General features: G+C 37.0%; 38 protein-coding genes, 3 long non-coding RNA genes and 1 pseudogene across 72 annotated transcripts in view; 27 read left to right on the plus strand and 15 right to left on the minus strand.

The window, feature by feature from the left end:
* Positions 1–2,682: 2,682 nt before the first annotated feature.
* On the minus strand, positions 2,683–188,053 carry cacna1ea (calcium channel, voltage-dependent, R type, alpha 1E subunit a). Of its 8 annotated transcripts, none has more exons than XM_073868041.1 (49): positions 187,804–188,053; positions 149,039–149,537; positions 113,412–113,678; positions 103,296–103,401; positions 102,668–102,807; positions 70,419–70,522; positions 70,164–70,322; positions 66,257–66,447; positions 57,514–57,617; positions 56,409–56,524; positions 56,153–56,206; positions 55,542–55,631; positions 55,131–55,340; positions 54,157–54,269; positions 51,814–51,926; positions 51,541–51,672; positions 50,906–50,975; positions 48,739–48,856; positions 48,444–48,511; positions 48,266–48,357; positions 39,180–39,980; positions 36,287–36,531; positions 36,013–36,121; positions 35,781–35,910; positions 33,604–33,663; positions 31,894–32,000; positions 31,571–31,582; positions 31,371–31,467; positions 29,306–29,466; positions 29,042–29,176; positions 28,719–28,920; positions 28,456–28,620; positions 28,098–28,211; positions 26,294–26,383; positions 25,897–26,013; positions 25,666–25,731; positions 24,978–25,069; positions 24,715–24,886; positions 24,369–24,496; positions 22,203–22,299; positions 14,173–14,278; positions 13,978–14,085; positions 13,758–13,858; positions 13,532–13,638; positions 13,293–13,416; positions 9,576–9,692; positions 8,991–9,135; positions 6,204–6,379; positions 2,683–5,540 (listed from the first exon to the last, which is right to left on the minus strand). In XM_073868041.1, exons 2-49 carry the CDS (start codon positions 149,509–149,511, stop codon positions 5,049–5,051), a joined length of 7,296 nt encoding a protein of 2,431 aa, XP_073724142.1. In that variant the 5' UTR covers positions 149,512–149,537; positions 187,804–188,053; the 3' UTR covers positions 2,683–5,048. The 8 variants fall into 8 exon arrangements, with proteins under 8 accessions (XP_073724142.1, XP_073724146.1, XP_073724143.1 ...); XM_073868045.1 differs by lacking the exon at positions 22,203–22,299 and adding an exon at positions 17,977–18,073 and having other exon boundaries at positions 39,180–39,851; positions 187,804–188,052; XM_073868042.1 differs by lacking the exon at positions 22,203–22,299 and adding an exon at positions 17,977–18,073 and having other exon boundaries at positions 8,991–9,132; positions 187,804–188,052.
* Positions 188,054–188,972: 919 nt separating this feature from the next.
* On the plus strand, positions 188,973–244,021 carry cep350 (centrosomal protein 350). 10 transcript variants are annotated; one of them, XM_073868049.1, is made up of 40 exons: positions 188,973–189,100; positions 189,930–190,023; positions 194,971–195,067; positions 195,154–195,200; positions 195,373–195,487; positions 197,820–197,976; positions 198,372–198,898; positions 199,163–199,267; positions 200,772–200,894; positions 208,772–208,888; positions 210,739–211,367; positions 213,273–213,397; positions 213,830–214,737; positions 214,852–214,993; positions 215,671–215,816; positions 215,921–216,098; positions 221,041–221,285; positions 221,740–221,909; positions 222,053–222,163; positions 222,287–222,432; positions 225,180–225,305; positions 225,459–225,560; positions 225,649–225,809; positions 225,922–226,124; positions 226,415–226,602; positions 228,545–228,632; positions 229,126–229,272; positions 229,368–229,525; positions 231,576–231,698; positions 234,232–234,476; positions 234,588–234,787; positions 235,088–235,250; positions 237,173–237,333; positions 237,490–237,626; positions 237,713–237,795; positions 237,876–239,746; positions 240,095–240,568; positions 240,653–240,799; positions 240,885–241,007; positions 242,267–244,021. In XM_073868049.1, the coding sequence occupies exons 3-40, from the start codon at positions 194,983–194,985 to the stop codon at positions 242,426–242,428; spliced, it is 9,138 nt and encodes a 3,045-aa protein (XP_073724150.1). In that variant the 5' UTR covers positions 188,973–189,100; positions 189,930–190,023; positions 194,971–194,982; the 3' UTR covers positions 242,429–244,021. The 10 variants fall into 10 exon arrangements, with proteins under 10 accessions (XP_073724150.1, XP_073724155.1, XP_073724153.1 ...); XM_073868054.1 differs by having other exon boundaries at positions 234,597–234,787; XM_073868052.1 differs by having other exon boundaries at positions 226,418–226,602.
* A 1,077-nt stretch (positions 244,022–245,098) lies between these two features.
* Positions 245,099–287,333, plus strand: qsox1 (quiescin Q6 sulfhydryl oxidase 1). The gene is made up of 12 exons (XM_055167833.2): positions 245,099–245,433; positions 250,302–250,402; positions 254,460–254,508; positions 254,612–254,714; positions 255,000–255,090; positions 257,261–257,406; positions 264,023–264,157; positions 266,003–266,132; positions 273,579–273,701; positions 274,672–274,810; positions 279,368–279,544; positions 285,667–287,333. Exons 1-12 carry the CDS (start codon positions 245,148–245,150, stop codon positions 286,527–286,529), a joined length of 2,343 nt encoding a protein of 780 aa, XP_055023808.2. The 5' UTR covers positions 245,099–245,147; the 3' UTR covers positions 286,530–287,333.
* An 8,485-nt stretch (positions 287,334–295,818) lies between these two features.
* lhx4 (LIM homeobox 4) lies at positions 295,819–310,396 on the plus strand. Its single transcript, XM_055169235.2, has 6 exons — positions 295,819–296,284; positions 299,636–299,807; positions 301,097–301,299; positions 305,474–305,628; positions 307,668–307,839; positions 308,410–310,396. Exons 1-6 carry the CDS (start codon positions 296,200–296,202, stop codon positions 308,796–308,798), a joined length of 1,176 nt encoding a protein of 391 aa, XP_055025210.1. The 5' UTR covers positions 295,819–296,199; the 3' UTR covers positions 308,799–310,396.
* Positions 310,397–317,085: 6,689 nt separating this feature from the next.
* acbd6 (acyl-CoA binding domain containing 6) lies at positions 317,086–359,479 on the minus strand. The gene is made up of 8 exons (XM_073868060.1): positions 359,032–359,479; positions 358,805–358,869; positions 358,437–358,533; positions 354,660–354,740; positions 349,055–349,156; positions 342,607–342,696; positions 322,764–322,794; positions 317,086–317,518 (listed from the first exon to the last, which is right to left on the minus strand). Exons 1-8 carry the CDS (start codon positions 359,296–359,298, stop codon positions 317,364–317,366), a joined length of 888 nt encoding a protein of 295 aa, XP_073724161.1. The 5' UTR covers positions 359,299–359,479; the 3' UTR covers positions 317,086–317,363.
* A 2,168-nt stretch (positions 359,480–361,647) lies between these two features.
* On the plus strand, positions 361,648–446,608 carry xpr1a (xenotropic and polytropic retrovirus receptor 1a). Its single transcript, XM_055168428.2, has 15 exons — positions 361,648–362,054; positions 370,322–370,373; positions 417,981–418,082; positions 422,951–423,171; positions 423,264–423,413; positions 423,583–423,666; positions 424,565–424,646; positions 426,607–426,794; positions 426,916–427,095; positions 430,925–431,093; positions 433,898–434,092; positions 441,871–442,037; positions 442,319–442,458; positions 442,545–442,766; positions 443,559–446,608. Exons 1-15 carry the CDS (start codon positions 361,986–361,988, stop codon positions 443,614–443,616), a joined length of 2,079 nt encoding a protein of 692 aa, XP_055024403.1. The 5' UTR covers positions 361,648–361,985; the 3' UTR covers positions 443,617–446,608.
* Positions 446,609–447,967: 1,359 nt separating this feature from the next.
* sin3b (SIN3 transcription regulator family member B) lies at positions 447,968–477,643 on the plus strand. Of its 2 annotated transcripts, none has more exons than XM_055168426.2 (19): positions 447,968–448,556; positions 449,821–449,927; positions 450,011–450,164; positions 453,371–453,709; positions 456,146–456,298; positions 456,412–456,534; positions 456,776–456,865; positions 456,947–457,065; positions 457,145–457,355; positions 459,264–459,380; positions 459,454–459,692; positions 461,306–461,489; positions 466,187–466,880; positions 468,013–468,182; positions 468,363–468,536; positions 472,035–472,127; positions 472,655–472,746; positions 476,219–476,417; positions 476,637–477,643. In XM_055168426.2, exons 1-19 carry the CDS (start codon positions 448,446–448,448, stop codon positions 476,871–476,873), a joined length of 3,606 nt encoding a protein of 1,201 aa, XP_055024401.1. In that variant the 5' UTR covers positions 447,968–448,445; the 3' UTR covers positions 476,874–477,643. The 2 variants fall into 2 exon arrangements, with proteins under 2 accessions (XP_055024401.1, XP_055024402.1); XM_055168427.2 differs by lacking the exon at positions 447,968–448,556 and adding an exon at positions 449,017–449,320.
* Positions 477,644–480,617: 2,974 nt separating this feature from the next.
* Positions 480,618–499,256, plus strand: def6a (DEF6 guanine nucleotide exchange factor a). Its single transcript, XM_055168422.2, has 11 exons — positions 480,618–481,128; positions 484,471–484,611; positions 484,688–484,867; positions 488,435–488,662; positions 491,424–491,570; positions 491,836–491,944; positions 494,265–494,563; positions 495,243–495,409; positions 497,374–497,572; positions 498,492–498,582; positions 498,789–499,256. The coding sequence occupies exons 1-11, from the start codon at positions 481,033–481,035 to the stop codon at positions 498,980–498,982; spliced, it is 1,851 nt and encodes a 616-aa protein (XP_055024397.1). The 5' UTR covers positions 480,618–481,032; the 3' UTR covers positions 498,983–499,256.
* A 1,000-nt stretch (positions 499,257–500,256) lies between these two features.
* Positions 500,257–501,753, plus strand: ndufb11 (NADH:ubiquinone oxidoreductase subunit B11). Its single transcript, XM_055168425.2, has 3 exons — positions 500,257–500,520; positions 501,096–501,229; positions 501,537–501,753. Exons 1-3 carry the CDS (start codon positions 500,329–500,331, stop codon positions 501,664–501,666), a joined length of 456 nt encoding a protein of 151 aa, XP_055024400.1. The 5' UTR covers positions 500,257–500,328; the 3' UTR covers positions 501,667–501,753.
* Positions 501,754–502,387: 634 nt separating this feature from the next.
* rhoaa (ras homolog gene family, member Aa) lies at positions 502,388–507,606 on the plus strand. The gene is made up of 5 exons (XM_055168424.2): positions 502,388–502,549; positions 503,550–503,705; positions 503,996–504,116; positions 505,682–505,812; positions 505,944–507,606. The coding sequence occupies exons 1-5, from the start codon at positions 502,403–502,405 to the stop codon at positions 506,115–506,117; spliced, it is 729 nt and encodes a 242-aa protein (XP_055024399.1). The 5' UTR covers positions 502,388–502,402; the 3' UTR covers positions 506,118–507,606.
* tpk2 (thiamin pyrophosphokinase 2) lies at positions 507,414–514,050 on the minus strand. Its single transcript, XM_055168423.2, has 8 exons — positions 513,832–514,050; positions 513,479–513,717; positions 513,251–513,314; positions 513,026–513,156; positions 512,559–512,677; positions 511,978–512,110; positions 508,012–508,108; positions 507,414–507,828 (listed from the first exon to the last, which is right to left on the minus strand). The coding sequence occupies exons 1-8, from the start codon at positions 513,893–513,895 to the stop codon at positions 507,782–507,784; spliced, it is 894 nt and encodes a 297-aa protein (XP_055024398.1). The 5' UTR covers positions 513,896–514,050; the 3' UTR covers positions 507,414–507,781.
* A 4,453-nt stretch (positions 514,051–518,503) lies between these two features.
* LOC129414384 (extracellular matrix protein 2) lies at positions 518,504–532,795 on the plus strand. The gene is made up of 10 exons (XM_055168421.2): positions 518,504–518,747; positions 522,214–522,345; positions 522,752–522,924; positions 523,055–523,592; positions 526,093–526,208; positions 527,166–527,298; positions 527,425–527,582; positions 528,647–528,786; positions 531,501–531,827; positions 531,926–532,795. Exons 1-10 carry the CDS (start codon positions 518,591–518,593, stop codon positions 532,104–532,106), a joined length of 2,055 nt encoding a protein of 684 aa, XP_055024396.2. The 5' UTR covers positions 518,504–518,590; the 3' UTR covers positions 532,107–532,795.
* Positions 532,796–536,106: 3,311 nt separating this feature from the next.
* On the plus strand, positions 536,107–544,646 carry bgna (biglycan a). 2 transcript variants are annotated; one of them, XM_055169205.2, is made up of 9 exons: positions 536,107–536,247; positions 536,856–536,987; positions 539,473–539,739; positions 540,931–541,043; positions 541,965–542,178; positions 543,048–543,158; positions 543,338–543,431; positions 543,646–543,784; positions 543,966–544,646. In XM_055169205.2, exons 3-9 carry the CDS (start codon positions 539,496–539,498, stop codon positions 544,161–544,163), a joined length of 1,113 nt encoding a protein of 370 aa, XP_055025180.2. In that variant the 5' UTR covers positions 536,107–536,247; positions 536,856–536,987; positions 539,473–539,495; the 3' UTR covers positions 544,164–544,646. The 2 variants fall into 2 exon arrangements, with proteins under 2 accessions (XP_055025180.2, XP_055025179.2); XM_055169204.2 differs by lacking the exon at positions 536,107–536,247 and having other exon boundaries at positions 536,786–536,987.
* A 548-nt stretch (positions 544,647–545,194) lies between these two features.
* LOC129413800 (phospholipase A and acyltransferase 2) lies at positions 545,195–548,559 on the plus strand. The gene is made up of 4 exons (XM_055167576.2): positions 545,195–545,352; positions 545,827–545,947; positions 547,377–547,675; positions 547,828–548,559. The coding sequence occupies exons 1-4, from the start codon at positions 545,230–545,232 to the stop codon at positions 547,900–547,902; spliced, it is 618 nt and encodes a 205-aa protein (XP_055023551.1). The 5' UTR covers positions 545,195–545,229; the 3' UTR covers positions 547,903–548,559.
* Positions 548,560–548,700: 141 nt separating this feature from the next.
* On the plus strand, positions 548,701–559,289 carry dedd (death effector domain containing). Its single transcript, XM_055167575.2, has 5 exons — positions 548,701–548,885; positions 553,205–553,875; positions 554,024–554,128; positions 556,877–557,014; positions 557,171–559,289. Exons 2-5 carry the CDS (start codon positions 553,314–553,316, stop codon positions 557,578–557,580), a joined length of 1,215 nt encoding a protein of 404 aa, XP_055023550.2. The 5' UTR covers positions 548,701–548,885; positions 553,205–553,313; the 3' UTR covers positions 557,581–559,289.
* Positions 559,290–559,598: 309 nt separating this feature from the next.
* LOC129413796 (UDP-glucuronosyltransferase 2A1) lies at positions 559,599–563,291 on the minus strand. Of its 2 annotated transcripts, none has more exons than XM_055167574.2 (2): positions 562,892–563,291; positions 559,599–562,318 (listed from the first exon to the last, which is right to left on the minus strand). In XM_055167574.2, exon 2 carries the CDS (start codon positions 562,313–562,315, stop codon positions 560,711–560,713), a length of 1,605 nt encoding a protein of 534 aa, XP_055023549.2. In that variant the 5' UTR covers positions 562,316–562,318; positions 562,892–563,291; the 3' UTR covers positions 559,599–560,710. The 2 variants fall into 2 exon arrangements, with proteins under 2 accessions (XP_055023549.2, XP_055023548.2); XM_055167573.2 differs by having other exon boundaries at positions 562,980–563,284.
* A 392-nt stretch (positions 563,292–563,683) lies between these two features.
* On the minus strand, positions 563,684–566,520 carry LOC129413710 (UDP-glucuronosyltransferase 2A1-like). Its single transcript, XM_055167474.2, has 2 exons — positions 566,321–566,520; positions 563,684–565,927 (listed from the first exon to the last, which is right to left on the minus strand). The coding sequence occupies exons 1-2, from the start codon at positions 566,369–566,371 to the stop codon at positions 564,260–564,262; spliced, it is 1,719 nt and encodes a 572-aa protein (XP_055023449.2). The 5' UTR covers positions 566,372–566,520; the 3' UTR covers positions 563,684–564,259.
* Positions 566,521–566,974: 454 nt separating this feature from the next.
* Positions 566,975–570,823, minus strand: LOC129413711 (UDP-glucuronosyltransferase 2A1 pseudogene; annotated as a pseudogene).
* A 1,450-nt stretch (positions 570,824–572,273) lies between these two features.
* atp2b3a (ATPase plasma membrane Ca2+ transporting 3a) lies at positions 572,274–613,027 on the plus strand. Of its 6 annotated transcripts, none has more exons than XM_055167468.2 (23): positions 572,274–572,791; positions 574,414–574,943; positions 581,344–581,541; positions 582,161–582,418; positions 584,228–584,353; positions 588,523–588,651; positions 589,175–589,240; positions 589,453–589,491; positions 590,450–590,614; positions 590,827–591,041; positions 592,658–592,900; positions 593,023–593,264; positions 594,200–594,434; positions 596,823–597,002; positions 597,981–598,068; positions 599,874–599,980; positions 600,502–600,693; positions 601,504–601,717; positions 601,806–602,017; positions 602,943–603,050; positions 603,496–603,678; positions 607,043–607,129; positions 612,042–613,027. In XM_055167468.2, the coding sequence occupies exons 2-23, from the start codon at positions 574,736–574,738 to the stop codon at positions 612,456–612,458; spliced, it is 3,912 nt and encodes a 1,303-aa protein (XP_055023443.1). In that variant the 5' UTR covers positions 572,274–572,791; positions 574,414–574,735; the 3' UTR covers positions 612,459–613,027. The 6 variants fall into 6 exon arrangements, with proteins under 6 accessions (XP_055023443.1, XP_055023447.1, XP_055023445.1 ...); XM_055167472.2 differs by having other exon boundaries at positions 607,043–607,196; positions 612,042–612,203; XM_055167470.2 differs by lacking the exon at positions 607,043–607,129 and having other exon boundaries at positions 572,275–572,791.
* A 2,235-nt stretch (positions 613,028–615,262) lies between these two features.
* On the plus strand, positions 615,263–618,364 carry LOC129413712 (uncharacterized). Its single transcript, XM_055167476.2, has 4 exons — positions 615,263–615,408; positions 615,600–616,215; positions 616,411–616,515; positions 617,550–618,364. Exons 2-4 carry the CDS (start codon positions 615,631–615,633, stop codon positions 617,886–617,888), a joined length of 1,029 nt encoding a protein of 342 aa, XP_055023451.2. The 5' UTR covers positions 615,263–615,408; positions 615,600–615,630; the 3' UTR covers positions 617,889–618,364.
* Positions 618,365–618,799: 435 nt separating this feature from the next.
* On the plus strand, positions 618,800–624,584 carry igf3 (insulin-like growth factor 3). 3 transcript variants are annotated; one of them, XM_055169239.2, is made up of 5 exons: positions 618,800–619,201; positions 619,430–619,626; positions 620,221–620,368; positions 620,952–621,112; positions 623,561–624,584. In XM_055169239.2, exons 2-5 carry the CDS (start codon positions 619,561–619,563, stop codon positions 623,801–623,803), a joined length of 618 nt encoding a protein of 205 aa, XP_055025214.1. In that variant the 5' UTR covers positions 618,800–619,201; positions 619,430–619,560; the 3' UTR covers positions 623,804–624,584. The 3 variants fall into 3 exon arrangements, with proteins under 3 accessions (XP_055025214.1, XP_055025213.1, XP_073724162.1); XM_055169238.2 differs by having other exon boundaries at positions 619,434–619,626; XM_073868061.1 differs by lacking the exon at positions 618,800–619,201 and having other exon boundaries at positions 619,321–619,626.
* An 8,691-nt stretch (positions 624,585–633,275) lies between these two features.
* On the plus strand, positions 633,276–638,475 carry serping1 (serpin peptidase inhibitor, clade G (C1 inhibitor), member 1). The gene is made up of 10 exons (XM_055167952.2): positions 633,276–633,386; positions 635,206–635,254; positions 635,351–635,627; positions 635,818–636,147; positions 636,322–636,528; positions 636,631–636,774; positions 636,999–637,202; positions 637,291–637,430; positions 637,524–637,746; positions 638,009–638,475. Exons 1-10 carry the CDS (start codon positions 633,367–633,369, stop codon positions 638,263–638,265), a joined length of 1,851 nt encoding a protein of 616 aa, XP_055023927.2. The 5' UTR covers positions 633,276–633,366; the 3' UTR covers positions 638,266–638,475.
* Positions 638,476–640,291: 1,816 nt separating this feature from the next.
* Positions 640,292–696,971, minus strand: doc2g (double C2-like domains, gamma). 3 transcript variants are annotated; one of them, XM_055167953.2, is made up of 11 exons: positions 696,808–696,969; positions 695,130–695,553; positions 691,310–691,389; positions 688,903–688,977; positions 679,497–679,606; positions 671,940–672,066; positions 671,769–671,828; positions 666,369–666,493; positions 650,035–650,116; positions 649,524–649,620; positions 640,292–642,205 (listed from the first exon to the last, which is right to left on the minus strand). In XM_055167953.2, exons 2-11 carry the CDS (start codon positions 695,533–695,535, stop codon positions 642,075–642,077), a joined length of 1,293 nt encoding a protein of 430 aa, XP_055023928.2. In that variant the 5' UTR covers positions 695,536–695,553; positions 696,808–696,969; the 3' UTR covers positions 640,292–642,074. The 3 variants fall into 3 exon arrangements, with proteins under 3 accessions (XP_055023928.2, XP_055023929.2, XP_055023930.1); XM_055167954.2 differs by having other exon boundaries at positions 671,769–671,825; positions 696,808–696,967; XM_055167955.2 differs by lacking the exon at positions 650,035–650,116 and having other exon boundaries at positions 642,066–642,205; positions 696,808–696,971.
* A 9,946-nt stretch (positions 696,972–706,917) lies between these two features.
* Positions 706,918–709,790, plus strand: LOC141363854 (uncharacterized). Its single transcript, XR_012369443.1, has 2 exons — positions 706,918–707,126; positions 708,778–709,790. It is a non-coding gene; the product is annotated as an uncharacterized lncRNA (long non-coding RNA).
* A 12,876-nt stretch (positions 709,791–722,666) lies between these two features.
* Positions 722,667–746,375, plus strand: cabp4 (calcium binding protein 4). The gene is made up of 8 exons (XM_055169045.2): positions 722,667–722,780; positions 736,010–736,045; positions 736,125–736,320; positions 739,135–739,165; positions 739,791–739,934; positions 742,900–743,009; positions 743,104–743,251; positions 745,681–746,375. Exons 2-8 carry the CDS (start codon positions 736,011–736,013, stop codon positions 745,707–745,709), a joined length of 693 nt encoding a protein of 230 aa, XP_055025020.1. The 5' UTR covers positions 722,667–722,780; position 736,010; the 3' UTR covers positions 745,710–746,375.
* A 1,194-nt stretch (positions 746,376–747,569) lies between these two features.
* lonrf1 (LON peptidase N-terminal domain and ring finger 1) lies at positions 747,570–764,591 on the minus strand. Its single transcript, XM_055167902.2, has 12 exons — positions 763,844–764,591; positions 762,316–762,431; positions 760,254–760,376; positions 755,807–755,995; positions 755,389–755,614; positions 755,115–755,220; positions 754,400–754,514; positions 753,207–753,328; positions 752,347–752,505; positions 751,964–752,126; positions 751,578–751,730; positions 747,570–749,011 (listed from the first exon to the last, which is right to left on the minus strand). The coding sequence occupies exons 1-12, from the start codon at positions 764,445–764,447 to the stop codon at positions 748,853–748,855; spliced, it is 2,235 nt and encodes a 744-aa protein (XP_055023877.2). The 5' UTR covers positions 764,448–764,591; the 3' UTR covers positions 747,570–748,852.
* On the minus strand, positions 757,377–760,247 carry LOC141363980 (uncharacterized). The gene is made up of 2 exons (XR_012369712.1): positions 757,542–760,247; positions 757,377–757,477 (listed from the first exon to the last, which is right to left on the minus strand). It is a non-coding gene; the product is annotated as an uncharacterized lncRNA (long non-coding RNA).
* A 2,854-nt stretch (positions 764,592–767,445) lies between the features above and the next one.
* Positions 767,446–793,590, plus strand: LOC129414009 (low-density lipoprotein receptor-related protein 8). The gene is made up of 12 exons (XM_055167874.2): positions 767,446–767,596; positions 769,636–770,010; positions 771,364–771,483; positions 772,814–772,939; positions 773,022–773,193; positions 773,805–774,020; positions 776,166–776,284; positions 780,758–780,897; positions 781,036–781,177; positions 789,580–789,654; positions 790,749–790,922; positions 792,564–793,590. Coding segments are annotated over exons 1-12 (1,776 nt in total). The 5' UTR covers positions 767,446–767,481; the 3' UTR covers positions 792,566–793,590.
* A 171-nt stretch (positions 793,591–793,761) lies between these two features.
* b3gnt3.4 (UDP-GlcNAc:betaGal beta-1,3-N-acetylglucosaminyltransferase 3, tandem duplicate 4) lies at positions 793,762–802,533 on the plus strand. Its single transcript, XM_055167875.2, has 2 exons — positions 793,762–793,920; positions 799,687–802,533. Exon 2 carries the CDS (start codon positions 799,695–799,697, stop codon positions 800,829–800,831), a length of 1,137 nt encoding a protein of 378 aa, XP_055023850.1. The 5' UTR covers positions 793,762–793,920; positions 799,687–799,694; the 3' UTR covers positions 800,832–802,533.
* Positions 802,534–821,652: 19,119 nt separating this feature from the next.
* Positions 821,653–847,934, minus strand: jak3 (Janus kinase 3 (a protein tyrosine kinase, leukocyte)). Its single transcript, XM_055167966.2, has 24 exons — positions 847,795–847,934; positions 844,241–844,450; positions 843,638–843,758; positions 842,895–843,012; positions 842,512–842,657; positions 842,126–842,426; positions 841,280–841,402; positions 837,845–838,002; positions 837,647–837,758; positions 836,485–836,665; positions 835,957–836,081; positions 835,332–835,463; positions 835,157–835,244; positions 834,816–834,940; positions 832,551–832,689; positions 831,386–831,534; positions 830,917–831,067; positions 830,286–830,419; positions 828,450–828,639; positions 828,212–828,336; positions 824,138–824,310; positions 823,816–823,933; positions 822,431–822,544; positions 821,653–822,063 (listed from the first exon to the last, which is right to left on the minus strand). The coding sequence occupies exons 2-24, from the start codon at positions 844,431–844,433 to the stop codon at positions 821,944–821,946; spliced, it is 3,336 nt and encodes a 1,111-aa protein (XP_055023941.2). The 5' UTR covers positions 844,434–844,450; positions 847,795–847,934; the 3' UTR covers positions 821,653–821,943.
* On the minus strand, positions 847,916–863,285 carry slc5a5 (solute carrier family 5 member 5). The gene is given in 17 exon segments (XM_055167967.2): positions 847,916–848,042; positions 852,016–852,100; positions 853,842–853,927; positions 854,023–854,126; positions 854,221–854,423; positions 854,555–854,641; positions 854,714–854,784; positions 857,211–857,323; positions 857,422–857,510; positions 857,619–857,748; positions 858,105–858,245; positions 858,353–858,507; positions 860,233–860,300; positions 861,176–861,227; positions 861,433–861,498; positions 861,951–862,357; positions 862,541–863,285. Coding segments are annotated over 16 exon segments (1,863 nt in total). The 5' UTR covers positions 862,293–862,357; positions 862,541–863,285; the 3' UTR covers positions 847,916–847,971.
* A 2,491-nt stretch (positions 863,286–865,776) lies between these two features.
* On the plus strand, positions 865,777–873,490 carry ccdc124 (coiled-coil domain containing 124). Its single transcript, XM_055168857.2, has 5 exons — positions 865,777–865,930; positions 866,593–866,764; positions 869,322–869,505; positions 870,164–870,269; positions 872,547–873,490. The coding sequence occupies exons 2-5, from the start codon at positions 866,606–866,608 to the stop codon at positions 872,746–872,748; spliced, it is 651 nt and encodes a 216-aa protein (XP_055024832.1). The 5' UTR covers positions 865,777–865,930; positions 866,593–866,605; the 3' UTR covers positions 872,749–873,490.
* Positions 873,491–886,599: 13,109 nt separating this feature from the next.
* kcnn1b (potassium intermediate/small conductance calcium-activated channel, subfamily N, member 1b) lies at positions 886,600–935,689 on the plus strand. Its single transcript, XM_073868062.1, has 10 exons — positions 886,600–887,642; positions 897,521–897,973; positions 905,478–905,573; positions 906,059–906,477; positions 919,732–919,873; positions 920,651–920,761; positions 923,247–923,374; positions 928,982–929,051; positions 932,438–933,584; positions 933,839–935,689. The coding sequence occupies exons 1-9, from the start codon at positions 886,746–886,748 to the stop codon at positions 932,735–932,737; spliced, it is 2,616 nt and encodes an 871-aa protein (XP_073724163.1). The 5' UTR covers positions 886,600–886,745; the 3' UTR covers positions 932,738–933,584; positions 933,839–935,689.
* A 7,641-nt stretch (positions 935,690–943,330) lies between these two features.
* On the plus strand, positions 943,331–973,419 carry LOC129414402 (occludin). Its single transcript, XM_055168446.2, has 8 exons — positions 943,331–943,616; positions 947,004–947,771; positions 952,140–952,301; positions 961,151–961,302; positions 968,977–969,192; positions 971,145–971,316; positions 972,659–972,700; positions 972,812–973,419. The coding sequence occupies exons 2-8, from the start codon at positions 947,025–947,027 to the stop codon at positions 972,911–972,913; spliced, it is 1,593 nt and encodes a 530-aa protein (XP_055024421.2). The 5' UTR covers positions 943,331–943,616; positions 947,004–947,024; the 3' UTR covers positions 972,914–973,419.
* LOC129442110 (uncharacterized) lies at positions 961,796–965,612 on the plus strand. The gene is made up of 5 exons (XR_008643779.2): positions 961,796–961,951; positions 962,606–962,750; positions 963,254–963,318; positions 963,446–963,544; positions 965,264–965,612. It is a non-coding gene; the product is annotated as an uncharacterized lncRNA (long non-coding RNA).
* A 1,548-nt stretch (positions 973,420–974,967) lies between the features above and the next one.
* On the plus strand, positions 974,968–985,700 carry LOC129414913 (butyrophilin subfamily 1 member A1). Of its 2 annotated transcripts, XM_055169029.2 has the most exons (10): positions 974,968–975,123; positions 977,488–977,582; positions 977,819–977,917; positions 979,999–980,100; positions 981,009–981,164; positions 983,182–983,319; positions 984,374–984,425; positions 984,562–984,588; positions 984,709–984,735; positions 984,852–985,700. In XM_055169029.2, the coding sequence occupies exons 2-10, from the start codon at positions 977,520–977,522 to the stop codon at positions 985,409–985,411; spliced, it is 1,224 nt and encodes a 407-aa protein (XP_055025004.2). In that variant the 5' UTR covers positions 974,968–975,123; positions 977,488–977,519; the 3' UTR covers positions 985,412–985,700. The 2 variants fall into 2 exon arrangements, with proteins under 2 accessions (XP_055025004.2, XP_055025005.2); XM_055169030.2 differs by lacking the exon at positions 983,182–983,319.
* Positions 985,701–990,239: 4,539 nt separating this feature from the next.
* Positions 990,240–1,028,244, minus strand: itgb4 (integrin, beta 4). Its single transcript, XM_073868063.1, has 43 exons — positions 1,027,809–1,028,244; positions 1,026,402–1,026,477; positions 1,022,099–1,022,179; positions 1,021,695–1,021,792; positions 1,021,382–1,021,601; positions 1,021,166–1,021,262; positions 1,020,906–1,021,077; positions 1,020,519–1,020,782; positions 1,020,312–1,020,401; positions 1,020,072–1,020,194; positions 1,017,532–1,017,699; positions 1,017,369–1,017,445; positions 1,017,075–1,017,277; positions 1,016,855–1,016,958; positions 1,016,411–1,016,506; positions 1,014,967–1,015,096; positions 1,014,317–1,014,442; positions 1,014,024–1,014,130; positions 1,012,549–1,012,582; positions 1,012,237–1,012,431; positions 1,012,016–1,012,119; positions 1,011,865–1,011,923; positions 1,010,038–1,010,061; positions 1,009,604–1,009,752; positions 1,009,264–1,009,443; positions 1,008,988–1,009,136; positions 1,006,884–1,007,091; positions 1,004,556–1,004,877; positions 1,004,210–1,004,369; positions 1,003,258–1,003,438; positions 1,000,773–1,000,910; positions 999,652–999,834; positions 997,713–997,847; positions 996,868–996,990; positions 996,358–996,519; positions 995,706–995,858; positions 995,369–995,482; positions 994,942–995,091; positions 994,644–994,832; positions 994,334–994,489; positions 994,090–994,251; positions 991,783–991,890; positions 990,240–991,555 (listed from the first exon to the last, which is right to left on the minus strand). Exons 2-43 carry the CDS (start codon positions 1,026,469–1,026,471, stop codon positions 991,416–991,418), a joined length of 5,904 nt encoding a protein of 1,967 aa, XP_073724164.1. The 5' UTR covers positions 1,026,472–1,026,477; positions 1,027,809–1,028,244; the 3' UTR covers positions 990,240–991,415.
* A 4,751-nt stretch (positions 1,028,245–1,032,995) lies between these two features.
* sap30bp (SAP30 binding protein) lies at positions 1,032,996–1,079,901 on the minus strand. The gene is made up of 11 exons (XM_055167611.2): positions 1,079,742–1,079,901; positions 1,078,922–1,079,046; positions 1,077,391–1,077,435; positions 1,073,488–1,073,530; positions 1,041,766–1,041,854; positions 1,037,340–1,037,431; positions 1,037,194–1,037,254; positions 1,037,022–1,037,073; positions 1,036,886–1,036,944; positions 1,036,294–1,036,378; positions 1,032,996–1,033,875 (listed from the first exon to the last, which is right to left on the minus strand). The coding sequence occupies exons 1-11, from the start codon at positions 1,079,830–1,079,832 to the stop codon at positions 1,033,697–1,033,699; spliced, it is 921 nt and encodes a 306-aa protein (XP_055023586.2). The 5' UTR covers positions 1,079,833–1,079,901; the 3' UTR covers positions 1,032,996–1,033,696.
* A 21-nt stretch (positions 1,079,902–1,079,922) lies between these two features.
* On the plus strand, positions 1,079,923–1,114,419 carry spag17 (sperm associated antigen 17). The gene is made up of 40 exons (XM_055167603.2): positions 1,079,923–1,080,178; positions 1,083,157–1,083,297; positions 1,083,425–1,083,484; positions 1,084,093–1,084,224; positions 1,084,302–1,084,449; positions 1,084,667–1,084,858; positions 1,084,947–1,085,119; positions 1,086,017–1,086,178; positions 1,087,385–1,087,421; positions 1,087,565–1,087,683; positions 1,087,764–1,087,886; positions 1,087,966–1,088,076; positions 1,088,167–1,088,311; positions 1,088,389–1,088,556; positions 1,088,651–1,088,688; positions 1,088,771–1,088,869; positions 1,088,964–1,089,118; positions 1,089,289–1,089,425; positions 1,090,906–1,090,955; positions 1,091,235–1,091,468; positions 1,091,601–1,091,715; positions 1,091,818–1,091,934; positions 1,092,057–1,092,229; positions 1,092,386–1,092,506; positions 1,094,961–1,095,109; positions 1,095,196–1,095,337; positions 1,098,317–1,098,513; positions 1,098,600–1,098,732; positions 1,098,814–1,098,941; positions 1,099,921–1,100,085; positions 1,100,249–1,100,331; positions 1,103,500–1,103,630; positions 1,103,728–1,103,858; positions 1,104,725–1,104,913; positions 1,105,141–1,105,254; positions 1,105,402–1,105,456; positions 1,109,866–1,109,956; positions 1,110,199–1,110,252; positions 1,110,330–1,110,438; positions 1,114,261–1,114,419. Exons 1-40 carry the CDS (start codon positions 1,080,071–1,080,073, stop codon positions 1,114,372–1,114,374), a joined length of 5,043 nt encoding a protein of 1,680 aa, XP_055023578.2. The 5' UTR covers positions 1,079,923–1,080,070; the 3' UTR covers positions 1,114,375–1,114,419.
* Positions 1,114,420–1,114,561: 142 nt separating this feature from the next.
* On the plus strand, positions 1,114,562–1,138,827 carry dennd2da (DENN/MADD domain containing 2Da). 3 transcript variants are annotated; one of them, XM_055167609.2, is made up of 16 exons: positions 1,114,562–1,114,909; positions 1,121,149–1,121,205; positions 1,121,328–1,121,405; positions 1,121,520–1,121,603; positions 1,123,737–1,123,835; positions 1,124,700–1,124,872; positions 1,126,769–1,126,881; positions 1,126,997–1,127,066; positions 1,127,317–1,127,394; positions 1,128,594–1,128,734; positions 1,133,320–1,133,468; positions 1,136,271–1,136,442; positions 1,137,196–1,137,246; positions 1,137,338–1,137,419; positions 1,138,071–1,138,319; positions 1,138,401–1,138,827. In XM_055167609.2, the coding sequence occupies exons 2-16, from the start codon at positions 1,121,157–1,121,159 to the stop codon at positions 1,138,463–1,138,465; spliced, it is 1,653 nt and encodes a 550-aa protein (XP_055023584.1). In that variant the 5' UTR covers positions 1,114,562–1,114,909; positions 1,121,149–1,121,156; the 3' UTR covers positions 1,138,466–1,138,827. The 3 variants fall into 3 exon arrangements, with proteins under 3 accessions (XP_055023584.1, XP_073724165.1, XP_055023585.1); XM_073868064.1 differs by lacking the exon at positions 1,114,562–1,114,909 and having other exon boundaries at positions 1,120,951–1,121,205; XM_055167610.2 differs by lacking the exons at positions 1,114,562–1,114,909; positions 1,121,149–1,121,205; positions 1,121,328–1,121,405; positions 1,121,520–1,121,603 and adding an exon at positions 1,122,927–1,123,124.
* Positions 1,138,821–1,149,123, minus strand: dram2a (DNA-damage regulated autophagy modulator 2a). Its single transcript, XM_055167612.2, has 7 exons — positions 1,148,463–1,149,123; positions 1,147,858–1,147,925; positions 1,142,025–1,142,167; positions 1,141,732–1,141,909; positions 1,140,567–1,140,649; positions 1,139,299–1,139,391; positions 1,138,821–1,139,111 (listed from the first exon to the last, which is right to left on the minus strand). Exons 1-7 carry the CDS (start codon positions 1,148,591–1,148,593, stop codon positions 1,138,989–1,138,991), a joined length of 819 nt encoding a protein of 272 aa, XP_055023587.2. The 5' UTR covers positions 1,148,594–1,149,123; the 3' UTR covers positions 1,138,821–1,138,988.
* A 3,445-nt stretch (positions 1,149,124–1,152,568) lies between these two features.
* cept1a (choline/ethanolamine phosphotransferase 1a) overlaps positions 1,152,569–1,153,433 on the minus strand; it is a 9,021-nt gene continuing 8,156 nt past the window's right edge. Inside the window, exon 10 of the mRNA XM_073868065.1 lies at positions 1,152,569–1,153,433. This exon is cut by the window's right edge and continues 444 nt beyond it. The gene's annotated coding sequence lies outside the window, so the exon portion shown is untranslated.

The raw sequence follows: 1,153,433 nt of genomic DNA on the forward strand, positions 1-1,153,433 counted from the left end.
TCCAACCGTCGGGTAGCGGTCCTGTAGTTCGAGTGAAAACTACAAAAACTTGCTTTACGGCAGACCTACAATCCAATCAGAGCCAGCTATGCTGCAGTATTTACAACAGTGGTTATGAACAATTACGCTTCTAACCTGTAGGGGGAGCAAAGAGCAATAAGTCTTTAGTGTTGCTTTAAGTGGATTTTAAGCTAAAGTATTTGATGAACGTATATGTGCTGAGAGCATCCGAGAGCAATATGTGCAGAGAGCTTCCGGTTAATATCATCATCTCATTTTTGACAGATATAGTGTTTTTTTTTTTTTTTGCATCCTCATAGTCTCAACCAGAAATGAATATAGAACATTTTAGACACCTTTCAATGTATAAATGAAATGTAAAAATATAAAAATATTGTGACTTATTGGTGTTAGTGGCTCATACATACCTGTGAATTGCAACGTGATCTCACGGAAATTCGTGTTATAGTCACACAAAATTTGATACATTTATTCGTGTACATGCCACGAAATTCAGCTTTTTCGTGCCTTGAGCACGAATGTCTTTTTCGTGACACTTGCACGAATTTCTATATGTAGTTTCTCATGTCCATGGCGCGACTTTCTTTTTCGTATCATTTTATGTGTTGTTATTCTTATTTGTTTTCTTACATTGTCGCTTGGGGTTGGGATGTACTTTTATGTATTGATTTCTACATGTTTTTCTTCCGCTTTTAAAACTATTCTCGCCTGGAGTTGGGGTTTGGATATCTAAAAATGTAACAAAGTAATTCTAACCCCAACCCCGAGCGACAATGGTAAGAAAATACGGAAAAAAACTGAGAAAATGATACATAAAATGAAACAAAAAAGAAAGTCATGCAACGCACACAAAAACTATTTATAAGAAATTCGTGCAAGTGTCACGAAAAGGACATTTGTGCTCAAGGCACGAAATAAAACTGAATTTCGTGTCATAGACACAAATTAATTGATCAAATTTTGCGTGACTATAACACGACTTTCTGTGAGATCAGTCTGGCGAATCCAGGTGGTGATCAAAGTAATAAAAGTCTGTACATTTATACAGAGGAATTCTGGGTAAAAATCATTATTTTGTGTACCCAAACGTTCTAACGTTATATAACACTGCAGGTTTGGAGGGTATCCTCATTTTTGTTTCTGTAGAAAAACAGATGGTTAGACTCCCATGAAAGTGGGACAGGCCAGATATAGACAACAGCAGTCTATCATCAACAACCCACTGCTGAAGCGACACACAATCTCACAGTTTGGGATTAAAATAACATTGAAACTGCCAACAGAACCGTATAAGAGGAAATACTGAAAGACATGTGTTTTCAACACCCTCAGAGTTGACTGAAAACGACTGGCACAAAATCACAGTTATCCATTGGCAAGCAGAATCCCTAGCATTAAGCACTACACGTGTAAGTATTTATAACATTACATTTTATTTATATAAATGATGCAAGTAGACTAAGCGAGATATGCAGTATGTCCGAAGCCTTGCATCACATTATGATTTATGTGCTAAGATGAAACACTTGTGAATACTGCAGCTGGGACTGCCGTGATGATATAACACAAAAAAGATATTTGCTTAAGCACCACATGTTGAGCATCATTGATCTAATGCATCAGACAAATACGTTAAACAAACCATGCAACATAAACCATAAGATTTTGAATTTGAAGGAAGGTGTTTTATTTCATATAATTCACAAGGCATTGAGCCCCAGCAGGTCATTAAGAACAAGTACCAAATACTCTCTATTCACATTCTGAAACGTGTCAAGAAAACAAATTACAACACAACACATGATACAGAACTTCTCTCAAGAGGGGGCAACTTATCCTAAAATGCATTTTAGACAGCATTTCGTTTGGCATAGTAAATCTAAATGAAGAGTGTGCCAATAAGAGGTGTTTTTATTAAAATTCTTCTTGTTTGTTCACTTTGTTATAAATTCAGAGGAAATCTGTTGTGCCATGTGAGGTAAGCAGCAACACCGGCATTTATCAACCACATCCATACTTTCAATACAATTCTCTAGACTAAATTTCACAATATGGCAGATCTGCACAGCTACATTTCAAGAGCGTCTCACCCACGTTCAGGCTAAACGTACATTTTGAATTTCAGTTAATGCATTTATAAGAGCTGATTATCGACCTCAGTCGAGTGCAGCGTTTCTGCTGGGTCAAGCACATGAGAGAAACGAAGCTCTCACCAATTCAGACTACAGGACTCGTTCTGTTTCTAAGCCAAACTATGAACAGATATTCACTTTAAACATTACATCTGACCCGAGGGACGAACGCTTAATCATAATTGCTTTCACATCTCTATTAAAGGAACTTAAAGGGACACTCCACTTTTTTGAAAATATGCTCATTTTCCAGCTCCTCCAGAGCCAAACACTCGACCCTCACCGTCTTGGAATCCATTCAGCCGATCGACGGGTCTGGCAATAATGCTGAGTTTACACCAAACGCGCCCCGGGCGCCAAAATCGCGTCCACCGCGCCCAGCTCGCCGCCCGAACACTTTGAATGCATTCGCGCGTGTAGAGCGGAGTGGACGCGCGGAAAAAGCAAGCATTTGACGCGCGTCTGCACATTGACTCAACATTGAAATCACTCGCGCTTCACGCCCCCACCGCGGTTGGTGTAAACGCAGCATAACACTTTAAGCATAGCTTAGCATAATCCATTAAATTTTATTATGCTGGGTTTACATCAGCCGCGGTAGAGTCGTCAAGCGCGAGTGATTTCAATGTTAAGTCAATGTAAAGACGCGTTGACGCGCATATGAAGGTCTCGCCGCGTGGATGAGTTGTTTGCCACGTCTAGTTCGCGCAAATTGAGCGTATGGCGTGGTACGTGCTGTACGCGCGGATGGTGCTTTTTGTGCATTTTGCATTTGACGCGAATTTGCGGCTGACGCCTGAGTTGAAACATTTTTTAAACTAAGACATTCGCGCTGCATTAACCAATCAGGAGCCTGCTTGGTGCTGTGGCGGCAGCCCCGCTCGGAGTCACTCATTCAGCATGAATTCGGCTTGATATTGTCCATGAGCAGTCACCCGGAGCTATACGACACAAGTTCTTATTTTTATAGAGACAGGAATAAAAAGGACCTCGCTTGGAAGAGTGTCGGTGAGTACACTGGGCAACCTGGTAAGTTGTAAATACACATTTCACTTATGAGTAGTCACGTGACGTTTATCGACCCGCACCGTTTATTTTCCCCCTATAGTAAGGTGACCAAACACAAAATGGCAACTCTCTCGACAAATGCACAACCAACATCAGCCATCCCGCAAACAGACAACCGCACAGCACCTGCACCTCCCAGAAGAAGCGGCAAACTATTCAAACTGTTCAAGCGGCAAACCAGGCGCAGCAGACGCGACCCCGGCACCCGAAACGTGGTTGGTGTGAACGAAGGATTTTATTGCTTCAACATGGCTGCAGCAGGCGCAATGATACCAAGCACCGCCCGAAAATAGTCCCTTTGGTAACTTTCAATAGCAGGGGACTACTTTCAGTTGCTGCGCAACATCATTGCTCCCGCCGCAGACATGTTACGGCAGCAAAGTCCTTGATTATTACACTAGAATGAGAGTATAGTTCCTAGCCATATCTGCTTAGAAAATCGCAACTTTAAATTTTCCGTCTGTCTTAGTACACGATGTAACTACAGAAAAGTCCATTTTAAATAGGAAAAATATTGAAACTCTTTGGTTATTTTTAGCGCGATGCTAATGGTCTAATCAGATTCAATGGATTATGCTAAGCTATGCTACAAGTGGTAGCGCCAGACCCGGAGATCAGCTGAATGGACTCCAAAACGGCAAAAATCGAATGTTCAACTCTAGGGGAGCCGGAAAACGAGCACACCCTCAAAAAAAGTGGAGTGTGCCTTCAAGGGGTAAAGAAATACGAAACATATACCTGTATCACATATTTCCCCAAATTACCATTAACTTTAATTTATAATAAAATTACCAAAATGATACAATCCATGTAAATGTATCATGTAAACGAGAAGACGGACGCTATTTCGCTGCTGTTGTTATTTGCATCACTGAATAGGTTTGTGGATTTCCTCACAGGTTTCATGATGTGTTGATTCATTTGGGTCAAAAAGAATTGATTCAGAAAGAGACGCTGGGTCTAACATAACATGACGGATGTCAACCATATCCACTAGTACTAGTCTGCACCTGTAGAACGGACATGAATTGATCATTGCTTCACAAAAGATAACATCTTTTAGACAACTGAACTTATTTACAATCAAACATGGCTTGGAGACTCAGTGATATGTTTACATATGATACACGAGTCCTTTGTAAAGACTCCAGTGTTAAAGGCCAGGACGTCACCTGGGTCTAGTTGCATTAAAAGTCATGCACTGTTTAGAATTTGCTTCCTTCCTGTACCTGCATGGAATGTCAACCATTATTAAGATATGCACTTAAAGGGGTATTTACCTCTCGTCATTGCCTATAGGTAAGCATGTGTATGTCTTAAATGTAAGAGAGCATCCATTATCTGCTTATCAAACTGTTCGACTCCATGTCAATGGTGTGGCATCCAATCACAGATCTCAGAGTGTTGCTGTATCTCCGAGAGCTTCATCAGCTATCCCTGATGTCTCTTGAGGCAGGTTTTGGAACCTGAGAGCATTTGGTTACGGCCCAAATCTTGACGATGAGCTTGTGGTCTGCTTTGGATTCATCTGTGGGGTGGATTCAGAGAAGCACTTACCGTAACACATACCTGATCTTAAACCTCCAGTACATCCTGCTAATTTGCAAAACCTGCCTGAGAACAGCGTGCACACCCAAGCGATATGCATCTGTTATTTTACCAAAATAAAAAATCACATCTCTGATTTTTCCACATTCACAGACAAACAAATAAACACACACGTGGGCATATTTTCCTGGGGTCGAGGCACAAGTTTAGACCGTTCTGTCCAGGATGCCACTTGTTAGGATAGAGAATCATCCATCGTCCATAATCTTTTGGACGCCTCTAACACCGGTCATCCTCATCCGTGTCACTAAGAAGCTCACAGCCTGACGTTCCCGACGTGGCTTGTGCTAATCGTTTCCGTAAATGTCCGTTAGGCACCTGCCAAGTGTGACGTAATTGTGGGGCGGAGCTTATGGCATCGGCGCGGCCCAGGCTGGTTGCAACGGCAGCTTCGAAAGTAAGAGTCTCCTCGATTCCGCTGGAGTCCGGACTGTTAACGTCCTCCTGCAGTGGCAGGTACGGCTCCGAGATGTACCGGTGCGGGGTGGAGTGGGAGATGGCGGTGCTTTGACCGATCCCGGAAGGCTCCTCCCCTTCCTCCTTGGGCCGGGCCAGGGAACCGCCCACTACTGGTGCTGCTTGGGCTCGACACACCAAAGGAGAATAGGAGATGTGAGGCCGAGGCCGAGAAGGCGTTTGCGGGAGTTGCCGGCGCCCACGAGGAGTCCCTGATTCAGAGGTGGAGGGAATTGGGCTGACCGAACTATTTCCCTATAGAAGAAATAAAGTAAAGGATTGTGGATATATAGAGAGAAGGGAAAAAGAGCAATGAGGCGATGAAAATATGGAGAAAGTGAAATGAAATCCAGTGGGAATGATGGAGCCAATACAGAAGTGATTTAAACTGCAATTCATCGACTGGCCACTAGAGGCTGGCACCAAAAGGGAGTCAATTCCCAAAGGACCCAATTGTTAAAATGCCCAACTTTACAGCAGAAAATAATATGTTTACAGCCTGGTACAAAAAGTGATTTTGGTCTATATAGCTAATTCATGACCACTGTGTGGGGGTGAACTCATATGTTTAAATTATATTAAGCCTTAAAGTGCTGCATAATTAAGGGCGTGGTCACTTGAGTGACGGGTGAACTGCCACTGCTGTCACTACCGTCAAGCCATGCGGGGGTGGTTTCAGCAACAGCTTCACCCACGTCCCGCCTCTTTATCCATTTTTGGTTATCTGCGAGTGATGCGCGGCCAAGATCGCAACGCCAGGCTCTGCCAACTATTGGCTTCATAAAAGCTCTTCACAAACTTATGTGTGACATTACGGACACTATGAATGAAATACAATCAGAAGCAGAAAATGTGACTTGTGAATGAACTCAGTGGCACAATGTCAGGGCGTCTGTTTATGCGTGTTTGTGTCCTCACCTGTCTATGTGACATATGTTTCCTGCTCTCACTAGGTGATCGCGAGTGCCGTCTCTCCTGTGACTGGCTCCTTTCCTCTGAGTTACAACGTGAGACATCTGGAGACAGCAGATGTCTCCTCTCTTTAGATCGTCCCCTCTCCTTGTCCACCGGCTCCCGCAGGTTTGACCTGATAGCTGATACGTGTACAAACATACACATTAACAGATAAATGTGCATGCAAAGACAATAAAGACAAACAAGATCAAAACAGTGTAGAACGCACATGGTCAACAATGCATATTCATACATATGCGTTTTTTGAGACCTTTCGAAATAAAACAAACCTACACTTACTGTACAGTGCATTTAAGCTATACAATTTATTAGTAGGTTATCCTTGGAAATTGAACATACAACCTGAACATTTTTGGGTTACACTTTACATGAAGGGGTGTTCACAAGACTGACACGACACCTTCATAATCATGACATGACATATGTCATGAAGATGAAGGAGATTTTATGCACATTTATGACAACTGTCATAAAGTGTCATTTGTTCAATTATGTCATTTTTACTGCAAAGATGACATTGTTTAAAATGTTTTTGTTATGACAACTTGAGATAATCCAATACATGAAGGTTCCAAAATGCAATAAATCCATTTTGACTGTTAATGGCTTACATTTCTTTCCCGTCACAGAAAACCATCACAGGTTTATCAATGCAATTAAAGTATTATTTTGTTTTTGTTTTGTTTGTTGATCACGAAGTACAAAGTAGATGAGGAAAACTAGGACTCCATGTACTCAACGCATCGCCATTGTTTGTTTACATTGCATGGAATGGTGCGCTGTAATTTGTGGAGCGGATTTATTGCATTCTGTAGAAAAGGAAGAGTGGCGTTTATTGCGTTTTGTGAAAAAGGGTAGAAAAGATGACAGAATAACACGGCGGATATTGGATTTTGCGTAAAATTAAGAATTTACTTTTAAATACTGACTTATAATACTGATTTTGGCAGTAATTAATTTTTTTAAAATGGCGTTTATCGCGTTTTGGAACCAAACTCTTCACATCATAACTTGTCATAAATCTGTCATAAACATAATAATTATCAAACTTAAGAAACTACCTAGCTTTATGGGTTAACATTACATTAAACTGTCATTTAAATGTCATTAAGTGTTAATACTATGTCAAATAATTTTAAATACCTTAAAGGAATAGTCTACTCATTTTCAATATTAAAATATGTTATTACCTTAACTAAGAACTGTTGAATCATCCCTCTATCATCTGTGTGTGTGCACGTAAGCGCTGGAGCACGCTGCGACGCTACGATAGCATTTAGCTTAGCCCCATTCATTCAATGGTACCATTTAGAGATAAAGTTAGAAGTGACCAAACACATCAACGTTTTTCCTATTTAAGACGAGTAGTTATACGAGCAAGTTTGGTGGTACAAAATAAAACATAGCACTTTTCTAAGCGGATTTAAAAGAGTAACTATATTTTATGGCGTAATAGCATTTTTGGGAGTACTTCGACTCGCCTGAAAAGTCCGCTCCCCTTCTCACTCTCATAATGGGAGAGGGAGGGTGTTACTGCGCAGAGTCGAAGTACTCCCAAAAGTGCTATTACGCCATAAAATATAGTTACTCTTTTAAATCCGCTTAGAAAAGTGCTATGTTTTATTTTGTACCACCAAACTTGCTCGTATAACTACTCGTCTTAAATAGGAAAAACGTTGATGTGTTTGGTCACTTGTAACTTTATCTCTAAATGGTACCATTGAATGAATGGGGCTAAGCTAAATGCTATCGTAGCGTCGCAGCGCGCTCCAGCGCTTGCGTGCACGCACACGGATGGTGGAGGGGTGATTCAGCAGTTCTTGGTTGAGGTGGTGACATATTTTAATGTTGAAAATGAGTAGACTATTCCTTTAACAAAATGCAACAAACACATCAAAAGATTATACTTAACTTTATGTACGTGCACAATACATAAAAACCTGACAACTAACAGAACTTGTTCTTTCTCACACAGAGGGTTCGTAAATTTTCTGACATTGAAGAAAACCCCCCCAAACAAAACATTTAATTAATTAATGTAATTAACTTTGCAGCGATATGGACTCAACGCTGCATCGTTTAACCCATTATTGTACTGTTATAATTTAATTTTAGGTAAGTCGGTCTCCAAATGCAATAACATATAATTTTATCAATTTTAATTGTTATTATTGAATGATTGATTTTATTTGTTAAACACATGGAGGAAACTTAAAAAACATTATGAACTGAAGAATATTTATGAAGTTGTTATAAAACTATTTGAGAGTATTAACACTTAATGACATTTTAGTGACTAATTATATTTCTATTACTGTAGTTGAGGTCAAGAAAAATATTAATGACGCTGTTATAAAACTATATGACAGATTATTAACACTTAATGTTATTATAATGACAAATTATATTTGTATCACAGGTAAAGAGTGGTCAGTTATATTGTCTTGGTAATATTAAGTTGTCATGACAAGTTATAATGTACTGGTTAATGTCAAGTTGTCATAACAAAGAAATCTCAAACAATGTCATCTTTACATTAAAAATGAATGAATGACACTTAATGACAGTTGTCATAAATGTGCATAAAATCTCCTTCATGTTCACAGCACGTGTCATGTCATGATTATGAATGTGTCATGTCAGTCTGAACACCCACCCCATTAAGTAACGTGTTGCCTCTTTTTGTTTAATTGCTGTAGAAATGTTTCGAATGAACACTTCAATGGTTACCTCTGAAGCTTCGTTGCCTGGGTCTCTCTAGTCGATCAGGGCTCACGCGCTCCAACGAGAACTCTGCCTGCCATTCACCATTCACACATTGATCGCCGATGGTGGAGAACGAGCGCTTCATCAGTTTGTTCTCTAAAGACACCTGCTGTACAAGAGCAAAATACACAAACATGCAGAGAATGACTAAAAAAAGGAAGCAAACAGATGCACACAACAACAGTGTGAGATTTGCTCTTTTTCTCTCTGAAAATGTACATAGTGATATGAATATAATGTCAATTGTTTGTTCCAGCTCGATTCAAAATCTAAAAAAAATCTACCACCTCTTCATACTCCCTGTTGGAGCAACCAGGCCATACCAGCCTACTTTAATTTATGCTAGTTTGTCTCCACAAGCCACAACCATTATTTTTTACATGACCCATTTTACACCCACCAGACACTATGCAAAACCAGCCACTTTTTATCCAAAAAGATTAATAATTTTAATTCCATCTATTGTAATCATCACAAACCACATCTTCCACTTGCACCAATAACAACACTAATGCTAGAATAACTGTAACGTATCACAGGCAGTCGTACCTGTGGCTCTATTGCCAGCCGAGGCATGGAAGAGGCTCGGATAGAGACGCCTCTCCCTGGTACCTGCAGAGGATCAGACTGCATGCTGGTGGGGACCAACACTTTGTGCTCTGGCACCTACGCAGTCAGAGAGAGAAAAGTGGGGAGGAGGGAGAGACATTCAGTCCTTATGTGCAATGTTATTTAGAGACTCTATCGGTGTGTATCGTCACACTCTTAAAAAGAACGTTTTTTTTATCTAAGCTACTTCTTTCGTTTGATTCTGTTGTGCTTTGTCTTGCAGTTTTTTAATGCATCCTGTGTACGCCTCCTATAGCCATTACACAAGAAAAAGAATACAGCCTTGGAAATACTAACTCAACATAAAAACATTTGGTGGTGTATAGTGCAGTACAAAAAGCGAATGAAAAAGCCAAGGTTAGAAAGAAAGAGACACGAGGAGGAGAATGAAAAAGAAGCGAAGAAACCCGAAAAGGAGCACAAAAAACATTCGAGCTTATCCTTGCTCACTCATAATAGGCCTGGACTTTAGCTTGACCCGGCAGTGTGACCTCGATTAATATACGCTTCAAAAAATGGTTGTGAACTAGGAAGTGATTGACTTTTAATCAATCAAGACGCAATGAGTGGGAATGATCCAATCAGAGGATAAATTTGGGATTAGGAACCAATCGATTAATGCTGGCAAGTCATTTCTAATTAGGGTGACTAGACCTACTATTACAATCAGCACACTCCTTGATGTGTGTCTCTCTTGACACACAAATGCTACTGCTTATTTAAATTGTTGTTATACAGTATGGCCCATTACAACTTTAAGTTTCTTCCTGACCTGTAACACTAATTTTAATTTTAAAGGGTACCCATTTCATTGCTAAAAACAACGTTATTTTGTGTATTTGGTATAATACAATGTGTTCGCGTGGTTTATGGTTAAAAAACACATTATTTTCCACATACCGTACATTTTTGTAGCTCCTGATATTCCTGTCTTCCTGAAACGAACAGATTTGAAAAGCTCTCTGTTCCCGATTGGCCAGCTAATCTGTACGTTGTGATTGGTCTGAATAGCTCTGACGTCACCCGGAAATTTGACGCTCCTTACCATGTTTTAAAGATTTGCTCACAATGCAATGCTAACAGGAGTTAACTTACAGGCTGTGAGTCTGAAGCGGGAGGAATTATGATAATGTCGATCTTGTCTACATCACCAATCCGAGGAAGTAAACTGTTGCCTACAATCTGTGTGTTTGTTGTAGTCCAAAAAAAGAGATTTAGGTTGGAGGAAATGGGCAATTTTATTATTATTTCTTCTATGTTTTCCTACACTGCAAAAAATCATTTTAAAGAAAAAAAATCTTTGTATTTTTGTCTTGTTTTCAGTAAAAATATCTTTAAAAAAAAGTAAATTAAAATCCTTTTTCTTGATGACCAAAACGACTCAAGAAAATAAGTCTAGTTTTTAGTCCAGAAATATCAAATTTAAGTGATTTTGTGCATCAAACAAGCAAAAAAATCTGCCAATGGGGTAAGCAAATTTTTCTTGAATTTAGTGTTTAAGAAAAATGTTCAAGATTTTTTTGCTTACCCCATTGTTTTGCTTGTTTTATGGAAATCAGGTGTTGCGCCTGTGTGCCTAGGGATGGGAATTGATAAGAATTTAACGATTCCGATTCCATTATCGATGTTGCTTATCGATCCGATTCCTTATCGATTCTCATTGGGTGAGGGAATACGCACAAATGTGTATGTTTGTATTAACTCGCTTTGATATCTGTTCAGAAGACACAGAACAGAGTATAAACACATTATGTGTAGCAACCTCAGAACAAACTTAAAAGTAGGTGAGCTACTTCTTAAAGTAAAGTCCAGGGGCCTATAGCCTATAGTGCAGTGTTTCTCAACCAGTAATAATGTGACAGGACTAGGAATTAATTAAACAGAACTAGACTGACATAAAACATGCAACTTTTGGTCATGCATGCATTTGTTATTTTATTTTGAAAAGACATGATGCTGGACAAAATACAACAAATACAGCAAATTAACCTACCGAAAAGTAGAGGAATCTACTGTGGCAAACAGATGCAAATACCACATTTTTCACTGCTCGGCAGAGGTGGACACTACTTGTGTATTTTAGTTGCATTTTCCAAGCATCTGTGCTTTATCAGAGTGTTGTCTTGGAAAATATTTACTTTACTAAAAAATTTTCACTACATTCTAAAGCATAGAATCATACTGTGTATTCCTTTTATATTACATATTAAAATTTATTTAATACATAATTACATAAAAATGTGTACTTTTACTTTTCTTGAGTAAAAGTACAAAACATTACTAGATGTTTAATGTACTTAAATATTAAATAAACCAGAAACTTGAAATTATGAAATGTAGTGGATTTAAAATGATGATAATATTAATATGCTTTAATAATAGTGTATCAAACGCGACAGTCCTACAACGCGACCGTATTGTCGTATTTTCGTGTCAAATATAAGTTATTGATTCAACTGTTTCAGTGTTTCACGAAGCCTCGCTCTGCCCACCACTAATTATAACCAAACTTTGGATAGTTCTGCCTCGATGCAATGTTTGCTGCGTTCTAAACCAAAACAACACAGCGCGTGTGTGACGTCAAGACACATTTGCAACGAACGAGCAGAACCGATAAGCGGAATCGTTAAGCAGGCATGCTAAAGATTCAAAGGAATCAATTCACTGGGCACCGGTTCTTAAGAAGAAGTTAGTAAATAACCCCCAGATATAACCACTCCCATCTGAGCTTTTTTGGAATAGTGCTCTCTCGCTAAATTGCCCTGTTTAGTAAATCTGACCCTTAATCTTTAATGTTTAGTCAATTAAAGTCAGTACCTTGTAAATCAGTTCAAGTTCAACATTGCTAATGTGATATTCAGACCCTGTTACCCTGTTTTATGAATTATTCATTACCTGCCATGCATGGGTCCAACTTCACATACTGTACTGTTTTAGAATTTTAAACAAATGTGACCCTGGAGCACAAAACCTCTTAAGTCGCACAGGTATATTTGTAGCAATAGCCAACAATACATTGTATGGGTCAAAATTATAGATATTTATTTTATGCCTAAATCATTAGGATGTTCCATGAAGATATTTTGTACATTTCTGGAACAATAACATATACAATAATCTGGTTTGTGGTTCAGGGTCATAAATGTGCATTTGTTTGTACATCAGGTATTTCATGCACATATGTAAACAAAACATAAAGAAAAACCACAACAAAACACCTTAAAGGGGACATATCATGAAAATCTGACTTTTTCTATGTTTAAGTGCTATAATTGGGTCCCCAGTGCTTCTATCAACCTAGAAAATGTGAAAAAGAACAACCCAGTTACCACCAGTAACTTAGTTGTGGTAAACCATTCTCTGCAAGCATGTAAAAAATTGGCTCTTCTTGTCATGTCAGATGGGGATAATACCGCCCCTAAATCTGCTCTATCCAACCACGGCACTGCCATTTAGAACAGAGACCAGCTCATTTGCATTTAAAAGGGCACACCAAAAGTGGCAATTTTAACATGTTATAATAAATTATCTATATTGTATTTTGAGCTAGAACTTCACATACGTACTCTGGGGACACCAAAGATTTATTTGACATCTTAAAAAAACTCTTGTGAAATGTCCCCTTTAAGGCCAATACTTATTTGTGTATTCACCTACCGCGCTATGAAGAAGATAATGGTTCTGGTATTCCTCTCTTTCCTCCATGTTGTCTTGGGCTACAGGCTGCATGAAGAAATCTTGTGGTGAGATGGGACTCAGTGCCACAAAGCCACCTCTGGTGCTGAGGAGACCACAGAGAACTAGTCAATATTCTGTGTGCGTGAAGACCAAATGACAAATAATTTAAGGGGGGTATGTGCTAACAGAGCCAAGTTTTAGATAAGTTTCAAAATTACAGAGCAGATCCAGCACTGTGGGACAGAAACGGTAAAGCTTTGGCACTGCAGAGAATGTCCTGCGGCAGGGACGACGCATCCATGCGTTGGAACATCGGTGCGTGTTTCTATGAGACAACATTAAATGGTCAGTGACTCTCCACAATGAAAGAAATGAAGACTTGAGCACTTTAGTGCAGGACAAGAACCACTTACTTCATTTTAAGAGAATAAATTAAATCTATACCTGTTCCTCAAGCTGTTGACGGAGCTTCTTAGCTTTGTTTTGCTTGTAATAATCCATGATCATCATGGCTGCGTAGATCTTCCCAATGGTCATATCACTGGCTGAAAGAAAGTTTTGTTTACTTTTATCAAATTCAACATTTTGCACATCACAATAAGCGGATATACATAAGGAGACATGTTTCTCTCTTTTTTAAAAGAAAAGTCACTTTAGAGCTCACCCTTGTTGATGGGTACAAGCAGGTCAAGACTTTTTTGGGAGAGGTGTGGCCATATAACACTGATCTCCTTCTGCAACTCTACGTCCATCTGCCCCCTGTCATCTCCCCCTGCCACACAACAAACATAATGTCATTAACATCTCGTACAAACCCAAGTACACTTAATCAGATCTGGGAATGCGCGGTGATGCTGACCTCGAGCGATTTTAATGTCCAGAGCGGTGCGTATTAGCGCCATCAGAGTGGAGGTGAAGTGGACGGTCATTTCATCATCCACTGGCATGTTCATCAACACCAACCGCTACGAGAGTTTCACCACGGAGACGAGAACAGACATATAAAATACAGATGTCGTATGTCTTGTTTGAGCAAAACTAAGTGCACCTTTCTGGTAAGCATATAATGTATGTTTTGGCTTCTTTATCTTTAAACATTTTCTAAATGTGTCTTTTAAAGGTCCATCCATTTAATAATGGTGGATTTCAAGTGTTAGTAGACCATAATCAAAGATTGTATTTCAGGGTTGTTTAATAATTAAATAAAAGACACACTTAAGAGGTCTTGAGGTACCATGGGAAATGTTCACCAGAAAAATGCATCAATAATGTAAGAACTTCTGACTGGGACCCATAACACAGTTTACCTTGATGCACCAGTCACAACAGTATCAATAATGCACGAACCAAGAAATCAGAAACACACAAACTCATGCACACGGATGAAACATACTGTATATCACACAGAGATAGAGTTAAGATGAGATCAGTGTTGTGAAGATTTTAAAGTAACATATGAAGAGTTTGGTTCCAAAGCACGATAAATCCATTTTGACTAATTTCGGTAAAAACGTGTTTTCTATACCAAGAAAGTGAAAAAATGAAAACCACTATTTTCTGTTACAAACTTTCACATAGCATCTTTAGGTTATAATAACGTTAAAAAAATAAAATCCATAATTTGAATTTCAAAGATTTATTATAAAAACTTTTCTCAGTTTTTTTTCTGCAAAATGCTATAAATCTATTGAATCAATATATAAATATGCATTCATCTTTGCCATGTTATATTCATTTAGTTGACTAGTGGTATACACTGATTAAAAAATAAACATTAATGGCATTAATCAAAACACTTACTTTGTCATATTAAGAACACTGTCATTGCTGCTGTTATTCTTGGGACGTCGTTGCTGAACTTTTTTGACAGCGATCAGCTGTAAAATGTTTTGTTCCTGCTCGATTTTCGTTGACTTCGAGTAAAATAAAGTTTTTCATAAGATCACCTGGGGTCAATGTGTTAGCATGACAGAAGCTGTCGTGTGAGAGCAGCTGTCGTTTTTCCGTCGCCCGAGTGCCTCTTGCGTAAATAATTCAATTTTGATGGCTTATGTTTCTTTCTCGCCACAGAAAACCACCACAGGTTTATCAATGCCATCAAAAGTATTATTTTGGTTTTGTTTGTTTGTTGATCACAAAGTACAGAGTAGATGAGGAAAAGTAGGAAATAGGAAAACTATTGCGTTCTGCAGAGAAGGAGGACTGGCGTTTATACCTTTTTGGGAAAAAAGTAAGAAAAGATGACAGAAAAACACGGCGGATATCGAATTTACTTTTTTACCTTTAAATTTTGACCTTATACAATACTGATTTTGGTGGTAACTATTTAAAAAAAAAAAGGCGTTTATCACGTCTTGGAACCAAACTCTTCATATATATGAGGAGTTCACAAAAGCTGCTAAACGCCACCTCCGTCAAAAATGAGATAATGATATTACCGAATGGTCTCGGCACGTAGTATATGTCTAACAAATACCTTCAATTCAAATCCGCTTAATCTCAGCCTCAGGCCATTCAAAAATACTGTTTTGTCAGCGGAACCCACCCATGTCAATTTTTCAGGAAATTGCACGGAAGATGAATTGGACGGAGTACTTAGTAATCTTTAGTGACTTTACTACTGTTTACTATGTGTTGTCCAAAGAAGTGGATTTTTTTAGAAGTTGGCCATGCACTTGGAGGGCTTTGCAGCGAAAGACAGTAAAATTTATTAAACACCAATGAAGTGACAATTGTGAAAATAAGGCATTTCAATTACTGACTAATAACGTTTCCGTTGCCTCTAAAGTGAAATTGCTTAACCTAAACATAAGAGCTTGATAAAAACTGCTTATTACCAGTGTTGGGAGTAACGCATTACAAAATATAATATATTACAGTAATATATTTGTTTTTGCTGTAACGCAGTAATATAACGCATTACTGATAAAAAATTAGTAATATTTTACTCGTTACAGTCTTAGTAACGAGCACGTTACAACAATGCATTTCAAAAATAGACCGTGTTATTTTTATTTTTGACCAATGCGCGCGACCAGCATCCAAACAGGAAAAAGCTGCGGGTAAAATAACGTTCATATTTCAGTTTCCGGGTGCATGTATGCGCATGTTCATTTTTACTTTCATTTTGTATTTGAACTGCGATTTGGAAGCGGTGCACGTCAAATATATAGCCGCGTTTCTTAAAAAGAGTCGAATCTGGGAAGTCCGCGGCTGTACAAACATTGACTAAAGTGGTCGCAATCAGGTCCGGTAGTGCCGCACACACATATTCTGCGAGTGAGAGCACTTAGTAAAAGCAACAGAAAGTTTCTATCGGTCTCCTTTGCTGCTTGAACCTCAGAAGTAAAGAGACTTTTAAAAAGCTTGCCAGTAAAATCCATACCAACAGCACCAATGACAAGGTAAGCTAACGTTGCTATGTTTACAGTCCATATACATAATAGATTGCTAGGCTATTCCTATATTTATTACAAACAGCAACCTAAACTACAATGTAACATTAGTGTAGACTTAAACATGGTTATCTAAATAGAACATTTAAACATCACTGTTTAAAGTTTTTACCAGCCTTTGTATGGGAACCTATATTCACTGTTTGGCAAAAAGCAGTGTTCCTCTGTTTGTCTGTGTTTTATTAAGCAATTATATGTCAGCCTACATGTAATCCTTATATTGGACTGAAATGAGCTGTATTCCTTGAGGCCTGATCCTCCAATAGCACTTTTTGATAAGTTCTGTCAACCCAGTGCATACCAGGTTTGTGCTGTGAATCTTAATTAAAAGTGAATTAAAGAAAAGAAATGAAAAGAGGTTGCGTGGCTTGCCATGTTATTAACCTAAAGGTTGCATTATAGTGGGCTCTAGCTCTATTGTGTTTGGTATGTGTACCATAATTTACCAGACTTTTACCAGATCATTTGTCTATATTTATGATTCTGACAGTGATTGTTACTGTATTTTGCCATAAGTCTTCACTGTGCATATTCAAAGCTCGAGGGTCAACACATAACTAGATTTATAAGTAGCAATAAACTACATTTTCACATTATAATGCCAAGTCATACTTCTGTTATTTTGATGAAAGTAACTCAAAAGTAACGCAAAAGTAGTGTAACTCATTACAGTTCAGAGACAGTAATATTGTAATGTAACTAATTACTTTCAAATGACAGTAATTTGTAATATATAATGTATTACACTTTGGAAGTAACTTTCCCAACACTGCTTATTACAAGAAAACACGTCAGATGCATTTAGAGGCTTTTGGATCTGAACTCCTCATATTGTTACTGGCATATGTAGAAACAGTTGACAACAAACACAGAATAACATCACTGATAATCTACGAAAATTAATACAACTGCTTCACATGACACTAATGACTAGTAACTATTGCCCACCTGAGATGTCAGTAATGCAACCATAATTCTTTTGTTTTAGACCTTCTATTTTTTTCCAGGTTTCAAAAATGAGTCAATGCAAAATGCAATACATCTAAATAATGTACTACATATCTCAAAAATAAACACTAACAATTGAACATTAAAAAAGCTAAGTAAGCAAAGTAACTTAGTAAGTAAAGTTTACAGTGAGACATCCAACTCACATGAGTCCCTTGCAAACAAGCAGACTTTATGTAAACTGTAATACTGCAGACTACCTTATACGCCACTTTGGAGGGGCATTTCTTGCCCAGGCCGAGCGGCGGTGACATGCAGGTCAGCATCTCGTACATATCAGTGTAATGAATACGACCACTGGGAGAGGGGGGCAGTCACCAGAGGGCAATGGGATCAAGAGGAGGAAGAATAGGGCACGAGAGGAAGAACAGAAAGGATAAAGGGAGAAGGAAGACATTTTAATGTGTTTCCTATATAAGATAAGAGAAAAATAACTGTTAAAAGGGAAAATTAAATTAGTTTAAATAAAGAGGTGGAGCCAGGTGGAGGGCTTTCTATGCAGCACTGGCATAGAAGATGCTAAGGAGAGAAAATATTACAACAGCCAAAGATCTGATGAGTCAAGCAAGTGGATCTGAGGATTTGAATGGCCGTATTAAACATGACTCTATGTTGTTTTCATACAATACATGAAGTCAGCTTTAGAAATTAACAGGGGTATTTTAAAGCGATAAAAATAATTGAATGATCCATAATGTGGGTGTAAAAGTGCCCTGTATTGAATTAATTTTTTTTATCTATTCTAGACATTATCCATCTCCTTATTCAGATGGATAATTTAATTTAATGAACTTGTTAAATTAAAGCATTTATCATAAAAGGAACACTAAACGTTATGTTTAGCAAATCACCCTAAGTTGCAGACAACCAACGCAAATAGGTGTTTTTATATATGGTAAACAAATTACACCCCTTAAATTCACAACAGGTGGTAAATAGTGCCCATTAACTCATTCCCTGCCAGCCATTTTTTTAAAAGTGCCCGCCAGCATTTTTTGTGATTTTTACAAAATGCCTTCCAGGAAAATTTTCTTCTAAAAATATATAAACATACAAATATATCAAATGAAAGAAAAGAACCTCTGCTTTCAAACAAACAATAAACAAACTAACAAAACGAGAAAAAACTTTTCATCCTATCTATATTTTTTCTTTGCTTATAAACTCTTAAATATGGATATTTTTCTTTAAAAATACATTATTTTTTAGAAAAAAGCTTAAATAATTGCACTTTTGTGAAGGAATTTTATTAGAGATCAGATTCAGAACGATTATCAAAACATACACAGAGTTTAAAATGAGTAAATAACGTTTTGGCTTCAGTTTTTGCATAAATTGGGTAAGTGCTAGTGGATAATAGCAGATTAACATAAAATTTCATCAGGAACATTTTTTATGCCAACGTTTTATCTTAAAGGAATAGTCTACTCATTTTCAATATTAAAATATGTTATTACCTTAAATAAGAATTGTTGATACATCCCTCTATCATCTGTGTGCGTGCACATAAGCACTGGAGCGCGCTGCGACGCTTCGATAGCATTTAGCTTAGCCCCATTCATTCAATGGTACCATTTAGAGATAAAGTTAGAAATGACCAAACACATCAACGTTTTTCCTATTTAAGACGAGAAGTTATACGAGCAAGTTTGGTGGTACAAAATAAAACGTAGCGCTTTTCTAAGCGGATTTAAAAGAGGACCTATATTCTATGGCGCAATAGCACTTTTGGGAGTACTTCGACTCGGCGCAGTAACACCCTCCCTCTCCCATTATGAGAGGGAGAAGGGGAGCGGACTTTTCAGGCGAGTCGAAGCACTTCCAAAAGTGCAATTACGCCATAAAATATAGTTCCTCTTTTAAATCTGCTTAGAAAAGCGCTACGTTTTATTTTGTACCACCAAACTTGCTTGTATAACTACTCGTCTTAAATAGGAAAAACGTTGATGTGTTTGGTCACTTCTAACTTTAACTCTAAATTAAGGTGACCAGATTTTTTAAACGAAAACCGGGGACATTTCCTAGTTAAATCATTAAATCATTATTATCATTAAAATCTAATTTGTTGTTATCTATGAATTAAAAAATGGGGACAAAATGTTTTTTTTTAAGTTTTCGTTTTTTATTGTTGTAGGTTCATACTTAATAGTATTTTTGTCTTATTTTCAGCACAAATATCTAAAAAATCTCAAAACAAGATGCACCTCCTTGATAAGCAAAATCCCCCAAGAAAAATCTAGCCTTAAGACAAAAATATATATAAATTTAAGTATATTTGTGCTTAAAACATGCAAAAAATATTTTCCTTGAATTAAGTAGTGGTAGATTTTTTGCTTGTTTTAGGCACAAATTTGATATTTTTGGTCTAAAAATTAGACTTATATTCCTAGGTCATTTTGCCCATCAAGAAAATGCATCTTGACTTAAGAATTTTTTTGTATTTGTACTGAAAACAAGAGAAAAATACTAATATAAAAAGGCATTTGTTTCTAATTCAATTGAACAATTTCTGTAGCCTAAAAATCTATTTTCTCCAGTTTTTTACACAAGAGACATACCTCATCAAAAATGACTTCTAATGTACTACTTCAGCTGATTTCATAATATTGTAAACGTGAAGAACAGAAGGAAAAATGCAAAATGTAAACATATTTAGCCTCCACAAAACAAATGCTCTGTAACATACTGTGATCAGTTCACTTCATTGGTTTATTATTTTAATTTAACATGAGTAGTTAGTACCTAAAGCCCACATAACTTTTTTTCATATTTCATATGTTATGATAACTTGATTGATGATGATGCTCTCGTGTCTCGTTGTAAATTCTTCATCGCTGCAGTGGCGTGCGCAAGTAATAAGTAGCTCGCGGCCCCCTCTGCTGGTGAAAATAATCATTACATGATTGCTCCGGTCTGTTACTACAAACGCTATGTTTTTCAGTGTATTTGCTGGTTGTTTTGGACATGCTGTAAAACGGGGACATTTCCGGGGACAGCTTCAGTCGGGGACAGAACACCAAAAAACGGGACTGTCCCCGGAAAACGGGGACGTCTGGTCACCTTACTCTAAATGGTACCATTGAATGAATGGGGCTAAGCTAAATGCTATCGAAGCGTCGCAGCGCGCTCCGGCGCTTACGTGCACGCTCACAGATAATAGAGGGATGTATCAACAATTCTTAGTTAAGGTAATAACATATTTTAATATTGAAAATGAGTAGACTATTCCTTTAATTGATGAGATAACTCATCAATGGCTGGGAAAGAGTTAATACACTGCAAAAAATTATTTTCAAGAAAAAATGTCTTAGTATTTTTGTCTTGTTTTCAGTAAAAATATATAAAAAATCTTAAATTAAGATGCTTTTTCTTGATGGGCAGGATGACCCAAGAAAATAAGTCTAGTTTTTAGACTAAGAATATAAAATTTTGGTGATTTTATGCAAAAAAATCTGCCAATAAGGTAAGCAAATTTTTCTTGAATTTAGTGTTAAAGTAAAATGTTCGAGATTTTTTGCTCACCCCATTAGCAGAATTTTTTCTTTTTTTATGCACAAAATCACTTAAATTTGATATTTTTGGTGTAAAAACTAGACTTATTTTTTTCTTGGGTCATTTTCCTCATCCAGAAAAAGTAAAAAATAAATTAAAATCTTAATTTAATAATTTTTAGATATTTTTTTACTGAAAACAAGACAAAAATACTAAGAATTTTTTTTCTTGAAAATCATTTTTTTGCAGTGCAGTATATGTAGAAAAATTTCTTTCTCTGCAACCTGGACGAGAAATGCATGTTTAGTTGTCAATATCTGTCTGCAGAAGTTTTCGTAAAACTAACAATTTTACTTCCTCATTTTTAGCCCCGCCCATGGATGGTCAGATTCCTTTTATTCCCAAAGTTTCTCCCCTTATTTTCACCTAAAACACTTTTTTCCATCACAGTTTGCAGCCTTTAGCCACCGAAAGGCGTTTAAGTACCCCTTTAATTTCTGACACTGACTGTTGTAAGCCAAGACAGAGATTGGTCAAACTGTTTTCATGCATTGCAAACAGTTGATCCAGTGGTGAGCCCGAGTATTCTGCCCTCTTCTAACCTAAAACCCACATTTATGGAATTATGTTTAATAAAAGCCCCAAATCCAATTCAGACACAGAGAGAGACTGAATCCCCACTGACATCCATTGACAGTGTGATCTAATGGAGCTCACTGATGGATGGCTCTCAGTGTCATTAACTGCATCAGTTATTTACACTTTAGGAGCGGGACGCGGGCCAAAGGGATGAGCGTTCTCTCTGTGCGCTGAGCTCTTGTCTCTCAGTGTTTGACCCGGTGAATAGTAACACTGGATACAATCACATAGATGAGGAAAGGGGGATAAGAGAAGAGAGGCAGTGGGGTAGTAGTTTATCTTGGGTGAGCCAAACCTTGCACGCCACCCTGTATGGGCAATTCTTTCCAAAGCCCAGAGGAGGCGATATTGAGCGCACTACTTTGTACATCTCCTTATAGTGCAGTTTTCCACTGAAGAAGGAAATATTAGCTGTTAGCAGTAGACAGACAAGTACAGGATGAGAATGTAGTATAAGTGAGGTATTTTTCATATTAGTGGAGAACCGGGGCGAAAGTAATGCGGGGCGAAAGTAACAAAGCGATTTTCTCCGAAACTCTGATTACATTTGCATTCCAAACTATGACAGCATGTTTAGCATGCAACCCTTGACAGAAATGACAAATATAGCGTTATTTCGTCACCGTTTTGTGCGTCTAGTTCCAAAAAGCTGTTTTCAACCATGATAAATAAATTTTGCGTTGTTTTTCTCGTTTCATGTTTAACAGCACCGATCAATCTACAGGTTATTTAGTGCTGTAACACATCATGAAGTTTGCCTTCTCGAGTTTTGAAAATAAAAGTAAATTGTGTTTTAATGTCACGAGTTCCCGCTGCTAAAACTGTTGCATTGTGTTGAAAATATATATTATTCTAATTTGATTTAGTTTGATTAAGTTGCTTCTGAAACATTTGATGAAACTGAAATTTTAAATGAAAATGTATTTTTATTATTTTTTTCAAAGATAAATTAAAAAAATATGTTTGCAGCTACATATTACCAAGGTCATAGTCATGTATATTTACTAAAAAGTGTAACACAAAAATCTATATCGTTCTGTTGTGTTACTTTTGACCCACCTGTGTGTTACTTTCATCCCAGCTGATAGGGTCGAAAGTAACAATGCGCTACTTATGTTTAAAGTGAAATTATATTAAAGCTTTTAAAATTACGTTTTTCTAAAAAAATTTACTTTCGCCCCTGCTCTCACCTACATTTTTATTACATACATATTAAAGGGGTCTTATCATACATTTTATATTACATTTTTACATTAAAGGAAAACACCACAGTTTTTCAATATTTAACTATGTTCCCATCTCAACTTAGACAAATTAATACATACTTATATTTATTCAATGCATGCACCTAATCTCTGCACAGCACTTCGTGAACGTGTCAGCACTCAGCCCAGCCCCATCCACTCCCCAGGATCCAAACAGGGACGAACCCAGAAGCCACCAAACACTTCCATGTTTTCCCTATTTAAAGACTGTTACATGAGAAGTTACACGAGTAAGTACGGTTGCACAAAACGTGGTGATTTTTTAAGCAGATAAAAAATGAGAACTGTTTGGTGGCTTCCAAATGTATCCCTGTCTGGATCCCAAGGAACCAACCGGGCTAGGCCAAATGCCAACACATTCAATACATGCTGCACAAAGACTAAGTGCACGCACTTAAAAAAAACAGGTATGTATTTATTCGTCCAAATTGAAGCAAGAACATAGCAAAATATCGACAAACGGTGGTGTCTTCCTTTAAGGTCCACTTAAAATGTTAGCAATGTTTTATAAACATTATTAGAAAGCATAATACAGTACAGTTACCTGTTTTCCATGCTCTTTCTGTGACTTAAGCATGAAGTATAGTTTTTTTTCATAAAACACAGCATTGCACATCATAGTTAATTTGACTTGTACACGAACACAAAAGTTTGACGCCTGTGCATTGCGACAAATTGCAATACCTCTCCAGGGCTACATAATACAAACACATGTAAGCGTACATACCTGTACAAAATACGCATGTTACAAAAATCTGGTGGTGCGTGCATAGTGCATGTGACACAAATTTAGTCCGAAAATCTTTTATCAGAAAAATATGTGCGTACTGTACGTGCACTCCCGTATTTTTACGCGCATACTTTTTACAATTTGTCGCAATGCGAAAAGTCAAAAATCTGTGTCTGCATACAATGACCCCGCGTATGTGTCTAAACTGAACTATACTTCTGGTTTCACAGTACTGCATCATGAAACACCTGTCCGAATTGTCCGAATTAAAATAAGACATTTTTGCTACATCATATATGTTTTCATTTAGTAGTATAATAAACATTGAAAGGCAAATGAAAAAAACAGCTTTCAAATACAACATTCATGCATAATGACAAAACATTATAAGCCAATTAATCATGTTTTATAATCATATTATCAATAATATTACTAACTTTTGACAGAATAAAACTACGTCTCTTACCATGCAGCCCGGTCATACTCTCCCCAGATGCGTACAAACTCATCTAAGTGGTGAGGACCCAGAATGGACGAATCGCGTGTCAGATACTCAAAATTATCCATTATCACAGCCACAAACAGATTTAGCATCTGAATGAATAAAAGACAGTGTAATAGAGATAGGACAGTGTACATTTTCTTGCACAGAAATCGCTGGACAACATGTATCATACAGTATGCTTGAAAAGTAAGCCAAAAGTTTTGACACGTGACGTGAATCTCAAATGTTTCGTATATAATTGCAGGTTTGTAGTATTGCATGTTTGTGTAAACTTGGGTATCTGTGGTGCCGATGTGTTGCTTCTCACCAGAAATGAACTGAAGAAGATGAAAGAGACGAAGTAGAAGTATGCAAAGTCTGTACCGCATTCTCTACGTATGTCTTTTGTTGTGGAGTTATTCAGAGACAGGTCTGTTTCGCACTCCTTCTCTCCTAAACACGACAACATGATGTCCTGCCATGACTCACCTGTTGCACTCCTGTTTATGAAAAGTGCAAATGACATTAAAAACAGAAGCGTAGTAAAGAAATTGGAAGAGTAATACTTTCAAAGCACTGATCCCACAGTACCTGAACAACAGCATGAGGGCACCAAAGAAGGTCTTGAAGTTATTGTGACGGTTGATTTGGCTTTTTTCATTAAGCTTGATGTTGCCGAACACCTTCAGAGGGATAATGAAACACACAAAAACTTTTAAAAGAGAGATAAAGAAGGAGAAAGAGACTTATCTGGCAAAAAAATACATTTCTCTGGCCAGAAATATATTTTAAATATATGCTAAATATATTTTGTACAAAGTAATACTCAAATGAATATATTTTTGAATTTGGAAATATATTTAGTTTTGACCTTCATACATCAACATATATTTTAAAATGTATTTCAAGGGCAAGCAAATATATTTCTAATTTTACATCTACTATGGCAAAAAGTATTCTTTGCCAAAATATATTATAAATATATGCTAAATACAAGTTAATTTTATAAAGTATATTTTTGAAATTGAAATTTATTTATTTTTAAACTGCTATGTTTACATGTTTATAACATAAATAAAGTAGGTATAGTAGGCTAGATACATGTATATTTTTAATGCTTTAAAATGTATTTATTTTTGAAATATATTTCAAAAAGTGTCAAAAATATATCGGTGAAAATATATTTCAGCAAATATATTTTTGGGGCATTCTTGTAAATTTAAAAATATTTTTGAGAGAGCGAGAGAGAGACAACCCAAGAGTTAGCCAAGATCTTTACCTGCATGCCAATGATGGCATAGATGAAAAACAGCATGGCGATGAGCAGACAAACGTATGGAAGAGCCTGCAAAACAAATCTCAACTTAAACTCTCTCCATTACTCTTATTGGACACAAGGTAGATGTACAAACTTTGGCCAAAATAGTAAAGTCTGTCTCCACATTAAGGAGAGTGCTGTCTGCACATTAAATGATTTAAGATGAATTTACTACAGAAAGCTCGGTCTAACCTTGAAGGACTGCACAAATGTCCAGAGCAGAATACGGATGGTGTAACCCTGACGCAGAAGTTTAATAAGCCGAGCTGCCCTGAACAGCTTCAGGAAGCTCATGTTAAAAGGGCCAGCCTGCAAACCAACCAGAAGACAGAGATTGCTTACTGTACAGTACGAATAAAAACTATCCATCCATCCAATTATCCAAAACACTTTTCCCTTTTGAAGTCATGTGAAGTGCTTGAGCATATCCCAGATATCTCAGCTCAAAACTAAATACTGATACAAACAATCGTAATACATAAGTGAGTTCTTTTGCATTTTTTGTGGGTAGTATTTACTTGCATAAAAGATTTCACGTGCACATGAATATCGTCTACAAACCAGAAAAGATGCAGATTCGTTTTTTTACCTTTTGAGAAAATTGGTCAACCAAAATTTCAGTGATGCTTCCTAGAACCGTGATGAAATCAAATATATTCCACGTGTCTCTAAAATAATTCTGAAAGACATTAAAGTGATGCAGAATTATAGAAATGCATTTCAACTGTGTGTGTGTGTGTGTGTACATACACTAACCTAAAGGATTATTAGGAACATCTGTTCAATTAATGCAATTATCTAATCATGGCAGTTGCTTCAATGCATTTAGGGGTGTGGTCCTGGTCAAGACAATCCCCTGAACTCTAAACTGAATGTCAGAATGGGAAAGAAAGGTGATTTAAGCAATTTTGAGGGTGGCATGGTAGTAGGTGCCAGACAAGCCGGTCTGAGTATTTCACGATCTGCTCAGTTACTAGGATTTTCACGCACAATCATTTCTAGGATTTACAAAGAATGGTGTGAAAAGGAAAAAACATCCAGTATGCGGCTGTCCTGTGGGCGAAAATGCCTTGTTGATAAAGGTCAGAGGAGAATGCGCCGACTGATTCAAACTGATAAAAGAGCAACTTTGACTGAAATAACCACTCGTTACAACCGAGGTATGCAGCAAAGCATTTGTGAAGCCACAACACGCATAACCTCCACTACAAATAGGAAAAATATGCTAAAATTTGCACGAGCTCACCAAAATTGGACAGTTGAAGACTGGAAAAATGCTGCCTGGTCTGATGAGTCTCGATTTCTGTTGAGACATTCAGATGGTAGAGTCAGAATTTGGCGTAAACAGAATGAGAACATGGATCCATCATGCCTTGTTACCACTGCGCAGGCTGCTGGTGGTGGTGTAATGGTGTGGGGGAGGTTTTCTTGGCACACTTTAGTCCCCTTAGTACCAATTGGGCATCATTTAAATGCCACGTCCTACCTGAGCATTGTTTCTGACCATGTCCATCCCTTTATGACCACCATGTACCCATCCTCTGATGGCTACTTCCAGCAGGATAATGCACCATGTCACAAAGCTCGAATCATTTCAAATTGGTTTCTTGAACATGACAATGAGTTCACTGTACTAAAATGGCCCCCACAGGCACCAAATCTTAACCCAATAGAGCATCTTTGGGATGTGCTGGAACGGGAGCTTCGTGCCCTGGATGTGCATCTCACAAATCTCTATCAACTGCAACATGCTATCCTATCAATATGGGCAAACATTTCTAAAGAATGCTTTCAGCACCTTATTAAATCAATGGCACGTAGAATTAAGGCAGTTCTGAAGGTGAAAGGGGGTCAAACACAGTATTAGTATGGTGTTCCTAATAATCCTTTAGATGAGTGTATATATAAACACCGATCAGCCATAATATTATGACCACCTGCCTAATATTGTGTACCACCAAAACAGCCCTGACCCATCGAGGCATGGACTCCACTAGACCTATCTATCTGAACCAGCATTCACTTTATCAGCAATTTCAGCTACAGTAGCTCATCTGTTAAATTATTTTTCCTGCCTTTTAACACATCAACTACACTTGTCCTCAAAGTTGATGTGTAAGAAGCAAGTAAAATTGGCTAGCGTAAGGATCAAAGCAACTTTGACAAAGGCCAAATTGTGATGGCTAGACAACTGGATCAAAGCATCTTCAAAACAAAATTGCTGAAAAAGTGAATGCTGGTTCAGATAGAAAGGTCTAGTGGAGTCAATGCCTCGACGGATCAGGGCTGTTTGGTGGCAAAAGGGGGACCTACACAAAATTAAGCAGGTGATCATAATGTTATGGCTGATCGGTGAATATATGAAGTATAGTGCATTCGCAGTACGTGCTTACCACTAAACCAAATGCCAGGATCTTCAGAACGCACTCCACAGAGAAAATAACAGTGAATGCAGTGTTTAGGTATTTTAGGACATCTTCATAACCTTCAGGACGAGGCTCGTGGTGCTACCAAACAGAGATAGAGAAATGTGTCATTTTAATCTATCTTATCTATCTATCTATTCATTCCTTTTAGGATACCATTACTTCCTGAAACGGGAAGTTAGATCAGTTCATACTGAACAGGAATGTGCTCAAAGCTACAGTAACAGACAAGCTGCAAAACTGCAATTTGGATTTCATTTATTCTGCTAAATATTTCATACATCAGACTTTCCTAATCACATGGACCTGTGACAGAAGGACTGACCTTCATCATAAGGACGATGGTGTTGAGGGCGATCATCGTCAACACAGTGTACTCAAACAAGGGCGATACCACGAAGTGCCACAGCCGGTACTGTAAGGACTGCCTGTTCTGGGGCATGTATCGGGTCAGAGGCTTAGCACTTATAGCAAAGTCGATACAAGCCCTCTAGATAGAGATAATACAGTAAGACAGGGACCGATTCTCAGAAACTTGTTCTTTAAAATGTCATTCACTGTATAACACAACAGCAGTATGCATCTCACCTCATTTTTCTCCAGACTGCACTCCTCCATCATTTTATCACCTTGCTCTTGGAAGGTGATGATGATGAGGGCCACAAATATGTTGACGAAGAAGAAGGGAAAGACCACGAAATAAATGACGTAGAAGATGGCCATCTCCATTCTGTTCCCCTGAACGGGTCCCCGGTCCTCCTCCGTCACATCTACAGAGTGTTGCAAAACTCTACAATACCGAACACGAGTCAGTTTCCAGCAAAACTACATATGATGATGACTTATAAATTGATGCGTGCTGTGTTCATATCTGTCCTATGTTTAAATTATATGTATTTATTTGCTCTTACTGCGGCCAGCCCTCGCCAGTAGACACGGTGAAGAGAGTCAACAAGGCCCAAATGACGTTATCGTAGTGGAAATCACGTCTTTTCCACTCTCGTTTCTCCTTTTTTTTCTCTCTGTCGTAATCAATGTAGAAACCCCTGCAGAACATTGGGAGAAACATTTAATAAAATTCTGCGCCCCTAAAATGTCATCCTACCATTCACAGCACAGCTCGATAGTAATTTTAGCATTATGTTTATAATTAGACTGCAGCTTTAGGCACCTACTTGCAATCTTCTTCTGTGTCCTTGGAACTGTCTGTACAGTAGTAAAATTTCCCTTTGAAAAGCTGCACGGCGATGACGGCGAATATGAACATAAAAAGCTTGTAGACGATGAGAATGTTGAAGACGTTCTTCAGCGATGTGACCACACAATCAAAGACAGCCTGGAAAAAAATCAGTAAAAATATATGATGGAGGAATGGAAAGAAATTACACGGCAAAAAATGACTTTCTTAGTATTTTTGTCTTGTTTTCATTAAAAATATTTAAAAAATTCTTAAATCAAGATGTACTGTATTTTCTTGATGAGCAAAATGACCTAAGAAAATGAGTCTAGTTTTTAGACAAGAAATATACAATTTAAGTGAATGTTTGCTTAAAACAAGCAAAAATATTAGAAAAATTTTCTTGAATTAAGTGTTTAAAAAATGTAAACTTATTTCAAGGTTTTTACTCACCCTATTGGCAGATATTTTTGCTGCACATATTCACTTAAATTGATTATTTTTTGTTTAAAACTAGACTTATTTTCTTAGGTCATTTTGCTCATCAAGAAAATACATCTTGATTTAAGAATTTTTAGATATTTCTACTGAAAATAAGACAAAAATACGAAAAAATAGAAAGAAGAGAAAGTCATTTTTGCAAAAAAATATTTTCAAGAAAAAAATTCTTAGTATCTTTGTCAGGTTTTCAGAAAATATATCTAAAAATTAGACCAAAAATATCAAATTTAAGTGATTTTGTGCATAAAACAAGCAAAACAATCTGCCAATGGGGTAAGCAAAAAAATCTTGAACATTTTTCTTAAACACTAAATTCAAGAAAAATTAGCTTACCACATTGGCAGATTTTTTTCCTTGTTTTATGCACAAAATCGCTGAAATTTTATATTTTTGGTCTAAAAACTAGACTTATTTTTATGTCGTTTTGCTCATCAAGAAAAATCATCTTAATTTAAGAATTTTTAGATATTTTTACTGAAAACAAGGCAAAAAATACTAAGATTTTTTTCTTGAAAATCGTTTTTTGCAGTGTAGGTACAGATATGTACCTTTGAGGTACTAATATGCACCCTTTAGGTAAAAAATGTGTTCTTTTTATGAAATGGCACCACCCAAGTGACAGCTTTTCTAGTTATTTTCTGAGAAATCACTGCAAAAAATGACTTTCTTACTCTGCAAAAAAAATGACTTTCTAACTTAGTATTTTTGTCTTGTTTTCATTAGAAATATCTACAAATTCTTAAATCAAGATGTATTTTCTTGATGAGCAAAATTACCTAAGAAAATAAGTCTAGTTTTTAGAACAGAAATATAAAATTTAAGTGAATTTGTGCTTGAAACAAGCAAAAATACCTGCCAATGGGGTGAGAAAATTTTGCGTGAATTAAGTGTTTAAAAAAAGAAAACATATTTTTAAGTTTTTTTCTCACCCCAATGGCAGATATTTTTGCTTGTTTTAAGCACAAATTCACTTAAATTGTATATTTTTTGTCTAAAAACTATAGGCTTATTTTCTTAGGTCATTTTGCTAATCAAGAAAATACATCTTGATTTAAGAATTTTTAGATATTTCTACTGAAAACAAGACAAAAATACTAAGAAAGTCATTTTTTGCAGTGTACTTAGTATTTTTGTCTTGTTTTCAGTAGAAATATTTACAAATTCTTAAATCAAGATGCATTTTTTGATGAGCAAAATGACCTAAGAAAACAAGTCTAGGTTTTAGAAAAAAATGAATAAAAATGAAGTGAATTTGAGCTTAAACAAGCGGGAAAAAATTATAATCTGCCAATGGGTTAAGACATTATTTTTGCTTGTTTTAAGCACAAATTTACTTGAATTGAATCTTTTTTTTGTCTAAACACTAGACTTATTTTCTTAGGTCATTTTGCTCATCAAGAAAATACATCTTAATTTAATAATTTTTTTATAATCAAAAATACTAAATAAGAAAGTCGTTTTTTGCAGTGTGTCTTTTAACATATTTCTACAACTGGTTTTAAGTTATTTGCTGTTTATTGATTCATTTGATCAGTGATATGCTAATTTTACTTTAATGTTACCTTAAGTTTGGGGAGTCGTTTAATTGTCTTGAGAGGACGTAGAACCCTGAGCACACGCAGCGACTTTATGGTTTTAATGTCTCGTCCTGTGTTACTCCTACATCAAATAAAAACATGTTAAAACACTATAAAAACACATACACACACACACACACATTACTATACATCAGTCACACAAAATCGCAAGAGAGTGTTTTTACCCCATCACATTCCTGTCAGATGCGGTGAGCCACAAGAAGACCGACAGAGAAACAAACAAGAAACAGACGAGCATTCTGAACCAGAGAGCTTTTCAATGAGCACATAAATAAACTCACAACAGAGAAAAGAAAGCAATCGCTAACATCAATATGTGCGTCATTTCTTATATGAAATGATTTTCCTCATGTACGGTAACTTATGGAATTGTCACACAGCATTATGGGATTTCATAAATGAATAAGCAACAATAAACACTGCGGTCCCTTTTTTACAGAATTACAAGCATCTTGCAATCTCTTGTGTTTGGATGAACTTGACTCACGTGAGAGCGAAGGCCACTAGAGCTCCCACCACAACTATAAAGTCCAATATGTTCCACAGGTCACGGAAATAAGATCCGTCATGAATGATCAAGCCTTGATCAATCATCTGAGGAAAACACATGACATTTAGTTTATCAGAGTTTCAGCTACACTGCAAAAAATGATTGTTAAGAAAAAAAATCTTAGTATTTTTGTCTTGTTTTCAGTAAAAATATCTAAAAATTCTTAAATTAAGATGCATTTTCTTGATGAGCAAAAACAAACCCAAGAAAATAAGTCTAGTTTTTAGACCATAAATATCAAATTTAAGTGATTTTGAGCATAAAACAAGCAAAAAAATCTGCCATTGGGGTATGCAAATTTTTCTTGAATTTAGTTTTTAAGAAAAATGTTCAAGATTACCCCATTGGCAGATTTTTTTTGCTTGTTTTATGCACAAAGAAAATGCATCTTAATTTAATAATTTTTAGATATTTTGACTGAAAACAAGACAAAAATACTAAGAACATATTTTCTTGAAAATAATTTTTTGCAGTGTAAGATTTTACTGACTTTCCTATTCCAACATTCAATAAATTACAGGTAGGGGCCAGTACACCCATAAATGAAAAATCTGTAATCATTTACTCACTCGGGTCTTCTGTTAGTCAAATGTGACCCTGGATCACAAAAACAGTCATAAGGGTTAATTTTTTGAAATTTGAGATTTATATTAGAAAATATTTTGGCAGATATACAACTATTTGAAAATCTGAAATTTGCAAAAAAAAATCTAAATATTGAGAAAAATCGCCTTTAAAGCTGTCAAAATGAAGTCCTTAGCAATTACTAAAAATAAATATTTTTTATATATATATTTACAGTACAAAATGTACAAAATTTTGACCCATACAATGTATTGTTGGCCATTGCTACAAATAAACCCATTTTACTTATGACTGGTTTTGTGGTCCAGCATTACAAATGACCACAAAATATAACAAATATAAAATTAAACAAGCTTCTACTTGGACCTCAACGCAAATAATATAATATATTTTATATACTATACTTTATATACTATATAATATGTTTGCATCATATGATATAACATAAAGCCCTGAACTAGAATATAATAACATTCACTGCTCGTTCTATACTTTTGCGCATTTTAAAATAATAGTTTATAATAACAATAATAGTAACAGAAATGTAATTTTTGAATTTTTGTTATTATGACTAAAAATATTTAAAAAACAAAACCATGCTGTATTCCAGCATCTTTAAAATAGTCTCTCTTTGCCTAGAATTTGCCTAAAATGTACTCCGGTCATATTATAAAGCAGCTTTTTGAGATCTCACATGTTTTTGTACTGAACAGTATTGGAGAAGCTCCCATCTACTGTATTCTGGTCTCTTATTGGCTGCTGCTTTATTATTCAGTCCAATCATGCATGTCAAAACAATTGTAAATCAAATTATATAATACAAATATATTGTTGTTGATATAGAATAACTCGACCAGGTGTCACACCTTTACCGAATTTTATCAGACTGCTGTGTCTAAACAGCTGTGCTATGTGGCCAAATTTTTTGATTTTATATGTATACATTTAAATAAGATGTGTAGATTTGAGGTTTGGCTGGTTCTTGTGTACACACGCCTATATCACCCTTCCCTGAGCTGAGACAGTAAACAAGAACACACAGGACAGACAAAAAAAACTCACCTTGATTATCATTTCAAACGTAAAGACGCCAGTAAACACATAATCAAAATACCGCAGCACCTATTGAAAATGAAGCAAAGTAAAAAACAAGATCAACCCTGGTAAACATGCACACTGAGACTACAGCACACATAGGATTTAGATTTGTCACAAAGTTAAACAAGTGTAGGAACGCTACTATTCTCAGGATACATGACATCACAGTAGTGACATCACTCTCACCTGCAGTTACTCTCTGAATCATCTGCATAGTTTACATTATATGTCTACGTGCATACAACATCTGAAGAACTCAAAAGAGACTCGGCAAGCAATTTGTTTCTGGGTTTTATACAGCTGGTACACTGTCACTTGGGAAATGTAAAACCGCAACAAAAATCTTATTTATATTAGCTTGCAAACAACAGCAAACATTTCATGACCCTCTGGGAACAAGATCAGAAGAACAGGATTGGATTCTGATTGCTTTGATTTGCTGCCAGAAAAAAAAACATTTTAAATCAGACAATCAGAAATCAATTATTTTTTTTCGTATGTTTTTTTCTTATATTTATGGTCTAAAGCACACGGTGCAAGTGCACTAAGGGTGTGTCCGAATCCACTTTTGCTAGTTTAACGACGAAAAAAATGGTCTTTGCGCCTGGCGCACAGTCTTAAAGGGTTGTTCCTATTCTCGTAATGAGTAATGTAGTTTTCTTTCAAAGGTGTTATTTCAGTATTGATAATGGTAATACTTCAGTAAATTAAGTAGTTTTAATTGCTGATAAAGTATGATGCATGATGATCACTGTAATCTCAAAAAGGTTATTATAAAAATAATGTAAAAGAAATATGTAAAAAAAACGTTACTTTGCATAAGTAAAAATACTTTATTTGTAACGACCAGGAGATAAAGAATTTACAAACATGTCAGTCCCTCCAGAAAAACGCGATTATGCGATCACATGATTCCATGCATAATCAGCCAAAGTCTGCATATTTATGCGGGGACCACATTTTTTCAAATATGCTGCACTTTCACCGCATAAATTGCAGATTTTCGTGCGCAAAATATGCGGGGCTTGCATGCATGATTTCATAATCCAAGCATTTTCGTAGCAAAAAGTCACATATACCTTAGCAGAAAGTTGAAAATTGTTGCATTTAGTTCACACAAGCGCAGACATGCCCCCTGTTGCCATGGGAACGTTATGAAGTGACGTAATTACGCAACGTGAACATCATTTAATGAGAACAAGGTTTTGGGGAGTCACTTTTTATCTCTTTTTCATCCAACAGCAGTTTTTGCAAGTTTATGCAATTTTTTGCAAGTTTCATCGCATAAAATTGCCTAAATATCCTGCTTATACCATCAGATTTTTTTTGAAAATGTGCCGCAAGATCAAGGATTTTTGCCCGCAACAATCACAAAAAAAAAAAAACGTTTTTCTGGAAGTACTGACATGTGGAGAGCCGAAAAGTTTCAACACTCGGACAGCGCCTTGAGTGTTTTGAAAAATATTACTTAAAAATGTTTCTCATCTCATCAAATCCAAGTGTACAAAGTCATCATATACAATAAATACGTGGGGAAGCATAAAAAAAATCATCAAAATAAATGCAATATTATCAGTGAAGCAGCTTTTCACGCCTTCTAAAGTCCTGTAAACTGTCCTCTTTTGTCCAAAAGACTCAATAATAATCTTTTACATTTTAATCTTTCATATTTAAAAACGTTTGTGTGCTGCTGTGCATCCACGTGTGTAAAGCAAACTCATGTTGTCGTCCCGTTTATAGGCTCATATTACTAATGCGCTCTTTAAATAACAAAAACAATATTGCGCCATTGACTTTAGAGCAGGTTTTAGTTGGTCAATGGTGCAGTATATTTTAGTTATCTCAAAATAGCAACGTGCCAACAATGCACCTAAACACATCTCGTTTTCAGACCAGAACGCCCATGGGCCCACAAATGGGCGCAAATACATTTGCTATTTAAACAAAATTATAACTGCGCACGCTCAAACTAGCAAAACACTTTGCGCTGGGTGTATGATAGGGCCCTTTATGTTTAATTTTTATGCTGTATGCAAGCTTTAGGATATTTTTTAGTGTTGAAGAATTTGGCTATTAAACCAAACTATTCCCAAATGGCAGTCGCATACACAAACACTGCAATAGCGGAGGGTGATTCTTACTTTGTTTCTTTCCGAATTTGTGTTGACAGGGTCTTCGGCAGCCAGGGCGATGCTGCTGGCGGCGATCACAAGAAGGATTGACATCTCGAAATAACGGAGATTGACAATGTAGTGGCAGGCCCTGCGGACCCTGTGAAAGAAATGAGGATGAGAGACATACAGAAAGAGAACAAGAGAGACAGATATATAAAATATTAAATACAGCTTTGGCTCAACAAACATCCAGCCTTACGGGTTGTCGGGTTTGAAGATGAACATGCTGACGGGTGGAGGGGCGTTGGGTGCGTCTGGGTTTTCCTCTTCTTTTTCCAGTTTGGATGCCTCCATGACTTTGCTATTACCTGCAAAATGCATGCATATGTATTAGAAATTAGTGAAAGATAGTCAATATTGAAACATGCAACACCTCCCAATACTGAATATGTAGATTAATGGCACAATTTAAAAGAGAATTAATGGATATTAAAACTAGCAAGATCACCACAAACCAGCATAAATTCTCAAACCCGTAATTGAGATCAATTCCATGGATGCTTGAGTATCTGTCATTTCTATGGCGATGCTGGTATTGAAAGAGGTCTTCTCCTTTAAGGACCCGTGGTGGTTTTTATCTGTCTCGCCGGCACCAGTAGTGGTCTGTGGGGACTGCTGGAGTGAATCTGTGAGCTGGAGTGTTGCAGGCTCAGAATCTTGTTTTTTGTGAGGGGAATTTACGGTTGATTTCGGTTCAGAGGTGTCTGGTTTGTTCTGCCTGTGATTAAAAATATATCATTAAAAAAAGCATAACATAATGATTTTGGACACCATATGTACCACTCCAACCATCTGTGAAACGACATGGTGATATGCAGCGCCAACAATGTTGATCTGAATTCTTATAAAATATCCACATAACTACTACATAAAAGGGCGGTTTTACGGACATGGTCTATCCTAGTCCCAGACTAAATTGAATGTTTGAGCTGCCTTGACATATCTTAACATATATCAGTGCCATTGTTTTGTCTTAAGATGCACACCAGTATTGTTTTTTGTAAGGTATGTTTAAATGTCCTAATATAATTAAGACCAAGGGTTCCAGGCCCGGCGCCACAAGGGGGCAAAAGGGGGCATTGCCCCTTCAGATCTGATTTGTGCCCCCTCTGTTTCATTTTTGTTTTCATGGTTACAAATAAAATGTTCAACCTTTTGAGTTAAATAATAATTTAAGCTTATACCCATATGGGATTTAGAATGTTCAGTAACGTGACATTACTGCCAGATTCAAACGTCTTTTGCGTTGGTTGACGCTGAGCCAGAAGGAGGAGCTCAGCGCTGTCATATATCAATGCAGTGTTTTCAACCTCATAATGTTTATTTTAGATTTCAGACATTTAAATACACATAAGCACTGGTAAAACAATAGCCTACATTTAGTTTATAAAATACACACTGATGTCTATGGAAGCAGCAATAAAAATCTATTCAAATAAGATAATAATTTGCTAATAATAAATAAAAAATAATTTTTCAAATAATAATAATAATTTGCCGACGTGTGTTATTCATATCAGACAAACACAGTGAAAGTAACTATAAAGTTTACTCTATTGTTATAAAGGTTATAATGATACCTGTTTGAAAGACGAGGATGCGCACCTGTCAATCAGCTATGACATAACAGAGCAAGGTCAGAGAAGAACGTGGTCTTAAACAGGAAAAATATATGGAATAATTTGTGCATCTTTGAATAACTGTAAGAATACATTTCCTTTAAATTAATTTTGTCATATAAAGTTTTAAGAGAAAATAATGTTTCATTCACTTGCTTATTTAGACTTGCGGTTAAACGCGTGTTTGGCGCATTTAGCCTACCTCAGAGTTTATTTCAGTAATATTGCCGTTTTTCCGGTAATAATAATAATACAATTTATATATCAATCCTGCTTCCTTGTCTGTTTATTAATTTTATTATGCTGCTATGTTATGTGGATATTTATTGCCATAGCTATGAGACGTGCATTGCCGTTATATGAATACTCTCGTCTAATAAAATCATATGCGGAATAATGTGTGCATCTTTGAATAACTGTAAGAATACAGTTCCTCTGAAAATAACAATTTTTGTCAAATTTTTGAAAATGAAAATTTTTGTCAAAGTTTTGAGAAATAATAATGTTGTGAGGATATTTATTCCCACATGAGACGTTTATTGCCGTTGAATACCCTACTCTCCTTTATAATATGGAAATCACATAGCAATGTTGTATACTGCAGTTACCCTGCTAATTTTAACATGGAGATAAATAAACCTTTGCAAATCTGCTGATTTGATCCATTCATATCCTGACCACCAGGCTAGAGATTTTTAAACATCCTTAATCCACACTTACTAGTCTATCAAATAATATCTCATGATCTATCATTATTTTTTGCTAATTTTACTAAATTGTGTTAGTCAGTTTCTGGTTACCTGTGCAGTTGCATATGGAGTGTTTTATGGAGCGCTGCATTTAAAAATCTGTCATTCCAAAGCGAGATCTCAGTGTGTATTATTCATTGATGGTATAAAGTCAAGCCCCCTCAACAATTTAACATGCCCCCTCAGTCATTACATCCTGCAGCCGGGCCTGAAGGGTTCACATACCTTATATTTAACTTCAAATTCAAGGACCTTTCAAGGGCTTTCCAGATCCAATTCCCCTAAAATTCAAGGACTAAATGTGGGGACACATTTCAAGTGAAAGCAAGGTTACATTGAGTTACCTTTTAAGATACATTGTTACAGTTCCCTTTCAAGGGAACTCGCACTGCGTCACTACGGTGACACTTTGGGGACGCATCCAGAGGTAAGTGCGTCTGAATATGTATATCAAATTCAACCAATGATGAGGCTTAACAACAAAGACAGGGTGACGCGGGAACCAAGAAGTATATTGCTATCTGAAATATTGCCAATGACGACGTTACAGGAATGCAGGAAGTATGGCAAGGGAGACGCAGCGTCTCGTTCCCTTCTCAGGGAACAACAGTTACGTAAACCGCAACGTTTTCATGTGTCAAACACAATTATGCAAAAAAGCATTTTGGTATGAATCAACATTGGCATACAGAAGATATAAGCATTTAAAGCGAACAGTTTCGCATGCGTGCTTAAAAAGTCTAGAATCTTTATGATTTTTCATACACTACACAGGGAATAATATGGATTTTTTCCAGAAAACTTCTTGCATAAAATAGATTTAAGCACTTTCAATAACCTGTATCTATGTATGTATATTTTCACAACTTCCCAGGGCCTTGAATTATTTCCCCCAGATTCACAAACTTTCAAGGATTTCAAGGACCTGTGGGAACCCTATAAACCCTGTACCCAAAAAATAACATATTATAAAAAATCAACAAATCGCTATGTATCACCTCTGTTCAGCTACTCTGCTATCAGTGCTGATCTCTCGATCATCCTTTGATTCCCTTTCATCTCCCTCGTTCACAGGCCTCTGATCAGTGCCATCTTGTTGCATCTCCTTTCCCCTAGCATCCGTGTGAGGTTCGCGGTGGCGTAGCCGTCTGGGCCTGGGTCCCATATCAGGGGTAAGCATGTCCCCCGTCGCAGGTGGCCTGTATTTACGGACTGCCCGCTGTCGCCTGTTCCCGCTCAGTTTAGGGCAATGGTTGTTGACATCTAGGGTGGCCTCAGGTGAGGTCTTTGATTCGGGGGGCTCTGGTGGGGGTAGATTCAGCATCACTGGGGGCTCTGGGAGGGATGTGTCCTCTGTCACTGGTGGCTCAGGAATAGCCAAAGGGGGTTCTGGAATAGACTGATCATCCAAAGGCATGTCCATGGGCATGGTCGGCTCTAAGGTGCCTTCTGGCAGAGTGGTGGTGGTGGCAGAGGTCTCGTTGGCTCGCTTCTTGCTGTTGGAGGGGGTCAAACCGGGTTTCTGGTTGAGCTGGCAACCAGGAGGTCCATCTTGCTCCTCACTCGGGCTGTTGAAAAGAATTTCACGGCTGGACATCTGCCTGTGTCTGCGCAGCTGACTGGTCCTCTGCTCCCACACCGACATGGTCAACCTTCGCCTTCTCTCCCTCCTGGACATGAAAGAGTTAGAGGCATTGAGCGGAGGAGCATTAGCGAGGCTCTCCGAGTCCTCAAAGGAGTAAGCTGCACGGCTCCGATGAATTGCGCGCTTCCTGTACAGGTAGGGGCGTCGTCTTCTCCTGAGAGAGAGAGAGAAAGAGAGGAAACACAATAAGATGGATGACAGTCGAACCATATTGTTTAAGGTATATTGCAAGCAATACGTGCACGTTTGTATTCCTAAATAGTTTAGTATTCAACCCTTTCTACCCTGCTAAAAAGACCAGTTTAGTGCAGCCAGTTTGTCATAGTGTCTTGTATGTCTTTGGTGTGTTAGGAGTTTCAAATTATAAAAGTTTCCTCCGCTGTTATTTCGAGAAGAAATTATGTTTTTTGAGGAAAACAATCCAGGATTTTTCTCATTTTAATGAACTTTAATGGACCCCAACACTTAACAGTTTTAAAGCAGTTTAAAATTGCAGTTTCAATGGACTCTAAACAATCTCAAACGAGGCATAATGGTCTTATCTAGCTAAATGAATTTATGGCAAGAAAAATAAAAAATATGCTGATCCAGCGCGACCTCACGTAATACGTCATCATGTCAAGAGGTCACAGATGACGTATCAAAACTACGCCCCAGTGTTTAAAAGTGTGGAGAAAGAGGACCGTTTCGACATTGTTGTATGTGGAATGATACTAATTAATATCTTTGTGTCAGTTTATTCTTTAAAATGGTCCGCAAATGTGCGTTTCATATATCTAACACATCACCTTACGTGAGGTCATGCTGGCTCGTCACTCAGCTGGAGGAAGAAGAGAAGTTGTGGTTTAAAAGTGCATATTTTTATCGTTTCGCTAGATAAGACCCTTATGCCTTGGATGGGATCGTTTAGAGTCATTTGAAACTGCGTTGAAACTGCAATCTTAAACTGCATTAAAACTGTTAAGTGTTGGGGTCCATTAAAATGAGTAAAATCCAAAGTTTTGATGATATGGTGGTGAGGAAATTATCTAGATTTTTTTAAGAAAATGGATTAATTATTTGAAGGAATATTCCAATTTCATAAAAAATCTGATAATTTACTCACCCACACGTCATCCAAGATTTTGGTGTCTTTCTTTGTTCAGTCGAGAAGAAATTAAGTTTTTGGAGGAAAACATTTCAGGATTTTTTTCCATATGGTGGACTTTAGTGGACCTCAACAGTTTGCGGTTTCAATGCAGTTTAAAATTGCAGTTTCAATGCAGCTTCAAAAGGCTCCAAACGTCTAGCAAACAATGGTCATTTTCGGAAAAAATAAATAAATAAATAATAATAATAATAATAATAATATATATTAGAGCCATTTGAAGCTGCACTGAAACTGTAAACTGTCGAGGTCCAATAAAGTCCACTAAATGGAGAAAAATCCTGAATGTTTTCTTCAAAGAACTTAAATTTTTCTCGACTGAACAAATAAAGACATAAACATCTTGGATGACACGGGGTGAGTAAATTATCTAGATTTTATTTATTAAAGTGGAGTATTCCTTTAACTCATATATAGTTAAAATAGGTATTAACTAATTACTTTAGATACAATTTTGCATCAAAACCAAATACAGCTACAGTAGTACAGTAGATAAGAAACCTTTTTAGGGACCACTGCCAAATACATAAGCAATACTGGTCTGTTCAACAGGCTAGAAATATCTAAAATTGACTTTGGTTTTGAAGCTATGGAAAATATGAAACAGATCTGTGGTCAATAACTGCTTTTCATTCATAACATAGTAGAAAAGTGCAGTTCTATGTGACTTCTTGTGACTTGAATTCATGGTCCAGCTTGATAGGACAGCAAAGATGGAAACCAACTGGACAGAACTGCAATATCAAAGTGAAAAACTAAACAGCAAAACTGGAAATAGAGCTGATTCAGAATGGAGAGAGTAAAAGTATGCAGGAAATGTTACTGCAAGAAAGTGTCAAATCAAATATTAACCAAAGATTAGATTTGAAAATGTGAAATCAGACATTGGATAAGGATGGCAGAACAGAAAGCTTTACCCAGATAGGAAAATTAGGCGGTGTTGAATATTGAAATTGGAATAAACAGACTATTACTTACTGGCACTTGTACTCTTGTGTGGTCCGTGTTATCAATGAGCGATTGGTTGAAAACAAGACATTAGTGCTTTTGAGAACAAGGACAAAACAAGCCAAGCATCACAGCCCAAATCATTGACAAAATCTACAAACATAAATCTTTGTCTTTGAGATGAAGGCGCTGATTTAAGGGACAGACCTCCCAAAAACCTGTTATTATTTATTCATCTTAAAGTCATTTTCTTCTGAATTTCATATAAGTTAAGTGTGAGTAAATAAGGCAGATTTTTTGGGTGTACCACCTCTTTAAACGGTACTGCTTACCTTTAATTTCTTAAAATATTCAATATTAAAAGTTTTGGGCTATGTAGCAAGGCAGCAAAGCGTCACATGACAACATGATGGTAGATATATTAGATCAGAGGCAACAAATACAGTATTCTGGATCTTGAAATGTTAAGACGATAAGAAACATGGCACATATATAAGACATATATAAATGAGGTCCATATGCATAAGCACACAATATCATAAAGAGAGAGAAAGATAGAAAGAGCACCCTAAATCATTTACTTAGTAATCTACTCATCATACATTTGCATTTTCTGGGAAAGACGTCCATATTGTCATGCTAACTGAAGACATGCATTCATTTCCCAGATCTGATCAAGCAGTTTCCAACATGCTTCAACAGCCTTTGTTTAACTATGACGTATACATGCAAGTATACATCCAAATGCCACAGGCTTCAATTTCCAGACCAAGTTTGCTGACAAGCAACAAATGCAACTGTCTGTCTCAATACCTACCAAAATCCTGTATGTACACCAATGTGTATTGACAAAGGCATGGCCTGTACAGCTTCGTACAAAACATTATTTGTTTGGGCTTGTTTTCAGTATTAAATTAAACTGCTCCATAATTACATAGCTTTTTTCTGCACTCATTAACTACATTGGTTATTCGTAGGCCCAGAGAGAATCTGAGAATATTGGAGTATTGGTATTTTCTATGTTTATAGAAAGCTAAAAAAAGGTTTAATTAAAGGGGACATATCATGAAAATTTGACTTTTTCCATGTTTAGGTGCTATAATTGGGTCCCCAATGCTTTTATCTACCTAGAAAATGTGAAAAAGATCAACCCAGTAACTTAGTTTTGGTAAACCATTCTCTACAAGCGTGTGAAAAAATAGGTAATTAAAATTTGGCTTGATGTCAGAAGGGGATAATACCGCCCCTTAATCTGCACTATTCAACCATGGCACTGCCATTTAGTGCAGAGATCAGCTCATTTGCATTTTAAAGAGCCACACAGATCCAAAATCGAAAATGACCTGTATTGCAGTGTGTCATGTAGCTGTCCATCAATGTAAACAATGTGCAAAGTAGTTGAACCAAAAAGTGCACGATTAATAAAGTTATTGGCTTCCAAAGTAGGGAGTCGCCTCTGAATAGCTGAAAGGAGTCGTTATATGGATTGAATCTCCTGCCTGTCTTTATCCATGTAATACGAACACTTTGCAAAATAAACCCAAGATGACAGCCTTGCCCGGGAGAAACAAAACTATGACCTGCCCACAGCTAGTTAGTGTGTAAACATCATATCACGCTGTGTTTTCAGTTTGTGTTGTTTTCACTACCAAAGGATGAAGATATATGAAGAATCAGTGGTTAAAATTACTTTTTCATGGAGGGATTTACTAAACGTTTGGCAATGAAAGATGGTTCTGTACCCACTTTATTTGGAACAAAATGCGTCTCCTAACCACAACCTGTAAGTATGATTTTTACATTGTGTTAATTTTCCCTCAAGTGTTCTAAAATGTCTAGTTTCCTGTCTTATCAGTAAGCTGCGCTAGCAATGGATTTTGCAGTTAAACTGTGGCCTGGTTAGCCTAAGTTACATTTGCTTAAATATGTGTTGAAATATTAATGTCTGTCATCGTTTTTATAACTTGGACTGATGATGAATGATGTGTATTTAAATTCTTAATATACTGTCAGAGAGTCATGTTAGCAAGCGGCTAACGCATGTGCACTAACTTAGTGTTTACATTTTTGCTATGGTCCGGTTAGCTTGCATACTTGCTTAAATAAGTGTAAAACGTTAGTTTCTGTCGTCGTTTTTATTGCTTGGATTAATGATGTATGATGTCGTTTAGGGCTGTAACGATTTATCGTGCAAATGCGCAGTTTTCTGAATGAATGAAATTGTATGAATTACGGTGAAATGCCGCCACATCCAAAAGCCAGGGGGCGCAGTGGCGCACTCGTGCAGAAACGCCCATGTGCCAAAGAAGAAGTAGCGTTACAAACCCTAGTCCAGGAAATGTCTACAGGAATATGTATATCGCTGTTCTTCAAATTGTTTCAGGTATTTTCATGATAATAAAGAATATTTTGAATGATTTTGTTTAACGAGTGCTGCTTTTTCAAATGCACGTTATAAACGACTCAGACTCATAATGATTTTAGATTGATAACGGACTTCTTACTGACCAAAACGCCATATTACACGCACAAGCTGTGCATGAAACACAAAATCGCGATGCAGCAATGCAGATTCGATTTTAGACGGGCTTTTTGAATGGGACACGAGATATATCATTACAGCCCTAATGTCGTTGTTTAGTAACATTAGCAAGCAGCTAACGCATGCTGCACTTACGGTTTTGCTATGACCCGGTTAGCTTACATATATGCTTAAATAAGTGTAAAATATTAGTTTCTTCATTTTTATTGCTTGGATTAATGATGAATGATGTGTATTGATGTTGATAATGTCTTCTCAGTAAATCATGTTAGCACTAGGTCAATACATGTTGCACTATTGTTGGTATGTGCCACTGATCTGTGGTCTGTGCGGAGACTGTGTCAGTTGACCAATCAGAGCAGAGTAGGCTACTGAAAGGTTGGGTTTAGGCAGATTGAGTCGTTGAACGGCTTCACACGAATCGTTTGGGGATCTCTGAGAAATGGGGTAATTTTAAATTAATATTTTGAGAAAATTACAGTGTTTTTTGACCTTGCATGCATTTAAACCTGATAGGACGCCTAAAATTTGCATCTCACTGGCTTTTTAAAAGACACACAAAATGGCACATTTTTGCTCACACCTACAAAGTGGCAATTTTAACATGTTATAATAAACTATCACATACGTACTCTGGAGACACCAAAGATTTATTTGACATCTTAGAAAAGTCTTGTAAAATGTCCCCTTTAATTAAAATATTTCAGAACATTTCTAGCATTCAAACATTTCAGGAATGACAAAAAACAAATTCATGTGGGCACACAGATTCTGTGTGGGCCTAGTTATTCGGGACGTAGAGACAGTTGCCAAAAGTTTCTTTCTTTGTTTCTTTTACATTTCTTGACTGACAACTTAGCACAACTTTCTTTCCTTTCTGGGTGAACTATATGTTGCGACTGTCTGCTAACAATGTTTGCAGGGGTGAATTCATGGTTATAGAAAATTGCATAATTGCTCTCAAATCAGGTAAAATCACTAGTCTTGGAAGTACTGTCTGTTTAGGTCCACACTCCTGAGTTTTCTCTGCAAAGTCAGCTATAATTTGTATATACAGTACATTATGATATAAAAAGAGAAGCAAAAATGAGCTTTAAATGCATCGAGGATCAATCAAGAGATGTAAATGTGGCATGTTTTGTTGAGGACACACTCAATTGTCATCACAACTTGCACATGCTCAGGTCCAAGTATCTGGCATCACATTCATGCAGTGTTAAAGTTCTCAAATCCACGGGAAGATGCATCTATGTTCTCTTCGATTATGAAAACCACGGCTAATCTCCATTTCAAAGTACAGATTCTGTTTTGTGATCAGAACAGCAGGACGCCTTTTCATTGCCCTGACAAAGGAAACAGCATATGCATTCATATCCATGCCTGACCAATGCGAAAGCATTTAAACTCTGTAATACTCCCTTTGATGGCAACGATGTCATCTCTATGCCAACATAATAGACTCATCCCTGCATAGACTGGGAAGCCTGCCGGTTGCTATGACAACATGCTGTTTATTTCGTAGGAAATTACTGTGGTTTGATAAGCAAGAGCTCCAATAAAATCCATGTGCAATCTTTCAATAAGCACATCTTCAATGATGGTAAACACTTTACATGATTTTTTTACTCAGTACAGTAATAAAGTCCCTTTGGAAAATCTCATTCGGCAAAGATCCGCAAGCTGCCACTAAACCAAAGCAAACCTGTTTAGCTTAAAGTCTACACAAAATTAAAATTGCTTGCAGACTTAACCCGTTTTACATTAAATGTCTGCTGCAAACTCATTTGTGAATAAAACATCTACTTTTCTGGATCCAATAAATTTGCAGTGAATAAACAAGCCATTAACCTCTATTCTTCTCTGTTTCACTTGGAAATACAGTTCCAGTTCACAAAGACTTTGACTTGCACTAACTCTCATTTCACATCAGCATGTATGGCACATATGTCTACTACATTCAACAACTGTGGCCCTGTTTACACCTGGTAATAAGATGCATTTTGGTCGATCGGATCACAAGTGAACGAGAGAGATGCATGTCCATCCCTTGTGTTCTAGTCCGTCTCTTTTGTCCACTTTCGACCGGTGCTGTCCTGATTACTTTGCATTAAAACGCAAGCGTGAGAAATGAAAGGTTTAAATAGATTCACACTAATATTACGTCAGAGTGCCACTGCTTCTGTTGCTAGTAAACATGCTGCACAACGTTTTGTACATGCATATATAAGAACCTTCTTAGATATTTCAGAGCAATTGATGAAATAAGCTTGCGCAACTTTCACAGGCTTGCAAATGAAACAAAAATGAAAGTGCCGGAGATCAGCCACTCTCATTTTATAAATAAGACTGAGCCGAACACTGTGGGTTTGCGCTAGAGGTCAGGACTGAGAGAAAAGACTGTGCTCAGTGAAATTCATTAGGTCAGTAGGTGGACCATAAGCGGTCTAGCTGTGTGTTCACACCAAACGCGAATGAACAATAGTTGGCCGCTTCAACGTTTTGAGTTAACTTGCTTCATTTGCATTTGAAATTAGCGTCAGTTTTTCCACCATGTTTGCACTCACTGCAAGAGGGATTTTGGCCCACTCTTCCACACAGATCTTCTCTAGATCAGTCAGGTTTCTGGCCTGTCGCTGAGAAACACGGAGTTTGAGCTCCCTCCAAAGATTCTCTATTGGGTTTAGGTCTAGAGACTGGCTATGCCACGCCAGAACCTTGATATGCTTCTTATAGAGCCACTCCTTGGTTATCCTGGCTGTGTGCTTCGGGTGATTATCATGTTGGAAGACCCAGCCTCACCCCATCTTCAATGCTCATACTGAGGGAAGGAGGTTGTTCCCCAAAATCTTGCAATACATGGCCCTGATCATCCTCTCCTTAATACAGTGCAGTCGCCCTGTCCCATGTGCAGAAAAACACCCCCAAAGCATGATGATACCACCCCCATGATTCACAGTAGGGATGGTGTTCTTGGGATGGTACTCATCATTCTTCTTCCTCCAAACACGTTTAGTGGAATTATGACCAAAAAGTTCTATTTTGGTCTCATTTGACCACATGACTTTCTCCCATGACTCCTCTGGATCATCGAAATGGTCCAAACTTAAGACGGGCCTGGACATGTGCTGGTTTAAGCAGGGGAACCTTCCGTGCCATGCATGATTTCAAACCATGATGTCTTAGTGTATTACCAACAGTAACCTTGGAAACGGTGGTCCCAGCTCTTTTCAGGTCATTGACCAGCTCCTCCCATGTAGTTCTGGGCTGATTCTCACCTTTCCTAGGATAACTGAGACCCCACGAGGTGAGATCCTGCATGGAGCAGTCTGACAGTCATGTTTAGCTCCTTTCATTTTCAAATGATTGCTCCAACAGTGGACCAACAGTGAACGGTCAATTCGCGTTGCGTCATTCGTGGTGCCTCATTCGCGAAATGTAAACCGCCCCTAACACATTCAACCAATCTGTTCAGATTGCGTTTTCGACTAGCTCAAAACGTTTAACACCCCGTTTACACTTGTATTTAATTTCGTCCACTTGTAATCCGATTGACCAAAACACATATTAATACCAGGCGTAAACAGGCTTTGCATCATAACTGACTAGCCTGTGAATCCAAAACAACCTGACTGGGTATTTTGCCCTATAAAGCGGTTAAGGATCATGCCACTTTAGATTTCTCTGAAACAATGAAAACATTTCCAGACAAGAGACTGCTGTTAGTAATGTTAGTGGGCATTATGCTGCAAGAAGCCTGCGAGAGGGTAAATAAAGCAGGCGAGGGGGTACTTGGTTCACTTACTCTGAGCACATAAAAGACGACATTGGTCCGACCTCTTTGGCTTTCTGCAGTGCGTGTTTCTTATTAAATGCCTCCTCTTCCTCCTCTTCATCCTTCGGAGCAACAAGGCTGTGTTTCATTCAATTGCATTTGAAATCTTTCAGCACGTAAGGGGTAAGAGAGCTAGAGCTGGATTTACCTTTGTGAGCTCCTGGGCATTGGCCAAATTGTCAACAGCGATAGCCAAGAAGACATTGAGGAGCGTATCTGACCATTTTGTCAAGGGTTTTACTCAAAGAGCTTTGGAGCTCTAAAACTGAACCCAAGATGCAATACAAGTATGGATATTATCAGCACACACAGCTTATGAAACGCATTGGCAACTACTATACTCATTCATTGCTTAGATTCCCAAGAAAAACAGACTAATCAAAGCATGAATGCTTGGCAAATGCATACATGTAAATCACAGATGATGCATGAAGAAAGGATACAGTTTCCAAACAGGGTTAAAACAATGAAGTACACAGACGACCACATCCCTGACTTAACGCCGCCTTGAGAGCGTATGCCATTGTACATGACCTCATTCCAGTCTTCACCAGTAAGAATCTGGAAACACAATACATTTAACTGAGTTACAGTACAGTATATGTGACCCTGGACCACAAAACAAGACATGAGGGTCAATTTTTTTAAATTGATATTTATACATTATCTGAAAGCTGAATGAATATGCTCTTTATTAATGTATGGTTTGTAAGACTAGGACAATAATTGAAAATATGGGGGTGCAAGAAAATCCAAATATTGAGAAAATCGCCTTTAAAGTTGTCCAAATGAAGTCATTAGCAACACATATTACTAATGATAAATATATTTTGATATATTTATGGTAAGAAATGTACAAAATATCTTCATGGAACATGATCTTTACTTAATATCTTATGATTTTTGGCATTAAAAAATCTATAATTTTGACCCACACAATGTATTGGTGGCTACTGCTACAAATATACCTGTGTGACTAGGGGTGTAACGGTTCGCAGTTAATCCGTGATCCGTACGGTTCGGCTCGCATGCGATTCGCGGATTAATATGCATATTTAAACAGGGAAAGTTTATCATTTACACGTGTTTCTAAGGCTTGCAAATGTTAACACTCAAGTGATTTTAAACAATTTAACCGCAAAAGGTGCTGCTAAAATGAGCAGTTTTCTGTACTCAAAGATGCACATGCAGTTGAATGTGTCTGGTAAAACTCTAATCAGACGTGATTATCCCTATGCCCTTCAAAGATCAGAACTCTTGATGTGTAAACTTTAGAGAGTTGCGCTACTGTGTCTCATACATTTGGCGAATAGAGCACTAAAAAGTAGAGTAATTTTCACGTTATTTGAGCGACTGTTTATGCTGCATCTCCTTCCCAAAGTGTCATTTGTAATTTGCCCTCCGTCTGTGTGTGTGGTTTAAGTGCACTCAAAAGTGCATACACGGACAGACGCGTTTCAAAAAGCAAGCAAATATTTCTGTTCCTGACAGGACACATACAAACAAAATTATCTCGAAATACCACAGTATTCTTTTTATAATAAAACATTTGTTTATGTCTTAAGTGTATGTATAGATTAGATGCAGAAACCAGTCCGTGCTCATCCAATCTTAAAGAGACAGTAACCTCAATTAACCTACTTAAGTCTGTGTCATTAACTCTTTCCCCGCCATTGACAAGTTAACTCGTCAATTAAGAGAAAACGCTTCCCTGACAATGACGAGTTTTTCCGGCCTTCCACAATACCACTAGTATCCACCAGGTGCCGCTCTTCTGCAACTTATAAAACCCGAAGGTATCGCCCTAGGGCAAGCAGCTGTATGTGCGTGTAAGTTTTGAGGATCGATTTGCATCTGATCTCTATCAAAAGTCTTTCACGCAAAATGGAATTATCTCAGCCTTTTGCTTTAAAAATTAGGTTTTTTGGAAGGTGATAAAAAGAGAACTAATGAAGGTAGGATGAAACTTTTGTTTGAAAGCATAGGGTCTGTTCTTTCATTTGATATATTAAATGTTTATATATTTTAAGAATTTTTTTTGGAAGACGTTAAGCTTTTGTGAAAATCATGAAAAATGGCTGGCAAAATGGCTACTTCTGTAGTTCTAAAAAAATTTAATTATATTTAATTTACACAATGAAAATGTTATTATTCATTTGATTCGATTTATGTACCTAATGCCAACTTTTGGTTCTTTTATTTAAATGTTTGTAATTTCTTTTTAGTTTTTTCCACCCATTTTTTGCTGATGTTAAAAAAATTATCTGATCCATGCCTCAAACACCGTAACCGTTATGTGATCCGAAACATAAGTTTTGTGATCCGTAACATCCCTATGTGTGAATTATGACTGGTTTTGTGGTCCAGGGTCACATATAAATTATGTGTAAATTAAGGAGTGTTTATTCTCTAAAGGTACACTATAACTTCATGCATTTTAATTAATAAAACTAAAAAAGAACCACATTTTAAACCACATTATTAACAGGCAGGTTTGTAAAAAAATTACTGTGTCCTGATCCTAATTTCCTCTTCATCAGAATCTATGTAGTTTAATATATTTTAATAAAAGTTATGCACTGTACTTTATGATTAAAATTTGAGTCTTACTTGAAACACTGTCATTATAGCTGCCGGAAAAGTGTCAAAATTAGTAGGGGTGTAGTCTTCAAAAATGAACCTGTGGGGGAAAAAAAGAAAATATGCCATCTGTTGCAAGTCGTTTTTTATTCAATACAAGTCTGAGCAGGTTACTGAATAATACATTATTTGCTTTTCACTGACATCAATTTTCAATAGTGTCTCTGCACCTGCTACACAGAGTTTTTGTTTAACCAAAAATTGCTTTTTAGAATAAAACTTGATGAAGTTTGATCTTCTAAATAAATAAAATTTTATTCTTGATGCTGGTTGGTTGTATAAGAGCTCAGCATCAAAATCTTCAATGTGTATACAGTATTTGCAGACATACATTTTGAGTAAAAAGCAGATTCAACACTACACTACCATTCAAAAGTTTAGAGTGACTTGACTGAAATGCTTTTTTTTTTAATAATTATGAAAATTTGATTTGAATACTTTTGTATGAATGTTTGAAATTAGTCACACAGAGGAACATACAGTATAATTGTGCAAACATATTCCTTTTTTCTGTCATTTCAGATTTTTCAGTCACAACATTTCCCATATTAACATTTGTGCTATTGCTATGCTGTCTTGCATGTGTGAAATTGATCAAATCTTACCTCCCACCGAACAGCTGCATGCCTAGAAGGGCAAAGACCACAATGAAGAGAAAGAGCAGGAAAAGCAAACTGATGATAGACTTCATAGAGTTCATCAGAGACACAACCAGGTTCCTCAGAGACGCCCAGTACCTATCCAACACACAAACATCATCTCTGAGTTCAGTGTGAGGACATCCAGAGACCGAGCACTGAGGTTAATAAAGAGATTATTATCCAGTAAAGAGGTAAACAGACCCAAGAGGCTGTGTTTTCAGGCCAGCCTGCACTTACTTTGTAATCTTGAAGATCCTCAGCAACCGTAAGGCACGCAGAACGCTGATCCCAAAAGATGTGCCGGGTCTGAAGAATCCCCAGAGCACCTCAAAGATGCTGCCGACTATCACCTGTAAAAAAAAATTGGCAAATCTGAGTGCAATTATGGGTGCAATTTTGATGGTGATGCTTTTGCTGTGGGAACATTGGTGAGCGTTTCTCTGGGTGCTGATATCATGAAATTAAGTTATAACATCATCTTTAACTGTTTTTGCTATTAAAAAAAGTCTACTGTATGTGATGAATTGATCAGGTCTGTTAAGAAGGTGTATTACCTTATTAAGGTCAAACAGACTACTTCCTCCTTATACTTAAAGGCCCCATGTCACACAACTTTTTTAAGATAAAAATAAAGGTAAAATAAATCTTTGGTGTTCCTGGAGTACATATGTAAAGTTCAAGCTCAAAATACCCCACAGATAATTTATTATAGCATGTTAAAATGTCCACTTTGTAGGTGCGAGCAAAAATGTGCCATTTTGGGTGTGTCCTTAAAAATGCAAATGAGCTGATGAAATGCAAATACTGATCACAATGATGATGTTGTGTTGAAATATTTTTTTTTCTCTCTCTTTCTCTCTGCACTAATAGTGCTGTGGTTGGATAGTGCAGATTAACTCATTCACCGCCAGCCTATTTGAAAAAAGTTGCCCACCCGCATTTTTGTGATTTTAACAAAAGTTTCACAAAATTCCTTGCAGGAAAAATTATCTTCTATAAAAATATAAACATACAAATATATCAAATGAAAGAACACATCCTCTGCTTTCAAACAAACAATAAACAAACAAACAAACAAACAAACAAACAAAATGGGGAAAAACGTTTAATTATATATTTACTTTTTCCACTTAATTTAACCACTGAAGTATGGATATTTCTCTTTAAAAATACAACATTTTGAGCAAAAAGCTTAAAAAATTGCGTTTTTGTAAAGGAATTAATGTTAGAGATCAGACTCAGAATGACTATCAAACATAAAGGCAGTTAAAATAAATCATTAAATCTTTTTAACTTCCGTTTTTTATAAATTCGGTTTATCTAGTCAATAAAAGCGGTATTACACTTTCACTTTGAAATTCGTCCAGAAAGGCATATTTATCAGTAAAATATTAAAGGAATAGTCTACTCATTTTCAATATTAAACTATGTTATTACCTTAACTAAGAATTGTTGATACATCCCTCTATCATCTGACCAAACACATCAACATTTTTCCTATTTAAGACGAGTAGTTATACTAGCAAGTTTGGTGGTACAAAATAAAACGTAGCGTTTTTCTAAGCGGATTTAAAAGAGGAACTATATTTTATTTTATTTAGTACTTCGACTCGCCTGAAAAGTCCGCTCCCCTTCTCCCTCTTTTAATGGGAGAGGGAGGGTGTTACTGCGCCGAGTCGAAGTACTCCCAAAAGTGCTATTACGCCATAAAATATAGTTCCTCTTTTAAATCCGCTTAGAAAAGTGCTACGTTTTATTTTGTACCACCAAACTTGCTCGTATAACTAGTCGTCTTAAATAGGAAAAACGTTGATGTGTTTGGTCACTTCTAACTTTATCTCTGATTGGTACCATTGAATGAATGGGGCTAAACTATATGCTATCGAAGTGTCGCAGCGCGCTCCAGCGCTTACGTGCACGCACACAGATGATAGTATCAACTCTTCTTAGTTAAGGTAACATAGTTTAATATTGAAAATGAGTAGACTATTCCTTTAACTCATAATTGACGAGATAACTCGTCAATGGCGGGGAAAGGGTTAAGGGGTGATATTATTATAATAAGATCCCCTCATGACATTATAAGGGGAGTCAAATTTCAATTAACTAATTTTTCATGTGCTTGCAGAGAATGGTTACCAAATCTAAGCAGCTGGTTTGATCTTTTTTTGTTTTCTAGGCTGATAGAAGCACTGGGGACCCAATTATAGCACTCAAACATTGAAAAAGTCAGATTTTCATGCTATGGGACCTTTAATAGCCAATCCAAAATTATTACACATTAAGTGATGCAGTTCAAAACAAAAACACAATTTTAATTCGAATAAAGCTACATATTAATATTCAGAGCTGCCTCCTTAAATTTACATAGAAATTAAAAACGTGTTAAAAGTGCCTAGAGTGGCGAGGAGCAACGTCTTCGGTTTCATCAGCGCTTATTTCTTTGCATGTCTTTTATCATTCGTTAACTTTCATGAGGAAAAAGGTTTTGAATTTTCATAGTCGCCACCTTGATCCTGTCTGACATCTGCCCTGTTGTGCTATCTTTATATCAAAGAGGATTATGAGAGGGTAACTTACCCCACAATCAAAGCAGTTGAAAGAGGAGTGAAAATAGAGTCTGGGCCCCAGTCCATACATCTTCAAAAACATCTCAGTCAGAAACAGACCCAGAAACAGAAACTCTGCATAGTCTGTGGTAGAAAGAAACAGCTGTTTATTAGGGCAGGCTATTGCCCACAAAAAACAGTAGCTTTTTTCTAGACAGCAATGAAATAAATCATGTTATTTTCTGTGGTATTTCACAGCAGATCAAACTTACAGTATAAAAAAATGCTGAATTTGACAAGACACTGAAGTATGCAGCTAAAACCCTTCTTTTGCGAGTTTTTTAATCTGTAATAATGTTCACATATGCTCACTGTCTTTCATCATCAATTTAGAAGGCAATACTTTAAAGGTGCAGTTTGTAAATTTTAGTGGCATCTAGTGGTGAGGATGCAAATTGCAACCAACAGCTCAGTTCACAGCTCACCCCTTGCTTTTGAAACACAGAGAAGCTACGGTAGCCGACACAGGACAAACATGTCATTGTTGGAGACAACGTAATAAAAAAGTTTGCCCGTTAAGGGCTTCTGTAGAAACATGGCGGCACAAAATGGCATCTTCCATGTAAGGGGACCCTCAATGTATGTAGATAAAAACGTCTCATTCTAAAGTAATAAAAAAATAACGGTTCAATATGAAAGGTCTTTATACACCCCTGATAATATAGTTTTGTATATTATTTTGCATTTTTGTCAAGAGATCCTTCTAAAAATAACTGCACCTTTAAGATTTGCAGAGACATTGCATTATTAAGCTCTTACATTTGCTACCAATGTGCACCTCTGAGGTACCCTTTAGGTACAACGGGTGTAACACTTTTTGAAAGGGCATCGCCCCAGTGACAGATTTTTTACCTTTAAAATAATTTAGATTTATTTATACATTTTTATTCAGAGTTACTCACAAAAGGGAGCATTTAGAAAAAATATATTTTGCTTTGGTCTTACAGAGGAGGCAGGACAACCAATTGGGCTGTTTGTGATGTACGATGGCCACACATAGGGTGTTGAGAGCAACCAGACCCAGAACGGTCCAGTAGAAAGTGTGAGTCTTCACCATACGGCGGACGGAGATCCGTAGCAAGCGTTCTTTCCGGCGGAAATACGACGTCGGTCCTCTTTTGGCACTGCGAATGCTTGCTCTGTTTAACTGCATGCCTGATAAAATTGAACATTTATAAAACAGCACATCAACTCAAGTCCTTATTTGTTATCACCAATCTGCCTGATAGAAAAAGAAAGCTGGGGTTTGATCCACTTCAGCTCTGAGAAGACTTGGATGTAGCAAATTGTGGGTGACTGTGTAATGTGTTTTGAGGGTCGTGAAGGACATGAATGTATTGTAAGGAAGATACTCACCTACAGATGATATGTCGGCATACGGCTCCTCTGGACCTCTCCGGGCATCATCCACGCCTCGTCTCTTTATGGTGGTGGCTCTTTTAAGCACTGATAACAGGTGCATCAAATATTTACTCTGTGTTAGTGTTTTGCTATGTGAACTAAATAGATTAACAATGTAATTAGAATCATTTTCCATAAACTGTATTAACAAGTACAGTATATAACCAGATAATGGGAGTCTTACACAGCTACACATAACTGCCTGTTCATTTTTTGGAAACATTTTAATCTGAAAAGCTTATGAAAAACCCTTGTATGTTTTTGGGAGGAGCAAAAACAGTCTCTACTTAAAAAGTTTAAAGTCACACATCACAAATGCACAATGAGCAGGATTGTGGAGGTTTGTTTATTACGATATCAGTACATAAAATATACATGACCTCTATATAGCTTTTTGGACCTTTGCGCCGCAACATTTGTCCAAGTAGTGTGAAATATTGATGAGAATATACATATTCACAAGGGCATTGAAAATAAACACATGACCTTAACCCTAACACATTATAATGTGTATTATTTTTATGTGGAAAAAACAGAAAAAAAGCAGCAGAGGTCAAACATCTTACCATCTAAAGCAGAAGGTCCAGAATTCTTGTTCTCTTCTGCAAGCATAACCTCCTCTGCAAAATAGCAAACATTTTAAGCTTAAACCTTACAATGGCAAAACTTACAGGCTGTTACCCTGCAGGATGGTATTCTGCTGAAGAATTTGGTGGCACTGTGGCACATCGGTGTGCTTTGACAGATTGATTAATTTTTTATTTGTTTTGCATAGCTCGTCGTCAGCTCTGCGACAGATGTCCCTGCTGCCTGTTTGTGTACCTGCACGGTCGATCCAGGCCCGATACCCATTTAACTCCCTCTCGATCTGCTGCTGTCTCCTGAGCTTCATGAAGGCTCGGCGGTTCTCCACCCGCTCCCTCTCTTTAGCAAACTCCCTACAGGAGCCAAGAAAATACAATAACCCACAGAGAGGAACCATGGGGATAAGACCACATAATTTATCAATCTGATTCACCTGCTGAGTGAAGGAATTAAAGGCAGAATAAAAGAAAGGCAAAATCATTTACATCCTGCTACTAACAGGGACCACCAGTTTTACCAGACAAAACCAATGGCAAAATATAAAACTATTCATAAACAAATAAATGCAATTAATTATTCATGTATAAAAAACAGATACACAGATATACCAATACAGAGCATTATGCAAATTTAAAGGGACACTGCACTTTTTTTGAAAATATGCTAATTTTCAAGCTCCCCTAGAGTTAAACATTTGATTTTTACAGTTTTGGAATCCATTCAGCTGATCTCCGGGTCTGGCGGTACCACTTTTAGTATAGCTTAGCATAATCCATTAAATCTGATTAGACCATTAGCATCGCGCTAAAAAATAACCAAGAAGTTTTTATATTTTTCCCGTTTAAAACTTGACTCTTCTGTAGTTAACTTTGTGTACTAAAACCGACGGAAAATTTAAACTTGCGATTTTCTAGGCCGATATGGCTAGGAACTATACTCTCATTCTGGCGTAATAATCAGTGACTTTGCTGCCGTAACATGGCTGCAGCAGGTGCAATGATATAACGCAGAGCACGAAAATAGTCCCCTTGGTAGCTTTCAATAGTCATTGTTAAAATAGGAAAAATATCAAAACTCTTTGGTCATTTTTGATGCTAATGGTCTAATCAGATTCAATAGATTGTGCTAAGCTATGCTAAAAGTGGTACTGCCAGACCCGGAGATCAGCTGAATGGATTCCAAAGCGGTAAAAATCAAGTGTTTAACTCTAGGGGAGCTGGAAAATTAGCCTTTTTTCAAAAAAAGTGGAGTGTCCCTTTAAGATTAGCAGGTCATTACATTTAACATTAGCTTAAATAAAAGTCAGCTTGTGTTTGAGACCAGTAAGGAGCACAGTACTCACCCTGACAGAACTCCTAATACAAGATTTAACACAAAAAAGGATCCAATTATTATTAGTGGGATGAAGTACAGCCAGTTCCACGTAGGGCCTAAGGCATCATTGGTCTGTGCAAAAAACAGAATGGGAATTGTATTTACATTTCTGTATCTGGCAGATGCTTTTATCCAAAGCACTTCATGGTGCAGTCAAAATGTAATTTAGCCTTAAGGGGCGGTCAAACTAAACTTTCGTTCCATTGACTTCCATTCATATGCATGCGAATATGTCCGACTGGAAACGCAGGCTCGTGTAAAAATATTTTGCATTTCGTTGCTTACCAAAGTTCGAATGTGGTGAATTCTGACCTGCGAATTCGTATCACTAGGAGACATGCTGTCACCAGTAGAAGACCAGTACGTCATGGTGACCTTTCTCTGTACTGAAAAGCAAGGACGGATGAAGCACTCTGCGCCCTTTATTTCTGTAACGTCGAAAAATATTTGCATACTCAAAGTCTAGTGTGACCGCCCCTTTAGAAAGAAAATATGGCGTAGTTGAGCTTCATAATAAATATAAATATATAAATATAATAAATATAAAATTTATATTGTACAATCCTACACTGTAAAAAGCAACTGCCTCAAGCAATACAGTTATTTAATAAATCTAGGTGATTTTTTTTTATTGTTATTTTTTTTCTCATTTCTGTTTTTTTGTGGTTTGTGTGTGTTTTAATGTATATGTTTATGTGTTGTGAGACACCATGTAAGCTTAACTTAATTGCCCTAAGGGGATTAATAAAGCTCTAAACTAAAAAAAAAGTATCTGTAAATTGAACAGTAAAATACTGTATAAATGATACAGAATAAAACCGTATTTCACAAAACATGTGATAACCGTAGGATTCACTGTGAAAAACTTTAATTAGTTTTACAGACTAAGACCTTACATTTAACAGTAAAAAACATATAAAAATATGGTTTATTGCAGTAAAATTAACAAGATACTGTATTACCATAAAAATGAAAAAAAAAAAATATTGAGCAATATCAGCGTAATAGATATGGCATTATGCGTTATTGATGTAACATTAAAACTTTTAGAGAATATATTTGTTACCAATATACTGAGCCATCAGTTTATATTTTACTAAACCCTTGTTGATAGAGTTTAAAAATTAGAATAATATCAGTCTGCACTATAGTGGTCATCATGCAGGCATTTGTCATCAAGTTCCTAATTTTATCACACTAAAATTACTTTTAAACATAAAATTACAATTATTTTCTAAACATGGACGATAAGTTTACAACTGCTGTCAAAACAAGATACAAGTCCTCAACTATTCCAGCATCCACACACGTGATTTAGTAGACAAATCTTCTTTCTGACGTGATGTAATCACAAGTCAAATGGATATTTTCCACCAAATTTATCCCATTAAATCTCCAGTTTGTGGTTGTTTAAGATTCATTTGAAGTCACCATTATTGTAATTAGTGTTTTCTTTAGTTAGGCATTTGTCCTTGTGACCTTCACTGACCTAACTCTCCTCTTTTAGCAATTGCAACAGTGCTTTATTAAGACCACTTGTTTATTGCTAGGGGGAGTAGGAAAAACTATCATGTGATCTATTGATTGCTTGTATGTCATGCATATAATTTTATTTGCATAACATTTTATAAATATTTTATGAACATAAAATGATAAAAGAACATAAAATATATAAAGCACAAAAAAGTGATGCTCTATGCAAATGACACTATTTTGAACAAGACTGCTGTAATGCTTTAGTTAGTTTCTTTTTTTTAGTTTCTTTAGACATCAACACTTTGGATACAAATCTCAACGATGGTGACAGTAAATGGTAAGAAAGTTGCACAATTTTGTCATGTCACAATGCATGATGGGAGTTATGAATGAGTTTTCTACAATCCTGGTACCCAGCATGCATTGCAGCATGAAGCTTTGTTGTTGAATGTCACCATTGTTGCGTTTCATAGGCGGATTAAAGTGTCTGTAAAGACTACGGAGAATGTACTGTAAATCTACAGTATTTTAAAGGAATTACAACCGTCATTTGTACAACATAAACCTTTAAAATAAATAGTTTTGAGCTGTAAAAAATGGTAATGAACCCTAAATATTACAATGTTAACCCTTGAATTTGACAGATATAAACTGTTTTAGCAACATAAACATGTTAATTAGACAGTTATAAACTGTAAAAAAAAACATTTAAAATTTGTAAAATATACAGTACAATGGGTGCAATCCCGTAAAACCAATAACATTGCTACCGTATTTTTGACGGTAAAGATCTGGCAACCACAGCTGCCGGTTTTCTACCGTAAAATGTACGGTTTATTTTTAACAGTGTAGAAGTGCCGACCATACAAATTGTAATTCTGTTGTCATTGTCACCCAATTCAAAATAACCACATAGCATCAGTTTTGATGCGTTTTCTGTCATTTTTGAATCCCAGAATATAATCTGCCCTGTTTTTAAACAATTGGCCAATGTCCAATAGTGGTAAAATACCATTCACCTGCCAATACCAATTATAGGTTGATACATCCGTGCATCCCTAATTCATAATGGTATTAGACTGCGGTACAGATTCTATAGAAAAGTGTAGCAGTTCTTTCATGTTATGATACCAAATCCCATAGTCCCTCTGTTGAAAGTTTTAACCTTAAAGGGACAGTAGGTAGGATTTCCCCCATCTAGTGGTGAAATTGTATTTTGCATTCAAACGAATAGTGCTCTCTAGCGCCTCGCTTTTCCAAATCCGTGTTGCAATTACGGTAGCCGTTATGTACTCACTAATCTCACTGTCCGTTTCAGCTGGTTCACGTGTTCTGAACGAAAACGCGTTGTGGTAGGCTAGTGCTTTTTGTCCCTCTCTGCTATTATAGTTTTTCAATATGGCGAAACGACATTGAATGGGTAAGTCCAAGAAGTTCCATGTAAATAAAGAGAAGAAATTCTAAGCTTACAAAGAAAAGTCAGAGGTCATTTGACACCAATGAGGACATATTTATGAATAAAAACATTGATTTTGACTAATAAAATACTACATATTGTCTACACATTGTCATTAAGTTTTAATAAGCTATAAGGAAAACTCTTTCCTTGTACAGTGTAAAACTACCAGTGAGCTCACCGGGGTACTGCTCTGCCACACAAAGGGTGTAAATAGTGTGTTGGCAGGGGACATCGTGGCCTAACTGAGCTTAAGAAGGATTTCCCCATGTCCCAAATCCACTGTAGCAGTCAAGTCGTGAGTGAGAAAAACACCTCTAACTGTGTCTTCATGAGTCACATCAACGCATGACACTGTCTGACTCACCAAACGTACTGTGCGCTGTGAAAACCCTGTTTGATTTGGATGTTATTTCCATTGATTTACTTTAGGTATTAGCATAGATCTCTATATTAGCAATTTTGATTATTAAATTTTTGATTATTCTCATTTAAAGGGCACCTATTGTCTGATTTACGATTTTACATTTTCTATGATGTGTCAGTAGTCCCTTTCACACATACAGTCTTTACTGGTAATTTACTGGTAAATTGCAGTTAACATGTCATGTGTGAACAGAACCTTTCCGGTAAATCAGTGCTCCCAATTTACCAGTAAGACAGGTTGTAAGATTAACGGTAATTTACCTGTAAGCGCTGTGTGTGAACGAAAAATATAGCATTACCGGCATTTAGATGACGTCAGACCGCGCTGACAGATCAGGCGGGCCAATCAGAAAGTTTTTTATACAGGTGACGCGGTTTCCCCCAGACTGTTTACGGACGTTTCCACGCACATGTTGCTTAAAAGTCGAGCACACCTGAAGTTAACATCCACATTTCTTCACCAAAGTTGTTTAAAACAGCTTACCATCTAGGCTAATTGCCAAATTGCCGACGTCCTTAGCACACCATCTGTGAAGCCTAATGTGCAAACGCGCAGGTTCCGTTTGACGCCGCCTAACGCAATGTTGTTTGGTCACGAGCAACTTCGCGACCGTTTGCCACAGATGTGAAAACAACAAAATACGGACCGTGGATATTAAGTCATAACCCACCGTTTACAAATACGACACGGACGGAGCTCGCCGGCCGCGCGCCACAGGTAACTTCCGCTTTCTCTACGAGTTTACCGGTATTTTGATACTGATGTGTGAATGATGTCTTACTGGTAAAAAGACGGAACGTCACGTGAATGTGTGAACGGCATGTGTGAACAGCACATTTTTGTATTTACTGGTAAATTCATTCTGGTAAATTCATGGTAATTTACCAGAATTACTGTGTGAAAGAGGCTAGTGTGTATTATACATGTTAACAATAGTGAACAAAGACGCAAGTTATGGTCTTCAATGTAAATCTCTTTACTTGGACTACAACAAACACACGGATTAACAGTTTACTTCCTGGGATTGTTGACATGGACAGGACCGATATTATCATAATTCCTCCCGGCCTCACAGCCTGTAAGTTAACCTGTTAGCATTGCATTGTGACCGAATCTTTCAAACATGGTAGGGAGCGTCACATTTCCGGCTGACGTCAGAGGTATTCAGGCCAATCACAACGTACAGATTAGCTGGCCAATCAGGAACATGGCGCTTTTCAAATCGACGAGTTTTGTACAAAATCAATGCGTTTCAGGAAGACAGTATATTTGGAGCTACAAAAATTGATGGTATGTGGAAAATAATGTGTTTTTTGAACAATAAACCATGCGAACACATTTTATTATACAAAATGCACAAACTAACGTCTTTTTTTAGCAATGAAATAGGTGCCCCTTAAATTGTCTGTGCTTTATACTAGCAGGTACAATTCAAATCAGCAAATTTAGTATTATATGACAAGGTTTCCCTTTTGACCGATGAATTTGGTATTGCTAAATTAATGTGTCACACAGATAGACTATTTACAAGGCAAAAAGGTGATTACAAAAGGTGAAAAGCCTAATAGAAAAGTTGAAACATTCGGGGGAAACCATAGAGTACACATTCATAAAAACCTTGAAACATTTATCCACATTCTCCATTTTGAAATTACGTCTATTTGTGCAAAAATGGACACAATCTGAAACTGTGCCAACTGTCAGTGTCATTTAATGGTACAACATTTTTGGACTTTTGCCATTTAATGTTTTAAGGGAGAGAGGACAGAAAACAACCAAGAAGCAACTCAAGTCCCAAAAAGAGAGCTGTGATTCCTTAGAAAGCTAAACACCAAATGCCAGCAACCTTACTTTGACATCAAAATATAAAAGCTTAAATGTTCAAACAAGATCTTCAAATATAGGTTACTGCTTTGCCACAGCATTACAAACTTATTAAAGGTCAAGTTTGGTATTTTACACTTAAAGCCCTGTTTTCAGCTGAAATAGAACGGTTTTGACTGAAATTTGGACATATGATGCTGGCCCGAGAATTTGCGGGTGTTTGTTGTATCAGCCCCCACAATGGCTGCATAGGTGCACCGGAACAATCCTTCCCAAAATGCACCAAACCCCCGTCCACAAAGACGTGAAACTCACCGAGTGGCCAGGGGCGTTCACCGATATGCCCACACAAAAATCGCCGCAAAAGATGCCTTCCAACAGGTGTTTTAGCATTCGTTGTAAACTTGTGGACCTATTTTTCCAAACGCCTCACACTCGTATATGGGCCATTCTACCGAATTGGTGCAAATTGACACTTCAAAACTTCTTGAAAAAAGTGTGTTTTTTCCTGCAAGCTTTGTAGACATAAACATAGTAGAACATCTAAGGAACATTAATCTACTGATTGGACACTTTAGTTTCCTAGCATGTTTTTATACAGTTTCGAAATGTTTTCTCTCTCCCAAAATTTGTCACTACCGAAACACAACAACATTTGATATAAAAATTAGGTTTTTAATAGCCTATTCTGATTTTCTTTACAATAACCTTCTAAATATATTTTTTACATTTTTTTAAAGACAGTGTCATGGTTATATTGATTAGAAATATTATTTTAACAAAACTATAAGAGTGGTTCATCAAATTAAATGCATTTTGAAAGCAATATTTCTCTGTAATTGCCATACATGCACTGATACAGTTTTCAAATTCAAGGATTCATTAGTTAAAATTTTTATCTAACTAAACAAAATTATGTCATCTTTTCTGATAACAAAACTTATTTTATTTTTCCAGAACATTATTTGTTTCGGTCGTGACATCAAATGTTCGGTAGTGACGACCATATTGGATTGTCCATATTTTGTGTAAAAAAAAGTAATTAGTTAGTCAAAAATGGTTGGCATTATGCAGTCAAAACATACAGCACAAAGAATATCTAACACAACACCACATAAAAGCACTTTGCACTGAAATTACGCTGAAGAGATGGCGGATAGTTCAGACCTTGAAGGGATGCAAGATGCTGTGTTGATTTTCACATCTCTTGAGAAAAAGATGGCAATGTATGTCCATATAAAACTTCAAGCCCACAGTATAAACTACAGAATTTGGTGTGTGTGCACCCATGTCCATCTGTAATGTTGGTGTACACATGTGTGTCTGTTTTTCCATTACACATTCTAACTTCTCTAAACCTCCTTAACTTATTCTCTTGTTGATGAGTTTGACTTTTTTGAGTTTGAAGTAAACTTAATTATTTATTTGATTTGAGGTAGGTTGAATACATTTTCATATAAAAGAACTAGTGATAGACCGATATATCGGCAGATTTTTGCGAGTTTTATGTGTATTGCCATTGGCTGATTTGTGGCTGCTGTGTTCACAGAGTTTTTCCGGCATTATTTACAGACAGAAATATAGTTTTTTAAGTTCAATAAATGTTACTTGTTTAAATTGAGACTTATAAAAATTACACGAAGATGCCAAATGTTACAAGTAAACTAAGTGAGCAAAATAAGTATCGTCTCAAGTAAATAGTCTCTCTCAGTCTGTCCGCTTTACTTTCATATTTCTGTCTATGCATGTAGGTGATTCCTCTCTCTCTGTAGCTATCTCTACAAATTAACCAAAGATATTTACATTTACATTATTAGTGTGAGCCTGCCCTGTCTACACTTAACAATGACATGTCAATTTACAATGATACTGATAAGTGCTATCTGTTATGTCATTTATAGAAAGCAATCAGTCAAAGTCCCGCTAAATTAGCGCAGAAAGTTTTCCTAGAGACCAGAGGTAGAATCATATAGCCTTCATTTATATCAATAATGAGTCAAGCTACTACTGTATGAATTAATTAAATTAATCTGGCCTAGTTCATTTTATCTTAGTTTGTAGTCCTAGTCAAATCACGTACAACATTACAGAAATATGACTAACAAATTATTTGTACTGAAAAATAATATATGTGCACTTTAAAGTTTCTATTTATTTATTAAAATAAAGAAATAAGTGTCATTTTGTCACTACCGAAACAATCACGTCACAACCGAAATGTCAACAAATGTTTCGGTTGTGACTGTTTCGGTAGTGACGATTTAAGCTAACTTTGATCCTACTGCTAAGATGCTAATCAGTATGTAGTTAACTAGCACAGTTCTCAACATTGAAACATGAGTAAAACCTAAATGACCAGTAGAAAAAATAAAAAAAACGTAATTAATCATTGAAAACGTGTGATCGGTAGTGACATTCATAAATGTCACACACTGATTTCCAAACTTTTGATTACATTTACTTCAAAACCATGGGACTGATCTAATCACCATGTCACCACAAGGGAGAGAGACCCAGACAAAGTTTCTGGTTAAAAATGGAGGGGAGTGGCTTAAGGCATTATTATATTATTGACCAAACTATGCAATGTTTCGGTAGTGACGTGAAAATGCGGGACAGTGTTTTTTTACATGATTTTACATGATTTTTTACTGAAAATATCCAATAAATATATTTTTGGTTTTAATTAACAAAAGTATTCAAAGTGATACTTCTTAAAACAATGATAAAAAAAATTACAAAAATTATTTCATATTTTTTTTCCTATGGTGAAATTCAGACCTTGGGGTTTGGGACAACCACCTCTCAATTGAAAGCACCATATAAATGATGATATTTTATATATAAAGCCTGCCGCTACCTCAAATATTACTTTGGGTTTTGATTGGTATTTGCTTATATTTTTTTATTATCAAACATTTTCCTACATTAATGCTTTTTAAATTATTTTTTTGGTTCCGGGACAGCAATTTGCACGAATTCGGTAGAATGGCCCATATTCTTCCATTGAGAGCTTGAATAATAGACACTGCAGCCCAGTTGGTGGTAATAATCTGCCTTTGCCAATTGCAAGAATACAAACAAAGTTCCCGGCGGCGGAGTAATACCGTACCTCACAGCACATCTAATACAAGTCAATGGAGTTGGACAAAAAACTGTTGGAAAGTCCTTTGCATCGATCCTTGTGCGAGCACACCAGTGAACACCCCCGACCACTCTGTGAGTTTCATGTATTTGTAAACGAAAGTTTAATGCATTTTAGGAAGGATTGTTACAGTGCACCTTTACAGCCATTGTAGAGGTGGGGGCTGATACAACAAACACCAGAAAATAATCACATGTCCAAACTTCAGTCAAAACCTATCCATTTCATCATAAACAATATGAAAACAGGGCTCCAAGTGAAAATCACCTAACCTGTCACTCATCTTATATAAGGTCATATAATACAGCAGTATAATCAACACAAGCAGGTTCCAAATTTTGCACCAACAAAAATGTAAACAGTAAATCGACACATTAACTTACATTATAAAGTACCGTCGTCCAGCCTTCCATTGTTATGCACTGAAAGACGGTAAGTACGGAAAACAAGATGTTATCAAACTGGGTGATGCCATCGTTGGGTCCTGTCCAGTTGCCAGCGCATTTATATTTTAGAGGACATTTCCTGTAACCACATGGGTATTCAGAATCAGATGAATCCACAGTCTCATTGCCTGCAGATGAGATAAAAAGAGAAATTACATACATTAAGTATGTAAGGAAGTTACATAGTTGAGGCTTCACAATTAAATGACAATGTTTTATCCAACAGTACAGGTGCAACTGAGTGCTTTAAATAAATGTGTGCTATCAAGCCGATTTCATGCCAAATTTATTGCAGCATTAGAAATTACAGAACATAATACATAAAACTGCAATCACATTATAAAATATATAGATTTTCTTCCTTGTATTGCCATTTATTGCCTGTAGTTTTATTTTATTACACCCAAACTGTGTTTGATAACTAAACCTAAAAATATAACAAAGGTGACCCTGCATTGGAAACCTCGGCTAATTCAGTGTTTTTATTTAATTTGGAGATTAAGCGCGTCAAAGCAGTCATGACCAAAAAAAAACGACAAATGAGAAATGACAAATAATTTGTGACTGTTACTGCAAATTATAAAAACTAAGCTTTATATACAATTCATAAAAACACTGAAATTAATGATTTTATAGACACTACGCGTTATTATTTAGCACAGAAATACCTGCTTGCTTTCACTTTGATCATCTCCATTCACTTTAGATACAAAAACAACTGATGATATTATTTATTTCAGGAATCTCTTTTCTATCATTTGAAAGTGAACACCAACCATAATATTAAATCACAAGAAAGACAGTCGTGTCAGGCATAAATATAGGTTCGGTGCAGATATTTTCCGTTTCATCACGGAAATTTTAAGAAACGGCTTACCTATTTTGTAGTTTAACTTTTGACAAGATAACCATATGTTTTAAATACATTTTAAAAACGTATACCCGTCGAAAACATTTGTTTTTGTTAATGTTTAGTTTGATAAACTTCTAAATATGAGACGAAGAGCACCTAGCACGTTCGGCTAAATTGCATGCGCAAGCATGGCCAGCACGCAATAGTGCAAAATCTATACAACAAAAAGCAATCCAAAATGTACAGACTTAAATTAGATCAGAATTTACGTTTATAATAAATACATTTTTTTAATAAAATAAGGTCAGAAGTAACAAAGTGCAGAACAAATGTGCAAAATGCCTCAAGTGCACGAAAACAAAACACAAGCCAAATAGATACATCAGATAACCCAGAGTGATTTATAAATAAATGAAGAAATTATTAAAAGAATAAAAGTATAGCCAGAATTGCCAGCTTTTTCTTTGAAATGTAGAAACAAAGAGGCAATGGTTTATTAACATAGGAACCTCTTATGGACGTGTAGCCTGGTCACAGGGGTTGCTGGATTTATTAACGCATTTTAAAAATATTTATTGAAAGCTGATACTTCACATATTATTTGCAGAATTATAATAATATGCTGTATATTAATATATTGGGAGAAAGCTGTTATATGTGAAATCAGAGTTGTGCACAGTGCACCCATATACGGACAAAATTAAAGGGTTCTCATTTCATAACACATCTGCGACGATTCAACTGTGAGATTGGTAGTCGAATCAGGCTTCTCCTATCAATGCATCGAATCTTCGACTATTCGGGGTCACCCCTAATGTAGTGCATAGTAATTTTGACTTTTTTCTGTGCTCAAAACAATTATATTTGCCATCTAAGTACCAAGGGATGATGTATTGTAGAGGACAGCAGATTACTGGTGCTTTTGATCCATCAAGTACTCCCATGGTAAAATTGTCCAACAATGCTTAACTGCCCGAGCCTTTAATGGACAGGGAAGGTCTGCATGGACCTATGATTGGTAAAATTACAACATGTTCTTTTAAATTCAAATGATTAACTTGTTTGCTCTATTGTTATTTGATGTTATTTGTAATAAGCATGTAATTACAGTGATTGGTTTTGTTATTTTTGAAACATTCATCTTTTCATTTCTCTTTGCATACTTTAAATATTTTGTTTGCATCCTAGACTAAAATAAATATCCTTGTATGCCCGATACTAATAAAATGTATGTGTTTGTATGCATATTCTTTTATTATGTGGATCTGCATCAATAGGTCAAGATTTGGCTGGCTAGCACGGTCCTGTTAACTCCTGCTGGTAGATGCTACTACACCATCTGGTTTCTTTCTCAGTTGATGGCCATTTAACATTGGCCATTTATTCTGATAAAACTAAACATTTGCAATCAACATATAAATGGAAATACTAACAGACAGCTTTGCCCAGATATAACACATCTCCTCTGTGCATGCTGTTGCACCTTAGATAGCACCCTATTATACACCCAGGGCAATGTAGCACAATGCGCGACGGAAGTGTTTTTTGCTAGTTTTAAACCAACGCAATAAATTATTTTCATGTTTAGCGCCACTTTGTTTAAATAGCAAATGCATTTGCACCCAATTTTGCACCCATGGGCATTCTGGTCTGAAATGAGGTGTGTTCAGGCGCATTGTTGGCGCGTTGGTATTTTGAGGCTGCTAAAATAGACTACGCTATTGACTAACTAAAACCTGGTCTAAAGTCAATGGCGCAATATTGTTTTTGTTATTTAATGAGCGCACACATGGATGCGCAGCAGAACACAACCCTTTATATAATATGAAAAATTAAAGAATTAAAATGTAAACGATTATTATTGAGTCTCTTGGACATAAATGAGGACAGATTATGAGACGTTAGAAGGCGAAAAGAGATGTTTTACATGTAGCCCTGTAAGTAATTAAATGTTTTGCTTTAAACAAATGCAAATATTGCATCTATTTTTAAATGCTACACCATGGATTTATTGTATATGATGACTCTGTACCTGTGGATATGATGAGACACATTTTTAAGTAATGCCTTAAAAAAACCTCATGGCGCTGTCTGAGTGCTGAAACGGCTCTCCGCACTTTGTAAATTCTTTATCTCCTGTTTGTTACAAATAAAGTATTATTAGATTACAAATCTTTTCCTCCATACTTGTAAATCATTTTTTGATGATGCTGGATATCCAAACATTTACGGCAATTAAAAGCATGCTATTTTTACTTCCATGACTAAAGAAATCGACTTTTAAAGGGTTTAAAGCTCACGTAACACACCCTGTTTCTGCATTTATGATGTTAATCTGGAGTACCTATAGGGTAGTATTACATCCTTTCTATCTCCGAAGAGTCTTTAGTTTAATGAGATTTATAAAAGAAAGATTAGCTTTACCGAATCTTTCCGATAACGTACGAAAAAATGAAGAAGGAGGAGTTATACCACGGGAGGAGCGAGTACGAGTCATGCAACACTATACAATACTGTTTTAACTTATGATTCACTACATGTTCGTGTCATTTATATAATATGCAAGCGCCTATTTCCAACATAAGACAGAAATCTTACTTATCACATGCAACACACACGCAAAACTCCGCTGCTACCCTGGATAATAAACTATATCCATTGTTTCCATAAGGATTACTTTCTTCTCCTTACATCCAAAAACACACTTCTTCTTTCGTCCCATTGTTGAGTTTTGAAATTAAACAAAGCTGTATCGCGTGATAAGATGTTTGCAAGTTCTAGTGTCTCCTGCTGATTGACGGGTGGGCGGGGTTTTCCGGGGGAAGTGCCCATATAAAGAAGTGATACGTATAGAAAACCCGTGAAACGTCAGTTAGCAAAAATGGAATCGGACACGCCCGTTTAGACTGTGTGCTGTGCATTTTAGACCATGCGTTTAGATTGTTAAAATAGGACCCTCAGTGTGATAGTGTGTTATAGGCTAATGCTTACCACTGATGTCTGGTTCAGCTTCACAGTGACTGTGAAGTTTTCCGCTGTAAAATTCTAGTCCAATGATGGCAAACATGAGAATGGCAAAAAACAACAGCAGGCCGATCTGCAGCAGGGGAACCATGGCCTTCATGATGGACTTCAAAACTATTTGCAGACCTGAAATGAAATCATACCACACCAGATTGAGATTAAACAACATATTGCACGCCTACATTTTATTGTCAAACACTTCATAAAAATGCGTTGACATACTGGGGATGCCGGAGACCAGTTTAAGGGGCCGTAAAACCCTCACAGCTCTCAGTGTGCGCAGGTCTACAGGAATATTCATGTGAGCTCCTGCTGTAGCCAAAATCCTGCAAGCAAAATAAAATGAGGTTAGGCTAACCTTATAAATTCCAGTTAAACTAAACCAACAAGCATGGATGACATCTGGCATATTTGTGCATGCATATTTTACAAATATTTTAATGATGATGATTCATCAATTATGGTTAGTATGCTAATGGTTGTTACAGTGCTGACTCACAGTGGAGCGTAATCCTGTATGTAAAAATGGAGTATTTAATGCAGCAGTGGGCATTAATGAGGTGATTCCACTTTCTAATAACAGACATTTCTGATTCACAGCTTTCTTCTGATTCAGATGTGAGATTCATCAAGCTTGACCAATGAGTCATTCATTCATACACACATGCTCTCATATAGCCACACACACACTCATACAGAAGTGCACAACTTTTTTATCAGGTAAAATACTGTAAAACTCCATTTTATTTTTAAATATGCTAATTTTCCAGCTCCCTTAAGCCGAAAAGGTACGTCCACGTATGCGCGCCGTCCGAATGACGTAATTTTCGTCATCAGGAGGGTCCGCGGTCGGCCGCGCGGACCGTCCGCGTGCAGCCCAAAATTTGAGACCGCGCGGACAGTCCGCGTACAACAGCGCATGCGTGTGAAAATATTTAGACAGGACACTCCTCTATAAACAATTATACAAAGGAAATAGACAGCATTTGAACACACACTATCGTTTTTCTTCTTTAACTTGTACTTCCAAGAACAGAAAGCTGTGGAGCATGTTTGTTACCATAATGTTTGATTCCTGTTCTTTGTTGTCTTGTTGTTTGTTCTAAACTGTGTTTGCAATGGTGGATCAGTTACTTTTCTTCACCTATCCTAATGTTTTAAGTAAGCAATAAGGTACGAGAGGCTGTGCTATACAGCACTTGCCTCGAGTACCTTATTGCTTTTATAAAACGATTACCACACAATATTAAAGTAAAAAAATATATTAGTGCAACTTTTATGAAGTTAAATCAATAAAAGCATTCCTTCCGCTAGAAAAAATAGTCCCTGACTGCGAACAACAACATGAAAGCTCAAATAAAAACAACAAACTGTTCTCAGACTTTAGCCGTTTCTCAATATGCGTTCTTCTCTGTACTTGCGTTCTTGTGGACTTGTGAAACGTCATCAGTCACGGCCCAAGTACTGTTCCAATTCAAAGTTCGCATCAAGCCCAAGTTCACATAAAATCCCCGGATGTGTTCTTGATCCGCCCATTTTATCGAGGATGCATCAGAGGAGACTTGTGTGGACTTATGACAGCGAAGTTTCCCAGAATGCATTTCGCGTCAGGAGTTCGTTCTTCCGAGTCTGAACTTGCAAGTTCGAACTACGAATGACACAAGTCCGAGTTTGGCGTACTTGGTATTGAGAAACGGCTTTTGTCTCATTATATGTTTATGTGTTGCTAAGGGTGTTGCTAAGGGTGCAGTGATATTAAATAGAATTGTTGGGTGAAGCGGTCATAGCAGTGTTCTATCGTGAATAAAGCACACCTATTGACCAATCAGAATCAAGGATTGGAACTAACCGTTTTATAATGTACTGTAAATGTCGCCAAATCAGTGCTGCCCTGACAGCCTGTTAGTCTAATAATTTGAATAAGAAATCATTTGTATTGCGTAGCAAAGCTTGGATATTTTTCCTATTTAGAACTTGACTCTTCTGTACTGCCCTACAAAGCGAAAGCGCAGTAACTACGCATTTGGTCAAAATTGAGTTATGGGCTTTGTGAGATCTGTTGTGTCTTGTGACAAAGTCTCCTGGTTAAATTTTGTCCCATTTCAGAGAAATGTGTGTGCCAAAATTGCAGTAACATGTTTGACTGGCTGGTGTAAAAAACTTTAAAGGCATTTTTCTCAGTTTCAGTGTTTGCGTAGATACTGCACTTAGCCTTTGGAGGGCAGTGTAGTATCGTGTACTAAGAACGACAGAAAATTAAAAGTTGCGATTTTCTAGGCCGATATGGCTAGGAACTATTCTCTCATTCTTGTGTAATAATCAAGGACTTTGCTGCCGTAACATGGCTGCAGCAGGGTAGTGATATTACGCTCTGCCCGAAAATAGTCCCCTTGGTAACTATAAAATGCTAAAAGCGGTACCGCCAGACCGGGAGATCAGCTGAATGGATTCCAAAATGGTAAAATGTTTAACTCTAGGGGAGCTGGAAAATGAGCATATTTTTTAAAAAAGTGGAGTGTCCCTTTAAATAATAATAAAAATTATAGAAAAGATATAATATGACCCCTTTAACCATTATTATTCAAATACACTTACAATTAAGGCAACATCACTATCAATTCATCATAAGAGGCAACAATAGTAGCAGTATGCAACAGCACCTATAATATTACATCACAGTACATAAAGCTCCTGTAAGTAAAAGCTGAAAAGAGAGCAAGTGCCTTATGGTTGTGCATTAAGATCTGTCATTTTTGTTTAGTGCTGGTAGTCGATGGACCAGCATAGCCATGCTGTTCACCAGCAAAACTTAACTGGTAAAGCTGGTGGACCAGCATAGTGAAGCTGGTTGACCAATGAATTCCTGCTGTCGCTTTTTAATATCTGCCAATCGATACTGGGTGAGTACCCTCATTAGAGCCTAGACAGAACAAGTGTGATCTCATCTTGTCCAAGTAGAATACACAAAATTTCTCTTCTCACAAAGAAAACCCAGGGGCATGGTTCATTATAAAATGCTAACAGGAAGCCATCTAATAGGGAACAGAACGCTGAGAGAAATAAGCAGAGCCTGAGTCTTAAGTGATCCGAAGAGAGACTTTGGGTCACCTTCTCTTGTTGGCATATTAAACTCTGCCCCCTTTCACCCTACCGAGATGAGAAATACTGGCAAAGAAAGGTGTGTGTATGGGTGTGAACAACACAAACATGAGAATGTCTAAGGGTCGTTCACACTATGGATGATTACAATAACTACTTTATAAAGATATTTATAGAAGCATCACACCAATAGATGAAAAATTAAATCTATGCTCCAAAGCACAAGAGTCAGTGTCAAAGACCATTTGGCAGTATGTTGTATCATTCATCAGCTATTTATTTTTTATTGTTATAGTTGTGGTATGTACTCCGGTATTCTCTTATTCTCTCTGAATGACTCTTTGGATGAAAATCTAGATGGATCGACTGTGTACACAGCATTTGGCTTCATCAGAAGCTATTGGGAATTTATGTCTCTTGGTTTCCAAAATTTTAATTGAACAGATGCTTAAATAAGATTACTGAATAACAAACTTGCTATTATCAAATAAACCAACAAAAGAAAGTGCCTTGTATCAAAAGAACATAAAATCTATTTCATGACCAATAAGATTTTTTTCATGACAATTAAAGAGATAGGTCAAAAATTCTGCCATTATTTTCTCACTCTCATATTGTTACAAACCTGTATATATATATTTTTGTTCTGATGAACACAAAGAAAGATATTTTAAGGAATATTTGTAACCAAACCAATCATGAGCCCCATTCACTTCCATAGTAGGATAAAAGTCAATGGGACTCATCAACGGTTTGATTGCAAACATTCCTCATAATATGCTTATTTCTCTCAGCATTATGTTTCCTGTTAGGTGTCTTCCTGTTAGCATTTTATAATGTTACATAACGTAACAACATGAGAGTGAATAAATGACAACAGTATTTTCATTTTTGGGTGAACTATCCCTTTAAGCAAATTCTTGTCAAGTTCTTATAGCCACCAGAAGGTGTTTCATGCAGGGTGATAAGTGTCAAATTGGTAAGGCTATGTGATATCATCAGCCAGTCAATATGCCTATAGAATGTCACATTAAAACAATATTAAAGCAACTGAATAATAAATGAATCCTTAAAATTACGTTTGGATACATTTACTGCATGTGGCAGATGCTTTTATTCAAAGCGCATTACATTTTATCAGTATGTATGTTCCCTGGGAATCAAACCCATGACCTTTGCCCTGCTAACAAAATACTATATTCACATACAGGAAAGCAAAACGTTAATAAATATATACATACATTGACATTCGACCTCTAGCTCCAATACAACCATATAAACAGTGCGCACATTATCAACACAAAAGAAAACAATTAATGTACTGTAAAATACGACACAGCGTCTCACAGTGGATATATTTAAACATTGCAAGGCACTTAAGAAAAGTATTTATCTTATGTGACATACATAAAGTGCATGCTGTATGTGAACTGACGGATACATTTTCAAACTGATGAAAGCTTTAAGCATGCTGTGTGCATTCAAATATTAGTGTCTGCGCATGCTGAATGAATTTGCCATTTTTACTAATTTGCACCCCCCAACTTATTACATCATGCATATTTTCCACCTCCCGTTTTGACTCAGGTGAGTTTAATAACAGCAGATTAATAAAACCAGATTGTCCTGCACATTAGTCACATTTGGGGTGTCAGGATGTCAGAGATTATAATTAGGACCTGAGAAAGAAATAAAAATAGAAGCAGTGCAGGAGATGAAAGACTGGAGCGCTGCTAAAGAAAGAATAGCTCATGTCTGTGAAATGTGAACCTGAATCAGATTTTAGTGCTAACAGGGAATTTGGCTGTGGTGACTACAGCTTCTAGTGCACAGCTAATACAAAATACACAGATGATATTGATAAAAGTACTAAAAATACATAAGTAAAATGACAATGTAAGAAGTGCACTGTACGACAAAGTGCTATACTGTATGTAAAGATATGATACTTGGAGATACATTAATGAACTGAGAGAAAAATGGGTCTGGTTATTTTGGTGATCAGAGGGACCGAATGGAGGACATGCAAACTGATAAATCTATGGATTCGTTTTGATACTTAGATATCTGTCAACATGCATGCATAAAGGTTTATTTATAAAAGTGGCAGAATGATTACTGTCCTGGTCATAGCTGTCATTGACACATTCATGTAACACCCTGTTTCTTTGAAAAAAGTTGTCCTGCCTCCCGCAAGCCTTCTGATGGATCAATCGGTACATATTATGCAACATTAACACATGCACAGTTAAGCTGATATAATTTATAGCAGCTTGTGTTTATAACCTGTGCAAAACAAATTAACATTTAAAAACAATCACTTCCTTCAGAAAATCATTGTAAAGCATGCATAATGCAAAGTTGGGTGTCTTTCACCTAAGCATTTGGCAGATGCTTTTATGGCAGTGCATTCATGCTACTGTATACCAGTGGTGGCTGGTCAAGGGGGGCGCTGGGGCGCCGTCCCCTTAAATTGGCCAGAGAAGAAAGCTACTTTAAATGAGTGGTTCAACGGTATTTCATGCATTCTGACCTATTAACACAGTTATAGAGTTGTTTCCTTTCAGTCGGTCACTACGACGTCACGTTGTGACCGACGAATTGGGACGTGACGTCTCCATTTCCTCCTTCAGGGAACGAGGGTTACATCCGTAACCGAGAAGTTTCCTCATGCTAAACGTAGGCAAAATGTCAAAAAAGCAGTTGGGCTTGTTACAGAGTATTTCTGTGCCTTCGCCAGGGTTCGTACAAGTTTCGGAAAGTTTTTTTCGATTACAGGTCCAACTGACGTTTCAGGGGTTTTTATACGTATCACCTATTTTTATGGGCACATCCCCCGGAAACCCCGCCCACCCGTCAATCAACGGGAGACGCTAGAACTTTCAAACATCACATGACGCGGCAGCTTTTTTTAATTTAAAAACTCAACAATGGCATGAATGAAGAAGTGTGTTTTTGGATGTAAGGAGAAGAAAGCCAGCCTTATGGAAACAATGGATATAGTTTGTTTATCCGGAGTAGCAGCGGAGCTTGCGTGTGTGTTTGATGCGCTGGACTTCATTGAAAAGTCCCAACCGGGTCATACGTTGCATGCGGTAAGTAAGACTTCGGTCTTATGTTGGAAATAGGCGCGTGCATATTAAATAAATAACACGAACATGTAGTGAATCATAAGTTAACCAGTGTTGTATAGTGCTGCATGGCTCGTAACTCCTCCTTCTTCATTTTTTCGTACGTTATCGGAAAGAATCGGTCAAGCTAATCTTTCTTTTATAAATCGGATTAAACTAAAGACTCTTCGGAGATATAAAGAATGTAATACTACTCTATAGGTACTCCAGATTAACATCAGAAATGCAGAAACAGCGTGTGTTATTTGAGCTTTAACATTTTACCAAAAAGTTAAACATATAGCGCAAATTAATACACAATAAAATTATTTAGTTGTACTATTTCACTGTTAGTCATGTTACAAAAACTAAATGCATTTATAAAGGGTGATTTTGTAAGGATAAAATCTTATTTTCTTTTATCTCAAGATATTTCACTTGCTGATCAATACTGTATCTGCAGTTACATGGCAATCTGAAACAGGGTTATGAGACCCTGAGAACGATCCACTCACATGAGGTCAAAAACATAAAAACCAATATTGATTCACTTACACATAAGTTGGAGAGTTTGGGGCGCACAATGCTGCGCCCCAAGGCGGATCTGAAACCACATTACATGCTTTTACCACATTTACTGACCTACATACACACTTGTTTGGGTGGTGCCCCAGACACACAAACTTGACTCACACACAATGAACTCAGTTTTGATTTTTTTTTAAATAAATGATAACATGACTAACATTGAAAGTAAATTATTTTATTTTGTATTAAAAGCGGGGTGCATGATCTCTAAAAGCCAATGTTGATACTTGAAATCACCTAAACAAACACGCCCCTACCCCAATAGAATCTGGACCTTCTTTTCAAAGACCCGCCCTGCATATACGCAACCCAGGCAACAATGTCGGTTAGTAGACATGCCCCTTACTGCTGATTGGCTACAAGTGTGTTTTGGTACTCGGCCCGACTCCATTTTCCAATGTGTTTTTCAGAAATCATGCACCTCGCTTTTAATTTGCACTATATATTTAACTTTCTGGTAAAAGTAGCTTTCTTCTCTGGCCAACTTTAGAGGAGCGGCGCCCTAGAGCCCCCTATTGACCAGCCACCACTGGATAAGAGAGTGCTTTACTTCCTGCTTTTTTCAAAACAATCACATCCTAATGACAAAAGTGCGGGCTCGGGTCGAATCAATAAAAGTGTGAGTGCGTATTTCTGGGGGAGTAGGGAGGGGGGACAATTGCTCTGGTGGATGGTTTGGTTTGGATAGTGTGAGTGCTCCCTAAGATCTGTTCAAATGAAATAAGATCCTGTAATTTAAAAATGCAATGTTTAATAATTTATTTTATGATTGAAATAAAGTTTTTTTTATTAAAGAAAAGTGTATTTTTGTTGTAGCCTAGTTGTTGAGTAGTGTAGAAATCGGTATCGGCAGGTCATACCTACAGAAAAACCGAAAATCGTAAACGGTCAAGAAAATTGCAATCAGTGCATATACAGTATAGTAGAGAAAGAGATCTGTTTAGACACTCAACCCATAACGGTGAGCAATAGTAATAGTGATTTTCACCTTAGCAAGCGCCACTATTCTCAATTAAGCCATATAAACCCTGTGTGTGCATGTCAGCCTATATAATCTTACGTAGCTACAGTAAATGTACGTAAATGTAAAATACATAATAGTGCCACCGCATAAAATAACACAGCATTCAGTTTGCAAGCTAATTTTAAATATGCCAATGCAAATCACTCTTCAAGGTACTCTGATGACACTGCATTCATGTTATCAGTTTGTAGCCTGTACGGTGTTGATATAATAACATTTCATATTAGCCAGACATTGCTGGATAATTATCCCTCTCCGTCCGCCGCAGATCCACGCCTGTTTGATGGCTCCCTGACTCACACATGCAGCCGTTACATTGTGACAGATGGCATATGAATCATTAAGACACCAGTAGATCAATTATTCATCATGGGTAAAGAGCAAACACTTAACTAATTGTCAAACAGGCAAAGAGAAACAGACAAAGAGAGAGAGAGTGACAGAGAGAGATAAAGACAGAGAGAGGTAGTGTCAAGACATCTAAAGTCGCAATAAATTACAAATGAGAGCTAATAGCGCCAAATCAGAGCGTTTTAACCCTTGACCGAAGCTGCTGAATTGAGTTCGGTGATAAAGCAGCCGGTAATAAAATGATAGAGCGCTGAACACAGCTCTTACGGTTTGGCATTTAAAAACCTACAGGAGACCACGTACAGTGAATTTACTATGGGTAAGAGGTGGAGCAATATGACGACAGATACTAAAGTGCAATCATTCATTACTTTATTAATAATACAACAATCTTTTTTTCAAGCCTAATTGTCAGCTGTATATTGTTGCCAAGCAACAGAGAAATTTGGCACAGAATTCGACTAGTGTGCATCATCTGTATTTCATTCTTGAACGTGCTTATTTCTGCACAATTCACAATTTGGACACACGCACAACTTGTATTGCATTAGTTGTGTTTTTCAATATCAATAATTTATCAAAACAGCAACAGATGAAGTGCTGCTTGCTTGGCACAGAATGATAGTCAAGACAGAAATATTTGACATTCAATATTCAGTAAATATTCACACTGACACTGATATACTGACTCATGGATGGTTCAATACAAATATGCAAAGCAACAAAGTTAAGGACGCAGCAACGCGAGGATATCACAGTTTTTGTAACACTAATGTTTCAGCACCATGTCCTCATGCTAAATATCAAAGGCAGCGTTGCTGTCTTCATCGACACTGGTGTGAGGGTATACCAGATCATCAGATCCTGATCCAGTATTTGAAAATGTACTGTATGTGTGTCCATGCTATTGGAGTTTGCTATATTGACAATATTCCCATCCTTTGGTTTATACCATCATTGTGTAACAACCTTGCTGACTTAAAAGTATGTTATGTCAGTTCCTATGAAGTTGAAACGTTTCTTTTAAAATCAACTTCACACAACAGCAGGCGAAATTTTCCCTCCATCTGGCTCTATGACACACCCCCTGATCTCACCATAGCAACCCCCAGGCCCAATCTGCATTGCCTCTCGTGAGCTTTATTTTTCATTGAAGTGAATATAATTTGAAACAAACTAAATCGCCAGCTAATTATCATTATTACTATTATTAGAATTCTACGATAATACCATATTGATGGTATCATACCATGTAAACGTTGGATTTTTAATAGGTTAATATTATATAATTGCACTGCTTCACTCCCAGACAAAAAGGTAAAAAAACTTTCACTGTTGTGGTATCTTTTCAGAAATTACACATTTGTAGCTACAGAGTGCATATTAGTAGTACCTCAAGGGTACGTATTGGGACCCTACCTAAATGGTACATATAAAAACCTTTCAAAAGGGTACTGTCCCAGTAACAGCTTTTATAAATTTTTCCTAAGAGCGTATGATATACCTCCAATCTTTTAACTTTAAACTCTAACAGCTATAACAAATACCATAAGTCGTGAAGTCATAATGATAAGAGCGGTTTCATTGATACTGCACTAAAAGCAAGTGTAAGAAATCTTGATTCACTTTAAAGTGTTAATGAAATTTTTTCATATGATCGACAGACCATTCAAGAAAGGTTCACTTTACCAGATGGAGCCATATGACAGATACCAAAGCGAGAGAAAGATGAGACAGACAGTGAGATAAAGTGTCTAAGCCTCTGATTACCCATCCTGTCAGTGTGCCAAGCCAGTGATGCAAAAATTGCAGGCCTCAGAAACGGTCATCGCCCCGAATGACTTAAAATAGCGAGCAGAAGTTGGCATGAGGAAAAATTCCTGCATCCAATGCTTTTGCTAATTCCTTTATTAGATCTCTGCAGTATAACGTCTTTGATTTTTAGACTTGAGTAGAGGAAAGGTGAGAGACACAATGTTGGCAGCATCTGTCAGTCAAACACAAGAGCCAGCAAGAGTTGACATCACTACACCATTGATGTCAGTGAATAATTTGCTTAACCTTCCTTAATGTAACTCTAACAGAGCAACATTATGATAAATTGAAAAGTAATAAAATATTTGTATAAAGCAGAATTTTTGACCAGACAAGGCTTTATTTATTTTCTTAAATTTAGTTGAATAATCTTATATAAAAAAGACTTGTTGTTTCAACTTTAACTCATTCCCCTCAGCATTTTTTTTGTGATTTTCATAAAAATTTAAAATGCCTTCCAGGAAAACAAAGCGGGAAAAAAAGTTTCATCTTATCTTCATTTGTTCTCTTTTTATAACCTCTTAAATATGGGTAGATTTCTTCAAAAATAACACATTTTGAGCAAAAAGCTGAAATAATTGCATTTTGTAAAGGAATTTTGTTAGAGATCAGATTCAGAATGATGATCAAAACATACATAGAGTTTAAAATTAATTAAATTAGTTTTTGCTTCAGTTTTTTATTAATTGGGTAGGAGCGATTACTGTAAAAACTCGTCAGGAAAAGCGTCATTGGCAGGGAAATGTTCTCTCTTAATTGACAAGATAACTCGTTAATGGCGGGGAACGAGTTAAAAAGTAAATTACCTGGTTGCCTTAAAATTTTGAGTTAATTCGACTTTAAAATATTAGTTAACTCAAAAAAGTTGCGTAAAACAGTAATATTAACTCTTTCACCGCCAGCGTTTTAAAAAAAAGTTGCCAGCCAGCGCCAGCGTTTTTCATGATTTTCACAAAAGTTTAATGCCTTCAAGAAAATGTTCTTCTTCAAATATATAAACATACAATATACCAAATGAAATAACAGACCCTCTGCTTTCAAAAAAAAGTAGTTCTTTTGTAATCAGCTTTTGAATATGGGTAGGTTTCTGCAAAAACACCACATTTTGAGCAAAAAGCTGAGATAATTCAATTTTTGTGACGGACTTTTCATAGAGATCCCATTCAGAGCGATCTTTAAAACAGACACGGGCATGCAGCAGCTTGCCATAGGGCAATACTTCCGGTTTTAAAAAGTTGCGGAAGGGCGCCACCTAGTGGATAATAGCGGTATTGCGGAAACACGGAAATACTCATCATTTGCGGGGAAGCGTTTTCTCTTGATTTACGAGATATCTCGTCAATGGCGGGGAAAGAGTTAAGTTGAATTAACTCAAAATTTTTATGCAACCATGTAAATAACTTTTTTACTGAGCCCCTAAGGTGACATTTGAGTAAACAAATCGAAAGTTTAGTTTTGCGTGTTCACGTGAAACTATCACATGCGCACGGGATAGTTTCATGTGCGCACGCGTTAGTTTCACATGCGCATGCAAAATTAAAGTTCATACAACACGTTGATTTGAGTATTTTTTAAAGGTTTCACACATCAGATTCAGTTTGACTATGCTAGTGATGCCATCTAAGCTAGATAGAAGCGATTAATTAAAGCAGAAATAAAACTGGAGGTTCTGGTGATGATAAAGGAAGTGGAGACCACCCACTGGTGTAATAAAAAAAATCACCAGAAATGACACTTTTAACACTTCCAAAGAACAGATTCACACCAGCTCCTATTACCAACTCTTTGCAGTTTTAAAAGGAAAGTGCAGAGCCTTTTAACATAGAGCAATATTTAACCATGCTGGGTAAATATTGGACTCTGTTACAACAAGTGTACACGAGAGACAAGGATGACGACAGGTAACAATTAACATATAACTTTAATGGAACGATGAACAAGATGACAGGCAATAATACACATGACATATACAAGAAACGACAAAGAATAAAGACAATGGTAAGTACAGAGTCCAGGTAATCGTGAACAGGTGAAGAAGGAAATCAAAGATGGTGGTTGACGGGGTGCAAAGGATTATGGGTAGTGGAGTCCGGAGTGAGGATAGATGACAGGGAATATGTTACAGACAGAACACAGCTGGGTTAAAAATTGACCCAATGCTGGGTTGTTTTAACCCAACTGCTGGGTTAGTATAACACATGGGTGCACAACAACGTGTTCTGTCCAATATTACCGGAAGTTATTTTCTTTATAAAGTTTTAAATTTGGATATTTCTACAATAACAGCGTGCGGATTACCCTCAGAAGCCCTTTGTTTATCATCATGGAGCTGTTTGGATTTATTTTATGAAGGATGGATGCACATTTTTTGGAATTGAAGGACGTGGACCCCATAACTTTACATTTGATTAACTGAAAGATCTAAAACATTTTCTAAAATAACTGAAAATGTGTTCGTTTGAAAAATGATGGACATGTGCATCTCGTTTAATATCATTTTTGGCCGAACTATCCCCTTAAAGCTATTTCTTACGGACAAAAGCATGATTAAATAACAAATTTTAAATTTTTTAAGTTTTTGGAAGATAATTATCTACAGCAGTGGCGGCCGGTGACTTCACATATTGTCACAATATGTATGCAGCCTGTCATGTGTGTGGGTCGTAATTTCAAAATATTTGTTCTGCGCGTTGAGTGATCCTATGTGCATCACGTGTCTTGTCAAAATAAGTGCCTGCTGCAGACACGTCTAAAGGGTTTATGATAAAAGAGACGCTCGCGTTTGCCAGATATTCACATAATTTCATGCGTAATCAGAGTTTAGTGTTAAGGGAGTGTCTTGCGTGTATTTGAGAACGTGAGCGTCTTTTTTATTATAACCAGTTTTGACGCGTTTGCAGCAGGCCCTTATTTTGACAAAACACGTGATGCACATAGGATCACAACAAACACATATTTTGAATTTGCGCCCCTTGGATGAGCAGTCACGAGCCGCCACTGATCTACAGTACAGTGAACAGGTGTGTAATACTTGCATTGATGGTACAAATGCACCATGGCTCAAAGCCAAATAAAACAGTATAAAATGAAACCCACCCATAAGTCCTCATGCTCTGTGTTAAATAAAAAATGTATGCTACTGATATGACCGGAGTCCCCATCTCATAGTGTACATCACTGAAAATGTATTTAAGTGCACCTTTAAAAATTAAGTTAATCTTAAGGATAAATAAGAACAGAAAAAGAAAACTATCTTTAATGCTTAATAAAATAAATAATATGAAGATATTGTAAACATATACACTTATGAGTGTTGACCATGGCTGAAAACTGAGCCATTCATTAAAAACTATCCTTTTAATGTGATGACACAGTTTATACTGTACAGGAGTAAAGTAACAGCTGCTGGCAAGAAACACCAGCCTACGCGCTTTTCCAGACAACAGCGCTGGCACAAGCCCATTACAATATCACAGACCAACTTCAGCTGAAGCAAACAGTCTATCAGTCGCTCTCACACTTGACCATGGTACATTCAGCAAATTCAGCATGAATTCACAACCACTCATTCACTTCTTTTCTATTAAATAAAAAGACGTCGAATATGTTCAGTTTCACAGTGACTCACCCAGTGGATATGAACTGTCCATGTATGTCTAGATATTATATTTTTCCCATGTCACAATACTATCAAAAGACAGATTTCATTATGAAATTATTAAATGTATCAAATTGGTCCAAGAACAGGTGCATTTATTTTACAGCCATATATTCTTTATGTCAACCATATTCATTTTTCAACAAATATTAGGAGAAAATCAGAGACAAAGTTAATACTTGTATATACTGTCAGAAAACGCAATAAAAATGGTCGAGAATGCTTCTGTTTATTTTATCAGATGCATTTAAAGGAAAACACCTTAGGAATGAATTTAGAAGCCACCAAACACTTCCATATTTCCCTATTTAAAATCTGCTGATATTATCAAAGGAAAACGCCACTGTTTTTCAATATTTTAGTATGTTCTTACCTCAACTTAGATAAATTAATACATACCTATCTTTATTCAATGCGTGCACTTAATCTTTGTACAGCGCATCGTGAATGTGTTAGCATTTAGCCTAGCCCCATTCATTCCTTAGGATTCAAACAGGGATGAATTTAGAAGCCACCAAACACTTCCATGTTTTCCTTATTTAAAGACATGAGTACATGAGTAGTTACACGAGTAAGTATGGTGGCACAAAATAAAACTTGGCAATTTTTTAAATCGGATAAATATAAGAACTTTATTGTATAGCGGAAGAGCACTTAGTTTGCAGCACTTCCACCTAGGGCGCAGTAATATTGACGGAAGTTTGAGCGAGAGGGGGAGTAGTCATATGTTACTCCAAGTATGCCAAGTTTTATTTTGTGCCACCATACTTACTCATGTAACATGTCTTTAAATAGGGAAAACATGGAAGTGTTTGGTGGCTTCTTAATTCATCCCTGTTTGGATCCTAAGGAATGAATGGGGCTAGGCTAAATGCTAACACATTCACAATGCGCTGTACAAATATTAAGTGCACGCATTGAATAAAGATAGGGGTTGTATTAATTTGTCTAAGTTGAGGTAAAAATATACTAAAATATTAAAAACTGTGGTGTTTTCCTTTGATAATAACAGCAGATTGAATCCTGCAGCACCATAACCAACATCACCAATACATCAAAAGACAACCTTAGGACACGAACTTCAATCTCAGGCCCCTGCACCCTTCTTATACATCAATCAAGCTGACAGCTGACAGTCCTTAAAAATCAACCATCCAGCTACAACCAACAAGGCTAACATCCCATTGACAGCTATTTACTTTTATTCTAACAGTGTATGCTCTGATATTATAGACTTATAGTGGTAGGCGGAGGTGATCCAATCTAACAAGTCTTAAAAGTTAAAAACATTTTTGTCAAACCAACATTTATTTTTATGTTACTTTAACTTTAAAATGAACTTTTTACAAGCCAAAACTTAAAGAGCACCTATCTTTTGATTCATGTTTTAACACTACCTTTGGTGTGTAAGTGTGTATTAGTACATGTTAATGATATGCAAAAGGTACAAACCCCAAAGTAAATGATGACGGGCGTTATCGTCTCCAACATAAATCTCTTTTCTTGTGTTACAAAAAACACACGGATTGTAGCCAACAATTTACTTCCTGGGATTGGTGATGTAGACAAGACCGACATCATCATAATTCCTCCCGCTTTGATTCACAGCCTATAAGTTAACTCCTGTTAGCATTGCGACCGAATCTTTTAAATATGGTAAGGAACATCACATTTCCAGCTGATATCAGAGATATTCAGGCCAATCACAACGTACAGATTAGCTGGCCAATCAGGGACACAGAGCTTTTCAAATTGATGAGTTTTGTACAAAATCAATGCATTGGAGACACAGGAGCTACAAAAATGTATTTTGTGCCACCCAGTTCATAATGTGTTTTTGAACCATGAACTACGCGAACACACTCCATTATACCGAATGCACAAAATAACATTGTTTTTTAGCAATAAAATAGGTGCACTTTAAAATAGTAGGTTAAATTGACTTGCAAAACCGAGTTGTTTGAACTTCTAAATTCAGCCTTTAGCTTTATCAATGCAGTGGACTAAGTGCCACAATTACACAATTATAATAAAATTAGATAAAACATGGTTGAAATTCGAGGGTGTCAGTGAGGTTCACCCTGTTCCTGCTCACTGTTGCATCTGTGTTTCATAGTCAAAGCTGTAGCCTGCTGTTCTTACATCAGCAGCTGAGGTAATGATAGACTGTGTGATCACATTATCCACAAGAAGCTGTAATGCACAATCACGTGGTGCAATAAAAGAGCAGCTAGCAGACAGGCACTGTAATTAACTCGCACAAATAAAAGGGCACACATACGGTCGTGTGTATTCGCATTTATGTTCTCATACAAGTTGCAATCGACAGAGTTGCATTAGTCTGTTCCAAATCATATTGGGGCAGTTTCCCGGACAGGGATTAGACTAGTCCTTGACTAAAATAAATGTAAGAGCTGTCCAAAATGAAAACAACTTGCTGCACTGACATATCTTAAAATACATTGTGCACTTTTCTTTACCTCAAAATACACACAAGTATTATTTTTAGTAAGGCATGTTTGTTAAAACCAGCTATATTTCCTAATTAAACTAAGGCTAGTCCTGTTTTAAGCTAATCCCTGTCTGGGAAACCACCCCAATGTGTTCAAAAAATGGATGGCATACTATTACTGGGCTGAATTAAAGGTGCATTGTGCAACTTTAAGAAGGATCTCTTGACAGAAATTCAATATACATAACAGTAATATCAGTGAGTACGTTTACATGCACAGTCTTATGCCGATTATGCTTAATAAACTGATAGCACGTGGGGTCATGTAAACGCATAAAACGGTTTTATTTAATCGGGGAAAGCCCATAAACAGCGTAAGCAAAAACCGATCGGCACAGGTAGATTTTTGCTTATTACCCCGATTTCGCGTGGCATGTCAACACCTTAACCGTCTTTCTCATGGTTTTGTCCATGTGCGCATGTCTCTGCGTGTGAAACAGAAATGTCACATGCGGAAGTAAGCACAAAGTAACGCATAAAAGTCTCCGCTCGACTAAATCAGTTGGCAGAGAAACTGTGAAAATAAAAGCTCATATTACATTTACAGGTCTAGTTTGCGCGAATGGCGCAAATTGAGCTGTGCCACGGCGAACGCGTGAGTTGAAAAATTTTAACTTTGGCAGAAAAACATGCTGCGTTAACCAATCAGGAGCTTGCTCTAGTAGTGACGTGATTACTGGAAGCGAACGGAGTCGCAGAAGCCCCTCCCATGATGCAAATTTACGCGTGAATGTCTCAAAGACTAGAATTTCACGCACTGCCTTTTACGCGCGAATGAAGCGAGTAAACTCAAAATGTTCAAGCGGCAAACTAGACGCGGTAGACGCGAATTTGACGCCTCAAGCGCGGCTGGTGTAAAGCCAGGGTAAGACTGTGCGTAATGTTACGCAAGCACTTCCGGATGCGGCACATGCTCTTGAGCCGTTTCTCAATACCAAGTACGCCAAACTCGGACTTGTGTCCTTCGTAGTTCGAACTTGCAAGTTCAGACTCGGAAGAACGAACTCCTGACGCGAAATGCATTCTGGGAAACTTCGCTGTCATAAGTCCACACAAGTCTTCTCTGATGCATCCTCGATAAAATGGGCGGATCAAGAACACATCCGGGGATTTTATGTGAACTTGGGCTTGCTGCGAACTTTGAATTGGAACAGTACTTGGGCCGCAATTGATGACGTTTCACGAGTCCACAAGAACGCAAGTACAGACAAGAACGCATATTGAGAAACGGCTTTGGTTTACAATCATAGTGTCAGTTAGTCTTAACGGAGTGAAGTAAGATAAGGCAAGTTATTAATTTATTAGTAGAGCCCTATGATTTTCGCGATGCGGATAACGCAGACGGAATTACGGAATCCAAATGCGCGGAAGCATTTTCCGTTTGTGTAATGTTGGACGCGCAAACAGGGTTCGTCAAAGCCCGGAACACAGCAGACAAAATAGGTACAGTGTACTGTATTTTCTTTCAGCACACATCCGCAAAGCTTTAACCTGATATATTTACAGGACATTCACAAATTCAGGAAACACAGCAGATCCACCACTGCAGTGAATATACTGTATGATTGTGCGCTACCACAGCAACGTGACGCTCTTGACATCCATTTATCCGCGTTTATAGCTCGTATATGTATAACACACGCGTGATCATTGAAATAAGTTTTCTTTCTTGTTTAAGTGAACATAAACAGCTGGATGTTACTCAGTATACTGAAACTGTCTGTCTTGGGTCTTAAAGTGACAGTAGCCTGCTGATTGAATATTGGAGAAAATGTTCTACAATAGATTGGATACATTTATTGAGAAACATGAGTTAATGAAGGGCAATACGGATTTAGATCCAAAAGATCGACAACCATGGCTATTATTGATGCTGTGGAAGAAATCACTAGTGCTGTTGACAATAAAAAATATGCTGTGGGAATCTTTATAGACCTAAGGAAAGCATTCGATACCATCAATCATTCTATTCTTGCTCAAAAAGCAGAAAAATATGGTATTCGGGGAATAGCGGGGAACTGGATTAAAAGTTATTTAAATTAGAGACAACAATTTGTTAAAATGGGGGACGATGAATCAGAATGTATGAGCATTGTTTGTGGGCTGCCTCAAGGGTCTATATTGGCTCCCTTGCTATTTAATTTATATATTAACGACATATTTAAAGTATCAGATCTATTAAAAATGGTGCTATTTGCTGATGATACCAACTTATTCTATTCTAATGATAATTATAATAAACTTATAAAGGATGTAAATCAGGAATTAGCTAAGCTTAAAACATGGCTGGACTGGAATAAATTGTCACTCAATTTAGATAAAACAAAGATGATTATGTTTGGCCAATACAAGGAAAATCCTGAATTACTGATAAGCATAACTGGTATTAGAATAGAAAAAGTAACAGAAATAAAATTTTTGGGAATCACGATAGATAGTAAATTGAGCTGGAAATCACACATTGGACACATACAAAGAAAAATATCAAAAAATATTGCAATTATAAATAAAGTAAAGTATTATTTAAATTATAAGGCGCTATATATATTGTATTCCAGTCTTATTTTGTCATATTTAACTTATGGAATTGAGGTTTGGGGAATTAATTATAAGAGTTCCCTACATTCCCTGGTAATACTCCAGAAACGTGCAGTCAGAGTTATTCATAAGGCAGGTTATCAAGAACATACAAATATTTTGTTTTTACAAAGTAACATGCTTAAATTTATGGACTTAATTGATTTTTATATTGTTCAATTAGGATATAAAGCAAATCGGGTTCTTTTACCAGCAAATATTCAAAAATTATTCACAGAAAGGGATAGCTGTTACAATCTGAGAGGTTATGCCCATTTTAAAGTACCTTCTTTTAGAACGACAAGGAAAAGTATGTGTGTGTCTGTGTGTGGTTCCAGACTCTGGAATACCCTGAGCTCCCACCTTAAGCAGTGCCCATCCATTCATCAATTTAAAGCAAAGTATAAACAAATAATATTGTCTAAGTATAGGACGGAAGAATGGTCTTAGGGTGGAAGTGGAATACGTTATAGAGCTAGATTAGTGACTATTTGTTACAGGCAATGTTTTCTTTCTCTAGCTTTTTTGTACTTATTGAAGAGTTTTTTTTCTTTTCTTTCATGTCTTAATAGAAGTATTGTGAGCAATTATTGTTGATTGTACAGTCACTGGAACAGGATAGCATAAACATGTGACGACTGTCTTATTGGTTAATAAATGTAATTGTGGCTTAATGGTATAAAAGGGGGTAGGTGTTAATAAGCTTAAGCTTCTACCTACCCCTTTTGAGCATCATTTCTATTTTTTCTTTATTTCTCTCTTTTTTTGTTTTTCTTTTTTTTACTTGTATTGTAATGAAATTTGTTATTTTGTTGATTTTATGTATTAGATGCTCAAATAAAACTAAATGATGATGATGATGATTTCTTGTGTTTCAGAAATGTGTTGATTTCATAACAAATATATTTACATTTAATACATATGCCTGAACATTAAAACAAGATTTTAGTATTTGTATTTGTCATGTTCTGAATAAAAAGTACTTTTTACAATTTTCATTCAGGAGCAAAAATCTGCCTTTAAATTTGACAGGAATAAAGATTTGTTATTTATCATGATAATTATCGATAATGACTGATATGGAAAACATTTTCTTAATAATTTTTTTGGCCATATCGCCCAGCCCTCGCCACATATATAAATATAGGAATACAGGAACCTTCATAGTTGACTGTTATTTAACATCAGATCCTGCTAACAGAATTGCAACTATATATTAATACAGCAAAATGCATGTGGGTGACCCCAATATCATGTGCCCATAGCCTAATTAAAGTGTTTGCAATATTTATATTTATGCATTTGGCAGATGCTTTTATCCAAAGCAACTTACAGTGCATTCAAGTAATACATTTTATCATTATACGTGTTCTCTGGAATCGTTTAACAAGAACACAAACAATATTTTACACCAGTGTTTTGATATCATTTGAATGTGAATATGCAGCCCATATGTTTCCCAAAACACAAGCCAGAAGCTATCTACTGGTCCAGCTGATGGTGTCTCTGGATGCTTCTCATTATGAATCTATCAGCTGGATTTCCTCCAGCAAGCCTGTCACACTATGCTGCGATAAAACTAAGGCAAGATCTTTTCTCCCTGCCTTGTCCCTTCTAGCTTTGCGCATCTTAAAAATAGCATAGATGTAAAGCCATGCTAGAACAATGGGGGGGCCGTGCACGGATGACAGCTGTCTGTCCTGTTAGGGCACGGACACCTCCGCGGTGCTCCGACAGGCTCCCGGCAGACGAAATCGTAACTCCTGTCAGAATCCAGGGCTCCGCTGTAGAAATTACAGCAGCCCTGTGCTGCGGCTTTTTAGTGTCAACAACCGTAGGAGACGGGGCGTGGCCATTTAAACTGATCAATCAAATAATCAAAAGCTGTTTATGATAATTATGCTGCCGCTGGGTTTATGTGAAACAGGCCAATCTCATTAGCTTATTTACTGCCTTTCACCAGGCAGGCAAAGATAGCGATAATTAGACTCAAGCGCGTTTTTTTCTGTGCGTCTGTTTTTTTTAATATTTATAACAGATGGATTCAATAACTACAGTAAATATTGGTCCAAACAGATAGCATAATGCATTGCTTTCAAACATTGGCCCTTTTTAAACAAGTATCTGCTGACGAAATTGTTCACAAAATCATTCGGACATAAATAACAATTTACGGTTAAAATTAAGAGATGCTGACACCCGTGCTTATCAGGCTCTTGAAGGAAGCACTCCATATTTGGCACCGACACTCGGGCATACACTGAGGGTGTGAGGGGAGTACACTATGCCCACAGCTTAAAGAGGGGGCGGGTAACTGGTAGACACCAGTGCTTATTAACGCCACTGTGGATGAGGCGCTCTCATTCCCCAAGATTCTGGGAGCTGGATGTTGACTGCAACCAGACCAAGGATTGCAAAAACTCCATTTGCATGTAAATAACTAGAGTCCTGAGCCAGCCGATAATAGGCTTTAAGGAAGGACTGGCAACCCATTTATCCACCTACTCACAGTGACTATACAATCAGACTTGTGCACCACACCACCATACTGCGCTAATCTGTACTTCCTGTACACAGCGCTGTTAACGCTCACTCAAGAGCAGGGGAACGATAACTAGCACAAAAGCACGCCCGCAAGCTTGGATAACATTGAATGCGGTGCCACTGGAAATGACACTAGGACAAGCTGAGAGCTCATGAGCACAAATGCTTCAATGCCACAATTACAAAAATGCCTGCCAAAAGCAAAGGGAGGCTTAGCCTATGTATATTTACAAACAACATAAAATCTAAATAGTATCTGATTTCTTTCACAAAGTAGATTCCTGTTTTTAAGGTGCACGATGATTAATTATTGTTTGGAAACTATTTGCTTTTGCAATTTTCAAAATATTTCAAGGATGCACCTAAATGCTCTTCTTATGTGACATCACCAAGATATTTCTAAGAGCTGTACTGTCCTAAATGGTTAACTAATACACAAAGGATTGTTGTCCATTAACTTGTGTGTCTGAGATTTTGGTTTCGGTTTTAAAGGCGGAGTCCACGATGTTTGAAAAACGCTTTGGAAAAGGCCATTTACTTCAAGTCTTTGTGCTGAGCTGGGCTAGCGGTGGGTGCGTCAGACAGAGTTATGGGACGCACGGAGATGAAAAGGGTATGTATGCACTTATCCAACTCTTGGGGATATGGTGAATAAGCTAAAATCCCCAAAAGTCAGTGTGTTCCTTAGACAAACAAGTTTTTTTTAAAAACATATCTATTATCTTTGAAACATGTCTATGTTCTTTATGCTCTATGTTGAGTATGGTTTAACTAATAATAAACATAGATTTGCATAAAGCATCTATGTTTGTCCACATTCGTGTTGTCCATTTGAAAGTGTTGAATTAAGGTAAATTTGAAAAGATAAAAATGTGTGATTAATTTGCGATTTAATAGCAAGATAACTCATAAAAATCATGCGATTAATCTAGATTAAATATTTTAATCAATTGAGAGCCCTAGTAACAACAAAAATAGGAGTAAAGCTTTCATTAGTGTTGTGTCAAGACCACTTTTTAAAGGTCTTGGTCTCGTCTTGGAATCGACCTTATTTTTACTCGGTCTCGTCTCTGTCTCAGACAAAGAGGACTCTGAATTTTATATCAAGACCGGTCAAGACCACAGCTGATGGCACACTGCAAAAAAATGATTTTCAAGAAAAAAAATCTTAGTTTTTTTGTCTTGTTTTCAGTAAAAATATCTAAAAATTCTTAAATTAAGATGCTTTTTCTTGATGAACAAAACGACCCAAAAAAATAAGTCTAGTTTTTAGAGGAAAAATATCAAATTTAAGTGATTTTGTGCATAATGGGGTAAGCACATTTTTCTTGAATTTAGTGTTTAAGAAAATGGTTCAAGATTTTTTTTCTTACCCCATTGGCAGATTTTTTGCTTGTTTTATGCACAAAATCACTTAAATTTGATATTGTTGGTCTAAAAACTAAACTTATCTTCTTGGGTAGTTTTGCTCATCAAGAAAAAACATCTTAATTTAAGAATTTTTAGATTTTTTTCTGAAAACAAGACAAAATTAAAACTGCAAGCAGTGATGGAAGGGCCCTCGCACACCTGACACCGCCACGCCGTGGCATGAGAAGAATTAAAGGGAACAGTAGTAAATAGGCATTTAAGCATGTAAACATAGGTGAACCATTTAAAAGTGTAGTATAATGTGCCACATTTCCTGTTGCTAATTACAAATGACAGCGAGGTAGCATCGTGTAAGATAGCATTAGAGAGAGAGAGTGAGTGAGCGAGTGTGTGTGTGTGTGTGTGTGTGTGTGTGTGTGTGTGTGTGTGTGTGTGTGTATGAGTGACTACATGTAAATATTGGCACGTAGATGTGTTCTGTCCAGGACTCTTATCAATCATGTGAAGTTTGGGACAAATCTGACATTGCATTATCATTGTAAACATGTTACTTCCTGCTACCAGCTGGTGGCGCTATGACCGTAACTGACTATTGGCATCATAAGTGACTATCAGTGATGGGAGTAACGCGTTACTGTAACTCCACTATTTTTTTTAATCAAGTAACGCAATTACAATTACTGAAATTTAAATGAGTTCGTTACGCGCGTTACTCTATTTTGTAAAAAATAGACAAGACATATCTGACGTCGCAGGACTGTAGTTGGCGGCGCAATGATTCATTACACTTCATCATAGCTGACAGTGCATATAGAATGAACATGAAAAATCTAAACGGGACAACATACCTTTGTTTAAAAATTGTGCGCAAGTCATAATCCATCCGGTCTCATGTTTGTAAATTATCTTCACCAAGCAATCGCAGTATAACATCAACTTGCATTTGTAGTCCACAAAGGTAATAAATCTAAGAAATGATCATATATTCTTAGATGTTTACATCGGCTTCATGGAAGAGAACGATCCGCGATTGTTGTTTCCACTAAAATATTCACACTGCGGTGTACACCCGTGTTAAAACTCCATAGTATGTGTGAGCTCGCTTTTAGTTTTAGTTTCAGTCTCTCCGTATCCGAACAAAAAATCCACTCGCTCTGTGTCCATCTGACAAAACAATCCACTCGCTCTGTGTCCGTCCGACAAAACAATCCACGTAGCCTACTCCGTTTTCTGAGTAAATATCTTCCTTTAATCCTGTGTATCATTTAAATCCAACAGAAAACAAACAATATATGACCAAAGAGCGCAGTCCCTGTGGCAAGCTTCACAAGCTGTGTTCCAATTCAAGTGCTGCACCCTACTAAGCATGCAATAAAAGGTGAGCACTTGCCCATTCAAGGCGCTCAGAAGTTCGCGAAGAGAACTGAAATGAGACGGTCTAACCTTCGGAGGACCCATAATTTGCCTCATCTGCTGCACATGCATCGTGCCTGTCAGCAGGACACAGCGGAGACGTTTCTAACTTATTAAAATAAATATGAAATCAGAAAAATTATAATTTATTTTAGAAAATTTGACATGTTGACACAATTGTCTCCAAATTTTTGAAGAGACACTACACAATTTTAACACATTTTATATTTTTGTAAACATGCAGAATATTTGTCTAAATGGTATAAATTATATACATAAATAAACTAAGTTTAAATATTAAGATAATTTCTAACAAAAATATTCAAAGGTTGAATCTAAAGCAAAATAGGCTCCTACAGTATGTGATATATTAGAGTCTTACGTGTAAAATAGCCCATCCATATCATTTTACTGTTTGACTGTTCAGTACTGTTCATATTTACATTTAAAAAGCAGACATAAAAGTAACTTAAAAGTTACTTTTCTAAGTAACTAATTACTTTTGATATACAGTAACCGGTAGAGTAATTCAGTTACTTTTAAAAGAAGTAATTAGTAACTGTAACTAATTACAAATTTTTTAGTAACTTGCCCAACACTGGTGACTATTGACATGTAGATGTGTTCAGTCCAGGACTCTTATTAATCATGTGAAGTTTGGGACAGATCAGACATTGGATAATCATTGTAAACATGTCACTTCCTGTTGCCAGCTGGTGGCGCTATAACCATAAGTGACTATTGACATGTAGATGTGTTCAGTCCAGGACTCTTATTAATCATGTGAAGTTTGGGACAGATCAGACATTGGATAATCATTGTAAACATGTCACTTCCTGTTGCCAGCTGGTGGCGCTATAATCATAAGTGACTATTGACATGTAGATGTGTTCACTCCAGGACTCTTATTAATCATGTGAAGTTTGGGACAGATCAGACATTGGATAATCATTGTAAACATGTCACTTCCTGTTGCCAGCTGGTGGCGCTATAACCATAAGTGACTATTGACATGTAGATGTGTTCAGTCCAGGACTCTTATTAATCATGTGAAGTTTGGGACAGATCAGACATTGGATAATCATTGTAAACATGTCACTTCCTGTTGCCAGCTGGTGGCGCTATAACCATAAGTGACTATTGACATGTAGATGTGTTCACTCCAGGACTCTTATTAATCATGTGAAGTTTGGGACAGATCAGACATTGGATAATCATTGTAAACATGTCACTTCCTGTTGCCAGCTGGTGGCGCTTTAACCATAAGTGACTATTGACATGTAGATGTGTTCAGTCCAGGACTCTTATTAATCATGTGAAGTTTGGGACAGATCAGACATTGGATAATCATTGTAAACATGTCATTTCCTGTTGCCAGCTGGTGGCGCTATAACCATAAGTGACTAATGACATGTAGATGTGTTCAGGTCATGACTCTTAGCAATCATGTGAAGTTTGGGACAGATCGGACACTGTATGCCTGAGTTCTAGCAACCTGTTTCATAGCGAAACATCAAACTTTGGCTGGCCGAAATAGACACAAATTTTAATATAGAATCAAATCCTTCGCAATTTAGCATCACAAAGGCCTTAAGATGACACTCGCCAAATATGATGATGATCCGACGAAAACTGTAGGAGGAGTTAGTTAAAGTATGACTGCTGGAAATGAGAAAAACTGAGCCAAAATCTGAGAAATAATTCAAAATAGCTGACTTCCTGTTTGGTGTAGGGCGTTGCTCCAAGAGACTTTTTTGTAGGGCTTGTAATAATACATGAGCATACCAAAATTCGTACATGTAAGTTAAACACAGTCCAAGGGCTGATTCATTCAATATTTGAAAGTGGCGCTAAAACATGTTCCTTCAGGTTGCCAGCTGGTGGCGCTATGGCTATAAATGAAAATTGTTATTTAGATGTGTTCAGGTCAGGACTCTTAGCAATCATGTGAAATTTGGGACAGATCGGACATTGTATGCATGAGTTCCAGCAACTTCCTGTTTCATTGGAAAACATCAAACTTTGTTGTGCCAGAACCGACACAAATTTTTACGTAGAGTCAAATCCTTCGCAATTTAGCATCACAAAGGCCTTAAGATGACACTCACCAAATATGAAGATGATCCGACGAAAACTGTAGGAGGAGTTAGTTAAAGTATGACGCCTGGAAATGACAAAAACTGCGCCCAAATCACAAAAATAACTCAGAATAGCTGACTTCCTGTTTGGTTTACGGCTTCGCTCTAAGAGACTTTTTTGTAGGTCTTGTCATGCTACAGACGCGTACCGAATTTCGTAATTGTACGTCAAACAAAGTCCGATGGCTGCTTCGTTTAAAATTTTTAGGTGTCGATATAGAGCAATTTTCTCACGCCTAATTATAAATCATACACAACATGTAAATTTTCATCACTCTTGACATCTTTGCAAAATTTCATGAGTTTTCTAGTATGTTTAGGCCCTCTAAAGTCCCGCTGAAGTCGGAGAAAAAGAAAAAAAATAATAATAATAACTCCTTGAAGAACAATAGGGTCCTCACACCCCGGTGTGCTCGGGCCCTAAATATTAAGAACATTTTTTCTTGAAAATAATTTTTTGCATTTTTTATCATTAATTTTATGCAGTTTATTCAGGTTTGGAATATGATGTTGGCATTGTTTAAGCATTGTTTAAGTTTCTAATTTTATTACTAAAGACACCTGCATTGTGTTAAGTGGATGGCAAGCCATGGAAAGACAGTTCAGAATAAATGGTTAAGTTGATTTCAGCTCTTTAGTGTTTGTTCACTTTTATTTTAAATTCCCACATATCTGCAATGCCTTTAATTATTTTATCAACTTCTCTGATGGGGCACACACACACACGCACGCACACACACGCACGCACATGCACACACATGCACACACACAGACAAGAAGTGCCTAATCATATGCATATTCATAAGTGTTTTAATGCAGTGACTTGCAATGGTCTTGGTCTTGACTTGGTCTCGGCCTGTCTTGGTCTTGGTCTTGACTCGGTCTTGACCATTTAAAGTCTTGGTCTTGTCTCGGTCTCGACCTGTCTTGGTCTTGGTCATGACATGGTCTCAGTTTAGGTGGTCTTGACTGCAACACTAGCTTTCATGTCACTTCATACTGTAAAAGTATTGTTCATTGTGAGTTTATATTAATGTTGGGTTATCTAATATGTATGAACAAACAGTATGCAATGTTTCTGTAAAGAGATCATTTTCAATGTACTGTAGTAAAAATGATGTCACACATGATGAACATTTTGTTCTCGTCTCTCTCTCTCTCTCTCTCTCTCTCTCTCTCTCTCTCTCTCTCTCTCTCTCTCTCTCTCTCTCTCTCTCTCTCTCATTAATTATCCGTTCCTTCTCTTTGTTCTTAGTGTGCACATGACTTCATTAAAATCTAATAAGTTATGATGACTCATCTTCTGATACCCCCAAATCTTATAATCTTCACTAAACTCCTAATGAGACTATGAGGCTTTGATAACAGAATATACCTGTATGAAAACTAACAATAGAAAAACAGAGCAGGTGTGAAACATAAACTCTTCACATACTCCCCCTTCAAAAAGAAATGTCTCTTTTTGAATACCTGTTCTCATATAGTCTTATCACATGCATTAAATCCAAAAGCAAAGAGAAATGTCAGGTTACAGCGTTAAAGTCAAGTCAAGCATTTTGACCTTTCCAAACCCAGCCAGAATACAAATTGCATGATATATTATTAGGAGACTATACAACTATACAACTGTCCACGTAGAAGGCCAAGTTTCAATTCTAGCTTTTAGTTTAAAGTCTTTTCCCAGTCCTGTTCACCTTAATACTCCCCGTCATCTCTTTCCTATGCAATAAAGCCAAAAATGCCTAAAAAAATACAACAAACCGAACACAAAACTACAGATTTGTAAAATCATGCATTCAAATTACAACATCCTCGTTGCATGTGTTGAAAGACACTTTGAGCTATGATGTGCATCAACTGATATTAATTATATTAATTACACCCTGTCCTTGCCAACTCAATTTTTTACGATTACGAGACCTCAACGCTGCTCCTGTGCGGTCTCTGCGGATGATTAGTTTCTTTTATGAAGTCCATTAACAACTCGGTCACGACTGTATGTACTCACTGACGTGCATTATCACCAGGTGTATATGTCTCACATTCAGGTGGAGAAGTTAAAATCTTCCTCTCGTTTTTCTTCTCTCTTAAACCAGACAAAGATCCAGAGCTCATCAATAATGAAAGTGAACTGGAATCATGTAAAATTCTGTAAGAAGCCCATCTCCCTTTGTACTTTAACACTATGACAGTCATTAATATTTGATGTATATCGTTGCATTGCGCTGTGTGAACATCTGTGTGTGTTTCGCACTCTCTTTCTCTCTCTCCAGCTTTCTTCTCAAGGGGTTTACACTACACACTGTCACTGGGGCAGTACCCCTTAAAAAGTTCCTAATATATATAATTTGGTGTTAGTATGTATATTTAAGATATTAATATATGACTCCTTTAGGTACAAAGGTGTACTTTTTAAAAGGGTACCGCCTCAGTGACAACTAGAGACTATTTTTTGATAATGCACTTTGATAATGATACAGCAAATGTTACAGCCAATCATAAACAGCCTGAGTGCTCATTTAATATTTTTGCGCTTTGTACAATTGCTAAAAACTGTCAAGTTTTCTTTATGTATAAGTGAATCAATGCCAAACACTGATGCAAGCACTATTTGCTACCCAGTCTCATTTAGATGCGTATAAATAGCACGAAGTGTGAAAATCGTGCAATACATATGCCAAATTTCACTTTGGCGTGCATATGATACAGCAGTCCTTCCCATTCACTTAAACGGCGAATCTTTTGTCGTTTTATTAATTGTTTTCTAAAAAAAATTCTGTTTTTTAAACCATTTTTACTTGGGTTTAGGGTTAGATTTGAGATTTGGGGAGGTTATTTAATATACAGGTTTCTCCATGTTTTCGTCTATATCTAAGCCATGGTCACTTGGAGTTGGGGTTAGAATTGGGGTTTGGGTTAGGATTTCATTTTTATATAACAAAAAGTTGTTCTAACCCTAATCCCAAGCGACAATGGTAAAAAATAGCAAAAAAACTATGGAAAACAAAAAATAAAACAACAAATAAAGGTGCGCTGTTTAAGTGAATGGGAAGGACTGGCTAATCATATGCAGTATGCACGCCAAAGTGGAATTTGGCGTATGCATTGCACAATTTTCACACTTCGTGCTATTTATACACAACTCCGTGAGACTGGGTTGCTATTGTTTATGTTTGTTTGTATGTTTCAGGCTACCCAGTCTCATGTAGATGTGTATAAATAGCACGAAGTGTGAAAATCGGTAAATACATATGATACGCCAGTCCTCCCCATTCACTTAAACAGCGCATCTTTTTTGTCGTTTTATTTATTGGTTTCTTAATTTTTTTTCTGTTTTTTAAACCATTTTCGCTTGGGTATAGTGTTAAGGAGGTTATTTAATATACAGGTTTCTCCATGCTTTTGTCTGTTTTTAAGCCATGGTCACTTGGAGTTGGGGTTAGAATTGGGGTTTGGGTTAGGAAGGATGTCATTTTTATGTAACAAAAAGTTGTTCTAACCATAAACCCAAGCGACAATGATAAAAAATAGCAAAAAAATTGAGAAACCAATAAATAAAACGACAAAAAAGTATGCAGAGTTTAAATGAATGAGGAGGACTGGCGTATCATATGTTTTATGTCCTTTCTTTGTACAAATTAGGGATGCACCGAATATTCGGCCACCGAAAATATTTGGCCGAAAATGGCCCAAAGGAGCATTTTCGGTTTTCGCCCGAAAGACTTTTATCACCGAAACAATACGGCCAAAATTTTGTGATGACGCAAACAGAAACCACAACCTGCATGTGCTTGTCTAAGCGGTTGAATGTCACAGTATGTCCTTCAAAGATCAGAACTCTTAATGTGTAAACTTTAGAGAGAGTTGCGCTAATGTTTCTCATACTGTAGTCCATTAACATATATTTTGCGAATAAAGTAATGAAAAACAACGTAACGTTTTTATGTGGAGTGACTTTTTATGCTGCGCTGTTTGGGATTCGCCCTCGGTTTCTGTGTGCACATGTGTTTAAGTGCCCTTTATACAGGGCCGGCGTACAAAGTTTTTTTTTACTTTAATATATATCAAGAATAATTAAAATAAATTAAACATTGAATGTTTCATGACTTGTAATGTAATAAAATGTTATGGTAAAAGCGGCTTTTTTAAAGCTAGGATGCGGTGTGCGCTGCGCTATGAAACCCATTCATTTCAATGGCTTGCGGCGCGCGAGGGCGGTTTGTTGTTGTGTCGAGCAAAGCGCGAGCGCAGCGGAGCTCAGCTTGCGCTTACGCCGCGGTCAAAGTTCAATAGTTTTGCGCATAGTTTGTGGTCTTTTGCACTTTATACGGGAAATGAGCTGACAGTCTGTAGTTGTATGAGTGTGTGCTTGCTGTATTTGTTGTTTTAATGTCTTGTTTTTGCAAGTTACTGTTGCTATTGCGTGCCCCCCGTTGGAAGCCGAGTGCCCCCCTGTTAGTTATGGTCTAGAGACGCGTTTTCAAAACAAGCGAACATAAAATCTTTCTGTTATTGACAGGGCACATATAAACAAAATTATCTCCACAGTATTCTTTTTCTAATAGAAACATTTGTTTATAGATTACAGTCAGAAACAAGTCTGTGCTTATTTGGTCTTAAAGAGACATTAACCTCAATTAACCTATTAAGTCTGTGTCATTAATGTTAATCAAAAAACCCAAGACAAAGAGAAATCACTTCTGTAGCTCTAAAAAAGTAATTATGTTTATTTTTTACAATAAAGACAGTGTTATGATTCATTTAATTTGATTTCTGTACCTAATGCTAATTTCAGACCTTATTAATGTGCAACTTTGTTCTTTTTTTATAAATGTTTGCAATTTCTTTATTTGTTATTAGATTTTTCCCACTCCCTTTTTGCTGATCCAAAAAATAATCCGTGCCTCAAAAACTGTAATGTGATCCGAGTTTTGTGATCCGTCACACACCCCTAGTAAAGTTAGTACACAGTGATAGCAATAAATGTAATTGTACTAATAATTGCCATAATAATTTCTTTCTGTGTTTCAGTTTGGTTTCCTCTTTTTCGGTTTTCGGTTTCTGAAAAAAAAATTCATTTCGGTGCATCCCTAGTACAAATGTAAAATTTTTAACCTTATAAATATGCGAATACGAACATTAACCCATATATTACAACTGTACAGTCCAAAAATGTAGAAATAATACCAAAGACACGGTCACATTACACTTTTCGTTCCATTGACTTACATTTATACGCATGTGAATGCATCAGACCGAAAACACGAGCTCATGCGAAGATATTTCACATTTCGCTGCGTACCAAAGTTAAAGTCTGATGAACTCTCACCTTTGTATTCATATCACGTGGAGACATGTGACCAGTAGAAAACCAATACGTCACTGCGTTATCTTTTTCTCTACTGAAAAGCAAAGATGCACGAAGCGCTGCCCGCTCATATTCACAAAAAGGTCCCAAAAATATTTGCATGCTCAAAGTCTAGTGTGACTTCCCCTTAAAGTCGCCATGAAACGGAAGTATTGATTGCCTAATTTTCCCCGTGGTGACTTATATCCGAGTCAAACTGGCTTCTGAAATGAAATAAGGCAAGGCTGGATTTGAATTTGTCCATCGAGATCTGATTGGATTGTTTGAAGTTGGGTCATGTTGCTAATTGCTAATCGCTGCGATCTTCTCCCGGACCCCGCCCCCCTGCCATAAAGTAAAGAGAGACTCAGTTTCATGTCGACTTTAAGAATAATCACAAACCCAGAGTAATAAGACTTTCCAGAATAATCCTATATTCATTTCAATATCAAAACCCCATTTGTTCACTCTCATCACTAAAAAACACAGGTGAAGAACAATATGGTACTGATGTGAATGGCCTCTGCTCCTGACTCGGGCTTGAAAAATTAAGGCTTACTCTAGAAATGAAAGCAGCAATAGTCGTTCCCCTGAGGAGAGCTCCTCTTGACACTGCGGTTTTGACCGCGGTAAAGCAATATCTGCTTTTGGTGATAGAGTGCTTGCAAAGTGCTGTTCATTTCTCCACTCAGTCTGGTCTGAGAGTTACCACAAATGATTAAATCAAAAGTTTGACTGATAAAATAAGGCAAAAGTCCTGCACATTTCAGCAAAACTGGGAGCACACATGGGAGCAAAATGTTCAAGCAAAATCACTCAAGCTTTGGGACAAATTGAACAAGAAAGATTGTCCAACCGCTGAAAGATTTTCATCTGCAAATTGTTGCGTTTCTTGCACAGAAGACAGCTCCACCTGTCACTCACCCACTAAGGACGACAATGAAGTCCATGACGTTCCAGCCGTTCCTCAGGTACGAGCCTTTGTGGAATACAAATCCCAAGGCAATGATTTTTATTCCAGCCTCGAAGCAAAACATTCCTATGAAGTAGGGCTCTGTTTTTTCCTAGGAGAAAAATAACAGAACACATAAGAATAAGAAATGTGACAGACATTATTTAAAAACTGTGTTAAAAGGAACGCATGCGGTCTTAACAGCGAATTAAGTTGAATTTATAAGGGCCACAGTACAGATATTTTGTTAAAACAAGAATTTCTTAGAAATATGTCATAGATATAAAATACTGACATGCTTTCTATGGGAATAATTAGTCTTTGGAAAGGAAACTGAAGTCTGAATAAATTTGTCAAGAACAAAGTGTACAAAGGAAAGAACAGGAGAAACAGAGATGGGGAGAGAAGGTTGTGCTCCATTTAAAGTCCCTAGACTCGTCCAGAATGACTTTAGGTTTTCAGGTTACACAAATTGCTAAACATACATTCGTAAGAGGATGAGGAAACCAAAATGATTTTATCTATAATAAATGCTTTAGTTAGATTTTCTCTTTTCAGAGGAATAACTTAACAATGAGCAGTTTGTAGATGTGTCCTTACAAGTCTCTTTGACATGGGCGTCTTGTCCTCTCCGGGCAGATGTTGCTCCAAGGCCAGAACGATGCAGTTGGCAATGATGGTGGCCAGGATCATGTACTCAAACGGAGTTGAACAGAAAAGTTAAGAAATTGACACTTTTTATGCATATATGCAGAATTGTGCATTACAAAGTAACAGTGGCGGCTCGTGACTGCCCATTCGAGGGGTGCAAATTCAAAATAAGTGTTCGGAGTGTCGTGTGTGTTGCTAGTGTATTCAAAATATGTGTTTGTTGCGTCATGTGAACCATGTGCATCATGTGTTTTGTCAAAATAAGTGCCTGCTGCACACGCGTCAAAACCGTTTATGATAAAAGAGATGCTTACGTTCACAAAATACACTCAAGACACTCCCTTAACAGTAAACTCTGATTACGCATGAGATTATGCGAGTAACTGGCAAACGCGAGCATCTCTTTTATCATAAACCCTTTAGACGCGTAAGCAGCAGGCACTTATTTTGACAAAACACGTGATGCACATAGGATCGCTCGACGCGCACATATTTTGAAATTACGAACCACACACATGATGGGCTACATAGATGTTGTGACGAACTTCGCATCGAGCGCCCTCAAAAAAGAAGTCACCGGCCGCCACTGCAAAGTATACATTTTATCAGTGTGGAATCGAACCCATATTAAAAGTGTATGTGTATGTGAACGTCATTGTCCCAATAACTGAAAAAACGAAGCTACTTACTTCAAATTTACAAGCTGCTCTGGTACCTGTGATAGTACTGGTTTGCATGTACGCAGAAATACGTCAGATTTTGCAGCGTGGGCAGTGTGTGTGTGGATGAAAAACCGTGTAAGTAAATAATAGAGTACAAATCTGCTTAAGACAGAGAGATTTTAGTACAAACTGAACAGGCAAATAGGGGGCAGATCTCTTGGGAAGTCGCTCTCTTTCTCTCTCTTCATTTTAATTAAATTCAGCTCAGCTCAATAGACTTGGGTGAGCTCTAGTTAAAGAACTCTAGTGTCAACTCCTTGGCTTGAGCAATTATAATTCATAAAGATTACTTTTAATATTTTTGAAAGTTTAATAGTTTAGAAAGTCTGTGTAATGTTATTTCAGAAAAATGTCTCTAAACACATTATAAATGTTAAAAATGTATTGCTGTGGTTTCAGCACCAACACCGGACACGCCCCCCAGCATATGAGAGCAGAGAATCCTCACCAAATTTGGCTGGGTGGTTAATATCACATTTTTCTGTGGTGTCACAAACTGAGAACACATTTAATATCAAACTTTACACAGACTTTGAGTAAAAGTGACATAATTGTCAAGTATGGGAGAGCAGTATGCAGCTATCCCTGTGGCATCTGGGGAGCAATTAGAGGTAACGTTCCTTGCTCAAGGGTATCTCAGTCACTACCTGGTTATAAACCAAAAGGCCACAACTGCCCACATAACTTTTTAATCCAGCATACCTTTTAATAAACTTATACTAAATTTACCTGACTTTTAATTAAAAAAAAAGAAAGAACATGCCAAACAAGTACTATGTCAGGGCCACTGAAAAAATAATACAGGGTTTCCCGCAGCACTTTGCAGTTTGGGCGGCCCGCCTAAGCTGGGAAACCTTACCGCCTTAACTAAGTCATCAAAAAAAAAAAAAAAAATGTTGCTGCACAAAATGCCATCAAGTGCATCTCGGAGAATAGTGCGGAGCATAGTCACACCACGAGCGTGCACGTGCGCGCCATACGGCTAAAAAGGGGAGAACAAGGTTTTTCTGTCATAGTTTCTTTAAAATTACATTTTATTTGAGTGTTATTATTAAAAATATTTTCATTTTCATCATGATGCCCCTGGCCCCACCCAACCCTACCTCCACAAATTGTCTGCGGGATACCCTGTAATACAGTGGTTCTCAAACTTTTTCAGCGTGCTGCCCCTTTTGTGTACGGTGCATTCCTTCACAGCCTCCCCAAAGAAAATTTATGACAGTTCTAAAACTTCACATTTTAATTAAACAAAATATTAAATTATACAAAGTAGTGCTGCCTTGTTTTTTTTTAGGTTTAGAATTCATGATAAATTAATGTATTTTATAAAATGTCATAAAACTGGGGCCCCCCTGGCACCATCTCGTATCCCCCCCTGGGGGCCCTGGACCCCAGTTTGAAAACCACTGCTGTAATACATATGATATATCAATACTGATTCAAGGCTACTGATGTTGAGAAACAGATTTATAATTAAAGTAGGCCATACAATAACTATATAAAAAAGACTTTTAAAGACAGTAGTCAACCTAAAATATTAATTTGGCAGTCCCGTGATGCATAATAAACTGCTCTCTCACTCTACTGTCTCACTAAAAGATTAATTTGTAGTTATTTAATACCAAGATATATTGGCTTTTTTGACACAAGGTAGTGTTTGAGAGAAAGCAAAAGAGGGAGAAAGTGAGAGAATGGTATCCGTGGCAACAGGCTCTCTCCTCTTTGCCATAAGTCGATACTCAGAGTTAATAGGATTTATTTAGCTGATCAACCCAAACATCTATTAAATCTATGCACTACGTCTGTATACATTTCATTTATTTATTATACATACAATGCATAAATGATCAGATCAACTCTTTAAAGTAAAATGGGCGGTGCTGAATAATTATGATGATAAATGATCACGCAGTTTTTATGTTCAAAAACATCTAACGTCACTGTCACAAACTCTCTATAATATTCTTTTATTCGCATGTTTTACCGTAATATATTTTAAAATAGCTCTGCAAAAGATGTTGCGGTGAAACGTGATGCATTTCACATTATGCAACATAATTTGTTTTTCATTGAGTGAAAAAATGAATCGCATTTCATTGAAAGCCAGGCAGATAAGAGCCAGAGAAAGAGAGAGACAGAAATAGATACAGTGCAGCGATACACAGCACAGCAATTAACATTACAATGAAGCATACACAATCCCTTCCACTTCAATAAATGTGATGTATATTAAAGTGAAACAAAATCAGAAAGAAAAAATGCAGCATGGGAATTGATTGGATTGATAAAACTATACGCTCCACATCAGAATCAACTGTGGGAAACAAACATAACCAACACTGGCGGTTTTGAGAAGGCAGATGAAAGCTAAAGGTTAAGTTCACCTTCATGATCTTATTATTCGAATCTATCATTATTTTATATTACAGTCATAACCTTTATGAAATTAATGTTTTGCCATTTAAGGAAGGCTGCATTATTTACAACAAAAGTCGAAACGCATCTCTTAATAGCTTTATGGGTATTGATTAAAGGATTAGTTCATTTTCTTAAAAAAAATCCAGATAAGTTACTCACCACCATGTCATCCAAACTGTTGATGTCTTTCTTTGTTCAGTCGAGAAGAAATTATATATTTTTAGAAAAACATGATTTTTCTCATTTTAATGGACTTTAATGGACCCAAACACTTAACAGTTTGAATGCAGTTTAAAATTGCAGTTTCAAAGGACTCTAAACGATCCCAAACGAGGCATAAGGGTCTTATGCAAAACAATTGTGATTTTTGGCAAGAAAAATAAAAAATATGCACTTTTAACCCACAACTTCTCTTCTTCCTCCGACTGTGTGACAAGCCAGGTCGACCTCACGTTATTGCGCAATGACGTTGAAAGGTCACGTGTTACATATATGAAACGCATATGGACCATTTTAAACAATAAACTGACACAAAGACATTATTTGGTATCATTCAATATACAACAACAATTTCTCCACACTTGTAAACAATGCGGAGTAGTTTCGATACGTGATCCATGACCTCTTGACGTGATGACGTATTACGTGAGGTCGCGCTGGGGTATCACAGGACCGGAGGAAGACGAGAAGTTGTGGTTTAAAAAATGTTCTTGCCAAAAATGACAACCGTTTCGCTAGATAAGACCCTTATGCCTCGTTTTAGATCATTTAGAGTCCTTTGAAATTGCAACCTTAAACTGCATTAAAACTGCCAAGTGTTGGGGTCCATTAAAGTCCATCAAAATGAGAAAAATCCTGGAATGTTTTTGTCAAAAAACATAATTTCTTCTCGACTGAACAAAGAAAGACATCAACATTTTGGATGACATGGCGGTGAGTAAATCATCTGGATTTTTTTTTTTTTTTTAAGAAAATGGACTAATCCTTTAACATTAACTTTCTTAATACAACTTCCTGTTCCACATCAAACATCCAGGAAAAAAGAAATGTGCACATTTTGCAGTGTAAATAATACTACAGACTGCAAAAAGAGTAAGAGTTGTATGTTGTTGAACTATAAACGCATGCACTGTGTCCAAAATCGCCTACTTCCATACTACACAGTATGTACCCTAAATAAACAGTATGCAAAAACATCCAGATGGTTTATTGCTTCTGCCAAGATCGTAATATGCATTGGATGGACACTTTCTATACCATGATGGCCGGAAAAATAAAATAAAGAAAGACCAAGCATTTTTAAACTCTCATACCTCGGGGGGTTTCCCCAACCTGATTAAGATATAAATAAAGAGGTCCTTAACACCTCCCACCCATATCCTCTTTCTCTTTGTGTCTCTCTCTCCTTTTCTCTAGGGGGAGTCATAGTGCCAAGTGACAGGATCAATTATTGAGTAAGCATGAGCGCGGTGGGGTACTTCCTCTCTCCGCCACACAGTGGGGATCAGACGGGCTAGCAGCTGCAGATTTACCCCCGGCCGAGTGGCACAGCGGCCCGCTCGCATCATTAAGCCCCTGTCCCTCCAGCAGACTCCATCGATTCCTTACATCCACCTGTCCAACTGACCTACCGCAAAATCTGGCCCAGAAGCCAAATCAAGACATCATCAGTTTATGTGCAACATCCACTGCCCACCCTAACACACATGATCTACCCAGATGGAAAGTTACCCAATACAATAAATAACTACATGTCTGACCATCCTCCCGCTCCATCAGCCCGGGTTCAAATCATGCATTGAGCGGCACTTCAAACAAACCCCTGCTAAATTACAGCTCTCACATGCAGGTTGTCAATGCAGCGCCATGCAAGGCTTGTGAACATGCTGTTCTGCAAACCGGCGTGACCTTTGGTTATGCCACAGGCTTTTGCAGGTGTGAGTGTGTGTTAAAAATGTAAAGGGGTTTGTCTTTTTTACTAATTATCTATACATTATAGATTCCTTTAAAATCATCAACACATACAATTCAAAAGTAAATTTATCAAGTAAATGGAGTGGGTAACACCGTCAGGATATTTTCAAGAAAATAGGGGTTAAAATGGCTTAAAGGGAGCTGCTGAGTGAATCTTTACACATATACTGTATTAATAATTTAATTAAAAATCTATTATAAATGTACTGAAGATATAACACAAATTCAAGGCAAAGCCATATTAACAACTTAAAGGGACACTCCACTTTTTTTGAAAATAGGCTCATTTTCCAGCTCCCCTAAACATTTGATTTTTACCATTTTGGAATCCATTGAGCTGATCTTCGGGTCTGACGGTACCACTTTGAGCATAGCTTAGTAACTTCCATAGCAGGGGACTATTTTCGGGCACTGCGTAATATCATTGCGCCTGATGCAGCCATGTTACTGCAGCAAAGTCCTTGATTAATACGCCAGAATGAGAGTATAGTTCCTAGCCATATCTGCCTAGAAAATCACAACTTTTAATTTTTTTGTCGGTCTTAGTACACGATGTAACTACAGAACTACAGTCAAATTTCAAATAGGAAAAATATCGAAACTCTCTGTTTATTTCTTTAAATCGATGCTAAATGGTCTAATCAGATACAATGCATTGTGCTAAGCTATGTAAAAAAGTAAAGTGTCCCTTTAAGCTTCTCCAATCTATTTCATAAGCCAATGATACATCTTTTTGACTATAACAAAAAGATTGTGAGATAATATTAACTGTCCACAATTAGAAATTAAGGATTAAACCTTAATAATTAAGTGTCATGTGAGTAAATCTATTCAACCCTGTATCACGAAATCATATACCTATAGTCACGTACATTTTTTATCCTTTTTCGTGATACTGTCACGTATTTCCAGTCCTTCGAGAAAAACGCGTCATTTTTTGTGATTGCTGCAGGCAAAAATCCTTGATCTTGCGTTTTCTTAAAAAATGCGATGGAATATGTGGCATATTTATGCAATTTATGAGATGAAATTGCAGGAACTTGCAAAAATTGCGGGAACTTGCAAAAACTTTTTGCAGCTTTTCAATGTTCACGTCACATAATCACGTCACTTCATAACGTTCCCATGGCAACAGGGGACATGGCTGCGCTTGTGTGAAGTATTACTTCTTTTTTTACTATTACTATTATTTGTGTAACTTAAAGCATAAGCGTCCCGGCCGTCAGCTCGGGGCGGGACCTTTGCTTAGTCAAACTGAAGTGGTCTTATGAACAGAATGCCATGATATTCAGCTTTCTGGGACTCGTTAGGGGGGTACGTGAGCCCGCCTTAAACAAGATGCCGCGCGTCTGACTGTGAGCGCACTCTGGTGTTAAGCTCGCTTTCCGAGCGTCATAAACGAAACTCATTGTGGCGGGTAGCAAGCTCACTTGAGGTTGATATTACCCTTAATTTCATGCAACATTTTTCAACTTTCTGCTAAGATATATGCGATTTTTGCTACAAAAATGCGGGGATTATGAAATCATGCAAGCCCCGCATATTTTGCATACGGAAATCTGCAATTTATGCTGCGAAAGTGCGGCCTATTTGAAAAAATGAATGCGGACTTTGGCTGATTATGCGTTGAATCATGCGATCGCATAATCGCGTTTTTCTGGAGGGACTGATTTCACGCATTTCTGTTTACGTGTCATTGTCACGTATTGGTTACTCAACTGCTTTTTCCTATTTTCAAACCATTGTCGCTTCGGTTTAGGGTTAGATTTGCTGTTTGCTTTAGGATGTCACTTGTATTGGTTTATACTATTTTTTCGGATTTATTTTTTTATATTTTCTGATTTTTAAACCATTGTCGCCTGGCGTTAGGGTTAGAGTCGGGTTTGGGTAAGGATGTCATTTTAGTGACAATGGTAAGTGACAATGGTAAGAAAATAGGACAAAACAGTTGAGTAACCAATACGTGAAAATGACATGTAAACAGAAATGCGTGATAGGGTCACATAAAAACGCGGAAATACGTGACAGTGTCACGAAAAAGGATAAAACATGTACGTGAATATAGGTACATATTTTCGTGATACTGGGTTGATCTATTAGACAAAAGTTTATTACACTGTAAAAAATGCAGTATTTACAAAATTAAGTTAAACAATTTTAACTTGTTATTGTGATTTATGTCAATTTATCGCAGGTAAAAACTTAAAATAGTAGGTTGTATTGACAATTTTTTAAGTTCATGCTGCATTTTGTTTTACAGTGTATGTGCAAGAAACAACACTTGTGAACAAAACTAGCCACCGCCAACACTACCAGTAAATGCTGTTCTGTTCACTGTGTGGGAGACATAGATCTAAATCAGAACAAGATGTGGCTTTCTTAACTCAATTCTGTTTGATTGACAAGGATGGCACTGTCTTATGGTCAAAACTAATACTCTAAGTGACAGCTTCAGAATAACCTTGGTGAAACCATGGCAACATAAACAGCTCCCTAAACGTCTTTGTGTCATCAAGTCAACAGCATCTTTAAAAACACTCAAAAAGGATTTGTAAGTGACTGACATGGGAGCATGTTTGCCCTTGGGAAGGTCTTATAGCTCTCGTACCATCTAAGGCAACTTACTAATGAAAACAACAGCATAAGTGATTTTAAACTCACCTAGTCTGTAAATCTTTGTGTCGTGCAATAAGTGCTACTCACGTCCTGACAGAAGACGTGATGTACAATACAGATTTCAATACAAGAAGCGCATATTTAATATGTCTGTTTGTATTTTTTTTTAAAAATGGAAAGCATGAATTGAATTTTGATAATAATTTCACTCACATCTTTAAGCATCTTTTTTCATGCAATGCCTTTTTAGATTGGAGATCAGGAAAGGATACAAGTGATCTTGCATTAGCATCCCGACCAAACATGCATACTGTGATAGTATATTATCATTGTCTTGTCCCTATCAAGTGCACATTTACATGCATTTAGCAGACGCTTTTATCCAAAGTGACTTACAATGCATACATTTTTATTAGTATGTGTATGTGCCTTGGGTTTGAAGCCATGACATATTGTGTTTCCAACACAATGCTTTACCACTGACCTATAAAATAATTTAGTACGTACTGAATTAAATGATGTACCACGTTTTCTTCACCTGCTGTGACATCTTCACAATTATTTATTGATTAGCTCTTTTTTGGGCATCTAACATACTTCCTGACATAAAATCTGAACAACAATGAGTCTGTAATATACATTTAATTACACTGATCTTTTGTAGTACACTTGAATATCACTCCCATATGGACGTGGTTTTCTTTATTCCCTATAGGACAGATTGCAGTTGCATTTGTTCTGGGGCAATGCCAAATAATTACAGTACCATTAGCGAGTTATTCGTCTCTTCAGCTCCCTAAAGCTTTCTGCCTAAGAGTTAGAGATGTGTGACCATATGCCTCAAATCTGCCTGACACTGACACCTGCATTATGTCACAAGTGCCATTAGGAGCAATGGAGAGCTGAGTCCAGATAGATGCTGTAATTGAATTTAACACGAAGGCACACTGAGTCACGCTCTCGCGACTGAAAGAGGGAACGCACAAAAGCGTATCAATCAACATGGTAGGGCAGGTTTCCATGATATCACTGCCCTGAATTGTTCGCTGGGATGCTATACATACAGCTTGTCATATTTAGCACATTGGTCTCTAAAAACAAGCAAAAAAAAAAAAAACTTTGGTCATATGATGATTGCATGAGGCTGCTCTAATTAAATTCCCCTTCATTGCATTAGAAATAGCAGGAATGAGGATCAAAACAAGAAAGGGATTTCAGTAATGTGAAAACAGGGATAAACACACGCTGACACGTTTTCAAACGGCTCTCTTCGTTTGAATTGACGCCTCTGTATAAGGCTCAGATTGGTTCACACTTTACAGCCCTCGCCTGCATAGCGCGAGAAATTTCTGTTTTTAGCATGCATACTCATTTGGCATTTCAGCGAAAAAGGAAAGATGTTCGTTAATAGATTTTTCAGCAAGTCACTGCTCCGACATTACATTTTTGTGCACAAAGCAAATTTAAACATCTTAATAATTACATATATAAACAATCCTACAGACTTTAATCATTTTGGGTTTTTAAGTGTAAATTCAAGTGCAAATGTTTCTCATGGCTATGTAATGGGATTTTATTGAAAGGGAATGTTTCCATCTGCCTGACGATGATTTTCAAGCACCATTGTAAACTTGCTACACTACATATACACCAAATACATAACAATTTATACCATCCTCATTTAACTATACCACAGCATCAAGTTTGCACTTAAAAAAAAGAATGTCTGCTGTCAAAAAAATCCAACAGTTGTTCCTGTCTTGCACACACTGTCACTGATTCATCTTATCTGCCTCAAAGAAAAGCTCTCTGTGACACATTAAAGTATATAATCAATTGCACGCAGCCAAACTCCTCCTATGGGGAATGCATACACCTCCCTAAAAACCATTTACAGTGTACATGTACTTTTTTTCTCATTGTGTCCCTGTCCATGGTCCTGAAAGCATGTTGTTCCTTTACTTATGTTGTGTGACATTGCAGGATTTGGAAAGTTTAAAGCGAAAAGCACACAACCAACAACTTGCAACTTTGTTTGCTATGTAACAACTAACAGAACTAGTTGAGATATAACCAACTTTCAACTTTGTATCTAATGTAACAACTTCCAAAACTAGTTGGGATTTTCTGGGAACTTGATAAAGACGCCTGTCTATATACAGTACAGTACAATGCGAAAATCCATTTCAAATGCGAAGAAAACAATAAAAGAATTGCATGTGCTTTTGTAAATACATGTTGACAACAGTGTTGCTTGCTCTCAGCATTGTTTGTGTGCGTGCGTGCGTGCGTTGGATGGGATAGGGCGTGTTTTACCGTTCAGGCAAAAGGATATGGCCACTCTATTATCTTCTTGGCATACTTCCTAACGATGTTGTCCTCTCCAAAGATAAAGAGAGACCTGTTAACGGTGAAGCAGTTCTGTCGGACTGGAATTGGGTTGTACAGGGCCATGGTTCGAGCTCGCTGCGCTTTGGTCTGTTTGAAGACTGGTGAAACTCCACCTGTGGATACCGCAGGAGCCTCGCGATTCCGATTGCGCTCCGATCCCCCATCCCCGGCTCCCAACAGACCGGGAACATCGTCTCCGAACCGAGCCATTCTGTGTGGGGCAAAAACAAAGCAAGCTTAGCCCGGTGTAAAAGCAGGTCTGTGAGTGTTTCACAAAAAGTGCGATCACATCCACATGGCGAACTGCAAATATTATCCAAACTGCACGAGTTTGTCGTGATCTCACAAGTCCGGTGTTTTTCTTTTAACGAGGGGTAAATAAACGCTCGCGTCTTCCAAGCACGCGCAACACGTAGTTTATTCCAACGGACATCCTTTAAAACACCAGAAGTATCATTACCTGAAAGTAAAGAAGGGAATAAAACCGCGTTTAATCCCAATATCCAGTCGTACATCCCATGAAGGTGTTCTTTAAGACGGGAGGAGAGCAACACTTGGTGAACAGTACGAAACGGCACTGTCCATGTTTTATTTTCTAAAAAAAACTACAAAGCCATTGTTTGTGCTTCTCTCCTTCATCCGTTACTCTTCCCGTCTCACTTAATCTTTGATTGTTGGATATGTTTTTCCGAGCATCAACCACAGTGTTCAACAAGCTCCATCATCACTGTGTGTACGCGAGAGGCGCGCGTGTGGCTTGTTTAAGCTTGGCACGCGCACCTGGCCACCCCTCGCCAAAGCGCGCGCTGGCTTTTCCGCGCACTTCGACCGTTATTTGCAGCGTGACTGTGGAAAGCGAATAAACAGTAAAATATTACTTAAAAATAATGCTTTATGCGTATTATAAAAACTACATCAACAAAATACACATAGGCTATATAGCAGTTCTCTATTTTTAAACAACATAAAACGATGTCATGGCGAAAGAAAATTAATCATGGATTTACTGTAGTAAAGGTGAAGTAAACAATTTTTTGGCGATTCTTTTTAAAGGATGTGCAGCAGTTTTAAAATGTCTGTAGGCTAGACCGCAAAAAAATGATCCTGTGAGGAAAAAAGAACAACTGATGATTTTAAACTAACGAAATACTAAGTTATTATTAATAATACACGGTAGCATATTATTATAAAAGATGAATTATAACTTACTCCGCCTCGACGACTTTCCTTTAAGCTGACGTCACCAACCTTTGATTTTGTTAACTCATCCCCTTCAACCACATATCAATCCAATCGACTAAATGTATAATAATAAAAACATCAACTAGGCTACTAATAGATAACAAAATAAACCTTGTCCCATATATCTGTTTATTCTTCGGAGTGTTAATGTATGCGTTTTATTCCACTTCAAACAAATTCAAACTTCAGAACTAAACCCTACCCAGAGGTTTATGGGGAATATCAATGCACTTCTCTCTTTCAAGCAGTAAAAAATATATTATTAAAAATAAACACTTTGCAACAAGTGCAAAAAATCCTACTACATTGGCTTGTTTGACATCACAGATAATTTGTGCTTTATAGTCAGCGTTGCAGCACATTTTGGATTAGACCGTTTGGTCAGGTAACAACATTAATTGACACAAAGAGACAAAAACATGACCAGTTGAACACTGGTCACAAAATAAGTGAAAAAAGATCCCTAGCTCTCACTACGCCTTTCATAGATTTCAACTTTGCACCTAAATAGTTCATATCAGTAAAGGTGCATACTGGTACCAAAGAGTGCATATTAATGTACTTTCTGAATCAACACCTTTTTTTTAACTCGTACCTATTTAGGTTACTTGGTGTTAGTTCCAACTCTTTTGATCAAAAACTTTTCTTTCAGTTTACAGCAAATATTGTTTGCATAGTGTTCTTTGTCATTTTTGTAATTTGAGTGGCAGACCTTGTCAAACAACATTTTGCATTTGACAACAAGCCAAACTCCCCACAACATTTCCACGAAAACTTCACTCGACAAATGTGAGGCGATACAATCAGGCCCTGCGTACTGTCACTTAATCTGTTTAAAATTAATGAGCAGAACAGTTTAGGGGCCAGAAAGGGCCTGCTAATAATATCCAACTGCAAAATAAGAGATCGCATGCAGAGGGGGGAAATATAGATGAAGCTATAAATGATGTAAACTGCAGTAGTCCAATGACCCAGTAGATCGTTCCAGACTGAGGTAATCATCGGCACAGCAAGATGGATGAAAATAGCCGCCTTTCTCCACTTTCTCTCACTCACTCACTCTCTCTCTCACTCCCTAAAGGTAATTAGAAATGAATGGTTTAGAAAACAGAAGATTAGAAGGAGGGAGAATAAAAGATGACAAATGATTTGGTGGCTCTGAGCATCTTTAAAACCCTTCGATACCCTAAATACAGGAATGCTTGGTTAGTACATCTTATACCAGCTGAGATGAGTAGGTGAGGAAGAAGACTTTGGAAGGTGCCCTAAATAAAGAACTACTATAAATAAGACAGAGCAAGCACACAGGCACACAAAAACACACTCCCTCTGGAGCTGCCAAAGTCCTTTCTCAATGGCCAATTACACCACAGAATGTTAAAGTATAGTTCGGCTTCATAGAGGGGGTGGAAAAAGTGTGTGTGTGTGTGTGCGCACACGCGTGTGTGACAGAATGAAAAAAAAATGTGTGAACGTGTGTCACAAAAAGAGAAGAGACAATGGAGTATGGAGAAAAGCAGGGAGTAACTACTGTAGCATATGCATTCATCAAATGTCAACACTTTTTCATAATAATCTGTTGAATAAGCCCTGTGGAAAGCATGGGAGGAGTCAGATCGACAGACAGCTTGCTTGACTGTGTTCAGGAAGAGAAACCAAGTCTTTTAGTTCCCTTTTCAAAGAGAAATGCCTCAAGGTGATAATAATATGGAGGCAGACACTTAGAAAACAACAAATTGTGAGCATGTGAAAAGTTTAATGCTTAAATTTTACATTTACTTTAATTAAAATATATACGCATTTACAATTCATAAGTTTTGTCTTTTAGAAAAACTCTCTCTCTCTCTCTCTCTCTCTCTCTCTCTCTCTCTCCCAAAGGTCTGTGTTCGATCATAGATCATACTAAATTAATTCTTTTAGCACATTATCTAATATTAATTGACGAACCCTGACCTCTCCATTTAAGTTTTGTAGTATTTTATCTCCCACTAATTAAAAGCTATGAGACATGAACCTGTGCGACATCTCGGCTCCCACATAATGCAGTGTCCTTGTCATCCTAATAGTGGTCTCCATGGTGACTATACACCCTTGAATTTCTAATCCGTTCCTCCTGTTGTTGGCTGCTCAGGGTTTGCTCGGCAAACGACACCTTTACCAACTGTGATCTTTCACGTGTACAGTCAAACACAGAGATTGCTGTTTTTGCTATTGACCCTCAAATTTAAGCGCCCAACACGGTGTAACACTTATATTTACAAATTCATTCAACATGATCTCACAAAGTTCCGTGGGATAGTCACGGAATTTTTTGCTGATTTTTCCGTGACATTCTCACGGATCTCCGCATATTTCCGTGGCCCTGCCACGGACTTACTTTTCCGTGGCATTCTCACGGATTGGTTACTCAACTGCTTTTTCCTATTTTCAAACCATTGTCGCTTCGGTTTAGGGTTAGATTTGGTGCTTGCATTACTTTGTCACTGTAAGTATTGGTTTATACAATTTTTTCTGATGTATTCTTTTATATTTTCTAAACTTTAATCAATTGTCACCTGGCATTGGGGTTAGAGTTGGGTTTGGGTAGGGATGTCATTTTATGTAAATCTAACCCTAAACCGAAGCGAAAATGGTAAGAAAATAGGACAAAACAGTTGAGTAACCAATCCGTGAGAATGCCACGGAAAAGAAAGTCCGTGGCAGGGCCACGGAAATATGCGGAGATCCGTGAGAATGTCACGGAAAAATGAGCAAAAAATTCTGTGACTATGCCACGGAAATTCTTGAGATCAGGTTGATTCATTTGACAATACTAAACATCCAGATTGAATTTGTCAGGCATATCCAAAAGCACAATATTTCCCACAATAGCAGCATCTAGCGTTTTAAAACAAGTGATAAAAAAAGATAATACTAAATAATAAATTACATGAGCAAACAGATGCACTGTTAGTAAAAATGGTTAAAGGCGGAATGCACAATGTTTGAAAGCCAATGTAGACATTTGAAATCACCTAAATATACACGCCCCTACCCTAATACACTGTAAAAAATACTTTGCTGCCTTAAAATTTTTTGTTGAATCAACTCGGATTTACAAGTCAATTCAACCTACTGTTATTTATCTTGACTAGAGATGAGTTGTTATAACTACAGCTGAGTTGTTATAACTAATAAATTTAAGTTGACTTTTCTCAGCTATATTTTATAAATTGTGACAACTAATTTCTGTTGACATGACTTGTAAATCTGAGTTGATTTAACAAAAAATTTTAAGGCAGCAACGTTTTTTTACAGTGTAGAATCTGGACCTTCTTTTGATAGACCCGTCCCACAAATACGCAACCCCGGCAAGGATGTCGGTTAGTAGACACGCCCCTGTCTGCTGATTGGCTACAAGTGTGTTTTGGTAGTCGGCCCGACTTCCTTTTCCAAAGCGTTTTTCAAACATTGTGCACTCCGCCTTTAAAATATGTACCCGAGCTGTCACTGGGGCAGTACGTTTTATAAAGGTTCTTAAAGTGGACATATTACAAAAATATGACTTTTTCCATGTTTAAGTGCTATAATTGGGTCCCCAGTGGTTTGATCAACCTAGAAAATGTGATCAACCCCGTAACTTAGTTTTGCTAAACCATTCTCTGCAAGGATGTGAAAAATAGGTCATTAAAATTAGGCTCCCCTTGTGATGTCAGAAGGGGATAATACAGCCCCTAATTTGCACTATCCAACCATGGCACTGCCATTAAGTGCAGAAATCAACTCATTTGCACTTAAAATGACACACCCAAAACGGCAGATTTTCCCTCAAACATAAAAAGGGGCAATTTTAACATGTTATAATAAATTACATGTATGGAACACCAAAAACTTTGGCATCTTAAAAATGTTTTTTAAAAGTCACCTTTAAATGTACCATTAGGTACAGATATGTATACATGTGGTACCAATATGTACCTTTGAAATATTAATATGTATCTTTGAGGTGATAATATGCACCAGTATGCTGACCTAAGGTACTAATATGAACTTAGGTACAAACTTTTTAAAAGGGTAGTGCCCCAATGAAAGCTAGGTACATATTTTAGCCATTTCTTCTGACAGTGCAGTTAATAGTTTATTATTACTGTATTCACTGTATTGTGTCACAAGAATATGTTTTACTGACTGGTTAAGCAATGCATTAACAGCGCAAAGTTCATGGATTCCAACTTTGAAGGTGTACACATATGAATAAAATGGATAGACTTAAAGGGATAGTACACCCCAAAATTGAAACTCTGTATCATTTACTCATCCTCAACTGGTTTCAAACCTGTATAAATGTCTTTGTTCTGCTAAACACAAATTAAGATATTTTGGAAAATGTTTGTAACAAAACAGATATGGGGCACCATTGACTTCCATAGTATTATTATTTCCTACTGTTATTAATGGTGTCTTTAATTCACTGTCAATTAAGCCAAATGCTCAAACGTAAATGTGTTTACAGTTTAACTCAAATGACACTTGGCAGGAGAGGCATGGCATAATGTCAATAACTCACATTAAACATTTGTATCGGTTGAAAATTTCACACATTTACTTTCTAAAGTTTTATTTCTTTATATCCATCCATCGTCTGTAATAATGCAAATCTCTTGTAATAGGAGAAACGCTATTTCAGGAGAAACAACACACACCCCTCTGCTATCTCGGGCAATCCAGTGAAACTCTTTCGCGCAATGAGTTCGGCTATGTTTCAAAAGAATCACCTGAGAATTGTTACCACAAAAATGTCACAGACACAACGCTCCATCGAGAGCACTTGATCGCAACTCGGTGACTAAATAAAGCCTATCTTTGGGATCACTGCGGCATCTCAACCAAGCCCTAATTCAAGCGATTTGGCTTGTGTTTTCTGTGCTCTGTTACCTAGCAACCGCATCGCTCGTCTTCTCATCACAGCCGACTGGGCTGAAACCATAACTCAGCCTTACATAAACCGCATATTCAGACAATGAGCTCAATTTTACTTTGGTGTATGATTATCGATCGTCGCTCGAAAGACGGCACTGTTTGTTTTGCTCAAATCTGCATAAATATATAAACGTGTTGTTTCTATATGATGCTTGAGGTTGAAGTTGTCACCCTATGCATTGATGCAGAAAAACTTAATTACACAGAGCAAGAGGAAAAAATGTCAACAACATCATCAAACAGGATAATAATTGTACACAGTGCGTACATCAATCCTTAAACATATAATTATATACAGATACAGTATGACAACTGTAATCTATACTTGAAGTGCTGTTTACATACCAAGAAAGCTTTTCCTTGCTTTTTCCATTTTTTAAAAAACATATCAGGGGAAAGGTGTGAGTGCAAAGTCGGGTCATGATCATAAAAACACCTTGTAATGAACTATAAGTGGCATCTGCCAAATGCATAAATGTACATTGCGAAATGTTTAAGTATTCAGGAGAAAAAATAAAAATATTTAATATCTTCTCTATCATTTTCTGTACCTTAACATACTACATGTCTAACTAACGTCTCTGTTTGCATTGCATTTGCTTTTTTATGAAACTTTTACCTGTAACCTTTTTCTCTATTAGTGTTGTAGTAGACGAATGCATGGCTCCATCTAGTGGTAGCAGCTTGCAACAACACAGAAAAAAAACTTAGTTTATTGAACCACACTGACTTGTCATCCATGGCAATGAGTACTAAACTATTTAAATAATTATAAATAAACCCATTGAAAAACGCAGACAAAAATAATGACTTTGCACACCAAATGTATGTGCAATATATCCAAGTTTTAAGGTATTACCACCTGATACCCTTACTATGCCTCCAAAATACTTTATTGTAACTACAGATACTTAGTTGTTAATAACACATCAGAAACAAAAGATTCTCAGGCAAAAATCTATAACTAATTTATTTTACTACCATCCACTCTAGCATGTTAAACTATTTAGTGGGGGAAAACTGGATAAAGCAAGATTAGTAAAGGCAATTTCTAATTACTGCTTAGAAACCTTATGGTAAAAATGAGCTGCAATCTGCAATTCTAATAAACTCTAACAAGCCCGCCAAATCTTCTGATCAAAGCCGCACAGCCCCTCTATTTTTGCGATTAAGTAATCCATCTTAATAAAATACTGTGCTGATTATTTAAATGAAGCAAAATTAATGTGGCCATGCATATTGGCATCAACAAAAATATCAATAATACAGAGCAATGTTGTAAATTACAGTTCCTTTACAGCGGAGATACAAAGGTCCCCATGAGAGACGGCTCTGGCAGGGTTTACCGGAGGTTTAAAACCCACATGGCGGGGAGGATGGATGGTACGCTTGGCTCTCACCCCGCTGGCAGAGAAAGGGGTGACGGGGGCATAGATTCAGGGTATTGACAGATGGGGCTGAAGATGAGGTGGAGGAACCTGGCAATGTTGTGTGCGTATATGCATGTGTGCATGCACTGTCCCTGTGTTCAAAGGGCTTGGAAGAGTGGGCAACACTACAGAGGATCTTAGTGGGTCACAGGGTCTGGGACAGTGTTTCTGGTTGCAAGAGTCTGATTATACCTGTAACCGCAGAATTACTCTATGTGATTAGATTATCAGAAAGAGAATGTATGTGATAGAAATGTATTAAATATAGAAAAGAGAAACAAATGTGCAACTAAGAATTTAAAACACCAATATGCCTGTCTAGTAGAGGCTTATGCAGCAAACATCTATATCTGTTATACTGTAGGTCTGCACAGTGAATCGAAAACTTATGGGGATTACAATTACAGGTGAAACAATTACACAACAGCCAAAATCACCTAAATTACAGCGGTCCATTTGTGCTCACTTCTGTGCGTTTCGGCAGTATGTTTGGGCATCAAATACAGTGGAGATTTTAAAATTGATAAGGTGCCGTGTCCTTCAGCTATTCGTTTTTGTAGTTTTTACTAACTGCATAACACGTTTGTTATTTATTTTATATTATTTAGTTTTGGAAGTTCAGAAAATACCATGCAGTTGCTTCACAGAAAATTTTAAAACATTTTGAAACTTCAATGTAAAATCTATTAAAGGAATATTCCATTTTCTTAAAAGAAAAATCCAGATAATTTACTCACCACCATGTCATCCAAAATGTTGATGTCTTTCTTTGTTCAGTCCAGAAGAAATTATGTTTTTTTAAGGAAAACATTGCAGGATTTTTCTCATTTTAATGGACTTTAATAGAGCCCAACATTTAATACTTAATTCAACACTTAACAGTTTTTTTCAACTGAGTTTCAAAGGTCTATAAACGACCCCAAACGAGGCATAAGGGTCTTATCTAGCAAAACGATTGTCATTTTTGACAAGAAAAATAAAAAATATGCTCTTTTGAGCCACAACTTTTCGTCTGGGTCCGGTCCAGCGCGACCTAACGTAAATGCGTGGTGACGTAGGGAGGTCACGTGTTACATATATAAAACACACATTTGCGGACCATAAACAATAAACTGACACAAAGACATTAATTAGTATCAGTTGACATACAACAACGTAGGAACGGCCCTCTTTCAACACATTTGTAAACACTGGAGCGGAGATTCGCGTTCGTCCTCTGTGACCTCTTGACGTCGTGGCGTATTGCGTGGGGTAACGCTGGAGCATCACGACCGGATTTAGACGAGAAGTCGTGGTTTAAAAGTGGATATTTTTTATTTTTATTGTCAAAAATGACAATCGTTTCGCTAGATAAGACCCTTATACCTCGTTTGGGATCGTTTATAGTCAGTGTTGAGTTAAGTATTAAATGTTGGGCTCTATTAAAGTCCATTAAAATGAGAAAAATCCTGCAATGTTTTCTTCAAAAAACATAATTTCTTCTCGACTGAACAAAGAAAGACATCAACATTTTAGATGACATGGTGGTGAGTAAATTATCTGGATTTTTCTTTTAAGAAAATGGAATATTCCTTTAATCACCAAGAATTACAATATCAAGGTGAATAAACGACATTTGTCATAATTAAGGGTTCCCACACCTTAGTCAACTTCTAATTCAAGGACCTTTCAAGGACTTTCCAGGTCAATACCCTTAAATTCAAGGACTAAACGTGGGGACACATTTCAAGTGAGAGCAAGGTTTCATCGTGTTACCTTTTAAGATACATTGTTACAGTTCCCTTTCGAGGGAACTCGCGCTGCGTCACTGCAGTGACACTTTGGGGACGCCTCCAGGGGTAAGTGCGTCTGAATGTGTATATCAAATTCAACCAATGGTGAGGCTTAAGACAAAGACAAGGGTGATGCAGGAGCCAGGAAGTATATCGCTATCTGAACTATTGCCAAAGACGGTGTTACAGGGACACAGGAAGTATGGCAATGCAGCTTCTCGTTCCCTTCTCAGGGAACAATAGTTACATACGTAACCCAAGACGTTTTGATGTGTCAAACACAACTATGCAAAAAAGCATTTTGGTATGACTCAACATTCGCATACAGAAGATATAAGCATTTAAAGTAAACAGTTTAGCATGTGTGCTTAAAAAGTCTAGAATTTTTATGATATTATCTTACACTACACAGGGATTAATATGGATGTTTCCCCCAGAAAACTTTTTGAAGTAAAAAAGATTCAAGCACTTTCAGTGACCTGTATCTATGTATGTATATTTTTAAAAACTTTCCAGGGCCTTGAATTTTTTTCCACAGATTCACAAACTTTCAAGGATTTCAAGGACCCGTGGGAACCCTGATAATTGTACTGTTGTTTAATTTTTATTACCCCAGGTGAATTGACTAAAGTTCCTTTTACATGCAACTATATGCACTTGCTCAAAAGTTTTAACCACTTGAGCCATATGATCATGTTATTCCCTCTAAAAAGTAAAAGATAAGTAAAAGATATACTTTTTTGACAGCTAGAACTGTATTATATGTGTATGTTTACATTTATGCATTTGGCAGATGCTTTAATCCAAACATCTTAAAGGCGGAGTCCACGATGTTTGAAAAACGGTTTGGAAAGGAGACGGGCCGACTACCAAAACACACTTAGAGCCAATCAAATCAAATGCCGGGTTGCGTATGTGTGGGGCAGGTCTATCAACAGAAGGTCCAGATTCTATTGGGGTAGGGGCGTGTTTGTTTAGGTGATTTCAAATATTAACATTGGCTTTCAAACATCATGGACTCCGCCTTTAAGTGTACATTTTCCCCAGTATGTGTGTTGCATGGGTTGGAACCCATGACCTTTTGCACTGCTAACACAATGCTCTACCACTGAGCTACACAGAAGATTTAACAAAATTGCATACACAATGGTACAAAAGCTGTCACTGCGATGGTACTCTTTTTAAGGTCTAAATATGTACAATTTAGAGATATGCATGCATATTGAAGTACTAATATGCACTCTTTAGGTACAAAGTTGTACTTTTTGAAAAGGTACCGCCCCAGTGACAGCTTTCTTACCTTTGATTAAACAAATGATGCTTAACATGCTTCATGCATGCATAAATAGTATACACTATAGCTTTATGGCAGTGGTTCTCAAACTTTTTTATGACCTAAAACATTCCAAAATTTAAGATTTGAATTAAACAAAACATATAAAATGATACGATGTAGCACTGTTGGTTAGTAGCTATATTTATATGAGGTTTAATTACACAGAATTGATGATAAATTAATGTATTTTATAAACTGGGGCCCCCTGGCACGATCTTCCTGGCACGGCCCCCAGTTTGAGAACCACTGCTTTATGGTGCTTGTCAATTCTTAAGATCTACAATGTTTTTATATGGAAATTCAAACATTCTTCCACAAAACCTATTACTTCTGTGTCATAGAAGTAAAATAAAAACAATTTAAAAAAAACACTTTTAGGTTAAAGGTGCAGTATGTAAATTTTAGCGGCATCTAGTGGTGAGGTTGCAAATTGCAACCAACGGCGTAGTCCACTGCTCACCCCTCGCTTTTGAAACACATAGAGAAGCTACGGTAGCTGCCACCAGACAAACATGTCATTGTCGAAAACCACTTAGTAAAAAAGTTTGTCCATTAAGGGCTTCTGTAGAAAAATGGCGGAACAAAATGGCGACTTCCATGTAAGGGGACCCCCAGTGTATGCAGATAAAAAGGTCTTGTTCTAAGGTAATAAAAACATAACAGTTCATTATGAAAGGTCTTTATACACCCCTGATAATATAGTTTTGTATATTATTTTGCATTTCTGTCAAGAGATCCTTCTAAAAATTACACACTGCACCTTTAAATGCATAGTTCACCTTACAATGAGAATTCTGTCATCATTTACTCATCCTCATGTTGTTGTAAACTTGAATTAATTTCTTTTTTCTGATGAACACAAAAGAAGATATTTTGAGAAATGATGGTAAACACACAGCAGATAGTGACCATTGACTCATCAACCTAATCTCACGAATTTCCGTGGCATAGTCACGGAATTTTCCCGTGGCATTCTCACGGATCTCCGCATTTTTCCGTGGCCCTGCTACGGACTGTCTTTTTCCGTGGCATTCTAACGGATTGGTTACTCAACTGTTTTGTCCTATTGTCCTTATAAAAAAAATAAGGTGGAATTAATGGGTATCGTGTACTATCATTTATCACAATACTTCCAAATATTTTTTCCTACTATGGAAGTCAATGCAATGGTATGCATATTCAACCTGTATCAATTTCTTTTTTCAAATGAACACAAAATAAGATATGTTGAGGAATGATGGTAAACACACAGTTGACGGTGCCCATTCAATTCCATCATATTTTTTTATTCCTACTATGGAAGTCAATGGCCACTATCTGCTGTGTGTTTACCGTCATTTCTCAAAATATCTTTTGTGTTCATCAGAAAAAAGAAATTCATACATGAGGATGAGTAAATGATGACAGTATTTTCATATGAAGTTGAACTATCCCTTTAACTAACAAATAAATCAAGCATCAGTTGAATGAAACACAAGGGGGCACCAATGAGCTGTTATAATGTTAAAAGGAAGCAGGTGCGAGATGCACCTATGAGCTCTCTCCATCTATCCGTGAGCTCTCAAAACAAACATTACTCACCACACCAGCAATTACTGTAGCCTCCCTACAGAGGTATAAAGAATCACGATGATAAAGTAGTCTATACTAATACGAAGAAAAAACACAATTTTTCACTTGCCTGTTGTGTTGCCACATTATCCCAGGTGAACAACAGGTAGGTCAGCCACATAAATTAAGATCTGATTTGTGATGACTACTCGAGAGAGCTACTTTTCAAAACCGTATATGAGAGTTTAATGCCATGCTTTCGTCAAACCTCTGCCAAATCAGTCCGTTTCCCTAGCATGCCGAGGGTTTCAGGACCCCTCATTACCTTTGATATTTAAATGATGTGCGAACGTGCGTGTGAATGATTCCACAGCAAAGGAAAGATCTGACATTCATCTGGCCTGCTGTATTCTCACCACTTTTATCTCCTATGATGCATTGCTCCTAAAAAGGTCCGCACCCCCCCTCTGTATCTATCACCCCCACAATTGCCCCATGCTTTGTACTTGCTCGTAAGCAACCCTGCACCAAAGTGTCCTGATTTACACTTGATTTAAAGTAGCGACCCAACACAAACCCAAAACATTGCACATTAGGATGTCCTAAATATCAAACATTAAAATGGATTCAAATCATGAATTGCATTGACTCGACAATGCACTTAATTATTAATAGGTCATGTTTTGTGAATGCATAAACGTTTAGTCATTTGACTGATTTTGATGCAAAACCCCCTAAGTGCACCCAGAATGTTTGGGCAAAAACCTCCACTTTAAAAAAATCCACTTTTTGGACAAGACAGTTAGGGGTTGTGTTGTGCACACCAAAACTGAAAACGCCTGGACAAAGCTGAATGCCAGCTGTTTTATCAGCTGAGTGCCAGCTTTCTTTAGCTGTGCGCTTTGGTAGCTGTGATAATTCAGCTGTGAGCCGGTTGGTTGCTGTGGTAATGTCCCGCCCTCCCTCCACTGTGATTGGATGGGCGTGTGAGAACTGACATTGATGAGCGGAGCTTTTCACCCAAAATTGAATCTCTTTCAACTCTCGACACTCAGCGCAGAGCGCGGTAAACGGTCAAGCGCCGGTTTTCAGTGCGGAAAAAAAACACTAGCTGTTGGCTTATTTGAAAAACGCAGAGCTTCCATTGGAAACAATTGAAAACATGAGCCAGTCGGAGCCGATGGTGTAGTGGGCAGCGCTCCGACATATGGTGCAAACGCACTTCAGGGGACCCGAGTTCGAATCCCGGCTCGAGGTCCTTTGCCGATCCCATACCCTCTCTCCACCCTCTACTTTCCTGTCGTCTCTCAAATGTACTGTCTATCAATAAAAAGGCAAAATGACCCAAAAAAAAGAAAAAAAAAAAAAAAAAAAGAAAGCATGAGCCAGCTGCGGGTGTAAAAGCTTTGGTGTGCATGACCCCTTAAACAGTAAACAGCAAATGATGAAAGTCGGAATGTAAAATGAAGAAACTGAACCACACATTAGGGGGCGCTGTCATCCATGAAACTGCCACATTTGGGTTGTATTCAGGTCCAAGTACTAACAAGGGACACAAGCTTAAATGTGATCCACGTTCATTTTGCACGCGTCATCGTTCATCCAGTGCATCTTCTGTGCACTTAGAGGATTTTGCTGAAACATCGATATTTTAGACTGGGTAAAACACGGAGAAAACCCAATTCTTGGTTTAAATTGTGCTCCTGTATCGCTCAGTGAGTATTGCATTAGCAGTGCAAAAGGCCATGGGTTTGAACACACGTTGGCAAAAAATGTATACTTTGTAATGCACTGTTGTTGTAAGTTGCTTTACATAAAAAATCTGCCAAATGAACACACATAAATTAACATGAAAAATGTCCATATTTTACCCAAAGATGAGTTGAAATAACCAGGGCCTGCCCATGCAACAGGCAATACAGGCGATTGCCTGGGGCCCCGGGACAAGACAAGGGCCCTCCATGCATAAAAATTATTCTGTCATTGCACAAATCTCATAGTCATAGACGCGATCAGCAGGCAGTGCGTGCTGCATGCGCTGGGACCTTATTGATTAAAATAGGGATCACTAAGACGGTATGTGAAAAAAACACAGCGATTGAACAACATGATAAATTCCCCACACAACAATCTACAGTAAAATGATAATAAATATAAAAACCTTAGTATAAGTAAAGACATAAAACATTACAAAATAAGTACAGAGTTGGCTAATTTGCATAATGTTAATGACGCGATGACGCTTGCGAAGGTTTGTCTCATTGTGCATGCTTGGAAATTAAACGTTTTGGATTATGGGTAACGTATCGTATAACAACGCAATGTTAAATTTACGTTACATCTTTCAATAAAAATAAAAACAAGACTTATTTTAGTAAGGTTGAGGTGGTAGGCTTTGGCAAACTACGGCATTAAAACGATACCTTTTTAGAGCTGAAGAGAAACAGAGAAAAGCAGAGAAAAAAGCAATCACAAGGTAAAGGTAGGCCTACACTGCAGGAAAAACCAGCATACCAGCAAGACCAGCATATGTTGTTTTTTGGTGCTGGTTTGCTAGTGAACACCAGCTAAACCAGCACCAAACCAGCAGCCATATCACCCTGTAGTCCAAGACAGCTTGCCCACTGAAGCTAAGCAGGGTTGAGCCTACTCTGTACTTGGATGGGAGACCACCTGGGAAAACCAGGTTGCTGCTGGTATAGGTGTTAGTGAGACCAGCAGGGTATTTTCTGCTTTACTTTGTTTAATGCCTATGCTAATTTAAAAACATTAGACACATTTTCATCACCCTTTCTAAATTAATCCACATGAAAAAACTATTATACTATATAATTTACTGCAGTAAACTGTATAGTAAAATTCTTAGATACTAAAAATATACAGGGTTCAAAAACAGTATACAGAATACTGTATCACCCTATAGTAATTATTCTGTATTATAAAACAGGCATTTCTGATTCTTCATTCTGATTGGTTGAAACGCGTTCTAAGCCGTGATAAAATACCCTGGTAAACCTATGGTTCAGACCGCATTACATAAGTATCACAGCGCCACTGTTGATGCGTACTGAATTATGAAAATAAACACCACAGTCTTTAATCATATTTTTAATTTGTCTAGAATTGCACAATTATGGCGATATCCAGATAAATGTCAATAAATAATGCTGAGTTTTCTCTTTATTGATTCTCTAATCAATAAAGAGAAAACGCTTTCTGATGAGTTTCTACCTCAAATTCATATTTCCGCTATCCACTGGGTGGCGATCTTACCCAACTTAAACACTGACGCATTCACGCAACACTAAAAACACAGTGTGTAAGTTTAGATGGCTTTGAATCTGATCTCTTACAAAATTTCTTTACAAAAATGGAATTATCTCTGCTTTTAGCTGAAAATTTAAGAGGTGATAAGAGAACGAATGAAGGTAGGATGAAACAGGTTTTTTTGTTGTTTGAAAGCGGATGGTCTTTTCTTTCATCTGATATTTTATGTTTATTTAAAGAAGATAAGTTAAGCATGCTTCCAAGCATATTTAAACAGTTGCACGATATAAATTTTAATGCATAAATTAGATGAATGTTGATTTATAAAATAAACACCACAGTCTTAAATCATATTTTCATTGTGTCTTTGCTTCGTCTGTGCTGGTTGGGAACTGCTCTCTGTTCCAGCCACACTTGATTCTGAGGAACTACTTTGTTTGGCGGCAGAGTAATATTTGTACTAATATAATTACAACTTATTTGTGTTTTATTTTATGAAATCCCGCTTACGTTATGCATATGAAGTAACCATTTTATAAAAGCAATAAGCCCCTCAAAGCAGTGGTGTTACAGTGCATTGTTTAACACCCAAGGGGGTTTTAGGCACTCCGCTTCGTGTCGTGCCTAACAACGCCCCTTAGGTGTTATAAAATGGTAACCCACTGCTTCTTGGGGCTTATTGCTTTAAAAATATCCATGATTTTTGTATTGATACATACAGTACTGTAGTTCTGTTGCACTATAACATTGCTTAATATGTTGCACTTAATAAAAACTTCTACACTTAAATATATACATTTTCATTTTGTCTGTTTTAACTTCACTTGTCAAATTGCATTGCTATGACATTTTTTACACCAGTGGGGCCCATTTTCAAGGTCTCGCCTATGGCCCCATAACCCCAGTACATAAGTGAATTTAGGGTTTGCCCATATTTTACTCACACTTGGTGAAACAAACCATTCATTTTTTAGAGTGTAGTTAAGTTGACCGCCTCATTCAGTTAAGAACATAACATAATTTTAATGACAGCGAGTTGAAAGAGTTTCATACTTACTGTTGTACATGCTTCTTTGAATTCAACCATGAACTACATCAAATGAATAAAATGAATAATGGGATTGAACGGTCTCTTCAACAAAAAAAATCCTAATGGGCAAAAAATGAATTAAATAACCTAACAGACTAAAGGAAGTATGTGGGAGATTCTGCTTTTGTCACTGAACATTATGTCCTAATGGCCGAAGAACGTCCTTAATGTGTTTCAGCCTACATAATGACTTCCCTTTATTATATCAATCTTTGATCCATTCAACCATTCCAATAGCTTTAGATTCCAGATTCATCATGGATCAAAAAATAAGGACTAATTATCAAGCATTAATTATCGCTCATCATTGACACTTTGACAAAAATGGGACTTATTAAACATAAGAAAATCATAACTGCTCATATTTTTCCAAACTGACAAAATTTACGATGAAGTGCTATCATCAAGTCTGACATGTTATTGCATGACTCCACCGGCAGCGTCTTCTGTAATATCAATAAATCTGGGACATAAATAATTAAAAACACACAGACTGTGTGTTGGAGTACAACGGTCCCGTCAGGCGGCGGTGTGAAAGGACATATTTCACATGCTGGTCCTCTGAGACCGAGTCTATTAAAGCTTAAACAACATTACGATGGGAGGCGCAGTAGAAAATGAACTCGGATGACAGAGAAATCGAAAATAAAAATGACCATTTTGACTGGAGTGTGGATTCTTTAATAGACACACAAGTCAATTTCATCCACAAATGTAAATTTGTGATTGTGAAATGTACACTGAAAAAAATGATTCATTGAATTTAATCAATTTTTTAAGGTAAGTGGTTGCAATCAATTTATTTAAGCTACATTTAAACAAAAAAATTAGTAAAGTAAAATAAAATATAAAACTTCTGTTTAAATGTAGCTTAAATAAATTGATTGCAACCACTTACCTTAAAAAAATTGATTAAATTCAATGAATCATTTTTTTCAGTGTAACATGCTAAAAAAAATTGGTGCATTATGAATAATTATAATTGCAACAAAGAAATTAGTAAATGCATTAGCTGACATGAACTAAGAATGAGCAATGAAGTCAGCATTTCTTTATCTTTGTTCATGTTGGTTAATGCCAATAAAATAGCTCATGTTAGTTCATTGTGCATTAACTAATGTTAACAGAACCAACTTTTGATTTTAAAAATATATTAGTAAATGCCGACATTAACATGAACTAAGAGTAATAAAAACAATGAGTATTGTTCATGTTAGCTAATGCATTAATGTTAACAAATACAACCTTATTGTGAATGTGAAGTGTTACTGAAATATCTCAAACTATATTCTTTAATGAGTTTGCTTGCTGTATTTCTAACCCATTGCAGGTGCCAAAAGATCCATCAAACACAATTAAACACAGTTCGATAGATAATGAGCTTTTACATTTTATTCAGTATCTCAACGGCAAAACAGTAATAAGAGAAAAACACTTGCATACAACAAGTATTGGCTCATTAAAAAAGCCGCTATAGTGCATTGTTAACACATGATGCAGAGGTCTGACATGTTCAAGAGGAAAACATAAGAGCTTGAAAGTGTATGTGTGTGTGTGTGTATGGGGGGGGGGGGGGGTATTATACTTTGGCTGGATTTAAAGTGCAAATCGTGATGCCCAAATCCGATTTGTTCCCTGTAACTGACTCATATCCGATATGAGTCATTTTTACACCAAACACTTCAATTCAAGGTAGATATACTGACCCGAACCATATGCGAAAGACGTTTAACGGAAGGCTTGTCTGAAGCGTGGCCAACAGCAAATCACAGTGGCCGCTACACATGCTCCGTTCTTCCATAAACGTAATTGGCTGGCTCTGTCTAGGTAATTTGCATAAGGCAATCTGATTGGCTGACGCACGCGTTGCTGCTTGAAAAGTTGAGAAATATTCAACTTCTGTCGCGAGCAACGGCACTGACGCAGCGCCGACGGATCCACAATTCAGTTCGGCAACGCATGACATCACCCATTAAAAGTGATGTCATGCACTTTAAATCCAGCCATCACCCATTCACTTAAAATGGGTGACGTCATGCATTGCCGAACTGAATTGTGGATCCGTCGGCGCCGCGTCAGTGCCGTTGCCGTGCCAATCAGATCGCCTTATGTAAATTACCTAGACAGAGCCAGCCAATTACGTTTATGGAAGAACAGAGCATGTGTAGCGGCCACTGTGATTGGCTGTTGGCCTCTCTTCAGACAAGCCTTCCGTTAAGCGTTAACGCTTATACGCCCCGTGTGAATGCGCCGTCAGCGCTCCTTCAAAAACGCGTGCGCGGCAGGCGGCAAAAAACCGCAAGGCGCTCGGCACGCATAAACGGCGCGCAAACGCGCCCTGCCCATAGAATATCATTCAAAAAAGGCGCCTGCACCTGCCATAAACGCTTTTGGTGTGACTGGCCCCTAAGTCATGTATCTTTTTTTTTATAAACCAATACTTAGTATTAATTTATATGAAGTTAATTGTGCAAAATCGTATGATTTTCATGAAAATAAGAACAACGAAACAGAACCCTAACTCCAACGTCACAGGGGTCAAGCCCTGCTGAAAAAAACAGCATCAAACCAGCATGGACCAGCAAGGGAATTATGCTGGTCTATGATGGTTTAGCTGGTGGTCACCAGCATACCAGCACCAAAACACAACATATGCTGGTATGACCAGCATGGGATGCTGGTGCTAATGCTGGTTTGGTGCTGGTTTACCTGGTGCTAATGCTGGTGCTGATGCTGGTTTGATGCTGGTTTAGCTGGTGTTCACTAGCAAACCAGCACCAAAACACAACATATGCTGGTCTTGCTGGTATGCTGGGTTTTTTCAGCAGGGAGGGCAGGCAAATCGTAACAGAACTTACGAATGTGGTCGTATGAATTAATTTGAATTAGCCAATCCGTAAAATATGTATGAATTATCGTGAGATAGCGTTGGGATATCAAGCAAACTCGACTTTAAGGTTAAAAAATTAAAAAAGACTAACAAAAAATAAAATCAAGCGACCTTCATATCTTGCTCAGCAGCAGATGTTGTGTCAAAGCACTGGCGGCAGGAAAACTGAAGAAAATTCTACATTTCGTAATTGTGTAATGGTTTTCTATTCAGAAGGTCAGTGTGTTGGCTTGCTCTGGTTTCGCCTTGCTTACAAAAGCCCTAAAATAAAACATATTCACGCTTCCCGCCTGATTCCAAATAAAGCTTTTTAGGAAGCAGGTGTGAACCAGTTCCCCACCTGCAGTGGAAACTATACTCTAAAAATGGCTGGGTTATTTTTGACCCATAATGGGCAGAACACGTGCTGGGTTAAAAATGACCTAATGTTGGGTTGTTGTTATGCAATTATGGGGTATAATAACCCAGCAGTTGGATTAAAATAACCAATTTTGAACCCAGCATGTGTTCTGTCCAATATTTACCCATTATGGGTCAAATTAGAGTGTATATTGCACACATTTGGGCAATAAAAAAATTCCATGTGTGCAAATATTAATTATTTAAATAACTAAAGTTTATTATGATATACAAATTAGCCATACACTTATGGGTGCACCTTATCTAGGAGGGGTCTCCAATGTGGTGCCCCAAAGCACATTCTATTAATAGTCTCAACTGTAATATTTATTTATTACATATTTTCATATTAGCTTGGCTTGGTTCACATATGTTAACATTTTATAGAATATTAAAACATATCAACAAGTAAAATAAAATAAAATCAACAAGTACACTCTCAGAAATAAAGGTACAAAAGTTGTCACTGGGACAGTACCCTTTCAAAAAGGTACACCTTTGTACCCAAAAAGTGCATATTAGTACTTCAAAGGTACATGTAGGGCTGTCACGATTATGAAATTTGGCTGACTGATAATTGTCTAATAAATTGTGACAATTATGACGATTAATAAAGAAATCGAAAAAAAAACGTTTCACAAATTCACAGGAGATCATCTTCTGACAGTAAGACATAAAGACCAAAAGCACAGATTGCTCGGACCTGTATAAATATGTAAAGTAGCTGCGTTACAATTAACCCCGCGTTAGTTTATGCCCCGCTCACCCCTACTCTATATTGTAGCTTACTTAGAAAGTAAATGTGCTTCAATAAATAAATTATTGTTTTGATTTCAACCGTTAATTGCACTTTCATTTTAATCTTTCACCTTAGTCAATATTAAAGATATCAAGGTTATATTTTTACTTCAGTCTTCAGTGTAGTATATCAATACCAAAATCATTCAAACTCATGTATCATATGGCAGTAATGCATCAGTGTTGCACTCTGGACGACCGCCGCTTGGTGCATCAAGCTGCATTTACACATTGACAAATAAGAGATTGTGCTTTTGCATTACGATACATTATTCTTCATTTTTACTCCTCCTCCTTTTGTGACTGACGTACAGTATGCTTCAGACCGGCCTGATAAATAGGCCTTTTCAACATGTCATCATAAATTATTCAGCTTTGAGAAACAACTCTGACATTTCAACTCCCTGATTGTCGAGAGTGTAACATTTATAGGCTGAACAGAACAATTTGAGGTGAAACACTTTTAAATACGGCTTAAATTTCGTTGGGAGATAAAAATGCCCATGGAGTCATAATTTAATGCACTCTGGAGACCTGACCTCGTGTGAAATAATCTGAAATTATGTCATGCAATACAGGTCTGTTATGTAACATGTAAATATCTGTTACTGGTATCATGACAGCCCAATCTAGATTTAGACACATGACTAAAAAGGTCATATTATAAGGAATCAAATTCAGTATACTTTGATCTTTTAAGACAGCTTGATTTTCTATGTCAACACATTTCATAACTCATAACTTCCTTCCCTGATTAAAAAACAGTTTATATCAGCTGTGTGTCCAATCTTGCTCTTGGATGAGTTTAGCTTCAGGACATCATGATGAATTAGAGGCAGGTGTATTTCATTATGGATGCTGAAGTCCATTATTAAAAATGTCTCTGACCATTTCTGTCTGATGTCAACAGTACTGACAGCAAAGTCAAGGCTCCTGTGTTAGTGTTGTAGTACTCAAGATCGGTCTCAATACCAGTTTTTGATGGTCTTGTTTCGATCTTGACCACACTTGGTCTTTTATTTCAAATATTATTTGTATTATTTTGGGCATCACTAAATTGCATATGCATTATCTGACTGTTTTGTTATCATCCTTAATGTGACAAGAGGTCAGCTTTCCTAATATCCAATAAAAAACCCATTTCTTATTAGACTTTTTTTTACTGTTGTGCCGAGTCAGAAATTAATGGGGTTTTTATTTTTTTTGTAAAAATCAGCTAATTATTGCCTATATTAATTCAAGAAAACTTGAAAAAGTACTTGTATGAGATCTTATTTTTTATATTTTACTTATCATCTGATATAATTAAACAATATCATAAAAGGCAGTAGCGCTGTTTTGTATGAATATAAGCATGATCGCAAATGTGATTACAAACATACAAATGCAAATGTGAACATTACAAACATTAACAAGAAGTTAATATGTATGTAAAGTGCATTTTGGAAAAAATTAAGTTTTGCTTTATTTTGGTGATGAAATGGGTCTAAACAAATTCATAATAGCTTTTTAGTATTTGTTATGCATTTGTTTGGTTTAAAAAAAGGAAATTTATTTTATATTTATTTTATTATTAATTTTTTATTAAATTTTTTATTTTTATTTTTCATTTTATATTTTATATTATTTTATTTCATTTTATTTCATTTTATTTATTTATGTTATTATTAATTTAATTTAATTTAATTTAATTTAATTTAATTTAATTTAATTTAATTTAATTTAATTTAATTTAATTTAATTTAATTTAATTTAATTTAATTTAATTTAATTTAATTTAATTTAATTTAATTTAATTTAATTAATTTACAACAAAATCAGTGGCCAGTTGCATAAACTTCTCAAACTAGTAAATCATTAATTTTTTCTTCAAGACTGAACATAACTGTTTTAAGTATGTTACATAGAAAGGTCGCTTGGTCTAATTTAAATTCAAATAATAAGACTGATTAGCCCTAACTAATTGGTAGTTAGTCAGACTTATTCTTAAGATGCAGTCTTAACTTCACGGCTATGTTTATGCAACCAGCCACTGTTCTTGGTCTTGTCTTAAGCCCGGGATACACTGCACGATTATTGGCTATCCCAGACGAAAGATTGCCATCGTGAAACAATCGTCGCGATTTCTGTGATCGTGTCTCTTCATCGGTGGTCCTACAGTATGTCGTACAATAAGAGAGGTTCAAAGACGGCCGTTTTCCCAGTGTCAGAAATTCGGCATGATCACCGCACAGTGTGTTTGCTGCTACAACCTGCGCGCTTGTATTTGTTTACCACGAGCGCATGCTGGTGATGTTACGCTAATGTGTGATGCAGCCAACGAAGCTTCCCTGTCATCATTGTACAGTCTACAAGCCTTTTGTACCCGAGTTTAAACGATCCATGTCGCACAGTGTAAATGATCTTATAGGAGGGCAAAAGTCCTGCAATATACTCTGGGGTTTAGGTGGTCTTGACTACAACACTAGCCTGTGTGATGTGAATGGATGCTTAAAAGCCGCAGAAAGATTCTAAGGGCCTGAAAGAAAATAAAATAAAACTAAAATTTGACACTAAAAAGATGACGGGGAACACAATCTAATAAGAATGAAAAATATATAAACTCTAACTCCTTGAAAACCATCACACCACTTTGGTGGATATTTGAAACCCAGCATAGATGTTTTGTTTCCACACAGAAAAGAGATTTAGTCATAAGAGCTACACGAACTGCTTGGTGAATTTCTGCTGTTTGTCAGAGCGTAGTATGATGATGAGAGATGAAGACAGCGAAGCGCCACAGGCAATTTCGTTTCACACGTCACAACCACGACTCCATGGCAGACCTCCATCTTCACATCAATGAACAGCACTGGTTCCTATCAGAGGTTCACAATACAAGGACAATACAGAACCAGTGTGAGTTTTTCATGAATGTTTGTGTTTGTTTTTTCTATCAATGTCAGCGAGCACATCTACTGTATATTAGCATGGGATTATTTTATTATTAATAAATAATTAATAATTATATAATTATTAACAATCCCAAATGAGGCATAAGGGTCTTATCTAGCAAAACGATTGTCATTTTTGACAAAGAAAAATAAAAAATATGCACTTTTAAACCACAACTTGTTGTCTAGATCCGGTCGTGATGCGCCAGCGCATGACCCCACGCAATACGTCATGACGTCAAGAGGTCACAGAGGACGAACGCGAAACTCCGCCCCAGTGTTTACAAGTGTGTTGAAAGAGGACGTTCCTACGTTGTTGTATGTCAACTGATACTAATCAATGTCTTTGTGTCAGTTTATTGTTTACAATGGTCCGCAAATGTGCGTTTTATATATGTAACACGTGACCTCCCTACGTCACTACGCATTTACGTTAGGTCGCGCTGGACCGCACTTAGACGAAAAGTTGTGGTTTAAAAGAGCATCTTTTTTACCTTTCTTGTCAAAAATGACAATCGTGTCACTAGATAAGACCCTTATGCCTCGTTTGCGATTGTTTATATTCCTTTGAAACTCTGTTGAAAAAAATGTTAAGTGTTGAGTTAAGTATTAAATGTTGGGCTCTATTAAAGTCCATTAAAATGAGAAAAATCCTGCAATGTTTTTCTCAAAAAACATAATTTCTTCTGGACTGAACAAAGAAAGACATCAACATTTTGGATGACATGGTGGTGAGTAAATTATCTGGATTTTTCTTTTAAGAAAATTGAATATTCCTTTAAGTTAAACTTATCCCATGCTAATATACAGTAGATGTGCTCGCTGACATTGATAGAAAAAACAAACACAAACATTCATGAAAAACTCACACTGGTTCTGTATTGTCCTTGTATTGTGAACCTCTGATAGGAACCAGTGCTGTTCATTGATGTGAAGATGGAGGTCTGCCATGGAGTCGTGGTTGTGACGTGTGAAACGAAATTGCCTGTGGCGCTTCGCTGTCTTCATCTTAAAAAAAAAATGAATATTCCTTTAACAGAACTAAAACAGATTACACCTGTGGTCTCCAGAAGTGATTAAATGAATAGGGAATGAGTAGGTTTTATAGATACAGTTAGATTAAATTACAAAGGTCTTACGGATGTGGATATAAGGGTGACTAATTAAAAAATTTTAAATATTTTTTTTCAGGGGTGAACTAACCCTTTAATGTAGATAATGCCATGTATAGCATCAGCATGAAACATCAGTGATGTCAGTCTGCACACAAAAATATTTATGAGCCCAGTATAGTGACATCACAACCAGCCCCCTTGTTTCTGCACCACTGGTTTTGTATCTGTGCAGCTACAGCATGTCATGAAAGCATACGCGTGTAACAATATGTCATGAATATCTAAATATAGGGCCGTCTGTCATTTGCACTTTCTGAGCTTCGAGCAGCTCCTGCCCACCCTGCATAGAAATGTTTGCATTTTTATACAATACATCTCAATTCCAGTACTGTTCCAATTGCAGAGTCCAAAGTTAAAGGATTAGTCAATTTTCTTTAAAAAAATCCAGATAATTTACTCACCACCATGTCATCCAAAATGTTGATGTCTTTCTTTGTTCAGTGGAGAAGAAATTATGTTTTTCGAGGAAAACATTGCAGGATTTTTCTAATTTTAATGGACTTTAATAGAGCCCAACACTTAATACTTAACTCAACACTTAACAGTTTTTTTCAACGGAGTTTCAAGGGACTCTAAACGATCCCAAACGAGGCATAAGGGATTTATCTAGCGAAACGATTGCCATTTTTGACAAGAAAAATAAAAAATATGCACTTTAAACCACAACTTCACATCTATCTCCGGTCCTGTGATGCGCCAGCGTGACCTCACGTAATACGTCATCACGTGAAGAGGTCACAGAGGACGAACGCGAAACTCCGCCCCAGTGTTTACAAGTGTTGAGAAAGAGGACTGTTCCGCATTGTTGTATGTGGAATGATACTAATTAATGTCTTTGTGTCAGTTTATTGTTTAAAATGGTCCGCAAATGTGCGTTGCATATTTGTAACACGTGACCTCTCTACGTCACTATGCATTTACATTAGGTCACGGTGGCGCATCACAGGACCGGACCTAGACGAGAAGTTGTGGTTTAAAAGTGCATATTTTTTATTTTTCTTGTCAAAAATGACAATCGTTTCAAACCACAACTTCTCGTCTAGGTCCGGTCCTGTGATGGGCCAGCCTTACATATATGAAACGCACATTTGCGGACCATTTTGCTTGTTTTATGCACACATTCACTTAAATTTGATATTTTTCGTCTAAAAACTTGACGTATTTTCTTGGGTCGTTTTGCTCATTAAGAAAAAGCACCTTAATACAGGAATTTTATTTTACTGAAAACAAGACAAAACTACTAAGAAAAGTTTTTCTTGAAAATCATTTTTTGCAGTGTATCAAGTCTTCATAAGCAAATGAGACGAGGGAAGTTTTGAATCGTGGCATTATTGCGTTGAGCCATGCTGTCTAGCATACAGTATGTTGAAAAAGTCCTAACCGAAGTTTGTTGAAACCTGACCATGCTTCACAGAAAAAAGGTTAAAAGTCCCTTTCAACAAGAGGTTTAATTCATTCTTAAATGGAGCCAACAGAGATGAGCAACTCGAGCATCTGTTTCGACCACTTTTCAAGAGTTTCCTCCGCAATTTCGGCTCAATCAGTGACGAGGTTTCCATGGCGATGTCGATGACATGCACCACTTTAAATAGTGAACTCAGCCGAGAGACGAAAACATTGTGTCGCTCCCGACCGCACCGCTGCTTTTGTCTAGCGTCATCCAAAGGATGATCCCAGCCGCGCTTAATCAGCCAACATAAACAAACCATTACGCATCCATAGAGAAGCCTCAATGACAGCCCCCCATGAGACGTGATTGTCTCGGCTTGTGTAAGAAGTGACACACGAGGTTGTGCGTTTGTGACAGTGACCGTATTATTGTTAAACAGCAGACAGGTAAGACAAAGCCAGAAACTCCTACGCAGTCACAAAGCACATTTACACACACATGCTGTTACACAATACACCCTCATTTAATCAGGTTGAAGTCTAGCGTCTGTCCGTGAATAATTACAGAAAGCTGAATGTGAGACAGGAAACTGTATGACTAAGCTCTCAGATTGCGTGTTTCTTTTTCCTCCTATTAGCTGCTCTGCATTAGTGTGTAGCCAAATGATGGGATATTAAACTAGTTAGTGGCCTATTTTTTTGTGACAAACATCTAAGTGTGCTCTTGTAGACCTCAGCGGTAGAGCTTTGCGTTCACAGCGCAAAAGGTCATGGGCTTGAAGTTGAACCCAGGGAACACACATGCTGATTAAAAATTTATACCTTAAATTGTTTGCCAAATGTGTCTGCTTTTATGAAGGATAAGAATTTAAAGAGATATATGAAAATCTGACCTTTTCCATTTTTAAGTGCTATTATTGGGTCCCCAGTGCTTATCAACCTAGAAAATGTGAAAAAGATCAACCCAGCAAGCATGTGAAAAATTTGGTAATTGAAATGTGGTCCGAACTTTACTTCTGGTTTCAGTTTTTTAATGGTCTGACTAGTTGCTAAACTGAACCCTTAAACAAATACATCGTCGAAAATAACAAATGTTTTGGTTTCCTATGTAATACGTGTTGTTTATTTTGCCTGTTATATAAATGAACTACTTTAAAAGGACTTTGTTGTTATTTTTTCTTAGCGGAGTTTACCGGAAGTTATGTGTTGACAACGAAAGCCGCTTGTTTATGTTGTTACTGCTGAAACCGTCTATACAATATTTATGGTAGGAAATTTACAAAATATCTTTATGGAACATGATTCTTATTTACATTCACCTAAAGGATTATTAGGAACACCATACTAATACTGTGTTTGACCCCCTTTTGCCTTCAGAACTGCCTTAATTCTACGCGGCATTGATTCAACAAGGTGCTGAAAGCATTCTTTAGAAATGTTGGCCCATATTGATAGGATAATGGAGATTTGTGGGATGCACATCCAGGCCACGAAGCTCCCGTTTCACCACGTCCCAAGATGCTCTATTGGATTGCGATCTGGTGACTGTGGGGGCCATTTTTGTACAGTGAACTCATTGTCATGTTCAAGAAACCAATTTGAAATGATTCAAGCTTTGTGACATGGTGCATTATCCTGCTGAAAGTGCCATCAGAGGATGGGTACATGGTGGTCATAAAGGGATGGACATGGTCAGAAACAATGCTCAGGTAGGCCGTGGCATTTAAACGATGCCCAATTGGCACTAAGGGGCCTAAAGTGTGCCAAGAAAACATTCTCCACACCATTACACTACCACCACCAGCCTGCACAGTGGTAACAAGGCATGATGGATCCATGTTCTCATTCAGTTTACGCCAAATTCTGAGTCTACCATCTGAATATGTCTCAACAGAAATCGAGACTCATCAGACCAGGCAACATTTTTCCAGTCTTCAACTGTCCAATTTTGGTGATCTCGTGCCAATTGTAGCCTCTTTTTCCTATTTGTAGTGGACATGAGTGGTACCCGTTGGGGTCTTCTGCTGTTGTAGCCCATCCGCCTCAAGGTTGTGCGTGTTGTGGCTTCACAAATGCTTTGCTGCATACCTCGGTTGTAATGAGTGGTTATTTCAGTCAAAGTTGCTCTTCTATCAGCTTGAATCAGTCGGCTCATTCTCCTCTGACCTCTAGCATCAACAACGCATTTTCGCCGAAAGGACTCCCGCATCATGATGTTTTTTCCTTTTCACACCATTCTTTGTAAACCCTAGAAATGGTTGTGCGTGAAAATCCCAGTAACCGAGCAGATTGTGAAATACTCAGACCGGCCCGTCTGACACCAACAACCATGCCACGCTCAAAATTGCTTAAATCACCTTTTTTCCCATTCTGACATTCAGTTTGGAGTTCAGGAGATTGTCTAGACCAGGACCACACCCCTAAATGCATTGAAGCAACTGCCATTGGTTGATTAGATAATTGCATTAATGAGAAATTCAACAGTTGTTCCTAATAATCCTTTAGGTGAGTGTATAATAAGTAGGCATAAAACCTTGGCACATACTGTACAATATGTACATATACAATACACAAGACACTGAAAACCCTTAATTAAAGAGAAAGCGAGATTGATGACAGCTACTATACTCACGAACAGCTTTAGGTGAAAGTTTCATTCTGCACTGGTACAGAAAATCCCTCTCTGAATGGAAATTTCGGACCATATACTGTCAAGGAACATGAACTAGAGGTATAATTTTCCTGAGGTTTGAACCCAGAAGCGTTTGATTTAACTGCAAGGCTATACCACCCATGAGGTTAGATATTAAAGAATGTGAGAATCTGAAAATGCACTTGTCTGTGGGATTGAAAGTCTGTTTTATTTCTGTGAGCTGTTATATGTGAATAGAGAAGGTCATTAAGACAGAACGTACAAATACATTAATCGCTGTCCCATCAGGCTAACAAATTAATCTGTCAAAGACATTTGATTAATAAATCTATTATGCTCTGATTTTTTAAAGTAACAAGCTGGCAAAATTATTCAAAACCCGCATACGCATTTACCAACTCTATTTAAATGACCACATACCATTAGATGTCTATTGCTTTTATTATATAAAGCAAAATTTAATTACATCATTTATTTACGCATTTGGCACCCATGATTGTTTTGTTGCTAACACAATGCTTTACCCTAAGTGAGCTACAGGAACACATTCACCCCCATAAATTTCGATATTATACTCTTTTTCTGATGTCCTTAATGGCATTATTCTATGTAATTGAATGTATAGAGCCTATGTGTGTGTGTGTGTGTGTGTGTGTGTGTGTGTGTGTGTGTGTGTGTGTGTGTGTGTGTGTGTGTGTGTGTGTGTGTTTGTGTGTGTGTGTGTGTGGTTGTGTGTGTGTCCAAGGTGTGGTGCGGTCATTGTACCTCCACCCCCTCATACTGCGTTTAAAGCCAAATGAGAGGTAATCATTTCAGGAGTGCAATGCTCCAACGCTGCAGGACCCAACCCTTCCGCTCTCTCATTACACATTTACTTCAGAAAAACCACTTCTACACATACTGACAGCTCTGGCCCAAGAGAAATTACGCAACAAGGTTAGCAACACTCTATTAATGAACGTATATATCAATGCTGAAAAAATCCATAAACATCTACACTAAACAATATGTGTAATAACTTTACGTATGGTCTCACTAGGATTTGTGACTTGACCTGTTCAAAGTTTTGTTCACTGACTGTTACATAAAAATCTTTGGAACCATTTGGTAGAGGCATCTGTGGCATCTGTAACATTCGGATCTGTATATTAAAGTGGACATTTCACAAGACTTTTTTAAAGATGTAAAATAAATCTTTGGTGTCCTCAGAGTACTTATGTAAAGTTCTAGCTCAAAATACCATATAGTGTATATAGATAATTTATTAGAACATGTACAAATTCCCACATTATAGGTGTCCTTTTAAATGCAAATGAGCTGATCTCTGCACTAAATTGCAGTGCCGTGGTTGGACAGTGCAGATTAAAGTGCCCATATTATGAAAAACTCACTTTTTCTGGGATTTGGGGTGTAATTTTTCACACGCATACAAACTTGGAAAAAAATCCATCCATGCTGTTTTGAGTGAGATACAGGTTTCTGATACAGGTAAACAACAGACTATGTACTTAGCTTTCACGGATTATACGCATTTGTGTGGACAAAAATGGTCATTGAATGTATTTTATTGGACTTTCATGGATTATTCACACATCTGAAATGGACTGGATTCGATTCGCGATCGTTATGTCAAACACAAAAGATAAGAAGTCACGTTATATTTTGCATGTTGTCATCTTCTGTCACAAACTACATTTATGATGCTAGAGCATCTGTATCTCAAAACAGAGATCATACATTGATGCTAATCCCGTAAATTATACCTTTTATATATACATGTTATTGTTTGTAGATAGTTGGATATATATAGATATTTTTTGCAGGCTAGATAGTTTGCAGCGTGGTTTCGAAAGTAAAAAAAAATATTTAATGGCTTTATTTTACAATTCTACATGAACTAAGTAATAGTGTTTTGCCAAACTAAAAGTGTTTTGCCAAACTAACCGAGACCGGGCCTTACCAACCTGGCTTTTCTGACGAGGCCAAAGTACCCCCGAGACTCCTTTAACTTTACGGTCCGGACCTCCCGCTAGCTTCTAGCAGTTAGCACCCGGCCCACAAGCAGTATACATCCCCCGCCGGGTCTAAATTTCTGTCATTTGCGAAAATAATGCTTTGAAAATGTTTTATAATGGGCATATGTTAGCATTGTTGAAACTGCTACATCACAATTTTCTCTGGAATCTTTGTGTGTCATGATGAGTTTCTTCTCCTGTAGTGTACTTATTAGTGATACTTTTCTGCTTGATTTGTCTGTTGGCAACATAAACCGTTAACAATAATAACACAGTATGGCCTGTACCACTCACGATACCACTGAGCATGCGCACGGGCACATGACGTTAGTAGTGGGGCGTGATCAAAGGAGCAGCAGCTCATAAATATGTAATGACTAGCTCAAAACGGCACAATCTGAAATGCACTGAAATGGAGGCTACTAGAGATGGGTAACAATCTTTTCCTACAAGCTATTTCGAGCAAACAACTTTTGAAACATGCTTTATGGAACTCATACACCTATTTAACTTGTGAAAAAGCAGTCATAAAGTGGGCACTTTAAAGGGCAGTATTATTATTAAATGATACCCTTCTGACATCACAAGGGGAGACAAATTTCAATTACCTATTTTTTTTCACATGCTTGCAGAGAATGGTTACCAAAACTAAGTTAATGGGTTGTTCATGTTTTCAGGGTTGGTAGAAGCACAGGGGACCCAATTACAGCACTTAAAAATGGAAAAAGTCTGATTTTCATGACATGTCCCCTTTAAAAACAAAAACCTTTATTAAAGAGCACCAATGGTCAGATTGTACATGTCCTTTGGTGTGTAAGTGTGTATTAGTACATGTTAACGATATGCAAAAGGTACAAACCCCAAAGTAAATAATGACGCGAATTATCGTCTCCAACATAAATCTCTTTTCTTGGACTACAACAAACACACGGATTGTAGGCAACAGTTTACTTCCTGGGATTTATGATGTAGTAAAGACCGACATTATCATAATTCCTCCCGCTTGGACTCACAGCCTGTCATAGATATGTACACTAGATGTCGCCTACGGCAGTTCATTGGACCGAATGCGTCAAATAGAGCCGCCATCTTGAAACAGGGGAACCCCGCATCAGCGTCATTGTAGGCAATGGTGTAACGGAAATAAAATCACTTTAAATTGTCATGAATGCGATTTTCTTGCTTTGCTTTTCTTTTGGTTCGTTTCAACAGTCAGACATGTATTTAACATTGAGTCCCGAAAAAAATTAAAATTCGGATATTATGAAAATCTACTTTTTCTAACTATAATGCATAGTTCTAGTAGGCCTAACAGGCTGTCAGAGGTATTCAGATTAGATGGCCAATCAGAGACACAGATCTTTTTTAATCCGTGCTTTCAGGAAGAGATCTGAAATCTGGAGCTACAAAAATGTACGGTATGGAAAAAAATTTTTTTTAACCGTAAACCACGCAAACATATTGTATTATACCAAATACACTAAATAACTTAGTTTTTTAGCAATGAAATAGGTGCTATTTAAGTATCAGTGTAAAAATTAACTTTTTTCCCTGCATCATTAAAATATATTCTGGTGAACAGCAAAGCCCATATAAGCAGCTGATAAGTCCATAAATGGAAAAAAAAGGTAAATCTCAATACTAAATTGATATTAAGAATGTACTGTACTGTTTTAAATGTTTTGTTTTGCAAATGTATGTTTGGTAACAGATCATGTAGTCAAGTGGTTGTCATTACAAAGAAAAACGGGTAAAAAATTGTGATCTAGTAAAATTAAACTTAAAATTACTGTATGTACTGTGTTTGGTTTAAAATTAATATTAAACATTACATTTGTTACATTTCTATAGAGAAAATATAACTTTCTATTCTTTTCTCATCTCTATTCTTCTATTTAAACGTACTTCTTTAACTTACGCAAGTGTAGAGAAACCCTTTTAATGAATACCTATAATTCCCAGTGTTATGACATGTGATATATAAAGCACCAATAGCTAATAAGTATGCTCACAGAAACTGTTTAAAATTGAGAGCTGCTTTTTATTTCTGCCTGGTTTTCTCTACGGTTGAAAATCTGTCAAAGCCGCACTTAGAGTTCAGGTCCTCATGATGTCAAAATGTGCAGTGAACGATGCTGAGGCTGGAGACACGGTGTGTCATAGGCCTATATGAATCATCAATAAAACATAATACAAATACAATCACATATTTCTATCCATTCCCTACTTGCTTGAAACCTCAAGTGCTGTATTAAAAACCCTATCAGCATGGAAACATACTGATATGGTATCATTGTTGTTTTATTTTTAATAATTATATGTTTTTCTTTGATTCATGTTGTACTAAGTCATACAAATTAGCCAAGTAGTAGCAACTTAATTTTGTTTATTTATGGGTCGAAATGTTTCAATTAATTTTTGTACTTTTTGTTTTAAAGGTGTTTTGCATAAGCCATGTTTTTAAAGCCGTTACAGTCGGATGTAGGCACCCAACATTAAATTATACATTAAATTAAGAACAATGTTATTACAATGCTAAAAACAAAGTTGTGACTGCTGAGTTAGCACTATATGCTAGTTAATGCGATAGCATTAAGGCTGAAGTTCTACTATTGACGTAACAGTTACGTTTTGCAGGTCCATACATAAAAAAACTTAGCACTCATTAACAATCTTCAAACAATTGATTATTCGTCAAATTCCATATCTTTTTCTGATAAAGTCTCAAACATAAGGGGCCCTATTTTAACAATCTAAGCGCATTGTCTAAAGCGTACGCCGCTCGGTCTAAACGGGTGTGTTCGATTTCATTTTTGCTAATTTAACACCTGGAAAAATGGTTTGTGCGCCGAGCGCACGGTCGAAAATGGTTGTTCCTATTCTCATAATGAGTGTGTTTTGGGCGTAACGTGCAATAAACCGATGAGAGTCTCAGCTCTCATCCCCTTTAAAAGCCAGTTGCGCTGGCGCTATGTCTAATCCCTATTTAGATGACAGACTTTGTAAACTGAAAAACTAAGCGGAGGAAGAAGACCCCCAATTTAAAATTAATGTAAAATAATTGTGTTGTTTTCACTTGTATTGAAATTGTTATTTTTTTGATTAAGACCTTTAAAAGCCGTTTTCTTTTAGTCATGGAAGTAAAAATAGCAGGCTTTAAATTGCTGTAAATGTATTAATATCCTACATAATCATTGTAATCTCATAAACTATTTTGCAAGAAAAGGTTTGTACTCTAAAAATACAAACAAGAAATAAAGAATTTACAAACGTGCGGAGAGCCGTTTCAGCACTCGGACAGCGCCATGTTTTTTTTAAAAGCATTACTTAAAATGTTTCTCATCTCAGCATAGGTACAAAGTCATCATATATAATAAATCTGTGGGAAAGCATTTAAAAAACATTTATTTAAATGTTTTTGTTTAAAGTGAAGCATTTATTTACTTACCAGGCTACAGGTGAAGCAGCCCTTTACGCCTTCTAACGTCTCATAATCGGTCCTCATTTATGTCCAAGAGACTCAATAATAATCTTTTACATTCAATCCTTTAATTTTTCATATTTAAAAGCGTTTTTGTGCTGCTGCGCATCCATGTGATATGTCCCATTTGTAGGCGCATATTTCTAACGCACTCATTAAATAACAAAAACAATATTGCGCCATTGACTTTAGACTTTAGACTAGGTTTTAGTTGGTCAATGGTGTAGTCAATTTTAGTCGCCTCAAAATAGCAACGCGCCAACAATGCGCCTGAACACACCTTGTTTTCAGACCAGAACGCCCATGGGCGCAACACTGGGCGCAATGCATTTGCTATTTAAACAACGTGCAGCTAAATGTGAAAATGATAATTGCGCAGGATTGAAACTAGCAAAAGACACTTGCGTCGCGCATTGCGCCGGGTGTATGATAGGGCCCAAAGTCTGTTTACACACACGCAGAGTTACTAAAAAGGAGCTGCTCTGAGAAACAGCCAATCAGAGCAGAGCTCCGAATTATTATTCATGACCCTTTCAAATAAGGTAAACATAGACCATTTCATACTAAGGTAAATCCTAGGTTTGTAAATGGACATGTAAAACGGTCTCTGGATATTTTTTGCACTTAATAAAGCCACAAACCTTCTATGTAGATATCATAAAACTATTTAGCATATGCATTTTTGGCACCTTTAAATGAATATTTGTGGTGCTTATTTAGCTGATTCTCTAATAAATTTATAATATACATATACATACAATACTGTATATCCAAAGCAACATCTGTGGTATCACTTTATCTGAAAAAAGTTTCTGTCATCAGAGCACTTCTTTTCTTTGGCTGTCATCAATACAGGGATCCGTATTGCCCAATCATGATGATAAGAAATAGGTAGTCAGTATTGGCTTCAAAAATCCTGATGGGATCATCCCTATAACTCACACCATTGGATACATACAACTTGACCACTGCTTTGTTAGCGTTAATTTCTACTACGTCAGCTACAAGAATGCAAATATGAGCTTAAAAGAATAATAACCTGAAATATTTTTTTCAAACTTTAGATGCAACAAATAGAAACCTCACCTCTTGATTCTCTTAAACTCTATTATCAGTAACAGCCACCAAACATAGAAAATGCAAGCACATCTTATTTAAACTGCATGCTGTGTGAATGCACGTGCAACTTACTCCCATTCTTTCCGTCGGGCCTGTGGGGTGCTCTGAATCTTGTGTGCCTGGTGTGCTCTAATGATGTCCCGTTGTTCGATGAGCCCTCCCCTGCGTCGTTTAATGATATTCGGGCTAACAGCAATCGGGTCAAGACCCAACGCGGCAGCTCCCTCGCACGACCCCGCCAGATCCAGGGAGGAGGGCGGCAGACCCATCTGATGTGTGTGGGGTATGTAAAGGGTGTCGAAACTGGATGCATTAGACATGAAGTTGTCAGCCAGGCTTTGGGGCTCCAGCAGCGAGCAGGCAGGGGAACCGTCCTCCAGTGCTCCACGATGCTTGTGCCAGACCTCCGGGTCCTGCGGCTGGCGGAGGAAACATCGTGAAGGTGGGCTCCCCCCGAACCTCCCCTGACGGAAAGATGGCACTGCCAGGGCATTGCGGTCAGAAAGGCTCTGAGCGCTGTCCGAACAGGTGCCCAATTCCAACATTCTGAAGCCAGACTCTCAGCATCGTTCTGTTTAGAGAGAGAAAAGAAATATTAAAACAACCTGTTATTCTTTTTGATTATTTCAAAATGTTTAGTGCTCTTGAGGTCATATGCAATGGAAGATTTCCAATAAAACACTTCCATTTACTATAATATTTAAGCGGAAGTTCACCCAAAAATGTAAATTCTTTCATCATTTACTCAATCTCATGTTGTAACAAACCTAAATGTATTTGTTCTTGACTTCCATGTAATAGTCACAGAATATTTTGCTCATTTATCCGTGCCATTGTCACACACTTTCTTTTCCGTGTCAGTTTCACGTATTGGTTACTCAATTGTTTTTCTTATTTTCTTACCATTGTCGCTTGGGTTTGGGGTTAGAACAACTTTCTGTTACATAAAATGACATCCTAGCCCAAACCCAACCCTCACGTCAGGCGACAAATGTTTAAAAATCCAGAAAAAATTTGTATAAACCAATAGTTAAAAGATTAGTCCATTTTCTTTAAAAAAATCCAGATAATTTACCCACCATCATGTCATCCAAAATGTTGATGTATTTCTTTCAAGAAGAAATTATGTTTTTTGAGGAAAACATTCCAGGATTTTTCTCATTTTAATGGACTTTAATGGACCCCAACACTTAACAGTTTTAATTCAGTTTAAAATTGCAGTTTCAAATGACTTTAAACGATCCCAAACGAGGCATAAGGGTCTTATCTAGGGAAATGATTGTCATTTTTGGCAAGAAAAATAAAAAATATGCACTTTTAAGCCACAACTTCTCATCTTCCTCCGGTCATGTGACGCGCCAGCGCGACCTCACGAAAACATCATCACGTCAAGAGGTCACGGATAACGTATGTTAAACTACGCCCTAGTGTTTACAAGTGTGGAGAAAGAGAACCGTTGTGACGATGTCGAATGATACTAATTAATGTCTTTGTGTCAGTTTATTGTTTAAAATGGTCCGCAAATGTGTGTTTCATATATGTAACACGTGACTTTTCTACATCATTACGCAATTACGTGAGGTCGCACCGGTTCAACACAGCCGGAGAAACAAGAGAAGTTGTGGTTTTAAAGTGCAGATTTTTTTTTTTTGCCAAAAATGACAATCGTTTCGCTTAGGGCTGTCAAAATAAACGCGTTAATAACGCGTTAACGCAAATTAATTTTAACGGCACCAATTTTATTAACGCGCGATTAAAGAAACACACAATTTCTGTTTGACCCACAGCTGGATGAATTGAGACGCAGCAAGTGACCGGCGCTGTCTAGATGAGTCGGAGCTTTTCATAAAAATAAGAACATTAAGCTCTCGTCTAGCCAATCCAATGCTCTAAATGGTCATTAAACATCTAAAATGCACGTTTTCTGCACGCGCAGTTTTCTTTATCTGCACGTTTTCTGTGAGGTGTACCGTCCCAACTCCATATAAAGCAAAGATGCGTCTTCTTTCACTTTTTAGTTTCGTTTTTAAAGCATTCAGAAATTATCGAAAATAGACTGCAGGACTTTCTTGATGTTAAAATAATTATTAAGAGAGATAAAGTTCGGGATCTGATTGATGTTAAAAGAGTTATTAAGAGTGACAAGGCTCAAAAGCGATGTCTGACGCAGACGTCTGAAGCGCATGCACACAAACACGCGAGTGCGTGACCCTGATATATATAGACAACACAAAATTACAGTTTAAAAAATATCTGTTTTGACAAGAATTCACGCAGGTATGACCTATAATCTGTTATATCTGAAGTGAATGTTTGGTTAACTGTTAAGGAAAAGTATCTGTTGTGTCATTATATTAAACCCTTGCATTATCCTACAGTCCAAGTGGTCTGTCTGTCTGTCTCAATGTCAAAATTAAACAATAAAAGAAAAACATATATTGATATTGTTTTTGCTCTGCGTTAACAGGTATAGTTCTGTCATGCTTTGTCAGATTACAACAGTTGTTCCAATTGTTTTGAAGTTTTTAAATAGAGAATGTTAAAATATAAATGACAAATTTTTGAAAATTTGCTCATCCCAACTCAATTTGCCAGCACAGGTCACAAATGATGCAGCAGCAAACAGAAATCTTCTAAAAGGCAAAAACATTTATAAAACTATGGCTGATGGTTCTGCTGAAAATGTAAACAGGCTGTTGTAGACATACATTTGCATATAGCATATATATTATCCAAATCCAGGCTGATTAGAGCATAAAAAACTTAAAAAGTGTTACATTTAGGTAAATTTAGAACAGATAAAAATGTGCGATTAATTTGCGATTAATCGCGAGTTAACTCATGAAATCATGCGATTAATTGCGATTAAATATTTTAATCTATTGACAGCCCTAGTTTCGCTAGATAAGACCCTTATGCCTCGGTTGGGATCATTTAGTGTCATTTAAAACTGCATTAAAACTGTTAAGTGTTGGGGTCCATTAAAGTCCAATAAAATGAGAAAAATCCTGGAATGTTTTCCTCAAAAAAAAACATAATTTCTTCTCAACTGAACAAAGAAAGACATCAACATTTTGGATGGTGGTGAGTAAATTATCTGGATTTTTTTTTTAAGAAATGGACTAATCATTTAAAGTGACATCCAAACCCAAACCCCAAATCTAACCCCAAACCCAAGTGACAATGGTTTAAAAATAGGAAAAACAATTGAGTAACCAATACGTGAAACTGACACAAAAAAGAAAGTCAGTGGCACGGACACAGAAAAATGCGGAGATCCGTGACAATGACACGGATATTTGTGAGATCAGGTGTGCGTTTCCCAAACAACAACGTAACTCGTTGCTGAGCGACCATAGTACGATGCATCGTTGGAGAAACGACCTAGCTACTCATGACTGTTTCACGAAAGCATAGTAACTTTGTTACACATTTGTCGTTTGAACAATGTTGGTTTAACAACAAAGTTGATGATGTCACGTGGGAGGTGAAGTACTAATTAATCTGTGCAAATCGATTTAATGTCAGATTATTGCTGTAAAAAACATATATTGTATCGGAAGATCCCTGTATTGATAAGACTTGTGATTTGTTATCGTGATTTAGTTATCTGTTGTTTATTTTAAAGATATTTAAAGGAATTGCGGAGGATTTTCTTTTTCCGGGTGGATCATCAAGACTATTGGTCCTCCTAGTTGTCAATCAGGAGTGTTGCGCAATTGCATTTTTTAAAAAGTGGAGAAGGCGGTTCTTTTCTAAAATTCGAGAAAATCTTCCGCTACACCTTTAATTCACGCGCAAGTTCCCTCTTACGTCACTCCTCCCAGGGATTCCCCAGGGTCTTAAAGGCGGAGTCCACGATGTTTGAAAAACGCTTTGGAAAAGGAGATGGGCCGACTACCAAAACACACTTATAGCCAATCAGCAGTAAGGAGCGTGTCTACTAACCGACATCGTTGCCGGGTTGCGTATGTGTGGGGCGGGTCTATCAACAGAAGGTCCAGATTCTATTGGGGTAGGGGTGTGTTTGTTTAGGTGATTTCAAATATCAACATTGGCTTTCAAACATCGTGGACTCCGCCTTTAAAGATCATAGGACTTCGCACATGCACAGTTTCAAATGGAGCGCTTTAATTCTGTTTACAAACCTAATAAATTTTTAATATATTTAGAATGATGGGATATACATTGTACTGCATGTTTCTTGCTTATTTTGTTCAAAAGCATGATCAACGTAAGTCTAAATATGATAATAACAAGAACCGATGCTTCTAACGACAGATCAAGAGCTGTCGTTCCAACGACACAAGTTAGCGATGCAGTTTGCGAATGTTCGTTTGAACGATGTTAGTAACGATGGAACTTACGATGTTCATTAACGATGCTTTTGGGAAACGCACCCCAGGTTGATGGAAGCCAATAGGGCTTCTGGTCGGATTAGTTATAAACATTCCTTGAAATTTCTTCCTTTGTGAACTATCCAGGGCCGCATTAACCATAGGGCTAGGCGGGGCTAAAGCCCCGGGGCCCGAACAAGTAGGGGGCCCGTGATTGGCTGTGAAGCAGATTGACTGCTACTAGACATCTGATTGCCAAAGCCTTACCACGCCCCCTACAAATTAGGTTTTTGCCGCCAGTCGCAGCACGCGCTTTTGAAGAAGTGCTGAGAGCGGAGAAGCGCCCGACGTCATTCGCGTCGGGCGCATTGTCCAATCGAATGAGGGGAGAGGCGGGCCTTAGGTTGTGGTAAGGGAAGCTTACAAGGGCTTTGAAGAACCGGACTCCACTCGCTCACTTTTTCCTGCGTCTTTGTGCACCTCACACCCTCAAACAAGGTCAGAGCAAGCGTCCTATTTTTAAAGTTTCTGCTAATATGACAGTTAACAGTAAAAGAGCGCTCACGCGAAAATATTTGATTGACAAGACAGCTTACTCGGTGGTTGCTTAGCAATATAAAAAGCCGCGCCGCACTGTATAGGCTGTATAGTCGCAAAACGTAGAACAACATTTGGTCAGACATCACTTTAAAATGGCATAAAATGGTGGAATGCTTTAACATCAGAAATTAAAACACTGAAAGGACTCAAGGTTTTTAATACACATTTAAAGTAATGGCTAAAACTGAAACAACTTTGTGAACGCTGATTATACGGGCTACAACTTAATGTATAAATTTGTTTAGATTCTGTGTTATAGTGACTACTACATCTATTTAAGCCCACATCTTATTTGATGTATTTATTGTATATATTTTAATAGCTATAAATTTGTGCTTCAATACTCTGTAATCTCTGTTTTAACCTTACAAGCCTAACCAGGGACAGGGGTTGCAAATTAGTCTTGGCTATAAACCTGTATGCATGGAATCTACTTTGTATTTTTTATAAAGCAATGTTTTATCCATTTGTCCCTGTCAAATAAACATTAAATAAATATAAATAAATAAATAAATCAAACATCAGAAATAAAGTAGTTTACTGCCATTGACTGAATCACTTTTGTAAAATAAATAAGAATGAATGTTGAATTTATAGTGAAAGATAGGTACTGTATATTTGATTACTTTACACAATATAATATTATTCAGTGCTTTAAGTTTTTCAAGTAGGTCGATTTCTTGTGTGCCTTTGTTCTATTGTTATTTGTAACTCTTGTCATCAGTAAGCTTGAAATTATTTTCTTAAGTGACTATTATTTTTTTGTGATATGGAAATTGGTCAAAAGAATTCTGAAATGTTAGTGTCATTAAATTTCCATATGAAAAAATTCATATTAAAAGTAATATAACTTGACTGTGAAGTATATCATTATTGTTAAATAAAATTACTCGTATGATAAAACATTTAGCTCATCGCCCACCCCTATATTCGCTATTAGCAAGTCATGTTTACAGGTTAGTGTTAATGTAACAGCTTTTTTCGTGCAACTGTTATTCTGAATTATTCTAGATTATATTTATGTAAAACAACTTCAGCAGTGTTTTAGAAAAATGTGTTCTCTCTGTAGTTGGTGACCTAAAGTGGTGTTGGGGGGGGGGGGCTGCAGTAATTCATAGCCCCGGGGCCCAGTGAGCTCTTAATGCGGCCCTGGAACTATCCCTTTAATAATCGAATAGTTGCAGAAGGGAAATAACTTTTCTAAGCTCTTTATTGTCAAACACACATCTAACTTAATGACATATTTTCCTTTGACTCTCATTCATGAAAGGCTATTCCTAAAATGTGTTTTATGTGTTGCCTATAAATAAATCTGGAACAGTGATAATCTTTTAAAATCACAACAGGTCGTATTAACCTAATGAGGCAATCAATTATGCAGCGTATAAACACATTAAATTCCAATAAAATCCCAGTTAAGCCCACAGATCAAGCAAAAGAGCCTTTTAAATACTAAGAAACTATTCATTCTGGAATTAATACTTCTCCGTATTGACATCGCATATAAATCTGACTAAACAAATACTGGGTTATTTGAAAAATGTGGTGCCAAAATACTCGAGAGATTTGTGTAGGATTACCAAATTATTCTTGCCTTCAGAGTAATTTAAGTTCAGTCCAATCGTTGGGGAAATGCTGACTAGTTGAAATCACAACACATAAAACATCCCACATTTTTTCTGTTAGCCTACTTTTAGTTTACGTCTATTTGAAGTAATATATGGTACTGTACACCTTTAAAGTTGTCAAAATATTCTTTTAGAAAATCTACAGTCTTTCTCATCTGAACAAACTAAAATATTGCTTCTGTATAAACAAGTGTTTCCAAATTTATGTCTCTCTCTCTCTCTCTCTTGGCTGAAATGTCCCAATTTTCCTGTTTCAATAAATGCATCAACACAACATAAAAGTGCATTCTTTAAGGCATTTGATTGATTTTTTTTATTAATGACATCACCTAAAAAATATTTCAGGGAGTTATTTCCAAGGAAAGCCACCTGCATCCCAATGATCCACACAGCAAAACAGGATATTTTCTGTGAACTAGATCATCTCTATTACATTTATCACCAGCTGGCTGACAAAAAAACAGGTCATGACTAATATAGAGACTACATTATCACATACTACTGATGCTTGCTGACCCTGCTAATATGATCTATGTGCCTCAGTGCTGGCAAAACAAATGATGTTGGTATATTTTCTCCACGACTGGTGCCCTGCTGTTGAGAAACTAACATAAGCTTAGCTTATGGTTTTGTAAATTCTGCTAATATAGCTTTTATTGTAATGATCTGGCTACAACTTAAAGACGTCGGGACCGTACCTTTTAAAGCTTACTTTTTAAAAAAGGTTACACCCCGGTGACAACTTTTGTAACTTTTTCTGAGAGTGTACTGCAAATTCATTATGAAATGTAAAACTTCCACTCTTATTTTTTTCCTCTTATGGATCATCTCATGTAAGATGGAAAGGCATGTCTTGTTCAATATGACACCTGCTATGTATCATACTAAATGTCTGATAATCGAAGAAAACGTATAGCAACTATTTATAAAGACATTAGCAATTGCAATTGCCAGTCCTAGTCCTTAATCCAGGACTAGGCCTTAGTTATTTTAAGATATTTACATAGTTTTTACAAACAAACCTTACAAAAAAACAATACTGGTGTGCATCTTGAGACAAAACAATGGCACTGATATATGATATGTCAGTGCAAGGTGTTTTTAAATAAAGGCAACTTAAACATGCATTTTAGTCTGGGACTAAGGGTGTTTTCACACCTAGTTCGTTTGAGCCCTCCAAACGCTCTCAGAGCAGTTCAGGGTGTATATGTGAACAAACCAAGTGATCTCAGACCCCCCTAAAAGGACCTAAAAGGGAACCGAACTCAGACCACGTCTGGTGGTCTGAGTACGGTTCGCTTTTGGGTTCTTTCTTTTGTGGTTCGATTTCTTTTAGATATGTGAAATCAATGAGGTCCCGGTCCGTTCCGTGGTTTTGACATTGTATCAAAATTAACTGCTGCACAGAAAGCTGGGGTCTGAGTTCGTATGAAGTTGTGATGTGAACAAGAAAGGGTCTGAGATCACTTCAGTTTTGAAGAGGACTAAAAAAAGAACTGGGTCCTCATTAGAGTCCACTATATAGTGAACACCAAAAGGACTGAGGTCACATTCGGCTAGTTCCTTTTCTGGTTCACTTTAAGTGAACTGGGTTTGGTTCTTTTAAAATTAACTATATGTAAAAACACCCTAAAGCCTTCCAGTCAATTGAGAAAAAAAAGTCCAAATAAATCCCTCATACAGCAGACAATAGCAAACCAAAATTTAATTTTAACAAAAGTAACCTTTAACTGTCATTTGGCACTTTACAGTATATTCATTAAATCACAACCATCAGAAACCAAACAGTCAAAAAGTTTTAACAACCAGCATTTTTACAAATGTAAAATACCGGACATTTAACCTCTTTATAACTTTAAAAAAAAAAAAAAACAAGAAGAACAGACTGAATGTTAAATTAAAACAACACAACTTTCCCTTATTTTTTATTTTATTGTCTTTTCAAGTAAAAACACTTAGTGACCCCATACAAACCAAACTACCTGCTCTTTCTTACATAGCTAATATTCAACATTGACATGTGATCCCATTTAATCCAGATTTGCTAATCTGAAAAAGTGTGTATTTGGTTCAGGGTGATCCAATCCAAATTTGCTTTGAAAAACCAGGACAAAAGTGAGATGGTTTACCTGATCCTGGATAGCAAAACATGGGATTTCCAAATCTGGATAATTTTGATCCAGATTAAACTTTTTGAACAACTGGCCCCTGAAGATTGCTAGTTGACAAGTAGTTGCAAAGTTATTTATTATTATAAAAATGTCTAAATTGGACCATTAAAATAAAGTGTTACCCCAAAAAAAGAGATCCATTATAAACCTTTGACTGCCAGGTTCTTTGGGAAACTAAAAAATGTCCATTGCTGCTAAGACTCTTTATAACACTTTTCAAATAATCTATCCTCCAATGAAGCTGTGTGGTTTCACACAAAGTAGCTTTACGCCGCATCTTGTTTGCAGGATAACAAATTATTTACCCATTTGTTAATTTGTAGACAGCATGAAGCAAGAGCTGACAGGGCATTAATTAGTAAGCCTGACCAAATAAAACAATGTGACTGAAAAATACAAACAAATCTTGCATTTCATCGTGTAAATCTACACAGAAATGTTGTGGCAGCTTATTACACCCCAGCTGAAACTGGGGCAGATGACTGTAGAGGGAGGATGCAGAAGTGTTCGTATTTAGACTATATTTACCATGGCCGACATCCAACATCATCTCATGAACTAATTGGGGTGAAACATGGTATCATTCTAGTCTTTGGTAACTGGGAAAAAAGCCAAACTCATTGGTTTTAAAATGTAGATATTATTAACCTAATGATATAGCATGCATGCATTTACATTTACAGTTTTGCATTTGGTGACGCTTCAATTCAAAGTGATTTCAAAGCACTGTACCAAGTAAGCTACAGGAACATGGCATGATAATCATAATCTGAATTCACACACCTTCATTCAAAAACACTGGTTCAGGTTCATCCATGGACTTCATTTTAGCCCCATTGTTACTCTATGTGGCCTTAGCCAATAGCCATGGTGAGTTAATGAAGGGGCACATATTGATTCGGAAGAAGGGCGATTTATTGCAGCTGCCTAATAATGATTCAGAGAGAAATACACACCTGCCCGTGCCAAGTTTCAGCGATGGGCCATAATTAGACTCTTGAGCAACTGTGCATGAATGAATAGAAAAGGAAGAAGGGTGTTTGAAAAATAAAAATGCATTTGTACAACAACAGGCCAAGATAGGTTTCCATTGCAAACTGTCAGTTAATTATTGGTGTGATGGGTCCATTTCCTTCACACTGATAAGAAAACCGCTGGAGAGCTCTGTAAATGAGCTCGAAGCACGTCTGAACAAAACATGTCCAAACAAATGCCAATGTGATATTGTTATCAAACTGTGAGACGGCATAACTATGCAGATATATCTGCGACATCAATTGACGTTTCAGGAAGTCTCAAAAGCAAAGAATCGTGGAAATTTTTCTTAAACACTAAATTCAAGAAAAATTTGCTTACCCCATTGGCAAGATTTTTTTGCTTGTTTTATGCACAAAATAACTTAAATTTGATATTTTTGGTCTTAAAACTAGACTTTCTTGGGTGGTTTTGCTCATCAAAAAAGCATCTTAAAACCATCTAAAACAAATGCAAAAATACTAAGAATTGTTTTTCATGAAAATCATTTTTTGCAGTGCAGCCATTTTTTGAAAAGTTGCCCACCAGCATTTTTCAGTTTCATATAATGACTTCCAGGGAAATGTTCTTCTACAAATATATATAAACTTTACTTTAAACTTTAAACATAAACCCTTTAGACGCATCTGCGGCAGGCACTTATTTTGACAAGACATGTGATGCACATAGGATCACTCAACGCACAGAACACATATTTTGAAAAAAAAATACACACATGACGGTCTACATACATGTTGTGACGAACTTCGCATCGAGCCCTCGGAAAAAGAAGTCACCGGCCACCAGTGCTATCTATATTTTTTCTCTGCTTATAAACTCTTAAATATGGGTATTCTTCTTGAAAAGTACATTTTTTTAGCAAAAAGCTGCAATAATTGCATTTTTGTGAAGGAATTTTGTTAGAAATCAGATTCAGAATGATTATCAAAACATATACAGAGTTTAAAATTAGAAAATAACATTTTGGCTTCAGTTTTTACATAAATTGGGTAAGTGTCTAGTGGATAATCGCGGTATTGCAGATTGACATTAAAATTCTTCAGAAACACGTTTTTTATGCAAATGTTTTCTCTTAATTGACGAAATAACTTATCAATGGCGGGGAAAGAATTAATATAGTACCTGAGGCTATAGCAACACGTTACCTATAAACATTTGTGCAGACCCTTTTATAGAAAATTGAGACTCAGCGCATAACAAGCTATACATTTTATCACTAATACTCTATAAAATGCTGGGTTATTTTTGACGCAGGCTGGGTAAATATTGGACAGAGCAAACCACTGGGTTAAAATTACCCAATGCTAGGTTGTTTTAACCATTTCTGTCCAATATTTACCCAGCATGGGTTAAAAACAACCCAGCATTTTTTCAGTGTGTTCTCTGTGATCGAGGCCACAACCTTTTGTGCTGCTAACACTACGCTTTGGCACTAAGCTACAGTAACAGCTCCTCAGTAAATATTTCTGCACTTTAAAATTTTTGGGTTGTTAACAATAATAATCTATCTACAAACATGCTTGGTTATTTTCAACCCAGCGATGGGTCAAAAAGGGACCAGCCCAGCCCGCTGGGTTGAAATGCTGGGTTGTTTCAACCCAAAAAAATAATGTTTTAACCCATTGTTGGGTCAAATATACAATTTTCTGGGTAAATTTTAACCCAGCTACTGGGCTCATCCCTTTTTGACCCATCGCTGGGTTGAAAATAACCAAGCATGTTTGTAGATAGATTATTATTGTTAGAGAGATCTGTCTGTATACACTTATACAGTACCTCAAAAAAAAAAAGGGACGAGACCAGCATTCAGGTAAATTTACCCAGAAAAGTTTTATATTTGACAAACACGCCATTACAACCCATAAGATTGCTTTGGCGGTTCGTCCATTTCACCAAATACGACGAATAGATGCATTTAAATTAGCGCCTCTACCGGCAGCAGGTGAAACTTCATATATTAGGGTATAAAAGTATATTTTGGGGTATAATTTTGCTATGATGACATGTACTGAGATAAGATTTTCAATTTAAACAGCAAGGATTAATTGTATTTTATTACACATTACACTATTCAGGCATTTAGGGCAAATAACGTACCAAATTATTTATTATATGATATAAACACAGCATACAAAACAGTCACAACTTTTAAAAAATTTACTTCAAATATTCCAAGTGTACCGAGGTCAAACAATCGATTTATTTAAAGAAAAGATGCAAAAGTGATGACCATAAATATCAGATCCGGTGTATGCAAAAACTGCCGCCAGAAGAAGCAATGATACGTCATCTAAGATTGTGAAAAGTCATTGGTGTGTCTCGTGACACACCAATTGCATCATTATGGCAGCTAAGATTGTGAGGCGCTATTGGGTCTTGTGACCAACTACGTCATGCTGGTTTATGTTTGAATGAGATCTGACTGTGTGTTTTGATTACAGTAAAATAATCATATGGCTTCAGTTCGCAAGGTTTGCAACGCGAATGGTTTTTATAGGGCCCTATTTTAACGACCTGAAACGCAAGTGCGAAGCACAAAGCGCAAGTGACTTTGTGGGCGGATCTTGGGCGCTGTTGCTATTTTCCCGGCGGGAGAAATAACTCTTGCGCCAGGCGCAAATCAATAAGGGGTTGGTCTGAATAGGTTCATTATTCATAGGTGTGGTTTGGGCATAACGTCAAATAAACCAATCAGAACGCTATCCAACATTCCCTTTAAACGCAAGTGCGCAAGTTCCATGGCAGGTTGCTATTATTATAACGGATTTACCAGGCGCACACCAGGAGCGGTTCACAGCCGAGGAGACCGACGTTCTTGTAAGAGCAGTCAAAGACAGAGAAGTTGTTTTGTATGGGGATGGAAGAAATCCGCCCAAATCAGCGTCGGTTCAACAGGCGTGGGAGGAAATAGCCACAATTGTCTCATCAGCTGGCATCCCCAGGACGTTGTGCCGCAAGCGCTACAATGATGTCAGGAGACGGGGGAATCCCAAGCTTGCCAGCATAAATCGGGCATGCCCTGTAACTGAAGGTGGATCTGCCTCTACACATGACCTGACGCCAGCAGAGGACATCGCTGCGTCCACCCTCACCGCTGAAGGCCAAGAAACGCAAGCAGTCCAACCCCAAAGTACACTTACAAATCAAGTTCACATACATTAAGGTTTCTTATGAAAACATTTTAATTATTATTTACATAAAACAAACGTAATACAGCCATACAACAAACGTATAAAAATATTTTAATCGTTATTTGCATGATAATTTTTTAACGCAGCCACACAAAATAAATTAAAACTATCACCACAATGCTCACCACAATGATTTCCCTTATCTCATGTGTTAATATTTTTTATTGTAACAATTTATGATTTGCGAAAATAACTGTTGCATCTGTGTAGATAAACAAAGTGTGTGCGCGTTGTGCACGCTATACATTATGGTCAAGCATGCGCCCTTAAAATAGCATAATGAACAACGCGCAACGTGCCACTGACTTTAGACTAGTTTTTTCTGGTCAGTGGCGCAATTGTTATTTGAAACTGCAAAATAGCATCAGGGATGGTTTGTGCCGGAACACGTCTCCTTTATTGCGCTGAACCGCCCAGGGAGCGCAAGTTCATTCCCTAGTTTGCCGACGTGCGTCTGTTGAGGGAAAAACCCGCTGTGCGCCGGTGCAAAATACGAATGATCCATGCGTCACTGACAAAGTCAATTGCACTGGGTGCAAGATAGGGCCCATACTGTTTTATGCAATAAATACCTGTGACTGTACTTTTACTTGCGTGTTGTGTTTTTTATTTTTGAGAAGTGGTTGGGTTTAGGGTAAGGGTGGGGTTAAATGCTCCAAAATATCTTTAAAACCATAAATGTATATGGCAAACACCTTAAAACGTAACAACAATATGTATAAGCTATGCCGCTAGATGACACTAATCGCTTAATACGTCACATTACGTCGTAATAAGGTGTTTGCACAAACGACCTATGAGGTTGTTATTTTTGGAGGACCGTCTCGTTGTTTTTTGTGTTGAAGCAACCAAGCATAGGTTAGATTACAACCCAATTGGTTGGGCTCATCTCTTTTTGACCCAACGCTGGGTTGAAAATAACCCAGCATTTTTTGAGTGCAGATGACTTAAACTAACCATTTCCAATGTCATGCTATCTACTACTGAAAGTTTAATTGGCCAGGCATGTGACAACATACACCGACTGCAGGTCATATTGTCAAACTAAATTCAGTAAGTTGTCAGAATGGGAACCGATGAAGCACACAAAAATTAATAGAGAGAGAGAAAAGAGAAAGAAAAAATGGAGATATAGATAGATAGATGGACTGTTTTAACCCATTGTTGGGTCAAATACAAACATTTCCAACTGGGTTCGTCCCTTTTGACCCAAGGCTGGGTTGAAAATAACCCAGTATTTTCTGTATGTAACTTTACCAAAAACAGCATCAGCATACCTTGTTTGGCTCTCCTTTCACTAGATCTGTTTCCTGCACTGCTTAGTGTTTACCTGACATCTTTAAAAGTACAGTGAGTCATACCCCATTAGAAAATATAACATGTTTTTCCATTTATAGGTTACAGTGTTACATCTCTCAAATGATAAATAGTATAAGCTAAAAATGAATGCAGGTGAGCATCAGGTCGCAGTAAAAAAGTGAAAATAAAGAGAGATGAAATGAGAAATTTCCAGACAGATGTGTTTTTAAACAGGACCAGATGGGCTGTATTAAGTTATGATCAAAACTGACTCAAGCTTTGTCTTGTCAAAGAGACAAAAGCAAACCTTTCACAGCCTCAAATGCTTGGAAAAGTTGGATGAATGTGTTAGAGAAACCGTGCGCACAGGTGCTGAAGAACGACCTCATGCCTTTCAGAAGAATTTGAACTCAAATCCGTCTGTGGCGAATAAGTTAGGGTGAGGGCCAAAGAGCGCCCAACCTCCACAAACACCTGCTACCTTGAATAAATCCCTTTTAAGCAAAGACTTGTTGTCACTACTCCTGCCCTCCTGAATCACCTCCAACACTTAGCAAGCATGTCTGGAAGTATTATCAGAGCTAAAGTCAACAGAGACAGCCTGAAATACAGGAGATGAAATTGATTTTCTTTTATTGCTTTACTGCGGGAGGTGAAGAGAACATCAGCAGTCGACCGTTTCTGTCTCATTAATGAAAACTTCTAAAGCTCCAGTTTTTTAAATCATTTTTATCTGCGGGAAAGAACATTCCCGCACTAAAAACAAAAAATAATGTGTCCGGCTAAGTGCTGGTAGAACAAATGTTTTGTTCGCATTTCAGATTTGATATTCAACTAATTATTACGTTTGAGAGAATGCTATTAAAAATGTTTTATTATATGCCAATCCGTACACAAAAGTATTCTATGTGATGTGTCGGTATAATGATAATACAAAAGGTGAATATCAAAGTCATGTACAAAAACACAGTACTGCCATAGTGCTATTGAAAAAAACATGGTACTATGGTATTTTTATGTTAGTGTCGCAGCATTTTCATCTTGATGTACGAATAAACCCTGTCTTTATACACTCACCTAAAGGATTATTAGGAACACCATACTAATACTGTGTTTGACCCCCTTCCACCTTCAGAAATGCCTTAATTCTAGGTGGCACTGATTTAACAAGGTGCTGAAAGCATTTTTTAGAAATGTTGGCCCATATTGATAGGATAGCACCTTGCAGTTGATGGAGATTTGTGGGATGCGCATCCAGGGCACGAAGCTCCCGTTCAACCACATCCCAAAGGTGCCCTATTGGGTTGAGATCTGGTGGCTGTGGTGGCCATTTTAGTACAGTGAACTCATTGTCATGTTAAAAAAAAACAAAATCGAAATGATTCGAGTTTTGTGACATGGTGCATTATCCTGCTGGAAGTAGCCATCATGAGATGGTTACATGGTGGTCATAAAGGGATGGGCATGGTCAGAAAAAATGCTCAGGTAGGCTGTGGCATTACACCACCACCACCAGCCTGCACAGTGGTAACAAGGCATGATGGATCCACGTTCCCCCTACCATCTGAATGTCTCAACAGAAATCCAGACACTCCAGTTTCCAGTCTTCAACTGTCCAATTTTTGTGAGCTTGTGCTAATTGTAGCCTGTTTTTCCTATTTGTAGTGGAGATGAGGGGTACCTGGTGGGGTTTTCTGCTGTTGTAGCCCATCCGCCTCAAGGTTGTGCGTGTTGTGGCTTCACAAATGCTTTGCTGCATACCTCAGTTGTAACGAGTGCTTATTACAGTCAAAGTTGCTTAAATCAGTCAGCCCATTCTCCTCTGACCTCTAGCATCAACAAGGCATTTTCGCCCACAGGACTGCCGCATACTGGATGTTTTTCCCTTTTAACACCATTCTTTGTAAACCCTAAAAAAATTTGTGTGTGAAAATCCCAGTAACTGGGCAGATTGTGAAATACTCAGAACGGCCCGTTTGGCACCAACAACCATGCCACGCTCAAAAATGCTTAAATCACCTTTCTTTCCTATTCTGACATTCAGTTTGGAGTTTGCAGAAGATTGTCTTGACCAGGACCACACAGACAACTGGGTTACAAATTTTGATGCCATACACCAGAATTTTAAAGCTTTTTACAGTATGGCAGCAATTGTTTTATTTGTGACCATAGTTATTTCTCTAAGAATTTTTAAATAAAATGCCTGCAAAATGATAAAGTACAAAGTTCAAAGCCAAGCGATATATTTTCTTGAACAGAATTAGCTTTTCAAGGACTACAGAAAACGTCCGGTTTGGACAACAGCCCTCTAACTTCCCGTATATATAATGTCACTATAGTCGGTTATAGCAGTAACAACATAAACAAACTAAGTCATTTTAAAGAATAGTGCAACAGTGAACGCTTCAACTATAAACGCCTCGTCCGTTTGTTGAGACACGCGTGTGATCAGTGGAGACCTCGCGATGCGGACCAAAGCACGAGTATAAACAAAACTTTAGGCTGGAGCACCTGTTAAAGGAATATTCAATTTTCTTAAAACAAAAATCCAGATAATTTACTCACCACCATGTCATCCAAATTGTTAATGTCTTTCTTTGTTCAGTCGAGAAGAAATTATGTTTTTTGAGGAAAACATTGCAGGATTTTTCTTATTTTAATGGACTTTAATAGACACCAACAATTAACACTTAACGCAACACGTAACAGTTTTTTTCAACGGAGTTTCAAAGGACTATAAACAATTCCAAACGAGGCATAAAGGTCTTGTCTGGCGGAACGATTGTCGTTTTTGACAGGAAAAATGAAGAATATGCTCTTTTGGACCACAGCTTTTCGTCTAGGTCCGGTCCAGCGCGACCTAATGTAAATGCGTAGTGACGTAGGGAGGTCACGTGTTACATATATAAAACACACATTTGCGGACCATTGTAAACAATAAACTGACACAAAGACATTAATTAGTATCAGTTGACATACAACAACATAGGAACGGTCCTCTTTCAACACACTTGTAAACACTGGGGCGGAGTTTCGCGTTCGTCTTCTGTGACCTCTTGACGTTATGACGTATTGCGTGGGGTCACCTGGCGCATCACGACTAGATCTAGACAAGAAGTTGTGCTTTAAAAGTGTATATTTGTTATTTTTCTTGTCAAAAATGACAATCGTTTTGCTAGATAAGACACTTATGCCTTGTTTGGGATTGTTTATAGTCATTTGAAACTCCGTTGAAAAAAACTGTTACGTGTTGAGTTAAGTATTAAATGTTGGTGTCTATTAAAGTCCATTAAAATGAGAAAAATCCTGCAATGTTTTCCTCAAAAAACATAATTTCTTCTCGCCTGAACAAAGAAAGACATCAACATTTTGGATGACATGGTGGTGAGTAAATTATCTGGATTTTTCTTTTAAGAAAATGGAATATTCCTTTAACTCCGCCCCTCCAACTCTCAGTCTACTACAAGTTCCATTTCTGAATAAAACACATACTTTTCTATCCAATCAAAGCACACTGGAAAACACACAACCACTTTTGTCCTCGCATGATATTTCGTTTTGCTCGGAAATGCGCCACAACAGAAGTAAAGTCTATCTTGACTTCCGGTTCACAGGGACTTAAAGTTATTATGATATCTATGATCTCTACAGACAGTTATTTCAGCATATAAACATTTAAAAACATTAATATATATTCACAATACATAGTATATATTTACAATTTTGTAATTGAATACAAAACAAAGCCTGCGCTGGTAAACATATTACATTAATGCAAGCCTGAGGTGGTAAGAGGGAATTCTCATGATTCACCAGGAAACAGCAGATTGTTTCAGATTGTTGGGTTAAGTGTTAGTGCAATTTCCACAAATGGCAGGAGCTGAAAATATCTGCTGGAATGACTGAAGATAATACAACTGGCTTTGGTTGCCTTGTGTCAGTCACGAAATGGTTGTGAAAAGAAAAGCTTTTTATTCAAACGCTCGTATTGAACTGTGTATTGAATCTGTCTTTTTTTGTCTTGTACGTTACACTGTGAAAACTTAATCATAGCTTTATGCACCATGATTAACAGCATTCACAGCATCTCCAAGAAAGAAAGAATAAGACGGTCAATGTCAAAAAACGATCCAGAAAATTGGGTAGCCTACAGTTACACAGGATGAATAAAGATTGGAGGTCTGTTTCAAAATCTGTCTGCAGTCTACAGACAACTGCCTTTTAAGAAACCTCATGAGTGATTTAGTTGAAATATAAAAAATATATATGACCCAGCTTATGACAAGCGATGAGTATGACAAGCAAAAGTTTCATGTGAAAAGTTTTGTTCTACATAAAATGTAAAGAACATTATGTGAATATATACACTCTTCTAAAGGATTATTAGGGACACCATACTAATACTGTGTTTGACCCCCTTTCACCTTCAGAACTGCTTTAATTCTACGTGGCATTGATTCAATAAGGTGCTGAAAGTATTCTTTAGAAATGTTGGCCCATATTGACAGGATGCATCTTGCAGTTGATGGAGATTTGTGGGATGCACATCCAGGGCACGAAGCTCCCGCTCCCACCACATCCCAAAGATGCTCTATTGGGTTGAGATCTGGTGACTGTGGGGGCCATTTTAGTACAGTGAACTCATTGTCATGTTCAAGAAACCAATTTTCCAGTCTTCAACTGTCCAATTTTGGTGAGCTTGTGCTAATTGTAGCCTGTTTTTCCTAATTGTAGTGGAGATGAGTGGTACCCGGTGGGGTCTTCTGCTGTTGTAGCCCATCCGCCTCAAGGTTGTGCGTGTTGTGGCTTCACAAATGCTTTGCTGCATATCTCGGTTGTAAAGAGTGGTTATTTCAGTCAAAGTTGCTCTTCTATCAGCTTGAATCAGTCGGCCCATTCTCCTCTGACCTCTAGCATCAACAAGGCATTTTCGCCCACAGGACTGACGCATACTGGATGTTTTTCCATTTTCACACCATTCTTTGTAAACCCTAGAAATGGTTGTGCGTGAAAATCCCAGTAACTGAGCAGATTGTGAAATACTCAGACCGGCCCATATGGCACCAACAACCATGCCACGCTCAAAATTGCTTAAATCACCTTTCTTTCCCATTCTGACATTCAGTTTGGAGTTCAGGAGAGATTGACTTGACCAGGACCACACCCCTAAATGCATTGAAGCAACTGCCATGTGATTGGTTGATTAGACAATTTCATTAATGAGAAATTGAATAAATGTTCCTAATAATCCTTTAGGTGAGTGTACATTACTGTGAACATATCAACTTTAATATTGACAAATTATAGTCAAAAATTGACATAAAACTAAAATAGTAATTGAAATCAAACTTTGATGCTTTAAATCTCCAAATTACGTTCTCATACAGTTTTGCCCAAAAACAGATGCCCACCTTTTGGCCCAGGTTTATTCATGCATCTGGCAGATGCTTTTATCCAAAGTACTTTTGGATTGCATTGATGGGCATATATTGTTATATCAATATATGTTTAAAGGAAAACAGCACAGTTTTTTCAATATTTTACTATGTTCTTACTTCAACTTAGACAAATTAATATAGTACAAACCTATCTTTTTTCAATGCATACACTCAATCTTTGTACAGCACCTCACAAATGTGTTAGCATTTAGCCAGCCCCAATCATTCCTATGGCTCCAAACAGGGATGAATTTAGAAGCCACCAAACACTTCCATGTTTTCCCTATTTAAAGACTGTTACATGTGTAGTTTCACGAGTAAGTATGATGACACAAAATAAAACTTTTGTTTGGAGCCATAGGAATGAATGGGGCTAGGCTAAATGCTAACACATTCAAGAAGCGCTGTACAAAGATTAAAAGTGCATGCATTGAAAAAACATAGGTATATGTACTAATTCATCTAAGTTGAGGTAAGAACATAGTAAAATATTGAAAAACTGTGGTGTTTTCCTTTAAACCCACAACCTTTGTGGTGCTAACACAATTCTCTACCAACTGAGACACATGAACACTGCTGAATGCACCTGGGTAGGTAGCTCACAAACTTTCAGTACACAACTAGAAGTGATAAAGCTCTCAATTTAACGTGGCTGCACATGAACGTTGATCTCAATTTTGCAATTTTGTCTTTGTGTTTAACTACAACATTTTCCATACAAGGTGACTAAACAGCATTATATGGATAGAGAGCATTTATTTTCTTCCCTCTGCTACATTCACAACAAACATGACTCATGGCTGACGGGCTTAAGCGGTAAGCAGAGATGTCTGGTTGACACACAAACCAGCAGACCTAAAGCCTGGCTGGTTCCCAAAATCAGCCGCAGGGTAGAATGACCCAGCTTTGGGAAATCACCTCGCCATTCACCTGGACCAAGTCACCTGTCAGTCCCAAAACAATGTAGTCTGGGAAAATGACACAGCTGTGAGAATGCAGCATAGTAGCTGAAGTGTGCGTGTGTATCTCGCCTAGCTGAAATAGATGATTAAGAGAAAGCAGCTTGGTAAAGGCGGTTTATTTACCATTGAAAAATACATTTGTGCCAAAGGAAAGTAAACAAGACACGATAATGAAGGAGACACAGAACAGAAATAAGGAATGACACAGGGCTCAGGGTTAACAAGAAAACAGATTAAAAGAAAGTGGTGTTTTCCACAGGGATGAAATTATAATGAGCACTTGTTTGCTTGTTTATTTTACAGTGTTCGTCAAAAGTAGCAAGAACGAAGAAAATTTCACGTGTCACGTCCTGTTAAGAGCTTAAAGCACGTGCCAGCCGCTTGAATGCATTGCAGACCGGCATCGTGTCGTAAAGGATCGGTTGGAATGAAGGCCGCTGTAATGGAAGATAAAAATAGCTTCTGAAACCTTCGCCGTATGCTAGCCTTTTCACTGAGCAGTGGTGCCGATTGAATTAGATTTCTGGTTGGCCTTAAACGCATCTCTTTATAAGCCTGCACAACACAGCCGGGGCTGCAGATACAAGAAAATTCAAATACACAAACACACACACACACACACACACACACACACACAATCTTGATCTTTCCATTTACACAATATTTAAAACAAGTGGAAAATAACTATCTGATTCCTTTCGAAGTGAGAGAATCTATAGACTACAGGCCATAAATGTTAAACACTTTACGCTAAGGTTGTATTTGTTAACATGCATTAGCTAACATGAACTAACAATGAGGAATATTTTTTTTTTTTAGAATTTATTCATTTTTATCAACTATATCAACTATAATATCTAGCTTCCCGTAGCAGCCAATGTGCATTATGCAAAGTGCAGAATGTGTATGATCTGGCAAGATCTTATTAAAAAATAACTCAATATTAGGGCTGCACGATTCTGGAAAAATAATAATCAATCTTTCTTTTTTTCAGAAGAAGATAATGATTCTCCCATGATTCGGAATGCCAACTAAACCAAATAACCTAATTTACTAAAGGTTCTGACAAAAAATGAATTGCAGCCATCTCTTTAAAAAATGTAATTGGTTTGAATTTTTTTATAAATCCGAAAGATTCAATGACTCACTAATAAATATATGTTTTATCACTCTGTGGAAGAAGGTTTTGCCCCTAGATCGTGGACATTAGTGGTTATATGTAAACTGTAAACTATTACCCTAGTACTTCTGTGATAATTTAAATGTTTGAATACTGTATATAATGCAGAAAAATAATATGTATACTGTGTGGTTGAAAAGAGCTGTCTGAAACTTATACATCATGGTTTCCCAAACTTTTTAATCCAGGACCCACCTAGAAAGGTATAATCTATCACAAGAGTAGTTTTTATTTTCCTTTAATTTTCCTTTAAAAAAGCAACAGCAAAATAAGCATTTTATAAAGGCTTCCTACGTTGTTAATTTTAACAAAGTTTACAAATAAAGCGAACTACTTAAGCAATATCGCTCGAGTAGGAGTGTGATATAGCCTACGGCCTCGTGCCTCTGGCCTAATCACAGCCGTGATGATATAGAGCTATATCACACGACTCCGAGAGCGATATTGCTTTTATACAACAGTTCGACGGCACACGTTTGAAAAACGAAAACTAGAAAACAACAACGGAGTTATTTTAAAGCCTCTTTGTTTGAGAACTACTTCTTCCGCCACGGATTTGAGGGCTAACAGAATGACAGGTAACACTTTCGGCTGCTTTGAATCTCATAAGAACTCAATGGACGGATAGGCGTTTCTTTATATTAACGTTTCTTGGTCACAAAGTGTAGTTTTAAGATTAGTTCAGTCGAGAATATATATTTATTATATTTAAATCTACAGTCGATTAGTAAAGATAGCGCCTGTTTGAACGTTTGCTTAGTGAGATTCGGTATGTATGAGAACCAAAGCATGAGCGGACGTCAGTGTTCACTCGCCCCGCTGACCACCGCCCTCTTTGGGCTACATCTCTGACAGGGATTCCCTGGCTCTGATATTCGCCTTGTTTGTTTTTGATGGTCAAAATGAGATCAAATCAGCAGTATTTGGTGTCATGATAAAACTATTACTTGTTTTCTTATTCATATTTAGTGTCTTTTGTGTTGTTATTGTTTTGGCGCGAGGTAAAAGTTAATAAAACTATACTTATATAATGTTACTATTGGTTTCCCATTTACTCTTAACGCGATACGAGCACTCGATTATTATTAAACTTTGTTCTTGTCAGTACTATATAAAACTGTTTTTATAAGTGTCAGAGAGATGTTTTTGCATGCTGCTTATAAATATACCAGTGGCGATATCTCATAACATGTTTAAATAGTCACGTCGCGATTAAATAAATGATCAATGTCCACATTAAAAAGCTGTGGTGCTTACCTGCAGTTCCACAGTGTTTTAACGTTCTGAGAAGAGATATAGCTCCAGAAAAAAATGAGTGTTTACATCCCTCTTTCCAAGTGTCCACACGATGTGACAAGACATTACTCCCATTAAGTTTAATGTAACATCCAAGAGCGCTGGTCTTTAACGGAATAATAACTTCCGATTGGGATTCACCGACTGATTTACGAGCTAGTGAACTAATAAGACACACGGAGAGTGTTTAAAAACAGCGCGTCTGTGTTTTTCCATTCAGAGATGAGCCTGTTTAGGACCTCCATTCACTAGGTGGCGGAATGATACGAAAGGTGAAGCGGTTACTGTGCCGTTGGCAGTACAATATCGCATAGCTCTTAGCCAATCAGATTCGAGAACCAGAAATAACTGTTGTATAATACTGTATATAATGCAGAAAAATAATATGTATACTGTGTGGTTGAAAAGAGCTCTTTGAAACTTATACATCAAGGTTTCCCAAACGTTTTCAAACCAAGACCCACCTAGACAGGTATAATCTATCTCAAGAGTAGTTTTAATTTTCCTTTAATTTTCCTTTAAAAAAGCAACAGCAAAATAAGCATTTTATAAAGTTGTTAATTTTAACAAAGTTTACATATAAAACAAACTACTTGTATTTACAGTATACAGACAGACAGCCACGACACACACAGCCAGTATGAACCATACTTCCATTGTAATGAATTAAAGCCAAAAATGTCCGACATGGACACTGCCATGTTACGTACAAATGGGCATGTGCAGAAGGCAGAGGTGTCAAGTAACGAAGTACAAATACTTCGTTACATTACTTAAGTAGATATTTTGGGTATCTATACTTTACTGGAGTAATAATTTTTCAGACGACTTTTTACTTCTACTCCTTACATTTTCACGCAATTATCTGTACTTTCTACTCCTTACATTTTAAAAATCGCCTCGTTACTTCTTTTAATTTCGGCTTGTTTTCTTTTTTTTACACTCCGGCTTGACATCGTTAAAAAAACCTATCTTGATAAATTGCGTCATCCAGATGAATGCGATTGTGGTTGGATGAGAAGTATAAACATACACCATAAACATAAAAGAACCGCGAGAGCGATTAGAAAGCATGCAGAGCAGTTTGCTCTCGCGATGCTTTGATATCATCCGCCATCCGTTTGTACAGTAACAGAACGCGGCATTCTGTCTTCAAATTGAAAAGTAGGAAATAAAACTCGCGCATCACTTTCAGGTCAGTTCACATTCACAAGCCTGTGTAAATGTATAGCTGGCTGCTGACACCAATCCATCTGTGTGATTTAAATAGTATAACAATACCAATTTATATCATGTAACTTCAGTTGTTCAACTTAAATGACATTGTGCTGCGTTGCGTTTTGAAGCATGGCAAAGATATCTATGCTAAAGGCATCTGTTGTTTTGTATATGCTAATAACTACCCTAAATTTTATTTGCATTAACAAAACCTACTTAGCTGAATGCTTGAGTGTTAAATCAATCAAACAAATAATCATACATACAAACTTTTGCTTTTGTTAATAGACATCAGCTGTTTCCTTAAACCTGTTTCTACTTACAAGAAATACATTTAGTAATCTTCCAAAATTGCTTGGATTTATACTGACTAAAGTAAAGTGTACTAAAGTCCATTAGCTACACAAGTACAGATGCAGACATATATGTTATAATATATAATTGCATATTTGTATAATTGTAGTTTGTGTTGCTGTCAAAATACAATTATAAATGATAACAATAGCATATTTCTATTCTCACACATACTATAGTTGTGTGTGATTTTGTTGTTTTTTAACTAAAGAGGGCACCACTGTAAAAGTTTGGCCACCAGCGGCTATGCTCTGAAGTTTGACTTTTTGCACCATTACAATATTTATAGGCAACTAGTCATCATATCTTCCTCTCTATAGAACACATGTTAATGCTCAGCAGTACACATATATGGTTCTTTAATGCAGTGGTTATCAAACCTTTTTTTTTGCGGCCTCCCTTGTGTACAGTGGATTCCTTCGCGGCCCCCCAAAGAAAATGCATGACATAAACATTCTAAAACTTAAAATTTGAATTAAACAAAACATATTAAATTATACAATGTATTGCTTTTGTTTAGTAGCCTTATTTTTTTGAGGTTTAGTTACACAGAATTTATAATAAAGTAATATATTTCATAAAATATTATAAAACTGGGGCCCCTGGCACCATCTCACGACCCCCAGTTTGAGAACCACTGCTTTAATGTATTTTTTGCATTGTATTGAAATGCGTTCATTTTTATTGGGCATATACCGTATGTGGTTGAAACAGATAGCCTAGTGCAGGGGTAGGCAACATGGAGTGCCAATGTCCTGCTGTGTTTAGCTCTAGTCTAATCAAGCAGACCTGAACAAACTAATAAAGGTCTATAAAGTCACCTGAAACTACAGGCAGCCAAGGTTTTATAAGGGTTGGAGCTAAAATCTGTAGGACATCGGCACTCCAGGACTGATGTTGCCTACCCCTGGCCCTAGTGCATCCCAATTTTTTTTACATTAACATTTTTAATAACACTATAGTTATTATGGCCTTTAGAAACGTTTTTTAGAGGAGATAGGGCAGTGCACAATAGGCCCCTGTGGTGCGGCCTAGGCTTTTTTCCGTAATGACATTTTTTCCTTACATTACTTTTACTTTGATACTTTAAGTAGTTTTGAAACCAGTACTTTTTCACTTTTACTTGAGTAAAAAGCTTGAGTTGATACTTCAACTTCTACAAAAGTGTTTTTAAAACCTAGTATCTATACTTCTACTTGAGTAATGAATATGAATACTTTTGACACCACTGGCAGAAGGAATCGTCTGTGGAGCCAGATGCATAGCTGCGGTATCATACTTCCACCCAAACACTCGCATACCAATTCAACCATGCCAATCATAACGACATGACCCGTTTCTATAGCAGGGCGATTCCACAGTTTCAGTCCTCAAAGGGTGTAATGAACAATATAGATCGTATAATACCCCGTTGTTGTCATTTATTTTTTATTTTTAGTTCACTGTTTTGTTTAAGATAGATGTAAGAAATAATAAAGTTAATTGTATCCCATTAAGCCTTGGCAATATCCTGTAATAATGGGATTTTATTTTATTTCCGTCCCCAGTAATTGGGGATGTCAGGGTGAGACATTCAGTGCATTTTCCTGAAAGTCATTTCTTTCATTTCCTTTAATAAAATCCTTAATTTTGGTGCAAAACATTTATATTGGTATTCTACAAAATACTACTAGTAACACTGAAAGTATAATTTTCTTTAATCCACCACGATGCAATGGAAACATTCACTAACTTCTGTCCAAACAGTTACGAACGTTAAACTATGAATCTAAAGGAAACACAGATATCATTTTTTTTCCAATATTAGGGCAAAACGATAAAAACATCTTGTGTGGGTTAAATTCTGATATGCGTTGCTAAATGATAAATTGTTAATCAATCAGGATAAAACAGGGGCAGAGATTTTCTGTCAAAAAATCATAACGTTCGAACATTTTATTCTGACGCTTAATTCCCATCTCCTAATGTCTCAGCAGTTCTCAAGTCAGATATAAGATTGTCTAGGTCACACATGCTCTGCGTGGGAGGAAAAGTTGACAGGATTTCACGGTTTTCGACAAATGGGGGTAAGTTTGTGGGCCTAGGCATTATCGTGTAATGGGACTTTATTTTATTTCCGTCCCCAGTAGTGTTTAAAAATAAAAAATTAGAAAAACTGCCATTGGGAGAAACTTAAACAATGCTTAAACAATGCCAACATCATAACCTGAATAAACTGCATAAAATTAATGATAAAAAATAAATTTGTGATGTGAACTGCAAAAAATAATTTTCAAGAAAAAATTTCTTAGTATTTTTGTCTTGTTTTCAGTAAAAATATATAAAAATTCTTAAATTAAGAAGCTTTTTCTTGAGCAAAACTACCCAAGAAAATAAGTCTAGTTTTTAGACCAAAAATGTCAAATTTAAGTGATTTTGTGAATAAAACAAGCTAAAAGAATCTGCCAATGGGGTAAGCAAAAAAATCTTGAACCTTTTTCTTAAACACTAAATTCAAGAAAAATTAAAGAAAATTTTGCTTACCCCATGGGCAGATTTTTTTTTGTGCATGTTTTATGCACAAAATCACTTAAATTTGATATTTTTGCTCTAAAAACTAGACTTATTTTATTGGGGAGGTTTTGTTCATCAAGAAAAAGCATCTTAATGTAAGAATTTTTATATATTTTTACTAAAAAAAGACAAAAATACTAAGAATTTTTTGCAGTGTGCCATCAGTTGTGGTCTTGACCGGTCTTGAAATAAAATTCCGAGTCCTCTTTGTCCGAGACCGAGACGAGATCGAGTAAAAATGCGATCGATTCCACGACGAGACCGAGACCTTTAAAAAGTGGTCTTGAGACCGGTCTTGAGTGGTCAGTAATTGGGGATGTTAGGCCCAGGGTAAGACATTCTGTGCATCTGGGTTTTTCCTAAGTAATTTCTTTCATTTCCTTTAATTAAATCCTGAATTTTGGTGCATAACATTTATATTGGTGTGTCTTCTATAAAATACTACTACTGACACTGAAAGCATCATTTTCTTTAATCCACCACGATGCAATGGAAACATTCACTAACTTTTTCTGTCCAAAAATTTACGAACGTTAAAATGTTACGAACATGCTACACTTTGGTTAAATAAACATTAAATAGGATCATTGTGGTGAGAGAGGATAAAAGAGTGTGCTAGTCGGATCATTGCTAATGGTTTCGGACCGAAAGCGTCGTTGTGTTCATCTTGAAAGAGCATTCATGGTGGTTGTATACATTTTGACAGATTCTGCACATCAAAGCTCCATTTGATGGCAGCTAGAGCAGAGGTCCTCAACCAACGGGTCGCAACCCAGTAGGCTACGGGGTCGTGGACAACTTGCCACCGGGTTGCAAGAACGTCCCGAAAAAATTTGTATAATAGCCATGTAATAGCTACTCAGGTATTTTGTCCTTTAAGAGCCGACTTCAAATAACATCGATCATTTCTACAGAATTGCGGTCTCTCTTTTCTCTGTCTCTCTCTCTCTACCAGCGCATCAGCGATCACATTGCTGTCATTAGAGTTGGAGCATACAGTACTTCTAAAACACAACGATCAAAGAATTGCAGAGGTATGACTTTATGAATCATTTGCAAATGTACCTCACAAATAATGTCAATATGTGAAGACGTTCAACTCTGTAACATCGCAAATGACTGAAAAGTCAGAATTATCCAGCGATCGTGGCACCATCCCTTTTGAAAAAAACAGCATCAAACTAGCATTGACCAGCATGGGAATTATGCTGGTCTATGCTGGTTTAGCTGGTGGTCACCAGCATACCAGCACCAAAACACAACATATGCTGGTCTTGCTGGTATGACCAGCATGGGATGCTGGTGTTACCAGCTTGGGATGGTGGTGCTAGTGCTGGTTTGGTGCTGGTTTAGCTGGTGCTGGTTTTGTGCTGGTGTTCACTAGCAAACCAGCACCAAAAAACAACATTTGCTGGTCTTGCTGGTATGCTGTTTTTTTCAGCAGGGATGATAAAAATAAACTCTTTTAATCCCATTGATTACCCTCCGAAGGCCTTCATTAACCCTCTGTAGCCATGTGGATCACTTGTGTGAAGGATGGATGCACTATTTTGGGCTTGAAAGTCGTGGACCCTGGGAAGAGCAAGGTCGACAAAAGGTGGACTCGAAACAGCGGCATTGCGTCAAAAGCAAGTCCTACTTGCCAAAGGCTCCACTGCCTGCACCACCAAAGCTGTACATAGCGTTTGCCAACAAGTAACAATAGACACTCTGATAATATAATGCATGCACTGTAAAAGGTTTTGCCACAAACTTAACTTTATGCTGATATCATAAGACATGATATCACATTATGATATTGCGAGGCACAAGATCATTTATCAAAATACCAAAAATTATATTAACTATTCTTTAAATAAGTGTGAATCCTCTTGTTTGGTGTGAAAACGCATCTAGGATTTAAATCCCATAATATATCCCTCTTTTTTAATAGCAGGCGACTAATGTTGGCCATTTTCATATGGAAAAGCCATTAAATGACAGCCTCAGTTTGAATGTGCTTTCCACTTCTGTGCAGTTATTTATCTGGATGTCAATTCTCATTATCCGTGTTCACCAGATATGTTTGCCCACTGGAAATTTGTGGGAAGGCATATTTCATAACAATATTTCATAACTGAAAGATCGACAACTAGAATAACAAAAATACAACCCAATTACACCGACATCACTTTCATTTGTTTCCAACTGAATGAGACATCTTTTCTAACAGTTCAAAATTCACTCCTATAAGCAACATTTAACTAGCAAAGACAACATAAGTTAAACCTGAGTTTTTAATGTACAGACAGTTCTTGGAAAGCACACTAATGTAAGCGTAGTGTCAATTGTCTCCTTGAAAGCTCCCTGACATAGTAGACGCAAAGGTTTAAATGCCCATCAACACATGCAGGACCTATAAAAAGCATACTGCCTGCCTTCCTACAGTACACTTTATGGTTTTGAAAGATTATACAGTAGTAAGAAAATGAAATACTGTGCTTAGTGATGTTGAATATGTTTATGGATTCCTGGAGAAGGAGCCAAAGTATCCACAAAAAATGCATAAGGGATGTATTTGCCAAGGGAGCAAACTAAACACTGAACTCAAGTAAAAAAATGTTTAACGGGAGGAAAGAAATGTGTGGGTTTGAATCTTTTTTCACCACATTGAGAGACACTATATTTTTACAGGCTTAAAACCAACCCAAAGAAATATGCATGTTGTTGCACATAGAAAATGAACATAAAGGTTTTAATCTTGAGACGCTTTTATCAGCTAAATAATTATCTCTTAATTGACTCAACATGTTTCATAATCACACAACATATGTATTGCACAACAACAAATGCTATTACTCATACCATAATATTTACTAACTGAACATCTGAGACCAAACAAGCTCAGTCAGGCTGTGTCCAAATTTGCCCACTAATTTAAACCCATTGGCATACACTGACTTGCTCTCATTTCCATATTAACCACGAAATTAACACTCATTTACACTATTTGTTTTTTAATTATCACCACCATGAATAGAATGTGGCCAGTTCGACTTAAATAACAAGCGACAACTTTGCCATGGTAAAGGCAATACTATAAGCACATGATCAACTCTTAAGGGCTCATTATAGTTGTCGATTTTCATATATACTTCTGTGTTGTCATCTGCGTTGACGTGCAAACACACATGCAGACTAGAAATAGTAGAGGACTGCTGGTAGACAGTATCCATGCGTTTAACCACAGTAGCAGCGCGACCATCAATGAAGAAGCAGCTTGGTCAGTTTAACCCAAGAAGAAGAAACAACTTGTTGTGTATGTTTAGAGAGGACCAGCAGTAATGGAAGTAAATAAACAGCGACTTTTGTTGCAGTTTCAGCTAAATCGCTCCTCAACTTGGCCCATCTTTGTTCTCACTGTCACAAATGGAAATACCTATGACCAGTTTTTTTACCTGATGGGAGGGGTTCTGGTGTACCAATCACAGCGCTTGAGGTTCGCGTTAAACTGACGACAAGCTGTTAAAAATTTGGCAAGGGTGCACGTCAGGCTACGCAGAGGCTACAGATAACCTACGGCGTGGCTACGGTGTATACCTTACACACGACTATAAATTGGACTTTACTTCAAAACTAAAGTCCAATTTACAGTCGTGCATAAGGTCTATGCCATAGGTTATTATCCGTAGCCCCTGCATAGCTCTGCGTAGCCTGACATGCATCTCGCCAAATTTTCAACAGCGTGTCACGACGCGTACTGTACGATGACACAGAAGTATATATGAAAATCGATGTGTATCGTACGCCATCGCGGCTACGCCGTAGGACGTACGCACAACTATAATGAATCCTTTAAGGCTGAGAAATAAACATTGTACAGAGCCCTTAAGAAAACTAACCATGGTTTATCTATTGTAACCAGTTTAATTTCTAGTAAAACTATAGTAACCACAAACCTAAGAATGTGGTTACCAAATTAAGGTAAGCATACCCCTGGTAAAGAAATGTGACCAGTCACAGAAAGTATAAGTCAGATCTGGGAATCATGGAAATCTGAAGATTTGGAGAAGTTGTGGCCATTTGAATGTAACACATTCAAGAAACAAAAAGTCGAGAAAATAGAGAAGAAAAGTTACACTATTCTCCTGCCGGAAGAGACAATAGTGCTCATTTCCATCTCATTTAGCTAAGCCATACCCCCTAAGCCATACCCCCTGTAAAGCCGTTTTGAGATAGAGATGTTCTAGCATCATATGTAGTACAGAAGTCCGGATCACAATATAAAAAAAATAAACAGGACTTTTTACCTTTGTGTTGATCACAAGTCAAATCCAGTCTGTTTCAGATGTGTGAATCATCCAATGACCATTTTTGTCAACAAATGCGTATAATCCGTGAAATATATATAGTCTATTGTTTACATCAGATTTCGCATGAATGTCTGGTAATAGAATATAATATACAATCTGAGGACTATTTACATCGTAACATGTAAGGGTATATGAGATTACACTTTACGTTCCGGTAAACACATGAACCCGCATTCAAAGTTTGTATTTAAAATAGGGAGGTAGTATAATAGATAATCCAAACAGCGCCGTCGAAAATGTGACGTCTTTTAGGGAAAAGGTTACGACTTTTTTGTGTGTGTTTGACTTCATGCTGCGCTGCAAGAACTGACAGTCAGATGACGTCAAAGTACCGTGAGAGCGAGTCGAAATTAAACTACTCGGTAAGATTTCTTGAAGAGCTCTCGCTGTACTTTGACGTCATCCGACTATGGCAGCGCAAAAAGTCATACAAGCCAGTGATGCGGCTGACGTATTATGTGGCTTACTGTTATCTGTTGTGCCCCAGCTTTTTTTGTGCGCCCGAGCTTTGTTTACAGTCTGGGGAGATGCACGCTGTAAGTTTAGAAAACAAGTCTGAGGAACAGGTCAGCCGCTTCACTACAGTCACGTGACTTCACACAGTTCACAACAGAACCGAATAACCGAATTCTATGAGTATACGCACACCGGCACCGCCAGGTGGCGCCTGTCTGCGCCGCCCAGCTACGACTCAGGAAGTTGCTCAAGTAGCTAATCACATATAACATCATATTTGTCCCAAATCATTAACGATTAACATTGGCTGCTAAATTTTGCATTTTGAAGTAGATGCTATCTGACGAAGCTCGCTCTATTTAATGTGCACTTCCGCTTTACGATACCTCCGAGTTGTCCTATGCTGCGTCCGAAAACTCAAGGCAGTGACTCGTTGCCTCGCTGCCTCATGAGGAAATGACTTCGGAGGCATGAAGGTAGCTCAGAGAAAGACTTTCGGACACACTTCTAAGGCAGCGTGTTTGAAATTTAAACAGAGAGCGCCTTTGTGATAACTAATCACATATTTGAAAACTACAATACTAATTTATCGCTAGAAATGCAATTAAAAGGTGTAAAAAGTGAAAATATACCTTTATTTACACTACATTGGTGGTCCAGTCGCGTCCTTGGCCGCCATTTTATTTTTTCGAACTCGACCAGACTCGACCAATCACATTCTTAATGTACGTCCACGCATAGGTATCTCAGGAGACAGGAAGTAAACCAAACATTGAATTCGGACATGCCTTGATGCCTTGCTGCCTTGGAAAGCTGCCTCAGAAGGCAGCAATTTAGAGTTTTCGGACGCAGCCCTAGACGCGACTCGACGCGGCGCTGAGCTGCGCGTCCAGTGTGTGACCCCCTTTAGGTAATAAAAACAATACAGTTCATTATAAGGTCTTTATACACCACTGATAATATAGTTAATAATGTATATTATATTGCATTTCTGTAAAGAGATCCTTCTAAAAAGTTACACAATACACTTTTAAACCAAATTTATGCATTTCTCACTGGCAAACATATGTGTGTGCTCCCCTTATTGTACAAAAAGCTAGAAAGTAGCGAACGCTTGCTGAAGAGTCGCTAAATGACGTCATACGCACATTGCGTCCCATTTGCATTAATGTTTGTTAATTTTCCTCCTTTCTGACACTACAAATTGTGTTGTAATACAGAGAAAAGACCGACTCATTTATAAATGCTCTACTTTGGTTGTTAGGCTAAACAACAGAACGCGTTTGACGCCAATAAGAATTGCGGTCTACTGAACGAAGCTGAGGTGTGTCCAAAAACTTCAAGAGGGTCTAGCTGCAGCACTTGCACTCTCATTTGCCTCGATAAGAATCCATCTTAGGAAAAACGCTAAAGAGGTCTAAGAGGTCACTAAACTGGCAAAACTGTGACTTTTGGAACAAGAGACTCACCGCGCGTATTTCCACGGTATTCTGCCAAATTCCGCTCGCGACGCCAGACTGAGTGAGGTGATTAGTAGCTTTGGAGCGCGTGATCATGAGTTTCCTACGCCGTCCGCTATCAATCCCAAAATTCAGGTAGAATAGAGACCGTGATACTGGATTTTTGCAGAAACTAACTGCAAATTCTCGTTTAAAACACGTTTTATTTTTTGTGATATAACCCGTGATTTGTATAACGTTTTGTATAAAGTTGCAACGTGTTGCATAGTTTTAATATTTATAGCATACGGTGTAGTAATATAGTAGGCTTTTATATGGCTATTAGGTATGAGTCCATTCTTCACAGAAAAATATTTTACATTGGATGTCATCACTTCTTCTGGCAGATTCTGAAGTGTGCATGTGAAGGATTACTCTCCCCTGAGGCCATGAGAGAGGATTTGTGAATGGAGATGACGCGGTGCAACTGACATTGTACTTCCGGATCTCATTCATAGTCATACTACACACATTCATCATAATATAAAAAAAAAATTATGCTTGTTAAGTTTTTTCTTATTCAGAAAAGAATACTGTGGAGAGACTGTGGACACAACAGCTGCCATCACAAAAGTTCTGGGGTTTCTGTGATGTCATTTCAACGTCATGTTCTACTTCCTTGTGAAGATTTATATACTTCTGAGGTGTTCTGCAGACAACGTATTTTTATAGCATTTTATGCGTTATGGAAATTAATTGACATGGCCCTAGGTTCAAAGGAAAGACACTAAAAGCAATTTTGTTTACTTTCAGAGAGCGTTATGCAGGCAGGCATGTCAGTTTCATCTTAATACTGATACACTGCAATGCATTCCTTAAATGCACTGTAAGTTGCTTTAAAAGATGTCCATGTATGCCAAATGTACGTAAATGTCATAGCTTTATGAGAGGTCATTGACAAAATCTTTTCTGCTGTGCTATTTTCTTAGTTGCCATGCTACGAGTGACAGGATTTTAAAAACAACTTTTGGGTGTCTTAAAACCCCCGTGTTTCCTTTATATGCATCTGTTTAGAAATGCTACAACGTGCCCCTGAGGTAAATAAAATGAATAAACTTGTTTATCCATTTACAAAATAGGAACACTGTGTAAATCCAAAGTGCAAGTATCACAACAGTATATTCATCTTTAAAGGAACAGTATGTAGGATTGTGGCCAAAAGTGGTACTGCAATCACAAAACTGGTGGCCAATACATAACATGACAACATAAACATCAGTTGAGGGCTGCAACTCCACTTTTAAAATGACAATATCCTGGCCAGACCACTGTTGTCAGTGATATAAGTATTTGAAATGAAAATGATTTCTTAATGTCTAGTGACATATCAGGGCCATTTTATGATTAATTGATATACATTTCTTACATACTGTTCCTTTGAAGGATTGCCACACTCAAGGTTTAAAGAACTATCACATTCAATAAGATGATAAAATTGCTTATATTCAGATGTCATAGTTACAGTCAGTACAGTGTAGAAAAGCGTTGCTAACTGGAAAACTAGTTACAATGCATGTTTAATTGGCATGTTCAACTCAAATATAATGGCACACTAATTTGTTTGTGTCTCTGTGTTGGCCTTTTTACACACTGTCTGTGATACTTGAGGTGCAGAACTGAATCAGGATGTATCAAAACTGAAAGATTCACATCAGAACAGATGGAAAAACCATCAAAACGAATCAAGGACTAATTATGCTAAAAGATTCTTCAATCAATGACTTGCAAACTCTCTGATTTAGCCTCTCTCATCCACTGCTTCACCTTTAATGCCGTGCACTGCTACTTCAATTGTAATTTTACGTGAGATTGTTGAAAAAAGCCTTTCAAGTCAGCTACTGTAACATTTCAGGAAGAAAACGCATTATAAAAAAAATACTTGTTCATGTGTAAAGAGGCCTCTTGTTAAACTCGCCGCAATGGTTTTTACAGTGTAATGGGTACAGTACAATGTTCACATTAAGTTTTGTCCTCTAACTTAAAAGCTCCGGCTGCAAATTACACTATCAGAAAAATAATCAGTAAATTATCTCTAGCTGTCACTGGAAAAATACACCTTTCATGTAATTACATTACTTTACAAATTTCGGTAAGACTTTACAATAAGGTTCATTACTTAACATTAGTTAATGTATTAACTAACATGAACAAACCATGAGCAATACATTTGTTACAGTCTTTATTAATCTTTGTTAATGTTAGTTCACAGAAAAAAAGCTGTTCATTGTTTGTTCATGTTAGTTCACAGTGCATTAAGTAATGTTAACAAGATTTTAATATTAGTAGTGTTGAAATTTACATGAACAAAGATGAATAAATGCTGTTTAAGTGCAGTTTATTATTAGTTCACTAACTAATGTTAACTAATGAACCTTATTGTAAAGTGTTACCCAAATTTCTCTCTCCAAAAGTATTTAATTACTTATTACTCATTTCTTTCTAAATCTTATTTAGTAAATAATACATACAAGGATAGGCTTGAAAAATTAATATAAAAGTACAACAATTATTGTGGTCCCTCTTTGGGGTCCAATTCTCACTAACTAACTATTAACTACTTTTACTCCAACTAGCCTATTGCTTATTATTACAAAGTAAAGTAGTTGTTAATTTTAAGTATTGGTAAAAATGGGGAGGGTTAAGAATGTAGAATAAGGTTTTGCCGAATAAGACATTAATATGTGCTATTTAAAGAAACAGTATGTAGGATTGTGGCCAAAACTGGTATTGCAATCACAAAACTTGTGGCTAAAACTGGTACTGCAATCACACAACTAGTGGCCAATACACAAAATGACAACATTTGAGGGCTGCAACTCCACTTTTTAAATGACAATATCCTGGCCATAACACTGTTGTCAGTGATATAAGTATTTGAAATGAAAATGATTTCTTAATGTCTAGTGCCATTTGATGATTAATTTATATAAATTTCTTACATATTGTTCCTTTAATTACTAATAAACAGCCAACTCAGTAATATTAATGTATTACATTTTAAATGTATGTTTTAATGTTAAATATTAATATTAAACAACCAGTTAATAGAATTGTAAACTAGTTACCATTTTTCTTATTAACCAAATTAATATTACCAAAGTATTACCAAAGTATTACCAAAGTATACAAAGTTTTAAAGTTTAAACTTGTACTATTGTACTTGACTGTTGTATTAAAGTATACATAATTGTTCTACAGTCTATAGTTACATCAGAAGTAACTGTAATTAAATTACAGGACAAATAAGAGTAATTCCTTACTTTACTTTTTCAAGGAAAAAGTAATTAAATTACAGTAACTTATAACTTATTAGTTACACCCACTGCTCTGTTGGCACATTTGATAAACATCAGATCCCCGCAATATGAATTAATGCTTAATTAAATGTCTTAACATTTTTGGGGTTACTGTATAAGAAAAATTATCCGTAAGTTAGTATGGTCATGTCTTCATATACATTGACCAAATTCAGATTCTCCGGGTTCATTGTGTGATTTCTACTTCTGGATTGTGCTTATAAATGTATAAAGTTAGGAAACAAAACACATATATTTGATTCAACTCACATCTCCATGACAACAAACAAGAATTCATTCCTGCCACTCAAATGAATAAACGTGAGAGCCATTCATATTACTTCACTGAGCAATGCACTGTAGGGAATCTGTATCAAAGCACAAGTGCGGTATATTTGCCCTGACTTGATTCGGAAATGTACAGCAAATAGGATAAACAAGTAATAGGGACTTCAGTAAACAATTTCAATTTGAAGGTGCATCGCTCTTGAAAAGCAATTTTGATTAACAACTTCCGAGGCGCATGCGATGATGAAATCTGCTGAGTTCACAAGAAGCCTTCATAGTGATGAAAGATAGAGATAGAAACAAAACCAGACAGAATACCCTGATCTTGGAAATATGATCATAGTCTATGTAGACTGTAACATTTTCTTTAGTGCAACTACAAATATCTTAAAGAAATAATAAGTTAATACATATGAAATAATAAATTTTTTAAACAAATTATAAAATATACTAGAACTATATAACACAATACTATTGCAATTTTTATAGCAACTGTTTAGCTACTAAATAATACAGTAATGGCAGAATGGGGAATGCCATTTGACAGTCACATTGCAATTAATGACTGATGTGGCTCTTGGTTTTTCTTTTCAGCAGGCCTGCACGTTGCACCTAGACATTGACAGCATCGCCTGGGGAGTTGACTTTATAAATGGCCATGTTTTTTTTATTCACTTTGCAACTGAGACCTTGTATTGACTAAAACCTGTTTCCTCAACAAGAATCAATGTGCATTTAGAGGGCCTTGCTCTTGTTATCTAGAAAGAAACATTAACTGAACCGTGGTCAGTAACAGGTGTGGATCATGTTCCTTTATAGCAATGATTCTCAAACTGGGGCGGGAGATGATGCCGGGGGGCATTTTTTTTATTCTGTGCAATAAAATCTCAAAAAATTTCAAAAAAAGTTTGTGAACCACTGCTTTGAAGTCTGTTTGAAGGCTGACCGTTTTTCATTTAGCATTTTAAACCCTTTGTAAACAGCATTTGCTGAAGGAAATATAAGTTACATGATTTGCATAAGGGCACAACAACTGTGAATAATATTACGTGGGGACCTCGAACCTACAACCTCATCAGGCACACGATGAGATCTGGTGAATTCACAAGAAGCTTTTATAGAGATCAAAAGGGGAAAGAGACAAAACCAGACAGCTAAACACTTTGATCTTGGAACTACTGCCAATAGGATCAATGTCAATGTAAGACATTATTTTTCAGTTAAAAGTGGTTATAGAAGCTCAAACCTATAACCTTTTTGACCACAAAGCCACACTGCATACAAAAGCTGCACATTGACTGGCATTCCAAAGCACAACATAAAAATTCATGTTTTGTATGTTTAAATCAGCTGTTTTAATAACCAAATATTGAAAAAACAGAACTGTAAAAATGCTCTAATAATGCTTAAAAATAAATCTCACACTTCTAAAAAAAAACGAGAATCGTTTTCTTGACTCCATGATAGTGATAACATGATTCGTCTTGGCCAATAACCTCTATTCATTAAAATATAATATAAATATGTATCAACACAGTGAAACAAGTTATAATGCAAAGTAGCACTTCTTTCAAAACGTCTTATGCACCGCAACTGTACATTTTTAAAGGATGACAGTGTTGAACATATATAGGAAGCTAATGTAATATGTTATAGTAACCATTAATAAAAACCATATGCTTACCAGCATCAGATACCCGGGGCGCAGCTACAAGTGTTGTGAGCTCCATCACCGCAATAACGCACAGGAACGCAGAGTTTTTTATCCTCACTGGTCCTCACATTCACCTGCGACTGGATGTTGCTTTTCCATTTTGCCTTCTGCGTATTCTGCAATGTTTCTGGAAAGCGATGATGAGTAAGTAGCCTACATATGTCTTTCTCTCTCGTACAGCACTAAAATGGTTAAGGTAGCTTGGGCAGCTTGAGTGATGCGGGTGCTGAACACAATACCCAGTTTCAAACTGAGTACGGCAGGTTAGATCACCAGAGGGGGTTCGAGAGTGGGTAATTAGGGAACATAAATTATTAAATGTGCCACATTATATAACTAATATAAATGATTGTTGTGCCACCAGCCCGGTTTATATCGCTATTATTCAGGGAACTAATCTAGTTTGGGTAAGTGGTGCGTTTAACGGCGCGTGAAATTTCACGCGCAAATTAGACTATAATGCATGGCTTATTTAATCCTGGTTTAATTGAAGGAAAAATAATTTGTTGAATACGTTTGTTTATCTTTATCACAACAGATTGCTAAATTATCAGTGCTTCATTGTTTCTTTAAAATTAACTTAAAAATATCTTTCACTTATTATGTTTTTTTTACGTAAACCTGCGTTTATTTCCATATTTGGGCATGTATAGCCTACCTGTCTGTAATTTATATCTTCGTAACTTTTTCCTTAATCTGAGGTTGTTTTTTGAAGTGTGACTTAACCATTTCTAATTTGACTTTTGGAATATACAAATATTTTTGTTACACTGTTTTTGTTGGGTGTTTTTATTTATATAGATTTATTATTGCTGTTTAACCTGTTAATAGCCTAATAAATTAATAATACTTATAAAACAGTTATGCAATAGTTTGACTATTCTGTGGTTTTTGCACTTATCTCAGCTGATATCTCATTTCAATGGAAACTATGCGGACTTCGATTTCTATTTATTCTGTAAAGGACTAAAACGTTTCTTCTGATTTTATCATGAATTGAGATTTGCTCAACATTGTTCAGGTATCTTGTTCTAATTAGTTGCAGTTTTATTAGTGAACACTAGAGGTCAACCACGTTCAAGAAAAAAAATCACTTGACATTCTCCACTCAAGTCTCGCGAGATTATGAATTCCTACGACGCGAACTTCCGGGAACAGTTGTTTGGATAATGGCGGACCGTCAAATTTAGCCAACGGTCGTCCTAACTTATAATTAAACCGGGAAACAGACACCAAAAGGCGGGTACTGGTAACCATAAACTTTAAGGTAGGCATTGATCAATTACTTTCGCATCTGAATGTTCAACAATAGACAACTGGCAGCTAGAAAACCCTAAAGTTAGTTTGTTAGCGAGCCTTAATATTTTAGCCGGTTAGCATCAGCTGCTAGCAATAAGTTTCCTCAAAGAATGTAGAAAGATGGTACTGTATGTCATTTTATATTATAAAAATCGATCTACGATAAATTATTTTTATTGAAAATAGTTGTCTGGGTGGTTGTTAGGTTGGTTACGTTCGGTGAAACTATGTTTCAGTTTCATAACAGTGATGTAGTTTATGTAAAGTTATATTTATGAAATTGACATTTGTGTGTTTTAGTACTGTTTACATACTAACTCTGTTTTTCTTTCCAGCTTTATATTCTTGGTTTTCATTAATGTCTTACTTATACAATGTCCATCTTATGTCTAGTGTAATGTGGTCTTTATGAAGATGTTTAGGTTTTGTATAGTAACGTTAAATTGTATCTAGATTGTTCATCAGTTATAATGAGTTTATATTCACTTATGTGTTTTATAACGATTGTAGTTTTTATTTATTTTCTTAACTAGAACAAAAAAGGTTAGCTAATGTATTGATCGGGCAGTTTCAGTTTCCATGGGAGATTTAAACACTGAGGTCACTCTCAGCTGATGCTGCATGTCTATAATAATAACGCTGAATGGTTGATACTGGGAAAACAATCAATTGCTATAATTAGCTAGAACCTTATAATGGTTTTGACAGTAACTGAAATAGTGAATGTGATTGACTTTATCAGCTGATAGATTGAGTTTTTGACTGTATCCTCAGTCTTTTTTCTCTTTTCACTGCAGGTTGAGTGTTGTACAGAGCCTCCAGCTGACCGATGTGTCCAGAGGTCTGGAATACAAAGTGCACTCATGTATCTCTAAATAAAGCAACTGGAAGGTCAGTCACTTCATTTTAATTTTTGTTGGAAGGGTTTACCATGCCTTTCCTCCTTTACTAAACTAATACTTGATTTGGTTAATTGCAATTGAATAGCTCGGATGCAAAACCCTCTAAGTGTGTCTGTCATGTTTTCTACTAAATGAGCATTTCTATCAGACTCTTAATATATTCTGCTAAGATACCCGTTTTTTCCGAATGGCCCGGGATTGGCATTAAGCGGAGTTTAAGTGAAAGTATTTGATGACAATGTAATACGTGCTGAAAACATTTGGTTAATGTCATTTGTTATCTCATTTTTGATGGAGGCTTTTGCATGTGAGCTCCTCTTTTGTTGATAGTATTGTTTAGATTTGTGTACTTTCATACATTTTCTTTACAATGTTAAGTGATATTTCAGCTATACTGAAATGCAGAGGTGAAATGAAATTACGATTGGATGGCAAAATTCTTAATTTGTGTTTATGGAACATAAGTTTAAAGTGCAGTCTAGATTTGAGTATCTGAAGAGACAGAATATTTATTATTTTAATGGGTCAATAAAATATTTTGTGCTTCTACTGGAAGACATTCAGGCCACGAAAGCTTTGATTCTTTTGCCCTGCATGTTTTGATCACTTTTAAGTGTTGATTATTGCCAGTCCAAAGCACATTATTAAAGTGCTTGTTAAATTTGTTGCACTTTAAATTTAAATCCCTTTGATGGCCAGGTGGGTGTCCCAGGTGTATTCATTATTCCATGAAATACTGGAATCCATGGCAACCCCCACACTGTCCAATCCAATTATATTTGTATACTTGGAAAAGAGGTTTAGCTTCATAAGGGTTAAGCATTAAGGTTTGTAGATGTTAGTTTGTCAGGTGAGAGAATTTAAAATGTCAGTACTGAAACCTAAAAATGGTTTGTTATAAGTAAACCCAAAAGAAATGTACAAACTTCCAGTTTTATCTGCCATGCAGTATTTTGCAAAAATGTATTTAAAATGTAGTACAGAGCTGTGGTGATTACACTCTTAGATTTAGATTAACCCTTAAGTGCATAAATGTTTTGAAAATCATCATTACATATTTGGGTTTTAAAGGGACACTCCACTTTTTTTTGAAAATAAAATACTTTTTTTGAAAATAAAAAAACTTTTTTTGAAAATAAAATACCTTTTTTGAAAATAAAATACTTTTTTTTCGCCCGAAAATTGTCCCCTGCTATTGAAAGTAACCCCGGGAACTATTTTCAGACAGTACGTAATATCACTACGCCTGCTGCAGCCATGTTACAGCAGCAAAGTCCTTGATTATTACGTCAGAATGAGAGTATAGTTCCTAGCCATATCTGCCTAGAAAATTGTAACTTTTTTAATTTCTCGTCGGTCTTACACGATGTAACTACAGAAGAGTCAAGTTTTAAATAGGAAAAATATCTAAACTCTGGTTATTTTTTAGCACGATGCTAATGGTCTAATCAGATTCTATGGATGATGCTAAGCTATGCTAAAAGTGCTAGCGCCAGACCCGGATACCAGCCGAATGGACTCCAAAACGGTAAAAAACAAACTCTAGGGGATCTCTACACTTTCTCATTAGTGATACTAAAATATCAGTTACAGTAAGTGATAAAATATAGCATATGTCGTTATGTTTTCTGTTATCTTTTCCCGCCAGGGTGTTTTTTTTTAAAGGTGCCAACATTTTATAATTTTTACAAAATGTTAAGGCCTTCCAGATTTTTTTTTGTTAAATATATAAACATACACTATATCAAATGAAAGACCAGACTCTCTGCTTTCACAAATAAACATATCATCCTATCTTCATTTGTTCTCTTTTATCACCTCTCAAATAGGGCAAGGTTTCTTCAATAATACCAAATTTTGAGCAAAAAGCTGAGATAATTGCATTTTTGTAAAGCACTTTTAAATTCAGAACGATGATCAAAACATACACAGTTTTTACTGTTTTTGGATCAATGGATGCTTTAGTGTTTTATAAGTTGGGTAAGAGCGATCAGAAACATGGATTGCTGTAAAAACTCATCATTGGCTGGGAAGCTGTTTCTCTTTATCAATAAGATAACTCGCCAATGGCAGGAAAATAGTTAAACAAATGCCCCCCAAAAATAAAAAAAGTTCATTATGCCCGAATCACATTGCGGGTCTCTAAAGATACAGCGCGTCCTGGCATCAATGATGCCCTCAGATGGCATCATGTTCAAGAAGGTTGCGGTTGTGAGTGTTGCCAGCTTCACTTAAAGTAAAGAAGCTTCTGTTTTGTCCACTAATCCAGTGGCTTGTCATAAATAAGAAAACTATTGCCCTGAACCCCCAATACTATTGTGTATCGGCAATCTCACAGGCTGATTACAGGACGATTTCACTATGGAAAATATAGCACAACACTATTCCTAGTGGCAGTGGTTATCATGAGTAAGCCATTGTGGAATGTGAAAGATGTAAAACATGACTTGCTGTACATTACACTTAATTAGACCTTTTGTAAGGCATTGAGCAATAACTAAGTCATAAAACAAAGAAGGTTTCAGTAAAGCATTACACAAAACATGTGCAGTTCATCTGGATTGTTTGTTTTGTTGTTTTCCTCATACCAGACAGATGTTTCTCTCTCTAGAAAAGTGGTCTTACCTGTTTTAATGACTCTTCACCAATGCTTTCTAGCATAGATCTATTATTCACTCACAATTAAATATAAATGCAAAGCTCAGAGGTATATCCTAAGGATGCATTATTCATCAATATTACTCAAAAGGGTTCAGCAGGGGGAGTGAGTTCAGTGTCCCTTTGGAATGGTTTTTGCGTTTGTCAACATGACTATCTCCACAAAGTGCTTTATTTACTCTCAAATAGGCTATTGAATCTTGGTATCGCTAGAGATATACAAGGACAGGGACACAGTGTTATAATGGTAGTAGTGATGCACCGATGCATCGGCCGCCGATATTTATCGGCCGATTTTTGATGAATTTGAAACCATCGGCATATCGGCAATAGCACGAGAAAGGCCGATACCGATTGTTTATTAATTAACCGCATAAAGGCAATGACTTGCATGTCTGTTGTTCAATTAAAATGATTTAATGTTTGGGTGTGCACTAGGACTGTTCCGAATACCATTTGAGCTTCGAAGCTCTAGTAGAAATCAAATCAAATCAAATATTCAAAGCTTCGGAAGGAGGGGCTGAACATATTTTTCTCTTTAATAAAGGCAGGAATCTGTGTGTGTATGTAGCGGCGTGCCTGTCACGCGTGCTGCGAGAACAGCATTAGTGAAACAAAACACCAGCAATACTTTTAATAAGGTAGCCTAACATTTTTCTAACAAACAAACACTCCCGTATCAGAAATTAGAAGCATAGTAATTATTTATTACGTAAAGGGTAACTTAGGCCATTTAAATAAAACAACGTAAATAAATGAACGAATTAATGAAGTTCAACAAACTGTAATAAAACGGTAGCATACTTTCAAAATCAAGTTTATTTACTAACACTTACACCATCCAATATGTTTTTTCATCAGTAAACCAATAAAGAAGATATTTTGCAGAAACCCCAGTGCTCCGTCATGCAAGTCAACCGATCCGCCACGTCATGCAAGTCAACCGATCCGCCACTTTAAGCATATATATCTAATACAAAAGTAATCCCCCATAACTCCGTGTGACATATTGACGTCTTGTGAAGCAAATCAATCCGTTTTTGCAAGAAACTGAACGTTATTTACAACACTATTAGCGTGAATGCCAAAGCAGGAAGCCCGCTTTCCGTTTGAGGCGATCTCTTCTTCTACTGGCTGCGTTTGATGGCTGTTGGCTATGAATGTTGGTCTCTCTGCGCCACCTATAGAGCTGGAGCGTGAAGCGCACTTCCTGCTTGGCAAAAGCATTGCATTAACGCTGTAAAATATATATATATTCGAATCTCAAAACTGAAAATCAAAACGGAACGAATATTCGAACATTCTGGTCCAGCCCTAGTGTGCACTATACTTAAGCACAGACAGAAAACCTTTGTTGAGCTGGCTCAAATGTCTTGGACAATAAAAGAAACAGACTGCACAAGAAGTCCAACTTTTTTTGAAGTAGCAATATTTATACTCTGTTTAAAGAAATAGCACTGGCATTATTTATGTTTATTAAAGAAATCCATTATATGTAAAAATAAATTTTTAATGTTGTTAATAAAAGAAATGCTGAATAGCAAAAACCACCTTTGAAGGTTGTCATGTTGTCTTATTATATTTGTTTTAGCTTAATTTGTGCCTCTTATTATGTTGGTCAGTTGAATGTTAATTAGATACTAACCATGTTCAGTAAAAATAATTTGATGCAGAAATAAACTAGCTAATAGAACAACTGTATAGTGTTGTAAAGTGTTTAATATCGGTATCGGCATCGGTATCGGCCAGAAGTTGTCTGTTTAAATCGGTATCGGTATCGGCCCAAAAAAATCCTATCGGTGCATCCCTAAATGGTAGTGCTTAAGACAGGGTCATCGAAACGTCTTAAAAAGCTCTGTGACCGTCACATGTCTGGGATTCAACAAAAACATAATTCTTTGTCATTGCATGAATCTTAGTTTTGGAGAAACGGCAAATGAAATTGCCCGGAGGCCTATGATTGAGTTTTATTCATAGTCCTCACTTTAAGTGTTATCATATTAGCCAACATACTTAATAAACAAGCACATAAGTGGGCAGGAGAGTGTATACCGTGAATTTGGTAAACATTGGTTAAACTTGTCATATGGTCAGATCTAAAGCCTCCATCAACATAAGCAGAATCCACCGTGTACTGCGAATGGAAGAAGCATGTGTCTGAGTCCTGCTTGAGAGGTTAAAATCCAAGCAACAAGCTACTGCCAAAGGAAACAATGGCTGACAGCAGATGTTGATGAGATAATTGGCTATTTAACGTGGTCTGTTTTCCTTTTCCCAGGTTGGCATAGCGATGTGGAGTCGCTTCCGTAGTGAGGCAGGGTCGGCAGCGGGCGTCCCTTCCCAGCCTACCCTCGCTGGGCAAGACAACAGAAGAGGTTGGCGCACTTTATACTTGAATCTAAACTTGAGCACCTTATGTAAGCTGTGTAAATATTTGTTGATGTTAATGTTTGTCTCTCAGCAGAGATATCAAATGCATGGAATACTCTGAACCAGACCAAAGCTGCAGTAAGTATTTCCTAACCTGTTTTTCAGGTTTGGGCAATTTTATGATAGAAAAGAATGATAACTTCAGATATGACAAGGAAGAAATAAATGCATGACTATTTATAGGTTCATGATCACCCTGTAGGTTTTGTAGATCTGTAACATTAGTCCCATGAGTGTGGTCTTGTCACAGTTAAGGCACATTGAGAATCGTCTGGAGGCAGCACCAGGTACAGGAGTGCTACTGGATTCGGTGCAGGAAACAAAGAAAACATCTGGTAGTGGCAGTCGAAAAATAAGTCGCAGAGGTGAGAGAAACATATAAGGAGTTCAGATGAAAAACTCTAAGTGTGTTTTTTTTGTAAATTAGCATTTTTGATCAGGCTCTTATGTTTAGGTTTATTAATTTCACTTTAATGGCAATAAAAGCTTATTAGTTAGTAATTGAAATGCCTTATTTTCACTTTATTCATTTTATTGGTATTGAACAAATTTGACTGACTTTTGCTGCAAAACCCTCTAAGTGCATGCAAGCTTTTTTGGCAGAAACCTCAACTTCTTAAAAAATCCACTTCTTCGTACAAGAAGACATAGGAAAAAGTTACAAAGTCACTAAAGATGCAACTAAAAACTGTGTTTTCTGGCGCTCTGCCACAAAATCAACATTGCCACCACAAATAGATTTTTCATGATGACATTTACATTTTTATGTTCATTTAAAACGCCTTCATTCATTGTTGCGAGCGCTCAGCGGCACCTCTCTCGTGCGTGTGCGTCGACAGTGCCTCTCTCACATGAGTGAAAGAATTAAAAGTTGGCGGTGTTTTCCATGTGCATTCCTCTGTGTACTTGTCTTCTCACGTAAACGTCAACAGGTGTTACTGACAGAAAAGACGACTGATTGAGTTTATCATGACTTAATGAAAGGTTAACAGTGTTTTCCCACACACACACCAGTTCTCTGTGTGCTTGTGCGCGAGCTCTCTTCATCTCTATGGTGTGCGGTATGCCTGCACATGCCTTCTGTAGAAACTCTGTGTAACAGCAACAGTGTATTCTGTCATATTTTTTTATTTGCGCCAAATTGTTTGCGATGTCGCGTTTATAAATCAGGATTTTAGTAGTAGTTAAAGTAACAATTAAGGTTATTGGGTCGTGTTTAGTCACTATTTTAGGGTGCTTTCACACCTGCCATATTTAGTTTGGTTGAATCCTACCAGAGCTCCAAAAAGGCACCAAAAACGGACCAAACAAGCGGACCGAGACCTCCTTGAAGTGTTTGTTGACAGTTTTAATTAGCCACAATGGCAGGTCACGGACATACCTGGAGTTGGGAGGAGGTGCGGAGCCTCAGAATTTTGGTGGCTTTCCCGTTTGCAGTGCATTAAAGCGTTGTTTTCAAGCCGCATCCGTGCTATATTCTGGAAATGAAGAGTTTGTCTAGAGTGCTGTATACAACAGTGTTCCCCACCGGGAAATTATTAAAGTCAGAATGTAAAAAATAAGAGACTGAACCACACATAAAGGCGTGCTGTAATCCATGTCATTGCCACATTCGGGTTGTATTCAGGTCCAAGTAGTCATAAGGGACATAAGTTTGAATTTGATCCAATGTCGTTTCTTATGCCGTCATTTATCCAATTCATCTTGCGTGCACTTAGAGGACTTTGCTTAAAAATCAACGTGTTGGATTCTGCCAACAAAGCTGTATTTCTAAATTCCCTAAGGCCAGGATTAAGTGGATTCAAAGGAAAGCAAAGCAAAAAACATTACGTTTTGATGCCATTTTAATTTATTTAAATCAGGGATTTGAGATTTTGGAAGTTCGTTACAGTCATTGAAAATGAAACTGCAGCCGCCCAGGCAAAATTTCGGAACTCCGGAACCAATTAGGCTTCATTATTTTATGCGATTTTGTTCTGTTTACGCTATGGGAGAAGTAATATAGAGCTCGTCCCTCTTCGTGCTCGTTCCCGCGATGTTCTTGCATCTTATAAAAAGAATATTATTGGAAAGATAATGTTACTGCAGTATTGTTGTAGTTATGTTTTAGGTTGACTGGTAAAAAAATCTAATCGAGAATCGGTCAAATGTTCTGAAAAAATCTATAGTAAATGTTTTGCCAAATCGCCCAGCACTAACCAAAAGCATTCAGTTAATATCATTATCTCATTATCAGAGTTTTTTTTTATCTAGAGTTAATTTTTTTTGTTAGTTAGCTAGTTTAGTTAGTTAGTTTAGTTAACTTTTATATCTGAGCTTCTCTTATATTTTTGTTCTATCCCTAACCTAAACCTAACCCTAAATTGAATTAAAACGCATCAACCAAAGAATAAAGATCAGATATCGTCAGCACTGCTATTAGTGATGCAAATAAGAACAAAACACTGCATGGTTTTATGGAAATGTCTTATCACACAGTGACCTGCCCACAGATAAGATTTGCAAGACATATCCTCTTTATTCTCTAGTGGTTTGCCTCTGCGCATTACTTTATTTCTTAGCTAGGTGTTTGCCATGTACCTTAAATTTGCTATCGGACCACACCAATATAAATATACATTGTTGAATGTAAAATAGTGACTCATTACAGAGCTGTTGCATTTATGCAGTGTTTTACGTTTCATGTTTATACTACAGAAGGGCGTCATGTGGAGGAAAGTGGGTCCAAGTCCAAAACACGAAGTCGGCGGAGTCCAGACAAAAGTTCCCGTAGTCCCCTGAGGAACAGTACTCTGGACAACAGCGCCAAGAGACCCAGCGCTGTGGAGTTCAGAGAACCACTCGCTTCTTACAGGTAAATATTTCAAAATGATTCATCATGTAGGAGGAACTAGATCATCTCTGCTTATTTTAAAGAGGTGGTTTTCTGTAACACTAGTTCATTATTTGCTTATCTGATTACAATATAAATGATTATATTCAAAACATGCCAATGTTGAAGGAATTCCATGCTTTGGAGTATGCAGAAGTCGAAGAGTTCATGCTTTGTACTGATTGATTATGCATAAGCTCGCTGTTTAAGCTGGTTAAACCAGTAAGATATCTAAACAAGGAACCATCACTTCTGCTTCCATCTTTGCTGTGCATGTTTATTTGACACTTCCTCCTTCAGTCCTGCTTGTGTAGATTTTCTCTTAGAAATCATCTCAAGGACTCTTCATGTAAACACAATTTGTCTTGTTTACATAGGGAAGTATCTCCACTGCCAACGCCCCAGACCCACTCTGAATCAGATGCCCTCTTGCTACCAACGGAGGTGGGCGTCTCTCACCCAGACCTCGCTTTAAGCCAACTGGTATATCAGCGTGACATGCAGATTGCAGATCTGGACAGCACACACTCCTCTGCTGTAGATGGCACATCTGTACGCTACCTCAACGATGTGTCCGCCCTCAACGCCATTCACCAACCAGATTTAGCCACAACGGGGTCGGAGGTCAGTCTTAAGACACACTTGCATGCTGAGACGTCTCGCGCTTCCTCTGCGTCTAGCCCAGGCTCGCACCGATTGGAGAACCTGCGACGGGGGCAACCCGATGAGAAACTGGATAAGTTGAAAGATATAATCCGCAGACAGAGGGAACGGCTGGAAGAAAAGTCAGATAGGCTTATGGGATACCTGGAGCAGCCTGTGGGAATAGCGGGAAACGGTTACACGGCACCTACTGTAAAAGTTCGAAAAGTGGCCCAAGCTCCTCCAGCACCTATTTATAAAGGTAAGCCGACTTTAGTTAGGTGAATTGGGGGATTGAAAATCTAGGATAGCCTAATAGTCAAAGTGGGCCGATAATGTGAGATAGCATATAAGGGGCTTCGCTAGAGCTATCACCATTGTAAATTTGAGCAAGGCACTTAACCTCAGGCTGTTCCTGCCGTAAATGTACTGTAAGATACTTGAGGTAAAAGCATCAGCTAAATGTTTTATGAGGTTGTTTGAGTAAGCAGAACCTCATTGCTGTTTTTCTTCTGTTGTCATCTAGGCTTTAACCCCAGTGAGACTACGATCCGCACAGCTGATGGGAAAGTATGGGCAGAAGAGGACTTAAACCGACAAATATACAAAGACCTGACGCAACATCTAACAGGTACGCATGCACATGAAAACGTTGCAATGTTTTGAACATTCACATCTATTTGGTTGTCTTTTTTTAAACAAGTAATGCCATGAAGGTCAATTACTGCTGTCTTTGTCAAAGTAACTCTGCATGTATTGTAAATTGGATGTTTATTTGTCGGGCGAATTCCGAAGTATAGTAATTTTTTACGTGTACGCGAGGTTCTTCGTACAGTGTGTGTGACACAATTTTTGTCATCATAAGAGGGCGTGGATTAGGGTGGTCCTTATTTTTCAACTTTTAAAAGTTCATGCTCTCACTCCACCAATATGTTTGAATAAATAAATGGGCATTTTTTTATATTAATTAATATTTAAAGGTTGCTCAAGACCTTTCAAGCTTAACACATTCGTGTATTATGTGATACTTTGTGATAGCATGTTTAATTGTTTAATAATATATACTTATGGCAACAATGGACTTATTTGACCATGCTCCATGCAATTAAAACTCCTGTTTTAGTTTTGATAAGTCTTTCAAAGCAAGAAAGCTTCAATGCGAATGAATCACAATAGACAATATACACTGAGACAATGGCTGAAGCAACACGAAGCAAGTCCGCTATATGGTTACTCGGATCAGAAGAACTGAAATAAGAGACTGAAATAACTGGAACAAAGTTACCCTCCAAGACGTTTTCTGTGTGTTGTGCATTTTTAAATGGTACAGTTTTTGCAAAAATATGTGATTTTGGAAATATTCAAAGACTTTGAGCATTAGGAACAATTCAAAATTTTGCACAGTGTGTTTTTATTGATATTCTAACACATTTAGGGGGTGAGAGTTTAACATTAAAAAAAAAGACCCATTATAAGGACCACCCTAGCGCGCGCACTGCCAGATATTTGAAACCCAGTGTACATTATACACATTGGCCGTGCATGTGCCTACAGGAGAATGTAGTATGTATGTAGACCAGGAGATGCATTGCATTGCATTGCAAGTCAAATAAACTATACTTTGCAAGGCTGTGCATTCGAACATGCGTGTACATAACACGTAAAAAACGATTGTAGTAAGGAAGCATAAAAACAGATTCTCTATAGGCTTAACTGTAAGAGCACAGTGCTTGAAATGCCATGGTTGTAAGTTTGGTTTTCATTAAACACATTGCTAAATGTTTACTTTAAACCTATTTTGGATAATGGAGTCTGGATGTCTAAATGTAAATAAATAAATAAATAAGCAGGAATTGTGCCAGTGATGCTTTGTCCCACTCCACCACTAAATGCAGCTAAAATATGATGCATTTGTACTGGAATAGTATAAATGTTTTGTGCACCCAAATTTAAAACCACATTGCTGTACGCTCCAACAAGCACTTGAAACACTGACTTTTGTGCTTCTAAATGGTTTCCAGGCAAACTGCCACAGCCTTTTGAGCTATCATTTTAGCTCTGACTTTAATTTGGGTTTTGCATCAGTTCCTATGGTTTTGAATTTGACCTCCTTTTCCCCTTCCATCTTTTCACAGTGGACAGCACAAAACCAAAGCTGAGGCCTGCAGAGCAAGACAGGGTGAAGGAGAAGAAACCATCCAAGCCTGTACGAAAAGTGCACAGGTCTTCCTCAGCACCGGACTCAAATGCTAAATCGGGTAAAACCAAGTTCTCCTTAACTTACTTGCTCTCTTCTCACTGCTGTCTCTCATGCAGACAACTCTAGCTTATTTAAACAAATAATATTGAAATGAAGCACTTAGAGTCAATTGTATTTAAGTTACACGCACTGGGAAAAAGTCCAGACGTAAACCGAGGAATCTGTTGTCTGCAGGATGCTTAAAGTTGCGTGTTAACTTCTGTCCATGAGCACGGAGTCAACTATCCCCGCAGAAATGTCTAAAATCTCTAGCATGCAGATTAACGGGATGGTTGCTGCGGCAAGCTAACGTAGGAATGCTTGATGCGTCACAGCTCAAGCTTCCACGGCCTCGCCGACTTCAAGAGAGATGTCACGCATGCCATCTATGTGCACGCTTGCAGGCAATAGGACAGAAGTGAAATCTGACCTCACCCCACTTGTTTTCCTCAGAATTGATCTTTTGCTGTTTAACCTAGATTATAAGGGCACAAACATACTATGCACATGTGCATGGACTGCACTACACAAACCTAATTACTAGGGCTGTCACTTTTGTGAAAAAATCATTTTCGATTTTTAATATATAAGTGTTCATTGAATCGATTGTAAAATCGATTTTCCAAGTAAAAGACGTTTCCATTTTCAACGCCAAATAACAGACAAATGTAAAGAGAGCGCCTGAAACGCACAAGTCAGCAATATTTCTTATTCATTGTCATTAAGTTTCGTGCAGAATAAAAAACAGCAACAGTAGTTCAACATTCTCTAAAAAAATATGCAGAGTGGACTGCTGCCATAAACGAAAAACATTACTGCAGGCTTCAACCGGCTGCTTTTATGATTAAGGCAATTCAAAAATTATTTTAAATAATGATTCGATCCATTTCAAACAACTGTTCAAAAATGAAACTTTAAATAGACTTACTTGAAGTTGAGAACATGCTGTGTATTTTTTTTATTAAACGTAACCGACACTTAGGCGGCACTAGGCAGGCATAATGAAATGCGCAAAAAGGCTAGGGCCATTACAAATTATTGGTCAGGGGGCGTATTACAGAAACTTTCTATCTTGGGTCTTAACTTAAGATATAATGTGTTAAGTTAAGTAGTGCTGCCACTAATAGTAGACGAAATCGACGATGAAAATTTGTAGACAGCAATTTTTTTAGTCGAGGAGTCGCATATTTATTTTTTTCCGTCCAAACGGCCCACTGTAATTCTGTCTCATGTCTCAAATGGCTCAATGTAATTCACCTCCACACCAGTCTATGCGCTGTGCGCCCTGCTGGTTAATCTGCTACGCTATCATCTTTCTTCCCTCTCCCCCTGCCTTCACTGCTTTAATTTTGAAAAATTGGCGGTGGCAGGTGAGTCTATGGAATTATGAGTCCGAAAGCTTCCGATGTATGAAAGTATTTTAAGCCAAGTTGTGATAAAAGAGTGGTCTGTTACACCGTGCCAAACGTCGCTGGCTTATCACGGGAGCACAACGACAATGCACGAGCATCTCAAACGAAAACACTCGGGAGTTATTGACGATACTCCCATAGAGAATAGGACAACGTAAGTAACTGTTATATGATTATTAATGAAACGGCGAGCTAGTCAGAACTGTTTTATTAACTCTTTTGAGAAGTACAATGACTCTGTCTTTGGATGTTAAAGGCTATCAGTGTTTGCCACGGAATCAACACTGGACGCAAAATAGATTTTTCATGATTTTCATTTACATTTTTATTTTACTATTTTAAACGGCTCAATTCATTGTTGCGAGTGTTTAGCGCGTCTCTCTCTCTCTCTCTCTCTCTCTCTCTCTCTCTCTATCACTCATGTTGCTTGCAGCGCCTCGACCGTGCGCGCCTCTCTCTTACGTGACAGTGAAAAGGTGGCAGTGTTTTTAATGTACTTTCTTTTTTGCGTAAACGTCAACATTCACAGATGTCTCGGACAAAGACGACTGATCGAGTTAACATGACTTGAAGAAAGATTAGCAGTAGTGTGAGTCTGTGTGCGAGCTTTCTCCCTCCCTATGATGCTGTATGCCGTGTTCTGTAGTCTATGTAACAACAACAGTGTATTCTCTTATATTTCTGAATTTGCACCGAATTGTCTGCGCTATATCACTCGCATTTAAAATCAAGAAATGGCTCAAAACACAACAACAATTATGAGAAGAGCAACAGCAGTAAAGCTACAATGTAAATGTATGGTGATTTTTGCATATCTAAATCAGGATTTTAGCAGCAGTTAAAGGAACAGCTGGTTGGATAAAAAACGAGGTGATGGGTCATGTTTAGTCACTATTTTATTAGCTACAACAGAACAGATAATATGTAAAATAGCATTCAGTTGTGTTAAAATGCAATATAAGATCAAAGAGTAGAAGTGAAACATTTCATATTTCTGTTAAGCATCTACTTTGCACTGGAAGTTTTTATTATTATTTATATTGTTTACATTGTAATTTTTTATTTGGTAACATTTAAGTTATTCATATTGTTTAAGACACCGGTGGGTTCAAAATAAAATGGACACAATGAAATAACAAACACTTGAGTTTTTTTTAATTAGTCGTTTAGAATAGTCGACTATTCGAAAAATTAGTCGAAAGATTAGTCGTTAGAAAATTAGTCGTTAGTGGCAGCACTAAAGTTAAGATTTTTCACAAATTCATATTACAGAAGCAAATCTTAAATTGATTTAGGATTCTCATCTTATCTCACCAAATCTGATCTCATCTCTAGCAGTGGTGGACAGTAACGAAGTAAATGTAATTCGTTACTGTACTTAAGTAGTTTTTTCGCGTATCTGTACTTTACTCAAGTACTTTTATTTTGGGAGACTTTTACTTTTACTTTACTACATTTTAAAGTCAAATATCTTACTTTTTACTCCACTACATTTTAAAAAATCGGTCGTTCCTTTTTATTTATCAGTGGATAAAAACGTAACTGGGCAAACTAAAGCTGCACAAAAAAACTAAGATGCACACGTGATGCGTCAAACCACCAATCAGGGTACAGCATGCGCTTAGTTTCGAACTTGTTTTGGTTGCCGCGCTGTTTCACGTAAGCTACGCGAGTGCAGCAGCCAGCCAATGCATCGTTTGGAGAATGAAACTGCATTCAAAAACAACGGGGGAGATAACTGACCCGTCACAACAACAACGGCCTTATTTACGCTAGTTTTTTAAGTCCTTGAATAAAAGAACATGTCCTTCGTGTCTTCTGTGCCTGCCTTGAAACTATTTCGTTTTAAAAGAATACTCTTTCAAATCTAAGGAAACGCGTAGAGGTAAGCCATTTTTATTCTGGTTATATTTTTAAATGAGCAATCTTAACAGTAGCTTGCAGAAAACTGTTAATTGTGTTGCTAAAATATATACGACGTTATCATGAATGAACTTTAAGCTATGCAGGCTGAAGCTATTTTTAGCCGTATAGTTAGCTGTTTCACTTAAGTTCATTGTATTTGAAGCTCAGTGCTTTGTTATTTTGAAATGACAATTAATCACTATCAACACTGTTGTAAAATATAAATGACATTTTGACTAGCCATGCAGTGTATGTTGCTTAACAGGCAGGTGGATTGGAGTGCTCCCTATTAACTGAGATTGTTATTATTATTTTCAAAAGTTTTGCTTCCAAAATATATAAATATATTTAATTATGTATTACAATATACATATGACATGCTAAAGCACATGAAACGTTTCTGAAATTATATTCTGTAAGGCTTGTTTTATTTGTCAAAGAAAGGGAGACTGATTTCTAGATAACGTTATGTATTTAATGTTTTGAAAACTATTGTGAACCTGTGCTTAAGTCAAGTTTTTATTACACTTAAACTGATAAATTATTTAACAAATAAATCTTGAAATGAGACTTACTGCTCTAAAATCCTGTTATTTCATTTGATGCTAAAGGAAATTTTTAGTTTTTAAGGTTTTAGGATTATGATAATTTTAATAGACATCAGTGTCTGATTTATTAATGTCCTTCTATTAATTGATTGGTTAGCCAAGAGAGTTATTTCACATAATTTGAGTTTTGTGACAAAAATGATACGGCCATAAAAAATCACAGTACTTTAGTACTTAATTACAAATTGAGGCAGATACTAGTGTACATTTACTCAAGTAAAAATTTTAAGAAAGTACTTCTACTTTTACGTTAGTAATATTTTACCCTGGGTATCTTTACTTTTACTCAAGTACACGATTTGTGTAATTCGTCCACCACTGATCTCTAGTTAGGAAATCCCAAATCGCTTAATCATGTTCGGCTATCAACTGTCATGTCTGTTACCAAGCAACCAGCAATGCGTGAGCTGCTGCTACAGTAAACAAAAGAATTGTCCTTTTAATTTCAATGGGCAAGAAAAATAAATTTTGTTAAATTCATAGTAATCATAGTCTGTGTTTTTTGTATTAGTGTTTTAGCACATCATCTATTAGTTACCATTCAATTTAAACATTTAGCAAATGTGACTTACAAAAATTAAAAAAATTATTCTTCCTAAGTGCTCGGATACTATTGTATATTTCAACATTTGATAAGAGACATGACAAGAAATAGATGCTGAGTCAAGTGTGTACTGTATTCACTATAATCCCATCAAGTGTTCACGGATAAGATAACTGTTTTTTAATAATGAGGGATGACAGAATTGAAAGATCGCTCCACTAGTGAGAAACATTGTGATTATGTGAATGTGTGAAGGTAAAAAACATTCAAAGAGTAATCCAAAAACAAACATTGATGTTTTTCATCCTCCACTTTGTTAAAAATGTAATGTCATTCTCCCGCAGCTCTATCATAATGTGATTGTTTCAGCTGGTTCTCATTAAAGTTTTATGTTAGGACACCTGTGAGGTTACCCTAAAGTTTTTAGGATGTTTTGTCAAGTTAGGATGCTTCTGTAATACCACTTTCCTATCTGCAGTTAAGATAAGATAATGCATTTAGGAACATCATTCTGTAATAGCTTTTGTCTTAAATGAGGTCCTAACTGAAATTACCATGGTTACCAAACAGTTAAGATAAGATTTTAAAGTTAGGACTTTTCTGTAATACGCCCCCAGGAAAACAAGTCGATCAACATTTTAGGGGTCAAGAGCAGAGCGCTTTTCATTTACTATATGTCCATCTGTTCAGAAGACACACTCCGACCGCACTGATGTCCCAGGGAAACTCGGGTACTTCGTTGCCAGCTGCGTATTTCGTACTGCCAATCTTCCATCACAAAAGCGGGTCGCTTTCAGCTCGCCAGGGTGGCTCCTTGTCATAACTCATCATCTCCTGTAAGGTCACAATTTCGACGCTCTCTCGTGTTGCACAGGTTTATTGACGTTGTCCTCCATTTTCTTTGCAAAACACTAGATGCAGCGATTGAATTCGTGAAACTATAGGTGCGTAAAATTGCTGGGTATTTTCTGTCTAGCTTTCGCACACCTAATGCACTTTCGTAATTCTTTATTTTCTTTTTCTGTTTGTTTGTGAGTTTTGTTACATCTATATTTTTCACTGTTTAATTATTTTAAAATTAATAGTGTACATATTTGGTTAAAATCGATTGCCTATTTTCGTTTTCGAAACTCTTTTTGGTTGGTCCGATCGATTGTGCAATCGATTTTCGAACGAAAAGTGACAGCCCTACTAATTACTGCTGAGCAAGTTAAAATATTGTCCTTAATGTCCGGCTAACATAATAGCAATAGATATCTGGTTTATGGACATAGGAATGTCCGCCACAGTAACTGAGGGAATTACACTAAATTGCTGGTTTACAAATTTACAGTATGTTTTAACATAATTAATGTGAATGAATGACTTTAAAAGCAATTACTGACGTATTTCTTATTTGATTTCTTTTATTAGCTTTGTGCTGGTAAAAATAAATGGGAGATTGTTCATATAGAAATCTGTCAACAAAATGATTACAAAGGCCCACAATATTTAAGATGTAATTCCATTCCTTTTTTGATGGTCTTGGTGGATCTTGGTTTGGTCTTAACTGACTTCAGTGTCGGTCTTGTCTTGGTCTCGTCTTGATCTCGGCACCCTCTGGTCTTGGTCTTGTCTTGGTCTCGGTTTAGGTGGTCTCGACTAAAACACTGCCTAATAACAGTAGATGTAAAATAACAGTGAGGGTGGCTTTTGTATTTTTTCAATGATTGGATAATGAGATATGAACATTAGCTGGGTTTCCATCGAAAAGTGAAGTGAATATTTTTAACATGTAACAAATTTTAATTAGGTGCGTTTCCGTCAAGTTTTTCGAGCGAGGTATTGGTAACCTAGTAACCAAAAATAAATAAAAAAAACAAGGCACCCTTAGAAAAATGGAGACAGGACTGCATTTAGTTAAGATTGGGCAAGTTATAAGTTTACTAGCAGTGCAGCTTGTAATTGTCAAACTGATTGCTGTGCACAGAAAAAGAAATGGAGACTTTTTGATGCAGGCACAAGCAGCAAGGGCATTGCAAAGATGTCGAGCCCCATATATGGTAAAGACAACGACAGCTGATACAGCTAGATGATCAGTTACATGGGTTTAATATTCGCTACGTCAAAATTTATTCAGCAAATGCGTTTTCATCTCCCATTATTTGCATTTACTCTTTTTCGCATAAGTAAAAAAAACACTTCAAGCGAGTGTAAAAACCTTTTATTTAGAATTTGCCGTTTTCATCACTTGTTTTTATTATGGCTGTGCAAAAATATCAATACAGCTAACTATCGCGATAGTGTATCGATATTTTGATTAGGGATGCACCGATAGGATTTTTTTGGGCCGATTCCGATTTAAACAGACAACTTCTGGCCGATGCCGATACCGATATCAAACACTTGTATACAATACTATACAGTTGGTCTATTAGCTAGTTTATTTCTGCATCAAATTATTTTTACTGAACATGGATTGGATCTAACTAACATCCAACTGACCAACATAATAAGAGAGGCAAATTAAAACAAATATAATAAGACAGCATGACAACCTTTAAAGGTGGTTTTTGCTATTCAGCATTTATTTTATTAACAACATTAACTCATTTTTTACATATAATGGATTTCTTTATGCAGTTAATTAATAAACAATCGGTATCGGCCTGTCTTGTGTTATTGCCGATATGCCGATGGTTTCAAATTCATCAAAAATCGGCCGATAAATATCGGTGGCCGATACATCGGTGCATCACTAATTTTGATCTCTTCTATCGATATTTTAAAACACATCAAATGGCCTCCTCTTCCTCTCCTCTTTCTTTGATAAAAAAAGAAAAAGTATTGCAATGTATCGCAAAATGCAACGAATCGTATCGCGACACGTACCGCATCGTGACACATGTATCGTGATATGTATCGTATCGGGAGGCCCTTGCCAATACCCAGCCCTAGTTTTTATGCAATACTTCAAAATGCGAATGCAATCAGTGTGATGGTAACCCACCTGTTGCTATTGGCTTATGCTTCCCCTTGCATGCAGCATTAGTTATGTCATCAAAGTAATTTTTGTCCTGAGAAAGTTATTACATTTTTGATTAAAGATTATAAAAGCAAACCTCTTTTTCTTAAATGTACAGATGAATCATGCAAACAGGCCAGGCCAGGAACATTTATTTAGAAAGCAAATAGGGATGAATTTGATTTCATAATATCAGTTTCATTAAATAATCTACTGGATGTTATTGTAAACTGTCTCTAATGGATGTTATTTTTAACACGAGTTTCAATGTCATTTAAAATCTGTGTTGATGTGATTAAAAGCTACTCTGATGGTTCATTATAAGTTCCTTTTGTCATAGTTTTCCCTCTGGCTTCATCACTCTTGTTAAAATATAAATGAACTCTAAGAGCAACTGTATTCTCAAGTCATCTGTCTCCATAGTGATCAGCACGTCGTCATGGCGAGAGGGGCAAAAGCTGGAGAAGATGATGCTTGGGCCTGCGCCACGGGTACGCAGCGAGCCTCGGGCTAAGTCCACAGAGAGACAGACGAGAACAGGTGAGAGAAGAGATATCAGACAGGCTCCACTGCATCGCTATAGTGACGGCTCGGTGATCAGGCCAATCACAAACATTGTTATTAAATATCTGAGTTGTTTATTGAGCCATAAATGTCACCTGGTTTATGTTTTTGACTTCTACTTTTTTATGATGTCTTTGATTAGATTAATGCTACATTATTAAATTTCCCATGTGTTGCATTGTGCTGTAGCGTAGTGTTGCAGTAGCCGTGTTAAGTGTCAGGTCTATTAATACCCAAAGATTTAGGAAGCATATTTACATTGGTAAACTTTGCAGCTTGGTGACCGTAATAAATAGGTTTCGACTGGGACTTTCTGACTCGGTTTACAATGTGTGCTGAGTCCCGACCTGATTTTTTCCCCAGCCTGGTTGTTTTCCTCACACACAGGGCTCAGCATTATACGGTTACTCTAGTACTGATTTATTGGACTGCAGAGACGGAAATGCTCGATGCTGCATTGATTTAAACATTATATGCAAGCAACCGCTGAAGAGAGGCTGTACGGTGCAGATGCTTTGTGATGTTTATAAATTGATTGACACATATGGGGTAGATTTAATATTTAGGTTTGCTGTTCAGGATTTTGTCTACAGAATCTCGCTTGGTTGTTAACTTAATATTTCCATCTGTCACCTTAAGGGGATTGCAGTTTTATTTTAGGTAGATCAATTTTCATAAATAAACACATCTAGCACATCTGACTGGTTGATGACACGTGCTTTGGGTATAACAATATTACTGTATCGATAAGATAGCTTGCACATGTTGATACACAACTTCTGGTGGTGTGTAGATCCAACAATAACTCAAAAATATAAAACAAATGAGATCCAGACACGAAAATTGGGCCAAAACGCTCAAAAGAATTTATTGTCAGACGCCTACGCTTATATATGGGCAACGAAAAAGTCAAGTGTGACTGCGGCAAAGTAAGACGGCCACGAAATTTGGCACAAGGTGACACCAGACGTAGAAGGTCTCCAGCATCAAATTTTTTTATAAATCTGAACTTAGTATAACCATAATTTTTAGAGGATTTAAAAAATATTTACTGTAGAATTATTAAAAAATTTTCAATTATCATTATCAAAAATTATCATTACCACAACATGATATTACATAAAATATATGCATTTACAAACTCGTGTTTTGGTAATGAGAACTAAAAAGTTGTCTAGGTACTATGACAAACAAAATTTTAACTTTTATCTGGAGAGAAAAAATAAGAACTGCTAACCTGGTAGCCATCTTGAGTGTCACGGTCAATAATGTCCCTTCCAACAATTTTTTTTGAAAATGTTAGTTCATTGAGGGTTTAAAAAATGATTGAAAATTGTTGTGGAGGATGAGAAAATTGGTCTTGGACCCATTTATATTCCTTATAATTGTCTCTACATTTACCAATGATCACCAAATACCACATGTTTCTTTACTGTAAATGTTTATAGTATGACATGCAATGAAGCGCTTAATTTTTTTTGATTTTTTAATTATAAATATTTCCATGTCAAAGAACCCAAATCCAATCATGGACATGTTGCGGTAATGAAAATTTCCCATTTAAAAAAAAAACAAAATTGGTTTGTTTGATGTCATTTGAAATCATGTGCAAAATAGTGCATGAATAGATGTTTGTAACTGTATATGCTTCTTATTTTAATACTCTTACTTTGCATTTACTTTTTTTATCAAAATGTTTCATGACACCTCATAAGTATAATTTCGTGAGAATCACCCATCTAGTCCAACTGTGCTGTTTATGTGTATTTGTTTATTCTCTCATACTTACTTTCTCCCTCTACTCTTTCCACCATCTTATCCTGCAGGCCCTGTCCCTCGCTCCACCTCTGATCCTCGCCTGGAGCGGAGCCGACATTTAAGGCCCAAAAGCACAGAAAGACCCCGCAATCATGTAGTTTCCGAAGAGGCACCTGGGCCATCGCAATCAGCCGTACCCTTCAGATCAGCAGGGAGAGGTAGAGGAAAATCTCCCCAAACTGACCTGCTCCCAGCTGACATACGAAGCATTCTAGATGACCTCCAGTTGGAAGAGGAGAGCAGCAGGGCAGCCGTGCCCAACTCCAGGGCTCGTGCCTCAAACCGGGTTTCCCGCAGTGCCAGTCCTGCCAAGACCACCAAGAGGGTAGAGGAACCTGAGCAGCCCAAGCAGAAGAAACGGCACTATGATGCAGAGGCGGTGCGCATGTATATCGTTCAAAAACAGGAAGAGCGCAAAAAGCGACAAGCGGAGGAGAGAAGAGCCCAGAGGGAAGAAGAAGAGAATAGGAATAAACGGCTGCAAGAGCTCTACAAGAGACAGCGAGTGGGGCCAACGAGGGGACCCGAAGGGCCAATAAAGAAACGACTTCAAGAAACATACACCAAACTTCTGCTGGAACAGACTCAACTTAATGAAGAAATTAAGGCTGCTGCCGCATCAAACATCAGCCAACAGGTAGATGATTTAAGTAAAAAAGTTGCATCACTGCACTACCATGTTTGCAACAATGCAGATATTGAGCATGCGCAAAGTCCCTCCACCAGAAGACTGGAAGGCAGGACTAGTGCTGTCACAATTATGGAATTTGGCTGACGGTTAATTGTCTAATAAATTGTGACGATTATGCAGATTAATTGCAGATTAATTAACTTTTTTATGGCTTTGACGGCTATGATGATTAATTGTCTGTTTTATTGTTTTGACATTTAATTCTCATAAATTTTTTGTTTGTCCATGTATTAATTTTCACACATTGTTGTGATTAGTTAAATTAATATTTTGCAAGGTTTACCTGGCAGTAAATATTAATAGCATCCATCACTTCCCTAAATTTGGAATTGTGTTTCGGAAATGTATTTTTTACCTGGCAGTTCATACTGCTTATCAAGTTTTGCCGCATTTCTTTAAATGCTGTTTTTGCCACTGTATTGAATGGCTTTGCAATGTGTGGCATTATGCTTCGTACACACCAAACGCGTAGCATCACGTTGCTCACTTTAGATTACTCGCGGGATTTAACTTTGTGTCTTGCAAATTTTTCGCTTGAGTTGAATATTTTAACTTGCGCGTTTGAGGTGAATAGCCTTTTTTTTCGCTGCAATTGCGCCGCCCAATTCGCGTCATTCGCATCGCCCACGCAACGATGCATCTGATCGCGTCTTTGCATTGACTTTGTATGTAATCTACTCACGCAAATCGTTGAACTCTTGTTTGGTGTGTATGCCCCAGTTAAGGTGCGCCATCTGATACTGTCTTATACAGGTGCTACAGCTCCCCTTGTGTTTTTAGAAAGATGTGCAATCATTGTGATGATGTCAAACAATCACGATAAGATGATTATTTCATTATTGTGACATCCCTAGGCAAGACTAGAGTGGTAGAGCCCTGCACGGGCCAAAAACTCCAGCCCTAACCCAGCCCTGGCCCGTAGTGTTCAAGCCCTACCCGACCCCAGCCCGACAATTCCTGCAATTTTTTTCAGCCCAAAGCCGACCTGGCCCGAGACCAATATCAATCACTTTTAAGCTCTCTCTGATGCCCGCTCTCTTTGATGTGCGCGCTCTCTCTCTCTCTCTCGGATGCGCGCTGTTTCTGCTACACACGCAAAACACACACACACCATGAGGAGAGACGCTAAAATAAGCCCGACCCGAGCCTGGTCTGTAATAAAAAAAAACGGCCCGAGCCCGGCCCAAATGGGCTTAGCCTGTCGGGCTCCGACGGGCTTGCAGGGCTCTATAGAGTGGCCATATTGACCTTTGTGATTTCCCCCATCCATATCAATAGCAGTTACGCATCTTTTTAGGATGATCTGCTTTGCCCACAAATAGTTTTATTATTGGGTGATGCAGATTTGTGTTTAAGGCCCTGTGTCCACTAAAGCGTTTAAACGCTGCTGAAACGCCAGCCGCTTTTCTAAAAATAGCAGTTGTGGGTGCTTGCCAGCATTTCTTCAGTTGAGCCTTTTGGTTGCTGTGATACTTCTTTCTTGTTTGTCAGTCGTTGTGCGATGTGCCGGTTGGTTGGTGTGGTATTTGTCCCACCCTTACTTTACTGTGGTTGGACAACTAAGTGAAAAGGGACTTTGACAAGCTCAGCATTTCACCTAAAGTTTTTAGCAACAGGTAAAAATGCTAAGTGCTCTACGCTCAGCATCTCACCGGCTGCATCTTTTTTTAAAAACGTTTTGGGAAATTGGAAACAATTGAAATGCTTCGGTGGACACAGGGCCCAAGTGTTTTCTTGTACATCTTAAGACATAATTCAGTGAGATATTGTCATTAGATATTGCCATTGGCTGTTAAAAACCAATACAGATCGGCCAGTTGTTTTAGTGTTGCTTGTGTTGTGCCGTTGCAGCAGAGACCAGCGTACCAGCCATCCGGAGAGTCTGATAAAGAAAACAAAAGACAAGATCGACCTCAGAGCACAACCTCCAGCAGCGATCTGTCCCTTCCGGAGCAATGTCAGCCCCCATTGTCCAGGTAAAGCGGACCCCTTTAAATGTAACTTGCCGTTTATCTATTAAAGAAAACTTCATGAAGTTTCCATTTCCATAAAAAGTGATTTGTATTACCTTGCACGGAAAGAATCTCTCAAGTATTTCAAGTATTTTTGTACAAATAGATTAAATGCTTGGCCCAATGCTTAGAAGTGTTTGTTTCCTGCCCACAGTGGTTTCCATGGCCACCTATAAGTGTATGTAGTCAGTGGCATCTGGTGCACATCAAGCTCATGGACACTGGGTAGTTTTTGAATGCCTTTTAAATGAAGGCTAAATGAAATCTGATTAGTTATGGACACCCGAAGGTCCTAGTGAATTCCAAATGTTTATTGCATGTGAAGTATTATTTTTGCCAAGTCTTTGTGTTGTATAGTCATTATTACTTTATAATTATCCTATGCTTTTTCTTTAGGAATGAGTTGGGATTTGCAGGATCATCCTGGCTCCAGTCTGACCACCGTAGTCCTGCTCTAATAATGGGAAGCAACCCAATATTGCCTCCCTCAGGTGACATCTTCTCTCAACTTTTAGAACATAATGCAGATCCTTCACGACCTGAAAGAGAGTCCAGACCCGGACCCAGTGCGTTCTCTTCAGACACGGGGCGCAAGATGAACCGGATCGAGGCCCTCAAGGCCACTGCTGCTTCTCTGTCCAGCCGCATAGAGAGTGAGGCACGCAAACTAGCCGGTACCGGAATCAACTACGGCTGTGCCAGGGACATGGGCACAGGTCTTTCAATCCCAACCGATAACCGATGGGCCAACCCTGTCAGCCCACCAGTCAGAGAGAACCAAATAGGTTCTGATGACCTGATGGAGAGGATTCATAGACTGCTCGCTGCAGGTCAAAGCACATACGAAGATGCCCTACCAGGTGTGGGAAACCTGCACACTTTTAGGGAGAAGACAGAAACTGTAGACAGAAAACATGTACCCTCCGGCCTTGCTGCTAGAAACATGCACAGGTTCTCTTCTCCTCCAAAGCCTGATGCCCATGAGGTTGCTTTAGACTCCAGTGGAGGTTCTATCAGTGAAGGTCCTCTCCTAAGCGAAGGAAGTATGTCAGAAGATGACGAAGACCTTCAAGAACTGCCCAAATCCAGTCACAGACTGGGAACCACAGGATACAGTGGAGCTCTTCAGAATGGAGACAGTTTAGACCCAATTTCACGCTTTCAGAGAGAGGCCGAGAAACATCTTCCTTTTAGTCCATCCAGTCTGGTACGAGAGAGCAATGGACCTTGGGAGGAACTTGCCAAAGGAAGCCCAAATAGTGTTATCAATATATTCACCAAGAACATGCACAGTTACGGCAAAGGTGAAAACTTTTTTGACGTGCTATACTTTAAACTGTGTATCAGAGTACATTATTAAGTGCATTTTTATATATATTTATACAGCATATATTTTATTTATTTTTACTTTCATGTAGTGTTTGATGAGAGGGGAGGTAAGAATTCTCCAGCTGTCCGCTCTGTTGCCAGCTCTTTGGATGGAGTGGCCTATGAGGATGACTTCATTTCCTCTCGTGGCAGTAGCCAGTCAGCATCCAAGAGAAGTCTTAATGGGCTCAGGTAAATTTTTATATTGATTTATTGAAGTCTTTATTATAATTCTATCTAGACATTTTCTAACAGTGGCTTATGTGCTAGTTTATAATGTAAATGCAATCTAAATTCTGGGAATAAGCCTGATGGGGGCAGTGTTGGACTGTTGGTGTATTAATCCATACCCTGTTAACCGTTTTGAATAGTATATCAGTTCATTTGCTCCTACAGAGCATAGTAGGCAAACTATATTAATAACTCCCAGACCGCGGACATCTTGTCTTTGCGCTAGACTAGCATACTCTTCTTAAGCCCGCAACACGTGTCATCTTCGTGCTATGTCACAGAAAGCACCAATCAAAACTCCACATGGCCAGCAATGAGCAAGTGAAGTGGTTCAACAAACCAAAATAATCCATCATTTATCGACTTTCATTTATCGGCCTAATTTTGCTATCAGACCGATAACCGATCATATTAAAAATAAGCAGTTATCAGCCGATAACGATATGTTGGCCGATATATCGTGCATCCCTAATCTCTGTTATAAGGGACTGTTTTAACAAGTGGCATCTAGTTATCATCTGAATTTTTTTTATTTAGACTTAATCTTATCATTAAACAGATCTTGAAAGGTCATAGTAACTTTCAGTAGTAGCATTGTCTGACTTTATAAAAAATTAACTCCCTCCTTCGCTCCACAGTAATGGCTACGGTCGGTTCAGTCCCCCTGAAGAGATGCTAAGTGGCAGATCTGCATGTGATAACAGAAGTGGAGAGAGATCTCACCGTTCACCCGGCCTCACGCCCCTTTCTTCTCCACACTCTGCCAGCTCAGGAAGCAAGAAAGGTCAGATATACTTGTATACTTACAGAGCCAGTGGGCCTAGCACATCATCTGATCTTCATCAGAGTATAAAATGAATCTCTTATCATCTTCATATGTGCCTACAGCTTCAGAAAGGAGCCTGCATGAGGGCCAGAGAAACACTTTTTCTGTTATTTCTGATCTCACTGCTGATGGTTTTAAGAGGAACGGTTCTCTGAAAGCATCCAGCAGTCGCAGCTCTAACAGGAGCAGCATGGACACAGACAGTACACTTGGGGGCGCCTCAGCCCAATCCATCCACAGGTGAGCCGGTTAGACCTGTTAGGGAGTTCCTGTAAATTAGATGGTGGAACACTGCACACCAGATTACATTACATGATGTGAATAGTAGTTCAGAATCATTTTTTTTATAAAAGGACGTATTTTGTTATTTTCTCCCAAATTAAGTATGTCTACCCCAGTGACTATTAGTCATTAGTAGAGACCCAACAACTAATTAATGAATTGATAATGGATAGTGTCATTATTAATTAGTTTGGTTTGTGGTCACTTGCCCACTGCAACATATTAATAAAAGAAATTTAACTTTAACAAAACGTTGAGCTTTTGCCATCATCCTGTCAATCATCACGTTGTCTTACGTCATCATGTAACGCCTGCTTTTTGTGCTGCAAGGAACGTGCAATGTAAGGGAAAGACATGTCTTTTTGGTTTCAATGGGGCGGTGGGCTAGTAATAGGGGGGGAACACTACATGGATATGAAATGCTACCTTAATTTTATTTCTAACGATCTTATGCATCAATGGCACACATAAAGAACCGATTTGACGTACCTTTATTTTGACACTCTCCATGTCCTCCTTGACATAACGTCCATGTACGCTTTTCCACGAAAGCGGGCATTTTTGTTTATTTTACATCTGCTAGCATCAGCAAGTGAATCCGATGTAGCAACAAAAATGGTTGTTGCAGCGAAAACACAGCGAAAGAGAGTGTGTTTAGCACTGCATGTGATATTGTCCATGCCAAATGCAGTGTTCTCTCTCATGTCCTCTTTTAGATGTTGATCAGTTGATTTTTTTTTATTTTTTTTTTAAGAAAAATCTCTCAAAAGAGGTCACTGCAGCACTTGTTTGACTGTTAGATCTGATGTTATTTGACAGATCAAATGCTTAAGTTTAACAAACTTATTTTTTATATTAATTAATTTTTAAATTTAATTACAAATTTTAATTAATTACCTCAGTGTTTGTAACTATTGCACATTTTGGCACAAAATACTGAACGACTTTGACTGTTGCCTCCATAACCTTGATTTTATTTGTCATTTTGCCCCTCATTAATCATTTTTCTATTTTTAAGTGTAGTTTGGTTAAAGGCAGGATAGGCATGAATTATCTAAAAAACTTTTTTACAAATTGGTTTAAACTGTCTTTATATACCAATACATAAGAAAAATGTAAGTAGTCTGAAAAAGAGAGTATAAAAATCGAGTGTCTGTAGACCTCTCAAGACTGTTTTAAACACAGATTCATAACATAAGGTGTTTTGTATGTAAGAGTTTCCGTGATGAAAGCATTGTTGACTCTGATGAGGACTACACTCCAGAGACATACCGCTACGACATCGTCGACTCGAGGAAAAGCCATGCAATATTTACTCTCGTTTGATTTCATCGTTTCTTCCTTTTTTTGCCTCGTTTGCCTTCGCTGACTGCATATGCAGGTACTGTGAGTTCTGAATGCTCTTTCTCTGCCGTACTTTTGCTCTTCCTAGAGTGCCTCGTGCACGTTCAAATCAATCGTGTGTGGGCAGATCCCGTAGCAACAGGGGTGGTGCCATGGTCGCGAGAGAGAGTGATAGTCGCGCAAGCCAATCATTTGTTTCGTCCCGAATGGAAATAATGAGCTGAGAGGTCTACAGACACTCGAGTTTTATACTCTCTTTTTCAGAGTACTTACATTTTAATTATGCATTGGTATATAAAGACAGTTTAAACAAATTTGAAAAAAAGTTTTTTTAGATAATTCCTGCCTATCCTGCCTTTTAAGTTTGTTGTTGTAAATGTTCCAATTGGGACAGAGATTGAGCCATTTTCAAAGAGGTTAATTAAATGTTCATGTTATATATTTTGGTTGCATTTGTAAGTAAAAATGTAACTACCTAACGTAATATATAGATACATTAAAGGCGGAGTCCATGATGTTTGAAAGCCAATGTTGATATTTGAAATCACCTAAACAAACACGCCCCTACCCCAATAGAATCTGGACCTTCTGTTGATAGACCCGCCCCACACATACGCAACCCGGCATTTGATTTGATTTGATTGGCTATAAGTGTGGTTTGGTAGTCGGCCCGTCTCCTTTTTAATGCGTTTTTCAAACATCGTGGACTCCGCCTTTAATTGGATCAAATCGTAAGTTTTTGAATGCATCGGCAAAAATCGATCCCTGGTGGAGAAAATCGCTATTGCATCGAATCGGAATTAACTGTCCGATTTACACCCCTAGCTAGTAACATCACAGACCACACTAATCAGTAAAGTTGCTGAACACACTAATGAATAATAATAATTATATTTTCATCAAATATTTGTTGCAACCCTAGTTCTAGTTAGAAATGCAAATTCTGGTTGCACGTTACAGTCTGGAGTAGGGCTGCACGATTCGTGCTAAAATGTGAATCACTTTTTTTCTCCATGGGAATTGAGATCCCGATTCTCTCAAGCGATTCTCATATTTAAAAAAAAAAAATTATTGCACTCGGGTAACAAAAATGTGCTACAGCTGACTTTTAGTTATAATAAAGTGTCTTCAAAGTCTCTCTTCCTTATTTTAGAAGATGAATAACTTAAAATGTGTTAGCTGTTAAACATAAACAATAGAATGTTGACAGACACTAGTAAATAAAAGTAATTGTACAAAAAAAGCACAGGTGCTATTTATTTTAATCAAACTGGTCAACCTTAAAACTTTAAAAACACGAAACCTTTAAAGAACTAAACGATGATACGCCATTTCTCAATCTGAAGGCTGCAGTCTTCCGGAGGTTGCATTTCTAAGGTGTATACGTCATCAAGACAGTCTTATTTCAGAATATTAACAATTATAAAGTTGTTGATTATTCTTAATTAATCGTAAATTGTTGTAATATGTTATGTTGTAATGTAAATACATGAATGCAGTATCTAAATACAGGGAAATACTACATGCAAGAGAATCGCCCTCATTTACAAAGAGGATCACGTGTATGTATGAATCGAGATCGTGATTCGTTTTCGATTAATCATGCAGCCCTAGTCTGGAGCTTGTAAAGCCATAGCAAGTTGTTCGCTTGTTGCACGTATCCTCATGCAGTTTGATCAAGTTTTCCTGAAGTAGATTTATGCACTCATCTTTCATTAACTCTCTGCTTGTCTGCAAGTCACCGGAAATCAACATTATACAGGATATGTCTTTAAACAAGATATCCCACACTCTTCCTGTTTGCCATTATTATTGGGTGCTCTGTGAAGAGGAGCCAGAATCAATATTTCTGTTTCTATATGCCCAGTTCGGTCTCCTGTAGATGACATATATAAACACACACACACAGGCTCTTTGTGCAGTATGTTTTCTGTGCTGTGGGTCAGGCACATTGCCAAGAAGATCTTTTCCTCCAGTGTGACATTCGAGCCTCCCTGTGGCATTTGTTGAAGCAGTGAGTTAGATTCCCCTCGTGCCTTCCTGCCTGTTCAGCATTTAGAGAGCTGAATAACCTCCAGATATGTGGTCTTTAAGTGGGCTTATCCAGCAGCGAAGAGTTTTAACTGGATTAATTTGGGTTTAAGGGTTATTCCAGTCATCGGCGCACTCTCCTTACCTGACAGTAGCACAAAATCTTTAAATTGTTTTAATGAGGGGTATTTAAAATATTTTATAACTTGGGCGGTATATCTAATTTTGTTAATATAATGGTATTTTTCCCCCAACGGCATATTGCGATACTGTCTATATCAGTGTGATCTGATATGATATGTGGGTGATTCTCACGAAAACTTGGTTTTAAAAATGTCAAGCATGAAAATGTAAAAATTACTTAAATTTACTTTTTTTCCCACCAGACATTGAAAAACAAAGTCTGGAGTAAATGGGAACATTAATTTAAAAACTTTTACTCATCATTTAACACATTTTGTAACATAATTTAAAAAAATTTGTTCTAAAAAATCTCATTACCGCAACAGTCAGAAAACATCAACACTGACATATTTTCAAAATGACATGACAAACCTGAAAGAACATAATTTGGAGATTCTGCACATGCATTTAAAATCAAAGTATTATGCTTCTATTAATTAAATTAACATTTAATAAGCGTCTGTTGCGGTAATGATAATCAAAATGTCGTGTAAGCATTCTGACAAGACAATATTTCAAATTAACTGTAAAAAAATGATCTTACCTAGTAGCCGTCTTGAAGTAACTGGTCCATGTGCTTGGTCACTCAAAATCAAACTTTATTAAAATTCTGTATGTGTGCTTAAACTGTTCTCAAAAAGTGTTGCGGAGGATGAGAACATCAGGCATGGACACATCATTTTCATAATTTTTCTTCATTATTATTATACATGAATATTCAGTAAATATTTTTTCTGTCATCTAAAGTAGTCTAGCAAAACATCCATTTATTTTTTTTCTTAATATTTTTGTGTTAATTTGATTAAATTACAACATAACGCATGTTCAAACACAGCCAGACACATTGTGGTAATGAGAATTTCAGCAGAAAATGAGATAAAATTTACAATTATAAATTCTTATGTTGAAATCACACATTGTGCAAGGTAGAACACAGTATTGTGTTAATTCTGATGCTTTTTATGTTACTATATTACACATTTTAAAGCTAAAATCATTAGTGCCGTGGTGGTTCAATGGTTTTGTGAGAATCACCTATGTACACTTAAGGTCAGATGTAAGCTTTCCAGCCAGCTTTGCATTCTTTGAATTTTATTTTCATTACATGCTGTTTCACTAAATGTAATTGACATCTCACATGAGGCTTTGACTTGCATGAAAATTTATTTCATTTTGTGCCCAAATTACAGAGATATGTATTTTGGTCATTATTATGGCCCAGCTCTCGATAAAAAATAATGGTTTGGGTAAAAATGAAACCTGTAATTATGTTGACATTGTTAATGCTATACAGCAGTGTTCTTGCATATTTAAAAAAATATATCTATATTTGTTGCTACAGTCTTGCCTCTGATGGAAAGAAATCTCCCAGAAGTCCTGGTACGACTCCTGCTGCTGGTTCTCCAGCTGGTTCTGGTTCATCTCGGCTGTCTCCAAGTAATGGTACCCCCGTAAGAGGTTCTGCCCAAAGGTCAAGCCCCCCTCACAGTGCCCCACTTAGTTCCTCCTCATCCTCTTCAGGTGCCAGAGCTAAATCCAACCCTTCACCTCATACTCGGAGCCCCAGAGCAGAACACAGGACTCCAGGTAAAACCTTCTAGATAATGTTCATGAATTTATGATACATGCAGATCACTGTTGGGTTTAAAGGCGGGGGGCATGATATCTGAAAGCCAATGTTGCATTTGAAATCACCTAAACAAACACGCCCCTAATCTGGACCTTCTTTTGATAGACCTGCCCCACACATACGCAATCCAGGCAACGGAGTCATTTAGTAGACACGCCCCTTACTGCTGATTGGCTACATGTGTGTTTTGGTACTTTGCCCGACTACCTTTTCCAGTGTTTTTCAAAAATCATGCACCCCGCCTTTAATCCAGGAACGCTGCATTACTTTAATTTCATTCATCTTTGTCTAGTAGGAGCACATACTTCCACTACTATGTCTGTTACATAGAAATTTTACAAAAGTAGATATTCAAAACCAGTTCATTTCAGAACTTTTATTTGTTTTTTACTCCTTCCTGTGTGTTTCCAGCCTCATCAGAGCTACAGTTTGCTCCCGGAGCCTTGCAGCAGCGACTGTCCGCCGAGCTCAGTTACCTGGATGCAGTGGAAGAGTCAGTACGACAGCTCAGTGATGTAGAGAGAGTAAGGGGCGTGTCTCTCGCTCAGCAGGAAACGGTCTCACTCGCTCAGATTCTGAAGGTGGGTTGTGACTCTCCTAACATTACGTACACTTTTTTGCTGCTTTGCACCTGCCACAGCACAGCAGTAATCTGCCCTGGTCAGGGAGCTGCTTATGTTGCCATGTGTGAGAGTGTGTGACCTTTAACCTTTGACTCCTACAGTCGCAGCAGCAGAGACATGAGCGTGACCTGTACCTGCTGAGGATGAAGGCAGAACAAGAAGCCCTGGAAACACAGCGACAGCTGGAGGAAAGCAGGCAGAGAGCTGCACGGGTATTTACACCATATGTTATCATTTCACAAGTAGAGATTTTGATGCAAGTTCAAGGTAAAAAAAATTGAAGTTTGATATACTACCTGGGCACAGTTTTTTGACAAGCGTGTGTTTGATTGTAGGCCCATGCCGAACTGCAAGAGAGTTTGCTTAAGTCTCAGCAGCAGGCGTTGGGAGGTCTGCACGAATCCACAAACAAGATGATCAATCAGCAGGCTGAGGCCGCAAGGCACACAGCTGAAACGGCACGACACATTAAAGAGATGAACTAAATAAAATAAAATCTAATACACAGACAATACCAGGCTATTTTTTTATGTAAGTAAATCACAACATGGATTTGTTTTGCATGGTTAAGATTCTTAAAGCCTCCATAACACATGCTGTTTCTGGGTATCTGATGTAAATCTGGAGTACCTATTAGTATTACATCCTTCATATTACCGAAGAGTCTTTAGTTCCGATAACGTACGAAAAAATTCAGAAGGAGGAGTTACGAACGACGGGAGGAGCGAGTCATGAGTCAACACTTTATTCAACACTGACTGGATAACTTATGATTCACTACATGTTCATGTTGTTTATCTGGACGGTTTCAGCAGTAACAACATAAACAAGCGGCTTTCGTGGAAAACACATAACTTCCGGTAAACTCTGCGAAGAATAAATAACAACAAAGTTCTTTTAAAGTAGTTTATTTATATAACAAGCAAAATAAACAATACCTAGATTACCTAGGAAACCAAAATATGTGTTATTTTCGACAAGGTATTTGTTCAAGTGTTCAGTTTAGCAATTAGTCCAACCATTAAACAAACAGAAATCGGAAGTTAAGTTCCGACCAGGCGCGTAATCATGTCACTGCACGTGCGCCCGATGTATAATATGCACTTACGAGCCCATTTCCAACATAACACAGAAGTCTTACTTACTGCATGCAACTCATGACCTGGCTGGGACTTTTCAATGAAATCCAGCATTAAACAAATACACACGCAAAACTCCGCTGCTATCCCGGATAAACGGACTATGTCCATTGTTTCCATAATGCTGGCTTTCTTCTCCTTAAATCCAAAAACACACTTCTTTTGTGTCGTTGATATAAAACAAAGCTGTCACGTGAAGTGATGCCTTTAACTTGGCCTGTGACTCGGCTCTGGCTCTCCCGCTGATTGACAGGTGGGCGGGGTTTTCCGGGGGAAGTGCCCATAAAAAGAAGTGATGCGTATAGAGACAGAGCGCAGTTATGCAAATTTAAAAACCACGCCCACCGGGCGGGAAAGCAATCCAACCGTCTCCATTGACTTTGTATTGCGAGAAGCCGCCCCCTTGTCATTTCTGGCTTATAACAAAAACAGAATAATGCCTAAAAGCTGCTGTGTGACATTATGTACAGCTAACAAGCCAAAGAACCCAGAAATAAGTTTTTATAAGCTGTCAAGTCGTAAAACCCAGTTTTTAAGGAGAATAAAGTGGATCGCCGACTACGTTTCCCCCTAGTGCATGCAGTTCTACTAATAGGAGTACTATGAAAAGTTGCCTGTATCCATTTTTTGTGTCTTTAAACGCTCGTTTTTTTGGGGTCGACAGCTTATAAAAACTTATTTACAGATTAAACTTAAAAACAGAATATAACCAAAAACTGCTGTGTGACAAGGTGTACATCTAACAAGCCAAAAAAAAACAAATACGTTTTTATAAGCTGTCGACTTCAAAAAATGAGTGTTTAAAGACACAGAAATGGAAACAGGCAACTTTTCATAGTACTACTATTAGTAAAACTGCGTCCACTGGGGGGAGGCGTGGTCGGCGATCCACTTTGTTCTCCTTGGGGGCTGGGTTTTGCGGCTCGACAGCTTGTGGAAACTTTTTTCTGGGTTCTTTGGCTTGTTGGCTGTGCATGTTGTCACACAGCGGCTTTTGGGCATTGTTCGGTTTTTTGTTATAAGCCAGAAATGACAATTCTCTCAATACAAAGTCAATGGAGACGGTTGGATTGCTTTCCCCCCGGTGGGCGTGGTTTTTAGGTTCTGACGTGCTGCGCTCTGTCTCTATAGCTTACCCCTGAAACGTCAGCAGTTCCTGTAATAAAAAAAAATTTCTGAAGCTTGTACGAATCCTGGCGAAGTGCATTCGGCACAGAAATACTCTGTAACACGTCCAACTGCTTTTTTGACACTTTGCCTACGTTTAGCATGAGAAAACAGCCAGGTTTCCCACAGGTCCTTAAAATCCTTCAAAGTTTGAAATTCAAGGCCCTGGGAAGTTTTTGAAAATATACATGTATAGATACAAGTCATTAAAAGTGCTTGAATCTTAGTTTTCTGAAAAAAAAAATCATATTATTCCCTGTGTAGTGAAGGATAATATCATAAGATTTCTAGACTATTAGCTTTAAATGCTTATATCTTCTGTATGTGAATGTTGATTCATACCAAAATGCTTTTTTGCATAGTTGTGTTTGACAAATGCAAACGTCTCGGGCTACGTATGTGACTGTTGGTCCCTGAGAACGGAATGAGGTGCTGGGTCTCCTTTGCCATACGTAATGCGTCCCTGTAATGCCGTCTTTGGCAATATTTCAGATAGCGATATACTTCCTGGCTCCCGCGTCACTCTGTCTTTGTCGTTAAGCCTCACCATTGGTTGAATTTGATATACACATTCAGACACACTTACCCTTGGAGGCGTCCCCAAAATGTCACCACAGTGACGCAGCGCGAGTTCCCTCAAAAGAGAACTGTAACAATATATCTTTAAAGGTAACACAATGTTATCTTGCTCTCACTTAAAATGTGTCCCCATATTTAGTCCTTGAATTTGTGGGTATTGAACCTGGAAAATCATTGAAAGGTCCTTGAATTTGAAGTTAACTAGGGTGTGGGAACCCTAAACAACTTTTAATAAGTCAGAATGCATGAAATACCATTGAAACCCCCCTTTAAGCCAATGCAGCTCTCTCTTCAATGTCAATTTTAAAGGTTAAAAGTTTGGTTCTCTCTCTCTGTAGATGACAGAACTGGCTCGTTCACAGATTACAGGAGCATTGAGTGTTCCTGGGCCTTCCACAACTCTCTATGACCAACAAAGACAGCACAACCATAGCTCAAAACAGCTCCAGCCACACCACCACACAGACAGGTTACCATCTCACCTGACTCATTTGTCCTCCGTCTTGCTTATTGATGGCTGCTTATTTTCATCTTAAGAACCAGATACTTTAATAAATAACCAGAGAAAAAAATTGTAGTAGTGCTTATATCTGGCACTCACACTGTTTTGGATTCTTTCCAGCAGCTGGAATAGTGAACCGTCTCCAGAGAGAGAAAAGTCAGAGGGCGAGACCCCACCAGACAGCCTCTCAGAGTCCATCCCTTCTAGGAGACCCACCATCAGGTACCACCAACCCATCATAGACTGAATTTTATACAATATGGTATACGTTGAAGAAAGTTGTCAATTTTCACCTTTCACTCTTTTTCAGTGGTGGGGGTAGCAGCAGCACCCAGCTGAGTCCATCACATTCTGATCAGAAGGAGAAGTTACAGAAAGACCGGAGCAGCAGTTCGGTGGAGGATCTAGCTCACACAGGTGTTGATGAATCACTGCACTCAGACAGCAGACACAGCGTGCTTGAGGAAAAAGGTATCTTTGAGACGAGAAACTTGAATGGGCTGTCCGGATGTAATAGTCAATTTTAAGATATTTGAGAGTTTTTGTTTTGGCCACTAAATGTGTGCCTGTTCTCTCCTATCAGCAGACAGTGCCTCAATCGCCACAGAGTACTCTGCAAAGTTTGAAGACTTCATGACTGAGGATGAGAGAGAGGAAAAGTCATTCCGCTCTCTTCTGCCCTCTGAGGCCCATCGTCGTGAATCCTTGGACAGGAAGCACAGTCCTCACCCTGAGTCTGATGATGACCACAACCAAGACAAAACCAGCCCCAGAGACAGTTCAAAGGTGAGAGATCCTGTCAGCTCGCCTCCTCTGTGTAACTAGTAGAGAAGCATTGGGTATCAACTTCATTTCATATCCAAGTGGGACAACTTTTGGATAATTTAAAAAAGTTGGCTCATTTACCTTGAAATAAAATATTAACTGGTGCTATAGCTGAAGTCTGTTGTGTTCCTGATTCTGTCCAGTTTTAGTGTAAACAGGCATTAGTTTGTTTCCTTTTGGTTGTTGGAGTTTTGTTTGCTGCTGATGGATATATGACTCAGCTCTTATGTTTTCCCAAACACGATGTACAGCAGGATGGCAGCATGCCTTTCTCCAGCGGTCAGGACAGCTTTTCCAAGTTCACCATGGACCTGGTGCGGCAGCACATGAAGGAGGAGGAAGTTCGTGCTCAGCACCAGAGTTCACTGCTTCGTCTGCGTCAAAAAGCCCTAAGGGAAAAGACCAACGCTGAGCTGGCATGGCTGGAACATCAGAAAAGGCAGGACCTTAATGTTTTATCACATTCTTACCCCGGATTTCCACCGACTGCGGAGCGGCTGCAGATCGGCTGCGCTGCGTTACGACTCCGCCGTCCGTCAATACCCACCGGATCCGTATTTGTTGCAGAGCGGCTGCTTGCTGAAGTGACGAGGACCCGTGAGTTCTCGCAAATTCACATGAAGATCGCGCGATATCTAGTTCTGTCTCCGCCCATTATGACGTTGAATTATGACGTTATTACAAACCAGCCCAGATCCCAACACGAGATCTCCCGAATTCAGGTATGCTCACGCGATAAAGTCATGGCTTCGCCCTGCGGAGCTGTCCGGCATCCGTCAAAAATAGAAGCTCTGCGTATTTGTACCGTAGGGCTGCGGATGGCCGGAGCTGTGACGGATTCGGAACGCATTCAGTGGAAATACACACATTGACTTGAATAGAAACCGATTGACTTCGCCGCCGTTCTGCAACAGAACCGCAGCCGTTCGGCAGTCGGTGGAAATTGAGGGTTACTGTCACATTAGTACCCAACATAATTACATCATATAACTGAATGAGCTGTAGCAGTTCAGCTGTAGTTCCTTGAACTCAGTTGGTCAAGCATTTTGTTAGCAAAGTTTGATTGCCAAGGAACATATATATATGAAGAGTTTGGTTCCAAAACGCAATAAATCCATTTTGACAAATTTCGGTAAAAACGTGTTTTCTATACCAAGAAAGTGACAAGATGAAAACCAGTATTTTCTGTTACAAACTTTCACATAGCATCTTTAGGTTATAAAAACATAAAAAATTCAAATCCATAACTTGATTTTCAAAGATTTATTATAAAAACTAATTCTTTTTTCCACAAAATGCAATAAATCCATGACAGTTTTTTATTTCAAAATGCTATAAATCTATTAAATCAATGTATAAATGTGCATTCATCTTTACCATTTTATATTTATTTAGTTGACTAGTGGTATACAATGATTAAAAAATAAACATTAATGGCATTAACCAAAACACTTACTTTGTTATATTAAGAACACAATGTTTTAGCATGAGAAGCTTGATGCTGTCTGGAGAGCAAGCAACCGAGTGCCTCTAGCGGAAATTATTAGCTGTTGATGGCTTACGTTTCTTTCCCGTCACAGAAAACCATCACAGGTTTGGCAATGCTATTAAAGTATTATTTTGTTTTGTTTGTTGATCACGAAGTACAAAGTAGATGAGGAAAACTAGGACTCCGTGTACTCAGCGCGCCGCCATGTTTGTTTACATTGCGTGAATGGTCCGCTGTAATATCAGAAATGGATTTATTGCATTCTGTAAAAAAGGAGCTGTGGCGTTTGTCGCATTTTGGGAAAAAAGGGAGAAAAGATGACAGAATAACACGGCGGATATTGGATTTTGCGTAACATTAATTATTTACTTTTAAACACTGACCTGATATAATACTGATTTTGGCAGTAACTCATTTTTTTCAAAAATGGCGTTTATTGCGTTTTGGAACCAAACTCTTCATATATAAATATATAGATTAAATACCCTGTAAGTTGCTTTAAATCAAAGCGTCTGCCAAATGTAAATGTCATATACAAGCTAAATATATTATTATGCTTATTGAGCATTATTCTGAAGCGCATAGCATTTAATGAATGAAATTAATTTTCTTGTGTAGGCAGGAAAGGCTGAAAATATTAACTAATGATATCATAGCTTTACATTAAATGATGTGATTATTGTATGTCTCTTTCTCTCTGTCCTTCCCATTGAATATTTTCTTTCATTTAGACATGTCACATTACAGTAGTTAAGTACATCGCAAATGCAGTTTTGTTTTGCAGCATTTTGGCAAGATCTTCCAGTGTTGAAACAAACACGTAAACTCTAAGACAAATATGAGTGTGATGACGTGCCTTATTTATTACTTTACTGTCTGTCTTCTCTTCCAGGCGTCTCAGAGATAAAGGAGAAGACGATAAGATGCCACCTCTCCGTAAGAAACAGAGAGGCCTAATAATGAAACTACAGCAGGAACAGGTGATTGTTTCTCAGGCTGAAGCATTTGCACGATATATGTGGAATTATGGGATTATTTTAGAAAGAAAATGCACCAAGTCAGGGGTTTTCAAACTGGGCTCTTTCCGAGATAAACGACCAAACATAAATCGTAAAAACCTACTATATAGCCAATTATGCTGTCTTTTGTAATCAAAATTATATACATATTTTTATGAATAAATAGATACAGCATGGAAAATAAGTATTTGACACTTCAGCATTTTTATCAGTAAGGGGATTTCTAAGTGGGCTATTGACACAAAATTTCCACCAGATGTAGCCATCAAGCCAAATACTGAATTTATACAAAGAAATCAAAACATTTAAGTATACAAGTTGAGTCATAATAAATAATGTGAAATAAAGTGAGGCTTGATGGCTACATCTGGTGGAAATGTATATGTGTATATTAATCACATGTGTAAGACATAAACAATTGTTAAAACTGTCTGTGATTATGTTTGTCTCACAGGCAGAGATCAAGCGGCTACAGGAGGCCAATAAAGCAGCAAGGAGAGAGAGACAGCTGCTCCTCAAACAGCAGGAGGAGATTGAAAGAATGAGACACTCGACCCTCAGGCTGAAAGAGCGACTGAAGACCGCTGGAGACCCAAACCTGGTCAGTCCTGTAAAGAAGCTTGTTTTTGAGAAATATTAACATTGTACTTAAAGCTTTTTTAAAAAGTGAACTGATCTTTTAACTTATATTTGCAGGAATCACCTGTGTCAGGTGGCGCACAAGATTCGGCTCCGCCCAGCGTCGTAGTGACAGACGCAGAGACACGTAGTCCCTCCCCCTTGTCTGTGTCAGGCAGTGAAACCAGCAGCATCATGGAGAAACTAAAAAAGATGCGCTTTCACATGGATGAGAAGTAAATAAGCACTCATGCACATTTTTTCTTATTCGTCTCTTGTCCTCGCTAACGTTTCAGTTTTTAAAAGCCAAAATCAGAACATTGATTATATTAACCATACTTAAGATGTGCAAACCTTTTCTAAGTCCATACAACCGAGGGTTACTGACAGTTTGACCTGCTAATCCTACTAATATCATTTATTAATGTCCTTAAACCCTAAGGTTTGTCATTTTAACAGCTGTTTAAATGGTACATTTCCATATGAAGAATCATTGTTCGGAACACAAGCGTGCTCTGTGCAGGAAAATGCCCCTCTCCCTCAACCAGTTTAATAATGAATTTCACATCTAAAATAGACATCTTGTGCCACCAGTAAACAGGAAGTGCCAACCAAATGTATTAGTCGGTAATGACCCTATAACTATCTTGAAATGGTCCCTTAGTTGTTTAAATGTGCTTTATAACCTCTACATGATCTCTAAATTATTTGCTTGTTGTATGTGATCTCATTCGTCTATGTTCAGCCACTCGGGCAGATTTGACAACATGTTTTGTTTACCATCATAGCTCGGCAATTGGTGAGAGTGGTGCTATTGTTCAGAAAGTTGTTTTTTATAGCACTGACACACATTTTTGTGTGAATAAAATTGGTTCACCGAGGGATGGATTTCACGCTTGTCTGATTCAACTAATCACATGCCGAGTTGCGATCGTAGCACCGTTCGCACGCTTCTGCTCACTTTTTTCTCTAAAAACACTAACAGCTTGATGATCCCCTTTCATCTGCAATTATTCAGTGGTCTGTCCAATAAACTCTTTATCCGGAGTTTCATCCAAAGTGACTTGTAATCCGATTTTGGAAACCCAAAGATAATGGTTTACATTGTTTTTTGAAATTATTTTTGTGCCAAACTTTTTCATTCAGCTTATTTAATTCAATTAATGGATTTACCCACAAAAAATGAATCACAAAAGTATTATCTATCACTAATGGATGTCAGATGTAGCAATGTTTAGACATTTTCATGTAGAAATGACCAGATCAGATAATAAAAAACATATGTGACCCTGGACCACAAAACCAGTCATAAGTGGCAGGGGTTTATTTATAGCAATAGGCAAAAATTCATTGTATGGCTCAAAATTATGCCAAAAATCATTAGGATATTAAGTAAAGGACATGTTCCATGAAGATAATTTGTACATTTCCAACCATAAATATATCAAAAATGTATTTAGCATTAGTAATATGTGTTGCTAAGGACATTATTTGGACAACTTTAAACGTGATTTTCTCAATATTTACTTTTTTTTGCACACTTAGATTCCAGATATTCGAAAAGTTAAATCTAAGCCAGATATTGTCTTATCCTGGCAAGCTATACATCAAAGAGCTTATTTATTAATTTATTCAATAAAAATTGACTCTTATGGTTCTGGTTTTGTGGTCCAGGGACAAATATAATAAATAAAAATATATATATATTGCAAAGATATTTATTTTTATGACAGTTCAAAATTAGTTTATTATAATAAAAATGCCACAAAAAAAAAACTAAAATTGACTTTGTTTCCTATTATGCAAATGTGTATTTTTTATATATTTTTTTTAAATATTGACCTGCACCCGATGGTTTTCACAAGACTTTTTACAGTCTCGACCAGATACAGTAAATGTTTCCAGACTATGTGCAGATGAAAGGAAAAGCTTGCCTTTTAATAACAGACCCTTAAGCTTTCTCATAAACTTTTCTGTCTTTGATCATTTCTGAGATGTTGTTTTTTATGTACGATGCTCAATGTTGACTTGTTAAGTTGCAGCATGTGGTTAACTGCTAACAGTCACTGATTGGTTGTTTGCATAGTTAGGAAAACACATTTACTCACTCACTCTCTCTCTCTTTCTTTCTCTCCATATTTGTATGTTTCGTTTGTGTCTTTCTCACACGTTGAACTTTCTCGACCTACTTGTGTCTCCAAATCTGTCCATTTCTGGGTTCACCCTTGTTGATATTTCCCATTTCTGACGATCTGTCGAATCTTCTCTTTCTTCCTGTGTTTTTAGACACTGCTCCCCTGTCCATTATTTCTTCTCTGTCTTTACGGCTCCTCACTGGGCCTATCTGTCTGTCTGTCTTCCAAAACTCCACCCCAAATTCCAGCTCTTTATCTACAGCCAATTGGTCAGGTACAGTTACCCACAATCCCCCTCTTCTACTCCTAACCCTTTCACGGCACCTATTTCCCATGGAGCATGCTTTTGTTCATCCACTGCTACAGCTGGTGGGTGGGTTGGGAATGTTTGGTGGGGTTACATTTTGGAAAAGTGGAATGCGATGAGCAATGAATGAAAACAAACCAGCTACACTATGTTGAAATGAGATGATTCTTTGGCTAAAGCTACTTTGCATTAATGTTAATAATTCTTTTATTAGTTTATTATGCATGAAATGTTTGACTAAATTAGTCATGGTTTTGGAGCTTACCCTTGTAAAAATGGTCACGATTACTATAAATCTAAAAGCCAAAGATCACACTCATTTGAATTATGGTGGATTTAATGAGGGTTTTTTTTGGACGGGGTATTTTGTCTTTTGTCTCTATGTGGTGTGATCCTTTCAAATCTGGTCTCACCTGGTGGTCAGTTTTGATTAAATGTATCGTCTTACAAAACAACCTTCAGGTCGTATTTCACCTCAAATTCCGAAGATAAAAATATCAAGGCTGTATTTCATTTGTCTTTTTGCAAAATCAATTTTTTCCTTTGGATTTTGGAGTGAAACAATTCATCCATGCACCACACACATAGAAGAGTCCCTGTTTAATCCGTTCTAGGACTTGGTGTTGTGGTGAGTGGAGACGGAGAGGAATATCTCACGTTAGACAGGCCGGGCAGACTGATGTATCGTACGTCCCTGAATAATGCTAGTTTAGGACTTCTTCATCTGCCCAATGGCCACAGTAAATCTTAACTCCAGCCCCTGATTAAATAAGTGTAGCCCGTGATGAGCTAATGAGTATATATGACTGAAGCAACATAATAGAATTTATGGTTCGATGAAGATGGCTGTTGTATTCACAAGGCAAGACAATTGCTTTTAGATAAAGCCATCTGTTTTTCTCTAACATGTTTTTAATGATCTTAAACCTCAATAAAAACCCAGGCGAGTTTGATCAACCATACCAAAGCCAGGATGCATGAAGGCCATTTATTTTTCGTATAAAAAACTGGCTTCAGTGAAGGACAAGTTTGCAAAAAGTAGTACTATAAAATTCATTGTAACATTTAAAATGTTAACTAGTTAGTTTTCAGCTTAAAGGGACACTCCAATTTTTTGAAGGTATGCTCGTTTTCCAGTTTCCCTAGAGTTAAATATTTGACTTTTTTGCCGTTTTGGCCGTTCGGTCGATCTCCGGGTCTGGCGCTGCCACTTTTGGCATGGCTTGGCGTGGTCCATTGAATCTGATTAGACCATTTGGCATTGCGCTAAAAAATAACCAAGGTGTTATATATTTTTCCTATTGGAGGCTTGACTCTTCTGTAGTTGCATCGTGTGCTGGGACCGACGGAAAATTAAAAGTTGCGATTTTCTAGGCAGATATGCTAGAAACTATACTCTCATTTTGGCGTAATAATCAAGGACTTTGCCGTAAGATGGCTGCAGGAGGCGAAATGATATTACGCAGCAGACGGAAATAGTCCCCTGCTATTGAAAGATACTAGAAAATAGCAACTTTTGGTTTTCTGTTGGTCTTGGTACGCGATGTGGCTACAGAGGAGTCAAGTTTTGAATTGGAAAAATATCGAAACTCTTTGGTTATTTTTGAGCGCGATGCTAGTGGTCCGATCGGATTCAGTGGGTTGTGCTGAGCTGTGCTGAAGGTGGTGGCGCCAGACCCGGAGATCGTCTGAATGAATTCCAAAACTGTAGAGGTCAGATGTTTTGCTCTAGGGGAGCTGGAAAATGAGCATATTTTCAAAAAAGTGGAGTGTCGAACAATAAATATTCTGTCATGATTTACTCACCTTGAAGTTGCTCTAAACCTGTATGAATTTCTTTGTTTTGCTGAATACAATTCAAGATATTTTGAAAAATGTTTGTAACCAAGCAGATCTGGGGCACCATTGATTTCCCAAGTAAATGATTTTTTATCTTTGGGCGAACTATCCCTTTAATGCTCTTCATTAGCATATCAAATAATATTGCATTGTATCTATATCACAATCCACTTTTGATTTATAAAAAAGAGCAGCTTTCAAATTCAGGAAAAAAAATTATTGACCGTAAAAGAGATTTTAAAACAAGCTCTCCAATTATAGAGACAAAAGCATAACATTGTTTGTCAAACCCTGGGTTGGCTTGAGTGTTAATCACCCGTTAGCTGGTTTAAATGCATGAGGTTTACCCTGAATAAAGACACAAGAGGGCCTTTCCGGTTTTCCCCCATTAAAATGATTGTGTGTTTCCATGCTTATTTTGTAAAAGCATGATTTGGATTGTGTGAGTATATATGAGTGCTATTGTGAGTGTGATACGGGTTCACCTTCTTGGAAGTGAGACTAACTGGGTGGATAAGAAAGGTTGCTTTGCCTGCTTTTTGTGGTGGTGCATCTCTAAAGTGTCACTTTGCTTTAAACAAAGTCTTGTTCTCCCTTTCTCTACCCGCTCTCTCTCCCTTATTCTGCGTGCTGTCTCTCTCGCTTCCTCTCTCTCCTGCAGGTTTCTAACAAAGAGAGAGCAACAGTTGATGCAAAGGCGCAAACATGCGGAGGAACTCTTGGAGTGGCGGCAACGTTTGGATGCAGAGGAGGCAGAAGTGCGACGTATGGAGAAACAGGCACTGGCGGCATGGGAAAAACAGCAGCAGCCGCGCATAAAAACACCGTTGCAGCAGCAGCAGCTGCGCAGCCGGGAAAGCGAGCGTAGTAAGACCAGTAGTAGACAGGAGTCTTCCAGAGGACAAGGTGAAGAATAACATTAAATAAGATTGTGTGAATGAGAAGTGATACTAAGATGTAGTAGATTATGTATTGAACCAGTACATCTAACTGTGCATGCATGCATCTGTATGTAAGGTCCCACAGAAGCAGCCAGTGAAGACGACTCTCCTGCATTGTCCATATCCAGCGTGCACACAGATCTGTCTGTTCCCGAGCAGCTGGCCAGCCCTTCTTCAGACGGACCTGCCTCTGAGCTTCCCTCTCCACATCCGACCACCAGCCCTGCCCCAGATACCCTCTACTCTTCTGAGTCTCACACTACAAATGGCAAACAGGTGAGAACTAAGATAGCCTGAAGACCCTGGACATCATGCATTATTAGGGAATAAATGTTTATTTAGAGCAAATATATGGTTCCTACTTGATCAACTGAGTCACGATGGTCAGCTGATTGTCGGTCATTGGCTTATATGGAGAGTAGGAACTTGTATGCATCTTACAAGAACTCCAAAGTTGTGTTTGTATCCGTCATTGTGTTTTTTGAGTTTGATGATTTATAGCTCTGATTGGTGAATGTGATATGCATGTCCTGACCTTGGATCACTCTTACTGTGTGTGTATTTGTGTGTTGGCAGTCTCCTCCAGGGAAAGTCAGCCTCAGCTCTGTTCAACATCAAGAGAGAAGTCAGGCTGGCACTGTCGCTGGCACCAGCGGAAGCAGCAGTAGGATGCAGGTGTACTCTGGCTTTAAGACCAGCGACCCCCACACCGGTGACCCCCATTCAGCCACTCCATCCGGTAAGCTCCTTACTTTGGTAGTAGGCTGCTTCCAAAAAGTTTTTTTAAATGTATCTAGATTTGCTAGATAACTTGTAGAATAGGGCTGTATTTAGCAACATTTGGCAAAGTAATTTAATTTAAAATTTTAGAATTTCCACTTTTTAAAAGGATGGATTTTAAGTTTACTAAATGTTTTCAGTAATTCTGTTTTTATTCATGCAAAAAGGCAAGGTTTATTTATTTGGCAGATTCAGTCCCTTTTATCTTTTGGTGAGGTGTATGCATGAGGAAGAATAACACTGTGCCAGCAAAATATAATGCTCTGAGTTAAGCCACTTCTCGGGCTCAAAGCGCTTAGTCATGTTAGAAAAGCACTGATATGTCTATCTTCCCTTAAACTGATTCATGTATGAAAGATGATGTTGTGCTCCTCCTGTGGTTAAAAAACTGCCTATCTATAATGTTTAAGGAGGTGTGTACACCAATGTGCTTTTGCCTGCGGCCAGCGTATTATTTTTTTTAAATTGTTTTCAAAGGAAGCAACGCACTTTTCAAAAAAGCCAGAAGCCTGCAGGTTTTGTCCACGGCACGGCGTTTTTATTTCTGCGTTCAGTGCTAAGCAAGCCTGATCCAACCAGACTCTCGTACATTCATTTCATTTGTACAGAGAGTCTGGCCACGCTCCATTGCAAAGCGTTACTTTCGTTAAGGAGGGTCCTCTGTTGAAGTTTAAAACTATTGGATCTGCCCAGAGTCACTCAGGATCTGTCATAGCCAATTGCTAACGTGTGGTTGTGATGTATATCATGCACCGAAACCAGCCAGAAACAACAAGTCCGAATGATCAGACCAACAAAACTTAGCAAACATTGTTCTTGCTCCGGCTTTAACTTCTGTATATTTGGCAGTTTTGCAACAATGGGCCGAATAGCTTTTCTCACGTCTTTCTCCGCTGCCATTACTGAACTACAATTCACGACCTCAACGTCATCGTTCTTAGACACCCCCATCGTTTCGCTGATTAGACCTGCAGATTAGCAGGAGAAAACGAAACTCTACGCAGCAGTCCCAGACGTAGTACTGAAGCTAAATGAAAATTAAATGGAAGCACGTAGGAGGGCGGAGCCAGGTTAGTGCTGAGCACCCAGAATTTAAAATGTTTTAAATGGGTGTAAAGGGCTCGTTATAGTCGTGCGTAGGTCCTACGGCGTAGCTGCGACAGCGTAGGTTCCGCGTCGGTTTTCATTTATACTTTTGCGTCGTCCTCTGCGTCGACGTGCAAACACGCGCAAACCGCTGGTAGGCAGTATCCACGCGTGTAACCACAGTAGCAGCGCGGCCGTCAGAGAAGAAGCTTGGCAAGTTAACCCACAAACGAAGAAGAAACAGCAACTTGTTGTGTATGATTTGAGAAGACCAGCAATGATGGAAGTAAATAAACAGCGACTTTCGTTGCAGTTTAAGTGAAATCACTCCTCAACTTGGCTACTTGTGTTCTCACCGTCGCAAACGGAAATACATATAACGCAGGTTTTTTTACCTAACGGGAGGGGTTCTAGTTGGCCAATCATAGTGCTTGCGGTCTGCGTAGAACTGACGTGCTGTTAAAAATTTTGTGAGGTGCACATCAGGCTACACACAGGCTACGTATAGCCTACGGCGTAGAACTTACGCATGACTATAAATCAACCTTAACACTTAGCTGGTTACTTTTGAAGTATGAGAAGTATGATAGGAACCAAAGCACTTACCTGATGAAACGCTGGCAAAAGTGCCCACAGTTGGTGTGCGCTGGTGTACACGCCCCATTTTTAAACTTGTTGTATTGCCTTTAGTCATATGGAGACTATAAAACTCTAATGCGGCCCAAGAATTTGGATACTTAATATTTCTCAAGCAAAATTGTGTTAAATTTTTTGTATTTATTTGTATTGTCTTAGAGACGGCATCAGACCAGAGTGATGTTGAGAGCCGCATTCGCGCCCTCAAGGACGAGCTCCGTAAGAGGAAATCTGTGGTGTACCAGCTGAAAAAGGAGCAGAAGAAGAGAAATAAAGAACGACTGAAGGCTCAGGAGGCTAGTCTGCTTAAACAACTGGAGGTTAGCAACCTGCACTCTCTGAATTTGTTTTGTATGAAAGTTTATGCAGCCTTTCATAGATTATTTATTAAGTTAAGCCATTCTTTTAATAACTGATTATAATGGAAAGGTTTCAGCATGCTCTTGTGTTAATGTCTGAGTCTATTTGTTTCCCAGTCATACAATGACTTCATTGAGAAGACCAAGGCTGAGTTGAGTAAAGAGCCTGACAGCACTCCAACTACTAAACCCCAAATTAAAACTCCCACGTCAGCCACTGAAAAGCCTCGAATAAAACCTCCTCCGCTTCAGAGGTTAGTCTTGAGATTTACCTCTGTTTAATTATTTGTACATTTTCACTCACTTCACTAATGTTTGATGCACTTGTTTAATCTAACAGACCTGAGACTAGCAAAAACTGGAAGATTGTCACAGAATCTGAGAAATTGGAAAAGGCACCCACAGAGACATCGGTTGAGAAAGGTATAATAACTTTTCTACTGAAAGCGATGAAGATCAAATATATAAATAATGCATTATATAACATCTGCTTTTGCTTACAGATGACATTGCCACATCAGAACACGAGGACATTACCTCAGATGAAGATCCTCCTACGGTTACCCCAACCCCAGTTACAGGAAGCCCAGAACATATGGATGGTTTGAGGAGCTTGCATAGTCCACAGTTTTTTAGCCACCATTTAGAGGATGCCCCATCTCTGAAGGAGCTTTCAGTTAGAATGGGAGCCGGTGACCTCGTCTCAGGAGATGAGAGTATGGTCGCTAGCCAGAGGTCAGATATAATGGAGGAACTGGAGTATGTAAAGTCTGAGGTCTCTGAGAACGACCATTCTGACCAGCACTCCGATCCTCTGCTCAAACTGGATCTTGGGCTTCAAATGCCATCTCTTAAGGATACAGAGTTTAAATTTGAGGAGGAAAGGTTTTCTGGGAAGGATGAGGTGGTTGATGAAAAGCCAGCACTTCGAGGTTCTGTAGATGCTGGAGAGAGTTCCTCTCCTGTGGAGAAACCAAAAGATCTAGATGACCTGTTAGCTGAGAAGAGTCCGTCAGTCGTGGATCGCTCTTGCACCCCTGACTTCATGTTGTCAAGACGGGAGGAATTCTCATCGAAGATCAAAGAAACACCATCACCTTCTGGTGATGGCTACAATGATGACTTTGAGTCTTCAGTTGAATCATCTTTCAAGGAGGATAACCGTGAATCGAAACCTATATCACCTTCTGCCCCAGAGCCAAAGGAGGTGTCTTGCAAGTCACCCACGTACAGTAGCGAAGAAGAAATTGAAGAAGAACTAAGTATCAAATCAGGAAGTACTAATGGAAGCTTCCACTCAGAAAGCCATGCAGACCTCCATGGTCTTGGTAAGGTCTCCAAACAGGATATCTCCAGCTCTTCAAAAGGTCCAACTTCTCCACAGCCCCAAATGCCAACCTTGCCAACAGTGGATGAATTGCCAAGCTTCTGCATTGGAGACAGGGTTCTGGTGAGTAACGTTCAGCCAGGAACTTTAAGGTTCAAGGGACTAACAAACTTTGCCAATGGATTCTGGGCTGGGGTTGAACTGGACATCCCTGGGGGAAGTAACAATGGAACTTACGATGGGGTGGTGTACTTTGAATGTAGGGAAAACCATGGTATATTCGCCCCACCGGACAAGATCTCTCTACTTCCAGAGAAGTTTGAGGCAAGTGCAGATACAGAAGACGAGAATTCTTTATTCGATGACCAATCAAATAAGAAACCCAAACCCTCAGAGAAACAGTTGGAGCATCCTGGGGATGAACACAGCAAACCTTTTGAACACAACATCAGACAGCTTTCCTCTGAACAAAGCACCTTTGGTAAATCTCAGCATAACTTGGATTTTAATGATATTGACTGCGATATCATTAACGACCGTGACACAGGTCCACACACAGTGCCTAATGCTAGAAGCACGGACATCGTTCTCGAATTTGAGGATGCATTGGATGATGTTGTTCCTTTGATGAATCATTTGGATGCAGGTTCATCTAAAAACGAGAAGCAGGAAGAGCAACAAACAGCAGTCATTTTCGATCTGTTGGATGAGGCTGAGAAATCCAGAGACATCACTATCGAGGAAGCAAGCGTAGATACTAGAGATGATTTAAACAAAAGGGCTTTAACTACCCTTGCTGATAAACTGGTGGAAAACTTTTTAAGCGATGCCGTGAAGCAATTCCAAAAGATCAAAAAAGACAAAGAGGAGAAGTTGTCAGCTGCTAATCAGCAGAAAAGTGACTTCATCAATGTAGATGATGGACTTAGAAGCAATAACTTCAAGTATCAGGATAGGTATGCATCCAATACGAGGACGGACAGCTTTCGCACTTTCTTTGATGAAGACCAGGAGGAACTTTCATCTCCAGAGCATTGCAACCGACCTGTAAGTAGTTTATCTAAATTAAGTTACAAAACTTATTGTCTCTATGTCTTGAAACCAAGTAATTTATTGAAAACAAGTCAATGATTACCCAGAAATCTGATAGCATTGCCTAATGTGTAATGCCTGTTGACATTTCGAGCACTATTGACACACATCCAAGGACTGATGTTACCAGGAACATTCTTTTTAGCATGTGGTTTGTTGCAAAGTTCAATCAGCGATACCAAATGTCCTGTCGGCAGGGTCTATAGGTGAAGATGTTAAATCTAAGCATATCTCCTTATGTAAATGTGATAAAAGCTGTAAATAGGTGAGACTGATGAGTCTTCTGACATGTCTCTTCAACAGGAAAGCCCATTCCTGGGTACAGGTGGACAGGAAGAACTCGCTAAACGCCTGGCAGAGCTGGAGCTGAGCCGTGAGCTCTTCGATAACTTCGGTGAAGATCAGGACTGGTTCGATGAAGACTTCGGTCTCAGTTCACGAAAACAACAGCAGAAAGAAAAACGCCAACAGCAGGAAGATGGGATTTCTACTTCCTCGGGATTGGGCACAGGGGAGCAAGCCAAAACACCACCCAGGCCTGAGCTTCCCTTGCAGATGAAACAACCAGAGGAGCCTATTATTATTGTTCCTCACACCGTGCAGGAGGTGGAGAAACTGGTCAGCACTGCTACCTTGGAGATCTGGACAAGCTGCAAATTGGGCAACGGTAGACCAAGTCTGGCTGGTGTACCTAAACCTCAACCATCCAGTAATTTCCTAGGAGAGGATGGCAAAGCCAATGACCAGGAAGCTCAGTGCAAACAAAGCTACAAAATGGCAAGTATTGAGCTGTCATTTAGGTTTGTTTATTATTTAACCTGTAGCAGGTTTGTGTAATGTTTTTATTATTATTAATTACAGGCCGTATTTGATTTATCATGGGAGGTCATTCAAGACATCTATGCAGAAGATCCAAATGTTGATCAGCCACAATGGAAGAAGCCACGTCGCCTTAATTCCAACTACTCCCATCGGGTAAAATGCCCCAATGACATCACGAAAGTCCAGGTATTCTAGATTTCTCATTAGACAGTCGTAGTTGATTACAGTCAGATGTTATGTATCATTTTGTTCTGTATTTTGCTTCTTTTAGGAGTTTGTTACCACTGAAGTATTAAAGTTGTGTGGTCTAAAAAAAGAGAAGAATCAAAAGACAGACTGGCAGAAGATGATCAAATTTGGCCGGAAAAAGCGAGACCGTGTTGACCACATATTAGTAAGTTTATATAACCTCACATTCAAGGACACCGTGATTTTGAAACAAATTTATATTAACAATAGCACTACATATTACATAAGCATATATATGATATGAATGGTGTAAGCATGCATGTAAATATTGATCATCTGACATGTTTTCTCAGATTCCAGTATATCTGAATAACCTGAGGCCGCGATTAAGCGAATTAGAAACTAAAGTATTTGATAAACATATGATACGTGCCGGGAGCATTCGGTTTATATCATGATCTCATTTTTGACAAGGGTGTTGTTTAGTTGCTTTTGCATTTGAGCTCCTCAAATGTTAAAATCTCCTTGTAGTCAATAATTTTATCAGTTTAAATGCATCTGTGTGCCTCATAATAGCATATATATAAGTTTTACCTGTCACAGTAATTTCTCCATGCTTTAAAACAGCTTGAATGTAACTTTACAACCTTGTGTCATTTAGTATACGCTGATCTATGAATATGCAAATTAGTCCCCGCCTCCAACCAAATCGCACATCTTAGACCATAGATATGAATATGCAAATCAGTCCCTGCCTCCACTCTTTCCCACCACCTCGGACCATAGATATATACGTAAATAGATTCTACATTCGGCAGTTTCGGACACATAACCTAAGTTCAATGCATACTTTGTGAACTGCGCGTTTGCAGCACTAATCTTTAAGCGCAGAAGTAGCTGTGATCATTTCAGCGCAGAGTCTATGCGGCATCCATATGCATGACTTAAACTACTGATCCACGCGTTCAACAGTGTTGATATAATTGGTTACATGTTTGTAACGTTGGAAACCAAGGCGATTTTTTTTCCCTCAACTTTAATGAATTAATACATACCTATCTTTTTTCAATGCGTGCACTTTTTATCTTTGTGCGGCGCTTCTTGAATGTGTTGGCATTTGGCCTAGCCCCATTCATTCCTATGGCTCCAAACTAAATTTTTTCATACTTACTCATGTAACTACTCATGTAACAAGCCTTAAATAGGGAAAACATGGTAGTGTTTGGTGGCTTCTAAATTCATCCCTGTTTGGATCCTAAGGAATGAATGTGGCTGGGCTAAATGCTAGCGCATTCACTACGCCCTTTACAAAGATTAAAAGTGTACGCGTGAAAAACGATAGGTATGTAGTCATTTGGTTACGTTGAAGTAAGAACATAGTAAAATATTAAAAAACGGTGGTATAAACATAAAAACTATTAAGCAAAAAGCAAAAAAATTTATTAATATTTAATCCCTCTTTAGGTCCAGGAGTTGCACGAGGAGGAATCTCAGTGGGTAAACTACGACGAGGATGAACTTTTTGTAAAGATGCAGCTAGCTGATGGGATTTTTGATGCTTTGCTCAAAGACACGGCTGACATTCTGACGCAAATCCAAGAGAAGAGATCCAAAAGAACTCTTTGATGATGCAGAGGTATCATTTGTCATAGGCCAGGCGTTGGCATTAGGACATTTAATGGGGAATGGACCAGACCTATCGTGGGCGTCTCGAAATCACTCAGAAGATGGTGGGGATATTCACATTTTTATCACGGATGTCTGATGAATCCAGCTTTTATTAGCGGTCCTGTGTTAACTGTAGAAGCTGCTCGGGTCCAAATTCCTCATACTGTGTCTGTTCATCGTTGCTGCTAAAACTTTTCAAGTCTTCTTCTCTCAAGGGTCAGGACAGACCTAAAGGCTTACAGACTTTTTATGAACTTGTTGTTGAATTAATTTAGCTTGTATCATAACAGAAATACTTACCTTATTAATTTATTGGAGAGTAACATTTGAATTTAAAAGTAATGTTGGAAAGTGTGTAAAGAAAAGAGATTATTTTACCATTTACTTAAAAGCACAATAAGTACAATTTTAATGTCTAAATGTCAATACAATGTAAAGAAATTTGATGCAAGTAATGATGAATGCAAAAACACTGTCTTTGTAATATTGTTGTTGTTGCTGTATTCAAGCAAACAATGTTGTATTTACAACAGATGCTACAGTTGAAACTTCAATTCCTAACTGCTGGATTCTAGCCTCACCATTTGCCTTCCCATTCATTTTAAGTGCCTCCATGGTTATTTGTTTGCTCGTACATGAGCGACATTTCCCAGCCTTTCTTTTGGCGTCCATTTCTTGTCTTAACTCATTTAACCAACGGATAAACCTCTAATGATGTAATATGTACATTTCTGCCTTACTTTGTGTGTATCCACCATAACATCCTTTTTTAAAGTAAAATATTGTTTTTAAGAAACAAACGTGAATGGTAATTTTACATTATGTCTGGCACGTGGACAGATTTGTTTACCTGTAGAAGAGGAAGTATTTTACTCATCGTGTACCTTTTTGGGGAAACTGGGGCTCACGTATCTCCCCTGGTATACTGTGATGTACATACTAGGTTGTAAATCAATCTCCATAAAGTTTCCGGTCTGAATTTTTGATGATCATAGTGTTTTTAATGAACTGTACTTCCTGAGCCAGTCTGTCTATCTGATGGTGACAGGGTAGATCTAGATAGTTTTGTGATGTTTCATTGGGTTGGTATTTTATGCAACAACTGTTATTAAAACTCAGCATTAAAACTTATTCAATAGCATGTCTGTGTCACCCGGTGGGCAGAGCTATTCGTAGCGGTTACCGAGATCTCTACCTCGTCTCTACTAATAATCAGTCTCTTTGGCTAAAACGTTACAACTTTACCAGTGTCCATGGGTAACTCTCTGCTTTGTGGGCGGTTAGGTTTTGTGTGGCACAAATGGTTTGATAATCAGTTTCTACTAGTCACAAAAATGTTTATTTATAATGATGTACTGTGAGAGACAGAGGTGCACTTTGTAAATTGTTTAACCCTTGTAAATAGTCATGGCTGACCTCCTGCGAGTAGACTCATGGAAGATCGCAGCGAAATTGGGCGTTTTCTTTTGCTTCTCTGTATATATTATAGATTTATTTGTTAACAAACTGATCCTTTTGGAAATTGTAAATAAAGATCTTATTTCTCAGTCATGCTGTGTTTTAATAGAAAAAAAATGTGTTTGTGTTATCAATCTGTTATTTTGTCGTGACGAAATGCTTGTGAAAAATGACTTTTACCATCCTAATGTGAACTTGGACAGACTCTCATCTGCATTGAACTGAAATTTGCTTTTAACTTAGTGAAACGTGCTCAATTTCAAACTCGGGAGGGACAAGAGGTGCATAAGCAGTATGTCAATATTTGAGCAAAGGGTGATAGAAATGGGGCACAGGTTGTCAACGCATAGCCTACGTAAATATAATCAACCATGCATTTTATGTGGCAATTTAAAGTGTCAAAATTATACATCTCTTAAAAATGGCACGTGTTGTGAAGGTTTCCTTTAAAAATTATGTTTATGATAGATTTAGATTGGGGAGGTTTAAATACATCTGACTTCTACCCACTCCTTTTCGAGCAGTAGATGGATTAATGTTGTGAAGGTATGATGTATCTAATGGGTTGTAGAGATTACTTCAACACTTCTATATTGTTTTTTGCCATGTGTCTTTATATACTGCTCTAAACAAATAAACTAACTAACTAATAATCAAATGTAACTTTGGTTTGAGATGTGGGGGGACACAATATGGGGGGAAATGTTTTCGATTTGAATCCCACTTTTTTATTTACATACGTTTAGGAACTATGGTGATAAAAAATGCAGGAAATAGTTAAGTTTATGTGCAGTAAAAAACATGACAAAGGATTTTGAAAATGGGGACAGGAATGGGATTTTGAAAAGTGGGGGAACATGCCCCCCCTGCCCCCCCGTGGAAATTGCGCACCTGCATTTTATCTGTGAAAAATTAAATACAAAAATATAAATAACACGAAACCAGCCAATTATTTCTGATGCTTATAACAGTATTTTAAAGACTACATAAAAATATAAATATCTATTTATAATATACGCTATATTTGAACTAAGAAATTAAGTTAGCTTGCATTGTAAAGCCTGATGTAGCCTACACACTAGGTATGGTGCAGATTCAGAATGTGCAAAGATTTGAAGAGAGAGAGAGAAGTTGAATGGGAGGGAGTTTAACATGTGACCACGCGCAGTAAACTTTCAATCACTTTGTAATAGTTCAGTTTGAGCTGAAATATAGGAAGATGGCGCATCGCGGTGGTGCCACGTCTTATCACGCAACAAAACGAAGATTAAATCCTTTGGAGTCCTTTACGTGTTGTGTTATTTCTTTTCTATGTGCTTTCCCTTTAATCGCAAACGGCGGCTTGTACACGGCGTCGGATCAGATCGTTATTTTATCACCTGATAATGTGGATTCCGTGTTGTTTTCATCCAGTTCGGCTATGGTGGTGGAGTTTTACGCGACGTGGTGCGGACACTGTGTCGCATTTTCACCCGTGTGGAAAAGCTTGGCCAGAGATATCAAAGGTTAGTCAGTTGTTTTGTTTTTGCATTGTATGGACGCTGTATGCTGCCACGCTGTGATGCATAACATATGGACTTCCGTTACACATATTACCATGGTAACCGTGGTATAATTGTGATGATAAACTGTGGTAAATTGTTTTAAGCCTGTTGTCATCAATCAAACTCGCAAAGAATTGTGGTTGATAGTAAAAAAGATAAGTATTGTAAATTTTAGGTAAGTTACGCGACTATCTCCGCTGTCGCGCCTGTCAGTTTGTTTCCCCTCGACGGCGACGCAACTTTGGATTTCCTCAGGCGACGTGTGGAGTAAAATATTCTTGAAATTGTAATAGACATTTTGTTTAATAGGGCTTGGGCGTCGTGACGTCATTACTTGTCGTGGCGGCCATGTTGGTTGCCTCCTTTACTGCTGCGCTCCATGCTGCGCCCTGTTTACAGACATACTTTCTCTCAATTGTGTGTCTTAATTTAATTAATTTGTCGTTATTTTTTCAACCATGGAAAACCGTTGCTGTATTAATAATAAAGTAACACATTAAAAGTAATTTACATTAAAAATGACAGATTACAGAAAACTTCATTACGTTTTATTCAATATCGGAAACCAAACATTAACCTCAACGCCTCAGTAATGTGTATACATGACATATAAATGACATTTATATATACGACAGTGAAGTATAACATCTGAATATTAATTTATATAGCTTAAGTCAACATTGAACATAAGGGAACTGTCCCGGTTTACTCGCCCAAAATACGGGAAAATTTCAACATTCATCTTTCTGTTGCTATCCCTCTGCTGACAGCAAAAACTGCTGCATTAACTAAGCTACTTGTGAAGCTAGGTCATACGTGACTTTGCTTACAGATTGGCGTGAAATCGTGCTCTCACAACAACCACGCTGTTATCTTAAAAGGCTCTTTATTAACTCTTTTTTCATATGGATCCTAACCGTTAATAGTTCCGATTTTGCCCACATACCGGTCCCTGCTTCCCTGTTTAACGTATCCCAGTAAATTCCACATCCTTTTCCGGATTTTAACATCTTTTTTCTTTCTTTTAATTCTCCCAACTCCGCCGCTTCTCCTCGTTCAACTTGCTGTATGTTTACATTCGCGAGGCCACCAACATGGCCGCGACGTCCCAGAATGCAACGCGGCGCCCAAGCCCTATTGCTAAACTACAAATTAACGAAATTTCAATTAATTTGAACGACGACGACAAAATAAAGTGATGACTTTCGTTCAAATGGCCAGTATTAAGTTATTCTTAAACCCATAGACATGGTCTTGGTGTCATTTTAAAGGATTTTTCATGCTCTTTATATATGTGAACAACTAATTTTAGCATTTTAGTCACATACCTATAAATTGGGATGCATTTTCTCCCGATACAGATTTTAACAAACATATTGGCCGATTTACCGATATTTGACACTTATTTAAACTTTTGTCAACAAAACAGAAAATAGATTATGTTTTAAATAACAATAGCAACTTTCAAAACACGCATTAAGTTGCTGCATATTTAAATTATTTTATTAAACATCCCTACTGAAAAATACCATCTAAAACCATGTTGAGCTGGTTTTAGCTGGTCTCCCAGCTTGGTTTATCTGATGTAGCAAGTTGGTCTATGTGTGTTTTAGTCATTCTTTTGTCAAGTTGAATGGCCGGTTGCATAAAACTTTAAGACTAGTCTTTAAAGTTAGTCATGAATTGTTTTTTTCAAGACTGATCATAACTTTTTTAAGTATGTTACATAGAAAGGTAGATTGGTCTAATTTAAATCCAAATAAGACGACTGATTAGCCCTAACTAATTGCTAGTTAGTCAGAATCATTCTTAAGACGCAGTCTTAATGACACGGCTATGTTTATGCAACCGGCCACTGGACTTAACTTAGTACTCCCAGCCTGGCAAAGCTTGTTAAGCTGGTGGGTCAGCTGTGGCCGGTTGCATAAACATAGCCGTGACATTAAGACTGCGTCTTAAGAATGATTCTGACTAACTAGCAATTAGTTAGGGCTAATCAGTCTTATTATTTGGATTTAAATTAGACCAATCTACATTTCTATGTAACATACTTAAAACAGTTATGATCAGTCTTGAAGAAAAAAATTCATGACTAACTTTTAAGACTAGTCTTTAAGTTTTATGCAACCGGCCACTGGTCTTCCAGTTTGACCAGCTTTGCCAGGCTGAAGGGACCATCTTAAATCAGCTACTACCAACTAAAACCAGCTTAAGCTTTTCTTTCAGTAGGGATGGATTAGATCCTTTTAACATTCAACAGGGAACAAGAGAGACACAACGCAAGATACAAATAAGTCAACCTATTAACCCAGAGAGGTTGTTTTTGCTATGCTATCAGATGTTCTTACAAACATTATTACCTCTTGACAATTACACAATTAGAGACTCTTTATTGCCACTATACAAGTACAGTGAAATTAGAGCGATCCTTATGGTGCAGTCACATCTAGAGTTAGTTATGTATTGAATATTTGTATTTAACACATTATTGCAAGTTGCACAGTTGAATCAAGTATTACACATTCACATCATATAGACCAGTAGTTCTCAAACTGGGGTCTGGGGCCCCCAGGGGGGCTGCGAGATGGTGCCAGGGGGGCCCCAGTTTTATGACATTTTATAAAATACATTCATTTATCATGAATTCTGTGTAATTAAACCTAAAAAAATAAGCCAACTAACCAACAGCACTACTTTGTATAACTTTATATGTTTTGTTTAATTAAAATGTTAAATTCTAGAACAGTTTTTGTCATAAATTTTCTTTGGGGGGGCCGCGAAGGAATGCAACGAAAAAGTTTGAGAACCACTGATATAGACGGTTTCAGCAGTAACAACATAAACAAGCAGCTGTCGCGATCCGCACGTAACTTCCGGTAAACTCCGCTAAGAATAAATAACAACAAAGTTCTTTAAACGTAGTTTATTTATATAACAAACACAAAAACAACACATAGATTACCTAGGAAACAAAAACATTTGTTATTTTCGACGAGGCATTTGTTCAAGAGATCAGTTTAGCAACTAGTCAGACCATTAAAAAAAGGAAACCGGAAGTAAGGTTCGGATCCAGACGTGTATCACGTGTGTCCGATGAAACCGTCTATAGATAAGTGGGTGATTCTCATGAAATCCAGACTTAGGATGTGTCCAGCATCAGTTTTTTTTTTAAAAAGCCCTTGAAGTCATTTTTTTTTTGCACATATAAGATTAAGGTCTGAACTTACTATAACCATTATTTTTAGATGATTACATTTTTTAGATTATCATTATCAAAAATTATTATTATTACTGCAACATGATATTACATTAAATAAATGCATTTACAAACTCATGTTTCGGTAATGAGAACTAAAGAATTGTCTAGGTACCATGACAAACAAAATTTGAACTTTTATCTGGAGAGAAAAAATAAGAACTGCTGACCTGGTAGCCATCTTGAGTGTCACAGTCAATTATGTCCCTTCCAACATTTTTTTTTTTTTTGAAAATGTTAGTTCCTTGAGGGCTTAAACAATGATTTAAAATTGTTGCGGAGGATGAGAAAATTTTTCTTGGATTCTTTATTACTGTCTCTACATTTACCAATGATCACCAAATATCACGTTTCTTTATTGTAAATGTTTATAGCATACCATGCACTGAAGCTTTTTATTTTTTAGATTTTTGAATTATAAATATTTCCATGTCAAAGAACCCAAATCCAGTCATGGACACATTGCGGTAATTAACATTTTCTCCTTAAATGTGGAAAAAACAACAAAATTGGTTTGTATGATGTCATTTGAAATCATGTGTAAAATAGTACATGAAGAGATGTTTGTAACTATATGCTTCTTATTTTGATGATACTCTTACTTTGCATTTACTTTTTTATCAAAATGACACCTCATAAGTCTAATTTCGTGAGAATCACCCAAGTATTGCACAATATACAGTAATGTACTTCATTGGTATTTCACACAATAAAGGAGTTGTAAATGCAATGGGATGTAAACAAACACTGATGGTTTGTTAAATGTGTCAGCCTTTTTCATGCTAAAACCGATATGCTGATATTTTTATTTTTTAATTGATCAAGAGTCAGCTGATAAACATCTGCAGTCATCGATGCATCTACAGTAGTTGTAACTGTGGTGTTTTTGCAAAAACTATTGGGCTTTAGGTAAACTGTAATTGAAAAAAAAATGTTTTCACAAAATGCTGTAACACTTTTCCCCTGCACTCTCTTAGCTTTCTACCTACTGAACCTTATGCTCACTAAACACATGCAGTTGGAGTGATTCTAGATGGGCTTGCTTTTTATACAAACAGCCGAGCAGGTCTCCATTTAGGTCGCCCATACTTTTGGTGCATCTAGGGCGCGTTAGGTCCAAGTTGCCTTAGTTTGGTTTTGAAACAGCCACATCAAACTGCATATTGTTTCTTTTCTGTTTCATTGATCTAGATTTGAGGTTAGTGGGTGGTCTAAGGTAACAAAATTATGCTTGTCAGTAATTCTTTCAGAATTTGGAAAGTCCCCCTTGCCAAAGGTTGGAGCATATGATGTAACTAAATACGCCTTAATTGTTTTTGCTCATATTGTGCCTGATGCTCTTTGACACAGTGTTTGCTCAGATACATTTTGACTTTTTAACCACAGACTCCTTAGAATCAGATAGCAACAAACTTGACACAATTATACTTCCGTTACTCTCTGTAGGTTTTGCAACTGTGAATTTGCAGCTGATTCTCATTAACAAAAAGGTGTTCCCACAGGAAAGTTTTCCCCTTTTCTGTGCGCTGGTTCCAGTTTAACAAGCTTTAGGTTCTGTGGTTTGTTGTCGTAGAATGGAAGCCTGCTGTGGATCTGGCTGCTATTGATTGTGCGGATGAGAAAAACAGGAGAGTTTGCATCAGATTTGGAATCACGGGATATCCCAGCCTGAAGGTATTGTGGATCTGCAATTTGGAAACAAGCCACTAACAAATATTATTGAAAGTCCAATAGGCTAAAGATTGCTATGTCACATATTTAAAATAATAATTCAAAAGTCAAATATACCTATATATTTATTCATCATTTGTTAAGACAATTGGCAATTTTAAATGTAAACTCTAATTTTAAAATTTCATGCTACACACGCAACAGTGTCAACAAGGTAGGAGAAACATCATGACATTGCTGAGAAGTTAACGTTTGCAACACTTAAAATGTGTCTTGATGGTAACATTGCATAAGATTACATACAAACGGCCACAGGCAGAAAATATAATAGTTACTGAGGGTGAAGCATTACTGTTTACTTGCCCGAGTGTCTCTCACACTGTGTCCGGGCCATGACGCAGTCCTTTGTGTTGACCCCTGTTTTTATTCACAATTACCCAGAAGAGATCTTGTATCATTCTTGGTAAGAAATGGGGATTTTTATGAAATCATTGTCCTATGGTAGCACAGTCCGTGGTTGGACTAATTATTAGGTCTCTACTTAATTTGGCAAAAGCTTTTATCCAAAGCGACTTACAGTGCATACAGGCATACAGTACATTTGATAAGTATGCAAGTTCCCTGAGATTGAACCCTCGACCTTTTCATTGCCAATAAAATGCTAACACTCATTCATTAAAAATATGCAAAACACAATTCCACTTTATTGCACTTTAATTTTTATTAAGTTTAATAAACTTTCATTTATAATGAAAGTAGTAGTCCACCCAAAAAAATGGAGCCCAAATTACTATGATCAAGTCAATGGGGAACATTTTTGGGTAAACTACTCCTTTTAATTTTAACTTTTTTTGATTAGTGAGGAGTTGCTATAAATAATAAAAATATTTTATAAAGTTGAATTAGCTTAAGTTATTTTAGCTTTATTTTTTATAATTTATTGCAACTCCTCACTAGTAAAAAAGTCGAAATTCATTTGTAAATGAATTTAAAGATGCAATTTGTATTATCTGCGCCGCTAGATGGCGCGAGATCAAATCAATAAAAATGACGTTGTTTAATGACGCTCTGAAGCAGCGTGGTATTATGGGATTTCTAGTCTTTAACTCAACCGCTGATGGCCATCAATCAGACCCGAACGAGAAATCACGTTGACGGAGAAGGTAATCAAGTCTTATAAATGTTGGGTTTGATGACATCGTTGTGATGTTCAAAACGAAATTGTTAGTCATAGATGTTACAGTATTAGTCCAAATTCGATGGTTAACACAGCACAGAATTAAGTTTTCAACTTACAATCTACAATGATTTTTCACATAATGAATTGACAGTACAAATCTTATTGACGTGCTGATTACAGTCGACACACTAATGTTGTGATCAATATAATAGCATACGTTTTTTGAAGGGTTACGAATCAAAACAACTCACCCATCGCGTAAAACACAAGCAAGCAGGATCAGAATCTCTGTCTAGTTAAATGTTGTCGCGAGCTGTCTTTGCTGACACAACCAGCGGCAGACGGTAAAGAGTAATCCATAAGTCCATAAGCAAGCGCGTAGCCCGACAGGCGCTATCGCATAGTTCCGCATTTGTCCACGACACTGGCTGCGTCCGAAAACTCAAGGCAGTGACTTGTTGCCTCGCTGCCTCATGAGGAAATGACTTCGGAGGCATGAAGGCAGCTCAGAGAAAGGCTTTCCGACGCACTTCAAAGGCAGCGTGTTTGAAATATAAACAGAGAGCGCCTTTGTGACAACTGATCACATATTTGAAAACTACAATATCAATTTCTCGCTAGAAATCCAATTAAATTGTGTAAAAAGTGAAAATATACTTTTATTTAAACAAAATTTGTGCTCCAGTCGCTTCCTTGGCCGCCATTTATTTTTTCGAACTCGACCAGTGTTGTCATGTGGTTTACGTCAGTAAAGGCGGTGACAAAGGGTCACATGGATATTAACGTCATTGACAGGAGACTGCACTGCCTCGTGTCAATGTTTTGAATGAAAATTTTCTCACGATTTACAAGTAGTTGAAAACATTACAAATATTGATAGTAATCAGCTGTACAAAATATATAACACTGGCCTAGTGGTTTTTGGACATTTTACTGCAAATATCTTACAAATTGCACCTTTAACTTAAACATTTATGGGACAGTTTCACGGACAGGGATTAGGCAAGTCCTAGACAAAAATAAATGTAAAAGCTGTCCAAAATGAAAACAAAAATACATCAGTAGCCTTTGTTTTGCCTCAAAATGCACACAAGTAATTTTTTTAATAAGACATGTTTGTTAAAACTAGTTATATTTCCTAATTAAACTAAGGCCTAGTCCTGGCTTAAGCTACTCCCTGTCCGGGAAACCTCAAGGCAACCTCAAGGAATTTTTTATGTTTTTGCATCATCATTAAACCAGGGGTCTCCAAGGTTTTGGGAGCAAGGCCTACCACAATGGATAAAATCTGGATGACTACTTTTTAAATATAATATACTCATAACCTTTTTGTTTTACTTGTTAATGTTTTATCATTGTTTAAAATGTTAACGTGCATAAAAGAAGCCAAGCTAATATAAAAATCTGTAATAAATAAATATTCAAATTGAGGCTATTAGGGTGATTCTCACGAAAACTTGGTTTTAAAAATGTCAAGCATGAAAATGTAAAAATGGCTTAAATTTACTTTTTTTCCCACCAGACATTGAAAAACAAAGTCTGGAGTAAATGGGAACATTAATTTAAAAACTTTTACTCATCATTTAACACTTTTTGTAACATAATTTAAAAAATTAGTCCTAAAAAATCTCATTACCGCAACAGTCAGAAAACATCAACACTGACATATTTTCAAAATGACATGACAAACCTGAAAGAACATAATTTGGAGATTCTGCACATGCATTTAAAATCAAAGTATTATGCTTCTATTAATTAAATTAACATTTAATAAGCATCTGTTGCGGTAATGATAATCAAAATGTCGTGTAAGCATTCTGACAAGACAATATTTCAAATTAACTGTAAAAAAATGATCTTACCTGGTAGCCATCTTGAAGTAACTGGTCCATGTGCTTGGTCACTCAAAATCAAACTTTATTAAAATTCTCTGTGTGTTTAAACTGTTCTCAAAAAGTGTTGCGGAGGATGAGATCATCAGGCATGGACACATCCCTTTCCTATTTTTTCTTCATTATTATTATACATGAATATTCAGTAAATATTTTTTCTGTCATCTAAAGTAGTCTAGAAAAACATCCATTTATATTTTTTTCTTAATATTTTTGTGTTCATTTGATTAAATTACAACATAACGCATGTTCAAATACAGCCGGACACATTGCGGTAATGAGAATTTCAGCAGAAAATGAGATAAAATTTCCAATTATAAATTCTTATGTTGAAATCACACATTGTGCAAGGTAGAACACAGTATTGTGTTAATTCTGATGCTTTTTAATGTTACTATATTACACATTTTAAAGCTAAAATCATTAGTACCGTGGTGTTTCAATGGTTTCGTGAGAATCACCCATTAATAGAATGTGCTTTGGCGGGCAAATCACAGACTCTGCGGGCACCAGGTTGCATACACGGGCACCATATTGGAGACCACTGCATTAAACTATTCAAATATATAAACATTTTCCCAAACAATTCTTACTAAATTAATGAATGGACCTAATGCAGTACTCATCCAGAGTGCAAAATTTAACGAGTGAGGAATTTTACACATGGGCTTTGGGCTATTGTTCAGGCATGCATGTGAGCTGCTGAGATTGAATCCCTCAGCTCCTGTCCATTCAACTGCCTAATTTCTAAATAGGATGAATCTGAAACTCATTGTTTCAAACTCATTGTTTGATGTTCTTTCACAGATAAGGTGTTTTTTGTAGCTGGCTTTTGTCCGATTAGTTTTCTGTGTTTTCCTTTGTAAGATAAAGTGCTCATTCTTGTAATGGGGAAGAGTGAGGAAATTCCACACCTGTGATTTTTTTTTTTAATGATTCATTTTAAGTTTTCAGATTGCACACTCACCAATCTCTCTCTTTCTCTTAGTTTTTCCCTGCTTACTCGAGCAATACGTCCACTGGGCAGGACCTCAGAGGTAAACGTGTCTTTATTTCTCAGTATACAAAACACCTTAATCTCTTATTTTAAAACCTATGATTTGTATGACGACTTAATTTTGTGATTTAATATCAATGCAGGAATCCCGAGGGACGTGGGAGGACTTCGGCACTACATTATTGAAAAATTGGAAATGCGTGACCAGACGTGGCCCCCTGCTTGTCCACCTTTGGAGATAGCAAGGTTACAACACAACTGCTTTCTAGCTTATTTTGAAGCACAGCTTTATTTTATTCACTGTGTGTGTGTGGATCCTCTCTGTTGACTTAACAGTGCACTTTGTAGTGTAAATAGCTTTGTTTGTATGTAACAGACGGTTTGTGTGCATTAAGTCCACACTGCTATGCAATAGGGAAGGAAATGAGTGCACTACTATATTCAGTTGCATCATACTTCTTCATTTAGGTGTCATTTGACAGTGTAGAAAAGTAAAAATGACAAAAAAGCAATTGTATGCTTTGTTTACAGTGAAGCAGAGATCGACAGCTTCTTTCAAACCAGCACTGTGAAATATCTGGCTCTTGTGTTTGAAAACAAAAATTCTTATGTGGGAAGAGAGGTAAGATCAACTGTTTTGACTAAAAACATCCAAACAGCCAAAAATGCATTTTATTGGTCAAAATGATTGCCAAAAATCATGTTCCATGACAGTGTTGGGAGTAACGCATTACAAGTAACGTGCATTACGAAATAATATTACTTTTCTGAAGTAACGGGTAAAGTAACGCATTACTTTATACATTTACACATTAATATTTCAGTTACTTTTTTTATTAAGTAATGTGAGTTACTTTTTTTAGTTTAATTAATTTGATAAAAAATAATGTACTGAATTAAATTGAACGTGGTCACATAGAATTATGCACTTTTATGCGTGCGGAAACCCAGAGCTTGACATTTTTGCGATAGAAATATGAATTTCTGAATGCAGAACTTCTCAGTCATAAAAAACACCTGCAAGGCCTGAAAGAGATCAAGCCTCAGCCAAGAAAAAGTAATGCAAAAGTAACGTAAGTATTACTTTCCATAAAAAGTAACTAAGTAACGCAATTAGTTACTTTTTGGGGGAGTAACTTAATATTGTAATGCATTACTTTTAAAAGTAACTTTCCCCAACACTTTTCCATGAAGATATTTAGTAAACTTCCTACTGTAAATATATCAAAATGTTTTTTTCATTAGTAAAATGGACATCACTTGGACATCTTTAAAGGCGATTTTCTCAAAATCTTGATATTTTTTGCTCCCTCAGATTCCAGATTTTCAAATAGTTGTATCTTGCCAATTATTGTCATATCCTAACAAACCATACATCAATGGAAAGATTATTTATCAGTTTTTGAGATGATGTATAAATCTTAATTTTTTAAAAAAATTGACCCTTAAGACAAATATTTGTCATTTGTAGGTTGCCATCTCAGAGAAGTGTTAATAATAGAGTTTCGTGGTGCTACCAAGTTTTGGATGGGTTTAAAACAAAAAGCAAAAATGGTCAATGTTTCTGAGCTGATATTAGGGCGGTACCATTTAAAAAGGTCCTAATATGTACCATTTCGGTACCAATGTGTACACATTTGGTACCAATATTAGTTTTTACTTTTAAGGTACTAGGGTGATTCTCACGATAACTTGGTTTTAAAAATGTCAAGCATGAAAATGTAAAAACTGCTTAAATTTACTTTTTTTCCCACCAGACATTGAAAAACAAAGTCTGGAGTAAATGGGAACATTAATTTAAAAACTTTTACTTATCATTTAACACTTTTTGTAACATAATTTAAAAAATTAGTTCTAAAAAATCTCATTACAGCAACAGTCAGAAAACATCAACACTGACATATTTTCAAAATGACATGACAAACCTGAAAGAACATAATTTGGAGATTCTGCACATGCATTTAAAATCAAAGTATTATGCTTCTATTAATTAAATTAACATTTAATAAGCATCTGTTGCGGTAATGACAATCAAAAGACAATATTTCAAATTAACTGTAAAAAAATGATCTTACCTGGTAGCCATCTTGAAGTAACTGGTCCATGTGCTTGGTCACTCAAAATCAAACTTTATTAAAATTCTGTATGTGTGCTTAAACTGTTCTCAAAAAGTGTTGCGGAGGATGGGAACATCAGGCATGGAAACATCATTTTCCTAATTTTTCTTCATTATTATTATACATGAATATTCAGTAAATATTTTTTCTGTCATCTAAAGTAGTCTAGCAAAACATCCATTAATTTTTTTTCTTAATATTTTTGTGTTAATTTGATTAAATTACAACATAACGCATGTTCAAACACAGCCGGGCACATTGCAGTAATGAGAATTTCAGCAGAAAATGAGATAAAATTTACAATTATAAATTCTTATGTTGAAATCACACATTGTGCAAGGTAGAACACAGTATTGTGTTAATTCTGATGCTTTTTTATGTTACTATATTACACATTTTAAAGCTAAAATCATTAGTGCCGTGGTGGTTCAATGGTTTTCGTGAGAATCACCCACTAATGTGACCTCTTTAGGTGCAAAGGTGTACTTTTTGAAAGGTTACTGCCCTAGTGACAGCTAGAGACCATTATTTTTTTACCATTTTTTTTCCAGTGGCAGACTGTTCAAGACAAGTCATTACCTTTACATCCTTTAGTTTTTAAGATGTCTGTGTACATAAAATCTGATCTTTTTGTAAAGTTGGTGTGTGTGTTTATTTTCTTGGTGACTTTTTTAGGTGACGTTGGACTTATTGCAATATGAGAATGTAGCCGTGCGCAGGGTTTTGGACACGGAGACGAGTTTGGTGTCCAGGTTTGGTGTGACTGAGTTTCCTTCCTGTTACTTATACAACTCGTCTGGAAACATCTCGAGACTGAAAGTGTAAGTTAAGACCTCATTTACTCTTTCTTAATGTGACCCTACAACAAATATAGACAACAAATATTTCATCAGACACTCGTGCGTTGTCGCAGTTACACGCATGGCCCCAAGTTAACTTCCCATCTGTGTTTGTTGTTTATCGATCTGGCTAGTTGCTAAAGTGACCTTTGGAACAAATATCTTGTTGAAAATAAAAATGTTTCGGTTTCCAAAAGATGGCAAGCATAGGTCATAGCTGTTTAAAGAGAGGCTTGACAGCCTGGCATGAAATCAAGGATCTGTGGCTAACATTTTATACATTAATTTTACACCGTAATGTTGGGTCTGTGAATTAGCTGATATGCTTTAGCTATCATTTTAATTTACTTGTTTTTTATTTTGCTTGTTATCAGAAGTCTACGGGAAGTTAAGTTTGAGCCACACACTGCAAAAAATTATTTTCAAGAAAATAAATTCTTAGTATTTTTGTCTTGTTTTCAGTAAAAAAAAATAAATCTTAAATTAAGATGCTTTTTCTTGATGAGCAAAACGACCCAAAAAAAAAAAAAAAACTATTTGAAAATCTGGAATCTGAGGGTGCTAGATATTGAGAAAATCCCGTTTAATGTTGTCCAAATGAAGTCTTTAGCAACTGCTTCCACTCACAAAAATAAAGTTTAGATATTAACGGCAGGAAGTTAATATTCTTATGATTTTTGGCATTAAAAAAATCTGTAAATTTGACCCCTACACTGAAAAAAAGTATTCATTGAATTTAATCAAATTTTTTAAGGTAAGTGGTTGCAATCAATTTATTTAAGCTACATTTAAACAAAAAAATAGTAACGTAAAATAAAATATAAAACTTTTATTTAAATGTAGCTTAAATAAATTGATTGCAACCACTTACCTTAATTTTTTTTTATTAAATTCAATGAATCATTTTTTTCAGTGTACAATGTTGACTATTTCTACAAATATACCCGTGCGACTTGGTTTTGTGGTCCAGGGTCACAATTAAAGGAACAGTATGTAGGATTGTGGCCAAAACTGGTATTGCAATCACAAAACTTGTGGCTAAAACTGGTACTGCAATCACACAGCTGGTGGCCAATACACAAAATGACAACATAAACATCAGTTGAGGGCTGCAACTCCACTTTTTAAATGACAATATCCTGGCCGGACCACTGTTGTCAGTGATATAAGTATTTGAAATGAAAATGATTTCTTAATGTTTAGTGACATATCAGGGCCATTTTATGATTAATTGATATAAATTTCTTTCATACTGTTCCTTTAAGCATTTAGCATTTGCGTGATCCCATCTTTTCAGTTTCATAACCATTTGCAATTGCAACAAGAATCCCACAACATCTGGTTGTGTTAATGAAACAACAGAATTTGAATGCATGCAATTATTTAAGATCACTGTGCTGTCATAATCATTTCTAACCAGGGGCATAAATCAGAGCTTTTTTTGCTTTGTTATGCTTATTTGAGAAAAATAACTTGGCACAGGCGTGAAGCCCTTTAGACCACAAATGCAAAAGAGAAATGATTTATGGTTGGTTTATGTTGTTTCCATTTCCCCTTGATGGGGTGTGCGTGTGTGTCGAGCGGGGTTTTAATCTTCTCCATCGAAACAATAGTGCTCCTTTTCTGCATCTCACCTGCCAAACATTCCCTGCTCTACAGAGCAACAGATGGCGTCTCGTCAGGTCTGAATGCATGATTGATCTAGGGTAGCATGCGCAAACACACGTACACTCGAACGAACGCACCATCTATCTCCGCAATCTCCCCAAACAAACTGGTCCCTGTGGTCTCGGAAGCGTGCCGAGGGACCCTGGGGACCACCGGCGTCACCCCCACTTCCAGTATCTCCCCAGTGAGGGTTGATTGAAGCTGGGGTAGATGAGGTGCTGTGTGTCCTCCTGTGCTGGAGACACTGGAATGCACAGCAGTGTTTATTGTTCGATTGTCAGGGTTAGTGAAGAGGGTAATGATCAGAAATGACATCTCATCAGCACACCACGCCCACCATCTGTTCATTTGAAGAGGGAAGGTAAATGGATGATAGTGGAGAAGAGAGAATTATAAGAAAGATGTAGAAGCACATTCCTAGACACACATTGGAGTAGCATACAGTATTGGTTTTAAGCTAATTCAGTACTTTTACTAATTCAGTATATAAACCTTGGTAATACTTTACAATAAGGTTGCATTTTTTAACATTAGGACCCTCTAAAAATGCTGGGTTATTTTCAACCCTGCGTTGGGTCAAAAAGGGACGAGCCCAGCCTGCTGTTTCAACGCAAAATGCTGGTATGTTTTAACCCATTGTTGGCTCAAATATAAACATTTTCTGGGTTAATTTCAAATTGGCTGCTGGGCTCGTCCCTTATTGACCTAACGCTGGGTTGAAAATAACCAAGCATTTTTTTTTAAATGTGGATAAGCTAACCCTAACTTACAATGCACTATACTTCCACAGCATTTATTAATCCTAATTTACTAATACATTTTTAAAATCAAAAGTTGTAACTTTTAACATTAGTTAACGCACAATGCATTGGTGTTAACATTAACAAGGATTTATCATTGCTGATAAACTATTATTGGTCATTGTTTATGTTAGCAAATGCATTTACTAATGTTAACAAACATTTATGTAAACACAAATGCGAATGTTAACAAATACAGCTTGGTAAAGTGTTACCAAAGTGATGTTCAGAGGGGAAATTTGTAAAATATTTGCTTTTAATGCCCCCTTATGTTAAATTAAACCATCAAAGTATGAGGTGTATGGTACAAAATTGACAAAACAGTAAACAATTTTTTGGACAGAATCATTTGGCAAAACGGCAAAACACGGCGCTTTAGGAAATTTGGGTTTTATTCAAATATACAGAAAAAATACAAGAAGGTCACGAGTAATAAAATGTACACTGACTACAATTTTGCATGTTTGCAAACAGATGAGCCCAACTGGTGGCAGAAAGTGATAGCGGTGTGAAGTGTTTTGGCGTTAAATTGTGATTTTTATGGGTCCGGTGTTTTGTAGAAGTCTGTTTCCCCTATGTTTCCCTTAAGTGTAATGTTTCTTATAGCGTTTTCATCACTTTGCGTTTATTTTTTAGATAAATTAAAAGTTTAAATGGCTTGGCTACTGATATGTGTGCATGGATGTAATGTATATGTATTGTTCTTTATTTCTAAAGTACATATAAAAAGCAATACTATCATGTATTCTATATAATATTTTTTATTTAATGTTTCATCATTGTTCGGTTTTCTATTCTTCCTCATATTTATAGCCTACATGTTTGTTCTAAAACTATTATGAAACTATTATGTTTACATACAAATTAATATGCATAGGCCTGTTTATATATTAGTAACACTTTAAATCACTTTACAACAAAATAATTTTAGAACAAACAGGAAGAACACAGGCTAAGATGTAAAGTAAAAAGAAATAATAGAAAATGGAAAAACTCATTCTACAGAAAAGGTGGAATTCGGGTGATGGAAATTTGCTTAAATTAACTTCTTTCAATATACCCAAAACTTCTTTAATAGCATTAATTAAAGGAACAGTATGTAAGGAATTTATATCAATTAATCATAAAATGGCCCTGATATGTCACTAGACATTTAGAAATCATTTTCATTTCAAATACTTATATCACTTACAACAGTGGTCGGGCCAGGATATTGTCATTTAAAAAGTGGAGTTGCAGCCCTCAACTGATGTTTACATTGTCATTTGGTGTATTGGCCACCAGTTGTGTGATTGCAGTACCAGTTTTAGCCACACGTTTTGTTATTGCAATACCAGTTTTGGCCACAATCCTACATACTGTTCCTTTAACTTGTCAAATCTTTGAATCTGCAAAGCGGGGAGCTTAATCTATTTTTAACTTTTTAATACATTTTAATAAGGAATCCATGAGTCATTTATTTGTCATTGGTGTTACTGTTATTTAAACAACATTAATGTTGATACTAAATATTTTTTCTCATTACAGCTTGTATATTTAGTTAAAGGTTGAGTACAAGAATGATAACAGCAAGAAAAGACGGAGAAAATTTACTAGAAAGTACAAGAAAATACATTCATAACACCAAAAGTTGGTTTAACACCAATGACACAATGTAATACCAATGACAAAATTAGAATATAAAAAGTACTCATTAGAGAAGTAACACTAATGACGGTAACACCAATGATGGTAACACCAATGGACAATTTACAGAAAAAACTAATATTTTAACAAAATGCCTGCCATTAGCCATGTGCCATTTCATTAGAGATGTAACAATCACATACTTATTCAGTATAATGTATTTTTATGTAAAGATCTTAACACCCCCAGCTATAAAAAAGAGTAACACTAATGACATCCAAAAAATCTTATCTCAAAATTCTTAGATATATCATGATATTTTAGACAAATAAGGTAAGACATCTCAAAAACCTTTTGCCTTCCTCCACTGCACTTCTTCCACTGACCTCTTGCCCCAAGAAAAACTTCAAAGAGCTGATGCATTGTTTCAAAATAAAGGTGCTTTGGGTAGGGTTACACCAATTACATAAATTTGGGGGACAAATGTTTATTTGATATTATTCATATTAATAGTGTATTTTTTACCATTTCAGTGTCTAAGTAAATTCATACAGGGTTAATGGTAAATGTAAATTAGATTTGTGTTATAAAAAACATGGTTTTAAATAATAAGTACACAGTTCAACTTCCATTTATGATCAAAGGGACAGGGCAATTTTCAGGGCCAGACATTTAAAAAAAGTAAAAAAAAAGTACATAAATAAACTCTCTCATCATGTTAAGGACAGTCTATATTTATTAAATATATATCATTATGGGATTATTGGGTCAAATTAAATGATTAAGGGGTCTGCAAAAGCAAGGGACAAGCATTTCCACCTTTTTTGTAGAATGACCCAATGGTGATATTATTGCTTTTTTATTATAACCCATTTAAATCTTTAATCTTTCTAAATAAATTATAAATGTAAACGTAATGAAAACGCTATAAGGGCTCAGTCACACCAAAAGCGCTTTAAACGCTTGCAAACGCAAGGCGCGACGCACTGCCTTTTTTAAAAAAGAGCAGTGCAGCGCGGCTTTTCATATTGCTAAGCAACCACCGAGTCAGCTGTCTTGTCAATCAAATATTGAAGCGTGAGCGCTCTTTTGCTGTTAACTGTCATATTAGCAGAAACTTTAAAAAGAGGACGCTTGCTCTGACCTTGTTTGAGGGTGAAAGGTGCACAAACACGCAGGAGAGAGTGAGCGAGTGGAGTCCGGTTCTTCAAAGCAACTGTAAACTTCCCTCAACACAACGTAAGGCCCGCCTCTCCCCTCATTCGATTGGACAATGGAAGACGCGAATGACGTCAGGCGCCTCTCCGCTCTCAGCGCTCCTTCAAAAACGCGTGCGCGGCAGGCGGCAGAAAACCGCAAGGCGCTCGGCGCGCATAAACAGCGCGCAAACGCGCCCTGCCCATAGAATATCATTCAAAAAAGGCGCCTGCAACTGCCATAAACGCTTTTGGTGTGACTGAGCCCTAAGAAACACATAGAGGGAACAGACTTCGACAGGACACCGGACATCTCCTCTAATTATTTTCTATTCTAATTATTAATAGATTTCCAGATGATTTCATCACTCCAATCTATCCATTTAAGGGCTTATTGCAACCATAAACACCTATGTTTATCTTCAAATGGTGTCTTCGACGACAGTATTCTATAAAAATGAAGGCCATCTTTTTTTGGCATTGCTATTCTGACACATGACATTCTAGTGAGTTATCTTGCTCGTTTCACTCGTGTATGATTCATTTCCACTGATTTTCTGCCACCACATTGCGCACGCAGCTGCAGCGATGTAACTGTGATGTCTACTCGCAAAAGGTCTATTAGGGTCCGAGCACCAATATTTTTTGTCACTTGCACTCATTTTTGAAGCCCTTAACATGCCCGAAAAGTCAAGATATTTAGTGTATGGGTCATGCTGGGTTACAATAATTGGGCATGTGGTCAAATGGTCAGGATGAAGTTGCTTGGATCTACACAGGACTTGGCATTATCATTGTCCTCGTCATGAAGAGTCAAGATTATCACGTTTTGTTTGACTCTACCCAACAGGAAGTCAGCCATGATATTCCCACTGTGATTTAAGAGGTTTATGATACCTGTAAAATTGTGTTGCGTGTCTTTTTTTGCCAAGTCTCCTTAAATTTTTCTTAAAGCTGAGCTCCAAACACACCAATGCAACATGCATGCAATCACATACAAATAAAACATTTGAATTAAGGGAGACGATGTACATTGTTCAAAGTTGGACATCACTTTTGGCCACTACTGTGATTACAGCAAATGCGATGTAAACAAAATTGCAATGTAAATGCATTTTCCTGTCTCTGATTTGAACCCTAATTCATTGTCTAATCCAAACCCTAACCTTCAAACTTACATTTATATCCTATATTTAACTGAATCAACAAACAAGAGCTTGACAAACATGGACCATGAACTCTTCTATAGCCTGGCCGACTCAGTTGAAGTCACGTGTTTACTCATTTCTCATTCTCTTCTCCTCTTAGACTCAATGAAGCACGCGTCTTCTACTCATACGCCCTCCAGAGACTGCCGGGAGTTGTGAGGACAGGCAAAGATAAAATCCCTATCACCGATCTCATCCAGAACACAACCCTAGAGGAATGGAGAACATTTAACAAGTCCGTGCACACACACCCTTTAAATCCTTAAAACTCTCATGATATTATGAGAAATATTCTTCTTTATTACTGACCCACATTATATTATCCATAGCAGAATATAGTTGATGTTTTTTTAAATACAGTATGAATATGCATTAAAGAGCACCTATTGTCCAAATTAAGTTTTTGCATTTCCTTTGGTGTGTGAATGTGTATTAGTACGTTAACGATATGCAAAAGGTACAAACCCCAAAGTAAACGAAGACTCGAGTTATCGTTTCCAACGTAAATCTCTTTTCTTGGACTACAACAAACACACGGATTGTAGTTAAGAGTTTACTTCCTGGGATTGGTGATGTAGACAAGACCGACATTATCATAATTCCTTCGGACTCACAGCCTGTAAATTAACACCTGTTAGCAACCAAATCTTTCAAACATGGTAAGAAGCGTCACGTTTCCGGCTGACGTCGGAGGTATTCAGGCCAATCACAATGCTCAGATTAGGTGGCCAATCACGGACACAGTGCTTTTCAAATCCGTGGTTTTCAGGAAGGAAGTGAAGTCTGGAGCTATGTGGAAAATAATGTGTTTTTTAACCATAAACCAATAACCAACATTGTTTATTAGCAATGAAATAGGTGCTCTTTAAATAAAAAAAAGTCATGAAATTTCAATTTGAAAGCACATTTAACAACTTTGAAAGCATTGGATTTTATGTTATATGTTATATATAAATATTATGTTATGTTTCCTAATCATTTGTTATTTTAAGTTACGATATTGTAACAATACAATAAATCCAAGAGGCAACCATGAAAGGACTCGCTGCAAAAAATAAATGTCTTACTTGGTTGTTTTGTCTTTTTCCAGCATAAATATCTAAAAATTCTTAAATCAAGATATATGTAACCCTGGACCACAAAACCAGTCATAAGTTGCACTGGTTTATCTGTAGCAATAGCCAACAATACATTGTATGGGTCAAAATAATCAATTTGTATATGCCAAAAATCATTGGGATATTAAGTAAAGATCATGTTGCATGAAGATATTTAGTCAATTTTCTACTGTAAATATATCAAGAATGTATTTTATTATTAGTAATATGTGTTGCTTAGGACTTCATTTGGACAACTTTAAAGGTGATTTTCTCAATATTTAGATTTTTTTTTTTGCACCCTCATATCTAAATTCGAGCCAAATTCTGTGAAATATTGTTCTATCCTAACAAACCATACATCAATGGTTTATTTATTTAGCTTTCAGGTGATGTATAAATCCCAATTACAAATAATTAGAAATTAACATTTATGACTGGTATTTGTGGTCCAGGGTCACACATTTACTTGAGATGCAAAATGACCTAAAAGATTACGTCTAAATCTTGTTTTCTGAGAGAAAGAATGAAACCAAGTAAGTTTATGCCAAGTAGGGATTTAGGAGTTAAAAACGGGTAAAAATATATGCAAGTAGGGTAAGAAAAATAAACTTGATTTAAGTTTAAACTTAATTCAGGTTTAAACTTTATTCATTAAACTTAATTAATGTACTTTTCAAGAACAAACTCAAAACTTAATTTTTATATTTTTTCCAGGAAACAAGACTTAATGAAAAATGTTTTGCTTATCAAGTAAAAATATTTTGATTTATGACTTTTTGATTTTTTTATATTTATGCTGGAAATCAACACAAAACACATACATTTTTCTGCAGTGCATTTTTGTCAAGTCAGAGTCATTCCTTTCATGTTTGCCTCTTGTATGTATTGCATGGTTGTTTAAAGGTAAAGATAATAATATGATTATAATAATGCATCCCATGGCAGGGTTTTATTGCAGAGCTTTGTGTGTGTGTATTAAGGACTCGTGTGTATATGTCTGATCTGGAATCAGCACTTCACTACTCTCTGCGTGTAGAAGTGGCAGCTCACGTCAGCATTAGCGGAGACGATCTGATTGCGCTCAAGAAGTTTGTAAACGTGCTGGCAAAGGTTAGTCACACTTACACACGCACACTAAATATCCTTTAGAAGGCTATTCGGTCTGTCAGCTGAAGCAAAGTAAACTTATTTGCAGTACATACTGCAAACCACTAGAGGGAGATACATTGAACACTTAAAACATTTTCTCATAGTTAAGCACAGATTGTCAGCATTGGTGGCTTTAATTGATCTCTGAATGGCAGCATGTGCCCATATAGATGTTTAAGGATGAGATTATATGTGAAAGCTCAGCTAAAAGTCATATTTTGTGCTTTGTACTGTTTTCTACATAAAACTATCCTATTTAATGTAAAGAGCAATCTGTGACAATATAACCTTGTTATCTTTAATATTGACTGAGTAAGATCATGTCAAAGATTGAAATCAATGTGAAATGAATGACTGAAATCAAACTTTGATGCTCCAAATCTCATCATTAGTGTATGAGACTTTAAAACTTTAAACCGATTTCACAGACCAGGTCACAAATTAGGGCTGTTGTGGTCAAGGGTGACAACCACAAATGTGTTCCTGGACTCTTGTGATGATGAGAAGTTGTAAACCTGTCTTTACACTACCTTGTGTATCCTTTATCATTTTCATATCATATCAAATCTAGTGGAAACTGATGACTTTTTTTAAAGCTTAAAAGTCCATCTTCAAATATTTTCTTGGGTGTATACATATTTTTTTTATATATATAAAATTATCATTAGCAGAAATATATTTTATTGATATATATGGGTCAGTGACAAAAATGGAATTTTCAAGAATTTCACAAATCTTTTTTAAAAACTTGCAGCAGGTATATTTCAATACACGTAGAGTTTATGTTGATTTTATCACATTTGCACCATTTTTATGAAAGTTAAGACTGAATGGACCTGAAAATGTCAAATGGTGTAACCGCCAGTTGCGCCAAAGAATGAGAAATATTAAATATTTTATCCACCTTGGTGGCATGTAAGCGTGATCATCAAAAATCATTTTAAAATATCACACGAAAATACATTTTATTAGTTATTACTAAATGTAAATGTGTATGTTTTTGTAATATGTGTCCTGACATATGATGAAAACAGCTCTGTTTTCTAAATAATCTTTGATAAATGATGTAAAAATGTATGTAAAAGAATCATATTACACTAAACTAGGTGATTATATTTTATTCCAACACATTTTATGAATATATTTATATTTTAATGAAGAAAAAAATACTAGTTACACCAATTGACACAGACCGGTTACACCACATTGAAATTTTTGCAATTATCCCCCAAATATTCTTTGAAAATGAAATAAAACCAGAAATTTTAGACTTGGTCCTCTAGAAAGAGAATGTATGCAAGTAATCTGCAAATTTATTTTAACATTTTAACCCTTTTACATTAAATGAACCATACGGACACAAAATTATTAACGTCACACCATCGACCGATATCTGGGTATTTCTGTTTACTACATTAACATACTCATTTTTTTCAGTATACTTTTTGAATCAGTCCACATTTTACATCAAAATAAAATCTGCATTTTATTGGACATACAAAAAATGTTAAATATTTATTTTTAATTTTTATATTTAATATATGGGGTGAAATTTTTTTCATTTTTTGTGAAATTCACTTAAATAATCTTCTGATCGAGACGCGTGCTGCAGATCTCTTTGATGAGGTCTTTAACAATGACCTTTCACTGGCTTTGCATCCGTCCAGCGTACCATTGCCAATCCCTTTGATTATTTAGGGCTCTCTGGGGAAAGTTTACACAGATGCCCGGAGCAGTGGAGGAGCCCTGGGCCGGCCTCCCATTAACCGTGGTTAGTTTTGTCAATATTCCTGCAGCTCCCTCTGGTATTCCAGTCTTAGCCAGGCCTCTTCAGAGTGTCCTTGCTGTTTTTGGCCTGCTCTTTCGAGCTGCCTTGTTAAACAGACACGCTGGCTGCATTAATTGACACTCTGTGAAGAGGAAGCGTTTAACCCCACTAAAGCAAAGCGTGCTGAGATTAATGATGGCAGGGAGAAACAAGCTCCCATACACACACATTTATACACCCAATGTGTTCTGTGACTGAGCAGTACAGTGGTTTGGGTGTTGCATGTTTTGGTATTTTAGATTAAGGTGCTTAAAATGCAGACAGACTAATGTAATAGGATTATCCTGCAAATGTCACATGAGATAGAAAGAAGTCTCTAAACACCATGCACTTGAGATTGATATTTAAAATATAAAATAGGACGGCACAGTGGGTCGAAGGTCCCTGGTTTGAACCCCGGCCAGGCCTTTCTGTGTGAAGTTTGCATGTTCTCATTGGTGTGGTTTCCCCGGACAGGGATTATCTTAAGCCAGGACTAGACCTTAGTTTATTAGGAAATATAACTAGTTTAAAGAAACATACCTTACAAAAACATTACTTGTGTGCATTTTAATGTAAAACAAAGGGCACTGATGGGTGATTCTAATGAAATCCTGACTAAGAGGATGTCCAGCATCAGATTTTTTTTAAAAGCCCTGGAAGCCCTTTTTTAGCACATATAAGATTAAGGTTTGAATTTATAATAACCATTATTTTTAGAGGATTTAAAAACATTTCCTATAGAATTATTTACATTTTTTAGATTATCATTATCAAAAATTATCATCACCGCAACATGATATTACATTAAATATATGCATTTACAAACTCATGTTTCGGTAATGACAACTAAAAAGTTGACAAACAAAATTTCAACTTTTATCTGGAGAGAAAAAAATAAGAACAGCTTGGTAGCCATCTTGAGTGTTACAGTCAATTATGTCCCTTCCAACTTTTTTTTGTTGAAAATGTTAGTTCCTTGAGGGCTTAAACAATGATTGAAAATTGTTGCGGAGGATGAGAAAATTGGTCTTGGACACATTTATATTTCTTATTGTCTCTACATTTACCAATGATCACCAAATACCACATGTTTCTTTACTGTAAATGTTTATAATATAACATGCACTGAAGCTTTTTATTTTTTAGATTTTTTAATTATAAATATTTCCATGTCAAAGAACCCAAATTCATGTCATGGATACGTTGCGGTAATGAAAAATTTCCCCTTAAATGTGGAAAAACAACAAAATTGGTTTGTATGATGTCATTTGAAATCATGTGCAAAAAAATTCTTATTTTGATAGCATTTACTTTTTTTTCAAAATGTTTCATGACATCTGATTTATTTTAAGATATGTCTGTGCAAGTTGTAGTTTTAGTTTGGACAGCTCTTACATTTATTTTAGTCTAGGACTAGTTTAATCCCTGTCCGGGAAAACGCCCCCTTGTATCTGCATGGGTTTACTCCGGGTACTCCGGTTTCCTAAAAGCATGCAGGTCAGGTGAACTTGTGATGTTTTTTACTATAGTGAATGTTTAGAAAGCGCAGACATGCTTGTGTACTTTGTTGTTGCCCAGTGAGTCAAGACGTGCGCCACAATCCGGATTTGTATGAATCAGAACTTGTATTTCAGGATTTAAGGAGTGAGAGCATTACAAAGAGGTTTTAGGATTAAACATCTTTATCCTGCTTTCCTGAAAGAGGCTTCCAGCCTTGTAAAAGGAGGAGAATAAGGAATTAGAAGGCAATTTGAATCGTAACTCCATCTTTTGTAGTATAGTGACCTAAATTATTCAGTTTTTTGACATTGGGGCATAACGGAATATAACGGCACTGCTGCATTTTCAACATCTTTTGGAGGAAATACTGAATTGCTTTCAAGGCCTCCATTAAACCGAACAGCATTGGGAATCGAAAAAATTGTTGGATGACTAGCACCTGTCATTCGTTCACAGCATGATAACCAAGAGCAGTTTAAAGGGCTTTTACACGGCCCCCTTTGCATATGGGTCCCAGGGGCGAGTGAGGTGGGATTAAACCCAGGGCTTCTTCAGGACCAACAGATGCCTGAGAGAGAGAGAAAGAGAGAGAGAGAGACTGTGGTTTTGTAGAATGCTGATACTAATCGGATTGGAGATGACATATTGCTTGGGTGGAGTGGATTGTCATGGTCCGGAGGGGGGGACAGTGATTGGAGTGAGCCGTTTGTGGTTTATGATCTATATGACTGCTTAGGTAGATGGAATATGCAGAGGATAAATGTATATATACTCTTACAGCATGATTGACAACATACTGTAAACTCCGCAGCCTTTTCTAAATACGATGGTGCCTCGGAAAACATTGTGCTCTCTTGAAAACGTATGCATTTGGCAGACGCTTTTATCCAAAGTGACTTACAAGGTATACATTTTTATCAGTGCTTTACCACTGAGCTATGCAGGAGTCTGAGGTCACGCATGCAGTGAAAGACTGCACCTGTGCAGCTCTGATTAGCTTTCCTTGGCTGCGTTCTCTATGGCCGAATCTCCCAGATTAAGGAAACAAATCAGAATGGAGTGGGGCGTTGGGGTTAAGTAAATCTCCGCAAGGCCTTTTTAAGTGAGCTGCGTTTTAATAGAGATCCTGTTAGTGGGTGATGAATAGAAGGCCGCACCATGCTGAACAGATGGCCACAGGAAAATTGAAAAGACGCAGAGGCACAAATCAAAGAAAGGTGCACCTCTGGGATCCTGTAGGCCACAACGCACACACACACAGGCGTTGGGCTGCTTTAATGTGGCTGTTTATGGGGTGTGACGGAGTGTTAGTGTTGGCTTTGTGGCCCCAGTTTAGATGCAGAATTGTAAGGTCAGCACTGGCATCCATCCAGGGCCATTGAAGCTGTCCGTTCCCTCATGCCACACAACTTGTGCTGGTCATTACTAAACTTTAGGACAAACACACACTTTTTGATGAAATAAGTTTGAAAATAAGTTAAAGGGCACATATTTCATTGCTGAAAAACAACGTTATTTTGTATAATACAATGTTTAATATGGTTTATGGTAAAAAACACATTATTTATCACGTACCGTACATTTTTGTAGCTCCAGATTTCACTCTTTTCCTTAAACTCATCAATTTAAAAAGCGCTGTGTCCCTGATTGGCCAGCTAATCTGTACGTTGTGATTGGCCTGAATACCTCTGATGTCAGCCGGAAATGTGACCATGTTTGAAAGATTTTCTCACAATGCAATGCTGACAGGAGTTAACTTACAGGCTGAGTTCAATGCGGGAGGAATTATGATAATGTCGATCTTGTCTACACCACCAATCCCAGGAAGTAAACTGTTGCGTACAATCCGTGTGTTTGTTGTAGTCCAAGAAAAAAGATTAACGTTGGAAACGATAACTTGCGTCATCGTTTACTTTGGGATTTGTACCTTTTGCATATCGTTAACATCTATATACACTTACACGTAAAATCGTGAATTGGACGATAGTTGTTCTTTAATATGTGAGTCTGTCTTCATGCTAAAGTCTCATAATCTGAGATTAGGGGCATCGACGGTTGATTTCAGCCTTTGACGTGACCTTACTGAGTCAATATTAAAGATATCAAGGGTATATTTTCACAGAAGGATCTTTAGATTATATAGGATGATTTTATGTAGTAAATAGTAAATCGGAAAAAATGACTTTAGTTGGGTTTTTACAGACAGTGTCACGTGTGATTTAATTTTTTTGTAATAACAACAAAATATTTATAGTAATTGTAAATCATTAATTTATTTACATTCAGAATGTCATGAACATCTATTCCCATAAATATATTAATATTTGAATATACATGACCTGCTGAACCTTAGACTGACCTTAAGCACTATGGGGTCGTTTCTCAGACATGATTTAGATTAATCCATGACAAGGCCTTAGTAATATTAGGACATTTAAGTAGTTTTTACAAACAAACCAATACAAAAAACTATACTGGTGTGCATCTAGGGACAGAACAATGGCACTGATAAATGTTAAAGGGCCCATATTATGCAAAATCCACTTTTAAATGTGTGTATGAACACAACAACCCTACAGGGTGATTCTCACGAAATCCAGACTTAGAAGGCGTCCAGCATCAGATTTTTTAAAAAGACCTTGAAGCCATTTTTGGCACATATAAGATTAAGGTCTGAATTTACTATAACCATTATTTTTAGAGGATTTAAAAATATTTCTTATAGAATTATTTACATTTTTTAGATTATCATTATAAAAAAGTATCATTACCGCAACATGATATTACATTAAATATATGCGTTTACAAACTCATGTTTCGGTAGTGAGAACTAAAAAAGTTGTCTAGGTACTATGACGAACAAAATTTCAACTTTTATCTGGAGAGAAAAAATAAGAACTGCTTACCTGGTAGCCATCTTGAGTGTCACAGTCAAATATGTCCCTTCCAACTTCTTTTTGTTGAAAATGTTAGTTCCTTGAGGGCTTAAACAATGATTGAAAATTGTTGCGGAGGATGAGAAAATTGGTCTTGGACACATTAATATTCCTTATTATTGTCTCTACATTTACAAATGATCACCAAATACCACATGTTTCTTTACTGTAAATGTTTATAGTATAACATACACTGAAGCTTTTTATTTTTTAAATTTTTTAATTCTAAATTTATAATTAATTTCCATGTCTTAGAACCCAAATCCAGTCATGGACACGTTGGGGTAATGAAAATTTTCCCCTTAAATGTGGAAAAAACAACAAAATTGGTTTGTATGATGTCATTTGAAATCATGTGCAAAATAGTACATGAAGAGATGTTTGTAACTGTATGCTGCTTATTTTAATACTCTAAAAAAAATACTCTAAAAAAATTTATGACACCTCATAAGTCTAATTTCGCGAGAATCACCCTACAGTGAAACAAATCCACCCTCTCCTTCTTTTTAATCCTCATTAGACCAAAGCAGTCTCATTAGACATGCTGTTTTGATTCTCTTGTTAATGTGATGTCACACTGATAAAGCCCCGCCCATAGCCACTGACTGACTGAGGTTATTTTACCCAAAAGCTTTTCTAAATGTGTTTGTTAGCACATTGTAGCACTAATGTGACTTAAGATACTGTTGTCTCAGACTGTTATCACAGGAATCAGATCTATTTTATCTGAATGTGCTCACTGTCTGTTGGTAAGTGAGTAAGGAGCTGTATCTCATTTGCATTAACAGACACGAAAATGGCGCTTTTTTGCTCTCGCCCTAATAGGTGCATTTGGGGTATTTTTAACTGAAATTTCACAGACACATTCTAGGCACACCTGAGACTTATATTACATCTTGTAAAATGGGCATAATAGGTGCCTTTTAAGATACAGTATGTCAGTGTAAGGTTGTTTTTAAATGAAGGCATCCCAAACATGCATTTTAGTCTAGGACTAGGAGAATCCCTGTCTGGGAAACCGCCCCATATGATGTTTAAATTACCTAATAAATGCAACAAGTCTTATTCCTATGCTTTGAAATCGTATCCACGCTTCAAATTTGTCAAATCTGTCCAAACATAAAATATAACAATAATGTGTTGATTGTTTTTTTTTTCTAGTATTTCCCAGGTCGTCCCTCTGTAAAGAGTGCATTGAAGACTGCGAACAGCTGGTTACAAGATCAGAAGGGCACAAAGATTGAATACAGTGATTTTAGAGAGGTGCTGGATAATGTTGTACAGGTTAGTGGCATCTCACAATTTTTCCCATGTGAGTATTTATATTATTGCAGGTACATACTGTCCAAAGTCATTTTTTAAATGGTTTTATATGGTTGTAAACAAAATAATATTTTCTGAAAAAGTGTCTTATATAGCTGAAAATCATTTACTTTTGTCTGAATAAAAAAATAGAACCATTTGAAAAATCTTTGGACATCAAATATACTTGCAATTATATACTCACCCATGTATTAAAATAAATGTTTAAACGATATCTGCATTTTAACACTTGACGCATTTATTAGAAAAGGTAATGAAGTTTGTCAATACTTCGACGTAAACACTTCTGCACTTAGAATTTAGGTCATAGGGTCAGAGTATTGGGATACTGTCAGTCATTTAAATGTGTGAATATAAACAGCCAGTGCTTTATAGAAACACAATTTGAAGCTGTTTCATTCAACATGAAATGCATCCTGTTCAAATGTGCATAAAAGTGTGATTGTTTACTCTGTTTATATAGCAAGAGTATCATTCACATGCCTATACACACTGTGGCATAGTTAGTAACATCATTACCTCTTAGCCATCCAATCAATGAATCAATAAGGAAGTAAGGAGTCCCGTAAGGAAATGCGCTGATGTCATCAAGATCATTGCCTCTTATAGACACACCCACCAATCAACTCCTGAGTGACTCTGTCAATCACAGGCCACTTGGTCTGTAAACCAGCCAATGGGAGAACTGGATTCACTCCAAATCAGTCCAGAAGGTTTAATGCTATTTGATATGAGGTTTTATTTATGTATTGAGTTATATGTGAAATATGACTGAAAATGATTGTAGTTCCTTTAACCTGGTTTAATTGCAATACCCATATCACTTCATTTGAGGAGTGACTGAAGAAAACATTGACTGACCTGAATTGATTCTTGTTATTTAAGTGCGACACAAGTCAATTGAGACTGTATGTTTGTGAATGTTGTACAGACGAGTGACGCGGTGTTGCCTGAAGGTGTGCGGTGGGTCGGCTGTCAGGGATCTCAGGCCCATTACCGTGGTTACCCCTGCTCTATGTGGACCCTCTTCCATGTGCTCACGGTACAGGCAGATGAAATCGGGGGTTCAGGTAATAATTGCATGCAATGCACCTCAGCTACACCACACTGTATTGTGTAATTGTGGTTTTAAAATGCAATTTTAGATATATCTGTCTTTCTTCATTGAAGTAGATTTTAGTCTTGTATTACTGAAATAATTGCCCGTAGGCAAATATGGCCACTAAGTGCAGGGTTCCCACGTGTCCTTGAAATCCTTGAAAGTTTGTGAATCTGGGGGGGATTCAAGGCCCTGGAAAGTTTTTGAAAAAATACATACATAGATGCAGGTCATTGAAAGTGCTTGAATCTATTTTATGCAAGAAAGTTATTGGAAAAATTCCATATTATTCCCTGTGTAGTGTAGGATAATATCATAAACATTCTAGACTTTTTAAGCACACATGCTAAACTGTTTGCTTTAAATACTTATATCTTCTGTATGCGAATGTTGATTCATAGCAAAATACCAAAAAGTGTCACGGCAGTGACGCAGCGGGAGTTCCCTCGAAAGGGAACTCTAACGATGTATCTTAAAAGGTAACACGATGTAACCTTGCCCCACATTTAGTCCTTGAATTTGAGGCTATTGGACCTGGAAAGTCCTTGAAAGGTCCTTGAATTTGAAGTTAACTAAGGTGTGGAAACCCTGTAAGTGCCATGACGTTGTATCTTCAATACCTAAAGGGACTTTGGCTAAGTTCACATTATCAGTCCAGATCTCGTTTCTATGCATATCCAATTGGAATCCGATCATGTTTAGCAAGCGTGACCGGCTATCGTGTGAAATCTGTTTTAAGTTACCTTCATGCAGTATGTGGTTTAAAATCCTGTTCAGATCACATTTTGAATAACTTTTTTTGTTCTCACATCAGGTACTGTAAATTCAGACTGACCTTCACGAGAATTTGCACGTATTTACAAGTTGGCTAATTCGTACAAATTCATATGAAGTTAATTGTACAAAAAAAAAAACGATTATCATATAAAACAGTAACGAAACCCCATCCCTAACCCCATTGTCACGAGGCAAAAGCAAATCGTTCAAAAATGTACGAACGTGGTCGTACAAATTATTACGTATTAGCCACCTCGTAAAATACGTGTGCAAATTGACATGAGACAGCATCGGTCAATATTGAACACATCAGATATAATTTCACAAACAAAGCTATTGTGTTGTTTTTGATGTGCAGCATGATACGCTATAGCTGGCACTTTAATTTGAAGTGACTTACATCAAACTTATTACGGGATACTCCCGGAAAAAAAACTTGTGGGATTGAACCCACAACTAGCCTAGATTTTTAACCACTATACTGCACCTTTCTTTACATACCAAAGCTCAAACTTATTTCAAAAGTTGACTTGAATATTCACAATCTTGGTCATTTTCACACGGTCCCAATGCTGTTCGTTGTAGGGATGCATAATGATTAATCGCGATTAATCTATTGCAGAATAAAAGTTTTTCGTACATCATATAAGTGTGTGTGAACTGTGAATAATAATTATGTATATATAAATATGCACACATGCATGTATAATTTTAAGAAAAAATATATATTTATATATTAAATATTTATTTATAATATAAATTATACATAAATATACAAATGTATATAGACATGTAAACATTTTATATATATATATATATATATATATATATATATATATATATATATATATATATATATATATATATATATATATATATATATATATATATATATATATATATATATATATATATATATATATATATATATATATATATATATATATATATATATATATATATATATATATATATGAATATATGAAGAGTTTCGTTGCAAAACGAGATAAATCCATTTTTTAACATTTTTGACAAAACATGTTTATTATTATGTTATCATGGTATTATTTTGTTTTATGGTGCTACTTAGCTGTATTTTTTAAGTTATGAAGGTTTAAATCAAAACAAACCAACTGCAGTTGCATTGAAATTAATTGGAATGCACAACCAAAAAACGAGATTTCTGAACAATTAAAAAAACGGTGGTTATCTCGTTTTGCAATGAAACTCTTCATATATATACATGCATGTGTAGGTGTTTATCTATATAAAGTTTTTATACACAATTCACACACATATATGATGTAAACAAAAACTTTTATTCTGCAATACATAAATCGTGATTAATCATTATGCATCCCTAGTTCGTTGCAATGAGGACGTTTTAGGTAAAAGCTTCAGCTATTATAAATCTAACATCTCAAACAAATCAATGAAGCATCAGTCAGGAGCTGTGTGACCCTTGACTGATTCGTCAAAGTCAAATATGCTGATCTCGTGTGCGATTTTCAATATTTCAAGCACACATTAGTTAAAGCATGGAGCCCCATTTTTGGCCTTTTGTTGACCCCTAACTTCAGGGCCACCATCAGGTGTCCTTTGCCACATCCTCTTCGGCTCACTTGAGACAGACAAACCCTGTCTATTGTGTACTGAGCCGGCACTCGTCCGCATTGGGCCGTGTGCTTGAAAAGCTTGAAAATCTTCCCCACACAAGAATGTCACATTCCAGGAAGTCCATGTCTCACTGTTTGTCCATAGGATCTGTTTTGCAGCTGGAAAAGTAATTGTTTGCAAGTAGAAGAGCAGGATTTGTTTAGATTATTGGAATTGGAAGGGTTAATATAAGACCCAGTGAACACAACTCCTCCACTAACACTTAATCCAGCAGCTTACAGTGGGCGGAAGAGGAGAGCGGAGCAGGGGGCATCTGCGCGTGGATGCGTATGAGCATGTGGACGGGGGTCACGTAACCTGCAGATGGAAGGGAAGAGATGGTGTCTCCATCTGTCCACTGTCAATGATCTGGATTATGGTTGGGTTCACCAGCTAAACAGAAAGAAAGAAGCTCTGGTGTACTAAAAACAATGTTAAACTAACCCACAGAGGATACTGAGTCAAACCGGACCTCTCTCACAAACACCACCTGCGGTGACCTGTCTTTAGCATGCGTTGTGTTTAAAAGAGTGGATCTGTGAAGATTTGTGTAAGGAAATCTAGGATCATTAGGTTTGGGGATAGTTTGTGAACTGTTTGTTGTGTCTCTAAACTGGAGAGGATGATTAGTCTTTCATTTATTTCTGTTTTGTACAGTTTGAAAATATGACTCTGAGTTTTTACATTTTCATTTAGCAGATGCTTTTATCTAAAGTGTATAATATGAGAAGTGCTATACAAAGATACTTTTAGCAACGTTAGTTTCATTGTATAGACTAGAGACATACCTTGTTCAGGGAAAGTTTAGTTGGATTGCAATGTAAATATAAATATAAATGATGCATTATATATAACTCATTTGATTTCATTATCATAGATGATATACATCATGGGTACAAAAGCTGTACTGGAGCAGTACCCTTTAAAGGGGGCATTTCACAAAACTTTTTTAAGATTTCAAATAAATCTTTGGTGTCCCCAGAGAACATACACTCAACTAAAGGATTATTAGGAACACTTGTTCAATTTCTCATTAATGCAATTATCTAATCAAACAATCACATGGCATTTGCTTCAATGCATTTAGGGGTGTGGTCCTGGTGTCAGACGGGCCGGTCTGATTATTTCACAATCTGCTTAGTTATTGGGATTTTCACGCACAACCATTTCTAGGGTTTACAAAGAATGGTGTGAAAAGGGAAAAACATCCAGTATGCGGCAGTCCTGTGGGCGAAAATGCCTTGTTGATGCTAGAGGTCAGAGGAGAATGGGCCGACTGATTCAAGCTGATAGAAGAGCAACTTTGACTGAAATAACCACTCGTTACAACTGAGGTATGCAGCAAAGCATTTGTGAAGCCACAACACGCACAACCTTGAGGCGGATGGGCTACAAGAGCAGAAGACGCCACCGGGTACCACGCATCTCCACTACAAATATGAAAAAGAGGCTACAATTTGCTTGAGCTCACCAAAATTGTTGCCTGGTTTGATGAGTCCCGATTGCTGTTGAGACCATTCAGATGGTAGAGTCAGAATTTGGCGTAAACAGAATGAGAACATGGATCCATCATGCCTTGTTACCACTGTGCAGGCTTGTGGTGGTGGTGTAATGGTGTGGGGGATGTTTTCTTGGCACACTTTAGGCCCCCTTAGTGACAATTGGGCATCATTTAAATGCCACGGCCTACCTGAGCATTGTTTCTGAACATTTCCATCTCTTTATGACCACCATGTACCCATCCTCTGATGGCTACTTCCAGCAAAATAATGCACCATGTCACAAAGCTCGAATCATTTCAAATTGGTTAGGTTATATATATATTAAATATAATATATATTAAATGTATAGTCACTTTGAACAAAAGCATCTGCAAAATGTATAAATGTAAGTAAATATATTAAAATATAAATCTTACTTTAGAAAAATAAAAACACTGCAATATTTTGGTATTTGGCAAATTAATACTAAATTATTATTGTTGGTATTCTGACACTGCAGCTATTACGCTACCACTTTATTATTGCTATTTTAACTTGAATCTCAAAATTTATTGTAAAATAACAAAAACTTGCTGTTCTTTTCCTCTTTTCAGACCCTCAGGAAGTGTTGCAGACAATGAGAGAGTACGTCAAAAGTTTTTTCGGGTGCAGATATTGTGCGACTCACTTTGAGAGTATGGCCGACGAGGACATGGATTATGTGACCTCACTATCTGGTGCTGTCCTCTGGCTGTGGCTTCGACACAACCAAGTCAACAACCGCTTGGCAGGTAAGTAGTTGTACATGAGTATAATGTAACCATATACTAACATTAACATGCTTCTAAAGTATGTCTAGCTTTTTTCTGCTCATTTAATTTATATTTTTATATGTTAACTGTGACTTTTATTCTTGTATGTTTATATACTGTAAGAAAAATTGGGGTGGACTGCTGGTGCAGTATATTTAGTATAGGTATAGTATATTGTGAGCTCATGGACACTCATTTTTAAGCTTGAGATATTGTTTAGTCCTGTCAATCCTGCTCACGGTGTAGAGAAGGAGAAAAGAGGAGAACACACCAGGAGTTTTTGGGTGGATTTTCCCTCTCCAGAGCACCAGTACAGCTTCATTTAAATCCCTTTAATTCTGCGATCCTCTGAGCAGACACCATCTGTCCTGTTTGCCTTCATCCACCTCTCTATCTTTCTCTCTCTCTGTCTTTCTTTCCACTTATATCCTCCCTCTTTTTATTTATCACACCTTTGGTTTCACTCCATGTCTTTCATTTCATAGTCATTCCCCTGGTACGATTTTAACTAAAATCTCCCTATATAAACTGACTGTGAACTGGCTACATAGTTGACATTTCATAAATAAAAGTCCTCTTTGGCTTGACAACTCGGATGGCTGTCGTCCATAAGGACTATAAAGGGACTTAGTTGCTTCTGTTCACACTTGGTTAATTCATTTGTTTGTCCCCATTTGATGTCTCCTGCCTCTTTAGCGTCTGTCCCTTTTGCCAGCCACCAAGTCATGAATAATCGGACAAAAGTCCCACATGTGTGTCTCACTACGGGCCCCGGGTCCCCCATCACTTGGGCTGATTAGGTCTTACTGTCTTTCCTGTCCCGCGGGAGTCGTTTCCTCAGCTTGACAATTGATATAGCGACAGTGACTCCTCCTGCCAGGGGCACGCGGCCCTTTATTCCCCAGACGTCCACGACAGCAGGTGGCACACGCCACGACGGCAGCATCAAGCCATCCACTGCTTTGCTTTGTAATCTCTGGCCCAAGTGGTTAACGCAGTGTTTGTGTGTGTGGGTGGGTGGCACTCTTCCCTCCTCCCACTCTTTGTTCCTCTCGCTGTTCCCCAGAGGAAACCTCCTCCTCCTCCTCCTGAGAGTGTGCCTCTTTAGCAGATCCCTCCCATAACACACTACTAACCAGGCATGAATAGTGGCCTATTAGTATCAATCCTGCGCAATTAATTTAAATGGCACGAGGGCAAAAGCAACAGGCACTTGTCGAGGGAGAAAGCATCTATTCAAATTGTATTTATATAGCGCTTTTCACAAATGTTTAATTGTTTCAAGCAGCTTTACATTAATAAATGCAAGGAGAAAACACAGGAAAATTGGTGAACAACAAAAGTAGCAGAGTATACACCGGCTAAGACTAAACCGTACTAGTAAATGGATAAATACGTTTTTTCTTTGCGAAGCTTTTTTGCTGTTTTGGCTTTGTCAAGAATGGGTTTGGTTTTTGCACACTGTGGGCTGCAAGATAAATAAAAAATATGGTAATATTGAAAATGTGCATATCGCAATATGCAAATACACTGCAAAAATGATTTTCTTGTTTTCAGTAGAAATATCCAAAAATTCTTAAACCAAGATGCATTTTCTTGATGAGAAAAAATGCCCTAAGAAAATAATTCTAGTTTTTAGACCAAAAATGTAAAATTTAAGGGAAATTGTGCTTAAACAAGCAAAAATATCTGCCAATGGGGTGAGAAAAAATTTCTTGAATTAAGTGTTAAAGAAAAAAGTTAACTTATTTTAAGATTTTTTCTCACCCCATTGACAGATTTTTTTGCTTGTTTTAAAAACAAATTCACTTATTGTAAATTTTTATTTAAAAACTAGACTTATTTTCTTAGGTCATTTTGCTTATCAAGAAAATAAATCTTAATTTAAGAATTTTTAGATATTTGTACTAAAAACAAGACGAAAATACTAAGTAAGAAAGTCATTTTTTGCAGTGTAGCAATGGTTTGCAAAAACTAAATAATTTTAATACTTTAAAAAGTTATGTATAGTAAAAGTTTCAAGTAGATGCAGATTATACTTTTATTGATTTTACAAACTTTAATTTAAATGAATAGTCTACTCATTTTCAATATTAAAATATGTTATTACCTTAACTAAGAATTGTTGATACATCCCTCTATCATCTGTGTGCGTGCACGTAAGCGCTGGAGCGCGCTGCGATGCTTCGATAGCATTTAGCTTAGCCCCATTCATTCAATGGTACCATTTAGAGATAAAGTTAGAAGTGACCAAACACATCAACGTTTTTCCTATTTAAGACGAGTAGTTATACGAGCAAGTTTGGTGGTACAAAATAAAACGTAGCGCTTTTCTAAGCGGATTTAAAAGAGGAACTATATTTTATGGCGTAATAGCACTTTTGGGAGTACGCGCTCCAGCGCTTACGTGCACGCACACAGATGACAGAGGGACGCATCAACAATTCTTAGTTAAGGTAATAACATATTTTAATATTGAAAATGAGTAGACTATTCCTTTAACAAAGCTCACAAGTTGTATATTGGTTTATATTATACCACATGGCTGTTGAATGCTTTATTCTGATTGGTTGAGAAATGTTTCACGGGTATGCATTATCTTTCGATAAACGCACACCTGACCTGTGTCAACCAGGTCCACCAGAGCAATGTCTGTGTTTACCGTGGTATAAGTGAAATAATTGACTCCGGTCCTTTTAATTATTTGAAATTATACCATGGGGCTGTTGAATGCTTTATTCTGATTGGTTGAAAAAGGTTCCACGGGCGTGCATTATGCAAGGAATAATTAATGACGGGCCATTGAATTATAAGAAAATTATTTATTAATTATTAAAATTATTATTATTTTCAAATAATTCAAAGGACCGAAGTCAATTATTCCGCTTATACCACGGTTACTACAAACATTATTCTGGTGCTTATTTTTAAGACATTTGACAGGTTAGGCATGCGGTTTACAGAAAAATAATCAACACCAATGGAACATTTCTGAGCCAATCAGAATACAGCATTCAAAAGGCCCGTGGTATAAAAGCGAAATAATTGACTCCAGTCCTTTTAATTATTTGAAATTATACTACGGGGCTGTTCAATGCTTTATTCTGATTGGCTCAGAAATGATCTATTGGTGTTGATTATTTTTCTAACCTTGAGAAAGGTTCCACGGGCGTGCATTATTTTTTCGATAAATGCACACCTGACCTGTTAAATATTTTAAAAATAACCACCAGAGCAATTTTAGTTGTAATCGTGGTATAAGCGGAATAATTGACTCCGGGCACGACACGAATGGGAGTGCTGTTACACTGTGGGTGTGCATTATTTTCAAATAATTCAAAGGACTGTAGTCAATTATTCTGTTTATACCACGGTAACCACAAACATTGCTTGCTGGCTATTTTAAGACTTTTGACGCCCATGGAAAATTTTTCAGTTAATCAGAATAAAGCATTCAACAGCCCCATGGTATAAGAAATAATTAATAACGGGCCGTTGAATTATTCAAACATAATCCACACCCAAAGTGATAATATAGCACAATGCAATGTGTACATACCCAAAGAACATTTCTCAACCAGAATAAAACATTTAAAAGTAAGGAATAGGTAGTTATGCGGTATGACGCTTATACCACGGTTACCAAACATATTGCTCTGGTGCCTATTTTTAAGACATTTTAAAGGTTAGGTGTGCGGTTATTGAAAAATAATTAACACCCATGGAACATTTCTCAACCAATCAGAATAAAACATTCAACAGCCCGTGGTATAAGTAAGGAATAATTGACGTTGACATTGAATTATAAGAAAATAATGCACACCCAAGGTTGTTACCGCGGGTGTGCATTATTTTCGAATAATTCAAAGGCCCAGAGTCAATTATTCCGCTTATATCATGGTTACCAAAAATATAGCTCTGGTGCTTATTTTTAAGACATTTTAAAGGGATAGTTCGGCCAAAAACGATATTAAACCCATGATTTACTCACCCCCAAGCTGTCCGAGTTGCATATGTCCATCGTTTTTCAGACAAACACATTTTCGGATATTTTAGAAAATATTTTAGATATTTCTGTTCATTAAATGTAATGTTGCGGGGTCCAGCAATAGTCCACGACCTTCAAGTCCAAAAAAGTGCGTCCATCCTTCACAAATTAAATCCAAACGGCTCCAGGATGATAAACAAAGGTCTTCTGTGGGTAATCCGTGCGGTGTTGTTGTAGAAATATCCATATTTAAAATGTTATTAACTTTATAAACTAGCTTCCGGTAGCGCCGCCATCTTAGACTCAGGAGAGAGGATTAGCGTAGTGTACGCACTTTTCTTAGTGACGTATGACAAATTCGGAGGGCGGGGGCACAGAGCAGCAGCAGAGAAACCGCTGTATGCTGCGTAAGCTCTCATCCTGAATGCGCATCACTCCAAAATGGCGGCGCTACCGGAAGCTAGTTTATAAAGTTAATAACATTTTAAATATGGATATTTCTACAACAACACCGCACGGATTACCCACAGAAGACCTTTGTTTATCATCCTGGAGCCGTTTGGATTTAATTTGTGAAGGATGGACGCACTTTTTTGGACTTGAAGGTCGTGGACTATTGCTGGACCCCGTAACATTACATTTAATGAACAGAAATATCTAAAATATTTTCTAAAATATCCGAAAATGTGTTTGTCTGAAAAACGATGGACATATGCAACTCGGACAGCTTGGGGGTGAGTAAATCATGGGTTTAATATCGTTTTTGGCCGAACTATCCCTTTAAAGGTTAGGTGTGCGATTGAAAAATAATCAACACCCATGGAACATTTCTCAACCAATCAGAATAAAGCATTCAACAGCCCCGTGGTATAATTGAAAGTAATGCACACCCGCAGTGTAAGTATTCACTCTCCGATCGCGTCATGCCGCATTACCACCTTGGATGTGCATCATTTTTGAATAATTCAATGACCCGTCGTTAATTATTCCTTACATAATTTATTAGCTATAATTAAAAATATATATTATTTGGGGTGTGCATCAAAATTTGTACAAATAGTATGATGGTCTGCCATTCCGACTTTGTCATCCGTCTTCCTTTTTCCCCACCACTCATCTTTTGAAAATACCAAGGAAAGGATTAGCCTACATGTTTGTTTTGTGTTCATCCAGTTGAGCCTTAGACATTCCTGTAATCCCCCGTTTCTCTATACGCAGCGGGCCGGCCCACCCTTCAGCACTCGCATTCACTCACGTTCACCTCGACTGTCCAGCGTGACAGCTCCGTCTCTATTTACGCACATGAATATTAATGCGCTCTCCTTGCAGGCTTTTGTATCTGTGTGAACAGGGCTACAGCTAAAGTCACCCCTGCGCCAAACGGCTCCGTGATTAAAAGTAAAATCGTCCACGGCACGGCATCACCTCACGCCCGGATACGAGCGCTGTCACTGCGCGACGTGCGAAGACCTCCGGGTTCCTGTAGACACGTAGTAAAATTGATGTATCTCTTATGTAAAGTGCGGTATGCAGAGTACGTCCACACATGCATATATACATCAGATTAATCTGCGTAAGAGATGGGGGGTGTAAACTCACCAACGCCGCCACTGCTTGTAGCATCCCACGACATCCGCCACGAGCAATTTATTAGCAGATGCCTCAGTCTGTGTGCTGCTTGAAAAGGGGGGGAGCAAAACATCTGAAGAGGGAAAAGATAGTAATTCATTAGAGGGAAAGCTGAGGCCCAGAGGTGCCTGCTCTCATATTCAATTTGAAGATGGTGGTATGTTCATAGGGGGTGTGAAGTGAAGGTTGGTTGCGCTTGTATCCGAGGAACTTGTCCACTTTAACCTCATCTATTATCTTCATGATCCTCCCACCGGGAGAGCCCACAGGTCTATTGATCATGTCACACACTCTCACTAACATTTACATCCGTGCATATATATATGCATGAGTTATGTCACCCACACAAACAAGATTTAGGTTGTATGGTTAAAATCATTTTGGGAGATTTAAAAAGTACAAAAAGTTTTTGACAGGTTAGAGTACTTAGGAAGAAGATCTAGCACTTCGTTGTTAAATTATTCATTGTTTTTATTTCACACAGGAGACCTTAGCGAAGACCCGCATTTCCCCAAGATTCAGTGGCCACCACCGGAGTTGTGTCCCACCTGTCACAGTGTGAAATGGACCGGCGAGCACAACTGGAACAGAGAGGAGGTGTCCGCATTCCTCAAAAACTACTTTTCCTCATCTCGCATCTTGCCGGACTACCTGCAAGACGAGACCCAAGCTCTCATCCAGCAGAGAAACAAACTTACAGCCGCTCGGATGGAGAAAGAAGTGGGTCGCGGTCCGGGGAGGAAAGCTCGAGAGATCCATCCTTCTTCTCTGACTGAAGCACCTCAGGGAGAGGAAACGGATGATGAAGAAGAAGAGGAAGAGCCCGCCCTGGAGGAACAGGCCGGTGAGCAGTACCCTGCGGGTTTGGAGGGAATGGAGGACACGACTCCTATACAGGCACCTTGGGAGAAGCCGCAATCCCCGCGCAAGCCGAGATTTGTGGGCCTGAAGCTACGGGAGACCCCGGAGGACATAGTAGACCTGGACTCCTTTGTTGGCCAACACTATAAAGCTAAAGCTCTTCGCGCCGCATCCATGTCAACCGTGGTGCGGCAGAGGAGTCTCCAAAAGCAGAACGATGTGGATGACGTCCAGTTTGAGAGAGGCTGGAGGGTGAAGCGGGATCTGGGAGGCCGGGAAGAAAACCTCGGAATTGGGGTCGGGATAGAACCGTACCCCAGATCCCAAAGCAAGCGTTGGATGTCTGTGTTTAGTGTGGGATTCTCCAGATTGGATGTGAGCTTGTGTGTCCTGCTGTATCTTCTGTCCACTGTCTGTCTGCTAGGCATGTATCTATATTTTAAACTGAGGATTAAACAGCGACGTGCTAAGGTGTCTCTGCCTTAGGTGTCACACAGCCTAACTTGAACTTTTAATGATATCAGGAATAAGCAAATCTAACTGGGGCCGTTACGGGGATTGACAGCTTTGCCTTCAAAGGAAGGTGCAGGAATCATGAGCTGTCAAAGTACTGTTTTTTAATTTTATTGTAATTGTCATGATGAACACCTTTGCTCAACTAAGGCACATTTTATACTTGTCAAATAAGGACTGCACTCATCCATACCTTTAGATTTCTTCTCCTGTGAGTTTCTTTCTTAGAAGCACCTGATAAAGAAAAATGTATGATCATCATTGATTTCCATTTTGTTTATTTTACACAAAATATGACCACTCATCAAAGAGAAAAATTACATTTTGGAGCCAAACCAGACGACTCCGGGCCTGAGCTGCACCGGATCCGCTGACTTCGGCCTGGATCCGGTACAGATCTGGCCCAGAGTCGTCTGCCATCTGGGAATGCAGCTAGCGTTTTTTTTTTTAGATCATTTTATCGCAAACTAACTAGTTTATAAGTCATCTAAAAGTAAGATTTTTTTTATATAGAAGTCAGTCGACTATGGCTGCGGTCTTTCCAAAAAGTTTTTTCAGTGTTTGTAATCACCCATGATGTCACTGTCCATTCATTGTGCCTTTTATCATAATATATTTTAAGAGATGAACTTCTATTGCAAAGCAACTCTTTGCAAAAAGGAACTAAATACACCAAAAATGTAAGTTTTTCAAAAACGTATGCAAGAACTAAATGTGTTCTTTCTTAAGCCGTGTGATTTGTTGGGTAAAATGCAATTAAAATTATTTTTGCTCAAATCTTTCTTGTGTCCTTCCTTGTTTTAACTCCAGGTGTTCTGGCGTGGTATCAGGTATGTATTTTCTGTTTTCATTTACAATATGCTTTTGGCAGATGCTTTTATCCAAAGCGAACTAACAGTGCATCCAAACTATAAATTTTATCAGTATGTGTGGGATGCGAAAAAATGCATTGAGAAGCTACGGTAGTGCCACAGGACAAACACGTCGTCTAAGACAATCAGTGGCGGCCGGTGACTTCTTTTTTCGAGGGCGCATGATGCGAAGTTCGTCACAACATGTATGTAGTCCATCATGTGTATGGTTCTTAATTTCAAAATGTGTGTTCGGTGCGTCGAGTGAACCTATGTGCATCACGTGCCTTGTCAAAATAAGTGCCTGCTGCAGACGCGTCTAAAGGGTTTATGATTAAAGAGACGCTCGCGTTTGCCAGATACTCACATAATCTCATGCGTAATCAGAGTTTACTGTTAAGGGAGTGTCTTGCGTGTATTTTGTGAACGTGAGCATCTCTTTTATCCTAAATGGTTTTATTTTGACAAAACGTAATGCACATGGTTCACATGACACTCCGAACACATATTTTGAATTTACGCCCCTCGGAAGGGCAGTCACAAGCCACCACTGGAGACAACGTAGTGACGAAATGTGCTCTGTAAGGCAGTTTGTCCGTTCAGGGCTACTGTAGAAACATGACAGCGACTTCCATGTAAGGGGACCTGTGGTGTATGTGGATAAAAATGGCTTATTCTAAGGTAATAAAAACAATACAGTTCATTGTGTAAGGAAGCATTTCTGTCAAGAGATCCTCCTAAAAGTTACACAATGCACCTTTAAATGTGCTTGCCATTTTAAATACGTAATGTAAAACATTATAAATGGAAAGCAACTGTAAATGTGATATAATGTGTGGTAATTTGTGGATGGATGTTTGGCTGTTACATTAACTCTGTGTGCTTTTCTATTGGCAGATCTTTCCTCATCTTAGCATCGTTCACGGTATCAGTGTCGTCAGTGCGTGTTTGTCTTAATGAATAGATCATGGTTTGCGTTTAAGGGTGTCAGGGGTGAGGAGTGCATAGAAAAGGGGTGAGCAGACCTAGGGTGGAAGAACAAGCCTGTTGCCATCTGGACTGTTTTGCTAGCTAAATCCTAACAATTTCATTGGGATTATAGCAAGTGAGTAATCCTGCTTTCCTTTGGGTCTCCCAGAGATTATCACGGGGATTAGCCCCCACCCGATAATAAACTTTATTAAAACGCAATCGGCTTTCAAGGCCTCTTCCCTCACACACTTGGATGTTGGCTGTGCCCGGGAGGGGGTTGTCACCCCAGAGGGAGAGGATCTGAGGAGGAACTCCGAAAGACATGGGTTTGAAGTGTTCCAGATTATAGGCTCAGATGAAGGACACCATCGCTTGATCTTGAGCTATAGGGTTTCGTGGAAATCCAAGCTCCGCCCCTTTGTCCCACATCTCTGTCTGCTTGTTGCATTTTTCTTTAGCTGTCATTCTTGTTTACTGCATCGTTTTTCAATATTTGTGTTCTTACCTCAACTTAGACAAATTAACGCATACCTATCTTTTTCAATGCGTGCAATTAATCTTTGTACAGCGCCTCATGAATGTGTTAGCATTTAGCCTAGCCCCATTCATTCATATGGCTCCAAACAGGGATGAATTTAAAGCTAACAAACACTTCCATGTTTTCTCTATTTAAAGACTGTTACATGAGTAGTTACACGAGTAAGTATAGTGGCACAAAATAAAACTTTTTTGTTTGGAGCCATAGGAATGAATGGGGCTAGCCTAATGCTAACGCGTTCACGAAGCGCTCTACAAAGATTAAAAGTGCACGCATTGAAAGAAGAGGTATGTATTTATTCATCTAAGTTGAGGTAAGAACATAGTAAAATATTAAAAAACTGTGGTGTTTCCCTTTAATGTAAAATGAACGCAGAGTGACATAATTGGCTGACTCACTCAAGCTATACCTTCCTATGGTTGAAACCAGAGAAAACGTACCTTCTATCCAGTTTTGATAGTGCCTTTGTGTACAAATCAGAGTGTATAAACATAAGGAGACCTAATGTCTCTTTAGTTCCTGGTTGGATTTTAGTCAGGGACCTGTCTGTGTGCTACGAGAACAATGGAACAATAGAGACATCTCCACCCCCAACCAAAAGCAGCAGAAAGCAAGGGTAAAACATCACCTTGCGGCACTGCTGTTGCGTTCCATAAATTAGACAATGCTGGGTTTTATTGCTGAGGCCCTCCAACATGTACTTTGCGTGTTTATGGGCTCACATACTGGTATTAAAATGCTGGACAGGTTTGATTCCTCAGCTGTCATACCACTTTGATTTTAATAATAGAATAAAGCTTCTGCCACAGGTGTGTGCGTGTGTGTACGAACTGAGAGTGAATTAATTTGGTGAAGAGATGGAAAGGGTTAATATATGCTCATATGTAAGTTAATTTATGCAGTGACCTTCTGGATGTTATGTTTAGCCCTAATGCAGGAGCCAAACAGGTCAAATTCATCTGATTTTACTACCACAATTCCCCTTTCTTCCACAATACACATTTTATGGATGTAACTCGCGTTCCCTGCTTAAGTAGGCCTACTCTTGGTCCAAACTGACATATTTCGTCAGGTGAAAGTTTTCTCAAACCCTAATACATTTTTTTTTTGCATTTACATTTTTAAGTATGATCAACTTGGAAGTCATTTCAATTTTTTTTTATCTTGACCACTGTAAAAAATTGCTGTAATTATGCACACTGTAAAAAAATTCCATAGAAATTATGGTGTTATTGCAGCTATGTTATTTACTGGCAACATTTTGTTCAAAGTTAAATGAGCATTAAACATTTACAAGTATTTGTCTTTACAGAGTAAAACTAAAAACACAGCATCAAGCAAAACATTCTGGGAAACAAAATCTGAAGTAAAAAACAGAAAAAGGTTGATGATGATTTCTGGTTCCCAGAATGCTTTGCATGACGCTGTTATTGTATAGTTTTATTCTGTAAAGATAAAGACTTGTTAATATTTAAAATTTATTCAACTTTGAACAAACTCTTGCCAATAACATAAATTTAATCTACGGTAAGTTACCGGCACCCCGCTGCAATAACATTGTAATTTCTACAGACTTTTTTTACAGTGAGCTGGTTGCAGTAACTTACTGTAGAAGATAAAGACTGAAAATGTTTCATGTTCATGTAACTTTGAACAAACTGGTGCCATTAAATAACATAAATGTAAAATCTACAGTAAGTTACTGGCAGCTAGTAGCCAGTAAAACCCAGTAATACTGTAATTTCTACAGAATTATTTTACAGTGTAGTAATGAGTTGCTGTAACTTAAATAAGTTTATATTAATAAAATAATGTTTTGGTTACAGCAACTCAACCAAGTTGGTTATACTTAAAAATGTCAATGCAATTTTTTTACAGTGCTGATGTTGATATGTCTACAGTTTGCTAACTCTTTAGCCATGTAATATTTCAGGGGAGGTTTTACTTTTTAGGCTATTTCCAGTGGTTTATGCTGTATTGTACACTGTAAAAAAATCCGTAGAAATTGCAGCTGTGTTGCCGGTGATTTACCGTGGATTTAAATTTGTGTTTTTTACTGGCAACATTTTGTTCAAAGTTGAGTGAACATTAAACATTTACAGGTCTTTGTCTTTACAGAGTAAAACTAAAAAAACAGCATCAAGCAAAACATTCTGGGAAACAAAATCTGAAGCAAAAAACAGAAAAAGGTTGATGATGGTTTCTGGTTCCCAGAATGCTTTGCATGAGCCTGTTACTGTATAGTTTTATTCTGTAAAGATAAGGACTTGTTAATTTTTTAAAATGTGTTTAACTTTGAACAAACTCTTGCCAGTGAATAACATAGATGTAGGTCTACGGTAAATTACCGGCAACCCATAACATTGTCATTTCTACAGAATTTTTTTACAGGGTTAAAAATGACCCAATGCTGGGTTGTTTTAACCCATCTGTTGGGTTACTATAATCCATGGTTGCATAACAACAACCCAACATTTGGTTATTTTTAATATTTCCCCATATGGGTCAAAAATAAGAGTGTATGGTTTGCATTTTATTATGTAAAATAAACACAATATGAAACAATCCCCAAAAGTGCTTCTATAATAGAATATAAATTTTCTTTTATTTTTACCATCAAATACAAATTACTTTTATCTGCATTTTAATAAAAATGTAAAAATCTATAAATTCCCAAATGCTATGCACATAAATTCCATGAAATTAGATTTTTATATAAGCCTCCTAATCTGGTTGAAAAGGTTTTATTTCTGTATTAAATATAAAAGAGATTATTATTATTTACATTTAAAATAATTCATTTAAAAGTATTATATTTTGATTAAGTAAATTTTACTCCAAAGATATTTTTGTAAATACAGAATATCAGATGTATTTCTGAGCGCATCTTTTTGGCATCTTTAAATGTTGCAGTACTGTATCTGACCTCAGTTCAGTGTTTACTCTAGTAAAACTGTAGGGTAAAGGTAATTTGAGATTAGCATGAGATCAACTTTTAACTTGCCATTCTTCTCGCAGGCCAGGCAAGATGATGTTAAAAGATGAGTTTGGATGGATTCCCAAGATTGTCCATCAACATGCGTTAATGAAGCAGAATGAACAGAGTTGTCAGCAAACAGTGGAAATGTAATCACTGTGGAGATACTTTAAAGATGTTCATCAGTGTCCCTTAAACATTTACAAATGCCCCTTTCGTGTACTCTAATCTGTCTTAGACGACAAGGCACCTTAAGATTTTGTAAATCAGATTTAGATTATTATTTTGTGATTAAAAACTACACCATATAATTATAAACACAATGTCCATTCATATTAAATAAAAAACAAAGGCCGCATGGTGTACATTAATATCATTCAGTACTGATCGAATTACACGAGCACTTAAATGTAAAGCGTGACATTTTCTTAAAGTGAATAACACAATAAAAACAGCATGCAATGCATACGATCTAAAGCATTATGTCACACGAGCCCTCTCAAATACACGTAAAGGTATCGATTACTAAACCAAGTAAAAACATTAATGGGGGACAGGGATCCTTCATTGTTTAATGGTAAGCCTAAGGTGAAGCAACGTCGCCTTTAATTGAATTTCTAACCTAAACAGGATCTACCCCGTTAGCCAATTATAATGTATTAGACTGCATGAACACTTAAACCTCTCCATCCACTGAACAACAGCCGGTCACTACTGTTGTTTGGTTTTGAAGGGCCATTGTTCACCTTAATCTACACGAAACCTGTAAAAAACGATAGCTGTGGTGGTGTAGCACAATCTTTGCAGTCTAAGGGGAAAACAAAACACATACTGATACTGATATAAACTGAAGCAGTGTGTTGTATGTCTCTAAAAAAATTGACTTTTGGAAAAGGAAAATGTTATATAAAACAGTCGCTCACTATTTTATTCCTTTAAACAATGCTAAATGTCGTACTTCAACTAATTAGGTAAATGGACAAGAGCTGTCAGGAGACAATAACTATTCCCTAATACAATTTGCCCCCAAGTGCAATTTAATTTTCTCTCTTGCCCTCTCTTGAGGTTTCTTCCTTTGCAGGGAAAAAGAGGTTTTGACATTGATGTTCCAGCCCGAAGCTTTATTTACTCTCTGCGAGGAGTGGGAAATACCAGACAGATAGACAGGTAAAATGTTTACTTGTTTATGAAATGAAAATTATAGATAACTCCGCTTGCTGCGTCCTGCGCGCGCTATTGCGCTGTCCAGCCTGCGCGGTGCTGAAATGTGCATGCGACTCGTGCGCGGTCTCGTGAGCTGGTCGGTAGGTTTGCATGATGTCTGTTCTGCTTGAAGCTCGTGTGTGTTGCGACATAATGTACAGCACACATTGTTTTGAACGAGAAAATATACTTTGTACTATAACACAATTCGTGTTCTGTACAATTAATGTGTTGTTTATGCGCCCATGTGGATTTTAAAAATGATCTGTTTATATGTTATTATATGTTATTAAGTTTTTACACACACACATATGTTTATCGTCTGTTTGTAATTTAACCCATTGTTGGGTCAAGGCTCTTAATGCAACCATTTCTTTTTACTTTTTCATATCACCTTTATTTTAAGAGTGCAATATTTTTTAATACCCATGTTGTAATGTTTGATTTGTCCAAATATAAGCCCCCTCACTGCGGAGGTTCAGGGGTTCAAAGTTGATATATTAATGATCGCGTCCACAGGCCCTGGGTTTTTACCGATATGATGGATCAGCAACTCTCTGGTGTCAGAATGCGCATACCGTGAAATACTGACAGTAATTAGAGGTGGCCAGGTCACAAAAGTCTCACCCTTCAACTGAATTATAGTGCACAGGTCTCTTATTGTTCGGACAGGTGCCCATTAGTGCATTTTATGGTGGCTTATTTATTTAAACTAACTATGATTTTTGAGTCACTGAATTAACAAAAATAACTTAAACGCCCTCAGTTTACGCGGATTAATTTATTTAATCGTGTCGCAAAGCATGGGTGCTTTAGGAGCATTTGCTCTCTGTTCTGTTTAAGCAAGACTAAATTCTCATTGTTCACTTGACCATCAGCGTAATTGAATAATCTGCATAATGACTCCTCGCCATAATCAAAATGAAAATCAAAAGTGTGGCCCCAGAATAAATCCCAGGTCCACAACTGGTGCAATAAAAGCGAATCTGGTAGACCTGAAGCTCAAATGGAGGAGCATTGCGTTAGCTCATGGGTTTGATCCCAATGGAAGTTGAGGGATACCCAGTTAATACCTAATAAAAATGTATATGTTGAAGTCGCTTTGGATAACAGTGACTGCCAGATGCATAAATGTAAATGTAAGCTGGTGGGCGGTTGTGCTTTCCACCTTTAACAAAATTACATTGAAGCCATTACGCAAGACTGTGGAGGGCTCGCTTGTTCTAAACTCAAGATAATCTGACTTTGATGACATCCACATCTTATTTACACATCTAACGTTGCTATCCATAATTTCCAATGTTTAAATACATTTTACACAGGTAAGATAAGAAGCCTATTTACGCATGCGTTTATGTTTTTTTCTTTATGAAAGTTAATGATCAACATACAATAAAGTCCTTATGTGAACAATATTTAACAATATAGAGTAATATTTTCCTTTTATTTATTGTTATTTTATAACAATGTATTTTTTAATAAAATAATGGTAATAATAATACAGTGTATCGTATAATTTGTGTGGTTTATATAGAAATATTTACATGAAATATTTTTTAATTTATGCATGTTTGTTGATTTTCTTTGAAACTGTCAACCAGCAACAACTCAATGTTCTCCATACTATTTAAGACAAAGATTTGAAGCTCTAAGGAGGAGTGTGACGTTTAACACAATTAAAAGCGTAATAGACATCCACGAATAGAATAGAATAGAATAGAATAGAATAGAATAGAATAGAATAGAATAGAATAGAATAGAATAGAATAGAATAGAATAGAATAGATCTGAGGTACATGCGTGACATTATGTGATTCTATTAGAAAATAAGTATAAAAACATGAGACATTTTGAATTAACAAGTAATTACGTTTTCAAAATGCATGTAATTCATTCTTTGAAGTTTTTTTAGTATTCAAGTTTTTAAATATTGTTATTTAGACAATGCAATTTCAAATGTGTGTTTGCATATTTATTTTTGTAAATATGACATTACATACAGATATCACCAATTTCAGTGTGTTTTTCCGCATCATAGGGCCTCGCATGCTACACATAACCTATAAATTATTGTTAAGTTACGCTATTATAAATTAGGCTATATAATAAAAATTGCAGGAATTATTAATCAAATATTTTTGTATGGATTCAGACGAGATGATGGTGGTAGTGGCGATGTGAAGACTGACTGTTGCTTTGTGAAGCTTCTTTTATTTAACCTGTGACTGAGTCAGACCTTGCGCGCGCACGCGGCGGCGCATTATGGTTATCTTGAAGAGAATTGGAAGTGAAAATTGAGTTCATCTCGCTTGAACTCCGCTCCCTCCTGAGGGAGAAAAAGCTCGAATGAAATGAGTCCTGTCAGGATCGACTGTGTCGAGACTGCTAATAAACAAAGTAAGAGCTCACTCGTGTTCGTATTTCTAGCAGCCGTACTCTCAAATTAGGCCTTGCTGGACAACAGCGGGTCGTTTGTCAATTTCAACAACTAATTTGTCAATTTCAAAATGTTTACCAATGATGTCTTGGTTTATGAGGGAATGCCCAAAACCCAAAGCAATATATCTATTCGAGGTAGCTACCGCAAAAATATTGACAACATATCAAAGCTACGACAAATTGTTCAGGCTATAGTTTGGGTTTAGAAAAATTTTGTTGTTTTTTACTCTGTGCTTAAAGTTACAATAGCCCTTTATTTTTTGTTATCCTCAGGGGACGGTCCCGCCTCCTTAGGGGCATTTTTGGGATCGTCATCACTTCCTTATCGCTTTTTCTACTCACCTGAGAGCTCCATCCGCACAAGTTCCCTCCCCTTCGGCTCCCGTCCCCGTCTCCCATTGGCCCCCCTGGGTGTGGCGTCACTGCCGCCCCTGCAGTGTGAATGAATCAAGCGAGTGCGTGACACACGGCGAAAGAACTAGCGAACCCGAAGTCGCGAGCGAGCGCGCGACAGTTTCACGAGGATAACAACAGGCGCGGGGACACTAAAAGGACATCATACTAGGAGAAAACCACTTCAAAATTCGTGTTATCTTATGCGCGTGGGAGATTAGGAGAGCTCCGTGTCGTTAGCGTGTGCATGAGCGCGTTTTGTCGGGCTGGATGAAAATGATGCAGAGCGCGGCGGTGTTGCCCAACGAGAGCGCGGTGAAGAGTCTCCCGGACATCCTCGGCGTGCCACTGCAACGTAAGTGCTTTTCCTCTCCTTATATCGATTAGTTCATCAGAGAAATTGGCAGGCCTCCTCCGGCGGTCTGCAGGCCACCACTGTGGGATAACATTGCGCTTAATTAAACTTCATTAGGGAAATGTTGCTGTGTAGCTGGAACTGACTGCATTGTAAAAAATAACATCAGGAGCTAAAAGATTTTGTTACTTAAAATATATATTTATTTGTGGGTTATAAATAAGTACTTGTGTTGTACCATCATTTCGTTATTATTGTTTCACCGATGTATTAGGTTAGATCCTATTACTTCCTCAGAGCTGAAACAGACGAATTTTTCTTTATAATCCCCTGACATAAAATAAAAATAGGCATGCACTATGTTTTAAACAAGTTTATTGCATTTTGTCGGACTGATGCGCGCAGTTGGCACCTGCTCTTATTGCACTAAACATTTTTATTTGGTTTAAAGAAACCAAGAAAAATAATTTAACCATAATTATATGTGACGCGGTGGTGGAGCAGAGCGCATCCCATCATTTCAGCATTCGTTTTTATTGTCTTAATGAAATAGCGTTGGACCATCCATTATGACAGCGCTGGATACATGAACATTTAACATCAAAGAAATGAATTGCCTATTATCTTCGCATCTGGTCCTTATCAGTCGCAAGTTAATCTGTTTTAGGCCTACATAATCTGATCTCGCAATAGAAAACTGGATACATTCCTGACCTAATTATTAATAATCTAGATATAAATATGTACACAGATGGACCAGCAAACCTATAAGTCTTTTATTTACCTTTTGCATATATAAGAATTGCATATGTGTAGCATGGTTATAACACCATCAGTAGTCTTTTAGAATCCAAGAAAAATATAAAAGCCAAAATACAATTTTAGTTACCAAAATAAAAAAATAAGAACAAAAGAAAGCAACAAAGAGATGCATTTACAAATGCTGGAAAATAAAAACAAAATCGGATTCGAACTAGAACAAAACAGATGATTTTTGAGTATTAAACAAAATAAAATAAATTTAGCTATATTGTCTGTGGAAAGCTTAATTTCGTTAAATTATAATATATTAGATTAAAAGATATTGCTACTCAACCCCCTTTTGCGTATAAATGATGGATTAAGTGGAGATTATTTTAAGAATAATCTGCTCTTGCGGTATGAATATAAATATTATTATCCAATTGAATAAGGTGGTTTAAAAACAACATATGGGCAATTATTAAGAAAGCCTTCAGAAACGAAAGCTTCTATAAAAAGATTTAAATGAACCTACTTTTAGATGTAACCTGTAATATTGGTAAAACGAAAATTGTGGAGAAAAAAAAGGAAAATGGAAGTAAACATTGCTATTATTATTAAAGTAAAAACTCTGACAGAGAGAAAATGATGCGAATATTTCTGGTGCAAACAGTAATTCCAAAGCGGGGCTTAAAACACCTTTAATATTATTTAAGTGACTCTAATCACATCATCCCTACACTCACGTGTAAAGCTGAACAGGTAGCAATGTTCCTGTAGTTTACTTGGTAAAGCATTGCGTTAGCGGCGCAAATGTTGTGGGTTCGATTTCCAGGGAAAATACGTAAATGTAAACATTGAATGCTCGCTTTAGACAAAAGCGTTTGTCAAATGTTTAAATGTAAAGTTATAATTTCGGGTTAAGCTCCTATGGGCGCTGTCCATTCAGCACTAGTGCTAACCAAGCGAGTCTTTACACACTGAACCTACTGTAATATAGGCCTAGTTTAGGAAATGATCACTCTTTTTTTAGTCACCCATGCGTCTGAGTAATGAAACACACACACATAATTCTCTGATATATTTTGTTCTGACAGCTGTGTTTGTATATATACGACATATAAATATAGCCTAGATTTGATGCACTTGTAATATAAGTCATTTGCCGTGCAATGTTTTTAATATGGTTACATGACGCGTAGACCGCTATTAACTTAATTATGAATTAGACTTAATGTCAACATTCTTTTTTTTGATAAAATGTATTATAATTATAATAATACAAATATTTCTCATTGCTTGCCTGTTATGAACCCAATGAAAACTGCACGTGTGAGAATGTGATGACAGAATGAAGAGAGGATCAGAGGTCCAATATCGATATTAATAATGCCATATTAGATAAAAATGACAGAAACAAAATATCCTATATAGGACCAATATTGTCGATTTTTACTTTTCAACTTATTTTATTTAGATTTTTATTTTACGCTGAATTTGGATGTTTATCAATTTGGTGTTTTGTTGGAGCACATCTCCTCCTTAAGCATCAATAATTTAAGTGACAGGCCGACTCGGTTAAAGAATCGATGGACCAGTTATATGATTTTAATCTCAATGTCCTCTTGTCCTCGCCTGTTTTTTCTGAGATATTGATTATTTACCATCAAATGGACATCTTTCCTCACCTGTGCACGACTTACCTGTTTGCCGTCCCATCGGTTGTAAGAGTAGATCAAACGCGAAATTAATGTTGCTGTCAACTTTTAACCTACTATAAACAAAAATGACTGATGTTGATAACAAAGACTATTATTTAGTAACATTTATATTGTATTATTGTACTACATAATTAATATTAAAATGTATTATATTTACAATTATTGTTAGGATATTATTAATAACCTAGTACTTTTATTTGTATTTATTATATTGTTATGTTCACAGTTTATGCTTTTTATACCGTCGCGTTTGATACTGTTTGTCATGTTTACACCTTTTTTTTTTTAAATCTAGGTTTTGCCAGAATACATTTACGCGATGTATAATTGTTTACAGCCTAATTGTAAGCTTATAATTTTCAATTTGGGAAAGTGACATTAGTTTAAATTATTTTTAGTCAGGGTGAATTATAAGCACCAAAAGAGTGATACCAAAGATGCCAGTTATTATATACAATTTTTCTGAGAGTTACTTTATAAGACCTTTCATAATTATGTAATTAACATTATATGCTATATCATAACAGATATAAGTATATAAGTTTTAATTATGTGAATTTATACAAATAAAACAAAATGTCTAGCTATTTAACGTGTGTGTGTTTTAAGATCAGCATTTCTACATATGAAGAGTGTCGTTGCAAAACGAGATAAATCCATTTTTTAACATTTTTGTCAAAACATGTTTATTATTATGTTTTCATGTTATTATTTTGTTTTATGGTGCTACTTAGCTGTATTTTTTAAGTTATGAAGGTTTAAATCAAAACAAACCAACTGCAGTTGCATTGAAATTAATTGGAATGCACAACCAAAAACAATTAAGAAAACGGTGGTTATCTCGTTTTGCAACGAAACTCTTCATATATATTCTCTTTCTGCTCTACAGAGATCCCTCAGTGTGCAGGCTGCAGTCAACACATCTTAGATAAGTTTATTCTGAAGGTGTTGGATCGACACTGGCACTCAAAGTGTCTGAAATGCGCAGACTGTCACGCGCTTCTGGCAGACAAATGTTTCTCGCGCGCGGGGAATGTCTACTGCAAAGACGATTTCTTCAAGTGAGTACATGTCCTCCTGTACCCACATGACTCTATTATAACCAATTTCATTCAGCATTTTCTGCAATAATCATGCCAAAATGTCCCCACATTACCAATATTTGTTTAGTAATTTCTTCAATAATTATGCAAAATACTACTGTAAATACTTTGCATTTATGTGTATGATTTTGCCATTTAAACACATAAAAAAAACTAAAACAATCATCAAATAAATAACATCAAATGCATGCATAATTTATTTGTTTAATGAAGCCATAATACATGTGATATGTCATTTAATTTTGTTTCATGCATGTTTTGACTAGTCTTATTAAGTAATATAATCAGTGAACAGACATGACTAAACCTGCTTAGACTGTTGTCACATAGAGACTTGGACACATCCTTAGTGTTGTTTGGCACTTGTGTGTTTATGTAAAGCCAGGCACATAGATTCTCTGTCATAGTTAATAAAGTGCTGTGTTTCATTTTCTTGTGCCAAGTTAAAGTAGGACTAAAGGACAGCGTAATGGAACATTCAGCTCTAAAATCTGTATGTTCCCAAATTCAATTCCCATGAAAATGAACTTTGCATTTTTCCTTTTACTTAGTTGAGGTCTTTCATTCCTCGTTTTCTTTTATATTTTATTTCCTTTGTTTTTCCTCTTTTTCATTTTCTTTACGATTGGATTTCCCTCATGGCTTTAAGGCCGGAAAATTAGGTTTGACTTTTATCCAAAACAGGATCAGTAGTGGCTTTTACCAAATCATGTTTGAGCGGTTTTAATGTCACAGGCTTCAATGAGACCTAAAACGCTAGCAAGACTCAGAGTGGAGGCTAACTTTATTAGCAAGCCCATGGGGACTAAAGGAGGGATTTTAATGTTAGGACCGGCATGGTGCTGAGGAGGACGGAAAAGGGGGATGGAGGAAATAGCAATGGTTAAAGGGGGTGGGGCCTTGCTGTTAGTGTCGCAAAAACTTCACCTTGGTTAAGTAAAAGCAGGGTTTATTTAGCCGTATTCACACTGTGATTTACGGTCTATTCTGACTCAGTGCTTTATGAGCTTTTCTGTGTCTGCCTTTAGAGATCTCTCTCTCTCTCTCTGTGAATCTCTGCATTTGCTACATTCATCAAAACCATTTGTCAACCCCAAAAAACACAAACAATACATATTACAGAATTTGCTTTTATGGAAAGATTTGATGTAAAATTATTAAACAAGAGCTATCGAGGAATACAATTGTATTAATGCTTAAACCCTGTTATATTTGACCAAACTTGAATTTCAATAAAACTCCTGCAGGCGTTTCGGGACAAAATGTGCATCGTGCCAACAGGGGATTCCCCCGACCCAGGTGGTCCGAAAAGCCCAGGATTTCGTTTACCACCTTCACTGTTTCGCCTGCGTGATGTGCAGCAGGCAGCTGGCCACTGGAGATGAGTTTTACCTGATGGAGGACGGAAGGCTGGTGTGCAAGGAAGACTACGAAACAGCCAAACAAAACGGTGAGTGTGAACCATCCCCTCTGGAATCAAAATTTAAATGCCTTAAATATCTGTTGAAGTAGTAAATATTTTTCAGGAGTCATTCAAATTCAGGACTGTGCATCTACTGTACGCCCCCCTCCTAAGTGTTTGACTACATTTATATTTATGCGGTTGTCAGATGCTTTTATCCAAAGTGGCAAAGTGCATCCAAGCAATACATTTTATCAGTACATGTGTTACCTGGGAATTGAACCTTTGACCTTTGGCACTGCTAACACGATGCTCTGCCAGGCGAGCTACAGGATGACAGCTTTTTATATTCATGTTAATAATACGGCAGTACAACCAGAGCTTTATTTTAGTTTAAGCAATTCATTTAGATTTGTGCTAAAAATGCTTGAAATTAGCAAGCAAATTTGCAGGGTTCCCACGGGTCCTTGAAATCCTTGAAAGTTTGTGAATCTGGGGGAAAAAATTCAAGGCCATGGGAAGTTTTAGAAAATATACATACATAGATACAGGTCATTGAAAGTGCTTGAATCTAGTAGTTTTCTGGAAAAAAAATCCATATTATTCCCTGTGTAGTGTAGGATAATATCATAAAAAAATCTAGACTTTTTAAGCACACATGCTACTGTTTGCTTTAAATGCTTATATCTTCTGTATGCAAATGTTGATAACAAAATGCTTTTATGTTTGACACATGAAAACGTCTCTGGTTATGTATGTAACTGTTGTTCCCTGAGAAGGGAACGAGACGCTGCGTCTCCATTGCCATACTTCCTGCATCCCTGTAAAGCCGTCTTTGGCAATATTTCACATAGCGATATACTTCCTGGCTCCCGCGTCACCCTGTCTTTGTCGTTAAGCCTCACCATTGGTTGAATTTGATATACACATTCAGACGCACTTACCCCTGGAGGTGTCCCTAAATTGTCACCGTAGTGACGCAGCATGAGTTCCCTCAAAAGGGAACTGTAACAATGTATCTTAAAAGGTAACACAGTGTAACCTTGCTCTCACCTGAAATGTGTCCCCACATTTAGTCCTTGAATTTGAGGGTATTGGACCTGAAAAGTCCTTGAAAGTTCCTTGAAGTTAACTAAGGTGTGGGAACCCTGAATTTGCCTGCGTATTCATTTCTTTAGAAAACAAAAAAATCGTATAGTAAAGGAAAAGCAGCCAAACAAGCATCCACGTAACACGTTTACGTAATACTTTCTTATCATTTAGTGATGTTATTGTTATATGTTTAATTATTTAATTTCGCTACAGATCAAATAAAATTAGTAATAAAAAATGAGTAGGTGTGTCCAAACATCTGATACTTTTTAATACGGGTAATATGCTAAATAACATACTATTACGAGAGAAATAAACCCATGATTTATGGCTCTTACTGGAGCGATTAGAATTGTAGCTAGATGCTGACCTGGCATCCGATATGTTTTTAGATGGGCTGCTGCACGCTGGCTGTCTTTACATTGTAGTTGCTCCACCGCAGGGCTCACGTCGTCAGATTTTGTCCCAAACGGAAATCATTTTGACAGCAAAGGTTAGGTGCGGAGAAGCTGTAATTAACTCATTCTTTTACAATCATAGCGAGGAACTAAAAGATCAGAGGAGGCAACAGGATGGTAGTAAGGAGACAAAATCATCATTAACTGCAGTCTCGTGGGGTCTCGGTGTCTGGCGTATTAAGTCTTTCCGTGATCTGACCTCTCATGGGTCTGCTTCTGAAAGCCCCTTGCGCCGTATTTATGGAGATTTCTGTGGCCTGTTGATTGATTATATTAAGTGATGCAATGCACTTTTACGGTAGGGCTCCAATAACTCGCACTGGCGTGCCATTCTCCAAGGAGATTTATTCCCTCTTCCGGCACGGCGTGACAGTTTCAGGGGAAGTATCGACTGGGCACGTGTGAGCGCTTTTACTCGAACCATCTCATAAACTCCTTTCTATTTGAACGCCGGTGTAGATGAGCTTCTCGGAAACTTTTAAACTGTAATATACTGTATGCTCAATTCATTTTACTTTATGTCACAGGTGTGAATCAGTGCACTTAAATAAATCCTTAAAATGTAAACACTGTGGCTCTGTGGTGATATGACAACATTGATGTGCTTGTTTCAGAGCATTTTACACCGTAATGTAACTCAACCAATGCCATGAGTTTGGTGGGACTATTGGCTTTAGCTAAACCATGGTTAGGTCAAAAATGGACAAACCTAACACTGGGTTTAAATTAACCTATTCTGTGTGGTTTCAATCCATGGTTTGATCAAATATGGAAATTTTTTAGGTTAATTTATACTGAGCAGTTGGGTTGTCAATATTTTGTCCAACAACCCATCTTTATTACATAAACAGACACTATTTTGCAATTCACTATGGTGCTTGTGGTGCAGAAATGATCTTTTTCAAAGATTTTAACATTTTGATTATAAATGCACCGATATATCGGCCAATAATCGGTATTGGTATAAGCAATTTTTATCAGTTATTGGTCGATAGTTCAAAAACAGCCAAGAGTCATGGCCAATATATCCTCTCAATCAAAAAAGCACAGGGTATTGCAATGAATTTGAGCTCTGTGCATAGAAAATGTAAAGAAACACGAATATTTTTATGTTCAATTTCATGGTCATTATATGAATGAAAAACATTCAGAAAATGTAATCCTAACACTGCAAAAAAATGACTTTCTACTTAGTATTTTTGTCTTGTTTTCAGTAGAAATATCTAAAAATTCTTAAATCAAGATGTATGAGCAAAATGACCTAAGAAAACAAGTCTAGTTTTTAGACAAAAACTATACGGGTGATTCTCACGAAAACTTGGTTTTAAAAATGTTAAGCATGAAAATGTAAAAATTGCTTAAATTTACTTTTTTTCCCACCAGACATTGAAAAACAAAGTCTGGAGTAAATGGGAACAGTAATTTAAAAACTTTTACTTATCATTTAACACTTTTTGTAACATAATTAAAAAAATTAGTCCTAAAAAATCTCATTACCGCAACAGTCAGAAAACATCAACACTGACATATTTTCAAAATGACATGACAAACCTGAAAGAACATAATTTGAAGATTCTGCACATGCATTTAAAATCAAATTATTATGCTTCTATTAATTAAATTAACATTTAATAAGCATCTGTTGCGGTAATGATAATCAAAATGTCGTGTAAGCATTCTGACAAGACAATATTTCAAATTAACTGTAAAAAATGATCTTACCTGGTAGCCATCTTGAAGTAACTGGTCCATGTGCTTGGTCACTCAAAATCAAACTTTATTAAAATTCTGTATGTGTGCTTAAACTGTTCTCAAAAAGTGTTGCGGAGGATGAGAACATCAGGCATGGACACATCATTTTCTTAATTTTTCTTCATTATTATTATACATGAATATTCAGTAAATATTTTTTCTGTCATCTAAAGTAGTCTAGCAAAACATCCATTTATTTTTTTCTTAATATTTTTGTGTTAATTTGATTAAATTACAAAATAACGCATGTTCAAACACAGCCGGACACATTGCGGTAATGAGAATTTCAGCAGAAAATGAGATAAAATTTACAATTATAAATTCTTATGTTGAAATCACACATTGTGCAAGGTAGAACACAGTATTGTGTTAATTCTGATGCTTTTTAATGTTACTATATTACACATTTTTAAGCTAAAATCATTAGTGCCGTGGTGTTTCAATGGTTTCGTGAGAATCACCCATACAATTTAAGTGAATTTGTGCTTAAAACAAGCTAAATTATCTGCTAATGGGGTGAGAAAATTTTGCTTAAATTAAGTGTTTAGGGAAAAAGAAAACTTGATTTTTTTTCTTACCCCATTGGCAGATATTTTTGCTTGTTTTAAGTTTCAATTTACTTAAATTGTATATTTTTGTCTATAAACTAAACTTATTTTCTTAGGTCATTTTGCTCATCAAGAAAAAACATCTTAATTTAAGAATTTTTAGATATTTCTACTGAAAACAAGACAAACACTAAGAAAGAAAGTCATTTTTTGCAGTGTAGAATTTAGTTAAACGCAAGTTAATATAACCACAAAACTATCTACATCGGTATCGCCCGATATCAGTCTGAATAATCAGTATCGGTGGGAACATTTTGTATTGATGCATCTCTAATTTTGATCTTACATGATTTTGTTTGTTATATGTTGCAGATGATTCTGAAACAGGAGCAAAACGTCCGCGCACCACCATCACAGCCAAACAGCTGGAGACACTGAAAAGTGCTTATAAGAACTCACCAAAGCCAGCACGACATGTGCGCGAACAGCTCTCCTCAGAAACAGGCCTAGACATGAGAGTAGTGCAAGTGAGTCAGAAAAAAATCACTTGTTTTCATCTCTTTAATATCTCAGTACTGTAGTTTTTCCTAGATAACACTAGGAATGAATGAAGAAAAAAACAACGTTTACGGGTTCTTTCAGACACAAAGTCGAAGTCACATCTGGAGTCTCTAATATTAACAATGTCACAAACAGTCCCCAAAATATTTCAAGATTAATATCTGCATATGAATGTAATTTAACATATGCTGGGTTGTTTTAATCCATTGTTGGGTCAAATATAAACATTTTCTGGGTTAAATTAACCAGACTCATCTCACCGCAAGTCATGTTATAGTCACGAAAAAATGTAATTAATTTATTCATGTCCATGGCACGAAATTCAGCTTTTTTCGTGCCTTGAGCATGAATGTCTTTTTCGTGTCAGTTGCACGAATTTCTATAAATAGTTTTTTTGTGTCGGTGGTGCATCTTTCTTTTTCATGTCATTATTGATTTCTCATTGTTTTTTCCTATTTTCTTACCATTGTCGCTTGGGGTTAGAATCACTTTCTGTTACATTTTTAGACATACTAACCCGAACTCCAGAAGAGAATAGTTTTAAAAGCGGAAGAAAAACATGTAGAAGCCAATACCTAAAAGTATATCCTAACTCAACACCCCAAATCTAACCCCAACCCCAAGCGACAATGATTATAAAATAGAAAAAAAAGAGAAAACAATACATAAAATGACACGAAAAAGATTTTTATAAATTCATGCTGAATGACATAAAATAGACATAAAAGCTGAATTTCGTGCCATGGACACAAATAAATTAATCAAATTTTTTCGTGGCTATAACACGAATTTCGTGAGATCATGTTGAAGATTTTTTTTTAATGTGTATGCTTTCTACATCAATTTTATATCTTTATATTCATAATGACTCTTATTAATTGTCTCATTTATGTCTATGTTTATTTCTTCTTAGTAATGTTAGTATCAGACAAAGTTGATACTTCAATAAAACATTGATGAATTGAAAAGTGCTGGGCTATTTTCAACCCAGCATTGGGTCAAAAATTGACAAACCTAGCCATTGGGTTAAATTAACCCCAAAAAAGTTTATATTTTACCCAACAATGTGTTAAAACAACAACCCAGTGGTTTGATTTCATGCCTTTTTGCTGGGTTGAAAATAATCCAGCATTTTTGCGAGTCCCGGGTAGCTATACCAGTGGTTCTCAAACTTTTTCCGCCTGCGGCCCCCCCTTGTGTACGGTGCATTCCTTCGCGCCCCTCCAAAGAAAATTTATGACAAAATTTTTTCTAATATTTAACATTTTAATTAAACAAAACATATTAAGTTATACAAAGTAGTGCTGTTGGTTAGTAGCCATTTTTTTTAAGGTTTATTTACACAGAATTCATGATAAATGAATGTATTTTATAAAATGTCATAAAACTGGTGCCCCCCTGGGGGCCCCGGACCCCAGTTTGAGAACTACTGCTCTATACCAATGGTTTTCAAACTTTTTTGGCGTGCGGCGCCCCTTTTTATCTAAAACTTAAAATTTGAATGAAACAAACATATTAAATGACATGTATTGATGTTGGTTAAAGGCGGGGTGCATGATCTCTGAAAGACAATGTTGATATTTGAATTCACCTAAACAAACACACCCCTACCACAATAGAATCTGGACCTTCTTTTCATAGACCCACCCCACACATACGCAATTCAGGCTATGATGTCGGTTAGTAGACACGCCCCTTACTATTGATTGGCTACATGTGTGTTTAGGTACTCGGCCCGACTTCCTTTTCCAAAGTGTTTTTTTTTAATCATGCACGCCACCTATATAGCCTTATTTTTTTAGGTTTAATTACACAGAATTTATGATAAATTAATGTATTTTATAAAATCGTATAAACTGTGCCCCCCCACAATCTCGCAGCCCCCAGTTAAAAATGATCATCTGAGCATTAATATTTTCTGAGGATAAATATAATTATATAATATTTTTGTACTTATTAAGTTGCAGTCCAGATATTTACAGAGATTTTTTGTCCATATAAAAAGGTGTGGTTTCAAAACAGACGAGCGAAAGAGAAGCGATTGAAGAAGGACGCAGGTCGCCATCGCTGGGGTCAGTTCTACAAAAGTGTCAAACGCAGTCGAGGATCGAGTAAAACAGAAAAGGAGAGCTCGGCGGATGATGCAGGACTCAGCGACAGTGAGCTTAGTTTCAGAGGTGAGTCCCAAAACTCTTTTTTTCTTTACTCTTACATTCACAAAGTTTAACTTTCTTTCTCTTAAAGCATTTGTTATTCCCTTTCCTGCATTCATTTTTTTTCCACTCATTTGGAATATTCAAATGAAGTTTTTAGTTCTGCTGCGTTTCGTTATGACCATTTAATTTTTGTGAGCCCATTTTGAGAACTCATAAAAGTCTAGAGCCACTTTCAAAGGGAGGCACTGTTTATGAGATATGAAAGCAGCGATGCACAAACTCTATAAAATTGGTGAAGCTTTTAGTCAATTAGAGAGAAAGCGAGCAAGGCCTTTTTTGCTTTTAAACAAAGGCAGGAAAGTCTAGAGAGAGAGAGAGAAGGGAATGGTTTGCATGGCAAGCTCACAACACTCCTTAAGATGCTCACCGTGTCACAGTAACCCAATCTTAGATATTTCCAGAAGCTTATAATCCACCTGCTATACAATTTTGTAAATGGGATCTTTATTTGGGTGTTTATTTTAACCTTTCACTGTTTATAAGAGCCACCTGTCTTGATACTGAAGCTGTCTTTTATTCTTTCTCTAACAGAAGACCAAATCCTATCGGACCTGGGTCATACTAACAGCTTGTACGGAAGTGTCGGGGACGTCACCAATGGCAACATGCTAAATGGGAGCTTTTCGTTGGAGGGGGGCGGGCAGCCTTACCATGACCTGAGGGCGGGAAGTCCCTACGGCCTGCCACAGTCTCCCTCATCCATCACCTCCCTACCCGGCCACACCCCGCTGCTCAACAACTTAGGATTCAACATAGATGGCATCATGGGTCCAGGAGGTCAGCCCAATGTAGGTCAAGCTTTGAGAGCCATGGCTGGAGGACCAACCTCTGACCTGTCGACGGGAAGCAGCACGGGTTACCCGGACTTCCCCACCAGCCCTGCCTCCTGGCTTGATGAAATGGACCACTCCCAGTTCTGAGGTCAAACTTTAAGGTCATGATGGCAAAAGAGACTTCATGGACATCTTCCCTTGAAATGGCTGTGTCTGTGTGGCAAAGGGTGTTCGGTATGCCTCAATATTAATTTATTCAACCAGCCGTCACCCGGGCTTGACTTCAGCCCGTGTGGTGATATGCTGAACGGCACACTGCTATGAAAACTGAGCGACTCGTGGTGGAATGTTCAAGCTGTATCATAATTTTTTTATTTATATTTTTTCATTGTTCTCAAAACTGGATTGGACAATTTTCAGATGAGAAAGACATTGATGTGAAAACCCCAAACCTCTCCATCACTTATAAAGCGCAACAGGAAGGACCGGACACCTTTCCAGCAACGGCTTTGGCTCTGGAGATATGTTTCTGCTTTATTTTCTCCATAGGGATTTCATAACTGGTATCTAAAGCAAAAAAAGTATATGATCTCTGTGGAGAAAATAAATGGGACTTCTAGTGTTGTGCTGTATACTGGAACACAATCAAAATCAACCACGTTTTTGAGAACAGGGGTCTGTGCATGTTCCTGGTCGAGGAGGAGAACCGTCCACAACATTAGGAGCCTTTTGAAATGATAACGCACTTTATGTTCCTCCTCGACTGCATACAAGAGAAGAGAGGAGTGCACCAAGCAAGGAGAGATATTTAAACAAGAGGCACAAGTGTATCTCTCCTACTTACAAGGGTTTGGGATTTTAATGGTTTTGACTGACTCAGTTTCTAAACAGCTCTAGTGGAGATGATGCTTCACATTAGCAACATCAGAGGTCTGAAGATAAAGATTATTTTTATTAAGGACGAATCCGCATGCACCGCTCAAAATTTTCATATTGATCTCTGGTCAGTATTACCATCAATATACTTTTATTTCATAATGTCACTCCATGAGAAAAGACAGATATCATACATGTATTAGAATATGTCCTTTATTTATTTCAGAGCAGATTTCAGAATGTTAATTTCACAAAATATTTGAGTCTGCATTTTTAGGTTGCAGACTCACATTATTACAGACAAATAGACTGATCTGACAACAAGATTATTAACAAGCAAATCCTGCGAAAGAGAAATTTTAAACTGTTATTTATTCATTAATGAGTACCAACGTCAGTATTATGAAGAGCTGGATTATGGAAAAGAGGATTGCAAGTTATCCGATATTACTTGGTGATATTAGCTGCTGATAGAACTGTAATAATATGGGAAAGGTTTCCTTTTTTAATTTGTCAACTGTTAATGCGAAATTTGGAGCCGTACAATGGTACACAGGGGATAGATGACTGATGCAGATAAAAGTAAATCTAAACTAACAAAGAGCAACATGAAAACGAAAATAACCACTGAGAAATATTGTTTTTGTTGAAACTACTGTGCGTTGCCTCTGAACTGTCGAGTCTTATTGGCTGTAAATTTTGTAAAGTCTCAAAAAGTGTCCACAGTCTTGTTTCATGAGCACTATTTATTGCTATGGATCTTTGAAAAAAGAGCACTGAATTTAGTCCTATATGCCTTCTGTCTAATGGTATGAATTGTGTACAGTCAAATCTATATGGAGAAATAAAACCGAATTGTCTTTGGGTTACTGAATTGTTTCGATTTTACTTGACACCTATCTACCGATCTATCTATCTACCGATCTATCAACCAATCTTTCTATCTACAGATCTATCAACTGATCTATCAATCTATCTGTCTACCAATCTATCAACCGAACTATCTATCTACCAATCTATCTATCTACCGATTTATCGACTGATCTATCAACCAATCTATCTGTCTATCTATCTATCAACCGATCTGTCTATCTACCGATCTATCTACCAATCTTTCTATCTACCAATCTATCTATCTATCGATCTTTCTATCTACCGATCTATCTAGTGATCTATCAACCGACCTATCTATCTACCAATCTATCTATCTACCGATTTATCTACTGATCTATCAACCGATCTATCTGTCTATCAATCTATCAACCGATCTGTCTATCTACCAATCTATCAACCGATCTATCTACCTATCTTTCTATCTACCGATCTATCTATCTACCAATCTATCAACTGATCTATCTACCGATCTATATCTTCCAATCTATCAACCGTTCTATCTACTAATCAACCAATCTATCTATCTACCGATCTATCAACCGATCTATCCATCTACTGATCTATCAATCGATCTATCTATCTATATATCGAAATATCAACCGATCTATATATCTACTGATCTATTAACTGGTCTGTCTATCTACCAATCTCTTAACCAATCTATCTATCTACTGATCTATCTATCTATCGATCTATCTATATATATATATCGAACTATCAACCGATCTATCCATCTACTGATCTATCAACTGATCTATCTACCGATCTCTCAACCAATCTATCTATCTACCGATCTATCTATCTACTGTTCTATCTATCTACTGATCTATCAATCTACCGATCTATCTATCTACCGATCTATCTATCTACCGATCTATCTATCTACCGATTTCTCAACCAATCTATCAACCGATCTATCTTTCTACCGATCTATCTACCGATCTATCTATCTATCTATCTATCTACCGATCTATCTAGTGATCTATCAACCGATCTATCAGCCGATCTATCTATCTACCAATCTATCAACTGATCTATCTACTGATCTATCTATCAACCGATCTATCGTCCGATCTATCTACTAATTAACCAATCTATCTATCTATCGATCTATCTATCTACTGATCTATCAACCGATCTATCGTCCGATCTATCTATCTACTGATCTATCAATCAATCAATCTATCTATATATCGAACTATCAATCAATCTATATATCTACTGATCTATCAACTGATCTATCTATCTACCAATCTCTCAACCAATCTATCTATCTACCGATTTATCTATCTACCGATCTCTCAACCGATCTATCTATCTACCGATCTATTTATCTACCGATCTATCTATCTAACGATCTATCTATCTAACGATCTATCTATCTACCGATCTATCTATCTAACGATTTCTCAACCAATCTATCTACCGATCTATCTATCAACCGATCAATCTATCTACCGTTCTATCAACCGATCTATATATCTACCGATCTATCTATCAACCGATCTCTCAACCAATCTATCTACCGATCTATTAACCTATCTACCGATCTATCAACCGATCTATCTATCTACCGATCTATCTATCTACTGACCCAACCATGTATCCTTCTTTCCTTCTTATTAATGCCATCTCAATGACATTTGTTTTTATATGCATTTGAGTTTTTTATAACCATTTTAATCTAAATGACAGGAATATTTTATTAATTTATCCCACTTATGACATCTCAATTATGTTGATGCTTTGTGTCCTTAGCAAGCAACAGCCATCACTTTACCAAAAACAGAAGACGACTCCGGGCCAAATGCGCACCGGAGCTGCAGACTTTGGTGCGGATCTGGTCTGGAGTTGTGTGGGGTCTGTGAACCCACACCAGAGATATACTTGAATTTGGTTTGCCTACACTGTAATAAAAAGTAGCATAAAGTTAAAACAACTTGGTTTTGCAAGTCAATTCAGCCACTATATTAAGTTTTGACCTGTGATAAGTTGACATAACTTATGACAAGTTGAAATGGTTTAATTTTTAAGTTAAAGTAACACAACAATTTAAGTTGATTTGACAAAAAACGCTGCATTTTTTTTTACAGTGTTTAAATAACTTGCGAGATGTATGATATCTCATCATGTAAGCAAAGTCAACATTCATTACTCGGTGTTTGATGTATTTTAGTTAATTTATTCTGGGCTTTGGCTAGATGTCTATCAAATTTTCACTGACAGTTCAAAATTTGCCTGGTTTTAGCCTATACGCTTGACTTCTTTTAAATGCAAGATTGCTTGCTGGGTTTTTACACATAACAAATACCAAATTTGCAACACTGATGCAAACATCAATGTGTCCATTTCAACGTGTACATAGAGCAAAAAAGGTTGTATTCAAATCCCACCACAGACACACACACACACAAATATGTGAAACTTTCACCAGCATCACAACATCTGTTCTCTGATTCCTTCTGCTTTTATAGACTGTAACAGATTGCTGCTTTGCACAAATGTCCTCTAATCCTCTAAATGTTACCTAATTGTAAACTGCACATGTGTGAAACGAGGACAGATAGTTGTGTTGCGTTCTTTACGGCCACTTACAAATGTGGGACCCACTTACAAATGACTACAAATCAGACAGCTTGATCTTAACCAATGACTACAAATGGAAAACATTATTAGAAATCATTGTGCTTTCATCTTAAAAGACAGAGGAGACATTGATTTTGTAATGTGAAAGTTGAATTTATGGAATAAGCTGGAAAATCGTGCTTGGGCCTTACTAGCAAAGCAGGCACTGTTTGGACGAAAACAGCCCACAAACGCTGGGCCATTGATTGAGGCTGCCGTGGGCATTAATGTACAGCCTTTAATAGTTCAGTCTTACAAAGATAAACAGCGGCAAAGACAGTTGAGATAATTTACACGCCACTTACAGCACCAGTACGCATATAAATCTGAGCAAATTCCTGCACTGTTGCTTTTGCAAAGATGACAAACACAAGAGCAAATACCATTATCATCGATCTGCGAGCTTTTATTACAAACTTCCTGAAGCCAGCGATTCACTCGCGTCCCGGGTGAGAAGGAATAAATTAACATGCAAATAGTCATTCAGCCTAAATTTAATCTGAGACGCATATAGAGGAAATTTTTCTCTTGCGCGCGATGCTGTTCAGCATGCATTTTAATTCAGAAGCCATACAAATAAATAAAAAACAGGTTGTTGAGCAAGGGCAAACTTTGTCACCGACGATTGAGGTTTTGGCTCTTATTATACGTCTAAATAAAGAAGCAAATCTTTAAGCTGATGGTCTACTAAGCCTGAAAGAGCTCATATTTGCTGTATAGAACAACCAAGCATACTTTTTTTAGGATATTAGTGGGATTTTTCAGCAGTTTTGCTGGATGGCAAATGCTAAGAATAAAGCACTACAGGTCAGTACATGCCATTCCTTGTAGTTGGAAAAATGGCTGAATAGCTGGCAGGAAAGAGAGAGAGCAACAATGAGCCGAAAGAGACAGACAGTGAAATAGAGAGAGAGTAACAAACCTCGGCCATCTGGCACTAATGGTGTTAGGGAAGCATCCGGAGATGCGACTTGTAAAAATGCATAAACGTTAAGTAAAGAAAGCCGAGCAATATGGGACGTGATTTTAGAGGAGCTTGTGTCAGAAGTGAAGAGCTCAGGGGAAAATTGAGGCACATAATGGAAAGGTAATGGGCTTAGTGTCAGTGTCGTGCAGACAAGCCCACGGAGGACGTCGTCAGCGACACCGACCCTCCCCCTGTACCAGCGGATTTATGGAAATTACCGGAATAAGGGACAAACAGCACACCAATAGCATAATTCCTGTCTGGGTGTAGAATATCTACATTGACAGGCAGAGGTTAAACGCATGGAAATCTGTTGTTCCCTTAAAAGAGGTGAGGCTTCACAGGCCTAAAACATCGCTAATACTTCATGTCAATGACATGAAGAATATAACAGGTTTGATCCCCTTTTAATTACGCAAGAACTATGTAAAATGTAAAATCTTAAAGGTACACTCCATTATACACATTTTCCAGCTCTCCTAGAGTAAAACATTTGACCGTTTTGGAATTCATTCAGCCGATCTCCGGGTCTGGCGCTAGCACTTTTAGCATAGCTTAGCATAATCCATTGAATCTGATTAGAACATTAGCATCGCGCTAAAAAATGACAAGTGTCGGCATAATAATCAAGGACTTTGCTGCGTACAATGGCTGCAGCAGGTGCAATGATATGACGCAGTTCCTGAAAATAGTCCCCTGCTATTGAAAGTAACCAAGGGGACTATATTTTCGGGCACTGCGTAATATAATTGCACCTGCTGCAGCCATGTTACGGCAGCAAAGTCCTTGATTATTACGCCAGAATGCGAGTATAATTCCTAGACAAATCTGCTTTGAAAATCACAACTTAAAATTTTCCGTCGGTCTTAGTACACGAAGTAACTACAGAAGAGTCAAGTTTTAAATCGGAAAATTTTTGTCTTTTTTGAGCGCGATGCTAATGGTCTAATCTGATTCAATAGATTATGCTAAGCTATGCGAAAAGTGGTACCGCAAGATCAGCTGAATGGATTCCAAAATGGTAAAAATCAAATGTTAAACTCTAGGAAGGCTGGAAAATGAGCATATTTTCAAAAAAAGTGGAGTGTCCCTTTAGTTTATTAGTTTACGTTGTAGTTAGGGGCAAGAGCAATAAATTATCTCTAAATCTTCAATAAGAAAAAAGATGGAGATGTGGTGATGACGACAGGATAAAAGCGAGAAATGGCTTGACTGATCAGAGTTTGGAAAAAACTAAGTTTGAGGCTGCCTGTGTGTTGACCATTTGGACAAACTCCAAAAACACTTTAAGGGAACCGGTAGATGGGGTCTGGAAGCACATGTTGAGTAAAGACCTTCTCTTTGAGCAAGAGCCAAATATTTAATGACATCAGCAAAGATCTGAGGTACTTTTTATGTACTCTAAAATCTGCTGGGTTATTTGTAACCTAATGCTGGGTAATTATTGGACAGAACACATGTTGGGTTGTTGTTAAATCAACCATGAGATGAAAAACCCAGCATTGCATTAAAACAAACCAGAATAGGTTTATTTAGTAACCCAACATGTGTTCTGTCCAATATTTACCCAGCATTGGGTTAAAAATAACCCAGCAGAATTTTGAATGTAACTTCCTATAAGTCTTATAATGCAGTGGTTCCCAACCTTTTTCACTTCAGGGTCCCCTAGTTGCTCAGAACAATATTTGAAGGCCCCCTACTCCAAAAAATTTTTGCAAATATAATTAACTAGAGCTTGGAATGACTAGACAGATTTATATTTGCTACTAAAATGGCCAAAAACATAAGAAACATCTTGATTTTTGCTTGTTTTAGCTTATTATAATGCTTGTTTTGTCCAATTTGTAATAGTTTTAAGTCATCCCCCCTTAGAAATCTGCTGAGGTCCAGGCCCCCTGGTTGGGAAACACTGCTATAATGAACAGACTTACTATAATGTACTATACATCAATAATATTGCATGTTTAATGTTTGTACGCTGCAAAAAATTATTTTCAAGAAAACAGTTTCTTAGTATTTTTGTCTTGTTTTCAGTAAAAATATCTAAAAATTCTTAAATTAAGATGATTTTTCTTGATGAGCAAAACGACCCAAGAAAATAAGTCTAGTTTCTAGACCAAAAATATCAAATTTAAGTGATTTTGTGCATAAAACAAGCAAACAAATCTGCCAATGGGGTGAGAAAAACAATTTTGAACATTTTTCTTAAACACTAAATTCAAAAATAAATCAAGAAAAATTTGCTTACCCCATTGACAGATTTTTTTGCTTGTTTTATGCACAAAATCACTTAAATTTGATATTTTTGGTCTAGAAACTAGATTTATTTTCTTGGGTACCTTTATAAAAACTACACTTTTTAACCTAAAAGTTGCATACAGGTACCTCAAAGGTACAAATTGGTACCAAAATGGCACATATTAGATCCTTTTTAAAAATAACTGCCCCAGTGACAACTTTTGTACCTTTTTATCTAAGAATGTAAGAATTATTAACATAGCATTATAAAATATTTATTAACCCCAACTCCTACTTTTTGGGGAGATAATTTGTTTAAGCCTCAAATCTCAATATATTCCCTGCACTTCCAACACAATCCCACCGGCATACGCACATATTTTATAAGTATATACACACACACACACACACACACACACACACACACACACACACACACACACACACACACACACACACACATATTTATAGGTGTGTGTGTGTGTGTGTGTGTGTGTGTGTATAAAACAAATATCCCGGCAGTCATTCGCTTTTGAGATAAGAAGCATGTCTTACAGAGAATAGTACAATTCACTTCGTACAAATTAATATGAATTAATTGGAAAATACACTGGAATTCCTGTGAGATCAGGTTGGCACTCAAATGGTTCTCGCCTTTATATAATAAGCACTAAATTGATTATAACATCACAGCATTTCAGCATTCATACTTTTACTGTTAAACTTAAAAGCTGTAAACTGCAGTTAAAAAAGAACAACCTTTATGAAAAAATAAAAACACCACACTAAAGAACTGCAAAAAACTACAAAACAAGTAGCAAAAAAGAGGAGACATTTTAAGATTCAAGTTCTTTTATTGTAATAATAACACATTCATCGGAATGTACCATTCTGGGATGGGGGAGGACAGGTTTTGTGAATTAACAGCATGAATGGATAATATCTGGGGTCCACAGCCAAATGGAAGAGTAACAACAATAGCTCAAGACTGTGTTTAGTTCTGGATCTATTGTTGGTTTGACAGTACGAATGTACCATCTGGATGAGGAGCACTTATGGACGTTTAACTAGATGGTCTGCATGTGATTGTGTGGGTTTCATAAAAGTAAGATTTAGCCTTTAGGAGCCGTGTACTGGCGCAAAAGAGAAGAGATGGCGCTACATTCTGTCACCTCCTCTGGAAGAGATCCTTCAAGATCTTTAATGCATGGGTCAGCTCCGGCTTTCAGGAGTAACTCCACGATTTCTGCAAACTCGCAAGCTGAGGCTTGAAAGAGAGAGAGACAAAGGAGTATTAAAGGGACAATACACTTTTTTGAAAATATGTTCATTTTCCAGCTCCCATAGAGTTAAACATTTGATTTATACAGTTTTGGAAGCTATTTATTCGATCTTCGGGTCTGGCGCTAACACTTTTAGCATAGCTTAGCATAATCCATTAAATCTGAAGACCATTAGCGCTTAAAAATAACCAAAGAGTTTTGATATTTTTTCCTATTTAAAACTTGACCTTTCTGTAGTTACATCGTGTATTAAGACCGGCGGAAAATTAAAAGATGCTATTTTCTAGGCAGATATGGGTAGGTACTCTCATTCTGGCGTAATAATTAAGGATTTTGCTGATGTAACATGGCTGCAGGAGGCGCAATAATATTCCGCACTGCCCAAAAATAGTCCCCTGCTATTGAAAGTAACCAAAGGGACTATTTTCTGGCAGTGCGTAATATCACTATACGCCTGCCGCAGCCATGTTACAACAGCAAAGTCCCCGATTATTACGCCAGAATGGAGTATAGTCCAAGCCATATCAGCCTACAAAATGGCAACCTTCAACTTTCCGCCGGTCCAAGTACACAATGCAACCACAGAAGAGTCCATCTTTAAATTGGAAAAAATATAAAAACTCTTTGATTATTTTTACACGCGATGCTAATGGTCTAATCAGATTCAATGGATTATGCTAAGCTATGCTAAAAGTGGTATCGCCAGACCCGGAGATCAGCTGAACGGCTTCCAAAACGGTACAAAAAACGATGATAATACATGATAATAGTAAAAAGATAAAAGTATTATTGTAGCTGTTGAGTAAAGGAGTTGGAAATCCACAATCCACACAGATACACATATCAGGATAGACGGTAAAGCAAAATCTAAATTGATTTACATATTTTTCTACTATTCGCAACATGCACCCTTTTCAGGCATAGTTTAAATGTAATTCGCAAGCACCGCTGTATTCAGTTTATTTAACATTCAGTCTTGAGTAACACCGCTATGAAACACACATAAAAATTCTGTAGTATACATTAGTATTACTATATAAAACTGTAGTAAATTGTAAGTGCTGGTCAAAGATTTATCGCGATTAATCGCATACAAAATAAAAGTTAATTATTGAATAATATATGTGTGTGTGCTGTGTATAATTATTATGTATATTCAAACACACTCACATACATATAGACGGTTTCATCGGACGCACGTGATACACGTCTGAATCCGAACCGTACTTCCGGTTTAGTTTTTTTAATGGTCTAACTAGTTGCTAAACTGATCTCTTGAACAAATGCTTTATCAAAAATAACAAATGTTTTGGTTTCCTAGGTAATCTATGTGTTGTTTTTTGCTTGTTATATACGTTTAAAGTACTTTGTTGTTATTTATTATTAGCGGAGTTTACCAGAAGTTACTGCGGACCGCGACAGCCGCTTGTTTATGTTGTTACTGCTGAAACCGTCTATATACATTTCAGAAAATTTTTATTTATATATAATTTTTAAAAATGTATATAAAATATAGAATATATAAAAATATAAATAAATATATATACACATGTAATGTTTCTTAAATTTATACATGAATGTGTGTGTATTTATATATACATAATAATTACGCACAGCACACAATTGTATATTATGCAAAAAAAATCACTTTTATTTTGTATGCGATTAACCGCGATTAATCTTTGCCCAGCACTACTTGTTAATGCATACTGTAGTATTCTGTGATCGATAATCTGTATTAAATACTGTAGTATACTTTTATATTTACTGTAGTATGGTTCCAAACCACTTCAGTTTCTTGGAAGTTTAGAGAGTTTATTAAATTAAATCCTAAAGTATACTACATTTTTTTATGTAGGCAAATCAATATTTTTCAACCCAATAATCAACCAACACTTCTCGATTTGTGAACCATTGGCAGTTTGTGCCCCATTAGACGGCTGCAGGTCAAGGGAGGGGCGGGGCTACAGTAACCCTGTTAGTGTTGAATGCCAGGCGATGCAGGGACATTCCACTGAGTGCTTTTCATGCCTGTATCAAATACTGCTTTCTTTTAAAAGGGAGGCTAAAACACTCATCCGATTTCTAGTCTTAAATGAGTTGCTGATCCCAGCAAGAGCGACAAGAGTGTATTTAACCTCAGACCCCAAGCAAGAGAGAACGTGGGAATGTAAATGAAAAGAGAGGAAGATGGGGAACAAAGGACAAATTTATTTTTATTTATTTATTTTTTAATAAATAATAAATTTATTTATTTTAAAAATGTAAGGATGCTTCTTGTCACCATTAATTTCTTTGGTTTATATGAACTCCTGAAAATCCTTAAAGAAAGGGATGAAAATCCTTTAATGCATGGCAAGCCGTTGATTATCCCTTACTAATTACATTATTTACACAATTATTTAAAAGCTTGTATAGTCTTTTTATTAGTAGGCGAGTCCTGTCTTTTCCAAAGCACAGTGTGCCGCCTACTAAGGCAGCATTTTAAGGCATGACCTTAGGAAGCCAAAAATATAACACTCATTTTTTGTTACTGTATTTTATTTTCAGCACGTGTGCGGGTCCTTGGGCCGTCTCTGGGGAGCCATAGAGAGGAAGAACAATTTACAGCATGCAGTAAACCCCTCAATTAATCATGTGTCAGCTGTACAGACCTGCACACGGAGAGGTGGAAATGAATTTTCATTCTCTGCTATTCATCTACTGAGTTCATCGCTTATGTTTATTAGTCGATTTTTACGCACCATCCCCCGTTATATTTTTGCCACCCTGAAGGGGTACTTGTGTTTAGCCGTCCACCCTGCCATGCTGCCAGCCAGATGGTAAACATACAAACACCAAGAGGGCGAGGGCCACCCATGCGTAAGGTCACATGACGGAGGAACATTGTTGATTTCCTCAGGGACGACCGGTGATTATTAAGTCCCGTTTACCACAAACACATAAATAAAGGGCTCTGTGGACAGATGCGTTTTCCTTTTTTTGTAATAATGAGAACTATAAGGTGTGACAGAGAGAAGACTAAACTATACACATTATAGTCATGGTTTCCTCGTCATTTGATCAGTGAGGTTTTTTTTTGGCTTTTTGAAATGTGTTGATACCATCTTAGGTGTATAAGACTTTCTTTCTTCAGCCAAACACATTTAGAGTTAGATAATAAATAATATCCTGCTTTTTCCTATATAGCTTTGTAATGGCGCAGAATAGTAGCATTTTTTTAAGTACATTCATCATCAAAGAAAGGAATTAATATGACTACAGTACATTGGGTTAATGTATGTTTTCTGAAGTGAAATGATATGTTTGCTACAGAACATGTTTTATATTTTGAGTAATGAAAACACCTAGAATAAAAATGGTGGCACGCTGGCTCCACGTCTGTCTATCCACCTTTTTCTTGAACGCGGAAGTAAGTGATGTGGCGTATTTCCTTTCCAATGCGAGACTTCGGTTCAATAGCCAGCCGGTAGAAAACAGTGTAGTGGGAGCACACAAACATGATTTAAACAGTTAATATTTACTACACCTGCCATGTATGAACCAGTGTGAGGATGAAATTAAGAAGTGGCTTGATATATGAAGATATATTCAATCATTACGTGTTGTTGATCGGAGGTGACGGGTCTTCAATGCGCAAATATAAAAGCACAGAGACATACCAGTATCTTTACAATGGGAAAGTCAATCGAGTGTTTATACATGGAATTTACCTAAAACTTCGGGTTTTTAACTTTTCAGGGGATGGTTTAAAATGTCACAACTGTCCCACTGGTGTGAGCTATTTTAAACTGCAATTTTTGGACTTGTTTATGGCGACACGTCAAGCTTGACGCAGTCCGACACAGTCAGCAGTATCTTTTTCATTCAACACATTGTAAGTTATTTGAACAAACCATAATAAACATATTCAACTACTACACGAGTATTGTTTTCGTTTAATGAAAATATTATTACATCGCTTCTTTCGCATGAGCTTATGAAAATAATTGCTTTCTTTTTAAAGTATTTGCTTTTTCATTTAAAACATAACAGAAGTACGCGCAAACACATTACGAACTATTATAAACATTAACTAAGCAGATTATGTCGTATATATAGTAGCAGAATAAATAAATCACCATATTTTATCAGCATAATATTAGTTGTTTTTAAACAATTATTGTATTTATTGTTTTACTGGCAGTTTCTAAGCTTTTACTGGATGGATTTGTAAATACAGATCATGAGTGCATGTGTGCCACATACACATTAAGTTCTTGTGCATGGATTATGGTTAAAACAAATGTTTTGTAGAGATTTACTGCGTTTGTATTAGCTATTATGGCAACCCCTAACTGCACAAATTATGTCGGTCTTCCTGGATTTCATAATAAATATTAAACAGGGAGTCAATACGGCACACTTGTGTTTCGCAATAGACTACCATTAGCTTTAGTGGCTAACCGGAAGTCATAAACAGAAAAGCTCAAAGATTGTGGCGCTCGCTCCCTGTAATCACGTCACTATTAGAGCAAGCTCCTGATTGGTTAACACGGTGCAAATATCCGCCAAAGTTCAGATTTTTCAACACGCGCATTTCCCGCTGCAATGTTCAATTCACGCGGGAAATTCGCACCGTGCCATTAGCGCATACCACACCACAGGATGCCTATTCCCGTCTTTGCATTGACTTAACATTTAAATCACTCGTGCTTGTTGCCTCTAACGCAGCTGGTGTGAACGTACAGTAAGGGGGCAGTTTCCCAGACAGGGTTTATCCTAGTCCAAGACTTGAATTCATGCTTTAATTTTAAAACACCTTGTCCTGTTTTATTTTAACATACATTGGTGACATTGTTTTGTATCAAGATGGACACCTGTAGTGTTTTTATAAGGTATGTTTGTAAAAACTTCTTAAATGACCCAATATAAATAAGGCCTAGTCCTGGATTAACCTAAACCCTATCCAGGAAACCGCCCCTATATGTGTTCGGCAGTAAAAAGGAAGTTATTTACAATTAGAATGGCATTAAGGTGAGTTAATTATGGGTTAATTTTACATTTCCTTTAAAGGTGTTCTTGTAGCTCTTTTGATAAAGCATTGCGGTATTACTGCAAAGGTTGTGGTTTTGATTCTCAGGGAACACACAAACTAACTAAATGTATACATTGAATACATTGTTTGTAATCGGTTTTGGATGAGAGTCTTCCAAATGCATGAAAGTAAATACAGATTGCAGTTCTTACCGTAGTGTAGTGCGGTCTGCCCTTCACCATCCTGTGAGATAAAGAGAGACATACTCAGTTAGAGATATATCAAGAAACAATACATCTATGACATGGTACCATGACACATCGCCTAAATCCTGACTCGAGGCGAGAAATTGTGGTCTAATCTTAAATGTTCGATTAGTAAAGAATCGTACAATCTCTGACACTTTCTAATCATTATCCATTACAAAAAACCAACGAAGCATGTTCGAGTGCAACACCTGCCTGTTGACTTCTTTCACCACCATGCGATCACATTTCCAACCAAAAAAAACAACAGGTGATTTCAGCCTTAAAGGGATTTAGAGGACAGATTAAATATTGATCTTCCTTCAGACAAACAATCAAACCCTTAAACCTCCAAAACAGACTTTTGAACAAGTAACAAGGAACAGAAGACCAAAAAGGACGTGTTGGGGTGGAAAAACAGCGGTTTTAATATCAGCTAAGAGAGAGCGAGCATTTGACCCGCGTGTTCAACAAGGTTACGAGGCCATCTAGTAGATCTGGGATGAGCTATTCACTGTATCCTGGAGGGATCGTGTCTGATGCATTAGCTACGGGGGCCGGGAACGTGGCATAACAATAGATGCTTGTACAATAGGCCCAATCTGCCTGCTGTGCTCGTAACAAATTGCAACACGGCTTGTGGTGTATGTGTGTGGTGATGCAGAGAAGCCATATTTAGGACAAGGATTTAAGATCCTGTACGTGCATGAATATAAATCCAGTGGAATGTAATATTCTGTGTGGAAATGTGAGGGGTCAGGACGGCTCTGCGGACGACAAGCATTGCCGGGGTAAAGTATATTTTAATTGCCACTTCACTGTGGCTTTTCACCCTAATAATGATGACAAACTGCATTATTGTTTTTTGGCTAGGTGGTTGGTGGAGATCATCAGAAACCAATGTGAACTACGGAGCGTAGAGAACAGGAGTGTAACATACATATAGGGATATTTCATTTTATATATGTAATAATGTTTCTTACCCACCAGGGGGTTTGGAGGGCAAGAAAGTGTCAGTTTACATTACATCAATATTAATAACTTGAGCAGCTAGCATAACTAACGGTTGCCTCAGTACGTGACAACAATTGGATTTGGATAAAGCGTCTTTAGGGAAGTCGCGCCACTTGGCGGCCATGTTTGCAATGGCTCTTGGAAGTTATGTCAGTCATGCAGGACTAAAATCCTATCTACTTGAAAGACAAATATCTCTTAAATCATGTGCTAAAATCACAATATTTCTGAGCAACAATTAAACCTGACATCAACTCTACCATAACTTTTTTGAAATTATGCTCATTTTCCAGCTCCACTAGAGTAAAATATTAGATGCTGCGTTTACACCAGCCGCAGTAAAGGCGGCAAGCGCGAATGATTTACATGTTAAGTCAATGCAAAGACGCGATTAGGCATCCTGCGGCATAGTACGCGCGGATGGCGCGGAGCATTCCGCGATAATTGAGCGTTGCCGCGGAAAATGCGCAAGTTAAAAAATCTGAACTTCGGCGGATTTCCACGCCACATTAACCAATTAGGACCTTGCTGTAGTAGTAACATGATTACAGGAAGCGAGTGGAGTGCCGGAGTCTCAGCGGAGTCGCAGAAGCCCTTCCCATGACGCAAATTTCCGCGTGAATTTCTCGAATGACTAGAATTTCACGCAAGAATGAAGCGAGTGAACTCAAATGTTCAAGCGTCCAACTAAGCGCGAATTACGCATTTTTACCGCCTCTACCGCGGCTGGCGCGAACTCTGCATGAGAGTATAGTTCCTAGCCATATCGGCCCAGAAAATCACAAATGAAATTTTACGTCAGTCCTAGTACACGATGCAACTACAAAAGTTTTGAATTAAAATAAAATATCGTAACTCTTTTTTTTATTCCTGAGCGCGATGCCAATGGTCCAATCAGATTCAATGGATTATCCTAAGCTATGCTAAAAGTAATAGCGCCAGACCCGGAGATCGGCTGAATGGATTCCAAAACGGTAAAAATCAAAAAAATCTAGGGAAGCTGGAAAATGAGCCTATTTTCAAAAAAGTGGAGTGTTTTAAATTCAGTTCAAATTGCGCAAAAATGCTTTTTTAGTGTCGTTTCAGCTACTGCGCATGTGCTCCGGTTAGCAAGCGTCTCACGTGACTACATAGCCCCTCCCCCAAAGAATCATCAGTCTTTATCGATTGATTATTGTTTTTTTTAACTGGAAGGTGGGACCTCCGTCGCCAGAGCGGCCTTTTTCTCCCCATATATGATGTTATATCTACTATTTTTGTCTACTAAGGGACTATAAGCATTCCTGTAGCTTAGCTGTTAGAATACTGCGTTAGCACCACAAGACATCATGGGATCGATCCTACACTGTTCAAAGAAATAGCAGGCCCGAATATGTACCATTTGAACCATTGTAGCATTTAGGTACAGATATGTATACATCCGGTACCAATGAGGTACAAATCTGGACTTTTTGTAAATGTACTGCCCGTGTGACAGCTAGGGACCATTTTTTGACAATTTTTCTGAGAGCGTAGATAATACACTTACTGGTATAAAATGTACACCTTCCTGGTTGCACTGTAAGTCGCTTTGGATAAAAGCATCTGCCAAATGCGTAAATGTAAGCAGCCCATTCACACATAATGTGATTTAGCACGGTGAAATAAATAAACCGAATGTGTGTGTATCAAGTTAATGTTTTATGTTATAACAATGTTTTAAAAAGCTTACTCAGCTTTGGAACAGAGCTATTGTCTCTTATCTACTCAATTCTTTCTTTAGATGTTCCTCCTCTACATCAGAGCAGCATTTCCCTGCACCTGTCAATCAGGTAGTGTTACAGTCCGATGTTATTGTTACAAATACAAATCTTCATCGCACCAGGGCCGGGCTCTCCAACAATCCCAGAGTCAGATGCTATTGTTCACAGAGAGGCGAGAGTGCGGGTGCAGGGGATCTCTGATTGGATTAGCCTGTTAAAATCCCACTAGACGAATGGAATACTGATGTGGTCTCTCTCTTTACCCTTAATGATTCGGTTACCTCTCCCAGGACAGGATAAGAGTACAGGTTATACAGATAATCAAAAGCCACAATACGGTGTGTTTACTACACTATTTACTACCCTAACACACTTGTTGTTTTTTATTTTGACATTTTCTTGCAAAATGGAGATTGAAATAGAAATTCACCACAGTTAGGAATTTCAAAGTTTCTTCTGGGCCCTTTATGCAGCATTTATGGTTAGCGCAGTACATTTCTTGTAAGCAACATCCAATCATATTGGAAATATATGTCTAAATACTAAACATTAATCTAGTAATACGAGTATTTATTGTTATGACTCACATAAAACAAAATAAAAAATGCATTTCAGCAAGCTTCTCTCTCTCTTTCTTTCTCTCAATGGAATAATAAAGTGACAGATGTTTATGAGAATGCTCGACACAGGGGATGGAGATGCACATAAATACATACAGCCATAATTAAAGAGTGAGGGCTTTACTAAACGTAATCTCCTTTCACTAATCTTGCGTGCCAGCAGCATCTACACCGACCGGCCCTTTACTCCGGTTTACAGCAATAGTGCATGAACACAAAAGAGCGTACAAAAACTCATGGATATAGTGAAAGGTTTGGATTCACCTACTCATTATTTACTTTTTTTTTATTTTATAGAATATCATAGACACTGTGAAATAATACAAATTACTTAATGAATAGAAAATTCAGATCCTGAAGCTCCACTGGTAGAGGATTGTGTTAGCAATACAAAGGTCAAGGCCAGGGATCAAACATACTGATAAAATGTATAACTTGAGTGCACTGTAAGTCACTTTGGCTAAAAAAGGTCTGCCAAATGCATATAAAAATTCAAGGTAGAAACCCTCTGCCTTCACTTAAGCAACTATATGATACTTTTTAAACAACATTAAAGAGGACATTTCACAAGACTTTTTAAGATGTCAAATAAGTCTTTGGTGTCCCCAGAGTACGTATGTGAAGTTCCAGCTCAAAATACCATATAGATAATTTATTGTAGCATGTTAAAATTGCCACTTTGTAGGTGTGAGCAAAAATGTGCCGTTTCTGAGTGTGTCATTTTAAATGCAAATGAGCTGATCTCTGCACTAAATGGCAGTGTTGTGGTTGGATAGTCCAGAAAAAGGGGTGGTATTATCCCCTTCTGACATCACAGGGGGAGCCAAATTTCAATGAGCTATTTTTTCACATGCTTGCAGAGAATGGTTTACCAAAATTAAGTTACTGGGTTAATCTTTTTTCATTTTCTAGGTTGATAGAAACACTGGGGACCCAATTATAGCACTTTAGTATGAAAAAAGTCAGATTTTCATGATATGTCCCCTTTAAAGAAGTTCCCATGAATGTTTAACACTTATGGCTTTCTTTGGCTGTCTGTTTTTCCTTTTCGGTCTCATCCAAATGATTTATTAAAAAGGACTACATTCAAATTTTATTGCAGGGGTGTCAAATCCTACGACTTTCTTTATCGTGTCATTTTATATTTTGTTTTCTCATCGTTGTTTTCTATTTTTTGACCATTGTCGCTTGGGGTTTGGGTTAGAATCACTTTCTGCGACTTCCTAACCCAAACCCCAGCTCTAACCCCAACTCCAGGCGAGAATAGTTTTAAAAGTGGACGAAAAACATGTAGAAACCAATGCAAAAAATAACATTCTAACGCAAACCCCGGATCTAACCCTAACCCCAAGTGACAATGATTTAAAAATAGGAAACAACGATGAGAAAACAAAATATAAAATGACACGATAAAGAAAGTCGTGCCACAGACACGAACAGCCATTGATAGAAATTCGTGCTGGGAAGGACGAAAAAGACATTCGTCTCCAGAGACGCGGAAATTCGTGTCATCAAACACGAATAAATTAATCAAAATTTTTCGTTACTATAACACGACTTCCCGTGAGACTGTGTTGAAATAAACATGGTTTTTTAAACCATGGTTAGTGTAGTAAAACCATGGTTTTGCTGATAGTAATCAATACACCAAAAAAACATGGTTACTACACTTTTACCACAATAAAACCATGGTTAATTTTCATAAGGGATCCCCTGAAGCAACTAATCAAGGTCTTCAGGTGTGACTCAATCAGTTCCCTTGTTCAGTATTCAGGGCACGAGCCATTTTAAGGGCCGTCTTAATCGCAATATCCTTCCAGTGCACTGGAACGTTCGTCCCCTAAAAATTCCTTCAGCGCAACGCAAAAACCAGTGAGCATTGTTGGTCCATATGTTCCGGAAATCACGTGACCTTTTCTGAAGCTCTCCAACCGAAAATCGCACGAGGCAACTCAATAAACTTCATGAAACGCAAACTTTTACAAAGACAAATTTTTCTTTTAGTTTTAATATAAACACACATTGCTAGAGAGGAAGAGACCACAATCTACTTAATATTTAAATGTAATATTCCTCTAAATTTATACACGGATATGTAAGAGAATAATGAAAGTGTTTTTCATAATATACTTGAACAAGTGTTTAAAAATTAAGTCAAAGAGATGTTGGTTTTGCTGGTTGTTGATGAATAACAGCTGTGAATCATCACAACACACTTAACTCTTTCCCCGCCATTGACGAGATATGTCGTCAATCAAGAGAAAACGCTTCCCCGCCAATGACGAGATTTTCCGTCTTTCCGCAATACCGCTATTATATTGTCCGCAACTTTTTAAAACCAAAAGTATTGCCCTATGGCAAGTAGCTGCATGTCCGTGTCTGTTTTAAAGATCGCTCTGAATGGGATCTCTATGAAAAGTCTGTCACAAAAATTGAATTATTTCTGCTTTTTGCTCAAAATGTGGTGTTTTTGCAGAAACCTACCCATATTCAAAAGCTGATTACAAAAGAACTACTGAAGGTAGGATGAAACGGTGTTTGAAAGCAGAGGGTCTGTTCTTTCATTTGGTATATTGTATGTTTATATATTTAAAGAAGAACATTTTATGGAAGACATTAGACTTTTGTGAAAATCATGAAAAACGCTGGCGCTGGCTGGCAACTTTTTTTAAAAACGCTGGCAGTGAAAGAGTTAAAGGGATAGTTCACTTTAAAGTTCATTTTTTTGGCCAGTTTTTGCCTTTATTAAACAGTGAGGTTAGGAGAGGACAGGAAATTACAGAGAGGAGAGAGGGGTATGGGATCGGCAAATGACCACGAGCCGGGAATCGAACTAGTGACCATTGACTTCCATAGTAGGAATAAAAAATATGATGGAATTTAATGGGTACCGTCAACTGTGCGCTTACCATCATTTATCAAAATATTTTCTTCATCATTTATCAAGATACTTCCAAAATATTTTTCCTACAATGGAAGTCAATGGTCACTATCCGCTGTGTGTTTACCATCATTTATCAGAATATCTTATTTTGTGTTCATCAGGAGAAAGAGATTCATACAGGTTTAGAACAACATGAGGATGAGAAAATGATGACAGAATTTTCATTTTAAGGTGAACTATCCCTTTAAGCAGTCACGTCACAGGAAAATAAGTGTGAGTGTGAAGTGAGCTAGGTCCTGAACCTGCGTACACGATATACTGATTCACGACCTTGGGAGCCAGGGAACGAATTGAGACACATGCTTAGACTACAACAGGGGTGCCCAAACTCGGTCCCGGAGGGCTGGTGTCCTGCAGGGTTTAGCTCCACTTGCCTCAAGACCCTTGCCTTGAAGTTTCTAGTATGCTTAACAAGACCTTAATTAGCTGCTTCAGGTGTATTTGATTAGGGTTTGAGCTAAACCTCCGGGGTGCCCAAACTCTCCAGGACCGAGTTTGGTCACCCTTGGACTACAAACATCCTGGGATGTGTGTTGAAGCAAGTTAGAACTAAACTCTGCAGGACAGTTTTTCTCCAGCACAACCCTGCTTTAATATTCATTTTTTGAAACATGGATGCAAAAATGGGAATTCTGGTTGCTGAAGCTGATTTTCCTATGTTGCTGTTCATGTTGTGTGATTATTGTACTGAGCTTTCAAGATCCTTGCAATATACGTTCATACTATATGTGAGTGTATGCTTATACATTTTTGTGTATGTGTGGGCAGGGGTCAGGGACTAATGTTTCCTGTGCAGTCTGATGGAATCAGGGATAAATTGGATTGTCCTCCATTTGGTTTTTAAGGCAGAAGCGGAAAGGCAGGGAAGAAGCCAACGTTGCATTTTTCCCAAGTGTCCGTTCACTCCATCCTAATCAGGAGAGAAAGAGACTAGTAGGTTTCCGTTGCAAACCAACATCGCGATAGCAAACGGGTGAGAATTTCAAAGCATGTTCATCCAGAAAACCAATGCACATCCTACTTTAAAAATGAAATGAATTATTTAATGAATTCACCAAAATATTTTCTTGCATTCACAAATGCAACTTTTCTTCCTTTGTACTGTACAGTGTAGGGCAGTGGTTCTCAAACTGGGGTCCGGGGGTCCGCGAGATGGTGCCAGAGGGGCCCCAGTTTTATGACATTTTATAAAATATACTAATTTATCATGAATTCTGTAAAATTAAACCTAAAAAAAAATAAGGCAGCACTACTTTGTATAATTTAATGTTTTGTTTAATTAAAATGTGAAGTTTTAGAACTGTTTTTTTGTCATAAACACTTTTGGGGGGCCGCGAAGGAATGCACCGTACACAAAGGGGGCCGCACGCTGAAAAAGTTTGAGAACCACTGGTGTAGGGTATCAATGCAGTAAGTCTTAGTGCATATTCACAATTAAAAGTGTAAAGAAAGAAAGTAATAAGGAGCAAAAACAAGGTACCGGTATAGGAAGAAAAAGTGTGAAGGGTCCGAGCAGAACCGCACTAACACTGCAGGGTCTGTGAGAGACGGACTGGTGGCACCATCTGTGGTGTTTCAGAAAGGACTGGCATACATACGCTGCTCACCGGGTCACTAAAAGCTTTCATGTTTTCATACCAGCACAACCCGACAGCTCTCTGCGGCATATGGTAGGTGTGCCGAGAGGCTGTGTCACAGCTTTATCTCTTAACGCTGTTTTCTAGTGCGATTATTAAATCTCCCAGGAACACCCTTTCTATCTCCCTCTCTCTTTCCCTGGGCTGTCCTGGACAGAAACATTAAACAACTGGGGAAAAATGCACATGCAATTATGATTTACGATCACTGTACGCAGAGGGCAGAAAGTCTTTTAATGACCCTGGCAGCAGACAGGAGAGGAAAAGAAGGGGGGATAGACAGACGAGTGAATCGATACACCACACGCTATTCATATGCAGATACGCTTATGATGAGCAGGTGCCATTAATCAGTGCATGCAACGGTTCTTTGGCTGGTATACAAAGATTACTGTACAACACATACAGATGAATATTTCCTTTTCCTAAAATAAAATACATTTGGCACAGTGGCTCAGTGGGTTGCACCGTTGCCTTAAAGCAAGAAGGTCCCCGGTTTGAGGCAGAGTCTAAAAACATGCAGGTTAGGTGAATTGGAGATGCCAAATTGACCTTGCCCCAATGTGTGTAGATCAACTTGTGTGTAGATTAACCAGTTCCGCCATGAATAGCCCGAATCAATAAAATACACCTTATGTTAGATATTCTTATATAAGACTGTTTTTAAAAAGTACTAGTATTTAACAAACAGGCTATATTAAGATGCAGGCCTGCCTGTATGCTTGTGCACACAAGGGTACTCCCGTGTCGGGAGGGGCGTGTTAAAAGGATCAGAAGGGTGAGCCGCTCCTAATTGAATCTGTTTCACCTCTGTGTGAAGTGTGTTAACCTCGCCAGACAGTCGGTGTGTGTGAAGGTGTGCGAGGTCTGTGTGTGTGTGTATCGCTCAATCCCAAAATGTCCTTGAGAAATTCTGCATGTCAAAACCCTCGGGTAAGCTCAGGTCAGCTAGAATCGTTCACCGCTTTCCATCTCAACACAGGAGAACAGGATTTATCTTTCAATGTGTCTGTTAAATAAACGCAGACAGTGAATGATTTCAAAGTCCCTTTAGGGAAGTCGCACCACTAGTGTGCCATGTTTGCAACAACACCTCCAGGCATGTATTTCAGTCATGCAAGACTAAAGTCCTCTCCTTGAAGGAGAAATGCCAGATATCCCTAGAATTATGTGCTAACATCACAATTAATCAATATATTTTCAACCAGCAACTCAACTTGACAATACAACTATTTAAAAATCTGGAATGGGGGGGTGCAAAAATTCAAGATATTGAATGGAACATGATCTTTACTTCATATGATTTTTCTCATATGAGAATTATGACCCATACAATGTATTATTGGCTATTGCTACAGATATACCTATACAGACCTATGACTGGTTTTGTGGACCAGGGTCACATTTTAAAGGTCGTTTCAGCTTCTGAGCATGCGCAGGTTGGCAAGCGCCTTAGTTCATAGATTTGATGCGAATAACGCGATATGGGTGGCGGGTTTGCCACGAAAACACGGCCTATTCGCCTCAAACACATCTTCACCCAAGTTGAAAATATTCAACTCAAGCGAAAAATTCGCATGACACAAAGCTAAATCCCGCGAGTAATCTAGATCGAGTAACGTGATGCCCTGCGTTTGGTGTGTACGTAGCATCACTGTGTGTTCACACCAGAGACGCGAGTTCAACGATTTGCGCGAGTACATTACATATAAAGTCAATGCAAAGACGAGATCAGACGCGTCCTCGTGCAGGGCGATGAGAATGACGGGAATTAGGCAGTGCGATTGCCACAAAAACACTCGCTATTCCCCTCAAACGCGCCTTTGCGCAAGTTGAAAATATTCAACTTGAGCGAAAAATTCGCATGACACAAAGTTAAATCCGGCGAGTAATCTAGATCGAGTAACGTGATGCCCTGCGTTTGGTGTGTACGTAGCATCACTGTGTGTTCACACCAGAGACGCGAGTTCAAAGATTTGCGCGAGTACATTACATACAAAGTCAATGCAAAGACGCGATCAGACGCGTCCTCGTGCAGGGCGATGAGAATGACGCGGATTGGGCAGCGCGATTGCCACAAAAACAAGCACTATTCGCCTCAAACGCGCCTTCGCGCAAGTTGAAAATATTCAACTCAATCGAAAAATTCGCATGACACAAAGTTAAATCCTACAAGTAATCTAGAGCGAGTTACATGATGCCCTGCATTTGGTGTGTACTTAGCATCACTGTGTGTTCACACCAGAGACGCGAGTTCAACGATTTGCACGAGTACATTACATACAAAGTCAATGCAAAGATGCGATCAGACGCGTCCTCGTGCAGGGCAATGAGAATGACGCGAATTGGGCAGTGCGATTGCCACAAAAACACTCGCTATTCGCCTCAAACGCGCCTTCTCGCAAGTTGAAAATATTCAACTCAATCGAAAAATTCGCATGATACAAAGTTAAATCCCACGAGTAATCTAGAGCGAGCAACGTGATGCTACACGTTTGGTATGTACGTTGCATAAACGCAAATGGCGTGGCGCGGATGGCGTGTTCTGCATGAATGAAGTGTTGGCGCGGGAATTGCGAGATGAAAAATCTGAACTTTGGCGGATATTTGTGCCGCGTTAACCAATTAGGAGCTTGCACTAGTAGTGATTACAAGAAGCAAGCAAAGTCACAGAAGCCCCTCCCATGACGCGAATTTCCACGTGAATGTCTTGAATGACTAGAATTTCACGCGCCATGGTTTTATTATAAAGGGTAGTAGGGCTTTTTGGTATATTGATTACCATTTGTGAAACTATGGTTGTATTATAAAATCTAGTTTAACTATAGTAACCATGTTTTTTATCTTTATTTGTAGTAAAACTACAAATCAGCAGTGAGCAGTCACTTACAGTTAGCATCATAATCCAACATTAACTTTAGAAATTCCTGCCTTGTTGAATTTATGAGATCAAATGTAAACCTGAATGTAAATAAAATAAAAAGGACAATATTTTTGCAAGCAGATTTCAAATCGGACAAAGCAGATCACGCGGACAGAGATGAAGTGAGATGTAGATACATGGAGAATTCTGGACATTGTTTCCAAGGAAACACTTACAGGGGCCGGGCTATTTAAGTTGGCTGTAATATTCAGAGAGAGATTGATTAGTTCCAGCACGACAGATTGATTTTTTTCTTTTACAGTCAATCCTTGAAACCAAGCGGCATTATAATGCACAACGGCACATATATGTTAATCAGCCGCATAAACGGCACTTACACCTACCGACAAGCACATTAAAGATTTAGTTTTTGTTCTTTCGGAATTAGTCAATCTCTCGTCCCATTGACAGTGAGCATGGAGCATTTAAGAGCCAAATGAAAACAAAAACACGTTCGTGCAATTCACCCCCCTCCCTCGCTCGCATCTCTCTGTGTCTCAGTGTCCATCCCAAGGGACGTCTTAGGATCCATTAAGCAATTTCGCATGGGCCGCGAGCGGCGGAGAATTACCACGGGCAAGTCTGGGAGCATCAGAGGAGTTCAAAAAGAAATACATAAAATAAATAAATGCATAAACCTCTCTAATATGAAAATCAATGTTGCAGGCGCAGCTAAATCGCCGTGGGGGGAAAACTAATAAACCACAGGGTAAGTTCTGCCCCTGCTGGGAAATACGTTCAATCTCCCTCTCTCTCTTTCTCAGCACGCAGCTGTGGACAGCTTTAATGTCCCTCACAATTTATGTGGATGGTTTGAAAACAGGAAGAAAACTGTTGAGTGTACGTATTGTGGCGAGGCGAGAGGAAGAGGTAGAAACAGATGGTTCTGGAGAGGCTTTTCATCAGAGGAGACTAGCTGCCTGCCGCTGGATTGAGACGCCGTTGGGGGAATTCGCCAAGAATGAATTGTGCCCATTGATAGCGCCGCGTGCTTACACTTGCTGTCGGCGTGGTTTAGCAATTAGCGCTTAGGGAATGACACGAATTGGGTAACGGGGCGAATGTGAGGCGAAAACTTGCATAGAGTACATTTAAATTCATGAATACACCATAAACCTAAATCAATAAACTGTGTTCTTGATCAACCACATAGATATCTACATGTTACTCAATGATGCCAACTTTTAGCGTCGATTCACAAGTTTGCCCTGTAATTATTACATTTACGGTTTGAATCAGCAGAGTTGCTCCCAGATGAAAATCAAAACTCTTGTAAATGAGCTGTAACTGGGTGACCCTCAGGTGCGTCACCCCGCCCGGCCTTATACGCACCCATCACAGAGTAACACCATTCTCATGCAGCCTGCGATTGGACGCCTCTCCTCGCCAATCTTATGACAGATTGCCTCTGGTATTTGTTATGACGCGGCGGATGGAGCCATTTGTTATAGTGGCCCGTGGTAGAAGCCGAAGGACCCGCATGTGTAAGAATGCTCTCAACAAGGAATTTTAAACAGCTGCTGGGATTAAGAAATTGTGTAGCGGAAACGTGTTTATTTTCTGCAGGTACAAAACAAACTTCTTCACTATATATTCAAACAAGCCACGTTTAAAACATAGTCCAATACATACATACACTATATGACTAAAAGTGTGGACTCTTATTTAGACACGAGCACATGGGTGATGTCAGTCACTGATATTGTATGATGGGGTTTGCCTTTCAATTCATCACGAAGGTGTTCAGTGGGGTTCAGGTCTAGGCTTTGTGCAAACTCAGTAAATTATTTTTTTTGAGACTTTTTAGGCTTTTTCATCATGCTGAAACAAAAAAGAGCTTTTGCAAAAAAGTTAAGCCCTTTTCACACAGAGATTATGGAAAATACACAGAAAACGTGCCTGGGAATTGTTTGGGGATTGTTCGATTTTGATTAATTTACATGGTTCACACATGTCCTGTAAAGATCCAGTAAAGATATGTGATGTATAATGTATTGACTAGATTGACTGGACACAGATTGTGGAACAAAAGATTATGTGTGCTTAAATCAAATCACAGGTGTGAAGACACTAGCCATTGTCACGCCCCAAAGTCTCAAAATTCATCTTGATCGTGTGAGCGCATGTTGTCCAGCTACGAGGGCATATTAGAGAGAGGCCCTGTCCCAAATGGCGCACTTCATGGGAACTTTCAGTCTTGTGGCCTTAAATTGCGCGTGCTCAGTCTACCAGTCCGTAGGGTGTGCCATCTGTCATTTTTACGCTTTAAAGTGTGCTCATCAGCGCCCCCTTTGCACTCATGATGCGGTCTTTGGCGAATGTCCCAAATGGCGCACTTCATGTGGACTTTCGGTCTCGTGGGCTTAAATTGCGTGTGCTTGCTTAGTCTACAAGTCCGTAGGGTGTCCCATCTGTCATTTTTATGCTTTGAAGTGTGCTCATCAGCGCCCCCTTTGCACTCATGATGCGGTCTTTGGCGAAAGTCCCAAATGGCGCACTTCATGTGGACTTTCGCTGCAGCAGGCTCCACCCACTTTACCTATCCAGAAGTCCTTGCTAACGAGCAATAAGATGACGGATGGGAAAAGTTTTCACTGATGGGCAACTTCTCTTCCTATTTCTGGCATGATGCTCGAGTTTGTCCCAAAGTACGACTCTGGTGCACCCACGTGGACTCATCAAAGTGTGGACTCTGAGGAAGTCCACAAGTCCAGAGTGTGCCATTGGGAAAGGCCTGAGACTCTGTCCCAAAATATGACTCCGGTGCGCACTCGTGGACTCGCATTAAGGGTCATAGTTTTTATGACAGATTTATTTCAAAACCAGCTGCTTTAAAAAAAATCTGGCTGCAGGCACGGACCAGATACTATTGCTGACGGGCCAGTTTTGGCCTGTGGGACCCCTGTTGCCGACCACTGCACTAGCGAATCATGTTCCATTCCATCAAGCTTACGAACAATTTTAGCTATTAATAAATACATTATGTGCGGATAGTGAGGAGCCACCTGATCTCTGTTTCATTCCAGTCTGCAAACATTTCTTCGTTGTGAACATTGATTATTGATGCATTTAAAACTCTGTGTCAAAGAGTTAAGCGATAACTACGTTGCAACGACACACTATGACACACCCCTTATGGCATCGTTTTTGTCTTTTGTTTACACAAAATGTGTTCTGGAAATGTTACTAGGTCCCCAATTCCAGAACCGATCCCAAGACTAATTCCAGGACGTGTTTGGGTTAAATTTTCTGGGATAAGCACGCTGTGCGAAATGGGTTCTAGAAGCACACAATTCTCTAGAATGAGAATGTGTGCAGGAACTTTAAGATTTGTCATCACTGAAATTAAAGGGCTTGGCCTAAAGTTTATATAAAGGGGGGTGTCCACATACTTTTGAGCCATTAAAGCAACACCAAAGAGTTTTTTCACCTTAAAATAACGTTTCCAAAAAAAGTTTTAGTCATTCATCCACTCGAAACAGGGTGAACGGCACTTTCACATTCACTTTGCAGCCCTCTATCGGCCAAAACCGCACTAAAGAAGGTTGCGGTCCTGTAGTTCGAGTGAAAACTACAAAAACTTGTTTTACGGCAGACCTACAATCCAATCAGAGCCAGCTATGCTGCAGTAGGCTAAATTATTTACGACTGTGATAATGGACATTTTCGCTTCTAACCTGTAGGGGGAGCAAAGAGCAAAAACTCTTTAGTGTTGCTTTAAGTGTACATCAAGATTTACCCGCTGTAATAAATCAATCCAATTGAAAATGTTAAAAGGATGGTTTACACAAAAATGTGTGTTTCATGGAAGAAAGCAACATGGGTTTAGAAAAAAAATTTTTTTTAAAGAATTGTGGTAAAACATTTTTTTGGGTGAACTAGTCGTTTAAAGAGCACCTATTGTTTTTTAAATTTCCTTTGGTGTTTAAGTGTGTATTAGTACATGTTAACGATATGCAAAAGGTACAAACCCCAAAGTAAACGATGACGTGAGTTATCGTCTCCAACATACATCTCTTCTCTTGGACTACAACAAACACACGGATTGTAGGCAACAGTTTACCGACATTATCATAATTACTCCTGCTTTGAACTCACAGCCTATAAGTTAACTCTTATTAGAAACCAAATCTTTTAAACATGGTAAGGAGCGTCACATTTCCTGCTGACATCAGATATATTCAGGCCAATCTCAACGTACAGATGTAGGCCAATCAGGGACACAGAGCTTTTCAAATCCGTGCGTTTCAGGATGACAGTAAAATCTGGAGCTAAAAAATATACGTTATGTGGAAAATAATGTGTTTTTTAACAATAAACCACGCGAACACAGTTGTATGATACCAAATACACAAAATAGCATTGTTTTTAGCAATGAAATAGGTGCTCTTTAAGTTGCATGGTGGTTTACCCTCAAATACTTTTTGATTACATGACCTTTGATTTCTGGATTTAATTAAGCAGTAAAAGCACATGAAACCTTAAACTGCACAATGCATTTGGGCACAATGCAAAAAAAAATATATCTTCCTTTCTAAAGCTAAAAATAAGTAACTAAACAGCCTCCCTCCTGTGTCCCACACCACGAGCTACTAGTAGCCTGAGCAGATATTTATCACTATTGATCTACCTGGTCCTCGCCAGGCCCTTTTGTTCTCTCGGCTCCAGGCTCTGACCTCAATTAAGTTATGAATTTCAATCTGATGGACTGAGAGCGTGTGGCCAACGCAGCAGTGCAGGAAGAGAGTGGATTAATTAAAGACGGCGGCTCCGAGATTCACCCTCTACCGCTGGTGTTTTGTGTTGTTTTTTTAGAAGAGAAAGAAAAAGAAAATTATAAAAAAATTTTTTTAAACCAAACTGCACTTAATATAACCGGTGGTGGTGTTCCTAACATGGCATTAGCAGCACAAAGGTTGGGAGTTCGATTCCCAGAAGCACACGTACATTCAAAAATGTATAGGTTAAAAGCGAATGCAAGTTGCTTTGGATTAAAGTGTCTGTCAAACGCATGCAATTCAGTGGACAATGAAGTTGTGCTGTATCAGCATTTTTTTGTAAATAAAGATTATTTAACCATTAACAACAACACCTAAACTAACCCTACAACCTTGTAAGCAAAGCACCAATCGTGTTTCAGTATGCAAATACTGCATTGTGATGATGTCATTTCTACTGGTTTTATTTTATGCGAGATGCTCCTAAAGTTCTTAGTCAATTTTCATTGAGTTTCCAAATAAAATACTTTTACCTTCATCAGCAATTACACACTACCGCGTGCACATATAAACACACACGCACAAAGTGAGCTTTATAGTTAGAGATATGAAGTCATGGACAGACAGACTGTAACATTTTCATTGCTTTCACTGTAATTGCTCAAGTCTTAAAAAGACTTTATCAGTACGTCTGTCATAATAACTATTTTCTATGAGCTCCTTGTGATCAGGTTGAAAGACGAAGCTTCCAAAACCTCCCCAGTTCCTTTCAATTATGCAGAGAGAATGTAATACATGTTGTCGCTTCGATTTTGTCCAGGTGGCTGTTGACAGGTGGCATATGAGCTAATCGGAAAGAAAAAGGGGGGCGTTTTTGCTCCTATTGTGGTGCCGCTTGATCCAGGATTACACCAAAACGCCACAAAATTCAGACAGCCGTACCTCCCAGCCATCAGCTGATTAATTTCAATACACTTTTCATTGAAAACATAATAGCGTTTGTTATCCCTCCCCCCAATTTTTAATCAACAAATTTATAATATAAAGCACTTTCATCTTTATTTAAAACTAAGCTGAAATCGGATCTCAGGTCAGATGAACACTATTGTACCATTACAAAGTTCACCCAGGACATGCACGCTGTAATATGTTAAGAAATCATCTTAACGTCATCCTCTTCATTTCATGTATTTTCAAACGCAGACATGGCTCTTGAACCTACAGTAATGAGTGGCTACTAAGTTTTATATTGCTATCAAATCATACTTCCTAGAAGTATTAACATAGTATAATAATTTTGGCAGGAGCTCTGGCATGATTTAACACAGTCATATTTTCTCATGCCACCTGAACGCTACTTAATAAATCTGCCCTCAATAATTTTACTCCTGTAGTCCAACTGCCTTAATATTCACCTTCTGCTGGTCAGCACTGTAACCCAGCACTAAACATTGAAGGACATTTTAGTTTTATATGTTGCTGTGGAATTGTTAAAATTCCCCAAACAACAAGAAAGTTATACATCTCTAATCGCATCCATAGTGAGCTTTGAACATCACATACATTGCTGTAGTTATGCAGCTGTTTGCGTGTCACTTATTTAAACAATTTTTTTTCGTGCTGGGCAAAGATTAATCGCGATTAATTGCATACAAATAAAAGTGATTTTTTTTGCATAATATATGAGTGTGTGCTGTGTGCAACTATTATGTATATATAAATACACACACATTCATTTATGTATTTAAGAAACATTTACATGTGTATATATTTTATATATGTTTTTATATATTCTACACTCTAAAAATGGCTGGGTTATTTCTGACCCATACTGGGTAAATATTGGACAGAACACGTGCTGGGTTAAAAATTGACACCATGATTGCATAAAAACAACACAACATTGGGTCATTTTTAGCCCAGCACAGGGTTATTTTTAACCCAGCACGTCTTCTGTCCAATATTTACCCATTATGGGTCAAAAATAACCCAGCTATTTTTAGAGTGTATATGATATATAAATAAATAAAAATTATATATAAATAAAAATGTCTGAAATGAATATATGTATGTATGTGTGTGTGGTTAAATATACATAATAATTACACACAGTATTACGCAAATCACTTTTATTTTGTATGCGATTAATTGCGTTTAATCTTTGCCTAGCACTAAATTTGTTATTTACTGGCAACAATTTGTTAAAAGTTAAATGAACATTAATGGAACAGTATGTAAGAAATTAATATCAATTAATCATAAAATGTCCCTGGTGTGTCACTAGACATTAAGAAATCATTTTCATTTCAAATACTTATATCACTGACAACAGTTGTCTGGCCAGGATATTGTCATTAAAACGTGGAGTTGCAGCCCTCAACTGATGTTTATGTTGTCATGTTGTGTATTGGCCACCATTTGTGAGATTGCAGTACCAGTTTTAGCCACAAGTTTTGTGATTGCAGTACCAGTTTTGGCCACAATCCTACATACTGTTCCTTTAAACATTAACAAGTCTTTGTCTTAACAGAAACTAAAATAATAATTTAAAATAATCAAAATCTGAAGGAAAAAAAACAGAAAAAGGTGTATGGTTTCTGGTTCCTAGAATCCTTTGCATGAGGCTGTTATTTTAGCTTTATTCTGTAAAGACTTGTTAAATTTTAAACAAACATTTGCCTGTAAATAACATACACAGGGTTCCCACACCTTAGTTAACTTCAAATTCAAGGACCTTTCAAGGACTTTCCAGGTCCAATACCCTCAAATTCAAGGACTAAATGTGGGACACATTTCAAGTGAGAGCAAGGTTACATCGTGTTACCTTTTATGATACATTGTTACAGTTCCCTTTCGAGGGAACTCGCGCTGCGTCACTGCGGTGACACTTTGGGGATACATTCAAGGGTAAGTGCGTTTGAATGTTTATATCAAATTCAACCAAAGGTGAGGCTTAATGATAAAGCCACGGTGACGCGGAAGCCAGGAAGTATATCACTATCTGAAATATTGACAAAGACGGCGTTACAGGGACGCAGGAAGTATGACAAGGGAGACGCAGCGCCTCGTTCCCTTATCAAGGAACAACAGTTACATACGTAACCCGAGACATTTTCATTTGTCAAACACAACTATGCAAAAAAACATTTTGGTATCAACATTCGCATACAGAAGATATAAGCATTTAAAGCAAACAGTTTAACACGTATGCTTAAAAAGTCTAGATTTTTATGATATTATCCTACATTACACAGGGAATAATATGGATTTGTTTTTCCAGAAAACTTCTTGCATAAAATAGATTCAAGCACTTTCAATGACCTGTATCTATGAATGTGTATTTTCAAAAACTTCCCAGGGCCTTGATTTTTTTTCCCCCAGATTGACCAATTTACTGATTTTCTAATTAATTTTTGACTCATCTCTGTTATTATGTGCACATTAACTTGTATGATACATGCGTGCCATAGGGAGCCGGTGATAAAACATCTATTTCACATAATATTTCTCTCTGTTCACAAAAAAAACCCCCTGGGGATTTTTCATTAGTGTAACTGTTAAAACAGAACAATAGTACAACATTGATTGTTTTCAAGGCGACGCTTTTGCTCTCCACCCACACAATAAAGGTCCACAAAAATGAATGTCATTTGCAAATGTTCTGATTATACGGGCTTGTATAATGCAAACAATTTGGATGATTACTTCCAATTGATTCGTCTTAGCGAGAATCAGATCAAGCCAGTGACCGCATAACTGTACTTCACTGTATTAATTTTCCAATGCAGTATTCAGCCAGCTTAAGACAAAGCCAAATCTCCCTTAAATACAGCTACCTGCTTACAGTCGATCGCTTAACGTCTATTGAGATATGCTGATACAATATCTCTAAATGATTAAAGTACAGCTCAGGGAGAGACGACAGTTCAGTGAGACCTCACAGCAGTATATTTGAACTGTTCTGGAAAGGTAAAATATACTGGTGGTATACAAAATAGGATTTATAGGACTGATATTTAATTCATAAACCAGCTTTTTGGCTCGTAAACCAATCATAAATATGCATTTTAAGGATGGTATTGTCTGCACAGAAATCTCTGACAACAGACGAATATTGTTTTTTAAATATTGTGTGCTTTCCTCTAGACTTTTCTAAGCATTATCTTTTCTTAATCGGTTCTTCTCTATTTGCCTGTGTGTTTTCAAACTCACCTGACAATTGATATCAGCATTATTTTGCAGGAGCAGGGACACCAGGTCTTTGTGGCCTCTATCACACGCCCAATGCAGAAGAGCTCGACCCTTAAACACAACAAATATTACTTAATATTACTAACAAAAATTAAAGGTTATTGTTAAGAAGAACAATTGATACGACACAAACTATTAGTAAAAATATTTTTGGTAACTTAAGTCAAAAATGCACTTTACACTACTTATTAAAGTATTCAAATATTGCAGGACTGTCAATCAGTGACCATGGGCGGGGCTTTAAAAGCGTGACGTCACATTAACAAGAAAATCATAACAGCATGTCTAATGAGGTTTAATGAGGATTTAAAAATGAATGGGTGGATTTTTCCATTGTAGGGTTGTTGTGGTCACACACTGCCAACACACATTTATGTCCAAACAACTTGTAAAAGTTGACTTTGCATAATTGGTACCCTATAAGCCTAAAGGCGGTCGCACACCGGCCGCGCAGCTCAGCACCATGCCGTTCTAAAAAAATAGATTACATTGGTTTCTATGAGTATACGCACACCGGCGCCGCCAGCTTTGACTCAGGAAGTTGCTCAAATCCCTGACGCGCCACACACAGAGCTTAAGATTAAATAACATCACTATTTGTCCCAAATCATTAATGATTAACATTGGCTGCTAATGTATATTGTGCATTTTGAAGTAGACCCTATCTGATAAAGCTTGCGCTATTTAATGTGCACTTCCGGTTTACGATACCTCCGAGTTGTCCTAGACGCGACTCGACGCGGCGCGACGCTGAGGTACGCGGCTGGTGTGCGACCCCCTTAAGTCTCAAACTAAAATGCATGTTTGAGGTACTTAAAAAAATTATAATTTGCACATACATATCTTAAAGGGGCAGTTTCCCGGCAGGGTTTAGGTTAATCCAGGACTAGGCCTTATTAATATTAGGTCATAAAGAAGTTTTTACAAACACACCTTACAAAAAACACTACAGGTGTGCATCTTAAGACAAAACAATGTCAACAAAATATGTTAAAGTGGACATATCACAAAAAAAAAAGACTTTTTCCATGTTTAAGTGCAATATTTGGGTCCCCAGTGCTTCTATCAACCTAGAAAATGTGAAAAAGATCAACCCAGTAACTTAGTTTTGGCAAACCATTCTCAGCAAGCATATAAAAAATAGGTGAAATTTGGCTCCCCTTGTGACGTCAGAAGGAGATAATACCGCCACTAACCTGTATTATCCATCCACTGCACTGCACAGAGATCAACTCATATGCATTTTAAACGGCACATTTTTTAACAAACCTACAAAGTGGCAATTTGAACTTGCTATAATAAGTTATCTATATGGTATTTTGAGCTAAAACTTCACGTACATACTCTGGGGACACCAAATACTTATTTGACATCTTTAAAAAGTCTTGTGAAATGTCCTCTATAAAATTAAACAGGAAAAGGTGTTTTAAAATTAAAGCAGCTCAAACAAGCCTTTTAGTCTGGGACTACGATAAGCCCTATCCAGAAAACCGCCCCAAAATATACCACTTCCATGGTTTTCTCTCAATATGCACACCAGTAATGTTTTTCTACACTGTTAAAAAATAAACCTTGCAAAAAACATTACTGATGTGCATTTTGATACAAAACAATGACACTGATATATGTTAAGATATGTCAGTGTAATGCGTTTTTAAATTAAGGCAAATATGCACTTTAGATAAGAAACTAAAACAAAAAAAATGTAAAGCTAGTAAAAGCTATAAAATCTCTCGTTGCCACACTGTCAGCATCAGATGGAATTGAAACCCGATAGCTCTTATAAAATTTGCTTAATTTTAAACAAAAAGCAAAAAAATCCCATGTATGGTCAGTCAGCAAAGTCAAATCCCATAATTCAATCCCTTACTCTAATTTATATACAATCATTAAATAAACTCTCTCTCTCTCTCTCTCCGTAAGCATCTGAATAAGCAGAAGTCGGGAGGTGTCTGGAATATTTAATAATAGTGGGTATTTGCGAAGGACCTCTGCAGCCCAAAACCATTGAACTGTCCACTCCTTTAGATGGATGAATCCCTCTTCACCTCCAACACATTCATTTATTCGCTTTTGTTATGCAGACCTGTATAAAGTTAACTTCACAATAGATTTCTCTCCTCTAGAAAAAATAAATTATGCACAACAATTTATAACTCAGAGCCTTTAGACCCAACTATTTAACGATGTGCTGACAGGATGAGTTCTTCTCTGGCCGGCGTCAGGCGAGGGAGAAGGGCATTGTGGGAGGGAAAGACCACGGGCGCTACAGAAACAAATTGCAGTGGGACGGCAGAGTCTTTAGCAGTGATTGATGGGGTCCTAGGGACAAAAAGAGAGTAGACCCTTGATCACCGATGCCGCCCCCCTCTCCGACTGCCACCCGGGCCTGAAGCCGCGTGTCCCTATCAAGGCTGCAGAGTTCATTTTTCAGTGAAGGCCAATTAGATGAAGCAAACTCCTTAAGTCGTATTCCATGACTGAAATTATATTGATCTCCACTGCTGCATGTTAAAATTGATATTTATGATGCCTTACACCATGAGGGTTTTTTTCTTTTTTTTTTTAGGGGGGTGGGGGTAGGGACTGTTTGTCAAATTTTCATCAGAGACGCAGACAGACATTTTTCTTTTCTCCTCCCAAGACGCCCCATTCTCCGCTCCACAGTCCTAAAATTCAGGCATCACTTACAAAACATTACAAAGAAGTATGATGGTATTACTGCACTTTATTTTATTTTGGTACCGTAATAAAAAAATGGAAGATAATAATAGATATCCCATGGCATTACTATTTGATACTATCACTGGCACAACCACAGCCTGCTTATTTGTAAGTGACCATAAATTAATACAGTGGTGTTGGCCAATAAAAACTATCAACAGGTAAAATTTCCACCAGTATAGCGCTCCGGTATAGCTCAGTATTAGGGCATTGCGTTAGCAGCGCAGAAGATCATAGGATCGAACCTAAGAAATACACATACTGATTTATACCTACAAATGTAGTTTGGATAAAAGCATCTGCCGAATGATTAAAGGGGCCATGGCATGAAAATCTGACTTTTTCCATGTTTAATTGCTATGATTGCTTCTATCAACCTAGAAAATGTGAAAAAGATCAACCCAGTAACTTAGTTTTGATAAACCATTCTCTACAAGCACATGAAAAAATAGGTCGTTGAAATTTTGCTCTCCTTATGATGTCATAAGGAGCTCTTATTATAATAACACCGTTCCTTAATCTGCACTATCCAATCACAGCACTGCCTTTTAGTGCAGAGAAAAAGAGAAAATAATTCACAGCACAATTGAGTTTCAATTGCAACAAACCACCATCACTGTGATCAGTGTTTGCACTTCATCCGCTTATTTGCATATTAAAGGACACACCCAAAACGGCACATTTTTGCACACACCTACAAAGTGGCAATTTTAACATGCTATAATAAATTATCTATATGGTATTTTGAGCTAAAACTTCATATATGTGCTCTGAGGACACCAATGATTTAATTGACATCTTAAAAAAATCTTGTGCCATGGCCCCTTTAAATGTTATCCCAAAAATGTTCATGTTAGCTAACGCATTAACTGATGTTAACAAATACAACCGAAAAACCAACATCCGTCTCAATCCTCTACCCAAGCGGAAGAATACCAGAAAGAGTAAAGATGCAGAAAATCCCACTGATTACACCTTCCTGTGTCTGTGTAAGAGCTCTGGATTAAGTGTGACAGCCTTGGACTTCACTGCGGGTCGGTGCATTGAACAAGCCTGAGAGCGGATGAATAGGAAACCTCTTGCTTTACAATGTCTTTGCCAAAGAGGGTGGAGAGCTGCTGGCTCAATTGCCCGTAATTGATGGGGCTGCTCCAGCACGGACAGAGAGAGAAAAGGAAAGCAAGAAATTCTTGGGACATTTGCACAAATGAATCCGGCCCTCTTTTGTTGGGGCGGAGGGGCTCGTGTGTGTCGGAGGCGTGTGGGGACCTGCTGTCCTCAGGGCATCACCATTACAATAAGACAGACACAAAATATGCATGTGTCACACAATAAAGATGATTCATAAAAAACAAATAATGACAGTCAAGCAAAAGCTCCTCACAGTTATGTTTGTGTGTGGTCAGCACAAATTTTAAAGGGACACTCCACTTTTTTTAAAATATGCTCATAGCTCCCCTAGAGTTTGATTTTTATTGTTTTGGAATCCATTAACCTGATCTCCGGGTCTGGTGCTAGCACTTTTAGCATAGCTTAGCATAATCCATTGAATCTGATTAGACCATTAGCATCGCGCTCAAAAGTTTTGATATTTTTCCTATTTAAAACTTGACTCTTCTGTAGTTACATCGTGTACTAAGAAGAAAAATTAAAAGTTGCGATTTTCTAGGCCGATATGTCTAGGAACTATACTCTCATTCTGGCGTAATAATAAAAGACTTTGCTGCCATAACATGGCTGCAGCAGGCGCAATGATATTACGCAGCGCCTTCAATAGCAGGGGACTATTTTCGTAATATCATTGCCCCTCCTTTTAATTTTCTGTCAGTCTTAGTACACGATGTAACTACAGAAGAGTCAAGTTTTAATATCAAAACTCTTAGGTTATTTTTTAGCCAATGCTAATGGTCTAATCAGATTCAATGGATTATGCTAAGCTATGCTAAAAGTGGTACCGCCAGACCTGGAGATCAGCTGAATGGATTCCAAAACGGTAAAACTCAAATGTTTAACTCTATGGAAGCTGGAAAATAAGCATATTTTCAAAAAAAAGTGGAGCGTCCCTTTAACTGATAGGGCATGGCATTAGGTCACAGGTTTGATTCCCACATGTACTGTTGTAAAAATGGTGCATGATATTGTAAAAAACTGACATTGTGATATTTTGCTTTTTTTGCTATGTATACTCCAATATAAGAAATATTTAATGACTTTACCAAACACTGTAAAAAGTTGGTTTACCATAGTGCAGTGGCCATATCACAGGGTAACACCAAAAGTGTTTCAATGGTACTACACAGTATTGCCATGGTCCAGTAAGATCATGATCTAATATCTGGCCTATACAGATAACATTGTTACAGTTTCTCTTTGACCGATTGCTTTTATGACAATCTGTTTTAGAGATCATGGAGTCATGAGGCAGTACAGCATAATCATTCAGCGATTTTATCCGACTGCATGACATGCATGCAAATCTAAACGTGTCTGTGTTCTGCAATCCATAGAGGAATGTGTGTACTGTGTTGTGATCCCCAGGTCCATGCGGCTCTTTGGTCATCATGCACCTTGAATCTATTATCATCATCATCATCATTAAGATTATTTGGCCACTGCCCTGCTCCCCGCTGCACTGTACGGTAAGGGTAATGTATCGACCCTTGCAGAGATAGGCCGACCCCGAGGAGGTCAAAAGGCAGCCATGAAGTTCATCTCAACCCAAATTAAAGCACTGGCAACAGCTTCTGCTGAAAACATCACATGGTATTATGTTTAGAGCGCCGATCATACATCAATTCTTAATGCTGCAGTTGGTTAAAGCCACGTTTTGTGATCATATTAGAAGCGATGCCTCATTCTTCACAGGTGTGACCTTGAACATACAGCACAGCTGAGAGTTGCCTTCCTTTTTGTACTTATATAAAAGACTGAATACACATTTATTTTTGTGCTTGAAGAACAAATGCATACTGTAGTATGTTGTATTCATACTGTATAACTCCCTGAAGTCTATATGAACATGAGAGTGGCTAGAGTATTGCGAGTTTTTTTTAGATTTGCACAACGGTATCATACTAAAGAGATAAACCTTTAATGGTGTTAAAATGTCTTATATTAATCGTATATTACGACCACTAAGCCATGAATATATATTAAATACAATATATATATAAATAATATCCTAACAGGGTAATATAAGATTAAAGATAATGCATAATCATAAATTAGGGTGAATTTTATACTATACCCTTTATAAAAAGGATCAAACAGAGCATTACAAAACAGGCACCTTTATAATTCTAAACAATCCACCTGTATTTTAAGCTTTTAAAGGGACCAATAATTCACTAGTGCCCTCTAGAGACCCATGTGTGGAACTGCACCACGAGACAAACAATGGTGGATTGACAAAGGCTGCCATCTGGCCCGACCTGATGGTGAGCCAACTGGTTCCCCACTTTGAGGATTGCAATGCTGAAAGAAATAAAACAGGCCAGTTGGTCACGATGATACATGAATAAAAATGGGATGAACGGGTGGATGGCACTTCCAGTGACCTTTGCTGTTTATCCGTGTGGGAAAAACTGATCTCCTCACACGGACAGAAACAGAGAACGAGCTTTGAAGTGTTCTGGAAGGATAAAAACACAGTAAACTCGTGTCGACAGGATTATTTCGTTCATACCTCTTCGTCTTTTGCGTTCACGTCCACTTTCTTAGAGCTGATGGCCTTGCTGACGTGTTCGATGTTGTTCTCTCGGCAGTAGTCGAAAATGTTTTTGTCCTCTTCCCTGTGGTCGAACAAAGCGAAAGAGAAAACATCTGGAGTTAAAAACAATACCATTATTAAAAACACCCTCAAAGATCATCTTAAATCTATTAAGTGCTCCTCAGGGTTCCCACACCTTAGTTAACTTCATATTCAAGGACCTTTCAAGGATTTTCCAGGTCCAATACCCTAAAATTCAAGGACTAAATGTGGGGACACATTTCAAGTGAGAGCAAGGTTACATTGTGTTACCTTTTTAAAGATGCATTGTTACAGTTCCCTTTCGAGGGAACTCGCGCTGCGTCACTGCGGTGACACTTTGGGGACACCCCCAGGGGTAAAATGCGTCTGAATGTGTATATCAAATTCAACCAATGGTGAAGCTTAACAACAAAGACAGGATGATGCGGGATCCAGGAAGTATATCGCTATCTGTAATATTGCCAAAGACGGCGTTACAGGGACGCAGGAAGTATGGCAAGGGAGACGCAGCGTCTCGTTCCCTTCTCAGGGAACAACAATTACATACGTAACCAGAGATGTTTTCATTTGTGCAAAAAAGCATTTTGGTATCAACATTCGCATATAGAAGATATAAGCATTTAAAGCAAACAGTTTAGCACGTGTGCTTAAAAAGTCTAGAATTTTATGATATTGTCTTACACTACACAGGGAATAATATGGATTTTTTTCCAGAAATCTTTTTGCATGAAATACATTCAAGCACTTTCAATGACCTGTATCTATGTATGTATATTTTCAAAAACTTCCCAGGGCCTTGATCCCCCCCCCCCAGATTCACAAACTTTCGAACCCAGGGAACAAATACATGTATAAAAAATTTATACTTTGTTGTGCACAGTAAGTCACTTTGGATAAAAGCATTTGCCGAATGCATAAATGTAAACGTAAAGTCCCAGATCCTTGAATAAAATGCAACATTTTCAAGTAACTATTTACCAAAAAATCACGAATCACGAATTGTTTGGTTTTCTTCCACTGAAGACAGAAAGGCATGATGGCATAATGTCCAACATGCTATTTCAACATAATAAAAATTATTAAACATTTGTCTGCATGTACTTTCATTATAAAGAAGATTTTTGGGTGAAGTATCCCTTTAACATAACCACCAGAGCCATTCTGTTCGACCGGTCACATCAGAAATTACAATAGGATTGTTTTTATCCCCATTGATTCACACCGGTATTTAATACTGTTCATTTGAATCAAATCACCTGGATGAATGTTAATACAAAGCGTAAACAAGGCCAAAAGTGATGTGCACAGGTGCAGAATCCTACAAACATCACATTACTGGCAGGAGTCTCATGGTCACCCACCCCTCCACCTCTGTGGTGCTTCAAATGAGCCGGGCACACGCCATAGCAGTTTTAATTATTTTCCTCTCTAATCACCTTGTGGCATTCGGGCCAAGCAAGGCAGGGCAAAGCAAAGCAGAGAGATGGATCAGGAGGGAGAGAAAAGGGTTATAGGGATGAGGTACAGTTGGTGGTTGAAATCTCATTAAGAGATTTACCCCTGCTCCTCTTGCCCATGTAGGATGGCAGATTAATTGCATTTGGAAACCCTATTGTGTGGTCGCCCCTCACTCTCATTGCAGAGGTGGGGTAGATGAGACTGGCAGTGGATGGGACCTCTGTGCCTGTGTTGCCAAATTACTGAGAGAAATATCACCAATTTTATACACCATCTTTTATTATTCTGAACAAAATATTTACAAGAAACTACTCATAATAAGATTAAAATGTTTATGTGTAGTATGGGAACTCAGGCCTTACTAGTATATTATAAGTGTGTGTGTGGTCCTTCTGTGACCCAGTATGTCTGTGCCATGTGGGCATCATCCGTCTCCCGGGGCAACTAATCAATAAAAATGCTCATTCGTCACATTGATGCAGGCCTGTGCTCCTAAACCTGAGCGCACACGCGTGCACGCTTACACCAGATTAATGGCCCACTGATAAAGGATGTGGCATCAGCACTGCCGCCGAGCATGCTGGGAAGGTCATTGGCTACTCTGTCATTCCACATTACCTGACCAACCATTTGTGGGAGAGCAAACTAAATGCAAGCTGTGTTTAGTTCTATATTATGATTAGGGTCAATGAAATATTTTACCTTACATTTGAGCCCATGGATTGTCAAACTATTTTGTCAGATAAACCGCCTTAAATTATTTATTTGAAGAACTTCAAGTAGTATTTTCAATAATCTAATAGCTAATTTGCATGTTTACTTAAAAAAAAATTATCCCGTTTTTGTCAGAAGTATTTTACATAGTGTTATTGTTACCTGTTGTTAGACCTTCATCTTATAATTTTCTTTTATTGGTATATAAAACTATCTGTCCATTTTGCATGAGTTCTCAGTGTCACATGACATTCAGAAGAAACAAATAAAATATATTTGTTAGCAAGTGTTTTATTTAAATTTTATTATTTTTGTTTTACATTTTATGATTTAATTGTAATTAATTAATCTTAATTAATCGTTTTCATCAACTCACGAACCCCCTGCAATTCCTTCGCAAACCACCAGGGGACTGCAAACCCCAGTTAAACAAGCAATACTAGTGATGGGGACGAGACCGCCTATGCCGAGTCTGAGTCAAGATCGAGTCTTAGAAGGGTCGAGACCGAGTCCATTGGTTTTCAAATAGAGTTGAGTCCGAGTAAAGACCAAGTCTTTGAGGAAGCAAGTCCGTATCGAGACCGAGTCCTTTAGGAGTCGAGACGAAGACCATAAAAACATGTCAGTTTTCATATTCATGATTTAATATCACCCCAGTTAATGATCAACAGTTAGGCCTACAGATTAAGCTATGGGAATTGTTTAGAGGAGCAGTCTTAAAGTCTTAATATGGACTATGCTTTTCCTATCATTAAAAAAATCCCTATCTTCTGCCTATTTTTCTAGAGATAAATAAACGGCTCTGATGGCAGTATCTTTGCATTGCATCCATGTCATTTTCAAATAATGCCTGTCAACATTGCATTTTATTATTATTGTTTTGTGTTGTGTGCATGGTTTTTCATATGGACATAAAAAATGTGTTGGTCTCGAGGACTCGGTCTGAAATTACGAGTCCTTCTCCTCCCACTGTGGTCCGAGACTGAGTCAAGACCGAGTCATTGAAGGAACAAGTCCGAGAAAGCAGAAATCGGTCTCAAGACCGGTCTCGACTTGAGTACATCACTAAGCAATACTATATTAATAAGTTTAGTTTTTTGTTTGGTTTAGTTTAGTTTAGATCACAAAATAAAAGCAAACGGTAAAAGCAGCAAATATTTTTAGAGGACACTGTACAAATACAAATATTAAATAAAAATAAATACAAATTATAATATGATTTTATATGATAGTATTAAAGGAATAGTCTACTCATTTTCAATATTAAAATATGTTATTACCTTAACTAAGAATTGTTGATACATCCCTCTATCATCTGTGTGCGTGCACGTAAGCGCTGGAGCGTACTGCGACGCTTCGATAGCATTTAGCTTAGCCCCATTCATTCAATGGTACCATTTAGAGATAAAGTTAGAAGTGACCAAACACATCAACGTTTTTCCTATTTAAGGCGAGTAGTTATACGAGCAAGTTTGGTGGTACAAAATAAAACGTAGCGCTTTTCTAAGCGGATTTAAAAGAGGAGCTACATTTTACGGCGTAATGGCACTTTTGGGAGTACTTCGACTCGGCGCAGTAACACCCTCCCTCTCCCATTATGAGAGTGAGAAGGGGAGCGACTTTTCAGGCGAGTCGAAGTACTCCCAAAAGTGCTATTACGCCATAAAATATAGTTCCTCTTTTAAATCCGCTTAGAAAAGCGCTACGTTTTATTTTGTACCACCAAACTTGCTCGTATAACTACTCGTCTTAAATAGGAAAAACGTTGATGTGGTTGGTCACTTCTAACTTTATCTCTAAATGGTACCATTGAATGAATGGGGCTAAGCTAAATGCTATCGAAGCGTCGCAGCGCGCTCCAGCGCTTACGTGCACGCACACAGATGATAGAGGGATGTATCAACAATTCTTAGTTAAGGTAATAACATATTTTAATATTGAAGATGAGTAGACTATTCCTTTAACATAAATTGATATAAACATACTATTTACTACAACTTACAAAAAAAGTTTTAAAAAATGTTAAGTTTTGGTTGAGTTCTCAGTGTCACATGATATTCAGAAGAAACAAATAAAAATTAAATTTTTGTAAGTAAGTGTTTCATTAACATTTGTATTTTAAAATATATATTTTTTACATTTAATGCTTTAATTGTAATTTATTAATTGTTTTTCATCAACTCATGAACCGCATGAAATTCTCTCACAAACCCCAAGTAATAGTATCATATTTATTAGTTTAGTTTACAAAATAAAAGTAAAAGGTAAAAGCAGCTAAAATTTTCAGAGGACACTGTAAGACCCTACTAAAAAAATACACATTATAATATGATATTATATAATATTATTAACATAAATTGATATAAGTATACTATTTATTACAACTTACAAAAAACTTTACAAATACGTTTTATTAAACGTTATATAAAATAATCTGATGAAGGTCCAACGACATGTAACAATAACAAAAACTATGTCAAATACTACTGACATATTAACATACTTTTAATTACAACTTTTAAGTTTAAAAACGTTTAAAAAAAATCAAAGCATAGGGTCTGTCCTGACAAATATTAACATTTAATTTAACCTGAGACAATGCCATTTATTTTTGGACAGAATGCCTAACAAATATTTATATAAACATCATATTTTCAAAATAAATAAAATGAACTGGTGGATGATGCACTTTTGGGCAGGTCACTTGTTATTTCCCATGCGATCATAGATACCCTCTTGCATACGGATGGAACACCAAATTGTTTTACATTTACGTCTGGATTAGCAAAACAAAACTGGAGAGGCCATTTAGATTTAATCAAATCCTAACAAGAGGTTTGAATATGCAGAAGGGCTCTCAATCACCAAAGCTGGAAATTGGAACGCAGTGAAGCAGTTGGCATGGCGGTCTGATCGGGTCACGCCCGAGGTGGGCCGCTCAGCGACCGTCAAATGGGGAAGAGAAAGGAGAACGGGATGTTAATTGCCTCTTCGCTTTTCTGTCCCCAAAGAATGACTAGCATACACAGAGGATGTGTCAAACTGGGGAATGAACCCCTGCCAGTTGCATTGATACTTCCATAGATCCGTGCATCTTTTTTACATTACCAGCATCGACATAATCATAAAAAAGTAATTAAACTCTACCCATATCTCAGGCCTCTTTGCCCCCTCTACGTATGCATACTAATACTGTTAATGTAGGAGGTAAAACCGTGCAAATTCAGGTCATCATTTGTCTCATTAAAGAAGAGAAGCAGTGGGGCGTCTGAGCAGGAAAATGAATCTCGCCGCACTGATGCAAGAGTGATCGGTGCATCAAATGAAATCAATATGATAAAACCTTCATACTTATGAGCAGGATGTGTTCCCTTATCATTTCCTCCTGGTATAGAGAGCTAACTGCAGGCCCACCAAATCCAATTCGTTTCTCTCCTCCCCTTCGCTCCTACAAATAGAGAAAAAACACCATCAGAAACTAACAACAGAAACAATCCAATGCAAAACTTTACAGACCACCTGTCTATTCGTCTCAAAGACCATCCAGCATCATGAAGTGCTTTAATGTGGACGTTTTCCTTTTCAGAAAGTTTCACCTTTTCGCCTTTTTTAAGGCGTTTTTACCCAAATTTGATCCGTCACATTCAACTTCTCTCAACCATTAAAACTTAAATACACAAAATTACCCAATGCTGGGTTGTTGTCACCCAACAATGTGTTATAACACCCAGCAATTGAAAATAAGTGACAATAATCTGAACTAGAATGTAATGGTACACCTTTACTCCATCTCAGACATGACATAAAACTGACAAAAGGTTGCTGGACTTGTCACTTTGTTATTTTTGACACATTCTTCTTTTTTCATCCTCCGCCCACCAGCAAACATCAAAGCCTTTGGCAACAGTAAATAACAGAGAGAGCACAAAGGATTCCCGGTATTCAATGCCCAATAGGAGAAAAGATTAATACTGCTTTGTTCAGTCAGGCTCGAATACAGCGATATTTAATTCAATTACTTAAAAATAAAGAATGAAAAGTGCACGAATATGCACTTTTGCTAAAGTAATACACTACCTTCTATTAAAACCAGAAAATTGCGCTTTTCTTCCTTCACCTCACAAAACAACGAAAGCGTGCTGGAGGTCAACCAGCTATTGTCTCTCCTTCTTCTCCCTGCTTTCCCTCTTTATACTGTAATGGAGCCGCCCGGCCTATTTTAACGTACTAACACAATCAGTTCATGCTGTGGGTGGACTATTTGTTTATGTGCTTTTGTGTAAGTCTGGATGGCAGTCAGATTGGGTTATCAGCAGTACTGCAATGATAAAGAGAGAATACAAAAGCAAGATAGAAAGGATGGGAGAAAAGCTAGAGATAATGAAAGATGGAGTGAAGGACGTTGCTTTTTTTAGGGTTTATGTCAAAGCAGGTATGTATCACATGGTATTAAGTTTTGCATCGCAATTTATTAATTCATAAAGACGTGGTTTTGTTTGTTTGTAGAGATTATTTTGTTTCTACAGAATATTGCACACTTGTGTAATGTGCGTCTGCTGCTGGTCTTGACCGACATTGAGTAAATTTGTGTAAAAAATCGTAGCATATATTTACTATCAAAAGAAGCCTTTAAAGGCATAGTTGACTTTTAAATCATTTTCTTATCCTTACGTTGTTCTAAAATCTTTAATGAACACAAAGGAAGACATTTTGATAAATGATGGTAAGCACACAGCTGATTGTAACCATTGACTTTCATAGTAGAAAAAAAAACAAATATTGTGGAAGTATTGTGATAAATTATGGAGAAGATATTTTTAATATATGATGTAAGCACACAGTTGACGGTACCCATTAAATTTCATCGTATTTGTTTTTCCTACTATGGAAGTCAATGGTTACACTCAGCTGTTTGCTTACCGTCATTTTCAAAATATCTTCTTTTTTGTTCATCAGAAAAAAGAAATTCATACAGGTTTACAACAACATGAGGATGAGTAAATAAAGACAGAATTTTTATTTTTGGGTGAACTATTCCTTTAAAAAGCACCTATTGTCCGATTCACGATTTTACATCTACTTTGGTGTGTATGTGTGTATTAGTAACAATGTTACTAATGTAACGATATGCAAAAGGTACAAACCCCAAAGTAAACGATGACGCGAGTTATCGTCTCCAACGTAAATCCCTTTTCTTAGACTACAACAAACACACGGATTGTTACTTCCTGGGATTGGTGATATAGACAAGACCGACATCGTCATAATTCCTCCCGCTTCGGACTCAGCCTGTAAGTTAACTCCTGTTAGCATTGCATTGTGAGCGAATCTTTAAAACATGATAAGGAGCGTCACATTTCCAGCTGACGTCAGAGGTATTTAGGCCAATCACAACGTACAGATTAGCTGGCAAATCAGGGACACAGTGCTTTTCAAATCGTTGAGTTTTGTACAATATCAGTGTGTTTCAGGGAAAGTATGAAATTTGGAGCTACAAAAATGTACAGTATGTGGAAAATAATGTGTTTTTTAACCATAAATCACCCGAACACTTGTATTATACCAAATACACAAAATAACGTTGTTGTTTTTTAGCAATGAAATAGGTGCTTTTTAAGAACAGGATCACCTACACCAACAACTACATTATTAGAGACTGCCCTCTGCTGGCTATTAGGTTTTAAAAGTTGAGATTTACTGTATGTACCAAATCCATTAAGAAACAGCAAATTTGACTGGCAAGTAAATAAATTAATGAATAAACAAATAAATAAATTTTCTATGCACTGTAAAAAAAAAAACAGTTGACAACTTACATTTTTAAAGCAACTTGCTGCACAGCTTTTTTAAGTTTACTTAATTTTGAGGTGATAGCTCAATTAACTGTGTAATGTCACATGCCTCTCAACTTAAACCAACAAGTTGAACCAACTTAAAATGATTAGACAATAAGCACATTTCTGAGTTTACTCAACTAGTAGCAGTCCTCTCAACTCAAAGGATTATGACTGTATAAACACCATTCCACCATACATAAATCATTGCATACACAAGTTGGCTGAAAAGCAATTCAGTATATCCAATTTAGCTAACCTGCATGTTTGGGCTGTGGGAGTAAACCAAACATTGCAACAGAGAAAACATGCAAACATGCAAAAAGAAGTGAATATGCCGCAATGCATGCTGGGAACTTTCAGACCATTGGTTTTTTATTGTTTGTTCAGATTACTCAGTTTGCCAAGTTGGGTAAACAATCTGGAGTTCAAAAAGTCCAGTGAACAAAATAATATTTGTTAGCAGAATGATTATGCTAATTTCATTCAGTATATACAAAATATTAAAATACCCCCCTCAAAAAAAATTTTTTTCAAGTTTCTTTATTATCTTTGTTGGGTGAACATTTAAAGTTGGATTTTTTCCCAATTCATCTAACCGTAATATAAATATAAATGCTCTAACATATTATATCACAATTAACAGGTTGCATGCCAACCACTTCTGGAAAAGGCAGCACAAAATGCCCACAAACAGCACATAAAAAACTTAAACCATCAGATGTTTTAATTACAGACTCAACTACTCATTAATAAAAAGTAAAAATGAAAATGCTAAGATGTCTTGATGAGGACACAACAGATATTTCATCTTTACATGCTGACTATGCAAGCTTTAAATTAAAGAAAACTCTAACTCATCTCTAAATATGGTGAACCTGTCTGTGAAATCTAGGTTAAAGTAATTAACTAAGTTAATCTAATTATGAGAGGAGCATTAAAGTTTGATTTCTCTCATTGATTTCACATTAATTTGAATCTTTGATATGACCTACTAAGTCAATATTAAAAATATCTAGGTGATATTTTTACTGAATGTTCTTTACATTATGTATGATGATTTTATGTAGAAAACAGTAAATCACTATAAAATAGTTTAGTTGGATTTTCACAGACAAGGTCACAAATTATCTATCATCTATATATGCCCTTATCTATTAACTGAACAGCTGAAAATCACGTTTCTCATCGTTGTCATTGTACACATGACACACTTTACTGCCAGAGCAAAAATGCAAAGTGGTAAATGTTTTAAATGTTTTTAAAATACTGTTCATATGCAGTGATCCCTCAGTGGGTTTAAGTTTTACCTTCTGACCACTGTCTGGATCCAGGACATGTACACATGTTATATACTCCTGCATGGCCTGCTCTGCACTCATGTCCTCCAGCTGTTTCCATGCCGACCTGTACACAGGAAGCATTATAGGGCATTAATTTTTTCCATTAGACATTATCTTATCTCTTTTTATGCGAAAACTAAAAACGTGAGGAACAATATCTTAATGTGATGTGCTGTTTTGCCAAAACTACACTGTCTGTTTGTCACAAAATATGCACGGAAAACAGATAAATAATGCAGATGTCAGAAATACATAAATATAACCTACAATAATTCAAAATACAGTCACATAGCTAAGAAAAATCAATATAAAGATGTAATTAACAGATGCCTTACCATTTTCTCTGACCCTCAAAATCGAAGAAACCGGGCTTTGGTGTATTGCACTTTCCAACTTTGGCCTGTTAAACATAAATAACTGATTTATTTACTGTATATACTTACTAAACTTACTATGTACTAAACATGTTCAAATGTTTAACTAACATATTACAATGGGAAGTGTCAAAAAGTATTTAGTTGCATTTAGTCTGCAACTATAGTGACGACTAAGATCGCTTTACCTGTTTGTACCTGGCGTACAGATAAAGCAGCTGCTCTCTACTGGCTGTCTGGACGAGATCTCTGACCCGGTCTGCTGCTGCTTCAAACTCGTTCTCCAGATCTGCTCCCTCTAAGCGAAGCGGTGTGTCCGCAGCACCACAATCAAATCCAAAATCTGAATCCGAATCGGACCCTCCCCCGAGCGGTTCTCCGGTATCAGGGCGAGCTGGATCAGTACCGGAGCCCGTCGCTGAGTCTGGGGAAGAAGATGGGGATCGAGACGCCATTATATGAAATATAGATACGTTTCTCTGGAGATTAACAGTTTTTTTATCTTGTCATAAATAAATGGTGATAAAACAGCGCAGACAGGTGGTAACTGGGGTACGTTATCCGTAATCCAATTCAGTCGGACTTGTTTTGAGAATTGGTCCGTCAACTGTACATCACAATAACAGGCTCGACTTCCTCCAGCGACCTCGAATAATGTTTCCGGTTTTTTTGGTCCTACCATTTTTACAACGGACGCATGATATTTAAAACTATAAACAGTGATGAATCATATCTTTGCAACCACTCTCAAACTTTATGGATCTAATTTATCTTCTAATCTAATATTATTTTTAGGTCAAAATAGCCTTGACAATATTAAAATATTAAAACAAATATTTTCTCTCTGGAGTCTGGACAATGTGTGCTATAATTTATTATATTTATTAATAATTATGTTACGGAGCTTTTACTGTGCACAGACTTTCCTGCACTTTTGTTTTAATACAAGTAGGCTAAGCTGCGTTGCAAACGTTGTCCACTAGATAGCACACACACCCCATCTGTCCAAGCTATTCGCTATTTTATGACCTCAACAATGTCGTCATACAATAACTAGACATCTATTTTAACTCAGCTGTATTATTCAATATTCACTTTCACCATAACGAATCTTTCTCTGTGGAATTTAAACATTAATAAATAATCAACAAAATAATGTCAAGGTGATTAAACTCGACATTGACCTTTATTTTCTGATTGGAACAGAGATAAACGAATGAGGTTTTCTGTGATCAAGACCCTAGGCTAAAAATAGTGTGCTAAAATATAAAAACATTAAAGTGGAATATAAATCAGACTTTAGAATGGCACTGAGTCAGCATGCACTGTGCCAGTAAAATGTAAGTAAACAGGGCCAGTTTAAACGAGCTGATTGAGAGACTGCTGAATGATTTAGTTTTACCATTCTTTAACTTTGATGATTTAACTGTGAATGATTCGTTTTATTTGTACTTCTTGTTGGGCAAGAAGTATTGAGCTTGTAAAATTACAGAAATTGTCTAAATGATCAACGAATTGGGATGATTTATAAATGTAGGGGTAATAATTAAGTCATTATAAATGTATAAATCGTTATAAATAGATAACAAACAGTATTAATGATATGCATTAACTTTAACCCAAACCATTTAATACTATCAGTTACTTTAACAATTACATTTTTTTTGTGGGATGTTGTCTTTTTCAATCATTCTTGGATACAGCATGGGTGACTGCATCAGATTCCCAGAAACTGAACCTGCAGGTGATCTAATTCAAGTATGACAGAAATCTTTAAGAGCTGTTTTAGATTTAAAGGGGCGGTTTCCCGGACAAGGATTAGACTAGTCCTGGACTAAAATAGCCTACATCTAAGAGCTGTCCAAACTGAAAACAACTTGCACTGACATATCTTAAAATACATGAATGCCATTTGTTTAGCCTCAAAATGCACACAAGTAATATTTTATAATGCATGTTTGTTAAAACTAGTTATATTTCCTAATTAAACTTAAGGCCTAGTTCTGGTTTAAACTAATCCCTGTCTGGAAACCACCCCAAAAAGCTCTAGCTGACCTCTTGCTAAGCCACGCCCCAATTACTGTTGCAAGATCGTGCGTTGTTAAACATGGATAGAGAAATGCTATTAAACGCATTTTTTTGTTGTAAAAGAGGGCTGACACTTTTTTATTCTTCTCAGGATTATAGGCTTATATTTGAAAAAGTAAATTTCTTTAAAAACATAATTTCTGTAAAATCCAGTTTAGAACGGAATAGATTTCAAGAGACAAAAGAGAAAGCTTTTCAGACGGACGGCAACAGTTGCCAAGATGGGATTGGTCAGTAATGCTTTTAAGGCGGGTCTTAAGGCGACTAGATATAATAAAAAAATAAAATAAATAGCCTAAATTATAATCTAAAAAAGTAACAAATAAATGTTTGTATTAGGCTATAATAAATGTATTTCATGGTTTGCTGTTACTTTTTACATTTGTGTTCTGACTGACATGTTGTCACAGCACTTGTTGTGGCTTTATTTTTACATTAATGAGGACACTGTAAAATATAAAACAAAATATGCTGTCTTTAAATAAGCATCTTTATCTAATGAAAAACTTAAACAGTTTACAAGTTACCTGTTACTGGACGAAATCAAATCCACCTATAACTTTGCATGCAACATAAAATCTGAAAATTAATATCAAAAAAGTAAATGTACTTTATAAACATTTTAGCCAAAATAAGGTTATTCACAAATAGTTATTTTAACACACTGTAGCTCGGTGCGTTATGACGCACATACGTCTTTCACCGAGCCCACGCTGATGGCGGACAGCAGCTTCTTCACAACAGCACGACCGTTCGAGAGAGAAAGTCACTCCCAAAGACGCCCGGACCGGGGCAATCACAGTGCTGTTATTCAGCCACCTGTTTTGGGGGAAGGAAGTTACTTTCAGTCCCTTTATGTTGCGCGTTTCACTTTAAACGGGAATATGTGGGATCGGGCAGTCGTGGACTGTGACAGACCTGACAGGATTTAGACACAGCGCTAAACTAAACGCACGCGGCGCCGTAACTTAGTGACAGAAATAACAAAAGCTCAGAAGACGAAGGTGCCCGACCGCAGGATTTTATTATAGCCCGTTTGTGGATATTTGACAGCATGAAGTTTGCGGAGCACCTGTCCGCCCATATTACTCCGGAATGGAGGAAACAATATATCCAATATGAGGTGAGAAAGTGGCTGAGATTTATTTATGAATTTGCAGTAATGTTTACTTAAAAGAGACTGTAACGTGACTCAGATTGAGGTAGTTATCCATATTCAGACACAAATTAAAAACTCCAACTGATTGGTGTATTATAACAGAAAGGTATTATGCAAATTATGAATAAAATACGCTTTACAGTAATGCAATCAGGGCTTTAACTTAATGCTAAATCATAAGTCAGTGGCAAATTGTATTTAAGGCAGTTTTAAACTAGATTTTTAATTTGGAACAATGTTATCTCAAAAATAAGATTTTTGTACATTTTTGTATTGAATCACAATATGAAAGCATCATAATTTATCTGCCCTTATCTGCTCTGAAATTATTGCTAGCATTTACATTCAGAAATGCTGTTTTAAAGCTTTAACTTTTTTAATGTTTATACTATGTCTGTCATGTGTGAATTTGGATCACATCCAAACACAAAAGAGAAACATCACCTATAATTCATCTTCACCGCACTGTAAAGTAATTTCAAGTAAACTCGCCTAACGTTATATCTTCCATTCATAGGTTATTCTTCTTTTTTTGGAAATAGGCCAGAAAAGACATTAAAACGTTTGATTGAATTAATTTGTTCGCCCACTTTATGTCTGCCGCAATTCATTTGCGGACTGTCGGAGCTCAAAGACCATGCACGCGCTCGCTCTGTGAACGCTTTTTATTACCTGCTCTTTATAATGACATTTTATCGGTTGACCCAACAGAAAGTTAGGCTATGCTCTGATATTTTTTTCAAGAATGTTTGTTTATTTTTTATTCATTATTTAACATAAACATATATAAGTTATTTATGTAACAAGTTAAGAAAAATATCACTTTAAAATCTCGTAATCTTCACAGTAGCAGTCTGGGGTCTCAAAGGTTTCCAACCACCATTAGTGTAATGAATTATGAACAAAGAAAATGGCTCTGGACGCTGGACCAGATTCATTGGCTTATATATCAATTTCTGCATCTCCACTTCAATATATTTCACATAACTTGCTGTTCTCATTTAATATATTTTTCAGACATTTTAAATGAGTTTTAGATTATGCTATGAGTTCTTTTCTGTTACATTTTATATTAAAATATTTTATTATTTAATTGTGTGTTAAAACAGGGTTTGAAAAATGTGTACCGGTCATTGGACTGTTAGATGTATGATTATCATGTCATGTTGGTTTATTTATTGTTCCTTTATATCCTGTGAAATTATTGATTGTCATGTAGTCAATAAATCAATATTATTATTATTTGTGTAATGGTGGATGGTCAGGGCTTCAGCATTCATCTTGGTGCAAAGAAAATCCTTTGTCTTGAGCACCGAATTTGCAGGCGCAGAGCGCAGGTAAACATAAACGTGCAAGTGCAAACAAAATACATTAATCCAAGAAATATCAGTCAAGTTATTGTCAGTGAAGAATTATTTTTTTTTTGCTTAATCTTTGATCATTTTTCTTTTTCTGTATATCTATTTAATACTTTGTTTTATTATCATTTAAGCTCAATAAGCTTTCTCTGCCATGTTTGGAGAGATTTCACTTACGGTCAAACCTCTATGCTTGTGCCAATTCATATGTGAAAGTGGACTGCATTCAAATTTACCAACAATAACAAAGACTCTTATCAGCATGCAATTTAGGCAACTGTGCCTATAGATCTGCTTGCCATATCCCACCTTTTATACTCTGACATGGATAGATGCTTAGCAATATCCTTTCCAACACTGTTAAATCTTATCAATAAGCTGTCTGCCTCTATTCTTTACATGTAGTGAATATGGAGAAGTGGGAGTCTCAAATTTGACTTGCCCTTGGAAAGATAATGACAAACATCTCGGTTATTCAGCTGCATTCAATACCACTGTCCTGTTGCATAGAATGTTACATAAAGAAAAGCAGAGCTTATTAACGTTTGGTCATCGAAGTCCCCTTGCGAGCAGTTAAGCCGTGATTTCTCGACAGACTCGGGCTGCTCATCAATTGCTTTACGGCTTGTGGCTGACAGTGCAATAGAAAGTCAATGGGAAGGTGGCCCACAGGCTCTGTGCAATAAAAAGAGTCCATAAACAGGCTTTAGGAACTTAGCAAAACTTTAAAGTGAACGAGATGTGATGTTAACTGGTTGGTGATTAATCCGTGTAATATCTCAACAAAAACAATGACATTGAAAAGATGATGAAATATCGATCTTTAACATGATTCAGTAACAGGCGCTGATGAAATGTTTAATCCTAGTTAATACACTGACAGAGTGATTGAGTGATGAATTAATGAGGTGTTGCACATCTTGCCCCAGGTTTTAAATAACTTGTTGTGTTTGCCATTCAAAATGACTAAGAGGTGAGGATCAGAAGACTGATTGAGGAAGATGGACAGTTTGTAGTACAACCAAAGGAGACTGATTCAGTGTTTGTGTAGCCAATATCTTAGTGATGAGAGATGGATGTAGAAATGGTGTGGGCAGATGAACAGATTATCTTTGTGTCAAAGGTGCTATAATCACATCTGTGGACTCAATGTCACTGTCAATAGCGTAATGAAAGTATATATTCAGTAAGCAGTTGCTAAGGTGTTTTAAGTTGTTGCTAGGGTGTTCTGAGTATTCCCAAACTGCATTACATTGTTGTGGTGATGTTGTTTTTCCAGCTTCGGACATATATAGAATATGTAGCTTGTTTTTAACCATGCATATATTTCTTCAAAGCAGCAGGTCTTGCTGGGATGTATGGATCTTCTTGGCAAGACTATAGACCTGCTGTTTTTTGCTCACACACACACAGGGACTGACTCTCCCTCTCCCACAGGGATGACATCTGCCGCCAATCTTGCTGGACATATAGAGCTGTCCAAAACTCACAGGAGTTCAGACACACACGTATTTCTGGAGATATAGCAAATGAAAAGTGCACGCGTATCCTGGTTACAATCAGCGCTTGTATAACTTGAAATCTCTCGAGAGGACATCTAGCCTTTGTGTCATCATCATTTCCATGGCAATACCGTCATGTCGACGATTTTCTTGTTTCACTGGCTGATACGTTAGACAGGATTTGACCTTGAATATGAAAATTGTATATAGGGAAATGTGCTCTATAGGTGGGATGAAATAATTGCCTTGGTTGGAGTTCGGCATGAAATAGGGACACCTGTCTTGCAAATATTGTGTGATTTCTATTGTGTCAAAGTATGCAGTTTGATGTTTATTAAAGGAATAGTTTACCAAATATAAAAATGCTGTCATCGTTTAGTCTACTTATTCTGATGCTGTGCTAAACCTGTATGATTTTCTTTATTTAGTTGAACACAACGAAAGATATTTTAATAAATGATAGTAAGCACACAGTTGATGGTACCCGCACGCAAAGCTTTTAAACACGGCTTAAAACGCCAGGCGGACACCGACTGACAGCTTTTTAAAGCCGACTGCCAGGTTTCTTCAGCTGAGCGCTTTGGTTGCTGTGATACTTCTGCTTTGTTTATCAGTCATTGTATGATGCAGCGGTTGGTTGTTGTGATAATTGTCCCGCCCTGCCTCCACTGTGATTGGACGGCCGTGTGAGAACTGACATTGACAGCTGAGCTTTTCACCCAAACTCTCGACAGAAAAACCGTAGAGCACCTGCTTTCAGTGCGGAAAAAAAACATTAGTGGTATATTTGTTATATTTGCTTTTTTTAAAGGACAAGTTCAGTATTTTACACTTAAAGCCTTGTTTTCAGATTGTTTATGATAAAATAGAACGTTTTTGACTGAAATTTCGACATATGCGGCTGCCCCAAGAATTTTCGGGTGCTTGTTGTTTCACCTCCCACCTCTATAATGGCTGTATAGGTGCACTGGAACAATCCTTCCTAAAATGCATTAAACTTTCATTTACAAAGACGTGAAACTCACCGAGTGGTCAGGGGTGTTCATTGATATGCTCACACAAAAATCGCTGCAAAAGATGCTTTCCAACAGGTGTTTTAGCATTCGTTGTAAACTTGTGGACCTATTTTTCCAAACGCCTCACACCCGTATATTCTTCCGTTGAGAGCTTGAGACACTCCAGCCCAGTTGGTGGCGATAATCCACCTTTGCCAATTGCAAGAATAAACAACTTTCCCGGCGCGGAGTAATACCGTACCTCACAGCACATCTAATACAAGTCAATGGAGTTGGACAAAGACTATGATAAAACCTGTTGGAAAGCATCTTTTGCAGCGATTTTTGTGTGAGCATATCAGTGAACACCCCCGACCACTCAGTGAGTTTCACGTCTTTGTAAATGAAAGTTTAATGCATTTTAGGAAGGATTGTTCCAGTGCACCTATAAACCCATTATAGAGGTGGGAGGTGATACAAGAAACACCCGAAAATTCTCGGGCCAGCATCATATGTCCAAATTTCAGTCAAAACCGTTCTATTTCATCATAAACAATCTGAAAACAAGGTTTTAAGTGTAAAATACCGAACTTGTCCTTTAAAAACGTTTTTCCTACTAGCGAAAGTCAGTGGGTACTGTCAACTGTGTGGTTATCTCATGGCAGTTCATATATATTTTACAAGGTGGCTAATTCATATTCATTTGTATGACCACATTCGTATATTTTTGTGCGATTTGCCTTGACCCCTGTGATGTTGGGGGTAGGGGTCGGGTTTTGTTATTGCTTTTTTATGATTTCTGTACGTTTTTGCATGATTAACTTCGTACGAATTCATACGAACTAGCCAACTTGTAAAGTATGTACAAATTCTCGTGAGATCAGGCTGGGTTACCTTCAAAATCTTCTTTTCTGTTCATCAGAAGAAAGAAACTTACATTTTTCTTAAGTGAACTATCACTTCAATACTCCACACTGGCAGCAGTTTATACTAAACAACTAGATAGTATTTGTCCACTTGATATTAAAGGAAAACACCACAGTTTTTCAATATTTTACTATGTTCTTAGATAAAATTGGATGAATTAATACATACCTATCTTTTTCAATGGGTGCACTTTTAATCTTTGTACAGCGCCTTTTGAATGTGTTAGCATTTAGCCTAGCCCCATTCATTCCTTAGGATCCAAACAAACGTTTTATTTTGCGCCACCATACTTACTCGTGTAACTACTCATGTAACAGTCTTTAAATAGGAAAAACATGGAAGTGTTTGGTGGCGTCTAAATTAATCCCTGTTTGGAGCCATAGGAATGAATGGGGCTAGGTTAAATGCTAACACATTCACAAGACGCTGTACAAAGATTAAAAGTGCACGTGTTGAAAAAACATAGGTATGTATTAATTCGTCTAAGTTGATGTAAGAACATAGTAAAATAGGGCTGTGTTGAAAAAATCAATTTGCCGATTCTGAATTGATTTTCATGTTAATTTTTAAAGATTGACCCGTAACTCAGAGAATCGATTTAATAATTAATAACTTAATTGCTGCGTCATTGAATTCACGCATGCGCGCAAGGTGGAAGGATATTAAAACAACGAACATAGCGGTCAGGAACGTTAAGCAAGCGGTTGTTTTGAAAACTCTAGAAACGCTCAAAGCTGTGATCTACATGTAAAATAATCCACTCATAACAAATGAACGAGTTATTTGTGTAATTTTTATAATAAGCGCCATGCAGTGAATCCACCGCGGGTCTCCAGCCAAACTCTCTCTCTCTCTCTCTCCCTCACTCACTCTGTGCTCATGAAGCCGGTCTCTGACGGGCAGAGGTTTCTTGAGGCGCGTGCAACGGGTCGCCAAATAAAGAGTTCTTCTTACACATAATGCTAATAGTTGTAAAGGTTTCTGAACTTTAAGCAAGCTAAGACAAAACTCGCGTTTATATCAGTGACACGTGCGCTGCTGGAGCGATGTAGTTTGACGCTTAATATGCTTATAGTACAAACATCTTTGATCAGAAAGAAGAGAAAGAGACGCAAATTTTAACGTGTAATAGAAAGTAAAGAGCGTCAAGACCTTAAAACAGACTTCATCACATCATAGCACCCGTCATAATATCTATAAAGAGCTCCGTCTCTCATATACAGGTATTTATCCTGTCTGTATAGATTTGTGCATAAATTTATACCTGTTCATTTTACATACTGCCTATTTTTAATGTAATGTATGCATAAATACAAAATACAATGCATACTATAGCTTCAATAGTCTATAAAATTAATAACTCAATTAAAAACAAGATTCTGTCTATCAAGACTTAATCTGTTGTTATCCTCTGGGCATTTTCACTTTAACATTATTTACTTTAAATTGTCCATATTTTAAAACTGTGGTGAGCAGTTAAAAGCTATAGTGAGTGGCAAATAACTGCACATTTTTATAATCCAAAAAACTGAAAAACATGTATACCATGAAATATACTGATAAAATGACTCATGGAATAGATTTTTGGTCATTCCATGCACCCCTATCTGGCACCATTTCGGGCTTTTTTCAAAAACACTTATCTAAATCTCGAAGATTGGATCAGATCGGATCGGATCAAATTGAATCGAATCGAACAATGATAATCGATTCAAGATCTTGAGAATCGGAATCGAATCGATTCTTGAAATTTGAATCGAAACCCAGCCCTAAAATATTGAAAAACTGTGGTGTTTTCCTTTAATGAGTTATATTCAATGAATCTAAAGATGGTAATTTTGGTTGATCTAAAATGTGACGAATTAACATTTAAATAAATGTAATAAATGAGTTCCTAAAAGAGTGTCCCTGTCAACTGGTAAAGTATTGCGAAAGCTGCACAAGAGGTCATGTGTTTGATCCCAGAGGACACCTTGTATGGCATTAATACACTATAAGCCATTTTGGATAAAAGCATCTGCAAGATGCACAAATGTAAATATTATTTAGCATTTGGGGATGTGGCTTGACAGACAGTGCATGTTCTTTTAAGTAACCAAATCAACCTGACTACATTAGGATACACCAACAAAGCCATTTATAAAAGTTAGGACTTTTATCAACAGCATCTTACAGTAACAACAGCACATTTTTCTTTTTAAAAGCATACCTGTCTTACAATAGCCTACATACTTTTCTAAAGGCTGAAATATTATATACATGGAAAAGTGGGTCTGTACACTAATTGCTGAGAATAACCTTGCTGACAGGTAATCAAATGCATTCAAATTACTAGACGGCCCTACAGATCAATGTGTGGGATTGAGATGTACATTTTCTCAGCCTACAGAATCTGTGTAGCAGACAGTGCATAATTGTGCCACACGTTTCATTACCTGATAGATTAACAACATGCCAAGACAAGTGAGTAACCATATTCTCAAAGAACTGAAGGTCATTATTTCACATGATAAAGGGGTGGTTTCCCGGACAGGGATGCCAGGACTAGACCTTAGTTTAATTAGGAAATATAACTATAGTTTTAAACATGCCTTACTAAAAACATTACTTGTGTGCATTTTGAGGCAAAACAAATTGATGTATTTTAAGTAGGGATGCACTGATAGGAGTTTTTTGGGCCGATACCTATTTAAACAGACAACTACTGGCCGATACCGATGCCGATATTAAACACTTGTATACATATATACATATACTATACAGTTGGTCTATTAGCTGGTTTATTTCTGCATCAAATTATTTTTACTGAACATGGATTGGATCTAATTAACATTCAACTGACCAACATAATAAGAGAGGCACAAATTAGCTAAAACAAATATAATAAGACAGCATGACAACCTCCAAAGGTGGTTTTTGCTATTCACCATTTATTTTATTAACAACATTAACTTATTTTTACATATAATGGATTTCTTAATGCAGTTTATTAATAAACAAACGATATCGGCCTTTCTCGTGCCGATGGTTTAAATTCACCAAAAATCGGCCAATAAATATCGGCGGCCGATACATCGGTGCATCACTAATTTTAAGATATGTTAGTGCAAGTTGTTTTCAGTTTGGACAGCTCTTACATTTATTTTAGTCTACGACTTGTCTAATCCCTGTCTGGGATAGAGTTTAAAGTCTAAAAAAACATTATTACAAGACCTGTAGATAATGTTTTGCTCATAGCAAGGCCTGGATAGCCTAACACTTTGAAGTATCCCGAATTAGTCACCAGTCCAGCCATGTGAGCTATCTTTAACATCTCAAGCATCCTTAATGGGATCCCATGAACCCTCAAGGAATTCAGTGTGAGAACGCTGCACATCGTTGGCCCATTGACCAGCACCAAATGACTCATAGTGATATCATCATTAAGGCCTTTTATTTTTCTCACACAGGCTTTCAAGGAGATGTTATATGCCGCCCAGGACCAGGCTCCATCCACAGAAGGTAAGGAAACTCCTATACTATTTTCCACCCTGTGTTCATCTCCACCAGCTCAGAACGAACTCCTCACTATTAATAGAAAACATGTTGAATCTCTCGCGCATCTCGGTGCGGCTAAAATTATTGCAGGACGTCAGATGTCTGCTGAGGCATGAGGGTGACAAGGAGCGGCATGGAAATGGTTTATCACAGGCTCCGTTGAACAGACGTAAACAAAGTTCTTGGGTGTATTGTGTCCCAAGTCTTCTAATTGCGTGATCATTTGACTAGAGATGTAACTGATGAACTTTGAGTCATGGGGATGTTATTACTGTTTTGTTGCTTTGTTTATATCATTGTGTTGGGAAGAAAAACACATGGTTATGGTTGTACAAGGCATTGGTTGACATGACATGACATGACGTAGCATAATATACTTCATGATAGAAATGTGTTATTCATACTTTAAACTGTTTATGTCATAGACAAATTTATTTGACATAAACAGGTCCTCACATTTTTTCATGTGGTGGTTAATTTTTAATATTACCCAGAGTAAAATGTTATTGCTCTAATCTTGCTCATTTATGGTTTAGGAGACTTAATGGAGTTAATGGAGTACTTATGTATAATTTCTTTGTCTGATATGTTTGTCTTAAGTTTTCTTGCTTGTATGAGACATACACTGAGACTTATATAATAAATCTGTATAACATAGCTCAGATCATTTGGTCTGGGGAGAAAATCATGAGAAATGTTGCATATATTGAAATCTCTGGAGACCTATATCTGCAGAGCAGGAGGTTGTGAAACATGTAATCTCATTGCAATCTAGAACACATTATGATTTCTTCTTTTGGGTAATAGCCCTTTAAAAGATGTGTGTGTGTGTGTGTGTTTGTAAGCTCCTGACAAACTAAAGAAAAGATGTTCTTTCCAGTCAGTGCTTCTGTATATCTGTCAGACTTTTGTTTGTGTGTTCATGCAATGCGTGTCTGTGTGTGTCTAGCAGACCACTTTGACCTTGTTTTAAAATGCAAGGTTTAGTTGAAGTGGGAAAGGAAGGAAAGTTGGCATGTCCAATTGACACATTTATTGTGTTTGGGTGGAAAAACGGAACAATGTGAGCTGAATTTAAATTGTGAGGTTTACTGACCAGCCTTTAATACTCTTCTGCATATAATCTTGTTTTGTTTACATCAGTATGGGCGAGTTGGGGCACAATCTAACACGTTTTGGCTCAATCATTCATAAAATTATTTGAGAAAGATTAATCATATTTTTACACAACCAACAAACACGTCTCTACTACAAATGAACAAAGTTTGTTTCTAGAACCTATTATCATGCCCGTAGCCAGCTGAGGCCACCAAGGTCCGGACTTCGGTAAATTGTTCATATAAAGAAATAAAATTACAATAAAAAAACGTTCTCTGAATGACTCACTAGTAATTTTAAACTGTTCATATTGGCATCCGCGTATATAATTAAGTTTGGACAGTTTACTGTATATTTTTGCGTAAAATGACGGAGACTGACAGCTGTGAGACGCTGGCGGCCGCGGGTGCAGCATTTGCAGTGTTGCCAGATCCCATTGTGAAAAATCCTCTTTAGATGTAATGTTTAATGTTTTAGCAATAGGCTTTATGCCCAGCTGCACTACTTCCTGAACTTCAGCCAGCTCCTTGTTTCCTGTCTGCCATTATTGGACAAACTGATTAATCCAGGTGTGTCTGATTATTGTTGTTGTGACTACTGAGGTCAGGCACACCTGGATTAATCAGTTTGTTTTTGACTACTGAGGTCAGGCACACCTGGATTAATCAGTTTGTCCAATAATGGCAGACAGGAAACAAGGAGCAGGCTGAAGTAGTGCAGCTGGGCATAACTATGGAACATAATAAAAAATGCTTTAAAAACTTTAATAGGGACTTTGTATGTGTATTTAAACCACCAATTATTTTCATCTGAGATATCAGTATGGGTAAAAACTTTATTGTCATTGATTGACAGTTATGATATCACACATACACAAGTGTATAATTCAGCTTTTTTAAAGCTTAATGATAATGTGGCCAGAAAGGCATTGTGATCCATATCAGGCTCTCAGTCCTTAGGATTACAACTAATCCTGATAGATCAATGGCGTTTCTATTTCCTAACATCCGGTTTAAACCTCACACAGTTTCCACTACCACCACAGCTGTGGTGCCGGCCGCCTGTCCTTTCCTTTAAAACCGCTTTGATGTTTCGCAGTGAAAGTGGATTGATGGAAAATGAAAGGGAAAAGAACAGAATGAAAGAGAAATAGATCCAGGCATATTGAAGCACCTGTCGTCCAGCTTTCATATTTACTTTCCTGTCTGTCAAAAGTCATAACGTGATTTTTGTGACATCTATTGCCTATTGCAACAGTTTTCCACATAGTCTGTGAGTCTGCTGAGATCAAGTGATGATGTTATTAAATAAACCTTCTATGAAACACTAATTATGGCAGATAGGCTTATGAGAAATATTTGTCTTCACTGTCTGTGGACTTGAAGAATGAGGGGTTTTGATATTCTGTGAGCATACTGGTACCCCAGGGAGGCAATTTATTGGGTTATTACAGCCCTCTCTCTCTCTCTCTCTCTTTGTCTGGCCTGATCTGATATAGTCATATTGAAAGCTCAATATTGAGAAAGGGGCAGTTCAAAGTGTTTGTCTCTCTCTAGTCTGCCAAAAACACAGATCAGCTCTGTATGCTAACATCTTTAGGCACGGAAATAAGCAATCAAGGTCCCTAATGAGACTTAGATACAGGAATGTTTTTTAAATTATTGGAAACATTCATCTTTCAAAAAGTAAGAGCAGCTGTCTAGGGCCCTGTTTACACCTGATGCATTTTGGTCGATCAGATCACAAGTGGACAACGCTAAATACGGGGTGTAAAATATTTTGAGCTCGTCCACTTTCGAGGTAGTCGAAAACGCATTTGAACGAATTACTTTTGTGGCATAGACGCTGATGTAGTCGAATGTGTTCAAACTGCCACAAAAGAACGCCTATTGATTAATGTGCAGTGTACCAAGCACAATGATTTTTCAGCCTGATCTCATGAGAATTCGTACATATTTTACGAGTTGGCTAATTCGTATTAATCTGTACTAAGTTAATTATGCAATAACGTACAGTTATCGTAAAAAAAACTATTACGAAACCCCACCCCTAACCCCAATATCACATTGGTCAAGACAAATTGTAAAAAATGTATGAATGTGGTTGTACCAATTAATACAAATTAGCCATTTTGTAAAATATGTACAAATAGCATTGGATTTTCCAACGGTTCTGCCATCTTGTGCAAACCCACAGTGTTTAACATCTTGCCCATAGAACATGCCCTCGAAGTAATCAGGACAGAAGCGCTCAAAAGTGGACAAAGGAAATGGATTAAAACACCAGGGGCCTCATGTATAAAACTATGCGTAGGATTCTTACTAAAAGTCTACGTACGCACAAAAGCCAAAAATGGCATACACCAAAAATTATGAAGACTTATAAAACAAAGCAATGTTCCCTTTATAAATCACAGATCACCTGCAAGTGTGCGGACATGAATCATCATAATATCCCACCCTGCAAGCCCATTCTCCCATCAAGTTTGTTTTTTTATAAATCGCAACCTTTGCGTGGGAACTGGCGTACGCACAAAACAGGGCTGGAAACGTGCGTACGCCAGTTTTCACGCAAAGGTTGCGATTTATAAAAAAACAAACTTGATGGGAGAATGGGCTTGCAGGGTTTATACATGCATGCTTTATACATGAGGCCACAGGTGTGAACAGAAATGTGTCCCTTTTGTCCACTTGTGTTCCGATTAACTAAAACGCGTCTTAATGCTGCGTTCACACCAGCCGCGATAAAGGCATCATGCGCAAGTGATTTCAATGTTAAGTCAATGTGAAGACGCATTGACGCGTGTCTGGAGGTCTCACGGCGCGAATGAGGCGTTTAGTGCGGCGCGTTAGACGTGATTCCGCCACACGCGCGAATGGCGCGAATCTAGCGTTGCCGCGGTAAACGTGCGAGTTGAAAAATTTGAACTTTGGCGGAAAAACGCGCCATGTTAACCAATCAGGAGCTTGCTCTAGTAGTGACGTGATTACATGAAGCGAGCGGAGTCAAAGAAGCCCCTCCCATGACACGAATTTCTGCGTGAATGTCTCAATGACTAGAATTTCACGTGTGGCTTTCACGCGCGAATGAAGCGAGTAAACTTAAAGCGTAACTAAACTCCTGGTTAGAGCCTGACTCCACCCACTGGCAATATTTTTTTGACCCAACATCCAATAGGAAAATTCAACTGCAGTAGCTGCCGTTCAACCTGAAGAGGGCAGCATTCAGATGTTTTTACACCATATATTGTAGTATTGAAACACTTAATATCCAAATGTCAAAAAACTTACTAAAATCAATGAACAGCACTAATAAAGCCCCATTCTTACAGATTATTATTTTTAAAAAGTTGGTTTAGGGTTTAGTTACTCTTTACAATGTTCAAGCGGCAAACTAGACGCGGTAGACGCGAATTTGACGCCTCAAACGTTTTTTTTTTAAAGGTAAACGGCCTCATTTTGCTTTTTCCTCAGAGATACCTTGTTTTCACCAAATTGTAAGGCAGCATTGCTTGTATACATTGTGAAGACTGTATTGTATTGTGGTGAGGTGAGCCCAGTGCCAAAAAATCATGCATAGTCAAAAATATTTTATTAAATATTGAGAAGTAGCTATAAAATGAATTTAAACTAAAATAAATCAATAGTTGAACATTTTAATGCTTAAAAGAATATGAAACCATTAGTCTAGCAATATTCTAATGTAATGTATTGTAATGTATTCATTGTAAGTAAAGTCTTGTGAAGTAGCACACTGTTTAGGTGCCATGCAGAGTTGCTGCCTACATAGAGTTCCAAATCAATTACTCACTAACATGTTAAAATATAAACTTGCAATATCTCATTTGCAGTAAAGCTTGCCAAGCATTTGGTATTGTGCCTATAAAACTATATTTTTGGACTATGATTATTACATAAATCTTTTGAATGTCTTATGGCAGACATACTAAGAAAAACAACAACCACTGTAATCGTGCCTTTCATCTTAACATTCCTGTTTTAAATGCAGCAGTTTGGATCTAATTGAAGTAAGTGCGTTCATGTGCGTTTTCTTAGACTTTTATGGATTTAAAGTCTCAGTGGTAATTCACCTGCACTGCAGCCCTTTTTTTGTCTTGAGCCCAGCAGTTTTAATTACAGCTGTGCCAAGAGTGAAGGAAATATGAGCATCAGATCGACAGCTTTCAACCTCTTCCTCTCTCTGTGCCTTTCACTTTCCCCCTCTTACCAGACTGCTTGAAATCAGACTAAATCAAATTAATCTGAGCATTACTTGAGATTTACAAACAGTAACTACAGTAAAAGACAACAATAAGTCAAATTTATAGTGCCCGTTGAGCTATTTATCAGCTGTGGTATGTGCTAAATCCAGAGGCGTAGCAAATAACATAGTTAGCCAGAAAAGATGACAAGATGTCATCAACAGAATTAAAGCATGTCTGGGAAAAACACCTATGAATATTAAAATGCATATGTAAGAGTTAATATTAAATAAAATGAACGAAATTATTGTGGATTGTTATTTGAAGTTTTCTATTGCATTAACAAATGTTATAAAAAACACGTGTAAAATCTTCTTGTTAGTGTTACCACTAGAGCCCGACCGATATGCATTTTTTGGGGCCGATGCCGATACAGATATTAGAGAGTAAAAAAAGACCGATAACGATATATCGGCCGATATTCATTATGTGCATATTATAGTACAGTACACATATACTACAGTATATTATACTACTACAGTACTGTACATAGAATACACTATATACATTAACAGAATATACTATATATAAATACTTTTTGCAATGATCACTCTATGATCACACCACCAATGTGGTGATCAAACACTTAAAATGACGTGACAAAGATATGTAATATAGGCAGGTGTGTTTTACAAGTTAACAATAAACTTTATTATCCAAAATGATTCTGATATAAGTGCACAAAACAGTAAATTTGACTTATTATAAATAACTTTAAATCACAAACAAAACAAAATACATATAACTTAAATCATTGTCAGTTTTAACGAGAGAATAATGTTATATTGGGCTTATTTTAAAAAATGGAAACTTATAAAGTCATTGTTTATTAGCTTTAGAGTAAGTTATGGACTTCACAAATTAATTAAAAACTTACCGTTAAGACGACAATGCTTGAATTTCTGACAACATACTGATGTAGGCTTATGTTTAATGTACTGCACAACGTTTTTATAACACGAACCCACAGTGTTCTGCCGGGACTTTAAACTTTTATAAAACTAAAGCGTCTGCTCTCCGCCTCTTTTATTTAGCGAGGGTGTAAAGTTGCGCGAGCTTATTTAATCAATTGCTTTGAAATGAGCATGTAACAACACAAGCAGCTGTACTCCCACAAACTGCGCGTCAGTTTAAGCGCGTCCTTTCTCCGCCTCGCGTCATTTCTTCCGCTTGCGTTTGAAACAACTCGCAAGTGGACAAAAAAGACTGATTAAAACCACCAAAGTAAACAGGAATGTGTCTCTCTCGTCCACTTATAATCCAATCGACCAAAGCGCGTCTTAATACCAGGTGTAAAATGTTTTGAAGAAACCGCGTGACTGCCCCGGCCGCCACCTGAACTGAGAGACTGACTGAAGTGAAGGGGGCGGGGGATTGGCTGATGTCACTACAGTGAGTGACCTGAGTCGCCATTAGCAACCAATAGGGCGCACTCTGCTGGACAAACAAGTACTTACATCTTTCAAAAGCATTTAATGTGTTCTGTAAGGAACGTTCATATCGGCTTCATATCTGCGGCTTATACGCCGATACAGATATATCTGCGACATGCTCATATCGGCCGATAAAATCGGCAAAACGATAAATCGGTCGGGCTCTAGTTACCACCGCAAATATCCAGACAGAAAAATGGCCTCTTTATACGTTAGTGTCTCAAATTCTTTTGTTTTGTCTGCTATTATAGCGATCCATTCCCATCGAAACATTCAGCCTTCAGGGTTTAATGACCCTGAATCAATACAAGCCGAAAAGCAATTGTGCGCATCATCTTCTGCTATAGGTTGAGATCCTGAATGGCTGTCTGATTTGGCAAACCTTCAGTAATTCAATAGAGTGAGAGGGATAGCGAGCGAGCACATGATCTTCCCTGCTGGAGTAAATGCAGGGACGGTAAGAGATCATCTAGTATAGAGATATAAAACAAGTCGTCCTGCTCCTTCTAGAATAACAAAAATTTGCAAGGGAGGACTGCGTGTCCTTGTGTGTATGGTCACGTACACACTGCAAAGTTGAAATCAATCAGTATATCAAGGTTTGTCAGTTAAACCTGCTTAAAAGAAACACATGTGACCCTGAACCACGAATCCAGTCATAAGGGTCAAATTAGCTTTCCATTGATGTACGGTTTGTAAGGATAGGCTGATATTACTATTTGAAAATCTGGAATCTTGAATATTGAAATAATGTTATATTTTTACATATTATTTTATGTAAAATCAGATTTAAAGTCCTTAGCAACTGCATCCGCTCACCAAAATAGTTTTTATATATATATGGTTACCCTGGGTTTCCCCATGCTGCCTTGGGTGCAAATTTATTCATGCTGCAAGGCTAGCATGGAAACTATGGCCCTTTTTTGCCCATGAAATAGGGAACCAATCACAGAACGGGGAGTGGGCAGCAAGACGATGACGATGTCTATGCGACATACAGAAGCAGTTTTTTTATCCAACACGGCAAAGTTACTTTTCAATGCAGCCTTAGATAGTGTTCTAAGTAGTTTTGAACGCAAATTTAAAAAGATAAAAAAAACTGTAACTTTTGGCGTTAAACAATTTCCAATACCAATATCCAAGAAGGATGTTTGGATATGGCAAGACATGATAGCCACGGAGTTTTATAGGACCAACCTGCTAGGCATCGTCGTCGACGAAGTACAATTAACTTATAAATGGTAAGTGGTATTTATTAATATCATATTGTTGTTATGTCTGTACTGTGGTTTTCACAGTGCCACTAAATTTTGTTGCTTTTTAATATCAATATACAGCTACTGGTTTAGTTGCATAGCTTTCCAGGATGCACACGTATCAATAAAAGTTGTTTACCTTTGAATTTATGTCGCTCTACATACGTCATGTGGTGTAATTGAAACGATTGGCTATAGCTACGTACAAACGCATTTGATAGACATCCGTAGCGCCCAATAAACGGCTCTGGGCATTCGTAAACACACATCAAATACGAGAAAATGAGCATATGGTTCCCAGATTCTGACTGTAGTTCATGAGTCATTAAGACAATTTATAATGCTTTTATACATTTTTAAGTATATAAATTATTCACTTTTTTGTGTGAAAAGACTTCTTTCAGATTTTTTTCTCATACCTTTTTATTTATTTATGCGAGAAAGACAATAATGACAGTAATATTAAAGGCGATATAGAATGATTGAATGGGGTATTTATCCTTGTTCTGTGATGTGACATGTAGACAAAAAATGTTTTGTTTGGGTCTGTAATGCCTTAAAAGCTTCCTAAAAACCTCTCTCAGATAGCTCTATTAGGGAGGGGAATTTTAAACAAGTGGTTTTGCACCTATTTGGCTCCCCCTACTGGCTTAACTTGCAATCTCATTACTGATTGGCTGACTTTGCTGCCACTCAAAAAATGTAGCCAATTATTTTAAAGTGGAGCGGCAGTTAGATGCCTGTGATGTAATAAGCATCAGTTTTTCAGATTGGGCCGTTTTCTGGCTGACATTTCTTAAAGAGGAATTTCTGTGAGACTGAGATGTTTAGCATGTCTAGCACTTTTTGTATGTTCGTGAATGTGGGTAGACTACCATTATTCAACAAAGACAAGGTAAAAATGGTTTTCATTCTCTGTCCCCTTTAAACTAGAGCCCGACCGATATGCATTTTTTGGGGCCGATGGCGATACAGATATTAGAGAGTAAAAAAAGACCGATAACGATATATCGGCCGATATTCATTATGTGCATATTATAGTACAGTACACATATACTACAGTATATTATACTACTACAGTACTGTACATAGAATACACTATATACATTAACAGAATATACTATATATAAATACTTTTTGCAATGATCACTCTATGATCACACCACAAATGTGGTGATCAAACACTTAAAATGACGTGACAAAGATATGTAATATAGGCAGGTGTGTTTTACAAGTTAACAATAAACTTTATTATCCAAAATGAGTCTGATATCAGTGCACAAAACAGTAAACTTGACATATTATAAATAACTTTAAATCACAAACAAAACAAAATATATATAACTTAAATCATTGTCAGTTTTAACGAGAGAATAATGTTATATTGGGCTTATTTTAAAAAATGGAAACTTATAAAGTCATTGTTTATTAGCTTTAGAGTAAGTTATGGACTTCACAAATTAATTAAAAACTTACCGTTAAGACGACAATGCTTGAATTTCTGACAACATACTGATGTAGGCTTATGTTTAATGTACTGCACAACGTTTTTATAACACGAACCCACAGTGTTCTGCCGGGACTTTAAACTTTTATAAAACTAAAGCGTCTGCTCTCCGCCTCTTTTATTTAGCGAGGGTGTAAAGTTGCGCGAGCTTATTTAATCAATTGCTTTGAAATGAGCATGTAACAGCACAAGCAGCTGTACTCCCACAAACTGCGCGTCAGTTTAAGCGCGTCCTTTCTCCGCCTCGCGTCATTTCTTCCGCTTGCGTTTGAAACAACTCGCAAGTGGACAAAAAAGAGTGATTAAAACCACCAAATGTAAACAGGAATGTGTCTCGCTCGTCCACTTATAATCCAATCGACCAAAGCGCGTCTTAATACCAGGTGTAAAATGTTTTGAAGAAACCGCGTGACTGCCCCGGCCGCCACCTGAACTGAGAGACTGACTGAAGTGAAGGGGGTGGGGGATTGGCTGATGTCACTACAGTGAGTGACCTGAGTCGCCATTAGCAACCAATAGGGCGCACTCTGCTGGACAAACAAGTACTTACATCTTTCAAAAGCATTAATTGTGTTCTGTAAGGAACGTTCATATCGGCTTCATATCTGCGGCTTATACGCCGATACAGATATATCTGCGACATGCTCATATCGGCCGATAAAATCGGCAAAACGATAAATCGGTCGGGCTCTACTTTAAACATTATTGTTTAAATCAAAGTGAAATACTGGTGTTTATATCATAAATGATCTTTTTTTATATCATAAGTTACCTAACAGTCGTAAAGAAAGAACACGGTTCGGCTTTAGCTATTATGACCGAAATAAAATTGCACTGAAAACCATATTGATCTGCATAGTAAACATGATCTGTATGTATGCTAGTCAGCTTACAAATTGTAATTTCGGCATTTGTATGTTTTGTATTGATAGCATTGCTTTGTGAATTTGCATATGTATTATGTGTTATGACATTCAGACGGCTCATTTAAAGCTCAGTAGAGCTCTTGTCATGAGGAGCTGTGAACAGCTTGTTGCCTGCTGAGAGAGCAGCCAGTGTAATTAGTGTTTGGTGCTCGGTCTGATCAAAGAACATAGAGCAACATCATTCACTGCCACTTTGAGCCCCAGAAACGTGTGCACGCACACACGATGGACTAAATTTTCTTCTGGTTTGGAGACTTTTTATTATTCATTTCTTTTAGGCATGCAACGATAATGATCTGCCTATAATCGGTAGCGGAAGATAAAAGCATATCCCCCCCCCCACTATCAGTCATTGGCCAATGATCAATGCAGATTATAAGGGGTGGGAAAGTGCATTACAACTTATACTATGTGATTATTTTGAACAATGACAACAGAAATGCAGTTTGTATGCTCTGTGCTTCTAGGATTTTATGATTGAATCATTTGAAACAAGGAGCAAAAAGCTAAACTATCGGTATGTATCGGTAGATGTCATTCGGTATCGGCACAAAATGTTTATAGCGGTGCATATCTAGTTTCTTGAATTCAAATACATTTGATCAAATGCCCAGATGACCACAATGCATTTCAATACACATATCAAGCTACATTTGTCTTTCGTTCAATTGCTTTAAAGGGCACCAATTATCCGATTCACGATTTCCTTTAGTGTAAGTGTGTTAGTACATGTTAACGATATGCAAAATGTACAAATCCCAAAGTAAATAACGACACGAGTTATCGTTTCCAACATAAATCTCTTTTCTTGGCCTACAACAACCCACAGTTTACTTCATGGGCCTGTTGACGTGGACACGACTTGTCATTACCATAATTCCACCCCCAATCTGGCTCACAGCCTGTAAGCAGCCTAATGTGTTCATATTTAAAGAACTTACTACTAAACCCTGACTCAAACACAAGTTTTGTGCAGTGCAGAGTAGGGCTTGTTGTTTGTCGTTTATACGATCACAAATACAGACATGGTTTTAATATTTAATAATCTTTATGCTACATACACACCAAACGCAGGGCATCGCGTTACTCACTCTAGATTACTCGCGGGACTTAACTTCGTGTCATGCAAATTTTTTGCTCGAGTTAAATATTTTCAACTTGGGCAAAGACGCGTTTGAGGCGAAAAGCGCGTGTTTTTGCGACAAACTCGTCGCCCATATTGCGTAATTTGCATTGCCCCACGCGAGGACACATCTGATCGTAGTTTGTATGTAATCTACTTGCGCAAATCGTTTAACTCGCGTCTGGTGTGAACCCACAGTTACCTTACCAATCTGTTATGTCCTGCTTAAGCCGTGCTGGCAAAGTTGATCGATTAACTTGGCATCTGCATTTTCTGGATCAGATTCGGCTCGTATTGAGGTAGTAAGTACGATATTAACTCCTGTCAATATTGCATTGTGAGCTTATCTTCAAAACATGGTAAGGAGTGTCACATTTCCGGCTGACGGAATTCAGGCCAATCACAACGTACTGGAAGCTGGCCAACCGGGGACACAGCGCTTTTAAATCAATGAGCTTTGTAACAAATCAGAGCGTTTGAGGAAGGCAGGAAAATTTGGAGCAACAAAAATGGTATGTGGAAAATAATGTATTTTTTGTACCATAAACCACGCAAATATGTTACTATAGCAAATACACAAAATAACATTGTTTTTAGCAACAAAATAGGTGCTCTTTAATTCAATAATTCATCAGGTATGAAATAATACTGTTGTACTAACCATCTGGTCTACCAACAATTTAAAGCCGTCTTTAAAGGACAAGTTCGGTATTTTACATTTAAAGCCCTGTTTTCAGATTGTTTATGATGAAATAGAACGGTTTTGAAATTTCGACATATGCGGCTGCCCCGAGAATTTTCGGATGTTTGTTGTTTCACCTCCCACCTCTACAATGTGTATAGGTGTACTGGAACAATCCTTCCTAAAATGCATTAAACTTTCATTTACAAAGACGTGAAACTGTTGGAATGCATATTTTGCAGCAATTTTTGTGTGAGCATATCAGTGAAGACCCCTGACCACTCGGTGAGTTTCACGTCTTTGTAAACGAAAGTTTAATGCATTTTAGGAAGGATTGTTCCAGTGCACCTATATAGCCAATATAGAGGTGGGAGGTGATACAAGAAACACCCAAAAATTCTCGGGGCAGCAGCATATGTCCAAATTTCAGTCAAAACTGTTCCATTTCATCATAAACAATCTGAAAACAGGGCTTTAAGTGTAAAATACCGAACTTGTTTTTTTGTAATTTAACATCTAGCCCTAATAATTAAAACTGTAGAAGGAGTATTAGTGGCCTATTTGTCATCTGACCACCTATGGTGTGCTGCTCCATATTATGTAGGCTTTATCCACCATCTTGTTTTAGCCTGTTGTTTTGACACACATGTGGAGGACTATTTTGAGAGTGGAAGTATTATTGTTATTCAGCACACGTGTAGCGATGCAGCAGCTCTCATTAGCACAAATTCCGTTCCGTTCCCCAGTTGTACTGGCCTAAGGACACGAGGGCACACAGGGGCCATGTTGAAAGGGCCAATAGCTTTGGCAGAACCGGCTCAACGCCAAGCTCCCAGTACTCTGCATTATTGATAAACTTTTTTCAGAGGCTGTCTCTCAGATTAAGAGCAAGTTGCTAACTGTGCACTAGCTGGACAGTATTTACTTGTGCTCCTGTATATCTCAGTGGTAGAGCATTGCATTAGCAAAGGTCATTGGTTTGAACCAAGGGAATACATGCTGATAAACAATGTATGCCTTTGAATGAACTCACTGTAAAAAAATTCTGTAGAAATTACAATGGTATTGCAGCTGGGTTGCCGGTAAATTACCGTAGATTTAAAATTAATGTTATTTACTGGCAAGAGTTTGTTCAAAGTTAAATACATTTTAAATATTAACAAGTCTTTATCCTTACAGAATAAAACTATACAATAACAGGCTCATGTAAAGCATTCTAGGAACCAGAAATCATCATCATCCTATTTCTGTTTTTTGCTTCAGATTTTGTTTCCCAGAATGTTTTGCTTGATGCTGTTTTTTTAATTTGTAAATGTTTTATATTCATTTAACTTTGAACAAAATGTTGCCAGTAAATAACATACATTTATATCTACGGTAAGTTACCGGCAACCCAGCTGGAATTTCTACTGATTTTTTTTACAGTGTAAATCACTTTGCATAATAGTGTCAGCCTAATGCATAAATGTATTGTTAAATTTCTTCACCAAAAAGACATATACTACAAGTAAATATTACTAAAAGGATTACATTTATCATGTCTTTATTAGGAAACACATTTTTGCTAGGGAGCAACTTATAATTAATGATAATTTATGATAATTCTTAGGATCTTTGCTAACTGAAGTCTTATGGTTTTTTTCGTATTAGTCATTCTAAAAATTTGTTACGTGCAGAAACCTTACTGTGCGTCCAAAGCATATTAATTAATCCATTGCAAAAAAAGCTAAATAATACAATGGAGTCTTCATAACGTTAGCACTAAGGATAATATAAGGATTTAAATGATTAGAAAATATGATTCCTTTTTCTTTTATTACATGGTGTAACATCTCAGAGCAGACCAAACTGTCTCAAGTCAGGTTAAAGTAGCACCATAGACAGCTAAACAAAGATGGAGTTAGTCTGTAGAAGAATCCCAAATCTCAATGCAGTTCCTGCTTCATGGCCTCTGCTAGGGCTTAGAGCACCAACTCCAAATCCAGGAGGGATGAAAGTCTGTCCATCTATTATTCATCTGTGAATTACATCTAGGCCAAACGCTGTGTCTGATGGTGTGGGGGGTTTGTGGAAAGGACAGGGGGAGGGAAGGACCGAAGGTTATGGGTAGCAGAAGGAGTCAAGGTCTTATTTGAGAATATGTGCTTTAAAACATCTGAGACAGCATGTGATGAATTAATCTGTGACTCGATGTGTCAACCTCCTTTCAATAATCAGAATGTTGACCTTAAAGATAAACGGCGAGGTGCGTGATTAAAAGAGTTGGCTCATACTTACACTGTATATAAAATGGCATTAAAAGGATGAATTTGTAGAATGTAAGTATAAGTGATTTATTGAGGCAGTTATCGCATGATGTATAGCAACAAATCCAGTGGAATCTCAAAAAGTAAAGACTAGAATTGTCCCAAATATTATATCATATATATGAAATTGCGTACCTATAGTCACGTAATTTATTTTTATTATTTTTCGTGATACTGTCCCAAATTTCCGTGATTTTTTGTGATCGTATCACGAATTTCTGTTTATGTGTCATTGTCACGTATTGGTTACTCAACTGTTTTGTCCTATTACCTTTGTCGCTTCGGTTTAGGGTAAGATTTACATAAAATGACATCCTTACCCAAACCGAACTCTAACCCTAACGTCAGGCACCAATGGTTTAAGAATAGTAAAGAAACCGTATAAACAAATACTTAAAGTGATATCCTAATGCAAACACCAAATCTGACCCTAAACCGAAGCAACAATGGTTTGAAAATAGGAAAAAGCAGTTGAGTAACCAATACGTAACAATGACAAAAGAAATTCGTGATACGACCACGAAAAAATGCGGAAATTTGTGACAGCATCATGAAAAAGAATAAAAAAATTGCGTGACTATAGGTACATAATTTCGTGAGACTGGGTAGCAGATATATATATATATATATATATATATATATATATATATATATATATATATATATATATATATATATATATATATATATATATATATATATATTTGGCTAATATATATAATAATAATAATATTTATAGGCGGGTTCATCGGACTCACGTGTGCGCTGACGCGATACACGTCTGGATCCGAACTTTATGAATGTTGTGTTTTCCTAGGTAATCTATGTGTTGTTTTTTTGCTTGTTATATAAATAAACTACGTTTACCGTCTATACCTTTTTAAATTTATAATTGTCACAAATTTTACATATATCTCAGTGTGTGTATATACATGTATATATATGGCTCTTAGAAAAGCATATATATACATTATATATATATATATTTGCTTTTATATATAGCTTTTCTAAGAGCCATATATACATATTTAAAATATTTAAAGTATACCTTTTCAATTTGAATAGTACTGTATGTCACGATAATATTGATCTGTTTAATGTATTTCTTTTTTTTTATTAAACAAAAACAAAAAACATATCTTCCCACATAGATATTTCAATTAATTCATCAATAAAAAAAATCATCAGTTAATCAAAACATACTTTTTAGTCTTTTTGTACCTTTTTTTCTTGTCAAACTTATGTATATAATTTACTAATATTGACAATCTACTTTGTAATGTTTGTTTTGCCTAACAATTTTCATTTTATTTACGCACACAAACACGAGTAGTGTCAGCAGGAGGAGGTCTGAAGGAAACTATAGGAGGTTGTGGTACCATATGTTCAGGTATTTGAACATAGAAACATAGTTGTGCATTTAAAAACACATTTCCTCTTGTTTTGCAGTACTAGCCTTTTAGCCTACATTATTAAATTGTTGATGTATGCAAATATGCGATAGACTACCAAGAGAATATTGTCTTGCTGTTTCTTCAGTGTCTTACAGCATGTTGTGCAGTTTTTTGAAAAGCAATGTCAAGTTTAAAGTTTAAAAAACACACCTTGAGACCCCTCTGTGGTGCTCCATTTATCTTAATATTGCTTATTTGAAAACACATACTATAAAATATGCCAGTCTCATAGTTGGATCAGAAAGAGACGAATCCCAACCTGTTGGGTTGTAATGTAACCTGTGCTGAGTTGGTTCAAATATAAAATTTTTCGGCTGGGTTTTGTACCTTTCCAATTCAACACTGGGTTGCAAAATGCAAAATGAGTATCAATAAAAACACTAATAAACAGATGTAATTAAAACATAAACACACAACATCCATCTTTACAATAGCTGGGATGTCTGTAGTCCATTCCTCTAAAACAGACAGACTGTGTTTCTCAGCATCTCCACTTGCACTTTGATAAATGCGATCTGATTGGTTGATCTGTCTCTCATGTGTCTCTGCAGAACAGATTGTGTTGCTGAGAGCTCTGCTGTCTTCAACACATTCATCTTTAATCTATATTCTAATGGTCTTTCTCTCCAGGGAGTTCACAGGTGCCAGCACCCCTATAACAATGTTAATAAATTGATCAGATGTATAGAGGTCATCCTAAAAAATACATAGATGGTTGGATTTATATTTTTATGGGATAAACAGATATTTAAAAAGAAAACTCTCCATTTTGTAACCTTGGTCTATTTGCTCTTTTTTCATGGACCTATTCAGGGATATAAAAATATTTGACTTTTCTATAAGAGCCAAATTTATCCTGGTGCCTTTGTGAGCCAAAGCTGGTGGGTCTAATTTACGTGATGCCCCTCTGGGTCACCGTATGTGTGTGTGTCTGTGTGTATTCCCATGTTGGTTTGGATTCCTTTCATGCCGCACTGTAGCCCAAAGCAAACCGCTGACTAGTGAGAAACTGTTGACATTGACAGGGATTGGTTGACACTACAGGAAGGAAGGAAAAGTCCTAAAGCTCATTACTTTACACGTAAACAACCTGTCATTAGCAAACTCTTAAGTCATGAAGTTCACAACAACAGGATTACCAAGTCTTCCTCTTTAATTTACATCATCATTGTGCTTTATCACTGAATCAAACAGCGTGTTGTCTTTTAAGGATTGTTTTCCTCAAAGAGCCCTCAGACATAAATCATATAAAAGCTCAGTGTAAAGCCAGACACACTGAGGAAGGGGCTATATGAATTATTGATAGTTATTGTTCCCGGTCAGCTTGATTTATATTAAATGATAAATTATTCAGAAAGCGGAAGATGTGAGATTCAGTGTTTTTTTCTTCTCATTTATAATGACTTTATTGGTTTAGAAATAAAGTAAAAAGCATCTAACCACCAGATTAAGTAAATGAAATGGCTTATTTACAAAATTTAAGATTTTTATTATATTTTTTATTGGTGCATTATTTCTAAATAAGCCTGGTTAGTAAATGCTGATCTGCAGTTTAAGTGCTTTTCACTAGTATCCACCCATTGTTTTTTATTTATTATTAATAAATTACTCAAAGATCATCTCTGCATCTTGCAGATTATGGTCTTGCTAAATGACTCTGTAATTGTTTAAGCGTGTGCGCGATGATTATCCACAATTTACAATCTCAATCTTCCCCGAGGTTGCATGTATATTTTAGCACAGATTGTGGGTAATGTATTCGAGATGATTATTAATAATCACTAATTACCGCTGCAACCTAATTGCAATCCAACACCAGTCTCTTGTGCTACATACAGATGGTCCACGTAAGCCCTGGGGAGAGATGGAGACAGTGGTTGGAACGAGAGGGGAGGTACAGAAAAAGATGAAAGGAGAGATTTGATGTTAAGATGAGTGGGGGCGGAGTCAATTAGATGAAGGACATAAGATTTACACCAATGAATTGTGTTTGTTATGCGCTTTCATTGGTGAAATAAATACACTTTATTGTTCTTGCTCCAGTCTAACCAACCCATAGCTTTTAGTTTCACAGTAAAAAATATACGTTTAAAAGGATATAGTTTAAATTGTTGTTTTTCCTTCTATATTAAATGCAAAAATGTAAATAATCTACTTAACTATTAAATGTAACTTTATTATTTTATGGTCACCAAACCAAACTCATAAAAACAATGTATGTAAACTAATTTAAGAAATGTTCCTCACTAAAAATGGAGAAAAGTAACAGGTGAAATGAGGTGCTGTGACCTTCGTGTACGTTTAATCGCACATTCATAATATTTTTCAAAATGAACCGCATGTTATGAGAGTGAATCATGAATATGCATGGTTTATGCAAATGAAATGTTAATTAGAACAGGACTGCTGTCACAATTAATAGAGTTATTGTATTTGCAGAGAGGCTTCCGAAATGACCTTTTCATTGTGTCCGAAAAATGATTTTAATTTAACTTATTGCAATCATGTTTGTTTCATATTTGTATATGGAGTTTAATTATTCATTGCATGAATAATGTAACATTTACATTAATGTTAATTAATGATAACAATATGTAGGGATGCACCAAGTCTTCTGCAACCACAAATATTCTGGCAAAAATAGCAAAAAAAGCCTTTTCGTTGTTTGGCCAAATAAGTGAAAGACAAACAATAGCATTTTTGATGACACAATCAAATAGCGACAAGTGTAGAGTGAGAGACACACAAACTTTACAAATGCAGCAAACATGGTGGCAGTGTTAAAGGATTAGTCAATTTTCTTAAAAAAATCCAGATAATTTACTCACCACCATTTCATCCAAAATGTTGATGTCTTTCTTTGTTCAGTCGAGAAGTTAAAAAGATTTAATGATTTATTTTAACTGCCTTTATGTTTGATAGTCATTCTGAGTCTGATCTCTAACATAAATTCCTTTACAAAAACGCAATTTTTTAAGCTTTTTGCTCAAAATGTTGTATTTTTGAAGAGAAATATCCATATTTCAGTGGTTAAATTAAGTGGAAAAAGTAAATATATAATGAAACGTTTTTCCCCATTTTGTTTGTTTGTTTATTTGTTTATTGTTTGTTTGAAAGCAGAGGGTGTGTTCTGTAATTTGATATAATTTGTATGTTTATATATTTATAGAAGATAATTTTTCCTGCAAGGAATTTTGTGAAACTTTTGTTAAAATCACAAAAATGCCGGACGGCAACTTTTCTCAAAAAGGCTGGCGGTGAATGAGTTAATGAGGTTTAAACTTGCAATTTCAACAGTTTCAAAGGACTCTAAACAATCCTAAACGAGGTATAAGGGTCTTATCTAGTGAAACGATTGTCATTTTTGACAAGAAAAAGAAATGCACTTTTAAACCACAACTTCACGTCTATCTCCAGTCATGTGACGCGCCGTTGCGCATTGCGCTGCATTGCACCGGGTGTATGATAGGGCCCTATGTCTGTCTTGTTAATTCACACTGTACTTACATTGATTTATCTATATATCTAGAGACCATTTGAGTGTTGATTATATTATTTAATTTATTAAACTTATAATATTATACATGCAATATTTCCTGGTTTCTGCACAGGATTTTGGCTTCTTTCACGGCTAGTCCAAAAAGGCGATGTTCTGCCCATGACCTGCTCTTTTTGTTATGCAACAAAATATTACCATGCAACATGAGGCATAATAAAATAAAATAAAACATCCAGGGTCAATGTTTTATTATTCAATAAAGCATGGAAATTGTTTTTAATCACATCAACCCAAGCACAGCACTGCCGTAGAAATATCCTGTGTCAGGTTGATAAAGTGGAACTCTTAAGGACATTAATGATGGGATTCAGGATGTCTCTGTCCTGTGTCAACATAAGTACAGGAAGTAAACAGTATTATAATTTGGCTCATGTGTTTTTTTTATAAATGACTAATTTTACTGCTTTGATAGCAGTTGTATGATTTCCCGTATAGTATTTGTAACATCCCATTTAAGAACAGACTGCAGCAGTTTCTACCCTCACCTGAAGAGCTATTATTGACTGGCCTGCAGGGAATCATGGTTAACAAGATTCATGCTAGTTCCCACAGAGAGAGATGGCTAACAAGAACAGCTACGCAGATTATGAACGCTAAAATTAGCCCCCTATTCTGACACAACGATCTGATCCATATCTAATGAGATTTATACTGTTTATTCTGTACAAGACTATAACAAAACATTTAATCATACAGTGCTGAGTGCTACCAATATTACCAAAGACTATAGAAGTGAAGAAGATGATGAAGTGGTAACCTGCAAATGCTCAATTATCAATATCAACTGTTAGAATAACAATTATTTGGGGGCGAGGCTTTGTACAGTGTGTTTTAAAGTACTTGTCAATTATTGCACATGCACAAAAACATTTCCATCTTTTCTTAAAGGGACTTTGATGCTTTTGTACATCATGGTTTTCCTGATCTTTTATTATATTATAAAGGTTAAATCTATGCAGTAGATGTTTCTTTCTGTGTAATAAAAAATGTGCTAGATTCATCTGTATGAACTAGTATACTTTTAAAAACTGCAGTTTTAAATACATATGTAAATGTGGCAGAATCTAAAACCGGAGAGAGACAAACCAGTTTAGACCAGGGTGACACCAGGTCTCTCAAGGAAATTATCAACAAATTATGTTTTTTACTAAAAAGTGCATGTGCAAAGCTAAACATCAATGCATTGTTAATATTTGCTGGCGAGGAAGGCATTTATAATCCTCAAAATTAATATTCAGTGTACATGTTGCTTTCTTGCATGAATAATGAAATTTTGATTATGTGCAGACCAAAAATACTTTCAAATCTCCATTGTGCTGTTTAACTTTTGTCTTAAAAAGTATTTTTCTAAGGGGTCGTCTGTCTTTGAAGGGCGGCAGGCTGATTCCTTCATTTTTCTCACACTGTGCGTGATGTGTTTACATGTTTAATTAATCATTTCATCATCACATTGGATCAAGCAATCTGTTTAATTCATAATCAAACTGTTATAACGTACAATTTTGTGTTTGTAGTGATTGGTTCACAGAGGTTCACGTTATTTGGCTTTTATTCAAAGTGACTTGCAGTGCATTATAAGGTGCACATTTAATCGGTGTTCCCTAGGATCGACCCATAACCTTTTGCGCTGCTGATGCAATGCTATACCACTGAACAGAAATTTTTTTTCGTATTTGGCCACATATAGATATAAGTTGTTTTGGATAGTGACTATTTTTTTGTGGGATTTCAGGATTGTAGATGTGTGCTATATGTGTGCTGGTGAGGATTTGTTGTTTCTCACATCTGTAAACCACAGCTGTGCATATTTTGTTTTCAGTTTATAGTTTATTTGGATTTTATTTGAATGTTTATTGTTCATTGCTAGCTAATACAAATGAATACAAATCGTGCATTAAAATTTAAGTGACAGGGTTTGCAAAAGCCACAGACTTCATATAAAATAGATCGAATGCGGTCATTTAATATTTAGTACCTCCAGAAGTTGACCATCAGTGTTTTCTGACAGTTGAGTACCAACACACTTAAAAACCCAGCATTTGGTCAAATAGGGATAAACCCAGCCTTTTTTGACCATTCTGTCACCATTTTCTCACTCTTCATGATGTTACAAACCTATACATTTCTATGTTCTGATGAACACAAAGGAAGATATTTTGAGCAATGTTTGTAACTAAACCAATCAGAAGCACCAGTGACTTCCATTGTTTTCTTTTTTCCTACTATGGAAGTCAATGGGGCTTCTGATCGGTTTGGTTAAAAATTTCCTCAAATTATCTTACTTTTTGTTCATCAGAACAAAGACATTTATACAAGTTTGTAACTACATAAGGGTGAGTAAAAGATGACAGAATTTTCCTTTTTGGGTGAACTATCCCTTTAAATTACAAACCAACGGGTTGTGTTTGTTATTTTTTGACCCAACGCTAAGTTGAAAATGGTATGTCACCATGGGGTGTCACGAATCTCCAAATCTTCGATTCGATTACATTTTCAATTCTAAGGTCACGATTAGTGCTGGGTATCGATTCAGATGTTCCAGATCGATTCGATTTCGATTCACAAGCTATCAAATCGATTCGATTTCGATTCTCGGTTCAATTTTCGATTCCGGTTCTCGGGTTGGTTTTTATACTCAATTCTCGATTCAACTCAATGAATATAGATTTAATACAAATATTATATTAATAAAAAAGAACAGTGAACAGCAGTTTACAAGTGGGTAATTAATAAAAAGAAATTAAAAGCCACAACACTATCATCCTCGTCTTGCTTGTGAAATCTAAAATGCTTCCATACTTCTGACTTTTTATGTGAAGGTGGCATCAATGTCGATGAAGCACCTGAAACTGCCATTTAAGCACTGAATGAATGAATTACAAGCTCGCCTCTCGCTCAAATAGGGTGACATCTAGTGAAGAAGACTAGTAATATGATTAACGTTAATCTTACATTTAATGTTTGCGGAAATAAATATGAAAGAAAAAATCGATTCTGCTCTTTGAGAATCGATTTTGAATCGACCACATTTTAAAAAACGATTAATCGAAAAATCTAAAAAAAATTGCCCAGCCCTAGTCACGATTCGATACTCGATTTTTTTTTACTTCTTTTTTTTTGAAAGCACACAAAAAATGCTATGCCATTTTTAGACTAGACTTTTATGAAATATAATATCTGACCTTAAACCTGAAGATGCCCTGCAGCTCGTGTGGTGTCTCCTGCATCTGCCATGCTATCTTTTGACTGGCTATAGTTAGCTAAGTTAGAGGAGGTTGCCTCGCAGCACTCAACACGTGTTTTTTCCCCGCATGGCAAGCCTACCGGACATGATATGAGGGGCGCGGCAGTCTCGACCATTCCATTTTTTTATTCGAAGTTTGAGGTTGTGACTTTATTTCGATCAATTTACCATTAAAATAACCCAGCATTTTTTAAAGTGAACCTATGTTACTGTTTGTTAAAAACGACAATTTTATTTTGCACAAATATGTGAAACGTGACTAATATCTAAGGGTAACGAATAAAGAGAAACAGACAGAAAGACAAATAAATAATAAATAGGTTGTTCTGTGAACGTTGTTATTTCACAGTTTGTTAATCCATTACCTCGGGCAGCATTTACACATACAGTATCAGTCCGTCTCACAAAGCGCTCAGACAGACCTGCGTAAACTTGTCCATACTCTGTTTATTACTGTCCTCAAAGAGTAGCACAGCTTTCTCTCCTTATCAAGAGCCTGCAGCTGCTTCACAAGTAAGATGCTGGCAATGTAAACATCTCACAGTCTGCCAAGTCCACAAAACTCCTAAAAACTTTTATTTATACATATTTAATAAGTTAACTAAATCTGGGCCAGGCCTATTGCATTAATGTACATCTTAGAAAGATATTTGTTTAATTAAAACAATTAAAGAGCATAATATGTTAAAAGCATAAAAATCCACTGGAAATCCTGGTATTGCCTGTAGTGACACTTACATTTCTCTCTTATTATAGGCTGTGGTTGTATATTTTCATTCACTGAACTGTAGCCAAGACACTTTGGTTGAGATTAATGTCCTCTGGTCAGGCTATTGACACAACACTTAGCCTAGCGTTTATGACCTCTGAGCCGCACAAGGTAGTCATATCTCCTAATAAAACCTCGACAGCAGGCAGCAGGTCCGTACATCTCACCTGCTGTACTGGGATAATGCGCTTCATTATTTATGTCTTTCTTTGTGCTAATGTCTGTGTTAGTGTTTCACATCTCACATGCAGCTTACCAATAAAATAAAAGTTAAAACCCTAACCCTTCGAAGGGCTGTGATTGCCTTTTTCCAGAGAAGATCAAATGCATGTTCACATCACAGAACCTGTCACAAGCTGTTTAAAGACGTTTGCTTTGCTAAAGTTGTGGATCGGCATACTGTCAGAGTCAGACATCTATTCTGTTCAGGGTTTCCAGCAGAAAATGTGTTAGTTAAGGTGGTAGGGTTGGGCGAGTGGGCGGGGCAGAGGGCATGACAATCAAAGGGGCGGGGCGTATGCGTCATTATGAAAATTAAAATATTTTTATTTAAAACTCTCAAATACAACTTAATTTTGAAGAAACTATGACAGAAAATAAACACGTATCTCTAACGAAAATAGCTGCGTGATGAAGTGAAACTAAAGGGTTAATAAACACAAACTAAAGCAGATTTTTTAGAACGTCAGGCGAACGATGATAGATGGCGCAACACTGGCACGTTGGCTAACACTAGCTATCCTCCAGACATGACGGACCACGTCTTTCGGCTGTGTGGCGCGTGTGCACGCTTGCGGTGTGAGCCGCGTCCGCGCTATTCCCCGAGATGTTTTATCAACTGGCTAGTTAGCCTGCAGTGACGGTCCGGACCACGTCTTTCTCTTTTCGGCCGTGTCGCGTGCGTCCCCGCTGACGGTGTGAAGCGCGTACACGCTATTCTCCAAAATGCACTTGACAGCCTTTTGTGCAGTGAATTTTTTTTTTTGGACGACCTAGTTAAGGCGGTAGGGTTTCCAAGCTTAGGCGGGCCGGCTGAACTGAAATGTGCTGCGGGAAACCCTGCTGTTTGACAGATCTGTTTTATTTGTCAGTCGTAGAATATCTTCGGTCTCTACTTGTGTTCACACCACATTAAAAATGTTTGGATTACATTTTTAAGACTTGCTTGGTGTTTTCTTTATTCACAGGGACAATTTTAATTTAATTTTCACTTTATTCTGTGGCATTGGTCTGGTGAAATTGGGTTTATGGTTTCCAGTTCAAATCAATTCATATACGTTTTCACATCTCAGACAAAGTAAAAGTACGAGAACAAAAGTTGTAGGGCAGTTGAAGGTCCATATTGGTATCTCAAAGGTACACATTGGTACCTTAGAGGTACATACTGGTATCTCAAAGGAACATATCTGTACCAAAATGGTACATATTAGGACCTTTTTATAAAGGTACCAGTGACTTTTTAACCAATTTTTTCTGAGAGTGTATGCAGGTTTTAAGCTTTAAACAATTTTAAATATTTGTTTCTATTGTACAGCTGAGTTATTTTCAACCCAGGGTTGGGTCAAAAAGGGACGAACCCTACCCACTGGGTTATAGTTTAACCTATATCGGGTTGTCTTAACCCAAAATGCTGGGCTTTTTAACCCATTTTTGGGTCACATATAAAGATTTTCTGGGTTAATTTAACCCATCGGTTGGGTTTGTCCCTTTTTGACCCAACGCTGGCTTAAAAATAACCCAGTATTTTTAGATTGTAAGTTATAATATTTCAAAGTACGATTGATGACTATCAAAATATTGATACATATCCATTGATACATCCCTGACAAAAAGTTTTCTAATCTGTAGGGAAGCTGTCATGCTTTGTTTGTAGAGTGAATAGATGGATGGCTTGATGGATGGATGTACAAATTGATAGATGGTTAAAATTTGAATATTAAGATGTACGCTGTGTTACACGAGCGCTCTGTACAGGTGTGCTAACGTGCACTGTTTAGGTAGCGATGCAGCAGAGTCACTTTGAAAGGTCAGCCGGTCCACCGGGACTGCGGCTGTCGGCATTGATTGCTGATTGGCTGATGGATGGAGAGCTACTGTAAGTATCCAGGCACTCGGAAGCGTTGCTTGGTAACAGCAGATTCATATATTGTGCAAGTGGCCTTGAAAGTGATCGACATTCAAAGTGCTTTAAAATAAAAAAGGACAACCCACCCTCCTACAGATATATACCTGACTCTCTCTCTCTCATTTACATTTAGCTTTTTAGCCTACAATGTTGACTTTTCACTCTTGCACCTTTGTTGATAACAAAGCATGAAAGATCTTTTATGTATCGACATGCATAGCATGTTTATAAAATTGAAGTTCACATGAATACCAGTGTGACCAGTATTTTACCTTTTTATACTATTTTTACCTTTTTATTGCAGTATGATTGTGAGTTTCCAGCATAATACATAAGAACATTTTTATACTATTTTAAGAACTAATTTTTATGCTATTTTGCATATGCATTACATTTATGCATTTGGCAGACACTTTTATCCAAAGCGACAAAGCTATACATTTTTATCAGTATGCGTGTTCGCCTTGTGTTTTTGTGCAGCTTATGCATTGCTCTACCTGTTGAGTTACAGGAACACATTTGACCTTTTCATACCATTTTATAATTTATACTTCACTTTTTAACAACTTTCTCTGCCTCGGGCACAACCTTTTTTTTTATTTGAACTAGCCAGGGTTAGATTGATGGGGACAAGAACATATTACATTTCAGTTTTTCCACCCTGACTCACACAAACAAGTTTAACTAAAGAAACACTGTGATGTCCTGCCCTACATTGTTTTCAGCCTAATTTCTGTTCTGCTTGAACTTACATCAAGTACCAAAGTTAAGGTTTGCATAACATGGCGCTTTATGTTGCCCTTTTTATTTAGTTATTTATTTATTTTTTTGTTCTAAAATATAACACAGAGTATGTGCATTGAAAATTAAACTGTTGGAGCATATCTTACATGCCGCACATTAACTACGTTTTTTTGCTGTACAGTATCTGTATTTCATTTTTATGTGTTTTGGTTTTTGAAGGGTATCAGGTTTGGCAGCAGTGTTTACTGTTACACAGACATAGTTTTGCTGTTTGATTCGTGGTCTGGATAGATGAGTCACCCTTCTGCCGACAGCTGTATATTTAGACAGTAAACTGAGCTTTAAGAGTCTGCTATAAACTGTTTATTATTTCTCTGTAAGAACTTGGCATAATACATGGATCACTATGTGTGGTTCACTGGAATAGATGTCTTGTTGTGTTGTGTTATGTTCTTTGATGAGGAACTACATGTACCATACAAAGATCTCATGACGTTATTAGCAATAATACATTACATTAAATTTAAGGACAAAACTTGAAATTGAAGTAAAGCATACACTTATGTAATATAAATGTTTAACAATTTAGAATCTAAATGCATCATATATTTTCATTTAATTTTGTTCTTTTCATCTATTCTTCAATCCTCCTGAAATAGTCCTGAAAATTGTTATTGCACCGCCACACCTCAGAGTCTTGTTTTGCGTGTACCATAACAAGAAATCTGGTGATCTCCGCCCATTTCTCCACCTCCCTCACTAAGGCCTGATCATCTCTCAGTTGAACTCTCGCCTCTGTTGCCATGCCGACAGCCTATCTGGGCAAAACTGTTCACTCGCATGTGATGGCGTGATAAGTGCTGTAATTAAATGCAAATTTTAGCAAAAGCGACAAGCTTTTGTAAAATTTGCCATTTCTGTCACACTTTTCCATCCTAACTGCTATAGGTAAACTGGGAAATAGGGACTAAACGTGTAACTTACTAGTTGTGTTTGGTAAAGCAAATATCACTATTACACATTTTCAGGGAAAAAATTCGAACAAAACGTATTGCAACTTTGGCATTAATTTGTGGTCCAGATATGAAGGACTTTGTTGATTCGTGGAGTTGGTTTAAATGCATGTCCCCTTTCATCCGATTTTGGGACACCTGTCTGTAGCAAAAGCCTATAATGTATGTAAATGTATGCATTTTCCACTCCTATATAGGCAATTATTTCCAGCATGCCCAACAGTGAATCACAGGTCTCTGTGCATATTAAAATGTAATGCACTACCTTGTTACATCTAGGTGGCATCAGCCATGTTTGGGTCAAGGGCATAGTGACCAAAGTTTAGTTTAATGTTAAACCTTGTTTTTTTTTTATTTAAAGCTTCAATCCAATTATGTGTGGAGTTCATTTGTTTATGTGGATTAAAATCAAATTAAGTCAAACTGACATTACCCGTGAAATCGTACGCTACAGTTCAAATGATAACCTTACCCTTGCAAATCGGGGTAAGGTAAGACCATTTCGAACATGATTTTTTATGTACTTGGTAAGAAGTATGAATTGCAGGTTTAATTATTATTTTTTATTTGTTTTAAAGGGTCATGTCTGGTATTCGGTGCAGTATTGTTAACCCCATGCAATAGGCTGGGCATCATGCCAGCTGTGTAGCGCACTGAAAAAGAGCAGGGAGTGCTTTTTGTTGATAACACTTGTTAACGCTACATAGTACGGCATGCAGCAAAAATTTCGAGGCCCAGAGGACAATAATCTGATTCAGTGTGACATTAAGAAAATTGTCTGCAACAGAAGACTGCAGTGCGACTCTCAAAACACCTGGCAGCCCAAAATGTGTTTCATTTTTGAAATTATAATCGTGTTTCAATGGGAAATCCATTCTCTAGACATCCATCGGGAGTTATCATAATGCATTTTTATTCTGCACGTTATAAATATATGTGTTTATTTGGCTGTTTTTATATTTTCAATATCTTTTGTTCTAATCTCTTTTATTGTTGCAAAGGTCCCATTGCCCAAAAGTCTCGTAATACAGCTTTGGTGATGAATAAAGAGATAAACAGGTTTACAGGGTTCCCATGGGTCCTTGAAATCCTTGAAAGTTTGTGAATCTGGGGGGATTCAAGGCCCTGGGAAGTTTTTGAAAATATACATACATAGATACAGGTCATAGAAGTGCTTGAATCTATTTTATGCAAGACGTTTTCTGGGAAAAAAAATCCATATTATTCCCTGTGTAGTGTAGGATAATATCTAAACTTTTCAACCACACATGCTAAACTGTTTTCGCTTTAAATGCTTATATCTTTTGTATCCAAATGCTTTTTTGCATAGTTGTGTTTGACAAATGAAAACACCTTGGGTTACGTATGTAACCGTTGTTCCCTGAGAAGGGAACGAGAAGCTGCGTCTCCCTTGCCATACTTCCTGCGTCTCTGTAACGCTGTCTTCGCAATATTTCAGATAGCGATATACTTCCTGGCTCCCACGTCACCCTGTCTTTGTCGATAAGCCTCACCATTGGTTGAATTTGATATACACATTCAGACACACTTACCCCTGAAGCCGTCCCCAAAGTGTCACCGCAGTGACGCAGTACAAGTTCCCTCGAAAGGTAGCCAGTACATGCAGGGTGCAGTTTATGCTAGTATGTCAATATCAAACATAGCCATAGTCTGTAAGCATCTGATACTACACAGGTTCTGATCATAGAGAGAGGCTTCAGTGCAATGTATTGCAGACACATTGCTAATCTTGCAGGATGATATTTAGAAAAATTTAGCCCTAAAATATATGACTTGGAAATGATGTGCATATGTAAATGTTTAAGAGAGAGTGAGTGCATAAACAAAACAGAAAAACAATGAAGTGGAAAGGGTGGAAAGGGGGATGAAGAGATGAAACAGTTGATGTAAGCTCTGTGACTGGTCACAGTCTGACCTCTCCCAGCCTCCAACTTTCATCTCTTAAGTCTGTGTGTGTTTGTTTTGTTTGTATCCCCAGCTCTCTCTCTTTCTCTCTCTCTCCTGTTCTCACTCACTGGATAATGTTTGAAATTATTTATTACCTCCTTTCTTATTGTTATTCAAATGAACACACACGGGGCAGAGCTGACCCCCTGACCTTTCAGTGAATTACCACAAGGAAGGTGGAGTTCACATGATGATTGTGTGTATCACATGTCGATGGGAAGCTCCGCCCATACATGTGAAATGGATCACTGTTGATTTCTCTTATAAATGTAGCTGAACTTATGGACCAGACAGAGATAAATCACACCATTGTAATTCTATAGATTTTAAGTGAAGATTTGATTAATTTTAAATTAAATTTAGATTGATTTTGATTGATTTTTTTTTCTTTACATGTTATATTTTCTAAAAAGTTACTGGAGCTTACCATGCAAATTTTCCGCCACAATGCTACACTGTCAAAAAAAATTTAATTGTCCCAATCTGCCACTGGCTCAGTACCATTTAAAAAGGTCTTAATGTGTACTATAATTATGTACCAGTATGTACTTCTGAGGTACTAGAATGAACTCAAAGGTGCTACTTTTTTTAAAGGGTACTGCCCCCAGTGACAGCTAGGGATCATTTTTTTTTGATAGAGAGGGAGAGTATATGGTCGGTTAAGGTTGTTGGTGCATAGTAATGCTTTGCTAGGGTGTTCTGAGTACAAGGCATTGCTTAAATGTACTTTCCCATGTCAAAAAGCCTTGCCCCATGTATGTATGATATGCTAATATATGATAAAATAATATGCTTAGCTGCGTAACTGGAAATTGTTGCATGTTTTATTGTCTAAGAAGCAAAACAATTATTTAATTAAGTCATAGCATAAGGTGTGATTCATATGTGACAGTTTAATATTTAGGGTTAGGGGTCTGTTGTTACTGTAAGTATGAGCAGCAGTATTAGTGGTGCTATTGCATGATCTGTACTGTACACTCACCTTAAGGATTATTAGGAACACCTGTTCAATTTCTCATTAATGCAATTATCTAATCAACCAATCACATGGCAGTTGCTTCAATGCATTTAGGGGTGTGGTCCTGGTCAAGACAATCTCCTGAACTCCAAACTGAATGTCAGAATGGGAAGGAAAGTTGATTTAAGCAATTTTGAGTGTGGCATGGTTGTTGGTGCCAGACGGGGCGGTCTGAGTATTTCACAATCTGCTCAGTTACTGGGATTTTCACGCACAACCATTTCTAGGGTTTACAAAGAATGGTGTGAAAAGGGAAAAACAGCCAGTATGCGGCAGTACTGTGGGCGAAAATACCTTGTTGATAAAGGTCAGGGGAGAATGGGCCGAGTGATTCAAGCTGATAGAAGAGCAACTTTGACGGAAATAACCACTCGTTAGAACCGAGGTATGGCGCAAAGCATTTGTGAAGCCACAACACGCACAACCTTAAGGCGGATGGGCTACAACAGCAGATCCCACCGTGTACCACTCATCTCCACTACAAACAGAAAAAAGAGGCTACAATTTGCACAAGCTCACCAAAATTGGCCAGTTGAAGACAGGAAAAATTTTGCCTGGTGTGATGAGTCTCGATTTCTGTTGAGACATTCAGATGGTAGAGTCAGAATGTGGCGTAAACAGAATGAAAACATGGATCCATCATGCCTTGTTACCACTGTGCAGGGTGGTGGTGGTTGTATAATGGTGTGGGGGATGTTTTCTTGGCCCACTTTAGGCCCCTTAGTGCCAATTGGTCATCGTTTAAATGCCACGGCCAACCTGACCATGTCCATCCCTTAATGACCACCATGTACCCATCCTCTGATGGCTACTGTTAGCAGGATAATGCACCATGTCACAAATCTCAAATTATTTCAAACTGGTTTCTTGAACATGACAATGAGTTCACTGTACTAAAATAGCCCCCACAGTCACCAGATCTCAACCCAATAGAGCATCTTTGGGATGTGGTGGAACGGTAGCTTCGTGGCCTGGATGTGCATCCCACAAATCTCCATCAACTGTAAGATGGTATCCTATCAATATGGGCCAACATTACTAAAGAATGCTTTTAGCACCTTGTTAAATCAATGTCACATAGAATTAAGGCAGTTCTGAAGGCGAAAGGGGGTCAAACACAGTATTAGTATGGTGTTCCTAATAATCCTTTAGGTGAGTGTATGTTTTAATGTTAATTCATAAACGATGTGATTGAAACTTTTTTTAAATAAATTCAAGAGTTTGTTTCTGTTTGCGCCTTGTGGTAAAAACTTTAATATTTTTTATAGTTCCCTCTCTTTTTATTTGTTAGTCCAACTATCTTCCGTTTCTTTAGTTCCGCATTGATCTAATTAAACCTCAGATTGGCTCAAGGACTTCCTGATTACACTTAGTCCAATGGGAACCTAACAAAAATAATTGAATCCTTTTGACAGACAGCTCAGCGGATAAACTGAAGCACACACACAGCGGTTTGACTGCCTCTCAGCCCCCATACATACACACTACACCCCAATCTAACGATTTATGAGCCAAATTTATCCCCGTTCAGACAGCGAACAGTCTCCATCTGGGCCCAGGCATTGGGGGTTATGGTTTGTCCTCATTTAAAATCACTCGGGAGAGTAAAACCTTTAACAAGTGTGTGTGTGCAGTCAGCATTACAAGCAGAAGAATCAATAGTTGGGGTCGTGGCATTAGCATTGTACCATAGCTGCCGGCCAAGAGCCAATCAGGGCATTCATTCTTTAAGGCCACATTACATTACTGAAATCACAAGAGCTTCAGCTGAATATAAAGATTTTGAATAGTTTATGAGTTGTGCTTTAGAAGGACTTTGACATATTTTTATATTTTCATTTATTCCATATTATGTATTTCAGAATTAGTGATTTTTGCTCTAAAACAGTCATAATGTAGTTGTGAGGCATGGGTAATTCTGATTTCAAACAACCAGCATAAATGGGTCAGTGACGTGACGTTAATTATTTTGTGTCCGTATGGTTCAATTAAATGTAAAAGGGTTAACAATTCAAAATAAATTTGCAGATTTCTTACATACATTCTCTTTTTTGAGGACCAAGTCTAAAATTTCTGGGTTTATTTCATTTTCAAAGAATATTTGGGGGATAATTGCAAAAATGTCAATGTGGTGTAACAGGTCTGTGTCATTTGGTGTATTTTTTAAATGAAAATATAAATATATTCATAAAATAATGTGGAGTAAAATATAATCATCTAGTTTAGTGTAATATGATTTTTTACATACATTTTTACATCATTTGTCAAAGATTATTTGAAAATGTTTTCAGGATATGTCAGGACAAATATTACAAAAACGCACTAAAATTTACATTTAGATATAACTAATAAAATTATATTTTAAAATGTTTTTTTGATGATTACGCATACATGCCATCAAGGTGGATAAAATATTAAATATTTCTCATTCCTTGGCACAATTGGTTACATCATTTGACATTTAGGTCCATTCAATCTTAACTTTCATAAAAATGATGCAAATGTAATTTTTTATAGTATAAAATTAACATAAATACACTCTGTGTGTTGAAATAAACCTGATGCGTGCTTTTAAACAAGTTTTTTGTTTTTTTTTGATTTTTGAATTTCTCATCTTGCCAAACTGTTTTTGTCAGTGACCCAAATACAGCCGACAGGATTGCTAAAGTATTATAAAGGAAAATGTTTGTTGGACCAAGGGCTGCCACTGGTGTAGGTGGACAGCAGAATAGTGTGACAATTTTTAAAACAGTACTTTATGGGAGCTTATTTGTGCAGGAGTTAAATGAACTAGTCCTATGTGGTTTTCTCCATTAATTGTACAATTAACTGCAAAGCAGTTGATGCAAATTAGTCTGTGCCATTCAATGCATGTTGCATTGAATTATTTCTCTGCGTCTGTTATTCATTAATAGCCATAATAATTACAAAGACCAAAGGAGGGTGACTGAAATTCAGCTAAACTCTGTATGTGCGTGTTGACAGATTTTATAATTTTATAAAATAATAAACAAAGACATGCAAATCTCAATATATAAGTATTGCAAATTGCTGTTCTTTTTAGTATTTTTGGCTCAATGCATTTTCCTCCAGTCCATTGCAGAAAGTTTAGCTTTTAAGTATAAAGTCCAGATGTTTCATTCATCATGTAGTGTGAGACCGGGTGGGGGCGGGGCAAAGAGCAGGGGGTGTGGTTGAGAGGGCAGTGGGCCTCTGGAGGTTACTCCTCTCATCATCGCTCTAAGAGCTTTTATTGGAATGGATAAATACGTAGATACACACACATAAATGTCCCACAGGTCCCCATGCAGGATGCAGTTCACACCCTTCAAGCGTGTCACATGACTTGGTCTCCATGGTAACAATAGACAAAGGCCTTCTGGTAATTACCACTATGAAAAATACAAGCAATTACTGAATGGACCTAATACATAAAATTGCAAAATGCTTTAACCAATCTGATGTAAGTGCTACATGCATTACTGCTTTAAAAGATTTGGTTTTCGAGGACCTTTGTTAACACCTATTTAAAAAAGAATTATAATTATACCATATATATTTTATCTTTTCAACAGGTGTTGACAAAGATCCGGTTGAAAAGAGTTTTTCCAGGACCTTTTAATCAAAATCGTGATTTCTGAATGTGTTGGAACTGTTAACATTAGCTATCCACAACAATGAACTAACATAAACAACTGTATTGACATTAACTAACATGAACAAACATAAATAAGCTAAAGTGCTATTGCTCATTGTAAGTTAATTTTGCCAAATGCATTAACTTAATTTATTCAAATACAACCTTATTTTAAAGTGTTACTGCAACTTCTAAACAATAACATTTTCTTCTGGGCGTGGAGAAAACTCCACTGCTTTAAATACAGGAAAGCAGTCCAAAAGTCTCACTTGTAAGGTCCGATCACTGGTATTGTCATTCACATTGTGCTAAAGATTTAGGCAGATCTCATTTTGCGCTGCTGTGTAATGGTGCTGTGAACGGTAATACTTGTGTGTATTATTGATTGCCGGATATGCATAATCAATGGACGGGTGGATGGCATACAGCACAAAGGCAGGCGGCCATTCTAATCAAAGCGACATTGATTTATTTTCCCTCTGATTGCATGCAACTCACTCTAGCTGAGAGAAATCAGAAACATTTACGTGTATAAATGCAAGATCTGCTTCGCCGCCGATGTAAAATTGAAAACTGAAAAACATTGCACGCTCAAAAGAATCAGGACGCACACACTACAGCTTCCAGTTCCGCGCACACACAGCAAACACCTGCTCATTCGCATGCATGCACACACGCTCATGTAAAAGCAATCGGCTGGGCGGTTGAAAGCCCGTTCTCCTGGTGGTGGTTGCTAATGGCTACAAGGTAACTGCAGCAGGGTAGCGGCGGGTCGATAACAGTTCTGTCAATCCCACAATCACAGCTGACATACAAGTGCTGTTTGGGAGACTATGCTATTATTTTAGATAAAAGGGTAGAGAGAGACTGTGTGCTTATTGGAAAGAAAATTGTGATAACCTCTTTGCTCCATATTCTGTAAAGATCCATACTGTAAAAACCACACTATTAAAAATAAAGATTAGCGGGCTGTATGTTCCATAATGAATCTTTAACATCCACAAAAAGGTTCTTTGTATGAGAAAAGGGATCTACAGACCATCAAAAGATAGAACTAAATGGTTCTTTAACTAAAAGATTCTTGGGGAACCTTTTTTCTTAAAAAAAATCCAGATAATTTACTCACCACCATGTCATCCAAAATGTTAATTTCTTTCTTTGTTCAGTCGAGAAGAAATTATGTTTTTTGAGGAAAATATTCCAGGATTTTTCTCATTTTAATGGACTTTAATGGACCTCAACACTTAACAGTTTTAATGCAGTTTAAAATTGCAGTTTTAATGCAGCTTCAAAGGACTCTAAACGATCCCAAACGAGGTCTTATCTAGTGAAACGATTGTCATTTTTGGCAAGAAAAATAAAAAATATGCACTTTAAACCACAACGACCTCACATAATTGCGTAATGACGTTGAAAGGTCACAAGTTACAAAACGCACATTTGTGGACCATTTTAAACAATAAACTGACACAAAGACATTAATTAGTATCATTGGACATACAACAACGTCGGAACGGTCCTCTTTCTCCACACTTGTAAACACTGGGGCGTAGTTTCGATACGTCATCTGTGACCTCTGGACGTGATGACGCATTACGTGAGGTCGCGCTGGTGCGTCATAGGACCAGAGGAAGACGAGTTGTGGTTTAAAAGGGCATATTTTTTATTTTTTTTTGCTTGCCAAAAATGACAATTGTTTCACTAGTTAAGACCCTTATGGCTCGTTTGAGTTTGTTTAGAGTCCTTTGAAACTGCAATTTTAAACTGCATTAAAACTGTTAAGTGTTGGGGTCCATTAAAGTCCACCAAAACGAGAAAAATCCCGGAATGTTCTCCCCAAAAAACATAATTTCTTCTCGACTGAACAAAGAAAGACATCAACAGTTTAGATGACATGGTGGTGAGTAAATTATCTGGATTTTTTTTAAGAAAATGGACTAATCCTTTAAGAGTGTAAATTATGTCAGCTCTGACCCCACTCAACCTAATATTAGATATGATAAAATGAAATACAGTGCCCTCCATAAGTATTGGGACAGTAAAGACAACATTTCTCTTCTCCCATAAATTTTGCATCTGAAAGGGAAAAAGGGAAACAAATGCATATGCAATACAATCAGCTGCAAAAACAACTATGTCCACACATTTTCAGTACTAAATATTCACTGCATGTCTTTAGTAAATGCTTACTGTTTTTTTTTAATGCCAAAAGAGGCATTTGCGCTGCTGCAAGCTGTTAGTAAATCTTGCCATATAGATCAATGCATGTCCACAATAAAGTAGCATGAATCACCTTTAATGATATTATTTCTAGATTATTTGCTATGTAAATATGTTCTAATTCCACTTGTGGGCAGCAGTAATTTGTGTAAATGCACCTTTTTGTATGTAATTTCAGATGCATCGGCTGTCCTGCATTTGCAGTAAAGATCTGCATTGCTTGGAAAGTCATGCACACGCAAACAGAATCAAACAGACATCCGCACATCTCTCTGTCTCTCTCTCACACACACACACACACACACACACACACACACACACACACACACACACACACACACACACACACACACACACACACACACACACACACACACACACACATTGAGAGTGTTTTTAAGGCAGGGAGCAGCTGCTGTGTGTCCTGCGCTGGTCTCTGAGGGCCTGAGGAGACAGAAATGTTAGACTTCTCATTAACCTCTGTTTGAATGTGTCATTGTAGAACCCTGTAGGCGTGAGACGGCTTAAGACTGTCATCCGAAACAAGGCTAAAAAATAGATCTGATTGGGCTTTTTTGGTTTTTACATGCCACCACAGAGGTTACAGGTACTGTGTAACACTTTTACAATAAAACTGGGTGATTCTCACGAGATCCAGATTTAGAAGGTGTCCAGCATCAGAATTTTTAAAAAGCCCTTGAAGCCAATAATATTTTTTTGCACATATAACTGTGCATTCACACCGCCACCGGCGAGAGCGTCAATAAAAGCTCTGGCTGCCCTGCCAACGACGCTTAAGAAAAGGTGAAGTGGATGCTCTGACGCTCAAATGCATTCTCTGAACTCCTCTCAGGCGCAGGTGTCCGCCTTCCGATTGGTTGCCGCCGAACATTTCCGCCTTCCGATTGGTTGCCGCCGAACCGTGTCATATCTCATTACCATAAAGTTGAGCTGATTTCAACTCTCCTCGACGCTCACCCCTCGTTCAGACAGCCAGCGACGTTATCGCTGTGTGTCGCTTGTCTCTTTCAATGAGGCGTTTCTAAATCTGCTTGTCATTTGCATAAAGTTAAACTTTTCTTAACTTTCTCGCGTCGCTGGACACGCCCATACGGTCGCCAACGGTCACTGTCGCTCATGTCGCCGGAAGTCGCCAGGTTTCCATTGAAATGAATGAGATTGCGTCGCTCTGCTACTGCTTGTCGTTGGCTGTCTGAATGGGGCGTCACGCTGTACATGACGCACCGCTGCTCGCCACCGGCTCTCATTAAAAATGAATGACTTCCGGCCACTTTGACGCTCTTGCGGGTGGCGGTATGAATGCACAGTAAGATTAAGGAATGAACTTACTATAACCATTATTTTTAGAGGATTTAAAAAATATTTCCTATAGAATTATTTACATTGTTAGATTATTATTATCAAAAATTATCATTACCGCAACATGATAATACATTAAATATGTTGGTCCCTTCCAACAATTTTTTTTGTTGTTGAAAATGTTAGTTCCTTGAGGGCTAAAACAATGGGATTGAAAATTGTTGCGGAGGATGAGAAAATTGGTCTTGGACACATTTATATTTCTTATTATTGTCTCTACATTTACCAATGATCACCAAATACCACATGTTTCTTTACTGTAAATGTTTATAGTATAACATGCACTGAAGCTTTTCATTTTTTTTGGGTTTTTAATTATAAATTTTTCCATGTCAAAGAACCCAAATCCAGTCATGGACACGTTGCGGTAATGAAAATGTTCCCCTTAAATGTGGAAAAAACAACAAAATTGGTTTGTATGATGACATTTGAAATCATGTGCAAAATAGTGCATGAAGAGATGTTTGTAACTGTATAATTTTTTATCAAAATGTTTCATGACACCTCATAAGTCTAATTTCGCGAGAATCACCCAAATGCATCTTTTCAATTCAAATCAGTGAAGCTTTCTGCACTGCATCCACTGTGACATTGTGTGTGATCTGGTTTTCTATGCGTTGTGACAGTCATATGTTGATTGTGTTGTTATTAATATCGACAACATTATTAATTATAACACATTTTTCCTAAAACACACATATAATGGCGCATAGCGCATATTATTTTTAGATGTGCTTGAGCTGATGGATCCAGCAAAATAGCTTCCGGATCCAATTTCGGAGGTGCTGGATTCCGGATTATTCGATCCTGAGCTTTTGTTCTTCTCTAGTGTCTGTAATAGGAATGTGAGTATGTAATGGGTCTAGAGAGCAGTGAGATCTATCTATAAACAGGTTACACTAAGTGTAAAGATACTTGGGTAGGAGATGAAATGTGTGATTTAGGTTTAAGGCGAGAGAAAGAAAGAGAGATTTAATGAGTTAATTAATGAGATTCAGGGTATCTCTTGTACTAATAACATGATTCAAACCACCCACTTATACTAGTCCTCTGTTTCTCTTTCTGCTTGAAGCAATTCAATATGTTTATTATTCAGTAGAGTAATTACTAATTAACAAGCCTATTGAGCTAATTGCAATGTGCTTAGTGGTTGTAAAATTAAATATGAAGATCATATGTAACTTGTATATAGCCCTAAATATATGATCTCAAATAGTATGATTATAGGATTTAAAACAAATAAGAAAAGAGTTTCTATAATGTTGCCTGCAGGGTTTTTTTTTTACAAAAGTAGCAAATGCTGAATATTTTCTAAATATTGAGAATGCACCGTTATGTGTTTTACATATATACATTATATTGTCCCCATGTGCCAGTACCAAGGCAATGTCATGGCATGCATTTTAGGAGGTGGCTAATTCGTATGAATTCGTATAACCAAATTGTATGCTTTTGTATGATAAGCTTTCACCCCTGATTTGTTTTCATCCTTAGGGGTGAGGTATAATTATCGTTTTTGTTCGATTCAACTCATAAAATACGTACGAATTCCTGTAAGTTCATGGTTGGCCAGTACATGATCTTCAAAGCAAGATTATGTAATGCACGTACAGTATTGTGTTATTACTTTAAAAGCGTTTCTTGTATTCCCTAGTCTCACATGAACTTATGATATTCAGCATAATGTCTGTCTATATCCTGTATCTGACCAGAACAAACCATGCATCATTTTTTATATTAACTTGATTTAAATAGCATATAATGTAAGCCAATGAAAGCCAATTGCTGACCAGTGACAGCCTTTATCGAAATATATGTGCTGGGATTCTAAGCATCATGTGTGCTCCAGCATGAACACATGCTCCTTCTTTTCTGTTCCTGGATCAGGACTTGAAAATTATCCTTCGGTTGATATACAGAGGCTCTTACAGGCCAAATCCTGTTTTGAAAAGACTCTGTTCTGTGACATTTACCGGATTTGAAACGCAGCTCGGTGGCTGATCTCATGCTGGCTCACCGAGGTGTTAAAATACACACCACTGCTAATTCAGAGGACAGACCTCACCACTGGGGACTAGATTAATAAGTCTTTTGTTTTATGAGCCCCTCGGCCTGCAGACACGATGCCTGGAGATAATTGAAAGCTTTGTTTCTCCATTTTTATCAGGGGAGGAAACCAGTCTTCATGATAATATTTCTTTACTTTACATTAGAAGAAAACTGGTTGAAACAAAGTTGAAAATGCATGCTGAGAGACAATGTCATCCTGGTACGATTCATTCAAAAAAGCCAATTACTTTACAAAGTACCTATATATAAATGCTTTATTTATTTTATATTTTTTACTTACCCCATGGCATTTAGAAGATGTATAAGTAAAGAAAGGACACAGTGGCAGAGGAGAAAAAACGTTATTGGTTGCTTTGTCCTTTCAAGCTACCTGTAAGTAAAGTACAGAGAAATCTTCATAGGGTTGTGTTGGGGCTGTTTTTAAAGTAGAAAATGTGAGCGTCAGACCTGTGTCCCAGTGTGGGTGAGGCTGATAACATTTCACAGCTGATATGCTCGACGTGGTAGCATGCGGTCAATCTCTGCGTCAGACTCACATCAGCTAGTTTTTCAAAATGAAACTCAGAATTAAACAGATACCAGACTGAATGTATAATATAAAGATAAGGAGATGATACTTTATAGAGCTGCATTTAATTATTGTGTTTTTTCATTGGACAAACTTTTCTAATATTATTAGTTAAGTAAAGATGTCTCATCTCGATAGCGAGCCATTTCTTCTGTTTTATGTCCTTATGAAAACCTTAAGCCTCCTCTGTATGTTTATTTGTTCTTAAGTTTAAGTCGCTGTTAACAATTGATCAATGTCCATGAAGTTAAAGTATGTATATCCAGAAACAGTCGGAAGTAGGTTAGGACTGGCCATGCTTATTTAGTGTTTGCCAGTTAACTCTAATGTGATCTTTCCACCCCAGGAAATCCTAACACAATTAAAGAGGAATATCCTGCTCTCTAACAGACAAGCCATGCTAGATTTGAATAAATGGCCCAAATAATCATTGCTTTTTACATTCATTTAACGTCAAGTTAAATTCTTCGACCTTGTGCTGACCTTGTAGTTTGAAGGATAAAATAAAAGTTCAGGCTGAAACAAATGTGCATTTTAAGAGGTTATATAGGTTTCTGTAATGCAGTATGAAAGATTTAGGTCAAACTGTGGGCTCATGATTGCTTTCTGTAACTTTTTCTCTTTGTTTTCAAACTTATACTTGGAATTGGCTGTTATGAAAGTTAAAAGTGCACCAATCCAAACCGATAGTCCAGGAATTCGTTTTATTGAGCTTTCCGGTTGTTAAGTGATGGCGTAAGGAATACTGTTTCCGGGTCCACTCATTTCAATAGAGGATATTATTTTAACAGCCAATTATGAGCACTATTTATTCACATCACACATTTAAGCGGACATAAATAAACTAAATAAACTAACAGTGTACACTGCAGTCTCCAGGCTCACGTTATCCGCTTGTTAAGTCATGACGTAAGGAATACCATTTACAGCTCCAAGCCACCACATTTAAACAGCAATTTATGAGCACTATTTATTCATAACACAAATTTAAGCGAAAATTGTATAAACTCACGTGTAAACGGCAGTCTCAGGCTCCCAGAATCAAAGATAGCAATATATTAATAATTCATAAAAAAACACGTCCACAAATCCATGTCTGGTCATCTCGGATTTTGTTATGGAGATAAAAATTAGGATCTGGTGTTTTTGTTAGTTTTTCATTATGATACGAGTGTATTATAGTCGTGATTTTTTGTTATTTCTCTATGATATCTGTGAACGGTTGGACCCGGAAGTCGCGCATGACATCAGACTTAAAGGAACAGTATGTACGATTGTGGTCAAAACTGGTACTGCAATCACAAAACTTGTGGCTAAAACTGGTACTGCAATCTCACAACTGGTGGCCAATACACAACATGACAACATAAACATCAGTTGAGGGCTGCAACTCCACTTTTTAAATGACAATATCCTGGCCAGACCACTGTTGTCAGTGATATAAGTATTTGAAATAAAAATAATTTCTTAATGTCTAGTGACATATCAGGGCCTTTTTATGATTAATTGATATAAATTTCTTACATACTGTTCCTTTAAAGGATTTGTCCTTTTTCTTAAAAAAAAAAATCCAGATGATTTACTCACAACCATGTCATTCAAAATGTTGATGTCTTTCTTTGTTCAGTCGAGAAGAAATTATGTTCCAGGATTTTTCTCATTTTAATGGACTTTAATGGACCCCAACACTTTTTTAATGCAGTTTAAAATTGCAGTTTCAAAGGACTCTAAACAATCCCAAACGGGGCATAAAGGTCTTATCTAGCGAAACGATTGTCATTTTTGGCAAGAAAAATAAAAATATTCACTTTTAAACCACAACTTCTTGTCTATCTCTGGTCCTGTGACGCGCCAGCACGACCTCGCGTAATACATCATCACGTCAAGAGGTCACGGATGACGTATGCAAAACTACGCCCCAGTGTTTACAAGTGGGGAGAAAGAGGACCCCTCCAAGTTGATGTTGTTGTATGTTGAATGATACTAATTAATGTCTTTGTGTCAGTTTATTGTTTAAAATGGTCCGCAAATGTGCGTTTCATATATGTAACACATGACCTTTTGACGTCTTTATGCAATTACATGAGGTCACGCTGGCTCGTCACACAGCCGGAGGAAGAAGAGAAGTTGTGGTTTAAAAGTGCATATTTTTTATTCTTCTTGCCAAAATCGACAATCGTTTTGCTAGATAAGACCCTTATGCCTCGTTTGGGGTCGTTTAGAGTCCTTTGAAACTGCAATTTTAAACTGCATTAAAACTGTTAAATATTGGGGTCCATTAAAGTCCATTAAAATAAGAAAAATCCTGGAATGTTTTCCTAAAAAAACATAATTTCTTCTCGACTGAACAAAGAAAGACATCAACATTTTGGATGACATGGTGGTGAGTAAATTATCTGGATTTTTTTAAGAAAATGGACTAATCCTTTAACAACTGGATAGTTAGGTGATTGTCACAATTTCAGAACCACGGACAGCTCACATGGTTTAAATGCAAACATAAACGGCTGCTTTAAAGTAAAATGTAACTTTCTGTGATTATATTAATTAATTTGCTTATTTGAAATTGTTTGTTTATTTCCTTGTTTATTGTCATTTCAGCCATATACAGCTTGTAAACAGTGAAACAAAACAATGTTCTCCAGAACCATGGTGCTACATAAGACAAAGTAGGGGACAGTGCTGAATAAGACATCGCAATAATAAGATATTCTTTAAAGAAACACATTTCAAATATATATTTTTTAATAATACATAATTCATGGTGTCTTTGTTAAATCTCCCTGGCTACATTTTCCTAGATATGTCTCTCCAAACTGAGACACCGAGCACAATTTTTGCTGACCAAATCCATGGCGGCAACATATCTGTGATTGTCTCAGATTTCATACCCAACCATCCCATCTGTGTCATCCACCACTTCCTAATGCATTCACCCGGTCTGCATGTTGCCGGGAATCCCCCCTAACACCCCTCCCCCAACACAACCCTAATAAATCCTTTGAACGGTCCTATGAATGAATCTACAGTAAGCCATCTAAAGAGCTTGTTTTAAACATGTTATTTATTTAACTAATGCTAGTCAGGCCATCCCAGACTGCTTAATGCGAATTTCTGATAATCTCCCTGCTGTAGAAGCTTCCCGATTGGTCGGACTAATTGTGGCTTGAGGGACTGATGGAGACAAGTGGGAGATGGAGAGCTTGTGGACTTGGCTACAAGGGTCTGGTTAAACTTGGCAAAGGCGGGGGCAGACGGGTGGCTGTGAGATGCTTTTATGTGTTGCATTTCATGTCTTCACTTTGTGTCTGTTTCCCAGCATGCATCAGCGCTGCCTTACAGGTTCCAGCGCACAGCCGTCCTCTGCAATTCCACCCACTCACTTTAGCCTTTTAATAGAGCGTGCAAAGAGCGAATAATAACCCGCTCTAATTTACTCAGGATGATTGGCTCTCGTAAAACCTCAGACAACAAGAGCATTTCCACGACTCTTTATTGCTACCAGGCGTACAGTTTAATTCAACTGCGGTGATTGAGATCTCTATGCGGAGGGGAGATAAGGAGACGCGGGGACTTACTCCTGTTTTTAGTAGCACTGCAACAATGCAAACAGCTCGTAGAGGAGCGATAAACAGAGCTGAGCGCTGGTACATCGGTTAAATGGATTGTAAAATGAGGAGAGGTCATACGGCTGTCTCTCGCTGTGTTCACACGTTCACCACAAAGTAGCCCTGTAATGAGAGATAATATTGCTCAACCTGTACAATGCACACAATGCTTGCTGTCTCTGTTTCTTACTATGCACCATAAACCTTTATACCTTTTGCATCGTCATTTCTTCCAGGGCAAAACATCTTTGTTACATTCATGTGAGCACATTGAGAAGGTTTGATAAAGAAAGAGACAGAGAGAGTCTCGGGTGGGTAGTGTTGGTTTTGGCTCTTTTAAGGATTGATGTACACGACAGGAGGAGTTATCAAGTGTGCAGCAAAAACGAGCGTGGAGAAAAAAATTCTCTGCAGATCATGTTTGTCAATCAAACCCACTGATGAGATTAATTATATTTAAATATTTCAATGAAATAACAGCCATAAAAAGCAAATATAAAAACACAAATACTGTACCCCAAGTTTTTTTCACATAGAACTGTTCATAGTGCTGAACATAGTGCTTTAAAACTGGAGAACTTTAAAGTCAATTAGTCAATTTTCTTAAAAAGAAATCCAGATAATTTACTCACCACCATGTCATCCAAAATTTCTTTGTTCAGTCAAGAAGAAATCATGTTTTTTGAGGAAAACATTCCAGGATTTTTCTCATTTTAATGGATACCAACACGTAACAGTTTTAATGCAGTTTAAAATTGCAGTTTCAAAGGACTCAAAACGATCTCAAACGAGACATAAGGGTCTTATCTAGCGAAACGATTGTCATTTTTAACAAGAAAAATAAAAAATATGCACTTTTAATCCACAAATTCTCGTCTTTCTCCGGATGTGTGACGAGCCAGCGTGACCTCACGTAATTGCATAATGCCGTGGAAAGGTCACATGTTACATGAAACGCACACTTGTGGACCATTTTAAACAATAAACTGACACAAAGGCATTAATTATTATCATTCGACATACAATAACATCGGAATTGTCCTCTTTCTCCACACTTGTAAACACTGGGGCGTAGTTTTGATACAACATCCATGACCTCTTAACGTGATGACGTATTACGTGAGGTCGTGCTGGCGCGTCACAGGAACAGAGATAGATGAGAAGATGTTGTTTAAAAGTGCATGTTTTTTATTTTTTTTCAAAAATGACAATTGTTTCGTTAGATAAGACCCTTACACCTCGTTTGTGATCGTTTAGAGTCCTTTGAAACTGCAATTTTAAACTGCATTAAAACTGTTAAGTGTTGGGGTCCATTAAAGTCCATTAAAATGAGAAAAATCCTGGAATGTTTTCCTCAAAAACATAATTTCTTCTCGACTGAACAAAGAAAGACATCAACATTTTGGATAACATGGTGGTGAGTAAATTATCTGGATTTTTTTTTAAGAAAATGGACTAATCCTTTAAGCTGCACCTATAAATCTCATATATATTTCTCTATTTTTTATTTTGTGTAATAGCTGAGGATGGTGGCAGCAACAAGAGGTCATAGATTTAACACAAATTAATAAAATGTATACAATGTGGCTGTTGAATGCTTTATACTGATTGGTTCCACGGATGTTAATATTTTTTTGTAAAATGCACATCTAACCTGGCAAATGTCTTAAAATTAAAACCAGAGCAATGTTTGTGGTAACTGTGGTATAAGCGGAATAATTGACTCCGGTCCTTTGAATTATTATTTGAAACAATATCAAATAATACGAATAATTCATCAACCCGTCGTCAATTATTCCATACTTATACTACAGGTCCTTTGAATTCTTGAATCTGATTGGCTGAAGAACGTTCTGAGGTGTGCAATTATTTTCTGGGAAACGCACGGCGAACATAGTTCCAGGCAGCTCTCTTGACCGCATTACAGTTCCATATCACTTCGCATAGTTAACTGTAATAACGACTAACAAAAACAACATGACAGACGGTTTTCCAAGGCAATAACAGCGCTGCTTAGAGACACACAGAGGTAGCTTCGTTCACATAATCTCTCTCTCTCTTTCTCTGTCTCCCTCTCTCTCTCTCTCTCTCTCTCTCTCTCTCTGTCACTCTCGCTCTCTTTCTAATAACTGCATTAGAATGCTATCAAAGGCTCAAGCCTCCATTGTCAGCTTTAAAATGACGTTTTGGAACAAGCAAAAGAGCCGTTGGATGAGACGTGGAAGAAATAGCCCTTTTAAGTACAAAAACCGGACAGATCCCTTTAAATATATCATGTGATCGATGTCTTGAGGTGTGGTAACCGTAGTATAAGTGGAAAAATTGACTCCGGGCCATTGAATTATTGAAAAATAATGCACACCCAGGTGTAACGGCCGCATCACCACCACAGGTCTGCATTATTTTTCTAAGTATTCAACGGGCTGTCGTCAATATTCCTTTTATGAAATGTAAACTAAACATATACCTAATCTGGTCTTAGGGTTGGTCTTTTTCACATTCCTGGTCTCTGAAGATCTGAGTTCTTGTTTGTTTCCAGGTCACGGTAGAGACAGTAATGTCAGTCTGAGGCTAACAAAGGACCTCAGCCCCTTTGTCAGGGTCAGAAGTAAACAACAGAAATCTGTCACATAAGTTTTAAGACCTTACAGGGCTGTAACTGTGACAACCCAACAGAGCTTTAATGAGAACACATTTAACCTTTACTATAACAACCTAAACTGTTTGTATACATTTGGATGTGTCATTTAGTGGAAGAGGTGTTCATGATATAGTGAATTACTCTCGTATCTTTCCTTTCTCCATCCTTTCTGCTTTTGTGATAAGGTGCAAAGGTCAGATGCCCTCTTTTGTCATCGTCATTTCTCTCTCTCTCTTAATTATGGCCACTTGTAATATTAAGAAGAGTAAATGGCGCATTGCATATTAACATGACATGAGTTTAAATGTTTTTTAATTGGCCGTAAATTAGCAGATACAGCTTCAACAGTTCTGCTAATGTGAATGAATGGACAGGAGATATTTCATTCATTGTTTATATAAGTATATGTGTTGAAGTGTGATGAACATCCAAGCTTTTACTTAACTAATTTATTTATAGATAACAGAAGCTTTGACAGGTAAAAGCCTCAGGCAACCCTCTTTTAATAAAGACCACAGACCAGCTTTTTAGACCGACAGCCGCACTATTTTAAAACGTGGAATATTAATTAAAGTATTGCAGTTTACACCAAATTAACACATCACATTGATGCATTTATATACAAGTAAATTAATTACATTTGGAACCTGGAATTTATATTTGTTGTGTTAAGCTGAAAGCAAGATTTTATGACTCTATATACTCTCTTGGTAAGGATTGAGGCTATGAATGTTTATGTGGCTTTTGGGACCCATCACTCTTTAGTGCTTAATGCTGAGCAGATGACAGCCCACCAGTACCAGTGTGTCTATCTACTAAAACTCAGGTGTCCTCTATGTCGTGTTTATTTTAAATGTAACCTTAAAAATTATTTGCATTTGTAGTTATGAAGTTGCCTAAATATCAAAATTATGTAAGCATGATCACAAATATGAACCTCTTTGTCTCTCCTTTCTTTTAGTTACGGATGAAGATACTGTTAAACGGTATTATGCCAAGTTTGAGGAGAAATTCTTCCAGACGTGTGAAAAGGAACTTTCCAAAATCAACACATTTTATTCAGGTATTGAAAAGGCCTTTTTACTATGAGTTGCTAAACTTCATTAGTCTTGTAAATATATATACAGAGGATTCCCTGTGCATGGGCTCTGGGTGTATAATACAATTTTAGGCTATGATGTAATGTGTAAAGCCCACAGGGTTTCTTTTTTTTTGGACGTGTCAGAAGGCCATGGACTATGTTTGGGTTAATAAAATATGCACACTGCAACATAAGCTGTGTTGTTGCTTGAGCTACAGGGTCACAGCAATGTCTAAGCATCACTGCCCCTAGTGGCTAGTTAAGAGATTGCACGATAGAAAGCATTGTGTTTTTAGATGCATACGATTGATTGTGTTTGCAAAAAAAAGGAAGCTATTAAAAATTTGTTAATAAAATGATTTTATTTGTTATTTATAATGTTTAAATCTCATTAAATAAGGAACAAAAGCATTTGAGACCAACAGATAAGCATTTGTTAATAACAAAGCAAACATACATTAATAATTTAAGGATAACAAGTTAATTCTGTTCAGAATCTCATTTTAGTCTTTATATCCTCCAGTTGCCACTAAAAATCATTCACCGCACTCAGAGCTGCCCATTTGCCAGACAGACCAAAATAAACTCTAATCGAATTGCTCTGCCAAAGAAAGCTGGCAAGTCCATTAAGCTGGGAAAATCTCTGACCCCATAACTTTATCTTATTCTGTCTGCTTCGCTTTAGAGATTAGAGGACACAGAAGAGGATGAAATATAATTTTCTTGACAATACATGAATACATAATGTATTTGTATAAACACATCTTAGGTTTATTTTAATATTTAGATATGGTAATGGAGATGTTCCCCTATATGATGACATTTGAGCTAACAGCTATAATAGGATAGCGTCTGCTCTTTGTAGATGCAATAGAACATGACCTGTACAGCTGACCCAGACTATGTTGTTGCTGAGACCCTTGAACTCCCAGCCCACCCCTCCCAAACATTCCTGAATTAACAACATCCTTGTAAACTTTGAATACACACAGTGTTTGTCCCAGTGGAGCACACAGATTCTTAGCACCATCTTATCTATGATCAGCTTGTTAAAGCACAGACGTTTAGACAGAATAGATCCCATGTTTACATTGACAGAAAATAAACTAATCCGTGAGGAATGGAAATACAGTCTGTTTGTATGTCATACTATCTTTTGGTTGCATCTAATTTCACAACTCATGATCCACGCTAACTGTGCTTTCACACCGCCACCGGCGAGAGCGTCAATAAAAGCTCTGGCTGCCCTACTAATGGCACCATAAAAAAGGTGTAGTGAACGCTCTGACGCTGGAATACATTCTCTGGAATCCTTCAAGCTGAGGTTTTCGCCTTCTGATTGGTTCCGCGGAACGTTTCCGCCTTCAGATTGGTTGCTGCCGAACCCCATTATAGCTCATTACATAAAGTTGAGCTGATTTCAACTCCCCTCAACGCTCACACCACGCCAACGACTCTCATTGGAAATGAATGACTTCCGGCCACTTCGCTGGTGGCGGTGTGAAAGCACAGTAACACACAGTTCACAACAGAATGAAATATTGATTCAATTGTATGTCTTAGTGCATTAAATTGCATTGAATATCTAGTATCTGTGGCTCAACGTATAGGGTGTTTATTTAAGATATACAGTAGTGTGCAAATATCTTAGGCCACCACCATTTTTGTTGTTTTAGCAAGGTTTTAATAACAACCATATTTACTTTCCGCTCTCTTTGTTATGATATAAACAGTCAAATATCTACTGTACTGTACGTAGATGTGGTCAAATCTACTTTTAATGCACTGTAAATTGCTTTGAATGAAATCATCTTCCAAATGCACAAATGTAAAGGAAAAAATCCATTGACTGTTGTTGACCCTATTAAGGTTTACTGAGATGAAGCTGTAGGCTATTAATTCCTTTTTTTAAATAAATAACTAAAAATAAGCAATGACTTTACATTTTCTCAGTACACCAATAGAGTGCCGCAGGAATTACATACTTTATAGACCAACCCCCAAGTAAGCGGCAAAAAGTTAATTAATTAATAAATTTTCTTCATAGGCTTTTGGATTATCACAAAAATAAGTTTTGTGTTTAACAAAAGTTTATGACACTTACACGTTTTGTAAGGCTTCACGACATCAACGTCATCACATCAAGCTTCGGACAGCTCTTGTAAACTTTATTAAACACTCTGTGAACGAATCTTTGTTGGGAATTGAGCCCATGTTGCATTGTTTTTGAGATCTTTATACGCAGTGTTGGGGGTAACGCTTTACAAGTAACGTGCATTACGTAATAATATTACTTTTCTGAAGTAATGAATAAAGTAACGCATTACTTTTTAAATGTACACATTAATATTTGAGTTACATTTTTTTTAAAGTAATGCAAGTTACTTTTCAGTTTAATTAATTTGAAAAAAAAAACATAATGTTCTGAATTAAACTGAACGTAGTCATGAAGAATTACGCAAACTCTATAAATGCGCGACTGAGCGGAAACAGTTTGAGTCAGGAATGGAAATGGCAGGCCAGAGCTTGAGATTTTTGCGACGGAAATATGTAATTTCTGAATGCAGAACTTCTCAGTCGTAAAAAACGAGATCAAGCCTCAGCCAAGTAAGAAAAAGTAACGCAAAAGTAACGTAAGTATTACTTTTCATGAAAAGTAACTAAGTAATGCAATTTGTCACTTTTTTGGGGAGTAACTTAATATTGTAATGCATTACTTTTAAAAGTAACTTTCCCAAACACGTATGGTTTAAAAAGCACCTATTGTCCGATTCACATTTTATATTTTCCTTTGGTGTGTAAGTGTGTATTAGTACATGCTAACAATATGCAAAAGGTAAAAACCCCAAACTAACGATGACATGAGTTACCTTCTCCAACGTAAATCTCTTTTTTTGGACTACAACAAACACACGGATTGTAGGCAACAGTTCACTTGTAGACAAGACCGACATTATCATGATTTCTCCCGCTTTGGACTCACGTAAGTTAACTCCTGTTAGCAACCGAATCTTTCAAACTTTGTAAGGAGTGTCATGTTTCTGGCTGACGTCAGAGGTATTCAGGCCAATCACGACGTACAGATTAGCTGGCCAATCAGGGACACAGAGCTTTTCAAATCCATGCGTTTCAGGAAGAGAGGGAAATCTCGAGCTACAAAAATGTATGGTATGAGGAAAATAATGTGTTTTTAACAATAAACCATGCAAACACATTGTATTATACCAAATACACAAAATAACGTTGTTTTTTAGCAATGAAATAGGTGCTCTTTAAAGTCCCCATGTAGTAACTTGTTAACAAACGCCAGTTTAAAGATACTTTAAAGTGTCAGAGTGGGGGTATTATTAGTGTTTTTTTATGTCGTAGAATAAAATGTAAAAATATATCGTGCTTATGTTAACCCAACATCTTATTTAAAGAGTTTAATCAAAACCCAATTCAAAAAACCCATTGACTTTGGGACGATGAAACCGGAAGTGCTAAAATGCTAACTTGCTTCTGGGTGTTGCCTACAAAAATACGTCATCCCTGCGGCAGCAACTTTAAAAAATATATTTTGGCCCCTACCCTGCCTCTTAGACACCTCAGGTTACTTCAAGAGGACTGCACAATAATTCACTTTGTATAAGGAAGTGTCTACTAAATAAATTAGCTGGACAAGTTGGACAATCAGGGCCCAGAGGTTCCAGCTATGCCAGCTCTCTTCATCATTCGACTTAATCAGCCTGCACTCAGCAGCACATCTCTCACTGTCTGGGGTTTTATATCTCATACGCCAACAGGACTCCCAGTATTTACATGTGTGCTAAACCTAATACCCCCTTTCCTCTTCCTCTGAAAATGAGATGGGCAAGCAGGGTCCTGTTTACCAAAATGTGCTGGGACATTGGCCAGCGTGGTTAATGCCGTCTGAGATATCGCTCTTCCAGGAAGGGCTTCATCTCTAACAGGAAATCTGTCTGCTTTACTCTCTGGTTAATGGGTAGAATGAGGGATTTGTTTGTCATATAAATGGATTCTGGTGTTGTTCTTTACCGGGTTGTAAGACAAGGAGACTTTTTGTCTGCCAATATAAATAATTGGAAAGGGTTTAATACAGATTAAAGGTTTCTGGCCTGGCATGCACCTGGGCACCGTTTCCAGTCTGTGGAAACCCAACCAAAGTTATTATTTGTGATTTACTGTTTTCAACATAAAATCATCCTGCATAATATAAAGAAGATGCTGTGGAAAATAACATTGATATCTTTTAATATTGACTGTGTAAGACCAATATGGATAGGAACTATACTGTTATTGTGGCGTAATAATTAAGGACGTTGCTGCCGTAACATGGCTGCAGGAGGCGCAATGATATTACGCAACGCCCGAAAATAGTCCCCTTGGTAACGTTCAATAGCAGGGGACTATTTTCTATTGAAAACTATTGATAGTTACCAAGGGAACTATTTTCGGGCGTTGCATAATATCATTGCGCCTCCTGCAGCCATGTTACGGCAGCAAAGTCCTTAAATTAGACCTGAATGAGAGTATAGTTTCTAGCCATACAGCCTAAAAAATCGCAACTTTTAATTTTCCGTTGGTCTTAGTACATGATGTAACTACAGAAAATTCAAGTTTTAAATAAGAAAAATATCAAAACTTATTTTTTAGCGCGATGATAATGGTCTAATCAGATTCAATGGATTATGCTAAACTATGCTAAAAGTGGTACCGCCAGACCCGGAGATCAGCTGAATAAATTCCAAAATGATAAGAATCAAATGTTTAACTCTAGGGGAGCTGGAAAGTGAGCATATTTTCAAAAAAGTGGAGTGTCCCTTTAAGGTTTTGTGGTCTTCTTGTAGAAAAACTGGCAGAGGCGCAGCGCCGATTTGCCACTTTGCAAAATGAGCTGCAGACATCTTTGGACGCCCAGCGGGAGAACAACGCACCGGGACTACGCAGCCAACGCAAAACAGTGTTCCCTTTATCCATAAAGGAGCGCAACACACATCGTAACATTAAAGATCTGCAGCTGGCCTTCAGCGAGTTCTACCTCAGCCTCATCCTTCTGCAGAACTACCAGGTCAGAAATTTCTATTTGTTTATTTTTTCTTTCATTTACTCTATCTCTGTTTTTTGGTTCGGTGTGGTAATTACATTTTTTACCTCAAACAGAATCTGAACTTCACTGGATTCCGGAAGATCCTAAAAAAACATGACAAGATTCTGGATACACCGCGTGGAGCTGATTGGCGTGTGGCCCATGTGGAGGTGGCTCCGTTTTACACCTGCAAGAAGATCACACAGCTCATCTCTGAGACCGAGGTAGATCACCTGACTCCACGCTTATGATGTCCTACTTGCATCACATGATATTCTAGCTGCTGATCACCTTTATCATTTACATTTATGCATTTGACATTTTGTCCTTACAGCTATATATTTTAAGGTTTGTAGATACAAATAGTTTGAGCTTTCATCTTTTTGTGTCCAGGCTTTGGTGACCACAGAGCTGGAAGGTGGTGACCGTCAGAAGGCAATGAAGAGGCTGAGGGTTCCACCTCTTGGAGCTGCTCAGGTGATGATCAGGATGCTAAAATAAACGGCAATGTTTAAAGCACCACAGAGCTGCAGTATTTATGCATCATACTTGCTTACAGCAGGGTTCCCACTGGTCCTTAAAATCCTTGAAAGTTTGTGAATCTGGAGAAAAAATTCAAGGCCCTGGGAAGTTTTTGAAAATATACAAACATAGATACAGGTCATTGAAAGTGCTCGAATCTATTTTATGCAAGAAGTTACCTGTGTAGTGTAGGATAATATCATTAAAAAGTCTAGATTTTTTAAGCACACGTGCTAAACTGTTCGATTTAAATGCTTATATCTTCTGTATGCAAATGTTGATTCATACCAAAATGCTTTTTTGCATAGTTGTGTTTTACACATGAAAATGTCTCTGGTTACATATGTAACTGTTGTTCCCAGAGAAGGGAACGAGATGCTGCGTCTCCCTTGCCATACTTCCTGCTTCCCTGTAATGCCATCTTTGGCAATATTTCAGATAGAGATATACTTCCTGGCTCTCACGTCACCCTATCTTTGTTGTTAAGCCTCACCCTTGGTTGAATTTGATATACACATTTAGACGCACTTACCCCTGGAGGCGTCCCCAAAGTGTCACCGCAGTGACGTAGCACGAGTTCCCTCGAAAGGGAACTGTAACAATGTATCTTTATAGGTAACACAGTGTAACCATGCTCTCACTTGAAATGTGTCCCCACATTAAGTCCTTGAATTCGAGGGTATTGGACCTGGAAAGTTCTTGAAAGGTCCTTGAATTTGAAGTTAACTAAGGTGTGGAACCCTGTTATAGTTACTAGACACCCAATTAAGCTTTTCAAAACTGTTCTGCTGGGCATTTTTATGCAGTGCTCTGCAATAAAACTCAATCTAACATTTGATACTTCTACATTTAGCCTGCACCTGCCTGGACCACCTTCCGAGTTGGACTGTACTTTGGGGTCTTCATCGTCCTGGCTGTTGCCTTCGTCCTTACCGGTGCAGTTATTATTCTTTTCTTACATTTAGCTGCTAACAAAACAGTTTATGGCAATAGCTTGCTTTTCTAAATATACCTTGTTTTTACCATAATGTCTTTATATCATGTAAATAACATGGTGCCATACTTTAGTCCCCAGTGCTTCTATCAACCAAGAAAATGTGAAACAGAACAACTCAGTAACTTAGTTTTGGGAAACCATTCTTTGCAAGCATGTGAAAAAATATGAAATTTGGCTCCCCTTATGATGTCAGAAGGGGATTATACCGCCCCTTAATCTGCACTATCCAACCACCAACCATGGCACTGCCATTTAGCTTAGAGATCAACTCATTTGCATTTAAAAGTCACATTTTTGTTTACACCTACAAAGTAGCAATTTTAACATGCTATAATAAATGATTGATTTTGAGCTTAAACTTCACATACATACTCTGGGGACCCCAACAATTTATTTTACATCTTAAAAAGTCTTGTGAAATGTCCCCTTTAATGGTTGGGGTGTGAGTAGTTGAAAAACTCTTGTTTATACAGAACAAAACAGAGGAAAAGAGCCTGGCCCAAAGTCATTCGCTCTTATTTAGCCCAACACACTGCAAAAAATGACTTTCTTACTTAGTATTTTTGTCTTGTTTTCAGTAGAAATATCTAAAAATTCTTAAATCAAGATGTATTTTCTTGATGAGCAAAATGACCTAAGAAAATAATACTAGTTTTTAGACAAAAAATATACAATTTAAGTGAATTTGTGCTTAAAACAAGCAAAAATAGCTGCCAATGGGGTGAGAAAATTTTACTTGAATTAAGTGTTTAAGAAAAAATAAATCTTTTTTCACAATTTTTTTTCTCACCCCATTGGCAGATAATTTTGCTTGTTTTAAGGACAATTTCACTTAAATTGTATATTATTTGTCTTAGAACTAGACTTGTTTTCTTAGGTCATTTTGCTCATCAGGAAGGAACATCTTAATTTGGGAATTTTTTAGATATTTCTACTGAAAACAAGAGAAAAATACTAAGTGAGAAAGTCATTTTTTGCAGTGCAGTTGAAACATGAATAATGTTGTCAATAATCTGCCCATAATTTGTTTCACAAATGTATTTATTTGTCTGTCATGTGTCTGCTATAAAGTACTCATATGTGACCCTGTAGCACAAAACCAGTCATAAGGGTCAATTTTTTTAAACTGAGATTTATACATCATCTAAAAGCTAAATAAATAAGCTTCCCATTGATGTATGGTTATTGGTTAGTACAGGGCAATATTTGGCGGAGATACAACTATTTGAAAATCTGGAATCTGAGGGTGCAAAAAAATCCAAATGTTTAGAAAATCACCTTTAAAGTTGTCCAAAAGTCCTTAGCACTGTATCCACTCATAAAAATAAGTTTTGATATATTTCCAGTATGAAATGTACCAAAATATCTGCAACATGATCTTTACATAATATCTTAATGATTTTGGGCATAAAAGAAAATTTATTATTTTGACCCAAACAATGTATTTTTGGCTATTGCTACAAATATACCCATGCTTCTTAAAGGGATAGTTCACCCAAAAATGAAAATTCAACTCTCATGTTGAGACAAACCTCTACAAATTATTTTGTTCTGATGAACATGAAGAAAGATATTTTGAGGAATGTTTGTAACCAAACGTTTACTAGCCCCATTTACTTCCTTAAGTATAATTTTGTCTTATTGTGAAAGTGAATGCGGTTCGTGAACGGTTTGGTTACAAACATTCTTGGAAAAATATCTTCATTTTTGTTCATCAGGACAAAGAAATTTAGAAATTAAGTTTGTAACAACATGAGAGTGAGAAAATTATAACAAAATTTTATTTTTGGGTGAACTATCTCTTTAAGACTGGTTTTGTGGACCAGGGTCACATATTTACTCTATAGTCTAGACTTCATTGTTAATAATCAAGGCTGTGAATGATTCTTCTCTATCAGGTGCTTTTTTCATCCGTAATCAGAACATCTGGCCACTGGTTCGCATCTACCGTGGCGGTTTCCTGCTGATTCAATTTCTCTTCCTGTTGGGGATTAACACTTACGGCTGGAGGCAGGCGGGTGTCAATCACGTGCTGATCTTTGAGCTGAACCCTCGAAATAACCTCTCACATCAGCATCTCTTTGAGGTGAGACACATGCTGCAGGGATCTTTAAAGGAGTAGTCCACCTTAAAAATATTCTTTAACCTTATCTTGTTCATTTTCTTTCTCTCTATATCTGTCTCTTTATCTATCTCTATGTTTGTAGATCGCAGGGTTTTTAGGGGTGATGTGGTGTCTCAGCATACTCTCCTGTCTGTTTGCGGACTACACTTTAGTGCCTACGCAAGCAAACCCCCTCATCCTATACGGCTTTATGGTGCTATTCCTCATTCTCCCCTTCAAAACCGCATACTACAAATCACGTTTCTGGCTCATTAAACTGTTGGTGAGAAATATTCTCTTATTGTTTGGAAAACTATGTACTGGTGCTTTAATGTGGCATTAGGGGTTTTGCAGTGACATTTGTGAAAATCTTGTAAAATCTCAGCTAAAGTAATTTTAGGGATTTTTACTTTTTTTACTTTTTGAATTGTTTTATACTTAAATCATTCTACATAATGTAAAGAGCAGTCTGTGAAATAATAACCTTCATATTTTTATATTGACTGAGTCATGTCAAAGATGGAAATAAAAATTTGATGCTCAAATTGCATAATTAAATTATAAAACTTAAGCCTGTATTTCGCACACAGGGTCACATTTTTTTGTACCCAATTCAGAATCCCTCAGATATTTAAGATGGACCTTTCAGGATCAAAATCTAAACTGTGAACAAACAATTCCAGGGGAAGTGTCCATAAAAGGAATATGGGGTCACTGATATGTAACAGGCATTAAACCCTCCCCCATTTAAATAGCTTGAACCTTAAATGCTGCAAGTAATCACTGAATAGCACATAGTTTTTTTAAGTTTGTGTCTGGGTTGAATTGTACTGTAACAAACACACATTTAAAACCTCAGACACATAATGAGCATGTGGGCTTTAGCAAATATGTTAACATTTGTAATTTATCACAACAAATCTCAGTATCTTTTTGTTTAGAATTGTGTGAGATGAGAAGGAAATGAAAACAGTCTTACTGTGGGTTCACACCAGCTGCGTTTGTGGCATCAAATTCGCATCTAGTTTGCCGCTTGAACATTTTGAGTTTACTCGCTTCATTCACGCGTGAAATTCTAGTCATTGAGACATTCACGCGGAAATTCGCGTCATGGGAGGGGCTTCTGCGATTCCACTCGATTCCTGTAATCACGTCACTTCTAGAGCAAGCTCCTGATAGGTTAACGCGGCACATTTTTCCGCCAAAGTTCAACTTGTTCAACTCGCTCGTTTCCAATGGCAACGCTTAATTCACGTCATGGAGGTCTTGCGGTGCAAATGAGGCGTTTAGCGTGGCGAGGTAGACACGATTCCGCCTCTTTTGCGCGTCTACCTCGCCGCGCTAAATGCGTCATTCGCGCCCCGAGACCTCCAGATGCGCGTCAACGCGTCTTCACATTGACTTAACATTGAAATCACTTGCGCTTGACGCCTCTATCGCGGCTGGTGTGAACGCAGCATTACACTTCCTGGTTTGTAAGTTTACCGTAATCACCCTGCTGTTTGCAGATTCACAGCTGCTTAGTTACTTGCCTCGAATACATTTATTATCAATGAAATTAAATTAGCTGAAAGCTGATTGACTCATTTCAATTCACAAGCAGCCATCTTTATAAGCTTCAAATGTCTTCAGTAACGATTTTCCTTCTGCCCATATGATACGGGTTAATGTCTGTTTTTATGTGTGTGTAAGATTATGTATGTGTACAAAGTAAAGTGTGTTTCTGTAAGCTTTGTGTGGGTGTGTGGGTGCGAGACACAGGGCAGTGAGGTGATGTGAAATAGATTGCAGTTCTATCTCTGCGGATGTGAAGGCTGTGTCTGTGCAATCATTATTGGGATGGAGCCATCAGTGCCCGCCTGCCTCTGTCTCACTGCCCTCCCCAACTCTAATTGGCCCAGACTGAAGTCTTATTCCACGGGGCACACACAGACACGCACAGCATTTACTGACGGTTGAGCAGTCGGTGGTCTTCTTCCAAGATTTTGAACATGCTGTCACGTTGAAGGACATGACACTTACAGCTATAACCTTGAAATGCACCTTCAGGGGCCAAAAATTAACACTTGCCGAGTTTAATATGCAAGTTAAAATTGGAATGTTTTTTTGCCAGTTGGGTGGTAACTTTATTAACTGTAATGTGGTTAAAATGATTAACTGATCGTTGTTGGTGTAAAAACAGGAAGGGGAGGGTGCAGTTTTATGACATTTTTATTTAAAATACACCTGTGTTTGTCAGATCAAAATAACTGATCAGAGTTTGTGTGGGTAGAAATCAATACTCCTTGGCATTTAGTCTCAAGAGAATGATGGCTTAGGTCGGCGTAGTGCAAAACTATGTTGCTGGGAAATGTCAACACAGCCCTGCAGGCTGAAAGTGCTGGAATGTCATTTCATAGGGGACGAGCGAGCCACAGAGTACCTGCAGTAACACTAGTGTTTTGATGGAGTACATGTTTACTATGGTACATTTTTAAGGCCATGCATTGTGCAATAAATCGAATAAACTTGATAGAAATAAATTATTTATTAGAAATTTAATGATTTGGAACTTGACTTTTGCATTTCGTTGCAACAAATTCACATTTTCAAAATAAAAATTGCATGATTTGTCAGTGCACACTATTATAAAAAAAAATCTTTGGCTAGCTTCACTTGCAGAAAAAATTGTCAAAAACACATTTACATTGGACACTCCACTTTTTAAAAAAAATAGGCTCATTTTCCAGCTACCCTAGAATTAAACATTTGATTTTTACCGTTTTGAAATCCATTCAGCAGATCTCCAGGTCTGGCGCTACCACTTTTAGCATAGCTTAGCATAATCCATTGAATCTGATTAGACCATTAGCATCGCACAAAAAAATATCCAAAGAGTTTCGATATTTTTCCTATTTAAAACTTGACTCTTCTGTAGTTACATCGTGTACTAAGACTGACAAAAAATTAAAAGTTGCAATTTTCTAGGCCAATATATAAGAACTATACACTAATTCTGGCGTTGATATTATGATATTACAATGATACAAGGATTTTGCCACTGTAACATGGCAGCAGCAGTCGCAATGATATTACGCAGCACCGGAAAATAGTCCCCTTGGTAACTTTCAATAGCAAGGGACTATTTTCGGGCACTGCGTATATCATTGCGCCTGCTGCAGCCCTGTTACGGCAGCAAAATCTTTGATTATTACGCCGGAATGAATGTAAAGTTCCTAGCCATACCAACCTAGAAAATCACAACTTTTAATTTTCCGTCAGTCTTAGTACACAATGTAACTACAGAAGAGTCCATTTTTAAATAAGAAAAATATCAAAACTCTTTAGTCATTTTTTAGCGCAATGCTAATGGACCAATCAGATTCAATGCTAAGCTATGCTAAAAGTGCCAGCGCCAGACCCGGAGACCAGCTGAATGGATTTCAAAACTGTAAAAATCAAATGTTTACTTCTAGGGGTATTTTCAAAAAAAGTGGAGTGTCACTTTAAAGAGTGCATATAAATACCTCAAAGGTATATATTGGTACCAAATATTAGTATACATTCTGTACATAAATGGTCCTTTTAAAAGTTTACAGCTCCAGTGACCGGTTGAAACAATTTTTGGGCATTTTTTTAAGTGGAAGTTCTTATTTAGATATAAGTGGTACAGTTTACCCCATAAATGAGCTATCAAAAGCCATAACACTACATAAAAAAATGAATTCAGCTGGTAACACCTAAAATGTAAATTTTATAAAACATTAAATGAAAAATTGAAGGTGAAAAAACATTTTAAAATTACTTCAACTGGTAGCACCTAAAATATTTAGGCAAGGCAAGTTTATTTGTATAGCACATTTAATACACAGAGGTCATTCAAATGTAAACATTTTCAACTTACATTTTTCACTTAAAATGAGAACATTTAAGTTGAAAATACTTCCCATTTTAGATGTTTTTAAGTGAAGTAATATTTTTTGTTGACGCAACTTTTACTTTTTACAGTGTACATTATTCACCTGAGAGGAAATGCACTTCAGTCGACCTTAGTTGTTCATTGTGTCCCACGTTGTTCACTACAGGTATACAGTATAAATATTTATGGTTCATGTATTCTCTGTTTTTCTCAGTTTCGTGTCTTCACCGCCCCGTTCCACCGGGTTGAATTCGCAGACTTCTGGCTGGCTGACCAACTCAACTCGCTGGTGATCGTTCTCTCTGATCTGGAGTACTTGGTCTGTTACTACAGCATGGAGCTGCAGTGGGGAGATCGTAGTGGCTTACTGCCCATCAAATATGGTAATTGATTCCTCCTGAAGACATTGTGAAATGTACCAATTCAACACACTGGCAGTCAAACTGAGTCATTCATATTGTGCTACTTTAACATTATATGTATGGTAGATGAGTGGATGGTTTGCACATGAATAAAGATTATACAGTAAGTGTCAACATAGACACAAGTCTTTCAGGTTCAGCGGAGTTTGCCATGTGCAGTGGTGCAGGAAACATCAGTGACTGTCTAATGGTGTGGAAAATACAGCTTAAGATTATCAGAAACATTGAGAGAGCAAAGAGAGAGAAAAGTATTTGTGATCCTGCCTGTAAAAACCCAGCTACGGTCCTTTTTCACTGTTTTCTACATCAAATCCGCCCAATAAAATTGATATATTTAATATTGACTTAGTTAGGTCATGTCAAAGATTGAAATCTTAATGAAATTAATGGTTGAAATAAAATGTTAGAGCCTTTAGTCTGATTCTCACAGACAGGGTCACAGTTATGTTTTTCCTGCTTGCCAGACTATTCAGGAATTCTGACTTTTCCCCTAATTTCCACCACAGACATGATTATTTAGTTGCAGCAACATTATGTCTTAAAAATATTAAAGTATATTTCTTTATGTACATTGTGTGTGTCATGCCATTTAACGTGTTATTTCATGTTAAAATAAATGAAAGGGACAGCACAAGTTATACGAGTTGCAAAGTAATTTCGTTACTGTAATTCCACTACTTTTAGCGGTAATGAGCATGTAACAAAGTATTTTTTTTAAATCAAGTAACGCAGTTACAATTACTGAAATGTAAATGAGTTCATTACTCGCGTTACTCTATTTTGTGAAAATGAATAACAATAACACAGAAGGTGTGTTAGTTTAGGGACAACACATTTATTGGCCATCGCACACCTGCCGCGCAGCTCAGTGTCGCGTCGAGTCGCGTCTAGGACAACTCTGAGGTATTGTAAACCAGAAGTGCACATTAAATAGCACGAGCTTCGTCAGATAGCATCTACTTCAAATTGTAAAATATACTTTAGCAGCCAATGTTAATCGTTAATGATTTGGGACAAATATGATGTTATTTAATGTTAAACTATGTGTGTGGCGCTGTGTGGCGCGACAGGGATTTGAGCAACTTCCTGAGTCACAGCTGGGCGGCGCGGACAGGTGACACCTGGCTGTGCCGGTGTGTGTTTATTCATAGAAAACAATGTGTTCGATTTTTTTAGAACGGCGCGGCGCTGAGCTGCGCGGCCGGTGTGCGATCCCCTTAACACACCTTCTGTGTTATTATTCATTGTGCTGCTCACCACGGTCCTGCGACATTAGAACAGAAATGTCTTGTCTGCAAGTGTTCATTTTTCACAAAATAGAGTTACGCAAGTAACAAACTAATTTAAATTTCAGTAATTGTAACTACGTTCCTTGATTAAAAAAAAATACTTTGTTACATGCGTGTTACCGCTAAAAGTAGTGAAATTACAGTAACGGAATTACTTTGTAACGCGTTACTCCCATCACTGTTTTTAACACAACTTGTGTTGTCCCTTTCATTTATTTTAACATGAAATAACGCTTGACATGGCATGACACACCCAATGTGTAAAAAATTAACACATTTTTACAGTGTGTGTATATATATATATATATATATATATATATATATATATGGCCTATGTGCTTGGAGCAGTGGCAGCCAGTGACTTCTTTTTCGAGGGCTCATGATGCAAAGCTTGTCACATGTATTTAGCCCATCATACGTTGGGCTTGTCATTTCAAAATATGTGTTTGCCGCATTATGTAAACTTATGTGCATAACGTGTCATGTCAAAATAAGTACCTGCTGCATAAAAAGATAATAAGAGTTGCTTGTGTTTGCCTGACACTCACTTAATCTCATGTGTATTCAGAGTATAGCATTAGAGGAAAACACTGTTTTTCAATGCTTTTACTATGTTCGTTCCCTTAAATTAGATGATTTAATACATACCTATCTTTATTCAATGCATGCACATAATCTTTGTACAGCGCATCATGATTGTGTTAGCATTTAGCCTAGCCCTATTCATTCCTTAGGATCCAAACAAGGATGAATTTAAAAGCCAGTAATATTGACGGGCGCAGTAATATTGATGGAAGTTTGAGCGAGAGTGGGAGTAGTCAGGAGTGATGTTACTGCGTGCGAGGTCGAAGTGCTGCAAACTAAGTGCTCTTCCGCCATACAATATAGTTTTCATTTATTATCTGCTTAAAAAAAAACTTTTTATTTTGTGCCACCATACTTACTCGTGTAACTACTAATGTAACAGTCTTTAAATAGGAAAAACATGGAAGTGTTTGGTAGCTTCTAAATTCATCCTTGTTTGGATCCTAAGAAATGAATGGGGCTAGGCTAAATGCTAACACATTCATGATGGGCTGTACAAAGAAGAAGTGCATGCATTGAAAAAAGATAGGTATGTATTAATTCGTCTAAGTTGTGGTAAGAGCATAGTAAAATATTAAAAACGCTGGTGTTTTCCTTTAAGTTAGTGTCTTGCTAGTATTTTGTGAACGTGAGCGTCTCTTATCATAAACCCTTTCGATGAGTGTGCAGCAGGCATGTATTTTGACAAGATGCATGATGAACATGTTTAACATGATGCAACGAACACATATTTTGACATGACGAGCAACACACGACACTCTGAACACATATTTTGAATTCGCACCCTTCGGAAGAGAGGTCACCGGCTGCCACTGGTTTGGAGTACTTGTTTTAAAAGGTTTCAAAGTTTTAAAAAATTGTCATATAATTTGTCTTCTCTTTCTCCATCAGGCGATGAAAAGTGTAACAGCTACTCTTATGGAGTCCGCGCCATCATCTACTGTCTGCCCGCGTGGCTGCGGTTTGTGCAATGTCTGCGACGTTACCGTGACACCAAGAGAGCCTTTCCTCACCTGGTGAATGCTGGGAAATACTCCACCACCTTCTTTGTGGTCACGTTCGCAGCCCTATACAGAACTCACAAAGGTAAAAACAATCCTCGTCGTAGGTGAATATGTTTCTAAATCAACAATGTAATTTCTTTATTAGGATGATCATTCTAATGGTGCATTCACACCAGCTGCGGTAGAGGCGTTAAGCGCGAGTGATTTCAATGTTTAGAGGAGTTTAGCGCGGCACGAATTGAGCGTTGCCGCGTGAAACGCGCGAGTTGAAAAATCTGAACTTTGGTGGAAAAACGTGCCGCGTTAACCAATCAGGAGCTTGCTCTAGTAGTGACGTGATTACAGGAAGCGAGCGGAGTCGCAGAAACCACTCCCACGACGCAAATTTCTTTGTGAATGTCTCGATGACTAGAATTTCAGGAAGGGCTTTCACGCGCGAATGAAGCGAGTACACTTAAATTGATCAAGCGTCCAACTACGTGCGGTAGACGCGTATTTGACGCCTCAAACGTGTCTGGTGTGAACCCACAGTAATAATGACACCAGTAAATAATCGGATAATACACAGATAAGATTTTTACTGCTTCAGTGCTTATATACAGTAATTCATAACGTTATATAGGAATATTGTAAACAGCAATACAAAGGAAAAACGGATATGAATCTGACAGACTGATAAGGACAGATGATCGTTAATTTGTTTCATTTCTGCATGCATGAAACTAAAGCATGTATCATTTGTCACCAAACACCATCTCTTGCATTCAATTACAGTCATTTCTCTTCATCTGGTAATATTAAGAGTTTAAAAGCATTCCATTAAGATTGCAGGCATATCTTTTATCCTCGTCTCAATCTACATTTACTGTCTGATTATTGTGCCGATAAAATCCATCTGAAGTGCGAAAATGGCTGCTCAAACCCGTCTGCCTGTCAGCTTTCCTGTCTCACTCTCTTACTTATCAAACATTTAGCCTCCTTGCTTTCCCGTATCTCTTTGAAAGACAACTTTAGCCCAAATCGATTATCTAAAAGCACCCGGCTAATCCGTTTCATCCATTTCATTATTTATATACAAGCGGTCGTTTCTGGTTATTTATTTATTTCCCTTAAATGTCAGTGCTTGAATGGTAAGTATTGGTAAATGTTACTCCACTTAATATGTTTCATTTTACTAAGTGTAATAGGATAGCCGAATTCTGCTTTGAAGGATCAAAATATTTGCTGGCACTGTCTATTAGAAACACCCCTGCATCAGTGATGTAGATTAGATCTGGACCACAGCCCAGAACATCTGCCTTACAGAAAAAAAGGAGGAGGGCCCGTTCAGACGTGACCCAAAGGGCTACATCACCACGCATTTGATAGACTCATCGGGATTCACACCAGACATCCCTGGCATTGAGCCTGTTTAATACATGAATACATTAGAGATCGGTCCATCACCTGTGCATTGACGTAACCGATGTTTCCATACAAAGATAAATGAGTCTGTTTTGTTTTAGTTGTTATGTAGACACCTAATAAATGATTTGCACCATGTCTGACCTTATAATTAATATTTATATTAATGTAGTCATGCAGTGTAGATAAGCCAAACAGGTGCATAAGATTGATGAATTGATGCAAAGCAGTCACATGATTATAATAAATCAAATTTACATTTACAATGTGACCTACATGCATTTTAGGTGTACATTAATATTACATAGTCATCTTTTCAATTTTAAGATGGTATTGCTTAAAGGATCTAGATTGGCAGCCAAGGTTGTATGGTTAGCTGAAAAAGTCATTATACCATACAAAGCAGAGCAAAATGCAAACAGAGATTAAAGATGCTATGTGAAATCTACATAAAAAATAAAATGGGGAGAGAAAATAGAGGGAGAGCAAAACTAAAAAAAGGAAATGAAGGAAAATGGACGAGCCAGAGGAGGTTGAGCTGTAATTGCCTGCCTGGGGCGAGACAGACCTGTGTGAGTATATCGCTAGAATAATGATGAAGCTTTGAAGCACTAAAATATGATTTTTTCCCCTCTCCGTAGCACTTTTCCTTCTCTCGGATCAAAACAACCATCTTAGAGAGATTTAGAGATCTTAGGTGCACCTGATAGCTTCAAAACATGGATTTAAACGGGTCTATGTGTAGCCAGGCAATGACTAATGGGTGACTGCACACATTCACCTATCACAGCTTGCTTTTAAACATCCTTGTTGAGATGTTATACTCCGATGAGCATCGTTGTGAAGATTTATTGATGACTAATCAACAAAAATTGTCAATATTGCATTGGCATTGTTTATACAAATATGAAAATTAGTGCTGGGCAAAGATTAATCGCGATTAATCGCATACAAAATAAAAGTGATTTTTTTTACATAATATATGTGTGTGTACTGTGTCTAATTATTATGTATATTTAACCACACACACATTCATATATTCATTTCAGAATTGTTTTATTTATATATAATTTTTTAAAATTTATATTTAATATAGATTATATAAAAATATAAATAAATATATATAAACATGTAAATGTTTCTTAAATACATACATGAATGTGTGTGTATATATTTATACTAGGGCTGTCAATAGATTAAAAAAATTAATCTAGATTAATCGCATGATTTCATGAGTTAACTGCGATTAATCGCAAATTAATCGCACATTTTTATCCATTCTAAATTTACCCTAATTTAACACTTTTCAGGTTTTTAATATTCTAATCATATATACATATATAGATGCTTTATGCAAATGTATGTTAACAACAGCCTGTTTACATTTTAACAGAATCACCAGCCATTGTTTTGTATATGAATTTTCCTTTCAGAAGATTTTTCTTTCTCCATTTTTGTTTGCTGCTGCATCATTTGTGACCTGTGCTGGCAAGTTGAGTCGGAATTAGCAAATTTAAAAAAAATAGTTGTTCATATTTTGACATTCTCTATTAAAACATAGAACAATGCATGATTTGTTGAAATATAACAAAATATGACAGAACTACACGTGTTTGAAGTTGAAAGAGTCAAATTACCACAAAAATTTCCACATCCATACATTATATTACCACATCAATACCTTAAAATCACTGGTAAAACTAATAGATTTAGCACACACAAAGCAAAAACATCATCAATGTATGTTCAACTTTTTTTCCTTTTGTTTGATTGACATTGAGACAGAATGCTTAAAATCTAAGTGATCTAATATAATGTTACACATCAGATAGTTTTACCCAACAGTTAACCAAACATTTACTTAAAACATAACAGATTATAGAGCCTACCTGCGTGAATTCTTATCAAAACAGATATTTGTAAAACTGTAATTTTGTGTAGATGTCTATATATCCGGGTCGCGCACTCGCGCGTCTGTGTTCACGCGCTTCAGATATCAGTCAGTCAGAGGGGATCGCTTTTGAGTCTTGTCGCTCTTAATAACTCTTTAACATTAATCAGGTACCGAACTTTATCTCTCTTAATGACTCTTTTAACATCAAGCAAGTCCTGCAGTCTATTTTCTAAGTCATGCATAAAAGCGAAACCAAAATGAATTGAGACGCATTTTTGTATTAGATTAAGCATTAGGAGGACGGTAACGTTACACCTCTCAGACGTTTAAATAAAGATCATATCAGATGTCCAACGAGCATTTAGAGCATTGGATTTGGTAGACGATTTGCTTAATGTTCTTATTTCTATGAAAACTTTCGACTCATTTAGACAGGTTCACATTTGTCTGCGTCTCTGTTCATTCAACTATGGGCTGGACCAAGGGTCAAACAGAAATTGCGCGTTGCGTTAATCTCCGTTAATAAAATTAGTGGCGTTAAAATGAATTTGCGTTAACGCGTTATTAACGCGTTAACTTTGACAGCCCTAATTTATACATAATAATTAGACACAGCACACACTCATATATTATACCAATAATCACTTTTATTTTGTATGCGATTAATCGCAATTAATCTTTGCCCAGCACTAATGAAAATAATTTTGTTCTTTACTATATTTTATTTATTCTCATTTTATTTTGTAATGGTAAAACATAAAAAAATCACCTTTAAAATTTTAGGTACAGATATGTGTACATTTGATACCAATGTGTACCTTTGAGATATTAATATGCAGTCTTTGGTACCAATATTTACCTCTGATGTACTAATATGAACTGCAAACGTGTACTTTTTCAAAGGGTACCGCCCCAGTAACAGCTAGGGACATTTTTTGACCCTTTTTTTTAACAATGTACCCATCATGCAGTCAGATTCAGAGGTTGACTGGTTGTATGCATCTCTGTTACCTTCCACTCATCTGTGAAATGCCAGAACTCATGTAAAGATAAAAGCAATTTCCCTCAGTATTCAAGTACTTGTATGTGACTTAAAGGAAAACACCACCGTTTTTCGGTGTTTTACTATGTTCTTGCTTCAAATTGGACGAATTAATACATACCTGTCTTTTTTCAGTGCGTGCACTTGATCTTTGTGCGGCGTGTCGTGGATGTGTTGGCATTTGGCCTGGCCCCGTTCATTCCTTGGGATCCAGACAGGGATGAGTTTGGAAGCCACCAAACAGTTCCATGTTTTCCCTATTTAAAGACTGTTACACGAGTAAGTATGGTTTGTGGTTGGTGTTTTCTAAATTCATCCCTGTTTGGATCCTAAGGAATGAATGGGGCTAAGCTAAATGCTAACACATTCACGACGCACTGTACAAAGATTAAAAGTGCACGCAATGAAAAAAGATAGGTATGTATTAATTCATCTAAGTTGAGGTAATAACATAGTAAAATATTGAAAAACAGTGATGTTTTCCTTTAATCTCAGAGCATTGTGGGTAGCTGTGTTTACTGCAGTATGATTTAGGAGTTAATGAAAATTAACTAAAGTCTACTGTGACACTGCCTGATGGGAACTTTGAGATTGTTTGGGTAAGGGTTAGCTTAATTTTATTGGGGTGAATTTATAATCTGTCATATATGTCAAATAAAAATCTTATTTTTAGTATAGGCTATGAATCACAATGCTTTGCCTGCGTGTAGAGATTAGACTTGGATTACACTCTGTGTGGGACGGGCTTTTGGATTTCGGGTAATCTAGGGACACGGTATTTAACATGGGCATCCATAGCTCACAGCAGTGAAATAGGATGGGCAAGAGTATTGTGTGTTCCGGTGAAAAATAACCTCTGCCGGTTTCCTGGCGCCTGGATGGCAGAGTGTGAAAGGCTTTATTAAGATAGATGGGTCTGTTCCAGATTCAACCTTGTCTGCTGTCTGCGTATGAAGATGCCAAAGAGATTTAACCATTCACTGTCCTGAGACTTGCCCTGTTTTGCTATCACCCCCTATTAAATGATTTAATATTGTAGTACATGGTTAAAGGATTAGTCCATTTTCTTAAAAGAAAAATCCAGATAATTTACTCACCACCATGTCATCCAAAATATTGATGTCTTTCTTTGTTCAGTCCAGAAGAAATTATGTTTTTTGAAGAAAACATTGCAGAATTTTTCTAATTTTAATGGACTTTAATAGAACCCAACATTTAATACTTAACACTTAACGGTTTTTTTCAACAGAGTTTCAAAGGACTATAAACAATCCCAAACGAGGCATTAGGGTCTTATCTAGCGAAACGATTGTCATTTTTGACAAGAAAAATAAAAAATATATACTTTTAAACCACAATTTTTCGTCAAGGTCTGGTCCAGCCCGATCTAACGTAAATGCGTAGTGACGTAGGGAGGTCACGTGTTACATATATAAAACGCACATTTGCGGACCATTTTAAACAATAAACTGCCACAAAGACATTTATTAGTATCAGTTGACATACAACAACGTCGGAACGGTCCTCTTTCTCAACACATGTAAACACTGGGGCGGAGTTTCGCGTTCGTCCTCTGTGACCTCATGACGTATTGCGGTGACGTAGTGGGGTCAGCTGGCGCATCACGACCGGATCTACACGACGAGAAGTTGTGCTTTAAAAGTGTATATTTGTTATTTTTCTTGTCAAAAATGACAATCGTTTCGCTAGATAAGACCCTTATGCCTCGTTTGGGATTGTTTATAGTCCTTTGAAACTCCGTTAAAAAAACTGTTAAGTATTGAATTAAGTATTAAATGTTGGGTTCTATTAAAGTCCATTAAAATTAGAAAAATTCTGCAATGTTTTCTTCAAAAAACATAATTTCTTCTCGACTGAACAAAGAAAGACATCAACATTTTGGATGACATGGTGGTGAGTAAATTATCTGGATTTTTCTTTTAAGAAAATGGACTAATCCTTTAAGTTAGTTAAATAATTAGAGACTTTCAATTTTAGCATAAATGAAGGTTATTGTCTTAGTTCTGCTTACTCCGTTTAAACTGCTCTTACATTTATGCATTTGGCACATGCTTTTATCCAAAGTGGATTAAAGTGCATTACAAGGTATACATTTTTTTTATCAATATGTGTGTTTCCTACCGAGCCCCTAAGGTGACCATTGGAGTAAAAATTTTAAAGTTTAGTTTCATGTGCTCACGCAATAGTTCCATGTGCGCATGCGAAACTAAACATTGTTTAAAGGAACAGTATGTAGGATTGTGGCCAAAACTGGTACTGCAATAACAAAACTTGTGGCTAAAACTGGTACTGCAATCACACAACTGGTGGCCAATACACAAAATGACAACATAAACATCAGTTGAGGGCCGCAACTCCACTTTTTAAATGACAATATCCTGGCTGGACCACTGTTGTCAGTGAAATAAGTATTTGAAATGAAAATGATTTCTTAATGTCTAGTGATATATCAGGGCCATTTTATGATTCATTGATATACATTTCTTACATACTGTTCCTTAAATTTTTTCTCCATGTCCCCTTAGGGGCTCCATAGTTTCCTGGGTTTGAACCCATGACCATTTGTGCTGCTAACTCAATCCTCTACTACTGGCCTGGGCTATACATGAGCACTTTGATTTATTTATTTTATTATTAAGCTAAAACCAATTGATTTGTATCGAATTTGCTCATTAATCTGTATAACTCGTGGGATGAGCATTGCATTAACAATAGGTAACACACACATTGATAAAAATTTACACCTTGTAATGACTGTAAGTCGCTTTGGCTAAAAACGTCTGCCAAATGCATAAATGTAAATCATCTTAAACAGAGACTAATATACTGAGAAAGAAAAAGAACTATAAACCCCCTTCACCATTTGGAAACACACATTGTGAAATACAATTGTAGTGAATTGCATGAAATGTTTTTATTTAAACATGGCTATATTACATAAAAAAAAAACATTAAACTGGGCAGCAACCCACACGTAGCGGCACAGAAAAAGGCTATCTGTGCCGCTATGCATGGATTGCTGCCCAGTTTAATGTTTTTTTTTATGTAATATAGCCATGTTTAAGTAAAGGCTTTTTATAACACTTTTTTGAATAAGAAAAGTGCCTCGGATGCCCCTTTTTTGACGTTTTGTATACCAAAGAGCATCTTAAATTTTTTCTAAATGGATTTTTCCTTATGTTTATTTGCTACTAAATTTACCAGAATGTGAAAATGTATACTGTACTGGTGGTTTTTGAGATGTAAACTAATGGTGACTGTCTCCCTCTAGTGGACACAGTGTAAAATCACACATCACTGATGTTCACATTTTTTACGTTTGCATTTATGTATTTGGTGACAGTGCATTCATGTGTGTTCCCTGGGATTGAACCCACAACCTTGTTCCTGCTAACACAGTGCTTTACCAATTGAGCTGCGTGAAAAGATTACAATATTTTTTGTCTTGTAAAGTCACAGCAACTGTTTCATTGTTTGTTTCATTGTTGTTGTTTTTCAGATCAGAAACATTCAGATGCTGAAGTCTTTTTCTACCTGCTCATCTTATCTTCAGTCGTCAGTTCACTCTACACACTGATCTGGGACCTGAAGATGGATTGGGGTCTTTTCGACCGCAACGCTGGAGAGAACACTTTCTTGAGAGAGGAGATTGTTTACCCACATAAAGTAAGAAACAGCAGAAATAACATGACTAAAGTGCCTAAAATAGCTAAACAGTCCAGGGCGGAAGGCTAATTTAAGTATGTTTCATGGTTAAGATTTTTTTCATCATGAGATTATTACCATTGAGCAAGATGCATTAGCAGTGCAAAGGTAAATTTCAGGGAACAAACATGCTGATAAAACGGTTTACCTTGCAATGCACTTTGGATAAAAGCATCTGCCAAATACATCATTGTAAATTGTTACAGAACAGCTCTCATGATGTCACTTTTTGTCCATTTAAGGCATACTACTACTGTGCCATAATACAAGATGTGATCCTTCGCTTTGCATGGACGCTGCAGCTCGCTCTGACCTCCATGACCCCCATTCCCTCCATCGAGGACATCGTCGTGACCATTTTAGCTCCTCTAGAAGTGTTTAGGTGAGACGTTTGGCATCATATGAGCTGTATACCTCTCTCTCTCTCTTTCTTTCTCCATCCGTAATTTGAATCTTCATTCCTCTTAGACGTTTTGTGTGGAACTTCTTCCGTCTGGAGAACGAGCATCTGAATAACTGTGGTGAGTTCAGAGCCGTGCGGGACATCTCAGTGGCTCCTCTGAACGCCGATGACCAAACGCTGCTGGAGCAGATGATGGACCAGGAGGATGGGGTTCGAAACCGACAGGGCAAGAAGAGCTGGAAACGTAGCTACAGTCTGACTTTACGACGACCCCTTCTGACGACTCAGTAAGATTTTATCACGCTTATGTTTGATGCACATGTTTTTCCTTTAGCTCAGTTGGAAAGGCACAGCACAAAGGTCATGGGTTTGATTTCTAGGGAACACATACTGATAAAATGGATAAAAGCTTTTGCAAAACGCATAAATGTAAACATGTGCAGAGGTTTATAACTGCACCCGCATGCATTTTTTATGTATTTGATTTTAATAGCACTTCATACCGTATTTCCCCAAATATAAGGCAACATTATTTCAGGAAAATTCCTCTCAATAAACAATGTCATCTTATATTTGAAATCCAGACAATTACGTCAATCATACTGTAGTGTACACCCACAAAAATGCGGTAGGTGGCGCCAAATACACATAAACAAGTCTACCTGGAGCAAGCTGATAAAATATAGTTGTTTACAGTAAGGCAGACTTCTACTTTCAATAAAATATTAATTTAAATAATTAATTAATTAATTTTACAATGAGACGGACAGCCTAGGTTAAATGTTATAAAATCCAGATGGACTGCAGGTTATATGGAACTAAATGCCATGTGAAAGTATTGAAGAATGTGGGAACCAAACAGGTCCCCTATATGAAATGTATTTTAAAACCCAAATATAAAAGGAATTTTCTTTATAAAAGACAAAAGTTGGTCTTTAAAAAGCATTTTTCGAAAAGGTACACTTTAAAAAGGGATGGGGGTCGTTTTATGTTTAAATATGGGTAATTGTTATAATATTGGTCAATTTTATATAATCCCTAAACATGTATTTTACTTAATTTGTTTGTGTATCCACCAGGTCTAAGAAGGACACCAAGGTGCTCATTGAGGATACTGATGATGAAGCCTTCAGCTGAATCCAGACTCCGCCTCTCTCAAACGTCTCTCGGTTCCTCACACAGAGCTGCCTCGACACACCTGATCCTAAACACACACAACCACTTTACAAGTCCATGCAAAGACAGATGTAAGCAGATGTAAGCACAACAACAGCTGTGAGACATATCAGGACACGACAGTGACATCACACACGTCAGGATACACACACTTAAACTCGCACAGAATAGCCAAGTGTGGAGTTTTCTTTTAAAAGTACTTTTTATTACTTTTTTATTTAGTTTCTCTATATTGATACTTTTTTGTATGTTTGTTTAGCTATATTACTGCATACGACTGTTTACAAACTTAATACAATAACTACTGTAGGATCTACAGGGAGGAGAGATATTTTATTGTAAAGAGTTACATAGGAGTTACAATATCGTGCACTTCACACACTAAGACCGCAGCTCGGTTAGAAATAACAACAGCTCAATGGGTTTTTAATTCATTTCCAACTATTTGTTTTTGTTTGTACTAAGTTAAGTACAGCCCTGGTGGCACTTTGTGGAAATGCTCAACATTTCCAAACCATAACAAAAGTTTATTTAAATCATATTTAATATGCAAACATATTTTATTTTATTTTTTATGTTTTGATATCAAACCATATTTGGTTTTGTGTTTAAGAGAAAGGAAAGTATTTTTTATTATTTTCCTTTAGGGAGTGATGGTTATATTCAGCTATCCTATCAGGATGTACGTACAGACTCGACCTTCTTTCTTGCAACTTACACTTGAAAACTTATCATTGCTGGATGACTTCAGACGCCACATTATGGTAACAGAAATGTCGCCCTGTGAAAACAAAAAGAAAAGATTTAAACATAATTGCCACCCATTTAAAATGTTAATAACTGCTGTTATAAAGGTGCGGGGATGGCTGCCCTAAAATGCATTTTTATTGAACTAATGTGTTTGCTAAATGGTTTTCGTATTGCTTATACATTCTGCCATAACCACTGCAGGCCAAAGACAAAATGCAAACACTGCCAGACAATATTATAAATCTTATAGCTGTGATATAAATATTTATTATACCATATGGGATTTTTAAAAACAACGTATTTTATGCAGTAGTTCCTGTGTGGTGAGGAGTCTTTGTGAAGTCAACACTTTTAAGGCTGCAGTTTGGTTATTTGTTAAATGCTTTTTGCATGGCAGTATGTTTATAATCATATAAACATTTTGATGCAAAAAAACCTTGTCATCCGTACACTATATAACCTAAAATCTATTTTTGAACTACAAACCGCATTTTAAGAAGAGGAGAGATAGTACAACCTTCTTTCATTATAATTCATATCTTATAACTTTTTTGCAATGTTTCAGTAGTAGGAGATGGATACTGGAGTTGCAATGACTTGGTCTTATATTGTGATCGTCATCCAAAAAAAAAGAAGTGCCGGGGCTGCTTATGTTTGTTACAGTATGTGCACTTTGTATACTTTTATAATGGTTTAAATCAATGCCTTTTTCGATTGCATGCGTTCATGTATTTTGCAAGCACAATCTTTCGGTTGTAATTGTAGAAATGAAGATGGATTTGTCTTTTTTTATTTTTCTCTTTAAAAAAATAAGTATTTTGTTGATGCTTAACAATTATGTGCATGAGAGTAACCCATTTAAGTTTACTATAGGTACTGTATTTAAAATCATTTCAAGCCATTTTTGCACTGATTTTCTAACACAAACCATGAAATCTGAAGATATTTACAAAGAAGTAATATAACAAACTATTGTACATCAAACTGTGCATTTATCCGTGTTTTATCAGATTTGTGATTGCAAAAGAAGATAGACAGCTATCCTTATTCTGAAATGTGGTGTTACTGTGTTGTATAGGTCCTATTAATATGAATGAAAAATGACATAAATGTTTGGAACACTGCGTTCTCCTTTGCTCTGTGTTCAGTTCACAACTTTTTGAACTGTATGAATCTTTTATCAAGCAGCACACACAAAAATAAAGATACTGTACAATAATATCAGCTTATATGGATGCTGAGCACAAATTTGCCCCATCCACTCCTGTTGTAATGCATTGCCAATTGTCTTGCCTGCATGCTGCTTTTGTTTTGCACTGTAAATAATGTTTGATTTGACTTTTTTTTAACATTTTACTTGTGTAAGGGAATGTTGGTTAATTTATTGTATTATTTATGTACAAGCTAGAGTTTTTTATTTTATTTAAATGAGCAGTATTATGGTAGATGAAGGGCATTTTTGATTAGTCACAATCCTGCACTGTCTTGATGAAAACTGTATGTGAATTACGTCAGAACTTAGTGTAACTTAAAGATGCATTAGTGAATATGAAATGTGATCGGTTTTATCTAAGTGTATATTTCTACTCATAGCACTTTCATCCCTAGGGTTTGTGCCCATCTGACAGGACTTGTTGGGTGACGGTGGTTTTAGGTGTATTTTGTGAACTCTGATATAAGATGGGGAGGGGAGAGGATGGCGACATGTTGGCATTCTCAGCTATGGGTCCTTTAATAAGATTAACCCTGTAAACGTAGGGGTTTTATTTTGTACATGCATTACATGCTTTTTTACTTTTTTGAACTGGAATAATAGACAAGCCCTTACATCATTCTTCATGGAAGAAAAAAGCTATATGTTGATTTGATTGCTTGCTAAACCCATGATGTTAAGTGCTTGATATTTCTGCATCTTTTCTATCTTCTATCTCGATGTTGTATTTCTTCTTAAACACACGACTGTGACATTGTTTGTAGTTTGTAGATGGTTGTAATTTTAAGTAAATTAAGACTTATGGAGATAATAGAAAAACTTGTGATTCTGTGATTAAGTGGAGACATAAAATGAAAGAAATGTAGTTTGTAAATGTTAAGTGTATTCTTATGATGGTTCCACTGATGATCTCATTTGTGTTTCTGCATACACTTTGGTGATCCTGTCATATTTGGGTTTTATAAACCACGCTTATTTTTAAAACCTTCATTTTGTGTCAGTCTTTTTATTAATTAAACACATTGAATGTTTAAATACATTACACTATTTATCATCTAAAACTAGTAACATCACCATCATTTACAAGTAATTGAAATGTATCTCATCCAGGGATCTATGCAGGGCCGGCCCGAGGCATAAGCGAACTAAGCGGCTGCTGGGGCCCCGTGGCCACCAGGGGGCCCCCAATCGTTTTTCTTTTTCTTTTTACAATTAAATAACTTAAATTAACATACATTTGAGGAATAGAGCACGGAAAAACAACGAGTAACATTTTTATGCTGCACCATTAGTAATTCGTCCTCCGTCTGTATGTGCGCGTGCCAGCGTCCGTTTAAGTAGTGCACACATGGAGAGATGCGTTTCAGAAAGCAAGCAAACAAAAAATCTTTTTGTTCTTGACAGGGCACATACAAACAAAATGATCTCCACAGTATTCTTTTTCCAATAAAAACATTTGTTTATGTCTTAGGTTTATGTATAGATTAGGCAGAAGCCAGGTCCGTGCTTCTCTTAAAGAGACAGTAACCTCAATTACCCTACTTAAGTCTGTGTCATTAATGTTAATCAAACAATCCAAGACAAAGAGAAAATCACTTCTGTAGCTCTTAAAAATAATAATTATATTTAATTCATACAATAAAGTGTTATGAATTATTTGATTTGATTTCTGTACCTATGCTAATGTTAGCCCTTACTTAATGTGCAACTTTGTTCTTTTTATAAATGTTTGTAATTTCTTTATTTTTTTTTATAAAAAAATTGGTGAGAGGGGGGCCCCCAAACACATTCTGCTTAGGGCCCCTAAGAGGCTCGGGCCGGCACTGGATCTATGGGACCTCAAAAAATGTCCAAAATGTATTAAAATTATATAAAATACAACAAGCAAACATTTAAATAAGCTAAAACTAGTCAAAATCAAGATATTTTGGTATTTTCATTAACAATAATTATAATTATAATTAATGAAATAATTTTTTTAGTCATGACAAATTCTAGTAGGTTATATTTTATGGGCAGTTACTGTAAATGAGGGGCATTTAAATATTTTTGTTTGCAATGGGATGGGCTTGAAGTCAAAAAGAAATTCACTGGACTACAGGAAACAACAAATTACTATGCCTACTTCATACATTTCCCACAATTCCACACGTTTTATTGTTTATCATTTTATTGTTTATCATCATTACAGCATTTGCTTTTTAAAATAGCTTTTTTTCTTGGTCAGAGTAATCAGTGACCCACAAAACATTTTAAATCGATGCGAGATAACTTTCTATAACATTCAACCAATGAACAAAAACGTGTACAGAATCCCATTCATGCCCGTGGCCTGAGATTCCGTAAGCTCCACCTCCTTTCCTCACGTGCGCATGCGCGCTTGAATCCTCCTGAACTCCCTCCGTTTCCGCACGCTAGAAGATCGAGCAAGCTCACAGCTGCCGCCGAATTTAAAGAGACATGCACCACTTATTTAAATAAAACGACCACTGAAAAAAATCGATAGATTGTTTCCCGTTCTCTTTACGTTGAAATCGTTTGTGATTCGTTACCGACCCACGTACTCGATGCTGTAATCTCTGAAGTGAGTCAGAGGTCCGAACATACTTGCCAGGATCTCTTTCCCTTTTTGCGGGCTTGAGCTGGAAGTGCATACTGGAGTGTAACTGGGTGGCAGTAAAGTAGACTGGACTTGTGGGGGGAAGAGAGCTGGGTGGCCCCCTAAACGAAGTGGTTTTAGCTCGCCGGAACAATCTGCAAATACGGAGGAACGGTAAACCATCGCGGCTCGGGGTGGCTGTTGGTGTGTTGGGGAAGGAAACACACCATGGCGAAAATTCAGGCACACAGCAGCACTACGAAGCAAATCAACCAGATCCAAGACAAGGCCTATGTGGTTCAGAAGCAAGTCCAACAGCAGCACTTTCAGAAACTAAAGGTAAGAGGCGTTGCAGCAACGGGAGGAGAACAAAGTGCATGTGTGTGCTTTCTTACAATGGATCGTACATTAGGAAGTGCCGTGCTATTCGCGTGCATAGCGAAGCGTTCACGTTGTGTGTGTATGTATATGTGTGTGTGTAAATGCGTTTGAAAATCTTACGCACTATGCAACTTATCCGCACTGAGATCACAGATGATTTCAAGCTGGAAAAGTCTATTTATTTTCGCTTAACAGCACCGATTCCCGGTCAAAGCGATGTTAGTTCACCAGTCAAACGTGATGAAAGTCTATCTGATGAATTAAAGTCAAATGTTTCATTTTTGAACGGGCTGTTTTTTACGGCTGCTCTTTGTTAACACGAAAGCCGGTAGCTATTTACGCGTTCCTACAAACATCACAGTCTGTTTGTTTTATGATTCAAAATGTGTATTGCATTTGCATTGAAGTAGATAAGAGAGAGAGAGAATGATGAGGGGGGTTTTGCTCAGCTAACAGCTGCTTTTGTCATGAACGTGTCTCTCTTCGTTTAAACCTGACCTATAAAAGAAAATCAAAAAGTGTTTATTTAACACGTTTTAAGTGGTCCTCTTTTAAAACAGCAGTTCGACGCCGCCTCAATTGTATTGTGTTTGTTTTTGTTGTGAAATTTTAGCGGGTTGTTGTGAATAGCATTAGTGCTAACGCAGCACAGCTAAAAGAGTCATTGAGCGTCAACTGCCTTTATTTTCCTCGTTGAATGATATTAAACCCACAAAGAAAAGGTAAACGGGTTTGCTTTCCACTTATATACGTCGTTTTTACGTTTTAATTGCGTTAAATGGCTAAGCAAAGTCACTGAGGGTGGATTCTAACTGTCTTGTAGGTTTATTTAGGCGTCTTTTGGGGAAGATTCATGTTGTAGGACCCAGAGAGGAAAATTGAACAACTCAAGTGTTCATTTTGTTTCAAATCGCTCAGATTGTTCATTGTACATATTTGTTTCTGTTACTTGATAAGTGTATTTAAAGAATGACACTATATAAGTAGATGCTGACTCAAAGTCATTCATTCTAATGGGTCTCCACATCCTTTAAACAAGTAAGCTTCATGGGTTTGGACAGGGTGCTATGATTACACCATTGTTAAAACATGCAATACCGAAGACAGCTTTGGGATAACTGATATTACAGCTTATAACATCATTGTTGTACCGTATTATCGTCACATTACGTTTTATTGTTTTTTTGTATTTGGAAAGCTAATACGTTTTTCGATGCTGCAGGTGGAAGATGCCTTATCTTACCTGGATCAAGTCAAAATCCGGTTCGGAAATGATCCAGGAATATACAATAAGTTTCTGGATATCATGAAAGAATTTAAATCTCAAAGGTATGTTGTTGTCTATGAACAAGTGTGTTCCTTATCACAAAATAGCTTTTAATGAATGATTGTGTTTTTATCTCCACCAACAGTATTGACACGCCAGGCGTTATCAACAGAGTTTCTCAGCTCTTCCATGGACATCCTGACTTGGTGCTGGGGTTTAATGCCTTCCTGCCGCCTGGGTACCGGATCGAAATTCCCAAGAATGGAATGGCATTTCTCCAGTCACCTTTTTCCACACAGGTAAGACTTGGGGTGGATCAATAATTTACTATTTGTCTGTGTTTCCGTCTATGTTTTGTTATTTAGTTTACTACTTGTTCAGTGCTGGTGCAAATGTTACAAGGATAGTTCATGTTTTACCAAAAACAAATAATTTTGTCTCATGTAGAACATAAAATTCAGTTTTAGGTTGAAGATTAGGATAAATAAACAACATGCCCAGCAAATAATAGCTATGATTTTAATGTTTAAAGGAATATTCAATTTTCTTAAAAGAAAAATCCAGATAATTTACTCACCACCATGTCTTCCAAAATGTTGATGTCTTTCTTTGTTCAGTCGAGAAGAAATTATGTTTTTTGAGGAAAACACTGCAGGATTTTTCTCAGTTTAATGGACTTTAATAGAGCCCAACATTTAATACTTAACCTCAACACTTAACAGTTTTTTTCAAAGGAGTTTCAAAGGACTATAAACGATCCCAAACGAGGCATAAGGGTCTTATCTAGCAAAACGATTGTCATTTTTGACAAGAAAAATAAAAAATATCCACTTTTAAACCACAACTTCTCGTCTAGATCTGGTCGTGTTGCGCCAGGTGACCCCACGCAATACGTCATGACGTCAAGAGGTCACAGAGGACGAACGCAAAACTCCGCCCCAGTGTTTACAAATCTGTTGAAAGAGGACCGTTCCTACGTTGTTGTATATCAACTGATACTAATTAATGTCTTTGTGTCAGTTTATTGTTTAAAATGGTCCGCAAATGTGCGTTTTATATATGTAACACGTGACCCACCTACGTCACTACGCATTTACGTTAGGTCGCGCTGGACCAGATCTAGACGAGAAGTTGTCGTTTAAAAGTGGATGTTTTTTATTTTTCTTGTCAAAAATGACAATTGTTTTGCTAGATAAGACCCTTATGCCTCGTTTGGGATTGTTTATAGTCCTTTGAAACTCCGTTGAAAAAAAGTGTTAAGTATTAAATGTTGGGCTCTATTAAAGTCCATTAAAAACGAGAAAAATCCTGCAATGTTTTCCTCAAAAAACATAATTTCTTCTCGACTGAACAAAGAAAGACATCAACATTTTGGATGACATGGTGGTGAGTAAATTATCTGGATTTTTCTTTTAAGAAAATAGAATATTCCTTTAAGTTAACTCGGGGTTCCCATGGGTTATGACATTTTTGGAATATCATGGAATTTTAAAAGGTCTTTTCCAGATATTGAAAGTCAGGGGGATTTAATATATATTTTTTGAATGTAATCCGCTTGTTACCCTGTGATGCAAAAAAACCCATTTCCGGGTCCAAGCCTTCGCTGAATACAATTTAAACAGCTGTTTATTTGGTGTTGTTTATGGATTTCAGACATTTAAGCTACATTTTTATAAACTCAAGGTGTACACTCACTGCATTATCCAGGCTCACAGCATCACAGACAGGTCATGAAAATTCAGTTTTTAGTCCGGGAATTTGACTTGGAATGGAACCGTTAACTAGACTCAATATAGCCCGGCTATGAGTAACCCACTTCCAGGGTTCCCGCGGGTCCTTGAAATCCTTGAAAGTTTGTGAATCTGGGGGAAAAAATTCAAGGACCTGGGAAGTTTTTGAAAATATAGATACATAGATACAGGTCATTCAAAGTGCTTGAATCTATTTTATGCAAGAAAAAAAATCCATATTATTTCCTGTGTAGTGTAAGATAATATCATAAAATTCTAGACTTTTTAAGCACACTCGCTTTAAATGCTTGTATCTTCTGTATGCGAATGTTGATTTATACCAAAATGCTTTTTTGCATAGTTGTGTTTGACACATGAAAACATCTCGGGTTGCATATGTAATTGTTGTTCACTGAGAAGGGAACGAGACACTGCGTCTCCCTTACCATACTTTCTGCATCCCTGTAACACCGTCTTTGGCAATATTTCAGATAGCGATATACTTCCTTGCTCCTGCGTCACCCTGTCTTTGTCGTTAAGCCATTGGTTGAATTTGATATACACATTCAGACGCACTTACCCCTGGAGGCGCCCCCAAAGTGTCACCGTAGCGACGCAGCGTGAGTTCCCTTTAGAGGGAACTGTAACAATGTATCTTAAAAGGTAACACGATGTAACCTTGCTCTCTTGTAATGTGTCCCCACATTTAGTCTTTGGATTTGCGTGTATTGAACCTAGAAAGTCCTTGAAAGGTCCTTGAATTTGAAGTTAACTAAGGTGTGGGAACCCTGCACTTCTAGCCGAAATAAACGCAAAGTTGGGTACATGTCGTTTTTGCCAAAATAATTTGAGAGATGTATAAATTTCCATCATGTAAGCAAAGTTAGCAGTGGTTACAAGGGGTTTGTTTTTATCTAGGCTGTGTTTGGACGTCTATTAGACATCTTTAAGATGCAAAATTGCTTGCTGGGTGGCTGTGTTATGACAATGTTTTGTCCTTTGAATACAATTGCATTGATAAATCATGCACAAAAAAACTTTTATTATTTAAATAACAAAGGTAAGTTTACATTTCATACTGACTTAATAAACTTCTCTTTCAATCTCTTTGGGACAGTTTCCTGGACAGGGCTTATCCTAGTCCTAGACTAAAATGCATGTTTGAGCTGCTTTAATTATTTTAAAACACCTTGTCCTGTTTAATTGTAACATATTTCGTTGACATTGTTTTGACTTGAGATACACACCTAAAGTGTTTTTTGTAAGGTATGTTTGTTAAAACTTCTTTAATTACCTACTATTAATAAGGCCTAGTCCTGGAATAACCTAAACCCTGTCCGGGAAACCAACCCGTAGTCTCTTAAAACACAATGTAATGGATTAATAGATTTCTTAAAATTTAATATTAAATTCTTTTTGTTTTCAGTTTCAAGTGCAGTTACTTTATGGTTTATTAATGATTTTAGTTGGTCATGGTAGTTTGTACATGCATTTTTTTTACAGTTTAATAACAAAAATATAAAAATTTCCTTCGTTTTTTATTTCCTCTTAAAGGGCCTTATGCAGAATGCTTAAGCATGATGGGTTAAAATTACTGCGAATTGTATCCAATCAATGTCCATACCTTCAAACCTTTGTATATTGGTTTAAAACAAATATTCTTTATTTGTGGAAATCAACGCACAATGTTGTTTTCTGTAAATAAGAATTTTGTTTTCCTGTTTAATGAAGATAAATATAAGTATGACTTTGTGATTTTCATTCTTTCTCTGAAGGTGTCTCCAGGTCCAGGAAGGAGCACGGGCAGTTCTGTGGTCAGTGCTGCTTCGTCATCATTGGCTGAAGCCGGGTCATCTCAGAACGAAGCGGTTACTTCTCCAGAGAGCATTGCTTCATCTTCTGGCCCTCCTGAAAATTCGTCCAGGTTGTCGCTTCCTCTTCCCAGCAGGGAGAGCCAATCACAGCCGGCCACCACATCAGTGTCACCTCCCACATCAGAGCCAAGTCCGGTGGAGTTTGACAGCGCCATCAGTTACGTCAACAAAATCAAAAATAGGTTTTTGGACAACCCCGAAACCTACCGAGCGTTTTTAGAAATTCTACATACGTACCAGGTAAGTTCAAAAGTGAAACTAAATGTTTACAGTAGTGATGCAGGGTCTCTGCTCAGTTCTCTACCCTATTTGTGACCCTTGGCAGGAAATCCAAATCGATAACACAATAATAGATCTGCGTAAAGAAAACTACACAATCATATGTTGACTTTGTCAAACAGCAGTATGGTACATGACTTTGTTTGTAGGCATTTTGTTTTAAACTTGTGCACCCTGACCTCCAGAAGTTGCATATCAGATTAAAGCTTGTAATTTTGGCGAGTGTCTTCTATTTTTTGTAAGCAGACAAAGAATAGGTGCCGACTCTTTTCTGCTTATTGACTGACATGCATGAACTTTCGCTGATGTTTTAGAACACATTCAACTAATTCCTGTCAAGCATAACAATGTAAACAGTCATTTTATCTAATCTGAATTAAAACAAAATAAGTTAAGTGCAAACATATCTGTGTGTTAGACCTTGGAGGTTAAATAGATTTTTCCTTCAGTATTTTAATGCTTATTATTATAATACCGTATTTTCCGGACTATAAGTCACACTTTATTTCATAGTTTTGCTGGTCCTGCGACTTATAGTCAGGTGCGACTTATATGGCAAAATTTATTCATACTGACTAACATGAACCAAAAGAAAACATTACCGTCTACAGCCATGAGAGGGCACTATATGTTGCTCCTGTAGCCTACCCCTGAAAAAACTGTTAACTGAAACATTAACTTAAAGATAACAGAGAAAGACTTAATAAACAAAATGCTCCCAAAAAGAATAATCATTTTCTAAATAAATGCGACTTATAGTCAAGTGCGACTTATAGTCCGGAAAATACGGTACTTAAAGGGATAGTTCACCCAAAAACGAAAACAAATATCATTCATGACTCGCCATCATGTCGTTCCAAACTCGCAAGATCTCCGTTCATCTTCGGAACACAGTCTAAGATGTTTTATATCTAGTCTGAGAGCTTGTTGACCCTTCATTGAAAATCTATGTACGGTATACTGTCCATGTCCAGAAAGGTCATAAAAACAATCAAAGCAGTTCATGTGACATCAGTGGGTCAGTTAGAATGTGATGAAACATCAAAATACATTTTGGTCCAAAAATTACGACTTTATTCAGCATTGTCCTCCCTTCCGCGTCTGCCGTGAAGCGCATACACGAGACCAAATTCACGCGACTGCAGCGACGCGGATGATGTGTTATCCTCAGACATGTTTGCAAAGTTTTTTTTTCAAACTTACACCGTGCGTCTTCTTCACACTGTAAACAAAGCCCGGGCGCACAAATAAAAACAGCTGGGGCGCGCCAGATAACACGTCAACCGCGTCGTACGTCATCCGCATCACTGCAGTCACGTGACTTTAGTCTTGCGCATGCGCTTCACAACAGACGCAGAAGTGAAGACAATGCTGAATAAAGTCGTAATTTTTGTTCACCGCGGGTCCCCTTACATTGAAGTTGCCATTTAGCACCGTCATGTTTCTACAGTAACCCTAAATGGACAAACTGCTCTACAAAGCGTGTTTCGTCACTACGTTATCTCAGACGATGACGTGTCAAGCTGCATTCAGACTAGCAGAGCGACGCAATCTAATTTATTTCAATGTAAGCTTGGTGACTTCCAGCGACACGAGCGACAGTAACAGTTGGCGAGTGGATGGGATATGTCCAGTTGCGCGACAAAGTTGCAAAATGTTTATTTTTATGCAAATTATGAGCAACTTTCGGGAGCGACTACCAAGAGAACGAAGCAGTGGAGTTCACGTCATCTGTCTCTCATCAGTTACTCGAGTGGACGGTACTCATTTGTTTATGACAACCAGGTTTAGAAATGCTTATTTTCATATGTGAATGGCGAATGACACACAGCGACAAAGTCACTTATTATGTTAATGTAGTGTATGTCCTGTGTTGGCTACCGTAACTTCTCTGTGTTCCGAAAGAAGCGAGGAGTAAGCTATGGACTGATCCGTTGGTTGCAGTTCACAATCTCACCACTAGATGTCGCTAAAATCTACACATTGTTCTTAACTTAAGTCACTGTTTAATTAGCTTGTTTTTGTTTTTATTTTGTTGCTTATAATAATTACTTTACGACTGCTACCTGAAGTTTAGTATCGTAACAACCCTGCTTCAGCAACTGAAATCCTCCTCCATGTTTTCTGCTGAATATTTTGTTACGCTTTTTTGTACCAGTGTTGATCTCCCAGCTTTATTTTACATATTTTACTTCCTTTTAAATTTTATATTTATATTTTACATGCCATGAATTTGGCAGATTCATATTTGAAAATATGAAAATACTGTGCAGATCCAACCGCTGGCACCAGTGATCACTTATCAGTGCTGAAGGAAATGGGTTCTCGTACTGTTTCAACCCATCCCGTAAACACATTGATGTTCATTGATTTTGTGGATTCTGTGTCCATCTACAGAAGGAGCAGCTGGAGGTAAAGGAGAACCGAGGCCGAAGCACTGGAGGAATGACTGAAGATGAGGTTTTCTCTAAAGTGGCGAGTCTTTTTAAAGGCCAGGAGGATCTGCTTGCTGAGTTTGGGCAGTTTTTACCGGATGCAAAGAGATCTCTGGTGAGTAGTAATCAGACTTGAAACATAGCCGATAATTATTTGTATATATTTTGACTAAATAATGTTGTATCTCTGTATGTCAGGAGATTTAAGATTTGTGTCTTGGATTACAGTTCACTGGAGGCTCTTTGAACGCCAAAGACCATCTGAAGAAAGCCGATGAAGAAGAAATGAATAAACAGAGCAAGAAGAGACCCAGACCTATGTTATTGCCGCACATGACACCGCTTTTGAAGGTCAGAGAGTTTATCTTAAATATGGTGTGACGTGTAACATAAGCATCACCCTTTATTGTTAATGGTTAAAAGTCAGCCCCAAACCAAGCTCCCATCACTAGTTAATATCTTGGTTGTGCAATGTTTTTTTATTCAACTTCTAAACAGGTTTTTGTATTTGATTACTTATTAGGCTTGGATAGAAAAGTATTTTAAAGACCTAAAAGTCGTTAATTATACTTAAACTTTTTCATCCGTGTAGAAAAAAATGAAGTATTCCTGTTCCAAAGATCCATCATTTGCCTCTGTCGGAAAACATGGAGTCCTGCGGGAATTCACGTTTTTTGACAAGGTGAGAATAGTGTGCCAGCATTAGCCTCATGATTCTTACATTAAAATTGTTATTTACATTATTATAATTTTATGGTTTCAGGTTCGTCGTCTACTCAAAAGTCAGGAGGTGTATGAGAATTTCCTGCGCTGCATAGCCCTTTTTAATCAGGAAGTGGTATCGGGGGCTGAACTCCTGCAACTTGTGACTCCATTTTTAGGGTAATAATTTTTTTCAATTTTTTTATCAAATATTATCATTGCTTTTGTACTCGTATGACCCTTGTGAATCATTCTGTAGGAAGTTTCCTGAACTCTACACCCAGTTTAAGTCATTTTTGGGCGATAAAGAGCTGTCTCATGCAGTCTCAGGCCTGTCTGACCGATACATGGAGGGTGGAGGCAGAGAAGTGGACTACGCCTCCTGTAAACGCCTGGGCTCAAGCTACAGAGCCCTGCCCAAGACCTATCAGCAACCTAAATGCAGCGGCCGTACGGCTATATGCAAAGAGGTATTACGTTTTTTTCACAACTGGATATTCATCCCAAATTTGTGCAAGAAATATCTGATGTATAAAACATTAAATAAAAAAATACAGACGCTTTACTAGGAAGGGTGCCATGTACATGTGGTATAAATGTTTTAACAAGTAGTAATGCATATATGAGGAGTTTGGTTCCAAAACGTGATAAACTGCACTTTTTTTTGAGTTACCGCCAAAATCAGTATTGTATCTTGTCAGTATTAAAAAATAAATTCTTAATTTACGCAAAATCCAATATCAGCCGCGTTATTCTGTCATCTTTTTTCCCAAAACGCGATAAACACGTCCTCTTTTTCTGCAGAATGCAATAAATCTGCTCAACAAATCACAGTGCACCATTCCATGCACTGTAAACAACAATGGCGCCGCTTTGAATAAACACGTAATCCTAGTTTTCCTCATCTACTTTGTGATCAACAAACAAACAAAAACAAAATAATACTTTGTTGGCATTGATAAACCTGTGGTGGTTTTCTGTGACGGGAAAGAAACGTAAGCCATCAAAATCTAATAATTTACATGAGAGGCCCTCGGGAGACGGGTGCTTGTTCTCCCGACAGCATCAAGCTTCTGTCATGCTAACACATTGACCCCAGGGGATCTTATAAAAAACTTTCCATTATTTTACTTGAAGCCCACGAAAATCGAGCAGGACCAAAATATTTTACAGCTGGTCGCTGTCAAAAAAGTTCAGCGACGATGTCCCAAGTATAACAGCAGCAATGACAGTGTTATTAATATGACAATGTAAGTGTTTTGATTAATGCCATTAATGATTATTTTTTTAATCCGTGTATACCACTAGTCAACTAAATGAATATAACATGGCAAAGATGAATGCACATTTATATATTGATTCAATAGATATATAGCATTTTGAAGAAAAAAATTGTGGAAAAAAATCCGTTTTTATAATAAATCTTTGAAAATCAAATTATGGATTAGAAGTTTGTAACAGAAAATAGTGGTTTTCATCTTGTCACTTTCTTTGGTACAGAAAACATGTTTTTACCGAAATTGGTCAAAATAGATTTATTGCGTTTTGGAACCAAACTCATCATACATCTATATATTTATGTGTGGATTGCATTACGGCAGTGAAATAGATTGCAAATGCGATATCTTACCCCGGATTTCCACCCACTGCGGAGCGGCTGCAGATTGGCTCCGCTACGTTACGACTCCGCCGTCCGCCAATACCCACCAGTTCCGTATTTGTTGCAAGAGCGGCTGCATGCAGAAGTGATGAGGACCCATGAGGTCTCGCAAATTCACGTGATGATTGCGCGATACCTATGTATTTATTTGAAACTCCCCCTGGCTCTGTTCTTGTCTATTATTTGTTGTTTCGGTATTAATGACTTTATTTGTGTGTGTTTGTAATGTTTGTATTGCAAAGATTTAATAAAAAACACGAGTTCTCGCGAATTCAGGTATGATCACGCGATAAAGTCATGGTTCCGCCCTGCGGAGTTGTCTGGCATCCGTCAAAAATAGAAGCTCTGCGTATTTGTGCCGGAGGGCTGCGGATAGCCGGAGCTGTGACGGATTTGGAGCGCAGTCAGTGGAAATACACACATTGACTTGAATGGAAACCGATTTACTCCGCCGCGGATCTGCAGCCTTTCCGCAGTCGGTGGAAATGGGGGGTTATTGATTTTAAGGAAAGTACCTTTTGGTCAAGAACATGAAATTCAGTGTTTTTAGTTGGCTGGGTCACTCATGTTATTACCTGGTATCTGCGTGAAATATTGTCATCTCAAAGGCCACACATTAAAATTTTCCAAACAATGATATAGCAAACAGTGACACTTCTACGAAGTCATGTAGTCAGAAACATTGTAGTATTTACATCAGTTTAAACTTGTTTTATAGGTGCTGAATGATACCTGGGTCTCATTCCCGTCCTGGTCTGAAGACTCCACTTTTGTGAGTTCCAAAAAAACACCTTATGAAGAGCAACTTCATCGCTGTGAAGATGAACGGTTTGAGGTAAGATGAAAAGATTCAGGATTTTAGCTTCTAGGTTTTACTCAAAGATTTGAACCTTATTTTTGCTTGATAGCTGGATGTTGTCTTGGAGACTAATTTGGCAACAATCAGAGTTTTGGAAAGTGTGCAGAAGAAGCTAGCCCGCCTTTCACCTGAGGATCAGGAGCGCTTCAGATTAGACGATTGTCTGGGCGGCACCTCTGAGGTCATCCAGCGGCGTGCGGTCTATCGTATTTATGGCGATAAGGCTCCAGAGATTATAGAGGGTTTGAAGAGGAGCCCGGCCACGGCGGTACCAGTAGTACTCAAAAGGTTTGTATTTACCTGCTTATATGCTCTTGTTCGCTCTCTGTCTCTGCATGACTTTCATTTATTGTTGCATGCAAAATGAAAGCATCTCCATTTAATGGAATTTTTTTTCCCTTTCAGTATTTTTTTAATCACAATTTCATTTACTTTACATGTATGCGTTTGGCGAATCCAAAGCAACTTACAGTGCATTACAAGCTATACGTATATACAGAGCAGGGTGCATTACTTATGAATTGTAATCCGTTACTGATTACAAATTACATGACAAAATTTGTAGTCAGTAATATAATCTCTTAGATTACACATCATTGGTAATGTAATCTGACTACTTTTGGATTACATTTAGATTACTTTTGACATCTTATATATTATTTTTCCCTCTTTATATATTTGAAATCAAATATTTAATTCTATTTCACCAACAAGACCTTTAAAAACTCTTTAAAGTGCAATGTACAGGCAGTTAATACTTCACAATACTAACACTGATTTTTTGCTATTAGTGTCAACTGATAGTAACACACTGAATAAAACAAAATCACTCTTTATGAATTTAAAACATAATTACTTAATTTTAAGTAAATAAATTGCAAAAAAACTATTGAATTTCACAAAATGCACTGCAACAACACTGCTAGGTCTAAAATTTCACCTCCCAAAAAAACCTGAAGTGTTTCTTTAAATCGTAAGTTTCATTAAAAATAAAATGGTTTCTATACATCCAGTAAGTTTGATTTTGACATTGGTGTGGAAATAAATAAAATTGTCTTTAGAACCGCACTGTCAAGAAGGTTTATCGCTGTTTACTTGAACAATATTAAAATAGTATTTCTATTGTCATAATCCTATTTATTAAGGTTACAGGCCAAACACAACAAATATACAATAATTCTGTTTTATTTATTATTTTTTGTTAATTTTAGCTTTTTTTGATGCCATTAAAAAGTCTGGCATGGCAACTTAAAAACTGAACCAAAATATTTCCTCCAGATCTGCTTTATTTTAAATAAAATAAGTAATACGTAAAAAACAGACGGACATCAGTGGTTATATGTAGATAGATTCATTGTTGGTCGAAATTATTGCTAGGGACAGTTCAGTGTTCCCTGGATATTGGTAGGGACATGTCCCTACCGTCCCTACCCAAATCAACGCCTTTGCATTCAGTGATCAAACGCTGAGTGCTGCTCCATTTTGCATCTTTTCTAACGTAAGCGGTAGGTAAATTTATTATGAAAAATGTAAAAAAATAAGAGATTTACAAAATTGTAAACATCATACTGCCATAGTGTGAATAATATGTAATCATGTAATCCGTAAAAAAGTAACGGTACTCTGATTACGAATATTTTAAAATGTAGTTTAATCCAATTACAAGTACTTGATTTTTGGAATCTGATTACATAATCCAGATAACATGTAATCCGTTACTACCCAGCTCTGCGTATATAAGCATGTGTGTTTCCTGGGAAACCAATTCACAACTTTTAGCACGGCTAATGCAGTGTCCTACCGACAGAGCTACAGAAACAGATTTCCCAGTCTGTTTGCAAACATGGTGCAAAATCTAAGCGTTAGCAAAAGTAAATGTATGTATTATTTATTTGCCATAGATTGAAAGCTAAAGAGGAGGAATGGAGAGAGGCCCAGCAGGGCTTCAATAAAATCTGGAGAGAGCAGTACGAGAAGGCGTACCTGAAATCGCTGGACCACCAGGGTGTGAACTTCAAACAGAATGACATGAAGGCTCTTCGATCCAAGAGTCTTCTCAATGAAATCGAGAGCATCTATGATGAGGTGAGCGTCTACAAGATCAGCTGAGTGTCTCGGTAGCTAAATAAAGGGGTTTGGAATGGGAAGCGGTTTTGTCTATTGCCTGATCTTTTTGTAAAATGCTTTAAATTTAATTCAAACTGGTGGATTTAAATTAGGATACAAATCAGAAGACTTGAGTGTGAGTTATAATTACGCCGTAGGCTATGCCTCAGTTTTCATTTATACTCGCAATTATGTGAATGAGTGTGGAATGATGTGATTTGTAGTCTTCACCTCCATTGCCATGTAAATCAATCCAAAATAGTTACGTTATAAAATAAGCCAACTGTGTAGCTTTGTAGAAACGACAACAGAGAGCGGTGTGCTAGACGGTACAAATACTACTTCCCCATGCGGTGCTGCGCAGATGTGTGGCATCAAAGTCGCAAGAGTCCTTTCTTAATCGCTATATCCACCTTATTTTCAAACGCAGAAGTCAGTAATGTGACGTATGTCCCTTCTTTGTGCGAGACGTCCGTTTCAATAGCCGGCCAGTAGAAAACAGTGTGGTGGGAGAATGCATGAAACATGATTTAAACCGTTGTGGTAAATATTTGCTACACCTGCCATGTATGAACCAGTGTGAGGATGAAATGAAGAAGTGGCCTGATATATCATATGTAGATGGAGTCAATAATTTTGTGTTGTTGCTCGGTGGTGACGGGTCTGCAATGTTCAACTATAAAAGCACAGAGACATACAAGTATCTTTTCAATGGGAAAGTCAGTCGAGTGTTTGTACATGGAATAGACCAAGAATTCATGTTTTTAACCTTTCAGGCGTTAGTTTAAAATGTCACAACTGTCCCTCTGGTGTGAGTTTTTTTTTTTAACTGCAATTATTAATTAACAACAAAAGTATGTGCAAAACAACATTACAAACTATTATAAACACTAACTAAAAAGTAGTATGTCGTATATATTCTGTACTGTCAAGGCCCTGGGAAGTTTTTGAAAATATACATACATAGATACAGGTCATTGAAAGTGCTTGAATCTATTTTATGCAAGAAGTTTTCTGGAAAAAAATCCATATTATTCCATGTGTAGTGTTCACTTTAAATGCTTATATCTTCTGTATTTGAAAATAATAAACACCCAAGGTGTTTATACGAAGACACTTATACGAAGGTTACCGCACAGACATTGCTTTGGGGGTGCATTTCCCAAACAACTATGTAACTTGCTGCTGAACAAACATAATGCGATGCATAGATGGAGAAACTAACTACCTTGCCACGACTGTTTTCTTGAAAGCATAGTAACTTTGCCGCACATTCGTCGTTTGAACCATGTTGGTTTAGCAACATAGTTGATGATGTCACGTGGGAGGTGAAGTACTAATTAATCGGTGCAAATCGATTTAATGTCAGTTTATTGCTGTAAATAACATATATTGCATCGGATGACTTGTGATTTTGTTATCGTGATTTAGTTATCTGTTGTTTATTTTAAAGATATATTATTTAACGCGCAAGTTCCCTCTTACGTCACTCCTCCCAGGGATTCCCCAGGGTCTTAAAGCTTGTAGGACTGCGCACATGCACAGTTTTCAAATGCAGTACTTTAATTCTGTTTACAAACTTAAAGACGTAAAATAATTTTTTATATATATAGAATGATGTGTATATATAATGTTTTTGCTTATTTTGTTTAAAAGCATGATCCAAGCAAGTCTACATATTCTATTAACAAGGAACGATGCTTTCAACGACAGGTAAAGAGCTGTCGTTCAAACCACACAAGTTTGCGATGCAGCTTGCGAATGTTCGTTTGAACTATGGTTTCGAAAACACCAAATCCTTGACCTTCGTCAGTAACGACGTAACTTATGACAGTAGTTGGCTAATGATGCTTTTGGGAAACGCACCCCTGGTTGGTTATTTTAAGACATTTAACAGGTCAGGTGTGTGTTTATTAAAAAAAATGCATACATGTGGAACTTTTCTCAACTAATCAGACTAAAGCACTGTGGTATAAAATGTAGATAACAAATAATTATGGGAGTTATGTTGTTAGTAAAAATATCTGAAACGAACGGCTAAAGGATTAATCGATCTTATCGATTAATTGTGCAGCACTAGATCAAGTATTAAAGGCATTCATTTATTGCATACCGCTGGAATATATATATTGCTAAATGAACATGATATATTGATAACTATCATTATAATACTACAAAATATAGAACACTATGCCATAATATATTTTAATGCAAAAATCATACATATTGTGATTTTTAAAAGGTTTATTGAACAGTTTTGAATCCCAACATGGGTAAAAGTGAAAGGGCACCAGCTTCAAACACTCGGGCCAGAGACCGGTTTAATTTAGAAACGGTACATGGCTTTATTGTGATAACAGATGCTTTAGTCAGAAGCTATTGCATCTTCATTCTTTCCCAATGACAACAGAGGACAGTGTGTAATAAGAATATCTTACTCCAAGAGTCTCGTGTTTCATGCAGATAACGGCAAGTTCTCTTTCTATTTGTCATGCTGAAAGCCTGTGGCTGAACTTAAAGCTAAAGTTTTATTTATTTGTTGTTGGTTTTTCATGTTTTGCTGTGTTGTCACATTTTCTGACCAAAACAACTGGCATGAGAAGCCTTTAGGGGACAAGTTGTGAAGTCAAGTCATTTGTATTCATAAAGCACTTTTCACAGTACATTGTTTCAGAGCGGCTTTACAGCGAATCAGCTCAACAGCGACTCATTTGATGCTGCAGTATGTTTCAGAGAAAAGCCTCTTCGGAAGATTAAAGTGTTTTTGTCTTGAGCAGGCCAAAAGCAACTGGAAATGACTGAAAATCTCTTTAGATGATAGAAATGAAAGAAAACCTTGCCACGCTGTCTTTGAAGCCAGCAGGATTTGTTTATTGTGATGCATGTATATATTAGGGTTGTGCCAATAGATGATACTATCGTCTATCAGCGATATTCTGACATATGGCCAATAGTGGGCCTTCATGACGATAGTTGGCATGTTTGCCCATTTATAGTTTTAAACTATTTTCATCTTAGTTTAACATGTGCATTGCGTGCTTTTCCTCACATGATCGGGTTTGTTCATTTACTAGCATCTTTCATTTACTAGCCGTCCTTCAACGTGATGCCCAGCTGATGCCTGACCAAACGACCACCGGCAGAACCCGTTTAATCTCCTTACTCGTTTACATATATACAGTATATATATATCTCCCAAGGGTTTTTTCCTCCTAGGACTTTTTTCTCCCGGCTAAAAAGTCCAGGTTTTTTCTCCTAGGGGGTTTTCAACCCGGGGAGTCAGCCTTCATTGGCTTAAATTAGCACCCTCTTCTATACATTACATGAGTAATACGCTCGCTTATAATGTTGATTCATTGCCGCAGCAAATTCTGCTGCTTATGCTATCTGTATTATGTTATGCTATCGAAAAATATTGATTTTTCAGTGTTTTTCCCTGCTTCTTTTGATAAAGCTGCTTTGAAACAATTACTAATTGTGAAAAGCGCTATATAAATAAAATTAAATTGAATTGAATTTACCGCGTCTAGTTTGCCGCTTGAACATTTTGACTGTACTTGCGTCATTCGCACGTGATATTCTAGTCATCGAGACATACACGCGGAAATTCGCGTTATGGGAGGGAGTTCTGCGACTCTTCTCGCTTTTGTAATCACGTCACTACTAGTTTTTCTAGTAAAAGTAAAAAAAATTCAACTTGTGCGTTTCCCATGGCAACGCTCAATTCGTGCGAATAAGGTGGAATCGCGTCAACTGCGCTGCGCTAAAAGCCTCTTCACATTGACTTAACATTGAAATCACTCATGCTTGACGGCTCTACCGCGGCTGGTGTGATCGCAGCATTAGGGGTTTAAAACCAGCGAGTGTGTCGTTTTCACTCCCTGGCATGCAGTAAATTTCAGATTGCCTATGCTTTAATGACGCGCTCGCCGCTCGGATTAATGGCATCAGTTTTAATAAGGTTGAGGTTTTGACGGTGTTGCCCTTAAGAGTAAATCAGCTTCTTTTTTTGTCCACCAATCGAGTTGCTTGTCATAAATGAGTAAAAAATGTAAAATAAGTAAACTATTGCCCCCATCGTGTATCACAATCTCACAGGATGACGATAGGACGATCTCACAATGGGGCAATGTGAAAAAATGGGTCATTGACATTTGGCTCCCCTTGTGATGTCAGAAGGGGATAATTCAGCCCCTTTATCTGGACTATCCAACCACAGCACTGCCATTTAGTGCAGAGATCAACTAATTTGCATATTAAAGGACACACCCAAAACATTTTTGCCCACACCTAAAAAGTGGCAATTTTAACATCCTATAATAAATTATCTATATGGTATTTTGAGCTAAAACTTCACATATTTTCACCCAAAATTGAACATTCTGAACGAACTGGTCCTGACAGACCTGTATGAGTTTCTTTATTCTGTTAAATACAAAAGAAGATATTTTCATAAGTGACGGTAAACGCACAGTTGATGGTACCGATTGACTTCTATAGTATTTGTTTTTCCTAGTATGGAAGTCAAGGGGAAGTCAAGAAGCTCATACAGGTTTAGGACAACATAAGGGTGTGTAAATGTCAGAATGTTAATTTGTGAGTGAACTATCCCGGTAAACATCTGTCTTCAGTTTTGTTAAGGTGTTTTGAACAGCTCTTTTTTTCTGTGTTCTCAGAGGCAAGAGCAGAGCACAGAAGAGAGCGGTGTGGGTCAACAAGGTCGCGACGGATCCGGCGGCAATCCGGCCAGTGAGCCCCACATGATCTTCACCTATGAGGACAAACAGATCCTGGAGGATGCCGCCTCCCTCATCATCTACCACGTCAAACGACAGCCCACCATCCACAAAGACGATAAGGACCACATCAAACGCATCATCCAGCACTTCGTTCCAGACCTCTTTTTCACCCGCCGTGGCGAGCTGAGCGAGACAGAAGATTTCACAGACGAAGAAGTCGAGGGGGAGGATGGCTCCGCCCAGGGAGGTGGACTTCTGACGGCAGGTGGACAGCAACCAAATGACGAATCTAGGCGAAGAAGATGCACTTCCCCTCAGAACATGGACACGTCCGCAGCTCCCCGCGGCGTTAACCAAGAAGGTGGGTCGTCGGTGGATCTTCGAGACCCTGAGGCGGAGCACCAGAAAGAGTTGGATGGCGTCTACAACCTGTTCTTTGTTAATAATAACTGGTACTTCTTTCTGCGGCTACACCAAACTCTGTGCTCACGGCTGCTGAAGGTTTACAGGCAGGCGGAGAGACAACTACTGGAACACCGGGCGGAGCAGAACCGGGAACGACTGCTTATGGGAGAGGGGCGCAGGGAAAAGTCGAGTGACCTCGCTATGGAGCTGCGCCTTAAACAGCCAAGTAAGTAGGCTTGATGCGTGTCAGCACATGCACTTTGATGTAAAACCGGTTTATTGCCATTACTAAACGGGTGATTCTCACGAAATCCAGATTTAGAAGGTGTCCAGAATTTTTAAAAAGCCCTTGAAGCCATTTTTTGCACATATAAGATTAAGGTCTGAACTTACTATAATCATTATTTTTGAGGATTTAAAACATATTACCTATAGAATTATTTACTTTTTTTTAGATTATCATTATCAAAAATGATCATTACCGCAACATGATATTACATTATAATATATGGATTTACAAACTCATGTTTCGGTAATGAGAACTAAAAAGTTGTATAGGTACTATGACAAACAAAATTTCAACTTTTATCTGGAGAGAAAAATAATAACTGCTTACCTGGTAGACTTCTTGGGTGTCACAGACAATAGGCATTATGTCCAGCTACACTACTTCCTGAACTTCAGCCAGCTCCTTGTTTCCTGTCTGCCATTATTGGACAAACTGATTAATCCAGGTGTGCCTGACCTCAGTAGTCACAACAACAATAATCAGACACACCTGGATTAATCAGTTTGTCCAATAATGGCAGACAGGAAACAAGGAGCTGGCTGAAGTTCAGGAAGTAGTGCAGCTGGGCATAAAGCCTATTATGTCCCTTCCAACTATTTTTTTTTTTTATAAATGTTAGTTCCTTGAGGGGTTAAACAGTGATTGAAAATTGTTGGGGAGGATGAGAAAATTAGTCTTGGACACATTTATATTCCTTATTATTGTCTCTACATTTACCAATGATCACCAAATACCACATGTTTCTTTTCTGTAAATGTTTATAGGATAACATGCACTGAAGCTTTTTGTTTTTTAGATTTTTTAATTATAAATATTTCCATATCAAAGAACCCAAATCCAGTCATGGACACGTTGCGGTAATGAAATGTTGAAAAAATTGGTTTGCATATTGTCATTTGAAATCATGTGCAAAATAGTACATGAAGAGATGTTTGTAACTGTATTCTTCTTATTTTGGTAGCCTACTTTTTTATCAAAATGTTTCATGACGCATCATAAGTCTAATTTTGCGAGAATCACCCAAATGGTGCTTGCTAATAAGGAAACATGTTTATTGCTGTTGTATCAGGCGAGGTGGAGTTAGAGGAATATTACCCAGCATTCCTGGACATGGTTCGCAGTCTATTAGATGGAAACCTGGAGTCCACACAGTATGAGGATACACTGCGAGAGATGTTCACCATTCATGCCTACATCGGCTTCACAGTCGACAAGCTGATCCAGAACATTGTCAGACAGGTGGGTTTATTTTAAGTTGGATGTTGTTTCACTTACTTTTTCTTGTCTCTACTGTTTCTGTGCTAAAATAATATATTTTCTATAATGCTGCTTTGTAAACAATGCAAATTAAAGTGGCAAATAAAATCGTTTTTGATTTAAATTGAATGTGCTCATCTTGTCTCTGTTTGGTTCTCGCAGCTTCAGCACCTGGTCAGTGATGAAGTGTGTCTGCAGGTCACTGAGCTGTACCTTTCGGAGAGAAAGAGGGGAGCTGCTGGTGGAAATCTCTCCTCCCAGTGTGTTCGTGCTGCATGGGAAGCCAGTTATCAGTGGAAGGCAGAGAGAGTTATGGCAGAGGAGAACTGTTTTAAGGTTTGCATTAATATTCTCCTTGACCGCATAATGCTTTAACTCATCAGTGGCGGGGAAAGAGTTTTCTCGCTAATTAAAGGTCCAGTTCTTTCTGTATTTTTAAAGCTTTGATTATGTTTACAGTGCGGAATATAACGTGTTCATGTTTCACGTGTAAAAAATGTGGCAGTTTTCAAACGAAATACGTAATGAGTTCTGATTGTGTAGTTTGTTTAGTGTGTTGTGATTTGACAGCAGCTTAGCTTAGCCAGAGCCGTTTGAGCCAAAGCTGTTTTTTTGACGTCATTCAATCGGGAAGTAGAGGGCTGTAATCCAAACTGGCCATTCGCTTGTATAAAGAGGAATTCTTTTAAAGACAATATATCGCCTGCAGTGAACTTTGAGCTTTATCATTTTACAGGTATTATTTATGCTCTAACAGCTAGGGCTGGGTATCAATTCAAATTTCAAGGATCGATTCGATTCCGATTCTCAAGATCTTGAATCGATTATCGTTATTCGATCTGATCCGATCTTTGAGATTTAAATAAGTGTTTTTGAAAAAAGCTTTTTTCCAGCTGTTACCTGAATTACAGGACTGTAGTTATGCAACATACTATTTGCATTTCTGGATTTTTCAAAACAATCGCTTGCTTAACGTTACTGACTGCCATGTTCATTGTTTTAATGTCCTTCCACCAATTCAATGACGCAGCAAGTTTAGGTTATTAATTATTAAATCGATACTCTGAGTTACGGATCGATCTTAAGAAATTAATATAAAAATTGATTCAGAATTGGTGAATCGTTTTTTGCAACACAGCCTTACTAACAGCAACATCACACACTAACTAAAGTTTGAAAAAATGTGATCAGGAAGAACGTGACCTTTAAGAGAAAACGCTTTTCTGTCAAAGATGAGTTTTTACGTCAATCCATATTTCTGCTATTGCGAAGTAGGTGGCACCCTTAAGCCGAGGGTATACTAGGGACATACGCGTATGACGTAATTTTCGTGATCGGGAGGGTCTGCGGCCGTCCATGCGCACCGTCCGCGTGCAGCCCAAAATTTGAAGCCACGCGGACAGTCGCATACGACAGCACATGCTAGGGTTGCATGATTTGTGCTAAAATGTGAATCACGATTTTTCTCCATGGGAACTGAGATCCCGATTCTCTCAAACGACTCTTATATTTTCAACAAAAAAACATTTATTGCACTCAGGTAAAAAAAAAGTGCTGCACAGGACTTTTAGTTATAATAAAGTGTCTTAAAAGTCTCTCTTCGTATTTTAGACCTCTTAAGATGAGTACTTTAAAATTTGTTAGCTGGTGTAAACAAACAATAGAATTTTGACACTTCTAAATAAAAGTAATTGTACAAAAAGCACAGGTCTTATTTATTTTAATCAAACTGGTTAACCTTAAAACTTTAAAAACACGAAACCTTTAAAAAAACACTAAACGGTGATACAGAGGCTTCACTTCTTCCAAGAACAGAAAGCTGTGGAGCATTTCTGTTCTTTGTTCTCTTGTTGTTTGTTCTAAACTTTTTTTGCAGCGGTGGATCCGCTACTTTTCTTCATCTATCCTATTCTATCTATTTTTATGTACTGTAAATGTTGCAAATCAGTGCAGCCCTGATAGCCTGGTAGAGTAATAATTTGAATAAGAAATTATTTGTATTGCGTATACGTGTCCAACGCAGCCATCCGCGTGTAGACGCGGGGAGTATACGTGGAAAGCTGCGCGGACACGTGCGCTTGCGAGCCGGACGTGAAAAAAGTATACCCCGGCCTTTACCCACCTTATAAAACACTGTAGCATATACATATCCGAAAGCAGTAAATATTCTGTGTATGTTTTGATCATCGTTCTGAATTTCAACTCTAACAAAAGTCCTTTACAAAAATGCAAACATCTCAGCTTTTTGTTCAAAACTTGGTCTTTTTGAATATCCCTTACCCATATTTAAGAGGTGATTAAAAAAACGAAGATGAGGATGAAAAAGTTTGTTTCAAGCAAGATACTTTGTTCTTTCATTTGATATATTGTATGTAAGGGATAATGTAGAGGCAGCCGGTAGTTATCGGGAAATAAGCCCCGACAGTGTCATCAGGACCCGGCGCGAAGCTCTATTTTGTCAAGTTCAGTCTCAGTAAGCTGTCTGTGTCTTGTCGTGGTTGTCCAGTGTTTGTCTAGCCTGACGTTGTCATACTCAATTCTAGTCAGAATTTGAGTCTGATACCGCTCCATTGAGCTATAATTATGAGGCGTGTCTCAACCGAAAATTGCCTCTGCACTCAATTGGATAGACCTACGACCAATCAGAGCAATGGAGTGTGTGACGTATGTTGAAATTACGTCTTTGCAGCCTGACCGAACTGCTAGTTATTTCGCTACAATGACACTAACATTGTGATTATACTGAGTTAGCGAATGCACATCAACACCTACTATGTTTACAACATTTCGTTTATATCACAACATGAAGTATTTACTAAGTCATAGAGTCAGACTATCCGTTACCATTTGTACGTTAGGTGAACTTCATCCACGACGATACCCATTACGTTGGCTTGAAAATATTGGAGCCTAGCATGTCCCTCCACTTATTCAGCAGCCACGATTCCGGGCTTCCGAAAAGAAGCTGGCAACGACCGCTAATTATATCAATCTCGTCGTGCACGCCGAGTTGCATCGCCGTGATAACGTTAGCCATTTCAGTTGCGACCAACTTTTGCCGAATAGGAAGGACGGCAAAAGCATCAACAAATGCCCTGCTCGCGTTTCTCTGTTCCTCTTTTAAAATTAATAGTCTGTCGATATCTTTTAGAACAGACTCAATGTCAGAATTCACACATCTGAACTCTACAGCGGCAGCCATTCAACACACGCGCTCTTTGGTGACGTGGTTCATTACGTTACTGTTGATTATCTGTCCATCATCGTATAAAGCCCGCCCTGACAATTTGATTGGTTCGACCAGCATTTGTCCAAGCATAGTAGCTCCTCAACGCAGAAACCCCAGACCGATATTCCCGTTTTCAAAATCTTGTGGGCGGGGGTAAGATCGGCTGGCACCCAGGCTAGTGTTTGTCACAAGATGGCGCCAAACAGTAATCTTCATTGATCTTTATTGGCGCAGAGCGATTTTCTCGTACAAGTAGTACCAACTATGCGTTATTACTTTGGAGCGGTTATTATTTGAAAAGAACGAACCTGCAAATGTCTCAACTGACCAATCAGAATCAAGCCTTCCAGAGAGCCGTGTAATAAGTTTATATATTTAAAGAACAACATTTTCAGGAAGACAATAAACTTTTGTAAAAATCAAAAAAGTGCTGTTGCTGGCTGTCAACTTAAAAAAAGTGCATTAAATGCAGTTAAAAGTCGCTTATAATCCTGTCCTGTTTCCTCTACAGTTTTTGACGACAACAATCTTTGCGTCTTAGGGATGCATTTGTTTGTAACAGACTTGATGTCGTTTACTATTTAAATTTTTCCCTTTTTCACCAGGTGATGTTCTTACAAAACAAAGGTCAAGTAACATTAACAATCGAACTGCTGGACACGGAGGAGGCCCAGGGTGACGACCCACTAGATATTCAGGTACTAAAAGTCAGGAAAAAGCTATTTACTCTTTTCTTTCTTAACTTCTTTCTGTAATTTTCTCATCCTCATGTATGAATTTCTTTTTTCTGATGAACACATAAGTTCACATAAGATATTTTGAAAAATTATTGTAAGCACACAGATAATTGTAACCATTGACTTTCATAGTAGGAAAACAAATGTTATGGAAGTATTGTAATAAATAATGAAGAAGATATTTTGATAAATGATGTTAAGCACACAGTTGACGGGACTTATTTTTGTTTTTCCTACTATGGTAGTCAATGGTTACAATCAGCTGTGTGCTTACCATCATTTATCATAATATCTTCTTTTGTGTTCATCAGAAAAGGTTTAGAACAACATGAGGATGAGAAAATGATGACACAATTTTCATTTTTGTGTGAACTATCCCTTTGATAATAATATTTAATAAATTGTAGATGTTAACGATAAAACAAACTAAGTTGTCTTGTTTTTTTGTAGTAGTCTAATCATATATATATTTGATTGTCTTGTTTCAGAGTCTGTCTAATTACATGGAGCAGTATATAGGAACTGAGACAGTGTGCTCGCAGACAGAAGGCTACTACTTCAAGCCTGTATTTCTACCCAGGTAAAAACTAACGGCTCTATTTGTATTTAAACTTATTTTGTCTCTCCCTTTATTTAGTTCATATCTTTATCCTAACAGTGCATAAATTCAAATCATTTTTAAATAATTTTACATCTACATCAATATTTTGTTTTTATAGTACTGTTTATAAAAGGGTTAGTTCCAGTTCTTGATTCTTGTCTGTCAGTAGCTGTGTTTTATTTACTGCACAGCACCCTTAGTAGCATAAATATATGTGAAACATTCTGTTACTGTTTATAGTCAACCAGGGACTATTTTGTTCTTGCGGATGGGAGGGGATTAGTGATTTTACATCATGAAAGTTGTGCCGATACATATTTTTGCTTTGAAGGTGCATGTAACTTTTAGAAGGATCTCTGAAAACGATATTTTCAGTGGTGAAAATTATCTTAGAATGAGCCATTTTTATCTACATACACCACAGATCCCTTTACATGAAAGTCACCATTTTGCGCCGCCATGTTTCTACAGTAGCCCTAAATGAATTTACAGAGAGCGCATTTCACCACTGCGTTGTCTCAGACAATGACATGTTTGTCCTGTGGCGGCCACCGTAGCTTCTGTATGGGGGTCTCAATCAGCTCCCGCAGTCGTGAATCAGTATATCGTGTACACGGGTTTGGGCACTGGTAAGGACCCTTGCTCACTAAACATTTGGACTTATTTTCCTAGGTCGTGACTGCATAAGCATGTTGTGATAATTTACAAATGTTATTCATCAACAGCAAAACTGAGTTAAAAAAACAACAACATCTTTCTGACTGGTTAATGTATATTTTTCACTTTTTGATGTTTTTTTTAACCTTTTTGAATATTCTCTACATATCTGTGCATAAATTTGGAGGCATATTACATTCAAATATTAAGTAGATTGTGGTCTCTTCCTGTCTAGCATTGTGTGTTTATTTTGAAGCAGTGGTTTTCAAACTGGGGGCCCTGAGATGATGCCAGGGGGGCCCCAGTTTAATGACTTTTTATAAAATGCATTCATTTATCATAATTAAACCTCAGAAAAATAAGGCTATTAACCAACACGATTACATTGCATAATTTAATGTTTTATTTAATTGAAAGGTTCCGTTTTGGAAACGTTTTATGTCATAAATTTTCTCTGGGGGGGCATGAAGAGATGCACCGTAGACAATGGGGGCCACACGGTGAAAAAGTTATATGCGCAATATAACATGTGTTCATGTTTCACGTGCAAAAACGCAGTATTTTTCACACAGTTTACTTATCTGTATAGCGCTGTTTTCACTGTCCTCAAAACGAGCTAATGTCTGTCTTGTTCTATGCAGTCCCTCCTTCAGAAATACATAACGAGTTCTGATAGAGACAGAGCGCAGCGCGTCATAATCTGAAAACCACGCCCACCCGGGGGGAAAGCAATCCAACCGTCTCCATTGACTTTGTATTGCGATAAGCTGGCTCCTTGTCATTTCTGGCTTATAACAAAAAAACTGAATAATGCCTAAAAGCTGCTGTGTGACAATATGTACAGCTAACAAGCCAAAGAACCCAGAAATAAGTTTTTATTCGAGCCGTAAAACCCAGCCTTTAAGGAGAATAAAGTGGATCGCCGACTACGTTTCCCCCTAGTGGATGCAGTTTTACTAATAGTAGTACTATGAAAAGTTGTCTGTTTCCATTTCTGTGTCTTTAAACGCTCGTTTTTTAAGTCGACAGCTTATAAAAACGTATTTTTTTTTTTTTTTTTGCTTGTTAGATGTACACCTTGTCAAACACCAGCTTTTAGGTATTATTCTGTTTTTAAGTTTTTAAGTTTTTGTAAGCTGTCGACCTCAAAAAACGAGCGTTTAAAGACACAAAAGTGGAAACAGACAACTTTTCATAGTAATACTATTAGTAGAACTGCGTCCACTAGGGGAAAACTAAGTCGGCGATCCACTTTTTTCTCCTTAAAGGCTGGGTTTTACGGCTCGACAGCTTGTGGGGACTTGTTTCTGGGTTCTTTGGCTTGTTGGCTGTACTACTTGTCGCACAGCAGCTTTTAGGCATTGTTCTGTTTTTTGTTATAAGCCAGAAATGACGGGAGGGCGGCCTCTCTCGGTGCGGGGTCGGTGGAGACGGTTGGATTGTTTCCCCCGGTGGGCGTGGTTAAATTTGCATAACTGCGCTCTGTCTTTATTGTGTAGTGTTGTGATTCGATAGCAGCTTAGCTTGCTGCTAGCTTAGCTGGCGACTGACGTATTCCTGTGGGCGGAGTTTATTCAAAAACTTTTCTAGTGACGTCATTAAAGCAGGAAGTTGAGGGCTGTAGTCCAAACTCACCATTAGCTGTAGGCTTTGAAAGGGAAATTCTGTTCTGTAAATCGCCTCGCAGTAAACTTTGAGCGTTATCATTTTACAGGTATTATTTATGCTAATATAGCAACATTACACACTAACTAAAGTTTGAAAAATGGGAACAGAAAAAACAGGACCTTTAACTCTTTCCCCGCCAGCGTTTTTTTTTAAAAAGTTGCCAGCCAGCGCCAGCATTTTTCATGATTTTCACAAAAGTTTAATGCCTTCCAGAAAATGTTTTTCTTTAAATATATAAACAAACAATATATAAAATGAAAGAACAGATCCTCTGCTTTCAAACAAAAAATCCTACCTTCACCTTCAAAACACCCAATTTTGAGCAAAAAGCTGAGATAATTCAATTTTTGTGAAGGACTTTTGATAGAGATCAGATGCAGAGCCATCTTTAAAACATACAGAGTTCTTTCTCTTTCACGTGAGGCGCTACTTCTGGGTTGTATAGACCGTTTCAGCAGTAACAACATAAACAAGCGGCTGTCGCGTCCCGCACGTAACTTCCGGTAAACTCCGCTAAGAATAAATAACAACAAAGTTCTTTAAACGTAGTTTATTTATATAACAAGCAAAAAAACAACAAAACATAGATTACTTAACCAAAAACATTTGTTATTTTCGACGAGGCATTTGTTCAAGACATCACTTTAGCAACTAGTCAGACCATTAAAAAACGAAACCGGAAGTAAGGTTCGGATACAGACGTGTATCACGTGCCTCTGATGAAACTGTCTATAAGTTGCGGAAGTGCGCCACGTGGTGGATAATACCGGTTTTGCTGAAAGCCGGAAATTCTCGTCATTGGCAGGGGAAGCGTTTTCTCTTAATTGACGAGTTATCTCGTCAATGGCGGCGAAAGAGTTAAGAAACAAAAGTTATGGTGCAGTTTAATTGTTGGTCAAAAATATGTTGTTTAATTGTGATTTTAGAAATATCTGTCTTTTCCCATTCAAATAGGACTTTAGTCTTGCATGACTGAAATAATTGACCAAAGGCATTGCAAACGTGGCTGCCTAGTGGCGTGACTTCCCTAAAGGGACTTTGCCTATTCCATGATACAACACAACCTCGAGTATGGTATTAAATCTGCACTGTGAAGAGCAAACTGACCTATGTGTCTTTCCTGTAGAAATCTGAGACATTTCCGTGGATGGCAGCTCAAGCAGGTGGAAGCCATGCGCTGCAGGAGAGAGTGGCACAGGAAGATGGGCGTGGAGACGGCCGGGAATCTGGATTGTCGCTTCAAACTTAACACGCACAAGATGGTGTTTGTGATGAACTCGGAGGACTACATGTACCGCAGAGGAGCTCTAGTGAAGGCTCGAAGGGTACGTCGAATGAACATCTTTACTCCTGAAACGTTAAAGGGATAGTTCACCCAAAAATGTGAATTAACCCTTTAAGCTAAGTCTGGCAGTTGAATAGTATTAGTCAACTTGGCTTTGTTTGTTGTAAAAATAGTCTTAGTTTTTGTCAGTTTGCATTGGTTCTCATAGTCTGTACACTTTATCTTTTACTAATATTTTGTCCCCTCTCTCTACCTGTAGTCCCAGCACAGAGTAGCGCGTGCTCAACACGATCGTTTTGACCAATGGCACCAAGGCTGGCTGAGCGAGCACGTATCCCCCGCCGCCGAGCGTGGAGTGCAAGACTGGCTCATGGGAGAGGAAGATGAGGACATGATCCCCTGCAAGACCACCTGTGTGTCCACGCAAGTCAAAGGTTTACCTGTTAACAGGTACCAGGTGCACTACAACAACAACAAGGGCCCTGCTTCACCTTAACTCGAACATTTGGGAGGATTTTTGTGTTCTGTATCTCTCTGTCTTTTTTGGCTCCCTCATTCTCACTGTTGAGATTAAACAAGCTTGCAGACGAACGATATGAGAACCGACAGCAGATCAAAGGAGAAATCGCATCACATACTGTAATCTCCAGAAAAAAGTCCATCGTGACCGATGCAGTAAGCGGACGTTTCAGAAATGTGAATGTCAATTTTTTTTAATTAAGAAAGTCCATTGTAGTTTTTAGCTCCTGAAAGAGTTTTCTTTTGTTTATACTGAAGTATTAAGAGACTAGGTTTAAAGTATGTCTACAACATCTGTATGTCTTTTTGTACAGCACAGTTGACTCAAGTGCTTGAGCAATTGCATATATATGGCAGATTTTTCTGTGTGCATTCTTATATGTGCATTTTCTTGGCTATAAATAATGACTTTGAAAGTTGTTTCCTCTGGTGCACACTGGCATCTTTTCCTTAATGTCCTTGTTTTAGTTGTACGTTGCTCTCTTGTTTCGTTTTGTTTTTCATCGTCTCATAACTGAACGGAGGATCGCCAGTGTCACCCATCAATCACTGTTCATGATCTATGGTCGGTTTTGTTAAAACATCCAGATTATGTATGATATCAATCTCGCCAAATCTTTGCTTTCGTTTGGTGTAATTTTTACATATTAAAACTGAAAAATGAAATATCAGTGTTTTGAAAAAATAATGTATAACATTTATCCTGTATCAGTTATCACAAAATAAACAACCTAGTTGTGCAACCTAGTTTATAAATGTTAGAAATGTATTGCTGAAACATGTTACAAGGACTGTGAACTGTGTAGTACTAAATTGTGGAGTTACACCGTTAAACAGTTTTTCCACATTTCTGTGTTTAGGATTATTTGGGCGGGGTTAAACCGGTGGCATGATGACGCTCTATAGCCAACGAGCATGGCCCCGCCCCTAACACAATCATGAGCATCCATTCAAGTTGTTGCAATATTTGAATGTTGAGGCAACTTGAGAGATACAGGTGATTCCTGTGAGTTGTTTCAGTGCCAGAGCGGACACACCCCCAGTGTTTGAGAGCCTGTTTTTCTAAGATTTTAATAACTTGGTGTTTTTTTACTCATTCAAATTTGGCTGGGTGGTTAAAGGATTAGACCATTTTCATAAAAAAACGAGATCATTTACTCACCACCATGTCATCCAAAATGCTTTCTTTGTTCAGTCGAGAAGAAATTATGTTTTTTGAGGAAAACATTCCAGGATTTTTCTCATTTTAATGGACCCCAACACTTAACAGTTTTTTTCAACGGAGTTTCAAAGGACTCCCAAACGATGCATAAGGGTCTTATCTAGTGAAACAATTGTGATTTTTGACAAGAAGAGTGGAGAATGCGCATTTTTGAACCACGGCTTCTCTTCTTCCTCCGGCTATGTGGCGAGCCAGCGCGACCTCACGTAATTGCGTAGTGACGTGGAGAGGTCACGTGCTACATATGAAACACACGTTTGCGGGCCATTTTAAACAATAAACTGACACAAAGACATTAATTAGTATCATTCCACATACAACAACGTCGCAACAGTCCTCTTTTTCCACACTTGTAAACACAGGGGCGGAGTTTCCAATACGCCATCCGCGACCTCTTGACTTGATGTATTGCGTGAGGTCGCGCTGGCGCATCACAGGACCGGAGGAAGACGAGAAGTTGTGGTTTAAAAGTGCATATTTTTTATTTTCGTGTCAAAAAGGACAATCGTTTCGCTAGATAAGACCCTTATGCCTCGTTTGGGATCGTTTAGAGCCCTATGAAACTTCAATGAAAAAAACTGTTAAGTGTTGAGTTAAGTGTTACTTGTTGGTGTCCATTAAAATCCATTAAAATGAGAAAAATCTGGGAATGTTTTCCTCAAAAAACATAAATTTTTCTCGACTGAACAAAGAAAGACATCAACATTTTGGATGACATGGTGGTGTGTAAAATTATCTGGATTTTTTTTTAAGAAAATGGACTATTCCTTTAATAACACATCTTCTGGGGTGTGAAAAACTGAGAACACATTTAATATCAGACTTTACACAGACTTTGACATTCAAAGTATTGACTTTTGCTTTTTACGAAAGCCGAGGCCGTGTACTATAATTATTTGCTTGCTTGTTTTCTCGTGATCATGACTTCATTTCCTAGTGATCTCGAGATTAAAAGTTGTTTTCTTGTTTTCCTGACATAATCCAAACCTCATGACGTATTTTCCTTTCCATAATACTTTGTGTGTTTTAAAGTGGACTGCTGATGCATATGAGTTTCGCATTCACCACAAGTGTAGCTAATAATTGCCCACAATGGACTGAAATAAAAGTTGTACAGTTGATGCTCGTGAATTTAGGGACCATTTAAAGGGACACTCCACTTTTTTTTAAAGAGTTAAACATTTGAGTTTTACCCTTTTGGAATCCATTCAGCCGATCTCCAGGTTTGGCGGTATTACTTTTAGCATTGCTTAGCATAATTTATTGTATCTGATTGGACCATTAGCATCACGCTCAAAAATGACTAAATAGTTTCTATATTTTTCCCATTTGGAGCTTTACTCTTCTGTAGTTAAATCGTGTACAAAGACTGACAGAAAATTAAAAGTTGCGGGGTTTTTTTTTAGGCCGATATGGCTAAGAACTATACTCTCATTCTGGCGTAATAATCAAGGACTTTGCCACCGTACTATGGCTGCAGCAGGGGCAATGATATTACACAGCACCAAAAACAGTCCCCTTGGTAACTTTCAATCGCTTGAATGAAACTTTTAATTTTCCGTTTTTCTTGGTACACGATGTAACTAAGGAGGAGTCAGGTTTTAAATAGGAAAATGTTTGAACGCGATGCTAATGGTCTAATCCGATTCAATGAATTATGCTAAAAGTAGTAGCGCCAGACCCGGAGATCGGCTAAGTGGATTCCAAAACGGTAAAACTCAATTGTTTAACTCTAGGGGAGCTGGAAAATAAGCCTTTTTTCAAAAAAGTGACGTGCCCCTAACAGTTTATTAAAAAAATCTAAAAAAAAAAATGTGCATTATAGCTCATAACCACATTAAAGGGATAGTTCACCCAAAAATAAAAATTCTGTCATTTACTCACTCTAATGTTGTTACACACCTGTATAAATGTCTTTGTTTTGATGAACACGAAGGAAGATATTTTGAGGAATGTTTGTAACCAAACCAATCATGAGCCCCATTTACTTCCATAGTAGAAAAAAACTACTATGGAAGTGAATGGGGCTCATGAACGTTTTTTTTCCTCAAAATGAGAGAATTTTTCATTTTTGGGTGACTTTAACACTGTACACTTGGTTTTGTGTTTGTCAATGGGAAGTCATTCCATTCAAATGCTGTTAAAAGTAGAAATGTGTAACTTTAAAGACCGTCCCTAAATTCACAACTATCAAATTATAATTACTGACAAAGCTATTTCAGCTTGAGCGAAGCCCTGATCCAAGTAAAATCTAATTTCGCAAATGATGCTTTTGTTGTATACAAACAAAACAATCTTCATCACAATCACATCACAAGAATACAACTTTTATGTCATCGTGATCAACTTTTGTGATGAAAACCAGAAAGCAAAAATAATAATATGCATGTTCTAGGCTTCCATATATCAAATATTGAAATTCAGGTGTAATCAATGATTGAAATCAAACTTTAATGCTCCTTAGGTTCAGAAACGTGACTTTCTGTTTTGTTGAGACGTTAAGAGAACTGTTACGGTGCTGAATGTCCTCTTTTTCAAATCTTAAATATAGACCCTGTTAAAATCTGTATAAATTTAGAAAAAGGAAATGGCTCTCGATGGCTTATCTCAAAAGTTTCAGAATCTCAAATGTGCCCACAAAACTCGAACCCAAAACGATGTGTTTTCCATATGCAAAGAAACTTTTAGGTGCCAATTCTGTTCTTTTGATGAAATCAAAATGTTTCATGTTTTTTAATCCATTTAACGCAGCAGTGTTGTTTTTCTTCTCTGATTGAGTATTGGCCCAGTAGAGGGAGTCATTTGCCTGTGAAGTGTGCACATTAGTGCCGTGGGTGTGGGTGACAGTGAACGACAGAGCGAGGAAAAAGAGAACACTGAAAAAAGGAAAAACGAAGAGTAAATTGCTGCAGTCATGGACTTGCGCTCAGAACTGCTGAAGTCCATTTGGTACGCTTTCACTGCTCTGGATGTGGAGAAGAGCGGGAAGGTGTCCAAGTCTCAACTTAAGGTAAGATGCACAACTATCATTGGACTCTTGTGCTGTAGGATAACTTTGTGGTCATGTACGTCTCATTAGATTTCAAGGTCTTAAAATGGCAGAAAATGTTCTTGGACTTTTTAAGAAAGGAAAAATCAACGGTGAACGATGCACCCCAAAGAGTTTTTTTAATCTTGCATTGTGTTTTGGGGTAAAACATGCACTTGTTTGAACTGGTCGAGATGTATTTCCTGTGTGAGCATCATCAAATGCCACATGGTCTATTGTGAACTTGCTGAATATCTAGGTCACAGTTTCTTTTTACGAATGCCCATTTATAGGATACAATCTATTTTAAGCAAAAATCAATATTTTAGTGAAGAGTTGTTTTTTTATAAAATGTAAACATAATACTTTAAAAATATATATATATATATATAAATACATTTTAAAGGGTAATATATGTTAGATTTCATATCTTGACTGGTATCTAAGGGCATAGCACTGCTGTACATTTATATTTTAAATATTCTGAAACAATAAATGTTGCTAAAAATTTATGTAATGCCTCTTGATCTTTTTTATATCAATTCCCCTGTGGCTTAAAACAATTACTTTACGTTTAGTCCAATGTCCAGACTTTATCTCAAGCTGACCAGCTTTGGAGAATCTGATTGAGAATGTTCAAATTGTAGTTCAAGTTAGTTGTTGAAAGCTTCCAACTAATCCATTTTAAATTGTCAGCTTTGAGTGCTGATAGGGCAAAGATAAAAGCCACCGGATGTGTGTTTGTAAGCTCAGACTCTCAGTAACATTATGGCTAGATGTGCTCATCTTTTTTGGACAAACGTTTAGAGAAGTTCCCAAGCAAAGTTAGAGAAGTAATGCTACGTTGCCTGAGGCTTTATTTCATTAGTTGAACTGTAAAACATTGTTTCCAAATCTTTGAACCCTGCCTTTAGTTTTGGAGGCAGTACTGAGCAAAGGGGAGAAATCGGATTTGTGATCACATTATTGTGGGATATAGTAAAAAATGTATAAAATAGTATTTTAGCATATTCCCTTTACTACTAATATTTTGTGCTAAACCTCTGATGCATACGATTCATAAATGCTACAAAAAATTCAGTGTAATTGACTTTAAAGAAGTGTGGATTAGATTGGTCCTTATAATAGGTCAATTTTTTTAAATGTTCAACTCTCACCCCCTTAATGTGTTAGGATATCAATAAAAACACTGTGTAAAATTTTGAATAGTTCCTACAATATCTAGAGCTTGCTCAAAGCCTATGAAAATTTCCGAAATAACATATTTTTGCAAAAACTACCATTTAAAAACATACAACATGCATAAAACTTGCTTCTTGGAGGGTTACTTTGTTATTTCAGTCTCTTCTGATCCGAGTAATCATATAGCGGACTTGCTTCATGTTGCTTCAGCCATTGTCTCAGTGTATATTGTCTATTGTGCTTTATTCACATTGAAGCTTTCCTGCTTTGAAAGACATATCACAACTAAAACAGGAGTTTAAACTGCATGGAGCATGGTCAGATAAGTCCATTGCTGCCATAAGTATATATGTAAGCAATAAGGTACGAGAGGCTGTGCTTTATCGTGAATAAGTAACGGCTGAAGGGCGTTGTTAGGCACGACGCGAAGCGGAGTGCCTGCAACCCCTTCAGCCGTTACTTATTCACGATAAAGCACATGCCTCGAGTACCTTATTGCTTTTATAAAACGGTTACCACACAATATTAAAGTAAAAAAAATATTAGTGCAACTTTCATGAAGTTAAATTAATAAAAGCATTCCTTCCGCTAGAAAAAATAGTCCCTGACTGTGAAAAACAACATGAAAGTTCAAATAAAAACAACAAACTGTTCTCAGACTTTGTCTCATTATATGTTTATGTGTTGCTAAGGGTGTTGCTAAGGGCGCAGTGATATTAAATAGAACCGTTGGGTGAAGCGGTCATAGCAGTGTTTTATTGCGAATAAAGCACACCTATTGACCAATCAGAATCAAGGATTGGAACTAACCGTTTTATAATATTAAACAATTAGACATGCTAGCACAAAGTATCACATAATACGCGAATGTGTTAAACTTCAAAGGTCTTGAGCATCCTCTAAATATGAATGAATATTGAAAATATTTTGCACAATTGTTTCATTTATTTATTCAAACATATTGGTGGGGTGAGAGCATGAACTCAAACATGCATTTTAGTCTGGGACTAGGATAAGCCCTGTCCAGTAAACAGCCCCTTTATGTTTTTAAAATCCGAAAACGAATGAGATCTGAGGCTTTTGGGTACCACAAACTGACTATCCTTAAACCTTGTCTGTGAAACCGTGGGCAAATGTACCATTTAGTACAGATATGTACTCATTTGGTACCAATAATATTTTTTTTGTACTTATATGTAACTCTGAGGAACTACTACGAACTCTTTACGTGCAAAGGTTTACTTTTTAAAAAGGGTATCGGTCTGGTGACAGCTTGGGTACATAATTTTACCATTTTTCTTACTGCTAGAAAGAAATGGTTATTTTGAGATTCTTTGACATAAAGTTTTTTTCGGGGAACAAAAACCCTCCTGTGGCATCACTGCAAAGAACCTAGGAGTATTTATTTTTAGTATGTTATTTTCAGCTACTTGTATATCGGTATATGTTAATAAATTCACTGTAAAAAAGTTGATTCAACTTAAAAAAAAAGTAAGTACCTGGTTGCCTTAAAGAGGACATATCATTAAAATCTGACTTTTTTCATGTTTAAGTGCTATAATTGGGTCTCCAGTGCTTCTATCAACCTTGAAAATATGAAAAAGATCAACCCAGTAACTTAGTTTTGATAAAAAAAACATTCTCTGCCAGCATGTGAAAAAAACAGGTAATTGAAATTTGCCTCCCTTTGTGATGTCAGCAGGGGATAATAGCGCCCCTTAATCTGCATTATCCAACCACGGCACTGCCATTAAGTGCAGAGATCAGCTCATTTGCATCTTAAAGGACACACAAAAATGGCACATTCCTACTCACACCTACAAAGTGTCAATTTTAACATGTTATAATAATGATATTTTGAGCTAAAACTTTAAATACATACTCTGGAGACACCAACGATTTATTTTACATCTTAAAAAGGTCTTGTGAAATGTCCCATTTAAAATTTTGAATTAATTAAACTTTTCAAGTATTAGATGACGCAACAGTTTTACACAACTTTTTTAAGTTGAATGAACTTAACTTTTTTAGGGCAACTAGTTTTCTTAAATTTTTTTAGTTGAACCAACAAATCTTTTATTACAGTGGTTGTTGTATATGTACGATGATTTTGTATTGAAGCTGCATGTTGTTGTTCTGCAGGTGTTGTCTCATAATCTTTATACAGTCTTGAGTATCCCTCATGACCCAGCAGCTCTAGAGGAACACTTCAGAGATGACGATGATGGTCCAGTCTCCAGTCAGGGATACATGCCCTACCTCAACAAATACATCCTGGATAAGGTAAATGTTTCCACCCCTCTCACTCCAGCGAACTTAGGAGGTAGAGGTTTGTGGCTGACCCTCTTTTCATCTCCAGGTGGTGGAAGGCACGTTTGTTAAAGAAAACGTCGATGAGTTGTGTTGGACACTTACAGCCAAAAAGAACTATAGGCCAGAAGGAAAGAACGTCCTGCCTGGGACGGACGCATTTCGGATGTGGTGTCTCTTCATATTTCTCTCGGAGGACAGATACCCTCTAGTCATTGTCCCAGATGAGGTGAGAGTCGGCATCCGTTTAGGTTCCAGTCAGATTTTAGGGGTTAGGACTGGATTAGAGACTGTATAACATTGTTAAAAACATATTATTACCATACACTCTATGAAAGAAAGGTAGAAAAGCTATCACTGGCACGGTAACCTTTAAAGGGATAGTTCACCCAAAAATAATGTCATTAAAGGGATAGTTCACCCAAAAATGAAAATAATGTCAATAATGACTAGTCCGAGAGCTTGTTGACCCTCCATTGAAAATATATGTATGATATACTGTCCATGTCCAGAAAGGTAATAAAAACATCATCAAAGTAGTCCATGTGACATCAGTGGGTCAGTTAGAATGTGTACATTTTGGTCCAAAATTAACAAAAATTATGACTTTATTCAGCATTGTCTTCTCTTCCGAGTCTGTTGTAAAGCGCATGCTTGGGACTAAAGTCACGTGACTGCAGTGACGCGGATGACGTGTTATCCTCAGACATGTTTGAGAAGGTTTTTTTAAAACCTTACAGCGTGTGTCTCCCTCAGACTGTAAACGAAGGTCGGGGCACAAAAAAAAACAGCTGGGGCGCACGCACCAGATAACACGTCAGCCGCGTCGTACGTCATCCGCGTCAGTGCAGTCACGTGACTTTAGTCGCGTGCATGCGTGCTCTCCTCCTCAGACATGTTTGCGAAGGTTTTTTTTTTTCAACGTACAGCGTGGGTCTCCCTCAGACTGTAAACAAAGCCTGGGCACACAAAAAAACAGCTGGGGCGCACCAGATAACACGTCAGCCACGTCGCGCATGCGCTTCACAACAGATGCTGAATAAAGTCGTAATTTTTGCTATTTTTGGACCTAAATGTATTTTCGATGCTTCAACACATTCTAACTGACCCACTGATGTCACATGGACTACTTTGATGATGTTTTTATTACCTTTCTGGACATGGAGAGTAAACCGTACATAGATTTTTAATGAAGGGTCAACAAGCTCTCGGACTAAATATAAAACATCTTAAACTGTGTTCCGAAAATGAACAGAGATCTTATGAGTTTGGAGTCATTAATGACATTATTTTCATTTTTGGGTGAACTATCCCTTTAAATAGGTCCTAATATGTCTCATTTAGGTGAAGTATATGTATGTTTGAGGTACTAATATGCACCATTTAGATACAATGTGTATTTTTTGAAAGGGTGCCGCCCCGTTGACAGCTTTTGTACCTTTATTTTGAAGAGCACATAGGTTAAGAAGTTTTAAATTTTGGTTTGAGGTTTGGATTGTATTAGAACTTCATGGGGCGCTTTCCCAGACTGGGTTTAGATTAATCCAGGACTAGGCTTTAGTTATATTAGGACATTTAAGTCGTTTTTACAAACAAACCTTACAAAAATACTGGTGTGCATAATACTGTCCGAGAAACTGTATTCATTTGGTACCAAAATGTATCTCTGAGGTTCTAATATGAAGTCTTTGGGGCGGTTTCCCGGACATGGATTAGACTAGTCCTAGACTAAAATAAATATAAGAGCTGTCCAAACTGAAAACAACTTGCACTGACATATCTTAAAATACATCAGGGCTCTTTGTTTTGTCTCAAAATGCACACAAGTAATGCTTTTAGTATGGCATGTTTGTTAAAACTAGTTATATTTCCAGATTAAACTAAGGCCTAGTCCTGGCTTAAACTAATCTCTGTCCGGGAAACCACCCCATTAGGTACAAAGGTTTACTTTTTTTAAAGGGTACAGCTAGGGACCATTTATTGACCATTTTTCTGACCAGTGTATACTACACAACTGTGTAAATGCATCCAAATAGCTTTGAGGCCTGTGCGTTCCCCATCTGTATCTTGAGGGTTTGTGACTATAACATTACATCTGTCAACCACAGGACCACCGTTAGTCGTGTGCAGTGTGTCTTCTGCACCTGACATTGCTTTTCATGAAAAGCCAAATGGCTCGTCACTTTCTGACATCATCATGATGTCTGCCAGAGATGCTACCAGTTGTTTGCTTTAAATAGCCACGTGGCCCTCGCTTGCTTACAAAGGCTGTCGGGGTGGAGATGTGAAAAGTCTGATTTGACTGATAGAGTAAATAAAAAAACAACAACTTTGAGGAAGCAAAACAGCCTTTTTTTAAACTGTTTAGCACTTTTTTTATATCTGCATTTGCGTAGATTAAAAGGGTGTCACTCATTGGTTTTACTCTCTTTATTGCCTCTGTGCTAAATGTTCCCCACCACTTTTTTTTTAACGTTTGGTTAATTTCCTGTGTTATGTTTTGCAATTGTTGGCGCAGCATAATTTGTTGTCACAGAAGAGAAGTAGCACAGAATGGAGTAAACATTGCAAACTAACTAACTAAACAAGCACTTGCCACTTTAATAAAACTAAATAAAGCTTTTTTTAAATGTCATGCAATGTCGGAAAAAATTGTCCAAAAATGGCCCCAAGGGCAGTACCCTTTCCTAACATGTACCATTTAGGTAAAGATTCAGTATGTATACATTGATACATGGGTGATTCTCACGAAAACTTGGTTTTAAAAATGTCAAGCATGAAAATGTAAAAATTGCTTACATTTACTTTTTTTCCCACCATTGAAAAACAAAGTCTGGAGTAAATGGGAACATTAATTTAAAAACTTTTACTTATCATTTAACACTTTTTGTAACATAATTTAAAAAATTAGTCCTAAAAAATCTCATTACCGCAACAGTCAGAAAACATCAACACTGACATATTTTCAAAATGACATGACAAACCTGAAAGAACATAATTTGGAGATTCTGCACATGCATTTAAAATCAAAGTATTATGCTTCTATTAATTAAATTAACATTTAATAATAATCTGTTGCGGTAATGATAATCAAAATGTCGTGTAAGCATTCTGACAAGACAATATTTCAAATTAACTCTAAAAAAAATGATCTTACCTGGTAGCCATCTTGAAGTAACTGGTCCATGTGCTTGGTCACTCAAAATCAAACTTTATTAAAATTCTGTATGTGTGCTTAAACTGTTCTCAAAAAGTGTTGCGGAGGATGAGAACATCAGGCATGGACACATCATTTTCCTAATTTTTCTTCATTATTATTATACATGAATATGAATATTCAGTAAATATTTTTTCTGTCATCTAAAGTAGTCTAGCAAAACATCCATTTATTTTTTTTTTCTTAATATTTTTGTGTTAATTTGATTAAATTACAACATAACGCATGTTTAAACACAGCCGGACACATTGCGGTAATGAGAATTTCAGCAGAAAATGAGATAAAATTTCCAATTATAAATTCTTATGTTGAAATCACACATTGTGCAAGGTAGAACACAGTATTGTGTTAATTCTGATGCTTTTTAATGTTACTATATTACACATTTTAAAGCTAAAATCATTAGTGCCGTGGTGTTTCTATGGTTTCGTGAGAATCATCCACATATACTAACATGTACATGTAGGTGGCCATATGCACCTTTTGAGGTACTAATATGAACTCTTTAGGTCCGGAGGTGCCCTGGTTGTGCTTATTTCAACAGAATCTAACAAAAAATATCATTGGCTCTCTGCACAGGTTGAATATTTGCTGAAGAAATTATGCATGGCTATGAGTGTTGAGCTGAACTGCGTCGAACTCGAGGACTTTATTTCCCAAGATTCTGTTCAGCAGAATGGCTTCACCGTCTGGGCCTTTCTGCAGATGATGAATTCTGGGAAACTAACGAGAGGCATTGCCAAAGAAACCATCAGCATGGCAATAGAGGAGGTGTACAGGGAAATAGTCGGCGATGTGCTGAAAGAGGTATTGACATATCAACTATTGATCATTTGTTACCATGTCTGTGAAAAAAAAGCTAAAGTCATTTTTGTGATTTATGGGTTTCTACATCATCCTAAAGAACATTGTGTAAAAATAACACCTTGATATTGCTAATATTGACTGAGTAAGATCATGTCAGTGATTGAAATCAGTGACTTAAATCAAATTTTAAAGTGGACTTTTTCCATGTTTAAGTGCTATAATTGGGTCCCCAGTGCTTCTATCAATCTAAAAATGTGAAAAAGTTCAACCCAGTAACTAAGTTTTGGTAAACCATTCTCTACAAGCATGTGAAAAATTAGGTACTTGTGATGTCAAAAGGGGATTTTATTATAATAGTACCGTTCTTTAATTTGCACTATCCAAACACGGCAATGCCATTTAGTGCAGCGAGAGAGAGTAAGTAATTGACAGCACAATCGAGGTTCAATTTCAACAAACCACCATTATTGCCATTTCATCAGCTCATTTGCATTTAAAAGGACACGTTTTTGCTCACACCTACAAAGTAGCAAATTTAAGATGCTATAATAAGTTATCTGTAGGGTATTTTGAGCTAAACCTTCACATACGTACTCTGAGGACACCAAAGATTTACTTGACATTTAAAAAGTCTTGTGAAATGTCCCCTTTAATGCTCCTGTCGTCATAAATAGATTGAGACTTTAGCCTGAATTTCAATGACAGGATATGAAAAAGTCCATGCAACTTTTTTTAAAGTCTGCGTAAAGTGATATTAAATATGTGTTTTGCGTTTGTCACACCAAAGAAAAAGGTGTTATTAACCACACAGCTACATTTGAATGATAAAAAACTGCCTATATAAAAGATTATTAAAATCTGTGAAAATAAACCGCATTCTCTGCTCTCAAGCGCTGGGGGCGTGTCCGGTGGCTGCGCTGAAACCACGCCTACTCGCGGGAAACCAGGCGTCGTCTTTCTCGATTTTTAAAGGTCCTGTTCTTACTGTTTTTGAAGCTTTGATTGTGTTTACAGTGCACAATATAACACGTGTTCATGTTTCACGTGTAAAAAAACGTGGTATTTTGTTTAGTCAAATAGTGACGTCATTAAAACAGGAAGTAGAGGGTTGTAGTCCAAACCGTCCGTTCGCTTTAGGCTTTGAAAGGCGAATTCTGTTAAAGAAAATATATCGCCTGGCAGTGAACTTTGAGTTTTATCATTTTACAGGTATTATTTATGCTATTATAGCAACATTACACACTAACTAAAATTTGAAAAATGGGATCAGGAAGAATGTGACCTTTAAGCTCGGGATACACTGCAGGATTTATCATAAGCTTATCACACTGTGCGAAATGGATTGTTTAAAGTTGGGTATGACAAGACTGTACGATGATGACACCTATTGAATCGGAGGCTTCAATGGCTGCATCACACATTAACGCAACGTCAGCAGCAGTGGTAAACAAATACCTGTACACAGGTGGTAGCAGCAAACACACTGTACGTTGATCAAGCTGAATTTCTGACACTTTCTGGTAATTTTTTTTGAACTTCTGACACAAAACTATCGTAGGCTATCGTTGGACGCAAGACCTGGAAAATGGCTGTCTTTAAACCTCTCTCACCAATGAAGAGCCACGACCACAGAAATCAAGTAGTCCAAATAGACCTCCCCCTTTTCTTAAAGGGCACCTATGATCCGATTCACGATTTTACATTACTTTTGGTGTGTAAGTGTGTATTAGATGTTAACAATATACAAAGTGCAAACCCACAAGGAAATGATTATGTGAGTTATCGTCTCCAACGTAAATCATGGACTACAACAAACACACCGATTGTAGGCAACAGTTTACTTCCTGAGATTGGTGATGTAGGCAAGACCGACATTATCATAATTCCTCCCGCTTCGGACTCACAGCCTGTAAGTTAACTCCTGTTAGCATTGCATTGTGAGCGAATCCTTCAAACATGGTAAGGAGCGTCACATTTCCGGCTGACGTCAGAGGTATTCAGACTAATCACAACATACAGATTAGCTGGCCAATCAGGGACACGGCGCTTTTCAAATCGATGAGTTTTATACAAAATCTGTGCGTTTCAGGAAGAGAGTAAAATCTGGAGCTACAAAAATGTACGGTATGTAGAAAATAATAACCATAAACCACGCAAACAAATTGTATTATACCAAATACACAAAATAACGTTTTTTAGCAATGAAATAGGTGCTCTTTAAAGGGGCGACATCCATTGTTGTTACACCACAGACATGAATTTCGGAGACACTACCTTTTTCTTAAATATTACAACATATATATATTTAAAAACAATTTAATAAAATTGTTAAATAAAATCTATATTCACAATATAACCACTTAATTTGTGTTAAAAAATGTATATTGTTGCAGTTACAATCCATGATACCTCTCTGAGGTATGGCGGGAACATGCATATTTAGTTACAAATGCAATCTCTCAAACTCAATCAAATATGTATTTTAAAACAAAACATTTAATTGTTAATAGTGCACGGATTGTGTTTGTCCTACAGAATACAAACATGAACATTTTTATTATTTATTTGTATTTAAAGTTTATTTCAACTGTTGTAAAGTAGAGGGACACCACGAATAAAGAATGACCCATTTATAATGTGTTTAGACTTCACACTGACTTTAATAGCATTTCATTAAGCCCACATTATGTATTAAAGTTCAACAAACATATCTGTGCATATACATCAATGCATGTCAAACATCTGTGTTCATTGTCACCAGGGATATCTGTGGAAGAAGGGTCAGTTGAGGAGAAACTGGACCGAGCGTTGGTTCACATTGAGACCCAGCATTTTAGTTTATTTCACCAGCGAAGACCGCAAGGACCGCAAAGGCAACATCCAATTAGACGGAAACTGTTGCGTAGAGGTGGGGTTCGATTGACTGTGGTTAGTGTGTGTTTGATTTTAGTTTTAGTGACTGCATTATTGTTTTTTGGAGTTGGTCAACAAAACCACCTTATTTTGAGCATGAAAGGAAAAATAGTTGGTTATTTACCATGTGGTTAGTAGGTTATGCATTTCCTCACTGCTCATTATCGTACAATGTGAATGTGAAGTGAATGTTAACTGTTTCTGTTTTGATGACTGTGGTTGTGTATGTAACACTTTTCGATGCTTGCTCTACATTAAAGGTTCTTCCTGATAGAGATGGGAAGAGGTGCATGTTTTGTATAAAGACTCTCACCAAGACCTATGAACTCAGCGCTTCGGACACCAAACAGAGACAGGAGTGGACGACAGGTCTGTGTGCACGATTTCTTTCTTTTGCCGTAAATACAAAATGTATTTTTTTTTGTCTTGGATTTGAAGATGGTTATTTCCCTGTCCTCATCTTTTACCTCAAAAGGCACTTTGTTCACCCAGGGCACACTATTTACATACATTACTATTGTCTATTGTTTTTCGCTAACCTTTAAACCACTCTGACAAAAACGTGTCGCTGTCAATGTTGCTTTGTGAAACACGCCCAATTCAAGTGGAAACCTGTGACATTTCAAGTTTCATAAGACATTCACCTTACACATAATGTACAAGAAATACCTTTATTCACAGTGAATTGCATGTTTCATTTTAAACATGCAGATAGATTTTAAAATGTAAAAGACTAGTTTAATTAGCTTATTATAACAGTAATATTTTAGTTCTATTATAAGATGCATGCATTGTATAACTTTACAGCTTTCTAAAGATCATTTGGACACTTAGGCCACACTAAAAATGCTAATAAATTATACTACCAAGTGCTATTTATTTAAAAAAAAAAAACTCAATATGAATAAAAATTAATAATTACACAATAAATAAACTGTTCATAAATTGTGTATTGACACTTTTTGGTTGTCAAACTGATTCTAGTTAACCCTCAAATGTTCCTCATTTCCTGTTTACACTACTGGCTACTGTCTATATGACCCCAAAATTGAAAGCATAATTGTAAGAAAAATATACATTTTCAATAATACAAATAATGTATTCTTTTTTTTTACTTCTCATCTATAAAATAAAGCTGTGTTTTGAGAGTTTTTAAGTACTTATGTACCCATTTACCACAAAAATCAACTACACCATTAGCTTGCATGTGAAATTTAGATTTTTTTAATGAAAAAAAAAATCACTTAAATGATTATCTAAATTTAATTTAAATTGTTTTTGGATATTGATCTAGGTGTTAGGTGTAGAATTTTACCTTTTGCTGGTTATAGATAAACTTAAAGGAATTACCGTTTAAGATAGAAATGGCTTTGACCAGCAGCGGCCCATAGAGACCTATTTATTTTACTGGATATGGGCAACTGCTCACATCACTACTTTAGTAATACATTTTGTGAATTTATGTTTATATAAACATTAGAATGACCGAATGTAAGTGTGCGTGTGCGCATGTGTGAGTGTGTGTGTGTGTGTGTGTGTGTGTGTCTGAGCATGTGTTTTCTACATTGCATTTGTGCACAAGAACCAGGCCTTCATTTATGTGTGGAAATTTTCATACTGGATTTATATTGTTTGGACAAATGTAAAAAAAGTTACATTTTTGAATTACCTATTCATTTTCAATTGGGGTCATATTGACCCTAAAGATCAGATTAATAAAAAAAATTGTGCACACCTTCAAAACAAGCAAATTTTTTTGTGTATGTATAGATAGATTATTTAGGAAAAGTCACAAAATTTGATATCTCTGAGATGAAGGGAACCTTTTTTTAACTAATGTAATGTCGCTTTTTTTAAACTAATGTAATGTCGTTTGGGGTCATATAAACCCCAAGGACCAATTGAGGGTTAAAGTGATGACTGGCCCATGTGGTTGCCCTGTTGGAGCACCTATGTAATCGAACTTCATCTGTGAGCCAGTCCAGCTAAAGTCATTTTTATTGTTTTCTACATAAAATCATCCTACATAATGTAAAGAACATTCTGTGAAAATTTTACATTGACATGTTTAATATTGACTGAGTAAGGTCATGTCCAAAGATTGAAATCAAACTTTGGCCCTACTAATCAAACAATTAGATCACATATAAAACTAGTGAGTTTGTTAAAGGGACATTCCACTTTTTTTTTAAATATGCTAATTTTCCAGCTCCCCTAGAGTTAAACATTTGATTTTTACTGTTTTGGAATAAATTCGGCTGGTCTCCGGGTCTGGCGGTGCCACTTTTGGCATAGCTTGGCACAATCCAGATTGGACCATTAGCATCACGCTAAAAAAACCCAAAGAGTTTTGATATTTTTCCTATTTAAAACTTGACTCTTCTGTAGTTACATCGTGTACTAAGACCGACGGAAAATTAAAAGTTGTGATTTTCTAGCCAGATATGGCTATGAACTATATTCTTATTCTGGTGTAATAATTAAGGACTTTGCTGCTGTCACATAGCTGCAGCAGGCGTAGTGATATTAGGCAGCGCACGAAAATAGTCCCCTTGGCTACTTTCAATATTTATTTTATTTTGTCTTCTAATTCCATAACACATTTAGATTTGACTTAAGCATTCAGATCATTTTGGGGCTGCTAATGTATATAATTATCTAATATTTTATTTCACTCTATTATTGTTAGCCATCCAGACAGCGATCCGGCTACACGCGGAGGGTAAAAACTCTCTTCATAAAGATCTGAAGCTGAAAAGGCGTGAGCAGAGAGAACAAAGAGAGAAGAGACGAGAAGCAAAAGAGCAGGAGCTCCAGCGTCTACGGGCTCTGCAAGAGGAGCGGGAGCGCAAGATGGCCGAGCTGGAACTCCTGAAGGAGGCGCAGAGACAGGCGCAGGCGCTTCTGGAACAAGACGAGGAACGTAGACGTCAACAACACGACCAGCTTCAGCGAGCCCTGGAGATCCAACTCAAAGAGGCAGAAGAGGTAAGGGTGGATGGATGGGTTTAATGTGGTTCACAAAAGAATGGTGTATCCTTGGATCAAAAACTTTTGTTCTTGTGCACCAACATTTCTATTAACCAATAAAAGCCTTGTGATTTTTGGGGATGATGAATGGATGGTCTTTCGTGTTTAAATGGACAGATTAATTGATTGATAGATGACTTGATTGAACATTTACATTTATGCATTTGACAAAGCATTACAAGGTATACATTTGTATACATCAGTATGTGTGTTCCCTGGGTTTGAACCCATGACCTTTTGCGATGCTAATGCATTGCACAACCACTGAGCTATACAGGAGCACTTGAACATCCCTCCTTTCATTTACGCATTTGGGAGATGCTTTATCTAAAGTGACTTACAGTGCATTTTAGCATGTATGTTTTCTGGAAATCGAACCCATGACCTTGATCGCTAAGACCACTTAAGCCACAGGAACACACAGAATTGGTTTCCAATTTTATAATACTAATATTAATAATTCCTTAAAAGCATTACTCCAAAAAAAAAAACAATCGTTACTCTTTAATGTTAAGGTTAAAGAAATGCTGGTTTAAGACCAATAAAGGATACTTAACCATGGTTTGCATGTATCCAGATAAATGATATGAGGGATATCTAGTAGATGCTAAGAGGACCAGTATTTGGTTGTGTGCAGGCCCGGGCGAGCATGCAAGCGGAGATGGCGCTGAAAGAAGCAGAAGCCGAGAGGCAGAGGACACGAATTAAAGAACTAGAGGCCATGCAACAGCGATTGGAGGAAGCTTTACAACAGGAAATCAAAGCCAGACAGGACGAAGAGGCCTTCCGCTACGCGCAGGCTCGGTAAGCACCCCCGCATGCAATACTGTTGGGTAACACGCACATGCTCGGTTCGGCATTTGCAAATTATTGCTTGGAAACAAATGCATTGAAAGTATGAAATGACTGCTGGCTGCTACAGTCACAGAGTATCTGTGCTTTGCATTTTTTTTATAAAACAGCTGGCTTGCAAGTTCGAAAACAAGACGGTTTCCTTTTTAGCAAGGAGTTATGAATGCAATATTTAAATATTTTGACAAAATGTAAACAATTGACCTGATATTATGGCAGAATTCATGAAGAGGAAGTTATCAGAGGAAGTAATAGATAGACTCATTTGCATAAATGCATTTGTTTAGAGATGAGTATATGTATGTGTGCCTTATAGAGCAAAAGAGATACTGTTGCAAGATCAGTAAAGACACTGACACTTCTGGTTTGAGTCTTTTTATTCTTGTCACAAAGCAATAAGAGACATACCGAATACTATTAGTCTAAAATTGATGTTAACTTTCAAAACTTGCATTCAAATTGGTATCCTGCAGATATAATTTGTAATATAATATTTACTAGGACTGTCACTGTTATTCATTTGGCTGACGGTTAATTGTGTAATGAATTGTGACGGTTATGACAATTTATTTTCAGTTTTATTGCTTTGACCTTTTCATTCTCATACATTTCTTTGTTTGTTCATGAAATAATTTCACACATTATTGTCATTTTTAATTTTAATCTTTTGGAGGTTTACCTGACAGTAAATATTAATACACATAACACATATTTAAAAGTAATTATTAAATGAATATATCTTTAAAAAACTGAAAATTCTTCATAAGAAATAAACACAATAAAGTGTGCCATCTGATATGTCTCGTTAATACAGGCGCTGCAGCTCCCCCTTGTGTGTTTTAGAGAGATGTGCAATCATTGCGGTGATCTGAAATCATCGCGATGAGACGATTATTTAATCTTTGTGACAGCCATAATATTTACATTTATGCATTTGGCAGATGCAACTTGCAGTGCATTTAAGCTACCGCATTTTTCGGTCTATAAGCCGCGTTTTTTTTTCATAACTTGGCTGGTGCTGCATCTTATAGTCAGGTGCGCTTTGTAAGTCAGTATGAATTAATTTTGACATTTATGAGGCAAGAGACAACATTACCGTCTACAGCCGTGAGAGTCCGCCATATGCTGCTTCTGTATTTGTGTAATTCAATGGATTCAGTGATGCATAATGACGAGTATTCGAACTGCACGCTAGTTGGCTTGTTCGGTTAATTTAGCCTATTCAACCTTTCAGGTAAGTTCTGTATGCTATGGTTTATCATTTAAACAACTGATAATATTACTTTAACATACAGACATCTATTCAGCCTGCTGTTCTGTCTGCTATTGTTTAGTTTAATAACTTGCCTTTCCAGATTAAATGTCTGTTCTTCGGCTTAGATTTTGTGAAATAATTTTCTAAATTAACGCGACGTATAGTCCAATGTGACTTATATATGTTATTTCGTCTTAATGACGCATTTTTGAATGATGCGGCTTATACTCCGGTGTGGCATATAGTCCGGAAAGTACGGTATGCATTTTATCAATATGTTTCTTTCCTGGAAATCCAACCCAAGACCTTCTGAGCTACTAATGCAATGCTCTACCAATTTAAAAATAAAAACAACAAGTAAAACAAAGTTTTGAGTAGACTATATAAAAAAAAGTAGCCCTCCAGATTGTTTTATCCGTTGTGATAGCCCTTGCTCAAAAAAAGGTTGGAGAACCCTGATATATCCAATCTGTGTCAACTCAGCTGCAACAGAATTATAATCTATTTGTTCGGGTTTCACATTTTTAACCTCACCGTATATATAGACACATTTCTTAAATTGTTACTGCCATTTTATATACAAAGATAGATATGCTGAAGTCATTTCAAAAGGCCAGTAGGGCACATTTGTGCAGTGTTTGACCGCATCTCGCTGTTACAGGCTGCTTGCCGAGGAAGAGGATAAGATGAAGGCCCTTATGACCCTCCGTGAAGAGCAGGAGGAGTACATCCAGCGAGCTCAACGGGAAAAACAGGAACTCAAACAGGAGATGGAGACTAAGTCTCGATCTCTGGATGAGGCACAGAGACAGCTGGAGGAGGTGAGAGCCAATCGACATCGAGTGGATCAGGATGTTGTGGTAAGTTTTTTTTTTATGGCTAAACCTAACCTAAACCCCTAACCACATGGTAGTCTTGCTATAACACCACTTATGGTTCTACATAGGTGCAATATAGCACTTAAAGTGAGTGATTATTAGCCAGTAAACCACTTTTAGTGCTATTTAACACCAGTTTCTACTCTGCATGACTGACAACAGTAAGTGTCAGGTTTTAGTTAAATATAAAGCTGTATTTTGTTCCACTTCCTAAAGGTTAGCTCTGTGGCAAGTTTGTACATAAATCTACACTCATTTTTCTCACATTTAGCTCCAGCTTTAGACCAGAAAAGTGTCTTAGAATGGTTATTTGCCAGAGTATCTTTAGTATTATTAACTAGTTGATGTACTATGTTGACCAGTGTTGGGGAAAGTTACTTTTAAAAGTAATGCATTACAATATTAAGTTACTCCCAAAACAGTAACTAATTGCGTTACTTGGTTACTTTTCATGGAAAGTAATGCTTACGTTACTTTTTGTTACTTTTGCGTTACTTTTTCTTGGCTGAGGCTTGATCTCTTTCAGGCCTTGCAGGTGTTGTTTATGACTGAAAAGTTTTGCATTCAGAAATTGCATATTTCATCACAAAAATGTCATCACAAAAATTGCAAATTTTCATCACAAAATTTTTTTAAATCAAATTAATTAAACCAAAAAGTAACTTGCATTACTTTTTTGAAAAAGTAACTAAAAAATGAATGTGTACATTTAAAAAGTAATGCGTTACTTTACTCGTTACTTCAGAAAAGTAATATTATTACGTAATGCACGTTACTTGTAATGCGTAACCCCCAACACTGATGTTGACCAATGCTTACTATTTGCCGATTATGCAATTGTAAACGAAATGGTAACGGTCAATGCATGCTGGTACAAATCTGTATCTCTTGATCTTTATAGGCCGCCCAAAGAAAGCTTCGTCAGGCTAGCACCAATGTTAAACACTGGAACGTCCAAATGAACAGATTAATGCATCCCATCGGACCAGGAGGTATGTTTATTAAACACTTTCATGAAAACCGAATTAAACCGATATGTACAAATCAAAACAACCCAGTTAACTGCTTGTTTTGCACACATCTATAATGTGATCAATATCAATTCTCCATGCTTTGAATTCAGCTGATGGTTAATGTGGTGGTATATAAGAGCTTTCATTTGATGCTGATTTCAATCTGAAAAATTCTCGTTGTGCAGAGAAAAGGCAGTCTGGAGGGGGATCTTTCTCCAGCAGCTTTCGTATCCCATCACAGAAGGACCCCGGACTGCGTTTGAAACAAAAAAGCGAGGACCAGAATGAAGAAAGCAAGGAAAACGTGGAAAACATATCAGGATGCGAAACCGACAAACGACTCTCGCAAAATTCCAATGGAAACATGGAAATTCCTTGACAACCTCATACACGCATACATAAATCTCACAATGTACAAAGGACTGAATTTCAAATTTGAGTTTTGAGAAAGTTGTGCTTTTGGAAGGTGCCAAGATGCTTGGTATGTTTTAACACATTGCTGTTTGTTAATATGTTGGTACTCGTAGTTTTGTACACTTCATCTTTTTTAATATTATTACACTGTAGTTGGTAAATAATTGTGTGGTTTACACCTGAGTTGCCGTTATGTAGATTAAAATGTACACTGAATAAATATCAGCCATTTTTCAAGATGTTTCCTTTTGGTGAAAATGGACTTTATGCTGTGTCCTCTGTGTATGCATTTGACTGTGGTGCATAGAGATTTGCAGGAGTTAATGCACGTAGAGAGGATTTCTTGCGAGAGAGGAACATGTGAGAGAGCTAAAGCATCTGTGGTTTTGAGAACTTCCTGCTTCTACAGTCAGATAACAAACCCATGAAGACAGCTACGTGGCACACATGTACCTTACAGTTACGTTAAACCAACCAATGCAAATCTACAATACTGTATTTGCTTTGATATACACAATGCTTATTCAAAAGTCAGTTTTAGAAAATTTGAGGGATTTAAATAATTTTTATGAAAAACAAATACACTACTGTTCAAAGGTTTAGGGTCACATACTTATATTTTTTATTTTATCCACATTTTAAGAAAATAATACAATTATTTAAAAATGCAAAATGTAAAAAAATATGGGATTATATGGGAAATTAATTTTTGACAAAAAATAATAATAAAAATGAATTAAAGTTATGCCTGACATCACCAGAATTTTCTTGGGATTTTATCGAGCAGGTTCTTGAGGTCTCACCATGAGGTATTTTTAAACTGGATCAAAGGAATTTCCATCTATTCTGGGCATCTTTTTTAATTATTCAGTCCAAAATATTTATTTCATAAAACTTTAATAATAAAAAATATGTATTGACACAATTATATTTTTTATTTGATCATTTGAAACATTCAAACACTGATCAAAAGATCTTTGATAACCATTTTAGTGAAGTGATGCTAAACTTTTGAACAGGAGTATGTTATTGCATATTTCCACCCAAATATATCAAATTTTTCAAATTCAAATGTAATTCTAATTTTTTATTTTGCATTGAAGCGAAGTAACTTTACAGTAAATAACTTACATGGAATTTTGGTTTAAAATCAACAACCTAATACAACCTAATTTCCGCGTTATGCTACATCCGGGACACTAGATGGCGGTACGCTCCGCCAAACAAGTAGCTAAAGCCGCAAATTAACCCGGAAAAATAACGTGGAACTGTTGCTGTCCTGGAACAGCTTGAACAGAGAAACTGAAGAAAATGGCTTCGCGGTTGAGCCGAATCTGGCCCGCTGTGTCCCGGGTTCGCTTGAGCTCCGCGCTCGGTGCGCGCTGCGTGTCGCAGACGCCCAAATCGAGCGCCTCCGGTGCGGCCACGATTTCTGATCTGCAGCCGCTGTCTCCCGCTGCTCAGGACAGTCATGGACACGCAGAGGTCAACCCGTTTGAGAAGGTACGAGGATCACAAACACATGACGTTATTAACATTGGTGTCAAGAGCAGTGTGGGTTCTCTACGTGGGGCTGATATCGTACAACAATCACCGTATAAACCGTGATTAGGCATGCATTGCATGTTGCAGTAAATCAAAAACAACGCTATTAATGTTGCAAGGTTGACTTCAAATGATACGCAATACAAAGAGACAACTATTAAGATATAACAAAAATCACACGCTTTACAAATATTAAAAATAATAATAAACACAACCTAGTAAATTCTAATCAATGTTTGCGACTATATTACCTGCATCAACTTGTCAAGTTAACTAACCTAATGTCTTTTCCAGTGTTGCTTTTATTGTTTTATGGAAACTGTTTGGGATCATAAAATCAGACTGATAATTTGTCATTCTAGTTCTGGATAAGCAGTGTTTAGCTACTGGTTAGAACTTCGAGACTTAACATATAAACACATAAAGACTAATTAAAAAGTAACATATATGCATATTAATGCATAATATATGGCAGTATACGGTAAATGCATAAATATATGGAGAGTAATATATATTAATCTTTGTCATTGCAGAATCCAGATTTCCATGGCTTCCATCATACTGATTCATTTGTGGATGAATGGAACATGAGATTGGCATTTTTCTTTGGCATTTCTGTGGCCGTTGTTATCGGAGGCACTTTCATCCACTACTTGCCTGATCACGGGTAAGCTCTCAAACTGATTCTGTGTACTTTTTGTCACTCATTAAATTGAACAGATTTGATCTGAACAATAAATGTCATTATGTATACCCATCATGCACCATAAAATGTGCATTTGTAACTTATAAATAAAGAGTGTAAACATTTTCTAAACTACTTAATGCAGTTATATGTTGCATTTTAATGACATCAATAGAAGCCAAAATATTAATTGTATTATTCAGTACTGTAAAACACACTAGATCAGAAATGGCATAGACTTAATACTAGGTTATAATAATCGTGTACATCTCTCTCTCTCTCTCTCCAGTATGAGGCAGTGGGCTCGACGGGAAGCAGAGAGGTTGATCAAACAAAGGGAGGCTGAAGGTCTTCCAATCATGACTGAAAATTATTTTGACCCCAGCAAGATTGTTCTTCCCTCATCTGGAGAGGAGTAAACAACATTTTGTCAATAAATATCCTGTTAATTTGCTTGTACATTTGATCTCCTCAACTGTTATAATAAAAATATATGTTCTAATGTAGTGGTATGTATTATTTTCAATCGATACAACAATCATTTGCTGAAAATGCACTTTACCTTATTGGCACAATAAACGTGGATGTTTATGTATGTTTAGGCGATTTTAATGTATTTAATTTATTATTAGCTTTAGCAAGTAATGATTGTACTACTAACAGTGTGTAATGGTAAATATTACACTATCAAATAATTTATATGCTGTACTAATAGACTGAAAGGTGTTGAATGTTCTAGAGAAGATAATGGATTAATAGTGTAAACCCACTATGGGTCAAAATGTGCTAGGCTTTAGTTTTTTAATGAAAAATTTGTTTAAGATTGTAAAATGTTTTTGATTTGAATATAAAAGCTTTACAGGGGGCTTTAGAATTAACTACTCTGCTATACTTGAATTTTAATGAATAATGTAAAATTTTGTGAGATTAATTTATTTATCAGTTCTTTGTTTAACTAAAGTGTATCAGTAGTATTACAACAACCAGTAACAAGTCTATACATTTGACATTTTAGAGGTTTGGTCATTCAAAACGTGTTTTTATTTATAATCAACAAACATTATAATTAATAAACAAGAGAATAATTCATTACATATTTTAAAAAAGGAAAAAATAAATCAGTCTTTCAAAAAAATGTTGCTTATTACTTTGCTTATGGACGTCACCGAAGGATCTCCGATTCTGATAGGTGAAAATTATTGGGTATGGGCGTGTCTTAACGGCGTGGCACCGTCGGTGGGCGGGGCCTTGGGGGTCGTACAGGAAAAGATAAAGAAAGCGAGGACATCTGAAGCGAAAACGGTAAATACTCACACAAATACACATCCATTACTATCAATCCATACGTTAATTCATTTATCATACTTTAAGTCGACGATACAGCCGACCGTGCCTTTAAAAAAAGCGCTTCGGTATGATAAAGGACGCTTTTAATGTGCGGCTAGCTTAGCGCTAACATGCTAACGATGATGACGGAAACGGGCGAACAACAAGACGCCGATCAGTTTAAGTTTAGATTCGCCTTAAACGCCACTAATCACAGGTGTAACAACTCCATAAAGTTTAATACACATGTAAACGTGTGGTATCCGTTAATTATTAGCCAAATGCTGGGCGCTTTGACACTTATTTAGACGGGAGATGAGGCGTCCCTGTTAGCGTAGGGAGTTACCGGGGAAGGCTGATCCAGTTTGGCGCAGACATGCGGCTCATAATGATCACCCCTTCAGTTTTATTCGTCAACAAATCGCTTTGCTCTCTTAAAAAGCTGTTTTATTTCCTATATTTTTTGGAGTAATACACCAAAAATAGCGTCCTTTCCTCAGATCGCTTGTTAAATCGATGGTTTAGATACTCAATGTAAAGCTATTAAAGGTCACAGTGACAGTAACCCACGACGCGAGTCAGCAGTGCATATATTGGATTTAATATTGAGTCAGTATTAATTTATCAAACGTGTACTGTTTTATATGTGTGTTTTGCATTGGTGTGTGAATGGAGAAGGGTGCGGTGTGTTATGACAGCAGCTGGGAGGTGTGTGTGTGTGTTTGTGAGGAGGGGTTGATGCTGCAGTGCTATAATAACACACGCATTAAAATGACAAAAATATGAACCAGTTATAACTTTAGCTTCGTTTTCACAGACAGGGTCACAACAATTAACGCAGTATTGTTCTTTCATATGAAACAGACTTGTGGTCAAATAAAGGTTCAATCTGCAACAATGTGTTAAATACAGTGTATGAACAGCTACCATCAACCATCATGTAGTTATTAGCAGATGTTTCCCTTTTGTGCGACAGATGGCTGCAATCCGCAAGAAGCTTGTAATAGTTGGGGATGGAGCATGTGGAAAGACATGTTTACTCATCGTTTTCAGTAAAGACCAGTTTCCTGAGGTCTACGTACCCACTGTGTTCGAAAACTACGTTGCTGATATTGAGGTGGACGGCAAACAGGTGAGTACATCTTTAGGTCCAACCCCACGTGATCACTTGTCAAGACAAACTACATCTTTTGGATCATGCAGTGCTTTGAACTTTTGCCACAAGTCGACTTCCTCCTATTGTAAAGAAACGTCTGAATAATTATCTTTCTGTTCTCATTTTTATATCTCCTGATTCTCCTCACAGCTGCTGACTTGTATTCAAACACATTCAAAGTTTGCACAGTATGGTCCTACATATATATGTGCTGTGTTTTGGTCTGTATATGCTGTTTTGTGTAAGATGTATATATTCGGTGGCAGGTGGAACTGGCACTATGGGATACAGCTGGACAAGAGGACTATGATCGACTGAGACCCCTCTCTTACCCAGACACTGATGTCATCCTCATGTGTTTCTCCATAGACAGTCCAGACAGTTTGGGTGAGATAATTTGTGTAATAATATAAAATGATCTTTGTTTCATGCTTATATGTATTTTCAAACTGTATGATGGCAAGGACCCCCCAAATATGATGAAATTTATACGAGGGGCACCCTTCATAATATATGAATCCATACATATATCTTTTTTTATTATAAAAACATTAAAACTTTCTTAGATTAGTAACTTCGATGTTATAAAGAAAGCATATTGTTTCCAAATAATGAACATTAAAGTAGATTTGTAAAATTTTTGCTATATTTTTTTTCTATGAAATTTTATGGGGGACCTCAGTTTGAAACCCATTTTAAAGAAACCATAAATGACTCAACAATCAGTTTTTTTTTGCGCTGACTTATGGCCTATTGAAACAGGAAGATGGGTAGGATATATTAAAGGGCTTGTTCTTCTTTATATCCAATAGTTTTTAGTTTACATCACAGATGTAACCATGATTTGGTCATTGCTTTTGCCAGTCAAAAACAGGCGATACTCAGACCTTTACACGTATTATTATGCTTTGAATACATAAATATATACAGGGTTGCCCGTAGAAAATTTGTTAGTTAAGGTGGTAGGGTTGGGCGGGGCTATGACAGAAAATGAACACATATTTGATTATTTATTAATTAAATGTTTTTACCTTTAACGGGAATAGCTGCGTGATGAAGTGAAACTAAAGGGTTAATAAACACAAACTAAAGCAGATTTTGTAGAACGTCTGGCGAACAATGATAGATAGCGCAAAAATCTAAAATGGATCACATCTTTCTCATTTTGGCAGTGTGGTAAGCGTGCTGCCTCGCTGTGTAAAGAGTGTCTGTGCTATTAGCTAAGATGCACATGACGGCCTTTTTTGCAGCGATTTTTTTTGAACGACCTAGTTAAGGCGGTAGGGTTTCCCAGCTTAGGTAGGCCGCCCGAACTGAAAAGTGCTGTGGGAAACCATGATATATGTATTATAAGTAGGGCTGTCACAATGATTAAATAATCGTCTCATCGCGATTGTTTGACCTTATCGTGATGATTTCAGATCACCACAATAATTGCATTTATCTCTAAAAAACACAAGGGGGAGCTGCAGCGCCTGTATAAACGAGACTGTATCTAATGGCACTCCTTGTCTGACAGTGTAACGCGATACATTGCAAAGCCATTTAATACAATGGAAAAACGCATATAAAAAAATGCTGCAAAACTTTGATAAGCAGTATGAATTGCCAAGTAAAACATACATTTCCAAAACAGCAATTTTAAATGAAGGGATTTGTTTTCAGTTTTTGAAAATATATATTTATTAAATAATTACTTTTAATTGTGTAATGTGTATAAATATTAACTGCCAGGTAAATCTTGCAAAAGATTTAATTTAATCACAACAATGTGTGAAAATTATTTGGGAATTAAACGTCAAAGCCCTAAAACAGGCAAGTAATCATCACAATTTATTAGACAATTAACCGTCAGCCAAATGTCATAATCGTGACAGCCCTAATTATAAGTCTACAAAATATTTCCTTAAGACTATTCTGTGGTCACTGACTATGAAAATGTATACATACAGAGAATATCCCAGAAAAATGGACGCCGGAGGTGAAACATTTCTGTCCAAATGTTCCAGTAATTCTGGTGGGTAATAAAAAAGATTTACGAAATGATGAGCATACTCGACGGGAACTGCTCAAGATGAAACAGGTGTGTGTGAATCTTTATTTATGAATAAATTACACCATATAAAAATTAATTTAAAAATACACTGCAAACCTATAACCTGTTATTGTAAGAGCGTGCACTAATAACCTGGCCACGTTTTCTACCCTGAACAGGAACCAGTTAAACCAGAGGAAGGCAGAGACATGGCCAATCGCATCAATGCATTTGGCTACCTCGAGTGTTCAGCTAAAACTCAGGATGGCGTGAGGGAAGTTTTCGAAATGGCCACAAGAGCGGCGCTCCAAGCCAAGAAACGTGGCAAGAAGAATGCCTGTGCTTTGCTATAGAGAACGGAGGAAAAGAAAATAAAGAGGGAGGGAAATGGGTTATCCAAACTAGGCCAAGGAAAATGAAAGTGCTATAAAGGGTGCAAAAAGAGGGATTAAATACCCCTAGTGTTTATTATGTGCTTAGGGGTCAGGGAGGGTCATTTTTAATCCAGACCAGCGGGAACTACAGTTGATCGTTGTGACTGGTACTGGTAAAAAGGGACTTACTCATTATTATGGCCAATATGTTTGACATCAGTCCTCTTTCAAATCAAGATTAGTTGACCTTAAGCCTTCAGACTGATCACAAGCTATTTGTAGGGTAAGATTGAAGTGGTTTGGGGTGGGATTATACGTGATGTATTGTTTGGCCCATACCACATTTTCTGCATTGTTGGCAAGAACAGAAACAAATGACTTGGTCTAAAAATATTCCTTTTTTGGCACTAAGTGCATTATTCAGGGTATAAGGTATTAGTACCCTACATTGTGTATACTACATGTCCAGCAAGGAGTGTTTTTTTATCATTGGCCACAAACAGTGGGAAAACTCCCATGTTGCCCTTTATAAAAATCCCAGGGACCCAGCGTCGTCTTATGTATATCATTCATGCCTGTCCTTGTACTACAATATTCTTTTTACTAAATTAACATGCTTATTCTGTTTGTTAACACAACTGGTTTCTCCTGTCCTGCCACAAAATTGACGGTTTAGTGACTGGTTTTAAAAAAATAGCGGAAAGTATTGGTAGTCTTACAAATCTTTATTCCACTAGGAGTTAAATATATTTGCCATTTGCCTATAAAATGCATTAAGCAATGATTATACTAATTCTCCCTTTTTTGAGTATTTTATGTGCTTTCTCATGTATTGTAATGAAAAATACGTTTTGGGTTAATCAGCACGCGTGGAGCTCAAAGCTCAACTACAGATATGTATGCACCTCTGTATGTCGACTGTCAGACACTGTTATTAGAAATATATATTTACATTTTCTAATAGGGGACAGCTAAACACTTGCATAAACATCAAATTTGTTCTGTATTCCTCTAGCCTGGACGGCAGGCATTTTATTTGGTGTGCAGAAATAAGTGTAATTGCTCACTTTATAAATGAGAAACTCCATCCACTTTCACTCTGTTTTACTTTTTATTATTATTCCCTTATTTTTCTCTACTGTACTGTATGTTATTTTTTCTTTTTTTTGTGAAATTCTACTGGCTTATACTATATCATTTTGCATATTTTAAAAATTCTAGTATCTTAGAATTTAAAAGTTTTAAAAGAAATAAAGAAGGAAAGAGTAGCGAAAATGTGATCGTGAGAGAGACGTTTAATGCCATGTTATTGAATGCAAGTAATTTCATAGATGAGATTTTGCATTTCATTGTAAGAAAACAAAATAAGAGTCTTTGATGCATCAGTTATCTTTTGTATACCAGCGCATCTTCGGATTTCCACAGACTCATTTGAAATGTATTGAAAAAATAAATTCTTATAGAGTAACTTTGCATGGGTTTTCATTTGATCAAGTACCTTATCATCTCACCATATAAGCCATTGAAGGCGTGGTTTCAAGTAAACACAAGTTGGCATGCTAAGACAGTTTTAAGTTAAAACAGGAGGTAGGTAACTAAAATACCAGTGTTACAGGTCATCCACGATGTGAAACAATCAGTCTTCATAATGATCTGTGCAATCCAGCAACAAATTCATGATAATAGGGCTCTGAAATGAGAGTGGAAATTTAAAGTACAATATTAGAAAGGTTTAATGTACTGTAGTTAAACACTAAATAGCATCATGTATATAAACGATCATAAAGATTTAGGAGACAAAGTAAAAACATAATCCTACTTATAATGAAGCTACAAGTTATCCTATCATCTATCATTTTTTTATGCTACAAACCTGAGTCTGGCTCAATGATGGCATGTCTGATGAGGAAGTCCAGTACCACCATGGCACAGTTTGGCTTAAATTCCTCACTGACCAGGAGATCTTTCACCTGAGAACAATATGTATCACATGCTGGTTTACACAACAGTCATCACACTTAAAATGGTCATGAACTAAAAATTCATTGATCTTTTGACAATTAAAAGGTGCAATGTGGAACTTTTAGAAGAATCTCTTGACAGAAATGCAATGTTATATACTGTATATTATCAGTGGTGTATAAAAATTAGCCAGTTTTATCTCTATATACACCGCAGGTCCCCTTACATGGAAGTCACAGCCATGTTTCAACAGTAGTCCTAAACCAGTGCTTTCCAATCCTGGTCCTCGATTACCCCCTCCCAGAATGTTTTAGGTGTCTCCTTATTAAAGGGCACCTATGGTCTGATTCACGATTTTACATTTCCTTTGGTGTGTAAGTGTGTATTAGTACACGTTAATGATATGCAAAAGGTACATACCCCAAAGTAAACAATGACACGAGTTATCGTCTCCAACGTAAATCTCTTTGCTTGGACTACAACAAACACACGGATTGTAGGCAACAGTTTACTTCCTGGGATTGAGGATGTAGACAAGTCCAACATTATCATAATTCCTCCCGCTTCAGACTCACAGCCTGTAAGTTAACTCCTGTTAGCATTGCATTGTTGTGACTATGGGCCGGTTACCTGTTTTTAAGGTATACAGAGGTTTTAAACAGTCAGGGTATTAAAACCACTTAAATGTTCTGTGATACCATCTCCAAGGTATGAGCTGTGTGTATACAAAATTCATTAAGTCGTGTGATTGATTTCATGTTTACATTTAATATACATTACGAAAATATTAGATATTTTTTTAAAAGCATATTATAATTGAAAGGCTTTATTTTTACCTGGCTTATGAAAAGAACACATTTTAGTGTTGCAATGGCAATACCGCAACACCGTGAAACTGTGATATTTTTGCTAAAGGTTATTATACCGCCAGAATCTTATACCGGCCCATGCCTAATTGTGACCGAATCTTTCAAACATGATAAGGAGCGTCACATTTCCAGCTGACGTCATAGGTATTCAGGCCAATCACAACGTACAGATTAGCTGGCCAACCAGGGACACAATGCTTTTCAAATCGATGAGTTTTGTACAAAATCAGTGAGTTTCAGGAAGAGAGTGAAATCTGGAGCTGCAAAAAATGTGTTTTTGAACCATAAACACGCAAACACATTGTATTATACCAAATACACAAGATAACGTTTGTTTTAGCAATGAAATAGGTGCACTTTAAAACACCTGATTCAACTCATTAGCCCAATCAGTCTCCATAACCAGGGCCGCATTAACCATAGGGCTAGGCGGGGCTAAAGCCCCGGGGCCCGAACAAGTAGGGGGCCCGTGATTGGCTGTGAAGCAGATTGACTGCTACCAGACATCTGATTGCCAAAGCCTTACCACGCCCCCTACAAATTAGGTTTTTGCCGCCAGCCGCAGCACGCGCTTTTGAAGAAGTGCTGAGAGCGGAGAAGCGCCCGACGTCATTCGCGTCGGGCGCATTGTCCAATGGAATGAGGGGAGAGGCGGGCCTTAGGTTGTGGTAAGGGAAGTTTACAAGGGCTTTGAAGAACCGGACTCCACTCGCTCACTTTCTCCTGCGTCTTTGTGCACCTCTCACCCTCAAACAAGGTCAGAGCAAGCGTCCTATTTTTAAAGTTTCTGCTAATATGACAGTTAACAGTAAAAGAGCGCTCACGCGTCAATATTTGATTGACAAGACAGCTTACTCGGTGGTTGCTTAGCAATATAAAAAGCCGCGCCGCACTGTATAGTCGCAAAACGTAGAACAACATTTGGTCAGACATCACTTTAAAATGGCATAAAATGGTGGAATGCTTTACCATCAGAAATTAAAACACTAAAAGGACTCAAGGTTTTTAATACACATTTAAAGCAATGGCTAAAACTGAAACAACTTTGTGAACGCTGATTATACAGGCTACAACTTAATGTATAAATTTGTTTAGATTCTGTGTTATAGTGACTACTACATCTATTTAAGCCCACATCTTATTTGATGTATTTGATGTATTTATTGTATATATTTTAATAGCTATAAATTTGTGCTTCAATACTCTGTAATCTCTGTTTTAACCTTACAAGCCTAACCAGGGACAGGGGTTGCAAATTAGTCTTGGCTATAAACCTGTATCTACTTTGTATTTTTTATAAAGCAATGTTTTATCCATTTGTCCCTGTCAAATAAACATTCAATAAATATAAATAAATAAATAAATCAAACATCAGAAATAAAGTAATTTACTGCCATTGACTGAATCCCTTTTGTAAAATAAATAAGAATGAATGTTGAATTTATAGTGAAAGATAGGTACTGTATATTTGATTACTTTACACAATATAATATTATTCAGTGCTTTAAGTTTTTCAAGTAGGTCGATTTCTTGTGTGCCTTTGTTTTGTTGTTAATTGTAACTCTTGTCATCAGTAAGCTTGAGATTATTTTCTTAAGTGACTATTATTTTTTTGTGATATGGAAATTGGTCAAAAGAATTCTGAAATGTTAGTGGCATTAAATTTCCATATGATAAAATTCTTATTAAAAGTAATATAACTTGACTGTGAAGTATATCATTATTGTTAGATAAAATGACTCGTATAATTATAAAACATTTAGCTCATCGCCCACCCCTATATTCGCTATTAGCAAGTCATGTTTACAGGTTAGTGTTAATCTAACAGCTTTTTTCGTGCAACTGTTATTCTGAATTATTCTAGATTATATTTATGTAAAACAACTTCAGCAGTGTTTTAGAAAAATGTGTTCTCTCTGTAGTTGGTGACCTAAAGTGGTGTTGGGGGGGGGGGGACTGCAGTAATTCATAGCCCCGGGGCCCAGTGAGCTCTTAATGCGGCCCTGTCCATAACAAGCTAATGAGTTAACTAAGACGACATCTAAAACATTCTGGGAGGAGGTTCTCCGGGAAAAGAGGATTGGAAAACACTGCACTACAGAGCCTGTTTCATCCATACGTTGTCTCAGATGATGACATGTTTGTCCTGTGGCAGCTACCGTATGCATTTCAAAATTGAGGGGTGAGCTGTTGGTTGCACTTTGAAATCTCAACACTAGATGCCACTAAAATCTACACACAGCACCTTCAAGAGGTCATCATACTATAAAAATATCCTCTTAAGTTTCAGAAATCACACTTCATTGTTATTAAAAAAAAAACTATTTTTATTTAAATCAAGATTGGTTGATCTTAAGCCTTCAGATTGATTACAAGCTATTTGTAGGGTAAGATTGAAGTGGTTTGGGGTGGGATTATATGTGATGTAAGGATACGACTTGTTTTGAAAAAGTGTGACTATGATGTCATAGTAATACGCCTCTGCAGAAGAATATCCACATCTTTTTAGATAATTACAACGTGCATTCCACACAAACACAGACGAAGCGTTGAAACGTTTTTTTTTCCCTAATCAAAACAGATTTAAAAAAAAGCCTATTACTTACTAAGGGGGCGTGCAGACCAAAGCTTTTACACCCGCGGTTGGCGCATGTTTTCAATTGATTCCAATGGAAACTCGCCATTTTTCAAATAAGCCAGCACTCAGCTTTTTCCCGCCCTCGGCGCTGAGTGTCGAGAGTTGAAGAGATTCAACTTTGGGTGAAAAGCTCCGCTGGTCAATGTCAGTTCTCACACCGCCGTCCAATCACAATGGAGGAGGGGCGGGACAAGTATCACAACAACCAACCGGCTCGCAGCTCAAGTTTCACATCTAAAAAGGCTGAAGCGTTTTAAAGTTTTGGTGTGCACAACCCCTAATAATGTCTTGTTTTCTTATAAAAATTTAAATAATAAATTAAGCCAGTTCATGACCACTTAAAACATCCAAACCAATGAGATGCCTTCACCTTCTCGATGGGATAGTAGTAAAACGCTTGTACTTCTCCATCTCCGATGTGAGGCTTAAAACTGAGAGGCAACTCCAAGTCAAACACAAACTGGCACTCAGGAAAAATTCCTTCGTCATCTTCGTAGGTGTAGCTAAAGAAAAAACAGGCCGTTGTGAATTAAAGAAGCTATATCGCTGAACTCCTTTCGATTATGCTAAACATAGCTGTTTCTAGGAAGAAATAATGCTCCGATTGTCCTCGACTGATAATCCTGACGATTCAAGCTCGTTTCAAACATAAATTCTGTTCATCTTTTGTGCGCTCTGAACATTTCTTTGGAAACCTGCCAGCTGGTGGCTATTTCTGGCATTTCTTCTGTGTTAATCTGCTTCGCTCGTAGGAGAGTTTGGAGAGCTCTTTATAACCATCCTTTCAAAGTTTATATCATGCAAAACAAAATCTGAAACATATCATTTTAATATAATCCTATTGAAAGAATATTGAGCACTGTAATAAACCAATGGCACTATTTACCATTACATTTTCTTTCATGTATGAGTGGTCCTTTACAGTCTCTAAAAAGAAACAAAATTATGTACCTCACAGTTCCCACGGGACGTGCTTGCTCTGCCAGACCTGGAGGAATGCAGGCCTCTTCTTCACACTCTTTTACCATGGTATGCCGTACACTACAGCCTGCTGCCAGCCCACCTGCTGCCTGCACCAAAGGACAAAAAATGTTTTACCAAATCAAAACACTATAAGTGGATATGCTATATTTTGGGGAAACACAAACGATATTATACTAAAAAAATTGGGGATTGTATTGGTTTTAATAGAAACTACAACAACTCCGTGGGTCTCTAATGGTAATGTACTTGGCTCTATTGGTGGGATTTTATCTGGTGAATGGGATCTATTAAATCCTACTGGAATGAGACCCAAAACACACTACACAAATGAAATTTACAAAGGTTTTATACATGATTCCATAAATGCATTACTGTGTTATTCTGCATCTTCTCATGTAGTTATTTGTATGCTAATAATGGGCTGTAATAATTACCATATTGTCTAGTCTTCCGGGATACGTCTGTTTGGTCAGGGATCGTCGTGCCAGCCACATATTAAGATTGCCACTGGAATCCCTTGTGTAGCCATTGACATGGACTCCGTACCGCTTTACTCCAAACAAACCTGTGTTTGGGTATCATTCATAAATAGGTATGACCTGCCCTGTTACCCTGCGTGTGCCAAACTGTAAAGATGGATTGATCTTGCACACACTTACTTGTTGCTGCTCTCTCCATATACATAAACGGAGGGTCGCAATACCTGGGCATCACTGCGTATTGCTGAAAATAAGGTATACATTTAAATCATGTGTGTATGATGATAATAAAATGTACAGATTGAATGCACTGTATGCTTTGGATAAAAGTGTCCACCAAATGCATGAATGAATAGATGCCCGAAACATTACGATGAGGATGGATGGGTGGATGCAGACATGTCTCACCTCATTTCTCCATCCTATGAGACAGGTGAAGGTTGCCTCTCTCCTTAACTCCTGCAAAACCTCATCCACAGCATCTGATCTGCTCTCAAATGTGTCCAGACCGGAGCATAGGGTAATGGCACTTCCATATGGTCTAAAGACAGTAGGAAAACGCCCAAGAATTGACGCTACTTTTGGGGGAATCCATCCCACCTGCTCCCCCGCCACCTCGAAACGTAGACAGCTTTCTAAACTGGAACCTTAAGTAAAATAATACATTTAGCATTTTGTGTGTGGAGGAAGTCAAGTAGATAAATGCATTTTACATCTAACGTTATCGTAAGTTACAGTTAAGTTTTGTGATTTATTCCCACCTGGTAAATGAAAGTTATTCATTCGACGCAGAAGCTGCATCATTTTTACCGACCACGAAGCCATGCTGGGTCGATTACAAAGGTTCTGACTGTGAATGTTCCGTTCAGAATGAAAGCATGATGATTATCGGGTGTTTTTTGCTTTGACATGCTGTCACACACCCACGGGCTTCACGCTCGACTTCATTGTTAAGGCTGACGCTTCCTGTTGATCCGAGTGCTGATTGGCTGCGGTTCAATGACGACATCGTACGCGAGTAATGCTCATCGATGATTTCACCACTAGAGGGCGAATATCGACCAAAATACTGCATTTACATTATTTTTAAAGACAATATTTGTTTACAAATTTAAATATGGCATAACAATGTGTGTAAAGTACGAGATCGGTTTAACTACTTTGTATGAACCGTATCCTTAAACTGAAGGAAAACAGGCACGTCACTCCACATGAAAAATATAGCAGTAAAACCTATTTTATTTACTATAGTAAAGTTTAGTAAATATTATTATACTGCAGTATATTATTGTAATTATTACACTTTGTTAATTTATTCTGTAGTTATTACTGTATTATAAGGGAAAAACAATAAGGGGTGATTAGTCAATGAAATTAAATGATGTCATAGTATGAGTAAAATAATTCTCTTATTAATCATATATTATTAAATCATATTACATAAGTTGTATTATTGTCATAATTTATTAAAACGTTTTAAATGCAAATACATCTATGTAGAGGCTCCAGTAGTACTTTTAATAAATATTCCACAATAAAAACAGCTCTTTCAAAATATTTAATCTATTATTGTTACACAAAAAAAATGCTAGGTTATTTTCAACTCAGCTTTGGGTCAGAAAGAGACCACCACCAACCCGTTGGGTTCCAATTTAACCTATGCTGAATTCTTTTAACCCAACATGCTGGTCTGTTTAAACCATTGTTGGGTCAAATATAAACATTTTCGGGGTTATTATTTTAACTCAATGGCTGTTTTTTCCCTTTTTGACCCAACTCTGGATTGAAAATAACTCAATAACACTAAATTAATATGGGTTGTTTTTTAAACTGTGAAATCTTTTAGTACCTTTCTGTCATTTTATTAAACTTGTGGTTAAAATGCCAACTTACCATAGCTAGATTAAAGGTGCAGTGTGTAATTTTTAGAGGGATCTCTTGACAGAAATGCAAAATAATACACAAAACTAAATTATCAGGGGTGTTTCACCTTTCATAATGAACCGTTATGTGTTTATTGCCTTAGAATGAGACGTTTTATCTACATACACAAAGCGTCCCCTTACATGGAAGCCGCCATTTTGTGCAGCCATGTTAAGCCTTTAACGGACAAACTTTTTTACTAAGTTGTCTCCAACGATGACGTTTGTCCAGTGGCGGCTACCGTAGCTTCTCTATGTGTTTCAAAAGCAAGAGGTGTGAGCAGTGGACTAAGCCATTGGTTGCAATTCGCAACCTCACCACTAGATGCCGCTAAAATCTACACACTGCACCTTTAAAGCAACCTCCCTATTTTTATAGTACTTCAATTTTTCATGCTAAACATTATTTTGATGTTTGTAAGTAGATATTATCGTTGCCTAACAAGGTCCCCGGTTTAAGCCTCGGGTCAGGTGTCCTTTTTGTGTGGAGTTTGCATGTTCTCCCTGTGTTTGGTGGGTTTACTCTAGGAATGTGATTTAAAATCAGGATTATTCCATTAAAATTTTATTTTTAAATTGTTCCTAAAATACATGTAAAGCATCAGCATTGTGCATTTTAAAAATGAATATAAACTTGTTTCCTACTTAAGACCTAAATAAATGGAAATAAAAACATTATTTTTATTAGGAATTTGGCAGAAATGTTGTCGGTAGTTTGTAGGATCAAACAAAATTATATTTTTTCCTTAAAACTGAAAATAATCCTGAATTGGTCTCTTCCCTAATAGTAGGCAGGTATGAGATATGATATGATGATTAGTCAGTACATTTTTGCTTTTTGTGTCACCATGGCTACAGCAGTCCATTCTGAAGTAAGCATGTTATTGTGATGCTTAGAGATTTTATAATGCATAGCCTTTAAATCCATTACAGGGACAACGAAGAAAAGGAAAAGTAATGGCTACTCTTCACTCGCTGTAATCTACACCACAATCTTTGGGTTCTATCTATCTATCTATCTATCTATCTATCTATCTATCTATCTATCTATCTATCTATCTATCTATCTATCTATCTATCTATCTATCTATCTATCTATCTATCTATCTATCTATCTATCTATCTAGATCTATCTATCTAGATCTATCTATCTATCTATCTATCTATCTATCTATCTATCTATACATGTCTGGGTTTAAGATATCATGTTCTGGCAGGTCTGGCTCTAACACTGATTCTCAAGTTGTCATGAATACTATGAACAAACTAGACTGTTTGCTGTCTGAGGTCGGTTCAGTTCAACTGTGCATCAGATCATATTTTTGGAGCAAGCTCACTTTAGGAAAACATCCCACAGTTATGAACATCTTCATAGACTCTTTGTTATTCCAGACAGACCACAGATGAAGGATGTTGCTAAATGCATTCCAGTGCTATTTGCTTGGGACATTTATATAGCAAGATGAATCTGTTTTGCGGTTAGACCCTGAGCGGTTGTACGTGGTAAACCTTAATAGCAGGAACGTGTAGGTGGTTTGTTTAAAATGATTGTTTGTCTATATGAACATTTGGAGTTTTTATTTTGACTGGATGACAGGAAGATGCCTAGTGGAGGAGTATTACATAATATTGCTTAATTTTCTGCACGGGAGGCAAAATAAAGGAAGGATATATACTGATCTGGAGTGTGGGAGAAATGCAAACAGGATTTAACAGAAATAAATTGTTTATTTGTGTCTACACAAATACATTTTATATAATAAACTTATATTACAGTTTTATTGATTCTTTATTCTGAACTGCAATATACACTCACCTAAAGGATTATTAGGAACACCTGTTCAATTTCTCATTAATGCAATTATCTAATCAACCAATCACATGGCAGTTTCTTCTATGCATTTAGGGATGTGGTCCTGGTCAAGACAATCTTCTGAACTCCAAACTGAATGTCAGAATGGGAAAGAAAACTGATTTAAGCAATTTTGAGCATGGCATGATTGTTGGTGCCAGACGGGCCGGTCTGAGTATTTCACAATCTGCTCAGTTACTGGGAATGTTGAGACATTCAGATGGTAGAGTCAGAATTTGGCGTAAACAGAATGAGAACATGGATCCATCATGCCTTGTTACCACTGTGCAGGCTGCTGGTGGTGGTGTTATGGTGTGGGGGATGTTTTCTTGGCACACTTTAGGCCCCTAAGTGCCAATTGGGCATCGTTTAGGTGCCACGGCCTACCTGAGCATTGTTTTTGACCATGTCCATCCCTTTATGACCACCATGTTCCCATCCTCTGATGGCTACTTCCAGCAGGATAATGCACCGTGTCACAAAGCTGAATCATTTCAAATTGGTTTCTTGAACATGACAATGAGTTCACTGTACTAAAATGGCCCCCACGGTCACCAGATCTCAACCCAATAGAGGATCTTTGGGATGTGGTGGAACGGGAGCTTCGTGCCCTGGATGTGCATCCCACAAATCTCTATCAACTGCAAGATGCTATCCTATCAATATGAGCCAACATTTCTAAAGAATGCTTTCAGCACCTTGTTGAATCAATGCCATGTAGAATTAAAGCAGTTCTCAAGGCAAAAGGAGGTCAAACACAGTATTAGTATGGTGTTCCTAATAATCCTTTAGGTCATTGTATATGACCCTGTCTGTGAAATCCAGGTTAAAGTCTCATAATCTAATTATGAGAGTAGGAGCATTAAAGATTGACTTTAATCTTTGACATGACCTTAACATGACCCTTAAGTATTAAAGATATCAAGGTTATTTTTCACAGAATGCTTTTTACATTATATAGGATGACAGCATGTAAAAAACAGGAAAAATGTGAAAAAATCCAAATTAGCCAATACTGATTCTTATATGGCACATTTATTTCATACGAATGTAATATTGTAAAATAAAGTGGTTGTCATAGTAACAGGTCATGCTTGAATACAAGACAGGCGCACACAGAGACAGAAATGGTCAAGCAAAGTTGCAAAAATCATTGCGATGTAAAGAATTTCTCAACAGCTTGGTGTCCGTTGGCCCATGGTCAAACAAGGCTACCTTTCATATCAACAGACTCGCTGTGACTCAACTACACCGATATTTTCTCAGCTCCTCCATCAGCTTTGCCTAGCAATAAAGCACATATAAAAATAAGTCTTTTAAAGTATTTTATATGTTTTATTCATCAACACATATTTGGGAATGTACACATTTACGACATAGCAATAATTCTTGTCAGAGACAACATTCTCCCCCCTTGTGAGTTCACTAATAGTTTTTTGGCTCTGGGGACCGGTGGCCGTCTGTTGAGAGGTAGCGGAGAGGCGGTTGGTGGGTCTTCGCATGGGAATGAAAGAGGCACTTTGTTGAAAATGTTTTCGTTTCTTTTTTCCCTCTCACCTCCTCTGCTTCCCTTCCATTCCTTCCTTCACACTTACTGCCCTCACCTTTGCATTTCTCTGTTTTTCTGGGAGGGAGGGATGGGTCCAACATGATTTCCAGTGGCAGAATATAATTGGCCTTTCAGCTGGTGCAGCCCTCAGAATCACTCAGATTGTCATACCTGAAACAGCTCAGCAAAGACTAACAATGCACAGATTTTTAGCTTTGTGTCTGTGCTTGTTTGTAGCACTTTTAGTAACTGAGGCGAAGCGAGAAAAAAGGAGAGGAGAGAGACACAGGAGCTCCAGGCGATTTTTATCTGTTGTGGCAGATGCACCTGAGTATGACAACACCTTTCTTCCAGGTGAGCGCTTCTGACAGTGTTTCAATTTATGCAAATGAGAATTTAAAGGGAACTTTGCATAATAATTTTGATTGTTTACAGTTTTTCTCAGTCGCTTGATACATTTCTCAAATCAGAAATTCTGAAAACCTCCCGTTTAATCTTCACATCATTGTGTCCCCTGTGCACATTAAAAAAGTAGTTTCTCATTTCTCTGAAGAAGTTGCAAATGCTTTGGTACATCCATGCATACAGTTACTGCAATGAATCAGACGTGATGCAGAATTCGTCAATATTTTATGTAGTTTATTTTTAATTTTTTGTAATTTCAAAATACAACAATTTGTATACACACAATCCACTGATACAGATAGAATAGTAATGCTAATCTACTCGGTCTTCTCCATTTGGCCAATTGTTTTTATAGCATGTAATTTTAAGATTTAAAATATTACTGTAGAAATGCAGCAAATTGCTGTCTTAATTAGTTTTGTATTATGTTATTGTTTTGAACATAAGTTTAACAGTTTTGAAAACCGTAAGCATGTGCAAATTGGTATGTATAAAGAGTTTTGGCAGTCGTTGTGTCTGAGTGAGAAAAAAATCATAAAATTTGAGAGATGTAGTTATTGAATGCATTTTGTGCCAAAACAATGATAATTGATCCTCATTTTAACCCACAGAGACATCTGTTGTGCTCACTGTGTGAAGAGTTTTGCAAAAGTGACCTAAGTATTGAGAAATGTGTCCTAGCGTCAAAAAACTGTAACAAAAGAAAAGCCCACATGGGGGAAAAAGACAAAACATTAACAGATAACTAAAATGGTCAAGACAAGCACACACTATGACTTGACTTGACTTGACGATTCAGCACAGGACAAGACACACTGGGGCCTTAAATATGAAAACTAAACAAGATAACAAGGAAGGTCAGGTGCGGGGGGTAAACCAATAATGAATAATTAACGAGGAGACAAGGGGACTGGGTCAGAGACAAGACACGGGCTGTTTCCCAATGTTAAGGATACTTCCTTGGCAGGACTGGTCTTTCCAAAGTTGTTTCTCAATGTCAAGGAAGGATCCTCGGAAGCCAGAATTTCGAGGATGCTACGTCATCAAAGTCTGTCGAAGGAGTGTTCCAATGTCGAGGATCCTCGGAATTTCAGCCAAGGACTGAGTCCTTCATCGAGAAATATCCCATATACAGGAAAAGATGCATATGTGTATCCTTGCGCACTTTGCACGCTGAAATCACCCACAATCCTATGCGTGCAGCGCTGAAAGCACACCTTTCATTGAGGCAATGAAGTGCACTTGCTAGCCTGTTCCATTTACGCGTTCTTCGAATGCTTAAGAGGAGCCTCGTCTAGCCTCTGAAAGAAGTGACTTGTAAGAACTAGTCCTGCCAAGGAAGTATCCTTGACATTGGGAAACGGCCCAAGTCACTTCCTGCAGAGGCTAGACAAGGTTCCTCTTTAGAATTTGGAGAACACGTTAGTGGAACAGGCTAGCAAGTGGACGTCATTGCGTCATTACATCAGTAAAAATGTGTGCTTTCGGCGCTGCGCGCATAGGATTGTGGGTGATTTGAGAGCGCGAAGGATACACATATGCATTCTTTTTCTGTATATTGGATATTTTTCGAATGAAGGACTCAGTCCTTGGTTGCAATTCCGAGGATCATCGACTTTGGAACAGTCCTACGATGGATGTTGATGACGTAGCATCCTCGAAATTCTGGCTTTAGAGGATCCTTCCTTGATATTGAGAAACAGCCACGGCAGCACACTAAGGCCCTGTTTACACGTACATGGTTATTCTTAAAAACTCAGAGATTTACCTTCTTTTGTGCCCCTCGTTTACACGCAAACGCAGAACTCGCCTCTGCAACCGATTGTTTCTAAAAACTCCGGCCAGAGTGGAGATCTTAAAAATCTTCGGTTGCACGGTTGCATGTAAACTGAGACAAACGGATGTTTAACTCTTTCACCGCCAGCGTTTTTAAAAAAAGTTGCCAGCCAGCGCCAGCGTTTTTCATGATTTTCACCAAAGTTTAATGCCTTCCAGAAAATGTTCTTCTTTAAATATATTAACATACAATATACCAAATGAAAGAACAGACTCTGCTTTCAAACGAAAAAAAAAAAAAAAACGTTTCATCCTACCTTTAGTAGTTCTTTTGTAATCAGCTTTTGAATATGGGTAGGTTTCTGCAAAAACACCACATTTTGAGCAAAAAGCAGAGATAATTCCATTTTTGTGACAGACTTTTCATAGAGATCCCATTCTGAGCGATCTTTAAAACAGACACGGACATGCAGCCGCTTGCCATAGGGCAATACTTCCGGGTTTAAAAAGTTGCGGAAGTGCGCCACCTGGTGGATAATAGCGGTATTGCGGAAAGACGGAAAATCTCGTCATTGGCAGGGAAGCGTTTTCTCTTAATTGATGAGATATCTCGTTAATGGCGGTGAAAAAGTTAAGCAGGCAACGTCACAGAGTATGCGCCAGAGCTCGCAGCTACATCACAAGTGTGACCTATGTTAACATGTGACTGCTCTGAATGCTTCCAAGATCACATTTATGTTCGTGCAAACTAGTTTCGTGTGTTTGTATTTGCAAATACAGCTGCTCCATTATGTCGAGGAGCAGAGACGAGTGCTCGGAGGGCAGCAATTTTACGCGCGTTCAACTTCATGCGGCGCTGCAAAAACCAACAGACGGATGATATCAACGTACCGCGAGACCGAGTTGAGAAATCACACGTAGAGGTCTAATTTTGAATCGCTCTCGCGGTACTATGACGTCATCAAACATCTACTGCAACAACTCCTCCCTCCAACACAAAGAACTAGTCCGAGTCATTGGCTTACGTGGGCTTGAGCTTTTCTTGACGGCATATATGGACGGGTGCGTGTAAATTAACATTGTGCACAATATTATTTTTGAAACCGGAGAGGTTGAAATGTCTGTTTATGAAAATAGCCGCCCACGTGTAAACGTAGTCTAACCAAACCAAAGGCCATGTGCTGTCACACAAAACATGGGTCCCGCCACGATCCTGCCACATGACAATGAATAACCATGAATAACTATGACAGACTGGCAGGATCATGACAGAATTTCTTTTTTTTTTTTTGGTAAGCATGCAGTTAACAGTACCCATTGACTTCTATAGTATATTTCTTTATCCTATAAGAAAGTCAATAGGTACTGTCTGTCAACTGTGCTTACCATCATTTATCAAAATAAAGAAACTCTTACAGCATGATGGTCATTAAATGATGAAGATTTTTCATTTTTGGGTGAACTACCTCTTTAAGACAAAACAGATTTGGATATGTACTGGTGGTCAAATCGTAGTTGTTGAAACATCTACCACCCCTGTGGTAAACTGCCAGGACACCTGTGTGACCTGAAAGTAAGGTAGAGTTGCATGTCCAAATGCCTTCTGGTGAATGCTGAATACTGTATTTATATATGCCAGGACCCAACAGTCAGTGCTTGGTGAATGGGATCTCTCTGTTTGATGGGTCTCTCTGGTCTCCAGAGCCGTGCAGTATGTGCCAGTGTAAAGATGGAACGGTGAACTGCCGAACTATTCCTTGCCAAACCAAAGGTGAGAGACTTATAGCTCTCTCATTCCCTCTCTCGCTCATCCAAATAGCTTTATTGCCATTGTGAAAAATCTTAACATTGCCAAAAATGTCTGGATTTTCTCTCTCTCATCCACCATTCATAGTTCTGTTTTCATTCATATTTCATTTATGCAAGGTCATTCATTACACGCACATTCAGAGTTTTACATTATACACACTCTTTATAGCACCTTTATATTCAAGTGTGTATTAGTGAGTTGTAGTAAAGCTGAAGAGGACAGTGGGCATCCCTGTGTCGGTGTAAACTAGAAATTATGTAGAAAAAACTTGGCTGTTGGTCTGGTGCAATGCAGTACTAGGAATGATGCCATAAGCGAGTAGGATGCCTATTGGGCACTGATATTCTGTTTGCAACATCATGTCTAGCTTCACCCACCCAAAAATTTGTGGCCAACAAGCCCAACCCCATGTCTGTGGAGAAAAACGGTCCGAAAAAGAGCCAACACAAACAGACGGGAAAGGAAAAACCACCTGTGGGGAAAAAGGTTGTGGAGGTGAAGCCGAAGAACAACAAGTTGCTGGCCACCCCAGTGAAAGAAGTATGTGGAGCAAATGTATAGTGTAGATGAACGTAAAATAATAATATAATTATTTATAAATATATTAATTAATATGTTTGTGTTATGTTACCTTCAAAAATATTTCTAAACATTTATGTTGTCTATTCAGCCATCCCCAAATGTCCCCAAGAAGGAGTCTCCTTTGAAAAAAATCCAAGAGGTGGTGGTGAGCCTGGACCCTAGAAAACCACCGAAGACCCCTATAACATCCAGAGCACAAAAGTTTATGAGACATAGCTATTTTGATTACGACGACCACGACGATGACGACTATCTAGAGGAGGACAGCGATGGTGATGATGATGATAGCAGCCACATTCCAGTGTTCAGATCTGCTGTTCGTCCCGCAGTCATTGAAAGACGAGTGATGCCACCTGCATACAAACCAGCCATACCCGAAGTTCAACAGCCATTTGCTCTTCCTACTAAAAGATCTGTCATCCTTCCCACTGGAAGGCCACTGCCAGCCCCCAGAGGTCAACCGGTGGGCCGAGGTATTGGCCGTCCAGTTTCACGTACCCCTGTTCATATGGATTCACTTCCTGCTGGCTGCCTGCTATCAGAGTCTCTCATTGCTTGTGGAAACACTGGCATCACCCAAATGCCCATCATCAGAGATCCAGGGGTCAAGGGTCTCTTTCTAGCAGGTGAGCTCCGAGCAATGGCCGTTTTAAAAATAGTTTACACCCTCATGCCATCACGGATGTAAATGACTTTCTTCAGTTGAACACAAACTATAAAAAATTATTTTATATTTAAATACTCTTATTCGAGGGCCAACATGGCTCCAAAAGCACACAAATCCATCATTAAAGTATCACAAAAGCAGTGAAACAATAAGTTTTTTGAGTGTATTTAGTGATCAAAAAAATCATGTATCCCTGGATCAAATATGACAACACGGTGATACATTTGAATCTCATTGGTTCTTGCGCACCTCGTGATTATTGGTTGTGTGTTTTATGAACTTTCAGTGCTAAAAACAATATTGTTAAACAATAATCATAAATAGTTAAAGAGCGGGTGTGTTATGTTACTGACTAGTGCAATATGGGACTTTTAGGAGGATCTCTTGACAGAAATGCAATCAGTGGTGTATAAAGACCTTACAAAATGAACTGTATTGTTTTTCTTAACTTCGCATGAGTCGTTTTTATCTACACACACACCGTGGGTCCCCTGACATGGAAGTTGCCATTTTGCGCCATCATGTTTCTACAGTAGCCCTTAACAGACAAACTGATCTATGAGTGTGTTTTGTTACTATGTTGTCCTGTCCCAAATGGCACACTTCATTGCGTGTGCTCGCTTAGTCTACAAATCCGTAGGGTGTCCCATCCGAAGTGTGCTCATCAGTGCCCCTTTGCACCTTTGATGCGGTCTTTGGCGAAGCCCGCACTGTAGCAGGCTCCACACACTTTACAGCCCAGAAGTCCTTGCAAAAGAGCAGTCAAAAGGCGTTTCTCAATGTGTTTACTTTCGTTTGTGCCCCTCGTTTACACGCAAATGGAGAACTCGCCTCTGAAACCGATTGTTTCTAAAAACTCCGGCCAGAGTGGAGATCTTGAAAATCTTCGGTTGCACGGTTGCATGTAAACTGAGACAAACGGATGTTTAAGCAGGCAACGTCACAGAGTAGGCGCCAGAGCTTAAAATCCTTCGCGCTCTTCACGCGCTGAAATCACCCACAATTCTATGCGCGCAGCACCTAAAGCACACCTTTCAATTACGCAATGACGCAATGACGTCCACTTGCTAGCCTGTTCCATTTAACGTGATCTCCGAATGCTTAAGAGGAGCCTCGCCTAGACTCTAAAGGAAGTGACTTGTAAGGACTAGTCCTGCCAAGGAAGTATCCTTGACATTGAGAAACGGCTAGACAATGGGAAGAGTTCGCACCACTTTTCTTCCTATTTCCGGCGTGTTGCTCGAGCCTGTCCCAAAATACGACTTGTGCCTTGTGGACTCGCGTCAAGGGTCACTAAGGTCTACACTACATAATGTCATCAAAGTGTGGACTCTGATGAAGTCCACAAGTCAGGATTGTGCCATTTAGGACAGGGCCTCAAACGATGACATGTTTGTCCTGTGATGGCTACCATGTGCGGGTTGATCCAAAATGAGCGGGCGCCTGCGGTTACCCATGGTTCCGCGTCATCCAAAAACATTTTTAATGATTTTCAGGCAGCGGTCGGTCGGGTCGTTTGAAATAAAGGTGCCAGTTAAACCTTTGTAATTGATATAGTTTACAATAACATAAAGAACACCCTATAGTTGCTACGTCTATGGCCTAATGACGCTACGATGAGCATTTACTACTTTTAAAAAATGCGGGCCAGGAAGCGAGTCGGGTACAATATATTTTTTTGCGGTACGAGTTGCAGGCGGGTTAGTTGCAGACTTAAGCTTCCAAAGAAGCCCAGGCCGCACGATCAAGGACGCTTGTAAAAAAGTACTGGGAAGCTTGTTGACGCTTCTGACTCTCTGAAGTCTGTTTTATCTGAACTAATGTTTTGGTTGGAACGAAAAGTTACATCGTATGTTTCTTCGGAATCAGCCACACTGTAAAAAATTTCTGTAGAAATTACAGTATTACTGGGTATTATTGGCAACTAGCTGCCAGCAACTTTCTGTAGATTTTACATTTATGTTATTTACTGGCAACAGTTTGTTCAAAGTTAAATGAACATGAAAGATTTTCAGTCTTTATCTTCTACAATAAGTTACTGTCAACCAGCTGCATAATTACAGCAAATGTTTTAAAGTGCAGCGAAGAATGTCTAGGCTATATTCCGATTGGTTGCTGGCGTTTTTGCCGCTGCTTGCCGCTGGACCCCGTCACAGCTCATAACCATAAAGTTAAGCTTCTTTCAACTTTCTGATAGGCACTCTGGTCGCTTGAAACGCAACGCAGATGGATTTGATGCTCCTTGCAGCTGAGAGAAGCCAGCTTCTATTGTAAATAAATGACTTCCGGTAACTTTGGAAGCTCAAGTCTGCGGCAGTGTGAACGTACAGTTACTTCAACATAATCAAATACTGGAAGTTTTTGTTTTAATTGCACACAAGTCTGAAATGTAAGTGCAGTGAACAGAGCTTTCATGATCCTGAAGAGGTGAAAATTCACAATTCACTTGTGTTTTTTAGATAACAAAATCAGCAAGATCCCAACACATGCTCTAGCAGGTCTTCCCAATCTAGAGTGGCTCGATCTCAGCAAGAACAAACTGGATGACTTGTCTTTGGGACTTAATGTATTTCGGGTAAGGTGGAGTCAGTTTTGCTAGTCTTACTGTAAAATGTCGTTATATTCTTTTTATATAACAACAGGCGTGATATTTGGCTCCAGTACTGAACAAATCAGTTTATAAAAGCAAAACACTTTTTAACCCAGCGTTGGGACAAAAAGGGACGAATCCAGCCGTCAGGTTAAATTGCATGTGGGAAAAATTGCACACAAGAGGTTAATGTAGCCATGACAGGAGCTACTACCCTGATAATTAACCATGGTTTTACTACAGTAACCATGAGTTTTTGGTTTTAACTGTAGTAAAACCATGGTTAATTTTCAGGGTAGTAGTTACCACAAAATAACCATGGTTTTGCTAATAGTAATCAATACACCAAAAAAAACATGGTTACTACACTTTTACCACAAAAAGCATGGTTAATTTTTATAAGGGTAAACCTCAAAATGGTCATCCTGAGGTGATGTGTGGGTGGAGATGAATAATAGGGAGAAAAAAGACATTAGCACCTTTGATAAAAAATAGGATGTGTAAAAGTTGGACTCACCATGGTGAGTTATCAAACCTTGTGCTGACATTTAGCAAGTAGCTGACGTGTTTTCACAAGATCTCAGGTCTGACATCATCGAGACAATTCACACCAGGGTGCTGCAGTAAATATGAGTATTTTAAGTTGATATATATGTGTCCTGAATAGAAACACAAATGCTTTTTTTTGCACCAGTGTGCTATACATCCTGGGCGCCAAGTATAGATTTTACAGCTGACTACTATATGACTGTGAGCAGCAGCGTGTGTTTTTCACATGTGTGCATATCTCTTTTGTTAGGCTACCTGTGCTGTGTAGCATGATTGGTGAACTTTGAAAGTTGTGTAACTGTGATGCTTGGCTTCAGTGAATTACCGCAAGCATTGAGATATTTGTTTCAGTGGCTTTGACAGTGTTGTGAGTATCTTCTCGGCCTGTTGCAGAACTTGACGAAGCTTAGAAGGTTGAACCTGGATGGGAACAACTTCACTAAAGTGCCGGCTCTCCCCACCTCTCTGGTGGAGCTCAAGATGAATGATAATAAACTCAGTGGTCTCACTCCCCACAGTTTTAAAGGTAAACACACAACCACAGGGACTTTTTAACCTGACACAGTCTATTGATATTGAAATGTTAACAGGTGTTTGCCAAATATGAGTTAATTCTGTTATCTTGTGATCAAATATCTGATTCTGATTTCAGGTCTTTCCCAGCTGTTGACACTGGAGTTAGAGGATAATTATTTTCATGATGGAAATGTCTCTCCTCTGACCTTCAGGCCACTGAGAAAGCTTATTTATCTCCGACTGGATGACAATAAGTTTAGGGCTATTCCATCCGGTCTTCCTGTTTCAGTACAGGTCAGTCAAGCTTTGTATCAAAATTATAACAATAAAGAATTAGTTACCATCCATGCACTATGTAAATGGTCCAAAACATGCATTCACTGCAAAAAACGATTTTCAAGAAAAAAAATTCTTAGTACTTTAAAATATCTAAAAATTCTTACATTTGCTTTTTCTTGATGAGCAAAATGACCCAAGAAAACAAGTTTTTAGACCAAAAATATCAAGTTTAAGTGATTTTGTGCATAAAACAAGCAAAAAAATTTGCCAGTGGGGTAAGCAAAAAATCTTGTTTCTTAAACACTAAATTCAAGAAAAATTAGCTTACCCCATTGGCAGATTTTTTTTGCTTGTTTTATGCACAAAGTCACTTAAATTTGATACTTTTGGTCAGAAAACCAGACTTATTTTCCTGGGTCATTTTGCTCATCAAGAAAAAGCACCTTAATTTAAGAATTTTTAGATATTTTAATTTTTTTCTTGAAAATTATTTTTTGCAGTGTTGAATTGACATAAAAGTGAACATGCATTAAAAGTCAACTTGAAACCAAAATTGATTTACATTTACATTTTGACATATTTCTGTACACTTTAGTCTAGATGCTCCGTCTTTGCAATTATGGTGACGTCAGCTTCTCGGCTTATTTATTGATTTATTAATTAAATAATAGTACTATTCAGAAATAATGTGCACAGAATGATTTACATGCAACTCTTAAAGGCAGATTGCACAATGTTTGAAAAACGCTTTGAAAAAGGAGACGGGCCGACTACCAAAACACACTTATAGCCAATCAGCAGTAAGGAGCGTGTCTACTAACCGACATCCTTGCCGGGGTTGCGTATGTGTGTTAAAAGAAGGTCCAGATTCTATTGGGGTAAGGGCGTGTTTGTTTAGGTGATTTCAAATATCAACATTGGCTTTCAAACATTGTGCACTCCGCCTTTAATTTTTAAAATGTTTTAATGTCTTATGAAAAAATATATAAACAAAACTGGAATGCAATATGCTATTTAAGTTTCAATAAAGTACCTGGTAATGTTGTTGACTGTGAACTTTCTTTTTAAAACTTGTTCAGGAGCTCCACCTGTCTGACAACAAGATAGAGGTGGTACATTCAGGGCTCCTTAACAAAACCACAAACCTGAGGGTCCTGGATCTCAGCCATAACAAAATCCGTGAGGACCGCATTGATCCCAAGGCATGGATACATTTACTGTGAGTGCAGAGTTTATTGCTGGCCTGCAAGAATGATAATAAATAATATGCATGTGAATATTTGACTTTAAGTACATTTTTGTTTATGTAAAACACCTTTTAATTAGAGTTTTGGCCTCTATGGCGCCACCTTGTGGACAATAACTGTAACAAACTATTGGATAATCCCCAGTGCTTCAATCAAGCTAAATGTGAAAAAGATCAACCCAGTAACTTTGTATTGGTAAACCATTCTCTGCAACAATGCAAAATTGGTCATTGAAATTTGGCTCCCCTGTGATGTCAGAAGGAGATAATACAGCCTCTTAATCTGCACTATCCAACCACAGCACTGCCATTTAGTGCAGAGATCAGCTCATTTGCATTTAAAGGGGAAATTTCACAAAACTTTTTTAAAGATGTAAATAAATCTTTGATGTCCCCAGAGTACGTATGTGAAGTTCCAGCTCAAAATACCCCATAGATTATTTATTATAGCATGTTAAAATTGTACCTGTGTAGGTGTGAGCAAAAAAGGGCCATTTTGGGTGTGTCCTTTTAAATGCAAATGAGCTGATCTCTCCACTAAATGGCAGTACTATGGTTGGATAGTGCAGATTAAGAGGCAGTATTATCTCCTTCTGACATCACAGGGGAGCCAAATTTCAATGACCAATTTTGCATTGTTGCAGAGAATGGTTTACCAATACAAAGTTACTGGGTTGATCTTTTTCACATTTAGCTTGATTGAAGCACTGGGGACCCAAATATAGGGCTAAACATGGAAAAAGTCAGATGTCCCCTTTAAAAGGATACACAAAAACCAACACATTTTTGCTCACACCTACAAAGTGGCAGCTTTAACGTGTTTTAATAAATTATCTATATTTTGAGCTAAAACTTCACATACGTACTCTGGGGACACCAAAGATTTATTGGACTTAAAAAAAGTCTTGTAAAATGTCATTTTTAAATGAAACCACAATGCCTGTATTTTAAATTCAAACATTTAAATAATTTATTTATCTAAATGTGACCAATAGTATTCTTTTTATTAAGTTAGCATATTTTAATATTTAATTTTGAAATGTTTTGCCTGATTTATTTAAGTAATATTAAATAATTTTTAATAATATTTTAAATAATAATTTAATATTTTGTTTATTTAAATAAATGTGGCCAATAGTATTTATTTTACAAGTTAGCATATTTTATTTAATTTAGCCTCTTGAAATGTTTTTCCACATTTATTTAAATAATATTATTTTTAATAATATTTTAAACAATATTTTAATATTTTGGTTATTTAAATAAATTTGGCCAATAGTATTTATTTTATAAGTTAGCATATTTTAATATTTAATTCAGCCTTTTAAAATGTTTTGCCACATTTCTTTAAATAAAACTAAATACATTTTAATAATATTTTAAATAATATTTTAATATGTTTTTTTTTTTAAATAAATGTGGCCAATAGTATTTATTTTACAAGTTAGCATATTTATTCATTTAATTTAGCCTCTTGAAATGTTTTGCCTGATTTATTTAAATAATATTAAATAATTTTTAATAATATTTTTAATAATATTTTAATATTTTGGTTATTTAAATAAATGTGGCCAATAGTATCTATTTTACAAGTTAGCATATTTTAATATTTAATTTAGCCTTTGAAATGTTTTGACACATTTATTTAAATAATCCTAAATATTTTTAAGAATATTTTAATATTTTGGTTATTTAAATAAATGTGGCCAATAGTATTTATTTTACAAGTTAGCATATTTTAATATTTAATTTAGCCTCTTGAAATGTTTTGCCACATTTATTTAAATAATCCTAAATATTTTTAATAATATTTTTAATAATATTTTAATATTTTGGTTATTTAAATAAATGTGGCCAATAGTATTTATTTTACAAGTTAGCATATTTTAATATTTAATTCAGCCTTTTAAAATGTTTTGCCACATTTCTTTAAATACAACTAAATCAATTTTAATAATATTTTAAATAATATTTTAATATTTAGTTTTTTCTAAATAAATGTGGCCAATAGTATTTATTTTACAAGTTAGCATATTTATTCATTTAATTTAGCCTCTTGAAATGTTTTGCCTGATTTATTTAAATAATATTAAATAATTTTTAATAATATTTTTAATAATATTTTAATATTTTGGTTATTTAAATAAATGTGGCCAATAGTATTTATTTTACAAGTTAGCATATTTTAATATTTAATTTAGCCTCTTGAAATGTTTTACCACATTTATTTAAATAATCCTAAATATTTTTAATAATATTTTTAATAATATTTTAATATTTTGGTTATTTAAATAAATGTGGCCAATAGTATTTATTTTACAAGTTAGCATATTTTAATATTTAATTTAGCCTCTTGAAATGTTTAGCCACATTTATTTAAATAATCCTAAATATTTTTAATAATATTTTTAATAATATTTTAATATTTTGGTTATTTAAATAAATGTGGCCAATAGTATTTATTTTACAAGTTAGCATATTTTAATATTTAATTTAGCCTCTTGAAATGTTTTGCCACATTTATTTAAATAATCCTAAATATTTTTAATAATATTTTTAATAATATTTTAAAATGTTGGTTATTTAAACCAATGGGCCCAATAGTATTTATTTATTTTATTTGTTAAAAGCATATCTTAATATTTTAGTCAACCTTTTGAAATGTTTTGGCATATGTTTCCCCTCAGAAAACTGGAGTATTTGGACCTTTCCCACAATAAGCTGGTTCACGTGCCCTCTTTCCTTCCTGCTGGCCTGCGGCAACTCAGCCTGCATCACAACCAGATCGAGCGCATCCCTGGTTACGTGTTTGGCCACCTGCGGCTCGGCCTGGATTCCCTGCACTTGTCTTATAACCGCCTACGTGAAGATGGGATAAATGAGGTGTCTTTCCTGGGTCTGTACAACTCACTGAGTGAACTTCTGTTGGACCACAATCAGCTCAGATCCATTCCACGAGGCATCCTACAGTTAAAGGCACTGCAACATCTCAGACTTAACCACAATTACATCAGGTTTGTGTCATTAGCTTTTGTGTACTAAAAATTTAGAAAAACGTGTTCCTGCAGCTTACAAGTGGGTCGTTGTTTTTGACCTTATATTTTCTTTACAGCTACATCACTATGAACTCACTGTGTGACACTTCGGCCCGTGATGATTCCCCTCTGTTGTCCGTCCACCTGGAGCACAACCTGATCGAGCGCCGCCTCATTCCACCAATGGCCTTTTCTTGCATCAAGACCTACAACAGTGTCATTCTCCGGCCTCAGAGATACGAGGAGATCCAAGAATAAATTCCTACCAGAGCGTCAGCTTCATGTTTATAGGAAATCTCACAGCAAAAGCTGGGATAAGATTTGGCCTTATTCTTGTAGTCATAAATCAGACCTTTAACATGATGATGTGAAGATTTAGGTGCAGCTCATAAGACGACTTCTCTTCTGTAAACTGTTTTAGTTTTTTCCATGGGGGTCACACATGCACACAGCTGTGATTTTATGCATTGCTGTATTTATAAACTACTGCAGACATTAATTGTTTGATTTATTCGCATCTGCTGTGTTCCTTTATCATTGTTTTTGCACATATATTATAGACATGGTGCTATGTGTCCATCTTTTTTTTAATACAGGAATCAGCATGCTGTTGTGTGTCAATTTTTAAATCTGTCATGTTTGTCTTAACTGTCTATTTGAAATTCAACTTACAGTACATAAAGATTTCTTTTTAGTATATCCAGTATTTTTTATATCAGTGTGATTCAATTTTGATTCAGCTAGGCAATGCATTAAATATTGTTGTTAATGTAACACTGTTGTCACTGTAGGTACAAAGCTTTGCACGGCTCTCATATTCAGAATATATTTTAGTGTGTTGCACAATGTAGCAAGTTTTGTTTTTTATATTTGACTTTTCAGTTTTTTTAATACTGTGTGTTGCCTGTGCTGTTGTATCCTTTCTGTCACAAGCTAAAATAAAATAAAGTTAGGGATTGACTATATTCATTTGGATCCTAAATGTTTGTTTGTTTCTGTACTCCCTTTGTTTAAATATATATTGGGAATCGTATTGGAATTGATCCTGCAAGCAATTTTGCATTTAAAAGACATCTAGTACACTGCAAAAACTGATTTTCTTTGTTTTTTTGTCTTGTTTTCAGTAAAAAATATCTAAAAATTCTTAAATTAAGATGCTTTTTCTTGATGAGCAAAACGACCCAAGAAAATAAGTCTAGTTTTTAGACCAAAAATATCAAATTTAAGTGATTTTGTGCATAAAACAAGCAAAAAAATCTGCCAATGGGGTAAGCAAATTTTTCTTGAATTTTTCTTGAATTTTGTGTTAAAGACAAACGTTCAAGATTTTTTTGCTTATTTTCTTGGGTCGTTTTGCTCATAAAGAAAAAGCATCTTAATTTAAGAATTTTTTTAGATATTTGTACTAAAAACAAGACAAAAATACTAAGAACATTTTTTCTTGAAAATCATTTTTTGCAGTGTAGCTACTAAAACAAGACAAAATTTGGTCTGTCAGTAAAAATTTATCAGACGTCTAAACATAACCTAAAAATAAATGAAACCAAACACCTTGTAATCACCCTTGACTTTACTTACATGTTGGAATATCATACATCTCTCAAGTTATTTTGGCAAAAATATCATATAACCACATTTAAAGGTCCACTTGGTAGATATTTACCGGCATCTAGTGGTAGGATGGCGAATTGCAAACAGCGGCTCAATCCATAGCTCACCCCTCCATTTTGAAACGCACAGAGAAGCTATGGTAGCTGTCACAGGGCAAATACGCCATCACCTGAAATAGCATAGTGACAAAAAGTGCTCTGTAAAACAATTTGTCCATTTAGGGCTACTGTAGAAACATGGCAGCGCAAAATGGCGACTTCCATGTAAGGGGACCCATAGCGTATGTAAATAAAATGGCTTATTTTAAGTTTATATGTAAGGTCTTTATACACCGCTGATAATGTAGTTATGTATATTATATTGCATTTCTGTCAAGAAATCCTTCTAAAAGTTTCACAGTGAACCTTTAAGTTTATTATGGCTAGAAGTCTGTTAGACTATATAGTTAACCTAGACGGTGTAATGACGGCTATTGCTTACTGGGTATTTATACACACATTCAAACAAGGAATAAGGTAATCAAAAACAAATAAAAAATATTACATGTGTAGTTGGTAACACTTTACTTGAAGGGGTGTTCATAAGACTGACATGACACCTTCATAATCATAACATGACGCGTGTCATAAACATGAAGACGTTATGACAACTTTGTCATTTGTTCAATTATGTCATTTTTAATGCAAATATGACATTGTTTAAAATGTCTTTGTTATGGAAACTTGACACAAACCAATTCATCATAACTTGTTATAAATCTGTCATAAACATGACAAAGTAAAATAATGATTAACTTAAAAACTACCTAGCTTTATGAGTTAACATTAAATTAAACTGTCATTTAAATGTCATTAAGTGTTAATACTATGTCAAATAATTTTAAATACCTCAACAAAATGCAACAAACACATCAAAAGATTATACTTAATTTTATGTATGTGCACAATACATAAAAAATTGACAACTAACAGAACTTGTTCTTCCTCACACAGAGGGTTCTGACATAGAAGAAAAAACGAACTAAACACTTAATTAAATAATTTAAATAACTGATATCAAGTGATATGGACCCAAAGCTGCATGGCTTAACCCATTATTGTACTGTTTTCATTTTATTTTAGGTGAATCAGTCTCCAAATGCAATAAAATACAATTTTATAAATTTTAATTATTATTATTATTAGTATCATTATCATTATTATTATTAATAATAATATTATATAATATTATAAGTAATAATAATAATTATTACTAATTATTGTTAATTATTATTATTATTATTATTATTATTATTATTATTGAATGATTGATTTTATTTGTTAAACACATAGAGGAAACTTAAAAAAACATTATGAACTGAAAAATATTCATGATGCTTTTATAAAACTATTTGACAGAGTATTAACACTTAATGACATTTAAATGACAAATTATATTTGTACCACTGTAATTTAGGTCAAGAAAAATATTTATGACGCTGTTATAAAACTATTTGACAGATTATTAACACTTAATGACATTTCAATGACAAATTATATTTGTACTACTATAGTTGAGGTCAAGAAAAATATTCATGACGTTGTTAAAATACTATTTGACAGAGTATTAACACTTAATGACATTTTAATGACAAATTATATTTGTACCACTGTAGTTGAGGTCAAGAAAAATATTTATGATGCTTTTATAAAACTATTTAACAGAATAATAACACTTAATGACATTTCAATGACAAATTATATTTGTACCACTATAGTTGAGGTCAAGAAAAATATTCATGACGTTGTTAAAATACTATTTGACAGAGTATTAACACTGAATGACATTTCAATGACAAATTCAATTTGTATCACTTGTAAAAAGTGGTCAGTGGTCAATCTTCCAATGTCAAGTTTTCATGATAAGTTCTGATGTATTAGTTTATATCAAGTTGTCATAACAAAGACATCTCAAACAATGTCATCTTTGCATTAAAAATGACATAATTAAACAAATGACACTTAATGACATTTGTCATAAACATGCATAAAATCTCCTTCATGTTTATAGCACATGTCATGTCATGATTATAACGGTGTCATGTCAGTCTTATGAACACCCCTTAAGTAAAATTTTGCCAAAGTTGAATGAATCTCATTCCTAAATCTGCAACATTTCATAAATGTCACAAAGATGTGTAGACGGGACTACAGCATCCTTGGTGAAATGACACACTTACTAAATTTAAGTCTGTTTTGTAGATTTCAATCTACATGCATGTTTTCCTGTATGTGTTTTCTCATAGACTTTGGATAGAGACTTTCAGTCTTGTATAAGAGAGATTGCCCAAATTGTATTGTTCTAGATCTGCAACAGACGATCTGATGGTGAAATTAAAATGAACCAGAAGCAGATTGCACAGAGCAGCTATACCCAGTGCTGAGTTGGATGATGTTGTATTATAACAGAATGGGCAGTACCGCTTTCTGGTCGCTCTATTTCTGTCCAGAGGAACTCTTCTCTTAAAGTGGTAACTTACTGCCACAAGTGCCTCTTTTTCTACTCCATAGCAGGCCAGTGAACCAGATTATTTTCTTTGGGCTGCTTCTGGATTGATTCTCTGTTGATGTATATATTTCTGTAACCGTTCTTCTTTCCAGGGCGTGGACCGTGTCTCAAACCATGAAGAAAAACTTCCTTGTATTAAAAGAGCGTATCATGGACAACCTGGACGTCTGTGGCGGAAGATGTATTCACTTTGGCTTTTAACGTGTCATACAGTAAAGCCACATCTAAGTAAACATAGCATGTATGTCAAGCTATTCTCCCATGGCATAATGGCACTTGTCAAGTTTTTTTTAACCTGTCTGTCTGCCTGACTATCCAGCTAAATTTCAAACAAGACTTGATGAACTTTTCCATTTGGTGTTATTTTGACTTGATACTAAATACAAATGTATACCAATGCACTGCAAGTCACTACTTTGTATAAAAACGTCTGCCAAATGCAAAAATGTAAAATGCTATTGTTGGATTAAAATTGTTTATGGGAGGACTTCCATCATATCCTGACATATAATTGTCAAAAACAACTATTATTGAACAGTAACAGTACTATGTCATTGAAGATAGATTAAAACTTTATTTTCTTTAAATGAATCACGTATAACAGATGTCGGATTAAGGTTTAGTAATATATACTTTATAGTTACTATGGTTTTTGGTGGAAACATTGGCTTCCACACGTGCCACACGTTTACCCTGTTTAATACTTGGTCTCTCTCTCTCTCTTCTTTCTTCTCTCTGTCTCTCGTCACCAAAAAAAAAAACAGTGGGAGGGAAAGACAGCTTGAGTGGGAATGTCCCAAATCCACATTTTTGTCCTCTTTTTGCAAGCTGTCTTATTTTGAGTTGCAGGTGCTGTTCAGTGCTGTGAAACCGAGGAACTGAAAGACAACCATCCAAAACAATGATCAGACCATAGAACCTGTTTGCTATCAGACATTGTGAAAACAAAATCAGAGTCACATCCGAAAACACATCTCACAGGTAAGATGCTTTAATGCCATTATCTGCATTCACAGACTTTCTGTTCAGTTTTGCACCTGATGCATTTCCATGGTAACTTAATTTCCATGGTAACTTAACATCTGCTATTATGGAAATTCATCTGTTGCACACAAAACATTTTTCACCTGTTTTTGTCGTGACTAAATTATTCTTTGAAAAGTGCATGGCTCATTTGAAAGAAATTGCCCCAAATGGCTGCTATATTTGAGAAATGTTCATGTGCGTCACTTATGCATCCACATCAAGTCTCTAATCTTGACAACATCCAGTAATTTAGTCTTTAATAGAGAGGAGAGAAGAAACTAACCCCATGTCTCTATAATGTAATTTAGCCCTTATAATTGTTTGACGTCATTAAATAATGGGCATCTTTGCAGAAGGCAGCTGAGACATACTTACACTAACTATTCATTAAACATTAAACATCTGTTTATATTTCTATTTTTAAGAGAGACTCATGTAGCAACCTCATAGACTAACTTTAGTAAGTTTTAGACTTAGATATAGACAAGGGATTTAAATGACAAACATTTACTTTTGTGTTTAAAATCAAGATATGCAATATCATAATTTTTGTGTTTTTTAGACTAAGTCAGTCAGTTTATTACATAATATTATAGAATTTTTTTTAGATTGGATCTGAGTTTGGTACGTTCGGTGCCCTTATTTCAGGGCATGCATAAGGGTGGCTCTCCAAAAACAATCTATTAAACTTGCCAGCAATGAGGTTCCTCTGCCATTCTGTGGCGAAGGGTGTGGGAGTGAATTTAAAGCGAGAGAGGAGACTTGGATGCAGTTTAAAACCACACGGACAACACGTGGCACCAAAAAGAAGCTGAAGCAAATCATGGATGATCAGAGAATATAATAATATAATAAAAAAATATCTTTTAAGAATATGAACTCAATTTATAATTGCTTCACTGAGACAGACGGAAGATTAAATGGACAACAAATTGTAATTTATGGACTTACTTTGTAAATGTGTAAAAGATCCTCTTTTAATTTTTCTGTCTCCAAAAGTTTCAGTAATCTCTTTAGGAAACATGTGCATATACAGCTTAAAAAAAATATCATCAAATTCCACATTGATAGTTAGTTTTATGGTGGTTGTAAGTTAAATGTCTTTTTTTTTTTTACATAAAATAGTGTAAAGAACATTCAGTATAAATGTAAACTTAATATCTTTAATATTGACTGAATAAGGTCATGTAAAAAAAATTGAATCAATGGGAAATTAAACTTTGATGCTCCGAATCTCATCATTAGATTATGAGATTTGGATTTTGACATGGTCACATTATAACAAGTTGTTAATTAAAAATAATTAGCTCGATTTCCTAAAAAATATAGCCTAGTGCATAATTTTTGCATCTTTTTTAGAAAGTTTCATATGGAATTTTAAGCAATTGCTTACATTTTTTAAGCTTAAACTGCTTTAAATTCCATGTAAAACTTACTGTAAGAAATTGCAATTGCTTAAACTGCTTAAAATTTCATGTAAACTTACTTTAAAAATTGCAATTGCTTAAACTGCTTAAAATTAAAACTTACTTTAAAAATTACAATTGCTTAAACTGCTTAAAATTCCATGTAAAACTTACTTTAAAAATTGCAATTGCTTAAACTGCTTAAAATTCCAAGTAAAACTTACTTTAAAAATTGCAATTGTTAAACTGCTTAAAATTCCATGTAAAACTTACTTTAACAATTGCAATTGCTTAAACTGCTTAAAATTCCATGTAAAACTTACTTTAAAAATTGCAATTACTTAAACTGCTTAAAATTCCATGTAAAACTTACTTTAAAAATTGCAATTGCTTAAAATTCCATGTAAAACTTACTTTAAAAATTGCAATTGCTTAAACTGCTTAAAATTCCATGTAAAACTAACTTAAAAAAGTGGGTTCAAAAATTATGCACTATATATAAATTTTTTTAGTAAACCCAGCGTATTATTTTTTTCAGTGTACATTGTGTTATACATGAATCATTTAAATGCATAATGAATAGATTCATTTGTCATGTTGACATCTCATCATGGTGTTTTCAGCTGTAATTCAACTGGACAAAATACACTCCACCAGTTCGGAGAAGAAAAACACGCTGTAGCTATAAATATAGCTTGAAGACAGGTTATAAAAATACACACTTGCACACATTGGTGAATCGGACCCAAACTATTTTCACATTCTCTTGAGATTTAGTTTTCGGTTTTAGCAATTAGATTTTTTCCCATTGTAGATGTGCGGAGCAGATTTGTTTATTGCCACTGTCAGTGAGGCGGCCGTATATTCACAGCTTAATGAGACCACCGTATGATGGATCATACCAGAATCAGCTCCTGGATGCAAAGTAGCATTTATGGTTTTTACAAAAAAGCACGGCGAGCAATTATGCTTGTACTACCGTATTTTCTCTTCTACTTATATTCACGCTAAATGTCTTTCTGTCTGTTCCACAGATTAAAAACTGGTATTAGCAGCCATGTTGTCATTTTGTGTGGCTTTCCTGTTTCTCTGCACTGGCCACCTGCCATCGAGCTCCTCCGCCCTACCATTCGAGCAAAAAGGTTTCTGGGACTTTGGCAAGGACATTGACGTAGAAGAGCTGATGATGATGATGAAAGACCAGGAAGAAGGCTCAGCTGTGGATCCGTATGAACCCGATCAGGTCACGTGTCCGTTCGGATGTCGGTGCAACCTCAGAGTGGTCCAGTGCTCAGATTTAGGTGGGCTTCAGATGATGTGTGTGTAGCTATAAATGTATAGTCTACGAATGAAGATGAGTTATAGTTTGTCCTACTTATGTTCTCTGTCATATCCTGTAATTACCAGCATGTGACACCACACATATATCAAAGATCTGCCTATCATCATTTACCACAAAAACTTTTATTCACAATTGCGCAAGTGCAATATAAACAAATCTGTTTCAAGTTTAAGCTGTAAAGAGGCAACTTAAAAGAATTGCTAGGTTTTAACTTCAAAGGCAAGAATGAGATCAGGGTCAAATTTAGCTTGAGAAGGATACCAGCCACCCATCCACATCAGACAGGACATGTGGTGTGTGTGTGGTCAGTCACCTGAGAAGACAGACATTTTGGTTATTTGACTCGGTACAGCAAACGTGCCATAAACTATGATGTCGGTTTCACCAGGAATGATGATTTTAAATCCGAATGGATGCCAGGTACCACCCAAGCACAGCTGTCTCTTTTCTATCACTGTTTCATGATTCGTTGTATCATAAAATACAGCTATTCGCTCTCATTTCTCGCTCTCCACGTTGTAATGTGCTACGTGGAGCCCTGGTCATCCGGCTCCATCTTAATTATATAGTTCGGAGTGGGAATGCTAACACACAACAACAGAGCGCACCAAACACATGGAGCCCCAGCGGCTAGAGAATTACCAGACATTTCCGAAATTATAGCCCGCTAAAAAACTTTACAAGTGAGCTTGAGTGAACCAAAAAGTGCTTCTTAAATAGACAGTGATCTTATTTTCTGATAACAAACAACTATTTCAACTAAAGTGTGATGATTATCATTGGTCTGACTTATTATTGTAAAAATGCTTTCATCTGCCAATACCGATTATAGGCCATCCGATATATCCCTAGTTTAACATTTTGGTTAATTGTTACAAAGAAAAAATTTTCTTAAAAATAATATAACATCAGGAATATGTATGAAGAAAGTAAATTGTCAAGTTTGAATGCATGTCGCCTGTCTGTTTACGTCTATTCTGCAACCTTGGAAATCGTGCACACCCTTAAATTAGTGTCACCCACCCTTGTGAAGTAAATAACCACAGTGTTCAACCCTAAACAGACTTTGATCCAAAATCTTGATTTTCCACAAGACCTCATTTCCAGCAATTTATTTACTTTTGTTTGTTTGTGCATTGTCGCCCTACAGGTTTGCGTTACGTTCCTCATGGTATTCCTTCGGACACGCTGTTGCTGGACCTGCAGAGCAACAAGATCATAGAGATTAGAGAGGGAGACTTTAAGGGCTTGACCAACCTTTATGTAAGGCCTACATTACATTTATTGTATCATTTGCATCATAAATACATTTCCATGATCTGGAAAGCTTGTATTGTGACGTATTTTGCCATTTAAAGGGATAGTTCACCCAAACATATTTTGAGAAATGTTTGTAACCAAACATTTAGGTCCCACTGACTTCCGTAGAAAAAATAATACTATGTAAGTTCAGTTTAGTTACAAACATTTCTTAAAAAATCTTCCTTTGTGTCTATTAGAACAAAGTAGGGATGCACCGATAGGATTTTTTGGCCCGATTCCGATTTAAACAGACAACTTCTGGCCGATACCGGTATTAAACACTTGTATACAATACTATACAGTTGGCTAGTTTATTTCTGCATCAAATTATTTTTACTGAACATGGATTGGATCTAATTAACATTCAACTGACCAACATAATAAGAGAGGCACAAATTAAGCTAAAACAAATATAATAAGACAGCATGACAACCTTCAAAGGTGGTTTTTGCTATTCAGCATTTATTTTATTAACAACATCAACTCATTTTTTACATATAATGGATTTCTTTATGCAGTTATTTAATAAACAATCGGTATCGGCCTTTCTCGTGCTATTGCCGATATGCCGATGGTTTCAAATTCATCAAAAATCGGCCGATAAATATCGGCGGCCGATACATCGGTGCATCACTAGAACAAAGACATTATTTCAGGTTTGTAACTAAATGAGAGTGGGTAAACATTTTTTGGGTGAACTCCTTTTAAGAAATATATTCGTGTATGTGATCTGAAATGGCAATTGTTCAAGGATAAACAAGGATTTTCCAAACAATCTAGATCTAGTAACATATAACTAGTGTCTTATCATAGTTGTTTAATCTGAATTACGACTGTAAAACATATTAATTGTCATAAATACTAATGTTTCTGTTCCCACAGGCCCTGGTATTAAGAAATAACCAGATATCCAGAATTGACTCGAGGGCATTCCTTCATTTGAAGCGTTTGCAGAAATTATACATCTCGCACAACCTTCTAACCTCCATTCCCAAAAACCTGCCTTCATCTCTGGTTGAGCTGCGTATCCATGACAACCGCATCAACAGGGTGCCGGCATTGAGCTTCTCGGGCCTCCACAACATGCATGTCATTGGTAAACTAGTGTGTGCATGTTTGCATGTATGAGCTGTGCTAATGATGTCTGATTCATGATCTTTATTGATAATATTATATAGTGAGGAAAAATGCTGTTACAGTGTCGGTACCCTTTGAAAAAGTACACTATTGTACATAAAGAGTTCATAGCACATATTGGTGGTAGCAAATGTATACAGTATATCTGTACCTAAATTGTACAAATTAGTGCTTTTTTAAGGGTACTGCCCGGTGACAGCCATGAACCAGTTTATTGTCAATTTTTTGACAGTGTATTGTGGCCCCCAAGTGGTTATAATCGTGTATAACTGTTTTTTTTTTGAAAAACTACTTTGATAAAAGACGCTGTGTCCAAAATAGCCACCAGCACAGCTTAGTGTCCGAATTCAATGACTGCGTTCGAACCTGCATACTTTCCTACTACATATAGGCGAGAAACAGTGTTATGAAAAAAGTATGTCTAAATCCACAGTACTCATAAAAGAATAGGCAAAAAGTATCCGGATGACATACTATTTCCTGCTAAACTCTGAGGTGTGTATTCAACAGACATTTTTCTATCCCATGAGGCCATGTTAGAGGATTTTTGAACAGAAATGAGGCGATGCAAATGACACGCTTGGTAGCCACATGACAAGGACAATGTTTGGATTTCATATTCTACACAAATTTATATAAAACATATTTAGGAGCTTGTTTAGTATTTACTGATTCAAATAAGTACCTACTCAAAATAGTATGCGATTTCAGACACAGCCATCCACTTGTTTTCTTTCTCTTATTTATGTGGACTACAGAGAGCTAGTGAATAAGTACATGGGGGCTATTTCGGACACAACCATTGACAAATACTGGTTGATATTGCAGAAATGGGTCGCAATCCTCTCCGAAACAGTGGTTTCGAACCGAAAGCATTTATGGGAGTGAAACTGAACTACCTGCGCATTTCCGAAGCCAAACTTACTGGTATTCCCAAAGGTAATGAGAGTGATAAACAAGCAAATAAATATTTGTTTTTAAGAATGTATTTGATTTTTGTTGTTGTTGTGGCTACATTACATCAGTTCTTGTGCTACATGATGCATGAATGTATCCCATTTTTTTCCAAACACAATGCATTTATTTCTGTTCTTTATTGAATGTGTTTCACTTATCAGACCTTCCTAGCAGTCTTCATGAGCTTCATTTGGACAATAACCAGATTCAGGCCATTGAGCTGGTGGATCTCAGCCAGTACACTCAACTGCAGAGGTAAACCATTATTATTGCTTAGTGTATTATCATGTATGTGAATTGTGTCTACATAAAATTAAAATGTTACTATAATTTAAATCTCAGAAAATGTGCAGAGTATGGCATAAAGTTTTCTTTTGGTGTCCTCTAGTGGCTAAAATCAAGTCATCACTTACAAAGCATCCTATTTTTGCTTTGAAAACTGTTCTCTGTTCACACTGCACACGTTTAGGTTGGGCCTTGGCAGTAACGAGATCCGCCACATCGAGCCTGGTGCTTTGTCCTATTTAACCGGCCTGAGAGAATTGCATCTCGACAACAACCGTCTGCCTGGAGTGCCCAGCGGACTGCCTCATATGAAGTATCTACAGGTTGTGTGTAAGATTTTCATGTAAGATATTTACAAGTAAAGGCTCAGAAGTTGGAAGGTAGAGTTTGATATGTGCATTCGTGATTCATGGATATGTGTGTCTGTATGTATCCTGGTCTTTGTTTTTCCTGTACTATCACTAATTCCAGTTCATTTCTAGTTTAACCATGATTTCTTTGCAGGTTGTCTACCTCCATTCAAACAACATCACTGAGGTCGGGGTGAATGACTTCTGCCCTACAGGTTTTGGAGTAAAGAGGGTATTCTACAATGGCATCAGTCTCTTTGACAACCCAATCAGATACTGGGAGGTGCAGCCTGCTGCTTTTCGCTGTGTCAGTGACCACATGGCCGTACAGTTCGGCAACCACAAGAAATAAAAATACACTCTTGGAAGATTATACAGTTCATCCAAGGGAAGATTGATTAAGGAGACATAAAAGGCCTGCAATTTTGTTAAACATTTAAGCCAAGATGGCTTCATGGAAAAGAAATGATCAAAATTCCATGGATTTGGAAGAAACATGGACATTTGGAAGAAGTGTAAACTCTATTTAAAGAAATTCTTTCAACCAAAAGTAGTAACAGAGCCACTGGTAAACAAAGTTTGAAACTATTCATGTGTATAATTCCCTGCTGAATAATGAATTGACATTAATGAATATGTATTCTAATTTAGTTGACTAATCATTACTCTAAAGTCTTTTAACAGCTTTATTTGTTTTACTTTTCATCTTTTAATAATAGATAAATTTACAGTTTGTCATTCTGGATGGCTGCTTGTCACTTTTTCATAACAGTAATACTGTAATAAAGGATTGGGTTGTGGTTGTTTATCATGCCATCATGACATGACACACAAATTTAGATTTCTTTCTCAATTTTTTTATGTACAAGTCGAAATGCATGAATTAAGTGAATAAAACTGTAGAAGTGTATAAGATTTAAAAGTGAAGCAGCCCTACATAAAATAGGTGGAGGTTGGATCAAAGCTTTTGAGGTGTGTCCATTAATGCCTTAAATATTTTTAAGTACATAACGTATTAAAGTAAATTCAAGAGTAAGTGACACACAATGGATATATTGTGCGTCACAAAAGGACTTATTTGTTATTTTATTTATTTCATAGGCTATATTTTGATCCACATAGCCACTCACAAATAGTTCAAGTTTTAATTTAGGGTGAAACTGATCCTAGACCAGCGGTGAAAGTGTTGTCACTAAAGCAAGCATCGAAATGCTTTCGGTTTATCATCATGATAGTGTACAGAAACCTATTGAGAGAGGTGCGTTCGACCGATGACGTATGATATCAAAGTACCGCGAGAGCGATTCGAGGTCTGTGCTTTGGAATCACTCTCGCGGTACTTTGGTGTCATGCGTCGATCGGTCTGCGCATCGGCGCATGAAGTCAAACACGTTTAACATCTTTACAAACTAGTTAGAATGCCGGTTGGTCAGCCTGTTCTTATACAGTATGTGACACGCCTAGCAGGCTTGGCCAAAAATCTTATGCATAGTTTTCACTTTAAACGTTTAACCACAACAAACATGGAGTACCAGGAACAGGTAAGCTAAGTTACATATTGATATTAATAACACGCTGCATAGTCGATAAAACGTTTACAAAAGTTTATAAAGTAATCAAATCATGTTTCTTATGATCGTGATGTTCCTGATTGGATGTCAGACCTGTTCAAATAATCCCACTGATTTACAAAAAAGCTTAGGCTATTTCAAGGTTATATTGATTTCCTAAAATTACGACTGTGGTGCTAAGGTGCATTTTAAACAAAAACATTCACAAAGTTAAATAAATTATTGTTTTTATTATATTTTATTTTATTTAATTCATTGATCTTATAGAAAATACTTTTAAGAATTGTTAAAGGGATTATTTTATGGAATAGGTCCGTCGTTTGACAATATAACAACATTTTAAAAAGATGTCTTTGGGTAGGCTATTAAACGTGGTCAAACTTGTTCTGAAACCTGTAACAGTAGCAGGTGGAGTAACATAAAAAATTGAACTGTCGTGCACAGGTTGAGCACATTGTATCCACAGCGCAATTCGGAGATTTGATTGAGTTTGCTTATCCCATTGGCTACGCACACTGGGGCGTGTACGACGGTGATGGATATATTGTTCACTTCGCAGTTGCGGGTAAATATAAATGTTTTTTTTTTTTAATATAGATACTACAGCAGTGATATTTTATCATTTTGTGACCTATATAGGGTGAATTTAGGTAAGACATGCAAAATGTTTTAGGTCATTTTTGATATGCAAAATGTGTCCTATTAATCTGTATACATATGGGCGGTTTTCTGGACAGGCCTTATCGTAGTCCCAGACTAAAATGTATGGTTGAGCTGCCTTAATTTTAAAAACATCTTGCGCTGACATATCTTAAAGGGATAGTTCACTTTTAAATGAAAATTCTGTCATCATTTACTCATCCTCATGTTGTTCTAAACCTGTATGAATTTCTTTTTTCTGATGAACACAAAAGAATATATTTTGATAAATGATGGTAAACACACAGCAATAAGTGACCATAGACTTCCATAGTAGGAATAAAAAAATATGATGGAATTTAATGGGTACCGTCAACTGTGTAATTTATCAAAATATTTTCTTAGTCATTTATCACAATACTTCCAAACTATGTTTTTCCTACTATGGAAGTCAATGGTCACTTACTGCTGTGTGTTTACCATCATTTCTCAACATATCTTATTTTGTGTTCATCAGAAAAAAGAAATTCATACAGGTTTAGAACAACATGAGGATGAGTAAATGATGACAGAATTTTCATTTTAAAGTGAACTATCCCTTTAAGATATGTCAGTGCAAGATGTTTTTAAAATTGGGGCAGCTCAACCATACATTTTAGTCTGGGAACCACTTAAATGTCCTAATATACTGTAACTAATAAGACCTAGTCATAAATTAAATTAAACCTTGTCCAGAAAACCAAAGTAGTATATAGAATATATTATAAATATATTGGACTGTTATTGTTATATGTTTTAGATTAAATAAATGACAGCCAGGGATACTAAAGTCACTTTACGTGTACATAATATCTTATATTATACTATACTATATAGGAAAGCAAGTATTCCAAGATATTTTATACTAGTACTATATTTATTCTGTATATATACATTGTCCATTATTGTGTATTTTTAATCCAGCCTTTTTTAGAGTGTAGTCATTTATGCTTTCTACACTTTTAAAATAGTTTTTTTTAATTATTATAATATTTTGGTATTGACATTGTCATGGTTTACAAGAAGTTTCAGACCATAACAAACACCTCTACCAGCAGCAACCTAGTTTTTCCAGGAGGTCTCCGATCCTACTGACCAGGCTCAACCCTGCTATAGTAGGCAATCAGTCAGTCTCTGGCAGGCCATAACAATATACATCTTGTGATCCATGACAATGAGAACCAAATTATTAAAATCAATTCATTCGAATAAATAAATGACAGTCATGGGTACTAAAGTCACTTTAAGTGTATATAGATAGCCTGTTGATTTTTTATACCACTGATTGCACTTAAACTTTGCTATTCCCATACCAGATGAAACGAAGCTGCAAAGTACATTTCGAGGCTACCTTCAGGCTATTTTTCCTGTTTGTGGTGATCTTTTGCTCGGAGAAACTAAAATACGTCGTCAGGCCCTGGCTGAAGTTAATACACCTAAAGGAGCTAAAGTGTCAGTCTGCAACAACCGTCACGCTTTCGAGCCCTCACCCGAGGCAGACATGAAACGGCGACGAGATGGTTTACTGGACAAGGAATTTACCTACAAGCTTCTCACACTAAATTGTGAGCACTTTGCCACATTCATCCGGTTTGGAAAAGCTGTGTGCAATCAGGTGAGTTCATGCATTATTGAAGTTCAAGTATTATGTTGCAATTTGACATAAATCAACAATACAGTGAATTTTTTTATCTGATTTTTACATTTTCTGTTCATATACATATTCATTATTTTATTAACTTGATTCCAATGCTTTGTTTCAATCAGCTTCCAGGGAAGGTCAAAAACAAGGAATGTGTGGACGCTACAGAACTTTTTGACAGCCTCGTGCCATCATTTTAATCTACAGCATGCTACGATCTACATACATCTCATCTCAAGAATATTGTATTATTTTACTGAGAATGGGCGAGAATGATTGTAATTAAATGGGCAGGTTTTTTATGCAAGATTTTTTGATGTCAGTTCTTCACTTTCTTTGGCATGTCTGCAAAATGTACATATAATATTGCTGTAAAGGGGTTAAATATGTATTAAATATGATGTTTTAATATGAACATAATTTTACAATAATTTACTGTAAACACAAAAAATAAGAAAATATTATTATGGTTTGCGTGTGATCAATTGAATTACCACAATTTAACAACTTTTAACAAATGTAATGAGACCATGCAAAGTAAAAAAAAATGTGACTAACAACATAACTAACTCATCAGAAAAAGATTTAAAATATTGAGTTAAATTAACTTTTAACTTAAGGGAATTTGATTATACATTTTACAGTGATTTTACAATTTTGGTAAATTTGTGATTTCAATACTTTTTCTACAAATGAATCAAAACCATGGTTACTATTGTTAAACAGTGGTTAATTTTGGTTAAGTGTTTTTGAAGATGCTGTGGTTACCATGGTAACATACATAAGGGAAAAGGACAATCCAGTGTTTTGTTATCAATCATTTTTCGAAATAAACATTCCTGTTCTTTGCAAACATATCTTCTGGGTAATTTTCTGTGAATTTATCGCTTATAATATATTTTTTATAAAATTATAAACGCATCACTCAGGAACGCCGTGCGTGTATTGTCTTTTGAATAAAGATGAAGCGTTTCCTATATTCCCCGGATGTTGCCCCACGCTTGCTCGTGTCCTGGATGTACCTACATTTTAGTAGAGGAACAAAAAATGGGCTCGTTACCAAGCTTCACCAAACCGTTTAAATTATCCCCAGACACGGTCTTTGCAGATGTATGAGGAGCAGTCCGCATGTTTGAAAGTCTACTGTCGGCGTGTTTATAAAGCGATTCATGATATCAAAGAGGTAAGACAGTCAGTGTTGCTACACGCTGTTGACGTTAGCAATCCAGCAGTCTGTTGCTAAGCTAAGTTTAAAACATTATTAAATAACCGTTCGGTATATTTGGTAATAAATATACACTAGAGATTATTGCTATTAAGTAGTAGCCTGTAAAATAAATGAACTCTTGAAATAACACGGTGTTATTCAGCCCCTCCTAGGTTATGCTACACATCAAGCTAACACAGCTGTCCAGATAGATTTTTTTTAGGATTGTTGACACCTGATTGCTAATTTAAGTGATATGTTACTACATTTAGCTGTCTTTAAAGTGGTTTGAAGGCTTTTGAAAGTAAAATTCATATTTTAGGGTTTGAGAAGCAATGATATGTAAATCATGTGTTTGTTGTGTCTTGCTAACTTGATAGTCATCCTCTTAAACCGGTTCGATGGTTACCTAACTAGACCAAATGTAATATAAATATATTGCAATGTACACACACAGACCAAGGAACCAATTATTCAGTTATACGTATTTGATTTGCTGTTGCTTTTAATGAAATCTCAACAAGCACATTTATTTATGTAAGCTTGTCAATTTTTAAGTTTGTAAATTCGTTACGCTTAAATTGAGTTTTAAAGAAAAATTGTAAGTGTAGATATGCTATTAAAAACAAGCCTTTATGATTTGTATTACCGTGTGGATGATTGAGCAATGGCTTGTGTGTCATAATCTTGAACGAGTTGGGCAATATATATTTGTGTATAAATCTGATGGGTGTCACGTGTTTTAAGTATTGGTTACGTATACCAGTGGTATATTCTCAAATTATTTTAACGCTAGGGACAGGGGAAAACATTTATAATTATATCAGTTTTAAGCATATGTTCACCACATTTATACTTTAGATACTGTAACTGTATATTTTTTCAACCTTGTACTTCATACCAGCTTTATTATGATAAACAAAATTGCAATACAACTTGAATCATGTTAATACCATTTATGTGCTTTTAAAAATAGGAATGTTTATTTCAAATACCATGATGGACTCAGCAACATTAAAGGGGACATTACACAACATTTTTTTTTAAATGTCAAATTAAACTTTGGTGTCCCCAGAGTACATATGTGAAGTTTAAAATACCATATAGATAATTTATTATTTTTAAATAATAAATAATATTAAATAATATTATTACTTTTAAATTCAAACGAGCTTATCTCTGCACTAAATGGCAGTGCTGTGGTTGGATAGTGCAGATAAATGTGCTGTATTATCCCCTTCTGACATCACAAGGGGAGACACATTTCATGTATTTTATGAAATACATTAATTTATTATGAATTATGTGTAATTAAACCTAAAAAAAATAAGGCTACTAACTAAAAGCACTACTTTCTTGGATAATTTTTTTTAGAAGTTTTTTTTTCTATTAAAATGTTGTGTTTTAGAACATTTTTTTGTCACAAATTTTCTTTGGGGGGCCGCAAAGGAATGCACCATACACAAGGGGGGCCGCGTACGGAAAAGTTTGAAAACCACTGGTCTATAGCAGTGTTTCTCAAACTTTTTCAGACCAAGGACCACTTTATCTTCCAATTTTTTTCTGAGGACCACCTAACGGCGGATTTCCACCAACTTCGAAGCAGCTGCAGATCGGCTCTGATGCATTACGGCTCCGCACTCCGCCGTCCGCCAATACCCGCCAGTTCCGTATTTGTTGCAGAGCGGCTGCGTGCTGAAGTGACGAGGACCCATGAGGTCTCGCAAATTCACGTGATGATCGCGCGATACCTAGTTCTGTCTCTGCCCATTATGCTGTTGAATTATGACGTTTTTACAAACCAGCCCAGATCACAACACGATATCTCGCGTAGACAGAGCAGTACATCAAATCCATCCAAAATTCAAAAAATAAGAAGGCTGCTAAAACCATTTATTTATGCTCTATATTTAATGTATTTATTTGAAACTCCCCCTGGCTCGGTTCTTGTCTATTATTTGTTGTTTCTGTAATAATGACTTTATTTGTGTGTGTTTGTAATGTTTGTATTGCAGAGATTTAATAAAAAAACACGAGTTCTCGCGAATTCAGGTATGATCACGTGATAAAGTCATGGCTCCGCCCGTCAAAAATAGAAGCTCTGCGTATTTGTGCCGGAGGGCTGCGGATGGCCGGGGCCGTTCCCCAGCGGATCTGCAGCCATTCCGCAGTCGGTGGAAATCCGGGGTAACAGAATCCCACTCTAACATGCCCCCAAAAACAACAAAATAGGAAGGATAAGCTAACTGTTTCAAGTCAAAAACTAATTTTTTTAAACACAAATGCAATGCTATGTTCAGAAATTATTTTATGAATTTTATTTTATTTGAAAAAGTAAATGTGAAATGAGTTGCAGCTTAATATGAACAACAAACTGCACATGTTTAAAATGCAATTAAACATACTGTAACAGCCTAGGTCCCACTTAATGTCATTCCAAAGAGCCAAGTTTAAATTAGTTAGTTTAAAACTGAGGTGGTGGGTATATGAAGTCTATGGTTGTAACTATGGTAACAATAAAATGCTGAAAAAATGTCCCCCTATAATATCCAAAATCACTGAAATTACAGGGATTTTCCACATGAAACAAAAACTAGTATATTACAAAACTAATAGATCTGTGGATTTTAGCTGCTTTCTGTTGACACTTGAGCCGTTTCTCAATACCAAGTACGCCAAACTCGGACTTGTGTCCTTCGTAGTTCGAACTTGCAAGTTCAGACTCGGAAGAACGAACTCCTGACACGAAATGCATTCTGGGAAACTTCGCTGTCACAAGTCCACACAAGTCTCCTCTGATGCATCCTCGATAAAATGGGCGGATCAAGAACACATCCGGGGATTTTATGTGAACTTGGGCTTGATGCGAACTTTGAATTGGAACAGTACTTGGGCCGCGACTGATGACGTTTCACAAGTCCACAAGAACACAAGTACAGACAAGAACGCATATTGAGAAACGGCTTTGATCTTTTCTTTTGACTCCTCTTTGGTTTAGCCACCGATCCACGTTATTAAAACAGAATGGCAAGAACTGATATCACAGTTTCGCAAGTCCATAAAAAATCTACTTAAAGGAACAGTATGTAGGATTGTGGCTAAAACTGGTACTGCAATCACACAACTGGTGGCCAATACACAAAAAGACAACATAAACATCAGTTGAGGGCTGCAACTCCACTTTTTAAATGACAATATCCTGGCCAGACCACTGTTGTCAGTGTTATGAGTATTTGAAATGAAAATGATTTCTTAATGTCTACTAACATATCAGGGCCATTTTATGATTAATTGATATAAATTTCTTACATACTGTTCCTTTAAATAAGTGACGATTGTATAAACACTTGCCTTGTTTAGGTCATCTTTTGGCGGACCACACTTTAAGAATTACTGGTCTATAGTAAACCATAGTAATAGTTTTTTTTATGTGTATGCTAAGTACGTGCTCGGACGAATGCACAGCCTTGCAAAGTATAGTTTATTTGACTCGTGTTTGTACTAGAGGTCTTCACGGGTCCACTTAGATCCGAAAACCCGAGGTCCGACCCGAGACCTGATCAGGTTTGGGTCCAAAAGTTTCACATGTGCCTCGGACACGGGTCAAGTATAATAATAGCGGCATCGGGTCTCGGGTAATTTAAAATAAATGTGTTTTTGCTGAGTGTTTTGTGTGCGTCATTGTCCTTTTCAAACCTCTCCTCTGTTTGCCAAGAGCGCTTGCGACATTGTGTGGCTGTTGATAGGTAATTTTCATTGAGACAGACATGTCAGTCAATTTTAATTGTACATTTCACTAAGCGGTTACCTTAGTGTCGTTGTCAAATAACAAAGTAAAACAAATGGAGCAGCTCGCCAAATTAGTTGCAAGACTAATTTGTACAAAGTACAAAGACCAGTGGGCTTTCTTTCTTTCTTTCTTTCTTTCTTTCTGTCTGACTGCTGCGTTTTAAGAACACCAATATAAATATATCCTTAAGCCATTTCCTGGAGCTGCGTGTCATAGTTGCGTGTGTAATGGTTCTTCGTCTACAGCACTTATTGAGTTTCTGCACGAGAGCGCCCTCTGGCTTTTGGATGTAGCGACCTTTCGCTGTAATTCATTGAGAAACATAGCAAGCATCATCGGCCGATATATCGGTGCACCCCTATTGGCGATAGATATTATTATCAACATAGTTTCACATTAACATGTGCATTGTGTGCTTTTCATTGCATGAGAAGGTTTGTGTGCTTCACTTTCATGCGAAATTGGAGTATGTTCTTGCACATTAATCAATTCTCTGTTTTTCTAGAGTTGGAGGTGAGAGTTGTGGACCAAGTGTATTGACACGGATTTGAGTTTCACACTCCTGTCAGGGCCTTCTGCCATCCCCCCACCTGTCAGCCGTCTAGCAAAGAGTGATGACCTCACAGCAGCATGGGAATGCCAACCCTGCCCTCATCTCTCCACAGAACTCTTCCTCCAGTCAGGGCAGGCAACACATTCCGCGTTCCCCTATAGACTCGTATTCCCGATCCGGACACTCCTCTCCTCGGAGAGGGTGGGTTGCGGCATCCTCGTCCTCCGCAGCTCACGGAAACACCATAGCGCTCTCTCTAAGCCGCCTGGCTCCGGCATCCTGCGGGAATTCTCACTCATCTAGGAGATCTGCATCCGGCCGGTCCGAGCCGTGGCCGGAGGAGGCGGTGGACAATGCGTATGGGCTTTACTCTCTTCACCGTATGTTTGATATCGTGGGAGCACAGCTGACGCATCGTGACGTGCGTGTGCTCTCCTTCCTTTTTGTGGACGTTATTGATGAGTACGAAAGGGGAGGAATACGGAGCGGCCGGGATTTCCTGCTCGCTCTGGAGCGGCAGGGGCGGTGTGACGAGACAAACTTCCGGCACGTTCTTCAGCTGCTTCGCATCATCACTCGCCACGACCTGCTGCCCTATGTAACGCTGCGCAAGAGACAGACAGGTTGGAGATCTCATTAGCAACACTGACACTTGTTTGTTTTCATGTGTTAGCCACTAATTCCGGTTTATTTTATTTCATTTGTCGGTTGTGATGTGAGCCTGTTTGATGCTCTGTTGGCAATATGTAATGTTGTTCTATTTTTTTCCAGTGTGCCCAGATCCAGTGGATAAATATTTGGAGGAGACATCCGTACGATATGTTTCCCCTCGAGGAGCAGGAGAGGCCCAACAGGGCACTCCTCACAGAAGAACAGGTCTGTCCTGTGCATTAAACTTAATGTTTTTCAGTTAACTACATTTTTTTTTAGTTCTGAATTGGGATCAAAATTGACTTAGTTGGTGCTTTGCCTGTAATGACTAGTATGACTAATTGGTCTAAAGGAGCACCTGTATAATTAGGCTGGTTTCGGATTCATGTAACAACGATTGAATTAATTTCTTGGAGAGTATTTAGTGACACGTTCCTGCAAAGCAGATTTTGAGACCGATTTCTTAAAAGTGGAGCTTTTTTAACTTGATTAATTTGGGGATTACTTAAAGGCCAAACCTGCCTAAACAGTGAAAGCAATGCATGCTAATTTAACTCCTGCTTCTCAATATTTTAAAGGGTACCCTGACTATAAACCAGGGGTGGGCAATTCTGGTCCTGGAGGGCCACAGTTTTGCTCCAACCCTAATCAAACAAACCTAAAAATTCTAACCAAACGCTCCGTCCGAATCAGCCTACTTCCATACTATATAGTAGGCGAAGTAGTGCTTTTTGCCTACTATATAGTATGGAAGTGAGCGGTTTTGGACACAGTGCAAGTCTTCAGGATTACTTGAAATTAAGCGCAGGTGTGTTTGATTAGGGTTGGAACTTAGGGGCTGTCCACACGGAGACGCATATCACGCAATTTGTTATCGTATTGCCATTTCGTCCACACAGATCCGCCGTTTTGAGAGAGTGAAACCGCAATTTTTTGAAACCGGGTCCTAAAGTGGATAAATCTGAAATCGACGCCCTTGCGGTTTCGTGTGTACAGCCAATCCGTATATTTTGTGAAGTGAAAACGTCATCACATCACGTGTCGGAAGCGTCACACGTAACAGCAACAACAATAATGGCGGACTACGTGATTGTGTTCGTGCTACAGAAGCTACTAAAGCCTACTAGCTTTATTACAGCAAAATCTATTGCTGCTTTGCAATTGTGGTGAGCAACAAGCTATAATGGACAACACCATACGTTGGTTATGCGCATGCTCAAAGTCGTCTTCTTCGTGTATAGTGTATATCTGTGGCAGAATTACAGCGCCCCATACTGGTCCGGCATATATACTACACTGCTTTCAGTCGGTTTCAGTGGTTTTGTGTTTACGGATTATTTTTTAGAACAAGGAAAAAAATGATCGGATAGGGAATGCACCGGCTTCGTGTGGACAAAGCCTTAACTCTGCAGGACAGTGGCCCTCCAGGACCCAGGATTCCCCACCCCTGGCATAATAGATTAATACTGGGATTGGCTATATGAATTTGAAATTACAAATAGTACAAACGTCAAAAGTTCTTTTGATGAGAAGATGAGAGGTATAAATGCACACAGACAGTAGGTGGCGGTATTTGGTCTTGACATCTGCATGCTATAAAAAATACAAGAACATCAACGTTTTCTTTTTAGCCTTTTCAATATGAATCGGGGAGTGACATAAATGATGCAAAATACAGACAACATACAAATGAAAGATGATCAAAGTAAAGACGATCTGAGAGGTAAGAAGTTGGGAATCGGGAGTAAAACATTCTTACTTGAAAAACTAATAGTAGATACCATAGTATTTACTATAGTAAACTGTAGTAAAATTTTCGCAACAACCATTACATGCACTAGGCATAACATAATGGTGTCCCCCGCAGCTAAAAATGAGCATTACATTATGGGGTTCTTCAAGTAACGTAAATATTTTTTCTAGCAAAATTTCAAATCCCTTTTAGGCAGACACTCTTTGGTTTTTGGTAGCCCGAAATAAATGCAAGTAACCCAAATAAAAAATTACATTATTTTTACTGTAGAATATTGAGACAAAACATCTATCAAAACACAAAAAATTAAGGAATAATTGACAGCGGGCTATAATGCACATTTAAGCTTGCTACAGGACATTTCACTTCCTACTTGAGGATAATAATGACTGACAAGATGATTGCAGAGCATCAATGACAAATCAGTGCTGCTCGCTCCCTGTACAATCGCAAATAGAAAGTAAAACTAAAAAGCAAGCATGCATTCAAATGCAATTTCAATATCGGATGCACGAATGGCATACAACATAATTACCCATTATATCTGTGACAGAATGCAAAAGCATTAAATATATATTTTTTCTCACTAAGATAGCCCGACAAATAGGGCAGAGATACATTTGGTAGCCCGACAAGAAGGCACAATAGCCCCGGGATGTCAGGCTAGCTATTTTATAAGCCCTATAGTAGAAAGGAAATAAAAAGTATTAAAGCATACAAGTCCAGTGTTTCCCACAGGATTTTGAGGAGACTGTGGTGGTGATGACGTCACCCGCTAATTAGCATATATGTGACGTCATCATGTCGTGTTTGCGTTTGATCTAGTGTTGGCACCTGAAATATGTTTCACTTCTACTCTTTGATCTGTATCTGTATTTGATCTGTATTATATATCAAATTATATTTTAAGCCGAATAAAGCTGTCTTAAATAGTGAAATAAAAATGTAAATGGGAATCATGAAAATTCTATTTGTGGGGGCCAGTGTTGATTCTGTGGTGGGCCACCACAAATAAATCAATGTATGGGAAACACTGAAGTCTTTATAGTCAAGGTACTTAAAAAAATCAAAGGAAAGGAAAAGAAAGTAATTGATCTCAGTGAACCCAGTAGTATTATATCATGTCCCATTTCTTATTTTGAACTAAATATTGCTTCAAGCATCTCCCAATTTTTTTCTCCTAAATGTTATCTTTGACTTTTGTTATGTTTGGGTCTCAGGACCGCAGCCATTGATCTGCTGTCCTCCATCAGGACCCCAGGTATGCCCACCACGTGCTAAACCAACCCCACCTGCTCCAAATAGGAAAAGGAAGAGATCTCACACAACGGCAGACTGCAGAGAAAAACAGACCTGTGGTAAGAAAACAAACCTACCCAACTTATTTAATACTGATCATTTGATAAATAACATATAGATACTGTTATCTGATAGCTTCTGTAAACGAATCACCCGCTTCAGTTAAATGCAATATGCTAGTAAGACAGTGTCTTAAAACCTTTCTAATCTCGCAGACATACGATTGCGAGTACGTGCCGAGTACTGCCAGCACGAGTCTGCTCTACAAGGCAACGTCTTCTCCAACAAGCAGGAGGCACTAGAGAGGCAGTTTGAGCGTTTCAACCAGGCCAACACCATCCTTAAATCCCGGGATCTGGGTTCCATCATTTGTGACATCAAGTTCTCAGAGCTGACCTACCTGGACGCCTTCTGGCGGGACTACATCAACGGCTCGCTGTTGGAAGCCCTGAAGGGCGTTTTCATCACAGACTCTCTGAAGCAAGCTGTTGGCCATGAAGCCATTAAGCTACTAGTAAACGTGGATGAGGAAGACTATCAGGCCGGCAGGAGGAAGTTGCTGAGGAACCTGATCGCGGGAGGTGCCAGTGCGAGCACGGTGAGCAGGGAAGGTCCCTTGTCCTAGTGGAGGAATTGATCAGCGGGCAAGTGGAGGAAATTCACAAAGACCCTGATATGGAGAGATTAATGGAGGTTTGGGAAACAGGAAGTGAGGAATGTAAAAGAAAGGCAATGACTCTTTAAAGAAAGGTGCTCTATGGATGGAGGGGTTTAAGAGCGTTTGGAAAAGTTGTGTTATTTCTATTTTATTTTGAGTATCTCAAGTTGTGGAAATAAAACATGAAGGGGGGAATAAGCAGAGAAAGAAAGCATTTTGTTTCTTTGGTCTTTTTCCTGCATAAATAACACTAATGATTCATTAATGTTTTAATCTTGTGTGAAATGTTGTTTTTCTTTTCCATCTCTGTCGGGTCTTGTTGCACAATCATTTGCTTTTAGTGAAATTCTCCTGCCTAAATGTTTACCTCATTAAGATTTACAAGGTTACAAAATGTTGTATACAAAACTTATTTGCCTTTAAAATGCCAGCTCTTCATGCAATATTTCCCTTTTCCATGCTGTCCATTTAATCTTCCATGTGCAATTTTTGTCAAATGGAAAATTTAAACTTTTTTTGTTATGTCACATGACATCACAAAAAGTAGAATCTCAAGATAAACCTTTCACAAAGTAAAAAAACACGCAAGTTTCATAACGCACTGCAATGTTTTGGCTTCACGGTGGATTTGTGGCTACTTGAAACACAGAAAATTTTCAGTTCCTGTATCAGCATCGAGGTCCTTTTGGGTTTGTGTTATGTAGTGGTACGGGTTGGGGTGTTGGCCATTATCTGAAGATCTTGAAGCATGAAGTGTTGGTTTTTTTTAGTATGGTTTATGAAATGTTTGATTGCAGGTTGTGTTTTGATCTTGCATGTCCCTGAGATCTGGTTTTGGGAAACTCAATTATGTTGGTAAATGTCACTTGAATTTGCGGCTTAATAGTTGTTCTTTAAGGTTTTCCCACAATGATTAAGACATTTAATTGGCTTACTTATAACCAGTTTGGGACCAAACTTAACAAATTTACCTTCATTGTTATTGGTTAACAGATATTGCAGAATCTATGGGCCAAGAGTTTTTTGCATCAGTTATGGTTTATTGTGAAGGATGCAGTTTTTGTGACCACGGCATTTAAGGCTTTGTAGAAATATTATGAATGGACTAATGTGTTTGGTCATAAATTTATTTGATAAGTTGAGTTTTGTGTGTAAAAACAGGATTTGGGATCTTATTGCTAGAAAGAAAAGTGTCTCGGCAGTCGGCACACCTGACAGATGCTCAACATTTCTGTTTTTCTCGTTGTTTTGTGGTGCTTTCTGTTTGCAGTTTTAGATGTGCTTTATTTAATATAATTTATACTATATATATATGATGATTGGTGTTATGAGGAAAGACCTGCCTGGGTTTCTTTGCTGATATAATCTGTCCAACAAACCTTCATGCAGTTTGAATAATACGTAACGCAAAATGTGCCAATGTGAAACAGAACCTGTGTTTTCAAATGACTGGAGAGACAATGTCTGAGCAACAAACAATTGTAAAAACAGTAATTTTGACTTGAGATCTGTTGCTACACTTTTAAGATACCAAAGCTCTTTCTTTTCTTCTCATTCATTCTGTCCTACTTCATGTTATGAAATATATTGAAACTGTTGAAAGAAAAGTGGTGACTTGGAGTGAAACAGGCATTTAGAGATGTTCGCTGTGGATAAATAAATGATACTGCTATAATAATTACAGAAGGAAAAAGCATTTTGTAATGTTTTCCTATTGGAACTAAACAAAGTTACAGACTGGTATCTATTATATAGGTTACATGTTCTATTGATTGTGTTCAAGTGTTTGTCTTTATATCTTGCATGTATATGACATTGACCCCCTTAAATATCACACAGTGAAAATTGAGCTGTGGTCTGTAGATTTGAAATATCTAGACATTTCTAACCTTTTTTTATACTTTGTTTTGCATAGAGAAAGAAATGGGATTGCTACCTTTCGGAGAGGTGAGATGAGTATTCTCAAAGTGACACAGTAGAACAGATGAAGACGGAGCACTTTATTTTTTACTCTCTCAAGTATTTCACCTATTGTAACCATATATAGTACACCATTCCAAAATGTAGGAGATGTTCAGCATCATCGGCCATCTGTCGCATTTTGACTGATTTCCGAATAATTTTATTTTTGTTGACCATGCCGGTGGTTGTGTTAAGTGAAACTTGCGTGCGAAATAGACAGCTGGTTCATTCAATGTCTGTACAAATCAATAAAGCAAATGATAAAAAAACATGTGATGCAGTTCTTTTTAAAAAATATTTAATTTACTGTTAGCTAAATTGTTACTAGTTTGTCAAAACTACAAGCAATGTTAAACCAATGTGTCATTTATATGTGTAAAAATATTTACTGTTTTAGTTTATTGTACACATATAAGCCATTGATAGATTATAAAACATGTAAGCAACATTGATTCAACCAAAGTTTATGGCAAGACTTGCCTGTTTTTTAACCTGGTCTCATGGTTTTACATGGTGCCATATGAATTCTTACGATTATTTAAAAATACAAGAATGACTAAAATGCATGTTTGAGCTGCCTTAATTTAAAAACAGCATCAGTGTCATTGTTTTGTCCCAAGATGCACATTAGTATTGGTTGTTTTGTAAGCAGCTTAGCTGTTTTTATAAATTATTTATATTTACTGATATAACTAGGATCTCTTTGGGAAACTGCCCCTATGTCATTGGGTTAAAAGGTGATTTTACTAAAACACAAATGAGCTTCTTACGAATTACCCGCTTAAAACATTGCTATGAATTGCCATGAGATTGTGTTTGGTTTTTTAAACAATGGTTGAGTTTAGGAAAGCTGTATATAAACCAATTCTGCATTATATTAAAAGTGATGCAAACGTATTGGGGGGGTTTCCCGGACAGGGATTAGACAAGTCCCAGACTAAAATAAGTGTAAGAGCTGTCCAAACTGATAACATCTTGCACTGACATATCTTAAAATACATCAGTGCCTTTTGTTTTGCCTCAAAATGCACACAAGTAATGTTTTATGTTTGTTAAAACTAGTTATATTTCCTAATAAAACCTGTTTTAAGATGATCCCTGTCTGGGAAACCACCCCATAGTGTTGCCAAATATATCACTCTTTTTTGGCTTTTATTTTTCTGACCAAAACTTTCATCACAGCCCTGCTCATCAAGATCAAAAACAGACAGATTGCCATGAACAAACTTGCTAGAAGCATCAATACATCCAAGTTGTGGTAGGAATACCAGGGTAGCTTGTAAGAGTCTGTACGCAAGTGCGCTGCCCCTTTATGCCTCATGACAAACTCCAGCCAGAAGATGGCGCTGTCCATCGGCTTTAAGGGTGTGTCATGATGTAAACGTGACATTCTGCGCATATTTTTCTGGTATGGTTGATTTTCATCTAGAATGTCTTTCAGGGCTTGTGCTAGTGTATCTACATCCAATGCTGTGACGTCGAGCACTCGCGCCACTCCTTTGGCCTGGAGTCGAACCATGTTGTCAAACTGATCGAAGATGAGTGGAAGTCCAAGCATCGGTACGCCATGATAGATGGCCTCGTAAATCCCATTCGTTCCTCCGTGTGTGACGAAAGCTTTTGTTTTAGGATGACCTAGGAGGTCATTCTGAGGCAACCAGTCCACTATCAGCGTATTGTTCCCTAAAGTAGATGGCTTTTCCCCTACATGCCTCCAGATCACCTTTTGTGGCAAACGAGCGAAGGCAGACGCGACAACTTCTGATATGTCCGTAACCAGACTTCCAAGCAAAGTACCCAAAGACATGATCACCACCCCATGTTCTCCAGAGCTCTCAACAAACGTCTCCAATTCAGCAGAGAGAGGCTTGGAGGGTTTACACTGGAAGCCTCCGATGTAGACCACATTGGGCATTGTAGGACGAGGGAACTCGAATACAAAATCAATTCTCATGAGCCACAGATCAGCTCCTTGGGTTAGAGAGTACACGGTGGAATCCGGGTCTATGTATTTGCTGATAACTCCTTGATAGAGAGGCCTTGTGATGACGTGATCAATGTACTGACCAATTCCATAATGTAGGACATTTTTCAATTTGTTCACAAACGTCATTTTGTCTGTTACACCAGATCCAATAGTCGGTATGTAGGAAAGAGGCGAGGGTGCTATCGCGAAGTGGCCCTCACCATTTATATTCCACCGGACATTGAAGACCATCGGTAGGCCCAGGTATGCACCCAAAACGACTCCTCCTGCAAAGCCTGGGTCAGTCAGCATTAAATCATACTTGGATGTTTTGAGCTTTTTCACCAGTTTTTTATCTTCCAGGATGGTCCTCGCCATTTCAGCAGAGGATCTGTGACACTCTCCTAAAATAGTGAGGATTTGTTTCTGCAGAGAAATAAATGACCAAATGGACCCTTCGTTTCTTTGAATTTCGATGTTTCTTCTCAGAAAAGATGCCATGTACTCTGGATCCTCCAGGCTGCTGATGTGTGAAAGAGGAACGGTGATGGACGTGTAGTGTTTTGCGTTCTCTTTAATGTACCAGCTAGTGGAGGAACGTATCACTGTTAGTTTATGACCTCTGTTGTGAAGTTCTCTGAGCAGTACGTCCATGTTAAGCCAGTGGCTTCCATCTACAGGATACACCAGGATGTTACCAGCCAGGGAAAGTGGTGGAAGACTCCACAGGAAAGCAACAAAGACTAAGTTCTGGGGGCGGCACAGGCCTAGCATTGTCTGAAAATACATGTTTGATAAAAAAATCATTTTGATAGGGAAACATATTATAGTACGTCTTTATATATTTAAAAAGTGAAACTGTTTAAAATTAGTATCCTATTACAAATCCTATTAATCTTTAATTTGCAATAGATAAGATGATCAAATCAATAGATTATCTATCACAAATAAAATATATATAAAACAATCTATAAAAAATAGAATAGAATAGATCAAAAACATCTATAAAAAGGAAATAGATAAGGAAATTTCTGCACAATTTTTTAAGGCTAACACTTTACATTAAGATTGCATTCATGATATTAGATAATGCATAAGCTAACATGCACTAACAATGAGCAATATATATTTTTATAGCAACCTTTTTTATTTATCCAAAGCGACTTACAAATGAGCAAACATAATACAAAGTTCATTGTTCTTTTAAGTTTGTTGTGCATTAACCATTTTAACAGATACAACTTTTGATCTTTAAATGTATTAGTAAATGTTGAAATTAACATGAGCTAAGATAAGTACTTGTTGTTGAATTATTGCTCATTTTTAGGTTATATTTGCAATTGTACTTACATACTGTTAATCTCTATTTCTATTTCTTATCACTTTTCAAAGATTAAACATGTTGGATCCCAAACACTCGGAGAAAGAGACACGATACCTTGGTCCTTGGCAAGTCCTGAAGGGAAGTTTTGCAGTGAAGGTGTAGTTTATATTCCTGATTTGGCAGCCGGTCGTGTTCACGTATGTTGCCAATAGTGAGCAAGACCCATGTGTTAGCTCATAAGGTGTTTACTGTAGGCTACAGTATTTCTCTCATATTCATAGTACTGACCAACATAGATTTTTGACCATACACGACAAAAGATTGAACTTTGTCCTAATATTGTACTTCCTCTGTGCTTTTATGTAACCCTGCAGGAGCATTGATCTGAAACATGTGTTTGTTGAGGGAAAGGGAAGTGGGCCCATGTCAGGGGATTACAAACTGCACATTCCACTGTGTCCCATATGGAAAAAAATACATTTCTCTGGCCAGAAATATGTTTTAAATATATGCTAAATAATTAATGCTCAATTGAATATATTTTTGAATTTGGAAATATATTTAGTTTTAACCTTCATATCAACATATATTTCAAAATGTATTTATACATTTCTAATTTAACATCCCATATGGCAAAAAAGTATTCATTGCCCAAATATATTTTAAATATATGCAAAGTTAATTTTATAAAGTGTTTTTTAAGTTAAAAATATATTTAGTTTTAATCTTTTTAAAACTGTTACGCTTACAGTTTCGTAACATAAACAAAGTAGATATAGTAGGCTAGATATATATTTATTTATTTTTTAAATATATTTAAACATATACAAAAAATAGCCGAAAATATATTTTGGCCATTTTTTTGTATATTTTAATATATATATATTTAAAAATATGTTTTTTGTGAATGGTGTAGGTCAATATATGAAGATGGAAGCATGGAGTGTGGGAATTTCTGTATTAAAATGTTTGATTTCAGGTTGTGTTTTGATCTTGCATGTCGAGATCTGGTTTTGTTTATGGGAAACTCAGTCATGTTAGTAAATGTTGACTATCATTTGAATTTGCGGCTTAATAATTGTTCTTTAAGGTTTGCCCACAATGATTAAGACGTTTTATTGGCTTACTTATAACCATGGTACCAAGACTGAACTTACAAATTCAACTTCTAAATCTGTATGAATTTCTTTTTTCTGATGAACACAAAAGAAGATATTTTAATAATGATGGTAAGCACACAGCTGATTGCTGTCTTCCATAGTAGGAAAAACAAATAGGATGGAATTCAGTGGGTACCATCAACTGTGTGCTTACCGTCATTTATCAAAATATCATCTTCATCATTTAACACAATACTTCCATAATAATTGTTTTTCTACTATGGAAGTCAATGGTTATGGGAGCTGAACTATCCATTTAAAAGTGATGCAAATGTATAGTGTTGCCAAATATATCACTCTTTTTTTGGCTTTTATTTTTTTGACCAAAACCTTCAGCACAGCCCTGCTTATCAAGATCAAAAACAGACAGACTGCCATAAACAAACTTGCTAGAAGCATCAATACATCCAAGTTGTGGTAGGAATACCAGGGTAACTTGTAAGATTCGGTACGCAAGTGTGCTGCCCCTTTATGCCTCATGACAAACTCCAGCCAGAAGATGGCGCTGTCCATTGGCTTCAGGGGCGTGTCATGATATAAACGTGACATTCTGCGCATATTTTTCTGGTATGGTTGATTTTCATCTAGAATGTCTTTAAGGGCTTGTGTAAGTGTATCTACATCCAACGCTGTGACATCGAGTACTTGAGCCACTCCTTTGGCCTGGAGGCGAACCATGTTGTCAAACTGGTCAAAGAGGAGTGGAAGTCCAAGCATCGGTACGCCGTGATAGATAGCCTCGTAAATCCCATTCGTTCCTCCGTGTGTGACGAAAGCTTTCGTTTTAGGATGGCCTAGGAGGTCATTTTGAGGCAACCAGTCCACTATCAGTGTATTGTTCCCTAAAGTAGATGGCTTTTCCCCTACATGCCTCCAGATCACCTTTTGTGGCAAGCGAGCGAAGGCAGACGCAACAACTTCTGATATGTCTGGTACCAGACTTCCAAGCAAAGTACCCAACGACATGATCACCACCCCATGTTCTCCAGAACTTTCAACAAATGTCTCCAATTCAGCAGGGAGAGGCTTGGAGGGTTTACACTGGAAGCCTCCGATGTAGACCACATTGGGCATTGTAGGACGTGGGAACTCGAATACAAATTCGCCTCTTATAAGCCACAGATCAGCTCCTTGGGTTAGAGAGTACACGTTGGAATCCGGGTCTATGTGTTTGCTGATAACTTCTTGAAAGAGAGGCCTTGTGATGACGTGATCTATGTACTGACCAATTCCATAATGTAGGACATTTTTCAATTGGTTCACAAACGTCATTTTGTCTGTTACACCAGATCCGATAATCGGGACGTAGGAAAGAGGCGAGGGTGCGATGGCGAAGTGGCCCTCCGCATTTATATTCCACCGGACATTTAAGACCATCGGCAGGCCCAGGTATGCACCCAAAACTACTCCTCCTGTAATGCCTGGGTCAGTCAGCATTAAATCATACTTGGATGTTTTCAGCTTTTTCACCAGCTTTTTATTTTCCAGGATGGTCCTCACCATCTCAGCAGAGGATCTGTAACACTCTTCTAAAATAATAAGCAATTGTTTCTGCAGATGTATGAATGACCAAATGGACCCTTGGTTTTTTTGAATTTCAATGTTTCTCCTCAGAAAAGATGTCATGTACTCTGGATCCTCCAGGCTGCTGATGTGTGAAACAGGAACGGTGATGGACGTGTAGTGTGTTGCGTTCTCCTTAATGTACCAGCTATTAGAGGAACGCATCACTGTAAGTTTATGACCTCTATTGTGAAGTTCTCTGAGCAGTATGTCCATGTTAAGCCAGTGGCTTCCATCTACAGGATACACCAGGATGTTACCAGCCAGGGAAAGTGGTGGAAGACTCCACAGGAAAGCAACAAAGACTAAGTTCTGGGGGCGGCACAAGGCGAGCATTGTCTGAAAATACATGTTTGATAAAGCAATTATTTTGACATGGAAACATATTATAGAAAGTCTGTATATATTTTATCACATCCTATTAATCTTTCATTTTCAATTTAAAAATCAGAAGTTGTATATAATGTGAATATATATATATATATATATATATATATGGATATATATATGGATATATATACAACTTCTGATTTTTAAATGTATTAGTAAATGTTGAAATTAACATGACCTCAGATTAATAATTCTTGTTGAAGTATTTTTCATTATTATTCTTTTTTTGCAAATGTAGTTACATACTGTTAATTCCATTTCCTATTTAATTTTAATTAATTAAATCACTTTTGCAAGATTAAACATTTTGGATCCCAAACACAAAAGAATGAGACACAATACCTTGGTCCTTGGCAATGTCCTGAAGGGAAGTTTCAAAGTAAAGGCCGACATAGGTTTTAAAGGTTGAACTTTGGCCAAATATTACACTTCCTATGTGCTTTTATGTAACCTAGCCCTGTAGGAACATTGATCTGAAGCATGTGTTTGGTAAGGTAAAGGGTAGTGGGCCCATGCAGATAAGCCAATGTCAGGAAATTATAAACTGCACACTCCACTGTAGTTTTAACATATTGGTGTAGGCCAATATCTAAAGATCTTGAAGCATGAAGTGTTGGGTTTTCTGTATGGTTTATAAAATGTTTAATTGCAGGTTGTGTTTTCATCTTGCATGCATGTCCCTGAAATTTGGTTCAAATGTGTAATTGAAACCTTAATTATGTTGGTAAATGTCCACTGTTATTTGGATTTGCGACTTAATAATTGTTCTTTAAGGTTTTCATTCAAATTAGAATATCATCAAAAAAGTTGATTCATTTCACTAATTCCATTCAAATAGTAAAACTTGTATATTATATTCATTCATTACACACAGACTGATATATTTCAAATGTTTATTTCTTTTAATTTTGATGATTAAAACTGACAACTAAGGAAAATCCCAAATTCAGTATCTCAAAAAATAAGAATATTACTTAAGACCAATAAAAAGAAAATATTTTTAGAAATCTGGGCCGACTCAAAGTATGAACATGAAAAGTATGAGCATTTACTGCACTCAATATTTAGTTGGGGCTCCTTTTGCCTGAATTACTGCAGCAATGCGGCATGGCATAGAGTCGATCAGTCTGTGGCACTGCTCTGGTGTTATGAGAGCCCAGGTTGCTCTCATAGTGGCCTTCAGCTCTTCTGCATTGTGGGGTCTGGCATATCGCATCTTCCTCTTTACAATACCCCTAGATTTTCTATGGGGTTAAGGTCAGGCGAGTTTGCTTGGGATACTATGGTCCTTAAACCAGGTACTGTTAGCTTTGGCACTGTGTGCAGGTGCCAAGTCCTGTTGGAAAAAGAAATCTGCATCTCCATAAAGTTGGTCAGCAGCAGGAACCATGAAGTGCTTTAAAACTTCCTGGTATACGGCTGCTTCGACGTTGCACCTCAGAAAACACAGTGGACCAACACCAGCAGATGACATGGCACCCCAAACCATCACTGACTGTGGAAACTTTACACTGGACCTCAAGTAATGTGGATTGTGTGCCTGTCCTCGCTTCCTCCAGACTCTGGGACCCTGATTTCCAAAGGAAATGCAAAATTTACTTTCATCAGAGAACATAACTTTGGACCCATCAGCAGCAGTCCAGTCCTTTTTGTCTTCTGACGCTGTCTGTTGTTCGAAAGTGGCTTGAAACAAGGAATGCGACAGCTGAAACCGGTCTTGCATACGTCTGTGCATAGTGGTTTTTAAAGCACTGACTCCAGCTGCAGTCCACTCTTTGTGAATTTTCCCCACATTTTTGAATGGGTTTTGTTTTACAATCCTCTCCAAGGGTGCGTTATCCCTATTGCTTGTACACTTTTTTCTACCACATCTTTTCCTTCACTTCGCCTCTCTGTAAATGTGCTTGAAACATTTATCTCACAACCCCCAATGTGCCATGAGTAATGTTATTTATTTGATGTTTATGCAAAAAAAGGCTCTCACATGTAAAATCTAGAAAATTTTCACAAACACATTATAAAATTGATAACCGTGGTGATTTTGTTCACTTTAAACGTGATGTAAATCATGTCAATTTTCATACAGTTTCCTCTCTAATATAAACCAATTCTGCATAATATTCAATAATGCAAACTTAGTGTTGCCAAATACATCACTCTTTTTTGTTTTTTGTTTTTCTGACCAAAACTTTCAGCACACCCCTGCTCATTAAGATCAGAAACAGACAGATTGCCATGAACAAACTTGCTAGAAGCATCAATACATCCAAGTTGTGGTAGGAATACCAGGGTAGCTTGTAAGACTCTGTACGCAAGTGTGCTGCCCCTTTATGCCTCATGACAAACTCCAGCCAGAAGATGGCGCTGTCCATCGGCTTTAAGGGTGTGTCATGATATAAACGTGACATTCTGCGCATATTTTTCTGGTATGGTTTATTATCATCTAGAATGTCTTTCAGGGCTTGTGTAAGTGTATCTACATCCAATGCTGTGACGTCGAGCACTCGAGCCACTCCTCTGCCCTGGAGGCGAACCATGTTGTCAAACTGATCGAAGATGAGTGGAAGTCCAAGCATCGGTATGCCGTGATAGATAGCCTCGTAAATTCCATTCGTTCCTCCGTGTGTGACGAAAGCTTTCGTTTTAGGATGGCCTAGGAGGTCATTTTGAGGCAACCAGTCCACTATCAGCGTATTGTTCCCTAAAGTAGATGGCTTTTCCCCTACATGCCTCCAGATCACCTTTTGTGGCAAGCGAGCGAAGGCAGACGCAACAACTTCTGATATGTCCGTAACCAGATTTCCAAGCAAAGTACCCAAAGACATGATCACCACCCCATGTTCTCCAGAACTCTCAACAAATATCTCTAATTCAGCAGGGAGAGGCTTGGAGGGTTTACACTGGAAGCCTCCGATGTAGACCACATTGGGCATTGTAGGACGTGGGAACTCGAATACAAATTCGCCTCTTATAAGCCACAGATCAGCTCCTTGGGTTAGAGAGTACACGTTGGATCCCGGGTCTATGTATTTGCTGATAACTTCTTGAAAGAGAGGCCTTGTGATGACGTGATCTATGTACTGGCCAATTCCATAATGTAGGACATTTTTCATTTTGTTCACAAAGGTCATTTTGTCTGTTACACCAGATCCGCTAATCGGGACATAGGAAAGAGGCGAGGGTGCGATTGCAAAGTGGCCCTCCCCATTTATATTCCACCGGACATTGAAGACCATCGGTAGGCCCAGGTATGCACCCAAAATGACTCCTCCTGGATAGCATGGGTCAGTCAGCATTAAATCATACTTGGATGTTTTAAGCTTTTTCACCAGCTTTTTATCTTCCAGGATCGTCCCCACCATCTCAGCAGAGGATCTGTAACACTCTTCATAAATATTAAACAATTGTTTCTGCAGATGTATGAATGACCAAATGGACCCTTGGTTTTTTTGAATTTCAATGTTTCTCCTCAGAAAAGATGTCATGTACTCTGGATCCTCCAGGCTGCTGATGTGTGAAACAGGAATGGTGATGGACGTGTAGTGTGTTGCGTTCTCCTTAATGTACCAGCTATTAGAGGAACGCATCACTGTTAGTTTATGACCCCTGTTGTGAAGTTCTCTGAGCAGTATGTCCATGTTAAGCCAGTGGCTTCCATCTACAGGATACACCAGGATGTTACCAGCCAGGGAAAGTGGTGGAAGACTCCACAGGAAAGCAACAAAGACTAAGTTCTGGGGGCGGCACAAGCTGAGCATTGTCTGAAAAAATATGTTTGATAAAGAAATAATTTTGATAGGGAAACATAGATCAATTGCTGTGAAAATGAGTTATTGTCAAATAAATACATTGGCTTCAAAACTATAAGTCATATTGTGTGTGTTTTGTATGGATATTTTTTGGCAGATTGCATTTATAACATTTGTTAATGCATTAGCTAACATGCACCTACAATGAGCAATATATATTTGTATATCAACATTTTTTCATTTAGCGACTTACAAATACAAGTGTTACAAATGTTGTTTATTGTTCATGTTAGTACGGTGTGCATTAACTAGTTTTAACAGATACAACTTTTGATTATTTAAATGTATTAATGTGTAAATTAACATGAGATAAGATGAATCATTCTTGTTGAATTGTTCATTGTTATTTTATTTTTTGCAAATAGTTAAATACAGTTAATCTCTATTTCCAATTTAATTTTAATTAATTGAATCACTTTTGCACAATTTGTGCAACATTTTGGATCCCAAACACAAGCAGAATGAGACACAATACCTTGGTTCTTGGCAATGTCCTGAAGGGAAGTTTCAAAGTAATGCAGACATAGATTTTTGACCATAAAGGTTGAACTTTGGCCAAATATTATACTTCTTATGTGCTTTTATGTAACCTAGCCCTGTAGGTGCATTGATCTGAAGCATGTGTTTGGTAAGAGAAAGGGTAGTGGGCCCATGCAGATAAGCCAATGTCAGTGGATTACAAACTGCACATTCCACTGTGGTTTAAACCTTTCACTTTAATTGTACACATTTAAGAAAACATCTGAGAAAAATATGGAACAATCAGAGTATGAAAGCAAAATATATGTCGGAAAATACAAACATTACACAATGTTTACTGCTTGTCAAAAAGAACGCTAACTTAATTTCATAATTCCAAGCCACACTCTAAAAAATTTGCTGTAATTTTGCAGCTGGTTGCCAGTAACTTACTGTAGACGATAAAGTCAAACAATGTTTCATGTTCATTTAACTTTAAACAAAATGTTGCGAGTAAATAACATAAATGTAAAATCTACAGTAAGTTACTGGCAGCTAGTTGCCAGTAATACCCATTAATACTGTATACAGACATTTTTTACAGTGCAATTACAATAGGATTGAACAAGAATCCTCTTAGAATCCAACAAGATCCGTCTGGATAAACTGAAAATCCTGTTTTTGAGTTAAGTTTATGCAATAACAGTTCATCCAGAATGATCTTATTTGGTATGAAAATAATTTCTTTTTACAAACAGAGTTTCTGACTACTTTAAAAGTAAACGATTGTTCTGCATGAGTCTTACCAAATTCAGGAGAGTCTCCTCTTACTGGGAATTACACAGTATCCCAATATTTTTAAATATATTTCAATATTTGCTTATAAAATCAGACTTTGTATAGTTGTGCTGCAGACAGATGCTGCAATGATGTTCATTTCCACTAGGGGACCACTATCAACTGCACTTGAATGCTGGAGAACAGCAAGCAGATAAGTGCACAGTCTACATTTAAGCACGTTATTGATAATTATTCAAAAGCTTTACTTAAAACAGCTTATTACGCATACATTTTTTGGATTATGAAGAAAGCAGTGGGCATCATTATTCGGCTTATTCTAAAGGTCACAATGTTTTTTGCTTATGTGCTTTCTGTGTTTCTCTCTCTTGTTACAATGTTTTATTAATGGAGCTACAGGTGAGAACTCGCTTTATTATTAATGGTCGACTACAAAGAGACGGAGGTAAAAGTACTGAAGAGCAAATAAACAAAAAATACATTCTTCATAATCATATATAACAAGGCTATTATTATTTTAAGTCTTACGTCGTTAAACATGTTTCTATGTCTTTGCTAACACATTTTCTTTCTCACCTGCTGTTTTTTTCGCAACTGTCCCTTTATCAAAAATATCATCAGCATCATTATAGTAATTTTTATTATATTATATATTTTTTTTATTTTTATCATATCTATTTTCAGGCATTATTAATTAAGTTAAACGGTTTATTTTAAATCATTTTAAAGAAATATTTATGATATAATAATATTTTAATTTCTAAAATAGTGTAAGTTAATGTAAGTTATTTTGATACATTAAAGGATACATTAAAAACGTACTATTACAAAACTCCAACTCATGAATATTAATTGATTATGGTTCGTTATTGTAAACTTCCAATGGTGATGGCGGGCTTATGAATACAACAGTTTTATGCTAATGTTCAGACGTAATGTTCCAATAGCGAAGGTTCTAACGGTTTGACTAATGAATATTAAGACACAAACCTTCTGTACCAAAAAAACGCAAAATGACGCAGACTAATCGACGAATGACAACAAAGTATCGCGAGAGCGATTCAAGAGTTTACGTTTTAAATCCTCCTCGCGATATTGTGACGTTATACGCAGTTAGGTCTGCACAGCGTCGCATTAAGTCGAACACACCTAAAATCTCCGTCAGGGAAATGGGAGGGATTGCGGAGAGAGGGAGTGAAACAAGAGGCATCGAGTGCATCCACCCGCCCCTCCCCCAATCTCCCGTCCTCCAGCGCTCGGATGCTGCTGCTGCTGCTGCTGTTGCCATCATCACCGCGAGATGCGCGTCAAACGGGCATCATCAACATGTAGAGCCCACATCTCTGCTCACCCATCAGGGGCTTGTACCCACTCTATCAATCAGCACCAAAAGTAACAGCAACGATGTGACCAAAACGACCCTCGTTACGTTCCCGATAGCACAACACGCCGTGTTTTAACCGAATAATTAATGCGGACACATCTCATCTACATCATTCAGATTTTCTTCCGCATAAGATGAAGTCCTTACCGCCGTCTGCTGGCTCCCGGTCCGTTCATTTCATCTCCATTCTGCACCAATGCGCATCATCTGCATTTGGAAAAGCGTAAAGGTCAAATGATGTGACTTTCATTTTGTGTTCTCCGTGATGGATATTGTTTGAGGATACACTGGATATCATTGAGTGTTTTGTTCTTTTTGTAATATCGACTCAACGTCAAATGTCCTTGGAGCATGGCCTGCGCGGTAAGTGAATATATTCCTTCATAGATGCATGTTTACAAGTCTTTTATTAATGGTTTTGAGAAGAATAAGTGTTTTATAATAATGCTTTGCAGTGTTAACAGGGTGCGTTTTGTGTAAGTACATTTTTTGGTAAATCCTTTGATGTATAATTAAAGTGTCTTATTAATAAGCAAAGCTTCACAATATAAATTATTACTATTATGTATTATTATGTCGCCAGAAAGTAACGCACAGCATTAATGCAGATATTATTTAGCCTACCTACATTAAATAGATTTGCTATCAGGCTCAACAATTGTTTTGTTACAGTGATAAAAATGTATTAGATCGTAATGGCAGAATTTCATAGAGGATTTGACAGACAGTAGCCTATTTTGTACGCTGTATGCTTTGTATGCTTTTAAATTAGTCCTTTATGCGTTTTAAATATTTAAAAAATAAGTTTTGCTCCATAAACTTAATTTTAAGAGATATGTTTTAAATATTCATATGGAGGAACAAAACGTGTTTATATTAATATAAGCGTAAAGTGATTGATAATTTCTCGATAGTTTTAGGTACATCGTAAAGCAGGTGATGGATTGACGTAACCTTTCTGCCCGGTCAGTCTGTGCACTTTAATCCCACCGGATGCGTGTAATGTACATGTTCACATTTACCTTAGCGCAAACATGTCGTGAATAAACCAAAAATTCATACCAAAAATCGTACAGACATTTATGTAAACTCTGCGACCGGCTATACAGTGGACCAAGGTGAACATATGCTTTCTGAAGGTTACCAGGAAAGGGCATCCAACATCTTTGGAATGCAGCATACAATGATGAATGTTTAATTGTTTTATAATAAAATATGATAAAAAGCGCTCGCAGATTATGCTTTTAAATGTTAATTAACCCTAAAGCTGAGTGAAACGGAGTAGCATAGCTCAAACGGATTGTAATGTCATCCAAAATCATCAGGCCTGGTGGCTGGTACCGTTGCCTTCGTAAATCTGTTCTGCAGTGGGATTGGGCAAGTGTTTATGTGCGCATGCGCATGCCACCCGCGTATCGTGTGAAGACAGATTTTGCGTCGAAGGGCGGTACTATAAAGTATTGGGCAGGGGGAGAGGTGCACAACATTAAAGAGAGTATTTCAAAAGGCGTTTAGATAAGAGGTGATTGTACTCGGTTTGCTTAAAAATTATGTAAACGCTATGCACTGCAGTATGCAGTAGGCGTGTATGAAAATACCTCACAAACTACCTACACGTGTGACACCTGGGTGAGCAAGATGCCTCTTTTTGTTTAAATTAATTTTTTTCGAAAACACTGAATGTTAAATGAAACATGTTTATTAAAGACATACAAAAGTGTGCACAAACATGTAAATTACTAAGGTTGGACACTGGAGCAAGTTGTCACATGTTTATCATTCAAAAAGTTGACAATTTGAGTTTTATATGTTAGAATTTAATACAAATTATGTATTAAATCCCATCAGCCAAAAAGTTGGCTGCTGCTTTAATACAGTACCCTTTCTATTTTGGCTTTTTCATGAATTGTTTTGTGTTTTATAGTTATTTACTTATTTACCTGTTTAAAGTTTGCATCTTCAATATTCCTCTTTTTTTCATTCAGGTTTTTTACCAAAGCTATCCCTGTGTCAATAGATCCCCGTAGTAACACTCTTCTGCCATTATACCTAGAGATGGATTGGCACAACGGTTACCACTTTGTTTGCTGACTTTTTAATAATGGGGGAATATTTCGGGGCAGTCCCACTTACCACACCATAAATAAACAAACCCTAAACAATTAAACATAATCTCTCAATATGGAGATCTACACAGAATCAAATCTTAGCCGAACATAAATAAAACAAAATACAGCATATTTTCCGAGTTATACATCTCATAACATCTGCTAAATAGCTGCCAGTCTTTCACAACCAACGCACACTATGGGGGATCTAGGCAATAGCACAGTGGAGTTCCACCCTAAGAAGCCAGGGATGGAAAAAAGAGGACCTGGGGGGGATTTTGGGGTGACACCGGAGGAGTTGTGCTCACTTATGGAAATCAGGGGTGCAGAAGCTTTGCAAAGGATTCAGGAGAACTACGTGGATACAGAAGGCCTCTGTCACAAACTCAACACTTCACCTGCGGATGGTGAGTTGACTCTGGTTAAGGCTTGTGGTCACGTCATCACATAAATGTCATTTAACCGTGTAGCATATCTGTGTAAGGCTGTGTCCCAAATGACATAATATATGCACTATGTACTCTAGTGTAGGAATTTTGGAAGAGTAGTATTGTCTCAAAAGTACAATGCCCATCAATGAAATTTCCTTTCTCTGCATCTGATAGCCCTGTTAAGTGCATAAATTGTCCAGCCTTGCACACCTCAATTATGCGGTTGAATGAGTGCATCATTCGCGTACTTAAAGTGCACTTCTTTTTTGGATTTTCCAATGTGAACACACTACTTAGAGTCTATAAGACTATACTACAAAACAGTGGCGGCTCGTGAATGCTCATCCGAGGAACGCTTATTCAAAGTAAGTGTTTGGAGTGTCATGTGTGTTGCTTGCGTTTTCAAAATATGTGTTTGTTGCATCATGTAAACCATGTGCATCACGTGTTTTGTCAAAATAAGTGCCTGCTGCACACCCGTCAAACCCGTTTATGATAAAAGAGACGCTCACGTGCACAAAATACATGCAAGACATTCCCTTAACAGTAAACTCTGATTATGCATGAGATTATGTGAGTATCTGGCAAACACTAGCGTCTCTTTTATCATAAACCCTTTAGACGCGTCTGCAGCAGGCACTTATTTTGAAAAGACACGTGATGCACACAGGATCTCTCGATGCGCAGAACACATATTTTGAAAAAAGGTACCACACACATGATGGGCTACATACATGTTGTGACGAAACTTCACATCGAGGGCCTTCGACAAAAGAAGTCACCGGCCGCCACTGCTACAATATAAAAGTGTAGAATAGTGCATAAGTATGCGATTTGGGATGCACTTTAAGATTTTTCATCTAATTTCATCATCATTTTTGTAAATGAAAAATAAATAAATATATTTATACAAAAAATAATAAAATATAATCATCTATTTCGTGAATTATGTTTTTTTATACTTTTTTACACAATTCGAGCTGTTTTCAGCATATGTCTGGAGAAAACGCATTAAAATTTACATATAGCAATAACTAATAAAATTATATTTTAAAATGATTGTTTTTTTTTGATGATTACGTTTACATGTCATCAAGGTGGATAAAATATTTAATATTTCTCATTCTTTGGCGCAATTGGCGGTTACACCATTTGACATTTTCAGGTCCATTCAGTTTTAACTTTCATAAAAATGGTGCAAATGTAATTTTTTATTTTTTATTTATTTTTAAAAAGATTTTTTAATTTCTCATTTTGCCCAACCGTTTTTATCACTGACCCTTTAACAAACATGCCTTACTAAAAACATTACTTGTGTAATTTTGAGGCAAAACAAAGGGCACTGATGTATTTTAAGGAATGTCAGTGCAAGCTGTTTTCAGTTTGGACAGCTCTTAAATTTATTTTAGTCTAGACCTAATCTAATCCCTGTCCGGGAAACCGCCCCATAGTCATTTAGCAGACGCTTTTGTCCAAAGCGACTTACAATGACTTACAAATGAACAGCAATTTATAAGTGCACTAGAACTAGTCTCATCATTATTATTATGCTAAGTCGCTAAGTTTCAATTTGCTAATGCATTAATGATCATGAATTTTTTTTTGTAACATTATATTACTTTTATATTATTGTTGATTCATTAAAAATGAATAATAATTCAATTGCGTAAATAATATTCATGCGTAGACCAAAAGATTTAGTAACCGAGGATTAGAGTTTAGCTATTCAAGGAATGTGAAAACTATTTTGCACTGAATCTTTTATTGCTGTGGCTATTCTGGGAAGGTGATTCTACTTGCGCTCTGGTAATCACATTGATTCGCATCTTGTACTGACCACTTGCTTTCAGGCCATATCGTGTGGTCTGACTGCATCGCTATTTGGCAGCTGCGTTGAGGTTACCGTACTTTAAGTGTATTGTAAGGCTCTCTTCCTCTTTAAAGCTGCTCTTTGAAAAATGGCTCTTCAGAAGCCATGACAGGGAGACAAAAGGAGAACCTTAGGGCCATAGATGGAAAGATGAAAGGATAAAAGATGTACTGCAAAAGCCTTTCAATTCCAGTAGTCTTTGGAAAGAAGCCATTGCACAACTTAGTGATCTAACTTAATGTACTTTTGCATAAGGTGCCATGAATAGAGATGGAACTCATGAATTAATCAGGGAAATTGAAATGAGTTTCTACAAAACACTGGAGTATATTTATACCGCACATGAGTGTTTTAATGTGAATAAATGTAATGTTTACAAGTTAAAGGCAGACAGTGTGGGTCTGTCTTTACATAGCACCATAAACAGGTAATAAATACAACACTCTTGTCAACCCTGAAAATGCTTATTAACCCATCATTTTGAGTTGAAACAACCCAGCATAGGTTAAACTAAATGGGTCAAGTTAGTCTCTTTTTGACAGTGTTACCTAAGACAAACGAGTGCTTAACACACGTTTAAACTCACTTTGTATGATGTGTTAATTTTTTTTATCCTAAATTTTACCTAAAACTGTTGGCCTCTTCTAACAAAGTGACCATTAGTGTAAGGGAAGCTCTAATGTAAGATGAGAGGTTTCAGGGCAGCAGGTGATGATTGGCAGGGTGAAGATGCAGAGTGGAACAGTCTGCCTGGGTCTCGCTGCCAAAAATCACGCCCTGTGGTGCATCCGAAACACACTGACTTAACCATCTGTGCTTAGCGTTCTTATGTTCTGTCCTCTCCCCTTCTCTCACACTAAAAGGTCAGCGATTGGTTTCCTGGGCTAACAAAATCTTTGATGAAAAATAAACATCCATGATGGCAGTTTTAATACATGTAAACCCACATATGCATGGTAGTTAGGAATGTTTTGCACCATGTCTGATCAGGGACGTTATAAGAAGATACTTTTGTACCTAAAACCTAGATATTGGTACCTCAAAGGTACATACAGTCGCAAGAAAAAGTATGTGAACCACTAGGAATGAACTGGTTTTTTACAGTGATTTGACATAAAATGTGATTTAATTCTCATTTAGGTCACAGCAATAAACAAACACAATGTGCATAAGCTGACAACACACAAATCATTCTAGTTTCTTGTGTCTTTTTTGAAAACACCCAGTAAAAATTCACAGTGCTGGAGGAAAATGTAAATGAACCCATAGACTTAATAAAAGCTAATTTGTGTCAGAAGCTGGCAAACTGGAGTCCAATTAATAAAATAAGTTTAAAGGTGTGCTTTAATGCTACTTTGATTGATGAAAAACACTCAAACATTTTAAGATTGATGTCCGAAACTAAACGTGATAGTTTTATGTGCGCACGCAAAACTAAACGTGATCGTTTTATGTGCGCACGTGATACTAAACGTGATAGTTTCATGTGCGCCCCCAATAGATTCACAGGCGCACGTGATAGTTTCACGTGAGCACACGAAACTAAACTTTAAAAAAATCTGCACATGAAGGTTTCGTGTGAGCACATGAAAGTTTCACGTAAGCACATGAAGCTAAACTTTAGATTTTTTTTACTCCAATGTCACCTTAGGAGCTTGGTAGAAAAGGGATACAAAACAATCTCAAAATGTTTAGACATCCATCAGTCAACAGTACAAATTGTCTATAATTGGCAAGCCAAGCCAAGATGAATCGTAAGGAACAACCCATATGAGTAACAGCTAAAAGCTTGAAGACATCATTGGTAATGGCACACATATCTGTCTACCTCATGAGTCTACCATATGTAAGTCTGTGAACAGGCACGGTGTCTATGACAGCACACCACGGAGGAAGCCGCTGCTCTCCGAAAAACATTGCTGTGAGTCTGAAGTTTGCAAAAGAGCATCCATGGCAAACCCTAGTGTTTTTTTTTACCCATAATGGGTAAATATTGGACAGAACACATGCTGGGTTAAAAATAACCCAATGTTGGGTTGTTGTTATGCAAACATGAATTATAATATACAGTTAAAATTGAAAATCTGTCCAATATTTACCCATTATGGCTAAAAAATGGCCAGTTTTAGAGTGTGGGAAAATAGTTTATGGACTGATAAAAAACAAGAGTTGAATTGTTCGGGAAGAATACTATGGTGCAAAAAGAGCTTACCATCATCAAAACATCATCCTGCTGCCTCAGGGCCTGGACCACTTGCCATCATCAAGGGCAAAATGAATTCTCAAGTTTAACAAAATATCCTACAGGATAATGTCAGGGAGGCTGTCTGCCAATTGAAGCTCAGTAGAAGTCATAGCCCAGACCTTAACCTCATAGAGATGCTGTGGAATGACCTCAAGAGAGTGATTCACACCAGAGTTGTTGAAGTTGAAGCAATTTTGTAAAGGGGAATGGGCAAAAAGTCCTTCTGAATCCTTCTGAACCACTAAAAGTGCTTGCTTGAAGTAATTGCTGCCAAAGGAAGTTCAACAAAGTATTATATCCAAGGGTTTAATGACATTTTCCTCCAAAAAACCCCACAAGGAACTAGAATTATTTGTGTGTTGTCAGCTTATGCACACATTGCGTTTGTCTATTGTTGTGACCTAAATGAGGATCAGATCACATTTTATGGCAAATCACAGTCAGGGGCGTCATGCACCATTTTTTTTAAAGGGGCACAGTGTGCACAGCTCACAGAAAAACACAGACATCAAACAAAATAGCTTTCAGTCTTTTCCATGGCACTTACATTTCTAACAATCTGAGCGCCCCTGCTTTCATGCAAAAACCTCCTAAATAAAAGTGTTGACTTATTTTTATATCAAATACTATTTAATCGGAATAAAGACATATTGGCATCATTTTTACATTTGAAACTGCATGTTTTGTTTATTTACGTTTGGTTTAATGAAATGTTTAATTGTGTCATTAATGCATTTTGCACAACAACTGCATTATCCTATAAAATTAATGTAATTTTAAATCCATAAAGTATATAAACAACGAAAATGACTTAAGCTATAGCCACGTGATTGATTTTAATGTTCAATATATGATTTAAAAAAATATGTTTAGATAAAATTATTAGAGGAACAAATTTTTGCATTAAATTTAACCTCATATGTGAGCATGTGTGATTCCGCGCCCCCGTGAACTCTGGTGAACTTTGGCGTTGTACCAGGATGATGAATCTAGAAATCTCTATATATAACGTAGAGACGGTCACATTTTAAATTTTCTACACAGAAGAGGTTAACTGCACACTACCGTAATGGTATTTGGAAATGTTGTGAGCGTTTCTTACACGTTTTAATTCCTCAGATAGCAAAATGCAGCAGCAGCAGCAAAGAGCTCGTGAGCACGTTCAGACGCTGATGACGTCTGCAACTGCGCCGACTGCAGCGCCTGCCGCCAGAATAATGTAACTTAACATGATCAAAACACTATCAAAACGGCGAAAATATCCGAAAAGTGACAAGGATGCAGCACAGAATTGATAATATTGTGCATATTAAACAGATTAAAAGACAAGTAACAGATTAATGAACGCTTTTTTTATTTTTAGGTTGCATGCAAAATCCATTTGACTCAAAAAACCGAGGGGGCACGTACCCCCTCAGTTTGAATGGGCATGACGCCTCTGATCACATTAGAAAACCAGTTCATAGAGGTTCACATACTTTTTTACTAGAGGTTCACATACTATACCCGAATCGTACATAATGATCTTTTTAAAAGGTACCGTTCCAGTGACTACTTATGTACCTTTAATCTGAAAGTGTAGATACACTATAAAAATGGCTGAGTTACTTTTGGCCCACACTCTAAAAAATGATGTGTTGGATTTACTTAAAATATATATGCACCATTTTTGCATCACACTTTTTAAGTATTCCCAACTTTGATAGTTTTACTTAAAATTTACAAGAAAACCTGTGTTTTATTTACTTACATTTTTAAGTAAAGAATGATGATGAACTCAAATATTTAAGTTCATATAACACATATTTTCTTGTTTATTTTAACCCAGCGGTGTGTTCTGTACAATATTTACTCCTTATGGATCAAAAATTGAGCCATTTTTAGAATGTAGGATATTTATATATTTCGATTATATACTTTATATATTATATTTACGCACTTGGCTGACGTTTTTTATCCAAAGCAACTTGCTGTGCTTTACAAGGTATACATTTTCTTTATCAGTATGTGTAATCCCTGGGATCGGACTTATGACCTTTTGTGCTGCTAATGCAATGCAATGCTTTACCACTGAGCTATACAGGCACAAAGGATCTATACAGGATCTTGCATAACTGGAAATATCCATCCAGGTTCATTACTATAACCAGAGTAAATTGACTTAAACAATGAAATTGTCTTATATCATTTTATTTAACTCATTGTGCAAGCTCCAGGCTGCATATCACTCAGACTTTGACCACCTTTGTATCTTCCCAAAGGACTGTCAGACAATCCTGCAGATCTAGAGAAACGTCGGCAAGTGTTCGGTCAGAACTTCATCCCCCCAAAGAAAGCCAAGACCTTCCTTCAGCTAGTCTGGGAAGCTCTGCAGGATGTTACTCTCATAATCCTGGAAATAGCAGCCATCATTTCCCTCGGACTGTCCTTTTACCAGCCACCAGGGGGCGAAACTGAAGGTGACTCTCGATTATTTATTCGATTATCACGGTCGGTATTGATGAAAATTTTGGTTTTAGGAAAACGTGACCTTATCTGTAACCCAGACTAAAGACTCATAAACTAATTATGAGCATCAAAGTTTGATTTCATTCTTTGACATGATATTACTCAGTCACTCACTATTGAAGATATTGGGGTTATATTTTCACAGAATATTTTTTACATTATGTAAGATGAATTTATGTAAATAATTGTAAATCACAAAATGTGAAAGTGTCACATATATTGTGTAAACTTTTTGTTCAGTTTTGTGTGCATGGCACTTGCTCTCATGAAATGTTGGTCTATATTGGTATTACATTGACGATTGGCCATCCTGCACTCCAGATAACAGCATGCAGCCATTAAAAAGCTCCTATGAGTCGACCACTAAAACAATCTTGCCAATAAAATACTTTGCACTTGAAACTGAATATTGAAGAGGATAGAAAGAATGAAAGAGGTGGATGGAGGGATAGAAATATTAAGAGATAGAAGAATATACAGTACAGGTTCACAAGAGATGTTAAAGTACTCTTAACTCATTATCATCCCACACATTTACATCTCTCTCTTTCTCTCTCTCTCTCTCTGCAGCATGTGGTAATGTGAGCACAGGTGCGGAGGATGAGGGTGAGGCGGAGGCGGGTTGGATCGAGGGTGCAGCTATCCTGCTCTCTGTACTCTGTGTGGTTCTGGTGACGGCTTTCAATGACTGGAGTAAAGAGAAGCAGTTCCGCGGCCTGCAGAGCCGGATCGAGCAGGAGCAGCGATTCGCCGTGGTGCGGAACGGCACCGTCATCCAGATCCCTGTGGCTGAGATGGTGGTGGGCGATGTTGCCCAGGTCAAGTATGGTTAGTAGATTTCAAAAGTGCTAACTCAACCTTATATTTAGGACTCAATAATGAAGAAATAAGTAAAAAGTCTTAGACCACCACCACCAGAATTGTTGTTTAAGAAGTTTTAATGTACATCCATATTTATTTTTTAGTCTATTTTATTAAGATACAAATAGAAAATACAGGAAATATGTTTACCCTAAAAACTTGACACATCAGTTTACATTTTTATACAGTTTTTAATACTATATACACATTTCCTGTATTTTCTGGATGTATTCTATTAAAAAGACTGAGAAATAATAATATATGATCACTATAACATTGCAAAAACAACAAATCTAAAACAACAATGACATCTAACTCTGGCATGGTGGCCTAAGACTTTTGCACAGTATATATATATATATATATATATATATATATATATATATATATATATATATATATATATATATATATATATATATATATATATATATATATATATATATATATATATATATATATATATATATATATATATATATATATATATGTGTATATATATATGTGTATATATATATATATATATATATATATATATGTGTGTATATATATATATATATATATATATATATATATGTATATATATATATATATATATATATATATATATATATATATATATATATATATATATATATATATGTGTATATATATATATATATATATATATATATATATATATATATATATATATATATGCGCATGTGTGAGTGACCACAAAACCAGTCTTAAGTTGCAGGGGTATATTTATAGCAATAGCCAACAGTACATTGGGTCAAAATTATTGTTTTTCTTTTATGCCAAAAATCATTAGTAAAGATCATGTTCCATGCAGATATTTTGTAGATTTCCTACCGTAAATTAATCCAAACTTTATTTTTCTGAGTGGATGCAGTTGCTAAGCACTTCATTTGAATAACTTATATTTAATTTTTTTTGCACTTTCAGATTCCAGATTTTCAAATAGTTATACCTCGGCCAAATATTGTCCTATCCTAACAAACCGTACATCAGTAAAAACTTTTAGATGATGTATAAATCTCAATTTTAGAAAAATTTACCCTTATGACTGGTTTTGTAGGCCAGGGTCACATATTTTAAAATTCCATTTAGGGATAAAGTTACAAAAGTTAATAAAAAAGTATTTTAAGCACGTTTGACTGAATGGTTCATTTAGGACCAAGAAACATTATTCTATGGCATCGCTGTAAAGAACCTTTTGTGGCACCTTTATTTTTTTAGGACTAAAAATCTACTAAAACTGTACACTGAGGCAGTACCCTTTTTAAAAGGTACCATTGAGTTACAGAAATTTAAATTGAGGTACTAATATGCACCCTTTAGGTGTACATTTAGAAAAGGTACTACCCCAGTGACAGCTTTTGTACCTAGGTTCACTTGACGTGCCAAACACATATTTTGAAATCACGACCACACACATGATGGGCTACATACATGCTGTGACGAACTTCGCATCGAGCGCCCTCGAAAAAAGAAGTCACCGGCCGCCACTGCGTTTTCTGATAGTGTACTGTACTGAATAGATGCTCAATAATACTTATTTTGGTTTGAATAAGTGAAATTGTTTATATTTTAATTTATTTATTAATTCATCTATTTTATTTACTAAATATGTACATACACATATATAGTATACATAAGCATAAATAGTGTTTATGTATGTATGTAGTATTTTTTTTTGCTGATTAGAGGAAGTAAAACTCAAACACTGTTGAGATGTTATTGATCTGTTGCTGTCACTTCGGGGTCTCCTAGGTGACCTCCTGCCTGCGGATGGTGTTCTCATCCAAGGGAACGACCTCAAGATCGATGAGAGCTCGCTCACTGGAGAGTCTGATCACGTACGCAAATCTGCCGACAAAGATCCCATGCTGCTGTCAGGTAGGGAGTAAAAGTGAAGCTTATATAAGCAAACATATGCGTTTATGTACTGCTGTAGAGTGCCTTGGCCATGTGCATTGTGATGAATGTTTGTGTGTTTTCAAGAGACTCACCATCTGTTTTCGAATGAAAGATGATTTTAAAATTTAGGTGAAATCCAAACAGAAAATGATGTTGGAAAAAAGTAATACTCAGTCGATATTAAATATATCAGGGTTATATTTTCACAGAATATAAAGGATGATGTAGGTTTTCACAGACAGGGTCACATATCACTTTTCTGGCAATGTCACATTTGAATTCACCTGGTTTGCTTTTTGCAAGATGTAAACCTCTCACAGTATTCGATCAGTACTTTAACATTAAGACCGTACAGAGCTTGGGTTAAATCTCATTGACTCGTTTAATGGCAGTGTGTCCCTGAGGTCTGATAAACAGGTTAATCAGATTTACCCCTCTTCTCTGCTTCCTGTGGAAAGGGTACGATTTATGTTAGGCTCCTCTGAGACCTGCTCTGCTACTTACTATTGATCACAGTTTACCAGCATCTGTTTACCTTTTGTCCAAGTATTTATTAGTCAAGTAAAGAGAAACTTTATTGTCATTTCAACCATAGCAGTGGAGTATACATTGTGAAATGAGACAATGTTTCTCCAGGACAATGGTGCTACATACAGACACAGGTCTACATAAAACACAGAGCTAAGGACAGAAAAACATATTTTATAGCCTAGCCACATAAACGTAAACAGCCCTACACATAATTGTTATTCATCTCATAATCATTGTAAAGTGTGAAACCAAAATCTATAGAAACATTTGGTCTCATTCACTAAGCGTACGCACAAATTAGTTTGTAAAATGTGCGTACGGACATTTTAACTTACAATTCATGATTCAACAAAAACTTCTGTACTAAAATTTATTTTAAATGTATGCAAAAACTTAAGAACAACTTAGACCACACGTACGCAATAATCATGAACAAGGAAAAATATATTCAATTCAATTTTATTTATATAGCACTTTTCACAATTGTTAATTGTTTCAAAGCAGCTTTACATGTAAGGGATAATGTAGAGGCAGCCGGTAGTTATCGGGAAATAAGCCCCGACAGTGTGATCAGGACCCGACGCGAAGCGGAGGGTCTTGTATCACACTGAAGGGGGTTATTTACCCGATAACTACCGGCTGCCTCTACATTACCCTGCTCTTTACACGGCTACTTGCCACATAAGAAAAACAACTGGACATGAATATGAATTTGAAACATTTTATTGGCATATTTGTTTTAAATTAACATTTTTATCCTTCCGCGAAACTTTGCACAGATGCATAAAATGATCGTAATACCTTATTAAGATCCTCTGCTTTATACTTGTCTGTCTCCATTTTTTTCTCTTTTAGCCAGTCTTTGAGAAGTTTTAATGCCCATTCTGTATTTTTTGTGTGTTGGCTTCGTAGCTGTCATGCTCTATTTTGTCAAGTTCAGTCTCAGTAAGCTCTCTGTGTCTTGTCGTTGTTCGTTCTTCTATCCACTGTTTAAATGTTTTGTTTTGTCCGTACATGTTAAAATGAATGTCAAAATTTTCCATTCTTAATTGTGGTTGTCCAGTGTTTGTCACAAGATGGCGCCAAACAGTAATCTTTGTTGGCGCGGAGGGATTTAAAACATACAAGTAGTACCGGCTATGCGTTATTACTTTGAAGAGGTTATTATTTGAAAAGAACGAACCTGCAAATGTCTCAACTGACCAATCAGAATCAAGCATTCCAGAGAGCCGTTTAATAAGAATAGATGTAGAGGAAAACACAGAATAATCGATAGATAATATAAGAAGTAGAATACAGCGGCTAAGAATAAACTGTACAAGCGAGTGTAGTAATAATGTAACGTATACAAGAAAGTGCTAAGTTAAGCCAATGTTGGCTGACTCTCCCTGGGATGAAAAAACCCCTAGGAGAAATACCCTGTGGGAAAACTCCTAAAAGGAGAAAAACCCTTGAGAGAGATACATATATATTTATATATATTCAATTCAATTCAATTTTATTTATATAGCGCTTTTCACAAGTGTTAATTGTTGCAAAGCAGCTTTACATGAGAAGATGTAGAGGAGAACACAGATAATCAATAGATAATATAAGAAGTAGAGAAAGCGGTTAAACCGTACAAGCGAGCATATTAATAATGTAACGTATACAGTAAAGTGCTAAGTTAAGCCAAAGTTGGCTGACTCTCCCTGGGACTAAAAACCCTCTAGGAAAAAAAACCCAATGGGAAAAAGTCCTAGAAGGACAAAAACCCTTGGGAGGAATTAATATATATTTATATATATATAGAAACGGTAGGGATAGGAGGCGGGTAAGCGAATTAAACTGGTTAAACTGGCCGTTGGTCGTTGGTCACGCATCGGCTGGGCATCACGTTGAAGGACAGCCAGTAGATCAGTGGTGTGATGACCTTCACAGCAGCAGGAACTGGGTCTGTTTGTCTCATTGTCCTCGGGGTCGAGGACGAGACAGGGAACATGTAATGCAAGTGTCATACAGTATTGTGGTTTAAAATCCGCTCGGTTCCAGACAGGCTAACTATTGCGGCATAAGTATATTACCTAGATGAGTTATGTGAATGCTTTGTTCTGGACAAACTAACTATTGCAGGATATGTACATTTACTTGACATTTTATGTGAATGCTTTGTTAATGAAGAATGTCTTAATATAAAATATATAACACAGATATATATGATAGGATTATTTTTCCTTTTTCATGACTATTGCACATTTGTGGTCTAAATTGTTCTTACGTTTTGCATACATTTAAAATAAATTTTAGTATGAAAGTTTTTGTAAAATCATAATTTGTAAGTTAAAACATTCTTAGTGAATGAAACCCATTGCATGCTTTAAAAAAGAGCAAGGAAATAATTTGCAAAAAGCAATCAATTTGTTGTACAAGTAATGTACTACTTGAAGCTATATGTGAACCATACTACTGATTTTACTAAAGTAATGTAAGTAGGCCTATATTAATCTGTATTTAAAGTTGTATAAAGCTGTTCTGACCTGACAAAGTAAATTCTAGATGTTTGAGTTGTTTTTAAGTTGTGTTTATTACATCATTTTCCAAAAGTGAGTTTCTTTCCTTTAGATAATATAAAGTTTAACTCTTTCCGGACCAGCGTTTAAAATTTTGAATCAGTGGATGCTTCAGTGTTTTATAAGCTGGGTAAGTGGATAATAGCAGAAATATGGATTGCCGTAAAAAAAAACCTTGTCAATGGGGGGGAAAGAGTTACCGTCACACTTTTTTCATAGTTTGGCGGGTCCTGGAACTTAAAGCAACACTATGTAGTTTCCATGTAAAAATGACTTACAGCTCCCCCATGTGGTTGAAAAGCGCAACAGTGCCTGGTATCAGACACTCTTCTGCAGGCAGGGGGAGAGGCGGGGCTGTGTTTCCTACCCTCCACCACCACTTTCAGAGTGTGGTTGTAGCAGCTAGGAGGCTGCTCGGGTTGCAGCAACAATACAATTTGTCCAGTTAAAAGTTTTTCTATCACTGAAATAATTTTAGAGACATTATTTAAAGGTAAAAAAACTACATAGTGTTGCTTTAAGTTCAGGTGCGACTTATACGTCAAAATTGTTTCATATGAACCAAGAGAAACCATTATCGTCTACAGCCGCGAGAGTCCGCTCTATGCTGCTCCTGTATTTATGTAATTCAATGGATTCAGTGATGCGAAATGACTTCGGGACCTTTTTAAATTTGATTTGGCTTATTGTGTTAATTTAGCCTATTTTAGCCTCCCAGGTATGTTCTGTATGTTATTGTTTATTGTGTAAATAACTGTTTATGTTACTTTAATGTGTACGGACACCTATTCAACCTGCTGTTCTGTGCTATTGTTTAGTTGAATAACTTGCCTTTCCAGATTAAATGTCTGTTCTACGGCTTGGATTTTGTGAAATCATTTTCTAAATAAATGCGTCGTATAGTCCAGTGCGACTTATATATGTTATTTCCTCTTCAAAATGCATTTTTGACTGATGCGACTTATACTCCAGAGCGACTTATAGTCCGGAAAATATGGTAAACATAAACTTTGAGTTATTGAGAGCTTTTCAGAAAATGCCAAACTGTGTTTATGACTTTTTTGTCAGGCACTCATGTAATGGAGGGCTCGGGGAAGATGGTGGTGACTGCCGTTGGTGTAAACTCTCAAACTGGTATCATCTTCACCCTTCTGGGTGCTGGTGAGATGGAGGAGGAGAAGAAAGACTGCAAGAAAGGTTTGCAGCTGACGATTCTTTTACAACACTTTATAAATGGTTGACAATTGAGCACAAATGAAATATACATCATAAAAGAACATCTAGGACTTCTTCATAGGATGGTTATATTAACGTGAAGTCATCAAAAGCGTAAATTATGGTGCAGTATGAAACCACCAGAAGAAGATTTTATGACCTCATTCGCAATGCTTAATGGGCTCCCGACCCTTATGTTGTTTCTATTTCCATCATAACAGCAGCTTCTCTCTTTGTCCGCTCTCTCTTCAAGATTTTTTGGTGGTGTAAATGTGTTATAATTGTTACAATTATTATAAATAATTTGCTTTATAAAGATATAAAAAGGGATTTCAGTAGCAGAATCCAACCGTTGCGTGCTCTCCCATTTTGAAGTATGCAGAAATGTTGTTCACTCATTCGCGTTAATGTTTTTGTTCAACATTTAGGTATTATTTTTGTGTCTTTATTTTTACATCCCATCTTTGTTTTTGTCCTGTGCTCTGTTTTCCAACAATTTTATTAGAGCTCAATAGTAATTCATCCATGCAGTTCCACAGTGTTGAAGCCAAAGAACACAACATCATAAATGGTAGGTGACATTCACAATAGATAGATGACTCATAAACATCCTGCTTTTAACCGTCCATATCTGTCAAATATTAAAGCCTCCATGTTTTCTTTGCTTTCTCATATACTGTATCGTATACTTTATTGTTTTCTTTTCTCAGCTACATTAATCTGTAGCAGCAAAGCAATAAATTAGATTTTGTTTTCTTTAAAATTCTTTATTACCTTTTACAGGGAAACAAGACGGGACCTTGGAGAACAATCAAAATAAAGGTGACTTAAATAACTAGACAAATTTAGAAATTAGCTGGTATGGTATTTGATGAACATGTTTACTGGTATAAGAGTGTTAAGGGGACATATCATGAAAATCTGACTTTTTTCCATGTTTAAGTGCTATAATTGGGTCCCCAGTGCTTCTATTAACCTAGAAAATGTGAAAAAGATCAACCCAGTAACTTAGTTTTGGTAAACCATTCTCTGCACGCATGTGCAAAAATTGGTCATTGAAATCTGTCTCCCCCTGTGATGTCAGAAGGGGATAATACTGCCCCTTAATCTGCACTATCCAAACACGACATTGCCATTTAGTGCAGAGATCAGCTCATTTGCATTTAATAGGACACACAAAACAGCACATTTATGCTCACGGCTACAAAGTGCTAATTTTAACATGCTATAATAAATGATCTATATGGTATTTTGAGCTAAAACTTCACATAAGTACTCTGGAGACATCAAAATTTATTTTATATCTTCAAAAGGTTTTGTGAAATGTCCCCTTTAAGGTCCAGTCGAAATAACAAAGTACACTAAATTATTTACTGTATCCAAAACATAATTATAAGTAAATACTATAGTAATATTGTATTTTTCATGCATACATAAAACTTGCATGGTGTTTGCGGTATCACACAGAATACAAAATGCACTGAAAAAATTCCTTGTTGTACTTAACTTTTTTAAGTTTAATCAACTTGAATTTCCAATTAATTATAACTTTCTTGCCTGTGAGGAGTTGCAATAAACGATAAAAGTAAAGTTAAAATACAAAAAATTCAACTTTATTTTTATCATTTATAGCAATTCCTCACTAGTCAAGAAAGTTTAAATGAATTGTAAATTCAAGTTGATTAAACTTAAAAATGTAAGTGCAACCATACTTTTCTGAACATGTAGAACAATCACCCATAATTCTGCTCGTCTTCTCCTTTGTCTCCGCCCACCACAGCCAAGAAACAGGATGAGGCGGTTGCCATGGAGATGCAGCCTCTGAAGAGTGCAGAAGGTGGAGAAGTGGAGGAGAAAGAGAAGAAGAAAGCTAATGTGCCCAAAAAGGAGAAGTCGGTTCTTCAGGGAAAACTTACCAAGCTAGCAGTGCAAATCGGGAAAGCAGGTGGAGAACTTTATGAGTGATAAGTCTCGTACATCTAGATACTTTGGGCTACTGCATCCCTGTTGGGTTTATTTAAAAACTATTTACTGTAGCAGCATCCCAACAACCACCCATAAAACCCATATCATTCACATAGCAATGCATTGGTCACTACCCAAAGCGATCTATTATTGTGGAGGTGAATGTAAAAAAGTAAATTCTTTTCTCAACAGGTCTGGTGATGTCCGCCATCACTGTGATTATCCTGATGCTGTATTTCGTGATTGAGACGTTCGTGGTTCAGGGACGCGTGTGGCTGACGGAGTGTACGCCCATATATGTGCAGTACTTTGTCAAGTTTTTCATCATAGGAGTGACGGTTTTGGTGGTGGCTGTACCAGAGGGATTGCCACTGGCTGTCACCATATCACTGGCCTATTCAGTAAAGGTGAGTTAAAAAGCAAAAGATGAGCCATGAGATTGAGGTTAGGAGAAGGACACAAGATTTGTATACTTTTTAAGAAATTATTAAACATATGAATGGAAAATATCCATTTATTCAACTGAAATGTTTAAATATTTTAACCAATGTAGGGTTGCGTGCTAACAATTATTTTGGCGATTGATGGTGATCATGTAATTAATTTTTTTTATAATAAAAATACACCTAAGTGAGCAAAAGGCTTTAAAATTACATATGTGACCCTGGACCACAAAACCAGTTATAAGTCGCACAGGTATATTTGTAGCAATAGCCAACAATACATTTTATGCTTTAAAATTATTGTTTTTTTAATGAAAACAAAAATCATTAGGATATTAAAGGATAACTCCAATTTCTTAAAAAAAAAAATTCAGACAATTTACTCACCCCCATGTCATCCAAAATGTTGATGTCTTTCTTTGTTCAGTCAAGAAGAAATTAAGCTTTTCCATGATTTTTCTCCATTTAATACACTTTTTTGGACCCTAACAGTTTACCATTTCAGTGCTGTTTAAAATTGCAGTTTCAATGCAGCTTCAAGGGGCTGTAAACGATCCCAAACGAGGCATAAGGGTCTTAAACCACAACTTCTTGTCTTGCACCAGCCATGTAACGCGCCAGCTCGACCTCAGGTAATGCATAATGACGTTAAAAGGATGCGCGTTACATATATGAAACGCACATTTACGGACCATTTTAAACAATAAACTGACACAAAGTCATTAATTAGTATCATTCGACATACAACAATGTCAGAACGGTCCTCTTTCTCCACACTTGTAAACACTGGGGCGGTAATTTCGCATACGTCATCCGTGACCTTTTGACTTGATGACGCATTACGTGAGGTCGCGCTGGCACGTCACACGGCCGGTGCAAGACGAGAAGTCCTGGTTTAAAAGTGCTTTTTTTGCCGAAAATGACAATGGTTTTGCTAGATAAGACCCTTGTGCCTCATTTGGGATAATTTAGAGACCTTTGAAGCTGCGATGAAGCGGCAATTTTAAACTGCATTGAAACTGTAAACTGTGAAGGTCCAATAAAGTCTATTAAATAAAAAAAAACTTTGGAATGTTCAGTCGAGAAGAAATCATTTTTTTAAGAAAAACAATGAAAGACATCAACATCCCGGATGACACGGGGGCGAGCAAACTGTCAAGACTCATTTTCTAAGAAAGTGGAGTAATCCTCTAAGTGAAAATCATGGTCCATGAAGATATTTTGTGAATTTTCTACTGTAACTTTTACTGTAATGTAAAGGCGATTTTCTCAATATTTCGATTTTTTTGCACTCCAGATTTTCAAATAGTTTTATCTCAGACAAAAATGGTCCTATCCTAACAAACCATATCAAAGCTTATTTATTCAACTTTCAGTTTTTTTATACAAACATGATATTTCCAGTAAAACTACGGTAATACAAATGGTCATCCATCTCAAAAGGGTTACTATACTTTTACTATAGTAAAACTATGTTTCATTTTCATTAGGGATTCTTGTGACATTAGAACAAAAACTGTTATTATTTTTGGTTTCATTCATCATCCAACACTCTAAAACCAGTCAATGGCTTTCCACAGAAAATGATGAAGGACAATAACCTTGTGCGTCACCTGGATGCCTGTGAGACTATGGGTAACGCTACAGCCATCTGCTCGGATAAAACGGGGACCCTCACCACTAACCGGATGACAGTGGTCCAGATTTATGTAGGGGACAAGCACTTCCGTGACATCCCAACACCAGACCAGATCAATCCCAGAACACTGGAGCTCATCTCCATTGGCGTCGCTGTGAACTGCGCTTACACCTCTAAGATCATGGTGATAGTAATATAAATTTCATGAGTGTCAAATTTTGGAGCTGAAATGGTACTACTTTTTTTCTGTGAGTTTTGTAGTAAATTTGGTAATCTAATCCTGTCTATGTTCACCTCCTGTCCCAGGCTGCAGATATAGAGGGTGGTCTGCCCAAACAGGTGGGTAATAAGACCGAATGTGCTCTGCTGGGTCTCGTGCTGAACCTGAAACAGGACTACCAAGCTGTGAGGGAGCAGATCCCAGAGGAGAAGCTCTATAAAGTCTACACCTTTAATTCGGTCAGAAAATCCATGAGCACTGTCATTCAGATGCCGGACGGAAACTTCCGCTTATACAGCAAAGGAGCGTCTGAGATCCTGCTTAAAAAGTACGTCTGTTTGAATGGAAGTGTGTGAGTTTGTTAATCTTATATGTCATAATAAAAAAAAACTGAAAGCCTATTCCTTAAAATAGATCGCAAAGCATTTACTATGATATATTATAGGCACAGTTGTTTTTCGTAAATACTAAAAAATGTATTGTTTGTAAAAACATGCAATGTTAAAGGAATAGTCTACTCATTTTCAATATTAAAATATGTTATTACCTTAACTAAGAATTGTTGATACATCCCTCTATCATCTGTGTGCGTGCACGTAAGTGCTGGAGCGCGCTGCGACGCTTCGATAGCATTTAGCTTAGCCCCATTCATTCAATGGTACCATTTAGAGATAAAGTTAGAAGTGACCAAACACATCAACGTTTTTCCTATTTAAGACGAGTAGTTATACGAGCAAGTTTGGTGGTACAAAATAAAACGTAGTGCTTTTCTAAGCGGATTTAAAAGAGGAACTATATTTTATGGCGTAATAGCACTTTTGGGAGTACTACGACTCGGCGAAGTAACACCCTCCCTCTCCCATTATGAGAGGGAGAAGGGGAGCGGACTTTTCAGGCGAGTCGAAGTACTCTCAAAAGTGCTATTAAGCCATAAAATATAGTTCCTCTTTTAAATTAGCTTAGAAAAGCGCTACGTTTTATTTTGTACCACCAAACTTGCTCGTATAACTACTCGTCTTAAATAGGAAAAACGTTGATGTGTTTGGTCACTTCTAACTTTATCTCTGATTGGTACCATTGAATGAATGGGGCTAAGCTAAATGCTATCGAAGTGTCGCAGCGCGCTCCAGCGCTTACGTGCACGCACACAGATGATAGAGGGATGTATCAACAATTCTTAGTTAAGGTAATAACATATTTTAATATTGAAAATGAGTAGACTATTCCTTTAAACCAAATGAAATGGTTCTCCTTACACATCAGATGCTCGTTCATCCTGTCCGGTGACGGAGAGGCACGCGCTTTCAAGCCGCGAGATAAAGATGAGATGGTGAAGAAAGTAATCGAGCCGATGGCTTGTGATGGCCTCCGTACGATCTGCATCGCTTATCGGGATCTTCCAGCTGATCCCATGCCAGACTGGGAAAATGAGGCAGATATTGTCTCTAACCTCATCTGCATCACGGTGGTTGGCATCGAAGACCCGGTTCGACCTGAGGTATATAGTCCTTACCAGTGGCGGCTCGTGACTGCTCTTCCGAGTGGCGCAAATTCAAAATATGTGTTCGAAGTGTCATGTGTGTTGCTCGTATTTTCAAAATATGTGTTTGTTGCGTCATGTGAACCATGTGCATCTCGTGTTTCATCAAAATAAGTGCCTGCTGCACACACGTCAAAACCGTTTATGATGAAACAGACGCTCACGTTCACAAAATACACGCATGACACTCCCTTAACTGTAAACTCTGATTACGCATGAGTATCTGGCAAACGCTAGCGTCTCTTTTATCATAAACCCTTTAGACACGTCTGCAACAGGCACTTATTTTGACAAAACACGTGATGCACATAGGTTAACTCGACGCGCAGAACACATATTTTGAAATTACGATTTTATGTTGTGTCTTCGCATTCTGCGCCCTCAAAAAAAAGAAGTCACCGGCCGCCACTGGTCATTGTTCTTCGTTAAAGTTGCAATTTGTAACGTTTGCATGTCTATCGCCATCTCTGTTGAAACATAAAATTGCAGGTTACTTACATTTTGTTGTGTTAAAAATCTGATGCAATGGTTCAATTTATAAATCATAATTATAAGCTTACCATTGTGAATCAACTTAAGGAGAGTTTTTATGTACTTGCTAATTAAATTTTTAACAAAAAAAGTTATGAATTGCAGCTTTAAAGGTGCATTGTGTGACTTTTAGGAGGATCTTTTGACAAAAATGCAATATGATATACATAACTATATTATCAGTGATGTACAAAGACCTTACATGATGAACTGTATTGCTGTATTGTTTTATTATTACCTTAGAATGAACCGTTTTTAAGTAGCACAGATCTACAGAGCGCCTTTTGTCACTACGATGTCTCAGATGAAGACATGTTTGTACTGTGGTGGCTACCGTAGCTTCTCTATGCGTTTCGAAAGGAAGGGCTGAGCTGTGGACTGAGTCGTTGGTTGCAATTCACAATCTCACCCCTAGATACTGCTAAAAATTTACACCTTTTTTTAGCTTAGCTGTAACTTAGCTGTCAATTAAAGTGCATTTTAATTAAATAAATAAATATTTATTTTTTTAAATATTTGTATTAAAACTACATTGGCCAAAAGCAATCAGTCCTTCCAGAAAAAAGCAGTTTTTTGTGATTGTTGCAGGCAAAAATCCTTGATCTTGAGGCACGTTTTCTTAAAAAGTGCGATGGAATATGCGGGATATTTATGCAATTTTGTGCAATGAAATTGCGAGAACTTGCAAAAATTCCGGGAACTTGGAAAAACTGTTTGCAGCTTTTCAATGATGTTCACATCACATAATTAAGTCACATCATAACATTCCCATGGCAACCCTATATCACGCAATTACGTGACTATTTCACGTATGGACCAACGTGAAAATGTCACGTTTTGCCGCGTTTGAACGTGAGCATGTCACGTTTTTCTGTTTGTGTCCCGTCACGTTTTGGTTACTCAACTTTTTTCAAACCATTTTTTCAAACCATTGTCGCTTCGGTTTAGATTTGGTGCTTGCGTTATATGTCACTTTAAGTATTTGTCACTTTAAGTATTGGTTTATAAAAAAAAGATACAAGACTTATTCTTTTATATTTTATAAACTTTAACCAATTGTCGCCTGACGTTGGGGTTAGAGTTTGTTTAGGTAAGGATGTCATTTTATGTAAATCTACCCTAAACCGAAGCGACAATGGTAAGAAATTAGGACAAAAAAGTTGAGTAACCAATACGTGACAGTGACACAAACAGAAAAGCATGACATGCTCACGTTCAAACGCGGCAAAACGTGACATTTTCACGTTGGTCCATACGTGAAATAGTCACATAATTTTGTGATATTGGGTTGCCCATGGCAACTGGGGACATGGCTGGGCTTGTGTGAAGTAAATGCAATATTTTTCAAATTTCTGCTAAGATATATATGATCTTTGCTACAAAAATGCGGAGATTATGAAATCATGCAAGCCCTGCATGTTTTGCGCACGGAAATCTGAAATTTATGCTGCGAAAGTGCGGTGTATTTGAAAAAATGCGGCCCCCGCATAAATATGGCTGATTATGCGTTGAATCATGCCATTGCATTATCACATTTTCCTGGAGGGACTGAGCAATGTTGTGATGTTGATTTGATATGTTTTTTTGTAAAGCAGACCTTAGCATGCTGGGATTGCTTTTATTTGAGCTAAAAAAGCTTAGCCTCCAAGACATCAAAGAGCTTGCAATGTTATATATTATTCATCACTATGCAGCAATCTCTCCAGTGAGTGCTTTATCATAAAGTACCCTGAGATTCTGTATATAAAGAAATATTAATGCTTTCAATGCTAATATTTTAACCGCAGTTAAAATAGTCAGATATATTACAATCAGGTCCCAGACGCCATCAAGAAGTGTCAGCGAGCGGGCATCACTGTACGTATGGTGACGGGCGACAACATTAACACGGCACGAGCCATTGCTTCCAAGTGTGGCATCATTCATCCTGGTGATGACTTTCTGTGTATGGAAGGAAAGGACTTCAACAGGCGAATCAGGAACGAGAAAGGAGAGGTAGGCCTGCAGGGTTTAAATATATTGTATTGATGTTGTGCAATCATGTGTTATCATAACTATTATGTATTTTTGTCAAATTTGCGACCCTGGACCAGGGGCGTAGCCACGAGGGGGCCTGGGTGGGCCATGGCCCCCTCATTTACATGTCCGGCTCCCTCAGATTTCCGATTGCTTAAAATAAAATAAGAAAATGTTGATTTCTTAGTCTGATTGATAGAGACGAATCAAAATGCTGCGCGGTAAAATGCAGCTATTTTCAAACTTGATTGGATTAGCCCAATTTACACTGTCATCTTCGCATGAGAGTTCATTAATATGTGGTGACAATGCGCCATCTACATTTTATATATATATAGATATAGATATTAGTTGCCCCCTTATTTTAAGATAGGACCCCCCAAAAATTAAATTCTGGCTACGCCCCTGCCCTGGACCACAAAACCAGTTATAAGTAGCACGGGTATATTTGTAGCAACAGCCAACAATACATTGTATGGCTCAAAATTATGCCAATAATCATTAGGATATTAAGTAAAGATCATGTTCCATTAAAAAAACTTTCGTAACTTACCTACGATAAATATATCAAAAATGTATTTCTATTAGTAATATGTGTTGCTAAGCACTTGGGCATCTTTAAAGGTGGTTTTCTCTATATTTAGATTTTTTGCACCCTCAGATTCCAGATTTTGACATAGTTGTATCTTGGCCAAATAGCCCTATCCTAAAAAACACACACATCAAAGGAAAGGTTATTTATTCGGATTTCAGATTATGTATAATTCTCAATAAAAAAAAATATTACCCTTATGACTGGTTTTGTGGTTCAGGGTCACATATATTTATGACAGATTTGTCAACTTTTTACAAAACTAACAATGAGGACAAACATCTGTAGTTATGCATATCAGGAAAGCAATAGTTTAGTTAGAAATAAATGCATAGATAAAATTTGTCTGCCTTTATTTCTTCTAGATTGAGCAGGAGCGCATTGACAAAATTTGGCCCAAACTCAGAGTTCTTGCTCGATCGTCTCCTACAGACAAACACACACTAGTTAAAGGTAAGTCTCTCTTCACAAATTTATCCTAATTATTATTCGTAATTAGGGCAACACAATAAATAAGAAAAGTTTGACAACTTGCTAATTGATGTGTGATACCATAATACTTTAAGTTTGTCAATTCAATTTAACTTAAAGGTGCAATGTGTTACTTTTAGAAGGACGTCTTCACAGAAATGCAATATAATACACACAACTATATTATCAGTGGTGTATAAAGACCTTACATAATGAACTGTATTGTTTTTATTACCTTAGAATGAAGCGTTTTAATTCTAAATACACCACGGGTCACCTTACTTGAAAGTGCTATTATGTTTCTACAGTAGCCCTAATTGGACAAACTGCTCTATAGGTCGCGTTTTGTTACTACATTGTCCTGTGGAGGCTATCGTAGCTTTTCTATGCATTTCGAAAAGGAGGGGTGAGCTGTGGACTGAACTTGGTTGCAATTCACTGTCTCACCACCAGATATCACTAAAAGTTCCACATTGCACCTTTAATAAAATAGGTTTCGAATTTGAAAATTAAGATGGAAATAAAAAGAAGAAAGAAAGAGAAAGTTTCTCTTCCATCTGCATCAACCTAAAACTTCGACTTTACATAACTTTTTGTAGTATTATAATCCTTTTTATTATCCCAGACCATTGTGACATGAACTTGCAAAACTTAATTTCGATTTATCTTACTGCGGCCCTACATAATAATAATTAAAAATAAATGAAATGTAGAGTGAGTGTGGTATGGAGATTACTTCATTTATAGATGAATATCAGCTGACATGTCACTTGTCTTCCGCCATTTTGAGTACCTGAAGTGGTCGCAAAAGAACTATAAGCTATGCCTTCAATATGTTGTGAGCATCAAAATCGCTATTTTTACAACACTAAGAATGCTCAACACAAAACTTTGCTCAAAGTATCACCTGTGTCTCTACACGTGAACTTGAGCATTGAGAACATTGTTTGTGTACACAAAGTTTATTAAAAAGAAGGTTTTGAACAACTGACTTCGGTTGTTTTGGCGTCTGCTAGCCGCCATCTTGCAAGTAAAGATGTATCGATCTCCGAGCTACTTAAGGAGTGACAAGAGTAAAGATGGATACCTCCTAAAGCATAGTTCCATATAAATGCACGGATAATCCGTTGTTTTGTCGCAAGTGAAAAACAATATTGACCTTCTAGTTGAAAAAGGAGCCTCATATGAGATTCATTCATTCAAATTCGAAAATCGATTCTTTATGTCTGGCAAAGATGACGAGCAATAACAGCCAAAGTCAGTTGTTCAAAACCTTTCTTTTTATTAAACTCTGTGTACACAAGGAATGTTCTTAATGCTCGCGTTCATGTGTAGAGATCCAGGTGATACTTCGAGCAAAGTTTCATGTTGTGTCGTCCCTTCTTAGTGTTGTAAAAATAGTGGTAGTTCGGTAGCACCGGACAGCGGCTGGAAGAACGCATCAGGGATCAAGTAGGCATCACACCCTAACCAAGATATTTTTTTAAAGTAGCGTTTCTTTTATGACAGTCGAGGTGCGAAATGTTGTCTTTCGTAGCCCTTTCCCATATCCGTAAGAATCATAGACAGTAAAAGCTAAGAAATCCATAAATCGTAGCAAGCTAGCCAATGCTTGTCAGTAGCCTACTGGTACTCGGTAGGTACTCAAGATGGCGGCATGACGTAAAAGGTCACATGAGTGATTTTCATCTATACCTTGATTTATTTATGTGGATGATTTGATCTGTTTCATGGATTCTGTGGAGCACCACCTCCTTTAAATGTTCAGTGTATGCGTTTGTACACAGGTATCATAGACAGCACCGTTTTGGAACAAAGGCAGGTGGTCGCGGTCACAGGTGACGGCACGAACGACGGTCCAGCTCTAAAGAAAGCTGATGTAGGCTTTGCAATGGTGAGAAGAATATCCCTTTCATACAATACAGATCCACAATATAAAAGATTATCACAAAGCTACTTATTTTAGGTTCTTCTGTACAAAAAAACTTTCAATGGGTGGCATGTGTCCGACCCTCCGGTTCTTGGATCTGTGTTTTATTGTTTTTTATAACATTAAAAAAGGGTTTAGTATGAGATGACCATAAATTCAACAATGACCACATCAAGTTTCCTGTTACTGAACAAAACCTCAGCCAATACTTTTTTGGATCGCCAAGTTCTGCTTATGATGTTTAATTAATACATTTCCAGAATTGATTATTGATTATGTATATTTTGCAGCAATAAACAACTTCCAAGGGTTCAGGTTGATGACAAAAACACTCATGGTTCAGAACAACATACCTCGGTTTAAGTAAAAACAACATAACTTCCGAATAATTGTTCAGTGTTCACCTTGAAAAATGAAAAAAAAACACATTCTTGATTAAATGGTGTGAATGCTCAAAAATGTAATGGATCTCTCTGTTGAAACAGGGCATCGCTGGTACGGATGTGGCAAAGGAGGCCTCTGACATCATACTGACAGATGATAACTTCTCCAGCATAGTGAAGGCTGTGATGTGGGGAAGGAACGTATATGACAGCATCTCCAAGTTTCTTCAGTTTCAGCTCACTGTTAATGTGGTGGCTGTCATAGTAGCCTTCACAGGTGCCTGTATCACACAGGTACATCAACAACACAAACATATTCAACTTTTATTTTTAAAAGTTTTTTCTTTATGGATTAAATTTCTATCCATCTTAATGGAAAACTGTTCTTAACTTAGACTAATAAATACATACACTGAAAAAAATGATTCATTGAATTTAATCAATTTTTTTAAGGTAAGTGGTTGCAATTAACTTTTTAAGCTACATTTAAACAAAAGTTTTATATTTTACTTTACTTTACTTTATCTTTTTTGTTTAAATGTAGCTTAAATAAATTGATTGCAACCACTTACCTTAAAAAAATTGAGTAAATTCAATGAATCATTTTTTTCAGTGTACTAATGTTTATTCAATCCACGCACTTAAAATTCGTTGTGAATTTGTTAGCATTTAGCCTAGCCCCATTCATTCCTTAGGATCCAAACAGGGATGAATTTAGAAGACACCAAACACTTCCATGTTTTCCCATACTTACTCGTGTAACTACTCATGTAACAGTCTTTAAATAGGGAAAACAAGTGTTTGGTGGCTTCTAAATTTATCTCTGTTTGGATCCTAAGGAATGAATGGGGCTAGGCTAAATGCTAACAGATACACAATGCACTGTACAAAGATTAAGTGCACGCATTGAAAAAAGATAGGTATGTATTAATTAATTGAAGTTGAGCTAAGAACATAGTAAAATATTAAAAAAGGTGGTGTTTTCCTTTAAGGCAATAATACTTCATAGATATGCTCTATATATAAAGTCTCTCCAACTAAACCTTCATTAGCTTTAAAGATTGGTTTCCTTGAATTGAATCTGTGACCTTTTTCTCTACACAGGATTCTCCCCTGAAGGCTGTGCAGATGCTCTGGGTAAATCTCATCATGGACACATTCGCTTCTTTAGCTCTTGCCACAGAGCCACCCACCGAATCCCTGCTGCTGAGGAAGCCCTACGGCAGAAACAACCCTCTAATATCCAGAACCATGATGAAAAACATCCTCGGACACGCCGTCTACCAGCTTATAATCATCTTCACCCTGCTTTTCGTAGGTATGTTCATTTTAGCTGGAAAAGAAAGAGAGACAATGAAAGTGGTTTGTCTTTAAAAATTCATTTTGTGTTTACATTCTGTGCTCAGGTGAGAAGATCTTTGACATCGACAGCGGCCGTAACGCTCCGCTGCACTCTCCTCCCTCTGAGCATTACACCATCATCTTCAACACCTTCGTCCTCATGCAGCTCTTCAACGAGATCAACGCCCGGAAAATCCATGGGGAGAGGAACGTGTTCGACGGGATCTTCTCAAACCCCATCTTCTGTTCAATCGTGCTGGGGACTTTTGCAATACAGGTGTGGAAGGAGTTTTGGTTTCATGTAGTCTAAACTGGATGTCTTGTACATATCTGGATGTCTTTAAACTTATTTTAATATTACCATTAAGCCAGCAAAGTTGTGACCGTGAATAAGTCCACACACACAAGTTCTGCTCGTGCTTAAAGGAAAACATCCAAATTTTAATAATTTACTATGTTCTAACCTCAACTTAGAAAAATTAATACATACCTATCTTTTTCAATGCGTGCACTTTATCTTTGTAAAGCGCATCGTGAATGTGTTTTTAGCTTAGCCCCATTCATTCCTTAGGATCCAAACAGGGATGAATTTAGAAGCCACCAAACACTTCCATGTTTTTCCTATTTAAAGACTGTTACATGAGTAGTTACACGAGTAAGTATTGTGGCACAAAACAAAACGTGGCGATTTTTAGCGTATAAAAAATGAGAACTATATTGTATGGCGGAAGAGCACTTAGTTTGCAGCAGTTACATCATCACTCCTGACTACTCCCCCCCTTTGCTAAAACTTCCATCAATATTACAATTTTACGCTTAAAAAAATCGCCACATCTTATTTTGTGCCACCATACTTACTCGTGTAACTACTCATGTAACAGTCTTTAAATAAAGAAAATATTGGATCCTACAGAATGAATGGGGCTAAGCTAAATGAAACATATTCACGACGTGCTGTACAAAGATTAAGTGCACGCATTGAAAAAAGATAGGTATGTATTAATTTGTCTCAGCTGAGGTAAGAACATAGTAAAATATTGAAAAACAGTGGTGTGTTCCTTTAACAAATACCAGCATGTATGGAGTTAAATTGCCATTTTACGATGTTCTTTAAAAAAGTCCAGTTTGGTGTATGTAAGCATTACACACAAAAGAAAGCAAATACAAAACAATATCTCATTGTGGCTCTTGTGTGGTTGTAGATCGTGATTGTACAGTTTGGAGGGAAGCCCTTCAGCTGTTCCCCCTTGAATATGGAGCAATGGCTTTGGTGTCTGTTTGTGGGGATGGGAGAGCTGGTCTGGGGACAGGTAAGTGATGCCGTATCTTCTCCATTTTATATTTAATTGTTTTTAATGGCGATATTTAGACAGCTTGGCAGTGCGTGATTGATAGGACACAGATGGATGATAAAGCAGTTAAATCCTAGAATGCATATGTTAAGGTTCTACTCGCACCCGTCCCGTGGTGACGGAAGCTAAAGGCCATGACTTTACATACTGCATAACTCTCACCCACTTGCTGGCCTCCATTATACTCAAAATTAAGATTTGGTTATTTTCGTTACAAATGTGTTCAGTTATGCCAAGCTCTAGAATATCATATACATTGTTGTGGACAAGAGATGAGCTTTAAATTGAAAAAGGATGAGAAATGTATGGTAAAATAGGGGTATTAATACTTCTTTTAAATCAAAAACAGTTTTGTCCCGTATAGAAGTCGGGATTTCGTTATTGAATCATTTTCCTCTTCTAGGTGATCGCATCAGTACCAACACATCAGCTGAAGTGTCTGAAAGAAGCGGGCCACGGGCCGGCTCCAGATGAGATCATGGACGAAGATCTCGCTGAGGATGAGGATGAGATTGATTATGCGGAGAGAGAGCTGAGGCGAGGTCAAATCCTCTGGTTCAGAGGACTCAACCGAATTCAGACTCAGGTGACGTTCCATCACTCTGTCTGTTTCCATCTGGTTTAACGTTTCTTTTATATTGTTTCTGACAGATACGGCTGATCCCGCATAGACACACATTGCCTTAAAATATACCAGATGCCTTTCGTGTCACAAATTTCTCTTTACTTTTAAACTTATACCTATTTTTCTTTTATCACCAGCTTGCTTAATAAAGTATTGCTTTTTATTTTATTTTATAAATGGTAACTTCAGTAACTTTATTCTTTCTCTCTCTAAAAATCATCAACTTTTATTTTCTGCTGCCTGATCACTCCTTGTCAGTCTTATGTTTTTTCTCTTCTACTTGCATTTCTGTGTACTATGTCACAGCTTGGTAACTATTATTTTCTTGTTTGAATGTATAAATAGTTTCACTGTTCGTATAGACTGGTGCTTAGACTTTCATTTAAGTGTGTTTCTTCAACTGTGGACACTTTTGGCCATATAGACTTAAAGTTCCCATCATATGACTGCTTTTCCACAAGTTAAATAGGTGTATGAGTTCCATAAAGCATGTTTCAAAAGTTGTTTGATCGAAATAGCTTGTAGGAAAAGATTGTTACCCATCTCTAGTAGCCTCTGTTTCAGTGCATTTCAGATTGTGCCGTTTTGAGGTGGTCATTACATATTTATGAGCTGCTTCTCCTTTGGCCACGCCCAACAACTAACGTCATGTGCGCATGGGCAATGGTGTTGCGAGCAGTACAGACTGTATTATTATTTTTATTTTTTTATATTTTTATAATCATATATTATTACTATTAACGGTGTATGTATTGCCAACAGACAAATCAAGCAAAAAAGTATCACTAATAAGTACACTCCATAAGAAGAAACTCATGACACATAATGATTCGAGAGTAAATTGTGATGTAGCAATCTCAACAATACACTCGTTTTGCCCTGGACAATGCTAACATATTCCCGTTATAAAACATTTTTAAATGCATTATTTTCACAAATTACAGAAATTAAGACCCGACGGGGGATGTATACTGCTTGTGGACAGCATGCTAATTGCTAGAAGCTAGCGGGAGGTCCACCGTATCTTGGGAAAGTGATAGAGACTCGGGGGTACGTTAGGCTTGTCGGAAAAGACGGGTCAGTAAGGCCCGGTCTTGGTTAGTTTGGCAAAACACTATTACTTCGTAAGTTCATGTAGAATTGTAAAATAAAGCAGTTAAACATTTCTTTTAACTTTCGAAAAGTATGGTAGCTGCTCACTGGCTTTGCAGGAGAAACCACGCTCCAAACTAACTAACATAGCGTTTAGCCACATCATGGCAAATGACATGCAGAATATAGAAGTGACTTCTTACCTTTGTGCTGATATAAGATCGCAAATCCAATCCAGTCTGTTTCAGATGTGTTAATAATCCATGAAAGTCCAATAAAATAAATCCAATGACCATTTTTGTCCACAAATGCGTATCATCCGTGAAATGTAGATATATAGTCTGTTGTTTACATCAGATTTCACATGAACGTCTTGTAGTAGATTATAATATCGCCTACAATCTGAGGACTATTTACGTCGAAACACACTGTAGATGTGATTACACTTTAGGTTCCGGTAAACACATAAACACGCGTTAAAACTTTGTTTTTAAAAGTAGGCGTGAGTATAATCCATAATATCCAAATAGCGCTGTTATTTCCGTGAGACATGATAACAGTATGGAGGATATCAGCTAAGTGAAATTCAAATGGAATGTGACGACAAGGCTTGTTACGTCACAGCGGAGCTGAGTTTGAAACCGTGCAATCTGAAACTCAAGGCAGAGGACATTTAGAAACCTGTATTTCACTCAAAACAGCATGGATGGATTTTTTTCCAAGTTTATATGTGTGTGGAAGCACCAAAGACACAAAAGAACACTCCAAAACGCAAAAAAGTGAGTTTTTTTCATAATATGGGCACTTTAAACAGTCTTAAAATACAATTTTTTCAGTTTGTTTAATTTGCCTACTAACAAGGACTCTCAGTAGATACAAATGAATCACAAGTGAATTCTGTCATTTTTGTAATGATGTACCAAAAAAATGCAGTTTGCATCTTTAAGTATGTATTCTGTTTAAAAATTGTGGAAATTACAGTAATGAAATATTTTAAATATTTTATGGACTCATATTCACCGTCTAGGTTAAAGGTGGGGTGCATGATTTTTGAAAAACACTTTGGAAAAGGTGGTCGGGCAGAGAACCAAAACACAGCCAATCAGCAGTAAGGGGTGTATCTACTAACCGACATCGTTGCCTGGCTTGCGTATGTGTGGGCCGGGTCAATCAACAGAAGGTCCAGATTTTATTGGGGTAGGGGCGTGTTTGTTTAGGTGTTTCGGTCAACATTGGCTTTCAGAGATCATGCACCCCACCTTTAACTAAAGTCCAGCTATGAGTAACAAAATAAACATGAAAATGGTTACATGTGGTTTTACCCAAATAAAAATCTTGCGATATTTCATCATGTAAGCCAAGTGGTTTCTATCCCCCTGATTTTATGTGCATTTTCAAGTATCGCATAAGAAACGATTGAGGGAAACGCCACATTACGAATAAAAATGTTTTTATTTGCAAAAAAAAAAAAACGATTTTACGCTCGCTTGAGGTGGTTTTTGACTTATGTGAAAGAGAGTAAATGCGAATAATGGAAAATGGAAACGTATTTGCCGAATAAATTCAGATGTTGCGAACATTAAATTCACAAGACCGACCGTCGGTTTCCGTTGTCGTTTCCATATACGGGGCTCGACATCTTCGCAATTCCCTTGCTGCTAGTGCCTGCATCAAACATTCTGCATTCCTTCTTCTGTGCACAGCATTCAGTTTGGCAACTACAAGCCGCACTGCTATTAAATGTATAACTTAACCAATCATAACTAAGTGCAGTCCTGCGTCCATTTTATAAGCGTGACTTGTTTTATTTACTGTTGGTTACTAGTTTACCAATACAATTGTTTATCGCTCAAACAACTTGATGGAAATGCACCAAATTCACTTTTATTTCATTTTTGGACAGCTCAAATTTTGCCTTGTTTTACATCTGGGCTGTGTTTGAACAGCTATTAGACATTTTCCAAATGCAAAATTGCTTGCTGGGATGTCCTACGATAGTGTGTCTTTTAATGTAGCCTTCATATAACAAAAAATATTTTTATTTTTTATTATTAAATCAGCCCATGAGACCTCAACGTCTCCGCAGTTGAAGAAACACCCTGAAACATTAAATGGTTGCCCCGTACCCCTAAACATGTCCCAAATCACCCCATCCCTACCAGTGCTAAAGCGCAGCTCATTGGTGAAGCTCATTCGCCTGTCTGTATGATGTCCTTCTCTCTCTCTCCTGCAGATGGAGGTAGTGAGTACCTTCAAGAGAAGTGGTTCGTTTCAGGGCGCAGCGAGACGTCGCTCTTCGGTGCTCAGCCAACTCCATGACGTAACCAATAATTCTACTCCTTCTCACGTAGTTCTCTCCACTGCCAATGCATCTAATGCCCCCGGGAGTGAGTCTTTACGTTCCGTTAACGGCACCTCGTAGAGCCCGTGCACCCAGATGGCTCGCCTATACCCAAACACACATACACACGTGCATTGTTGCCTGCTTTCAAATGCGCCTGGTCTGCTGAATGTTGAGTCTGTGTGTGTGAGAGAGAGAAAGAGAGAGAGAGAGAGAGAGAGAGCAGATAACCATCTCAGCGTCTGCTTCATTTCTATACAGTACGTGTGCATTTCAGTTTTTGCTTATATGTTTGTGGCTTTCTTTCTTTCCTCTTTGCTACCTCATAAATGATTTCTTGGTCTTGTTGTTTATTCTGGCTTGGTGCTGCCTATGACGAGGTTTGCTTTCCTTTTCTCGAATCTCCCTTTGCTTGATCTGCCAATAATTCGCCTTCAAATTGATGTCGCCATTAAGGGCTACCAGAATTTTCAATTTAAAGAGCCAAACAAGAATTGAAACGCACAGGGAAAGTTAACTGGAACAAACTGACAACATGGGAACAACGTAAAGGTTTATTGTAGTGAATTTAAAGTTGTAAACCTGCGAGTATAAGCCCATTTTGGTTTCGACTGCCACTTTAATATTATGGATATTAGCATTCATAGTGCTAAAATTATTTTCAAGAATTAAAGTTAATATATATAGCATGTTTTTTGCTCTAACTTTATTTTGTGGGATTTCCTTTCTCTCTTTACAGGTGTCGTGTTTATTTCATCATCCGAATGTCTTAACTCTTGCTAATTTTAGTTGACCTTTCTTATCTTTTGCTGCTATGGTTTGACAAACAGCTGTAGTGCGGGGCATCGTCTTGAGATTCATTCACATGGAGAGTGATTTGTTTATTAGGATAATGCACCAAATTTAACATCAGTATTGCCCTCCAGGTGCCAGAAGTGATCTTTCTGTGGTCTAAAGAAACAGCTGCGTCTTAGCGTTTCCAAATCCCTTCAAAGAGACTACAGAGCATTAGCCCAGCTGGAAGCCTCCGGTGCCATCATCACTTCCTCTTTACTGTTAAAGGAATAGATCACCAAAAATTGAATGTCCTGTCATTGTGTACTCGCCCATGTGTCATCCCACACCTGTATTTCGGTTTTGCAAAATCTATACATGAAAATCAATATGCAAGCTCTTACATCACACACCCTCAGAAAAAAAGGTACAAAAGCTGTCAATGAGACGGTACCATTTTTAAAGGTAATATGTAGCGTTAAGCTACAGATATGAACCTTTGAGGTACTAATATGCACGCTTAAAGTACAAATGTGTACTTTTTGAAGGGGTACCATCCCAATGACAGCTTTTGTATTTGTATTCTAAGAGTGCATACGACACCTACACTCACCTAAAGGATTATTAGGAACGCCATACTTATACTCTGTTTGACCCCCTTTCGCCTTCAGAACTGCCTTAATTCTACTTCGCATTGATTCAACAAGGTGCTGAAAGCATTCTTTAGAAATGTTTGCCCATATTGATAGGATAGCATCTTGCAGTTGATGGAGGTTTGTTGGATGCACATCCAGGGCACGAAGCTCCCATTCCACCACATCCCAAAGATGCTCTATTGGGTTGAGATCTGGTGACTGTGGGGGCCATTTTAGTACAGTGAACTTGTCATGTTCAAGAAACCAATTTGAAATGATTCGAGCTTTGTGACATGGTGCATTATCCTGCTGGAAGTAGCCATGGGTACATGGTGGTCATAAAGGGATGGACATGGTCAGAAACAATGCTCAGGTAGGCCGTGGCATTTAAACGATGCCCAATTGGCACTAAGGGGCCTAAAGTGTGCCAAAACATTCCCCACACCATTACACCACCAGCCTGCACAGTGGTAACAAGGCATGATGGATCCATGTTCTCATTCTGTTTACACCAAATTTTGACTCTACCATCTGAATGTCTCAACAGAAATTGAGACTCATCAGACCAGGCAACATTTTTACAGTCTTCAACTGGTCAATTTTGGTGAGCTCGTGTAAATTGTAGCCACTTTTCCCTATTTGTAGTAGAGATGAGTGATACCCGGTGGGGTCTTTTGCTGTTGTAGCCCAACCGCCTCAAGGTTGTGCGTGTTGTGGCTTCACAAATGCTTTGCTGCATACCTCAGTTGTAAAGAGTGGTTATTTCAGTCAAAGTTGCTCTTCTATCAGCTTGAATCAGTTGGCCCATTCTCCTCTGACCTCTAGCATCAACAACGCATTTTCACCCACAGGACTGCCACATACTGGATGTTTTTTCCTTTTCACACCATTCTTTGTAAACCTTACAAATGGTTGTGCATGAAAATCCCAGCAACTGAGCAGATTGTGAAATACTCAGACCGGCCCGTCTGGCACCAACAACCAAGGACCACACCCCTAAATGCATTTAAGCGACTGCCATGTGATTGGTTGATTAGATAATTGCATTAATGAGAAATTGAACAGGTGTTCCTAATAATCCTTTAGGTGAGTGTATAGTGCAGGGTTAGACGTCAAGATCATTGGTTCTCGTATGTCATGTGACTAAACCTGACATCATCAATCTTAAATTAATGATTTGGGAAGGCGTTTGGTCTGTACATCTTACAATAAAACAAACAACTCATATGGTGCTATTGAAAAATAACAGAATGTTGGACTGGAATGACATGAGGGTGAGTAAATATTGACAAGATATTTATACTTGGATGAACTATTCTTTTAGCTGCCTTAATTTATTAAATATTTATAAAAAAAACTATGAAAGTATAAGTTTCCCTTCTTGTTTTTCTTAATAAAGGTTTTTAGTTTCTTGTCTTGTCCTGACTCGCATGTTTATTTCTTTTCTGTTTACTTGATTTTGTCCGTCTCTGTTTCCATTCGTCTTGTAGCATTTGTGCTACTGTATTTTATCAGATCAGGAAAATATCCAGCTAAATGTCCCACACATCAGTAAGGCTTATGGTTACAGTTTCACCAAATAATGTAGCGAGCGATACCTGTGATATTGCACAGGGAAGGAAGAGAGAGAGTTGCTTCTCAAAAGCTTCTTTTGTGCCACAACAAAAGAAGAGATTCTGACGGTGACTTTGTGCTGTAGGTTTAGACCTCCATCCATCTAACCTCCGTCTTCACCCCGCCTTTTTTCTTGCCTCATGAGGAGTTTCTAATGTGATGTGTTTGGAGCCGAGCCATTCAAACACCATCAATTTTCTGTTTTTCCATCCAGTGCCTGAATTATAAAAGACTGGCCAATTCTCATTTATACATCATTTGCAATGTTTTGTATTTATCTTTAATATTGCATTCTGGGCCTTATACTCGAATGTTTACAACATGTATTAAATTCAGCAGTGAGCACCATAAATGGCTCTTTTTTGGAAAAACAAAGCAACAAAAGTGCTTGAACTGTTGTGTCCATGTTGTGTCCAAGTCTGTCTTCCCTCTGCTTTGTGGTCATTTCTGGGCGTGGTTTGGCTATGCATGTAAAGTGCAAAGGGTAGAAAAAAACTCACTGTCCAATGAATGTGACGGTCCAGCATGCATGGTCACACACACACCAAGTTTCTTTTTTGGGAAGATGCATTTTCACCATGGCCACTGTTTTAATCACAACCCGATCAAGGATGCCAGAAACGGAATATGGACCGATTTGATCAACGTTTCTACAAATGCTTTTATTTTATTGAATGTACTTGCATGCCATGCATGAAGGGAAAGTGCAAAGTTGAATTATTGTGCATGGTTGCATGGGAGAAATATCCCATTTAATGTGTTCATACTTTTGAGGGCATTAAGAATTTTCCAAAAACGGATTAAGTTTAGAAATGTCCTCGTGTTAGAATGAGCTAAAGATACTTTAGGTTAAATAATTTTCTGAAAGTGGATTTTTCCTCTTTATATTGCTCATATAAATGTAACATAGTCACTGATGATGTCAGAAGAATAAATAATGCTTTCTGTCACTAATTCGATTTGTTTTTTTAAGACTGTTTAATCTGTATTCCAGAGTTTGTCAACACCAACCGTATGTGAATATGCATGTTTTTATTTCTTGGTCTGTATGTTTATGTGTCAGTGTAAACTTCACTAATATGTTTTAGTTTTCTGTGGTATGTTTACTGTGTGTACCGTGTACACTTGGTGTGTGTTTGTATCACATGGTGTTGTGCGCCTTCAAATCATCATTTTTTGGTGTTTATTGTTATCATTGTTTATGGTGTTTAATGTTGGTTGCATGTATTTATTTTTCTTTAAGTGATTCATGTATTTTAAACACCTGCTATTGAACTGGCAACAGTGAAAGTTGTAATTCCGTTATTGAAATTCACAGAGTCTTATTTTTTATGCACACCAATCATGCCTTTCTGCTCTTAAAAGCTAATGAGAGTTTTGCCTAACAGGTCTTATATATAAATAATCAGTGCAAATATCAATAAAGTGTGCATTGTAAATAATTCACTATATTCAATTAAAGGCAGACGGGGGCTAAGGCTGCTTTGACAGACCACATTCCAAAATTGTGGTTGTGTGGTGACGTTCCATTATATTGGAACGGTTTGTGTTTCGTCTTGTGCTAGTTTGACTGTATCATCTTCGGGTTTCTTGCCAATTTTGACTTGTAATTACAACTTGGATTTCAATAATTCCAACTTGGCATCATTCTATAGCGGTCTATAGAATGGCTGTGGAAGTTTTATTTAAAGGCCCACTGCACTCGAGGCCTTAATCGATGTGAACGTTCAGTTCTTTCTGGTCAGCCAGCTTGAAAGAGTGGAAGTGAATCAAAAGAGGGACTAAACATTTCTCCACCTCTTTGTTCCTTTTTGATCCCTCCATTTTCTTCCCTTTGACATCTCCTACCCTGCACCCTTGATGTATAGATCCGGGTGGTGAAAGCTTTCCGTAGTTCCCTCTACGATGGCATCGAGAGGCAGGACTCGCGCAACTCCATTCACGATTTCCAGGCGCACCCAGAATTCATCATCACGGACTCCGTCCACAACATCCCCCTGATCGACGAGACCGATGTGGACGACGCATCGGAGCGCTCCAATCATAACCACGTGCGCGTGGCCCTCCGTCATCCCTCTCCTAACTCGCAAGCTCAGACGCCTCAGAGACCACCACGATCCCGTTACCCGGCTCGCCCGCTGAGACAGCAGAGTTTGCCCGTCACACTCAACTGCAACAACAATGCCGCAGAAAGTCACGTCTATCTCAGCATAAACGACAACGGGGTGCCGTACGTTTCTCCTTGTCCTGCCAGTCCTCTGCATAGCTTGGAGACGTGCTTGTAAAGGTCAAAGTTCATAAAACTGGGACTGTGTACCGATTCATTGTACAGTAGTATGGACGAACAAGTGTGAGGACTGGCGGAGAAACGGTTAGGAGGTTTCTGTACCTAATCTTCGTTCCTGTATCTATCACAGATTCACAGCTTCAAAATATTTTGGTGGTTATTTTACAGTATCTTGTGTGACCCAAAGACAATCCCTCTCTGCATGAAAGAGACAGATCATGTTCTCATATGTTGCACTTGAAGAAATGTTGGATATACAGTAGGCGTGGACTCTTGACTAAAGATTTCAAAGACTTTAACCTTAATGAAAGTGTACAAATGAATAAGAAAAAAATGTTTATTTGGGGATATCTACATTCGCCTTTTAATTAACAACATTGTTCCAATTATTATAGTGGTTATATTTCTGCTAACATTACAATAATTAATATTACAATTAATATACACCAGTTATTATACTTCATGGTTTAGCTTTATATAACTATGTTTGTATGTATGACGTAAGTCTGTATGTATGTGTATTTGTTTGTTTGCTGTTGTTAAAATCCGTGTCTATGTTCTCATTGATTCCACGTGCCCCTTTCTCTGTTTTCTGTGTTAGAGTGTGATCTGTATGTCCAATTAAAAAAAAGAAATGAAGTTAAAAAACATATATCAGCAACATAAATAAAATAAAATAATCATTGGAGACAAAATCTTACAATACTGTCTGGAAATTATAGAGCAAATAGGCAATTTGCATATGTCTTTTTCTCACTCCACTAAAAGAGTAGTTATATTGTATGGTACTAAAACTATTTGTCAAACACATTTACTGGATAAAATATTGTTTAATGTTGTTTGTGCTTAATCACAAGCTGTCCCTTCTATCGTCCTTTCTTTGAAGCAGATGAGAAAATTAAGGAAATGGCGATTGTAAACTAATGATAAAACAATAGATTAGTCACGAGCTGCCACTGCACATTATGCAAAATCCACTTTTACAAGGCATTTGGACATAAATAAGATGTGTGAACACAACCCACCTACAATGAAAATATTCCACCCACTTCTTTTATAATCCCCGTTAAACTAGAGCAGTCTCATTATATATGCTGTTTTGACGTTATTAATGTGATGTCACACTAACAGGGCCCCACCTACGACAACTGACTGACTGGGTTATTTTCTCCAAACGTTTTCCTAAATATGTTTGTTAACTCCAGGCTGTATTCAGATCTATTTTAACTATAAGCAGTAGCTCATTTGGTTGATTCTCGTGAAACTAGACTTATGAGGTGTCATGAAACATTTTGAAAAAAAGTAAATGCAAAGTAAGAGTATCAGAATAAAAAGCAAACAGTTACAAACAAATAGTACTCTTCACGTACTATTTTGCACATGATTTCAAATGAGATCATACAAACCAATTTAGTTTTTTCCACATTTAAGGGGAAAATTTTCATTACCGCAACGTGTCCATGACTGGATTTGGTACTTTGACATGGAAATATTTATAATTAAAAAATCTAAAAAATGAAAAGCTTCAGTGCATGTTATACTATAAACATTTACAGTAAAGAAACATGTGGTATTTGGTAATCATTGGTAAATGTAGAGAAAATAATAAGGAATATAAATGTGTCCAAGACCAATTTTCTCATCCTCTGCAACAATTTTCAATCATTGTTTAAGCCCTCAATAAACTAAAATTTTCAACAACAACAAAAAAATTGTTGGAAGGGACATAATTGACTGTGACATTCAAGATGGCTACCAGGTAAGCAATTCTTATTTTTTCTCTCCCGATAAAAGTTTAAATTTTGTTTGTCATAGTAGACAACTTTTTAGTTCTCATTACCGAAACATGAGTTTGTAAATGCATATATTTCATGTAATATTATGTTGTGGTAATGATAATTTTTGATAATGATAATCTAAAAACTGTAAATAATTATATTTGTTTTAAATCCTGACCTTAAAATCCTGACCTTAAATTCAGACCTTAATCTTATATGTGCAAAAAAAAATGGCTTCAAGGGCTTGTTAAAAAATCTGATGCTGGACACCTTCTAAGTCTGGATTTCGTGAGAATCACCCATTTACATTAAAAGGTACACACATAAAAATTGCACTTTTTCCTGCCCAAATAGGGGCATTTTGTACATGTGACAAAAAATCGGTCGGGTATTTTGAGCTGAAACTTTACAAACACATTCTATGCACACCTGAGACTTATATTAAATCTTGTAAAAATGGGCATAATATTGGCCCTTTAACAATAAACATTTCTTTAGAGTTCTTTAAACATTTAGTATGACCAAGTTTTTGCATCTTGTGCTTTAATGGAGAAATATATATATATATATTATATAGGCAAGGAATGTGTGTATTAAGTCTGTTTTATTCATATGATTCCTTTTATACTTTGATGCAAAATGTTTTTTCATCAATATGTCTTTATTGCATTCATTTTTTCAGTGTCTGCACATTTTCAGTGCTGTCTATTGAAGCAAAAGACTAAATGACTCTCAAGTAGGGGAATTTTACATTATTGCACACAAACATTATCTCTAATGTAGACTTCAAAAAGCAGACAAACCCTGTTTAAACTACTGTAACATTTTCCATCCAATGTAAGTTAAGGGGAAAAAATCGTCCACATTTTTAGCTGTCACAGAATAAGAGGGACCTCTGCATAAGTTATGTAAATAAAAGTAAGTAAAACTCGATAGTACTTTTATTTCTTTCAACGACCGTTTCTTTATAGTTTTCTGCGTTCATAGAAGTATTTATAAAATATTGAGTATAACCATTGTACTTTTAATTTCAATTTTAGACTTTCATTTTCATGGACTTTTATTTTGACATCGTACCGGTTTTCAGGAAGTACGCGCTTGAAGTAACTGCTGTAAATATTAATGTTTTTTAGAGACATGAATCAACTGTAAGATACTTTTGACTCTCAGGTGAATAATTTCAAGCACATGACCACACTTGTATTTTATTTTATTTATGTTTCGAGTTGTTACCGTTAGCTGCGTGACGTTGACGTTCTTTCGAAACAGAAAGTTACCAATCTAAGCCGTATATTAACTTGCTGCAGTTCTTTGATTGTACCGATGTAACAAGTTAAGCATACACGTTTGTAATCCTACAGGTTTAAACCCTCTGCCGGTGACTCAAACAATATGGTGGAAAATATGGAGAACATTGAGGTTTACATCCCCAAGGGGGCGTGTGTCAAAATCATCCCATTTAAATCCCTATCCACCTCGATGGCCAGGAAGATCAGTGTCCATCTACCTCAGAAACGATCTGAAACGTCCGAGAAACAGCCTGTGACGTACATCTCTCCGGTGGAGCTGCGGGAAAAAGCTGCCAGTAGTGAAATGGTTGCACTGGACCAGAGGTCATCAATGACCAAAATCACACCAGGCCAGTGTTGGTTACCTGTTGTGAGTTCCAGTGTCGAGGCATATAAGGTTTTAAAAAGCATTTTAACAGCACATAAGCCTCGGATACAGTTATCAGGGCCGGAGACTGAAGCTGACAGCAGGCCATCTTCTTTGCAAAAGAATTCATTCATTGTATTTAACAATCAGATCTTCCTTTTTGTAAAGAAGTCACGTGGCAAGCCAGTGAGATCTCAAAACTCTCTGCCATCTCAAAGTGCATCTACTGTTTCTACAAGCCAACAAAACCAGCAAAATTCACCACCTAGCTGTCAGACACAGTCGATAGAAGACAGTTTGCCAAGACCACAACAAAGATTGGTAAGAGATTATGACTTCATCATTTTATTAGGCAGTTGTTTTTATATCATCAAATTTGTTTCCAGATCAGGTTGGTTTCATCCCTAACAACTACTTTACAATTTGACCTCATTGGTTATTTGCATTTATCAATGAAAATTCAGGTCATTTGCTGGTGTTTACTGGATGTCTGATAGTTGCATCTTTTTTTTCCAGGATTTGTCTGTAACCAGAGAGTCTGGCATCAATGCGCAAACAAAATCATCTTTGTTGCAGAAAGACACGGCTGAGCAGCGTTTTACAAGTAGTGAATGCCAAAAGGTCAGAATCAAGACCCAGTCTGTAAAACCTTTTATTTTGTGATTTAACGTTTTCTTCATGAAATCATCCTACATAATGTAAACAACACTGTGTGAAAATATAACCTTGATATCTTTAATATTGACTTAGTGAGGTCATGTAAAAATTGATATCAGTGTAAAATCAAACTTTGATGCTCCTAAACTCATTATTAGATCATGCAGGGTTCCCACGGGTCAGTGAAATTCTTGAAAGTTTGTGAATCTGGGGGTGGTTCAAGCCAAGGCCCTGGAAAGTTTTGAAAATATACATACATAGATTCAAGCACTTTCCATGACCTGTATCTATTTTATGCAAGAAGTTTTCTGGAAAAAAAATCCATATTATTCCCTGTGTAGTGTAGGATAATATCATAAAATTTTGAGCGTTTTAAGCACACGTGCTAAACTGTTTGCTTTAAATGCTTATATCTTCTGTATGCGAATGTTGATTCATACCAAAATGCCTTTTTGCATAATTGTGTTTGACACATGAAAACTTCTCGGGTTATGTATGTAACTGTTGTTCCCTGAGAAGGGAACGAGACGCTGCGTCTCCCTTGCCATACTTCCTGCTTCTCTGTAACGCCATATTTGGCAATATTTCAGATAGCGATATACTTCCTGGCTCCTGCGTCACCCTGTCTTTGTCGTCAAGCCTCACCATTGGTTCAATTTGATATACACATTCAGAGGCACTTACCCCTGGAGGCGTCCCCAAAGTGTCATTGCAGTGATGCAGCGCGAGTTCCCTCGAAAAACTAACAATGTATCTTAAAAGGTAACACGATGTAAACTTTCTCTCACTTGAAATGTGCCCCAACATTAGTCCTTGAATTTGAGAGTGTTGGACCTGGAAAGTCCTTGAAAGGTCCTTGAATCTGAAGTTGATCAAGGTGTGGGAACCCTGATTATGAGACTTCAGCCTGGATTACACAGGAAGTGTCATTTGTTTAAATAAAATAAATAATAATCTTTGTATTATATACTGACCATAAGTTTTGCATGTGAATACAGGCTAGTGGGACCACCTCAGGTTCAGCCAACAGCCCACCCAAATCTCCTGAAGATCCAGAGCTCATTCAGAAGGATTTGCAAACATCAAATTCTGAGCCCCACCAGTCTCAAAGTACAACCCTCGCATCATCTGAAGTGTCAGAAGAGCCCAAAACAGCAGGTGGAAGTGGAGAGACAGATGAACATTTAGAGACCGCAGGGTTTCTCCCCAAGGTTGAAAGCTGCCTTACGTTTGACTTCCAGCTGCTGGCTAAAGAGGAGAAAATCAGCAACCTACGAGCTCGACTGAGACAGAAAGAAGCTGCGCTCAGCGTCTTAAATTCGAGAGATCCGGTTTAGATGATATGATGGAGGGCTGAGCTAAAGAAGTCTATTTAGGATACTGTTACAGTTATATAAAGGTTCCTCATGTTTTGTTTAATTTAACGAGATTTTATAGTTGCTTTATCTTTCGTTTGTTAATCTGTTAGGTTAACCTGCACAGACACATGCAAACAACAACATCCTCGTGTAATTTGAATAATAATACCGGAGAACTGATGTCATACCTATGGTAATGATTTTAATGAGCTGTCCACCACCTGCCAATAGCATAAGTGCACAAAAACGTTTGCATATCAATGCCAGACACATTTACAAACATATGTGGTTGAATATATTTGATTATGTGCTAATAGCAATGTTGGCAGCACACAAGTCACAACAAGACTGGGCAAAAGCTATTTAGGTCAACTTTAACTGGATTTTTCATCTGTATGCATCTCTCTCAATGAAATCAAACGGTACTCGGTTCAAATAAAAAGCCATATAAATCATTTATTTGCTTGATTCTGTTTCTTATCCATCTAAAAAATTTAATAATTCAAACTGAAACCAAATTTTCAAGACCCCTGCTCTGTCAGGGCCCAGATTATTTTGTGGTAGTGACTGATTGAATGCACTGCAAAAAAATGATTTTAAAGAAAAAATGTTCTAAGTATTTTTGTCTTGTTTTCAGTAAAATATCTAAAAATTCTTAAATTAAGATGCTTTTTCTTGATGAGTAAAACGACCCAAGAAATAAGTCTAGTTTTTAGACCAAAAATATCAAATTTAAGTAATTTTTGCATAAAACAAGCAAAAAAATCTGCCAATGGGGTATGCAATTTTTTCTTGAATTTAGTGTTTAAGAAAAAAGTTAAAGAGTTCAAGAAAAAGCATCTTAATTTAAGAATTTTTAAGAAAATATTTTTTCTTGAAAATCATTTTTACAGTGTGTACATCATATCCTAATCCCAATTTTTATAGCCCTTTTTTATAGCTGATTTTTGTACATTGTGTAAGTGTCTCAAGTTTTAATGTACGCAGACATGATTTTGTCTGTTATCGTAACATTTTGTCTTTATTTTATCTCCCAGCCTTTTCTGATTTCTTTAAGGGATGAAGAATCTCATTGGCTCTTCATCGTTGTTTGTTTTTCTATTTCGCCCCTCTTAACTCATTTATCATTTCATTCGAAAGCCTACACGCTTTAAAATCACCCAGACCGACTTTTCACTGAGATACACTTGTGATAAAAGCTTGCTCGGCTGTCGTCACTCCTTAGCGGGACTTCAATGTCATCCTGCAGGGAACCATAAAACCGACCTCATGAGATAATAATGAACATTTATGTAAGTGATCTGATCTCTGTACACTTCTGGATATTTGTATATAATATAAGCATTACTGAATATATATATATATATATATATATATATATGATGTCACATAATTCAGTAATATATTTATATATATATATATACACACACATCTCAATATCGCCTTAATGCGTCAGTTTTTGTTTGTTTGTTTTTAATCGCTCATTTTTATGACTTTTTCTGTGATGTCTGTGAATGGAGGAAGGTACAGTAAGATGTGGGCCGGGTGTACACCGCTGGCCCTCCCCCCTGGGCTCTTATAAGACCACACTTACTGATGTAAGAACCACAGCAGAGACACCAAACCTGTGGAGGGGGGGCGAAAAATAGACATGCCATCCAACACAATGCCTTCTCACACCAGACACCTACAGACAGCCAGAGGATTCATGTTGAAGGTAAGTGCATGGGCTTACTTATCAAAAAATATATGTATATATTGGGAAGTGATGCATGATGGGATGCACCCATATTATAAGTAAAGGGCAAAGGCCAATTCTTGCAGTTTTTTCTCTGTGCACCCTTGCAAGTTAAAGGGGTAAAAACTACTCCACTGATGGCTCCTTATACAGTAAAGTTGTTAAAAATAACTTTCAATTTCGTAACCAAATAACTGGTTTGTAAGGATGAGTCAAACAATCCTTTTCTGACTAACAATTACTGCCTCCAATGCAGGTTTGCATGTTTATAAGCTATTATGATATTATGTGGGCTGTTGTTTGCTTAAGAAATACAGCTCTGCAATGCACAACCCAAATATCCAGTGGTTCAAACGGTTCATTTATTTTTTACAATTTCTGCCGAGTCAACTGCTTTTACGTTTCCGAAGGTCTTTAACTAACGTCATTCAGTGGAGTTTGTCAAACAAGTCTGAGTTCTTCACACATGCTGTCAAATCTGTGTTTGGGGAAACAAATGTATTCGGGGTGATTTGGCAAAGAAGCGTTTGTGATAAGATGCAGGTGGCTCAGAGTTTGTATCTGGTGAAACAGGTGTCCAGCTGGAGAAGTGCCTGTATTCTGTACTCCCTGCTCTGCATACTGGCTCTGCAAGAAGGCACGGAGGGTGCCAAAGCACGCTGTGGACGAGAGCTGGTCGCTGACCTGGAGTTTGTGTGTGGAGACCGTGGATTTTACAGAGGTGAGATTGCAGAAATAAATGTGTGCATGCTTATTGTTGGCTGCCATTTTTGTACTCATATGTGTACTGCCGGACTGGGGTCACCGTGATAGTCTTCAAATCTGTAATCTTAACCTTAGCACTGAATCATATTCATAACACGCTGTGTATCAGTGTATTAAAAGTGGCCTTGCCCAGCTAAGATACCCACACGGTATTATCATGTCACACTGTTATCACTTCTGTGTTGATTTCAATCTGTGAAATAAACCAATAGGAAACCGTAACGGGTTGCTGTTGTGGGCGGTCTAAAGTTATATATCTCTTTTGATAATAAAGACTTAATATATAACAAAACAAGTGAATGTTTCAACATGTACTCTTTTGGTAAAACTGATTTGCGGTTGTTGACGTCAACCTTTTCATTTCTGCTAACCGGGCCTTTTCACATTGTTCCATATCCAAGGCCACTCTCACTCTTTTCTCATTTCTCTTTCTTTCACTCCTTTCTCTAAAGGAACATTTTGACATGGCCTCCAAAAAAATTTGTCTCTTTTTCACATGCAAAAAAGTGAAAAACTAAAAAAAGTGTTTTTTTTGTTAGGCAAACCTGGAATACCCCGTGCCAGCGGTCCCCGCTCTCGTGGGAGAGGCATCGTAGAGCAGTGCTGCGTACGAGGATGTGACCTCCAGCATTTGGAGTCATACTGTGCCAAACCCAAAAGAGTGCGCCGTCATGACCCTGCGCTTCTTCAGGAGACTGTGGTGAGACTTTAACTATGTAGACAGAGTCATTTATGCATTTGGCAGATGCTTTTATACAAAATTACTTACTGTGCATTTAGTGTATACATGTTTTATCACTCTCTGTGTTCCCTGGGAATAAAACCCATGAGTTGAGTTACGGTACATTCAATTGATTTCACACTGGTAAAGCTTACAGTCTCAGAAAAAGATGGTACAAAAGTTGTCACTGGGGAAGTACTTTTTCAAAAAGTAGATTGGTAAACATTGGTATCCCAGGGATAACCTTTGTACCTATTTTCTGAGAGTGTAAGGTTAAGCTGCAATAAAGAATGACCAAAATAAATATAATTTTCCCTTTACACTGCAAAAAATGATTTTCATGAAAAAATTATTTTTGTCTTGTTTTCAGTAAAAATATCTAAAAATTCTTAAATTAAGATGCTTTTTCTTGATGAGCAAAACGACCAAAAAATAAGTCTAATTTTTAGACCAAAATATCAAATTTAAGTGATTTTGTGCATAAAACAAGCAAAAAAAAATCTGCCAATGGGGTAAGCAAAAAAATCTTGAACATTTTTCTTAAACACTAAATTAAAGAAAAATTCAATAAATTTTTAAAAATCTACCCCACTGGCAGATTTTTTGCTTGTTTTATGCACAAAATCTCTTAAATTTGATATTTTTGGTCTAAAAACTAGACTTATTTTCTTCTTAATTTTATTTTCTTCTTAAACATCTTAATTTAAATTTTTTTTAGATATTTTTACTGAAAACAACAAAAATACTATGAATTTTTCTTGAAAATAATTTTTTGCAGTGTAATTGGTCGGAAAAACAAATAGTCCCACCCCAAACTCACAGCATTGTGATTGTAGTTACATACAGCATGTAAAGATGCTCAAACAGAGCAAGAATTTTTTTTTACATTAAATCTATGTTAAATAATGTTAAAGGAAAACACCACCGTTTTTCAATATTTTACTATGTTCTTACCTCAACTTAAATAAATTAATACATTGCTATCTTTTTTCAATGTGTGCATTTTTAATCTTTGTACAGCGCTTCGTGAATGTGTTAGCATTTAGCCTAGCCCCATTCATTCCTATGGCTCCAAACAAAAGTTTTATTTTGTGCCACCATACTTACACCACAAAAAATAAATTATTTTCAAGAAAACATTTTCTTAGTATTTTTGTCTTGTTTTCAGTAAAAATATCTAAAAATTCCTAAATTAAGATGCTTTTTCTTGATAAGCAAATTGACCCAAGAAAATAAGTCTAGTTTTTAGACCAAAAATATCAAGTGATTTTGTGCATAAAACAAAAAAAAAATCAATGGGTAAGCAAAAAAATCTTGAACATTTTTCTTAAACACTAAATTAAAGAAAAATTCAATAATGTTTTTTTGCTTGTTTTATGCACATTATTGCTTACATTTGATATTGTTGGTCTAAAAACTAGACTTATTTTCTTGGGTCGTTTTGCTCATCAAGAAAAAACATCTTAATTTAAGAATTTTTAGATATTTTTACTCAAAATTACAAAAATACAAATAATTTTTTTTCTTGAAAATCATTTTTTGCAGTGTAATTGGTCGGAAAAACAGATAGTTCTACCCCAAACTCACATCATTGTCATTGTGATTACATACAGTATGTAAAGATGCTTAAACAGAGCAATAATTTTTTTTTTTTTTACATTAAATCATAATGTTATAGGAAAACACCAATGTTTTTCAATAATTTACTATGTTCTTACCTCAACTTAGATGAATTAATACATACCTATCTTTCTTCAATGCATGCACTTTTAATCTTTGTAAAGCGCTTTGTGAATATGTTAGCATTTAGCCTAGCCCCATTCATTCCTATGGCTCCAAACAAAAGTTTTATTTTGTGCTACCATACTTACTCGTGTAACTACTCATGTAACAGTCTTTAAATAGGGCTTCTAAATTCATCCCTGTTTGGAGCCATAGGAATGAATGGGGCTAGGCTAAATGCTAACACATTCACGAAACGCTATGCAAAGATTAAGTGCACCCATTGAAAAAAGATAGGTATGTATTAATTTAATCTAAGTTGAGGTTAAAACATAGGAAAATATTGAAAACGATGGTAAACATTCTGTGAATATCTTGATATCTTTAATATTGATGGAGTAAGATCATGTCAAAGATTTAAATCAATGATTAAAAACAAACTCTTTATCTTATAATTAGATTATTTAACCTGGATTTCACAGGCAGGGTCTCATTTTGTATAGCCCCACAGAGCCATGATGTTTACACTATTTGAAGGCATCATCCTTCAAATAGCGTTTTTATAGCTGTCTCTGAATGTTAAACACAGATAACTACTTGGAGGCCTCAATAGCTATTTAAATAGATAACATTAGTAGCTAAAACTTGTCTACATTAAACAATGTGGCATCAAAATGACAAATTATCAAATTCTGTATGTTGCAGGAAGAGCAATTCTGGCGGGTGTTTCAAAGACGACACCAACAGCTTGCTGAGATAAACAGGGATGGGGAAGCCACATCTGAAAGACTCAGAGAGCGAGCGCTCTACCAAAGAAACTTCAGTGGTCCAGTTTTACTAAATTCAGACACCAAGACACCCAACCGACCACCTTCTGCTCGCCACCATCTTTCCACTGACCGAATGACATCCATAGTTACGTTTATCCCCCAGATTGGAGAGTCATAGCTCTCTTTGGATCTGCGTGGACTTGACATCTAACTACAAATGACTTTACTGTCCTTGCAGAACTATGAACTGGTTTGAAAGTTGACAAGATGAAAGAAACCTGCTGTATTACAACCGATGGAAGAACAATAATGCAAGTACAGAGTAAAGCATTGCAAGTACATTGACTGAAATGCACTTGTGCAATATAGTCTGACTGGCTACAAAGGTTGTATTAGTTGCCATATTGAATGCAATGTAAATTGTGTTTCCAATTTCCAAAGACTTTTGTTCTTGAATGTACACTATTTGAATCTACACTTATAAACCCGACCCAGATAGCAGATGACACCGGGCCGGATGCGCACCGGAGTTGCTGACTTCGGCGCAGATCCGGCCTAGAGCCATCTGTTGTCTGGGGAAAGACTGAAAATATGGGATCACTGAAGGCTAAGTTATTTTCTATGTTATGTGTTTAAATGTGTTTTGTAAAATGTATATTACTAAAAATATTTTCTTACTTTTTTGACTTTTGGGTTTAATTTATATTCAGGTTTTATATATGATTATATAGTTTGAGCTTTCTGATGCTTGCATTGGAAATACATGCAGCTTTATTTTTACCAATGCCATGCATTTGCATTTTCACCAAATTTGCTTTAATTTTATAAGACACTCTAGGCAAGTGAGATATTTTAGATATAGCAAGAAATTTGCATGTTTCTGAGAAGCTCTGATAGTTGCAATGACCTCTAAAGAAAAAATACTAGCGTGTTTACAATGAATAAATAATATCACTACAGCCTTGGTGTGTTATCGCTGTCTAAACATCGAATCATTTTCTTTTTGGTATGTAGTGCATAGGTGAGGATTGATGTTATGACTTGGGTTTTCTTCAGTTATTGCCTTTACTGAGAACACAAATCTGAAACATTTTCTGCATTGCTGAACATCAGAGAAGTGAAAGTTTAAATACCACAGATTTTCTAGTTTTACTAGAGGACATAGAGGGGCATTGGTAAAATTTTTTACATTTTATTTATAACAAACTGGTGCAGATATAATGTACCTGGCATCTTTTGGTTTAACAAATGTGTGAAAAGTACCAAGATACTCAAAGAAAAAATATTTTCATTAGGAAAGAGTATCATAAAATTGAGCTTATGTCTAATAGTTAATACTGTATGTTTATGAGATTTTGAGGGTGCAATTTGTTAGAGTAACAGGATTTTTTTGATATATTTAGACTCATTCAGTCACAAACTCCGTAAAACCTTTAGTTTTCCAATCTTAGCAGATCTTAAAGGGATAGTTCACCTTAAAATGAAATTCTGTCATCATTTACTCATCCTCATGTTGTTCTAACCTCTTGAAACTTTGCACACGCGTCAGAAGTGACGAAAATTTACATGTGGTATAGGCATCAGAAGTACGCGTGCAGAAATGACTCAATAGCGCCACTTGAAAAATTTCATGAGAACAGCCCTCCCACTATGAAAAACATACAGATATGAAATTTGGAAGGGTCATCTATCATCTCAAGACCTACAAAAAGTCCCTTGGAACCAAACTCTAAACCCCACAGGAAATCAGCTATTTTCGCTGTGATTTCTGTGCAAATTTTGGCATTTCCAGACTTCGTACAAAACTCCTACTTGAGATTTAATCAGATCATCATCATATTTGGTCCGTCTCATCTAAAGGCCTTTGCGATGTTAAATTGCAGAGATCTTGACCTTTCTGGAGGGTGTGTCCGTTAGTGATGGGAGAAACGAAGCTTTTTGAAGCTTCGAATCAATTGAACCAATTGCTTCGAAAATTGATTCAGTTTTTCGAAGCAGTTCGAAACACTACACACGCTGGCAAACCCCTGCTGGTCAAAATAGTGTAAAGCAGATATGGCCAAACATTTTACACCTTTTTTCTACAAAATATTAGCAAGATTTTTATTAAAATATGTTAAAAAAATTATTTAACTTAATTAAGACATAGTTAAAAGTGTATTATGTGTTTTAAGTTTTATTTAGGGCAAACAAATCATTAAAACTAACACTCCTTTTAATATGCACATTTTTGTAATTTTAAATCTGTCTATAAACAATAAATAGACAAAATGGCAGTGTTATTAGTCAGAAGGATAAATGTTTTATGAACTTTTATAATAAAACTGACCCGAGTTCACCGAAACATATTAGACACTGGTCATGTGATCAACTCCCCCTAGTGGTGAACCATCGGATTTTCGAAACGTTTCGAAACAGTTATGACGTAATGAAGCCTCGTTTGCTAAAATCACGTGACTTGGGCCAGTTTGAAACACGCTCCGAACCACTGATTCGAAACAAAAGATTCGTAAATGTTTCGAAGCCTCATGAAGCAGTGCTTCGAAAACGACCATCACTAGTGTCCGTGGCAGCCTTACAAATTTAGGCGTTTTCGCCATGAAACAGGAAGTTGTTCTAACTCAGGCTTACAATGTACAATCTGCCCCATGCTTCACATGTTCGATAAGAGTCCTGACCTCAACACATCAACATGACAATTTTCAGTTATAGTCATATCGCCACCTAGTGGCAGCAGGACATTTACTGCTCGTAGAGATTTAATCAGATCATCATAATATTTGGTCAGACTGATCTTAAGCCCTTTGCAATGATAAATTGCGAAGATCTTGACTTTTCGTTGAAGGTGGTGTCCGTGGCGGCCTGGCAAATTTAATGTTTCGTTATGTTTATTTAAAGCGTTGGTCCATAAAAGTTGTACAGTTGATGTGCAGAAAAGGCATGTGTAGGTAAGAAACATCAAGATAAGTAAATAAGGAAAAAAAAAATCTTTATTATTTCTACCATGGAGCAATTTCAGCATTATGGATGTGACATTTGAAGTCATGAAATATACATTCTCAAAGAATGAATTCTAATATATTGAACCATCCGTTTATACCCTTGTTGATTATGGAGGACCACAAGAGTCATGCAAAATGTAATAAAGAACTTCAATATTTAATAACTACCTGGACAATAAAAATAGCAATTAATACATTTGTTTAACAATTCATTAATTAATCTATAAATAAATAGACAAAGTTTCAAAAAAATCATTATGTAACATTTTATTAGGCAATAAAAAGTGAGATTATAAAAATTATGTAGAAATGAAATATTAATCCATTAATAAATAGTTCAAATTAATATAACAATTTACAAAAACAACATAAAACACTCAATAAGTTCATCATTTTAAATTGCATTCATAAATTCTTAATTAAATAATGGAATTTCAAATTGAAACAAATTGAACTACAAATACAGGTTTAAATTAGGCATTTAAAAGGGCATTTCCGTTTAAAATTTCTGTTTTCATTTTCCCGATGGTTCTCCTTATTCTTTTTGCTATTCGATTTGCTTTTCGTTTCTCTATTTAGCTTTTCCGTGACCCTTTGGGTCCTTGCAAATGGTCAAATAAGAAATACAAATTAGCTATGGCCAGGTGGATGTAACAAGCTTGCTGATTGGCTCTGATTGTACGTCATGCGCAGATTTATAGATCTTGGATGAGGACCCAAAGAGTCACGGAAAAGCTAAATAGAGAGGCTAAAACGAAAAGCAAATCGAATAGCGACAAGAATAAGGAGAACCATCGGAAAAATGAAAACAGAAATGTTAAACGGAAATGCCCTTTTAAATGCCTAATTTAAACCTATATTTGTAGTTCAATTTATAAATCCAGTTATTTATTTATCTTTTTAAATCGCTTTTTGAAATACATTTTGAAATTCCATTATTTAATTAAGAATTTATAAATGCAATTTAAAATGATGAACTTATTGAGTGTTTTATGATGTTTTTGTAAATTGTTATATTAATATGAACTATTTGTTAATGGATTAATATTTCATTTCTACATTATTTTTATAATCTCACTTTTTATTGCCTAATAAAATGTTACATAATGATTTTTTTGGTAACTTTGTCTATTTATTTATAGATTAATTCATGAATTTTTAAACACATGTATTAATTGCTATTTTTACTGTCCAGGTAGTTATTAAATATTGAAGTTCTTTATTACATTTTGCATGACTCTTGTGGTCCTCCATAGGTTGATAGAGTCCCAATATCAAAAATATATAAGTCTACACTCATGTTTTCAGTTTTAAATGAGGGAAACGTGCATGCGTTATGGATGTGTCAAAAAGGACACAAGTTTTGGGAGACTTTGTAGGAAAAACAAAAAACCAAAAGCAACAATAATCAACAAATGGAGAAGGGACGTCTCTTCAAAGAACAAATAATATTTCTTTTATTTTAATTTTGTATGTGCCTTTTTTGAGGAAGAAACACCATATTGTGATATTTCTCTGTTATGGACGTGACAATTCTGAAATTTGCAAGCACACAGGGGCGGATCTACCGGGGTGGCACGGGGTGGCAGTTGCCACCCTAAATAAAAGCATTGCCACCCCATATGCCACCCCAGCGCTGGTATCCTAATATATATAATATATACCCGAGTAGGCTCTTTTAACCAGAAAGGCAATGTAGTTTTTCTCTGCGTGTGTTTAGGGGTGGGAGACACATATCTGACGATGATTGGTGTGTGTGTCTTAGAGGGGGTGGGACAACCACATAGCTGATTGTGATTGGCTTAATTTCCATCGTTAGCCAACCAGAGGCAGCAGAGTTCATATACAAGCACGAACAGTCAGTCAGAGCAGAAAGTCTTTTACAGTGTAAAAAAAGTCCGTGCAGTCTTGTCAACTTGGTCGCTATATTAAGAAACTTTTTAGACCCCTTTAGCGACTTTATTTAAAACGACTAGGACAAATCTAGCGATCTTTTCTGGCGTGGTTGGAAACTTTTGGAAACTGCCGTGAAAGCATGCATCACCCCATCCAAGGCATTCACATGCAGCCCGGTTCTCGCGCTGCAGTCCATCCGTGATCCGAGTCGCACAAACCCGCGACAACAGAGCGATGGAAAGTACAACGAGCTCAAAACAAAGGTAGCGGACGCAAGCACAAAGTATAAAAAGCACAAACGTTACTTTTCCATCGTTGAAGTGAAAGGCAAGAATGTTTATGGATGTGCAACTTATGCCCATGAAGAGAGAGTCTCTTCACGTCTGTAGCAAGTAATTCTGATCTAATAAAGCACCTCACATCATCACATGCTGGCAAAACATTAGTGGTTTCTCTTTAGTGTCTTTAAGTGATTAAGTTGAGCATCACATCAGCAAATCAGAGTACTGAATACGGTCATATTTTACAGATAAATGTTGCATCAGGATAAAAATACAAAAGTTAAACTGTTGATTGTTTAATATTAATATATAAAAACAACTGAACTGCACGTTTGTGTAAGCAGTAAATATCTTTTAAGCAGTTCTTTCTAGTTAGCCTGTCATGTCTTGTTAGCTAGTGCAGCAATCAAAATATTCCATACGCGCATATATGAAATCACTCGTTATGATATAGTCTTCATTAAGGAGACAAAACTATTCAGTGTTGTGTATGTTTAGAAAGCTTGAAAGACAAAACTTAATGATACTATGAAAAGAAGGCTGATATCCATTTTCATTTTTTTAACCAAAAATAATAGAAAAATCAAATACTATGGGAGTGGAAGGTACAAATAAAACAGACAAATATGTTGTGGGGAAAGGAGTAGATGAAGTCATGAAAGAATGAAACATATGGATGGCAAATAGCTAAAAGAAGTGAAAAGACAGAAATCCATCATGAAGTGAGTGAAAGGATTAAAGAAGAGGGTTATGAGAGAAAGAGATGTGTGCCTTTTAAATATGTTTTACATTAATATAAACTAGGCAAACCTATTTTATTTATATAACAGTCTTTATACCATTATGTTCAACCTTGCTCATCATGGTTACAGTCAGTGTTTTTAGATATTGGTAAGATGTGTGTATTAAGACAAATGGTGCTACAGTAGAGATGCTAAAGGTAGCTGCTTGGGTATAGGAACATTTGTTGTTGCCTGTTTTTATGTTATAAAAATTTGAGGTCCAGTGTATACACCGCATATAGTATATACAGTATATAATTTTTTGTATCCACGACAACCATGCAAGGATGCTTACTTCATTGCCACCCCTCGTAGTTCTCATGCCACCCCCTTGCCACCCCATAAATAATTTTCTAGATCCGCCCCTGCAAGCACATAACTATGCAACATAATTGAAAAAATGCTTTAAAATGTTAACAGAGACGTATTTAAACAACAACATATTGTTGCTGTCCTTCCGAAAGCTTGTATGTCCAAATTCACTTTTTATCAAGAAACAGAATAAACCCTGTATTTTTAATGCTTACACACTGTGTTGTCTAAGTTGACAAGCACTTTTAATACTTTTTATTGATGGAATAAGAGTGACCAATAATAATGAGTTGAAATTCACAAAATATGGAGATACAGATTTCGGAAGGACAGCGACGATATTTACATCTGAGATATCATGGTTAAAAGCTTTTCATGATATGGTTGAAATTGCATGGAATTGCCCACATGTTAAATGGTCTGCCACAATGTGTCATTCATGTTAATTTTCAACCATCTACAGAATAATAATTTAGGGACATTAAAGTTTACATTCAGTGGCTTAGCGTCTGGGCATGCAGGGTATGCATGTGCAAAAGGGCCCAGGCCAATAGGGGGCCCGCCCCAGCTTTTAATAATAAAAAAAAATTCAATTAAATTTTTTATTTGTGGCCGCAATAAATATATTTTTGTATGCATATCATGTGTGGTGATTACTTTTTTCTACGAAATTTCTAATTTTTCCGTCATTTCTTGTTTGCGTTTATTTTATTTTTTTGCACTCCGCGGCTGCCGTAGACTACTACGCCATCATTTTTTTACATGAAGCATCGCCGCGCCAAAAAAAAAGAAAACACAGTGTGAAAGGTTATTATAACGGCTATCTACATGAACATTAAGGATGGACAAATATAAACATAAAAGTGGGGCCTTAAAGAGAAAAGAGAAGGCGGAGAAGTTAATCATGAGTCAAAAACTACCCAAAACATTTCATTTTTTCTTTATTTAAATCTACCCTTTAAAGTAAAAAAGTAAAGTCAAAATATTTGACTACCTTATTAAAAGTATATATTGTTAACAGACCTGCACACCACAGTTAAAAGTGCCAATGGGCAAGGTTGGGGGGGCTTTGGCTTAAGGGGGCCCGCAATTTTTTTGCATATGGGCCCGGGACTGACTTGCTACGCCACTGTTTACATTCAAATGCATATTATTATATAAGTGTGAAAATGGAAACTTTGTTTAAAACCAAATCAAAAAATAAAACGATTACAGTTTTACATCCTGCGTCATCAATTTAGTTTGAGAAATAAATGTAGTTACAGTACAGTAGATACAGTATCAGAATTAGGCCTACTTATGTTGGGTGTTGCCCAAAGGAAAGCTTCTTTCTTCTCTCTCTCTCTCTCTCTCTGCCCTTGAGCTCTGATAAGAGGACCACCACATTATCTGGAGTTTTGCAGGTGACCAAACTGCAGCCTTCCAAGACACAGCACAGCAAAACACTCACATAGAGGTCATGGCACTGCTTTACTGTTAATATTTTTTATTCAAATTACTAAATCAACCTGGTTATGAATAAATCTTCATCATTTAGGCATCAACAACAACAAACCACTACTGTATACACCCCTGTTGAAAAATAACTAAAATCATCACAGAATGTTTAAGTGATTGAATGATTATAGAGGAAATTTGTGTTGTAATGGATCTTAAACATAATCAATATTTAAGATATCAAGGTGACATTTACATTATGTAGGATTGTTTTGTGTAAAAAACAGTAAATCACGAAAATGACTTCAGTTGGGTTTCCACAGGCAGGGTCACATATACAGAAGCATGTACGCGTCTTGCAATCCTTCACCATATTTGTAAATCAGCATCATGTTCACAGGTGAGAGTTTTTAGTTACAAACTTACAGCTGCTTCGGTCTCAGAAAAGAATTTCAGTCCATATCACAACTGAATTTTTCTTTCTGCGTCAAAGTCAGATAAAACCGCTCACTCCCCTGTGTTGGAGATGCACCAAAACTCAGGATAAACATGCCCTTTTAGCTCAGGATAAAAAGGTGGGCAACATTGTCTATTTTGCCCAACAAAGCTGCAGTCTCCAGGTCACTCAGTCGATTTTGTGCTCTACGTTGCCAAATAACTTTTTATAAGTAACTTTGTATTAACCATCCCAAAAACACAGCATTATTAAAATTTTATCTGTGAATGGTACTTTAAAAATTAACTTCTCCACTTCAGTGTTAGAAAAACATACTTAAGAAAACATTTGTTACAGTAAGTACTCTTTAGGGAAACACTTGAGAGGCAGATACTGGGACACATGCAACCCGCGGTGGATTTTTATCAAAGTCGTCTGTGACATTTGCATTAATTAGCATACTAATAATCTATTAACATTCAAAACCCACAGAGAAAAACAAGCCAAAACAACTACATAGTACTGACTGGGCCTGAGAAATCTTGACTTTGCGAGCAGAAAACTAAAGAAAAATAACACATTTTGTATTACAAGGGTTTTCAAACTGTGAGTAGGGACGTGGGCACACACTTGTAGCTTAAACAGTTAAATAAGGTGGATGTCACAAAGTCGCTTGGCTGTAGCGGTAAATGACACAAAAAACAGTTCAGTACACGACAATGATTGTGTTATGATATAACATAAGGCATTTTAATATTGCAACAAAATCTACATTTCATTAATAAAATAAAATAAGAAATGAAAACTACTCAATTATAAATATTTGCATTTCCTCAAATTTCCATTTACAAATATGTTGGTGGGTCCTTGGACAAATTATACTTTGCCAAAAAAGACTGGCAAAGATTATTGGAGCCATTTTAACTTTATTTGAAAGTATTAGGAGAGGACAGGAAAGCAGGGTGAAGAAAGGGCTACGGGATCAACAAATAACCTCGAGACAGGATTTGAACTCCATACCATCGGTCCTGACAACAGTCCACGTTTTAAAATCATTTTTAAGGCTAATGATATATCTTTCAATTATATATAATTAAAAATATATTAGCAAAGTGATGAACGTACACTGAAAAAATGGTTCATTCAATTTACTCAATTTTTTAAGGTAAGTGGTTGAAATCAATTTATTTAAGCTACATTTAAACAAAGGTTTTTTGTTTTGTTTTTCTAATTTTTTGTTTGTTTGTTTAAATGAAGCTTAAAAATTTGAGTAAATTGAATGAATCATTTTTTCAGTGTAGTAGACAATATCAGTCTTGCTTTTAATTACAGAAAATCAAATCAAAACATGATTGTGGGTCTCTCTAACTTGCACTATATAATGTGTTTGTTATTTTGCCTTAGCTGACCACTGACCTCTGTTAGAGACTCTGTCATGTGATTTTCAGTAAATCTGTTAGATTTCAATCCAGGATCTGTGTAAATAAAAAATCAATGTGTTAGCAAACATTTGTGCAATGATTTACCAATTACCAAAGAGAACGCAGGAGAAAAATCACAAGAAACTGCCACACAGACACAATAAATAACATTTCATGAGCTTGAAGCTGTATCTGTAAGTCCATCTATATTTCTTGAATAGTATTTTGCTTTGTTATCATATTTGTCTGTTGGATTTTTCTAAACAGCCCATATGGCAAAAAAGAAAAACTAGTTATCTGGCCAAAAATATGTTTTAAATATATGCTAAATATATTTTGTATAATGTAAAGCTTAATTGAATATTGAATTTGAAAATATATTTAGTTGTAACCTTCATATATTAGCATATATTTCAAAATGTAATTTAGGGGCAAACAAATACATTTCCAAGTTTATAACCCATATATGGCAAAAAATGTTCCTGGCAAAAATATAATAGTTTGTATAAATGTATAAAGTATAAAATGTATATAAGTATGCATAAAATATAAAATTATAAGTATATTTTTGCAGTTGAAAATATATTTCATTTTAACCTTTTCAAACATTTTATGTTTGTGTATATAAAGTTTTTCTTACAATGCAACATGAATATAAATGCTTAAATATATATTTATTTTTAAAATATATTTTGAAATATACATAAAAATGGCAAAACAAATATATTGGTGATAAATACATTTTTGTAAAAATATTTAAAAATATATTTCCGTACATATATTTTTTGGCCAAAAATATTTGATTTTTTTAAAGTTTTTTTGCCATATGGAAGATTAAATGTCCAAGCTACACTCACTGTAAAAATACTTTGCTGCCTAAAAATTTTTTGTTAAATCAACTCAGATTTACAAGTCATGTCAACAGAAATGAGTTGTCACAATTTATAAAATATAATTGAGACAAGTCAACTTAATTTTATAACTTATATATAGTTATATTTTATAACTAGTAAGTTAAAATGACTTGTAAATCCAAGTTGATTCAACAAAAAATTTTAAGGCAGCAAAGTATTTTTTACAGTGCTGTAAAAAGTAAAAGTTTACTGTAAAAAAATCAGTAGAAATTGCAGCTGGGTTGCCGGTAACTTACCGTAGATTTAAATGTATGTTATTTACTGGCAACATTTTGTTTAAAGTCAAATGAACATTTAACATTTACAAGTTTTTGTCTTTACAGAGTAAAACAAAACAACAGCATCAAGCAAAACATTCTGGGAAACAAAATCTGAAGCAAAAAACAGAAAAAGGTTGATGATGATTTCTGGTTCCCAGAATGCTTTGCATGAGGCTGTTATTGTATATATTCTGTTAAGATAAAGATAACATAAATTTAAATCTACGGTAAATTACCGGCAACCCAGCTGCAATAACATTGTAATTTCTACGGATTTTTTTAAAGTATTGGATCAACTTAAAAAATACTTTAAACCTGAAAAAATTAAGTTGTTTCAACTTATATGTTTAAATAAAAAAGTTGAAATAACTTACATTTTTAGGTGTTACCAATTAAAGTAATTTTAAAGTTAATCCAACGTTTCACTTTTCACAGTGTACGTTTTAATAGATATTTATTGTACTTGTTAGAAAGAGGCAGAAATACATTAGGGAAAAGCAATTCAAAACTCAATTGGGCATTGCATTAACATCACAAAGGTTGTGCATGGGATCAATCATCAATCATTCAACATCTTGAATGTAAAACATCTGCTGAATGAAAAAAAATGCAGCACAAAGTTAAAAAAATTGGTTTTGCAAGTCAATTCAACCTACTGTTTTAAGTATTGGCTTAAAAAAAGTTGACATAACTTATAAATTCAAGTTAAAATTGTGTAACTTATTTTTTATATTAAATTAACATAAAAATATGTGTTGATTTGACAAAAATTCTGTGCATTTTTACAGTGCATGAACATTTTATCTGTGTTAAAACCTAAAGTATGCTTTTCTCACCAGGGGTACTGCCATCAGTATGTATCGAATCGTTCTGCTGCTCTTGTTAGAGGTGATTATGACCAATGTTTCATTTTTGTTGGTGAAATAATCCTTACGCCACTAAATATGTAATGATTTCATCATGCATGTTTTATTTTTCCTATAGCTCTCCCTGACTTCCTGTGATCTGACCATTCCATCAAACCTCGACATTTCCCTTCCTTGCCTTCCTGATAATGCACCTGTGCTGGGTGCCTCTGAATTTACCTGGAAGTTTACGCCCGCTAAGACACACGGTCAGCGTCTCCTGCCTTGGAAAGGCAACATCTTGCACCTCACAAACCTAAATGCCACCAACGAAGGAGAGTACAAGTGTGTACAAGAAGGATGGAAAGAAGAAGGTCGGGTGAGGTTGGGAAGAACATTCACAATACGTGTTGCAGGTAAGACTTTTCTTTACAATGAGTGGATGCCTTGCAAAAGTACCTATAGACTCGTAAGAGTCTTTTTTAAATCATCTACATAATGTAAATTAAAATAAAGCTGTTGTTTGATCATCACATAAGATCTTGGGAAGCTGCCAAAATCCAGACAGGACCAGCAAACTTGATTCCATGTTTAATTTCCTTTCAGAACCGCTACCATTCTGGGAGTGGAAAGTCATTAAAGGGCAAGCTGGCGATGATGTGACCCTTCCATGTCAGGTTCCTAATTCTCTCCCATCTGGACCGAACAAACAAGCCCCTGTAGTCTGGAAACGAGAGATATCTGGACACTGGGTGCAGCTTTACCCCAAAGATAAAGATGAACACAACAATGAGGACAGGGTATTCTGGGATATCAGGCCTGAAGAACAGGACTGGTCCATACAACTTCTTAAGGCTGAAGAAAAGGATTCTGGAATGTATCAATGTATCACACATGATTCGACTGAGACGCTGTTGGTGGAGCTGGAAATTGAAGGTGTTTCTCATACCTATAAGACACTTCTTTTAAATCTTCTTTTAAAACTAAGATGAAGACGGTTGTATTTGGGTCCAATTTTTGAATTTGAAAACAAAAGAAAATTTTGATTAATCAATGAAAGTAAAAAATGTCCACATTCATGTAACCCTTACCTGTCATTTTCCACTCAAGCTCCTCCTCTGCCCCGCTGCTATAACCAAACCGGCCCCTGGGAGCCCTGCGTGGATCCTGAGAACAGATCATGGAGATCAATTTTGCGGGAATCGCTCGTTCATTTTTCCACTACAGTCTACTCTCATCTTAAAGGTTCAAAGCCGACAACAAACTTGATCTTCTCCCCAATCAGTATTGCTACAGTTCTCTCTAACCTGCTTTTGGGTAAGAACGTTGAAATGGGCATTATACAATCAGTAAAAACATTGTTTTCTCTTGACCTGCTGTTCTCTTGATGTAAATACTCCCTCATTCTGTTTTACCAAGGTGCCCGAGCTGAGACCAGAACGCAGTTAGAAAATGCTCTCAAGATACCCAACGACTACTCCTGTGTGCATTCTGAAATGAAACGACTGAAAAAATTAACCAAAGAGACAGTGGGCATGGCCTCTACCATCTATTACGCTCCAGGTATTCTGCAATGCTGTAACATAATTGGGACAGAGCAAAGGTTGTACTGATTAAAAAAATGGTTAGGGTTAGGTTAGGGTTAGGTTAGGGTTAAATGCACTGTAAAGTCACGTTGGTCTCTTTATTTTGACTCTGCCCAACTGAAAATTAACAATGCCAATTAAACAGTGCAAGAACTAGTACTCATATCTATAATGTGTTAAAAGAGTTTCATTTTCCCATAGACCAAACGTTGGGTGAGGCATTCATCAACCAATCACTGGAGTTTTATGACTCAGTACCACAGAAGCTGACCGGTGACAGTGATCTCAACGCAAAGCTCATCAATAAATGGGTGGAACAGAAAACGCATGGGAAAATCACTCATTTAGTTGATGATGTGGATCCATCCACAATGTTTGTTCTGGTAAATGCCGTCTACTTTAACAGTAAGTGCCATTATATCTGTATGGGCTTTCTAATGATCGATTTATTTTGAAGATGGGATGTTCACTCGTGTGCGTTTGTGCTGTACAGGTAAATGGAAGATGGTTTTTGAATCCATGAATAAAATGGCAGAGTTTACAAAATTCTCAGATGAGGTTGAAAACGTGCCCTGCCTCTTCAGCTCCAAATACAAGCTTGGCATAAGCTACATCCAAAACTTACAAGCTCAGGTAAGTACTACTGCAATAAGAATTAGAAACGATGCCACGTGTCCCATTCATCACCAGTACAATATACTATACATACAATTTTTCTCACTCAAGGTTGGAAGGTTTCCTCTCACAGACAAAAACAGTCTTTACATACTGCTGCCATCCACAACATCAGAAGAATCCTTCACAAAAATGGAGAGTAAAATAAACTTCGATACTATTTCAGAAATGGTTTCTGAAATGAGCAACATCGCACTTCAAACTGCGGAGGTCACGCTGCCGAAAATAAAGCTGGCTGTGACCACACCATTGGAGAGGTTATTGACCAGTCTGGGTGAGATTGTTTTTACTGTATAGAGAGTTGTGACGTTTAAAGCTCCAGTGACCAAAATTATTTACTCAACCTCATATACATTATATATTCAGGGGTCACACTGTATAGTTCACCTCAAAATTAAAACGTGTCATCATTTACTCACCCTCAAGTTGTTACAAACCTGTATAAACTTTTTTGTTCTGCTTGCAACATACAGGTTTAAAACAACGTAAGGGTGAATCTTCCTTAATAATGTTATTTTTATTCTTCTCTTCTTTAGGTTTATCAAATCTCTTCGATGATCCTAACCTGTGTGGTATGACTACTGAACAATCACCCATCTCGGACGCTCGCCATCGTGCCTTTCTGTCGCTCACGGAGAAGGGAGTGGAGGGGGCAGCGGCGACCAGCATTTCTCTCTCTCGTTCTTTCCCTATTTTCACAGCCCTACAGCCCTTCATTCTGATCGTGTGGAACGATGAGATCGGTGCTCCTCTCTTCATGGGAAGGATTGTTGATCCAAATAGCTCACAGTAATGAACAAACCCATGTCACAAGAAAAGCAACTGATGAATAAAATTAAACCTTCTGTTATTCACAATCATTATACAATTATTCATCACATCCAGTAAGAACAAACCTGATGAGTTCATGCATTTATGTAACATTAATGTATGTCGACAGAATTACATATTAGATGCATGCATATTCTTGGTCACTATTAAATATATACTTGTTCTTGAACAATTGTTTTATTATTTAATATGACTTATTGAGTTTATAACAATTTCCATTACATAAAATAATTAATAGAGCAAGATTGACCACTCATATTACTTTGAATACGGGACATAAGGTGTTTTCGACTTGTGAACAAGAACTGACAGGTGTTAGATGTCAAAGTATCGTGAGAGCAAGTCGAAATCCGTATGGTTTCTCAAATCGCTCTCGCGGTACTTTAACGTCATCCGCCTGTCGTTTCTTACGGCGCCGCATAAAGTCGAACAAGTCTAATGCGACACTCAATATAGCTACTCTGGCAACGGAAGTTCCACCTTTCAGTTAAAGGCGGGGTGCATGATCTCTGAAAGTCAATGTTGACATTTGAAATCACCTAAACAAACACGCCCCTATCCCAATAGAATTTGGACCTTCTTTTGATAGACCCGCCCCACACATATGCAACCCAGGCAACGATGTCGGTTAGTAAACAGGCACCTTACTGCTGATTGGCTACAAGTGTTTTGGTAGTCGCCCGACTCCCTTTTCCAGTGTTTTTCAAAAATCACGCACCCCACCTTTAAAAGAACCAATCTCAACAATTCTCTGGGGCGGAGCTCTACAGACTCACGCGAGGCTCTTGCCAAACTGCGAATGAGCTGAAACGACCTGGAAAAGGGGTGATTTAAAGGCGGGGTGCACAATCTCTGAAAGCCAATGTTGACATTTTAATCATCTAAAAACACGCCCCTACCCCAATAGAATCTGGACTTTCTTTTGATAGACCCGTACCACACATACACAACACAGGCAATGATGTCAGTTGGTAAACACGCACCTTACTGCTGATTGGTTACAAGTGTGTTTTGGTACTCGGCCCGACTCTCTGTTCCAAAGTATTTTCCGAAATCATGCACCCCACCTTTAAAATAACCAATCTTAATAATTATGTGGGGCGGAGCTCTACAGACTCACGTGAGGCTCTTTCCAAAGTGCGAATGAGCCGAAACGACCTGGAAAAGGGTGTTTTAAAGGCGGGGTGCACGATCTCTGAAAGCCAATGTTGAAATTTGAAATCATCTAAACAAACACGCCCCTACCCCAATAGAATCTGGACCTTCTTTTGATAGACCCGCCCCACACGTACGCACCGATGTCGGTTTTGGTACTCGGCCCGACTCCCTTTTCCAAAGCATTTCTCAAAAATCGTGCACCCTGCCTTTAAGTGCAATTTGAGCTTTTGTGCAATTTTGTTTATTCGTGATTTTAGCGATCTGTCTTTTCCCAATCAAATTAATAGGACTTTAATTTGCATGATGGAAATAACTGAATTGCCGCCTACTGGCGTGACTTCCTTAAATGTACTTTGCTTAAAGGAGACATATCATGAAAATCTGACTTTTTCCATGTTTAAGTGCTATAATTGGGTCTCCAGTGCTTCTATCAACCTAGAAAATGTGAAAAAGATCAACCCAGTAACTTAGTTTTGGTAAACCATTCTCTGCAAGCATGTGAAAAATAGCTCAATGATATTTGGCTCCCCTTGTGATGTCAGAAGGGGATAATACCGCCCCTTAATCTGTACTATCCAACCACAGCACTGCCGTTTAGTGCAGAGATTAACTCATTTGCATTTTAAAAAACACACCCAAAAACGTCACATTTTTGCTCACACTAACAAAGTGGCAATTTTAACATGTTATAATAAATTATCTATATGGTATTTTGAGCTAAAACTTCACATATGTACTCTGTGGACACCAAAGATTTCTTTGACATCTTGTGAAATGTCTTCTTTAACTCACAAAACCTTACTGTCGCTTCCAAAACAATCCCCGACAGACACTTTTTGCTCCAGTTTATTTTTCAAGACGCAATTACAAAGACCGACACACGATGGCAGTCACGTCACACAGACAGTCAACAAGGACACGTGATCGACACTTGAATAATCCTCCTTCAGTTTGACCCTTCGTTCATTAACTCCCCCTCGAGTCCCATCTCGGTTGGCAGGATATGCCAGTCTATTATCTAAATGCCACGCTGGTTCATTAAAGGTACTCGGGATTGTCCCAGTTCACTGAGCAAAAACAAATATCCTTAGATGGGTCTGATGATAGATTACAACCATCAAAGCTTACAGTAATGTGACATTCATTTGGCATGCAGTTGCTTAGCATAACATTTCTGAAGTATATGGCATTCAGACCAAAACTCAAATTTAAAACGCAGCCATGAAAGGACAGTTAACTCAATTGTTATTTTTTGCTGTGAATATTTGTAAATAGAGTGCATTTACATGTACTAAAAATATCTCCAGTTTTGATGTAAAAACTTTGGTGAAAAAGTTTACATGCAAAGAGTAATGGGTTGAAATAAAGAGCAAACACACAACCTTGGTTTAAGGTGTTCATGTGTTGGTGTTGTCGTGGTATTAGGCGTAACATCATACATGTGAATGCACTCAACATGTTATAAAACTGAGGTAGCACTCTGTCTTCAACAAAAAGAGAGAATGCTGCACTTAATCATTTCAAATAAATAGTTTTGGTACATAACTTGAATCGGAATACAGATATAAATGCAATCACATGGATACAAGTACAGCCGAAATTCCCATGGATCTCCACCACTCCATGTACAGTTGACCTCGTTGTCCATAGCACTTGTCAACAGTAAGCAACTGTAAAAAAACGTATTGAAATAAAGACATGTGCATAATATTACAAGGTCTCATCAGAGAGAATGTCAGCTATTCTGCGCTCATGTGACCAAAAGACATCCCGATAGTTTATCCTTCAAAGGTTTCATTTGATTGCTGATTTACCCGTTGGGTCGTGTGCGGTTGTGCATGAGGCCTTTCAGAGACGAAAGATTCGACCTCCAAAACAGTACATTTGTCCTTGCATGTAACACCTGTGGTGCTTGCAATCAGAGCTCTCAACCAGTAGAGGGCGCCAGAGAGAAGGTGCGACAGTCCGTCAACGTGCATCAGCGCTGTACAAATATTCAACACAAACTCACAAATAGACAAAAACACAGACGGGGACATTCACGCATACACACGAATAGTTGTGCAGATTGCGATGCAGATTAAATCCAGAGACGGTTAACATTCTTCCGATTTTTGCTTTCCGTTTTTGTCAGGCTGGAGGAGACTGTAAACATGACAAAAAGGTAATACACGAGTACACATACAGTAGACGTTTACAGTCAGTTGGATGTGTTGTGCTTCGACAGTGTGCAAAATTACAGCATCACAACCTTTAACAAACACCAGGATGCTTTACACACATTTTTAATAAATGAAACAATATGGCATGATCTCCTGTGGCATAGTCACAACACGGTACGACTTCACGTAAGTGACGGATAGACCAGAAAAGGGGGTCAGTGTGGTCGTACAGTATGTCACAATCCGATCACCCGATGCTTTTTCTCTCTCATCACAAAAGACTGAGAAGGACAGACTGAGATATCTGGTTATTATGCTTTACCCCCACTAACCATCATTCTCACAATAAGCATTATTGCATTATCATTATTACTCCATTATTTTTTGTATTATTTATCAGAAGGTAATAAAGGTGTCCATGTGTGTGCTAGTCTGCATGTGTGCATGTGTGTTAGTCACTGCTCGGGGCTCCTTGCTGTGTCAGTGTGTGCCAGTATTCTACTTTCTTTCCTTTGTATTTTAGACACTCGAACCAGTGTTTCAATCTCTCTCCTTTTGCGTTAATCCCCAATTCAACTCCACCTGAAAGAGAGAGAGAGAGAGAGAGAGAGAGAGAGAGAGAGAGAGAGAGAGAGAGAGAGAGAGAGAGAGAGAGAGAGAGAGAGAGATCAGATATGAAAAGGAAAGCTAGGACTGCATGATTATAAGAAAATCAATAATCAATCAAGGTTCAGAGATCAGAATAGTCAAGGTTGTCAATGTAATGCCAAATCTGGTTATCACTCATTTGCAGTGTAGACCTACATACTAAAGCCTGTAAAAGAAATTTTGCTTGCTGTACACTGTAAAAAAAATGGTCCCTAACTTTCACTGGGCCGGTACCCTTTCAAAAAGTATACCTTTGCACCTTAAAGGACAAGTTCGGTATTTTACACTTAAAGCCCTGTTTTCAGATTGTTTATGATGAAATAGAACGGTTTTGACTGAAATTTGGACATATGATGCTGGCCCGAGAATTTTCGGTTTCTGTTTTATCACCCTCACCTCTACAATGGCTGCATAGGTGCACTGGAACAATCCTTCCTAATGCATTAAACTTTCGTTGACAAAGACGTGAAACTTACCGAGTGGTCAGGGGTGTCCACTGATATGCTCACACAAAAATCGCTGCAAAAGATGCTTTCCAACAGGTGTTTTAGCATTCGTTGTAAACTTGTGGACCTATTTTTCTAAACGCCTCACAACCGTATAGTCTTCCGTTGAGAGCTTGAATAATAGACACTCCAGCCCAGTTGGTGGCGATAATCCGCCTTTGCCAATTGCAAGAATAAACAACTTTCCCGGCACGGAGTAATACCGTACCTCACAGCACATCTAATACAAGTCAATGGAGTTGGACAAAAACTACAATAAAACCTGTTGGAAAGCGTCTCCTGCAGCGATTTCCGTGTGAGCATATCAGTGAACACCCCTGACCACTTGGTGACTTTCACGTCTTTGTAAACAAAAGTTTAATGCATTTTAGGAAGGATTGCTCCAGTGCACCTATGCAGCCACTGTAGAGGTGGTGAATGAAACAACAAACACCCGAAAATTCTCAGGCCAGCATCATATGTCCAAATTTCAGTCATAACCGTTCTATTTCATCATAAACAATCTGAAAACAGGGCTTTAAGTGTAAAATACCGAACTTGTCCTTTAAGAGTTCATGACCCGGTTCCCCAAAACGTTTTTATCACTAAGTTGTTCTTAACCCATTCCTTAACCTCTCTCTTAACGTTCCCGAAACATTTGTATGCCAAGTATATCATCTGTAAGACACACTTTCGTAAGGTTGGTTTGGACCATTCGTAAGCTCTCTCTTAGCGTTGTTTGAACGCAAGAAGCTAGTCGCCGCCACTGCGCAGCAGTCTTTAGAAATCAGCGCAACGCAGTACAAGTCAAACTATGGTATGTTGACAATGTTGTGGCTTAATGATTTTAAGTTGGACATTTTAAGACTAAAAATAAAATATGTTCGCAATGTATACAGGCCTATTTATGAATTTGATTTTATTTGGTTTAAGAACTAATATGGTGGTAATTAGCCTAGGCTATTTTGTAATGTCATTAAAGCGTTTAAATTGGCAATCACTTTTGATCATTAAAATCTGGCAAACAATTTGGCTCTAAATGGCTAAGATCTATAAATGGGTAAACATGGCGCTGTCCAGTAAGTGACCAACTGGCAGCGATTCAACGTGTCCTTGTACTGCAGTGCTTCTCAATTATTTTCTGTCATCCCCCCCCCCCAGGAAGAAGTAAACATTTTGCGCCCCCCCAACTCTCCGCCGCGACTGTAAATAGTATAATTTGTCTATAAAAGTACACATCTGCAAAACATTGTATCCTTATTAACATTAAAGAAAACACAAAAAAAGAAATATCGATCAACTTACAAAAAAGAATAACTTTATTAACATTGTTTTTTTAGTCTGTAACAGAAAAGACTAAAAATGCATAAATTTGCCTGAAATAAAATAAATCAATCCTTATTTACAGTATATTTTTTGACCATTGGATACTGAAAAATTAAATTAAATATAATCAATAAATACTAATAAAAAACTCAAGCGGCTTATCAGCGTGTTTGGGTTGTAATGTCTTTAAGTGACGGTGCAAAAAAAAATTGCTTCCTGAAAAAGTATTTTCCCCGGGTCTCGCGCGCCCCCCTGGTGTCGCTTCGAGCCCCCCCTGGGGGTCCCGCCCCACTATTTGAGAAGCACTGTTGTACTGAATCAAAGACGGCGCCGGCCACGGAGCTGCTTAGTCCATGTGAATTTTTTATTCGGCAAAACTTAATTTCTTTTGACATTTTGCTTAACACGGCTATATTAAAAAAAATTGCCTCCCAAGACAACACTTTCTCTCTCTGTTCATTCTAGATAGGTTGCTTTTTATTGAAAACATTAAACAATGGCAATCAATACCACATTAAAAAGAAACTGGAGCTGCCTGCCAATCAATTCTGATTGTAAAGTACTTTACCATTAATATAAAAGTGTATTACATAATTTTTAGAAGTCGTTAAACCCATGTCAAAAACTGGCACAACGGGATAAGGAGGGTGGATGATTAGTGAGGGATACCCAGTAATAAATAATAAATGTTACTGGAATAATTTGAGGAATGTTTCATTTGTACAGAGCATGTTGTCTTTCTTAACGCCGTAATGTACGTTCGGGTGAAATGGAAAATCGATTCCTGAGCAATCGATGCCAACTAATTCAGCACCTTCACTTGGGACAGCGCCTTTGTTACGTCGAACGTAAGAGGCAGCGTGTTAAGAAGCTTCCTAAGGGACACTTCGGGGAACACACTTAGGACCATAAACAACTTTGGTAAGATATATCTTTCGAGTCTTCTTAGCGCACTAAGAGTGAGCGTTATCGGGGAACCGGGCCCATAGTACATCAGAAGTACATACTGGTGCCAAAGGGGCTAATCACACCAAAAGCGCTTTTAACGCTTGGAAACGCAAGGCGCGACGCACTGCTTTTTTTTAAAAAAGAGCACTGTGTGCGGCTTTTTATATTGCTAAGCAACCACCTTGTCAGCTGTCTTGTCAATCAAATATTGAAGCGTGGGCGCTCTTTTGCTGTTAACTATCATATTAGCAAAAACTTTCAGAAGAGGCCGCTTGCTCTGACCTTGTTTGAGGATCAGAGGTGCACAAACATACAGGAGAGAGTGAGCGAGTGGAGTCCGGTTCTTCAAAGCAACTGTAAACTTCACTCACCACAACGTAAGGCCCGCCTCTCCTCTCATTCGATTGGACAATGGAAAGACGCGAATGACGTCGGGTGCTTCTCTGCTCTCAGCGCTCCTTCAAAAGTGCCTGCGGCGGCTGGCGGCAAAAACCGCAAGGCGCTCGGCGCACATAAACAGCGCGCAAACGCTCTCTGCCCATAGAATATCATTCCAAAAAGGCGCCTGCAACTGCCATAAACTCTTTTGGTGTGATTGGCCCCAAAGAATGCATATTATTGGTACCAAATGTATACATATCTGTGCCTAAATTGTACATATTAGGACCTTTGTAAAAGGGTACTGTCCCAGTGATGGCTTTTTAACAGGGGAGCCTTGGGGGTCCATGGTGGTATTTCTGGGGGTCCTCAAAATATGGTTTAAATGCAAAATATATTATTTTTGAAAAAATAAATAAATTAGGCATAAAACAAAAAATCATTAATAGGTCGATAATAAAAAAAATTTTTTTAAAATAAAGAGCACAATAAAATCTATTTAGTTCATTTCAAATGTAATGTAGTATGCCAAAAACTATTATTTTAATGTCTTTGTAAAGTAACCATCATAAACCATGTACTGTGGGGGTCCCTGCTCCTCCTTTCTACATCAATTTAAGGGGTTCTTGGCCTAAAAAAGGTTTAAGACCTCTGGTGTACCATACGTAAATTAGCAAGTTGTACATTGCAAGTTGAGATTCTACACCTATTTGTGTACCATAATAGAAAAAAGGTCATGCAAGTTTGGAACGACATGATGGTGAGTAAAAGATATTTACTATCCCTTTAAGGCTTCTGATTCAACACTGCATTCATGCACCCAGTGTGTGATTGGTTTCTGCTGCATGAAAAACACAAGCTCCAGTAAATTAAAGTAAAGTCATTTCAGAAAATAGTTTTTTAACACATAAAAATATTAGAAATGTTTTACTGAAACACGTTACAAAGACTGTGAACTATGTAGTACTGATTTGTGGAGTTACACCATTAAGAAGTTTTTCCACATTTCTGTGTTCAGGATTATTTGGGCGGGGCTAAAACGGGGGCTCGATAACGCACTGTAGCCACCATGCATGGCCCTGCCCAGTGGCGGCTGCTGACTACTCATTTGAGGGGCGCAAATAAAAAATGTGTGTTTTTGGAGTGTCATGTGTGTTGCTCGTGTTTTCAAAATATGTGTTTTTGCGTCATGTGAACCATGTGCATCACGTGTTTTGTCAAAATTAGTGCCTTTATGATAAAAGAGACGCTCACCTTCACAAAATACACACAAGACACTCCCTCAACAGCAAACTCTGATTATGTATGAGATTATGCGAGTATCTGCCAAACGCGAGCATCTCTTTTATCATAAACCCTTAAGACGCGTCTGCAGCAGGCACTTATTTTGACGAAACACGTGATGCACACAGGATCACTCGACACGCCGAACCACACACATGACGGGCTACATACATGTTGTGACAAACTTCGCATTCTGCGCCCTAGCAAAAAGTTGTCACCGGCGACCACTGGCCCGCCCCTAATATAATCGCGAGCATCCATTATAGCGTATATAGCGGTTGTATATATATACACACCTACTTTCTTGTGAGTGGGCGTGGTTTCAGCACAGAAACCAGACACGCCCCCAGCAATATTAAGCCCGGCAAAGTTAGGCACTAGACATTTTATTCTCTATCATATCATACTAACCGACAACAGTAAGTGACTCATGAGTCAAACACCATGTAATACTTTTGTATCCTAATGATGCTGAGAAAGAAAGCAAAGTGTTGCGGTCGGGTGGATGTTACGTCTTTGGATGTGTGCGCATTACGCCTGTGTGAATGAGTCAAGCACAGAACACACTTTAAAGGTCCTTGAATGTTGTGGAAACGTCTGTGCATAATTTTTTATCTAATTTGCTGCCATTCATAGAAGATGACATATTTATGCACATTAAAGGAGACTTTCTGACGAATGTGACACGTCAATTGAATTCACCTGTGACCTCATGGAAAACAGACAATAATGCCTATGTAATAAACCTGCAACATCTTTATCTCTCTCTCTCTCTCTCAGTCAGTTTTCTGTCTGTCTCTCCATCCGTCTTTCAGTCAGTCAGTCTGTTCATCTCTTTCTGTCTTTTTCTCTCTTTGTCTATCTGTCAGTCAGTTTCCCGTCTGTCTGCCTGTCCGTCCATCCATCCATCCCTTCTGTCTGTCCATCCGTCTCTCTCTCTATCTACCTAGCTATCTGTCTGTCTTTTAGTCAGTCTGTTCATCTCTTTCTGTCTTTTTCTATCTCTCTTTGTCTGTCTGTGTGTCCACCCACCCATCCTTTCTGTCTGTCTGTCTGCACGTTTATCCATTCCTTCTGTTTGTTTGTCTTTCAGTCAGTCAGTCAGTCAGTCAGTTTATCTCTTTCTTTCTTTTTCTCTCTCTCTTTGTTTATCTGTCAGTCAGTTTCCCATCTGTCTGTCCATCCACGCATTTCTTCTGTCTGTCTGTCAGTCCATCCGTCCATTTGTCTGACTCTTTATCTACCTATCGATCTGTCTGTCTTTCAGTCAGTCAGTCAGTCAGTCAGTCGGTCAGTCTGTTTGTCTCTTTCTGTCTCTCTCTCTCTTTGCCTGTCTGTGTGTCCATCCATCCATTCAATCTGTCTGTCTGTCTGTCCGCTCGTTTATCCATTATTTCTGTCTGTCTGTCTTGTCTGTCTGTCTGTCAGTCAGTCCATCCATCCCTCTATCTACCTATCTACCGTTCGTCTCTTTCTGTCTTTTTTCCTCTCTCTTTGTCTATCTATCAGCCAGTCAGTTGCCTGTCTGTCTGTCTGTCCATCCATCCATTCCTTCTGTCTGTCAGTCTGCCAGTTTATCTATTCCTTCTGTTTGTCTGTCAGTCTTTTTATCTACCTATTGATCTGTCTGTCTTTCAGTCAGTCAGTCAGTCAGTCAGTCAGTCAGTCAGTCAGTCAGTCAGTCAGTCCGTCAGTCCGTCAGTCTCTTTATGTCTTTTTCTCTCTCTCTCTCTCTCTCTCTCTGCCTGTCTGTCTGTCTGTCCGCTCGTTTATCCATTCTTTCTGTCTGTCTTGTCTGTCTGTCAGTCAGTCCATCCGTCCCTCTATCTACCTATCTACCTGTCTGTCTTTCAGTCAGTCAGTCAGTCTGTTCGTCTCTTTCTGTCTATTTTCCTCTCTCTTTGTCTATCTCTCATTCAGTTGCCTGTCTGTCTGTCCATCCATCCATTCCTTCTGTCTGTCTGTCTGTCTTTCAGTCAGTTTTATTAACTCTTTGTCTTTTTCTCTCGCTCTCTTTGTCTGTCTGTCAGTCTCCATGTCTGTCTGTCCATCCATCTATTCCTTCTGTCTTTCTCTCTCTATCAGTCTGTCTGGATGTCCATGCATCTTTCTGTCAGTCAGTCAATCTATCTAGCTGTCTTTAAGTCTCTCTCTCTCTCTCTCTCTCTCTCTCTCTCTCTCTCTCTCTCTATGTGTCTGCCTGTCTGTCTGTCTGTCTTGTCTGTCTGTCTGTCTGTCTGTCTGTTTGTATCTATCTTCGATAAACACATGCAATTGTAAATAATGAAAGAGATTGTGAAGGTGGGTCTGTGGACACAAGCTGCGTCTCATTTCGTTAGGCGCCTCACGTACTGCGATTTTCCCCGATTCGATCACTCCTACACAAACACACACCTCGCATCAATACCATGCGCTCACGGCCGCAAGCAAGCCGTGACAAACGAACCCTTGGCATGACATCCCCACTACACAGGCAATGAAAGATAAAGCGAGAAAATAGAGAAGGAGAGAGTTAAAGAACGAGAGAGTCGAGCATGAAGAGATCCAAGAAAACGTTAAATAGACCTTAAGCTTCATTAAACTTGTCAATCCCGCTATCCTCGGTTCTCTCTTTGCCTTCACGCCTGGATGTCTCTCGCAAGCTTTCGTTCATTCACGTACACTTTATTTCTTCATTTCTTCACACTTCTCTCTTCATCTCGCCTATCGTGTTTAAACTTCGTATCCACGTTTACGGAATCAGCAACACCAGTTACTCACATCGTCCCCATCGTTAAAAAAGTGTTTGTTTTCCTTAAAAATACATACAGTAAGTGTGAAAGTAAACTTACCTATAAAATCATTGCTCATGCCCAGGTCGTAATCCCATACTGAGATTTCCAGCGTTTTCTTGGCAAGCTGATCATGTGGGACCTCATAGGTAAATTCCTGTGTTAAAAAGAGCACGGGTGACATTTGGTAGAGGAAATAAATGGCATTTGTATTCTCGCTGGATGCTTAGAAGGTGCGGTCACACAAGGCCGTTAACAGTGTTTATATGGTAACAAGGCTGTGAAATGATTTCAGAGCCTACAATGAATCTCAAGGACAATGAGATTTGACGTCATGATTTATGGCTTATGCTCTGACAAATGAAAAATGACATATAATAAATTCAAAATGTTACAATATATCATTTACTCAACTCTTACGGGACACTGCAACCCATATTTTTCACGTGGTCAGACATCACTAGATCAAACGGCACCAGCACCGTAACAATTGCATGCATATAAATGTAAGTGAATAGAGTGAATGGAGAATGAAGTTTAGTGTGAGCACACTTTAACCAGATAAGCTAACCTCGTTAAACTCCGGATTTAACGTTTTCTTCTTCACTGACGTTTTGTATTTGGATTTTTTCCCCATGTCAGGCTGCAGAACACTGATAGAAAGAAAAAGAAAGAACCAGAAACAGAAATGACTGCTTGTTCTGTGTGAAAATTTCATAGATTTGAAACATCAAAGCTTATAATTAGCCTGGTTTGTCTCAAGCTTTCAACACATCCATGACACAATCAGAACAGCAAAAATACAGACGGGGTGCTCTTTTTAGAGCATGACAAATGAGAAAGAGAGAGACACAGAAAGAGAGAGAGAGAGAGAGACCACATGTGGGATGAGATTTGGGGGGGAGCTGGTCTGGGTGTTTCGTTCAATCTATTACAGAGCGTGAGATGATAATCTCTAATTGAGGATGGATGGAACATAAAGGAGGAATTGGATGTAAGAACGGATGGAGAGACTCGGCTTCTGAAGGACAGATGCATCCATAAGGTCTGTGGCTCATGGATTCATCAGAGAATTACAAATTAGGATTCATCATTTATTATTCATGAGAGATATCAGCCTACACAACATGTTACAGAGGACAGAGAGAGAGAGAGAGAGAGATCGAAACATGTGTAAAGTGTAAATCACATGGGAGCATGATGCGAGAAACATGTTAGAAGCGATGACGAGTTGTGAAATCTGCATTTTGAGTCTGTGAAATTGCATTTGTACCCAGAGCAGAGACAGTTATAGAAATGAATCAAATATATTTGCATGAATAACAACAATTGATTAAAGCTACACAAAGACATGCTGGGTTATTTACAACTCAATGTCGGGTCAAAAAGGGACAAACCCAGCCGTTGGGCTAAATTAACCCAGAAAATGGGTTCTGGCTAAAGGGGATACAGCTATGGTTGAATCTTGCGAGATGTTGGGTTTAGGGGTAGGATGAAAAACAGCGGTTCTGGCTAGATAAGATAAAGCTACGGCCTAAATTATGTGAATTGTTGGGTTATAGCAGTGCTTCTCAAATAGTGGGGCGGGACCCCAGGGAAAATACTTTTTCAGGAAGTGATTTTTAAAGACATTACACCCCAATCACGCTGATAAGCCGCTTGTGTTTTTTATTATTATTTATTGATTATATTTAATTTTTCAGTATCAAATGGTCAAAAAATATTATACTTTAAATAAGGATTGATTTTTTTATTTCAGGCAAATTGAGGCATTTTAAGTCTTTTCTGTTACAGACTAAAAAACAATGTTAATAAAGTTATTCTTTGTTGTAAGTTGATCGATATTTCTTTTTTTGTGTTTTCTTTTTGTGTTTTCTCAATGTTAATAAGGATACAATGTTTTGCAGATGTGTAATTTTATAGACAAATTATACTATTTACAGTCCCGGCGGAGAGTTGGGGGGGGCGCAAAATGTTTACCTCTTCCTAGGGGGGGCGTGACAGAAAATAATTGAGAAGCACTGGGTTATAGGGTTAGGTATGGGTAGGGGTGGGTGATAAATCGCCTACGATTCTCATGCGTATCTCATCAGTAAAGCTGATTTCGTGATTTGTAGTAAATCGGCATCACATGCTTTCAAATGAAGCGGCATTTACTACAAAAAGCCATATTTCACAGAGAACCTAGGCAAACTCACGTTCATAATCGTGGACAAATCGCCTCCGATAATGTATGCGATTTTGCCGAGCTTCTCTGCGAAATACTGCTTTGTGTAGTAAATGCCGCTTCCTCTGAAAGCATGTGATGGCGATTTACTGCTAATCACAAAACCGGCTTTACTGATAACATACGCATGAGAATCGCAGGCGATTTATCGCCCACCCCTTGGCTAGGGGGTAGGATTACAATGAAAACAGCACTCATTTGGTGATATTATGGCAGTAGCTGTATCCCTTCTAGCCTCAACCCATAAAATGTTTGTATTTGACCCAAGCGTGCCGCACAAGCCCTGAAAAGTGAAGCCAAAACTTCTCGATGGCCCACTGTGAATAGGTCATAAACCCCACCTCCCCCATGTTATTCAATGGGACTTGAGACCAACTAAACAATTTAATTACACTTCAGTTATCTTTTTCCAAAACTGGTGTCTGTCATTTAGTGTAGTTCTTATCACGCTGATGTAAATTCAAGTGTTTGTTTTTAAAATAAGTTTGTTTTTAGTTAGTTATTTATGCTATAAAAACAGTGGTGTCAAATCATGATTGACAACTGTGATAAGTGGATTCTGCGAGAGCGAGGGCGGAGCCTTGATTTCGCGGCTTTACTTCCTGCTCACTACTGCGCAGGACTGGTCCCGAAATCACTACTGCGCAGACTCAAGAGCCAAGACGTCAGCGTCTGCTACTGCGCAGACTCAAGAGCCAAGACGTCAGCGCCGTATCGGGACACTGGGGGCTTCACTTTTCACCGATAAAAAAAAACGAACGGGCGTCGCCCATTTTTTTTTACAGTCTATGATTTGGCCCAACAATGGGTAAAAACAACCCAGCACAGGTTGAATTACAACCCAGCGGGTTGAGTTTGTCCCTGTTTGACCGCTAAAAAAACTGACTTGTTTCAAACCATGGTTGGTTCAAGTAGGGACATTTTCTAGATGAATTTGAACCAAAAGTTGGGTCTGTCCATTTTTACCCAACGAGTAAAAACAACCCAGCATTCCATCAAACTAAACCAGACTGTGGGTGGTTAGAAGAGGCAAGTTACCCATTAAATGTTTCAATCCTTAGGCAGAAAAACAAGTAAATTAATCACTCTTTATTTTAATGAATGCCACATGTTTAAGTGTTTTCATGCCACATGAAAATGAATCTTTAGATATTAATTGGTTGATGTGTTGATACACGCCTGGATTATATACTTTGAAATAAATCGATAACTTACACTTAATGACTTTCAGCCAGAATATTAATAGTGTCGTATTTCTGCATGACAAGCCTTATGTCACCGACAAGAAAATGTGCATTTCTAATGGCTTTTTAATGTAATCTAATCAATTTTTTATTGACACGTTCTGTAATAAGTGCTGGATATTAATTGGTCTATGCACATTTAAAGGGACCAGTGTGAAGTCAACACAACAGATGACCTTCTTGTCCACAAAATTTATAAGAAAAAATACATTAAGAATATTAACTATTAATAAATGTTAACATTAGTAAATGCATTTGCTAACAGGACCTAACCAAGAGCTATAGTTTTTTAACATGTATTAATCTTTTCTAATGTTAGTTAATGCCAATACAATAGTTTATGGTAGTTCATTGTGCATAAACTAATGTTAACAGATACTTTTGATTTTAAATATGTATCATTAGATGCTGAAATTAACATTGTTAGTTAAAGGATTACATTTTCTTATAGGGGACATTTCACAAGACTTTTTTAAGATGTAAAATAAATCTTTGGTGTCCTCAGAGTCTGTATGTGAAGTTTTAGCTTAAAATATCATATAGATAATTTATTATAGTATGTTTAAATTGCCACTTTGTAGGCTTGACCCGTTTTTTTTGGTGTGTCCTGTTAAATGCAAATGAACTGATCTCTGTACGAAATGGCAGTGCCGTGGTTGGATAGTGCAGATTAAGGGGTGGTAATATTATAAAAAGATCCCCTTCTGACATCACAAGGGGAGCCTAATGTCAACAACCTATTTTTTCACATGCTTAAGTTGCTGGGTTGATCTTTTTCACATTTTCTAGGTTGATAGAAGCACTGAGGACCCAATTATAGCACTACAACATGGAAAAAGTCTGATTTTCATGATATGTCCCCTTTAAAAAAAATCCAGACAATTTACTCACCACATCCAAAATGTTGATGTATTTCTTTGTTCAGTCAAGAAGAAATTAAGTTTTTTAAGAAAAACATTCCCGGATTTTTCTCAATATTTTTTAATTTTCTTCACAAAAATAAAAATCGTTTGCTAGATAAAACCCAAATGCCTCGTTTGGGATCGTTTAGAGCCCTTTGAATCTGCACTGAAACTGCAATTTTAAACTGCATTGAAACTGTAAACTGTTGGGGTCCAATAAAGTCCATTAAAACGAGAAAAATACTGGAATGTTTTCCTCAAAAAACATAATTTCTTCTAAACTGAACAAAGAAAGACATCAACATTTTGGATGACATGGGAGTAAGTAAATTATTGGGATTTTTTTTAAGAAAGTGGAGTAATCCTTTAATGTTAGCAAATGCAATAACTCATGTTAACTAAATACAACCTTATTGTAAGAGATAACAGACAGTACATGTGCAAGAGATATATATAATGTCCATCCAAAAATAGCTACTGGGACTGGGAAATCCATTTTGAAGACCAGGGGACTACTTAAAGATGTCTTTTAACATGATCTAACCCCAAGGATATCACTGATGCCATCTCAGTTATTAAAAGAATAGCTGTCAGCTTGGAAAAGTCAATGATGTGACTTCAGTTGTGAACGAAAGAAGCAATTTAGCATGAATGGATTTTTTACAATGAGTTGGTCTTGCAATACTAAAAATCACTGTGCACTGGGGGTAAATTCAAATGAATGAGGATGACATGCCTGAGATATTTTGGTCTATTCGATCTTAGTCACAGACACCAAACTGTGTCCTGCAGCAAGTTTGGTTCATAACAGGCATTGTAAAACAAGCGAAGACAAGTATCTACTTAAAGCAAACAATGCACCAGGCAGTAGATCTTTACTTTGAATTATTCTTTCACAAAATAATAAATCTGTCATTTTGGTGAAACTAGTAGACTTGACAGAAAGGTCACACTAAATACGGACTTTTGCCAGAAAATGCTATTTTGTTTTGAAAATCGTGTTTTTTATGTTGTGTTCATATTTCTGTTTATATCTTTAAGAGTAAATAAACCCTAAACCAGAATGATGCTGTATTAGTGCTGTTCATTGATTTTGGTAAGTTTTTTGACATTTGGATATAAAGTGTTTCAATACTTCAATATATGGTGTAAAAACGTCTGAGTGCTGCCCTCTTCAGGTTAAACGGTGGCTACTGCAGTTGAATTTTCCTATTGGATGTTGGGTCCAAAAAATGACTTGTGACGTAAGCAGGTTCAAGCTCACCACGCCCTTGTTACGATCTCACCACACACTTGGTACGAGCTTAGTTCGTCCCCTCTATCTCCGTTGGGATCTGCCCACTTTTCTTGCATTTTTCAAATATTGCCAGTGGGTGGAGTCAGGCTCTGACCAGGGGTTTAGTTACCCTTTAAAGGTCCACTGTGTAGATTTTTAGCTTACCCACAGCTCGCCCCTCTATTTCGAAATGCATTGTGAAGCTACGCACAAACAAGTCATTGCCTGAGACAACGTAGAGACAAAACGCACCCTTTGTCCATTTAGGGCTACTGTAGAAACATAGCGGGGTGAAATGACAACTTTCATGTAAGTGTATTGTAGATTAAAAAAGACAGCTCATTCTACGGTAGTAAAAACAATACAGTTAATTATGTAAGGTCTTTATACACCACTGATAATATAGTTATGTATATTATATAGCATGTTTGTCATAAGATCCTTCTAATGCAGGGTTCACACCAGAATCTATAGAGGCGGCAAGCGCGAGTGATTTACATGTTAAGTCAATGCAAAGACGCGATTAGGCATCCTGCGGTGTGGTACGTGGGGTAGGCATTTCCGCGGGGTGTTAACCAATCAGGACCTTGCTGTAGTAATGACGTGATTACAGGAAGCGAGCAGAGTCTCAGTGGATTGAGCGTTGCCGCGGGAAATGCGCAAGTTGAAAAATCTGATCTTCTGTGGATTTTCGCGGGGTGTTAACCAATCAGGACCTTGCTGTAGTAGTGACGTGATTACAGGAAGCTAGCGGAGTCTCAGCGGAGTCGCAGAAGCCCCTCCCATGACGCAAATTTCCGTGTGAATGTCTCGAATGACTAGAATTTCACGCGCGGCTTTCACGCGCGAATGATGCGAGTAAACTCACATTTTCAAGCGTCCAGCTACCCGCCAATAGCGCGTTTTTGCCGCCTCTACTGCGGCTTGTGTGAATGCACCATAAAAGTTACATAATGCACCTTTAATCCCTTAAGAGGCTCATTAATTGGTTTAGTAAGACTTTTGCATAGTACTGTATGTTTTTGACAGTGTCACCGAGCTGCAATTTCAAACTAACAAACCTATAGTTGACTCTGCACATTACCCTGTGATAGAAGGAAGTAGTTTAACATAGAAAAAAGTACAAAATCCCATTTCAATGTGCACCTGCATCCATGTATTTGTGAATATGTCACTAATTACATTTCAACTCAATTGCTTCAGCAATTAGTAAACACTGCACAGCCCGTGCATGACGGCAAGCATTTGAATAAACATTCGAATGCGAGTCTAAACGTCTCTCAGCACCACAACAAGTTCGGGCAAAAGCGGAACTATCAAAATTGTGTCCCGCGTAATGACATTAATTAGAGCATGTGCAATAATATCTGCATTCCCTTGTCTTTTCTAATTACTCGCTGATGCCGGGGGCCAGATGAAAATAGAGCTGAACCCTATGGGGTCTCAACTCATAATCATTCCACGCATACACAAAGGAGCACAGGAATGATTACACATTATAAATATCATCTGCTTTAAATGCCTACCTGCCACAAATACACTCGTTTGAAAGCTTAACGTAACTTTCCAGAAACTTGTCATTTGAGGATTTTTGCCAGGAATGTTTAATAATTAGGGCTACAACATTGTTGTGACAGCTATGAATATAGACGCGCATATATTTGTCAAAGAAGACTTTTTTCTTCTAAGGAAGCTTACAGTAGTTTTTTGTCAGCGGCTTAGTGCAGGGACTGTGACAGGTGCGACTTGAGTCATGAATATTAATTAGATTATGATGTCCGCCCTTATTGATTTGCTGAAAAACATTCATTGGAAAAAGAGTACATTTGGGGTTAATAATTTTCCTACTTCTCTCCTTTTCTAATCTACTGTTTTCCAGAGTAAAACTGTGCTGTATTTATATTTTTTAATTACTTAAATTTTTTGCACTTTACAAAATTAGTAGAAGTACTTGGTTTGATAATGTGTGTGGATTAATTTACTAATATCCGACATGCTGTAGTGAATTTTCCTGCATTAGGAGTGGTACTTGCGTAAATGATTAAAACTGCACAGCACGCAAGCTCAATCTGGACTAATTTTAGGACTCATTATGAAAAGTAAATTGCTGTTTTAGGCTTCTTTCAAAAAAGTTTTACAGAGGTGGCTCTTTAGTATATAATCCTTACTTCAAGCCTGATCTCAAAGAAATTCGCAACCAAAGACGGGCTTACACTGCAAAATTTTTGGGCCGAATTCCCCCCCCCCCCCCACTTGATTTTCCTCTCCTGAGATACCAAGAGAAATTTGGGTCCTGGACCTCGCTCGGTTCCAATGTTCAGTTGAGATTATCATGTAATGTGTGACGTTTACAGATCAAGGGCTCTATCTTACACCCGGCGCAATGCAGCGCAATGCGCGGCGCAAGTGTCTTTTGCTAGTTTCCACCCTACGCAAATATAATTTTCACGTTTAGCAACGCGTTGTTTAAATTGCAAATGCATTTGCGCCCCCTTTTGCCCCCATGGCCGTTCTGGTCTGAAAATGAGGTGTGTTCAGGCGCATTGTTGGCGCGTTGCTATTTTGAGGCAACTAAAATAGACTACGCCATTGACCAACAATATGTTTTATGTTTTTTAAAGAGCGCATTAGTAATATGCGCCTATAAACGACAACGCAGGTTTGCTTATCACACATGAATGCGCAGCAGCACAAAAATGCTTTTAAATATGAACGATTAAAGGATTGAATGTAAAAGATTATTATTGAGTCTCTTGGTCATAAATGAGGACCGATTATGAGACGTTAGAAGGCACAAAGATCTGCTTCACCTGTAGCCTGGTAATTAAATAAATGCTTTGCTTTAAACAAATGCATCTTTTGTTTTTAAATGTAAATTTTTTAAATGCTACCTCACAGATTTACTGTATTGTATATGATGACTCTGCGCCTGTGGATATGGTGAGACGAGAAACATTTTTAAGTAATGCTTAAAAAACTATTTGCTTAAAAAAAACGCTGTCCAAGTGCTGAAACGTGCAGAGAGCCATTTTGTAAATTCTTTATCTCCTGTTTGATACAAATAAAGTATTTTTATAGTACAAACCTTATCTTATACTTGTAAATTCTTTTTTGATGATATTGGATAGCCATACATTTACAGCAATTAAAAGCCTGCTTTTTTACTTCCATGACTAAAAGAAAACCATTTTTAAAGGTTTTAATAACAAAATAACAATTTCAATACAAGTGAAAAACAAATTTTTTTTTAACATTAATCTTAAACTGGGGATCTTCTTCCTTCATTTAGTTTTTCAGTTTACAAAGTCCGTCATCTAAATAGGGATTAGACATAGCGCCAGCGCAACAGGCTTTTAAAGGGGATGAGAGCTAAGACTGTCATTGGTTTATTGCATGTTACGCCCAAAATACTCCCATTACAATAGGACCATGCGCTCGGCGCACAAACCATTTTTCCCGTCGTTAAATTAGCAAAAGTGGATTCGGACACGCCCATTTAGACTTTGCGCTGTGCGCTTTAGACAATGCACTTAGATCGCATGATTGATTTTTAGGATTTTAAATTGATGATTACGTCAGTACTTTCACAGTAGCCAATGAGAGAGGGAGGTGAATGACTGACCTTTTGAAACAAGCTGCTATACGAAAAGTTACCTCAAAAACAGCGGAAGTAATAGCGTCTGTCGGGCCACTCGCTTTTTTATGGTAAGTTTGTTCATCCGAACACTAAATTCTGTGCCGTGTTAACAAACCATCGTATTGGACTAATACTGTAACATCTATGACTAACAACTGCGTTTTGAACATTACATAAAACCTTACATAATGAAAAAAAAAACGATGTCATCAAACACAACATTTATAAAACTTGATTACTTTACCTCATGTGTAACATGATTTCTCGTTCCTGTCTGATTGATGGCCATCAGCGTTTGAGTTAAAGACAACAAATCCCATCAGTCCACGCTGCCTCAGAGCGTCATTAATCTACGTCATTGTTTTTGATTTGATCTGGCTCCATCTAGCGGCGCGGTTAATACAAATTGCATCTTTAAAAAAACACATTATTTTCAGCAAACAGTAAATTATTGTTGCTTGCTCCCCTGCCTCTCTGAAACGCACAGTGTTGGGGAAAGTTACTATTAAAGGTAATGCATTACAATATTAAGTTACTCCCCAAAAAAGTAACTAATTGCGTTACTTAGTTACTTCTCATGAAAAGTCATGCTTATGTTACTTTTAAGTTATTTTTGGGTTACTTTTTCTTACTTGGCTGAGTCTTGATCTCTTTCAGGCCTTGCAGGTGTTTTTTATGTTCGCAAAAATGTCAAGCTCTGGCCTGCCATCTCCGTTTCTGACTCAAACTGTTCAGAATGCGTAATTCCACGTTAAAATGTTCAGTTCAATTCAGTACATTATTTTATTTTTAAATTGAATTAACTGAAAAGTAACCCACATTACTTTTTTATAAAAGTAACTCAAATATTAATGTGTACATTTAAAAAGTAATGCATTACTTTACTCGTTACTTCAGAAAAGTAATATTATTACGTAATGCGCGTTACTTGTAATGCCTATTACCCCCAACACTAAAAACGCATCAATTTTGAACAAAGCTCATCGTTCTAAAAGACGTGGTGTTGTACGATTGGCCAGCTATCCAGTGCGTTGTGGTTGGATGAATACCTCAACCATCTGGCGGAAATGTGACGCTCCTTAACATATTTGGAAGATCAGATCCCAATGCAATACTGGCAGAAGTTAATATCATCAATACAAGCCCGAATCTGATTCAGAAAAAGCAGATGATCAAGCTCCTCGATTAACTTTGCCAGCGCGGCTTGAGAAGATTGTAAGGATACTACAACATAAAACCATGTCTGCATTTGTAATCAATGAAATGACAAACAACAAGCGTTACTCTGCACTGCCCAAAACTTGCGTTTGAATAGTCACTATTAAATTCTTTAAATATGAACAATTACATTAGTCAAATGCGGCAGAATTATGATAATGAGTCCACGTCAAACCAGATGCAGAAGTAAACTGTTGCCTACAATCCTTGTGTTCATTCCTTGTAGTCCAAGAAAAGAGATTCAAGTCAGAGACGATAACTTGTGTCATCGTATTCTTTGGAATATGTAACTTTGCATAAGAAAATGTAAAATCAAGAATCAGATAATATTGCCCCTTTAATAATTTCCTTTAGTGTGTGATACACCATGATTTTTAAATCTTGTAGTGCAAGCATGTTTAAAATTTTGGAGAAAAATATCTGTCAAGATTCCCTTTTTTGTGTGTGCTGCAACCAGATTTCCTAATCGACCAGGATTTAAAAAAATGTAGTGTGGGCAAGGGCTTAATTTGGGCTGAATTTGTGCAATGCAGTGTTAATTTCGTTGACGAATAATTTTCATCAGTTTTCATTAACGACGTGTTTTCACTGACGAAAACGAGATAATAACGAAATAAAAACTAATCCATGATGACGACAACTATGATAAAAAATGTATTGACATTTTCATCAATGAATAAAAACTAAATATGGAAAAGTGTGGTCTCATGGTACTTTGATGTCAAACGCCGAATGGTTTGTGTAGAGCCACCATAGCGCAAAATATTACACAGAGGTTACAATTTACTCACGCAGCAAGATGATGTCCTGCGCCATGTCATTAACTGTACAGAAAAGTTAACGTCTGGTCTAAGAGAAGAGGTGAAGAGCAGACATATGGATGCATATCACATTTGATTTTGTGTTGCTGTTTCCCAAAATGTAAAGAGAACAAATGAGTAATTTGTGGAAGTGTTTGCCTCGGCCCAGCAAATAACATAAGCTCTGTTATTAAAAAGATAAGCAGCTGCAACTGATTGCTCTAAAAATATTTATAATAAATAGCGGCTTCATTATATTCATAATGGTTCTATTTCATTTCTAATTACGCTGCTCTGGTATTGTGTCTAAATACCCCATTTGTACATTTTGAATGATTAAATGGACTTCATTCTAGTTAAGTGAATATGGTGATTACATTCAGTTGCAGCGCTATAGAGAGCAGAGAGAATAAAGCCTCTTCCGTTAAAACCAAACACTCAGTTGCCCAAGCAATACATTGCAGCAGAGATAAACATGCTAACGTCACTAGTCCTCTTAAATGTAGAGATGTTATTGCTGGTTTATCTTCCTCCACAATGAAAAAGCTACTTATTGATCGACCTTAAGCATTCCCTCTCTACAGATAAACACTACTTGAGTCCAGTCTCATGTTCCCTTTATGACATACTAGTGCTGGGAAACATAGATAAAACATATACAATATATGAAGAGTTTGGTTTCATAAACACCATTAAAAAAAAAGTACTTACCGCCAAAATCAGTATTGTATATGATCAGTATTAAAAAGTCATTTCTTCATTTTATGCAAAATCCGATATCCCGTGTGTTATTCTTTCATCTTTTCTCCAGTTTTTTCCAAAACGCCATAAACGTCAGTCTTCCTTTTCTGCAAAATGCAATAAGTCCACTCAACCAATCACAGCGCACCATTCCAAGCATTGTAAACATTAATGGTGGCGCTTTGAATACATACTAGTTTTCCTCGTCTACTTTGTACTTCGTGATCAACAAAGAAACAAAAAACAAATAATAATTTTGATGGCATTGATAAACCTGTGGTGGTTTTCTGTGACGGGGAAGAAACGTAAGCCATCAAAATCGAATAATTTACATGAGAGGCACTCGGGCGAAGGAAAAATGTCGGTTGTTGCTTGTTCTCACACGACAACATCAAACTTCTGTCATGCTAACACATTGACCACAGGGGATTTTATGAAAAACTTTACATGATTTTACTCGAAGTCAACAAAAATCGAGCAGGACCAAAACATTTTACCGTGGGTTCACACCAGCCATGTTTGAGGCGTCAAAATCGCGTATACCGCGCCTAGTTTGCCGCATGAACAGTTTTAGTTTACTCGCTTCATTAGCGCGTGAAATTCTAGCCATCAAGACATTCACGCGTCATGGGAGTAGGGATGGGCATTTTCTAGTAATTTACTATTCGAATATTTAAGCTCATAAAGAACGAATATTTGAATATTCGTTTATTTAAATTATGTTAATTAAGACATGCATGTTTTGTATTTTTCATTTTGTCATAATTTCACAGAAGGCTTACAATTAGGAAATATCCACAACAAGCTAAACTTATATTCTGTATGTATATATATGTATGTATTTTTAAGTTGAAAACATTGTAAAAAATATATATATTTTTTAATTCTTCTTAAAAAATATCCTACAGAAAAAAGGCGTTAAAACCCCATGCAGAGCGAAGTCTGAGTCAAACCCTTTCAAGTCGGTCGTTAGTATGAATTAATTCCTGTTTGATCTTACATACATTATATTATACCCAATATTATACACTAACCCCAAATCTAAGCGAAGTTTGAGGACTTGCGAAGTTTAAAGTTTGAGGACTTGACAAAGGCTATCATCATTTAAACAGACTCAAAACACCAAATAAGAGCCCGGAGCAAACAAAAAAACACATCTACATAACCGACTGCTCAGTCGCAATATAAATATATTCTCAGTTTAGTTTGACATGTATTTGTAAATAAAGAAAACCCTATTTATCCTACCTGCTTCGGTGAAAGCCTGTTCTTCTGACAATAATGCCGGTGCTGCGGAGAAAACTCTTCCTCGTGATGATGGTTATTCGAAAAAAACAACAGACGGATTGAACAAGATTGAATATCTGTATTTAACATTATTTTACAAACAACGTAAGCTGGCTCGATACATTATTGTTGACTGTGCAAAGTTACTAACGTTAGCTTAATTTAACATTTCACAAAGACGGAGCTTTCCTTTTAAACTGCCATGTGCAGTTATCCGGTTCATTTTCGAAAGAGCCCCGCATACAATAAATGTTCTCCGTTTCATTTCGTTCTCCGTGTCTGTCTCGTTATTAACAAAATAAAGTAGACTTTATAACAGAAAGCTTACAAATCTCTCATGATGTGTTGATGTGGGCGGCGGAGAAGCACGTTTAATAACACGTGAACCCTCACTGAGCCAGTGGCCAAATACGGCGCGGACAAACCCGGAGATAAATGGAAAAACTTAAATTCGTCTGCAATCTGCATTGCCAAACAATCAGAAATACATACGAATTAATGTTCATGTATATTTTACATTTAAGTCTGTAAAAGACAGTATAGATGAAGTGAAAAACATTAAATAAGTCGTAACCCTTTGGTGGCACATTAAAAACAAACAAACATTCGAATAGCATTTTTTAAATTCGAATTATTATTGCTGATCGAATATTCAAATAATCGAATATCCGTGCTCATCCCTACATGGGAGGGGCTGGCTTCTGCGACTCTGCTCGCTTTCTGTAATCACGTCACTACTAGAGCAAGCACCTGATTGGTTAACACGGTGCGTTTTTCTGCCAAAGTTCAAATTTTTCAACTCGCATGTTTACCACGGCAACGCTCAATTCGCTCAATTTGCGCGAACTAGACTCGCGAATGAGGGAAGAAACGCGTCTACCGCGCAGCACTACGCCACTACCACGGCTGGTGTGGATGCAGCATTACAGCTGATCGCTGTCAAAAGGGTTCAGCGAGGACGTCCCAAGGATGGCAGCATTTTTATCGAAATTAGTCAAAATGGATTTATTGCGTTTTTGAACCAAACTCTATAGACTTTTTAGCCGTTTGATTTTCTATGCACACCTTGATTATTGATTTATAGATGAAAAATACATAATAAATACGTTTATATGCTTACCAACACTACTACAGAGTAAACTTTTACTGTAAAAAATAACGCAAAATTTATTTTTTGTATTTTTCAGCTTTTTTAAATGTTATAGTTTATTATATTTAATTATATTTGTAATTATTTTATAATTTGGTACTTGTCATGTCTTAAATAGCAAAAAATTATGATTTCCTATAGTAATCCAAATTAGTGTCAACTCTGTTACTGTCAAACTCTGTTTTCCAAGTAAGTGTTATTAAAAATAATAAAAAATATAGCCATTTGAAAAAGTTATTGAACCCAAATAACAATTACTGTATAATAACCCATATTGTCTGAGCATCTGTGTTTTTTTTGCATTGCTGGAGTATTTTCATTATGTCTTGTTATGTTTGTTTTGAGGACGCCCTTCAATTATTACAATGAAAGACTTAATGGCTTTTAAAAAGATTAAGAGTTACTGATGCAGAAAAGCCAGTCTAATTTAAAAGACCTTTATTGCTTCAATAAATTCCAGCAAAATCCAGCCACAACTGGAATCAACCTCAGCAGACAAAAACACTGTATAAACCATCTGGGTCCACAATGCACAAACAACCCACCTTCCTAAACAAACCGGCCATGCTGTCACACACAGATGATATGAGAGAGGGTAAGTCAAAAATCCACCTTATCCTAAACTATATTGACAAGTCTAGTCCTAAACAACTGTCGACAGTGGCAGTCACACACATATATACACACTCTCAGCAGTCTATACTGCCATATAAAAGCAGTCCACTCTCTTCAACAATAGGTTTCTGCCGCTCTACCGAACCCATCAGTGCCTGTAACTGGCATGATAAACAAGAAAATTCTATCTTCTAGGAGCAGATAGTGGAAAAACTCCCCATCACACATGGCATCAAAATACATCCATGATTAAAAAAAGTGCAGAGAACCTGTCGAGCGGTTCAGGGTTTACATATGCTTTATCAAGCAAAAGAAAGGGCGAGAAGAAGATCAAGTAAAGAGAAATTGCTGTGGCCAGAAGCCAAGTGTGAAACTGGTGCTGAGGAGAGAAGATAAAAAAATCGACTTCAGAGTTTTCAAAGGCAGTTTCATGGACTTTCTGCTTGCGTCCTTACCCTCTGCCTCAATTTCTTCGCCCCATTAATTTTCTGCCTCTAAATAGAAACACCTCCTGTCTTATGGTGTGGGTGGGCTTTGAACTTTCATAGGAATCCACATGGGGACAAATTATGATCAAGCGCAAGTCCGACGAGCAATAAATCATGTCGAAATATAATCTATGATGCTAACAAGGAGGATTGCGATGACAATGAATTGAGCCGTAACGCATTTACAGTCACTTTTATTTGTGTGAAGCTGATAATCCTCACTATTTTTTAAAGAGAATTAAATAAAAACTTGATGTTTAAATTCCTACCATCTGTGCAAAAGGTAATAAATTAGAAAATTAAATAAAAGCCGGAAAAGCAATAATCTTGTCTACCGTTGAGTCACTCCAGGAGCGCTCGAGATTGAATTTGTCTTAACTCTATTTGAACAACATTGGTGCTTTGAGGTACTTAATACAGCATTAGCTTCACTTGTGTGGGGCTGTAGGCTTAAAACACCACTCACGGCACACAGGCTTCATCCCAAACCTCTGAAATATTCAGTCTGTTCTCCGACCAAGTGATGCATAATGAGTTGGATGTGGACCAGAATTTATACTGTACCATTAATCAAAAGACACAGAGGAGTGACCATCCGATGTAACAAAATGACATATTAAACATTTATTTTAGACCGCATAATAATTTTTTCTAAAGAGATACTTCACAGGACCCAACAATAGAAATATCACATATAATACTGTATATGCACTGTCAGAAAAGGTCAAAAATGGTCCCTAGCTGTCAATCCAATTTTATTTATATAGCGCTTTCACAATTGGTAATTGTTCCAAAGCAGCTTTACATTAACAAAAGCAGGGGAAAACATAAAAAAATCAAAAGACAAGATAAGTAGCAAAATACAGCGGCTATGAATAAACTTAATAATTGCATATTAATAATGTAACGTATAAAAGAGGGTGCTAAGTAAAGCCAATGTCGGCTGAGTCCCCGGGGTTGAAAAACCCCCTAGGAGAAAAACCTCCCGACTTTTTTAATCCTAGGAGAAAAAAGTCCCCTGTCACTACAAGTACACCTTTGCACCTAAAGAGTTCAAATGACTACTCCCGCGATACATATTGGTACCAAAGAGTGTGTATTAGTACATTTTGGTGCCAAATGTATACATATCTGTACCTAAGTGGCAAATATTAGAGGTGTTAAAGGGTATTGCCCCAGTGACAGCTTGGGACCATTTTTATGACCTTTTTCTGACAGTGTACAAAGAGTCCATGGTGTTCTTGTCATGCATGTTTTTCATGCCGTAAACTTTGGACTTTGTGTGAATAAATGGTTAAAGTCACGTGTTCCAACACTTACATCTTGACAAAGGGATCCGAGTATCCATTTGAATCCATGGCAGCCAGATGGGCACATCGAATAATTCCTACAACCAGTGAATTCTTCTCCGTAGCATACATCAGAGAGACCAGGATACGACCACGCTGGAAAACAAAGAGAGACGTTGTCACGTTGTTTCTACAGATAAATATTCAGTCCATCAATAGCACACAGAGGAGTATGCTTATCATAAGTGTAAAGTACATTCTGTGAAAAATATCCTTGATATGTTTATTATTGACTGAGTAAGGTCATGTCAAAGATGAAAATCAACATAAAATCAATGATTGAAATTAAACTTTGATGCCCCTTATCTCATAATTAAATGATGAGACTTTAACCTGGATTTTACGGGTCACATATGCTTTGTAGCTTTTTTGGGAAAGTAATTAAAATATGATCTAATGTCTATTGTGTAACCCTATTTAAAAGACACTCCACTTTTTTGAAAATAGGTTTATTTTTCATCTCCCCTAGAGTTAAACATTTGATTTTTACCGTTTTAGAATCCATTCAGCTGATCTCCGTGTCTGGCGGTACCACTTTTAGTATAGCTTAGCATAATCCATTGAATCTGATTAGACCATTATTAGCATGATGCTAAAAATAACCAGAGTTTCAATATGTTTCCTATTTAAAACTTGACTCTTCTGTAGTTACAATGTGTACTAAGACCGAAAGAAAACTTAAAGTTGCGATTTTCTAGACGGATATGGCTAGGAACTATACTCTCATTCTGGACTTTATGTCATGATACGTTTGCAGGAGTGAGGAAGTGAGGACGCAAGTGCAGAGCTTGATGACTGAATAAATAACATTTAATAAATACAGGAAACATAACACATGAATCAAAATAACAGCAGTTAAGCAAAACACAGGAACAGATGAACATGGAACGGGAAACAAACATGGTAGTACTGACAATGATCCGGCGATGAGTGTGATACAAACATGGGTATAAATACACAAAGACTAATGTCACACAGGTGGAATGAATGAGGTGATAATTAAAAAATTATGACAATATGGAACAGACACAAAACATGCCACGGATCACCGTAACATTACACCCCCCCCCCCCTTAAAAAGTGGCTTCCAGACACCACAAACAACACAAAGTCTGCGAGGGCGACTCAGTGGGAGGGACGGAGGGTTAGGAGACGACGACGGGTTGGACCGAACTGGAGACAGGACGAAACCTGACGTCACCAGCCTGGCCAATAGAGGAACAGTCTCTGGTGCATAGACCATTACGGGAACCGACTTGAAAGTTCAACCATTGCGGGAACAGACACAGAAAATTCCACTGACACAGGAACCGACCCAGAAGATTTGACCATTCTGGGAGTCGACTCAGAAGATTCGACCCATAGGGAACCGACTTAGGCGACTCATCCCTCACGGGAACCAACGGGAATTCTACAGGCCCAGGAAATGAACTCCACCCATCTCAGGGAAACGACCTCGTAGATAGCCGCGACCATCCCGGGGAATAAATCGGGCATGGGCGCGGCTGATCCCAGAACCGCATCGAGCACGGCGGCGCTCCTCCCAAGAATCGACCCCGAAGATTCGACCGTCCGAGGAACCATGACCACAGACTCGGGCCTCCCAGAACCCGGCTCATGTGTTGCAACAACCACCCCGGGGAATGAATCGAGTGTGGCTGCCGCTAACTTGAGCCGAGCCTGGAGACCCGAACGTTCGCTCTCTTCTGACTCCAGTAGGCGTCGGGACACAGCGGACAGCGCATCCCGACGTCCATTACTCCCCCTCGAAAAAAATCTTGGGGAAGCTCCCCCCCGCAAACTCGCTGCGTCCTTAAAGGCTCTCTAAGCGAATAATGTGCAACGTCACTTCCTGTTGATGTTTGAACTGTTTTCAAACAAACGGAGTGTAGCTAACGCCTCCCCCTCCCTCTCCCGTCCATGCTTTCATGAACGCGCCCAACCCCCACCCCCAAAATCCTTCTTGTCGTTTATTGGCTGGAACACTTTGTTATGTTTTGTTGTGCTAGGTTTGGCCACTATGTTGATATTGCCGTTTGTCGAGCCTGAGCTGTCTACAGAGATCGCTTTTTTTACAGTTTGATCAGCGGACAGGCAGCAAGCAGATAGTGAGGAGATGTTTGCTGTATGTAACAAAAAAATTTTATGGTCTAAAACGCGTCAATTCGCCTAGAGCGCCATTAACTGGCCGGATTATTCTGTCATGATACGTTTGCAGGAGTGAGGAAGTGAGGACGCAAGTGCAGAGCTTGATCACCGTGACACTTTAGTGCCGTAACACGACTGCAGGAGGCGCAATGATATTACGCAGTGCCCAAAAATAGTCCCATGCTATTGAAAGTAACTAAGGGGACTATTTTCGGCTGCTGTGTAATATCATTGCTCATCTCAAAATTCATCTTTGAGCATCATGATAGCATATATAAAAGTTTTACACATCACAGTAATTTCTTCATGCTTTAAAACAGCTTGAATGTAACTCTACACCCTTGCCTCATATACTATACGCAGATCTAAGAATATGCAAATGTAAGTCAATCGCATAGCTCAGATTATAGATATGAATATGTAAATTAGTCCCCGCCTCCACTCTTTCGCATCACCTCAGACCACAGATATATATTTAACTCTTTCCCCGCCGTTGACGATTTATCTCGTCAATTCAGACTAAACGCTTCCCTGCCAATGACAAGTTTTTACGGCAATCAATATTTCTCTATCATCCACTCCACTAGCTGGCGTTCTTACCCAACTTATAAAACACTTAAGCATTCACTGATCCAAAAACAGTAAAAACTCTGTGTATGTTTTGACCTTCGTTCTGTATCTAACCTACCCATATTTGAGAAATGCTAAAAGAGAACAAATAAGGGATTAAATGTTTTTGTTTGTTTGTTTGTCTGTTCATTCATTTGATATATTGCATGTTTATATATTTAAAGAAGAACATTTTCTGTAAGGCAATAACCTTTTGTGAAAATCATAAACAATGCTGGAGCTGGCTGGCAACTTTTTTTAAACGCTGGCGGGGAAAGAGTTAAATAAATGCTACATCCGGCAGTTTCAGACACATAACGGCTAAGTTCAGTTTCACACATTGCATACATCGTGAACTGCGCGTTTGCAGCACTAATCTTTTAGCGCTGATGTTAACAGGTTACAGCACTTAGACTGTACCTGTGAGCAGTAGGTGTTTTAGCGTCACAGAAGCAGAGCTGAAGCAGCTGCTGCAATCGTTTCAGCCCCGACTCTATGTGGCATCCACACTTATCAATAACTCGAACTACTGATCCACGCATTCAACTTTAGCACTATTCAGACGGGATTCGTTTTCCAAATGATGTTTGAGTTTCAACATGTCACCACGACATCTGTGATTTTATGTACCGATTCAGACGGGATTAATATTCTCAGGCTATTCCAGAGATGGGAATGTCTGTTTCATGCGTGTAGGCATTACAGAAGATCACGTGCTCTGGATATGCGTGTTTGTAAGGTTTGATATTTTGCTTTAAACGTAAAATTATTACAGAACATGTAATTTATTAATTTATTTTAACAAATCAAAATAACTTATACAAATCCTACTAAAGTAGCCTATGTGTATCAGCTCATCTTGATTTAATTATTTTATTTCGCCCAATTGTAAAAAAACATCTATTTCTGATTGAATGGGACTCAGGAAGTACAATATACGCACGTTAGTAAGACCTTACGGCAGATCACGTTGGCCAAAATACAAAAAGAACCGCGTTTTCAAAAGATATTGCGGACAAACACAGACATTTGCATCCGGATGGGATTAAATTTCTGAGAGGACCTTTGAGTTCGGGAAAAACAGTAGGTAAATTGCTCTGGAATTTTTAAGGAGGTCATCAGAGAAAATCACAGACATGGCCGATTCGGACGGGATTAAAAACACAGAGGACCTCTGAGAAGCACGATTTTCTCAGAGGTCCCCCTGTAAAACTAATCCCGTCCGAATACGGCTTTTGTTGATGTGATTAGTTACATGCTTGTGACGTTGGAAAACAAGGCGATTTTAAACTGAGGGAATGAGACTGGCTCCAATGTCATGGAGAAAATCCTCAAGCATATTAAAAACACCACATAGTCATATAAACAACAATGTTAGGAACGTTACTTTAAAAAAGTTATTAGTTACAGTTACTAGTTACTTCTCACAAATAGTACCTAAAGCCCTATTCGGACGGGATTAGTTTTACAGGGGGACCTCTGAGACAATCGTGCTTCTCAGAGGTCCTCTGTGTTTTTAATCCCGTGCGAATCGGCCATGTCTGTGTCTTTCTTTGACGACCTCCGTAAAAATTCCAGAGCAATTTACCTACTGTTTTTCGCCGAACTCAAAGGTCCTCTGAGAAATGTAATCCTGTCCGGATGCAAAGGTCTGTGTTTGCCCGCAATATCTTTTGAAAACGCGGTTCATTTCGTGTTTTGGCCAACGTGATCTGCCGTAAGGTCTTACTAATGCACGTATACTGTATTTCCTGAGTCCCATTCATTCAGATATGAATGTTTTTTCGCATTCGGCAAAATAAAGTAATTAAATCAAGACGAGCTGAATATCATACACTGTTAAGACTAAACACTGTAATATCATTAACATTATAAGAAACTCCGTTCAAAGTTGTTGAACTCCGGAATGGTAATGTTAATTAATAAAGATATTAAATTTTATTAATCATTATTTCTTCATTACTTTGTGTTTGTTATAAGCAGACAGTTATATAAAACACGTAGGCTAACGTTACTTTAGTAGGATTTGTATATTTTATTTTGATTTGTTAAAATTAAATTAATAAATTACATGTTCTGTCATGATTTTACATTTAAAGCAAAATATTTAACATTACAAACACGCGTATCCAGAGCACGTGCTCTTCTGCAACGCCCAAATGCATGAAACAGACACTCCCATCTCTGGAATAGCCTGCATCATTTTAATCCCGTCAGAATCGGTACATAAAATCACAGACGTCCTGGGGGACACGCTGAAACTCAAACGTTGTTTGAAAAAAACTAATCCCGTCCGAATAGTGCTTAAGTCAGTAACTGCGTTACATCATTATAAAAGTAACTTATTACCAGGAAAAGTAACTATTGCGTTATTGCGTAAAAGTTCAAATATTTCAAATAACTTTGATGCCAAATGTTAAACATAATTTTCCCCACAGGGGGACTTTAAAATTAGCCTACATTTTTACCTTTCTTTAAATGTTTAACATTCTGACTAGAGCATACAACTTACGACCACAACAATGTGAGCAATCCAACATTTCAGTGTAGTTTCCGTGTAAATACAGATTACAGAAAGGTCTCAAAACTGAAATGGTTAGTATCAGATTCATACCTCTTCTTCTGCAACAGGAGCCCCAGAATCCAATGCCTGGTTGTTACCCTCCCGGGTCTGCTGGACCATAGAAATGTTATTTATAATACAACAAATTCCCAAATGATAAATTATGCATAGTACAAATTCCAGTTAGACGTAACCTCACAAGAGTCACTATGACACACACACCTGTGCAATTCTCTCCAGTCCCATGTTGTATCGCTTGCTCTCTCCCTCCTTCAGTTTCTTAAGGGCCACCCTGACTTCACCTATGAACTCATTCCGTCCCAAGCGATCCATATCACATACACACAGCCTGAAAGAGAGAGGGAGAGACATGACACTCAAAACTACTCAACTTTAAGCCTTATGCCTTAAGTCTTATCACTGCAGACAGCACATGTTTAGTCACACGCAAGGTGAGGGAGAGAGAGAGAGAGCAAGAAAGAGAGAGACCTGCAATTGAGGTTGAGGCTCAGATGTTAGTGGGTATTGAAACTCAGATGCAAGAAGATTAAAGGAAGAAGAGATTTTCACTCAGAGAAGAAAAGAGAAAACAGAATAGCAAGAATTATGATGTTGAATCGTTTAACAGACCTCTCAATTCAGTAGAGCACACTATCAATGAAAAGAAACTAGTTCACTAAATAATACAAAATTACATTATCATTTATTTCCCATTATGTCATTTTAAACCTGTTGTTAAAGCCGGACTCTCTTTCTACTAGGTACATTTACTAAATAATCCACTTGTAATCATATTGATGGGTTAATCGTATTGAAAAGCCTTCATGTAAACACTTTAATCAATACCATTGGGGTCGATCGGATGCAAATTTTGATCGTATTGAAGGAGGTGGTTTATTCTGATATGTGATCCGATCAGCAAGAGAAAGTATGCATGTAAACGTGTGAATCGTAGTATTTTCTCAATCGGATGCAAAAATATATTGTGCACATGCGCAGAACATTTGTGCTCAAATTCACGTCTTATATTTACGTCTCACATAATTCTCAACATGCAATAGCAAGGCAATGGCACCACGCATTATTATGGGCTCACGCGCTGTACATTCTGCAGCGTTCATGTGTACTTTCATAACATTAGGCTACATAAAGCAATAAACAGCTTCGTGCATTTTGAAAATTGTGTTTTCATTGCCTTTATCTGAAAACTACTACATTTTGTACATTTATCCAGAGATAAAGCGTGAACTCGATGAGAGATGCTGTGTGCTGGGTGGCGTTGCCAAGTCCTCTGCTTTTTTTGAGTTCAGATTTGCTTCTGTTTAAACGGGTAAAACATGAAAAGATTTAATTCATTGGTTATTGGTATTTAAGATTTTTAAGCTTTTTTAAGCTTTTGGGCTAGTTTTGAAAGTCCATTGGGATGGATATGCGAATCTGGCAACCCTGGCTGTGCGCTTGCGCAGACGTTCAGTTTGGATTATATAGAATGTACATGTAAACCAACATTTTAATCAGATTGCAATGTTTATGGTGCATGTAAACTGTATTGTAGTAACCTTCAATCAGATTAAATTCAGTCGGATTGACAAAATTTAGTGCATGTAAACATAGCCTCTAAAAGGTGTATTTTGGATGATTTTTTTGTCAAGTTGTAAGGGTGCCTGGAATATAGTTTTTTTTTATGTGTATGTGAACGTATGCGCACAGTCAAATGCACAGCCTTGCATAGTTTATTTGACTCATACGTGTACACAGACGATCGACGCATGCGCATTGCAACAAAATGCGATGCATCCCTAGGTAAAAAAGTAGAATACTTTAGTATATTAGAAATATGATTGAAGTACATAAAGTATAAAACAAGTATGCTTCTACTTGTTTTGCTTTATTTAAAGAGTATTTAATATGTACTTTTTAAAAGTATACTTTTAGTGTATCCAAAAATGAACTTAAAGGAATATTCCATTTTCTTAAAAAAAAAATCCAGATAATTTACTCACCACCATGTCATCCAAAATGTTGGTATCTTTCTTTGTTCAGTCGAGAAGAAATTATGTTTTTTGAAGAAAACATTGCAGGATTTTTCTCATTTTAATGGACTTTAATAGACACCAACAATTAATACTTAACTCAACACTTAACAGTTTTTTCAACGGAGTTTCAAAGGACTATAAACAATCCCAAACGAGGCATAAGGGTCTTATCTAGCAAAACGATTGTCATTTTTGACAAGAAAAATAAAAAATATGCTCTTTTAAACTACAGCTTCTCGTCTAGGTCCGGTCCAGCGCGACCTAACGTAAATGCGTAGTGACATAGGGAGGTCACGTGTTACATATATAAAACGCACATTTGCGGACCATTGTAAACAATAAACTGACACAAAGACATTAATTAGTATCAGTTTACATACAACAACGTAGGAACAGTCCTTTTTCTCAAGACTTGTAAACACTGGGGCGGAGTTTCGCGTTCGTCTTCTGTGACCTCTTGACGTGATGACGTATTGCGTGGGGTCACCTGGCGCATCACGACCGGATTTAGACGAGAAGTTGTGCTTTAAAAGTGTATATTTGTTATTTTTATTGTCAAAAATGACAATCGTTTTGCTAGATAAGACACTTATGCCTCGTTTGGGATTGTTTATAGTCCTTTAAAACTCCATTGAAAAAAAGTGTTAAGTGTTGAGTTAAGTATTAATTGTTGGTGTCTATTAAAGTCCATTAAAATGAGAAAAATCCTGCAATGTTTTCCTCAAAAAACATATTTTCTTCTCGACTGAACAAAGAAAGACATCAACATTTTGGATGACATGGTGGTGAGTAAATTATCTGGATTTTTCTTTTAAGAAAATGGAATATTCCATAATTTGCATATGCTTTTTAAGTGTATTTCCATTAGAATTGCGATACAATGCAATTGTCAAAGATTAATTTGAATCGGTATTTATTTTAATCTTTGACATGACCTTACTCAGTCAATATTAAAGATATCAAGGTTTTAAAATTAGACGATTTTATGACTTTAGTGACTTTAGCTGGGTATTTACAGGCAGGGTAACAAATACTTTCTGTATATTCTAACACATCCAATACTATCACATACAAACACAAACGAAAAGCCACAAAACTCCCATTAAGCAAACCATGTAAGAGAAGATGGGTTTTACGTCAGCCACAGTTGCAAAAAGAAAACAGTAAAGAAAAAATAGATGAGACAGAGGGAGAAAACCAGCTAGAAATAGGAGACGAACATCCAAATGTGGGCGAGAAAAAAATTGAAGTGTTATTGTGGGTGTCAAAGAGCGAAGGAGAGAAAAAGAGAGCGAGATTGCACACAAGCAGCTGACATTGACATCATGATCTTGTTGGCTTCTTGCTTCCTTATATACAGTAGGGCTCGATTACTCATCCCTTTTCAGCCAGGTGTGTATACACTCACACAGACACATACATTTGTGGAGGTGGATAACCGTTGCTCTCGCCCTCCTGTATCCGGTTCCCTTGATCGTTCTTTTCAAAACTGCTATTTATTAACACACAGGGATGGGATTTTGTTTTTTACTGTCAGTCTCTGGGATTATTCACAGCGTTTGCTTGCATATGGACGTCATCAGAACGTACAGCACATTAAAAAGGCGGGCAGCTGCTATTCAGTGTTAATTCAGCATCACACTGCGAGTACAGATGAGTCATGGCTCTGTAACTTGTGAAAAAACACCTTTACCTACCACAGTTCACACACATGCTGTTGAAGCTACACAAGCCAGATGCCACACGCAAACACAATACACACCCCAAATGTACACTACAGTACACAATTAGTGCTTTATTTGTGACTTTTTGTGACCTTGTCTCATTTTTTCTCCCTCAAACATGCCTCATCATGCAACTTGCTTTCACCCATACGATAAAATAACAGATGAGATCTCTTTAATACCCCAGTTATTTTTCTGAAACATCAACTAAAGTGGAAAACACGTACCACCGGTTGGGAATCACTGGTCTAGATGCCTAAAAATGCATTGAGTTGCTGCCATGTGATTGGTTGATTAGCAATTTGTGCTATAGTGACCGGTGAGTATATGTTGCTTGTAAAACATTTTTTATACATAAACTGGGTTTGTTTAACCCATGGTTGGGTAAATACTGGACAGAACCAACTGTTGGGTTATAAATAAACATATGTTGAGTTTTTCCAACCCATGGTTGGGTAACAACAACCCAGCATATGTAGAGATGTTAATTTAGCATACTGTTGGGTTGTTATAACCCAACAGATGGTTCTGTCCAATATTAACCCCAACCTTGGGTTAAACCAACCCAATATTTTTTTAAATGAACTGGTTAATCTGAGTTTTTGACCAGACACAACACCAAGAGGCAATGTAACATGTTAAACAGTGCTTGACCCATTATCACGCAGTGGTCGAAAAACCGCCCAACATGACTCTATAATAAACATCAGACAGGCAGCGACTGGCTGTGGCAACATAAATTTAGCTCCTGGCTAAGACTGAGAGCACAATATTATTACAAACACTCATTATTACTAAACACACTTCATACCCTTCACACACATCCTGTATGTTTCTGTGGCATCTGTTATGTTAATGACTCCCATAATGACAAAGGAAACTTTTCACCAGCCTAATGACACAATTGCACTATTAATAAAAAATCTATTCTTCAGAAAACGCTTACAGGCAATCGACTGCTACCAGCAGGCTTACTGCAGTTATGCTAAATAAATTGATAAAGTTTAAGGTCATGCACTGCAAAAAAATGATTTTCAAAAAGAGTATATTTTAGTATTCTTAGTATTTTTGTCTTGTTTTTAGTAAAAATATCTAAAAATTCTTAAATTAAGATGCTTTTTCTTGATGAGCAAAACGACCCAAGAAAATAAGTCTAGTTTTTAGACCTAAAATATCAAATTTAAGTGATTTTGTGCATAAAACAATAAAAATATCTGCCAATGGGGTAAGCAAATCTTTCATGAATTTTTCATGAATTTACTGTTTAAATTTTTTTTCAAGATTTTTTTGCTTACCCTATTGGCAGATTTTTTTGCTTTTTTAATGCACAAAATCACTTAAATTTGATATTTTTAGTCAAAAAACTAGACTTATTTTCTTAGGTCATTTTGCTCATCAAGAAAAAGCATTTAATTTAAGAATTTATAGATATTTTTTACTAAAAACAAGACAAAAATACAAAAAAATTCTTGAAAATAATTTTTTGCAGTGTAAATGTGCAAAAAAACCTCATAAATGACTAAAGCAAAATCCGATGGGGAAAAATTCAATATTGAGAAAATCACCTTTAAAGTTGTCCAAATGAAGTCCTTTGCAACTGCATTCACTCACAAAAATAAGAAAAATGTATAATTTGTCTCGATAATTTTCCACAATGTATTTTCGGCTTTTGGTACAAATATACCCATGCTACTCAAGACTGGTTTTGTGGTCCAGGGTCACATGGTAAACAGAGAGATACTGCACTGCAAAAAATTATTTTCAAGAAAAAAAGCGCTTAGTATTTTTGTCTTGTTTTCTGTAAAAATATCTAAAAATTCTTAAATTAAGATGCTTTTTCTTGATAAACAAAACGACCCAAGAGAATAAGTCTAGTTTTTAGACCTAAAATATCAAATTTAAGTGGTTTTGTGCATAAAACAATAAAAATATCTGCCAATGGGGTAAGCAAATCTTTCTTGAATTTTTCATGAATTTACTTTTTTTTTTAAATCACGATTTTTTTGCTTACCCTATTGGCAGATTTTTTTGCTTTTTTATGCACAAAATCACTTAAATTTGATATTTTTAGTAAAAAAACTAGACTTATTTTCTAAGGTCATTTTGCTCATCAAGAAAAAGCATTTAATTTAAGAATTTTTTGATATTTTTACTAAAAACAAGACAAAAATACTACTCTTTTCTTAAAAATAATTTTTTGCAGTGTACAGTGTATTTTTGACTTTTGCTACAAATATACCCATGCTACTCAGGACTGGTTTTGTGGTCCAGGGTCACATATGGTAAACGGAGAGATATTGTAAAGTAAGAAACCATTTGCTCTGGATAATATCTGGATAATTTGACAATCACCAAATCTTGATGTTCTCTCTATTTTTGGGTTAACTACTCTACTAACTGCATGACTGTTGTGCATATTTGTGTACCCAAAATATCCATCCCTCTCACTATCCCAGCAGTGAGCTACTGTCAGTTCAAGACTGGCCAGCTGTCACACCCCAGATACAGCCCCTGTGACAAGGTGCTGACGCTGCCCATGGTGACATACTCCATCAACGCCTTGGGCTCCGGCAACCTGCCTTTCAGGATGATGGTCACTGAGCGCAACAGAGCGGAAATAATCACAGAATCAAACTTATCCTTGGGGATTGTGAGGTGGAAATAAACTGCTTATGCCACAAGCAAAATTGATGCATCTAATTGTTTTTTAATTTTCAGAAAGCCTGCGTGTTAAACAATTTCAGATTTGAAATGTGTTAAACAATTTGCACAAATCCTGCACTTTCTACCACAGTAGAGCACGTACTGACTGAAGGCACTGAAGATAATCGCACTTGAGCTAAAAACCCTTTCAGCATTAAACTCGAATTTTTCACGGTGTCAGGCAAAAAGTGGAACAAGCTCTCTTTATCTGTCTCGCTTTCTCATCCAGCGAGAACTCCAGCTAGGTTTATATCTTCAGTCATGCATCAGAAGGGTTTCTATTGCAGCTGAGGAAAAATAGTCACGATTGCTCTCTCTCTCTCTTTTCATGCCCAAATTGTAGCATAGCTCACAGCTGAAGGTTAGGCCCAGGAGTGTACGTTACCCAAGGGCTATTATGTTATTGCACCGCAGAGAGGTCCACACACCATTTTTCCTCTCACATAAAGTATACACATGCCCACGCTCGGAGTATAAGTGCGTGCTCTGCATTGTTACCGCCGTGATGAATAACTTAAGGGGGATTTTGTGGGGGGCGCACATTTGTCACTTTATTCTAAATAAACAATATGAGTCACTATCTTAAGGTCAGACCGGTTCCAGGCTTTTTTCGACATTTATATTTATATATATAAATATATATATTTATATATATAAATATAAATATATATATATATATATATATATATATATATATATATATATATATATATATATATATATATATATATATATATATATATATATATATATATATATATATATATATATATATATATATATATATATATATATATATATATAAGCTAAATAACCAATGTTCAACATTTAGCCCTTTTCTCTTTGCCTAAAAGTAGAAAAAAATAATTGATCGCATCACACTTTATACACCTGTCTTTGCAGGTACATGATTAACAATTCATATGCTAATTTATTCATTTTATAATACAGCCTATTTAAAAGAGCAAAACGCATGGGAGGGAAACAATAATGAGGTTGAATATAATATTTTAGAGGGGTCATTGTGGTAGTAGTGGGAGTGGGACAAAGCCTCTCTGAGCTGATTTGACCTTAAAGCCTGAAGCACTAAAACTAACAACGCACGCACCATGTTCTCATTGTCTCACTGTGATTAATAAGCAGGTCAAAGGGACTCATGGGATTTGCGCCCCACGACATAGTCATGTGAGCAAAGCTATAAAGAGCCATATGTTGTATAGGTGAGTTTGGATATAAGCGCAGGATGAATTTCACAAGTCAAAAATTGACACATGATTTCACGAAGCGTGCATGATCATGAGAAATACAGGTGGTACCTGAGGGTTTTGGTGGTCATATCAGCAGCCGTGATGCCGTGATAGACTAGCGTCTCGTTCCACACCGGATTCAGCGTGTTCTTTAAAGTCTTAGTGCGCAGTTTATTTGCCTAAAAGAGAGGAAGAAAATATAAGATTAAATTAAATGCAATAAATGGCATAACGAGACAGAGACAAACCCTCTGAGGGCACCAAAGGTTAAGAGCCTTGCACAAGGGTACAATACGGTTACCAGCCAAAACCTTAACCACCATTACAGCACAGTTCCCCAGTGCATCTAAGGCCGCTTTAACACTGCAGGTTTGAAGTGACTCAGTTCTGATTTTTCCCAGATCGGATATGACCCACGTACGCATAGATTCCAATATTCTCGGATCGTTATTAGGCGTCATTTATATGTGGAAATAAATCTGAAACATGCATTCGTGTCCACAATGCAAACGTACAGATCGGATATTCCCATTTTAACACGTGTCATTGAAAATGCGACGTTGACGCCACCCGCAATTTAATCACATGACTCTTCTTAGCAGCGTAATGGAGCATGACGGCTCCGCTTAGTGGAGTAATGTTGAAGTTTAAATTTATTAAAGCTCTATAATCCTTTGTAATAATTTTGTCTGTGTCCATTGCATATCGCTACATTTTACTTTCTCTGTGGTTTAAAGGCAGGATAGGCATGAATTATCTAAAAAAACTTTTTTACAAATTTGTCTTTATATACCAATACATAAGTAAAATGTAAGTACTCTGAAAAAGAGAGTATAAAAATCGAGGGTCTGTAGACCTCTCACGACTGTTTTAAACACAGCTTATTTTTCCATTCACTCCACCCCCTCCCTTCTGGGTTTCTTCTAAAGCCACGCCCCCAAAACACATGAACGCGCGGGCGACCGGCTCTGCTGGGAGCAGCACTTACCTCAGACGAGTGGAGAGGAAGGAGCGTGGTGCATGTAGTAACATCATGTCACAATCACATGTAATAATACACCTAACTTTATCATTATGAATATAAACAAATAGGATGGCTTTTAGTACTCACTATTAAGCTAGCATATTGATACTGCTAAGTTTTAAAATATATTTTGTTTGATTTGGTAACAAACGAGCTAGTTATATTTATAAGACAAAGCTAAAAACAGATTCCATTGATAAGAAACAAGTTTTTTTATTACCATCAGTTACACTGTGATGAAGGTGAATTTCGTGGAAGATTCATAACATATACAGTGTTTTGCATGTAGAGTTTACATGATAAAAGCATTGTTGACTCTGATCAGAATTACACTCTGGAGACAATACCGCTACCGCATCGTCGACTCCAGGAAAAGTCACGCGATATTTACTCTCGTTTGATTGCTTCGTCTATTCCTTTGTTTGTCTTCGCTGACTGGATATGCAGGTACTTTGAGTTCTGAATGCACTTTCTCTGTCGTACTTTTGCTCTTCCTAGAGTGCCTCGTGCACGTTCAAATCAATCGGGTGTGCGCATGTGTGGGCAGATCCCATAGCAACAGGGGTGGTGCCATGGTCGCGCGAGAGAGTGATAGTCGCGCAAGCCAATTATTTGTTTCGTCCCGAATGGAAATAATTAGCTGTGTGAGAGGTCTACAGACCCTCGAGTTTTATACTCTCATTTTCAGAGTACTTACATTTGACTTATGTATTGGTATATAAAGACAGTTTAAACAAATTTGTATCAGATACAAGTCGCTTTTAAAAGATGATGTAAGCGGGTCGTCCAAAAAATCCGATACAGGCAACAAATATGACTTGGGAATCAAGATTTACAGTGTAAATCCAGCCTTAAACGCATTGTAAAAATTCCTTGTTTCACTTAAATTTTTAAAGAGCACCGATTTTGTTGCTAAAAAACAATGTTATTTTGTGTATGTGATATAATACAATGTGTTCAAGTGGTTTATAGTAACAAAAATTATTATATGTACATTATTGTTGCTCCAGATATCACTGCCTTCCTCAAATGCCATTTTTGGTAAGAAAAATAAAAAATATGCACTTTTAAACCACAACCTCTCTTCTTCCTCCGGCTGTGTGACGCGCCAGCGCGACCTCGCGTAATTGCGTAATGACGTCGAAATGTTACGTGTTATGAAACGCACATTTGCGGACCATTTTAAACAATAAACTGGCACAAAGACATTAATTAGTATCATTCAACATACAACAACGTCGTGTGTCACACGACCGGAGGAAGGCGAGAAGTTGTGGTTTAAAAGTGCATATTTTTTATTTTTCAGGAGCGTCACATTTCCTGCTGACGTCAGAGGTATTCAGGTCAATCACAACGTACAGATTAGCTGGCCAATCAGGGACACAATGCTTTTCAGATCGATGAGTCTTGTACAAAATCAATGCATTTGATGAAAGCAGTATATCTGGAGCTACAAAAATGGGCAATATGTGTAAAATAATGTGTTTTTTAACCATTAACCACATGAACACATTGTATTATACCAAATACACACAAAAAAGATCAGCAAAGAAATAGGTCCAACCAGGATCTTTTTAAAAGCGTATAAATCTTAGCTCTTAATTCAGAAGCATGAAGTGATCCTCAAAATAAACATTACTTCGCATGTCACCACCTCAGAGCACGGGATGCAATTACTAACACCTCAATGCTATATGCGTACAAAAATTACAACAGCTTTATATAGTTGAATGAGAAAATCCTGTAAATTTGAACAGTGGGTGGTGATAGTGGTTAAAGCCTCAGGCTAGGGCTAGTAACTTCAATGGTGCTGGTTTAATCCCCACAAGGTGCAATTCATAATTCAAGATGCTCTTAATAATCTCCTCCACCTTCTGACAGCCCTTTGCCTTTAGCCCTATAAACATCTGTCTTATAATCTATGCCCTTGGGAAATTCAGTCTAGCAATCTATTGTGTCTATCTTTAATGTGTTGTGCTATGTACTCAATATACCAACTTGTTTAATCCTTGTTACAGCATCTACTTAATGTATATTATGCAAATTTTACCCAGGGGGAAAATTACCATGGGGAGTTTACTTTGCTATTTCATTGTGCGGGGAGTTTGCCCAGAACAAAACCACATAGCCAATACACATTGCTTTAATTGTCAATAAATTCTAATGGTATTACGTCTCCAAGATAACTTTCCAAGAAAACAAAGTGTGAATTTTTTAATCCTATCAAAGCTTTTATGGACGATAAATGTTTTCAATTCATCTGCCAATGGCAGGTGTGGCAAAAATTACATTTTGTACCCTGACTCAGGATACAAAATGTAATTTTTGCCACAGGGTCCCTGAGTCACACCAATAAACCATGTCTGAACTGATATTTGATTACAAAAAGGACACAGAGAGACTGAAGATGAGAGATTTGTCCAGCCACCTAGATAACTACATAAACAGAAAGACAGACAGTGGCGGAAAGGAGAGATGAAAGAGAGAGAGTCAGTCAAAATAGACAGGAGTGAGAACATCATTTATCTTTTCTCCCTCAGGTGAGGAGCAGACGTCTGCTCGCCTACTTTACAGAGGAGAGAAAAAGGACGAGAGGCTTCCCCCATAACACCCCTTCATCTCACAGACAGCTCATGACTCCTTCTGTTTCCCCATCCCAAAAAATCGAAACTCCCACAAACATACACACATTTATCAAGTTAAATATAAGACTATTATTGTTTTCATAAATAAATCTAGTTATGATTACATTAAGCATAACCCTTTTTACACAAAGTTTACAAAAATACACGGAAAAAGCATCCGGGATTTGTCCTGGATCGTTTAATTTTTGGTTTATTCACACTGCCAATGAATTGCATTTACACACATACGGTAAAGATCCCATATGCCGACATTTCCTGTTGTGAATGTTGATCTGTTTTTAAATCCCTGTGTCTGAGCTGAACCATAACTTTTTGTTGCGATGACACGCGTGTCCTCACTAACTGTGCATTCACACCGCCACCGGCGAGAGCGTCAATAAAAGCTCTGGCTGCCCAACTATCAACGCTATAGAAAAGGTGTAGTGGACGCTCTGACGCTAGAATGCATTTTCTGGAATCCTCTCAAGCGGAGGTTTCCGACTTCCAATTGGTTGTCGCCGAACGTTTTCGCCTTCCGATTGGTTGCCGCTGAACCACGTCACAGCTAATACCCATAAAGTTACGTTGATTTCAACTCTCCTCGATGCTCACACCGTACATGAGGTGCCGTGCCGCTGCTCGACGGGGCTCCCCGACAGTTCTTATTGAAAATGAATGACTTCCGTCTACTTTGGAGCTCTCGCCGGTGGCGGTGTGAAGGCACAGTAACAGTGTTGGGGGTAATGCATTACAAGTAACGCGCATTATGTATTAAAATTACTTTTCTGAAGTAACGCGTAAAGTAACGCATTACTTTATAAATGTACACATTAACTCTTTCGCCGCCATTGACGAGATATCTCGTCAATTAAGAGAAAACGCTTCCCCGCCAATGACGAGATTTTCCGTCTTTCCGCAATACCGCTATTATCCACCAGGTGGCGCATTTCCGCAACTTATACAACCCGGAAGTAGCGCCTCACGTGAAAGAGAAAGAACTCCGTGTATGTTTTAAAGATCGCTCTGCATCTGATCTCTATCAAAAGTCCTTCGCAAAAATGGAATTATCTCAGCTTTTTACTCAAAATTGGGTGTTTTTGAAGAAACCTACCCATGTTTGAGAGTTGATTACAAGAGAACTAATGAAGGTAGGATAAAAGTTTTTTTTGTTTGAAAGCAGAGGGTCTGTTTTTTCATCTGATGTATTGTTTGGTTATATATTTAAAAAAGAACATTTTCTGAAAGGCATTAAACTTTTGTGAAAATCATGAAAAATGCTGGCGCTGACTGGCAACTATTTTTAAAAACGCCGGCGGGGAAAGAGTTAATATGCGAGTTACTTTTCATTTTAATTAATTCCATTTAAAAATTAAATAATGTACTGAATTAAACTGAACATATTAACATTAAAGATAGCATTTTTGTGGATAACATATCCGTTTTAAAATAAATCTTGGAAAATCACATTATGGATTTGAATTTTGTATGTTTTTATAACCTAAAGATGTGAAAGTGATGTGAAAGTTTGTAACAGAAAATAGTTTTTCATCTTGTCACTTTCTTGGTATAGAAAACACGTTTTTACCAAAATTAGTCAAAATGGATTTATTGTGTTTTGCAACCAAACTCTTCATCTATACTGTAATAACTATTAAGTAAACCGAACCAAAACTCCCTCGATGTCCTCTTTTGTTTTTAATGCGATACCCTACTCGCAACCTTTTAGCACTTCTCCATATTCAAGACATTTTATTAACTCATTAGGCAGTTAATTAGTTTGTTTAAAAATGATTGACAGTTCCCCAACGTAGATAAATTCGGTGTTTACTACACTTGGTTGTACTTTAAATACCCACACATCTCTCCTAATCTGGGCAATTACCCTCAACAAGCATGTTTGACAAATTAGTGTTAAATCAAAAAACACTGGCTGTGAAGAGCCAAACACAATCTCCCAAACCACAGGCTCTCTCTAGCACTCGCTCTACTGACAGAGCAAGTCCACGTCATTCATTGCCTGAAGAGCATGTTGATTCCCTGCATATTTTATTTCATCTCCCTCTCTTGTTCTCGCTCAGTATTGCTCTCTGCACTGCTGCATTCAAAGCTGGAACCAGTCAAGCTTGGTTATCTCCTCTCTCGCCCCTTGAGGTTGCAAGGCACATGAAAAACACTGTAATTGCAGACGACATTAAGAAAATATATATATATATATATATCACAATCAATTAAAATAGCAAAAGCAGCTAGTGGGTTTCACGGGGGAAGCACATGGCTCAAAAGATACTTAAAAGATACGGTGGTGCATGGTAATATCATGGCACTGAATGATTACCAAATTTATATACCACAGTATTCAATTCACTAAAAATTAAAGTCCATAAAAAGTTCTCACAAGACGTGTTTTTTCATTATCTTAAAATTGCGCAGTATTAAATAGAGATTTAAAAAGGTGAAACGCATAAATTTAAAAAAAACTCCAATATAAAAAAGTATGCAAAATGCAAAAAGTTTTTCGCTTGGATGAGGTGGTTTCGAAAAAAGGAATATATTGCAAAAAGGCAATGGGAACAAATTTACAGGGAACACGATCATCATGGTCTTTAACCCTTTCACCGCCAGCGTTTTTAAGAAAAGTTGCCTGCCAGCATTTTTTCAGTTTCACAAAATTCCTTCCAGAAAATGTTATTCTATATATAAACATACAACATATCAAATGAAAGAACAGACCCTCTGCTTTTAAACAAAAAAAAAACGAAAATCCTCTCAAATATGGGTAGGTTTCTTCAAAAATAAAAAAATTAGCAAAAAGCTGATATTATTGCATTTATGTAAAGGAGTTTTGTTAGAGATCAGATACGATTATCTGAGATTTTACTGTTTTTGAATTAGTTGATGCTTCAGTTTTTTATAAATTGGGTAAGAACGCCACCTAATGCATAATAGCAGAATTATAGAATTCTGTAAAAACCTGTCGGGAAGCGTCATTGGCAGGGAAGTGTTTACTCTTAATTGACGAGATAACTTGTCAATGGCAGGGAAAGAGTTAAATATTGCGCGGTATGGATCATTGGAGGAAAAGACAGAAGAGCTGTTCGGTTCAATTCAAGTTTTTTTTTGGCTTTTTACAATTGTTTATTGTTCCAATCAGTTTACCATGAAAGAACAACAAAAGTTTTTAAATATAGTGTTCGACTTAAAGGGATAGTTCACCCAAACATAAAAATAATGTCATTAATGACTCACCCTCAGGTCGTTCCGAACTCATAAGACCTTCGTTCATCTTCAGAACACAATTTAAGATGTTTTATATTTAGTCCGAGAGCTTGTTGACCCTTGTTTGAAAAATATGTATGATATACTGTCCATGTCCAGAAAGATAATAAAAACATCATCAAAGTAGTCATATGTGACATCAGTGGGTCAGTTAGAATGTGTTGAAGCATCAAAAATGCATTTTGGTTCAAAAATAACAAAAATAACGACTTTATTCAGCATTGTCTTCTCTCCCACGTCTTTTGTGAAGCGCATGCACGAGACTAAAGTCACATGACTGCAGTGACGCGGATGACGTGTTATCCTCAGACATGTTGGCAAAGCGTGCGTCTCCCTCAGACTGTAAACGAAGCCCGGGGGCACAAAAAAACAGCCGGGGCGCACAAGATAACACGTCAGTCACGTCGTACTTCATCCGCGTCACTGCAGTCACGTGACTTCAGTCCCGCGCATGCGCCCCACAACAGACCCGGAAGAGAAGACAATGCTGAATAAAGTCGTAATTTTTGTCAGTTTTGGACCACAATGTATTTTCGATCCTTCAACAGATTCTAACTGACCCACTGATGTCACATGGACTACTTTGATAATGTTTTTATTACCTTTCTGGACATGGACAGTATATCGTACGTAGATTTTCAATATACTAAATATAAAACATCTTTAAATGTGTTCTGAAGATGAACAGAGGTCTTACGAATTTGGAACGACATGAGGGTTGGTCATTAATGACAATATTTTCATTTTTGGGTGAACTATCCCTTTAATCCAGCGTCGCATGGAATGACAAGCGCATGACGTCAAAATACATTGAATACTCTGCATGCTGTCGAATTGCTGTATTTTAATGTCATCCATCTGTCTACGTGGTGCCATATGAAGTCAATCACATCCACTGCCATGGTTTATGTTTTAGTCGCATAACATTGGTTAATGGAAACGCAGTCATTCGCACTAGTTTTTTATCGTCATTTAGAAATAACGTTAAAGTTTTGTGCAAATCTTTAATAGAAAACCCGGGTAATCTTATTCAAAACGCTGCCTTCCCTGGGATTTGAACCAATGAACAAGCTGTTGCTGACACCATGCACTACCAGTAGAGCTACATTACAGTACAGGACCATTACAGAGTTTCTCAAACTTGCCAACATTTTGTTTTTAATTTAATTTATACTGTAGTTCAAAGGACAAAAAAACTTGGCACCCTAGAAAGGGAAGAATGTGTTAGCTATAAAAACTAATTACTTGTTAATGGTAGTTCAGCCTATTAAGCATTCATCAAATGCTTAATAAAAGCAGCTATGTAATTGCACTTGTTACTTTTTCGCATTTTTTTCTGGCATCCTCTCACGTAGAGTCTTTGCCTACAACAGCATATGGTTTCACCTGTTTCTCGCTCCGACTGCCAAATCAGTGCTATCGCATCTTGTAAATATTTCATCCTCAACTTCTCTCTCTTCAACATTTCCCTCTCTTTCTCTCTCCTCCATCTGGCCAAAGGCAGTGAGGTTCCCAGAGCAGCATCTTTGGAAAGTGTCTGTGACTCAGATATCTCATTTTCCATGCTGTGTGATGATGACACACACTTCCTAAAAAGGGGCCACTCTCCAGCCCAAAAATTCACTGATTTTCACTCTGCTTCCTGTACTTTTATGGGATTCCAGTAAAGACCCTGCACAACAGGAAGTACTTAAAAAAACTGCACGAATAGATGACGTGCATAAACGTGACGTGTGTGGAAGAACAATAAAAAAGAGAGTTTGTTAACTGTTGTTTTTAAACAGCCGCCTGCACCACCGCATGCATGCGTGAGGTTAAGGGTGGGCATACACTGCGCACTTGCATCACTTCTGGCTCGCACACCTTTTAAAAGCTCGGAGCTGTCTAACCCTCCCGGTCGATATTTACCAGGCTGGCGCGTGGGAAGGTACGCAAGACGTGACGTTTCTCGCAATTTCTCATTGCCCCTCGTATATACGCTCTCCGGTTGACGTGAGCGGTGTAACAATCTGTGCTGTTTCCATGACAACCACCTGCTGCTGTCCCCTCTCATCTATCTCTCTCTTTCCCAGCCATCCTCACTTCCAGCACTTGACAATGTGTCGGTATTCCAAGGTCAAAGTGGGTCATGTGCAGATATTGGACGAAGGAGAGAGTGAGCGTGAAAATAAGACATGGAGTACAACCACTGGAGAGAGAGAGAGAGAGAAAGAGAACAGGATGCTTCCGGCACCTTAAGACATCTCGTGTGCTCCCCTCTTCCCCTGTCATCCTTTGAACAGATTAGAGCACTGTGAATTCATTACATGCAGTGAAAATTAAAGAGGGAATAATTCAGTACCAAGTGCTGCAACGCACTTTAAATTTACCAGGTCAACCGCACGCTCTCCACAGCAGCCTTGCATGCTGTGCATGCACATATCATGTCTGCGAGTTGCGTGTAACGGACGGGTCGACGTGTGTGTGTCTGGGAGGCAACTTGTACTGATGATGTAGCGTGAGCTCAGCCATGCTGTGTGCATTGGTGCGTGTGTGAGAAGGTTGCAATGACCTTGCTTGCTCCAGGCAGGAGGTGGAGTTTCACGTATGGATCAGCCAGACCATTGGAGTCCATGGCCTTCAGTCCCTGTCGGAGCAAACAAACACACAAAAACACAGACTTCATGTCACACGCAATGTACATCCATAACCTGTTAGGGTGGAAGATGGATAGATCATATCACTACAGGGATAGAAACATTATCCACGTGGTTTGAAAGCAAATCATCATACAATGTTGACTCAAGTGACATGAGAGTTAGTACTCCCAGCAAGCAATAGCCGTCATTTTACCATCTAGGTTTGCAATAGACCCCATATGGTCCGGCTATGAGTAACCCGCTTCTAGTCAAAATAAACTTGAACTTGCAAGATGTATGATATTCTGTCATGCAAGCAAAGTCAGCAGTGGTTACAAGGTGTTTGGTTTCACTTATTTATTTATCTTACTTAGTTTATGTTTGAGCTATGGTTAGATGTTTATTTAATTTTAAACTTAATATTTTATTTGGAGGGGGTGACATAAAATAGAACCATCTCGTGCCTAAAAATATTGTATAAAGAGCTGTTTCTATGAATATAAATGACGGGCACTTCAACTTTGTCTTTCGCACTGCATGCCGAAAATCTGTATATCTGTATAGTCTATTTGTAACTTCTAAAGTTCGGTACATGAAAAACCACATCAAGGGCTTAAAATCACTGAACACGTTTACATGCATCCTCATAATGCGATTATAATAGGATTTTGGCAATATTGCAATTATACTTTACTTAATGTAAACACGATACTTCAATAAAAATAATGCAATTAAGCTCATAATCGCAGTAAATATTATCGTATTAAAATAAGTGGCGTACGCCGTTTTTAATGTGTCCATGTAAACGCTTTAATCACATCTATAGTGCACTAACTGACGTGCGCAAGTGTTTTAGTCACGCAACTTAAAGGGACACTCCACTTTTTTGAAAATATACTTATTTTCCAGCTTCCCTGGAGTTAAACATTTGATTTTTACAGTTTTGGAATCCATTCAGCCGAACTCCGGGTCTGGCGGTACCACTTTTAGCATAGCTAAGCATAATCCATTAGCATTGCGCTACAAATAACCAAAGAGTTTGATATTTTTCCTATTTAAGACTTTTATGTAGTTACAGTGTGTACTAAGAATATAGTCCCCTTAGTAACTTACAATGGCAGGGGACTATTTTCGGGGCAGAGCGTAGCACTACGCCTACTGCAGCCATGTTACTGTACAGCAGCAAAGTCCTTGATTATTACGCCAGAATGAGAGTATAGTTCCTAGCCATATTGGCCTAGAAAACTGCAACTTTAAATTTTCTGTCAGTCTAAGTACCTGATGTAACTACAGAAAAGTTAGGTTTTAAATAGGAAAAATTATTTTTTAGCGCGATGCTAATGGTCTAATCAGATTCAATGGATTATGCTAAGCTATGCTAAAAGTGGTAGCGCCAAACCCGGAGATCAGCTGAATGGATTCCAAAACAGTAAAAATCAAATGTTTAACTCTAGGAGGGCTGGAAAATGAGCATATTTTCACACAAAAAGTGGAGTGTCCCTTTAAGCGCAAATTTATTTTAATCTTCACAAAAGAAAGCTTTCCATGAACTCAGGCAAGACGACTTGCTGTCAGCAGTCTGCCTAAACATCTCAAATAACGCGACAGCAGCGTATAAAATCGTTTCAGGCACTGGCATAATATTTCTGTCTTCATCACAGCACAAAATAACAAAATACGTCCATAAGAACATGTTTGTCATTTACCATAAGTAAAATTGGGCTACATGTGAATAATCAAAAAATAAAACCTGCATGTAAACTGGAGTGAAGAGGTTAGCTCCAGTCATGTAAACATCTTACTGCGAATAATACCCTTATCTGATTATTGGAAATAATCGCATTATTGGTGTACATGTAAACGTAGTCATTGTTTAAGACGCCGTTTTGTAATGAGCGTCTCTTCCAGCGCGCCTTTTGTGTGTGCCGCGAAACCCAATTTAAATCTCAATTTGAATTTGAGTGTGCTATGTCACTGTACATTTTGAAATCCCACATATGGGACTGTACATGCAAAGCAGTAAAAACATGTAGAAACTACTGTCACAGGTAAAACCTTTACATATTCTATTATTATGATTAAAGATTAGTTTTAAGTGATAAAATTATCAACTACCAACTGTCTTGTTTTATCCTAGAAGTGTTGTGTTTGGATGATTATAAGACGTCTTTAAAACACAAAATTGCTTGCTGGGCTACCTGACAGTGAGTGTGTTTACATGCAAGTGTATAACTATCAAAAATATGCTTATTATATCTTCATGTGTTTTAAAAGCAGTATGTAATATTCACTCCTGTACAATTGTTGTATTTGCATGCGTGCAAGTTTGTGTAAACTTACTTTGGCCTTGTGAATTGTGCAGTGTAAGCAGTTATTTTCTTGGTCAAACAGTAGATTAAACTCCAGAGTTCCCAGGTAGGCTGAAAAAAAAATAAATCAGTGTCTTACACTTACACACATTAGCAAAAATAGCAGCAAACACCAAATCCCGAAATAAGCGGGAATCAGTCTTGCCTGTTAAGACCTAATCGGGGCACGGCACATACAGAAGATCTGTAGTGTTTATGCACCATTACAGAGACTAATGAAGTATTTAACACTCTGATCGCATAGCCCAGTCATTACACACGCACCAATCCAGCAAACACCAAACAAAGCAATCAATACTGAACTGTATGAGCCGCAAGTCCAAGCCAAAGGGAAGTACACACGGCTCATTGGCTGCCTACTGGTGAATAAAATCAGTCAATCAAGGGAGGATTCATATATATATCATGTGTGGGATCTCATGCAATAAAGATGCAAGACTGTCAAGTTAAGATCTGGGCTGGTAATGATAAAGGCTATAGGTTCGAAGCACATAAGGTCTGATCCATTTACTGTTAGTGACATATCCTTGAACTAAGCACTTAACCTCGGGTCGTTCCAGTTGAATTGCCATTGTAATAAACAAAGTGTCATGTGCCTTAGATATATGCACTGCAAAATTATTAATTAGGCAAGTGATGTTCAACCATCACATGCATACAGAACCTGCCAGGGGGTATACATTTACATACATAATTTAGCAATTAAAATGTAAAAGGTGCCAAAGAATGCATTGAAACATTATATGCTCTACAATACCTACATTGAAGATATGTGACTTTATTAATTAAGTGCAGAAATGATCAAGAGACTGTTTTACATGTCTATTTACAAACTTAGGATTTGTCCCCGGAATGAAATAATCTATTATTACCTTATTTGAAAGGGTCATGAATAATAATGTTGAGCTCTGCTCTGATTGGCTGTTTCTTATAGCGGCTCATTTCAGTAGCTCTGTGTGTGTGCAAACAGACCTTATGTTTGAGCCTGTATCGGATGAAGATACAGATTTTGAGGAATTATTAATTATTCAGAGATTGTTAATGGACATTTCTGAGTGGTAAGTTTGTGTTTTTTTAGTATGGACCTGCAAAAGTAGTAGAACTTGGCAGCGTAAACGCTAGCATATAGCATTAACTAACATATAACGCTTACTCAGCAGTCACAACTTTGTTTTTAGCATTGTAATAACATTGTAATTAATTTAATTTAATGTTGGGACGTACGTTACGACTGTAACGTCACAGTCAGTGTTCAGGGTTCCCACACCTTAGTTAATTTCAAATTCAAGGACCTTTCAAGGAGTTTCCAGGTCCAATACCCTAAAATTCAATGACTAAATGTGGGGACACATTTCAAGTGAGAGCAAGGTTACACTGTGTTACCTTTAAAGATACATTATTACAGTTCCCTTTAGAGGGAACTCGCGCTGCGTCACTGCGGTGACACTTTGGGGACGCCTCCAGGGGTCTGAATGTGTATTTCAAATTCAATGGTGAGGCATTTGCTGGGTGACAGGGTGATGCAGAAGCCAGGAAGTATATCGCTATCTGAAATATTGCCTAAGACGGCGTTACAGGGACGCAGGAAGTATGGCAAGGGAGATGCAGCGTCTCGTTCCCTTCTCAGGGAACAACAGTTACATACGTAACCAGAGACGTTATCATGTGTCAAACACAACTATGCAAAAAACTATGCATTTTGGTATGAATCAACATTCGCATACAGAAGATGTAAGCATTTAAAGCTAACAGTTTAGTATATTTTTATGATATTATCCTACACTAAACAGAGAATAATATGGATTTTTTTCCAGAAAACGTCTTGCATAAAATAGATACAAGCACTTTTAATGCCCTGTATCTGTGTATGTATATTTTCAAAAACTTGAATTTTTTCGCCAGATTCACAAACTTTCAAGGATTTCAAGGACCCGTGGGAACCCTGAGTGTTATGTTGAGAAAGGCTTGTTTTCCAGTGCTCTTTTGTGTGCATGAGGTTTACATAAGAAATAGTTTGATGCTCACGGTATGTCATAAACATGTAAATAACTCTTATTATTAGGGGTGCACCGAAATTTCGGTCACCGAAAATTTCGGACGAAAATTTCGGCCGAAAATAGCATTATCGGTTTCGGGACGAAATAAAAAAATCCAGCCGAAAATGTAAACCGAAAATGAATGTCAACCGCGCCCCTCCCATCTGTGCGGTAGCGCTTGGGTTTCACTCACGGTGATCAGTCCAGTCGTCACCCACCCCTCCCCTTCGTGCTCAAGCAGGTTTCACTCAGGGTCGAGCCGTTTGCACGCGTCTGCAAAGATTAAGCTGTCTTGATGTGTAAACTTTAGAGAGAGTCGCGCTAATGTGTCTCATACTGTAATCCATTAACATACATTTGGCGAATAAAGCAATGAAACACAACGCAACGTTTTTATGTGGAGCGACTGTTGCGCTGTTTGAGATTCACCCTCCTTCTCTGTTTGAGTGCGCGCGTTTAAGTGCCCTTGGTAGTGCACATACTAGAGAGACGCGTTTAAAAAAAAAAAAACAAGCAAACATAAAATCTCTCTGTTATTGATAGGGCACATATAAACAAAATTATCTCCACAGTATTCTTTTTCTAATAAAAAAATGTGTTTAGGTCTTAAATGTATGTATAGATTACAGTCAGATTAACCTACTCAAGTCTGTGTCATTAATGTTAATCAAACAACCCATGACAAAGAGACAAATAGCTCTAAAAATAATACTATTAATTTATTGTGTTATGATTCGTTTAATTTGATTTCTGTAATGCTAATTTCAGACCTTATTAATGTACAACTTTGTTCTCTTTTATAAATGTTTGCAATTTCTTTATTGTTTATTAGATTTTTCCCACCCGCTTTTTGCTGATCGGAAAAATAATCTGATCTGTGCCTCAAAAACTGTAATGTGATCAGAACTGTGAGTTTTTTGATCCATCACACACCCCTAGTTAGTACACAGTGAAGGCCATAAATGCAATTGTACTAATAATTGGCATAATAATTTCTTTCGGTGTTTCGGTTTTTCGGCCTTGGTTTACTTTTTTCGGTTTTGGCCAAGAATTTTCATTTCGGTGCATCACTACTTATTATTCATCTAGGTAAATACAGTTTACAATTTACGGCACCTTTAAATCTCCTTATTTATGGATATATGTGACACTAATCACATTTTGGAAAAAAAACAGGACCTTCTTTCTGCAGCAACTTAATCTAAAAATGTCTAATTTGTTATTTAAAAAGTTGTGGGCAAGATTGGCATATTTTAAATTATTTTTTTAATGTAAAAACATAAAAGCTAACAAAACCAATCTGAACCAAAATTGAAAGTGTGTCAACCTGACTTTAGGTGAGTAAAAGCATGCAGGTTAATAATGTACACTGTCAGAAAAATTGTTAAAATATGTCCCCAGGGGCGGTACACTTTCAAGAAGTACATCTTTAGACCTAAAGAGTTCATATTAGTACCACAGAACTACATACTGGTACCTAAAAGGTACAAATTTGTACAAAATGTATTCATATCTGTACCTAAGTGTACATGTAAGGACCTTTTTAAAAAAAAGTACTGCCCCATTTTTTACTGTGTGCCTTCTACACAATCAATCAGTGAAAGTGCAGCACCATCTGCTATTTTGTCATAATTTATCTGTGATAACCCCACCCCTTAAGTCATATAGCAAAACAAACTGTGATTGATATCTCAACGTGTCATACAAAAAGCTCTTTCAATCTAAAACTCCAGACTTTTGCCAAGGCAAACTCACTGTCATCGTCATCCGAGTCGGCAAAATCTCCGTCTTCCTCCTGCTCTCTCTCCCTCTTGCGGTCTTTCTCTCTATCTGCATCAACGTCCTTGTCTTTGTCCTTTAGTACCTGTTTTTCCCGCGGCGGAAGGGGGGTGATGGGAAAGTCGTGGAAGCGAGGGAAGAAGTCGGAGATCTGAGGAATGGGGAGTATGGGGCCGGGACACACGTTGATGGCAAAGTGCTCCTGCATGGAGATCTTTACCGGGGAGGGAGGGGGAGGCATGGCAGGACTGGGGGGGCCTGCAGCCGAGGAAGGGGTGGAGGGAGAGAGGGAAGATGAGGAGGTGGGAGGCAGTGGAAGGTGAGAGGACGGGTTGCTGGGGGGAAAGTGGGAGTGGGGCGGAGGTGGTTTGGAGACACTCATCGGGATCGCTGGACAACACTGTAAAAAAGAAAGTTAAAGTGAGATTATTTTAACATTAAAAAAATTACATTTTGATTTAAAAAATGTACAAAGCAACCACCCACAAAATAATGGCATTGTGATGTTAAGTTTCAAACAGGCAAGTAGGCTATCACACACAATTTCAAAACAAAGTATAGTTTAGCTACATTTCTTTCACAATAAGATTTTGTGACTCGTCTTTGTAGCGTTAGCAGACCGAGCATTGTGGTAAAACTCTCATGAGATTCCCTAAGAGCTCCAGACGTTTGTGGCACCGATATTCGCTCCCAGCAAAGGTAAAAAAAAAACGCTTGATGTGACAAGTGAAACAGAAGAATGCCCCAAAGCCCCGATTCACACAGATTAAGATATGTGACAGACTTTCTGCTGATAATATCTTTCATTACCAGTAATGCTGTGTTGTTTTGATTACACAAAGTCTCTCAGGACTGAGATATATACTGTAGTAGTGTGTGTTTCACACAAATCTTCTCACACATTGTCTTTCAACCTGTTTTAGACGCTTGTTACATGAATTAGCTGTTCAAACAAGCCAAAAATAAAAAAGTGAGAATAAATCACTTCATTAAAAGTCACAAAGTTTTTTTCTTTCCTTTTGTTTTACAGAATTGTTCACTAATAAATCTTCGTTTAGGTTCAGATAGCTAAACACACTTATGTTGTCGCACAAACACTGTTTTACTTTCCCTCCAAGATTGTGACAAAAAAGTCACAAAATGTGCTACACTGAAAAGACATATTACATCACAATAACACGTCACAATCCTCAGTTATATTTGTGCTTGGCTGACACACATACACACATTGATATTTTATGTGGCAAGACGCAGTCACTCCTCTAATGCTTTCATACACATATACGCACACTGAGGAGGTTAATGACACAAAAACACTGACACACGCACACGTGAACGGACCCAGATACGTATGCCGAGTTAAACACAAGTCCAAATAAGCAGAGCCAATTGTATACAATAATTAAAAGCATCACACATTTCTATGCACACTCACGCACTGTAAATGTGTAAATTAGATTAAGGTAAGATTCTCATTAGGATACACACCTGACACACAACGTGCGTTCACTGGTGGTACAGAGAAACAGATACACATGCATGTGTTGACTGACAAACACATACGCATGAATGCAAACACACACATGCACAGGTGGTCAAGCAATTAGGCAAACAACATAAAGGCATTCAAACACGCAGACATACACACACTTACCCACTGACAATCTTCATCTGTTCCAATGCTCCATCGTCCTTACGCATGGTCTCTCTCACACGCACTGAGGAGAAACCAGCGTCGCTTTGTATCAATATATCCTCGCGCGTTCTGCGCGCCCCTCTCCCCCTCTCTCTCTCTCTCTCTCTCTCTCTCTCTCTCTCTCTCTCTCTCTCTCTCTCATCCGCTGTGCCTCACTTGTGACGTGGTCTTTAAAGTCTCCGGTTCGGACTCACAGATCCGTCACTCAAAGAGCACACTGCCGAGATTTAGAAATAAGAGTATAAAGAGAAAACAGAATGAACTTATAATGAAGATAGTAAACATGATAACAGGGACAAAACACTGCAGGGAAGTTATTATATAGAAGAGACTGTGGGCTAGTTGTAAATCTCTTAATACTCCAGTGAAGGTTTCTCAAGCTGGGTTTATGGTTTAAAGTCAGTTTGAATAGAGGCACATAAGTGTTGGCTTGAAAAAAGGTATAAAAGCAATTTACACCATTGCTGTCCTTAAGGTATCTTTACATACGATATAAAAGCATTATAGTTCGTAGCAATGCCACTAGATGAAAATCTGACTTTTTCCATGTTTAAGTGTTATAATTGGGTTCAACCTAGAAAACGTGAAAAAGATCAACCCAGTAACTTAGTTTTGGTAAACCATTCTCTACACGCATGTGAAAATATAGCTCATGGAAATTGTGATGTGATGAACAATTTTCAGGCGAGTCGAAGTACTCCCAAAAGTGCTATTACGCCATAAAATGTAGCTCCTCTTTTAAATCCGCTTAGAAATGTGCTACGTTTTATTTTGTACCACCAAACTTGCTCGTATAACTACTCGTCTTAAATAGGAAAAACGTTGATGTGTTTGGTCACTTCTAACTTTATCTCTAAATGGTACCATTGAATGAATGGGGCTAAGCTAAATGCTATCGAAGCATCGCAGCGCGCTCCAGCGCTTACGTGCACGCACACAGATGATAGAGGGATGTATCAACAATTCTTAGTTAAGGTAATAACATATTTTAATATTGAAAATGAGTAGACTATTCCTTTAACATTTATATCGTGCAACTGTTGAAGTGTGGATAAATATGCTTGGGAGTATGCTTAACCCATTCCTGTCAGCGTTTAAAAAAAATGCCACTCAGTTTTAGTTGAATGCCTTCCAGAAAAATGATCTTTAAATAAATATATCAAATGAAAGAACAGACCATCGGCTGTCAAACAAAAAATATGTTTCATCCTACCTTCATTTGTTCTCTTATGACCTGTCAAACTTTCAGCTAAAAGCGGAGATAATCCCATTTTTTGTGAAGAACTTTTGTAAGAGATCGGATTTAGTTCCTGAGCAAAACTTACACAGTGTTTTTAGTGTTGAGTGAATGCGTCAGTGTTTAAGTTGGGTAAGATCGCCACCTAGTGGATAAAAGGGGAAATATGGATTTAAAGTAGAAACTCCTCAGAGAACCTTTTCTATTTATTGACGAGGTGACTCAACAATTTTTATTGACATTTATCTGGATATCGCCATTAATTGTGCAATTGTAGAAAAACTAAAAATATGATTAAGACTGTGATGTTTATTTTCATAAATCAGTACACAGCAACAGTGGCGCAGTGATACTTATGTAATGCGGTCTAAACCGTGGGATTACCGGGGTATTTTATCAAGTCTTAGAACGCGTTTCAACAAATCAGAATGAAGAACCAGATTTGGCGGTTTTATAAAGATTTTTTTGCACTCTCAGATTCCAGATTTTTAAATATCCTAACAAACCATACATCAATGGAAAGCTTATTTCAGATTTTGTATAAATCTCAATTAAAAAAAAAATGACCCTTATGACTGGTTTTATGGTCCAGGGTCACAATTTAAGACTTGAAACTAGATGTTGGAATCAGATAGGTCAGTTATCCTGTCAGCACACTGTATCATGACAGCAACAAAAAAAAAGAAAAATCACTTTATATAGAGCCAAAAAAAAAGAGCAGAAAAATGTTTAGTCTGGCAAAACAAAACATTTCTGCTTCACTGAAACAGAAAAACTCTAGAAAACCCTCAGTCATCAAAGCGTGGCTCCAACTGGCTGCAAAAACAATTGCTACAAAAAAAAGCATCATGGGAGTTTGTACGTGAGCAGTTGGCGCTGAGATGTGCTAGACATATTTTCATATTTTACTGTTTTGCATCCTCAGGAGTTGTGTCAGAAAGATTTGCGTCATGAAAATTATTCTCGCTTTTCTAAAATATTTCTGTTGTCACAGTGCTTACTTTTCAAATGAGGCAAGATGTTTAAGTGAATTATTTTACATTTTAAAGGAAAGGTTCAGCCAAATCTCATTAACTAGATTATTTTCCTACAATAAAGTGAAAATAAATGTCAAAAAGCACCATAACAACATACACAGTACTGTATAATTCATGTTTTCAGAAACAATATGCTTTATGTAAAAAACAAACCAATAATTAAATCTTTAAATGTGACCCTGGACCACAAAACCAGTCACAAGTCACACATGTATATCTGTAGCAATAGCCTACAATACATTGTATGGGTAAAAATTGTTGTTTTTGTATGCCAAAATATCATGATATTAAAGGCGGGGTGCATGATCTCTGAAAGCTAATATGTTTATATTTGAAATCACCTAAACAAACACGCCCCTACCCCAATAGAATCTGGACCTTCATTTGATAGACCCGTCCCACACATACACAACCAAGGGAAAGATTGGTTAGTAAACATGCCCCTTACTGCTAATTGGTTACAAGTGTGTTTTGATACTCGTCCCGACTCCCTTTTCCAAAGCATTTTTCAAAAATCATGCACCCCGCCTTTAAGTAAAGATCATGTTCCATAAATATTACAGCATGAATATATTAAAAAAAGTATTTATCATTAGTAATATGTGTTGCAAAGGACTTCATCTGGACAACTTTAAAGACGATTTTCTCAATATTTTTATTTTTTTGCACCCTTAGATTCCAGATTTTCAAACAGTTGTATCACAGCCAAATATTGCCAAACCATATATCAATGCAAAGCTATTTATTCAGCTTTCAGATAATCTAAATAATAATTTTCAGTATAATCTAAAATCTAAATAATGTCAAATTATTTAGGCACAGTAAGAGATGCCACCAATAGCAGCCAAAAGAATTAGATCATATGATGTAGATCTCTCTATACCTTTTTTTATTGAACTATTCTGACAGTGTTTTACTTTACATCCAAATGGGTCTTATAGTATATTATCCACTTTTTTTTCTTTTTAAACTTTGACATTACCTTAAAATATAAAAACAACCAATCTTCACAATTGGCTGTGGTGTGTCTCTAGTGAAGAAATATGTGTGAATTTTACCTTGATTTAAGTCTCTCATGTGATGCATCTTGGCTCAGTTTAGTTTGGAGTCTTGCTGAGGTGCAAAAACAAACTCGGTCAGGTTCCATAAACCCCTTAAGAAATCATGATGAATTCACAGGAGGAGAAGGAAGGCATAAAGCATTACGCTAAGCAGCTGTGCAAAAAACATTGGTTATTCAACAAAGAGTTGACAGCTAGTGAAGTGAGTGGTATATCTAAACCTTTCGGTTTTGACTTTTAGCTTATTAATGAAGCGATAATGGCAAATTAGCAAAGTGTCTGAAAATGATAAGAGATTGTGAAGTCTCTGTGCTTTTTTAAACTTTAAGCCACCAGCTGAAGGTTACAATGTCACTTGAAGGTCGACCTTAACAGATTTGGTGTAATTGGGCAGTGGGTTGTCTCCAGAATCATGACAGGGGAACTGTAACATGGATATGAGAACATTCATCCGTCCGGAAGCAAAAACGGATGGAAACTCGTCTATAAAATCCCTGGCTTATAATTAATGCTTAACAATGACTCATACCGCAAATCCCCACATTGCATTGATAAATGCACATACAAAAATACAAAATAATAGAGCATATAAATAACCCATTACGTATCAATGTCTATTTTTGCTTTCTGACATACAGCAAGAAAACCATATAATGAAGGCTGGATCTACTAAAAGTTAAGGAATGCATGTCAATTAAAATATATCTTTCTATGCATATACTGTATTCAGACAATATGTTAAAGACAGCAGGTAAATATGTTGGTAATGTGGCACTGCTACTCTACACCGTAGAAAAATAATATCCACTGCCTGATCCACCAGTACAAATAACCTGTCACCCTTCATCACACAAGGGCCGACAGTCTCTGAATTAGCATGGGAGACAGAAATATTTACCTGGATTTACATAAGACTGTTTTCACACAGACCGGTTTCCTCTGATAGAGTGGGAATTGATGGATGTTGTGCAATTGTGACCCTGGACCACAAAATCTGTTATAAAAAAATTGGGATTTATAAATCTTTTGAAAGCTAAATAAATAAGCATTGATGTATAGTTTGTTAGGATAGGACAATATTTGGCCGAGATACAACTACTTCTTAGGGTGCAAAAATGTAAATATTGAGAAAATCACCTTTAAATTTGTCCAAATTAAGTCCTTAGCAACACATATTAAAGGATTAGTCCATTTTCTTAAAAAAATCCAGATAATTTACTCACCACCATGTCATCCAAAATGTTGATGGTTTTTTTCAGTCGGGAAAGAAATTATGTTTTTTGAGGAAAACATTCCACGATTTTTCTCAATTTAATGGACTTTAATGGACCCCAACACTTAACAGTTTTAATGCAGTTTAAAATTGCAGTTTCAAAGGACTCTAAACGATCCCAAACGAGGCATAAGGGTCTTATCTAGCGAAACGATTGTCATTTTTGGAAAGAAAAATAAAACATATGCACTTTTAATCCACAACTTCTCTTCGGCTGTGTGACAAGTCAGCGCGACCTCACGTAATTGCATAATGACGTCGAAAGGTCACGTGTTACATATGAAACGCACATTTTAAACAATAAACTGACACGAAGACATTGATTAGTATCATTCGACATACAACAACGTCAGAACGGTCCTCTTTCTCCACACTTGTAAACACTGGGGTGTAGTTTCGATACGTCATCCATGACCTCTTGACGTGATGACGTATTACGTGAGGTCGCGCTGGCGCGTCACAGGACCGGAGGAAGACGAGAAGTTGTGGTTTAAAAGTGCATAATTTTGAAAAAAAAATGACAATCGTTTCGCTAGATAAGACTCTTATGCCTCGTTTGAGATCGTTTAGGGTCCGTTGAAACTGCAATTTTAAACTGAATTAAAACTGTTAAGTGTTGGGGTCCATTAAAGTCCATTAAAATCAGAAAAATCCTGGAATGTTTTCCTCAAAAAACTTAATTTCTTCTCGACTGAACAAAGAAAGACATCAACATTTTGGATGACATGGTGGTGAGTAAATTATCTGGATTTTTTTTTAAAGAAAATATACTAATGCTTTAATAATGATAAATATTTTATATATTTATGATAGGAAATTTACAAAATATCTTCATGAACATGATCTTTACTTAATATCCTAATGATTTTTGGCATAAAAATACAATAATTTCAACATATTGTTGGCTATTGTTACAAATATCCGTTGTACTCACAATTAACCTTGCATATATGTATCTGTCCTGAAACACACTTTTGTTTGGTGAATTTTTTTTCTGTATGTTCCTGTGGAAGAGCATTGCGTAAGCAGTATTGCGTAAACACATATTGTGAGTTCGATTCAAGGTAACACACATAATGATAAAATGTATACCTTGTAATGCACTGTAAGTCACTTTTGATGAAAGTGTCTGTCAAATGAATAAATGTAAATGTATATAAATATACCGTATGTTACCTTATTACGTCAATAGGTGATGACCACCAAATGTTTGTATTATGTCAGTGAATCAATACAATCATTCAGGACCTTAATGCAATAAGAGCAGAGCATTGATTTAAAGCCAGATTTTAAATTGGTGATGGTTAAATGAAGGAGCCTGACTAAATATGACATTTTTGATGTTTTCTGTAAAATGTCTTTTTGTATAAACTTTTGATGCATGTAAAAAAAAATTATGCATTGATGCATTCAATCACCTAAAAATGCATTACCACTTCAAATGTAGATCAAATGTACTGAATGCTTCCTCTTTTCCTTGCTTCCTTCCTTTGCATTTAGAAAATTTGTGCACCCAGTGTCTGAAAAACCAGCTAAAGTCATTTTTGTAATGTATCTATTTTCCACTTAAAATCATCCTACATAATGTAAAGACCATCCTGTAAAAAAATATCCTTGATATATCTTTAATATTGACTGAGTAAGGCCATGTCAAAGATTAAAATCAATGTGAAACATTGATGATCCTAATCTAATAATTAAATTATGAGTCTTAAGCCTGAATTTGACATGCAGACAGTCACATATGTCCTATCTAATGACTTGGGTCGAATTATAATTGTACTTTACATTTTTCCTTTTTTTGCTAAATTACACTGAAAAAAATGGACTTAGTGGGTCTTTGAATTTAAATAAAATAAACATGTATATGCAACACAAAATATTTATATTCCTTGTGTAAACATAATTTAATTGATTAGGATGAAAATGTTTTGTTTGAATGTAAAATGAACACATTATTCTCACATTGATTAAAATTGATTGAATTGAATACTTAAAGCAATAAAATTGGGTTTGCACACAAACGGCACCTCCTGAGCAGCAGGGGCAGTATAGCTCAATGAGAAGGACGTCGATTGCCATAAAAGAAGAATAAACATCGTTTGTTTTTGGGCGCCAAAATGAAGACTCAGGCTGCGTCCGAAACCGCATACTGTATAGTAGGTACTGAATTAGATGAAGTACCTACTTACTTGGCGTTAAAACAGTAGGTACTGTATAGTATGAATCCTGGTAGTATGAATGAGATTCGGACGTACTCAGGGGGGCAGGGTTTCATATTTTATTGAAGCAGCCCTGGGCACCGCCATTGCTTAGCGAACACCCATCTGCTGTTAGCATCCCATTGACTCCCATTCATTTTGGCGTCACTTTGACAGCGAATAACTTTACATCTGAGGCGTTTAAAGACTCAATTTGTCCATTAATTATTTCTAAAGAAACACGAAAATGTATAAAAGGCTCCATTACCATGTATCTTACGTTATGGCCCAGTGGAAGCAGTTTTTGTGGAGATGGGCTAGCGATTGCGTCGTGGCCTGCGACTTTCTGTCGCACAGTGGAGAGGTTGCCGTGTGGACTTGGAGAGAAGCTCACAGGCAATCTTTTACTGACTATAACGCAATCGGGTGGACGTGAAGGCATAAAGTCAAGGGAGATTATTAATCAGAATACTAACAAAAATGTGCTCCTGTTCACGCTCGCCGTCTCTGCAAGATTCAGTAGGTGGTTCAGATTTCCCGTGGCACGGCTATTAGAAGACTTACAGGTTGCTCACGTGACATCCACGTCATTGAGCTCAGTTTGAGTCTGCGCAGTACGCTCGACACCCAGGAAGTGCGTGCTTCTAATTGACTTCACTTGTCTCCGTTAAATCCAATGGGGTCGCTGTGTCCATTTCTTTTACTGTCTATGGACGTACTACATCCGCCATGTTGTTACATCACGTGACATACGTCGTCAGAGCTGCCAACTTATGAGTTCAGCTTGGAGTGAGATTTTTTTTTTGGGGGGGGGGGGGTAATTTTTTATAAAAGTCCTAACCATTTGCCAATAGATAATAGTGTGGATTTTAGCTATTTCTGTGTTAAATAGTTGGAAAAGACTGCGTTAAAATGGTTCACAATACAAATCGAATCATATTTTAGAAATTAAATTGAAATAAAAGCTTTTACTGAGTTTAAATGCCTGAGATTAGAGTCTTTACCATTATTTTATACAACTCTATTATGCTTTCCTTCTGATAAAAGTTCCTTCCAAAAAAAGTTCTTAAAATCTAATGAATAGGCTACTGGTCTCTGTAAAACGTATAACTGCAGATAACAGCAGCTTTGATTCAGTTTATCCATTGAGAAAGAGAAGCGTAAAGTGATGATTGGTGATAGAGAGACTGTCACAATCAAATAAACCAAATGAGTACTTTATATTAAACCTAAGCAACAGATAATGTGTATGTCAAGACCATATAATTATATTTCGTATATATTATTGTTTATAGATGTCAAATATCAATTGATTTTTTTCTCTTTTATTAAAACCTGTCACAGCAAACATCACGCAGGCTTGTACTGCTTGCAAACATACACACGCGAGTGATGGTTGATTAAAATTGCTGTTTTCTGAGGGTATCTGCGTGCGTGGAATCCGGGCAATTCTCTGCTTTTCATCCAGACCTTGACGCTTTGTGTGTTCGACTGGTGCGGAGCTGACTGATCGGCGTATGACATCAAAGTAACGCGAGAGCAAAGGTAAAGGCGGACCCTTTTGTAACATTTCGCATTGCTCTCGCGGTAGTCTGATAACCTCGCTGCCGAACTTCCTGCGCAGCGCCACATAAAGTGAAATGCTCTTTGACTCTTTGCAGCAAAGTACCAGCAACATGAGAAGTGGTGGCACCTAAGACAGTGAAGGTACGCTAAAATATAAACGTGTCAGTACTGCGAACACTGGTTTAGCTACTTACATCGTGCTTTGCTCTTTCACCATCGCGCAGCCGCGCACTCACTCTCTGTGGTTTGTAGCTGGCGCTTCGGCATCTGTAAACAATAACTCTTTGATTTGATTGGCCTTCGCATCATTTTGACTTTGACGAGCGCTTTATGCTGTTTGAGGCACGCCAGATAGAGATAGGCGTTTTACAGTATTTACAGTTAGGTATATTAGGCAATTATTTAATGTCTTTTATTAAACTCAGTGGGAATCTCAATGGTGGGCACGAGCCTGCGTGAGAAAATGGATGTGTGGCGTGAGAGCGTGAGAATGGGGTCAATTGCGTGAGTCTCACGGTGAATGCGTGAGAGTTGGCAGCTATGCGTCGTCATCACGTCGTGTCATTTCAGCGCGAAAACAGCGGCGTGCCTCTTCTTCTTCGTTGGATAACTCCTCGTCCGGGGCATCATGGGATAGTGAAGCGTCCATCGTATGCACACTGCAAAATCTAACCGGAAGTAGTAGGTCATCCGGGTACTTTTCCCATACTGTTTTTCGAATACTATGTATTCGGACATACTACTCGCCTCGCCTACTGCTTTTCGCGTACTATATAGTACGTAGTATGCGGTTTCGGACGCAGCATCAGCAGTCAGTCAGACAGTCAGTCAGAAGAACTCTCTCAGACGGACACCACGTTATTGAAGTAAGTTCTGTTATTTATTTATGTTCGCTTCATACGTGATATATCTTCACTAGATAGACTATTTTTGTTTACAATATGTAGCCATTGCAATGACTTGCAGTAAATATTAGTTTGGAGGAGGTTGGTGGAGTAAGTTAACAGTCAGTCAAGCTCATAAAGAAAAACACAGCGTTTTAAAAATGTCAGCTGTTTAACGTTATTTCACGTTTGGTAGTTTTATCCGAGTTGAAAACTGTCAGCTTTGAGTTGACTTTTGAGGCACTTTTTACTCAGCTGTTCTATGGAAACGTATCAGGACAAATAAAACGCTAACCAAAAGTTATTCTGTCCAGAGTAACGTTATACATGTAATTTACCAGATGATATCAATTGACTACATTAATAATGACATTGCGTATGAAACAAACTGTCTGCTTAATCAGATTACCAGACCCGCGTCAGTTATTCGTGACTTCGCTACGCCACGAGCAACACTTGATTCTATTAGAAAAAGCTTTTTACTCTCGCGTGAAGTCTGGTATATTAACTGAAAAAAAATCGCTTTGAAGTGACCACACCTTAAAGCTGACGTTTTCAGAAGAGAACCTTGTTTTAAGGTCTAATTTTGTCCAACATTGCGTCCTATGACAGATATAATACTTATTTCATTATTGCTCTGTGTATGTGTGACCTTCATCATTTGAGGTTATGTGTTGATTTCACCTCTGAATATTTCCTCTTATAGGTCCATCATCCTTGCATGTGCTATACACTCAAAAGCATTGGTAAGTCATTTCTTTCACTTTTGTACTGCTGTTAGGAGCTATATCTTATTTTTGTAACTAATATACAATTATTATTCTTTGACTCGCAGTACTCAAATACACAATGGTTGGTTAATTTGTTTTCAGATAAATGGCGAATTTAAAAGAATCACTACTGTCTTATGTTCCTGTGTCACCTGGACCTCCAATCCAAAAACCTGATGAAACTCTTCTATCAGAAAGGAGGACAGCTAGCAAAAAGACTTCAAACAATTAATGATCAAATGACAGAAGTAAGTAATAGCCTATAGATTCATAGACATAAAAATGTGTAAACATTGTTGGAAGTACAGAACGTTTAGTATGCTTTAGTTACAACATCTTTTGGCACACGGGTCATTAAAACACCTGGGAAGATTTAAAGGGGTAGTTCACCCAAAAATAAAAATTCTCATCACTTACTCCCTATCATGTTGTTACAAACCTGTATAAATGTCTTTGTTCTGATGAACACTAAGGAATATATTTTGAGGAATGTTTGTAACCAAACCAATCATAAGCCCCATTCACTTCCATAGTGGGGAAAAATAATACTATTGAAGTAAATGGGGCTCATGAACAGTTTGGTTGCAAACATTTCTCAAAATAAATATCTTCCTTCATGTTTATCAGAACAAAGACATTTATACAGGTCTGTAACAACATGAGAGTAAGAAAATGAGAGAATTCACTTTTGATGTGATTGTCAGGTATGGTAGCACACACTCGAAACGTGGCCTCTTTATTTAACTCATTCCAGTGTAGTGAACACTAGGGATGCTCCGATCAGGATTTTTGCAGCCGATACGATCACCGATTTGTAGTCTTCGTGATCGGCCGATTCCGATACCGATTTTTTAAAAGCTGATATGCAAGCTCTTTGATGACTGTAACTGTTACATTTTTTCTAGATAAAATAATACCACAGATGTTGCCTTTGTTATATTACTTGCAGTAATTAGGTAAATTATTGTTTTAATAGAGACTCAAATAAATAAGCACAACAAATATTTATTCTGCATAGAGAAATTTAATATGGCTTTAAAAAGGCTTATGTCTCCTAATAGTACTGAAAATAAAACACTTCACAGTCTTTACTGTATTAATTAAATATACACGCATTCGTATGAAGTATAAAAATTCTTTAGTCAAGAGCAGAGAGTGATTTTATTGAGAGATGAATTAGGTTACTGCAGCTTTAAGACGTGAGAGAGAGATCGCTCTGTTCACGTGCACTGATGACAGGCTGCTGTGTGTGGGTGGTGGCTGAACGCAGAAAAGCAGCTGTGAGGAAAATAAAAGTTTAAACGTTCAAAACTTTAAAACGCATGCAAATAAGAAACTTTTGGCATGAGGATGCAATTGTCCGTGATAGATATGTGTTGTATACGCTGTTTGATGGGGATGTGAAGACGCCTCGCGCTGTTGACCGGAGCGCGTCCTCATAGAAAATACGCATATCTCTGTAAAGGCAAAGAGAGACATAGAAATCTGCACGCCGCACATGAGCAAAGGGTTGTAAAAAATTTCGTGCTACGTAAAAAAATGTCTTTAATTGCAGCCACATTCAGGATCCATTTGATGACAAAAGTAAACAGAAAGATCGGTTTATGAGATCGGCAGATTTAGCGAGCACCGATCGAGTCATTTAATGCCATTATCGCCCGATCGATCGGAGCATCCCTAGTGAACACACACACACACACACCCAGAGCAGTGGACAGTGCAGCTGCCTTGCTTTGTAACCCATGTATTTGTAACCAATTGTAACATGCTATGGCAATGCAGATGGGTCTGTATACTTGCATTTATATTTGTTTGCATTGTACTAATTTCCAATGACACTTTTATTGTAACAGTAACCTTTTTTCTGTTTCTTTAACTACATTTGTTTGTTTTGTACAGGGCATAGATGAAGTCAGCATCAGTGAGGTCATTTGAAGACACCACTGTTGGGATTTGTGCTCTCAAACAACATGCTTCTTGTGATGAAGAAGAGTATCTTTGTATAGTCCTGGAAGCCATGAAGGTGTTGCAACATCGTGTTTGAGCTGATGTATGCCTTAAACCTGAGCTATCCTGATCTCCGCTTCATTTTTGAGGAAATCCAAAAGATTTTAATGGAACTGCATTGAGAGTAACTTTAACAAACTGTTTCTTTCAGTGAAAGCATCAGAAAGACTGTGCTACTCATTTTTGAATTTGTTTATCTGTTTTAAGTGTTTTCTCTTATTAAAACATAAACAGTTTGCTGCTCAGAGTCGATTTTGGAAATGGTTGTTGTATTTTGTTTTTGATGAATTTTTGATTAACAGTTTATACAAATGCTGTAGCTCTGACTTTCTGAAGGATTGATATTTTCCAGTTTGTAAATCCATTTAAAAAATAATAGTACTTACTGTTTTGCATGTCTCTTTGGAATGCAGTGTTTGTGTTTTAGCACTTCTAAATCTACTGTGATAGTAACTATTTTAAACATTTGGGTCAGTTTCACAGATGGTGCTTTTCCTAGTACCAGACTTTTGCAATGCCTTAATTTGAAAACATATTGCACTGACATATCTTGACATATATCAGTGCCATTGTTTTGTCTCAAGATGTACTCCAGTGTTGTTTTTGTAAGGTAGGTTTGTTTGTAAACTTTATTTTATTAAAAATATCCTAATATAATGAGGGCCTAGTCATGGATTAATCTACAACCTGTTTGGGAAATTGCCCCTTTATGTATGTACTGCATGTGCTGATTGTTGTAATAGTTATTGACTGTTAATGAATTAATGTGTAGTGATTTAAATGAATTGATGATCTGAAAGCAGTGGTTTGCCTCAATATCACTAAACATTTGTACAAAACTCTTTGCTTTTTATGCCAATGCAAATGTATTTTGTATTTAAAAAAAATAAATAACATTTGGATAATTATGGTTGATTATTCTGGTGCCAGAGACATAATGAAATTGCTTAAGAGTTACATAATCCCATAATGTAAGCATTAAAAAAGCATGTTGGAATTACAGATGAAAATCTAGTCCCCTTACATAATAAAATTACTTAAACATTACAAAATAAATGTGTTATAGTAAAGAGAAAAAGCACTTTGAGTCAACATATTTCTATTAGACTACTTAAAATAATAAAAATGTTTCGGTCTGACACTTAAAAATTAATTGAGGAAAATTATTTTGGTTTTAAACAATCGGATCATGTGGGACCGATGTACACATTAAAATTACGTAAATTGAAAGGATTTTTTTTTTCAGTGTACTTTATAAATGTTTTATTAAGAAAAGTGAAAATTTCTCTGAAATTGTATCAGAATTGGACTCATTTCCATAAGACCAGGAATGAACAAAACTGTACTTTCAGCAGCTGAATACAAAGACCTTTTTATTTTGAAGATAAAGAATTCACATCAGCATTTAAAAGCTTTGCATTAGTTTAAAGGGCACGTCCCTAGATATTTGGACAAGGTTTTGTCATGTATCATAATGAGGTGTATATTCGAAATTATGTTATTTTCTGACAGCACAGTTTTGCATAAATGGTGCATTGCTTAGTTTACGCCCACAGCCCCATTTAATTTCCATTTTTTTGTCTCGGAGGAACCCACGTATCATATTTCACCTTCACATATACTGATAACAGACATTTTGCGGCGCCTGTCTATTTAAGACTCTGTATGCTCCCTCCGTGTCTCTCTTTTGTTATAGACAGACAGGTCCTATTAGCTTTATGCCAGTCTCATATGTAGTTCTGACAGCCATGAGCACCGCTGCGCCTTTCTCACCTCAGTTATGGACACATGACTTTTCTGTTCAGCTGTGGGGGAGACAAGCTAGTTTAAAGTCACCTAACAACGTCAGAAAACTGAAAAACAGAAAGCATTGTGTGGGTTGGAACAGCCAGGACTCATCAACCACATACCAAACTGAATCATAAGTGGCTTGTTGATGATGCTTTTGATGGTCTTGAAAAACTTCAGAGGGAATGGTCAAGCCATGATTCAATAAATAAAGGGGTTGATTTAAAGAGACCGTAACACCTTTTACAGCTGTGTGGTAAATAGTAATATTTAGGTAACTAATAGTATTATGTCTTGATACAATATTGGGGTGAAAATCAGATGTTTCATCATGATACATTCAGACATTGATTCTACAATATTTATCAAGACCTCAAAAATGGCATCCACCAGGCGAGACAACGTTTTCTGTTTTATTTCTGTTTTGTTTTGGATGCTACAATTGCATTCTGATCACATGCACATGTTACAGGTGAGTTTAAAGGGCACCTATTATACAAAATCCACTTTTACAAGGTTTGGACATAAATGTGTGTTGGCAGTGTGTGAACACAACAACCTTAAAATGAAAAAAATCTATCTACCCCTTCTTTTTTAATCCCCATTAAACCAGTCTCATTACTGTGGGTTCACACCAGACGCGAGTTCAACGATTTCCGCAAGTAGATTACATACAAAGTCAATGCAAGTCACGATCAGACGCGTCATTCGCATTGGCCCAGTTGAATATTTTCAAGTTGAAAATATTCAACTTGAGCGCAAAAATTTGCATTACACGAAGTTAAATCTCCGAGTAATCTAGAGCGAGTAACGCGATGCTCCGCGTTTGGTGTGTACGTAGCATTAGTAGCAATGTGATGTCACACTGATAATAAAGCCCCACACACGGCCGCTGACTGACAGTCCTGTTTTACCATAGTTTCTGCCTTAGTGAGTTGGACGCTGTCTGTTATTTTTTCTGTGACTCTTTGCTAAATCAGATCTATTTTAACCAAAGCATCTCTTTTGGTAACTGAGCGAGAAGCAATAGCTCATTTGCATTTAAAAGTACACGCACAAAACTGTGCGTGTATGCTATAATAAATGATCTGTGGGGTATTGTCATAGATATGTACACTAGATGTCGCCTTGGCTACAGCAGTTCATTGGACCAAATGTGTCAACTAGGACCGCCATCTTAAAACAGGGGAACCCCGCATCAGAGTCATTGTAGGCAATGGTGTGACAGAAATAAAATCACCATAAATCGTCATGAACGCGATTTTCTTGGTTTTCTTTTGGTTCGTTTCAATAGTCAGACATGTATTTAGCATTTACTCCAGGAAAAAATAAAAGTTTTGATTTTATGAAAATTTACTTTTTCTAACTGTAATGCATAGTGCTAGTAGCCCTAACATCCATACGCAGCACAAAAGTCCGGCATCGTCCATGAATTCGAAATACAGGCGAAGATAGCAGCTTTACCTAGCTACTTCCCATGACAAGACCCCTGTTCTAAGATGGCGGCGGTTTTGACGCATGCTCAGAGCCCCAAGGCGGCATCTAGTGTATATATCTATTGTGAGCTAAAAACGTCAAAGAAACATTCTTGACACACCTGGGACTTATATAACATATTGTACAAATAGGCATAATATGTGCCCTTTAAATAAAAATACCTGCTTTGGTGGAAATGTGTAAACGGACATTGAGTGAATATGTGGAGAGCGTCAAAATAAATGCCTTTTAAGGGGCCGTTCCCATACCGCGTCTTTTGCGTGCCCAAGTTCGTTATTTCAAATGTAAGCGTGCGGTATACGTGCTCGTTTTTTCGCACCGCATCGAATTAAAAACATCTCAATTTACAGAATGCCAGAAGCGCACCACAGGTCTGGTGACAAGAACCAACCAATCAGCTTCCTCACCTTTTCCGTTACTTTGAAACCTCAGCAGAAAAAAGAAGGAGCAGCTTATAATTGCAGTCCAACGACAGACGCCTTAGGAGCGCAACTGCCTGACCACTTTGGAAAGAAGGAGAAAGCATCACGTCTAGCGTTTTCTACGAGTTTTTAGGTGTGACATGTGAATGGCGATCTAAAGGGTTTATGATAAAAGAGACGCTCGCGTTTGCCAGATACTCGCATAATCTCATGCGTAATCACAGTTTAATGTTAAGAGAGTGTCTTGCGTGTTTTTTTTAAACATGACATCTCTTTTATCATAAACGATTTTGACGCGTGTGCAGCAGGCACTTATTTTGACAAAACACGTGATGCACACAGGATCTCTCGACACGCAGGACACATAACCGAACACTTATTTTAATTTAGCGCCCCTCGGATGGGGGCTCACGAGCCGCCACTGCTTCTACCAGAGAGTCCTGGTCAAGATAGGAGATCAATGTATTGTTTGTTATACTTGATCTAAAAGTATAAAGTCCTTTATAAATTAGTATAAAGTTTTTATGACCTTATTGAACCATAAAGCATATTTATACCTGAAGAAATGTATTTGTCAAATAGACAAGTTACATATTTGTTCTTAAAGAGTGCATATTAGTACCTCAAAGGTACATAATACCAAATATATACATATATGTACCTAAATGTTATTAGGAGCTTTGCTGTCCCCGTGACAACTTTTGTAACTTTTTTTGGAAGTGTACTGCTTAAATAAGATTAACTAGCAAAAGCAAAATTGTGATTAAACAATAAACTCCTAGAATAATGCTGACCGGGTAAAGCACCTTGAACAAAGGTCACGGCAACTGCTGAAAACAGGAACTCTTTAAACAGAGAACCACAAATAAATATCACAAAAACGGACAAGAATCCATAATGAAACTAAAATTCGATGATGGCAGACTGCTCGCAGGCTCCCCAATCACAGGGTTGATTCATGGATTCAGGAGGCGGACGACATTTTGCTCCCACACTGTGCCTTTTCGGGAAAGAAAATAAATCACCGAGTGGCAAGCCTCTTTCACGGCTTGGAAGTTATGTAACTCAGCATGGTTCGTTTATGCAGTATTTATCACAATGCATTCTCTCTCCTCCTGTCACTAGGTGAGCTCTTCTCTCATGGGTTTAAATTAGTCCCTCTCTAGAGCTGGGTACTAACCAACCATAACACTCACAGTCTGGTGTTAACTCAGCCATTTCTCTTTTGCAAATGACCCAATTATCCCCTCATTCTTCATTCTTATCAACAGACCCCCCACCATTCCTTCTCTTAAGGTATTTTTCAACCCTTTTGTCCTTTTCTTTGCTTTCCCAGGTTATTAATTTTTTATTCTGCTCATTTTTTCCATAATGGGGATGTTTTACTTTTTGTTACAGGTTTGTTTTGTAGGAGCAAGTGTGACATGGTTGTGATTGATAGAATAGTTTTCCTTTAGTACTGTGCAAACGTCTTAGGCCACCGCCAGCTTTGTTGTTTTAGCAAAGTTGAAATGACCATTCACATTTTACTATCTTTATTTAGATACAAACAGAAAATACAGGAAATATATACACAACATGTAAAAAAACACAATTTTCAGAACAAAATAGCTTCAGTAGGCAAAAATACTAAGTACTTAGAGTTTCTGACCTCCGTTGGCACTAAACACATCTTGAACACATTTAAGTAGACTGAAGTAGAGTAGATTAGAACTAGAAAATAGGCTTTAATTTTATTTGGGTTGAAAAGAGCCTGCAGGTTCCCGCTAAGTAAGAGGAGATCACACTATTGAACACATGTCTGCAGGACAACGCTAAATACTTGACACTTTTGCCCACAGTAGGAAAAAATGTAATCAGTTAAAGAGCACCTTTTGTCCGATTCAAATTTTTTTTAATACTGCATACACATTTCCTGTATTTTCTGTTTGTATTCTATAAATAGACTGAGAAATAATTAGGCCTGTGTGACCCTGGACCACAAAACAAGTCATATGGGGCTTTTTTAAATTGAGATTTATACATCATCTGAAAGCTAAATACCGTAAGTCTTTCTATCGATGTATAGTTTGTTAGGATAGGACAATATTTGAAAGTCTGGAATCTGAGGGTGCAAAAAATCTAAACATTGAGAAAATTGCCTTTAAAGGGGCCATGGCACAAGACTTTTTTAAGATGTCAAATAAATCATTGGTGTCCCCAGAGCACATATGTGAAGTTTTAGCTCAAAATACCCCACAAATAATTTATTATAGCATGTTAAAATTGCACTTTGTAGGTGTGAGCAAAAATGTGCCGTTTTGGGTGTGTCCTTTTAAATGCAAATGATCGGTTTGTTGCAATTGAAACTCAATTGTGCTGTGAATTATTTTCTCTCTCTTTTTTCTGTGCACTAAATGGCAGTGCTGTGATTGGATAGTGCAGATTAAGGGGCGGTATTATTCTAATAAGAGCTCTTATGACATCATAAGGAGAGCCAAATTTCAACAACCTATTTTCTCATGTGCTTGTAGAGAATGGTTTACCAAAACTAAGTTACTGGGTTGATCTTTTTTCACATTTTCTAGGTTAATAGAAGCACTGGGGACCCAATCATAGCACTTAAACATGGAAAAAGTCAGATTTTCATGCCATGGCCCCTTAAAAGTTGTCCAAATGAAGTTCTAAGCAACACATATTACTAACGATAAACACATTTTTGTTATATTTACGGAAGAAATTTTACAAAATATCTTCATGGAACATGATATTTACCTAATATCCTAATGATTTTTTAGCCTGGGCGCCAGCCGAACTTAGACCGCCCACAACATTTCAGGTCGGAAAGTTCGATCTGGAGTCTCTCTGTTGTGGGGCTACTATGCGTGACCGAAAGCTGATCGAACCAATTCAATTGTCGGGGATGGACAGATGATCAACAGTAACGTAATCAACCACGTCACCAAAGAGCGCTTGTGTTGAATCCGTTTATCAAAGACGGCTGCTGCTAGAGAATTGAGATGTGAAGATTCTGCCATCAAGTCTGCTCTAGAAGATATCAACAGCGCACAGCCAATGTGGATATAACTAGCGGTCGTTGCAAGCACCTTTTCGGAAGCCCATGGATGAAGTTCATCTAAATTACAAATGATAAGAGATAGCCTGACTGTATGACTTAGTAAATAACTCACAATGTCGTGATATGAATGAAATGTTGTAAACATTGTAGGTGTTGATGTACGTTCGCTAACTTAGACTTAGTACAATCATGATGTTAGTCTCATTGTAGCGAAATAACTAGCACTTCAGGTCAGGCTGCAAAAGGACAGATGTCATTTCAACATACGTCACACACTTGCTCTGGGGTGCGTTTCTCAAAAGCATCGTAAGCCAACCACTGTCGTAAGTTTCATCGTTACTGACAAAGTTCAACGATTTGGTGTTTCACGAAACCATAGTTCAAACGAACATTCGCAAGCTGCATCGCAAACTGTCGTTCCTTGCATAGTTCCTTGTTATTATAATATGAAATGTTTGGTTCCATAACACAATAAACGGCATTTTTGAAAAAAATGAGTTACTGCCAGAATCAGTATTATATCAGGTCAGTATTATAAAGTAAATTCTTAATTTTACGCAAAATCCAATATCCGCCGTGTTATTCTGTCATCTTTTCTCCCTTTTTTCCTAAAATGCAATAAACGCCACTCCCCCTTTTCTACAGAATGCCATAAATCCGCTCCACAGATTACAGCGCACCACTCCACGCAATGTAAACAAACAATGGCGGCGCGTTGAGTACACGGAATCCTAGTTTTTCCTCATCTACTTTGTACTTCGTGATCAACAAACAAAATAATACTTTAATAGCATTGATAAACCTGTGATGGTTTTCTGTGACGGGAAAGAAACGTAAGCCATCAACATCTAATAATTTAAAGACGGGTGCTTGTTTGCCCGGGCCGACAGCATCAAGATTCTGTCATGCTAACACATTGACCCCAGGGGATCCTATGAAAAACTTTCCATTATTTTACTCAAAGTCAACGAAAATCGAGCAGGACCAAAAAAACATTATACAGCTGATCGCTGTGAAAAACGTTAAGCGACGACGTCAAGTATAACCGCAATGACAGTGTTCTTAATATGACAAAGTGAGTGTTTTGATTAATGACATTAATGTTTATATTTTTAATTAGTGTGTACAACTAGTCAACTAAATGAATGTAACATGGCAAAGATGAATGCACATTTATATAGGCTATTGATTCAATAGATTTATAGCATTTTGAAAAAAAAACTTGTCATGGATTTATTGCATTTTGTGGAAAAAAATAATCCGTTTTTATAATAAATCTTTGAAAATCAAGTTATGGATTTGAATTTTTTATGTTTTTATAACCTAAAGATGCTATGTGGACGTTTGTAACAGAAAATAGTTGTTTTCATCTTGTCACTTTCTTGGTATAGAAAACACATTTTTAACGAAATTTGTCAAAATGGATTTATTGCGTTTTGGAACCAAACTCTTCATATGTAGACTTACGTTGATCATGGTTTTGAACAAAATAAGCATAAAACATGTAGTGCATTCTATATTCCTCATTCTAAATATATAAAAAATTTATTTTACGTCTTTAAGTTTGTAAACAGAATTAAAGTGCTGCATTATAAAACTGCCCATGTGCGCAGTCCTATCAGCTTTAAGACCCTGGGGAATCCCTGGGAAGAGTGACGTAAGAGGGAACTTGCGCATTAATTAAATATCTTGAAAATAGTATTCCAATGCAATTTATGTTATTTACAGCAATAATCTGACATTAAATCGATTTCCACAGATTAATTAGTACTTCACCTCCCACGTGACATCATCAACTATGTCGTTAAACCAACATGGTTCAAATGACGAATGTGCGACAAAGTTACTATGCTCCAACTATGCATCATACTATGTTGGTTCAGCAGCTACTTACGTCGTTGTTTGGTAAACGCAACCCTGATTGGTTGTAGATCTATACAATTGAGTGCAGAGGCATTTTTTCACCATAATCATACCCCAATGGAGCGGTATCAGACTCAAATTCTGACTAGAATGATTTTTGGCATTTGCTACAAATATACCCATGCTACTTATGACCGGTTTTGTGGTCCAGGGTCACATATGGTCATTATACCATTGCAAAAACAACAAATCTAATGGTGGCATGGTGGCCTAAGACTTTTGCACAGTACTGTATATATAAATAAAGATGTGCATATATGTATAGGTGGATATATAATGTTGTTATGCTGTAGGTCCTTGCCCTATTCAGCGTATTGCCAGAATAAATAGAGAAATGGAGTGTGCCAGAGATTGCCTCTGGGGAAGGATGACAGACCAGCTCCCCATAACTGAAAGTGACTGTATTGCAAATATAAAAACTGCAAATATGATTTCACATATAAAAAAGAAAAAGAGGATGAGTGACGTAAAGCTAAAAACTAATGACTGGAGAAATAAATCATTTCTATGAAAATGTACTCTAAAAACAACCCACACAGCAACAACTAAAGGCGTGTGAGAGAGAAAAAACTCCCTCAACAACCTTTTGCGCTGCAGGAAAACACGGTTTTTAACCTAACCTGACGTTTGCAACTTTATAAATAAAGATATAACATTTTTGCATTTCAAATCCATATGACTCAAAATCTGGACATTTGCACAGGTGCTTCAGCAAGTACCATGCATGAAGCACTATTTGCCCATCTCCCTATGTGTGTGTGGTAGCTGGCACGCATGCCAGCATGAGACAACTTTTTTTTGGTGTCTAGCGATTTTCAAAGCCGTGTTTAATGAAGCTGAACGCTGCCATTACCTGTTCATGCAGCGTCATTAGTCACTTTGAACGTTACGCATCATCACCCTTGATCTCTAATCTATAACAGACCCCGTTCAAAAACACGCCTCGTGTTACCCTCTGCCACATGGATGAGCACATGGTTACTCACTGAACGCTGAAATTTAAACATTATCACTCACTGTGATGCTCCCCAACTGCGCAGCGGCGACAACAACGTTTTTTTGTATTAATGTGAGTTTTTTAATCCACACCAATGCACTTCTGAGAACTTTACGTACAACACTTTACTCTCCTTGCTAGTTTTTATATCAACCCTGGCACTGGAAATCAATACGCTGACTATAGTTTTGTTGCTGAGGTTTAAATGGCCCACGTCTATTGGGAGTTCACTAGAATAATGTTATTGCTTGACTTGCGCTTTTGATCTTCCGGGAACAAAAATTATTGCAAGAGAAATGTGCAATGCAAAATAAGGCCTTTTTAGAGCACAGCAAGCATAGCCGTGTGTAACAGACTATGACAGCATCTCTCTGGGAGCGCTCACCTCCACATTACCCCTTGCCAGCCAGCGATTAGGAGAAAGGATGAAAAAAACAGAACAGGCTATAGGCGGTCACCTCACTTTCCTTTGACAAATGCCATGAAGGACAACAAAGAAAAAAAGTGAAAACATCAATAATGACTCCTGCTCTTTTGTCTCAGTTGACGGTTCATGGACAACATTTTGTCTGCAAGCAACACATTTGTGTTCTCGCAGAGGGAATCTTGTGAAGGATAATTTAGGTCACACAATGAATTGTTTTCTTATGATAATTGAACAAATCCTACACTGCCATTCACTAAAACAAGTGCTTGCTAGTTTATTGTGGACTATTATGCAAAAATGTTTATGTATAGTGAAACAATTAATTCAGAGAGGATAAACAAAATTTTAACCCTTAATGCCGTGCATCTCAAAGGGGCCATGCCACAAAACTTTTTTAAGATGTCAAATAAATCTTTGGTGTCCCCAGAGCACATATGTGAAGTTTTAGCTCAAAATACCATATATAATTTATTGTTAAAATTGTCACTTTGTAGCTTTATGCAAAAATGTGCCGTTTTGGGTGTGTCCTTTAAAATGCAAATGAGCGGATGAAGTGCAAACACTGATCACAATGATGGTGGTTTGTTGCAATTGAAACTCAATTGTACTGTGAATTATTTTCTCTCTCTCTCTCTTTCTTTCTGCACTAAATGGCAGTGCTGTGGTTGGATAGTGCAGATTAAGGGGCGGTATTATAATAAGAGCTCCTTATGACATCATAAGCAGAGCCAAATTTCAACAACCTATTTTTTCATGTGCTTGTAGAGAATGGTTTACCAAAACTTAGTTACTGGGTTGATCTTTTTCACATTTTCTAGGTTGATAAAAACAATGGGGACCCAATCATAGAACTTAAACATGGAAAAAGTCAGATTTTCATGCCATGGCCCCTTTAAACAAACAGATTGCAGTAATGTTTGAATGACATGAGCTCAGCTGCTGAAAGTCATTCATCATTTGCAACAAATCTAACTTTTCTAAACTTTGTCACGCAACTGGGCATACCCACTTCCTCCAATGTCACAGGAAGGAGCCAGGTTTCCACTGGAATGAATGAGATTGGGTCGCTCTGTGGTATATGGTCACTTTGCATGCAGCATTTTTATTAAAGGTGCACTGTGTAACTTTTACTGTACTTGCCAAAAAACGCTCGGGCTGCCCTGCCAACGACGCTATAGATAAAGATTAGTGGAAGCTCTGACAATTGAATGCATTCTCTGGAATCCTCTCAAGCAGAGGACTTCTATTGGTTTCAGACTTTTGGTTGGTTGATGCCAAACCACGTCATATCTCATTACTTTAAAGCTGACCTGATATGAACTCTCCTCGACGCTCACACCATCCAAGACACGCCAGATTTGTGCTCACCATCAGGTTTTATTAAAAATGAATGACTTTCGGCCACTTTGACGGTCTCGTCGTGTTTAAGTGCACTGAGTAGTGAATACACAGAGAGACGCGTTTCAAAAAGCAAGCGAACATAAAATCTTTCTGTTCTTGACAGGACACATACAAACAAAATTATCTTTTTCTAATAAAAACATTTATGTCTTATTAAGTGTATGTATAGATTAGAGTCAGAAACCAATCTGTGCTTATTTGGTCTTAAAGAGACAGTAACCTCAATTAACCTATACTTAAATCTGTGTCATTAAAGGAGCATTTCACCCGTAGAAACATTAATCTTTATTGCATCATATTTGTAGTCGAAATGTAATGTACATTTCAAATTTGGTGCCTATTTGACCAAAAAAAAATGGGTGTTTGTAGTCTCACCCCCTCAACAATGATATTAGACTTCCTTCTTTCAATGATGCAAAAAGATGATTTTTGCATCATTGAAGGAAGGAAGTGCAACACTGAAATCTGTATTTCTCCTGTCTCAGCGGAAACTGAGGAAATAATGCACAACCGTTCAAAAACATGACTGGGGTTCTAACTATACATAGCTTAATGCAAATGGGTGAAGCGTCCCTTTAATGTTAATCAAACAACACAAGACAAAGAGAAAATCACTTCTGTAGCTCTTAAAAATAATAATTATATTTAATTTATACAATAAAGACAGTGTTATGATTCATTTGATTCGATTTCTGTACCTAATGCTAATTTTAGACCTTACTTAATGTTTTACTTTGTTCTTTATTTATTTGTTATTAGATTTTGACAACCCCTTTTTTGCTGATCCAAAAAATTATCCAATCCGTACCTCAAAAACCGGAATGTGATCCGAACTGTGAGTTTTGTGATCCGTCACACCCCTAGTACTGTTCTATAGAGCACGTTTCGTCTTTACGTTATCTCAGACGACGACATGTTTGTCCTGTGGCAGCTACCGTAGCGTCTTATTGCGTTTCGAAATAGAGGTTGATTGCAATTCGCAATCTCACCACTAGATTCCGCTAAAACCCATACTGTACCTTTAAGAAAAAAATATTTGCAATATAACAATATGCATTTTCATGAGATGTTTCATAAAGCTTGTCTGAAAAAGTAAGCAAGGGGGCGAATGTTAGCGAGGGGTCACATACAGCTTCCATTATAAACTGTAACTGCAAAGAGAATAAACTGTTGCAGATTGTTGGCATTGTGTAAGCATGTATAATAATGTGAACCTGTGACCTCTCAAGTGTTGCGAATATATTAAAAACCATCTGGTATAATTTTGCAGAAGGAAGTTAGGCAAAATGTGCAGTCAGTGGGACTTTATATATAATCACGCTGAGTTTAGGAACTACAACCAAGTCTTTTTTGTCATACTTTTTTGAGTATGAAATATGTATTTGTTCTTTCACCATCTGTTTTGAGTTATATTTTTAATAACTTAGATTTATTAAAAAAAAACATTTAAAGCATGGGTGTCCAATCCAAGATTAGGACTTCTGTTCTAATCTTTCAACCATAATAAAACACACCTGCCTGTGAGTTACAGTAAGACTTTGATTAGGGTGTGGTTTCCCGGACAGGGATTATCTTAAACCAGGACTAGGCATTAGTTTAATTAGGAAATATAACTAGTTTTAGCAAACATACCTTACTAAAAACATTACTTGTGTGCATTTTGAGGCAAAACAAATGGCAGTGGTGTATTTTAAGATATTTCAGTACAAGATGTTTGCAGTTTAGACAGCTCTTACATTTATTTTAGTCTAGGACTAGTCTAATCCCTGTCCGGGAAACTGCCCCTATATGTTTAGCTGTTGTTAAATATCCATTTAATCTTCTTAAAATATAAAAAAATATTATGAAGCAAGATAAGCTTTTCTGCAGGCTCCATATCCAAATCTTTGTCTTAATGACAGGCTTTCATATGACCTCATGAGCAATAATTTGAGCATATTTATGTGTCAATTAATAGCTGCAGTCACATTTATTAACTATGCAAATAAAGTGCTGTCTCTTTTTGAAATTTATGAGCACCTGAGTATCAATCTTTCATATGAACTTGTCTGACTTTTGTACATTTTGCTCAGCCTGGCTGGATCCATCTGTCATTCACAGACAGACATATAGTAATGAGCTTCATGTTCAGGTCGATATTTCCGAAATGCACGTGTACACCACGGCCACCTTTCCAGAAAACACATGCATGCCTAATCCGAAATCATAACCAATGTGCACATCTCACATGCTAATCCTAACATATTAAAAACAGATTATCACCTTCCTGGATTATCAAAAGAGATTGAAGGGTCACTTTGTACAGACTCATTGTCTTGGAGGACGAGGGATTGATTGTCTTAAGGTTTCTGGACGCTACATTCTGCTCTCCTTATACTAAAGGTAAGGTTGTGATAACAATTATATGGTTGATACTCACGAAAACTTGGTTTTAAAAATGTCAAGCATGAAAATGTAAAAATTGCTTAATTTTACTTTTTTTCCCACCAGACATTGAAAAACAAAGTCTGGAGTCATTTAACACTTTTTGTAACATCATTTAAAAAATTAGTCCTAAAAAATCTCATTACCGCAACAGTCAGAAAACATTAACACTGACATATTTTCAAAATGACATGACAAACCTGAAAGAACATAATTTGGAGATTCTGCACATGCATTGAAAATCAAAGTATTATGCTTCTATTAATTAAATTAACATTTAATAAGCATCTGTTGCGGTAATGATAATTAAAATGTCGTGCAAGCATTCTGACAAGACAATATTTCAAATTAACTGTAAAAAAAATGATCTTACCTGGTAGCCATCTTGAAGTAACTGGTCCATGTGCTTGGTCACTCAAAATCAAACTTTATTAAAATTCTGTATGTGTGCTTAAACTGTTCTCAAAGTGTGTTGCGGAGGATGAGAACATCAGGCATGGACACATCATTTTCCTAATTTTTCTTCATTATTATTATACATGAATATTCAGTAAATTAAGTATTTTGTGTTAATTTGATTAAATTACAACATAACGCATGTTCAAACACAGCCGGACACATTGCGGTAATGAGAATTTCAGCAGAAAATGAGATCAAATTTACAATTATAAATTCTTATGTTGAAATCACACATTGTGCAAGGTAGAACACAGTATTGTGTTAATTCTGATGCTTTTTAATGTTACTACATTACACATTTTAAAGCTAAAATCATTAGTGCCGTGGTGTTTCAATGGTTTCGTGAGAATCACCCATATATAAGTAAAATTTTAGAGGTATCATGCATAAACTCCAACTTGTACTTTTTTGTGATTACCAAAGGGCCTAATTTATATCAAAGGTCAACAGCAACAAAAACATATCAGTCATACAGTCATTTTCATGAGCTGTATAAAGTATATAGACAGACAGAAAGCGATGCAGTCAGGCCGTAATTACCGAAACTGACATGGGAACTAATTACGATGATGTTGAAGGACATGAATGACAGCCAAAGAGAAATTACGAACCTAGGAATGCAGACGGCTAGATGTAAACCTTGCATGAACAACCACAGCAGCTGACAGGGAACTGTCAGGGGTTGCCAAGCAGGCAAGATAAAATCCCATCGCTGCACGGTCGTAATGGCAAAGGAGGGGGCGGACTTGTCCCAGAGCCATGACACAAAATCGGTAATGGGATCGATCGCGCGGATCTGAGCGTTCCATGGGTATTCTTCTGTAGCTTGTTTTCAGATGTAACGCGGGAAAGTTCTTGCAATCTGTGATTGATCTAGTGCCAAAGGCCTGGAGGTGTATCTCATGAGAAGAAAATCACTAGATAAGGCTAGACAAGGGACTTTAACTATCTGTTGTTTACCTCTTTGAAGCGCTTGCACACATATGCACAGATCTTCTTACACCTTGATGGTCATTTATACCCCACTCAACCCTTGCATGAGCTAACGGAGCAAAAAAGCAAGACACTGCAGGCTAGATGATGATGTCATTAAAAATAGTATTATTGCAACTTTTTATATATTAAAAAACTGAAATCATTAAATTAACATTGTATGAAGGATGGGGCTTGTTGTCACGCTTCGGATTAAAAAATGAAAAAAATTGTATAGCTGCAAGTCATGTTTATTTATATAGCACATGCTATTAGAAATTGTGCATATAGGAATGAAACTATAAGTGTGAGAAAATATGTTTAATCCTTGTGGGTTGTTTGTGGTCAAAAAAGCCACTAAATTAAATGGCTTCCAAAATAAATTTTGCATAAATCTTTTAATCAACCTGAATAAATGTACCAAATGTTTACATAACTTTCATGATTTTAACTATTTAATTGCAAAGTTAATAATTGATGTCACTGATTTGGGGAAAATACACAAAATTACAGATTTTCGATATAAACAATTATTGTGGACTGGATTTTTAAAACCTTTTTCACAGTCTTGAGCATGTCAAAACATTGGCTTTGGTGCATTGTTAGTTTTTGTGCGGCATCAGATTTTATTTTTTCTCCCTAATTATTTGTTTGTGACTTTTCACTCATTGACTTTCATTATAACGACATTTTTTGATAGCAAAACCAAGACATCTTATAATCATGCATTCCTAATTGTTGGTGGAGCTTAATTTTTGGCTAGTACATTGAGATCCAGAAATTGGGCTCTGTTTTTTGCACAAGCCTACTAAAGGGTTAATAGTGCCACATGGTGATCAACAGTAAAAATAACACATTTGACCTCTCAGCAAAAGTAAAAACCACCAACAATCAAGAATGAATAATAATAAGTTGTCATGGCTTTGCAATAAAAAAATTGTTGTAATGGAAGGCAATGGGGCAAAAAAAGCCACGAACAACTAATTTGGGAGAAAAAAAATATGATGCTGCACAAAAACTAAAAATGCATCAAAGCCGACGTTTTACTAATCTTTGGCATGCCCAAGACTGTGAAAAAGGTAAAAATATTTAGAATCATTTTGTGTTTTTTTCCCCAAATCAGTGACATCACTTAAGAACTTGGCAATTAAAGAGTTAAAATCATGCAATTTTTGTAAACTTTTGATCAGTACTGAGGTTAATAAACAGATTTATGAAAAAATGGGAAAAAAATAATGTGATCCATTTTACAGCCGTTTAATTAAAGGGGGTCGCACACCGGACGAGAAGCACTGTGACGTGCCGTGCCGCATCGCGTAGGACAACTCTGATGTATCGTACACCGGAAGTGCACATTAAAAAGCGTGAGCTCAGTCAGATAGCATCTACTTAGAAATGCAAAATATACGTTGGCAGCCAATGTTAATCGTTAATGATTTTGGACAAATTTGATGTTATTTAATGTTAAACTATGTGAGTAGCGCTCTGTGGCATGACAGGGATTTGAGCAACTTGCAAAATCGTAGCTGGGCGACGCGGACAAGCAGCACCTGTCGGCGGCAGTGTGCGTGTTTGATTTTTTTTGTGCGCCGCTGTGCTGTGACCCCCCTTTAGTGACATTTTTGGCCACAAACAATCTGCAAGGGTAGTACATTTTCCCACTGTATATTGTTGAGTTTTTTTTTTATTATTAATTTCAAAGCATTTTCTTAAAATGTGTGTCAATATAAGATTTGTCACCAAAAATCATTCTATTTTCTGAAACACAGAGAAAGTTGTGGCAAAAGAAGGCCAAAAATGGCCTCAACAAAAAGAAAAATAACATACCAACCACCCTTGCAGTTAACAGTGATGGTACTAACGGCGTTATAAATAAACGGCGTTACTAACGGCGTTATTTTTATCAGTAACGAGTAATCAAATAAATTACTGTTTCTCCCGTTATAACGCCGTTACCGTTATTGACAATAAATGCTGCGCGTTACTATAATTAATCTCACTAATGGCGCTTTTCCATTGCATAGTACCCCACGGTTTAGTTTGGTTTGGGTCGGGTCAGCTCACCTCACTTTGGCGTGGTTAGCTTTTCCATTGAGTTTAGTATCACTTCGCAGTGGGAGGAATAATAGGCGTGTCGTTATATTTGTGCTGCATACGGCTGTAACATCATACAAGAGAGAGCGTCCTTGTACATTCCCATACATTTATTTATTTATCAGTCCGCCACAAAATTAAAATTGGCCACCACAAATAGATGTTTACTTTGCACATCGCGTTTATAACTACCTGTCTCACATGACAGTTTCTGTTCAAACACCCGTGGCGTCAGTCGACGGCTCCGCTGAGCCTCAATGAAGTTGCATGAAAGCATAAATAATACTGACGTGCACGTCGCGAATGTGCCGCCACAAAATTAAAATTGGCCACCACAAATAGAAGTTTACTTTGCACATCGCGTTTATAACTAACTCTGTCTCACATAACAGTTTCTGTTCAAACACCCGTGGCGTCTGTCGACGGCGCTCAGGCTGAGCCTCAATGAAGTTGCATTAAAGCATAAATAATACTGACGTGCACGTCGCGAATGTGCCGCCACAAACTGCAAGTCTGGAAAAAACTTTTATGTGTTCCTGATTCACAACCTGTGGATGTTTTTAATCGCTAAAAGGGTGTTTGGAAACTTAAAACAGAGCACAGATGACAACATGTTTGCTCGAGACAGCGCAAGCTAGCAGCAAGCTAAAGCTAATATTTTACATAATAGGATGACGGCGCCGATGACGATTCTCTCAGACCAATCAGTGAACTACAGTGTTTACGCGTCACGTTTGGTATCAGCTCGGGTCGCTTGGAACCCCAACCGAGGTGGTACGAAAAAAAGTATCGGGTACTACGAAGTGATCCCAATGGAAAAGCTCCCAAAAGTGGGCTGACCCGACCCAAACTAAACCAAACCGTGGGGTACTATGCGATGGAAAAGCGCCATAAAGCGATTTTCACCAGAGTAGGTTCTCTCATGCAGACAGGCAATGTTTGTCTCTAGTGTGTGTGTGTGTTGGGGGCTGAGAGACACATAACTGATGCTGATTGGTGTGTGTGTGTGTTAGAGGGGGTGGGACAACCACATAAGCGGTGATGATTGGCTTAATTTCCATCGCTAGCCAACCAGAGGCAGGCAGAGATCATACACAAACACCTGCGCAGTCCGAGAAGTTCACTGCAGTGTTGCCAACTTGGTGACTTTGTTACTAGTTTTAGCAACTTTCTAAACCCCTTTAGCGACTTTATTTACTAAAAGCGACTAGGACAAATCGAACGATCTTTTCTGGCGTGGTTGGAGACTGACGTCACGCGAGAGTATGTATCGCTCTCTCTTCTCAACGAGCAGCGGCTGATGCTGCTATACACTCACAGGCAGCCCGGACCATAGATATGTATAAAGGCTAGATGGCTCAAGGCGGAGTCCCTAACGGCATCACCTGGCGGCCATCCCAGGACAGGGCGCTCGCTCACTCGTAGCATTGAGTTTAATGGTGCAGGTACTTTTAAATGACCATAACTTGCTCAATTTTCTACCGATTTTCAAACGGTTTGGGTTTCTACAAACGTTATTAACGTGGCTATGATTCTGGATGCTTTAACATGTTTCATGAATTTATTTTTTATTTTTAGTATAGGTATGCAGTGTCATAGGTACATCTTTGACGTTTATAACAAACCAAACCGTCTGAAAATCGGTAAAAAATTAAGCAAGTTATGGTCATTTAAAAGTACCTGCATCATTAAAACTCAATGCTACAAGTGAGCGAGCGCCCTGTCCTAAGATGGCCGCCGAAATGCGGACGTTGCACTCAGTTGGCTAGCAGCGCGGACGAGCCATCTAGCCTTTATACATATCTATGGCCCGGACCTCGCGCTGCAGTCCGTGAGTCCCACACCCGCAATGACAGAGCGATGACAAGTACAACAAACTCAAAGGTAGCAGTCGCAAACACAAAGTATAATAAGCACTACTTTTCCATTGTTGAGGTGAAACGTAAGAATGTTTATGTAATTTGCAACTTATGCAGAGAAAAAAAGAGCCTCTTCACGTCAGTACTTCTGATCTAATAAAGCACCCCACATCTTCACATGCTGCCACCTCTTGCGAAAATTAACCAGGGTTTTTTGTGGTAAAAGTGCAGTAACCATGTTTTTTTGGCGTATTGATTGCTATCCGTAAAACCATGGTTTTAGTACAGTAACCATAGTGAATTATGGTTTGTTGTCAAAACCATGGTTATTTTGTGGTAACCATGGTTTTACTGCAGTAACCATGTTTTTTGGTTTTAACTGTAGCAAAACCATGGTTAATTTTCGTAAGGGACAAAATAAGTGGTTTCTCTTTAGTGTCTAATTCATTTAACAAATGTAATATTGGGGGCATCCAAGTTATTTAAAAAATTTGAACTTTTTTAAGTAACGCAATAGTTACTTTGCCTGGTAATTAGTTACTTTTATAATGATGTAACTCAGTTACTAACTCAGTTACTATTTTTGAAAAGTAACTAGTAACTATAACTAATTACTTTTTTAAAGTAACGTTGCCAACACTATACAACACACCCAGACAGCAGACGCCTCCAAGGGCCGGATCCACGCGGAAGTCATTGGTTCCGGTGCAGATCTGGCCCAGAGTTGTCTGCTGCCTGGGAATACATTACAACTGCATACATAAACATGTGAGAACCTACTCCAACCTGACATTTATGTTAGATCCTGGAGCACATTTCAACCTTCTGGTTAAAATCTGCATTCATTTTACAGCTGACCTACTGTACACCGTAATGCATGCTGGTCTTATTAAATGTACCCAGGAGCTAAAGTAAAAAATATGGTGATAATGAAATTTCAGTTTGGAAGACAAAGTTCACTAAACTTTAAGAGTCAGTTTCCCAGACAGGGCTTAAAGGGATAGTTCACCCAAAAATGAAAATTAGTATCTCCATAGTAGGAGATATTTTTAGTAATTAAAATACTATGAAAGTCAAAATTTCAGATAAAATTTTAGATAAATTTAGATAAAATTAAAAATTATGACTTTCATTTTTGGGTGAACTATCCCTTTAAAGGTGCAGTGTGTAAATTTTAGCAGCATCTAGCGGTGAGGTTGCGAATTGCAACCAACGGCTTAGTCCACTGCTCATCCCTTGCTTTTGAAACGCATAGAGAAGCTACGGTAGCCGGCACCGAACAAACATGTCATCTTTGGAGACAACTTAGTAAAAAAATTGTCCGTTAAGGTCTTCTGTAGAAAAATGGCGGCACAAAATGGCGACTTCCATGTAAGGGGACCCTCGGTGTATGTAGATAAAAAGGTCTCGTTCTAAAGTAATAAACGCATAACGGTTTATTATGAAAAGTCTTTATACACCCCTGATAGCATAGTTTTGTATATTATTTTGCATTTTTGTCAAGAGATCCTTTTAAAAATTACACACTGCACCTTTAAGATTAGTCCCAGACTAAATTGCATGTTTAAACTATCTTAACTGAAAACAGCTTGCACTGACATATCTTAACATATCAGTGCCATTGTTTTGTCTTAAGATGCACATCAGTAATGTTTTTTGTAAGATGTAAAAACTACTTAAATGTCACAATATAACTAAGGCCTAGTCCTGGATTAATCTAAAACCTGTCCTGGAAACTGCCCCTAAAATAATTATTTGTGTAAATGTCCTTACATTCTAAGTTACTTTGCTAGCACTGTTGTCACCAATTAGATACTATTAGAAACGTTAAAGTTAAACTTTAATGACTTTAACTTTGCACTTTAATGATTTCCAATCAGCATTCACCCATCAGACTAAAGCCATTTGAAAGCCTGCATGCGTCTGATGCCCTTGGCTAGGATAAACATCTCATTGCGAGAGATTTTTATCTTTGACGGTCCATATTTGATCCAATCGGCATCTATCAGATGCAGTCATATTTGGAAGGCCATCTCTGCAAGGCTTTTGTCATAAAAGCGTACTTTGTGATGCTAAAAATCAAGGTGCTGGGATGGTTGACTGAATCGCTGTCCTATCTTTGTCAACTAGCCAATCAAAATGTATCTCATGTTTAATTTTAGAATGACTTTTCAGCTTATCACAACACACATCAAAAGCGTTAGTTTTGTCATCACAATGAGGGAAAATAGAGCAGCGTACTTCACACTGCCCTGGAACAGCTTTGCCTCTTAAATTATATTCTATTAGTTTATTCTGTAATTATCCACACACACGTCTGCTAAATTATTCCAATTAGAGGAATTAGCAGCTGAAATTGCTTGTGTCAACATGCTGATTGACAGCAATTGGTCACTTAGTTTAATTAATAATAACTCTGGTAGATTAGTGATGCAGGTTTGCGATGAGTGTCACTAGACCTCTGAAAATGGATTTACCAAATTACCCAGAGCAGGTGAACCACGTGCACTGCATCTTTTTATCCAATCTAATAGTCGGTTTGTTAAGCACACAAAAACTCACTTCTAGCAAGCTGTTATTTTCATTATATTTAATGATCCTTAAAGGTGTCAAAGAATGTAAAACTGTATTTACTTAGGCATAGATGAATAATAAGAGTTCTGTACATGGTAATGACATATCGTGAGCCTCAAACGGAGTTATCGTTTTATGCTAGTTAATGCTATATGCTAGCGTTTAGGCTGAATTTTCCATACTGAAAAAAAACACAAGCTTACCACTCAGAAATGTCTTGAAACAATTGATTATTCCTCAAATTCTGTATCTTCGTCTGATACATGCTCATAAGGTCTGTTTACACACACACAATGCTACTCAAAAGAGCTGCTTTAAGAAACAGCCAATTAGAGCAGAGCTCAACATTATTATTCATGACCCTTTCAAATAAGGTAATAATGGACCATTTCATTCTAAAGGGAAATCATAGGGTTGTAAATGGACATGTTAAACCGTCTCTGGGTAATTTTTGCACTTAATAAAGCCACAACCCTTCTAAATAGATATCAGAAAACACTTGAACATATTATTTCAATGCTTTCTTTAAACTTGTGTGACATCAGGTGCATTTAAGCAAATTTGGTAATCGAATGAAGACAAAATCTTCTTATATTATTAAATATTAAACAACACAAAACACAAAAATCAGCTTCTGAGGACAAATAAATATTCATAATTTAGACAAATTTACCATCAACTACAGACGTCAGTTATTGCTTCTGTTTTCTCACTGACACGTCCCCAAATCAAAGACTGAAAATCAGAAGAAAAACTTTTCAGTATTTACTATAGTAAACTGTGGTAAATTGAATTATACTGTAATATATTATATTAATTACTTCTCTGCCGTATAAAAGACAAAAGGCAGAGGTAAGTCGAAAATTAGTTATTGATTTTTTTGGGGGGGCCATTCCTCCTTTGGGACAAGACCGCTTTTATCATGTGGATAAGTATCTAAAGTCAATTTCATTGTTTGTTTTTGAGAAAATAACTATCAAGAAAAAATAGCTGACATTTAAAAGTCACTTTTCATTCAAGTCATTTTTCTTATTTCTATAGCAATGTCACGTCTTTTACCTTTATTAATATCAAAATATAAATATTTACTATGGAAACTATAATTTCTAAGAATAACACTACAGTTTACTATAGTAAAGCATACTACGTTTTTTCACGTATTAAATACAATATTTTCTATGCTGTAAAAAATTAATTTTTCTAAAATATGATTTGAATCAGTCCAGAGGAAATCATAAATAAATAAATTTAAAGCGTAACTAAACCCCTGGTCAGAGCCTGACTCACTGTAAAAAATAAAAAGTTGACTTAACTTAAATTTTCAAGGCAACTTGCTGCACAGCTTTTTGAGTTTACTCAACTCTTGGATGATGTAGTTCACCTAACTCAATTTACTGAGTAATGTCAACTTACACCAAAAAGTTGAACCAACTTAAACTAATTAGGTAATAAGCTAATTTCTGTTTACTCAACTAGTGGCTAAGTTGAGTAAAGAGTAATTTAGTATATCCAAATTTAACTAATCTACATGTTTTGGACTATGGGAGTGTACACAGAAAGGTCTCATAAACAAAGTCTTTGTCTGACTTAAACCAGAGACCTTTTTGCTGTGAGGCAACTAACTCGCTAACTCATTGTGCTGCCCTCTACACTGAATACACACTTCTCAATCATGGTAACAATGAACAAACATCATTCTTTAAGAATTACTCTAAATACAACATATAACTAACATTAACAACATAAATAAATCCAGCAAACATCAAAACAATAATATTTTTTAGTAAATATTAACGAAAGACGTGAACAGTTCACAATGCATGCTGGGAACCATTCCGACCATTGTTTTTTTTTTCAGATTACTCAGTTTGGCAAGGTGGGTGAATGAATTGGACAAAAACTTATACATCTAAGTCCAGTCAACAAAATAATATTTGTTAGCTGAATGATTATGCTCTTTTCATTCAGTGAACACAAAATAATCAATTGACGCACTTCAACAAAGAAATCTTTGTTCAAGTTACTTAATGTTCTTTGTTGAATGAACATTTTATTTGAAAAAATGCAAGAAAAGTGGGCAGATCCCAACGGAGATAGAGGGGACGAACTAAGCTCGTACCAAGTGTGTGGTGAGATCGTAACAAGGGCGTGGTTAGCTTGAAACTGCAGTAGCCACCGTTCAACCTGAAGAGGGCAGCACTCAGACGTTTTAACACCATTGAAACACTTTATATCCAAATGTCAAAAAACTTAATAAAATCAATGAACAGCACTAACAAAGCCCCATTCTTACAGATTATTAACAAAAAAAAGTTGGTTTAGGGTTTAGTTACGCTTTAAAGATCTCACTTTTGTCGCATTTAAGTCAAAATTGCACCCTCTATGTAACAGTACTATTGTCGAATCAAGTGATCAGCGTCAATAAATAAGTAAATCTTGTGGTAAATTGTACGTGCGCATCATACGTTCGTCTTTTACACATAAAACATGCCCTTTACGTTTCGTTTTTACCACGCATATAGAAGTGAGAGCCTTACCGTATGTTTAAGAAGTCCGACAAATTTCGTTCACAACGCCAGATCAATGCAGCTTCGCGACGCGTCAACGTCAATCCCACAATCCACCGCGAGAGCGTGACGCTCTGCTTTCAAAGAAGAGCACTGGAAACGCTCGCTCGCACGCTTTTTTATTGTACTTAACACGCACACACTTTCATTTGTATGTATTTTATTTTAAAAAATCTTTAAAATAAATAAATATATATCTTGTGCTATTTTGTATAAACGTTAAAGTTTTGAATGGTTTTAATTTTCTCACATGTGGTAAGCTTTAGAATTTACTATGGTAAATTGTAATGCGGACTACCGGCACATCCGGGAACTTGACTTTAAATTTCGTCACCGCCCCTTTTTGGGGGAATAAAACCCAGACCTTCCATTGACTTCCATTCAAAATAGCGGAACAAAGGAGCGTTTTTACACAGCCGGCAGGCGTAAATAACTTATGAAATCACTCCGATTAAACATGTCGAGTATTTATCTGTCCACCCTGCCTGCCATCAGTGTTGGGGAAAGTTACTTTTAAAAGTAATGCATTACAATATTAAGTTACTCCCCAAAAAAGTAACTAATTGCGTTACTTAGTTTCTTTTCATGGAAAGTAATACTTACATTACTTTTTAAGTCACTTTTGTGTTACTTTTTCTTATTTGGCTAAGCTTGATCTCTTTGCAGGTGTTTTTTTATGATTGAAAAGTTTTGCATTCAGAAATTGCACATTTCCATCGCAAAAATGTTAAGCTCTGGCCTGCCATCTCAGTTTCTGACTCAAACTGTTTCCACACAGGCGCAGAGAGTGCATACGTTTAGTTTAATTCAGTACATATTTTTTAATCAAATTAATTGAACTAAAAAAGTAACTTGAGCTACTTTTTTGAAAAAGTAACTCAAATATTAATGTGTACATTTAAAAAGTAAGTAATGCGTTACTTTACTCGTTACTTCAGAAAAGTAATATTATTACATAATGCAAGTTACTTGTAATGTGTTACCCCCATCACTGCCTGCCATAGAGCGCGAAAAATACATTAACACATTTAATTTGGTCAATATAAAAACATGTCCCTTTCGTTCTCACAGCGTCAAATTTGTGTAACAACGCCATCCAGTGATTGCTGTAAATATCGCTAAGCCAGTTAGTTGAATGGCTCGATGGAAAAGTGCACTCATTACTCTAAATATAAAGACATAATATATAAATATGAAGTAACTTTCAAATACGAAAGTAAAATCATTCACTTGCTTCCCTGTTGACTCGATGAGATATGAGTAAATGTCCGGGTAAGAGACCTCTGGCCAATAGGGAGCGTTGTTACACAAATTTGACGCTTTGAGAATGAAAGGGACATGTTTTTATATCGACCAAATTAAATATGTTAATGTATCTTTTGCGCTCTACGGCAGGCAGGGTGGACAGGTAATTACTCAACATGTTTAATCTGTGTGATTTCATATGTTATTTACGCCTGCCGGGGGTGTACGAAGGCTGCCCTGCTCCGCTATCCCGAATGGAAGTCAACGGAAGGTCTAGTCCGTTCTCCCCCAAAAGTGGGCGTGAACCTGTTCAGAGACATTCTATATGACGTTGTGCCGGTTGTGCGTATAAACTGTAGTATACTGGAGTGTGTGTAAGTAATTAATGCACATTGTTAATGTACACGGTACTATAGTATTTTATAGTATTAATTATAATAAATTGATAAACTATTAAATACAATAATATTTAAGCCTATATGCATGGTCAGGTTCAGTATTTAGGAAATTGCCAACAGTTTACTATAGTAAATATATACTACATGTGGATTAATGTAGCTAATGGGGCGGTTTCCCAGACAGGGATTAGATTAGTCCTTAACTAAAATAAATGTGAGAGCTGTCCAAACTGAAAACAACTTGTACGGACAAATATTAAAATACATCAGTGCAGTCGCGTAGCTATGGGTGGGCCTTGAAAGAAGACTTCATCCAGATTTATACAGAATCAAAATGCTCAGGATGTAAAGTAAACATGTTTTTATGTCAACTATCGGCTTATTTGGAATTCCTGCTTTCTCCTTGTAAGAAGCCATTGACAATTTCGGTTCTGTATAACTTGTCTGATGTATATAGGCCGAGGAGAGACAAACGTTTGGTGGCTTGCTTGGGCGTATTAAACTGTTGATTGTAATTTATAAGCTGCCTGGTGCGCCTGTCGCCCTCTATTGTAATCTAATTCAGTGTTTGGAGGAACGGTGCCGCCTCTTGGTTCTGCCACTGTAGCGTGCGATTATGCTGTGTGTCCTTTTATTCAAATGCACGCCTTTCAACAAAGGAAAAACAATTGCATCACACACTGTAGCCATTTGAACGGTCATTGCAATTTCAGCCTATGACCTTTCTGACTACTGTTACGCCAAGAACCCACCCACCGGGCACTCTCTCAACTGGAAACTGGCATCTACCCAACACCAACTTGGTAGGAAAGATGCTGTAGTACTGAGGACACAAAGAGATTTAAAAAATCTGTTTTTATAATAACAAAAATTAAATAATTCTTACAATAACAGGGTTAAAGGTTGAACTCTACAATAAAAATGCAAATAATTGATCAAATTGAATGAGATGATTTTGCATGTTGGGTCGTAATGTTTCATGATGTCACTACTGTCTCTTTCTCCTCTTTATCAACTAGCATGTCTCAGAGGAGTAAAACGTCTTCTAAGGAAAGGTATTGGATAGGGTTTAATCAATACTTACATCTGCATTAGTAGTTAAATGTGGTCCCTTACAACTTCTCTTGCTTTTAGCACCTCCTCCGGTCATCAGTCTTCATCAGATGGATCTTCTCTACGCTCTGCTTTTCGAAACTCCTCCAAAGACTCAAAAACATCAGCAGACCTCAAAGGCTCTGATAAAAAAGGACAACGCGGCGGTAGATCCCTCAACCAGAATTCAGCAATCACCGCTGCATACACACAATACCTCAATGCTTTATTTGGACAGGTGAGCAAGACATAGTCGATTATGTCAAAGATCTAATCTCGAATTTTCAGGGGGGGGGGGTTAAAGGCAGAGGCAGGCTGTTCCAGAAAATAGTATTATTGCCACGTTTCACAGCAGCTACAGGTACCTTCTCAAACTGTTATCCATAAAAAATGTCCAGTCAAATTATTTTGGTACACTATGACCCAGATCCAAACTACCAGCATCTGCTGTTCAAATTGATGCTATGAATCTCTCGATTTATTGAATCACACTGTTATGCTATGAAACACTTAATGATGTTTCTAGAAACTGAGAACAGGGAGAGCCTAAGAAAGAAATAGAGAAAGAGAGAGAAAGAGAGAGAGAGAGAGAATGACAGTGAGAGAGCTAATGGTTAGAAATAAACATGATTAAAGGTACTTCAACACATAATAATATATATACACCGATATATAGATAGCCTAAAGCTACATTTGACAGCTTCTGCTTTGCAGGATGAAAGAATGAAGGGAAAAAAGCAGGTAAATAGGGGACACTATTAGCATGTATCTGAGTTTAAACAGCCTGAAGCAATTTACAGGCTATATATCTAATGTATACCTGAAAAGTGAAGGTACTTTTAGCAGTCAAAACTTGAAGTCTGTATAAAATTATGTCAGATAATTATTAATAAACACATTATAAATGTATTGTTACAACAAAGACTATAAACTATGTAAATTGTGGAGTTACACAGCTAAACAGTTTTTTTACATTTCTGTAATCAGGATATTTTGGGCGCGGGATGCTGCACTATAACCACAGGGCATGGCCCCGCCCCTGACACAATTAGGAGTTGAGCGAAATGACAGCTTTGTCGTAAGTGGGCGTGGTTTCAGCCCAGACAGCAGACACGCCTCCAGCAGAAAATGTTGCCTCTTTTTTTCAAGATTTTGATAACTTATTTTATTTACTTGGCATTTTCTAATAATTCTAATTTGGCTGGATAGTTAATAACACATTTTTCTGTGGTGTGACAAACTAAAAACACATCAGACTTTAAATACATATTGCACAATTCAAAACTAACTACATTTTATGGTTTGGCAAGACGATGCAGAATGATTTTGAACTCTTTTCCCGCCATTGACAAGTTATCACGTCAATTAAGAAAAAAACATTTCCCTGTCAATGACGCTTTCTGAGTTTTTACGGTAATCTGTAATTCCACTATTATCCACTAGATGGATCCACCAGATTACCCAATTTATAAAAAAACTGTAGCAAAAACTACTTTAATTCATTTTAAACACCGTGTATGTTTTGATAATCGTTCTGAATCTGAGTGCCTGTTTACACGAGAACGCTCGAGGTTGAAAACTTTTCGGATGTGCCTTTCGTTTACATGATCACTGCGTTTTTGGGCCTTAAAAACGCAAAAAAAGTGAAACCACCTTCCAGTGTGGAAAACTTAAAAAGGATCTACCGTCGCGTCCCCTTCTAAAGGGTAAAATAGCAAAAGTTTGCTCACGGTGGCTCTCGTCGCGTAAGCGTTTACATCACAGACATGCGCCAGTTCAGGAAAATAACAACAAACATTTAGAATTATTTCCATTTGTCGGACCTTCAAGTTGCCATAATAGCTCTGATAAATATACAAGAGTCTTTCCAGCAGTTGTACGAAATATTCACAGCTAGAGAAGGTGCATTATTTACCTCTATCAAATTGTTGATGCACCACCTCGTCGGAGGCAAACCAGATGGCTTTGGACGAGACCTGGAAGGACAAGGAAGAAGGTTGTACGAAGGTGCGCGGACTTGGTGTTGTTGTGTGTCAGTGCTTCACATTGCCACCTAGCCGCATGGAGTGAATACTACATCGAATATTACACACTTTTGCGTCACCACATGCACGCAGATTTCCCCCTCAAAACTCTCGTATAAACGTGGAATAAAAAGTGATAACGCAATTCAACTTTTGCATTTTCTTTTCAGTTTTTCCCGTTTTGTTTCTTTGTTTGAAAGCAGAAGGTCTTTTCTTTTATGTGATATATTTGTATGTGTATATATTTTTATAGAAGAAAATTTTCCTGGAAGGCATTTTGTGAAACTTTTAGAAAATCACAAAAAATGCTGGCGAACAACTTTTTTAAAAAAGCAGTAAAGGTTGATTGTTTTCACAACAAGCCCAAAATGCCACAAAAATAAAACTGACAAGAAATATAGAATAAATGGCATGTACCTTAATAATAGGAAATATGGAAAACAGAAAGACTGACATGTAATGTAATAACAGGTAATACTGTGTGTATGTGTGTGTGTGCGCGTGCATGCGCATATGCATTCATTTTTGAATGTGCCAGAGGATATATTTGTTTGTGTATTTAATTATGTTAAAGCACGCATATGTGTGTGAATTTATGAACCTGCATGTTTGTATAATCATGAAATACAGCCAGACTGCAGATTTTTAAAAATAGTTTTGATCTTCCCCGCTAATGCATTTTGCCCCTTAACCATCTTCACAGTTCATGTTGGAAAAATTATTTCATTCCCCCCTCCCCGCATCTTTCTGCAGTTGTTTGTGTTTGTAGTGTTGACGTGAGGCATGGTAGGGCATGTTATGGTGTAATCCAATTATACAACCCCCCCTCCAAACGCCCAATGCGTCATTGTGCTACTGAGCGGCTCTGATAAGCATGCTATCATAAACCTTAGTTAATAGTGATTAAAAATGGACGATGCCCCTAAGGACTGTGAGCTCTCATGCTTCAATAATTTCCATATTTAGCTGTTTTTTATTGTCATTTTGCTTTCTTTCTCACTTATCTCTCTGTCCCTCTCTTTCCCCAGGACAGAGATTTACTGCCAGAGGAATTAGATGGTATGTTACTGTACACTCACGCAATATGAAGCATTTTACCCAACCTGATGTTTTAAACCATATGACACAAAAGAAGAATTTTCATGACTTAACCAGACAATAAATAAACACTGAAGTAGAAAACCCACAAGCATTCATAAGGAAAGTAACATTGTCTATTTCATAACAAATCACGATTGTTTGTATCATTTAATATGGCTTACAAAACTGATTTAGTTCTCAAGTGTAATGGCCATAGTAGTTAATAGCACAATAAAGGCATAATAAAGGTGAGTAAATGATGCACACAGTCCATATTTAAATCCAGGAAAATACAAACACATGTTAAGCTGACGGTAAATAAATAACAGCACAATAACAAAAAATAAGATGGAAATTGGTCTTTCATGAATTTAGAAGCTAAAATAATAAAAAAATAAATGAGGATACATTTGTAAAATGATGTTCAGTAGTCAGTCAGTCTGTTTTAATGGTCTTTAAACTGCACTCATGTGGATTATATAACTAGTTCAGTTCTGCAATCCTTATACCGTTAAATTGCTTCAGCTTTTTTACACTGAAGCAATATTTTCAGTCTCACTCTATAACTGAATGTGTGATTAAGTCTTTTTTCGCTTCCTTTCAGAGCTGCTTATAGCATTTAAAGAGTTTGATTATGATCAGGATGGATACCTACACTATAAAGATGTTGCGGACTGCATGAGAACTATGGGATACATGCCAACAGAAATGGAACTGATTGAGATCATTCAGCAAATCAAAATGAAATGGAGTGTGTGCGTGTGTGTGCCTGCTAATCCCTAAAGTGTGGGGACCAAATGTCCCCATGGCACAAAGATGATAAAATAAGTAATATCAGTCATTTTTGACCTTGTGGGGACATTTTTGCTCTCAATGAAGAAAACAGCTTATAATCAAACTAAATAATGTTTAGTTGTAAATGTAAAAATTTAGTTTTCTTTGAGGGTTGGGGGGTGCCAGATGGTGCCAGGGGGACCTAGTTTTATGACATTTTATAAAATACATTATATATATTCATAGACTGTAAAAAAAGATGGACGTAGTATCCGTGACATCACCCATAGGTTTCTGAAGATCGTTTTTGAAGCTTAAAGTAGGCGTTGCCTGCCGTCGCCATCTTGGCCGCGCATCACTCGCGCATATCCAAAAATGGGAAAAAATGCAGGACGTCGGTGACTGGTTGCTGAAACCCACGCCCGCCTAGCTCGACTCTAGTGACGGCAGTGGCTGTTCAACCGTCACTCAAGTGGCCACGCCCTTAATTATGCAGAACTTTAAGGCTTAATATAATTTAAACGGATGAGTTACAAAAAAATTCACCCCCCTCACTGTTGTCATGAAGAGCAAAATTAGCTATACAGACTAAAAACACTTTTTGTTCTAGGCTGTGAACATATTATTTTCTACTGTAAAGTTGGCCGTTTTAACATGTAGGTCTATGGGAATTGACTCCCTTTTGGAGCCTGCCTCTAGTGGCCAGTCGATGAATTGCAGTTTAAATCACTTCCGTATTGGCTTCATCAGAGAGACCAGAAGGTTACCCCTCGTATATAAATTTTATATATTCAATGTAATTAAACCTCAAGAAAAAATAAAGCTATTAAAGGAAAACACCACAGTTTTCAATATTTTAATATCTTCTTACCTCAACTTAGACAAATTAATACATATCTTTTTCCAATGCGTGCACTTAAATTTTTTTTTTGCCCAGCTCTGAAAAGCCACCAAACACTTCCATGTTTTCCCTATTTAAAGACTGTTACATGAGTAGCAGTGATGCCGGTAACGCGTTACTTAGTAACGCGTTACTCTAATTTTACCACTTTTTTTAGTAACGAGTAATCTAACGCGTTAATATTTCCAAACCAGTAATCAGATTAAAGTTACTTATCCAAGTCACTGTGCGTTACTATTTTTGAAATTTTCCTTAGTAAAATATATATTTTCTTGTATATTTCTTCTTGCGTCTCGGGAAGTGAAGTCAGGTGTGCGACAAGTCACGTTTTCAGCACGAGGACAATTCAGGTCACGTGTAAGCGACACAAACGTAAACAACGTACAATAGAGAGAGAAGAGTTCATCCACCCAAACAACAAAAGCTGGACTTCAGTGCAAAACCAGTAAGTGTGGGAGAGTTGAAGAACGAAAGTAACAAAGCGATTTTCTCCGAGCCCTGATAACATCTAAATCTCACTATGACAGCATATTAGCACATAACCTCTGAAAGAGTTGACAAATATCGCGTTATTTACTCACCGATTTCCACGTGTAGATCCAGAACTGTGTTTTCAACCATGATAAGTATATTCCAAAAGCAGTCTTTTTTTCTTACAACGCGTTGTTTTCTCGTTTCATGTGCTACAATACTGATAAATCTACAAAGTATATAACATCCTGAAGACTTCTCAGTTTTTCAAAATAAAAGTAAGTCGAGTTTATAGAGTAAGTAGATCCTGTCGGGTCAAAAGTAACACTTGTTAGTTTTGTCCCGCTGCTAATACTGTGTATAATATGGTAAAAAAATTGATATTATTCTAATTTGATTTAATTTTATTTTCATAGTGTTCAAACTATTGAATTTTTTTTTAGTCTCAGCAATTTAAGTTTGTACTGTTGGTTGCTTTTGAAACATTTGATAAAACTGAAATTTAAAATAAAAATGTAATTTAATTATTTTTTACAAAGATAAATGACAAAATAAGTTTGCAGTTACATATTAAAGAGGTCATAGTAATATATATTTAATAAAAACAAGTGTAACACAAAAATCCATCATGTTTTGTTGTGTTACTTTTGACCCACCTGTGTGTTACTTTCGTCCCTGCTGTCAAGGTCAAAAGTAACAATTCACTACTCTTGTTTAAAGTGAAATTATACAGAAGTCGTTTTACATTTGTTCAAAATTCCAGCTGGTTTTGATAGACCACACTTGTGAGTTATTGACCACAGCAAAAAATATATCTCTGTCTAAAACATTAACTTTTAAAATTAAGTTTTTCTGAAAATGGCCCCTGCTCACCCCTATTTATGTTTAGTGAAGTCAAGAAAGACTCATATATATATATATATATATATATATATATATATATATATATATATATATATATTTTAGTTTTTTAAAACACAACAGTTCAACTTAAAATGTCAGGAGATACATTGTTGACGTTACTGTTACAAATGCATTTCCAATAAAGTGAGTGTTGGCAAAACCGGTTGTCATTTTTAATGTTGAGGCAGTGGGGGTGTTGGCAGCTACTGGAATGTAACTAACAAAGTAACTTGTAATCTAACTTAGTTACTGTTAAAATCAAGTAATCTGTGAAGTAACTTAGTTAATTTTTAAAGGAGTAATCAGTAATCAGTAATCAGATTACTTTTTCAAAGTAACTGTGGCATCACTGATGAGATGGTAAACATACCAAATTACTGTCTTATAAATCTAACAATATTAGAGGATAATAAAAACTCATTTTTTAAAATATCATTAGAATACAAAAACATCATTAGATAATAAATATTTTCAATATAGAAAATATAATTTGCTTAGTATAAGAGCATTAAAAGTCAAAGTCGTCACTATTGCATTTACATTTCTGCATTCGGTGTATTGTAGGCCTATGTGTGTTCCCTGGGAATCGAACCCATTGGGGCGGCAATGCTACAAGAACAAAAAAAAAAACATTGTAAAAAAACAAACTTGTGTGTGTGTGCAGGGGGAGGACATGTGGACTTTGATGATTTCTGTGAGTTAATGGGTCCCAGGATGTTAGCTGAGACTGCACATATGGTCGGGCTGAGAGAGCTGCGCTGTGCTTTCAAACAGGTGATTGTGCACTTACTTTATACTTTAGATTAAATAGAAAGCAAACACAAATATTACATTTCATAACTTTTTATTATCTTAATTTTATTCTCAGTTCGATTCTGACGGTGATGGACGGATCACTTTCGAGGAGCTGAAGGAATCGACAAAGACGTTGCTCGGGGAAAAACTAAAGAAAGGAGAACTGGAAGAAATTCTGACAGACATCGACCTCAATGGAGATGGAAACGTGGACTTTGATGGTAAGTCAGACAGCATGCGTCTGAATATTTGGGGTGAATTCAGATTAATTGGGACACTTTTTGTACCAAAATACATGCATGGAGGGAGTTGCATGAGAGGTGAGCGCTCTTAACAAGATTTGGCTAGACAATAGACATCATAGTTTGATTTTAAGTTCACACACAGCTCCAGTCTACAATAACAATTTGAACAGGTGCACATTATGGGCACTAAAACCCATCACAAGACTCCAGACCTCCATCTAGTGGTCATCAGTTAAAATGCCAGCAGTTCTCTGCAGACCAAGTACAGTAATGTGGCTCATGGGACCAGTTAGTTGTGAAGATTTATGGGTTATTTATTTGTATGGCCAAAAGGGGTTGAAATGAAAGAGGGAAGGAGGTTTAAATCTGGCGTATGTCCCCATTCGAATGTCCCAAGATCAGTGCTGTGAGAAGTCAATCTAGTTGTGAAGGTGGACTGACTAAATATAAACCGAACTTCTGCTTTATATTCATGTCCTATTAATGATATTTTTATTACTGCGCCTCACCTTTTTAAATTAGGACTCTGTGTCATTTTAACCTTAAGATGTCCAGGACATCCTTAGCTTTTAACTCAAGAATTTTAGCGCAAGGTTAAATTCTGGTTCACGGTTTATTTCTGTATCACCCTAAAGAGGTTGATGGTTTGTTAACGACCGCTTCAGTGCACATTGCCCCACCTACTCTGCTTTAACACTGTATATATATGTCATAATTCAGAGAGGGTTAGATTGGTCATGTGGTAAAAAGCCTGAGTTTTACTGCAGTTACAACAACTTTGGATATCCGAGTACATTTATAATGATATCTATTAGACCAGTGGTTCTCCATTTTTTTCAATTTGTTTTGCCCACAACAAAATCTGAACAGTGGCGGCTCGTGGCTGCTCTTCCGAGGGGCGGAAATTCAAAATAAGTGTTCGAAGTGTCATGTGTGTTGCTCGTTTTTTCAAAATATGTGTTTGTTGGGTCATGTGAACCATGTGCATCGCATGTTTTGTCAAAATAAGTGTCTGCTGCACACACGTCAAAACCGTTTATGATAAAAGAGACGCTCACGTTCACAAAATACACGTAAGACATTCCCTTAACAGTAAACTCGGATTACGCATGAGATTATGCGAGTATCGGGCAAACGCGAGCGTCTCTTTTATCACAAACCCCTTAGACGCATCTGCAGCAGGCACCCATCTTGACAAGACACGTAATGCACATAGGATCACTCGACGCGCAAACTACATATTTTGAAATTACGAACCACACACATGACGGCTACATACATGATGTGATGAACTTCGCATCGTGTGCCCTCGAAAAAAGAAGTCACCAGCCGCCACTAAATCGGAAGGCCCCCCACTCACTTAAAGGACAAGTTCGGTATTTTACACTTAAAGCCCTGTTTTCAGATTGTTTATGATGAAATAGAACGGTTTTGTCTGAAATTTCGACATATGCGGCTGCCCAGAGAATTTTTGGGTGTTTGTGTTTCAGCTCCTACCTTTACAATGGGTTTAATGGTGCAATGGAACAATCCTTCCTAAAATGCATTAAACTTTCGTTTACAAAGACGTGAAACTCACCGAGTGGTCAGGGGTGTTAACTGGTATGCTCACACAAACATCGCTGCAAAATACGCATTCCAACAGGTTTTATCGTAGTTTTTGCCAACTCCATTGACTTGTATTAGTTGTGCTGTGAGGTACGGTATTACTCCGCGCCGGGAACTTTGTTTCTATTCTTGCAATTGGCAATGGCGGATTAGCGCGACCAACTGGGCTGGAGTGTCTATTATTCAAGCTCTAAACGGAAGAATGTACGGGTGTGGGGCGTTTGGAAAAATAGGTCCACAAGTTTACAACAAATGCTAAAACACCTGTTGGAAAGCATCTTTTAACGCAATTTTTGTGTGAGCATATCATTGAACAGCCCTGACCACTCGATAAGTTTCACGTCTTTGTAAACGAAAGTTTAATGCATTTTAGAAAGGATTGTTCCGGTGCACCATTAAACCCATTTTAAAGGTAGGAGCTGAAACACAAACACCCAAAAATTCTCGGGGCAGCCGCAAATGTCGAAATTTCAGTCAAAACCATTCTATTTCATCATAAACAATCTGAAAACGGGGCTTTAAGTGTAAAATACAGAACTTGTCCTTTAATTATTTCTAAATAAAATGAACTAGAGCTTGGAATGACTAGGCAAATGTATATTTGCTACTAAAATGGCCACCAAAAAATAAAAAACATCTTGATTTTTGCTTGTTTTAGCTTATTTTAAGTCATCACTGAGGCCCCCTTTCAAATCCGCTGATGCTGGTCCCGCCCCTCCGGTTGAGAAGCACTGTATTAGACTGTATCTTATATAAATGGATATTTAACTGATAGTCTTGTCTCTCATTTCTTTCAGAGTTTGTAATGATGCTGTCTATTCGGTAGCTGGTTTTCCATATTTGAGAGCTGAATGGATCATCAACCCACCTATGCTGTCACTAAAGTTGTGAAATACATACATATTTTTTTCTCCTTTTTTTAATTTATTAATTTAGTCCTCATTGTCATGGATTACAAGATGTTGCAGTGCATAACAATATATTACCTGTAAAAAAGTGTCTTGTATAGCTGAAAATCATGACTTCCTGTCGTCAGAATTCGTCAGTAGCCTCTTTCACACAGTAATTTCTGTAAATTGCGTCTTTTTACCAGTGACTCGGACATCATTCACACATCAGTATCAAACACTCTGAACGAGAAAGCGAAAGTTACCTGTGGCGTGCAGCGAGCTCAGTGTTGTATTTGTAAACAATTGCGGGTCGACTTCACATCCACGGTCCGTATTTTTTTGTTTTCACATCTGTGACAAACGCTGACAGTCGCGAAGTGGCTCGTGACCAAACAGAATTGCATACCTGTCATATGCATTAGGCGACGTCAAACGGAACATGCGTCTTAAACAACAGTAATGTTTGCACTTTAGGATTCACAGGGGGTGTGCTAAGGACGTCGGCAATTCGGCAAATATATGGTTAGCTGTTTTAAACAACTTTGGTGAAGAAATGTCGACGTTAACCTCAGGTGTGCTAGACTTTTAAGCGGGGTGTGTTGAAACGCGTCATTTGTATCAAAACTTTATGATTGGCCCAAAGCTGTCAGCGCGGTCTGACGTCATCCGTTTTAAATGCGGGTAATCTATGTTTTTGTTCACTCTTCATTGATATTTGACAACACTAATTTATTTGTTGATCAAAATCCTTTCAGTAGTTTATCAAACAAAAAAATTGCTCAATTCTTAACAGAGATAAGATATCTTAACCTGCTTGCTTAAGCTTTTGGAATAACACATTTGATGATATAGTATAATGGGAAGATTTCTGGCTGTTTTTTACCTAATAAAGTTATTGAGATTTCTTTTAAAATTATTCACAATTGCTACCCAGTTAATTATAACTTTACTAAATTCAATAATAATATTTCCCCCTTGTGCACCTTTTGTCATCAGGCCCATTTATTTTGGGAATGTATATACTGCAAAATATTTTGGGTTGACTTTTCAAATTTTGTTAAAAGATTTCTTTCTGTAAATTTCTGTTTTAACAAAAAAAATTATTTGGTGAAACTACGAGATTAGACCCTTATCACTTTAAATTTATTCTCATCTGCTGCTTCTCCTTGCTAAATTTTATATTCACAAATGCACAATTTGTTTATCTTTAAGATGTTGAAAAAATACTGTTGCTTGTATTGTTATGTATATTTTATTAAAGCATAATAAAAAATAAAATAACAATTTTGTTCACACATAGCGGTTACTGGTAAATAGCTGATAATCTTACAACCTCTCTCTTGTAAATTGGCAGCACTGATTTACCAGAAAGGTTCTGTTCACACAAACTGCAATGTACCAGTAAATTACCAGTAAAGACTGTATGTGAGAAAGGGACTATGTCAATTCTGTTACCTATATCCACACAAACTCTATCACACACATGCAAACAAATTCAATTTTATTTATAAAGCGCTTTTCACAATTGTTAATTTACATTCATAAAAACAAGAGAAAGCACAGAAACAAGCACGCACGCACACGCACACACACTTATATAATAATCCACATGTGCTGTTTCCAGTAAACGATGAACACTGGAAGAAAATATTCTGGTGTTTTCCTTCCAGGATGGTGGGTTATCTTAAAAAAATAAAAATAATCGCAGTTATAAAACATCTGCTGCACGACTAGTGAAACTGTGCTGTCACCTAGTGGAGAATATAATAAATCAATAATAACACAACAAACACTGATACAATGAAAAACGTGCACTTTATTTGTAAAGTGACAACTTAAATATTCAAGCATACAGCTGTAAAAAATCTTCAAAAAAAAAGATTTACATACAACAAAGCTATTATTTAACATATTTTACACACAACGGATTTTGGCCAAGAGGAAAATTCAACCAAAGAATTATTACTCTGGCAACAGGAATGCAGAAAATCCAAGCGGAAGCATAACGGGAGCAGAATGCAGGTGTTATAAGGCAAACTTCAGTCGAGCACCATACAGATTTTTTCATGGTCAATCTTTTCAGTATCGTGCTGCTTGCAGCCAATAAGTTTTAATGATCAATATCCAAAATATTGCAAGTTCCCCTTTTGATATTTTTTCTGTACATAGTTAAAATATATCAATATCACAACTCTACCTACAAAACTTCAAGCTGTAGTGGATTTAAAAAGAGACTAAGGGGTGGTTTCCCAGACAGGAATTAGACTAGTCCTAGACTAAAATAAACTGTGTCCAAACTGATAACAACTTGAACTGACATATCTTAAAATACAACAGCGTTCTTTGTTTTGCCTCAAAATGCATGCCAGTAATGTTTGTAGTAAGGCATGTTTGTTAAAACTAGTTAGATTTCCTTATTAAACTAAGGCCTAGTCCTGGTTTAATCTAATCCCTGTCCGGGAAACCACCCCAATATGTTTGCTTGTGACTGACCCAAACCAAAGCTTAGACTCTGTCCTAATATAAATAAGTCCCATGCCTACTTCTGCTGTAAACAACTTCTTGTGCATGTTCAACGGATCGAGTCAAAGCACGGCTGCAAGGTTTCTTTGCTTTTTGGGTTTTAGGCAAAGAAGCAAAACTGATTACCATATCAAATTTCGTCCCTACAAATGCATCCTGTCTTTTTCAACACAAACACACACTCACAAAGCAGGACACGTGATCATATTTCCAATGTTGTGATGCACTCCGTCGACAGTTCTACACAAACTGTTCAAGTTGATTTAAGTTTATGTTTAGAGTCCTGGCAAATCGTTTGACTGCCATCATGATAAACACTTCAGGGTGAGACGTCATCTAACACATTAAATAGAAGAGGAAATGAAAAAGCAAACACTAAATGGTCTCTGAGGTAAAATGACGACAAAAGTCTGTATGAAGCAATTCATTACGGTTCATTCTCAAATGCCTTGGCATGAATTACATCCGACTCGGATTCAGATTTCAGTCTGCTTTGAATCCCATCGGTACTTTGTCAGACAGTACTCAAGCTGGTGGTGATATATGTGTGGAAGCACTAGACTCTGTGATGGATCTGCAGGTAGGTCAGGATGTGTCGGATCTTGATAAGCCGTTCTTTCACAGTTGTCATGGACAGGATGGACAGCTGGCATCGCGGGTCAACAGGAAGAACGGCTAGCAGCCACCAACAGTATGCGGGACCGTTAGGTGTGGCCTGGAAAAAACAACAATGCATCGTGTTATTAAAATATTATAATTTGGGACCATGTCTGTAAAATCCACGTTAAAGTCTCAGTCTAATAATGAGATCAGGAGCATCAAAGTTTGATTTCAATCCAACTCATTATCATGGTGCATTAGGGGTGGGCAATATGACCAAAAAAAATTTTCACGATAGGACTCATTTTATATCAATATAACGATGTGTGTCACGGTAAAGTTTTTCATCTTGTAATAAGGATTTTATGTTATTAAAACATTTAATGCCATTGAATTTTCATAATTCTCACAAAAAACCTATACATGCATAAAATAGAAGATAAAAACAAACAAAAATTCAAGCTGAATTTCTTCATTAAAGATAAACGTTCAGTGATATATATATATAATATACATTATTATCTAATTAAAGTTAAAAAAATTATTGTCAAGAGCAGTGAGAAATTTTCACAAAAACATGAGTGACAGACAGGAGCAAAATTAGGTAACTTCCCCTTTAAGACCAAAGTCCGGATCCAATCTACTGTTCCACATGCGTTTTCTCTTTCAGCTGTTTACTTTCTTTTAAGACCTAAATGGTCATGTTTGAGGGTTTTTTTTAAAGGGATTTTGGACGTATATATGTATTTAAGACCAATAAAGCAGAAAAGGCTCGCAAGCTTAATGAGCAGCGGATGCACGACTTGCGCGCTCCTCTCACACAAAAACAGCACGTGCATAATAGCACTGTTGTTTGTGTTTCAGTTGCTTAAAATCACTTGTTTTAAAACTGCGGTGTTTAAATACGTGTACAAACGTTATCTTTTTATGACCATGTGCACAGTAACGTGAGCTTGTAACCTCGATAGAGACGATCGTCCAAAATATCTACCCGTTGACAAATTTCTACTGGTTTATCATGTCTACCGGTTTATCGCCCAACCCTATTTCACATAATATTATATACAATGATTTTATGTAAAAAAACAAACACGTAAGCTGGGTTTTCGCAGGAAGGGTCATATTTTTTTAACAAGCTGTTATTAAAGATAAATTAAAGGGGTTGAGTTACACACTTTAATGTAAAACCTGCATTACGCTTAAATGTAAATAACTGAGGAACTCAGATGCAAAAGGCGCTAAACGCCACATGTGCCAAAAATTAGAAAAATATTTTAATCAAATGCTCTTAGCATTCATCAAACACCTTAGCTTTAAATCCGCTTAAATCCCAGCCTCAGGACATTCAGAAATGACGTTTTTTTGGCAAAATCCACTAAATGTCACATTGGTTTTTAATCAAAGTTGTCTAAGTGCACGGAAGAAAAATTAAATGAACGACAGCCATGTTTCACGTTCAAACTTGTGTCCCTTGTAAGTACTTGGACCTAAATACAAGTATGTGACAGTCACATAAATCACAGCGCCCCCTAATGTGTGCTTCGGTTTCTTAATTTTTACATTCTGACTTTCATTATTTGCAATGTTGCATTTTTTGTTATTTTGCCACTGTTTATCATTGTAAAAGAGGATTTTTTTATAAGTGGATGTTTTTGCCCAAAAAGCTTGCAGGCACTTGAAGGGTTTTGCAGTGAAAGACAGTAAAGTCTGTTTACTCATTCCCCGCCAGCCATTTTTCGAAAAGTTGCCCGCCAGCATTTTTTGTAATTTTCACAAAATGCCTTCCAGGAAATTTTTATTCTAAAAATATACAAACATACAAATATATCAAATAAAAGAACACACCCTCTGCTTTCAAACAAACAAACTTAACTCTTAAATATGGGTATTTTTCTTTACAAAAAAAATTATTATTTCAGCTTTTTGCTAAATAATTGGTATTTTTAAAGGAATTTAGAATGATTATCAAAACATACACAGAGTTTAAAATTACTAAATATCGTTTTTTCTTCAATTTTTTCATAAATTGGGTAAGTGCGCCATCAGTGGATAATCAGTGTTGCAGCTTAACATAAAAATTTATCAGGAACAAGTTTTTTTAATGCAAATGTTTTCTATTAAATAACGAGATAACTCAGTGGCGGGGAAAGAGTTAAATAACAATGAAATGACTAAAGTGACATTTGTGAAAATAAGGCATTACTGACTAATAACCTTTAAAGTGAAATTACTGAACATGAGACACCGTTAAAAATGCTCATTTACAATAAAACATGTCTGATGCACTTAAAGGGGTTTTGCAGCTGAAATCCTCAATTCTTTATGATATGACCCTGTTATTAGTTCATTTTTCTGAAAAATTAAAAAAATATGTAACTTGATGACACACACACGTTAAGTTTTCTTATAAGCACAGGCTTCCCTCAACAATGCTTACACAAGCATAACTTCCTCTGGATCCACACTAATGCCTTTACCAGACGGTGTGTGTGTTCGGACATTTGTCTGTCCACCAAATTTGCATCCGCTCTTGACACACTTATGATGTAACCTTGCTTGTTGCTTTACGCAAGCGTAACCTTTAATGCACCCTGGCCTACTTCTTCATGCCTAGCCCTGTTGTATTAGGAAAAGGGGGGCAAGACTTTTCCACTGTGGGATATTAACAGAGCAGGAAATACCTGGATATCAGCCTCTCTCTCGGGCATTGGGCCGAAATGCTGCAGGATCTGGTTCCGGAAACGGTTCTCCAGCTTCTGGAACCACTTGCGAGCCTTTTCGTAGACTTGATCATGCAGCACTTGTAGTTTTCCCAATTCTTCCACATCATTTACCTGCAAAATAAATCACTGCATCTTTAATTATTTATTAACCACATAATAAAGACTTACATAGACGTATAAATAACTGCTTGAAAGAAGGCCTAAAGCAATTGTTGTTAAAAATAAATCATTTTAACATTTATCATGCATTCACAAATATATAACACCACAGTGTTTAACACCCATGACACTTTCTTCCCTAATGATTGTCCTGTATAATTTAGCTTAGCATCAGTGGTCCATACCTTTGAGTCCTCCAGATACTCAATGTTGGCTATAGAGTATCCGTCTTTAATTCCACGAGAGAGCACGCGAAATCTCTTCCCTCCGATCGTGTCCACTACAGAACGTCCATCTGGGAGGAAATGCATACTGCGGATCTGTAACATGCAGCCGAAGTCCACAAACCTACAAATGCAACATCAAACGATCAATGTATTCAAGCTTTACATATAATGAATACATGCATTCCCTGGGAATCGATCCAAAGATCTTTGCAATTAGATTTAACAGTTTAGCTACATGACAGCTCATAATGCATGATACTAATAATCAAAGCAAGAGCACTCTTGTGTGATTTTGCTTAAACAAATCTATGTGCACACATGTCAACAGACCACCCACTCACCCTTTCTCGGTATCACTGATGCACATGCCGAACTGGCGTGTCCCGGTTTCCATACAGCGCCGGATCATGAGACGGTATCGCGGTTCGAACACGTGTAGTGGACAAGGCACAGTAGGATAGGCCATGGTACAAACAAACACGGGCACATTCTTGGTTAAACTAGAGAGAACAGACAGAAAACAAAGTGTTGGATTAAGATTTAATTCATTGTGATTGACAAATATGGAGATGTTAGTTATGCAACGTGTGTATGACTTGTTTGTACATATGGTGGTGGGGGGCGGTATGACCAAAATCACAGTATAAGTAATTTTATGGTAATGTGGTAGGCCTATTTGTGCTTAAATCCATCCCAAAAAGTTTTACATATATACTAGTTATTTTGATTTGTAAAGAATATTGGTATTTTCTTACAAAATTGCATGCCCTCAGAAGGCCTTTATTAACCCCCTGCAGCCTTGTGGATTACTTTCAGAAGCACAATTTACTACCATTATAAAGCTTGGAACAGCCAGGACATTTTCTAATATAACTGATTGTGTTTATCTGGAAAAAAAATCATATACATCAAGGATGGCTTGATTTTCATTTTTGGGGTTCCCTATCCCTTTAAAGCACATGTAAAACAGTCTGCATACAAAGACCTATGACCTCACATTGGTTGAACTCTATTAATGCTCAAAATTGTGTAGTGTTATGTTGCCCGCCAATTGTACACTCTGTAAATCTGAAGCAAGTCACGTAGCATGACATCTTTGACATACTTTGCATACTGGGTTATAACCAGTTTAGCTAAATCTACTGTTTTTCATATTTCTGATGTCACACTGCCCAGCCCTAGTTTGTGTGCATGTACTTACTCTGAGAGCTCTTTTGTTTCTTCAGTGTGTAATTTCAGTCTTTCTGAATGTTCTCCGGATAAATGCCGTTGGATGATGTTATCCAGTACTTGTGTGACCGTGTACTTTCTACAAGCAAGATACTGTGCAAAAAAATATATATTATTAAACACACTAATATTGGTAAATAGTTTGTACTACTGTAATTATTTGGTTAATACTTTATATTAGGGCTGTCAAAAGATTAATTGAATTAAAAAAAATTTAAAGTTTGTGTTTGCAAAACATTTGTGTGTGTATTGTGTGTAATTATTATGCATATACAAATACACACGTACATCTATAAATTTAAGGAAAAGTATTTTTATTTATATATAACAGGGGTCTTCCACTTTTCTTCAAGGGCCAGATTTTAAAATTGTAAATATGATGTGGGCCAAACTTTTACCACTATTTTTACCTTTTATATATTTTTTACTTTGACCCATTATATAAATATATAAATAGGTTTTTTGACCATCATTTGTCACGTATATACAGTTTATTGTCTGACTAGTTGCTAAACTGATCTCTTGAACAAATGCCTCGTCGAAAATAGCAAATGGTTTGGTTTCCTATGTAATCTATGTGTTGTTTTTTTGCTTGTTATATAAATAAACTACGTTTAAAGTACTTTGTGGTTATTTATTATTAGCGGAGTTTACCGGAAGTTACGTGCGGACCGCGACAGCCGCTTGTTTATGTTGTTACTGCTGAAACCGTCTATAGTGGAAAGTTAAAAGTAATCATGCTGGTTTTAAATCAGACTAGGGCTGCAACTAACGATTATTTTCATAATCGATTAATCGGGCGATTATTTGTTTCGATTAATCGACTAATAGTTGTAAGGTGGAAATCAGACAAAGATGCTGGATAAAGATGATTGGTGGGCTGCATTTGGCCCGCGGGCCGCCAGTTGACTAGCCCTGATATATAATATAAACTATCTCAGAATATAAATAAATAATATTACACACACACACAAATAATTCTTAAAATACATGCATGCATTGTTTTTTTATGCGATCAATTGCGATTCATCTTTTGACAGCCATGCTTTACATACTATTTAAAAGTAACACTTGATCTTTACATGTTTATTGAAAAATACCATGCAATCTGCTTAATCGAAACAAGCTATACAAATGTCTTTAGGAGATTTTAGGACAACTCGCCTCCTGGAGGCTCTCTTTACAAAGAGGACACTGGAAGTTGTGGTCCAGACAGCGTTCCAGACACGTCCTACAAAACGTATGACCACAGGGAGTCGTGACGGGTTGATAGAAAAGCCTTGAAAAGAGAAATAAAGACGATGTTAACAAAAATGAACCATCAGTTCAGCATTAAACTAGTGATGTTTCTTTACATTTTTTATACACAGAACTCAAATTCATGTGCTTTTTTAAATTGGCAGGATATATTGGGCATGACTATCTGCAGTTTTTAAACTATCGCCCTATAGCCGATAGTGTGAAAATTGCTTTTATAGACTAATACAGATTATTGGCTGATATATCGGTGCATCTCTACTGCGAATACTTTTCTGAGTAGCCATTTCTCTATTAGCAGCTGATGATGTCACCACTAATTAAAGGCAGGGTGCATGATTTTTGAAAAAAAACTTTGGACAAGGGAGTCGGGCCGAGTACCAAAACACACTTGTAGCCAATCAGCAGTAAGGGGCGTGTCTACTAACCGACATTGTTGCCTGGGTTGTGTATGTGTGGGGCGGGTCTATCAAAAAAAGGTCCAGACACTATTGGGGTAGGGGTGTATTTGTTTAGGTGATTTAAAATGTCAACATTGGCTTTCAGAGATCATGCACCCCATCTTTAAGCAATTAACTCTTCATCCTAGTGCGTCACTTCCTCAAAAAAACACCCCTCTCACCTCATGCACAGGGAGCATTCGAAATCATTTGGGTCTAGGAGCTCTGGTGGCACGACTCGAGGGGACGTTTCCTCTTTGACCACAGGAGTTGCGACGCTGTCAGTCTCTGGAGGAGAATATCAAACAGAAGAGAGGATTAAAAGAAAAGATATGGAGGACAAAACTGTGGCCATATAAATCTGCTGTCAAAATTTGCATGCCTTTCAATTGAACATTACAGCATGTCAACAGAGTACGCTTAGCACTGTCAAGTGAAACAGGCAGGATATCTTACCATCGTGCTTTTTGTATTTACTGCCATGGCTGTAAGTGACACCCTCTCCTGCTTCGGACACAGACAGTTTCCTCTTCAGTGGTGCGCCCTTATCTGGGTCATTTAACTGAGAGGAGGAGCCAACGCTTTTAAGCCCCTCCTCTATAGTCCTGCTAATCCCGTGAACATGAAGGGAGTGAGCTGTGCTCAGGTCAGACTGCTGTAGACTTTCAGATCGACCTGGTTTCTGTAGACATGGAAAAATTGGGTGTTTAATGTATTTGGCAGAACAATCAGCTATTAATACACTTGCCACAAGAGATTAGTCAAGAGATTAGAGAGTTACATACAGATTTTTAAAGTTCATACTATTTCATACAAAGTTCACATTAAGACTGTAATAGTTAAAAATGATTTATTTAAAAGATGGCTGTCTTACCTCTAAGGTTTTAAGGGGATGCTGGGCAGATGCTGCATGTGTGGCAGACTGGACTTGTATTTGGGTCTGTTGCTCTTGGTCCTCGGCCAATAAGGTTTTACTCCGTAAATGAGTGGCAGTGTTCTGGGTGGTCTCTCGAAGTCCAACCTTCACATTCTCACAGGCTGGAGTTAACAGGTCATGCAAGATCTAAGAGTTGAAAAAAAAACAAGAACAGATGAACATAATAGGGCTGCCTAATGATTAGTCGCGATTAATCGTTTGCAGAATAAAAGTTTTTGATTGAGTGTACTATGTATAATAATTGTGTATTTATGCATATGTATATACAAAATGCTTTACAAAATAAAATGTGTTTCAGTAATATTTGTATATCATATAAATTATATATAAATTGTTGAGGAAAGTTACTTTTAAAAGTAATGCATTACAATATTAAGTTACTCCCCACAAAAGTAACTAATTGCGCTACTTAGTTACTTTTCATGGATACGTTACTTTTAAGTAACTTTTGCGTTACTTTTTCTTACTTGGCTGAGGCTTGATCTCTTTCAGGCCTTGCAGGTGTTTTTATGATCCAAAAATGTCAAGCTCTGGCCTGCCATCTTCGCTTCTGACTAATTGAATTAATTAAAATGAAAAGTAACTTGCATTACTTTTTTAAAAAGTAACTTAAATACTAATGTGTACATTTATAAAGTAATGTGTTACTTTACTCGTTACTTCAGAAAAGTAATATTACGTAATGCGTTACTTGTAATGCATCACCCCCAACACTGGTATACACATGCAAATATTTTTTAAATATGTACACACATGTGTGTGTGTATTTATATATACACACATGCATAATTATTTTTATTATAATAATTACTATTATTATTATTATTATTTTTAATCATTATTATTATTATTATTATTATTATTTTTTATTATTATTATTATTATTATTATACATCGTACACACACATAAGGCAAACAAAAAGTGTTATTCTGCAAACGATCAATCGCGACCAATCGTTAGGCAGCCCTACATAACCATTTTAACAGGTTTAGTATGCTATAATGCATGCGATTGTCACACGCATCTCATCAGTAAACCCGGTTTCGTAATTAATAGTAAATCACCATCACCTGATTTACAGGTTTACTGATAAGATGCACATGACAATTGCATGCAATTTATCGTGCAGCCCTACTATATAGGCTTAAAACATTTACATTTACAAGATGGAGTCACAGTACCATTCAAGCTATGCATGTTGTCATTATGCGTGTTCTCTGGGATCAAACCCATGGTTTTTTGCACTGCTCTTATAATGCTCTACCATTTGCACCAAACTTTATGCAGAATACAGGAATGTAGGGCTGTAACGATTAATCGTCAAATGTGCATTTTCTCAATGAATGAATCTGAATGAATTACAGTGAAATCCGGGCACATCCAAAATCCAGAGGGCGCTCTCGTCCAGAAACTCCAATTGTGCCACAGAAGAAGTAGCATTACAAACGCTATTCCAGGAAATGTTTAAAAGAATATTTATATTGTTGTTCTTCAGATTGTTTCAGGTATTTTCATGATGTTAAAGAATATTTAGAATGATTTTGTTTAACGAGTGTTGCTTTTTTAAATGCACCTTATAAACGACTCCGATTTTAGATTGATAAGGACTTCTTACTGACCAAAACGCCATAGTACACTCACAAGCTGCGCATAAAAACACAAAATCTCAGCCTTGCAATCCAGAATCGATTTTAGATGACTCTTTTTAAATGGGACACGCGATTTATCGTTACAGCCCAACAGCAATGAAACCTTTTTGCATTTTGCATGCCTTTTTTTTATAGCTGGGCTGTAGTTGGGTTATCAAAGTGTATTTAGGGCGCACTCATATTATCCAAACCAAACCATGCCCCAAGCGCGACTGTCCCCCCTCCATACTCCCCCAGAAGCACACACTCACACTGTAATTTTATCGATCCGAGCCCGCTTTCGTCATTAAAATGCGATTGTTTTGAAAGAAGCAGGAAGTAAAGTGCTGTCTTAACACTGGAACCCATCGTAATGTAAAGTCTGTGTTTTTATTCGGAATCGTTTGTTGCCTGATGACACACAGCCCTCTCACATGCCATTGTATTGCTTAGGTTTGGATAATGAGAGTACGCCCTAAAGGTGCAATGCGGGACTTTTAAAAGGATATCTTCACAAAAATGCAATATAAATTATCTACCGTATTTTTCGGTCTATAAGCCGCGTTTTATTTCATATCTTGGCTGGTGCTACGTCTTACAGTCAGGTGCGCCTTGTAAGTCAGTATGAATTAATTTTGACATTTATGAGGCAAGAGACAACATTACCGTCTACAGCTGCGAGAGTCCGCCATATGCTGCTTCTGTATTTATGTAATTCAATGGATTCAGTAATGTGGAATGACGAGTATGCGGTTAATTTAGCCTATTCAACCTTCCAGGTAAATTCTGTATGCTATAGTTTAGCGTTTAAATAACTGATAATATTACTTTAACGTACAGACATCTATTCAGCCTGCTGTTCTGTCTGCTATTGATATTATTGTGAAATAATTTTCTAAATAAATGCGACGAATAGTCCACTGTGACTTATATATGTTATTTCGTCTTAATGGCGCATTTTTGAATGATGCGGCTTAAAATCCAGTGCGGCTTATAGTCCGGAAAGTACGGTAACTATATTATCAGTGAACTGTATTGTTTTTATTACCTTAGAATGAGTCGTTTTTATCTACATACACCGCCGGTCCCCTTACATGGAAGTCGCCGTCACGTTTCTACAGTAAACATGTCCTTACGTTGTCTCAGATGACGACATGTTTGTCCTGTAACCGCTACTGTAGCTTCTCTTCGCGTTTTGAAATTGAGGTTGGTTGCAATTCGCAACCTTACCACCAGATGCCGCTAAAACTCATACTGGACGTTCAAATGTACATAGCCTCTTACAACTATTTGCGTTGATGGAAAAATTATTTTGAACTTTCTTTTCTACATCAATAAGCACGTATCATTTGTCAAGAAAGACATTTGGCTAGGATTATTTAGATATAGTCTTATTCTTTATTTAAACACACACTTTTTTTTAAAGAGATACAGTTTCATATCTCCATTCGCGTACAAATGCTTAATCTATCACAGAAAGATTTATTCAAGTCTTCCCAAACCAAAAGTTGGTGTTTACATTTCAGAACTGCACTGACAAACATTTGCAGACAAAAATACACAAATTACGCAATTCTTACACAAACTCTATGTCTTATGTCTGCTGAGGCACAGTCACAAGGTTTCTGTAATAATTAACTTATTTTATACACCATACTATTGTAGTATTGCACATTACAAATTTATTATACATTTATTTACAACTTTTTGAATGTAATTTTGTCTCCACTGACCTAAACACTGCAATGCTTTTGAATCAATGCTATCAATATTGTGCAGTACACGCTGGGGTAACAAAGGGTTTCATATAGCACCCATAAAGATGTACACAGGGTTTCCCGCAGCACTTTGCAGTTCGGGTGGCCCGCCTAAGCTGGGAAACCCTACCGCCTTAACTAGGTCGTCCAAAAAAATAATTTTGCTGCACAAAAGGCCGTCAAGTGCATCTCGGGGAATTGCGCGGATACACTTCACCAGGCGAGCGGGCACGTGCGCCGCATGGCCAAAATGAGAGAAAGACGTAGTCCGTCATGTCTGGAGCAAAGCCAGTTGATAAAACGCGTGTCCGTTAGAAATGTAAGTGGACTTATGTTTTGGGTTTTTTCTGCCTATTTTTGTATTAGTCTATAGTTCTTGCAAATTTAAAGTAAGTTAGCTGGTGATTTTGTTGTTTGAGCAACCTGCTAGCTAGGATGCACGTGCCAGTTGATTAGATATAACTGTTGAGCGCTCTTGCTCACGTTATTTATGTGCATTATTTACATACTAGAGTAGTTATACTCCTTTAAGATAATTTAATTATTAGTGGGAAATAATCAGTTTTACAATCTTCGCGCTATCATCGTTCGCCAGACGTTCTACAACATCTGCTTCAGTTTGTGTTTATTAACCCTTTAGTTTCACTTCATCACACAGCTATTCCCATTAGAGGTATCTGTTAAAAACATTTAATTCAGTATGTGTTCGTTTTCTGTTATAGTTTTTTCAAAATTAAGTTTTATTTGAGTGTTTTTAATACAAATATTTTCATTTTCATCATGACGTGTACGCCCCACCCCATTGATTGCCACCCCCCAGACCCCGCCCATCCGCACCACCTTAATTAACAAATTTTCTGCGGGAAACCCCGTGTACAAATTATTCCTAGTAAAGACATACATAATCACAAGCTGTGATCGAGGCACCAAACTGATGTAACCTTAAATGAGTCCAAGAACCATGAACTATTCCACAAATGAGAAAAGATTCATCTTACCAATTCAACTTCTCGTTTGGCCTGGTGGAAGTTCTCATCCAATGCTAAACACTGAAGGAAGACTTGCAACGATTCATCTACACAACCCATCTCTTGTAAAATCTTGGCTTTTCGGAAATATCTCTGCAAGACGGAAACAGAAAAACAGTCAATGGGGCGGTTTCCCGGACAGGGATTAGACTAGTCCTAGACTAAAAAATGTAAGAGCTGTCCAAACTGAAAACAACTTGAACTGACATATCTGAAAATACACCACTGGCTCAAAATGCACACCAGTAATGTTTTTAATAAGGCATGTTTGTAAAAACTAGTTATATTTTCTAATTAAACTAAGGCCTAGTCCTGGTTTAAGATAATCCTAATTTAGTTTTGGATAAATCTGGTTTGAATACCCAATAGTCTAGTCCTGTTAACTGGCCTAATATGTTTAACAAATGCAACAAGCATATAAATAGGCAAATAAAGGAGTGACCCACATATTATCCTCTTATCTGCACCTGTCTGTATCTCCGTATTTCACCCACATTATTTCAAAACCTTTCGTAGTTATCCAATTACATAGAAAATGAATTATTGCATGTTAAATTTACCACTTTGTAGGTGTGAGCCAGAATTTCTCTCTATATTATTTTTAGCTAGAATTTGGCGCTTTTCCATTGCATGGTACCCCACTGTTTGGTTTGGGTCAGCTCACCTCACTTTGGCTTGGTTAGCTTTTCCATTGAGCGCTGCCTGCTGCTGTATCATACAAGTGAGAGCGTTGATGGAATGCTAAACATCCCCATACATTCATTTATTTCTCAGTCCGCCACAAAATTTAAATTGCCCACCACAAATAGATGTATTGCACATCGCATTTTGCACTACTTCTGCATCACATGACAGTTTCTGTACAAACACCGGTGGCGTTGTCACTCGATGCGCTCCGCTGAGCCTCATTTAAGTTGCATATACACATATAATGCGCACGTGCAATGCGAATGTGCCGCTACAAACTTAAAGTCTGAAAACAACAGGTATAGCGTTCCTGGTTCTCAACCTGTGGATGTTTTTCATCACTAAAAGGGAGTTACTTATAGCAGAGCACAGATGACAACATTTTTGCTTGAGACAGCGCAAGCTAGCATGAAGGTAAAGCTCATCTTTACATTATAGCGATGACACTGGTAGTGATCTACCGTGTTTTCACGTCACGTTTGGATCGCTTGGAAGCGCAACCAAGGTGGTACTAAAAAAGTATCTGGTACTATGTACTGCACCCAATGGAAAAGCTCCCAAAAGTAAGCTGACCTGACCCCAACTAAACCAAACCGTGGGGTACTATGCAATAGATAAGCGCCAATATATACTCTGGGGACACTAAAGATTTGACATCTTAAGTCTTGTAAAATGTCCCCTTTAAGACCATAGACCAGTGGTTCTCAAACTGGGGTCCGGGGCCCCCAGGGGGGCGCGAGATGGTGCCAGGGGGGCCCCAGTTTTATGACATTTTTATAAAATACATTAATTTATCATGAATTCTGTGAAATTAAACCTAAAAAAAAATAAGGCAGAACTACTTTGTATAATTTAATGTTTTGTTTAATTAAAATGTGACATTTTAGAACTGTTTTTTTGTCATGAATTTTCTTTGGGGGGGCCGCGAAGGAATGCACCGTACACAAAGGGGGCCGCACATTGAAAAAGTTTGAGAACCACTGCCATAGACTGTATAAAACATGGACGTAGTGTCTGTGATGTCACTCGTAGGTCTGAAGAGTATTTTTAAATCCCAAAATGTGCGGGACTGGACGTCTTGGCAGTGTGTCACTCCCGGATAGCCAAAATGGGCAAAGATGCGGAAAGTGGGCAGAGCTAAGATGCATGTTTGCTGAAAACACGCAGAGATGCAAAAGCTCATTTGTGGGCAAGAATTCACAATAAAGTCAAGCAGCGCCCAAAAGCATCAATTATCTGATGTATGGCTGCATAATGATACTTTGCATAGACATGTATCAAAGATATTTGTAAATGCATGCTGATGCACTGTGGATTAGCCATCTCGGGAAATTCACAGACGTACCTCTGGAGATGGGATAATCCTCAGGCAAGACTCCCAGTCCTGCAAAGCCTGAGGGAAATCCTTCAGTCCTCCGTGGGCCTCGGCTTGACACTCCCAAACCCACACATTACTACAGTCTAAAAAACAAAGAGATCATCACAGTCCATTTTATTTGTGAGCACTGCGAATACACAGGGGTAAGTAATGTCAAAACAGTTATGTTGGTTGTCTGAAGCGTTCACTGAGACTTTTAACAACATACTTGTCCAGAACACAGTGTGATAGGTTTACTGAGAAAGAACACGGAGTACACGAATTTCTTTGTAGACTGAAAAGAAGGTTGTGCCATTATGTAACTTATCCAAATATTGCCTCTACATCATTTCAACATATCCTGTCACTCACTTAATAAAGATATGATGATATGAGTCAACAGATAATGTGCGAGTTTCTTTTTAGGACTGAATGTCTTCCCTCTTATTAAAGGAAAAAGTAGTTAAAAGTTAAACTGATTTTTCCAGCTTTCCATCAGTGTCCTAGATTCAACCAGAAAGCCTCATTGCCAGTTTTGGTGAAAACACTTTCCTAACCCAAAGCCAATGGATGTTAAAGACGAGTTTCAAGTTTTATGTTGACTTATTAGAACCTTAAATTGCATTTCTTGGACAACAATTTGGATCATTACTGGTTTTGCATCTATCTTGTCTCCATTTAGCAGTACTGATAATAGACATGAGTATTTAATCTGTATTTTTTCTGATTTAATTTTTTTTTACCTTATTTTTAAAAATAAAGACTTGACTTTAATCTAAATATAATCAAAGCACTTAACCTATATATTATACACACTGACACTTTATAATCAAAGATATCTATATTTATTTAATTAACTAATTGTATACATTTTATTTGTAATATAAAATATTATTAAATTATAAAATAATATTAAATTAAAAATATTATTAGATTAAAATATATTAATGTTTACTTTACTAATTATACAAATATAATTATAAGATTTATAATAATAACTAATTATTATTAGGCCTCTCCATAAATATGGACTTAAGGTTTTTTATTATTATTTAAAAATGTAGTTATTTGCCCCTGAAATACAGTAGTGTTAATGACTAAAACTATTGTATACAGTAGGCATAAATGTATATAAAATAAACACCAGAACATTGTTGACACCACAGACGCATTGTTTCTATAACGCTCACATTTCCAGAGATTACAAAACACTTTTTCTGTGTCACGACCTGACTTATACAACGCGCACCGAGGGCGCATGCGCCCCTTTCGCGTTTTATAATACAGTCGCTCGCCGGTTACGTGATCTAGTGGGCGGGGCGAACAAAAAAAAAACAAGTTTTAGCTTTCAAACTAAATGTTAGTCGGTGAAACTCAATCATTTTGAATAAATAACAGGGTTGTGTTATAACGTAGTAATCTTAAGCATGCCATTATTGTCATGTTAGGAAAATCTGAATTCTAGTTAACCGGTTGTCATTTGTGTTTTGATAATATGAAAAGGAAGTGCACTTACCAGCCTCTATTAATTTACTCGTTAGTGCAATAGCCTCTTCGTACCGTTTACTCTTCAGTAAACTTTCCGCTTCCCCTATGCTTTTCGTTCTTCGGGCGTCTTCGGGGAACCACTTCTCTAGAAGTCCACTTACGATTACATTAAGTCGAGGTTCCCCAGGCCTCGACCTTATGTCTTCATTGCAAAGTTTACATTTGGACAGAGCGTTCTGTTGTAAACATCTTCTACAATACGAGTGTCCACATGTCAGCGTCACGGGCTCACATATAAAACTAAAACAACCGGGGCAGTCAAATTCACTTTCGTGTTGCCGTTCAGTCTTTGTAGTAGATTCTTCCGTTTTTTTCTTGAAGTTACGCAAAACGCATCCTACTAAAGCGCTCAGCTGGTCCGGCCGGACAGGGTCATACCGCAAAGCCATTGTATACATATCCACAGCCTCCTTGAGACGATTTTCCGACGCTAAAGCATCAGCTTTAAGTAAAATAAGCTCATGGTGATCGACATTAGCTTCTCCTTCCCTGTTGCCTTGCGTTTCCGATGCTACGATAAACCTTCCCCTTTTTTCTAACGCATATTCTTCGTCTAGTCTATTCAGCGACATGATTACGAGTGGCAGTCAGTGAAAAGCCACTGATTTGAGAAAAGTAATAAATAAAAATATCACAGCATATTTAAAATTTCACAGTATTTGCGAACGTAGTGTCTCTCAGTCCAGCACGGTCATTTAGCCCATGTGTTATATAAAAAATACCATCACGTGATCGTCAGCGAGCGCGTCTATTGGCCGCTGAAATCCATTACAAAACATAAACCCCGGAGTTTTATAACACTCGCTTATTAAGTTGGGACTACCGAGAAAGGTCTGCTGAGGGAATTTGTTGATTTTAAAGGCAAAGCCCTCTGTGTCCGTGTGCCATAAACAAACGCATTTAGTTACTGTATGTTAAAAAGTCTTAGTAAATATGAAAATGAATGAAATAAGTTCCCGTTGCATGATGGGTAACAAACAAAGTTATGTGATTATTAGGAAGTGATAGCGCTCGTTTTATTGCTGTGTTATTATTTCCTGTGACATTTGGTAACCTTTTCGTCAGGCACGCTGCCAGACATTCTTACTGGTTAACAGGTGACATTTCTGGTTTATGTTAATCTGTGGTATTAAGACCACTGGAATGCTGGTAGTCATGCAACATATAGGCTGGCCCACATAGGTAATTACATATTACACAAGTGAGACGTCTGGCCTTTTCTCTTTGCACTGTGGTAGCCTAGATGAATGACTAAACATGCTGAATGAAATTGCACAATGTTTCATAAACAATTTCATAAACAACATAATCTCAATAGGCTATAAACATTTTGTTTCATATTAAACAGTTATCATAATTGTAATGTAAATTCTTATAAAGATTAAATGCAAAAATCAGAAATTTCAAACCAAAAATCCAGATATAAGTTGTGAATACGTGTTTGTTATTGCTGTATTGGGAATGCATATATTATATCACAAAAATTACACAACCTTATGGTGTCACATGACCACATGCATCATCTGTTTTGTAACAGTTGCATACATGCATACAAAATAACCTTTTGTCTAAAAACAATGTAGGTCAAGTTGAAAGCATCTTATATAAGAATTTACAAAAGTTTGCTCTTTACATATTATCATATTTAATTAAAAAGTAATCACAAGTGTAATAAATCACATTAACTATATAATTAAAAAGTGTCATGTTTAATATTTTGCTAAAAATGCAATGGAATTTATTTTTATTTATAAAAAGCAATTTCCACACACTTTTTTTTGAAAGCCAACTAATGTACATATTATAAGACATATTGCATTGTCCTCAGACATGATATATGGTATTACAAGGAATCATAAGGAAATTAAACATAAAAATCAATAAAAATAAATAAATAAAATAGGAGAAAATAAAATAAAAATAAACATGTATGTTATGTAAAAAAAAAAAATTATAATACAAGGAGTTACAAATAGTTATGAAGTACATATCATTTTGCTACTACAGTATGTTAGCTCTTACATTTAAAAGGCTATCAAGAGAATTTACAAACTTTTATGTTTTCTGATAAAATCTGTTTTGTAACAGTTGCATACATGCATACAAAAATAACCTTTTGTCTAAAAACAATATAGGTCAATCAACTTAAAAACATCTTTTATAAGAATTTACAAAAGTTTGCTCTTTACATATTATTATTTAATTCAAAAGTATCCTTGAGTTACCACAAGTGTAATAAATCACATTAACTATATATTTAAAAAGTGTCATGTTTAATATTTTGCTAAAAATTCAATGGGATTCATATTTATTTATACGTGGCTTAAGCAATTTCTGCACCTTTTTTTTTTGAAAGCCAACTAATGTACATATAAGACATATTGCATTGTCCTCAGACATAATTCTAATATGGTATCACAAGGAAGCACAAGGAAATTAAACATAAATATAAATAATAAATAAATAGGAGAAAATAAAACAAAACAAATAAACATGTATGTTATGTAAATGAAAATTTCACAAAGAGTTACAAAGAGTTATGGAGTGGCCTACATAGATCATTTTGCTACTATGTTAGCTCTTACATTTAAAAAAAAGGGTATCAAGAGAATTTAAAAACTTTTAGGTTCTCTGATAAAATGAGGAAAGGAGGGAGGGGTTTTAAGAAATCTACACTTGTGAATAAAATATTTTGCAATTTCAAAAAGGATTTTCTTCACACTTTTTTATTTTTATTTTTATTTATTATTATTATTATTAATTTTTAAAGGCAAATGTATTAATTCTACATGAAAGGCTCAACAAAGTATAACCAATAAAAAGATTTAAAATAGAAGAAATAAATACAAATTTTAATTCATAACCTACATAAACTTAAATAAAGAGTAAAAAGAAAGGAAAAAAGAAAAAATCACAATAAATTATATGATATCAAAAGATCAAGCAGCTTTCATTGCACTCTGACGTCTCACTTTAGCAAGGGCTTTGGAAAAACACTTCAAGTCATTTTTGAATATAATAAGTAGTAGAAGGGATTTAAAGAGTCTACATTTATGAATGAAATATTTTGCCTATATTACAATGTTATTAAACAAAAAAAAAAGATTATGGAAAATTTGCATAAAAATATATATGATCAGTGTCTTCAGAATAGCTATTGCAGAATGAACATGGGTACAATTTCTATATAAAAAAATTGATGTAGGAATTTGTTAGAAGGGTAAATCTCATTTAAAATGTTAAAGTGTTTTTTTATTGGAATTTCAAATGTACATACAAAATAGGCTTGCAATAGAAAAAAATAAACTACGATTGTCAAAGGCAGACACATTGCACCATAAACATTTACAGTTCAAATACGAAAATACAAAGAAATGAATTAAATAATATAATTATTGAAAATAAATAAATAAAATGAATTAACGAAGGGAAAATAAATAACTAATGGCAAAAATAAATAAATAATACTTTTTATTTAAAATTGGCAATAACATTACATTTTTAAATTGAAAGGGTATGAATAGAGTTTGCAATCAATTCAAGTTCTCCGATAAAGTGAGGAAAGGATGAAATGTTAAAGTGTTTTGGATATTATGTAGCGTATACATGACGTCATTTCCTCGCGACAGCGCACACCTAGAGGACGCTGAGCAAAGCATGGAACACCTTGGTGTTTTATTACTAGTGTTGATGAGTTTGTTATACATACCTTTGACAGAAGGTAAGGGATGATGTATCATTCTGTTATCACAACATTGGATATGCACGCGTTTTTATATGTTAATATATTACTGTTGTTCTAACGCTGCACGCTTCGGTCTGCTGCCATGGCAGACAGGAGGAGCAACTGTCATTCATTACATAAAGTTTTGATATTCCGAGTTTCCACGCGCAAGACAAAAAATATGATATTCAAACAAAATTTTAGTTATAAGTATATGATAAATTAGTTGACTGACTGTTATTTTATTTGTACATAGAAATCCCGCAGCGCGTTTAACATTGTGAAAGGTGATTCCACGTGCGTGCATGACAATACTACGTACTCGTACAATGATCATAGGTGACGTTTATAAAAGTACAGATTTGGTTAAGAAAACAAATTGTAATGTAAATTAAATGCATGTCATCCCAAATGAAAAAATACTATAGTATATTATAGTAAAATTAGTTTACCATAGAAAAATGTAGTAAAATTATAATTATGTAGTATAGTAAATAGTGTTTTTGAACCATACTATAGTAAATGTACTACAGTAAACTTTATTAAAAGTACTATAGTAATTTATAGTAATCTAAATATAGGAAATGAAGTAAAATTACTCTATAATATATAGTATTCTATAAATTAAATACTATAATATCCTATAGTATACTACAATACACTATAGTTTACTGTAGTTAGAAGTAAAGTACTTACTACAGTTTACTCTAGTTAATACTATGGTATGTGTAGTAAATTCTATAATATACTATAACTTTCTTCAGTTTACTATAATAAATACTAAAGTATATTAACATGACAAAAACAATTTATAATTCCTATAACAGATATCTTTATCACATAAATGTTATTAGCAAAAAAGTTATATCAATGTGAGAAATGTTTGAAATCCTCCAGGGGGCGCCATCATGCCACTCTTTAAAAATCCCAAAATAAGTTATACGTTTTTCCTTCCTTTTCTTTTTTATGATTTTATTTTAAATGCGCATACACTGTGGGAGACACTAAGGTTGTACAAATATCCATCTTGTATTTTGAAATATGCTTGTTGTTATCCACTACTTGAATGTATACATTTTTGTTATACCAATAAAAAGTTATAGGTTTTACCTAATTTACTTTATTCCAGATTTATTTCTATAGCTCATTTCACAATATTGCATCTTTGCAAAGCAGCTGCACAGAAAAAAAAACATTTTTAGGACAAACAGTAGAGATATTAACACAAAACAGTATAGAAATAAGGAAATATAGTAATAATAGATGTATCTAATATTGAATGCATGTTATCATGATTTGATTCATAAAACACTTTTCAAGCTTGTTGCTGTTAAACATCCTTTCTACCAAATAATAAAATTAAATTGACTTGGGCAGTTTCATAGACAGGGCTTAAGCCTAGTCCCAGACTAAAATGCATGTTTGAGTTGTCTTAAAGGGGTCATAGCGTGAAAATTCGACTTTTTCATGTTTAAGTGCTATAATTGGGTCCCCAGTGCTTCTATCAACCTAGAAAATGCGATAAAGATCAATCCAGTAACTTAATTTGAGTAAGCCATTTTATGCAAGCATGTAAAAAATTAGGTCGTTCAGATTTCGCCTGTTTTGTGAGGTAGGTAGCAAGGTGAATTACCATAATACCGCCCCCTTTATCTGCACTATCCAACCACAGCACTGCCATTTAGTGCAAAGAAAGAGGGAGAAAAGAAGGACTTGACAGCACAATTGAGTTTCAGTTACAACAAACACCATCAATGTGATCAGTGTTTGCACTTTATCTGCTTATTTGCATTTTAAAGGACACATCCAAAACCGGCACACTTTTGCTCACGCCTACAAATTTGCGATTTTAACATGATATAAAAAATTATCTATATGGTATTTTGAGCTAAAACTTCACATACACACTATTTTACATCTTAAAAATATCTCATAATATGACCCCTTTAACTAAAACCAGCTTGCACTGACATTAACATTTATAAGTACCATTGTTTTGTTTAGGATAATAATTTGTTTTATAATTTTTATTACAGTGTTTGCAAGTGTTCAGAAGTGTCCGAGAGAAGAGTTTCCATGTAGTAACCACAGGTGTATATCTCTAAACCTACTCTGTGATGGTGTGGACCACTGTGGAGACGGAAGTGATGAGATCTCCTGCTTTAATTGCAATACTGCTTCCTACCACTGCGTGGTAGCAGCGCCCTGCATTCATAATCACAGCATCTGTGATGGCAAACCTGACTGCCCGAATGGAGCAGACGAACAGCTGGATAAGTGCACAGGACTTCTTAAAACAAAAGTATGCTCCAAGTCAGATTTCACATGTGCCAATGGAGAATGCGTGCCTATTTCATGGAGGTGTGACAACTCCAACGACTGTAAAGATGGCAGTGATGAGCTAGGTTGTGGTAAGATGCTCCAGTGAAATTGTTCTGGTGCGATTAAATAATTTTTTTTAAAAACAAAGTGTACATTTGTGACCCAGTCTGTGAAACCCCAGCTAAAGTAATTTTTTTGTGATTTACTACATAAAACCATCTTGCATAATGTAAAGAACATTCTGTAAAAATATAACTTTGATTTATTTAATATTGACCGAGTAAGGTTGACTTTTTCTATAAGTCAACATTCATTCATTTATTTTAGTTCTTCTATAAGTCGATATAATTGTATTCTCGTGTTTGCAAAGCAAAATAACTTAATATTCCTGTAGCTTAATTGATAGAGCATTATTGCCTGCCTTAAAGGAATATTCAATTTTCTTAAAAGAAAAATCTAGATAATTTACTCACCACCATGTCATCCAGGGTGTTGGTGTCTTTCTTTGTCCATTCGAGAGGAATTTGTGTTTTTTGGGGAAAGCATTGCAGGATTTTTCTCATTTTGATGGACTTAATAGACACCAACAATTAACACTTAACACGTAACAGTTTTTTTCAACGGTGTTTCAAAGGACTATAAACAATCCCAAACGAGGCATAAGGGTCTTGTCTAGCGGAACGATTGTCATTTTTGACAAGAAAAATAGAAAATATGCTCTTTTAAACCTCAACTTTTTGTCTAGGTCCGGTCCAGCGCGACCTAACGTAAATGTGTAGTGACGTAGGGAGGTCACGTGTTACATGTATAAAACGCACATTTGTGGACCATTTTAAACAATAAACTGACACAAAGACATTAATTAGTATCAGTTGACATACAACAACGTAGGAACGGTCCTCTTTCAACACACTTGTAAACACTGGGGCGGAGTTTCACGTTCGTCTTATGTGACCTCTTGACGTCATGACGTATTGTGTGGGGTCACCTGTCGTATCACGACCAGATCTAGACAAGAAGTTGTGCTTTAAAAGTGTATATTGGTTATTTTTCTTGTCAAAAATGACAATCGTTTCGCTAGATAAGACCCTCATGCCTCGTTTGGGATTGTTTATAGTCCTTTGAAACTCAGTTGAAAAAAACTGTTACGTGTTAAGTATTAAATGTTGGTGTCTATTAAAGTCCATTAAAATGAGAAAAATCCTGCAATGTTTTCCTCAAAAAACATAATTTCTTCTCGACTGAACAAAGAAAGACATCAACATTTTGGATGACATGGTGGTAAGTAAATTATCTGGATTTTTCTTTTAAGAAAATGGAATATTCCTTTAAGGTCATGGGTTTGAATCACTTTGGACAATTTCCATGAATGTTATTATATTTTATTTTTAATGAATGTATCATAATCAGCTGTTTTTTGCTTTGTTTCTGTGTTTGTTTAGATATAAATGAGTGTAAGGACGATAATGGGGGCTGTTCCCACCTTTGTGTAGATCTGCCATTAGGTTTTATGTGTGACTGTCCCAGTGGTATGAGGTTGGTCAAGGATACACACTGTGAAGGTAAAAAACACTTTTAATTAAAGTTAAACAATAACACGTATGTGTTTACACAAGCTTTTTTCATTAGGTTGTAAATAACTGACATAGCAAGGTCGTAACCACATCTTGAACATTGAAGGCAAACAAAACATTCAGGGCTGTATATGTATGCATATTAAAAATGTCCCACTCAATGTCTATTGTGATTACGGCCCTGATACACAGAACATCATAGTTGTTAAGTCATATTTATTTGTATAGCTTGTATATTTTACAGTGTTTCATTCCTTCAAAGCTGCTTTACAAGGAAGGCGAAGAAAAAAAATGGGGAAATTATTAAACGTATAGAATATATAGTATTATTAACAAAAATGACAAGTGTTGATGCAGCTTTACATTTAGATCTATTCACATTGCATCAGATTACTTCTTACATGTTTTTTTTTTAACAGCGTTAAAGGAACAGTCTACTCATTTTCAATATTAAAATATGTTATTACCTTAACTAAGAATTGTTGATACATCCCTCTATCATCTGTGTGTGTGCACGTAAGCGCTGGAGTGCGCTGCAACGCTTCGATAGCATTTAGCTTAGCCCCATTCATTCAATGCTACCATTTAGAGATAAAGTTAGAAGTGACCAAACACATCAACGTTTTTCCTATTTAAGACGAGTAGTTATACGAGCAAGTTTGATGATACAAAATAAAACGTAGCGCTTTTCTAAGCGGATTTAAAAGAGGAACTATATTTTATGGCGTAATAGCACTTTTGGGAGTACTTCGACTCTGCGCAGTAACACCCTTTCTCTCCCATTATGAGAGTGAGAAGGGGAGCGGACTTTTCAGGCGAGTCGAGGTGCTCCCAAAAGTGCTGTTGCGCCATGGAATGTGGTTCCTCTTTTGAGTCCGCTTGGAAAGGCGCTGCGTTTTATTTTGTACCACCAAACTTGTTATGTTTAATTGGCCGGGATACAACTTTTTGAAAACCAGGAGGGTAAAAATATTGAGAAAATCACCTTTAAAGTTGTCCAAATTAAGTCCTTAGCAACACATATTCCTAATGACAAATATTTTTTTTTTATATACAGTAGGGAATTTACAAAATATCTTCATGGAACATGATCTTTACTTAATATCCTATTTCGAGACAAAAATCTATCATTCTGACCCATAGTGTATTGTTGACATTTGCCGCAAATATACCTGTGCTACATGACTGGTTTTGTGGTCCGGGGTCACATATATAAAATTGCCCACCCAGGATATCTGCCAGCCCACCCTTCTATAGCTGTCACCGGCCCTGGGTTAACCTGGGTTTTTTTTTCTCAAATACTCGCTTTGTCTTTTAGATGTGGACCAATGTCTTGATTCAGATGTGTGTGATCAGATTTGCATCCATTCCAATGAATCTCTTACATGTGAGTGTCAGGACGGGTATGATCTGACCCCAGGGACGGGCCAGTGTAAGGCTAAAGGTGAGAAGGTGGCTTTGATGTCATTGTACTGTGAGGATGTTGAAGATTGTTGTTGGTGTCTAATATTTATGGCATTGCGCAGGTGGTGTTGCTCATATAGTGGTCTCCACTCGTGAGGGTGTTAAGTGGTTGGACCTCAGCGGTGCGGAGGAAACGAGCATCACAAATCAAACGGGGACACCAGGACCTATTGCAGCGCATAATGCAAAAAGCACACTGTATTGGGCCAGTCCAGAAGATGATGTCATCTACAGGTAAAAAAAATTATCTACATAATGTATAGAACAGTGTGTTAAAATATAATCTTGATATCTTTAATATTGACTGGGTAGATGCTCCTAATCTCATATTTAGATTGTAAGCATTATCCTGGGTCACAAAGAAACTGTATATTTTACCTCGAAACATCCCTCATAGTCCAAAAACACAATTTTTGTGAAACTTTGCAGCAAGAATGTATCATTCTGCATTAGATGAACGCATAAGCTAAAAAGCACCATTTTGACCTTAAAGGTTTAAGCCTGCTGTGAAAGGAAGGATATGTAAATATATTCAATGCAACATAAACCACAACCAAACAGGTGAGAAAATGGTTTCACAATACAGAGACAGAAGTGCAGCAAAAAAAGGTACAAAGGTTTGTACAGTGCATACTGTACTAAAGGTTAGAGAGATGCTACAAAAATCTTTTGACACAAAAGATTCTGATGCATACAGATGCATTTAAGATGTAGCTGTATTTACAGCTTAACTATATGCATTACACCAGATTGGTTACTCTTGTTAAGTTATCAAAATGCTAAAAGTGACCTTGAATTTTTTTCTCACCTAAAAGTTTTTAAATCATATTTTCTTTATGTTCCAGCATGCCGATTGACTCCAATGACCACAGATCTTCTGTGTTGATAAAGGCCTCCACTGGCATTGTGGGATTGGCAGTGGATGAGATTCACGAGAATTTGTACTGGGTCAGCACCAGTACACACGGTTTACATGTGGTCTCACTGAATGGCTCAGATCAAAGTCAGCTCATCTCTGGACTCTCCAGACCTACTGCAGTCGCTGTCCATCCTTTGCTAGGGTAGATGCTATGTTTTCTATAAATCACTCGCATAGATTTTACAGTCATTAAAAAGACAAAATTGGCATTTGCAACCATAAATAACCTTAAGAGTAATTCTGTCATGGGTCAGAACCCAACACAGGGATGTGTATTAAAGATTTAGTTCACACAAAAATAAAAAAATTCTGTCATTATTTTCTCGCTTTCATGTTGTTCTAAACCTGCATGAGTTTCTTTATATTGTTGAACACAAACAATGATATTTTGATAAATGATGGTGAGGGCACAGTTGACAGTAACCAGTATTTGTTTTTCCTACTATGGAAGTCAACTGGTACCATCAACTATCATTTATCAAGATAACACGAAGGCGAGTAAATGATGACATAGTTTTCATTTTTGTAAACTATCCTAACAACACAAAACCAAACCTCAACTTCTTAGTTCTAGTTTTAATGTGAAAAGAGATATGGGACAAGATATGATGTTATATTTAGGATGGAAAAAAGTTAACCTACAATGGAAAAGATTTGAGATGTTGCAGAGTTGAAGTGTGCAAAAAATAAAAGAAATGAACTGGTGGCAGAGAGAAAGAGAAAGTAATTTAAATTTTTTATTCAACTTTTTTGAATTATTTATTAATGCAATGCACAAAATGACTCCCTTTTGATTTTCTGTTTTCTTGGTAGCAATTTACAATAAGGTTGTATTTGTTATCAGCAGTGTTGGGGGTAATGCATTACAAGTAGCATGCATCACGTAATAATATTACTTTTCTGAAGTAACGAGTAAAGTGTCACATTACTTTATAATTGTACAATTTAATATAGGAGTTACTTTTTAAAAAGTAATGTAAGTTACTATTCATTTGATTAAAAAAAACAATGTACTGAAATAAACTGAACGTAGTCAAGTAGAATTACGCAAACTCTATGCATGCGCACCAAGCATGCTGCACAAGCCTTGAAAAGTGAAGCCAAAACGTCTCGATTGCCCCCCAGTGACTGGTCCCAGTATAGGTCATAAAGCCCGCCTCCCCATGTTATTCAATGGCACTTGAGACCAAATAAAAAATTTAATTACACTTCAATTATCTTTTTTCCGAAGCTGGTTTCTGCCATTTACCGTAGTTTTTATCACGCTGATGTAAATTCAAATGTTTGTTTTTAAAATTAGTTTGTGTGTAGGTAATTATTTAATGCTATAAAAACGGTGGTGTCACGTCATGATTGACAGCTGTGATATCGTGTGATATGCGCATTCTGCGGGGTCTTGATTTCGCGGCTTTACTTCCTGCTCACTACTGCGCAGGACTGGTCCCAAAATCGCTACTGCGCAGACTCAAGACCCAAGATGTCAGCGCCATATCGGGACACTGGCGGTTTCACTTTTCACCAATGGAAGAGAGCGAACAGGCGTCGTCCATCTTTTTTTACAGTTTATGGTGTGCACCTAAGCGGGAACAGTTTGCGTCCGAAACGGAGATAGCAGGCCAGAGCTTGACATTTTTGTGATGGAAATATGCAATTTCTGAATGCAGAACTTCTCAATCATAAAAACACATGCAAGGCCTGAAAGAGATCAAGCCTCAGCCAAGTAAGAAAAAGTAATGCAAAAGTAACTTAAAAGTACTGTAAGTATTACTCTCCATGAAAAGTAACTAAGTAACGCAATTAAATATTTTTTGGGGATTAACTTAATATTGTAATGCATTACTTTTAAAAGTAACTTTCCCCAACACTGGTTATCAGTTAATGCATTAGCTAACATGAAAAAACAATGAAGAATACTTCTACAGCATTTATTAATCTTAGTTCATGTTAATTTCAGCATTTACGAATACATTTTTAAAATTTATTTAAAAATGAACTTACATGAACAACTGTATTGGCATTAACTAACATTAAAGGAGTAGTTGACCATAGTCATTTTTATTTCTACTATGAAAAGTCAACGGGCCCCATTTTTTGGGTGGACTACTCCTTTAACAAAGATTAACAGATGCTGAAAAACTGTATTGCTCATTTTTTTGTTTATATTAGCTAATGCATTTACTAATGATATAAAGTACAACCTTATTGTAAAGTGCCACCGTTGTCTTTAAGGTAGTGTGTTGAAGTTTTTTGCTAAATCTGTGTACTTGTCTTTTGTTTCTTTCCGTAGACTTTTGTTCTGGGCTGATAGTGGGACGTCCCCCAGAATTGAGCGTGCAAGGGTGGATGGACACCGCAGAATAGCACTTATATCCTCTTCTATACGTCATCCAGTAGCAATTTCATTAGGTTTGAATTTGCACTTGTGCCAAGCATTTATATATGAAGAGTTTGGTTCCAAAACGCAATAAATCCATTTTGACAAATTTTGGTAAAAACGTGTTTTCTATACCAAGAAAGTGACAAGATGAAAACAACTATTTTCTGTTACAAACTTTCACACAGCATCTTTAGGTTATAAAAACATAAAAAATTCAAATCCATAAGTTGATTTTCAAAGATTTATTATAAAAACGGATAATTTTTTCCACAAAATGCAATAAATCCATGACAAGTTTTTATTCAAAATGCTATAAATCTATTGAATCAATAGCCTATATAAATTTGCATTCATCTTTGCCATGTTATATTCATTTAGTTGACTAGTTGTACACACTAATTAAAAATATAAACATTAATGTCATTAATCAAAACACTTACTTTGTCATATTAAGATCACTGTCATTGCGGTTACTTGACGTCCTCGCTTAACGTCTTTCACAGAGATCAGCTGTAAAATGTTTTTGGTCCTGCTCGATTTTCGTTGACTTTGAGTAAAATTATGGAAAGTTTTTCATAAGATCCTCTGGGGTCAATGTGTTAGCATGAGAAGCTGGCTGTCGGGAGAACAAGCACCCGTCTCCCGAGTGCCTCTCAGGGAAAATATTAGATGCTGATGGCTTACGTTTCTTTCCCATCACAGAAAACCATCACAGGTTTAGCGATGCAATTAAAGTATTATTTTGTTTTGTTTGTTGATCACGAAGTACAAAGTAGATGAGGAAAACTAGGACTCCGTGGACTCAGCGCGTCCGCCATTGTTTGTTTACATTGGGTGACTGGTGGGCTGTAATATCAGAAATGGATTTATTGCGTTCTGTAAAAAAGGAGCAGTGGCGTTTATCGCATTTTGGGAAAAAAGGGAGAAAAGATGACAGAATAACACGGCGGATATTGGATTTTGCGTAAAATTAAGAATTTACTTTTAACTACTGAACTGATATAATACTGATTTTGGCAGTAACTCATTTTTTTCAAAAATGGCGTTTATTGCGCTTTGGAACCAAACTCTTCATATATATATATATATAAATTATTCAGGCCCCTGTAAATATGACCAAAGAAGGCTGTGAAAATAAATCTGCATCGTTAATACTTTTGAACGTTTATTTAAAAAAAGCATTTTTTGTTTTTCTTTGTTTCATCTGACCATTTTTAGCAGCAAACACTCAACATTAGTTCGGTGCACACAGGGGTAAAAAGTACCCCATGTGTAAAACAAAATATACTGCTGTATCTTTAATGTTGTGGGCCTATTTTTATGCTGGAGGTCCTGGACATCTTGATCAGATACACGGCATCATGGATTCTATGAAATACCAACAGATAAAAAATAAAAACCTGACTGTCCCTGTTAGAAATCATATAATAGGCCATGGTTGGATCTTCATTCAGGGCAATGAGCCCAAATAAACATCAAAACTGACACAAAAATAAGTCACTGAGCACAAAATGAAGCTTTAGCCTTGACAATCCCAGTCCCCTGACCTGAACCCTAAAGAAAATGAGACGGATGAACTGAAGAGAAGACGCACCAACATGGAGCTGGAATCTGAAGAATCTGGAGAGATTCTGCATGAAGGAATGGTCTCTGATCTCTTGTCAGGTGTTCGCTATCAGACATTATAGGTGAAGACTCAAAGCTGTTCTCTTGGGAAAAGGAGGCTAGTATAAAGTATTGAATAAAAGGGTATGATTAATTGTGAGCAGTGTGTATTAAAGAAAAATATTTCTCTCATAATAAGATTTTCCCCCATTTAAAATTATTATTCTCCAATGAAAGGTTGGAATTTTGTAGATTTTTTAAATTAAAGATTAAAAGTATTAATGATGCAGATTTATTTTCACAGCCTTCTTTGGTCATATTTACAAAGGGTATGAAAAATTTTGAGCACGACTGTGTATATATATATATGTGTTTGTTTGAAGAGTTTGGTTCCAAAACGCGATAAACGCCATTTTTGAAAAAAATGAGTTACTGCCAAAATCAGTACGATATCAGGTCAGTATTTAAAAGTAAATAATTAATTTTACGCAAAATCCAATATCCGCCGTGTTATTTTGTCATATTTTCTCCCTTTTTTCCCAAAATGCGATAAACGCCACTCCTCCTTTTTTACAGAACGCAATAAATCCATTCCAGAAATTAGAGCCCACCGTTCAAGCAATGTAAACAAACAATGGCGGCGCGCTGAGTACACGGAGTCCTAGTTTTCCTCATCTACTTTGTACTTCGTGATCAACAAACAAAACAAAATAATACTTGAATAGTAGGGGTGTCACGATTCTCCAAATCCTCGATTTGATTAAATTTTCGATTCTGATGTCACGATTCAATTCGATTCTCAATTTTTAAATGAATTTTTTTAAGACAAAAAATTATATGCCTTTATTATTTTTTTTATTATTATTATTATAGTTTCACATTAACATGCACATTGCGTGCTTTTCCTCGCATGGGGGTTTGTGGGCTTTACTTTACGTGAGAGAGCTTGTAGAGAGAGAATTCCTACTTGCACGCAGATAGACTTAATGCGCGCGTCTTGGACTCCTATTATCTGAAATAAAACCGGTGCGTCAAGCAGCTGCGCTTCTCTCTGTCTCACGTGCACGCGCTCTCGCATCTGTTCAAAGTCTAAACATAAACTAAAGTAATAATCCTTACGTTTTTGTTCAGTTTTATGCTTTTCATGCGAGCTGAGGCAAACCATACCTTTTGTTTAAAATATAACCCGCTGCATCTTGGCGGCTCTCTCGTGCACGTGCAGAGAGCTGCGTTCTCTCCGAAGGCAGATCACTAGGTAGTAATCCTGTTTATGATATGCATTTTAAGGAGTTGTAGCAATACATCTCTCGTGTTAAAAATATAAATTGCGTTCCGCTGGATGGATGTTTTGAAAGGCACTTCTGAGAGTTTATTTTCCCCCGCTTGGCAAGCCGACCGGACGTGACATGGGGGCGTGGCAGCATCGACGTTCCCATTTTTTAATTCGAAGTTCGAGGTTGTGACTTAATTTCGATCGATTTCGATTTAAAATGTGAAATCGTGACACCCTTATTGAATAGCATTGATAAACCTGTGGTGGTTTTCTGTGACGGGATAGATTGTCATCAACATCTAATAATTTACGCGAAGCACTAGGGAGACTGGTGCTTATCTCCCGACAGCATCAAGTTTCTCATGCTAACACATTGACCCCGGGGCGGTGGTTCTCGGTCCTGGCCCTGGAGGCCCCCGGCTCTGCACATTTTGTGTGTCTCCCTTGTTTAACACAGCTGATTCTAATCATTAGCTCATTAGCAGAGATTTCATTGTTCTTCAGATAAGAGAGACATACAAAATGTACAGAGCAGTGGGCCTCCGGGACCAGGATTGAGAACCGCTGCCCCAGGGGATCTTATGAATAACACCCCATTCAGACAGCCAACGACAAGCAGTAGCAGAGCAACGCGATCTCATTCATTTCAATGGAAACTGGGCGACTTCCGGCGACACGAGCGAACGTGACCGTTGGCGACAGAATGTAGGCGTGATTAGCGACGGAGTCGCGCGACAAAAGTTGAGAAAAGTTTAACTTTATGCTATTTAGCAGCGAGTTTCACGAGCGACTACCAATGGGAGTGAAGTAAGTGGAGCACTGATTTGTTGTTTACAACATGGGGTAACGTCACACTACTACGCAACCAGAAGTGGGAACGCCCACAAGCGACATCAACCACCAGCGGCAGGCGATGAGCAGCGATAACATCGCTGGCTGTCTGAATGCGGCTTAACTTTACATTATTTCACTCAAAGTCAACGAAAATCGAGCAGGACCAAAACATTTTACAGCTGATCTCTGTGAAAAATGCTAAGCAACGATGTCAAGTATAACCTCAGCAATGACAGTGATCTTAATATGACAAAGTAAGTGTTTTGATAAATGACATTAATGTTTTTTTTTTAGTCAGTGTGTACAACTGTTCAACTAAATGAATATAAAACGGCAAAGATGAATGCACATTTGTACATTGAATTAATAGATTTCTAGCATTTTGAAACAAAAACTGTCATGGATTTATTGCATTTTGTGGAAAAAATAATTTGTTTTTATAATAAATCTTTGAAAATCAAGTTATGGATTTGAATTTTTTTATGGTTATTATAACCTAAAGATGCTATGTGAAAGTTTGTAACAGAAAATAGTCGTTTTCATCTCGTCACTTTCTTGGTATAGAAAACAAGTTTTTACAGAAATTTGTCAAAATGGATTTATTGCGTTTTGGAACCAAACTCTTCATAATATATATTCATATCTGTATTAAACATTCTGTAAACATATATATGTTGTTATCTTTAATATTGACTGAGTAGGGAAATCTTAGAATTATGTCAGAATTTTAAGTCCTGTCAGAATTGGTAAAGGATGAACGTTCATGATTAATATTTTTTTTCTTCATTAGATATCCCTCGTGGTCTTTTATATTGGGCTGACTCGGACCGTCACACAATTTCAAGGGTTGCATTTGATGGCAAACATAGAAAGACAGTTGTTGAATCCAATGGATATCTGGACAGACCGTTTGGACTGGCAGTGTTTGAGGTACATTACCTTCAGTTTGCGGCTTTTCTTAATCCAAATATTACATTTTACTACCAGCAACACTGACCTGTTTTAAACCAAACGTTGTGTTAAGGTCATGTTGAAATGTTCTAGCTTAGTAATGTTTGTGTTGTGCAGAGTCGAGTGTACTGGAGTGACCGATACACCAACTCTACTTGTTGTGCAGATAAGCACAACGGTGGCGAACTTCAGATATCACAGAGATTCGGTCCCGTTTCACCTGCTGGACTGGCCATTTTTCACCCAAACTTTAATGCAGGTAGAGTTGAATGAATTAGGTCTTAAAATCCCCACTGGCTAGTATTTGAAACGTGGCATTTTTGTAAATTCTAGGCACAGAGCTAACAGGTATTGTCGACTTAATAGACCTTTTGCGAGTCGACGTCACAGTTACGTCACGCACGCAATGTGGTGGCAGAAAAACAGTGGAAATGAATGAGACACGAGTGAAACGAACAATATAACTCACTAGAAAATGTCTTGTTGTGCTGTTAAGTGTCAGAATAGGAATGTCAAAATAGATGACCTTCATTTTTATAGTATACCGTCGTCGAAGACACCATTTGAAGATAAACTTAGGTGTTTATGGTTGCAATAAGCCCTCAACCGGACAGACTGGAGTGATGAAATCATCTGAAAATCTTTTAATAATTTGAATAAAAAATAATTAGAGAAGATATCCAGTGTTCGGTCGAAGTCTGTTCACTCTATGTGTCTCTTATAGCGTTTTTATCACGTTACATTTATAATTTATTTAGAACAATTAAAGATTTGAATGAGTTCATAATATCAATAATATTACCATTTATTAAAGTTTTCTTTCTAAAACAATTACTAATTTTTACATTCTATCTTAGCCTATGTCGTCTTCCTGTTTGTTATAAATTATGGTTTACTAATAAATATATAAACATAGCACACACACACACGATGTAAAGTGTTAATATTATATAAACAGGCCTATACAAATTAATTTGTATGTAAACATAATAGTTTTAGAACAAACACGTAGGCTATAAATATAAGGAAGAAATTGAAAACAGGAAAAGGATGAAATATTTAATAAATTATATTTTACAGAATACATGATAGTATTGCTCTTATAAGTACTTCAGCGATTCATACTGTAAAAATAATTGATAACCAATAAAGAACAATACATATACATTACATACATCACACATATCAGTAGCCAAGCCATTTAAACTTTTAATTTATTTAAAAAATAAACGTAACTTGGTGAAAACGTTATAAGAAACATTATACTTAAGAGAAATATAGGGGAAACAGACTTCTACCGAACACCGGATCCATAAAAATCAACACTTCACACCTCTATTGCGGAGCAGTCACTTTCTGCCACAAGTTGGGCTCCGCCCACAAAAAAACATCATCTCTGTTTGCAAACACGCAAAAGGTCTATACAGCGCTAGTGATCGCTTGTCGTCCGGTGACATTTTTTGTAAATACTAGAAACCGAGACAACGGGTGCTTTCGACCTAATGCAGCGCAGCACAGACCAATTATGATTGATTATGACATCAAGGTATAGGGAGAACGAGTCAAGAACAATGCTTATTATATATCGCCCCAGCGGTACTTCAACATCATAAAATGCGGCAAAATGAACTCCACCGAAACAGAAACATGATGCGCAAACATAAGGGGTGACCAAAATCTTCTATCACGATAGGATTCATTTTATATCATGGTAACGATATGTATCATAAGGTATTTCTGTTATTAAAATCTTTAATACTATACAAATGTTCATAATTCTCACAAAACCTTATACAAGCATAAAAAGAAGAAGAACTCAAGCTCTCTGAGGATAAACAGTCAATGATAAAGGAATGATAATAAATAATTATGTATGTATGTATATATATTTTTTCTTTAAGGTAGAAAAGTGATTTAGTCAAGAGAAGTGAGAGATTTTCTCCTAATGCTGTTTCATAAACATGAGTGACAGACAGGAGCAAGATTAGGTAACTTCCCCTTTAAGAGCAAAGTCCGGACCCAATTACACATGCGTTTTCTCTTTTAGCTGTTCACTTTTTCTTAAGCCCTAAATGGTCGTGTTTATGAGGAAACTTGCAAAGACGAGAATGACGCATAAGGCTAATAAAGCGGGAAAAATGCTCAAGAGCTTAAAGGCGGAGTCCACGATGTTTGAAAAACGCGTTGGAGAAGGAGACGGGCCGACTACCAAAACACACTTATAGCCAATCAAATCAAATCAAATGCCGGGTTGCGTAGGTGTGGGGCGGGTCTATCAACAGAAGGTCAAGATTCTATTGGGGTAGAGGCGTGTTTGTTTAGGTGATTTCAAATATCAACATTGGCTTTCAAACATCATGGACTCCGCCTTTAATGAGCAGCAGTTGTGTGTCTTGCAGTTGTGTGTCTTGTGTGTCTTTGCTCACACAGAGAAAGCGCACACGCATATAGATCTGTTGTTTGTTTCAATGGCTTAAAATAACTTGTTCTAAAACTGCGTTGCTTAAATACGTGTACAAATCTCGTGACCACGTGCAAAAGTACATTATCCCCCTTATTACATGGCTATTTCCTCATAAGTAAGGTAAGGAACATTAAATATTGATTTAAAATATTTTATTTGCTCAATCCACATTCCACTAGGAAAACCCGTTTACTTGCGGAAACAAGATGTTCAAATGTCACAAACACTATTTATTTTAATTATTAGTAAATATCAGTGGGGAACCTTCAGGGCCTTCTACGCCTTCAGAGAAGGCCTAAAAAAATTAATAAAAATATTTTTTATAATAATACTAATAAATAATAAAGTATTCAATAAAAATATGTTTTTACATGTTTAAATTTATATTTAATTTAATTTAATACATGTAATATATTTTCTCTCATCTATGTTCTAACGTTAAGCTTACTGTCAGGTTCATATCCAATCAGAATCGTCTGTCTCAATTAAGGCCCGGTAAACTGGCTCATTCATTGGTTAGGACTTCAAGAATCCCAAGGAAGGCCAAGCTATGTGTTTTGGTGTGGAGAGTGACGGGCAAATCGACCAATCACGCTTTGATTTCAAGTGGGCGGGTAAAAAACAAAGCATTGTAAGCCTTCATGAAGTCCTAATCATGCAACAAGCTGGATGCGAGCTGCCGTAAAACACCAAAGAAGAAGTCCTAATCATAGACCGTCTAATGGCCCGAATCTCTGCGGTGAGAGTGGTTGAGGTAAATGGCAGAAAACGTGATTGACGTTGTGGCTAGTTTGATAGGGCTGAGGTAAAAACGAAATTACTTAAGCGGGTACTCGTGAAGAGCACAGCCGAGAGATGCGCGTGCAGCTGTGCTGCGCATATCAGACGTGAACACGAGAAAAATAATGGGTTTAATTATACTTTCACTTCCTGACAGTTTCACTTGAGGATAGTAATGACTGACAGGCGACGCCAAATTACATACAATATAATTACCTAACTAAATCTCAGAGAATGCAAAAACATTCACCGGGGCTCGGGCTAGGGATTTTGCGAGCCCGCAAAATATAACAGTTATAAGCCACAAGGAGGTGCACTGAGAACGCAGGGTGCTATATTTCCACTTATGAAAAAAGACTAACAAGCTATCCTACAGCTAAATATATATTTACAAAAAACAAAAATTAAATGCAAATTTACAGAGCAGCAGAGTCTGTATTTGTGTTTATCAGTTAGATTAAAGTAATTTTAAACTTTAAAACTGCATTTAAAGGCAAACGATGCCTATTCTGTAATTTAACTTTGCGTGCTCAGAATTTTTACACGTTCACTGTATGATTTAACGAAATACGAATAGCCTAGTATTATATTCTGAATTTTAAAATTTATGAACAACAAACTACTCTCAATTTATTTTGGTGTTTTTTCCCCCATGCTCACTTGTCTCCATTTTCCTGTTTTTAAGAATTAAGGCGGTGTAGTAAGTAGAACCTATCCATTAAATTTGTGACTTTCATTTATTGCGCCATGCGTAATTGCGCATGGAGAGGCATTTGCACTTCATTGCATATTTTGAAGGCCCAGCTGAAGTACTCACGGTTCGCCACTGGTAAATATAATGTCATATATGTTATTAAAGGAATAGTCCATTTTCTTAAAAGAAAAATCTAGATAATTTACTCACCACCATGTCATCCAAAATGTTGATGTCTTTCTTTGTTCAGTCGAGGGGAAGTTGTGTTTTTTGAGGAAAACATTGCAGGATTTTTCTCATTTTGATGGACTTTGGTAGGACCCAACATTTAATACTTTATACTTTAATAATTTAACACTTAGCAGTTTTTTTCAACGGCGTTTCAAAGGACTATAAACGATCCCACACGAGGCATAAGGGTCTTATCTAGCCAAACGATTGTCATTCTTAACAAGAAAAATAAAAAAATATGCACCCTTAAACCAACTTCTCGTCTAGGTCCGATCCTGTGATACACCAGAGTGACCTAACGTAAATGCGTAGTGACGTAGAGATAGAGAGGTCACGGGTTACATATATGAAATGTACATTTGCGGACCATTTTAAACAATAAACTGACACAAAGACATTAATTAGTATCAGTTGACATACAACAACGTAGGAACGGTCCTCTTTCAACACACTTGTAAACACTGGGGCGTAGTTTCGCGTTCGTCCTCTGTGACCTCTTGACGTCATGACGTATTGCGTGGGGTCACGCTGGCGCATCACGACAGGACCTGGACGAGAAGTTGTGGTTTAAAAGTGCATATTTTTTATCTTGTCAAAAATGACAATCGCTTCACCAGACAAGACCCTTGTGCCTCGTTTGGGATCGTTTGGAGTCCTTTGAAACTCAGTTGAAGGAAACTGTTGTGTGTTGAGTTGGGTATTGAATGTTGGGCTCCACTAAAGTCCATCAAAACGAGAAAAATCCTGCAACGTTCTCCTCAAAAAACACAATTTCTTCTCGACTGAACAAAGAAAGACACCAACATTTTGGATGACATGGTGGTGAGTAAATTATCTGGATTTTTTTTTTAAGAAAATTGACTAATCCTTTAAAAGAGATATTTATATTTAATTTTTGTGTAATATTAAACTGTACCTCTCAAAAGGATTTGCAGCATCCAGGTTACTGTGTGTTATTAGTTTTGAGCAGCAATAACAAACCTGCAAATTTCTTTAACTGGCCAATCAGAATCAAGCATTCCAACAAGCCATGTAATAATGTTAATTAACATGTACTAATATTAATAAATCCTGTATAAGAATTTATTGGTAGGTTAACTTATGTAGCTAACTAATGTTAATACATAGTACATTATTGCATAGTGTTACTTAAAGGGTTACGAAACCCCCGTTTTAGCTCCTGTCTTCCTTGCTATCAATTTGAAAAATGCAACTTAAATGGGATTGGACGCTGTGAGAAGAACGGGAAGAAGTGGGCGGGGCACTTTAATTATTTACAGAAATAAATTAACTGAATATAATATTTCATTTAATTAAAAATCAAGTAAAACTGTTATAGTGGAAACAATACATGATACAGGAGTCAGGACATGATACCGCATCCTTGCTTAGATGCAAACTGCCCTTATGAGCAAGTTCCCAGTCCACCTGCCTCTCACAGCGTTATTGAATTATAAAATGAATAGATGTTAACATTGTCTTCAATGATGTACAACACGACCTTCCCTGTTAACATCTCAGAAAATGTTTAGTATTTCATGACCCTTTAAATATGTTTAGTGCAGATGTATTTTGGTCCGTAAAGTCTCCGGCTATTAGCAGTTGTGGCAAAAAGTTCATTTTAGGCCCTGCGTGAAACACAAGGAAGTACAACACAAGCTTCTACAATGGGCAAACGAAGAGAGACCCATATGATGCGTGGGAAAGTCTTTTTAAAAGCATAGATAGATGTGTGTGGGTAACAACCCATGTTCCCTTTCTTTGCCAATTAGACTTTTTGCAAGCACTAACGACAGTAACTTGTTTCTGAGCCTCTAAAGCCACGGTGGTGAAGTACGACCCGCAAAGGTGTGCATGTCACAAACTGTGAAAAATATAAAGTGCAATCTCGCCCAGGAAGATGTCTTCAAGTTTGTGTGAATGCAAATGGCCAGCAGACTCCAAGTTAATGTGTTATTTGCAAGGGAAAGCAACTGATATCAGTCAATGACCCGCTGGCTTGGGGGCGGAACAATGAGGCGAGATATGAAGAGTTTGGTTCCAAAACACGATAAACGCCATAAAAAAAATAAATGTGTTACAGACAAAATCAGTATTGTATCAGGTCAGTATTAAAAAGTAAATTCTTAATTTTACACAAAATTCAATATCTGCAGTTTTATTCTGTCATCTTTTTCCCTTTTTTTCCAAAACGCGATAAACGGCAGTCCTCCTTCTCTGCAGAATGCAATAAATCCGCTTAACCAATCACAGCGCATCATTTCACGCACTGTAAACGATAATGGCGGCGCTTTGAATACACAGAATCCTAGTTTTCCTCATCTACTTTGTACTTCGTGATCAACAAACAAACAAAAACAAAATAATACTCTTGTTGGTCTGTGATGGGGAAGAAACGCAAGCCACCAAATAATTTACGCAAGAGGCACTCAGGAGACGGAAAAATGCCGACTGCTGCTTGTTCTTGCAATAGCATCAAGCTTCTGTCATGCTAACACATTGACCCCGGAGGATCTCATGAAAAACTTTCCATTATTTTATTTGAGCCAATGAAAATCCGGCAGGACTAAAACATTTTACAGCTGATCGCTTTCAAAAAAGTTCAGCGACGACGTCCCAATGATGACAGCAGCAATGACAGTGTTCTTAATATGACAAAGTAAGTGTTTTGATTAATGCCATTCATGTTTAATCAGTGTATAGCACTAGTCAACTAAATGAATATAATAACATGGCAAAGATTAATGCACATTTATATATTGATTCAATAGATTTATAACATTTTGGAAAAAAACTTGTCATGGATTTATTGCATTTTGTGGAAAAACGGCAGTTTTTCAAATAAATCTTTGAAAGTCAAATTATGGATTTGAAATTTTATTGTTATTATTACCTAAAGCAGGGGTTTTCAAACTGGGGGGCGGGGCCCCAGGGGGGCCACGAGATGGTGCCACGAGATGGTGCCAGGGGGACCCCAGTTTTATGACATTTTATAAAATACATTATCATGAATTCTGTGTAATTAAACATAAAAAAATAAGGCTACTAACCAAAAGCACTACGTTTTTGTATAATTTAATATGTGTTTTAGTAAAATGTTGAGTTTAGAACAGTTTTTTGTCACAAATTTTCTTTGGGGGGGCCGCGAAGGAATGCACCATACACAAGGGCGGCCGCACGCTGAAAAAGTTTGGGAACCACTGACCTAAAGATGCTATGTCAGTGGTTTTCAAACTGGGGGCTGGGGCCCCCCGGGGGGCCGTGAGATGGTGCCAGGGGGGCCCCAGTTTTATGACATTTTATGAAATACATTAATTTATCGTGAATTCTGTGTAATTAAACCTAAAAAATAAGGCTACTAACCAAAAGCACTGCTTATTTTAATGTTTTTTTTTTTATTAAAATGTTGAGTTTTAGAACAGTTTTTTGTCACAAATTTTCTTTGGGGGGACACGAAGGAATGCACCGTACACAAGGGGGGCCACACGCTGAAAAAGTTTGGGAACCACTGTGCTATGTGAAAGTGTGTAAAAGAAAAAAGTGGTTTTCTTGGTATAGAAAACACATTTTTACCAAAATTAGTCAAAATGGATTTATTGCATTTTGGAACCAAACCCTTCAATCTGCGCTATCTGAACGAGGTTTCAGGACGGAAACATTATAACCCTAAAAAGGTTCCTCACTTGCACCGTGTGTTGTTTCACAGATGGAAGAGCTACAAAAAACACTCGGGCTCGGCTTGAGCACCCACCGAAATGCTCAATTGCTTTACAATTCATGTCTAAAACTAAGCGGAAAATGTGACTGTGTCGCTTTCCTCCTTCTTTTCAAAGCGCTCAAAAAAGTCTCACGTCGCCAAGTAACCCAAGCATTACACGACATAGACACATGCAGTGTAAATAAGGGTTCAGTAACCAATCATACATGCAGTACTAAGTTAGATTTATCATGAAAAGCTTTGAATGTTACAGATGTATCAGATGGACTACATTTATTCTAGTTTTAAGGTGGTTTCTTAACTATTGTTGCCAGTTGTAAAGCATTGTGTAGATGCTAACGTGCATTTTACCTTCTTAATGTAGCTGTGTTGTAAACCTCACCATGGGTTTCTGTGGTAGAAATTTACTTTTATAGCCACAACACTTGTTGCACAAATAGCTGTCCTTTTGCAGCAGTTACTTGTATAGTAGCTTATGTAGCTCAATATAAAATAATGGGTTTCTGTGGTAGAAATGTACTTTTACAGCCACAACACTTGTTGCACAAATAGCTGTCCTTTTGCAGAAGTTACTTGTATAGTAGCTTATGTAGCTCAATATAAAATAATGGGTTTGACTTTAAACAAATGTCTGAAATGTCTGCCTTGAATGCACTCTGTACACTCTTTTTTTTGGAGTTTGAAAGTGTCTGTCGAATGCATGAATGTAAATATAAAATGCATTGTAAGCACACTTTATATAACGGACTTTTACATTTCATTCTTTACTTTCAGACAAAGCTGTGTCTCTATCGGAAACAAGAGGCATGCTGTCTGATTCGGCCTTTACATGGATGCTGTCTTTGACCGGTTGGTTTAACATCTTTTTCATCCTTTATGCTTCATTGTAATTTATGAACATTTTTTACTTTATCACTTCTCAAAATTGCATTGATAATATTCTGCTTTATTTTCTTAATAACCTGCATTAAGGCTTGCTTCAAACCTCTTTAACTTGCTGATATCAGACAAATTAATACATTTGAGCACATGAATGCATTAGAAACTCGACCAATCACAGTGAGGTTACACAACCTTTTGCTGTTCCTGGCTGTGTAGCACACCAAAATTTGCAGCAGCTGTATACTCTTCTGAAAAAAATTTATCTTTGAAAAAAATTACGGTTTCTGATCTTATCAGTTTGAACATGGTTTGTTTCACAAACCTACCAGAATACAGTCAGCATTTGCAGAGAGCCTGTTGCACAAGGAAGTTTATAGGTTTTATTAAAACTATTAAAAAAACAGACTTTGCATTCAAACAAATTTAAGTCGGGTTTTGCAAAGTTTCTTTCTGTGGCCCCTTTAAGGCCTAAACCTAGTCCCAGACTAAAATGCATGTTTGAGCTAACAAATATATCAGTGCTGTTGTTTTGTCTTAAGATGCACACATGTCACTTATATAAAGCTTCTTAAATGTCGTCATTTCACACTGCAATGTTTTCATCTGTCCCAGATGAAAGATGGCCATCGTGAAACAGTAGTGATAATTTTAATGATCAGTGTCAGAAATTTAGCATTAACCTACGACCCACACCTACTGAGTAGCCAAATGACGTATTGATTGTATGTTTTGCAATAGTCAGGAGTATTCAGTATTACCGTAAATACCAGCCAGGCTTCCGTTTACGTAAATACTTATGATTGCAATATTTATGATTGCAATACCTACCTTGCTGTGGTTGCTTACAACTAGTGCATCTTGATTAACTAACTTGCATCATAATAGGACATAACTAACTCCTACCCAAGTTTATTAGTTTTATGGGTGGTAAATGGTTATTTAAAACTAAAATAATGATTTTGCCATAAATAAACTCTTCACTGACATTACATATACAAAATAAATGTGTACTGTGTTTTTCTGACCTTCCTGCAAATCTTTTATTTGTTGTTGGTCTGTAGTGTTTCTCAGTCTGTTGTTGGTGGTGGCATTTCTATGGTGGATGAGATCAGAATTTGGTTTTGCTCGCTCTGTCTCTCTTATTGAACACACGGCAGTCAAGGAGTCTCAGGATCCTCTTCTGCTGGCGGGGCCAACTGTTGTGCATGAACACAAAGAAAGCGTTATGAACCCATGTAAGTGTCACAATATATACTACACAATATTAGGCAGGTGGTCATAATGTTATGGCTGATCGGTGTATATACTGTGTTATAATAAATACAGTGAGGAAAAAGTATTTGAACACCCTGCTTTTTTGCAAGTTCTCCCACTATAATTTATGGCATAATAGCACTTTTGGGAGTACTTCGACTCGCCTGAAAAGTCCGCTCCCCTTCTCCCTCTCATAATGGGAGAGGGAGGGTGTTAGAAAAGCGCTACGTTTTATTTTGTACCACCAAACTTGCTCGTATAACTACTCGTCTTAAATAGGAAAAACGTTGATGTGTTTGGTCACTTCTAACTTTGTCTCTGTTTATCTCTGCTATCGAAGTGTCGCAGCACGCTCCAGCGCTTACGTGCACGCACACAGATGATAGAGGGATGTATCAACTCTTCTTAGTTAGGGTAATAACATGGTTTGGTGTTGAAAATGAGTGGACTATTCCTTTAAGACGGGCCTGGACATGTGCTGGTTTAAGCAGGGGAACCTTCCGGTTCATGCATGATTTCAAACCATGACGTCTTAGTGTATTACCAACAGTAACCTTGGAAACGGTGGTCCCAGCTCTTTTCAGGTCATTGACCAGCACCTCCCGTGTAGTTCTGGGCTGATTTCTCACCTTTCTTAGGATTGTTAAGACCCCACGAGATGAGATCTTGCATGGAGCCCCAGTCCGAGGGAGATTGAAAGTCATGTTTAGCTTCTTCCATTTTCTAATGATTGCTCCAACAGTGGATCTTTTTTCACCAGGCTGCTTGGCAATTTCCCCATAGCCCTTTCCAGCCTTGTGGATGTGTACAACTTTGTCTCTAGTGTCTTTGGACAGCTCTTTGTCCTTGGCCATGTTAGTAGTTGGATTCTGACTGATTGTATGGGGTGGACAGGTGTCTTTATGAAGCTAATGACCTCAAACCGGTGAATCTCATTTAGGATAATAAATGTAGTGGAGGTGGACATTTTAAAGGCACACTAAACTTTGAGGGTCAGAATTCTAGCTGATAGACAGGTGTTCAAATACTTATTTGCAGCTGTATCATACAAATAAATAGTTAAAAAATCATATATTGTGATTTCTGGATTTTTTTTTAGATTATGTCTCTCACAGTGGACATGCACATACGATAACAATTTCAGACCCCTCCATGATTTCTAAGTGGGAGATCTTGCAAAATAGCAGGGTGTTCAAATACTTATTTTCCTCACTGTAGATGCATATTAAGTGAATACATTGTTTTTGGTTTCTAAGAACATGTGGCCAGTTTTGGCAATGATAAAGTTCCTAAACAAAGCATTAAGGTTTGCATATTACCAGGAAACACAGAGACAAGAGGAGTGGAGTGATAGTAATGACTCCTATCTGCTGAAACGTTTCAGCAATCATTCCACTCCAGCTTCACTCCGGGTTTTTCATATCACTAATTTAATGTATATTTACTTTATGGTCCATAGCTCATACAATTCTAATATCAGCATAGGTGGTTATAAGTGTGCTGTGCTTTTTCTCATTTGTTAAGCATGTAAATTAGCATTGTGCTTAGATACTTCATTCAAATTTTAACCTAATTGTAATTATTTTAGTATTCATTTGAATGTATTTATTTTGTGTTTTCAGGATGGCACAGCCATGGGTTCAGTGCAGTGAAATGCAATGTGTTTTCCTGTAACAGGAACCTGTCACTCTAGTGGTTGCTATCATAACCCCATTTCCTGCTCCAGTCGTGTAAAACGGGAAACTGATGTCACAAAATCTTCACCCCAAAACCCCATTGTGTGTGTGTGTGTGTGTGTGTGTGTGTGTGTCCTTATAAATAATAATAATCTGCATTAATAGAGAAAATCAAATAAAGTCCAAATTTTTAATCAAAGTTACGGCACTTGTGGCCGTATTAGCCTTTTTTGTTTAAGTTCTCTGTCTATGAAGAAAGCTACAAGAGTGTGCATAAATGTTTATTCCTGTCACACAAAAGCCTTGAACCATTGTGTGTGAGGTTTATTTATTTGTAGCCCTCCATATTGTACTGTTCTACTGTAAATCAACACTTTGTTTGCTTGATTTGTCTGCGAATTTGTTTAGTAAATCTTTGTAGATTATGTTTGAGACCGACTTGGTGCAGCAGAATATTACATTAACAATATTTTAAGCCTTATGTCAATACTTCAATCTGGCCATGTAGTGGCACAACAGAGCTTAGATTTTACATGACAGCTGTCATTAATTTAATGTTTCATTTGTTTGTTTTCTGTAATTGCTGTCATTTTTTATTAATGGCATTTGATATTTTGAGGTCAATGGTGCACAACAAATTTCTGGTATGTCTTTGTAATGTGAACATAGAGATGAAATGTTTATATCCTACATTTAAAAATGCTGGATATGCCATGGACTACTGTGGGAACGGTTGGCTTTATTTATTGGGTGGGGAAAAAACAAATGTTATTTATTTTGTTGCAGTTTCTATCATGTTTTATTGAGACATTTCAGCATTTAATTTCTTTAGTATTCATAACATTTCAGCCCCGTCCCATTCATTTATAATGTATATGGTACTGTTTTACTTTAGTAGTTTAAATGATTTCTCATTTATTAAATGTTATCATTTGTTGGACTTTAAGAAATAAAATATGAGTTGGAAATTGTATTTCCTACTATATGTTTTTCATCTTTTATTCTTCCTCATCACATATTTTTTTATACGTTTATAAATGTTGCTTTGGAAACTTAAAAATTAGACTTGCCTAAAAAATGCTGTCTATGTAGGGGACTTACTCAGTTTTAGGATCCCCTGTCTTTTTCGCTGGCTTTTCCTTTAAAGAGTGCTGTACTACAGAGGGAGTTCCTCATAATAAGGAGGAGAGTTCGAGTTGGTTGGGTGTGGGGATGGTTAGTAAAGCCTCGACATGAGAAACCTCAACACATTCCCGTTTTGGCTGTCTGAAACACATAATCTAAGACGCTTAAATACCCTCAGGTAAGAGAAGTCCGTTTTCTATCTTTATTATGTGAATTTAAAAGAATATAAGATGCCATGTGAAACCAATACTGTAGTATATTTTAAGCTTTTACTATAGTAAACAATAATATTCGATTTTTTTAACCTTACCCTAGTAAATAAAGTATACTACAGTGTTTACTACAGTTTTTACTAAAGTATACAACAGTATTTTTTATATGGGATCTTAACAGCAATGTCACAGAAGTTTGTGTAATCAATTTATTTTACATTATTTTGATGTTTCTTTAATGCTTTATAAATATAATTTCTGTACTTCATTACTTTCAGTGTAGTTGTCCCCCCCAAAATTAATTTGTGTTAAACGTGATGCGCTTATAAATTCAGACTGGTGGTTTAAAGTCAAAAGATTGTTTTTATTCTCCATAAATAATTGTTTAACTGCTTTTTGTAAATGCACCAAAATGTCGAAACTAAAGATTGCAACATTGTGTTCCCACAACCGCTTTTTAACGGTCACTAGACTTTCTATACTATAAAAAGATCCTGTTTTTAATGCTTTAAATAAGGTGACATGCTACAGTATAAATAAAAAATGATATGCCGTATATACACAAAGCGAACAAAGCATTTCAAGTTTTACACCTAAAATCATATTTGGACTTTTAGCAAATGTACTTTTTGAAAATGTTCCATTTTATCATACACCGGTTTGGTCACCATGTCCTGATCATATGACCAGATAAATATTCAGTGGACGGACACATAAAACTTAAATGTTGCTGTCATAAACGTGTGTTCAAGACATAAAAACTGGTCTGTTAACATAGTAACTTAATTATTCCCAAACGAATCGAGTTGAACCGAGAGCTTGAGCCTGTTAACTGGAGACTAATTAAATGAGGAAGTCATGCATGGTGACAAAAATAATTACACGAGAATAAGACTAAATTTCTTGCTACATACAGTGTTGAAACAAAACACAAATGATTTTGTGCGAAATAAAACTGCTTAGGGCTTGAACAGGAGGTGTGGTTAGTGATAGGGTTGTGCTGATAGATGATACTGTAAGTCAGACATATGGCCGATAGTGATTGCCTTCATAACGATATGGCTTGTTTGTCAATGTTGTTTTATTATTGGCATTAATATTATCATCATAGAGTCACATTAACATTTCCGTTTAACCTGCACTTGCAACACCAACACGCATTGAGATAGAGAGCTGGTGGGCTTTTCACTTTGCGAGATAGCCTCTATTGCACCCGAAACGGAAGTGTGAATAAAATGTATGTAAAAAATTGTAAATGTGTTATAGAATAGAATAAATGAGTAAAAAAGCTAATAAATAAATAATGAAATGATTGCCCTGCTGCCATACTATCGTATATCGTGATCTCACTATGGACAATATCAGCTAACACTAGTTCTGTTGTATACTGTTTATGCTAGAAAAAAATAGTAATATTTCAAAACAAAATTTACTACTACATTAATTCACTATAGTTAATACTATACATTTAACAAAGTGTAGTATTTACTATGATATACTACAGTTTATTTAGTAAATATACTAAATAATTCTTCTGTATTTTTTATGTGCGAGCGTAGAAAGTTAATGAAGAGAACACGAAAAGTAAATTTAAAAGCCGTCATGTTTTTTCAAGTTACAAAGAGCAACGAATTCGCAACTACATTATAAACAATCCTGATTATTTAGTATGTAACGCATAACTTCCTGTAAGTAGAAGTCACAGCTAACTTAAATTAATTAAAAACGGTAATTAAAAGCAGTTTGTGGCTTTTCCCACCCTTTATTGTTTACAAAGCTACTTTAAATATATTTATTATTATTGCCTTCAGCTGAAAATAAATTATGCACTTATGGAAAAATGCTAAATATGTTAAACACCATCGTTTTGTACTGTTGTTGTCTGTTTCATTTACTACTATATAACCCTTTTTAAACGAGTGTTTCGCAACCACAAAGGCTTACACAGCATTAATTCTGTCTCTCCGACTTTATAAGGTATTTGGCTGAAAGCTGTTCTAAGCATCATGGAAAAACTTGCCAGTTCCTCCATAAATTACGATTGGCTTCTGACTGATTTCACGTTATTGAAATCAGGGCTTTATTTTGCATGTGTATGTACACAATTCAGATTGTCAAGGCCATTATTTAGGGTTGGGCTGCTTCTGTCATATAGTGACGCATTATCAATGTAATTGTAACGAATGTGGGTGGGAGACGTGCTTTTAATGAATTCATTGTGTTTTGTCCCTACCTTGCACTTCACAGGGAGACACATAACTGGGTGTATTTTAGTAGAGGTGAAAGATTGATTCATTCAATTCACATTTGACCCTATACATAGAATTATTCTGTCGTAATGTTTTTGAACTGACATTTTTCATGACGATGTGTTTGTTTATAGTAAGCAAATAATAAAATAAAAGGGCAGGACCATTCAAATACTGTACTGCATGTAAACCTGAAGTGTAGTATCAAAACATTTATCTAAAGGTCTGTGGCCAATAAAGACTTTCCACGACTCAACAATGTGGTAGCATTCAGTGGTATAGTGCAGGTACTATGCGCAGGTATACAGATAATACCGACTTTTTTTATTCTAGCCTACTGTAAAAAATATTATGTGCCTTAGTATATTTAACTAAATAAAATAAGTTTTATTTTTTTAACCAAAATTTTTGTTAAAAATAACAAAATTTAGAGTCCGACAGATTTATCGTTTTGCCGATTTTATCGGGCGATATGAGCATGTCGCAGATATATCTGTATGGTCATATAAGCCGTAGATATGCAGCCGATATGAACGTTTTTCACAGTACAAAGAAATGCTTTTGAATGATGTAAGTAGCCTAACGTTACTTGTTTGTCCACCAGAGCGCGGTCCACTGATTTGGTACTGGTGACCCGTGTAGTGACACCATCCAACCTCCCGCAATTGAGTCAGTGGTCTCGGCGGCGGCTGTCAGGTGGTGTCTTCACATTTGTACACCTGATATTTAGAAGCGTTTGGTCGATTGGATTTAAATAGACAAGAGAGACACATTCCCGTTTACACTTGATGTTTTTAATCAGTCTCTTTTGTCCACTTGTGAGTCGTTAAAATGCAATAGGGGAAGTGATGCGTTTAAACTGACGCGCATTTTATCTAATCTGAATTAAAAACAAAATAAGGTAAGTGCAAGAATATCTGCGTGTTAGACCTTGGAGGTTAAATGCAAAGACATCGATTTTTTCCTTCAGTATTTCTGGGTTTATTATTATAATACTTAACGTGGGTTTACACCAGACGCGAGTTCAATGATTTGCGCGAATAGATTCCATACAAAGTCAATAGAAAGTCAACGCAAAGACGCGATCACGCGCGTCCTCGCGTGGGGTGATGCAAATGACGCGATATGGGCGGCGGTTTTGCTGCAAAAACATGCGCTATTTGCCTTACTGTGAGTTTACACCAAACGCGAAGCGTGCAATCGCATCACATAGCTCGCTCTAGATTACTCGTGGGATTTAACTTTGTGTCATGCGAATTTTTCCTCGAGTTGAATATTGTGTCATATATGTCATTCGCATCGCCCCACACGAGGACGCATCTGATCGTGTCTTTGCATTGACTTTGTATGTAATCTACTCGCGCAAATCGTTGAACTCGCATCTGATGTAAACCCACAGTTAAAGCAACACTATGTAGTTTCCATGTAAAAATGACTTACAGCTCCCCCATGTGGTTGAAAAGCGCAACAGTGCCTGGTATCAGACACTCTTCTGCAGGCAGGGGGAGGGGCAGGGCTGTGTGCTCTACCCTCCACCGCCACTTTCAGAGTGTGCTTGTAGCAGCTAGGAGGCTGCTCAGGTTGCAGCAACAGTACAATGAGTCCAGTTAAAAGTTGTTCTATCACTGAAATAATTTTAGAGACATTATTTAAAGGTAAAAAACTACATAGTGTTGCTTTAAACGCAAAGTTGAAAATATTCAACTCGAGCGGAAAAACTTGCATGACACAAAGTTAAATCCCGCGAGTAATCTAGAGCGAGTAATGCGATGTCCCGCATTTGGTGTGTACTAGCATTACAGTACATTCACACGGAGCGAACACTTCTCATTTACTTTTAATAGTTGACGTCATGCGTTGCCGAACTTGGGTTCTGGGGTGGGTTTACAATATAATTCAATGGTAACAACGACCATGGTTAGCTAACGATGCTTTTGGGAAACGCACCTCAGAATTAGTGGATCCGTCAACGCCGTGTCCATGCTGCTCGCGGCAAAAGTTCGTTTGTCAACATTTTTCAACTTTTCATGCGCCAACGCATGCGTCAGCCAATCAGATTGCTTTACGTAAATGACCTAGTGCGAGCCAGCCAATTACGTTTATGCCTAACCAGGCCATGTGTTGCGGCCACTGTGATTGGCTGTTGGTCAAGCTTCAGACAAGCCTTCGTCAAGCGTTAACCCTTTCGACCCCTGTGAATTTACTGTATAATGTTAAAGTATGTGAGATTACAGCTGCTTGTGTTGTTACTGAACATACTCATTTATAGGCAATTGATTAAATAAGCTCTCGCAACTTTACACCATCGATAAATAAAAGAGGCGGAGAGCAGATGCTTTAGCTTTATAAAAGTCTAAAGTCCAGGCCGAACAATGTAGGTTAGTGTTATAAATTATATATATATATATATATATATATATATATATATATATATATATATAAATTCACTTCTAAAAAAAAATGGGGGCATAAATTAAGAGTATACCCACTTCTCCAGTCACCACTACACCACTGGTAGGATCACCCATTACACCAAAATGTATATTTAGTATAGACAGTTTCAACAACATAAACAAAGGCTTTCGTGGTCATCACGTAACTTCCGGTAAACTCTGCTAAGAATAAATAACAACAAAGTTCTTTTAAAGTAATTCATTTATATAACAAGCAAAATAAACAAAACGTAGATTACCTAGGAAACCAAAACATTTGTTATTTTCAACGAGGTTGCTAAAATTTAGTTTAGCAACTAGTCAGACCATTAAAAAAACTGAAACCGGAAGTAAAGTTTGGGACAGACGCATAATCGCGTCATCGCACGTGCGTCCAATGAATGAGGGCACAACTATTTGATTTAAATATTTAGCGTGTTGATAAGGGTTTTAAGCTCTTCCACACCCTGTGGACTCACCGGTGGGTCCGACTTTGCATCATCATGTTTAATTTATACATATATAGTATCTTTTTAAAAGCTTAGTGAAGGATATTTGTATAGTTCTTTCATTTGTAGTCAACATCTGATGTGTTACATTGCAACTGTGCTCTGACACAACCAACTCTGTGTTTGTAAAGGTGTGACCTAAATGGCCCATGCATACATGTGGCTTATAGGAACTCATCAATGTATCACAGAAACCGATCAGTTAAAATAACAAAGAAACCCCATTCATCAGGATATACCAGTCCTCCTGTAGGAGCGAAGACGTCCTAACATGTTTTTACGGGACTGGCCTGTGACATAGGTGTGATAGGAATTTAGTTTCCCTTGAGTGAGGGATGTATGTATGGCCTATAGTACGGTTCACAGAACCAATTAGTGTAAATAACAAAGAAACACCATTCCTCAGGGTGGTCTCCTGTAGAAGCGAAGAGGTCCTAACAGGTTTCTACAGGGATGGCCTGTGGTGAGATTGGGTCACTGACCCCAAGGCAAACGCCTAAGAATTTAACTAACAGTTCTGTGCTTTGTGTCTCATTCAACAGTTGCAGCAATGAGAAGGCGAAACCTGGAGAAGATATCTGTACTTCTCACCGGTGTTATATGCTTAGCAGTAATCTTAAACAAAACCCACCTGGAAGAAAATGGGGAATTCAACAGCGTAGATGCATCTAAAGTAATACGCAGTCAAATTGATGTATCCTCGCCGTTACCTCCCCAACGTTCAGCTTGTGAACAGAATGAGTCTGCTTCAAAAGTGGATGGATTTTCAACCCTGCCAAATTATATCCAAGATTTCCTGCTTTACCGCCACTGCAGGAGTTTTCCCATGCTGTTAGACGTTCCTAATAAATGTGGTGGCCCTCAAAACTCAGCAGATGTCTTTCTTCTTCTGGTCGTCAAGAGTTTGCCTGAAAATTACGATCGTCGTGAAGTCCTGAGGAAGACGTGGGCTCAGGAACGAACGTACAAGGGCGCAAAGGTCCGTAGGGTCTTCTTGGTCGGAACGTCCGGAACTACCTTTGAGAAAAAGAAGCTGAATCATCTTCTGATGCTTGAAAACCGCGAACATAAAGATATTTTACAGTGGGACTTCCATGACTCATTCTTCAACCTGACTTTAAAGCAGATGCTGTTCTTGGAGTGGATGGAACGGTGGTGTCCGCAAGCAAGATTTCTCTTGAACGGCGATGATGATATTTTTGCCAACACGTTTAACATGATCGAATTCCTACAAGGTCAGGAGGACAACGACGGAAGCAAACATCTGTTTTCAGGGCATCTCATACAGAACGTAGGACCGATAAGAGAACGCACAAGTAAATACTTCATCCCAGTGCAAGTACAGGAGTCTGAAAAATATCCGCCATACTGTGGCGGTGGGGGCTTTCTTTTATCCGGCTTTACGGCCCGAACGATATACAACATGTCTCATTCGATTACACTGCTGCCCATTGATGATGTCTACATGGGAATGTGTTTGGAAAGGGCTGGCCTCAAACCCGCGTCCCACTTCGGTGTAAGGACAGCCGGTCTATCATTGCCGTCAGCGGCCATCGACCAACATGACCCTTGCTATTATCGAGAAATCATTTTAGTCCATAGATTTTGGCCACTCCAGATTGTTTTGATGTGGAATGAAATACAAAACCCAAACTTATATTGTGGAAAGTCAATGTTGTCAGTTTAAATCAGTCCATACTCCTAAAAACAGGATCCGGTATGTACGACATTGTGCACTTTATCTCTAACATTGCAACTGAAACTAATGCAACTGATTGTGCACTCATATTAGTTACCTTGTGGTAACTCATATCTTTTTATCTGGCCTTTTTTACATATCATTTTAATACAGCAATTCCACGTAAAGAGGTTGAATAAGAGACAGTAGTGTATTATCAAAGAGGACACAGTTTCAGCTCGTTGACTCATGAAAACAAATAGACTTTCACTGTACTGTTGGAAACAAGCCAGGAGGCTTTTATATAGATCCAGAAACTCTGAATGTGTAAGAGATTGTTTTGTATGTAAGATATTGTATGTATGTTGTCTTTATAGTCTGTTTGATATTTGATGTTTCTAATTTATTAGCTTGTTTGTGATGTTTTAGATGTGTTGTAGTTAAAAAGAATTCATAAAAAATAGTGATTTATGTTTTTATCTATATCTTTTTGTACAAAGTTTGCAAAAACCTTATATAAAATAATGCCTTTAATGGCAAGCAAGTAAATGTTCGTGAAGTAGTAAGGGTGAGCGGGGCACAAACTAACACGGGTTTAGTAATTGTAACAGATCTTTATCATACTGTACTATAATTACACAGGGCCGAGCAATCTGAGCTTATGGTATTTTATCTTACTGTCAGAAGGCGTCTCCCATGAATTTGTGCAAAGTTTTGATTTGTTTTTGTTAGGATGTTTTGACTGCATGAAAGTACATTTCTTCATCAAATATTTTTTTCCAATTTCTACACTGTAAAAAGTACTTTGCTGCCTTAACATTTTTTGTCACAACTTATAAAATATAGTTGAGAAAAGTCAACTTAAATTTATAAGTTATAACAACTCACCTGTAGTTATAACAACTCATCTCTAGTCAAGATAAATAATAATAAGTTGAAATTACTTGTAAATCTAAGTTGATTCAACAAAAAAGGCTTTTTTATACTGTGTACATTTTTTGTGGCCCTTTTAAAAATATCTATATGCATTGATGTGTGGTATAGATAGATGTACAAACAATATCCATACACTGAAAAAACTCCTTGTCGCACTTAAATGTTTAAGTTTAAACAACTTGAATTCGTTTTTATTTTACTAATTAAAAGTTGCTATAAATTATAAAAAAAATAAGGTTGGAAAAAATCCATTCAACAGTTTTTTATTGATACCAACTCCTCACTAGTCAAGAAAGTTTAAATGAATTGTTAATTCAACACTGAAAATAATTATTCAATTTACTCAATTTTTTTGGGTAAGTGGTCGCAATCAATTTATCTAAGCTACATTTAAACAAAAAAATTTAGAAAAACAAAACAAAACACTTTTCTTTAAATGTAGCTTAAATAAATTGATTGCAACCACTTACCTTAAAAAAATTGGTAAATTGAATGAATCGTTTCAGAAGTTGTATAAGTGCAACAAGGAAGTTTTCATTGTATAGACAGCATAGTATTGAAATATTTGAGTTTAAAAAAACATTTCTAGAAAGTGTTACAACAAACCCCTTGTCTGTTACAATGAACCCCACACCTATGGTGTAAGTTGTAACATTTGCACTTCTGTCATTTTTTGTGTAATTGTATGAGAATGATAGAAACAAACTTTAAGTGTTCATTTGTAGATGTGTTGTTTGTTTGTTTGAAAATATGATTAATCTAACTTGAATATTTTTTGAATGATTGAGCTAAAACCGCGCTCACCTACTGATTTTTTTCTGCTGTATATATTTTAAAGTGTCCTTGTAAATATACATTTAAGTGCTAAATAAAAGAAATTAACATATGATTGGGGTTTGGTGTAAGGTTAGTTGCATGCAATTATGCATAAATTACCATTATTTCTACTGTAAGTACTAGGGATGTCCCGATCCGATATGCTGGATCGGTATCGGGTCCGATCCGGGCTTTTTGGCTGGATCGAACATCAGATCGAGGACCGACAACATGACCGATCCACTTCCGATATGTGCGTATAGCCGTGGTTGTTACTGACAAGCTATTAAAAGGACAACGTATTACAGTATAAAAGCACCATAAACGTTTTATGCACTATATTAAAAGTCTTTTAATACACTCAATAGCTTCATGTGAAGAAACAAACGGTACAGAAACACTGTAACTTACTCGCAAACTGAGTTAATAATCCACTGGTGAAGCGGACAGATGAAACGCGTCATTCACACGCACACACAATATAACTGTAGGCTATTTTAAAGATCTGATTTTAAAAAGTCTCAGTATGCGCATCAATTCTGCACCCTGAATGTGCATAAAAAGTCCGGTCAAGGGCATAATTCCCAAAATAACCATCTGCACACTAAAGCTTTTTTACTATGACAGTTTTATGCAATTAAGAAAAAAATATTTACTTAATTTATCAAACGTACCTATTATATGTTCTCCTAAACACTGTCATGATTAATATTTACTAATGTTTCCTGTTACTTGTAAACCAGTTCAAATTATTGATTTTAACAGAAATCGGAAATGAAAAATTGGGATTGGGACATCCCTAGTAAGTACATGTAACATGTACCAAAGACACTGTAAAAAATAAAGTGTTAACTTTTCTATATATGGAATTCATAAGTGATTCAATTCATGCTTATTTCAGTTTGTATGTGGTACTAACAGGAATTAACAATGAATAAAGTATGATTTTTATTTTCAACGAATTGAGTGATATTAATTTCTTATAGTAGACGGGATAAAAAACGTGCATGTCGTGCCTTTCAGTACACTGTCAGAAATATAGGTACAAAACTGTACCTTTTCTGTCACTGGGGCTGTATCCTAAGTTTCCGTTTGGTTCCTTCACAGGAATACAAAACAGAATACAATTTTGGGTAGATTACCGTACCTTAAGGACCTAAATTGTTAGAAAAAAATTCAAAATATGTACCCTAGCTGTCAGTGGGGCAGCACCCTTTAAAAAGGTAATTGTATGGACCATTAGGTACATACCAGTATGTACCTTTGAGATACTAATATGTATTTTTGAGGTACTAATAAGCTCTCTTTGGTCCCAGAATGTACTTCTGAGGTACTAAAATAAAATCTTTAGGTGCAAAGCTGTACTTTTTGAAAGGGCACAGCCCCAGTGACAGAAAAGGTACAGTTTTGTACCTTTATTTCTGACAGTGTATGTACACATATATTTTTGTTACTTCAACTTAACAAATTAAGTTAAACAATTTTAACTTGTTTTTTAAGTTATGTCAACTTAAGTCAAAACCTAAAAAAAATATGTCGAATTGATGTTAAAACAACACAATCATTGTTATTTTTGGAACTTTTAACGAAACTGGTGTCGACACGTAATGTGTTAAATAGCATAACACAAAAAAATGTGTAAAAAAATGAACACATCCTTTCTTAAAGTGTACCCACACAATGAGGATGTGCCTCTAGCCTTTAAGCATTAAATTTGATGATGAATTGAAACGAAAAGAAATGCGGTTACATCCTTTATGTGTAATCACAGAACCTGCGAAACTAGAGGATGAAATACCAGAAAAGGCTGAAACTTGTTCAACAGACTTCTTGTATACCTAAAGGTTAAATAAGCTTTTAGAAAAGCAAGTCAAGCAATTGATCAAACTCTTTCCAGTTTAAATTACAGGAGAACAATTCTTTTCCTGAAAAAGGAAGGAATGTTTTGTGCCAATGAACAATTTAGCCCACAGACATTAACAATGAAAATAAGGTCTATGGATATCTTTAAACCGTTCCTTTAAAAGAACAATATATTTGCAAATGAAAAACAACCCTTCTGAATGACCACATGTGTTATCACATTACACAAACTTTCCATTCCATTTATTTCATTACAGCAGCCCGGAAATTTAAGCTCATGTGAAAGTGTCATATTTCAGCGCTTTATAAAGATAAAATTAGGTATGTTGTAAAGATGTGTGACTGATATGATCAAAAAGAAACAGCGTGACCTTTCCAAGTAGAGAAAATAACTACAATCCTATTTTTTAACAAAAGCAACAATAACGATGCAAGCACTTCGGATTTCACGATGTGTGAATAATAAAACAACAGTGTTGCCCAAATGCGCTGGGGTCTGTCAATAGATTAATCACATGCTTTAAGATTCAGTTTTAAAACGTGTGTTCCCTGGGAATCATACCCATGACCTTAGGGTTGAAAGCACCACGCTAATTCAATAATTACAGGTGCTTGTTAGTGTTGTTTATTCGGGCATGGAAAATCTTCCTGTTAGTTTTCATCAACAGAGCCTGTGTACTGCAAAAAATGATTTTAAAAAGAAACAATTTCTTAGTAGTTTTGTCTTGTTTTCAGTAAAAATATCTAAAAATTCTTAAATGAAGATGCTTTTTCTTGATGAGCAAAACGACCCAAGAAAACAAGTCCAGTTTTTAGACCAAAAATATCAAACTTAAGTGATTTTGTGCATAAAACAAGCAAAAAAATCTGCCAATGGGGTAAGCAAATTTTCTTGAATTTCTCCTGTTTAAGAAAAATGTGCAAGATTTTTTTGCTTGTTTCATGCACAAAATCACTTAAAGGAATATTCCGTTTTCTTAAAAGAAAAATCCAGATAATTTACTCACCACCATGTCATCCAAAATGTTGATGTCTTTCTTTGTTCAGTCGAGAAGAAATTATGTTTTTTGAGGAAAACATTGCAGGATTTTTCTCATTTTAATGGACTTTAATAGACACCAAGAATTAACACTTAACTCAACACTTAACAGTTTTTTTCAATGGAGTTTCAAAGGACTATAAACGATCCCAAACGAGGCATAAGGGTCTTATCTAGCAAAACAATTGTCATTTTTGACAATAAAAATAACAAATATACACTTTTAAAGCACAACTTCTCGTCTAGATCCGGTCGTGATGCGCCAGCGTGACCCCACGCAATACGTCATGACGTCAAGAGGTCACAGAAGACCAACACGAAACTCCGCCCCAGTGTTTAAAAGTGTGTTGAAAGAGGACCGTTCCTACATTGTTGTATGTGGAATGATACTAATTAATGTCTTTATGTCCGTTTATTGTTTACAATGGTCCGCAAATGTGCGTTTTATATATGAAACACGTGACCTCTCTACGTCACTACGCATTTACGTTAGGTCGCGCTGGACCGGATCTAGACGAGAAGTTGTGCTTTAAAGTGTATATTTGTTATTTTTATTGTCAAAAATGACAATATTTTTTGCAGTGTGCTCACACATTTCATCTGGTGCTTAGTTTTTGTGTACTTTAATGTGCATCTAGACCTCATTCTCATGATCTAAAGTCTAGTCAAAAATGAAACTGAAAATGTTGTTATTATTTACTCACCCCTATGTCATTCAAAACCCATAATGGCTTTCTTTCTTCTTCAGTACTAAAACGCAGATGTTTTATATTGTTGCTTTGTTTTTTTCTTGTGTGTTTTTTCTTTGTGTTTGCACTGTGAATAGACGATAACCGACTTTTAAAAGAACTCAAATGACTCGTGCCATATATTGTAAGTGTCCTTTTGTGAAATTCACACTAAAAGATCCATTACAGAGCACTTCACACTCCTCTACACCTGTGTTGTGGATATCGTTGTTGTTCAAGTTGTGACGCATTATTTTTTAGTACATGTCCTTAAAACTGAGTTCAGGCACAGCACAGACAATACACATAGAAAGAGAGGCACAGATCAGGACTTTATTAAATAATAGATTATGTGTACATTTGTTTTGATCCTTTTGAAGCTTAAAGAGAGACAGTTACCATCCCAGTGCAAACATAAAATTTGTGTTTTGGTTTCGAAAAACAAACAAAGCCATCAGACGTTTTAAGGACATGAGAGTGAGTAAATAAAGACATTTTTTGATGATATAACCCTTTAACATTCACAAAACTTTTCTGTTGGTTCTTTGTAGTCAATAAAGGTTCCATACAAAGATGAGAAATAAATGTTTCTTTTAAAAAACCTTGACATTAACTATATATGGCATTGCTGTGTTTAACCTTTCATAGCGCCCTTTTTTAGGAGTGTATGCCTTTTTAATAAACCCTGATGAAATCTGACTTTACTTGATGTAAAACTGTTGCATGACGATGACGTAAACATTTTTCCAACAGGTGCAACCATCAGGATCAGGATTACGTTAGCATGGCCTCAATACACACTGCTTGTGGATGCCAAATAATAACTACAACCCCAAATCAGAAAAAGTTAGTACACTGTAGAAATTGTGAGTAAAAAAGGAATGGAAAAATGTACTAATCTCATAAACGTATATTTTATTACAATAGAATATAAATAACATATCAAATGTTGAAAGTGAGACATTTTGAAATGTCATGCCAAATATTGGCTCATTTTGGATTTCATGAGAGCTACACATTCCAAAAAAAAGTTGGGACAGGTAGCAATAAGAGGCCGGAAAATTTAAATGTACATATAAGGAACAGCTTAAGGACAAATGTGCAACTTATTAGGTCAATTGGCAACATGATTGGGTATAAAAAAGCCTGTCAGAGTGGGAGTGTCTCTCAGAAGTCAAGATGGGCAGAGAAAACCAATTCCCTCAATGCTGCGGCGAAAAATAGTTTTCTGAGTTTCTCAGAGAAAAATTGCAAAGAGTTTGAAGTTATCATCATCTACAGTGCATAACATCATCTAAAGATTCAGAGAATCTGGAACAATCTCTGTGCGTAAGGGTCAAGGCCAGAAAACCATACTTGATGCCCGTGATCTTCGGGCACATAGACACCACTGCTTTACATACAGGAATGATACTGTAATGGAAATCACAACATGGGCTCAGGAATACTTCCAGAAAACATTGTCAGTGAACACAATCCACCTATCATTCGCTGTTGCCAGCTAAAACTCTATAGGTCAAACAAGAAGCCATATCTAAACATGATCCAGAAGCACAGTCGTTTTCTCTGGGTCAAGTCTCATTTAAAATGGACTTTGGCAAAGTGGAAAACTGTTCTGTGGTCAGACGAATCAAAATTTGAAGTTCTTTTTGGAAAACTGGGACGCCATTTCATCCGGACTAAAGAGGACAAGGACATCCCAAGTTGTTATTAGCGCTCATTTCAGAAACCTGCATCTCTAATGGTTTGCATGAGTGCATGTGGCATGGGCCGCTTACACATCTGAAAAGGTGCCATCAATGCTGAAAGGTTTATCCAAGTTTTAGAGCAACATATGCTCCCATTCAGACGTCGTCTCTTTCAGGGAAGACCTTGCATTTTCCATTTTCCAATGTCAGACCACATACTGCATCAATTACAACATCAAGACTGCGTAGAAGAAGGATCCGGGTACTGAAATGGCCAGCCTGCAGTCCAGATCTGTCACCCACAGAAAACATTCAGCGCATCATAAAGATGCGAAAAACAAGACCTAAGACAGTTGAGCAACTAGAAGCCTGTATTAGACAAGATTGGGACAACATTCCTATTCCTAAACATTGGTCCTTCTCCAGCTGTTCCTTATATGTACATTTAACTTTTCCGGCCTCTTATTGCTACCTGTCCCAACTTTTTTTGGAATGTGTAGCTCTCATGAAATCCAAAATAAGCCAATATTTGGCAAGACATTTCAAAATGTTTCACTTTCTACATTTGATATGTTATCTATATTCTTGGTTTATGAGATTTGTGAATTATTCCATTCCTTTACTCTCAATTTCTACAGTGTCCCAACTTTTTCTGATTTGGGGTTGTACAATGTCTGCTGGCCTAAAGCATTTTTCTCCGACTGATGGCCATTCAAACACATTTTGGTAACACTTTACAATAAGGTTGTACTTGTTAACATTGGTAAATTAGCTAACATGAAATAACAATAAACAATACTTCTACAACATTTATTAATCTAATATTATTTTCAGCCTTTACTAATACATTTTTAAAATCAAACATTTTAATATTAGTTAATGCACAATGAATTAACATGAATAACGGTTTTGGCATTGACTAACATGAACAAAGATTACTAAATGCCGAAAAACGGTATTGCTGTTATACACTGAAAAAAATGATTCATTCAATTTACTCAATTTTTTAAGGTAAGGGGTTGCAATCAATTTATTTAAGCTACATTTAAACAAAAAATATTAGAAAGGCGAAACAAAACAAAAAACGTTTGTTTGAATGTAGCTTAAATAAATTGATTGCAACCACTTACCTTTATTGCAACCACTTTAACAAAAATGTAGTAAATTGAATGAATCATTTTTTTTCAGTGTATGTTAGCTAATGCATTTACTATTACAAATACAATCTTATTGTAAAGTGTTACCAATATTTTATATTTCTCACTATCAGATTGCACAGGGAACACCAAAAAATAATTGAATTCAGAATTTTTGGCACTGGCCCCCTGTTGTCGAATGAAATAGAAATCAAAATAGAAATTTGTTAACTGGGCTTTAAAACATTGGATTAATAAATAGACACAAGTATTTTGTAGAACTTTGTAAAACATCGTTTGTAATATTAAATAGATCCAACTTTCGATACCTTAAAATTGTGGTCTTGTGGGTACCATTTGAAGCACCGCACCCTTCAAAGAAGCGCATGCCAAATGATGTCAACTACTTTTACTGTATGTCTATGGCAAGACCTCAAACATCCAGTCATAATATTTCTGGGAATCGAGCTCATTTTGAAATGTAATGTGTTATATTTTCCATGGCAGGATACAAAGTTGTTTTGGACATCAGAAGGAGACATGTTTGCGAGCAGGTATTAGGAATTGAAAGCATTGAGAAACAGCGTTAAAGAACATTATGCAAAAAGACATCTGTAAAAAGCGTAAGTGTTTGAAAAGATAAACATGAGGAATTATTCAAGAGAAACGAAGAATAACTATTGGAATGGGAACACAAAATAGCACATTGGGGAAGCCAGAAGATAGGGAACAGAAACAGCTAAACCCGAACAGTACAATGTACTCATTTAAAATGAGTGAACTGTACTCGAACAGTGAAAAAAGTTCATTTAACTTAAATGTTTTATGTGTATTTAATCGATTTCACCATACTGTAAGTTCCACAAATGCAAATAAGTCAAAGATCTTTGCTAACTAAAAACATTTTAGTTTTCCAAAACGAAGTCACTACAATATACTATTTGAACGAACGCTGCAAATAATTACAAACTGTTGGTTGGTTAAGATGAGGTTTATGACATTCAATCTAGCAGTTAGGCTAAGAAAGAGTCTAGCACTGCAAATTTACTTCCGTTTAATATTACAGTTTTTCTCAGTTGCTTAAACACATTTCTTGAAACTATGCCTCAAATTCTCAAAACAGTAAACACAATTATAACATCTCACCCAATACTGATGCTCTTCACTCAAAACCATTCACTCTTACTGAAAAACCAAACTTTTCCCTCAGACAACAACACACAAAAGCTTTCAAAAACACACACACTACAACATAGTATTACACACTGGTGCAATAAATTCAAAACAATATGTCCAAAACCGGTAAATTGCTTGTGGTTTTCCCACTCAAAAACCTTTTCATACGACCACAAAAGACACAATCAATTGTTCCGCCTCAACTTCCCGTCTGTGTTCTGGGTCAGGCCAGAGAATGTCGTTCACATCACAGTCTTTATTGGTCCTAGCCAAACAGCAAATGTAAAATCCTCTTGCATGATCCACCCTGGCCTTCATCTACTGATATGTCTATCTGTATGGAAGGCAATTTGATGCATTTCTTTATTCCAGTAGCATAGTCCAACAGTGTATGCACACTAACTAGGGATGGGCACGGATATTCGAATATTCGAATATTCGATCGACAATAATAATTCGAATTTAAAAAATGCTATTCGAATGTTTGTTTGTTTTTAATGTGCCACCAAAGGGTTACGACTTATTTAATGCTTTTTTACTTCATCTATACTGTTTTTTACATACTTAAATGTAAGATATACATGAACATTAATTCTGATTGCAGACGAATTTAAGTTTTTCCATTTATCTTCGGGTTTGTACGCGGCGCGCCGTATTTGGCCACTGGCTCAGTGAGGGCTCATGTGTTATTAAACGTGCTTCTCCGCCGCCCGCATCAACACATCATGAGAGATTTGTAAGCTTTCTGTTATAAAGTCTACTTTATTTTGTTAATAACGAGACAGACACAGAGAACAAAATGAAACGGAGAACATTTATTATATGCGGTGCTCTTTCGAAAATGAACCGGATAACTGCACATGGCAGTTTAAAAGCAAAGCACCGTCTTTGTGAAATGTTGTTAAATTAAGCTAACGTTAGTAACTTTGCACAGTCAACAATAATGTATCGAGCCAGCTTACGTTATTTGTAAAATAATGTTAAAGGAATAGTTTACTCATTTTCAATATTAAAATATGTTATTACCTTAACTAAGAACTGTTGAATCATCCCTCTATCATCTGTGTGTGTGCACGTAAGCGCTGGAGCGCACTGCGACGCTTCGATAGCATTTAGCTTAGCCCCATTCATTCAATGCTGCCATTTAGAGATAAAGTTAGAAGTGACCAAACACATCAACGTTTTTCCTATTTAAGACGAGTAGTTATACGAGCAAGTTTGGTGGTACAAAATAAAACGTAGCGCTTTTCTAAGCGGATTTAAAAGAGTAACTATATTTTATGGCGTAATAGCACTTTTGGGAGTACTTGGACTCGCCTGAAAAGTCCGCTCCCCTTCTCACTCTCATAATGGGAGAGGGAGGGTGTTACTCACCGAGTCGAAGTACTCCCAAAAGTGCTATTACGCCATAAAATATAGTTACTCTTTTAAATCCGCTTAGAAAAGCGCTATGTTTTATTTTGTACCACCAAACTTGCTCGTATAACTACTCGTCTTAAATAGGAAAAACGTTGATGTGTTTGGTCACTTCTAACTTTATCTCTAAATGGCAGCATTGAATGAATGGGGCTAAGCTAAATGCTATCGTAGCGTCGCAGCGCGCTCCAGCACTTACGTGCACGCACACAGATGACAGAGGGATGCATCAACAATTCCCGGTCAAGGTAATAACACATTTCAAAATTGAAAATGAGTAGACTATTCCTTTAATGGACAAACTTTTTTTACTAGGTTGTCTCCGATGATGACATTTTTCCGGTGGTGGCTATCGTAGCTTCTCTATGCATTTCAAAAGCGATGGGTGAGCAGTGGACTGAGCCGTTGGTTGCAACTTGCAACCTCACCACTAGATGTCGCAAAAATGTACACACTGCACCTTTAAGTACAAAATTAGTGTGCGAAAATAAAGCACTAAGTACACTATGGAAGTGTACTACTTTTTCACCTTGGAAGATTTGTTACTTCGTTATGTTGGGTGATATACGAGAATATGGCCAACAAGGAAGTTTAAACCATGGAATTTGTTTGTGTTCTGACATAAAAAGTCATCAAAAGATAAGCACACACAAAAACATCACTTTACTCCAACAAAGTCTTTCTAGCAAGACACAGGGACATTTTAAAACTGACAAACACTGCTGAATGCGAAAAAGATGTAGTGTGAGATTGTTAACATCTAACAACTATCTGTTTCTGTTTATTCAGCTTCCTGTTCTAAACATTAAGATATGTGATTAGTGGTTACAAGTAAATTACCAGATGCCATGGATTTTTTGGTCATTTGTTTATCGTGCAGTTGCCAACAGAATGCTATGTTGTGGTTTCGACACATTAAGAAAACAACTAAAAACTATTAGTCATGTGATTTGTATGTGGTATTGAATAGATTGAAATTGAATGGTTTAACATTTAGCATTCAGACAACTTGATGCACTTTTACAAATTGTTCCATTGTACTGCCAGTTTGGTCATTAATTCATTTATTCATCCATCTTTTGTCACCATTAAAGATGACAGAAAATGATGTATTTTATGTATGTAAAACCTGTATTCCAAAACAAACTAATCTGGTCCGTACAGGGCTACAATCCATCAGAATGCCATACCAAGTGCAATACTTGAAGAACCCCCTGAGATATATCAAGTAAACATTTCAATAATTTGATAGCACATTTGAAAGTTTAATTTTATAAACATTTATTTTTATAATTTTTAAAGTTTAATGAGTAGTATTTTACATAGTTATTGTTATTATTACCTTATTGGACCTTCTTTTGCTAATTTTCTTTTATTGGTACAAAAACGTATCTATATTTTATTATTTAATTTTAGTTTTTTCATCAACTCCCTGCAATTCCCCCGCAAACCACCAGGGTTTCGCAAACTCCAGTTTGGAAGACCCTAAACTTAAAATATTTAACCTCTAAAAGAATTTGTTTTATAAGTTCATGAACTTAAAAAAATGTAGGCAATGAGTTACTGCTTACTAATTTGGGTTTATAGTGAGCAAATACTTTTATTTTACAACGTAGTACAAGATTTGTTACTTCGTTATCTTGGGTGATATACGAGAATATGGTCAACAAGGAAGTTTAAACCATGGTATTTGTTTGCGTTCTGACATAAAAAAAATTAACCAAAGATAAGCACACACAAAAACATCAATTTAGTCCAACAAAGTATTTTCTAGCAAGACATACAGGGGCATTTTAATAAGGAATAAGAAAAAAGAATACTATGGAAGTAAATGGGGTCCCCAAACGGTTTGGTTACAAACATTCCTCCAAATATATTCCTGTGTGTTCATCAGAACAAATAATTTTTTACAGATTTGTAAGACATGAGAGTGAGTAAATGACAGAATTTACATTTTTGGGTGAACTATCCCTTTAAAGGTGGTGTGTGTAAATTTTAGCAGCATCTAGTGGTGAGATTGTGCTAACAGCTCAATTTTTAAACGCATATGGTAGCCGCCACAAAACAAAATGTTCGAAAGCTAGGCAGCTGACTTGTTGTCTCGCTGCCTCATGAGACGATAGTCCCTTTCCCACATACAGTCTTTACTGATAATTTACTGGTAGAGGTTGTAAGATTACCAGTAATTTACCTGTAAGCGCCAGTGTTGGGGAAAGTTACTTTTAAAAGTAATGCATTACAATAATAAGTTACTCCCCAAAAAAGTAACTAATTGCGTTGCTTTGTTGCTTTCAATGGAAAGTAATACTTAAGTTATTTTAAGTTACTTTTGAGTTACTTTTGCGTTACTTTTTCTTACTTGGCTTGATCTCTTTCAGGCCTTGCAGGTGTTTTTTATGAAGTTTTGTATTTCCATTGCAAAAATGTCAAGCGCTGGCCTCCATGATCCATTTCAGTTTAATTCAGTATACTATTTTTATAAAACAAATTATTTCAACTAAAAAGTAACTCGCATTACTTTTTTAAAAAGTAACTCAAATACTAATGTGTACATTTATAAAGTAATGCATTACTTTACTCGTTAATTCAGAAAAGTAATATTATTACGAAATGCACGTTACTTGTAATGCGTTACCCCCAACAACGCTATGTGTGAACAAAAAATATATATTACCGACATTTCGAACGGACGACGTCAGACCGCATTGAGCGCTTCAGGCCAATCATAACGTTTTGATACAGATGACACGTTTACCGCCGCACTGTTTACAGACGTTTCCACACACACACTGCTTAAACATCGCACACACCTGAATTTAACGTCCACATTTCTTCACCAGAGTTGTTTAAAACAGCTTACCATCTATTTGCTGAGTTGCTGACGTCCTTAGAACGCCCCCTGTGAAGCCTTGTGTGCAAACAGTACTGTTGTTTAAGACGCTGGTTTCGTTTGAAGTCGCCTAATGCAATGTTGTTTGATTACAAGCAACTTCGCAACTATCCGCGTTTCCCCAGATGTGAAAATAATAAAATACGCAATATGGATATGAAGTTATAACCCATCATTGTTTACAAATACAACACTGAGCTCGCTACGCGCCACAGGTAACTTCAGTTTTCTCTCAGAGTTTACCGCTATTTTGATACTGATGTGTGAATGATGTCTTACTGGTAAAAAAAAGGAACGTCACTGCTTGTGTGAACAGCACATTTTTTGTATTTACTAGTAAATTCATTCTGGTAAATTTACGATAATTTACCAAAATTACTGTGTGAAAAAAGCTAATGACTTCGGAGGCATAAAGGCAGCTCTGAGAAATGCTTTTGGACAGACTTCATAGGAAGCAAAATGGAATTATATTTGAAATATAAAGAGAGAGACCCTTTGTGCGGCAGTGGTCGAGTGGTTCATGTAGGTTGTCTACAAATCGGAAGGTTGGTGGTTCAATCCCCGGCTCCACCTGACCAAGTGTCGAGGTGTCCTTGAGCAAGACACCTAACCCCAGCTGCTCCCGACGAGCTGGATGGCGCCTTGCATGGCAGACACCGCCGTCGGTGTATGAATGTGTGCGTGAATGGGTGAATGTGAGGCAACATGTAAAGCGCTTTGGATGGCCATTGGTCTATGAAAGCGCTATATAAATGCAGTCCATTTACCATTTACCATTTTGTGATAACTAATTGAATATTTGAAAACTACAATACTAATTTCTTGCTAGAAATGCATAGTGATGGTCGTTTTCGAGGCACTGCTTCATGAGGCTTCGAAACATTTACGAATCTTTGGTTTCGAATCAGTGTTTCGAAGCTTGTTTCAAACTGGCCCAAGTCACGTGATTTCAGCAAACGAGGCTTCATTACGTCATAACTGTTTCGAAACGTTTCGAAAATCCGATGTTTCACCACTAGGGGAGTTGATCACATGACCAGTATCTAATATGTTTAGGTGAACTCGGGTCAGTTTTATTATGCAAGTTCATAAAACATTTATCCTTCTGACTAATATCACTGCCATTTTGTCTACTTTTTGTTTATAGACAGATTTAATAACAAAAATGTGCATAATTAAAAGGGTAGTTCGTTTTAATGATCTGTTTGCCCAAAATAAAACTAAAAACACATAATACACTTTTAATTATAACTTAATTAAGTTAAATAATTTTTTTAACACATTTTAATAAAATATTGCTAATATTTTGTTTAAAAAGTGTAAAATGTTTGGACATGATGTGCTTTTACATTATTTTGACCAGCAGGGGTCGCCAGCGTGTGTGGTGTTTCGAACTGCTTCGAAAAACTGAATCAATTTGCGAAGCAATTGGTTCATTTAATTCGAAGTTTCGAAAAGCTTCGTTTCTCCCATCACTAGAAATGCAATTAAAATATGTAAAAAGTAAAAAAAACTTTATTTACACTAAATTTGTGCTTCCTTGGCTACAATTTTATTTTATCGTGTTGACCAGGCTCGACCAATCACATTCCTTCCAGCCTCCAAAGACAGCATTTTACAGATTTCGGACGCAGCCAACGTAGGAACGAAACGCGCTCTGTAGAACAGTTTGTCCATTTAGGGCTACTGTAGAAACATGACGACGACTTATATTTACAGGTAAAGGAACCCGCGGAGATAAAACGGCTCATTCTAAGGTAATAAAAACAATACAGTTCCTTATGTAAAGGGTTTATACACCACTGATAATATAGTTATGTATATTATATCGCATTTCGTCAAGAGATCCTTCTTAAAGTTACACAATACACCTTTAACCAAACCTAAACATCATAACCAGTCCAGTACCTTCATGACTACATGAGTTCATGATTCATTTGACAGGGAGGAGTGTGAGAGCAAATGTAATGTATATATAAATAATATAAGTGGTTTATGAGTGTTCATATATAACTTATGTCCTTGGAGTTCGCATTCATGTGCAGCACCAAATTGTAAAGTTACAATGAAAAATGTGCGATTATTTCCTCACTACATATCACCACCCTTGTATTACTGAATGCATACAAACTGATTCGTTGAAAAACAAACAATATAAATTCTTTGTTTGATGAAAGTTTTTATCTATGTCTCTCTGTTCGAGGGCGTCACGCAAACAACGCAATCCACTCCTCTAACGTTACTCTTGTAGTCTATTGTATATCGCTATTTCAGGTGTTAAGCATTAACAGGTTCATATAAACGCCTTTAACGGTGTCATTGCTAAATGAAACATTCAACAGTTTAAACAAAAACAGATTGGCACACCTAGATTGTGTATACTTACCTCAATAACATGTGAAACACTTCAGGCTTTTATTCAACACGCACGTGTGTTACGCGCATGTCTGTTTACGCCCGGACGTCAATCTGTAAATACAAAAATCTAAATTTATGGGGCGTTGTGCCTTTGTGTATTTGAAATATTTTTTTTCATTGTTGTTATATAAAATTAACCACAATATAGCATTCTGTTGGCAACTGCACGATAAACAAAAGAAGAAAGTCAATTTTTTATAAGTCAGACTTTTTCGTATAAAATGTTTAGTATGAACTGCGTTTGTGCTGTCTTTATATAAAATAAACAACACCCTGTCATGGGAAATGTACTAGGCGTTGTTTGCTTATTAAATAATTACACCACCAGATTATATGATTACAAAACTGACTACAGTGGCCGGTTGCATAAAACTTAAAGACTAGTCTTAAAAGTTAGTCATTCATTTTTTTCTTCAAGACTGATCATAACTGTTTTAAGTATGTTACATAGAAAGGTAGATTGGTCTAATTTAAATCCAAATAATAAGACTGATTAGCCCTAACTAATTGCTTGTTAGTCAGAATCATTCTTAAGACGCAGTCTTAATGTCACGGCTATGTTTATGCAACCGGCCCCAGATCATTTTCCAGAATTATTCTCTGTTACATGTCATTTATAGTTTGAGTTTTTTATATATATAATAAAAGGAACAGTATTCCTAAGAAAGGAAAATGTTATTTTATTTATATTCAACAAAAGGCAAAATAAAAGGGGAATTGTAAAAGGAAGCCTATAGAATAACTGAGAATTAAACCATTGACTCACCCTCATGCCATTCATGGTGCCATTCCTTTGCCAACTTGAATACATGTCAATCAAATTGGCCAAGCAGACAACAACATCCTATTAAGTGACAGGGTGAAGTCAGTTAAAATGGGCTACTAAAAATAGGATAAGTGGCCACAACATCATACAACGTTTTATTATGCCAGGTCTTAGCAGTTAATTTGTCAAAAAGTTCCCCAAGCAAAAAAATAAAATAAAAAATTATACCATTATCAGCTAAAATGGGCAAAATAAACTCAAATAAACATGCCAATGACTCATTGAATTGAAAAAAGTGTGCGTGCGTGTGTTAACCTCCTAAGACCTGGATATCCACATGCACACATTTTTGTTGTTGTTTGCACCATGATACTTAATTCTATGTAACTGGAACCTGTTGTACACAAACGTAAACAATTACACTGCTTCATGTTCAAAGAAAAATAGTTGCTAATTATATGAATTGGTTCTACCTCACCCCAAAATAACTGGAAGAAATAAAAAAAGGACAAACCAGAGCACGTCCTGCTGAAAAAAACAATAAAACCATTACAGAAAATTCTAATGGTTTCATTGGTTTTATTGGGAATTTAATTGGTTCTAATGGAATATGGCCCAAAACACACTACAGTGTATTGGTTTTTGTTGGTCTCTAATGGTATGTATTGGTTCTATGTATTGGTTCTAATGGAATATGGCCCAAAACACATCACAGTGTAGTGGTTTTAATAATAAAAGCTAATGCTTCCTATTGGTATTTTAATGGAAACCATTAGAATTTTCTGTAATGGTTTTATTTTTATTTTTTAGCAGGGTGGGTTTTAGGAGATTAAACTCATAACATAATGTCAGAAGCAAAATATTTGAGCAATATTATGGATATGTTGTTATACATTTGTTATAAACATAACAGAAGTTATCAGTAGATACGTTAAAAGTTAAAACATTAAATTACATTAAAAGTCTTTCTAAAAATCACCCTTTCTTTTTTTTTGGGGGGGGGGAGTGGAGGGCCTACCTGTTTACAACAGTTACACATTTTCTAAGAACCATATTTCAGTGAAGGGCAAGACATATTTAAGGTGTACTGCAGTCTGTCATTTAAGACGAGTATATTTAATAACTTATTGTGTAATGAAACATGAGCGTAAGCTTGTCAGACAAGGTGGGGTTCCTTTGTAACATTTTTAGGCAGGGCCAGAGGGCAGAGCGAGTATTTATTCCATGAGTGATTACACAGACAAAGATTGTTTTATATTGAAAATAATGCAATGTGCTGTAATGAACTGTGCACAATAAGGTACATCATAGAAAAATACGCCCATATAGGCACTGAAAAATGCAAATACTATTTTCAACGCACATTCACACTTTAGTTGATCCTGTAAATGTGTAGTGGAACGGATGTAATCATTTCTTTATTCGCATGCAGCTAGGTGTGACTGTGTGTGTTTTTTTTTTTTTTAATAATCTTTATTGAATTTCTCCAGACATGCTTTGTTACCCTGTGACGCCTCATTTCTTGGAATTTCCTGAATACATCTTTGCGAGAAATGTATTAAAAACAAAACTACAGTTAATGGTCACTACAAATTAACCATGCTTTTGCTATAGACCATATGTAACAATGGGTTTTGAAGTAAAATCATGGTTTTAAAAATGGTAATCGATATGCCAAAATTTAAACTTTTTGAAATAGTGAAGCTTGTAAATAAAAGTGTATTTAAACGTACGCTGTCAGAAATAAATGTACAAAAGTTGACACTGGCACTGTATAGCCCTACTCAAAAGGACCTAATATTTACCATTTAAGTACAAATATCTTTAAGGTACCAATATGTATTAAAGTACCAATATGTATCACTGATGTACTAATATGCACCCTTTAAAGAGAAGGTGAACTTTTTGAAAGGGTACTGCCCTGGTGAGAGCCTTGTACCTTAATTTCTGAAAGTAAATCCTGCTTTTCTGTGCTGTTCACTTCGCCATCTAGTGGCCAAACTGATGAAGCACACCATCTAAACCTCTACCATATGTCATGTTAGAGCAAAACATTGTAAACAGGTTCTTTATGGTTTATTTTAAAATAATTACATTTATTTTGTAGTTCGTTTGAAATGTAAAGAGTATATGTTTGTGAAAGTCACTCTCAAAAAAAAGTACAAGATGGTACAAAAGTTCAAAAAGTACACTTTTGTACCTAAAAGGTCATACAAAATAAGTCCCATAATGTGAGCATAAACAATACACCCAGAAAATGTTAAGTGCATGGTTTCATGTATTAATAAAAGTATGCAAACAGTATTTAAATAAGTTCTTCTGACCTCCAAATAAAAAAAGGAAATTTTCAAGCATTTACATATTTCCTGGAAAATACAGGAAATAGTACAGGGACAATCCCTAAACTCAACTGTTTAGCCCCAAGCAATAATCTTCAGGTCTGTGGGCACAGCACTGAAAATTTTTTATGTTTCTCTGACAAACTTAATGCATAATATAGTGCACTATATATAGCACTATAGTGTATAATGTCTTTTTCTTATAAATTAAGAGGCCTCAAGGTTTAGCATCACCATAAGAATACTAAGTACTAGCATGTAATGAAAAAGTTCTAGTACCTAATGAAAAAAAGTATCTATTGAATAAGTACTAGCTAATCAATAAGCACTAATACAATGCGAGCCGCCAATACGCTTAAAGAAGAAGAAGAAGAAGAAGTGGTAGCACTAATACATTAGCACTAAAGACCCCTTAATCACATATGTCACTGTAACGTCACCGCTCTAGCTGGAGGCAAAAAATAAGTAGAAACTCATAGCCGGCGCGCTAAAAGTTTGAGTTTTTGACTTTAAAATGTCATCTGGTTGTGTTTTTGGCTGCCAGAATAGAAGGAACAAGGAACTTTTGGTTCAAAACTAAAGTTTTATTGGATCCCGGCATACATTCCTTCACAGAAATCAAGACGACAATTGTGGTTGAAAGCAATGCCGCGTACATACCGACTAGACAGGGACGATCATAAATAATGCTTGTGTTTGCAGTGCACACTTCATATCAGCTAAAATAATCTATGCATATTTACTGGTGTGTTGCTTTTATCTAGTACAAATCATCAAGTTTCTGTTAAGAAACTTCTTCTGCATCTATGTTTAATTAATCCCTCCTAAAACGTGCTAGCTTATGCTTGTCAACATTGTCAACAGCGTCCACACCTTTTTTGCCTCCAGCAAAGCCCCGCCCACCCAGAGACGTTGCAATGTTTACAAACTTTTAAAGGCGGAGTGCACAATGTTTGAAAAACACTTTGGAAAAGGAGACGGGCCGACTACCAAAACACACTTATAGCCAATCAGCAATAAGGAGCGTGTCTACTAATCGACATCCTTGCCGGGTTGCGTATGTGTGGGGCGGGTCTTTTAAAAGAAGGCCCAGATTCTATTGGGGTAGGGGCGTGTTTGTTTAGGTGATTTCAAATATCAACATTGGCTTTCAAACATTGTGCACTCCGCCTTTAAGAGGTCTAGTATGTAATGTTTAGATACTAATATCTAATGAATAAGTACTAGTATCTAATTAAATAGTTACTATTAACTAAAAATAAGGACTAGTAAGACGAAACAGATACTAGTTAAATGTAAAAAAATAACATGGTAAAATGCTTGCCATACCATACCAGGTGTGTTACTGTAGTTCATATATTTAGATTATATGGTTCGTGTGAACTTCATTAATAGAAACTGGAGCAACCAGCTCATATTTTTTATAAAGTCCTGTCAATCATCATTACGAGCACATATAAGCAGCAGTCTCCCCTCCTCTTCCGTGCAATTCCATTTTGGGGGATTTGAGCTCAAGAGTTGACCTTGGGTTCGAGAACCCTTTACAAACAGCAAGCCAGTTTGTTTACTATTAAACTGAATGTGGGCAGGCGTAAAACAACATTAAAGGTTTAGAGTTTAGATTTTTTAATGCATTTTTGTTAAGTTTAATACAAAACAATGATGAATGTAACTTTGGATATATCTTTTATCTGACATTTATTGAAAAAATATGAAGTTGGTAGAGGAAGCTCTCATGTTGACTTGATAGCTAATATACAAGCAGCAGCGGTCCTATGGTAAACATTCAAGAAACATTTATATGAATATAAATTCTGAAATGTCAGGTCCATAACAATAATTAAAAGAATACTCAGTTGTATATAAATAATATATAAGTGCTGAAAATACATTTCAGGATATCTCAGAGTCTACCCTTTAGACCCCTCTCTCTCATCTAACATGATGTTTTCAATCAGGTCCTGTAGAGAGGAGAAACTCGGTCTATCCTCACTGTTGAACTCCCAACAGCGCATCATTATATTCTGCACCTGAAAAAATAGACAATAAATACATCACATGTAAATATATATTTGACGTTTAATTCAACTTGTATATACAGGATATATATAAGGATTATTAGGAACACCATACTAATACTGTCTTTGACCCGAACTGCCTTAATTCTATGTGGAATTGATAGCCATCAGAGGATGGGTACATGGTGGTCATAAAGGGATGGACATGGTCAGAAACAATGCTCAGGTAGGCCGTGGCATTTAAATGATGCCCAATTGGCACTAAGGGGTCTAAAGTGTGCCAAGAAAACATCCCCCACACCAGGTGTACCTAATAATCCTTTAGGTGAGTGTATATATAAGCTATAAACATAAACAATATATAATTTTTGGATTGTACCTTTGGGGGACACTGAGAAGGTACCGGTAACCTCCAGTTATCTTTAAAAAGATTGAGAAGATGAATAGCCATGGATGGACTCTGGACATAACTTCCTATCTTCTGGATACACAACTGTATGAGTAGAAGAAAGGCGGATTACAATCATCATCATGATCACTACTATTATTATCAATAGTCATAGCGCAGGTTCAATATATAGGTTTAAGTAGTCCAACACAATAATTTAAAGGTGGGGTGCATGATCTCTGAAAGCCAACGTTGACATTTGAAATCACCTAAACAAACGCGCCTCTAAACGTGACCTTCTTTTGATAGACCCGTCCCACACATACGCAACCTAGGCGTTGTTGGTTAGTAGACATGCCCCTAATGCTGCGTTTACACCAACCGCGGTAGAGACGTGAAGCGCGAGTGATTTCAATGTTAAGTCAATGTGAAGACGCGTTTCCACCTCATTTGGGCGTGAAACTGGCGTGAAGCTGGCGCGAATTGAGCGTTGTGCGCGGTACGCGCGAATTGTGCTTTTTGTGCATTTTGCGGTTAACGCGAATTTGCGGCTGACGGAGTTGAAAAATGTGAACTTTGGCGGAATTTCGCGCCGTGTTAACCAATCAGGAGCCTGCTTGCTGCTGTGGTGGCAGCCCCACCCGGAGTCACTCATTCAACCAACGCTTGATATTGTCCGTAAGCAGTCACCCGGAGCTATTCGACACAAGTCCTTATTTCTATAGAAGAGACAGGAATAAAAAGGACCTCGCTTGGAAGAGTGTCAGTGAGGAATTTGGGCAACCTGGTAAGTTGTAATACACACTTCACTTTTGAGTCACGTGACGTTTATTGACCCGCGCCGTTTATTTTCCCCTATAGTAAGGTTACCAAATACAAACCGGTAACTCTTTCGATAAATGCACAATCAACATCAGTCATCTTGCAAACAGACAACCGCATAGCCCTTGCCCCTCCCACAAGAAGCGGAGTTTGCCTCTGACGCGCGTCAAATGCTTGCTTTTTCCATGCGTCTACTCCGCTCTACACGCGCGAATGCATCCAAATTGTTTAAGCGGCAAACCACGCGTGGTAGAAGCGATTTTGACGCCTGAAACGGGGTTGGTGTAAACTTAGCATTACTGCTGATTGGCTACAAGTGTGTTTTGGTATTCGGCCCGACTCCAAGGTGTTTTTTGAAAATCATGCACCCCGCCTTTAAAGTCACTTAATTTATTGTCTATTTAAAAACTAATATGGAAAACGGGGTGAGCAGATGATAACAAAATCTTTCTGTAATTTTTTTTAGAGTTTTGAACAGAATTTAAAAGTAAAAAAAAAAGAATTTAAAAGTTTAAAAGGGGACTCTTCCATACACCATGATTTGATACACTCACCCTTTTGGGGTTTCGACTGATCTCACAGTAAGAGAACAGCTCATGCAGTACAATACCAAAACTCCACACATCTGACTTGTGAGAAAACTTCAGTTCTGATATGGATTCAGGTGCATACCTAAACATAAAAATCACACATGAAACTTATTCAGTATGAGCAGGAACTGGACCGGCCTATAATTAAAAAATGTTTTCACGTCAAAAAGATGTCACATCAAGGACGTAAATCAATCAGCTAACAGGAAGTCCCATTTTTATATCCGTTTTGTAATAAATTATGCTGCTATGTGTAAAATGTTTGTGAGTTTTATGTAACCGTCACCAGAAAATGGGGCTTTCTCCTGGCTGTGTGACACGGTAATATTCTTTATCCACCGGAATTATCTTCGTAAGGCCAAAGTCAGCGATTTTCACCAGAGTGTCGCTGGCTACGAGAATATTCCGGGCAGCTAGATCCCGGTGAACATACCGCATGCTCTGCAAGTATTCCATCCCCTATGGAAAGAATTTAGTTAGTGCAGTATATTTAAGTGAAAGTGACAGAGCAGTGGGCAGCTATCCCAGTGCCCAGGGAGCATTTACTCAAAGACACCATAGTTACAACACACCGGCTGTGAGACTGGAACGGCAACTCTCAGGTTACAAGCCAGACTCTCTAACCACAATACCACAACTGCCCCTTTTAACATACATTTCAACATAAATTTCAACACACCAGTGTACTCCACTAATACTGGCACTGGCACCCATGGTAAATATGTGACCCTGGACCACAAAACTCACCTAAGTCGCATGGGTATATTTGTAGCAATACATTGTATGGGTCAAAATGATTGATTTTTTATGCCAAAAATCATTAGGATATTAAAGTGATAGTTCACCCAATAATCAAACCAATGTCATCAATGACTCACCCCCATGTCACCCCAAACTCGTGAGACCTTCGTTCATCTTCAAAACACAGTTTAATATGTTTTATATTTAGTCCAAGAGCTTGTTGACCCTTCATTGAAAAGCTACGCACGGCACACTGTCCATGTCCAGAAAGGCCACAAAAACAATCAAAGTAGTCCATGTGACATCAGACATTTTTTTCCCAAACTTTTTCAGCATGCGTATCCCTCATACTGTAAACGAAGCCCGGGAGCACAAAAAAACAAACAACAGCTGGGGCGCACCAGATAACACATCAGTCACGTGACTTTAGTCTTGCGGATGCGATTCACAACAGACACGAAAGAGAAGACAATGTCATAATTTATGTTATTTTTGGACCAAAATGTATTTTTGTTGCTTCAACACATTCTAACTGACCCACTGATGTCACATATGACTACTTTGATGATGTTTTTATTATCTTTCTGGACATGGACAGTATATCATACATATATTTTCAAACAAGGGCCAACAAGCTCCTGAACCAAATACAAAACATCCCAAACTGTGCTCCGAAGACCAACGGAGGTCCCACGAGTCCGGAACGACATGAGGGTGAGTCACCAATGACATTCCTTAAATTTTTGGGTGAACTATCCCTTTAAGTTAAGATCATAAATACTGTATATAAAAATGTATTAATCATTTGTAATATGTGTTGCTAAAGACTTCATTTGGACAACATTTTTTGCACCCTCAGATTCCAGATTTTTAAATATAGTTGTATCTCAGCCAAATATTGTCCTATCCTAACAAAAATACATTAATAGAAAGCTTAGAGCTGTTATTTAGGCAGAGGGAGGTCACATGAATTATTGTCAACAGTATTGACTAAAAAGGTGCCAATAATTGTGCCACATGTATATTTCTTAAATACTTGTTTTTGTTGCGAAAACTCTGTTGTTGTGCAATTGTTTGGTATCCAACATATCTTTAAACAAAGATCAAAATAATATACAATAAAGAATTAAAGAAATTCACAGCATTATTTGCTCATATTTTCAAACAGTGGTGCCTCATGACTGCTCATCCGAGGGGCACAAATTCAAAATATGTGTTCAGAGTGTCATGTGTGTTGCTCGTGTTTTCAAAATATGTGTTTGTTGCGTCATGTGAACCATTTGCACCACATGTTTTGTACAAAAAAGTGCCTGCTGCACACGCATCAAAACCGTTCATGACAAAAGAGACGCTCAAGTTCACAAAATACACGCAAGACACTCCCTGAAGTAAACTCTGATTACGCATGAGATTATGCGAGTTTCTGGCAATCGCAAGCGTATCTTTTATCATAAACCCCTTGGGCGCGTCTGCAGCAGGCATTTGTTTTGGCGGGACACATGATGCACATAGGTTCATTCGACGCGCAGAACACATATTTTGAAATTACGAACCACACACGACGGGCTACATACATGTTGTGACGAACTTCGCAGCGCACTCTCGAAAAAATAAGGGACCGGCCGCCACTGGTGCTATCGTAACAAATATACATTAATAGAAAGCTTAGAGCTGTTATTTAGGCAGAGGGAGGTCACGTGAATTATTGTCGACAATATTGACTAAAATGGTGCCAATAACTTTTTTTAAATATTTTTTGTCGTTGTTGAAAAAACTCTGCTGTTGTGCAATTGTTTGGTATACAAAATATATTTAAACAAAGATCAAAAAATTATACAATTAAGAATTAAAGAAATTCACAGCATTATTTGCTCATATTTACCAACAGTGCCAATATTAGTGGAGTGCAATGTAAATGACTGGAAAACCAACAGGAGATTACCGACAAAAATGTCACCCTGTCTGTGGCTAACATCTCATAATCTAATGATGAGATTAGGAGCATCAAAGTGGGATTTCAATCACTGATTTAACATTCATTTTAATCTTTGACATGACCTTACTCAGTCAATATTAAAGATTTTGGGCCCTATCTTGCACCCAGCGCAAATGACTTTGTCAGTGACGCATGTATCATTCGTATTTTGCACCGGCGCACAGCGGGGTTTTCCCTCCACAGACGCACGTCGGCAAACTAGGGAATGAACTTGTGCTCCCTGGGCGGTTCAGCGCAAAAAAGGAGGCGTGTTCCGGTGCAAACCATCCCTGATGCTATTTTGCAGTTTCAAAAAACAATTGCGCCACTGACCAAAAAAAAAACTAGTCTAAAGTCAGTGGCGCGTTGCGCGTGGTTCATTATGCTATTTTAAGGGCGCATGCTTGACCATAATGTATAGCGTGCACAACGCGCACACACTTTGCTTATTTAATCTACACAGATGCAACAGTTATTTTTGCAAATAATAAATTGTTACAATAAAAAATATTAACACATGAGATAAGGGAAATCATTGTGGTGAGCATTGTGATGGTAGTTTTTAATTATTGTGTGGCTGCGTTAAAAAATTCTCATGCAAATAACGATTAAAATAGTATTAAGTTTATTTTATGTAAATAATAATTAAAATGTTTTCATAAGAAACCTTAATGTATGTGAACTTGATTTGTAAGTGTACTTTGGGGTTGGACTGCTTGCGTTTCTTGGGTCCGATTTCAAAGCCCCTAAACCCTTCAACACTTTCAGCGATGAGGGTGGATGCAGCAATGTCCTCTACTGGCGTCAGGTCATGTGTAGAGGCAGATCCACCTCCCGTTACATGGCGTACCCGATTTATGCATCATTGTAGCGCTTGGCGCAACGTCCTGGGGATGCCAGCTGATAAGACAATTGTGGCTATTTCCTCCCACGCCTGTTTAACCGACGCTGATTTGGGCGGGTTTCTCCCATCCCCATTCAAAGCAACTTCTCTGTCTTTGACTGCTCTTACAAGAACGTCGGTCTCCTCGGCTGTGAATCGCTTCTGGTGTGCGTCTGGTAAATCCGTCATAATAATAGCAACCCGTCATGGAACTTGCGCACTTATGTTTAAAGGGAATGTTGGATGACGTTCTGATTGGTTTATTTGACGTTACGCCCAAACCACACCTATGAAAAATGAACCTACTTCAGACCAACCCCTTATTGATTTGCGCCTGGCGCAAGAGTTATTTCTCCCGCCGGGAAAATAGCAACAGCACCCAAGATCCGCCCACAAAGTCACTTGCGCTTTGCGCTTCGCACTTGCGTTTCAGATCGTTAAAATAGGGCCCATAAAGTTAATATTTACAAATTGTATGTAGAAAAATAAATCACAAAAAAAATGTCATTGTTTTCACTGGCAGGGTCATCAATACAATGAGTTTTCACTGGAAGGGTCATAAATACAAAGAGTTATCACTGGAAGGGTCATAAATACAAAGAGTTTTCACTGGCAGGGTCATCAATACAATGAGTTTTCACTGGAAGGGTCATAAATACAACAAGTTTTCACTGGCTGGGTCATAAATACGAGCACAGAGAGTGAGTTTGCATCAAACCAATTGCATGTTTTGGGGTTTACGTGCGTGCGTGTGTAAGCACCTTACAAATCTGTGAGGCAAAAAGCAACAGTCTTCGTGTGCACACGTTTTGTCTGTATTTCTCCATATAACCGATCAGACTTCCGTAGGGAAGATATTCCATCACCAATCTTGTGCTGAGCCTACCTGTTAAACATTAAACAATAAGAAGCATCTGGGATGTGTGTACTGATTGTAAACTAAATGAACATCCTTACCGATTTAAAAAGTAAAGTAAAGACTGGATGATAACTTCTGACCTGCACTGTAGCAGATTCCTTTGTATTTGACAATGAAGTCGCAGTTTAGAGAGCTAATAGTCTGGATCTCTCTCTGAAAGTCTGCTGTGTTGGCCTGCTTGTTGGACTGCAGTTCTTTAACAGCTACCAGATCTCCAGTGTTGTCACCCCATGGATCATATCGACAAAGCTCCACGCTGCCAAAGTTACCCTAGACACATAAAACACATATAAACTGGATTGGATGTGACACACTACACTTTTGTGTCCCCAGAGTACATATGTGATCATTACCATATAGATAATTTATTTTAGCATATTAACTCTTTCCCCGCCATTGAGGAGATATCTCGTCAATCAAGAGAAAACGCTTCCCCGCCAATGACGAGTATTTCCGTCTTTCCGCAATATCGCTATTATCCACCAGGTGGCGCCCTTCCGCAACTTTTTAAAACCGGAAGTATTGCCCTATGGCAAGCTGCTGCTGGCAACTTTTTAAAAAAACGCTGGTGGTGAAAGAGTTAAAATTGCCACTTTGTAGGTGTAAGCAAAAATATGCCATTTTTGGGTGTGTCCTTTTAAATCCAAATGAGCTGATCTCTGCACTAAGTGGTGTGGTTGGATAGTGCAGATTAAGGGGTGCTATTATCCCCTTCTGACATCACAAGGGGGGCCAAATTTCAATAAGCAATTTTTTCACATGCTTGCAGAGAATGGTTTACCGAAACAGACCCGGCGCCAGACACAAATTCACGGACGGGCATTTCATTTTTTCAGGGGGGGCACAAATGAGAGCAACCTCACTGCAATGCATAATATCATTAATTATGAATTAAATTGACAAAAAGCGAGGAAGAACTAACATACCTCTCCATTAACGAAATACAACAGAGAAGTCGTAAAGATTGGACCAGCCTACTGAAGCAGTCTAAACGCAAATAAAACACGTCGCAGGGTTCGACATCAACGCTTGTCCGCTTAATATCAGAGACAAGTTGATATTTAAAAGGCCAAGTGAAAGAGAATTTTACTTGCCCGACCGAACAAGTAGCCTAGTCTGATTAAAAACGGCAATAACAATCACCAAAACACGATAATGATTCTGCATCCTTTAGTCTCAATGGCGACAGAAAGTGCATAATTAACGCAAAGTTAAACAAATAAGCGCAGCAAATACAAAGTGAGTTAACAAAGTGGGTTAAACATACTGCGGTAAAAATGTGGAGTTTTTAATAACATGATACAGTTAAGCAGCATCACATCACGGTTGAAAATGTGACAGATTTCATGACAACAACACACAAGTAATTAATATTAAGCCACTTACATTTTAGACGCAATGTTGACTGTTTTTGTTGTTTCAGCAGCGAAAATAGTTGAAAGATAACAGCAGAACCATAACGTGTCAGTCTCACTACAAATCGTGTCTTAACGTTAAGCGGTGGCGCGCTTAGCAAACAACCAATCAAATACGTTTGAAATAAATATTTTTTAAAATCAGACCAAACACATTTTCTTTTTTATTCAGGAGTTATATATGTCCAAAACAATAACTTTTATTTAATAACAGTAGCCTATTGATTAAAACATGGAGCTGATGAACAGGTGAAGGGAGACCGCAGGCTCGTCCAGGGCGGGCCCGGCCCCCTTAAGCCCGCCCTTGGCGCCGGGACTGTACCGAAACTAAGTTACAAGGTTGATTTTTTTTTCACATTTTCTAGGTTGTGGAAGCACTGGGGACCCAATGATAGCACTTAAAAATGGAAAACGTCAGATTTTCATGATATTTCCCCTTTAAAACTCATGTTTTGTAGAACAGTGCCCTCTATGGGTAAAAAGGATTACTGCGTTCTGTACCTTTCCCAGAACCGAAATGAAGCGCAGGTGTCTCTCTTCAAAAACATTCTGCTGTTGATTTCTCAACATGTTGGGTTTTCTCCAGAACCCATCGCTCTTGGTGGGTGTGCTAGTCGCATGGAGGATCTCATAATCTATCAAATAAAAAAACAGAACTGCGTCTAATGACCATATGTAGGCGACTGTATGTCCCTTTATAATTTAGGGACTTTTTTGTATAGATTTATTTTTACCAGGGAGACATGTAATTCACACCTAAAAAGGCAGTCCTAAATAAAGGTTAATATGTTCTTTGTACATTACATTATTCTGCTTTTTATATGGCTGCTTGCCACTTGAGTAAATAATTAAACACAAAATTGTGAATTACAATATTTTAGTAACTCTTTTGTATATTGTTAACAGGTACTAATACACACTTACACCTAAAAAAAAGTAAAATCTTGAATCGGACAATAGGTGCTCTTTAAAACACCTAAAAAAAAGTAAAATCTTGAATCGGACAATAGGTGCTCTTTAAAACATTTTATTGACTAATTTCGTTTTTAATTTAAACATAAGCAGTCATATATTTCCTAATGTTGTTATTGTTGATATGTTATTGAGATGAATAAAAAGTTGTCTGTGTGACCTGAAGTGATGAGGCTGTTAAGTTGACGGATGATGCTCCGGCAAGACGGTCTGAGCTCAGGCTGGTACTCCATACACTGGCCAATCAGCTCGGCCAACTCGGTCCACTCCAGCGCGGGCAAGTGCGAGAACTGTGTGTAAAACTGCTGCTTCTGGAAACATTCAGTGTTTGGTATTTAGTTTTGTTTACATCTACAAACAAACTGGCTTTGACATATTTTTTCTTAATATCTTTAAACACTATGTAAATACTATGGTATTTACATATAAGAGTATGTAGTACCAAGTATACATCAAAAGCACCATGGTAATATTATTTGCTACCCTCACTACACACTGTTACAGTCATAGCCCTTGAGTACATGGCTACATTGAGTGAACAGACATTTCTCCTTTTTCTATGATGTGTGACGTCTTAAGGATCACTTTCTTTTAAATGTTAGTCATCTGTATTCGTGTTGTGTCTGTACTTGTTTGAGGTCCAGGCCCTGAAGAGGCGCTTCTCCACCATTGAAAATCTCCCACAGCGTTGTTCCAAAACTCCATTTGTCACACTCCATGTCTATCTCAAGGGTTTCAAGAACCTCTGGCGCCACCCATGGGATTCTGTCTAATGCCACTGTTTTCACAGAAATGAGCATTTATTTCATTATGTTTAAATTGTGACCCAGTTATAGAGGGTATGCAACGACGTCATTTTTCCATGTGACCAAGCATGAACTCGCCCTGTTGAGTGGCAAAACATTCAACAAAATGGCTGGTTTTCATAGCAGCTCCTGCGAAAATGCCAATAAAACTGACTATTATCAGCTTAAATTGAATTTAGTTGGCTTTAACAGTGACCCTAACAACTTGCCAAACAACCAGTAGTCCGTGGACATTGGCATTGCTTTTCCTGACATATATGTTTGTCTTGCCTAACACTATTAAACTATCCCACCTTTGTCGAACACAAGGCTCATCATAATGGATGTTTTTTTAAAGCAACACTATGTAGTTTCCATGTAAAAATGACTTACAGCTCCCCCATGTGGTTGAAAAGCGCAACAGTGCCTGGTATCAGACACTATTCTGCAGGCAGGGGGAGGGGCGGGGCTGTGTGCTCTACCCTCCACCGCCACTTTCAGAGTGTGCTTGTAGCAGCTAGGAGGCTGCTCAGGTTGCAGCAACAGTACAATGAGTCCAGTTAAAAGTTGTTCTATCACTGAAATTATTTTAGAGACATTATTTAAAGGTAAAAAAACTACATAGTGTTGCTTTAATGAAGGCTCACTGACAAAACTTTGCAATTACACAGAATAAGAGTATTCATTGGTGTATTTTTATAGGATTTTTTATCTGAAAATTTACATACCTGACATATGGCTACTGCTACTGATTTACTTCTCCCAATTTTTTGTTGAATCTGTTAGCACAGTCGATCACACAACTAATTTTCCCATTTTAGATTAGTTTTCCACGTTATGCAAATGTTGTCGCTCAGACTTTTTGCCACTCACTGGGCGTAACTGCAGACACTTTCGCCGAAGGTGACGTCACGTGCATACCCTCTATAGCTAAAAAAAACATTTTTTATTTTATCTATAGCTGTCTATACAAGAGATTGTATTTTCCATATAGTGAATACACAATTACCATCTTTGCCCAGCATAGCCATGCTGATGCCTGGGTCACTTAATTTAATAAAGGGAGAGTTATCAGAAGACGGGTCTCCTTCTCTGGCCAATAGGAGATTTTTGGCACAGATGTTCCCATGTGCAATGCTCTTCTCTTCCTGCGTATAATACACAAGACACTGGTAATGAGTTGTGTGAATGATGATAAAATATGGACTACAGTATATACTGTATTATGTAACTGTACCTATATCTATTTGTATCTATATGTAAGCTATATAATAAGAAAAGATGTGCTGTATTGTGAAATAGTTATAGATGAAGGGGGTTGTTAGGCACGATGCAAAGCGAATTGTGCAAACCCTTCAGTCGTGACTCATTCGCGATACAGCAAAGCCTTGAGTACCTTATTGCTTCCATGAAACAGTTACCACACAGCACAAATATATAATAAACCACAAAAATATGTATTTATGCAGGTTTTATGAAGTAAAAGTCTTCTTTCCGCTGGAAAAAATAGTCCCTGACCGATGTTACTCATTGTGGGTTCACATCAGACGCGATTTCAACGATTTCCTCGCGTGGGGCGATGCGAATGACGCGATATGGGCAGGGCGTTTGCCATGAAAACACGCGCTATTCACCTTAAACGCCCAAGTTGAAAATATTCAATTCTGGCAAAAAATTTGCATGACACAAAGTTAAATCCCGCGAGTAATCTAGACCGAGTAATGCTACGTACACACCAAACGCTGGGCATCGCGTTACTTGCGTTACTTGCTCTAGATTACTCGTTGGATTTAATTTTGTGTCATGCAAATTTTTTGCCCGAATTGAATAAAGTTAAATCCCCCGAGTAATCTAGATCGAGTAATGCTACGTACACACCAAACGCTGGGCATCGCTTTAATCGCTCTAGATTACTTGCGGGATTTAACTTTGTGTCATGCAAATTTTTCGCTTGAGTTGAATACTTTGCATTGACTTTGATTTGCGCGAGTAGACTACATACATTGGTCCTGTCCCAAATGGCACACTCCGGACTTGTGGTCCTCCTCAGAGTCCACACTTTGGTGATATCACGTAGTCCAGACTTAAGGGACCCTTAATGCGAGTCCACGTGGGTACAACGGAGTCGTATTTTGGGACAGACTCGAGCGTCACACCGGAAATAGGTAGAGAAGTTGCCCGTCAGTGTGAGCTCCTCCCTTCCGTCGTCTGATTGGTCTGATTGCTCTTTCGCAAGGAGTTCTGGGTTGGTAAAGTGCGCGAAGCCTGCTGCAGTGCGGGCTTCGCTGAAGACCGCATCAAGGGGGCAAAGGAGGCGCTGATAAGCACACTTCAAAGCGTAAAAATGACAGATGGGACACCCTATACGGACTCGTGGACTAAGCGAGCACGCGCAATTTAAGGCCACGAGACCGAAAGTCCACATGAAGTGCGCTATTTGGGACAGGGCCATTGAACTCACGTCTGGCGTAAACCCACAGTAGCACGATACCCCGCGTTTGGTGTGTGTACATAGCATAAGGGTGGTTGCTAAAGGTGCTGCGCAGTGATACACAGAATTGTTGGGGACAGCGGTCATAGCTGTCGGTTATTAAATAAAACACAGCTATGGACCAATCAGATTCAAGGACTGGAACTAACCATTTTATAAGACCTATATGATCTGTATCTACAGTACTGTGCAAAAGACTTAGGCCACCACCACCAGACTTGTTATTTTAGAAGTTTTAATGTCCATTCATATTTATTTTTCAATCTATTTTATTTCAATACAAACAGAAAATACAGGAAATATGTACAAAAATAAAATAAAAAAATGTTTAAGACTAAATGTCTTATTTAGGCATTGCCTGTGTCTAGTGAGACCTCTCTTGGCACTTAACACATATTTTTGAGCAGAATGAAGTAAAAAGATTTCTTTAAAGTTAGAAATTAGGATTTAATTTTATTTAGGCTTAAGAGATTCTTCAGTTTCATGCTATTGCTCAAGTGGAAGGGAAGTTTACCCTAAAACTTTTACATCAGTTTACATTTTAATACAGTTTTTAATACAAGATACACATTTCATGTATTTTCTGGATGTATTCTATTAAAGAGACTGAGAAACAATTATATATGATCACTATAACATTGCAAAAACAACAAATCTAATTCTGGCACTGTGGCCTAAGACTTTTGCACAGTACTGTATATCATTTATCTATATAATCTGTGTCTATATAATATTTAAGTATTATGCTATGCATGTGTACTATCAGACATAAATATTTCTCACCAGGAAGTTGAGAGCACATGCCAATTGTTTGGCCACGTCTAGTTTCCAGCTGACAGAAAGGGATGTATTTCTCCTCAGGTACAGGTCCAGGGCACCGTGCTTCACAAACTCCTGCACCATGATGTCTGTGGGGATGACACACTTTACTGGTTAGTACTTAACGATGTCTGTTATATGGAACCAGCGTGACCATTAGCACTCCAAAACCTCTTAGAGGTCACGAGCCAAACAACTCTTTGCTAAGGTCTGCTAACATTATGAGGTCTGTATGTTGTCTCTTGACCTAAGAGTTCCTTTAGGTCAAGAGAACGTGAGCATTTAAAGAAGCGTAAAACACTTACTTTTGGATTTGTGTACACTGATGCCGTAAACCAGAAGAAGGTGCTTATGGGAAATCTGACTCATCAAACTGGCTGCTTCAAAAAAAGACTTTAAAAGAGAAACAAAAAGAAATTATTTGATGTGTATGCATGAATAAAGGTTTCATGAAACATGCTTTAGGATTGACAAGCGCACCTCCCAGCAGTTTTTATGATTGGCGTCCAGGACCTTCAGAAGGACGTCTGTAGAATGTGTCACCCCATCCCTCTGATCTGTCTTACTGCCTCTGGAGATGTGCGTGAAGGAACCTTGACCCAAACTTTCCTTCTGTTAAAAGACAAATTCAATCCTGTTTAATTGCTTTCGAATCCATTGCAGAAATAATTGAGGAGCTCAAATGCATAAGACGGTAAATGAATGCTCTCGACATGTATTATATGCATTATCAAATACTTTCGCTCTAACAATAGTAATACGTTAGCAGTGCAAAGGTCAAGGGTTCAGACTTTAAACCAAGGGAACACACATACTGAGAAGTATACCTGTAGGTCTCTGCGAAACAAAAAAGGACATTTCCCAGTTTTGGGGCGTTTTTAAACTGGGATTAGGCGTTTTAACCATCCAATTAAAAAAAGTACGGAAGCCCTGAAAAGCCATACATCATTATTTTTTATCACCTTTTTCAGTTTGAAAACGACCCAAAATTGGGAAACGCCTCTTTTTGTTCTGCAGAGACCACAGTCTCTATACTGATGCAAAGTGTATACTTTGTAATGCATGCGATAAAAGTGTATGCCAAATGCATAACGTTAAATCGTACCCAGGTGAGGTCTTCATGTTTGATCATGTGAAACTGCATGTGACTGGGTTTGTGTCTCTGTAACATGGGGGTATTCGTCATCTCTGCCATGCTGCTGTTACGAAGGATGATCATGTTGGTAAGTTCTGCAATGAGGACAAAAAGATAAAACACAATGAAAAAAAAATCCAACAGAAAAGAAAACATTTGATCATAAATTGAGATTTGATTAGCTCTTTCCCTGCCATTGACGAGTTATCCTGTCAATTAAGAGAAAACATTAGCATAAAAAAACATGTTTGATTAATTTTTATGTTAATCTGCAATACCACATTTATCCACTAGATAGTGTCATTTCACTTTATTTATTATGACCCAACTTGTATACTTAAATGGTCTGATTTCTTTGTATGAATTTAATATTTGGCCTGATGGCTACATCTGGTGGAAATTTTGTGTCAATAGCCCACTTAGAAATCCCCTTACTGATAAAAATGCTGATGTGTCAAATACTTATTTTCCCTGCTGTATTAACAAAAATATTTGTACCTTTTGGTCTGGGTGGGCAGCACTTTCCCAGGGTCACAGGGATGTCTGACATGAGAAGTGTGTTATGCTGATAGAACTCAGTGAGTTGTTTCAGACTGCAAAATGAGTTGCGAATCCCAGCCAGGCTAAACTTTTCATTTTTCTCTATCAGACAGTCTTTGTAATCCATACCTAGAGAGGTCTGATGGGAAAAAACAGAAGACAATACAAGACTAGGGTCAAAGCATTCCCATTAGAAAGAAAAATCTGTTAATTTCTCCTAAACATCACTGAGATTAAATGGAGAGCAAATAGAAACTTTTGCCCAAGTCTCTCTCCAGATATTTCTCCTGAGGAAAAAAGAGATCTCAACGAGTAGTCAATATAATTCAAGATTTCAATATACTGTATATAACACATTTCTCATCAAATTGACCCAAATCCAGATTATTTTAGAAATATACATTAATTGTACAGCTTCATACAATAAATGAAAGACCAATCTCTGAACAAAGCAGCCAATCTGTAAAACAAATTAAAGGAAAACACCACCTTTTTTATATTTTACTATGTTTTTATCTCAACTTAGATAAATTAATACATACCTTTTTTTTTCAATGTGTGCACTTTTAATCTTTATTCAGTGTTTTTTTTTTAATGTGTTAGCATTTAGCCTAGCCCCATTCATTCCTATGGCTCCAAACAAGAGTTTTATTTTGTGCCACCATACTTACTTGTGTAACTACTCATGTAACAGTCTTTAAATAGGGAAAACATCGAATTTTTTGGTGGCTTCTAAATTCATCCCTGTTTGGAGCCATAGGAATGAATGGGGCTAGGCCAAATCCCAACACACTCACGAGGCGCTGCACAAAGACCAAAAGTGCACACATCGACAAAAGATAGGTAAGTATTAATTTGTCTAAGTTGAGATAAGAACAAAGCAAAATATTGACAAATGGTGGTGTTTTCCTTAAAAATATAAATTAACATTTATGTATTTTAGTCCAAGTTCAAGCTTTAAGCCCATCTATATTTTCAAATGCCATCCTAAAAGTTACCAAAAAAATCGACCTTTAGAGCATATATGCATTTAAAAGTATCTATTTTATATAAAAAGAATGACAAATGCTCCCCTATACACCAATTTTTGCCCGTCTGTATGGACTTGGCAGGACTTTACCTGTATGCAAACAGTGAGGAAGTACTTGTCGTGTTCTTTGGGACTGTGACGTAACAGAAACATCCCATTTTTGGCTCCGGCCTTCTTGAGTTTGTGAACGGCAAACTCTGACCTTCAAAAAGCAAGCAACAATAAAAAGTTACTCAATTATCCTCTTTTTAATTGTACTGCATTGTAAAGAAAATGTTTGTATTGTACGTTATAGGGCCATGGCAGTAATTCTGGATGTCTTCCAGCAGGCTGGGCGGTGCCACCTCTGTGCAGAAATAGTGAGTAGAGTCTGTGGTCAGTCTAAAATACCCATCAACCAAAGATACAAAGGACAGAGCTTCAGTGAGCGTGTGAAACTCAGCCTCCTGTTGGTGGAAAGCGAAACAAGGCGGATAATTCAGAACAAAGTGTCATGTCACGAAAACGAAAGTTCAATAAAATTATGCTTAGCCCATAACTATCACAAGCTTCAATTAAAATTACAGTTTCAATTCATTAGTGGGATGTTAAAACTTCAAATCACACAATAAGCTTTTTAAATAAGATAAGATGTCTGATATGATTAATTACTAAAACACAATGAACATAATCTGCTTTCAACACAGCAATTTCAATGATCAATGTGAAATATGTTACAGTATCACCTCAAAGATTAAAATATTGGGTCGGGTAGCTTCTCACTTAAACTCTTTTCCCACCATTGATGAGTTATTTCGTAAATTAAGAGAAAATGTTTCCCTGCCAATGACGCTTCCCAGATGAGTTTTTACGGTAATCTATAATTCCGCTATTATCCACTAAGTGGCGCTCTAACTCAATTTATAAAAAACTAAAGCATCAATTAATTCAACAACGAGTGTGTTTACATGCACAGTTTTACGCCGATTATGCTTAATAAACTGATAACACGTGGGGTCATGTAAACGCGTAAAATGGTTTTCTTTAATCGGGGAGAGCCCATAAACGGCGTAAGCAAAAACCGATTGGCACAGGTAGTTTTTTGCTCATTACGCAGATTTTCCATGGCATGTAAACACCTTAACCGGCTTTCTCGCGGTTTTGTCCATGTGCGCATGTCTCCGCGTGTGAAGATAAACGTCAGACGCAGACGTAAGCGCAAAGTAACGCATAAAAGTCTCTGCTCTACTAAAGCAGTTGGCAGAGAAACTGCGAAAATAGAAATTTATGTTATATTTACAGGTTCTGGAGACACGAAAAGGTAGCTTAAGACAGATATGCCATCAGCTTTTTGATCGACTATTATGTATTATAGGCAATGATGATGTCACTACCTGCGAGAAAGTCACATGTAAACGCAGTTGTCTGCATAGCCGGTTTATTGATTTGCATTTAAACGCATGAAAACAGTTTTTATAATAAGCAGATTTTTGATTGTTATCCGCTTATTCTATGCATGTAAATGCACTCATTGTAAACTCCTGTATGTTTTGATTACCGTTCTGAATCTGATCTCCAACAAAAGTCCTTTACAAAAATGCAATTATTTTCAAATTTGGTATTTAAAGGAAAATTGGTATTAAAGAAACTTACTCATATCTGAGAGGTGATAAAAAAGAACAAATGAAGATAGGATTAAAGTTTGTTTTGTTTGTTTGTTTAAAACCAGAGGATCTGTTCTTTCATTTGATATATTTGTATGTTTATATATTTATAGAAGAAAAAATTTCCTGGGAGGCATTTTGTGAAACTTTGTGAAAATTACAAAAATGCTGGCTGGCAACTTTAAAAAAAAAGGCTGTTGGGGAATGAGTGAATAACACCAAAAACTTGACCGCTTCATGAGCCAAAAGCCATAAACAATTAAGAGGTATATTACAGTATCACAAAAAAGATCTGGCAACCCTGCAAGACAACGCAGAAAGAAGCAGCCTCACAAATGCATACAACACACAACGCCAGTGGTTTATTGCAAAACATAACGCTGCAATAATATTTTGGTCAAAGCTGTGGATGATAACCACGCCAGATGGCAAAACAGTGCTATGGTTATCTCTGTGTCAATCATCGCAGTTTCAGGACTGAGTCTTGTTCTGTACACACTTAGAGGATTCACTCCCACATTCAAATGTGATTGTCTCTCCCGATACAGGGGCAGGGCAAATGTAAAATGTTTACTTCTAACGTAAATTGCTTTGGATTAAAGCATCTGCTAAATGAGTGAATGTAAATGTTTTATCAAAATGTATGATCAGATGCCATATGACTTGGCTGTAAGTTTTCTGATTAGTATCAAGCGTCTTAAAAACTCCCCATGTTGAATAATACCAAAGTGAATAAAACACACTCTTAAAATAAATGTGCTTGAAAAGGTTCTTCACAGCGAAGAACCATTTTTGGCTGAATGGGTGATTCTCACGAAAACTTGGTTTTAAAAATGTCAAGCATGAAAATGTAGAAATTGCTTAAATTTACTTTTTTTCCCACCAGACATTGAAAAACAAAGTCTGGAGTAAATGGGAACATTAATTTAAAAACTTTTACTTATCATTTAACACTTTTTGTAACATAATTTAAAAAATTAATCCTAAAAAATCTCATTACCGCAACAGTCAGAAAACATCAACACTGACATATTTTTAAAATGACATGACAAACCTGAAAGAACATAATTTGGAGATTCTGCACATGCATTTAAAATCAAAGTATTATGCTTCTATTAATTAAATTAACATTTAATAAGCATCTGTTGCGGTAATGATAATCAAAATGTCGTGTAAGCATTCTGACAAGACAATATTTCAAATTAACTGTAAAAAAATGATCTCACCTGGTAGCCATCTTGAAGTAACTGGTCCATGTGCTTGGTCACTCAAAATCAAACTTTATTAAAAATTCTGTATGTGTGCTTAAACTGTTCTCAAAAAGTGTTGCGGAGGATGAGAACATCAGGCATGGACACATCATTTTCCTAATTTTTCTTCATTATTATTATACATGAATATTCAGTAAATATTTTTTCTGTCATCTAAAGTAGTCTAGCAAAACATCCATTTATTTTTTTTCTTAATATTTTGTGTTAATTTGATTAAATTACAACATAACGCATGTTCAAACACAGCCGGACATATTGCGGTAATGAGAATTTCAGCAGAAAATGAGATAAAATTTCCAATTATAAATTCTTATGTTGAAAGCACACATTGTGCAAGGTAGAACACAGTATTGTGTTAATTCTGATGCTTTTTAATGTTACTATATTACACATTTTAAAGCTAAAATCATTAGTGCCGTGGTGTTTCAATGGTTTCGTGAGAATCACCCGAATGGTTCCATAAAGAACCTTTAACATCTGAAGAACCTTTCTGTTTTTCAAAAAGTTCTTTGTGGTGAAAAAAGGTTCTTTAAATTATAAAAAAATTAAGAAAGACAAGATTCTTCTAAGAGCCTTTGGCTGAACTGTTCTTTGAGGAACCAAAAATGGTTCTTATATGGTTCATCACTGTGGAGAACCTTTAAAGCACCTTAGTTTTGAGTGCACTACAAAAAGTTATCAAACCTTGGTTAATCTAAAAATAGTACAGAGGCGTACATGTTGGTTTTTTCAATTTGCACTTGTTCACTTCCTGAATGAGGTTAATTGTTTATACTTCAAAATATTTTCAATGCTGTTTAACACCCTACCAGGCAGTGGTCATCTTGGCGTGTGAGGGTGACCACCCTTCCCTCCAGAGGCATCTGCTCTTGACATAGTCGTTTAATACTGATATCTGTGATCTGGGGAAAGTCACAGAATGTCTGCCAGTCCTGTAAATGAAAGGAGAGGGACATCAGTAAATGACATGCAGTTAATGATTCTTGAAGATTTATCAAGAGTTTCCTTTATAGCATAATCATGTGTAATCCAAGTATACTGTTAAGGGAGTGTCTTGCGTGTATTTTGTGAACGTGAGCGTCTCTTTTATCATAAACGGTTTTAACGAGTATGCAGCAGGCACTTACTTTGACAAAAAACGTGTTGCACATAGGATCATTCAATGCACAGAACACATATTTTAAATTTGCGCCCCTCGGATGAACAGTCACGAGCCGCAACTGAATATTACACCCCAGTGACAGCTAGGGACTAAAGGTCTTCACGGGTCCACTTAGATCTGAAAACCTGGGGTACAACCTGAGACCTGGTTGCGTGGCCACTGGGGTTTCTTTCTGTCTGACTGGTGCTTGTGGCGCTGTTAACTGCACACATGATGTTGCGTTTACATTCGGGTCCTGTCAGGTTAAAAAAATGCCACTGGGTCAGGTCGGACTCGGGTCTAATTTTCTTAGGTTTGTCTCGGGTCGGGTCTTTCTTTAAAACATTTTTTTTAGATTTATGCACGTCAGATTCGGGTAAAAGTGATTTGGGTCATTTCAGATCGAGTTTGGACCCGAGAAGACCTCTACTAGGGATTATATAAGACCATTTTTTCTGAGAGTGTACTGTCCCTTGATCATTTAAAGCACATGTAAAAAGTCCAGATCTCCGACCTGACGTTCTGTTGTCTGAATCTGAATCCCTGCCTCTCCAGAGATTCGGATCGATGTAACCCTCTCCTGCTCATTCTGCTCTAACCATCCGGAGTTGTGCAGTTTAAAGCATTCAGAACCGTAAGTCGTCTCCAGGACGTTCAACTCCATCAAGTACTTGAGCTTGAGACTGCGCTCCCCGGCCGAGCAGCCGCCCAGCTTCTTCAGAAACCTCTTCATTGTCTTGCGGATCTGATAGCGTGCCAGGCGGTTCAAACGCTGGATGTCTTGTCTGTGGGTCTCTGGAAGGCACGATTTGTAGCTGGAATGAAAAGAAAATGTTGGAGTGGTTGGTGCAGCAATTATTCAGTCGTGCATACATCCATAGGGGCCTTATAGTAACCTACCTAGTGGTCTTGCAGATCTCTCCAAGACTCTGGTTTCTTTCTTTTGCCATACGCCACAGATCCAGTACAGCCATACCCAAACATTCTTGCTGTAAGCTCAAAGGTGGAGAAATCCCTCCACGGCCAGACACAAAATCGCTGCGGGACTGAACCAGAATGATAACATAGTAAGTGAAGGGACAGTAAGTAATCCTAAACATCACCTTTTTAAAAACTATTGACAGCATTATGTGCAATCTAGGACAGACACTAAATCCAATTCAGCATAGCTCAGTGGCAAATGGTCATGGGTTTGAACCCAAAGAACAACACAGCTTTTTTACATAAAAACATCTGCCAAATGCATAAATGTATACTTGATTCAGAGTGTACAGTATGTATACCTGAGCAAAAAGATAATCAATGACCGAGTAGTCCAGCACGGCACAGATTCGTCCTTTGTTCAGGCTGAAGCGATACGATGCTCTGGACCCCTGACCAAACCAACTCGAGAAGAAAAACCTTTGACCATCCAAAGAAAAAAACAGTTTATCAAATTAATCCATGCTTTCTTAAAAGGACACTCTTTATTTTTGAAATATGCTCATATTCCAGCTCCCACAGAGTTAAACATTTGATTTTTACCGTTTTGAAATCTATTCAGCTGATCTCCAGGCCTGGCGGTACGAATTTTAGCTTAGCTTAGCATAATCCATTGAATCTGATTAGACCATTAGCATCGCGCTAAAAATAACCAATGAGTTTCAATATTTTTCATATTTAAAACTTGACTGTTCTTTAGTTACATCGTGTACTAAGACCGACTACTCACAACTTTTAATTTTCTGTCGGTCTTAGTACACGATGTAACTACAGAAGAGTCAAGTTTTAAATAGGAAAAATATCAAAACTTTTTGGTTATTTTTTTTAGCGCGATGCTAATGGTCTAATTAGATTCAATGGATTATGCTAAGCTATGCTAAAAGTGGTACCGCCAGACCCGGAGATCAGCTGAAAGGATTCCAAAACAGTAAAAATCAAATGTTTAACTCTATGGGAGACCAAATTGACCTACAATTATATAATCCCCCATTTATGTAATGAAATAAAATACTTAGTTAAATACTTAGTTATTCTGTGGTTTTACCTCACTCTGTAATGAACAGTGACTGTCTCATCACTAATGTTAAACACATGAGTTGGTGGATACCAGTATGAAAGATCCTCTGATGCCAAAGAAAACAGATTGTGGAACACAGGACAAATACCTACAAATAGAAATATCTGATTTAAGTTCATATAATACACTTTTCTTACAAATCATAATATTAGAATCACAAAACATGTGTGACCCTGTCTGTAAAAAACAGACTTACGGCTTAACAATGGCATCAATATTTGATTTCAATCATTGATATTTTTACATTGATTTCAATCTTTGAAATGACATTACTGTATGAAGAAATCATTAAATCACAAAACAGAAAAAGAGTAAGTTCGCATATTGCCAGATTGCTTCATATGTAATTTTAAAAGGCTTCATGATGTGTCATTTGAATGATAGACCTTGGGCAACTTTCAAAAAAAACCATTTATCAGTACTATAATACTTAGTAATGATGATGAAATGAAATAAAGAATGAACTTCCCTTACTGTATAAATATTATAGGGGAAACAGAAAACACATCAGAAGTTCCAGGCAGGGCATATAATGCATACTACATATTAGTAAAGTTTATGATGTCTCACCACTGGCTTTGGCAGCAAACACACACACGCTCTCAGCAGTGATGTGTCCCATGGGAATACTGAGTGTGGACTCAGATTTAACTGAAGGGGTGTAGTACAGATGCACCTGTAGGGTGGAGTCACAGCCGGACTTTTGACTCCCCGCCCTTTCATTCTTCATCAGTGGTACCTCTTCTTCCTCAGTTATGGTCATCGCACTGAAGCAATCTCCTGATTGGACGAGGATAACTAGAAAATCTTAGCTTAATACAAAGTCAGCGTGAATTCCAATTGGAAAATATATCATCCCTATGCCCTATTCCTTACGTAGATCAGAATTCTTGGGACCAGATTTACTATCAGCTTGCGCCAGCGCGAACAATTATTTTGGCAGTAAATAACGATGTCAGGAATGGCTATAGACACGCAGTGGATCATTAGCGCTGAAAAGGTGTGGTCTAGTTATTTTTGCGACTGACCTTATTCCATATGCATTTCTAGGAGTTTTCTATTCAGATGCAAAATTTTGGGGAGGAGATTATTTAAATGATTTGAACGAGATTTACTAATGTTTGCGCGTGTGTGTTATGGCTTGTATTTGCACCATTATTTAACGGCAAAAAAATGTTTGCGCTGCTCTTAGTAGATAGCGTTGGTCATTATGGAAATCAGCTGTTGTGCCTGTGTTATTTAATTTGCGCTTTTTTAGTAAATAACCTTCAGATATTACCACCCATCTGCGCTTTTTTAGAATTGCGCTCTGACGCCCCGTTGCGCACAGGAGTTGCACAATTTTGTCTCATAATGTGGCCGATTAAATTACACTTGGCAAATAGAGCAATGAAAAACAACGTAATTTTATCTTTATTCGGGGCGACTGTTTATGTGACGCCCCCTTAACAAAGTGCCCTTCAGGGATGCAGAAAAGGCTTTTGGAATTTACCATGGTGTCAATAATGGTTTTTCTTTGACTTCCAAAATAGTTAAAATAATAATAATAAATGTTACGTATCATCAAAAATATTTCAAGGTTATGGGCACCACTGTAGGAATTTTTTATCATTATATCAAAAGTTAAATTAATTGTGTTTAAATTTACAGTAAATTATAAGAATTATTGTTCAGAATAACTTATTATAGAATAGACTCAATCTTATCTACGTTTAGGCATTTAGCGGACGCTTTCATCCAAAACAGCTTAAAGGGCACCTATAGTCTGATTCACAGTTTTACATTTTTCTTTGGTGTGTAAGTGTGTATTAGTACATGTTAACGATATGCAAAACGTACAAACCCCAAAGTAAACGATGAGGTGAGTTATCGCCTCCAACGTAAATCTCTTTTCTTGTACTACAACAAACACACTGATTGTAGACAAGTGTTTACTTTCTGGGATTTGTGATGTAGACAAGACCGACATTATCATAATTCCTCCCGCTTGGACTCACAGCCTGTATGTTGACTCCTGTTAGCATTGCATTGTGAGCGAATCTTTCAAACATGGTAAGGAGCGTCACATTTTCAGCTGACGTCAGAGGCTTTTTAAATTGATGGGTTTTGTACAAAATCCATGCGTTTCAGGAAGAGAGTAAAATCTGAAGCTACAAAAATGAACAGTATTTTGAAAATAATGTGTTTTTAACCATAAACCACATGACTATAAACGATCCCAGGCGAGGCATGAGGGTCTTATGTAACGAAACGGTTGTCATTTTTGACAAGAAAAGTAGAGATATGCACTTTTAAATCACAACTTTTCGTCTAGGTCCGGTCCAGCGCGACCTAACGTAAATGCGTAGTGACGTAGGGAGGTCACGTGTTACATATATAAAACGCACATTTGCGGACCATTGTAAACAATAAACTGACACAAAGACATTAATTTGTATCATTCCACATACAACAATGTCGGAATGGTCCTCTTTCAACACACTTGTAAGCACTGAGGCGGACGTCCTCTGTGACCTCTTGACGTCATGACGTATTGCGTGAGGTCACGCTGATGCTTTCAGGACCGGAGGAATATGAGAAGTTGTGGTTTGGGGGTGCATGTTTTTGGTTTTTCTTGTCAAAAGTGACAATCGTTTCTCTAGATCCTTGTGCCTCGTTTGGGATCGTTTGTAGTCCTTTGATACTCCGTTGAAAAAAAACTGTTACGTGTTGAGTTAAGTGTTAAAAGTTGGTGTCCATTAATGTCCATTAAAATGAGAAAAATCCTGCAATGTTTCCTCAAAAAACATAATTTCTTCTCGACTGAACAAAGAAAGACATCAACATTTTGGATGACATGGTGGTGAGTAAATTATCTGGATTTTTCTTTTAGGAAAATGGACTATTCCATTAAACATTTACAGTTTTGGAATCCATTCAGCTGATCTCCGGCTCTGGCGCTACTGTACCACTTTTAGCATAGCTTAGCACAATCTGCGTAATATCATTGCGCAGTATAGTTCTATAGCCATATCAAAATCACAACATTAAATTTTCTGTCGGTCTTAGTACACGATGTAACTACAGAAGAGAAAAAATATCTAAACTCTTTGGTTATTTTTCTGGGTGATGCTAATGGTCTAATCAGATTCAATGGATTGTGCTAAGCTATGCTAAAAGTGGTACCGCCAGACCCGGAGATCAGCTGAATGGATTCCAAAAAGGTAAAAATCAAATGTTTAACTCTAGGGGAGATGGAAAATAAGCATATTTTCAAAAAAAGTGGAGTGTCCCTTTAAAGGAAGAAGATATTTTGATCATAGGTAGTAAGCACAAAGTTGACGGTACTGACTTCCTATTTGTTTTTCATTCTATAAAAGTCAATAAGTACATCAACTGTGTTGTTACCATTATTTATTACAATATCTTCTTTTGTGTTCAACAGAAGAAAGGTTTAAAACAACATGAGGGTGAGTAAATAATGACAACATTTTAATTTCTGGGTGAACTATCCCTCCAACAGTGAGGAAAACAATAAAGCGATTTATCTCATACATAATTCAATTCAAAGTTGCCTAAACTTAGATGAGCTTTTCACTGAATTCATTAATAGGTTAAGATTATAGACTGTATGAAGTTATATTACATAAAGATCTGACCAAGCTGTAGTCTGAGCTGTTTTTCACATACAGCGGATGACTGTTAACTGTACAATTTCTTGGAACGATGGTGGTCAAACCCTTGATCAAAATGAGAGCTCATTTATCATTCTCATGTTGATCTGTACTTTCCGTAAACAAAATCATGGGTCTTTCCCAGAGTACTACTACGGACTCGACCATCGAAAGTTACACATTTGAAATATATTAGTAACGTGAGGCCAAGTAATTGAACAGTTGTAAATACTTGAAAGACACAACTTTAAATTAATATATATATATATATATATACCTACCAGGTATATATATATATACAGTATATATGAGCATTCCAAGCAAAATACAGCCCATAACAACCAACGAAACATGAATCATATACATAATCACACTTGCAAAATCTGTATTTCACTGGTGGTCGTCATATGATGACGTTGAGCGTAAAATAGTTTTAGGAATTTTATAAATAAATAAATTAAAAAGCGTTACCTGATATTATTTCAGAAGAAACATTGATGATTTGTTCATGTTGATGAGGTTGTAAATATCAATCCGGTTATGATGTTGTTAGCTACAGGGGGAGGGTTTAAATGAGACTGGTTTCCGGCAAGAAAAAACCACAAAGGCACCTCAGTTCCAAAATGCTTTAGCAAGAATGACATCATTTCATGTTTCTGAACCAGTTGGCACCCCTGTACATAAATTTCCTGATTTATGACCAGGCAAAAAGTCCACCCCTGCATAATAAAAGAATTAAACATAGTTCATGAGTGCATTCATTTGAGATAGAGGTAGACAGAAAGAAAGAGAGAGAGCTGGGGTTCTTGTGTTCTTTACGTGGGAAGATTAGAAACTGTGGTTTCCTCTTTCTCTGCTAGCGCGCGGCGGCTTTGTTATTTCCGCTGCTGAGAAACACTAAATAGGTTTTCTTCTGTTAGGCCTGACAGAACGAAACTCTTATTTCAACACTTGCGATCAGAAAAGAATGATGTGTGACTGATTGTGCCATTGATATTTTAGCTTATTGTGAATGGTACGGGCACTCCATGACTCCACAGCTGGTGATTTCATTGTCTACTGTAAATATTACTGTTAAAAAAGACAGATAAACTAAAAGGATATTGATCTTCAATTGATCTTCAAAAAATTTCACATGCACGTGTGGGCAACGCCTACAATCTTGGTGAGCAAATTAACATGGTTTGATGCACATTGCACACTGAACTGGGTATATTGGAGGAATGATCTAGGTTCAACTAAATGAAAAATTGAGCTTCCCCTACATTTAAAAAAAAAACTAAGAATTCATAAAAGGTTCTTTGTTGGGTTGCATTTTAGCATCTGCACTGCAAAAAATTATTTTCAATAAAAAAAATCTTAGTATTTTGTCTTGTTTTCAGTAAAAATATCTAAAAATTCTTAAATTAAGAAGAGCAAAACAACCCAAATCAAATTTAAGTGATTTTGTGAATAAAACAAGCAAAAAAAAAAAATCTGCCAATAGGGTAAGCAAAAAAATCTTGAACATTTTTCTTAAACACTAAATTCAAGAAAATGTAAAGAAAAATTTGCTTACCCCATTGGCAGATGTTTTTTGCTTGTTTTATGCACAAAATCACTTTAAATTATATATTTTTGGTCTAAAAACTAGACGTATATTCTTGGGTCGTTTTGCTCATCAAGAAAAAGCATCTTAATGCTTAAATTAATATTTTTACTGAAAACAAGACAAAAATACTAAGATTTTTTTTCTTGAAAATCATTTTTTGCAGTGTGTGGCTATTTTCAAGTTAATTTAAACACAATTTAATCCACACAAGTTGATACATTGTAGAAAGGGTAAGTGGACATCTCCAATTCACTGCATGTTTCTGGACTGTGGGAGAAAACAGGAGTACATGGAGTAAACCCACGCTGACACAGGGAGAACATTCAAATTCCACACAGAAAGACCACCTGACCCAGCTGGGGCTTGAACTGGGAACGCAGAAAGATCCATTAATACAAAAGGTTCTTAGTGACTATAAAAAAGTCACAAAAAGGTGAGCGAGAATTGATTCTTTTAAGAACCCTTGACTTAAAAGGATCAAGCGTTTCTTTTTGGAAAAAAATTGTTCTTCTATGGCATTAGAATCTTTATTTTTAGGCAGTGGCTACTTACACTGAGTGCAAATAGCAGTAGATACTATTGACACAATAGCTATAGATGCTATTTACTGTCAGGATCCTGTCAGGCTGGGTACACACCAAAAGATAATTGGACTGATTTTGGGCCCCCCTTCCAACAATCCTAGCTATGTCCCGATTATCTTGATGGTTCTACAGATTATCTTATCAGATTTTCACTTGGTATGAGATGTTGTAAGAGTGTCCAAACCTGGTGCATTTCCCAAAAGCATCGTTGCTAACCTGTTAGCAACCTAGTTGGTTGGCAATGAGAAATTGCATTGCAACCAAGAAAGTTGCTAACTTAGTTAGCAACGATACTTTTGGGAAACGCACCCCAGATCGGAAGAACGTCAGAGCCACCCCGATAGCGAATCGTAAATATTAAACGATTCTTTTAAAAATTTCTTTGTATTATTGTCTTGTTTTCAGTAAAAATATCTAAAAATCCTTAAATAAAGATGCTTTTTTTAAAAATCTGCCAATGGGGTAAGCAAAAAAATCTTGAACATTTTTCTTAAACACTAAATTCAAGAAAAATTCAAGAAAATTTTGCTTACCCCATTGGCAGATTTTTGCTTGTTTTATGCACAAAATCACTTAAATTTGATATTTTTGGTTTAAAAACTAGACTTATTTTCTTGGGTCGTTTTGCTCATCAAGAAAAAGCATCATTTTTTACAGTGTAACAATGGTCATGGCACAGCAGGCACAGTCCAAAGTGAGATAGACATTTTATGTAATTTTTTTACCCATTATTCGTCATGTTCGTTTACTGTGAAGTCACGTTTGGCCGCGAGAGACATCGCGAGATCTCCATGAGATTTCCTGTGTTCACAGTCTAGACTCTATAGGAGCAAAACGGTTAAATCTAGAATTTTCAAACCTCATGTTTGTGGTCTATCACATTTTGAAAATCTTATAAGATGTAAAAAATCTTTTGGTGTGTACCCAGCATTAGTTTCTTCATGTTTTGTGTGAAAGCACATGACCTTGTTTATTAGGCCATGTGCTTTCCCTGTCTCGTCTCTGACCCCACCCCTTCGTCTCTTCATTAATTTGTTATTGTTTGATCATTGTCCCCTGTTCCCCTTTTGATTTGTTTCCTTATTTCATACCCTTGTGTTTACTGTCCTGTGCTCGTTCGTTTTGTGCTTTTCTTGTGTGTAACAAAGTTAAATCTAGTATTCAGTCAAGTGTAGTCTATTGTCTAGTTTAGTGTTATCTTGTTTCATGCTGTTTGCCCCCTTATGGGTTTTGTTTTCCCTGTTTTGTCCTTATTAAATAAAGTGTTTCTTGTTGACATTTACACTTGTAAATAGCATTTTTTTCTTAGAGATAGATACTATTTATGCTTACATTTACAAGTAGATGATATTTGCACTAAATAAAAATATAGAGATACATTTTCTATTTACTATAACTGACAATATTAGCATTTTCTTAGTAATATGCTATTTACAGTAGGTGAAATTATATTTTATTTGTTAAATAAAATTATAAAATGTAATGGATGCTGAATTATTGGGATAATAAAAAACCCTCCTTACAGCGACCCTAACCCTACCCAATAAAAAAAAGTGTTCAGAGTGTCATGTGTGTTGCTCGTGTTTGTTGCGTCATGTAAACCATGTGCATCACGTGTTTTGTCAAAATAAGTGCCTGCTGCACACGTGTCAAACCGTTTATGATAAAAGAGACGCTCACGTTCATAAAATACACGCAAGACACTCCCTTAACACTAAACTCTGATTACGCATGAGATTATGCGAGTATCTGGCAAACGCGAGCGTCTCTTTTATCATAAACCCTTTAGACGCATATTTTGAAAAAAGGAACCACACACATGATTGGATACATACACGTTGTGACGAACTTCACATCGAGCTCCCTCGAAAAAAGAAGTCACCGACCGCCACTGATAGACACACTGTTATTTTTACAAGTGCACAGCCTTTGCTGTGTCTTGCGGTGAGCCATATTTATTTTGAATGATATATTCTCTTAATTACCAAACAATTTAGAGATCATACACATTTTTGAAAGCAATGTTGTAGAAGTTAAAAATCAATCAACATATATGTTTCCATTAAAACAATTTAGTTTATTAAAGAATGCTTTGCATTTGAAACCAGTAGTGTGGTAGGCTGAGAATGACAGTAAGTTGACACACAGGTGTTCTGCAGGTGTACGATGAACAGAAACCTATTGTGCGTTATTTCATAATACGACTGAAAGAACTATTGATTTACAGATCAAAGAAACATGAAACGTGAAAAATCAGGTTCTGAGGGTCAGTTATTCAGCCCTGCCAGCCAAAATGAAAGATAAATAAGATTACATTTGACATAGTTGATAAGTGACGGATGAGAATGTACTGCACGTGATGTGAAATAGACTATTTTTCTAAATCTCGTTATTAATTTCACACATCAAACATTCATTGTACACAGGGACACCATAGTAATGCATTTTTTTTTTTTGGAAACGTAAATCTAATCTTTCAAATGATAAAAGACAATCCAGCATCGGTCTACATTTCACCTTTGTTGAGTAAAACATCATCAGCAGCCAAATGTTCTTTTGGACAGAGAAGGATGTCGGTGGGATTGTATGTTGTTGTCTTATTCTGTTGAGAGAGAAAAAAATATGTGATTTTAGATGGTATGAAAGGGGATTTAAGTGAAACTGAACAAAGTATTGCAGTTTCCAAACATTTCTAGTGTGGTGTTTACACTTTTGAAGAGAGTCAGCCTACAAATGGCTTACTTATGCAGTAGTTGTCTCCAAATATTAATCTGGTTAACGATTGAAGGAATATTCCATTTTCTTTAAAGACAAATCCAGATAATTTACTCACCACCATGTCATCCAAAATGTTGATGTCTTTCTTTGTTCAGTCGAGAAGAAATTATGTTTTTTGAGGAAAACATTGCAGGATTTTTCTCATTTTAATGGACTTTAATGGACACCAACACTTAACACTTAACTCAACACATAACAGTTTTTTTCAACGGAGTTTCAAAGGACTATAAACAATCCCAAACGAGGCATAAGGGTCTTATCTAGCAAAACGATTGTCATTTTTGACAAGAAAAATAACAAATATACACTTTTAAAGCACAACTTCTCGTCTAGGTCCGGTCCAGCGCAACCTAACATAAATGCATAGTGACGTAGAGAGGTCACGTGTTACATATATAAAACGCACATTTGTGGACCATTGTAAACAATAAACTGACACAAAGACATTAATAAGTATCAGTTGACATACAACAACGTAGGAATGGTCCTCTTTCAACACACTTGTAAACACTGGGGCGGAGTTTCGCGTTCGTCCTCTGTGACCTCTTGACGTCATGACGTATTGCGTGGAGTCATGCTGGCACATCACGACCGGATCTAGACGAGAAGTTGTGCTTTAAAAGTGTATATTTGTTATTTTTCTTGTCAAAAATGACAATCGTTTTGCTAGGTAAGACCCTTATGCCTCGTTTGGGATTTTTTATAGTCCTTTGAAACTCTGTTGAAAAAAATTGTTACGTGTTGAGTTAAGTGTTAATTTTTATTTTTATTTCCTCGGCTAAACAACCCGGGGTTTTTGTTTTTTTTCTCTTAGGGGGTTTTTTACCCCGGGGAGGTAGCCTGCTTGGGCTTAACTTAGCTTCTTCTTCTCGACGTTACATTAGTAATATGCTCGCTCATAATGTCGCGTCATAGCCGCAGCAAATTTGACTGCTTATGCTATTGTGTATTATGTTATGCTATCTGTCGTTTTTCTGTGCTTTTACTGCTTCTATTAATGTAAAGCTGCTTTGAAATAATTGAGTATTGTGAAAAGCGCTATATAAATAAAATTGAATTGAAATTGAAAAAATTGTTGGTGTCTATTAAAGTCCATTAAAATGAGAAAAATCCTGCAATGTTTTCCTCAAAAAACATAATTTCTTCTCAACTGAACAAAGAAAGACATCAACATTTTGGATGACATGGTGGTGAGTAAATTATCTGGATTTTTCTTTTAAGAAAATGGAATATTCCTTTAAGTGTTAAAAAATGTATAAAATTACACTTCACATTAAAAGGTCAATCTGAGACATTAGTATCATTAGCCACATTAGCACTAACAAACACATATAGAAAAGCTTTTGGGAAAAAGTAACCAGTCAGTCAGTGGCCGTGGGTGGGGCATTGTTTGTGTGACATCACATTAACAAGCTAATCAAAACGCCATGTCTAATGAGACATGCATTGGTTTAATAGGTATTAAAAAAGAAGTAGAGGGTGGATTTTTTTATTGTAAGGTTGTTGTGTTCACATTGCCAACACACATTTATGTCCAAATATATTTGCATAATATGTGCCCTTACCACGTTTCGACAGGACGAGCCGCAGGTCTTTTGTTTCAAACTCCACCATAATAAACCAGGACCAATAGATTCCTTCTTTGTGGGTCCTGCAGAAATACATACATATTAATGTAAAAGTACAGCAGTGCGTATTCGGGTAACATTGCAAGTATAGTTATGGTGTTAAAATAAGTTCTCTCACCTGTAATGTAGCTAACAACCACACCAACCAGCACGACTGCACTTGTTGACAAGGCTCCAAAGTAGAGGTAGGATATTGAATAGATAGCTTTAAGGCCAGATTGACTGTACACGAGTAAAATATATCAGATTGTAAGAAATATTGAAACAATTTACTGAGAGTTGAACATAATACAGCCTTGGTTTATAAGACACCTACCCATAATCCTCAAGATCTGATGGTTCCAGTGCAGATGACTGAATCAGTGTTGTGGTGCTATTGAGTGTTGCATTACGTGACAGACACTGACTTGCACTGGTGGGTAAAACACCCATTATTTTTGGTGTTGGAGGATAGATTGTGCTTCCAACAGCAAGCCATAGAGACAGACAGAAACCCACAGCCACGCCTGAGAACACCCCCTAAAAACATCCACAATAAGCTGACATCTCTATATCTTATGGTTATTTATCAGCTAAGTGTTTATAAAAAGATGGATATTCATTATCAATGTACTGAAAGAATAAATAGTTTGTCTTTAACAAGATCTTACTGGTTTATTTGTGGCTGGTACAAACATGCCCAACACAAATGCTCCTAGAAGTGGACCGTTCACTACACCCATGACTGTAAATGAGCCCTAAAAAGAGAGCACTTATTAGAACACAAGCACACACACTTAAATACAGCCTGCTTTAAATCACAACCATACCTGAAGAACTCCCCAGTCCAGTAGAGATGAGAGAGCCGACATCGTAATGCAGCCAATCCCTTAAAACAGAGCTGTTTTTCACACATATCAAACATGAGTTCTTATTACATTTCTTGTTAATAACAACAATCACAGATTAACATCATTGATCTTGTTTTTAACAACTTACAGCAATTAAATTAAATTTAAATGTATTTCGAATGTAAATATTAATTTAACTGAATATGTAAATGCAAAACATATGCCAAAGCTCAAATGCCAAAGCATCCATCTTTTAATTAAGGAAACAAATGCCACATTTTGAGGATATATCCCCATAATTATGGACACATTATTTAGATCAGTGGTGGGCACAGACCATAGTGGTCTCCAATGTGGTGCCCACATAGATTTGTGAGGTGCCCCCCAAAACACATTCTATTAATAATTGTATTAATATTAATAATTGTAATATTTATGTCTCAATTGTAATATTTATTTATTACATATTTTTATATTAGCTTGGCTTGGTTAATGTATGTTAACATTTTAAACAATACTAAAACATATCAACAAGTAAAATAAAATAAAATCAACAAGTAAAACAAAAAGGTTTTGAGTAGACTATGTCAAAAAGTAGCCCTCCAGATTTGTTTTATCCATTGTGGTAACCCTTGCCCACAAAAAGGTTGGAGTATACAGACCTCCGCAGGGGTGAAAAGGCAAAATTGTCCTTTGCAATGGTCTCTATTAGTAATTCCTTTGTAATTGAATCGATAATATAATGCATGACACATCATCAAAATAAGAGAGATCCCTAAATATACTTATAACTAAATTAATATATATATTTTTAACAAATACTGTTATTAAATACTGAGACTAAGGAAGGTAATTATATGTGAAAATCGTGTTAAATATTGTTGGTTATAAAACATGTTTACCATGGTTTACCACAAATTAGCAGCTTTTTCTACAGTAACCATATAGCTTAACCATATTATTTATCCGTGAAAAAGTATAAACTATAAATTATTTTGATAAAGGAAAATATACCACAAAACTTAAATGTGTCAGTAAATAAAAAACGAACACTAAACTGGTAACTTTAGTATTTAAAGAAGAACCTTATGACGTGCTAAACCATATTGTTAAACTGACTTGGATAAACAAATCGAGTGTTTTTGTCAAAAAATACGGTAGCAATCGCTTTTATTGTAATTAAGCTTAACTGACACACTGCCACATTTGCTTTATTTGTAATACATTTACATTTTTCTCATTACCTGTCATGCATCCTGTGGTGGTTCTCAAACTGGGGGCCGGGGCCCCCAGGTGGGCCGCGAGATGGTGCCAGGGGGGCCCCAGTTTTATGACATATATAAAATACATTAATTTATCACGAATTCCGTGTAATTAAACCTAAAAAAAATAAGGCTACTAACCAATAGCACTACTTTGTATATTTTAATATGTTTTGTCTTATTAAAATGTTACGTTTTAGAACAAATTTGTTATAAAAAAAATTGGGGGGGCCGCGAAGGAATGCACCATATACAAGGGGGGCTGCACGCTGAAAAAGTTTGAGAACCACTGGTGTAGGCTACTTCGTTAAGACACGGTGTGTGCACACCAAGCAGCGTATGACATCAGAGTACCTCGAGAGTAATTTTAAATTGGCGCTTTTAAATGACTCTCGCGATACTCGCTAAACGGCAGCGCCACATGAACACTTTTTATCTTTTAACAATTTTTTGTGTTGAAATGTGACTAAACATATTCTTGAAGGCTGTCCAGGTTTCTGCTTGCAAACATCATACCTGAACTGTCTGACAGAAAGAATATGCGCTACAATCTAAAAAAAATTAAAATATAGGAAACTGCAGCTTAAACAAAACCTGCATTGCAATAAAAATACCAAAGAGAACAAAACCTACACTGTAAAAAATAATATGCTGAATTTACTAAAAAATACAGTGCATCATTTTTGCGTCCCTCTTTTTAAGCAAGTTTCACATGGAATTTTAAGCAATTGCTTAATTTTTTTTAAGCTTAAACTGCTTAAAATTCCATGTAAAGGTTACTTTAAAAATTTCAATTGCTTAAACTGCTTAAAATTCCATGTAAAACTTACTTTAAAAAGTGGGTGCAAAGATTGTGCATTACATATTAATTTTTTTTAGTAAATCCAGCGTATTACTTTTTTCAGTGTACCAGAAAGATCAATACAATGGAAAATATAAAGTATAATGCAAAAATCCAAACTGCATGCGCCATGACGAATAGTGTAAATGCTGGGCTATTTTCAAAAAGGAACAAACCCAGCCGTTAGGTTAGGTTAACTCAGAAAATGTTTACAGTTGACCACAGGTTGAAACAACCAATTTATAACCACAACATTGGATTTGTTGCTTTTTGACTCAACCATGGGCTAAAAATAACCCAGCATATTTTAGTGTAAGAAGATGTGTATGTAATGTTACTTGCACTAGAAATAATAAGTTGTTTTCAACCCTACATAATGACTTGGAGAGCAAGAGTTGTTTTCTCTGTGAAACGTTCATTAGCCACGGCTTTAGCACATCCTCCATGGTAACAGCAGCCATTGCGTTGATGCTGGTGGACACCGTACTGTGGGAACAAAAGCAGGTATGGCCGATTCAGTGTGATTCCATTTATTATGTACTGTAGGCATCAACACCACACAATGTTCTGATGCTTTCAGGCACCTTAAAGTCCCACCATATGCACAGGCTAAAAAAAGTCCTGGGAAGCCCGGGTGATCCCGGAAAATGTCCAAGACCAGGTACGGCATGTACTGTGATAATCAAGATAAAATCACCAAGTTATTTTTTTCAGACCTGTCACGCAATTGTCCCCACACGTGTAAATATAAGAAAAAATGTATTTGTATTTATTTGTTTACCTGGTCAGGTGAAGATATTTTCCCAGCTTTTAGTGGATCACAATTGGAGTACAAAGCAAACATCACAATGCCACAGGTGGCTGCACTGCTCACAATAAGACACAGACCCACCTGGTTAACCAGCAGCGCCCTACAGCGCAACACAAGAGTGACACTCAGTGGATCTTTATCTAAATGAGCGACAGCAAAAATACCTACAGAAATGTGAAATTGTGAGCGTAGCATGTTACAGAGATGCTATCAGATGGAAAATAGCATGGGTTTGAATTAGCATATTTATAGCACAATACCATGGCAATTCAAAAACATGATCCCTATAGTTGAATGCACTGCAAGTCACTTTGGATAAAAGTGCTTGCCAAATAAATGTAAATACCATAATAGCACTTCTGTTCTTGGGCCCAAGTTAGCTAGTCAACAGTAAAAGGAGTCTAAAATGCAGTGATTTTAATGACTTTGCATAGCAATAAAGAGAGATTTTCTCACAGTTGAGCTTGTGTTTCTGTTCTGCATGATACGTAACGCTGCACTTGTGCCTGATTGGCTCCGTACATGGATAGCCAGACCATAGTCCCGCCCACTGTGAAACTCCAGAACGAATAGCGCTTCTGCGGGTCTATGCCAAAGCTGTGACACAGAGGAAGATGGGCGAGAAAGCTGTACAACAATCCAACAAATGCATATTCACTTTATTTGATCATTTGACTTTATTAAATGCTTGCTATTGTTTATACTCATTAAAATTGATGCGTGATCCATTGTTGGCGATCTCTAGCACCCTTGCTGGTCCTCCAACCAACAGAGTGCCATGAACGTAGACTGCAATAAACCCACACAGCATAACAACAATCTGAAACACATCAGTCCAAATCACTGCTTTCATGCCCCCCTGCACGAAAACACAAACACAACATTATTATTAAGCAACATACAAACATTTACCCATTTACTCATTTTATTATCATTATTATGATACATCACACAATGTGATTTTATATTACAGGCACAATATGTACGATTTATAATATGTAAGTCTGAGTTATTCTTGGTTTCCGGTTTTGCTGCCATAGACACTACATGTGTTTGTCTTCATGTGGCACTGTGGCGACTGATCAGCGTGTGACATCAAAGTATTGCGTGATATTTTGATGTCATATGCCAATCAATCTGTGCAGCACCAGAAGTAGTACTTGAAGCATCTATGGTGCATATATGTTGTTGCTTCTATCAAGCCACACTGTGGACTTACATTATATACTCACCTAAAGGATTATTAGGAACACCATACTAATACTGTGTTTGACCCTCTTTCGCCTTCAGAACTGCCTTAATTCTAAGTAGGATTGATTCAACAAGGTGCTCATATTGATAGGATAGCATCTTGCAGTTGATGGAGATTTGTGGGATGCACATCCAGGGCACGAAGCTCCCGTTCCACCACATCCCAAAGATGCTCGATTGGGTTGAGATCTGTTGACTGTGGGGGCAATTTTAGTACAGTGAACTCATTGTCATGTTCAAGAAACCAATTTAAAATGATTCAAGCTTTGTGACAAGGTGCATTATCCTGCTGGAAGTAGCCATCAGAGGATGGGTACATGGTGGTCATAAAGAGATGGACATGGTCAGAAACAATGCTCATGTAGGCCGTGGCATTTAAACGATGCCCAATTGGCCCTAAGGGGCCTATAGTGTGCCAAGACAATATCCACCACACCATTACACCACCACCAGCCTGCACAGTGGTAACAAGGCATGATGGATCCATGTTCTCATTCTGTTTACACCAAATTCTGACTCTACCATCTGAATGTCTCAACAGAAATCGAGACTCATCAGACCACACAACATTTTTCCAGTCTTAAACTGTACAATTTTGGTAAGCTCGTGCAAATTGTAGCCTCTTTTTCCTATTTGTAGTGGAGATGAGTGGTACCCAGTGGGGTCTTCTGCTGTTGTAGCTCATCCGCCTCAAGGTTGTGCGTGTTGTGGCTTCACAAATGCTTTGCTGCATACCTTGGTTGTAACGAGTGGTTATTTCAGTCAAAGTTGCTCTTCTATCAGCTTGAATCAGTCGGCCCATTCTCCTCTGACCTCTAGCATCAACAAGGCATTTTCGCCCCCACAGGACTGCTGCATACTGGATGTTTTTACCTTTTCACACCATTCTTTGTAAACACTAGAAATGGTTGTGCGTGAAAATCCCAGTAACTAAGCAGATTGTGAAATACTCAGACCGGCCCGTCTGGCACCAACAACCATGCCACGCTCAAAATTGCTTAAATCACCTTTCTTTCCCATTCTGACATTCAGTTTGGAGTTCAGGAGATTGTCTTGACCAGGACCACACCCCTACATGCATTGAAGGAACTGCCATGTGATTGGTTGATTAGATAATTGCATGAATGAGAAATTGAACAGGTGTTCCTAATAATCCTTTAGGTGAGTGTAATGTAACGGTTATAAAACGTCATCCATAAAATTGATTGACAATAAAGGTTAAGATTGCAACTCCCACCGTTCTAAGCTGTTCCACAGCGTCATCAAGCTATGCCGTTGTTGTTATTAGCGACTTCTAGTGGCGAAAAGTACATAGTGTGCAATCACATCTTACCAGTGTTGTGTAAAATGTGCAGATGATTCCAGTCGAGAGAAGAGATGCCCACATATTTAGACCCGTAGCTTGAAAAATAATAACGTTTGTTAGGAAAAAACACTTAAAGGAGCTGTATGTAGGATGGGGCTCTAGTGGCTGATCTTGGTATTGCAGTCTAAATTAAAAATATTGGAAGCGTTTTTTCTACCGCCCTCCTCTTGGGTTGCCATACACATACAGGAGGGCAACTAACGACTGAAATCATAAGTTTTTCTGGTAATTTTCACGTTTGCAATGCTTCTCTGCAAATTACAAACCCACTTGTGTGGATTTTCATAATTCAATCTGCAGCTCATTTCGGAGGTTGTGTCCACAGGAGGTCACATTTACGACCCATTGCAATCTCATTTAAGCAACTTTAATAACTGGCAACCAAGCTGTTAAAATACACTATTGGATAAATTGGCAGTGAGCAGGATCACACAGATAAAAAAAGACGCATTTTAAAAATGTTTTTTAAAGAAAAAGATACAGATATCTACAAATATATTAGCATTTTTTTATTTAGTACAGTCAAAATCCTACACAAGCTCCTTTTAAATAAATTTTCAAAATCAGTGTACGTTATTTAAAGGGACACACTTTTTTGAAAATATGCTCATTTTCCAGCTTTGGTTATTTTTGAGCGCGATGCTAATGGTCTAATCAGATTCAATTGATTGTGCTAAGCTATGCTAAAAGTGGTACCGCCAGACGCTGAGATCGGCTGAATGGATTTCAAAACTGTAAAAAACCCAAATGTTTAACTCTAGGGGAGCTGGAAAATAAGCATATTTTCAAAAAAAAAAGTCATTTTAACAGCTCACTGATGGATTTGTTATGTATGACAGGAATCACATTGTGACTTTCACTGTCATATAACAAGCTTTGTCTATTATAGAGGAAAGTACATTTGTTTTACCTTGATTCAAGATGACTGCAGGAGCAAAGATCACAATACCAGTGTAGAGGAGCTTCAGGAAAAACAAACCAAGATCCAAATCATTGTATCCATTATTTAAATAAAACATTTTTCATTTTTTCACTAAATATTGAAACTTAAATTACAAAGCTGAGAATAAAAGCTTTATTTGTGTATCAGTTCTGCAAAAAAAATTTATTGCTATGTTATCATGCCGATTTTAATGTGCAAACAGTATTGTGGTGAGTTTGTCTTACTGTGGCTACAATAAACTGAAGACTCCCCAGGAGTTGCATCCCTCTGCCAAACCTCATCCCTAAATACTAAAACACACACACACAAAAAAGACTTATTTTTAACACTTATCAACACTTAAACCTCTGTTTATGCACAAGCGCATATATAATAAAAGCCTAACAATAAATCTGGTGTATAAGGATATAAATAAATAAATAAAAGTTGTAAGAAAATGAACAGTCCATGACTGCTTAACAAATACAAATATTAAGAAATCCTGAAATTCAAATCCTGAAAAAAAAACACTTAAATTTGATTTAAAATGTAGAAGCAGAATGGATATTTGATATATTTGACCCCATGCTGCGTACACATGGTATTTTATCTCACACACTACTGTAGTGAGACATTACTGAGATTCCTTGAGCAGGTGCATCTAACTAATACATCCACGCATTTAAAATCATCTGAATTCTGCCATTGTTTAGACAGGGATTGACATGAATTATAAAACTACTTCAAAAGAAAAAATCCAAACCTGACATGAGCTTGTAATTTTAAGACGATAGAAAACTGGCACAAACAGGACCGCCGTAATGAAAGAGTTAAGCGCCTGTCCGAGGCACATATACAGGAACTTAAAACCATATAAATAGGCCTCTGATGGGACACCAAGCACTTGAACAGCTGACATAAAGCTGGCGCAGAGCGACAGTCCGACAGGCACGGCAGAGAAACCCCTGCCACCTGTGAAAAAGTTGTCCACGTTAGAGTGACCTGGGCTCTTTTTCAGAGACTGGAATAGCCCGATAGCCACCGATATTCCCAGCATAGCCGCAAATACTGCGTAGTCCACCAAACAGAAGCCTGGTCTGTCCATAATGCTGTCTGTTTAGACTGAATCGTCAACTAAATGAGTAGAGTCTCTCTTCAAGGGGGTTTCAGCTGTAAAAACAAACCGTGAAAACACAATGCATTCTTAATGGACCTCCTGTTATGCCCTTTTGATTTTTTAACATTACTACTTATGCAATCCAAAAGGGTCACTTAAGGTAACAGCAAGTGGTTGAGCATAAAATGAAAGAAATTGTATCCATTACATAATAAATTATATACTAAAACACTTACCTTAGGTTTGACAAAAATATGCAGAATAAGTGTATACGTTTATTTTAAAAGGAGATATTCCACAGGTCAACAGTAAACGGCATTGTCTTAAAAATATTCTGGCCTGTAAGTATGGAGAGTAAGTGAGCATTCTTTCAAACAGAGGAGGATTTATGTGTCTAGGCTGATAATTCTGATAATTGAAGGCAGTCTGAGGGGAGGAGCATTATGAATTATTCATATGTATTATAATTAGCATTATTATTATGTATAGGGAGGAGCATGATTGACACTAGACTAGAGTTTTATTCAGATTGATTATGCATCGTCTCCAGCTCTGTTAAAATAAAGTTTGAAAAAGTTTTAATCATGGTTTTACTAAGTTTTAACCATGGTACAGTTAAAATAAAAAACATGGTCAGTGTAAACCAAGGTTACTACAAAACCATGCTTAATCCATAGTTACTCTGGTAAAACCATGGTTTTGCAAATGCCAACATTACAGTACACTCTACAAAATAACAAATTAACAATTAACAAATTAAATGTGTTGTCCCTAACTAACACATCTCCGTTATTATTGGAACAACACATTTTTTGTTTTTAACACAACTTGTGTTATACTTTTCATTAATGTTAACACATTATGACACATATGGTACATAAAAAGACCAAAATATTGTATTACCATGTTTTTTGGACATGTCTGTACTGTGTGTGGTGCCCCCCAAAAAATGTAATAGGGTGGACAGAGGAGGGCATAGCAAATCACGGGGTTGGCCACTGGCTCCCCCCAAAAAAACACAAAATGTAGTGTATGTTATACTTATTTAGCAATAGACTACGTTCCGAAGTGGGCAGATCCGGTACGGATCCGGTTTGGATCTGCCCTAAAGTCTCTTTGAATATAGTCCTCTGCAAATTGACAAAGGTGGATATGTCGAATGCATTCCTGTTCATATTGACTATTTATAATAACTCTACATATGAGTGTAAATATACTGTCAGTGTTTAATTTAAAGTTTTAGTTACTTTGGAGGGCTCGACAATAAGCATAGGCAGATTGCCAAGGGCCAGCATGAACAGACAGACGACGCAAAACAGATCTTAACGCTTTCCCCGAGTGTTGTTTTATAAGCTTTGTGTCTAGAGCCAAATACGTGCAAATTTTAACGCATAAATAACACGTACACAACATGTATTCAACACGTAAAGTTTAAACAGCAAAAGAATGCGCGTTGTTTACGTGTTGAGTGCGTGTTGTGTATGCGTGAAATATGTATGGATTTTTCGCGCATGAACAACACGTATTCAACACATAAACAACGTGTTCTTCTACGTGCAAACGACATGTCCTTGACGCGTTGTTTACGTGTAAAATTTTGGCCCTCATGGCTAGACAGGTCTGGACTGGTAAGCGTGATGAGTTCCTATTGGTCGCTGAACAGTACAGTGTAGGGTTAAACCATGCCACCATGATACAACTAAAATGCTAAGGATCCACTTATTTCTTTGTGCTTTTTTCTCCTTCCCTGTAGGCTATAATGTAAAATACTATAAATAAAATAACGGAGTGTGTAGGCCTATTTACACAAAATGCAAATAGCCTACCTTGTTGACAGAGGCTATGTACACTAACTAAAAAGACTTTTGCTTTTTTAACAGCTTAAGTGGTGAAGAGTGAATGACAGCTTTTTGCACGATCAAATTCAGCTTTGCCGAGCACGTTTCTCTCATTTTGCTGTCATTGATCAGATTCGAAAGGCATTTGTTTTTTAAAGGGGGCATATCATGAAAATCTGACTTTTTGGGTCCTCAGTGCTTCTATAAACCTAGAAAATGTGAAAAATATCAACCCAGTATAGTTTTGGAAAACCATTCTTTGTAAGCATGTGAAAAAATAGGTAATTGAAATTTGCCTCCCCCTGTGATGTCAGAAGGGGATAATACCGCCCCTTAATCTGCATTATCCAGCCACGGCACTGCCATTTAGTGCACAGATCAACTCATTTGCATTTTAAAAGACACACCCAAACATGGCACATTTTTGCTCAGACCTACAAAGTGCCCATTTTAACAGGCTATAATAAATGATGTGGTATTTTGAGCTAAAACTTCACATACGTACCCTGGAGACACCAAAGATTTATTTTACATCTTTAAAAAGTCTTGTGAAATGTCCCCTTTAACAAAAAAAGAAATATCCCAAAAGTGAAAATATAAGCACTTCACTGGTATTAAAAACATGTTTATTAATTGGTAGGGTTGCTGGCAAGGGTATAGGGGGCTTTAAATTGTCCCAAGAAGGACACCTAACTAGTCCTAGTTTTTGCACTTTTGCACTATTTGTACATCTGTCGCTATGTGCACTTAAAGATCACATATCAGTGATAGGCCTATATGAGAGACTAAAGATCGCCCTGAATTTTCAAAACAGCAGATTTTTATTAACATGGGTCTGTCTCAGAGGGAAAACCCTAACACTATAAAACTTAAACTTTATGATATTTATAAATAATACAGTTTTATTAAGCCCCAATATGTCAGCCCTGTTGAGCATTGTCCAGTGTCACCAAAGTTATGACACCACCAAGTTCCTGGGATTATTTTTATAGCAGAAAATGTTTTAATGCTGGTTTTTGTTATATTATGAGTGTATCTAGCCCTCTAGGTTTTCCTTTCTTTTTTCTATTTTTTTAACTTGTGAAATAATAATTATACCTCCAATATGCTCTGTTGGCATGGTCGTGCAGCCAGTTATGAGGTCACCGATGTCCGGACCTCTGTACATTTTTTAATATTCAAAAATAAAGTTTAAAGTTCTCTGAATGATTAATTATGCCTTTACAGTACTGTTTTATTTATTGGTAAGTTTATAGCTAATGGTAATAATGTTGTCATTGAAAATGTCTTTATGAGGGGGTTTTAGCCACTGCGTACTGGACCATTTTGACTGTGACACGCTTTTTGAACGGCCTAGAGTTTGTCATACCTTACAGCTTGGACTCTGTTGAAAAGCTGAAGTGAAGAATGACGTCAACAATCGTTGAAATGCGAGACTTAATCCTTATATCTTTAAAATGCGCACTAATCTTAAGTAACACGCACTACTGACAGCACTTCAGTAACACGCACTACTGACAGCACTTCAGTAACACGCACTACTGACAGCACTGAAATGTATCTAAATTGATTTTGTAATAACAGCTAATGTTAACAACATAACCATGTAAAAGTTCCTATTTTTGTGGCATTGTTTAAATAAAATAGAAGTCAAAAGTCCTTAAACACGCTTATTGTAGTTGTAGTATCCGCCGCTCCTCTAGGTGGCGCTAAATGAAGAGCTTCAACTGACTCGCAACCGCTTGAGAAACGGGCGAACGACACCCCGGGAGGCTGGTGCAGGAAAAGGTTGGTGCTGTTAGATTAAAATATTTGAATTAGATGACAAGAACTGCATTGAGAAATTAAAATGAAATATCTAAGTCTTTCTCCGTTAGTTCTGCTTTCATTGTTACAAAAACAGTTTTTGGTGGAAGCGCGTAAATGAATACTGTTGCTCTTTGATACCAGAATGACTAGCAAATATGCTATCTACTGCTTACTAATATTCTGCCTTGTATGAAATTGAAATGTTTGTGAAGTTTTCAAGTGAACCCTTTTAACACTTTTATGTTTTAACACATATTTTAGGACATATGGGAAATTTTAATATTTATCTTTTAGCCCTGTAATATATGTCATTATATAATCAGGTTCCAAGAAAGGCAGGTGCAGTTCTTTTCTGTCTTGATGCATATATCACAGAACCCACAACATAGTGTTTTGTAAAAATAAATGATGTTTATGAAAGAACATTATAATAGGTTAACACATATTTTTCTCCAAACTTCCACATATATGCCTTTAGATCAAAATGTTTTTAAAACGTGAAAAAATGTCACTTAGATGACCCAAACCTTTAAACGGTAGTGTGTTTACTGATAAAAGAAACAATATCCTATGATAGGAATTTCATAACTCAGTCTGTTTATATTGTAATTTAATCTCTGATCTCTATCTTGCCACCACAGGGAAGTCCCAGGGATGCCGAAGAAATTCCAGGGTGAGAACTCCAAATCGGCCACTGCGAGGGCCCGGAAGGCCGAGGCAAAAGCAGAAGCTGATGCACGCAAACAGAAGGAGCTTGAAGATGCTCTCTGGGAAGATAATGATAAACATGTTGTAAAGAAAGAGCAGAGGAGGGTAAGACACACACTTTGGTTTAGGGACTCAAATCCACGAGGGAAGAGAAAATGACCATCTTTTTTTTTCGGTGTCAAATGAGCTGAAAAAGGACTAGAAGGCCTGACAGATATTTCTTAGAACTCCAGTTTCATCCTACAGTCCAAACTAAAACATGGAAGTTAGGTAAATTGGAAATGGCAAATTATCCATGTGTAGAAAAGTATAGATCAACTTGTGTGAAGATTAGTTAACTTGTGTGAAGATTTTTTTACCCTGAATATTCAGTAGCCATAGATGCTGGAATAGCATAAAGAAAGAAATAAACACTGGCAGTACTTTGTATTAAATTAATAAACTTTTGGGCAAAATAGAGTAATGAACACAAGGTGGCAGTAAAGATCTTCCTCATGTACTGTTCTGCTTTTCTATATCATAGCAAAGTCATTGTCCTAATAATCTTTCTGATGTTGAAATGTGTTTGATATGCTGACAGTACAGGCTGACACATACATAATGAATTAATAATCAGAAGTGCCACCACGGCAGTTTTTTCCACATGTTGTGTTGTCAAACAATCCTCTGCAGTTGGTTGCTAATCTTGTATCTAAATGACACAGCTGTCTTCCCCGCTAAGGCTGCAGACATGCGAGTCTGAGTACCACACAATAGTTTAATACATTCTGAGTCAGGTTTAAGGTTCCTCAGGAAATGAGGCTTCCGCAAACAAAAAACAAAAACTGAAGCCAACTGGGTTAAAGTAACACGGTGGCACAAGTTCTAATATCCTCTATCAGTCTTGCCATGTATTGATGAGTGTTAACTGTTGGTAATGAAATCACTTCACGAGTTGGTTTTGAAATTAGGTTTGGGGCAGGTATTGTAATGGTATGCAGTGATTGGTTGTTTTAGGGGTGCGTATTGCAACCAATTATGTGATTCAATTAGATTTTTTATTTATATGCTTTTGATTCAATATTGAGTAGTTTAAAATATTTTACCAAAATGTTAAGTTTTGCAGACATTGAGTTAGTGCTGGGCAAATTCTAATCGCAATTAATTGCATACAAAATAAAAGAGTTTTTTTGCATAATATATGAGTTTGTGCTGTGTGTAATTATTATGTATATATAAATACACACACATTCATGTATGTATTTAAAAAACATTTACACGTGTATACATATTTATTTATATTTTAATATATTCTATGATATAAATATAAAACATTTCTGAAATGAATATATGTATGTGTGTGTGGTTAAATATACATAATAATTAAACACAGTACACACACACACATATATTATGCAAAAAAAATCACTTTTATTTTGTATGCGATTAATCACGATTAATCTTTGCCCAGCACTACGTTAAATTCATATTTTACTTTGAGTTACATACATTGTAACAAGAAAACATACAATGCACAAAGTTGTATATGAACTGAAAAATCTATAACTGTAAAAAAACAAGAAAAACATGTAAATTTGCAGAGGTGAAATTCAACAAATTGAAATATGAAATTCATAAGATGTTCAAAACAGGCATAAAAGTACAGATAATATTCACATAATATTGTAGTAAAGCAGGCACAGACCATGACCAAGTAAATTGAATATTGATTAAAACCGGAGAATTGATCATTTTTACCAAGCACTTGTTTAGTTGTAACTAAATTATTACTCAGTATTTTACCGTTCCCTTTGAATTGGCACTGTAATAGCCATATTTATATTCTGTATTAAGCCATCATATTTTCATATATGCATAGGCAGATATAGATTAAGTCTTTTAATTAATTGAAGATATTTTAAGTAGTCTAAATATTTTAAAGCCTTGTTCCCCCCCATTCACCTTCATTTCATTATTTATTGAGCTGGTGTTGGCATTTGCAGGCAACGTCAGCAATGTTGGCATGATGTGCCAGTCTACTACTTGTAAGTGCAGCTGGTGAGGAGCTCCTCACGCCCTGTTCCTTTCCTCCTGTTTCCTCCTAACGTTGCCATCTGATCCTTACTAGCCTTTCAGACCCACACTGCTGTTATTGTACAGCAGCCATTCTGCTAATTACACCCCATCAGGGTCACCGCGTGGGTCTGGGCGAGCTCACCTGTTCTGCAAACACACTGATTTGTCTTCTCGCTCCTATACTGATCAGCCACTTTCTGAGACTCGATCAGGTATATAATTTATCACATGTAGATACGTGCGTATCTCTAAGTTTGCGACCTGATGTGCGGTTTATCTGTGTCACGCGAATGACATTTCAGCCCTTGCTAAACATGTGAAGGCGTCATCTCATTACGAGTATCTCCTTAATGTCTCGACTATTTCTGCGGATATTATCAACTGGAAGGTGACTAGGTTGTGGCCAGTAAGGGCAATTACTAATCCTACATTAGTAGTTACCATTACTTACACGCTGTGCTGACGTAGAGTGGATGTAAACGGGCAGGAGACGTCTCTAATTTCTTTGCACTGCAGTTTACACTTACATTTCCTTAATGATCATCAGGCCAGCTTGATAGCATCAGTCCAGTTGTAATTTAAAGAGTGTGTGCGTCTGTGTGTACAGGATGATAAGGAGAGGAAGCGTTTGGAGGCTCTGGAGAGGAAGAAAGAAAAACAGAGGCTTTTGGAGGAAGAAGATGCCCAGATAAAGGGTAAACAGACAAAAGAAACACCATCTAAAGTGACCCGAGCCCAGATTGTGGAGAACCTTCAGAGTGTGCCAACTGTTAAAGAAGTTAAAGAGAAAGGTAAGACACACTGCCAAATGTGACTCTTATGTAATAGTAAGGTACAGCAAATGTTGCTAAAAATCATTCTGGTCAAACAACCTTACCCTCGAGGTCGGGAGACTCACCAAACCAACGCCAACAAAGTAGTGCCAATAAAAGCATACGTTGTCTGGGTCCAAATTGCCCTGACACACCAAGCCAACAGTCAGCACCTGACAGCCAAGTAGCACTGGCGTTCAGCCATATCTTTTAAAATATTCACCTGTTGGACTGAAATATGTAAAAACATTCACTTTAACATTTGCTTGCTTCGTCACTTCTGGTTTTCTTCTCATGCATTGGTTGGCTAAGCTGAACAGCCAATCAGAACGATCCAGCTCCACAGCCATTCCGACATGCTAAATCGGCCAAATTAGCCGACGGTGCAAAACACACAGAACAAAATCAGATGGCGTTCAAAACCTGCCCGACAGCCAACCATGTGTACCGCATATATCTTATTGGTCAATCTGTTTTTTAACATGCACACCAAAATAACGTTGCTTTGTAGCAGGATGTACACTGCTGGTTCATAGCGATGCATTGTTTTGTATAAGCATGTTGTTTCTGCAAAATTCGTGTTTTTGGAGTGCATGTGTCTTTTTCAGTTTCCATTTTTATATTGTCCCCCGAACAGAGAAAACCCACTTGGACATGCCACTCGAAGAAAACATCAACCGGATCGTTCCAGAAGAAGGCACGGTTGAGGCACGGACCATTGAAGATGCCATCGCAGTTCTTAGGTACCCTGTTCTCTTAAAGATTCACAATACAATAAGAACTGAAGATAAAAATTATGATCTTTTATAAAGTCTAACTGGGCCTTAAAACACCACTGTTTTTTAATGATTTGCTATGTTCTTGCCTCATCTTAGACAAATTAATACATACCTATCTTTTTTCAATGCGTGCACTTTTAAAGCAACACTATGTAGTTTTTTAACCTTTAAATAATGTCTCTAAAATAATTTCAGTGATATAACAACTTTTAACTGGACAAATTGTACTGTTGCTGCAACCTGAGCAGCCTCCTAGCTGCTACAAGCACACTCTGAAAGTGGCGGTGGAGGGTAGGAAACACAGCCCCGCCCCTCCCCCTGCCTGCAGAAGAGTGCCTGATACCAGGCACTGTTGCGCTTTTCAACCACATGGGGGAGCTGTAAGTCATTTTTACATGGAAACTACATAGTGTTGCTTTAATCCCTGCACAGCGCGTCGCGAACGCGCCACCATTCAGCCCAGCCCCACTCATTCCCGCGGCTCCCAACAGGGATGAATCTAGAAGACACCAAACACTTCCATGTTTTCCTTATTTAAAGACTGTTACATGAATAGCTACACGAGTAAGTATGGGGGCACAAAATAAACTTTTTTTTGGAGCCATAGGAGTGAATGGGGCTGGGCTGGATGCTAACACATTCACGAGGCGCTGTACAAAGATTAAAAGTGCATGCATTGAAAAAAGATAGGAATGTGTTGGTTCACCTAGGTTGAGGTAAGAGCATTAGTGAAATATTGAAACACGGTGGTGTTTTCCTTTAAACAATGATTTAATAATACACCTTTCATTCTGTATAGCATCAATTTAACTTTTTTCCTGCCAGTGTTTTTAAAAAAAGGTTTGCCAGCCAGCACCAACATTTTTTATGATTTTCACAAAAGTTTAATGCTTTCCAGAAAATGTTCTTCTTTTAATATAATTAAATATATAAAAATACAATATATCAAATGAAAGAACAGATCATTTTATTTGTTCTCTTTTTATCACCTCTTAAGTATGGGTAGGTTTCGAAATTTTGAACAAAAAGCTGAGATAATTTTTGTAAAGGATTTTTATTAGAGATTACATTCGGAACGATGATCAACACACACAGAGTTTACAATTTTGTTAAATTAGTTGATGCTTCAGTTTTTTTATAAATTGGGTAAGGGCGCAACCTAGCGCCATTGTCAGGGAAACATTTTCTCTTAATTAATGAGATAACTCGTCAATGGTGGGAAAAGAGTTCCAAGTGAGAAGCTGCCGGTCCCAATATTTTGATATTTCTGGTAAAGTAATTGGTTTATTATTGGATTTTTCTTGTTTGTTGTGTTTTTCGTGCAAGATCTGGCAACACTACTCAGCAAACCCTCATACACCGCGCATACAGAAGAATTTTTCCCCTTCTAGGCATTTATTTTTTCATGATTCAGAACGAGGATCAAAACATACATGGAGTTTTTACTGTTTTATAGTTTGGGTAAGAGCACCCTCTAGTGGATAATAGCATAAATAGGGATTGCCCTAAGAACCTGTCATTAGCAGGGAAAACGTTTTCTCTGCATTTGATTTTTACCATTTTGGAATCCATTCAGCTGATCTCCAGGTTTGGCGGTAACACTTTTAGCATAGCTTGCACAATCCATTGAATCTGATTAGACCATTAGCATCGGGCTAAAAAACAACCAACGAGTTTCGATATTTTTCCCATTTAAAACTTGACTCTTCTGTAGTTACATCGTGTACTAAGACCGACGAATACTAAGTAACCAAGGGGACTATTTTCGGCAGTGCGTAATATCACTACGCCTGCTGCAGCCATGTTCCAGCAGCAAAGTCCTTGATTATTACGCCAGTATGAGAGTATAGTCCTAACCATATCTGCCTAGAAAATTTCAATTTTCCTTCTGTCTTAGTACACAATGTAACTACAGAAGAGTCAAGTTTTAAACAGGAAAAATAGCAAAACTATTTGGATATTTTTAGCGCTATGCTAATGGTCTAATCAGATTCAATGGATTATGCTAAGCTATGCTAAAAGTGGCAGCACCAGACCTGGAGATCAGCTGAACGGACTGCAAAACAGCAAAAATCAAATGTTCAACTCCAGCAAAGCCAGAAAATGAGCACATCTAAAAAAAAAGTGGAATGTCCCTTCAATTGACAAGATAACCCGTCAATGGTGGGGAAAGAGTTAAGTTTGGATAGATGTGGTTGTATTGGAGGATCCCAATTGATTTGAGTGTTTTTTTCTGTTTAGCACCAAGGAAGACCTGGATAGGCACCCCGAGCGCCGCATGAAAGCGGCGTTTGCAGCGTTCGAGGAAGCGAACATGGCACGCTTGAAAATGGAGAACCCCAACATGCGACTTTCGCAGCTGAAACAGATGCTGAAGAAAGAGTGGACGAAGTCCCCCGAAAACCCCCTCAACCAGCGCGTGGCCTCATACAACACGAAGTAATCCATCATCACGGCACTAAAAGACTCTCTGGCCCTCCACACAAAACCTAACAGACACAAAATGGCACTCAGATTAAATTTAAAGATATAAAATTAGAACAGATGCATGCGTAACGTTTGATGATGCGTTCTTTTATTTTCCTGATTCATGGGAATCAGATTTCAACGTGAACTTGTGATCCGCACACAACCCATTGCATTTATGTGAACTCATCAACAAACTTTAACTAATTCAATAAACATATGAATTATTTTGAGCACAACACGATTTGCTCGTCTGTGGCAAGTCGAAAGCTGCAGAGAAAGTTTCTTGTTTGGTTTTAGAGTGGATTGTGTTGAACTCATTTATAACAAATTTTGGTTAACCTGAGGCAGTTTTTTATTAATATACCTGTGCAGTGATCATTAGGGTTCAGCTGCTGGTTTGATGTTTTTGAGGAAAAAAAGGGGTATCTAATAATTGCCCACATAAAGATCAGGTGATCAGACTTTTTTGAAACATGGCGCTTTGTTTTGAAACAGCACTTTGGACCTTTTATGGACAATATCCACATTCAGAGACGTGTGGACTAACAGCCTTTGGATTTCTATACATGTGTATAGGGTTGACTGGCTTCTACAGTACAATACTGCTGCCAAACAGAGCTAATGCACTTCTGGGTTTGCTTTGCATCTGTGGACGAAGACAAAAGCTCTCAGTAGCTTTTGGAAAATTTAAATAAAGCAGAAAGGAATAAATATAATCACATTTGCGTTTTTATATTTTCTTTTTAAAGTGATTGGTCTCATCTTTAAACGTCTTTCTTTCCACTGTCTAATTTGTTTTTGAACCTGGTTTCCTTTCTCGCTCCATTACTTTCATCCTGTCTTAAATGTACACCCAGAAATGTTTGGTTTATTTTGCCATGGCTAATAGGGGAGTAGTCTGTCGTGCATATATAGATATATTCTTTAAATCAATGTTGAAGACAAAGAGTTAAATAACCAGAGAGCTTAACTCATTCCACGCCAGCATTTTTTTTAAAAGTTGCCCGCCAGCAGTTTTTGTGAAGTTTCACAAAATGCCTTCGAGGAAAATGTTCTTATATAAATATATAAACATACAAATATATCAAATGAAAGAACAGACCCTCTGCTTTCAAACAAACAAACAAAATAAGAAAAAAAGTTTCATCCCTTCTATATTTTTTCTCTGCTTATAAATTCTTAAATATAGATATTTTTCTTTAAAAATAGTTTCTTTAGCAAAAAACTGAAATAATTGCATTTTTGTGAAGGAGTTTTGTTAGAGATCAGATTCAGAAAGATTTTCAAAACATACACAGAGTTTAAATTGTTAAATGACGTTTTGGCTTCAGTTTTTTCATAAATTGGGTAAGTGCGCCATCTAGTGGATAATCGCATATTGTAGATTAACATCATAGACTGTAAAAAAAGATGGACGACGCCTGTTCGCTCTCTTCCATTGTTGAAAAGTGAAGCCGCCAGTGTCCTGATACGGCGCTGAGATCTTGGGTCTTGAGTCTGCGCAGTAGCGTTTTCGGGACCAGTCCTGCGCAGTAGTGAGAAGGAAGAAAAGCCGCGAAATCAAGACCCCGCCCACGCTTTCGCAGAATGCGCATATCACAAGATATCACAGCTGTCAATCATGACGTGACACCACCGTTTTTATATAATTAAATAACTAACTAAACACAAACTTATTTTAAAAACAAACATTTGAATTTACATTACTGTGATAAAAACTACAGTGAATGACAGAAACCAGCTTCGGAAAAAAGATAATTGAAGTGTAATAAATTTTTTTAGTTGGTCTCAAGTCTCATTGAATAACATGGGGAGGCGGGCTTTATGACCTATACTGGGACCAGTCACTGGGGGGCGATCGAGACGTTTTGGCTTCACTTTTCAAGGCTTGTGCGGCACGCTTGATTAACATAAACATTCATCAGGAACGTTTTTTATGTAAATGTTTTTTCTTAATTGACGAGATAAGTGTCAATGGCGAGGAAAGAGTTAAGCAAATAGTATTTCCGATAATTATGTAATTTCAACATGATGTGTGGGTCCTTGTATAGTGCGCGTGATGAAAATTTTGTCATTAAAATAGTACGCGTGCACTGTACGCCCACCACCAGATTTTTGTGTGCACTCATCTCAAAACGAAAATTTGTGTCAGCGCGTTGTCACTCGTACGCGTAAAAAATTATTTGGTCTTAACACAAAAACCTTGCTTTTAACACAACAGTGTCTGACGTGCTCACATTTTACGTGGCGTAAAAACGTGCAAAATGCGATCCAAGTGTTCAGAACTAAAACAGAATAGGATTTCAAACCACATATGAACGTAGCTTGAAATGGATTTGTAAAACTTAGATTTCATGTGTCGTTCTCACTTGCTAAATATAATCGGATAAGAAAAATCAGATTTGGAGTGACAGTGTGAACATAGTATTACTGGACCTTATACAAGTGTATATTTTTAAACTTTTTTCAAAGGTGCCTTTAATTTATTTAGGGCTCAAACTTTATAAACCGAGTGCGCCTTAAGCGTCCTATGAGCATTTTTCCTCTTACAAGCTCAAAGCACTTGCAGATGAGCTGATACTGAAGCTAAATTTGCTTTTAATAACAACTCCGGGTAGTACACAAGCTGCAGACATTAGGTGGTCATTGACCCCTATGGGACGTTCCAAAAGGAAATGAAATGAGCCTGTAGGCTGGATAATTCCCAGCAGCCATCTTTATCCTCCGCAATAGCACTCTTTAGCACTTAAGGTAATTTATGGCTATAATGTGTCATCAAACACAGTCAGACCCGGGAAACCGTGGGATTTATTTCACGATAACCTTTGTAATTACTTGCCATACTCTTTCACGTTTTCATTTAATTACAATTTTTCATAACTGATGTAGTTGCCTGTAAAATATGAAGTATGAACCTTAAATATACGATTCTCTGAACAAGAATAATTTATGCAAATTCATTACGACACTCTTAAGTCATTAGAATGCAGTTTTATTTTTAAACCAATTTGCACGTTATTAGTCGTGACCCATTGAGAGCGTTAATTAAAAAGAAATCTTTCTGTACTCGAGGGCAGTGACTATATTTGGCTAATCTTTATTACCGGCGCTGATTTATCAGGCTTGATTTATCAACATCACTTTGGTGAATTAAGTCCCAGGGTTTTCTTAAGTGCAAAATTCTTTGCTAAATGAGTAGTATGCTCGCAAGATCAAACCAAATAGATCAGCCGATACTCTGCGCAGCATGAGGAATCTAAGCGACCGAGACCCTGCTGTTTTAAAGAACGTCAAGACTGATAGCACGGATTCTCTTATCGGAAGAGACTGGGAGCTTCACTCGGTAACAATGATTGATGTCCACTGCGGTCTATGACACAATGCATATATCGCTATTCTATCTATTTTAGTTGGAGGCCTTTGTAGTACATTCAATCAGAGGTGTTTAAGCAAAAATGTAATGATTCTTTTTAGTAAATTTGTATCATACGTATACAGTGACATACACTCTTATAACGCTGGGTTATTTTGGGTCAAAACCCAACCTGATAATTTAACCTATACTGAAAAAAATTCCTTGTTGTACTTGCACTTGAAGGATTAGTCAATCTTCTTAAAATTTACTCACCACCATGTCACCCAAAATGCCGATGTCCCTCCCTGCTCAGTCGAGAAGAAACCACGCTTTTTGAGGAAAACATTCCAGGACCCTTCTCATTTTAATGGACCCCAACACCTAACAGCTCTAATGCAGTTTAAAATTGCAGTTTCAAAGGACACTAAACAATCCCAAACGAGGCATAAGGGTCTTATCTAGCGTCGGAGCGGTCCTCTTTCTCCACACTTGTAAACACTTGGGCGTAGTTTCGATACGTCATCCGTGACCTCTTGACGTGGTGACGTATTGCGTGAGGTCGCACTGGCGTGTCACAGGACCGGAGGAAGAAAAGAAGTTGTGGGTTGAAAGTGCATATTTTTTATTTTTCTTGACACAAATGACAATCATTTCGCTAGATAAGACCCTTATGCCTCGTTTGAGTTCATTTAGAGTCCTCTGAAACTGCAATTTTAAACTGCATTAAAACTGTTAAGTTTTGGGGTCCATTAAAGTCCATTAACATGAGACAAATACTGGAATGTCCTCATCAAAAAACACAACCTCCCCTCGACTGAACAAAGAAAGACACCAACATTCCGGATGACATGGTGGTGAGTAAATTATCTGGATTTTTTTAAGAAAATTGACCAATCCTCTAAATGTTAAAGGTGCCATAGAATAAAAAATGTATTTAGGCATAGATGATGAATAAGAGTTCTGTACATGGTACTACTATTGACGTTAGTAACGTTTTGTAGGTCCATACTGAAAACACTCTTTAATGTCCATTAACAATCTCCAAACAAATTATTATTCCTCAAATTCTGTATCTTCGTCTGATACAGGCTCAAACTGTTTACACACACACAGAGCTACTGAAGGAGCTGCTCTGTGAAACAGCCAATCAGAGCAGAGCTCAACATTATTATACTTTCAAATAAGGTAATAATAGACAATTTAATTCTGGGGGCAAATCCTAGGGTCATAAATTGACATGTAAAACCGGATCTGGATAATTTTTGCACTTAATTAAAGCCACATACTTTTTATGTAGATATCAGAGAACAATTTAACATATTATTTCAATGCATTCTTTTGGCACCTTTACTCATTCCCCGCCAGCCTTTTTTTTTAAGTTGCCCCCCAGCATTTTTTGTGATTTTCACAAAAATTTCACAAAATGCCTTCCAGGAATTTTTTTTCTAAAAATATATAAACATACAAATACATATCAAACGAAAGAACAGACACTCAAACAAACAATAAACAAACAAGCAAAATGGGGGAAAAACGTTTCATCCTATCTATATTTTTTTCTCTGCTTATAAACTAATAAATATGGGTATTTTTCTTTAAAAAAATACACATATTTTAGCAAAAAGCTGAAAACATACACGGAGTTTAAAATTAGTAAATAATATTTTTGCTTCAGTTTTTTTTTAAATTGGGAAAGTGCGGTATTGGATAATCATGTTATTACAGATTAACATAATGTTTTCTCTTAATTGACGCGATAACGTTTCAATAACGGGGAAAGTTAAGTTTAATCAATTCAAATTTACAATTCATTTTAACTTTCTTGACTAATGAGGAGTTAAATTATAAAATAATGTTGAAGTTCAACTTTATTTTATATAATTTATATCAACTCCTCACTAGTCAAGAAAGTTACAATTGTCATTTTTTATATTGATTAAACAGATTAAAAATTAAGTGCAACAAGGAATTTTTACAGTGTATGCTGGGTTGTCAGGTTAAATGTAAACATTTTCTAAGTTAATTTAACTCAAACGGCTCGGTTTGCATATCTTTGACCCAATGCTGGGTTAAACTATCCCAGCATTTTTTTCAGTGTATATGTATATATATAAAAAAACGCTAGAAACTTTTTAATTTGTGGTCTCATTCGATTATGGACCTTATACTCTAAAAATTGCTGGGTTGTGTTTGTCTGTTTTTGACCCAACGCTGAGTTGTGAATAACCTTTTTTTTAGTGTTCTCTATTCCAGCATAGCATTTGCTGTGTCCTTCTAGCAATGATAAATTATTTAATGGTGGAAAAACCATTGCAAATATAACTGTTTCTCACTTAAAAACTACCCACTTCACTTCACTGTGTTATACTGAAGCACGTGTACACACTGTTATACACACTAAACCCTGCTGGTTGTGTACACGTACACATCAAATATCAATGTTATACCGTTCAACTGTTGATGTGATGTGTGTTGGGCTTTTATCCGTGCTGCTTCTGTAGAAGGAAAGATAAGAGGGTTTGCGAAGGCCTTTGAACTGCTGAGCATCAATCGCAGATTTCTCGTCCATCTATTTCAACCGGTTCCTCATCTGCAGACCTCAATGTATTCGACTATCTCGCCCATCCCGAGCAGGAGGTCCAAAAATAACGCCCAAAGCAGAAAGTGTTGTACGTGTGCCACACATTGTGTCTCGCAAACCAGGTTTCTCTGCGCATCTTGTTTCTTTGTCTCCTTATCCATTTGCATGCCAACCCTTATCAAGCTGGGCTGTCCTTTCTTCAGCATGCATCCTAATTATACGTCTCAAAGAGAGACCGGCCGGCCCCCCACATCTGACAAGAGTCTGAGGGGAAAGCTGCTTGTCTGATGACTAAATCCTGTTTTCTCCAAAACAGCAGCCGTCACTCAAGCCTTACGAATGTTAGGGGACCCGAGTCTAACGTGCTGGCTGGGGGGAAGGAGGACGCTATTTTTGGAACTGATATGACGGTAAGAACATCTCAGTCTGCAGTTATATAGGCTTTTAGAAATTGAAAGTGTTTTGGATATGTTTGTAACTATTTATATATCGTTTTGACCATGAAAAGGCCTTTTAAAGCAAACTCAATTTTGTGTGCTAGGATTGGGCTTTTGAAAAGTTATTACAGTACATAACAACATGTATCATTCCTGGACGAAATGTAGACCCAGTAAAATCCTAAAGAACATTGTGTGAAAATATAACCTTGATATCTTCAATATTGACTATCATGGCAAAGATTAAAATAAATGACCCTAATCTCATAATTTGAGTCTTAAGCCCTAATTTCACAGACAGGGTCACATATTTGCTTTTTGTTTAAAGTGTATGTAAGAAATAGATATTAAGGTTAAATTATTTTTGTCAGATCTCTGTTTTTGGGAAGCTTTGTTAAATGACGCACAGCAGAAATGTCTTTTAATTCTGTTGGCAGACATTTTGTTCTTTAATTTTGGATCTGCTTTATGGTGCACAGGGAGATATTAAATTGTAATTTGTGCAAAAAATTGTTTCGGATGGTGTTAAAAATAGCCAGGGTGTTATACAAGATTTTAACAGTCTGTTTGTGTTACATATATTGTAAGTGGCTGAGGTGTCATGCCCGAAATTAGCGTGAAATCTCTCGCATCGCCCAAACCCCCCCTCATGGGTAAAGTAATGAACACTCATCTGCTTGTGACAGGGCCTCTCCATCTTTATCCAGCTCTCTCTTTTTCTTTCTGTTAGACCAATGTGTGTGTGTTTCTTCATACAAAAGAAAATTTTTTTAAAGTCTAGCGCAGATGGAGATACACAGATGTCACCATGTTTAAATATTTTATCTTAATTATTTTAGTTTATAGGCTGACTTAATTAAGACATTGCAGTCAATTTTGAAATTTAAAATTCTATTACAAAAAAATGGACCAAATCGACTCTTTTTAAGATACTGTATGTGACCCTGCCTATCCGTGGGTTCACACCAGCCGCATTTGAGGCGTCAAATTACGCTTGCACACTTTGGGTTTTTATTCGCTTCATTCGCGTGTGAAAGCCGCGTGTGAAATTCTAGTCTTCTGGTGCATTCACACCAACCGCGGTAAAGGCGGCAAAACGCGCTATTTGCACGTAGTTGGACGCTTGAACATTTGAGTTTACTCGCTTCATGCGCGCGCAAAATTCTTTGAGACATTCACGTGGAAATTAGCGTCATGGGAGGGGCTTCTGCGACTCCGCTCACTTTCTGTAATCACATTACTACCAGAGCAAGCTCCTGATTGGAAGTTCAAATTTTTCAACTTGCGCGTTTGCCTCAGCAATGCTCAGTTTGCGCCATTCGCGTCTATCGCGCAGCACTAAACGCCTCATTCGCGCCGCGAGACCTCCAGACGCGCGTCAACGCGTCTTCACATTGACTTAACATTGAAATCACTCGCGCTTGATGCCTCTACCACGGCTGGTGTAAACGCAGCATTAGTCTTTGAGACATTCACGTGGAAATTAGCGTCATGGGAGGGGCTTCTGCGACTCCGCTCACTTTCTGTAATCACATTACTACCAGAGCAAGCTCCTGATTGGAAGTTCAAATTTTTCAACTTGCGCGTTTGCCTCAGCAATGCTCAGTTTGCGCCATTCGCGTCTATCGCGCAGCACTAAACGCCTCATTCGCGGTGCGAGACCTCCAGACGTGCGTCAACGCGTCTTCACATTTACTTAACATTGAAATCACTCGTGCTTGATACCTCTACCACGGCTGGTGTAAATGCAGCATTAGTCTTCGAGACATTTACATGGAAATTCGCGTCATGGGAGGGGCTTCTGCGACTCCGCTCGCTTTCTGTAATCACGTCACTACCAGAGCAAGCTCCTGATTGGAAGTTCAAATTTTTCAACTTGCGCGTTTGCCTCAGCAATGCTCAATTTGTGCGATTCGCATCTATCGCGCAGCACTAAACGCCTCATTCGCACCGCGAGACCACCAGACGCGCATCAACGCGTCTTCACATTGACTTAACATTGAAATCACTCGCGCTTGTTGCCTCTTCCGCGGCTGGTGTGAATGCAGCATTAGTCTTCGAGACATTTACATGGAAATTCGCTTCATGTGAGGGGCTTCTGCGACTCCGCTCGCTTTCTGTAATCACATTACTACCAGAGCAAGCTCCTGATTGGAAGTTCAAATTTTTCAACTTGCGCATTTGCCTCAGCAATGCTCAGTTTGCGCCATTCGCGTCTATCGCGCAGCACTAAACGCCTCATTCGCGCCGCGAGACCTCCAGACGCGCGTCAACGCGTCTTCACATTGACTTAACATTGAAATCACTCGCGCTTGATGCCTCTACCACGGCTGGTGTAAACGCAGCATTAGTCTTTGAGACATTTACATGGAAATTCGCTTCATGTGAGGGGCTTCTGCGACTCCGCTCGCTTTCTGTAATCACATTACTACCAGAGCAAGCTCCTGATTGGAAGTTCAAATTTTTCAACTTGCGCGTTTGCCTCAGCAATGCTCAGTTTGCGCCATTCGCGTCTATCGCGCAGCACTAAACGCCTCATTCGCGCCGCGAGACCTCCAGACGCGCGTCAACGCGTCTTCACATTGACTTAACATTGAAATCATTCGCGCTTCATGCCTCTACCACGGCTGGTGTAAACGCAGCATTAGTCTTTGAGACATTCACGTGGAAATTAGCGTCATGGGAGGGGCTTCTGCGACTCCGCTCACTTTCTGTAATCACATTACTACCAGAGCAAGCTCCTGATTGGAAGTTCAAATTTTTCAACTTGCGCGTTTGCCTCAGCAATGCTCAGTTTGCGCCATTCGCGTCTATCGCGCAGCACTAAACGCCTCATTCGCGGTGCGAGACCTCCAGACGTGCGTCAACGCGTCTTCACATTTACTTAACATTGAAATCACTCGTGCTTGATACCTCTACCACGGCTGGTGTAAATGCAGCATTAGTCTTCGAGACATTTACATGGAAATTCGCGTCATGGGAGGGGCTTCTGCGACTCCGCTCGCTTTCTGTAATCACGTCACTACCAGAGCAAGCTCCTGATTGGAAGTTCAAATTTTTCAACTTGCGCGTTTGCCTCAGCAATGCTCAATTTGTGCGATTCGCATCTATCGCGCAGCACTAAACGCCTCATTCGCACCGCGAGACCACCAGACGCGCATCAACGCGTCTTCACATTGACTTAACATTGAAATCACTCGCGCTTGTTGCCTCTTCCGCGGCTGGTGTGAATGCAGCATTAGTCTTCGAGACATTTACATGGAAATTCGCTTCATGTGAGGGGCTTCTGCGACTCCGCTCGCTTTCTGTAATCACATTACTACCAGAGCAAGCTCCTGATTGGAAGTTCAAATTTTTCAACTTGCGCATTTGCCTCAGCAATGCTCAGTTTGCGCCATTCGCGTCTATCGCGCAGCACTAAACGCCTCATTCGTGCCACGAGACCTCCAGACGCGCGTCAATGCGTCTTCATATTGACTTAACATTGAAATCACTCACGCTTGACGGCTCTACCACGGCTGGTGTAAATGCAGCATTAGTCTTCGAGACATTTACATGGAAATTCGCTTCATGTGAGGGGCTTCTGCGACTCCGCTCGCTTTCTGTAATCACATTACTACCAGAGCAAGCTCCTGATTGGAAGTTCAAATTTTTCAACTTGCGCGTTTGCCTCAGCAATGCTCAGTTTGCGCCATTCACGTCTATCGCGCAGCACTAAACGCCTCATTCGCGCCGCGAGACCTCCAGACGCTTGTCAACGCGTCTTCACATTTACCTAACATTGAAATCACTCGCGCTTGACGCCTTTACTGCGGCTGGTGTAAACGAAGCATTAGTCTTTGAGACATTTACATGGAAATTCGCTTCATGGGAGGGGCTTCTGCGACTCCGCTCACTTTCTGTAATCACATTACTACCAGAGCAAGCTCCTGATTGGAAGTTCAAATTTTTCAACTTGCGCGTTTGCCTCAGCAATGCTCAGTTTGCGCCATTCGCGTCTATCGCGCAGCACTAAACGTCTCATTCGCGCCGCGAGATCTCCAAACGTGCGTCAACGTGTCTTCACATTGACTTAACATTGAAATCACTCGCGCTTGATGCCTCTACCACGGCTGGTGTAAACGCAGCATTAGTCTTTGAGACATTCACGAGGAAATTAGCGTCATGGGAGGGGCTTCTGCGACTCCGCTCGCTTTCTGTAATCACATTACTAACAGAGCAAGCTCCAGATTGGAAGTTCAAATTTTTCAACTTGCGCATTTGCCTCAGCAATGCTCAATTTGCGCCATTCGCGTCTATCGCGCAGCACTAAACGCCTCATGGGCGGTGCGAGACCTCCAGACGTGTGTCAACGCGTCTTCACATTGACTTAACATTGAAATCACTCGTGCTTGATACCTCTACCACGGCTGGTGTAAATGCAGCATTAGTCTTCGAGACATTTACATGGAAATTCGCGTCATGGGAGGGGCTTCTGCGACTCCGCTCGCTTTCTGTAATCACGTCACTACCAGAGCAAGCTCCTGATTGGAAGTTCAAAATTTTCAACTCGTGCGTTTGCCTCGGCAATGCTCAATTTGTGCCATTCGCGCCATTCACGTCTATCGCACCGCACTAAATGTCTCATTCGCGCTGCGAGACCTTCAGACCCGTGTCAACGCGTCTTCACATTGACTTAACATTGAAATCACTCGCGCTTGACCCCTCTACCGCAGCTGGTGTAAACGCAGTATTACGTGGCGTGTTTTTCCGCCAAAGTTAAACATTTTCAAATTGCTTGTTTCCCGCGGCAACGCTCAATTCGCAACATTCACGTGAATTAGATGCGCAAATGATGCGGAATCGCGTCTACCGCGGCATGCTAAACGCCTCATTTGAGCCGCGAAACCTCCAGACACGTGTCAGCATGTCAGCGTGTCTTTACATTGACTTAACATTGAAATCACTTACTCAATAAATAACAACAAAGTTCTTTAAACGTAGTTTATTTATATAACAAGCAAGAAAACAACACATAGATTACCTAGGAAACCAAAACATTTGTTATTTTCGGCGAGGCATTTGTTCAAGACATCAGTTTAGCAACTATTCAGACCACAAAAAAAAAACGAAACCGGAAGTAAAGTTCGGATCCAGACGTGTATTGCGTCAGCGCACGTGCGTCTGATGAAACGGTCTATAAACCGCACCGGAGTATAAGCCGCATCATTAAAAAATGCGTCATTAAGATGAAATAACATATATAAGTCACAGTGGACTATACGTCGCGTTTATTTATAAAATTATTTCACAAAATCCAAGCCGAAGAACAGATATTTAATCTGGAAAGGCAAGTTATTCAACTAAACAATAGCAGACAGAACAGCAGGCTGGATAGATGTCTGTATGTTAAAGTAATATTATCAGTTATTTAAACGATAAACCACAGCATACAGAACTTACCTGAAAGGTTGAATAGGCTAAATAAACCGAACAAGCCAACTAGCGTGAAGTTCGCATACTCTTCATTCCCCATTACAGAACCCATTGATTTACATAAATACAGAAGCAGCATATGGCAGACTCTCGTCTCGCGGCTGTAGACGGTAATGTTGTCTCTTGCCTCATAAATGTCGAAATTAATTCATATACTGAATTACAAGGCGCACCTGACTGTAAGACGCAGCACCAGCCAAGTTAAGAAAAAAAAACATGACTTATAGACTGAAAAATACGGTATGTATGTATCAGAAAACATGTAACATATTGTATCAATGCATTCTCTGGCACCTTTAGAGTTAACAAGGTTATATTTTCACAGAATGTTTATTATATGGGATGATTTTTACAAAGCCGTAAAACACAAAAAATGACTTTAGTTGGGTTTCACTTTATACTGTATAATGCCATTCCTTACTCCCCATTAATACTTTAGATTAAATATGAGCAAATGAAACGGCATTATCTGCCTCAGTGGGTTTAACATGCATCCCCAAGCTGCTGGTCTGAAGCCAGCGTTGCTTTTTCTCAAGTCTGAACATTTGCAAAGAAACTGATCCGGGATCTGAAAGGTAATTTAAGTGAGATCTATATTTAGAGTGACTATAACCTCCCTGTATCTGTGGGTGAGAAGTTCGAATGCAGCTTAATGAACAGGCAGAATGGCGCTGAAGAGACGTATAAATAATGCACGCTGAGACGCCTTTATATAAGAGATGTCAGCTTGATTGCCAAAAGAATTACTTACAGAGAACTATTCATGCTTTTGTACAGGTTAAAATAGAAAGCAGATGGCTCTTGTAAAAGTGATACCAGGATATTAAATACCTGATAGACAAAATTGCTCTGTTTGTGCGGTGTGCTGTTTCCAGTCCCTGAGTGGTGTTACAAATTACAATCTGGTCCCTTTGGACCAGATGTCAGACTATAGATATGTTAAAATTATTGAATTTGTTTTAACATAAAATAAATGGAGATTGTTCTACAGCTTCTGTGTGACAATATATTAAATATATACCTGCATGCACGATCAGAAAAAAATGGTCCCAGCTGTCACTGGGGCGGTAAAAGCCGGTATGTAATGTTACCAAAAATGATACCATCTGTACATATTAGGACCTTTTTTTATTTGTAATATATCTGTGATCATTCAGTATAAGTAAATAAATACCAAAAAACTGTAAGTCTATCACAAATAGAAGAGATTTTGGACTTTAGGGATGTATATTCAAATGTTATTTGCAAATGTCACACCAGGTCATCACTCTAGACTGCACCCACCCCCATTTACACCTGCCCGCAGGTCTCTGTAGTTGAAGTGGGAAAGGAAAGTTAATAATTCATGTGGTGGTAAGCAACGTTGCCTCCAAAACCAGCAAGCAAATGATACTTCATTCTGCCCAGCAGCGCATACTGGTCTCCAGGGCTAATTACTTAATGAAAAAGCTCAAATTACCAGCTTCCTTCATTGCACCAGATCCACTCTGAAGTTCAACTTCAAACGGTGTGTTTTGGCATCGGCCTTGCTGACATCTTCACTTAATCCTGCGAAAACCTACACCGATATCCTGAAATCTAAACAACTTTCTTCTTGTGTTTCAGGGCTTTTTAAATTGGTTTAGTGCTTCAGGTGCATGCGTTGAGCAAGGAATTAATATATATTTTCATTTTTTCATCTGTTTGCAGATCTGGACATTCATGACTGTCAGACCATCAGATGGATTCAGTGCCTCACAAGGATTACTACAATTTATGTGACTGCCAGTTCTGGACTACATTTGTCGTAATGGTCAAGATAAAGTTTCCACATGGCAGAGTTCCCTTTACAGGACGCTATAATCGTGAGGACAATTCACCCCGACCAAACTGAAAGGCTTATCTAATGGGATGCTCCATCAGGATTTTAGTATTTCAGTTCATTGGTCTTCACTACAGGGGATTGAACCAGCAGGATTTGTGTCAGCAACTTTTAGGCCATCATCAGTAGAGTAGTAGATGGACACTATGCACTTTGACAGAAAGTACTGCGCGTTATTGCTCTGCATCTTGGTGAGCTCATTCATATAATCACTTTGACTGTCACATGAGGGCGGCGCTCCCTGTAACGCCCCGGTGACGCGATGAGGCTGGTCTTGGTCAAACCCACCAATGAAACGGGCCTTTTGGACTCCACCGGTGCCACACGCAGCGAAAGGGCGCCGGATCATTGCAACGCAAAGCGGCAGTCGCAATCAGCCGCAGGTGAGGGGGGGATGCAGCATCGACACCCGGGAGCTGTCCATCAGCACCACCATCACGCGGGAGCCCAGAGCAGCGCTGCCACCACACCGACCACCCCTCCGCCGCCCCTAAACCATCAGAACCAAGCCGGTCCATTCAACCAGTCCGACCTGCAATGGGGCGGTCAGACAGCAGCACCACCACCAGTGAAAAAACAGTCAAGTCTCGAGGACTGTTGTTGTAAACACTCCCTAACTCGCCAGCAGAGCACCACGCACGCGGAGAGGTTCGACTCCCCCCGCAACCAGTGTCGGGAGACGGGAAATCCGCGGCACGGCGCGTGGTGCGCTCACCATCTCTGCAGGAAGCATTCTTCGCGCGTTTGCGGATCGCATCCACAGCTGTCGCAGAACCCGCAGGCGAACCTGCAGCCGAGCGAGAACCCGCAGCTGCAGGTCCAGCAGCAGCGGCTGGTGAGGAGCAGCCTGCCCAGCTGCTGCGCGCGGGGATCCGGGGAGCTTCAAAGTCAGCAGCCGTGCGCGCTGCTGCTGCTGCAGCAGCAACAACAACAACAACAACAGCTGCAACAGGCGCGCGGAGCCCATACGGAATGGCAACGACGGTTCCTTGACAACGACAGCCAGAGATCAGGCGAGCGACAGTGCCGTCACGCCCGCGCGTTCACGCCTGATAGATGTCAGGGAGACTCGGTTTCACCGCGGAGTAAAAGCAGCCCGCTGTCATCCGACAGTCGCTTGGGGCTCGAGGAGAGTAAACGCAGACACGAAGGGCACAAGGTAAAATCGCACATGCTTACTAATAACTGTGCATAGACAGACTGCGTATACGTCACACGCAAATATGCACCGTTTATGCGCGCGCTCTGTGAAGTTGATGCTTAACAGGTGGCCAATTTTTAGCAATGTGCCCTAATGCGCAGGCATCGGCTCGCGAGAAGACGCGAGCTGTACTGTGAAGTCATGCTTGCCAAATCACTTGCCGTTTTAGCGCGTAATGTCGATATGATAGATGCATAGGGAGGGGTTTGCATGCTAGAGATTGTGTTTTTTTGTGTGTGTTAACATCTGAAGCATGAGAACAGTCGGGGAGTGCTTTCAACAGGCTGTACATGTTTCCCATAATGGCGTTTTGAGAGCTCTCATAGTACTGTAAGTCATCTCTGCATTCATTCATTTCTTCATTTATATCATGTGTCTCATGAAAATCTATCTATATATCTATCCATCTATTTTTCTTCTATCTGTCTGTCTGTCCATCTACGTATCATTTCTTTATTCATCTGTTGTGTCTCATCATTAATATGTAGTAGTATGTCTTAGTATGCATTAGAATTTGTATACTTTATTATCTGAGTCACACCTTACAAATGTTTTTTTATAGATCTGTCTGTCTGTCTGTCTATCACAAAGCATCTTTTGAAAATAAATTCCCAGAGAGAACCACAGGGCAGAAAAGGCAAATCACTTTCACTCATTCTTTAAGGAAGAGCCAATCCTGTTTTTGCCTCACTGTTCCATTTTCAGCCCATGTAAGCTGCGGGAAAACCCCCTTGAGTGACACTAACATGTACTTCAGGCCTGTTTTATTCATGGCGGGTTAGACTAGCCAGAGCGGAAAGACACTAGGAGCAGTTTAGTTCATATAGTACACAGCAGTGATGGGGGTTTGCTGCATCACCAGTCTCATCTCTTAAAATCCCCCATAATGCTTTATGTGGTTGGCTGCATTGAAAAAGTTTACAATGTGACATTTGCCTAATTTTAATTTATTGAATCGTTAACTAAACATACAGTTCAGAGTCTGCTGATGAGTGATTGCGGTAAGGAAAATAACCCCTGGAAGCGCATTTGTTTGTACAAGTCTCCCGAAAACCATATTTATGCAGAATTCTCACCACAGGGGGTGTAATTGTGTAAATATTTACACAGGGAGTTACACAGTGCAGCATCTGGATTGTGCATATGAGGTAAAGTGAGCACTGGGATGCGCCCTGGATGTTGCGGGGATGACTGGTTCGGTATGAGCGAGCAGGCATGCGGATGCTGTTTTTTTGCAGCTGCTGTTCTGCTTCTTAATCAAGTGTAATTTGTAGAGAGAATAATTGGTTGAGATCTCTTGTCTCTGTGTATATTTGAACTGAAACTGCCTAGGGCTATCAGCAATGCCTATGTCAGGCTGTGTCAAACCGTATTGCAGAGATGGTATATACAGATGACTATGAGTTCCTGTTTTTAGTTTCTTAGAGCAGTGGTTTTCAAACTTTTTTGGCGTGCAGACCACCTTGAGTACTGTGCATACCCCCTTGAGTACTGTGCATCCCCCCCTTGAGTACTGTGCATCCCCCCTTGAGTACTGTGCATCCCGGCGCGGACCCCCAAAGAAAATATTCTAAAACTTACAATTGTAATTAAACCAAACCTATTAAATTATACAATGTAGTGCTGTTGGTTAGCATCTTTTTTTTCTCCGAGCTTTAATTACACAGAATTCATGATAAATTAATGTCATAAAATCGGGGTCCCCTGGCACACTGGCCCCCAGTTTGATAACCACTGCATTAAAGCATTGCATTAGCAGCGTAACAGGTTGCAAGTTCAAACCAAAGGAACGCAGATACTGATAAAATGCATAGCTTTAAGTCACTTTGGATAAAAGCATCTGCCAAATTGATGCATGTAAATGTAAGATTATGTACTTATAGGCAGCATCTTGAGATATTAATATTAGGAGCTAAAAGAATAATTCATCCAGAAATAAAATTTCTGTCATCATTTAATCACAGTTTTATTATAAAGCCATGAATCGCTTTCTTTCTTGGAACAATAAAGGAGACGTTAGGCAGTATGTGCAAACTGATATCCTCAGTCCATTTACTGTAATTGCAAGGATTTTTTTACACAATAATCTCTTTTAAGTCTCTAGAGTTTCAGACATTTTCAGATCTTTACATAAAACTCAACTGAGACCTCCATTAAATGTCCAAAGATTTTATAAAAAAGCATTACTTTTGGAAATTGTGCAGGTCCGAACCAACATGATGACTAAGTTTACATTTATGTATTCGGTGGGTGAACACTTTTTTCCCCAAGCGACTTATATTTTATCAGTACAGTATGTGGATGTGTTCCCTGGGAATCGGACCTGCAACTTTGAAACATTCATTTCAGTCTTTTATGAGCGTATCTGTGCGTACATTTAAATGTGAAACATTAGTAAAACAATAGATTTGTACTTTTTTATAGAAAAGGTGAGTGATGTTTTTCAGTGCAAAACTACAATATTATTGTTGGCCATACTTGGCTAAACTTCTCCAGTATTTATCACAGAGGCGTAGCTAGAATTTTATTTTTGGGGGGTCCCATCTTAAAATGAGGGGGCAACTCTATATATAGTTTAACACCTATAAATAAAACAGCTTAGCACCTGTACACATTTAAAACAGCATATTTACTTCACCGTTTCAACAGAACATGAAGTAGACTCGGATAATATAGATGGCACATTTTCTTCTTCTCGGCCATTTTTCCGTGCTTTTTTGAAAAAGCGTAATATTGTACTTTGCGCGTCATCTGCCATTGTCACTGAATATTAATGAACTCTCATGCGAAGATGACAGCATAAGTAACGCACAACAAGACGTGACATGAGCTAATCCAATCAAGTTTGAAAACAGCTGTCAATCAGACTAAGAAATCAAGATTTTCTTATTTAATTTATTTTATTTTAAGCAATTGGAAATCTGAGGGGGCGGATATGTAAATGAGGGGGCCAAGGCCCACCCAGGCCCCCTCGTGGCTACGCCCCTGATTTATCAAGGTGTTCTCTTGCTGAGATATTGTGAGTACACTGTCAAAAAATAAAACAACCCACTGTCAATAGGGCAATATTGGTATGAAAGAGTGCATATTAGTACCTCAAAGGTACATATTGGTTCCAAATGTATACATATCTGTAACTGAATGGTACATATTATGACCTTTTTGAAGGGTTTTGCCCCAGTGACAGCTTGGGACCATCAAAGCGATAGTTCACCCAAAAATGAAAATAATGTCATTAATGACTCACCCTCATGTCGTTCCAAACTCGTAAGACCTCCGTTCATCTTCGTAATACAGTTTAAGATGTTTTATATTTAGTCTGAGAGCTTGTTGACCCTCCATTGAAAATCCACGTACGGTATACTGTCCATGTCCAGAAAGGTAATAAAAACATAATCAAAGTAGTCCATGTGACATCAGTGGGTCAGTTATAATGTGTTGAAGCATCGAAAATACATTTAGGTCCAAAAATAACAAAAATTAAGACTTTATTCAGCATTGTCTTCTCTTCTGGGTCTGTTGTGAACCGCGTGCACGAGACTGTAGTGACGCTGCTGACGTACGACGTGGCCAACTTGTTATCTGGTGCGCCCCAATTTTTTATTGTGTGTGCCCGAGTTTTTTTTTTTTTAAACTTTGCAAACATGTCTGAGGATAACATGTCAGCCGCGTCACTGCAGTGCACGCGGTTCACAACCAATGCGGAAGAGAAGACAATACTGAATAAAGTCGTAATTTTTGTTAATTTCGGGCCAAAATGTATTTTTGATGCTTCAACAAATTTAACTTGACCCACTGATGTCACATTTACAACTTTGATGATGTTTTTATTACCTTTCTGGACATGGACAGTATACCGCACATAGATTTTCAATGAAGGGTCAACAAGCTATTAGACTAAATATAAAACATCTTAAACAATTGTTTCCTGAAGATGAACGGAGGTCTTACGAGTTTGGAACGACATGAGGGTGAGTCATTAATGACATTATTTTCATTTTTGGTTAAATTAACCCTTTAATTGACCATTTTTCTGACAATGTGTATTAATAGGGCAGTGTTAGCCCAGACCTTAAATAAGCATAACCTCAAAACCTCTATAATATTCAGGGCTCAATTGAAAAAACATCATATAGTAAGAAAACCCTTAATTGTAAGTGATGGATTTCTTGTACCTGACTACAGGTCCCTACTAATGTGTGTGGCCCATTTTCATCTTGAATACTGTCCAGGCCTTGACGTGAGTGTTTGTTACATAGGTGAGGACTTCTGGGTGTAAATATCACATTTTGATCATGGAAAGCTAGCAGTTAGAAAGGAGAACGTTGAATAGCAGAATCTGTAATCAGCTTTCGGGTCGGCTGCAGACGTTTCATTACAGGGAGAAACCAGAAGAACGGAGTCTGATGGCATATCTGAATGAGTGCAAATTCAATGTCAAAATAGATTTGCTAAATTGGATTTGTACGGGCCAAAGAGAAGGGAATGGGAAAGCAGGGAAGGGTGACGTCTAAGGGCCCTTAAGCTTTGACGCACACAGAGGAGAATATTGGTCAATATAGAAAATTAGTGGAATGTGAAATTGTGAGGTTGGGAAAATAAAAGTGCTGTTGCAGGAAAGGTACTTAGTCTGTTGCATGGAAAAAGACACTATGTGGGATAGACGGAGATGAATAGATGTCCTTTAGTGACTAATATGCATTGGTGATATTATTCAAATGGTTATATTTTTAATTATTTTAATATCATTATCGTGGATCACAAGATGTTACAGGCCATAACAATCTAATATTTTGTGTGAAAAGTTTCTTTTGTAGTTGAAAATCATGATATCATGTTATCCTAACTAGTCAGTGTTAATTTTGTTACTGTCAGACTGTTACCAAAGTAGAGTAAAGGCCAAAGTATGGTCCACTTTTTACTCATATGCGTGGGTCCACGTACTGTGCACGCAAAGCAATTTTCGTCATCAGAAGAGTGAACGCGTACATGCAGATTTTTGCAATACCCGCGTACATCGTATGCATTGGTTGTGTACAGGAGAATGTAGTATGTAGCCCAGGAGATGCATTGCATTTTGTCGAGTGTATATGTACACGTACAAGCCAAATAAACTATACTCAGAGGTGGAAAGAGTACTAAAATATTGTACATAAGTAAAAGTAAAGTTACTTTAATAATATTTTACTTAAGTAAAAGTAAAGTTACTGGTCTAAAAATCTACTCAAGTAAAAGTAAAAAGTAAATCATTAAAAAGTTACTTTTTTTACAGCGGGAAGAGGTGGAGGATTCTAGTATAGTTCAAAAACGACAAGGGAATATAAATCTCAAACTAGTTGTTTTTAATTGTAGGAGCATCTTTACAATTAAAGTGCAATAATAAAAAGTTAATAAAATTAAAAGCTTTTTTAAACTAAGAAACATTTATGGAATTATTTAATGATTTTTACATGTGAGTTATGCACTTTTGAAGGTGGTCAGCAGCTAGTAAATGCAATCACTATAGTAAGGTTGTAATTGATGTATTGCTGGTAACATACATTATTTTATTAAACTATATATAGTTTAAATGAGCATATAATGAGATGAGTGCCATGGCTATATACTTTTGACACGTTTATTGTCTTCTAGCTTCCCTGACCACAGTACCTGATGTCAGACCTTTTTTCTTCTTTCTCATTCTCTCTCTCTCTCTCTCTCTCTCTCTCTCTCTCTCTCTCTCTCTCTCTCTCTCTCTCTCTCTCTCTCTCTCTGCTAGACTGCGGAGGATTATGCGCATGGTATTAAAAACGCGTCGTGCAAATGAACGGTAAAACCCCGGCCGGTCGGCAATTTCGTACTCGAGAGCATGAATCCTACCTTTCATAGGAATGAAACACTCGCTTCGCGTCAGTGGAAAGTGGTCGCTTAAATATGACCAGGGGTTTCTTTCATAAGGTTTGAACTGAGGCGGGTCTGCATTAGCGCGCGCCTGTCTCGTCCATCTCCATGGTTCTTTTTGCGCGTTCCCCCGCTCATCAATCAGCCGTTGCGCGTATTTATCACCTTGCTTTTTTTACAGATTTGAAAAACTACTCAAAAAAGTAAAAGTACACAAAAAAACTACTCAATTACAGTAACGTGAGTAAATGTAATTCGTTGCTTTCCACCTCTGACTATACTTTGCAAGGCTGTGCATTCGCCATATGAAAAAAACAGAGTACTCTGGGCTTAAAGGTTGTGTCTTTAAATTTCAGCAGCATCTAGTGGTGAGATTGTGAATTGCAACCAACAGCTCACCCCGCAATTTCAAAACGCATATGGTAGCCGCCTCAGGAAAACATTTCATTGCCCGAGACAATGTAGGGATGAAACACGCTCTGTAGAACAGTTTGTACGTTTAGGGTTAATGTAGAAACATGGCGGCGACTTCCATGTAAGGGCACCTTTAATACAATGCACCTTTAACAGTGTTGACAGTCATGTGTGTGTGTGTGTGTGTGTGTGTGTGTGTGTGTGTGTGTGTGTGAGAGAGAGAGAGAGAGAGAGAGAGAGAGAGAGAGAGAGAGAGAGAGTGTTGTGTATGACTGTCAGTTCTGTTACATACTGTCAACACTGTTACTCTACCTTGGTAACAAAGTTACAGTAACAGACAGGGACCCTTTAGTAAAAAAAACCCCAGCAAAACCACACACAACTATAGTATGTGCGAGAATATAGCTTTATTAAAATGCTATTGTTATCATTTATAAGTGTACTTTGACAGCAACACAAACTACATTTATACAAATATGCAATTATATATTATAGCCTGTATTTCTGCATCTGTAACTGTGTAGCTAATGGACTTCATCTTAATCTAATGTGACAAAGCTAATCGTCAGTATTTTTTGAGGATTATTAAATGTCTTTCTTGTATGTAAATAAAAGTCAGCTTTAAGAAAACAGCAGAGTATATTAACAAAAGTAAAAGTTGGTATGTATGGTTATGTTCTCAATGCAGGGTTTACACGGGTCCTTGAAATCATTGAAAGTTTGTGAATCTGGGGGGAAATTCTAGGCCCTGGGAAGTTTTAGAAAATATACATGCATAGATACAGGTCATTGAACGTGCATGAATCTATTTTATGCAAAAGCCATATTATTTCCTGTGTAGTGTAGGATAATATCATAAAAATTCTAGACTTTTTAAGCACATGTGCTAAACTGTTCGCTTTAAATGCTGATATCTTCTGTATGTTAATTTATACCAAAATTCTTTTTTGCATAATTGTGTTTGACACATGAAAACGTCTCGGGTTTTGTATGTAACTGTTGTTCCCTGAGAAGGGAACGAGACACTGTGTCTCCCTTGCCATACTTCCTGCCTCCCTGTAACTTCGTCTTTGGCAATATTTCAGATACCTATATACTTCCTGGTTTCCGCGTCACCCTGTCTTTGTCGTTAAGCCGGTGATGTGTACCCCGAGACTTTTTTATGTGTCTCACACAACTATGCAAAAATTGTTTGATTTTGATATACACATTCAGACGCACTTACCCCTGGAGGCGTCCCCAAAGTGTCACCGCAGTGACGCAGCGCGAGTTCCCTCGAAAGGGAACTGTTACAATGTGTCTCAAAAGGTAACACGATGGAACCTTGCTCTCACTTGAAATGTGTCCCAACATTTAGTCCTTGAATTTGAGGGTATTGGACCTGGAAAGTCCTTGAAAGGTCCTTGAATTTGATGTTAACTAAGGTGTGGGAACCCTGTGTCAGTAATACAGGTGTTTGATTGATTTAACACTCAAGCATTTAGTTAAGTAGGTTTTGTTAATTCAAATAATAAGTAGGGGCCTTTTTACAAAACAATGAATGTATTTAGCAGAGATATCTTTACCATGCTTCAAAACGCAACAATGTCATTTAAAGGTGCAATGTGTAAATTTTAGCGGCATCTAGTGGTGAGGTTGCGAATTGCAACCAACGGCTTAGTCCACAGCTCACCCCTCGCTTTTGCAAACACATAGAGAAGCTACGGTAGCCGCCACCGGACAAACATGTAATCGTCTGAGACAACTTAGTAAAAAAATTGTTTTTTAAAGGCTTCTGTAGAAAAATGGCTGCACAAAATGGCGACTTCCATGTAAGGGGACCCTAGATGTATGTAGATAAAAATGTCTCATTCTAAGGTAATGAAAACATAATGGTTCATTATGAAAGGTCTTTATACACCCCTGATAATGTAGTTTTGTATATTATTTTGCATTTCTGTCAAGAGATTCTTCTAAAAATTACACACTGCACCTTTAAACAATTGAAGTTACGTGATACCTAGAAATTAGTACATACTATTTAAATCAGCATACATACTATTTAAATCATCAGATGAGTTGGTGGTCAAAAAACTATACATTTTCACAGGCTTGTGAAGGGACCTGAAAGTGATGCGCAGGTTTTATTTTGGACTTTTCTTTTCCATTTGAAGACAGAAAGCTGTCTTACCGGGCATAGCTGTCTATCAATTGTGACATGTGTGTTAGTGTGCAAACGGATGGCGTATTATGGCTTACTCATAGTAAAAAAAAGTATATAACGTCATATAGTTTGTATGTATGTTGTTGTGATTCATATTTATACAGAATAAAACTTTTTTATTTTCTAAGCAACTGAGATGGTGCCCCCCGGGGGAGTTGGTGCCCTACGCAAACTGCGTACTCTGCGTATAGGGAGCGGCAGTAACAGAATTGACATTACATCAACTGTATGTCAACAATCGTGTTTTTTTTACTCTTTGAGTTCTATTTATGAAATGTGTCTGAGCCAAAGTTGATAGTTAAAGTAGTAAACATAACTGTGAACTCTCCTAGGCTATAAAAGAGCAATTTCCGAGCAATAAATCGTGTTTTAAACCTAGGAGAATGTCAATATTTCAAGTTATCATTCAGGAACAGATTTTAGCGCTGTACTTTAAAGTTCACAGAAAGAAACACTATGACACAAATGACTGCCGGTTCCCTCAGGCCCTGATAGAAAAAGGATCTCATTTTGGCAAGTGGCATACTGTTGGCATTGGAGAAAGTAAAAATTTTGACAGCAGCTTTGCTATGTACTGCAATCGAGCTCACTGGAGCTCTTTCATCTGAGACACAGTCAATAATTCGGTGCGGTTTCATTATGTCTATTGCTCCATTTGTATTTTAAAATAGCAGACACAGGTAATACAAGGACACCAGAAATATTACTTCCAACTGAATTAGCCTGTACTGTACTTCAGAGCCTTTTTTGTTTTTAGTACCCAGCAAGCAATTTTGTGTTTTAATGACAAACACAGCCCAGACGTCTAGGCTAAAACAAGGCAACATTTGGGCTGTCAGTAAAAATTTAGGACGTCTAACCATAGACGTTATTTTGGCAATAATTACCACATTCAAGGCTATTTTGGCTAGAAGTGGATTACTCATATCCGGACTGTATTGGGTCTATAGTAGACAGCGAAATTACGCTATTGCTTACTGGGTAACAAAAAAAAACATAAACTTTAAAATGAGCACTTGTTGCAACTTATTTGAAAAAATGATGGACATTTAGATTTTTTATATTGTGACCTCATAAAATAACCGGTTACGTAAATCTTTATCTTAGATCTGCTGAAGTAAATAGTGTAGATTTCAGAAGGCTTTGTCAGTACTGTCAGTACGTACACTCATCTTGCCACAAAACCCTGCATTTATAAATGTCTGCATTTATAATGTAATTATATAACAAAACATCCTTTAAATTCTAATTGTAGTGAACTGGCAGTGCTGTCAGCCTGTACATAAACTCCAGGACACAAAAGGCAATGCTAAAATCTATATCTTCTTGTTTCTGGCAGGTGAATGTGGATGCCAACAGAGTGAGCCATGCTGGATCGCGGCCTTCGCTGTCCCAAAGTGGCTCATATTATCCTCAGATAGCCATGAACAGCTGCAAGTACAATGGAGGTATAGTCAGACCACTCAGCAGTCTGGGGGCGTCCCGGAGGAACCTGGCCGAGCTGGACTCAGAAACGCAGCCTTTACAAACCCTACACACGTCTGGCCTGGAGGTGGTGGTGTCAAAAGGGAACAGAGACGACGCAAGTAAGCAGTCCACTGAGAATCTGGTGGGGCCGCGACCTTGCACCGCCCCACATAAGAAGAACAGGGACATCGGATATAAGCTCGGGCACCGGAGGGTGCTGTTCGAGAAACGCAAGCGCCTTAGTGACTACGCCCTGATTTTTGGGATGTTTGGGATTGTCGTAATGGTGACAGAGACCGAACTCTCCTGGGGAGTTTACACAAAGGTAAAAGTTCAGAGTTGGATGAGACTCACTGGAGGTGTCTGCCAAATTCACTTTGATTCAAGTTAGGGCAGCATGATATACACTGTAAAAAATTAATAGTTGGACCAATTAAAAAAATAACTTAAAAAAAGTAAAAAAAAAATTACTTAATTTTTTTACAAAGTATTTTTCAATTTTCTACCGAGCCCCTAAGATGACATTGGCGCAAAAAAATCTAAAGTTTAGTTTCATGTGCTCACACGAAGCCTTCATGTGCAGAATTTTTTTTTATTTAGTTTCATGTGCTCACGTGAAGCTATCGCCTGCGCACGTGAAATTATCGCTTTCACATGCGCACGCTATAGATTCACGTGCCACGCGATAGTTTCATGTGCGCACGCGAAACTAATCTTTATTTAATTTTTGCTCCATGTCCCCTTAGGGGCTCCGTACTTTTCAAACGTATAAGTTAACATTTTTTTTAAATGTTACTAATTTAAGTAATTTTTACGTTGATCCAACTTTTAATTTAATACAGTGTATTGCTATTATTCCAACATATTGCAATACACATATCCGAATGGTTTGCAATAACTAAATAATTTTAATACTTCAAAAAGTTAAGACTTGCACATAGCAAGTTATCACACACAGCAGATGCACATAGCAGAGAGACTGGCGAGATAGAGAGTAATCCTTTTTTTCCCAGAACGAATGTGAAACGTATTATGTTATATCATTTTCAATTTTATTTTATTCAAATAGATTTGAACTTTTAACATATTGTATACCGCCTAATTTAGCAAGTTATTGCATATAACATTTCCCTTTAATACCGTGGATCCCTAATTCAATTTAATTTCTATAAATTTGCTTTATTGCAATGCACCTTTACATTAAAGGGATAATTCACCCAAAAATTTAAATTTTGGCATCTTTACTCACCCTCATGTTGTTACAAACCTGTATAAAATTTCTTTGTTTTGATGAACACGAAGGAAGATATTTTGAGGAATGTTTGTAACCAAATCATTAATGAGTCCCATTCACTTCCATTGTATTCTTTTTTCCTGCTATGAAAGTGAATGGGGCTCATAATCGGTTTGGGGCTCAATATCTTCCTTCGTGTTCATCAGAAAAAATAAATTTATACAGGTTTGTAACAACATGAGAGCGAGAAAATGATGACAGAAATTTAATTTTTTTGTAAACTATACCCTTAAAGTCACAATGAAACTAAAATGAAAAACCTTTTTGGAATATTGTGGTATTTTTTTAATTCATATGCCCTCATAATCTCTTCCCCTCCTCAATACGATCTCTTTTTACTTCCAGTCATATAGTATGGCAGGTGGGTGGGGTCCAGAAAAAGATCGTATACGATTTGCAAATAGCAACGCGACCCAATTTTCAACAATCCAATCAATTCTCAATGGTCGAATTGAAGTCCAGTCCTACCTTTTATTTTCATTTCAGAAGCCGTTTCACTCTGATATACGTCACCAAGGGGAAATAAGACAATCGCTACTTCCATTTCATGGCGACTTTAAATACATAGTACTAAATAAAGTACAGACATAGGGGAAGAAAAAAGTTTTAAAGATATATAGAATACATTGTATTGCTGGATAAGATCAGGGCTTTGCTGTTTTATGAGAATAGTCCAGTAAAACAATGCAATGGATAACAAAATATTGCATGTTTCACTAGAAATTAGCTTTATACATCTTATTTCATCTTTAATGCTTTGATTCATACCATGCAATTACATTCTGCCGCAGTTTGAAGTCTGGGATTGATCTGTTTATGGCCATTTAAAGACACAACAGCATAAATTCATCTTTGACTTAATGGAAAGAGGCATCGGAGAGCATTAATCAGATCAGTGAGCGCCCCATAACACACTCTTACCAATTACACCGTCATTTTATATATAAGCATCTGCGCTCTTCTAATCCCCAGGTATTGATTCTATACAAAAGACCTGAATTGATCTGAACGAGATAATAAACATTGCACTTAATTATATTGTTAATAAATTATTTAAAATCCCTAATGACCTCAGCTATATTAAAAGCCTCAAATCAAAAAAGAAAATCAAGTTCAAGTTCAATTTTATTTGTATAGCACATTTACTAGGCTGGCCAATGTGCTTTACATAAACAGCAAGCCAAACAAAAGAGATAAGTGAGGACAATACAGTATGTGACCCTGGGCCACAAAAGTCAAGTCATAAGTATGCACGGGTTTATTTGTAGAAATAGTCGACAATACATGGTATGGGTCAAGATCATCATACCATCAAGTGTAAATATTTTGTACATTTTCAATGTAAATATTTAAAAATGTATTTATCATTAGTAAAATGTGTTCATGGGTCAATGACGTGACGTTAATTATTTTGTGTCCGTATGGATAAATTAAATGTAAAAGGGTTAACGTTTCAAAATAAATTTGCAGATACATACTCTAAAAAAAGCCTAAAATTTCTGGTTTTATTTCATTTTGAAAGAATATTTTGGGGATAATTGCAAAAATGTCAATGTGGTGTAACTGGTAGTACTTTTTAAAAAATAAAATATAAATATATTCTTTAAAAAATGTGCAATAAAATATAATCATCTAGTTTAGTGTAATATCATTTTTTAAGATTATTTAAAAAACAGAGCTGTTTTCAGCATATGTCAGGACAAATATTAAAAAAAAATTAATTTACATTTAGAAATAACTAATAAAATTATATTTAAAAAAATGTTTTAGTGATTCTGCTTGCATGCCATCAAGGTGGATAAAATATTAAATATTTCTCATTCTTTGGCACAATTGGCGCTTACACCATTTGACATTTTCAGGTCCATTCAGTCTTTTTTATTGCATAAAATTAACATAAATACACTGTGCATTGAAATAAACCTGCATGCATGCTTTTACAACAAGTTTTAAAACAAGTTTTTAAAAAAAGAATAATAATTTCTCATCTTGCCAAACCGTTTTTGTCACTGACCCTCATATGGAAAACTTTAAAAGCGAAAAAAGAAATGTTTCAAAAAGTTGTATCTTGGCCAAATACAGTCCTATCCTAACAAACCATACATCAATGGAAAGCTTATTTATTAAGGAGCTAAGTTATATAAAGATTTATATAGAAAACGAAGAATTTTAAAATCTATTCGTTTGTGGAAAAATTTAAGAAATCCAAAAAAAAAAGATTAAATCAACCACGTGCAAGGTTTTTAATCAGTGATAACGTCTCACTGTCTTTCATCTTTTCTAGTAAATTTAGAAGGCAATACTTCAAAATACTAAAGTTTTGCAGATACATTGTATTATTAAGCCCTTAATTCATTCTCTGAGGTTAATGACGACCAATTACGACTCATTCTATAGGTGACATTTCAGCACTTAACAAACGGATAGCAACTTGTAAGTAGCACTTAAAGCACGCTGTGTGCGATCGTATTTAAGTGCATCTTTGGGAGACTATTTAATAGTTTATGCAGCACAATAAAATTGTCCCGTTCCTAAATATCTGCTGTACATCTGCTAACTGTCATACAGAGGATGTGTCATTTTACTATAGTGAATCTCTTTTGGCCTGAGTGAATTGCTGGCCCTGCAGGTAGTAAAACTGGAGTGGAGGTTTTTAAAGTTCTTATGAAGCAGTCCAAAGTCTTAGCCAGCACATCATGTTCCAATGTTTCAGCAAAATCAGACAGGTTTAATGAGCTCCAATTGCACTGATCTTATAATGAGGAATGTCATCCGGATAGAAAGAACAAGATCAAAGACTAAAGGGAAAAAAAGAAGTGAGAGATGATCTGCTGTTGGTTGCTTTTCTTTTCTTGATTGTCTGGGAAGAAGTAAATGCTAAACACGGTTACATCTAATGCATTAAAATATTTTATTGACTGTCTACATTCTAACTAATTCTGCTGGGATTAGTTTATGGCAGATATTTATGAATAAAATAGAACCTTTAAAGCCACAATAAATAAGATTTTTGTAAAAATAAAAAATATACAAAAACCACTTGCACAGTGTGAACCATTTCATGGAGTTGTGTACTTATTATCCCACAAGTTCCCAAGGATTTGTAAATAATGGCCCGTCCCTTGTCTCCCTTGTAATTGTCGCCCTATACGTAATATCTGCACTATTCCAAGCAGCTAATTCAGTACGATGGCATACAATAATGTGATTAAACATACAAGTTAAAACGTTAAACCATTACCTCATCCATGAACATAAGTATGAACATAATATTGTGCAATGTAAACAAATATACAGCGGGGGGGGGGGGTTGACACATCAGCATTTTTATCAGTAAGGGGATTTCTATAGGCTATTGACACAAAATGTCCACCAGATGTAGCCATCAAGCCAAATATTTAATTCTTACAAAGAAATCAGAACATTTAAGTATACAAGTTGAGTCATAATAAATAAAGTGAAATGACACAGGGATATATACTTATATTGCACAAACCCAAAGCTAATGATATTATTGTTAGATATGACCAAAGAAGGATTTGTTGGTCTAATGTATTTCTGAAATTTGTAATGGTTTTTATAATAGCATATTTTCATTTATGAATAAAATAAAGGACTCCAAAGAAATTGTCAATTTCTATAATTACAAACATTCATACATCAAATACGATTATTAGTGTTCACATTGAAGCGTAAACTGAAAAGATGGTACATTACAACATTATCCAAGTTATCATACTAAGACTTATATAAAATGACCAGCTTAGACGTGTCTTCATTTCCATGCTGGTAATCACAGCCATGGTATTCATCATCAAAATATGCTGGTCAAACAACTTGTTATTCTTAACACCCATTAAAAAATTTGAAGCCAGAAAATCTCTGTGCAAGTACAGTAATGTTAATGCAGCATGAATAAATAATAAATACTCATTTTCAAAGTCTGCACACTCATGTATTGAGATCTCGCAAGTGCACAAACTTAAATCAAAAACAATATCAATATATTTTAAACATTTTTCTTTCTTTTCGAGTTGTGTCGCTCTTAATAACTCTTTTAAGATCACTCAGGTCCCGACCTTTATCTCGCTTAATAACTATTTAACATCAAGCAAGTCCTGCACTTTATTTTCTAATTCCTGCATGTTTTAAAACCAAAATCTCAGACGCGCAAGTGGATGGACACACATTTTTATTAGTGGGATCATCATAGGATGGTACCAATGATCTATATAAATAACTGGATTGCGCATAGAAACGTACAGCGTGAGGTGAAGCCAGCACAGAGTTCGAGCGGCCATCTTGGTATACCCAACTGGCAGAGGGCGTCATTGACTTCCATTAAAAAAACATGCTCTAATTTCACCCGCTTTACAGCGTATCAGTCACGCAAGGTTAATTTTTAGGATATGTGTACGTAAATTAATAGTTCATTCTGGTGTTATTTGCAATGTTTATGTTTAAATCGGGCAGAATAATGGATTTATAAAAACCCGTTACGGTGAGCCTGTCTGCTGCATTCTGTTAATGACACGGGTAGCCTATAAATAAAGTTTTTTTTTAAATTAAGCTGCACGGTCACAAAAAAAAACCCAGATAACAATTACAAAACCAGCTTATTATTGCATGCACATACGGTACAAAGTATGAATATTTATTTAGATTTCAGAATGAGCACGTTTGTCATTAATACTCAATATGCTGCAGTCTGTCCGCTGATCTGATACTGTAACAAAGATGAATGTATAATAACTGTTTAAAAAGCAAAATGTACAACTTTCAGTAAATAACTATGTACATGCTTAGGATTGCGTTGTAATAATGTACAGGGAGACATCAGATATAAAAACAGAGACTAGTAAAGTGATGTTTTATCATTAAAATCTGATCGCGTCCATTGATTTAATAGAATGTTTGGGTATACCAACATGGCGGCGCGGTGGCTTCACAGTTGTGACGTCATGCGCAATCCAGTCATTTATATAGATCAGTGGATGGTACACCTCTCAGAAAACGTACAAATAAAGATCATTTTAGACATTTAGTTTGCTGACTATTTACTGTCTAAGGCTGCATCTTAATTTATCCAACAACGTGCAGAAATTTCGCGTTGCGTTAATCGGACATTAATAAGTGTCATTAAAATGAATTAACGTTAACATTAACTCACTTTTTCTTTAATTTTGGGCATGTCTATTCAGCTGAGCCATGTCAGTCAAATCAATTCCACTTGAGGAATGCCCTAATAAACTAAACTTTTGTTTTAGTTACAGGCTTGACTTCCACGCTGTTGCTTCCTTAAATCCATTCCACTCCATATAAATTAAACTCCATTTCATGCTTTCACTTTTTTCATCAACTGTACTCTTGCAACACAACTAGGTAAGCAAAGCTTTTAAAGGTGACATATAATGATTGAACGGAGTATTTATCCTTGTTCTGTGATGTGACATGTAGACACACATTTTTTGTTTGGGTCTGTAATACCTAAAAACCTCTATCAGATAGCTCTATTAGAGTGGGGGATTTTAAACAAGTGGTTTTGCTCCTATTTGGCTCCCCCTACTGGCTTAACTTGCAATCTCATTACTGATTGGCTGACTTTGCCACTCAAAAATGTAGCCAATTATTTTAAAGTGGAGGGGCAGTTAGATGCTGGTGATGTCATAAGCATCCGTTTTTCAGATTGGGCTGTTTTCTGGCTGACATTTCTAAAAGAGGAATTTCTATGAGACTGTTTAGCATGTTTAGCACTTTTTGTATGTTAGTGAATGCGGGTAGACTACCATTATTCAACAAAGACAAGGTAAAAATGGTTATTCATTCTCTGTCACCTTTAAGCTATAAAAGCAATTGTTTGATTAAAATGCACCAGAATACGAGATAATTACACTGAAAAAAATGATTCATTGAATTTAATCAATTTTTTTAAGGTAAGTGGTTGCAATCTATTTATTTAAGCTACATTTAAACAAAAAAGATTAGTAAAGTAAAATAAAATATAAAACTTTTGTTTAAATGTAGCTTAAATAAATTAATTGCAACCACTTACCTTAAAAAAATTTATTAAATTCATTTTTTTCAGTGTACATCTACTCGAGTACCCACCCACATTTTTTTGATTCCGACGCCCATGCATCTGCGTCATAACATTTTTGGGGGCTCGTCCAGGATGGTCTGGCAGGTTAATTTATTGTGTTTTTGTGATTGTGAGACTGGGTGATGACGTCAGTATGCAAAGGCGGAAACTGGCAGCATCTATGGGGGGGGGGGGACAAGCGACACAGCACATGGACATAACAAATACTATATATTCTATTCTATATATACTACCTATTTAATAATTTTCTATGATTTCTTCTCTTCATAATTCATGTAAAGGAGTTTAACATTGTAAAACAGTGCTAAATAAATAAATTTGACTTGACTTGACCTTGCCATACATGGCAGATATGAGCTTGAGGAACATAAACAGGAATTGAAATAAATACACGTTTTTTTTAATGTTTTTTATGTTTCAATGTCTCCTCTGCAGGAATCCTCATATTCATTTGCACTGAAATGCCTTATTAGCCTCTCCACTGTAATTCTGCTCTGTCTGATCATAATGTACCACGCACGAGAGATTCAGGTAAGCGGCCGAATCAGCATTGGCAACCATAAACAGAGCAGAGACTGATACAGCAGCCTAAAAGATTACACAGGCAGCACTTTTGCCAATTTCTAATGACTTAAAGTAATACCAAAATGAAAACTTGCTGGGGCTTTTATATCTTTTTTCAGAAATCTGTATTCAATGCCCGGACCATTTTGCACCCATCCATTTAAAGGTCTTTATAGAGAGGACACTTATTTTGATTAATGATGGTATTACAAGTGGCTAATAGGAGATGTGATTTAATACAGGGCTGTCAATCAGCTGGTTTGTGAGCATTGTTTAATGACTTAGAATGTTGGATGATGGTCCAGTGAGTGAACGGATAGACAATTGAACACTTTTATTGATATTTGTAGGTTGCTTAAGGTTCAGAGTTTGGTCTGGTTTATTGATATTATGGAAGACATACCCTGATATCCTATTAGCTCCTTAAAATCGTTTTCCTCTCCAACCATCAGCTCTTTATGGTGGACAATGGAGCAGACGACTGGCGAATAGCCATGACGTACGAGCGTATCCTCTTCCTTGTGTTGGAGCTTCTGGTGTGTGCCATCCACCCCATTCCTGGTCAGTACGTCTTCACCTGGAACGCCCGTCTGGCCTTTACCTACAGCCCTTCTGTGGCGGTCGCAGATGTGGACATTATCCTCTCCATCCCCATGTTCCTGCGGCTCTACCTGATCGGGAGGGTGATGCTCCTGCACAGTAAGCTGTTTACGGACGCCTCGTCGCGCAGTATTGGAGCCCTTAATAAGATCAACTTTAACACACGCTTTGTCATGAAGACTTTGATGACTATTTGCCCAGGCACGGTCCTGCTGGTCTTCAGTATATCTTCATGGATCATTGCTGCTTGGACTGTGCATGTCTGTGAAAGGTGAGATTTAAATTCAAAGTTTCTTAACTTAGCCTGGCTTATTAAAGGAATAGTTTATAAAAAATGCGTCATGATTTATTCATGTCATTCGAAAATAAATAAAGGTGTATCTGTAAATGTTTTGGTTTGGCATGAAAGTAGATGATTTTTTAGGTGAACTGTTCCTTTAAGAATTGTTCATAGCGCTATTTAAAGCAACCCTGGCATATTTTGTTGCATTTAAAACGTGATCTCGGTGGCAAGCGAATGTGTTTTACATTGTTTACGCTTTTGTTCTGTTTCTCCCACACGGCTGCTTCTGGATAGGGGTTCAAAGTGAGTCCGTACGTGCTCTGCAAGGAACAACTATTAGTCGGCTCTTAGCTTCCCTGAACCGTGCTAATTGTTCTCATCTGTCTAGATGAGCTAAACTCTTGCAAAAAAAGCAATCGCATATCTCTTGCAAATTGCTGGCGTGCTGGAAATCCCAAATTCTTTTTCTCTCCAAATTAAAATTTTCCTATAAAATCTTGGTGATCCTGTAGCCTCTTTTAAAGAATTCTTTGGATTTTGGGATTTTCACACACCTGTTCCCATGTGTTTACATGGGCGTCATGGCAGGCTGTCCTTTTTCCAAAGCGATGTCAAATCTTTTACCTTATCTGAATCTCTGAAGTGGTGTTACTAAGATATCTTGACCCAGACTTTGGTAGGGGGAAGATTTAGTATGTTAATGGCCCTTAGATATAAAGCAAAGCCACTAAAAATGTCATTGTAAGCCCTTTGGCCAGTTTCTGTGTCCATGCATTAGATTATATGTGCCACATCATCCACCTGCTATTTTTTTACTGCACTGCACTGCACTACAGCAATGGTCCATAATATTGTATGTAGCCCAGTGCTTCCCAACCAGCTAAACCCCCATGTCAAAGCCAAGGGGATAGTTGGAAACTATCATTCTTCTTTGTTAAACTTATCTCACAGACCCTATTTCAGTTAATAGATTGAAATGACTGTAAAAAAAATCCGTAGAAATTACAATGTTATTGCAGCTGGGTTGCCGGTAATTTACCGTAGATTTACATTTATGTTATTTACTGGCAAGAGTTTGTTCAAAGTTAAATACATTTTAAATATTAACAAGTCTTTATTTTTACAGAATAAAACTATACAATAACAGCCTCATGCAAAGCATTCTGGGAACCAGAAATCATCATCAACCTTTTTCTGTTTTTTGCTTCAGATTTTGTTTCCCAGAATGTTTTGCTTGATGCTGTTTTTTAAGTTTTACTCTTTAAAGACAAAGACTTGTAAATGTTTAATGTTCATTTAACTTTGAACAAAATGTTGCCAGTAAATAACATAAATTTAAATCTACGGTAAGTTACCGGCAACCAGCTGCAATTTCTACGGAATTTTTTTGCAATCTTCAATTGTAAAAATGTACAATATTTTCAGTATGTTAATACTAAATACTATCCATGATACAGTTTCAATGATTTGTTGTTGATGAAGAGTTACCTATAAATTGGTCTGTGGGGGTACATGAACAAAAGGGTCGGGAAACACTGGCAAAGCCCACTGAACCACTGCTTGATGTATGAGGTTTTCTGCTCTGTTTTTTTTGTCTTGAAGGTTTTTTAAGATTTAATGGGATGTCGTTTTAAACCAGTTAAGCTAAAAGAGCATCTGTTGTGTGTGGTTGGCTGTGCTGGTTTGGTAGTTGCACCGTTAGCTAACATACAATATATTACTATTAGGACAGTGACACGATATCAGACTTTATTTACCTAATGGAAAGGATATTTAAAATGTCTGGGTCATTTCTTATCCCCTACATAGTGAACTAGAACAGTGCTTCCCATTCCCACACTGCAAAAAATGATTTTCAAGAAAAAAAATCTTAGTATTTTTGTTGTGTTTTCAGTAAAAATTTCTAAAAATTCTTAAATTAAGATGCTTTTTCTTGATGAGCAAAACAACCCAAGTAAATAAGTCTAGTTTTTAGATCAAAAAATATAAAATTTAAGTGATTTTGTGCATAAAACAAGCAAAAAAATCTGCCAATGGGTTAAGCAAAAAAAATCTTGAACATTTTTCTTAAACACTAAATTCAAGAAAAATTCAAGAAAAATTAGCTTACCCCATTGGCAGATTTTTGTGCTTGTTTTAAGCACAAAATCACTTAAATTTGATATTTTTAGTCTAAAAACTATTTTCTTGGGTTGTTTTGCTCATCAAGAAAAAGCATCTGAATATAAGATTTTTTTTGATATTTTTACTGAAAACAAGACAAAAATACTAAGAAAATGTTTTCTTGAAAATCATTTTTTGCAGTGCAACCTTTTATCTTTGTGGGCCCCCCTATATGACAATCTGGGCTCCCCAACCCTTTATCTGTCTTTCATTTTTCTGTTATGTTGACAAGCATTGAGCGAGCAAAATTGAAATAATTATTTTACACAAGATAATTTTATAAATACCTTATCTAACCATATATATATATTTTAAACTTTTTAAAATATGTTTTAATAAAATTATTATTTATTAGAAGACAAAGATGGTTCTATATTGGCACTTTTCTTTTCCATAGTACCCCACGGTTTGGTTCGGGTCGGTTCAGCTTACTTTTGGGGGCTTTTCCACTGAGTGCAGTGCGTATTACCTAATACTTTTTTTAGTACCACCTCGGTTGGGGTTTCAAGTGACCCGAACTGATACAAAAACGTGACGCGAAAACACTGTAGATCACTGATTGGTCTGAGAGAATCGTCACTACCAGCGTCATTGCTATAATGTAAAAGATTAGCTTTACCTTCATGCTATAGCCTGCGCTGTCTCGAGTAAACCTGTTGTCATCTGTGCTTTGCTGTAAGTTCCCAAACTTCCTTTTAGCGAAGATAAACATCCACAGGTTGTGAATCAGGAAAACCATGCCAGTTTTTTACACACTTGCAGTTTGTGGCGGCACATTCGCAACACGCACACGTCCACATATACGCTTAAATGCAACTTAATTGAGGCTCAGCGGAGCACATTGACTGATGCCACGGGTGTTTGTACAGAAACTGTCATGTGAGACAGAGGTAGTGATAAACGGTTGTCAATTTTAATTTTGTGACTGAAAAAAAATGAATGAATGTATGGGAATGTACAACGACGCTCTCACATGTATGACGCACAGCAGTAGGCGGCGCAAATATGACAACACGCCTATAATCCCTCCCACTCCGAAGTGTTACTAAACTCGATGGAAAAGCTAACCAAGCCGAGGTGAGGTGAGCTGCAGCTGACCCGACCTAAATGGACATTTGGCCAATGGAAACGCGCCATATGGCATCATGTTAAACCTTTATTTTATTAAATGTAGAATTTTTTTGGTGTCTGTTACTTGTGCACTGCAAACGAGCCTTGATCCTAGATCTTTTTTTACAAAGTAATGTAAGATATTAAGATTATTTTAATGTAATATACACTTAAGTTTCATTACAGACAGTGATTCATGATATATCCGTAATGTTTTAAAAGCTATCTTTCAAAATATTCAGGTATTGGAATGAGAGGTGGCAAAATATGATAAGCATTCTGTGCATACCCTCTAAACTTTTCGTTTGCTTGCTTCGTCACTTTTTATTTTTTTCCTGTGCATTGATTGGCTATAAAGAATAATCCGACTCCCAGACTAGCGCCACTGCTGATTTAACATGCCGAATCGTTAAAAAAGGTGACGTGACTTATTTCAGATGATGCTCAAAACCTGCCATTGGCTTGGTGTATACCCAGATTTAAAGGGCACCTAATATGGCCTTTTTACAAGATGTATTATAAGTCTCAGGTGTGCCCAGAATGTGTCTGTGAAGTTTTAGCTCAATATACCCCACAGTAGGGCTGCACGATAAATCGCATGTGTTTGTCACGCACATCTCGTCAGTAATGCCGGTTCCTTGATTAGTATTAAATTGCCATCAGCTGTTTTCAGATGGAGCAGCTTTAACTGCACAGAGCCGTAGTTCCCTGACAATCAGGGCAATTTCGCATTAATTATCGCGGACATATCGCCTGCGATATGTATGCGATATGGCCCAAATTGTCAGGGAACTACGGCTCTGTGCAGTTAATGTCGCGCCATCTGAAAACAGCTGATGGCGATTTAAAACTAATCAAGGAACCGGCATTACTGACGTGATGCGCGTGGTATCGCATGCGATTTATCGTGCAGGCCTATCCCACAGATAATTTATTATAGCATGTCCAAAATGGCCCTATTTGGGTGGGAGCCAAAACATGCTGTTTTAGTGTGTGTACCTTTAAATGCAAATAAGCTACTGCTATTCATTCCCTTACAAACAGACAGTGTGCAATTTTTGTTAAAATATCTGATTAATACAGCCTGAGACAATAGTAATGGACAGAGTACAACTCGCTGAGGTAATGCAGGACTGTTAATGGGCGGGGCTTTATCAATGTGACCTCACATTGATAAGAAAATCAAAGCTGCATGTCTAATCAGAGCGCTTTGTTTTAATGAGGAATAAAAAACAAGGAGCTGGTTGATTTTTTCATCATAGGGTGGACCAGTGTTGGGGATAACGCATTACAAGTAACGTGCATTACATAGTAATATTACTTTTCTGAAGTAACACATAAAGTAACGCATAACTTTTTAAATGTACACATTAATATTTGAGTTACTTTTTCAAAAAAGTAATGCAAGTTACTTTTTTACTTTTAATTAATTCGATAAAAAATGATGTACTATGTGGGAACAGTTTGAGTCCAAAACTGATTTGGCAGACCAGAGCTCAACATTTTTGTGATAAAAAATGCAATTTCTGAATGCAGAATGTTTCAGTCATAAAAAACACCTGCAAGGCCTGAAAGAGATCAAGCCTCAGTCAAAAAGTAACTAAAAAGTAACGTTAGCATTACTTTCCGTGAAAAGTAACTAAGTAACGCAATTATATAAAACTTAATAATGCAATGCATTACTTTTAAAAGTAACTTTCCCAACACGGAGGTGGACATAACACACATTATTTTGCATAATAGGTGCCCTTTAAACTGCCATGGACTCCAGAAGCTTGTGAAAAACCTGATGATCCATGTTATCTCAACATGATGTGAAAATGTTCCAATAAACATTTAGTATGCTTCAGTGGAAGTCAAAAGAATTGACCTTTTGCAAAAAAGTTTGCTAAAGAAGTTAGAGGAATTAACATGGTTCATGTAACTCACTGTGTATTCAGCAGTGATGCCACAGTTACTTTGAAAAAGTAATCTGATTACTGATTACTGATTACTCCTTTAAAAAGTAACTAAGTTACTTTACAGATTACTTGATTTTAAAAGTAACTAAGTTAGATTACAAGTTACTTTGTTAGTTACATTCCAGTAGCTGCCAACACCCCCACTGCCTCAACATTAAAAATGACAACCGGTTTTGCCAACACTCACTTTATTGGAAGTGCATTTTTAACAGTAACGTCAACAATATATCTCCTGACATTTTAAGTTGAACTGTTGTGTTTTAAAAAACTAAAATATATATATATATATATATGAGTCTTTCTTGACTTCACTTAACATAAATAGGGGTGCACAGGGGCCATTTTCAGAAAAACTTAATTTTAAAAGTTAATGTTTTAGACAGAGATATATTTTTGTTGTGGTCAATAACTCACAAGTGTGGTCTATCAAAACCAGCTGGAATTTTTAACAAATGTAAAACGACTTCTGTATAATTTCACTTTAAACAAGAGTAGTGAATTGTTACTTTTGACCTTGACAGCAGGGACAAAAGTAACACACAGCTGGGTCAAAAGTAACACAACAAAACATGATAGATTTTTGTGTTACAGTTGTTTTTATTAAATATATATGACTATGACCTCTTTAATATGTAACTGCAAACTTATTTTGTCATTTATCTTTGTAAAAAATAATTAAATTACATTTTTATTTTAAATTTCAGTTTTATCAAATGTTTCAAAAGCAACCAACAGTACAAACTTAAATAGCTGAGACTAAAAAAAAATTCAATAGTTTGAACACTATGAAAATAAAATTAAATAAAATTAGAATAATATCAATTTTTTACCATATTATACACAGTATTAGCAGCTGGACAAAACTAACAAGTGTTACTTTTGACCCGACAGGATCTACTTACTCTATAAACTCGACTTACTTTTATTTTGAAAAACTGAGAAGTCTTCAGGATGATATATACTAAATACCTTGCAGATTTATCAGTATTGTAACACATGAAACGAGAAACACAACGCGTTGTAAGAAAAAAAGACCGCTTTTGGAATGTACTTATCATGGTTGAAAACACAGTTCTGGATCTACACGTGGAAATCGGTGAGTAAATAACGCGATATTTGTCAACTCTTTCAGAGGTTATGTGCTAATATGCTGTCATAGTGAGATTTAGATGTTATCAGGGCTCGGAGAAAATCGCTTTGTTACTTTCGTTCTTCAACTCTCCCACACTTACTGGTTTTGCACTGAAGTCCAGCTTTTGTTGTTTGGGTAGTGGATGAACTCCTGCTCACTGCTTCGCATCACCGGGTGGGACTTGCTCTTAGTTTGACCGTCTGCGCCGTGCCGCGACTCCAAATGTTTTTTTTTAATTTGACGTAGTGTTTTTGTAGCTGCATCTCTCTTCTCTCTTCATTGTACGTTGTTTACATTTGTGTCGCGTACGTGACCTGAATTGTCCTCGTGCTGAAAACGTGACTTGTCGCACACCTGACTTCACTTCCCGAGACGCAAGAAGAAATATACAAGAAAATATATATTTTACTAAGGAAAATTTCAAAAATAGTAACGCACAGTGACTTGGATAAGTAACTTTAATCTGATTACTGGTTTGGAAATATTAACGCGTTAGATTACTCGTTACTAAAAAAAGTGGTAAAATTAGAGTAACGCGTTACTAAGTAACGCGTTACCGGCATCACTGGTATTCAGTGTACAGTTCCTTAAGGCTCGTTATAGTTGTGTAGCCACGACGGCGTAGGTTCCACGTCAGTTTTCATTTATACTTTTGCATCGTCGTCTGCGTCGACGTGCAAACACACGCGCAGACCGCTGGGAGGCAGTAACCACACGTGTAACCACAGTAGCAGCACGACCATCAAACAAGAAGAAGCTTAGCAAGTTAACCCACAAACGAAGAAGAAACAGCAACTTGTTGTGTATAATTTGAGAAGACCAGCAATGATGGAAGTAAATAAACAACGACTTTTGATGCAGTTTGAGTTAAATCACTCCTCAACTTGGCTCATCATTGTTTTCACCGTCACAAACGGAAATACCTATGATGCAGTTTTTTTACCTGAAGGGAGGGGTTCTGGTTCTGACGCGCTCTTAAAATTTTTGCGAGGTGCACGTCAGGCTACGCAGAGCTACGCGGCGTAGAACTTACGCACGACTATAAATCGGGCTTTACCCTATTGGCAAGTCGTCTGTGTTGTTTGCTTGTTTAATGCTTTAACATACCGTTTAATTGTTACGTTTTTAATACAATTTAAAACTATTTAAATGAGGTAAGAAAAATCAAAATATATGAAAACAAGTATTCCTATCATACGCATTATCGCTTTTCAAGTCAACATATCCTTTAAATGTTTAATATCTTAGATATTTTATTTAAGACTGACTGAGTATTTTTTGAACACCAATTAAGCTAATGTGCAAGTCAAGTGTCTATAAAAGTGTTTCTTCCTATAATCGCTTGTCTTTCGTGGATGACTATTGGAAAAGCGGTGAAGTGCTTTATCAGCACCTTTGGCACCTTACGAGACTCTGTATTTTCTTTTATTTGCCCCTAAATGGCCATAGTTACTCTCCAACTTTAAATCATTTGTCGGCCGGCTAGTCGACAGGCCTCATTTAATAGCACTCAAGCTAATGAGTCTTCAGTTAAATTCATGGGCAGAGAAGCTAGACACTCACTGATTGATTCATTCGCAGATAAATGTAGAGTTACTCTATAGTCAGCACATGGACATATTGGACTTGAGGCCAAGAGAAGATCTCATTCTGAAGCTTTGACATCATCATCAGTTTTGTTTTAGTATTCTTTGTATTTATTTAAAAGTGTTGTCTGGGCGAAGGTGCTTGAGCGCAGTCAGGTTCCGGAAGTTAAAATCCATTTCATTTCCAAGGAAATTAATATTTAACTATAACTAGATCTACCGTGAGCTCTGAGGTTTATAACAGATGGAATGTCTTCTAGTCGTGTTTGCAGTGACTACCCTTTTTCATTGTTCATGTGAAGAATATTTCAGTCACTATGGAAAACATGAATAATAAAATACTTCCAGAACCCCTGGCTTAAAAGTGGATGGGTATTGTTGCGGTGTATTAAATGTTTTTTTTTATTAACAACTTTTTTTCAAAAGCATCAACATACTGTTGTAGATGGTATGTTGTTCCTTTACAACAATGTATAGTTTTCACTAAAATACCAAAGTACACTGCAAAAATATTTACTTTCTTACTTAGTATTTTTGTCTTGTTTTCAGTAAAAATATCTAAATATTCTTAAATTAAGATGCTTTTTCTTGATGAGCAAAATGATCTTAAAGGACAAGTTCGGTATTTTACACTTAAAGCCCTGTTTTCAGATTGTTTATGATGAAATAGAACGGTTTTGACTGAAATTTTGACATATGAGGCTGCCCCGAGAATTTTCGGGTGTTTGTTGTTTCACCTCCCACCTCTACATTGTGTGTATAGTTGCACTGGAACAATCCTTCCTAAAATGCATTAAACTTTCGTTTACAAAGACGTGAAACTCATCGAGTGGTCAGGGGTGTTCACTGATATGCTCACACAAAAATCGCTGTAAAAGATGCTTTCCAACAGCTGTTTTAGCATTTGTCGTAAACTTGTGGACCTATTTTTCCAAACGCCTCACACCCGTATATTCTTCCGTTGAGAGCTTGAATAATAGACACTCCAGCCCAGGTGGGGGCAATAATCCACCTTTGCCAATTGCAAGAATACAAACAAGGTTCTCGGCGCGGAATACCGTACCTCACAGCACATCTAATACAAGTCTATGGAGTTGGACAAAAACTACGATAAAACATGTTGTAGTGCGTCTTTTGCAGCGATTTTTGTGTGAGCATATCAGTGAACACCCCTGACCACTCGCTGAGTTTCACGTCTTTGTAAACGAAAGTTTAATGCATTTTAGGAAGGATTGTTCCAGTGCACCTATAAACCCATTATAGAGGTGGGAGGTGATACAAGAAACACCCGAAAACTCTCAGGCCAGGATCATATGTCCAAATTTCAGTCAATCGTTCTATTTCAACATAAACAATCTGAAAACAGGGCTTTAAGTGTAAAATACCGAACTTGTCCTTTAAGAAAATAAGTTTAGTTTTTAGACCAAAAATATCAAATTTAAATGATTTTGTGCATTAAACAAGCAAAAAAATCTGCCAATGGGGTAAGCAAATTTTTCTTGAATTTTGCTTGAATTTGGTGTTTAAGAAAAATTTTCAAGATTTTTTGCTTACCCCATTGGCTGATTTGTTTGCTTGTTTTATGCACAAAATCATTTAAATTTGATATTTTTGCTCTAAAAACTAGACATATTTTCTTGGGTCGTTTTGCACATCAAGAAAAAAACATCTTGATTTAAGAATTTTTAGATATTTATTTTGTACTGAAAATAAGACAAAAATACCTAAAAAATTTTGCAATGCAGTGCTCAACCACTGAGCTGTAAACGCTGCAAAAAAAATATTTTCAAGAAAATTTTTTTTTAGTATTTTTGTCTTGTTTTCAGTAAAAATATCTAAAAATTCTTAAATTAAGATGCTTTTTCTTGATTGGCAAAACGACCCAAGAAAATAAGTCTAGTTTTTAGACCAAAAATATCAAATTTAAGTGATTTTTCTTAAACACTAAATTCCTTGGCAACCCCATTGGCTGATTTTTTTTGCTTGTTTTATGCACAAAATCACTTAAATTTGATATTTTTGTTCTAAAAACTAGACTTATTTTCTTGGGTTGTTTTGCTCATCAAGAAAAAGCATCTTAATTTAAGATATTTTAGATATTTTTACTGAAAACCAGACAAAAATACTAAGAATTTTTTTCTTGAAAATCATTTTTTGCAATGCAGGAGCACGTACAATCAATTTAAAGGGATAGTTCACTTACAAACTAAAATTTTGTCATTATTAGTTCACCTTTTATTTTGTCACTGTTTTCTTTTTACTATGGAATTCAATGGTGCCCCAGATCTGCTTGGTTACAAGTATTACTCAAAATATCTTCAGCAGAACAAAGAAATTATACAGGTTTGGAACAACATGAGGGTGAGTTAAGGATGACCAAGCAGATCTGAGGCACCACACTGTAAAATCTAAAAGTTAACTCAACTCAAACCATTTAAGTAAATCGGTTGCATTAGTTTTAAAACAGATACATTTGAGTACTGTGAACTTAAACAAATTGAGTCATATGCAGTTATGCACTTATATTTAAGTTCACACTACTGACTACTGACTCAAGTTCACAGTACTTAAATTTATGTGTTTTAAAACTTAAATGGCCTAATGCAACCGGTTTACTTAAATGGTTTGATTTAAGTTACTGTTAGGTTTTACAGTGCATTGACGTCTATAGTACTATTCTTCTTACTGTGGAAGTCAACGGTGCCCTGGATTTGCTTGGTTACAAACATTTTTCAGAATATCTTTCTTTGTGTTTAGCAGAAGAGATTTATACAAGTTTGGAACAACTTCAGGGTGAGTAAATGATGACAGAATTTTCGTTTTTGGGTGAACTATCCCTTTAATATGGCAGAAACTACAGTCACAGTACATTTTTGTAAAGGTTGAATCTATGTTTTGCGATTCAGTGAAATATACGAATGGGATAATGCTACAGTGCCTTGTTAAAGTTGACTGCCTGACCGCACTTACATGGTCCGTACTCTCTGCACAGTGCATTATCTGAGTCCATGGCAGCTTTGGATTTAGTTACAGTGCCAGCATGTTTAATCCATATAGGCTCTTTATGCTTGTCTAATGGATCGTGACTCCCACAATAGTTTTACACAGACTCATTCTCCACACCAGACCGAGCTGGAACACTGAGAGAACAAGAGCGAGCCATTTAACAGGCACTGGCTGCCCTCTTGCTCCTAAAAAGAGAATATGGACATCACTCCTTTGAATTACACACACAAAGGCACCTTGATTTATATTTGGGCCGTCCGCCTTTTATCCAGTGCAGTTAGGCCTGAATATTGATATATGCTGCTGGATTCAATACTTATTGATATTGCACTTTAAGTCGCCTTGAAGATTACCCTTCAAATGTAATTGGGCTTTTCAAATGACCCCTAATGTAAAGTCTGCCTTGTCATTGATTCGGATGGATCTTTCTTTATATTCTGAGCGGTAGAACAGTGTCAATGATTAGACAATTTGTGTATAATTCATTTGACTGGATTATAATTTACTTTTGATGGAAATCTGTGAAGTTTGGGTTATCAATATTTATTAATTATCTGCATTGCATTTTTGCATCTATAAATTTGGCAGACACTTTTATTCAAAGCAACTTACAGTGCATTACAATGTAAACATTTTATCAGTATGTGTATGCCTTGGGATTGAACTTACTGTATGACCTTTGCACGGCTAATGCAATGCTTGAGTTACACAGTTATCCTATTTGAAGCTAAGTCTTTAAAAATCAATTGAATAGTTTTTAGTTAAGGGAACCAGACGGTTTTACTTGGGGGTACATTTAAAGACTTACTTTAAAGGTGCACTGTGTAACTTTTAGAAGGATCTCTTGAGAGAAATGCAATATAATATACATAACTATATTTACTGTTGTGTATATAGACCTTACATAATGAACTGTATTGTTTTTATTACCCTAGAATGAGCCGTTTTTATCTACATAATAGGGCTGCCTAACGTTATTATTATTAGTCACAACTAATCGTTTGCAGAATAAAAGTTTTTAATACTTTAATATATGTGGGTGTACTGTGTATAATAATTATGTATAAATACAAACACACACATGCACATATACTTAAGAAATATTTGCATGTGTATATAAAATTTTATATTTATATATAATTTATATTATATATAAAAATAAATATTTATTATATAAATATATTTTTTCTTTAAATTATACATTCATGTGTATGTATTTATTTATACATAATTATTATACTAACACTGCAAAAATGATTTTCAAGAAAAAAAATCTTAGTATTTTTGTCTTGTTTTCATTAAAAATATCAAAAAATTCTTAAATTAAGATGCTTTTTCTTGATGACCCAAGAAAATAAGTCTAGTTTTTAGACCAAATATCAAATTTAAGTGATTTTGTGCATAAAACAAACAAAAAAAATCTGCCAATGGGGTAAGCAATTTTTTCTTGAATTTTTCTTGAATTAAGTGTTTAAAAAAAGATTTTTTGCTTACCCCATTGCCAGCTTTTTTTATAAAATCTAGACTTATTTTCTTGGGTGGTTTTGCTCATCAAGAAAAAGCATCTTAATTTAGGAACTTTTAGATATTTTTACTGAAAACAAGACAAAAATACTAAGAATTTTTTTCTTAAATAATTTTTTGCAGTGCAGTACACTCACATATATTATGTAAAAAACAAATACTTTTATTCTGCAAACGATTAGTCGCGACTAATACACGGCAGGTCCCTTTACATGGAAATCGCCACCATGTTTCTACAGTAGCCCTTAACGGACAAAATGCTCTACAGAGCGTGTTTGTCACTACGTTGTCTTATGGGGCATACACACCAAACGAAAGTTTAACAATTTGCGCGAGTAGATTACATACAAAGTCAATGCAAAGCTGCGATCAGACGTGTCTTTACGCGGGGCGATGCGAATGCCGCGAAAACATGCGCTATTCGCCTCAAGCCCGCCTTCGTGCAAGTTGAAAATATTCAACTCAAGCAAAAATTTGCATGACACAAAGTTAATTCCTGCGAGTAATCTAGAGCGAGCAACTCGATTCTACGCGTTTGGTGTGTACGTAGCATTAGACGATAACATATTTGTCCTGTGGCAGCTATCGTAGCTTCATATGCATTTCGAAAGGGAGGGGTGAGCTGTGGACTTTGGTTGCAGTTTGCAATCTCACTGCTAGATGCCACTAAAACTTACACAGTGGACCTTTAAGTTTAAATATTCATCAGTCATTTTATTAAATTAATCCAAATTACATTTTTGTCATTTTATTTTGTCAGATACCACGATAAAGGCCAAGTCACCAGTAACTTTTTGGGAGCCATGTGGTTGATATCCATAACCTTCCTGTCTATTGGTTATGGAGATATGGTGCCTAACACTTACTGTGGAAAGGGAGTCTGTCTTCTTACTGGAATTATGGTGCGTATCTTCTCTATGCTTTTTAACCCCTTGCAAACATTTGATAAATGTGACCCTGTCTGTGTAATCCAGGCTCAAGTCTCATAATCTAAATATAAGATTTGGAGCATCAAAGTTTGATTTCACATTGATTTCGATCTTTGACATTACCTTACTCAGTCAATATTAAAGATATCAAAGTTATATTATTCTTTACGTCATGGATGATTTTATATAGAAAACCATAAATGACAAAAAATGACTAGGTTGAATATTACATGAAATATAGGCTGTTTCTCAATATGCGTTCTTCAGCGATCTTGCGTCCTCATGTCCTGGCTCTACGTCATCATTAACGGTCGAAGTTCATTCCAATTCTCAAGAACGCAAGGACAGAGGACGCATGAAAATACCTGGATGTGTTCTTGATATCGAGGATGCATCGAGTGCAGACTTGCTGAAATCGCTTCACGCCCCAGAAGTCATTGCGGCAAAACTTCCGAGTTCGTTCTTCCAAGGTCGCCTGGCAAGACTGATCTCCACGAGGACGCAAGTCCGTTCTTTGCGTTCTTGGAATTGAGAAACAGCCATAGTCTGATTTGGTTTCTGTGCATCAAGCAGCATTTTCACTGCCAAGCTCTATTCGCACAGACAGCGTTTTCCTCAGCGCCTGTTGCTAGTAAACGTTTTAACTGTAAATCAAATGTCATCATGCTATAAAACATGTTTATCTTTTTAAAAGTTTTAATTTAAGCATTCTCTTTAGATTAGTAATGTCTCTTTTAAATTTGTTTACAGGGGGCCGGCTGTACGGCACTAGTGGTAGCTGTCGTAGCCAGAAAGCTAGAGCTCACCAAGGCTGAAAAGCATGTCCACAACTTTATGATGGATACTCAACTCTGCAAAAGAGTAAGTATGTTTTAATGTACAGAGTCAATTAACGTTGTTGACATCATGATGCATGTAGTTCTTTAAGCAATTAGGCAGTGTAAGTTTAAATGATAAAATCTATGTAAAACACAGCCAATTGACCGCTTCAGGCACTTAAAGCCAAATGTTGATGCTGCATTAGCAATGGAAACTGGCAAACATTATTTTTTGATGACAAAACCTGGCAAGCTTATCTTAACCATACAGTATCTCTAGTTCACTAAACCGCAGGGTCTACAACTATTATCACTTTTCTAAATGTATGCTGTATTTTTAAGTTTCTTACGCTGCAAAGATGGATTTTTTTAGTGTTTTTGTCTTGTTTTACATTACAAATATCTAAAAATGTATTTGGACCACAAAATCAGTCATAAGTAGCACGGGATTATTTAAAGAGTTTGGTTCCAAAACGCAATAAATCCATTTTGAATAATTTTGGTAAAAATGTGTTTTCTATACCAGTGGTTCTCAAACTGGGGGCCGCGAGATGGTGCCAGGGGGGCCCCAGTTTTATGACATTATAAAATACATTAATTTATCATGAATTCTGTGTAATTAAACCTAAAAAGAAATAAGGCTACTAACCAACAGCACTATTTTGTATACTTTAATATGTTTTATCTAATTAAAATGTTACGTTTTAGAACAAATTTGTCATAAATTTTCTTTGGGGGGTTGCGAAGGAATGCACCGTATACAAGGGGGGCCGCATGCTGAAAAAGTTTGAGAACCACTGTTCTATACCAAGAAAGTTTCTGTTACAAACTTTCACATATCATCTTTAGGTTATAATGACATTAAAAAATCTAATCTTTTTTAAAGATTTATTATAAAAACTGATATTTTTTCCCGCAAAATGCACTAAATCCATGACATGTTTTTTTTTTCAAAATGCTATAAATCTAATGAATCAATATATAAATGTGCATTCATCTTTGCCATGTTATATTCATTTAGTTGACTAGTGGTATACACGGATTAAAAAAATAAACATTAATGCCATTAATGAAAACACTGACTTTGTCATTATTAAGAACACTGTCATAGCTGCTGTCACTCTTGAGACATCATCGCTGAACTTTTTTGACAACGATCAGTTGTAAAATGTTTTGGTCCTGCTTGATTTTCATTGGCTTCCCGTGAAATAATGTAAAGTTTTTCATAAGATCCCCTGGGGTCAATGCATTAGCATGACAGAAGCTCGTGTGAAAACAAACAATAGCCAGCATTTTTCCTTTGCCCGAGTGCCTCTCACATAAATTATTAGATTTTGATGGCTTACGTTTCTTATGCCACAGAAAACCACCACAAGTTTATCAATGTCATCAAAATTACTGACAGGATTCTGTATGAATTACAAGCTCCTCCATTAATGTTTACAAAGCGTGGAATGGTGCGCTGTGATTGGTTAAGCGGATTTATTGCATTCTGCAGTGAAGGAGGAGTGGCATTTGTAGTGGTTTGAAAAAAGGGAGAAAAGATGACAGAATAGCATGGCGGATATCAAATTTTGTGTAAAATGAAGAATTTACTTTTTAATACTGACCTGATATAACACTGATTTTGGTGATAACTAATTTCTTTTTAAATGGTGTTCATTGCGTTTTGGAACCAAACTCTTCATTTACTTTTTTCTTGTCAACAATACATTGTATGGGTCAAAATGTTTCTTTTATGCCAAAAATCATTTGGATATTAACTAAAGATCATGCTCCATGAAGACATTTTGTAAATTTCCTACCGTAAATATATATAAAAAATAGTATTTATCATTAGTAATATGTGTTGCGAGGACTTATATGTATTTACACTGTACTTAAAAAGCATACTGAACTAAGATATTATTGTGTTCTGAATAAATAATATCAAAATTTAAGTGAGTTTACACATAAAACGCGCTAATTTTAATCATTTTGATTAGGAAAACAAGTCTTAATATCTTATTGTAGGTTATTTTGCTTCTTGTATAAATGTATCTGTATTTAAGTGTTTTTAGATATTTGGAAAATAAAAACAAAAAACGTAGGTTACACTTTATTTTACGATTTCACTGTTACAGTGTAATGTTTAACAACATTTACCTGTACACTCTCAGAAAAAAAAGGTAGGCTATAAAAGTTGTCACTGGGACAGTACCTTTAAAAAGGTTTTAGTATTATAATATGTACCATTTTGATACAGATATGTACCTTTGAGGTACCAATAACTTTTGTGCCTTGTACCTTTATTTCTGAGATTGTACTTTATTTTTAAGGTGAATTTATAGTAACTGCATACAACACGTGTAACAAAGACACCATAAAAAGAAGCGTTACCAAAAACGTATTAAATCCATTTTTGCAGTTTATAAGTTCTCTGTTTACTCGTAATGGCTCAAACCAAATTTTGATATTTTAAAAACAATATAAATCATATTTTATTTGTTAATGTAAAAGATCTGTTCTCTGGACTTGTTTGCTGGCAGGTTAAAAACACGGCTGCTAATGTACTCAGGGAAACATGGCTTATCTACAAACATACTAAACTCGTGAAGAAGATTGACCATGCCAAGGTCCGAAAACATCAGCGCAAGTTTCTTCAGGCCATCCATCAGTATGTACAGCTACTGTACATTTCTTTCTTATACTGTATAATTATTCTGCTACTTGTACTAGATTTTTATAAGAAATATAAAACTTTTATTAACAGTGATTCAGACTTTTAGGGTCATTTGTTGTTTATTATGGGTATGTACTTGCATAATCATAATCAATATAACATTACATGACTTTGCACAAGAGTTCAGTTGTATCGAGTATTGACACGGCTGTGAACAGGTTTATAATCAGGGGTTCATATTGATCATTAATCTGGGCTGTATTTCTGTCAAATCATAGCCTGAAATGATCTTGAAAAATGTAATCTAAAGTACAGATAAAATCCATGCGACTTTATCTCAGCTACTGACTGCCGACAAAGAAGGCTGGGAAAACATTTATAAAAAATAAAGTGACAAACAAAAATTATTGCAAATAAAATTCTGGATTTTAGGGTCAGTCCAATTCGATTTTACAGAAATTTGTACATATTTTACGAGGTGGCCAGTTTGTACTATGTGTATCGTACAAAACATACGATTACTAGTAAAAGCAATGTTAAAGCCCCACCCCTAACCCCAACGTCACGGGGCGAATACTAAAACGTAAGAATTAGATCGTACAGATTTATACGAATTAGCCACCTTGTAAAATACATACGAATTTCAGTAAGATCGGGTTGGTCCGTTATAATAGTTTAAAAAGTCTTTTGGTGTGGTGTGCAACTTGAGGTTTTTAAAAAATGTATTTTGTGTTCCATTTGTTTTGCCCTAAATCACTGCAGAGCTCAGAAGTAAGTCTTATCTTCTATCTATCTCCTTACCATTGGAACCCTTTCTTCATTTTTATGAGTCTCAAACAAACATAAATCATTTGAAGCTGGGTGCCATCTTAATTTAGCAGTAATATCGATTAAGATCTTGCTCACACAGTATTAGATCCACATGCTTTACAAACTTCTGCAGGGAAGAAAGAGTCTTCTCAGCTTCAAATTTTATCCGATTTCACAACGTCCGAAAGTCATTCATCTAGCCTGTACCAGATTTCCATAGAAACCCACACTGTCGGGTCAAAAGCAAGAAACATTAAAGCACTGACATGGGTAGGTTAACACAAGCTTTTATTTTCCGGACTTGATTGGTTGGTTTTTGTTGCAGAAATGTCAGAAACCTTTTTTTGATGCATAATCGGTTCAGGATGTGACCCGCTATTCGGCGGCCAAGAGTAAATTTTTAGTGCTGAACACAACAATTATTTATAATGTATTTGGGCTTCCCTTTTATGATACCACATAAACAAATCCTTGCTAAATGCATATAGTCATAAAAATCTAAAAATACCTGCACCTAAAATGCTCCATAAACTCAAATCGGTCCATGTTGCTTATACTGCAAAGTGCATCTGGAGTGCAGGGGAGCTATGGAGGTCTGGGTACAGAAACAAACAGACCAATTTTGGCCCCTACCAAAATTGAGATTTCATCTTTAAAATTGTATAAGTACCTGTGACAAAGTAGAAAGTGCTCACCTTTTATTTTACCATAAAGCTTGCACACTTGAGTTGAGTTTTTTTTTTTTTTTTGGGGGGGGGGGGGGGGCATTGCAGGTAGAGATTGAAGGGATTTGTTTGGGAAATAGTTTGGTTGTCCCTTCAGGTAACATTTACAATATTGTCAAGTTATGTTCTTACATTTTACATGTGATTATTGGTGACAAGCTGTAGTTTACCTAAAGACATTTTCTAATCTTTGACAAAACACTAACATGTTTTTTTTTACCATCTCCTCTATCAATGCCTTCCGGGTTTTGTTAATGCTTTCCTAGAGGAAAGTCCAACCTTGTGTATCTAGAAGGTTCCTTGTGTTGACTTTCTGAATTCAATAGGCATTGAAATTAGGTTAATGCTAATGCTTGCACATCTGTCATTACCATGGAGCACATAATTCATGTCCAGCTCATTTTGTATCAGGGGGCTGTTTGCACATGTTACACTGGCTCCGGTCTGACAGGATATAATAAATGTTTTCAAATGAAATCTACAAAGATCTGAAATAAGGTCTCTGGTAATTAAGCATTTAAGTATGTTTACTTTGCACTGTTCTGGTTAATGTATTCTAAAGAACAAACAACACTGGGAGATTGATTTGATCAGCTAACTGAATTTTGACATTTTTCCATGTTGTCTGGGTAAATCTGCCAAGCATTATATATATGTCAGCACTGCACTGTCAGAAATAAAAATAGTACACCTTTGTACACACACAGCAAAATCCCAAGCGTTAAATGAACACTGCTGGGTGCATATATTGTCCCAAACTTACAAAGTGCAATCTGTAACTTTATCATTTCTGTCACCATGTCTGAAGCCTAGGGCTGCATTTTACATCTTACTTGTAGAGATTTTCTTAGCTTATGGTGCGTTTATACCAACCGCGTTTCAGGCGTCAAAATCGAGTCTACCGCGCCTAGTTTGCCACTTGAACAGTTTGAATGCATTCGCGCATGTAGAGCGAAGTAGACCCGCGGAAAAAGCAAGCATTTGATGCTGGTCAGAAGCTAAATCCGCTTCTTGTGAGAGGGGCATGTGCTATGCGGTTGTCTGTTTGCAAGATGACTGATGTTGATTGTGCATTTATCGACAGTTACCGGTTTGTGTTTGGTAGCCTTACTATAGGGTTAAAATAAACGGCGCGGGTCAATAAACGTCACGTGACTCAAAAGTGAAATTTGTATTACAACTTACCAGGTTGCCCAATGTCCTCACTGACACTCTTCCAAGCGAGGTCCCTTTTATTCCTGTCTCTATAGAAATAAGAACTTGTGTCGTATAGCTCCGGGTGACTGCTCAAGACAATATCAAGCGTTCCTTCAGGTTGAATGAGTGACTCCAGACGGAGCTGCCTCCACAGCAGCAAGCAGGCTCCTGATTGGTTAACGCAGCGAAAAATTCTGCCAAAGTTCAAATTTCTCAACGCGGGCGTCAGCTGGCAATTCGCGTCAAACACAAGATGCACAAAAAGCACCATTCACGCGTACCGCACACAACGCTCAATTCGCGTCTTTCACGCGAGCTAAACGCGTCTTCCCGCCTCGCCAAACGCCTCATCTGCGCCGCGGGACCTCCAGACGCGCGTCAACGCGTCTTCACATTGACTTAACATTGAAATCACTCGCTCTTAATGCCTCTACCTTGGTTGGTGTAAACGCAGCATTAGGTTTAGATGTTGCCTTTTTATTATGGTGATCAGTGTTTGTTTTATTTGAGTTGGACTTGACTCTTAGCTTGTCAGTTTTTTTTTAAATGCTGTAACTTTGTGTATTTAAAACATGTTTGTTATGGCAGAGAAAGGACAATAGTCTAACTTTTTAGTGGTGGTCAATACATAATGTCAAACATCATCATCATCTAGAAAACTGATTTATAAATTTAGTGTTTGCTGATCATTCATCAGAAATATCCTTTTCTGTTAATAATGTGATACTACAGTGCAAGGTCCAGAACTCGAGCAGCAGTTTGTCATTCTGAAGGATTTTGAAAGCCTGTGCATATTAAAAAATACCCACTGTTTAAATTAGTCACACAAACATTTAAGAATCATAACATGAATCTCAACAATGATGACAAAGAAAATTGCAAAACATTTTATTCATTCATGCTGCAGTGGATTATGGGAACCTTGGGTGAGATTTGTAATTTGTTGATACCCAACATGCATTGCAGCATGAAGCTTTTCATTTTATTGTCACCATCATTGGGATTCATACTCTGATTCGTGATGTTTGTGTGTCTACGTTATACATTATCTATTTTTAAGTGTCACTGTTTCAAAATTTTGCAGAATGACAAATTGCTATGTGAGTGCTGGATCTCATATTGTAGTACCACATTATTAACAGAAAGAGATACTTCTCACAAATGTGCAATTACTAAATAATGCAACAATAATGTAGATGATGATGTTTAGACTTTATCCACCATCATAGAAGTGCACTATTGTCTTTTCTATGCCATAACAAACATGTATTAAACACACAAAGTTATAGCAGTTAGAAAAAAAACTAACAAGCTAAAAGTAATGTCAGACCAAAACAAACACTGATCGCCATAATGGTGACTTTAAATGACACAGCCAACATCTTAACCTAAGTAAGATGTAAATGCCATTTTAGGTTTCAAATAGAGATGGTGACAGAGAGGATAAAGTTATGATTGCTTTTAACTCTGCTTCAGTGTTACTTTTTAACACTTTGTAAAATTATGACAATATATACACCCAGCAGCAGTTATCATTTAAGTCTAGAGATTTTGCTGTGCACTAAAGAGTTCATATTAGCACTTCAAAGGTACATATTGGTCCCAAATGTATACATATTTGTACTTAAATGGTACATATTAGGACATTTGTAAAGCATACTGCCCCAAGACAGCTAGGGACCATTTACGACTATTTTTTCTGACATACGCTGCAAAAAGTCAAAGTTAGATTAACTTTAAAAAATTAAGTTGATAAAGCTTTCACCTTAAAGCAATACTCCAGCCAAATATCAAAATTACCCCTTGATTTACTCAACCTGAAGTCCAAAATGGTGTGGTTAGCTAGTTATTATGGTTATTAAAGTTTAAAATATGGATATTTTTAATTGCATTGATTACCTGCAAAAGACCTTTATTAACCCATTGGAGCCGTGTGGATTACCTCTGTGAAGGATGAATGCACTATTCTGAGGTTGTTCCCTAATCCCTGTTTTCTCCCATTATAAAGCTTGGAAAAGCAAGGACATTTACTAAAATAACTCCAAATGTGCTGAAAGATAATGGACATATGAAGATCGGTAAATCACATATAATTGTATTTGGCTGCAGTATCACTTTAAACTTTCAAAGTGTGAAAATTTAAGTTGTTAAAACTTAATTTTTAAGTGTTATCAATTGATATAATTTTTTAAGTAGACCCAACGTTTACTTTTTAAAGAATAAAATCAACAAAAATTAAAACGAAAGTGTGTGATTTCAGCTTTGCTAGCATAGTATTTTAGGAAATGTAAAACGTTTCTTGTCACCATTTTTAGAGTAACTTTAATACTTCAGAACTTTCTAAGTGCATCCGGCAATCATCTTTTTTTTTTTTGATCGCATCAGATCACCATAAAGAAAGTTCTGTTTCTTGACTTTGAGGTGGTATTACCAAATCCATCCATGTATTTATTTATTCAGAAAAAAATAATTGTTTTTTCAATCACTGTTATACTTCCATGTTGCTGGCTGAATAAATTTGCATGTCTGACTGGATTAAACAGGAATGTGAATGTTTGCATGTTGGCACACCATTTAGTGGGAGACATTCATAATATGTCACTTTTGACCTTCCAAATTTCTGTCTAATGATAAAACTCTGTTTCTTCCTCTCTTTCTTGCTTATTCCTCTTTTCATGAACTTCATCCTAATTTCTGCTACCTTTCATAAACTCCCACATTTCTTTTTAATTCTTCCATCTCCTGCCCTTCATTCTCTTTATACTCTTGCACTTCCTTCTTCACTACTCTTTCTTTAAATATATCTGTCGTCTTTCCTTCTGCCCCATCCGTTTCTCTTCGGCTGTCCACCTGCACCTTTTCGTTCTAGACTGCGAAGTGTAAAGATGGAACAGAGAAAACTGAATGACCAAGCGAACACCCTGGTCGATCTTGCGAAGGTACGTAAATCTTTTTTTCTTTTTTTGTACCGTAAGCTTCTGTGAATTTTCTGATGTTGGTTGTTGTTTTGTATACCATTAAATGGTATGTGCTTTAGAGGTGTTTGTATTTTAGTGTGATTAAACGTTAGACATCACTGTGACTAATTTCATAATATATTACAAAGCTGTTACTTTTTAGTAAAAAGTCACTAAAGTCGTCTGAAAAGTTGGCAACACTAGCTGCGTATCCATTACCCTTGAAATTCTGCAAATTAAAATGGCTAATTAAAAATCCCCTATGGAAACACAGCAACTCAGCATATACTCCCACAAATAGCAAAAAAGTTTTTATGCTCGTGTGAGGTGGCAGGCAATTTGAAAAAGGAATATATTGCAAAACTGCAATGCAAACAGTTTTTTTTATTTTTGCATAATTACATGATCATTCTTTAAATATTGCCTGATATGTTTTGGCTGGACAAGCACATGGCATCAAAATACTCTTCTGTATGGTTTCGAGTCGCTCTCGCTGTATTTTTATGTCATCTACATGTTGGTCTGCGCGGTACCACATGAAGTTGAATAAAACCCGTCTCCATGGTTTTTGGAATGACTTTCACGAGAAAACATTTTAGTTGCATGACATCGGTTAATGAAAATGCCGTCATTTCACAATAGTTTTTTGTTAACATTTAGAAAATAGAGCTAAAGTTTTGCACAAATCTAAAATGGAACGCACCCCCAACTACTATGAAAGGTAGTGACACCTGAAGGATTTGCATGCGCAGGATAAGATTTGTGAAAGTGTGTGTGACGTTGCAGGCGTAAAATAAATTTGCATGGGCAAAAACCTTTTGTAAAGGTGTAAATGAAGTTGCAAGTGTAAGAAAACAAGTTTGCAACATTGTACTGTTTGTAATGCAAGTATGCACTGTATTCATCTGACCTCAGTTTTTACACTTTTGGCACCATTTTCACTGATATACTGCCAAAAGCATTGCAGGTCTGCAAACAGTGGCGTGCAATCAAAAACTCAGTTTATGAATGGCAAATAAACCAGTTTTAAATGTGTACATGACTTGTTGCGTACGGAGGGAAAAACAATTTCCTGAAATAACCCGACATCTACAGATCTTTCTGCGCTTACAGTTTTGTCACGATTCTCTCACTCTTTTGAGTTTGCAAGCGTGGGTGGGAAGGCACAGCTATAAAATGAGGCTCCTGATGACTCATTGTTTTCTCTATTCTGATTGGTTCGATAACGCCAGTAGTTGTCTCAGTATCGTCCACGAGTTTGCAGGAATTCTACTATAATGCACACAGACAAATGTAGATAATACATATGTAGCATTATACATATTTCTCCCGAAGAGTTTTTCAACCCCTTGACCATAGCCTACCTGTAGGCTTGCTTACTAAGAGACTGCTCATAATAGTTATTAAATACCTTTTTTTTGTTTTTAACTTGATTTACACCTTTACCAAACACGTACACTCTTACAAATGTTGTGCTTCACATGCAAATCTTTCAGGTGTCATTTTACCTTCATGTCTACTGTCTCAGATACTCTCATTACTTCAGCAAGTAAACCCCACCCACTAATTAACATATTATTTAAATACAGGTTGACTCCAAAAACAAAAACTGTTTAATAGAAACATAATTTCTAGGGCTGTCAAAAGATAAATAGCGATTAATCACATACAAAATAAAAGTTTGTTTTTGCATAATATATGTGTGTGTACTGTGTGTATATATTATGTAAATACATTAATTTAGGATTTGTTTCAGTAGTAACAACATAAACAAGCGGCTGTCGCGGTCCGCACGTAACTTCCGGTAAACTCCGCTAATAATAAATAACCATAAAGTACTTTAAACGTAGTTTATTTATATAACAAGCAAAAAAACTACACAAAGATTACATAGGAAACCAAAACATTTGTTATTTTCGACGAGGCATTTGTTCAAGACATCAGTTTAGCAACTAGTCAGACCATTAAAAATACGAAACCGGAAGTAAAGTTCGGATCCAGACGTGTATCACGTGTGTCCAATGAAACCGTCTATACATGTACATGTAAATGTTTCTTAAATACAAGCATTAATGTGTGTGTATTTATATATATATATATATATATATAATAATTACATCCAGTGCACACACATAATTTATGCAAAAAACTTTTATTTTGTAAGCGATTAATCGCAATTAATCTTTTGACAGCCCTAATAATTTTACATAAAATGTAAACTAAATTGACATTTTAGTTTGAATTGTCATTACTATTTTGTGAGCATTAATACAAAGTGTTTAGCAGATACTATTAAGAAATTATTTTTTTTTATTTTATCATGCAATAGACTTTTTAAAGAATTGTATGCTACATTGTTGTTGAATACTTTGTCACTTCGTTGCACGTTTAATTCTTTTTTTTTTAAAGGATGTGAGTTTGCATATTTAAAGTCGGCATTAAACAAAACTAGCAATTGTCTTATTTTCCCCACCGTGACGTATCTAAATGAAACAACTTCTGAAAAAAGGTAGGGCGGGACTTAATTTTGTGCATCAAGAACTGATTGGATCATTGAAAGTGGGTCATGTTGCCATAGACATGGAACGACTGGAACGTAATCCATATTGGGTCTCCTCATTTTACACTAGCACCGGATTTAACGAACTGCGAGCAACTATGCCCATATTTTGTGCAGCTTATGGTTGCAATAAACGGCGCAGTATTAAAGGTGCAGTGTGTAAATTTTAGCGGCATCTAGTGGTGAGGTTGCGAATTGCAACCAAGGGCTCAGTCCACTGCTCAGCCATCGCTTTTGGAACGCATAGAGAAGCTAATCCGGTAAAAATTCGGGGAGTTATGATTATTGTAGTTGGGGATAGACCTTTCTTAACAGAAATAAATGCGGGGGCACATTGGGGACCCATCCAAGATGGCGGCCGCGCTGATACGTCACCTCCAATAGGCAGCGTCAGTCTATGAGGCGTCTACGTATATAATATCTATGCATGTTGATATACTTGATTTTTTTCTCCTAGGCACCACCCTAGCACTATTCCTCATGACCAGAAGTAAAGAGATATTGTTTTGAAGAGTGGATGAAAAAAGTATTTTTAATTAAAGATTATGAGGGCACATGATTTTTTTAAAAATAATGAAGCTCACAGATGTCATTTTTAAAAAATACTACAATATTCCTTAAAAAATAAAGTTTTAATTTTTATTGTGACTAAGTACATTTTTAGTGTCCCAAATTTAGTAAATCTTAGGCTATAAAGTGGATAAATTTGTGTCTTATGTAATACGTGTCATATTGAAGTGGAATTGGTTATTAATCCGTTTGTTAACCGTGTTAGTAAATGAGTGCCCATATCCCATCTCTATTTCAGACGCAAAATGTGATGTACGACCTGGTATCAGAGCTGCAGGAGCGCAGCGAGGAGCTCGAAAAACGTATTGGTCACCTCGAAACAAAACTGGACTCCATAAACAGCAGCCTGCAGGCTCTGCCCGGCCTGCTCTCACAAGCCATACAGCAGCAACAGCACCACCTGCTGGACGGGCTGACTCACCGCGGATTCACATTAATACGACCTTCCTCGCAGGCCTCCGAGCGCTCCTGGGCATCGTCGGTACACAGACGGAGATCACCCTCTACCGCACCACACACATCGTCTGACAGCGGCTAGCACGCTCGCGCACACTCGAAAACCATACTCTAAAACCTACACACACTCCTCCACACCTCTGTCATCGACTAACACCGCTAAATATACTTTTAGTACTAAAACGTTAACACGAATGACAACGCCAACACACTGAATTAACACATCATGGTAGAGATATGGTTTATGTTTAGCCATTGTATGGCTGTCTAATGTTAGCTTTTTTGTAAAGCCCTTGTATAGTAATGGACTGGATTCAGACTGCAGAGGGTGGAATGGATTTATATAAAGATTTAGTACATTAAATGGAAGTAAACCAATGACAAAAGGATTGAGAAGGAAGAAGAGACTGTCACCGTAAAGATGTCTTGTCTGTGGTAGTGCTTGCAGGCTCGGTTGGGAATAGCATACTAGCATACTACTGTTGCTGCAGTATATACATGTCCAAGTAGTTGAAATTTCTATATGCATGGTATACCCGGATGACTTATTAGGCCAAAATGTGCACCATAAAATACTTTATCTCACAATGCAATGCTCTTTACATTTTGCCAATTTCTTAGGCCTACCAGGCATACACAAATTTGGATTTAAAATGCAAAGTTTAGTTTTTCAAGTCTATAATAGATGCCACTCACTGAATTAAACATGCAAAATGACAAGCTCAAGCATAAATAGCATAGTATGCATCATGGTATATAGTTTTAAAATATAGTAGGCAGCATACAGGCTATACTGCACAGTATTCAGAAAGTAGTAAACTAGTATTCAATTCCGGACATACTAGAATTGTAAAATTAAAAGTGCTAAATGAGGGCCTTTGGAAGTTCAGTGGGTGCATGGTAAAAATCAAAAGTTTAAGAATTGAAAGGTCATTGATCATAGATATTCAATTATAACCAAAAAATTAGGCACATATGTTACATTAAATATTTTTTATTATATTATATTACACTCAAAAAATCCTGGGTTATTTTCAACCTAGCATTGGTTTAAAATGGGATGAACACAACCTGTTGGATTGTAATCTAACCTATGCAGGGTTGTTTTAAATATAAGCATTTTTGGGGTTAATTTTACCTAATGGCTGGGTTTGTCCCTTTTTAACCCAAAACTGGGTGCAAGGTCATTGATCGTTACTAGATATTTAATTATAACCAAAAAAATTAGTCATATGTTATATTAAATATTTTTTATTATATTATATTACATTTAAAAAATCCTGGGTTATTTTCAACCTAGCACTGGTTTAAAATGGGATGAACACAACCTGTTGGATTGTAATCTAACCTATGCTGGGTTGTTATAACCCATTCTTGGGTCAAATATAAGCATTTTTGTGTTAATTTAATGGCTGGGTTTGTCCCTTTTTAACCCAAAACTGGGTGCATGTTAAAAAGTTTAAGAATTGAAAGGTCATTAACATTACTAGATATTTAATTATAACCAAAAAATTAGGCACATATGTTATATTGAATATTTTTTATTACATTATATTAAACTCAAAAAATCCTGGGTTATTTTCAACATAGCACTGGTTTAACATGGGATGAACACAACCTGTTGGATTGTAATCTAACCTATGCTGGGTTGTTATAACCCATTCTTGGGTCAAATATGGCTGGGTTTGTCCCTTTTTAACCCAAAACTGGGTGCATGGTGAAAATCAAATGAAAGGTCACTGATCATTACTAGATATTCAATTATAACCAAAAAATTTGACACGTGTTATATTAAATATTTTTTATCATATTATATTATATTATATTATATTATAATATTATATTATATTATATTATATTATATTATATTATATTATATTATATTATATTATATTATATTATATTATATCATATTATATTATATTATATTACACTCAAAAAATCCTGGGTTATTTTCAACCTAGCATTGGTTTAAAATGGGATGAACACAACCTGTTGGATTGTAATCTAACCTATGCGGGGTTGTTTTAACCCATTCTTGGGTCAAACATAAGCATTTTTATTTAACCTAATGCCTGGGTTTGTCCATTTTAACCCAAAACTGACTTGAAAACAACCTAGCATTTTTTATATTATATTATATTATATTAAATTATATTATATTATCAACCCAGCATTGGGTCAAAAAATGTATACGTCCAGCAGCTGGGTTGAAATTAACCCAGAAAATGTTTATATTTGACCCAACAATGGGTTAAAACAAACCAGCATGGGTTAAATTACCAAGCGGCCTGGGCTGATCCCTTTTTGACCCAAAATAACCCAGCATTTTTAGAGTGCATGTTATATTATATTATATTTTGAATATACTATTTTAATTTCTGCAAAGCAAACACTTGGTGTTAGCAATATGGGTCAGACTGATGCCATAATTCACATGTGTGGTAAACATTTTCATGCTATTGTATTCAGACAGATTTACAGGAACCACATAGTATCAGGTCGAAGACCACAAAGCTTCCAAGGGTCCTTACAACTCTTTTAGTTCAGGCACTTTGCAAGACAGTCTGGGGATGTGCTGGGAAAGCAGTATACACAGAAATGCAAATGATGACGGAGCTAACCAATGGTTTTCTCTTAATTTTTCCTTTCTGTTCTCATTTTTTACTGAGATTCCTCTTTTTTATTTATCTAGATTTTTATAGCTTGTAGAGGATATACGGTAATGTTACTGCAGAGTGGCTGCATAGTTACAAAAATCAAAGCAAGATTAAGAATAACAAATCACCTGAACTAAATGTAGAAATTAAGAGATAAACCTCACATTTGGATGTCATTATCAGTCACATGAATTTACAGGTTTGTTTCCCAGTTCTGGGTTTAGACCGATAACTTCAAGATGTGATTGTGTTTACGGGTTTGGAAAACAGCAAACTGCCTTTACTGTGTGTCTTTGGCCTTGTTGACCAAGCTGTAGCAGATTTACATAATGCTGGCCTCCAATATACTGTAAGAAATAAATGAAAAAATTCAAGACTTCTGTACCTTTCATTTTTACCAATCTTACAATTTGCTGTATGTGAGATGTATAAATGATAAATGTATACATTTACAATACAAACCTCTATTTCAGGACAATTTCAAACCTACAGCGTAAGCTTTAAGCTTATTAATGATATATATGTAAAAAGTCCTTGTTGCACTTAAATTTGAAAAATTAAACAACTACTAAAGCAATAAGCCACAATGCATTTTATAACAGCTAAGGGACGTTAAAGGATTAGTCAATTTTCTTAAACAAAAAATTCAGATAATTTACTCACTACCATGTCATCCAAAATGTTGATGTCTTTCTTTGTTCAGTCGAGAAGAAATTATGTTTTTTGAGGAAAACACTGCAGGATTTTTCTCATTTTAATGGACTTTAATAGAGCCCAACATTTAATACTTAACTCAACACTTAACAGTTTTTTTCAACGGAGTTTCAAAGGACTATGAGCGATCCCAAATGAGGCATAAGGGTCTTATCTAGTGAAACGATTGTCATTTTTAACAAGAAAAATAAAAAATATGCACTTTTAAACCACAACTTCTCGTCTAGGTCCCGTCGTGATGCGTCAGCGTGACCCCACGCAATACATAATGACGTCAAGAGGTCACAGAGGAACAACGCGAAACTCCGCACTGTTTACAAGTGTTGAGAAAGAGGACCGTTCCGACGTTGTTGTATGTGGAATGATACTAATTAATGTCTTTATGTCAGTTTATTGTTTAAAATGGTCCTCAAATGTGCATTTCATATATGTAACACGTGACCTCTCTACGTCACTACGCATTTACATTAGGTCACGCTGGCATATCACGGGATCGGACCTAGACGAGAAGTTGTGGTTTGGAGGTGCACATTTTTTGTTTTTCTTGTCGAAAATGACGGTCGTTTCGCTGGATGGGACCCTGGTGCCTCGTTTGGGATGGTTTGTGGTCCTTTGAAACTCCGTTGAAAAAAACTGTTAAGTGTTAGGTATTGGGTGTTGGGCTCTATTGGGGTCCATTGGAATGGGAGAGGTCCTGCAATGTTTTCCTCAGGGGGCATGGTTTCTTCTCGACTGAGCGAAGAGGGACATCAACATTTTGGATGACATGGTGGTGAGTAAATTATCTGGATTTTTCTTTTAAGAAAATGGACTATTCCTATAGAGGGGTTGCAAGTTTACAAACATTACAGGGTGCGCGCGCATCCAGGGGGCAGAAAGCCAGATTGATGAGCTGATCTGCTACTGCAACAACCTTAATTATTGAAGCGTTCTTTATTGTTTGTATATAAATAAGACTTGATTTTAGTTGTATCTGTTTTTCTGTCTTTATTTTTGCAGTGTTACTGTGATACATGTATGAATTATAATGTTATAATTATAATGCTAGTAACGTAATAGTCGCATCTACTGGTATGTTAACATCAGGCACCCAGCACTGACTCTGTTGGTACTATTTTCCACGCAACTATTCCTTGGCATTTTGAATTACAGACACCGCTACTAGCATACAACACAATGCACGTCTCTTCTTTCTGCCTCTCGGTTGCGCGCGCAACCAGTTAGTGACGTCGCCGTGCAACCCGTCTATAAGGCACAACGTGAAGCGGAGTGCCTAAAACCCCCTTCGCTGTTTTAAAATGCACTGTAACACGACTGCTTCGCGGGGCTTATTGCTTTTATAAAACGGTTACTTCATATGCATAGCAGGATTTCATAAATTAAAACACAAATAAGTTGTAATTATATAAGTACAAATATTACTCTTCCGCCAAACAAAGTAGTTCCTCAGAATCAAGTGTGGCTGAAACAGAGCGCAGTTCCCAACCAAAACAGACGCAGCAAAGACGCAATGAAAATATGTTTAAAGACTGTGGTGTTTTCGTGTTTATTTTTATAAATCAACATTCATCTAAAATATACACTTACATTTATATCGTGCAACTGTTGAAGTGATGATCAAATAAGCTTGGAAGCATGTTTAACTCTTTCCCATTACGCGTTTTTTTTTTAAGTTGCCACCCAGTTTTAGTTTAGTGCCTTCAGAAAAATGGTCTTCTTTATATAAACAAGCAACAACAAAAACGTTCCATCCTACCTTCATTTGTTGTCTTATCACCTCTCAAATTTTCAGCTAAAAGCTGAGATAATTCCATTTTTGTGAAGAACTTTTGTAAGGGATCAGATTCAAAGCCACGATCAAAACACACAGTGTTTTTAGTGTTGAGTGAACGCGTCAGTGTTTAAGTTGGGTAAGATGGCCACCCAGTGGATAGCGGAAATATGAAATTGAGGTAGAAACTCCTCAGGATACGTTTTCTCTTTATTGACAAGATGACTTAACAATATTTACTGACATTTATCTGGATATCGCCATTAATTGTGCAATTGTAAAAAAATAAAAAATATGATTAAAGATTGTGGTGTTTATTTTCATAAATCAGTACGTAGCAACAGTGGCGCAGTGATACTTGTAATGCGGTTTGAACCATGGGGTTACCCAGAGTCGTATAAAAATAGAGTTACGACACCCACATAGACGACCGTTGTAAGAATGGAATGCGGAAGTAACAGCGTGTCATGTAGTGACGCATAGTTACAAACGCAGCACTGAAGCCCATTCATTTCAATGACACCTGCTGGTAAATCGATGAAATTACCGTTTCTCTTTACATTTTCAGACATTTTATGAATATAGTCAACAGTGATATTTTATGAACTCTGCTGTAGGTAATGATTATCGTTAATAATAACTAGAATTTGTTTTATATTTTAATGAGTTGTGTATAATGTGTGAATAATATAGATTTAATGGTTTAATATTTTATTACTGGTGGCCATCTACTTTATACTTATCTTTTTTTATATATTACGAGTAACACTAGGGGGCAACAGCGACAACCTAATGCCTCATAAGAAAGTCACACTGCTTCACAATGCTGCTATGTGTTTCATTGTGTTTGGTAAGTAATACGAGTGATGTATCCTCGAAAATCATGTATAATTATATTAACATTTAATGTCTACTATAAATACAATTAAATATGAATTTAGTGTGTTTCTGTTATGCTTCACTGTTACAAATAACCGCGTTGGCGATCTTTTTTGTGATTTTAATATAGTAAAAGTGTAGGAATTATGTTTTTAGCAGATTGATAGCCATTTATATAGCCATATTTTTGCTATAAAAATAAAAGATAAACTGTGTTGCTGTAGTTGGTATAGATAACCACAGTTATCTTTGGGTCATCATTAACTGTTTATCTTTATTAACTGATTTACTGTATTTCCATCACTCCCTAGTAAAAAAAACGTTATAAACATAGTAAGTATAGTGATCAATTCACATTACAAGCTAATATTTACCTAAAATAGCTGAAAACCTATGCAAACAGATTGACAGCCCTGCTTGGTTAGGAACTGTAGAACGTTACATGAATCACGTGACCGCGCGGCGGCGAGATCAAAGCGTTTCGTAACTCTCTCTTTATATGACTCTGGGGTTACCGTCACGGCTTAGAACGCGTTTCAACCAATCAGAATGAAGAACCAGAACGGGCCGTTTTATAAGAATGATTTTACATTTCTTGACTAGTGAAGAGATGTTATAAATTATAAAAAATAAAGTTGGCCTACATAATCTATTGCAACTTTTTTTTAATAATTTTTAATTTATATAATTTTATAATTTTTATAATATAACTCCTTACCAGTCAAGAAAGTTGGAATTTTTCAAGACGTTGAATAACAATTTCTCTATTGTGGTTGATGGCATGAAACTTTGGTGTAGCCTACTGTTGACATAAAAGGACAGCATTTTTGTTCGCTCAGAATAAATCTTGGTTTTTTTTACTTAGTGAGCTAAAAAGTATGTAACTCGAGTGCTTTAATTTTCTTCATTGTTCATACATTTAATTATATCTCATTTTTCTTCTGCGGTTTGAATTCTGCTAATGCTTTTGTGCATTGAGTTTATTCGAAGGCTAATCTAAACTTTTGCCCTTATAAATCAGATGCAATTCTGAAAGTATTAAAATTTTGCATCTGAGTGGGTGCTGTGATGTGGACGGACCTCCCTTCATCTTTCTCCTCATTTGTATTCTTTCTTGCCTTATGTCTTGTTTTAGTAATTGACTTCAGCTTTTTATACAAAGTGCTTCAGAAAAATAACAGGCATGCATAAACATGCATGATCAAAATGCTGTTAAATGCAAATGAATGAAGATCACTTTCTTCAATCATTCAATCAGACAGACACTGCCCATGCAAGTCACAATACTACATTTACATTTATGCATTTGGCAGATGCTTTAATCTAAATGAGTGACATGGTCTACAGTTTTATCAGTAGGCCTATGTGTGTTCCCTAAAATCAAACCCACAACCTTTTGCTCTGATAACACAATGCTCTACCGATGAGCTACAGAAATATAGGAAATTGCTCCTAACATAGATTGAATTAAGCCAACATATTTAGAAAAAAAAACAATGGCTACAAACTAGAAAAGACATTTGGCCCAGCAGAAAGCAGGCAAACAAATTTGACCAGGCCCAGTAAACTTGCAGATTGTTGTGCCTTTTTTCATCATTCATTTATTATGTATTTCTTTATGTTTGCATTTGTCCTATATTGTCTTTAAAAAATTATAACTCAAAAGTTACAACACTGTTACAGTAAAATATTTTTTTCTTATTTAAAAGAAGTGCACTAGTGTGGGAAATTCCACTTGCATTAATATTTAAAAAGTACAACTGTTTTTCTGCTGGTGGTTTCTATTCAACTTCCCAGTGAATGAAGTGCATAATTTAATTAACATAGTAGTAATTACTATTTCATGCACAAATTTTGTACTTAATATACAAAACAACTTAAGAGCATCCAGATTGTGCTATTTTGAGAAACCATTTATTTCATACACTAAAAATTAAGTTAATGGCATTAAGTACTTTTTCAAGTACACTGAATTACTAGTGAAGTAGATATATACTTTAAATTAGTATATTTGTAGTGTATAGCTACATTTTAATTTAACACAAAGATATACTACAAATGTACTTGCTGGTATTTATCTAGTATACTTACGTATACTTAAATTTAAACTGTGATCTTCTACACTCCACCGAAGTCCACTAGCTTCACTCAATTTGTACTTTAATTAATATTAAAGATCCAAAACAAACATTTTATCTTAATTCTTTATTTCAAGCAGATTCGTTTAGCCAAGGGGTCCTTTTTAAGAGGGAACACTCAGTGCAAGCATGCACAATAAAGGATTAATGGATTGATCAATGATTTATGTTTTGGTCACAGGCCATTAAAGTAAGGGCCGTACTTGCTTAGAATAGTCTGTTTTATAACACAAAGTGAATTGCTTGTATGTTTTTTCTGTTTTGACTTTTATTCAAAATAGCACAGATGAATGACCTATGTCCAGAATTTCTTAATCAGTTTTGAGTATAAACATTGCATATAAAATGTGTAGCAGTCAAAAAGATTGGAATTTTTAGAACAAGGAGACTGTATACTGTTATTAGGCTTAACACTTTATTTCAGTAGTCATTTTTTAGACATTTTACTAACAATAAGTAACAGTCATTACAATATTATAGAGTTTCTGCTGCAACACACATTATGCCGTCTGTAAATAGCTTTGCAAGTACATGTTAACTTACCATGACCCTTCTCTAACCCTACCACTAATAGTCTACTAATACTCTAATGAGAGTTAGTTGACATGTAGTTGCAAAGTAACTTACAGTATGGTTAGTAGAATGTCTAAAAATGACTTACAAAATATAGTGGAACCTAATTGTATATGCTGTATTTTATTATGTTACACATATCAGAATAAAAAACAGTTGATAGTCTAATAGATAAACAACTAAATAACTAAAGAGCATTAAACAAGTGAAAGTTGTCTTTAAACTAAAGAGCATTAAACAAGTGAAAGTTGTCTTTTGTAGATGTCCATGGCATGGTAAATCCCATATGGCAAAAAATAAATTTCTCTGGCCAAAATATATTTTAAATATATGCTAAATACATTTTGTCGAAAGTTATGATCAATATGAATATATTTTTTAATTTGTAAATATGTTTATATTTAGTTTTAACCTTCATATATCAACATATATTTCAAAATGTATTTCAGAGGCAAGCAAACAAATTTTACATCCCATATGGCAAAAATTTATTTTTTGCCTAAATATATTTTAAATATGTGCTAAATAAGTCAATTTTATAAAGTATATTTTTGAAGTTGAAACAATATTTAATTTGAACCTTTTTAAAACCGTTATGTTTACAGGTTCGTAAGCTAAACAAAGTTTTTCTTCCAATGCGACATGAATATAATTCCAAGAATTCAAATAAATGGAGGGCTAAATATATTTTTAATGCTTTAAAATGTACCCACTTTAAAAATATATTTCAAAATACACAAAAAATTGTCAAAATATATATATCGGTGAAAAATATATTTTGTAAACACTTTTTGTATATTTTGAAATATATTTTAAAATAATATATTTTTGCCATATGGGATGTTTTGAAACATTTAGTCAATTCTGGCATTGTGGTGTAACACATTTAAAATAACAAATAATAGGCTTTATACCCAGCTGCACTACTTCCTGAACTTCAGCCAGCTTTTTGTTTCCTGTCTGCCATTATTGGACAAACTAATTAATCTAGGTGTGTCTGATTATTGTTGTTGTGACTACTGAGGTCAGGCACACCTGGATTAATCAGTTTGTCCAATAATGGCAGACAGAAAACAAGGAGCTGGCTGAAGTTCAGGAAGTAGTGCAGCTGGGCATAAAGTATTTGTATTCTTAGTGTCGTGGACATTTTTGAACATTATGATATTACAGATTTTAACATGACGAAACATGAACAAGGATAGGGCACAAGAGGGCGCTATTAGACTGCTGCCCTTTGCAGCAAGTTGTTGAGTAGCTAAATTGTTATCCAAAAGAAATTCTAACCCAATCCCTCAAAACAATTTATAGACTTAGATTTTCAATGTAGCTTCTATTTTTCTTTTAGAAAAAAAAAATGTCAAGAAGACTTTTACAATAACAATCACTGGAATTAAAAAACACAGCATAGTCATCAAAATACTACTCAGTGAACGAGGTTATTAGAAGGTGTCACCTTGATGTTAATTCAGATATTTTTTAAACCATCCTTTAACAATTTTAAGGCAAAATAATTGATTAGGATTGTGATAAAAAAACCTGTGATTCCATATTTTACATTTTATTCGCTATTTTTATTGCAGGATACAATTTAAATACAACCGTGACCAAGCAAAACATTCATATCTCAAAAATATAATGTAATTGGATACAATAACAATTATGCAAAAAAAAGAAAAGCATGGCAATACATTTTATTCAAAACGAAATAATCTTTAAAGCTACAAAAATATAATATTTGTTCTGATATATTAAAGATTTTAATAAAAAGACCATTTTATTTATAACAAAATATTCAAGAGTTAAATTAAAACTTTAATAAAACCAACGAGCTTATTTTATTAAGATGAATGTGATAAGTATGACCCGCCTACCTGCGGTTTTTGTCCAATGGGAATTAGTCTGGGTTGGCTAACTGCGGACTAGCCACGCCCTCAGATTAGATCTAGTAAATTTTTAGCACGAAAGGAAGTTTATTTTAGAGAGGCTAGTGCATTTTCACACACATCTCATTGAGGACACCAGGACCGAAGAAACCACATAATCAGACGTCTGATTTTAGGAGACAGATGTTGATTGTTACTATTAAAGAGAAAGACTTTAAACCAGCACCTGTTCATTCACCTGCGCTTCTGTCTGGATCATACTGTTGACGTCTGCTCGAGCTCAAAACGGAATCTGAAAAAGAAAATCCGGAGAAATAAATATTAAGAAAACGTCGTTGAAAAGGTAGGCTTAATTTTACAACTCTTATTTATTTGTGTATTTTTTTGCTTTTTAACCTGATAAAAAATTACGTTTATTAGCATATTATTACATATTATTAAATAGCCTACAAATTTTAATAATAATTTTAAAATGTCAACATGATTGTTTACAGACTCATATGTTACGCCTCTTTCTGTGTATGATAAAACTTCGTTGTTGGGGTCTTACTTAAAAAAAAAGAGTGAATAAAACTCTTTGTAGATTGCTGTAGTCACGTGCAGCTCTTGTACAAAGAGACTTCATGTAAAATGAACAATAACACGTTGTGTGATCTTTGCTCTTTTACTATGGCTGAGTTCGTGTTCAAATGGTTGCCTGAGTTTTTTTTTTTTTGTTAAGTACCATTGTAATAACGTTGTTATTTATATAGCATAGGTACTCAAAAAAGTCCTTGTGTTATGTTGGTAAATACGAAAGGATTCTCCTGAGGGAACCTGATCCTTAAAACTGTATCTCCTACTCAGTCACCCCCCTCACTGAAGTGTCCCAGACAGTAAAGCTCTTGTTTTTTCAACCCAAACCTTCTTTTTTTAACCTCAGGCCTTTTAATTACCATGGTAACCATGCACAGGCAGAGTACAGCCTTGACTTTTGCTACAACAAAGAAAAGACATTGGGGGAGGCCAGCTAGGTGAACACAAATGTAACTGTCTAACTAACCAGTGCCAGGGTCCGTTCTTCTGTCGCTGAGGCTGTACTGTATATTTTCAAAGACAATATAAATCATAATTTTACATTTCAACCCATTAAATAATGCATAAGGCATGTATAGAAAATTGTACATGGACACATCTTTTATACATCTTTAAGATTGCATCTGCGAATAGAATATATGAACGTTAATGCATTTTGTAGGCACTTTTATGTGAAAATACAGTGATTCAGTTGGGTTTTGGTTGTATGTGTGTTTTCAGGGGATCGATCCCATGACCTTTACGTTGCTACATGAACATTGTGGCTCAAATGGTAATATGTGTGTAGCAGTTATTGCTGCATTATAAAAAAAAATATGTGACACTGGACCACAGAACCAGTCATAAGGGTCAATTTTATTACTTTTTTATTACTTTTTTATTTTTTTATACATCACCTGAAAGCTGAATGAATAAGCTTTTCGTTGTCGAGATAAAACCTTTAAAATTTGGAATCTGAGGGTGCAAAAAATATATATATTGAGAAAATCTTATCCATATGAAGTCTTAGCAACTGCATCCACTCACAAAAAGTACAAAATATTTTTATGGAACATGATTTTTGGTTTTTGGCATAAAATAAAAATACAATGTACTATTGCTATTGCTACAAATATACTGGTGCGACCTAAGATTGTTTATGTGGTCCAAAGTCACATATGTTATTTGTGGTAACATGACATAAGTACCAAACATGCAGTTTAAACATAATAGTTGGATGTTATCATCAGCATATTACCTGCAATAAGTGAAAACATTTGTCTGATGCATTTCATTTTTTTAAAACATATCTTGTTTGCTTTGCCCCTGTTTGTCACCTTACTTCTTAAACATATCATCCGAAATTAAACAATCACCACATTTGGCAAGAACAACAATCTGTGCATTTCAAAGTCACTGTTGGACAATGAATGAGTTTGAGTTGTGCTCCCACGGTTAGGTCTGTAAATAGTGGCTTTGTGTAGACTCTGATCCCTGGTGTCGACGTCTCCACTTTGCTCTCTGTTGTTACCTCACGCTCAAACAGCACAGTTATTTCAGTAGAGCACTTACAAATCTGGCAGTTTCGGTATAACGTCATTTTGGTTTGTTCGTTTGTTGCTATCACGGCTTATATGCTGACCTAAAACATTTGAAGGAACAAGTTTGTCTGAGATTTGTTATTTAAAAAACACTGCAAAAAATGATTTTCAAGAAAAAAAAATCTTAGTATTTTTGTCTTGTTTTCAGTAGAAATATCTAAAAATTCTGAGCAAAAAGTTTAGTTTTTAGACCAAAAATATGAAATTTAAGTGATTTTGTGCATAAAACAAGCAAATGGTTCTGCCAATGGTTTAAGCAAATTTTTCTTGAATTTTTCTTGAATTTAGTGTTTAAGGAAAATGTTCAAGATTTTTTTGTTTACCCCATTGGCAGATTTTTCAGCTTATTTTATGCACAAAATAACTTAAATTTGATCTTTTTGGTCTAAAAACTAGACTTATTTTCTTGGGTCGTTTTGCTCTTTTTTTACGAATTTTTAGATATCTTTACGGAAAACAAACAAAAATACTAAGAATTTTTTTTCTTGAAAATATTTTTTTGCAGTGAATGATTTTCAAGAAAAAAATTCTTATTATTTTGGTCTTGTTTTTAGTAAAAAAAAAAATCTTAAAATGCTTAAATTAAGATGCTATTTCTTGATGAGCAAAAAAATCTTGAACATTTTTCTTAAACACTAAATTCAAGAAAAATTTGCATACCCCATTGGCAGATTTTTTGCTTGTTTATGCACAAAATCACTTAACTGTGATATTATTTGTTTAAAAACTAGACTTATTTTCTTGGGTCATTTTGCTCATCAAGAAAAAGCATCTTAATTTAAGAATTTTTAGATATTTTTACTGAAAACAAGACAAAAATACTAAGAAATTGTTTTCTTAAAAATCATTTTTTGCAACATAAAAAAATTATAAAAAATAATACAATTTGAAAATGTAATTAAACTTACAAAATGCAAAGAAAAAAAAGAAAATAAAAAGTATACAATTTGTTTAAATAAAAAAAATCTTTGAATGTCAATGAATAAAAACTACATAATTAAAATAAAATATTTTCTCAAACATCTATTAAAGGAAACATTTCACTTTTTTATGTCCCCAGAGTGCATATGTGAAGTTTTAGCTCAAAATACCCCACAGATAATTTATTATAACATGATAAAGTTGCCACTTTGTAGGTGTGAGCAAAAATGTGCCATTTTGGGTGTGTCCTTCTAAATGCAAATGAGCTGATCTCTGCTCTAAATGGCATTGCCATGGTTGGATAGTGCAGATTAAGGGGCGGAATTATCCCCTTCTGACGTCACAGGGGGAGCCAAATTTCAATGACTTATTTTTTCACATGCTTGTAGAAAATGGTTTACCAAAACTAAGTTACTAGGTTGATCTTTTTTACATTTTCTAGATTGATAGAAGCACTAGAGACCCAATTATAGCATTTAAACATGAAAACAAATCAGATTTTCATGAGAAAATTTTCAGATTTTTAGAGCATTTCTTTGACACATTAGAAAAGTCTTTTCATAATTTAACACTACTTGTCTAAATTCAAGGAAAGATAAAAAATCTAAAGGTGACTTATTCATAATTATACAATCATTTGTTTCTTTTATCAGATTGCAAGTCATCTTTAAGAGATGTTTGAGAAACAGCCCTACGATAGTCCACCTAGGTACAGCCCACCTACCAATGGCTTTGGACCACCGGGGAGCTTTCAAGACCCACGGAGTGAATACGATCCCTACCCTCCACCTCCAGGATCTTACTATTTGGGCGAGGAGGTGCCGCAAAATTTCTACAAGTGGTTCTCCCCTCCGGGAATTGTGAAGATTATGGTAGGGATGGTTATAATCCTCTGCCTCGGAATCTTCGCTTGCGTTGCTTCTACTCTAGTTTGGGACATGCAGTATGGGTACGGCAGTTATGGAGGTTCCTATGGTTCTGGATATCCTGGATATGGGTACGGAAGTAATTATGGATACGGAAATAATTATGGATACGGAAGTGGCTATGGAAGCTATTACAATTCTTACCCAACTCCCTACTCTGCAAAAACCAGCATGATCGCCATCGCCGCCATAAACTTTATCATCTGTTTGGGGTTCTTTGTAGCCTGCTTCTCCAAATCGAGCACTTTCCGTAGTAGAAAATTCTACCTGGTGGTGCTTGTCGTTAGTGCTATAATGGCAGTAATTCAGGGAATAATAAACATTGTGTACATTGTAGGAGTGAACCCTATGGCCCAAAGCTCTTCTAGCATGTACTACAACCCCATGATCATGATGTGTCAGAATCTCTACGGCAGCAGTGTGACTGGAATGGGTGCAGGTTTTCCTGGCTATAACCAGTACTTGTATCACTATTGTTACGTGGACCCTCAGGAGGTATGTATAAAAGTTACATGATCTTTGGATGTTTTTGGTGTTCAACAGACAGGAAACACTTATAATCTTAAAGCTCATATAACAAAAACTGTTTCTGCATTTCTGATGTTAATCTGTAGTACCTATAAAGTAGCATTATATACTTTATATCTCTGAAGAGTCTACAGTTTAATCAGATTTATAAAAGAAAGATTAGCTTTACAGATTCTTTTCAATAATGCACGAAAACATTCAGAAGGAGGAGTTACTACCGCGGGAGGAGCAAGAACGAGTCATGCTACACTATACAACACTGTTTAAAAATCCCTAAATGTTCGTGTCATTTATATAATATGCACTTACGCGCCTATTTCCAACATTACACAGAAGTTTGTCTTACCGCATGCAACTCATGACCCGGTTGGGATTTTCAATGAAATCCAGCGCATCAAACACACACGGATAATAAACTATATCCATTGTTTCCATAAGGCTGGCTTTCTTCTCCTTACATCCAAAAACACACTTCTTCTTTCGTGCCATTGTTGAGTTTTGAAATTAAACAAAGCTGTCGCGTGATGTGATGTTTGTCATTTCTAGCGTCTCCCGCTGATTTACGGGTGGGCGGGGTTTTCTGGTGGAAATGTCCACAAAAAAGAAGTGATACGTATAGAAACCCATGAAACGTCAGCTGGGCCCATAATTAAAAAAATAAAATCTGAAACTTGTACGAACACTGGCGAAGTGCATTCGGCACAGAAATACTCTGTAAGGGCTCAGTCACACCAAAAGCGTTTATGGCAGTTGCAGGCGCCTTTTTTGAATGATATTCTATGGGCAGGGCGAGTTTGCGCGCTGTTTATGCGCGCCGAGCGCCTTGCGGTTTTCTGCCGCCTGCCGCGCACGCGTTTTTGAAGGAGCGCTGAGAGCGGAGAAGCGCCTGACGTCATTCGCGTCTTCCATTGTCCAATCGAATCCTCTTTTTAAAGTTTCTGCTAATATACGCGGCTTTTCATATTGCTAAGCAACCACCGAGTCAGCTGTCTTGTCAATCAAATATTGAAGCGTGAGCGCTCTTTTGCTGTTAACTGTCATATTAGCTGAAACTTTAAAAAGAGGGCGCTTGCTCTGACCTTGTTTTAGGGTGAGAGGTGCACAAACACGCAGGGGAGAGTGAGCGAGTGGATTCCAGTTCTTCAAAGCAACTGTAAACTTCCCTCACCACAACGTAAGGCCCGCCTCTCCCCTCATTCGATTGGACGATGGAAAGCTGCGAATGACGTCGGGCGCTTTTCCGCTCTCAGCGCATTTCAGAAACGCGTGCGCGGCAGGCGGCAAAAAACCGCAAGGCGCTCGGCGCGCATAAACAGCGCGCAAACGCGCCCTGCCCATAGAATATCATTCAAAAAAGGCGCCTGCAACTGCCATAAACGCTTTTGGTGTGACTGGCCCCTAACACGCCCAACTGCTTTTTTGAATTTGCCTACATTTAGCATGAGGAAACAACCCTATAACTGTGTTAATAAGTCATAATGAAATACCCCTTTTAAAGAAAATATGCTAGACAATGCCGCAGAATAACATTTTTTGGTTATATGGTTCAATAAAGAACCTTTAACATCCAAGAACCATTTTATATCATCTTTTGTAAAACAGAAATCTTTTTTTGATGTTAAAGTCCCCATGAAATCAAATCCGAAAGTTCATATTTTTTAATAGAATATTGCAGTGTTTATTATAAACAATTTATCCATGTAAGTCATTATTTTTTGTGCTAAAATCTGAAAATGTACATCCTCTCTCTTGTGACGTCAGCTACATGGCTTGGGCGGGAGCATCTGTTAACTCCGCCCACTCCAACTGTCAGTCTGCTAGGAGTTCCGTTTTTAAATTAAATGCCTACTTTTCTATATCCAATCATTTCAAAGTGTAAAACACAAGCCATGGCCGTTATTATCCTTGTGAGATATTTTGTTTCACTCAGAAATATGTCGCAACATGGAAGTAAAGTCGATCGCAACTTCCGAATCACCGTGTCTTTAAAGTTGGCATGAAACAGAAGTACAAATTGTCTTATTTTCCTCGTGGTGACGTATATCCGAACAAAACGGCTTCTGAAATGAGAAAAAAGGTAGGGTGGGACTTGAATTTATCCATCAACAACTAATTGGATCATTGGAAGTTGGCTCATGTTGTTATTTGCTAATCGCTGCAATCCTTTCCTGAACCCCGCCCGCCTGCTATACTATATGACTAGAAGTAAAAAGAGATCGTTTTGATGAGGGCATGAGATTTGCATTTTTGATTTAAGATTATGAGGGCACATTCATAAATTAAAAAAAAATGAAGCTCACAGATAAGTAATTTGTAAAAAAAAATCCACAATATTCCAAAATAAATGAGTTTTTTATTTTAATATCATTGCAACTTTAAATGTTTTTTATGGAAACATACAGCCAAAAATGGTTCTTCTATGAATGGTTAAAGGTGCAGTGTGTACATTCTAGCGGCATCTAGTGGTGATGTTGTGAATTGCAACCAACGGCTCGGTTCACTGCTCACCCCTCGCTTTTGAAACACACAGAGAAGCCATCTGGTAGCCATCACCGGACAAACATGTCATAGTCAGAGACAACTTAGTGAAAAAAGTTTGTCCGCTAAAGGAACATGCCCACATTTTGGGAATTTAGCTTATTCGCCGTATCCCCCAGAGTTAGATAAGTCCATACCAGTGGCGGCTCGTGACTGCACTTCCGAGGATGCGCTAATTCATAATAAATGTTCGGATTGTCACGTGTGTGGTTCCCTTTTCCAGGGTATGTGTCATGGGTGTGGGGGGATCCTGTGTGCGTCACGTGTTTTGTCAAGATAAGTGCCTGCTGGAGACGCGTCAAAACCGTTTATGATAAAAGAGACGCTCGCGTTCCCTAAATACACGCAAGACACTCACTTAACAGTAAACTCTGATTACGTATGAGATTGTGCGAATATCTGGCACACGTGAGCGTCTCCTTTCAAGTTCAAGTTCAAGGCAGCAGGCACTTATTTTGGCATGACACGTGATGCACACACGGTCTCTCAAAGCGCAGAACACATATTTTGAAATGACAAACCACACACATGACAAGCTACATACATGTTGTGACGAACTTCGCATCCTGAGCTTCAAAAAAATAAGTCACCAGCCGCCACTGGTCCATACATACCTTTCTCATCTCTGTGCATGCTGTAACTCTGTCTAACGCAGCCCCGCTAGCTTAGCTTAGCACAAAGACTGGAAGTGAATGGCTCCAGCTAGCATACTGCTCCCAATAAGTGACAAAATAACGCAAACATTTTCCTATTTATGTGTTGTGATTTGGATAGTCACAGCCATCTTTTAGCAGTATATATACTGGGAACTATATTCTCAGAAGGCGAAGCACTGCTACTTGCTTCTCGGGTGCTGCGAGCAAATCACTCCGCCCAAGTAGCAGTGCTTCGCCTTCTGAGAATATAGTTCCCAGTATATATACTCCTAAAAGATGGCTGTGACTATACACATAAATAGGAAAATGTTGGCGTCATTTTGTCACTTATTGGGAGCAGTTTGCTAGCTGGAGCCATTCACTTCCAGTCTTTGTGCTAAGCTAAGCTAGCGGGGGCTGCTTCAGACAGAGTTACAACACGTACGGAGATGAGAAAGGTATGTATAAACTTCTCTAACTCTGGGGGATACGGTGAATAAGCTGAAGTCCCAAAATGTGGGTGTGTTCCTTTAAGGGCTTCTGTAGAAAAATGGTGGCACAAAATGGCGACTTCCATGTAAGGGGACCCTCGTGTATGTAGATAAAAACGTCTCATTCTAAGGTAATAAACACATAACGGTTCATTTTGTAAGGTCTTTATACACCACTGATAGTATAGTTATGTATATTATATTGCATTTCTGTCAAGAGATCCTTCTAAAAATTACACACTGCACCTTTAAAATATACAACAATCCCACTATTTTTGCGAAAGTATACAAAAGATAATACATTTCTAAAGAACCACTTATCTATTTTTTCCACACATGGTTTAGATAAGGGACTGGAGATGTACTGTAAAGGATGTGACACACTGTAATAAATTACTCATCAATAAATCACAGTTTGCACAGAGCAATTATATCCATCCATAATTCCAGGATATAATATGTTAATGCATATCCACTTATACATACATACATATGTAAATCATGCAAAGTGCTTAAAAAATACAAACTTTGCTTTTAAAAGTGATGTTCATACAAAGTGCCACCAAACGATCATCTGTGCTTATCTGTGTCTTAAAAAAGCTCTGCATTAAAGTGTCCCAAAATATAAACTGCAGTCTATAACTCAGAGTTGCCATGTTTTTATTTTCCAGGCAGTTGCAATGGTTTGTGGTTTCATGGTTGTGTTTGCGCTGGCCGTGACTGCTTTCTTCTCCTATAAAACCAGAAGTAAAATTTGGCACTATGGAAAACCAAACATCCACTGGGATAAACCGCTGATAGCAGGAACTGAAGGAAGAGACGTTGAGGATTGGGTGAGTTTACACCTTAGCACCTAAATTACACATGAATAAAATACACAGAGGAAGCAACACACATTGACACACCCGGGTGAAAGGGCAATGTGCTGCCACAATAAAGTGGTGCTTACAAGTTTAAAGGTCATTATTAAACTTATTTCAGGGTGCATTTTGTAAGTAACAATGTTACAGTGTCCAGGTATTAAAAAGGCAAGTTCATTTCATTCATTTAAAAGGTTTGCTAAAATGTAAAGACAATTTTAGACAGGCGGTAAGTGGTTTGTTTTTTGGTTTCAACGGCACAAAAAGAGTTGCTTTGAAGTCATAATGTTCTCAGGAGATAATTTAGTCACATGATTGGATGTATTGCTGATATGCTCTGTTAACGTCCAGCCCAGTTTCACTTTGACTGATCATTAACCAGACTGAGAGAGTAAAACTTTTTTAAAGCCCACATGGTTAGTAAGCATAGTGGAATTTATTTCAACTCTTAAAAGTGAACATGCAATTGTCCACATTAACTTGATTTCTGATGTCATAACCTTCTGTAATCAAATGAATTAAGTCATAAATACACTCTCAGAAAATAAAGTACAAGAAGGTACAAAAGTTGTCACTAGGGCGGTACCTCTTCGAAAAAAGGTACACTTTTTTACCTAAAAGGTGCATATTGGTACCTCAGAGATACATGTTGGTACCTACATTAAAGGGGACATTTCGCAAGACGTTTTTAAGATAAATAAATATTCAGTGTTCCTTCCTAGAGTATGTATGTGAAGTTTGAGCTCAAAATATTCTTTGTGTGTTTTTGAAGCTTTGATTGTGTTTACAGTGTGCAATATAACATGTGTTAATGTTTCACGTCTAAAAAAAATTCAGTATTTTTCACACAATTTACTTATCTGTATAACGCTGTTTTCACTGTCCTCAAAACGGACTGATGTCTTCCTTGTTCTATGAAGTCTCGCCTTCAGAAATACGTATCGAGTTCTGATTGTGTAGTTTGTTTAGTGTTTTGTGAATCGATAGCAGCTTAGCTTGCCATTAGCTTAGCTGGCGACTGACGTATTCCTGTGGGCGGAGTTTAGTCAAAAAAACGTTCTACTGACGTCATTAAAGCAGGAAGTAGAGGGCTGTAGTCCAAACCAAGCGTGCCGCACACGCCCTGAAAAGTGAAGCCAAAACGTCTCGATCGCCCCCCAGTGACTGGTCCCAGTATAGGTCATAAACCCCACCTTCCCCATGATATTCAATGGGACTTGAGACCAACTAAAAATTTTTATTACACTTCAATTATCTCTTTCCGAAGCTGGTTTCTTTCATTTACTGTATCACACTGATGTAAATTCAAATGTTTGTTTTTAAAATAAGTTTGTGTTTAGTTAGTTATTTAATGATATAAAAACAGTGGTGTCACGTCATGATTGACAGCTGTGATATCGTGTGATATGCGCAATGCGAGGGTGGGGTTTTGATTTCGCGGCTTCACTTCATGCTCATTACTGCGCAGGACTGGTCCCGAAATCGCTACTGCGCAGACTCAAGACCCAAGATGTCAGCGCCATATCGGGACACTGGCGGCTTCACTTTTCACCAATAGAAGAGAGCGAACAAGCGTCATCCATCTTTTTTTACAGTCTATGGTCCAAACCGGCCGTTCGCAGTAGGCTTTGAAAGGCGAATTCTGTTGAAGAGAATATATCGTCTGGCAGTGAACTTTAAGCTTTATGATTTTACAGGTATTATTTATGCTATTATAGCAACATTACACACTAATTAGGGTTTAAAAATGGGACCAGAAAGAACGTGACCTTTAAAACATCATGAGCATTAGTAAATGATGACCAAAGCGACAAACAAAGGTGAGAAAGACTCAACTGAGTGATTCGTCTTAGGGAGCCAATAATATGAGATGTGCTACAAAATTACCTTCAGCTTCAATATTTTAGAGACACTACCTGTTTAGGGAGAAAAAATTATATATTTAGACTTAAAACCAGCTTACAAGCTAAACCTCCGTCAAAGTTTTATGTGAATGTATTGTAGGGTCATTGCTTGGTCCCATATTTGGTTTATCAGTCTGTAGATCAGTGGTATCAGTTTACTTACGCTACATAATGTTATGTTTTTGTGATATACAGTACAGCATGTTTGTGTCATGTTCTGTCATGATGAGTCACGTTGTGTGCGTCACACTGATTTATAGCTCTGAATTGCGTATTGTGACTCTGTATTTCAAACACACACTCACACGTGTTTGTTTTATTATCTGTGACTAAAATCCAGGCTAAAGTCTCAAAATCGAATTTTGAGATTGGGAACACAAAATGATTTCATGTTAATTTCAATCTTTGACATGATCTTACTCAGTCAATATCAGTGGCGGCCGGTGACTTCTTTTTTCGAGGTTGCTCAATGTGACGTTCGTCACAACATGTATGTAACCCGTCATGTGTGTGGTTCCTTATTTTAAAATATGTGTTCGGCGCGTTGAGTGATCCTATGTGCATCATGTGTCTTGTCAAAATAAGTGCCTGCTGCAGATGCGTCTAAAGGGTTTATGATAAAAGAAACGCTCGCGTTTGCCAGATACTCACATAATCTCATAATTTAAGTGATTTTGTGCATAAAACAAGCAAAAAAAATCTGCCAATGGGGTTAGCAAAAAATCATGAAAATTTTTCTTAAAAACTAAATTCAAGAAAAATTCAAGAAAAATTTGCTTACCCCATTGGCAGATTTTTTGCTTGTTTTATGCACATCACTTACAATTGTTTTATCACTTACATTTGATATTGTTGGTCTAAAAACTAGACTTATTTTCTTGGGTCGTTTTGCTCATCAAGAAAAAGCATCCCAATTTAAGAATTTCTAGACATTTTTACCGAAAACAAGACCAAAACACCAAGAATTTTTTTTCTTGAAAATCACTTTTTGCATTAAAGGGAGTGTGTGTGTATTTTGTGAACGTGAGCGTCTCTTTTATCATAAACGTTTTTTACGCGTGTGCAGCAGGCACACAAATTTTGACAAAACACGTGATGTTTACATGACGCAACAAACACATATTTTGAAAACGCAAGCAACACACATGACACTCCGAATGCTTATTTTGAATTTGCGCCCCTCGGATGAGCATTCACGAGCCGCCACTGGTCAATATTAAAGATATCAAGGGTGTATTTCTAACAGTAAAACTTTAAAAAAAGGTAAATTTAAATCAAATAGAATAAAACTGATACTTAATGTAAGTCATGAACAATAAGATTTTCCTTTGGGTCTACATTATTTGTCTGTACAAGGCCAGTTAATATTCTCCTAACCTGCAGTTGAGGCTCAGTGGGGTGCATTTGATTTTGGATTGTGTCCATCGAAAACATAATTACTACCATCATGAGACTGGCATTTCTTACTCTCTGCCCAGGTGGTTTCAGTACATCTATAAGATTTGACAGCATTCCACACGTTCCCTTTGAATCCTTGGCCTCTCTCTCTCTCTCACTCTCTCCCTCTCTCTCCCTCTCTCTCGCCTCTCTGTCTCACTTCACTTCATATTTTCAAGTGCAAAAGCAAATTGTGATCACGAGACAACCTTTTTACTGTGTTCTCGAGCATTCTTTCCCTGCTTATATAGCGTGATCACGGATCGGCAGCGGCACGGGAAAGCATTGTTGGAATTCCTGGATGATTTGAGCTCTTCTGCATGGTGGCTTTTTCCTTTTTTCCTAGCTGCAGGAAAATGCTTCTCCACCCTTTTTCCTGCTGCTTCCCGGTGTAAACATACACACACATAGACTGAAGAAACAAACAATCTCTGGAACACACACACACCTGCTTTCATTGTTTTATCTGTGTTTTGTTTTACTGTAAACCCACACAGTTACTTCTTTCATCTTTTACAGAAATGTTTTCAACTCGTTCTTAAAGGGATAGTTCACCCAGTCTGCTATTTTCTGGTAAAGTGTGTCCATGTTATAGCTCAGTGGTAGAGAACTGTGTTAGCAGCGCAAGAAGTCAAGGGTTCGAACCCAACACACATAGGCCTACTGATGACTATGTATGTGTGTGTGTTTGTCGCTTTGGACAAAAGCATCTGCCAAATACATAAATGTAGACCTACACTGTAAAAAAATTCTGTAGAAATTACAATGTTATTGCAGCTGGGTTGCCGGTGATTTGCCGTGGATTTGAATGTATGTTGTTTACGGGCAAGGGTTTGTTCAACGTAAAATAAAATAAGTCTTTGTCTTTACAGAATAAAAATACACAATAACAGCCGTATGCAAAGCATTCTGGGAACCAGAAATCATCATCAACCTTTTTCTGTTTTTTGCTTCAGATTTTGTTTCCCAGAATGTTTTGCTTGATGCTGTTTTTTTAGTTTTACTCTGTAAAGACAAAGACTTATAAATGTTAAATATTCATTTAACTTTGAACAAAATGTTGTCAGTAAATAACATACATTTTAATCTACGGTAAGTTACCGGCAACCCAGCTGCAATTTCTACTGATTTTTTTACAGTGTATGTTTATGTATTATGTTTACTAACCTTCATCATGTCATCCCAAGTCTGTATGTTTTTACTGTGATATAGAAAGGAGAAATTTTAAGGAATTTTATGAATGGTAAATTATTATGATGAGTGAGTAAATAATGACAGAAGTTACATTTCTGTGTGTACTGTTACTTTATAGTAAAAATTTGTGTTATGCATACTATTGTGTAGGTGACATTGTATGGTGGTCACAATAAACTCTTGCATGCTGAGAACATCCTCTGAAATGAAAACTTAACAGGAAGAGCAAGGAATTGTAAATACTTTATTCCCTCTGGGCTTTCCTGTACGACATAAGGAAAAGCAAGTCTAAACAATGGATTTAACATGGTTTCTGTGTGATGTCCTGAACAGAATACAGTTTTTACCGTTTCACAATGTTAATAATGTAGTTTTTTTTTTCATGTAGGTGAGAATTGTTTTTAAACACACTATAAATGTTAAAAATGTATTGCTGAAACACGTTACAAAGACCGTGAATTATGTCTTACTGAATTGTGGAGTTGCGCCGTTAAATAGTTTTTCCACATTTCTGTGTTCAGGATTTTTTGGGAGGGGCTAAAACAGTGGCTAGATGAGAGCAACCGTGCATTGTTACGAGCATCCATTCAAGTTGTAGAGTTCTGGCTAGATGGGATACAGTTACTGTCAAATTTTGCCCGATGTTGGGTTTAGGATTAGTTCTGGGGCATTACCGTAGCCAGGACCTCTGTTAATTTTTTATATAAAGAAAAAAAATGAAGTTCTCTGAATTACTAATTAGCCATTTTAAACTATTCATATTGGCATATGAATGTGTATATAATCAAGTTTGGACAGTTTACTGTATAGTTTTGCGTAAAATCACGGCGTTTGGCTCAAGCAGCTTTGGCAGCCGTGGGTGCAGCATTCGCAATGTTGCCAGATTCCATTGTGAAAAATCCTCTTTAGATGTAGTGTTTAATGTTTATGTATTAATGATTAATTAATGTGATGCTTTGGGAAATTTAGAAAGTGAGAATGTGCAGGTTAGTGTCAGCTATGTCTCTGATTTATTTCTGAAAGACAAAGTCTGAACTTATTTTTTTCTTTATGGGCTATTCTGTATTGAAATAAGTGGTGTCTCAAAATAGCACAGTTAAGGGGTTAGTTCACCCAAAAATGAAAATAATGCAATTGTACTCAGCTTTGTACCAGATTTTTCCCCAAATTCGTTTGTTCCGAACAGAAACACTATTTTAATGTTTTCGTTTTCGGTTCAACCCTAAAATTGATGTTCCTGAACCGGTTAGAACAAAAAAAGTAAGTTCCCGAATAATAACATTCCATGTCAGCTGTGGGACATACAAATAAGTAGGCTGATCAATAGGACATTAAACTTAAATTATTAGTCTACATAATTTTCCTTAAGTCTCTTGTCATCAAACATTAAAAAAGGCTACATTATGTAAGCGGCATAACTGTAATTCTGACATGCCTACATTTGTTTCAGCATTATACATGACAAGGACAATGTTTGACATGTCCTTTATTAGCAAACAACTTAAAAACTGTTTTTATTAGAAAAAGAATACTGTGGTTCGCTTGTTTTTTGAAACGCGTCTCTCCATGTATAAACTTTTGAGTGCACTTAAACACGCGCCCCCACACATAGACAGAGGACGAATTCCAAACGGCGCTTTGGGAAGAAGATGCAGCATAAACAGTCGCTCCACATCAAGTGAAAATTACGTTGTTTTTCAGTGCTTTATACACCAAATGCATTTTAATGGACTAAAGTATGAGACACAGTAGCGCAACTCTCTCTCAAGTTTATACATCAAGAGTTCTGATCTTTGAAGTGCATAGTGATAATCACGTTTGATTTTGACCGGACACCTTCAACCGCATGTACGTCTGTCTGTAAAGAAAATTTCTCGCTTTAGAGCCTTTTTGCGGTTAAATTGTTTAAAATCACTTAAGTGTTTACATTTGTAAGCCTTTGAAATGCATGCAAATGATAAACTTTCCCTATTTAAATGTGCGTATTAATCTGCGAATCGCGTCCAAGCCGAACCGTGAGTCGTGATTTGTACTGACACGGATCAACTCCGATCCGTTACACCACTAATTAGTATTAAAAAAACAAACATCTTGAGATACTTGGTAGCCTAAAATATTTACCTCTTATGATTGACCCTTAGAGACTTGGGCTTGAGTAATTAATCGAGTCATATTGCAAAGAAATCTTGTCGAACGAAAAAAATAACGGTATTAACCGGTTACCATTATTTTAAAAAAAGATTCTGTTCCAAAACATATATATTTTGAAAGTTTCTGGTTTCGTTTCTGTTCCTTGCAAAACATCAAAAGTTTCTGGTTTTCGTTTTCGTTCCATGAACCGGTTCAAAGCCTTGAATTAATGACTCACCCTCATGTCGTTCCAAACGCGTAACACCTCCGTTCATCTTTGGAAACACAGTTTAAGTTATGTTTTATATGTAGTCCGAGAGCTTCATCAAAGTAGTCCATGTGACATCAGTGGGTCAGTTAGAATGTAGAATTTTGGTCCAAAAATAACAAAATTACAACTTTATTCAGCATTGTCTTCTCTTCCGCATCTGTTGTGAACAGCGTGCACGAGACTGAAGTCACGTGACTGCAGTGATGCTGCTGACATGTTATCCTCGGACATGTTTGTGAAGTGTTGTTTTTTTTTCAAACTTACAGCATGCGTCTCCCTCAGACTGTAAACGAACCTTGTGCGCACAAAAAAACCTGGCTACAGGCATGGTCTGGGGGTAGGATAAGGATGAAAACAGTGGTTCTGGCTAAGTGGAATACAGCTAAGGCATAAATCTCGTGAAATGTTGGGGTTAGGTTTGAGTGAGGGAAGATTAGGATGACTTTGTATTGCAAGAGGCTGCCTCCTTATCATTTCTGGCTTATAACAAAAACAGAATAATGCATAAAAGCTGCTGTGTGACAGGCTGTACAGCTAACAAGCCAAAAAACCCAGAAATAAGTTTTTATAAGCTGTCCACCCCAAAAAACGAGCGTTTAGAGACACAAAAGTGGAAAACAGGCAACGTTTTATAGTACTACTGTTAGTAGAACTGCGCTTACTAGAGGGAAACGTAGTCGCCGATCCACTTTTTTCTCCTTAAAGGCTGGGTTTTACGGCTCGACAGCTTATAAAAACTTTTTTCTGGGTTTTTTGGCTTGTTAGCTGTACATCTTGTCACACAGCAGCTTTTATGCATTATTCTGTTTTTGTCATAAGCCAGAAATGACAAGAAGGCGGCCTATCGCAATACAAAGTCAATGGAGACGGTTGGATTGTTTCCCCCCCGGTGGGCGTGGTTTTCAAATTAGCATAACTGCGCTCTGTCTCTATTTAAAAGTGACGCCCGCGAGTGGGCGTGTTTTCAGCGACGACAGGGGACATGCCCCAGCTTTTGAGAGCAGAAAATCCTGCCTGTTTTTTCTAGATTTTGATAACTTATTTTATTTACTTGGCGTTTAAATTTGGCTGGGTGAGAACACATTTAATATCCGACTTTACACAGACTTTAAAGAGCTAGATGTCAGAAAGTTTTTAATGTTGAATAAAATGAGTTGCAATGGCAAATTAAGATACAGTAAAAGACTTCAAACGCATAAAAAAATACAAAATTCTGTTTCTGTTAGTCTACTAGTGATGCACCGATGTATCGGCCGGTTTTTGATGAATTTGAAACCATCGGCATATCAGCAAAAGCACGAGAGAGGCCGATACCGATTGTTTATTAATTAACCGCATAAAGGCAATGAGTTGCATGTCTGTTGTTTAATTAAAATGATTTAATGTTCTGGTGTGCACTGTACTTAAGCACCGACAGAAAACCTTTGTTGAGCTGGCTCAAATGTCTTGGACAATAAAAGAAACAGACTGAAATGCTGAATAGCAAAAACCACCTTTGAACGTTGTCATGTTGTCTTATTATATTTGTTTTAGCTTAATTTGTGCCTCTCTTATTATGTTGGTCAGTTGAATGGATCCAATCCATGTTCAGTAAAAATCATTTGATGCAGAAATAAACTTGCTAATAGACCAACTGTATAGTATTGTATACAATTGTTTAATATCGGTATCGGACAGAAGTTGTCTGTTTAAATCGGTATCGGCCCAAAAAATCCTATCGGTGCATCCCTAAAGATAACTGTAATACTAAAAAACATTGAGACAATTTTGTCTGTCATTATGTCACGTCAATGTAAATTGTTGCTTCCTGGTGTTAAGCAGATTGAAACTATCACGTTTTATCTCTCAGTTTGCAGACTGTGTACTAAACAGTATGTTCTCATTAGGTCAACCATGTACAGGATGGACAGAGCGTGCACGAGCCGTCTGTGGTCTTTTCAGAAAAAATGACTCCTGTTCTGGTATCGGCCCCCAGCGTGGGCTCCATTCCTCACAAGACTGCCAGTGTCTTCAGTTCTGAGACCCACAATATCAACAGGTGAATGAATGATCTCACTCTGGACTGTCTCCAAATGTTAAAGGAATAGTCTACTCATTTTCAATATTAAAATATGTTATTACCTTAACTAAGGGTGTATTCATACCAGGAAAGTCCGCTAGTTCACTTGCTTTGGTCCGGACCAAATGTTTTTTATTTTTTTATTTTTTGGTGCGGTTCGCATTCACACTGCCCTTTTTGCAAGTGAACCAAAATTTGTAAACATAACCACATGTGCATTAAGGTCATTCATTCATTGGACAGAAATTATCAGGTGGGGGAAAGCAGGAAGAGCAAAATAATGGAGATAATTCATAATGCAATATTTGTTCTGTTACTGATTTGGTATTATCAGCAGGTAAATCAAAATGCCGACACTATATTGAAAAGCACACAATTTAATGTCATCTAAACGATATTATATTATTATATATTATATATATTTTGCAAAGACATCATAGACAGCACCCAGCAAGCAATAGCCGTCATTTCAACGTCTCGTTTCATTATAGACCCGATATAGCCGGGCTGTGCCTAGCCCATATCTAGCCCAAATAAACTTTAATTTGGTTACATGTGGTTTTTGACAAAATAATTTGTGAGATGTATGCTATTTCATCATGTAAGCAAAGTTAACAGCGATTACAAGGTATTTCGTTTCATTTCTATAAAGTGTTTTATGCATCGTCTGTACGTAGTCACAATTTAGCTCATAAATAGACCGACTACGAATAAACCAGGTTTAGCCCAGAAATAACCATGAATTGAATTACATGTTGTTTTTCCAAAATGATTTGTGAGATGTATGATATTTAATCATGTAAACAAAGTTCAAAGCGATTAAGGTATTTTGTTTCATTTCTTTAAGGTGTTATATGCACCGTCTGTACTTAGCCACTATTTAGCTTACAAATAGACCGACTACGAATAACCCACGTTTAGCCCAGAAATAACCATTAATTTAATTACACGTGGTTTTTGCCAAATAACTTGTGAGATGTATGGTATTTCATTGTGTAAGCAAAGTTAACAGCGATTACAATGTTTGTTTAATTTCTTTACAGTGTTTTATGGACCGTCGTACATAGCCACTATTTAGCTCATAAATAGACCGACTACGAACAAACCATGTTTAGCCCAGAATAACCTTGAATTTAATAAAATGTTGTTTTTGCCAAAATAACTTGCAAGATGTATGATATTTCATCAGGCATGCAAAGACACCAGTGAATTCAAGATGTTTGGTTTTATATATCATATCTGCTGTCACGCATAACATTCATTATTGATATACAAAATCCAGTTACAACTCCGAACCGCTAGATGGCAGCTGCAGTACACAAACACGAGGCCAAATCTGGCGAGAAAGATTTCCGGTGTTTGAAAATCAACAACACCGACCAGCGAGCAGCCAAGGGGAAAGCAATCTTCCACACTCGTTTGGTCTTGTAAGTGTTTTTTATTATTTTATTTTACATGTGTTTAAAATGTATTTACTTTATTTGTTGTTGGAATCGCGACATTCTTGCGGGTAACTTTACGTTAAAGTAAGTAACCCATGTTTTATAAAACCTAAACAGTACAACCTGCAATGTAATAAAATAGTGGAGGTAAATGAGTCTATGTAACGTTACACTGAAGATTTACATAAGTGATTTGTAGGCTGCTTTTTAGTAACAGCAGTAACTTAGCTAAGTTATCACCGTGTTGCTTAAAGTAATGTAGGCAGTTATGCTTTACAATTATGCATACAGAGATAGATTGTGGGGGAAAGCTATTTTTCCATATGGATTTAACTCACAGGCCTTCAGTTTGTTGGAAAAAAGATTTTTATTGTGTTAGTGAGGGAAAACTTGCAGGTCAGTGGGCATTAACCTTAAAGGTTGGTAAACACTTGTACACTGAAGCATACAATATTGTACAATTACTGACATAGGCATGTGCTATTCAGGTGTCAAAGCTGTGTGAAACTGGAGGGAGAAACTTGAGAGACCATGCCGGAAGAATGCTGGACAGGTAAATTCTATAAACATGCAATATTAATAAGACATTGTGGTGTCAACGCAGTCTTTCATGTGGTCACAAAAAATCAAAAATATATGTAAGTCTGCAAATGTTAACGACATTATCTTTTGTATTTTAGAGTTCCATAAAATTCATTAATTTCAAAGTTCAACATGAATGGTGGTGGTCCACTGCAGAAGCAAGCATTTGAAAAAACATCAGTTCTCAGTTATTAAAGGTAAGTGTGTTTGTATGTAGTTTTAGGCTGAATGGTGTTTCACAAAATAATACATTTAATATGACATTAGGCTATGTGAGGTGTAATTGACGACAGTCCGGTACTGCCTTAATATTTTCTAAATATTAAAAGCCCCAGATTAAATTACTCTTTGCCGATACAACAGTTAACTCACCCATACAATATTGTTTAGATGTTTTATGTCCATAAGATTGTATTGTGAATATTTTATGCTTGGCATCTTAAAGGAATAGTCTACCCTTTTGCCATATTAAGCTATGTTATTACCTCAACCTAGACGAATTAATACATACCTATCTTTTTTCAATGCGTGCACTGCACAGTGTGTTGTTAATGTGTTCGCATTTAGCCTAGCCCCATCCATTCCTATGGTACCAAAAAAAAGTTTTATTTTGTGGCACCATACTTACTGGTATAACTCCTCATGTAACATTCTTTAAATAGGGAAAACACAGAAGTGTTTGGTGGCTTCCCTGTTTGGTACCATAGGAACTAATGTGTCCAGGCCAAATGCCAACACACCCACGACGCGCTATACAGTGCACGCACCGAAAAAAGATAGATATGTATTAATTTGTCTAAGTTGAGGTAATAACATAGTTTAATATGGCAAAAGGGTAGACTATTCCTTTAAAGGGCAGGGTATTTGATTTTGAAAAATACTAACTTTAGCCTACACGCACCAACCAGAAGCACACTCCTATCTCATTAACCAGTAAGACTGACAAAGTGACTAACATTACCAAAATAACCAACATAAACAACTGTTTTTAATCCGAATTAAATGCAACACGTTTAGAAATTTGAAAAGATAAATATCATTACACTAATTCGTAAAGGAACACAAACTACATAAGCAACACGTTTCATTAAAATACAATCTGAATCCATCAAAATAGAATCACACTGCATACCTACCTTTCCAAAAGAAACACTGCAACGACCCTTTCAGACCAGTAGCTGTTTCCATCTTGCGGAAAAGCAGTGAAGTTACCAATGTTAATTTGGGTTTTTGCTCTTTGCTCATCCAGATGTTTTTTTTTTGTTGTTGTTTCAAAATGTTTTTCGTTTTGTAGCTCCTGTGTCAATTCAGCAGGAAAGTTTATTTGATTCTCCCTATTTTTACAGAGCGTGAACAGGGTGTGAAGTGGTAAATGTAAACATGAATTCAATTACATGATTTAATTCACTATGTGTAAACACAGTTCATACATTGAAAACGGTATCACAGAAATTTTTTGTGGTTTTTAAAACCTTGACTCTGAAAATCCCGGTATACCTTTAAACCGGTAACTGGCCCATGTCCAAATATTGCATTCGGTCGACTCGGGGTTCAATGATTTGTTGAACGTTTTTTGGTCCTACGCCTTTTACAGATGACACAAATATATAAAAATACACATTCAGACAACTTAACATAGTGATTGCTATCAAGACTTGAGGAGACTTTCAACCAGCATAACTAAAATGTTTCTGGATCAAAATCAGATACCCTGCCTTTAAGCCTCTTTTGCTAGTTCCAGAATGTCATTAAACACACGCAGAGAAACATGCACTTGTGTTTGTAGTAATGAGAACGATATGATTACTGTTGTTGACCTGTCAATATTTATATATGACTTTTTCCAAAGAGAATGACTATCACATTTAATATAAAGCAAAAATACTTGTCTCATGCATTCTTTTCATATTTGGCAGATGCTGTGTTGAACAACTTCCCAGCAGCAACAGAACTGGAAGTGAAGGATGCAATGGGGGCATTTCAAACAGGCACCGGGGGGGGGGGGGTATAGAAATTAGTACAATTAATAAGTTGAAGTGAACTGAAGATAAGTTTGTTAATTTTTAGATGTTATTTCATTTTTAAAATTTTATTTTGTTATTTATGCTTTTATTTTGTTACTGTTTTTATTCTTTTTGTTAAAAGTAGTTTTTCATTTTGTCTTATCTGAATTTCTATTGTATTAACAATATTTCTTGTAATAAATTGCATGATTACATGTTTATGAGAACCTTTTTTAATGGATTAAAAATAATTCTTTAGCCATTCTTTTGTTGTTTATTAGACACACACGTGTAGTCATTTAATAGCCGTCTATTTAACGGCTAGTCTATTCTTGGGCTATGATAGACGTCTACTAGATTTTCACTGACAGCCCAAAATTAGCCTTTTATTAGCCTAGACCCACATTCACCGTCTATTAGACGTATATATGTAGACGTTTAGTAGCCGTCTATTTGATGACTAGTCTATTCTTGGGCTATGATAGACGTCTACTAGATTTTCACTGACAGCCCAAAAGTAGCCTTGTTTTAGCCTAGACGTCAGGGGGGTGTTTAGACGGCTACTAGACGTCTATTAGCCGCAAAATTGCTTGCTGGGCATGTTCTGACAGTTGCGCTGTGCAGAAGATGTATCAGGTAAAAAGTTATCAGGCTTTTGAGCCGCACGGATAGAGAGATGCGCAGTATACGGCTTTCATTAGGCTATTTATACAAATCTAGCTATTCAGATTATTCAAACAGTCCCTCCATTATTTCGCGATTTATTTTTGTGATTTTTGCGATCAAAATGAAGGTAATTTTGTAGCAGTAATTTCCAGAAATTTGCGCAAAAATATATATTTTTTCTCTCTAATTAGGATACCAATGCTTGTATAATATTAAATTAGAAGTTCTCAAGTAATTAAATAATTAAGTAAACAGTCAGTGATATAATAAGAACAGAGAAACAAAATGAAAATATGAAAAATAAATAAAACCTCAGATACACCGTTTGTTTTTTGATTAACCTAGACAGCTGTCATACAGTGGTTTGCCAAGATGATTTAAGGAAAATGATATTAAAATAATTAACCACTTCAGCCGCATAAATATTTGATAAATGTTTGATATTAATGACAACATATGAATCAATCCTTATCGTCAACACTGAAAGAGGTGCGTTGCGTAATCTTGGTTTTTTACGGTTGCTTTTTAATAACTTGTGACCGGACCGTTCAAGTTCAAAGCCTAAAAGGAAAAAGATCGGTCCTCACGCGCTGACAGCATGCACAAGTTTGCTAACGCTGAGATGAGATGGTAGTGGACAGATGCCTTTCTTTTGTGTCCCAAGTTTCCAACAACTTAATATAAGGACTAAAAAACAGTAAATTGAAATGCATTATTGCTTCACCCAGTTTTTGTCATTTATGTGAGACAGCAGGTGCACACAGACCTTTCACGTATGTATGAAAATAATTCATTATACTAGATAACAATTAAAAACTTTAAAAAAAAATAAAAATGTAGTAATATGTGCACAGGAGATTTTGATTGACTGTTGTTTGTGGGGCGCGGTGTTGCTGGTGATGGGGTGCAGGGTGCTGGAGAAAGATTGAAGTAAAATAAAGCCAGAAATGTTTACCAAGTTGTCTAACTCTGTATCAAAGAATATTAGATAATTTGATAAAAAATATAATAAGACATTTTAAATTACTGCTATTATTTTGCCATGAAATAAATAATGCAGGTTGGCAAGACATTTCTTTTGATTTTGCGTTTTGTTCCGCAATCGCGGAAAAGTTAAATTACGCGGATTTAGATGCGCTGTTTGTATGCATAATATTCTGCTATTACAACAAAGGTATTTAAAATCATTGCCGCACAGTATGCACGACATAAACTGCTTGATAGCGCGTCTCATAATTTTCCATTACTATGAATGCTTTATATGTGTTTATTCCAACCCATTCGTTTATTCTTATTTTTATTAAAACAGAACAACAATTAATTAGTAAAATTACTCGCTTATTTAACAAAACGAATAGACAGAAAACATTGTACCCGCCTTATAACATAAAAAAATCTTAAGATCCTTAGATTTTTTTTAAACAAATTATTGGCTTGCATTCTTAATGAATATAAAACAACAACAATATAAACATGGACAAACTCACCTAAGTTAAGCAAAGAAATAAAAAGTTTATTATTACAATAAAGGTATTCAAAATCACTGCCGTACAGCATGCACGACATAAACTGCTTGATAGCGCGTCTCACACTAGCAGAATAACAATAATATAATACATTTGGTGCGAATCGAGGTCGGTACATGTTCACACCTTAAACGAACCGTACTAGAGTTCGTTTGGAACCGGACCGAGACCACCTCTTCAGCTGGGTCTCGGTGCGGTTGTTTGGTCCGCACCAGAGTTCGATTGCTGTATTCACACCTGCCCAAAAGGTCCGCACCAAGAGGGGAAACGAACTTGAGTTCGATTCAATCGAACCAAACAAGGCAGGTGTGAATACACCCTAAGAATTGTTGATACATCCCTCTATCATCTGTGTGCGTGCACGTAAGCGCTGGAGCGCGCTGCGACGCTTCGATAGCATTTAGCTTAGCCCCATTCATTCAATGGTACCATTTAGAGATAAAGTTAGAAGTGACCAAACACATCAACGTTTTTCCTATTTAAGACGAGTAGTTATACGAACAAGTTTGGTGGTACAAAATAAAACGTAGCGCTTTTTTAAGCGGATTTAAAAGAGGAACTATATTTTATGGCGTAATAGCACTTTTGGGAGTACTTCGACTCGCCTGAAAAGTCCGCTCCCCTTCTCCCTCTCATAATGGGAGAGAAAGGGTGTTACTGCGCCGAGTCGAAGTACTCCCAAAAGTGCTATTACGCCATAAAATATAGTTCCTCTTTTAAATCCGCTTAGAAAAGCGCTACGTTTTATTTTGTACCACCAAACTTGTTCGTATAACTACTCGTCTTAAATAGGAAAAACGTTGATGTGTTTGGTCACTTCTAACTTTATCTCTAAATGGTACCATTGAATGAATGGGGCTAAGCTAAATGCTATCGAAGCGTCGCAGCGCGCTCCAGCGCTTACGTGCACGCACACAGATGATAGAGGGATGTATCAACAATTCTTAGTTAAGGTAATAACATATTTTAATATTGAAAATGAGTAGACTATTCCTTTAAGGCTGAGTTTCACGTAAACAGACAATGTTGTTTGTTCCTTTTTCTTTCCTGCTGAGAAAATGCAGGAGTTCATTTTATTCCCCAAGTCATTTGGAATGGCATTCCTGTAAGCTGTATAGTTACTCAATACTTCTGTTTATTTCACCTGCGACCTTGCTTTAGGTGAAGTTTAATCGGCTGTACTGTTGTGTTTTCAGTAGTTATTTGTCTGCCCCATTAATCTGGCTAATGTTCTGGGCTGTTGGATTTACGAAGTCTGAAGATTACAACAGATATGACTTAACTTGGCCAAAAAATCATATTAGCTGCATTCAGCTGTCTCTGTCTTTTTCTCTTTCTCCTTTAAATCCAACCAACTTTATGATGTTAAAGTGTCTTTGCATAAAATGGTTTGTAATACTTTGTATAAGATGTTTATTTATTTCCTGAAAACAGTTATTCTGAGCGGACTTTCAGTCGTCCATCTAATTCTACATCTCCGTATGGAGAGATGAGCTCCAGCCCCTCGGATCAGACAGACACCATCCGCAAACCATCTGCCAACAGAAGCAAGAAACGCCGCAAGAACCCTGAGCTGGATGAATCCCAATATGAAACGGAGTACACGACAGGGGGAGAAAATAATGATTTGGATAAGGATCTATGGATACGGTAAAGACGTGTTATGTAGTGATTAAAGGCGGGGTGCATGATTTTTGAAAAACACTTTGGAAAAGGGAGTCGGGCAGAGTACCAAAACACACTTGTAGCCAATCAGCAGAAAGGGGCGTGTCTACTAACTGACATCGTTGCTTGGGTTGTGTATGTGTGGGGCGGGTCTATCAAAAGAAGGTCCAGATTCTATTAGGGTAGGGGCGTGTTTGTTTAGGTGATTTCAAATATCAACATTGGCTTTCAGAGATCATGTACCCCACCTTTAAGGCAGTTTTACACACAGTACTATACACTTCATGATCAAAGGTGTGGACACAATCCCACCCATATGTGCATATAGTATATGAACTCTTTTACTGTATGATTTTATTGTCTATTTTAAGTAGGGATGTACCGATCCAATAATCTGGATCAGTATCTGGGCCGATCCGGGCTTTTTGGCTGGATCGGATATTGGACTAACAGGACCAATCCAATTCCGATACTGTGCATTACCCGTGGTTGTTATTAAAAGCTCCCCTAAAGTTAAACATTTTATTTTTACCGTTTTGGAATCCATTCAGCTGATCTCCGGGTCTGGCGCTAGCACTTTTAGCATAGCTTAGCACAATCCATTGAATCTGATTAGACCATTAGCATCGCGCTCAAAAATGACAAAAGAGTTTCGATATTTTTCCTATTTAAGACCTGACTCTTCTGTAGTTACATTGTGTACTAAGACCGACGGAAACTTAAAAGTTGCGATTTCTAGGCCAATATGGTTAGGAACTATACTCTCATTCTGGCGTAATAATAAAGGACTTTGCTGCTGTAACATGGCTACAGCAGGCGTAGTGATATTACGCACTGCCCGAAGTCCCCTTGGTTACTTTTAAACGCTAGGGGAGCTGGAAAATGAGTATTTTTTTTTAAAGTGGAGTGTCCCTTTAAAAGTCTTCTTAATACACTCGATAGCTTCATGTAAAGGAACAAATGCACATTTAAAGATATTTAAATTCACGGAAACTCTGTACTCGCTACTGGGTTAATCCACCAGTGAAGCGGACGGATGAAACGCGTCATTCACACACACACGATAACTGTAGGCTATTTTAAAGATCTGATTTTGTAAAGTCTTAGTAAGCCGTTGAATCGGAAATGGAAAAAGTGGTATCAGTGCATCCCTAATTTTTAGTAAAAAATTTAAAGTAAAAGTTTCTACACTCTTAAAATTAATGTGTTAAATTAACACATATTGTGTCTAGTTAAGGACAACACATCTAGTGTGTTGTCCTTAATTTAACACATTCCTGTGTTATTTTTGGAACAACACACTTTGTGTTGTTTTAACACATCTTGTGTTGTCCCTTTTATTTTTTATGAACTTAAATGACACTTAATTTGTTAAAAACAACACATAATGTGTTTAATAGTTTAACACAAAGCAATGTGTTAAAATTAACACATCCAGGGTGTGTTAATTTTAACACATTGCTTTGTGTTAAACTATTTAACACATTATGTGTTAATTTTAACACATTATGTGTCATTTCGTGCTGATTTAGAGTTCATATAAATAAAAGGGACAACACAAGATGTGTTAAAACAACACAAAGTGTGTTGTTCTAAAAATAACACAGAGATGTGTTAAATTAAGGACAACACACTAGATGTGTTGTCCTTAACTAGACACAAGATGTGTTAATTTAACACATTCGTTTTAAGAGTGTAGGAACTTTTAAAAGATCTCAGAAATAGATCAGATAATTTGGGTTTGGTGGAGATTAATTTGAATAGAAATGTTAATATTGAATCACCTAACATTTAATTGCAGACCTGAAAAAACATTGAAATCTGCTGTACTTGTTCAGATAGTAGCCTTGCCCGCATTAAAGCTAAATTAAAAGACTGTCATCCATAATGCTTTGCACATCTGTATTAACTGTCTTTTTGTTTTCACTTCCATTTAGCTTGTATCCTGAGATTACTTCTGATGTCCAGCGACACGAGTATAAGAAAGAGTTTGACTCTGATCTCAGAACCTACAAGGAACTGTGTGCTGAAATGGACGACATCAATGATCAAATAAACAAACTCAGCAGAGAGCTGGACACACTGGATGAGGGCACTTCAAAGTACCAGGTTAGTGTCTAAAAATAATCCATAAATGGTAAAATAAATCATTTTTAACATAAATTCATTTAAAGTCCCCCTTTAGTGAAAAATTGTATCCCTTAAAACTCATCAAGGGTTTTTCGTGTTATAATAATTTCTTCATACCTTAAAGAAATACTCCACTTTCATTAAAAAATCCAGATATTTACTCACCCCCATGTCATTCAAGATGTTTATGTCTTTCTTTGTTCAGTCAATAAAAAATTACATTTTTTGAAGAAAACATTCCACGATTTTTCTCTATATAGTGGACTTTAGTGGACCTCAATGGTTTGCAGTTTCAATGCATCTTCAAAGGACTTTAAATGATCTCAACCGAGACACAAGGGTCTTATCTAGCGAATCGATCGTCATTTTCACCAAAAAAGTACTTTTATACCACAGCTTCGCGTCTTGCACTAGCCGTGTGACTCGCCTGCGCGACCTTATGTATTACGTAATCACGTCGAAAGGTCATGCGTAACGTGTGAAACGCACACTTGCGGACCATTTTAAACAATAAACTGACACAAAGACATTCATTTGTATCATGATAAATTTGCAAATTTTTTTTGTGATTGTTGCGGGCAAAAATCCTTGATCTTGCGGCACTTTAAAAAAAAAATGCGATGGAATATGCGGGATATTTATGCAGTTTTATGCAAGTAAATTTGAGGGAAATTGCAAAAATTGGGGTGACTTGCAAAAACTGCAGGAACTTTAAAAAAACTGCAGTTGCATGACAACTAGGGACATGGCTGTGCTTGTGTGTGAAGTAAATGCAACATTTTTTAACTTTCTGCTAAGATATATGTGACTTTTTGCTACGAAAATGAAGGGATTATAAAATCATGCAAGCCCCACATATTTTGCACGCAGAAATCTGCAATTTATGCGGCGAAAGTGCTGCGTATTTGAAAAAATGTGCCCCCTGCATAAATATGCAGACTTTGGTTGATTATGCATTGAATCATGCGATCGCATAATCACGTTTTTTGGAGGGACTGATATAAACAACAATGACAACTTGATTTTCACAACAGGGGGACTTCCTTGGAAATTCTTCAAGTTTTTTTAATGTTAACTTCATAAAGCACTATGTTTGCGTCATGGGTTTGATACCCAGGGAACACACATACTGATCAAATGTATGTCTTTAATGCACTGTATGTTGCTTTAGATAAAAGTGACTGATAATTTCATGTAGACACAATAGATAACAAATAACTTGTTAAACTGAATTTTGAACAACTTTCTTTTTTACTATTGTCATTATCCATTAATCAAATCCTGATCTTTATGGTCTTCCTTTGTTTTTCTCATATTAAAGGCTGTAGCAGAGGAATACAATCGTCTTAAAGACCTTAAACGGGTGAGTTATGATTATAATGCTAAACATGCATATTAGAAGTTAAAACCAATAGATGCTTTCCTATTTGATGCAAATATGAAGCTGTCTTCCTTCACTCTTCATTCTGTTTAGATACCGGATTATCAAAACAAGAAGCTCCAGTGTCGCAAACTACGTCACAAGCTTTTCCATATTAAGCAGATGGTTAAGAGCTATGACCGTGATCACGCATAATGAGCTCCATTACACCAATCAACACTCCTGTATTAAACTGTGCAAGGGCGGCCATGACGAAAACTGCAAACGTGTGACCAAAGTTGCCCGAATCGTAAACTGCACCTGGTGCTTATGATTAACTTTAACCCTGAAGATGGTTGCCTTGAAAGCATAATGCAGGGATTGCATTCAGCCTTCATTTCACATGCACTGGACAGGGAAGTTATTCTATTACTTGGAATCTGTTTTCCTCACAGTCAGTGCATTCCTACTGTATAGCCTTGTAAAATGCAATGAAGCATTAAAATAATGTTTTAATGTTGCTTGTGTTTAATATGGGTGTGAATGCTAGTGTCAAGGTCAGCTGATTGCAGTGGTGCATTTGTTCAATGGAGGAAATGTACTTTGGACAATCTTTTCTGACCGAGTAATTCTACCTGCTATAACATCTATGCAATTAGTTTCCTTGTCGTATTTGTGTTATTATGTGTTGTTGATAAATGTCAAGGTGTAATTGCTGAGGCCCTGCTTGTTTTTAAGTCAGAAACAATAAAAGCATAATTTTCCATTATGTGCCATCATATTCATAACCAAAACAGAGGTTATTTTTAAACATGCATACTTGTACAAAAGTTTACAAATTATTTACAGTTTTCATTTTTTCAGACTACCGGTTGTCTCAGTGAAATAAAACTGGAAATAGGAATTTCATTTTCAGTAGTAATTTGAAATATTAAGTCAATAATGCAAATATTTTTAATTTATGCAAATATTTAAGAAATCTTGTCTAGTTGTATATTTTTGTCTCAATTAATTTGATTTATTCGGACACACTACTTGGAAAAGTAATCGTTGCTTTCCTCTGAACTAATCAACTGCCTATAAAAGATCAAATATATTTCTTTAATATGTTTGCTTATTAATGTTGTTTTGGACAACAAATAAGTCTTACTTTTAGTCATGTTTTTGTACGAAAGCTAAAAACATTTTAAGTGATTTTAAATCTTTAAATTATGTAAAGGGTATTTGTTTTTGAGCTGTTAATGAGATTATGATTTTTTTTTATTATAACAGCATATGTGTTCATCTGTACATATTTGTTGTCCTTTATATTTTCAAATAAAGTTTTGTATTTTATACCTTTTGATCTTTTTTTAAAGGTTTAGCTAAACCATTTATTTTTTGTAAAATATCTATATCAGTGGTCTCCAACATGGTGCCTGCCTTTGTTTATTTTATGTATGTTAACATTTTACACAATGATAAAACATATCAACAAGTAAAACAAGAAAGTTTTGAATAGTCCATATCAAAAAGTAGCCCTCAAGATTGTTTTATCCATTGTGGTAGCCCTTGCTCACAGAAATGTTGCAGACCCATGCATAATATTGTCTTATACATTATATATTATAAATTTGACCCTATATCAAATTTAAGTGATTTTGTGCATAAAACAAGCAAAAAATCTGCCATTGGGGTAGGCAAAAAAATCTTGAACATTTTTCTTAAACACTAAATTCAAGAAAAAATCTAGATTTTTTTGCTTTCCCCATATGCAGATTTTTTTTGCTTGTTTTATGCACAAAATCATTTAAATTTGATATTTTTTGGTCTAAAAACTAGACTTATTTTCTTGGGTCGTTTTGATAATCCAGAAAAAGCATCTTAATTTAAGAATTTTTAGATATTTTTACTGAAAACAAGACAAAAATACTAAGAATTTTTTTTCTTGGAAATCATTTTTTGAAGTGTATCAGATTAGGGTGATTTAGGGTAAAAGTAGGCTAATTCATGGAGACTAGTGTCCTACTTTATGCCAATTAACCTATTTACAGTGTTTATTGGCCTAGATGTTAATCGTTTCAATAGGTCAATAGTTTATTTATTTCACGTTGAAAGTAAACAGTTGTATAAGGTCGAAAGGACAAGCGTTGTAAGAACCTTTTAACAGCAGCGCCATCTTGAGGATGTAGCTTTGCTACTAACGCGCGATCCTTTTACGGAAATATACGAGCAGACTTTCGGCATCGTTCGGAAACCTTACGGAAGTACACGATCCTGATTAATGACTCTGGTCTGCCGCTTGGTCTCCACACACACACACAATCCTGTCTGCTGAGGAGAATTCACTCGATGAATGAGCGCGACGAGATGCACACGCACAAAATGAGAGTGTGATGTAGAAGATAAACTTACTGGGGATATTTAACAATAAGTTTAATTAAACGGTAAGTGACTTTCATGATCTAACTTTGTCGTCAGACCCTCTATATTGAATGATTTGTGAATGTGCTGCTCACCTGAAGCGCACCTGCGTTGTGTTTTGACTGCATTGCGCTTCTCAGAGGTTAAACAGCAGATTGTTAATGTTTAAACGTTATAATTTACCGTGTTGTTTTCCTGATGCATAAGATCAATCTGCAAAGAGCATTTATTTCCAAAGGATTTAATTTAATAATATTAAATCCTTTAATAAATAATTATGTATTTTCTACGTAATACGCAGAAATACCCATAATATTCTGTTATTAACAAAAAAAAAATACTTGATAAACGAACTAAGCCGTAGCTGCCTGGTTTATTTCGTTTAAAGGATCAGTTGTGTTGGTCCAGGAGAGGAGACCCTTTATGATCCATCACGTGTTTTGCGTGTCTGAGCTGAGCTGCCAAAACCTCTTTAATCTGACACGTGCGACATTGCCAAGAAAACAACTGTGTATTGCACACCAGACATGATTTTGTTTTAAGTAAGTTGGTGTTAATAAAAAACATATTTGCAATTTGCGTTTTCTTTTGTTTTGCATCCATCCTTCCATCGATATGTGTATCAGATGAGCCATATACACTGTAAAAAATCATTTTGCATTTAAATTTTTAAGTTTAATCAACTAGGATTTACAAGTCATTTTAACTGTCTTGACTAGTGATTTGTTTCTGTAACTTATAAAATAAAGTTGACATAACTAACGCAAATTCAACTTGATTTAATAAGCAGGGTTCCCACGGGTCCTTGAAGTCCTTGAAAGTTTGTGAATCTGGGGGGAAATTCAAGGCCCTGGGGAATTTTTGAAAATATACATACATAGATACAGGTCATTGAAAGTGCTTGAATCTATTTTATGCAAGAAGTTTTCATGTTATTCCTTGTAGGAAAATACCATAAAAATGCCAGGCTTTTTAAGCACACATGCTAAACTCTTCGTTTTAAATGCTTATATCTTTTGAATGAGAATGTTGATTTATACCAAAATGCTTTTTTTGCATAGTTGTGTTTGACACATGAAAACGTCTCTGGTTACGTATGTAACTGTTGTTCCCTGAGAAGGGAACGAGACGCTGCGTCTCCCTTGCCATACTTCCTGCGTCCCTGTAACGCCCTCTTTGGCAATATTTCAGATAGCGATATAATTCCTGGATCCTGCATCACCCTGTTTTTGTCGTTAAGCCTCACCATTGGTTAAATTTAATATACACATTTAGACGCACTTACCCCTGGAGGGGTCCCCAAAGTGTCACCGCAGTGACGCAGCGCGAGTTCCCTCAAAAGGGAACTGTAACAATGTATCTTAAAAGGTAACACAGTGTAACCTTGCTCTGACTTGAAATGTGTCCCCACATTTAGTCCTTGAATTTGAGGGTATTGGACCTGGAAAGTCCTTGAAAGGTCCCTGAATATGAAGTTAACTAAGGTGTGGGAACCCTGAATAAGTTACAGCAACTCATCACTTGTCAAGACAGTTAAAATAACTTGTAAATCCTAGTTGATTAAACTTAAAAATGTATTTGTTCTTTCTTATAGTCTGTACAGTCAACTGAGTGCTAGTCAGAGTAAAAAATACACCAGGGGATCATGGAGGGATTACATTTACTTTTGGCAAATTTTTCAGGGTATAACTTGCAAATAAGGCTTATTGGAGTCCAGCAATGTTTATTATTTGATTCCATAAGGATTGGCAAACTGTGTGGTGCCACTGCGTTTCATTCTCAATGGAACGTGAGTCTTTAAACTTATTGATCGTGTTTAGTTGCTTAGTGTAAAATCAGCAGGTATATTTAATCAGAAATAAATGAGAGTAAGAAACTAATTCATTTGATGTGACATTGCACTACTGTGCCAACCAGAAAACCTGTGTGTGGGAGTTTTCACTAATAGTCCCAGACTTTTGGATCCCACACTAGTAAGTTACTTTATATCATTTGAACTGTTTTTTGGAGACAGGAGTAAGGAATGGACCATGCATTGAGATGTTTTGGCAGGCTGCGTGGGTGTGCTGGAGAAGATGTGCTGATTCAACAGAGCTGTGTTCCTCTCGTGTCCCCAAGCTTTCATTAAAATTGCTTTCAGCTTCTTCTTCTGGTCTCTCTGGAGTTTTACCTTCATTCGTAATGAGCTGATCAGAGCAAAGCCATCAAAAAAATAATGCCTAGTTGCGCGTCGAGCCTGTGTAGATTGCTGAGTTTTAAGAAGATACTTTTTCAAGCCCCATTCCCTTTACATTTACATCATCATAGTTTTATAACTTTTAATACGTTTTAAATTGTAATAGCTTTGCTCTTGTTTACTCTCTCTTGCTGTATTTCGTATCTTGCAGATTTGTTATAGGTTCACGTCAAGCCTGCCAAGATGATGAAGGAATGCCTGCAGTTTCTCATTGAGCCGGCCAAGAAGCTTAAGATTTGTCTGAAGGTGCAATTTCTTCATTCACTTATTCATTTAGATATAAAAATGAATAATACAATTATTAAATTAATTGACAGCATTACAATTTTATATTAATTAATAAAATATTTAAAATATAAATCTGTGATAAAATAACCACTTACATTCATATTTCGATGTTTAAGTATACCAAAATGTATTCGATTACATATTGTTTTTCGTTGAAGCTCTGGTTACTTCATAGTTCCCGAATCTCTGTACAGGAAACCCGGAAGAAGGTTAAACATGTAAAAAAGGAGCCTTTAACCGAGAGTCAACTGTTTATCATGGAGCTGGCGCGAGAGCTTAACAGGCTCTGTCGGGTAAGAAGACAATATCACTACAGGTTTATCTCCAGTACATCTGCACATAAGTTTCTGCTAAAACCTCTGACAGGCAGGCTCAATAAATAATTGTGATGCTGGACTACAAAACCAGTCATAAGTCGCACGGTATATTTGTAGCAATAGCCAACAATACATTGTAGGGATCAAAATTATAGATTTTTTAATGACAAAAATCATTATGGTATTAAGTAAAGATCATGTTACATGAAGGTATGTTGTAAAGTTCCTACTGTAAATATATATAAAAAATGTATTTATGATTATCGTAATATGTAGAGATGCACCAATAATCGGTATCGCTGTATAAGCAATTTTTTTTACACTATCGGCCAATAGTTTAAAAATAGCCGATAGTCCTGGCTGATACATTGTGTTCTATCAATCAAAAGAAAAGGAAAATGCTATGAATTTGAGCTCTGTGTATAGAAAATGTAAAGAAACATCACTAATTTAGTGTTCAGTAAAAATGCTTAATACACTCACCTAAAGCATTATTAGGAACACCTGTTCAATTTCTCATTAATGCCATTATCTAATCAACCAATCACATGGCAGTTGCTTCAATGCATTTAGGGGTGTGGTCCTGGTCAAGACAATCTCCTGAACTCCAAACTGAATGTCAGAATGGGAAAGATGGGTGATTTAAGCATTTTGAGCGTGGCATGATTGTTGGTGCCAGACGGGCCGGTCTGAGTATTTCACAATCTGCTCAGTTACTGGGATTTTCATGCACAACCATTTCTAGTGTTTACAAAGAATGGTGTGAAAAAGGAGAAACATTCAGTATGGTACAGTGCTGTGGGTGAAAATGCCTTGTTGATGCTAGAGGTCAGAGGAGAATGGGCCGACTGATTCAAGCTGATAGAAGAGCAACTTTGACTGAAATAACCACTCGTTACAACTGAGGTATGCAGCAAAGCATTTGTGAAGCCACAACACGCACAACCTTGAGGCGGATGGGCTACAACAGCAGAAGACCCCACCAGGTACCACTCATCTCCACTACAAATAGGCAAAAAGAGGCTACAATTTGCACAAGCTCACCAAAATTGGACAGTTGAAGGAAAAATGTTGCCTGGTCTGATGAGTCTCGATTTCTGTTGAATTTGGCAGAATTTGGCGTAAACAGAATGAGAATATGGATCTATCATGCCTTGTTACCACTGTGCAGGCTGGTGGTGGTGGTGTAATGGTGTGGGGGATGTTTTCTTGGCACACTTTAGGCCCCTTAGGGCATCGTTTAAATGCCACGGCCTACCTGAGCATTGTTTCTGACCATGTCCATCCCTTTATGACCACCATGTACTCATCCTCTGATGGCTTCTTCCAGCAGGTTAATGCACCATGTCACAAAGCTTGAATCATTTCAAATTGGTTTCTTGAACATGACAGTAAGTTCACTGTACTAAAATGGCCCCCACAGTCACCAGATCTCAACCCATTAGAGCATCCTTGGGATGTGGTGGAACAGGAGCTTCATGCCCTGGACGTGCATCCCACAAATCTCCATCAACTAGCAAGATGCTATCCTATCAATATGGGCCAACATTTCTAAAGAACGCTTTCAGCACCTTATTGAATCAATGCCACGTAGAATTAAGGCAGATCTGAAGGCGAAAGGGGGTCAAACACAGTATTATTATGGTGTTCCTAATAATCCTTTAGGTAAGTGTATGAGTGAATAACTTTCACAAAATGTAATTTTTAGAATTTAGTTAATGCAGGTTAATATAACCACCAAACTATCGACAATGGCAGATTTCAGTCTGAATAATCAGCTATTGGTAGAAAAATGTAATAGCAGTGCATCTTTAGTAACGTGTTGCTAAGGACTTCATTTAAACAACTATACTATTTAGATTTTCTTCCACCATCAGATTCCAGATTTTTAAATAGTTGTATCTCGGCCAAATATTATCCTACAAGCCAAACTAATTTATACAGCTTTCAGATTCGAAATAAATTTTAATATAAAAAATGACCTTTGTGACACAACAAAACCAGTCATAATCATGTCTTCTAAATTATCTCTATTGCAATCTTATGATGTCTTACAGAGATCAGACATTCTTGCTCACATCTGGATGGGAGAGGACGTATGGCCTCCACACACCTGTCGAAAGTTCATTGTGGAAACCGCCAATATTCTGGGGATGAAGGTTGGGATGTGTTTGGTTCCTCTGCAGGGTTCTGCAAAGCTCAGAATTGGTTCTTAATCAATTGATGAGATGAAATTTGCATTAGTTAAATTGAATTGGCAACGACACACAGGATATTGAATTAGACTTTAGAATATAAGATTCAAGATTTTTATGTCACATACACGGTTATATACATATACAACCTGTAGTGTAATCTTATTCTAGTCATGTAAGAAGATTACATTTGCTAAATTGTATTTTTTAAATTGTATAATTACAATACAGCAACAAAAGGTGACAAAACTGATAACATCTTTGGTGTTTTGTTTAAATATTTTTATTTGTTTTACATTATATTTGTTTTTTTGGTGTCGAGCTAGACATAAGATGAAGCTAAGTTATGACTCGGATTAACTATTGTATGCAGCCGCTTAAGGGTTTAACATTCTCTCAGTTTTCACAGGATCAAGGTGTTTTTAAGTTATAGCCCATAATACTTTGTCCTCCAGTAAGGGACTAAGCTGTAGTTCACTCTGGGGAGTCCACCTTGCGGATTTAGTGGAGTTTTAGAAAAGCTGTGTCAGCACATTTTGTCTGAGAAATCAAAGTAATTGATTCGAGTCAGACACGGGCTGTTTATTAAAAGGTGTTTACGTCATGAATGTCAGCTGAAGGTGCTGGATAGTCCCCTGAAGTATTTGAAAGAGTTTCCATGAAATGTAATAATATATATGAAGCTGAATTTATGAGTTTGGATCGAGCTGGATTTGGATCTGTGGGGTGTTATTGAAGAAACTACATCATAAAGATTTTATAGACGTTCAATAGTGTCTTAATCCAGATCAATGTAATACTATTTTATCTTTAAAGGATGCCCACCATTTTTTTGTCACTGTGATCAGATTGCTTTTTTTTCTTATTATTAGGAGAAGCCCATGCAGGTTTATGCTGATGTATATCCAGAAAAGCGTGACTGGAAGGCTCTGTTACTTAGTATGCTTGAACAGGGAGGAGAATATGACATGGGTCCCTTCAAAAGGTTCATTATGGACTGGACCAGAGATCAGCGCAGCAGGCATCCGGTGAGCACCAAGACAAACAAGACTTTTTATTATTAGGTCAAAAGATTCATTGCTGTACTATATATCATTGTACTGGCCAGTTATTTTTTGTCATTTTGCACTACAAACATGTTTTCTTGTTGATGTGTGGATACTGCTTAACAGTAAATGTAGTGCCAATGCAAATCTTCAGTTTTGTCATGCCAGTATATTAAATTGAAATTGAATAGTGGGATACAAGAGTTTGAATGAAAATGCATTTATTTTGCATTTTCTAATTGAATGTTGGAAATTATTTTAATAGTAGGCTCAAGATTTCCATTTAATTGTGCTTTATTGGCATGACAATGAAACCAGGGTTATTATTGATAACTCAAACTATTAAAACGATCACACTTTATTTTACGGCATCACTGATACAGTGTAATTATACATTTAAGTACTAAGTAATAATCATTAACAACATGTACTTACTATAGGGTTGGGGTTAGGATTAGGGTTTGGTTTAGGGTTAGTTGCATGTAATTATGCATAATTAACTGTTATTACTATAAGAATTACATGTAGCAGTGTAACAAAGACACCATAAAATAATGTGTTACCATTAAAACATGTATGCAAATTGTATTCAAATAAAAACTAGTGCCCTACATTTTAGTTGATTATTAAGGAAAGTTTAAATAAACTAAACTAAAACTGAAATAAATTATTAATTAATTATTACTTTGAAAAAATATATAATAATTAAAAACTACTTAAATGTCAAAAGCTTATAGGAAAGTTTAAATAAAGTAAACTTAAACTGAAATAAAAATGACATTTAACTTAAATTAGTCAATTATTAGTTTACATTTTTTTTAAACTAATAAAATGTCAAAAGCTTAAAGGAAAGTTTAAATAAACTAAACTAAAACTGAAATAAAAATAGCATTTAATCTAAATTAGTCAATTATTAGTTTGAATAATTAAAAACTTAAATGTCAAAAGCTTATAGGAAAGTTTAAATAAAGTAAACTAAAACTGAAATAAAAATGACATTTAACTTAAATTAGTCAATTATTAGGTTTTTTTTAAACTAATAAAATTTCAAAAGCTTAAAGAAAAGTTTAAATAAACTAAACTAAAACTGAAATAAATAGCATTTAACTTAAATTAGTTAATTATTAGTTTGAAAAATAAAATTAAAAACTAATAAAATTTCAAAAGCTTAAAGGAAAGTTTAAATAAACTAAAACTGAAATAAAAATAGCATTTAACTTAAATTAGTTAATTATTAGTTTGAAAAAAAATATTAAAAACTAATAAAATTTCAAAAGCTTAAAGGAAAGTTTAAATAAACTGAAACTGAAATAAAAATAGCATTTAACTTAAATTAGTTAATTATTAGTTTGAAAAAAAATATTAAAAACTAATAAAATTTCAAAAGCTTAAAGGAAAGTTTAAATAAACTAAAACTGAAATAAAAATAGCATATAACTTAAATTAGTCAATTATTAGTTTGAATTTTTTTTAACTAATAAAATGTAAAAAGCTTATAGGAAAGGTACTAAAAATAAAAACATGAAATCTAAAAATACATTTTTTTTTTGAAAAAAGCTTATTTGAAATATTAATAAAATTAAGTTTATTTAACTAAGCTTTGTATTGATCACAAATAACCTCTCTGAATCATGTAAGACATGCTAAATCTGCTAAGCCAACACAAACACACCTACAGTAGCTTTCTAAATGGAAACTTACACTCTAAAAATGGCTGGGTTATTTTGACCCATAATGGGTAAATATTGGACAGAACACGTGCTGGGTAAAAAACGACCCAATGTTGGGTTGTTGTTATGCAACCATGGGGTATAATAACCCAGCAGTTAGGTTAAAATAACCCAGCACGTGTTCTGTCTAATATTTACCCATTATGGGTCAAAAATAACCAATTGCGAATATATACAGTTTATTTGAAAAACAAAACAACAACTTTATAATTCTCACTTCCTAGCTCAGTCTTTGATTTCTCTTGCTCTGTCTTTTACTCCATTGACAGCATGGTGTCTGGCCAGGTGAAGCCGTGTTGATGATGTTAGATGATGTGGAGTTGCAGTGGAAGAGAGGTCATCTGTCACACCTACAGTCTGCTGTGGAACTGCTCATATATGTCCTGCTTGGTGAACACCTGGATAAGGTGCATTAAGTCTGAAATGTTATACAATATTCAGAAACTATCGTTTTTATGTCTGATCGCATTATTTAACGTTTTAATCGAATAAATACACTGCAAAAAATTATTTTCAAGAAAAAAATTCTTAGTATTTTTGTCTTGTTTTCAGTAAAAATATTTTAAAAAATTCTTAAATTAAGATGCTTTTTCTTGATGACCCAAAAACCCAAAATATCAAATTTAAATGATCTTGTGCATAAAACAAGCAAAAAAAAAAACTGCCAATGGGGTAAGCAAATAAATCTTGAACATTTTCCTAAACACTAAATTCAAGAAAAATGTGCTTACCCCATTGGCAATTTTTTTTGCTTGTTTTATGCACATGTCTAAAGTGCACAAGTTTTATTTTGGTCTAAAAACTAGACTTATTTATTTGGGTCGTTTTGCTCATCAAAAAAAAGCATCTTAATTTAAGAATTTTTTATATTTTTAATGAAAACGAGACAAAAGTACTAAGATTTTTTTCTTCTTGAAAATCATTTTTTGCAGTGTATACACATGGCTTGACAATGAGTACACTGCAAAAAAATTATTTTCAAGAAAAAAAACCTTAGTATTTTTGTCTTGTTTTCAGTAAAAATCTCTAAAAATTAAGATGCTTTTTCTTGATTATCAAAACGACCCAAGAAAATAAGTCTAGTTTTTAGACCAAACATATCAAATTTAAGTGATTTTGTGCATAAAACAAGCAAAACAATCTGCCAATGGGGTTAGAAAATTTTTCTTGAATTTTTCTTGAATTTAGTGTTTAAGAAAAATGTTTAAGATTTTTTTTACTTACCACATTGGCAGATTTTTTTTTGCTTGTTTTATACAAAAAATGCATGGTCTAAAAACTAGACTTATTTTCTTGGGTCGTTTGCTCATCAAGAAAAAGCATCTTAATTTTTAGATATTTTTACTCAAATCAAGACAAATACTAAATACTTTTTTTTGCAGTGTAAAATATAGGATTTTTTGGGGGTGAACTACTCCTATAGGGATTTTTTTTTATACATTTTTCATACATTTCTGATAGGAACTAATACCAAGAAACTGGCTGGCACAGAAACAAAAGACCCAGAAGATCGGTGAGCAAATGATCTCAATATCTCTAAATGTTAAAGTGCACTGCAAGTAGATTATCTTGTTTAGTAATCATTCTTCTCTCTCTCTCTCTCTCTCTCTCTCTCTCTCTCTCTCTCTCTCTCTCTCTCTCTCTCTCAGGTTGCATTGACTACATTCCACACAGAGGTGAGAGATTATCGGGTTAAGGTGTCCGATCATTTAAAGCCATTTAAATGTTTTGCCTTTTGTGTCACTGCAGTGGTGTTTTAAAATTTTATGTAATGACACAAATGTTTGTCTTTTTAGCATGGAACTGGATATGTGATGCTGCCGGTATGTCACTTTTTTATCTGAATTTGGTATCTCATTATATTGGTATCATTATATGAGTGTGCAGTTTTCCTCTTTCTATTTTCAACTCCCTACTATCATATCATCCTGTTTTCCAGTGGAAGTAAGCCTCGACTCCGACACGGCCAACCCCGCCCTCGTGCTGTCCGAGGACCACAAGCGAATGCATTGCGGTCTGGAGCGCCGTGAGGTTTCCAGCAGTCTGCGTCGCTTTGACGGTTGGTGGTGCTGTCTGGCCTCGGAGGGCTTCTCGTCGGGACGCCATTATTGGGAGGTGGAAGTGGGTGACCGCGACTGGCGTCTCGGGGTGGCCGAAGAGTCGGCCCTCCGCAAAGGCTACAGACCGCTCAACGCTCAGAGCGGATATCACACGCTCAGGCTGGAGAGAGGCACGGAGTTCAAAGCCCTGACCGTCCCGGCTACCTCTTTACCCCTGTCGCTCGTTCCACAAAGGGTGGGGATCTACTTGGACTTTGAAGAGGGCCAGCTGTCCTTCTACGACACCGAGAAGCGATCGCACATCTACACGTACAGCGAGAAGTTCACGGAGAAACTCTACCCAGTGTTCGGGACAGTAGAGATGGCGCGAGAGCTGGTGATCAGACGTGCGAACGTAAGGGAACCGTGTCTGTGTAAGGGGCCGTGTCTGTTCTGTTAAAGTACGTGATATATCTCTCTAATCCTCATATACAGATATTTCTCTATGCTTACAAAGAATGAAGTACTTCAGGGCTGGGGTACGTTATATTTTTTGGAATAATTAAACATTTTGTGATGATTAACCAAGGGCTTGTTCACTCGTAGAGACTAATGCATGAATGCTGGGCATGCTGCAGTCAAAACATTGGAAGGGAGCCATATACCGGTACGCTAGTTTGATGGAGTTGCACTTTCTATATTGAGACAGGATCGAAGGTATTGTCACATTAATAAAATTATGCATTAGTTTTAAATATAAAAATTGAAGTAATCAAAAATATAAAATATAGTAAAAATCAAACCGCTAGCAGTTGCGTTGTTTTAAACATTTTAGCTGTTTATATATCACTATTGGTGTTTCTAGAAAATTATTTGCATATGAAAATGTGATTGCTTGACTTTCTCTCTGTTCAATCATCAATATTATACAGCAAAGATGGTGTCACGTTGTTTTAACCCATTGTTGGGTAAAATATAAACATTTTCTGGGTTAATTTAACCCAACTGCGGCATTTGTTCCCAACCCAGCATATTTTAGTGTATCAAAACCTAAGTCTGTCTAAAACCTGTATGCAGTATGCTTTTGCTGCCTTGCAAGCACTGCTATATTTATAACATAAATGCAGATCCAGTTTTAGCAAATATTGAATGCAATGACATTTGACTATACACCGCGTTCCAAATAATTATTGTGCATATGCCATTTTTGTTTATTTTTCAAATACAGTCAGTAAGTTTACAAATTTTATTTTACCCTCAACAGTTATATAACAGTGTGGATGTTATTCTATTTAAATGAAATAGATATGTGAAAAGATACTTTAATACTTAAAAAATATGCTGTTCCAAATGTATAATGATATAATGGATTATAATGATCCAAAAACAGATATCCGTCAAATGTGCTGCATGGACACAAAACAAACATTGTCCAAAAACAAACACAATGTAAAATAAATAATGCATTTACACAAGTTACATAATAATATAGGAGCATATCTTTGACATGACTTTAAAGCTCACGTAACACATGCTGTTTCTGCATTTCTGAGGTTAATCTGGAGTACCTATAGAGTAGTATGACATCCTTTATATCTCCGAAGAGTCTTTAGTTTAATCAGATTATAAAAGAAAGATTACCTTTACCGAATCTTTCCGATAACATACGAAAAAATGATGGAGGAGGAGTTACTACCGCGGGAGGAGCGAGTACGAGTCATGCAACACTATACAACACTGTTTAACTCATGATTCACTACATGTTCGTGTCATTTATATCATATGCACGCACCTATTTCCAACATAAGACAGAAGTCTGTCTTACCACGTGCAACTCGTCATGACCCGGTTGGGAAAATCCAGCGCATCAAACACACGCAAAACTCCGCTGCTACCCCGGATAATAAACTATATCCATTGTTTTCATAAGGCTGGATTTCTTCTCCTTACATCCAAAAACACACTTCTTCTTTCGTGCCATTGTTGAGTTTTAAAATTTAACAAAGCTGTGTCGCGTGATAAGATATTTCCAAGTTGTAGCGTGTCCCGCTGATTGACGGGTGGGCGGGGTTTTCTGGGGGAAGTGCCCATATAAAGAAGTGATACGTATAGAAAACCCCTGAAACGACAGTTGGACCTGTAATCGAAAAAAACTTTCTGAAACTTGTAGGAACCCTGGCGAAGTGCATTCGGCACAGAAATACTCTGTAACACGCCCAAATGCTTTTTTGACGCTTTGCCTACGTTTAGCATGAAGAAACAACTCTATAACTGTGTTAATAAGTCAGAATGCTTGAAATACCATTGAACCCCCCTTTAACTCTACTATTCATTAAACTTGTAAGTATACAAGTATAGGTTTTGTCTTAATTTCACTTGAAGATGCTACACTGCAAAAAATGACTTAAGAAAAAAATGTCTTAGTATTTTTGACTTGTTGTTAGTAAAAAAATCTAAAAGTTCTTACATTAAGATGCTTTTTCTTGATTAGCAAAACGACCCAAGAAGATAAGTCTATTTTTTAGACCAAAAAATATCAAATTTAAGTGATTATGTGCATAAAACAAGCAAAAAAATCTTGAACTTTTTACTTAAACACTTAATTCAATAAATATGCAAGAAGAATTTGCTTACCCTATTGACAGATTTTTTTGCTTGTTTAATGCACAAAATCAATTAAGGTCGCCATGAAACGGAAGTAGCGATTGCCTTATTTTCCCTGTGGTGACGTATATCTGTATGACATGGCTTTTAAAAGGAAATAAGGCAGGGCTGGATTTAAATTTGTCCATCGAGATCTGATTGGATCGTTTGAAGTTGGGTCGTGTTGCTAATTGCTAATAGCTGCGATCTTCTCCCGGACCCCGCCCACCTGCCATACCATATGACCGGAAGTGAAGAGTGATCGTTTTGAGGAGGGGAGGAGATTTGCACAATAATACCACAATACTAAAATATATATATATATATATTCATTTCAATTTCATTGCGACTTTAAATTTGATATTTTTGGTCTGAAAACTAGACTTATTTTCTTGGGTCTTTTTGCTCATCAAGAAAAAGCGTCTTAATTTAAGAATTTGTCGATTTTTTTTTTACTGAAAACAAACCAAGAATTTTTTTCTTAATTTAAGAATTTTTAGATATTTAATGTAAACAAGACAAAAATACTAAGAATTTTTTTCTTGAAAATCGTTTTTTGCAGTGTAGTTTTGCATCCCTAAGTTGATGTTTTGAATTATAGTGCTGTCCACCTCACAGATCTTTCATATGATGATGCACCACAGGTTCTTAAATAGGACTAAAATCAGAGGATGATGGTGGTCACACCTTGATTTCTTTCTTATTTTATGCCCATATTAATTAAAATAGTCAGTGATGCTTTTTGCGGCATGGGATGGTGTATTATCCTCCATGAAAGTAAATTTATTTCAGAAGACATGATTCCCTTTATATCCCATTGTGAAAAAACATCTTTTAGGAACTCTTCATATCTTCTAGATGTCCTTTTGACCCCCTCAGGGACCCTAAAGAGACCTACCATCTTACTTCCCAATATTCCAGCCCAAATCTTTACTCTGCCACCTCTCCCTATTGTTACAGTCTTGTTTGTATATAGTGACTATTCAACAACAATCCAGAATGGCATTCATCTACATTATTCAGTGAATTATGGCATGCCAATGAATAAAACTGTGTGAAAATAGTCTTCTTGTATTCTGAGCTCACAGCAAATGTTTCATTTTTGCAAGTTTTGGTGGAGGGGTAGAAATACAGCTTTATGCACTGAAGGATTCTGTATTAAAGGAGTTCTTGGGATTCCAGAGACATCAGCAGGTTTAAATACATGTTTGCTTCATGACTCTGGCTTTTTGTTGCTGCTTTTTCCTAATATTGTCCTAAAACATATATTTTGAAAAAGCCTTTATATAGTCAAATCTTTCTGTGTGAATCACTCATAAATCTTATAATAGTTCAGTAATTTCTGTTTAGATCCACTTATTTTCAAGAAAAAGAATTCTTAGTATTTTTTTGTCTTGTTTTCAGTAAAAATATCTAAAAATTCTTAAATTAAGATGCTTTTGCTTGATGAGCAAAACAACCCAAGAAAATAAGTCTAGTTTTTAGACCAAAAATATCAAATTTAAGTGATTTTGTGCATAAAAAAATCAGCCAATGGGGTAAGCAAAAAAATCTTGAACATTTTTTTTAAACACTAAATTCAAGAAAAATTCTAGAAAATTTGCTTACCCCATTGTCAGATTTTTTTGCTTGTTTTATGCACAACATCACTTAAATTTAATATATTTTTGTCTAATAACTAGACTTATTTTCTTCGGTTGTTTTGCTCATCAAGAGAAAGCATCTTAAAGGTGACATAGAATGGTTGAACGGAGTATTTATCCTTGTTCTGTGATGTGACATGTAGACAAAAAAATTTTGTTTGGGTCTGTAATGCCTTAGAAGCTTCCTAAAAACCTCTCTCAGATAGCTCTATTAGGGTGGGGGATTTTAAACAACTGGTTTTGCACCTATTTGGCTCCCCCTACTGGCTTAACTTGCAATCTCATTACTGATTGGCTGACTTTGCTGCCACTCAGTTTTTCAGATTGGGCTGTTTTCTGGCTGACATTTCTAAAAGAGGAATTTCTATGAGACTGAGATGTTTAGCATGTCTAGCACTTTTTGTATGTTCGTGAATGTGGGTAGACTACCATTATTCAACAAAGTCAAGGTAAAAATGGTTTTTCATTCTCTGTCCCCTTTAATTTAAGAATTTTTAGATTTTTTTTGCTGAAACAAACCAAAAATACTAAGATTTTTTTTCTTGAATTTTTTTTTGTGCAGTGTATAAATTGTTATAGGAAATAATTAGCTTTTTTTAAGATGATGCACACTTTTTGTCTTTAGAAAGATCTTTTTTCATACCCATATTGTAGGAGAACTACAACTTGAATAATAATAATTTGGAACAGCATATTTTTCAAAGTATTAAAGTATCTTTTAACATTTTAATTTCGTTTAAATAGAATAACATCCGCACTTTCGTGTAGCTGTTGGGGTAAAGTGGAATGTGTAAGCTTGCTGACTGTATTGGACAAGTGAACGAAAATGGCATGTGCATAATAATTTGGAACGTGGTGTAGTGTATACTTGTTTGGCAGTAGCATAATAAAGTTTATAGAGGGCGCTCTTTCAATCAATTTAATGATCTACTGAAACCTGTACACATCATGTACTAAAAAACTTTGACTTGATCTGTTTCTAATAAAGATGACATGCAATGATTCAACTGTGGTAGGATGATTTATTGTTTCATTAAGTGCAGCAAACTGACATGCACACTAAAAGGTTTTTTGCATACTACAGAGAAATTCAGACCATTTATATGCTCCACCTTTAAATATGATGAAGTATTCATATTTTTTCCAAGTCAGCAGTACCATAAAAAATGTCTTGATACAGTAAAAAAATCGTTGAATTAAAAAGGCACAAAGGTATAAAATAGAAAATCTTTATGAAACTACCAGTAGCATACGGCACAAATCCAGCAGACTTTAAAAAAGTGGTTCTCAAACTTTTCAGCGTTCGCCCCACCTTGACATTCATGACATTAAACAATCTCAAACTTAATATTTGTACAATGTAATGACATTGGTTAGTAGCTATATTTTTCTGAGATTTGAATTTGTGAAAAATGGATATATTTTATAAAATGACAAAACTGGAGGCCCCCGGTACCATCTCGTGCACCCCAGTTTGAAAACCACTGCTTTAAATGTTACCGGCCATCAAATATCAGCATCAATTCCCACACTACTTTAGTTTGGTTTATGCTGGTGGACAAAGAAAATCTGGCGGGTTAAGCAGCTAGTACATTACCATGATACAGACTCCACCGCACCAGCCTCTAAAACACATCATACACAGGTCTTAAATATAGCCACATGCCTAAAGTTACAGCACATCTTGCAACCAGGCGATTAAAAAAACCTCAGTAACATATTTACAATCCTCCAAATCAAGTCCATATGCAGTGCGCTCTTACAACATTTTATGCAACTTTCTGATTTAGGGCGAAATACTAACCTTGAAGTACGCACTGTAAATTAATGTGCTGTGAGAAATAAATTCAAACGAAAGCCTCCAAGCCTGCAAAACAACATCTGACTAATCGAACCTTACCGGCCAAACGAATGCGGGCGAGTTGGAATAAGCAACAGAATATCCACAACCATATTGAGCACAGTCTTGATTCTGATAACACTACATGGTTTTTACATTCAATAACGTATCAAGGCTTTGAAGACCTCGCCGAGGATCCAAAGAAAAGCTCGGGCGCATTACACGTCGTGCACATTTCTTCTCCAGTTCACGCTCAAAGTTCACCTACTGTATATACATAAAGTTTCTCTATTATGTGCTTTTAATTGAAGGCAAATGGAAGCGTCACAGGTTCGTGATTAAGCCTCGTAGTACTGTTTCTCCGTCCTCTTTGTGACCGTGGTGCCGGACACGACTCCCCTCTGCACCATCTCCACCTGCCGGGTGACGGTACTGCCCGATTGTGTGATCTGCCTGCTCGACATCATCATCATGCCCTCTAAACATAAAACAACACAAAGAAACATTAGAAACACATATAGTGCTTCACTGAAAAAAACCCTTCATCTACAAATAGTTTATCTTCTGTATAATTGTCTCTGCTCATTAAATTGGTTTAGAAGAAAGTATATTTTAACAATAAAATAAAATAACATGCATCACTTTTAAAGTTATATTAAAAATAAAGCTTAAATTCTCAGATGAATGACGGAGGTGTGTTGGTACCTGGCGTCATAAAGGGTTCTGTGAATGTGGTGTGTGTTGTCATTTCTGTCGGTAAGTTGAAGACTTCCCTCCTTGAAACCGACTGACTGCTGTACTGAGACATGGAGCCTGAGAAAAGAAAAAAATAATTTACTTCTTTAAAGATGATATGAAACATCAACATGTAACTTTTGTTTTGTGATGCATTTTTTAAGAAAACACATTTAGCATGGAATAATGCAGGGTTGGACTTTATTGATTAAAGGGGTCATATGATGCAATTTCATGTTTTCCTTTGGAGTGTTAAAAAAGCTGTTTGTGTATATAGAAGATATGTAAAGTCGCAAATATTAAAGTCTCAAACCCAAAGAGATATTAGGTGTGTTTGACTTTACGCTACACCGCAAGAACTGCACTGCAAAAAATGATTTTCAAGAAAAAAATTATTGGTATTTTTGTCTTGTTTTCAGGAGAAATATCAAAAAGATCTTAAATTAAGATGCTTTTTCTTGATGAGCAAAACGACCCAAGATTTTTTACTGAAAACAAGACAAAAATACTAAGAATTTTTTTTCTTGAAAATCCTATTTTGCAGTGTGACATCAAAGTATCTTGAGAGCGATATGAAAGCACAATTCTCCATGAGTTCTCGAATTGCTTTCGCATTAATTTGATGTCATCGCCTGTCACACTGCAAAAAAAATTTTTTCAAGACAAAACATTCTTAGTATTTTTGTCTTGTTTTTAGTAAAAATATCTAAAAATTCTTAAATTAAGATGCTTTTGCTTGATGAGCAAAACGACCCAAGAAAATAAGTCTTGGGTCAAAAATATCAAATTTAAGTGATTTTGTGCATAAAACAAGTAAAAAAATCTGCCAATGGGGTAAGCAATTTTTTCTTGAATTTTTCTTGAATTTAGTGTTTAAGAAAAATGTTCAAGATTTTTTTTGCTTTACCACAATGGCAGATGTTTTTGGGTGTTTTATGCACAAAATCACTTAAATTTGATATTTTTGGTCCAAAAACTAAACTTATTTTCCTAAGTCATTTTGCTCATCAAGAAAAAGCATCTTAATTTAAGAATTTTTAGATATTTTTTTACTGAAAACAAGACAATTATTATTTTTTTAAATCATTTTTTTGCAGTGTACACTGCAAAAATGTACTTTCTTACTTTGTATTTTTGTCTTGTTTTCAGTAAAATATTTTTAAAAAATTCTTACATCAAGATGTATTTTCTCGATGAGCAAAATGACCTAAGAAAATAAGTCTAGTTTTTAGACAAAAAATATGAAATGTAAGCGAATTTGTGTTTAAAACAAGCAAAAAAATTTCTTGAATTAAGTATTTATGAAAAAAGTAAACTTATTCAAAAAAAAGAAAAAATCTAATTCCATTGGCAGATTTTTTTGCTTGCTTTAAGCAATAATTTACTTCAAGTTTATATTTTTTGTCTAAAAACTAGACTTATTTTCCTAGGTCATTTTGCTCATCAAGAAAATACATCTTGATTGAAGAATTTTTAGATATTTTTACTGAAAACAAGACAAAGTAAGAAAGTCATTTTTTGCAGTGTAGTACTGTTGCCGCCTCCGCTATGTCGTGGAGACGCTGCACTTTTGAAGCTGATATTCCAAATATGGTAAGGGGCGTAACATTTCCATCACATGCTTGAGGTATTTTGCCAATCACAATGCATTGGATAGCTGGCCAATCAGGGCACATCGTGCTTTTGAGAATGATGAGCTTTGTAAAAATTGACACGTTTCAGCAAGGCGGGGCATATAATGAAAGAACATTAATAATGTACGATATCTGTCAAATAATGTTTTTTCCTAACTGTGTAAACACATTAAATTACAACAAAAACACAAAATAATGTTCTTTTTAGCAACATCATATGATCCTATTAAAGGTGGGGTGCATGATTTTTGAAAAACACTTTGGAACAGGGAGTCAGGCAGAGTACCAAAACACACTTGAAGCCAATCAGCAGCAAGGGGCATGTCTCCTAACTGACATTGTTGCCTGGGTTGCGTATATGTGGGGCGGGTCTAACAAAAGAAAGTCCAGATTCTATTGGGGTAGGGGCGTGGTTTTTTTAGGTGATTTCAAATGTCAACATTTCAGCTTTCAGAGATCATGCACCCCGCCTTTAAAGTTTAATTGGATCTTAAAAGTATGATACTATGATATACTTTGTTAATAAAACCAGTAAAAGTAAACATAGCTGGTGCATTTAAAAGTTTCAATTTTGATTTCATGTTGTCTTAAAAATTTTGAAAGGCTACTAAACTATCATATTCTCTGGTCTTCCATACTGTACCTCCATCTTGAGATTCAATGGTGATGATTCCCTCTCTCTCTGGTCCAAAGCCCTGCGTAGTCTGTGCTTGAACTTTGAATTTGTACGGCATGTTTTCTTTTAGGTCAGACACAGTCAATGATGTTGCAGCGTTGCCATTCACCTGGAACGACCGAAGATCTCCTGCAAAAGAAACCAAGGATGAAGTCTTAACAGGCGAGCTTTAGGAAAAACCACCTGAAAATCATTTCTTCAGTCATCTTACCTCCACCATGCAGTTGTTCACATGTGACCACATAGCCCAGAATGTCTCCGTTGGGTTTACGGGGTTTCTCCCAGCTCAGCTGAAGGGTGTCAGGACTTAAAGCCGAGAAGATCAGAGGTCCTGGAGCACTGGGTGTGCTGAGAGTAAATGGAGACCCTGTACACACGCATCCAATACAGTATATCCCATGAAACTTTGCAAGAGGATCTCATTTTAGTTAAAGGTTCTTTATGGAACCACACATCCAAAAATGCTCTTTAATGGCATAATTAGCACAAAAAAAATTATAATTTCATGAAGATGTGATCACCTGGCATTGGGCTAAGTGGACTCTTGGGGTCGACTGCAGATTCAATAGTAATGACTCCCTCTCTCTCAGGACCCCAGCCTTCCCGACTCTGAGCCTTCACTTTGAAGACGTAGGACTGGTTGGGCAGAAGATCCTGCACCACCACCGAGTTTTGAGCTGGATTCTTCACCTCAATACGTTTCATTTCACCTACAGAAGCATGGTTCAGACATAAAGGTGTTTTTGAGGTTGACACAACAGCAAGCTCTAGTGATTTAATTGCTGTCTGTTCGAACAGAGCGAATTTCAATCTACCCACCTCCATTGATCAGCTGATATAGGACGCAGTACCCCAGAACATCAGTCTCACAGTGGGGCTCCTGCCAGCTCACTTTAAGAGCCGTAGGTCCCAGAGCAGAAAACACCAGTCTGCTGGGAGTCTCAGGGACACCTGGGTTAAAGCGAGAGTCTGAGGAGGAAAGCAGTACAGATACGTCTTAAACCCCAGACCATACGAACTGACATTTTGCACCACCCAGAAAACATAAAGGCTTTGGCAGGAGCGCAAATAAAACTGTTCAAGTACGTTATTCAGGTCTGAGATGGTAGGAGTCAGATCTCAAGGTTTGATTGGTCGCAGTGTTGGGGAGTATCAAATGAATGCTACTTGAGAAATAAATAGCAACTTGGCATGAGAAGCTGGAGTTTCAAGTAGCATCCCCAACACTCATTCATGATTCACTCACCGTGGAGAACCATATCCAGGTTCTGCAGTGCATCGTTGATATCTTCAGATTGTGTACGAGCTCTGGAGCTCATGCTGTAGCTGGTTGATGTACTCTGGCTGAAGCTAGAGACCCCTGAGAGACAGCCAAGCCACGGCAGGGTGGAGCGGGAAAGGGTTGGCAGGCAGCCACCGCATGACGAGAAAACAGCAGATACGGTAGAAGTGAAGATAAAAGGAGAAGAAAATGGACAGCGGGATTGAAGCGAGATTTAGCCAAAAGCTGCACCTTGCAAGCTGTTACATCAAAGAAATTCAATTGTTTTGGTATGCACATAGATCTATCAAACTCACTTTACCTAAACTTTCCAAAAATCCACCAGTCAGGTTTCCCATGACGATTGAATCTCTCACGCCATCGTTGTCTGTATAATGCCGATTGTCGGAACGTTTCCTCATGGTCACCTCCTCTTTGAGGAGTCCACCATCAAATCTGTGAGATGTTGAGCCACCTGCGAAAAACAAATATGATAAATGATCTGAGATAATACATTGAATATCTTTCTCTAGGCACCTAATGTTGGGTTCACACCAGACGCGTTTAAGGCGTCAAATTCATGTCTACCGCGCATAGTTGGATGCTTGAACATTTTGAGTTTACTCGCTTCATTCGCGCATGAAATTCTAGTCATCGAGACATGGACGCGGAAATTTGCGTCATGGGAGGGGGTTTTGCGTCTCCACTCGCTTCCTGTAATCACGTCACTACTAGAGCAAGCTCCTGATTGGTTAACGCGGCGCGTTTTTCCACCAAAGTTTAAAATTTTCAACTCACGCTCAATTCGCGGAATGAGGCGGAATCGCGTCTACCACGCTACGATAAACGCCTCATTCGCGCCGCGAGACCTCCAGATGTGCGTCAACGCGTCTTTACATTGACTTAACATTGAAATCACTCGTGCTTGACCCCTCTACCACGGCTGGTGTGAACGCAGCATAAGAATCCCATACCTTTGCCGGAAATGTACGTAGTTGTGCTGGTGCTGAGATTGCCCACAAGAGGTTGGGGTGTGGAATGGCTGTATGTGGATGAAGAGCTGATGTTGCGGGAAAGGGAACTGCCTCCTCCGGGGAACAGGAAGTTCTGCTCCCATTTTCCATTGATAAGCTGTTCTGTAAGAAACAGACACAACATCGCTAAATTAGCATTTCAACACTAGACCATGAATTAGCACTCCAGTACAGCCTTTTGACGCCAGTCCAGAGAGGGAGCACCTCAACAGACCAAAACTGCTGTAGCCAAAAGAAAGCCTTTCTTTTCAAAAGAAACATGTTTTTGTTAGCAAGAATAGCAATGGAATTAGCAGGCTAATTCTTCCGCCCATTGCCGACTTGCCTAAATAGTACACCAACATTAAGCAGGGGCACTTGATGGCAAGCCAGTCAAGCAACTTTAACAGGACAGTATTGGGTTGACGTTGGATGTAGTTGGCATGCTGTCTGCCAGGGACAAGTCTTCACCTTGTGGCAGGGCATCTTTGTCTGGGCTCAGGCGTTCGGGGATGATGTCCGCAGGCAGTTTCCAGGACACTTTACGGAGATCCAGGTCCGAACCAACTAGCTGGACATGCTTCCAGCGAGAACCTTCGGTAAGCAAGCAAGGCATATAGGATACGTGCGGTGTCTGTGCTTAAATTCTGACAACATTTACGTTCCCAATGGTCTTTCTACTATAAAGCAGAAAGGAACGTAAGTCATATGCGGTTGGAACGACATGAGAATGAGTAAATATGACAGATTCGTGGATGAACTATCCTTTTGGAAACTTCTAAACAAAACAGGAAAGGAGAAAAGGAGTAGCTGATGTCTTTTGAGCCCATCCATGTTGCTAACATTATAAGCAAGACCTGGATCATTGTCCAGCCAAGGGTTGTAAGACCTTTATCATCTTCCCACACAACTGAATGAACACAATAACTTCAACTTTGATCAAAAAAGCCAAGTCACCCCATTCTAAATAAACCAAGGAAAAGTAAAGAAATTTGCTCCATTGTGTGTCTAATGTCTTCAATGCACAGGGTGATAGAAAGAGTCGACAGGAGCTGCATATAAATGATGTAAGGACATCATCATCCTTCAATGGGACAGATGAAGGCAGATTACGGCCATGACCAAAAGTTTTCCACAAGCATGATAAAGCTTTCAGATGCTTAAAACCATTCCACCTATGGCCTCAGGCATGCAATTACACACAAGCATTGACAAAAGCCTTTAAAAAAAGCATGTACAAAGCCTTTAAGCCTTGTTTGCGTTGATGCTAATGGTACTTAGCCACTGAGTTGACATGATTTTGTTAAGACACCCACCATCAGATAGATCGGTCACACTAGGCCTCTGGCTGCTGGTTGGAGATCGCAATACTTCATTACTGTACATCAGGTAGGAGTCATACTCATCGCCGGCTTCTGCATCCACGATGGGAATGTCTGGAATGATGGGAACTGCAAAAACAACAAACACCACAATCAATCAAGGTGTTACAAATGTTTAACTTCGAAACAGAGGCTTGCAACTTTGTTACACTGCAAAAAATTACTTTCTTACTTAGTATTTTTGTCTTGTTTTCAGTAGAAATATCAAAAAATTCTAAAAAAATCCATGTTTCTTTTTCTTTACCGAGCCCCTAAGGTGACTTCTAAAGTTTAGTTTCATGTGCTCACTTGAAACTTTTGCACGTTCACGTGAAACTTTCGCGCGGTCACGTGAAACTTTCGCGCGGTCACGTGAAACTTTCATGTGCTCACGCAAACCTTCATGTCCAGAATTTTTTTTTAAAGTTTCACATGTGCGCAAAAGTTTCACGTGTGCCCGCGATAGTTTCCTGTGCGCGTGCGATAGTTTCACGTGCGCACACGAAACTAAACTTTATTTAATTTTTGCTCCATGTCCCCCTAGCGGCTTCGTATTTCTTGATAAGCAAAATGACCTAAGAAAATAAGTCTTTAGACAAAAACATAAAATTTAAATGAATTTGTGTTTAAACCAACCAAAAACATCCTCCAATAGGGTAAGAAAAAAAATCTTGAAATAAGTTTCTTTTTTTAAACACTTAATTTTAAAAAAAATGTATCACCCCATTGGATATTTTTCCATGTTTCAAGCACAAATTCACTTAAATTGTATATTTCTGTCTAAAAACTAGAATTATTTTCTTAGGTCATTTTGCTCATCAAGAAAATATATCTTGATTTAAGAATTTTTTGATATTTCTACTGAAAACAAGACAAAAATTCTAAGTTAGAAAGTCAAAAAATGAGATGACCCAAGAAAATAAGTCTAGTTTTTAGACCAGAAATATCAAATTTATGTGATTTTGTGCATAAAACAAGCAAAAAAATCTGCCAATGGAGTAAGCAAAAAATCTTGAACAGTTTTCTTAAACACTAAATTCTAGAAAAATTTGCTTACCCCATTGGCAGATTTTTTTGCTTGTTTTATGCACAAAATCACGTAAATTTTATATTTTTGGTCTAGAAACTAGACTTATTTTCTTGGCTCATTTTGCTCATCAAGAAAAAGCATCTTAATTTAAGAATTTTTAGATATTTTTACTGAAAACAAGACAAAAATACTAAGAATTTTTTGCAGTATATACTGTAGGCTAGTGGTAAACCAATGATGCAAAAAGTTTAAAACAACTCATTAAACTTAAAAAAGCCAATCATACTGCAGAAGAACATTTCTGTGCAGATAAGCAGCAATGAGAAATGCATTTCACTATACTGCAAGCTATGTATCATTTGTTTACTTCCACAAATGGATTTCAAACTCATTTGAAAGTGATGGTGTCTGTATACAGTAAATCATACCCCAGACATGCTTTTTAAGTGGGTGTGGTTCTTTGGTGTGCACCCAGCTTCAGAAAACAACCTTCACACTACCCCATCAACTCAAACTTAGTCATTCGAGTGTGAAAGTGCTCACAACACATGTGAGCAATTAAACTTAACTAAAGCATCAGCTACGGTAGCATAGGCAAATTGAGCAACATGTCACTTTTGGGTTTCACAATATTTTGTTTCATAACAAAGATGTTATTACATCTATAAAATTCATAAACACTGTGTAAGATACACTGTACATATGGAGCTTCATTATTGTGCATTTCTGCTCATACTTATATATAAAAAAACAAGTCCACACACACAATACATGGGTAAGTGTAAAGAAATTTGTATAAAATAAAAAGTGCAAAAGTTATTATTCTTTAATATTGAATATTGTGTTAGTTTGTAAGATACTCACTTGACATGGGTCTGGCAGGCTGTGATGCCAGGTTGAGGGTGGCGTCTCTGTACGGACCCCAGCCCACCTTGTTGCGAGCGCGCACTTTGTAACAGTAAGTCTGAGAAGGCTGAAGGTTCTCGATGAGCATCATTCGCTTTTTAGGATTGTCAATATTCACCTTCTTAGCAGCTCCTTGAGGCTCTGAATGGAGGACAAATATTGAAATTTACATACAAATTTAAAAATATGTAAAAATGCATAAATTTAAATGTCTTCATGAAGAAAATTACCTAAAAAGTCTAAAAATGTAAGTGAATTAGTGCTTAAAACAAGCTAAATAATCTGCCAATGGGGTAAAAAAAAATTATTTTTTTCTTAAACACTTTAAAAGAAAAGTGAAATTTCCCCAATGTCAGATTTTTTTGCTTGTTTTAAGAACAAATTCACTTAAATTGTATATGTTCTGTCTAAAAACTAGACTGATTTTTTTTAGGTTATTTTGCTCATCAAGAAATACACACTGTGAAAAATGACTTTGTACTTTGTATTTGTCTTGTTTTCAGTAAAAATCTCTAAACAAAAAATGTTTTGATGAACAAAATGACCTAAGAAAATATGTCTAGTTTTTAGAAAAAAAATATGAAATTTAAGCAAATTTGTGCTTAAAACAATCTAAAAAAAAATCTGCAAATGGAATAAAAGAAATTGTATTTAATATTTTTATTTGAAAAAAGTAAACTTATTTCAAGAAAACATTTCTTATCCCATTGGCAGATTTTTTGCTTGTTTTAAGCACTACTTTGTTTATATTTTTTGTCTAAAAACTACGCATTTTCTTAGGTCATTTGGCTCATCAAGAAAATACATCTTAATTTAAGAATTTTTAGATATTTTTACTGAAAACAAGACAAAAATACTAAGAAAGAGAGGCATTTTTTGCAGTGCATCTTGATTTAATCATTTTTAGATATTTGTACTGAAAACAAGACAAAAGTCCTACGTAAAAAAGTACTTTTTTGCAGTGTACACATTTTCCAAAATATAATATGAATATCCAAATATTTCTAGAAAATGTTTACTTAAATTAAGATTCAGATAAAGTAATTTATGAACTCCATTTAATGACTGTAAACTCTTACTATTGTCCTCTGTGATGGGTGTGTAGATGACCTCATAGGCAGTAATGACACCATTAGTCTCTGCAGGCTCCGCCCAGCTAATTTGAGTGACAGTGGGGCTAATAACGTTGAAAGCCAGCCGACCAGGTTCACCGGGTACTGAAAGGGGTAAAGAAATGGAGATACCCATGTGTATGAGATCAATGATTGGCATTAAAGATTGTGGTAATAGACCACACAAGAAATGTCACAAAACATATTTTTTCTGATGGTTAAAAAGGTACGCTGGCACGTTTGGCTGCCCTCCTCTCTCCAATTTATCTCTATATAGACCTTGTGATTTCTAATGGTTCATTTGTGTCTCAGACTTTTCCGATTTTATTGACTTTTTTTTTTAAGTGTTGATTTTCTATCTGATGATCTGGATGATAACGTTTCTCTGCTGAATTCTGTTCTCCTGTCTGACCTAGACACACTGGCTCCCTTAAAATCATGATCTATTTCTTTTGCACGCTCTGCTCTTTGGTACAATGATGATTTGCGTACAATGAAGGCTTTTTAGCACCAAAATTGATAATATATGTAATCACATTGTTACAGCTTATTCTTCTGCTACCTCCGCCTTAAAAATGTCTGCATTTTCTGGCATCTCTCTTTCTGACTTTGTTGTTCATGACTCTCAGTCACTATGTAATATGGTTTCAAAACTGAAAGCCTCAACTTTCAGAGTTGATCCGATACCATCTTGTCTTTTTAAATCATGTTTTGAGTCCCTCTCTCCTGTTGTTTTGAGAATTATCAGTAACTCATTGTGCACCTGTGTTGTGCCAGCAGCACATAAAATTACTGCTGTCACCCCTGTACCAAAAACGAACAACATGAACTTTGATAATCCAAATAATTTTCGTCTCACCTCTTATCTTCCATTCCTCGCCAAAATTTTAGAACAAACTGGGGCTTCTCAACTGCTCTCTCATCTTTCTACTAATGATCTTTTTGAGCCACTTCAGTCTGGATTACGTAAACTCCACAGCACAGAAACAGCGTTAGTTAAGGTCAGTAATGACTTGTTAATTGGTTCTGATTCTGTCGGTTTATCTATACTGATTCTTCTTGATCTAAGTGCCGATTTTGACACTATAGATCGCTCAATTTGAATCACCTGGTTAGAGACTATCTTTGGAGTTTCTGATTCTGCATTAAAGTGGTTTAAGTCCTACCTCTCTGATCGTAAGCCATTTGTTGTGATGGATGACTGCAAGTCGGAGGTCGGTGTTGTGCAATCTGGTGTTCCTCAGGGATCAGTATTGGGCCCGTTACTTTTTAGTATTTACATTTTTCCATTTGGTCAGCTTTTCAGATAACTTGGTCTTATCTATCGCTTTTGTGTTGCTCGTGTTTTCAAAATATGTGTTTGTTTTGTTATGTTCACCATGTGCATCACGTGTTTTGTCAAAATAAGTGCCTGCTGCATACGCATCAAAATCGTTAATAACAAAAGAGACACTCACGTTCACAAAATACACACAAGACACTCACTTAACAGTAAACTCTGATTATGCATGAGATTATGCAATTATCTGCCAAACGCAAGCATCTCTTTTATCATAAACCCTTTAGATGTGTCTGCAGCAGGCACTTATTTTGACAAGACACGTGATGCACATAGGATCACTCGAAGCACAGAACACATATTTTGAAATTACGAACCACACACATGATGGGCTACATTCATCTTGTGACGAACTTCGCATCGTGCACACTCGAAAAAAGAAGTCACCGGCCGTCACTGGTCAATATGTATTATATGTATATGCGTATTGATTACTGTAATGCTTTGCTGGCTGGAGTTCCTAAAGCTACCCTAAGTAAATTACAGTTGGTACAAAATTCTGCTGCTAGAATTCTAGGACCAATGCAAGGGAGCACATTACACCTGTCCTGGGAAAATTGCACTGGCTTCCCGTTAGTTTTCGTATTGATTTTTAAAATTCTTATGCGACCTCACTTAAGTTATAAGGCCTTGAATAATTTGGCCCCAAAATATTTGTGTGAGCTGTTAACCCCCTACACTCCTACACGTGCTCTACACTCTTCTGAAGCTGGTCATTTAACTGTCCAAACAACACGGCTAAGAAACTATGGGGGATCTGGCTTTTTCTTTTTTGATGTGTATCTTTTAATTTAATCTTCTTATGTCAAGGCGCTATACAAAATAAAGTTTATTTTTATAAAACCATTTTATTATTCGTGGGTCTTTAAATAAGTATACAGTAAGTCGTATCAGACTTTTTAACTATCTTAACCAGCAAGCCCCTTGTTTAGCCAGCTTCATCAGAAAGACCACTAAAGCATTAAGTCAGTTTGAAAAAGTGATTCTTACTGGTCTTTTCCGCAGATAACACCGATCTTACCCCAGAACAAAGACGTGGGTGTTTCCCAAACGTCAAAAACAATACAAACAATGCACTGACAAAAGAAATAACGAGTTGAGTGACCGACATACCATCCTCAAGAGTCTTGCATGGGATTATATCGCTGTAATTGCCATCTCCATGTGCATTGTAGGCACATACGCGCATCTCATAATCACAGTATGGGTAGAGATTGGATAGCTCAGCATGAGGAGACTTTACTTCCATCATCTCAGCACTAGCCTCAGGATCACCATAAATCCAGTACTTCACCTAAAAACACATAAGTTTACATCTTAGACATGCACCACAGTCCAGTGAGTTTTGCGTCAATTTTTTTCTTTGCAGCTAGAAATACTAATCAGATATCTCAAAAATTAAAAAAGCCTGATCCAAGTTACAAGGTACCTCCACGGGTAATGACATCATGATTTCAACAATGCAGAGCATGACTCTTTACCTAAATGTCTGATGCAACCAATATTGTATCATGGTTCTGGCTTTTATTATAAAAGCAGTGCCCGAAAATCGTCCCCTTGGTAACTTCCAATAGCTGGGGATTATTTGGGGCGCTGCGTATTATCATTGCGCCTGCTGCAGCCATGGTACAGCAGCAACGGCTTTGATTATTACGCCAGAATGAGAGTATAGTTTTTAGTCATATCTGCCTAAAAAAAACTCAACTTTTAATTTTCCGTCGGTCTTAGTACACAATGTAACTACAGAAAAGACAAGTTTTAAATAGGAAAAATATCAAAAGTATTTGGGCATTTTAGAGTGCGATGCTAATGGTCTAATCAGATTCAATGGATTATGCTAAGCTATGCTAAAAGTGGTACCGCAAGACCCGGATATTGGCTGAATGGATTCCAAAACGGTAAAAATCAAATGTTTAACTCTAGGGTAGCTGGAAAATTAGCATATTTTCCAAAAAAGTGGATTGCCCATTTACTTAAATAAAAAAATAATACAAGCAAATCATAATACCTCTAATTCATAATGTATTATGAATAATGGCAGATTATGTTAGACTATGTGACCTACCCTGTAACCACTGGCATTTCCAGATGGGTTCCAGTTAAGTCGTATGTTTTTAGGGCCGGAGGGTACAGCTTTGATGTTGGTCGGGGAATATAGACGTCCTCCAGGAGACATTGCTGACTGACTGACCAGTTTTTGTGTACTGATGTCCTGACTTTTCCCATCTCCTAAAATCACAAAATGAAACGAAAATGCCACTGGGTCATTGAGTGTCACCCAACATCTACAGAATGCCATCAGTCACAAGGTTATACTTTCCCTGTGAACAATAATAAAACAAACTATTTTGCAGTTTGGTTTTGTTACAAACTGTTCAACATGAAATCATAAAGACATAATTGACATTATGTCTCCTCTTTCAACAACGTTCACCACAGTGGTCTTCCTCTCTCCAATGGATGCATTGGGGCTTGGGTCGTACAGCTCCAGTTGGAAGTTCTCGGGTACAACGGGTGATGGATATGCACGAGAGTCAATCACTATGTTCTTTTCAGTCTCGCCAGGGGCAAATTTGAGTGGACCAGAGAGATCGAAGCGTGTGGCTTTGTTTGTGCGCCAGTAAACGGTGGTAGGACCCTCCTGGTTTCGGGTACGTACCACAGGGATTGAGTAGACTGGGTCCATTGTGTTGAAGGTTTGAGTGCCTTTCTTAAACATCACAACGGCAGGTTCTGGAAGGAGACATAACACAATTTACAATAAGATAGAAGGAAAGACTGATGTAGTATTTCCATTTAGTGGTGTTCACAGGTCCATTTAAATTCGAAATCCTGAGGTCCAACCCGAGGTTCGGGTCTAACAGTTTCACGTGCGCCTCAGAGACAATATTAGTGGCATTGGGTCTCGGATAATTTAAAATGTGCATTCGAGGCGCCGTTCACATTTGGGTCCAGTCGGGTTAAAAAAATTGCAGCTGGGTCGGGTCGGACTCGGGTCTAATTTTCTCAGGTTTGTCTCGGGTGGAGTCTTTCTTTTAAAAAAAGTTATTTATGCACATTTCGGGTCAGGTTCATTTCTTTGGATCCGAGAAGACCTCTAATGTGAACTAAATTTGGTCACATGCAGTGATCTGTCTTAGCTGTGTAAATCTAGTTGTTTATTTAACACATTTTTTTAAAAATTGCCACTGGGTCAAAATTTAATACAATTTAAAAAAATTGCCACTGGGTCAAAATGTAATACATTTAAAAAAAATTGCCACTGGGTCAAAATTTAATATTTAAAATAATTGCCACTGGGTTAAAATGTAATACATTTTTAAAAATTGCCACTGGGTCAAAATGTACAATTAAAAAAAAAAAAAATGATACTGGGTCAAAATGTAATAAATAAATAAAAAATTGCCACTGGGTCAAAATGTAATAAATTTGTAAAAATTGCCACTGGATAAAAATTGGGTCCAGTCGGTTTAAAAAAATTGCAGCTGGGTCGGGTCGGACTCAGGGTCTAATTTTCTCAGGTTTGTCTCGGGTGGAGTCTTTCTTTAAAAAAAAGTTATTTATGCACATTTCGGGTCAGGTTCATTTCTTTGGATCCGAGAAGACCTCTGATGTGAACTAAATTTGGTCACATGCAGTGATCTGCCTTAGCTGTGTAAATATAGTGGTTTATTTAACAAATTAAAAAAAAATTGCCACTGGGTCAAAATTTTATACAATTTTAAAAAATTGCCACTGGGTCAAAATGTAATAAATTGAAAAAAAATTGCCACCGGGTCAAAATTTAATATTTAAAATAATTGCCACTGGGTTAAAATGTAATACATTTTTAAAAATTGACACTGGGTCAAAATTAAAAAAAAAAAAATTGCTACTGGGTCAAAATGTAATAAATAAATAAAAAATTGCCACTGGGTCAAAATGTAATACATTTTTAAAAATTGCCACTGGATAAAAATTGGGTCCAGTCGGGTTAAAAAAATTGCAGCTGGGTCGTGTCGGACTTGGGTCTAATTTTCTCAGGTTTGTCTCGGGTGGAGTCTTTCTTTTAAAAAAAGTTATTTATGCACATTTCGGGTCAGGTTCATTTCTTTGGATCCGAGAAGACCTCTAATGTGAACTAAATTTGGTCACATGCAGTGATCTGTCTTAGCTGTGTCAATCTAGTTGTTTATTTAACAAATTTAAAAAAAAATTGCCACTGGGTCAAAATGTAATACATTTAAAAAAAATTGCCACTGGGTCAAAATGTAAAAAAAAAATTGCCACTGGGTCAAAATGCAATAAATAAATAAAACGTTGCTACTGGGTCAAAATTTAATATTTAAAAAAATTGCCACTGGTTCAAACTGTAATAAATTTGTAAAAATTGCCACTGGACAAAATTTTTATACATTTAAAAAAATGCCACTGGGTCAAAATTTAATAAATTAAAACAAAATTGCCACTTGGTCAAAATTTAATACAATTAAAAAAATTGCCACTGGGACAAAATGTAATACATTTTAAAAATTGCCACTGGATAAAAATTGGGTCCAGTCGGGTTAAAAAATTGCAGCTCGGGTTTGTCTCGGATGGGTTCTTTCTTTAAAAAAAAATATGTATGCACATTTCGGCATTTTTTTTTTTTGATCCCAGAAGACCTCTGATGTGGACTAAATATGATCACATGCAGTGATCTGTCTTAGCTGTGTAAATTTAGCTGTTTATATTATGACCTGCTGCATTTGCACCAGTACCTGGTTTATCGGCAATGGTGATAGTGGTGCGTGGGTATCGGCCCAGTTTAGCGCCCTGCCGTGGATTACTCAGATCCATCACAAACTGTTTGACCTGTTTTTCCTCCAGCAAACCATCTCCCTCTCCAAGCTCCAAGAGCTTCACAGGAACTGACTTCTGCGTCTCACCAGGTCCATAACTTAGATCCCCATCAACTGTGATATAGTCCTGTGTACAAAGGTGAAATCATTTAAAAATTAGAGAATGACAATACAAAAGCAGCTTTGACTTCATTGTAAATTAATATCTATTTTAAACATTTGACAAACCTTACATCTTCAAAATATATTCTAGTCAACATTTGAAGTGGATCAAACCCTTTGATAAAAGTTGTCTTAAAACCAATACTCAAGAACTGTTCTTGTCTTAAGACAACTTTGATAAACTTTTTTGATCCACTTCAAATGTTGACTAGTGTATTATGCATACCACTTGCATGTTTTTTTTTTAAGGCAAACGTCAAGTTGTTTCAAGTTGCATGATTTGTTGATGATTATTAAAACCATACTGATCTTTTAAAAAATCATGTTAAAAGTTTTAGTAACTCTTATACGATGTCTTCATTATAAGTGACCCTGGACTGCAAAACAAATCTTAAGTTGCACGGATATATTTGAAGAGTTTGGTTCCAAAACGCAATAAATCCATTTTGACAAATTTTGGTAAAAACGTGTTTTCTATACCAAGAAAGTGACAAGATGAAAACAACTATTTTCTGTTACAAACTTTCACATAGCATCTTTAGGTTATAAAAACATAAAAAATTCAAATCCATAAGTTGATTTTCAAAGATTTATTATAAAAACGGATAATTTTTTCCACAAAATGCAATAAATCCATGACAAGTTTTTATTCAAAATGCTATAAATCTATTGAATCAATAGCCTATATAAATGTACATTCATCTTTGCCATGTTATATTCATTAAGTTGACTAGTTGTACACACTAATTAAAAATATAAACATTAATGTCATTAATCAAAACACTTACTTTGTCATATTAAGATCACTGTCATTGCGGTTACTTGACGTCCTCGCTTAACGTCTTTCACAGAGATCATCTGTAAAATGTTTTTGGTCCTGCTCGATTTTCGTTGACTTTGAGTAAAATTATGAAAAGTTTTTCATAAGATCCTCTGGGGTCAATGTGTTAGCATGAGAAGCTTGATGCTGTCGGGAGAACAAGCACCCGTCTCCCGAGTGCCTCTCAGGGAAAATATTAGATGCTGATGGCTTACGTTTCTTTCCCATCACAGAAAACCATCACAGGTTTAGCGATGCAATTAAAGTATTATTTTGTTTTGTTTGTTGATCACGAAGTACAAAGTAGATGAGGAAAACTAGGACTCCGTGGCCATGTTTGTTTACATTGCGTGACTGGTGGGCTGTAATATCAGAAATGGACTTATTGCGTTCTGTAAAAAAGGAGCAGTGGCGTTTGTCGCATTTTGGGAAAAAAGGGAGAAAAGATGACAGAATAACACGGCGGATATTGGATTTTGCGTAAAATTAAGAATTTACTTTTAACTACTGACCTGATATAATACTGATTTTGGCAGTAACTCATTTTTTTAAAAAATGGCATTTATCGTGTTTTGGAACCAAACTCTTCATTTGTAGCAATAACCGGAAAACATTGTCTGGGTCAAATTTATTCATTTTATACCAACAATCATTAGGATATTAAGTAAAGATCATGTTCCATGAAGATTTTTTGTAAATTTCCTACCATAAATATATCAAAACTTTATTTTTTTGAGTGGATGCAGTTGCTAAGGACTTCATTTGGCCAATTTTAAAGGTAATTTTCTCAATATTTTGATTTCTTTGCACCCTCAGATTCCAGATTTTCAAATGGTTGTATCAAATAGTTGTATGTAAGATGCATACATCTTAATTTAAAATGGACCCTTATGAAAGGTTTTGTGGTCCAGTGTCACATTTAAGTTTATTTTCAAAAGTATTATTTAATTGTGATAAAATTTCAATGACATTTGATGGTTCAGTGCCTATAGATAAAAAATACCCCTAAAGATAAGAAACTACCTCCAATGTGTATTTTACCTTCTTGTCTTTGGCAGTGAGGTCGCGGGTGCAGTATGTGACCTGTGTTCGCCCGTCCTCTATGATCTCACGGTTGATGGGAATGTTCGCCACGGCATCCTGCCTACTGAACGTGTATGCCGGCTGCAGGAAGGTGAAGATGCTCCGAGCTGTGGGGAACAAATAAAACATACAAACACACATACATGTTTTAATAAACAGTCCAGTAGTGAATAGTTAAAGCCACAATTTTACCAAAACAACCAAGTTTAGTCTTTAACCAAAATCATTTCTTACCATGCTCCTTAATAACGGTAATGTTGACGTGATCTTTGCCAATCTTTGCAATTCCAACTGGAACGTCTACGGCTTGCACGAGCAGCTCCTTCTTTTCATCGTCCTCATCTTTGATAAAGAGTGGAACCCGAACATCCACAGACTCCACGCCCTCCTGAAACTCAACAGCACCTGCCGCTTCTACAAGAGAGATGAAGTGATAAAAAAACATTAAATGTACATAATCCTAATATGGTACAATCTATCATTAACAAACAATAACTAAATATCTCTTATAAAATACTATAAACTTTTGCTGTGTTTCCTTGAATAAGTTGTCTGGCAGAGGGAGGGCGTGTACCTCTGTCAGTAGCTACGGTGTAATAGCCTGGAACCACTTTCAGGTCACGGAAGTTTCCAGCCTGAACTTGTTTATCTGTCAGTTTCACAATGTCAGGATAACTGGCCCGCGGGGCTGATAAAACCGTGTCGACTATCGTGTTGTTTTGTCTGTTGGTGAAAAAGAAGATTTTTATATTGTAGAGATGGCAGAGATTTTTCTTTCATATTTTAAAAGGTGAATCAACTTTCAAACGAATTCATCTGAATTTTACCCTAAAGCTAAATTTAAATAAATTGTTAAATTGTTAATTAATTGTTAACTTCTTACTTTAAGTAAAATATCATTATAATAGCACATGCTTCTTGGTTCAATATGCAGTACTGTATAAGACATAATGGATTTTAATGGCATTAATATGGTACAATCGCACAATCAACTTGAAGCTTCTGTACCTCTTTCCAGAATTTCTTTGTGTCCTGAAGAGAAAAAAAACAGTACATTATGCAACAAGTTTAAATCTAATACGTCTAAAATATTTAACCCCAAGGCATGTCCACAGTCATTGCTATGGATCTGTTAACACCTAAGATGCATTTTGGTTGATCGGATCATGATTGGACGACGCAAAATACAGGTGTACGTTCACTTTAAACAATATTTAGAGGTCGAAATCGCATTCATCTGGATTGCTTTGCGTTGTAGACGGTGTTCGAGCAGTTTACATCGGTCCTGCCTTCTAGCGTGAACCTACTGTTAAGCGCGATCTTTAGGCTATCATAGGCATAGGCTCTTTCATGTTTGTTTCATTTTGCAAGTGTGCGAAAGTTACGCGAGCTTATTTTATCAATTGCTGTGAAATATCAGAGAAACATACAAGTAGTTACAAACAACACAAGCGGCGGTACTCTGACATAATATTACTGCGCATCATCTTAACCCTTCTATTATGTTTGGGGTTAAATTGACCCCTCTGTTTTTTTTTCCTCGACTAAACAGCCCGGGGGTTTTTTTCTCCTAGGGGGTTTTTTACTCCGGGGAGGCAGCCTTCTTGGGCTTAACTTGGCTTCCTCTTCTAGACGTTACATTAGTAATACGCTTGCTTATAATGTTGAGTCATAGCTGTAGCAAATTTGACTGCTTATGCTATCGTGTATTATGTTGTGCTATCTGTCGTTTTTCTGCGCTTTTACTGCTTCTATTAATGTAAAGCTGCTTTGAAACAATTAAGTATTGTGAAAAGCGCTATATAAATAAAATTGAATTGAATTGAATTGAAAAATATGCTAATTGTATTTTTAAAGAGCTCCTATGGTCCGATTCACGATTTTACATTTCCTTTGGTGTGTAAGTGTGTATTAGTACATGTTAATGATCTGCAAAAGGTAAAAACCCCGAAGTAAGCGATGACGCAAGTCTCCAACGTTTACTTCCTGGGATTGGTGATGTAGTAAAGACCGACATTATCATAATTCCTCCCGCTTAGACTCACAGCCTGTAAGTTAACTCCTGTTAGCATTGCATTGTGAGCGAATCTTTCAAACATGGAAAGGAGCGTCACATCCGTCTGACGTCAGAGGTATTCAGGCCAATCAAAACGTACAGATTAGCTGGCCAATCAGGGACACAGCGCTTTTCAAATCAATGAGTTTTGTAAAAAAAATCAGGGCGTTTCAGGAAGCAGTATATCTGGAGCTACAAAAATGTACGGTATGTGGAAAATAATGAACCATAAACCACGTGAACACAATACAAATACACAAAAAACATAGTTTTTATCAATAAAATAGGTTACTTTTACTAACTTTAGATAAAAGTGTCTTGCCAAGTATTTAAATGTACATACAGTACACACAGTGTTCCTGTAAAACTTACTAAATATACACTAAATTTATGTGCTACAAAAGATGTGCTTTCATAGAAATTAATCTATTAAATAAACAATTTACGTACTGTATATAAAAGATTAAAAGTTTATGTTTTTTCCTACAATTTTATTTTAAATTTGAAGTTATTTAGCATAAACTATTTTATTTTATTTAAAATTTGAACATAACAGGAGGGTTAAACCCATCATTTCTCCCGCTCGTGTTTAAACTATTTGCCCATAGACCATCCCCTCTAAATAATCGGAACAGACACGGTCGAAAGTGGACAAAAAAGACGGATTAAAACACCAGGTGTAAACCGAAATTTGTCTCTCTTGTCCCCTTGTGAGCGGATCATCCAAAACGCATCTTAATACCCTGCTCTACTAGTCATTTATAACGGCCTGGACTCACCTGAACTTGGTTCTTTGCACTCTCTGCACGCCTGGGATCTGCATGAACACATCATTGAGCTGTGCATAAAGAACACAGAGACATCAGCACTCAGGCATGACAATTACAACATGCGTTTATTAAAAAGCACCAAACATTTATAAACACTCACATTCTCCTCCACATCCCGTCTGAGCATGTCTGTCTCCCGAGCATCGGGACGGGAAAGAGTTTCGGAATATTGCTGGTTCAGACGAAGAGAGACGGGAAACTGGACTGTGAAGGAAAATAAAGAAAGAACATGAATAAGAGGTAAACAAGCAGCTACAAAACTGTTGTGTGTGATAGTTCAATCAAGACTAGTTAACTAGCTGAAGTTGGGTTTATACTCACTGGTCTCTTTGGGGTTGGGTTGTATCTGGTTCTGGGGGTGGTTTGGACCTCGATGCACATTATCTGTGACCTTCCAGCGTACCACATCAGTGCTCTTGAGTGGGCCGGTGCGTGCCATCGGGGTGTCCAGATGATCAGAGGTCAACAAAGACTGGCGTAGCATGTAGTGGTCTTCTCTGAATCCCACCATACGACCTGCCAATCACATACAAATTATACATCTGTTTCAATCATCTAATCTTATAATTAAAGGTTAGATAAAAGATTATATTTCATATTATATATTAAAGAAATAATAAATGAGACAATTACCTCTGCCACAGCATGGTAGAAGAGCAAGACAAGCCTGTTAGAGAAAGACAGCAGACATTAACAAACTAGGATGCAATGACTGAACAATGATAATGAAGGTCAGTTTAAAGCTATATTAAACATGTGACCCTGCCAGAAGAACATTTTGTTAAAATATTACCTGATATTTTTAATACTGATTGAGTAATTGTGCGGTCCCACTACACTTTGAGCGTGCAAATATTTTTCAAACGTCACTGTGAATATAGGGGGGAGCGTTTCGTCCATCTTTGCTTTTCAATACAGAAATGTCACGCAGTGACATACCGATGTTCTACTAGTCACGTCTACGTGTGATACGAATTTGCTGGTTAAACAGAAGTGCGAAATATCTTTGCACACCCGTGCGTTTCCCATCTGATGCATTTGCATGTGTATGAATTGAAGTCAATGGAACGAAAAGTCCCATACGGCAATTTCTCTGGCCAAAAATATGCTTTCATAAATATATGTTAAATACATTTTGTAGAAAGTAAAGCCTAATTGAATCTATAAATTTTGAATTTGAAAATATATTTTGTTTTAACCTTCATATATCAACATATATTTCAAAATGCATTTCAATGGCAAGCAAATACATTTCTAATTTTACAATTCATATGGCAAAAAAATTATTGGCCAAAATATATTTTAAATATATGCAAGTTAATTTTATAAAGTATATTTTTGAAGTTGAAAATATATTTAATTTAAATCGATTCAAATCTGTTATTTTTTTAATTGTTGTAACATAAACAAAGTTTTCTTCCAATGCGACATGAATATATTTCCTTAGTTAAAAAATATATGAGGGGCTAAATATATATTTTAAATGCTGTAAAAAAATATATATTTTAAAAATATTTCAAAATATACAAAAATGGCCAAAAAATATATGGTGAAGGATATACTTTTTTAAACATATTCCAAAATATATTTCAGCAAATATATTTTTGGCCATTTTTTGTACATTTTGAAATATATTTCAAAATATTTTTTTTGCCATATGGGGTGTAGTGTGACCAGCCTTAGTGGGCATGTACAGCAAAGCTTTTACGCCAGCGACCGGTGCATGTTTTTAATTGTTTTCAATGGAAGCTCGGCGTTAAAAAAAAACAAACAGCAGCAGGCGTATTTTTTTCGCACTGAAATCCGGTGCTCGTATTCAACTTTGGGTGAAAAGCTCGGACCGTCAATGTCAGTGCTTAAACGGCCGTCCAATCACAGTGGAGGAGGGGCGGGACCAATATCACAATAACTAACAGGCAAATCGTTCAACAACTGATAAACAAAGCAGAAGTATCACAGTAACCAAAGCGCTCAGCTGAAGAAAGCTGGCAGGCGGCGTTTTCAGTCACGTAAAAAAGCTTTGGTGTGGATGCCCCCTTAGCGCTATGTCAGAAATTAATGTGAAATCAATGATTGAAATAAAAAATTGTGTGTCTGTGTGTAGATACCTGGCAGCATTTGCAGTATTTCCAGCAACAGAGTAATAGCAAACCAAGCAGGAGCATCAGAAACATTATGAGAGGAATCAACCAGAGGAAACCTGCAGGTGGACAGTCTAACACACAGAAAAAACAATACGTTAGTTTCACAGAGACATGTTTGACTGACTATACCCAACAGCTCAAAACTCAACCTATAGCAGCAGACACATAACTACAATGAGCCACAATTAAACCCCGCCAATCACAGGGCACTCTTTATAAGCAGCGCCCTTTTAAAATGAATTTTGTACATATCTCACCCTTCTTTTTCTTCACCAGGACGAGGTGTTCTTTGTCCGTCTGAGTTTTTGGATAATTCACGGTGTAGTGGTACTGGCAATCGTCATCTTCATCACGGAAACTACATTTCTCTATCACGTTATCATCTGTGGACATAAATGAATCCATCCATATTTTGTTCAGGCTGTTCACTGCAGTCAAAAGTTTGAACACACTTGACTGAATTTGTTTTTCATTACTCTCATAACCTGAGAGTGTACATCCCCTTAAAACGAAATACAATTATTCAAAGCGACTTACAAATAAGCGAGCATTTAACATTTTGTAAAGGTTGAAGGTTGTGGTGGACTCTGCAGCTCGGGTGGAGGCTGGCAGTTCGTTCCACCAGAGAAGAACGGAATGAGTAAATGTTTTTGTGAGCGATTTCGTGCCTTTGCCTGATGGGACAACTAGTCGATGCACATTAACCGAGCGTAGATTATGGGAAGAAAAGTATATCTGTAAGAGCTGAGGTAAGAGGATGAGGTTTGCGTTATAGTCCTGTAGGCCAGTGTCAGAGATTTGAATTGAATGTGGGCAGCTACAGGTATCCAATAAAGTGAGATCAGAAGAGGTGTGACATTACTTCTTGCAAAATTAACACGATTCGATTTAAGGTTTGACGTCTTACCATCTTCTAGATCTTCTACCAAGATGGCTTTAAAGTGACATCCATCACACTTCTTTCCTTTTCTCTCGCCGGTGTTCCAGGCCTGGCACTGGACGCAGCTCCTCTTGGCCTCACACATGCCCAGCTGTGCCTGCAGGGTCAGAGCCGGTCAGTATCCACATAATTGTAGTAAATGTTCATAACTTATTAACATTATAGAGCACATGCATACACTAGGGGTCTTCACTGGTCCACTTAGATCCGAAAACCAGAGGGAGTTCCGACCCGAGACCCAAGCGTGTATAATAATAAGGGCATCGGGTCTCGGGTAATTTAAATTAATTTGTTCTTGCTGTAACAGAACCGAGACAACCCAAACTCAGGGTTCCCACACCTTAGTTAACTTCAAATACAAAGAACTTTCCAGAACTTTCTAGGTCCAATACCCTCAAAATCAAGGACTAAATGTAGGGACAAATTTCAAGTGAGAGCAAGGTTACATTGTGTTACCCTTAAAGATACATTGTACCAATTCCCTTTTGATGGAACTCGCGCTGCGTCACTGCCGTGACACTTTGGGGACGCCTCCAGGGGTAAGTGCGTCTGAATGTGTATATCAAATTCAACCAATGGTGAGGCTTAACGACAAAGACAGGGTGACGTAAGAGCCAGGAAGTATATCGCTATCTGAAATATTGCCAAAGACGGCGTTACAGGGATGCAGGAAGTATGGCAAGGGAGACGCAGCGTCTACAGTTACGCACGTAACCCGAGACATTTTCAGGTGCCAAAAACAACTATGCAAAAAATCATTTTGGTATGAATCAACATTCGCATACAGAAGAAATAAGCATTTAAAGCGAACAGTTTAGCACGTGTGCTTAAAACATCTAGAATTTTTATGATATTATCCTACACTACACAGGGAATAATATGGATTTTTTTTCCAGAAAACTTCTTGCATCAAATAGACTCAAGCACTTTCAATGACCTGTATCTATGTATGTATATTTTCAAAAACTTCCTAGGGCATCAAGTCAATTTCCAACCTCACCCCTCCCCATTTGCCGACATTGTGTGGCTGGCGGCAGGTTAATTTTCCTTGAGCCAGACCTGTCAATCAACTTTGAATGCACATTTTAGCAGTAATCTTGGTGTTGTCGTCAGATAACAAAGGAAAATAACTGGAGCAGCGGGTTAAATTGGATGCGAGGCCAACAGGGTTTTTTTTATCTGACTGGTGCATTCGGGTATGCAGACTGCACACAAGTCGGATCCAGTCGGGTTAAAAAAATCGCCACTGCTTCGAGTCGGATTTTAGTCTAATTTTCTTGGGCTTGGGTCGGGTCTTTAAAAAAAAAGATTTAGCACATCGGGTTCGGGTAAAAAGCGACAGGGGTCATTTCGAGTCGGATACATTTCTTTGGACCCGAGAAGACCTCTAGCACACACATCACAATCCTACCTGAAAGTTGGCTTCACAAGTGGGGCTTAGTGGAAGTCCTGAGTGTTGACACTCACAGCGGCCACATTTACACACACCACGGCCATTACAGATACCCTGGTAAAAGAAGTAAAAATGTTGTGCAGCTGTGGAAATTGTTTTTTAATAAATATGGATGCAAGAGCTATATCAAAATGTAAAAAAATAAGACATTTTGGCTAATATAGATCATTATTGGTATGCTATGGCTGATAACCGATATGTGACCCTGCCTGTGATAATCCAGCTTTAGTCTGTTTTCTACATAAAATCATCCTACATAATGTAAAGAACATTCTTTGTAAATATATCCTTGATATACATATATATATAACTTGATGCTCCAAATTTCATCATTAGATTACAAGCTTAAGCCTGGATATCACAGAGTGTTTCATAAGTTATGTGTGGGCTTGCAGGGTTTACCCCTTTGCTATCCACGCATGTTTGGTTGCTGGTGGGACATTCACAGGCATCTCCAGACCAGCCAGGTGTACAGACACATTTCCCCATACTGCAACTGCCACGGTCTGAGTTACACACAGAGGTGAAAGGTCACCAACAACTACGACATGTCAAAGCACATCCATGTGGGTAACGAAAAATAATACCAAATGTGAAATGGTATCCCGGTTTTATCACTAACCATTACAAAGAAATCCACCAAATCTTTGACAAAGGGATTTGTCAAACTGACAGAGTGGCCCTTCAAACTGGTTCGGGTTATAACACACGCATGTGCCGCACATACAGTCTCCTCTGCCGGAACACGGCTCCGTCATCCCGGGACCCAAACACATTTTGGAGTCCGTGGAAGCTCCTGCTGAACAGTTACAGAAGGGTCCTAGCCTATAAGGGCGGAGAATACAATTGGGGGAATGATGATTGGGGAAAACACAAAAGTTAAATGCATCAAAGGACATAAAAAAATCAATAATACCATCCGCTGACACACTGGCATTTTCCACAAACTAAATCTCCGTGGCCGTGACACCGCACTGCATTTTTGACCGGGGTCTGATATGTTAAGAAAAAACAGATTGTAAAACTTTCAGAAGACACTGCATGACACAAGAAAGGTTCTTAAAATCTACCGAAATCACCTTTTCACATTCACATCTCTGACAGAGCACTTCAGTTTCGATTTTGAAGGCGGAGCTGAAGGTGGTGGGTTTGACTCGCAGAGTTCCCTTCCGGTCTGCAGAGCCTGCCTCACACACATGGCGGTCTCCTACCTTGGTAAGAGCCTCCAGACGGACCTTAAATCTACCCTACAAACAGGTAGAAACCAAAAAACAGTGCCTTTATTAAACGCTGAAAAGTATTGATAGTTTAGTGTAATGAAAAATTTTACTTAATTTTTCTACATTTTTATGCTATCATCTTTGTGTAGCACAGGGCCACTTAAAAGGCACATATTATATATAAGATGTAATTTAAGTCTGAAGTTTCAGATCAAAATACTCCACCGATCATTTGTTACAGCATGCCTAAAATGCCCCTATTTGGTTGGGAGCAAAAAGCGCGGTTTACATGTGTGTACCTTTAAATGCAAATGAGCTACTGCCCTCACTCTCTTACTTTCAACAGACAGTAAGTGCATTTGATTAAAAATAGATCTGATTTCTGTGAATACAATAGTATCTTTAGCTACTTTAGTGCTACAATGTGCTAACAAACACTTTTGGGTAAAATTAACCAGTCTGTCAGTGATTATGGGCGGGGCTTTGTTTGTGTGATGTCACATTAACAAGAGAATCAAAATAGCGTGTCTAATAAGACTGCTTTGGTTTAATAGCGATAAAAAAAAACAAGGAGCGGGTGGATTTTTTTCATCGTAGGGTTGTTGTGTTCACACACTGCCAGTACACATTTATGTCTAAACACCTTGTGAAAAGTGGTCCAAAGCATCCACATAATTTGTTTAGTAAATGTACTTACTAGGGATGCACCGAAATGAAAATTCTTGGCCGAAACGAAAAAGAGGAAACCAAGGCAGAAAAAACGAAACCGAAACACCGAAATAAATTATTATGCCAATTATTAGTACAAATGCATTTATGGTTATTGTGTACTAACTTTACTAGGGGTTTGTGATGGATCACAATTACAGTTTTTGAGGCACGGATTGGATTATTTTTCAGATCAGCAAAAAGGGGGTGGGGGAAATCTAATAACAAATAAAGAAATTGCAAACATTTATAAAAAAGAACAAAGTTGCACATTAATAAGGGCTAACATTAGCATTAGGTACAGAAAATGAATTAAATGAGTCATAACACTGTCTTTGTATTATTTTTTAGAGCTACAGAAGTGATTTTCTCTTTGTCTTGGGTTGTTTCATTAACATTAATGACACAGACTTAAGTAGGTTAATTGAGGTTACTGTCTCTTTAAGACCAAATAAGCAGAGACTGTTTTCTGATTGTAATCTATACACTTAAGACATAAACAAATGTTTTTATTAGTAAAAGAATACTGTGGAGATCATTTCGTTTATATGTGTCCTGCCAATAATAGAAAGATTTTATTTTTGCTTGTTTGCGTCTCACTCGTGTGTGCACTATTGAGGGCACTTAAACGCGCGGGCACACAGAGACCGAGGGCGAATCCCAAACAGCGCAGCATACAAATGTTACGTTGTTTTTCATTGTTTTATTCGGCAAATGTATACAGTATGAGACACATTTGCGCAACTCTCTCTTAAGTTTACACACCAAGAGTTCAGATCTTTGAAGGGCACACTGTGATGATCACGTCTGGACTGTAGGTCTGTGCCTCTGTGCTTACAGACAACTCCTTACTTCAGCGCCTTTTTGCGGTTAAATACATCCACACCGCATACATGGTGCTTCAGACAAGCACGTGCAGGTCGCGGTTTCTGTTTGCGTCATCACAACATTTCGGCCGTATTGTTTCGGTGATAAAAGTCTTTCGGCCGAAAACCGAAAATGCTCTTTTGGGCCATTTTCGGACGAAAATTTTTCGGTGGCCGAATATTCGGTGCATCCCTAGTACTTACCTCGCAATAGTTAGCTTGAATGGAACAAAGCATTCACATAACTCGTCTGGGTAATATACTAATGTCGCAATAGCTAACCTGTCTGTAACCGAGCAGATATTAAACCATAACACTGTGTGACACTTCCATTACATGTGAACGGCCCCTACGCTAATAGGATTTTGTTTCTCTCTCCATGTCTCGTCCTCGATCCAGAGGAACTCGTTTAATCTCCTTATCCGTTTACATATACATAAATACATATCTCCCAAGGGTTTTTTTCCTCCTAGGACTTATTTCCCTCCTGGCCAAAAAGGTCGGGAGGTTTTTCTCTTAGGGGGTTTTTCAACCCCGGGGAGTCAGCCGACATTGGCCTAACTTAGCACCGTCTTCTATATGTTACATTATTAATACACTCGCTTGTAAAGTTTATTCATAGCCGCTGTATTTTGCTACTTATGTTATCTGTCCATTTTTCTGTGTTTTCCCCTGCTTCTAATAATGTAAAACTGCTTTGAAACAATTACCAATTGTGAAAAGCGCTATATAAATAAAACTGAATTGAATTAAAAGTGGATTTTGCATAATATGTGCCCTTTAAAAGCTTTTATGATGGGTAGGATGTACATTTGGTACACTCACAATTTCTCCTGGCGTGATGTTGAAATTCCCAGTTTCAGAGAAAGAGCCGGACTGAGACAAAATCTTAGCTTCCACTGCTTTTGGTTTGTCCTCAGCGCGAATATTGATCTTGGAACGAATATTCTGTACAAAAAAAGAAAGACAAATTAATTGACAACCTGATGAACACTTACATCAATTGCTGATATCCCAGAGAATCATTCTGGTATGATGCTGATAAATGCTCCACATTCTGTTTACCTCAAAAGCTTGTTCTAAAAGGGTCAGGATGTTTAAAGAATCTTCCTGCAACCGTCCCACTTCAGCAATGGGGAAGTATTGAGACAGTTTCTGAAAAAGTGATGTCACATTTAAGTTATAGTATCAATCAATAAAGAGTTCACATTTTCATATAAAATATATCACTTCTAAAACTCGTGTAAACATATGGTACGAAACTAGACAAACCTCGTAATGTGTATAGGAGTGGTTAGTGATAGCAAAGATTGGGATGATATTGTGCTGACCCAGAAGTCGCACTAGCGTGGGTATAGATGGGTAATCTTGAATGGTGTCATGTGTATATTTTCCATCTGCACTCAGGTGACATTTCTCATCGTTACGATCCAAAATGCCAGCAAGCACGTTGGCGCCGTCGGCCTCGTAATGAAAAGCAGATTCGGTGGAGAAGACCAGCAAGTGGGTGCTGTGCTGCCTCCATCCAATCTGAGTCTGTGAAGAAAAAGCGTTATTTCTGAGTTACAATGATGTGGAACATCACAAGTTTAAGATCCACTAACTAATCCAGCCTGGTATTTTTTACCGAGATTAACAGCATTGTTTAACAAACGGTACCTGGCATACGGCAGTTTGTAAGATGGCATCAAAGCCACCCTCGGGGGCGTCCAGGTTGCCAGATATTCTCTCCTTCTGCAGCTTATCTCTGAAGTAGGTGATGTTGTTGGTGAGTGTAATGACGTTGCTAAATGAAAACGGAGGGTCGCTGTTGGGCCACGGCTGCTGTAACCTGTGAGAGATTAAACACACAAGCGAGTAAATCTACAAACAATGATTCAAATCGTATTATTGATGTGCTTAAGCTGTGTTGTTCTCACTTGGCTGGTCTCATGTCTGTCTGTGGCTCTGTGACTTTATCCACAAACTTGCCAAATCCAATGGTGTAGTCATCAGAGATTTTGCCAACGAGGTCAGCTGTGTGAGGTGAGCAGAAAATCAAACAAATAAATTAACGTCCAAATAGCACTGCATCAATTATAATAAAACAATTTTCCCCCCAAAAAAAGAAAAAAATTATAGTTCGCTATATCAACACTCTCCTGACTCAGCCAGCTTGTCTCCCATTCTCTTCAGGTTGTCCAGATCATCACTCATTGAGTTGGAGAAGTCCATGAGGATGTAGAGATCCAGAGGGCCACGGGGCGGCTCAAACACCTCCATCTCCACCTCCTTCACCTCCCCGGGGAGAAAGGTCATGCTCTTCAGCTGAGGAGCCACCTGTGAGTACTTCTGGCTCATATTGATCCGTTCGTTCTGTAAAAAACACGCATACGTAAGAATGCATGCACACACAAACCCAACATCGAAATGACCACCAAACCTTCAGCAAAGCATGGGCCAACAAACCTGAATCATCTCTTTGGAACTCTTAAATCCTACCAGCAGACGACATGTATGGGCCTCCAGGTTGCTTTTTAAATCACATCGTTCATGCTCAAAAATCTGATGAAGCACACATAAAAAACAGAAAAATGTAGTCAGACAGAAAGCTACAAACTGTTTTAAAGGATAAATTTAATGAAACGTAATTTAATAAAAAATCTCTCATCATTTATTCACTAAACCTCAAAACATTTTCAAATGTACTGTTCACAACTGCAAAGATATGAAAGACCAAAACATTATTCAGTCATGTGGCTTTAAAATGACATTAAGGTGATTAAATGATGAAAGAATTGTCATTTTTAGGAAAACTGGTGTTGTTAAAAACACATACCACAAAATGCATGTGAAAAAAGTGAATCTAATCTCATCAGCGCAATATGAACATTCGAAGCCCGTCTGGATACAGTCTGTGCAGGTTTTGGCCTTGGCTGTATTACAGCGATTTGCTATATAACACAAAAACAGGGGGCGCTCGATGCGAAGTTCGTTACAACATGTATGTAGCCAATCATGTTGTGTGTGGTTCGTAATTTCAAAGTATGTGTTCTGCGCGTCGAGTGATCCTATGTGCATCAAGTGTTTTGTCAAAAAAAAGTGCCTGCTGCAGGGTTTATGATAAAAGAGACGCTCGCGTTTGGCAGATACTCACATAATCTCATGCGTAATCAGAGTTTACTGTTAAGGGAGTGTCTTGCGTGTATTTTGTGAACGTGAGCGTCTCTTTTATCATAAACGGTTTTGACGCATGTGCAGCAGGCATTTATTTTGACTAAACATGTGATGCACATGGTTCACATGACGCAACAAACACATATTTTGAAAACGTGAGCAACACACATGACACTCCGAACACTTATTTTGAATTTGCGCCTCTCAGAAGAGCCGCCACTGTTTAGTAGTGATATCCACAGTATTAACAGTATTCGGTAATTTCCACAGTTTTAGATTATGTGCACAGTATTAGCAATATTCAGTATTGTCCACAGTATTTAGTAATGTCCACAGTATAAGCAGTATTTAGTCATGTCCAAAGTGTTAGTAATAGTCATTTTCCACATTATTAGCTGTATTTATCAATGTCCATATTTTAGTAATCACAGTATTTAGTAATATCCACAGTATTAAATAAAGACCACAGCAGTAATGTTCAGCAGTATTTGGTCATGTCCATAGTACTAATTAGTAATGTACAAAGTGTTAGTAATGTCCACAGTATTTAGTAATTTCCACGTTACTAGCCATACACTGCAATAAATGATTTTCAAGAAAAAAAAATCTTAGAACTTTTTTTCTTGTTTTCAGTAAAAATATCTAAACATATTTCTTGAATTTTTCCTGAATTTAGTGTTTAAGAAAAATATTCAAGATTTTTTTGCTTACCCCATTGGCAGATTTTTTTGCTTGTTTTATGCACAAAATCACTTAAATTTGATATGTTTGGTCTAAAAAAAATTTGGTCGTTTTGCTCATCAAGAAAAAGCATCATAATTTAAGCATTTTTTTATATTTTTACTGAAAACAAGACAAAAACACTAAGAATTTTTTTTTCTTGAAAATAATTTTTTGCAGTGCATTTAGTAATGTCAATAGTATTTAGTCAAGTTTAAAGGGCACCTATTTCATTACTAAAAAACGTTATTTTGTGTATTTTGTATAATACAATGTATTTGCGGGGTTTATGGTTCAAAAAACATATTATTCTCCATATACCATACATTTTTGTAGCTCCAGATTTCCTGAAATCACGGATTTTGTACAAAACTCATCAATTTGAAAAGCACTGTGTCCGTGCCAGCTAATCTGTACGTTGTGTTTGGCCTGAATATAGGGCCCTATAAAATCCGTTTTATTTTTTCCCAAATTCCGTTTTATTTTTTCCCAAATTCCGTTTTCTCCGTTTTAATTTTTGCAAATTCCGTTTTAATTTTTGGCAATTATATTTTTACCCATTACTTTTATTTTAGTCATAAAAAGAGTGTGCCTTTTAATGTTAATGATTAAAATGTAAATGATTTTGGGGAAAAACTGGATAACAGGATTACTTAATGACTATAAAAGATGCATTTACACACGCACATACACACCCAACTCAATTCAATGCATTGTTTTTTTAGTGTTGTTGCAGGAGGCTACAACAAGGTGTTAAAGCAGTGGTGCCTTCAGAAGTGCCTTAAACACATCAATCCAGCGGAACGCGATCCATATTTTATACACAATCGCTTGAAATGCATATAACTTTACAAACATACACAGGATAGTGATCTGACTTAGGACAGCATGAGCACGCAGCTCTTTGCACGTGCGAGCGAAAGAGAGACAGAGAGCGGCGCCATGATGCAGATGATTATATTTTAAATGCGAGGGACAGTTAGTTTGCCTCAGCTCGCTTGAAATGCATAAAACTGAACAAATACATGAGGATTTGTGTTCGCACTTCGGACAGATGCCTGAGCGCGTGCACGTGAGAGGTACAGTGAGACAGACATGGATGAGAGAGTGCATGTATCTTTGCGCTCACCGTGAACAGAGTGTTGACTAAACTTCCAAACTAACAGTTCTCCGGTCACATAAAAGTCATGTGAGACCTGCTCGGAACTAAGTGCTTAGCGTCGAATTTCTTAATTTTTTCGCTGACGAAAGCAGAGTCGTGGAGAGCCGCTTCGCCATGGTTTCAGTGTTTTGGAGGAGGTCTGAAATGACGGGAGGGGGCGTGTCGCCCAGATTTACTTCCCCCGCTCTGCATTTCCCCCAGACATACGTTCGTCTCCCACACAAAAACATAATTTTATTCAAAATATGTCAAATTCCGCAAAATTCCGCGTTTATACTAGATTCCGTGTTAATTAGTCAATTCCGCGATTCCGTCCGCGATTCCGTGATCGCGGAAATTATAGGGCCCTATGAATACCTCTGACGTCAGCCGGAAATGTGACGCTCCTTACCATGTTTGAAAGATTCGCTCACAAAGTTAATTTACAGGCTGAAGCAGGAGGAATTATGTTAATCTACATCACCAATCCCGGGAAGTAAACTGTTGCCTACAATCCGCTTGTTTGTTCTAGTCCAAAAAAATTGATTTACGTTGGAGACGATAAACTCGCGTCATCTTTTACTTTGGGGTATGTACCTTTTGCATAACGTTAACATGTAATAATACACACTTACACACCAAAGGAAATCTAAAAACGTGAATCGGACCATAGGTGCCCTTTAAGCAATGTCCACATTATTGCCGTATTTAGTGATGTCCGCCGTATTAGCAGCATTCAGTATTGTCCACAGTATTTAGTCATGTCTACAGTATTAGCAGTATTCAGTAATGTCAACAGTATTCAGTAAGGTCAACAGTATCACGTAAGGTCCACTGTATCAGCAGTACACTGTATAGTAAATAATTATATACTTTTATGTGACCCTGGACCACAAAACAAGTCATAATTTGCATGGGTATATTTATAGCAATAGCCAAAAATACAATGTATGGGTCAAACTGTTTTAAATGGCAAAAATCATTAGGATATTAAGTAAAGATCATATTCCATGAAGATATTTTGTACATTCCCTACCGTAATATATATACTTATTATCATAAGTAATATGTGTTGCTAAATACTCTTTTCTCAAAATGGCAATTTTCTCAAAATTTAGATTTTTTGAACCCTCATCTTTTCAAATAGTTGTGTCTCAGCCAAATATTGTTCTATTCTTCTTATTTATTCAGCTTTCAGATGATGTATAAATTAGGGCTGGGTATCGATTCAGATGTTCCAGATCGATTCAATTTCGACTCACAAGCTATCAAATCGATTCGATTTTGATTCTCGATTCAATTTTCGATTCCGGTTCTCGGACCGGTTTTTATACTCGATTCTCGATTCAACTCAATGAATATAGATTTAATACAAATATTATATTAATTAAAAATAACAGTGAACATAAGTTTACAAGTGGGTAATTAATAAAAAGACACTATCGTTGTCGTCTTGCTTGCGAAATCTAAAATGCTTCCATACGTCTCACTTTTTATGTGAAGGTGGCATTAATGTCGATGAAGCACCTGAAACTGCCATTTTAAGCACTGAATGAACAAATGACAGGCTCCTTGGTAACATCGCGCAAGCCAAAAAAGAGGGTGACATCTAGTGAAGAAGACTAGATATTTGATTAACGTTAATCTTACGTTCAATGTTTGCAGAAAAAAAATCGATTCTGCTCTTTGAGAATCGATTCTGAATCGACCACGTAAAAAAAACGATTAATCGAAATATAGATTTTTTTTGCCCAGCCCTAGATTTTTATGACTGATTTTGTGGTCCAGGGTCACATATAATTAGTAAGGAATAATTGACGACGGGCCGTTGAATTATAAGAAAATAATGCACACCCAAGGTGGTTATGCGTTACATCGCGGGTGTGCATCATTTTCAAATAATTCAAAGAACCAGAGTCTATTTTTCCGCTTATACCACGGTTACCAAAATATTGCTGTGGTGCCTATATTAAAGACATTTCAAAGGCTAGGTGTGCGGTTATTGAAAAATAACACCCATGGAACATTTCTCAACCAATCAAAGCATTCAACAGCCCCGTGGTATAATTAGTATTATAGTACAGTGTTTTTTGACTGTCATAAGTAAAAGTGTTTGTAATGAGATTTAAGGTATCCACCTTGGCTGGTTGTAACAGTGAGCAGGAGAATGTTGATCCCCACGGCGAGATGCAGCGCCCATCCTCCCATTTCAGTCTGAAACACACATATAACTCACACATATTACATTCATTTACACATGATGAACCAATAAGCCACATACTACTACAGTATAGATGAGACATGCCAGACACATGCCTTGATGAGCACCATACCATAAGCAGAAAATACTTCTAAAACATCAACACAACTGTGATTCCTTCATGTCAACACAGACACACTGCAGACCCAAACATTAAACTTTAATCTGCCCCATAATTCATTACGCCTATAGTAGTAGAGACCAACCTACAGATAACAGAACAGCATGCCATGCCCCCAACTCTGGAGGATTAGCTCTTAAAACACTTAAAACAGAGGAAGAAATGTGATCCACCTGCCCGCTATCACTTTCCCCCTCTCTCTAAAGACATCAAATGAAAGCCGAGCCCATTTCACCCTCCATAAATCTCTGGACTGTGAAGAACAGAAACAGACCAATGATTTCTCAGGAATTTTGCACATATATGTACAGATGTACGGAGAGGAGAAAGAGAGAAAGGATTCTGATTTTCATCCAAACATTTCCAGCTGAATCCTCCAGTAAAAAATACCACTGACACATCTTCTCACCTATGAGTTCATATTTTGACCGTCATCGCTGGAATTTCGCTCCAGGATGAGAAAACATGACTACACCTGAGATCTAAACATACTTTCGCATGCTATTATGACCGTGATCTGGAAAGTGTTAACCTCCCATACTGCCAGATATCACGTTAAGTCATATAAGAAGAAAAACAACATAATTCAAAATTTTGTTTTTGCGTAATTAAAGTTGTTTTTACATATTTACATAACACAATTACCATAAAAAAAGATTTCTTCACAATTTCCTCATGTTGCACATTCAACAAACTTACTTAAATTTAGCTTACATTTGGGGCAAATCTCATTGTAATAACTTCAACATCAACATTATTAAAGTCTCCACAAAAGCTGTTTATCAATCTAAAAGCAATAAAAAATGTATACAGCGTAAACAAGCCCAGACACAATAGCACACAAATGTGATTGTCTTTAAAACACAGCTGCAAGTGCATAATAACATTAACAAGAACCTGCACTGGTGCAAACCAAACCCTTTCACGTATTAAACTTCAATACTATTTATTTGGTAAACACTGATTGAAAAGGATTGAAAGATGATGAAAAACAAAGACAACTAGTACACAATTCTTATCATATGTGAATCAACACTAGCGCAAAAACTTAAAAAATGAATCCAGCGACTCTAAATCTATTTTTACTTCAATAGCAACAAATAAGGAAAACAAACCAAACTAAAGAGTGTGACAAACAGTAAAGTTTAGAGCGATTGCACCAACCTCTTAGTCTGCTGTTCCCAAGTCCCAGAGTCCAACCAGAAACCGCAAAGTTCTCTAAAAGTAAATCCTTAATTCTCTGCCTATTGTCCAATGATTAACCAAAGAGGGAAAACAGGTTTCCCACCTGTTCTTCGCAAATCCAAACAACTTGTTGCGCTTGCAGGAATAAAGTCCTCCTCCTAACTCACTCTGTGCTGCAGACTGAACGTTCACCTCGGATGTTGCATGTGTTTAAGAGTGAACGCATGTCTGGTCTCCGAGATTAAATCCCTCCTCTTTTGCTCAAGTTGTTCAGGTGGTTAAAGGCAACACCCTTCCTTTCTTTCTTCTCACTTTGTGAGGCAACACAGCCTCTCCACCTTCCCTTCTGCACTTTCACTCGATCGAATTGCACATTAACATTCCAGCACCCTCACCTGTATGGGCTTGAGAATGACAGGTCAGAGCTCCTTCCCAAGGGGAGAAGAAAGGGAGAGAGACACAGAGAGAGAGAGAAAGAGAGAGAGAGCCCTGCCCTGGATGACCTTGCACAGGGAGTGGCAGGCAGATTTATTGCCTGCAGGGTACAAAGAATCATTGCTACACTTTTATGCACGTTCAGGCATAAGCAGGTACATGCACAAACACAAGCTCGGCTACACTTAAAAACAACCAAAATTGTGCATGCAAGGGACGTGCAATATCTAGCATCAAACACAAAGTCTCACACAGGGCATTTTCTTTGAAGTTTTCCAATGTCGCTGTCCGAAATATGTTTCCTGACTCAAGAGGGAAGAAAAGGAGAGAGAGAGATAAAACTGTGCTGGCATTTAAAAAGGAAAGTTCCTGTTGGTTAGGAACAAAGCAGTGGTTTTGACAACTACCTCTATTCCAGCCTGTCCCTATCCGTGACCTCACCCAGACCAGCTTACAACAGAGCGGATTAGACACGCACTGAAAAGACAGACAGACATACAGAAAGAGACAGGCGGGCAGACGGATCCGAAGCAATTCATTTTAATGATCGCTGAACTCATGAGGCCTTAAGCAGCAAAACCACTGGAAAAGCCATGGGAAGCACACTTCCACGGGGGAGATGTATAATTTTAAGCACACAATGAATCATAAACAAGGTGTGTCCTTCCCTAAGTTACAGTCAGATGCACTGGCACAGAGTGAAACATTATAAAGGGGTGTGTGTGGTACATCCGTCCCACGGGAGTGGGCTGGAAAACCTGCTATTGCCATTTTTAAGTATTTAAAAAATAGCCCCCGTACCCTTACTTACTACTCCCTAACATAGTGCACTTAATGGAGTGAATGAAACGAGTGAGTGAATTCGGACAGTAAGTGCGGAGGAAGCACTGCGGGTGTCATCTGCCAAGATGTGGGAATTCATTCAGTGCAAACCTCAGGTGGTATACTTGTCATTGTGGTGCATCGTGGGATTGAATGAGTGCACTCGATAATCTCCACTATGATTTCGGACACCACTATTAAACAGGGGACTACAGTACATACTATTTCGGACATCGCCCTGGAGAACAGAAAAGTGCATTGCCAAGTATGACACGTTCCTGATTGATCATTTTTGGTCCTGGAATAAGATTAGGTATTGTATACGTTTTTCAATATTTCACTATGTTCTTACCTCAACTTAGACGAATGAAAACATACCTATCTTTTTTCAATGCGCGCCCTTCATCTTTGCACTGTGCGTTGTGAATGTGTTAGCATTTAGCCTAGCCCCATTCATTCCTTATGCAAGGTTCACACCAGGCGCGGTAGAGGAGGCAAGCGCAAGTCATTTACATGTTAAGTCAATGCAAAGAGGTGATTAGGCTGTAAATCTGCGGATTTCCACACCGCGTTAACCAATCAGGACCTTGCTGTAGTAATGACATGATTACAGAAAGCGAGGGGAGTCTTAGCGAAGTCGCAGAAGCCCCTCCCATGACGCGAATTTCCACGTGAATGTCTCGAATGGCGAGAATTTCATGCACGAATGAAGCGAGTAAACTCAAATGTTCAATGGTCAAACTACGCGCGAATAGTGTGTTTTTGCAGCCTCTACTGCGGCTGGTGTGAATGCACCATTGGGATACAAACAGGGATGAATTTAGAAGCCACCGAACACTTCCATGTTTTCCCAATTTAAATAAAATTATATAAAAAGTATGGTGGCACAAAACAAAACGTGGCGATAAAAAAAGGGGACCACATTGTATGGCGGAAGAGCACTCAGTTTGCAGCACCTCAACCTCTGGCGAAGTGATGTTACTGCACGCCGAGATCGAAGTGCGGCAAAATGCGCTCCTCCGCCACACAACACAGTTCTCATTTTTTATCCGCTTAAAAAAATCCCCACGTTTTATTTTGTGCCACCATACGTACTCGTGTAACTTCTCATGTAAACAGTCTTTAAATAGGAAAAACATGGAAGTGTTTGGTGGTTTCTAAATTCATCCCTGTTTGGATCCTAAGGAATGAATGGGGCTAGGCTAAATGCTAACACATTCACGACGCGCTGTGCAAGGATTAAGTGCACACATTGATAGAAGATGGGTGTGTATTAATTTGTCTAAGTTGAGGTAAGAACACAGCAAAAATATTGAAAAACTGTGGTGTTTTCCTTTAAGGTCTAAGTTATGGTTAGGCTTTGAGTTATGGGTAGGGTTTAGTTTAGTCCAGGAACACATACCTGGCAAAATCACACATTCATTAATTATGTTGTGGGTTCATATCAGTAAATCTTCATTTTAAAAAAAGTAGCACAAAAACCCACACTAAAAAAACGTACTAAATTGGAGTAAATTGCACTTTACTGTAGTACATTTACTGTAGTACAATTACAGTACATTGTAGTACACCATTACAAATTATGAACTGTATTAAATACTGTAGTAAACTTCAGGATTTACTATGAAAAGGAAACATTGGTATTTTACTATAGTATACTAAAGCATACTACAGTATTTTTCTTTATGGAATGAACTCTTCATTCATGTCTACCTTTGAAAGCAACACATCTTTTAACATCATACACTCTGATGTTTGGTCAAGAATATCTCTCAGGATTTCCCTTACTAAAAAAATATCACCATGGCAACCCCAGTTTCCGATACAATACCACAGTTATTGTTAATGAAATCGTGTATAGCCCAAAAAACTTTTAATGTCTTTGTCGTTGTGTTTAAAATAGCATTTAACCAGGGATGACTAATATAGGCCACCACAGTTTTACTCACAACATCAATTACTGGAGTACGATATAACTTTATATTTTGGCAGATTTTTTAGTCAGCATGGCCATCATTTGTACAGGAATGGAACCAAGGGTAGTTTTTAAACCATTTAAGTAAAAATATAAACAACTCAGTTATATAAACAGTACCACTCATCTACTATTCAAAACAAATATTTCAACCGCTTGGCGGTCAAGATCGTTTTCCTCAGGATTGCTCTTGGCCAAAATGTGTCAACACGCGTGACTTCTGAAAACCATGATTTAAAAACACACATTCACAAACACACCAAGCACAGTAATAATTCTCATGCAAATGTGAATTTAACTTACTTCACACAAAAAAATGTCCGTCGTCCTCTGAAGAAGCCACAACTGCTCCTCAAAACCTAGTGTGCTCCCTAACTAGACATCATCACACGCGCCTTCAGTTCAGTCCGCTCGATACAGTTATAACGTTTATGTAATATTTACGAATTTTTAGATCACAATTTCCATGCACTTGCAACCGCCCTAGACTGCATTACACACACAATCTTTTGCCAAGCAAACCCTCTTTTGTGAAGCTAAGGGCTCCTTCATTTACATGACAATGGAAACACAGAATTTATAACTTTCTTTTGTAATTTGTGATCAAGCTGGACAAATGAAAGCAGACACGGAGTTTTGTCAGCCTTACAAGTGGCAACCAGGAGAAAAGTCAGATTTCAAGAGCAATTTCTGCCAGAAGCAATAAAATGTTTTAAAATACCATTTTAGTCGACTTTAAAAATACTGTACTATGTTTAAACAGATTGTAATATAGAAAATTGTAATATACTGCAGTGTTATAGTAATAACTACACTTCGTTAATCTATAGGCTAGTATTCTGTAGTATGACCTTAAGTGACCCTTCTTTAAATTAACCATGGTTTAATTACAATAAAAAACACATATAGTTAAACCATTGTTTTGTCAATCGTAATCAATACGTCAAAAAAACATGGTTTATACAAACCATTGTTGATTTTCATTGGAGGAAATGATAAACTGCAATAAATACTGTATGCATTAATATCTACTGGCAAGGATCAAAGGAATTTTACTTCAGTTTACTATAGTAGTCACACATCATACTACATAATTGTCTATGTGGGAGTGAGAGCTGATATAAATTGTCATTTGATCATAAAAATAAAACATTAGATAGATCTGGCACCCTAGGTGGCATATAATAAAGTTGACCAAGCCCTAAATTTACCACTCAACTGCAATGCATGTTTCAATATTACTAACAACATTATAATTACAAGTTATGCATGAGTAAATCTTCATAACCGGAATTTAACAGCAGTAAAGTTGAGTTTGGGCCTGTACAGGGTGTGTCTTAAATCTGACTCACAGTCCAGCACATATTGCACATAGAGTCCCAATCTGTCAATTGCTGCTAGCAAATTTACTCAACTGACGTGTGCCAATGTTCTTACCTACGGACATGCAAAAATTACATCCACAACGCCAATAAAAAAAACTTAGAAGAGTAGGGTGAGACTTCCTACTGTACTATTCAAGCTGTACTTTGGAAAATAAGAAAATATATAGTTGGAGTGAATACATAAAGACATTATCTATAACAGTGCCAGACAATGACTTATCCAGTGGCACAATCTGTCTGCCCTGCCATCCCATTATCAGTGGATGATCTTAAAAACATTTCAAATAGTATAAAGGAAAAGTTCCAGGTAAAAACTCAGTGCCCAATCTTTCCAAAGGTCTGGATGGCCCAAGTTCAGAATGGAAAAGGCAATGACTGGGTATAAATCACAGATCCCCCTGGTAAACACATACCATCCTCCAAACGTAGAGACCAATAAAACATTCCTCATATCCAGGACTGTGTAAGATCACATCCTATGCTATTCATCCCATAGGAAGATCCTTCAAATATGCATTAGACAAAAAAGTGAAGACAAAAAGTAACATCTAATTATAAAACATTTTTATTTTTATGGTGCCGAGCAAGAGTCGCCTCAATATATACATGTTTAAAAAAGACCTATTTGCAGTGCTAAAATGAAATACAGAGGAAATGAATTTCTGTTAAATTGTAAAAAATACTTTCCTTTTATCATGAATATATGAATAACACAATGAACAGACCCCTGATCTGTTAATTCTGTAATAATGTAATGAATACTTCTGTTGTGCATGTGGTTTTCTTTGTGATACGATCTGGTCCAAACCTTCACTAATATGTACAAATAGAAAAACCAACTTTATCAGAGCTACCCAAATTGTATATCGAACAATGAATGAATGCTAAAAGGAAAAAAGAAAGTACTGAAAAGTGATAATAACATTTTTGATGCACAACAACAATGTAGGCTGTGGGATAAACTTACATATGTGGATTCAACTGGAAACATCTAAGCAAGAACAACAAATAACAGATGAATGCATTTGAAATAACTGAGTCGATCGCATGTGTCGGACCGGTTCTGTGCTATAATTATGCTGTCATGACGTAAATCTAAAACAAAAAAGCAGTTCTCATCTCATTTTTTGAAAATGAGATATACGCTATCTATTCCAGTTGCCAGACTTATTAAGTTTACATGTGCCAATCACCATCAAGCAACCTGGCAAGCGGGTGAAAATCCTCGTCTGTTTTCGTCAAGGCCGTACTTATTGCTTAGCTTTCTTAAGGATTGTTCCCACTGCAGAGATGACTGTGGTTTTGGTGCCACTAGCTGTTGTGGTGACCGATACGACTCCAGGAAGGGTGGCGGTGGTGGTAAGGAGGGCAGGTTGTGCCAGGGTCACTGGTACCGCAGAGTCCCACTTGCTCTTCCTCTTCTGGGAATCTGTTGGGTCATCACATAAAAAGTTAATCTTCACTTAAACTAATAATTGCATAGCTAGCACTAGCCTCAACCAGTGGATGCTTAAAGGCTACATGGTGGAATGCAGTGTGTAAGAGAAAGGCTGCATCCTAATGCTGCGTTTACACCAGCCGCGTTACAGGCGTGAAGTGCGAGTGATTTCAATGTTAAGTCAATGTGAAGACGCCTTGACGTGCATAAGTCTCGCGGCACGGATAAGGGGCGTTTGGTGCGGAAGAAGCAATTCTGCCGCGAATGGTGCTTTTTGCATTTGACGCGAATTTGCGGCTGACGCCCGAGTTGAAAAATTTTAACTTTGGCGGAATTTCACACCACGTTAACCAATCAGGAGCCTGCTTGCTGCTGTGACGGCAGCCCCGCCCGGAGTCACTCATTCAGCATGATGGCTTGATATTGTCCGTGAGCAGTCACCCGGAACTATACGACACAAGTTCTTATTTCTATAGAGACTTCCTCGCTTGGAAGTGTGTCAGTGAGGACTTTCGGCAACCTGGTAAGTTGTAAATACACGTTTCACTATTGAGTCACGTGATGTTTATCGACCCGCAGCGTTTATTTTCCCCCTATAGTAAGGTGACTAAATACAAACCGGTAACTCTCTCTATAAATGCACAATCAACATGAGTCATCTTGCAAACAGCCAACTGCATAGCACTTACCCCTCCCACAAGAAGCGGATTTTGACTCTGATGCGCATCAAATGCTTGCTTTTTCTGTGCGTCTTCTTCGCTCTTGACGTGCGAATGCATTTAAACTGTTCAAGTAGCAAACTAGGCGCGGTAGACACGATTTTGATGCCTGAAACGTGGTTGGTGTAAACGCAGCATAAAAGACACTTGATGTGGACTACAACAACTGCTACGTCTACAAGACCACAAGGTGTCCCATTTGTCATTTTAGGTTTCAAAAGGGTGCTCAATGGCACCGCCATTTTTGGTCTATATACTTTTTCAAGCTTCGTAGCAGACTACTTCCCAACAGTCAAAAAGGTCTTACGTCAGGAAAGACTTTTAACACTATGGGGCGGTTTCCCGGACCAGGATTAGCTTAATCCAGGACTAGGCCTTAGTTTAATTAGGAAATATAACTAGTTTTAACAAACATGCCTTACTAAAAACATTATCTGTGTGCATTTTGAGGTAAAACAAAGGGCACTGATGTATTTTAAGATATGTCAGTGCAAGTTGTTTTCAGTTTGGAGAGCTCTTAAAAGTGGTTAAGTCTAGGACTAGTCTAATCCCTGTCCGGGAAACCACCCCTATATCTCTGCATCAGGGACTACAACGGCTGCTACGTCCACAAGACCACAGGGTGTCCCATTTGTCATTTTAGGTTTCAAAAGGGTGCTCAATGGCACCCCCTTTTTGGTCTATATACTTGTTCAAACTTCGTAGCAGACTACTTCCCAACAGTCAAAAAGGTCTTACGTCAGGAAAGACTTTTAACACTATGGGGCGGTTTCCCGGACCAGGATTAGCTTAATCCAGGACTAGGCCTTAGTTTAATTAGGAAATATAACTAGTTTTAACAAACATGCCTTACTAAAAACATTATCTGTGTGCATTTTGAGGTAAAACAAAGGGCACTGATGTATTTTAAGATATGTCAGTGCAAGTTGTTTTCAGTTTGGAGAGCTCTTAAAAGTGGTTAAGTCTAGGACTAGTCTAATCCCTGTCCGGGAAACCACCCCTATATCTCTGCATCAGGGACTACAACGGCTGCTACGTCCACAAGACCACAAGGTGTCCCATTTGTCATTTTAGGTTTCAAAAGGGTGCTCAATGGCACCCCCTTTTTGGTCTATATACTTGTTCAAACTTCGTAGCAGACTACTTCCCAACAGTCAAAAAGGTCTTACGTCAGGAAAGACTTTTAACACTATATCTCTGCATCAGAACATCGTAGAGACACAGGGATTGGACCATTTTACTTGGAGTGTGATCACTAGTGGATGCAGATTTTCTCCCTAGCGACCAAATATACTAGTCAACATTTGAAGTGGATCAAAAAAGTTTATCAAAGTTGTCCTAAGACAAGAATGGGTATTAGGGATTGGTTTTATGTAAACTTTTTTGAATGGTTTTGATCCACTTCGAATGTTGACTAGTGTACTTTAATTTTTAAGCATTAATGAATGCATATGCATTTGTTATCTTGCTTGTAATGAAAATAACAAAGCAAAACCTACAGCATTTAATATGTGTTCCTATAGCTCAACTGGTAGAGCACTGCGGTAGCAGTGCAACCGGTCATGGGTTCGATCCCAGAAAACAAACATACTAATTTAAATGTATGGCTTCCCCTGTAATGCATTGCAAGTTGCTTTACGTAAAAGCGTCTGCCAAATGCAGTAATGTATATGTAAACATGGCAATGTACCTGTGGATGAGGTGGTTGCTGTATTCGTGGTCAAGGCCGCTGCGTTAGTAGTGTTGCCTTTTTTGGTGATGGTCACAAACTCAATCTTAAAACAAACAGGTGAACAAACAAACACAGTAACTCAGTAACTATCAGTGAAGTTGTTGATCATACACACAAACTAAAACCATGTCATGTAATGTTATCAGGGTTCCCACATTAAGCCAAATGTCAAATTCCCTGAATTTCACGTGAATAAAAAGCAGAATTTTCATGACCTTTTTCTGATATGTCGTGAGCATAATAACGTTGTGTACACAGTTCGTTTATAAAAAAAATAGCTTAAATGCAGAAACGGCTGTTTAGATTGTAGTCTTACTTGAAATCAGGCTTGGGTCTGGAAAAAGCATTTCTTATGTCACAACTTAACATTTCAATAAATGCAAACTAAAATTTAAAGCGACAAACAAAATTCCTGATATTCCATGACTTGGACAAAAATATATAAAATTCCCTGCATTTCAACGTCTGAAATAGACCTTTTGAAATTCCATGATATTCCAGAAATACCATGACCTGTGGGAACCCTATGTTATGTTTTCAGAGCTCAAACCTTGGTTCGCTCCTTTTTGGCCTTTTCCAGCTTGTCCATCTCAACTTTTTGAGCTTTGGCTGTGGAAAAGGAAGTACACAGATGATTAATAATTCAGTCCATAGCAGAAATTCAAACTTGATAAAACATGATATACCTAGTGACTCATAGTAGGAATCCTCTGACCAGCCATGGGGGTCAAACATGTCCTGTGGAGGAGTAAATGCAACATGTTACCACTTCGGCATTTTTTGCTATAAAAGTAATGTGTTTACCTTCCTAATAAAAGATAAGTTAACAAGGTGTGAATAGATAATCATTACACTTACTTTTGGATAATTGGTTCCAAGTTCATCAATGCTACAGAACTGGATAAGCTTCTCATAAATGCTACAAAACATAACCACATGGTTAAGTTGCAAATACATTTAACTACATAAAATGTATTCTGTATTGTGTCACTTCATCTTCAGACCTTGGGTTGCGAAATTCTTTCTTCTTTTGAATATGGCTGTTTGTATCAAAGTCTCCGTGAAGCCTCCGCTCGTAAAGTTTTTGAATCTTTTCCTACAAACAGAAGATAAATAAAATACGTCAATTATTTCTATTCAAGATTCATATTCATTCGAGATGATTCATTCTGTAAATGCTAAATGATTAAATGGAAACGTTAATATAAACTGGCATTCTTCTTAAATGCTTGTCAATCTAATATGTGAACAAGAAGTCAATGGACAAAACAAATGACTTTCTGCTCCAAATGAGACATTTAGTATGAATAAAGTCTTTGTGCAAGTGTTCGCTTTTAGAACCAGAGGGTGATTTTTGACAACCAGACTACAAGAAGCACTTGGAGATGTGCCACCATTTGTAGCTCCTCTATCCGTTCGCTCTCACATTCCAAGAATAAGAAGCCCTTTGCTTTCCACTAAATTTTAAAAAGTCCTTTATGGACGCTGTTCTTAGTTCATGCGTACAAAATGTACTCCACATAGCACAGCAAAAAAACCAAATCGGCATGAAGATATGTCTGAGCAGTGATAAAGTCATAGCTGCAGGGCAAGAATATTCATCATGACACGGAAAAAGCACAACCCATCTATCAGTGCAAGGCAGTAATGTGCTGTAGTGTAAAAAAAAACACACCTGTATACACCTGTCCCAACAGCTTGCGAGACAGAGGTAACGTCAGGAAATATGACTGTTAAAGGGATAGTTCACCCAACAATGTTTTACTCATGCTGTCTCAACCTCGAATGAACACATTTCGTGGAACACAAAGGAGATTTGTTTTTAAAGAAAAACTGGCCCGGAAATGTGATGAAACTACAAAAAACTAAGTAAAAGTGAATGTATAATTTATGATTTAAACATGCTAGTCTTCTTATGAACACACCAAAGAGAATACAACGCCAGTGCATGGGGGTCCAGGACCTTTGGGGGTCTGTGGTGGTATTACCGGTGGCCCTCCAAATTGTTTTAATTAAAAAAAATTTTTTTTTAAATGAGATTAGGCATCAAACAAAAATGCATGAATAGGCTAAAATAAAAATAAAAACTTGATTAAAATAAAGAGCAAAAGATTTACTCATCCCCAAGCAATCCGAGATATCGCTTTAAGGCAGTGGTTCTCAAACTTTTTGCCGTGCACCACCCTTGTGTAGGGTGCACCCCATCACGCCCCCTCAAAGAAAATTCATGAAATAAAAAAGTTTTGAGTTAAACGAAACATGTTTAATGATACAACGATAAAATTTTTCTGAGGTTTAATTACAAATAATTTATAATAAATGAATGTATGTTATAAAATTTCATAAAAACTGGGGCTCCCCACCACCATCTTGCACTTCCCAAGGAAGGCCCGCCCCCCAGTTTGAACAACTGCATTAAGGGTTTTTTGGCCTGAAAAAGGTTTAAGACTTTTACGATATTTGCTTTCAATGCCTCTCAGATTAGATTAAACCAAAATATGAGGTGTATGGTACAAAACGGATAAAACACTAAACTTTTAAAGTTTTCAAACCACGGCACATTAGAGAATCTGGATATAGCCAAAACAAAAAGCTCACAGATACTGAAGCATACACTGAATACAATTGAATCTGTTATTAATGTTTGTTGTTCAAGTTTTGAGGTAAAATTTTATAGTCGTTATCCTGTGCTGTCTTTATGAATTATGTATACGAGTTGCGTATAATGTTTTGCCAAGCCTCCCTAAATTCTTTACAAAGCTGAGTTTAAGTTTACAATCCGCGAAACGGTAGAATCACGCACATCCAAATTAAATACGGGTGCAGGATCAAATAAATATATAAGTAACAAAAGAAAGATGCGCACACCAAGAAGCTCCCTTTCACATCATTTATTAGAGTGACGTTTCGGGTCTCTACGACCCTTCCTCAGACTGAAAAGCATTTAAAGAAAGAGCGAAGATGTCTAATGTAGATGTCTAGTTTAAAGTTGGACATCACATATGGCCACTACAGAATACTTTAAGCAAATAACTTAATTTGGGGCTGATTTTGTATTCCCCTAAAATATAGCAAAGTAGTCATTTAAATCTTGAGGGCCCTAGTCCCCAATCACTTTCATTATATAGAAATTAATGCCCAGGATAATATTTACAGCTACTCAAAAAACAATCGTCGTTTGGGTTTAAAAAGACGTTTGGGTTTAAAAAGACATGAGGGTGAAAAAAGTATTAGTTTCTGGATGAACAACTCCATAAAAAGGGACATTTCACAAGACTTTAAGATGTCAAATAAATCTTTGGTGTCCCCAGACTGCGTATGTGAAGTTTTAGCTCAAAATACCATATAGATAATTTATTATAACATGTTAAAATTACCACTTTGTAGGTGTGAGCAAAAATGTGCCATTTTGGGTGCATCCTTTAAAATGCAAATGAGCTGGTCTCTGCACTAAGTGGCAATGCAGTGGTTGGATAGTGCAGATTAAGTATTATCCCCTTCTGACATCACAAGGGGAGCCAAATTTCAATTACCTATTTTTTCACATGGTTTACCAAAACTAAGTTACTAGGTTGATCTTTTTCACATTGTCTAGGATGATAAAAGCCCTGTGGACCCAGTTATAGCACTTAAACATGGAAAAAGTCAGATTTTTGTGATACGTCCCCTTTAAGATTCTGAAAATCTATATGAATAAATATAAAAAAATACAGTCAACCACATAATATTACAGACAGTGTGAAATAACAGAAGTGACCCGACTTACATAAGAGTCATACTGGCATCGACATCCAGTTTGCAGTCCTGGGCATGTACTAACAGCATATAACACTTCATGGTTAACGGCCAAGTGCTAGTCCCTACCCCCAGGTGCGGCAACACACCTGAAAGCCTGTGTTTCCAACACCCCCGAAAGCCCCCAGAGACACACCCTCACATATAACACGCCAGCCAACATCTGAACATGTGGTCGAAAGATGCTGCCAAGAACTGAAACAATGAACCCATATAATCTCTACTTTATGACAGTCAAAGGAGGGGGAGTCGAACAAAAACAGAGCTGTTATGAGAATGTGTTTCTGCTGGTACACTGCAAAAAAAGAAACATCCATATCGGAAGCTGATAGTGTTTGTAAGGATATGTTTTTAATGTTCCTTTTTTGACAGAATTTTAGCATGGACACACAAAATTTAGCACTGAAAGAATGAAAACTATCCCTTAGGAATTTACAGGATGTTCAGGATTTTCAAAAAATATTGTCAATGTCAACAAATAGTCTAAGTTTGTCAAACCTCACCCAGTTATACTAATAACCGATTATTCAGACTGATATCTGGTGATACAGATGCCAATACCAATAGTTTGTTGGTTATATTAACTAGCATTACCTAAATTCTGTAGATTATTTTTTCTAAATATTATTCATTTATATAATGAATAATATTATTAATGTTCATTGCAATTTCCAATTCTCTTTTGATTCACAAGATATATGAGCCATGACTTTCTGCATCTCTAATCATTATATATCCATCAATTAAATATATAAATATTAATCAAACAATTAATGGCAACACTTTACCATAAGGTTGTATGTTTAAACATTAGTTAAAGGCGGGGTGCATGATCTCTAAAAAGCCAATGTTGACATGTATATAAAACACCTAAACAAACACACCCCTACCCAATAAAACGGGGACCTTCTTTTGATAGACCCATCCCACACATATGCAACCCAGGCAATGATGTTGGTTAGTAGACACGCTCTTTAGTGCTGATTGGCTACAAGTGTGTTTTGGTACTCGGCCAGAGTGCCTTTTCCAAAGTGTTTTTCAGAAATCATGCAGCCCCCTTTAATGCTAACATGAACTATCAATGAACAATACTTCGATAGCATTTATTAATCTTAATTCACGTTGATTTTTAAAGTCTATTAGTGCATGTTAAAATTAAACGTTGTAACTGTTAACATTAGTTAATGTATGATGAACTAACATGAATAACTGCACTGGCATTAACTAACATTACCAAATGCTGAAAACCTATATCGCTCAGTGTTCTTATTTTCATGTTAGCTAATGCATTTACTAATGTTAACAAATACAAGTGTTACCCATTTAATACACCTGACCAAACCTCTAAAACTTAATGTACTTCCTTGAAACTGTTACTTGGTTACACATGAACTTTCAAAAATGTGACACTTAAGAGGTTGCCAGCAGCCAGCCAATCAGATCATTCAGAACTTATATTAACCATTTCTTGTTTGAAAGAATACATGAAACAGTATGCGAATGCTCGGTGGGCATTACACTTGATGCTAAACCAACCAACCAATCAGACAACAGAAAGTAGGAACACTTGCCAAGCACAGTCATTTTTTTTCTTATTTGACACAATGGCAACAGGTCAAGAACATCTGATCTCACCTGCAGTTGACTGGAGCAGCGCCCGGGTGGTTCGGGAGGAATTCTGATCTCATCTGGAGACATGTTTCGAACCTTTTCTGAAAACTGTGCTGTAAAGGAGAAAAATACAGATTGAACATCACCAAACACATGTATTGGATTTTACACTATAATTTGCCAATGTGTAACTGTTTTACAGGTATACAGTAGCTAAATATATTGGAAAATAGTATGATATTAATCAGTAACTTGAATCACATTTGATATAGGTCAACACATGGGGTTACACAACACTGTTTAATAATTTGTTCAGAACTCTAACCCGAAGCAAAAGTGTAGCAAGCATGTATCTTGCATTGCTGATCAGGCAAGCATTGCTGATTATCTGCTGAAGCATTGCGTTAACTGTGCAAAGGTTGTGGGTTCGATTCCCAGGGAATACACACATACTGATCAAATGTATCAAATAAAATCATGAATGCACTGTACGTAGGCTTGGATAAAAGCTTCAGCCAAATGCATATTGCAATGGTATATGTCAGTTGTTCCCAAACTGGTGAGGTGTCAAGAAATGGTGTCATTTTTTGAAAATACATCAATTCATCATATGTGTTGTAAACCTTAAAGGGCTCGTTATAGTCGTGCGTAGGTCCTACAGCGTAGCAGCGACGGCGTAGGTTCCGCGTCGGTTTTCATTTATACTTTTGCGTCGCCGTCCCCATCGGCGTGCAAACAAACCGGGCAAGTTAACCCACAAACGAAGAAGAAACAGCAACTTGTTGTGTATAATTTGAGAAGACCAGCAATGACGGAAGTAAATAAACAGCGACTTTTGTTGCAGTTTGAGTTAAATCACTCCTCAATTTGGCTTATCTTTGTTTTCACCGTCACAAACGGAAATACCTATAACGCAGTTTTTTTTACCTGACGGGAGGGGTTCTGGTGGACCAATCACAACGCTTGCGGTCCGCGTAGAACTGACGCGCTGTTAAAAATTTTGCGAGGTGCGCGTCAGGCTACGCAGAGCTACGCACAGGCTACGGATAGCCTACGCCGTAGCTACGGCATAGAACCTACGCACGACTATAAATCGCCCTTAAGGCTACTAAACAACAGCACTGCACTGTATAATTTAATATTTTTTGCTTATTTCAAATTTTTAGTTTGAGATTGTTTTATAGACGGTTTCATCGGACGCACGTGCAGTGATGCGATTACGCATCTGGTGCAAACTTTACTTTCGGTTCGTTTTTTTAATGGTCTGACTAGTTCAGCTAAACTGAACTCTTTCACAACTACCTCGTCGAAAATAAAAAATGTTTTGGTTTTTCTAGGTAATCTGGGTGTTTCTTTTGCTTGTTATATAAATTAACTACTTTAAAAGGACTGTGTTGTTATTTATTCTTAGCAGAGTTTACCGGAAGTTACACATTTTCCACAAACGCCGCTTGTTTATGTTGTTACTGCTAAAACCATCTATATCATGAATTTTCTTTGGGTGGTGCAAAAGGGTGCCCCCTACACAAAGGCTGGCCTTGCTAAATATAAATATTAAAATTAATATCTAATAATATTATTTAAAATATTTACAATGTTAATAATAAATATAGCTGCAAGCAGCGATACCGGGGTCAAGCCAAACATGGCCAAAATCGATTCATACGTGATGACTGTCATGATTTAAGATCTAAGTTTGCATTAGTTTTATGAAAAAATAGCAATTTTTGTATCTTGAGACCACTAGGTGGCGCTTTGCCGAAACAATAGATGGTGCCTCAGGTCATGACTGTGATGACACATACCAAATTTAGTGTAAATACAATAAAGCGATACGGAGATATAGCCTTAAATGACTTGACCACTAGGGGGCACTGACCAAACAATAAATTGTGACTCGGGTCTTGATTGTGATGACACCCACCAAATATGGTGTAAATACAATAAAGCGATACGGAGATATAGCCTTAAATGACTTGACCACTAGGGGGCACTGACCAAATAATAAATTGTGACTCAGGTCTTGATTGTGATGACACCCACCAAATTTGGTGTAAATACAATAAAGAGATGCAGAGATATAGCCTTAAATGACTTGACCACTAGGGGGCACTGACCAAAAAATAAATTGTGACTCAGGTCTTGATTGTGATGACACCCACCAAATTTGGTGTAAATACAATAAAGAGATGCAGAGATATAGCCTTAAATAACTTGACCACTAGGGGGCACTGACCAAAAAATAAATTGTGACTCAGGTCTTGATTGTGATGACACCCACCAAATTTGGTGTAAATACGATAAAGAGATGCAGAGATATAGCTTCAAATCTCTTGACCACTAGGGGGCACCGGAAAGTTTACAAGTCCTCCCAGAACATGTTGCTGATGAACCATACCAAGTTTCATAACAATACGTAATTGTGTTTCTGAAATACTTGAACTTAAAGAAAAATTCAAAATGGCCGACACACAAAATGGCCGACCAAAAACCATTTGGTATCGTTTGACTCGGCATGCCTCACGAAATCTAACAAGACCACTATCATAATTTTACATTCAAGTTTGCAGTAGTTATAAGCAAAAATAGACATTTTTTATATCTCGTGACCAGTAGGGGGCAGTGTGACGAAATGGTGCATGCACCCTCAGGTCATCACTGTTATGACATATACCAAGTCTCATATTAATACACAAAAGTTTTGCGAAGATACAGGCTCAAACACATTTTGGCGTGCTCGCCCTCGCATTCTTTGATGCGTTATAAGACAACAAATAGGTCTACCGAAAAGCTTTTGATAACTTTTTGTCTAGAGTGTCTCTAGATGATGCATACCAAAAATCTAGCCAATCACACGAGCGCTCTAGGAGGAGTTCGAAAAAGTAGGTGTTCAATATAATTCAAAATGGCCGACAGGAAGTAGGTTTGACTCAGACATATTTGGTACAGTCGGACTCAGCATGAGCCAAGGAATCAATAGAGTGAAGTCTTATGTCATAGTGGCAATTTAATCAAATGATACAAAGATTTTAAACAATTTATTTACATATCCTGACCACTAGGTGGCGCCGTCCTAAAGATTTATAGGTGCGCTCAGAACATGTCACTGATGAACCATGCCAAATTTCGTAGCGATACGCCATTCTGTTTGTGAAATACTGAACTTAATGAGAAAATTCAAAATGGCCGACACCCAAAATGGCCGACCGAAAACCGTTTGGTATCGTTTGACTCGGCATGCCTCAAGGAATCTAACAAGACCAACTTCATGATTTTAGACTCAACTTTGAAGTAGTTATAGGCGAAAATTGGCATTTTTCGAATCTCGTGACCACTAGGTGGCACTGTGACGAAACGTTGCAGGCACCCTCAGGTCATGACTGTTATGACATATACCAAGTTTCGTGTCGATACAGTAAAGTTTTGCGAAGAAAAGGCCTCACGTCCGTTTTGGCGTGCTCGCCGCCATATATGTTGTCAATTTATACGAGAACGCATTGGTCTATCAAAAAGCTTTTGATAACTTTTTGTCTGGGGTGTCTCTAGATGCTACATACCAAAGGACATGCAAATCGGACAAACGCTCTAGGAGGAGTTCGAAAAAGTAGGTTTTACGAAAATTTCAAAATGGCGGAAAGATGTGAATGACACAAATGACATTAATGTGTGCATTTGAATCATCATGAGCCAATGATTCAGAGGAAACAAGAATTTAGTTTCTAGGACTCACGGGTCAGAAGTTATGAGCATGAACATAAGTGGATTTTTGGACTGTTGGTGGCGCTAGAGGGTTTGAGTCAGACACACCAATGTTGCTATAGTAACTTCTAAGACCGTCCTCTACATGTGTGCCAAATTTCATAACTTTCCTATGTACGGTTCTATGGGCTGCCATTGACTTTAATGGCGGAAGAACAAGAAGAAGAATAATAATATAGCTGCAAGCAGCGATACCGGGGTCAAGCCAAACATGGCAAAAAATGATTCATACGTGATGACTGTCATGATTTAAGATCTAAGTTTGCATTAGTTTTATGAAAAAAATAGCAATTTTTTTGTATCTTGAGACCACTAGGTGGCGTGGTGCAGAAACAATAGATGGTGCCTCAGGTCATGACTGTGATGACACATACCAAATTTAGTGTAAATATGATAAAGCAATACAGAGATATAGCCTTAAATGACTTGACCACTAGGGGGCACTAACCAAACAATAAATTGTGACTCAGGTCTTGATTGTGATGACACCCACCAAATTTGGTGTAAATACAATAAAGAGATGCAGAGATATAGCCTTAAATGACTTGACCACTAGGGGGCACTAACCAAACAATAAATTGTGACTCAGGTCTTGATTGTGATGACACTCACCAAATTTGGTGTAAATACAATAAAGAGATGCAGAGATATAGCCTTAAATGACTTGACCACTAGGGGGCACTGACCAAAAAATAAATTGTGACTCAGGTCTTGATTGTGATGACACCCACCAAATTTGGTGTAAATACGATAAAGAGATGCAGAGATATAGCTTCAAATCTCTTAACCACTAGGGGGCACCGAAAAGTTTACAAGTCCTCCCAGAACATGTTGCTGATGAACCATACCAAGTTTCATAACAATACACAGTTGCGTTTCTGAAATACTTGAACTTAAAGAAAAATTCAAAATGGCCGACACACAAAATGGCCGACCAAAAACCATTTGGTATCGTTTGACTCGCCATGCCTCACGAAATCTAACAAGACCAGTCTCATAATTTTACATTCAAATTTGCAGTAGTTATAAGCAAAAATAGACATTTTTTATATCTCGTGACCAGTAGGGGGCAGTGTGACGAAATGGTGCATGCACCCTCAGGTCATCACTGTTATGACATATACCAAGTCTCATATTAATACGCAAAAGTTTTGCGAAGATACGGGCTCAAACACATTTTGGCGTGCTCGCCCTCGCATTCTTTGATGCGTTATACGACAACGGATAGGTCTACCGAAAATCTTTTGATAACTTTTTGTCTAGAGTGTCTCTAGATGATGCATACCAAAAATCAAGCCAATCACACGAGCGCTCTAGGAGGAGTTCGAAAAAGTAGGTGTTCAATATAATTCAAAATGGCCGACAGGAAGTAGGTTTGACTCAGACATATTTGATACCGTCGGACTCAGCATGAGCCAAGGAATCAATAGAGTGAAGTCTTATGTCATAGTGGCAATTTAATCAAATGATATAAAGATTTTAAACAATTTATTTACATATACTGACCACTAGGTGGCGCCGTCCTAAAGATTTATAGGTGCGCTCAGAACATGTCACCGATGAACCATGCCAAATTTCGTAGCGATACGCCATTCGGTTTGTGAAATACTGAACTTAATGAGAAAATTCAAAATGGCCGACAACCAAAATGGCCGACCAAAAACGGTTTGGTATCGTTTGACTCGGCATGCCTCAAGGAATCTAACAAGACCTCCTTCATGATTTTAGACTCAAGTGTGAAGTAGTTATAAGCAAAAATATGCATTTTTCGAATTTCGTGACCACTAGGTGGCGCTGTGACGAAACGTTGCAGGCAACCTCAAGTCATGACTGTAATGACATATACCAAGTTTCGTGTCGATACAATAATGTTTTGCGAAGATACAGCCTCACGTCCGTTTTGGCGTGCTCGCCGCCGTATATGTTGTCAATTTATATGAGAACGCATTGGTCTATCAAAAAGCTTTTGATAACTTTTTGTCTGGGGTGTCTCTAGATGCTACATACCAAAGGACATGCAAATCGGACGAACGCTCTAGGAGGAGTTCGAAAAAGTAGGTTTTAAGGAAAATTCAAAATGGCGGAAAGATGTGCATGACAGAAATGACATCAATGTGTGCAATTGAATCATCATAAGCAAAGGATTCAGAGGAAACAAGAATTTAGTTTCTAGGACTCACGGGTCAGAAGTTATGAGCATGAACATAAGTGGATTTTTGGACTGTTGGTGGCGCTAGAGGGTTTGAGTCAGACAAACCAATGTTGCTATAGTAACTTCTGAGACTGTCCTCTACATGTGTGCCAAATTTCATAACTTTCCTATGTACGGTTCTATGGGCTGCCATTGACTTCAATGGCGGAAGAACAAGAAGATGAATAATAATAATAATAAGAAAACTAACAATAACAATAGGGTTCTACGCCCCTTCGGGGCTTGACCCCTAATAATAATAATAAGAAAACTAACAATAACAATAGGGTTCTACGCCCCTTCGGGGCTTGACCCCTAAATATAGCTGCAAGCAGCGATACCGGGGTCAAGCCAAACATGGCAAAAAATGATTCATACGTGATGACTGTCATGATTTAAGATCAAAGTTTGCATTAGTTTTATGAAAAAAAAGCAATTTTTCGTATCTTGAGACCCTTATGTGGCACTGTGCCGAAAGAATAGATGGTGCCTCAGGTCATGACTGTGATGACACATACCAAATTTAGTGTAAATACAATAAAGCGATACGGAGATATATCCTTAAATGACTTGACCACTAGGGGGCACTGACCAAAAATTAAATTGTGACTCAGGTCTTGATTGTGATGGCACCCACCAAATTTGGTGTAAATACAATAAAGAGATTCAGAGATATAGCCTTAAATGACTTGACCACTAGGGGGCACTGACAAAAAAATTAATTGTGACTCAGGTCTTGATTGTGATGACACCCACCAAATTTGGTGTAAATACGATAAAGAGATGCAGAGATATAGCTTCAAATCTCTTGACCACTAGGGGGCAGCGGAAAGTTTACAAGTCCTCCCAGAACATGTTGCTGATGAACCATACCAAGTTTCATAATACGCAATTGCGTTTCTGAAATACCTAAACTTAAAGAAAAATTCAAAATGGCCGACACACAAAATGGCCGACCAAAAACCATTTGGTATCGTTTGACTCGCCATGCCTCACGAAATCTAACAAGACCAGTCTCATAATTTTACATTCAAATTTGCAGTAGTTATAAGCAAAAATAGACATTTTTTATATCTCGTGACCAGTAGGGGGCAGTGTGACGAAATGGTGCATGCCCCCTCAGGTCATCACTGTTATGACATATACCAAGTCTCATATTAATACGCAAAAGTTTTGCGAAGATACAGGCTCAAACACATTTTGGCGTGCTCGCCCTCGCATTCTTTGATGCGTTATACGACAACGGATAGGTCTACCGAAAAGCTTTTGATAACTTTTTGTCTGGAGTGTCTCTAGATGATGCCTACCAAAAATCAAGCCAATCAAACGAGCGCTCTAGGAGGAGTTCGAAAAAGTAGGTGTTCAATATAATTCAAAATGGCCGACAGGAAGTAGGTTTGACTCAGACATATTTGGTACAGTCAGACTCAGCACGAGCCAAGGAATCAATAGAGTGAAGTCTCATGTCAGTGTGGCAATTTAATCAAATGAAATAAAGATTTTAAACAATTTCTTTACATATCCTGACCACTAGGTGGCGCCGTCCTAAAGATTTATATGTGCGCTCAGAACATGTCTCTGATGAACCATGCCAAATTTCGTAGCGATACGCCATTCTGTTTGTGAAATACTGAACTTAATGGGAAAATTCAAAATGGCCGACACCCAAAATGGCCGACCGAAAACCGTTTGATATCGTTTGACTCGGCATGCCTCAAGGAATCTAACAAGACCACCTTCATGATTTTAGACTCAAGTTTGAAGTAGTTATAAGCGAAAATAGGCATTTTTCGAATCTCGTGACCACTAGGTGGCGCTGTGACGAAACGTTGCAGGCACCCTCAGGTCATGACTGTAATGACATATACCAAGTTTCGTGTCGATACAATAAAGTTTTGCGAAGATATGGCCTCACGTCCGTTTTGGCGTGCTCGCCGCCATATATGTTGTCAATTTATATGAGAACGCATTGGTCTATCAAAAAGCTTTTGATAACTTTTTGTCTGGGGTGTCTCTAGATGCTAGATACCAAAGGACATGCAAATCGGACGGACGCTCTAGGAGGAGTTAGAAAAAGTAGGTTTTACGGAAAATTCAAAATGGCGGAAAGATTTGCATGACACAAATGACATCAACGTGTGCAATTGAATCATCATGAGTAAAGGATTCAGAGGAAACAGGAAATTAGTTTCTAGGACTCACGGGTCAGAAGTTATGAGCATGAACATAAGTGGATTTTTGGACTGTTGGTGGCGCTAGAGGGTTTGAGTCAGACACACCAATGTTGCTATAGTAACTTCTGAGACTGTCCTCTACATGTGTGCCAAATTTCATAACTTTCCTACGTACGGTTCTATGGGCTGCCATTGACTTCAATGGCGGAAGAACAAGAAGAAGAAATATAGCTGCAAGCAGCAATGCCGGGGTCAAGCCGAAAAGGGCACAGAAGGATGTAAAGTTGTGTTTGGATAAGCAGACTAAAGAACCTAGGGAAACCTTATGATTTCAGATGAAAAAAACGCAAAAGTAATCAACAAAAATAATCTATGTTCTTGTCTACTGCAATCGTACTTCTGTTATTGACAATCATGGAACATTAGAGGACTGAAAGACATGTATGTGATGTTTGCAGTGGCAAAACATGGGTCACAACATGTTACAGCAAGTTAAATGAGTCAAAAGAGACCATCCCCATGTCTCTACGCTGTTCTGATGCAGAGAAAAAGCTGTTGCAAAAACAGTTGATAAGGTATTCTCATTGGTTGCTAGACAGTAAATTGACATCCACCAGTGATTATAATCCAAGCCATGAAATGAATAATCCATGATGATTTATGGCAGGGGTCGGCAAGTAACTTTGGCCGCGGGCCAATATTTTTTTTAGCCAGTAGATGGCGGGCCAACTGTTGTTGGCACACTTACGTCTTATTTTGAATTAGCCTAGTATAGGCTATCTGATCTTTTGTCAAGAAACATTGTCTTTATTTCCTATTTAAAAGACGAAAGACGGCATTAAAAATTGCTAAAAACATGGTAATGGGTCTGTGTATCATTCGTTCAATCGTTTTTTTTTCAAATTAAAAACAAAAATGAAAAAATTAACCACCACGGGTTTTCTGATTGTGTGCTCAGATAAAAAAATTAATTACTGGATTAGACATTTTTTTTATTTAACTCCTTTATATGCATAATATATCAATGAAATCATTTTAAATAGATCAAGTACTATAGTGGTAATATTACAGGCATTTATGCTCTCATGAAATACTCTTACAGTCCGACTTTTGAACTATTCCTTTTTTTATTAATATTTAACCGGGACACACATACACACCTAAGGTTTAAGGAGGTCTCCGCTGGACTGTTTTTTGTCCAGCTCCGACAAGGTTCTATTCATAGATTCATTTGTGTTCACCCGCTTTATTTCCCGACCTGACGGGTCCGCAAAACTTAACGTCACGTTTCGTTTCCAGAATCTCACATTCAAATGTCTCTAACGAAAAGAGACAGAAAATTTTAAATGTTATACAAAAATTGTGTTCGTGCCAATAAAAATATTATTTTAACATTGTATTCATTGTATTTATAATGAAATATAAATAATAAATTAAATAGGACAAAGCCTCTCACTCAAATTTCTTACCATCATAAACCGAGTTGGTTGCGGAGTTGCTGTTCAAATTGCTGAACATCCTCCTTTGCCAAATTTATAACGTTTTAAACGGAGGTAAAGATCAAAGAACTATGCGTTAGGAAAATTAATAATGGCTTTATTTTAATAGACATGTAAAACCATATTTTGGCGGATTACTTTCATTTTTTTAACGAATTTACCTGCCCATTTAGTCTTAATAATTAACGGTAAACGAACTTGACTTGCTGTTTTCGAAGGCAGGTCGAACCTTAGGTCGGGCGCTCGAGCCCCAAGTTCAAGTAGCAGAAAACAACAGTATTCCTTTCAAATCTACTTTAAAAGTGTATTAGTTAAAATATTATTGCAGTAAAAGAGTTTATTTTTATCATATTTTGTAGTGGTTTCTAAAAGCCAGCAATTACTTCAGTAATTTGCAATGTCACGGAGTTTAACGTATTCACGCGTGATGAATTGACATGATTTACGAGGTAAATTTGCAAATGATTCATGAAGTCATACCTCTGCAATTATTTGATCGATTGTGTTTTAGAAGTATGCTCAAACTCTAATGACAGTTATGATCGCGGATGCGCTGGTAGAGAAAGAGAACGAGAAAAAGCGGCCCGTTAAGATAGCTATTATACGCATTTTTTTTCAGGACATTCTTGCTATTTGTCAGTGTAGCAATAAATAATAATAATAATAATAATATACGCGAATAAATAATAATGAAAAAAGTTCAAAAGTCGGACTGTAAGCGAATGAGACTTACAGGAAAGCATGGTTGCTATTCAAACCCTTATTAAAACCCTTATTAAAATGTAATCTGTTAGTACCTGATCTGTTTAAATTTATTTCATTGGTATATGTCTGCTAAGGTGTTCAATTAAAATTTGTCCGAACCCGTTTTCATTCATTTTTTTATTTTTGATCTGAGCGCACATTCAGAAAACGAGTCGTTTCATTTTAGTTCAGGAAATAAATAATAGAAAAACAAGTCGTTTTTCTTTATTTTCTTTTTGGTTTTGATTTGAAAAAACGAATGAAGGAATGATACACGGGGACATTTTTGTAAACTGTTATTGTAAAATAAAAAAGTCTGATTAAAAAAAAATTAAAAAACGGACTTCAAATTAATCCGGCGGGCCAGAAAATATTGCTGGCGGGCCACTTTTGGCCCGCGGGCCGCCAGTTGCCGACCCCTGATTTATGGTTTTAGATGTGTTTGTTGCAGTAGTTTTAGGCAAAAATTACCATTTTCTATCTCAAAACCACTAGGTGGCGCTGTGACAAAATTGTGCATGCAACTTCAGGTCATGATTACGTTACATTGAGCTAGTTTTATGTCTATACACTTTAGTTTAGTGAAGAAACAGTTGTATGACCATAGGGCTGGCTTGATATCACAGGTTTTGTTCAATTATAACGCCAACTAGTGGTGCAAGCAAGCAATTTTTTTTGTGTAGCCTCAAACTGTGGTCGTACATCAGCGTATCAAATCTGGTGAAAAAATCTCTTTTCGTTGCGAAGTTATAACCATTTATGTGTAAAAAATACAAAATTTAAAGGTAATTTTTCGTTTTTTGCATTTTTCGGCCATTTCTGATGAAAATTTTAATATAACGCCAATAGAACTTTTTGTTCAGAAGGTAAGGTTAGTTTCTTCCTATGGTGTTTTTGAGTCGATCAGAATTACGCTCGCGGAGATATTCACGCGTGTTTTTTAAGCGCTATTTTGCTGCGCAGGGTTAACCGTAAGGCGAATTCTGGCAAGTTTGGTATCGTTGGACTCAGCAACTATTCAAAACTCCAAGGAAACAAGTCCCGTGACAATACATTGACCGCAGCCAAAGTTATAGGCGTGTAATACATTAATCTGACCACTAGGTGGCGCTGCGACGAAACTGTGCATGCACCCTCAGTTCCTGACTGGCATCACAAGTACCAAGTGTCATGTCAATAGGCCTAAGTTTGACGAAGATACAGCCTAAAATCAGTTTTTTTGCACTCTACGTAAAATTTGTTAAGGCGGTATACGACAACGGATTGGTGTATTGAAATTCTTTTGATAACTTTTTGCCATGAGTGTCTCTAGATGCTACGTGCCGATTTTCGTGGCAATCGGACAAAAGCTCTAGGACAAGTTCGAAAAAGTAGGTTTTACGAATAATTCAAAATAGTGGAAAAAATTTCATGACGGAAAATGACGTCATAGGGTCCTTTCGAATCGTCTTGAGCCAAGGAATCAGAGGAAATGAAAATTGTGTTTCTAGGACATACGGACCAGAAGTTATAAGCAAAAACATAAGTGCAACTTTGGACTGTTGGTGGCGCTAGCGGGTTAGACATAGAGACTCCAATTTTGCTGTGGGGACACACTGGAGTGTCCTTTATCAGTGTGCCAAATTTCATAACTTTCCTACGTACGGTTCTATGGGCTGCCATAGACCGCAATGGCGGAAGAAGAATAACTAATAATAATTGTAAAAAGAAAACTAACAAATACAATAGGGGTCTTCGCCCCTTCGGGGCTTGACCCCTAAATATAGCTGCAAGCAGCGATACCGGGGTCAAGCCAAACATGGCAAAAAATGATTCATATGTGATAACTGTCATGATTTAAGATCTAAGTTTGCATTAGTTTTATGAAAAAAAGCAATTTTTTCGTATCTTGAGACAACTAGGTGGCACTGTGCCGAAAGAATAGATGATGCCTCAGGTCATGACTGTGATGACACCCACCAAATTTGGTGTAAATACAATAAAGAGATGCAGAGATATAGCCTTAAATGACTTGACCACTAGGGGGCACTGACCAAAAAATAAATTGTGACTCAGGTCTTGATTGTGATGACACCCACCAAATTTGGTGTAAATACGACAAAGAGATGCAGAGATATAGCTTCAAATCTCTTGACCACTAGGGGGCACCGGAAAGTTTACAAGTCCTCCTAGAACATGTTGCTGATGAACCATACCAAGTTTCATAACAATACGCAATTGCGTTTCTGAAATACTTGAACTTAAAGAAAAATTTAAAATGGCCGACACACAAAATGGCCGACCAAAAACCATTTGGTATCGTTTGACTCACCATGCCTCACGAAATCTAACAAGACCTGTCTCATAATTTTACATTCAAATTTGCAGTAGTTATAAGCAAAAATAGACATTTTTATATCTCGTGACCAGTAGGGGGCAGTGTGACGAAATGGTGCATGCACCCTCAAGTCATCACTGTTATGACATATACCAAGTCTCATATTAATACGCAAAAGTTTTGCGAAGATACAGGCACAAACACATTTTGGCGTGCTCGCCCTCGCATTCTTTGATGCGTTATACGACAACGGATAGGTCTACCAAAAATCTTTTGATAACTTTTTGTCTAGAGTGTCTCTACATGATGCATACCAAAAATCAAGCCAATCACACGAGCGCTCTAGGAGGAGTTCGAAAAAGTAGGTGTTCAATATAATTCAAAATGGCCGACAGGAAGTAGGTTTGACTCAGACATATTTGGTACAGTCGGACTCAGCATGAGCCAAGGGATCAATAGACTGAAGTTGTATGTCATAGTGGCAATTTAATCAAATGATATAAAGATTTAAAAAAAATGTTTACATATCCTGACCACTAGGTGGCGCCGTCCTAAAGATTTATAGGTGCGCTCAGAACATGTCACTGATGAACCATGCCAAATTTCGTAGCGATACGCCATTCTGTTTGTGAAATACTAAACTTAATGAGAAAATTCAAAATGGCCGACACCCAAAATGGCCGACCGAAAACCGTTTGGTATCGTTTGACTCGGCATGCCTCAAGGAATCTAACAAGACCACCTTCATGATTTTAGACTCAAGTTTGAAGTAGTTATAAGCGAAAATAGGCATTTTTCGAATCTCGTGACCACTAGGTGGCGCTGTGACGAAACGTTGCAGGCACCCTCAGGTCATGACTGTTATGACATATATCAACTTTCGTGTCGATACAATAAAGTTTTGCGAAGATAAGGCCTCACGTCCGTTTTGGCGTGCTCGCCGCCATATATGTTGTCAATTTATATGAGAACGCATTGGTCTATCAAAAAGCTTTTGATAACTTTTTGTCTTGGGTGTCTCTAGATGCTACATACCAAAGGACATGCAAATCGGACAAACGGTCTAGGAGGAGTTTGAAAAAGTAGGTTTTACGAAAAATTCAAAATGGCGGAAAGATGTGCATGACACAAATGACATCAATGTGTGCATTTGAATCATCATGAGCCAAGGATTCAGAGGAAACAAGAACTTAGTTTCTAGGACTCACGGGTCAGAAGTTATGAGCATGAACATAAGTGGATTTTTGGACTGTTGGTGGCGCTAGAGGGTTTGAGTCAGACACACCAATGTTGCTACAGTAACTTCTGAGACCGTCCTCTACATGTGTGCCAAATTTCATAACTTTCCTATGTACGGTTCTATGGGCTGCCATTGACTTCAATGGCGGAAGAACAAGAAGAAGAATAATATATAATAATAATAATAATAATAAGAAAACTAACAATAACAATAGGGTTCTACGCCCCTTCGGGGCTTGACCCCTAAATATAGCTGCAAGCAGCGATACCGGGGTCAAGCCAAACATGGCAAAAAATGATTCATACGTGATGACTGTCATGATTTAAGATCTACGTTTGCATTAGTTTTATGAAAAAATAGCATTTTTTTGTATCTTGAGACCACTAGGTGGCGCCGTGCCGAAACAATAGATGGTGCCTCAGGTCTTGATTGTGATGACACCCACCAAATTTGGTGTAAATACAATAAAGAGATGCAGAGATATAGCCTTAAATGACTTGACCACTAGGGGGCACTGACCAAAAAATAAATTGTGACTCAGGTCTTGATTGTGATGACACCCACCAAATTTGGTGTAAATACGATAAAGAGATACAGAGATATAGCTTCAAATCTCTTGACCACTAGGGGGCACCGAAAAGTTTACAAGTCCTCCCAGAACATGTTGCTGATGAACCATACCAAGTTTCATAACAATACGCAATTGCGTTTCTGAAATACTTGAACTTAAAGAAAAATTCAAAATGGCCGAGACACAAAATGGCCGACCAAAAACCATTTGGTATCGTTTGACTCGGCATGCCTCACGAAATCTAAAAAAGACCAGTCTCATAATTTTACATTCAAGTTTGCAGTAGTTATAAGCAAAAATAGACATTTTTTATATTCCGTGACCAGTAGGGGCAGTGTGACGAAACGGTGCATGCACCCTCAGGACATCACTGTTATGACATATACCAAGTCTCATATTAATACCCAAAAGTTTTGTGAAGATACAGGCTTAAATACATTTTGGCGTGCTCGCCCTCGCATTCTTTGATGCGTTATACGACAACGGATAGGTCTACCAAAAAGCTTTTGATAACTTTTTGTCTGGAGTGTCTCTAGATGATGCGTACCAAAAATCAAGCCAATCACTCGAGCGCTCTAGGAGGAGTTCGAAAAAGTAGGTGTTCAATATAATTCAAAATGGCCGACAGGAAGTAGGTTTGACTCAGACATATTTGGTACAGTCGGACTCAGCATGAGCCAAGGAATCAATAGAGTGAAGTCTTATGTCAGTGTGGCAATTTAATCAAATGATATAAAGATTTAAAAATTTATTTTTACATATCCTGACCACTAGGTGGCGCCGTCCTAAAGATTTATAGGTGCGCTCAGAACATGTCACTGATGAACCATGCCAAATTTCGTAGCGATACGCAATTCTGTCTGTGAAATACTGAACTTAATGAGAAAATTCAAAATGTCCGACACCCAAAATGGCCGCTCGAAAACTGTTTGGTATCGTTTGACTCGGCATGCCTCAAGGAATCTAACAAGACCACCTTCATGATTTTAGACTCAAGTTTGAAGTAGTTATAAGCGAAAATATGCATTTTTCGAATCTCGTGACCACTAGGTGGCGCTGTGACGAAACGTTGCAGACACCCTCAGGTCATGACTGTTATGACATAAACCAAGTTTCGTGTCGATACACCAAAGTTTTGCGAAGATACAGCCTCACGTCCGTTTTGGCGTGCTCGCCGCCATATATGTTGTCAGTTTATATGAGAACGCATTGGTCTATCAAAAAGCTTTTGATAACTTTTTGTCTGGGGTGTCTCTAGATGCTACATACCAAAGGACATGCAAATCGGACAAACGGTCTAGGAGGAGTTCGAAAAAGTAGGTTTTACGAAAAATTCAAAATGGCGGAAAGATGTGCATGACACAAATGACATCAATGTGTGCAATTGAATCATCATGAGCCAAGGATTCAGAGGAAACAAGAATTTAGTTTCTAGGACTCACGGGTCAGAAGTTGTGAGCATGAACATAAGTGGATTTTTGGACTGTTGGTGGCGCTAGAGGGTTTGAGTCAGACACACCAATGTTGCTATAGTAACTTCTGAGACTGTCCTCTACATGTGTGCCAAATTTCATAACTTTCCTACGTACGGTTCTATGGGCTGCCATTGAATTTCGGCGGAAGAACGAGGAAGAAAAATAATAATAAGAAAACTAACAATAACAATAGGTGTCTACGCCACTTCGTGGCTTGACCCCTAATAAGAAAACTAACAGAAACAATAGGTGTCTACGCCACTTCGTGGCTTGACCCCTAAATATAGCTGCAAGCAGCGATACCGGGGTCAAGCCAAAAATGGCAAAAAATGATTCATATGTGATGACTGTCATGATTTAAGATCTAATTTTGCATTAGTTTTATGAAAAAATAGCAATTTCTTTGTATCTTGAGACCACTAGGTGGCGCTGTGCCGAAACAATAGATGGTGCCTCAGGTCATGACTGTGATGACACATACCAAATTTAGTGTAAATACGATAAAGCGATACGGAAATATAGCCTTAAATGACTTGACCACTAGGGGGCACTGACCAAACAATAAATTGTGACTCAGGTCTTGATTGTGATGACACCCACCAAATTTGGTGTAAATACGATAAAGAGATGCAGAGATATAGCTTCAAATCTCTTGACCCCTAGGGGGCGCCGAAAAGTTTACAAGTCCTCCCAGAAGATGTTGCTGATGAACCATACCAAGTTTCATAACAATACGCAATTGCGTTTCTGAAATACTTGAACTTAAAGAAAAAATTCAAAATGTCCGACACACAAAATGGCCGACCAAAAACCATTTGGTATCGTTTGACTCGGCATGCCTCAAGAAATCTAACAAGACCAGTCTCATAATTTTACTTTCAAGTTTGCAGTAGTTATAAACAGAAATAGACATTTTTTATATCTCGTGACCAGTAGTGGGCAGTGTGACGAAATGGTGCATGCACCCTCAGGTCATCACTGTTATGACATATACCAAGTCTCATATCAATACGCGAAAGTTTTGCGAAGATACAGGCTCAAACACATTTTGGCGTGCTCGCCCTCTCATTCTTTGATGCGTGATACGACAACGGATAGGTCTACCAAAAAGCTTTTGATAACTTTTTGTCTAGAGTGTCTGTAGATGATGCATACCAAAAATCAAGCCAATCACACGAGCGCTCTAGGAGGAGTTCGAAAAAGTAGGTGTTCAATATAATTCAAAATGGCCGACAGGAAGTAGGTTTGACTCAGACATATTTGGTACGGTCGGACTCAGCATGAGCCAAGGAATCAATAAAGTGAAGTCTTATGTCAGTGTGGCAATTTAATCAAATGATATAAAGATTTTAAACAATTTATTTACATATCCTGACCACTAGGTGGCGCTGTCCTAAAGATTTATAGGTGCGCTCAGAACATGTCACTGATGAACCATGCCAAATTTCGTAGCGATACGCCATTCTGTTTGTGAAATACTGAACTTAATAAGAAAATTCAAAATGGCCGACACCCAAAATGGCCGACCGAAAACCGTTTGGTATCGTTTGACTCGACATGCCTCAAGGAATCTAACAAGACCACCTTCATGATTTTAGACTCAAGTTTGAAGTAGTTATAAGCAAAAATAGGCATTTTTCTAATTTCGTGACCACTAGGTGGCGCTGTGACGAAACGTTGCAGGCACCCTCAGGTCATGACTGTAATGACATATACCAAGTTTCGTGTCGATACAATAAAGTTTTGCGAAGATACGGCCTCACGTCCGTTTTGGCGTGCTCGCCGCCTTGTATGTTGTCACTGTATACGAGAACGCATTGGTCTATCAAAAAGCTTTTGATAACTTTTTGTCTGGGGTGTCTCTAGATGCTACATACCAAAGGACATGCAAATCGGACGGACGGTCTAGGAGGAGTTCGAAAAAGTAGGTTTTACGGAAAATTCAAAATGGCGGAAAGATTTGCATGACACAAATGACATCAACATGTGCAACTGAATCATCATGAGCCAAGGATTCAGAGGAAACAAGAATTTAGTTTCTAGGACTCACGGGTCAGAAGTTATGAGCATGAACATAAGTGGATTTTTGGACTGATGGTGGCGCTAGAGGGTTTGAGTCAGACACACCAATGTTGCTATAGTAACTTCTATGACTGTCCTCTACATGTGTGCCAAATTTCATAACTTTCCTATGTACGGTTCTATGGGCTGCCATTGACTTTTGGGTGGAAGAACGAGGAACAAGAATAACAATAATAATAATAATAATAATAAGAAAACTAACAATAACAATAGGGTTCTACGCCCCTTCGGGGCTTGACCCCTAATAATAATAAATATAGCTGCAAGCAGCGATACCGGGGTCAAGCCAAACATGGCAAAAAATTATTCATACGTGATGACTGTCATGATTTAAGATCTAAGTTTGCATTAGTTTTATGAAAAAATAGCAATTTTTTGTATCTTGAGACCACTAGGTGGCGCGGTGCAGAAACAATAGATGGTGCCTCAGGTCATGACTGTGATGACACATACCAAATTTAGTGTAAATATGATAAAGCAATACAGAGATATAGCCTTAAATGACTTGACCACTAGGGGGCACTAACCAAACAATAAATTGTGACTCAGGTCTTGATTGTGATGACACCCACCAAATTTGGTGTAAATACAATAAAGAGATGCAGAGATATAGCCTTAAATGACTTGACCACTAGGGGGCACTGACCAAAAAATAAATTGTGATTCAGGTCTTGATTGTGATGACACCCACCAAATTTGGTGTAAATACGATAAAGAGATGCAGAGATATAGCTTCAAATCTCTTGACCACTAGGGGGCACCGAAAAGTTTACAAGTCCTCCCAGAACATGTTGCTGATGAACCATACCAAGTTTCATAACAATAAGCAATTGCGTTTCTGAAATACTTGAACTTAAAGAAAAAATTCAAAATGGCCGACACACAAAATGGCCGACCAAAAACCATTTGGTATCGTTTGACTCGGCATGCCTCAAGAAATCTAACAAGACCAGTCTCATAATTTTACATTCAAGTTTACAGTAGTTATAAGCAAAAATAGACATTTTTTATATCTCGTGACCAGTAGGGGGCAGTGTGACGAAATGGTGCATGCACCCTCAGGTCATCACTGTTATGACATATACCAAGTCTCATATTAATACACAAAAGTTTTGCGAAGATACAGGCTCAAACACATATTGGCGTGCTCGCCCTCGCATTCTTTGATGCGTTATACGACAACGGATAGGTCTACCGAAAAGCTTTTGATAACTTTTTGTCTAGAGTGTCTCTAGACGATGCATACCAAAAATCAAGCCAGTCACACGAGCGCTCTAGGAGGAGTTCGAAAAAGTAGGTGTTCAATATAATTCAAAATGGCCGACAGGAAGTAGGTTTGACTCAGACATATTTGGTACAGTCGGACTCAGCATGAGCCCAGGAATCAATAAAGTGAATTCTTATGTCATAGTGGCAATTTAATCAAATGAAATAAAGATTTTAAACAATTTATTTACATATCCTGACCACTAGGTGGCGCTGTCTTAAAGATTTATAGGTGCGCTCAGAACATGTCACTGATGAACCATGCCAAATTTCGTAGCGATACGCCATTCTGTTTGTGAAATACTGAACTTAATGAGAAAATTCAAAATGGCCGACACCCAAAATGGCCGACCGAAAACCGTTTGGTATCGTTTGACTCGGCATGCCTCAAGGAATCTAACAAGACCACCTTCCTGATTTTAGACTCAAGTTTGAAGTAGTTATAAGCAAAAATAGGCATTTTTCGAATCTCGTGACCACTAGGTGGCGCTGTGACGAAACGTTGCAGGCACCCTCAGGTCATGACTGTAATGACATATACCAAGTTTCGTGTCGATACATTAAAGTTTTGCGAAGATACGGCCTCACGTCCGTTTTTGCGTGCTCGCCGCCTTGTATGTTGTCACTGTATACGAGAACGCATTGGTCTATCAAAAAGCTTTTGATAACTTTTTGTCTGGGGTGTCTCTAGATGCTATATACCAAAGGACATGCAAATCGGACGAAGGCTCTAGGAGGAGTTCGAAAAAGTAGGTTTTACGGAAAATTCAAAATGGCGGAAAGATTTGCATGAGACAAATGGCATCAATGTGTGCATTTGAATCATCATGAGCCAAGGATTCAGGGGAAACAAGAATTTAGTTTCTAGGACTCACGGGTCAGAAGTTATGAGCATGAACATAAGTGGATTTTTGGACTGTTGGTGGCGCTAGAGGGTTTGAGTCAGACACACCAATGTTGCTATAGTAACTTCTGAGACTGTCCTCTACATGTGTGCCAAATTTCATAACTTTCCTACGTACGGTTCTATGGGCTGCCATTGACTTCAATGGCGGAAGAGGAAACATAATAATAATAAGAAAACTAACAATAACAATAGGGTTCTACGCCCCTTCGGGGCTTGACCCCTAATAATATATAATAATAATAATAAGAAAACTAACAATAACAATAGGGTTCTACGCCCCTTCGGGGCTTGACCCCTAAATATAGCTGCAAGCAGCGATACCGGGGTCAAGCCAAACATGGCAAAAAATGATTCATACGTGATGACTGTCATGATTTAAGATCTAAGTTTGCATTAGTTGTAGGAAAAAAATAGCAATTTTTTCGTATCTTGAGACCACTAGGTGGCGCTGTGCCGAAACAATAGATGGTACCTCAGGTCATGACTGTGATGACACATACCAAATTTAGTGTAAATACAATAAAGCGATACGGAAATATAGCCTTAAATGACTTGACCACTAGGGGGCACTGACCAAACAATAAATTGTGACTCAGGTCTTGATTGTGATGACACCCACCAAATTTGGTGTAAATACGATAAAGAGATGAAGAGATATAGCTTCAAATCTCTTGACCACTAGGGGGCGCCGAAAAGTTTACAAGTCCTCTCAGAACATGTTGCTGATGAACCATACCAAGTTTCATAACAATACGCAATTGCGTTTCTGAAATACTTGAATTTAAAGAAAAAATTCAAAATGTCCGACACACAAAATGGCTGACCAAAACCATTTGGTATCGTTTGACTCGGCATGCCTCACGAAATCTAACAAAACTAGTCTCATAATTTTACATTCAGGTTTGCAGTAGTTATAAGCAAAAATAGACATATTTTATATCTCGTGACCAGTAGGGGGCAGTGTGACGAAATGGTGCATGCACCCTCAGGTCATCACTGTTATGACATATACCAAGTCTCATATTAATACGCAAAAGTTTTGCGAAGATACAGGCTCAAACACATTTTGGCGTGCTCGCCCTCACATTCTTTGATGCGTTATACGACAACGAATAGGTCTACCGAAAAGCTTTTGATAACTTTTTGTCTAGAGTGTCTCTAGATGATGCATACCAAAAATCAAGTCAATCACACGAGCGCTCTAGGAGGAGTTCGAAAAAGTAGGTGTTCAATATAATTCAAAATGGCCGACAGGAAGTACGTTTGACTCAGACATATTTGGTACAGTCGGACTCGGCATGAGCCAAGGAATCAATAAAGTGAAGTCTTATGTCAGTGTGGCAATTTAATCAAATGATATAAAGATTTTAAACAATTTATTTACATATCCTGACCACTAGGTGGCGCTGTCCTAAAGATTTATAGGTGCGCTCAGAACATGTCACCCATGAACCATGCCAAATTTCGTAACCATACGCCATTCGGTTTGTGAAATACTGAACTTAATGAGAAAATTCAAAATGGCCGACACCCAAAATGGCCGACCGAAAACCGTTAGGTATCGTTTGACTCGGCATGCCTCAAGGAATCTAACAAGACCACCTTCATGATTTTAGACTCAAGTTTGAAGTAGTTATAAGCGAAAATATGCATTTTTCGAATCTCGTGACCACTAGGTGGCGCTGTGACAAAACGTTGCAGGCACCCTCAGGTCATGACTGTAATGACATATACCAAGTTTCGTGTCGATACAATAAAGTTTTGCGAAGATATGGCCTCACGTCCGTTTTGGCGTGCTCGCCGCCATATATGTTGTCAATTTATACGAGAACGCATTGGTCTATCAAAAAGCTTTTGATAACTTTTTGTCTGGGGTGTCTCTAGATGCTATATACCAAAGGACATGCAAATCGGACGGACGGTCTAGGAGGAGTTCGAAAAAGTAGGTTTTACGGAAAAATCAAAATGGCGGAAAGATTTGCATGACACAAATGACATCAACGTATGCAAATGAATCATCATGAGCCAAGGATTCAGAAGAAACAGGAATTTAGTTTCTAGGACTCACGGGTCAGAAGTTATGAGCATGAACATAAGTGGATTTTTGGACTGTTGGTGGCGCTAGAGGGTTTGAGTCAGACACACCAATGTTGCTATAGTAACTTCTAAGACCGTCCTCTACATGTGTGCCAAATTTCATAACTTTCCTATGTACGGTTCTATGGGCTGCCATTGACTTTAATGGCGGAAGAACAAGAAGAAGAATAATATATAAATATAGCTGCAAGCAGCGATACCGGGGTCAAGCCAAACATGGCATAAAATGATTCATACGTGATGACTGTCATGATTTAAGATCTAAGTTTGCATTAGTTTTATGAAAAAAAAGAGCAATTTTTTGTATCTTGAGACCACTAGGTGGCGCGGTGCAGAAACAATAGATGGTGCCTCAGGTCATGACTGTGATGACACATACCAAATTTAGTGTAAATACGATAAAGCAATACAGAGATATAGCCTTAAATGACTTGACCACTAGGGGGCACTAACCAAACAATAAATTGTGACTCAGGTCTTGATTGTGATGACACCCACCAAATTTGGTGTAAATACAATAAAGAGATGCAGAGATATAGCCTTAAATGACTTGACCACTAGGGGGCACTAACCAAACAATAAATTGTGACTCAGGTCTTGATTGTGATGACACCCACCAAATTTGGTGTAAATACGATAAAGAGATGCAGAGATATAGCTTCAAATCTCTTGACCACTAGGGGGCGCCGAAAAGTTTACAAGCCCTCTCAGAACATGTTGCTGATGAACCATACCAAGTTTCATAACAATACACAGTTGCGTTTCTGAAATACTTGAACTTAAAGAAAAATTCAAAATGGCCGACACACAAAATGGCCGACCAAAAACCATTTGGTATCGTTTGACTCGGCATGCCTCACGAAATCTAACAAGACCACTCTCATAATTTTACATTCAAGTTTGCAGTAGTTATAAGCAAAAATAGAAATTTTTTATATCTCGTGACCACTAGGGGGCAGTGTGACGAAACGGTGCATGCACCCTTACATCATTACTTTTGTGACATATACCAAGTCTCATATCAATACGCAAAAGTTTTGCGAAGATACAGGCTCAAACACATTTTGGCGTGCTCGCCCTCGCATTCTTTGATGCGTTATACGACAACGGATAGGTCTACCGAAAATCTTTTGATAACTTTTTGTCTAGAGTGTCTCTAGATGATGCATACCAAAAATCAAGCCGATCACAGGAGTGCTCTAGGAGGAGTTCGAAAAAGTAGGTGTTCAATATAATTCAAAATGGCCGACAGGAAGTAGGTTTGACTCAGACATATTTGGTACAGTCAGACTCAGCATGAGCCAAGGAATCAATAGAGTGAAGACTTATGTCAGTGTGGCAATTTATTCAAAAGATATCAAGATTTTAAACAATTTATTTACATATCCTGACCAGTAGGTGGCGCCATCCTAAAGATTTATAGGTGCGCTCAGAACATGTCACTGATGAACCATGCCAAATTTCGTAGCGATACGCCCATATGTTTGTGAAATACTGAACTTAATGAGAAAATTCAAAATGGCCGACACCCAAAATGGCCGACCGAAAACCGTTTGGTATCGTTTGACTCGGCATGCCTCAAGGAATCAAACAAGACCACCTTCATGATTTTAGACTCAAGTTTGAAGTAGTTATAAGCGAAAATAGGCATTTTTCGAATCTCGTGACCACTAGGTGGCGCTGTGACGAAACGTTGCAGGCACCCTCAGGTCATGACTGTAATGACATATAACAAGTTTCGTGTCGATACAATAAAGTTTTGCGAAGATACGGCCTAACGTCCGTTTTGGCGTGCTCGCCGCCATATATGTTGTCAATTTATACGAGAACGCTTTGGTCTATCAAAAAGCTTTTGATAACTTTTTGTCTGGGGTGTCTCTAGACGCTACATACCAAAGGACATGCAAATCGGACAAACGGTCTAGGAGGAGTTCGAAAAAGTAGGTTTTACGGAAAATTCAAAATGGCGGAAAGATGTGCATGACAAAAATGACATCAATGTGTGCAATTGAATCATCATGAGCAAATGATTCAGAGGAAACAAGAATTTAGTTGCTAGGACTCACGGGTCAGAAGTTATGAGCATGAACATAAGTGGATTTTTGGACTGTTGGTGGCGCTAGAGGGTTTGAGTCAGACACACCAATGTTGCTATAGTAACTTCTGAGACTGTTCTCTACATGTGTGCCAAATTTCATAACTTTCCTACGTACGGTTCTATGGGCTGCCATTGACTTCAATGGCGGAAGAACAAGAAACTGAATAATAATAATAAGAAAACTAACAGAAACAATAGGTGTCTACGCCACTTCGTGGCTTGACCCCTAAATATAGCTGCAAGCAGCGATACCGGGGTCAAGCCGAACATGGCAAAAAATGATTCATACGTGATGACTGCCATGATTTAACATCTAAGTTTGCATTAGTTTTATGAAAAAAAAGCATTTTTTTCCTATCTTGAGACCACTAGGTGGCACTGTGCCGAAAGAATAGATGGTACCTCAGGTCATGACTGTGATGACACATACCAAATTTGGTGTAAATACAATAAAGAGATGCAGAGATATAGCCTTAAATAACTTGACCACTAGGGGGCACTGACCAAAAAATTAATTGTGACTCAGGTCTTGATTGTGATGACACCCACCAAATTTGGTGTAAATACAATAAAGACATGCAGAGATATAGCTTTAAATGACTTGACCACTAGGGGGCACTGACCAAAAAATAAATTGTGACTCAGGTCTTGATTGTGATGACACCCACCAAATTTGGTGTAAATACAATAAAGAGATGCAGAGATATAGCCTTAAATAACTTGACCACTAGGGGGCACTGACCAAAAAATAAATTGTGACTCAGGTCTTGATTGTGATGACACCCACCAAATTTGGTGTAAATACGATAAAGAGATGCAGAGATATAGCTTCAAATCTCTTGACCACTAGGGGGCACCGGAAAGTTTACAAGTCCTCCCAGAACATGTTGCTGATGAACCATACCAAGTTTCATAACAATACGCAATTGCGTTTCTGAAATACTTGAACTTAAAGAAAAATTCAAAATGGCCGACACACAAAATGGCCGACCAAAAACCATTTGGTATCGTTTGACTCGGCATGCCTCACGAAATCTAACAAGACCACTATCATAATTTTACATTCAAGTTTGCAGTAGTTATAAGCAAAAATAGACATTTTTTATATCTCGTGACCAGTAGGGGGCAGTGTGACGAAATAGTGCATGCACCCTCAGGTCATCAATGTTATGACATATAGCAAGTCTCATATTAATACACAAAAGTTTTGCGAAGATACAGGCTCAAACACATTTTGGCGTGCTCGCCCTCGCATTCTTTGATGCGTTATACGACAACAAATAGGTCTACCGAAAAGCTTTTGATAACTTTTTGTCTAGAGTGTCTCTAGATGATGCATACCAAAAATCAAGCCAATCACACGAGCGCTCTAGGAGGAGTTCGAAAAAGTAGGTGTTCAATATAATTCAAAATGGCCGACAGGAAGTAGGTTTGACTCAGACATATTTGGTACAGTCAGACTCAGCATGAGCCAAGGAATCAATAGAGTGAAGACTTATGTCATAGTGGCAATTTAATCAAATGATATAAAGATTTTAAACAATTTATTTACATATCCTGACCACTAGGTGGCGCTGTCCTAAAGATTTATAGGTGCGCTTAGAACATGTCACTGATGAACCATGCCAAATTTCGTAGCGATACGCCATTCTGTTTGTAAAATACTGAACTTAATGAGAAAATTCAAAATGGCCGACACCCAAAATGGCCGACCGAAAACCGTTTGGTATCGTTTGACTCGGCATGCCTCAAGGAATCTAACAAGACCACCTTCGTGATTTTAGGCTCAAGTTTGAAGTAGTTATAAGCGAGAATAGGCATTTTTCGAATCTCGTGACCACTAGGTGGCGCTGTGACGAAACGTTGCAGGCACCCTCAGGTCATGACTGTAATGACATATACCAAGTTTCGTGTCGATACAATAAAGTTTTGCGAAGATACGGCCTCACGTCCGTTTTGGCGTGCTCGCCGCCATATATGTTGTCAATTTATACGAGAACGCATTGGTCTATCAAAAAGCTTTTGATAACTTTTTGTCTGGGGTGTCTCTAGATGCTACATACCAAAGGACATGCAAATCGGACGGACGGTCTAGGAGGAGTTCGAAAAAGTAGGTTTTACGGAAAATTCAAAATGGCGGAAAGATGTGCATGACACAAATGACATCAACATGTGCAATTGAATCATCATGAGCCAAGGATTCAGAGGAAACAAGAATTTAGTTTCTAGGACTCACGGGTCAGAAGTTGTGAGCATGAACATAAGTGGATTTTTGGACTGTTGGTGGCGCTAGAGGGTTTGAGTCAGACACACCAAATTTGCTATAGTAACTTCTGAGACTGTCCTCTACATGTGTGCCAAATTTCATAACTTTCCTACGTACGGTTCTATGGGCTGCCATTGACTTCAATGGCGGAAGAGGAAACATAATAATAATAATAATAATAAATATAGCTGCAAGCAGCAATGCCGGGGTCAAGCCGAAAAGGGTACAAAAGGATGTAAAATTGAGATTGGATAAGCAGATTGAAGAACCTAAGTAAACCTAATAATTTTAGATGAAAACACAAAAAAGTTATCAACAAAAATAATCTAAGTTCTTGTGTACTGCAATCGTCCTTCTGTTATTGACAATCATGGAACATTAGAGCACTGAAGGACATGTGAGTGGTGTTTGCAGTGGCAAAACATGGGTCACATCATGTTACAACAAGTTTAATAACTCAAAAGAGACCATCCCCGTGTCTCTACGATGTTTTGATGCTGAGATATAGCTTTTGCAAAAACGGTCGATAAGGTATTCTCAATGGTTGCTAGGGAGTAAATTGGCAACCACCAGTGATCATAGTCAAAGCCATGAAAGGAATAATCCATGATGACTCATGGTTTTAGATGTGTTGTTGCAGTAGTTTTAGGCAAAATACTATATTCTATCTCAAAACCAGTAGGTGGCGCAATGAAAAAATTGTGCATGCAACATCAGGTCATGATTGTGTTACATCTAGCTAGTTTTATGACAATACACTTTAGTTTAGTTAAGAAACAGTTGTATGACCATAGGGCTGGCTTGTTATCAAAGGTTTTGTTCAATTATAAGGCCATCTAGTGGTGCAAGCACACAATTTTTTTTGTGTTGCCTCAGAATGTGCTCATGCACCAGCGTATCAAATCTGGTGAAAAAATATATTTTCGTTACGAAGTTACAACCATTTATGTGTAAAAAACACAAAATTTGAATGTAATTTTTCGTTTTTTGCAATTTTCGGCAATTTCTGATGAAAATTTTAATATAACGCCAATAGAACTTTTTGTTCAGAAGGTAAGGTTAGTTTCTTCCTATGGTGTTTTCGAGACGATCGGAATAACGCTCGCGGAGATATTCACGCGTGTTTTTTAAGCGCTATTTTGCTGCCCAGGGTTAACCGTAAGGCGAAATCTGGCATGTTTGGTATCGTTGGACTCGGCAACTATTCAGAACTCCAAAGAAACAAGTCCTGTGAAAATACGTCAATCGGAGTCAAAGTTATAGGTGTATAAAACATTTCTCTGGCCACTAGGTGGCGCTGCAACGAAACTGTGCATGCACCCTCGGTTCCTGACTGGCATCAGAAGTACCAAGTGTCGTGTCAATAGGCCTAAGTTTGACGAAGATACAGCCTAAAATCAGTTTTTTTGCGCTCTACGTAAAATTTGTTAAGGCGGTATACGACAACGGATTGCTGTATCGAAATTCTTTTGATAACTTTTTGCCATGAGTGTCTCAAGATGATACATACCAATTTTCGTGGCAATCGGAGAAAAGCCCTAGGACGAGTTCGAAAAAGTAGGTTTTACGAATAATTCAAAATGGCGGAACAATTTTTATGACGGAAAATAACGACATAGGGTCCAATCGAATCGTCTTGAGCCAAGGAATCAGAGGAAGTAAGAATTTTGTTTCTAGGGCTTACGGATCAGAAGTTATAAGCAAAAACATAAGTGCAACTTTGGACTGTTGGTGGCGCTAGTGGGTTAGACATAGAGACTCCAAATTTGCTGTGGGGACACATTGGACTGTCCTTTATCAGTGTGCCAAATTTCATAACTTTCCTACGTACGGTTCTATGGGCTGCCATAGACCGCAATGGCGGAAGAAGAATAACTAATAATAATAATTATTATAAAAAGAAAACTAACAAATACAATAGGGTTCTACGCCCCTTCGGGGCTTGACCCCTAATAATAATAATAATAAGAAAACTAACAATAACAATAGGGTTCTACGCCCCTTCGGGGCTTGACCCCTAATAATAATAATAATAAGAAAACTAACAATAACAATAGGGTTCTACGCCCCTTCGGGGCTTGACCCCTAATAATAATAATAATAATAATAATAATAATAACAATAAAATTGATAAGAATAATAACAACAATACAATATTAACAATGTTACTAATAATAATAATAATAATAATTTTTAGTTTGAGATTGTTTTATAGACGGTTTCATCGGACACATGTGTAGTGACGCGATTACCGTCTGGTGCAAACTTTACTTCCAGTTTCTGTTTGTTTATTGGTCTGACTAGTTGCTAAACTAAACTCTTAAACAAATACCTTGTCGAAAATAACAAATGTTTTGGTTTCCTAGGTAATCTGCATGTTGTTTATTTTGCTTGTTATATAAATAAACTACTTTAAAAGGACTTTGTGTTATTTATTCTTAGCGTAGTTTACAGAAAGTTACGCATTCTCCTTGAACGCCGCTTATTTATGTTGCTACTGCTGAAACCATCTATATCAGTGCTTACCAATCCTGGTCCTCGAGGCCCACCTCCCAGAAAGTTTTAGATGTCTCCTTATTTAAAACACCAGATTCAACTCATCAGCCTCCTTCCAAAATGGCAGACATGTCACCCTAACAAGCTGATGAGTTAAATCAGGTGTGTTAAATAAGGAGGCATCTAAAACTTTCTGGGAGGGGGGCCTCAGGGACCAGGATTGGGAAACACTGATCTATATCATAAATTATCTTTGGGAGGGGGTGCAAAGGGATGCCCCCTACACAAAGGCTTGTCTTGCTAAATATAAATATTAAAATTAATATCTAATAATAAAATTAGCAATGTTAATAATAAAAAATTGCTAATAAGAATAACAATAAAATATTAACAATGTTATTATTAATACTAATAAAACTAAATTGATAATAATAATAACAATAAAATTTTAACAATGTTATAATAATAATAATAATAATAATAATAACAATAACAATAATAATAACAACATAATAATAATAATAATAATAATAATAATAATAATAATACTATTTTGTTATTATTATTATTATTATTATTATAAAATAAAAATGTTAGGAAATACTTCTCCTAACAGTGAAACAATGTGAAAGTTTCCAAAACATAACAGACATTCTGAATTCACTTTAACCTAGAGTTGCACTTGGATAAGCAGTAACAATGTGGTATTTTTACCACCCAAACAAAGCGTCTATCAGCAGTTTTTTCCATCCATTTCTGGAGCGAATTAGCAAGAATTGGAATTTGTGGTTGCATACTCATGCTGCACGGTGAACGGTATTCAAACCATACTGGTTGAAACAGGCCAATGCTGAATTCCCCCTCATCTCACCTCTTATCTTCCAAACCCACACACCCTTCCTCCTCACGTGCCCCTCTCACCCCCCCTGGCTGCAGTTTTGGGCAGGTCCAGGTTAATGACTGTAAGCTGAACCATGTGCCGAGATAACAGCAAACACAGCAAACACACACAGAAGCAGGGCTGGGCTAGGTGTGGCCGTCTAGATGTGGCATATTTCCTAAAGCATGCCATGACACACAGACACACGTAACACGAATGTAAAAACAGGACCTCTAGCGATGGAAACTTGTCGAAGAATGAAAAGATGAAAGCACTAAAAAAACAGATTCGAATTGAATTTAACATCCCTGTGGCAAGACACATAAGTCACACTTGTAGCAATGAAAGGGCAAAGAAAATCACCTTTCACTTCTCGTTTTTTCTACTGGAATTATTATTATTAAGCTTTTTGTGGTTGTATTGTATGTGGTTTCTTTGCTTTTATGCAACTTGTGAAAGCTGTGTGTTTTATAAACCATTCAAGCTTGTCTTGATAATTACAGTGCCATTACAGTAAACGTGGTAGCAGCAGGCAACGGGCAGCAGCAGGAATGTTGGCAAGAATTTAGGCAAGCCGCTGGTCCTGTAAAAACCCCACCGCTACAATACAGCCAGGTTTCCTTGTGTTTTTTCTGTTCTCACTGGCAATGTGTTTAAAAGTCAAACTGATCCCAGAACTGCAGATCACCTCTCATTGGTCATTCTGTCGTTTCCTCTCCATTCGAGTAAGCATGAGTTGCCCGTACGTGACTCATTTCACTGGCATCTTCAGAGTACAACGTCCACCAATCAAGTGGCACCATACACACACTCGTCTCAAAAGGGCTCCACAAAAAAAAGAGGAGGAGGAAGAATTACACCCGAATCTGAAGATCTACTGTGTCCAAGAACAAAGCAAATCTTTGAGCCTCTGATCTATTCGGATCTTTCGCATTTTAACAAGCCCAAGTTGAACATTCAGCTTTTCACCCAAATTCTAGAAAATCCCTTGTGTACAGTAACACCCTGCAACCGTAAATGCAATATTTGTGTCTCTGGCTCTATCATAAAGATATGTGATAAATGAAATACAGTTTTGCACACAAACAAGGAGGGAAAGCTGAGGTCTTGACATTACAGATCTCCAGAACTTTAAAAAACGTTATGCGTTGGAGTTTTTCCACAACAATGGTATCCTTTCTTTGGGTCAAACTGAAGTAATTATACAATAGAGACAATAAAATTGATGTGTGGAAATTTTTCCTCTGTTAAAATATTCTCGCCTAGCCCAGCAGCCTAGTATACATAAATACTACAATACAAGTACGCCATTCATAGAGAGTCCTAAAAACCGTGGCATTTTTTAACATGTACTGTCTGAGTTGCCAGATTTTTGCTTAACCAATGGCAATGGAACAACCTATTAACCCATTTAACCAAAAATGCCTTAAATTAGGCATCATGGTAACCACAATTTTACTACATAATAGTAAAATGACCGATCCAGAGGTTTCATTTTTATAATTTTAACACAGTGTTGAAACGATCCCAATCTGGGCAATGCCAAGACACACACCCCGGATCCACCCTCTGCCAACGCACTTACACCCCGTTGGCAGCACAAACACATAGCAACAGGCATTTCCATACACAGAGAAAATTTCTAAAGATGGGGAAATGATTTCATTAATAACTTTATCCTTACCAACAAGCTCATTTGGATCTTTAATCTCCCCCTCCAGCACATCCTACAAGAAAAAACATAACCAGAAATCAGGAATACATAGCACAAGTCCTTTATGTCAACATATTAGAGAATAAGTAATAGATTGATACATTGGTCAGCATGGTCGATGGACAATTATGAATATACTCTAGTTATGTAACTGTGCCTGTTTGTGCAATTAACAGAAGTGTTAGCGCCCCCTTGTGTCACAGCCACATGAACTTTATACAATGCAAGCTATTAAAATGCAAAATATGAAAAAATCTGCAAAATAAACAAGTGTACATGTAACGTAAAAAATCCAGAATAATAAAATCAAAATAAACAGGGTCCATTCACTGGCCTCTTTTATACAATCTCACAGATACAGTCACTCAGCAACAGGATGGGCAGATGGAAGAAATGTCTCGTAAAAAAGCCCCCGAGTAGAATTTGTGCTTAGGACAGCACACACAGAAGGAGAGATGAGAGTCACTGAGAGATGAATCTCCTGTAGCTAAAAGGACAAATCCTAACAACAGCATTTTCACTTGAAAAATCGCTGTGGCAAAACAATGCGAGACACTAAAAAGCACTCATCCATCTCTGCATGAGGAGGGGAGGCATGAATCAAAGGAGGTCTTTTTTAGTTAGATTAGCCCAAAAATGTGACCCTGGGTTAATGGACCTTTACTGCTTAAAATGTTACAACAGTGTTTAAAAAAAGTTTAAAATACTCCTTTAGGAAAGACACTAAAACCTACAGTTATACTCAAATTATAGGATTTATTTGCGCTGTTACCATTGTTGGGTAAGTTACTCAAAAAAGTGATTAATTACTAGTTCATTACAATCATGTAATTAACTTACTGTAGAAATTACTCTCTCCAAAAAGTATTTAATTACTTATTACTCGGGGTGTGACGAGACACTTAATCCACGAGACGAGACACGAGATTGGGTTCACGAGAACAAGATTTTTTACTTTTTTTAAATCCTCAATGATAAAATAAATCAATAAAAAACTAAAATCACATTATTTTGAAATGTTTTAACTAATTTAGGATTGTCCCTAACAATTTTTTAATAATTGATAATTAAGTAATTTGATTTTTTTGTAATAAAAAAAGTGAGCGATAACGTTTAAAATGACATAATAATGACGATCCAATAATAAATGGTTCAAATAAAGTATCAAAACAAGTAAACACATTACAGTAAGTAGTAGGTGTGCGACGAGATCTCGTGTGATGAGATCTCGCGAAATTTAAATATGTTTCGCAAAATTAATTATGTCACAAGATTTCTCGTGGAGGCGAAATGCTAGCTGTTTGGAGGTCGCATTTGTACATTGCATACATAAAGACCATCTTATTAGAGAATATTAACAATCATAATGTTTACGATTATATATTTAGTTAATCGTAAATCGTTGAAATATGCACATGACTTGCGAATATAATGCTCAGTTAACTGAAATAAACCAGGTTTGATGATGTATGCAGCCTGCATGCGACCTCCGGAGGTTGCAGCTTTCTGTTTGAATAGCGGCCACTGTCCTAATATCAGCATAAAGTTAAGTTTCTGGCTAAACCTTTTACAGTGTAATGCTGCTCATGTATTATATTCTTGCTTTTTTATTATGGGTTTCCAATAATGTACGTGATATTAGGACAGTAAGTATGGTGGCACAAAACAAAAGGTGGCGGATAAAAAATTAGAACTATATTGTATGGCGGAGTAGTTGGTGTAGTAACATCATCACTCCTGACTTCGAAAGTTTGAACGAAAGGGGGAATAATCAGGAGTGATGATGTTACTGCGTGCCGAGGTCGAAGTGCTGCAAACTAAGTGCTCTTCCCCCATACAGTTCTCATTTTTATCCGCTTAAAAAAACGCCACGTTTTATTTTGTGCCACCATACTTACTCGTGTAACTACTCATGTATCAGTCTTTAAATAGGAAAAACATGGAAGTGTTTGGTGGCTTCTAAATTCATCCGTTTGGATCCTTAGGAATGAATGGGGCTAGGCTAAATGCTAACACATTCACAACGCATTGTGCAAAGATTATGTGACAAATTGAAAAAAGATAGGCATGTATTAATTCGTCTAAGTTGGGTTAAAAACATAGTAAAATATTGAAAAATTGTGGTGTTTTCCTTTAAATTAATCCACTATTGCATTATATAGTCCATACACGGTATTTAGTTCAATTACATCAAAAGTAACTGTAATTAAATTACTGGAAAAATAAGAGTAATCCCTTAGTTTACTTTAAGGAAAATAATTAAATTACAGTAATTAATTACGTAGTAACTAGTTACATCCAACACTGGTTGTTATAAAATCGTATGCTGTTATTTTTTGCTGAAACATTAAAGAAAAATCTGTGTGCCATGATACAAACTAGCAGATCTACGATTTAGAATGGGAAATGAGATAAGAAAGTGTACGGAAGGTTTTTGTGTACAGAGATTTCAACCTCAGTCGGTCCTTACACAAAAGCTGTCGAATTTAGGGATGCACCGATAGGATTTTTTTGGGCCGATACCGATTCCGATTTAAACAGACAACTTCTGTCCGATACCGATATTAAACACTTGTATACAATACTATACAGTTGGTCTATTAGCTAGTTTATTTCTGCATCAAATTATTTTTACTGAACATGGATTGGATCTAATTAACATTCAACTGACCAACATAATAAGAGAGGCACAAATTAAGCTAAAACAAATATAATAAGACAGCATGACAACCTTCAAAAGTAGTTTTTGCTATTCAGCATTTATTTTATTAACAACATTAACTCATTTTTTTTTTACATATAACGGATTTCTTTATGCAGTTAATTAATAAACAATCGGTATCGGCCATTCTCGTGCTATTGCCGATATGCCGATGGTTTCAAATTCATCAAAAATCGGCCGATAAATATCGGTGGCCGATACATCGGTGCATCACTAGTCGAATTTACTATAACAAAAGTCATATGGACAGGTTTTTAAAACTTGACCAATGAGGCACTGTTTTTGGTATTTAGAATATTCTTAAAAATTCAAAGAAAAAAATGATACTTTGAGACGCAATCAAGGACAGAAATGAACTGAACACATATAATTAGAGATAGCAAATAAAACCCTAACATTTGGCAACTTTAAATGTAGCTTTGCTACGATAATGTCATTACAAAACACTGCTTTTAGTGCATTTAGTACTTTAAGTGTGAAGTACAAATTTTGATCTTTGGGGTGTGGTTCTGAAATAATGTACCATCAAGCTACTATTATGATGATAAAGTCAGTTCAATGCATGAGAAAACTTGCCTCTGCTGTGCTTTGTACTCCTGCTTAAATTCCTTTTAGATTACTCAGCATTTGCATCCATGCTAACAGTGTCAAACACTGCTCATGAATTCACAACTACAAGTCTTCTCTATTACAGTCTCCAAGATGTTTCATAAAAACAACATAAAAATAAAATAAAATATCTAATCAATGTACATACAAATAGCACCACTGCATACACCACCAGGATTATTTTACTTTAAGGTACTATATAAATATCAAATAGATTATACTTCCCGCAGTTTTTTACAGTTATAATACAAAACCTTGGTGTTACTGTCAATTAGGTGTTAATGTCAATATAGTCTTTAAACAATGTTTAACATGAAAGTACAGGGGTATAAACTTGACATTAAAAATGAACTTTACTCTCATATCATAATAACCCCCCAAAAAACTTAAAAATGTTTTAAAACATGTTGTCCATTGCTATTCTCTCTTGGTCTGAAGCCAATCGTCATAAAATAGCATCACATTGAAGGAAGGTGTGCCTTAGGATTTATTTCTTAAACCCTTAAGCAGTCAGGGAAGGAATTTAGGGTGAAGTAAAATACCTTAACATTGTCCTGGGTTCGTCCTGAGTCTGAATCCTCCTCTTCCTGAAAACAAAAACAACAGGGCATCACAGACTGCTTACTGTTACAGTGATAGGATGACCTCAATATTCATTATAAAACACAATTTTCAAAATGTAATAAATCTTGTATAAAAATACAATAACTGGCTCAACCTCAAACAATACTTTATAATTGATGTTGACAATTCCTTTTATTCTTTAACCCATCTGGCTCTTATTTGGCACCTTACTACATTCCCAAAATTACATACAAGGGCTCCACCTTCAGGAGTACAAGGTTAGAAACATTATGCCCTAAACATCACGCTAGATCCCCTTTTGCTTGCCATCTTTTTCAAATGCATGAAATGATGGCTTATATCACACACAACACTGAACACTCTTGACATATCACAAAGTCAGTGAGATGATGTAACCTCATACATGACCTGTTGAATGTATAAACTAAAATATCAAGGATTAATGGCAGATGATACAAATTCAAAAAACCTAATTGAGAGACACTGCACGAATTATTGGAATCATAACAACCTAGTTGGAGTCATTATGCTATAGTGAGGGGTTACATGAAAACTTCAAAAGATAGAGCTATATGCGGTTTAGAATAAAAGACATATGCAACTGTAGACCTTTGTCTTTAAAACCTGCCAGCCAGTTAAACAGGCAGTTTTATCCAAAATTTAACACTGGTTTCATTTATTACTATGTGGGACTGGTTGGGATGCTCAAATACATATGCTGCAAAACATAGCAATCTTTTGACAGCATTTTGGAGCCCAATGTTACTTTTAAAGAGGAATCATATAAAAAATTGCATACTCAAGTCTTTCTGCATATTAATTTTAGGATAGAATTGATTTTAACATTGATAAAAGCACACACATCACATTTAAAGGGCCCCTTTTTCATTGCTAAAAAACAACATTTGTGTATTTGGTATAATACAATGTGTTTGCGTGGTTTATGGTTAAATAAAGATTATTTTCAGATTTCAATCTCCTTCTGAATGCATGAATTTGAAAAGCTCTGTGTCCCTGATAGGCCAGCTAATCTGTACGTTGTGATTGGTCTGAATACATCTGACGGAAATGTGACAATCCTTACCATGTTTAAAAGATTTGCTCACAATGCAATGCTGACAGGTTTTAACTTACAGGCTGTGGGTCAAAGCGGGAGGAATTATGATAATGTTGGTCTTCTCTATGTCACCAATCTCAGGAAGTAAACTGTTGCCTACAATCCGTGTGTTTGTTGTAGTCCAAGAAAATTGATTTTTTTTTACGTTGGAGACGATAACTCGCGTCAAAGTTTACTTTAGGTATGTACCTTTTGCATATCGTTAACATGTACTAATACACACCTACACACCAAAGGAAAGTAAAATCGTGAATCGGACTATTGGTGCTCTTTAAAGATTAGATTCTATAAATGGCAATGAACTTGACTTCACTGAAAAACAACAGACTATGTAAATAAAATGCCCTTCAGAAAACCTTCAAAAAACTGACCGAATTTTTGGTGCTGTCATCACTGTCCTCGTTCTCAGACTCCTTCTCATCTGCTTCCTCTACACGACTTAGATCATCGTCCCCGTAACTGGCCGAAACCAATCCAGTGTGAGAGTCTGATGCATCTAAAATTAAAGAAGTACGTTTTATATGGCAGATATATGGCAGATATATTCACATATTTTATTATGGTGTTAATATGAATGAATGCCCAAAATAACACTTTAAACCATATCAACCAATCCTTCTTGCATGTGACAAACAAGGATTATATGGACAATAACAAAAATATATAGTTTATGGTAATATACCAATATATAATAGTTATACACAAAGAAAATTCAGTTATTGTAAATGGTGTATTTTTTTTTTTTTTATTAATTAAGGATCTTCTTTCAACAGAGATGAAAGCTATGACAATCTTTATTGCCTTTTCATTTTTAAATGACAGGGGAGGTGTCTAATACAAAGTAACCATTACCTTAATAATAATAATAATAATAACAAAGGCATTTTGTAGTAAAAGTGTTAGCCGTAATCTAAATGAATATAAAGATGCTAAATTTAACTAAGCTAAGGGAAAAAAGGGAACAAACCACCAAAGCACTACAGGTTGCCCGGTAATAATAACTTTTAATCAAACAGGTAAATATCTAGTTTTAAACTCATAACATAAGTTTATGTAGCATAATCATGCTTTCTAAATAATGATTACTGTAAAGAAGACGTCAGCAGGCATACGTTAGCTAGCACCCTAACATTAACTACATAAAAACACCAATGTTTGTCACTTGTTTTATATTATTTATCATATATATACCTTGATCATCGGTGTCTGGGTCTGAATCTGGCTCTGAATCATCCCCATAAGCCGCTAGAGAGGAAAGAAGTGAATTCTTTTTACTCGCCATAATTCGCGCGGACGCAGACCGATGACGCTACGCTCTATATTCCGTGTGCGCATGCGTGGCCTTTGGAAACTCGCGTCGCGTTGAGATAACGTAGCCGCGTTAAGTTGCCTGGGTTACAGCAACGCTTTTAGAAACTTTGGGCAGACAGGCAAACTTTGGCTAACACAATTCGCTATAAAAAAAATAGTAAATATATTTTAATTTGTACGTGTGGCATTCGTGAATGTAATAACGTGAAATGCCCCCCAAACGTAATAAAAGTGTTACTCCATCTGGAGTTAATCCTGCCAGAGCAGCTTCTGGGAAAGCTTGGGACTCAGCTCTGTCTGCTGCTGTGTTTGAGGAGGTAATATATCAACTTACAGTACATTTTGAAGACAAACTTTAATGTTGGTATGAGAAAGCTTAGTCTGAAAGTTTAAACTAGTTTAAAAAGTAGTTTTGAAAGCTTGAGGTTGAATTGATAGACAGACATAGGTAGGTAGACAGACAGGTGAGTAGAGACAGACAGTATGTTAAATAAATTAATAATTTTGTTTATTGTTGTTTCTTTATTATTTGATCCTATGTACAGTTGAAAGAAAAAGTATGTGAACCCTTTGGGCTTACTTGGATTTCTTCATAAATTGGTCATAAAATGTGTTCTGATCTTCATTTAAGTCACAACAATAGAGAAACACAGTCTGCTTAAACTAATACCTCACAAACATTATACGTTTTCATGTTTTTATTGAAGTCAACATGTAAACATTCATAGTGCAGGCCCAGGGTGGAAAAAGTATGTGAAACCCTAGGCTAATGACTTCTCCAAAAGCTAATTGGAGCCAGGAGTCAGCCAACCTGGGGTCCAATCACTGATCTATATAAATGACTGGATTGCGCATAGAACGCTTAACGTAACTGCGTGAGGTGAAGCCAGCGCATAGTTTGAGCCGCCATCTTGGTATACCCAACCGGTAGAGAGCGTCATTGACTTCCATTCAAAGTCATGATCAAAATGTACCCCCTTTACAGCGTATCAGTTACATAAGGTTAATTTTTAAGATATGTGTACGTTAATTATTTGTTAATTCTGGTGTTATTTGCAATGTTTATGTTTTAATCGGGCAGGATAATGGATTTATAAAAAACCGTTAAGGTGAGTGTGTCTGTTGCATTTGTTAATGACACGGGTATAAATAAAGTTTTGTTTGACATTCAGCTACACTGTGACGGTCAGCGTTATTTCTCTAAATAAGTTTAAGTAACTTGTAAGTTTAGATAACATAATTACAAAACTAGCAAATTATTGCATACACATACGGTACAAAGCATGATTATTTATTTAGATTTCAGAATGAGCACGTTTATTGTCATTAATACTAAATATGCTGCGGTCTGTCTGCTGACCTGATACTGTAATAAAGATGAATGTATAATAACTGTTTAAAACGCAAAATGTACAACTTTCAGTAAATAACTATTTACATGCTTTGGACGTTTGTGTTGTAATATTGTACATGGTAACTTCACATATAAAAACGAAGACGAGTAAAGTGATGTTTTATCATTAAAATCTGATAACGTCCATTGATTTAATAGAACGTTTGGGTATACCAACATGGCGGCGCGGTGGCTTCACAAGTGTGACGTCATGCGCAATCCAGTCATTTATATAGATCAGTGGGTCCAATCAATGTGATGTGATTGGATGTGTTAATTAAAGCCGCCCTGTCCAATAAAAAACACACACCAGTTTTGAGTTTGCTGTTCTGAAGAAGCATTGTCTGATGTGAACCATGCCTCGCACAAAAGAGCTCTCAGAAGACCTACAATCAAGAATTGTTGACTTACACAAAGCTGGAAAGGGCTACAAAATTATCTCTAAAAGCCTTGATGTCCGTGTGTCCACGGTAAGACAGATTCTCTACAAATGGAGAAAGTTCAGCACTGTTGCTACACTCCCTATGCATGGTCGTCCTGTAAAGATGAGCACAGCGCAGAATACTCAATGAGGTGAAGAACAATCCTAGAGTGTCAGCTAAAGACTTACAGAAATCTCTGGCACATGCTTACATTTTTGTTGAGAAATCTACAATAAGTAAAACATCAAACAAGAATGGACTTCATGGGAGGACACCACGGAGAAAGCCACTGCTGTACAAAAAAACATTGCAGCACGTTTGAAGTTCGCAAAAGAGCACCTAGATGTTCCACAGCACTACTGGCAAAACATTCTGTGGACAGATGAAACCAAAATTGAGTTGTTTGGAAAGAACACACAACGCTATGTGTGAAGAACAAAAGGTCTGATCTGCAACTATAGGAAACGTTTGGTTGAGGTTATTGCTGCCAAAGGAGGGTCAACCAGTTATTAAACCCAATGGTTCACATACTTTTTCCACCCTGCACTATGAATGTTTACATGTTGTGTTCAATAAAAACATGAAAACGTATAATGTTTGTGCGGTATTAGTTTCTCTTTTGTTGTGACTTGAAGTTGTTGTTGAGATGAAGATCAGAACACATTTTATGACCAATTTATGAAGAAATCCAAGTAAGCCCAAAGGGTTCACATACTTTTTCTTTCAACTGTATATGATATTTAAACAAATTTCTTAACTTAGCATAAACCATTAGTATTGGGAAAAAAACAATAAACAGCCACCTATCTTCCACCTGCAGCAGTTCTTTGGGCATCCCCTATTGTAATTTACTTCATTTAATCCAATTCTGCAGTCAGGGGTGTTAGCTCAGAGCTTGAGCTCAGACTGGGGACCAAGCTCGTCCTTTTAAGACAGAATGCTAAATTAATTAATTTATGTTAAAGAGGACTTTTTCCATGTGTGAGTGCTATAATTGAATCCCAAGTGCTTCTATCAACCTAGAAAATGTGAAAAAGATCAACCCAGTAACTTAGTTTTGGTAAACAAGCATGTGAAAAAATCTATTTGGCTCCCCCTGTGATGTCAAAAGGGGATAATATCGAACCTTAATCTGCACTATCCAACCAAGGCACTGCCATTTAGTGCAGAGATCAGCTCATTTGCATTTAAAAGGACACACCCAAAAGAAAAAAAAATTGCTCACACATTACATGCTATAATAAATTATCTATATGGTGTTTTGAACTAAAACTTTACATACGTACTCTGGAGACACCAAACATTTATTTTACATGTTTCAAAAGTCTTGTGAAATATCCCCTATAAGATATTGGTCAAATAAAGGAATGCAAACTGTCTATTTGCTATTTTACTGCAGTAAACATTAAAGCAATGCAGAGTTTGTAAACATTTCAGAATGCAAGTAATTTTATGTGATTTGAATGGTGTGTGATTTCAGAATGACTGGAGGGTCAGTGTGTCCTTGGTGCAGGCAGAAAGTGCAGAGGATGAAGAGCTTATTAATGCCTTGCTACAGGCCGTTCAAAGACCTCTGCGCAAGCTATTCAGTGCGCTGTCGTGGGAAAACACTCTGGAAAAGGTCTGATGTTAGATTTTTTTAATATAATGATAATGCATATCATAAATAACCACACAATGCAATATTGTGTATTGGGTAATATTACAGTGTAATAATGTTAAATAAAAATACAATTTCTGTGTCACAGATCAATGAACTAGGAAACCCAAAGTCAAGAAAGACTAAAGATGTTCCCATGTTTTTTGAGGTGGGCATTGTTATTCATTATCAGTGTTGGGGAAAGTTACTCTTAAAAGTAATGCATTATCATATTAAGTTACTCCCAAAAAAGTAACTAATTGCGTTACTTAGTTACTTTTCATGGAAAGTAATGCTTACGTTACTTTTTAGTTACTTTTGCGTTACTTTTTCTTGGCTGAGGCTTGATCTCCTTCAGGCCTTACAGGTGTTTTTTATGACTGAAAAGTTATGCATTCAGAAATTGCCATCCCAGTTTCTGACTCAAACTGTTCCCACACAGGCGTGTACGCATAGAGTCCATAATGTGACTATGTTCAGTTTAACTTAGTACATAATTTTTTTAAATCAAATTAATTAAACTAAAAAAAGTAATTTTAAAACAGTAACTCAAATATTTATGTGTACATTTAAAAAGTAATGCGTTACTTTACCCGTTACTTCAGAAAAGTAATAGTATTACGTAATGCATGTTACTTGTAATGCATTACCCCCAACACTGTTTATTATACAGAGTATAGTCACAGTCACAAACCTCTGTGAGTCGTGTGCTACTTTTAAAAAAACAAAAAAAGTGATCTGTTTTGTTGCTTTCCATGCAATTATGTCCATTTGTAGGTGACTGAAGTTGCAAAGTCACTTATGGATTCTGGAGAAAATATTACTGTGGATCTGATGGCAAAACTGATAAAGTTCCAGCTTCTAACCATCAAAAACTATGACATTGAAAGGAGAACCGCTGAAAAGAAGGTGAGCGATTTTTGCCGCTTATGTTATGGTTATATGTAATTAAATATATATATACATACATTTGTCTCTCCTTTAAGGCTGTAGAGGAGAAAGCAGGAGTTAATTCTGCCAGTAAGGACCAGGGAGGTAAAGCAAAAGGGAAAACAGCTGCTGAGCTTCCTCTTCCAACCAAGAACACCAAACTTAAACGCAGAGGCGAAGAGGAGCACACTACCGAATACATAGGTGAGGTCTGACTGAAGTGTACACAGATATTACACAAACTATGCATAGCCATAGACATGAAATGAACTTGATAATGTGCAGAATTCATCTGTTCAAAATGTATGTTTTACACAGCAATGCCATACAAGAAAAATGTTTGGTTCCTCAAAGAACATTTCAAAGGTTCTTAGAATAACAATTTCTTTCATATGTTTTAATTTCTTTGATCTCTGTGCAGATGATGAGCCAGATGACGGCCCGCAACATTACATCCTGATGATGGGGTTCAACCGGCCCCATCTAATCTCTGCATTGAACTCTTTGGGTATCTATGTATCCAATGTTATTAAACTAGGCTTTGAAAGAGAAGACCAATCAGAGGCTCCCAAAGAAACATTATCAGACGATCACAATTCACATGAAGATAAGGGTAAGTTAATTGTTTTATTGATCTAATACTTTTAAAATGAGATTTAAAAATGCAGGTGTGTAAGCATATAAAATTTCGTCCTGTTCAGAAGTTGGGTCTTTGAAGCGAAGGAGGCAGCAAGAGTTAGATGTGTTTTGGAAGCAGTTGGATCAGGTCTTGAACAGTGGGAACGTGGGATCCAGACTCGGTGATGTGGCCAGATTGAGCTACAGTGTAAAAATGCATCTGCTGCCCCAGGACAAAGGCAACGCTGAAGCCATGGTGACTAGAAAAAAGTCTATTTACTTGTACTGCATATAGTAACATTCTGTACATTTTTACATTTGCGGTTTTAATTTTGTTTGATATATTGTAAACGATTGTGCATATGTGACCCTCGAAGACAAAACCAGTCATGGGTACCACGGATATATTTGTAGCAATACCCAACAATACATTCTATGGGTCAAAATTATCCATTTTATGCCAAAAATAGGATATTATGTAAAGATAAAAATATTGTTTGGTAATTTTCGTACTGTAAATATAGCAAAAATGTATTTATCATTATTAATATGTGTTGCTAAAGACGTCATTAGGACAACTTTAAAGGCGATTTTATCACTATTTAGTTTTTTTGCACCCTCAGATTTCAGATTTTCAAATAGTTGTATCTTTGCCAAATAATGTCCTAAGAAACCCTACTTCAATGCAAATTGTATTTATTCAGCATTATTCAGAAAATATAAATTTTCAAAAAAATTACCCTTATGGCTTGTTTGTGGTCCAGGCCAGGGTCACATATAACAAATTTAAAATCCATTTAAAACCAGAAGTACTTTTATATATTATTTTTGCATCTTATTTTGCATAGCATAAGTATGAAACAAAATTCTGAGTCTAAATTGATATAAATGGAGAAGATCGCAATGGTCACTATGGCCTCTCTAGGCCCGCCAACAGTTAATCATCAACAGTTAAATCGTCTACAATCGTCAACAGTTATAAAGAATGACATTGTTCTGACAAGACCTGGAGATGTTGCAAATATGGTGGCTCAGTGACGCGACTTTCTTAAAACGACTTTGGCTGCATTTGAAGGATATTTTGATTTTCAAGGATCACACATAATGATAAAATGTCCTGTCCACATACAATATATCAAATATTGTCTTTTAGATGGCCTTTGGTGCTGATGTATTTGAGGGTGTAGCATGTCTGGTGTATGACAGTCTGGACTGGAGAAGACAGTACAGTCATTATCTCAGCTCCATTAGGATGATGCAGGTGCCAGTGGCCATCAGACCCAATCAGCAGTCCCGACCGCAGAGCTCATCTGAGGTGCAGTACAACCAGTGTTCGAATTTGGAGGGGGGGTGGTCACGGACCTCCTTTAAGCATTGATGGACCCCCTTTGAAGCACAAAAATATAATTTGGGGGTCCCCCTGATTTTTATTAAAAGAAAGTGATACTGTCTATTATTTAGCAAAAAACTAATTTAAAGGATTTCTGTCTGAAATAAATGTAAACTTTTAAGTACGCTGTTTTCTGTAGGAATTGACAGATTCACTGCAAAAAATACTTACTTAGTATTTTTGTCTTGTTTGTCTAAAAATTATATCTAAAAATATATAAAAATTCTTATCTAAAAATTCTGAAAAATATATAACATTTTAAGCGAATTTGTACTTGAAACAAGCACAAAATAAAATCTGCCAATGGAATAAGAAACATTTTCTTGAATTAAGTGTTTATGAAATAAAGTAAACTTATTTCAAGAAAAATTTTCTTATTCCATTAGCAGATTTTTTTTGCTTGTTTAAGCACAAATTTGCTTAAATTTTGTATTTTTTTTGTCTAAAAACTAGACGTATTTTCTTGTTGAACAAAATTGACTAGAAAAATAAGTTGAGATTAAATTTTTTGATATTTTTACTGAAACCAAGACAAAAATACTAAGATTTATGATTAGGTTAGGGGCTTTTGAAACCTTCTTAAACTATTATTTCACACAAATTTCACTGCAAAAAATTATTTTCAAGAAAAAAATTCTTAGTATTTTTGTATTGTTTTCAGTAAAACTATGTACAAATTCTTGAATTAAAAATGATTTTTCTTGATGAGCAAAATGACCCAAGAAAATTTGTCTAGTTTTTAGACCAAAAATGTCACATTTTAGTGATTTGGTGCATAAAACAAGCAAAAAAATTTGCCAATGGGGTGAGCAAAAAATCTCGAAAATTTTTCTTAAACACTAAATTCAAGAAAAATTCAAGAAAAAAATCGCTTACCCCATTGGCAGATTTTTGGCTTGTTTTATGCACAAAATCACTTAAATTTGATATTTTTTTGTCTAAAAAAATCCTTTTTTTTTGCAGTGTTGGAGGGGTAAAAATGGTTTGAGTTTAAGTTGGGTAATTTGGGACCCCTCAGTACAACAGTGATTCTGTTAAAATATGTCACAAAAAGGTGAAGACTACCTTAACAGATAATTTCATAAATTTCAGAGTTTTAATGGGCTGCTGTTTTTTTGTTTCTTGTTTTAGGTTATACAAACTCCAAGGAAGAAAGACGAAGTCAATGGTAAAAATATGTTAGACTGTTTTTGATCTTATGTATTTCCAAAGATATTCAAGTGATTTTTCAATTCATGTGCTATTTATATTTTGTTGTTTAGCATAAGAGCACAAAATCAATTTATAGATTAAAATTTGTTTGTTCAACAGAGCCAGAATCTCCTGCTTTGAGCACAGATGTTGATATGCGATGTTACAATGACTTACTGAACAAAATTCCTGCTGAAATGACATCCGTTCCACTTATCCTGGACTGCATGCTGGAGCAGGTGTGTGATCAGTGCACTATGCATGATTTTAGTTTATCTTATAAAATTGTTAACCTAAATTTAAATTGCATACTGTGCAGGTGTTGGCCTCAGAACGGGAAGTGATGTCAGGATCAGTCGATTCAGAGCAGCCCGATCAAGATCAAATCAGTTACATGGTCTCATCTGTGCTGCGCCTGCCAATTTCTGAAGAAGAAAGGAAGGTAAAGTTGGTTTATCAGACCAATGTTAAAACAGAAACAACAGTTACTAGACTTTTACATCTTGTATGTGTAATGACAGAAAATGACGGAGGATTTTGGAATCCAGGACACACCGACGAATGCAGATCAGAAACAACCCCTCCTAATAAATCATCACGATGAAAGGGAAAGAAGACTCCACCAGTTATCTGTGAGCATATGAATATACATACAGTATGAGCAAGTTTGGAGCATTGTATGCATGAAACAGTTAATGTAACCCACTGTGTTTATGTTGTAGGTTCGGGACGGGTTTGATGCCATCAAAATTGAAGCAGACATCATGAATAAAAGCTATGTGTGGACCAGCCTGATGTCTAGATTCCCTGCGAGTTCCTATGATAGACTGAGCAGATCTCAAGAGCTGCGGCACTTCTGCACTAATGGTGAGGAAGATATAGGTCAATGGAAACCAGTACTGCCTATAGCAATGTGTGTTTACATGGTCTATGTGCATCGCCAGAGTCAATGAGCTGGTCTGAACTACAGAGGCTTCTTCAGCTGTTTGTGTTTGAGAGTGTGAACTTGACTACAATAGATGACAACGGCTATATGAAAGGATCAGACCCTCCAAGCCTCACACCATGGGACAACCCTGTTGAATTTGCCAAACACTTGTATTGGAAAAACAGTACGTAAAAGCACACATACATACTATTTTACTTACAGATAATACAAATAGTTCTAAGTATAGTTATAAAAAAACTAATATTTTTATGTTACAGGGTCAGCAGGAAGTTCTGCTGGGATTGAGAAGCAAAAGGTGTGATTGGATTTTTGCTCTTTTTTGTTGAAAAAAAAGGAAATGAAATGGTATTGACCTCTTAAAACCTGTAATCATGCAGGGTAATGAATTGACGATGACAGATCTCCAAAAGACGTTCATTCGACGATTAGAAGGCTGGAATTTTGTGGAGAACCACCATGCATCTGTTTTCCCTCAGGTACCAGACCCTTACACATGCAGATCATTCTTGTTTTTATTATTTCGGAATGCTGTGTTTTGAAAATCCTACCAGAATCTCTCCACATATTTAGGTCCTCCAGTGTGCATCTGAAATGTATAGATTTGTGGACCGATTTTACTGCAGCAGAGACAACGCTATATATGTCATCTGCCATAATCTCATGAGTCCTCAGAGGACTTGCAAAGAAATTTGGAATGCATCACTTCACACAGATGTGGGGTTCAGGTACAAATGATTAATTGAACACAATATATTTAATTTTAAGGAGAGTTCAACCAAAAAAAAATCTTAATCTACTTTAAAATTCTGAATGTATGTCATGTTTATAAATCATGATTTTTGCATTATTATGGCCAGGCACCAAATTAATATTCATAACATTCATCTTCTTGTAGGAACTACTTGGAATATGTGTCCGACTCTATTCGTGAATGGACCGAACAAGAAGATGAAAAATGGCAAATGGAACAGGAAAGGAAAGAGGAAGAGAGAACTTTTATACAAACTCCTTCAGAGGCCGATAGGAAGAGAGGTGTCTGATGTCTAATATATCACTTCCTTAACATGAGCATGTAGATAGCAGTGGCGGCTCGTGACTGCTCATCCAAGAGCCGCTAATTCAAAATAAGTGTTCGGAGTGTTGTGTGTTGCTTGCGTTTTCAAAATATGTGTTTGTTGCGTCATGTGAACCATGCCCATCATGTGTTTTGTCAAAATAAGTGCCTGCTGCACACACGTCAAAACCGTTTATGATAAAAGAGACGCTCACGTTCACAAAATACACGCAAGACACTCCCTTAACAGTAAACTCTAATAACGCATAAGATTATGCAAGTATCTGGCAAACGCGAGCGTCTCTTTTATCATAAACCCTTTAGACGCGTCTGCAGCAGGTTCTTATTTTGACAAGACACATGATGCACACAGGATCTCTCGACACGCAGAACACATATTGAAAAAAGGAACCACACACATGACGGGCTACATACATGTTGTGATGAACTTTGCATCGAACGCCCTTGAAAAAAGATCCATTTTGGGTAATTTATACAAGCTATATCACATACAAACATTAGCTTCCTCAAGATCTCACTCATTGTCATCCGTGTGACAAAATTCAATATATTTCTGTGTAATTTCCATGGAAAGGTTCCAAAATTTGGAAAAATGTTAAGTTGGAAACTTAAGAAATTAAAGGAAATGATTTGTAAATTTTGGGTAATTTATACAAACTATATCACATACCAACATTAGCTTCCTCCACATCTCATTCATCTGCATCCGTGTGCCAAAATTCCCATATATTTCTGTGTCATTTCCATGGAAAGTTTCTAAAATTTGGAAATATTCCAAGTTGGAAATTTAAGAAATTAAAGGAAATTATTTGTAAATGTTGGGTAATTTACACAAACTATATCACATACAAGCATTAGCTTCTTTGACATATCACTCATCTTTATCCGTGTGCCAAAATTCCCATATATTTCTGTGTAATTTCCCTGGAAAGTTTCCAAAATGTGGAAATATTCCAAGTTGGAAACATAAGGAATTAAAGGAAATGATTCAAAATTTTGGGGAATTTACACAAACTATATCACATACAAACATTAGCTTCCTCAACATCTCACTCATCTTTATCCATGTGCCAAAATTCCCATATATTTCTGTGTCATTTCCATGGAAAGTTTCCAAAATTTGGAAATATTACAAGTTGGAAATTTAAGGAATTAAAGGAAATTATTTGTACATTTTGGGTAATTTATTTAAACTATATTACATACAAACATTAGTTTCTTCAACATCACTCATCTTTATCCTTGTGCCAAAATTCCCATATATTCCTGTGTCATATCCATGGAAAGTTTCCAAAATTCCCAGAATTGTGCAATTCTTATTTTCATTACACTAGAGTACAATTTGGTATTTGAAAAGATATATTAAAACACATCTCAGTTACTGTGAATGGGATAATAGCGTGTTTAAATATTAAAATTAATACTTTTTTCTTTTAGACACACCAGTCTCAGACACAGAATTATATATTAGAAAGGATTCTCTCAAAGTGAGTACAAACACTTTTCTTTTCATTACTGAAAGATAGATAAAGAAGAATTTAGGAATATCTGAATTTATGTTGTGGTGAATGGCTAAATATTGTATTTGTGGTGTCTTAAAGGGATAGATCACCCAAAAATGTTGTCATCATTTACTCACCTTCATGTTGTCCTAAACCTGTATAAGTTTCCTTCTTTATTACGATATTTTGATAAATGATGGTTGACGTACCCTTTGACTTCATTAGTAGGATAAACATGGTCTTTTTCTTAAATATTTTCTGTAGGCATGGAAAATGGAGCAGGATAGATTAAACGAGGAGGAGCAATTAAAAAAGACAAAGGATAAAGGAGGGAAGGCCACACCAAAAGTCAAAGAGGAGATCAAGAAAACCCCGGTTTCCTCAAGGAAGGGCAGAGAGATGATGTCCAAAACGCCCAGTTCAGTTACACTGACTGAAGACAAGAGCAGAGATGTTATAGAGACACCTCAAGAACCAACAGGCACAAGGAGAACAAATGTCTGTCTGAAATTGATGTTACTTTAAATATATAGTAACTTATATCAAAATTGACTAATTTTATGGTGACTTTAAAAAATGTGAAATTTGAATTTATCATTAAATTGACTACAATGTGTGTATTTTGTGCAGGCATTTACAGGCTACAGTTTAAATGGGAAACTTGTGCAGGTCTATGGGGAAGTTCAGTCTCTCTTTCCCTCTGATGGTGGGCAAATAGATGTTGAGAGTTTACATTTCATACAAGGTTTGAATATCCAAATGATCTTATCTGAACTCATTCAAAGACTGAATTTATATACACACAGACACACATTACACTATTAAATAGATTAGTTTTTATCTTCAGGGTTGAGACAGTTGAAAATATGTGTGAAGAAGGATGGCCATCACCTCTACACATACATTACAGAGAGAAAGAAAGAAGCGGATAAACTGAAGGACAGTGATATGCGGATTAAACAAGGTGTGTGTTGCACAAATGAGATTAGTCTAAAATTATTGGACATTTGTTTTGTGATAAAATGTTCATTGGTGATGTTAATGCATGCTACTCCACCTATAGATATTGTTTTTTGTCCAATTCAGCTACTCTGGGAGTCGAGACAGATTGTAAGACAGAGACATGTGGCTCTTTCTATGCTGTCCTGGCCAATGGCATTCAGCTCTCATGCAGTCATACCAACCCGAGCAAGTCAAAAGCTCAAATTCTCCGGCCGATAATCCCTAACTTCTCTACAGACCAACAGCTACAGGACCAGGTGACTGGACATAAAGTTGTCATTGAAATTGTAAGATGGAACTGTTGCTCCCCCGGTACTATTGTATCAAAAAAGCATTTGATTAATTTTTGTTCTCTAACTGAGAAACTTACAGTGTGTATTAACAAAAACCTTTGTGTGTCATTGCTTTTTCAGGTAGATTCTCCTGAAGTACAGTGTGAGCATATGGACGCCTCTTCTTCTGCATCGTTCCTCAGTCTACATGTGTCTGTTCCCAATGGACTCATCGTGCAATTTAATTTTGAAGATTTAGCACGTGAGACATTTGTATTCAAATATTGATTACGAATAATAACTTAAGTATGTATATGAAGAGTTTGGTTCCAAAACGCAATAAATCCATTTGGACTAATTTAGGTTAAAACGTGTTTTCTATACCAAGAAAGTGACAAGATGAAAACCACTATTTTCTGTTACAAACTTTCACTCAGCATCTTTAGGTTATAATAACATTAAAAATTCAAATCCATAATTTGATTTTCAAAGATATATTATAAAAACTGATAATTATTTCTGCAAAATGCTAAGTTTTTTTTCCCAAAATGCTATAAATCTATTGAATCAATATATAAATGTGCATTCATCTTTGCCATGTTCATTTAGTTGACTAGTGGTATACTGATTAAAAAAATAAACATTATGGGCCCTATTTTAATGATCTAAGCGCATTGTCTAAAGCGCACAGCGCAACGTCTATGGGCGTGTCCGAATCCACTTTTGCTAATTTAACGACGGGAAAAATGGTTTGTGCGCCGAGCGCATGGTCGAAAAGGGTTGATTCTATTGTAATGAGAGTATTTTGGGCGTAACGTGCAATAAACCAATGAGAGACTCAGCTCTCTCATCCCCTTTTAAAGCAAGTTGCGCTGGCGCTATGTCTAATCCCTATTTAGATGACAGACTTTGTAAACTGAAAAACTAAGCGGAGGAAGAAGATCCCCAGTTTAAGATTAATGTTAAATAATTGTGTTGTTTTTCACTTGTATTGAAATTGTTATTTTTTTATTAAAACCTTTAAAACCCGTTTTCTTTTAGTCATGGAAGTAAAAAGCAGGCTTGTAATTGCTTTAAATGTATGGCTATCCAATATCATCAAAAAATAATTTACAAGTATACGTAAGATAAGGGTTGTACTGTAAAAATACTTTATTTGTAACAAACAGGAGATAAAGAATTTACAAACGGCTCTCCTCACGTTTCAGTACTTTGGACAGCGTTTTTTTAAGCTAAGAGTTTTTTTAAGCATTAGCCTACTTAAAAATTTTTCTCATCTCACCATATCCGCAGGTACAGAGTCATCCATCATATACAATAAATCCGTGAGGTAGCATTAAAAAAAAAAAGACATTTAAAGGCAGACGCATTTGTTTAAAGTAAAGCATTTATTTACTTACCAGGCTGCAGGTGAAGCAGCTCTTTGCGCCTTCTAACGTCTCATAATTAGTCCTCATTTATGTCCAAGAGACTCAATAATAATCTTTTACATTTAACCCTTTAATCTTTCATATTTAAAAGCATTTTTGTGCTGCAGCGCATTCATGTACTATAAGCAAACCCGCGTTGTCCTCCTGTTTATAGGCGCATATTACTAATGCGCTCTTTAAATAACAAAAAAACATATTGCGCCATTGACTTTAGACTTTAGACCAGGTTTTTCTTGGTCAATGGCGTAGTCTATTTTAGTTGCCTCAAAATAGCAACGCGCCAACAATGCGCCTGAACCCACCTCGTTTTCAGACCAGAACGCCCATGGGCGCAAAAGGGGGCGCAAATGCATTTGCTATTTAAACAATGCCGCGCTAAACGTGAAAATTAGAGTGGAAACTAGCGAAAGACACTTGCGTCGCGCATTGCGCTGCATTGCGCCGGGTGTAAGATAGTGCCCTTCGGCATTAATCAAAACACTTACTTTGTCATATTAGCTGTAAAAAGTTTTGGTCCTGTTCGATTTTCGTTGACTTCGAGTAAAATAATGGAAAGTTTTTCATAAGATCCCCTGCGGTCAATGTGTAAGAACAAGCAACAGTCAGCATTTTTCCGTCTCCCAAGAGCCTCTCGCATAAATTATTCGATTTTGATGGCTTACATTTCTTCAATGCCACAGAAAACCACCACAGGTTTATCAATGCCATTAAAGTATTATTTTGGTTTTGTTTGTTTGGTGATCACGAAGTATAAAGTAGATGAGGAAAACTAGGATTCAGAATGTATTCAAAGTGCCGCAATTATTGTTTACAATGTGTGGAATGGTGCGCTGTGATTTGTTGAGCGGATTTATTGCATTCTGCAGAGAAGGAGGAGTGGCGATTATCGCGTTTTGGGAAACAAAGGTAGAAAAGGTAACAGAATAACATGGTGGATATTGGATTTTGCGTAAAATGAAGAATTTACTTTTTAATACTGACCTGATATAATACTGATTTTGGTGGTGACTAATATTTTTTAAAATGGCCTTTATGGCTCTTCATATGTATGTCTTGCCATCATCTGGGTCCCCATCATATTTTGCAATGGATAAAATATTATATATATTTTAAATAAAATTTTTGTTATGGCAATATAGTATGTTTTTTTCTGGACTGTCATGAATATATTTTGAAAGGATTAAACAATAGGCATGTTTTATTTATAGACTATCATTGTGCAATAGTTTATCTATGCATTTAAGGCTCAGACAGCTGCTGTAAGACCTTATCTGTGTTTTTTGCAGATGGTCATTCTAGCAGTCGGTCTCTGCTGATAAAACAGAGATACTATAACACAGAGCCTGGATCAGACATCAGCATAAACACTGAGGTCTCAAGAGTGATCACAAGCAGAGGAGCGGTCATAAAACACATGAAAGGTGGAGCTACTGAGGTATATTTATATTGACCTGATTCATATGTTTCAGTTATAACTCTCATCAGGTAATACAGAGTAACAAGCAGGCGTTTGTGTTTCAGGTCCTGTTTGCGGACGGTACAGTAAGTAGAAGTCCAGACTCAGACCCAGTGTGTGTAGTCGCTCCTCAGACATCCACAGAGGATGTAGTAGAGTCTATCAAAGAACCTGCAGTGAACACCAGAGGCATTCAAGACAAAAAAGGTACAATTACCATGCACTTAGGATATTTATGTATGTTTTTAAACCATGCATTTACCAGAGAGGTTTTTGTTTGGAGTACCTGGGTCCAATTCTTTTAGATTTCAATTTGAATCTTTGTTTAGGGCACAAAATAATTCTTGAGTCAATGAGCTACAGTATAATTAATTACATTACAGCATCTTAACACTGACTCACATAAGAAACATTACAGATTTCTCTTTATTATCTTAATATTACATCTCCTAGACATCAATGAGATTAAATATATAGAGTAAATTAAAGTAATCCAGTACAGCATTTCAGATTTTTTTCCAGAAATCTCACAAATGTCTCCATTAAAGTTTAAGAAATTGTCTCTCAACAATGTCACAAACTGAGCTCAGATTTGCCAAGCAGTGGTGGCCGGTGACTTTTTTTTGAGGGCGCATGGTACGAAGTAGGCAAATGTGTATCTACACTGTAAAACCTAAAAGTTTACTCAACTCAAACCATTCAAGGAAACCGATTGCATTAAACCATTTAAGTTTTAAAACACATATGAGTACTGTGAATTTAAACAAATTAAGTCATATGCAGTTATGCACTTATATTTAAGTTCACACTACTTAAATATAAGTGCATAATTGCAAATGATTTAAGTTCGCAGTACTTAAATGTATGTGTTTTAAAACTTAAATGGTTTAAGGCAACCGGTTTCCTTAAATGGTTTGAGTTAAGTTGACTGTTTTACAGTGTAGCCTGTCGTGTGTGGCTCGCCATGTCAAAATATGTGTGAAACATGTTCATCATGTGCTTGTCAAAATAAGTGCCTGCTGCACATGCGTCGAAAGGGTTCATGATAAAAGTGATGCTCGCATTTGCCAGACACTCGCTTAATCTCACGTGTAATCAGAGTTTAGTGTATTTTTGTGAACGTGAGCGTGCCTTTTATCATAAACCCTTTCGGCGCGTGTGCAGCAGGCACGTATTTTAACAAGACACATGATGTACATGGTTCACATGATGCAACTAACACATATTTTGAAATAACGAGCAACACACGACAATCTGAACACATATTTTGAATTTGCGCCCCTCGTCACCAGCCGCCATTGTTGCCATTGTTCAAATTTCAACAAATTCATTTTGTATCAGGTTTACCCAAAATCCAGATTATTTTACCAATACAATCTACATTAAGTATTTTATCTCATTTGTTTAATGAGATAATGAGTTGATGTGTTTATGAGTTGATGCCTCCCATATGGCAAAAAAACAAAACAATATATATATCAGAATCTACAACAAATGGTCAAAAAATACGTTGCATTGGAAGAAAAATTTGTAAACATGACAGGTTTGAAAAGGTTAAAATTAAGTATATATTCAACTGCAAAAATATACTTATACATGGCTTCGTGCCCTGGATGTGCATTCCACAAATCTCCATCAACTGCAAGATGCTATCCTATCAATATGGGCCAACATTTCTAAAGAATGCTTTCAGCATCTTGTTGAATCAATGCAACATAGAATTAAGGCAGTTCTGAAGGCAAAAGGGGGTCAAACATAGTAATAGTATGGTGTTCCTAATAATCCTTTAGGTGAGTGTAGGTATATATATATATATATATATTTATACAACAGTTCTTTCTGGTTCTCGAATTGGCTAAGAGCTATGCGATATTGTACTGATAACGGCACAGTAACCGCTTCACCTTTCGTATCATTCCGCCACCTAGTGAATGGAGGTCCTAAACAGGCTCATCTCTGAATGGAAAAACACAGACGCCCTGTTTTTAAACACTCTCCGTGTGTTTCATTAGTCCATAAATCAGTCTGTGAATCCCCAATCGGAAGTTATTATTCCGTCAAAGATCAGTGCTCTTGGATGTTACGTTAAAGTTAATGGGAGTAATGTCTTGTCACATCGTGTGGATGATTAACACTTGGAAAGAGGAATATAAACACTCGTTTCTTTCTGGAGCTATTTCTCTTATCAGAATGCGAAAACACCGTGGAACTGCAGGTAAGCACCGCAGCTTTTAAATGTGGACATTGATCATTTATTTAATCGCATCGTGACTATTAAAACATGTTATGAGATATCGCCACTGGTATATTTATAAGCAGCATGCAAAAACATCTCTCTGACACTTATAAAAAACAGTTTTATCCTCTTAAACCCTGAGGACCCTGTCCCGGGTACAAAATTTCGTATTTTGACTCAATATAAAATATTCTTTTAATCTTTAATGGTCTAGTCATGGACCCCAGTAACACATATGAGATACTGTTTGAAAGCTTAGAGTCTCTACTTTCTGCAGATATGCATCACTTTGAGATATCTTTTACTGTAAGAAAGTTATTTACATTTAATTTACACTATCACCCCCCCCCATAATTTTTTATATGATTTAATATTCACATATTTCATATTTTTCAAATATGATAAACATGGGCAAGTCTTATATCAAATGAAAGCTCTCATTCTCAGAAATAATGCTACAGCGTTATTTTTGTTTTATTATTAACACATATCCAACAATCGTTGAATGAATATGTTGGTATAAATATATGTTGGTATAATACTTAATTTATATCATGTTATATGTCATATTAAAACATGTACTTAGAATATATTTAAAACATATTTTTGGAGAGAATTTTTTTGCCATATGGGTTACCTCTAAAATGAAGCACAACTAAAAACGTAATCAAATCTTCTGAATTATAAAAGAGCAAATCTGAGCAATAACAATTTCCTCTTGGTTAGCACACAGTGGACAAATATAATACAAGTTCAAGTTTAAAAGCATCTTTTAAAAGATTTTCTTTGTTCTGTAATATTTGGCATTTATTTAACATAATATTCCATTATTATAATATACAACTACTTTTGAAAGGTTTAAAACGGGCTTGAATAAATAATGGGCTTAAAGAAATAAGCACACAAGTAAACGAACCTAAAGTAGACGTGAGCTCTTCTGTAATTTGCAGGGAAGGCTGAATCTGCAGATGACACAAGCCTAACTCAAACTAACTTAGTAGAAAAAGAAAAGCCAACATGCAAAGTTACTGGAGGTTCTTGGACCACTACGACACCCTCTGGCTTCAGAATCGCCTCTGTAGCAGGAAAACAAATCAGCGTGCAGCCACTTTTGGCCTATCATGCTACAGACCCCTTCAATGAGACAGTAAGTCATTTATCATTCATATACAAACAGCTTACATACACATATAACACCTTTTAAAAGCTCATTTGTTGTTAATAAATGTGTAGGTTGTGGTCACACGAGAGGACAAAGTTCTCTCTGTGCTAAGGAAAGATGGAACTGTGATAGTGGATCATGCAGACGGTACACGTATTACCACCTCACACCAGCAGAGGGAGCTGCAACAACATCTAAACTCAGGTTAGATAGTCTGATACTCACTATCAATACTTGTGAAGCTTTATATAAACAAAGTAAACTATCATACGCATTTGACTTCAGGAGATAAGCTGGTCCGAGTGGAGAAAGCCGAATTTGCCACAGTAATAATGGACTGTGATGGAAAAAGTTGCGATGTTCTCTTTGGAGACGGCACTTCCATCACAGGGACAGCTCTTGGATCATACAAGGTGAAAGGATGAGTAGATTGGTGATTCTCACGAAAACTTGGTTTTAAAAATGTCAAGCATGAAAATGTAAAAATTACTTAAATTTACTTTTTTCCCACCAGACATTGAAAAACAAAGCCTGGAATAAATGGGAACATTAATTTAAAAACTTTAACTTATCATTTAACACTTTTTGTAACATAATTTCAAAAATTAGTCCTAAAAAAATCTCATTACCACAACAGTCAGAAAACATCAACACTGACATATTTTCAAAATGACATGACAAACCTGAAAGAACATAATTTGATTCTGCACATGCATTTAAAATCAAAGTATTATGCTTCTATTAATTAAATTAACATTTAATAAGCATCTGTTGCGGTAATGATAATCAAAATGTCGTGTAAGCATTCTGACAAGACAATATTTCAAATTAACTGTAAAAAAATGATCTTACCTGGTAGCCATCTTGAAGAAACTGGTCCATGTGCTTGGTCACTCAAAATCAAACTTTATTAAAATTCTGTATGTGTGCTTAAACTGTTCTCAAAAAGTGTTGCGGAGGATCAGAACATCAGGCATGGACACATCATTTTCCTAATTTTTCTTCATTATTATACATGAATATTCAGTAAATATTTTTTCTGTCATCTAAAGTAGTCTAGCAAAACATCCATTTATTTTTTTTCTTAATATTTTTTTGTAAGATTAAATTACAACATAACGCATGTTCAAACACAGCCGGACACATTGCGGTAATGAGAATTTCAGCAGAAAATGAGATAAAATTTCAAATTATAAATTCTTATGTTGAAATCACACATTGTGCAAGGTAGAACACAGTATTGTGTTAATTCTGATGCTTTTTAATGTTACTATATTACACATTTTAAAGCTAAAATCATTAGTGCCGTGGTGTTTCAATGGTTTCGTGAGAATCACCCAGATATGTAAAAGCTATAGGAATAAACTTAATCTGTGTCTATCTTTAATGTAGGTTTATTCTTGTGATGGAGGTGTTCTTCACATCCATACAGATGGTAGGGTGGTGTACACATCTCATCAGTCTGGATCAGACGATGACACACTAGGCCAGTATGTGATGGACCACAGAGCTGATGTCCTCTGCCATACGATAGACACAGACGGGAACCGGTTTGAAGTACTTTCCATGATATTGTTTTTCTAAGACTTTAAACCAGATCATCATTTATAATAACGAGTTCAAAACTTATGTTCGAACATATTGCAGTTTGCATTTGGAACATTTGTAAGCTTGGAAATAACATTGCAGTGATTTTATATGATTTTATTGTTGTGTGCAGGTTAATACAGACGGTCAGGTTGCTGTCACGGCTTGTAGATCAGAACATAAGACATCAAATGAGTCAGAAACACACCCACCCAGGTCAGTTTCTCAATAGAGACCCGATGTTACTCAGTTAAAGGAAATTGTATTTTCCTAGAAATTATTAACAGGAAACTCATTTTCGAACTCGGCCTGCTGCCTGTGGCCTCTTTTGATATTGTTTAAAGGGATAGTTCACCCAAAAATATAAATAATATTTACTCACTCTCATTACAAACATGCATACATTTTTTTGTTCTAATGAACACAAAGGAAATAAATAAAAATGGTAATCAAACCAATAAGACACTCCATTGACTTCCATTGTATTCTTTTTTCCTACTATGGAAGTCAACTGGGGCTTCCAGTCAGTTTGGTTACAAACATTTCTCAAAATATCTTCCTACGTGTTCATCAGAACAAAGAAATTTATACAGGTTTGTAACAAAATGACAGTGCGTAAATAATGAGAGAATATTAATTTTTGGGTGAACACTTAACCTTTTACCCTCATAAGCTCCTATTTTCCTGTATAGGTTAGAGTTCTGTGGGTGTAAAAATGACCCCAGAAACTAAAAGAGTGATTACAAAAAAAAATACATACTTAATGATACAAGAAATATTTATATGAATATTATAATAGGTTGATATCGATTGCTCGATAATCAATTATTCACTTTATGTAATAGGTTTCGCTGCGTTATGAGATAGCGGTGTTATTTATTAAAGAAACATTTTAGAAGTAGTTCAAGTTAAATTTATTAGGAATATCTGTTAAAAATATTTCAAATTGCAAACAATTAAATTCAACCTTCTATATTTTATATCAAACCCGTGCAAAACCCGCAACTTTATTTCCAAACGTATCATGTTTAAACTGCTCCAATTCCTCCGCTATGTCTTCACTTGAAAGGATAATTTATATTAGGGGTTCCCAATAAGTGCGTTGCACAGGGGAATAAAGTGGGTCGTGCAAGTAATTGGTTGTGCATTACACTTAAAATATATAAAAACAAACTGTTGTTGTTCATTAGTTCACGCGTTCACGCTTGGACAGTGGATGCGCAAGTAGCGTCGTTACAATGCGGATAAAGCTTAATGGAGCTTAATATTTATATATATATAAATATATATTATGATTACTTTAGATTTTAGCTTTGATTAGTTTTAATGTGGAAATTGTGTTGACCTTAGGAGACTAAGCAAGTGCGCAGTTTGTTTTGAATGTTTATAAAGAATATGGCATGCAGTTGCCTCAAAGTTATAAAACATTAAAAAACTTCGATGCAAAGTCGAATTAACATTAAAAATCCTAATTAGTTTTTTATTTTTTATTTTACCCGATTTATTTATGCAGCTAAAATACTTGCCGGTAGACTAAGATTTAACGGATATGAAATGCACAAATGAAATCGTAGGATTCGCTGTATAGCTGCCAGTTTCACCAACTCCATCACCCAAAATATATTTTTTAAATAGTTTCTTAATCCTGTAGCATTTAATAGTTCGCAGTTGATGTCCCTTTGGAAAACATAATTCAAAATCTAACAACCATCAATGTAATGATGTCTAATTATGTGAATGTTTTATTCTTTAAATATAAAAATATTTGCCTTTGTTTGTTTTTTTTTTACAAATATTTAGTTATGTAGACTGCAATGTAAGCTTTTATGAAAGTGATGGCCCCTAGTGGAGTCATGTGGGATAAGGTATAGCTAAGAGCGCTCCAGACCAACCTTACGAACGTATGACTTACAGAAGTGATACGTAACTAAGAACGTTTTGGAAAACACGTATTAGCGATAAGGTACAGCTTAAGGTACAACTTAAGAACGACGTAGCGTTAAGGTAGTTTCGGAGAACGCAGCCCTAGATGTTATGTGTTGACTTCGGCCATCAGGTGTTTAAAAAAAACATAAAAGAATTACAGTTTAGGAAATAAATCATTTCGACCAGCAGAGGCCCATAGAGACCCATTCATTTCACTGGATGTGGCCAACTGCTCAAATCACCACTTTATTGATACCTTTTGTAAATTTATGTGTATATAAACGGACATTAAAAATAAATATTATTTCAAATAGTAGAATTTTATAGTTTTTATGCATTTTGAAATGAAACATGGCACAGAAATTTGACTGAATGTAAGTGTGTCTCTCTGTGCGTGCACGTGCATTCATGTGTGTTTGTGCCTTTATGTGTGTGTAAGTTTTACTGTGAATTTGTGTGTATGTACGCCTGTGTGTGAGTTTGTGCGCGCACGTGTGTGAGTGTGCGTGTGTGTGCGTGCGTGTGTGCACGCACCTGTGTTAGCATTAGAGCCCACCAATTTACATCTTTGTTTTGCATCTGTGGCTGTTTTTTTTTTGCCCAATTCTGTAAAAAATGCTCTATGTGGCAGTCATACCTTTGTGTCGTTGTGTGTGTCTGTTTGTGTGTGATTGAACATGTATTTAACATGACATGTCTTGAACATGTGATTTATTCTAGATGCAATGATTTTATTTTGACAAATAGAAAGAAAAAAATGATTTTTTGCATTTAATTCCCATTCATTTTCAATTGGGGTCATTTTTACCCCCAAAGACCTCTTTTGGTAATTTTTTTACACATCTTTAGAATGATGCTTGGGGGTAAGAGTGACCCCAAGGGACTTATAAGCGTTAACAATATCAAAATGCAGAAAAGGGGCAGCAGGCCAAGTTTGATGACAGAATTAAATTTTGGGGTGAACTTTCCCTTTAAGACATGCATTTTTTAAATTTCTTCTTCTTATGATGTCTGTCTTGGTTGTTGCTTTATTCCTGTACAACATTAGCAAATAAAATGCTACAAAAGCTGTCACTGGGACTGTGCCATTTGAAAAGGTCCTAATATGTCGCATTTAAGGAAAGATATGTACCCATTTAGTACCAATACGAACCTTTGAGGTACTAATATGCACTCTTTAGGTACACGGGTGTACTTTTTGAAAGGTTTTGCAACCTTCTGCATAAGTGACAGCTTTTGTACCTTTATTTCTGAGAGTGAACCCTACTGTGCTTAGTCACATAAAAATAAAACAAAGTTTAGTTGTCTTAAAAAACTTAGCCAATATCAAACGAAGAGCTATGACCATGTTGGACTATGCAAATTTATCACACTTGATTTTTTGCATACTTTATCTAAGGGATAAATATGACTATGAAATATAATAAAAATGCAAAACGTATGCGTTGTGTCTTTGAGGTTGTTTGTGGTACATGAAGATGGATCAGCCTGCGAGCTGCTAAGAGCTCAAGATGTAGAAGATCTCCTGCAGAAGGCTTGCAGTGACTCTACCATCGCCGTTCTCACCGACCCACTACCAGAGTCACATGGTCAGCATTTGTATTATCATACAGGCCTTTTTCTATCATCTTAAGTTATGTATTACGTATACTTGATGATGATCTGTCTTAATGTATTTCTTTCCAGAATCGAGTTGCATCACTCTTTTGCGGCCCTGTCCTAAAGACAGCAGCTCTCATTGGCTCTTATCCAAGCAAGAGGATGACATCATTCCAACCAATCTTAAATCCAGGAAATGGGACTCATTCCCATCTGAGGTAATATATAATCTATGAGTAATCTAGCTATTGTAAAACAGAAACTAATTTACATCTATGCATTTGGCAGTGCATCAAAAGTGACTTGCAGTGCATTCATTCGAAGCTTTTTAAAGGAAAACACCACTTTTTTTCAACATTTCTTACCTTAATTTAGACAAATTAATACATAGCTATTTTTTAATGTGTTTATTTAATCTTTGTACAACGCGTTGTGAATGTGTTAGCATTTAACCTAGCCCCATCCATTCCCCAGGATCCAAACAGGGAAGAACCCAAAAGCCACCAAACACTTCCATGTTCTCCCTTTCCAAAGATGAGTAGCTACACGAGTAAGTATGGTGGCACAAAACAAAACGTGGCGAACAAAATGAGAACCATTGTATGGCAGAAGAGCACTTAGTTTGCAGCACTTCGACTAAGTGCTCTTCCGCCATACAATATAGTTCTCACCTCTATTCGTAAAAAAATTGGCAAGTTTCATTTTTTGCAACCATACCCACTCTCGCAACTTTAAATCGGGAAAACATGGAAGTGTTTGGTGACTTCTAAATTCATCCCTGTTTGGATCCTAAGGAATGAATGGGGCTAGGCTAAATGCTAACACATTCACAATGCACTGTATAAAGATTAAGTGCACGCATTGAATAAAGATAGGTATGTATTAATTTGTCTAAGTTGAGGTAAGAATATAGTAAAATATTGAAAAACAGTGTTGTTTTCCTTTAACAAGTGTTTCTTTAGAGATCAAATCCATGATTTTTACTTTGCTAGTGCAATGCTCTACCAGTTGAGCACAAACAATATATGTCATAGTATACAATTTATAGGTGACTTAGTCTTTTTTGTCCACATTTTGTGTTTAGATGAAGACTCCAGGCCTTCCTTTTGGCACCACAATTGGCTGTGGTCTTGAGATAAAGGATAAACCCATGTGTACTTCAGTCCGAGTCCAGCAAGTTTTGGAGTGTCCTGATGTGCTGCTGGTCCGTCAGGTGATCCAGCATCCGGCCGTCACCGAACCTCTGCGTAGAAAACTCCAGGAGAACATCAAGGTGCTTCTGCTTCCTGCTGCACCAAATACTTATAAACAAAAATGATATCATTCTTTAACAGGTTAACATTTAAAGAGCATGTTTGCAAAACCCACTATGAACGTCTGACTGGTTTCCCTTTTTCCTTATGTGTTTTAGGTTCATTAATTTCACTTTAATGGCAATGAAGAGGTTATTAATGAGTAATTTATTGTTTTCACAAAATGTCACTTTTGAATATATAACAGGTATATATTGAGCAGTTACTACAAAGAGAGTATCAATGGGAGAAGATGCAGCTGAAGGACCCACATACTCCAAAAGACAAAGATCAGCAGAACAGTCTACTACAGCTTGTACTGGTCAAGATACACCATCAATTATTATATAACATAGACAAAAAAGTGTTTATAAATCATTTATCATTCAGAGTTCAAAGGGTGATTCACACATTGTTGGTACTAGCTTTGCATAAGCTTATTTAAACTTAAACCCTCGTTTCGTTACAGTCCCTGCCAGACGCTGAAGATCCTACAGTTGCCATAGAGATAAGACCTTCATCAGGTGAGGTCACATCATGCAAATATGAAAAATGTAAATGACGACTAGACTTAAAGCGATACTCCAAATATCAAACTTACCCCCTTGAACTATCCGAGATACATACAGTACTGTCCAAAAGTCTTAGGACATCATGCTATCATTAGATTTGATGTTTTTGCAATTGTATAGTGATCATATATAATTATTTCTCTTTATTAGAATACAACCAGAAAATACAGGAAATGTGTATGTAGTATTAAAAACAATGTAAAAGTATAAGCTGAAGTGTCAAGTATTTAGGGTAAACTCCCCTTCCACTTGAGCAATAGGATCTCTTAAACCTAAATAAAATTAAATCTTAATTTCTAATTTTAATCGAATTACTTCAGGACTTCAGTCTCCTCAAAAAACCTCAAGATGTTTTTTGTGCAAAGATAGGTCACACTAAATACTGACTGACGCCCGAAGAAGACATTTAGTTCTGAAAATTGTTTTGAATTTTGTGATCTTATTTCCTGTATTTTCTGTTTGTATCTTAAAAAAGAGGGAAAAATAAATATGGATGGACATTGTCACGGTCGGCTCGCAAACCGTGACAAAGAAGGAGACAACGCGTGAGGTAAGGGTGAAAGAATGAATTACATTTATTAAAGTAAATAATAAAACAGGGATTAATGGTAAAGCAAAGAACTAAACAGGAACTAAGCGACGTCACTCAAAAGAGAACTGCTTATTTCCGCTGGCGCCAGCATCCACACAGGTGTAAGTCCTCACAATCATGACGTCACACACTCGAACACCGTCCTGCAAAACAAGAAGACAAAACACCCCAACACTTTGACCCGCACTGGGGTCATAACACCCTCCTCCATAAGAAAGGGTGTCTATACAAGACACACAATCCAAAATTTAAAACACCTCTTCCTGTAGAACCACTATGACTCAGTAATACTCCCATTACTCCCAGCAACTACGGGCCCTGTAGAAGCAATTTAAGAGAGTTAAAAAGAATAAAACAAGTTCAGAAAGTTGTTAGTTAAGAGGAGTAAGGAATCCTAGAAAGGGCGTCAGCCACCACATTATCAACACCCTTAATGTGTCTTATCTCAAGGGCATAGGACTGGAGGAAAAGACACCAACGAGTCAAACGCTGGTTTGGACAACGCAAAGAATGCATTATAACAGTAGTGATCAGGGTACAACTTTTGACTTTAAACCCCAATGCATCCATCCTTCACATCAGTAATTCACACGGCTCAAGGGGTTAATAAAGGTTTTCTGCGGGTAATCAATGCGATTTTGTAAGAAAAATTTCCATATTTTAAGCTGTATAAACTTTAATAACTAGCTTATAAACTTGGAAAAGCAAGGACATTTACTAAAATAACTCCAAGGGCCCTATCTTGCACCCAGCGCAATTGACTTTGTCAGTGACGCATGTATCATTTGTATTTTGCACCGGTGCACAGCGGGTTTTTCCCTCCACAGACGCACGTCGGCAAACTAGGGAATGAACTTGCGCTCCCTGGGCGGTTCAGCGCAAAAAAGGAGGTGTGTTCCGGCGCAAACCATCCCTGATGCTATTTTGCAGTTTCAAAAAACAATTGCGCCACTGACCAAAAAAAACTAGTCTAAAGTCAGTGGCGCGTTGCGCGTGGTTCAGTATGCTATTTTAAGGGCGCATGCTTGACCATAATGTATAGCTTGCACAACGCGCACACACTTTGCTTATCTAATCTACACAGATGCAACAGTTATTTTTGCAAATCATAAATTGTTACGATAAAAAATATTAACACATGAGATAAGGGAAATCATTGTGGTGAGCATTGTGATGATAGTTTTTATTTATTGTGTGGCTGCGTTAAAAAATTCTCATGCAAATAACGATTCAAATATTTTCATAAGTTTGTTGATTGGCTGTATTATGTTTATTTTATGTAAATAATAATTAAAATGTTTTCATAAGAAACCTTAATGTATATGAACTTGATTTGTAAGTGTACTTTGGGGTTGGACCTTGCTTGCGTTTCTTGGGTTTGATTTCAAAGCCCCCAAACCCTTTCAGCGGTGAGGGTGGACGCAGCGATGTCCTCTGCTGGCGTCAGGTCACGTGTAGAGGCAGATCCACCTCCCGTTACACGGCGTGCCCGATTTATGTTGGCAAGCTTGGGATTCCCCCGTCTCCTGACATCATTGTAGCGCTGGGCGCAACGATGGGGATGCCAGCTGATGAGACAATTGTGGCTATTTCCTCTCACGTCTGTTTAATCTACGCTGATTTGGGCGGGTTTCTCCCATCCCCATACAAAACAACTTCTCTGTCTTTAACTGCTCTTACAAGAACGTCGGTCTCCTCAGCAGTGAACCGCTCCTGGTGTGCGCCTGGTAAATCCGTCATAATAATAGCAACCCGCCATGGAACTTGCACCCTTGCGTTTAAAGGGAATGTTGGATAGCCTTCTGATTGGTTTATTTGACATTACGCCCAAACCACACCTATGAAAAATGAACCTACTTCAGACCAACCCCTTATTGATTTGCGCCTGGAGTTATTTCTCCCGCCGGGAAAATAGCAACAGCGCCCAAGATCCACCCACAAAGTCACTTGCGCTTTGCGCTTCGCACTTGCGTTTCAGATGTTAAAATAGGGCCCCAAATGTGTTTGTCTGAAAGATGATGGACATATGTATCTCCTGACAGGATCTGCTGACTCTGTAGCTGTCTTTAAGAATCGGCTAACCCATCTCTTCCGCCAAAAAAAAGATTGTTAGACTTGATGAGACTGTTTCCAGTGCACTTATGTATTGCTGTTCTTTTGTTGCTATAATTGCTTCTATCCACCTTTTCCTTGACGTAAATGTGGGCACCGCCATCTTTGAGCTTTCTTGACTTCCGGTGAGCCACTAAAGCTAATGGTAGTCTATTGCAAAGGACACAAGTGTGCCGTTTTGACTGGCTGTTTAATGTTTATTATGGAATCCAGGAAGACCGACATAATTTGTGCAGTTAGGGGTTGCCATAATAGCTTATACAAAGGCAGTAAATCTCTACAAAACATTTGTTTTAACCATAATGTGTATGTGGCGCACAAGCACTTATGATCTGTATAAATCCATCCAGTAAAACTTTTCATAGAAACTGCCAGTAAGCAATAAATACAATAATTGTTTAAAAACAACTAATATTATGCTGATAAAAATATGCTGATTTATTTATTCTGCTACTATATATTATTACAAAAATGCGATTACAGTACAGAATATATACGACATAATCTGCTTATATAATATTTATAATAGTAATGTGTTTGCGCGTACTTTTGTTATGTTTTAAATTAAAAGGCAAATACTTTAAAAAGTAAGCAAATAATTTCATAAGCTCATGCCTTCACCTAGTGTGTAAGAAGCGATGTAATAATATTTTCATAAAACGAAAACAATACTTGTAGTAGTTTAATATGTTTATTATGGTTTGTTCAAATAACTTACAATGTGTTGAATGAGAAAGATACTGCTGACTGTGTTGAACCGCGTGAAGCTCAACGTGTCTCAATAAACAAGTCCATTAAAAATTGCCGTTTAAAAAAAGCTCACACCAGAGGGACAGCCCCTGAAAAGTCAAAAGACAAATTCTTGGTAAATTCCATGTACAAACACTCGACTGACTTTCCCATTGTAAAGATACTGGTATGTCTCTGTGCTTTTATATTTGCGCATTGAAGACCCGCCACCTCCGATCATATCTTCATATATCAAGCCACTTCTTAATTTCATCTTCACACTGGTTCATACATGGCAGGTGTAGTAAACATTAACTATTTAAATCATGTTTTACACGTGCTCCCACTACACTGTTTTCTACCAGCTGGCTATTAAACCAGAAGTCTCGGACCGGAAAGGAAATACGTCACATCACTTACTTCCGTGTTTGAGAAAAAGGTGTATTGTTTACCTCATTTGTAAGTCACTTTGGACAAAAGCGTCTGCTAAATGACTAAATGTAAATGGGTTGCTTGAGGGTGAGTAAACTATGGGGTAAATTTGATATTTTGGCTGGAGTATCGCTTTAAAAGTATCTTAAAATAACTAATGGGGAAGAAATAAAGGTGCAAGCAATCTGGGTTCTTATTTGGTATTGACAAAAGAGTACTTGGATGTTATTGATGGTGCATGCAACAAATACATTTACTTATAATGCTGCTTAAAGGGATAGTTCACCCAAAAATTAAAATTCTGTCATCATTTACTCACCCTGATGTTGGTACAAACCTGTATTAGTTTCTTTGTTATGTTGAACACAAAGGAAGATATTTTGAGCACTGTTTCCAAGCTCATTGCTCTTCAACTAATGGTTAATTGAAAACTAAACTGTTATAGTTGTGTAATATGAATAACATTTGTAATAACCTGTTCTCCCACATGTTTCAGATGATGTGGCGTCTCTTTATACTCGAGCGGTGACAGCGGCCCAACAGCTCAACGAACTACAGGAGAAAACTGAAGTGAAACATATCGAGTAGTATTGCTAATTTTTTATTCATGTTATGAATGCGTCATCTTTCTGTACAAAATTTAAATTAGGTTTTAGTATCTTTATTTCTTAAACACAATGAGAGATGAGAGAAAATATACAGCCGTAACAGTGTGACTTTCATAAGACATGTCTGTGGTTTTATTTCCATGTATATATTTATAAACAGACCACAAAGTTTGTGGTGACGACTAGCTTCATAACACTTTCTCTCATTTCTGCTTCAATAGTGTCGATAAGCAGAAGCAAAAATCTTTGTGGGAAAACAGGATTAACAGGCACAGGTAAACAGTTAATCCGGTTTAAAGGTTTCAGTTTTCAGACGTGCACGCATAGACTTTTGTGTTTATGTAATGATTAGACAAGAACTCCAGGAGGAAAGGAGACACAAGATGGCTCTCAGACTTGAAACGGTTACTCCATACTTTCATCCTGAACTGCAGGAGATGAACTCATTCTTCACACATGAGGCTAGTACAACATTCACCAAATATTTTTTAATAAAACTGAATAATTTTTTTGTCCTGTTTCTCAACTGGACACCGATATTACTCACTCTGAAAGGTAAAAGTGCTCCAAAAATGCTTCTTTTTTGCATCATGATCCCGAAGAGAACCATTTCTGGCTGAATGGTTCCATAAAGAACCTTTAGCGTTTGCTTTTTATGCATGTCTTGCTCTAGACACGCAAATGCATTAAAATGTTCAAGTGGCAAACTTAATGCGGTATTCACATTTCGTGTGAACGCAGCATTAGAAGGATCTCTTGACAGAAATGCTAGAACCTTTAACATCCGAAGAACCTTTCTGAACCTTTCCGCAACAGGTATAAAAGGTTTGAAAGAAACAGGTTCTTCTAAGAACATTTGACTTATTTGTTTTTTGAGGAACCAAAAAATTGTTCTTCTATGCCATCGATGTAAAGAATCAATTTTGGTTTCCTGAAGAACTATTTAGTCTTAAAAGAACTGTTCTACGACCTATAAAAACTTTTTGTGAGACAGAAGGGTTCTTTTGATATTAAAGGTGCATTGTGTAACTTTAATGCTGCGTTCAAACCAAACGCAAATAGAGCGTCTGGCGCGAATGATTTCAATGTTAAGTCAATGTAAAAACGCATTCACGCACGTCTGGAAGTCTCGCGGCACAAATGAGGGGGGAATGACGCAAATTCGTGTCGGACGCCCGAGTTAAAAATTGTAACTTTGACATCAATTTGCGCCGTTAACCAATCAGGAGCCTGCTTGCTGCTGTGGCAGCAGGCCGGCCCAGAGTCACTTCAATGTTAAGTCAATGTAAACACGCGTTCACATGCGTCTGGAGCAGTGGCGGCTCGTGACTGCACTTCCGAGGATGCGCTAATTCATAATAAGTGTTCGGATTGTCACGTGTGTGGTTCCCTTTTCCAAAATATGCGTGTGGAGAGATCCTATGTGCATCACGTGTTTTGTCAAAATAAGTGCCTGCTGGAGACGCGTCAAAACCGTTTATGATAAAAGAGACGCTCGCATTCCCTAAATACACGCAAGACACTCCCTTAATAGTAAACTCTGATTATGCCCAAAAGTTAAAAATTTTAACTTTGACATCAATTTGCGCCGTTAACCAATCAGGAGCCTGCTTGCTGCTGTGGCAGCAGGCCGGCCCAGAGTCACTTCAATGTTAAGTCAATGTAAACACGCGTTCACATGCGTCTGGAGAAGTCATGGCGCGAATGAGGTGTTTTGACAGGCGATTGACGTGAATTTGTGTCTGACGCCCAAGTTAAACATTTTAACTTTGAGGTCAATTTGCACCGCGTTAACCAATCTGGAGCCTGAGGCCTGCCCAGAGTCACTTCAATGTAAAGACGCGTTCACGCATGATTGGAGGTCTCGCGGCATGAATGAGGAGTTTTGACGGGCGAATGACGCGAATTTGTGTCTGACGCCCAAGTTAAACATTTTAACTTTGACATCAATTCATGCTGTGTTAACCAATCAGGAGCCCAGAGTCACTTCAATGTTAAGTCAATGTAAAGACACATTCACGTGCGTCTGGAAGTCTCGCGGCACAAATGAGGGGGCGAATGACGCAAATTCGTGTCTGACGCCCGAGTTAAAAATTTTAACTTTGACATCAATTTGCTTCGTTTACCAATCAGGAGCCTGCTTGCTGCTGTGGCAGCAGGCCGGCCCAGAGTAACTTCAATGTTAAGTCAATGTAAACACGCGTTCACATGCGTCTGGAGAACTCGTGGCGCGAATGAGCTGTTTTGACGGGCAAATGACGTGAATTTGTGTCTGACGTCCAAGTTAAAATTTTTAACTTTGAGGTCAGTTTGCGCCGTGTTAACCAATCTGGAGCCTGAGGCCTGCCCAGACTCACTTCAATGTTAAGTCAATGTAAAAAGGCGTCTGGAAGTCTCACGACACGAATGAGGGGTCGAATGACACAAATTCGTGTCTGACGCCCGAGTTAAAAATTGTAACTTTGACGTCAATTTGCGCCGCGTTAACCAATCAGGAGCCTGCTTGCTGCTGTGGCCTGCCCAGAGTCACTTCAGTGTTAAGTCAATGTAAAGACACGTTCACATGCGTCTGGAAGTCTCGCGGCACGAGTGAGATGTTTTGACGGGCGAATGACGCGAATTCGTGTCTGAAGCCCAAGTTAAACATTTTAACTTTGACGTCAATTCGCGTTGCGTTAACCAATCAGGAGCCTGCTTGCTGCTGTGGCCTGCCCAGAGTCACTTCAATGTTAAGTCAATGTAAAGACGTGTTCACGCGCGTCTGGAGTTCTCGCGGCACCAATGACGTTTTGACGGGCGAATTAAGTGAATGAAGCGAATTCGCATTTGACGCCTGAGTTTTAACTGTGACATAATTCATCATTAACCAATCAGGATCCTGCTTGCTGCTGGACAGCAGGCCAACCCAGAGTCACTCCTTGCCCCTCCCACAAGAAGCAGATTTTGCCTCGGATGCGCGTTAATTTAGCTTCAAACGATTGCTTTTTATGCATGTCTATTCCGCTCTAGACGCGCGAATGCATTAAAATGTTCAAGTGGCAAACTAGACGCAGTAGATGCGAATTTGATGCTCTATTCGCGTTTGGTGTGAACGCAGCATTAGAAGGATCTCTTGACAGAAATGCAATATAATATACATAACTATATTATCACTGGTGTATAAAGACCTTACATAATGAACTGTATTGTTTTTGTTACCTTTAGGGTGAACCATTTTTATCTACATAAACCGCGGGTCCCCTTACATGTGCCGCCATGTTTCTACAGTAGCCCTAAATGGATAAACTCTTCTATAGATAGCGTTTTGTCACTACGTTGTCTCAGGCTATGTCCACACGAAGCCGGTGCATTCCCTATCCGATAATTTTTTTTCCTTGCTCTAAAAAAATAATCCGTAAACACGAAACCACTTAAACCGACTGAAAGCGGTGTAGTATATATGCTGGACCAGTATGGGGCGCTGTAATTCTGCCACAGATATACACTATACATGGAGAAGAAGACTTTGAACATGCGCATAACCAACGTATGGTGTTGTCCATTATCGCTTGTTGGTCACCACAATTGCATTGAAGCAATAGATTTTGGTGTAATAAAGCTAGTAGGCTTTAGTAGCTTCTGTAGCACGAACACAATCACGTAGTCCGCCGTTATTGTTGTTGCTGTTACGTGTGATGCTTCCGACACGTGATGTGATGACATTTTCGCTTCACAAAATATACGGCTTGGCTGTACAGATGAAACCGCAAGGGTGTCGGTTTCAGATTTATCCACTTTAGGACCCGGTTTCAAAAAATAGCGGATTCAGTCTCCCAAAACGCCGGATCCGTGTGGATGAAACGCCAATACGATAACAAATTTATACGTATACAGTGATACGCGTCTCCGTGTGGACAGCCCCTCAAACTATGATATGTTTGTCCTGTGGTGGCTACCGTAGCTTCTCTACGTGTTTTTAAAAGTGAGGGGTGAGCTGTGGACTACTTGCAATTCACAATTTAATCGTTAGATGGTGCTAAAGATCTACACACTGGACCTTTAAAAAAAACCTACAGCCTAAAATGGTTCTTTTATGGTATCATATATAGCACTTTTATTTTTAAATATACCTGTATAGGGCACCTAAAAAAGCTATTTTTTCACAAAAAAAATTGAAATCAAGCTAAAATTAGCTATTTGTTTAAAATAATAAGCTAATTTTATCATGAACAGGATTGACTCGACAATGAACCCTATACATGAAAATTCTATTCAGTTGTGTCAATGTTCTTGTTTCTTCTTAGGATCTGGACTTAAATTTCCTCTCCCGTCAACTACCACCATTTCCTCAAGAAAGAAAATCCAGAACACCAAGTTTTTTCATGGACTCTTCATCTGGCAGTAGTAGTTCACTTTAGGAGCTCAAAAAATACATACAATAAAAATAAAATATAAAAGAATAACAGCTACAGTTAGTAGATAATATCACATATGCACACATATCTCTCCATCACAAGAAAGTGATACACTGTCATGATACACCAACAATCTGATGATCAGATAACACTGTTAAGCGTCAAAAGTATTAAATAAGGAAATCCCCTGTATGAATCCTGTATGCAAACTCAGCTTCAGTTCTTCTGTTGAACTACATGAACACTTCCTTAAAATGAAAGCAGAAGCTGTAAAGTATTTCAATTCTCACACATCAATATAGTTACACACACAGCGTAGATGCAGAGTGACTGATACAGTGGAGGTGTGGACTAATGTAGCTCCATATCGGTCAGGAAATGGTAAATAAAAGAAACAGGTTCATCAGGTAGACCGGAATGGGACAAACTTGCTCTCGTGGATCTGTTTACTGTTACAGCGAGGTAAATATTTTCCCAGGACAAACCAAAGTTTGCAGACGTTCCTAATCGAGCACCTGGGTGACTGTGAGGCTTTGTGGTGAGTACCCTTAAACAGATTTTCATGTGCAGACCACATGCCAGTGACATCCGTCCTTGAGTCACATTCTTTGCTTTCATTACTTCGTTGAATGCTTTTGTTGTTATGAAATCAACTTTTTGTAGTTGTGTTTGAAACAGAAGTAAAGATGCTGACAACACAAAACGTTAGGGAAATACTGAAGTTTAAATTACATTTTTTGTTGAATGTAAGACGAACAGGTGCACAGCAAACTCTTTTAAATTGCTCTTTTTAAAGTGATGTCACTTTGCAAGTAAAAAAATCTATAGCTGATATTTGTAATAATACCTTTGTGAGTATTATTGTTCTTTTATTTTAAGTCTATTTTTTGAACATATATGCAAATATGTCACATGCTAATTAAAATAAAGCCAAATATTTGTCTTTTGTGAGTTATAGTTTATTAAAAGACTCGATTTTTATGAAATGGGTTAAGTGACTGATGCAACTGTCAAAACACAATCAAGATGTTGGTGACACGCAACCCACTGCTAGGTTACATTTCCTGTAGTGAAAAAAACACAAACTCACTTAACTTCCTTAAGACATAACACGTTAGGGTTGGTGCTTATTTATTGTAAGCGTACTGAACATTTATTAATAATATTCAATAAATTATGCCAGATTGTTATGTTACAAATGACATAAAAAGATATTAATTTTCTGTGCTATGTTGCCATCTAGAGGTCTCGATGATGTTTGTGCCAGAACAAGAGCACCTGGTTGTGTTACCATTGTTTGGGGAAGTGGTCTAAATGACATTTTAAGTCATTTCAAAACGTCTTTCAGGCCAGTCCTGTGGTGAAAGAGAGTATTGTAAACTGACATTTACTTGTCAGGTTACTTTATAACTCTTTGGGATGTGATGCAAGAATCACGTCCTTTTACTGGAACTTCACACAAGTGTTTTGAAAAGTGAAGATAGTTATAAACAAGCCTGTTTATAAATGTTGCACATACTCACTAACTTTTACTTTATTTAGTCACTGCTCATAGCAGCTTTCTGTACAGTATAAAGGGAAACTGTCATTACATAACGTCCTGCTTTGAAGAGAAAGGTGTGTACTGTACACGTGTCGATGCTTGTCTGTTGACTGACAGTAAACTGACGGCATCTTTTAGGAGATCTGCTTGCATGCATTGTAAAACGAAAAGGATAGTTTAGCCAAAAATATCCGATATTTACCCCTATGTTTAAAAACTTTTTTAACAGGCTGCTTCCGTACATACAACTACTATAAGTTGCAGGTGATTCAAATGGTGCAAAAAACAATAAAACACATCACAAAAGAGTCTGTACAAAGCAAAACCAAATGGTCACCTTATATCCTGACCATTTCCTTATACGTATAACTTATATTTAGGTCAGCTCGCCCCTTCAAGGGAGAAGGTCTTAACTTTCATACATCTGTGTCAGCGCTAGTGTGGTTAAATATGTACTTTTGGTTGTTAATGGGGTTTCTAGGAAAACGCTGATGTTCATTGGGGTCAGAGTTTGTTTTGGGTGTAGGAAACATGCAGGAACATCTGTTTGCTAAACCCTCTTTAAATCTCTTTAAAGAGGCTTACATTCTTTTGAGTTATTCAAGAGTCAACAATACCAATTATTTGATCCCTTTATTCTCTATGTCATTCATATGACTTATTTTGATAAAGACGAACAATCGGACAAAAGAGTACACCACTGAGGAACAGTGATTTAGGCTCAAAAGAAAGCCAAAACAGTTGTGCAGTTTAGTCACACCGCATTTAAAAATGAATGAATGATGTAGTTGTTAAACTTTGTGACTTTTCATTTGGAGTAATGAGAGAGAGAGAATGACAGAACGAGTGGGTGAATAAATGGACAAGTCAATGATTGATGGATGTCTGGGGCGGGGAGTTCTCTTTGGTTCCCACTGTCTGTCTGTTTGTCTCTGTCGGTCTATATGTATTTCTCTCAGTATGTGATAATGGGGACAATTTTGAATGTCATTAAAACGATAGGCCTGAAGAACATCTACGGGTCATATTTCATAGAAAAATAAAAAATTTATTTGATCTTTTGTCACTTTTTTATTTATTCATTAAAGAAATCATTATGTCCGACTTTTAGCTTATTCACCGTATCCCCCAGAGTTAGATAAGTTCATACATACCTTTTTCATCTCGGTGCATCCCGCAACTCCGCTGAAACACCCACCGCTAGCCTAGCTTAGCACAAAGACTTGAAGTAAATGGCTCCAGCTAGCTTACTGCTCCCAATAAGTGACAAAATAATCCCAACATTTTCCTATTTCTATGTTGTGACTGTATAGTCACAGCGTGTACAAATAACAAGGTCATACGAGACACTCCGCCCAAGTAGCAGTGCTTCGCCTTCTGAGAATATAGTTCCCAGCATAGATATGTATAAACCCTGCTAAAAAAATAAACACCGAAATTCTGTTGGTTGTTTGGGAATTTTATTGGTTCTAATGGAATATGGCCCAAAATACACTACAGTGTATTGGTTTTGTTTGGTCTCTAATGGTATGTATTGGTTCTATTGGTTATTGGTTTTAATGGAATATGGCCCAAAACACACTACAGTGTAGTGGTTTTAATGGTAAAAGCTAATGGTTCCTATAGGTATTTTAATGGAAACCATTAGAATTTTCTGTAATGGTTTTATTGTTTTTTTTTTCAGCAGGGAAGGCTAGATGTCTCACATGCTGCTGGCCAATTGAGTGGAACGTCCGCATTTGGTGGCCATCTTACCACAGGCAGCTCGCTCACTTAAATGACCATAACTTGCTTCATTTTCTACCGATTTTCAAACGGTTTGGTTTGTTATAAACATCAAAGATGTACCTATGACACTGCATACTTATACAAAAAAAAATCATGAAACATGTTAAAGCATCTAGAATTATAGCCACGTTAATAACATTTGTAAAAAATCAAACAGTTTGAAAATTGGTAGAAAACTGAGCAAGTTATGGTCATTTAAAAGAACCTGCACCATTAAAACTCAATGCTATGAGTGAGCGAGCTGCCTGTGGTAAGATGGCCGCTAGGTGATGATGTTAGAGACTCTGCCGTAAACCATCTTTATATGGTTCCCAGTATGTATACGGTTAAAAGATGGCTGTGTCTCATAGCACCTTGTTATTTGTACACGCTGTACAGTAGCCCTAAATGGACAAACTGGTCTATAGCTCTTGTTTTGTTGTTTCAGACAATGACATGTTTGTCCTGTGGCGGCTTCCATAGATTCTCATTGTGTTTCGAAAGGGAGGGGTGAGGTGTGGACTGAGCTGTTGGTTGCAATTCACCTCAAGTACAGCATACAGCTTCCATACAGCGAAAAAATATAGTTTCGAAAAATATTTCAAAATATGCAATAAATTGCCAAAAAATATATTAGCAAAAATATATTTTGGGAATCTATTACGTAAATATATTTTCTACCAATATATTTTTGACAATTTTTTGTTTATAATTTTGAAAGCATTTTAAAAATGTTTTGCCTTTCATATGTTTCAATTGAAATATAATCTGTTTAAACCTAACATTTTTAAACAGATATCTGATAATAAAACACCCATCTGCATATCCACACACACACACACACACACACACACACACACACACACACAAATTACAATATGCAAAAAGCATAATGTAACATTATGTAACATATTTGCTTTTATTAGCCTAAATGTATGGCTATTTTAAGATTAGCAATGTTTTTGCTTGCTGAAATTCACTTTTAGTTTATAACAAAAGTTGTACCTTTTTTTTTTCACTGGGATGGTACCTTTTATGTACAGATATGGAGGAACCAGTATGTACCTTTAAGGTACCAGCGTGTACCTTAAGCCTGGAATACACTGCAGGATTTTGCAATCCTATAAGATCATAACCTTATCACACTGTGTGACATGGATCGTTTAAACTTGGGTACGACAAGCATGTAGACTGTACGATGATGACACGGAGGCTTCGACGGCTGTGTCACACGTTATCGCAACGTCACCAGCATGGGCTAGTGGTAAACAAATACCAGTACAGAGGCCGTAAGAGCAAACACACTGTGCGTTGATAATGCTGAAATTCTGACACTGTCAGAAAACTATCGTAGGCTATCTTTGGACGCAAGATGGCAATCTTTCGTCTGGGACAGCCAAAAATCGTGCAGTGTATCCCAGGCTTTAGAGGTACCAATATGTACCTAGATACAAAACTTTTTAAAGGTACTGTCCCAGTGACAACTTTTGTACCTTCATGTACCTTTATTTCTGAGAGTATATGAAGAGTTTAGTTCTGAAACGAGATAAAATTTTTGTCAAAACACGTTTATTATCATGTTATTATGTTTTTATTGTGTTTTATTGTGCTACTTAGCTGTATTTTTTATTATTATTATTTAAATCAAAACAAACCAACTACAGTTTGATTGATATTTAGTGGAATGCACAATCAAAAAACGCAACTTTTGAAAATTTTTAAAAACGGGGTTATCTCATTTTGGACCAAACTCTTCATATGAAGGTTAAAACTAAATATATTTTAAAATTCAAAAATATATTTTATTCAGTTTCTACAAAATGTATCTATCATATATTTAAAAAATATATTTGGCCCAGAGAAATTTATTTTTTGCTGTATGTCATACTCTTGGGCACTTTTATATATTCTCTATTGCATTTGTATTTGATGACCACTGTCTTATAATTGACCATCTCGAGTTTAAAGGGGACATATCATGCAAATTAGACTTTTTTCATGTTTAAGTGCTATGATTGGGTCCCCAGTGCTTCTATCAATCCAGAAAATGTAAAAAAAAGAACAACCCAGTAACTTAGTTTTGATAAACCATTCTCTGTAAGCATGTGAAAAAATAGGTCATTAAAATTTGGCTCCCCTTGTGATGTCAGAAGGGGATAATACCGCCCCTTATTCTGCGCTATCCAACCACGGCACTGCCATTTAGTGAAGAGAGAAAGCAAAAATAACTGACAGCACATTTAAGTTTTAATTCAACAAACCACCATCTTTGTGATCAGTGTTTGCATTTCATCCGCTCGTTTGCATTTTAAAGGACACACCCGAAAATTACACATTTTTTCTCGGACCTACAAAGTGGAAATTTTAAGATGCTATAATATATTAGCTGTTTTACTCTGGAGGCACCAAGGATGTATTTTACATCTTTAAAAAGTCTTGTGAAATGTCCCCTTTAACTTCGCGCTTAAAAACCCCATCAACATCAATGCACCCGTCTGGATCTACAGTAAGATGAATTTAGCTCCGAATCTTTACCAGATTAGAACGACTGGAACATGCAAAAGTCATAAAGTGCATCCTCGAAATATTCCCACATAACTGCTGAGATGAAGTCAATGGGGCAACAGGAAGACCTAGTCCTGACCTGAGCTCGTCCTGTGGGGAATACAGTAAGCTATAAAAAGACCAAGAATATACTAATGACCACGTCTTTCACGAAAACATGCCAGTAAACGTATGGGAGACATTCCTGTTTAAAGCACTGAAGATAAACATGGAGCTTAATGCTCTGGATAGGCATTTTTTAAATATATTTATTTCATGCAAAACATTACCATGATAATGTATTGGCAATGTTAAGACTGTGAGCTCTGATGTCTCAGCCGCAAGCTCTCACCACATGTGACACATTCGTTGATGTTTCTGGTACAAAGCAACTGAATTTCTGTTACTTCCTGTGGTGGCTTGACATGTAAAGTGTATGTGAAGGGTTGCAGTGTGAAACGTGATGTTTACGCCAAAATGACAGTCAATATGAAATGTCACAGCAATCTGTAACAGTCTATGATTATGCTAAAGATAAAAGCCAGAAAGTAAAGCCAGTTTGTTTACTTAAATACAATTGGCAGAACTGACCAACATAACAATAGTAAAGATCCGACATTGTTCATTCTTTTGATCCCTGTACACCTGAAGTAATGGGTGTGCCCTGGACTCAAACCAGACTTATTAATAACAGAGATTTTGGTTAATATTTAAAGGAACCAGAGGACTTTGACCTTGTTCCTGGGAAGAAATACAATTGTCTTATGAGCATCAAGCTTAAGCTCTCTCTAATAGGCCTTTACATTTTTTTATTCAGTCAAAAATGATGACAAAACACAGTTTCCTGTCATAGTAAGTGTGTACGATGTCAAACCAGGAGAATATTGATGACTGAATACAGTGACTTTGCTTTTTGTAAACAGGGTCCACCATGACATCACCCAGAAAAACCTGGGCTTTTAACTCTATGCGCACAAAAAGTAAGTAAATCTTAAAACATTTTAATGGATTGTAACATTATGATGTTTTAACATTAATAATTTGAATCGTATATTTTGTTGTACAGTATATTTATGTCAACAACTTCTAATTCCTTCTGTAGCTAAACCTTTACAAGATGAAGGGGAAAGTAATTTCAAGAGACGATTATTTTCCTCTTTTAGAGGTGAACGTCGTGAACGTGAGTCACACAGTTTATACACACCTTTCTTTACATTAGCCATCAAAGTTTACTTTGCTTTGTATGTAAACTGAGAGATGCGTATACTGTTAAAGTTTTTGTTCCGGTTAACAGAAAGGTCTCAAGTAGAAGACGACGATGTTACAGACATAGACAAGAAACGATCTTTCTCAGATGGAGGATATGAGACCCGCAAAGGTAGGATTTTAACCTTTGCTGTTTACTGAAGTGAAACGGGCATATTTCCCACCAGGGCATGTTTTTTGGGTAGTATGAGTAGTAAAGGGACAAACTGTTTGTCTGAATATCTGACAAACATTATGAGATAATGTTTCTTGTTGTTGATATGTGGTACAATAAGTTTTAGGTAGTTTTTGCTAAATACGAAATAAGATGTAATTAATCAGGAAGCAGAAGCACCATTTACTTCTATAGTAAGAAAGATTTACTATGGTAGTCAATGGTGCTCGAAAATTGCTTCAAACATCGCCTGTTCCTTTAAAGTGGACATATCATGAAAATCTGACTTTTTCCAGGTTTAAGTGCTATAATTGGGTCCCCAGTGCTTCTATCAACCTTGCAAATGTGATAAAGATCAACCCAGTAACTTAGTTTTGGTAAACCGTTCTCTGCAAGCATGTGAAAAAATAGGTCATTGAAATTTGGCTCCCCTTGTGATGTCAGAAGGGGATAATACCACCACTTAATCTGCACTGTCCAACCACGGCACTTCCATTTAGTGCAGAGATCAGCTCATTTGCATTTAAAGTGACACACCCAAAAAATGGCACATTTTTGCTCACACCTACAAAGTGGGAATTTTAACATGCTATGGTAAATTATCTACATGGTATTTTGAGCTAAAATTTCACATATGTTCTCTGGGGTCACCAAAGATTTATTTGACCTTTTAAAAAAGTCTCGTGAAATGTCCCCTTTAAGATGAAGAAGTGACAATATAACTGACTAAAAATGTTCAGTGCATTCACCTTGAAATAGATTACTGTATTTTATAAGTGTAAAAATAATGAGTCACTTAAAGACACAATAAAATACCTTGAACTGTGCCACTTTGTTTAATGTTAGAAATAATTATATTGACACAGTAAGTTAGGGCGGGGCTTATTAAATAGCCCCTCCCCTTTAAAAATAGCCAATAGGGTTTTGTTTACCTCACTGCCTGGGAAGAAGTTCAGAATTATGTCATAAAATGTTTTTAATGTTTATGCCATATGCTATATCTTCAAAATTTCAACATTTTGGAGCATATACTAGTTTCTAGATAACAGTTACATAATTTAAGGCAAACAAACTCATAATAAAAGCTAAAAATAATTATAATGTTAATTTATGATGTAAAGTAAACCACATTTTATGTTCACAGACAACATTTGTAAATTCGACAATTACGTTTTCTTCTTAACTTATGGTTTAACTTGAAGATTGATTCTTAAACACCCTTGGCTCGGTTCAATCGAATCACTCGAAAGAATCATTTCGAAAAAGCGACTCGCTGCTGAATCGGACATGGGCACCTAACACGCTGCGCGCACTCGTCCAGTCAATACCGTGATCTCGCGCGTCCGTGGGAAAGGCTGTTTTTAGATCTTCTGATTTACAGTATTTGGAAAATTACACAAACAGACTCAAAAATGAACGGAGTTTCTCTTTCCGGTGTCAAACGAAGAGGAACAAAGACAAAATCCAGAAAACATCGGAGTAAGTTTAGTTTCGGTGCTCTTTTAAATCATATTTATGGAATATTTTTAATATATTTATGTTATTATGCATTGGAGAAGTTGAACTGAGAGAAAGTATTGCGTTATAATATTGCCAGTGTCCTATATCGACGTAACGTTAAGTTAACTCCCCCAAAATAGAAAACATCGCGATTTTAACGTCTAAGACTTAACGTTAGATGAAATAAACAGTTTATGGTGCTGGTTTGACTGGTTGTAACCGGACAATATTGTATCAGGGATATTGATGTTTTATTTGACATGCTGGAAATGCACTTACATGACACACCAATGCAGGTTGAGCAATAAACTTTCTTTTCCTGACAGAGTTTCGTAAAAAACACGAAAACAGCAAATTACGTCACGTGAAAGACTTCTGTAAAAACTACTGTTACTTTCACAGCTGAAATGATCAATTGGGAAATATTTGTGTTCAAAACATGTAAATATCAATGCAAAACAGATACAACCTATCTAATATCTTTGGTTATAAAAATGTAAGTAGTCAAGTTTTTTTCTGAAGGGCATTTCTATGAACACGTTGTGGCAGTTTTGTTTAATAGATTTTTGCTTGTGTATTGTTGTTGTACAGGTGTCTTCCTTCCAGGTGAAGATCAAGATCAAGAGATGGGAGCCATGAAGAGGTTCAGTAGTATATTTTCGTCCTTCCGTGGGAAAATCAGCAAAGACAGTGAGAAAACAGCTTTTACAAACACACATCTGGCTGCGTTACATGTTTATCCAATTCACTCAAATGCTATTGCATCAAAAAGATTTAACCATGTATCTTTTATGTGCCAAAGCATGTTTCTGATGAAATGCAAAACAATTTTGGAGAAAATATCCTAACTTTGCTGTAGGAGTTATTTCATGGTTTAGTTGTTAACCTGTAAAAACATAAATAATAACTATTTATAAATCAACAACAAGTTTCATCATGAGAACTAAAGGCAAACATCTAAAGAATGTTGAAGTTTAGACTAGTTGGTGCTTAAACTTTCAAGATCTTCAAAAAAGATTTGCATGCAATGTAACATTTTATTTAAGACTCATTTATAAAGTCACAGGGAAGTTAGTGAATTTGCATGTGTATGTCTTGCCTATTCAGTTTTAAACGGCAGTCATTGTTCAAGGCAAATTGAGGGTTGCCATGGTGAGATAAGTCAAGCTAGAACAAGACTTACGGTATTCCTTCGGCTTTGTTTGCTCCGTGTTGGGGGAGGCTGTCAAAGCAGGCGGAGAAGAAAATGTTAAAGAAAAGCAGAGAAGAGCTCAGTGTTGAATTTGTTTGTACATGTTGAGGGCGCTGGGTTCCCTGTTTGAGGATCAGTCTCCACGTGGTTTAATACTTCTTGAGAAAACTTAGATTGTTAAAGAATCTGAATTTCATGCCTTTCCAAACCCATAACTTTATTCATTCGAAAAAGCAATTAGCACAATTCTTTAAAATGCCCCGTTTGGGTGTCACATAAGAAGTAATACAGGTTTGAAATGACATTATTGAGTAAACTATTAAAAGGAGGCAAACATATCATATGGGTGTGTGTTTTTCTAGGAACTTTAAAGGAACCAGATGTCCATAGCCCAGAGCTTGCTACCGTAGAAGAAAAAACCAAGGAGCAACGCTACACAACCGGGCAGTTTTTCTTCGACTATCTGGTTGTGGTTAGTCCCAAGAAGACAAAAGAAGGGACATATGAACCACAGATCATCTACCAATTCCCTAAGGTGATACAGACAGACCAAGTGCTCTACATGCAGGCACATGCAAAGTGCATTTTTATTTTCTTTAGAAAGGATTACAGTGTTGGAATCATTTCTATTTATTAAAGTATTTAGACATTTTGCCTTCAGGACATATACTTTGAAACTTCAGATCAAAAACCACAAAATATTTATGACAAATGTATAGTAAAAGACAACACTCAAAAAAATGCTGTGTTATTTTAAAAAGAGACGAACCCAACCCCTAAGGTTGTAATTTGACCTAAGCTGGGTTGTTTTAACCCTTTGTTGGGTCAAATATAAACATTTTCTGGGTTCATTTAAACCAACGGCTGAGTTTTAACCCTATTTATGTCCCATTTTGAGTGTAAGATAGTGTGGTACCCAAAATGATGTGGGCAAAAAAGGTTGCCAACCAACACCATCAAACTTTTGGTGTGGGCCCCCCTTGTCTAGCAGGCATCCCTTTGCATCCCCCTAAATTAAAATTCATGATATTAAACTTAAAATTTTAACTAGAGAAACATTAAATTATATAATGTATTGCTGTTGGTTGTAGCCATATTTTTCTAAGGTTTAATTGCACAGAATTTAAAACATTTCATAAAACTGGGGCCCCCTGGGACCATCTTATGTCCCCCACGGGGGGCCCAACTCCCATTTTGAGAACCACTGCTCCGGGCAGTTATTTCAGGCATGCAAGACTAAATTCATATCTGCTTGAACTGGAAAAGACAGATATCCCTAAAATTATGTGCTAAAATCACAGTTAAACAACATATTGCTTAGACCTGACATCAACTGTACCATAACTTTTGTTACTTAAAGAGACAACTTTTTTTAAATAGTCCAGCTCCCCTAGAGTTAAACATTTGATTTTTACTGTTTAGGAATCTATTAGCTGATCTCCGGGTCTGTCGCTACCACTTTTGGCGTAGCTTGGCATAGTCCATTGAATCTGATTAGACCATTACCATCGTGCTGAAAAATAACCAAAGAGTTTTCGATTTTTCCTATTATGACTTGTTTCTTTTGTGGTTACATCGTGTACTAAGAATGACAGAAAATTAAAAGTTGTGATTTTCTAGGCCGATATGGCTAGGAACTATACTCTTATTTTGGCGTAATAATCAAACACTTTGCTGCTGTAACATGGCTGCAGCAGGCGCAATAATATTACGCAGCGCCCGAAAATAGTCCCCTGCTATTACCAAGGGGGACTATTTTCGAGCGCTGCGTAATATCATGGCGCATCCTGCAATCATGTTACGGCAGCAAAGTCTTTGATTATTACGCCAGAATAAGAGTATAGTTCCTAGCCATATCTGCCTTGAAAATCGCAACTTTTAATTTTCTGTCAGTCTTAGTACACGATGTAACTATAGAAGAGTCAAGTTTTAAATAGAAAAAATTTAGAAACTCTTTGGTTATTTTTTAGCGCGATGCTAATGGTCTAATCAGATTCAATGGATTATTCTAAGCTATGCTAAAAGTGGTACCGCCAGACCCGGAAATCGGCTGAATGGATTCCAAAACGGTAAAAATCAAATAGGGGAGCTGGAAAATGAGCCTATTTTCAAAAAAGTGGGGTGCCTTTAAATTCAAATTGTACAAATTTTTTTTTTCCAAAGTTTTGTCAACTCCACATGCACACATGTTGGCAGCGCCTTACACGACCCTGTACAGGGCCCCCCAGAACATTGTCAGTTTTTATCGATTGATGATTGGTTCTTTTAACTGGAAGGCGGGACTTGCATTGCCAAAGCAGCCATATTGAGCGTTGCATTGTCTCCTATTCATAGTAATAGAAGTCCTCAATCTTGTCATGTTAATACCTTTGATGCATCTCAAGTGCAATATTAACTCAATCCTATCTGTTTCTTGTTTTGTCTACAACAGAAAGACGGAATGGTTCGATTTCAAAAGGAGGAGGAAGAGAAGACTTTAAAGGCTCTTACGTTGTTTTGTTTTCCAGAAGGTGTTAACTGGGCCCCATTAACAGAATATCGCAGGTACTGTGACCATTAAAAACAAGTCATTTTCCCAGCATGCACTGTGAACGCACCATATTACCATATTTCACTTTCCCCAAATCTCTCTCTTTCTCTCTTTTTCTCTACTTCACAGTGAAACATTCTCTTTCGTGCTTACAGATGTTGATGGAACCCGGAAGAACGGATACTGTAGGAGGCTGCTGGTAAATTTTGAATCGGTTCATTGCTTGAAAATTAATTTTATTAAAAAAAGCAAATCACATGCACATGCATAACAAAACAGCTTAGCCACCACATAGCAACACCCTAGCAACCACTCGCATCACTTTAGCATCAATCCAATGAGTTTTGCATGCATCACTCACATTTTGAATATAATATATTCATATGAAATGTAAATATTTATGTTTGTAAGGAACTTAATTCTCTTGTCGTTTCTGTTTTCCTGCCCAGCCTGATGGGAAGGGTGCTCGTCCACCTGAGGCGTACTGTATCATCAGTAACGTAGCCTGCTTTGGACTTTTTTCCAAGGTGAAACTTCAGTCATTTATCTGCTTTTCATTTCTAAACTGTTACCATCATAAACGTTTTTTTTTTTGGTGCCCATGTGAATAGGTCAAAGGATTCACACTGCCCACAAAAGCCAGGCAGTGTTGTTGTGCATCAAAACCACTAAGGCTGTTTTTGCCACAGATAGCATTAACACAAATTAAAAATGCACTGTCTGGACAACACAACCTGTTTTAATATATTGTAGGCTTTTATAAATAGCAAAAATAACCACCCAGTATTTAAACAGACATCACATCTATGTGAAATGGCAGACACACAAGCACAGTTTTTTTCCTACACTGCAAAAAATTATTTTCAAGAAACAATTTTTTTTCTTGTTTTAAGTAAAAAATATCTAAAAATTCTTACATTAAGATGTTTTTTTCAAGATGAGCCTAATGACCCAAGAAAATAAGTCTAGTTTGTAGACCAAAAATATCACATTTAATGATGCAAAAAAATCTGCCAATGGGGTAAGCAAGAAATCGTGAAAATTTTTCTTTCAATTCAAGAAAAATGTGCTTACCCCATTGGCAGATTTTTTTTGCTTGTTTTATGCACAAAATCACTTAAATTAGATATTTTTGGTCTAAAAACTACACTTATTTTCTTGGGTTGTTTTGCTTATCAAGAAAAAGCATCTTAATTTAAAATTTTTAGATATTTTTACCGAAAACAAGATAAAAAACGAAGAATTTTTTTTCTTGAAAATAATTTTTTGCAGTGTAGGAGTTGTTGGTCAACGTTTTGCTTGTTTGAACTGAACTTTGTGCAGGTACTGTTATGCTAGAAGCTTCTCTTACTGTTGGAAATGAGTTTGTTTGTTTAGGACAAACAGGAAAGATAGGCCGATGTGACCTTGGAAATATGGGTCTCTGTAAAGTTGTTGCTTAAAGGCGGGGTGCGTGATCTCTGAAAGCCAATGTTCATATTTAAAATCACCTTAACAAACACGCCTCTTACTGCTACAAGTGTGTTTTGGTACTCGGCACGACTCCCTTTTCCAAAGCGTTTCTCAAAAATCGTGCACCCCGCCTTTAATATAGTAAAGGGTTGTGCTTAATACTTCTCATGAAGATTAAAACCCAGTATGTTTACTGAAAAGTGCTTTCTATCTTTAATCAAACAGTGTTGCGTTTGTTTCCAGCATTGTTCAACTTGTCTGCTTGACATTTCAGATTTTTGATGAGGTGGAGCAGCGGAGAAAAATCTCTATGGCAATGATCTATCCATTCATGCAGAGTCTAAGAGAATCTGCGTTTCCCGCTCCTGGACACACTGTTAACATCAAGAGCTTCATTCCAGAAAGAGGAACTGAGGTAAGAAATATAGATAAACACATTTTCAAATGTATTAGGGAAGATCGCACCAGATGCCAGATATGTTGAGAGATTTCTCTTGAATGGAATAGTTCACCTAAAAATAAAATGACTTTCATTCTTTAATTAAACACAAATAATTTTATATTAAAATGCCGTCAATGTAAGCTAAAAGTAACTATGTTTAGTACTTCTCATACAATCTCATACCACCGTATGTGCTTAGTGGTAGAAACACAGCATTAGCAGTGCAAAAGGTCATCGGTTTGAACCCACGGAACACACATACTGATTAAAATGTATACCTTATGTTTAAAGGCGGGGTGCATGATCTCTGAAAGCCAATGTTGACATTTGAAATCACCTAAACAAACACGGCCCTAACCCAATAGAATCTGGACCTTCTTTTAAAGAGACTCGCCCCAAACATACGCAACCCAGGCAACGATGTTGGTTAGGAGACATCCCCCTTACTGCTGATTGGCTGCAAGTGTGTTTTGGTACTCAGCCCACCTTTAAGTATACCACTGTATGTTGCTTTGGATAAAAGCGGTTTGCGTAAGTGTAAAATGCGTATTCGTACTATTGCTTCCTAGGAAGTTTTTTCTCACCTTTGAAAGTCTCTGGATTAAAGTGTCTGCTAAAGCTAGGGCCACACTTAAAGATTTTTAAAATGCGATGACAAAAAAATCGATGATTTAACAGTTTTGTTCCTATAGTGTGTGGTGTGCCGCATGTGGTCATGACATTTAAAATGTTGAATATTTACAATTTGCGATCGGAGCGGCCCGGACGTGCTTCTGAAAAGATTCAGTCGCTCTTAGCACACCACGCACCACAGGACAATCTGATAAGATAATCAGTACAACCACAAAGTGGGAAATCAGCTAAATCTCACTGGATTTCAAATCTAGTCGTCATATGAATGTTTTGTCAAAAGACACCAATCTTTTTAAAGAAATAGTTCACCCCAGAATGAAAATTAGCCAAATGTGTATATGACTTCTTGTCTTTTCAGCCGAATGCAGTCTGAGTTATATTAAATAATATCCTGGCTCTTTTAGGTTTATAATGGAATCCGATAGTGCCCCATTTTTAAACCTCCAAAAGTGCACCCATCCAGCAAAAACGAATCCACAAAATGAAAATTAGGCCTTATTTTATTCACTCTCAAGCCATTTAAGGTGTATATGACTTTCTTCTTTCAGCCAAGCACAGTCTGAGTCATATCAAAGGGTCCGGTTTTTCCTGATCACATTTTTCAAACTTAAGTTGGTGTGTAATGTTGCTGTTAGAGCATTAATAACACCTGTAAAATGATAAAGCTAAAAGTTCAATGCCAAGCGATATGTTTTCTTAAACAGAATTTCCCTTTTAAAGCCTACATCTAACGGCCGGTTTGGACTACTGTCCTCTACTTCCCAGTTGTATGAGGTCAAAATAAGAGTTTTTTTTTTACTAAACTCCGCCCACAGGAATACGTTAGTCGCCAGCTAAGCTCAAACGGCTCTGGCTAAGCTAAGCTGCTGTCGAACACAACACACTAAACAAACTACACAATCTCGTACACGTGTTTCTGAAGGAGGGACTTCATAAAACAAAGAAAGACGTCAGCCTGTTTTTAGGACCCATTATTTAAAACCTCCAAAAGTGCACCCATCCAGCAAAATGAATACTCAAAATAAAAATTATCCCACATTTTACTCACTCTTAAGCCATTTTATGCTTATATGAATTTCTTCTTTCAGCCAAGCACAGTCTTGAGTTATATTAAATAATAGCCTGATTCTTTTTAGCTTCATAATGGAATCAGATAGTGCCCCATTTTTTAAAACCTCCAAAAGTGCACCCATCCAGCAAAAACGAATCCTCAAAATAAAAATTATCCCATATTTTACTCACTCTTAAGCCATTTTATGCATATATGAGTTTCTTCTTTCAGCCAAGCACAGTCTTGAGTTATATTAAATAATACCCTGACACTTTTTAGCTTCATAATGGAATCAGATAGTGCCCATTTTTTAAAGCCTCCAAAAGTGCACCCATCCAGCAAAAACGAATCCTCAAAATAAAAATTTTACTCACTCTTAAGCCATTTTATGCGTATATGAATTTCTTCTTTCAGCCAAGCACAGTCTTGAGTTATATTAAATAATACCCTGACTCTTTTTAGCTTTATAATGGCACCATTTTTTAAAACCTCCAAAAAGTGCCAAAAACTAATCCATACAGTTAATAACTGTTGTCTGTGGTTAAGTGATGGGTTTTGTAATGTTGGTCACTTTCTCATAAACGCACATGGCAGTAGTTTATAGTTTAAAATATAAATGTTTTCCTAACAAAAACCCATCACACATCCTAATGCAATATTTATAAGAGACCCTTATAAGTATTGGCTAGATTAGCTACACAACCAATGTGTATACAATAATACATGCAGTGCTGGTCAAACCAACAGCTGTTTTCCCTTTTACTGCATTAACAGCGACTCGAGTCAACAGTAAAACATGACAACAAGTTTGGAAGAACTGGATAGTCAAAGATTTCTCATGAAATACAACAAGAGGAAGAGGAAACAAAATCTGGGTGTTAAAGCCCAGAAGAGAATAAAGGCTGACCCAGTAATTAAAAACCACAGAGTGAAATGATAGTAAATTCAAGGCGGTGTAAAATAATCTATTACTAATACCAAAAAAATAGACAGACATGCACAGACACGCTGTTCACAAACACACATCACCTCATCTCTGTCAGAGCAGAAGGATTTTGAAGTGAGCTCATACTGTACCTCCAGGTAAAAGGTCTGAGATGAACGGTTTCGTGCAGGTATGCCTCGCCTTTATGCTGTGTATGAACTTGACTCGGTTCTGCTTGAATGTCTTCCCAGAGTTTTTTATGTAATGATCCATTTAACAATCATCACATTCCTCACATTATAATATCACACTGCTGGAAGGCAGTCTAGCAGTGTTAGGAAAGATACTGTACTGTACTTTGTAACTGTGTATCTGAAACTGTAAGACAAGACAAGTTGCCCAATTTAACTGCAGATAAGTGAACCATGTTCCAAGATGTACTGACATATATAGCATTCACGTTTAACATTGTGCAGTGTCCACAATGACAGACGTGCACAACCGTTGTGTTCATGTATGACCCCAACGTCCCTAAAAAGTGATGGAGAACTCCAAGACAGATTATTATAATAAGAGACTGATGAGACAATGGCACTGATTTGCATCACTGCAAAAAATGACTTTTTTCTTAGTATTTTTGTCTTATTTCAAGAAAATCTTTCTTATTCCATTGGCAGATTTTTTTGCTTGTTTTAAGCACAAATTCACAAATGTTTAGTCTAAAAACTAGACTTATTTTCCTAGGTCATTTTGGTCATCAAAAAAAGCATTTTAATTTAAGAATTTTTTGATATTTCTACTGAAAACAAGACAAAAATACTAAGAAAAAAGTCATTTTGCAGTACACACCATTGGCAGATATTTTTGCTTGTTTTAAGCACAAATTCACTTAAATTTGATATTTATTGTCTAAAAACTATAGCCTTATTTTCTTAGGTCATTTTGCTCATCAAGAAAATACATCTTAATTTAAAAAAAATTAAAAATACACTGCAAAAAATGATTTTCAAGAAAAAATGTTTTTAGTATTTTTGTCTTGTTTTCTGTAAAAATATCTAAAAATTCTTAAATTAAGCAAAATAACCCAAGAAAATAAGTCTAGTTTTTAGACCAAAATATCAAATTTAAGTGATTTTGTGAATAAAACAAGCAAAAAAAATCTGCCAATGGGGTAAGCCAAAAATTTATCTTAAACACTACATTCAAGAAAATTTTTAGAAAAATGTGCTTACCTATTGGCAGATTTTTTTGCCTGTTTTATGCATAAAATCACTTAAATTTGATATTTTTGGTCTAAAAACTAGACTTATTTTCTTGGGTCGTTTTGCTCATTAAGAAAAAGCATCTTAATTTAAGAATTTTTAGATATTTTTACTGAAAACAAGACAAAAATACTAAGAATTTTTTTTCTTGAAAATCATTTTTTGCAGAGTAAGAAAGTCATTTTTTTGCAGTGAATATCATACGGGGAGTCATTCACACTGCAAAGTTTTTCAGTAAAAATTCTTAAATTAAGATGTATTTTCTTGATGAGCAAAATGACCTAAGAAAGTAGGTCTAGTTTTTAGACAAAACATATAAAATTTAAGCAAATTTGTGCTTAAAACAAGCAAAAAAATCTGACAATGGAATAAGAAAAAAAACCTTGAATTAAGTATTTATGAAAAAAAAGTAAAATTATTTCAAGTAAATTTTTCTTATTACATTGGCAGATTTTTTTGCTGGTTTTAAGCACTAATTTGCTTGAAGTTGATATTTTTTGTCTAAAAACAAGACCTACTTTCCCAGGTCACTCTGCACATCAAAAAAATACATCCCAATTTGAGAATTTTTAGATATTTTTACTGAAAACAAGACAAAAATACTAAGTAAGAAAGTCATTTTTTGCATTTTATCATACTCTGCTAAAGCTGTTATTAATGTTCAAATATCTGTCTGTCTATCTATAGATCATCAGTTTAACTCGTCCGACAGACTCCTGGTTGGAGCATGTGGATTTTCGCAAACTGTTCAGTTGCCTGTCAGACGAGGAGGTGCTCGATGTGTTCGCCGCTACAGTACTAGAGAGAAAAATCATCTTCATCGCCGAAGAGCTCAGGTACTGCAACACAAAAACTCACAATCATTTCATTATATTTGTGAGGACATCTCATGGCTTTTTTATATCAGGCTATAGATAGTTTCATCGGACGCATGTGTGTTGTCGCGGTTAACTTCCGGTCTCTGTTTGTTTAATGGTCTGGCTAGTGGCTAAACTGAACTCTCAAACAAACACCTTGTCGAAAATAACAAATGACAAACTACATGACATCTTCCATGTCCAAACCCAACCACTACCCCAAAACTTAACCTGTGTCAATCATTTAAAGACTAACATCATGTGGAACATTAATAGCGAGCTGTGGTTTCAAAAGGTTTCGGTATAATTGTGAGGGTATTATTTTAAACCTCAGAGGTAAAGCCAAAACTGTACACACACAGTTATTGTGACATTTTCAACATGTTGCTTTTTCATAACTTCATTTGATTGAGTTCTCATTTAAGTTTCAGAAGTTTTTTTGTAAAAAAAAAGAGAAATTAAAATACAAACAAATGAGAATTGTTGTAATGCATTAAATTAATGTGTATTTTACTTTATAGGTAAAATAATCTGGGTAACACTTTACAATAGTTTGAATTTGTTAACAATTAGTTAATGCATTAGCTAACATGAACTAACAATGAACAAAACTTCTTCAGGATTTGTTCATGTTAAAGGAAAACACCACTGTTTTTCAATATTTTATTATGTTCTTACCTCAACTTGGAAGAATTAATACATGCCTGTCTTTTTTCAATGCATGCACTTAATCTTTGTACAACGTGACTTGAATGTGTTGGCATTTGGCCTGGCCCCATTCGTTCCTTGGGATCCGGGCAGGGATCAATTTGGAGGCCACCAAACACTTCCATGTTTTCCCTATTTAAAGATGAGTAGTTACACGAGTAAGTATGATGACACAAAATAGACGTGGCGATTTATCAATCGGATAAAAAATGAGAACTTTATTGTATGGCGGAAGAGCACTTAGTTTGCAGCACTTCGACTTTGGGCACAGTAATATTGACGGAAGTTTGAGCGAGAGGGGGAGTAGTCAGGAGTGATGATGTTTTTATTTTTTCAATTTTTATCCGCTTAAAAAATCGCCACGTTTTATTTTGTGCCACCATGCTTACTTATGTAGCTATTCATGTAACAGTCTTTAAAGCATGGAAGTGTTTGGTTGCTTCTGGGTTCATCCCTGTTTGGAGCCATAGGAATGAATGGGGCTGGGCTGGATGCTGGCACGTTCACGAAGCGCTGTGCAGGGATTGAGTGCGCGCATTTTAAGGGGATGGGTATGTGTTGGTTCGTCCGGGTTGAGGTAGGAACATGGTAAAGTGTTGAAGAACGACGGTGTTGTCCTTTAAATTTTGGCATTTACTTATACTCTGGATATCGTCGCTGTCCGATGAAAACCATGTATGTCCATTTTGCCGATTTTTAGATTTTTTGACGGATTGAATGTCCAGGTTCATTTCCGTATACAGTATGCGTCACATACCTAAATGGCCAATGAAAAGTTGTGAAATCATGTCATCTGATTTTCACGTATATCTATTTGGTGTCAAAGCTGTCAATCACGCCGTGTATCTCCCGCCTGTGAAGCGTCTCGCCGCTCTCGTAAAATTTTCATCGAAGCGCAGCACTGGATATAGCCGAATAAACATAGCCTGTGAGACAATATCTTTCCTTCATCGAGGTAACATTCCCCCTGACGCCAGACGTACGTCTAGGAGTGACTAAATTACGGTAGGACTGTCCAAACAAAGTATCTGTCTAGCATAGTGTTATTTACGCTGGGGACATCCCACCGCTTTTTGAAGGCGTTTGGTTAAAATGTTCTGAAAAATCAAGCGATGCTTAAGACTGGTTTTGTGGTCCAGGGTCACATATGTTGCGTTGTATGCTTATGGTGTGTTTTCTTGTAATGTAATCATTTATTAAACGCGCTGCTGTTTTCTACGGTATGGTGCTTTTGCATTTTTGGTGAGGGACTGTTACATGTGTGCAGTCGACATTGTTGAGGGTTTTATGCTGAGTATTTTCTTGTTGTTGACTAGCCTACGCTATGCCCATTTTTGATGCGCCGTTATTCAATATTTTTCCCATCATTCAATAATGTTTTTTATCTGATCTTTTGTCCCCACCACTTTTCATCACAAATGATGCCCCTGCTGTCTAGCATTACCATGTCAGTGTATTGATTCATTGTCCCTTCATAGCTTGCAAGAGACATTTAATACACTTATAATTAATATTAAATAAAGTAAGCGTATTTAATAAACCAAGACGTAGGCTATTTAATAAACTGAGCGTATTCATCTGTCAATATGAAACACGACTTGGGCATTCTAATTAATGATCAGAAGAACGCGTATCGACCACCATTACAGTATAATATGCACGTATGTCCATTTAAACTCAATTTTGGTCAAATGTTTACACTGGCAAGAATATGGTTACATGTAAAGATGCCGTACAAAGTATGACAAAGCTACATTTAACTGCTTTTGATATACAGTGTTTTTTTCACTTCCTGAAAAGTAGCTGTTTTGGACATATGTGAGTTTCATCGGGCAGCGACGATATATAGGGTAAAGTTCATGAAAAATGTTAAGTCAATAATATTGACATATGACTGCAGACTTGGCGAAAACTCAGCTCAGTTCATGACATTGTTGAGATGTCATCTAAAACTCTTAATTTTTGTGTTTTGTTTTCATTTGCTCTCCATTTAATGTCACTCAAGTCTAGGAGAAATAACTGAGATGTTAAAGTGATCTCATCTGTGATTTTTCTTCCTGTTTGTCTCTCTAGCACATTATCTCAGGTAATCCATGCTGTGGCTGTCCTCTTATATCCGTTCATCTGGCAGCACACGCTCATTTCCATCGTTCCCGAGATCCTGATCGATGTGGTCATGGCACCTACACCATACCTACTGGGTGTCCAGAAACGCCTCGCAGAATACGCCACTGACCAGACCGAGGTCAATGCCTTTTAACACTGTTAAAACATTACAAGCACTATGGACAGGGTTTAGATTAATACAGGACTTAGTTATATTAATATATTAATATTAATATATGCATCGCCGAATCGATTATTGTTGACACCCCTAGTAGTTTTTACAAACAAACCTTACAAAAATCAATACTGCTGCACATCTTGAGACAAAACGATCGTACTGCTATGTTATTTTTACTGAAAACAAGACAAAAATACTATCTAAAAATTCTTAAATTAAGATGCTTTTTCTTGATGAGGAAAAAAGACTAGTTTTTAGACCAAAAATGTTAAATTGAGGTGATTTTGTGCGGGGAATAAGCAAAAGAAATCTGCTAATGGGGTAAGCAGATTTTTCTTGAATTTAGTGTTTAAGAAAAATGTTCAAGATTTTTTTGCTTACCCCATTGGCAGATTTTTTTGCTTGTTTTGTGCGCAAAATCACTTCAATATGATATTTTTGGTCTAAAAACTAGACTTATTTTCTTGGGTCCTTTTGCTCCTCAAGAGGGGGCATCTTGATTTGGGAATTTTTGGATGTTTTTACTGAAAACAAGACAAAAATACTAAGAATTTCTTTTCTTGAAAATAATTTTTTAAATTGTAAGAAAGTCATTTTTTGCAGTGAGGGCAAGTTGTTTTTAAATTAAGGCGGCTCAAACATGCATTTTATTCTGGGACTAGGATAAAGCCTGTCACACTAATCTCATTATTAAATTCATCTACTCACGCGCAGGTACTTATTGTTGACTTATCAGAGGGACGAAAGAAGACATTTATTAAGTGTGTAAGTTAAGCCATTCATGTGCATAACATAAGAAACATTTTTTTTATGTTTATTTAGTAATTTGTAAGGTAATGATGCTTTTTTCAAATAGATGGGCGATGAGGACACAATATTACCGCACAAACTGAAAGAGGAAATCAGGCAGGCACTTGGTGCCAAAAATGACAAATCAAGTAAGCAATGTTGCCTAAGGTTTTTTGTGGTCGTGGTATTTGCTAAGACAAGTTAGAGAATTTAAAAAGAAAGTATTTCGCATAACTGGTCTTGAGGGACAGCACCACCGTTTTCAATGTTTTACTATGTTTTTACCTCAACTTACATGAATGAATACATACCCGTCTTTTTTCAATGCGTGCACTTTTAATCTTTGTACAGAGCTTCTTGAATGTGTTAGCATTTAGCCTAGCCCCATTCATTCCTATGGATCCAAACAAAAGTTTTATTTTGTGCCACCATACTTACTAGTGTAACTACTCATGTAACAGTCTTTAAATAAGGAAAACATTGAAGTGTTTGGTGGCTTCTAAATTCATCCCTGTTTGGATCCTAAGGAATGAATGGGGCTAGGCTAAATGCTAACACATTCATGACGCGCTGTACAAAGATAAGTGCATGCATTAAAAAAAGAAGGGTATGTGTTCATTCGTCTGGGTTGAGGTAAGAACATAGTAAAATATTGAAAAACGGTGGTGTTTTCCTTTATTAAAGCCTTACATGTCTCTTTAGAGATGTGCTGTTATATTGCATATGCCATTTTCGACAAATGTAGAGTAACATTGAAGAAGCAACTGTATATTATAATGTGTGCTTTATTATCATCGTAGGTCTTGAGGAATTGAACCAAGTCGTCCCAGAAGCCTTTTTACCCTTCTTTATTAAAACTGTTGGCCACTTTGCCAAGTACATCGTGCGGAGCGAAAAGGACAAGCGAGGCGAGTTCCAGCAGAGGAATTTCTGTAAAGCCATCGAATCTAAGAGCACACGGCGATTTGTAAAGAAGTTTGTACAGACACAGATGTTCGACCTTTTCGTACAGGAGGTTGAGCAGAGACCCGCCTCTCAGGACGGCACAGGTAAGACACGCCCCTTTTGACGTAATGTACAAAACAATGTTTCTTAATAGATTTTAACAGTAGTGTTAATCTCTTCTTTAGGATTTTTTGAGAAAAAGATTGCAGAATACCAGAAAAAGATGCAAGAGAAAGCAAAGAAACATTAGCTGAAAGACTCACCAAACGTCTGATTGTAAATCCGCTGTGAAATAAATCAAGTAGTAGTGTAAAGATTGTAATGTTTTTTATTTATGGTTTTACTGCTGTCGTCTTTGTGTTTGGGTCTTAATGGGTGTTGGGGTATTTGTGTAATAAGCTGCTGTATTTAATGTATGTTAGATCGGTTTCAGCTTGAAGCTTTAAGTAGATTTTGACCGTAAGCTGAGCCACAGGAAACATGCTAAATTAAAGAAATGTATGTCCATCTTATAAAGAAACATTTCATCTTATTGACATTTCGCAAATGACTGTAAAAGCACTGAATGATGTCAGAATGTTTTTTACAATATTAAAAGACTTACAAAAACTGGTTAATTTGTGGTTAACATTACACAAGTACACAAGCCTTACCAAAATTTAAGGCCTCACATACAAATGCATTTTTCCAGTCCTGGAGTATTCAGATTTGTGAGAGGATGAACTGAATATCCACTGCAGTGTTTGATGTGTGACACTAGGGGGCAGAGTTTTTCATACGGCACCTGCCAATAGGGGTGAGCGTTCATCGTGTTGCATGCAGTCTCTCCCTTCATAGTCAGGATAGTCATGAAGACGGTTACTTTGAAGAATTGTCTGAACCCGCAGATTAATTTTCTGCTCAAAAAAGAGGATGTTTGTTAAGATAAAAAATGTACATGCACTGTAAAGATTACATTTTACTTAAACTTTTTACATTTATTCATCTGGCAAACACTTATCCAATGTGTTTTTATCGGTATGTGTGTACACTGGGACCTTTAGCACTGCTAATGCAACACTTCGCTACAGCAAAACACTGTACCTGGAAATCTGGTATGTAAGTGAGGAAGAAGCTGATGAAGGAGAATGCCAGAGACCATTCAGATACAGCACTTGCAAGATGAGCTATGAAACCCTACAACACAAATGCAGACACCTGTTATCAATGGCAACAGCTACAAACCATATAGAGAAGTAATACTAGTGTACTCCATACTGTACTATATTCTGTACACTACCTACTAAAAATGTATCACAGTTGACGGTCGGTACCCATTGACTTCCATAGTAGGAAAAACAAATACTTAAAGGGATAGTTCACCCAAAAATGAAAATAATGTCATAAATGACTCGCCCTCATGTCATTTCAAACTTGTAAGACCTCCGTTCATCTTCGAAACACAGTTGATGTTTTATATTTAGTCCGAGAGCTTTTTGACCCTTCATTGTAAATCTACGTACGGTATACTGTCCATGTCCAGAAAGGTAATAAAATATCATCAAAGTAGTCCATGTCACATCAGTGGGTCAGTTAGAATGTATTGAAGCTTCGAAAGAACCATTTTGGTCTAAAAATAAAAGAATTGCGACTTCGGCGTTGTCTTCTTTTCCGGGTCTGTTGTGAACCGCGTGCACGAGACTGCAGTGACGCTGCTGACGTGTTATCTGGTGCGCCCCGGCTGTTTTTTTGTGTGCACCTGAGCTTCGTTTACAGTCTGAGGGAGACGCACACTGTAAGTTTGAAAAAAAAAATCTTCACAAACATGTCTGAGGATAACATGTCAGCAGCGTCGTACGTCAACAGCTTCACTGTGTACTCGCATTCACAACAGACGCTAAAGAGAAGACAATGCTGAACAAAGTCGTAATTTTTGTTACCTTGAGACCAAAATGTATTTTCGCTGCTTCAACACATTTCAACTGACCCACCGACGTCACATGGACTACTTTGATGATGTTTTTATTACCTTTCTGGACATGGACAGTATACCGTACATAGAATTTCAATGAAGGGTCAACAAGCTCTTGAACTAAATATAAAACATCTTAAACTGTTTTATGAAGATGAACGAAGGTCTTGCAAGTTTGGAATGACATGAGGGTGAGTCATTAATGACATTAGTTTCATTTTTGTCCATTTAAATGGGTACGATCAACTGTGTGCTTACAATAACTTATCAAAATATCTTGTGTTGTGTTCATAAGAATAAAGAGAGATTTTGAACAACATTAGGGTAAGTACATGAATTTTCATATTTGGGTGCAGAAGTATGCAGTACAGCTTGAAGATGAAGTATATTACTGTCTTACATTTTCTCCGGGCTGCCAGTGTACTTTCTTGGCCACATCAACATCAGGCAAGGCATCATACATTAACACCGAGGATATGGATACTTACATTTAGTCAAAGAATTACTGCCACAACAGGACTATTTATAAATACATTGTCATTTCTAAATGTTTAAACTTTAATTTGTTAAAATGATGCGATTAACATGATCCATTTTTGAGTAAAATACTGTATTGTCTTTTAACATTTTTTGTAATATTCACAAAGTGCGGTGCAAAAGACTTGAAAATTGTGCAGAATCTTAAATATTTTAATTGTATTTAATATAATAATTCAATTATTTTCAATTATATTTTTTATTAATATTTTAAATATTTTTTTCCAGATCTAAATGCAAGTATTTTTTATATTTGCATCTATAGCAGATGCATTCATCAATAGTGACTTAAAGTGCAATCAAGTCACCCCCAATAGATATGAAGGACCCCCTTCCTAAAATATATATCAATTTATATATATTTTATATGTAACTAAACACTTTAAAGTTTTCCTTAAAAAGAGAAATATTTTCAATTAAAATTTATTTGTACTGCAGCAACTTTGACAATCAATCTTGTTTTGTCTAACAAACCCCAGTGAGTTAGATTAATGGGGCTTTAATAAGAAAAAAAAACACAATTATAAAGTTACAAAGGAAACATAAACATTTTGGTCATTTTTGCTGAAATTTTCTGAGAAACTCCTTAGATCAGGGGTCTCCAACCTTTTTGCAAGTGCTACAATGATGAATAAAACAATAGTTTTTTATATAGTCTATACAAACATTTTTTGTTTTACTTGTTAATATGTTTTATCGTTGTTTAAAATGTAAACATACATAAATAAAGCCAAGCTAATATGAAAAATATGTAATAAATAAATCTTGAGGCTATTAATGAATGTGCTTTGGCGGGCAACTCACAGTCTCTCCGCGGGCACCATGTTGGAGACCACTGTCCTAAAGACTCTGTAGGTCCCTGTACCCCAGTTTGAAAACCCCTGCATTCAAACCATACATTTGATCAATATGTGCGTTCCCTGGAGTCGAACCTATGACTTTTGTGCTGCTAATGCAATGCTCTACCATGCTTGAGCTCCAGGAACACAAAAATGATCATATTGAAGATTGCACAGATTAAAGGATACATGTAATGATGCTGATGAGAGACCAGATTCCAACAGCCATACGTGACCCGAGAATATATTTGCCATGGAAACGTGGTTGCATGCGGTATGATATACCAATCTGAATCAGGATATACAACATCCCTGGGCCAAATGTTAGCCCCGCCCCCAAAAGATGTGCAGATATAATATCTGTCTTCTAAAAAACATAAATAAAAGTAAAGATATTACACCAATGTCTTGCAATCATATCCATTGTACCCAATAATCTTGATGTTAAAAGAATAGTCCATGTGAAACTGTGGTTGCGTTACCTGGAAGTTGGCGACGACACACATCCCTACAGAGCTAAAGATGCCCAGAAGAAGAGCCGTGTAATTTATCAGCTGTAAACCTGACTCAGAGGCCAAAACCAAAGCCTGAACTTGTTTATATCGCACATACATTGTGCCCAAACCTGCAAAACACACACTTAAATACACACACACTTTGGCATGCTTACTTTTTTGGAAACATTTTACAATAAGGTTGTATTAGTTAATGCATTAGCTAGCTATGAACATCAGCATTTATTAATCTTAGTTCAGGTTCATTTCAGAATTTACTAAACTCAAATAGTGAACTAACATATATAACTGTATTGGCATTAAAGGTGCAATGTGTAATTTTTAGAAGGATCTCTTGACAGAAATGATAAATAATATAAAAAACTATATTATCAGGGGTGATAAAGACCTTTCATAATTAACCGTTATGTTTTTATTACCTTAGAATGAGACCTTTTTATCTACACACAGAGGGTCCCCTTACATGGAAGTCGCCATTTTGTGTCGCCATGTTTCTACAGAAGGCCTTAACGGACAAACTTTTTTACTAAGTTGTCTCCGACAATGACATGTTTGTCCGGTGGCGGCTACCGTAGCTTCTTTATGCGTTTCAAAAGCGAGGGGTGATCAGTGAACTGAGCCATTGGTTGCAATTCCCAACATCACCACTAGATGCCGCTAAAATGTACACACTGCACCTTTAACTAATATTAACAAAGATGAATAAATGCTGATAAACTATATTGTTAGTTCATGTTAGGTATACTCTCAGAAAAAAGGTACAAAACTTTTTGTCACTGCAGTACCATTTCAGTACAGATATACCAGTGTGTAACTTTTTTTCTGATAGTTTAATGCTGTTATAACGTTAAAGGTCCCATAGCATGAAAAATCTGATCTTTCTCCATGTTTAAGTGCTATAATTGGGTCCCCAGTGCTTTTAACAACCTAGTGTTGTAAACCTTTTTAGACTTGGATATCCTCGAGCAGTAGTCTTTATTGCAAAAAGCAATCTTTAAATCAGAGCAAAGAGCCCTGCAGTAACCAAGTCTGACTTTGGGTATACATGCATTACATTTAAAGCCATTTGGAGAGCCATTAGATGGAAACAATGCCTTCAGATTACAATATACATATGAAAGAAAGGTTACAGCCAGGCAAGAAAGGGCAGCTGTAAACGCATCCCAGATTATCCCCCATTGAGCATGATAATACATAATAGCCCACTAAAACAACTTCTTTATCATGATAACGAAAGGGACACACCTTTGCCCTAAGGGGCTGTTTACACTTGGTATTAAGATGTGTATTTATCAATCGGATCACAAGTGGACGAAAGAGACACATCACGTTTACACCTGGTATTTAAATCCGTCTCTTTTGTCCACTTTCGACCGATTCTGTCCTGAATACTTTGAGGGGGTGGTCTGAGAGACTGTGGGCGAGTCTCTCCGCCGTCATTTAAACGCGAGCGGGAGTAATGATGAGTTTATATGGGTGATTCTCACGAAAACTTGGTTTTAAAAATGTCAAGCATGAAAATGTAAAAATTGCTTAAATTTACTTTTTTCCCACAAGACATTGAAAAACAAAGTCTGGAGTAAATGGGAACATTAATTTAAAACTTTTACTTATCATTTAACACTTTTTGTAACATAATTTAAAAAATTAGTCCTAAAAAATCTCATTACCGCAACAGTCAGAAAACATCAACACTGACATATTTTCAAAATGACATGACAAACCTGAAAGAACATAATTTGGAGATTCTGCACATGCATTTAAAATCAAAGTATTATGCTTCTATTAATTAAATTAACATTTAATAAGCATCTGTTGCGGTAATGATAATCAAAATGTCGTGTAAGCATTCTGACAAGACAATATTTCAAATTAACTGTAAAAAAAAGATCTTACCTGGTAGCCATCTTGAAGTAACTGGTCCATGTGCTCGGTCACTCAAAATCAAACTTTATTAAAATTCTGTGTGTGCTTAAACTGTTCTCAAAAAGTGTTGCGGAGGATGAGAACATCAGGCATGGACACATCATTTTCCTAATTTTTCTTCATTATTATTATACATGAATATTCAGTAAATATTTTTTCTGTCATCTAAAGTAGTCTAGCAAAACATCCATTTATTTATTTTCTATATATTTTTGTGTTAATTTGATTAAATTACAACATAACGCATGTTCAAACACAGCCGGACACATTGCGGTAATGAGAATTTCAGCAGAAAATGAGATAAAATTTACAATTATAAATTCTTATGTTGAAAGCACACATTGTGCAAGGTAGAACAAAGTATTGTGTTAATTCTGATGCTTTTTAATGTTACTATATTACACATTTTAAAGCTAAAATCATTAGTGCCGTGGTGTTTCAATGGTTTCGTGAGAATCACCCATATGGACGTGAACTAATATTATGTCGGAGTCCTGCTTGTGTTTAAGTAAACATGCTGCACAGTGTTTTGTACATGTACACTGCAAAGAATGATTTTCGGGAGAGAAAATCTTGGTGTTTTTGTCTTGTTTTCAGTGAAAATATTAAAGAATTCTTAAATTGGGATGCTTTTTCTTGATGAGCAAAACGACCCAAGAAAATAAATCTAGTTTTTAGAACAAAAATATCAAATTTAAGTGATTTTGTTCATAAACAAGCACAAAAAATCTGCCAATGGAGTAAACAAAAAAATCTTGAAATTTGTTCTTCAAATTCAAGAAAAATTTGCTTACCCCATTGGCAGATTTTATTTTTTGCTTGTTTTATGCACAAAATAATTTACATTTGATATTTTTGGTCTAAAAACTAGATTTATTTTCTTGGGTCGTTTTGCTCATCAAGAAAAATCATCTTAATTTAAGAATTTTTAGATATTTTTTACTGAAAACAAGACATAAATACTAAGAAAATTGTTTCTTGAAAATAATTTTTTGCAGTGATATGTTAGAGCTTTTTTCTGAATTTCAGTGCAATTGATGAAACTTTCACACGCTCGCAAAATGAAACTGCGGAGATCAGGTGCTTTAATTTATCAAAAAAAGGCTAAAAATAGCACTGTACAGCGTCTGTTCACGCCAGAAGTCAGAAAAGACGTAAAACTTGTGTTTAGTACCTTAGATTAGATAAATGGGCGTAGAGAAGGCGGTCGCGTGTGGCTGTTCGAACACATTCAATCACATGTGCGTTCCGCAACTACAAAAGCGATCTGATCGAAAGTGGTTTCGACTACCTCTGGATGTGGACGAAAGTGGACGAGCTCAAAACGTTTTGAACACTGTTTACACCTGGCATTAACGTCGTCCACTTGTGATCCGATCGATGAAAATGCATGTTAATGCCAAGTGTAAACAGCGGCTGTTTCTCAATATGCATTCTTCAGCGATCTTGCGTTCTCTTGTCCTTGCTCTACGTCATCATCAACAGTCGAAGTTCATTCCAATTCTCAAGAACGCAAGGACAGAGGACGCATGAAAATACCTAGATGTGTTCTTGATATCGAGGATGCATCGAGTGCAGACTTGCGCGCTGAAATCGCTTCAAGTCATTGCACAATGGCGGAGGTCAGGTGACCAACAGGAAGATCGCACACATCTCAATTCTCATAAGTGCGTTTTGTGTTCTCGCGACCTTCTGAGTTCGTTCTTCCAAGGTCGCCTGGCAAGTTCGATCTCCACGAGGACGCAAGTCCGTTCTTTGCGTTCTTGGAATTGAGAAACAGCCAGCCTCTAAGATTTACTTTAATGCTTTAATGACTTTCTTGTTTCTTTCATATTTAGGTGAACAAATACATATGATAATAATTAATTATATTTCATCACTAAAAAACGTGAAAAAGATCAACCCAGTAACTTAGTTTTGGTAAACATTCTCTGCAAGCATGTGAAAAAAATAGGTAATTGAAATGTGGCTTTTCTTATTAAATCTTATTATAATAATACCGCCCCTTAATCTGCACTATCCAATAGAGACAGAGCGCAGTTATGCAAAGTTGAAAACCACGCTCACCCGGGGGGAAACAATCTAACCGTCTCCATTGACTTTGTATTGTGAGAGGCCGCCTCCTTGTCATTTCTTGCTGTTAACAAAAAACAGAAAAATGCCTAAAAGCTGCTGTGTGACAAAATGTACAGCTAACAAGCCAAAAAACCCAGAAATAAGTTTTTATAAGCTGTCGAGCCGTAAAACCCAACCTTTAAGGAGAAAAAAGTGGACCGCCGACTACGTTTCCCCCTAGTGGGCGCAGTTCTACTATTAGGAGTACTATGAAAAGTTGCCGGTTTCCACTTTTGTGTCTTTTAACGCTCGTTTTTTGGGGTCGACCGCTTATAAAAACTTTCAGAATTTCTGGGTTTTTTGGCTTGTTAGCTGTACATTTTGTCACACAGCAGCTTTTAGGCATTATTCTGTTTTTGTTATAAGCCAGAAATTACAAGGAGGCAGCCTCTTGCAATACAAAGTCAATGGAGACGGATGGATTGTTTGTGGGCGTAATTTTCAGGTTATGACGCGTCGCGCTCTGTCTCTATAAGAGCAGAGAGAAAGAGGAAAAATTAATTGACAGCACATTTGAGTTTTAGTTTCACAGCGCTTCTTGAATGTGTTAGCATTTAGCCTAGCCCCATTCATTCCTATAGCTCCAAACAAAAGTTTTATTTTGTGCCACCATAATTACTCGTGTAACTACTCGTCTTTAAATAGAGAAAACATGGAAGTGTTTGGTGGCTTCTAAATTCATCCCTGTTTGGATCCTAAGGAATGAATGGTGCTAGGCTAAATGCTAACACATGTGTTAAAGGATTAGTCCACTTTCTTAAAAGAAAAATCCAGATAATTTACTCACCACCATGTCATCCAAAATGTTGATGTCTTTCTTTGTTCAGTCGAAAAGAAATTATGTTTTTTGAGGAAAACATTGGAGGATTTTTCTAATTTTGATGGACTTTGGTAGAGCCCAGCATTTCGTGCTTAACTCAACACTTAACAGTTTTTTCAATGGAGTTTTAAAGGACTATAAACAATCCCAAACGAGGCATAAGGGTCTTATCTAGCAAAACGATTGTCATTTTTGACAAGAAAAATAACAAATTTTAAAGCACAACTTCTCGTCATGTAGATCCGGTCGTGATGCGCCAGCTGACCCACGCAATACATCATGACGTCAAGAGGTCACAGAGGACGAACGCGGAACTCCGCCCCAGTGTTTACAAATGTGTTGAAAGAGGACCGTTCCTACGTTGTTGTACGTCAACTGATACTAATTAATGTCTTTGTGTCAGTTTATTGTCAGTTTACAAATGTGCGTTTTATATATGTAACACGTGACCTCCCTACGTCACTACGCATTTACGTTAGGTCGGGCTGGACCGGACCTAGACGAAAAGTTCTGGTTTAAAAGTACATATTTTTTATTATCGTTTCGCTAGATAAGACCCTTATGCCTCGTTTGGGATTGTTTATAGTCCTTTGAAACTCCGTTGAAAAAAACTGTTAAGTGTTGAGTTAAGTTTTAATTGTTGGTGTCTATTAAAGTCCATTAAAATGAAAAAAATCCTGCAATGTTTTCCTCAAAAAACATAATTTCTTCTGGACTGAACAAAGAAAGACATCAACATTTTGGATGACATGGTGGTGAGTAAATAATCTCGATATTTCTTTTAAGAAAATGGAATATTCCTTATGCATTGAAAAAAAATAGGTATGTATTAATTTGTCTAAGTTGAGGTAAGAACATAGTAAAATTTTGAAAAACGGTGGTATTTTCCTTTAAAGGTTGCAGGATAAAATTGTGTTTGGACCAATGAATCATCATTACCTAAGAAAGCTGAGATTGAGAGCATGAAGCCAAACACACAGCGTTCAGGGACGTCGGTGCCAGTGTCACTACAAACAAAAAAATACAAAAAACACAAAAGCAAGATTTGATTTTAAATCCCTGAGAGACTCCTGATATTGGGTTGGGATAAGTTTTTTTTACTTTGTTAAAATAGCTTTTAATATAACAGTCTAATTGCAATCCTATAGGCACTTATTTTTGTCTCAGCTACATTTTATTGTAGTTCATTTATACATTTTATATTTTACTAATTTCCATGAAAGCTGGCCTGGGATGCCTGTTTCAATTTCAATTCATTCATCTATCAATAATTCATTATTTCTACAATGTTTTCTTCATATGTTCCTGCTGCTTGTTATAACATGTATTTTCTGTAAAGCTGTTTTGCAACATTGCTGCAGCTGTCAATCTCTTAAATTATGTCACAAATAATTGATGATTTAAGTCAGTAAGGCATTTTATCCCTGTATGTTCCTAGTATTCACACAATATGGTTGTTCTCCATAAAGGCAACTTCATAAACGTGCACAACACCTCACAACCAGAAAAAAACAAACAATCAGTAAAATAACTCAGGATCTCACCTAATGTATGGAACGATCAGGTCGGCATGACCCAACGCAACTGCTATGGCATACGACAGGAGTAAAGTACCAGACGACCAGATAACCAAAGCCACGGGGAGAGCGCAGAGCCCTCGCCTAAACCACCACATGATGCCTCACATAGAGCCAGTCCTGAGAAATTCACTTAAAAACATTGAGCTTAGAAAACATGAAACAGCACACAAGAAGGGAAAATTATTTGCACATGCAAGCATAGAAATTATAGAAAGGTCAACTGAGATTCAGCATCAGATACGACAACCTTGAGGTTAAAGTTAGTCAATAACATGGACACGAGTATCATCTGACATAGGTCCATACAAACTAATGTTCAGAAACAGAAAGAAATAGGCTAGCAAATAGAAAGAAGAAAGATGAGGTTGTTAGTACGGATTATAAAGTCTTTATATCAAATGTCTTGTTCTGCGTGAATGATTCTGTGCGTGTGTGATGCCTTGCCAAACATCCTGTGACCAAAATCAGCTGATCTTCATTCAGCATGATTTCATTTTCTGTGATTAGACAAGCCAAATCTCACAAACACACACGCAGCACGTACACACATTCTGGTTTTCATGTTTTGTGGGGACATTCCATAGACGTAATGCATTTTATACTGTACAAACTGTATTCTATTCCCATCCCCAAACCCTAACCCCAACCATCACAGAAAACTTTATTGTTTCTTAGATTGTGAATAAACATCATTTTGTTTGATTTATAAGCTTGTTTCCTCATGGGGACCTCAGAAATGTCCCCACGAGGTCACAAATTTACTGGTATTCCTATCTTTGTGGGGACAATTGGTCCACACACAAACACACACACACAAAATGCATGCATGCACACTCACAAGCAAACACACACACACACACACACACAAATGCATGCAAAAATGCATGCATATTATGCACACAAACAAACAAACAAGCACACACACAAAATGCATGCACACACACACAAACAACCACACAAATGCACACAAACAAACACGCACACACAAACAACCAAATACAAACATGCATACACACACACTAACAAACAAATGCACACACACACGCACACACACACGCACACACACACACACACACGCACACACACACACACACACACACACACGCACACACACACGCACACACAAACACAAACATGCATGCATGCACACGCACACTCACAAGCAAGCACGCACAAACAAATCAAACAAGCACACAAATGCACACAAACAAACAAACAGACACACACACACACTCTCTCTTACAAGCAAACATGCACACACATACACACACACACACACTCTTACAAGCAAACATGCACACAAATGCACACAAACAAACAAACCACAAACATGCATGAATCCACACGCACACTCACAAGCAAATGCACGCAAAAATGCATGCATATTATGCACACAAACAAACACACAAACAACGAAGCACACAAATGCACACGCACACAAACAACCACACAAATGCACACAAACAAACACGCACACACAAACAACCAAATACAAACATGCATACACACACACTAACAAACATATGCACACACCCCACACACACACACGCACAAACATGCATGCACACGCACACTCACAAGCAAACACGCACAAACAAATCAAACAAGCACACAAATGCACACAAACAAACAGATACACAGACACTCTCTCTTACAAGCAAACATGCACACAAATGCACACAAACAAACCACAAACATGCATGAATGCACACGCACACTCACAAGCAAATGCACGCAAAAATGTACGCATATGCACACAAACAAACAAACAAACAACAAAGCACACAAATGCACACACAAACATGCATGCATGCACACACACACACACACACACACACACACACACACACACACACACACACACACACACACACACACACACACACACACACACACACACACACACACACACACACAAACAAAAACACACACAAATGCAAACACACAAACGTACACACATGCAAAGACACACACGTAAACACACATTGACCCTTACAAAAGAGACTCACAGACCACTACAAGAGAATACTGTTCTGGTACCATGGTACAATGTTTGCATCAGAAGATAATGTTAATGTTATAGTAGTGAAAAGACTCCCACATTTGTAACCCTGGACCACAAAACCAGTCACAGGGGTCATTTTGATTTATTTATACATCATCTGGAAGCTGAATAAATAAGCTTTCCATTGATGTATGGATATATTTGGCTGAGATACAACTACTTAAAAATCTGGAATCTGAGGGTACAAAATCAGAATTTTGAGAAAATCTAATTTAAAGTTGTCCACATCAAATCCTTATATAGCAACTACATACACAGATTTTGGGATAAAATAATAATAATAATAATAGTATTATATATACACTGTACAATGACATTACAAACCATATCTGGTACTACCATGGCCCATGTTTGATTTTTTATTCTTAAAGAGGACATATCATAAAAAAATGACTTTTTCTATGTTTAAGTGCTATAATTAGGTACCCTGCTTCTATAAACCTAGAAAATGTGAAAAAGATCAACCCAGTAACTTAGTTTTTGTAAACCAACCTCTGCAAGCATGTGAAAAAATAGGTCATGGAAATTTGGCTCCCCTTGTGATGTCAGAGGGGATAATATCGCCCCTTAATCTGCACTATCCAACCACGGCACTGCCATTTAGTGCAGAGATCAGCACATTTGCATTTAGGACACACCCAATACGGCACATTTTTGCTCACACCTACAAAGTGGCAATTTTAACATGCTATAATAAATGATCTATATGATATTTTGAGCTAAAACTTCACATACCTACTCTGGGGACACCAAAGATTTATTTGACATCTTAAAAAATTTATTTGACATTGTGAAATGTCCCTTTAAAATTTACCACATACTCAATATTCTATTTACTCAATTATATCACTCAATATTATAGCATCATCATGATATGTACATAGATGGTCATTCAAATAACACAAAGGTACTGCTATGACACATTCAACTGGTATAGTGTTGTGTTCAGTGCAAAGCTAACGTCATGGGCTTTATTCCAAAGAAACACACATACTGATCAAATGTATATTGTAGCTTTGGATAGAAGTGTCTTCCAAATGTATAAATGTAAAGACAAAAACTCTGTAGTACCATTAAATGTTTTTCTTGAGACATAACAACCCCCAGGACAAACTGAGACACTGATCAAAAGTCTGTTACCATAAATATAACAATCTTTATTTAATGTCCATTAGTCAATTAAAAAGTTGTTTGCAGTAAATCAACATAACAACAAAAGTACAACTGAAAGACATCGTTTGCATCATTTTAACTGTGTGTGTGTGTGTGTGTGTGCGTATTGCTGCTTTGGTTAGCCTAGAGTGATCGGATGGCGTTACAACAAAAAAAATACTTAAATAACATTCACAAAACATTTCCAGTAAAGAGTTTCACAAACCCAGAGAAAAAAAAAGTACCCTTGGAAGCACACAATGCGTAACTGTACGGTTAACCTCGACTGATCTGCAATATTACTCTTTTTAAACAGCACAGTTTTCATCGGAAAAAGTACGAAGGTAAAAAAATAAACATATGGGATAAATAAATGGGTAACACTTTGCAACCAGGTAGTATTTGTTAACATTTGCTTTTAAAGCATTCGCTAACATGAACTAACAATGAGCAATACTTCGACATTATTTATTATAATTTAACTAATAGATTTTTAAACATTAGTTAATGCACAATGAACTAACATAATTAACTTGGCATTAACAAACACTAATAAATCATGGAAAATATATTGTTTATGTTAGCCAATTATTTTATATAAAACCTTTTTTAAAGTGTTACCAATAAATGAAATTGTGCTGCTTAACGATTAATCGCAACTAAGCGTTTGCAAAATAAAAGCTCTTGTTTAATATATATATATATATATATATATATATATATATATATATATATATATATATATATATATATATATATATATATATATATATATATATAAATTTTTAAATGTATACATGCAAGTCTGTGTATAATGCATAATTATTATACACTGTAAAAACACACATATGATGTAAAATAAAACTTTGATTCTGCAAACGATTAGCTGCGATTAATCGCCATGCAGCCCTTAAATTGAAATCATTGCGATTAATGTTAGTTTACAAAATCGATTACTTTAACGCAACACGCAGGAGTGAGAAATTGCATCTTTGTCGATTACGATGCTATAAACAAAATTCACTTCCAAACAAAACGCAAATTACAACATCGACTCGAGTTAAAAAAAATCAAATTTTACTGTGCATAGAGAAATTTACCAACAGTGAGAAAGAAAAGGCACAGAAATAAACTAGCACAGGATATCACGATTATTAATTTCGACCACAAATACTGATTTTGAGGTTTGTAATCCGTAATTAAGCAAATTATATTATGTACAGTGTTAAACACCTAACTATTTTTGACCTGCCCAGTTATTATTACGAAAAGTTCGGCACTATCGAAATACTTTTCTAATGCGTTTTTCTCATCGTGTAACATAGACATAGTTAAACAATTATAATTCCCTACAAAACACTAGAAGCTACATATGCATAGTGACTGATAGGTTTATACTGTATAGATGTATATACTGACTCTGAAGTAGCTTATGAATTCGATTTGTATAATTTAGGATTTGCACTTCTGACATTATGATGGAAACTGCTTGTCATAAGATTTCCTCCTGTTAAAATCAGTTTTGATGTCATCTCTCATTTGTCTAACCGTCGGTTCGTTTTTTATTCAGAAAACAACACTGCTTCGTACTGGCAAGATTTTAGGTAACAGTGTAAAACGATAAATAAAGATCAATTCACACCTACAATATAACGTGCTGAAATGATGTCATAACACATTGAAGTGTTAGCTGTTTTAAATTAAACACGGAAAAAAAA

The sequence above is a fragment of the Misgurnus anguillicaudatus genome, chromosome 5, assembly GCF_027580225.2.
Source record: "Misgurnus anguillicaudatus chromosome 5, ASM2758022v2, whole genome shotgun sequence".
NCBI classification, from domain to species: Eukaryota; Metazoa; Chordata; class Actinopteri; order Cypriniformes; family Cobitidae; genus Misgurnus; species Misgurnus anguillicaudatus.

Coding starts and splice junctions, on each gene's coding strand:
- dram2a (XM_055167612.2), bottom strand. CDS start 1,148,593: ATGTGGTGGTTTAGGCGAGGGCTCTGCGCTCTCCCCGTGGCTTTGGTT. Junction 1,140,650..1,141,731: donor TCTCATCAGCATCATTACAT/GTATCCTTTAAT, acceptor ACTAAATGTAAG/TATCCATATCCTCGGTGTTA. Junction 1,139,392..1,140,566: donor ACTGGCAGCCCGGAGAAAAT/GTAAGACAGTAA, acceptor TTTGTGTTGTAG/GGTTTCATAGCTCATCTTGC.
- cabp4 (XM_055169045.2), top strand. CDS start 736,011: ATGTCTCAGAGGAGTAAAACGTCTTCTAAGGAAAG. Junction 736,046..736,124: donor AAAACGTCTTCTAAGGAAAG/GTATTGGATAGG, acceptor TCTTGCTTTTAG/CACCTCCTCCGGTCATCAGT. Junction 739,935..742,899: donor TCAGCAAATCAAAATGAAAT/GGAGTGTGTGCG, acceptor GTGTGTGTGCAG/GGGGAGGACATGTGGACTTT.
- dennd2da (XM_055167609.2), top strand. CDS start 1,121,157: ATGACATCACCCAGAAAAACCTGGGCTTTTAACTCTATGCGCACAAAA. Junction 1,121,206..1,121,327: donor TAACTCTATGCGCACAAAAA/GTAAGTAAATCT, acceptor TTCCTTCTGTAG/CTAAACCTTTACAAGATGAA. Junction 1,121,604..1,123,736: donor AGGATATGAGACCCGCAAAG/GTAGGATTTTAA, acceptor GTTGTTGTACAG/GTGTCTTCCTTCCAGGTGAA.
- tpk2 (XM_055168423.2), bottom strand. CDS start 513,895: ATGGCTTCGTGGTCGGTAAAAATGATGCAGCTTCTGCGTCGAATGAAT. Junction 513,315..513,478: donor TCATAGGATGGAGAAATGAG/GTGAGACATGTC, acceptor CCTTATTTTCAG/CAATACGCAGTGATGCCCAG. Junction 512,678..513,025: donor CCGGAAGACTAGACAATATG/GTAATTATTACA, acceptor CCTTTGGTGCAG/GCAGCAGGTGGGCTGGCAGC.
- lhx4 (XM_055169235.2), top strand. CDS start 296,200: ATGAAAATGATGCAGAGCGCGGCGGTGTTGCCCAACGAGAGCGCGGTG. Junction 296,285..299,635: donor CCTCGGCGTGCCACTGCAAC/GTAAGTGCTTTT, acceptor TCTGCTCTACAG/AGATCCCTCAGTGTGCAGGC. Junction 307,840..308,409: donor CAGTGAGCTTAGTTTCAGAG/GTGAGTCCCAAA, acceptor TTTCTCTAACAG/AAGACCAAATCCTATCGGAC.
- serping1 (XM_055167952.2), top strand. CDS start 633,367: ATGAGCTTGAAGCTGTATCT. Junction 633,387..635,205: donor ATGAGCTTGAAGCTGTATCT/GTAAGTCCATCT, acceptor TTTTCTCACCAG/GGGTACTGCCATCAGTATGT. Junction 636,148..636,321: donor GGTGGAGCTGGAAATTGAAG/GTGTTTCTCATA, acceptor TTTCCACTCAAG/CTCCTCCTCTGCCCCGCTGC.
- LOC129414913 (XM_055169029.2), top strand. CDS start 977,520: ATGATGAAGGAATGCCTGCAGTTTCTCATTGAGCCGGCCAAGAAGCTT. Junction 977,583..977,818: donor AGCTTAAGATTTGTCTGAAG/GTGCAATTTCTT, acceptor ATCTCTGTACAG/GAAACCCGGAAGAAGGTTAA. Junction 980,101..981,008: donor CCAATATTCTGGGGATGAAG/GTTGGGATGTGT, acceptor TCTTATTATTAG/GAGAAGCCCATGCAGGTTTA.
- LOC129413710 (XM_055167474.2), bottom strand. CDS start 566,371: ATGTCGGCCTTTACTTTGAAACTTCCCTTCAGGACATTGCCAAGGACC. Junction 565,928..566,320: donor GGACATTGCCAAGGACCAAG/GTATTGTGTCTC, acceptor ATGTATTTTCAG/ACAATGCTCGCCTTGTGCCG.
- ccdc124 (XM_055168857.2), top strand. CDS start 866,606: ATGCCGAAGAAATTCCAGGGTGAGAACTCCAAATCGGCCACTGCGAGG. Junction 866,765..869,321: donor TAAAGAAAGAGCAGAGGAGG/GTAAGACACACA, acceptor CTGTGTGTACAG/GATGATAAGGAGAGGAAGCG. Junction 870,270..872,546: donor GATGCCATCGCAGTTCTTAG/GTACCCTGTTCT, acceptor TTTTCTGTTTAG/CACCAAGGAAGACCTGGATA.
- cep350 (XM_073868049.1), top strand. CDS start 194,983: ATGTGGAGTCGCTTCCGTAGTGAGGCAGGGTCGGCAGCGGGCGTCCCT. Junction 228,633..229,125: donor TGAAACTACAGCAGGAACAG/GTGATTGTTTCT, acceptor TTTGTCTCACAG/GCAGAGATCAAGCGGCTACA. Junction 235,251..237,172: donor CCATTCAGCCACTCCATCCG/GTAAGCTCCTTA, acceptor GTATTGTCTTAG/AGACGGCATCAGACCAGAGT.
- LOC129413796 (XM_055167574.2), bottom strand. CDS start 562,315: ATGCTAGGCCTGTGCCGCCCCCAGAACTTAGTCTTTGTTGCTTTCCTG.
- LOC129413800 (XM_055167576.2), top strand. CDS start 545,230: ATGCCGGTTGGTCAGCCTGTTCTTATACAGTATGTGACACGCCTAGCA. Junction 545,353..545,826: donor ACATGGAGTACCAGGAACAG/GTAAGCTAAGTT, acceptor TGTCGTGCACAG/GTTGAGCACATTGTATCCAC. Junction 545,948..547,376: donor TGTTCACTTCGCAGTTGCGG/GTAAATATAAAT, acceptor TTCCCATACCAG/ATGAAACGAAGCTGCAAAGT.
- kcnn1b (XM_073868062.1), top strand. CDS start 886,746: ATGAGGCTGGTCTTGGTCAAACCCACCAATGAAACGGGCCTTTTGGAC. Junction 897,974..905,477: donor CCTGGGGAGTTTACACAAAG/GTAAAAGTTCAG, acceptor TCTCCTCTGCAG/GAATCCTCATATTCATTTGC. Junction 920,762..923,246: donor ATACTCAACTCTGCAAAAGA/GTAAGTATGTTT, acceptor GTTTGCTGGCAG/GTTAAAAACACGGCTGCTAA.
- def6a (XM_055168422.2), top strand. CDS start 481,033: ATGGACTTGCGCTCAGAACTGCTGAAGTCCATTTGGTACGCTTTCACT. Junction 484,868..488,434: donor TAGTCATTGTCCCAGATGAG/GTGAGAGTCGGC, acceptor CTCTCTGCACAG/GTTGAATATTTGCTGAAGAA. Junction 497,573..498,491: donor GAGTGGATCAGGATGTTGTG/GTAAGTTTTTTT, acceptor TGATCTTTATAG/GCCGCCCAAAGAAAGCTTCG.
- bgna (XM_055169205.2), top strand. CDS start 539,496: ATGTTGTCATTTTGTGTGGCTTTCCTGTTTCTCTGCACTGGCCACCTG. Junction 541,044..541,964: donor AGGGCTTGACCAACCTTTAT/GTAAGGCCTACA, acceptor CTGTTCCCACAG/GCCCTGGTATTAAGAAATAA. Junction 542,179..543,047: donor CCACAACATGCATGTCATTG/GTAAACTAGTGT, acceptor TTGATATTGCAG/AAATGGGTCGCAATCCTCTC.
- LOC129414009 (XM_055167874.2), top strand. CDS start 767,482: ATGACGTCATTTCCTCGCGACAGCGCACACCTAGAGGACGCTGAGCAA. Junction 770,011..771,363: donor CAGTGATGAGCTAGGTTGTG/GTAAGATGCTCC, acceptor GTGTTTGTTTAG/ATATAAATGAGTGTAAGGAC. Junction 781,178..789,579: donor TCACCCAAACTTTAATGCAG/GTAGAGTTGAAT, acceptor CTTTACTTTCAG/ACAAAGCTGTGTCTCTATCG.
- b3gnt3.4 (XM_055167875.2), top strand. CDS start 799,695: ATGAGAAGGCGAAACCTGGAGAAGATATCTGTACTTCTCACCGGTGTT.
- LOC129413712 (XM_055167476.2), top strand. CDS start 615,631: ATGGTGGAAAATATGGAGAACATTGAGGTTTACATCCCCAAGGGGGCG. Junction 616,216..616,410: donor CAAGACCACAACAAAGATTG/GTAAGAGATTAT, acceptor TTTTTTTTCCAG/GATTTGTCTGTAACCAGAGA. Junction 616,516..617,549: donor CAAGTAGTGAATGCCAAAAG/GTCAGAATCAAG, acceptor ATGTGAATACAG/GCTAGTGGGACCACCTCAGG.
- cacna1ea (XM_073868041.1), bottom strand. CDS start 149,511: ATGTTGGAATTGGGCACCTGTTCGGACAGCGCTCAGAGCCTTTCTGAC. Junction 29,177..29,305: donor GACACAGAAGAAGATTGCAA/GTAGGTGCCTAA, acceptor AATGTTCTGCAG/GGGTTTCTACATTGATTACG. Junction 28,621..28,718: donor GCAGTCTGGAGAAAAATGAG/GTGAGATGCATA, acceptor ATCTCTATCTAG/AGGGCTTGTATCGACTTTGC.
- xpr1a (XM_055168428.2), top strand. CDS start 361,986: ATGAAGTTTGCGGAGCACCTGTCCGCCCATATTACTCCGGAATGGAGG. Junction 370,374..417,980: donor CCAGGCTCCATCCACAGAAG/GTAAGGAAACTC, acceptor CCTTTCTTTTAG/TTACGGATGAAGATACTGTT. Junction 442,767..443,558: donor CGACCCCTTCTGACGACTCA/GTAAGATTTTAT, acceptor TGTATCCACCAG/GTCTAAGAAGGACACCAAGG.
- qsox1 (XM_055167833.2), top strand. CDS start 245,148: ATGGCGCATCGCGGTGGTGCCACGTCTTATCACGCAACAAAACGAAGA. Junction 254,715..254,999: donor CCACCTTTGGAGATAGCAAG/GTTACAACACAA, acceptor CTTTGTTTACAG/TGAAGCAGAGATCGACAGCT. Junction 266,133..273,578: donor TTGTAAACGTGCTGGCAAAG/GTTAGTCACACT, acceptor TTTTTTTTCTAG/TATTTCCCAGGTCGTCCCTC.
- itgb4 (XM_073868063.1), bottom strand. CDS start 1,026,471: ATGGGAGGATGGGCGCTGCATCTCGCCGTGGGGATCAACATTCTCCTG. Junction 997,848..999,651: donor GCCTGCCAGACCCATGTCAA/GTGAGTATCTTA, acceptor TTGTTTTTGCAG/TTCCCATCATTCCAGACATT. Junction 996,991..997,712: donor TGTGACCGATCTATCTGATG/GTGGGTGTCTTA, acceptor TGCTTACCGAAG/GTTCTCGCTGGAAGCATGTC.
- LOC129414384 (XM_055168421.2), top strand. CDS start 518,591: ATGCACAGATTTTTAGCTTTGTGTCTGTGCTTGTTTGTAGCACTTTTA. Junction 526,209..527,165: donor TGGGACTTAATGTATTTCGG/GTAAGGTGGAGT, acceptor GGCCTGTTGCAG/AACTTGACGAAGCTTAGAAG. Junction 527,299..527,424: donor CACTCCCCACAGTTTTAAAG/GTAAACACACAA, acceptor TTCTGATTTCAG/GTCTTTCCCAGCTGTTGACA.
- ndufb11 (XM_055168425.2), top strand. CDS start 500,329: ATGGCTTCGCGGTTGAGCCGAATCTGGCCCGCTGTGTCCCGGGTTCGC. Junction 500,521..501,095: donor AGGTCAACCCGTTTGAGAAG/GTACGAGGATCA, acceptor TTGTCATTGCAG/AATCCAGATTTCCATGGCTT. Junction 501,230..501,536: donor CACTACTTGCCTGATCACGG/GTAAGCTCTCAA, acceptor CTCTCTCTCCAG/TATGAGGCAGTGGGCTCGAC.
- sin3b (XM_055168426.2), top strand. CDS start 448,446: ATGGCGAAAATTCAGGCACACAGCAGCACTACGAAGCAAATCAACCAG. Junction 448,557..449,820: donor AGCACTTTCAGAAACTAAAG/GTAAGAGGCGTT, acceptor TCGATGCTGCAG/GTGGAAGATGCCTTATCTTA. Junction 457,356..459,263: donor GTACGGCTATATGCAAAGAG/GTATTACGTTTT, acceptor CTTGTTTTATAG/GTGCTGAATGATACCTGGGT.
- igf3 (XM_055169239.2), top strand. CDS start 619,561: ATGCCATCCAACACAATGCCTTCTCACACCAGACACCTACAGACAGCC. Junction 619,627..620,220: donor CCAGAGGATTCATGTTGAAG/GTAAGTGCATGG, acceptor CTGGTGAAACAG/GTGTCCAGCTGGAGAAGTGC. Junction 620,369..620,951: donor AGACCGTGGATTTTACAGAG/GTGAGATTGCAG, acceptor TTTTTTTGTTAG/GCAAACCTGGAATACCCCGT.
- sap30bp (XM_055167611.2), bottom strand. CDS start 1,079,832: ATGGCGAGTAAAAAGAATTCACTTCTTTCCTCTCTAGCGGCTTATGGG. Junction 1,077,436..1,078,921: donor ATGACAGCACCAAAAATTCG/GTCAGTTTTTTG, acceptor TTTTGTTTTCAG/GAAGAGGAGGATTCAGACTC. Junction 1,037,255..1,037,339: donor AAAGAATTTCGCAACCCAAG/GTCTGAAGATGA, acceptor TATGTTTTGTAG/CATTTATGAGAAGCTTATCC.
- acbd6 (XM_073868060.1), bottom strand. CDS start 359,298: ATGGCGTCTCGATCCCCATCTTCTTCCCCAGACTCAGCGACGGGCTCC. Junction 358,534..358,804: donor TTTGAGGGTCAGAGAAAATG/GTAAGGCATCTG, acceptor TCCTGTGTACAG/GTCGGCATGGAAACAGCTGG. Junction 354,741..358,436: donor ATCCAGACAGTGGTCAGAAG/GTAAAACTTAAA, acceptor CTCTATTTGTAG/GAGCGAAGGGGAGGAGAGAA.
- doc2g (XM_055167953.2), bottom strand. CDS start 695,535: ATGAGTGTCTCCAAACCACCTCCGCCCCACTCCCACTTTCCCCCCAGC. Junction 688,978..691,309: donor GCACAATTCACAAGGCCAAA/GTAAGTTTACAC, acceptor TTGCTCCGACAG/GGACTGAAGGCCATGGACTC. Junction 671,829..671,939: donor GACTGGAGAGAATTGCACAG/GTGTGTGTGTCA, acceptor TCTATGGTCCAG/CAGACCCGGGAGGGTAACAA.
- LOC129414402 (XM_055168446.2), top strand. CDS start 947,025: ATGTTTGAGAAACAGCCCTACGATAGTCCACCTAGGTACAGCCCACCT. Junction 952,302..961,150: donor GAAGAGACGTTGAGGATTGG/GTGAGTTTACAC, acceptor TGTTCTCATTAG/GTCAACCATGTACAGGATGG. Junction 972,701..972,811: donor GTCTTAAAGACCTTAAACGG/GTGAGTTATGAT, acceptor CATTCTGTTTAG/ATACCGGATTATCAAAACAA.
- jak3 (XM_055167966.2), bottom strand. CDS start 844,433: ATGACCATAACTGAGGAAGAAGAGGTACCACTGATGAAGAATGAAAGG. Junction 842,658..842,894: donor TTGATTATCTTTTTGCTCAG/GTATACATACTG, acceptor ATTCTGGTTCAG/TCCCGCAGCGATTTTGTGTC. Junction 832,690..834,815: donor CATGTGCTCTCAACTTCCTG/GTGAGAAATATT, acceptor TATTATACGCAG/GAAGAGAAGAGCATTGCACA.
- spag17 (XM_055167603.2), top strand. CDS start 1,080,071: ATGCCCCCCAAACGTAATAAAAGTGTTACTCCATCTGGAGTTAATCCT. Junction 1,083,298..1,083,424: donor GGGAAAACACTCTGGAAAAG/GTCTGATGTTAG, acceptor TCTGTGTCACAG/ATCAATGAACTAGGAAACCC. Junction 1,089,426..1,090,905: donor AGAGGCCGATAGGAAGAGAG/GTGTCTGATGTC, acceptor TTTTTCTTTTAG/ACACACCAGTCTCAGACACA.
- atp2b3a (XM_055167468.2), top strand. CDS start 574,736: ATGGGGGATCTAGGCAATAGCACAGTGGAGTTCCACCCTAAGAAGCCA. Junction 589,492..590,449: donor GGAGAACAATCAAAATAAAG/GTGACTTAAATA, acceptor CGCCCACCACAG/CCAAGAAACAGGATGAGGCG. Junction 602,018..602,942: donor TGGGGACTTTTGCAATACAG/GTGTGGAAGGAG, acceptor GTGTGGTTGTAG/ATCGTGATTGTACAGTTTGG.
- lonrf1 (XM_055167902.2), bottom strand. CDS start 764,447: ATGTCGCTGAATAGACTAGACGAAGAATATGCGTTAGAAAAAAGGGGA. Junction 754,515..755,114: donor GAATGCTCCCTGTGCATGAG/GTGAGAGGGGTG, acceptor TCTCTTTTCAAG/GCTTTTCTATCAACCCGTCA. Junction 752,506..753,206: donor GAAACAAAAGAGCTCTCAGA/GTAAGTACATGC, acceptor TGTTCTCTCTAG/TTTAACCAAGAATGTGCCCG.
- dedd (XM_055167575.2), top strand. CDS start 553,314: ATGACCTCACAGCAGCATGGGAATGCCAACCCTGCCCTCATCTCTCCA. Junction 554,129..556,876: donor CACTCCTCACAGAAGAACAG/GTCTGTCCTGTG, acceptor TTTGGGTCTCAG/GACCGCAGCCATTGATCTGC. Junction 557,015..557,170: donor CAGAGAAAAACAGACCTGTG/GTAAGAAAACAA, acceptor CTAATCTCGCAG/ACATACGATTGCGAGTACGT.
- rhoaa (XM_055168424.2), top strand. CDS start 502,403: ATGGACGTCACCGAAGGATCTCCGATTCTGATAGGTGAAAATTATTGG. Junction 502,550..503,549: donor GGACATCTGAAGCGAAAACG/GTAAATACTCAC, acceptor TTTGTGCGACAG/ATGGCTGCAATCCGCAAGAA. Junction 503,706..503,995: donor TTGAGGTGGACGGCAAACAG/GTGAGTACATCT, acceptor ATTCGGTGGCAG/GTGGAACTGGCACTATGGGA.